At 42.8% G+C, this 1,153,433-nt stretch overlaps 19 protein-coding genes, 1 long non-coding RNA gene and 1 other non-coding gene across 63 annotated transcripts; 14 read left to right on the top strand and 7 right to left on the bottom strand.

Moving 5' to 3' along the window:
* Positions 1-43,399: 43,399 nt before the first annotated feature.
* OLIG2 (oligodendrocyte transcription factor 2) lies at positions 43,400-46,621 on the top strand. Its single transcript, XM_073362074.1, has 2 exons — positions 43,400-43,570; positions 44,571-46,621. The coding sequence occupies exon 2, from the start codon at positions 44,608-44,610 to the stop codon at positions 45,484-45,486; it is 879 nt and encodes a 292-aa protein (XP_073218175.1). The 5' UTR covers positions 43,400-43,570; positions 44,571-44,607; the 3' UTR covers positions 45,487-46,621.
* Positions 46,622-82,126: 35,505 nt separating this feature from the next.
* OLIG1 (oligodendrocyte transcription factor 1) lies at positions 82,127-84,475 on the top strand. Its single transcript, XM_073362060.1, has one exon. The coding sequence runs from the start codon at positions 82,331-82,333 to the stop codon at positions 83,015-83,017; it is 687 nt and encodes a 228-aa protein (XP_073218161.1). The 5' UTR covers positions 82,127-82,330; the 3' UTR covers positions 83,018-84,475.
* Positions 84,476-181,739: 97,264 nt separating this feature from the next.
* Positions 181,740-218,592, top strand: IFNAR2 (interferon alpha and beta receptor subunit 2). Of its 8 annotated transcripts, none has more exons than XM_073362025.1 (11): positions 181,741-181,975; positions 189,996-190,040; positions 193,799-193,890; positions 202,051-202,092; positions 202,425-202,554; positions 204,417-204,592; positions 206,352-206,444; positions 207,518-207,678; positions 210,188-210,353; positions 210,691-210,812; positions 214,997-218,592. In XM_073362025.1, the coding sequence occupies exons 3-11, from the start codon at positions 193,851-193,853 to the stop codon at positions 215,654-215,656; spliced, it is 1,590 nt and encodes a 529-aa protein (XP_073218126.1). In that variant the 5' UTR covers positions 181,741-181,975; positions 189,996-190,040; positions 193,799-193,850; the 3' UTR covers positions 215,657-218,592. The 8 variants fall into 8 exon arrangements, with proteins under 8 accessions (XP_073218097.1, XP_073218087.1, XP_073218126.1 ...); XM_073362035.1 differs by lacking the exon at positions 181,741-181,975 and adding an exon at positions 186,011-189,839; XM_073362015.1 differs by lacking the exon at positions 189,996-190,040.
* An 11,147-nt stretch (positions 218,593-229,739) lies between these two features.
* On the top strand, positions 229,740-271,077 carry IL10RB (interleukin 10 receptor subunit beta). Of its 3 annotated transcripts, none has more exons than XM_073361978.1 (7): positions 229,740-230,208; positions 235,687-235,810; positions 237,192-237,349; positions 241,175-241,341; positions 243,518-243,668; positions 245,483-245,640; positions 270,843-271,077. In XM_073361978.1, the coding sequence occupies exons 1-7, from the start codon at positions 230,160-230,162 to the stop codon at positions 270,849-270,851; spliced, it is 816 nt and encodes a 271-aa protein (XP_073218079.1). In that variant the 5' UTR covers positions 229,740-230,159; the 3' UTR covers positions 270,852-271,077. The 3 variants fall into 3 exon arrangements, with proteins under 3 accessions (XP_073218079.1, XP_073218069.1, XP_073218059.1); XM_073361968.1 differs by lacking the exon at positions 270,843-271,077 and adding an exon at positions 254,806-256,493 and having other exon boundaries at positions 229,742-230,208; positions 237,195-237,349; XM_073361958.1 differs by lacking the exon at positions 270,843-271,077 and adding an exon at positions 254,806-256,492 and having other exon boundaries at positions 229,743-230,208.
* Positions 271,078-295,053: 23,976 nt separating this feature from the next.
* On the top strand, positions 295,054-337,620 carry IFNAR1 (interferon alpha and beta receptor subunit 1). Of its 5 annotated transcripts, none has more exons than XM_073361919.1 (11): positions 295,054-295,325; positions 305,318-305,441; positions 312,140-312,336; positions 313,582-313,739; positions 319,594-319,741; positions 321,988-322,105; positions 322,983-323,182; positions 326,280-326,434; positions 327,480-327,627; positions 329,572-329,726; positions 333,389-337,619. In XM_073361919.1, exons 1-11 carry the CDS (start codon positions 295,274-295,276, stop codon positions 333,587-333,589), a joined length of 1,656 nt encoding a protein of 551 aa, XP_073218020.1. In that variant the 5' UTR covers positions 295,054-295,273; the 3' UTR covers positions 333,590-337,619. The 5 variants fall into 5 exon arrangements, with proteins under 5 accessions (XP_073218020.1, XP_073218047.1, XP_073218010.1 ...); XM_073361909.1 differs by having other exon boundaries at positions 295,059-295,325; positions 312,137-312,336; positions 333,389-337,616; XM_073361946.1 differs by lacking the exon at positions 305,318-305,441 and having other exon boundaries at positions 295,056-295,325; positions 312,137-312,336; positions 333,389-337,620.
* A 19,329-nt stretch (positions 337,621-356,949) lies between these two features.
* Positions 356,950-363,318, bottom strand: LOC140918138 (endogenous retrovirus group K member 5 Gag polyprotein-like). 2 transcript variants are annotated; one of them, XM_073361898.1, is made up of 3 exons: positions 361,203-363,318; positions 359,233-359,349; positions 356,950-358,460 (listed from the first exon to the last, which is right to left on the bottom strand). In XM_073361898.1, the coding sequence occupies exon 1, from the start codon at positions 363,305-363,307 to the stop codon at positions 361,721-361,723; it is 1,587 nt and encodes a 528-aa protein (XP_073217999.1). In that variant the 5' UTR covers positions 363,308-363,318; the 3' UTR covers positions 356,950-358,460; positions 359,233-359,349; positions 361,203-361,720. The 2 variants fall into 2 exon arrangements, with proteins under 2 accessions (XP_073217999.1, XP_073217991.1); XM_073361890.1 differs by lacking the exon at positions 359,233-359,349.
* A 19,556-nt stretch (positions 363,319-382,874) lies between these two features.
* On the top strand, positions 382,875-422,472 carry IFNGR2 (interferon gamma receptor 2). Its single transcript, XM_073361877.1, has 7 exons — positions 382,875-383,567; positions 397,712-397,838; positions 400,831-401,006; positions 405,892-406,028; positions 409,678-409,828; positions 412,460-412,617; positions 421,030-422,472. The coding sequence occupies exons 1-7, from the start codon at positions 383,498-383,500 to the stop codon at positions 421,180-421,182; spliced, it is 972 nt and encodes a 323-aa protein (XP_073217978.1). The 5' UTR covers positions 382,875-383,497; the 3' UTR covers positions 421,183-422,472.
* Positions 422,473-428,436: 5,964 nt separating this feature from the next.
* TMEM50B (transmembrane protein 50B) lies at positions 428,437-450,416 on the bottom strand. Of its 4 annotated transcripts, none has more exons than XR_012161084.1 (8): positions 450,309-450,416; positions 438,067-438,233; positions 436,107-436,219; positions 435,070-435,137; positions 433,627-433,719; positions 432,517-432,574; positions 431,789-431,920; positions 428,437-430,082 (listed from the first exon to the last, which is right to left on the bottom strand). XR_012161084.1 is itself a non-coding variant. In XM_073361824.1 (8 exons), the coding sequence occupies exons 2-7, from the start codon at positions 438,163-438,165 to the stop codon at positions 430,037-430,039; spliced, it is 477 nt and encodes a 158-aa protein (XP_073217925.1). In that variant the 5' UTR covers positions 438,166-438,233; positions 450,309-450,416; the 3' UTR covers positions 428,437-429,706; positions 430,027-430,036. The 4 variants fall into 4 exon arrangements, 3 of the variants coding, with proteins under 3 accessions (XP_073217925.1, XP_073217906.1, XP_073217916.1); XM_073361824.1 differs by lacking the exon at positions 431,789-431,920 and having other exon boundaries at positions 428,437-429,706; positions 430,027-430,082; XM_073361805.1 differs by lacking the exon at positions 431,789-431,920.
* Positions 450,417-469,552: 19,136 nt separating this feature from the next.
* Positions 469,553-474,038, bottom strand: DNAJC28 (DnaJ heat shock protein family (Hsp40) member C28). 3 transcript variants are annotated; one of them, XM_073361784.1, is made up of 3 exons: positions 473,509-473,976; positions 473,076-473,145; positions 469,553-470,928 (listed from the first exon to the last, which is right to left on the bottom strand). In XM_073361784.1, the coding sequence occupies exon 3, from the start codon at positions 470,891-470,893 to the stop codon at positions 469,754-469,756; it is 1,140 nt and encodes a 379-aa protein (XP_073217885.1). In that variant the 5' UTR covers positions 470,894-470,928; positions 473,076-473,145; positions 473,509-473,976; the 3' UTR covers positions 469,553-469,753. The 3 variants fall into 3 exon arrangements, with proteins under 3 accessions (XP_073217885.1, XP_073217894.1, XP_073217876.1); XM_073361793.1 differs by lacking the exons at positions 473,076-473,145; positions 473,509-473,976 and adding an exon at positions 474,019-474,038; XM_073361775.1 differs by lacking the exon at positions 473,076-473,145.
* A 6,333-nt stretch (positions 474,039-480,371) lies between these two features.
* On the top strand, positions 480,372-520,539 carry LOC140905371 (trifunctional purine biosynthetic protein adenosine-3-like). Its single transcript, XM_073328579.1, has 21 exons — positions 480,372-480,516; positions 483,311-483,406; positions 485,571-485,745; positions 487,786-487,897; positions 488,612-488,680; positions 489,602-489,727; positions 492,668-492,755; positions 494,220-494,305; positions 495,146-495,314; positions 499,448-499,679; positions 499,819-499,913; positions 500,863-500,972; positions 503,493-503,691; positions 504,320-504,571; positions 504,930-505,082; positions 507,478-507,681; positions 508,673-508,822; positions 515,239-515,372; positions 517,738-517,879; positions 519,483-519,598; positions 520,294-520,539. Exons 1-21 carry the CDS (start codon positions 480,372-480,374, stop codon positions 520,537-520,539), a joined length of 3,099 nt encoding a protein of 1,032 aa, XP_073184680.1.
* Positions 496,940-497,012, top strand: TRNAT-UGU (transfer RNA threonine (anticodon UGU)). Its single transcript has one exon. It is a non-coding gene; the product is annotated as a tRNA-Thr (tRNA).
* Positions 520,540-536,309: 15,770 nt separating the features above from the next.
* GART (phosphoribosylglycinamide formyltransferase, phosphoribosylglycinamide synthetase, phosphoribosylaminoimidazole synthetase) lies at positions 536,310-598,948 on the bottom strand. 3 transcript variants are annotated; one of them, XM_073361842.1, is made up of 23 exons: positions 598,842-598,946; positions 598,521-598,642; positions 593,192-593,340; positions 584,345-584,440; positions 582,898-583,072; positions 581,686-581,797; positions 577,040-577,108; positions 575,460-575,585; positions 574,531-574,618; positions 573,815-573,900; positions 567,669-567,837; positions 565,912-566,143; positions 562,869-562,963; positions 561,728-561,837; positions 558,912-559,110; positions 556,204-556,455; positions 555,188-555,340; positions 553,150-553,353; positions 552,690-552,821; positions 551,974-552,104; positions 542,475-542,616; positions 540,122-540,237; positions 536,310-537,899 (listed from the first exon to the last, which is right to left on the bottom strand). In XM_073361842.1, exons 3-23 carry the CDS (start codon positions 593,334-593,336, stop codon positions 537,702-537,704), a joined length of 3,030 nt encoding a protein of 1,009 aa, XP_073217943.1. In that variant the 5' UTR covers positions 593,337-593,340; positions 598,521-598,642; positions 598,842-598,946; the 3' UTR covers positions 536,310-537,701. The 3 variants fall into 3 exon arrangements, with proteins under 3 accessions (XP_073217943.1, XP_073217954.1, XP_073217964.1); XM_073361853.1 differs by lacking the exons at positions 536,310-537,899; positions 540,122-540,237; positions 542,475-542,616; positions 551,974-552,104; positions 552,690-552,821 and having other exon boundaries at positions 553,156-553,379; positions 598,842-598,948; XM_073361863.1 differs by lacking the exons at positions 536,310-537,899; positions 540,122-540,237; positions 542,475-542,616; positions 551,974-552,104; positions 552,690-552,821 and having other exon boundaries at positions 553,156-553,376; positions 598,842-598,948.
* Positions 598,949-603,147: 4,199 nt separating this feature from the next.
* Positions 603,148-664,890, top strand: SON (SON DNA and RNA binding protein). 7 transcript variants are annotated; one of them, XM_073361704.1, is made up of 12 exons: positions 603,148-603,325; positions 604,671-604,837; positions 607,484-620,908; positions 624,168-624,331; positions 626,427-626,567; positions 635,580-635,762; positions 646,215-646,325; positions 647,167-647,283; positions 656,343-656,490; positions 661,273-661,341; positions 661,444-661,559; positions 663,703-664,890. In XM_073361704.1, the coding sequence occupies exons 1-12, from the start codon at positions 603,231-603,233 to the stop codon at positions 663,859-663,861; spliced, it is 14,895 nt and encodes a 4,964-aa protein (XP_073217805.1). In that variant the 5' UTR covers positions 603,148-603,230; the 3' UTR covers positions 663,862-664,890. The 7 variants fall into 7 exon arrangements, with proteins under 7 accessions (XP_073217805.1, XP_073217823.1, XP_073217833.1 ...); XM_073361694.1 differs by lacking the exon at positions 603,148-603,325 and adding an exon at positions 603,680-603,931; XM_073361714.1 differs by lacking the exons at positions 603,148-603,325; positions 661,273-661,341 and adding an exon at positions 603,680-603,931.
* A 3,150-nt stretch (positions 664,891-668,040) lies between these two features.
* Positions 668,041-680,657, bottom strand: DONSON (DNA replication fork stabilization factor DONSON). Its single transcript, XM_073361762.1, has 10 exons — positions 680,367-680,657; positions 677,587-677,667; positions 675,741-675,944; positions 675,134-675,312; positions 671,476-671,654; positions 671,252-671,372; positions 671,047-671,142; positions 669,572-669,770; positions 668,820-669,026; positions 668,041-668,439 (listed from the first exon to the last, which is right to left on the bottom strand). Exons 1-10 carry the CDS (start codon positions 680,655-680,657, stop codon positions 668,302-668,304), a joined length of 1,695 nt encoding a protein of 564 aa, XP_073217863.1. The 3' UTR covers positions 668,041-668,301.
* Positions 680,658-684,830: 4,173 nt separating this feature from the next.
* Positions 684,831-717,005, bottom strand: CRYZL1 (crystallin zeta like 1). Of its 7 annotated transcripts, XM_073361611.1 has the most exons (16): positions 716,494-717,005; positions 716,046-716,291; positions 715,473-715,584; positions 714,466-714,537; positions 711,540-711,617; positions 709,988-710,060; positions 708,784-708,828; positions 705,308-705,376; positions 700,492-700,625; positions 697,827-697,938; positions 695,551-695,571; positions 693,352-693,450; positions 692,138-692,259; positions 691,524-691,629; positions 686,544-686,589; positions 684,831-685,842 (listed from the first exon to the last, which is right to left on the bottom strand). In XM_073361611.1, the coding sequence occupies exons 4-16, from the start codon at positions 714,529-714,531 to the stop codon at positions 685,743-685,745; spliced, it is 1,071 nt and encodes a 356-aa protein (XP_073217712.1). In that variant the 5' UTR covers positions 714,532-714,537; positions 715,473-715,584; positions 716,046-716,291; positions 716,494-717,005; the 3' UTR covers positions 684,831-685,742. The 7 variants fall into 7 exon arrangements, with proteins under 7 accessions (XP_073217712.1, XP_073217729.1, XP_073217737.1 ...); XM_073361628.1 differs by lacking the exon at positions 715,473-715,584 and having other exon boundaries at positions 715,994-716,291; XM_073361636.1 differs by lacking the exon at positions 715,473-715,584.
* ITSN1 (intersectin 1) lies at positions 716,617-939,385 on the top strand. 9 transcript variants are annotated; one of them, XM_073361539.1, is made up of 41 exons: positions 716,617-716,853; positions 726,382-726,479; positions 734,955-735,011; positions 757,066-757,125; positions 759,945-760,037; positions 761,718-761,781; positions 786,516-786,676; positions 790,937-791,116; positions 791,823-791,916; positions 796,446-796,546; positions 798,758-798,821; positions 806,873-807,010; positions 807,738-807,853; positions 809,836-810,098; positions 810,976-811,125; positions 811,414-811,554; positions 823,274-823,361; positions 823,953-824,092; positions 838,170-838,294; positions 844,359-844,582; positions 849,910-850,031; positions 863,419-863,663; positions 867,340-867,499; positions 868,956-869,161; positions 870,011-870,093; positions 881,634-881,800; positions 885,557-885,602; positions 896,938-897,059; positions 900,720-900,837; positions 904,853-905,044; positions 916,471-916,592; positions 917,954-918,060; positions 919,759-919,942; positions 921,632-921,730; positions 924,082-924,249; positions 931,997-932,209; positions 932,741-932,862; positions 934,904-934,986; positions 935,090-935,173; positions 935,645-935,818; positions 937,215-939,385. In XM_073361539.1, exons 4-41 carry the CDS (start codon positions 757,098-757,100, stop codon positions 937,361-937,363), a joined length of 5,136 nt encoding a protein of 1,711 aa, XP_073217640.1. In that variant the 5' UTR covers positions 716,617-716,853; positions 726,382-726,479; positions 734,955-735,011; positions 757,066-757,097; the 3' UTR covers positions 937,364-939,385. The 9 variants fall into 9 exon arrangements, with proteins under 9 accessions (XP_073217640.1, XP_073217627.1, XP_073217621.1 ...); XM_073361526.1 differs by lacking the exon at positions 734,955-735,011; XM_073361533.1 differs by lacking the exons at positions 716,617-716,853; positions 734,955-735,011 and adding an exon at positions 717,133-717,482.
* LOC140918061 (myb/SANT-like DNA-binding domain-containing protein 7) lies at positions 844,590-847,429 on the top strand. The gene is made up of 2 exons (XM_073361674.1): positions 844,590-845,518; positions 846,176-847,429. The coding sequence occupies exons 1-2, from the start codon at positions 844,996-844,998 to the stop codon at positions 846,238-846,240; spliced, it is 588 nt and encodes a 195-aa protein (XP_073217775.1). The 5' UTR covers positions 844,590-844,995; the 3' UTR covers positions 846,241-847,429.
* A 13,281-nt stretch (positions 939,386-952,666) lies between the features above and the next one.
* On the bottom strand, positions 952,667-961,318 carry ATP5PO (ATP synthase peripheral stalk subunit OSCP). The gene is made up of 7 exons (XM_073361659.1): positions 961,215-961,318; positions 960,730-960,780; positions 956,199-956,309; positions 955,083-955,212; positions 954,738-954,850; positions 953,200-953,286; positions 952,667-952,855 (listed from the first exon to the last, which is right to left on the bottom strand). Exons 1-7 carry the CDS (start codon positions 961,293-961,295, stop codon positions 952,742-952,744), a joined length of 687 nt encoding a protein of 228 aa, XP_073217760.1. The 5' UTR covers positions 961,296-961,318; the 3' UTR covers positions 952,667-952,741.
* A 254-nt stretch (positions 961,319-961,572) lies between these two features.
* On the top strand, positions 961,573-963,931 carry LOC140918067 (uncharacterized). Its single transcript, XR_012161068.1, has 2 exons — positions 961,573-962,944; positions 963,880-963,931. It is a non-coding gene; the product is annotated as an uncharacterized lncRNA (long non-coding RNA).
* Positions 963,932-1,061,824: 97,893 nt separating this feature from the next.
* Positions 1,061,825-1,134,740, top strand: MRPS6 (mitochondrial ribosomal protein S6). Its single transcript, XM_073361512.1, has 3 exons — positions 1,061,825-1,062,093; positions 1,121,082-1,121,221; positions 1,134,168-1,134,740. Exons 1-3 carry the CDS (start codon positions 1,062,049-1,062,051, stop codon positions 1,134,346-1,134,348), a joined length of 366 nt encoding a protein of 121 aa, XP_073217613.1. The 5' UTR covers positions 1,061,825-1,062,048; the 3' UTR covers positions 1,134,349-1,134,740.
* SLC5A3 (solute carrier family 5 member 3) lies at positions 1,062,005-1,088,833 on the top strand. Of its 2 annotated transcripts, none has more exons than XM_073361498.1 (2): positions 1,062,005-1,062,093; positions 1,085,038-1,088,833. In XM_073361498.1, exon 2 carries the CDS (start codon positions 1,085,351-1,085,353, stop codon positions 1,087,490-1,087,492), a length of 2,142 nt encoding a protein of 713 aa, XP_073217599.1. In that variant the 5' UTR covers positions 1,062,005-1,062,093; positions 1,085,038-1,085,350; the 3' UTR covers positions 1,087,493-1,088,833. The 2 variants fall into 2 exon arrangements, with proteins under 2 accessions (XP_073217599.1, XP_073217606.1); XM_073361505.1 differs by lacking the exon at positions 1,062,005-1,062,093 and adding an exon at positions 1,062,176-1,062,603.
* Positions 1,134,741-1,153,433: the final 18,693 nt, after the last annotated feature.

Below are 1,153,433 nucleotides of genomic sequence, written 5' to 3'. Positions count from 1 at the left end.
AAATGTTATGTTCTCTCTTTCTCTGCGTTTTCACTGACGTCCCACAGGGAACATAAGTCTGATGAACTTCTGAGCAAGTTGGATTTTAGGGGGAAAAAATACAAAAAATTGTTCAAAGGCATTGAAATGATGTAGACAACACAGGGGTTGGTGCACCACATGCCATCCCTGCAGCATAGTGGGGGAAATTGGGCATAAAAGAGAAAAGGAGGCTCGATCCCCACTCCATACTGCACTGATTCTGAGCTACATTTTGGTCCTTTGTAGCCATTATAGACTGGCAGCCTCCAGTCTGCTCTAGCATGCCACAGGGGTAAAAGCACATAAAAGAGCAGCACTAGGATCAGGGCAATGCGAAGAGAGGTTTTTAAGCCACCTAACTCTCTGCCTGTTGGGTACATGTGAAGAATTGACCCTGGGTATGTGGGTCATCTGGTTAGATGATTTTTTTTCTGCAGTGGAAACTCCTGCCAGACTCACGGTGCCCCTCTGAAATTTGGCACTCACTGTAATCATCTGTCCAGCCTGTGCTTAAAGGTACCCTTAGATAATGCCACATATTTACCTTGCAAGAGCAGGGTGAGGCTTAATTCATTAGAATTTACGAAGTGCTCTGAGAGCCTCAGTTGAGAGGCACAATAGGTACGTGGTTACTTATTTTTATTATTGCCTTTGTCAGTACATCACCCCAAGTGCAACAGCAAGAGGAAGGATGTTCTTTAGACATTAAACTACTGCATTTCTCCTATCTATTTTTAAACAATTCCATTTTACATCTGAGAAGAGTGATTGCTGAAATACCCAACTGGCCTAGCTAGCCGCAGCCACCCACAATATACAATTTATCTGCAAGTATGTCAGGAACTATTGTCTAGTACCTTTTTATGACACTCCTGGAACTAAGAGAATTAAGAGACAGCTGTTCAGGATTGAAGTCGCAACACCAGTTAGCCAGAGCTACTTGACCTGTGAAATCATTCCTCCCCATCCCCCCCCCGCCACCCTCCCAATGTATAACTGTGAGGAGAAGTCCTTCAAGGAATGGCCTCATGGAAGACGGCCTCCCTGTGTGTAATTGGATTTGTGATATCATCCCAAGGCACTATCTTAAACCCCTATGCGGGAATATGGCACATGGAAATTACACATGGCATTTCTCCAGTTCATTTCTACATTGCTAACAGCTGTCCAAGTGCAACCTGCCTGAGAATCCTGGGGATCATGTAACAATCATTCACTTTCGTCATAACCAGCTAAGAAGGCTTCATTATATTAGGAAAGCTGATCTATGGCATCTGCCAACACGAACACCATTCCCTCCACCCCTCCCGACCATCCCTCCCCACTTTTTCAGTCTCTTGTGGCTTTTTCAATAGTGGTTTTCTTTCCGCTTGAAATAGGGCTGTTTCTCTGAGTGGAAAAAAGGCCCTGTTTGTGGGGTGCAGCTGCATTTCAAAGGTACATTGTTGGTGAGTTATGAATTTGCATGCCTTTACTAATGTGTAGAAACAGGGGGATTCTTTTGCTTTTTAATCAAAATTGATGTTATTCCTCTGCCAGTGGTACCCAAGGAACTGTTTTGTTCCATTTCCTTTCCTTTCATGCAGTCCTATTTATGTTTAGATCTGGTTTGCTGCCACTAAGAATCATTGTCATTACCACCAGTGTCTAAGGCCCAGCCAAATCTAGCAGCTGTGTGTTTAATGCCTACTCTCACGAAGGTTTATTTCCTTGACAACATGGCCTTGTCTGAAGCAACTTTCCCTCATTTTTTTTTAAAAGGTCCCTTTGCAGTATTTTTTTTTTAAGTTGAGGCTGAGAGTTTTAGGTATAAATAAATGCATTAAATTAATTATTATTTTGATGGTCCTCAATTCCCCAACTCCAAGCAACCAAAACTCACTCTGTGTCTAACCCACCCGTAGCATTTAAAATGGAATACCTAGGTGGCCAAATGGGACCCCCTGACCCCTATATCCTGTTCCTTTCTCAGAGCTTTGCTGCCAGTTTCCTTGATAAAAGGAGAGAGTGAGAGATAATTAACAAAAAACATGGCCCCTGGACAATGGAACAACTGGCCTTGGCCAGCAAGAAATTTATCCTGGTTTTCTAGGTGAACTTTCTCCCATCAATCTTTCCTTTAACCTCCATGTTAGTGGAAGCAATAGGAACACTCCCTCCCCTCCCCTGAGCAAATGCTTTCTTTTGATTGAAAACAAAAAAAGGGATCGGAGAGCGCTGAGGTAAAATCTGGGTGGTATAGTGCTGCAGCACAATGCCACCACTGTTCCACTGGCAATAGCTTGTGTTTTACAACAGGGGAGGGGAAAGAATGAATAGGCTGATGATGTGAAACAATTCTACCAATTCAGGGCTACAAACCCATCTTCTGTTCCACAGGGAGTTGAACAAAAAGGGAAAGCAGGGAGAGAAAGAATTAAAACAAAATGAGTTAATCTAAAAATCTTCCATATCCTGGAAACACTTCTCTGAGATTCCTGGATGAAGTCTGAATATTATTACTTGGACTTTAAGTTATTGACAAAGCTTAAGAGATGTGTAGAGAAAGGCTTGTGGCTTCTTTGTCTAAAGGATAAAGTACAATAGGCCTAAGTACTAAGATCTCTTGGGCTGCTCTGCTCTCCCTCTGAAAACCCTAGCAGTAGTAAAAAATGATTGGTGGTGCGACTGGGAGTGCATGTGACAATGCATGTCCACTTCAGGTCCCCTTAAGAGGGTATTATAGTTAGGGAAAATATTTGTGCTCTGAAGATGACACTCTCCATTTTGTTAATGGCTCTCATCTGGTGCTGATAATCACACCCACCACACTCCTGTCAGTTGTGTGCTGTTTTCCAATTAATGGGGCCTTGGAGAAAGCATCCTTTTTTCTGCAACCAAGACAATTACATTGTGTTCACCTACTTGAGAAGACGCAAAGGTGACTATGGGGGCATTCCACATTGTAAATTACTGATAAAACAAAAACAGAGCGAGCACCCCACCAATAAATTAGGATTCTTGGCTCCCATTTGGGGCAGGCTTTGGGAAGAGTGCATGCAGACTTGGCGTGGAAGAATTTTGCACAGAAACGAATGCAGCTTGATCATTTTATTGCACCAGCATATTACATGAAAAAACCTTTTCTTGAATTTTTACAGCAGTTAAAGGTATTTTGTGCTGACAATATTTTGCTCTGGCCTCACCAGAGCTTAAGGATGCATGAATGAAAGCAAATGCCAGCAGTGGAAAGGAAAAGAGGAAGAAGCACCATAATTCATTACACATAAGAGCAATAGAATCTAAACAGTTTCCTTTTTAAAAAATAAAATGAATGTCAGTTTTGCTAGGAAGGGATCATAACCACAGGTCGGAGGAGGATCTGGGTGCACTAGAAACACAAAAGTGGGCTGTTAACGTTCACTTTTCCTTGTGGAGAAAAAACCTAAATACAGAGAGGCACAATGATCTGGATTTAAAGTTTAAAGTCTTGGAACATGAAGCACTGCTGACAACTGTAGTGAGCACTATATTAACACGTGGGTTAGATTAAAATAACAAGGTTTGATAGTTCTTTTTCACTAGCTGCCCACCAAAAGCATTTTGCCTTTGTCACTGAACATTCTGAAAAACAAAAACATGGAACATTTAATCTCCTGCAATTATTTGATTTCAAATTTAAAAAATGAACATGAAGATCATTGTGGTCTCAGGGATCTGTTGGCGTTACGGGAAAGCGCCGTGCGGGATCCAGCATGGAAGGGCTCGTATAGAAAAAGAGCTGTAGTTTGTTCACGTGGGATAGTTACCATCCTAAATCACAATTTACAGGCCAGATTCTCAGCTGGTGTAAATCAGCATAACTCCACTGAGCTAAATTCTAAAATTAAATAATTCTCGCTCTAGAATTCTAGATCACAGGTCAGTTTCTATGAAACTACAGGTTAAAATGAATCATGACAGAATTCTTTTGTATCTGTTGCAGTTTTAGACAACATGTGACCTACAAACCTTGACCATTCCAAGGGAGAGGCCCAAATCAGTAAAAGCGCAAGTAAAGCTAAAAACATGCTATTTTTCAATGCTTAATTGTAAAAAATTGATATTTTAGATCATGTTGTATGTACGGAGCCAGATCCTCTGCTGGAAGCTGACAAACACATGACAGATGTTAGTTACACTGTTCAATGTGCTAACAGAAGGAGATCAGATACTCCAGAGTTGAGTGCGATATAAGAACCAGAGTAGAAGAGAACAGCTTCAGTGACTTCTGCGGAGTGATGCCAGTTTACAGCTCTGGCCCATAGAGTATTTCTATGATGGTCTCATTACAGTTATTTACATATGTTGGTTGCTGTAGTTATAATTCAATCACGTTTTTAAATATGAAAGTTTATTTTTCTAATATCTTATTTCATAACTGCAGTAAGACATTCCAGGCTATACCATTGTGTGCTCCGGAAGTTCTAGGATTCTCCTTCTGCCTCACATTGAGGTCAACGCTGGAAGGTGCAGAGGTTTATTTTTAAATAGTGCTCAGTGTAGAGAAAAATATGGTTTTTATTTTGTAAATTCTGAACAGTACCCTGACAGTGTCCTTTTAATGACTGAATATCCACTGACTTATTGTAATATCTGAGTACTAACGGGAAGCCAGTCATCCTGACTGTCTGAAGAACAGGCTAAAATAAGTGAATCATCTGCTGTCATGTTGGCTGATGCACTTCAAGGCCTTGACTTGCATAGACTGTAAAGGAGCTGCAGTGGCTTCAGAGAGATTTCTCACAGCACAGAGTCAGTATGCAAAATTGATTCATTATAATGGCAGTAATCCCCTCTAGTTACAGGATATAAGTCTGGGCTTCAGCCTGTTCCCACTGAAGTCAATGACAAAACTCTTATTGATTACAGTGGTTCTAGGATTAAACCCCTCATCATGGTACTGTCATTTCATGACATCAGACTATTTCACCTGAACACGAGCAGAGAAAAGTCTGGAACGGACAGATGGGTTCTCAGTGGAGGACTAACAGCACTAGGGTAGCGGATTCACCTTGAAGCTAGACAGATCTGATTCTGCGTTTGTTTCTGACAGCTCTCTGTCAATGGTAGGGTGACCTATTTCCCAAAGGGAAAATGGGACACCGTCTGGGGCTGGCTCAAGTCCTCTCTCCTCCCCTCCGCTAGGCTGGGGTCACTGGAACCCTACCTGGCCCGCCCCTCATGAGGCTCGGGTTGCTGGAACCGCGCCCTGCCCCGAACAGGCTGGGGTTGCAGGAACATTACCTGCCCCGCTTTCCCCCCCCCCGACAAGAGACTGTTGCTGTTGCCTGCAATCCTGCTTGCTCCCCCCCTGTAAGGGGCTGGCATCTCCACTTGCCCCCTCCCCAACAAATTCTCCCACACTGCACCCCACTTTTTTGACAAAAGTGGGCATTTGTCCCATTTGCTCTTGCCAACTGATCAAATTGCCATGAGCCAATGAATGGGACAAATGCCCACTTTGGCCAAAAAAAGTCAGGACAACTGGGACAGGCCTTAAAAAAGGGACTGTCCCGGCCAAAATGGGACATATGGTCACCTAGTCAATAGGTGCTGTTAGGTTCTATGTTGTGATGTTGCCATCCAGCTGCATTAATTTGCTTCTGTCCACAGACTCACTCTTGGGAGACCTTATATGTGCTTATTTCCCACTGGCTCACATAAACAAGGTTATTCCTGAGGAGGAAAACAAAACTAACAGTCACCATCTTGGCTGACACCAGAGACTGAACCAGGGACCTCCAGAGCTACAAGCATGACAAGGCCTGGTCTGCACACAAAGCTGCTCTGATTTAACTAAAGGTGCTAAATTTAATTAAACTGATGCAACTTTGTGTGTGGACATTCTTAAATTGATTTACATCTGGCTGGTATTGTTTTAACTTTGTGTAAATGTACAGGGACAAGGAGGGTGAAGTAATATCTTTCATTAGACCAGCTTCTTTTAGTGAGAGAGACACGCTTTTGAGTTTACACAGAACTCTTCTTCAGGTCTGGGAGATGTACTCAGAGTGGCACAGCTAAATACAAGGGGGAATAGGTTGTTTAGCATAAGCAGTTATTTCAAGGAAACATTCAAGGTGAAGTGGGGATAAAGAAGGGGGGTTGTTGGTAGGTTATATATTGTTGTGATAAGCCATAAACCCAGTATCTCAATTCAGTTCAGTCCATGATTTTTAGTGTCTAGCAAAGTTATGAATTTAAGCTCTCAGGCTCGTCTTTTGAAGGTGTTGTGCAGGTTTCCTTTGAGGATGGGGACTGAGAGGTCAGATATAGAGAGATCACTTTGTGAAAAGTGTTCACCCACAGACGATGTGGGGTTTGGGATTTTTATTGTTTTCCTGTGTGAGTTCCTCTGAGAGTGTAGTGGCTGTCTGGTTTCACCCACATAGTTGTTATTGGGGCATTTAGTGCACTGCATCAGGCACAGCACATGTTGTGATAGGCATGTGTAGGACCCATGGATCTTGACAGGTGTGTTGTGGGGGGTGTTGAACACTGTAAGTACCTTTCCCAGACCTGAGGAAGAGCTCTGTGTAGCTCAAAAGCATGTCTCTCTCCCCTACAGAAGTTGGTCCAATAAAAGATATTACCTCCCCCATCTTGTCTCTCCAATATCTTGAGATCATCACAGTTACAACACCTCTAAGTTTACAGCAAAAGCAACTCAGCCAGGTCTCCGCTGATACAAGTTGAGCCAGTTTAACTAAAGTTTGTGTGTAGCCGGCCCGTGGATCTCTGCAGCTTGAGCAAGGCTCCATCCCTGGCGCTGCAACAGGTTCCCATCCTCTGTGGCTCAGATACAAAGGGAAACACATAACACACCCTGACCAGCGGGTGACACAGGTACAGTCTTTTTACATGTTTGCCTCTGCCCCACACGAACAGTTATTACATTCCCCCTTGCTGCGCAGTTATACCTTTTCTGAATCTATTTCTTAATACTATACCCGGGACAAATGGATTCACTGCATTGCAGTTAAGTTTTCCCTTATCCCTGTGCCACAATCAGCAGCACCCAGACTACCTGCCAGTTTTTTTCACTCTGGTATAATGCCCTCGTCTTCACAGACATTCCCAGTGTTTACTTCAATGCAAACCATCTCAAGGGCAGACAAACGTGCTGCCTGTTCCTTTCTTCTCTGCACCCTGAGGCAGCCGTCTGTTGTGCGTTTTAAATAGGGGGCATGTGAGATCAAGTTTGAAGATGAATGTGGTGCTGTTGCAGCGATGTTGGCCCGCAGGTGAGATGTGCTACAAAAGAGATAGCACTTGCATTGTTATGCAGGCTGCCCACGTAAACCCACAGTTACTTGGGATCTGTGCCCTATGGCAAGCCTCTGACCAACTTGGGAGTGGGCACTATGCCATCTTAACAGATGGGCATAAGTGAATTCAGCCAAAAGACTATGTATGTGCATCAGATATGTTGGTTTAGGAATAGTTCTCAGCCTGGAAACTCACGCACTGTGGTGTGGTGTCCAGAAAGATAACACTATCCTCCTGAGATCTTGTTTTTACTAAATGTGGATTGTGTCTCTTGCTTCACTCTTACTCACATAGCCATTCATAACTGAATGTCATTATTCAGCGTTACAAAGGAGAAGGACTGCTCATAATCTATGGGGCAGGGAGGGTATCACTCCATAGGCTGACAGCAATACTCATTCTCTAAAATATAAAGGCCAGGGGCTAGGTTCAGTACTGGGCCTCTAGCCCAACACTGAAGGGGCAGCCCAGGAGAAGGGTGGAGTGGGTAAAGTCAGCTTTCAGACACCTTTGTGCCTCTCGGATTTTGCCCACTCTAGGGGATCATTCAGCTCCTGGCACATGTTAAAGCAGCTAATTTACAGCAGCCTCCCCATGGCTATTTATGGACTGCTCTGCAGCCCCACATAGTCCTAGCCACGCCCCCTCCCGCCCCCAAAACATAACCTACCCTACCAAACAGTGTGTTTGTTGTGAGGATCTGAGTGTTGGATCTGAGTGTTTGTTGTGAGGACAGTTTGACAGTTTGACCGTGTGTTTGATTGGTTAGTTGAAAAGGGCGGGAATTGGGAGTGCTTTGTTGCAGGTGAGCTGTCTGTCCTGACTGTATAAAAAGCCAGTTGGCAACGACCCAGCTGAGCAGCGGGGAACCAGCGGAGCAGCTAGCAGCAGGAGTTTGCCTGGGAGTTCGCCTGGGGAGAGCCCACTGAGGCTTACATCTTGCCGGCTTCTCTGAGTAATTACTGCATCTCCTGAGGAAGCTCGTAGAAGGAAGGTAATATGGATGGGGGGTGTTCAGCTGTTGTGACCTGCACTGGATGTGCTATGTTTGTCTTTCTTCCACAGGACAGAAGCGACTTTGTCTGTACAAAGTGCAAACTGGTCTCCATATTGGAAGAGAAGTTTCAAGGTCTGGAGCAACAGGTATTGACCCTGCGTTGCATAAGAGAAACTGAAGATTTCCTGGACAGACATCAGGATATGCTTCTACGGGCACAAGGTTCTGAAGATTCAGAGCAAGCTGCACAGCGGGGACAGGAAGCCGGCGAAGAAATTTGGATTGTGACCTCCAGAAGAAGAAAGAGGAACGTCCATGTACCAGCAACGCAGATACAGGTAAGTAACCATTTTCATGTTCTCTCCACAGGTACCAATGCGGAGAGTGGACCAGATGATACGTCTGAGGGAAGGGAGCAGAAGGAGACTCCGCCAGTTGGAAGGCATGAGATGCACTGTCCTAGGGTTGGGGGTTCCACAACCACCACTCCCAAGAGAAGGAGGCGGGTGGTGGTGGTCGGGGACTCTCTCCTCAGGGGGACTGAGTCATCTATCTGCCGCCCCGACCGGGAAAACCGAGAAGTCTGCTTCTTGCCAGGAGCTAAGATTCGCGATGTGACGGAGAGACTGCCGAGACTCATCAAGCCCTCGGATCGCTACCCCTTCCTGCTTCTCCACGTGGGCACCAATGAAACTGCCAAGAATGACCTTGAGTGGATCACTTCAGACTACGTGGCTCTGGGAAGAAGGATAAAGGAGTTTGAGGCACAAGTGGTGTTCTCGTCCATCCTCCCCGTGGAAGGAAAAGGCTGGGGTAGAGCCCGTCGAATCGTGGAAGTCAACGAATGGCTATGCAGGTGGTGTCGGAGAGAAGGCTTTGGATTCTTTGACCATGGGATGGTGTTCCAAGAAGGAGGAGTGCTAGGCAGAGATGGGCTCCACCTAACGAAGAGAGGGAAGAGCATCTTCGCGAGCAGGCTGGCTAACCTAGTGAGGAGGGCTTTAAACTAGGTTCACCAAGGGAAGGAGACCAAAGCCCTGAGGTAAGTGGGGAAGTGGGATACCAAGAGGAAGTACGAGCAGGAGCGTGTGAGAGGGGAGGGCTCCTGCCTCATACTGAGAAAGAGGGGCGATAAGCGGGTTATCTCAAGTGCCTATACACAAATGCACAAAGCCTGGGAAACGAGCAGGGAGAACTGGAAGTCCTGGCAAAGTCAAGGAATTATGATGTGATTGGAATAACAGAGACTTCGTGGGATAACTCATATGACTGGAGTACTGTCATGGATGGATATAAACTGTTCAGGAAGGACAGGCAGGGCAGAAAAGGTGGGGGAATTGCACTGTATGTAAGAGATCAGTATGACTGCTCGGAGCTCAAGTATGAAACTGCAGAAAAACCTGAGTCTCTGGATTAAGTTTAGAAGTGTGAGCACCAAGGGTGATGTCATGGTGGGAGTCTGCTATAGACCACCGGACCAAGGGGATGGGGTGGACGAGGCTTTCTTCCGGAAACTCGCAGAAGCTACTAGATCGCACACCCTGGTTCTCCTGGGAGACTTCAATCACCCTGATATCTGCTGGGAGAGCACTATAGCAGTGCACAGACAATCCAGGAAGTTTTTGGAAAACGTAGGGGAAAATTTCCTAGTGCAAGTGCTGGAGGAACCAACTAGGGGCCAAGCTCTTCTTGACCTGCTGCTCACAAACCAGGAAGAATTAGTAGGGGAAGCAAAAGTGGATGGGAACCTGGGAGGCAGTGACCATGAGATGGTCGAGTTTAGGATCCTGACGCAAGGAGGAAAGGAAAGCAGCAGAATACGGACCCTGGACTTCAGAAAAGCAGACTTTGACTCCCTCAGGGAACTGATGGGCAAGATCCCCTGGGAGAATAACATGAGGGGGAAAGGAGTCCAGGAGAGCTGGCTGTATTTTAAAGAATCCTTATTGATGTTACAGGGGCAAACCATCTCGATGTGTAGAAAGAATAGTAAATATGGCAGGCGACCAGCTTGGCTTAACAGTGTAATCCTTGCTGATCTTAAACACAAAAAAGAAGCTTACAAGAAGTGGAAGATTGGACAAATGACCAGGGATGAGTATAAAAATATTGCTCGGGCATGCAGGAGTGAAATCAGGAATGCCAAATCACACCTGGAGTTGCAGCTAGCAAGAGATGTTAAGAGTAACAAGAAGGGTTCTTCAGGTATGTTAGCAACAAGAAGAAAGTCAAGGAAAGTGTGGGCCCCTTACTGAATGAGGGAGGCAACCCAGTGACAGAGGATGTGGAAAAAGCTAATGTACTCAATGCTTTTTTTGCCTCTGTCTTCACGAACAAGGTCAGCTCCCAGACTACTGCACTAGGCAGCACAGCATGGGGAGGAGGTGACCGGCCCTCTGTGGAGAAAGAAATGGTTCGGGACTATTTAGAAAAGCTGGACGTGCACAAGTCCATGGGGCCGGATGCATTGCATCTGAGAGTGCTAAAGGAGTTGGCGGATGTGATTGCAGAGCCATTGGCCATTATCTTTGAAAACTCGTGGCGAACCGGGGAAGTCCCGGATGACTGGAAAAAGGCTAATGTAGTGCCAATCTTTAAAAAAGGGAAGAAGGAGGATCCTGGGAACTACAGGCCAGTCAGCCTCACTTCAGTCCCTGGAAAAATCATGGAGCAGGTCCTCAAAGAATCAATCCTGAAGCACTTGCATGAGAGGAAAGTGATCAGGAACAGCCAGCATGGATTCACCAAGGGAAGGTCATGCCTGACTAATCTAATCGCCTTTTATGATGAGATTACTGGTTCTGTGGATGAAGGGAAAGCAGTGGATGTATTGTTTCTTGACTTTAGCAAAGCTTTTGACACGGTCTCCCACAGTATTCTTGTCAGCAAGTTAAGGAAGTATGGGCTGGATGAATGCACTACAAGGTGGGTAGAAAGCTGGCTAGATTGTCGGGCTCAACGGGTAGTGATCAATGGCTCCATATCTAGTTGGCAGCCGGTATCAAGTGGAGTACCCCAAGGGTCGGTCCTGGGGCCAGTTTTGTTCAATATCTTCATAAATGATCTGGAGGATGGTGTGGATTGCACTCTCAGCAAATTTGCGGATGATACTAAACTGGGAGGAGTGGTAGATACGCTGGAGGGGAGGGATAGGATACAGAAGGACCTAGACAAATTGGACGATTGGGCCAAAAGAAATCTGATGAGGTTCAATAAGGATAAGTGCAGGGTCCTGCACTTAGGACGGAAGAACCCAATGCACCGCTACAGACTAGGGACCGAATGGCTAGGCAGCAGTTCTGCGGAAAAGGACCTAGGGGTGACAGTGGACGAGAAGCTGGATATGAGTCAGCAGTGTGCCCTTGTTGCCAAGAAGGCCAATGGCATTTTGGGCTGTATAAGTAGGGGCATAGCGAGCAGATCGAGGGACGTGATCGTTCCCCTCTATTCGACATTGGTGAGGCCTCATCTGGAGTACTGTGTCCAGTTTTGGGCCCCACACTTCAGGAAGGATGTGGATAAATTGGAGAGAGTCCAGCGAAGGGCAACAAAAATGATTAGGGGACTGGAACACATGAGTTACGAGGAGAGGCTGAGGGAGCTGGGATTGTTTAGCCTGCAGAAGAGAAGAATGAGGGGGGATTTGACAGCTGCTTTCAACTACCTGAAAGGGGGTTCCAAAGAGGATGGCTTTAGACTGTTCTCAATGGTAGCAGATGACAGAACGAGGAGTAATGGTCTCAAGTTGCAGTGGGGGAGGTTTAGATTGGATATTAGGAAAAACTTTTTCACTAAGAGGGTGGTGAAACACTGGAATGCGTTACCTAGGGAGGTGGTAGAATCTCCTTCCTTAGAGGTTTTTAAGGTCAGGCTTGACAAAGCCCTGGCTGGGATGATTTAACTGGGAATCGGTCCTGCTTTGAGCAGGGGGTTGGACTAGATGACCTCCTGAGGTCCCTTCCAACCCTGATATTCTATGATTTTATGAAATCCCTATGCCAGGCTAAGGGATGCATATGCTGACTCTACACTGCTTCTGTTCCACAAAAAATCTCTCTCAGACCAATGCAGCTCCATTATAGCCCCTATATGCCACTAGAATGAGGGTCACAGTCTGCGCCAGGATATACTGATGTAGGGTATCCAGCTTTAGGACAGTTTGTGTGTCCTTTGATCTAGGCACAGCCTTGTGACACAACATAACATGCAAAAGTGCAATAAAAAGGAGTATTCCCCCAAGAGGCTGGTGAGAGCATTATGTGGAAAAGGCACTCAGTTTTGGTGGCCTACCCAAGGTTCTATTGCAGTTCAGTTTCCCCCCTGGAATCTATCTGTTGGTCTCAGTTTGCCACCCATGGATGTGTGTCCATCTTTCTTACCTAGTTTTGTACAACAGCGATCACCTCTAGTTTAGTACAGTAGGACCCAGCTGCCAGGCTGAGCTGATGCAGAAAAGGAATGACCTCTCACAAAGAAATAGACTGGCATCACTAGGTCACAGAAAATTCACTGGAGGAATAGCACAGAAATGCTGCTCAACTTTACTTGGCCTTCATGAGACGATATGCCATCGCCTCAGCAACAAGAAAACATAACAGCACTTAACTGGACGAGAGAAAGATGCAGCCAGCAGCTGCCAGTCGCAGAACGGCAGCTTTAGGTTTAGGCTCTGCTAGGTTTAAAAGCCTTGCCATGGAAAGGCCATGCTGGGGAAAATGTTGCTATGAAAGGGTATATGAGGAAGAGAGCATTAATAAGGAAAAGGCCGTTACTAAGGAAGGGGCTGGTTTGGTGGTGCATCTAATACAACTCTATCACATTATGGCTTAACGAAAAAACATTGGGGAAGATTTTCATCTTTAATCAGTCTTAACTTTTTTGTGCACAGGGAGTGACTAAAAATATCCAGTCTACTGAGAAATAAAGATTGTGTAAAATGACACAGCTAATAATGTATCCCTGCAAATATTAAAGTCGGGCCTGGTAGCTCTGAAGTAAGGCACAGCACAAGCAGAAGCCAACCCACTTTCTCAACATACAGAACAAAGAGAGACAAACTCCTCCTGACTTCCCTTGAAGACACTGAGTGGAAGAGTCTGCTAGCGATATGGCCTCTTAATCACATCAATAATAAATGTATGCCTGAGGAAGTCACATCACCCAGAAAGGTTGGCCATCACTTTAGTAAGGAAATAAATCCACCTCTGTTGGCCCACTCATTTACCCACCTTCCAGAAATATTAGTAGAGAAGTAGCCATTAGACAGCTGCTCCCAAAATTCCTCAGGTCAGACATTTTCACTTCAGTTCAGAAGGGGGCGTTTTACATAATTTGATGAAACTAGAAGTAACTTTAATTGCCAATTTACCTGATTTTATCAATATTTAGAGATAAGGCACTTTGTGTCAGGCTCTGAGTTCTAGCCAGTCAGACCTGATGGTTAGAGCCAGGGTCAAGAACAGGTACCAAAGGTCGAAGCCAGTCGTAGAGTTGGGACCGAGCCAAGGGCAGGTCTGAAACCAGGGTCCAAGGACAGACCGGGGGCCAGAACAGAAATCAGAGTCCCTAGACAAGCTGAATAAGGATTGGAAGCTGGATGCAGACCAAAGGTCAAAGCCAGGTTGGGTCAGTCCAGGGATCTGGGTCTCAGGAGGCAGGTGCAGGCCTGGAGTAAGGTCAGGGTAGGGCACAGACTAGGCAGGGGCAGGAATTGGACCAAAGGTGGGCTGGAAGCCTAATGACTCTGTAACACTGTCAGACAGCAGGAGAGTTCCTGGCCGAGTAGTGCTGTTGTGCTGACTAACTTGCAGCTCTGGCGGGGTCAGTGAAACACCTGTTGGTCACCTGATCCAAGCCCTGCCCAGGGACAGGCTGCTGCAGTATGTCTGAGGGCTGAGTCACTGCAGGAAGGTGAATCATGTCACCTCAGTGAGCAGCCCTGGTGTGGCGGCGGGTTTGCCTCACACTGTGTGACAAAGGGATAGAAAAGTGAAGATTAATAGACTCCGCCCATAATTCAAGCAAATATTCAGGGAAAGAACAAAGGTTTAATCTCTAATATACATTAAATGTTACCTACTTATGAAAGAGCAAACTAATTGTATGAAAGATGGGATCAGGACACCAATAGGGCTAGTCTGTGGGAGGACAAAACAAACAAACAAAAGATTTGGTGCAGAGGACCACTATAAGAGGGTGCAGGGGACAAACTGCCTCAGTCTGTACACTATAAGAGAACCCTAATTTACAATTCTTTGTCCATAGCATTTTGCTCCAGTCCAGCTTAAACATTAAAAAAATATTGTGCAGACAGACGCAGAATGTGGTGGAAGAGCTAGTACTTCCTCGTATGCTGGACAAGCATAAATAGAAGAGACTACTGGACTAAGATTAGCGAAAAATAAAATTAATGTAACACTTGTATTATTCCAAATGATCCAGCAATAGGGAATCCCAATGAGGGATTCTTCATACAGTAGCACTAGGCACCTGATAACATATTTATTGGCAGCTGCAAAAGGGGACAACTTCTCTATATCAGTCAGTATACAATATGATGCGGGGGTCTTTCAGTCATGGAAACTCACACATCAAGTTAGGGTGAGACAAGAAAGATTATGTAAATAAATAAATACTAGAGCACCAATCTTGCAAGTGCATCCATGCATGCAAACCAATGAGCTTGCTTGACTTTCACCATGCAGGTGCAAAAAGAGGCATCTGCAGGTTTGAGACTGAGTTATCTGGATATTTTTAATGTCTGTTCAGTGAAAGAAAACTCCATGGCAGCAAGTCCAAAAAGTGTGCCATCCTGTTTGAGTATTAAAGGTAGAATGTAAGTTTGGAATGTCTGCGGTTTCATTTACAATGGAAACACCTAGAACGGACATAGATAAATCACATGGGACCCAAGCCAAAGCCCATTGGAGTGAATGAAATAACTCCTCTGTCGGCACTGGATCAGGTCCACAATGCCCCCGTTAAGACAGAAAGCAGAGAATTTGTTATAACAACAGTTGGTTACAGATTATTGTTCCTATATCCTTATCCCTATGTTCCTTAATAATGCCTCACACAATGAGACTCTGGTTTCTAGTGCCACAGTCCAAATCATAAGCACTAAGTAAGAGCTAGGTATTATTTTTAGATCATATATATGGGAAATTAAGGTATGGTAGATTATTAAAGTCAATCTCTGTTTTAATTTAAGATTTCAGAACATATGTAAAGATGGAAACAATGGCCAGTTGTTAGAACTATGATTCAAAATTAGAGAACTACAACACTTTTAAAATCGCATACTTAGTATTTTTTTCAGCATATTTGTGAAAGGAAACCACTGTATTCATACAGATGTGCATGTTTCCTTGGAGAGGTGGAGGGTCTCGTTCTTCAAGTCCCAGATAGTACCTATTTTTAAAAAAGGGAAACAAAGAGGACCCTGGGAATTACAGACCAGTCAACCTAAGTTTGATACCTGGAAAGGTACTGGATCCACTTATTAACCAATCAGTTTGTAAGCACCTAGAGGATAATATGGTAAGAGGTACAGGCAACATGGAATTGTCGAGAACAAATCACACCAAACACTTAATTTCCTTCTTTGACAGGGTTACTGGCCTAGTGGGAAGCAGGGAAGCAGTCAATGTGATATATCTTGTTTTTAGTAAGGCTTTTGACACTGTCCCACTTGACATTCTCATAGGCAAAGTAGAGAATGTGGCCTAGATGAAATTACTATAAGATGGGTGTCTCATTTCAGGGCAACTGGACCAGTATTTCTCCTCAGTGGTCCAGCAAGGGCATCCATTCTCAGGCTTCCAGCTCCCCAGCTGTTGCCTTTCTTGGATGGAGACCCCTGTCTCACTCCCTTCTGATGGGAGTATTTCAAGGCTGCACAGTTCCATGCTTACTGGACTGCTATGCCAGCAGAGGCAGGCTGCCCAAGCAGAACCTGCTTGCTTTCTCTTCAGAGACAGTTAACGGGTGTAACCACTAAAGTTATAAGTTACCCAAACAGCACTTTCTATTCACGCTTACTTTATTCTTAATGTAAAAGTAGTACGGAAAAAACATATAGAAAACAATAAAAGAACCTCCACTCAGACTAACAAGTTAACCAGAGATCATCCCAACTCTGGCATGGGCTCTGGCAGGAGCAGTCCTTCAAAACCCCACAAAAGGGGTCTCTTCTGTGGTCACAAGTTTATAACAGCCTCAGCTCTGAACTAGCACCCAGTCTTATGTCCTATCCAACCGTACCCTGAGGACTGGGTCCCTCTGTGGACCATGGTTCCAGTCTGTTTGCCGGCTCAGGATAAAGGGCCTAAGCCAGTTTAAAACCAGGTAATTTATCCGAAAACCCTTCCTTTGTCAGTTAGTCGCTTTAGAATCCAGTTTGAACTGATATATATGAATCTCTCCAGGGGCAATGGCTTCAATGGACTGATAATGGAGGAAGCACATTAGCATCCCCCTACCTACTAGAGAAGGTACATATAATTCCACAATAAACATACACTATTGCATTTTTAATACAATGGACCCCAAAGCTATTAAACCTAATTCAATGAAGTTTAACTTAATTCCATAAGGTTTGTCCAGGATGTTATGGGATACTGTCAGTCTGTCACAGTGGGTGCATATCTGCTGAAAGACCATACTCAAAGAGTAGTTATAATGGTTTGCTGTCAAACTGGGAGGACATATCTAGTAGGGTCCCACAAGGGTCTGTCCTGGTTCCAGTACTATCAATATTTTCATTAATGACTTGCATAATGGAGTAGAGAGTATCCTTATAAAATTTGTGGCTGACAACAAGCTGGGAGGAGTCACAGCACTTCGGAGGACAGGATTAAAATTCAAAATGACCTTGACAAATTGGAGAATTGGTCTGAGATCAACAAGATGAAAATTCAGTAAAGACAAGTGAAAAGTGCTACACTTAGGAAGGAACAATCAAATGCACAGCTACAAAATGGGTAGGCAGCAGTACTGCTGAGAAGGATGTAGGGGGTTATAGGGATCACAAATTGAATATGAGCCAACAACGTGATGCAGTTGCATAAAAGGCTAATATAATTCTCTGGTGTATTCACAGGAGTGTCGTATGTAAGACATTAGGGAGACAAGATAGGTGAGGTAATATCTTTTATTGGTCCACCTTCTGTTGGTGAGAGAAACAAGCATTCAAACCACAGGGCTCTTCTTCAGGTCTGGGAAAGGTACTCCCAGGGTCATAGTAAAATGCAAGGTGGAACAGAGTGTTTAGCATAAGTAGTTAGCACATATTGTAAGGGACCATTCAAGGCAAAGTGGCCCATTAACACCTGTGCAGACATAGGACAAAAAAAGAGGGGGTTAGTGAGTTACAGATTGTTGTAATAAGCCATAAATCCAATGTCTCTATTCAGTCCATTATTTTTTATGTCCAGCAGAGTAATGAATTTAAGCTCCCATGTTCGTTTTTTGAAAGTGTTGTTGTGCAGGTTTCCTTTGAGGAAGAGGACTGAGAGGTCAGATATAGAGTGATCGCTTTGTGAAAAGTAAAAACAATAAGGAGTCCTTGTGGCACCTTAGAGACTAACAATTTTATTTGGGCATAAGCTTTCGTGGGCTAAAACCCACTTTATCAGATGCATGGAGTGGAAAATACAGAGGCAGGTATAAATACACAGCACATGAAAAGATGGGAGTTGCCTTACCAAGTTGGGGGTCAGTGCTAACGGGCCAATTTAATTAAGGTGGAAGTGGGCCATTCTCAACAGTTGACAAGAAGGGGTGAATACCAAGGGAGGAAAATTCACTTTTGTAGTGCTAATGAGGTCAATGTAATCAAGGTGGCCCATTTCAAATAGTTGACAAGAAGGTGGAGTATCAGCAGGGGGAAATTATTTTTTGTAGTGACCCATCCACTCCCAGTCTTTATTCTGGCCTAATTTGATGTTGTCCAGTTTGCAAATTAATTCCAGTTCTGCAGTTTCTCATTGGAGTCTGTTTTTGAAGTTTTTTTGTTGAAGAATTGCCACTTTTAAATCTGTTATTGAGTGTCCAGGGAGATTGAAGTGTTCTCCTACTGGTTTTTGAATGTTATAATTCTTGATGTGTGATTTGTGTCCATTTATTCTTTTGCAAAGAGACTGTCCGGTTTAGCCAATGAGCACGGCAGAGGGGCATTGCTGGCACACGATGCCATATATCACATTGGTAGATGTGCAGGTGAACGAGCCCCTGATGGTGTGGCTGATGTGGTTAGGTCCTATGATGGTGTCCCTTGAATAGATATGTGGACAGAGTTGGCAACTGACTCTGTTGCAGAGATTGGTTCTTGGGTTGGTGTTTTTGTTGTGTGGTGTGTAGTTGCTGGTGAGCATTTGCTTCAGGTTGGGGGGCTGTCTGTAAGCAAGGACTGGCCTGTCTGATGAAGTGGGTTTTAGCCCACGAAAGCTTATGCCCAAATACATTTGTTAGTCTCTAAGGTGCCACAAGGACTCCTCGTTGTTTTTGCTAATACAGACTAACACGGCCATCACTCTGAAATTTGTGAAAAGTGTTCAGCCATTGATGGTGTGGCATTTTTGTCGTTTATCATTTTCCTGTGTGAGTTCACTTCACCCACATAGTTGTTATTTGGGCATTTGGGGCACTGCATGAGGTATACAACATTGTTGTGATAGGCATGTGTCGGGTCCATGGATCTTGAAAGGCATGTTGTGAGGGGTTTTGATCATTGTAGCAGTGGAGATATGTCTGCAGGTTTTGCATCTCTTGTTCTAGCAGGGTTTGGTGCCTCTTTGAGTTGATGTGTCCTGGTCCGTGGGAAGCTTGCTTCTGATGATGAGGCTGGGGAGTTGTTTGGAGGCTAGAAGATGGAGTTCAGGAAAGATTTATTTCAGGATGGGGTCCCCATTGAGTATGTGTTGTAGTTGTTTGATAATACCCCATATGGGTTCCAGTGTGGGGTGATAGGTGACAACTAGAGGTGGGAAGTCAGAAGGGGTTTTCTGTATTGAAATAGGGTCTCTTGGGGTATTTGGGTGGCCTGTTCTATGATGCAATCTACTTCTCTGATGGAATGTCCTTGTTTGGTGAAGGTGGTTTTAAGTATGTTAAGGTGTATATCTTGGACTTCCTCCTCAGTGAATATTCTGTGGTATCTGAGTGCCTGGCTGTAGATAACAGATTTCTTGGGGTGTTGGGGTGTTGTTACTGGATCTATGAAGGTGGATGTGGTGATCCGTGGGTTTCTTGTATATGGTTGTCTGTAGGGTTCCATTGCTGAAGCTGATTGTAGTGTCCAAGAAGTTGATACTAGTGTGGGAGAGAGATTTTAGTGAATGGGTTGTGGTTGTTGAAGTTGTGGTGGAAATCTATGAGGGAGTTTAAGCCATCTATCTCAAGGATGAAAACATCATTGATGTAGCTCAAGTATATCATTGGCGTACCATGAAACCAATTTGTTAAGGGCTGTTATAAAGAGGACTGTGATCAATTGTTCTCCATATTCAATGACTGTAGACAAGAAGCAATGGGCTTAATCTGCAGCAAGGGAGATTTAGGTTAGATATTAGGGAAAACTTTTTAGCTATAAAGGCTGTTAAGCTCTGGAATAGACTTACAAGGGAGGTTGTGGAATACCGATCTCTGGAGGCTTTTAAGAACTGGTTAGACAAAAACTGTCAGGGATGGTCTCTAGGCATACTTAGTCCTGTCTGAGTTTGGGGGACTAGACTAGATGACTTCTTCAGGTCCCTTCCAGCTTTATATTTCTGCTATTCTATGATATATAACACTTTAATATCCTTAAATCACACAGACAAGGATGTTTGCCTATGTGTACTGCCCCTACCAAAGGCTATGAATCTGTATATTACCTTGTGGTCTGGGGAAGCTGCTAAATTTTCACCAGAACCTTCAGAAAAGCTGACAGTTCTCCTTTGATTTTTCTCCCACATACTGGAGTCCTACTGCTTAACAAGGCCACATGCCCACCAGTAAGAGTACACACACATACACACACACTCCCTCCTGCCCCATACTTACATACATCCATATGGGAAGAGTACAAAACTCTCTTAAACACTTCTAATCCTGTTACCGCTTTAATTTAGGACACAATTTTCTTAACATTCCAAACCACTACAGAGAGGAGAATAAGAGACTGAGTCTGATATCAGATCCCAGTTCTGCCACTGGTCTGCTGGGTGACCTTGGCAAGTGACTTCCCCCTTCTGTGCCTCAGTTTCCCCATCTATAAAATGGGGATAATGATACTGACCTCCTTTGTAAGATCTACTGATGAAAAGCACTATCTAAGAGCTGGGTATTATTAATTATTATTATTATTATTAACAGATTTACAGTAAACATAGATCAACAAAACCTTTGACTGATGGATCCTTGAATTCTTGCTTCAGTCTGTGACACAGTATTATCCTGTTGATAACTAATAATAGAAGGCAGCATGTGCTATTGGTCAGATCATTGAGCTAGCATCAGGAGACTGAGGTTCTAACCGGTGCTGTGACAGACAATCACCTAACCTCTCTGTCCCTCAGGTTACCCTTTTGTAAAATGGGGATAATGATGTCTTCCCCATAACAGTATTGTAAGACTTAGTAAATTAAGGTTCAGATCCACAGCTGGTGTAAATCAAGGTAGGTCCTAATAATAAATAATAATACTACACTCATTTACACCAGTTGAAGGTTTGGTTCTAGGTGTTTGAGAAGAGCATAGAGACTCTTATATAGAAGTTCCTATACAAGTGCTAAGTATTGGTTATTAGCTCTCTTAAAATGTACAAAGTTACACTATATTTAACTTGAAGGTTTTCTTACATGTTGCCCAAATCATAAGAAATAGTGCAGCTAACAATTAAATCAAAATAATGTTAAGTATGAGACAAAATAGGCATATGGCAGGGAAAATCTAGTAATTCAACATGTTACTGCTTTATGCAGTGTTGTGGTAACCATGTCATTCACAAGACCTTAGAGAGAGCAGGTGGGTGAGGTAATGTCTTTTATTGGACCAACTTCTGTTGGTGAGAAAGACAAACTTTCGAGCTTTGTGTAAGCTCGAAAGCTTGTCTCTATGTTAATGCTTTGATATAGTTCTATTAAATGACTTTTCAAAGTCAAGAGATTTCAAGATTAATGTGGGTAAGTCAAGGCTAGAGGTTGCCACAAGGTCAGGTTTTGCCCTAAGAGCATGCCTACATTGTGGAGAATGCTGAGAATCAGGAAGTGCTCCAATAAATTGATCATTAATTTGAATAAACACTTTAGCTAGAAGAAAAGACTTTCTTCTCAGCTAAGAATGGGCCCAATCCCATTCCCATTGAAGTGGATGGCAAAACTCCCATTAATGTCAATGGGAGCAGTCCACCTTACAATCATTGCTGAAAAGGGGCACTTAAATTTTACAATTCTTGAAAATCTATTTTTAACATTTTTGTCTTCTAGGAAATGGAATAGCTTCACCATAGTTTCACTTCATCCACAGTGAAGTTTAGGAATATTCTGAAATCAATACTTAATTAAAAATATCTTATGTTAATATATGCATGCGGCAAAGATCCTAGTTCTAATTAATTTACTGTGAAAAATTAAGAAATTACCATACCCAAGTACTGTAGAATATTGACAGATATAATCTAGTTTTGTTCATCTTTCTTTCATGATATTTCACTTGGCTTAGAATTCCATGGGCCTACTGATGGAGGAAGGCACTACTCAGCATGAGTAAAAGTGGTAGAACCTGATCCTCTATTTTTAATTTAACGACTCAGGCTCCTTACTGCAACATGTTCTGGAGAAACATGAAAAACTCGTATTGAAACATGTGCTTGATCCGCACTGGTGGGTGCATCCTTTCTTTGTTTGCTTGATGTTGTTTACCTGCAATTTTGGAATTATGTTCCAACGTTAACCATGCATGATAAGTACAAGACAAGGAGTATGGAATGCTGCAGAAGTAAAGAAAGGGAAATATTTTTCTGGTGTTTAAAAGAAAAAAAGCGGAGGGTTTCCTTATGTTATGAGGGCTAGTGCACTATTTATTTATTTATTTTCATTTTGGCAGGCACTTATTGGACCCTGGGGTGTGTGCATGTGCATGAAACTGAAGCCAGACTTAATCCTTATTAACGTAGAAGAAATACCATGCCTCTATAATATATTAAGAGATACTGGGAATAGGGGTAGATTATGGCATGAAACCTTTAAAGCTATTTACAATACATGACAGAACTGTAAACTAATAGTCTGACTGCTGAACACAATGAATAACTTTTATTGGACAGCACGTTCTAGTGAAACTACGGATGACAAGAAATAGATGCTATTTGTGTTGCCTCACAGTTTCTGACCCCATCTTTTATTGGCTTTTAGGTGCTCAGATGCTTGAATATCTGTACAGCTAGTGAAATACCAAAATATACTGTATAACAGATGCACATATAAATCACAGGAAGATTATATCATGGAAATAAAATTGCCATTGAATCCCTCACAATAACATGTTCATCAAATTTCCTTTCCATTAGGTTTTTCTTTGCTACCAGCAGTTGTAGTTCAGGAGGGCGGTCATTTATTTTTACAGTACTCAGACCCGAGGTGCACATTATAGCAGTATATCTTGTTGTAATAACCTAATGCTAACTGGGGTGCATTAATAGTGTATGATTTCAGGGAGTGCTTTGCAAATTAAAATAATGAGAATGGAATTTTGAAATTGATATTCCTTAAATATGGCTCCAATAAATAGCATTAAGAATTCTTTTCCTTCCTCCCCAGATCTTCAGGTTTCCATAGGAATTCACTGGAAGAAACTGGAAATAACATAAAACAGTTATATTAGGTATCCATAAGATATATGAACCACCATCACTGTCAGCCTTATATGAAACTTGTTGTTTTTCCTAGCGACATTGGGTTGTATCATTAACATAGGGCCAGATAGAAGGTCCACTGAAGTGAATGGGAATCTTTCCATTGACTTCAATGGGCTTTGGACTAGTCTCTGGTCTTCAGATGAGACAATGGAGAAAATGGCTCCAAAAGGAAGATGAAACTCAGAAAAGAGGAGAGCTATTTGACCTCAGTCAGGCCAGCTTCTTTCCTTTTAGTATCATTGTGACCTTGGGAAGTGAAATATGCCACGTGTCCGAAGTCTGGGTGGGTAAGGAAAAGGTTTTGAAAGCTTTTCTTTACTTTATCATTGCATATGCATGATACCTGTGTTTTACTATAGAGATTCTGTATCTAAAACTGTTTGCTAAAGTTCACTGCTGAATAAACATTTTGCAAAGAGCTGCTTCATAGAGGGCTCGCTGTAATCTAGTTATTATTGTTGTTGATTATACTGAGGATTTAGCAGCAAGATAAAGCCTTACTTCATTACTACACTGCAAAAGGCAGTGAGATTTAGCCTCATTCTAACTTCACTGAAAACACTAGTTTCACAACTCCTACATGTTGCAGGTATATATAAAACTATAAACTAAACCAAACAGGCCTGATTCTTATATCAGTGTGCATCTGAGGTAATCCCACTGACTAAATTATCTGGATGCTGCTTGGAAATGTAGCCTGCATGTGTTTTGTATGAAATTGTATGCAGGGAGATGCTTTGCTATTCAGTTACTTGACTCATTAAGTAATGGACAGTCACAATCGGTGGTACCTCAAAGTTTACTGATTTCATTAGCTCTCATTTTCCTTTCCAGGCACTAGGAGGAAGTCTCAAAGCATCTACAGTGTCAATGCAACCACAAAGTCATCTTAACAATATCATAGCTAATGAGATCAAAGATAAAGTTGTTATCTCATCAGGCTTGCTAAAAGCTGTGTGCAGCCACCAGGACTTCTGAACAGGAGGTTTCCGTATTTATACTGTTACCAGCCCCTTGTCTGGTAGGTATAACATTTATGCAACCAAAGGAGGAGGGGGGAGGAGAGAACATAAATAATTCTTACAATGGAACAGAATTTAAAAATTGAAAGTAGAATCTATTCAATCTCTCCAATCAGTTTCAAAGGACGTGTAAGGCTCCAGTTACCATTGTGTGGCTGGTAATTCTGTGTCACAACTAATTACTGCCTAATAGCCGTTGTGGGGACAAAGTCCCCTGTTTAAAAGAGAAGTCTATTTCGTCTTGCATTCAGGCCTAATCTGACCCTGAATAGCGGAGATTACATGAGGTAATACAGCAGTTATTTCTACCTGCTGTAGTTCATAAGCTCCATCTCCAGCTGAGGCAGCAACCCCCTCCCCCTTTACAAAGATTATTTGTCATTAAAATGCTCAGTAGCTTTTTTTTTTCTTCTAAATCTGGATGTTGCCTACACTTTCAGAAAGGTTTTTGAAGGAAGATTAGCAGGATTAGGAAAGGTTCACATATGTTCAGCTTCACTATTGGTATTCAAGACATCACAACTCCACCACCACCCAGGAAGCACAAGAAAACTGAGTGCAGAGAGAGAGGCCTCCTGGCTAAAGAAAGTGAAGAACACTCCACCAACTAAAAGAATATTTAACAGATCCAGTGCTGTGAATATCGACAGGCTGCAGAAATCTCAGCCTTAGGTTTAGCAAAATTACATCTCTTCCTCGCCATTTCATAGCATCCTTTGTCATCAGTCATGTTTGAAGGATTGTTTCATTAACACAGCCATAGGCTTCTCTGTGGTTTCCAGACCCAAGAGAGAGATTTCCATATGTGAATGTAAGCCCTGAAACAGTTTGGTTGGCAATAAATCCTGGCTGGGATGATTTAATTGGGGATTGGTCCTGCTTTGAGCAGGGGGTTGGACTAGATGACCTCCTGAGGTCCCTTCCAACCCTGAGATTCTATGATTCTATGAAATAATACAAATTAAAAAAAAATCAATGCCTCTCCCACAGGAGATGTTTGGATTAGACTTTTGCTACCTGATACCATCAATTTGGGCTACATGGGCCAGATTTTCAAAGTTAGGTGCATGCAACTGCATATGTGTATTTGCATACGCCTAATTTATGTTCACCAGTGCCTGATATGGACGTGCAAATCAGGTATTCTGCTCATTCACACGGGCAGTTGGTTGCCTAGCTGCACATACTAATACAAAAGTAAGCTTCAGTACACACAAGTACACTCATGAGCCCTGATTCTCATTAACACTATGGCCAATTACAGTGTAAACCTGCCTTAAAGTGGGCATACGTGTAGTTTATATTCACTTCAAGGCTCCTTTCCACTGGGTGCTATAAAGAGGTCTTAATATAAATGGGAATCAGTTCCAAGAGCTGCAAGTTCTCTTTGAAAATCTGGTTTGAAACAATTCTGCTAATTCATTTCACCTCTGAGCAGGTGCACCACAATATTCAGTGCCAGGGATAAACACGAGCAAGTTGTGGTACCGATGATGTTTTATTACAGAAAAATAGATTGTCCTTGTGGCAACCGACAGGAAGCTCAGAACTGTTGGTTTAAAAATGGTAATTCCCCTTTGGGCTAATATCCTATACCTGGACAGAAGTGCTTCTGGCCATGGGCTAGATTATGACAGCACTCCTTCAGGCCCCTTCCCCCTGCTTGCTCCTGATCAGTTTGACACTCTGGCTGAGGTGGGGACCGCAGAGGCTGTTCACCTGATACACGCTGTTGTTGTGAGTAAGTGGGCAGGAAGAGGCCAGATCCATGGGGAGCTGGAGAAGGCCTGGTTACATGCCCCCATCCCCATTTACCAGGCACAGCAGCTGGCATGACACCCAGAGGAGGAAGCTGCTCTACAAAAAGGAGTGAAGTAACTTACTCATCCCCCAGGGTTTGGTGGGAGCAGGGGAAGAACAGTGTCACCATTCAGTCTCTGGTCTGCTCTGGGGGTGGAGCAGCTATGTGCTGTCCACACTCAGGGCAGATTGTAAAGTTACAGTCTAGCCCTTAGTCAATTACACTTGGCTTGCATGCTCCCTGATTGCCAGATCAGTGCAAGTTACGCTATTTTGTACTTATACACACTTATACCTGACATAATTTTCTCCACAGTTTAAGTCACTGTTGAATTTGATCTGATAGGTATCTATGTTTACTCCAGGGTGCGCTCGGCTTATTGTTGTACAGGTGGGATCTTTTTCATGAAAGGCTTAGTTCCCCAGATAAACTCTGACTGAGTTGAGATTTAAAAAACTGATTTCACCAGGCTTTAGGGGCACATCAGCTTAATTGAGAAGCAGATAGGGATGACTTCTACTCTCACATCCACCAATGTGAGCCTAGTGAGACTTCATTGTAGGCAGTAGTGTTACACCAGACTTCCATTAGAGTCACTGAAATCAGGCTGTAACTCACAGAGTGTAAAATGGTGTGAGGATTGTATTGATAATTATTCTGTATTGGTATTACCATAGCACCCAGGAGCCCCAGTCGTGGACCAGGAACCCACGGTGGTAGGCACGGTACAGAATAGTCTCTGTGTGTATTGTCTGGGGTATTTCCCCTTTTAGGTGCTGAAATACGTCACAAGTAACACAAAATTACATTTCCACACCTGTCAGCTTTTGAGAAAACGTCGGTCTGGTGATGGTGGGTCAACTGAGCCTAACCAAAAAGCATTTTTTTCAGATTTTTTTTTTCATAGTAAACAGCCAAGCACACATTAAATCCATGGAACACACACTTTGAATAAAGGAAGTTTGTAAAGACTGGAAAACCACAAATGACTTACTATAAATTTTTTGCCTTCTTTTCTCTTCTTAAGCACCACTGTTTTGTCCTTATCTCAGTGCTTCTTTTCTTTGCTATTTTCCGGTGTCTGTGTTTCCCCTCAGACTCACTGCCTATCTTTTGCCAGCCTTTCACAGCGTTTATTGTTTTGCTGAAACCCTTTTCTTTCTCTTTCACCAGTGTTTTTTTTTTTTAAGAGACTGGATCTAGACATCCCCAAATGTTTGGGGGAGAATTCCAAATCAGAACCTGAATTTGCAGCTGAATTTCATGGCTGCTCCCCATCTCTGCAATGGAATGAACTTGAATCCCAGACCCAATAGCCCCCAAGCTTTGCAGTGCAGAGGAGGAGAGGAATCACAATTTGGTGCCAAAGTCTGCAGCTCAGGCCCACTATTCTATTATTTCTGGCTTCGCCTGTCTCCTGCTATGTACTGTTTTTTATCTTCAGTGTTCTTTCTCTCCACCACCCTCCTTCCCCTCCATTATCCTCACGCTTCCCCTCAGCTCTCTGTCAGCTCTCTCCTGGTGCTATGGTGCCTCAGTCCCTTCCTCTGGTCTTCTACTGCACCCAGTTGTCCATCCCCAGAAATGTCTGTTGCCAACCCCTTTCCCCTTCCCCTGACTGTCTGTTCCTCTCCTCCTGACCCCCCACCTCCCATCCCTCCCAATAGATCCTCTTTTTCTTTCCTAAATTAAATTAATTAAATTCTCTGAGCCTTCTGTTCCGTCCCTCCACCACCTCTTTATCCTTCTCCCTTCCCATCTATCCGAGCTCACCCCCTGGGATCTTCTGTCTCTCCCTTCCAGTTTTCTCTCCTCTTGTCCTGTGCAAGTGCCTGCAGAAAGGAGGAATGAAACTGGAAGAGGACAAAAGTTCATCTCTGCTCACAGTACCCCCTGCAGGGAGGGGAAGGAAATGCTGCAGCATCAAACCTGGATGCATCAACTCTCCTCCATTCCAGGCTGTGCCAATATTATATGAGGGAGCTGTCAGAGACACTCCTGGGCCTTCTGCATGGGAAAGCAGGTGCTTCCATCTCCTCTCTCTGCCTGGGCCAGCTAGAATCCTACTTACCCTGTGAAAAGCAGATGATGAGAGGGATTTGGAGGATGAAGAGTTTAGGCAAAGAATGCTGGGATCTCACTTGGATAATAGATGTCCTGACAGGCACGTGCTTCGTAGAGAACTTTTAAAATAAGTAACATTGTGTAAAGCAGTTACGTTTTCACTTGTGAACTTTTCCTTAGAGCGCCACAAAAGGAACATGTGCTTAAAATCTCACAGCAGGGATCCACAGCACTGGCAAAGTGATTCCTGTCACAAGCTATATTGCACAAAATCCTGAAGCCCTAACTCAGTCCGCCAGCAAAACACCCCTTTAAGTCAAGGGATGGGGAGGCAGTTAAAGAGAAGAAACGCAAGATAAATTCAATGTGGCATACAAAAGATCAAAACTTCTACCAGCGTTTTACTGTAGTGATAACTAAAGGATTTTTTTTAAATGACAAATAAGCTCTGCCAACTGCAGAATATATCTCTCTAGAGCAACAGATTGTTGAAAAACTGTCTTTGGGTTAGTTTTAAAGAATTCAAACTGAGGAAAGGACAATAAAACAATCGCAAAGAGAGAAAGAGAAAGCAAGAGTCCTGCAAACTACTAGACACAAAATTTGGAGGCCTGATTCTGCAGGTGTATAGAAGTTCTATAAATACGGAGTTTACAGATTCATGTTGTGGAATAATTGCGTTCTGTATAACATCATTACAATGTGGGATTAAAGTTTCTCTCCCATAATTTTCAGTAGGCAGTTTGAAATTTAAAAAGCTCACTGTTCTCAAACTATGATGTGGTAATAATTCCTCCTTGAGTTATAGATATTTTAGAAGAGTTATTACAGAAACATCAGTATCAAAGTGGCAATATTTTCACTTTTAACAAGTCCATCTTTTTCCTTCTCCTGTGTGTCAATTTAAAGAGATTATAAAGCATATAAACTAGTTGAACTGTGTATAAAGTCCACATTTTTTTTCTGATCATAATATAGGAGTTTATCCTTATCAGAAGAATGAAAAAGATCCCACTATAAACCTTTGTGGCAAGGAATTCTGATTCTGAATTTTATTCGAAACAGAAGGTATCTACGGTACCCTGTCAAATTGTTTCTCTTTAGAGGGGAGAATAAAACTTAACTTCCAATATTGATTCAATTAATCGTCCTATGCTATCTGGAGTCTCCACACGAGCTGGATTCTTCTTAATCCTTAAGGGTCAAATTTTGGTCCTGTTGAGGTCAACAGGAGTTTTGCCATTGACTTCAACCGGACCAGGGTTTGGCCCCCTCATGCAAAATCTAGCACTAAGGCAAAGTTAAAGGAACAGAAATCAAACACATAAAATGCATGACATTTCAAAGCTCCAGGATTTTTCCTGTTATTTGTGAAGGTACAGATTAAATATACACAAATACACTAAGTCTTACATTCGGTACAAAATCAGAACTAGAAAATACAACATAATTACAGTGTGACTGAGTTACCATATTGTGGTAGAAAGTGTAACCAATAGAATTTCTGATGAGTGTTTGATTTTATATCTTACTGTTGCATTAACACTTTTTGTTAATTTAATTTCCCCTCTATTTCATAAGGGAGACAAAAAATGAAAGAAAAATAACTTTTAAATCACTGCACTGCTAAAGTGTTTTATAGGCACTTCAGTCCTGGCTTTGGGCCAAATCCCACTTGCCTTGCTCCCACTAATAGTGTCAGTCAGTCCAATAGGGCAATTCATATGCAGGAGCAGGAGCAGGATGTGGCTGTCTGTAAGTAACAAATATAACTACAGTTCCCTGTAAGGAGCAGTTACTTGTCGTTTTTCACTGATGCTACATTATCCTCTAAGTATAACTATTTTTTAATAGATGGGTCCCAAACAAGAGCTATAATTCAATGGGCAGTTTTATGGAAGCATGTCACGCAGGAAGGACCCAAGCTGAAAAATAAGGAGCAAATCATTATCTTACTCCCCTGAGTGGTCCAGCTGAAGTCAGTTGGAGTTTGTGTGTGATAAGGAAAGCAGGATCTGACCCATAGAATTAGGACAGCTCACAATTATTTGCTACCTCTTTTCCAAAATAGTATTTAATATAAAAATGTTAGGAGCACGTCAGATGCCTATTTTGTAATTAGAGGAGGGTTGGGGTATGATCAATTATGGTTATGGTCAGTTTGGTTATGATCAATTATGATCAATTGTACAGAACTCTGAAAATGTAAAAGTGCAGCATAAAGGTTAAGAATTAGGCTTTATAATTGTGTTCAGTCTTCTGGGGGCAAAGCATCCACTGCTCGGTATTTCAGATGATGATTTTGTAAATAAAAATAAATCAATAAATATTAACAAGTGCAAGAGTATCCAGTTAGTTCAGCAAAGTTAGAAAGAATCTATGAGACACATATGGTTACTGTTCTCCATAAAAAAATGTAACTCCTTTCTTCAGGTTGCACTGCTCCCTATCCTATAATGAGTAAGATATTTAGAGTCCTGAACTGTTTATGTGACATTTCAGTAAATAATGCAGAGATTTGACAACATTTCCATATTCCTCCTTTAATGTCTGAATGTCTCTGACTTAATCCAAGTTCCTTGGCATTTATTACTGTTTGTTACACTAACAAGTGAGATTATGAGAATTCTAATGAAGGCTTCCAGTGAAAAACTCTGTGATTAAAATGCCATAATAACAGTTGCATGCATTTATGTGCCTGATTATCATAATCTATTTAGCACAAGTAAACATACAAACAGAAGGAGAAAAGCAAGCACACTGACACTTCAGCTAAAGGAGAATTTAAAATGAGGGAGAAACAATGTAAATATGTAAATGTCTTTGTGTATTCTTTTTATCTTTTTTTCTCATCCTTGCTTTTCCCCCCCTTCCTCCCCTGTTTGCTAATGAGACATCTATGCTTCATCACATGTGGTCCCTCTTTGCTAGGCCGAGGTGCGTTTTTGGGCCATCTGCTGGGGCCACTATCCTAAACAATGCCACCCAGAAAGCAAGGGATACATTTGCAGCAACCTTTGACATCATGGAATACAAGAGATGGTGTCGTACAGACTCTGGTCTTTGATATGTTCATTCTGAACACTTAGTTCAGCTGTTGCTCCATTAATGCAAGTCCCACGATGACATGACAAGGCTACAGCCCCCCAAAATTTTTGACAAATTAAGAGAAATCTTGCCAAATATCTAATGTAGCCTTTCTATACCGAGGTTCTATTCATTATTTTTCATTCTTTATCATACATTAGAGAACAGGTTGGCTAGAAACTTTCAGCTCCTATCAGTCAAGACATTTGAAGTAAAGCTTACAAATGAAATGATCATGATGAACACATTATTAATTGTTGTTGTTATTGGAAAGATGGATGTATGTTAAAAGAAACACACGACCCCACTGAACAAGCTAAAAAGACATGGCCTGGGGACTGGACACCATTCAGAACAGAAATAAAAGAAACGAGTAGACTAAATGAAACAAATATATTAATATATTATAAAGATGGTAACTCAAAGGATTTTTAAAACAGCTTTTCATGGCGTGCAGGAAGCAATATGGAAATGTTCACTGGGAAAGGACAAAGCAATTGGCTGATGAAAACTTTCTGTCCAAAGAGTGTGAATGTGAAAAATCACACACACACACACACACACACACTAGTACCTCTTTCTCTATATATTAATCTTTTCAAACTTATTGAAACCTCATTAATTTTGATCTTTAATGAGGACCTTCAAAAGTGCAAAATATTGCTCAGTTAAAATGTAGTTCTAAAATGGGAAAGGTGTAACATACTGACAAAAGGGGACATTTTAGAGAGTGGTAAAATTGTAACTAATCAGCCAAACAGGAAATTCAAAATTAAAGCTAAAACTCTAGGCCATGTCCTGCCCTCTATTACATGGGCTAGACCACTCTGAAAGCAATAGGGCTGCACTCATGGAAATGAGGGTAGAATATGACTTCCTGGGCCAAATTCAGCCCTGGCTGTAAACAAGTACAATTCCATTGCCTTCAGTGAAATTAGCTTGCACCAGGGCTCAGTTTAGCCCTCTGTCCATAATTCCATCTATCCTTAACTCACTCTGCTGTGTTCAGGTGACGTAGGAATCTGAGACTAGCAAAATAGATTAGACACCCTGGGTGGGGTTTTCCAAAGTATTGAGTATTGAAGTTAACAGGAGCACAGTTAAACCAAGCTGAGAACGTTTGAAAGCTCCACTCCCTATATGCTATAAAACTAGGCACACCTGGGTAAATTAAGGACTGAGTTTTAGCCCTAATTTTGTTTCCTTGCCTTTGTCAGTGAGTTTATAACAAAATTGTAACAATTACTTCACTCTGGGTGTTTCTGTGAATTTCCTTAGTTTTTTTCCAGTAGTAAAGTTAATACGCGTTTGCACCAGGAGCACTTGCATGATGAAGCCTAATGAATATTTCACATATTATTTATGATTGCTATTGTCATAATTATTTATTATGTAAATTCAAGTAGCCGCAAGAGGCCCTACTCTAGTTCAGTGCCCAGTTGTGTTGGGTTCTATCCAAACATAGCCTAGAACACAGTCCCTGCCCCAAAGAGTTTACAAACTATAACACAGACCTTAGTTTAGTACCTGAATTAACAGTGCCAATAGTGTTTCCTTACCTAATAGCCTCAAAAATCTCCTTCAGAATTGTTATAAGACATCCTACTGATAGTTAAATTAAAAATGCTTATGCAGCTACAAAGATAGATGTTGCTTAGTTCCTTCTTTTCACACAAAAGACCTGAGACAGACTGTGACCCCAATACTGAAAACACCCTGGGCCAGTTCTAAAACTCCTTGAAGTCAATGGGAGTCTTTCCATTAACTTCAATGGGCTTTGGATCAGACATTCTGGGTGAAATCCTGGCCTTAGTGAAGTTGAGGCAAAATTCTCATTAACTTCAATGGGGCCAGGATTTCACCCTCTGAATGCAGAACTCCCACTGACTTCAGCAGCAGTGTTCTGCACAAAACACTTCTAGGACTGTGCTCTCTAGTCATTTCTGTCTCCGCCTGTGAATTTGCCTGAGATGCATCATCAGGAAGGAGCACACATGTTAATAAACCTTAGAAAATGTTAATTGAAAGGAACCAGTTACAGTAAATTGTTTCCCCAACTTTGCTTTTTTAGCAGTCTTTAAACCTTTCTTTTACAAAGGCAATTAAGGAGTTATTTCTTGTCTCTTACAACTTTTTAAATGAAGTTGTTTTACATTAGAGGAGTGCACAAAAGTTATCTTGCATTAAATTATATAAATAGTCATCAGAATTAGTATGTATTTAATCATTACACCTGGACATTCCCCTCTTCTTGTCCCACCCCCTTCACTCCCAAATTAAACAGTAAAACAGATTCTGGACTAATATCTTTTATTCCAAGTTTCAGATTGAATTGAATTTTAAGGCTTAGATAAAAGCTTATTCAAAACAATAGGTCAAATCTTCTTTGCCTTACTCACGTTCACTGTCCAATTGAAGTAAATGGCACTACTTTTACCAACTTCAGATCAGTCCCAAAGAGAGCAAAGGGAGAAAAATATGGTCCGGGTTTGCCGTGGAAGTGATGCAATAATCTATTTTGTTGTGGACAACAATGTCGTCAATGGTGTATTATAACTAAAGTGGGTCAGAGGATGACAACTCTGTTCTGCAGCAACATTTTGGATTAAAATGTGTTTTATTTTCACATTGGAAGGAAAGTACACCCTTTCAAATGTTTGTGTGGAAATGGAATTGTGTTGAAATGTCCATTTGCTGACTGAAACTTGAGTTTTTCAATTTGGGGAGAGAGGTGTCGAGCCTAGTGGTTGGGGCCTAGCCTGGAATGGGAGAGACCCAGATTCAGCCTGAATTGGGATGAAAAGCTTTGCTCTAAATCAGGGATTTGACCCTGGGTCTCCTCCAGCCCTAGTGAGTGGCCTAACCGCTGGACTACAGAGTGCAACTTCTGCCAAGACTTTCCCCAGGAAATTTCATATATTTGAAAATGTTCTAACCAGCCCTAACTATAATCAGAGCTATCTTTCTGTTTAAACAAGACAAAAAGATTGTTTGTTTTTCCTGCATCCTTTTACCCTAGAAAAACCAAGAATATCAAGACAGGTTTTCCCCAGTTTTGTTGGAAGACTCCTTGGATGATACCCATGTGGACTGGGAGCTATGCCTGCCTTTCACTGTAGGGGTAGGTGTGTTGTGTCTTTGCCACAGAGAGTATTTCTATCAAACATTTGTGTTAAATAAGTGTTAATACAAATAAACCATTGATGTAAACCATCAGAATAAAAACTTCTTCCCCACTCAGTTAACCAAGTTTCCCTTCCTTGGTATCACTGATGTCATAAATTTACTAATTCTTCAGTTGTAAAGTCTACATTATAAATTCAGGTCTTGTCTATCCAGGGGGTTGGGGGAACAGCAGAAAAGAAAACTGGGGAAGAAGGAAAACTTTCAGGCCTTCTTTGTACACCAAAAACCCATACAAGTCTGATCCAAAGCCTACTGAAGTCAGTAAGAGTCTTTCCTTTTTGGATCAGCCCCGTAGACCCCTTCCTTTCCCCCATAACTTTGCAGATCATTTTCAGGGGTGAAACTCACCCATGGCAAATGGCCAGCACAATATTTTGGCTCAAAATAGGACTTAAGTGAGAGTTATGTATAGGTCTTGTGCTGGTCCCCATGTGCAGGTGTGAGTTGGACCCTAAGTGCTTTGCCCAAGATCACACAATATGTCCTTGCTAGATCCAGTACTAGAAATCAGGAATAGCTAGCTCCTCCTCCCATGCTCAACCCATTAAACCAGTTTGACTCTCCAAAAATTCCAGAAAACCATTCTTTTTATTTATTCACAATTTTTCAGTCCTAAAACAACAACAACAGTCATAAAAAGTAAACTCTTTGGGGCAGGGATTCAAGACTACAGCACTCAGCGTGACTTGTATTGTGACTGAGGCCTTCAAAGAGTTATCTTGATACATATATTAAATACTTAAAATAATAATATAATGGCATTTCCAAGTGATAGCAGCATGAAAGCAGTAATCTGATTACTATTAGGCTACTCCCTTCATGATATTCCTTGAGAGTCTTCATTCTTGCCTTGGTTATCTACAGATCTGATCTAAAAAGACTAAATATTGGTAATAGGGCTATCAATTAATCACAGTTAAGTCACGTGATTAACTCAAAAAATTAACTGCAATTAAAAAAATTAATCACGATTAATTGCACTGTTAAACAATAGAATACCAATTGAAATTTATTAAATATTTTGGATGTTTTTCTACATTTTCAAATATATTGATTTCTATTACAATGCCAAATAGAAAGTGTACAGTATTATTATTTTTGATTAAAAATATTTGCACTGTAAAAATGATAAAAGAAATAGTATTTTTCAGTTCACCTCATACAAGTACTGTAGTGCAATCTCTTTACCTTGAAAGTGTAACTGAGAAATGTAGATTTTTTTTGTTACATAACTGCACTCAAAAACAAAACAATGTAAAAACTTTAGAGCCTACAAGTCCACTCAGTCCTACTTCTTGTTCAGCCAATTGCTAAGACAAACAAGTTTGTTTACATTTACAGGAGATACTGCTGCTGGCTTCATATTTACAGTGTCACCTGAAAGTGAGAACAGGCATTCACATGGCACTTTTGTAGCTGGCATTGCAAAGTATTTACGTGCCAGATATGCTAAACATTCATATGCCCCTTCATGCTTTGGCCACCATTCCAGAGGACATGCTTCCATGCTGATGATGCTCGTTAAAAAAATAATGTGTTAATTAAATTTGTGACTGAACTGCTTGGTGGAGAATTGCATGTCTCCCGTTCTGTTTTACCCAAATTCTGCCATATATTTCATGTTATAGCAGTCTCCGATAATGAGCCAGCACATGTTTCTTTTAAGAACACTTTCACAGAAGATTTGACAAAAGGCAAAGAAGGTACCAATGTGAGATTTCTAAGGATAGCTACAGCACTCAACCCGAGGTTTAAGAATCTGAAGTGCCGTCCAAAATCTGAGAGGGACGAGGTGTGGAGCATGCTTTCAGATGTCTTAAAAGAGCAACACTCTGATGCGGGAACTATGGAACCCAAACCACCAAAAAAGAAAATCAACCTTCTGCTGGTGGCATCTGACTCAGATGATGAAAATAAACATGCATTGATCTGCACTGCTTTGGATTGTTATCTAGCAGAACCCATCATCAGCATGGACGTATGTCCTCTGGAATGGTGCTTGAAGCATGAAGGGACATATGAAGCTTTAGCACATCTGGAATGTAAATACCTTGCGATGTCAGCTACAAGAGTGCCATGAGAACGCCTGTTCTCACTTTCAGGTGAAATTGTAAACAGGAAGTGGGCAGCATTATCTCCTGCAAATTGTAACCAAACTTGTTTGTCTGAGAGATTGGCTGAAGTAGGACTGAGTGGACTTGTAGGTTCTAAAGTTTCACATTGTTTTATTTTTGAATGCAGGTTTTTTTGCACATAATTCTAGACTTGTAAATCCAACTTTCATGATAAAGAGATTGCACTACAGTACTTGTATTAGGTGAATTGACATATACTATTTCTTTTTCTTTTGTGTTTTACAGTGCAAATATTTATAATCAAAAATAAATATAAAGTGAGCACTGTACACTTTGTATTCTGTGTTGTAATTTAAACCAATATATTTGAAAATGTAGAAAACATCCAAAATATTTAAATAAATGGTATTCTATTATAGTTTAACAGTGCAATTAATCTTGCAATTAATTTTTTAATTGCACGATTAATCGCAATTAATTTCTTTAATCGCTTGACAGCCCTAATTTGTAAGTAATAAAGTATGCTCAATTCCACATTTTATTGTCAAAACCAACTTGGGGTGAATGGCTCCTCCAGGAATCCTTTTACTGACTTCAGTGGAGCCCCACCAAAGAGGAGGAGCTTGCAGTATCGGGCCCCATTGAACTAGGAGATAAATTAGTAAATTAAATTTCTAGAGTGCCAATCTTGCTCACAAGGAAGATTATGTGAATTTTGCCATTAGCTTCAGTGAGGACAGGACTGAACCCAGCATTTGGACAGGGGCAGATTATATGAATTGGTTAACAGATAAACACAAAACACACAGTTCCCTGCATGTTTTATTTGTCACAAAGTAAAAGCAAATTGGAAACAGCAGAGACTATTTCACCAGTGGGGAATCAGAAAAAATCTTCTTCTTCCTTATAGCATTATAGGATCTCCCCCCGGTTTGGCTAAACGCTGCTTTCGCTAACAAACCTGCCCCACAACTCGAACGCTATGAAATTATCTGTTGTCTGAAATTATCTGAAATTATCACATGGGAGTTCAAATGCCAGTGGGAAAACCATTGCTCCTACACTGTACAGAACTCCAGGCAAACGTCCCAACGGTTTCCAGTCCTGACAGCGTTTTCTAACCAAAGTCGAGGTATTCCTGCGGCTGCACCATCAGGTTTTCCAGAAGAAAGTTTTCGATCCCCACCACTCGTTGCTCCTTAGAGCTTTCTCGATGCCCAGGGAAGAAACACGGTTTTCTGTTTCTGACAGTTAACAGGAAAATCGGGGTTTGGCTTGTCGGGTTTTTGTAGGCTTTGCATTTGGGGGACATGACTGCTGATACTTAGCATTGTCTCATCCCCACAAAATTGTTCTCCGCGCGGTTTAACTGTTAAAGGCTTAGTGAACCGTGGCATGTGTTTGCACTTTTCCTAGACAGTGAAACGATACTGCAGCAGGACGCTACTGCAGGGAAACGCTACTTCATCGATTGTTAAAGTGAAATGTCCCGGGATTCTTGACAGAGCCCGTCCTAATTCGCCGGGAAGCTGCATTGGGGTGTTTTGAAGAACGGTTTTCTGTTACCGACAAACAGCCAGCGTGTGGATTGGCAGGGGATTTGTTTCTCTCGCTGCAGATCTGTTCTGCGAAGCCAGGACAAACGGGCCCTTTTATTTTCAGCTCGCAGATCTGAGTCCGAAATCGAATCCTCTCACGTTTTACATTCCGGGAGACTGTGTATGAACTGATTACTCCGGACAGTCCAATAGCACCGCTTTAGAAAGCAGCGGGCGTTAGATACTCTCAGAGCCCCTCGCTGGCGGTGCCTGGTTTCTCCCTCCAAGCGCAGCAATGTCCCCATCGCTTGAGAACCCGCTGCGAACGGTTCGAAGGGAAGGATGCGCCCCAGCGTGGATGCAACGATTCGGATCGGTGGGCCGGATATTTTAAAAAGTCGATTCGATCTGTATGTTCTGAACCGACCGAGTAAAAGGTCCAGCAGGTGATTGGGAACCCTGGCTTCTCATTTATTTGATGGTCGATCGTTTCCCACAAACAGAACAAGACACAGCTGGGGGGGGGGGGGTCACAAAACTGCCCTGCACACTCACGCTCTGGAGGCCCTACACTCCAGCTCCGTTGAACCCATTGGGTAGGTGAGCCGGGCTGCAGGGGGGCATCAGCTCTGCGTGTCGGCACTAAAACTTCCTTCTCGCGATCAGCCGGCGTCTCTGCCTGAAGCTCAGAGCTTGGGCCTCACGCCGGGCGAGTTCTGCTCTCAGCAGCAGCCCTGAACTCATTCAGCCGGCTTCTCCCAACCTCCCGCTTGGCCCGAGCAGCCGGTAATCTCAGCCCAGCACGGTCAGGTCCCCAGAGCAATATTTGTTACAAGTTTCAGAGTAGCAGCCGTGTTAGTCTGTATCCGCAAAAAGAAAAGGAGTACTTGTGGCACCTTAGAGACTAATAAATTTATTTGAGCATGAGCTTTTGTGAGCTACAGCCCACTTCATCGGATGCATCCGATGAAGTGAGCTGTAGCTCAGGAAAGCTCATGCTCAAATAAATTGGTTAGTCTCTAAGGTGCCACAAGTCCTCCTTTTCTATTTGTTACAAGGTAACTCTCAAAAGAAGCCGGGGATGGTGGGAGCTCAGCGCCTCTGGGACAGCCTCCTTTGTCTACACTGGTCTCAACCTGCTAAGAAGCCCACGTGGCAAACGGCTGCGAATTGAGGGACCTCGCCAAAGTTACATTAAGTGTGGGATTCATTATTTAGCACAGCTCTTCTGCTTGTGATCTGGATACAGCAACTTCGGGTTTTGATGGGTTTTGCCTTGAAGATTGTTTGCAACAGAAATAGTAAAATGACAGCTGATTGTGTGGGATGGGAACAAATCTGGAGCTAGACTGCAGGGACAAGGCTTTGGACCTTGCCTGCAGGGACGGGGAGTTTGATTCCCAACTTTCAAGCCTTCTAGCCACGTTAAAGGGGTTCTCTTCCGATTGGGAGTTTAACTAATAGAAAGACAAAGCCAACGCTTAGATCACCTGTAAAATCCGAATCCCTGCAAGCCCCGCCGAATCATTAAGACATTTTCACAGAACATTTAAGGTCCAGGGTGGGCTGAACTCTCCCTTAAACATGGCAACACCGTAAACAGTCACTTCCAAAGCTGACGTGGCTCTCCATTTTACAAAAGAAACCATCCAGGTCACCCCATCAACCCGTTCTTCAGTATGTTAATTACAAATAATGCAACCCAGCCCTGTCTGTCAGACATAGTAGTGTGGTATCATACTTTCATCAAAGGAATTTTAGATCACCTAGACAGAGATCTACATAGCGGCACAATTCAGAATACAAAGATATCTGTACAGCGCCTAGCACAAGGGGGTCCTGGTCCATTGCAAATAATAATAATTAATAATAGTGATAGGAATTGGGGGGGTTAACTGATCATTTTGTGTATGATGTACACCTGATATGTTGTGTGTGGACCAGATCTTTACTGAGAGGAAATTCTCAATGGGACTTTTGGCTGAGTGTGAAGTACAGGATCGAAACTGTACAGCCAATTTGAAAAGCACGACATAATACAGAAAGAAGAAAAGGAGTCCGAGAAAAGCCCAGGTGCTGAAGTGTTGGGATATGAAAGCTCAAACCAGATATATACCGGAACTTTTTTTGTCCAGCTTCAAAAATCAGCCTTGGGAAACATGTTACCTAAGGTTCTAAATGTATTTTAAAGACATACATCATTCCTCTGGAGCTTCACCGCCTGACATGAAATATTGGAGTAATGTTCTGCATCCACTGGATTTGTGCCATCTCTCCTGCTCCAGTGTAATAACCTCCACGATGCTGGCTCAGTAGCACAAGACAAAAAAACACATTGGGCTCAATAATCTTGTGTTTGTGGGTTACCAAAAAAATCTGAACAGGCTCCTGGATTATTAACATTGACACAAAAATTGATAATCGAAGGTATGTGTTCGTGTGCCATTCACTGCCCCATCACTAGTGCTTGGCGTCCACGGCCTGTCCCGGGGCGGATGGTCATTTCCTTGTAAAATGTGAATCTCTCCTTCCCACCTTTTCCAAACACACGCACCCTCCCTCGCACACACTTCGAGACCCACAAGCGCATTCACAGCCCAGGGAACGGCGCAAGCGTTCGGAGTCACGCACATCCATCCCCAGCGCACTCGGAGCGACTTTTATCCTGCCTCAATCAAACGGGCCAATCGCTTGTCTCCGGTTCATAGCCAGTTCGACCCGCTTCCCCGGCGCGAACAGCAAACAGAGCAAAGCCCCCGAAGCTGCAGCGTGAACTCACGTTGCTTTGTACAGAGAAACATCACTGAAAAGGTTGGGCTGCTTCTGGAGAACGGAAACTTGTTGCACATCATTTCAAAATGAGTGGTAAAGTAAAAAATGCTTTAGAGACGGAGAGGAGGAGAGTTAAAAGAGAAGGACTGAAAGGGAGAAGGGTAAAGGGAAGGAAGGAAAGAAGGAAACAGGACTTTTTTTCGAACCCTAACTCACGTATTTCACCAGCTCATCGGGGCAAAGTTTGGGAGAAGTTCTGGAGCTTTTATCCGGGAGCCACTAGGTGGCAGGTGTTGATATTAAACAGGGATTAGTAGAAAATTTAATTAGTTTGGGTTACCCAGGCTTATCTACTAGAGCCGGCAACCTAAAACCCGCCTTGGACGTGTCCCGTTATATCGATAAATTCATTAATGAATATACTCAATCAAGCAGCTTTCAGAGACTGAAAGGGACAAGGAAGAGAACGATTCTTTCACTTATTCCCTATAAGACACAGACTTCAATCTCCTTCTGTTTCACTGGGGATCGGATCCAGCCGTTCTGGGAATCTAGACTGAGAAATACTTCGAAAACCTCTGGTCTGCAGCGCCCTTCCCCAGTGTCGCTCACTGTGTCTCTGGCTACCCGCTGGTCACGGTCTGCCTGACGGTGAAATGATACTTGGCTGAATTGATTTGACTAGATTTTGCCCTGTTTGATGGGACTCTCACAATACGCGCAATAGAGTGGTCCGTCAAAGGGCAAGGAAGGGTTGTTGTTGCTGATTAATTAATTACTTTCTTATCTTGAAATGCAACGTTTGCATATTTGTCCAGCCTTCCCCTCAGCACGATCCCCGCTCTCTCCTCCTGCCCCGCCTGGCCAGGCAGACGGACATCCCAGTGCCCCCTCTCCTTCCCCCATGTCCTCACTGGCAGACACACACGCACACAGACACGTTCGCGCGCCGCACTGGCTGGTGTCCACACCCAACAATCATGCCCCTAAACCTACGCACACAGCGCCCCTGGCCAGTTCAGACACGCACCTTCCCCCCCCGCCCCCACGCTCTCTCTGCCTGAAGCCCGTGCCCGCCACGCCAGGTAACGCCATCACACCCATACCCCCAGTAGCAAACTCCCAGACGCCTGCCCACTCACTCTGCTTCAAACCCGGGCACGGGCACACTCCCGGGGACGCATGCAGCGGGCAAGACCCAGCGAGCCGGACAGACGCAAGCGGCGAGGCAGGGGCTCCCTGTGACAGATTTTGCTAATTGAACTGTTATGGATCATCCTCATAACCGTTAGGAAACACATTTCCACGCTTCACTTCTTAAAGGTTTTAAAGACACATTTAACGGATGACTGAGGCTTGCGGAGCCAGCTGGGAAACACCCGGGTATAAAAATAATACAACAAAGGCGGCAAGGCTGTGGGGAAGGAGAGGACAAGGATATATACAAACGAGAGGAAAAGCTAAACCCAGGAATTACACTCATGGAAAGGAAGGGCCAGCCTGTAGCTGTGAAGAAACACCAGACATTACTTGACAGGCGCTGAGAGGGGCATTGGATGCAAAATCCAACATTATTTCCAAAGGTTAATTCCCTCCCCGCCCCCCCCCCAAAGATGTGGCAGGTGCACAGAAATTATTAAAGTTTCTAGTTAGGAAGCAGAGCTCCCTCGCTTCCCAAGCTGTGGCATTACTTAAAATAAGTGTCCAGTTTTGAGGAGGAGCTATCTTGAAATGATATTGTGGGCATGTTATTTTAAGAGAGAGCTAACAAAAATACCCTGTAAATAAGGACAGGTGCATTTTTAGGGCAACACAAAAGCCTTATGGTGGCAAAGGGTCGCTCTTGTGAGCGGGGTTTTAAAAAAGGAAATATTTTAAAGTAGAAATATCGGACTCTGTTGAGCTAGCGGCAGTGGTGACTCCTGCTAACTTCGCTGTCCCATCGCAGTGTTTTAGTCACATCTGCTCTTTTGTAAACTCTTTGACAAAAACTGGGGTGGCTAAAAAAAATCACTTTTCTTTTTCTTTACTGAAGTAAGCGGAGAAAAGACTAAATCACCTTTCCCTAGTCAGCCATTCCCCTGAGGAGTGCAGAGCGGGGGTCATTAGCAATGGTTTTAGGCAGTTATGAACACCCCCCACCCCCTTGAACTATATGTCTTTCATTGCCCTGAAATATGTGTGTCCGGGGTGCAGTGGGAGATTGCCCAGACCAGAGATAAGTGGTTAAGTAAGTGTGGGAAGGGTTGCATTGTGCCTGGTGAGTGTTTACATTGGGGGGGGGGGGTTTGGAGGAGAGAAATACCGATGTGTTTGTGAAACCTATTAATACTCTCAAGCTGCAGAGCCCGGTGGAGTGCTTTAGGAGTTTAGGGCCATTCCTTTCAAAATGTGATTGTTATGCTGGGACTAAGGTTTGTTTGGTCTATCCCCCCCCCCCAACAGCTGTTCCTAACGCTGGCATTGTTACATTTTATTCTAGATTTGACAAAGGTCTCTCTCTTTCTCCCTCCTGTCTCTCTGGGTCTCTCCTCCTAACAAACGCCATTGGCTGGCGCTGCAAAGGAGCGTGTCTTAGTCAGTTTCATTGAGCGGAATTAGCCGGAATGACATCAGTTTCCCAGCCCCCTAGCAGCACTTTGCTTATTGGTGCAGCGGCCCCTCCAGGACAATAACATTGTTCTTACCCGGCGCTGCTTGCCGATGTGCCTATAAAAACACCATCGAGTCGCCAAAAGGTGCTTATTATTATTGTGATCTGTGACAACCACCAGCGGCGCTGGAGCGGGTCCGTCCTGCCAAAGGGATCACTCTGCAAACAGTAAGTTCCCAAACAAATTCAATCCCTGACTCCTGTGGGCTGCGGCAGCTAACTTTCTAAGGGAGGCGTCCGCCAGCCTCCCCAGTAGCCCTGACCCACTAACCCCAAATAAATAAATGGGGATGGACAGGACCCCGCCCCCCCCCCCAAAGGGAACTGTGCACCCAGCCGGTTCTGTCTCCGATTCTCACTGCTTTGGGCTCCTCGCGGGCGCTGATCCGGGTTGAAATGAACCTCTTCATTCGCCCAAGCTAGAGGAGGGAGGGAGGTGACAGAGGCGGGGGCAGACAGCGGTGTGTGTTAAGTGTCTAAACAAATACTGATCTGGTTAGGAAGGTCTCCCCGGGAATATGATTCATTTTCCCCCGGTCCTCCCCGAACCGCCCCCATCAGCGACTCCGGTCACTTAACCAGGATTCCGCCTCCTTTTGTAGCGGTTTGTCCCGTGCTGGGGCGTAATTTGTGACCCTTCGGAAACCAGTCGTGCAAGATTCATATATTAAAAGATCGTGCTGTTTGGCGGGGTGAGGAGCAGGGTGGAGATCCAGGGTTTTGCTGGCGGGTGATGGGGAGTAATTGGAAGGTATCCCGGTGACAATTCTCTGGTGAGCATCCTGGCGCGGGAGGTGGGGAAAGGGCGGGCAGGGGAGGAGGCGAGGTCAGGTTGGGAACTATCCTGGGAGACAGGGTGGAATAACGCGTTTGCTTCTGGCGCGGGAGTTGGAAAGTAGCCTGGGAGACAATAGCGGACTGGGGAGTTCCTTGCTGCTGAACTTGGAGGCGTGTGATCGCGGAGAGAGGGGAATGGAGGGTCTCGGATCTCGCTGGGAAGGTCGCAGACGAAGGATCTCGCAGACACTGCCGGGGACAGGGAGGAAGAGGCTGGGCACTGGCCAGGGGTGGCTAGCTGCCTGGAGCGTTAGCTAGGTGAAGTTGAGGCTGTCGCGCAGTTCCTTGTCCCGTTGATTTGGGGTCGCTCTCTCGTTTCTCCTCCTCGCAGGCAGCCTGGTGCGCGGCGCTCTCCCCTCGCCGGGGACATGGACTCCGACGCTAGCCTGATATCCAGCAGACCTTCGTCCCCGGAGCCCGATGACCTCTTCCTCTCTGCGAGGAATAAAGGCAGCAGCGGGGGCTTCTCGGGGGGCACAGTGTCCAGCTCCACCCAGAGCGACTCCCCTCCGGAGCTGAGCGCCGAGCTGCGCAGCGCCATGAGCGCGGCCGGGGTGGTGGTGGTGGACAAGCTGGGTTTCAAGTCTTCTTCCTCCTCCTCGTCCTCCTCCTCGTCCTCCTCCTCCAAGAAGGACAAGAAGCAGATGACGGAGCCCGAGCTGCAGCAGCTGCGGCTGAAGATCAACAGCCGGGAGCGCAAGCGGATGCACGACCTGAACATCGCCATGGACGGGCTGCGGGAGGTGATGCCCTACGCGCACGGGCCCTCGGTGCGGAAGCTCTCCAAGATCGCCACGCTGCTGCTGGCGCGCAACTACATCCTCATGCTCACCAACTCGCTGGAGGAGATGAAGCGCCTGGTCAGCGAGATCTACGGCGGCCATCACGCCGGCTTCCACCCTTCCGCCTGCCCGGGGGGCATGGCCGCCCACTCCGCCCCGCTCCCGGGGCACCCCGGGCACCCCGCCGCCCACCCCGTGCACCACCCCATCCTGCCCCCCGCTGCCGTCTCCAGCGCCTCCTTGCCCGGCTCCGGCCTCTCCGCGGTCAGCTCCATCCGACCCCCGCATGGGCTCCTCAAGTCGCCTTCGGCCGCCGCCGCCTCGGCCCCGCTGGGCAGCAGCTTCCAGCACTGGGGAGGAATGCCCTGCCCCTGCAGTATGTGCCAGGTGCCCGCTCCGCCTCACCACCACGTCTCCAGCATGAGCACGGCCAGCCTGCCCAGATTAACCACCGACACCAAATGAACCCCCGCGGGACCCGCCGCCAGTGGGGCAGGGGAGGGGGAGAGAATCTGCCGAAACAAGGTGGGGAATGGGGAGAGAGACTCCAGCTTCAAGCCCCGAGGACACGCGGGCACATTTTTTGGGACACAGACTCTATGGGGGGGGGCTCCCTTAAAAGCACAGGCACATACAAGGACTTACAAGGACATACCGGTCTCAGCCAAGTTTTTTAAACACACCCTTCCCCCCCCCCTACCCCTCACTACAGGTTGGTCCCAAGGCCACCCGGGGCACCTTCAGGCATGTTCCATACTGAGATAGACTGGGGACACTCAATCCCTGAAGCCCACCAGTGAGAAAGATGAACAAAACCCAATTCCTCTTCCTGCAAACGTCTCCACGCAGAACTGATCCTCTCTTCTCCAGCATTTCCAGCAGGGAATGGAGGCCAGCGTTACGTACAGTACTTGATGTTTTGTCCAATCTCAATAGCAAGTGTGTAAACCCACAGAGCATTTTTTAAATAAATATATGTGCATCTTTTTAAACTTTGATAGGAGCTGAAAATAGCTATAGCCTCTCCTCCTCGAATGACGTAACCAAAATGGCATAGGATTTTTTGTTTGCTTTTCTCTATTGTTTTTACATAGTCCCTTTCAACATTTTCTGGTTCATATCCTAAGACATGCAAAGTGGTTATTCCGAGCACCGGGCTGGTGCCTTCCTACCAGCATAATTTGCAAGAATGAAGGCTTTTGATGTAAATGTAGCCTGCAAAGTTTTCTAGGGTTTGGATTTGTAAATATTCTGTCCAATGATTATGTAAGTCCGTTATGCTTGAGCTTTCTGTTTGTGCACTTGTACAGGAAACCTTACGAATGGTAAAGGATTTTTTGTTTTGTTTTAGTGTATAACACGTTTTTGTTTTCTGCCACCATTAACAAAGTTACAAAACTCTTTAATGTGCTTTCGATGTAGGAACTCCACGCTGCCTGTGCTGCAATACTGAGAACTTGGGCTTGTTTCTGAAATAACAATGTTCCCTATTACTGCCCCTTGCAGAGATTTTATCATCTGTTTATTTTTGTAAAGAAAGTTGCTAAATAATATTTATTACTTGTTTGGTTGCAAAAACAAAACGAGTGATCCACTGTTGAGATTTTAAATAAAAAACATTTTAAGTAAATTGCTTTTTTCCATCCATTTATATTTTGGGAAGTCTAGTGGCTGAAGCCTGGGGTGAAGAAGAACAAGACACTTTACTTTCAGAAATATTAATATGGCACCATGGTTAAATAGACCAAAAAACAGATCGAAAAAGATTTAGAACATTTTAAAGATAATACTTCCAGCCTTTTTTCCTAACAGTCTTACAAGGCTGCAATTGAAACTGGTTTCCCATCAGTTCTCTAAGTGGCAAGATTAATGATCAATTAACCTAGTTTATGAAGTCCAAACTTTTAAGATTTTCTTAAACAAAACTCAGCATTCAGCAAAGATAAGAAATTGCTTATGAGAAGGAAATATTAAACGCAGGTTGGTGTTGCATGTTTGAACAGCTCAAAATAAGGAGACTTTAGACAAAAAACTGAAAACGAAATGATTTCTACTTCACTGTGTATCCATGTATTTGCCTATTTAAACTGAGATATTCAGACACAACAATATATTGGAGCAAAATTTTAGTTCTTGCGCGCTTTAAGCCTCCAGCTCTAAAAGAGCAAATGATTTAATTGATTTAAAGGGCAATTATGAGGAGATGGTTCGCACTGAAAAAGACGCCTTATTTCTTCACTTTTAAAAAAATTAACTCCACTTCTTAGCAAAAAAAAGAGGCAAATACACTTTTCAAATAAGCAATTTTGCTTTGGTTGTTAATATACTTAACATCTGACACCACACGCTGGGCTCGATTCTACTCCCGCTGGAAGAAATGGCAACAATCCCATCTGCTTCCAGAGGAGCAGGATCGGGCACTCATTTTCCCATTTAACTCTTCCTTGGGGTTTTCAGCTTTATTACTACTTCGCTTAACTTTCTAAATGTTACTGCACTTCCCCCACAATAACGCGTGTTTCTATTAAATAGTGCAGAGGAATTCTTCAGCAATAGTATTTTTGCACACCCCATCTCAGTTTCTTGCTTCTACTTGTGCAAATACTTCAGTGGATCCCGATCCTGAGCTTTTTATTCAGGCAAAACTTCAATGGACAGGTGCACGGCATCTGGCCGGCAAGTCCTGCCTCTTTTCAGGAGCCATTTTAAAAAATTACATAAAAGCTCCTGGTGGTGACCCCAAGATATCCCAACAGGCGTTTTTGTGCCCCCAAAACTTGCCAGGGAATGGAAGTGAATTCGGTTCTTTGGGGCATTTTTATTCAAGATGTGAATATTTTGAAGCAATGCCCAAAGCAGATTTCGGCGTGTGCGTGGCGATCTCAGTTTTAGCTAGCGTGAGAATCCTGCAGCTTTCGAGGTCTTGGACCCAGGGGAAGGTTCCGATCCACACCGGGCATTTCAGTCGGTTCGGAGCACAGCGCCTGAGTTCCACTACGGATCAGCCCTTTTTGAACTCCCACGGGCAGGGCTAATTTTTCTTACTTCCTATAGGCAGATCACAGCACTTCTATCGATCAATAACAGCCATTAATATTATCCCCTCTTTAATACAAGTTAAACATTTGGGGCACCTAGTAGCCTAAACCACCCTTAGTTAGGCCCGGATCCTACAAACACTGAAGTACGTGTTTAAATGAAGCTGAAGCAGGAGCCAAGGAGCGAGGTTTAAGATGATAAATTATAGGCTACACAGAGATCTAGCAGTGGCAGAAAGCGAGTTAGCCTTGCGAAGTTGGCAGAGGAACTCCACATTAACGCTTTCGGTGTGGGGGGAATGGGGCTGGGTGTCTCTCTGAGGAAGAGCATAGAGCCCGAGAAACGTGCTAAACGATTTGCCAGGAGGTCTTTTCGGACTATTTTCATACGCAACTCGATCCACTCTCTCAGGACAGCTAAAAAAGACTGGAATTTTCCGAATTGGCTTTTCCAGATAAACCTCTTTCTCTCAGTCCAGGAGGAATGGGACTCGACTAAAAACCAGTCTGCGGAACCGAGACGAAAGACGTAAACTCCTTTGATGGGCTAAAATTCTCCCACTCCAATAAGTCCAGGCAGCCTTACAGATTTAATGGGTGTTACTGGACACAAAGAGAGAGAGAGAGAGAGAGAGAGAGAGAGAGAATTTTAAACTTCTCTGTTAATGTTATCGCCTTCTCAAGGAAAACCTTGCAACACAACCGCCACGTGAAGGATTGCACTCACGGGAAAATGTGAGGTTTCGGTTAGTCTGTATTCGCAAAAAGAAAAGGAGTACTTGTGGCACCTTAGAGACTAACCAATTTATTTGAGCATCAGCTTTCGTGAGCTACAGCTAATGCATCCCATGAAGTGAGCTGTAGCTCAAGAAAGCTTATGCTCAAATAAATTGGTTAGTCTCTAAGGTGCCACAAGTACTCCTTTTCTTTTTGGAAAATGTGAACGACTGGCTGCCCTTCCCTGCGCGCAGCTATCGCTTTTAAACCCCTTGCTAGAAACTGAATAATAGAATATCAGGGTTGGAAGGGACCTGAGGAGGTCATCTAGTCCAACCCTCTGCTCAAAGCAGGACCAATCCCCAATTTTTGCTCCAGATCCCTAAAGGCCCCCCCTCAAGGATTGAGCTCACAACCCTGGGTTTAGCAGACCAATGCTCAAACCACTGAGCTATCCCTCTCCCCACCCCCCAAAAAAATAAACTGGCTGTGTTCTGTTACGCTAGTTTCTACCCATACAGTTATAAAGCGAGGGGCCAGATCCTGCTCCCCATTGCAGACCGTGGCTAAATTCCCACTGCGTTCAGCGGCTGGCAGAGCGTTTTATTTGGCAGCGAAAAACTGGCATAGCAAGAGAAGACCATTAGGGTCTAACCGGGGCTCCGGGAACATATCAGGCAGACAGAGAATATTAGCAATTGCTATTGGCGAACGCTCTTTCCTGTGCTAGTTATTACTCTTGACCAGGATTACTCGGAACAGCAGATACAGTTTCAAACACAAGCTGGCCTGGTGAAGCCAATCTCTCCTTACATAGTATTCCCTAACTCCCCCTAAGAGTCTCTGGAGGGAAGCAGTTCGGAAGATGCTCCGAGATATACCACCCCCGCCCCCCCCCCCCCGACACACACACACAGAGAGAGAGAGAATTGGATTGCTTCCTATACAAGTGCAACCAGAGGCTTTTTCGTATGTTAATGTGGCGCTCTGCTTAAAGAAGGTGATACGCGCATCCGTTGGGATTTCCTGTGCGCAAGACCAAAGGTGCTCATTAGATACGGCGAGGAATCAATAGTGAGTTTTAGCGACACCCACGCGGGTTGTACCCAGCCTCACTCACCCACCTGGGTTAGAATGCGGGCACCTTCTCCCATCCCTCTCTGCTGTATCGGAGAAAAGAGTTTTCTCTGTTCTCTTCTCAGGGCACGGTTTAGGAAGGATTTTCCTTAAATAACCCACGCCCTTAGGCATTTATTTTTAAATGCTGCAGGTGTATTCTCTCTTAATTGTTTGAAAAGGGGGAAATCAAATCGAACACCTCCCCCTCTGGCCCAAAAAGCTAGTTTTGTTTTGTTTTAAAATAAGTTTAGTTTTTCGATTTTTCACCCCACCACCGTCTTCAGAGTTAAAACGAGTCACTCGGTGAGCTATTTAAGCCCCAAACTTCTCAGAGCAGTAGCAGAAAGGAACGGATCCTTAAGGGGCCAGTCGCGCCAGCAGAAAAGGGATCGGAAGAAGACATCAGCTATAAAGCCATTTGGTGTGACTGACATCTCCATCCACTGTGGAGTGATGGAACCGAAGGTTCTCTTTGCCCCTGTGCACAACGCGGTGTAAAGCACCGGAACAGAGGCAGATGAGTGTGTCTCCAGAGTAGGGGCTCAATCACATAGCCCAAAGTTACTTTCATTCGTCTCACGTTATGTAGTCCATGAAGCTGCAGACTGCTGTATACGGAATACAGGATCCAATGAGTGAAATCCTGGCCCCATTGACTTCCGTGGGGCCAGGATTTAACCCAGAGGTTCGTTTCCTGGCATCCAGTGTAGAAAATATGGTATTGGTTTCTAGAACAAATATCGCTCAGTGCATTAGTAGAAAGAATAAGCAGCCCCTGGGTTTTCCCACTACAGCATTTCCAGGTGGTTATCAAGGTGTTAGATGCCCTTAGCAGGCAAGACCGCCCCCCCCCCCACACACACACACCAGTTTATCAGAGGGTAGCTGGCGTGAACCCTGGTGAATTTCTATTTTCCGAGCTCTCTTGGCCGCCATCTGCACCGATGCTGCTGGCCCTCAAGATTAGCCCATGCAATATATTTGACTATACACTTCACAGGGTTTGATCATTGCTCTAAATGCGAGTTTAGCAGGGTATTACAAACGCCAGACACTCAAAGTAAGCTTTGGCCACTAAGGTCCTTGTTCTCGTTCCCTTTCCTGGCAGTGTATTGTGCAGGGCAGCTAAGGTACTGGCTCTCTTCTTTGGAGGGAAGGCAGCAGATCACCCTTCTGTCCCAGGGGCACCGCACTCAGGAATGGCCCGATCTCACAGCTATCTTGCAAGCTACACTCCCACAGAGTGGAGGGAGGGAGGAGGGCGGGATCGGCCTTCATTGCCGCGAACAGCCAGTTCCCAGCCGTCACTTTAAAGGAGGTAGAGACAGTATTACTATGTGGTTATCCAAAGCAGTCTAGCTCGGCTCCGGGGGATAAGAGAAGATACGATACCAGAAAGAACCTCCACGTAGAAAGGTCACTAGGAGCCTGACATTTCAGAGATCTCTTTAAAGCCGGTCTGAGTTGTGGATGCTCAGCACTTCTTAAAAAAAAAATCACTCCCCGACCACCCCTTTGGACTCGGGCACAAGACAGCCACCGCGGTAGCTCCTTTGAACGCCCCCAGATAAGACTCTTGTTAACTCTAGTATTAACCCGCCATGTGTTCCCCACCAATATAGTTATCCCAACCCCGATGCGTTTCCAGTTGACACTATTTAGCTGCTTTCCCAATTAGCACCGCTCTGGTGAGATATTGATGCTGCAGGAAGCGCAGGAGCAGGTGAGAATTAGAGGGAGCACCATTAGGAACTGTGCTTGGTCTCTATTAAAGGCAACAATTAGCAGGCTGCCAGATGCAGAGATTCAGCAGAAGCCAGAAGCTACTAAATCTACACGGCTGTCTCGCTGATCGCTCGCTTCTACCCAGAGGGCCTTTCCGCAAGACTAACAGGTGGAGTAAAGGAGGAGATAGTTGGGGGGCAAACTGAAATGTTGCATACCGTGTTCCTTCTTGCTCGGGGGATAGAGATGTCATACCACATTAGGAAGAGTGATGTAGAATAATGCAGTGGAAAGATCCTCAACTCACAATTCCTATTCTCAAAAAGAACAGGAGTCCTTGTGGCATCTTAGAGACTAACAAATTTATTAGAGCGTAAGCTTTCGTGGGCTACAGCCCACTATATCGGATGCATAGAATGGAACATATAGTAAGAAGAGATATATATACAGAGAAGGTGAAAGTTGCCATACCAACTGTGAGAGGCTAATTAATTAAGATGAGCTATTATCAGGCGAAAAAAACTTTTGTAGTGATAATCAAGATGGCCCATTTAGACAGTTGACAAGAAGGTTCTGGCTCCCTTCCTCGTCTCTCCCTGAGTGAAGCAGGGCCACGCTTATCACTTATTGACCCTGTGACCAGGTTACTTGCTTTAATTGGCTTGCCTCCTGGTAACAGTTAAATTTTTTATGAGCTGGGTTACAGTCACACTCCTTGGTGTTCATGCAATGGAATTTGTTCATAGCACTGATACTTTTCTTCAGTGACTAAGGAAAAAACTGGCCTACAGCACAGTGACTGGTTGGAGGTAGCTCCCAAAGCACGGAGGAACTCTCACCGAGGTGGACTGGAGTGGGATCGGGCTCTCATAGAGGCAAAGGTGTAGTATGATTTCATATATCCCGGCCTATAAAATGTTCCTCAGCAGAATGCCATCATCCAACCTGAAACAATATTTTCCTCAGTGAGGCATCCCCCGTGTTATTAGAGACTTGTCAATGTATATCCAACCCCGGGCTATTTTCATAAAAAGCAATACAAGGAGCAAGTCATTTAGAACAGGCTTTGCAGCTAGATCATCAGGTTGCACCCTGTAAATAGCTAGTAGTAACTCAGCTAAATCAACAGCGAAATACATTTCTCTCCTTGTAAAAGCCAGAACCGCTTCCCCAGAAATCAATGGAGCGCTGTGGCTAGCAGGTAGTAGACTGGGAGTTAGGGTTCTAGTCCATCTCCGTCTCTCAGTTCCCACCCCACCCCCCGTAACAATTAAAGCAATTCTATCTCCTTCGTAAAGTGCTTTGAGTTGTACGGGTGAAAAGGGCTGCATAAGAACAAGCATCCCCCCACAGAAAGAAGAATGTTCTTCTATTCAATAAACTCTGTTTTGAAAAATACTTACTGGAACTCAATTTTAGCAGGCGCACACTTTGTTCCTTCCATGAGATTTAGTTGTTAAAAATGGAACCAGACCAGTGAAACCTGGATTTACAAGATCAGCAGCGTCTTTGAAGGAACAAATATAGGACAGTGACAGAATGTCACGCCTAAGAAGCAGGTCGCTCTAAAACACACATACACACACACTCCACACGGGGGGAAAATACAGTTTGAGCGTGTGAGTTCTCTTGCCCTTGTTGATGAGGTCAGCTAAGAGTTTGTAAACTGGGGGTAGTGCACTAGATCAAACTGAAAGGGGAAGCTTCTAATCAAATCGCAGCACTTACAAAGAGCACTAGTGCTGGGCCCAGCCCTGATGGGATAGTGACAGGTTTTTTGGATCCCGACCATGACCATTGAGATGGTTCGTTTGCTCCTTGACTTGGTGACTTCACTTTAAACAGACTGGATGGTGGGGTGGGAAGGACGGAACCGAACCAAAGTATTGTGAATCTACATGACCAGAAAGGTACCTAGACTTGCCCCCTCTTCGCGCCAACCGAACTGAACCTACAAACTGGAGGAAACATCCGAGGCAGGATCCCGTGCGGAGGGAGGAGACGCTGATTTGAAAGGCTCACGTCCTTCTGCTTCGGCTAGGGAGCTCCTCCACCTCACACCCTTCTAGAGGGGCCCGGAATTCAGGAAGTGAAGGCATCGTCCCTGGATCTGGCCCTGCTATCTTTATCCCGCGGAACAATCCTACTTCTTTTATTGAAGGGCTGCAGGATCGGGCTCCCTGCTGCAATAAATGGGCACCCCTGGGAACCATGCCCAAGAGGAAGGAAGCCCTCGTTTACAGGCTGGGAAGTGAGTTAGGAAGCCTGTCGTCCGTGATTCCTTATGTGCTATTTAGCCTCTCCTGCCTCTGTTTTCCCCGTCTGTAGTATAGGATAACGCTTCTCTAGTCTAGGGCTGTTATGAGGCTGATTCATAGTTTGTAGGACTATCAGATTCTAGGCTGCATGGCGCCAGGTGCAAAGTGTTATAATATGACAACAGGAAAGAGTGTAGCCAATGAGAAAGAAAGAGAAAACCCCGCTTCCTTTCTGACCATCAGCAGTAACGCCTGGAGCGGAGAAACCGGCGGGATATTCCTGTTCTTTTCCCCTTCACCGCACTCCCACAGGACTAGCCCACAGATCCAGTGGCCAGCTGTTCAGTGACTCTCTTCCCAGCTCGGTGTTCCTGCATTGCCTTTCACTTTACCTGCCAATGAAATTAACTGATTTTTTTTTATCCCCAATCCCATCAACCCTATGCTATGCCCATATGTTCCCCTGCTGGCTCTGTACGGGCAAATGCCCCACAGGGCTCCACTGATTACATTTACTGTAGATTAAGCCAATGCTTGGCTCATCTAGAGTTACAGAGTTGGCGGTAGTGGTGGGATTGTCCATATGCTTCTACATACACCAGGTTAGATTTACTTTACATCAGCTCCCACATGCCTACTGCAACATTCAAACCCCTAGAACAGTGGTTCTTAAAGGAGGGGTACGTAGAGGTCTTCCAGGGGATACCACAACTCATCTTAGCTATTTGCCTAGTTTTACAACAGGCTACATAAAAAGCACTAGCAAAGTCAGTACAAACTGAAATTTCATACAGACGATGCTCTGTATACTACACACTGAAACGTAAGTACAGTATTTATATTCCAATTGATAAAAAGACCAGGAGGACTTGTGGCACCTTAGAGACTAACAAATTGATTTGAGCATAAGCTTTCCGTGAGCTACAGCTCACTTCATCGGATGTATATTATAATTAGATGGTAAAAATGAGAAAGTCAGCAATTTTTCAGTAATAATGAGCTGTGCCACTTTTGTATTTTTATGCCTGATTTTGTAAGGAAATAGTTTAAGTGAGGAGTAACTTGGGGGTACACAAGACAAATCAGACTCCGGAAAGGGGTACAGTAATCTGGAGCCACGGCTCTAGAAAGGTGAGGAAAGAAGAGAAGACTCAGTGACAGAAGTTAGAGATGGATAAAATAGGTAACCACAGGCTGGGGCAAGTCACCAATACCATCCTGGGCCCCTTCCTGCATTTCCGGCTCACCCCAAAAGCCGCTGGTTAAATGGGAGTGCAAGCGGTGCAGGACTGGGCCCTGGGATTTCAGGGATATTCTAAAGACAGGGCTCCTTGAAACCAAAGAGCCCCTTTCCATTGACTTCAGTGGGTTTTCGATCAGGCCTGGAGATGGTTCCCAGCAAATTAGATCAAATCGCCTCCCTTTTTTCAGACCTGCTAGTATTCATCTAACCTACTAACCGGTCATACTCATTGCAGGGAAAAAGAATGTCAGTCCAGGGAAGCTGTATACAACCACACTTTAAATAATGTTCCTTTTCCCTTTTCATACCATTGCCCTGTGCTCCAGAGCATTATATGATTAGACCGTATATAACTAAGTTTCATTTATCCAGAAAGCTAAAGCCTGTGGTTGCATCGTACAGTCTCTGTTTAGGTTCTCAACTGGGCTCCAAGATGCGGCCCACAGGTTTCCGGAAATTGTAGCTGTAAAGACTTTGAAAAGCCCCTAACCGTCCCCCTCCTCCCCACCATAATCCATTCCTTGGGACCAAAGTGGGGGTATTTTGCTGAAAGGACCACGATACTACAGGGTGGAGAAGGATATGGACCCGTAGGTAAGGATCGCCAGAGTGGGCCTTATAGCCCCATCCTGCCAAGATGTACCCACGTGCTTTGTAGGGATGAGTAGACCTCCTGGGTGAAATCTTGGCCCTGTTTAAAAGTAAACCGCGAAATTCCCATTGGCTTTAATAGAGGCAGGATGTCACCCCTTGACTTCCACAGATTATGCACCAAGTAAACTTTTGCAGAACCCAGGAGCTGGTTCACATTTGAATAGCTAAATCTATGGGGGATCCTACTATGTATTCCAGTGTATTTAGTTAATGTAATGGAAAATACAATATGTAGTTCTCAGTTTTTAGTTCTTCTAGTAGCAACGTGGCATCCATCACTGCACAACCATCTGCTTTCCTTTCCCAATTTCGTTTCATTCCATTCACCACGGAAGCTGTTAAAAATCGAGTTAAATTGTTTCAGAAATTATCCATTTGTGCTTCGTTTCCAGGGCTCAGAATTTTCTCATTTATGAGTTGTCGTCAATTCTGCAGGCCTCAGTTTCACTGACTGTCCGTTTTAAGAATGAAGAGAGAAAAGGGCCAAGCCCCGCGTCCTTTACTCATGGGAGTAGTGAAAGTTAATTGGACAACTCACAGGAGCAAAATTTGGTCCTAACTTTCTAATGTTTCCAGAAGCCTCACAAATGGCCCTGTTCCTCAGGCTTTCCCCAGGTAAGGAGTCCCACTAGAGTCACTTGAGAAAGAGCTGCAGGATCGGGCCCAAAGCATAAAATCTGCTCACTGGGGCTCGAGGGAAAGTGACACCTTTGCCACCTCCTACAGCGTGTGTGTTCCCTGAACTTGTTGGGGATGCGCCTCAAAAATACGAGGGCCAGAGCCTCAGCTAGTGTAAATCAAAATAGCTCCACTGGGATCGTTCTCCCGCTAGCGGAGCATATGAGCCCTCCGCTCCCAGCTGCAGCCCTATCTCCTTGACATGGTGTGACCCAGAGATGTGACGAACAGTGCATTTGCTATTCAATTCACTTGTGATTTCTGACCTAGCCTGGTAATAGTCACGCTGCAGCGCCCAGTATGGACCTGATCCGAAGCCCCCTGAAGTAGTCCAAAGACACCCACGGAGACTTCAACGGGTTTTGGATACGTCGTTAAGAGGAAGGGGCTGGGCACTTCAGTACATTGAAACTACTAAAGGTACAGCAGCCCTAGCAGAATATTCCCTCGCCTCCGGGGACAGAGACAATGACAGTGACTTCTTCCAGGCTTGTGCCGGATACGAAAATGACAGCTCTGCTGGTCGTGGAGGAAGGATGGGGACTGTTACATCTCCTTACTTCGGGGGTGAGGGCGCGTATAACACTTATTTCCTTTCCTTGATCCTATCATCTGCCACCACAGCCCCTGAAGTGTTACATGGAAAGGAAACGTGACAAGCTTGAGTTGGGTTTTGAATTCGTCAGATAATTCTGATCAGAACAACCCCAGTCTCAGATGAGAGTCAGGCGAGCTACAGAGTTCTAAAATCTGATACGAAAGGAAAACCTACCTGTAGGGTTTTTGTTGACGAAGTTAAAACCGGTAACATATAAACCGTTAATGTAAATGAAATGGTGGAAGCCACTCTATCCACTGCACACTGTGCATTGCTGTTTTAAGGTCACACAAAACAGCCTCCCTTAGATAACCAGCAAATTGCTTTCTCCTTGTTAAGACGGATCATATTTCTCTTCTGCCTTGGCTGACAAAGCGTGAGGTTTATTGAAGAATGGCCAGATTAGCGGGACCAAGTTACACCTTCATATGTGCTGCGGCGGGGGAGGTGAACTGCAGGGGGAAATCTCAAGCAGAATCAAGCACGACACTAAATCCGATGGAGTTGAGAACAATCGTCTGTGTCTAGATTTCACCGCTAGTATATCCGAGTTAACCCTCCATATCAGAATGGTTTCAATGGGCATAGATGAGGTGCAGGCCGAAAAGCTAGACGTTTTAGTTGTGCTTCCCAGAAAAGGTGCAGGGGGATCTGTTTCCTTTGATCGTTTGCAGCCAGTTGGATTGGTTGCGCTGTATGTTTCTGATCAATATCGGGCGAAACGTAACCATGCACCTGCAGCTAGTCATTTAAAATGTGCTGGAGAGCAACAGAAGATTACAGGTTCCAGAGTGACATACCCTGAAAAGAGATGTTGTAAATCTGCCCTTAGATTTATTTGGTTTCTCCGATGTTCAGATTTCTTCAAGGACTGTTGTAGCGCCCTACTGGTTTTCCAAATAACTGTCCCCTCCTACGATGCCCAGCACCCTTCTATACTGAGATTTGCGAGAGAGAGGCTAGCATTGCTTCTGTTTGGGGCTGAGCTCTCGCCTTTTACAATCAGACGATGTAGGGAAAAGGAAATCCTGGTTTTCCTAATCAGAATCTTAAGGAATATTCAGTGAAGCCATGGGGAGTAGAATCTCTTCTAAGAAAACGGATCTGATCTAAGCCGTGTTATATTGATGGGAATGATGATCCGCTTCAATACCTGATCAAATACCGGTTTTGTTTTGTTTTTACTGGACAGAGCCACCTAATCGCTTCTTAACACCTTCTATCAAACGAGCATGGGAAATGATCTATTTTTTCGCACTTTATGTGAGCTGGTTCTGACACCGCAAAGGTCACACACAAAGCAGTTTCCCCACACACCTTTTGGAAGCTCTAACTCGATGTAGTGCAGTACTTCCTGACAGCTTCCCAGGGAATGACACCAAAATTCAGTCAGGATAAAACGCAGGAGTGGCCTAGCAGGAGTAGTACCGAAAGCAGGCTTCTCGGTGGACCCCCACGTCCAAACTGATGACAGGAAGCGGTGGCCCGTGTTTACTCTTGGCATAGGTAGGATATCATAGCGTAACAAGTTCCCGACATTTTCTAATTGTGCATTGTGAAGGGAGCTCAAAGACGCTACTTATGATCTCTAATAATCCTAATTATTAGTGGAGCCAGAGCCTCCCAAACGAGACATATTTAAGGGAATTAATAAAATGTGTACCATATAATAACCAAAGCAAATATATTTAAACATCCGGCTAAAACGGGTTGTTATATACAAGAAAAAACTGCGAATTGATCTAAACTCCTTCCTTTCCATGGAAATATAGTTTGGTTAATATTAGTGCTGGGCACAAGGTGAGTTTTGTGCTTAAATAGAGCTCCCTGTGTGCGCGGATTAGGTAAGTGTGTCCAGTCCAGTGAAGGTTGGGAAGCACTGGTCTGGGAAAGAGGTGGCCGAAGGTGCGTTGGGATTCCCAAGTTGCCCCGGAGGATGTGATAAAGAAGGAACCTAATGAAGACGGAGGGTTGATCTATTTAGTAAGGCCAGGAAGGAAGCGATTTAGAATTAAAGCTTGCTGCATGAAGGCAGGGACAGCAGCGTGCCTGCTCTCCAGAGAGAGATGTAAATAAGCTCTTCAACCTGCAGCTCGGACAGGTAGCAAGGCTGCAAGCAGCCTGTCTCCAATTAGAAGCATCATCGCTTTTGCTCTGGTTGCCATCATGTGAGCAAACCAGCAGTGGCGGGGACGCAGGGAGCACAGGATATTTATATCAATCAGCCACTTGAGGTTATTACTTTTACTGCCTGCAGCTGTCTCCTTCTCTCTCAGAAGCTGCAATGCAAATACAAATATTCACAAGAACACGACTCCCAGCTCTTGTCACTGAGTCGAACGTAGGTAGAGGACGGTAATCAGAAACCTGGCATTTCTGATTTGTCTGATACCAACAAATTCAAAGTCAGACACGATTGTTTTGAGTCCTGGAATAAAAGAAGTCCACACAAGACCCCTCCCCTTCCAGGCGTATACAAAGATTGAATTTTGTTAAATGCACCAGAAACTGGCGACTTCCTCTCAGTAAACTCATAGTCCAGATATTTATCTTACAATACAAACATTGCAGTACCTTTCTTTCGGCATGCCATATATATATAATCTTCACAGATGCACTGGATGTCTATATCTACAGCAAGACTTGCTCGTTTTATATGCAGCAAGGGGGTTTTTAAGCGAACATTAGGGTTTTACAACGATAACTATATAGGATTTTTAAAAAGCACTTTTTATTTTCCTTTTCCGTGATTATCGGACTTCAGAAAGTCTGGTCTTAAAAAGTCTCATTATATAAAGCTATCATGTTCTCACTTATACAGGGAACTATGTAAGAAAATCATGCCAATGAGAGATTATCATCAGTCGGAACTAAAATCAGATTTCTTCTGCATTCTGCCTAAATTGTAAACGCAAAGGTCCCCACCACTGGTGATCGCTAAAGGGTGTGTGTCTGGTTTTGCAGTAGTGTGTGTGTTTGGGGGGCGAAGAGGGGGGATGTTAACACGAGACAAATTCCATTCCATCTCAGGCAGTTGGGCAGAAGTAGGTAGCTGACCCCTCACCGCCCGCAGTTCCAGGGAGAGACGGGGAGACTTCCTGGCCTACAGCTGCAGGTTACAGCGGCTGTGTTTTACCCCAGAGGTGGCTGTACTGCAATGCAGGATATACGCTGTATTGCAGGGAGTGAAACCTGCTCCTGCAGCCTCTACCCGGGCAAGAACAATTAGAGCTGGTCAAAACGTCTCACAAAGGCTGGGGGTTGTTTCCCCCCGAAGGAAATGGCCTTTTTGTATGAAAAGTTTCATTTTTGTAAATTGCTGACATTTTAAAAAAATCCGAGTTTGTGATAGTTCTTGCAATGTTTTTACAGGAATTTGTATTCGTATGTTTACCAAAATCATTTTAACTGTTTACTAAAACAAACAAAAAAACCCACAATATTTTAAGAGCATAAGATCGGCCATACTGGGTCAGACCAAAGGTCCATCCAGCCCAGTATCCTGTCTACCAACAGTGGCCAATGCCAGGTGCCCCAGAGGGAGTGAACCTAACAGGTAATGATCAAGTGATCTCTCTCCTGCCATCCATCTCCACCCTCTGACAAACAGAGGCTAAGGACACCATTCCTTGCCCATCCTGGCTAATAGCCCTTAATGGATTTAAGCTCCATGAATTCATCCAGTTCTCTTTTAAAAACCCTATTACAATCCTAGCCTTCACAACCTCCCAAGGCAAGGAGTTCCACAGGTTGACTGTGCACTGTGTGAAGAACTTCCTTTTATTTGTTTTAAACCTGCTACCCATTAATTTGATTTGGTGGCCCCTAGTTCTTATATTATGGGAACAAGTAAATAACTTTTCCTTATTCACTTTCTCCACACCACTCATGATTTTATATACCTCTATCATATCCCCCCTTAGTCTCCTCTTTTCCAAGCTAAAAAGTCCTAGTCTCTTTAATCTCTCCTCATATGGAACCTGTTAGAAACCCTTAATCATTTTAGTTGCCCTTTTCTGAACCTTTTCTAATGCCAGTATATCTTTTTTGAGATGAGGGGACCACATCTGTATGCAGTATTCAAGATGTGGGTGTACCATGGATTTATATAAGGGCAAAAAAATATTCTCCGTCTTATTCTCTATCCCTTTTTTAATGATTCCTAACATCCGGTTAGCTTTTTTGACTGCCACTGCATGGACGTCTTCAGAGAACTATCCATGATGACTCCAGGATCTTTCTCCTGATTAGTTGTAGCTAAATTAGCCCCCATCATATTGTTTGTATAGTTGGGGTTATTTTTTCCAAATGTGCACTACTTTACATTTATCCACCTTAAATTTCATTTGCCATTTTGTTGGCCAAGCACTTAGTTTTGTGAGATCTTTTTGAAGTTCTTCACAGCCTGCTTTGGTCTTGACTATCTTGAGCCCTTTAGCATCCTCTGCAAACTTTGCCACCTCACTGTTTACCCCTTTCTCCAGCTCCTGTATTTTCTCACTAAAAACTATTTTCCCCCGCTCCCCCCCGCAAACCAATGGAGGTAAAAAAAGTAATGGAAAGCCTTGGAAACCGAACACAGGTCCATTTCAAATTCTAAGGAATGAAAATCATTTGAATTTGGAGTGACACGGTTCCCCCATTTTTGGGAGCCGATCTAACTGCACTCCAAGGCGTTCTGATGGGTGACAAGAGTTGCAGCTCAGTTTAAAGACCCTATCGACCTCTCTGCTTTGAATAGAGGGGTGCGCATTTGTCAAAAACAAACAGCAGCTTCCTCCAGAGTCTCTCTGTCTGTATCTTTCATCAATACAGCAGCAGAACCCTTCTAAGCAATATACTTCCGTCTCTCCCTACCCCACCCCGCAAAAAAACAACAACCAAGCAAGCAAGCAAAAGCCAGGCTGATCACGACGTGCATGTGTCTGGCGCTGTTGGTGCCGGGAGTGCGGTTGGGAGGATGAAATCCCGAATCTGATAGCATTGCCGCATTTCATAAAGCTTAAACAGTAACATTCCCCTCGCCGCGGTCAAAACAGGTCTCTTTAAATCTTAGTATTCTCTGGGGGCGCCAAGAAGGATCAAGACCTCAAGCCGTAGCAGTCACTTGAAGATTAAAGGGAATTAAAATTGGGTACTCCCTTCTTAATCCATTTTGCCGATCAAGAGCAAGAGAAAAATAGCTAGACTAGAACGTGATAAACAATCCATCGGATGTGCTCACTTGAAGAATCTTAAGATTTCTTCACCCGCGTAAAGCAGCCCTTTCCTATTAAGCTGTGACCAGTGCTGTGAATACAGTAGGCGTAAGTGCACTAAGTACTGTAAATACAGGTTTCAGAGTAACAGCCGCGTTAGTCTGTATTCGCAAAAAGAACAGGAGGACTTGTGGCACCTTAGAGACTAACCAATTTATTTGAGCAGTGAGCTGTAGCTCAGGAAAGTTTATGCTCCAATAAATTGGTTAGTCTCTAAGGTGCCACAAGTCCTCCTTTGCTTTTTACTGTAAATACCTTAATCGGGGGCATGTGCGGGTTATGGGAAGATTCTAATTTTGGGGACTGTCGAAACAGTGGCCTTATGCAAAACCCATCCCTTTCCTTTTCGTTAACTCTGCTGCGTTCACTCCATACAGAATGATATTTAGGCAGAGCACGCTGTTAATGTGCTAATGCATTTCTGTCTGCAACAGATGGTTGCGAGAATCCATCCTAACACTGCTGGTTATGCTGGGCTCAGAGATCAGTGCTGCGGCGTTTCCAGTTTCAAACGAGTCCGTCAAACCCTTTTTTCTTGTTTTTTTTTTTTTCTTTTCCCTTTTGCTAGCAATGGGGAAGTTGGTTGCCCCGGGGGACGCCTGACAATGTCCACCCATACATCTGCATAGCTTGCTGCTCATTATGGGGAAACAGCTTATACCAGGCATGAAACATGGTCTAGGGCTTTCTTTCCTATCAGGTCATTGGTAATAAGACTGGAGAACAAAATGTGCATATATATATACACACACACACACACCTTAAAATAATATGTGTAGGAAGAACATTTGAAACTAAGGCATAGGGCAGTATAGTTAAATATATATAAGAACCTTAAAAAAACAACCACCACCACCTAGTACTGTCCTAAATGATTCACCAGTTCAGAGTGATAGGCTTAATACTGCTAGCAATTTACACAGTGCTAGTTGCTTCATAATTAAGGTTGAAGCTAACTTCACTTTCTAAGACAATTTTCTCTCTCTCTCTCTCACACACACACACACACTTCTGCCCCCAAATCCCCCAAGAGAAACTGATCTTCCATAAACTTTGCATGGCCCAGCTGGACCCAGGGTAGATTTTTATCTGGTAAAAATCAAACAGTTTTAAGATTATGGTGTTCTAAAAACATGTCTCCATATTGTTATGAATCAATAGCATTTACTAAATGTCTGTACCTTTTAAATTAAAATATAATTTTTGTCTCTTTAATCTTAAATATTTTGGATGAGATTTTCAAAGCTGTCTAAAGGAATATGGATGCCCAATTCCCATTAAAATTAATGGGAATGGATGTTCAAATCCCCTCAGACAGCTTTTAAAATATCAGCCTTATCTTTAGAGTTACAATTCTTTTCCCATAGCCTATGCTGAGCAGAAGCTGTTAGTTACACTGTACTAGGCCATATTATGTTGTGGTTATATGAGGTACAGGCACATAGATTTTGGGTAAAAGCATTTTGTTGACAGCCATCACGATGTACCATAACTTCGCCTCAGTGACACTTTGCCCCATTTATTGCATGCAGGATTTGGAGACAAACTCCACATTGATCCCCCTTTTGAGAGCCTGATCATGTAGATACTATAGAAGCTGAACTTCTGGTGGGAATCAATGTGATTTTCATCTGTATGAGGATCAGAGCATTCAACATGCCATGCAATAACAGATGCCCCACAACAAAGAGACAGGGAAGCCACAGGACTTTACTACGTCGCTATGGCACAAACCATTGGATTCATTTTTCCTTGTTGCCTAACAGTCAGGAGTTGAACTCATGTCTCCATAGACGAAAGGCTGATGTACTGGACAATTATTTATGCTAAATAGTCTATAGTTCTATATTTAATAAAAATAATACCCTAATATGTTCCTCTAAAGCAACTGAGACTCCCACCCCACACATAGAGAAGAGGTGGTGACTTTGCCTTCTTACCCATCATCCCAACAAGTATCATCTCCTTGCAGATGAGCTCTGATAATGCCATTAGGCCAGAGCATCTATAGACACTAGTACCTGCTCCCAGCTTCCTACCTACAGGAAGGGTCTTTCACAGGCAAGTCTCCCTGGAAGTGCTGGAATGGGGAACTCCTACCCCATGGCCCAAGCTTTCAAAAGAGCCTAGGGCCAGATTTTTAAGTACTTAGGACCCACAGTTGGGGACCAGGTTCTCAAAAGAGCACCCAGCAGCTCCCAATATGACACGTCCAGATTTTCCAAAGAGCTCGGCAGCCAACACACCAAGCTCTTCTGAAAATCTGGCCACTTAGGTGTCTAAAGTTGGAGCTGAACTCTTTGGAAAACCTGGCCTCAATCGCTGAAAATTCCAGCCCCTATGTCCCTGGAAGGATGTAGTGCATTTAAAAATACCTGTTTAAGCCAGCAAAGGCTCCAGTGTCCTGTGGCATCAGAAAAAATAAGTTTAATAAAAGAAACACTTTTTAACATGTTTAAGTGTTTCTGATAGTTAGCACTAAAGGAAATTAATAAATGTAGCAATGGGAATAAAAAGGAGGATGGCATTCAAGCCCCACACAGCAAAGTAACTTTTCCACGCTGAAAACCTAATATATAACTAAAATGCTTTTGTTATATGGACTACACTTCTGAAGAGGATAGGAGTTTTGCCATTGCCTGCAATGGGCTTAATATTGGATTCAGAGTTTTGTAAATGCTAAATTTATCATCGGCTTGAACAAAACACTGAAAGAGACTAATGTGTGCCTATGTATCACACAAACCATTCTGACAATCTAATGATGTTCAAATGTATCTGGAGTTATGAAAAGTATAAAGTTATTACACATAAATCAATATCCCCCGTAAGCACAGAGTTCATCTCAAGCTCCCCCACCCCAAAAGATGGATGTAAATGCAAAACAGTGTTTCTCTTTTTCATTCATCCCTATTCTTGGTTTATCTTTAGAAGTTTTGTTCTGCCATTTATCTTCACTTGTTGGAGATGTCTTGACAAACTCCTGAGAATTAATTTCCCATCAGCCATTTGCCTTCTCTTCTTGAACTGGCAGGTCAGATCTCACCATATGCATTAAAAGGGGTTATCTGGATGGGCCACCCGGCTCCATTGTCCCTTCTTATGCATGTCCCTCTCCTAGCAGGGGACTAGTGTCATGCACATGGAGAGACCTCTAAGACAAGGGAATCAAACTCGTCTTCTAAGCAGCCCTCAACTCTCTGGCTATCATCAATCATTGTATTTCCCTGCCAAAACCAATACAATTGGATCAGGCCCAATACACAGAGTGTTTCTTGAAAGTCAGAAGTGTGCCTTTTAGTTTAATATATTCTCAATGTTGATCCTATTAGCAGGAAAAAATCAATCAATCAATGTCACCAAACATCACCAGCCTACAGAATGATCACACTGTCAGGATTGTCTGAGATTTTTACAGATGCAGAAAGCAATTGTTAAATTCTATTTTTAATAAAATATGTATATCTTTGTTGAAAAAATCATGCCCTTTCATTCATTTAGAAAGCATGGGCCACATTCTGCTCTCAGTTACACCAGAGGTATCTCATTAACTTCAACAGGGTTTTGTTGATGTAACCAAGCAGAATTTTCCCCTACATGTTTAAAAAAACAGAATAGAATGTATCCTTATTACAGGAATAAAAGTTATATATACAGTATTCCAAATAAGGTAGTTAATTAGCAAAAGCTATATTAGTGCAACTAATCTACCACTAATATATTAAGGTGCTAACTAAATTACATGGTTCTGATGTTTCAAATTCAGTTTCGAAAAGTCAAGAAGTGATCCTTCCTTCCTTCCACACATATGCGCATGCTCAGGCACGCACACACACACCCACCCACCCCCCTCTATATGGTGGTCAGGTTTCTCCAGTACGGACACAGCATTGGCCATAGCATATGGCACTACTGGAGTTCTGGACTGCTCTGGATTATGGGGCATCCTATAGGCAGCCCTCAGACAGCTGCCATAAACTAGAGTTACATTGAGCATCCCACAATCCTTAGGGTGCAAAGGTGACTTGAAGCTGCTTTTTCTCCTCTTCTCACTGTCCCTGATCTGCACCTCCTGGAGGCACAGCACAGAATAAAAGCTACAGAATTTTCTCAGTGCTTTTGTGGTGTTGTGGCTACTGGCACTGTAACTAGGAAAGTGGTTATGCATTGAAAGAGATGAAACAAAGCGACAGGTCCTGGTTAGGAAGGCTGCAAAGGGGCTAGGTTATTGAGCTGTACCCACGTGCAGATTCACTAACAGTATACGCTATATAATTTTCCTGATTAAAATATTATCTACTGCGTAAAAAAGTATGGTTAAAAAGAAAGTTAAGGCTGCAATGCCAAGCTCTCAAAAGTTAGGAAAAGCCAGATTTAAGGTTGCCTAAGCAACCTTAATCAGCCTCCTTGTGCATAGGCATTATGATATTGTCTTTCATTACACTTTTTTTCCCTAGAGATCCCTGCCTCATTCAGCAGAAAGGATGAATCTGCTCTGGGAATGAACCAGGGTTGTGTAGTGAAGGAGGCTGTTGTCTGTAGGACCTCTGCCTCATTTGTGATAGAAGTTAGAAGGTGTGTCGTGAATTGCAGGAGACTGCAGGAAGAGAAACAATGGTCTGGTGGTTAAGGTCAAGAACATAGCCCTGATGAATTGGGTTCTACCCCTGCTTCTGCCAGAGTTCCTTTGAGATGATGGGCAAATCACTTGAACCAAACTTTCCACTAATTGTGTGTGCCTCAGTTTCTGGGTGCCGGACTTGAGACACCTCAGGCATGATTTTCAGTCCTATTTAAGGTGTCTGAAGATGGGCACCAGAAACAGACACACAAAATCACTAGTCACTTCTGAAAATGTAAGTCCTTGTGTCGTGACACTGGGCAACGCTGGCTGCCTTTAGTTAATTTGGGAGTGAGGGAGCCAGAGAAAAGCACAAACTCCTGGGTGGGTTCAAAATTCCCTAAATATTCTATACAAGCAAGCCCTGTCTCTTTTCAAGCACAAAGGATGTTACAAATGCTTTGGGTCAAGTAGGGTGCATTTCCACAGGGAAAATCACTATGCATTTTTCAGCAACGGTGCAGACGCACCATAGCCACTAATGATGGAAATGCTAGAGTGGACAGGGCTCCGATGTTCTTACCACTGTGTCATGAAAGCTCCTCGTGACTTGAACTGCTATTCTCTTCAGTCCTAGCACTGATGCTAGTGCAGATCTTGGCTGCACTGAGATGGCAGGATCCATCCCTAAGTAATAACCTCTTAGTTAATTAAGGAGCAAAGCTGAACAGAGTCAGATTAAGGAAGAAGGAAATCCTATGTTCAGGAGTTGCTTCCTGGCTCTTGTCTTTGAAGAGGGTGAAGAGGAGATAGAAGTGATTGCCTAGGTCTGGAAAGAGGGAGCAATCTGCATTTCTACTTTAGGTATCAGAACAGTGCCTCATAATTAAGGTATGTGTGAAATCTCAGGCCACCCTAGCCTTTTCAAGAGGTCTGTGCTTAAGAAAGGCCCTGAAGAGAGATAGATCACTTCCACTCCCCTCCTATTATCCTGACCCTCTTAACTTACTTTGTGTATTACGATGTACTTGGTCTATTTGGACACATTAATAAACAAGAAAAAGAAAAAAGAAACTTTAGCATTAGGAGTTCCTACCTCTGAGGCTTTGTCAACACACAACAGTAATACCACTTTAACTATACCCATGTAAAGTAGTATAGCTCCCAAGTGTGGGCACAGATATACTGGTAAAGTGCTTATGACCATACAGGGACAGGAATAATCTATACGAATAGAGGGCAACTTTATACAAGTGTAACTGCATCCATGCTAGGGGCTATACCACTTTTAAAAAAATCACACCCCTGACTAACATAATCTCACTACAAACTGTGCACAGATCAAACCTTAGTCATTGGGTGGCAGAATTGGACCCCAAATCCATGATAGCACAACTTGTTCTCCAATATTATCCACAGTATTAGAAAATAATTACAACCACCATTCAGATTTGGAGTGGCTTTCTCTTTTTTTTAATAAGTGTGTACAACTACTAATGAAAAAGGTGGTCTGACACACACACACACACACACACACACATACATTTTTGAATCAACAACATACACATTCTACAAAACCAAGACATTATTCTTAAAAGAAGCCTTTAGAAACTGCAATACTGTGGATTGATTTATGATGACATAAATATACAATAAAGATTTCATTTCTTGAGACAACTAAAGAGGAAAAAATATCAGCAGTTAATTAACAAAATTGTCCTTAATCCTAACTATACAAGACAACACTTTTGCAAAATAAACAATTATAAAATTATATGAGCAAAGATCAGTTCAGCCTTTTTGTATGTGTTTAATGAAGTTTAATGTATTGAAAATATATTCATTATAATGTATTAAGAGCCAATTTTCATTTTGTTTGTATTCCTAAGAGTGTGACAGTGTCTTGTTTGCAACTGCCCCTGGGTATAAGCTATCATTGTGTAACTTAATTAGATATTCTACATGCTAGTGTGAGGGACATATGTCTATTCACTATAACAAACATCAAGAGTCTGCCACATGCTTTAATGTTTCTGCTATATTGAAATAAAGACAGAGCAAGTGCAAGCTCTCCCAAGGACCTGTGGCCCCAAACAGCTTGAACACAATCAGCCAGCATTCACTGATTGGTTACAGTTTATTAACAGCCTATAAACTTCTCATCTGCTTATGGAGACTGGTTAGGGTTGTCACCTGCAACTGCCAAAAAATAGCACAATTGCTCTTCAGCAATGAATCTATATTTTTAATATGGTTATTCCTTGCTTTTTTTCTTTCCAACTCAAATATTATTACTTTAAAAATGGCATGATTCCTCAGTGGAGGGGGGGGGGATCTACATAAAGCCATCAAAACATGATCTAAATATCTACTGTTACTTCTCTTTGTTCTTTTAGATAACTTTACATCATTACAAACTACAGTTGGGAAACAGTATGAGGGAAATTATGTACTGATGAGATTTCAAAATGCCATCTTCTCAGGGAGAAGAAATTCATTGTGCTGGGTCATTGGTATTCAACCAGTATTTGCTGCCCACATTTTTCTCATTAAAAAAAGGGTAATGTAAGATTCTGATAAAATCTAACCGTAGATAATATCATGAGAGTTTTGCTCTCTTCACTGTATACTACATGATACAGGAGGTTGCCAGCTGCCCTAGTAAATCTCAGACACTTGCATCTAACTTGACTTTGATCCTTCAAAAACTTACACACATACTTAACTTTAAGCACTGGGAGCAATCTCACTGACTTCAGTGGCTCTACTCACAGCGCTAAGCACAGGCATACGTCTTTCAGAACAGGGCCTTACATCATGCTAGAACAAATATATAGATTGTTTAGGGCTTGCAGATGAATATTGTTTGATGGTGCCAAATAATTCACAGCAGCCTTTTCCTTTCCTGCCCATGTCAGAGGTAGGCTTTTCTTTTTTTAAACTTATAGCTGCTACTTTTTCCTCTACCGATGTGGGAAAGTTATATATTAGATACATGTTTTCAAAAAATGGACAAATTAAAACTTGAGAATATATACAATTGCTTCCATTACAAAAGAAACCAAACTCCATGCCATTTAAAAGTCCTTGTCTGTCACTAGATAAAAAGACTGCACACTATGTTGAAAGATGTAGAGCAAAACCCTTACCAAAGCCCATCTTCAATGGCCAACCCTCCATCTTCAGCAACTAAAAGCTATCTCCAAAGTCTCTTTCACTTGGCCTGCTCCAGGAGAGAATTAGCATCTTGCTGAGATGGTATGCCTGTTCTTAGAAAATAATGCCGGCCTCATACAGGGTGCTGGTGACAGAAGGAAATTAGACACTTGCTGACAGCAACCAACTGTGGTGAAGGAGCAAAATCTTAGACCAGTAGAACGTTATTTTATCTCTTTATAGACATAGATGCCCTGCATATTATCATTTTGATACTGGGCTTGTCTTTTAGGTCCAGTACTCTCAATGGCTTACAATAAGGCCTTGACCCTGTAATTAGGTCAATGGATCCCTCTGCCTGGGCAGAGCCCAAGGCAGAATTAGGGCCTATGTTTCAAACAGTTTGAGAATGGTTACAGCCAAATATGGTTGTAACGGGATGGGTCTACACATAACATGATTATAAACCATGCTACAATTGAGTTCAGGAGCCATGTGATGGATTGGCTAGTAAGTACTTTACAGTGTGGTTTCTGATAGCGGGTTTTCTTGATTTTTAAAACCTGATAACATGTTGGACACATACAGTGATGAAACCTTACTGGCTACAACAGTGCTGAAAAGTTTGTCACGCTTGACAAATGTTTGTCTCTAGCATGGGTTTGTCCCAACATAAAAGGGCCTTTCTGTGTTTAAACTGATTTACTGTCACAGTCAATTTATGAGAAAAAACACTGTGTTAAAGGAGTCAACCTGTGATTTTTAACTGGGTAACATTTTTAAAAGGTTTCACATTGTCATTAATGTAATTGAGGTTGAAGTACCAAAACCCATAAAATCATTATTCCAAACTAGAGATTGGATCTGAACACCCTCAGATTTCAGGGGTTCAGAGTAAGAAAACTCCTACACCTCTACCAAAGAATCAACAAAAGTCACAGATCTGAATCACATCTCAGGGGTGGGTGGATTTCAAATCCTGGATGTCCATTATTCTGTCTCTGGTAACTCATGAAGTAAAATCCTAACTCTATGGTTAACTGCTAAATTAACCCTTTCTTCCCTTCTCTCAAAACATACATCCCACTGTGGGCTTGTTCCAGCACTGTTTGAAGTCAATGAGAAACTTTCCATTGACCTCAATGGGTACTGGATCAGGCCTAAACAACATACAGTCTCCGGATACCTAGATTGAGTGTTGACAAGATAAAGGACTAAAAACCAATAATAACTTTTTAATTATTATTATTACTACATTCTACAGACCTTGTTTAAAACATTTTTCACCACTAAGATGATTGGATGGTCCGTTCTCACGCTGTGGCTTGGACAGCATAGAAGTCACTGAATGAATTATACACCTCCATGATGTTCTGTCCTGAGCCAAATCTGGTCTGTTACAAGTTAGGATGCCTTTGATTCCTAAAGGGGTGTTAGGTCTTCCGTAGGGGATTTCCCCTCCTGCTTTCACTGGGTCAAAGCCAAAGAGGATTCTCACAGGGAATTCGTAGGCATTTGATGCAGATGCCCATACCACCTTAGAGAGTATTGGTGATTGTTTGAAGGATCAGGACTTGGTTAGTCAGAAAACAGATCTCTTCATTCAACTTGAATTCATACCATTTAATATTTTCAGTCATCTGAAGATGCTTCATTTGGATGGTGACCAATTTCTTTTCAGTTTTGACAGTAAGGAGCCACGTTTTAGTCCCATGAGTCAGGATACTGATTGCTGTGGCACCATATATCTTCAGCTTCATCTCTCTACTTATCAGGATGTTTGGTTTGCAAAAAGACATTATTGACGAGGCACCCCATTACTGATGATGCTTTTGCATTGTGAGCTTCAAGTCCTATCTCTGGGCAGCCCTTGTTAACAACAATCTCAACTAGGTGGTTGTCCACTAAGATGCTGGAGCCCATAGCAGGTTCAAAATCACCAAAAGAAGAATTTTGATTCAGGCCAACTTTTCCCATTGAGTTTTCCAGAGCTTTAAATGCCCCATACCAACTCACCCATTGATTCAATAACTAGTGCTATATTGTTGGCAAAGCTGACATTGATGAGGTTATCATCATGAAGGTGTATGCCTAACATGCATTTACTTCGTGTCTGATCAAGCACATAACCTACTTTGAAAACTTCTGGGGTGGAATGCATCCTTGCCAAACACCCGATCTAATTTAAAATAAGGCAGTTCTTTTCCCTTTTACAAGACTGCAGTTTGAGTTGTGACCATGCAGAAGATGGAACATTCTACAGAGCTTGTCAGAGAGGCCTGCCTGTTTCAAGATCAGCCAAAGCAACTCCCTGTCAGAGTCAAAAGGCTTCCTTGATATCCACAAATGCGAAGAGAATGAGGTGCTTGAATTCTTGTGCCTTCTCAATAAGCTGGCCTGGCACACTTTAAAGATTTGCTCCATCATAGAATGGCGAAGAGTGAAGCCAGCTTGTTGAGGTCTTCTCTTGCTCCTTGAGATATCAGCAGCCCAGGCCAACGAGACAGAAGCAACTCATTCCCTGAGACCACTACCACTGCACTAGCATATCCTGATAACTGCTTTCAGATATCACACATTTACATTTTGTAAATCAGTGCCTTCTGGCTCAATAATTTTTATTCACTTGGATTTGTATTCATATTTATAAATACTCGCAAAAGGTGACATACTCCAGACACCTTTATCAAAAGTAAAAAATACACAATAGAAATGTGGGTTTATTGTAGATGGAAAACTAAAATTTTCTGTTTATCCCCTAATGAAGACTTGCTAAAGTAGGATACAATGAGAACTAATCCACATGATCTACTATATCAGGGCCATAGGTGATTTTGGCTGAACTGATCTCGCTAAGTATAAGGGAGAGGTAATTCATGTTTACTGTAGAATTCCGGGCCTCATATGGGGCAGTGGTGCTAATTATTATACCAAATTGGTCTACATTCTGTGTGAGGTTTGTGTATTGTGCAATGCCATGCTGTCCCCCGGTATTGTTTGCTTTACATATCAAACATCTGAAATATAAAACTGCTAAAAATCACTCCTCTTCCTGTAATATACTATTGTTAATTTAGCCAAAAGAATTCTGCTCTCAGCAGAACTAACCAAACGCTTCAGGAGAAGAAGTTTAACATGTTTTTTATTTCTCTACATTGCAAAATGACAGCTCTTTGCGATGCTGGAAAAAGCTTCCCCTGAAGTAGTTTCCAGCCACTGTCAATTTTCATTCTATCATTAATATATAACATCTGGTGCTACTAAGTCATAATGTCACATACAAAAAAAAAATCAGCTCCTTCTCATCTTAGCATTTTACACAGACACACACACACACCCTTATTTTCATTTTGCAAATATACAAACTTGAATACCCAAGTGATGCAACAAAATTTGCAAAAAAAACCCCAACAAAAACAGGTTGGGTAAGCCCAACAAGCTTTTTAATAAAATATTTATTTTCTCTAGTATGTGTGTGTAATATACACACAGAGAAGGAATTCATGTGTACATACGTGTTATATATGTGCATATATACTGTTGATATATTACATACACAGGCACACACAATAAAAAAACAAAAGCAAAGAAAAAATAAGACTACCCATTATTTCCCAATCTGGCTACATTCTGAATGATTATATGTAGCTAATTAATACCAAACAGTATATAAGTCTAATATCTTTATAGTCAATTCAATAAGAAATACATCAAGAATGTGAGTTTTGCTGCTTTATGCTTCTGGTTTTGGGGAAATTTTATATATTGCATCCGACTAGTGAAGTAATACTTATCCTGGTGAAGATTGGTAAGTAATCTATCCATCACCAATGTGTCTCATATGCAAACATGCCATGGCCTCACTGTGAGGACAAACCTCAGAGAGTCAGCTACTGGTAGAGAGTGGGAGCTATGCACTGCATTCTGGGGGACAGCTACTAGGAAACCCCCAGAGTGCACTTGGCAGCCATGTGGTGTTGGTGATTTTAGCAATTTGGTGCATTCATTATTTTCCATATTCTATCAAATCCTTCTTGGTACATGTTCATGAAAAGAATATGGATTTTTTTTTCATTGCATTTTTATTAAAAATGTTTTGGTTGTCTGGTTTGTTATCCCAAAGACCTTCTCCCCATAATAGTCCGATTGCAGTTCTTGGAGGGAATTTGTGCACATTACAAAATGACTGTATATAGGACAAAAGCTCACATTGTTAAAGGTGATTTAGGCATTGCTCCACTCAGTGTAGCAAGGCTTAAAAGATTTAGATAGTTAAGTCCTATTTTTAAAAGTGTCTTAGAAGCCTAAGTCCCATTGACTTTCAATGAAATTTACACTCCTAAGTGCTTACGTCACTTTTGAAAATGGGACATAGCTGTCCAAGTTGCTAGGGCTTTGCAACACTGAGTGGAGCGACACTTTAAATACTTTCCAAATCTGGGCCAGAGTCTCTCCTGTTCAAAGAACAAATTTCTACTGCACACTCAGCATCTCTCTCTGTGATTAGAAAGCCCATTGACAACAATGGTAGCACGGCAAGGGAAAGAGGAACTACAGAGCATCTCGGAGAGGCCAGTTTTCCCTGTATGATTTGAAGCTCAGGATATGGCCAGGAATGCTACAGAAGTGTCATACGTTAGGACTATGGTGCACAGGCAGAGCTGTGCTGTTAGCATTGAGCACAGAAATGATGCACTAGTATATTTTCTCTTTCACAAACACCAAACTCACACAAGGACTGATCTTGCAATGTGCTGTTCAGTTCAAATTCCTTTTGATATTGATGGGAGTTGAGAGTTCTCAGCACTTCACAATATCAGGCCTACAATAGTTAAATGTAAAATTCTGAGGACAAGGGAAAAACAATCAGAGACATTGTACCAGGCCCAGCCTGGGTGCAAGAAGTGATGGATTTATTAAGGACTTCAGGGAAGGTTTGATTGACTCTCCCTTCCTGTGACTCCAACCTTTTTAGTCAGGGGGTGCAGAGGCAACATCTCTTCTCTCCACTCGGCAGCTTGGAAATACGCAAATACCATACAGAGTATACCATGTAAATACGCTAGAAGGAGGAAGATAGAAGCAATAATGTATTTTCTCTGTAATTACATGTGATTTATGCTACCTAAGTGCCTAATTGCCACTGTAAGATTCTACATAGTTAAACGATTAACACTTACAGTAAATCAGTACTGTATGTCAGGGTCTGCTCCAAGACATCGCACATGTAAGAGAGAACACAGTTCAGACACATGAGGATGGGAGGTCTGAAAAATCAGTCATATTAGAAAGGGGTTAGACTTTAAAAGTGAAACAAGACACAAAATGAACTAATTTGGATCCAACTCTCCACTTGGGAGCTTCCATGTTTATGAACCTGAGCAGTGGGGGATTAAGCCCTAATTGGGTCTTGTTTAACTCCATCAACTACAGGTTTTCCAGTCTAGTAGGTTTTATAGATATCACTTCTTTAAATAGTTGAACGGTTATTGTTTGTAACTTATTACCCTTCTGTGAAAAATGTTTGAACCTTCCTTCATTAAAGCTCCAATTCAGCGAGGTATTTAACCAGGTGCCTATCTGTAAGCAATGATGTCCATGGAACTACTCACATGCTTAAAGATAGGCAGTTATTTAAGTACCTTGCTGAACTGTGGGCCCCAGTGTTGTAGGATGGAATTTCCAAAGGGGCCTAAAGGAGATAAGCACCCAATCCCACTGAAATTGTAATGGGATTTACACACCTAATTTCCTTAGACTATATTGAAAATCCTAATTGTAATACTTACACAGTATAGATGTTTGTGAATTAAATACTGCATATTAAATACTTGTTTTCATATGTTTCATTAAGAAAATTGTTTTAAATACAAACATTGATTTGGGAAACAATTTTAGATGTATTAGTAAAATCACATTCTTTAGTTATGTCAGAGCCTGATCCCACCCTCTTTAGGCACTTGGAACAACCTGGTTTCTTCCTTAGCTGACTGGGGTTTTGGTTCCCACAGAAAGAAAGCAGACAGGGATAGATGACAAGGATTTCAAGCCAGCAGAAAGCAAACCAGGTGAAGTTTTGAACAGTATCCTTCTGTTCCCTGTATCCTGTCTACTCTCCATAAAGAGAGAAGTACTTTGATTTATACAGGCTACTGTTATTGCAGGTGTTCTAGGAACTTGGCCACAGTACTTCAGTTAGGCACATTTATTACCTCTTGGATTTCTATAATTAATCATTCATTCCTTTCTAAGAACAAAGAATAGAAGTTTAGCATCTAGCTGCCCCTGTCTTCCCTCTCTCTCTAGTCTCTCTGCCAGTACATTCGGCCTGTTTGTTCTCTTTCATTCCTGTTCTTCCTGTTGCATTCTGTCCATTCAATGGGGAAAGAGTGAAACCGGATGGCTGGATTCAGTGCAGGGAAATGACTTCAGAGCTACCTTTGTTTTTCCCCCTCATTTCTTTGAACACACTTGGCCATGTATCACTATGAAAGGGCTTGTTTTAACAGTTTGGAACATCCAATAAGCAAAGCTGTTTCAGCCAGAATCACTCACATCTTTTCGGGCTGACTGAGACTCTGAGTTAAACTGCCAATTTTTTGCAACAAAACTGACCGTGACATTGGGCATTGTGTTCTAAATTAGCCACAGCCTTCCAAGCAAATTGTCCCTTTTTATTGTATCAGTGTAAGCCTCTACAGCATTTGGCTTAGGCTACTGACTTAAGAGAGACTCAACACGTATTTTTCTAGTGAGGAGCAATTTTTATTTCCAATTATGTTGAAGTTAAAGTGAACATTTTATTGTCTAGTTTAAACTTGTTTGTTTATGAAGAAAAAGGAACTGCCACCTTTATTTTTTATTCATTTTATTTTTCTTTCTGCAAAATTGCCTTGTCATATTGGATTTCAGTAGAAGAAAGAGAAAGTAGATTCCTATGTATATTATTGGACTATGTTAAGACATTTTATATTAGGAGAATGTAGTTAATTGTTGCAGGAGTAAAATATTCTTGCTTTAAAGTTTCTATTTGTGTGGGTTTTGAATCTACTGATGCCTGTGGCAAAATAAAAAATGCTCTCAGTATAAGTATTTGGTTTTCAAATAGCCATATTTAAAATAAAAACCAATAACTGATGTGATCTAATCAGGAAATAATTTTCAGCTGATTCATTGGATTACTACTGTGTTCATATAAATGCGTCTTGAAAACGGAATGTTAATCTGAAACTTCATGTAAAAAAAATCAAATTTGCTAAATACTAGCTATGGGATTTGAAGAACCTGTTTGCTGGAAAATACAATCTATTCTGTGAACATTCAAAACTCAGTCCTCTTGCTATCAAAAGCTGTATGTTAGTCTGTTGCTCATCTGCAACATATTGCTCTGATCAAAGAAGGGAAATAACCGGCTTCTGCTTTACTAACTACATGCATTTTGTCTGAATAATTAGCATGCCTCAGATCTTCTTCTGGTGCCTTTTCATAATCTTGGATTCCCTCCCAGACAATGAAAGGTAGGTTGACTTATACAGTATATGTATTTTATATTAATATGTACACAAACCCAGAAACACACCCTACAGTATGTCTTGGTGGGAGTTGGTGTGAACAAAAGGTAGCATTAGGCTGTTGTGCAACAGTTCTGTCCCGTCACAGAACCCTTACACAGGTTGCCTATGGCTGTTATAGATGGTGAACATGATTCTACTCTCACTTACACAGGTGAGATTCAGGAGTAACTTCACTGAAGTCAGTGGAGTTCACCACTACAAACCACTCAAATCTACTAGCTGTTTCTCACACTCCATCCCCCACCCAAATCCTTCAACTGTTCTCCCCTCTGCCCCTCACCACATTCCCTTAACCTGTTCACCTGACTGGTGGTGGCAGCAGCAGGCGGGGAAAGGGAAGTCCCAAAAGAAGAAGTTGCACCACCAACAGTAGCTTTACAGCTGTCTTCCCTTCCCCATCAGAAGTGAGACTGGGGGCAGGGGAGCCCCAGAAATCCTTTCCTCTCTCACATCACAATCACCATAGGTTGTCCTAATCCTGAAAGATGTTCTGATCAGACTGAACAAGAAGAGAGAACAAGATGACATCACCACCTTCATCAAGTTCAACATCGTATGCAACACCTGTGATGTAAATATGAGGTTCCTGTTATTACCCCATTTCTTATGTGTCATTTCCCCTATTTCCCATCTTTTTCTGCTTGCATTCTGTCTAATAGGAGTCTAGCTTAGCCAGGCACAACAAATCCACCCTTGCACCTATAAACAATTCTGATAAAGGTTGACCAAGTGCTACGATTGTGATTTCCAGCAGCTACACTGGAACTGTGAGAGAGTCAGAGAAAGGAATTGCATTTTCTTTTCTGCTGTTTCTCTCTCTCTTCCCCCCTTGGTTTTGTTTTATTTAGTCTTAAAAGGACGAGGATTGAATTTCAGAAATTGAACCGCTCTTGAGTTTTAAAATGTTTTTTTCATGGAAAAAACCTATCAGAGAGTCTTTCCTATTAAAGAAGTCTAAGCAGTAATTCAACAGCTTTGAGACTGGTGTGTTACACTGAATTACTATCAACATTATCTTTCCAAAGAAGAGAAAGGAGAATGGGATGTGTGTGTGTGTGTGTGCATGCCGGTATAGTATCTAGCACAGTAGGATCCTGACATGATTTGGACCTCGCGGCTCTACTGCAATACAAATAATCATCAATAATAAATCATTGGAGAAAGGAAAAATTAGAAACATGAAGAGGAGGAGGAAGGGGATGAAGAAACTTGTGTACATTCTAAATGTTCTCCCTCCCTAACTTCAATTGGTACAAGCAGAAAAAGGATTTAATTTCTGCCCCATTCTTGACAATGGCTTCTCTGGTCAGAGAATCAGATGGGAAGAGAGGAGGAGTTGGTTACAAAACAGGGCCACTGATTCTCTGTTCCTCCATTGATGGGCTTGGTGTAGCAACTGTAAGGGAGCAGGGCAGCAGTAAAGGTAGCTTTAAGCCATTGTTGCACTCCTTGTATCATTGGGATAGCTGAGGGCCTGCCCAGCCCTGGCGCATGTTCGCCTAGGGGCTGCTCTAACTTACGTTCTGGCTGAAATGGCCTCCTGTGGGACATCTGCCCAAGTGAGAATAGCTGGAGTGTGGTGCATTCTAGTCACACACCCTTCCCTGATATGCTCCCTATGGCAGGGCTTGGGAGAGGGCTGGCACAGAGCTTTTTCAGTATGACTATTTCCATCCTCTTCATATTACCAGAACAGGAAAAGAGATATTAACTCCTATGGAGTTTAAAGTGGTCATTTCTACAAGCATCACAAAGTGTGGGCTTTAATCAATCCACCTTATAGAAATGATCCTAGGGGAAGAGTCACCATAGTTTCAGTTCTTTGAGTACATGGACTCTTAGTCAATATCCTGACATGTTTTCTGACTGTGTCCAAAGCAGGTCCATCAATTTCATGGCCAGTTCATCCAACAAAAGACTAACAGCATGAATTTCAGAGGCAGAAGCCTCTTTGATACCTTCTTCCAATCCTTTCTAGAGTGTACAAAGCTTCTTGGTTTTATCCAGTATATGAAGTTAAGTCGATGTACACATTTTTGTAAGAAGTACTGGGGTAATGTGGAGAATATTTCTATTTTCAAAATACTATTGAAAATCAGGTGCCCAATATATGCGTGTTTCAGATGTGCTTTCCCTGTGCATGTTCACAAAAAATAGCTGAGAGACTGGAGGCTCTATTAATCAGTTTTCCCCTTTGAAACAAAAATATTTCCTCACAAGAAAGGCGAGAAGCAACAGCACTGGCGCAAAAACGTATGAAGTGCATTTTGCTGGAAATTATTTTACTTTGCACCTGAAAAGTATGCTGAGCAGACGGCCAACAGCGTGCCGTGTTTCACTTGGGTAATTTGAAATAGGGGCAGAAGTGATGTCCGCAGCTCTTTTTTTCCCCATAAGTATTTCAAGGATACATTTGGAGCTCTGTTATCTGTTCCACAAGCAACATTTGCTCTTTAGAAGTATTTTTATAAGCTACAGGGGAAAATTTTTGACGACAGGGAAATGATCCCAACCTGTCTTTCAGTAGTGTGGCAGAATTTTAGTAAGCGGTTCCTACAAGAACCCTTTAACACATCACTCTGTGTTCCATGTTTATCTTCCAAAAGCTATACCTACATAGGCTGGACTTCCACTTCATTACTAATTCTGATAGAAGCACAGACTCTCTTTGTCAGTAAACATATCCTTGACTTTGTGTACTTCTTTTCCCAGCACATAAGTTGTGCTCTTGCAGCTGTTCATTCTGCACCAGGAAAAAAAATATATATATATATACACACATATACACACACATACATATATATATATATATACACACACACACACACACATATACACACACATACATATAAAGGGAACATTCATTGAGCCCACCGACTCATTTCCTATAGATTGATGAATAACTTTCAGAGAGTAATGAGTTTTTCCTCACTGATGATCTGGGCTGAATCTGAACAGGTGAACTAGAAATGAATGTCTTTAAAGCCTATTCTCAGTGAACACATTTTTTTAAAAAGTAGAACTGTTCTTCCATTGAATATTTCTTCTCATCAGACACACTGGCTTCCACTGCTTTTTTTTTTTTTCCTCCCCCGTTCCATTCCTTTAACAGCATTAAGGGCTTGATCCCAAGTCCACAGAAATCAATGGAAAGACTCTCATTGAGTTCAGTGCACTACAGATCAAACTGTACTAGGGGAATATCTAGGTTCACCACATTACATTTAATTTTAGTTGAAAAGACAAAGAATTAATGTCATATTTTGTCCCAATTGTTGGTTACATTCATATTTCTTATATTAAAACCAATGAAAATTTACTATGATTTGTAGAATATGTGAAATCTACTTATCTATTTCTGTTTTTATGCAACTGTTAAACTGCTAGTCTTAAACTGTGGCTACAGAATGACCAGTATGCCATACAAAAAACTGTGAAGTATCACTAAGGTAACTGAGAACTTAGAGGCAGTTTGGCTGCTCAGTTGTCTATCTAATACATAGACAGGCTTTCCAGCTTGAAGAAGAGCTCTGTGTAGTTCAAAAGCTTGTCACTTTCATCAACAGATGATCCAATAAATATATTACTTCACCCACCTTGTCTCCCCAATATCCTAGGACAAAACACAGCTACAACAATGCATATTTAAGAAATACACAGACTCAAAGAAAAACATTAATTCAGTAAGTAGAGATGGGCCTGAGCAAAAATTCTGGATCTAAGAATTGAGAGGGGGTATTTTATCCACCATCCACATTTTGCAGTTGGTCCCAACTCTCTGTTGTTGTTGTTTTGATTTTTTTTTTTGGGGGGGGGGGGAGGGGAAGACAGCCCATCTCTAACAACAACAACAACAACAACTGGAGGAAGAGGGAATCCTGAAAGGCTTTTTAAAAGGAGCTATGGAAGCAAAGAAAAAGACAAACCAGACACTGCTTTATGTGCTCTGAAAGGGAGAGTCAGTTCAGAAATAAACTCTCTTTTCAATCCCTTGGCAGACATTCAAATTCTTGGAAGCAGTCAGAGCCTAGGAGGGGAACGGGGAGAAATATAGGGAGAAAACAGAGTGTCTCAAATAACAAAGGAAGGTGCCTGGCAAAGCAGAGGAGCCCGTGGGAGGGAAATGGGCTCCGGGATGGCAGCGCTCCTGGGCCGCAGAACTGCCGAGCAAACCTTGGCCAACAAGAAGAAGTTTATTGTAAGTTTCAGAGTAACAGCCGTGTTAGTCTGTATTCGCAAAAAGAAAAGGAGGACTTGTGGCACCTTAGAGACTAACCAATTTATTAGAGCATAAGCTTTCGTGAGCTACAGCTCACTTCTTGTAGCTCACGAAAGCTTATGCTCTAATAAATTGGTTAGTCTCTAAGGTGCCACAAGTACTCCTTTTCTTTTATTGTAAGTGCAACTCTTCCTCCCCGCAGCAGGCGACAACCAATGAGAGCCCGTCTCTGCCCAGCTTTGCGCTCCCATTGGCTGCCCACTGCCATCCCTTTGCCCAAAGTGGGAGAAATGGATTTAAAGGGCCCCGGCTAGCTCATTCCCTTCCCCAGACCTGAGCGACAAGCTCCTCGCGGCAAATGGTTCCTACCCACCGTGGCCACCTTCGGTAAGGTGAGTCTAGTGCGAAGGCCAGCCCTGTGTTCGTGTTCACGCCTGCAGCTGCCCGTCAGGCCCTCCCCCAGCCCTCGCTATGAAGGTGTGCCGCCTCGTCTGAACGCAGCAGGAGGACCATGTTGAGGCAACAACGCCCAGGTGAGGTGCAGCTGGGGACAGCCCTGTATGAGCTGGTTGGCTACAGGCAGCCCTCCTCCACCTTGCTCCCTAAGCAAGTGCATGACAAGCCGGAGCCTGCTCCTGAGCAGCAGCAGCAGGGGCTGGGCAGTGCCAGAGGCGGCGGCGGCAAGACAGAGCAGAAAAAGGAGCAGCAGCAGCTGAGGCGGAAGATCAACAGCCGGGAGAGGAAGAGGATGCAGGACCTGAACCTGGCCATGGACGCGCTGCGGGAGGTGATCATGCCCTACTCGGCAGCCCACTGCCAGAGCTCCCCAGGCAGGAAGCTCTCCAAGATCGCCACGCTGCTCCTGGCCAGGAACTACATCCTCTTGCTGGGCAGCTCGCTGCAGGAGCTCAGGCGGATCATTGGGGAGATGAGCGGCTCCGGGCCCAGGCTGCTGCTGGCCGGGCTGCCCCTCTTCGCTGCGCCGGGCTCTGTGCTGCTCACCCCGGGGAACTTGAACCACCCGGACAGCCTGCGGTCCGCCAGCAAATACCTCTCGCTGTCCCTGGAGGAGCAGCAGTGCAGCCAGCTGCATTTGGCCGGAGGCGCCAGCCTGTGCACCTGCGCCATCTGCAAGTTCCCGCACTTCATCCCCTCCAGCCTCAGCCTAGCCGCCGTGCAGAGCCAGTTCTCCAAGTGATCGCAGGCGCGGGGCGGCGGGAGGAGGGGGCGCGGGGTGGGGTGCCAGGCCGGGGACTGCAAGCTTCGGGCTCCGGAGCGCTGGGGGGGGCGGCGGCGGGGGGGGGGGTCGGTGCGCTCCGGGCAGCTGCGAGGAAGGCGGGCCCGGGCTCTTGGCTGCCCCTGGGGGAAGGGCCGCTGGGCGACGCTCTGCGGCGCGCCTGAAGGCGCGTGTTTGCAAGGGCCTGTTTTCAAAGCGGAACCCAGGCGGCAGAGCGAGCTCCCAGAGCCCCTCGGCGGGGAGAAGCCGCGCTGGGCTCCGCTCAGCCGCCCTGGCCGAGCCACGCCCCTGAGCCGCGGGAGGCTCGCTTGGGGTGTGCCAGCCCTGGCCTCGCCGCCGCTATACCGGCGATGCCCCTGCAGGCGTTCCACAGGTGACAGGGGAGGAGAGGCCAGAATCCTTTGGCCACCCGAGTCGAAGATATGGAAAACAACGCCGAAAAGATCCGTTTAGCGGAGCATCTTCCACAACGCTTTATTTAGCTAGGAGAGCATCTAATCACTGTAGCTGGAACTGCACCCTGGCTTACTGAGCTAGCATTCAGGGTAATAAAGTAACCGGTCTTAAACAATATGTAGAATTAAAGGTATGTACTAGGCAGTGGTTTAAAGGAGACCGTACTTCTTCTGTGTAGTCATTTTCTCTTTCAGTAACCTAAGCAGAATCCAACTTGTTACCTACTCGCGATCATTTCGAATCCTAGAAATGTAGGACTGGAAGGGACCTCCATCTTTAGGAATCTGAATTTTTAGAACTGAAACAGGGTGGGTTTTTTTTAAGTCTTGTGCGGGGGAGCAGCTTATTGTATTTCTAGATTGGTTTAACCACCAACATTTGAGTGTTGCTGGCAAACATAGTGCCACCTTGAACACAAATAAGTACCACAATTTACTAAAAAGGAGAGAATGCGTTCCTGACGATACGCATTACCCAGAGAAGATAATCCATTAACTCGATCTAATAGAGGAAAATAAGGTAGGACCACTATCTTAGGAAAGCAAAAGTTGCTCCCCCGCCCCATACTGTGTTAATCCACATGATGCTTTCAGAGGCAGCGTTATTACTGCAGATTTCTAAGAACAGACAAGGTCAATTCTGAAACACTTTGTTTTAAACAAAGGTTTTTGAAAAGTAAAGAAAGCAGAGTGTTTCTTCAGAGCCAGCCTGTACATTAGTTAAAAGACACTGCAAAGAACAGGAATCCTCACTAGTATACTAATACAAGTGAAATGTACATTTAAAAGCAATGTTTATGATGGGGTTTTTTCATGCACTTATTTCTGGGAATGGGTTTTCCTTGTTTTGTTGCTGTGTAGTTTATTTTAATGGCATATTTTAACTGTAGTGTTTTATCACTGTGTCACCCTTTTACTTGGAAATGTACAGTCATAATAAAAATCACAATTTCCCTGTATCCTGTCAGCGGTCTTGTTAATGACTGAACAAGATGGTCTTAGCCAGTTGACAATATTTACCTGGTTTCAGTTATTAATGATAAAATTTAACTTGATGTTCGGGGCATAAAATAACTAAGTAATGACCTGAAAAAAATGAGTAAGAATTTGTTCCTGCAAACAAAGATAGATCTGGATTCCCACTCATCTAAAGAAAATCCTAGAATCACAGAAATGGAGGGCTGGAAGGGAACTCCAGAAGTCATCGAGTCCAGCCCCCTACACCGAGGCAGGACCAAGTAAACCTAGCCCATTCCTGGCAGGCATTTGTCTAACCTGTTTTTAAAAAACCTCCAGTGATGGGGATTCCACAACCTCCCTTGAAAGCTTATTCTAGAGCTTAACTACCCTTATAGTTGGAAAGTGTTTCCTAATCTCTAACTTAAATCTCCCTTGCTGCAGATTAAACCCATTGCTTCTTGTTCTGCCTTCAGTGGATATGGAGACCAACTGATCAGTCCTCTCTCTAATAACTCTTTGAGGATGGTTATCAAGCTCTTTTCCCTGTCATCTTTTCTCAAGATTAAACATGCCCAATTTTTTTAACATTTCCTGATAGGTTTAGAAAACCTGACCTTTCATCATTTTTGTTGCTTTCTGCCAGACTCTAGCCAACTTGTGTGGCAGCCAGAATTCGATGCAGTACTACAGCTGAGGCCTCACCAGTGCCCTGTAGTGAGGGACAATTGCCTCCAGGGTCTTACATACAGCACTCCTGTTAATACGCCCCAGAATGCTATTGGCCTTTTTCACAACTGCATCACGTTGACTCATTCAATTTGTGATCCACTAAAACCCCAGATCCTCTTTCAGCAGTTCTACCACCTAACTAGCCAGTTATTCTCCATTTTGTAGTTGTGCATTTGATTGCACTTAGGAAGGAAAAGTTCTTTATTGAATTTCATCTTGTTGAATTCAGACCAGTTCTCCAATTTGAATTCTAATCCTGTCCTAGACCCCATTTCATTAGTTTGCTTATGAGCATGTCATGTGGGACTAATTTGAAAGCCTTACTAAAAACAAGATAGATGTCTGTTGTTTCCCCCTACCTATTAGGCCAGTAAACCTGTCAAAGAAGGAAATTAGGCTGGCTTGGCAATGATTTGTTCTTTGACAAATCCCTGCTGGTTATGTCTTATAATCCTATTATTCGCTAGGTGCTTATAAATTAATTGTTTAACAAGAACAAATTATATCTTTCCAAGTATCAAAGTTAGGTAATTCCCCAGGTCCTCCTTGTTCCCCTTTTTAAAGATAAGAACTGTGTTTTCCCTTCTCCAGTCCTCTGGGACCTCATCCATCCTCCATGAGTTCTCAAAAATAATTGCTAAGGGTTCTGAGATTGCTTCAGCTTGTTCCTTCAGCACCCTTGGATGAATTTCATAAGGCCCTGCCTACTTGAATACATCTAAACTTATCTCAATATTCTTTAACCTGTTCTTTCCCTGTTTTGGTTTGTATTTCTTCCCTCTTGTTGTTCATATTAATTGTATTGGCTATCTGGTCACAATTAACCTTTTTAGTGAAGACTGAAGCAAAATAGGCATTAAACACCTCAACCTATTTGATGTCATTAGCCCTCCTCCCCTACTAAATAAAGGGCCTATGCTTTCCTTTGTCTTCCTCTCACTCCCAAAGTATTGAAAGGAGCTCTTCTTATTCCTTTTTATGTCCTTCGCTAGGTGTGACTAATTTTGTGCCTTAACCTTTCTGATTTTGTCCCTACATGTTTGCTCTGTTCTTTTCTACTCCTCCTTAGCAATTCATCCATGTTTCTACTTTTTATAGGATTCTTTTTTGATTTTCAGTTAATTAAAGAGCTCCTGATGGAGCCATATTGGCCTCTGACTATTCTTCCTATCTTTCCTTTGCATCGGGATAGTTTGCAGTTGTGCTTTTAATATTGTCTCTTTGAAACTGCCAGCTTGCTTGAACTCTTTATTTCCCCCCCCCCTTAGATTTTCTTCTCCTAGGACCCTACCTACCCAATTTCTGAGTTTGTTAAAGTCTGCTTTTTTGTTTTTGTTTTTTAAAGAGAGATTAGAGATCTCCTATAACAACAACATGGAAACACATTAGTCAATGTATCTTTCCAGTTATTGACAAAGCTATACCAATTAAAGCTGTGAGCACTTATGAAAAAGTGACTCAGCCATACCTAGTAAGTTATATCTAACTTGCCAGGCTTTAAGATGACTATTCCACAACTTGTGTGGTGGTAGTGTAAAGTCTGTATGTTTGGTGGCACTAACAATTGAAGAAGTGAAATGACTGCTAAGATATTCACTCACTGCCTAGAATCACTTACTGATATTAGGTGCACTACTGACCTGGATGTGACCACTACACCACTCAGAGTCTAGAGTTCTAGTCACATCACATTCAAAGTAATAAGTCTTCAGGCCTGATCTTGCAGTCATTACTCCAGTGGGAATTTGCATGAGTAAAGACTGCAGGATCAGATTATATGAAAATAAATAATTAAAAATATTTCTGTAAAGCCAAGCTTGCTATCTTTTTTGTAAATCTGTTTTTAATCACCTTTCTCCTGCTAAAAGCATTTCACAGTAGAATTTTACAAGCTGACTGTATTTCTTACTATGATGTTGCTATGGTTTTGACAGCAAAGTTGATGAGATAAGTAAAGCTTGCAAAATAAACCCCCACTATTTTACCCAAAATTTAGCAGATAACTATAATAATAATAGCAACACTACTTAGCTATTATATTGTGCTCTTTATCCAGAGGTCTCAAAGCACTCTACAAAAGAGGGAAAGTATAATTTTCCCCATTTTACAGGTTATTGATTATTGGTAAGAGAACGAAAGCTTTCATTCTGAAAGAAAATGCTGTAATATGATCAGTCGGGGTGATGGAAGTAGCTCACATTTTCATGGAAACACTAAGGATTGTGATGTTAGGCTATTGGTTAATCAGAGCATGCATTGGCTTTCTAAAAATCACATATCTGATCTTGGATAGGGCTATCCAGAAGTTTATTTGAGCTGTGACTGAAAACACTCCCACTCTATCTACTATTCTTTCCCTATGGGTTCACCTGACCAGGGTCTCAGACATTTGAAGTGAACAGCACCATTATCCAAAAAGATGAACACAGGCTAGCTGAAATAGGCCACATCATGGATAAGAAATGTATTCACCCCATGCAACTTCCTACAGAAATTGATAGCACTTTCTTAAAGTCCCTCTATATTTGCTCATTGGCAATAGAAATCAATAGCTTCCCTCTTTCCATAACTTGTATGCAAGAATGGATGACAGAGCCACAGCGTCCATTGTAGCCTCATGGCAGATTTTAGAAAATAAATTGGAATAAAGAAAGGAGAGGAATAGATTCTTCTAATTCACAGCATCAGCTAAACATGGTACAATCCTGTCCTTCTAGTGATGCTTTCCAAAAGATCTCCAAGACATGCACAATATTTGGTTTTAACCCTGAACAAATTAAAACCACGTGAAACAAAGCACGTGCATAGCTGTATAAACAAGGGGAATATTGGTCATAACACTCAGTTGTAAAACTCAAATGAACTTTAAAATTAACCACGTGGGTCTTGTCCTAGCTCCTAATCTGTATTTCATAACACAAAACCAGCACTGGTTGGCATCACTTTAAGGATGAGAGGATTGTTTTAAAATATGGTAGATGATACAGGGTGGAGAAAAAAAATTAAACTATTTGATGTTTAAATGCTTGAGCTTTGTTTCCTAATTCTTGCTGTGCCAGAGGACTGATGGGATGTTTGGCTAATTTGGAGACAAAGGGCAGCACTAACTTTGAACATATCTATATTTTTTGATGGGCAGGAGTGGGTACTAAATACTTGAAGGAATTTGGTCGGGCGGAAAATGTAACTATCCATATACTGAATGTAACTGTCCGTATACTGAATTTCTTTGTTAACTTATCAAAGAATAAACCCAGGGCCCAATTCTCTTTTGTGCCCTAGCATAGTAAACGGAACTTATATTGGGCAGAAATGGTCCCTGGGAAATAACCCCATACCAAAAAGTTCACTGGCTGGCATATAGTTATCACAATGACCCTCTCGCTCCTCCACTGCAGTAAGAGGTGAATAAAAGTCATAGCGAGGCCAATGTATGCTGCATCTGAGCTAGTCTCAGCAGCCAATGGCCTGTAGGGTATGCTGGAGGCTGCTCTAAATATGTGGACCACAATGATGGCTTAAAAGGTCTATTACCATTATGTGACAGGTGAACACCCTTCTCATGAGTGCCTCCTGCTGGCTGGGTGCAAACCTGCTCTCTCTCTCTCCTCACGGTGCCCCCTGTCAGCCCTTATCAGGATGTTCTTTAATGGCTCGGCCCTCTGGCTAAGTCACACAGAGTCTAAAAGTGAGGAACCCCTTTGAGGGTAACAAAGGTCCACCAGGGCCTATCACTGTGCCCCTGTTGGTGTCTGTGGCCCTGCCTCTGGGCTCAGTCCTCAGCCCCATCTGGGCTGTCTTTAAGTCTGTCCTCGCCCTGTTATAGAGCAGTACCCACAAGGCTTTCTCCCTGGAGACTCGTTGCCTTTAGCAGTTTTATGGTTTCCCAGCTCTCCAGCCAGGTCACTTCTTAACTTCAGTCCCTTTCTGGGAGGTGGGGGGTAACAAAGTTCAATGAGTGGTTGAACCTCTTCAGGGTTTCAGCCCCGTCCCTGAGCCTGTTTAAATTCCCAGCCCCTTTCTTGGCCTTCTAAACAAAACTTGGCCCCTTTTCAGGGCTTTGGCCACTTCCCTGGCGGCCAGTGCGGGGGCCCAGGCTTCCCCACCTGTTGCCTCTGGGAGGAACCTTCCAGCCCCACCTCCTTGGGCCGGGGAAGTCAATCCTGCCAGCTCCTGAGGAGCTGGGGCCACAGGAGTGGGGAACATGTGCTTCCGGGCTGGGTTGGGGTGGGGCCCAGGGAGACTCACAGCACCACAGTGTCTCCCTAGAGCTCCTGCAGCCTCACGGATACCTCAGCAGGGAGAAGGGAGTGGGCAATGCCCCTACCTCCGGCTGAGCAGAGGGACCCTGCTCCCAGAGCCTTTCCCAGTGACCCTGAACCCGGCCTGGGGCCACCGTGCTCTCCCCACCAGAGTTACCTTCTCCTGCTGCGCCGCACCCGGAAACGTTTCTGGCTCGCTCAGTCCCTGTCCCCGGCAGCTGGGCCCAGGCAGGGAACAGGTCGGAGCCACTTCTCATGATGGCTGAGGGTGGCCACTCTGTGCGGTGCGCAGCAGCTGTCTGAGAGAGAGAGCCCAGCCAGGGAGGCGGCTGCACTCCGCCCCGTGAGCGCCCGGGCCCGGCTGCTGGGCCCGGGCTGCTGCTGCTGCCTCCTCCCCAGCCAGGCTGTCTCACAGACCGTGATCCTGAGTGGAGTCAGCCGGCATGAGAAGCAGCTTCGTACCGTCCCCCTCTCCTCCCCACGCAGATCCGGCTGCCTGGAGGGCGGAGCCAAGTGGGGGCCTGCGGGGAGGTGCAGCAGGAGAAGGACAATGTAGACAGTACAAGGCCGATGAGAGAACTTCTCCTGTCAATTTAGGTACTGCCTCTCAGGGATGTGAAGCACCTACACCACCTCCCATCGGCACAGGTAGCATCTTCACTGAAGTGCTACCGTGGCACCACTGCTGCACTTTAGGTGTAGACAAGCCCTAAGTGGTGGAAACATTACTTGAGCATAATATGAGAACATAAGAGGCTGCTTATAGTTCAGCTGGCAGGGCTATCACTGAAGGAGGACCCACCACAACAGAGGGAAGATGGACCCCATGGCAAGAAGAGATTAATTATGAAGGCTTGGATTTCCAAAGGAGTCTAAGGGCATTAGAGGCCGAACTCCCAATGGGGATGGGGACCTAACTCCCTTAGGCTTATTTGAAAATCCCAGCCTAAAAGGTTACCATCTATGATTCAAAATCCAGTGCTCTACCACACATAGATGGGAGCTGGTGGAGTGGTTGAGGCTCCTCGTATGAACACGGTTACAAACCCTAGGCTGAAAACGGTGTCTATAGTAAACATACAGCAGAATACAGTTGAACAGAAAAGAATGACATGTGCGGGGAGCATTGATTGTGCCTTGAATTGAAAGGATGCCGTAGGAAACTTCTACTACATTGCAATTGTCTGGACTGGAAAAAAGAGAAAGGCCAAGGGGAAAGGTTCTAGCTAACTCATTGCTCATAATTTCCACTGGTGTCTCAATGGCTATAATTGCAACAGGACAATATCAGGTCACAAGTGAGAAGCTGAGGAAAGAACTCAGACCAAAGATTTAAAAATTAGGTGATGTGATGCATGGGATAAGGTGTCCCTCTGAAACTCTGCACAGTAATAAAAGGTAAAATTTTAAAAAATTAAGCAAAACTCTCATCAAATGAGCTGAGCTTTGCCTGGTTTCCACTTGAAATCAGAAACCTTTCCCCAGCACCCAAAACTCATACAAAAGTTTTTCACAAACCTAGGCAGAGTTTTAGGTTTTACAGAAGTTTTGCATAGCTTTCTAGAAGGATTAAATTCACCCCAGACCAGAAGGCTAGTCACAAGGCTTACGTACCACTTAAGTTTCACTTAAAACTTATTTTGAGGATTTAAATAGGACTCAAGTGGTGTATAAACTTGTGCTGGCCCCTCTGTACAGGTGTGAATTTCACACTAATGTGGTTAAGTACAGTACTGGCAGTAAAGAAATCTGACTTCTATTCTGGGTGCAGACTTCACGTGACTAATAATGCTTACAGCAACTCTGTGAGGCTAAGTTCATTAATGTTTGTAAAGTGCATTGAGATCCTCAGCTGGAAGGCATTATAAAAAAAATTATTAGGAAAAAATGCAAGTTGTCCAATTAAAATAAACTAGCAAATATAACTACTTAGCTGATACCCAACTTTTAAAATGAAGCTTTCCCAGTGTTGCTGAGCAATATTGTAGCATAATTGCTTGATTTTGAAGTGTCAAATGGGTAGCTAGAAAGGCCATCTTGTGATATTTTAAACTCTACTAAATATTCAAAATCTAGTTACAGAAATAACATAGAACTATTGTTTGGTTTGGGTTTGTGTTGTTGTTGTTGATTATGGCTTGCAAAACAAATCTCTCATATCTATTTTCTGAAATGTATATTATCACCAGCATTGGCATTTTGATTAAAATCTCATCACATGGAGACAATTTTTAATTGAAGTTCCTTCTATATAACCTGCAATGGGAAGTGTCAGGCAACTTTAAATACATGCACCACTGCCAGCTCTATCTATAAAGAATTGTCTAACCCAAAGTAACATCATTAAGAATAATGATAGGACAGCTCAGATAGAACAATGAAGGTCATATAAGTATCTAGACAGACAGATAATTTAATAAGTCATTATTGATTTATTAAACAGAATTCAAACGCCCTTGGGATTCAGAAGTTCCAAAGTGCTCATTGCAATAGAAATCTCTCACATGACAAAATTAGCCAGGTTTTTGAATTAGGCCATTAATCTCTTTGCCTATCATTTTTCTTTAGAATAGCCCCTGGAAACCACTTTGACAAAATCTTTTACTTTCATTGAATCAGATTTCTATTTTAAGAGTGGGATCTCCAGCCACTGAAGACCCCATTTATTTGGTTGTAGTGAGTAAGATTACGTTGTGTGCTTGGACATGATTGCTTTATGATGTAAATAAAGTGATTTTCACTGAAGACACTGTACTGAGCAATGAAAATGAATTAATTCATTAATTAAAAATGTCTCACAAGAATCAGGTTACTACTAGCAAAAGAGATGGTTGAAATGGGAATCAAACAAGCATCTGTGCCACATTTGATAGACACTGATTTGGAGAGAACTATTGAAAATCATTGGGTAGAGACTCACTCTGAATAAATTATTCAGCTCCAGAGCATATGTGCCCTCATGTTTATGGAAATACAGTACATCATTCAGCATTAACTGCAGAAGTCTCAGCAGATCATGGGAGCTGGCATGGCAAGATACAACTTTCTGAGCCAAGTCTACATTTTAAAACTAATAATTCTTTTGGTCACAGTGCTTTGTTCTGCGTAGAAGTGGCTAATAAATTTAACTGATTTCAGACTGATCATTGGAGCACCATGTTTTCCGGCAATCCTAGTAAAACAGAGAATCAGAAAGTGAATATTTCTGAGCCAGATATATGATTTAATGCTACACGGAAGGCCAAGAAATAAAAAGAAGATAAGGAAATAAGTGAACAGACACGAGTACAGCGCTAGGTTATAAGCATGGAGAAAAAAGAGTTTGCATAATACTCTCACAGAGTGCAATAGAAATTTCCTGTTAGCTTGAGGGGGAGGAGGGTTTTTTTTGGGGGGGGGGGCCGCGGCGAGGGAATATCTCATACGAGATATCCCAGAATACTCCTAGTATGCTTTTAACTGAGACAGGCGACTATTCAACACTGTTTTTAAATTGTGTTTTATTATACCTTTAGCCCTGGTCTACACTAGGACTTTAGGTCGAATTTAGCAGCATTAAATCGATGTAAACCTGCACCTGTCCACACGATGAAGCCCTTTATTTCGACTTAAAGGGCTCTTAAAATCGATTTCCTTACTCCACCCCTGACAAGTGGATTAGCGCTTAAATCGGCCTTGCCGGGTCGAATTTGGGGTACTGTGGACACAATTCGACGGTATTGGCCTCCGGGAGCTATCCCAGAGTGCTCCATTGTGACTGCTCTGGACAGCACTCTCAACTCAGATGCACGATTGTTTGCCGTTGCTCTGACACAGGGAGGGGCGACTGACGACACGGCTTATAGGGTTGGTTTACAGGGAGCTAAAATCAACAAAGGGGGTGGCTTTACATCATGGAGCATTTCAGGCAGGATTTCACGGAGGGTTCCAATAAGAAATGATGCACCTAAGTTATTGTTCTTATTGGAACAAGGAGGTTAATCTGGCCTGATTGATACATGGCTAGATTTACCTCGCTGCACCTTCTCTGTGAGTGACTGCAGTGTGACCTAGAGGAATGAGTCCCCTAGACGGGGTGTGGGGGGGTTGCAAATGAGTACAAAACAAATCTGGTCTATTTCTTGTTTTGATACACTCCATCTATCTTTTACATCTTTGGCTGGCAGCAGATGGTGCAGAAGGACTGCATGCCATCCACATCTCATGGCTGCTCGGCAGAAGATGGTACAATAGGACTGCTAGCCATCCTCATCTCTTGCCTGCCCGGCAGAAGATGATGCAATAGGACTGCTAGCAATCCGTATCGCCTGCCTGCTCACCATAAGATGGTTCAATAGAACTGACTGCAGGACTAAAGAGAATGACCTGATCAAGTCACTCCAAATTTAGTCCCTGCAGAGGCGACCAGGAGCACCTCGGACATGATGATGACGGCTACCAGTCCTATTGCACTGTCTGCTGCCACAAGGCAATGGGTTGCTGCTGCTGTGTAGCAATGCAGTACTGTGTTTGCCAGCACCCAGGAGACATATGGTGACAGTGAGCTGAGCGGGCTCCATGCTTGCCGTGGTATGGCGTCTGCACAGGTAACTCAGGAAAAAAGGCACGAAACGATTGTCTGCCCTTGCTTTCACGGAGGGAGGGAGGGAACAGGGGCCTGACGATATGTACCCAGAACCACCCATGACAATGTTTTAGCCCCATCAGGCATTGGGATCTCAACCCAGAATTCCAATGGGCAGGGGAGACTACGGGAACTGTGGGATAGCTACCCACAGTGCAACACTCTGGAAGTTGACTCTAGCCTCGGTACTGTGGAAGCACTCCGCCGAGTTAATGCACTTAATGCACTTAGAGCATTTTCTGTGGGGACACACACACACTCGAATATATAAAACCGATTTCTAAAAAAACGACTTCTATAAATTCGACCTAATTTCGTAGTGTAGACATACCCTTACTGTGCTGTGGTTGGCAGGCAGTATGCATAAATTCACTTGTATTAATATGATAGAGAATTATTTCTATATCCTATGGGTGGATTTTTACTAAAAACAACATTGGTCTGGATGATCCCCTCCTTCAGAAAATACCCACAAGAGGTGGTCTGTGGGAGGGAAGGTTTCACAGTGATGAACTCCTTGTTGAGTTCTTCTAAATGTACACACTGTGTTATGTTTATTTGGGAGAAGGCAGCTCAAAGAAGGGCACTTTGCTCTTGGAGCAGAATATGGTGAGGTTTATGACACTCTTTAGTTCCTGGGGGAGTTCATTCCACAGTCTCAGTCCAGACTAGAGAAAGCTTTGTCTCCTGAAAAGACAAGCTTTACCCTCTGGCCTGTGCCAGAGGAGTGAAGCTGTTGACCACGGGTTTCATCTTGAAGCTTTAGGTAATCTTTTCGATCTGCTGGACCCAGGCCATTGAGCACCTTGAAGATAAGAACTGAGACCTTGAACTGACTTGATATTCTATGGGAAGCCAGAGTAGAAAGTGGAGGACAGGGCTGATGTGCTTATGCTAGCCTGTGTTGCTGAGATGTGCTGTAGCATTCTGTACTAGTTGGAGTTTCCTAAGTGCTGAAGGTTTCATGCCCAGATGTGCTGTAGTGCAGACAAGAGGTGATGAAGCCATGAATAACTGAGATCAGGGTTTTTGTCTGAAAGGGTGGGGTGGGGTCTCCTAGCCAACCATAGATGGTAGAAAGCATTGGGAATACTCCTATGGGAGAGTTTAGCGTCAGCGAAGAATCCAATAGCACTCCTAAGATATAGACTGAATAAACCAATTGTAGGTGTGTGCCTTCAACCAAAGGAAACTGCATTGTGGTTGCAAACTGTTCACAGTGCTTTCCCTCTGCCCATCAGCCTGTTTTCTTTCTTGCTTAGGTTCAGCTCCAACCAGCTGATCTCATCCAAGCACTGGGCTACCTTGGTGGTCATGTGTGGTAAGGATAGATAAAGCTATGTGTAATCTGCATATTACTGGCACTCGAGTCCATGTTATTTTATTAACTAGTTCATCTAGTGGCTGCATATAGATGTTGAACAGGACTGGAGAGAGAATTGATCCTTGTGAGACTTGGCAAATGAAGGGTCTAGTGGCACTCTGCAGTTATTTCTTCGTTAGTTAGAAATTGGCTTATGCCTTGAAGCGTGAAGGTTTATAGCCTTTCCAAACTTGCCAGCAAGTTAAAGAAGTATGGGCTGGATGAAGGGACTATAAGGTGGATAGAAAGCTGGCTAGATTGTCAGGCTCAACAGGTAGTGATCAATGGCTCCATGTCTAGTTGGCAGCCGGTATCAAGTGGAGTGCCCCAAGGGTCGGTCTTCGGGCCGGTTTTGTTCAATATCTTCATAAATGATCTGGAGGTTTGTGTAGATTGCACCCTCAGCAAGTTTGTAGATGACACTAAACTGGGAGGAGAGGTAGATACGCTGGAGGGTAGGGATAGGATACAGAGGGACCTAGACAAATTAGAGGATTGGGCCAAAAGAAATCTGATGAGGTTCAACAAGGACAAGTGCAGAGTCCTGCACTTAGGATGGAAGAATCCAATGCACCGCTACAGACTAGGGACCGAATGGCTCGGCAGCAGTTCTGCAGAAAAGGACCTAGGGGTTATAGTGGATGAGAAGCTGGACATGAGTCAACAGTGTGCCCTTGTTGTCAAGAAGGTCAATGGCATTTTGGGATGTATACGTAGGAGCATTGCCAGCAGATCGAGGGACGTGATCGTTCCCCTCTATTCAACATTGGTGAGGCCTCATCTGGAGTACTGTGTCCAGTTTTGGGCCCCACACTACAAGAAGGATGTGGAAAAATTGGAAAGAGTCCAGCGGAGGGCAACAAAAATGATTAGGGGACTGGGACACATGACTTATGAGGAGAGGCTGAGGGAACTGGGATTGTTTAGTCTGCAGAAGAGAAGAATGAGGGGGGATTTGATAGCTGCTTTCAACTACCTGAAAGGGGGTTCCAAAGAGGATGGATCTAGACTGTTCTCAGTGGTAGCAGATGACAGAACGAGGAGTAATGGTCTCAAGTTGCAGTGGGGGAGGTTTAGGTTGGATATTAGGAAAAACTTTTTCACTCAGAGGGTGGTGAAACACTAGAATGCGTTACCTAGGAGGTGGTGGAATCTCCTTCCTTAGGTATTTTTAAGGTCAGGCTTGACAAAGCCCTGGCTGGGATGATTTAGTTGGGGATTGGTCCTGCTTTGAGCAGGGGGTTGGACTAGATGACCTCCTGAGGTCCCTTCCAACCCTGATATTCTATGATTCTATGATTCAAAATGGTTGTCTTTTTGGAAAATTGTTACTGTTATACCTTTGGATCTTCTTGTTATCCATAAAAATAGCTGATGTCTTTTTTTAATCCACTGTCTCCTCCTTCTCCTCACAGGGATATTGTGAAGCCTAATTAAACAATATTTGCTTAGTACTTTAAAATCTTTGGATGACAAATTCTAAAGAAGTATTATTATTATAATAGTGAACAGAATGTAAAAACCAGATCATGAGTAAGAAATATATCGCTGCAACACTGAGATGTAAATAGCTATGACACCATAACTTTATAACATGGAGTTGATGTCCATTCTTAGTGGCCATGGAAAGAACAAAATTTGATCTTCCTAACTGCAGAACTTAATAGAAGTTTTTCCCTAGTTGAGTCTCTTTTCACTTTGTCAGCCTATTTTTCTATTGGCAGAAAAGCCTATACATCTGTTTTAATGTGAAACTCTTGATAAAGGAAGGGGAAAGTAAATGAGATATTTAAAACCACATTTTAAACAGCTGTTGTTTCTGCTTCAGAATTTCATTTTATGTTTGAGTAGCTTTCTCAGCAGGGATCTGTGTAAATTCTTTTACATTTCTATGAAAACAAGGGTAGTCTGGGGCTACACTGTGGCAGCTCAGTAATTATGAAATAGAACTGTCTTCTGGGAAAAACAGCAACAACCATAACTTCTATTGAACATAGTTCAAGAAATTTCCACATTTGCTTCTAGATTCAGGAAAAATAAAGGTAAGTCCCAACGACTTGGTCTTTTTTCCCCTCCTCTCCACAACTGACATATATAAGATTAATGAAGCAACACTATGGTAATAATACAACTGATCCTGCTGTAGTAATGAAAATGTAAGTAGAAAGACAGCAGGCAGAAGACCTCAGATTTTCACTAGAAACCTAATATTCAGCCTTATTTAGCCTGTTTTTTATTTCAGGTTTTTGAGTGGAAAAGTAGCCCCACTTGTCAATCAGCTAACTTGCAGTGCTAATAGATTCTGGTGTTTAGGGGGTCAGCACAGAATTTAATTTAACAACTTACAATACGCCCACATGCCCAGAAAATGTGGACAGCTTGATAGGGTTCACTGAGCCAAAGCAGTAAGACCAAAACAGTGCATTAATGTATAGGGGAAGAATAGTTGCAATCAGTTCCCTTGTGAATTGGACAGAGAACTTGGAGATGAAGCAATTATCAGCCATCGGGGATTAATAGTAAAGTGTGAATGCCAAGCTGTATATGTTAGGGGCAGAATATGTTGCCTATAGAAAACAACAAAGAGCGTTTCTTACTATTAAGTGAGATTAAACGTAATGGCCTGATTTAATCACAAAGGCAGAATTAAATTCAGATGGCAACTTCAAAGTGGACACATGCACAGAGGCTACTGCATACATTTACATATAGCTGGCATAGCTTGGCTTGCATCACAATGGGATAAAGTTTCTTTGGCCACTTAAACAATTTTCTATTCTTTGCTTTTTGTTAACATTCACTGTATTTATCCCTAAATTGCTTTTGGTTAATAAGATGGAGCTAAGAGTTATATTTATTCATGGAAGCTGTACTTTTTAATTCTTTCAAGTAAAAAAAACCAAAACAAAACAAAAACAAAAAACACAGCAGCAAAGGGTCAACAAGAACAGAAGAGCTGTAATCAGATAGCAACAGAAACCTGTTAGAGTGACCGATAGTCCTATTTTTCATCTGGCCCCAGAGGTACTACTGCAGGTTCCAAGCCTGACACCTGACAAGAAATGCATTTTCCCTTCATCCTATTTATGAAGCATCCAAAGTTTTAGTTTATACAATAGAGTAACATGGAGATTCTTTGAAATGTTCAGACAATTTTAATCTTCCTCCGGTGTTATTCAGAGTTCCTTTGGTCTTGATATTCAGAGATGCCTGCAGCTCTCACTAACTTCAGTTGCAGTTACGAGCCCTCAGCACCTCTGAGAATCAGATCTTCAGGATACCAAGGATCAAACCCTTAACTTGCTCATGAGTTGGTTGGGGCAGAGCAGGTTTACATTTCATAGCTCATAGGTTTATTTTGATGTGAATGACCAAAACCAACATTCTAAGAGCCTAAACCTGCAAATGCTTAAGCATGTGCATAACTCTACTCATATGAGTAATGTTACACAAATGCTGAGGTGTTTGAAGGATCTGACTCTAAATCTAAACTAGCCAACATATATCCCTGGGACCAAATCAACTGGAAGCTATAAGTGTTCCTGGACCAAATTCTACCCTGCCGGAGCCCTTTAAATCTAGAGTAACTTCTTTGGCTTCAGTGGCGTTACTCGGAATTTGCACTATCTCCCCTTCTGTGTAGGTGACCATTCACTGCGTGTCAGTTGCCTAAGGCTTAAGAAGCTTATACATACTCCCATACTCATGGGAAGAAGTTGTGCTGTAAACCCAACTCCAAATTAGATGTATCCATTTCTGAGGTGGAAGCTAGCACCTAGTCAAACGACTAGTAGCCAGAACATTCCAGGCACTCTGGAAATGGACTTGAGCCTTAACGTTTGTATACAGATCTGGACTTCTGTCAAGTTCAAGGGTATGAGATCCAGGATATTGGGTTAGTCATCAGCTCCATTTTAAACCAAGTTTGGAAACTGTGTTCAATGCTTTAGCCTGAGTATGAAATAATGTTACAGTCCCATCCATAATACAACATGGAATCATGCTGTAACTGGGCCAAAGGGCAATTGTGTTGTAACTGCATCTTCTGACACAATTGTTTATGTAGCATAGAGAGGGCCTTAGCCACAACATGAACATGGGCTTATATCAATAGAACCAAATACCTGCACCAATTGGAACATGGGGGAAAAGAGCCTAGAGCAGAGATGGTGGTTCAGAACTGGATCACATACAGCACAGGGAGTTCATGAAACCATTTGCCAGCACTAGAAAGGAAACAAACTAAAATCTATTATACCTCTAACTTAGGAGCTACCAAATGATGATCAGCAGACCTGTTCCAGACAATCGAACAAACAACAAATCCAAAACGTTTGTGTCTGACCTCAAACCCACGCAGCACTCACCCACCAGAGCAGAAGGAACAATAACAGGCTGAAGCACCAATACAATATCTATCCAACATTGGTCCCATCATGCAGGAAGAGACTCAGACTACTGAGGAATGTCCATGCCTCCATGTACAAACTGATCCTTGAAGGCAAAGGATCAACACTTTAGCCCTGTCCTAATATATATCACCAGTAGATCCTCAAGCATGGCATTTTATCAGAGGCCCAGAAGCATGCAATAGTCCAATATCCTGAACCTATCCCAGTCAGGCTCCAGGCCTGCCTTTGGCAAAGAAACAGCACTGGTTGCTGATTGACTGACAATATTAGTGACACTGATGGATGTTGTAACAGAAAGGGACAGTAGTAAGACATTCAGCGCTGGTTCTACTGGATCCCTCTGCTGCCTTCAACAGAAATAGCCCAGAGAACTGCTGGGTCCCCAGCAATTCCAAGCAGGAGCTAAGAGTATCCCTGTCAGAGAGTTCCGCTGATTACTCAAAAGTTTGGTTGGAGAAGTGCTCTGCCTCATCAATATTCTTCATATACAGAGTCCTACACAGCTAAATATCAAAATAAAATACGAAGGGAACATCTACAGAAGCTCTAGTTTCAATGTCAACAATGACACTAGTCAAATATTTTCATAGTTCAAAATCCAAAGCATTTTTTGCAAATGCAAAATGGGTGGAGGTGGGGAATTTGAGAACATTTCCTCTTGTTTTTCCAACCAGCTCTAGTCAACAATATGCTTATGGCACATGGGCATTTATATAAACATCTTGCTCATCTGAAGCAAATGGCACCACCACTACACTTCCCCAGTTCACCTCCACACGGCGGAGTAACAACAGTCCGAAGTGCAAGCCAAGCAAGTTGGAGGCAGAGCGGGTGAGGAAAGGAAAGTACTTTGATGAGCTGGCAGAATTCATCTTCCACTGGTAAGAAGTCAGTACTCACTCCTCACAGATGAAGGCCAAGCCACAGCAATCCTCTTACCTTTGTTATTTTGAGGATGCTCTACTGCAGGAGTGGCCAACCTGAGCCGGAGAAGGAGCCAGAATGTACTAATGTACATTGCCAAAGAGCCACAGTAATATGACAGCAGCCCCCCATCAGTTCTTTTGCCCCCTCCCACCCCGCTCCCAGTGCCTCCCACTCACCGGCAGCCCCACTGATCAGGGCCTCCTGATCCCTCCCTGCACCTCCCAATCAGCTGTTTCATGGCGTGCAGGAGGTGGGGGGGAGGAGCAAGGGCACGGCAGGCTCAGAGGAGGGGGTGGGTGGGGGCAGGGCCTGTGGCAGAGCCAGGGGTTGAGCCGTGAGCACCCTCTGTTCCCATTGGAGAGTTGGCGCCTGTAGCTCCAGCCCCAGAGTCGGTGCCTGTACAAGGATCCGCATATTAACCTCTGAAGAGCCGCATGTGGCTTCAGAGCCACAGGTTGGCCACCCCTGCACTACTGCCATGGACTCTACAAGGGACAGTCAAGGCAAAGTCATGCAGTAAATACAGCTGCTTCAAAATGCAGTTGTCCCTCTCCTACCTTTAAAAATCTAGTGTAGGCCCTTAAGGCCTCTGATAAATTTGTTTGTGAGGAACAAGATATAGAACTGGATGTGATCCTCAGTAAGGAGCCAGTGTAGTGTGTGATATTCTGGTTTATGAACAGTCTTCCTCCCCACCACTGCCCAAGGTAAAAATCTACAAAATACAAGCACAAAAAGGATGAAGCAAAGAATACATGCCTAACAGGAAAATGAAGACACTTTGGTTCTTTAATGGGTACCAAGATACTACTGTGATTATCGATCTAGCTATCCATGTGTGGATTTATATATCCAAGTAGAATAAATAGGGCCTTAGTTTTTACAGCCTTTGCCAAAGGACCACCACACAGTAAACAGCCTGGGCCTTGTTTGTCTAGCTCTGGATCATGAAGAGCTAATTCAATCCTGAAGGGATCTGAACCCAAGTTTCAAAGGAGTCTAGGTATTTCAGACCTGATGGTGCTCATGGAGAAACAGCTTTCTCTCCTTGCTCCATTAACCATGGTGTATTGCCAGGCAAGCTGATGGCTGTAATGAAACAGTCCAAATCCTCTCACATCAAAAAGAGGAAGGCCAATTTCACAGAACAAAAGACTGAAGTACCAGCGTGACAGGTCACTAAACACTATCATCTACTGCTTGGGGTTAGAGCATTGAAGAGGGATCCTGCTAAGTAGTACAGAATTTGGAACAAGGTCTTAACCTCAGTCTGTGCCTTCGGACACTGGCTGCAGGGACTAAAGAACTCAAGTAAAAGGGGGACTTAGAAAACTGGAGATGCTGGTCAAGGTTTTCAAAACGTTTCCAGGCAACTGAAGAGGGAATGCAACAGCCATACCAACTGACTCTCACTCCAGAGCTCTGAAGGATGGAAGGCACATGGTCTGTGCGATATCTGGATTGCATCAAATGCAAGAAGCAAAGGATCGAGCCTTTAACTACTCCTTAATATCTTGTCATTTATAGTTTGATAAAAATACCATTTGTGATTTATATCTATTAAAAAGTAATACTCCAGCTATTTCATCTTCACAATGCTGATCACTTGTAAACACACATCTTTAAAATGCAACACAATTAAATTCTGTGACTTCTCCCCATCTACATATTGCTTCCTTCACTTCCCTGCTCTCTACTCCTATTCCCTTCATGCACTTACCTGTGGCCCCAGTCCCTATATCACTGTCCCGTCCTCTTCTCTATGCTACCACGAGGGCCCTTCCCTCCAAGGATAATCATCTCTCCAAGGATGATTACAAAGTTTCCTTTTCCTCCTGGCTAAATGCTGCTGAAATTTATGGTATTGCCTCAGCTCCTATGAAGGTCTTCTTCTCCTCTGTTCACATCCTACTGATCCATGGTGCTGGTGGCTGTGTAGCTAGGCAGGGGCTTTAGAAGGTAGGGGAAAGAGTCATTATGCTGCATCAGCGCACAAGTGATCCACTTCAACACGGCCTGTTTTTGAGGCCTCTCATAGGCACAATTAATTGCAGGAGCAAAACTGCACCTGTAAAATTAATGGCCAGGTAGAGGCTGTGCTAAAAAAAAAAAAAAGGAGCCATAAAGTGTACTTCATCCAAATTTTGCACCCCTCCCCGCCCCCAGATGAATTACAAGATGAGTTAGTTTAAGATTTTCTTAATCTTTCTTTGCATGAAATAGCATCATTAATGTAGTTGGCCAAGGAACTCCCAGGGCTTTCCTGTTTTCCTGTGCTTGATTCCTATCACAGGTGAAACTCATGCAGAGAGTGAAGTCACAATTCCCCCTCATCAGACAGCCAGGGAGACTTCCACCAATGACCCCACTCTTCATTACCTGCTGTTTCTTTCCCAGCCTCCCAACCCTGAGTGAAAAACTTGCCTGACATCCAATACGAGCTTATTGCCACCCTTCCTTAGTTTTCCTTGTTATTATTTACATTGCAGTAGAATCCAGATGCCTCAGGCAGAGACCGTGGCCTAGGTGTGCTAGCACTATGCACACACATAACAAAACAATGATCCCTGTCCCAAAGAGTTTACAATCTCAGTATATCATCCCATTACTCTCCAGCCACATCCCACAGAAACAAGCACTCTGCTCCTTGGGGGCTCTTTAAGGCTCATCTCATTGCTTCGGGTGAAACTCCACAGAAGCCATGAATTCTTGGGACTTGGGCCAGCCCTATGTACATCCTGTCAGCAATCAGAAGGAAACCTGGTCTAACTGTTTTCAGAGGCCAGCAGAAGCATCTTATTTTATCGGTCTACCGGCAGCAACAGGAACTGAAGAATAATGATGGTGGGGGAAAGAAAAGAAGTATAATTTTTGGAACCTTCCAACAGCAAAAGCAGAGTCCACATCAAACAATTTTTATGCTTATCTAAATAGTGTATTTGGCACATAGATGCTAGAGTGATTGGCACTATATAAGTATTATAGATGGACAAGCGAGTACTAGAGAGACAGTAACTGTTTTGTGGACAGAGGATAGAACTGGAATCCAGAAACTCCTAGGTTCTGATCAGAGCTGACCTGATACATGCCTTTGGGCAAGGCACATAGGCCCAGATTTTTAAAGGCAGTTAGGCCTTGTTCTGCTCAGCATTGCTACGCCTAAGGGCTTGTCGTCACGTACAGAATGGCACCCAATGTGCCGCTCTAGAGAGCACAGAGAAGACAATGGAAAGAAAGATCACGTTAGAACTTATTGGTGTAATTAATTGATGACAAGTCATGTAGGTAAAAAGGACTGTGTTATGCTTACACTGAGAGGGAGCTTCCTGCTCTTGCTATTGCATTGTTGTGTGGTTCTGCTTGTCTGCCTATGTAATGTTGTAAGAACTGAGCTCAGGAAAAATTTAAAGGGGAAGTATCCGCTCATAGATACTGCAGGTACTGAAAATGTCTATTCATGAATAATATTTAAGGGGGAGATTATCACAGAATGGTACCATAGAGATTAATAGCAGTTGTGTGGTGAGGGATGCAGCATTCGCATACAGGTAGAGACCCTATTGAGCGTGGCAGTGAGTCAGACGGTTAGCTGTCTTTAATAAACTCCCCAAAACTCTCCTAGTAAGCTCTCCAAACTTTGGACTCCTCTGAACTGCACCACGAATGGGAGGTTCAAGGAAAACTTTAGCAAAGACGCTAGTACACGGAAGATAGAGCTTCTCCCATGGGCATAGTTAATCCACCTCCCCAAGAGGTGGTAGCTAGGTCAATGGGAGAAGCTCTCCCATTAACGTAGCATAGGCTACACTGGCAGTTACTTCGGTATAACTACATCACTCAGGGGTGTGGATTTTTATACCAATATAAGTCTGTAGTGTAGACCTGCCTAAGTCACTTTTAAAATGAGACCTTGGAGTTTAATTAATTTAGCCATTGCAACACTGACCAGAACAACACCTAACTGCCTTTAAAAATCTGGGCCATAATCTCTCTCCCTCTGTTTCTCCATCTCTAAAATGGGGGTAATACTACTTAGCTACCTCAGAGAGATGTTGTGAGGCTTAATGTATGCCTAGCACTTGGAACATGGACAGCATGCAACAAGTATTCTTGCTACAACATTTTAAATTATGTATCTGTACTTATGATTTTTAGCTGACATTTATAATACTAGCCTTTCTCTTGCTGCAGCTAGGCACTCTCACATTTGAAGCATGCAACACACCAACCTCTAGTCTAATATTAAACTGTCCCATCTGAGTGCTAGTTACCTTTGAAAGGTCTGAAGTGACCAAACCAATCCTAAAATAAGGTTCAAATTTTCAAAAGCGCACATGCAAAAGTGAGAAGGAACTCAGATTTCTCCATTGCTAAACCAGAGGAAAGGTGTTCTGGGGCTTGAGGTGTAAGTACTTGTAGGTAGTTGGACATTCTTTCCAGAGTCTTTTTTGGGATGGCAGGAAAAATCCTGTAGCAAGTGCTGAAAATTCATTAATGAAAAACAAAAGCTTTTAATATTTGGGGGGAAAGAAAGAAGGGCAAAGAGTGGGCTTGAGTGCAGATAAATATGTTCTTCTGTATCAAATTGTACAACTTTCATGTGTCACATGCACATCAAATTCACATTCATACAATATTGTGGTTTTACTCTGAATATATATTTAGTGCTATGAGGATCAGCTTATTTTGTCCTGATTCAGCTGAGGTCAAGCTGTAGTACTTGGAGCCTTTCTTTACCCTCCAGAAAATAGGGGTTTTTTTAAATAAAGCCAAAGATAGTGGAATTTAATCGAGATGCTTCCAGACTAGTTATTTTAGAGCCATATTCCTCTACTCTTACTCACAATAAGTGTCTAAGGGCTGGACTACACTAGGAAATTATTGTTATAACTAGGTCGCTCAGGGATGCGAAAAATCCACACCCCTGAGCAACATAGTTAAACCATCCAAACTCCCTGGTGCGGACAGCACTAGATCGATCTGAGAATTCTCTTGTCGACAGAGCTGCCACTTCTCAAAGAGGTGGATTATCGTCTACACCGACAGGAGAACTCCTTCCCTCAGCATAGGTAGCATCTTCACTGAAGCGCAGCTGCACCTCTTCAGCATTTTAAGTGTAGACCAGCCTTACTCCATGAGAGACCCCAATACTTTCAGTGGGATTACTCATTGGAAAAGTTACTACTCAGCGTTAGTAAGAGTGACAGATTATAGCCCCTAATCATATATTAAGTGGAAGGATCTAATTCTCAATCTAAAATCAAGGACTATGCAAACAGAAAATATTAATATTCCTGAAAGCATGTAACTCCACTACACTTTGCATATGCTCATAGTTATGTCTGTATTAATAGGAAGGGTTTGCAGTATCTTCCCCTTTGTAGCTGCCAAAAATATGTATTTAAAAAAAAAATCCAAGAATTAATGAATCCGTTGGCTCATTCTGACATGGGGTGATCCAAAGTAAATGGAAAGACTAGTTCTGACTTCATGGCACTTTAGATCACGCCCATAATAATGCAAAAATAATAGTGCTGAAAATAGCTCAAGCTTGAATATTTCCCTGGGTTTTGATATATTATAGAAGACTTTTATTTACTGCTGACAAACATGCAAGTAAATGTCTATAAATAATCCTAAGAACATGAATATGCAGGAGACTGAGGCTCGTTAAAATCTGGAATATATAAATGATCAAAGAAAACTATAATTTAAATTGATATTTTAACCTTCATTAGGAAGTAGTTTTTAGATTATTTGAAATATACTATTGAAAAATGTGATGAATACTCGTAAGACGAGAGAGACTTAAAGCACAGTTTTCAAAGAAGAATTATATGAACTATTTGTGACATGATTTGTTTCTAATCATTTGGCCCAGTGTCCTCTTGTTCCATATGTTTGGAAATCCAGGATTAAAAATTCTACTGGTTTTTCAGGTCCTAGGGCGGGTAATAATACATTAACTCACATTTACATGACGCATTTCATCCTGAAGAAATTTAACATGCAACAAAATTAACAGAAGTTGTACTCAAGCCACATTTTATCGCCCACTGAAATGCATCACCTGATTTAAAAGTATAGAATAACATAACAACAGTACAGGAAGGGAAGGGAAGAAGATGCTGTGTCCAGCTGAAAGAGTAAGGAAATGGGGCTGGCAGAATATACTATTACCTTGTAAGCAGACAGTGGTCTTACCTTTCTCCTAACATATTTCTTTTTCTCTCTCTCTCACTCACACACAAAATATATCTTCTGCTTGCAACCCCCTTTTTACGAGCTCCTGTGTTGGAGCTCATCAAACTCAGCTGGTCTGCATGCCAGGGTAAATCAGCAGAACAACTGTGCAGCTCTGTGCAGGATCCTAGAACCTGACAGCTTATTACATTCCCAAACTGGAATTTGGCCAGGATCCCACAGTTAAGATCCCTATTTTTCTCTCTCTCTCTCACCCCCCCCCCCCCTCACACACACACACAAAAGTGCCAGGGGATCTTAAATGACTCCCAGTGGCCAGGAATTCAGTTTCACATTTCATCTAAGACAGCAGTTCTGCCAACACAGTGAACCCTAACACCATGCTGTGGTGCTGGTTCTCTGCCAGTGAGTCAGAAGATCACCACTCCTCAAAGCACCTGGATATATACTGACCCAGCCCAGCCCTGACCCACTTAGTTTGAGAAATCCAGCTAGTATAGTTGTAGACTTAGGTAAACATCATAGGTAGAAAATAATCATTGGAAAGATGAAGATTTTTACTGGCATGCACTGGAGGATAGCAATGCAGGGGAGTTGTGCACCCAGTTCTCTCTGCCAGTCCCTGAATGTTTTACCCCAGCTTGCTTTGGAGGACTAATGTTCTTAGCCTGGGCTCCCAGTGTAGCCGTCCCATCCAGTAGCAGTGCCAAAGGGCTGTTGCACTTTTCTGTATCGAGAAAGAAGAACTATAGTTAGAGAAGTGATTGTCCCATAAGAAAGCAAAAATTTACAGACACTCATTTTTAATGACTGTAGCAGCAAATCTCCATTTCATCCATGTTCATTCATCCACAGCAGCACCAGCTTTCCCCTATGGCTTTTGTTTCTGTAAATACAGTCAGGTCAAGATCCTGATGATTTTATCTCATAATAGGCTATTTCTGGGGTTTTGCCAAATGTGTCAAATAGAACCATCTGGGTTTGGGAAGGTTCTAAACTTCCCAGGGCTCAGCTCCATATGCACAACTCCATAAGCATCCTTGCCCTCTTCAGGCCTGCTGTGAATCAGACTGATTGTTATTCAGGTGGGATGGCCCGGTCATGAACTGCACTAATCAAAAAACAAACTGCACCAAAACACTGAGGCTCACACACTGGCTCAGGCCTCCCCCTGACCTTTGTTAACCAGCCACTTCCAATGGATGTGATGCAGGTTGTTCTTCTGGATTTTTGCACCTTCCACAGTTACCAGACATCTGTGTAAATCCCCACCCCCCTTGTGTTGGGCATCAGGGTCAGTAATGTTCAACAATTCGACGTGGGAAGTCTTACTGAGGAAGTACCAGGCCATAAATTTCATCCAACAAGAGCCACCTATCAAGCTCGGCCTTGTTAAGAAGCCTCCCCGATATGAATTACAATAAAGGCTATGGTTCCTGTACTGTTGTGTTGGAAGAATGAAACAGTCAGAGGTTGCAAAAAAGATTTTTCATTTCTTTCCTTTTAATATTGGGTCAGTTGTCATTTCACATTCATTACAGCCTTGATGTCAGCCGAACACCCCTTGCCTTCTAGGCTAATCCAGTGAAAAGCCAGAGCTGTTGCCTATGTTATAGGCACATAACATAGGCAACAGCTTATTCTGAACTAAAGCAAACAGGAAAAGTTATGTCTTCTATCCGTTGCCATTTATTCAGGTGCAAATGGTTTTTGATTGAACCTTGAAGTTAGTGTTGTAGCATACCCAGTGCCAGTTGTAAGCAGGCACAGAGTACGACTCTGTCCTAAATCCTGGAGCTGCAATACCAAGTGACTATGGGGGAAGGTTGAGGGTTGGGGAAGCACATATGGCGGGGTCTATTTGAATATAAGCCATTCAAGCCTAACTGTCTACAAAATAAGGCCCCAATCCTGCAGTGACTTACATACATGTTTAACTATATGGACTATAAATAGTCCCAATGACTGCAATGGCAGTAGGCACAGTGTGTAAAAGCAAACATGAGTGTAAGCTTGTGTGTAAGCCTTTGCAGGATTGGGGCCTACTACTGAATTCATGCTCAGCAAGAAGCTGGGAATGTTTCCGAAGGAAAACAGAAGATGTTAGTTTCCTTTTTTAGTGGAGACAAAGAAAAAGGGCACATGGGGATGCAAGCGTGTAACTCAGGGCAAAATTTAGCCCAGACAGCACAACAGCACTTCCTAGTTTCCTACTCAGTTAAGGCCTGATTCTTCTCCCACTAGAGTTCATGGTGAAACTCCCATTAACTCAGTGGTGCAGGATCAGACCCTAGATACTCAGGGCAAGATTCTGGTATCTCTACTCAGGTTGACTAGCGCTTTATTACCTGAGTGGTCCTACTGAAGTCAATGGAACCATTTGTGGAGTAAGATACTACTCAGCCTGAGAAAGGTACAAAAATCTGCCCCTCAAAGATTAGCCCAGGTCTCGAAACAAAGGAGATAATAGTTACCTGCTGTTGTTGTTGTTGGCAGGAATCAAGGTTCAGGTATATCATTATCACCGGAGGAGCAGTAAACCTGGGCATTTCCAGTATTGAGAGAAGAACAAGGAACCAAAGCTCATCCAGCTCTGTGCAAGGAGCGTGTGTAACACACTGTATGCATCTATGGTGCATTTACTTCCTGAAGTGGGGAGAAAAGATCTCCTGTCTGTTTTCATTGGTTTAAAAATCTATTTGGATTTGCAGGCTTAGTTTTAAAGTGACATGAGAGAGGGTGTGTACACACACCTTGCAGTCACCAGCTTTTGTAATTCTCAGGGTAACTCAAATACCAGCCGCTAAGATTCAGATTACTGCAGCTTTAATTGTGTTTGGTGTGACGTACAAAACAATATGTCTTGATCCTTTGAATGGCAGCCCCATGTTAGAATGTTCCTGGCAGGGCTATAAAGCAAAGCTTTCCCTTAGTTAGTCAGTTGAGGGATGGGGGTTAATGCTGCGTACCCTTTTTACCCCCACAGCTCTGGTTTTGTGAGGCTGGCAGAAACTGACACTTTTCCTTTTGCTTAATTAAGTTGTTCAGAAGAAGGCTGGTCAAACAGTTGCGTCTACGTGGGGAGTCCTGAAATGAACAGAAAGCCGTGGGTGTTGCCAACATAAAAAGGGGGATTCTGTTATTGTTTGGGTGTAGACGGGTCATTTTTTCAAACTTACTGCTGCCTGAGTGACCACAACCCTGCAAACAGCAGCAGTGAAAGGACATTAAAGCTGTTTAAATGCAACTACCTTGGGCTTCAAAGTGTAAGGGGAAAAAATAGCTGGAGTATTTTCCTTTTCTCTTTCAAGAGAAAGAGCAAATGAGTTTAAATGGGATACGGCACTAGATTGTGAGTTAGAACTGGTACTCTTGAGTTCCCATTGCACTCAGTAAAAAAGAACTAGATAGATTCATGGAGGATAGGTCCATCAATGGCTATTAGCCAGGATGGGCAGCGATGGTGTCCCTAGCCTCTGTTTGCCAGAAGCTGGGAATGGGCGACCGGGGATATACCACTTGATGATTAAGGTTCTGTTCATTCCCTCTGGGGCTCCTGGGATTGGCCACTGTTGGAAGAGAGGATAGTGGGATAGATGGACCTTTGGTCTCACCCAGTATGGCCATTCTTGTGTTCAGTAAGATGAAAAATCAACTGCCAGTGGAACTCTGGCTGCCAACCGAGGAACTGTTCATCTACCCGAATGCTGGGAGCCCATTTCTTACCTCCTCCTACCTAGAAATAAATCAGAGAAACAACAACACTTGCTTTAAATTCTGGTTTATGTTGTATGACAGATTTAAGCAATATCCAACTTGTTATTCAGAAAAAAAACAGGTACTGAATTTTTAAGCCCACTGGAAGTTCAAGTTCAAGCAATTGTATCATTCTTCAAAGATAATCAGTTCTGTACTTTTCTCATCTTTGATGATGCAGGGCAAGATCCTCAGCTGGTGTAAACAAACTACCATATAAACTGTAAATGCCATGTCTTCAGTGGAGTCTGTAAGACCGCTAAGGATCTAGCCTGTAATCTTTAAATATTGCTCTCTATTATTTTACATTGGTTGCAACCTGATAAGCAACTGAGAGAAATCCGAGTTCTATGTCAGCATGTATTGTTTAGGATTCTCTTAGGACAGTGATGATCAGGCTCACAAACTCCTACACATTGCTTTGGGTGCACCTTACGAAGTTTGACCACATGATCAACATCTATCTATGGTGTCCTTACAGTTTAAAATCTGAGTACAGTTGAAATCAGACGCACGGGTGTACGGCTAAATTAACTCTATTAGCTTCACTGGAGTAATTTTGTTACACTTGTGTGAATCAAGAGGACAGGATCTGCAAGTAAAAGTGGAAAGCTGCCCTTACAACATTTCCACTTTTAAACTAAGACTTCAGGTTGTGACTCTGATAATGCCAGAGAACCCACTGGGAGCTGGAAGCATCATGTTCCTGTGCAATACCTCAACCCAAACTAGGAAAGCTGAATACACTGGCCATTAGCTGAAGTGTTTAGTAACCTAAAACCAAAAGACCCACTGCAAACATCTTGACACGATACATCCCCCTCCTTGACTGGAAGTTGACTTAAGACATATACTCAACTTTCAGGGGTTTTAGAATCCAGGGCCTTGATTCAGCCTCGTCTCTACCTTTGATCACATCTAATCACAACCCAGCATAGTTTAAGACTACCAAAGGCAGAGACTGATAATCACGAGGTACTTTGCCTTAAGTAATCATTGTGCATCAAACTTTTAATCAGAGTGTGGAAATCCTGATGGTATTGTCCTTCCTCTATTTGCTGTATTTTATTTTGAAAATGGAGTTTTAAAACACTCCTTTCAATTACAGTTGCTGTTTGGGGCATTGCATCCAGAGCTACAACATATATGGGGAAAGGAATCTGCAAGAAAGAGTCACTCAGTGATAATTATACAGATATTCAGGACTGGATCCTGCTCCGGTGAAGCCCATAGCAAAACTCCTATTGATTTTAATGGGTGTGGGATCTAACCCTCAGGCTTCTCCTAGCCATTGTACAATTCAGAGCTGTAAAAAGTACGGTGGCTGGTAGCTTTGTTTTCACGTGAGGTGCCTCTCATTTCTTCCTAGCTGGTACAAATCGGATGCAGATTTATGCAGTGATCAACTGTATTTCTTCGAGTCCTAAGTTCCAGCTGCGAGGTAGAACGAGCTTTTTTGTTTTGGTGAGACTCCACTGATGTTATGTCTTTACTCCCAGGAAAACAGAAGGCCTTCCTTGACACGGCAACCCCACAAGAGTTCAGATACCGAAACTAAGGTCCTAGAGCCAGAAAGAAGGATTCAAAAGGGCTGGACGGGAGCCATCTCACTATTCCTGGCACTTGCAGTTCCACATGGAGCTTTGCAGCGCATCAGGACAAAGAGTACAGTTTTTATCAGCCCAACATTCTGCTGACAAATACATAATAAACGGACAGAAAGAGACGGAGCAACATTTCAAATAGCCCACTTACATAGGAGGTAGAACATAGCATAAGTGGGGATGGTCACTTTCTGCAGGTGTTCAGCCAATGTCCCCAAATTTACATATATTTGCATACTGTCAAACAGTTGGCTGACAGAATCTCTGAGAAGGTCTGGACTGAACCCAAACCTGTCAGTGACTTTCTCCTTGCCAGTCAAGGTTGGCTTTGGTAGCAATTAAAGAGAGGAAAGAAATACTTCTGACATTGCAGTATAAGAAGCCACAGCTGGGGTAATCTTAAATAGAAAATGTTTATTTTCTTAGAAGAATATGCATTCCCTCTCCATAGCATAAGGACTATGAGAGCAGGCATGACTATCCAGCAAATAATTAATACTAACTAACCCAAAGAGAAACTGATTTCACTGTCTTTGCTTTTATGAACAATCTATTTCTACAAGCAGGTGCCAGAGAGTGCTGTGTATGTTACCAGTTCTTGCAATACTCAAAACAAAAGGAGGGACCTTCTGTCTGTAGATTTCTGAAAAGCAACTTGTGAAAGATTTTATCTTTATTTGTTGCTTAAACAAACACTTAGTAACTTTCTGCTGTACTTGAGAACAGTATAAAATGACTAATAGAAAAAATATTAGACAGATTTTCTGGGTGGGTTTTGTTTTGTTCTCCCTGCCACTGGTGACAAGAGCTGCAGATCAAATTAGTGAACTAATGGAGGTAGGTGGCTAGGAGGGAATCTGGATGTTTAATAATATCCTTGGCAATGATTGCTGATATTTTTATAGATATTTATAAAGACAAAAGAACAACCAACAAACAGGGATAGATTTGAGGTCCACACTCTTTTACTTCTTGTTTTACATATTCTTTACTTAGCCAGAATAATTTAATATTTCATCTTTAAACAGTGATGGACACTATAATTTCATGAGCAACAGACAATAGATTCTGTTTATTCACCAACAATAAAGACACTGTTTAGCTCTGGACTGCAAGTGGCTGAGCCATCTGGCCCATATCTTCACAGTAAAACATTGTCCGTGACACAAAAAATGATTACATCCACAGGACAAACTAATGTGACCTCTGCATAAAGCCTTCCTCTGAAACTATGATATCATACTGCATAGGAGACACCAGCACAATTGAATCTGGTCACCAAGAGCACAAGTGAGATAGGACTATTTAAATCAAATTTTATAGGAGACTTTTTGTCCTCTGTAGCAAACCATCCAGATCCGACTACAGCCTTGAAACATCTTTTTTTATTCACTCTTAAGGCAACAGTACAGTTCTGTGTTGTGTTGGCAGTCCTCTTTAGCTTGTGCTAGATCCAGGAAGTACACATCCATTTTCAGAGTCAGCACCTGCGAGCTTTTCTTCCAACAATGTTTTACTGATGGATCACCACCTGCACAAGCCTTTTTTCTGATACCCCAGAAACAAGCAGCTCTTTCTCCTCCTTGCCAACTGGAACGTCCAAGTCTGCCACAGTCTTACAAATAGTTTCTTAGCTTTAACAAGGCACTTTCAGCACTGCTCTACCTGAATGGCTGCTTCATGGGACAAAAAACAAACCCAAGAAAATAGTCCCATCTCAATGGAAGAAATGTCATTCTCTAAAAAGGGCAATTTATCTTTGGGGATACAGTGCTCGCATTACTGTATCTTTTAAAGAAAGTTTAGGCAGAGGAATTATAGATCTAATTAAAGAGACTAATCCTTTTAAAGCGACAATACCAGTGACGTGTGAATATTTGCTGATGTGTGGGAATACTTAGACTTCTGTTAATCATTCGCAATAAAAGTAACTCCTGTTTTATTAAGCTGAATGTCTAGCTGGCTGAAAGTTACTTTGATAGACATGCTGAGATCAATGTAGAGTTGCATGCTGGAAAGCTGCACTGGTGTTATACAAAGGCTATTATTTCTATTGTTAAGGCGTTACCAGCCATTAGAGTAGGATCAGACTTGCAGGTTTATAGGCAGCTTTATGGCAGAAAACCTATGACAGAGCATTATAGGGGAGGGGAGGACCGGTGAGGGGTGTGCTAGGGAATTCCTCTGCTTTTGTTTGTTTGTACCAGAGAATGTTTTGTAGTTCCATTAGTGGAAGTAGGACTTCTCCTGGGCCCGATAAAGGTACTTTCTCCACTACAGTAATGGCTCCGTGTCAGTGTAAACTTGGGGCATATGTGCTGAAAAATACATTTCACTGACCTTGCCCTGGCTCAGCAGTTTTTCCTCAGAAATCAAATGACAGCAATGGGACAGTTAGTGGACTCGCCATCAGTGGTGCTTTGAACCCTAAAAAGGACTGCAGTGTGTATGTGTGACATTTCCAGTGCCTCTTCTCCAGAAGATTAGTTATCTGCATTGAATTCAGGACCAAATTTACAGCATGCCTCAACAAGGAGTACAAAGTGCCACCCACAAAAATACCCTTCACATTTCCGTTCATAGGTTGAGATGCTGCATATCCTTCATGTGGCAATACAGTTGGTAAGCACAAATCTGAGTCTTTGCATGTGCCCAGACTCAGTCATGTAAATATACATAATTTTCAATGGCAAAAGATGTTAATCCCCAGCTGAATTATAACCTCTCACTCAAAGGATGTGGATGCAAAAAGCCTGCATGGCCATTAAAGTGTAGCTCCATTATGAAGCTGCTTTAGTAGATTTAAGCTTCCAGATCCAGACATTGTCATCCTGATGTACAGTGCCTAGTACAATGGGCTCCCAAATTCAGCTGGGGCACCTAGGCACAACCATAATAAAGTGATAACATACCATTTTAAAATGCAAGCTTAAATCTTGAGGCACAATTCTCCAGTCACCGAACTGAGGATTATAGGGGCCCTTCCTATAGTGTGTGTGTGTGTGGGGGGGGATTTCACTAGTTCATGCACCCATGCATAGAACCACCTATTTAAATGAAAATACACGCCAAACACATCTTTGAAGTGGGTTTTTCTTAAATCAGCGTGATCTGGTACAAAAATCATTAGATTACAGAAAGCCAAAAGGCAGTTTAATCAGCAAAAAAATAAATTTAAATTTAAAAGACTCTTCACTGAAGGCAGAATTATCACACTTTTCTTTTTTTAAACATCAGAGGTAGAGTTGTTTTCTCAGAGAGGAGGCATCTTTGCCTTTAGCTGGTTCTTCACACTTTTCCTGTCTTTAAATGGAGATTTAAATACTTCATTCCACAATCTCAGAGATTATCCAGTAGCAAAACTCCCTGAGAAAATACACATCTCCCCAGTGACAACATTTTTTTTTTGTTCTTAAAAAATTCTCTCATTTGAGCATTTTCCTTTGTCTTTCTTTATTTAAAAAAAATGCCATCATTCTGAAATGTTGTATTGATTTGAGGCCTAAATCCTTATGTAGGCATAAATCAGAACCCTCATGTGGGTTCTTTTTCCATGCAGAGCATAATTTAGCTTTTCAGTCTTACATCTTTCCTGCAGGTGAGTGGGAGATGATGATAACAGGTCCCAAGATTCTATATTTACTTTTTGCAATTTTTTAAAAAAGTAAGTGTTGAAAGATCAAAGCACCAGTTGAGATTGGCGGCACTCAGCCCCAAAATTCTCATTACCAAAACCAAACTAGAAACCTGGTGCATGCGTATACGTATAGATGTGACAAGAAACATAAGCACCCACCTGTTTGGTTCCTTCAACTCATGGAATCTGTTCCTATGTTTTGTCCCACTAAGCTTGTGACAAAGATGCTGACAAAGAGACTCTGCACTATTTTCCTGCCTACTCCAAGGCAATATATATATACACACACACACACACACACACACACACACACCCCTCTCTCTCACACACACACACTTTTTTTTTCAATCAGAGCTGAGCACAAATGCATTTGTAGAGTTGTGGGACAGAAATAATAAGAGTATTACTGTAGATGGTCCTGAACCAAAATTCTGGATATGAACACACACAAACTCTGAGGGAGTTCTCGACTTCACAGCAGGCCCCTGCTTACACATACAATGGCATGAATCAGATCTTGAGACTCAAACATCCCTAACTTTTGGAAAAGTTACGATTTGAATTTAGATTTGGATTTGAACTTTGTTGCCCAGACATATCAGTAACTAATGCAAATATTATGGGAATGTCCTTTTGTCTATATATTTTTTGGGGGAAATGCTGATTAGGACTGACTATACTAGATCTAGATTTGACAACACACTGTTATTTGTTAGACAATTTAGAAAATTTACCTCAAACACATCAGCTCCAAGGTAATTTTTAAAATGAGATCTAGTTTAGTGAAAGCTTGAAAAACAAAGCTTGAAAAACCTTGCTACTTGGAAAATAGCTGTTGTATGTCATATTAGTTGATCTAACATTAGACTATGGGAATCTCATTTATATCCCCCTTATACCACCATTGAAATGGATGGGGTTGCACATAGGTGTAAATCAGCAATTTAATCCAGTGTTTTTAATAAGATGGACCAAATGCTCTGAAATTCATTGTAATTTGCTAGAGGGTTATGATTAGTTCTGCTCATGTTAGAAGTACCATATAGAGATGGAACCTGTCTTTGCTATTGATGCTGCTTTTGTTGTCTGATCAATGTACTTTTAAAAAGAATAAGAAGCTAACCTAGAAATTTGCACAAAGGTGGAATTCAGGTAGATGTAGGAAGCATTCATTTCTCATTAGAGGGAAGAATTAAGAACTACCTTCATTAGGTGATGTACCTGGCACTCTTCGGGGTTTTACAGGGAAAGCACAAAGTGCTTTTATTCCAAATGGGGAAAGGAGGAAGAAAAAACAGGAAAAGCAGCAGCTTCCCCCAGAATAAAGGTGGAAATGCCAGTCAGTCCCAAGAAGTGCGCTGTTAAGCAGTCTCTCTTTCCCCAAGGGAATAAGCTTTCCAAAAGCACATGTAATTTAATGCTATTGTAGGATTTTTCCCCTTTGGTTCTGACCTAGTGTGTGCAGAAACAGTAAGAGAGTAAGAAAAAAAAAAGATAACTGCAAGTAGTCCCAATGAAAATGCGCACGATGCAGGATGATCAAAGAAATGGGAGTTCCTGTAAAACTTAGAAGGGTGTTGGCTGCAGACCAATTTCATTTCTTACCTCCATTCCCTTAAGTCTCTCCCTAATCTTTCATTTAGTCTAAGGCAGTGGTTTTCAAACTGGGTTACTCCTACATGTACATAAGTTCTCATCAAGGGGTATGCAAGAAAAATCCTGTAATGGCGGACAACACATTTTATTTAGTAAGAATTGGCAATCTAATCCTAGGAATATTATGATCCTATCTCAGATGGGGGTACACAGTAGACTACACTATTTGGAAAGGGGTATGCACCCTAAAAAGTTGGAAAACCACTGCTCTAAGGGCTTGTCTACACGCAGAAGTTGCACCAATTTAGTTAAACCGGTGCAACTTGTGTGTGTGGACTCATGTCTGCTTAAAAATTGGTTGTATTGCTTTAGTTTGTACCTGCAGATTTTACACATTGAAGATATTCTCCAAAAAAGATTGTTCACCCATTTTGGAGCATTATAGTGAGACTGTTACACCACTGTCTTGGAAGATACTTGCTTTATAGCTGTTTTAGAAAGTTTTCTTCTACATTGCATCTAATGCTGTACAACAATTTCTCTGCTCTTCTCTTTCCCTTGCCTGCTATTTTATTTCCACTGGGGAAAGGAGGTGAATTTTACTTATTTTACTGACACAGGCCCTGTTCCTGAACACTTATTCATATGGGTAAGTTTAGGCATGCAAGTAGTCCCACTGGACATATGTAAAGTTACCACATGTGTACGTGTTCACACGATCAAGGGCTAGATTTACATAGCTGTTATCAGAGCAGTGGCGTGGTCGGTTTAGGAATGGTTTCACTAACAATTTCAGAGCCATCTATAATGTTGAATCCTCCAAGCTACAGTAAGAAAGGTAGACTTTTTTGCTACCTGTTTCTTTTGGGAATAGCTGCATTTTACATTACCACCAAACTACAGACATTTTTAGTAAGTCCCACCTTGCTCCAATATTATTACACATTGCACTTTTTAAAACATAATAAAGAATGTAAAGATTTATTTAATTGGCAGAGTTTATTTACAAAGCTCTGATCTTTTGACATCAGCACCTATATACAACACCTTCACAACAAATCCCCCATGATATTTTCTAGTGTTCTAGCTTCCCCCCCAAAAAACCCCAATGTAAAACATTACTTGCCTCCAGATATGTCCATTTGATATAACCAATCCATGCAGCCAACTGTGTTCTCAAAAGACGATCTGACAGATTCTATTCACTTTCAAAGTAGCTCTCCATGGTTTGAATAATTATCTTTCATTTCCCCCTTTCTGACACTTTTCAATGATTTGTTGACATCTGAAGAGATATGTGCAATCTCACAAAAGGCAGCTGGACTTTCTACCCAAAAGATACAAATACAAAAAGGATTCCCATACAGAATTAGAAATAACTATGTTCTTTGCAAATGGAAGACTAAATCTACATTTTAATGGGACATGTTTTTAAAAAGCGGAATTCATGAATAACCCTATGAGTTTTAATTTTTTCATTGCCAGCGACAAATCAGAACCACCCTTACAGAGAATGTAGATCTTCTCTCGACCTAATGCATTGACAGGCCATCAGTCACTGTGATGTCTAGGCACTTCACCATAGAACTCTCCTTCCCCTACATACATAAAACTAAAGATATAATTCTCCGATATATTTTACGAGTCTTGTACTCCCTCACTAGGTTTTTATAATGTGCCCGTCACCTTGCTATCTGACCATGCCCAAAGTTACAAAAACCAAACAAATAATGAAAGATTATTTAACTAGATACTTACCTAGCTCCCATTAGTGGAGCACCTTACAAATATTAATGAATTGATCCTCATACCACCTGTGTGAGGTAGGTATTAGGATGCCCATTTTACAGATGGGGAATTGAGGTGCTAGAGATAGATTAAGTGACTTGCTAAGAAGGCTGTGGCAGCATCATAAATGGAACCTTGAACTCTCAAGTACCAGTCCAGTGCATTAACCAAATAACCATACTTGCCACTTGCCTGAAGGTGCACTGGGAAAGTGTGTGTGTGGATTTATCATCATCTTCACCGAGTTGTGTGTGGTGAAGCTAGTGTAGAGCAGTGGGTTTTGCATTTGTTCTGAAGGTGTGAAGAGTCCTGGTTATTCTCATTCATTTTCTACACAAACTAACTACGTGATACAAAATAGTAAGTGGCAAAAAGACTGTAGCTTTCCTCAGCATGGTTTTTCTCCATAGTGCTGACAACACAGACAGTCCTTTGGGACACATAAAACCTATTGCTAAGGGAGAGCCTGCTACTGCCTCAGCGCCTGATCCAACTCCCATGGGTGTGAATAGAAAGATTCCCATTAGCTTTAACAGTTGTTGGCTCAGTCCTTGAGTGCACTGTTTGATCCTCTACTTTATGCTAGCATACTCTGGGGGAGGGAAATACATGGTGGGAGGATGGAAAAAGTAAGGAGAAAAAAAGATGGAGCAAAGGAGGGAAGCAAGGTTGAGAGGATTTGTCAGGGAGAAGAGGAGATTGAGGGCAAGAGGCTCTGACCCCTGAATAACCTTGTTGGAGTCCCCCAAGCAAGAAATTCTCAGTGTCTCTTTAGCAGTTGAGTCCCCCCAGAGTTATTGTGAGATGGGGGCACTTAAATACTAAAGATATGCCTGAGAATTTCTAAATTAGCATCAGTGGAATAATCCATCATTCCTGGGGACCAGTCCAATGCTAAACTGATTAACTGGTAACTGATTCAAAGTCCAATTGATTATTACATGTAGTCACAGACAGACTGTGTCTGCATCACCACATAATTGGGACAAGCCACTAGTATTTCCAAGACCTACTGATATAAAACATTCTCAGCTATTAGCTGTTACTCCAAAATATCAGTCAGAACAGAATGTCTGGCCTCATACCCCACAGAAAATTCTAGTGCGAGGAGCTCACATATTACAGCTTCTCCCTGGAATGTCACAGCTTAGAAAACAGCTTATTCTGAAAGTTGTTTTCTTTTTAAGCTGTAGAAGAAAAAAATAATCACATTTTGTTTCTTATCAGTGTTTGCACTTAGTAATGGGTCTTCTTTATATCCTCTCACCTGAGCTTGGAGTTTTCAATTTCCTACTTTTGCGAGTACCATTTTATAACTGACATTTGGGAACACCAACAGTTCCTTACATTAGATAATGAGTCAATCACAGACTACTCATTTCTCTCAATCAACAGCGCCGCTTACTGGTCACTTGGGTATAGGAAGAAAGGGATTTGCTTTATCCCTCCCAAAAAATTCTTCAGACTTTGAAACAGAACTTTTAACAAACTTCTGTAACATTATGAACACAAGGGGGAAACAAACAGTCCTTCAAATCCCAGCTCAAGGGTCCTGAATATCTTGCAATCTTGTACCACAGTCTTGGTAGAGTTAACTTGGTGTAGAGTTCTATCACCTAGGGATTATTTTCCCCCATGGCAGGAAAAAAATCATAAATACATTATATGTGGTCTGAACAAATAAGGAAGAACAGAGGAACATCAGACTCCATTACAAGAGGATTTTGTCAGATACATGTTTAATTGAAAGGAGAAATAAATCAGAATTCTAAAGGATAATACCAAAGGGCTGAGTCATTAAAGAAATAATTGACAATGGCATTTTACAATTTGGTTACAGAGCTATAAATAAGTCTGGTTGTATAAAATACACTACATTAATTAATAAGTAGTGCCATGCTACTTGTTTACATAAAACAAAACATAGACTAAGCTGAGCAAACATGTACAGAGGTAGATACAACATATGCCCTGTTTGGTTCAAAACTGGATTATGAGTTGAGAGCTAAACGCACTGTGAGCACGGGGCAATATCCACTATTCACCTTACAAAAGAGAACACAGATAAACATGCCAATTTAAACAAGTCCTTGGTTTGACCACTAAATATAATTCACGAATGCTGTTTTGCCATGTTTTGTCATTTTCTAGTAAATAAGTACCAGTATAATCCTGCTGTACGCTACTCAAGCCTTTTAGTTAAAATCAAATACAGTATCAGTGTTATCAATAGGAAAAAACAATTAATTCCTACATATTAATTGTTAGTGATATTCTTATTGATAACACTGATGCAGAATTAGTTCCTGTCTACACCACAAAAATAACCATGTTTAAACATGCCTGTGATGAAGTCTAGATATAATATGGCTTTTCCTTACCTTTATAGATGCATAGGCTAAAATATGGTTCTCCAGCAGTTTTCTGTCCATCCAGGCAATAATAAACCAGATTATATAACACTGTATGGTTACACCCATGTTTCAGCAGGGTTATTTTGGTTCCATAGAGAAGGCCTGTAGTAACAAAACAAGAAGTGTGACAAATAGAGATGAGCCTGAAGCTAAACTTTGGATCTGAACACCCCAGAACCTGAAAAAAAAGATAAAAACCAGACTGTGGCTCAGTTTGTCTGTACAAATGTTACCTATTTGGAACAACAGAGTATTTGGAAGAACATGCTTTTTCAGGCGTCTGTCTGCGTCACTCTGGTCAAAAAACATTATTTCAGATCAAATATTCCAGTGGTCCTCAGTCTGTGCTCCCAAGATAACTGGTGACTGCACTTGGAGCAGCAATGCTTCTTGCCAGCTGCAGCCCAAGCCAAGATTATTAGACTTCGTTTACACTGTGAATTTGACACAATCTCAGCCATCAGGGGCCAGATGTAGCAGAGTAAACCCTTCGCGTAGTCAAGGCAAAGCCATGAATTGGACAAATGGTATAACCCCCGCTTGCAATTCTTCTTCTTATTTATATTCCAGTAGCACAGAGCAGACAATCAGTTCAGAGTTCCACTTGTACTACATACCGTTCAGATATATAGTAAGGTACTTTCCCTGTCCAAAGAAGTCACTGATCCTAAAATGAACTCCACTTGTCTCCAGTGAGGCTTTGCACCAGTGCAGAGACGCAAAGGTCATTTCAGATTCAGCCTAAGCTTAGAACATCAGGTAGGTGAAAACCAAGTGGGGTGGGGCAGGATGGGCTAACAGTCATATGAGCATGTTCTTTCATAGACCACTCATTTGTGGCTTTGCTACTCTGTTGACGCAGCCATTCCACACGCACACCAATGGCGGTGCAGCACAAACAAATTTCCATGGTTTGCATGTGCCTGTTAGGAAGTTGAGTGCCTTAATGAAGTGATCACCTAGTCAGGACACTGTTTCAATCATCCACTTGCCTGAAGAAAAGTGATCTTGGCAGTCCAAAGCAACAGGCCATAGGCCACACTGAGCCACACAGTTTGCAAGTGGAGTAACCAGACTGCAGTCACCACAGACCAAGACTGAACAGTTTTGTAACCGTTTGACTTTCCAGCCTGAAACCAGTGTTATTAGCAGCATTTCTAAGGTGCCTGTGTCCACAGCATCTAGACATGGCTACGTAACTTTACAAACACGGTGGGTCTCTGTTCCTTATTTTCAAAGGCAACAGACAAAAGCTCAGACTCTGATAGAGAGGTGTGGAAGATGAAATCTGCTCCCCTTCCCTGACTCTGTGGAAGGCCCTTCATGGGGGCTCTGAAGAGCAGGGACAGGCCCCTCTTCAGGACATTAGCCAGTAAATTAATGATGACACAGGGCCATTTCACAAGGGCTACGCTGGATTAGGTGGCCAAAACCTCAACCACTTCCACTTGTGGGGAGCTGAGAGGAGAATCAGGCGAACTGCCAACCACTGTGCAGGTGCAAATCTACAGAGGCTATGTCTATACTGCACACCACAGGTGGTGGCGGGTAAGATACATGTAGCTATACACTGTGGGGGACACAGGCTGTGTCCACACTGTGGTGGGTAGCTACACGTATCAATGAAAGGCTCTGGTTTGGGGAGTCAGCGGGAAAAGGCTCTGGCAACCTCCCCACTGCCAGAGTCTTTCCCTATTAGGGTTCAGACATCTCTTTCCTTGCCTAAGCAGTGCCTCACCATCTATGCTGCCACTTATACCCATGCTGGGGGGGGGGGGCGTGTAGTGTACGTATTCCACACACTGCCTCAAGCAGTATGCAGTATAGACTTATCCAGAATTTCCCATTCCCTTTCCTCCCAACCTACCTCATTCCAAAACATTAACAAGGAAGGAACACTCTGGTATAAACCTCAGGGGGTGTTGCCCAAAGCATAATAAAAGCATAATAAAAACCAGATTAAGACTCCAAAGCAGAAGTTATGCGACCTAAAAACACTTCAAACGAAGCCAAGCAAGCACTGAAATGCACAGATCCAAATTTATTTTCAACTGCCTGAGCAAAGCTCAGCTCAGGTCTGATGAAAAAAGGGTGACTAGGAGGAGGGCATGGTTTATTATTTAAAAGTGAAGTTTGACTACAGATGATTAGTTTTTGTAAGAAGAGTCAGAAAAATCTGAAAAAAAATATGGAAATTCAATGAACAGTTAATTTGCAAATTCTGTACTTAAATGCCTGTAAAGGCTTTGCAGGAGAATAATGGACAATTCTGAAAAATAAGAGAGAGGGGACAAACATAACAACTAAATTTGATTTTAATCGCTCAGTTTTAACTACCTTGAAATTAAGCACAGCCCTTGTCACGACAAGATAAAGGTCTAAACAACATAAAGGCTTTTATTGTGCCTAATTTTATCTCTGTCTATGCCTCATTACTGTGTGGTAGCTTGTTTCATGCAAACAATTCTGGTTTCCAGAATAACAAGAGGACCCGTGGTGTCTGTATCGAACGTATTCCTTAGAGAGCGAGAAATCTCCAGTGGAGAAAGAGGTGGATTCTTGTTAAGCACTGGAAATTGGCTGAAATGTAAATGTGTATTCCTTTCTACAATGTGCCTAATTGCCCATAAATGTCATTAAGTCGAGAAATGTTTTCCACCAAATTAACTTTGACTCGTGACGTCTAATTAGTGGAGATGCTGAAAGATAACAACTTATCAGTCACTGTTTAAGAAAACATGCTTAATGGTTGACTTTTTTGTTAGCAGCCACGTTGAACCAGGTATTGTAGCTGTCAAAAGTGAGCATTATCTTAGCAATTAAGTACAATACCTCCATACCGTTTCCGAAAAAGACAATTTGACAGCTCTCTCACAGGCAAGAAATGAAACTTTCTGTGTATGGAATGCACACTGTATAGGGGCAACCATAATTTTTTTTACATGTTGTGAATGCAGCTAACTCACCCACCTTCACTCCCTCTCCTCCATTCACCAAGAGTAGAAGTCATAGTTTTCACGATTTGTTATTCGGTTCCATTTACAACAGTGAGCTTTGGATCATGTTCTTTTTACATTTTATTCTGGATCTATTGACAGCTTTTAGCCTTCTACAAAACGTAACCATCAGCATCCAAAATATGGGCCCATTAATAGTAGGTTCATAAGTATGGGTGAGGATTGCTAGAGTACACATTGAAAATGCGGAGGGGGGGTCCCAAATTAGAAACAAAGACCATATTTACCAAAAACAATTATATTACAATATAGGAAACTGAAATCAGCTCACCCATAAGGAGAATTTAACCTCAGAGGCTTAGATTTGTCTGTTTGCTTTTACGCCTTAAATGTACGCCTCAACTCCTCTTCCACCAACCTTATTTCATGTTACCCCATCACAGCTATTTATTGCCAGCCCCTCACTATCCACCACCAATGTATAGTATATAATCATACCCTTTTTTAAAAAAAAAAAAGTATTTCAATGCTCAAGAGTTCTCAAACTATTTGGCCTCTGATCCACAACTGGTATAAGTCAGCATAGCTCCATTGACATCAATGGGGTTACACTGATTTGCACAAGCTGAAGATCTGGTCCTTAAAATTTAGCTTTTCTCTTTAGTACATACTTGATTTTTTAAATGTTTCATCACTTTTAGCCTTTATTTGCTCTTAACCAACACTTTATTTTCATACCAATCTTCTCCCCGTTGCTTTTCAGCCCAGCGGGCTAATTACACAATTTTTTATTTTTTCCTTCTAAATTATGCTTTAGAATGTCCAGACCTTGACATCTCTACAGTAAAAAGTCTTTCTCAGATGTCCTCTAAAAAATTATTTGAACAAATATTAGCTCATTTCTCCCCTTAAAATGTGTGGGGCCCTATTCTTCTCTTTTCTAATAAAACAGGCTGGGGGGAGAGTGGATATAAACTCTACGTGGGTGCAGTGGCTAGTGTATTACTATTCTCCACAATTGGGTTATAAATTAGAGTTATGTTTCTTCTAGCTTGGGAAGTTATTTTAATCTCAACACTATGAAAATTTCTCATGGTCCATTGCACATCTGCCACCCACTAAGGACATTGAATCCTTGTTGTAAAGAAAACGCTGACCTCAAGAAAAGATTCCCTAGTTCAAGCTTAGTGTGTCAAAACAGGATCAGACACTATCCAGCAGAGAGGGGCATGACTTCCAGCTATTCTTGTTGTATCCCAGTGGGTTGTACTGTAGGGTGTCAAAGACGTAGGGTTGAGAATTTCAAAGCAGTCTAAGGGACAACTCTGTCAAAATGAATGGGAGGTGTACATCTAAATCTCCTGGTGTGATTTTCAGATCTCAAGCAAGGTGTTGCAATACATCCTCATTGCAGCAATCTGAACACTATCACCCCCTTTCTTTGGGAGCACTCCTTTACTATACTCAGGTATTATTATTTCTTCCTGGACAAATCATAGAATATCAGGGTTGGAAGGGACCTCAGGAAGTCATTTAGTCCAACCCCCTGCTCAAAGCAGGAGCTATTCCCGATTTTTGCCCCAGATCCCTAAATGGCCCCCTCAAGGATTGAACTCACAACCCTGGGTTTAGCAGGCCAATGCTCAAATCGCCAAGCTATCCCTCCCCCCCCCCCCCCGTTCCTGGCTCTAGTAAAGGAAGACAATTACTAGAACAATTTCCCTCCCCCCTTTTCCTCAGCCATAGTAGCATCAGTGCTCTTCCACAATTCTTCCTCCACTTAGCAAGCAGCAGGGCTTTTTCCCCAGTTGAGTCTTGCTTCACTTTCAGAGAAGTAGCCACCAGATTTCTCAGGAGGGGCAGCACCCAGGCACAGACTTCTACGCTCCCAGGAAAGTTTTGTATCATTATTCACACAGCATCTTTGGGGAGTTCTCTTTCTCTCAACACCTGCTCGTTCTGCTCACCCTACTGCCTCTCCTTTTGGATTTCCTTGAACTTTGGTGGATAGCTTTCCTCTACCCCCACTCGGCTGCCCACTCACTCCCTCACATCAATAGATATGTACATGGAACTACCTCTTTTTCTGTTAGATGAGCAATCTCTGCACATAAAAGGACAAAAGCAGCACATTCTCAGCCCTTGTTATGTTTGGACCTATTTAGTATGTAGCTGTCATACCAAGTAGCAAAATGCGCTAATATTCCAATGGTGGGGCATTCTTTTCCCCACAAATATTTCGCCCTCCGTTCTTAGACACAGAGTGTTACTTTTTAAAGTGTCCTACTATGCAATATTCTTCCATAGTTATTTTACTATTTAATTTGTAGTGCTTATATTGTGACAGAGTCAACAATGTGATAGTCACTTCCAAAACACAAAGACTGACGTAGCATGTGAACCAAAGAGGGCATATTTTCGGAGATGGATCCAAGTTGCATAGTTCAGATCTGGATCTGGATTTCTCCAAAGCTAAAAGGTCTGGGGTTATGTTTCAGACTAGGGTGACCACACGTCCAGTTTTGGCCAGAATAGTCCCTTTTTTAAGCCCTGTCCTGGCTGTCCCGACTTTTTCGGCAAAACTGGGCTCTTGCAAGAGCCAACGGGACAGATGCCCAGTTTTGCCAAAAAAGGGGGCGCGAGCCCTAGTGGGGTATGGAGGAATGTGCAGGGCAAGCAAGTGGCAACACCAGCTCTGCGAGGGAAAGAGGGCTCAGGAGAGCAGCTTGGGCTGGGCTGGTCCCACCTTGGTGGGCGGCAGGGGGGCTCAGGCTACCCCACACATGGGAGGGACAGGGGAGTCTGAGGCTGGCCCAACATGGGTGGGTGGCAGGTGGGTTCAGGTGGCCCCATGTGGGCAGGAGGCAGGGCGACCTTGGGCCTACCTCTGGGGTTTCCCGTTTTCCCTTTGGGAAAATGTGGTCACTCTATTTCAGACCCATCTTCAGTCATTTCATTTTCTAGTATGGATCAAGGGTAAAAAGATCATTATAAATATCATCACAATAGGCCCTACATTAGTTGAGTTGAAAGCATTGTATATTTTAACCTCGAAAAGGAAAATATGCAAAAGTACTTAGCACTTTCTCTTTCCCTCACACACACAAAATCCTGATTTACAAAAGTACAGAGTGCTCACAAATCCCACTGATGGCTAGTGCAAGCTACAAGTGCTCAGCATTTTTGAAAATGAGGTGTATATATTATACACACACACACACACACACACAGAGGATCACCTCATCCACCACAAAAACGCAGCTACCTTTGAGGTGGAACACAAGGCTGTTATACTGCTGGTCAGCAACACTATATAAGAGTTGGGGACAAGAAGTGACAAAGACCACACCCAGTTCAATTTACAAGGGGAATTTAGTTACTTGGGGTTGAAATTTTTTCCAAGATACTAGACTAGATAGTTGACTAGATAGACTGACTATCTAGATAGATTGTGATAGTCTTGGATACCCAACTCTTACTAAGAGTACCATGTAGTTTTTAAATAGCCACAAGTGGTCCAGACCTCTTATCCACCAAAAGCAGAAGAGCACCCTGTAGAACCGTGAACTAATGTTTAGTACTGACTCCAATGAAATGTACTGTTCAGTACTGACTCCATATTGAACCACAATAACATTTCCTGCTACACCACCTTTGATGATTCCCAGCATAAACATTTTTCCTTTTTGAGGTCTGACAGGTTCACAGTACAAGGTGCCTTGGCTGTGTCCAAGATAAAGAGCGTTAGAAGACTCTCCCTCAGCCACTGAACTGATGAGACATGTACATGGGCTTTAACCATACTTTAGTGGAACATTTATATGCTGCATATCACTCAACATTCACAATGATAAAGGAATCCACTTTGTCATTAATATTGACTTAAGAACTTAAATTCCATTTGGGGTGGGGAAAAAGTGATAGAGAGAAAAGAGGGAAATCAGAGCCAAGTTTTGACAAAAACTCAGCAAGAAAGACCAACATGAAGAAATCTACAGAGCTGCTGTTTCCAATGGAACTAGAATAATCATATCTTTGTGCCTTGCTTGAACTTGACAACGTGCAAAACTGCTTGGTGTTGCTTGCATAACATAATACTGTACAAAGGGAAAATGTAACAAATCATTCCAGCCCTTGTGGTGGAATTAGAAATCCTTTCAGAATTACGTGAAGCATGTGAAACTAAGTCTCCATTTTAATCATTACATTGAATTGTTGCCTTTTGACACTCTCCAGTGATTTTTTTATTTTGTTTTTTGAGAGTTCCCCCTTCTTTAAGCATAGTTACACCGTATTACTTGAAAAACACACATCAGAGAAATCTACACAGACCCCCACATGAGAAAATTATGTTGAGGGTCTCAAAGAGATTAGAGAAAAATTCAGTCAAGCCTCTGCTTCATCCTTAATTTACCTCATTATTTCTAGGTATTGCACTATGGTAGATATGGGCTGTAACATGACACTGATTTGAGTGCTTTATAATACCCAGGCAGAACACAACAAAGGGGACATGTCATCCCTGAGTTTCCTCCTTATCGTCAGTTTAATTTACAGTCATTTTAGTTTACAGATTGCTGCAGGTTTTTCTGTTTGGTATAAACGTATGCTTTGTTTGTTTCTGGCATAGCAATAAAAGCAATAATAATTTGTTTCAAGGAAATATTTAATTGGCACTGAAATGATTTTATAACAATGGGTCAATGAAAATGCATGAGGAACCTCCAAGGATATAATCAGTTAAGCTTTTGGGGGGTCTTTGGGGCAGGATATAACAACACTTAAACCATTAAATTTCATGATCCATCTCATTCCCGTTACAAAGAAATATTCAAGAATGAATTACTCAACATTTTTAGTCTCAGTTTAGCTCAAACAGAGAGAATATGCCTACTTTAAAAACATCTGTGGGGGGAACAACAGTAGATAAGTTCACCCTGAGAAACATGGGCCTGCAAAATTTCAGATTTTTGTATCAAACAATTTTAAGCTACAGAGTCAAAAATAAAACACAGAAACTTGCAATAGAAAACTACCCTTTCAACCACTCAAAAAATAAACAACAATAAAGAGAAGTGGTATTTAAGGGATGGGGAAATTACATTCATGTTGACAACTTATATAGCAAGTTTCAGTCCAAATCAAAACTATTGACTTATGAGACCACTGCAAAGAAATTATTGTCACTAGTGAATAATGTAAACTATTTCCACAAGAAACAAAGAATTTATCATGTAAATTGGCATCAGACTCTCAGCTACCACATCACAAAAACAGCTTTTGCATTGTTATCCCAGAACTGGATTTGACAACCTAGCTAATTTCAAAGTATATTTGCCATTAATTACCTTTCTAATCTCATTTACCTTTCAATACAATCCATATTTTTTTCTTGTAGGCAATATATTGTTTTACAAGACATCCTATTAGTTGCCAGACCTATTTCATAAGAGCAGTTCCACTCAAAATATGAACTGGGATAACAAAACGAAAAATAGATGGTAGTAGATTTATGGGGGGAAATTAAACTATTTCCAGCTCTTCATTAAATAAATGCATCGTTTGCTGACCTTTGGTGTATATAAATTTAAATCTATCCTCTAATCTGACTACAGTGAAGGAAAGGATTATTTTCCTGCTGATGATACCTGTTGACCAATTTCTCTCCCTCTCAGTTTCAAATCCTCTGTTACTGTCAGTGACACATGCTTTCTTGCTCATCTGGGGTGGCCCAGCCTCATTAGCAAAGGATTTTGTGCATGTTAGTTAATTGAGTCCCATTCTCACCACCTGCCACTCGCGAGTCTCATCTGCACACTAACTGCTTCTAATTGTCATCATACGGCAGGCTCACTGCAACAACTTGAGAACAGATCCACAGCAGCTCGTGTGGTGCAGGGCTCTGTAATGTTCTAGGGAGCAGTGGTGTGGTGAGGAATGGTAACTGTAACAATTTATCAAGGGACCAGATGTTTTGAGAGGAAAGGCACCTTGTGCTAACGTCAGGGGCTAAAGCTTTGATGTTTATTATCATGTCAGACATTAATTTATACGTATAATTATATCTTGCTTACAAGGCTACACGGTAAATTGTTATACTGCAGACTCTCCACTATCTTATTGACAAGCTAGGTATAAACAGGGGGACCAAGTACAATGATTTAAACATATGTGAAGTTGTGCAGCTCATTAATCTACTCCCTAAATCCCTCAGTGCAAGTCCCATCACTTGCAACATTTAAGACTAGACAGGACAAAGCACTGCAAAAAAGCATTCCGCAGGGACAGTGCTACACGGGGGGGGGGGGGAAGAGGGTGGCTAAAACAACCTCTTAACTCTTTGCCATCTCCAACATTTACGATTAAACCAATGCCACTGAGTATTTTACTCTGAGTAAATATAAACGAGGGGCAATTTTTTAATCTTAGAAAAAGGGGTAGCAGGTGAAAAGCAATTCACAACATTTCAGAAGATCTTTCACACATGAGGGCTCTGGGACGTGTATTTGTTATTAGCCTAGAACCCAAAAATGTACTGGGTGCTTTATATTCACATAATAAAACAGATCCCTGTCCTGAGGAGCTGACAATCATAAAAGACAAAATAATAATAAATAGTAACACTGAAGAGGGAAAAAGGAAAGGAATGTAACAGACAAGCAGAGTGAATGAGTTGTTCTGGGCACCCCAAGCTAATGCCAGGATTTTTTCAAGATTTTTTTTCCTGTGCCATATATTAAAGCTCTCTTAAGTGTTCTATGAAGGAGTCTTTGTGATCTAGTCTGTTAATTAATAATTCACAGACACTGAAATCACCAGAATGTTTTAGAGCTGCAACTGTAAATATAGGCCAGGACGTTCTGATGATTCAAAGGGCTGGTTCGAGTAATAATGTGCATAGACATCAGTGTGAGGCATTTTGACATCTGTACTGAGTGCACTGAAACTGGGCGCTAACTATCCAGTGATACACTATTCCTCCATAGGGATCAATTTCTCCCCACTCCTAGAGGACCATACTTTCCCCTTGATCCCCGAACAGAATTCTCAATGGTGGTTCTGAAGCGTAGAAAACAAGGGAATTCTCACTCAAGAAAAGATACTGAAAAAATGGCAAGATATAACAATTGTTCTCCCTGCTGTCATCTGCCTATTCACAGTACCATGCAACTTCATTCCCTCCTCAAGACTCATCCTGTCCACAAACCCGGCTGTGTTACCTTTTGTTGGTTGTAAAAGCAACCGTACAAGACGAGTGAGAAGTGAATACATATCATGAAACACCCCAGGATCTGTTGCCCTCATCTTATCACCCTCCCCTCCGTCTCCCTTTGTCAGTCATCGTTTGCTGTGTTCAATCGATAGCTGCGATCCTGCACTGAAAGCCATGCGGGAAGCTCTATGTGCCCTACATCAAGTCCTACGCCCTGCAGTGGTGCAGGGGTCCCTCCATGTGGTTCTCAGTGAAGGGTTGGGGTATACATTAGATAATAAGCTCCTCAGAGCAGGGACGTCTCATTGTGTTTGCCTGTAAAGTGCCACACACACCTGTGGTGCTGTATAAATAACAATAACTTAAAGCAAGAACTTTCAGGGCCTGCTCCTGCCATTAATTTGGAAAATCCCCCATTGCCTTCAAAAGGAATTTCTACATCACCCCACTGTGCTAATGTATTGCAAGTCTAAGATCATTCATGGTACCTGCTTGTGAAGATACCTGCTTGCTTCAGTTCATTCAGCCCTCCTTGGCCACCCAGCCCGCTCTAGGCCCCTCTTTGGAGTGGAGACCATAACTGTGTCCCTTTGGGAGGCCATGAGAGACACACAGTGTTACCTGCCTCTCAAAGGGAGACAGAGGATTCTCCTTTCAAAGCAGCAGACAATACTTTCCCCCCAGACAATCAGCTTCTCCTAAGGTTACTTCCAAATACATATTTGATCTAACAGCAGAAACAAACAAACAAAAAAACAGACCACTACATTACTTTTCTGACAGGATACCTAGGAAAAGAGGTTGGGCTCAGCCTTATACAGCTGGGCAGGAGAGTAGGGTGTTTTAGAGGTCCTTGCTCCCCTGTATTGGCTACCCACATTGCTGTTCTGTACGCTAGGGAACAAAGACAGCTGTCCTGGGGCTGTTACTCCCTGTCTTGTTTCACCTCAGTGGGAACGCTTACTGTCCCCTCCAGCTAGGCCAGCCTGGAGGGGGAAGTCATTTGCACCTGTATAGGCACTGCCCCTTACTCAGGGCTCCAGATAAGACCATGATCTAGCTCTTTATGAGCTCTTTACAGGTACCTCACTGTGTCTTTGGGCAGAAGCAGTTTGGCCTCTGTCCTTGAGCCCCAGGAGAGTAAGTGAAAGTTTCTAGGAGACATGTGCCCACTTGCAGAGGGCTCCCCTCTGTCACAGCACAAGCCTTCTTGGGTCTGCAATGACACAATGGTAGGTGATGTACATGCGCATTAGTGTTGTGTTAAAGTATGGATCAAGATGCAGCCTCTCATTTGAAGTGCCACCAAAATTTACGATTGCATCTTTCCTCAGACATCATCCATTGTGACTTTTATAATTCACCCCTCTGGGCAATCCATTTCTAGAAGTGAGCAAAAGGGCAGCATCTCATTTTAGTTAATGGTCCATGAAACACTGAAGATTTCGTTTGATCTGTGGGTTGATTTTTTGTTGTTGTTGTTTGTTTCTTTAGATCTGAATTTCACCTCCCAAAATGTTGCCTATGGCTAAACTATGGCCCTGATCCAGCAAGCTGATCTGGGCATGCGAACCCCGAAGCCTGTGAAGCGTGCCACTGATATCAATCAATGAGGCTATGTCCAGAACAGAAATATGCCCATGCGAATCAATTCGCCAGATCAGACAATCCATTGATTTTTCAGTGGTACTCAGATTCCTAAATGCCTAAATCGCTTGAAAATGGGACTTAGGCACTTTGGGAAATTTTAATCCATTAACTTCTCTTTTGCAGTGGACACTTTTCTAGACAGAGTTCTATTTAACATGCGGATGAAAAATCAACCGTCGGAGTTAATTTGTGTGACAAAAAATAAAAAGCACAGTTCTTTGTTTAAAGATTAGAGAATAAAAGCAATCAAGAGCATGAATATGTCCAGTGAGACCTTGCTTATAAAATATTACTGTAAGTGACGTTGTTTAAAATGGAATGGCAAAATGGCATGGTTGGACTGTGGTTGTAATTTCAGAGGTGCTGAGCTATGCAGTGAAAAGTTCTCAGCACCTCTGAAAATCAGCCCACTTTTATTCTAATTCTAGGCATCCATCTTTAAGAACTATATTCTGATAGGTGCTGGAACAAGATGTGCTTCCGCACCCCCTGGCTTGACGGGATTTTCATTAGATACAAGGGTTTACAGTTTGGTTCAATGGCTTTCAGCACCCCCACTATACAAATGATTCCAACATCCCTGCGGACGTCCCCACAATATTCAGCCAGTGGCACCAGTCCTGACCTGCAGTACCTCTGTCATTCCAGTCTTGGACATCTTCACATTCTCAGAACCAAAGTCAAGCCAGATTGTGTGGTAGTTTTGTGAGACAGATGAATGTGCACTGGGGACTAGGCTGAGACCAACTAATGTATTTGCCACCTAAAGTGTGCCAGTTCTTCAGAAATGACAGGACTGTAAAATGAAGTTTGAACCACTGCACCTCTCAATGGACCCTCCGCACATCCTACCCTATTTGCTTTTTTACTTCTGTTTCTATAGATACCCGTAGCAGCCACAAAGCAATGCTGCTGTAGGCTTCAATTCATAATGGTTCACAAATGCCTACCACTGATCCCTAAGTAAATAGAACCACAGTCTCTTGAATGCAAAAAAGATCTAAAGAAATTGCCTTTTAAGTTACAGACCTATTGCTGGCCCATCACAACACTCTTTCTTTGTGCCTTTTCTTGGATTTCTCACTATTTTCCTTTTTATGGTTTCTGTTTACCCATTTAAAGATTATCTTGACAAAGAAACAAAATGACAATTTGGTTTTTGAAAAACCTTTCAGAAAATTTTAGTAAAAGAATTTGATATATCACATTGCTACACAGTAATGTACATACTGTATACAGTACCTTGCTGCAAACTCAGCATGCAATGCCCCCTCAGAATAGATATATATAGTATTTTAGCATACACCTCCCCCCCTCCCAATTTGAGATCATGTACAAGAAAAAGTTAAAAAGTTCCATCATATCAGGTCAAAATTTAGTCTTATTTTGCTAAGATTCTTACACAAAAAGTAACACTTTTTTACATGGTGCTCAGATATCATGGTGGACTGGCAGGCAACTTAAAAACCGTTTCATATAAATCTGTGTTTATCTATGGAAATCAACAGGCAATCTTTTTTTTTTTTTTTTTGTATACTGCATAACTAAACTGAAGAGCAAAATACTTTATTCTTTTTAGTAATGGTGAATTTTATGCAAGTGGCTAGTCCACTGGACTCCGCTAATGAGCTTTTAGTTAATTTTAGCTTCTGCAGGCTACAGCAAATAAGAAGGAGATTAGAAAGCACTGAAAACCCTGTATTTTTTTGTTGCCTAAAATTCAGGCAGACCTTCCAGAACACTGACAATTACGTGTAAAATATTACACGTACTGCATACCAAGCTTGTCATTTTGCATTAAACGAATGCATTAGTAACGTGGAAGGAGTGTTAAAACTGTAAGTAGTTTATTCACTCTTAGCGTATGTATATTAATTCTGTAGTGGGATTTTTTGAGTTGGAGTGAAGTCTTAAAACTCTAAAAGCAGAGCTGTCCCCTAATCACAAAGCCTAGAAGAAATTTATAATCCTTGAAATATGTGATCTTTTTGTCCCCTGGCCTGTGAACTGAAGGCTGGGGTTTTGCTGTTCCAAAGATCTGGCAGACTTCAAAAAAAAAAAAAAAAAAAGAATGGCAGTTTGACACTGTACTGTCACAGTTAAAATGGGTCCTTCATGTGACCTGGGCTTGGACGCTGATGCTCTGTACCCAATAACAGCTGAAGCTGCATCTGCCATGTTTCGTGGGCCCGCCACACCATGCTGTGTGACCAGCTGCCTCTGTTTATGCTAGATTCATTGCAGCCTTCTGGCCAGGCTGCACCAAGCCACATAGCCTAATATTCCATCACTGGCCTTCATATGTCTCCTTAAACAAGCTAGTGCAGTGCAATATTTTTGCTGAATAGAAAATCATTAGAAAAGGTTTATTGGTTTCATACAGTAAAATAAAGCATAATATTCTTTGAAACTGACACCCGATTTCCAGCTGGAAATCTGCATTAAAAAAATCTAGTTAAAAACTATTTGACCAGAACTCAAAGAGAGAAAAATGAGATGCTGACTGTGTTTCTAAAGGAAGTTTTAACTTTATAACCTGCCTTTTAAAAGAAAACAATCCTAATGCTTTATGATTAGCAATAAAGTGTTCAGCAAATCAAAATACACCGGGTGTCACTACGTACAAATGATCGCGACCAAGGCCAGTTTTTTTAAACCAGTTTGCCATACAGCAGGCATATGAATAGGATACCACTGAAATAAACAAATATGAAAGGACAATAAGTCTTTACAGCATACATTATAAACAGCCTCCCCTTATTTGGGGATGGAAGGGCCCCGTCGTGAAATCCTACATGTAGTCCCAATTGAGCAAGAAGGGTTTGCAGAATCAGGCCCTCAGATTGTTTACATAAAGTACTGTTGACCCTCTAGAGGTTGTTTTTTCTTCCTCTTCTTCTTTGAAGTGGGTCTAACAGCGATCTGAAAACACTGTTTCCATATAATTTTTCCCCAAGGTCACAGCTCCTTCATCACAGCCCCCACTTTCTATCTTTTAAAAACTGCAGCAACATAGAAGAATCAAATTCAGGAGCAGTTTCAGAATCCCTTCACACCCGGTTTATTTCTGCTCACTGCTGCTGAATTGTGACAGAATAAAGCATTACATGGGAAAGGAAGAAGGATCCCTGCCTGGGTATGGTATATTAGGAAAAGGAAGCTGGGTCCAAGTGCGTGTGCCCTTCTCCCTGGCTGGGTGAGGCAGGGAAAAGCCTCTGGGGATTGTGACCAGTATTTCAGTCATTTTATTTTGTATTGTTTATGTCCTTTGTTATAAACAATAAGTTGTGCACTGAGGAAAGGGCCTTAAAAGGACTAGGTCACAGAGTTTGCTTCCCTTCCTAGACTGGTGAAAATGCCCACCAGTTGACATGCATTTATCTTCAATAAGTTATGGCAACATAGACCAATTAGTTATTACATGTACTGCACAGCACCCCTGGGAGATAAATATCATTGTTCCCGTTTTGCAGATGGAGAAAGTGAGGAAAAGAAGTCTTGTCAATTGCCAAAACTCACAGGAAGAGTTAATGCCCAAGATGGAATTAGAAAGCAGGAGTCCCTGGCTCCCAGTCATGTTCTCAGACTAAGCTTCACCCTAGGAACATTTATGGATGTGGGGAGGTGCCCATACTTATTAGGAACACAGCGATGACAGAATTGCAGATAAAAGGTATATTGGCCCCTCACTAATCAAAATAAAGTTACTTCCCTTTAAAAATCAAACAAACAGCCAAACAACCCTTTTACAGGATTGCATTGTGATGAGCCCTGTATAATTCATGAAAAAAAGAAAATTCATATTTTTATACATTTGATTTGTGCTGGGCCCAAAGGGCCAGAAAGTAGCCACCACACTTTTTCAAATAAAGGCAAAAGAAGATTTTATGCAATACGCAGGCAGCAAAGCAGGACTAAAACTCTGCTATTTCACACAGTAATTGTCAAATACAATGTCCAAATTTACCATTATTACATTTCAGAGGAGCATTGACTTTTCCATGTAAATATTTTCCAAAAATATTTTTGCAAAGGAAGCGTATAAAAAGGATCCCTCTTCAAAATTTGTACCTGACAGTCTCAGTTCTTGGCTCCCTGTAGTTGAAGAACAGTTGCCAAAAGCACATAACTTCACGCATTTGTTCTCAGACCATCTGGCAGGGAGCCTATTTTAAAAATTTGACACAAAAATCCCTTATTCGTCATAACCTGTTAGCTATGCAAAGAAAAGCCAGTGGAACTGGCCAAAACCATCTAGCCATGTTTAAAATTTAAAATGAAATAGTGACTTTAAAAATGCAAATAATAAATGCTAGAGGACTTTTGCAAATGTACTGTAATGACGTGACCTCTCCCCCTCCAAAAAAAAAAAAATAGTCATAGAAGGGTTCAAGTGAACCTTGTGGTTCTTAAAGTGCCACAACTGTCTTCTGGCTGTTAATGAAGAACTAGGACAGACTTTGAAGTGTCTTATGGTAACTGGGTTGTGAAGCTGAAAGAGAATTACTGCAGATGGAAGGAACAACTTGCTGCTACTGCTGTACTCACTGAGAAGAGGAAGGGTCTGGTACAGCAATAGCTTATAAAGCAGGCAGGATGTTCTTGTGCAATCCCTAGAACACTACTGCTCTCGAGGTCTGACCTCCAGAGGTGTTGCACACACTCCAACTCCATTTCTGCCCCTGGGAGCAGGGTGATGGCTCAGGGCTTTAGCCCCTTGAGGCTGGAAGCTCAGCAGAAGCTTGAGGGTTCAGCCTCATGAGGCGACTTCTGCCGGAGCTTGGGGTGCCAGGGCTCAGGGCTTCAACCCCACAATGTGACTTCTTCCAGGGCTGAAGGCTTTAGCCTCACGGGGCTGGGGGGCTCCGGGCTTCAGCCCTGCAGAGCGCCTGGGCTCGGGGCTCCAAGCGGCCCTGCTTGGCGGATCCCCTGAAATGGTTTATGGCCCCTCAGTGGGCCACAGACCATCAGTTGAGAACGGCTGCCCGAGAATATGTACTAACTACTTATGCTAAACAATCTGTTCCACCTGGCGTTTAGCTGTGAGCTGTGTTTAGCTGTTAGCTGTTTAGCTTCCCAGACCTGAAGAAGAGCCATGTGGCTCGAAAACTCATCTCTCTCATCAACAGAAGTTGGTCCAATAAAAGATATTAACTTTTGGTATGTGAGACAGTCAGTCCGTCCATCCTTTGGAAAACTGATGAGAGATTTCTCTGTGTGTGGCCAAAGGGGAAAAATAGCAAAACAGTTTACCTGGGAACAGATGAGCCTTTCTAGGTGACCAGCCTTAATTAGCCAACAAGATGACTTAACAGCCCAGGGCTGAGGCACACTGGATAGTCCTCACTGGAATCAAGGGCAGCCCCAGCACAGCAAGCCAAGCACAGAGCCAGGAGAAGCCTTGGACTCATCACAGCAGCACAAGGGGAGAAGACAAGCCAATATGTCACTTGTTTTCACCCTCTCTGCTGCTCCTCCATCTCTTGGTACCAACACCACAGTCTGCATCCAGTGTTTTGAAGAAGAGGCAGCAACCCTACAGGACATTCCCTTTCAGGAGACAAAGGGGAAGTGTGGTACCCTGCAGTGCAAAGCAAATCCCACACATCAACCTGAAAGTCCACCAGTAAACACCTCCTCCCCATTTCCTCATAGGAGGTCACCCACCATGCCTGTGCCATCTTTCCTCAGCTTCCCAGAGGTCAGAGATATAAAGTTAATCTGAAATGGATCAAAAGCAGACTGCCAGGGTGGAGGCAATTTTTGGTTGTTGTTTTTAAAAAATGACATGCATGTGGCAGCTTTTTCACTTGACCAGTTAATGATTTTTTCTTCAGTCACAGGACCACACGTGCCTCCTTCTTCAGAGCACTGCACCCTGTGCTAAACAGCCATTATTCCAAGTTACTATGTTTCAGTCTAGTAATTGCTTAAAACGAGATTGTTTCTGGTTATTAGTTATGGTTGAGACAGCACTTTCATTCTTAGAACCTCTGGTCAGAGGCTTTTCCCACACCCACACCCACACACACACCCACACCCACACACCCCTACCTACCTACCTACCTTTCAAGCTAAAATTTCTCATCCTTTTGCTCTGCTCAAAAGGGAATTGGTTTGCGGAAAGCTTGGAAAAAGACTCTTCAGTGTTTATTCAACCTTTCAAACCCACTCAGATAATTTAGATTGAAAACTTCAGACTTGGCACATGCAGAGACCTTAGAGATGAATGTCTAGAAAAGCCTAACTGACAGACAAAGTTATGAGTAAGGGAATTCAATGCCTATGATCTGTTGGGTACTTAGGTGCAAGAAGTAGGAGTGCAGGGGGTGCTGCAGCACCCTCAGGTTTTATGCGAGGCTTTGCTGCCGGCCCCATGCCCGGGGCTCTGCTCCTGGCCCTGCACCCGCCCCTAGCTGTGGCCCCAGCCTCGGCCCCTTTACCCTTCTCTGGGTCCCCCCATTTCAGAGACACGGCCCTGCTCCTGGCCCCACCTCTGGTGGGGGGCAGAGAGGGGCAAGGGGGCTGGCTTTCAGCACTCCCGCTGTTAAAAGTGTTTCCGCGCCATTGCTTGTACCTGCACCCAGAATGTACAATCTGCTGCTGGGGGGTTGAAATCCAGGAGTGAATCAAATTGGAAAAATGGGGAGTTATAGTCCCTAAACCCTTTATAGGTAAAACATTTTGATCTTTGTAGATAAAGAAGTTCTATATGGATTAGAGAGACAAGATGTGTGAGATAATATCTTTCATTGGGTCAATTTCTGTTGGTGAGAGAGACAAGGTTTTGAGCTTACGCAGAGCTCTTCTTCAGGTTACAACAACACTGTATACTTATGTCTATTTTATGTTTAAAATAGAGGCCCTAAATCTTGCATATCATAGAATCATAGAACTGGAAGGGATTTTGCAGGGAACACATGTGACCCCAAAGGCCCCTGTGCCTGTTGAGGAAGGAACAGGAAGAGAGGCAAGCTGGCTTGGGGGGGAGGGATAGCTCTGTGGTTTGAGCACTGGCCTGCTAAACCCAGGGTTGTGAGTTCAATCCTTGAGGGGGCCATTTAGGGAACTGGGGCAAAAATTGGTATTGGTCCTGCTTTGAGCAGGGGGTTGGACTAGATGACCTCCTGAGGTCCCTTCCAACCCTGATATTCTATGATTCTATGATCTCGAGAGGTCATCTAGTCCAGTCCTCTGTACTCGTGGCAGGACTAAGTATTATCTAGACCATCCCTGACAGGTGTTTGTCCAACCTGCTCTTAAAAATCCCCAATGATGGGGATTCCACAACTTCCCTAGGCAATTTATTTCAGTGCTTAACCATTCTGACAGTTAGGAAGTTTTTCCTAATGTCCAGCCTAAACTGCCCTTGCTTCAATTTAAGCCCATTGCTTCTTGTCCTATCCTCAGAAGTTAAGAACAACAATTTCTCTCCCTCCTCCTTGTAACAACCTTTTATGTACTTGAAAACTTATCATGTCCCCTCTCAGTCTTTTCTTCTCCAGACTAAACAAACCAATTTTTTCAACCTTCTCTCATAGGTCTTGTTTTCTAGACTTTTAATCATTTTTGTTGCTCTTCTCTGGACTTTCTCCAGTTTGTCCACATCTTTCCTGAAATGTGGCTCCCTGTTTTGCTTACAATACTCCTGCTAATACATCCCAGAATGATGTTTGCTTTTTTTGCAATAGCGTTACACTGTTGACTCATATTTAGCTTGTGATCCACTATGACCCCCAGATCCCTTTCTGCAGTACTCCTTCCTAGGCGGTCATCTCCCATTTTGTATGTGTGCAACTGATTGTTCCTTCTTAAGTGGAGTATTTTGCATTTGTCCTTATTGAATTTCATCCTATTTACTTCAGACCATTTCTCCAGTTTGTCCAGATCATTTTGAATTTTAATCCTATCCTCCAAAGCACTTGCAACCCCTTCCAGCTTGGTATCATCCACAAACTTTGTAAGTGTGCTCTCTATGCCGTTATCTAAATCACTGAAGATATTGAACAGAACCGGATCCAGAACCGATCCCTGCAGTACCCCACTTGTTATGCCCTTTCAGCATGACTGTGAAGCACTGAAAACTACTCTCTGGGAATGATTTTCCAACCAGTTATGCACCCACCTTATAGTAACTCCATCTAGGTTGTATTTCCCTAGTTTGTTTATGAGAAGGTCAGGCAAGACAGTATCAAAAGCCTTACAAAAGTCAAGATATACCACATCTACCACTTCCCCCCATCCACAAGGCCTTTTACCCTGTCAAAGAAAGCTATCAGGTTGGTTTGACACAATTTGTTCTCGACAAATCTATGCTGACTCTTACTTATCACCTTATTATCTTCTAGGTGTTTGCAAATTGATTGCTTAATTATTTGCTCCATTATCTTTCCGGGTACAGAAGTTAAGCTGACTTGTTGTCCTTATATCCCTTTTTATAGATGGGCACTATATTTGCCCTTTTCCAGTCTTCTGGAATGTCTCCCATCTTCCAAGATAATCACTAATGGCTCAGATATCTCCTCAGTCAGCTCCTTGAGTATTCTAGGATGCATTTCATCAGGCCCTGGTGATTTTAAGACATCTAACTTGTCTAAGTAATTCTTGACTTGTTCTTTCCCTATTTTAGACTCTGATCCTACCTCATTTTCACTGGCATTCACTGTGTTGGATGTCCAATCGCCACCAACCTTCTTGGTGAAAACCTAAACAAAGAAGTCATTAAGCACATCTGCCATTTCCACATTTTCTGTTATTGTCTTTCCCCGCTCATTGAGTAATGGGCCTACTCTGTCCTTGGTCTTTCTCTTGCTTCTAATGTATTTGTAGAACGTTTTCTTGTTTCCTTGTATGTCCCTAGCTAATTTGATCTCGTTCTGTGCCTTGGCTTTTCTAATTTTGTCCCTACATACTTGTGTTATTTGTTTATATTCATCCTTTGTAATTTGACCAAGTTTCCACTTTTTGTAGGACTCTTTTTTGAGTTTTAGATCATTGAAGATCTCCTTGTTAAGCCAGGGTGGTCTCTTGCCATACTTCCTGTTTTTCCTACGCAGTGGGATAGTTTGCTCTTGTCTCTTTGAAAAACTGCCAACTGTCTTCAATTGTTTTTCCCCTTAGACTTGCTTCCCATGGGATTTTACCTACCAACTCCCTGAGTTTGCTAGTCTGCCTTCTTGAAATCCATTGTCTTTATTGTGTTGTTCTACCTCCTACCATTCCTTAGAATCATGAACTCTACCATTTCATGATCACTTTCACCCAAGCTGCCTTCCACTTTCAAATTCTCAACCAGTTCTTCCCTATTTGTCAAAATCAAACCTAAAACAGCCTCCCCCCAGTAGCTTTCTCCACCTTCTGAACTAAAAAATTGTCTCCGATACATTCCAAGAACTCGTTGGATAATCTGTGCCCAGCTGTGTTATTTTCCCAACGGATGTCTGGGTAGTTGAAGTCCCCCATCACCACCAAGTCCTGTGCTTTGGATGATGTTGTTAGTTGTCTAAAAAAAACCTCATCCACCTCTTCTTCCTGGTTTGGTGGTCTGTAGTAGACCCCTACCATGACATCACCCATGTTTTTTACCTGTTTTATCCTTACCCAGAGATTTTCAACAAGTCTGTCTCTTATTTCTGTCTCAGCCTTAGTCCAAGTGTATACCTGTTTAATATATAACGCAACAGCTCCTCCCTTTTTCCCCTGCCTGTCCTTCCTGAGCAAGTTGTATCCTTCTATACCAATATTCCAGTCATGCGTATTATCCCACCAAGTCTCTGTGATATGTTCCCATATTCCCTTCAACTTTTTTTTTTTTGGAGAGGTTTAAGAAATCCACATTTACAGACTGCATCTTAAATTTGAAAATACTCTGTCTGTACAGTTTGCAGATGGAGTGTGGGCAATGTGAAGCACAGAGCTCAGATTTTATAGTCCTGTATTTACATCCCAGACACTAAGTGTGATACTTAATCGCTGTACTACCCTTTGTTCTCCTCATGCAAGTGCCATGCCATCATCACCCAGTGGGAGACTTGGAATAGTATTTGTCTGATCAGGGATTATGAAAGTGCACATTTTTCCATATGCTATGTATAGCAGTAAGGGAAGCTGAACTTCATGCAACTAGTGTACAATTAAGAATAAGGTATTCTAGTTTGTGCAATCACCGATTAGTTAGCTGTTATGATGAATGGATAAAATAGCCTCAAACTTTCTGGTTGTTCTCATTGAGCCACATGGAGGGCCTAATTAAGGTTGCTACGGGGACTAACTAAATAATTGCATTCTTTCTTTAAAAAAACAAAACCAACCAAACATTAGAAAGTGGAACCTTAGTTTTCAAGCTAACATTTGTGATTTTATTAAGAAAGGTTCAACTCTTAAAGGTTTTTTGGCTGAAGCAAGAGAGATTCATTCAGCCCTAAATGAGAGTTAATGAAGTTTTTTTGCCTAGTAAATTCCTTCATTTTGTCCAAATACATCAAGTTATCCAGAATATCCCTCCTTCCTGTCTATTAAACTCAGTAGAATAGAGTTTCTCCTCCTTCATCACATGTAAGCATACATCAGGGTTATGGAAGGACACCCCACATGGGAAAAGGTATCAAGTCATATGTGAAATGTACAGGTCAATTATTTATTTATTTATTTTAGCTCCAGTGAGTCCAAAATTTGGAAAATGTCCAGGAAGACAGACTATCTCAGTTCAGGGACATCTTTTATCTCCCAAGCACCTTATCTCATTAGCCTCACATTTTCTAGAGCAATTTATGACGTAAGATCATGATTATGACATTTTAGGTGGATCTATTTCAGACTTGCAACATGGGAGTGGAGTCAAAATTGGGTTTAAGTGAAGCCTTATTTCAACCTTAACCATGGAGAAACTAGCATCTCTGCAACACATCAGAGAATTTCAGCCCTTCCACTTCTCTTCCTCAGCATCTGTAGAAAGGCATCGTACAACTCATGATCATTAATGATTCATTATATGTACCTCGCTCCTTCTCGCTTTTGTTCTAATTGTCACAGTGTAATTCTTTGTCTACCTATTTGCTGTGTATTATTGGCCCCTTCACTGTGTATAGTCTTTAAAAGGACTGTTTACTCAGAGTCAATAATGAATTCAGCCTTGAGGCATTAATGCTCTTACATATACTAAGGGGGACAATTTCAGAGTGCTGCATAAATCCCCCCAGTATTGTTCAGGGGATTTGTGCACAAAATTGTGTTTACACCTCCTTGGAAATATACCCTTGATTCCATTGTGTATGGTAATGAGAGTGCAGTATGCTAACACTTCTATGGTTAGTAGCCCAATAACTTTTAAAGAAAATATGCTTTTTATGTCATTGCTATGTACTGAAGCAGACAGTTGGCTTGAGCCTTGGATACAGCGGAAAGCCTATCTGCAACTGAAGAATTTCCTTAGCAGCAGAAATGGTGGTGGAGACATAATCCAGCTGGAACAATACACTGAAAACTACACAAGGACATGAGACAACACTGGAGGGACAAAGGAACTTCTGGCCCTTGTAGCCAAGAAATACCTCCACCCCTCCAGTTGTTTGTATATATTTTGTACCATGGATTCAAGACATGTGGCCAAGTACCCTGAAGAAAAGATCTTGTATTATAGTTGATATACAAGTTCTCTCTAAAAAAACTTGCAAAGCTGTTTCAACAATTATTCCCTTCAGAAACATGGAAAAGTTAAGATATTAGAACCTTACATACACCGGGAAACTATAGGGGAATTTTTCAAAGTATTATCCAATAAATATGAACAATGCAAAGCTTGAAAAGTATCTTTAACTAGAGAGCAAATCTGAACTCCTCCAAAATTCAGTGGGATCTGGGATTTTGGATCTGGCTCATTCCTATTTTCAATATTGTAAGTAAAGTGTGCACTGCAGAAGCGGTGTTTGCAAAATCCTAACTGACCAAATAGGCACATTCAACTCATATATCACATGGAGAGTCAGAAAAGCTTTTTCACAAATAGTCTACTCCTTTCTCTCCCCAAACAGCTGACACAGAATGGTGCTTTTTCTTCCGTTTGCCGTTCCAGTTTACAGTGCAACACATCAATCTCTTACATTCACAATGGAATTTGGAAGAGCATGATGCCCTTATTCCTGAATGCAGAACTGCTCTTGTGTGGCGTATGAATCCAGAGGGCCAGAGTCACTAGTACATTATACCTCCCTCTGCCAGCCTTGTGCCCTAGTGGAAATTCAACACCAGGAAGGTGATGGCACTGTTATGCACTCCACACATACCTACACACACACACAGACACACACCCCTTTTGTATTTTAATGATAGGGACGGGTGAGTGAAGAGGAGCAGTTTGGGGCCCTACCAATGGAGCCATACCGCCAGATTGGTGAAAAATTCTGCCCATGAGGATTTAGTTGCAGAATCAGGGCCTTTGCTTGTGGCTTGGTCTAGAGCTGTTTGGAATATTTTTGGCAAAATTTAATTTAGCTGAAATATGCTTTTTTTTCATCAAAGCAGAAACATTTCACAGAGACTGTTTCAATGACATTGTCATGGGGACAGGGGGAAAAGGGACTCTCACACTCTACAGCCTGGTGGTTAGGGCTTCTCCCATATCCCAAGCCAGTGGCTGCACCATGAGCAGAGAGAAAGAGACACAAACATACACCTTCCTGAATTGAAAAAAAAAAAAACCCACCCTCATGGTTTGGTCCAAAAATTGACATTTCAACACAAATGCTGTTTTCACAAAAATATTCAAAAGGTTTTGTTTTTATTCCAGTCCATGTCACTGAAGTGCAAGGGTTTAAACCCCAGATAGGGAGAACTGGTTGTCACGGGTTTGATGCTCACTCATATTAAAAGCCACTGATGAATCCCATGAGATTAAAGCTGAACAAGAACCATTAGATTTATCAATGGGAAGGTTGCTAAAGATGTTGATCAGGGCCCTTTCAGTACAACGACCAGCTCTAAACCTAGCACAGGGTTATGGTTTTGAGGAAATGGCAAAATCTGACTAGTTCAAATAGGTTAAGCACAGAAGGAAGCAAGGACCTAGAATGAAAGTTACTTCTTTCCTCAGACTCTAAACAAGGGCATTTTTCTCCAGATGGGAGTCACCATGACCAGCTTAAAAAACTGAGGACAAAAATTAGAGGAAAATTGTCTACCCAAGTCAGCCTGGGGAAGGAGCTCTAAGGAGGAGAAACGTCTCTTGGGCTGGTAAACTACTGAGATAGCTGCACTCCTTGGCCCTTTTATTATAGATACAATATGATTGATCTAAGTTTTGAGCTGGGGAGGGGTTTCAAAGTTTCTTCAAGAGGCATAGGACTGAGCTGAGAGTCAGGGGACCTGGATTCTATTCCCACTTCTACCACTGACCTGCTGAAAATCTGTACCTCTGTTTCCTCTTTAACCCTTTTTCTGTCTTGTCTATTCAGATTATAAATTGTGTATGGCTAGAACGGTCTCTTACTATGGGTATGTACAGCAGCCACAGTTATGGGGCCCCACTCTCAGTTGCAACCTCTTGGTGCTATTGTAATATAAGAAATAATAAGTTGCGCTAAGATCTTGGCATAAGGCTACTGCTTTTAGTTTATTTTCTGTATGACCCAAGTAGAGAATTGCTGCATCCTTCCCTTGACCAGAATCCGGCAACTTGCTCCATGCAAGCAGACCCATGTGAGCATGAAGCCCCACTGGAGGCAATGAGGCGCTGTGCCCATGCAGGTGTCCACCTAATTGGAGCTGCTTGATCAGTGCAGAAAGCAGTTAAAGTAAATGTGAAGTGCCTTGGCTGCAAAGCCCAGGATTCAATGTTTCACTTTCATCCCCTACCTGTGCTAAACACCCGTTCTATGCCAGCTCAGGGGAGCTAGTCCCATGTGAGACTGGGGCAGGGAATAACAATATGTACAGGACTAGCGTGTGTTTGTGCAGGGAGGTAGGGACACTGAATAACAGTTTCCTTTTATAGAGAAGATACAGATAAGATTCTGTACTGCGTATCTAAGAGGGGCAGCAAAGTACTCATAGCCCAGGAGCAGGGAGGGATATGGTGGCTTTAAGGCACCTTTGTGCCGTCCTGATCCTGAGTTGCTCTTGAGAGGCACCTGGCATAACTCAGAGAACTTTTTGAGTCCTCTTGAAGTTATAGCAGTCTCCCCATGCTGCCCTATGGACTGTAGCACTACCTGCTGCAGCTCCTTGAGTGTCCCCTACGCCATCAGGGCCTTACAGCGGTCTACCTCAGTGCCTACCCTCCCCCAGCCAGAACCAGGGCCACCACTGATCTGGTGCCCACAGAGGCTGCAGATCTGGCCATATTTTCTGAACTGGTCCTGAGTCTTCATCGCTACACTCACACTTCTCCACATGCAGCCCACACCAAGATGATGAAGCAAGAGGGAAGTTAAAAATGGCAGAGGGTTTCTCTCTGAATTCATGCACCCAACCTTCCCCTCTGTCCTCTCCCTTCTGCACCTGAGCTCCTCTTGGAGCCAGGGACTCTTATTAGGAAAAATAATCCTTCTTCATATAGCTTATGCACAGGAAACATGAGCCACCAAGGAAGAAATATGAGTTCTCCAGTCACTTTTTGTTACCTTTCGATATTGGATCTGGCCTGCTGCTACCAGGGGTCAACAATAAAAAGCTGAATATAAAAAAGAGCTTGAGCTTGCACTCCTAATGGGCAAAGAACTCCCACTGAAGGTCAATGGGAGTTTGTGTGGGTGAGGACTCCAGCAGGGGTTTTTAGTGTGCTGCTTTTTAAAGGTATTGAGCACCCGTAGTTACCACTGGGAGCTAAGGTAGTTCAGCACCTCTGACTGGAAACTGCTGACTTGTCAGTGAAAATAAAAAGTTTTCCATTGGATCGACATGTTTCCAGCTGCAGCTGTAGGTCTAATCTGTGAAGTGATCTATTTGAAATAATAATAATAATACCTAGGTCTTATACGGCATTTTTCAGCTGTAAGTCTCCAAGTGCTCTACAAAGGAGATCCTTAACACTACCCCCATTTTACAGAAGGGGAAACTGAGGCACAGAGAGGCTATGTCATTCAGGACATTCAGCCAGCCAGTGACAGAGCTGGATCTCCCAAGTCCTGGACTGGTGCTCGATCCGCACTGCCAGAAAGGTGTTATCTTCATATAATACAAGACAGACATGCTCAGAGAACTCCTGAGTTCCAATCCCAGGTCCAGGACTGGTTCTAAGGGTGGTTAAGCAGGGAGGTTGCCCTGGATTCCTTCTTCCAGGGGACACGTGCTGCTAATTTTTGCTTTTGGTCTACTCTGCTTGGCTGGCCATTTTGGTTTAACTGATTAACCAGACTTTTTTCTGTGCTCAGACACAGCAGGGAGGGCACTATTGCCCTGTCCAGCAAAATGACTAGGGCCAGTCCTGCCCAAATCTAACACTGAGTCTCTTCTGTAACATTGGGAAAGTCTATTAACCTTTCTGCCTTAGTGTCCTCGACTATAAAATGAGGATAATACCTATCCAGTTCATGAGGATGTTGTGAGGACTAGTGGCCTAATCCCGCAATTGGAGCCCTGCAGGTGGATCCGACTGCACCCTCTATTTGGAAGTGTAAACATAGATTAGAGTAAGATTTAGTCTCATGGAAAGACTTTGAAGCAAGGAGATTTTGATAAGACAGCACTTAACTAAAGTTTAGTTCATTCTTTTCTAACTCCAGGAGTTGTAAAGCTTCAGCCCTTCAGAGTGTTCTATTCCATCATTTAGTTTAATCCTCACTGGATTTTCATCCATTATTTATTAATGTAAAATGAGTTCTTTTATGCAAACAATTAAAATGATCATTTTCTGATTTTCTATGCAGAATCATGACGTTCCACTACAACGGCATTATTAATATGATAATATGTTGCACTTCGATAGTGCCTTCTGTATGAGGAATTCACGATCCTTTGATTAAATTGACACTTTTGCTTTTCAAGATTATGTTGCAGGATCAGTTACGAAAATACGTTTCTGCAATCATTTCCAAACGTTTTTAGTTAAATATACTGTATTTCATCAGTGTAAACCTAACGTCAATACTTTGTACTTTCAATTATTTCAAAAAATGTTGCTTTGGAATAAATGCAGACTTATATGCAAATCAACATTTAATTGTATAGCACTCCCCTGCAGCTCCCTGCACATTGTAACTTTACAGATGTTCCCAATAGCTCGGTGGATTACATGTTGTCTTGTTAAAGGTCTAAATGAACCATTAGTTCCTGCTAGCTTCTTATGTACCTTCAGTCAAGCAGAGATTTGATATACATCTGCTTTTCTGAGGCCATCAATTCAAAAACACAACAGGATACTGTTTGTTGTTTCTTTTCAGAATTAAGAAACACTTGTTTCTTTTGTTCTCCAGATAATCATTTCATGGCTGGAGAACGGCCAGTGAGCTGTGCAGCCTGTTTAAAGCCAGGAGATGTATTGCCTGAGCAGGTGTCTGTTGTGGGCTGGACAGGAACACTTCTGTTACTCTGCTACTAGCTAGCATTTGTCCTGCACAGTGGACTAATGGTATTATCTTGGCAACTGCTTCTTACCATAGAGTCACCGTGTTAACTTGGTGAATAGGTAGTTTCCATTTACTTTATGGGCAGATAACAAAGCATTGAAAGTGATGCCTTCAGGTGTACACGTGATTATATCTATGTAATCCTGAATCTCTCTTGATAATCCAGAAAAAATGGGGCACATCACACAAAGGGAGATTTTCAAGTGCACAAAGGGCAGTCAGGCGCCCAACTTGCATTGATTTCCAGTGGGAGCTGGGGGCCCAGATCCACAAAGGTTTTTAGGTGTTGAAGTCCCAGTTTTGGCTCCACTGCAATCCACAAAATTCCCACCAAACCCTGTTCGTGCCCAAACTTATTTGGCGCTTAAATTTTTAGGATAAAAGTTCCTTTGGTGCCTGGGCAGGCACTCTGCTGCCTCCCTTTAGGGAACTGATTGCCTATCTCCCGCCTAAGCCTCAGAGCAATTCACAAACACGGGAAAGATAAGCAGCTGAACACCTGTCATAAAGTGGAAATGTCCTTAATGTTTTGTCTGAATGCTGTGTGCCTCAGTTTCCCCTATGTGTTACTCAAGTATCTAGGTGGTGGAACAAGGGTGCGTGATCATTGCAGAGGCTCCTAGAGGGCAGGTGTGACTGATGTCTGGCTGCCTGGGCACAAACGGTATCTAGGCAACTGATGGCCGGGGCCCATCCTCTGCCAGAATCAGCCAGAGGTGTTGGAGAACAAAGCGAGAGGTGGAGGCCAGGTGACCTGTTTGCCTGGGAAAGAGACAAAGGAAGGAGGAGGACAGCAAGGTGTGACTGTGGTTGGGCTGTGAGAAGCTGGTCAGTCTCCTGGTTGGGACTTGGGGCCCAAGAGGGACTTTGCTGTAACTCCCTGGTTTCTGTGCTAACAAGAAACCCTGTGATCCTGTTGACTAATAAACGTTCTGTTTTACAATGATGGCTGAGAGTCACTGCTGACTGTGAAGTTGGGTGCATGGCCCCTTTGGGAGCTGTGTAAGGCTTCCCCAGATGTCCTGGTCAGGTGGACTCACTGTGTGGGGAGCTCACAGTGTGAACAGGAGTGCTGAATGGTCTGAGGTCAGACTCAGGAGGCACAGAAGCCTAGAAGGCTTGCCCTGGTGAGAATGTGCCCTGAAGAGAGACACTCTGCACTAAATTCCTGTCTGATTTCATTCAGAGCGGTTCCAGAGCACCGAGACTGTGACATTATGACAACACCCAAGTCACATGTGGGGCCCAAGCTGGTCAGCATGCTCAGAGCCTTCTGGTTCCATTAAAATCCATCTGGAGGTGATGGTGATACCAGCCACCTTATACCTTTTAGATTAGTGCTTAGCGCATTCGCCTGGGATATGGGAGACCCAGGGTCAATTCTCCCCTCTGCTGGAGGGGAGAAAGAATTTGCATAGGGGTCTCTTACCTCCTAGGTGGGTGCACTAACCACTGGATTACAGAGTCCCTCCTCTTTCACCCACTTCCCTGTGGAACAGTCATTGGGCCAGAGAAGAGAATGAGAGTGATGGCACAGCTCCTTTCAGGAAGGAGTGTGTAGTATGGTACAATGGGAGAGAGGCTTTTCCTTCACTCTGAGAGTTCCAGGCATCAGTAGCATTAGGAGCTTAGGCTCTGTGCCCCCATCCAGAGGAAAGTTAGTTATGAATTCCATTCCCAGTCAGTCATACAGTCTTGTGAATCCTCTACTCCAGCGGTTCTCAACCTATTTACTAGTGTGGGCTGCATATGCAGCTCTCTATGTGTTATGTGGGCTGCATCCACACAGTATATATGCTACCTGTATGCCTCTGAGGATGTCACATGGGCCGCAGCTGTGTGCTGATTGGGCCGCAAGCTGCCCGCAGGTTGAGAGCCACTGCTCTACTCCCTTCTTGCAGGTTTCTCCATAGGCCCTGCTATATCTGCCAGAAATTGGAACCTGACCACTGCTCCTACTGCTACATCTGTACACACAGATCCATGAAAACCAAAGAAAAATTGGTATACGTCCAGCTGCCCTGACTTTTGTGCAAGATTCTGCTTTCTGCTCAAACTTTGAGACTGCTTCTACAGTCCCTCAAAAGAACCTAGCATGTTTAATATAAAATAAGCATTGAAAGTTAAAATAATTAACCTGCAAACCAGTGTACATGTTTCTTTCATCTAATTAGGTAATCTACCCAGGTGTTTAGCACCAACGCATCTATGCCTTAATTGGAAAAAGTCAAGGATAGAAACTAATCAGTAGCATTAATCAAAAGCAGAAGTCTAATGCTAATTAACTGCATATCCCCACCATAATCAGGTTCCTTTATTAGAAGTTGCTACAAAATAAAATACAAATTATTGGAGCTTTATAACAAATGTTTCCAAACCCCATTTCCCAATTAACTGGCACATTATTTCTCAAAGCCAAAGAAAACCTATAGGACCAAATGCTGCTTATTTTACACAAAGGCTAAAGAACTAGGCCCATAATTTGGGATATATAAATATGATTTAGAACAGATTATGAATTAGATTTTGCAGTATCTCCACGTTTATTTTAGTGCTGGTCACTAGTGCCACTGGACAAAGGGTCTGTCAGCATTTTCATTACAAATGTGTGGCCAAACACTAATGTTCTTAATCAATCCTTACTCAGGCAAAGCTCCCACTAGCAAAAATTAATACAGGAAAAAATAAGCCATGTCAGTCTTGCTGAGATGACCCACGTGTCCCTCTAGAGAGGTATGGGAGAAATCAGATTTTACAAAAGTCTTGGGAGACACTTGAAACCTTAGCAAAGTCAAGGGTTTAGATAATCAGGGGCCAGCAGGGAGCATCCATCCTGCAGTACCCCTAGCATGAAATCCTGGCCCCATGGAAGACCCCAAAGAGGAGCAGAACTGAAGAGGAACTCAACTCCTTTTGAGATTTGGGACTTTGCGGGAGCTTTTAGCTTCAGTCCTACAGCGTATAGGAGCTCCACAGGACTGAAACTTAAGGTTCCTCAGGAGCAAAACTGAAGCCAGAACAGCCCCAAGAAACATAACCAACTTCAACTAATTGGGAATTTGGGTTCACTGGAGTTCAGCAAACTGAGCTTGCACTACATCTGTAAGCAGGAGAAACCATTGAGTTGTGCTGTTAACTATCCTCTTCCCCTTCATATGACTTACGTGTCACTTTGCACACTTTCAGTATGAACTTTTACCCTGAGCTGCTATTTAAACTCCACTCTTCTTTTAGCTTCACATTGCAGAGCTAACAGAAATACTTTCTCATGGTGAGCTGAAAATTATCGTTCCATGTAGAAACATGGTCTATGATCAGCTATTGCCAGCTAAGCTGCAAATTACATTATTATAATATTAGCAATGATTTTCTAGACACTGACATACCATTAAGCGATTATTCACAAGAAGGAAAGCAAAGCTAGAGGGAAAGCATTAGAACGGTGAGGCTCAGTCTTTGAGACCATGGCAGTCACACTCTCAAGATTAAGACGCTCATATGGCCACATTTACCCTACCACTTTTCTCAGGATAATTTATGTCTCTCAGGGGTGTGAAAAAACCACCCCGCCGAGCGACATAAGTCATACCAACAGAAGGGCCGGTGTGGACAGCACTATGTCGGCAGGAGAGCATCTCCCAACGACACAGCTACCAGCGCTCGTGGAGGTGGTTTGATGATGTGGACGGGAGAACTCTCTCCCATTGGCACAGAGTGGCCACACGAGCAGTCTTACAGCGGCGCAGCTGCATCAGTACAGCTGTGCTGCTGTAAGCTCGCTAGTGTAGGGACACACACACACATACCCATAATCTACCTCCCAGGACCCACAACATTCTTATCACATGGGCCCTTTACCCATTCCCTCACAGCACGTATCCATTCCCATTCTCCCCTCCCTTCTCAACTGTTTCAGTTTAGTTTTGTTTTATCACCGGTATGAAACTGCGACTAGCTAACCCGCCATTTGTTCTGAGGAATTCCCCCCGGCCAATAATGCTCTTATGATACTTACGTAATAAGTAATTTGACACAAAGCTTAGACAGGCTGAATCACAAAAGTAGGCAAAACACCAGAGATGTATGAAGTGGGCTAGTCACTGGTAAATAAAAATATATGTAAATATGATGTCAGAACCCTAAAATATTGTTAAAAATTGATTACATGGAAAAATCCATTATTGGGCAATGACAGACTTAGCACTTTAAAAAAAACATTTTAAGGCACTGATCCTTATGCACCTGCTTAACTGTATTCAGCTGAGTAATTTCATTGAATGCAATGAGACTATTGGCACAAGTAAAACTGCAGCCTTGATAATCTGCAAGTTTCACAATTTCTTCTCTGCAAAAATATAATTGTTTGCTTGCATTTCCTCTTACACGTAGACCTATTGTATATTGAGAAAACCTCCCTACGTTCACTCTAAACAACTTCGTCCTCCAGAGGTTAAAGCTTAGAAACAGAAATATATAAATAAAACCTGTGGTAATGGCCTTAATGTAACGCTCAAAACAATTGCTTCATGATGAGCTTGTGGTTTTTTTAATTCTCCATTGTGCAGTGCACTCCTATATAAATAGCACACATCATTCCTGGCTAAGGGCTAAAGCAATGGACTCATTATTGGACTAAACTCTATCTATGGGCAAAGAAAACTTGATGCAAAATAGCTGTAGCTATTATGTAATCCTGCAGTACATTAGGGATATTATGTACTGTAGTACATAAGGGATTTATTTTTTACTTTATATTTCACTTTACCCAAGAAAAAGAAGAAAAACACCCATTTCACTTGGTCTGGGCACTAAGAATAATTGCCATCAATATTGATTAGCCCTTGGGGACACAACTGAATTTAAAAACTGCAGACGGTGAAATCCCAGCTGAGGCATCCACCACTGTGAGTAACACCTATTGTGAGATGCTCCTATGTTTAAACTTATCTGAGAAAACTGTGACATGAATGGTCTCACATTGGGTCTAATACGTTATCAGACTCGACAAGACTGCACTTTCTGCTGTTTTCCTTCCTAACCCTGCTGATCTGTCTGTCACTCAATAGAAAGCCCCCAAATGTTGATGTCACCTGCATATGTTTTGGAAGACAGAGTGGTTTCCAAGAGTTCAGAAGCTGTAGAAGGAGTTTGTTAGTATTCCTCATCTACGCTATATACTCTACAATATGCCGTCATTTTTAATAAACACAAAACACCTGGAACCAAATTCTTCCCTGATCTACACCCTGTATGACTTCATTGGGGTTCCATGAATCCATGCAGAATTTGGACCAAGGTGTCATAACTATATTATTATTTGTGCAGTGTACTGCAGTCAGAGAAAACAATGGGCCAGACTCCCAGCTGATAACCAGCTCAACAGAGCTGCTCCGATTTACTCCAACTGAGGATCTGACCTCATATATGCTACATCATCAGGATCATGGGCAACTATGCCTTATTACTAACACATAGGGTGTTTTCAAAGTTTTACTAGTCAGCATAATTAATTTTATTATCAGTATAGCTTCTGATTAATATGAAAAAAATACATGGTTGGAATGATTGTTTGACCAAATATAATTCATATTTAAAGCACTACCTCAACTCTCTCCCTGCCTTCTAGTACCTGGTAGAAATGGGTGCTCTATTGGGAGTCACCATGCAGCTTGGTTTGTTTCTGTTTACATTCAGTATTGCTGAGGACTAAAAATGTAGATGAATTTCATATAATGTTAAATTTATTGCAGCATTCATGATATTACCCTTTAAAAATGTAAGAAATTCTGTCACTGTCATGGCTAAGGTAAATATCACAGTACAGTCATGGCCATCTTTTTAAAATGGTGACCGCTGTGTTAGTATAGTAAACCTCTCACTCCCAGGAGAAAATATCTAATTAATAAGGCATGAAAGGGTATCTTGTACTAGATTAACTAACCAAATGGGAGGGTCATTTTAACTTAAAGTTGTGAACATTTTAAAAATGGATTCAAAGTGCTGATTTGGGTCCTAGTCTTGCAAGCTACTGCACATGAGTCCTGGGACCCACCTTCACAGAACAGTTCTCAGGATGGGGTCCTAAGGTTTCACAAATTATCTTATTTGAACAAAAATTGCCTTTGCCTATTAATATATTTTTATTAAAAGTGTAGTATTTTCAAATCTGGACTCACTCAATCAATATACATACAGAGAGTGAGTTATCAGAAACCCCAGTACCATGTGATAAAGTGGTGTGTCATTAGGCAGCAGGCAAAAGTAAAAGCTTCTATCTCCCTATAGCCCCAATCCTGCCAAAACTTATGGATAGGTTTAACTTCATCACCATAAATAGTGTTCACTACTCACCATGCATAAAGTTAAGTACGTGTATCCTCGCAGAAGCAGACCCTAAGTGTGCAGTGAACCTATAATAATTTCCGCTTGACAGTCACATTGTTGTGAAATGCTGAAGAGAACTATATTTACTATGTGTTTGTAATTTTATATTTGCTGCTGTTTACAGACGCATTATAAACCTTTAGCCAGATTTTCAAATGAGCTCAGGGTCAGATTTTCAGCATTCCACATCCACAACTGAGGCCAGATTTTCAAGAGTCCAGCACCCAGCAGCTCCCAATGTGACAATTATAGCCAGATTTTCTCAAGAGCTCAACATCCAATGTGCTGAACTCATTTGGAAACCTGACCACACAGGTATGTCTTAACTGAAGGATTAATTCAGACTCTGACTCAGGTGCTGCCCTGAACCCCCATCCCATCCCAAATAAAAACCTCACACCCAAGTTCGGTGGTGCTTCATTCTCTGACTCACTGGCCTGTCTGAGGGAGTGGGCTAGAGCTCCATCTGCCCCTCTCCACCCCACCCGTGTATCTCTCCAGCAGATAAAGTAGAATTTCACCCTTCCCAATTGTGATTTTCTACATCACACTTCCACCCTTTGGGGTCTGAATTAGATTTTGCAGATCGTGTCATTCAAAGATTCAGAGTATGGCCCCTGCTACATCTCCTGAGAGCATGCCAGAGTTTATTTAAGGTAGCAATGTTTAAAGAAGCGTTATCAGGATCTCTAGCATAGGCAGTGTTGAAATATTATTATCATTTGTATTGCAGTAGTACCTAGGAATCCCTATCAGGGATCAGGGCTCTGTTGTGCTAGGCACTGTACACACCTATAACCAAGAAGAATAGTCCTTGCCCCAAAGAACTCATAATCTAAATGACAGACAGGATGCAATAGGAGGACAAGAGAGACAAACATGGGTGGGACCCATAACTCTCTTGCCTCATGCTACATGCTCATAGATGTTAGAGATGGAAAAGACCTAATGGATCACTGAAAGTGTAGCTATAGTCCTTCATTGTGCTATTTGAAACTCACCAGTCCTAGTTAATGAGACTTTCACCATCTTACATGTGTTGGGTTTTTATTGTTTGTATTGTGGTAATGCCCACAAGCGCCTGTCCTGGCTCTGAGATGCTTCAGCCCTCTTTGGTTCACTTGTACTTTAGGGGTTGCTTGTTACCCTGACCCTCCAAAGTGAATCTGTGCGGGCACCAGCAAGGCTCATTCAACCTCATTCTTCTTGTCCCACAGCCATAGGGTGACCAGATGGCCTGATTTTATAGGGACAATGCCAATATTTGGGGCTTTGTCTTATAGGTGCCTATATTACCCTCCGCCCCCATCCCGATTTTTCACACTTGCTATCTGATCACACTATGCAGCAACAAGGGAGTAAAAGATCTTGATGACTCGACCTAACTTCTCCTTGGGCCTAGATTCCCCCATGCTCCACAGATGACCAACAGTTTCCCTAGTTACTACACAAAGAATCTAGGGCATCCCAGGCCCCATCCCCAATGCCAGTAGGGACCTTTCCTGGACTACCAGTGCAGGAGGGGGAGGGGGCAAGTTTTCTGTCACTAAGCATAACCTTCCTGGGATTTGGGGCACAGAATCTAGCTGGTGGGCCCCTGGAGACTACGAGACGTGGAGAGCAAGGCAGCTGGTGACCCCCAGAAGATATATGAGACAAGGAATGGAGATTAGGCTGCCAGACTACCTATCCAGCAACAGCAGGAGAAAGTAAAAGTTCTGCCTGAATAATTTAAAGAGTGATTGATTTTGTCCTAATCATATCTTTCCAGTCAATGTGTAATAAGTAGGAAGTTTTAATATAGTACATTTTGAACTTTGATAAGAAAAGTCTCAGTCCTCTAAAATGATCATGGATTAGAAATTGAACGATCTCCAACAGTATAAATGTGTGTCAAATTTATAGTCCAAGTACTTTTTGTGACTTTCAAAGCATGCTCAGTAAATGTTTCTTCTCTGATATCTTTTTTCCTAGAGCAACAGCATCACCTTCAGGCCACAAAAATATTTTTATTACATTCTAATTTCTCTTAATAGAAGGCATTTAGAAATTACTTCCCCAAACACTGCATGTTGTTATTCACCTCTGACCCAATCACAAAACATAGACAATGTTTTAAAATTGTTTATATTGTTTGATTTTACATAATTGAACGAGAAATGGGCCTAATCCATTGGCCCTTACTTATATGAATGATTCCACAAGTATGGTCTATAGAATTGGGCTCAAAAGAGAATACAAACAGAAAAACATAAATAGAGATGAAATGTAATATAGATAGACTTGTGTAAAGAGTAAACAAGCTGGTATATATATATATATATTTATATTGTCATAACTTTCTAAGGTAGTGCTGTATTGTTCACTCGTATACCAGGGCAAATCCAGAGTATTTTAGGAAAAATCACGGGAATTATCTGGATGCTTATACATAATAAATACAATAAAATGGTTTCAAGATGGCATATCTGCTGCCAACATAGTATTTATTTATTTCTCTGTATCATTTGGAGTCAATAGATGAGGCAAACAAGTATTGTTTGACAAGTAAAGAACCAGCAATGTACATAAATAAAACAGCAGTTCTGTAGCTAGTTTTCTCGCTAAGACACCACCGCCTAAGGAAGCAGGGCGAGATCCTCAGCTTTTATAAATCAAAACTGGCTTCATCAGAGCAATCCTAATTTCCAGTAGTAGAGGATCTGGCTCTAAGAATTGCTGGAGTTTAGGGACAATAGTGATGATGATGCTCAGGAAGGTTTGAATGATTGGCATGAAAACAACTTTCACAGTTAAAAGAGACACAAGAGGGTCAGTGTATTGTAAGGGAGAAATTTTATTTAATCTTTAGTTTTTCTTCAGGGGGTAGTGGAAAAGTTACAAGCCTGTATCTACACCAGAGAATTTTACAAAAAATTGCCCATTGATGAAACTACTAGTTCACCTGAATCAGTGTTGATGCTGACAGGAGCCCTAGAGTAAATTAAAAAAGCTTCCTACACTTTTCAGTAGTTTTACTCAGTAGTAAAAATGCTAGAGTTACCAAGCCTTGTGTGTACTAAGGCTCTGATGAACCAGTGGTATCACCGGTAAAGTTTGGCAACATTTTTGGACAAATATTTTATTTGCCAAAAAACTGAGTTTTGGTTAGCCCAAAACAACTTGCAAATTTCACCACATTAGTTTTGGCCCCCAAAAATGGTTGGGCTAGACCAGTGGTTCTTAACCTGGGGTGCACACACACCCTTGGGGTGCGAGATGCCCTTTCTGGGGTTCGAGACATGCCAGATTTTTTTAGAAGGTAAATCATCAAAAACACAGATTAAGCACAGGCATGTAAGTACAACTACTTTGTTTCATCAAATCTATGTATTTATCATTATTGTACATTTTTTAACAATAACTGTAATATACAAACAGGTTTAAAGAACTGACCTACTTCAACGATTTTTGATAAGGCGTGCGAGAACATATTTTGAGAACCAAAGGGGTGCAGGCTGCAGTAAAGGTTAAGAACCACTGGGCTAGAGTCACAAGGTGGCTTTTGTGCCATTCACAAAACAAAGGTGGGAAAAGGGGGCTCTAACTTTTAGCCCAGTGGTTTGTACACTCACCTGGGATGTGGTAGTCCTTGGGTCAATTCTCCCCTCTGCTTGATGTGGCATAGACATTTGACTTTGGGCTTTCTACCTCCTAATAGGGTGCACTAACCACTAGACCGTTAGTTATTCAGGGTAGGTGGCTCTCAGCCTCTCCTGTGGAAGCTGTTCTACTTTGTATGGAACACTTTGATAGTTATTAGATCAAAAAGAAAGACTAAGAATGACTCTGTAGCCTGGCTGTTTGGACATGCACTTAAGAGGTGGGAAGCCCAAGTTCACATCCCTGCCTCAATTAGTATACAAGGTGGAATAGCTTCAACAGGATAGACAGAGTCCCATCCCGCACAGTACCCCATAGCCTGGTGGTTGTGGCACTCCTCTGGAAGGTAGGAGAGACACATTCACATTCCTTCTCCATATCAGGCAGAGGTGGGAACTGAATTCAGGACCCCTACATCCCAGGTAAGTGCTCTAACCCCTGGACTAAAAGTTAGAGAAAGGGGTTCCACCTCCTCCTCTCACTGCTTCCCTCGCCATTGCTTCCTTCCCCAGCCCCCTTATTTTGTGAATGTAATTCTTTTAAAATGCCTGGAAACACAATGTGTTGGGTCTAGCAAAACATTTTGTTCAACCCCAAATGGACTTTGTTGATTTGCTGAAATTTTCAGTATTTTTCAGTTCGACCCACACTGATTATTATTAATTATGATTATATTATAACAATAATAATCAGGTTTTCTTCCAACTCTAATCATCAGTATGATTTTTGTATTAATTCCCTAGTGTAAGCATGTCCATAGAGTGGAAGGAGAAGGTCTGAGATACCAAAGGATAGGAGGAAGTGTGGAATATTTTAGATCTTTATATGAAAGAGTAAAATAATGCATTTTCAGTGCATGAAGACTCAGTCAGAGCACAACACTTCTATCATCTGTGCCCGCTGCCGGTTCCTTCTTCGCTTCCAATAGCATGGTCCAGATTTTCAAGGCCCCAGTGCACAAGGACTCAGCTTTCATAAGAACCACCTTGCAACACCTAACTCACCGAGAAGTTGCACTCCCCTGTGCTAATACACGTGAAAAACCCTGGCTAAACCATGAGAGACCCAGAGCTAAAAATCAGTAGTTTGTTTATGGAACAAGCAACTAGCAGAAATTAAAGTAAGCCAAATGCTGACCACTTTTAGACACCCTGCCAAACCCACTGACTTGCTGAGGATTTCCCAGAAAAAGAAACACCATAATGAATATCTTTTATTTTTTAAGCTAGCTGATTTTTCTAGAATGTAGGAAGGCCTAAGGGCGGGATCCTCTAGGAAGCCCAGTATGGACACTGCCGTACAGATATAATTTATCAGTTCAGAACTTAGGGCTAGAGCCACAAAAGGACTTAACTACCTAACAGCCCCTTTAGGTGCCTGAATCCAACATTTAGATGCTACTGAGATCTTCAAAACTCCCATTCAGCTGCTGCCTAATTCTGTAGGTGCCGATATTTCCACTGTGAAAGTCACCTAGGTGCCTTAAAATCTGCCAGTAAGCATGCTCATTGCCCTTTCAGTCTAGACACCCTGGCATCAATCTCATGCTTAAGCCCCAGTAGGCTCCTCACACTAAGTCTTCCCCTCCCCACCTAACTCACCCCAGAAGGCCCTATCCACTAAGCATTTTTAGAGCATGCCTAACCCCGCATAAAACAGCCAAAGGAGGAAGCAGGGATGGTGAATTGTTCCCCTAAAACAGGGGTGGGCAAACTTTTTGGCCCAAGGGCCACATCAGGGTTGTGAAACCGTATGGAGGGCCGGGTAGGGAAGGCTGTGCCTCCCCAAACAGCATAGTGCCTGCCCCCTATTCACCCCCTCCCACTTCCCGCCCCCGACTGCCTCCCTCAGAACCCTGACCCATCCAACCCCCCACCCCCACCCCTTCTCCCCTGGCTGCCTCCTCCTAGGACCCCCTGTCCCTAACTGACCCCCTAGGACACCACATCCTATCCAACCCCCCCTGCTCCCTGTCCCCTAACTGCCCCGACCCCAATCCACACCCCTACCCCCTGACAGGCCCCCCGTGACTCCCATGTCTATTCACCCCCTCCCACTTCCTGCCCCCGACTGCCTCCCTCAGAACCCTGACCCATCCAACCCCCCACCCCCGCCCCTTCTCCCCTGGCTGCCTCCTCCTAGGACCCCCTGTCCCTAACTGACCCCCTAGGACACCACACCCTATCCAACCCCCCCTGCTCCCTGTCCCCTAACTGCCCCGACCCCAATCCACACCCCTACCCCCTGACAGGCCCCCCCGTGACTCCCATGTCTATCCAACCCCCCCGGGATTCCTGTCCCTAACTGCCCCCCCAGGACCCCACCCCCTATCCAACCACCCCTGCCTCCTGACCACCCCCCCCAGAACCTCCACCCCATCCAACTGCCCCCTGCCCCTGACTGCCCCCCATCCAACCCCCACCCCTGGCGCCCTTACCAGGCCGCTTACAGCGGCAGGACAGGCTTATTTGAAAGCCTGGGAGGTGGGTGGGCGCATGCTGTGCTGTTTGTGCGGCAGTAGTTTGCCCACCTCTGCCCTAAAACCGTTAACCCGGTGGTTAGTGTTTTCATTCAAGATATGGGCAACCTAGGTTCAATTCTCCCCTCTCTCTGAAGTGGAGAAAGCATGAATTTGAGTCCCCCTGCTCCCAGGTGAGTATCCTAATTGTAAGCAGTGTCAGGATGAGCTCCACCCTGACATCTGGTGGTGAGGTGTGGCAAGTTGTGGAAAAGAACTTCAGGGGCCGATCTCATTTGCATAGGCACACCCACCACGCCTAGAATGAGACCATAGCTGCCCAAATGGTCACTTTGGCTGCTGTGGGATCCCCAGTGTCTCTGTTATTGGGGCAGGAAGAATAAATTGTTATTACCCTGATTATGGGAACTGTGCTTGGAACTGTACGTGGCCTTTTGTTATGATGGAGGGATTCACCATCAACTAAGTAGCACTCGCTAGGCAAGGGTCATGGGTTCCAAAACTGTGTGAATGGAGAGAGGCTGGGGACAAGTAGTAGTACTTGGTGGCATGGGCCCCTTGGTGAGGGCCTTACATGCTGATTGCACTTCCTCCTCTCTCCACTGTGGAATATCAGAGCTAATTTTGATTTCATTAGAAGTCTAGTTATAGGCTGCTGAGCTCACTTTGGGCTGACAGTGCACCAGCACTGGGGCTCCCCTACTATAAGCTGAATTCACCTAAGAGCTGAAATCACTGAGTGTTGTGTTAAGTAGTGGGGGAGCCTGAAGATATATTGTGGAGCAGTTTGCGGGACGGCTGGTGAAGCAGTTTGACGCGGAGCAGTGTGTGGATGGCAGGAGCTGCTTGTGGGCCGTGGAGCTGAGTGAAGGAGTTCGTGGGGCGGCTGGCGGAGCGGAGCGCAGCTGAGCGAAGGAGTTCGTGGGGCGGCTGGCAGAGCGGAGCACCGCTATGGAGCTATGGGGCGGTCAGCTTCAGATCACATAAGGTGCCTCTTACCCCCGTCCCATTTCCACCCAGGTTGGGAGGTAAAGCTCCGCCGATAAACTTTCGAACTCTGGGGCTGCCCTGACCAGGGACAGAGACTTTTGGGGCATTGGACTTTTGGGACTTTGGGTGATTTGGGGTTGCTGGACTCAAGAACCAAAGGGAAAAGGGCATGCCCCAATTTGCCTGGGGTGGGGTTGTGTTTGCTCATGGGTTGTGTTATGAATCCTGTTGGTGGTGTTTCCCCAACATAATGCCACATTGTTTCTCTCTGTTATTAAAAGACTTTTGCTACACTCAGACTATGTGCTTGCGAGAGGGGAAGTATTGCCTCTTGGAGGCGCCCAGCGGGGGTGGTATATATTTGTCCCAGGTCACTGGGTGGGGGCTCGAGCCGGTTTGCATTGTGTTATTGGAATGGAACCCCTAGATATTGAACCCGGCCCTTGTTGCTGCCAACTCTGACGGGCAGAAGGGTTACATAATTAATAGACAATGGGGTATTCTCATGTGAGGCTCCCTCAATCGCCCCTGTTGAAACTGTTCCACTTTGTATAAAGATTTAAATATTAATCAGAGCAGAAAGAGTAAGCATGACTCGACAGCCCAGTGGAACCAAGGAGACTTGGTTCCAGTCCCCGCTCCAATGCATATTTAGTTGTGTATACACATCCTGGGTGAGTTCTCTGACCACTGGGCTAAAAGTTATAAGTGAGGGATCCTCCTCATCCAGTATTTTGTGTGAGATCCGGCCCACGGGATTTCCAGCCCTGCGCTGCTCCTGGAAGCGACCGGCACTGTGGCCCCTGGGAGTGTGTGTGGGGAGGGGGAGGGGGGGCGCAGAGGATTCCAGGGGCAGCCCCCACCTGCAAGCACCATCCCCCCACTGCATCCCCGCAGCTCCTATTGGCTGGGAACAGGAAACCATGGCCAATGGGAGCTTCAGGGGAGGTACCCACAAGCGAGGGCAGCGCACAGAACCCTCTGACCTTCCCCCTCTCCCAGGGGCCGCAATCCCTCCCACACCCCAACCCCTGCCCCAGCCCTACATTCATGGCCCTGCATGCAATTTCCCCACCCAAATGTGGCCCTCAGACAAAAAAGTTTGCCATCCCTGGCTTAGGCCATACACCTCTTCTCAGCATTTCCTACTGGTTAGTTTATGTGACTCAGTTACTGGCTTTTCTGGATCCTACCCTTAGGCACCTAATTAAACGCCTAATTCCAGGAGAGGGTACGCAACCATGCAGGGTCAGATTTAGGGGCAGGCGACCCAAGCGACCACCTGGGATGCCAGGCTTGGGGTGCTGTTTTTGTTGATAATGACAAAAGGAAAAATGGAATGTTTGAAGTAAAATGTTTCAGGTATTCCGTATGTGGATTCATTTTTCACTAACCTCCTAGAATGTTCTGGCCCTTTGTAGAATCTCATGGAACCTTCCAGACTTTCTGAGAACTACATTTTCCTCGAACCTCCTAGAATGTTGCCAGCCATGCCCTTGTGGGTATATAAGGGGCAGGGCACTGCCAGTCAGTGAGATATAAGAATGAACTGAAGTGAAGTGAGAGCCCAGCTGTGATATTGTGAACCTTGTTTTATTGTGTAATTGTGAACTACCGGACTAGGGTTAACATTCTAAGGCTGTCACCTACTGTAACACTATTTAATACTGGTCCACCCAATGTTGGTGCACAGATCAGTTTATTGATGTTAGTACATTTCAGTCATTCTTAAAATTTAAAAGAGTCTCTATAAGCCTAGAGGAAACTTTTTCTTATTTGCTTACATATGGCATGAATAAGACAAATTTACAGATCCTAGTGTGCCAATTTATCAACTTATATGGCAGGGATAAATCATGAACACAAACCATGCATCAAAGTCATGAAATGGGCTACAAATGCAATAAAAATAAGGTATTCAAAAGTTTATCAAATGGAAGGGGAGCACTAAAGATGCTCCTCGCCTGGAGCTCCATCTGGTTTAGGGCTAGCCCTGCAGCTACAAATCTCATGTGGAGATAAGTGCTGAATTCTTTCGGAGGGATACAGATTAGGCTAGGGGTGGGTAAACTATGGCCCACGGGCTGGATCCGGCCCTTCAGGGCTTTGGATCTGGCCCATGGGATTGCCAGCCCTGCGCCGCTCCTGGAAGCAACTGGCACTGTGGCCCCTGGGAGTGTGTGTGTGGGGGGGGGGGGGCAGAGGATCCCAGGGGCAGCCCTCACCTGCAGGCACCATTTCCCCACCCCACCCCCACAGCTCCCATTGGCTGGGAACAGGGAACCGGGGCCAATGGGAGCTTCAGGGGAGGTACCCACAAGTGAGGGCAGCGCGCAGAGCCCTCTGACCTTCCCCCTCTCCCAGGGGCCACAATTCCTCCCACACCCCAACCCCTGCCCCAGCCCTACATTCATGGCCCTGCATGCAATTTCCCCACCCAAATGTGGCCCTCAGACCAAAAAGTTTGCCATCCCCTGGCTTAGGCCATACACCTCTTCTCAGCATTTCCTACTGGTTAGTTTATGCGACTCAGTTACTGGCTTTTCTGGATCCCACCCTTAGACACCTAATTCTCCCCGTGCATTATATAGGGACCCTAGGTGCCTAAGTTGTTGCAACATCTAAGTCCCTTTGGAGCTCTAGCCTTTAGATACTATAGCAATGGATGCCTCCACAAGGCTGCCCCCCACTTGCAATACTTTTGGTTTTTTTAGACTTTGCAGAGACTATGTCAGAGGACAAGGATGACCTCTGAAGAGCCTCCAGAATCTTCAGATAGTGCAGAATGGGGCTGCCTTGATTTCAACTGATTTAGGCTGACACTGTTTTGCTTCCACCCTTGTGAGTCAGATAAGACTGCATATAAAAACTGAACTTCAAAATTGTGGGTTTAGGAGGGAAAGACTTTTACTCTGACAGAGTTAAAATCTAACCTTTCACCTAGACTTTGTGTATCAAAAATGCTCTTCAAAGTTGAGTCACTGAGTACCAAAACACAAAAGGAGAAGTTATAAGCAGCTGACTACAGAACAGGAATTGTCCCTCTGTGCCTGACTGAGGGGATGCATGAGTCAGGCTGCTTGGAGTGACTCACAAACATGGATGCTGACCTACAATTAGATTCCACCAATCGTATGTGAACTCCTCAAGCACTGTAGCAGCCTGAACATAGAGTCACAGACAGTTCCTTTGGGTGCTCTGGTCTATCTTGCCTAACAGGCAAGCCTGCCATTCTGACCGATGGTCCCTTACATCAAAAATCACAACAATACTCTCCCTCCCAAAGGACCAGTCACTTACCCCAGGTCAGTTATAGGTTAGATCTCTCGCCAAAGACAAAGACAATCCTGTAATACATCTTTAGTTAGTTTATCAAGTAGGAAAAAGAAATGCAAGTTATTTACAAGGTTAAAGCAGGTAAACATAAACACACAAATGAGTTAAGGTTTCAAAAGGTAACAGAAGCTGCTGTAATATGCAAGCACTGTGTGTCCTTTAAGGGCTAATCCAAGCTAAGCAACTTGGGCATCCCCTACATAAGCTTAGAAATATTGCCCTCTCCAAATTCCAAGCAGCACAGTGATACAGATCCTTTTGGTCAGGGATTTTTATTTCCTTCCCCCAGGCTTCAAACTGTGATGGGACGAGGGTTTGTGCAAGTCCCCTCTTCCTGGGAGTGGAGGGAGCAATCAAAAAAGTCTTTTCTCCGCTGGTGTTCCACAATGGTTCATCTGGTGTCTATGGGCCTTCTTTTGTTGGGCAGGAGATGACACCTTTTGTGGTAAACTAGTATTTCACACTTGGTAAAGCTTCTATTCTGACTGTGGGGGAGTTCCAGTTTCATAGAAATCCTTTTATGGTTACAAAGCAAACACTTAAATGTTACCTTCCAGCATGGGTTACAGATAGTATAAGTGAAATTAATACATGCAGCAACTCACAAGCATTTCATAAAGTCCAAATGCTAAACACATAGCTAGAAATCTAATACCTATTTTGAACAATACTAACACATAGCTGGTTTCAGAGTAGCAGCTGTGTTAGTCTGTATTTGCAAAAAGAACAGGAGTACTAGTGGCACCTTAGAGACTAACCAATATTGGTTAGTCTCTAAGGTGCCACTAGTACTCCTTTTCTTTTTACTAACACATAGCTGAGCCAGACTGGTTTCCAGCTATGCATTTGTCAGTGTTCAGCGAGGCCTTTGGGCCTTGGCGTCAGCATGAGCACCTGGTCTGCCAGCACCACAGCATGATCAGTGGTTTCCTATTATTTTAGTTCCAATTTTTTGCTACTTTTCATTTTTTAAATGATTTTTGAGTCAGGTTAACCAACCTTGCTGTCTAAAAGATCACAAACACACACTTTTCATAGGTTAGGACTGTATGCTTAATCCCGAGAAATCATGTTGTTTTACCCTAATTTTGTCATTTGAATATTAAATATAACAAGCTGTGTCATCTTGAATTGTAATGGAATGTTTCATGTTGGTGGAGTGGGGAGAACTGGCTCTTACCTAACCACCAATAATTTGGGTAGGCTGCTTTAATTAGCCTCAGAGGTGTAATCTCAACATTAGTTTCAACCTGGGAGTGATTCAACACTCCCTGTATCAGCTATTTGGCTGGAATATAGGATCAAAAATGTAGGACTAGAAGGGACCTCAATAGGTCATCCAATCCCCTACACTGAGGCAGGACTAAGTTTTACCTAGATCATCCCTGACAGGTGTTTGTCTAACTCTAACCTCTTCTTAAAAACCTCCAATGACAGAGATTCCACAATCTCCCCAGGTAATTTGTTCCCATGCTTAACTACCTTTACGGTTAAGAAGTTTTTCCTAATGTCCAACCTACAATTTAAACCCATTACCTCTTGTCCTGTCCTCAGTGGACAAGGAGAACAATTTATCACCCTCCATAAATATATTGATTAGCATTGAGGTTGATAATGCCTTGTTACTTTTGGGGCTTTTAGCTAGTCAAGACTACTGCCTTCCAAATTGTTAGATACATATTATAAGGAATTGTTGGTCTATTTGATATGGTTTAATTTACCTGATAATTAGATTAATTTCATATTAACCATTTTATTGTAAGTTGGTTTGTTTATATGTTTATGTTTATATGTATTTCATGCTTTTGCTCATTGCCTTATTGTTGTAGCTGTGTTGGTCCCAGCGAGACAAGGTAAGTGGGTAAATGTCTTTTATTGGACCAACTTCTGTTGGTGGAAGGTACAAACTTTCGAGTTACAGAGCTCTTCTTCAGGTCTGGGAAGGAAGCAGAGTATTTGAGCTCTGCTCAATACAAGTTGGGACAGCTTGTTAAGCAGAGGAGGTAACTCAGGTTGGAGGTGGTCCCTTGAAGTGAAGTGGGCAACTGGGGGTTAGATTGTTATGCATAAAGGGCTTGAAGTGGGCAATTAAGGGTAGCAGGCAGTGTGGAGTGTTAGAACTTGTTGTAATGAGCCATAAAACCAGAGTTCTTGTAAAAGCCTTCGAAATGACCAGCGAGTGGGACGCCAGCAACCACTTCCTTGCCGGGGGGCGGCTTCACCCATTTCGCCGACTGGCCTACCGCAAAGCCCGCGAGGCAAACCGCCGCTCCAGTGCTGCCCCCGCGACCTGCCATTTGTACAAAAAGTTGGACACAATACTTGGGGGCGACCCCACCTCCACTCCGAGGACCACCATAGACACTTCAGAGACCAGTTCAACAAGGCAGGAGGAGGAGGAAAGCGGGAGCGAGGGTGCTGCGGAGGAGAGAGACAGCCCAGCATCCCTATATGCATGCAGCTGGCAGCTGTTTTCAAGACAGAAGGAAGGTAGCCAGTCAGAGCAGCCGGTGCTTGGGGAAGGACAAACACCAGAGGAGGTGCACGGTAAGCGGCTTTCATTTTGGGAAGGAAGTTGTTTAGTGCGGGCTCTTGGGGCGAGGAGGGTTAGGGCTGCATGCATGCCTAGATGCAGAATAGGGTGTTGATGTGCTCTCTCACATCGTGGTAATCAGCCTCAGTGATCTCTTCAAAGGTCTCATCCAGAAGCTGTGCAGTGTGCTTGCACAGGTTCCTTGGGAGAGCCACTGTGCTCCTTGTCCCAGTCAGGCTAACATGTCCGCGCTACTGTGCTGGGAGGGGTCGGGGAACCATTGCTGCACTCAGGCAAGCTGCATATGGGCCAGGGCAGAAGCTGCACTGTAGTAGAAGACCCTCCCTTGCTTCCCAGGTCACCCTCAGCAGCGAGATATCTTCCAGGACGAACTCCTGTGGAAAATGTGGGGACAGTATTCAGTATAGGGGCCCCCTGCAGCTGTTAGCTCTCCCTAAGGCACAGAAACCCAGAGGACAGTACGGCCATGAAACAATCAGTCTCTCTTGCCCCTGCTTACTCACCATTTTGGGGCTCCTGTGCGTTATGTGCACTCGCTTTGGGACCTGCAATCTCTGCTATTGTGTAGACTCTGCTTGTCTACTTTAAGTATGGCCGAATCATTGCTCTGTCTGATGTGAACCATGCTGCCTCTGTTAAGTGTTGCATTTTGTCTTTACAGATGCAACCTTGAGATCTCAGCCGTCCCTTGTTATCACCGGCCAAAAGACTCCAAAGAATTCGGAAGAGGCCACGTAGAAGCAAAGAGGACATGCTGCATGAAGTAATGCAGCAGTCCCTTAATGAAAATCAAAAAGTGCAGGAGTGGCGGGAGAGTGAAAGGAGGGTCCGCCAGCAGAATGCAGATCACCGGCACCAAAGCACGGAGCGGCGCTAAGCATTATGGAGCGCCAAGCGGACTCAATCCAGGCGCTCATAGCAATGCAGGTGGAGCACTACAACGCCTGCCCCACCCTGCAGTCCTTGTCCCAATACACTTTCCCTTGTGCCCCCATATCACCTCCAACCCTCTTTCCCGCACATCTGGGTTCTTATCACCACCAGCTGCCTCCAACACCTGTAGCTTCACCACCCAGCCCTGCAAACTACGACCCTTACCCAGTGCACTCAACCTCCATCACCATGCATTTTAGCCAGCCTGAAATGCAGCATTCATTGCACAGCACTCCAGACAGGAAGCCTGAGTCTGATAACAGGACATACGCAAATCTGTGATTGTACCGTTCCCCACTCCACCCCCTTGCCCTTTCTGTTTCCCAAGCAGTTGTGTTTCTTTTCAATAAATGGATGTTTTGGCTTTGAAAACATTCTTTATTATTGCATTAAGTAAAAGATACCTTAGCCCAGGAAAGCAACAGGCACTGCAAGTCAGTGCATCATCCATAGCAAACACAGATTCCTACTAACATTGGAACCACTGCACTTCACTCCCATGCAGGGCACCAAACATTAGTGGTGGCTTTCAGCCTCAAATTGCTCCCTCAAGACATCCCTAATCCTTGCAGCCCCATGCTGGGCCCCTCTCATATCCCTGCTCTCTAGCTGTTCACATTCAGCCTCCAGGTATTGAATCTCCACGGTCCATGCCTGAGTGAATCTTTCAGCCTTCCCTTCACAAATGTTATGGAGGGTACAGAATACGGATATAACCATGGGGATGTTGTCATCGGCCAGGTGCAGCTTCCCATACAAACAGCACCAGCGGCCCTTTAAATGGCCAAAAGCACACTCCACAGTCATTTTGCACTGACTCAGCCTGTTGTTGAACCACTCCTTGCTGCTGTCAAGGCTCCCTGTGTAGGGTTTCATGAGCCACGGCATTAAAGGATAAGCGGGCTCTCCAACGATCACAATGGGCATTTCAACTTCCCCTACGGTGATCTTCTGGTCTGGGAAGACAGTTCCAGCTTCCAGCTTCCTGAACAGGCCTGTGTTCCAAAAGATGCGTGCATCATGCACCTTTCCGGACCAGCCTGCATTAATATCAATGAAACATCCATGGTGATCCACAAGCCTCTGGAGAACCATAGAGAAATACCCCTTCCGATTAACATACTTGGAGGCTAGGTGGGATGGTGCCAGAATTGGAATATGCATCCCATCTATCACTCCTCCGCAGTTAGGGAAACCTATTTGTGCAAAGCCAGCCACAGTGTCATGCATGTTACCCCAAGTCATGGTTCTTCTGAGCAGGATGCGATTAATGGCCCTACAAACTTGCATCAACATGATTCCAACGGTTGACTTTCCCGCTCCAAACTCGTTAGCGACCGATCAGTAGCTGTCCGGAGTTGCCAGCTTCCAGAGTGCAGTAGCCACCCGCTTCTCCACCAGCAGGGCAGCTCTAATGTGGCTTTTCTCATCTGAAAGTTCTGCAGCCACTGCTCATCATCCCAGACTTGCATGATGATGTGATCCCACCACTCAGTGCTTGTTTCCCAAGCCCAAAAGTGGTGGTCCACTGTGGTGAGCATGTCCGTGAATGCCACAAGCAATCTTGTGTCGTGTGTGTTATGCGAGTCGACACCATCGTCGGACTCCTCACTGTCAGTTTGTAGCTTAAGGAGTAACTCAACTGCCAAATGTGATGTGCTGGTGAGACTCATCAGTATATTCCTCAGCACTTCGGGCTCCATTCTCACAGACTGAAAGGGAAGACAGAGCACGCAGTACAAAAACCGTTGAAAAATGGCACATATTTGGACGGAAGCACAGGGAATGCTTGGATGCGAAACGATGCATCACAGGACATTGGGACAAGACCCAGAATGCCCCACACCCTCCAATCCGCTTCCCACAAGCTACAGCGCCAGAATGGGAAGAGGTGCTCTGTGGGATAGCTGCCCATAATGCACTACTCCCAATGCTGCTGCAAGTGCCGTAAATGTGGCCACACCAGTGTGCTTTCCGCTGACAGTGTGAACACACTACAGCTCTTTCCCTACTGTGCTCTCCGAGGGCTGGTTTAACTCACAGCACTCTACATCTGCAAGTGTAGAATCATAGAATATCCGGATTGGAAGGGACGTCAGGAGGTCATCTAGTCCAACCCCCTGCTGAAAGCAGGACCAATCCCCAATTTTTATCCCATATCCCTAAATGGCCCCCTCAAAGATTGAACTCACAACCCTGGGTTTAGCAGGCCAAAGCTCAAATCACTGAGCTATCCCTTCCCCCCAGCCATGCTCTTATTCTGGGTTGTGAACCTGTATTCCTTGCACAATCAAAACTCCCTCTGACTTCAGTGGATGTACAAGGAATACATGATCAAGCCCTAAACAGTTAGGAAAAATAAAAAAAATAAAACAAGGAGAGTCATCCTGCTGTAATTCATAATTGGAACGCATGCTTTGAGATTCCGTTTCTTCTGTTTATACTCTTATAATTGTAAATACATTCACAGCCCATTCAAATTTAGGGGAAAGAGGGGCAAGATGTTACTTAACTCCTTTGTCTCCCTAACAGATGGTGTGGAATGTCTCCAAGGCCTGGTCTACACAGAAAACTTAGGCTGACGTAGCTACGTTGTTCAGAGATATGAAAAATCCACACCCCCGATCGACATAGTTATACCAACCTTAACCCCACTGGGTAGACTGTCAGTGGAATAGCTTCTCCTGCCACATGGGTGGCGGGTGAAACTTCCCCTAGGGGAGGCTAGCTCCCTGTCCTACCTCTTCCACCCTCGGCCCCACCCACACTCCACCCTCGCTCCACCCCAAATTCTGCCCCCTCCCCACTTAGCCTCCCCCCTGCTGCTCACCGCATCCTTTCTCACCCCCCCCACCTGCCACTAGCCACATACCTCCTCACCTCCCCGCCCGTCACAAGACTCCCCCCCGCTGCTCGCTGTGTCCCTCCTCACTCTCCCACCAGACCCCCTGCCTGCCATGAGACCCCCCTCCTCATTCCCCTGCCTGCCACTTGCTTCCTCACTCCCTGCCAGACTCCCTCCTACCCACCACTGGCTCACCACTTCCCACCTCACTCTCCCACCTCCACAGGGGAGAGGGGGTGAGGAGGGACACGGCAAGCGACGGGGGCCTCTGGAGAGGTGGGGGTGGAGTGGAGGAGAGGAGGAAGACTCACCTGGCAGCAGCAGCAGGCTGGGGAGCCTCAGGGAAGGGACAGAGCAGGGACCGGAAGAGGCAGGGCCACCACAGCCCAGGTGTCCGGTGGCGGGTCAGCAGCAGCTGCACCAGGGGAGGCTTAGCCTCTCCTGGACTATTATACTTGCCACCCATGTCCTGCCGACATAGCTACGGACTCTCACAGAGGTGGAGTTAAGCTGACAGGAGAGCTCCCTCCCGTCAGCTTAGAGCATCTTCACCAGAGGTGCTACAGCAGTGCAGCTGCATCGGTGCCCTGCGCTGACAGTACAGTTGGTACAAGCACTCCTGGTGAGAATGCACACCACCAGCACAAGGAGTGTAGTGTGGACACACAAAAGTGATTTAATTACTGCAGTGGCTGTATGCCGATGTAACTTAGGTTGACATAATTGTGTAGTGTAGACATGCCATTAGCTACCAGCTCTAAGAGAGGTGGATTTACTACAGCGACAGAAGAACCCCTTCTGTTGCTGTAGTAAGTGTCTACACTACAGCAGCACAGCACTGCAGCTGTGCTGCTGCATAGCATTTCTAGTGTAGACATAACCTAATACAAGTGCAGTGCCAATGTAATTTCAGAAAATCTGACTTGGCTCATGAAATAGGCCATATAACCCACTCTGTTCTACATTACTGGTCAGTAGTGACCAAAATTCATTGTCTTCCGAAAGTTGCTCAGTGGCCTATGTAAAGTGAGTTAGTGGTCTCAGTTCACTTCTTAACAAAACAGTTGTCCACATCACAACTGGTGACTTTTGGTTATGTCATCAAGATGACAAAGTATTGTGCGATTGTGGAGACTGAACTATCCTCTTGCACCTAGAGGAGGATCCCTTCAGCTCAAAGCTGACTCAGGCCTGGTGTACTCTTAAAACTTATGCTGGCATGGCTAGGTCGGTCAGGGTTGTGACAAAACCACACCCCTAGAGACATAGGTATGTCCACAAAACCCCCAGCGTAGACACAGCTATGCCGACAGGGGGGGCCTCTGTCAGAATAACTAACGTCATTTAGGGAGGAGGGGTTTCCATAAAAGCAGAACTCCTCCTTCCGTTGGTGTACGTTGCATCTGCTCCAGGAGGCAAGGTCGCCATAGGCTTAGTACTGTAGACCTAACATCATATTGGTGGTGTGTGCAAGCTTAAAGTGCTCATGCCCTTGCTGTGATATTGGAGTCTTTGCCTTCATGGGCGGAGTTTCCTAGATAAAGAGTCTGGGCAGGGTGCTGTGAAGCTCTTGTTATTGTTATGCACAACAATTTAGAACTCAAAGTACATCTACACTGCAATTAAAAACCCATGGCTGGCCCAGGCTAGTTGACTCAGGCTCACAAAGCTCAAGATAAGGGGTGTTTACTTGTGATGTAGACATTCAGACTTGGGCTGGAACCTGGGCTCTAAGACACTGTGAGCTCCTGAATGTCTACACCACAATTGAACAGACCCTTTGCCTGAACCCCGTGAGCCTGAGTCAGCTGGCACGGGCCAGCCATGGGTTTATAATTGCAGTGCAGACATACCCTCAAACACTGAATGAAGATGATCTGTGTCAGACTCCCTAGCTCTGAGTGATCACTGAACACCACACTTATCATCATTGTTTCTTGAAGTCACTGGAAAAACTGCCATTGACCATGATCAACCTTGGATTAGACCCCAAATAAACAGAAGATTTCAGTCTCAGATACTGTCATTGTACACCTTTCATAAGCCCTAATTAGGCTTTTACAAAAAATTAAACACAGAAAAACTCACCAGAGTCTCAAGTAAATGTACCTTTTATTAGGCCATGAGACAGGAAGATGTAGAAATTAGGAAAATATCCATATATATTATATGAACATATCTCCAGTATCTAATATACAGACAGTAAACCAGGGGTGGGCAAACTACGCCCCGGGAGCCGCAGCCGGCCTGCAAGCCATTTTAAGCTGACTGTGAGCTCCCACTAGGGTGCGGGGGTCAGGCTTTGCCCTACTCTAGCTCTCCAGCTGGGGCGCTGGGTCAGGGGCCGCACCACATGGCATGGCCCCGCTCCAGCACTCTAGCCGGGGCGCAGGGTCAGGGGCCTCTCCATTCGGCTCCCGGAAGCCACAGCATGACCCCGCTCTGGATCTTATGCACTCCAATGGTCCCCTCTGGCACTCCAATGGGAGCTGCAAGGGCAGTGTCTGTGGATGGGGCAGCATGCAGAGCTGCCTGGCCGTGCCTTCACGTAGGAGCCGGAGAAGGGACATGCCACTGCTTTCGGGAGCCACTTGAGGTAAGCACCGCTTAGAGCCTGAACCCCTGAGCCTCTCCCCACACCCCAACCCCGTGCCTCAGCCCTGATCCTCCTCCCGCCCTCCAGACCCCTCGGTCCCAGCCCAGAGCCCCCTCCTACACCCTAAACTCCTCATCCACAGCCCCACCCCAGAGCTCTCATCCCCTCCCACACTCCAACCCCAATTCTGTGAACATTCATGGCCCGCCATACAATTTCTATTCCCAGATGTGGCCCTCAGGCCAAAAACTTTTCCCACCCCTGCAGTAAAGTACACATCTGTTCAGAAAAAAATTAAACTGCTTTTTATCTAATTTTCAGATCTTACAGTTTGATATATTAACTTGATCTCACGTAACAATGAAGCCACAAACCATGTTGTGAAGCATGACTGATACTGTGAAAGTGTGGTTATGTTACTAACATATAACTGCAACAAAAGAAGCATGCACTAGCTACTTAGCCAGTCAAATGTAGGAAGTGACTGTTATACACAGGATTTATAAATAACAGTAGCAGAAACCTGGTTGTTCCTTGTGAAGCCTACAACCAAGGCCCACTATAAAGGAGAGAGCACATACAGAAGAGGAAGCAGAAAGGCCTAGGACAGCAAAGTGGTAATACCCTTAAATCAGAATGCCTCTACAAACACCGCCAACAAACTAAGGCAGACTGCTAGACCTAATTAGAGATAAGGGTCCAAGAACTGCCCTGATAGAGGACAAACTTAGGAGGGCCAGTAAGGAGCAGCAGAGACCCCTCAAAAGACCACACCAGGAGCCAGTGACACCAACACAGAACAGTATGGTGACTCTCAAAACTAAAACTGTCATTTGAAATTAGTGCTTTCAGTTTATGCTCACATTCTTTGTAAGCATTTGATCTGCCTATGTAACCACCAGAGAACTATTCTCTGCCACTTCAAGTAGCCTGAGAACAGATTAAACTGTAACTGGATGTTGGAAAAGCTGAAAAAGTTGCATCAGAGTGGTATTGATAAACCTTGTGCATGTCAGCAGTTAGAGCTTGAGGTCTTACTGGGGAAATACATCATGTTAGAAAACACACCAGCTAACTAACTATTTTATTGTAAACATACATTAACTTTCCATACAAACATTAAGAAATCTTATTTGTACGTTGTATTAACTTTAAAGACTAGTTTGTGTTTGGTCAAACTCTTATCTGTGCATTTATTTTGTTCAAATTCCAAAAATAACCATGTATTATAAAAATCTACTTGATTCTGATAAGTCTTTTGGGTTTTTTTTCCACTGAAAGTATTTTTCATACTTTATTTCTCCATGCCACTAATGTTCGAGGATCTATCACTTAACACACACACACACAAAATATGAGCTATCATACAGCTGGCTGCTGGTAGTAATTATGACTGTTATCTGAGGGTCCTTCCTGGGGTTAATCACCTCATTTGGACTGTAACCTATTAGAACCACTTCTGAGAGTAACCTAACTTTAACTTAAAGAAAAGGAGTACTTGTGGCACCTTAGAGACTAACCAATTTATTAGAGCATAAGCTTTCGTGAGCTACAGCTCACTTCCTCAGATGCATATCGTGGAAACTGCAGCAGGCTTTATATATACACAGAGAATATGAAACAATACCTCCTCCCACCCCACTGTCCTGCTGGTAATAGCTTATCTAAAGTGATCATCAGGTGGGCCATTTCCAGCACAAATCCAGGTTTTCTCACCCTCCACCCCCCCACACAAATTCACTCTCCTGCTGGTGATAGCCCATCCAAAGTGACAACTCTTTACACAATGTGCATGACAATCAAGTTGGGCTATTTCCTGCACAAATCCAGGTTTTCTCACATCCCCCCCACCCCCATACACACACAAACTCACTCTCCTGCTGGTAATAGCTCATCCAAACTGACCACTCTTCAAGTTTAAATCCAAGTTAAACCAGAACATCTGGGGGGGGGGGGATTTAAACTTGAAGAGTGGTCAGTTTGGATGAGCTATTACCAGCAGGAGAGTGAGTTTGTGTGTGTATGGGGGTGGGGGGGATGTGAGAAAACCTGGATTTGTGCAGGAAATAGCCCAACTTGATTGTCATGCACATTGTGTAAAGAGTTGTCACTTTGGATGGGCTATCACCAGCAGGAGAGTGAATTTGTGTGGGGGGGTGGAGGGTGAGAAAACCTGGATTTGTGCTGGAAATGGCCCACCTGATGATCACTTTAGATAAGCTATTACCAGCAGGACAGTGGGGTGGGAGGAGGTATTGTTTCATATTCTCTGTGTATATATAAAGCCTGCTGCAGTTTCCATGATATGCATCTGAGGAAGTGAGCTGTAGCTCACGAAAGCTTATGCTCTAATAAATTGGTTAGTCTCTAAGGTGCCACAAGTACTCCTTTTCTTTTTGCGAATACAGACTAACACGGCTGTTACTCTGAAACCTAACTTTAACTTGTTATTTTTCTGCATAATACTATTGGGGCATTCCCACCATATTCTATTCTATATAGGTTCTTACCCTATGCTCATCACCATAGAATCTGCACATCTTCCAGTAGTGAATTAAGCAACATGACTACACATCTGTCATGTGGTGTTAGTTCTCTCATCCTCTGCCGAAAAACAGAAGCATGTGCAGTTAAGTATCTTGTTTTGGTAGGAAGTGTGTGGGGGGGGTGTTTGTTTCAGTATAAATGTAGCTATTACAGTGTGTTTGTTAGAGAAGGCAAAGTCAAACAAATCTGACTTGGAGTGGAAAACACTGAGGTATGAAATGGTCCTTAGTTCTTGAGGGTGTTTTCTGCAGAAAGGTCCCAGTTCTTCCACATCCTCTCCAGTATTTATGACTCCCTTTTTTATATATTTTCCTGAGCTTAAATAGAGTGAGTTACCATTGACTAATATACTTCGTAATAATTTTCATTAATGGCTACACAAATACATGAGATGTTGGCCTTCCTCCAGATATTCTCCCCCTGTTCCGAAGTGGTATCTATTTTAACTAACCTGATGTTAAACATTAGTGTGGGGAAGGATAGTCATGTTTAAAAATGTTAACTAGTCACGGTTAAACTTAGGATCTCCTCCTACACTGATGCCTGATTTAAGGGGTACCTCAGGGTTACCACAACCAGTTAACATGTTTTTAACCATAGCCTTTTCGCCACTAAGGGAAAAGTAGTATTGACTGTCATGTTAGTTAAAACATGTCAGTCTTGTGATTAGGACACAGGACTAGGAATCAGAAAATTCTTGAGATTTCTCTTAAATGCTCTATTCCTCAGGTTCACCATATGAACCGTAAAAAAGGTAGAATATTTTCTTACCCCACAGGGGTACTGTGAGGCTTAATTTATTAATGCTCATGAGGCACTCAAACATTATAATCACAAGCACCAAATTTACTTATAAGTAAAACAATACTACTGGAATGGGTCCTATGTTAATGACAAAGTTCCAGATTGTGGCTCTTATACTGGTTTCGTACAGTAATATCTGGAAAGATAAACCAACAGCTTCCTTCCCTCCAAAAAAAAAAGAAAAAGAGAGAGAGAGACCTCAGACCCTTCCAGCACAATCAAAAGCCCTTCCAAAAGCCCCCAAAACATAGCTCCCTTTACCACAGTATTCCTTCCACCATTAAAAACAGAGAATTGTGAGCTCCTGATATTTTGGCAAAGAGCTCCCATAAAAATCCACCTCCCTCACCCCCTACTGGCCTGTCTAAACACAAAAGCTGTACTGTTTTAAGTGTACCAGTGTAGTTAAAGTGACACAACCTCCTACCTTCCAGTAATTGATTCAATTTTATCAGTATAAAGGTACTTATACAAGTACAGCTATACCCCTATGGAAAGGTCCCTTTATATCAATATAACTGCATCCAAAGTGGGAGTTATATAATTATTTCAGTCAAAATCATGCTCCTAACCAACAGTTATACTGGTAAAAAAACCTGGGTGTAGACCAGGCCTTAGTCTGAGACAGATCTCCTGTTTTAGGCATGTCTGAGTTGAAAAGAGAGGTGAGGGACTAGGGATCAAACAGAACAGTACTTCCTCATCATAAAGAAAGATGCAACATCTTTAGCTAAGCCAAGTTATGTTGCATGCCCTGAGAATTCCTGTTATACTAAATGGTTATACTGTGTTTCTGAGAAATACACTGAGTATTAACAGGTTTCAGAGTAGCAGCCGTGTTAGTCTGTATTCGCAAAAAGAAAAGGAGTACTAGTGGCACCTTAGAGACTAACCAATTCATTTATTTGAGCTCACTATAGCTTATGCTCAAATAAATTGGTTAGTCTCTAAGGTGCCACTAGTACTCCTTTTCTTTTTGAGTATTAATAGTGCAGCTGAGAGTCTGGCTATATAACAGGGAAGCAAAGTGAAGTGATGAGGTTCAACAAGGACAAGAGCAGAGTCCTGCACTTAGAAAGGAAGATTCCCATGCACCACTATGGACTGGCTAAGCAGTTCTGCAGAAAATGACCCAGGGATTACAGTGGACGAGAAGCTGGATATGAGTCAGCAGTGTGCCCTTGTTGCCAAGAAGGCCAACGGCATATTGGGCTGTATTAGTAGGAGCATTGCCAGCAGATCAAGGGAAGTGATTATTTCCCTCTATCCAGCACTGGTGAGGCCACACCTGGAGCATTGCATCCAGTTTTGGTCCCCGCACTACAGAAAGGATGTGGACAAATTAGAGAGAGTCCAGCGGAGGGCAATGAAAATGGTTAGGGGGCTCGGGCACATGACTTATGAGGAGAGGCTGAGGGAACTGGCGTTATTAGGTCTGCAGAAAAAAAGAGTGAGGGGGGATTTGATAGCAGCCTTCAACTACCTTCAAGTTCAAGTTGCAGTGGGGGAGGTTTAGATTGGCTATTAGGAAAAACTTTTTCACTAAGAGGGTGGTGAAACACTGGAATGCGTTACCTAGGGAGGTGGTAGAATCTCCTTCCTTAGAGGTTTTTAAGGTCAGGCTTGACAAAGCCCTGGCTGGGATGATTTAACTGGGAATTGGTCCTGCTTTGAGCAGGGGGTTGGACTAGATGACCTTCTGGGGTCCCTTCCAACCCTGATATTCTATGATTCTATGATTCTACCTGAAGGGGCATTCCAAAGAGGACGGAGCTTGGCTATTCTCAGTGGTGGCAGATGACAGAACGAGGAGTAATGGTCTCAAGTTGGAGTGGGGGAGGTATAGGTTGGATCTTAGGAAATAGTATTTCACTAGGACGGTGGTGAAGAAGCACTGGAATGGGTTACCTAGGGAGGCGGTGGTGGAAACTCCATCCTTAGAGGTTTTTAAGGCCCAGCTTGACAGAGCCCTGGGTGGGATGATTTAGTTGGAGGTTGGTCCTGCTTTGAGCAGAGGGTTGGACTAGATGACCTCCTGAGGTCCCTTCCAACCCTAATCTTATAGGATTCTAAGTGCAGCAGTAGGGAAGATTTGAGGGGGTGCTGAGTGAGGTGGGGTGTGTGGTGAAGGGGGTTGGAGGGTGCACAGGGGGGCTAGTTGTGGTGGGTGTGCAGGGGGTTGGAGGGTGCTACTAGCTGAGTGGCAAGGGTTTTGGGGGAGCGAGAGGTGTATGGGGCTGTATGGGGTCATTGGGCAGGTTGTAGTGTCTGATTAGGGGATTTGTAGGGGCTGCTGGGGGGTGGTTTATGATCGGGGGCTGTAGGGGGGTTGTGGTGTGTGGTCAGAGGGTGTCTAGGGGAGTGTTGGGGGGTAGTGGTGGATTGGTGGGGAGCTGTAAGGGGTAGTGGGGGGCGGGGGAAGCTGTGGTATATGCGGGGCTGGCTCCCGCCGCAGGCTCACGCACTGGTCACGGTCCTCGCTCTTCTCGGGGAAGCAAGCGGCTCCGCAGTAGCATTTAAGGGAGCCCGGCCAGCGGGGCCTAGGATGTGCAGATGCCCGGAGCTCACGCACCACCCTCGTTCCCGCCCCGCGATGCAGATCCCGCCCAGGCACTTTCGCTTTAGCCCTAAGCCCGGCCCGGGTCGCCATGAGAAGCCGCCGGGCGCCCCGGCTCCTCGGGGGGCCGCGCCGCTGCCAGGTACAGGGGGCGCTGGGGAAGCAGGCGAGCGGATTGCCCGGCAGGGAGCAGGGCAGGGGCCGGCCCCCTCGCCTCCCAGCCCCGGGCCTGTGCTGCCGCGCTCGGCTGGCAGCGGGGCTGGGGCCTTGGGCCGGAGGCTGCAGCTGCGGCCCCCGAGCGCCCCGCTTGCTGCCCCGGGGTGCGGCCGCCTGGGGGTAGCGCCGGGCTCTGGAAGGGCGCGGGGCTGTCGCTGGGGCAGGGAGCCTGTTTCCAGTCAGAGACGTGGTGCGGGAGAGCGGCTGGCTGGGAGGGACTGGGGGGGCCCTTCCAGGGATTTCCCAACACCCCCTCATGTGGTCAGCTAGTTACAGCGCAGTGCTGCCAAGGTAGTCAGTGGTTAGAAATTTGAATTGAAATTTAAAGTGTGTATTTTAATGCTTCAAAGCCCATGCAGTGTTTGATAAAATACTTGTACCTGGAAAAGTATACTAGGTTTGAAAAGTATGAACAAAGACCAGCTTCCTCATACAGCTGTTGGTTTTTCTGACACTGTCAGCATGTTCATTTCCACAATGCTGATCAACCTTATAATTTCAAATCCTGATTTGTAAGCAGGGTCTGACTGAGTTCTGCCTGACTGCTAGTGATGGGAGGGGGGGAAGGCTTCAGGACCAGACTGTATTTACATGAACTCACCTACTCTGCCTAGGTATCCAGCAGACAGAGCTGTGTTACCCAAGTGGTCAATTTGGGTTGGTGGTGGGTTACAAATCACTTTAGTACTGAATATGGGGGTCATGAAATGTTATCCTTATTGTATGATTAAAGGGCAGCAGAACTATACGTAGTCTGTCCTGATTGAGGGGTTCACCCTCAATGCTTAATTTTTGCCAGGGCTGAGCCCCAGCCCCTTGAGGCTTGACAGTTTATAGCCCCAGGACGTCTGGGCTTGCCATATCAGTTATGCAAGTAAAGAGCTTGCTTGAGCTCCAGCACCTCTTTCATTACAGATGAAGTACCGGTTACCCTCAACTGAACTGCACTTGATGATAAGCAAGGGGTTTGGATGGCAGATCCCAGTGGAGCTGGGGGAAGTGAGGGGAGATATAGGCAGGGTTTTTCTTTGGTGGTGAGGGCTGTGCTTAAGAGTCACAGGTACTATTTGACTTGCATCTCTCCTTTATTTAAAAATAAAGCTTATTAGGTGCCAGAGAGTGTCTTTTGTTAAGTGACCACTAGAGCTGAAATCACTAATAATCAGATCTAAGTACTTAGACTTGCTGTAGGACAGTATTTCTGTGGAAGAGACAGCAAGTGCAGGCTAGGCTATGAGGTTCCCACGCTGGGTGTAACCTCAAGAGACTGATTCACAGAGGTGACGGCGCAGGGCCATAAGCAATGGAGTGAATGGTGGCATGATAAACAACAGCAGCCAGAGCAAGTGGCAAGCACCTGGAGGAATGAGCAAGGTGCCTTCTCCTCCGCACCTCCCAGGGTGGGAAGTGAACTCATGAGAAAGCACCTTTGAACTCTGGGTCTTCGCTGACCAAGGACAACAACTATGGGTGGGGTGTGGTAGAGGGAGAAGGAAGGAGCACGTTAAAGGAACATTTGTTGTACTATGTTTTAGTGATGGTTCTAGAATGCTAGACTTATATAAATATACATTTCCTAGTAGGCCAAAATTTTTAAAACAAACACATTTGCCAGGCTTGTTATCTTGAGAGGTCATTATCTTGGGGAGTTTCTGTACTAAACATAATTAATTTCTACATAAGAATGGCCACATTGGATCAGACCAATGGTCCATCTAGCCCAGTACCTCGTCTTCCAACAGTGGCCAATGCCAGGTGCTTCAAAGGGAATTAACAGAACAGGGCAATTAATCGAGTGATCCATCCCCTGTCATCCACTCCCAGTTTCTGGCAAGCAGAGGCTCTCAGAGCATGGTATTGCATCCCTGCCCACGCTGGATAATAGCCATTGATTAACATTTGTTAATTCTGAAGTTGGACACTGTTTCTGAACAAGACCAGCAAATGCTCACTATTGTTCTGCAAGAAACTCAGCTGACTGGTTAGAAGCATTCAGTGCAACAGTGAAAGACTCAGCCGCTGAAAACATGAACTCCCTCACCACATTCAGAAAATGTGCATACATGGCAGATGGATGAACCAGTGCAAATGGGTGTCAAGTATTAAGTCACTGCATACGTTATCTTGAGGTCAGTGGTAGGCTGTATCTCTGACAATCCATGTCTTAGAGTTAAATGCTTGTAAATTGAATTCCAAAGAGATGGCTGTTTATGCATTTGATGGAGCTGCAAACTTCTCCGGAAGACATAGTGGAGTACAAGCTTTGATCAGACAAAAGTGTAACCCTAATCTCTCCAAAACACAATGCAGAGGCCATCTACTCCAACTAGCACTAGTAGGAGTTTCAGAATCTTCAAAAGGCATTTGAAAAGCTATTATACTTTTTTCAGCAAGAGTCCAAAATATAGAAGATACACTGGGACTGAAGTCAAATTAGTCCAATCTGGGAAAACCTGTTGGCTTTCTCAGGAGCGATCCTTGGCTGTTGTCTTAAAATTCCTGCAGCCATTATTATTGACTTTGGAAAGTATCTACCAAGATGGGACAAATCTAAGTAGTGAGGCTGGTGGACGGCTTTTGCTACTAAATTCAGAGAAGACAATTGTCCTTCTCTCTTATAAGTCTACTGTTGAAACCGCTTGGGGCATTAAACAATGCCAACCAGGCATCTGCTACAACAGTAGTAGATCTCTGTCCAACAGTGGAAGCTATGCTTGGATCAATCAGATATCCATTGAAAACATACTGGAAGAAGCAAAGACTTAAGTTCAGAAGTTGACTATTTAGGGCACGTCTATTGACTCTTTAAATGAAGAGGACAAGAAGTGTATGTTAAACCACCTGAAAAAAATATAAAATACTCAGACTTGATTCTTACATCTTTACAACAGCAACTTCTTCATTCTATCAACCTCTACATAGCTTTTACAGATGCGTGTCTTATAGAACACTGACAGTTGAGTGGAATGAGGTACTACCTGCAATGGGACTGCCCTGTGATCATGACAGATTAGAGAGTTTGAACACAAAGTGGAATATCATATGATGAACCAATGAAGATTTGACTTCAACTTCTTCATCGCTAGTGGTTTGACCCAATTTTTAGGCTATGTTTCCTGGAATGAAAGTAGTAAGAATTAATCTCTTTCTAGTCCCAGTCACAACAGCTACAGTTGAGCATTTTTTCCTTATTGAATAGAATTTTGTGTTCTGAAAGAAGTCGCTTTCTGCGGGATCGTGAGCATATCTTGAAGGACTGGAAGTACCGGGCACATAAGAAGCCACCAAAAATGAATGCACTGCATTTGAGAAGTTAACTAACAGACTTGTGCAAAATTACAACAAGAAACCAAGAAGGATGTAGATATAGTGCTTCATAGTAGGCTTCTGTAGCCAATTTTAAATTTGTGTGATATTTAAAAACAGGAGTTAAATCTAATAAAGTGGTCATGAAACATTTTTCAGTTTTTACTACGGTGCAATACAGCCCACATTTGCCCTAACGATCTCACCCCTCATTGGTCCTCACCACCCCCCACCCATATTTTGAACACCCCCACCTAATTTGAATTCCTGGTGAAAACACTGGCACCAAGCCTACTCAAGTTCAAGGTGTGTGTGGGGGAGGGTCGCAGAGATGTCTGGGATTTTCTTCTGCTCTGCTGCAGACCGCAGCTCTTCCAGAGGACAGAGCTGTTACAAGCAGGAGGGATTGAAGAGTGGAAGCAAGTAGGTCATTTTTACCTCCACTCCTTGCTTGCCCTCCTGAGGTCTACCACACTGGAAGAGAAGCCCCTGCGAACATTTGGAGAAATACTGAGGATACTCTGTTCCCACCCACCCACACCCATGTCCCTGCACTGTTGTAGTTCAAGTGTAGACAGGACTTATGCAGATGGGAGGAGTTCTACCCTTTCTCTAGTTAATCCAGCTGCCTAAGCAGCAGTAGTTAGTGCTAGGTTGAGGAAAGAATTCTTCCATTGACCTAGCACTGTCTGCATGGACACTTAGGTCAGTTTAACTAGATCACTGAAGCGTGTGGATTTTTCATACCCCTGCCCTGAGCAACATAGTTGGATTAATCTAAATTTCTCATGTAGCCCAGCCTTTAGGCTCATGGAGGCCACCCCAAGTGGCCCATGGGCCTTAATAAGTTTGTTTAATCTTTGGCTGTTTGCTAAGGGGCTGATGAGCCAAGAGAGTTTGTGGGTCACTAAAAGTAATGAACTGTTTTGGGGAGGAGTAGCTAAGCAACCTAAGGCTCATGGGAGTTGAGGAAATGATGAGCCTCTTAAGGGCCCAAGGTGGACCAGGTCTCATGAGGTTCACAGAGATAAGGAGATTGTCAGGGGGCTGGAGAGCTTACTAAGGCCATGTCTAAACGTACTGCACTGTAGCAGTACAGCTGTACGAATGTAGCTGCACGCATCTAGCAAAGACATGTTATGCCGATGGGCGAGAGCTCCCCCTTTGCATAATATCACTTCAGTGAATGGCAGAAGCTATGTCAGCAGGAGAAGTTCTCCCACCAACATAGGGCTGGACACACAAGCGATTATGTTGGTGTAAGTTATGGCGCTCAGGAGGTGATTTATTCACACCTCTGAGTGACATAAATTATGCCAGCATAGGCTATAGTGTAGACTTAGCTTAAGTTTTAGGGGAGTCAGAGGCAACAGGTAAGGGAATAAGAAAAGGAGTACTTGTGGCACCTTAGAGACTAGCAAATTTATTTGAGCAGAAGCTTTCGTGAGCTACAGCTCACTGCATTGGATGCAAGGTAAGGGAATGTTCACTTGCTGGAACTCCTTTTATGGGGACTAAGGAGCAACACAAGGTAGCCTGATGGAATGTGACAAGGGTTCAAGAGTCTCTTCTTGGGGGATGGGCAGCAGAATGTGGACAGACTTTTCCCCTGATTCTGCTGATCCTCCAAGCTTCTTGCCAGGCATAGTCCCACCCAACTTCCCATTTCTGCAAGAGAGCCCCAGTCCTGTAGACATTAGGAGGCCAATTGGAGAGGAACCCCCCTCCTATTTATGTACTGATACTGAGGGCCTGCAAGGTTTAGAGGAATGGGACTTTTCAGTAGATCTGCAGCAGGCAAATCTTTGTTCCCCTGGATATCTTTATGCAAGATTAGTCAGTTAAAAGGGTGATGGTGGTATTGTTCACTTCATTTACAGTCCAGCTATCAGACTGCTGTTCATGAGAGTTTGGCCTGAAATATTGCAGACACATATCAGTGTTTTTATAGAATATCATGGTTGGAAGGGACCTCAGGAGGTCATCTAGTCCAACCCCCTGCTCAAAGCAGGACCAATCCCCAGTTTTTGCCCCGATCCCTAAATGGCCCCCTCAAGGATTGAACTCACAACCCTGGGTTTAGCAGGCTAATGCTCAAACCACTGAGCTATCCTTTCCCCTTGTCCCCCCCGCATTATATAGTATAACAACCTTGAATGGTAATAAAGTTAAACAGCCAATATTAGAAACCTGCGAATTCAGAGTTGAGTTTGAATTCTCAAGTAGGACACTGATTAAGGGGATGGCTCGTTTGAGTGCTAGTTCTTTCCTAGTGAACCCTGAGGCCTCATTTTCACTAAAAAGTTATGTCGACCCATCTACATCACTCAAAAGTGTCAAATCCACCCCCCTGAGAGATGTAGTTTTAAGCTGAGCTAACCCCGGTGTACATAGTGCTAGATCAATGGAGGAATTCTTCCACTGACCTAGCTACTGCCTCTCAAGGAGGTGGATTGACTATAGCAACAGAGAATCGCTCCTGTTGTTGTAGTGATGTTCTGCAGCAACATAGCTGCAGCTGTGTCATGTTCCGAGTGTAAACATAGCCTGAGGCAAAGTTTCACAGTTCTGTGTAATGGAATACTGACAGTTATGTCCAGAATAGTCATCAGCAAGTGTGACTGCAGTGCTATTGTAGAAGTGAGGCTGTGGAAAAAAACTTATTTCCACCATTCTTTCCATTGGAGTTTCAGTGTCCATATACAGATCCAAATCACCAAGTTTGCATTCTGTCATTGTGGATGTAGGGAAAACCCTTTTCAAGAGGGACACATGCTGTTTTTTCCAAGTATTAGAAGTTGAAAGGGAAATTAAGGATTGGTAATTGACAAATTCCTTATCCCAAAAACTACAAATTGTATTAAAGTTAACCAAAGCTTAATTTCAAAGTCAACTTGCATTTTGATAGCAATTTCTTAAAGAAGTTTTATGCCCATAACGTGTGGCTAAATCAGACTTGAAGAAACCAATAGAGTATGGTATTTTGCCACTTCCCATTATATTTTTAGATTTATGGATGTCCACAGCAAGGGCCTCGACTTCTTTTCAGCTTGTTTTAACACACACAAGTCACTGACAGATGTTTTAGATGGAGAACTGTAAAACTGATCCATAAATGAAGTCATCTGTGACAAATTGGAGTTTTCCCTCTTTCAATTTATTTCTCTCCCTGAAAGATCCAAATCAACAAATACTTCCTTAAGCTTAATTATAAAAAGCTAACACTGCAATACTTTGGCTCCATTCAGAGAATATAATGTGGTTGCAACTCTAGTGGGGCAGAATTGTTATTTGAATGTATCTCAACAGATGCAATTTTAAAAGTTTCTAGTATTTGGTGGTGGTTGTGGGCTTTTTTTTAAAAATATAAAATTTAAAAAAGTATATGCATTGTAAGAACATTTATGTGCCTGCAAGCCTTTGCCTCAGCTTCTCTTTTTTTTTTTTTGGTAAATTTATATTGTCAGAGGGATTGCTCTTGTACTTCTGAGGTTTTTTTTCCTGTAACAAAAATATTTAGAAAGCACTAGAGAAAATGTTGAAGAGATGACCATTTGAGTTCATTAACTGTGAAGTAGGTGAGCATTAAATGCTGTAACTAGTCTTTAGATTTGACTGTCTCCCATTTTACAAAAGGCCAGATAAAATCCCTTTTAAGTAAGAAGATTTCCAGGTTGATGTATAACTTCAGGATGACAGATTTAGCCATATGTAATCCCTTATGCTACATCACAGATTAGAATTAATTATGCACTATAATTCCATAAACAGTGTTTTCTGCTGCTGCTAAGTGCTGACTGTTTATAAGAGACACTACATCCAAACAACTGAAAGAATTTAGTTTACTTTTCTTAGGTGGTTACTGTTTCATTAATATTTGGAAATACACGTGTTATAGGGATGGTGAAACTACGTTCTGTCAATGCTTGGGGCATGCCTGTTTGTTTTTAAGATGACCTTTCAATGTCAGGGAGGGACTCTAGAAAGAAAGAATTTACTTTAACACTTGCATTTATCTCCTCTTTGTACAATACTAACCTGTTGGAGTGTAGTGTATCACTGTAGAATATGACAGGTTTCAGAGTAACAGCCGTGTTAGTCTGTATTCGCAAAAAGAAAAGGAGTACTTGTGGCACCTTAGAGACTAACCAATTTATTAGAGCATAAGCTTTCGTGAGCTACAGCTCACTTCATCAGATGCATATCGTGGAAACTGCAGCAGACTTTATATATACAGAGAGAATATGAACCAATACCTCCTCCCACCCCACTATCCTGCTGGTAATAGCTTATCTAAAGTGATCATCAGGTGGGCCATTTCCAGCACAAATCCAGGTTCTCTCACCCTCCACACAAATTCACTCTCCTGCTGGTGATAGCCCATCCAAAGTGACAACTCTTTACACAATGTGCATGACAATCAAGTTGGGCTATTTCCTGCACAAATCCAGCATTTACAGTGATGTACATTTGGGTGATGTCAGGTATGTGGCATTGTACTGATTTACCTCTGTATTAGTGTAATTTATTTAATGTTTAATCCCTTTCATTTATAAAGGGTCATGTAAGGTGTTTCTTGTAGTGTTTCTTCTGTCTGCTAAAGGCTTCTTTTTCCATTCTCTTTTCTTCCTTTCCTGCAGGGTTGTTTGCATGTGTATTTAGACCTTTCAGCTACAGAAGTGTGTGTAAGTAATTTAGTTCCCTGGATTAAAAAGTTTCGATACACCTCTAACAGCAGTATTAAGCAGCCATGCTGAGAACAGAAATTCAGTCCTTCAGTTAAGGAGGATTTTGAAATTTCAAAATCTGGTTTCATTCTGACATAGAACAAAACCAAAATTTCAAAGTTCTCCACAAAAATGTAGATCCAAAAAGAGTTTTAGAAACATTGAAAAGGCATTGTTTTGACCTTTTCAAAATGTTTCTGATTCTCCCCAACCTGCCCAGAGTCCTAGCAACCCAGTAGGTGGGCAGGCTGGTAGGAAATCTGCCTGGTTTCTGTCAGAATTTATTCAAGACATCTTCACAGAACACTTAGATTTGATGAATATGCTAGTTCTGATGGGAAAATTTAACTAAGTTTTCCAACAAGCTGTACTGCTTAACCACAAAGTACTGAATCTTGTTAGCATGTTACTTGATTTCAAACCAGTATCATTTTAAAGATAAATTATTCATTGTATCATATGCATGACTGTATGGACATGCCTGTTACCTTTAGGACTCTGTTCTAAATATTCTGCTGAATAACCAAAGTAACTAATACATCTACCTTGCATAGCACTAGATATTCAGTACTTTGCATTTATCTTGTGATTTATTGTAAGGATTAAGATTAAAAGAAATATCCTTGTTTTGGAAATTGACACAGTAATGTAGATGTGCAAACTTGAACAATGGTTTCATTCAATAGCTGATCATGTCTAAGCTTTCTGTTGAAGAGCATTCCATCACTTTTCAAAAACACATTCCATTGCGGGTTTAGGGGCTGGTTCTGAAAATGTTTACATTTATGCTTGACTTTGCACACGATTATTTTCACCGACTTCAGTGGACTACTCGTATGTCCAGATAAACATGTGCATAAAATGTTTGCAGGATCAGGGTCTGGGGCAAGACCCTGCAAAGAGGTGGTCTTGGGAAGCCCATTTTGAATAGATGGATATTTTAAGGATCCAATCCTTCAAAGGTGACACGCTACTAAAGTGTACTTCTGCTCTTTAAAGTGACTGTAAAAAGGGCATTGTGAGGTTCCAGTTATTGTCTTTCAGTGGCATCTGAATGAAGTTTGCTCATTGCTGTTAAATATTTTCATTAATGACTGGGATAATGGAGTAGATTATAAAATTTGCAGAGGACACCAACCTGGGAGGGTTGCAAGCACTTGGGAGGACAAGATTAGAATTTAAAATTATCTTGATTAATTGGTCTGAAATTAGTAAAGACAAGTGCATAGTACTATATTTAGGAAGAAATAAATAACTGGCTAGGCAGCAGTATGGCAGAAAAAGGATCTGAGAGTTATAGTGGAGCACAAATTGAGTCAGCAGTGTGATGCTGTGGCAAAAAAGGCAAATATTCTAGGATGTATTAACAGGAATACCATCTGTAAGACCCAGGAAGTAGTTGGCCTGAGCTGCTTAGCACAGGCAACACCTCAGAGTACTGTGCCCAGTTCTGGGTCATGAACAACTTTAAGTCATGAACAAATTAGAGTCGGAGGATAGCAACACAAATAAGGAGGCTTAGAAAAACCATGATCTATGAGGAAAGGTTGAACGTATTGGATATGCTTAATCCAAAGAAGGCCCAGGATGGGAGCAAAAATATTTCTTTAAATATTGGAAAGGTTGTTATAAGTTCAGTTTGATTGATCAGTTCTGTTTGTTTAACAAAGGTAGGACAAGTAGGAATTGGCTTTATCTGTAGTAAGGGAGATTTAGGTTAGATATTAGGAAAAGAAGAAAAAAAAAACCACACTTAACCACCCTTACTATTAATTTCTTGGAACAGGATACATGAGGAAGTTGTGTAATCCCCATTCTTGGAGGTTTATAAGAACAGGGTAGATAAATATCTGAATACCTGTAAGGAATGGTCTAGGTATACTTAATCCTGCCTCAGCAGGGGGGTATGGATTTGATAGCCGCTCCAGGTCCCGTCCAGCCCTACATTTCTAAAAAGTAGAAAGTGTTTTTTTCTAACTGTCTAACCTGTAAAATTTCCCCAAGACATAGTCAAAACTGTTATTTCTGGTGAGAACGCTTGAGCCAGAAACAAGATTTCTTCAGGACAAATTATGCCCTCATTTATATCTGTTCATGGAAAGCAATCAGGTTGCAAAAATGGAACTTAGTGCACTGTTTGGAATTTATGGCTACATCCTGAAAATATTTTACCAATATTAAGATGATAGAATAATTATGGCCAAGAGTAATATAATTATGAAGTCTATTTTGTGCATCTTGAATTTCCCCTCATGTTCCACATCTTTCCAAAAAGATTAATTGTTAAAGCCACATATTTTAGTAGCCTTTCACATACAGTCAAACCATTTTTTATGTTGGATCTAGTGGCATAGTGCTCCCAACTGTCACAGTTCAGAGCACCTGCATTTCTCCTCAGTGTTCCAGCAAGGGCACCCACTCTAGGCTCCCAGTTCCACAGCAGTTTTCCCATTTGGATGGAAACATGTTCCTCTCCCATCTAACTGGGGTATTTCCAGGGTGCATCATTTCCTGCCTACATTGCGTTATCCTCAGAGGCAGGCTGCCCAAACAGAACCTGCTTGCTTTCTCTTCAGATACCGTAACAGGGTAATTGCTATGGCCTACTTTTTTTCCTCTAATGTTTATTACCTTGAGTATACATTTAAAACAAGAACCCACACACGCTAATTAGCTTAGAGTTAACACCTATTGTTGTCCTTCATGACCGAAGATGACTCCAGCAGCTATTTTATGTCTTCCAAGTACGATTGTGGCTAAAAAAGCCAAGGAAAGAATGGCAGTCCTTTCTGTATGAAGTGCATACATAGTGTAATACTGAGGAAGGGATTACAATCTCTGTCTCCCGAGTCTGCTGCTGTTTGCAGCTCAGCCTCTGTGCCTCAAGATCCCTACAGCAGTTAATCTCGAACTGGGTAACCCCATCATTGACCACTGCTTGCCAGAATGATCTGTTTCTGATGTGTCTCAGCATTAATGTTGCATTGTTTCAAGTTATGCTATAGTGTATCCTTGAAACATTTCTTCTGGTCACTTTGCAGACGGTTGCCCAACTTCAGTTTCCATACTGCAACTACTTTGGCATCCTGGTGATGTCCATCCAGCCCAGAGTAATTGTGATACAATAAGCATGGCTTCAATCTCTGTGGAGTGACTACTTCCACAACCTCATTAATGGCAATTTTTGGAATTAATAGACACTGGGTTTTTCTTCCCCATGGTATAGTTCGGAGAAAAAAAAAATTGGAAGTGGGTCATTTGCATTCCTCAGGTACTTCCTAGGATATCCAGTTCACAGATATTGTTCCAAAAAGTCCTTTGAATTTCATAAAAGCTTCCAGAGATTGGTCAGTCTCCAAGAGAAGGTACATACATACAGGCCCACAACACCACAGACAGAATTGTGTTTAATACAGTGGACCCCAAAGATGTTCAACTTAATTTGATAAAGGTCATTCAGGATATTGTCAGTCTGTCACACTGTTTTCATATAAACTCTTAATGAAAATACACATAGGCAAACATTTGTTTAAAGAATAAATTATCTGAAACACTACAAACCCTGCATCTCTCATGTTAAAGAGACTGTTTCATCCCAGTTCTCATATGACATTAAAGGTGTGATATCAGCTCTTCTAAAAGCACAACAGGGCTTCTGTAGTATCAATCATCCAGTAATTATGCTGAAGTTGAAGTTTTGCTTGGTATAATTGCAGATCCAGAAGTAAAATGAGTGCTTCAATCAATAAGATGTGCTTCTAAATCATTATGGCAGTAGTGATTGTACCACTGTGTTTTTGTCAACTTGGTAAGTTACTTATTTCTTTGTACTGGATAGAACATTAACAGTGCTGATCATTCATTGATTACACTCTTCCTTCTGAGTAATTACTGACCTAATGTACCATCATGCTATTAGAGAGAACTGTACTGTTAGAAGTGCTGCCTTTTGACTAAGGCACACAATCAAGGTCCAGACTGCTAGTGGTCCGTAAAGATTCCATGGCATTTTTTAATAATGGGGTGCTCTGGAACAACTTGTTGCATTCTACATCCCTAAATTCCCCTGTACTTTCAGATGGGGAGAGGATTTTTCATTTCCTGTCCTAAACTTTTGTATGCTATTCCTGTAGGATTTTAAATCATTGGAATTTAGCAGGGTTAATACCCTAACATTGTTATACTTATAAGAAGCACATGAGATCTTTCTCACACACACACACGTGCGCTGGTGTAGAGTTACCAGTCCAGAGCCTGGATCAATCTAGTGGCCAGCCAGATTGGTCGCAGAGGGGAGCAGGGCTCTGTCGGTCGCGATCAGATGCTCCTGAAGTGTGGCAAGATGAACCCAAAGTCCCATGGCCAAGCACCCTGTTCTTATAGTCCTTTTTCTCTGTTGAAGTCTATAGATTTTGCCGTGTCAGTTTCTGACTGGTTACTCCTTGATTGGTGTTAACATTCCAAAAACACCTATGAAAGGGTCATCCTGTCCTGGCTTCAATTTAATCAATTGTCCTGTCTTTAGGGGTGCTAGCCTCCACCTCAGGGTCATCAAATCTGCCCTTCCTCAATCATGGGTGCCCGTTGATGGTTCTTTAGCATCAACAAATTTCAATAAGTGTCTTCGCTCCTCCTTTCTTGACCATCTGGTCAACAATGGCCTTCACACCTTATCTTTTCCTGATGCATGCATTCATTCCTCATTCACACAAAGTCTTACAGAGACCAAACAGTCTTTTACAGAGACTTTGAGAATACAAACAGTATTTTATAATCAAGCAAGAAAGGCATTACAAATTAAACCTTAAAGAAAAGGAGTACTTGTGGCACCTTAGAGACTAACCAATTTATTTGAGCATGAGCTTTCGTGAGCTACAGCTCACTTCATTGGATGCATACCGTGGATGCATCCGATGAAGTGAGCTATAGCTCACGAAAGCTCATGCTCAAATAAATTGGTTAGTCTCTAAGGTGCCACAAGTACTCCTTTTCTTTTTGCGAATACAGACTAACACGGCTGTTATTCTGAAACCTGAAAATAAACCTCATTAAGTTTTATAACCAAGACAGTTTACATTGAGACCCAGGCCTCCAATGTTCCTCTAATCTACTTAACAGACAGTAGAGAATACTGTCTTACTAACTAAACCTTAAGAACTAAAGAGGGCCCAATTTGTAATGCATATGGGAAAACAGACTTTCTGAATAGCAGAAAGGAATGACCCTCTGGGACTATGAAAGGGTGGCTAGCAGGATGAAATCAAATCCTACATTAATACTTATGGTACAAGTATAAAATCCTGCTCCTACAACATTATACAACTAAAAAATCTGGCTCATCTGCCATTTTAACAGGAAACTGCTTTGGCAGATTCATTTAACTCTATAGAAAAAGAAACAGAATAAGCAGTGAATTTATTTGCCCTGAAGATTCCCCATTTAACTTGCAAATCATATCCCTTTGCATTCTCATTCCTCCTCTAATCTAAACCAAGATACAGCTTCTTCCAGTTTGTTTCCTCTTGCTATCTGAGGCCAGAACTGTACACAAATTGTGTACCAGTATCACTATTTTGGATAAGGGTGTGATTTTAAAAAAAAAAAAAAATCTTGAAATAGCTTTGCTGGTACAATCCCCTGTGTGAATGCAGTTATAAGAGTGCTGATTCACATACTGGAAGAGGAATAAGCTATTGTGGTAGAAGACACTTTTATACCAGTAAAACTGCATCCACATTAGCAGGTTGTACCACTTCAACTATACTTGTACAGTTGAAGTGGTACAACTTTTGTACCTATTCAGGACCTCAATCATATTGAAGAAAGAGCACTCTATAAGGAAAGTAGTAGCTGAAAGCTGGCACTGTTGCCCAGGTGTAATTTGTAGAGCTGTGTTTAAAAAAAAAAAAAAAAGTCAAAAATGGCTGTTGTTGGTCAGCAATAGTAATGACAAAACCTGGTGATGGCCTAATCGGAAAGAGCTCTTTTCCATGCTTGTAGCTGTTCTGATCACTTCACACTAACACAACTGATGTTCTAAGCTTCAGAGTGACATTAGTCATTGTGTGTTGTGCTGGGCTATTTGTTCATGTGATGAATGAGGGGCACATGCTGTTGTGAGGGGGTCTCTAAGTTTGGCATTATTGTGCATCCTTGTTATATGGGTGTGTAACAGGGTTCACTCACCTCTTGCGAGCACCCTCTTGGCTGCGTGTATGCCTGCACACTCACTCTGATTGTCCCTCCTCGGGAAACGTCTTCACCCTCTTGGGGCTTCCTGGCTACAACTCTCCAGCTGGGCCACTATAGTTCAGTTCCCCGCTCTGGGACAGTGCCTCACTGTCCAGGCCACTTGTGCCCTCCTTCCTTCTGCCCCCCCACCCTTTAGCCACTGGAAGAACACAGGACACACCCAGGTCTGCTCACTACTCCAGGTCCCAGCCCAGGGACACTGTAGAGATCAGCTGTCGCTGTGTCCTTTTATCTAAGTCATGCTGCTCCTCTAATTCCCTGACCCACTTCCCTGCAGCTCTGTGCCATCATCACCCTTACCTCAGGGCCTTGTCCTGATGGAGGCCGCACAACCAGCTCAGGGCTTCTTCTTGCTCTCTCTGCCTTCTGGCAACACTACCTCATCCGAGGTCCTATAGCTCTGTCAGCCAGCCATACACCTTCAGCTCCTGCAAGGAACTGTACTCCTTATGGCCTTGAAGCTCTTTTTATACTAGGCTGCTGGGCCCTGATTGGCTGTGTCCCACACAGCCACTCTAGACAGCTTGGAGGACCCACTCCACTGCCCCTTTTTTGGGGTGAGGTATGGCAGTTCCATGAGGTCTCCAGCAGGGGGCCTCAGAGGATCTGGTATACTCCATCACACGGTAATTGTGTTGATTGGCATCTAGAAAACTGTGCTGGGAGATTTGTATTGACTTGTGTGGATGGCAGTTGGCGCACAGGTATGGTGGGTGGGCCAACTACTCCACCAATGGTGCAGTCTCCATCATAGAACTAATGAAATTGCTGCATGCAAATTAGCTGTAGAATACAGGTACACCACACAAGTTTAATTTACAGTATCTGTACACCACACTGTATAATTTGTAAAGTCAGAATAGCTGAGAACTTAATTGGCTGGTAAAAGACTGCAAAACCCTGTGATGGTTTAGCCTGGTGATATTCTGAACAAAGAGTCTTCAACCATTCTTGTGGCTGCTTCCATTGCTTCATATTGGTTCAGCAGACATTTTAGGTTTCATAGTGACAGAATGACATTCCTGGAATCTTATTATATTGCTGACAAATATGATTTAATGTTAAGGCTCACCAAGTTTGTTGATGTAAGGAAACTTGGTTGTTGAGGGTGATGTGAATGCTCCAGAGTAGGAATTTCACCCATTGTGCTTGCCAAAGAAGTTAATAATTTTTAAAAATTATTAACTGTTGAGGACAGAGACTAAACCTTCTACTAAGTTGTTTTATAGCTGTAGTTTCAGTTACAACTTTTTTTTAAATTTTAAAAAAAAGTAGTAGCAGTAGTGTGTTTCTTACAGAAGTGGTAGGGCCTGATCCAACTCCCACTGACATCACTTGAAAACTTTCTGTTTATTTCATTGGGAGCTGGATCAGTATCATAACAAAGCAGAAGTAATATCTTATTTGTGTAGTGGAAGCACTCAAAAGGTACTAGCTGCTACATGTATGGGAAGAGAGAGAGAGTTCCTGCCCCCAAAAGCTTAAAATCTTAACTTACGTTACTCTACATATTATAAAAGTTATAGAATATTTTTAAAGCAATGTTTTACTATTCATCCCACTTGACCAAACTTTTCTAAAATAGTTGATAATCTAATGCAGGAAATAAATTGTTCTAGTTCTCTTGATTTTTCTGCTCTTTTTGACGACAGTTCTAATAGATTTTTGTTGTGCAGTCATAGGGAGGAGGAAGGGCTATGACAGGAAAGATGTCTTGTGGTTAAGTCACAGACTGGAACTCAAGAGAAAAGGTTTCTGTTGGGTGCCACCACAGATTTACTGCGTGGTTTTGAGCAAATTGCTTAATCTGTGTGAGAGTTGGTTCCCAAGGATACTGGGAGGATAAAATTATGTGAGAGGCATTTAGTTACAATAGTGAGGAACATCGCAGAAATGTCTCTAAATTTGTCTGCAGTTTCGAGGATTCTACATTGGTATCTTATTGTTTAATTTCAGTAATTAGGACACTTCATTTACACTATAATAAGAGCAATTGGGGGTATTTCCAGGAAATAATTCTTGTATCAGTGTTCCAATATTAGACTGGAAAGTCTTTCCCCATGTACAATCAAATGTTATACTGTATTACATTTTGCATTATAAGCATGCATGATTGAGTTAAAAGCTTGTCTTTTCAATTGTAGCAAGAAATTTGCTATTTCAGCAAATTTAGACCTCTGGGGACATTTCACTTTATTTTGTATCTCATTTGTCTGCATTGTGATCATGTAGTTTATTTCACTGCTAAGTTGTATATCACTCTGCTCATTGACTGAAACTTTTAAATTAAAACAAGAATGACTTTCCCTAATAGAACATTCAGACAATAAATACAAAAATGTTACTAGCTTGTATCAATGCTGGATAACTCCTTCCAATGTGTCCAAGCTTATTAACCTCCTCCTTAACCTGGGATGATGTCCCACTACAATCTTGAACCCACTTTGAATTAAGGTGGGTTTGCCTTAATTTGCAGTCCTCCATTCAATGTTCATGTATTTTAAGACTCCTTTCAAAATCTTCTATGCTGTGACTTTTGTTAAAAAGCTTAAAATTGTTATATTTATTGTAGCACCTAGGAGCCTTAGCCCATTGTGCTAGGTGCTGTACAAACAAAATAAAAAGGTTGTCCAAGCCCCAAAGATCTTACAAATTAAGTATAAGATAGGAAGTATAATAGGTGGATACCAACAGGCAGGAGTATTTAAAAAAAAAACAAACCAATGTTGGTCAGCTTGGTAGGCAGTGGTACCAGTGCAACAGTGGCCTACTCATTGATTTTTTGGAGGCATCATGGTAAATGAGAGTTTTAAGGAAAGATTTGAAGGACAATGAGGTAACTTGGCAAGAGCTCCCCATAAACATCCCTGAAGTGCGAGGGTCAGGATGGAAGAAAGTACAAAGGTGCTTGTATGAAAATTTAACAAGTGGGCAATGGAGGTTGGCATTATTGGCCAGTTGGAGGTGGGGGTTGACATCTGAATAGTAAATGAGAGATGGTAGGGAGGGTGGGGATAGTCCGTGAAGGTCTTTGAAAGTGACAGGCAACTTACATTTGATGCAATAAAGAAGAGGGAGTCAGAAACAGGATGCAAAGAGAGGGGTAACATGGTCAAAGCAATGGGCTAGTGGAATGATATTTGCCGCAGCATTCTGAGTGGATATGAGTGGGGTAAGATTGTGTTTTGTCAAAGCCAGAGTAAAGGATGTTGCAGCAGTTGAGATGCTAGATGATGAGTCTAGATGAGGGTTTTAGCTGTGTGGATGAAAGGAAAGACTGTATTTTAGAGATGTTTTGCAGAAAGGATCTGCAAAATTTAGATATAGCTGGGACATGGGGACCTAGAGAGGTCTGAATTGAAGATGCCCAGGTAATAGGCCTGACTGACAGGCAAGATGCTGGTGCTGTCCACAGTGATCGAGAAAGGAGGGAGCCTGGATGGCTTTTGTGGAAAGATTCAGAGCTCCATTTCAGCCATGTTGAGCTTCAGCTAACAGCTAGAGCCCTGCATGCATACAAATTTAGATCCATGGATGCGGATACCCCTGGGGATAATTCTGTATCCACAGAACCAGACAGCTCTCCCTGGAACCCGCAGCAGCAAAAGGAGCAGAACGTGGGGTCACTGCTCCCAGAAGCCAGCGCCCCATACTGGCAGCTCCTCCAGTGTAGCTGTACTACCCTCCAGCCCTTCCTACTGGAGCGGGCACTAGGCTCACAGGCAGTTGTCCCTAGTCACGCTCTTGTGTTCAAGCAGCGCGCACACCCCCAGACAGGAGATGCAGATGGGGGCAGGGCTAGGAACGGGACTGCGAGTGGTACAGCTATGCTGGAGGAGTTGCCGGCGTGGGTACTGGTTCCTGGGAGTGGAGGCCCCACATTCTGCTCCTTTCGCCACTGCAGTTCCCGGGAGAGCCCTGCAGTTCCACATCCATGCTATCCGCATCAACAGATGTAAATTTGTATCCGTGCAGGGCTCTGCTAACAACTAAACATTCACAAGGAGATGCCAGAGAGAGACAGCTGAGATTTTAGTTTGGAAAGAAGGTGATAGGGCTTGAGGTAAATGAAAGCCGTGAATTACATGTTGCAACTGCTAACAAACTACAATATTTCAGAAATCCACACTCCTGACATGTAGCCACCAAGGCACATGTGAACATATCACACCAATATTCCTCAAGTACTACTGGCTCTGTATCCCTTTCCAGATTGAATTTAAGGCCTGGGCACTAACTTGCCAGGTACTTAATAGGTTGGGGTCTGAGCTACCTCAAAAACCAATTATCCAGTCACAACCCCCCATGACCGTGGTCTAAAAGAACTTTTCAACTAGGCTGACCCAAGCTAAGACTATTGGGTCTGTGGAGCAGCATATTTTCAGCAGCAGGAACGTGGCTAAGTAATACCTTAGCAGGGGAGATCAAAGTGAGCCTGAGTGACAAGGTACATGGATCTGAATGAGCCAGGAAAATGCCATCCCACATTCTGGAAGATTGGAGGAGAGAAAGGAGATGGCAAGAAGGGGAAGAGTAAGAAAAAAAGCACCCACACATACATATTGGGGACAAGGGAGGCTATGTGAAAATTTCCATTTACTGGGGCTGTGTGATGGGTTCAGGACTCAACACTGCTGGCACCTCCTGCTGGTTGCTCTGGGAATTAGCTCTTGCCAGCTGCAGGGCACCCTCTGTGCATGGTGTCTCACCCATTGTCTACTCTGCTGGTTTGGGACCCACAGTGCTACTCTGCACAGTGGCATCCTCTTCAGGACACTGCCCACTACTCCAATCTCACCCCCTTCCGGGGAGGGGAGCCAGAAGATAACAGTCCTTCAGCTAGCACCTGCCTCAGCAGCCAACCACAACCCAAAAGTCTAGCGCCTCACTTCAGGGGCAAGTTGTAGTCTGTCTCGGCCACGCTCCTCTGTGGCCAGGTGCAGGAGAAGGGGAAGTAGGGGACCCAGGACCACCCACTACTCTGAGTCCCAACCCAGGGACCCTCTAGCAGCAACCTCTCTCTGCCCACCTATCTTCCCTGGGCCACTTCCCTTTTGGCCCCATGCACCTTCTTGACCCTTTGTAGCAGGGGCCACAGCCTGGCAGGTAACTGGGCTGGAGCTCTTCTCTGCTCCCCCAAGCCTGCCCAGCACTGCTCTGTCCAAGGTGCTACCTCCTTCTCCTCAGGAGCCAATCCTCCTCCCTTGCTAGCCAGGAAGAGACTACCCTCACTGCTGCTAGGCAGCCTTTATATAGGACCCAGCCCGGCCCTGATTGGCTGCTTCTCCTTTTGCCCTGATTGGCTCTCCACAGGCCCTTGCTGATTGGCTGCTGGTCTGCACAGCCTCCCTGGCCTGTTATAGCCCTTTTTCTCAGGGAGTGGGGCAGCCGCCCCACTGTAGGCTGTCTTTAATTATTATATAGTGCTTAAATATCACAATGATATGCTATTTAGAAACACCTGAGCTATCACTGATCACCTTCTTAAGGACAGTAACAGAAAAGCATTTGATACAGAAAGGAAATAATTCATGTGCAGTTTCATCAAGAAAAAATGGTATAATCTGAAAGGCAAACGATGAGAGAGATGGAGAACAAGATTAGTATCACGAATAGTAAATGAATAAGAACTCTAATTTATCATTGACAAATATTGTAGAACACACGTACAGTTTCTTTAATGAATAAATATATATACACATGTTTTCATTTCCAGTGTACCTCGGCATTTTGACTGCTACTTTATTCAGCTTGCCAGGTAAGAATTTTCATTATATTTTAAGCAAAATCCCTGAAATAGCTCAAAAGATGTGTGTGTACTTCCATCAGGCATCCTTTTGACTTCACTATGCATTTCCATGTAAGAAAGCTATGTGGATAATATCCAGCAGGACAGTCCCATGCATTTGTGCCTCCAATGCAATGGATGTGCAATTTAAAATGACTTCATCTTCAGTCTTGTAGTTTTCTTATCTTTTTGGGGGCTGATGTTTAACTAATTGGTGAGTAGAATTACCATGTATAATGGTATTGCATTTGCTGTCCTTTTCAAATACTTCTTAATCTTAGCAACTTTTTCTTTTAATCTAGAAGCATCTGTGATAAATCCACCTCAGAAGTTAACAATGAACTCTCAGAATTTCCAGCACATTTTATCATGGGAACCAGGAAGTAATACAACTATGCCAGCATACTATCATGTGATGTACATAGGTGTCAGGTTTGTTTCCATTCATACTGTACATGAATTTATACTTTTTCTTACTTACTAGTCAAAATATTCGATTGACTATTTTGTTTTTCAAATAGATTTTCTGAAATCTGCCATTCATCAGATACAAGGGTAAGAATTAGGTTTTAGGATATGAGTAGCTATTTGAACAATTTTAAACAAGTACACATTAATTCCTAGAGCAAATTTGTACATGGAAGAAACCTGTATTTATCAAAGACATGATAACTTCAGCTTTTGTTGATGATTTCTGTTACTTTCTGTTCTTATTCTTCCATCAGTGCAAAGTACTGTACCCTAACTGAGAGATTGGGCCACAAGCCCTTTGGAAGTGTGATGGATTGGCAGGCTGACTGGTGCTGAGCCATACTATATTTGATAGTGCATGTGTGCAGAGCAAACTGAGCTTTAAAGCAAATATTTTTCAAACTGGTGATAACATATATGCTGAGTGCCCCACATAATCTGGGATACAGGGCATATAACAACACCGAACAAGGGTTAGATAACTATAAATAAAAATATACACATTTTAAACTAACTTTTTTTGTTTTCCTTTTTGGATTTCACTCCAAACTCTACCTTTCCCCAGTATAACACTGTCCAGTTCTTGTTCTCCCACCCCACTCCAGAATGCCTCATTCTGTGCCATCACAGATACCAGGAAATTTGGCACACCAACAAACACTGCCAATAAGAGGTTACCTAAATGGTTTTAAAAAAAAAAATCCACATTTTTTTTAGAAAACAATTTTATAACCTTAAGAATATAAAATAAATTAAACTTTTCAAGAACATACCATGTCATGTTTTAAATACTGTTTACTTTTGATGTTCCATAATGCAGTGTGCCTTCCTAATATTTTTGTCATAACAGCAATATGATCTGTGTCATCATCACAGAACTGGAGACATGGGAGGAGGAACCTGAAATGGGATCCCATTTGGGTGCTCAATGTTATACGTCAAATGCTGTTCTGTCTCAGGCTGTCTTGAGACATGCAAACAACTTTCAGGGTTAAACTATTTTTTTTAAATAATCCTTTGCAGGTCACATTTAGGTAAAGAGGATTCTCCCCCATTTTATTTATTATTTGTAATACAGTAGCATGTACGGACCCATCTCAGATTGGAGCCCTATTGTGCAATGCAGTGTGAAAACACATAATAAGAGAGTCCTTGCCCCAGTGAGTTAACATTTTACATAGAGAAGTTGAAGGGTTCAGGAGAAGCAGAGTATGACATACAAGCAGAGTGAAAAATGTGAGAGGCTGCAAACATTAAGTTAATTTTCAGATTTTGTTGTGGTGGTGTTTCGGTTTTGGGTAGGGTTTTGTTGAGAAGAAATTAGTGTGTATATATATGTACATAACCTATATGGACCAGGAAAGGAGCCAATATGACCCTAAAGGAGATTAACCCTACAAGAGTAAGTGGATTGGGGTAGCCTTTGGACAAGAGAAGCAAGTGCGGTCCCTCTTCAGGAAGTTTATTTTATGTTGCCAAGGTGAGTGGGAGATCCTGTGTAAAGCTTATGACTTACACTTCTTGTATATCATTTTTGTTTTTATCCCTTAATCATTCTGGTTTGTTGTGGTTTGAGATTTTGTTTTTCAATTTTCCTTGTCAAACATGTCCCTCTCTTCCACTCCCCATGTAGGTACACTTTAAATAAACCATTTGGATTTTACTAGTCTGTGGTTTTGATTATTTTTGACACTGTTTAAAGTGAGAGCAGAGATCACTTCATCCAGTGCATCTCTGAGTTTTCATGTTACTCTCCAGAGGTACAGTCACAAATCAGAAGATCCTTTTGAACAACACTGATTTTTTTTTTCTTCAACTTAAAGTAGATCGGAAAAGGGATGGAAAATTGCTAAAGACTGTTCAAATATCACACACCTGTCCTGTAACTTGACAAAGGAGTATGAAGACTATACTGATACCTACATAGCAATGGTTCAGAGCTTCACAGAACATGGAGTATTAAATTCATCTGTATCTGAATTCAGTCCATATAGGTCCAGTAAGTTCTCTCTTACTATTCTATTTTTATCTGCATTTGTTCATTTTCTTGTTTTTATTCTCAGCTATACATAACCAGTGTTTTAATAATGGTACTATAAGTCATTGGTTCTCGGAGCCGGTCCGCCGTTTGTTTAGGGAAAGCACCTGGCAGACTGGGCCAGTTTGTTTACCTGCCGCGTCCGCAGGTTCGGTCGATTGCGGCTCCCACTGGCCGCGGTTCGCCGCTCCAGGCCAATGGGGGCTGCGGGAAGCAGCGCAGGCCAAGGGATGTGCTGGCTGCCCTTCCCGCAGCCCCCATTCGCGATCGGCCAAACCTGTGGACGCGGCAGGTAAACAAACTGGCCTGGCCTGCTAGAGGCTTTCCCTGAACAAGCGGCGGACCAGCTTTGAGAACCACTGCTATAAGTAACTCCAAAGTAATTTAGTTGGTGATATACTAATTTATGTAAGATGTTGTGAACAAACATATCATCTAGTGTAGTGGAAAGCTATCTATACAAAATACATGGCTTGAATAGTTCTTATGAATAGAAACAAGCAATGGTTTTGAAGGAAAAAGCAAATGTTGGGATAGATTTCCTTCCATTGTGCATATATAAGAATCAATTTCTTTTATGTGTATTTATTTCAAATTTTTATAAAGGTGGTAGCATCATTTTGGGGATTTGAGAGTAGAAATTTCAAAAAAAAATTACATTTATAAATTGCATAATCTATTTTTTTATGTCAGTTAATTGGTTAACTGTTGAACAGGCAAAAACAAAAGGTGAGGGGTGGAGGAATATCTGCTTCCATTTTAGCTGTCACCTTGATTTCTCCCCATCCCCTTTGGTATGTCACATAAACACCAGATGCTCATTAGCAATGATGGTCTAATACTGCTAGAGGCTGCTTCTCCCTGGAGTCCTATTTACAATATCGCCACATTAATTTCTTTTTTTCCTCTCCTGAAATAAGGACCATTTATATTGGGGATCAAGTGGATAAACTGAATACGGAGACTATCTAATGTTAGGTACAAGGTTACAGAAATAGTATCCACTCAGCTCAAAGACTTTGAAATACTTTAATTGTAATGCTAACAAGCCAGGGTAACATTTTCATGAATGGACATTTCTCCATTAATTTTAAATATAGTGGTTGAGCTATTTTGCATCTCAAATTTGCAGGCCTTCCGGGAATAGTGTAGCCCTTATTGCAACTTGAGTTGACTTACATAGCTTCCCCCATGTACACCCTTGTTCCTGTCCTCTTCTGTCCAAACATCAATGCCCATTTATCTGGGGAAGCAGAGAACCCTAAACTTGAAAATAATGTAACACTTTTCCTCAACAGACTCATCAACATAGTGCCTTACAATAAGATTCTTCTAAAAAATTGGAAATGGTAAATTGTACCTTGTATTCAGACTTCATTGTTCCAAACACCTATTTTTCATAGATATGTATCAGAAAAATAAAAATATTACTCTGTAACAGTGTTCTCCAGCTGTTTCACATTTATGGATACATTTGCATGGATGAGGGTGCACTAGCATCTTTCCCATGCCACCTCTATGTTTGCTGTTTTGTAAAGTTGCAGAAAAGTATTATCAGTTGACTGAAGAGCCAGGCTCAAATGGTAAATGTTTTAACAAGGGCAACTTTTCTTTTTCTTTTCCTGGTGCATATTTAAACCAAGATGACCCTGAGTAAAAATGCAGGGGTATTCTGATTCATTACCCTAAAGCATCTGATTTACTTCTACCCATAAAATAGGAAGGGTTGGAGCCTCTCCCTCCTTGGCAGAAGGATCTGAGGCAGAGACAGATGACTCTTGTAGTCCAAAACCATGGGAACAACCACGTTCAGGTGAAAGCTTAGGCTGAGGTTTATTGTTGTTTTTGTATAAATTAAACAACAGGAAAACCACAGGAAAGGGTGTGGAGTAAGATTTGGCCGGTATTAAGTGTGTGCATTCTCCTGTTTGGAGCAAGGTCAGAACTCCACCTCTTTAAAATGTTTAATTATTTTACCTATATGATTATAATAATGAACTAGACAAGTAGTTAGCACTTACATAGCATGTTTTAGATTTTTCAAAGCACTGTGTAGAAAATAACTAATTAGATCAAAACACAGCACTTGCAGAAGGATCAGTGAAGTGCAAAACTTTTGACCTTCAGGCTTTGGAGATTCTGCTATGCTGTGCAGTGGAGAAAATGTCTGTATAGTTTTGAAAGCCAGGGAATTGTCAGGGCTTATGGCTCTCCAAACTCCTGGGCATTCTGAGAAACAGGATCTCCAGGCATTGTTTTGAGGGCAAAAGCATCCACACAGAAGCCAGGCTCAGGATGATATTCCTCAGGTCCTGCCTGACAGTCACCTGTGAGAGAGCATCTCCCTTTGGAGCTCTGCGGCCAGTGGTTCCCGGCCAACAGTTAGTCCCTTTGTCTACGTTCCAAGGGGTATTTGTGTGTGGAGGGGCCACCCACAGGGATTAATTCGTATGGGTATTTCAAGTGTTTTACTAGAAGATGCTGCCTCAGAAAACAATGTTCACCCCTTCCCTATCGCCTCCAAGCCAAACAAAAAGAACCTCAATTGCACAGAATTTACACAGAAGGGCTTCTGTGGGGCTGGAGAAACAAGGGATGCTGCTGTTTTGGCTCAACTCCCCTCTCTCCCCACCTCCCTCCCCAATCACCTTTTCTCCCATGGTAGTTTTTGGATTGTTTTTTTTCCTCTATTTTTATTCCCTCTGCTAAAAAAATTGGAGGAACAATTTTCCCCTGAATCTTTGATAATTTCAAACCCTGTTGGGCAACTAATTAGTCAATCATCTGACACGTGGGAATTGACTTGATTTTTACCGATTGTCTAACTGATGTTAAATGTATAAATGTAGTTATATTTTGGGGTTTGTTTTCTTTTTCTTTAAACAGCATACTTGGGTCCACCAGAAGTTAATCTTACTGCTTGTACAACCTGCATAAATGTGATAGTAAAACTTCCAGCCGCGTATTTAAAAGAAAAATCTTTAATTGATATATATCAAGAACTTGATTATATGACAATAGTGGAATCATTTGATAGAAAGGAAAAGGTAAGTAACTTGTAGTTTTAACATTTAAAGAAAAATGTACAAAGCGTAAAAAATAAATTGGCTTGAGCAGTAAGGAAGCTTGCTGAAGATGAGCTCTGTCGTATCTTATCCTAGATCTTTATATGAATAAGACTATTGTCAGTGGTTTACACAACACAGGATAAATGTGAGCCTTCTTGAGGCATGAGCTGATGATTTGGGTACCAGAGAAAATCCTTCTGCCCTTCATTCCACCCCCCGGTGATACAGTATTCCCCAGTAGGTGCAGTGTAGGAGATTCTCTTCATTCCTTCGAAGCGCCTGACATTGGCTACTTCTAGAGACAAAAAAGCTGATTAGGTTGACCACTGGTTTGTTCCAGTATGTCAGTTCTTATGGTATCACATAGTATTGATCAGAAAAATAAACTCCGTGCTAGAGTATATCAAAAGTGCCTTTTTCCCCTCTACGAGCTCCCCTATCCCAATTTTAAATTATAGTGGACCTTTCCTTCAACTCACTTGAAAAGTAAATAATACATTTACATTGTCACTTTCATGCTGAAGGATCCCAGAATGAACTGTATAAGGAGATCACTTCTCCCGCCTCTATTAAAATGAAGTTCTCTCTAATATGAATCTTGACAATTTATGACATTCTAGGGTGTAATCCAGACCAGTGTGGGGCAGTGTCACCCTTGCCCTGCAATGCTGGGTGCCTCACAATGCTTTGCTGCTGTATCTTCCACTTGGGCTGCTCAGAAACAGCTTTGCAGCATGTGGGTAACACTCTGAGTATCTGTGTCTAGCTGTAGCCTGCCAGTCACACATCAGTCTCACACTCGCTTCCACCAGCCTTGGTGACCACTTGCAGGGTGACTCCAACACACTCCCAGTCCTGGATTTTCCCACAAAACCTGTGTTCTGTACTATCTGGCCCTCTCCTGGACAGTCCAGATATATTAGGCCCATTGCCCCTCTAAGGGGATAAGTATACAGCAGTCTGCTACCCTAAATGGAGCTACACACACAGTTCACAACAATGGATTATTTTTGATTAAAGAATAAAACAAGTTTATTTAACTACAAGGAAATGAGGTTTAAGTGAGTACAAGTATAAGGCATTAAAGTCACAAATGGTTACAAGAGAAATAAAGATAAAATGCTTCCTAGTACTAAAACTTAAGAAACTTGATTTGGTGAAGTCCCTTATCACATGTTTCCAGTAAAACTGCTGACCAAATTCTCAGACCAGGATCTTCTCCCAGAGTCCAAAGGTTGTTTCTTTTGTCCACTTAGGTGAAAGAGAGAGATGGATAGGGAGAGAGAACTTAGTGTTTTTGTTCCTAACTTTTATAGTTCAATCGCCTTCTGAAATGCATTTTCCTGAAGGTTAGCCCTAGATAACGTTCATCCTCACTTTGAGGACAGAGGCAAGGAGTCTGGTGGTGAAGAGGGTCCATGCTGTTTGCTAAGATGCAGATTTGTTTGTTCATGCCTCCCTTCCTTGCCAAAGAATGGCCACTTGGTAGGTGATTGCCCATGAACTTTGCCTCCTGGCTAGAGGCGTTAGCTTGTCCTTTGTCTTTCAGAAACTGGTTTACCCAGACTTTTCTGGTAAACACATTTCAGATCTAATTTCTACTTATTTTTATAACTTTACATATAATGTTGTTATTCACATTTCACCTTGATATTATTGACAAGCCAGTTATTAGTTTTCAAATGATATCTCACAAGGCATATTTTGTACAAAGATTATTACAACAGCGTGTAGGGTGTGAATATAGGGGGCATTTGGTCACATGGTTGTTCAATATTACATGACAACAGATTGGGACAGACATTGAATAAGAATTGTCACCAGATGAAAATGTGGGCTGGGTTCATTACTGACTCCTAGAGAGGTGCAAGACTGCCCACAGGAAGTATTTACACAGTGCCTGTCACAATGGTGTCTGATCACCAAAATATGAGTGATTTCAATTACACTGTTTTCTGCAGCATCTAGGTCCCCTATCTAAGAACTGACGCAGCCCAATTCAGCTACGCTTGTGAGATCAGATGTAATGAACAATTATAATCAAAACCATCAAAGGGGGTTTTTCTAAAAGTCTTTAATAAACCACTCTGAAGACAGATACATTTGAAGAAAGAGAAAAGGAATGTAGATACAAGACTGCTAACTTTTCTACTGAACAGCAAAAGTGCCATTTTATGGTGCACCAACTTCTTGCTAATGTAGAACTTGTAAAATTGAGCTTTTTAATAAATTGAATCCAGTGGACAGAAGTGTAGGGTCAGTCCTTGAGCTCTAGTAACTACTTTCCTTCTCTCGAAAACTGGAAAAGTGCTATGCTTCCTCCCCATTCTACCCCCACCACCAACTATACAACTCAGTTGTACTTGCCACTGTACAGCTTCACAATGGGGATATTAAAATAGCTATTAAATGCAAGGTTTTTTTTAATCCGTGTTTAACAACTCCTTTTAGACAAACAGGTTTCAATAAGATATTGTTTTCATGGCAGATTCCTATTAAGAATGAAACCTCTGAAGAAAGCTTTAGCTATGTTGTTGGAAGCTTGCATTCATATACAAATTATTGTGTGTCTGTTGCTGTGGCTGCATCAATAAACCATCATTCCATCCCTTCGGCCTTGAAATGTATAATCACCCCGTCCAACACTCAACCAGGTATCAAATATTTTAAAGTTTGGTGGGGGAGGGGGTCAGGTTGTCAGTCTGGTTGTTTTTTAGTTTTTAATAGTATTTTCAGAAAAGGGTAACTGGTAAATATCCCAGTAAGAGAGAGAGCATCTTTTGACAGACATTTGGTTGGACCTATAAATGACATATGAGGTACCGGATAGCTTTGGCTAATCCTGCTGGCTGTACAAATAGCTCTTTAATTGTTTTCAGTGATCCAGAGTTGTTCTTTTCAATCTTAAATAAGTGTGTAATATAAGAAAAATTGGAAATCTCTCCTACATCTATTGGGTTTTACTCAGTATGTTTTTTTTTCCATTTGCAGGTTATGGTATAATTCCAATCCTAAGTGGTGGACTTGTTTCATTGGTAATAGGCATCTTCCTGCTAGGACTGTATAAAGGAGGTTTCATTTGCTTGAAAAGTAAACCATGGCCAAAAGTCTTGGTACATCTTTTTTGTATTTAATTTACCTGGTGGGGGAGAGGGAAGGCCTCATAATGTTTATATAGCAAGATATATTGTTCATTAGATAAAAGTTAAGAAACAAATATTTTGCATTGAAGAGTTCCCTTAAAAGTGAATTGCAAAGCAACTAGAAATTCCATCCACTTTAGATGTAGACTGCTAGATGCCTGCAAGGCAGTGGGGGGTGGTCTGTAAATGACCTGAACGTTCATTTTTGTACATTTTTATTTTTCCTTTTCTACTCCTACGATTTCTGAAATTGGCTCCCAATTAAATGTCAAAAAAAGAAAAGGAGGACTTGTGGCACCTTAGAGACTAACCAATTTATTTGAGCATGAGCTAACTAACTAAATTGGTTAGTCTCTAAGGTGCCACAAGTCCTCCTTTTCTTTTTGCGAATACAGACTAACACGGCTGTTCCTCTGAAACCTGTAATTAAATGTCAGTTCTCTGAGCATCATACTGGGGATCCTATGTAGAATAAAATGTGATAAATGTCATGGAACTTCACTGGACCAAAGGAGCAGCTACAGAAAGGGAGGATATATCTGGGGAAATAAAGTATTTTTTATTTTTGTGTTTTCTTAAATATTTTCCATCTTAAGGGATTTTTATTTAAAAAAAAACACAAATAGGCATCTTAGCCCTCTGGCCACCTTATGGGCAAGTTCTATTCTCTAGAACAGGAGTTCTCAAACTCGGGTTCAGGACCCCTCTGGGGGTCACAAGGTTATTACATGGGGCGTTACGAGCTGTCAGCCTCCACCCTAAACCCCACTTTGCCTCCAGCATTTATAATGGTGTTAAATATATAAAAAGTGTTTTTAATTTATGAGGGGGGTCACACTCAGAGGCTTGCTATGTGAAAGGGGTCACCAGTACAAAAGTTTGAGAACCACTGCTCTAGAAAGTTTTCAGAAGGTGTTGTGGTGTCATCAGCATGGTGAATGCCAGAGCACCACAAGAAGCCTGGACATTTGTGGAAACTGAATGGCAGAAAGTGAGAATTTAACTAATGATGTGTCACCTGCCATTCTTAGCCTGGGAAGTTTAGGACATATTGCTAATGTGGGAAGAATGTTCATTATTCAATTTGAAGCTTAGCTTGGAGGACGGGGGGGGGGGCGACAAAAATACTTATCTGTAGGTTACTAAATGTTGTAGCTTAAATTGCTTAAATGCTGTATTTTTATCAAAACAGTTTTTTGCTAGTTCTGCTACAACACAGGTGATTTGAAACGGACTAACATAGTTGATTGATAAAGGTATGGATTAAAAGTTAAAATCAAGGTCTTCTGCTCATTTCTGAGGTTTTTGTCCTGTTGTAGGGCAAAAGATCACTTGTAACTTTACGCTATGATTACTAGATATTCCTGGCACCCTAGCCAACATTGGTTTAATGTCCAAAGCTGCTGGTAAGCTAGTGCTGAATATATAATTACTGCCAAGTTTACCTGCAGAGTCAAGGCTTCTCCAATAAATTGTTGATTTACACAGAGTTTTGGAATATCTCAAATATGAAAATGACCATACAGGTTTGAGAACATAAGCATGACATATATGTTTTTGTGTATTATAAAATTATGGTTTCCATAGTATAACTATTGAAGTTATGAATAGCGATGGTTGAAAACTTTCCATCAAAACTGTTTTTTGGATAGAAAAATTGAGATTTCAACTAAACAAATTTTTTAGCAAAATTGTCTGTCTGCTTTTCACTAATAACTGTATTTTTTTTCAACAAAAAATCAATACCCCAAACTCAAAAACTGAAATACTTGTATATAGATATCTTTCCATGGTACCTCATGCAAGTTGTAGTTTGGTTTCCTCATGTCCCCATTCTCTCTGGGTTGAGCTGGGCTTTCAGCCCAGATGATATCTCCCTTGATGATCTCACTAGATCTCACCATGGCCACGGACTCCCATGATGTAACCCCCCCAGGGGGATGTAGTCTAACCAGGGAGCCAGCCTGTAGAGGAGAATGGGGATGTGAAATACCCAAACAACATTTCTCATCAGCCACTACAGTAGCAATTCCAAATTAAAATGTTTTGTTTTTTGACAAAAAGCTCACAAGGAAAAAGCCCATCCTGAAAGTGGCTCTATTTTCTGCTGGTTTGGCTAGAGCCTTTGTGGCATGATGTCACAATTTAAAGCTATGGACACCCTGAAGATCTTACACTCTAAATAGGCAATGTACACAAAGATGTGGAGGAAAAACAGACACGGAGAGGGGAAGTAAAAAAATAGAACACAGCTTTTCTAAGTCCCAGTCCGATGCCCTACCCATTAGAGAATGGTGCCTCTCTAGTACAGTATGGATATGCCCTAGAATTTCATATCAACCTATGATGTCCCAGTCCCCAAAGTTCAGAAGTCAGGAAAGACACATGCTAATTATGCAGGAAATCTCTTCCCTTGTCATTCTGGAGGGCCAACACCAGAAAAATTCCCAGAGCTGTTCTTCATATTTTTTTTTATTGTCCACAAGAGGACAGGAGACCAAGAGGCACTAAAAATTCATCTCCTTCTTAAGAAAAAACAAAACTCTGGATGAAATGTGGAAAAGAGCTCTTACAATTGATCTATCACACACTGAATAAGAGCCCAGTATCTTACTTATGTCATTACACCCAGGGTGTGAAGGAGATAAGTCATGAAGGGCTTCTTTGGCCAGGTGGATAAGATGTTGCTTTGAGGAAGCATACAAGTCTTCAGGGTATGTCATTCCTGAGGCAACCTGAACTTGCTCTACAATGTCAACAGCAGTCTCCCAAGCAAAGAACATCTTTGCTGAAATAGATATACATAGAAAAAGTCTGGCCTTCAGTTTCCTTGTATACCAGATGTTATAAACTGGATCTGCAATCATCCCAAGATGCCTCCTTTGTCATGAGTGTGCTCTAAATAGTGGTTCCAAAATAGATATGCCACAGGATTCAGGATTTCTCTCTTACCCCCTCAGTCTCTCTTTCGTAATTTATTAGTGTATTCTTATATCAGTGAGGATTAGGGGAGAGCTTATGCTAGAGAATGGAATGGTAATTTTACTAGAAGGAAATTAGCATGTGAGTACTCTCAAATGGCTGTATTTCTCGTAGCCAACTACAAGTGTATGACCAAATCTATCATTAACTACCAAGTGTCAAAGCTGGAAAACACTTACAGGTTTAGAAGAACTCTTCTAGTGGTTGGCCTGGTAGGCAGGGCCAACATCCCCTGCATAGACTTTAAAGTAACTGTCTCCAGTCACTGTACAGATGAAGACAAAATCCATGATTGAGGATTAATGGTGAAACTAGTAGAAAAAAGGAAATTTAATTGGTGAAATACATTGTACATTGCCTCACATATTTTGACTAAAACAATCTTTCTCAGGCTTGTTATGTGAGAGAATGTCTTTTAGGGAATTCATACAGCTGGGATATTATACACACATATAGGATTTTGTAAAGGTGGCAAATATTAAAAGGGCTTTAAAAATTGATCCTTAGCTTCCAGGAAGGAAATAGAAAACGTTAGTTAAGCAAAAAGAAAAGGAGTACTTGTGGCACCTTAGAGACTAACAAATTTATTTGAGCATAAGCTTTCGTGAGCTACAGCTCACTTCACCAGATGCATGACGTTAAGCAGTGTACTGAAGAGTTTTAGGACTACCCTCTGAACCTAAGTTCTCCGCAAAGAGAGCTGGAAACTTTTTTTTCCCCTCGCCTTTTCCTTGTTTTTCAAAACCTTGCCACAAAATATATTTGATAGTCTTCAACAGAGACAGTCCCACAAAAAATACATCTTGAAAACACGGTGTCCTCCATCTGGGGTTTTCTTGGGCAAAAAGCATAGGGTCATTTCTGATCTTATTTGGAACCAATATGCAATTGCATGAGCCTATCTAGTTCTCTGTGTTTGCATTTTGGAGCATGATGCCATTCTTTTTTGAGTGCAGGAGAGGGAAGACTTCTGGGTTCTCAGACCTTTGAAGATAATGCCAAAACATGTATATTGGGGTGATCCGTTGACTTCTGAACACTTTTGCCTGTGTACTAGTATAAGTGCAAAGTGGTGAGGCAGTTGTTAAAGTAAATAACAAGATTACTTTCTTATTCTCTTATTTGTGTGTAATTTTTGTGTGTGTGATTTTTTTTTTGTTTTGTCTTTTTAGGAAACCACAAATAACTTACATTGCTCAGTGCATGAACCTGATCCTGAAAAAATGTGCTCTGTGCAAGTCATGTATAAAGAGATGAAAAAAAAAGAGTGGGAATACAGTTATGATGATGATAGCGAAAGTGATAGTGAAAATTCTGGTGAATATACTAGACATGACGACATCTTGGGCAGAGTTCCAAGTTCCCATGCCAAATCAAACACCTTCGTGCACCAGACTATAGACTATCCATCTGCAGAGAGTAGCAGTGAAGCAATTGAACTTCTGGGTTCTGAGGCAGAAAATTCTGAAGAGCATCAATCTGTCATTAGCGAAAATGAAAGCACAAGTAGAGTGTTCTTTCATCCTTCATCTGAAGTAAACAGTTCGTCAACTTCTGGGTTAAGTAACAGTGCTTGCTTTAACATAAACTTAAATACTGTGATGCTGAGAGACCCTGACAAGACCCGGGATGATTCTGCAACATTAATCTCCCAGCAAAAGGATGCAGTTGACTTTCAAGATTCTAGTGCTTCTGATGCACTTGAATCAAAATTTTTTACTAACACAGTAGATGTTAAGAAGCCAGATTGTCATAATATCTCACATGAATTGCAAAAACCTAGTATCTCGGATGAAAGTGATGCATCAGATTCTGAATACATAAGGAGATGAATTGGCGAAAGCTAGAACCACTTTATAAAACATGAATAAATAACTGGTCATGTTTCAGAGTTTCTCTTTCTGGTTTGAACGTACAATTCAGCTTCTGATGAACTCTGCATATTTTAAATTCTAAATATATGCCTGTACATTATAAAAGCATGCAGGACTCATACATTAATTAACAGTGTTTTGGTAGCTTAGGGCTTCTCTACACTAGGGGTTTAGTCCAGTCTAACTCGAGTTAGTGCAGATTGAAAATACCTGTGTACACATGAAGCAAACCCTAACCCTTGGTGCAAATTCTGGAGTCCTCCTTCAAAGTGTACTAAGTTCAGTGAAAATTGAGTTAGTGCAGACTATCACTCATATCTGCACAATGTTGCCACATGGTACTTTAGCACTCCTCCAACATCTGTCCGACACTGCTTTGTGGGGTCAAATGATAGGTATGTGGGCACCATCAGTTGCCCAATACAATCAGGAAACCCTTGCATGCCGAGCCATCAGTAATCTCCTGAGCATTACCAAGATTTATAACCTGGTGCAACAGTACCTTCTGCGTGGCAGCACACACCTGCGTGACAATGCCTCCAACAGTCGATTGCCCCACATCAAATTGGTTGGCTATGGACCAGTAACAGTTGGGGTGGCCAGCTTCTCAGTGGGTTATGGGACTTTACATGTTGATATGGTGCCACTGCAGCTAGTTCAGCACAGATCTCGGAAAAGATTGCCTTCACTGTCCTGAAATTCTGTTGCCACGGCTGGTCATCCCGGATCTGCAGAACAATCCTCTCCCACCAATCAATGCTGCTTTCCTGAGCCCAGAAATGGCACAGCACCAAGTGAAACTGCTCCAGGAAGAGTAGAATAGTAGGTGCTCAATGTCCTGCTCATTCCTCTGCTACTGTCGCTGGTAGGTGATTGGAGGCCAAAGCCACCCAGCACTGAGAGCTCAAATAAAGTCCAGACAGCCTCTGCGCATAATCATAGTTGCCAGAATCGTGGTGTGGAGCATTGTTGCCTCCATGCTGGCCAACAGCAGTTCGAAAACGATGCTAGCCTTCCCAGATAGAGAGGAATCGAATCAGGGTAGATGGAGCAAAACATGGAATTCTGAATTTTACCTTAAGTCCCAGAATTCCTCTGGTTTCTGCAATGCATTTCACAGTGTGCAACAAGACAAATCCCAGAATGCACACAGTTCAACAGCAAAGCAAAGGACCATCGGATACTCACCCAAAATGCCACATGCTTAGTTCGCTCAAAGCCTCCACCATGTGTATGAAATGATGCGAATTGAAAGAAGGCACAGCTGTCCCGTATACATGCTGTTAGAGCAACTTCTATATTGTGCACCAACTGATATGCATCAGCTGGAACAAACTAAACCCGTTGTTCAGACAAGCTTTTTAGTGTACAATACTAGCTTTATTTCACACACAAAAGCGATGTACAGATCTGAAGGTAAATATATGTAGCAACAGTATATTGCAGTTATTAAACTTTGTGAATTCTCACACATTGTGGTCCACAGACAAGTCCACTTTAAGTGTTTAATAAGTAGTAAACCTTTACCAAAAATTCACCGTGAGAAACAGAAATAATGATGTTACCATATGGGTGGTTTCACCACAAAGTAATCTCCACAAGCAGTCTCTGGAAGGTCTGCTCTATATTGGTGGTTACTTTTAAATATGTTTTAACCATTGCAAACAATAGAGTAATGCTGCATTCCTGTAAATGAATTAATCCTACACAGAAGCTGTTTATGCAGAGAAAGCTGATTAAGTGAAAACCATGGGAAAAGAATGAAAACTGCCATTGTTTCTGAACTGTATCTCCTATATTGATAACATTTAAACAGATTCAGCATTTACCTCAATCTATAGTGAAACCGAGACCAGACAGCTAGTAGATGGTCATAGCACATTTGGTGGGTTCAGACCCAGAAAGAGCACTCTCTTTTAAAAGTCTTCAGTATAAAATAAGACATTATTATTTTTCCACAAAGCATATTTCATTGCAAAACACTGAAGGTGAAATCTTGGTCCCATTTAAGGTCTGGTCTACACAACAGAGTTATGTTGACACAAGGCAGCTGACATTGACCTAGCTATGGAAGTGTCTAGACTTACATTTCTCTCCCACCGACATTAACTGCACTGCTATGCCGACTTCATAACTCCACCTCCACGAGTGGCATAGAGTCAAGATTGATGTAGTTAGGTTAACACAGAGTCCGTGTAGACACTGCATTGCGTATGTTGACTATTACTGGATTTCAGGAGCCATTCTAAAATGCCCCACACTGACAGTACAACCCATAAAAATGTTCCTGGTGAGGATGCGCACTACCGACACAAGGAACAAAGTGTGGACATGCACAAGCAGTGTAATTATTGCAACAGCTGTATGCCGAAGTAAGTTAGGTTGATTTAAATTTGTAATGTACATATGGCCTTTGTCAATGGGACTTTTGTCATATGTTTCTTTGGGGCCAGGATTTCACTTGATAATTAAAGCAGCTTAAAATAGTATAAGGTATTAAGAAATACTACAGAACATATTTAGACTTGTACCATAGATACAAAATCTTTATCAGAAGTTAAAGTGTGAACTTCTAATGCAATGTATGATGCTGCATGGAAATATTCCTTTTTGTAATGACATAACCAGGAACTGTGTATGTGCCAGAAAGTATGTAAACCAGGAAACACACAATATTTTAGGAGCAGAGTTCAAGCTGCTAAAATAATTCAACAGGTCATTCCTAACTGGTAATGGAAGTGGATGTCTTTGTGTTTGTTTGTTTTTATTTTAATTACCTTATTACGTTTTATATATTTTTTTACATTTTTTTAAAATGATCAGCTACCACATTGTATTTTTGAGGTGTAGTAAATGCCTTTTTAAAATCAATAAAAGTTTTTGAAAATGTCTAACTATTGCTCTGGAATATTTAGTAATGCTACGTATGTGCTCCATCTAATCTTGTGGATAGATTTAAGAATGAAGATAAACTGAGTCAGATTCTGTGTTTCATTCTGGCCCCTTTGTGCCACTGGAAAGCCACCAGCTCTTAGCAGATGAGAATTTCCTCAGCATAGGGAAGCTTTTAGCTGATGTAGAGCTGACATACCCAGCTCCTGTTCCAATCTGACTCTGGCATAGGGGACAAGGAGGTCCCATGGCCATGTGCACTGTGCTCCAGCTATGACTATTGTCCCTTGGCAACCATTGCCAGCCAGTCTTGGAATGAGAGGGAAGGTCCTCTCATGGATCAGTAACTGGTTAAAAGACAGTAAACTATAGCTCATAGAGCTAGCTTAGCCTTTTATGTAATGCAAGGAATACAGGCCTGTATCCTGTAAAACATTGGCTTAAGCAAGTTAGCATAAGTAAAGTAGGCCTATGACCCTTAGCATAGATAAAATGGCCTGACAGTTACCCTAGACTTTGGGAAACTGGGAATAGCTTGGTCAAGAGAAAGAGTTGGTCCAGAACAATACCAAGCAACTGCAAGAACACTGAACTGGTACTGGGTTTGGCTATTTCAGGATAGAATTGCAGGCAGGTGTTTAACCACATACGTGCTTTAGCAATAGGTGATGTATATGATAGAGCAGCGTTTCTCAAACTGTGGTCCACGGACCCCTGGTGGTCTGCGAGGGTACCCCAGGGGGTCAGCCAGCCCCGCTGATAATCTCCCCCTCCCTCCCTCAACTCCTACCTCTCCTTCCCAGCGCCTCTTGCTCGCTGGGGAACAGCTGTTCCTCAGCATGCATGAGGCACTAGGAGGAAGCGAGGGGAGCAGGGACAGGGGGCACTTGGGGGAGGGGGTGGAAAGAGGCAGGGAAGAGGAGGGGCAGAGGTGGAGCAGGGGCGGGAAGAGGTGGGGTGGGGCCTTGCAGGAATGGGTGGAGTGGAGGCAGGGCCTGGGGCTGAGCAGGGGGACTTGGGGTCCATGAAAAAAATTAAATCAAGGTGGGGGTTGTCAGGTTGCTAAAGTTTGAGAACCGCTGTGATAGAGCTAAAAGGCTTTAATACAGGGGTGGGCAAACTACAGCCCACGAGCTGTTTTAAGCCGGCCCCTGAGCCGCACCAAGCAGCTTGGCCCCGCTCTGGCCGGGGCGCTGGGTCGGGGACCAAGCCGCATGGTGCAGCCCCGATCCGGCCAAGGTGCAGGGTCAGGGCCACACCACAGCTCGGCCCTGGTCTGGCTGGGGCACTGGGTCAGGGGCCGAGCCACGTGGTGCAGCCCTGCTCTGGCTGGGGCACTGGGTCGGGGGCCGAGCCACGTGGTGCGGCCCTGCTCTGACCAGGGCACAGGGTCGGGGCCACACCACACGGCTCGGCCCCGCTCCAGGGGGTGCTGGGTCAAGGGCCACACCCCTGGGCCTCTTCCCAACCCCCTGCCCAGCTCTGATCCCCCTCCTGCTCTCTAAACCCCTCGATCCCAGCCCGGAGCACTCTCCTGCATCCCAAACCTCTCATCCCTAGTCCCATCCCAGAACCCACACCCCCAGCCAGAACCCGAACCTCTTTCCGCACCCCTGCCCCAGCCCTGATCCCCCTCTTGCCCTCCAAACCCCTCAGTCTCAGCCCAGAGCACCCTCCTACACCCCAAACTCCTCAGCCCCACCCCAGCACCCGCACCCCCTCCCACACCCCAGCCCCAATTTTGTGAGCATTCATGGCCCTCCATACAATTTCTATTCCCCAATGTGGCCCTGGGCCCAAAAAGTTTGCCCACCCCTGCATTAATATGTTAACCTATAGGATAAGCATACCTCAATATTATGAGGGCAAGGAAGTTAGAACTGGACATGGAAGGGTGGGCATCTGAACAAATATTCATGATTGTACCCAGGCCCTGAGCCACCATGTAGCAGAAGCTAGCTTTCTATCATTGACCCTTCAGCTCTTCGTTGTTATCTACCACCGACCTTTGGTCACTGGGGTTCTGGACCATTGGATTCATTTGGCATGCCAGGGGCAGGGCTGGTCCTTTGTCACCACCAGGTCTCCAAGGAAGGGTAGGAGTATATAAATAGATGAGCATCTGCAGGGAATGACACCAAAGACAGCAGTAATACAGTATTAGGTGTTGCGGTTCAGTGATGAGACAGAACACAGCTTTATGCAAGCAAACAGGCTGGTCAGCGGAGATGGGCTGTTCTGCCCCCCCTGCCTTCCACCTTCTCCTTTTATTATATTTCTCCCCCTAAGCATTACACACTGCTACACAAAGGAATGTATGACGTTGATTCATATGCTTAGTTACCATCCTCTATCTACTACAATCCTGGATCTCAGGCCTTGAGCCCAGGCTAAAGAAACCTCCCACAGTTGCTGTCCAAACAATCAAGTTCTCAGGGTTCATATCTAGCCCTTGTCCTTGGATAGAGCAATGTGTGCATTGCTCCTAGGAAACAGTCAGGGTGTGCCCCGCCTGCTTCCAGGTGGAATAGCTAGACATTAACCCTTCAATTAGGAGTATTTGTTTATGTGGTTCACAGCTTTATTGTCTTTACTTATTATTTAAATAAAAGTGGCTGAGGCTTGGCTTTGCCCTCGATGTGAATATCTTTGCCATACACCCCAGGGTTCCCTACAAGATATTGAGTTTGTTAGTTTTAATTCTGGGATGAGAACCTTATTACCCCCAGCTCATTATATTAGTATCTATCGGCAACCAATACAATTATTAACCATTAAAAAGGATCAGGCTACAAAACAAAGGGTAGGAATGGATGGTCAGTTTTCAGAATGGAGAGTGGTAAATAACAGTGTTCCCCCAGGATCTGTACTGGGACCAGTGCTGTTCAACATATTCATAAATGATCTGGAAAAGGGGGTAAACAGTGAGGTGGCAAAATTTGCAGATGATACAAAATTACTCAAGATAGTTAAGTCCAAAGCAGACTGCAAAGAGCTACAAAGGGATTGTGCAAAAATGGGTGATTGGACAACAAAATGGGAGATGAAATTCAATGTTGATAAATGCAAAGAAATGCACATTGGAAAAAATACATACAAAATGAGAGGGTATAAATCAGCTGTTACCACTCCAGAAAGTGATCTTGAAGTTATCGTGGATAGTTCTCTGAAAGAATCTGCTCAATGTGCAGTGGCAGTCAAAACAACTACATAAGAGAATTTAGGAACCATTAGGAACGGGATAGATAATAAAACAGTAAATATCATAATGCTACTATATAAATCCAGAATATACCCACCTTCAATACTGTGTGCAGCTCTGGTTGCCCCATCTCAAAGAAGATATATTAGAAATGAAGAAAGTAGAGAGAAGGGCAACAAAAATGATTTAGGGTATGAAACCGCTTCCGTCTGAGGAGAGATTAAAAAGATTGGGACTGTTCAGCTTGGAAAAGAGATGACTAAGGAGAGGTAGGCTAGAGGTCTATAAAATTACAAATGGCGTGGCGAAAGTGAATAAGGACGTGTTACTTACCTATTCAGATAACACAAGAACCAGGGGTCACCCGATGAAATTAAGAGGCAGCAGGTTTAAAACAAACAAAAGGAAGTACTTCTTCACACAACGCACAGTCAACCTGTGGAACTCATTGCCAGGGGATGTTGTGAAGGCCAAAACTATAACTGGGTTCAAAAAAGAACTAGATAAGCTTATGGAGGATAGGTCCACTAACAGCTATGAGCCAAGATGGTCAGGAATGCAACCCCATGCTCTGGATGTCCCAAAACCTCTGACTGGCAAATGTTGGGACTGGACAGGAGGGGATGGATTAATAATTGCCCTGGTCTGTTCATTCCCTGTGAAACACCTAGCATTGGCCACTGTCAGAAGACAGGATCCTGGGCTAGACAAACCACTGGTCTGACCCAGTATGGCCATTCTTATGCTAACTCCATTGATAAGGCCCCCTGTTCAATGATGTGTTCAAATTATGTCTTTACTTACACCTGTACAACCCTACTCCTGTGCAATCCAGTCCATAACTGAGGACAATAAGACTATACAGATGTAACTGAAGGCAGAATTTGGCCAGCAGAATCTTTTATTACTGAAGATGATGCACCTCTGATAAAGGACTGGTATTCCCAATTGACAAATGTCTTTTCGCTAAAATGAGCATTGATTATGATAGTACGAACGCAAAATCATCATACTAATGGTGCTGGATTCTTTATTCTATTCATTGTGGACCATATCCTGAAGTCCATAACTTTTACTTAGGCCCTTTTTCAGGTAAAACTCCCACTGCTTTCCCTGAGAGTTTTGGTTAAGAAGGGGCTGAATATGAACTATGTGACTTGTCCTGTGTTTGTCTATTTCAATGCATGCAATTATTCCATTAGTACACTAATCTCCATGCCTACAGTTACATAATGAATTTTTGTCATCGTTTATGTAAAATACCAATAATTAGAGTCATAGATGAGTTTAAGGCCAGAAGAGACCACCAGATCATCTCGTCAGACCTCCTGTATATCACAGGCCACCAACGTCACTGGGCACCCGCACACTAAACCCAACAACCAACATTAGAACAAAGAATTACAACCTGCCTCGGGAAACTAGACTATTATGTGCCACGGGCACAGAATAGGAGGTACCGAGGTGCACCAGTGCCCAAGGCCCTGCAATGGCAAGGAAATGATTAAGTGAGATATAGCCAGATAATCCTGGCAAGTGACCTGCACCCACACGATGCAGAAGAACGTAAACCACCCCCCCCCCAGGTTCATTGCCAATTTGTCTTGGGGGGAAATTCCTTCCTGGCCCCACATATGCTGGGTGATCAGTTAGACCCTGAGCATATGAGTAAGAACCAGACAGCCAAGCACCTGAGAGAGAGACTGGTCAGTGGTACCTCAGAGCCTGGACCCTCCCCATCCAATGTCCCATCTCGACTAGGGCCATGCCTGATGCTTCAGAGGAAGGAGATTTAAAAAACAAAACAGAATACATTGGGGGGGGGGATCCTTCCAGATCCCAGCAAGTGGCCAGATGAAACCATGAAGCATGAGCTTTTCAAAATATGAGACAAACCGGAAGTGAGCCCCAGAGCGGCTGAGCCCTGCCCCCCACCATCACAAGCAACCCTGTCATTCAACTCCAGTCAGAAATTTATCCAGCTCTCTCTCATAATTAATTGAGTTGTTTGCTCCCACAATTCCTATTGGGAAGCTGTCCCAAAACCTCACCCCTTTGATGGTTAGAAATAAATTTCCAGCCTGAATTTGTTCCTAGCCAGTTTATATCCATTGATTCTTGTACCAACATTGTCCTTTAGCTTAAATAGCTCTTCATGCTCCCTGGTATTTAAAGAGAGCAATCATATCCCCTCCCAGCCTTCCTTTTTCGAGACTAAACAAGGCAAGCTCTTCCAGTTTACTCTCATAAGAGAGGTCCTCTATTCCCCTGAACATCTCAGTAGCTCTTCTCTGCACCTGTTCCAGTTTAAATTAATCATTCTTTAACCGGGATGATCAGAATTGTGCATACTATTCCAAATGAGGTCTTACCAGTGCCTTGACCAATGGGCATTAATACCTCTCTCTACTAGAAATGCTTCGCTTGATACATCCTGGAATTACATTTGCCTTTTTCACAGACACATCACATTGGTGGCTCATAATCTTCCTGTGATGGACCCACATACCCAGGTCTCTCTCCTCCTCTGTCACTCTCAGCTGATGAACCCCCAGCTTGTAGCAGTATTATTACTACTGATTATTAGACCCTAAATGGATGACTTTGCACTTTTTACTATTGAATTTCATCCCATTTCTGTCACTCCCCAGTCTTCAAGGTCATCCAGATCTTCCTGTGTAATATTCCGATCCTCCTCTCTACTGACAATGCCTCCCAACTTTGTATCATCAGCACATTTCATTAGCCCTCTGCTGCTTTTTGTGCCAAGGTCATTAATAAAAATATCAAATGAGATTGGTCCCAAGACCCATCCGTGAGCAACTCCACAAGTAACTTCCCTTCAGTCCTTTATTCGTGCTTCTGCACAACCCATTGTCTATTCCCCATTAGCCCATTCCTTATTTACCTTACAGTTTTTGTACTGATTCCCCATCTTCCCTAATTTAACTAATAATTACCTATATACTACCATCTCAAACACTTTCTTGAAGTCCAAGTATATTAGATCTACTGCACTTCCCTTATCTATAAAATCAGTTATTTTTTGGTAAATCCATGTTACATTACATCCCTTTTACCATTTACCTCCATGAATTTAATTATTTTTTCCTTTATAATTTTTTCTAAAGCCTTAAAGACTACTAAGGTCAGACTAACAGGTTTGTAATTACCTGGATCATTTTTTTCCTTTTTAAAATATAGATATGACATAAGCTATTCTCCAGTCATATGGTACTACCCCTATAAATAGATAGATTTATTAAAAATCATTGCTATCAAACTAGCAATCTCGTGTGCCAGTTCTATCAGTATTCTGGGATGGAATTTATCCAATCCCCCTGATTTCAGCCCATTAAGATCTTTAACATTTTCTTCCACCTCAGATGTGGTAATTTCCATTTCTAGACACTCATTTCCATCAGCCATACTGCCTTCATGCACACGGTCGATATAATCATCCTTACTGAAAACCAAGACAAAGTATTCATTTACTTTTTGGGCCATACATGGATTATCTTTAAACTCCTCCTCATCCACATAGCCTAACAGCCCAACCTCATCCTTCCTTATTCTCTTTTTATATAACTCAAAAAACTCTCATTGTTTATTTTAATTTCGTTGGCAAGAGCTAATGCAGCTTCACCTTTAGCAATTCTCACTTTATTTCTACACTTTCTAACCTCCACAGTGTAGCTTTCTTTGCTAATCAACCCCTTTTTCTAGTCCCTATAGGCTCTCTGCTTACTCCTAATAATCTTTTTGAAGTGGTTAGTATGCTCAAATAAATTGGTTAGTCTCTAAGGTGCCACAAGTACTCCTTTTCTTTTTGCGAATACAGACTAACACGGCTGTTATTCTGAAACCTTTCTTTAACTAGTTCCCTTAATTTCCCCAAATCTGCCCATCTGAAATAAAAAATCATAGTTGATGACCTGGTTTTGATAATCCTCCCATTTAATTTAAACCGAATCAGCTGATGATGGCTCAATTCAAGGTTATTTCCTATGACCAGCTCTTCTAGGATGTCTGCACTGCTTACAGAAGCTAAATCCAAAATTGCATCACTTCTTGTTGGTTCAGTAACAATTTGAGGAAGAAAACGGTCATCTGTCACATCCAGGAATAAGGGGGCCTACCAGCATTAGTAGCATTTATTCTGCAATCCATAATCCAGGAAGCTAGTCTCCATATTATGACACAATTCCTGGCAGGATTTATTTTTCTAATAATACTAAAGAGATCACTATCCATATCCAAGACTGACGCTGGGGGTCTACAGTAGACCCCTAACATTATCCCAACAGAACCTCTTTTACCATCCTTCCACGAAGTTATTTTGACTCAGACAGATTCTCTCTTGTCCATAGCATCACTTTGTATTTCTTCGCAGCTTGCTGCGTCATTGATATACAACTCTACCCCACCACCTTTACTGTTATTCCTCTCTCTCCTAAACAGCAAATACCCTCCCTCCAATACCTGTATTGCTGTCATGAGAGCTAATCCACAATGTTTCTGTTATCCCTATATCTGGTTTGAACTCCTGCACCAGTAGTTCCAGTGCCTCCATTTTATTGTCCAGACCCTTTGCATCCACTACAAGCATTTCATTTGTTTTTCTTGCATTTCACCCAGTTTTCTAGCCAGACTGGATGAAGACCTTTTACGAAGGTTACGTTTACACACCACTGGCGATGACGTGTAGCGTGCATGTAGTTACATGCCACATTGAAAGGCATACTGCGGGGCGCACCTCCGTGTGCCAGTGAAAGGCTCAGGCAGAGGGAGTCAGCAGAGAAAAGCTTCAGCCGCTCCCTGCTACTGGAGCCTTTCACTGTGGCAAGGAAAGACTTTGGAAGGGAGGAGACGGCAAAGGAAGCTAAGCCTTTCCCCACTGCCTCGCACCTTCCCGAGCTTTTCCCCACTGCCAGTCTTTCCCTGTATCAGGGAAAGACTTCAGCAACAGAGGAGCTGGTGGAAGCTTTCTCTGCTGCCTTGCCGCTTCGAGAACCTTTCCCCTCCGCTGGAGTCTTTTCCTGAGGAGAGAAAAGGCTCCAGCAGCAGGACACCACACTACTACAAATAGCAGTGTCCACGGGAGGCATGGCTTGGGAGAGGAGAGAGCCATATAGGGCATGTATTCAGGTACATATCCACACCCTTCAGGCATGACTTTACTCTCCTATGCCAGGCCTAACTCTCTACACTCCTGTTTATACTTGTGCTGAGTGGGGGGAGGCTACCCAAGTAGGTACTCTACACGCTGCCAAAAGAAGCATGCAGTGTAGACATACCCTTTTAAGTGTAACACCTACCTGCCTACTATGCCAATCAATATTTGTATTTTGTTACTCCTTGCTGTCCATAGTGTTACCTAGTGGTGTTCCATTGTCTCCTGTTTTATCTTAATTTAGCTCTGTCTCCTGTGTACTGACACCAGGCATGGAGATTTCATGAATCTCTCCCAACCTTCCCCCTTTATAGAATCATAGGGTGAGAAGGGACCGCAAGAGTCATGTATGTAGTCTATCCCCCTGCCAAGATGCAGAATTTGTTGTGTCTAAACCAGCCAAGATAGATCAGGCCAAAAGAAATCTGATGAGGTTCAACAAGGACAAGTGCAGAGTCCTGCACTTAGGAAGGAAGAATCCCATGCACCACTACAGGCTGGGAACCGACTGGCTAAGCAGCAGTTCTGCAGAAAAGGACCTGGGGATTACAGTGGATGAGAAGCTGGATACGAGTCAGCAGTGTGCCCTTGTTGCCAAGAAGGCTAACAGCATACTGGGCTGCATTAGTAGGAGCATTGCCCGCAGATCGAGGGAAGTGATTATTCCCCTCTGTTCGGAACTGGTGAGGCCACATCTGGAGTATTGCATCAAGTTTTGGGTCCCCCATTACAGAAAGGATGTGGACAAATTGGAAAGTGTCCAGCAGAGGGCAACGAAAATTATCAGGGGGGTGGGGCACATGACTTATAAGGAGAGGCTGAGGGAACCTGGCTTGTTTAGTCTGCAGAAGAGAAGAGTGAGGGGGGATATTTGATAGCAGACTTCAACTACCTGAAGCGGGGTTCCAAAGAGGACAGAGCTTGGCTGTTCTCAGTGGTGGCAGATGACAGAACAAGAAGCAATGGGCTCAAGTTGCAGTGGGGGAGGTTTAGATTGGATATTAGGAAACACTATTTCACTAGGAGGGTGGTGAAGCACTGGAATGGGTTACCTAGGGAGGTGGTGGAATCTCCATCCTTAGAGGTTTTTAAGGCCCAGCTTGACAAAGCCCTGACTGGGATGATTTAGTTGGTGTTGGTCCTGGCTTTGAGCAGGGGGTTGTACTAGATGACCTCCTGAGGTTTCTTCCAACCCTAATCTTCTATGATAGATCCAGCCTCCTCTTGAAAACCTCCAGCAAAGGAGCTTCCACAACTTCCTGAGGCAATTTGTTCTACTGTCCTACTGTAAGAATCTCTCCAGCTGACATAGGTTTCATATCTCAGAGTGATGTAGTTATACCAAAGTAAATGTATACTGGGTAGACCTGGCCTGAGAAGACTGAAGTCATGGGACGACTTACATGTAATCAGACCCTTAATGTCCCTGTACTTCTGTTCCTCCTCTGTCAAGTGGGGATAATATTTCTCTAGATCTATGAAGATGCACTAAAGTTTGCAAGTCACTCAGGTACTATAGTGATGGGGAATATCTAAATCAGTGGTTCTCAACCTTTCCAGACTACTGTGCCCTTTCAGGAGTCTGATTTGTCTTGCGTACCCCCAAGTTTCACCTCACTTTAAAACTACTTGCTTACAAAATCAGGCATAAAAATACAAAAAAGTGTCACAGCCACTATTACTGAAAAATTACTTATGTTCTCATTTTTACCATATAATTATAAAATAAATCAACTGAAATATAAATATTGTACTTAGTATAGAGAGCAGTGTAAACAAGTCATTGTCTGTATGAAATTTTAGTTTGTACCAGCTTTGCTAGTGCTTTTTATGTAGCTTGTTGTAAAATGAGGCAAATTATCTAGATGAGTTGATGTAGCCCTTAGAAGACCTCTGCGTACCCCCACGGGTACACATACTCCTGCTTGAGAATCACTGATCTAGATGTATACTGGTGTATGTGCTGAGCACTGTTAACTCTGCTATTGATTCCAATGGCAGCTAAAGATGCTCTGTACCTAAACAGGGTCTGACCCATTGGGAATAGCTACAAATGTATGATTGTTAAGAGATATTTTTATATGTATGTGCAGTAGGTAAGATTGTCATTATAGTAAATATATATAAAAATCCCAAAGAGCAGGACAGATGGTCCCAGAAAAAATATAACATATTCATAAAGAGAATTATATTTCCCCTTTTATTAGCAACCAACAGCTTTTGCCCCAGCATGATTTCTTCCAGGGGTGGATAAATGGAAGAAGGTATCATTTCTCTTTGATAGTTACAAAGTGGTACAGTAAGAGTTACAAAACTGGAGTATTGTACAAGAAAAAACTGTTAACTCCCGCCCACCACCTTTGCTACAATACTACAAGAAGGTAGCACAAGAAATCCCCACCAGCACACACAGGAGAAAGAGCTGGTGGGTGGATAATGAGGGGAGAGCTGAAAATATAGATTTACACTAGGGTGACCAGATAGCAAGTGTGAAAAATCGGGACGGGGGTGGGGCGTAATCGGCATCTATGTAAGAAAAAGTCCCGAATACCGGGACTAGGATGACCAATGTCCAGATTTTATAGGGAAAGTCCCAATATTTGGGGCTTTGTCTTGTATAGGGCGCCTATTGCCTCCCCCATCCCCATCCCGATTTTTCACACTTGCTGTCTGGTCACCCTAATTAGGAGTGTCCCTATAAAAACAGGACCTCTGGTCATCCTCCTTTACACCCAATGCGGTGACTCCAATGATCTCGGCGATGGGTTTCTCCCTCCTGGGGGCTGGGCGCTCGGTCCGCCTGGAGATGGCGGGGGATTGGTTTGGCCCTCTCGGTCCCCAGCGGGATACAGGGAGCTGGCAGCAAACGCCTCCCGGAGCTTTCACCTTGCCCCAGTTTGAGCCCAGCTGCTCCTGCTCTGCAACGCGCAGGGCCCGGCGCTGCGGGGGCGTTTGCGAGCGCAGCGGGCAGCGCGTTTCCTCCTGGCGCGCCGCACAGGGGACAGAGTTCACCTGCAGGAAGGAGGGCCGGGCCGGGCTGGGCCGGGCCGGGCCTGGCGAGCTCGCCCAGTGCGGAGGCGGGACCAGGTGCCGGGCTAGGAAAGCACTCGAGCTGGGGGCCTCCGCTGGGTAGCAGCCAGGCGGGCGCTCCGGCCGCACCCCGCGGGCAGCCAGGGGGACCGCCAGCCCTTGCCATGGCCCGGCGTTTCCTGGCGCTGGTGGCCGGCTGCCTTGTCTCGTCGGGTGAGTGCCGCGGCGGCTCCTGCCGGGTGGCGGTAGGGAGGCAGGAAGGGGGGGGTCGCTTGGCTACTTCCCCCGCGGGTCCTGGACCACGTGTGCCACAGCGGGGCTCCGGCACTTTCCCCGCCAGCGCTCCTTTCCCAAGGGAGCCCCCAGTGCGCAGGCGGCGGCGGCGCCTCCCCCCAGTGGCTCGGCCGGGGAACTAGCCGGGGCGCAGGAGGCCGGGGCGCCGGGCCCACGTAGAGCAGGGCCGGGCCGGGCCCTGCCCCAGAGAGCTTCCAGCTCCAGAGTGGGGCTAGGGAGAAGGTGGGCTGCTGAGCCCCAGGGCGGGCTGGGAGGCCCCCAGGCGAGACTGTGCGCCAGCAGCCAAACGCTTGTCACCTGGTCTGTAGGCAGCCCCACAAAGAGAGTTGGGAGGAGGGGTTTGAGGGAGGATACTTAGGTAGTTTTAGATGCGGGAGGACTTGGTGCAGTCCTGGCCCTCTCCCCCAGACCTGGATGACAAAACTCCCATCGACTTCAAGGGGGCTGGGATTTTGCCCTTAAACTCAGATCTTTGGCCAACACCATCTCGGGCTTTCCCCTCTCCATAGCCCTGGGCCAAGCGTGACTTTCCCTCTAGCTCAGTTGGCTTGGTTGCAGACTCAAGCCACTTCAGGCAGGCATGTTTTCTTCCCCTCCCCATAGCTCCCAACAAAGGACATGGTGGTGAAACACATCCGTGGCACAGGACAGTGACTGATGTCCTCAGGTTGCCTCCTGGCAGCATGGGAGTTGAGAGGGGTTGGTTGGGTAGTTCTCCAAGGGGACTGGTTATAGAACCATAGAAGCGTAGGACTGGAAGGGATCTCAACAGGTCATCTAGCCCAGTCCCCTACACTTGAGGCTAAGTAATAACTAGACCATTCCTAACAGGTGTTTGTCTAACCTGCTCTTAAACTCCTAATGATGGAGATTCCACAACCTCCCTAGGCAATTTATTCCAGTGCTTAACCACCCTGACAGGAAGTTTTTCCTAATGTCCAACCTATACCGCCCTTAGAATATCAGGGTTGGAAGGGACCTGAGGAGGTCATCTAGTCCAACCCACTGCTCAAAGCAGGACCAATCCCCAATTTTTGCCCCAGATCCCTAAAGGGCCCCCTCAAGGATTGAGCTCACAACCCTGGGTTTAGCAGGCCAATGCTCAAACCACTGAGCTATCCCTTATGCCTCGCCCCGCTGCAATTTAAGCCTGTTGCTGCTTCTCCTATCCTCAGAGGTTAAGGAGAACTGTTGTTTACCCTCCTCTCAGGAGTGGCAGAAGCTCGCTAAAAGTGGGGAGCCACCAGTGCCTGAACCATGGCTCTACACATGCACCACCTCTTCCTCCCAAGACCCTACCCCCTGCTTGTTCCTCTCCACCTCTTCCCCCACCCCGACCCCAATCATTTGCCCCTTTTGGCCAGTAAAAAGGGGAAGGGCATAGCCTACCGCTTTTAAAAGTGACAGGGCCATGGGCCCCTGGCCTGCCTCCTCTTTTTAACAACCTTTTATGTACTTGAGAATGGATATCAGGTTGCCCCCTCCCCAGTCTTCTCTTTTCCAGACTAAACCCAGTTTTTTCAATGTTTCCTCATAGGTCATGTTTTCTAGATTTTTAATCATTTTTGTTGCTCTCCTTTGGACTTTATCCAGTTTGTCCACTTCCCTGAAATGTGGCACCCAGAACTGAACCCATTATTCCAGCTGAGGCCTTATCAGCACTCAATAGAGTGGAAGAAATACTTATCATGTCTTTCTTACTCCTGCCATACCCCTGGTCCTCTGCTCAGTGCTACCAATCGAAAAAAAAGCAGGAAATGCTCAGAAAAAAAATCATGCCTATGTTGTATGCAATGGCTGTTGCAGTGGGATCAGGAGTTGACTGATCCTTGCAATTAAGTGTATGGTGGTTTTCATTCCTGACCTCCCCAGTACTCTGCTGAGTTGCTTGATTCTCAGGACTTCCCAAAGGCCCAGATCTGAGAAATCCCTATCTTTAAAACCCTTTTGCTGGGGCCACTTGGCCAATTCAGAACCTTTTCATTTTCAAAATATCAGTCTAGTGTACATTTACTCTAGAGTTTAAATATTGCTGCACTCTAATATCTTGTTTATGAGATTTATGATTAGGGAAAGAGAATGGTCTTCGGCTGATCTTTGGTATTAATTAAATATTAAGAGTCAGATTTTCCTCTCAGTTGCACTGGTCTAATTCTATTGAAATCAAAAGACTATGAACAAGGAGAATTTGACCCTCCCGATCAGGGGTGGGCAAACTTTTTGGCCTGCGGGCCACATCTGGGTATGGAAATTGTATGGCAGGCCATGAATGCTCACAGAATTGGGGGTTGGGGTGTGGGAGAGGGTGAGGGCTCCGGCTGGCGGTGTGGGCTCTGGAGTGGGGCCAGGGGTGAGGGGTTTGGAGTGCTGAGAGGACTGCAGGCTGGGGGTGGAGCAGAGGGGTTCAGAGTATGGGAGGGGGCTCCAGGCTGGGGCAGTGTGGGAGGGGCTCTGGGCTGGGGGTGTGGGTTCCAGGATGAGGCCAGAAATTAGGGATTCAGGATGCGGGGGAGGGGGCTCCAGGCTGGGGCTGAGGGGTTCGGTGTGTGGGAGGGGGCTCCAGACAGGGGATTGTGGTGTGGGGAGGGGGGCATGAGGGCTCTGGCTGAGGGTGCAGGCTCTGGGGTGGGGCTGGGGATGAGGCGTTTGGGATGCAAGAGGGTTCTCTGGGCTGGAACCGAGGGGTTCAAAGGGTAGGAGTGGGATCAAGGCTGGGACAGGAGGTTGGGACGTGGAAGAATGTCAGGGGTGCAGGCTCCAGGCGCTGCTTACCAGAAGCAGCTTCCGGAAGCAGCAGCATGTCCCCCCCTCCAGCTCCGATGCAGAGGCGCCAGCCAGGCAGCTTTGCGCACTGTCCCATCCACAGGCACCACACCTGCAGCTCCCATTGGCCGCAGTTCCTGGCCAACGGGAACTGCAGAGCCGGTGCTTGGGGCTGGGGCAGCTTTCGGAGCCCCCTGGCTGCCCCTACGCATAGGAGCTGGAGTGGGGACATGCCACTGCTTCTGGGAGCTGTGCAGAGCCACAGCATGCGCGAAACGGGGCAAGCCCCTGACCCCACTCCCTAGTGGGAGCTAAAGGGCCAAATTTAAAGGTCTGATGGGCTGGACGCTGTTGCTTTGCCCACCCGTGCTCCACAACTAAGGGCATCAATCAGCCAAAGACCATGTGACTTGTGTAGAGGGAATGTGTCTGTATAACTGAAACACCCCAGATTCCATGCAGCAACTGAAGAAAATAGCAGTGAAGCAAAAGTACTGAAGCTGATATTTATATTTTTTAATGAAATTTGAACAATAAACATTTTAAAATAACATTTATGCTATGGCCAGATAGAGCTACCGCAATTTACAACAGCTGAAAAGCTGGCCCTGTGCTTATAGAGACTATCTTATCAAGTCTTAAAAGTGATCTGAAAAGGAATTTCTTCTTAAATGGATCTGAGCCTGAAACATTAGGGATAGTTTGGGAGGGCCATTTTATTTTACAAATAAAAATAAGTGTTTCCACGTTGCAAATAACAAGCATCATGTCAAGTTTTGCCTTTTATGGTTTTGCTGGAGGACTTTTGTGAAGATGCTTTTTGTGAGCTCTCCCATTGTAGTTGAAGGTGGGGTGGTGAAATTTTAACGAAGGATTCATTAGGTAGTGGAGTCAAATAGATGATAAAAATTAAAACTTCATATAGTCTAAAATCTCTGCTCTTCTGAATTGCAGAGAGCTGAGACTCTTGCCTCCTTTGATGTTGTTTCCTAATTAGTTCTCCAGTCAGACAGACAAGATGTGGTTTTTGGGAGAGGTGGGGAAAGCACCAAGCAGAACTTTTTTTTTTAACAAAAATCTTTCACACCTCTTTTCATTTGTTTATGATGTATAAAGGGGCACAAATCCACTTCCCTTTCCAGGTCACTTTTATTTATATTGTGTTGAAATCGTGAGTGTAGAGAGTTGTGTAGCCTCTTTGGAGAAAATGAGATACAATGGAAGCTTCTTGATGCAGCCAGAAGGCTGCTTTGCCAAAACAGTGTTACCTCATGTTGTCTGCCATGGTTTATTTTCTACACTAGAAAATTGGACATTTTCTTTCCAGTTTTTCAGCAATGGTGTAGAGCTCTGAAAATGACATGGGATGAAAAATAACTGTCTATACTGGACCTTATGCCCTTTGGAAGCACTGGGGCAGCTGCGCCATTGCTGAAAAATAGTGCCAATGTCCTAGTTCCAATAAGGCCCTAGTATAGATGGCCCCATAGAGGACTGGATTTGACTTCCTTTGGAGCCAGTCAGTGGCTCTTGAGTTGGCCACAGAGGGTGTTGTAGAGTGTATGGAAGTCTATACCTCCCTATTTCCCATAGTTGAGCATAACACCTCTACAGCACTGATAATCTGTGACAGAGAGACAGAGTTTTGAACTTGGTCCATTTACAGTAGTTTCATCTTGGTCTACATTGAAAAGTTATGTTGGCATAGCTACATTGTTCAGGGGTGTGAAAATCCACCCCACTGACCAACATGGCTAACAAACCCCCCAATACAGATTGCTTCCATCTACGCAGCTAATGTCTTCCAAGGAGGTGGTGTTTCTACCCTGACAGAAAAACTCCTTCTGTTGGTGTGGACTGCATCTGCAGTATGGGTCTATGCCAGTATAGCAATGCTGGTATAGTCTCCATAGCGTAAACATATCCTCAGTATGTAGCAGATCAGGAAATATCTTGATGGCCATAGATGAAATCTGGTTCTCACTGATGTCTATGGGACTTCTTCCATTGACTTTAATTAGGCCAGAATTTCACCCCACAAGCTCATTTGGCAAGGAGAAAAGTGAAATGCCAGAATTTCTTTAAATCAAAAATTCTAGATCCAAATTATGTACATAAGTGACATTCTCTTCTAATTTAATGGACGTTCTGACTGAAATTTTATGGGTACAGGAAGAGGTCACATTTGAGGAAGTAAACTCTGTACTTGAAATGGAGTTCCTGTGTTAAAATTTAGTTTCTGTCTTGTGCAGGTGCATGGAGTGTACTTCTCACACATTAGTTTCATGCATTATTACATCTACAATATGCACATAAAGTTGCTAATTAGGTTTTTTTTCTTAAAGAGCATGCACATTATTTGGTTTCTCTCCTGTGATTTAAAATGAAATCGGCTCTGAAGCACAATACAAAGCACAGCTCTTAGTGACTGGCTTGGCTGGTATAATTTCTAACTCATCTGTAAAGAATCAAAATGATGATCATAACTCAGTAGTCACGGAAACTACTAGTTAGCAGTACAGTATGTGTATATTCCAGCAATACTTCTAGTCTCTTTTCCAGTTTTCAAAAAGGGTTATTTGTTACTTCAGTCATTGGAAGAACATATATTACACTGGTTTGTTTGTTTTTCAGCATTTGGAATTGTGCCAGAACCAAAAAATGTAAGAATTAATTCATTTAACTTGAATAGCACTCTACAGTGGGATCCACCTACTTTTCACAAAGAAAATATTACTTATACAGTCGAGTCTATAAGGTAGGTCTAAGAGCTTTGTGTATTTACCTTTGCAAGATGTCTTAGATAAACTTACAGTTTATAGTATTGTGTTCTTGTGACTTTTTTTTTTCCAGACGTGGACTGTCCCTTTCTTTTGGCTTATGCACATAAGACACCTTCTCCTGAGCTAGATACATATTAGAGGGCAAGCTTTATAGTTTTTAATATTCATTAGTTTGTCACATATTCATCTGGAATGGGAAACACCATGTAATCTTAACCGTAATCGGTCAGCTACATGTAAATTTACATCCTCTGTCCTAGGAAACTACTACTTCAACAGGCTTAGTACTGATGCATTCTCCCACGTTTTCCAATTTCTAATGCAGGCAACAGGTTCCACTTTTTCCCCAGAGCAATCTGTTTGTCAGGGCCCTCTACAGACGCGGCTCGTGAAGTTCAGCAAGAATGTTCCCCAGTCTGCTGCCTCTGTGCTCAAAAGCAGAGGTTCTCAGCAGCTTACTCTGAGGCCCCTTTTTGTCAGGAATTTTTCCCATGTTTTCACTCCAGATTGGTCTTTGATTGGGAGGGGAAGAATTTTGTGGGGAGCACTCTAAAGAAGGCTGAGGACTCCTCTAGTCTAGTATTAGATCCCTGGCTGCTTCAGTAGCTGAACAAAGCCTAGACAGCAAATTACCCCAATGAGTCAAAAGGTTCATTTCTCGGCAAAGAAAGAGCAGAACCTTAGGTGGGGGAATGTCAGACAGTAGGGTGCCTGCTGAGCAAGGGCCTCTAAAAAGATGTAGAACACAAAGCAAGCATGTCTGCGATGTCAGTCAGCAGGGGGAAGGTACGAGGGATGTGTGGGACCCCCAAACTGCCAGGGTAGCAAGCTCCTGTTCCAGGGTGGGCTCTACATACAAAACAGAAGTAACATTCCACATGTTAACTAGTACCCATTCAAGACCTGGGCATATAATGAAAGATTAGGATAGTGTAAGGCCTATCCAAAGGACCATTTGTAGAAGGGTGAGAATTAGACTGAAAATGCAGGCATAGTTGAACTTGGCTTTGGTATCAGGCATTTTCTGTCTGCTCAATCAGGATTTGCAGGTGCCAAGTCAGAGCAAAAGTGTACTTTTTGCTGAATGGTCACCTTAATCTCTACCTTTATCATAAAGTAATAATAGACTATCCTAATAGATATTACGAGTGTCTAATACCTATATATAAGTATGTGATAGATATAGATATATCCATGTTCTTATTTTTTTTTAGCTAATGATTTTTGCCTGAGTGATAATTAGCAATGTTAATACATGGTGAGTGAGTACTGCCACTTACCTGCTTCACTGAAATGAAAGATATTTTCTTGTTCCTAATATATGACTTCGATGCAATTCTTTTGCCTCCTCTTCAGCAGTCTTTATAACAGGAATTTGTGTAAGAACATTGTCATCACGGAGTGTGACTTCTCTTCTCTGTCTGTATATGGAAACTACACCTTGCGAGTCAGAGCTGAATCAGAGAACGAAGAGTCAGACTGGGTGAACGCCATCTTTAAGCCACTCGATGACAGTAAGGCTTCCCCTACACGGGAAACTTTTGCCCACTAATAGCGAACTGTTAATTAAATAAAATTGCAATTAATCTGAATAAGTAGAGAGATTAAAATACAGATTGTTTTAAATTTGCAAATTATTTTAAGTAAAATATGAAATATCCGAGTCCTATTTGGTATACTTTTTGGGAAGAGAAGAGTTGCTCTCACAAATACTTCTGGGGGAATTCTGCACCAAAAAATTAAACATTCTGCTTACAGTATTTTCAAATTCTGCAAAATTCTGCATATTTTATTTGTCAAAATAACACAAGTTTCAATTATTTTTAGTCATTTATTTCAAAATACCTGTCAGCAAGTATGTCTGTAACAATACAGACAACAAAAAAGATTCAGGAAATGTTTTTTGACAAATAGGTTCCTTACTAGGCATATTAATACAGAACTGTGAGTAATAATTCATTTAAACTACAATACAGAAAGGTATTTCCTGCACCCCTCAGTAGCAGTGCAAAGGCTTGGGGGAGTCAGGGGTAATGGAGGAGCTGAGGGAGAGGGAAGTAATTGCTGAGAAGAAGCCTGGGTGTGAACTTGGAGGGCTGTTGGGTATGGGTGGGGAAAAGTATGGAACAGGTTTTTGTGGGAGGCAGGGAGGGATTGTTAAGGAGCTTCCTGCAGGTAGACCCTGGCTGATCCCTAGCCTCTCCCATTCAGTCAGGCACACCTGGCCCTGGCCCCATGTTTCCCTGCACCCCCATGTGTTGCACCCCCGTCCATGTGTCCCTCCATCCCCATGTAGACACTCACTCCCCCCATCCCCATGCAGCCCTGGGCCCACCTTGCTGTCACCATGTGTTTCTGTTCCCCCACCCAGCCACCCTCCTGTCCCAATGTGGCCCTGAGCCTCCACTCCCATTCAGCCCATGCCCCAGTCTGTCTTCCCCCACTAGCCCTTATGAGCCCCCATCTGACCACCCAGCAGCCCCATGCTGTCTGTCTTCCCATATCTCCTGTCTTCTGACCTGGCCTGACAGGCACTGTGAAGAAGGCAGGCTCTTTCTTTTCTCTAATTGGCTAGGAGCTGCTGCTCTGTTCTATTGCCACAATGCCCTCCGGTAGGCAAAAGGCAGAAGTGCAGCAACTTCCTGGCAGAAGCTTTTTTCTGTGCAAAAAAATTAAAAATATTAATGGCTCATTAATTATGCACAAGTGAAGTGGTGCAGAATTCCCCCAGGAGTACAGAAAATGTAGTAAAATCAAAAGTATATGTAGGTCATCATTGACTATTCTTCCATTCTGAGACATCTTTTGAGGGATTTTAACACACACACACACATACATACATATATTTCCCCCCTAAAAAAAATATTGCATACAAATATTTAGAGCAGGAGTGCTTTACCTCCAAGGATTCTAACTTCCTACATATTTAAATCAATTCAGCTACTTTCTTGTTACTAAGCCGGGGGAAAAAAATTAACTCTCCTCCCCCCTCCCCACTCCACCTCCATCCTATATTTGGACATGTTCAAGGGGAAAAAAGTTTACTCTTCAATTAAAAAAAAATCATTTTGAAGCTACCATGTTTGCTGTCTTGTGTGAAAGGTGGTCAAACTTGGCACTTCATCACTTTCTTATAGCAGAGATCTTGGACAGCATGCTGTTGTCTGAGTTTGTGGGGAACAGGATCTTTGTCAATGCATTCTCAAAATTGTTTCATCCATCAGCAAGCACTGATTTTGTCAGACTATCCAAAACTTCTATTTCTCCACTGCACAGATGTCAATGGGAAGGTATGCAAGAGGCCTCTTTGGTTTCTCTACCTCTAGAAGCAATTCTTAGTTTTCCCTTCTTCTCTGGCTTGGTTTGAATTTACTTAAAGCTTAACCTTTCTAGTCCTTGGTTTTCAGAGTTTGTTTCCAGTCTCACTTTCCCAGTGCAATTGTTTATATCAGGACAGTGTTTGACATAATTTTTCCATATTAAATTCCAAATTCACAAGATGTGATGGCCATTGCTCTTTGATCTCTTCACTTAGACATCTCTCTGTAAACTGACTCCCATATCCATGCACTAACTCTTGAAGGACTCTTCAAAAAAGACTTTAAAGCATTGATCAGTTTAAAGTATTAATTGAGAAAAATTTCTCACAGTAGGACAAAAAACATATGACCAGTTACTCTATAGGAAATCTGAAAATGCTTACAAGGGGAAGGTTAGTTGCATACATTAGTGCAAATGTAATACTTAAGGAAGAAAAAGAAATTTGGAAAATGAGAGCATGTTTTGGGGGTTTGTGTTTTTTCCAAAGCTTAACTTGGAGAGAATTAAAACTGTCTGACCAGAAAAGCTGAACTACAACATAGAAAATTGAAGTATTTAACAAATACTATGAGAGTTTGGGGACAGAAAGAGTAGTACTTAAGATGAACCCCCATATCAGAGAACAAAACCATTAACAAGTCAGAATTTTATGAAGAATTGCATTGAAAACAGGATTTTGATTCACATTTCAAGGAAAGAGTTAACTTCTAAGCAACACTGACCTTCAAAAGCCAATTTATAATTGGACTAAAGAGTCTATGTATAAAACTAATTGAGGGAGCAGCACTGGTAAAATCTGCAATGTAGATAGGACTCTTAATCACTGTGTCATTTTTACCACCATATTGTTTAATACTGCTCAGAGCACCTAACCAGGTGTATGATATGTGTATCTGCAGTTTCCACCAGCATTACCACCAACAGAGTTGTAGTTGTTGGGAAATTAAAGACCCTAATGTATGGGTGCAGCCTAGGAACATCAGAGTCACCAATTGGGAAATTTTTCCATAACTTTACACTGGTTTAACCAGTTGGAATTACCGTGTAACCAAGGCTGCCACAGCCAGAGATGTTTTTATAACTGGTTTGAATTTCTGGAAAAATGCAAAGCCTTGTCTACATTGAGCTGCTTCTTAAAATCTTCCACTGATGCTGTAGCCCTGGTGTAACTTCACTGTTGGTAGCAATGGTTGGAGTGCTAGTGTAAACTGACCATTGGCATTTTTACCACCTGAGTACAGGTTTAGATGAGAAGCACCCATACAGTGGTTCAGGTGGAACATTGGGAGAGTTTATGAAAGAGTTCATTGTAGACACAACCTAACTGAGGACTAAAGTACTCACTAAACTAAGATATTTGGGGGAACAAAAATATAGTAAAGTAGCCAGTTTCAAAATATAAAAATATATCCTTTGATGTAAAAAAGAATTAATAATAAATTCAGAAGCAATTCAAAAGTTGCAGTTTCTCAAATGAGTTGCAATGAGGAGAGCAATAAAAACGCTTCACCAGAAAGTTTCCTCAGCGAAGCCTGACGTCTCTGAGCTGCAGCTCCATGGGGACATGCAGGCAATAAGATGCCCTGGGAGCAGGTTCCTTAGTATTCTTACCTCTTCCATTAGTGAAAGCAGCTGGCAGAACAGAACTGAGGGTGGCTTAGTGAGTGGAGGAGGCACAGACAGCAAAAATGTCTTCTATTTAAATGAGACAAGTGGGTGAGGTAATATCTTTCTTGGACCAACTTCTGTGGTTGGGACCAATACAGCTACAATTATACTGTATACAGCAATGGAAGATAGTCTATTTAAAGTGTAAAGACAAAGTCACTTTGACACATCTGTGAATGAAGAGTTTATTTATCCCTGATTCTTTGAGGTGAAAGAGTTTTCTTCAAGTAAATAAGATTATGATAGTAATTAGGTGTAGTGCTGTATACCATATAAAAATATCAATCTGAGAACAGTGTGAGAAATCATATTTTTGTGATCTTTTTTTTTCCTCCTCTCTTCTCATTTAGCAATCATTGGACCACCAGACGTAAAAGTGAAATCTGAATCCGGATCTTTGCATGTAGATTTCACAGGCCCTGTTGTTGTACAAGGGTCAGACAAGTGGCCTTTAAAGAAATATTATGGCTCTTGGGCTTACAGGGTGCTATACTGGAAAAAAAGCAATAGTGAAGAGGTAACTTTTGCTCAACTGACTATTGTGTAACTGTTTTACAGCTGCAGCTTTGAACAGGCATTTCTAGTTATAATACGATATTGATAATGTTCTGAGACTTAACATTGCTGAAGCAAAAACAAGATCTCTGAAATTTACAATGTTATCAGGAACTTGTAATTGTCACAACCTGCATTCTGCAAGCTGGCAGAGAAATGAGTAACCACCTACTAAATAGGCATAAATTATCCTTCCATAGTTAGAAATAGCTAATAAATTATGAGGGTTTATTCCCTTTATGCATCAATGTTTTTATTTTTTTCAGTGGTATATACTGCAATCATCACAGCAGTACCAATGCACACTGCACAAAAAAACAAATGTAACTTAGAAGTGCCTACATAGGTAATATCTAGGGATATGATGAATAGCTATTCTGCAACCAAATCATATGTGATTCAAGCAGTTTTGCTAGAATGATCTATTGTACAATACTGGTTTGAAAAAAGACTGATTTTGGATGCTTAACATGGCTGCTGCCATAGGGTCAATCTCTCTCCTGCTACCATCTTCCCTGTCATCAGACATAATCTATTTACTCACTTCCACTATGGTCACCCTCCTCTAAGCCAGAGAGACATTCTGTCCCAGAGGTGGGCATGCTCCACAGCCCCACAGACTCCACCACACTATATGCATGGACATTTTTTTTTAAAATAAATAATAGGTTAATTATAGTGTCATAGAATCTTACTTTTGATCCAAGAAAGACAGAAATTTCTATCAATATCAATGGGAATAACTAGATCTCTGTACAACACAGGAAATTTTTATACATGAAGACTTTGGTGCAGCTGCACTTCTGATTCATATTAGGTATCCTTCACAATTCCCAGTCTAGTACTTAATATGCAGTTCCAGAAATAAAGGAATCTTCTCATCCCAAACACCTTATTAGCCCCAGCTCACGAATAATTGAGGAAGAGGGGGGAAAGAGTGTTTGTTCTGTAGGGAAAGTCAGTGAGTCCATACCTGGTCAAGCAACCTTCGGCAAACTGCCAAAGGAAGCAAGTTACCCAAAAGGAGATTTCACTGAGAATAGTCTGGTTCCAGTACTAGAGTGCAAACCTGGGAGATTCCCTCAGTGATTAAAGAGGCTTCCAAGAAGTGCTGGACAATGGGATTTCATTAGCTCTTTTTTTTTTTTTTTTTTTTTTAAAGTTAGTACTTGGATAGTTTGTTCAAGTATATTTATTCCCTCACAGCAACCAAGTCTCCTAAGATCCACCTACAAAAAAAATGTGTCCTAGTTTACTGTAAGCCATGTCTATAAATAACCGCACTTTTAGCTGGTGTCACCTAGTGTGATGTTGCACAGGGAGAGAGGCAATCTCTTTTGGCAGCACCTCCTTAACCATATAAGGATTTATACTCTTAAGACCAGTACCATTAAACACACCCAGAAGAAAATAAAAAGTCAGTGCTGTGAACAATTGCACACAAAGTACATACATTGATCAGCTGTTTTAAGCAGGCAGTATGTTACATTCTAGCTAAAGTATGAGTGGTCTTCATATATTACCCTAAATAGAGTGTGTTGCATGAATACTTGTTTGGTTTTGTTAGTTGCATGATTTTTTTAAAAATACTGCTTTTTAAAATTCTGTGCACATTTATATAATAGCTGTAGAGTCCCTCTTTTTGCTACAGTGTTTCTCTTGGAAAATTCTTTTATGGTATAGTGGAAGGAGACTACCTGTGAGTCTGATCACAAGAAACTTAGAGCCCACTTCCTGTTGGTCAACCAGCTTAAGAGCTAGGATTTCAATGCTGTTACAGCTTTTGTTTTGGAAGGTGATTATTTTCACCATCAATGGGATGTTCTAAAATAGAAAGAAAGGAATTTGAAGTCAGCTGATTAATTTTAATATTTGCAGTGTCCTTTTTAAGTAATTCTTAAAAGGAAACTTTTCTTTGATTCTTGTTTAGTAAGTAATACAGACAACTACAAAACTGTTTTAACAGCAGATATTTTAAACTTTCACTTTTTCAGGAACTAGGTACTGTGTAAATCCAATTCATAGTGCAGCTACAAATGCAAAGACTACTAAATGGAGTTGTAACTAGAAGCTGTAGTTTGTTCATTTATTGGAACTTGAATTTGCCTTTGAATTTTCTGTATTCTTCTTTGATATAGGTTGTAACCACAGATACTAAATATAACTCCGAAATATTATCTGGTTTGGACCCTTGGACAATATATTGCCTTCAAGTTCAAGCAGTTATTCCTGAATGGAACAAAACAGGAGAACTGAGTGAGGAGTTCTGTGATAGGACAACTGATAATGGTAATAGCTAACACACCAGTACATTATAAACATCCTGATTAATTATGAAACATTGTAAGGCACTCATTGATGGACATAAAAGAAACAAAAACATGCATTTAAACCTTCAGAAATGTTTTGTTACTTCTGTATTGTTCATTGTGATATCCAAGCATATCTCTAAGTTGCAAAAAATTTGAAACGTTCATGCCAGAAAAAAAGGAGAGCTTTAATTCAGTCTCTTATAACTACAAATAGTAAGATACACAACAGATGAAATTTACTCCAGTGCAGAGGACCCATATGAGGCACATGGACCCCTAAAGCTCTTCTAAGCAAGATTTAAGTGCAATTTAAGTGGTGCATAGGCCTTGTGCTGGCCCCTCTGCACAGGCGTAAACTTCATCTACCCATAAGCCAATTTACGTTTATTTGTGAACCCTTTGGCTTCCACAGGTATAGCTGAGAGTAGAATTTGGCCCTATATTGCAAAGTCTGATTCTGTTTACATTTTGTAACAATTACATTGTTGAATTTTTTTTTTAAATGGATAGAGCTCAGTCATGCTTTCTTTTTCTGTTCTCGTGTTTAAAATCTTTAGGCAAGCATGCCAGAGAATCAGTTTTCTTCATGGTTACAAAAAGCATGCAATTTATTAGTCAAGATACATCTTTCAAAGGAGTGAATTCCTGGTCCCACTGAAGTCAAGGGAAGTTTTGCCATTGTCCCCAGTGGAACTAAGATTGTACCAAAGATGTTTTTCTCTGAGTGCAATCCAAAGCTACCATTATTATCGACTCTCAATATAAACAACTAGTTTCTTTGTTTAAATATTTTATTTTTATGCAACTGTACCAGTAAGTACCAATCAATCATTAAAAAAATTCTCCAATGTAACCTCTGCAATGCCTAATCAAGATTCCAGTCTTTAATTTTTTTATAGTACTAACTTCACAGTGGAAACTGGCTGAACGCTCCAATTTCCAACCACTCCACCTCAATAGCTATCTATGGAATAGCTATTTATGGTGGCCATAGCCACCATCAGTCAGGTGGCCTCCTTTTAGAAGAGAGCTTTTGTGTTTCCATTTAAAAGGAAAAGTGCAGTCCCAGATTAATTAGTAAGCAGCTGCTTAACAATCATAGACAGCTTTAAAGTGATACCTTGATCAATGTTTATTCATATCACATGCTGTGACAACCCCGTGCATGAAACCAAGCTTTAGAAGACACAATATTTTGGAAGTTAAGGAATTTTGGACTACCACCACCTCCAAATTAGTTGTCATTTTTGTTACCATTATTTCATTTTTCCTTTAGAGAGAAACAGAATTCAGTGCCCTGGTTTGAAGCATCCAGGAATAAGTACGCTGCGAGTTTACATGTTGTTACCCTCCTTTCCCCCTCCCCGCATTTACTTAAAATTTTTTTCTTTCTGTAAATGTTTACATATCATGGCTGTAGGTTAAACTTATCTAGTAAGAATGTCTTGAGTGGTTGAAGTAAAAACAAAGTTGGTACGTATTTTTTGTTACCAAAAGGAAGAATGGTCATTCACCAAAATAGCTGTTAATATGAAAAAGTGGAGGAAAAAATATTTTATTCGCTGGCCTGCTAAACCCAGGGTTGTGAGTTCAATCCTTGAGGGGGCCATTTAGGGATTTGTGGCATAAATTGGGGATTGGCCCTGCTATGAGCAGGGGGTTGGACTAGATGACCTCCTGAGGTCCCTTCCAATCCTATGATTCTATGATCTAAATTCTGAAAATTCTTTATTCATAATAATAATAAAGAATAATCAGATTAAGAAAAATTCTTCTTGTTGTCTCTTGCAGGTGTAACTCCAGTGTGGATAACTGTCACTGTTCTTCTAGTATCAATGGTGGTGGTTCTAGTATCAGTTCCTGCCTGTTTCTTTACCTCTTCCTATATATATCGACAGACCAGATATGTCTTCTGCCCTAAGTATTCTTTTCCACAACATCTGAAGGAGGTTTGTATATTTGTATTCTACATAAAATAATTAAGCCTTCCAGAAGAGCCTTTTGTCTATCAAAGACCCCCAAAAAGCTTGCAACTCTTCTGATTAATGCATCTGAACCTTCTGACAGCAGTTCCTCATTCTTACCCAGGCACCTGGATAGTTAACCGGCTGTGTTAGTGTTACACAGGTTTTGCCTGAAGTGAATATATGGGGTAATGCTGGTTATTAGGCGCGCAAGCTAACAGAACCCAGGTGCAGTGTATATGTTGCAAAATAATAGATATGAGTCTTAGCAGCTATATGGTATGATCTATTTAAGCTATGTCATCTTTGGTTACTTTAGTTCACTTGTGATAAACTGCTTGTGTGGATGACTATCATTTCAAACCCTCAATGAACTGCAAAAGTTGATTAATCTGCTACCAAAGACTTTGGACCAAACTGAGCAGTAATTCAAGTGAGTGTAAATAGTGACGTAATGCGACTTGAACTAATTCAGCATTCAGCTGGCTTCATTCCACAACCTTCTCCCACACTGCACAGGGACTGGGCCACACTTTAAATTATTACTGACATAGCTAAGTAGGTCAGGGGTGTGACAAAACCACACCCCATAGTGACATAACTATGCTGACAATCCTCCCCCTATGTAAATGCAACTCTGCTAACAGAACAGGGCTTCTAACAGCATAACTAACCTTGTTTGGGGATGTGGTTTCCTTTATACAGGTAGAGCTCCTTCTGTCAGTGTATGCTGCATCTAGGGGGCTATGCCAGCGTATACTCTGTTAGCATTAGGATGACCAGACGTCCCGATTTTTAGGTCTTTGTCCCGCATCCTGACCGATGCACGGTCAGGACGCCATTTGTCCTGATATTGCGGCTTTGGCCGCTCCGGCATTTGGTTTTTTATTTGTTTGTATGTTTTTTGCTTCCCCCATGTGTCCCGATATTTTCTTCGTTTCATCTGGTCACCCTAGTTAGCACAGACATAACCTAGTACCTTACTCCATTGTCTGTTTCTGTTGATTTCTGTGGCACTACTCAGAATGAGTAAGAGTGGTGTCACTCTTTAGTAAATGATGAAATCTTACCCATCTGATATGTTCTAACAGAATGCTTTAAAGGAAGCATTCAAAAGCTCAGCCACATCACTGAGACACGAGGGGGGAGGTAATACCTTTTATTCGACCATCTTCTGTTGGTGAGAGAGATGAGCTTTCAAGGTTCACAGAGCTCTTCTTGAGGTCTGGCGAATGTACTCTGTGTCACAGCTAAATACAAGGTAGAACAGATTATGTAGCATAAGTAGTTGACACACATTTCAAGGGGCTATTCAAGGTGAAGTGGCCCGTTAACCCACCTCCAGCAATGAGGAAAGAAAGAGGCAGAGAAGGGCAGTTGGAGGGGTTGTTAGTGGGTTATATATTTTAATAAACCATAAATCCTGTCTCTCTACTCAGTCCCTGATTTTTAGTGTCTAGCAAAGTAATTAATTTAAGCTCCCAGGCTCATCTTTTGTAGTGTGTTTTTGTTTTGTTTTGTTTTTTTTTCCTTCTTTTTAGTCATTTACCCATATGGTGGTGATTTTAAAACCTTGTTTTACAAATTATGTGGGTGCTTTAGAAACTGAATATTTTTGTTTTGCATGTTTTCTCCCCTTCTCCCCCCCCATTCCTAAATTCAATAAATAAGTAAATAAATTCTATTCAAGACTGTTAAGAATGCAAAACGGAAGCCATGTGGATTTGTTCTAAATTTTAGCCTAAGGCTGGCCTCTTGTGGTTGGTTTTAATATTACAGCCAAGGACCATTTAGATCAGTGGTTTTCAACCTTTTTTCATATGCGGACCCCTAAAAAAAATTTGAATGAAGGTGCAGATCCGTTTGGAAATTCAATCTGTGGTCTGTAGACCCCTACCATAGTAGTCTTAGACTGAAAACTGACTGTACAGAATTCAACTATAAATGTTGCATGTGTTTGGCACAGCATTTGACACAGTGTGAGAAAGGGCACTAAACTGGGCTTCGGTGGTAACAACACTACTTCCAGGTTTTGACTGCAGGTGGGGATATTCAGATAATTTTGATTTATCAGAAAAATAGAATGCCTTTTCTGGGATCTGAAACTTTATTTTTGTAGTCATCTTTTGCAGTCCCCTTAACCTTAATCTGCAGAACCCCTGAGGTCCACAGACCACAGGTTGAAAACCACTGATTTAGACTGTCCAGAATGAAGGGAGGAAACATATGTTTAAGTAGTGCTTTATGTTTCTAAGAGGTTTGTAATCACATTTTGCCTCATCTGCTCCCTGGTCACTTTATCTTTAAAAACAAGTTAATATGAAATGTTTCCCAGTGTGGAGGAGGGCCTTGTCCCTTTGTGAGTTGGAATTACCCATGTTCAGTGCAGTGCAAGTATGTGTAAGAAATCTGAATATTTAGAAGAAATACATAATTCCAGTTTAGGTGATCTTTTCTCCCCTCAGTATACACACAATGCCCCTTAAAGTTAAAGGAGGTTAGATATGTATTTTGTGAAGAGAAGACCCTTAAAATTTTTATTGTGTTAGACATTTGTAGGAAAATATAACAATATGTATCCCAGGGTGGAATTGATTTAAATCACTAGTCAGGAAGACTCAATTTAATCATGGATTTCTACATAAAAGTGCATTCTTGTTGGTTGTTACAACCTTAATACATTTTCTTCACAACTCAGAGATAGATGTAGGCTTCAGTTTTAGAAGGTACACACTTTACATTTTTAAAGTGATTTATTTTGAAAACTTTTCAGATTAGTTTTACAACTATATCAAAAAATGAATGATTGTTTGGTTATTTCATTTACTAAAGGCAGTTGAAGATATTTATGAAGTTATTGGGAGGTGAACTATCTCCAATTCAACAGCTTAATCATTAATATTTAGAGGATTTTCTTGCCATGCTGTATTAGGAGGAGAATATCACCAGACATTTGTTGGTTTAGTTAACTAAAACAATTTAACATTATGTATTCTGGATTTTTTTTTCTTCAACAGAAAACATATAATATTTTAACAAAACAAGCATATGAATTTTTGAATTTAGTTAAACATTTAAGTTTTTTAAAATCAGGTTTGTTTTTGTTCAAATTGTTAACTAAAATAGTTGAATGAAATATTTAAAAAAAAAAATTGAATCTACTATGTCAGCCAGGTCAACATGAGAAACTTAAAATATTGGCTTCTGCAGCTAACTCAGTCGTCTTCACTTTCGTTTTCCTGTTTGTTCATAATCTGGAAAAGAAAAACAAGCTTTCCTGCTTTTTCAGGTCCCAAACTGTCAGGGTTCTTTCCCCACTCTGAACTCTAGGGTACAGAGGTGGGGACCTGCATGAAAGACCCCCCCCCCCCCCCCCAAGCTTATTCTTACCAGCTTAGGTTAAAAACTTCCCCAAGGTACAAACTTTGCCTTGTCCTTGAACAGTATGCTGCCACCACCAAGCGTTTAAAACAAAGAACAGGGAAAGAGCCCACTTGGAGACGTCTTCCCCCAAAATATCCCCCCAAGCCCTATACCCCCTTTCCTAGGGAATGCTTGTGAATAATCCTCACAAATTTGTACAGGTGAACACAGACCCAAACCCTTGGATCTTAAGAACAATGAAAAATCAATCCGGTTCTTAAAAGAAGAATTTTAATTAGAGAAAAGGTAAAAGAATCACCTCTGTAAAATCAGGATGGAAAATACTTTACAGGGTATTCAGATTCAAAACACAGAGGATCCCCCTCTGGGCAAAACCTTAAAGTTACAGAAAACAGGAATAAACCTCCCTCTTAACACAAGGAAAATTCACATAAAACAAAAGATAAACTAATCCGCCTTGCCTGGCTTACCTATACTGATTGCAATATTGGAGACTTGGATTAGGATGTGTTGGAGAAAATGGATTTCTGTCTGGCCTCTCTGAGTCCCAAGAGAGAACAACCATGTAAACAAAGAACACAAACAAAAGCCTTCCACCCCCCTCAAGATTTGAAAGTATCTTGTTCCCTTATTGGTCCTTTGGGTCAGGTGCCAGCCAGGTTAGCTGAGCTTCTCAACCCTTTACAGGTAACAGGACGTTGCCTCTGGCCAGGAGGGATTTTATAGCACTGTATACAGAAAGGTGGTTACCCTTCCCTTTATACTTATGACACAAATGATTTTTCAATTTGGAATGAATTAGTCCAAAGGAAGAAAATATTCTTTCTACACCTGCAGAAGAAGCTACTGCTGTTAAAAGTGAAATTATCATTTCAACAGACTCTGAACCAAGTGCTTAAGTGACTTCCATCAGTTCACTGGTGTGACTTTCTTTAAAACATCATCAGCAAACATATAGTTCTTGAATGGTTCACCCTTAGCTCTGAAGTTTATTATAGTTGGCATTATGGAGGGATGATTGCTGGATGTCCATGTCCTAGCCAACTCCTCTTCTTCAGGAGTTAAAGTTTGACCCTGGTACCGAGTATTGAGAATATTTGCAAGAAAATGAGTTGGCGATAGTGTTTGTCCCATTCATTTTTTTTAATGCTTGTAATTTAAATCTGTCATTGCATATTTCTCTTTTTAAGATCTCACTCAGTTCCTTCCAAATTTCAATAGCGTCCGCAATAAAACCGCTATTTCCCTGCATTTTTTTTCAAGGCTACAGAAATAGGCTTCAGGTTACGCAGCATGTGTTCAACATTTCTCTTAAGCCCAACGTTGAGAACTTCGGCTGTGACAGTACCATCTATTTTTTCACGATTTTATTCACAAACTGTCATCAGATTAGGCCAGTTCTTGATATAGTGCTCAAAACAGTCCACTACTGAGTTCCATCACACATCTTGTGGGAAGGTTAATTTGGTTCCTCCCACTTTTTTCAAGCAGCTCCTGCAAAGTGGTTGTTACAGAAGTATTTTGCAATTTCAATAACATTAGCCTTCATTTCTGGAACAATGAAGTCTTTGGATAGGAGGTGCATCAAATGAGCACTTCAACCCTATGTTATTAGCTTGGGACTCTCTTCTATATAATTTATTCTCATCTTGGATACATTTGCAGCATTGTCTGTGACCAAGCTGCGTACTAGACATTTGAATTTTTTTTTCACAGTTTCTTATAGCTTTTACCGCTGCTACTTGTAAGTATTCTGCTGTGTGTGCATTTCCTGATGTATCAATTGTTTCTGTAAGGAAGACATTCCCTTCTTCTCTTGTCACACAAGCACATACAACAGGATCATTGTGGACATTGCTCCACCCATCAAGACTCAGGTTAACAATTTTACCCTCTAGACCTTTTTCACACTGCTCAATTTCTCTTTCATACACTTTATCCTGCAATTTACCTGCGACATCGGCTCTGTTGCGTGGACTGTATCCTTGTCTTAATGACTGAACCATGTTAATGAAGTGTGGGTTCTCAATCATACGGAAAGGAGAGTTTGTTGCATAAACAAACCGGGCAATTTTTTTATCAATTACCTTTTTGTAATCTGCTGGTTCTTTTCACAAATTTATCTATGGTTATTTCTGGATGATGGAGATTTTTTTTTTCTTTTTGCTACAGGTGTGATATACTGTGGCTATGTGACAATCATGATGTGACTGAAACACTATCATTGGCAGATAACTCTGAAACTATAGAAAATGATGGTGATCTTAAAGATGGATAGTCTTCAGAATCCTGTATGTTGAGGATGGATTCTTCTAAACAAAATAAGTCAAGGCAGTTATTTAATTATTATTACCATTACTACTCCTTTAGTATTCCTCATTGCATTCACTGACACTCAGTACTACTTTAAAGGTGAAATTGTAAAAGGAAGATCTGCCTATTTCAGCGATTTATTTTTTATCACAACTGCATCTAAAATGATAGTACCATCGAGTAATAACTATATTTTTTGCTCAAACATGAGAATTCAAGAATAGTCCAGAAGGAAGACGGGCAGTCCTTAAGAAAGAAGTATGAAATAAAAAAGTTTATCAACCTGAAGATCCTGCATGTTCCTTTCATCATCTTCAATGCAGCTTCCTCCTGAGAAGGAACACTTGTTCCTTTGTGCACTGTTTCGTTTGGATAACCAGGCCTTGCATTTCTTTGTTGCACTGTTTGCATTTTGCACGCATGCCTGTCTTACCCACAGGTAGAGGAACTTCAATAAAATATTCCCAAACTCTTACAGCCTGCTGCCAGGGCCGGCTCTATGTTTTTTGCCACCCCAAGCAGGGGGGAAAAAAAACCCTGCCGAATATGACGCCGCCAGAGAGAACAGGAACATCGGAGGGAGTTGCCGCCGAATTACCGCCGACGGCAAGACCCGAGGCAGAAGAGGAGATGCTGAATTGCTGCCAGGCTGCTGCTGGAGTGCCACCCCACAAACAGCTGAAGTGCTGCCCCTTCAGCAGCGCCGCCCCAGGCACCAGCTTGCTTAGCTCATGCCTAGAGCCAGCCCTGCCTGCTGCCATTATAGGTTTTCCCTTCTAGTGAGAGAATGGTATGGTAGAACTCAAATCAATGAAGGCTACACTCAAAGACCTTAAGACTTCTGGAATATGCTGCTCAAACAGTTTCACTTTTGTTTCTACTGCCTGTCCCTCCCCTCTCACATTTATCTCCAGACTTCTTTTCCTTGTCCAGATCTAGTCCGCCCCCAACAATCTTCTATTCGTTGAACTTTTTGAAACTGTGCACTTTTGGAGAGAAGTAAGGGGTTGACTCTGTGTACACATTTGCAGAGTGACGATAGGGTTGATGTCTGTTATTTCATACCTTTAGTTTATTTAAAACAATTTTTTTCTGTTAACAAGCATGTTATCTCTGGAGACGCAAATCCACAGTTTGAGAACCGCAAAACTAATCATCTCTGATTGCATCTTCTAGACTGAGCACTGAGTCCCATTGGGTAGATAGAAAGATTAACCTAAATAATCTCTACAGAAACCCCTGGAACCCCATAAGATTGGGTGCCTAGTCCATGAACTATTAGAAATCATTTACAAAACTTTTCTTAAACATTACATGAATATATTGTCTCCTACTATAGAATTAGAATTTATAATTCCTATTCCATGACGAGATATCTTTGAGCTGTAATGTATCTTAATTAAAATTATTTTTAGATAGGTTTTGTCCTCAAAGCATTTTATCAAAAAAATCTGATTTTAAATTTAAAAAAATCCAATTTTTTTTTTGTTTTTTGTTTTTTTTAAATCATTGATGTTTATCCACCCTGATGCATCCTAAAACTCCATTTGGGAGGGGTCACATGTAACTTTATTTTATTTTAATTTGGGTGGGGGAGAAGGGAACCATTGAGAACTACCTCCAATGTCTCATTTTAGAACTTCAGTTGAGGATTAAATAAACCAAAATGAAGGACACAAGAACAGTGCAGCAATAATGTAAGATGATTTGCTTAACGTCCGTAATATTCTGTGTAACCTCCAGTTTCTTCATGCAGATTCTGATACAGTGTAACTCATTCAAACTGCTCTCCGCTTAACAGAAGGCTGGTCATGTTCCCTGACAAAAATGAGTAACATTCACTAATCCGTTGATTATGTGAAGGTGTCAGATATCTCTGAAACTCTTGGCTTAAACTGAGTTGTACTGTATGAATGAGAGACTCCTGTTTCAGGTGAGAGAGAAGTTATAGTGCAACTCAATTTAAGCCAAGAGTTTCACAGGTATCTGAAACCTTCACATAAACAGAATAATGAATGTTACTCATTTTTGTCAGGGAATATGACCAGGCTTCTGTTGAGCAGAGAGCTGTTTGAATGAGGCCTGGTCTTCACTACAGAGTTAGGTTAACGTAAGGCAGCTAATTTCGACCTAACTCTGTAAGTGTCTACACTAAAATGTAGCTCCCACCCATGTAACTCACCCACTACACTGACTTAATAACTCCACCTCCGTGAGAGGCATAGTGCTGCCACATGCATTTTGCTGTGATATTATTGATCAGCAAATTATGAGTTTTTAAATTATACCTCACAAGGCATAGTTTGTACAAAGATTATTACAATAGTGTGTAGGGTGTGAACACAGGTACATTCTGTCACAGTAGCCTAATACAGGCAGTAAATAGTTCTTTTTGTCTTAATTATTTTATTCTAATCAACCACATTTCTGTAGATGGTATTTGTTTTTGCAAACTGAGCAACAGTTTGAGAGATCAGCAAAATAGTAGTTGCCTAGATTATGTGAATTTTAAATGGATGTATATATTCAGGGGGGTAGCTCCAGTCAGGCCAATGGGGCCATGCATGGGGTAGGGGGGGCAAATTCCACACCTGCCTGAGGCTTGCAGTTTTGGGGGGCAGCACCCTCCACCCCCAGCTATGCCCATGTTTTAACAGTCAAATAAAATTGTGCTTGAAACTCCAGAGGGGTTAATAGAACAGACAACACTTTTCTTTTGTTATCATTGTACAGTTCTTACAAATGTTAAAAAAGGAATTAAAGGAAAATGTTGGTATGGCTCTGCACTGCATTTAACCCTCATGTGAGTAATAATTCAGGATTAATGTGATTTGCTTTGAAATAGATTCCATCAGAATTTTTGACAAGGATCAATAATATTAAAAGTGGTAACAATCCTTTCTATATTTTGTTACTGTGGTGTTACTCCAGAGAGAATTTTTTCAGTGCATTGGCGTACCCGTTGCTTCTTGGATGAGCATTGTGGTGTATCAATAGAGAAAGAGAATCTGATTAGGTCACGTTGAAGGAGAGGTGGTTCGATGCACTTTGAATAGAGAGTACAAATTAACAGATACACTTTAAAGTAGTCTACACTTAAAATTTTTGGTGGCGTAGCTATTATGGTCAGAGGTGCGATTATTTGCCCAGCCACCAAAGTTATACCATCTAAAGCCCTAGCATAGATGCAGTGATGCTGGTCCTTTTGCTGGTATAGCATATTTCATTCAGGGAACTGGTATAAGCCATATAGACAAAAGCACTCTTTTACCAGTATAAGCTGTGTCTAGGAGGGTTTGCCAGCATAGCTAGACCTTTTTCTAGTGTAGATGAGGCCTAAGACAGTGAGTTACCAGTGCAAGGTCTTTAAAGACTGCTGAGAAAACTGCTGCTGATGCTGGAAAAGAGGAACAGCCACAGTTTGATTCTCATTTCCGCTCTTATTTCCTCCAGTTTTTGAGCAAGCCTTCCTACAGTTCACAGTTTCTTTCGCCACACTTATCAGAAGAGGATCACTCCTTTGACAAGTTAACTGTCATTTCAGAAGAATCTGAAAACTGTAGCAATGAGACAAGCAACACAAAGGAGCAGCTTCAGGACTCCCAAGAAGAGATTTCTATTGCAGAAAAAGTTTCAGCTTTTGGAAAGGGACCAAGTTCAGTCTTGTACCAGATTTAGGCTGAAAACAAATAGACCATTAAATATGACTTTATATTGAGAATGCAGCAGCAAGCACTTGGTAAAATTCCAGATTTAAAACGTGTAAAGAGAATTTTATCAATCATATTTATTTTTCAACTCTGAGAAACATTATAAAGGAGTCTTGAAGTGGGATGCAATTTTTAATGGTTTATTTATAACCTGTGGCACTAATTACATTGCACCATAATATGGTACTTCTTGTAAAGCAAGTATTAAATATATAATTAGAAAAAATTAATTTATTGAATATTAAAGTTCATCAGAATTATGAACAGCACAGCATAGTTTTCAAAGGAAACTTTTACTTTCCAAGAAAACTTTAGATTTAACTGATTTTAATATGAAAATCTTTGTATTTTGTTTCAGTGGTTGGTTTAAAATCTGACTAGTAGTAAGTAGAATAATATTTTACATTTGATTTATACATGACACTAAAATTATGAAGTTATTCTTGATGGGTACCACCTTAATAAAATAGTAGCAAACAATTTCAGTATGTTTTAAATGTGAGAAATTTAGTTATGGGCCATACTTCGTCATTGGCTTACAGTGGGGCAATGGAGCTATGACAGTTTACACCCTTTAAGGATCTGCCTCCAGTTCTTATAGCAAATTTGGATTGAGCCTAATCCAAAATCACTGGAGTCAATGTAAAGACTTTCCAGGAAATGGGGTTTAATATTATATACACCTTCATGAATCTGCTAGACCATATAACTTAATTAATACTCCGTTCAGAAATGGCCAGCAGCTAGGCTATATTGCTGTGTGCATAAAAGGAGGATAGTTGCTGTATGGGCAAAGAAAAATAATATTGGGCATACAGCTTGGTCTTAGTTTAATAGAAACAAATCCTTCAATTGCTGCAAAATTATCTGAACATACTGTATTATATGTCTGCAAAAAGTCAAATTTTTCCTCAGCAAAAGTGGATTGCAATGAGTATATTATGGAAAAACATAATTAGTTATGTGGGTGGCAAAATTCATTGCCCTAATTTTTGTTTTTATTATAGAGATAGGATAAATTTGTATCTTTTAGAGAACTAATTCAGAAAGAATACACAAAAAATAAAGAAAATTGATATTTCTTCAACATATCACACGATAGTATGCTTAATATACAAATGTATTTATTATTGGGGAAAAAATTCTTTGTCTCTCTTTAAAAATATTAAAGGACAAAATATTGAGGAAATGGAGGAAGGGTAAGAGAGGCATTTTCAGAAAAGAAAGGCATGTTGTTGCAGGGACATTTTTGCATCAGTTACCCTCAGCTACTTCTCTTGTATGTATTTGTTGTAATCTAAATGTGCAGAAGAACAACAATATTTTGTAAAATACTGATTCACATTATGATAGATGTAAATGATATATTTTATAGATTTATTTTGTAAAGATAGTGTATGTAAATAAAATCTATAGTTACAAAAGTGTCTGATTCATGCAATATTCACTGTACTCATTATGAAAGAGTCTACCTTCTACAGCTAGCAAGGAAGAAAGTCACACATAACTATTACACACTGTTGTACCCCCTCTCCCTTTTCCCTGCTTCCACACTACACCTTCAGCTAAACCGATTTTAGGAAGTTGGAGGGAGATAGCTTGTTGGAGACAACGTCAAACAAATCATGTCTATCAATGGCAGCAGGTTTTTAGTTCCGTTGACAGGTGCCTACTTGCAGCAGTAATTTAAAAGGAAGAGATCTTTTTATATATTGAAAAGTAAATAGTGAAAATAGGAGCCTACTTGTAGGAGCTGTGCAATATTTATTAAAAAATAATAATTCTTTGAAGACCATGCTTGCAGCCCAGCCAGGAAAGGCCCAGAAAAATAGATCTTGCAACAATCCCTGAAGGATAAGAAATCCACAGCCATTCTTTAGACCAGTGCTTCTCAACCAGGAGTCTGGGGCCTCCTGGGGGACAGTGAACAGGTTTCAAGGGGGCTGCCAAGCAAGGCTAGCATTAGACTTGCTGGGGCCCAGAGTAGAAAGCTGAAGCTCCACTGCGTGGGGCTGAAGCCCACAGCCCTGAGCCCCACCACTCAGGGCTGAAGCCTGAGCAAATGTAGCTTTGCAGGGGCCCCTGTGGCATGAGGCCCCAGGCAATTGCCCGTCTTACTATCCCTTAGTGGCAGCCCTTGTTTTTGTATGCAGAAAACCAGTTGTTATGAAACGGGTGGGCCATGGAGTTTTTATAGCATATTTTGGGGGGGGGGGGTGGGACGCAGAAAGAAAAAGGTTGATAACCTCTACTTTAGACCACAGCAAGCAGTAAATTGTATAGCGGAGGACAATGTTCCCTCTAATTTTTGACAGGCCGTGTGCGCAAAAAATTTCTGTGCAAATTTTTGTGCACGTGGTGTTTCGCCGTGTGAGTGGGGTTTAGGATCTGTGTGCACGCACACAGCTTAGAGGGAACAGTGGTGGAGGACTGTGACAAAGTGCTGGGAAGCAACAGAACCAGCGTTCTGGTCACTGTTTAATCAATTATGCTGGGCGAGGGGGCTGATTAAAGAGAGGAGTTCCTGATTATCCCACTGCATAGGAAAGTTCCTGACTATCCTACTGCTTAGGAAAGATAGGAAGTATGGCAAGAGATCATGCTGTCTTCACCAGGAGATATTCAGTGATCTGAAACTCAAAAAAGTCCCCAAAAAGTGAAAACTAGGTCAAATTACAGAGGATGAATATAAACAACATAAGCATGTAGGGACAAAATGAGATTGAACTAGCTAAAGACATAAAGGGTAACAAGAAAACATTCTACAAATACATTAGAAGCAATAGGAAGACCACAGACAGGATAGGCTCGTTGCTCAATGAGAGAGAAAACTATAACAAAAGATGTAAAAATGGCAAAAGTGCTAAATGACTTTTGTTTCAGTTTTCACCAAAAAAGTTAGTAACGATTGGCCATCTAACATAGTCAATGCCAGTAAAAGTGAATTAGGATCAGAGGATAAAATAGGGAAAGAACAAGTTAAAAATTACTTAGGCAAGTTAGATGTCTTCAAGTCAGCTGAGCCTTCTAGAATTTTCAAGAAGCTGACTGAGGAGATATCTGAGCCATTAGTGATTATCTTCAAAAAGTCATGAAAGACAGGAGAGATTCCAGAGGACTGAAAAAGGGCAAATATAGTGCCAATCTATTCAAAGGGAATAAGGACTACCCAGGGAAATACAGACCAGTCAGCTTATCTTCAATACCTGGAAAGATAATGGAGTAAATAATTAAGCAATCAATTTGCAAACACCTAGAGGATAATAAGGTGATAACAGTCGGCATGGATGTGTCAAGAACAAATCATGTCAAACCAACCTGATAGCTTTTTTTGACAGGGTAACAGGCCTTGTGGATAGGGAGGAAGCAGTAGATGTGGTATATCTTGATTTTTAGTAAGACTTTTGACACTGTCTCGCATGACTTTCTCATAAACAAACTAGGGAAATTCAACCTAGATGGAGCTACTATAAGGTGGGTGCATAACTGGTTGGAAAACGGTTCTCAGAGAGTAGTTATCAATGGTTCACAGTCAAGCTGGAAGGACATATTGAGTGGGATTCTGTCAGAATAAGTTCTGGGTCCGGTTCTGTTCAATATCTTCATCAATTACTTAGATAATGGCATAGAGAGTTCACTTACAAAGTTTGCAGATGATCCCAAGCTGGGGGGAGAGGGGGGTCACAAGTGCTTTGGAGGAGAGGATTAAAATTCAAAATGATCTGGACAAACTGGAGAAATGGTCTAAAATAAATAGGATGAACTTTAATAAGGACAAATGCAAAGTACTCCATTTAGGAAGGAACAATCAGTTGCACACATACAAAATGGGAAATGACTGCATAGGAAGGAGTACAACAGAATGGGATCTGGGGAGGATCTGTGCTGATATGGTCTCAGCTGAAGTATTGTGGCCTGTTCTGGGTGCCACATTTCAGGAAATATCTGGACAAATTGGAGAAAGTCCAAAGAAGAGCAACAAAAGTTATTAAAGGTCTAGAAAACATGACCTATGAAGAAAGATTGAAAAAATTGGGTTTGTTTAGTCTGAAGAACAGAAGACTCAGAGGACATAAAAGTTTTCAAGTACATAAAAGTACAAGGAGGAAGGAGAAAAATTGTTCTCCTTAACCTCTGAGAATAGGACAAGAAGCAGTGGGCTTAAACTGCAGCAAGGGAGGTTTAGGTTGGACATTATGAAAAACTTTCTAACTGACAGGGTGGTTAAGCACTGGAACAAATGGCCTAGGGAGGATGTGGAATCTCCATCACTGGAGATTTTTAATAATGGGTTAGACAGACACCTGTCAGGGATGGTCTAATTATTGAGTGATCAAGTTATTAAACTGATCAAGTTGGCAAGAGCAAATGGGATAAATGCCCCATTTTGTCAAAAAAGCTGAGACAGCCAGGCCAGGGCTTAAAAAAGGGACTATCCCAGCCAACACTGGACATATGGTCACCTTATCTCGAGGTCCCTTCCAGTCCTACATGTCTTTGATTCTATGATTACCAGATCAGGTTGGGGCTGGGTAGCTAATGAGCTAACTAGCATATTTGTTATGCTTATAAGAAACACACGGGATCTTTTTCAGTGGAAAAGGCAATACACCACGTTTATTGAAGATACAACAATTAGCATATGCATTCAATCACACCACACACACACTGTCCCACCAATCGATCTTACAGTTTCCAGTCCAGAGCCCAGATCGATCTAGTGGCCCTCTAGGTTGATCATGGGTAGGTAGGAGGCAGGTTCCGTCAGTCGCAACATGATGCTCCAGGGAAGTCTTGGCAGGACAAACCCAAAGTTTCATGACAAGGCACCCTGTTTATATAGTGATTTTCCTTCACTGGGACCAATGAGTTTTGCACCAATGAGTCATGCTGTAATCAATTGTTGTTTGATGAGTGCTTGTTTTCTTAAATTGTCCTTCTCATCCTTTATCTTGTTCTTTCATCAAGTTCCTCAGGGAGTTATCCCATGCTGGTTTTGATCACAGCTATCTTGTCCCCATTGATAGGTGCCTGTCTCATCTTTAGATTCATCAATCTGCCCTCCTCTGACATTTCAATAGGGCGTGTTGCAGCCTTCTGGCGCACGTGCGTCTGTCACCGATCCCTCCCTAGAAACATCTGGTTCAGCGATGGCCTTCACACTTATCTTAACAGACATTCCACATTCACACACAAAACAAAATTAATTTACACAGACCATTCTGAACAGGAACATCAAGTTGCAATGCAAAAAACAAACAAACAAATCATGGCATTCTTTTACTTATTTTAAAATGCTAACCCTACAACAAAGTGGTGACCCCCAAAGGTCTGTTACTGCCTTGAAATCAGTCCAGACACAAAGAAATTCTGGCTGATGCATCTCTACCAATGGCACATTAGGCCATTCCTTTCTGCTATTCAAAAAGAGTGGCTGGCAGGATATGGTCAAATCATACATCAATACATTTAATACATGCTACATTATTATCTTATTATTCTTTATCCTTCGTTCTAAATTATACAAAATGCAAACATAAAATCCTACTATTACACATTAACAAGGACACTGGATAAAAGAGCACCGGGAAATGGGGCGGGGAGGTGAGCAGGAGAGTAGGTTGATGGGTGGGCAAGTGACTTAGTGGGGCCTGGCAAAAGGGAATTCTTGGGGCAGACACACTTCCCCCCGTTTGGAGAAGGAGTAGTAAAGCTGGAAAACATTGTAAAATACTGTTTCAGAGTAACAGCCGTGTTAGTCTGTATTCGCAAAAAGAAAAGGAGTACTTGTGATACCTTAGAGACTAACCAATTTATTTGAGCAGAAGCTTTCGTGAGCTACAGCTCACTTCGTTGGATGAAGTGAGCTGTAGCTCACGAAAGCTTATGCTCAAATAAATTGGTTAGTCTCTAAGGTGCCACAAGTCCTCCTTTTCTTTTTGTAAAATACTGTGACTGCACTACTATGTAGAAGGTAATTGAGTAAAACATTGTAAGGTGGTATCTACGTAAGAGAAGATCTCTGAGCAGTCTGTGCAAAGCAAAGAGGCCAGGAGCACTGGGTCACAAGGACCCTTCACAGAACTTCCAGATGCCAACCCTCCCATTTAAACAGGGGAGGTTTTAGCTCTCCCATCCCAGCTGATTTCAACTGCAGCAGTATCACTTGAGAGAAAGAGGAAGTGAGGTCTCTGGACGCTACTTTTTCAACTACTTTAGAGAAATGTGTTGTCTGTTGCTCCATTTGTGGAGATTACTGTACTGCCATAATCTTTTCTTGGCATAAGACATCTCTATTTTTAAAGACATATAAAGATTTTCTTTTAAACAATATTGACTATACATAAACTATATACATATTAAACTATATATATTGAGACCATTTAAGCTACCAAAAGTCAGTTACCAAGTACATACCGTGCTCCAAAATTAAAAGGCAAAGAAGCAGCACAATATAACGTGGTGCAAAGATGCCTATTGCAGCATGGCATAGCCAGCATGAGATGGAAATGAATGAGTCATCTTGCCAGATCACCACACCGCTCAGGTGGGAAATAAGATTGGAGAACCCTACCGAATACTAACAGATCTTGGCATACCCCTCCAGTTTAATTCCAACCCTCTGAAAAATGTTAAGCTTTCAGATTGTTTGGAATATACTATTGCTGGTGTTGTCAGAGTAATCTCAGGACTTCCTCATCCTTTACATAAACTGGTGCTTAGAGAGAGAAGAATTGCCTGTCAAATGCTCCATTTCACTTCTCACATGCAGTAGCCGAGCTAATAATTATACAGGTTTCAGAGTAACAGCCGTGTTAGTCTGTATTCACAAAAAGAAAAGGAGTACTTGTGGCACCTTAGAGACTAACCAATTTATTTGAGCATGAGCTTTCGTGAGCTATGATGAAGTGAGCTGTAGCTCACGAAAGCTCACGCTCAAATAAATTGGTTAGTCTCTAAGGTGCCACAAGTACTCCTTTTCTTTTTGCGAATAATTATACAGTAATTTAAGTCAAGGACATTGCATGCAGAAGGATTATACTAGGAAACTGTTTATCTTGTTTGACAAATTTCCAGAAGCCCACAGACATGCAACCACAACATTTGTTGAACTGTCAAAATAAAAAAAACAAAGACAAGCTGCAGGTCCCCTATTTTTATCAACCTTACAGATTCTCCAAGCTAGTCATAAGTCTACTTCTTTACCTAAAGGTCAATAGTTATATTATCAGGTATATGATGGAGAAGGAGATAACCCAAAGAAGCAGTGATGGTTCCCATGTCATATATAAACTATTTAATAATTCTCACTTCTAGAATCTAAGTTTATAGGGTTGTACTCTGAAGTTTATTCAGCGGATGTTTGTATTCTGCTGGACACTCATCTAGCAACATTGAAAATGCACAGCTATGCAGAATTGTGTCTAGAAAGGGTTTAACTCTAATTCCAAAAATGAGCACTGGTCAAAACCTTCCATGTTATGTGGCCACAGCAAAACCCGTGTACTGTATCCTCCACCTGGCTTCATCCTCAGCAAAGCAACATTCATTAAAAGCCTCAAGTCTACAGCAATTTGCCTATGGATGATACTCTTTAAAGAGAGCCATCCTAAAGAGTTACTAACCCAGATTAGGCTGTTAAGACTATAACAATTTCAATTCAACATAGATTACCACATTTTTTTAAAAGGCACATGTTATGTTATGAGCACATGTTTTGTACTAATGGAAGTACAATACCCATCTGTGGAACAGATATTTAACAGCTAGGGCATTGCATTCTACCACAATGTTTCTCCAACTTTTTCAGGTTGGCAACCCCTTATTTGAAGTCAAAATTGTTGCAACCTCCTTACACTAACTGTATAAGCATCAGTGATTATGCTAAAACTGCATAATTAATTTGTGTGTGTGTTTCAAGAGTTTGACAGAGAAACTTGACCTTGAAGAGTTAAATTGTGCAGGGAATGGGGGAAGTAAGAGTTTCTTTGTTTCGATTGTAATAAAATATTCAGCACCTGGTTATCCCCCTCATAGCCTGTTGTGATTTCCCCACCCTCAGACACACCCACCCCAGAGGACATACCACACCAGTCAAAACATTTTTCTAGCACGATGATACAATGTTTAATTTGCAAATAATGAGGGGGAATGTTTGTTTAAACCTTTCCAATGACATATAAAGATGCATAAGAAATTCTCTATCAATCTTATTACATTTTGTAAATGCTTATTTTTACCTAGCCTCAATTTGGGGCCAATAGCATATAATTGCTATTTTCTTGTACATACAATAAAAGAAACAGACCGTTATCTACAGGAATAGATATTGCCATATGTACAAGTATTCTTATTGGCATTTAGCTCAAGAGAGAACACCAAATGTTCTATTCATTTCCTAGGCTTTGTTTTCAGAAGAGGTACTGAAGATTTTACCAGTCGATTATTCGGTCCTGCAGAGACACTTGGGCTGTTGTCAGAATTTCCAAAATCATCTTTCATTCCAAAACTGCAGAAATATGAAGTAAACTTTCTGTCTCCAAGAAACTGCCATGTTCCCAGCCCACAGTCACAGATCTCAGCTCTTCCCTTCAAGTATATTTTATAACCCTACCAACTTACTCAGCGTAGGTGTTTAGGTTTCAGAGTAACAGCCGTGTTAGTCTGTATTCGCAAAAAGAAAAGGAGTACTTGTGGCACCTTAGAGACTAACCAATTTATTTGAGCATGAGCTTTCGTGAGCTACAGCTCACTTCATGTTTAGTTACTATACCAAAAATATAAAACTAAATACCTGAACTTGTTGTTCCTCCTTATTTTGCTCACAAGTACAACTGCAGGTCCTTACAGATATGCTATTCTTCTTTTTGACATACCACTCTCACCCTAAGCATTTCATAAATATTCAAAGTTAAAGGAGATCATATATAACAAACCCCTCTTCTATTACTTCAAAGAAAGGATGCCAAATGGCATAACAAACTGTAAATCAGTCTTTGGCACTCTCTATCCATTTTCCTAAAACTACAGTGTCCTAAATGCTTCACCTGTTTGTTAGGATGACAGACATTTCCACTTCCAAGCAATAACATGATTTGCTCCCATAAGTGAGTGCATAATTCCCAGTGTAATGTGTTAGGCCGGGAGAAGATCTAGCTCCCAATCCTTGGGTCTGGCCAAGCAGGACCAGGAAGGTGAGGAGGGGGCAAAGATGGTTCACTCCACAATGCAAGTTAGGGCACCTTCAGGGTTATGCTAAATTAAGCCCAGCTGCAACATCTTCCAAATGTTTCCGGATGCTGCAGATTGCCAGAGAACAGCAGCACCCTGGACACAATACACCCCCTAAGGTGGGGTGGCCAAAAGAAGATGACACAGAGCCAGCTATAAATGAAAGGCGATTGCTATAAATCAAAGGAATCCTCAAATAGTCTACACCAGGGTCCAGGATCTGGCCCCTTGTAAATTAACTGAGGAATCTAAAGGTGGATCTCTCCTCATGCTCCTAAGAATCTGATCAGTTGTTGCATTTTGGGCCACATTTGCGCTGAGAGTGTCCTTTTAACATAAAAGGGATTTCTTCCTTTGACTCTCTACTATCTGTTTATTCACACTTGTGTCAGTGCACTTGAACAAAGCATTATTTCTGTTATTGTTTAAAAGGTAATTCCAGAGCAGCATTAAATAGTGATTTCCGATTTGGGGGATGAATGACTAATGCTCCAACACAGCCTTGGGACCAAATCACTTGGCTACTCCGGGCCTCAGTTTCCATCTGTAAAATATCGATAATAGCACTGCACTGCCTCACAGGGGTGCTGTGACGACAAGTCTGTGAGGAGCTCAGATATTATGGTAAAGAGGAACATTATATGTACTATAGATAGATGGCATGTATTGAGAAGGTGGGGAGGCCTAAGGCTAGTGTGTATGCTAAATTAGGGTGTATCTTCACAGCACAGTGAGCTCAAGTTATAACTCAACTGTTATCCCTAACTTGACCCCTATTCACACCCAAAAATCTGTAGCTCAATTGAGGTGGTGCTTTAAATGCAGGATAGCCCCTTGTAGTGGGGATGGGGGAGGGTTTGAAGCTCCCATGATTCTGATGCTCCAGCCAGTAATGCCGTGGGGACGTAACAACGGCATGACTTACAACTACTCAGCAGCAGCGAGTCTAGTCACTGTATGCCACTCACCAAATGTCTCAGCATAACTTCAGTGTTGTTCTGAAGTGTGGCCGCTTCCGCTGAAGCCAGGCTAGCTGGAGCACAGTAACTTGAGTGTACTAAGTTGAGCTGACTGCGCTGTGAAGACAAGCCCTTAGAGCTCAGCTAACCTCAGGCAGTTCTATTTATGCGGGGCAGAGGGAAAGGACTCTGTTTTAATGGCTGCTGGTAGAGAGGAGAATGCATTGAACTTGTTCATTTGGACAAGAAATTTCCCTATGTGGAATGATCCCCTCTTCCTTTGCCAAATATAAAACCCAGCCCCTTTTGCCCACAGAATGTAGCCTTGGACTAAAAAAACAACAGGAACTTGCATCTCGGAGCCCCTTATGTAGCTCTCATTTAAGTCTGAGATAATACTTCACAGTAAATGTGGAGAGCTAAATGACAAAGCTCTTTTGTGGTCACTGAAAATAAATTAAAAAGTCTCAATTTTATGCCTAGAGATTTAGTGGCCCAAGTATCATTAGCATTGAGCAGCTGTAAGGCTAAAGCCCCGCCTTATAAAAGAATATCCCCAAAGCTGAAGGTATTTCATTAGACTGGAGACAAGAAATGTCATGTATTGAGAACTGAATCTGAGCTGTTAGATTCCTCATGCTTTCCTTATGCAACTTGTACAAAATCATGCCTACTTGCAAAAATTTAATTTGCCTTTAGTCATGGCTTATGTCAACTGAATGATATGAAATGCATATGCAAGTCAAGACTTACTTCTGCTCTTTAGCAGACAGAAGGAAGTTGAAATTTAGCAAATTTCCCATTAAAAACTACTGTAAGTATCCTGCCAGCTCAGCTGATAACCCACAGACTACACTGGAAGTTTCTTAGTTACACTTCCTAATAAAATAACCTCTTATTTTGTTGTTGAAAAGAGGACATTTTAAAATTATTTGATTTACTCAGAAGAGATTAAGGCAGAGGAATGTCTGTATGAAATGAAAATGCTGTGCCATACTTAGATTGTATGATTTTTGGGGCAGGGACCGGCTTTTCCCCATGTTTGTACGGCTCCTATCACAATGGGGTTCTAGTCCTTGACTTGGGCATCTAGGTATTACGGTAAAACAAATAATTACTAATAGTAATATCAAAAAGACAATTTAGAAACAATGGGTGATATCCTGGCCCCACTGAAGTCAATGGCAAAGTGTCACAGTGCAATGCTGGTGCAGGAAATATGAGGCCCTCCCACTACCTCCATCATCCCTAATGCTGAAATGGATACTAAAAGCATAGACCTGGCTTCTGCTGCACTGAGCTTGCTCAGTTCTCCCCTCTCACCTCTGCAGACTGATAAACACAGTTCACACAGCAAATGAAAGGCAGGTAAAATGAAGACTAAAGATGTGCCATACCACCTGTGGTACAACCCTGCAACACATATGTATGGCAATCTAGTGAAAGGGGAAGGGATACCATTGGTTTTGTAAGAATTGTTCTCTGTGGCAAGTTTTCATTGCAATTGACCAGAAAAGCCTCAGGATCTTTAAAAAGATATGGGTGTCTCTGCACCTGCAGTGAGAATACAGTACTGTAAAACTGACTCTCATTAAAGATGGAAAAATCGTCTCAATCATCCAACTGCCCCTGTATAATAGTCAAGCTACTCTAATATTCTGGTTTCAGAGTAACAGCCGTGTTAGTCTGTATTCGCAAAAAGAAAAGGAGTACTTGTGGCACCTTAGAGACTAACCAATTTATTTGAGCATCAGCTTTCGTGAGCTACAGCTCACTTCATCGGATGCATACCGTGGAAACTGCAGCAGACTTGATATATACACAGAGAATATGAAACAATACCTCCTCCCACCCCACTGTCCTGCTGGTAATAGCTTATCTAAAGTGCTGGAAATGGCCCACCTGATGATCACTTTAGATAAGCTATTACCAGCAGGACAGTGGGGTGGGAGGAGGTATTGTTTCATATTCTCTGTGTGTATATAAAGTCTGCTGCAGTTTCCACGGTATGCATCCGATGAAGTGAGCTGTAGCTCACGAAAGCTTATGCTCTAATATTCTGTGCATCCTCAATTCCTATGGTTGTTTGCAGTTAAAGCTGTATCATATTGGCTTGCTATTTGCTGTTGTTTATGGGTACGGCTACACTGCAATCAGAGGTGTGATTGCAGCTTGGGAAGGCATACCCACACTAGCTTTAATCTAGCTAATATGGATAAAAACAGTAATGAAGACCATGGCATCAGCGCAGGCTGTCCAAGCCCACCTGGTTCCCCTGGATACACACTCACATTCCTAACCTGTGCTGAAGCCTGCTTTGCTACATCTACATTGGTATTTTTAGCATGCGAACTAGATTAAAGCTAGTGTGGCTATGCCTACCCAGGCTTCAATCACACCTTCGAGTACAGTATAGACATATCCTATGGAAGAAAATGCAGCACAAATTGACACTATGTACCCTTCATCTTTCACAGACATATATTTCATAACTTTTAAAGACAGTATGTTCTAGAGGCTAGAGCGGGGTGGCCAACCTGTGGCTCTGGAGACACATGCTGCTCTTCAGAAGTTAATATGCGGCTCCTTGTATAGGCACCGACTCTGGGTCTGGAGCTACAGGTGCCAACTTTCCAATGTGCCCCCACTCCACCCCTGCCCGCCCCCTCCCCTGAGCCTTCTATGCCCTCACTCCTCCCCCACCCCCTCCGAGCCTCTTGCACGCCACAAAACAGCTGATGGGGAGGTGCGGAAAGAGAGGGGGAGGTGCTGATTGGTGGGGCTGCCGGTGGGCGGGAAGCACTGGGAGCGGGGGCGAGGGTTCGCTGATGGGGGGCTGCTGATGTGTTACTGTGGCTCTTTGGCATTGTATACTGGTAAATTTTGGATCCTTCTCAGGCTCAGGTTGGCCGCCCCTGGGCTAGAGAACAGAGCTCGGAGTTGGGCATCTGACTCTATGGCTTTGGAGAAGTGACAACCTCTGGATCAGATTCTGATTAAATGCAAACCCAAATATAAACATTTGCATTATTGGTATATTTTAATATCAATGGAAACTGATTGTAAAACAAATAAGCACTCTGGCTGCAGTGTCTGTAACGCAAACATTGCAGGATTTAGAATCTGAAGGGGAAACTGACTTCAGTGATTTTCATTGTCCAAGTGGAGATAATGCAAAATATGAAACAGCATAAAGTGTGAAAAGTAAATTGGATTTTTAAAAAATCTTTTTGTTTAGCTATGCTGTAAGGTTTTAGTGACATAGGTGTTTGTCGGCAATACAGGCTTCTAACACTGACAGTGTCCCATCGAAACGTAGTACAGTGTGTAGAAAATAATAGTTCTAAGTGAAAGAAGAAACAAGCCCCCATTTTGTAGCTGCCTTCTGCGACACTGGGAGCAAAGTTCCTTTCAGAAGCCAGCACCAGCCATGATGCAGCAATGCCCAGCTCCTCAATGGTATTTAGGCACCTAACTCCCATTGACTTCATTGGAGTTAGCTGTCCAAATATCTCAGAGGACCTAGGCCTGATTTCTTTTCAAGGTGCTTTTGACAGGTGTTTTCAGCCTTTCACCACTCATGACCTGCCCCCCCCACCCCCCCACCCCCGCCTTCAAACCATTACTCAGTGGTATTCCAGGATCCTTTGTGACAGCTCTCAGGGCTCTTCCAAAGTGAACCAGCACAATGACTTCTGAAGTGCTCCTTGCAGAGAAAGGGCACATCCTCCAAACGCTAAGAATACCTGACATGTCTTGAGGATCAAACCCAGTAAGTTAAGAACTCCTAGTTGATTAGATTTATGTCTGAACTACAACTTGACTCAATGCCATGCCACTTCCTGTGCAAGGATAGAAGTGCCCATTTGTGAAATCACTTGCGCCCTCTCTGAGCACAGCAGTCTACCCACACACTACCAAATGTAGAAATGGGGCCTTCATGTGCAAATGCAGGGTTTTTCCAGTCTTGGTGGAGATGCAGGTATTTTTGTGGGCACACCCACTGTACCCTCACTGGAAATGTTGGCCCTAATGATTGCATGCGTTTGAATGCAAGATTCTGAGGCCAAACAAAAATAAAGCCTACAACCAACAAGTTCAGCTTGAGATGAGAACTGTCCTGTAATAATACATCCTCCAAAGCAACTTGTTACTAGATACCTAATCTGTAGCAAGGTATATCTCTCTATCACCCAGCCTAGGTCACACTATAGTGGCCTCAGTAATAATCCCATATCCACTCTTGCAGTGTGGAATGGAAATCCCCTTACCTATAATGCTTCCAAGGTTGCAAGGACTTTAAGATAATGATTTCTATTCTGTACTATTGCACATAGGGTCTTATACCACCCTCATCACCATGGTATATGAGTACCTTCCACTAGTGAATTATGTAACATGACTAACATCAGAGCATGTGTGATTTGTTTTTTTCCTTTTCATTGTCTCCCCAGGAAGAGAATTGTGTGTAAAGTGGAGTGTTTTCTTTGGTTGGATATTTATTTTATTTGTTTGGAATTCCTTGATATGTATGTGTTTATATTAGAGAATGCAAGGTGGAAAAAGAACACTTTGCCCTTGGAGTGGAAAGTTTATGATGGTTCTTAGTTCTTGTGGGAGTTCATTGCATGGTTTCGGACAGGCCCCTGAGAAAGCCCTGTTTCCTACACAGGTGAGATTTACTCTTACAGTAGAAAGTTCTATTGTACCCAAGAAGCAGAGCTGTAAAAAATGCTCTTCATCTCGGAGCTTTACAAGATCTATTAGATATGCTGGGCCCAGGCGATTGAGCGCCTTGAAGATAAGGACCAAAACCTTGAACTAGACTCAGTATTCTAAGGGAAGTGAGACTAGAGAGCGAAGGACACATTTGTTGTGCTCACAGTAGACTTATATTCCTTTGTCATCTCTCATCTGTACTATAGCAATGATGAGAGATGACAAAGGAATGGATAACTCAGGCAAGGTCACTATCTGCCAGGAGGGGACAGAGTCTCCTAGCCAACCAGAGATGTTCGAAAGTGTTACTCGCAGATGTTGCCATGCAAGAGCATGGTGTCAGTGAGGTACCAAGAGAACTAAACAGCAGTTCTGCACAGTGTGCCTGAACAGATTATCACAGTAATCAGCAAAATTGCAATGCAGGAATTTCTCCTACAAAAAGCCAGGCTCTTGCTAGTTTAGTTAAAGGAAAATCTCCAATAGCTGTAGGGCAAAGACCTGTGTGAAAACTTCATAGCAAATTCCCTGTAAGTAGGCAGAACTCAACTGATTTCACATTTCATGACAGAACTGAAACTCACCAAGGTTTGCTGAGGTGTGCCACCTCCCCACAGCTACATAACCCACATATGTCTGCTAGATTCAAAACTGCCTAACAGACTGACGGCTCATCTCAAATAAAGAAGATATCACTGGTTTATTTACTCCCACACAAACTTTGTGCTGGAAGAAAGAAAGTCTCCTGCAGTATTTGTCTTCAGGATCTCTTCATGGAAAAGAAGAGATCACTTCTCAGGGGGTCTCAGTCTGCGGCAGAGAATTCAGTTGCCAAGTTTAAGATTCTTCTTCAATTTTGTCTCCCCTGAAGGGTCCCTGAGGATGGAGCACCTATGAGGAAGTGGGAGGAGAGTTGGCTGTGAATTTACCAGTGAAACAGAGGATGGAAAATGCCAAATCACTGAGCCTGAAATGTTTCACAGAAACCTATCAGGTTCAACAAACCACAGGCAGAGTTCCAGTGGAACAACTGCTTCTCCTTCTGTCTGCATGCTTTTTCCCCAAACACACACACACACAGCTTCAACCGATACCCTAGTCCCTGAGTTTGCAGTAAGGGAATCCCTGAAACCACATGGTTTAGCTTCAGATCAGGCCTTGCCGTGTAGCCCTTTGCCTTGGGCAATGGTTTCTATAGTTTCCAGCTATCTCACTACACAGAAGGGCTTAATTACTCCTTTCACTGAGCCTGAAAGAAGGTTACTTAGCACCAGGGGCATCCTTGCCCGTACACAAAGTATGCAGCTGCGTAGGGCACTGGGAAATTTTATTATGGGCACTTAATGCTGAAAGGCTATCTGCAGAGATCTATGACTATGCTATTTTGTTGCTACAATCTGTTGTTGGTTGCTGTGACCCAGGGAGCCCCTCAATACCAACTGGCAGAGGGGCCACCAAACCATAACTCATATCATGCCTGACACACTGATTGCACCAACTACTGTAGTCATAAGCTCTATCCAGAAGGTAGATGTGTAACGTGTCATGTGCAAATCGGTAACAGGCTGGTAATTAATATTACTGTGTGATGTATGTATGGGTGGTGTATTAAAAAACAGATCTGTGCTAGAAATTTGTTCTTAAAATGTGTTTGGCAGACGGTGCCTAAGCCTCACCTGTCCTAGACAAACGCTGTTTCACAGACTTGACTGTGTGTCCAATGTAAATTAAGCAAGGTGTGAGCTAAGACAATAAAAAGCATATTTGCATGCAAGGTAAACAAAGCCATCAGGCAAGCAAATGAGGGAAGATGACCCCTTCGCCATCTTAACAGGCGATGGAGATTGCACCCCTCAGGAAGCCTTCCTGCCTCTTGAAACAGGGTTAATGAACTTTGGGATGATATAAACAGAGGCAAAAAGCCATTTTTGTCATCCATCATTGAAGGGATGATTGGATACAGGACGCTTTGAGCCTATGAAATTTGGGTCTGCTAGTCTGGAGGGGGATAACTTGAGGTAAGCAAGGAAACTACTCAGGGAAAGATTGTAACTTGCTAGAATCAAGTTTTAGCCATTAGAAAGCATGTTTGTTTTATCTGTAACCTTTCCTCTCTCTTTCACTCCTACGTGTAATCACTGAAACCTATGTTCCTTGTTCATAAATTTATTTTTATTTTATTACAAAATCTTCTCAAAGCTGTGTATTAAACTGAAGTATGGGCCTTCAGCCAATCTATCAGGCTGGTGTGTATACTCTGTCCCCTTGGAGGCAGTAAATTTAATAAGTTCTGTGAGGGTCCAGTAAGAGGGGCTGATGGTGTCATTCTGCAAGGTGTAACCAGACTGGTGGAAGCCAGGGTGAGGCGATTGTGCTGTGAGCTGCATGCTGCTGTCAGGGCTCTGGGCCAAAGCCGCACAGCACAGAAGCACCCAGGGTTACAGGGCGGGCAGCAACACAACCCCTTACTGGTCTGAGTGAAGCCACAGTTACCTTTAATGATAATATTTTATACTCGTGTAGCATCATTTTTGAAGGATTACAAGGCACTTTATCAACATTAACATATTGAGCCTTTTAACCCCCTTATGCAATAGTTAAATCTTATTTCTATTTTACATAAAGAAAAACTAATGTATAGAAATGTTGTTATTGGAGCTGTCTCAGTCTCAAGATATTGGAGAGACAAGGTGGGTAAGGTACTATCCTTTATTGGACCAGCTTAAGCTTGTGTTTCTCACCAATAAATGTTGGTCCAATAAAAGATATTATCTCACCCACTTCATCTCTCTGTACAGAAAGATTAGCTGAATTACCCAAGATTACAGAGGAAGTTGTGGGAAAGCTGGCAATAAACCCCAGACGTGTTATGTTCTTGTTTTGTAGTTTAATCACAAAGCTCTATTTTTTCTTTGCATTTTGTTTTGTTTTTCTCTTGAGAAATAGCTGACTTTTAAAATATTTTTTTTCAGTTATTGAAATTTGGTATTATGCACGCATAGACTCTGGCTCCCTACCCAAGTTCTCTCCCATGTGTTGTCTTCACGATTGTTTACCAACAATTTATCAGCTTCAGTGTTCTGTAGACTAGGGTTTATAAAGGGCCATACTTCAGGGAATTTGTTAGCAGAAATTTGAGTTTCATCTGGGATAAAACATGAGAGTTAAGAAGAAAAGACTGTTAACTCTCTTTTGAAACAAACAGAGGCTATGTCTATACCAAAAAATTAGGTCAAATTTATAGAAGTCGGTTTTATAGAAAGCATTTTTATACAGTCGATTGTGTGTGTCCCCACACAAATGCTCTAAGTGCATTTAGTCGGCATTTAGTCAGCGGAGTGCATCCACAGTACCGAGGCAACCATCGACTTCTGGAGCGTTGCACTGTGGTTAGTTATCCCACAGTTCTCCGCCACCCATTTGAATTCTGGGTAGAAATCCCAATGCCTGATGGGACAAAAACATTGTTGCAGGTGGTTCTGGGTACATATTGTCAGGCCCCCCCTTCCTTCCCTCCCTCCGTGAAAGCAACGGCGGACAATCGTTTTGCACCTTTTTCCCTGGGTTACCTGTGCAGACGCCATACCACGGCAAGCATGGAGCCCGCTCAGCTCACCGTCACCGTATGTCTCCTGGGTGCTGGCAGACGCGGTACTGCATTGCTACACAGCAGCAGCTCATTGCCTTTGGCAGCAGACAGTGCAGTACGACTGGTAGCCATTGTTGCCGTACTCCAGGGTGCTCTTTTAGCCGACCTCATTGTTATTACTGCTTGCTGTGCACTCCACAATATCTGTGAAAGTAAGGGGGAGACGTTTATGGTGGGGTGGGAGGTTGAGGCAAATCGCCTGGCTGCTGGTTACGCGCAGCCAGACACCAGGGCAGTTAGAAGAGCACAGGAGGGAGCGCTGCGCATCAGAGAAGCTTTGAAAACAAGTTTCATGACTGGCCAGGCTATGGTGTGACACTTCTGTTTGTTTCTCCTTGCTGAAACCCCCGCCCCTCCTTGGTTCACTCTACTTCCCTGTAAGCTAACCACCCTCCCTTCCCCCCTTCGATCACTGCTTGCAGAGGCAATAAAGTCATTGTTGCTTCACATTCATGCATTCTTTATTCATTCATCACACAAACAGGGGGATAACTGCCAAGGTAGCCGGGGAGGGGTGGTGGAGGAGGGAAGCACCAGGTGGGGTGGTGGAGGAGGGAAGGACAAGGCCACACAGCACTTTAAAACTTATTGAATGCCAGCCTTCTGTTGCTAGGGCAATCCTCTGGGGTGGAGCGGCTGGGTGGCCGGAGGCCTCCCCACTGCGTTCTTGGGCGTCTGGGGGAAGAGGCTATGGAACTTGGGGAGGAGGGCGGTTGGTTTCACAGGGGCTGTAGCGGTGGTCTGTGCTCCTGCTGCCTTTCCTGCAGCTCAACCATATGCTGGAGCATATGAGTTTGATCCTCTGGCAGCCTCAGCATTGAATCCTGCCTTCTTTCAGCAGGCTGATGCCACCTACCATCTTCAGCCTGCCACCTCTCCTCGCAGTCATATTGTGTTTTCCTGCACTCTGAGATTGTCTGCCTCCACGTATTTTGCTGTGCTCTGTCAGTGTGGGAGGACAGCATGAGGTCAGAGAACATTTCATCACGAGTGCGTTTTTTTCGCCTTCTAATCTTTGCTAGCGTCTGGGAAGGAGAAACATGCAGCTGGTGGAGGAAAAAAAAAGGGAGAGTGGTAGTTAAAAAGACACATTTTACAGAATGATGGGTACACTCTTTCACAGCAAACCTTGCTGTTAACATTACATAGTACATGTGCTTTCATTACAAGGTCGCATTTTGCCTCTTATTGAGGGTATGCAGGTTTGGTGTGAGAGATCACTCACGCAGGGCTTGCAGGCAGCCATGGTAAGCCACAGTCTTTTGGCTCCTTTAACCTTCATAACATCTGGGAATAGCTTCAAATAGCAGCGCCCTCATTTCCCATACAAAGTAGCCGTTGGGTTGGCCATTAAAAATGGGTTGGCAATTTAAAAGGAGGGGCTGCGGTTTCCAGGTTCACGAGCAGCAGAAACCCAACTAACCCCCCCCCCACACACACACACACATACACACCCAATTCTCTGGGATGATGGCTTCACCCCTCCCGCAACCGCATGGCTAACAGTGGGGAAGATTTCTCTTCAGCCACAGGCAAACAGCCCAGCAGGAACGGACATCTCTGAATGTTCGCTAATTAAAACCACCCTATTTCAACCAGGTGACCATGAATGATATCACTCTCCTGAGGTTAACACAGAGAGATAAAGAACAGATGTCGTTTGAATGCCAGCAAACACCGGGACCATACGCTGCAATGCTTTGTTCTGAAATGATTCCCAACTTTGTGCTACTGGCCTGGCGTGGTAAAGTGTCTACCAGCACGGCTTTGTCTCCCCGTACAGCGATCAGATCCCGTACCTCCCATTCGGTCCATGCTGGAGCTCTTTGGCGATTCTGGGACTCCATCATGGTCACCTCTGCTGATGAGCTCTGCATGGTGACCTGTGCAGATGAGCTCGCCACGCTGACCAAACAGGAAATGAGATTCAAAAGTTCATGGGCCTTTTCCTATATACCTGGCCAGTGCATCTGAGTTGAGAGCGCTGTCCAGAGCGGTTACAACTGAGCACTCTGGGATAGTTCCCGGAGGCTAATACCGTAGAATTGCATCCACAGTACCCCAAATTCAACCCGGCAAGGCCGATTTCAGCGCTAATCCTCTCATCAGGGAGGAGTATAGAAATCGATTTTAAGAGCCCTTTAAGTTGAAAAAAAGGGCTTCATCGTGTGGATGGGTGCAGGGTTAAATCGAGATAATGCTGCTAAATTCAACCTAAACTCGTAGTGTAGACCAGGCCAGAGTGTGGGGCCTGGTCTACACTGCGAGGGGGGACGAGCAAAGTCGGTCTAAGTTACGCAACTTTGGCTACGAAAATAGAGTAGCTGAAGCTGATGTACTTAGAGCTATTTACCGTGGTGTCTTCACTGCAGTAGGTCAATTGCTGATGCTCCCCCACCAACTTCGCATACGCTTCTCACTCCGGTGGAGTACCAGAGTCGACGGGAGAGCACTCGGCTGTCGATTTATTGCGTCTTCACTAGATGCAATAAATTGACCCCCACTAGATCGATCGCTCCAGAGGTAAGTGTAGACATGCCCTGAGTTGGTAAGATATCTAAGGTACCTAATGCAATCTCAGAATCTTTATTTTTTCTTTTGTACCAAAAGCCACCTCTCTCAGGAGGCATGCTTACTGCATAGGACTGGAAATTAGCTGATCTATGACACCATGATGTGCACATAATCCATGAGATGCGGTCAAGGTTCCTTCTCCACTCTGAACTCTAGGGTACAGATGTGGGGACCTGCATGAAAAAAACCCCTAAGCTTATTCTTACCAGCTTAGGTTAAAAACTTCCCCAAGGTACAAACTTTGCCTTGTCCTTAAATAGTATGCTGCCACCACCAAGCGTTTTAAACAAAGAACCAGGAAAGAGACCACTGGGAGACGTCTTCCCACAAAATATCCCCCGAAGCCCTACACACCCCCTTTCCTGGGGAGGCTTGAGAATAATATCCTAACCAATTTGTTACAAAATCATCAAAGACCCAAACCCCTGGATCTTGGAACAATGGAAGAATCAGTCAGGTTCTTAAAAGAAGGATTTTATTTAAAAAAAAAGAAAATAAAAGGAAGGTAAAAATCATCTCTGTAAAATCAGGATGGAAAATACTTTACAGGGTATTCAGATTCAAAACACAGAGGATCCCCCTCTGGGCAAAACCTTAAAGTTACAGAAAACAGGAATAAACCTCCCTCTTAACACAAGGAAAATTCACATAAAACAAAAGATAAACTAATCCGCCTTGCCTGGCTTACCTATACTGATTGCAATATTGGAGACTTGGATTAGGATGGGTTGGAGAAGATGGATTTCTGTCTGGCCTCTCTCAGTCCCAAGAGAGAACCACCACGTAAACAAAGAGCATAAACAAAAGCCTGCCCCCCACCACCGCCCCCCCAAGATTTGAAAGTATCTTGTTCCCTTATTGGTCCTTTGGGTCAGGTGCCAGTCAGGTTAGCTGAGCTTCTTAACCCTTTACAGGAAACAGGATGTTGCCTCTGGCCAGGAAGGATTTTATAGCACTGTACACAGAAAGGTGGTCACCCTTCCCTTTATATTTATGACAGATGCATGGAACTATCAAGCACTGTGGTTCTGATTCTGAGCCATGTCTCTGGTGTGCCACAATCTAAGGAAAAGAGGGTATCAAACTAATGCCTCTAGAATTCTAGAGGTAGCTAGGAGCTAGGTTGGCCCCTACTGGTTTTTTAATTTACAGCAGCTGTCAATAATTTTGTATGGCGCTATCAAGCATCCCAGATTAGCCAAAGTGCAAGGTGTTCTGGCCACACATCTTCCTGCTCTTGACAAGCTCCTACACCAGGGGTGCAAGAAAGGGAAGCAGAAGGGCACGGTGCTAGCCCTTTGCTGCCAGAGGAATCTGCCAGGATTTTGTCCCCTTTAGGCCACCCAAGTAGCATGAAGAGACTGGAAAGCAGCCCCAAATTAGGCCTGTATCCAGTATACAGCCTGTATCATGACACTAACCACCACCCCCCAACCTCGACCTCCACTCCACCAGAATTCCCAGCCTTTACCACCTATTGGTTAGCTTTTCCCTTAAAAACCTCTGTGCTTTCTCCCACGCTGCCCATTGCACGTGGGGAGGATGCCCTGATAAAATCCAATCACCCACTACCTTATCTTCCCTCAAATCCCTCAAGTCTCACTTCTGCCATTGTATGGAACAATCCCTGGCTTCCTGACCATGGCTAGACAGAGCTAAGATGTGACTATTTCTCTTCCCCTTCCTACCCTTCCTACTCCCTTCCTCTGTACTTGTATGGCCAATAAAATTAATTCATTTATAACTCTGTAACTAACAAAAGTGTGCCAATTCTTTACCAATTACATTTGCTTGTATGCTGCAATATCTCCATTCACCTGTTCTTCATCTGTTTTGCCTGGACTACCCTTAAAAGTTTTACTGGTATAACATTTTAGTTAGGACTGCAAATTTTTACCAAAATTGTTGTATCAGTAAAAGCCCTAGTGTACATGCAGATGGATCAAGGTACCTTATGCTGGTATAGTTATTCTCCTTCCCATATAAGAATAAGATAAATTGGTATAATCCTTTTATACAGGTATAATTGCACCCACTATACTGGTATAGTTGAAGTGGCACATCTTTTACATGTAGATAAACCCTTAGTGTCATGAAATTGCAAGGCTTTCAGGGCAAGAATTGTCTCTTTTCTGTGTTTATACAACACCCAGCATAACAAAGCTCCCATCCTGACTGGGGCCTTTGGCTGCTACCACAATAGAAAAATGTACTACTCATAATAATGGTTACTGTACATTTATGGTATGGAATACTCTGGCTGGAGAGCTCCAAAAGAGCCTCGCCAATTAGAAGTGGTTGCAACTGGAGTTTGTTCAAGACTAGACCTAAGAATGAAGCGAGTTATAAAGACAGATGTATTCTTCTTCTATCCTTAATCCCATCTATATGGGATCAGCTCTTTGACTCCTCCTTCTCCATTCCAGCAGCTCCTCAAGCTCTACAGCTAATAAAATTCTTTGGTATCTGACATCCATCCTTCTAGTTTTGGGTCTCCGAACCCTTCTCTTACCATCCGCTTCTAAAGCCGTCTCTACACTACAAACTTTGGTTGATGCCAGTTACATTGGCATACATCCACCAAAGTCTGTGTACCACTGCTTGCATTAACTCTGCAGGTACTCAACAAGAATGCATGTGTCTGCAGAGCACCGGAGGTAGGTACCCAGAGATACACGCACTGCCATCTGGCATGATGTTTTTCAGGGACTTTTCACAATGTATTGTGAGATGGAAATGACTTGCACAGGGATCTCTGGGAGCTAGGAGTCAAGTTCCCAGCATGCAATTTTCTCCATCCCATAATGCCATCACTGTCCCATAATTTGTGTGTTTTATTATTTTTAAATCCCACAAACCCATTCAGCACCTTTCGGTGTCTGTCATCTCTTAGAGAAGCATGGAGCACACTGAGCTCTGCACTGTTCTCATGACGTTGCTGATACAGGATGCATAACTGCAGCACTTCCTGTGGGTTTGCAAGCGTGCAGGGCCATTAATCATCTCCTGCTATGCAGGTCTGTGACTCTCAGCAATGTGCAAGACATAGTGGATGGATTTGTGGTGAGGCAATAGACAACAAGCTGTGACTCTCTCCACGGGTATCTGACCACCACCTACCTGCCTTTAGCCTGAGGAAGTCCTGTCTGTGCCTGCTGTGCATCAGCTCCCTGAAACCACCAGCCTCTGGCAGCACAAGCAGTGCCTTCCAGGCCTTGCTCTCTCTGAATAGGTAGTGATAGCCACACACCAAACCCTGAATCCTCAGAGCGTTCCCAGCAGTGTCCAGCCCCTTATTCACGGAACACTCACAACATTGCCAGGCCTGCTGTTCCCGAAGGAACAGTACACACCAGCTTCTAAGATTCAACTCAAGATCACCACTTTGCTTCCCTCCCCAGTAGTTGGGTACAATTATAGGGAAAATAAGGATAAGTTTGTTATTAAAGAACAGAGATTCATAGATTCATAGATTCATAGATATTTAGGTCAGAAGGGACCATTATGATCATCTAGTCTGACCTCCTGCACAATGCAGGCCACAGAATTTCACCCACCACTCCTAAAAAAGACCTCACACCTATATCTGTGCTATTGAAGTCCTCAAATTGTAGTTTGAAGACCTCAAGGAGCAGAGAATCCTCCAGCAAGTGACCCGTGCCCCATGCTACAGAGGAAGGCGAAAAACCTCCAGGGCCTTCCAATCTGCCCTGGAGGAAAATTCCTTCCCGACCCCAAATATGGCGATCAGCTAAACCCTGAGCATATGGGCAAGATTCATCAGCCAGATACTACAGAAAATTCTTTCCCGGGTAACTTGGATCTTACCCCATCTAAAAACCCATCACAGGCCATTGGGCCTATTTACCATGAATATTTAATTACCAAAACCATGTTATCCCATCATACCATCTCCTCCATAAACTTATCGAGTTTAATCTTAAAGCAAGATAGATCTTTTGCCCCCACTACTTCCCTCGGAAGGCTATTCCAAAACTTCACTCCTCTGATGGTTAGAAACCTTCGTCTAATTTCTAATCTAAATTTCCTAGTGGCCAGTTTATATCCATTTGTTCTTGTGTCCACATTGGTATTGAGTTTAAATAATTCCTCTCCCTCTCTGGTATTTATCCCTCTGATATATTTATAGAGAGCAATCATATCTCCCCTCAACCTTCTTTTAGTTAGGCTAAACAAGCCAAGCTCCCTGAGTCTCCTTTCATAAGACAAGTTTTCCATTCCTCGGATCATCCTCGTAGCCCTTCTCTGTACCTGTTCCAGTTTGAATTCATCTTTCTTAAACATGGGAGACCAGAACTGCACACAGTATTCCAGGTGAGGTCTCACCAGTGCCTTATATAACGGTACTAAAACCTCCTTATCCCTACTGGAAATACCTCTCCTGATGCATCCCAAGACGACATTAGCTTTTTTCACAGCCATATCACATTGGCAGCTCATAGTCAACCTATGATCAACCAATACTCCAAGGTCCTTTTCCTCCTCCGTTACTTCTAGTTGATGCGTCCCTAGCTTATAACTAAAATTCTTGTTATTAATCCCTAAATGCATGACCTTACACTTCTCACTATTAAATTTCATCCTATTCCTATTACTCCAGTTTACAAGGTCATCCAGATCCTCCTGTAGGGTATCCCTGTCCTTCTCTAAATTAGCAATACCTCCCAGCTTTGTATCATCTGCAAACTTTATTAGCACACTCCCACTTTTTGTGCCCAGGTCAGTAATAAAAAGATTAAATAAGATTGGTCCCAAAACTGATCCTTGAGGAACTCCACTGGTAACCTCCCTCCAACTTGACAGTTCACCTTTCAGTAGGACCCGTTGTAGTCTCCCCTTTAACCAATTCCCTATCCACCTTTCAATTTTCCTATTGATGCCCATCTTATCCAATTTAACTAATAATTCCCCATGTGGCACAGTATCAAACGCCTTACTAAAATCTAAATAAATTAGATCCACTGCGTTTCCTTTATCTAAAAAATCTGTTACTCTCTCAAAGAAGGAAATCAGGTTGGTTTGGCACGATCTACCTTTTGTAAAACCATGTTGTATTTTGTCCCATTTACCATTGACTTCAATGTCCTTAACTACCTTCTCCTTCAAAATTTTTTCCAAGACCTTGCATACTACAGATGTCAAACTAACAGGCCTATAATTACTTGGATCACTTTTTTTCCCTTTCTTAAAAATAGGAACTATGTTAGCAATTCTCCAATCATATGGTACAACCCCTGAATTTACAGATTCATTAAAAATTCTTGCTAATGGGCTTGCAATTTCGTGTGCCAATTCTTTTAATATTCTTGGATGAAGATTATCTGGGCCCCCCGATTTAGCCCCATTAAGCTGTTTGAGTTTCGCTTCTACCTCAGATATGGTGATGTCTACCTCCATATCCTCATTCCCATTTATCATGCTACCATTATCCCTAAGATCCTCTTTAGTCTTATTAAAGACTGGGGCAAAGTATTTGTTTAGATATTGGGCCATGCCTAGATTATCCTTGACCTCCACTCCATCCTCAGTTTTTAGCGGTCCCACTTCTTCTTTCTTTGTTTTTTTCCTATTTATATGACTATAGAACCTTTTACTATTGGTTTTAATTCCCTTTGCAAGGTCCAACTCTACTTGACTTTTAGCCTGTCTCACTTTATCCCTACATATTCTGACCTCAATAAGGTAGCTTTCCTTACTGATCCCTCCCTTCTTCCACTCCCTATATGCTTTCTGCTTTTTCTTAATTACCTCTCTAAGATGCTTGCTCATCCAGCTTGGTCTACAACTCCTGCCTATGAATTTTTTCCCCTTTCTTGGGATGCAGGCTTCCGATAGCTTCTGCAGCTTTAATTTAAAATAATCCCAGGCCTCCTCTACCTTTAAACCCATAAATTCTTCATTCCAATCCACTTCCCTAACTAATTTCCTTAATTTTTGAAAGTCAGCCCTTTTGAAATCAAAAACCCTAGTTGCAGATTTATTTTTGTTAATCCTTCCATTCAGTTTGAACTGAATTAGCTCATGATCACTTGAGCCAAGATTATCCCCTACAACCATTTCCTCTATGAGATCCTCATTACTCGCCAAGACCAGATCTAAAATGGCATCCCCTCTAGTCGGTTCAGCAACTACTTGTTGAAGGAATCCATCAGCTATCGCATCTAGGAAAATCTGAGCCCTATTATTATTACTAGCACTCATCCTCCAGTCTATATCTGGGAAGTTAAAGTCTCCCATGATCACACAGTTTCCATTAGTATTTACTTTATTAAAAACATTAAAAAGGGCTCTATCCATATCCAAATTAGATCCCGGTGGTCTATAGCACACCCCAAGCACTATCCATTACCACTATTCAAGTGGTAATGAGTAAGAATATCAAAAACAAATGGTTATGTATAAAACAAAATCATAACACGCTTTCTAGAGACTAAACCTAACTACCTAGTTACTCTCTTGTCCAAAGACATTCATCTCATCTAAGGTTCTCTTCAGCATTTTCAGCTATGCCTGGTTTTGACCCCTCTTTCATTAAGTAAACTCTCTGCCCATTTACTTCCTAGGTGAAGGATGACAAGGTGTATTATTTGTCCCCCAAGTATAGTAGACAAGACTTTGATTTGCACCCCAAGATAGGGTCCCCAACCTGCTGTTTGTTTCTTCCTGTTATTTTTCTCCTTTTGAAGTTTTTGCACTCCTTCATTAATATTCAAACTGGTGAGAGGAGACCATTGTGAACTACACCATACTTTAGATAAACATTTGTATCTGACAGAAAACCTATTTTTCACCTTTTCTCATGACTAGTCCCTAGACACAGACCCTTAAGAACATAATTGTAAGGATGTATACATAATTCCTCACACAACGTCAATGCATGCATATTGCAATTATATTGGTAACCAATCTGTCACTGGCTTTTATCTGAAACCTTACATGACACTTTTTGGTGAAGTAGAATATGCATGCCAGACTCACGAGATCCCTGTAACCCCTTGCACTCTCTTGCCAGTTGGCATTAAGAGGCTCTTGGGTCTCACATACATATCCCTATTTGGGCACCAGTCCCCCTTGTCAGAGAGTACATCAACGGAAAGGGCTACTTTTCTCTGGTTATGCAAGAGCTGGTGGATTACCGAGGGTTCTTCACCAATATCAGTGTGGGCTGGTCAGGAAAGGTGCGTGACTCTTGCATCTTTGAGAACACAGAACTGTTCAGAAAGCTACAAGCAGGGACATTCTTTCCCAACTGGCAGATTACCACTGGTGATATGGAAATGCGAATAGTCATTCTACAGCACCCATCCTATGTCGTGGTCCCCTGCCTCATGAACCCACACACTGGCCACATCGACAGCACCAAGGAAAGATTCAACTACCAGCTCAGCAGGTGCAGAATGACTGCTGAATGTGCAATTGGTAGACTAAAGGAATACTGATGGTGTTTACTCACAGGATTGGATCTCAGTGAGAAAAACATCCCAATGGTTATAGCTGCCTGTTGTGTCCTTAATAATATCTGTAAGGTAAAGGGGGGAAAGCTGCTGCCAGGTTAGAGGACAGAGGTGGAGCAGCTGGCTGCTGACTTTGAACAGCCAGACACAAGGGCTATTACAACATGGAGCTGTGCAGTTGAGAGAGGCTTTGAAAGAGAACCCTAATGCTTAGCCACAGAGTGCTCTGTGCTGGACTGTTCTCTGGGCCTGGAGCTTGGGTGCAGGTAGGAATTGTGTAGTGCTTACTGTACATTTATAAATATGACTGTATATGCATTCCTGAACATGAGTCATGTGGTGTCCCCTGTACATTTACAAGTACTGTGTGTCAGAGACAGGGAGGTGGATGGCCACACCAAGTGGTTAGAGCAGGAATCATGCCTAATGGTCAGAGCAAAAGTTGGAGCCTAAGGTGAGAGCCAGAGTCAAAGGCCAGATGCCAGAGCCACAGGTCAGAGCCAGGAGTTGGTGCCCAGAGTCAGAGACCAGATACTAGAGCCAAGAGTCAGAGCCAATGTCAGAGGTCAGAAATTGGAGCCAAGAGTCAGAACCAGGTTACCTGAAGAGAGGCAAGCAGGAGCAGGACTGGGGCCAATGCAGGAGCAAGACAGGAACAAGATGGGCAGCAAGGCTAGGAACAAGCAGGCACAGAAATTCTCACAGCTGTGGGCAAATATTTTGAGCAGCCACTGAACTGCTGCTGCAGCTGTGCTTAAGAGCTGGTCTGCTGCCGCTTCCAACCAATGAGGTGGTGTAGCCAAACTGGCAGCCTATTACAGGTCAGATGTGCATGTTACATTGCCTAGAGATGGGCTGTGCTGCAGACCCTGCTTCTTGACATTGTGTGCTTTTAATACCACTAAGCATTCTGCAATAATATGCTGTGAATGAATAAAGATAATATTATTCTCCAAAAACAAATTTATTGAGTGGCAAAACCTGTGCAAAAAACAACAAACTTTTAACATAAATGAATGGAATGGGATGTTAAAATTGGAATGACTGCAAACATTTCTGTCCATTTCAGTCCACAAATGTAGTCTGTTGTGACACATAGGCAACAACCGTGGTTCTCAAAGGTCAATGTTTGTGAAGCTGTGGTTTTCTTTGCTGTCCCCTAGAGTGAAATTGTGGGGGTAAGGATGTATCTTGTGATACTACACGTTATATTGGGGAGTTATTAGCGAGGACTGAAAAGGGTGGTCCTGTGGGTCAACGGGGATCTGCAGCATCTATGTTTGCTGCCCAAAAAGACCCATTATGTTCTTGTGCATCTCCCTCTCCTTTTCTTGGTGGAATGTCTGGGCCCTTCACCTGTCTTTCTGCATGCTATCAGTCATATTTGCCCTCCAGGCCCATTGTTCACAGTCCAATGCAGCACTGGCTTGCAGAATCTCACTGAACATGTCCTCTTCTTTCTCCGCATCAGTGTCAGGCATTCTGTGGATGTGGAGGGTGCTCCCCTCTAGGCCTCAATAGCAACAGTTGCTGATAAAAACAGACAGTTGAATCACTGGATTTACAGTCACAACAGAAAGGGAAAGATATGTTTCAAAACTCCCTTCCCTTACTCCCATAAAAACTTTTAATAAGACATATTTATTGACATTTCAACCGCACAAAATAAAATAATTTCAGTCCCTAAACTATGGGTATGAATATACGGCAATGCACTGAATATTGGCACTATTTTCCCCCACTGATTTTAGCTGATATCTCATTTTGTGATTTTGTGATTTTAGCTGATATCTCATTCCTGAGGGTAACAAAGCCAAAGAGAGCATAGCTGCTACTGGCATCCTAAAACCGCTCATGCCCAAATGCTGCCAGCCTGTTTACTGCAATCGTGCCAGCCAAATTCATCCCGTAGTGGTGTGGGAAAGTGTCCTACTGCGAAGGAAGAAAAGACAGCCATTCCTAGAAACCTTTGGGAGAGGATTGCACAGTATTTCCGTGAAAGTTTTATACAAATTTCTCAGAAGGATACAAGAACCATCCCCATGAGCATAAACAAAGTGCTCCTCATGCTCCCCTTCACCTCCTTACCCGCCGCCTAATCCAACAGGGGAATGAAAAGCAGATGCAATCTCTACCTCTGTTTGTTGTACCACTATCACTCCTCATATGAATAAAACAATGAAAAGTCAATACCTATGTCTTGGTAGCTTGGGGATGGGCCAGGCAACATCTTTAAATTTAATCATTGGAATGAAAAACACATGTACACACATACCCAAGGTCCCTTCCCCTTGACAGGGCTCATCCATGCTTGGCTGACAGGACTGGCTAGACTGTAGTGTAGTCTTGAACAGGTCCTGGCTTGGGGTACCGCTTGTGGTACAACAGGGGTCTCTGTCTTGGGCTTCTTTGAGGTATCCAGTCCACAATTGTCTGCAGAGTGCTGGTGGGGTCTCTGCCAAGTATGGCATGCAACTTGCAAAAGCAGCAGGTCTGCGCCTCAGCACCAGATCGATTGTTGTGTTCCTGGGTCTTGCGGTGTGCCTGGTGCAATTCCTTCACTTTCACATCGCACTGCTGCAGATCTCTGTCACACTCCTTTGCCTGAATCCCCTGTGCAATCTGTTCGTAGGTGTCCACATTTCTGTGGCTGGTCCATAGCTGTGCTTCCGCAGCCTCTTCTCCTCACAAGTGAAGGAGATCTAATACCTCCTGTCTATTCCAGACTGTATCACACCTAGTGCGTGGAGCCAGCATGGTCAGTTGGAAGTTGCACACACCAAAGGAGTGCTGCTAGGTGTGCTCCCCAAGGTGGGCAATCAGGAAAGGGCATTTCAAAAATGCATGGGGGGGAGGGGGCAGGGCTTTAGCCAGGGGAGTGGCTTCCAGTCGTCATGACCCCTGGGCAGTGGAGTTCATAGTTGTGCCCAGAGCAGTCGCTGTCAAGCATTGTGGGACAGCTGCAGGAGGACTGTTAGGGTCAGCACAGGTCACGCAGTGTCTACCTGCCCCAGTAGGTTGACCATGGCTCCACACTGAGGTGGTGGTTTTACTGTGTTGCCATAACAGGGCACCTATGTCAGCTGGAGGCATTTGAGAATAGACACATGCACAAATAGGTCAACTCAAGGGGACTTATGTCAACCTAACTTTGTAAAGTAGACCAGGCCTAAATTTAACACCCCGTTTTCTATATATTCTTCCGATATTCTTTTTACATGCCACAACCACCGAAGCTTGGATCCCCTCAGCTTTTCTATGATTTGTACCACCTTCACATTCCCCCTAATTTGTTCATTCCAAACATGGTCCATCCTTATAATGCCAAGCACCCGTCTTAACATTTTCATTTCCACTATATTCAAGATCTTTTCCTCAGTGCCCAGCATTCAGAGCCATACAAAAGTGCACGCCTAATTAATGTCTTGAAGATCTTACTTTTCAATTTGATAAGACATTCTCCTAATGCAGATTACTCCACCCACTTATCTCCATTTAGTCCATGCCTTTCCTGTTCTGCTAAAAGGTTCATGGAGTTCACCATTCTCTCAAATTATCAAACGTAGGTACTTGAACTTCTGTATCTTTGGTAGTGGCTCATCCCCCAGACTTATATTTTGTTATCTTCCTGCAATTTACTGACTCTAGAGACCATATACTCTGTTTTATTTTGCCTGGTTTTCATGCCATTTTTTTCAAGTATGTGTCTCCATCTCTTTCAATCTTCTTTCACTTTTTCTTTGCTGTCTCCCTGCCCTCCTCCCAGCACTAAATCACCTGCAGAAAGCATGTTCTAGGATACCACTCTGTGGATGTTTAAGTGCATGAATCACCAATGTGAACAAAAAGGGGCTTAGGGTCAAACCTTGACTCTTACTAGAAACTGTTTCATTTCTCCACATAGCCTAAAGAGTGACTTAGCCCAGGTCTACACTATGAGTTTAGGACCTGCGAGGTGGATTCATGAGAGCAGGAGAGCAGAGTTGAAGCAGAAGCGGTGGAGGACAATGGTTAGCAGCACCCAGGAGGACCAGAACAGATCCCCTGAGCTACAGAAGAGCAGAGTTGCAGCGGAAGCAGTGAATGACGATGGTTAGCAGGCCTACTGCACCATGTGCTGCCAGCAGCACCCAGGACACAACAGCGGCTGAGCTGAGCGGGCTGCACGCTTGCCATGGTATGGTCTCTGCGTGGAAAAAAGGCGCGAAACGATTGTCTGCCATTGCTTTCAAGGAGGGAGGGGCAACTGACTGATGACATGTACCCAAAACCACCCGCAACAATGTTTTTGCCCCATCAGGCAGTGGGCACTTAACCCAGAATTCCAATGGGCAGTGGAGACTGCGGGAACTGTGGGATAGCTACTCACCGTTCACCTCTCCGTAAGTCGATGCTAACCACAGTAGCGAGGACACACTCCGCCGACTTAATGCGCTTAGTGTGGACATACACAATCGACTGTATAATATTGGTTTCTAAAAATCGACTTCTATAATATCAACCTAATTTTGTAGTGTAGACATACCAATAATAGTCATTGGGCTAAATTGATTTTTTTTAACTGGTTGTTGGGTCCCAAAGAAAGTGAATTTGGACTGTATAGGTCTGATTTTGGTAGAAACTTCTTGATGATTCCCTCTGAATTGAGACTGACTTTTGTTATATATAAACTGGAGTTTCATCTCTTTCAAACCTTGGTTTAGAGTTTTCTTTAGACGTGGGAAGAAAGTTAAACAGAAGTAAGAGGTAAATAGAACAAACTTTCAAACAACTACAAAGTCTTACAAATAACAATTTTAAACAAGCTATCCTGTCAACAGGCTTTTTTGTCATTGACTGAAGCTATGTCTACATAATAGCTTATGTCAGCAGAATTTATGGAGGCGGGTGGCGGTGGTTGGGGACTCTCTACTCAGGAGGATTGAGTCATCTATCTGCCGCCCCAACCGGGAAAACTGAGAAATCTGCGGCTTGCCAGGAGCTAGGATTCACGATGTGACGGAGAGACTGCCGAGACTCATCAAGCCCTCTGATCGCTACCCCTTCCTGCTTCTCCACGTGGGCACCAATGATACTGCCAAGAATGACCTTGAGCAGATCACTGCAGACTACGTGGCTCTGGGAAGAAGGATAAAGGAGTTTGAGGCACAAGTGGTCTTCTCATCCATCCTCCCCGTGGAAGGAAAAGGCCGGGGTAGAGACCATCGAATCGTGGAAGTCAATGAATGGCTACGCAGGTGGTGTCAGAGAGAAGGCTTTGGATTCTTTGACCATGGGATGGTGTTCCAAGAAGGAGAAGTACTAGGCAGAGATGGGCTCCACCTAACGGAGAGAGGGAAGAGCATCTTCGCAAGCAGGCTGGCTAACCTAGTGAGGAGGGCTTTAAACTAGGTTCACCGGGGGAAGGAGACCAAAGCCCTGAGGTAAGTGGGGAAGTGGGATACCGGGAGGAAGCACGAGCAGGAGCACATGAGAGAGGAGGGCTCCTGCCTCACACTGAGAAAGAGGGACAATCAGCGAGTTATCTCAAGTGCCTATACACAAATGCAAGAAGCCTGGGAAACAAGCAAGGAGAACTGGAAGTCCTGGCACAGTCAAGGAATTATGATGTGATTGGAATAACAGAGATTTGGTGGGATAACTCACATGACTGGAGTACTGTCATGGATGGATATAAACTGTTCAGGAAGGACAGGCAGGGCAGAAAAGGTGGGGGAGTTGCACTGTATGTAAGGGAGCAGTATGACTGTTCAGAGCTCAATTATGAAACTGCAGAAAAACCTGAGTCTCTGGGTTAAGTTTAGAAGTGTGAGCAACAAGGGTGATGTCGTGGTGGGAGCCTGCTATAGACCACCGGACCAGGGGGATGAGGTGGACGAGGCTTTCTTCTGGCAACTCACGGAAGTTACTAGATCGCAGGCCCTGGTTCTCATGGGAGACTTCAATCACCCTGATATCTGCTGGGAGAGCAATACAGCGGTGCACAGACAATCCAGGAAGTTTTTGGAAAGGGTAGGGGACAATTTCCTGGTGCAAGTGCTGGAGGAACCAACTAGGGGCAGAGCTCTTCTTGACCTGCTGCTCACAAACCAGGAAGAATTAGTAGGGGAAGCAAAAGTGGATGGGAACCTGGGAGGCAGTGACCATGAGAGGGTCGAGTTCAGGATCCTGACACAGGGAAGAAAGGAGAGCAGCACAATACAGACCCTGGACTTCAGAAAAGCAGACATTGACTTCCTCAGGGAACTGATGGGCAGGATCCCCTGGGAAAATAACATGAGGGGGAAAGGAGTCCAGGAGAGCTGGCTGTATTTTAAAGAATCCTTATTGAGGTTACAGGGACAAACCATCCCGATGTGCAGAAAGGATAGTAAATATGGCAGGCGACCAGCTTGGCTTAACAGTGAAATCCTTGCTGATCTTAAACACAAAAAAAAAGCTTACCGGAAGTGGAAGATTGGACAAATGACCAGGGAAGAGTATAAAAATACTGCTTGGGCATGCAGGAGTGAAATCAGGAAGGCCAAATCACACCTGGAGTTGCAGCTAGCAAGAGATGTTAAGAGTAACAAGAAGGGTTTCTTCAGGTATGTTAGCAACAAGAAGAAAGTCAAGGAAAGTGTGGGCCCCTTATTGAATGAGGGAGGCAACCTAGTGACAGAGGATGTGGAAAAAGCTAATGTACTCAATGCTTTTTTTGCCTCTGTCTTCACGAACAAGGTCAGCTCCCAGACTACTGCACTGGGCAGCACAGCATGGAGAGGAGGTGATCAGCCCTTTGTGGAAAAAGAAATGGATCGGGACTATTTAGAAAAGCTGGATGAGCACAAGTCCATGGGACCAGATGCGCTGCATCTGAGAGTGCTAAAGGAGTTGGCGGATGTGATTGCAGAGCCATTGGCCATTATCTTTGAAAACTCATGGCGATCGGGGGAAGTCCCGGACGACTGGAAAAAGGCTAATGTAGTGCCCATCTTTAAAAAAGGGAAGAAGGAAGATCCTGGGAACTACAGGCCAGTCAGCCTCACCTCAGTCCCTGGAAAAATCACGGAGCAGGTCCTCAAGGAATCAATTCTGAAGCACTTAAAGAAGAGGAAAGTGATCAGGAACAGTCAGCATGGATTCACCAAGGGCAAGTCATGCCTGACTAATCTAATTGCCTTCTATGACGAGATAATTGGCTCTGTGGATGAGGGGAAAGCAGTGGACGTGTTGTTCCTTGACTTTAGCAAAGCTTTTGACATGGTCTCCCACAGTATTCTTGCCAGCAAGTTAAAGAAGTATGGACTGGATGAATGGACTATAAGGTGGATAGAAAGTTCGCTAGATTGTCGGGCTCAATGGGTAGCGATCAATGGCTCCATGTCTAGTTGGCAGCCGGTATCAAGTGGAGTGCCCCAAGGGTCGGTCCTCGGGCCGGTTTTGTTCAATATCTTCATTAATGATCTGGAGGATGGTGTGGATTGCACCCTCAGCAAGTTTGCAGATGACACTAAACTGGGAGGAGAGGTAGATACGCTGGAGGGTAGAGATAGGATACAGAGAGACCTAGACAAATTAGAGGATTGGGCCAAAAGAAATCTGATGAGGTTCAGCAAGGGCAAGTGCAGAGTCCTGCACTTAGGATGGAAGAATCCCATGCACCGCTACAGACTAGGGACCGAATGGCTCGGCAGCAGTTCTGCAGAAAAGGACCTAGAGGTTACCGTGGACGAGAAGCTGGATATGAGTCAACAGTGTGCCCTTGTTGTCAAGAAGGCCAATGGCATTTTGGGATGTATACGTAGGGGCATTGCCAGCAGATCGAGGGACGTGATCGTTCCCCTCTATTCGACATTGGTGAGGCCTCATCTGGAGTACTGTGTCCAGTTTTGGGCCCCACACTACAAGAAGGATGTGGAAAAATTGGAAAGAGTCCAGCGGAGGGCAACAAAAATGATTAGGGGACTGGAACACATGACTATGAGTAGAGACTGAGGGAACTGGAATTGTTTAGTCTGTGGAAGAGAAGAATGAGGGGGGATTTGATAGCTGCTTTCAACTACCTGAAAGGGGGTTCCAAAGAGGATGGATCTAGACTGTTCTCAGTGGTAGCAGATGACAGAACAAGGAGTAATGGTCTCAAGTTGCAGTGGGGGAGGTTTAGGTTGGATATTAGGAAACACTATTTCACTAGGAGGGTGGTGAAACACTGGAATGCGTTACCTAGGGAGGTGGTAGAATCTCCTTCCTTAGAAATTTTCAAGGTCAGGCTTGACAAAGCCCTGACTGGGATGATTTAGTTGGGGATTGGTCCTACTTTGAGCAGGGGGTTGGACTAGATGACCTCCTGAGGTCCCTTCCAACCCTGATATTCTATGTCCCTCAGGGGTGTGAATAAACTACTCTCTTCATCTTGAGCGACATTAATTACACCGACATAAACACCAGTGTGGACAGTGCTATGTCAGTGGGAGAGCTTCTTCTGCCGATACAGCTTCTGCACTCACGGCGGACTTAGGGTTGCCAGGTGTCCAGTTTTTGACTGGAACATCTGGTCGAAAATGGAAACTGGCAGCGTCCAATCAGCACAGCTGACCAGACGCTAAAAGTCTGGTTACCTGCAGTAGCCAGTGTCTGCTGCTGGGGGGCAGGAAGAGCAACAGCTGCTGCTTGAGCCTGGAGGAGTTGCTCTGCTTAGCACAGGGGGCTCAAATATGTGGCCCGCTGAGTTATTTACTGTAGCCCGCCATAGCTCCCCTCACCCCCCGCTTCCCCGAGTCCGCCACGTCCCCACTCCTCCATCTGCCTCCCAGCGCTTCCCACTACCAAACAGCTGTTTGGCAGCTCTTAGGATTTTCTAGGAGGGAGGGGGAGGATCGGGGAGGCGGTGCGCTCAGGGGAGGAGAAGAGGCGGGGCCAGGGGAGGGATTTGCGGAAGGGGTTGGAATAGGGCCAGGGAGGGGGCAGACTTAGGCCGGGGACTTTGGGGAAGGGGTTGGAATGGGGGCAGGGAAGGAGCGGGACAAGGCAGGGCAGGGGCAGGGCCTCATGGAAAGGGTGGAGCGGGGGCAGGGGCTTTTGTATCTTTTATGAAAAGGTGTCAGTGATGCAGCCCTCGGGCCAATGTACTAGTCCTCATGTGGCCCTCATGGTGATTTGAGTTTGAGATCCCTGACTTAGCAGATGCTGCTCTTTCTGCCCTCCCAGACTGACAAGAGAGAACTGGCTGGCACCCGGACCAGCCTACGAAGTAGGTACTGGTGCCATCTGGAGGGGGAGTGTAGCCTGTCTGCCCCCCGCCACTCCGCTGTGCCCCAATTCCCCCAGCCCCTCGCTCTGGGGGGGCCCCCCTGCTCCGCTGTGCCCTGATTTCCCCTCCCCAGCCCCTGGCTCCAGGGACCGACACCCCCCACCCTGCTGTGCCCTGATTTCCCCTCCCCAGCCCCTTAGCTTCTGTAGTGGGGGGCCCAAAACTGGATGCAATACTCCAGATGTGGCCTCACTGTGCCAAATAGAGGGGAATAATCACTTCCCTCGATCTGCTGGCAATGCTCCTACTAATGCAGCCAAATATGCCGTTAACCTTCTTGGCATCAAAGGCACACTATTGACTCTTATCCAGCTTCTCGTCCATTGTAATCCCCAGGTCCTTTTCTGAAGAACTGCTGCTTAGCCGGTCGGTCCCCAGCAGTGCATGGGATTCTTCTGTCCTAAGTGCAGGAGTCTGCATTTGTCCTTGTTGAATCTCATCAGATATCTTTTAGCCCAATTCTCCAATTTCTCTAGGTCCCTCTGGATCCTATCCCAAACCCTTCAGTGTATCTACCCTGCCCCCCAGCTTAGTGTCATTGGTGAACTTGCTGAGGGTGCAATCAATCCCATCATCCAGATCATTAATGAAGATGTCGAACCAGGGAGGCATTTCTCAACACAATTCAGCACCCTCATTCTCTGTAAAAAAAAAAAAAAAATTAAATATATTTTTAAAAATAAATCAGGTGCAATTTTAATCTCTTCTTAAAGGAAACATGATCCAATTTGTTAGGGGGCTTATTCCTTCACCCACTTACTTCCCTGGTCCTTCTTACATGAACAGAGAGCAACAATACCCGAAGTCCAAAGGTGCAAACAATTCAATGTTTATTGGGGTGAACTTCCAGCAAGCATGATTCCAGTTTCCTTCCTTAGTGTCCCCCTTCCCAGCTCTGACACCAGAGAGCCTTACCGGTGTCCCTGTTCCCATTCCTGCCCTTAGCAAAACATGATTCCAATTTCCCCACCCCCATTCCCTGTTCCCATTTCCCACCCACTTCCTGATTTACTATATAGTAAAACTTGAGTTCTGCTTAGCTATACCTTAACCAATCATTTTCCTGAAATTTACCTAACCAATCCTAACATATTGTAACATGATTATTTAACCAATTATATCCCACCACCTTAATTAGTTTACACCCAGCAAAATTAATTATACAGCAGACAGAAACAATCACAGAACCAGACAGAGATTATATAGACAAACAATGGGGAAATGGGGACTACAGTGACAGAACAAACACAGAAATGAGGATTTCACATCCCAGCTATTGATAAGTGAGTTCTTGCAGGACAGGATGCTGTCAAACTAAGTTTCCTTTTGCATCTTCTAGGCACTTACCTTTCTCTGGAGGCGATAGGCATTATCAGGACAGGATTGTATTCCTAACAGCCCAATAGCACCTTATTTCAATGTGACTAGTTTGGAATGTGAGGAGGTGACCGTTCGCTTCCCAGCTTATGGCTGCCTCTGCTGCTTAGCCAAAGATCTTAGCCTAAGCACAGGGCCTCAGACTGTCACAGTAAGAGAAGGACCTTACACCGGCAGACAGTGATTTTGATTCTTTCTTTTTTACCTCTATAACTAGCTAAGTGATAAGAATACACCTACATTCTTAGAGTACAGGCCTAGATATCTATATCCTAACACAATTGAGTGAAATAGCCACAGTTAGACGACACATTAAGTTCTTCAGGACAGGAAGGGAGCATCTTGTTGTTCTGAGTTTGTCACAGACTGTGACTCACAGTAGCGCCCCGAGGCGCTAGCAACAGAAATAACTATTGATGTAAGGAAACGGGGGGCAGCTCCTCCTCCTTCCCCCAAGAAATGATGCTCTTACATATTAATTACCGTGATGGGTTTCCAATGAACCACCTAGTGCCCTCGGACTGGGCCAATCTGTCCCACGTTATTTGCATTGCAGCTGCACTCAGAGGCCCAGACCAGGCTGAGGTGGGGGCACTGTGCTCGGAACTACACAGGCCCGTTTTCGCGCTGCCCGTAGGCAGCAACCACACACACACACAGCTGCTGGCTGGGGCGCGCGGGCGAACGCCCGCAGCAGCTGGCTGCGGCTGTGACGTCACTCCCCACACTGCCCCCGCCGGCTCTCGCGCGAGCTCTGCCCGGGTTTCTGGGAAGAGCCGCTGTATCGCTGAAGCCCGGGGTGTGGCTCGAGGCAGCCGCTGGGGCCCCGGGTGGTTTCCGTTGATGTCCGTTATCCCGCGAGCTGGCCGGGGCCGGGGCTGAGGCGCGCAGCCGGCGGCAGCAAGAGCCCGGTCGCTAGAGCCCCCCGCGGCAGGATGGCGCTGCCGGAGCTGCTGCTCCTGCTGGCGGCGGCTCCTCTCGGCGCAGGTGAGCGCGGCGGCAATTGCCGGGGGGGAGGGCAGGCTGCGGGGGGGGGGGTCTCTGGCGCGCCTCCCTCTCCACCCCCCCCAACCCGATTTGTGTCCGCCGCGGGGTTTAGCTGCGCGTCCAGCCTGCAGCCTCGGAGCCCGCCACTCTGCCGGGCTGTGTCTGCCGCGCCTCGGCCCCGGGCCGCCAGCGAGGGCAGCCCCCGTAGTGGCAGCGGGACGAGACCTCCGGCCTCGCTTGCGCCGCTGTCCGCCGGCGGCGGGGCTGCTCCACCGGGGGCCCGCCCGCGCCGGGGGAGAGGGTCCCAAGCGGGCTGTTGCAGTGGGTTCGTTAAACGGCCATGTGGCGTCACAGTGGCCTGAACGTGGGTCAGTTCCGTTTCCTTGGAAGTGGCTTGAACTGAACTGAGTCAGGCCGTGTCTGCGCTACAGAATTGAGCGGCTCGCTGGCGTTGGCGGGCGCCCCCCGCGGTGGTTAAATCGCGTGCGCGTGCGTGTGCGCGCGCAGACTCGGCGCTTTGTGCCGGCGATGAGGGTCTGCCCCGGGAGCGCTTGTCTCGGTTGTATTGTCGGGGTGGGGGTATAGCTCCTGGCAGCCAGTAACCGTAGGCGTAAGCAAGGCTGTGTCTACACCGGCGCTGCCTTGACCCTAATGACATCCTGAGGTGATGGGGGGGGGGAGGAAGTGTCACACAATCCCCAGTTTTTTGCCAGATTAGGAGTTGGGCTGAGCGTGGCTGAAGTGACGTGCCTAGGAAAATAATGCTCAAATAAATTGGCTAGTCTCTAAGGTGCCACAAGTCCTCCTTTTCTTTTTGCGAATACAGACTAACACGGCTGCTACTCTGAAAGGTGCCTAGGAAAGGCACTGGCACCTAGCGCTCCTGTTGAGCCCTGCTAGGAGGTGCCTGGGGGCAGGGAAGAGGGTCTCAGCTGGCTGTACAGCCCTGCCAGAGGGAGCTCAGGGAAGTCCACTGACTCCCATCCCTTTGTCACCCTAAGCTGCAGTTACTGATGCTTGGCAGTAGGTGGCTGGAGCCTCTGCCTGCAGTGGGGAGGTAATGGGAGAAGCGAGGAAGGAGCTGTGATGGGAGTGGAGACAATTTGGTTCCAGCTTGGAGCAGTTGTGGAAGGCATGAGAGGAGTGGGAAAGGGTCCAGAGGAGAGGCAGTCATGTGCTCCCGCCGACCTTTAAATTATGTCCACCCCACTATCAAGAGTTAAGTGTTGCCTCTGATTTCATTGACCATGACTCTACGCCAGAGGTGGGCAAACGACGGGATGGGGGGTCCAGGAGCAGTCAGGGAGAAGGGGGAGCTGGATGGGGCAGGGGTCCCAGGAAGGAGAGTGGGGTTTGGATGGGTCAGCAGGGGGCAGTTGGGGTGGGGAGTCCAGGGGCGGTCAGCGGACAGAGAGCAGGGAGGGTGGATGGGACAGGGGTCCAGGGGGGGCGTCAGAGAACAGGTGGGGTGGGGTTGGATTGGATGGGACAGGGGTCTGGGAGGGCCATCGGGGGTGAGAAGCAGGGAGGTAGGATAGGGGGCCGGGCCATGCCTGGCTGTTGGGGGAGGCACAACCTTCCCTAACCAGCCCTTCATACAATTTCAGAAACCCGGTGCGGCCCTCAGGCCAAAAAGTTTGCCCACCCCTGCTCTATGCTGCTCGGGGAGGTAGTGTTGCTATATTGGCGTAGAGAGGCGCTTATGTTGGGAGGAGCCAAACTTACATGAAAACACTTCCACAGTTAGGTCAACGCAAAGCAGCTTATGTTGACCTAGTCCTGTTGTGTAGGCCAGGCTCAGCACACAAGATAGGTGAGGTAATATGTTTTATTGGACCAATTTAATTTTGGTGAGATAGACAAGCTTTCAAGATTACACAGAGCTCGTCTTCTGGTCTGGGACAGATATTCAGTGTCCCACTTAATTACAAGATGGAGCAGTCATGGGGGGAAAGGGAGGGAAGAAAGCTGCTGGAGGGGGAAAGTTAGCAGGTTACTGATCGTTGTAATAAGTCATAAATCCAGTGTCCCTATATAACCCATGATTTTTAATGTTTAGCAAAGTTGTAAATTTAAGCTCCCAGGGTCGTCTTTTGAAGGTGTTGTGCAGGTTTCCTTTGAGAATGAGGACTGAGAGGTCAGATCTGGAGTGATCACTTTGTGAAAAGTAGTACTTGTGGCACCTTAGAGACTAACCAATTTATTTGAGCATAAGCTTTTGTGAGCTACAGCTCACTTCATCGGATGCATACTGTGGAAAGTGTAGAAGATCTTTTTATATACACACAAAGCATGAAAAAATACCTCCTCCCACCCCACTCTCCTGCTGGTAATAGCTTATCTAAAGTGATCACTCTCCTTACAATGTGTAGGATAATCAAGTTGGGCCATTTCCATCACAAATCCAGGTTTTCTCACCCCCCCCCACCCCCCCCCCCCACACACACACACAAACCCACTCTCCTGCTGGTAATAGTTTATCTAAAGTGACCACTCTCCTTACAATGTGTATGATATTCAAGGTGGGCCACTTCCAGCACAAATCCAGGGTTCAACAAGAACGTCTGGGGGGGGGGTAGGAAAAAACAAGGGGAAATAGGTTACCTTGCATAATGACTTAGCCACTCCAGGTCTCTATTCAAGCCTAAGTTAATTGTATCCAATTTGCAAATGAATTCCAATTCAACAGTTTCTCGCTGGAGTCTGGATTTGAAGGTTTTTTGTTGTAATATAGCAACTTTCATGTCTGTAATCGCGTGACCAGAGAGATTGAAGTGTTCTCCGACTGGTTTATGCATGTTATAATTCTTGACATCTGATTTGTGTCCATTTATTCTTTTACGTAGAGACTGTCCGGTTTGACCAATGTACATAGCAGAGGGGCATTGCTGGCACATGATGGCATATATCACATTGGTAGATGTGCAGGTGAACGAGCCTCTGATAGTGTGGCTGATGTTATTAGGCCCTGTGATGGTGTCCTTTGAATAGATATGTGGACTCAGTTGGCAACGGGCTTTGTTGCAAGGATAGGTTCCTGGGTTAGTGGTTCTGTTGTGTGGTATGTGGTTGCTGGTGAGTATTTGCTTCAGGTTGGGGGGCTGTCTGTAGGCAAGGACTGGCCTGTCTCCCAAGATTTGTGAGAGTGTTGGGTCATCCTTCAGGATAGGTTGTAGATCCTTAATAATGCATTGGAGGGGTTTTAGTTGGGGGCTGAAGGTGACGGCTAGTGGCGTTCTGTTATTTTCTTTGTTAGGCCTGTCCTGTAGTAGGTGACTTCTGGGAACTCTTCTGGCTCTATCAGTCTGTTTCTTCACTTCTGCAGGTTTGTATTGTAGTTGTAAGAATGCTTGATAGAGATCTTGTAGGTGTTTGTCTCTGTCTGAGGGGTTGGAGCAAATGCGGTTGTATCGCAGAGCTTGGCTGTAGACGATGGATCGTGTGGTGTGGTCAGGGTGAAAGCTGGAGGCATGTAGGTAGGAATAGCGGTCAGTAGGTTTCCGGTATAGGGTGGTGTTTATGTGACCATTGTTTGTTAGCACTGTAGTGTCCAGGAAGTGGATCTCTTGTGTGGACTGGTCCAGGCTGAGGTTGATGGTGGGATGGAAATTGTTGAAATCATGGTGGAATTCCTCAAGGGCTTCTTTTCCATGGGTCCAGATGATGATGATGTCATCAATATAGCGCAAGTAGAGTAGGGGCGTTAGGGGACGAGAGCTGAGGAAGCGTTGTTCTAAGTCAGCCATAAAAATGTTGGCATACTGTGGGGCGATGTGGGTACCCATAGCAGTGCCGCTGATCTGAAGGTTTACGTTGTCCCCAAATGAGAAATAGTTATGGGTAAGGACAAAGTCACAAAGTTCAGCCACCAGGTTAGCAGTGACATTATCGGGGATAGTGTTCTTGACAGCTTGTAGTCCATCTTTGTGTGGAATGTTGGCGTAGAGGGCTTCTACAGCCATAGTGGCCAGGATGGTGTTATCAGGAAGCTCACCGATGGATTGTAGTTTCCTCAGGAAGTCAGTGGTGTCTCGAAGGTAGCTGGGAGTGCTGGTAGCGTCGGGCCTGAGGAGGGAGTCTACATAGCCAGACAATCTTGCTGTCAGGGTGCCAATGCCTGAGATGATGGGGCACCCAGGATTTCCAGGTTTATGGATCTTGGGTAGTAGATAGAATATCCCAGGTCGGGGTTCCAGGGGTGTGTCTGTGCGGATTTGATCTTGTGCTTTTTCAGGGAGTTTCTTGAGCAAATGCTGTAGTTTCTTTTGGTAACTCTGAGTGGGATCAGAGGGTAATGGCTTGTAGAAAGTGGTGTTGGAGAGCTGCTGAGTGAAAAGTGTTCACCCATAGGGTGATGTGGTATTTTTATCTTATCATTTTCTGTGTTTCTTTGAGAGTGTAACGATTGTCTTGTTTCACTCACGTAGTTGTTGTTTGGGTATTTAGTGCACTAGATGAAGTACATCACATGTGATAGGCATGTGTGGGACCCATGGATCTTGAAAAGCGCATTGTCAAAGTTGTTGGTCATTGTACCAGTAGAGAGATGTCTGCAGGATTTACATCTGTTGTGTTCTGGCAGGGACTCGTGCTGCTTTGAGTTGGTGTGTCTTGGTCTGCTGGGAACTTGCTTCTGGTGTGCATGTGTGTGTTGGTGGGGGGAGGGTGTTTGAAGGCCGGAAGAGGAGGTTCAGGAAAGATTGAAGTACGAGTTCTAATTGTTTGGTACCCCATATGGGTTCCATTGTGGGGTGGTAGGTGACAACTTAGTTTCTTTTCCCCTTAGGACTGGAGAATTATTAACAGGCCATTTCACCTTGAATGGTCCCTTGAAATATGTGGTGACTACCTATGCTGAACAATCTGTTTCCTCTTGTATTTTGCTGTGCCACTCTGAGGGCTTGTCTGCACCACGCAGCTTTTAGCTACGGGGCTGTGTCGACACAGCCTTATCGCTAAAAGTTGGCATGTGTAAAGGCTCTTTGTCAGCACTTTTGGCGACAAAATATTGCCACCCCCGCGAGCAGCATTCAGTTTGTCGGCAGGAGGCTCCTGCCGACCAAGCCGTGTTCACGCTGCCACTTGCCTGGGCAAAACTTTTGTCTTTCAGGGGCCGGGGGGGATTTTTTAAGCACCTGTGAAAGACAAAAGTTTTGTCAACAACTTGGCAGTGTAGACAAAGCCTTAGTACCTTTCCCAGATGTGAAGAAGAGCTCCATGTAAGCTCAAAAGTTGTCTCTCACCAACAGAAGATGATCCAATAAAAGATATTACCTCACCCATCTTGTCTCTCTAATGCCTGGTACCAACAGGTCTACAATACCACTGCATAAACTGAATTAAGGCCACTTTAATTCTCATTGAGGGCAACCACGTTGGGGTTTAATGCGGTTTAACTAATGCATTTCAAATTCACACTTGAATTCAGATTGATTTTTCTTGAGTGTCCTTGTGTAGACAAGCCCTATGATTCTCTCTGTCCACTGTAAACCAGTTACAGAAGCCCCATTGGAGACATCCTTGACTTCCCCCTTCCACCCCTCCCCCTGTTCGCCTTAGCCAGCTACATCAAGGTACAGATTGCTTGGTCTGCACTAATGTTTTACAATGTGTCAGCTATCATGTGCTAGCTATCACCTTGTAAAAACAACTCCATTTTTCCTGGGGTAGATGTGGTCAAAGAGGGTTTTTGAATTGTGTTCAGGCAAGGGCTTGTGTGCATTGTGGGGTAATGCACACTATAGTGTGCTATTTCTGAACCACGATAACATATTGAACACTAACATCTTTGTCCATGTAGACCCTGCTGGGGCTCATTAAATGTTTCCTAGTGCACTTTTACATAGGGCTGGCTGTATTATTTTATCACAAGGGAATATTTGAATATAGATTGAGCAAATGAAGGGATTTTAAAAAAATCCATGCAACCATGGATGGTTATGTAATGCAGGGTGATAATAATCATGTGAATTATCAATCTGTTTGATTTAGGACTGAGACTGACAGATTTTTTTCTTTCTAATATTTGGCACTCCTGTCTGTATACTTTATTGGCTCTGGTGTGGAGAGCCTTATTATTGTAAAATAACTCTCAGCTAGTGTTCGTATAGGGACACTGAGCAATTCCATATTCTTCCACTTGTTCACAGTATTAATGTAAAAAGTTATATTAATAAAGGCAGATACAACTCAGAGTTCGAAATGAAAAAACAAAAAATGCCTTGATCACACAAAATACTATTTTTTTCTTAAATTTATTTTAGTGTACAACTAGTGGTGGCATTTGTGAGTGTATCTGTGTTGCAGTGGAGAAAAGAAATGGGAATTCTCAGGTCTTTACTGAAAGAGTTGCAGTTTATGGGAAAGGATGAGCATTTCATTCGGTGTTAGGAGGGGAAAGAGGCATATGGAAAGGGGTGGACAAGGGTGGTCTGCCTATCTGGGAAGCTGGCCACCAGTGACATCCCTTAGAGATTGCTGCTACACTTGTGTTTAGTGACACACTCAATCTTGTGTGTGTCTTCTTTTACAAAGATGAAACTCTTTAGTCATCATATGAAATAACCTTTAAAACTGTGGATGAGATTGAAAACAAACACAAGATAACTTTAAATGTGAAAATAGTATCTTGTGGTTGTCTGAAGTTTCTTTTCCATGATGTGTTCATGTCTGACTGTAATATTTTCCAGTGAAAGAAACTGTTTGTGTGTGAGAGAACGAAAGGGGACCTTCAAATAAATGTTTATGAAAGTGCTTTGAGGATTTCTCTGAAGTGAACTTAAGGGAGCATGGTTTGGGGACTTTTTATGTGTACATATGTACAAATGGAGTAAGATAAGTGGCAGTTCCTTTGAAGTCAAAAGGACACGGTCAACTTTAAAATCACACTTCTGTCTGGAGTTTTGTACCACCTACAGTTATAGTAATCTTAGGGAGTAACTAGTCAGTTAAAAAGTCAATGAAACATTTTTTCTATTTAGTTTTGCATTTGACAGCACTGTGTATAGTTGATTTTACTGATTCTCTTGTATAGCCAGCTAGCTCCCAATCCTGCAAACATTCACATTTATACTTAACTTCACACCATGAGTATCCAGTTGAGTTAGTTGTGAATTCAGTGGAACTACTCACGTTCATGAGGCTAAGTATGTGTATAAGTGTTTACATAATTGGGGTTTTGGTCATTTTCACCTTAGCTGAAAAAGCATTGTAAACGTTAAGAGGAGAATGATTTTGAAAAATAAATCAGGACAAGCTCTTTAAAGAGTGCTCTATCAGAAACTAGGTTTTTTTTAAATAATCATTTAAAAGCATTAAAGTTGACAATGTCCCTTTTAAAGATCACGAGCCGCTTTAATCTGCTTGTGTTAAGATAGACAATGCTTTTATTTTTTTTTAAAAAGTAAAACCTTTACAGTGTTAGAACATGAATGCTTTTGTTGAAGAAAACAATATACTGAATTTCATGTTGTTCTTTTCACCCAAATCTTAAATAGCCCTTCCTTTTTACACCTCTGGTGTCTGGCCCTGGAAATATCCAGTCACTCTTCGGCTACGGTTTTTTCTCTTCAACTATTACAAGTCTTTGCTATAACATGGTGTCTAGCTAAAGTAATTTACGAGCATGTGTTTGTGGCTGGAGCTGCTCTGCTACACAGATGTTTGATTAGTAAGAAAATTATTTCCTCCTTTCCTTCCTTTGTGATCATCATACAACATATGCTAAAAAGCTTACTGTATATGGTTGACTGAAAAGAATAGCAAGGTTGAATGTGTTGCAGAATTTCTTAAATATAGTCCAGGGGTTCTCAAACTGGGGGTCACAAGGTTATTACGTGGGCGGTTGTGAGCTGTCAGCCTCCACCCCAAACGCTTCTTTGCCTCCAGCATTTATAATGGTGTTAAATATGTAAAATAGTGTTTTTAATCTATAAGGGGGGGTCACACTCAGAGGTTTGCTGTGTGAAAGGGATCACCAGTACAAAACTTTGAGAACCACTGATATAGTCCGTGAAGGTTCACTGAACTTCTTTCTCTCCAGCTCCTGTGATCTCATGAATTATGGCCCCGGGAGTTAACACTTTTCTGCTGATAACACTTGATATCTTTAGCACCCCCCACAACGTGCCCCCTCCCTTTTTTTTTTTTTTTTTTTAAAAAGAATTTGGCACATTTTTCTTATGGGATACTTGGTTGAACTTAAGACTTACATTGGACAAGCATGTTTGCTAAAATTTTAAAAATGGTTATAACAAAGTAAAAGGGATACAATCTCAATATTTGTGTATTAAACTAAGCTTTATTACTGATATCCCATTAGAAACTTAAAGTGCAGTTCTAGTCTGAGAAGTGACTGTTGAGAATTTTATTGAGATTCCTGTTTTACTGCTTCAGTGAATTCCAGCTCAGATTTTCTCAGTTTACATGTCTCCCCCTACCCATTCCTCTGCCCTTCCTATCAACCTCTGCAGCCTCAGCTTGGGAGCCAAGACAAAAGTCAAGGCTATGTTCTTTTTGGCTCACAGGTTATTACCAGTAATAAATATTCAGTCCAACTGCTGCCCTCTATTACACCTGTGTGACCCCATTGTCTTCAATTAATGGCCATAGTTAAACCTCTGCTACCCTACTCCTTTCACTGAGGGTTGCATAATTCAAAGACAATAATGTTGCAAAAGTGGCCTTGTAAATGGAATTTATTTACCCACTGTAATGTTACACGAGTAAGAAAATAATCTCTCATTCTCGCAGAGTTGTTACTTTTTCAGGGCAGACAGTAGTAAAAAAAAAATCTGATCTTTTTCACAAAATGGAGGTCATATGATTTTGTATACATACAGAGCACAGATCGCTGAGGAAGAAGGAGCCATTTTTACACACTCACTCTTCAGAGTAGAAATACTTAAAAATCTAATCTGTTTTCGGATCAAAACTTATCAACCATGCAACTACTTTTTTCTGACATCTGAAAATGAAGGCAGCTTGCTGGAAATCCTCTACTTCCTGTGTACTGACAGGGTGACATGTTCTTGTGCCATGCATGCTCTGCACTATAGAATTAGGTAACAGTCTTTCCTTCCATTTCTTAAAGGAATATTTTATTTAAAAGTGGGACAGTTGTTGTCTGAAGAGTTACCATGTGTTATGTATTAAAAAAAAAAAAAAGTCTGCAAGTTTCGTTTCCTTTATCTCCACTCTTATGCACACACAATAACTGTCTTCCCATTGCCTGCCACCATTTTCCTCTCTTCAAAATAACAACAAAAAATCTGTTCAAGACTGATTCCCATTTCCCCACCATCTCCATCATCCTGAAATAAAAAGATGCAGTTATTCGTCCATCTTCAGTCTCCTCTCTGCTCATTCTTGTTTGTCTTGATGCATTTTTACCCTTTACCCTCCAACCTTTTTATGGAGGAGACTAACCAGCACTACTCTTCCTCAAGAGGAAATGTTGGGTTGCTGCAAAGGAATCCCAGGGTCATAATGTGTGGAGCAGTCTTTGTGGTGATTGTGTCTCGGAGTATATTGTAGTAGGAAGAAAGGTCATAGATCTTCTGGGTCCATTTTACAGCTGTGAAATGGTTCAGAGCAGCAGAGGCATCTCTAGTAGAGCTTGTAGCAGACATCTCAAGCACTGAAAACTGCCGCTGCACTTGCTTTTTAAATGCTTTGGTTGACGTATGTTCAGAACCAGTGGATTCTCCCATGCACTAAGTCTTGAAACTCTGTATAAAAAGAGAAAAAAATTGAATCCCAGTTATAGAGGAGAAATCTGTCTTAACAGGCTAAGAAGCCATGAATTATCTTGCTATGTCAATAGGCTTGAGTACTTTTAAACTGTACTAAACTTGGTATTCTATTTTAATTTTTAACATGTAAAGATTACTGTTGTGGAACTGATATCACACATCCTTAAACTTTGTGTACAATAACATTTTCTCCAACTTCTTCCTATCTCTCCCCCTCTCCCTGTCCCAACATTTTTGTAGGCCAAATGAATCTGACAAGTCCTCAGAATGTTCAAGTCGATGTTGTAAACACAAATTTCACTCTAAGATGGAGCTGGGATAGTGAGAATGACTTCAATGTGACATTTTCAGCTCAATACCAACGGTAAGCTTACTGTTTTACTGTGAGCCAAAATTATTTGACATCCATTTCCACAGAAAGTAAGAAGGAGAAAAAACAAAACAAAAACCCACCACTGTGGTTTGTTTTGTTTATTGATATAAAAATTGTTAAAAATGAGCACAAGAGCACACTGGTGATCTAAGAAAAGTGATGTTTTTATAGTGGTTTGTGTGCTTCTTTTCATCACTGCGTAGTTTGAACATGTAGCCACATTTTTAACACCTAAAATCTGGAACTGTTTTTGGTTACAAGAGTTTCAAAACATTGATGTAAGAGCCTGCAGACATAACACAAATTTATTAAAGTACGGCTATCCCTGAGTATATCAAATTGAACAGCATGGACAGACTAATCTAAAAATTTAGTACCAAATGTGCACACGGTTTATTTATATATGTATATTCTGTATTTGTGAAGCTGTGTTGCATGCGTTTCAGTCGTGCCACCATTACAGACAAAAACACCCCAGCACACCGTGCTCTCTCACTGTCCATCAACATGTGAAGGGTCAGGTCATGCACTGCTAACTGGTGCCACAGGACTGCCCCAGAGATTTGTGGATACGCAGGATTGAATTAGTTCTGGGAATTTCATTACACCGTGCCTAGTCAATGTCATCAACTGTGGTGACTCTGGCTGGTGCAGTAGACCTCAGTAGACTATCCATGTTTGTTGCGACGCTTTTTCGGGGTACCCAGAACCATAAGCCACTGTTACATGCAAGGCAAGGTTAAGACTAGCAGAGTCTCAAGGAGTATGCTAGTGAAGCTGATAGACTGGTGTGGCAGGGAGCTGACTCACAGTTTAAGATCCAGCAAAACTCTCCCTTGCTGAGGCAGAGGGATAAAATTCAGAGAGTCCCAGTTCCTGAACCCACTGGAAAAGAATTCCCCTACAGCATCCAGACCTTGTCACTTGGTGCCCACAGAAATACCAAGTGTGCTGTCTCAAAAAAGACAGACTACGCACCAGTCTGTTAGCTCAACTGAGATTGCACACTTCGCTTTAATGTAACAGCACTGATGTGATTATGGTAAAACTAAAATTAAATTTATTAATGAACAGATTTAAGTGATACTAAACAGAGATAATAGAAACAGAAAAGGATACAAGTAAAACACGCTTCCTAGTGTCTATAATTTAATAGATTACAATCCTAGTCTCAGGCAATTTCTCACCTACAGTTCACTTTCAGCATCTTCAACCCACAGCGTTGGGGGATCTACCTTTCACAGATTCCAAGTGTGCTGGGCCCCTTTTTTGTCTCTTAAGTGATGGATAACAAAGGAGTCCTTTTTCTTTCCTTTTACAATCTAGAAAGCCTTTGAAACGTATTTGAAAAATAAACACAGAAAAAGTTCCTCTCTCCTGTTGCTTGTTCTTCATGGTGCAGGTGCCAAGCCCCTTCATCCTCTGGTCAACTTGCTTACTCAATTGGCTTGATCACTTTGTTTACCTTAGATGCAAATGTACTTTTATTGTCCTTTTCTTGTTATCAAGCCACAGTGTTTTTCTCATCTGCCTGTTAGCTTGATCCATGGAGAAAGGCAAATCCACATTCCTTTATCTAGGGCAAGCTTGTTTATCAACTGCCTTCACAACATTTTTAACACAAGAATGGCCATACTGGGTCGGACCAGTGGTCCATCTAGCACATGATCCTATCTTCTGACAGTAGCTGGTGCCAGATGCTTGGGAGGGAATGAACAGAACAGGGAAGATATCAAGTGATCCATCCCCTGTCCTCCATTCCCAACTTTTGGCATTTGGAGGCTTAGGAACACTGTGATTAGGTGTAAAGGCTGCACATGGATGAGGTAGGGGCCAGAGAGGCCCTGGTAGCAGGGCTAACCCCATCCCTCTGGCCTTGTCAATCATGCAAGATAGGGAGGAGGTCTTTAAAAGGGAGGAAGCTGCAGTCAGCAGTGGGGGAAGGAGCAGGATCACCCTAAGCAGCAGACTGCAGGAGCTGTGGAGGGAACTTCTGGGCAGAAAACCTTCAAACTGACCCTGAGCAGAGTGCAGTGGATTCTCAGGGCAAGACGGACAAGCTGAGCCCATCCCAGAAACTAAGCCAGAGCAATTTCCCCAAACCTATTGCTCAGGGGCAGGATTGTTGACAGCACTATAGACTTGCCACTTCCCCCACCCCCGTTTGCTGGGATTGCAGGGAGGGTGTATCCCTGAATGTGTGGGAGTTCTTGACTTTAATTTTGATCTTCAAGTCAGAGAGACTTAAGGAGCTCCACAAAGGGAAGAAACCCCCTGGTAATAGTGGGGAAGTGGGACCTGGGTTGTGACCATCCAGTGTAGTTCACTGGGTGTGGTCAGGTTCCCCCACTGCCTGAGCAAGGAACCATCAAGGACTGCGTTACAGACATGCAGAGCATGGGGTTGTGTCCCTGACCATCTTGGCTAATAGCCACTGATGGACCTAACCTCCATGAGAGCATATTAAGAACATATTTCCAGCATATATATATATAAAAAAAACTCCTTACACACAACTCATACATACATTACACAATGATATTCATGACCAGCGTGTCACCAGTTTTCATACGATACATTACAAGACATTGTTGGGTTAATTATTCCGACTCTGTGTTGGTTGTAGTGAGTTTATCAGACCTGTTGGGATTTATTGTTACATAACCATGCGCCCTTTGCCAGTTGCCATAAAGTTGCTCTTAGGGTCTCAGTTGGATAATGGAATGACTTATGTGTAGGGCCCCCATGGCCGTGAAATCTGCCAGGGAGGAGCAGGGCTGGGGGCACCCCAGCCTGTGCTCCTATCATGCACCAAATCATGCACCATGCTCCTATCATGCACCATGCTCCTATCATGCACCATCTGGCTGCTAGTCCTGGTGGGGCTGGGGACTTGCTTGCTTTTCTCTTTCACGGGCTGCTCCTGGGGCTAGTGAGACCCACCTCTAGGAACCTCCCCCAGCTGCAGGAAGCTCCACACCTCCGCCCTGCTTACTTCCCCCATCGCTCCCCAGCTGTGGGCAGAGGGGTCGTTGTACATGGAGCAGCAGCAGAGCTTCTTGCAGATTGTGAGGGAGGGAGGTGGCTCCCGGAGGTGGATCTGACCCAGCCCTGGGAGCAGCTCCTGCAGGAGAAAAGGAAGTCCTGTCCCTCTCCAGTCCAGCCAAGACTAGCAGCTAGAGCCTAACGCATAGTAGGAGCCCCTGACGGAGGCACCCCCAGTCAACAGCATCGGAACTGGGGCGGCTAGGGGGCCATGCCCCTCCACTTTTTAATGTGGGTGTAGCTTGGGGGGCAGAGGGCAGCATTGCCCCCACAAACTGCAAGACTTGCACAGTTATCAGCTCCCCTGCTGTCTGCTGTTGCTGTCCCCTGCCCCTAAACTATGCCCATGTTAAAAAGGGGGGTGGGGGGGAACATGGCTCCTGATCCTGCAGTTCCAGCACTGGTGGCCCCCCCCACTTCTAAAAAGGTTCTGGCACCCATGTCCCCAGCCCTTCCCCATACCATCTCCAGGCCCAGCACTCGTGAGTTAAAGGGGCATTCGGCCAGCTGGGGGCGGGGGTGGGCCACAGTGCCCCCCAACCACAGGGTCCTGGGCGGTCACCCACCCATAATGCTGGCCCTGCCACCCTCCCCCCCCCCCCCAAAGTGAGGGCCTCCACCATACCATGCAACCTTCACATCAGCACTGTCCCCTACTCTCCAACTGCCCAGCTCTGAAGGCAGCCCCTCCATCAGCAGCAGCTCAGAAGTAAGGGTGGCAATGCTGCAACCCCCTTACAATAGCCTTGTGGCACCCCTGCCCACAACCCTCTTATCGGTTGGGACCTCCATGCTTATAACACCCTGAAATTTCAGATGTAAGTATCTGAAATTATGAAGTTGACTACTTTTAAAATTCTATGACTGTGACTTTGGTAGGGTCCTAATTATGTATCAGTGTATAGATCTGTAGGTCTGTACCTGTGATGATATGAATGTTCTCAACGTATTGAAAAAGTGAAAAATAGCAAATCCTAGAAACTTGAAAAGAAAAGGAGTACTTGTGGCACCTTAGAGACTAACCAATTTATTTGAGCATAAGCTTTCGTGAGCTACAGCTCACTTCATCGGATGCATTCAGTGGAAAATACAGTGAGGAGATTTATATACACACAGAACATGAAAAAATGGGTGTTTATCATGCACACTGTAAGGAGAGTGATCACTTAAGATGAGCTATTACTAGCAGGAGAGATGGGGGGCGGGGGGGAGAAAACCTTTTGTAGTGATAATCAAGGTGGGCCATTTCCAGCAGTTAACAAGAACATCTGAGGAACGGTGGGGGGTGGGGGGAATAAAAAAGGGAAAATAGTTTTACTTTGTGTAATGACTCAACTACTCCCAGTCTCTATTCAAGCCTAAGTTAATTGTATGCAATTTGCAAATTAATTCCAATTCAGCAGTCTCTCTTTGGAGTCTGTTTTTGAAGTTTTTTTGTTGAAGAATAGCCACTTTTAGGTCAGAAATCAAGTGACCAGAGAGATTGAAGTGTTCTCCGACTGGTTTATGAATGTTAAAATTCTTGACATCTGATTTGTGTCCATTTATTCTTTTACGTAGAGACTGTCCAGTTTGACCAATGTACATGGCAGAGGGGCATTGCTGGCACACGATGGCATATATCACATTGGTAGATGCACAGGTGAACGAGCCTCTGATATTGTGGCTGATTTGATTAGGCCCTATGATGGTGTCCCCTGAATAGATATGTGGACTCAGTTGGCAACGGGCTTTGTTGCAAGGATAGGTTCCTGGGTTAGTGGTTCTGTTGTGTGGTGTGTGGTTGCTGGTGAGTATTTGCTTCAGGTTGGGGGGCTGTCTGTCCTTTTCTTTTTGCGAATACAGACTAACACAGCTGCTACTCTGAAACCTAGAAACTTGAGAATTTCACTATGAAAACACCAAATTATGGTTCCCATTGCAGCTAGGACACTGACTCATGGTACTTCTTTGTGTTTGGGAAACACCGTAGAATTAAGTGTCTGAAAATCCATCCTAAACTGATGCACACCTAAGAAGCAACCTCAGCATAGTTCTCGCAAATCATATAATTCCTGTGTAGATGTTCCCCAGTATTGGCATGCATATAATTTGTAAGAGCACATTCAGTAGTAACACTGCAAACTGTAAAAGATGCATGTAACAGATTATGTGGCTTCATTGAGAACCATATCTTTTTGATTTGCAGGGGTAGGGGTGTGTGTGTGTGTGTGTGTCAAATCATTTGTTTGGTTCAGAATTGAAAAACACAAGATTTGGGAATATTCCCCAGTACAGTACTCTGATTAGCTGGTCAAGGCCTTTATAAATACAGAAAGAGATACATTGGCTGGTTGCTCTTAATTTACAAACTTTGGTCATCTGATTAAACTATTTGTATATCCTTATGTTCAATTAGCTCTTTTTAAGTTTGTGCTTCTTGCTTCTTTCTAATTTGGCTACTATTTCTCATTACCCCTTTCCCAACAAATAAATACACAAACTTGTCTGGCTTATTAGTAACTCTGTAATTAAGATGTCAGAGAGAGAATCATATTATGTATTTGAACATGAAGATTTGGTGTGTTTCTCTTTATTTTTTGGGTGGGAAAAAGGTGGCTTCAAAAATACAGTGTTTACCTCAGAAAAACGTAACACTGTCCTGCTGAAGACAAAATATAGTGGTTATACAACAGGATCAACATCTTTAATGGTTATTTCTCAGTTTTCCAGTTTTCTCCACTTTTAATCAGGAGAGTCATCTCTCCCCTATTGTTTGTGCTACTTCCTGATGTCTGAATTGTCTTTTGGAGACAGATGTTTTTTGTTGAGAAGCCCTGTTCTGATAGAATAGAATAGTTAACTCTTTTGTGAAAAGAAAAGGAGTACTAGTGGCACCTTAGAGACTAACCAATTTATTTGAGCATAAGCTTTCTTTAGCTATAGCTCACTTAGCTGTAGCTCACAAAAGCTTATGATCAAATCCAGTGAAGTGAGCTGTAGCTCACAAAAGCTTATGCTCAAATAAATTGGCTAGTCTCTAAGGTGCCACTTGTACTCCTTTTCTTTTTGCGAATACAGACTAACACGGCTGCTACTCTGAAACCTTAACTCTCCTGTGTGTTCATTTTATTCTGTTTTCTTTTTCCCATTTGTTTTTTCTGATTTCCTATTCTGTCTCCTTTCCTTCATTTCTCTCCTTCCCTCCTCCAGTCTACTCTCCCCTCAGCTATACTCTTTACTATTCAGAGCTGTTACTCTTTTTTTTCCTATCCCTTTCCTTTGCCACTTAGGTCTCCTCCAAGCACTTTTTGCAACCCCTATTCTATCAGTGCATTTGAGGGGTAATAAAATATGCCCCAGTTTGCTAGTGCACTCAGGGTTTAATCCCAGAAATGATAATCCTGAAATGATCTTTACTTTTTTGTGTTGTGCTTAAGTGTTGGACTAGAAAAGCAAATTGCCAGCATGTCTTGGGGATTCCTTATTCAATAATTAACTAGCATTCATAAAGTAACTTAAATTAGACAGGTATTCTAGAATTCTGAGACCAGTTGAATAGCTTTGTGACAACCAGATGGTGATGATCAAAATACAAAATGAATGTTTACGTTTTATCTTTTATCACCAGTAGAAACCTAATTTTATTTTTTTACTTGCAGAAGATTTGAGGATTATGAGGAAGAAGAAACAACAGATTGGAAAGAGATATCTGGCTGTCAGAATGTCACTGTCACAGAATGTGACTTCTCCTCAGCAATGACATCTTATTTAGATTTCTATAATGTGCGTATAAGAGCTGAAAAAGGGGAAGAAAAATCTCTGTGGTCTACTACTTTATCATTTAGTCCATATTCAATAGGTATGAACTACATATGTACTTTCTTATTAAACAGGTTAATAATTTTTCAATTTACGGTGTTACAGCTCAATATAAAATACAGTGTAGAGATTTGTATTCCCTATTATTATTGGCTCTGCTGTTTTGTAGAGCAACTGCCTTTTTATGCTTTTAGTGATCATATTTATATAGTAACTTTCCTGAGATCTTGTCCAAACACAAGTTGTGCTGTTTTAAATAACTTGACTAAAGCAGTAAAACCCCTTCCATAAGGATGGCTAAATCCCATTTGTGCCTTTGAAAATCTTGCCCATAATTGCTAATTTCCCAACCTTTACTACATTATAGCACTATGAAATATGCAGTGAATAGACTTGTATTGCTTCAACCATGTTATTTCTATTATCAAATATGTAATGAAATATTTCATTACAAACTAATTAGTAATCAAAATACCTGTGAAGTATGTACGTTAAGATTATTTTGAGACTCTTAACTCTGACTATTCTGACTTGCATGCTTAAAGTTATAAGTTTAACATTGCTATAATATATCAAATGTTAAAAGCACCTTTAAGTGATTGTCATGGAAAATTTATGACCAATGAGCCCACTGTTCATGATATGTCTCATTAGTCTTCCCAACTTTTGAGCTATGCAGAGCTCCAGTGGTAAAGTGGTGTGATGTAGGGCCCTTTGTTTTTGCAGGTCATGGTTTTCTTTGGTGGCCATCTCTATGCTGTACCCACCCCAATGAATTTCATTCCTAACATTAGGGAAGAGGCACGATGGTCCAGATTGGGGCAGAGCTGGTTTCCTGAGTACCATATGTGTCATTGCCCCAGTGCTGATGTTGGCAAATGTATTTGAGAAGCTAGCGTTCCAGCAGTCCTACCATCTACCTTTAACTTACCACGAATGATAACCTATATAAAGCTGAATCCTTCCATTAATATTGGGTTGGTTCTTGGGGAATGGGCTTTTTTAAAGTAAGTCTTTCTTGTAATCTTATTCCACAAATTTATGACTCTTCATTTCAAAATCGGGAAGTTACTGTAATATTGTTACAGCCAGTAAGTATTACTTTAACTGTCTTCGGTCCCAGATAACACTTGGAGTTTATTCAGTTAAACTACTGTTAGATTCTACGGGAAAAACTGAAAATTAAGTACTGTGGGCAGTTCCTTGTAGTTTACTTGTTCAAACATGTAACTTTTGGTGTTTCAACTAAGTTGTTGTGCTTCATGATAATGTTTAATTTTTGCAGCTAAAATTGGTCCTCCAGGAGTGCAGTTAGAATCCATAGATGGAGTGGTGAAAATCAACATTTCCCCTCCAGAAGAAAATCAGAACAGAAAAATATGGACAAACGATATAAGTTTTACCTACAATGCAATGTTCTGGGAAAACTCATCAAATGCAGAGGTATGGTAGGGATTGACTTTCTAAATTAAGTTTAAAATATTGTTTGGTTTACTTCAGTTGCTGAGTCACTTCCTAGAATTAAATTCTGCTTTTTATTATTTTATACATATAATATATCCTAATTTCTGCCTGTAGCTTGGTACATTCACTGTTAAAGAAATAAAGTGCATTGATTTGCTAGACTGTATTACATCTCTTACTCAAAGTTTTGGTTTGGTTGCTAATGTCATTAAGCTATTCCACACTTAGTTGCTTAAGAACATAATGGCCATACTGGGTCAGACCAATGGGCCCTCTAGCCCAGTATCCTGTCTTCCGACCATGGCCAATGCCAGGTGCTTGCTTCAGAGGGAATGAACAGAACAGGCAATCACTGAGTGATCCATCCCCTGTCGCCCACTCCCAACTTCTGGCAAACAGAGGCTAGGACGCTCAGAGCATGATGTTCTATCCCTGATCGTCCTGGCTAATAGCCATTGATGGGCCTATCCTCCATGAACTTACATAGTTCTTTTTTGCATCCTGTTACAGTTTTGGCCTTCATGACATGCACTAGCAACGTGTTACATAGGTTAACTGTGGATTGCATGGAGAAGTATTTCCTTGTGTTTGTTTTAAACCTGCTGCCTGTTAATTTCATTGAGTGACCCCATATTCTTGTGTTATGTGAAGGAGTGAATAAGGAAATGTTATACACTATAAAATCTTGACTGATGTGGAGATAGACCTCTATCATATTCCCACTTAGACGTCAGTTTTCCAAGCTGAAAAGTCCCAATCTTTTTAATCTCGCCTCATATAAAAACTGTTCCATATCCCTAGTCATTTTTGTTGCCGTTCTCTGTACCTTTTCAAATTCTAATTCATCTTTTTTGAGATGTGGTGACCAAATCTGCACACAGTATTCAAGATGTGGGCATGCCATGGATTTATATAGGGGGATTGATGTTTTCTGTTTATCCCTTTCCAAATGGTTCCTATAATTATTAGCTTTTTTGACTGCCACTGCACATTGAGCGGTTGTTTTCAGAGAACTATGATGACTCCAATATCTTTCTTGAGTGGTAACAGCTAATTTAGATCCCATCATTTTGTATGTGTAATTGGAAAACATTATCTCAATGTGCTTTACTTTGCATTTATCAACATTTGAATTTCATCTGCCATTTTGTTGCCCAGTCACCCAGTTTTGTGAGATCCCTTTGTAACTCTTCGCAGTCTGCTCCGGATTTAACTATCTTGAGTAGTTTTGTATCAACTGCACATTTAGCCACCTCACTATTTACTCCTTTTTCTAGATAATTTATGAATATGTTGAACAGCACTCATCCCAGTACAGACCACTGGGGAACCCCACTATATTTACTTCTCTCCAGTCTGTAAACTGACCATTTATCCCTGCCCTTTGTTTCCTATCTTTTAATCAGTTAGTGATTCATGAGAGAACCTTCCCTCTTATCCCATGACTGCTTACTTTGCTTAAGAGCCTTTGGTGAGGGACCTTGTCAAAGGCTTTCTGAAAGTCTAAGTACGCTATATCCACTGGATCACCCTTATCCACGTTTGTTGACCCCCTTGAAGACTTATAATAGATTGATGGCATGATTTTCCTTTACAGAAGTCATGTTGACTCTTCCCCAGCAATTTGTGTTCATATATATGTCTGATCATTCTGTTCTTTACTATACTTTCAACTAGTTTCCCTTATACTGAAGTTAGGCTTACCGGCCTGTAATTGCCGGAATTGCTATTGGAGCCTTTTTTTAAAACTTGGTGTCACATTAGCTATCCTCAAGTCACTTGGTGCAGAGGCTGATTTAAGCAATAGGTTACATACCATAGTTCTGCAATTTCATATTTGAATTCCTTCCGAATTCTTGGATGAATACCATTTAGTCCTGGTGACTTATCACTGTTTAATTTATCAATTTATTGCAAAACCTCCTCTAATGACACCTCGATCTAAGATAGTTCCTCAGATTTGTCACCTAAAAAGAATGGGGCAGGTGTGGGAATCTCCCTCATGTCATTTGTAGTAAAGATGCAAAGAATTCATTTAGTTTCTCCACAATGGCTTTATCTTCCTTGAATGCTCCTTAGCACCTCAATTGTCCAGTGGCCCCACTGACTGTTCAGCAGGTTTCCTGCTTCTGATATACTTAAAAAAAATTTTACTACTAGTTTTTCAGTCTTTGGCTAGTTGCTCTTCAGATTCTTTTTTGTCCTGCCTAATTATACTTTTCTACTTGGTGTGTCAACATTTATGAGCCTTTCTATTTTCCTCAGTAGAATTTAATTTCCAATTTTTAAAGGATGCCTTTTTGCCTCTAACTGCTTCTTTAACTTTGTTTAGCAATGGTAGCACTTTTTTGGTCCTCTTACAATGTTTTTTAATTTGGGGTATACGTTTAATTTGAGCCTCTATTATGGTGTTTTTAAAAAGTTTCCATGCAGCTTGCAGGCATTTTTATTTTGGGAACTGTACCTTTTTAATTTCTGTTTAACTAGCTTCCTCATTTTTGTGTAGTTCCCCTCTATGAAGTTAATGCTACTGTGCAAAGAGCTGTGAGCCCATCAGGCTTTTAGAGCTCTTTGTGAGGCTTAAGAAGGGAATTTGAAAACTTTGCCCACTTTCCCTGCAGGTCTGAGGCAAGCAATCATTAATCTATAGAATCAATATAGACAATACTTACCTCCCACTCCACACAGCAGTACCAGAATGAGTGCCAGTCAGATTAGGTACATACTGAGAAGATGTGTATGTCCATTTGGGAGAACTACTGTGTTTGGGCATTTTAAAGGAAAAAATCCCAAGGCCCTCCTTAATACATTCTTGCATTCAAGAAAAGGTGAGTGACAAATCTGTCAATCCAGTTGGCTGAACTTTTACTAAAAAGTTTAGTGACACAAGTACAGTAAATCTTGTCCTCAGTATGGAGCCTATACTTTCTATAGAAGAGCGGATTTTGTGTTACTGTAAATAGTTAATGAACTGGAAGGTAGAGCCAGTCTTAATGTGAAAACACTTGGGTGAACAATGTTTTAAGGATGATATATCTGCAACGTTGAAGACTCAGATCTTCCTCAGACCCTGCCCAAAAATGGCATCTAGACTTTTCGTAGTGGACTTTTCTTGATTTTAATTATTCTTTGGCTAGAAGCGGTAAATGGGATTGGGCATTCTTGAGCAGTTAGTCCACCAGTTAGTGGTCTGTAAACACTTGTTGTATTTTTTTCCTCACCCCATTCCTTAAAAGATAAAACTTAAAAACTTAAAACAGAATAGAAGTTCTGGGCAAGATGATGATGGTGATGATAATGAACCTAGCATTAGAGACAGGGATGCTGATGTAATATCTTTTATTGGATCAACTTCTGTTGGTGAGAGAGACATAGTGCTTGTCTTCACTGGCAATTTACAGCGCTGCAACTTGAAAAAACACGCACACCCCACCCCTGCGCAGCAAGTTTCAACACTGTAAAGCACCAGTGTAAATAGTGCACCAGCGCTGGGAGCCACGCCTCTCATGGAGGTGGGGTTTTTTTAGAGCGCCAAGAGAACTCTCTCCCAGCGCTCTGCCGCGACCACACAAGCCACGTTAAAGCACTGCTGTGGCAGCGCTTTGGGATTGCCAGTGTAGACTAGCCCATGCTTTTGAGTTTACACAGTTATTCTTCCGGTCTGGGAAGGGTACTTAAAGTGTCACAGCTAAATAAAAGGTGAAACAAATTGTTTAGCATAAGTAGTTAACACATGTTTCAAGGGGCCATTCAAGATGAAGTGGCCTATTAACAGGCCTCCAGTAATGGGGGGAAAAGAGGGGAGGAGGGAAGGCAGTTTGCGGGATTTGTTAATGGGTTATAGATTGTTGTAATAAGCCATAAAGTGTCCATTGAGTCCTTCCTTTTTAGTGTCTAGCAAAGTTATGAATTTAAGCTCCCAGCCTCATTATTTGAAGGTATTGTGCAGGTTTTCTTTGAGAAGGAGAACTGAGAGGTCAGATATAGAGTGATCACTTTGTGACGTGTTCACCCACAGACAATCAGGTATTTGTCTTTTATCATTTTCTTGTGTGAGTTCATTTGAGAGTGTAGAGATCGTCTGGTTTCACCCACGTAGTTGTTGTTGGGGTATTTAGTGCACTGGATGAGGTAAACCATATATTGTGGTAGGCATGTTTAGAATCCATGGATCTTGAAAGGTGTGTTGATCATCATAGCAGTGCAGATATGTCTGCAGGTTTTGCATCTGTTCTGGCAGGATCTGGCACCACCTGAGCTGGTGTCCTGGTTTGTGGGGAGCTTGCTTCTGATGATGAGCTTGGAGAGGATGGGGGTTGTTTGAAGGCCAGAAGAGGGACTTCAGGAAAGAGACTTTATGACTTATTACAAAAATCTTTAATTCAGTAACACCCCTCAGCTGCTTTCCCCTCCCCCACCATATGATTGGAGTGGTGTTAACGGTCAACTTCACCTTGAATGGTCCCTTGAAATATGTTAACGGCTTATACCGAACAATCTGTTCCATCTTGTATTTAGCTGTGACACTTGAGTACGTTTCTCAGACCCGAAGAGCTCTGTGTAAGCTTGAAAGCTTGTGTCTCTCACCAACAGAAGTTGGTTCAATAAAAGAGAATACTTCACCCACCTTGTCTCTCTTGGGACCGACATGGCTACAACAACACTACTCTCCAGCTGTGTCTACACTACGCACCTTTTAGCGACACAGCTGTGCCACTACAGCCATGCCGCTAAAAGGCGCACCGTGTAGCTGCTGTCTGTCGGAAGGAGAAAGCTCTCCTGCCAACAAAACAGCTTCTACCCCCAACAAGTGGCCGTAGCTTTGTCGGCAGGAGAGCTCTCTGGTGTTTTTTGTTGGCAAAACTTGTGTTGTTGGGTGTGGGGTTCCACACTCATAAACGACAAAAGTTTTGTCGTTCAGGTTCCAGTGTAGACAAAGCCTTCGTCAGTAGAGCTCAAAAGACTTTGCAAAGGAAAATAAGTATCATTATCCTCATTTTACACACTGGAAAACGGGAGTACAGATCCTCTATAGCTAGCATGCCATAAAACTCCGGGTGAAAGGACGCAAGATCTTACCACTTCTGAAAGGAAAATCCCATTTCTTATCTTTAAAGGAGAGGTATGTGAATCGGGTATATGGAAGGTCTATACATTTTAAGGTCATTGTTACCATTATTTTGCTGAACAGTACAGGCTGACCTTTTCCATCTTTTTTTTTTTTTTCTGTCTTCTATCTTCTGTTTTGTGGCAGGGAAAGGATTTATACATTTGTCTGACTGGTGTAGGAAAGTTGGGAAAATCTAAATGATCAGAAAAGAAATTACATTATAATTTCTCTCTACTCTTAATGTTCTGAAAGGTATCATTTGACATACAACAAATACTACAGCATAAGAAAAAAAAATCTATTGCTGGGGTTACTTTCTATAGCAAACTATTATCAAATAGGGGAACTATTTAAATTCACTTCAAAATTTCAGAAAGCATTACAAAAACATGGAGTCAGTTTATTTTGTTCAGACATTTAAAGCTTTTTTCTTTCCATTCTGTACTCCTTGTAAGTTTCAGGTGAGTTTTGAGAATACTGTAGCTTAAGATGGTTCACAATTAATTCCCACAAATTAAACGTGCAAAATCACATTGGCATGCCAGTAATATAGTATAAATGAAATACTACCTTATCCCTAATGTCTGAATGTATCCAAATGTCATATGTGCTGGTGATGTCCAGTGATTCTTCAGGACAGTAACGCTTTTTGTCACAAGTTGAGGCTGTTCGGGAAAGAACAATTTCCTTAATATGTTGTTTACAACTGTTTATGTATTGCAGCCAAAAAGCAAAACTATTAATCGCAGAGAAACAATTTATGATCTAAAACCAGAGACTACTTACTGTCTGAAGGTTCAAGCACGCATAACTTCTGAAAGAAAAGTAGGTTCCTTCAGTCCAGTGTACTGCATTAAAACTACAGATCAAGGTAATGAATAAAAATCCTTTAAACTCTCTAGTAATCAAATCCTACAACTAGCTTGACAGGTTTCAAAATCCTTTGCTCCAAAGTAGTAGAACTGTGCAAAATTACCAACATTTCAACTGATTTCCATGTAACTTTGATAATCTGAACATCAGTTATCCAAAGTCCCTTTATGGACAGCTTAATGTCTTCCAGTATCTACTCAGGTTTTTGATAGTGAAAGGAATTTTCAGTTACCCGAACATATTCAGTGTTCACCATTACATTTAGATTATCGTGATTCTGTTGTGGTCCTAGATGCAAAAACAAATATTCCTGTATTTGTGAGTTTGGTTTAGGATAAAACTTAGTTCAATTCCTGTAAGATATTGTTGTGCATACGTGGAAAAACTGAATCCGTTTAGTTGAAATGAATGATTTTGCCAAGTTAACACGCCATTTTTGTGCAAACCCTGATTTTTTTTGTTCTGAAACACTCTCAATCACTTTTTGGGGCATTTGCTTGCAGCTCATGAGTTGTCTTGCAAAGTGCATTTATCCTCTGTCCAAGTGACTTATTTTTTTAAAATAGACATTGGAAGGATTTTGCACTCTTCATGTTGTGTATGTAGGAACATAGGAATTTCAGTACTAATTTACACAAGTGGCCCACCTGGTCCAGAATCCAGTCAGAGAGTGGTTGGTCCCAGATGATTCAGGAGAGGTAGAAGAAATCCTTTTGGAGACAGTTATGGGATAACTTTCCCCAGGGAAGGTTTCCTCCTTTTTTCCAGTAGCCAGAGCTGGTTTATCCCTGAAACACTTATTTTAAAAGTTTCAAGTAATTGATGAAACCCAAATAAATTTTTTTTCATTGCATTACAAAAATAAACAGTTAAAGCAGGAGTAGAACAGTAACTAAATCTGCTATCTCAAAGCAGAAACAAGTATGAGTTTAAAAAAAGAATTATCCTCTTAGTGCCAATGCCCTAGTTCAGTGGAACTTGCAGGAAATGTGGTAGATCTGAGTTAGGGCTTACTGAACAAATAAAAGTAACCTATATTGATAAATGCTGCTTTCTTTCTGGTAAGAGAGAGGAGACCAGGAAATAATATTTATTTAGTGAGATGTCTTCACAAGAAGAATTTCTAAAGCAGTTATCTAATTTGGAATTTGAATAGGGTTAACGTCCCTCTTCTTGCAGAAAATGCCATGGTAATGTTCAACTGTATATGGCTTATGTTTTTTAGCTTGTAAACTTTGGTTAAATTATCAGCATTACTGTGTTGTACATATAGTAGACTTCTTCAAAACCAATAAATAGCATCATTCAAAAAAGTGCCATGGGACCTTTAATGACCACAAGGGTCAGGACTTGATTTTATGTACCTCCACCAGAGTGCCCTGCCTCCTCATATCACTGTTTGAATATTGGTTCAAAACTGTCCCTCAAAAAAAAAAAAATCCATCACCAACAAAGTTCCATGTAGCACCAAGATTTTCCTTGCTGGTATCCCATCCAGGTACAGACCAAGTTCTATCCTGGTTAATTTGTGACATCTTTAGAAAAAGTCCACTAACTATGCTGTCTTTTATTATTGGGTTGGTATGGGATTTCTTACTCTGTTCCAATAATTGAAAATGGAATTTATGATTTTATGTTCAAAGTATGATATTACTTTGGGTTGTCACAGAAGGCAACCAAGGAATTGGAATCCAAAACTACTTATATGGTAATATAGACTATATTTATTGCTAACCTCAGTTTCAATTTATGTTTTGCTTAAAATGAATAGTCTATTGTTCCAGATTCTTTACTTTCGTGTAGCTAAGTTTTGCACTGTGTAAAATCCCCAAGATTTGAGATAATGCTGTGACGAGAACATCATCAGTTGCATCATAGCGTTCTTTATTTGCAGATCTTCCAGAATATATAATTTGTAAATTTGTATTAATGTACATTATTCCAGCCAGATTCTCACTGATACTGACTTCTCAGCATATATCCCTATGCTAACATTTTTGGGCTGCCTAATTTTCTCTGATCTAAAAACTGATGCTTTCCTACAGAACCCTCTGAGAGCTACATACCCCTATGACTTAATCAGCTGTGTGCTATGATGGCAAATCAAAGAATATTTTAAAGTTCTATTCAAACAGTTATTTAAAATATACTGTACAGATTTTCTTACTGTGGGGAAAATAAGTATACATGACTTAGGACTTCTTGATGACAACGATGGTGAGTTTTGTTTTCTTTGCATTTTAGCATGGAATGTGCTACCTTATCCAGTGAATGTGGAAGTTCATGCTTTGAACATGAAGTTTCTTCTATCCTGGGATAATCAATATGATCAAAATGTGAGCTTTACAGTACAATATCTCAGGTAATTTAAATAGTTTTTAAAGCTTTGCTGCTTAAGTAGACTTTAAACTTGACGGTTCTAAATTGCCCTCAATTAGGCCTCTGAAGCTAAATATTCCTAGAAACTCAAGTATGATATTCAGAAAAGTATCTTGATGTACTCATTGAAGTACTGGGTACTTCATCCAGTCACCCATGTGGTGTGCTTACAAGAATAATACCAAAGTTTGATCATAGAAGTTCTCAGCACTCAGTTTCTCTCCGAAGTTTTGAACACCTCTAGGCTAGGCTTCTAAATGTGTACCAGATACTATTTCTATAAGATGAACACTCACATTTCCTAATCTGTCTTAACACCAAGGAAATTGGTGAGTTGAAGTTGAGAACTTAAACATGTTAAAGTCAGAAAATGCAAATATTAAAGTCCTCAGAGAAATTTTAACATTACGCATACTCTGGTATTTTCAAACACTATTAATGGTTAGTCTGCAAATGTGTAACTTGGTATATGTGGTGTATGTGCAGTGAGTGCACAAATGTTGCTGTCCTCATCTAAATTTAAATGTCCTGATCTGTTCAGATTTTCATTGAAATAAGTTGCATTTAATATATTTTCCCCACTCTTCATTATAATTAAGAATGAACATTCAATAAAAAAGATGGAGTTCTGATGGAATTCTTTGAGCATGTCAGCAAAGTAGTTGACACAGAACTGCATGATATAGCTTTGGACTTTGAAGAAGTCTTTGACATAAATTTACACATTCATTACATATGTTTGCTTAGAAACAGTGAACAGAAATGGACATATTCATTCAATTGTAAATTTAAATGAAAAATATTGTTAGTTTGATTAGAGTAGGGAGTCCATATTGACCACAAAATGTCATTTTTTCTAGTGGATATTTAAAGAGTCTTCCTGAAGACTATTCAAATAAATGGAACACTATTTCTGGATGCGAAAACATCACTACTACACAGTGTGACTTCTCATCTGACGTAGAAGCTAGTGGAATTTACTTTCTCCGTGTACAGGCTATGAATGGATATAATAAATCACGTTGGTCTAATGAAATAAAAGTGGATCCTTGTGTAGTAAGTAAGTGGATATATTTTCTTCACCATTCTTCATTTCTCAGTTGGTTTATACACCGTTAGTATCTGCATTCAGTGTATTCATTTTCATTTTTAATCTTTCTCATTTTTATAGTTCCCCTGTAGAAGCACTGGGGGTGAAATACTGGCACCACTGAAGCCAGTGGGAGTTTTTTCCATTGATTTCAGTGGAGCCAGGATTTCACTCCTGGCTTGAAAATAGCAAATTACTTACTAAAATTGAGATGCACAGCATCTTGTGCACTTTTTGCATACTTTAACTTTCCTCATTCATTAACTATATTACATTAATCATTTTCTTAGGTAAATCTTAGCATACCGGATCATAGCAGGAGTCCCCCTAATCCAGCACTTGCCTTGAACGCAGGGCCAGTTCCTGATGTGTCAGAGAAGGGGGAAACTAGAAAACCAGTCAATTGTGGACTGCTGTAAATGTGGAGAAGGGATTCCTTACAGATCTGGTCCTCATTTGTATGCTAGTTTATGCTCTAAAGTAGGTGCAGTCGGGAAAGTAACTCAAATACTTTCCTGGTGGACTGGGTATTTTTCTAAATGGACAACCTATCCTAAATTGTCAATTACTGAGGGACAGTCTTCACTCATTGATATATTTTGCTTTCTACCACCAACTCTCTCTGTATAACGTTTTTCATGAGTAATGTACCCGAATGCATGGATGCTAAATATCTAAACTGTATTCTTAAATTCATTCACTTAAATTTGGGTTATTGTTGGTTATGCACTATATGTGTCTTATTACTTTAAAAACCAACTTCGTATTTGTGGATAATCTGAGTACACTACCTACATGTACAGACACTCTCTGTTCTCAGCCTATGTATTATATAATTTTTTTAACATTAGCTTTAATAAAAATTTTATTTCTAACTAGTGGTTTGCAACTCCCAGGAAAGTTATGAAAGACAACTGGGGAGAGGGTTGCAAGGCACTGAAACTTTACTACAATGTAAAACAGGGGTTCTCAAACTTCATTGCACCGCGACCCTCTTCTGACAACAAAAATTACTACATGACCCCAGGAGGTGGGACTGAAGCCTGAGCCTGCCTATGCCCCACTGCCTCAGGCAGTGGGGCTAAAGTCCAAGCTCCACTGCCCTGGGTGTGGGGGGCCAAAGTCCCAGGGCTTCAGCCCTAGGTGGTTGGTCTCAGGCTTTGGTGACCCCATTAAAATGGGGTCATGACCCACTTTGGGGTCCCAACCCACAGTTTGAAAACTGCTGATCTAAAAAAAAGAAAATCTTGCTCTGGCACTCCTTGTACACCTTACTTTTCAGTGTCCTCTATTTTGTCAGCCTTTCAATGCACAAACAAATAATATAGGCTTATCAGCTTTATCATTAATTTTTTTCAACACCTTTACATTTACTATAAAAGTAAGTGTTTTTTACTTCGAGTTAAGGAGTTTCAACCTGAAAGGCTGAGAAAACATTACCTTATAACAGTGGTCACCAACTGGTTGATTGCTATCTCCAGCAGTGCAATGTGGTTGCCACTAAGGCAGACTCCTTGCCTACTCCTGCCCCAAGCCGCTCCTGGAAGCGGCCAGCGCAGACCTGCAGCCCTAGGGGCGGGGAGCAGAGGTCTACTTCTGCATGCTGCTCCTGCCTGCAGGCACCACCCCTGCCACTCCCATTGGCTGGGAGAGCTGTGCGGGGCGATGCTTTCAGAGAGTGGCAGCATACAGAGCCACGTCCCACCCCCCCACCCTCCCCAGTGGCTGCAGGGGAGCGTTGGCCCCTTCTGGGAGCGGTGTGCGACCAGGATAGGCAGCCTCCACCAACCGGGAGTTGCCAGAGGTAAGTGCTGCCCGGTGGGAGGCCGCACGCCAAACCCCCTCCCAGAGCCTGAACCCCGAGTCCCTTCCTACACCCCAAGCCCCACTCTGAGCCCCCTCCCACAGCCAGCACCCCAAACCCCCTCTTGCACCCCAACCCCTTGCCCCAGCCCAGTGAAAGCGAGCGTGGGGGAGAGGGAGCAATGGAGGGGGGAGTGGGGAGGGCTTTGGGGATAGGGCGGGGCCTTGGGGAAGGGGCGGGCTAGATCCTAAGTTGCCCTTAGATTCAAAAAGTGATTTTGGGCATAAAAACGTTGGAGACCACTGCTTTTCTTATCCTTTTACTGAAGGCTGAAAATCAATAATGCTTCTCACCTGGCTTATACCTCTGGGCGTAAAAGAGGAACTGCTTCCTGATCCAGTTGATCAGTTTAAGAAGCACAAAGACTGTCATAGTTCTTGTAATTGTTGCTGGGTGTAGATGTGAGGGCCTTGCATTTGGGCTTTCCATTGGAGAAGAAATTGGTGGTGGTATGGAGTCTGGGTATATTAGTTCAACTTGTTTGTTTTTATGCTATACACACCAATCTTTGAACACAGGTGATCACAAATAGCATGCATGTAGTCCCTTTTCAGAAATCGCAGTCTATAGATTAGTGTCTGGTTCTCAGGAAGAAGCTCTGCCCCAAGAATTGACTTCAGACAGAGGAAATAAGACCGTGCAAACTCCCCTGCTGTTTGCAACAGATCCCCCAACAGCCTACATACTTTTTCTCAAAAATTAACAATAATACAGCAGTCCTTCAAAGAATGGATAGTGTTTGCACACTAAGGAAAAAATAATTAAGACTAACAGTGCCATCTGGGGACTCTTACATGTTTTTATCCTGCTAGTATAAATAAAAATATTTCCATGTTTTCATTAGCTCTCCCTATTAAATTAAACTATCAAGTAGATATTGCAATGCATGTTTTAAAATTTCAATAGCTGTACTTTGACTGATATATATCACACTTCAAATATCATTCACAGTGTGACTGAAAGTTCAAAAACAACAAATACAATATTAATGCTGAAACATTAGGGTTAAACGTTTACATCATTGTGCCTGCTTTCCCATCTCCCCCTGTTTGTTTTTGTAAATGTACTAGTAAAAGCCAGATATCTAGCCATAAATCTGAAAACCTTTGCTGTTACGGGTTTAATCACAGCCATAACATTTTTTATTTACATGTTTTAGCTAACAGATTTTTAACTTTTTTGTGTGTGTGAAATTGTTTTAAGATGAAATTGGCCCTCCAGGCATAACAGTAAGCTCTAGTGAGGATTCGCTTCGTATCCAGCTCACTCCTCCAGGAGAGTCTGAAAATAAGTCCATGAGTGGATTTTATGACTTATCTTACCGCGTTCTGTACTGGAAAAATTCTTCGGATACTGAGGTAGAAAAACTTTTTCAAACTTCTTTAATTAAAAAGGTATAATAAGTAACGTGTTTTTAATGTTACACTAAGACCTTCCCCCTTAAAAAGTTTAATTTCACAAAGAGCCTTGTATCTTACTTTCTTGTTGCAGAGCTCACATAAAATGTATACATCCCAGCAAGATTTTACATCATAAAGTAGGCAAAGAGATGGTAATATTGGCTTGTTGATGGCAGCTATCCTTCATGATATTGCCTCTGTACAGTCATTTTAGGAATCTTGCATGAATGGCTGCTGATGGATCATTTTTGAGAAGTTGACTGCATGGCTCTCTGGAAGCAGTTTATTTAGGACCTGACCCTGTGCACATTGAAGTCATTGATAAAGCTCCCGTTGACTTCACTGGTGCAGTATCAGGCTTTTAGGGAAAAAAATTACTTCAGTAAGTAACTTCTTTCTGAAGTTCTGTATTGGCAGTTTTATGGCCACTCAGTTCAAAAAACAGTAATTCTTATATCAGTTACTCCAAGAAGGGACAAAAAAGCTGGCATAACACTAGTTCAGTTGTTTTCCTGTTGATCTAAAAATATTCTCTTTTTAAATTCTCAGCACTGAAGTTTGTATGGCATTTCTAGTTAATTCAGAACTGAGATTAGGCTGAATTTCTCTGCATTTATGAATTTGCATATTTTTAGTTGACATTTTGATGTGATTTTCCATTTTTAAACTTGTGTAATAAACTCTTTAACTTTGTTTTACAAGACTACAATAAGAATGCACACATGAAAAGATATCAGAACACTTAAACATACCAGAAAGTTTCCTGTATGTACAGCACAAACTTTGAAGTGTACTATTGCAAACACCTTTTCAAAATAGTGAAAATGGTTGGTTAGTTACTTTCTAAATGTAGTTTTGAAATTGAAACTTTTTTTATTTGAAAGAGTAAAGTATAATTAAAATTATACAAAAAATATATTTTCAGTATTGCATTGCCTACAATTTTAATAGTTGAATCAGTCTGCACTGTTTTTTTAACTTGCATTTCTTATTTTTCTTTCAGGAGAAAATCAAAGAAGAAGAACGGTTATTATTCACAATCTCTGACTTGACACCTTTGGTTTTGTACTGTTTGAAAGTACAAGCATTTTCACCAGCATATAAAAAAGATGGTCATTTTAGTGATGTGGCATGTATTAAAACGCTTGATGGTATGAAAAGTTTAAATATATGTTTGGGATATATTGAAACTCAGTTCAGAAATTTTTATAATTTAGGCTACAATAAAATGACTTAAGCTAAAATATGCAATTACCCCTGGAAAGACACATTTCTCCATATACTGTAAAATGTGAAGTGTAACTATTGTGAATTGTGACATCAAAAATCAGCATGATTTAACTTACACTAGTTACTTGGGATGTTCCATGAAAATAAAAGTAAATGCAAATCAAAATTAAGTTAGAAAAGTATTAATTATACTGTAGGTGATACTTTCAAGTTTATTGTATTGTGTCTTAATCCAACCTATTCCTGGAGAGTTTAAAAGATCCTGTATGGTAAGAAGGGAGCAAAGTGTATAGTTCATCACTGAGTGAAATCCCATCCATGTACAGATGGCCAGCATAGGGGATTATTTTTGTCCTATGTGAACATAAAGGGATGACGATTGTAGAATTTCTAACTGACCTTATGGCTAGAAATGTTTTCAAATATTAAAATTGTCTAAGAGTAACTATCACCCATATGAACATTGCCTATTACATACTGGCACTTATAATCCCCAAATGTGGCCTTTTTTTTCCTCTATAAGCAATCTATTTAATTCCTTTTATTCTTATCCATTTTACTATTCTTTGGATTTTTTTTTTTCTCCACAGTAAGGAGCCTACATCTGTAGTCAGGATCCAAGCATGCCATCCAACACTCTCAATAAAGAGAAATTGTTTCATTGGTCTTGCATATAATGCCCCATACATCAGACTGTAGGATTTTGTTTTTACATCACTTATCTGGAAGTGGAAAGTACTGGCTGCATTGCCTGTAGCTTTTGAAAGTATATTCAGAATGCAGACAGCTAATGAAAGGGAGAAAAGATGATGGAAGAAAATGATCATATTCCAGAGTAGAATGGGTGAAACACTTGTAGTAAATTCCAGGTTCCTCAAAAGAGATTATTCTCTGTTGCTTACAATTCTTTGGAATTAAGAGCTGGATTCTGCCAGCCTTACTCATGTTAAAACACTTAGTATCTTATTCCACAAATCTACCTGATGCCAGTGGAAAATCCACTTGATCCTGCCGGGTGCTGAGAATTCTGGCCCTGATTATTTCAATGGTCTACATACCTGCTTAAAGTTAAGCACACACTGCAGTGCTTTGCTGATTGAGGTACATGACAAGATGAAGCCTTAAATAGAGAACACAATATCCTGATTAAAGGCAGCAGAATATGGTCTTGTGACAAGCTGCTGGGAATACCTAGAGCTGCGAGACACTGCTACTACCCCTTTGCATCTGAGCCTAAACTTAATTTTTTTAAGTGTTCGTATTTCTTCAGTAGGTGAATTTCTTAAAATATGTTTGTCCCATTAATGCTTAAACCAAATTATTGTGGAGTTTGTTGCCACAGGAAGTCACTGAAGCCAGGAATTTAACAAGTTTCCAAAAGGGATTGGATGTCAAGAATATCCAGAGTTGTTAATGATAAATTTTGGAAGAGATATTAAACTTCATGCTTCAAAGTTTAGGGCAATCTCAACTAGTAATCAGGAAGACACCTATGTGAGGGGCAGATTGTCCCACATCTGCCTACTGTGCGGTTCTTACATTTTACTCTGGAGCATCTGTACTGGCCACTGTCAGACAGGGACCTGAACTAGATGGACCTTCATTTTTGATCCAAAATGGCAGTTTCTATGTACCTAAATATGGTGCCTAAAACCTTTTTGCTTTGTTTCAGTAGAATGCTCTAAGCTATTGGGATGGTGTGAGGATTTATTCATATTCATGTAATGCTTTCAAGAAGTAAAACACTGTAAATATAAAGTTTTATGGTGTAGTCTTTACATTGTATATAATCTTTAAATATAGAGATCTTGGTGATAGGACACTTCATGAATACTTAGATTAATGATTATTCTTTTATTTTTTAGATAAAACTTCACCTTGGACTATTTTGAAAACCTTTGTAATAGCCATGATTGGCTTCTTCTGTTTTGCATCATTTTTAATTTTTGGTATATATTATATATCTAGACGGATCAGATATGCGTTCTTTCCATCATGCAAACCTCCTTCAAACATAGAGGTAAGATTTTGACTATCTTTCCAAGAATGTAACTATTCAAGGATCAAAGAACAGTAGAATGTCATCACATAATATATCTGATTCATTGTTTTAAAGAATAGTGTCTCTGTATTTCATAGTGTCAGGGAGACTTGCCAGGATTAGATACCAAGAGTTTAATGATAAAGTATGTGAATTAGTCTGATCTCTTGTGATTATCACAGATTTAGAGAAATCAGTAATAAACAGATATTTCAATTTGTATGGAAAAAAGGGGAAAACATATTGAAAGTCATTACAAAATAATGTTTTAGGATTTCTGCCTTGTCAAGCTGACCCAAAGAAGGGAAAAGCCCGTATCAAATTTTATTTTTAAATAAAGGAATGCCTTTGTGCAAATGTTTTTCTTCCAAGCTTCAGGTTTTGCTTTTAAAAAAAACCTACTTTTTATGGGACATTACATCCTCTAGTAGCTGATGCATAAAGAATAAGTGGAGTAGATGAGAATGAAGAAAGTTCGTGGGGAGTGCTCCTTTCACATGAGTTCCTCTGAGTCTCCAACTCCTATTCTTTTCTCCTCTGCCACCCAACACTCCTAACTGCACTGTGGTTGATCAATGAGGAGCTTAATTTTTGTAGCTTGTTCTGTAGGTGTGCAACATGTTTTAATCAATTCTAGAAAAGTAGACTAGAGAAATGTTATGATTTTAAATGGAAAAATTTGTTTTATGGCTGACTGACTAGGATATTGATCCTGTATCCATTCTTATTCAATATATTTTAGAATCTTTACTACACTTAAAATCTATGGGTCTGTCTGTTTCCTCACTTAGTCCACTTGGGAGCAGTAGCAATTTTTCATTTACCTATTAATGATAACTATTTTTTTTCATATAACTGTTAAAAGGTTTTGCAGGGTTTATTGAACTAGTATCTACCAGTAGGAAATCCAGTTCCTCCATGGGATCTAAACTTGGTATTAACACAATTATCTGCACCCTTCAAACCTCTCTCTCCATAAAAACAACTTTATAATAGGAGTTAGTCTATCTAGAAGAATTATGGAACTACATGTTTTGATGGTAGATCCTCTTTCTACTGTTTTTTCATAAGGACAAGGTTATACGTAGACCTCACCCCAAGTTTATCCCAAAGTAATTTCAGATTTTCATGGTAATCAGTATACTGGTTGTCTTTCCTGGATCTTATGCTCATAAAGGTGAGTGTAGATTAGTGTTCAGACATAGTTTTATTATCTGGCTAGAACTAAGGAGTTTAGGCCTTTCCCAAATGGTTCATTTCCTGTGCTGGAAACTTTAGGGGCTGAGCTGTTTCTGCACAGTCCTTGTCTAGATGGGCTAGAGAGCATATAGAGTAGAGTTAAGATCTCTGCTCTCTCACTTCCTGCTGGTCTCAGAACTCTCTCAACTAGAGTGGTTGGTACCTGTGTGGCATGTTAGGCATGTTCCTCTTTTTGAAATATGTAAGCTGCAATTTGGGGTTCATGTCTCACTTGCATTAAACATTTCAGTTTAAATATGGTATCTAGATCTGATGCTCAGTTTGACAGAGCAGTGTTTTCAATCTGTATGTAATTAGGACACCATGTGCCTCCATCCTTAATTTGGCAAGTAGTATTTAACAATCTCATGAGAGGGAATGTTCAGCAGAAACTCAACAACAAAAAAAGTTGGTTACTTGTAACCAAAGTTCTTTGACATGGATTCTGTGTATTCTCACTCCCTGCCCACCTTCCTCCTTCTGTGGAGTCCTAATTAATGCCTTGCCCCATAAAGGGACTGTGTCCCTTTTTATAGCCTCGCTCTCAGAACATGCTCAAATGCTGATGGCAGGCTTAGGAGGGGCACACAAGCACTCTGGCACTGCCACAAGAAAGTCCACTGTCCAAGTTGCACCAGTCAGTGCATCCCACGAGTGTGAATATGCAGAATCCATCTCAAACTCCAGTTACAAGTAAGTAATTTTCATTTTCCCCTTCAGGGTTGATGAGATGAAGTTCTTTGACTTCACCCATCCGTCCAGTTGTGGAACGGTATGATGAAAGGAATGTGGTTACATCCCCTTACTGTCTTCTAGTAACATCAGAAATGATGGAGCACAAATATCTTGTAAGGGAGGGATGCCACTGGCACTTTCTCCCACCCAAACCATAACCCTGTGGTCATTTAAGCTGCAGTGACTGAAACCAGGAGTAGGTGAGGCTCAGGGGTAACTACGTTGAGGACTGTATGCAAGTAGTCATGGAACAAAAGGAAGCCTTTTTTTCTTCCTTCCAAATCATAAGCTCCGCTTTTACCTCAAAATAGTTCCCACCGTCATGGGGTAGTTCCTATAAACTCTCTTCAGTCTGTACATATTCAGGTAGTGTTTGTATGGAAAAATACTTTTTAAAGTTGTATTGTTGTTCACATAAAACTTAGGTTTGCTTGAGAGTGCCCTTTTCCTCCACGTGCACCTTCACAAGATGCACACATTATGGCTCACAGCATTCAAATACTAAAGTGTAGCAAGAATCAGCTTTCACAGTACTCTCCCAGTTGCCTCTGAGAACGTTATACCGTTGACAAGGTGGCATGTCACTTGGACAGTGTATCTTGTTCCCAGCGCACTTCTGCCTCAGTGGAGCCCTTAGCATGTACAGTACATAGTGCTTTACAAACATTATTAGTATCAGTCAAGTTGTAACTTAAACAATATATCTACTATCAAATTATCTGTAAATTGAATTGTAAGGCAAAATTTCAGCTGTTTGCATCAATTGTAGGCTGGTAACACAGTTCATGTAATGCTTTATTTATAAGTGTCCCCTTCATAGGAAGGGATTTTAAATATTTTAGTCTAGGGTTGAGTTAACTGTTCACTATTTGTAAAGTACCGAGGGGCATAAGACTAGATGGAACTCCTTCCCTTATCTAAGTGCCCCAGCACCCACTGTCTCTCTATTTCAAATTTTTCCTCAGAACCTTTTCTCCCCTTGCAAAGCATGCAAATGCTAATCCACATCAGTTTAAAACAAAAAATGAACCTACCTATTACCACCACTTCCCTGTCCCCAAATCCGCTAAGTTCTGTCTCTGGGTCTCAAAGTGTGTACTTGTGGTGTTGATGTAGTAGCTCCCTGCTCCAAAAGGCTAGAGTCTGTATGATCTTTTGTCTTTTATATTTTGCTGAGCACACTGTGTAAGTGGTTAATACTTATTAGCACAGTAAAAAAAAAATGAGAAAAATTAGTTATGGCCATATAGACTGATAGACTTTAAGGCCAGAAGGAACCACCATGATCATCTAGTTTGACCTGCACTTTGCAGGCCACAGAACCTCACCCACCCACTCCTCTAATAGACCCATAACCTCTGGCTGAGTTACTGAAGTTCTCAAATCATGATTTAAAGACTTCAAGTTACCAAGAATCCACCATTTATACTAGTTTAGGGACATATCTAGAGACATTTTGTAATACTTGTCTGTATTTACAACCTTTATGGGTAAGTTATTAATGCCTTTAAAAAAAAAAAGGTTCCATACCATAAGTAGAGACATCATTGTACTACAGAATATAATGGGAACAAGACTGCAAAGAGCTGCATTAACCAAAGCCATATTTAAGCTTATAACTAATCATTTTGTTTTTCCTCTCTCCTTCCATTCTCCCCTATCTGCAGTGCCTTGGTGGACAACCTTTCAACAGTCCGTATCTGTCAACTTCAGAGGAGCCAACAGAAAATTGTTGTATAATTGAGAGTATTGTTATAGAGGAAACAAATCAAACTGATTTTAAAGACTACAAACCCTCTAAACAGAGCACTCGAGATTCAGGAAATTATTCTAATGATGATGATACTTCTGGAACTAAAGTGTTATAAGAAATGCTAGACCTGGAAACAGCATAACTAAAAATAACCTCAGACTTGAGACTGGCAGCCGAACTAGCATTTTGCTGTTCTCATTACATATGGAAGAGTCTTTGCCTTACAAAGGCAGGCTGATGTCATACTGTTGGTCCCAAAGCTTCCGGTTTTGCTTTTCAGTAGTGCAAAATTATGTAAATGTGAGGAACAAATATTACTACTGCTCCTCCAGAAAAAGGATATTCTTCTGGCATACCAGTTTGGTTGGTATTTGGTACTAGTCTTTCTGTTTACCGTGTGGATCCTGATAATATCAGGAAAAGTCCTGTGATGTCTCCACAGAAAAGACAATCTTCGCCCATCTATGTTGCTGGTAGTAGATGCCAACGTATGTAGACACCAGTCTCAAAAGAGAACTCTGCTAAGCTTCCTTAAGCCTGCTCTTGGAACTCCTGGTGCCAGTGGTCCATTGTACATGCTGGTGTCAATTCTGTGAACTTTAATCTTATTGCTATCAATATGGCCTCCTCCCAGACAATTCAGCTAGCTTAGCTAACGTACAGAGGTAGAGACAGAAAAGGGATTTTTCTCAGCTAAATATTAGCTGGAGAAGTTAAAGGAAAATAGTGGATGCTTGTTGTAAGAATAGTTTTGGGCGACTTTTTCTTGATCGTTCTAGCCTAACAAGCACTACATCCAGAATAAAGCAGTGATCTTCCAGATTAGATGTGCATAAAAGCAAAATCTCAGCCCTGTAAGAACAGAACAAATTCTATTATGCACTTTAATGCCAAGCAAGTTAGGGAGCTTATACTTGTGTCTGTTTAGTAACCAGATGCCCATAAGCTGTAACATTCTTACCCACAACTGAGATGTACTTAAATGTGATATTCTTTCCTACATTTGAAAATAACAAACATTTTATTTTCAACTTGTTCTTGAATTCCTACTGATCATAAATGAAGGGCAAACACACAACCATCAAATGGAAATGGCTTTGGAAAACTGGATCCTTTCAATCCCCCGCAATAGAGCCAAATGATTGCTAAAATTTATAAACCTGAATCCAACTGATTTTAATGTTGTGGTGCCACAAATACATATCTAGATATTGGTATGGTTGAATCATCTTTGAAGCATACACACAGAGGAATTATTTAAAGCAATGATTTTTGTATGTTGCTGGGGTAGATTAGTTTTCTCATTATGATTGCGCTGCAATTACTAGTTTGATCTATAATTCCTCTGGACTGACAGAATGGCAAGAATATTCACCATTTACAAATTTTTCCAGCTCAGATCTTATTTTATCAGTGAGTTCTTGTTTATACAAAACATGATACATTCTGCACTGACACCTGAAAAAAATTTACTCCAGTCTTGTGGATAATTTTTCCACTCTTATTCTTGTCATATGGGATTTTAAAAATAGTTTCCTGTTTTATGGGGAAAGTTGACTTGGCGTAAGAACCAGGATACGTTCTTTCAGCTTGCATGTAAATTTATAACTTGCTATAGGTGATTGTTGGTTTCTGTCAAAATTTGAATATTTTTGATGTCTAAGATCTAAGTGAGTGTTCCCAGCTCAATCCTCGGTACTTATTGGACAGGATAATATGTTTTATAGGATAGTTTTTTTTCCCCAGCATAGTTCTGCTTAGTCCTGTGACAGTGAGGCTGGAATTGCTTAGGATAATAACCTGTAGTTAGAAAGGAAAATACAGCATTTGGACATGACGTGAATTTTCCTCTAACTACTTCTAGATTTGGGGAACGTTCATTATTTTACCTTTTGGCACTTTGAGCAAAGTAGAAATGTTTTTCTTGTGTCTCCCTCTCCTCTACCATTCCCTTCCCTTTGCACACCTCACCCCACCCGAAATCAGGTGGGTTATTTTTTTTAATGCCCTTGTGAACGTTTGGCAAATTTGTTTCCTAACGTTGGTAAATTGAAAATAACCAGACATCCCTTGAGCTTTTGAATTGTTTGTTTTTTTACTATAGGAGTCTAGGAGGATACATGTGTAAGCCATGCCCACCTCATGTGGCACTTTGTCACTAGTGGTGGCTAGACCACAGAGATTAATTTATAGCTCCCAAGAGATGCATTGGAATAGCCCAGTCTTTGCCCCATTCGTTGGCCCAGCCTCCTGTGTCTGGTGGTGGCCAGCGCCAGATGTTTTAGAAGTAGACATAAAACATCCCTAATTCACCTAATTGGCTCTATTACAACAAACACTTTTGGTTTTAGATCAAAAAAATTTTCAAGAAGCAGGTGGAGGAAAAAACACCTTTAACTTTTGCAGGTAACTAGCCTTGGAGAAGGCAGTGTTGTCTCCTTTTTGGAACAGAGAACTTGGAGTCAGAATTGCCTGGGTTCAATGTAAAGTTTTATCAATTAGTGTGACCTTGAGCAAATCACTTAATAGCTGTACCTCAGTTTGTGACGGTGCTGGGAGAGCCTTAGATTAAAGGAGCTATAAAACTGTATCATACATACAAATTGTAATTGGATATAGTTTTGCATCTCTTCCTCTTGTTTATGCAGCCGTTAGTGCTTTGTGCTGCAGATGTACCTCCTGGGACTACTTTCCCCCAAAAAAGTTATTTTGAAAATAGCATTTCTTAATCATAGCCTATTTCTTCAGCAGTATTTAAGTTTGGAACACATTCTTCCATTTTGGGGGATTTTTTGTCTTCCTTTGTTTTGTTTTTCTCTTCTAAGGAGAACACTTCAGTTGATATTTCAATGGCTAATGGTGAAGTATTACTTTTGGAAATGGATCGTTTACTAGTGAGACAGATTTGGTTGGCTCCATGTGTTATGACCGTTTTCCAAAGATTGTGTTTAATATGATGGATTTCACTGTAAATAATCAAACTGTTGATGGCTGAAAAATCTCTGAAAGTTACAGGTGTAAGGCTAGCTTAGGCAACTTCCTCTGACTTCAGTGGGAATTGCACATGTGTATATGAAACTTGTACTATAGTTTCATCCTACTGTATATTTGGTAGTACATTCATTGTATTGCTGATCTGTTCACCACTTTAAATATCACAGCAGCAGATGCTCTGTAGCACCCCCTTGTGGTTGGGTTTTCACCATTGCAGCAGCTCTGCTTCAGTTTTTCCCCTTCTCAGATCCCTGGCTGGGCTTGTTTATTGGCACAAGTGTAAATTTCCAGTTCCCCAACTGCCCAGCCAGAATTATTTGGCCCTTGGGACTTTTGCCCTCTGCAGCCTCCTCTTTCTAAGACCACTTTAAGAACAGTCCCAAGCCAAACCAATAATGCACAGATCCTCTTTAAATCTGCTCTTCCTGGGCTCTTTTTCGTGAGACAGTATTAAGTACAGTCCCCAGCAAAATTAATAAATGGCAGATCCACCCACCCCTTCCCAAATGGTGCCTCCCCAGGCTGTCCCCAGAGGCAGACTCCTTTACTGATCCCAAGATTACTTATTTTCCCCACCACGCTGGCACTTTTTCCTCTTTCTTTTCTAAATAACTATCTGATTTTATGACACATGCCCCCCATTAGAAGGTACTTAACTGACCACAGATGGACAGGGCCTGTTCCCTTTTAAGGCATCAATCACAGCCGTAACAGTTAGTTTTTGACTTCTGTGCAGTCTTTCTGGAAGTATATTCTTAGTGATAGGTCCTGTGCCTCCACTTTTTCCACAGAAAGCCCCACTACTCCAAGGCTGGTTCCTTAACTTCAGCACCTCTTTCTCACCATGCCCGTCAGCAAGTCCAAAGGCGTTTGGACACCTGTTGGAGACTTAGCCATTTGGGAGCTATGCAAACAGCAGATGTTTGCATTGACACAGGACAGCCTTTTCAAAGCAGGATATTTATTAGACAACAGGAATACATAGAATCATAGAATATCAGGGTTGGAAGGGACCTCAGGAGGTTATCTAGTCCAACCTCCTGCTCAAAGCAGGACCAATCCCCAACTAACTCATCCCAGCCAGGGCTTTGTTAAGCCTGACCTTAAAAATATCTAAGGAAGGAGATTCCACCACCTCCCTAGGTAACGCATTCCAGTGTTTCACCACCCTCCTAGTGAAAAAGTTTTTCCTAATATCCAACCTAAACCTCCCCCACTGCAACTTGAGACCATTACTCCTTGTTCTGTCATCTGCTACCACTGAGAACAGTCTAGATCCATCCTCTTTGGAACCCCCTTTCAGGTAGTTGAAAGCAGCTATCAAATCCCCCCTCATTCTTCTCTTCTGTAGACTAAACAATCCCAGTTCCCTCAGCCTATCCTCATAAGTCATGTGTTCCAGTCCCCAAATCATTTTTGTTGCCTTCCGCTGGACGTCTTCCAATTTTTCCACATCCTTCTTGTAGTGTGGGGCCCAAAACTGGACACAGTACTCCAGATGAGGCCTCACCGATGTCGAATAGAGGGGAACGATCACGTCCTTCGATCTGCTGACAATGCCCCTACGTATACATCCCAAAATGCCATTGGCCTTCTTGGCAACAAGGGCACACTGTTGACTCATATCCAGCTTCTTGTCCACTGTAATCCCTAGGTCCTTTTCTGCAGAACTGCTACCGAGCCATTCGGTCCTTAGTCTGTAGCAGTGCATGGGGTTCTTCCGTCCTAAGTGCAGGACTCTGCACTTGTCCTTGTTGAACCTCATCAGATTTCTTTTGGCCCAATCCTCTAATTTGTCTAGGTCCCTCTGTATCCTATCCCTACCCTCCAGCGTATCTACCTCTCCTCCAAGTTTAGTGTCATCTGCAAACTTGCTGAGGGTGCAATCCACACCATCCCCCAGATCATTTATGAAGATATTGAACAAAACCGGCCCGAGGACCGACCCTTGGGTCACTCCACTTGATACCGGCTGCCAACTAGACATGGAGCCATTGATCACTACCCGTTGAGCCCGACAATCTAGCGAACTTCCTATCCACCTTATAGTCCATTTATCCAGCCCATATTTCATTAACTTGCTGGCAAGAATACTGTGGGATACCGTGTCAAAAGCTTTGCTAAAGTCAAGGAACAACACGTCCACTGCTTTCCCCTCATCCACAGAGCCAGTTATCTCGTCATAGAAGGCAATTAGATTAGTCAGGCATGACTTGCCCTTGGTGAATCCATGCTGACTGTTCCTGATCACTTTCCTCTCCTCTAAGTGCTCCAGAATTGATTCCTTGAGGACCTGCTCCATGATTTTTCCAGGGACTGAGGTGAGGCTGACTGGCCTGTAGTTCCTAGGATCCTCCTCCTTCCCTTTTTTAAAGATGGGCACTACATTAGCCTTTTTCCAGTCGTCTGGGACTTCCCCCGATCGCCATGAGTTTTCAAAGATAATGGCCAATGGCTCTGCAATCACATCCGCCAACTCCTTTAGCACTCTCAGATGCAGCGCATCTGGTCCCATGGACTTGTGCTCGTCCAGCTTTTCTAAATAGTCCCGATCCATTTCTTTTTCCACAGAGGGCTGATCACCTCCTCCCCATGCTGTGCTGCCCAGTGCAGTAGTCTGGGAGCTGACCTTGTTCATGAAGACAGAGGCAAAAAAAGCATTGAGTACATTAGCTTTTTCCACATCCTCTGTCACTAGGTTGCCTCCTCATTCAGTAAGGGGCCCACACTTTCCTTGACTTTCTTCTTGTTGCTAACATACCTGAAGAAACCCTTCTTGTTACTCTTAACATCTCTTGCTAGCTGCAACTCCAGGTGTGATTTGGCCTTCCTGATTTCACTCCTGCATGCCCAAGCAATATTTTTATACTCTTCCCTGGTCATTTGTCCAATCTTCCACTTGTAAGCTTCTTTTTTGTGTTCAAGATCAGCAAGGATTTCACTGTTAAGCCAAGCTGGTCGCCTGCCATATTTACTGTTCTTTCTACACATCGGGATGGTTTGTCCCTGTAACCTCAATAAAGATTCTTTAAAATACAGCCAGCTCTCCTGGACTCCTTTCCCCCTCATGTTGTTTTCCCAGGGGATCCTGCCCATCAGTTCCCTGAGGAAGTCAAAGTCTGCTTTTCTGAAGTCCAGGGTCCGTATTGTGCTGTTCTCCTTTCTTCCCTGTGTCAGGATCTTGAACTCGACCATCTCATGGTCACTGCCTCCCAGGTGTCCATCCACTTTTGCTTCCCCTACTAATTCTTCCTGGTTTGTGAGCAGCAGGTCAAGAAGAGCTCTGCCCCTAGTTGGTTCCTCCAGCACTTGCACCAGGAAATTGTCCCCTACCCTTTCCAAAAACTTCCTGGATTGTCTGTGCACCGCTGTATTGCTCTCCCAGCAGATATCAGGGTGATTGAAGTCTCCCATGAGAACCAGGGCCTGCGATCTAGTAACTTCCGTGAGTAGCTGGAAGAAAGTCTCGTCCACCTCATCCCCCTGGTCCGGTGGTCTATAGCAGGCTCCCACCACGACATCACCCTTGTTGCTCACACTTCTAAACTTAATCCAGAGACACTCAGGATTTTATGCAGTTTCATAATTGAGCTCTGAGCAGTCATACTGCTCCCTTACATACAGTGCAACTCCCCCACCTTTTCTGCCCTGCCTGTCCTTCCTGAACAGTTTATATCCATCCATGACAGTACTCCAGTCATATATGTTATCCCACCAAGTCTCTGTTATTCCAATCACATCATAATTCCTTGACTGTGCCAGGACTTCCAGTTCTCCTTGCTTGTTTCCCAGGCTGCTTGCATTTGTGTATAGGCACTTGAGATAACTTGCTGATTGTCCCTCTTTCTCAGTATGAGGCAGGAGCCCTGCCCTCTTGCACGCTCCTGCTTTCTCCTGGTATCCCACTTCCCCACTTACCTCAGGGCTTTGGTCTCCTTCTCCCGGTGAACCTAGTTTAAAGCCCTCCTCACTAGGTTAGCCAGCCTGCTTGTGAAGATGTTCTTCCATTTCTCTCCATTAGGTGGAGCCCATCTCTGCCTAGCACTCCTCCTTCTTGGAACACCATAGTCTTTAAGTACACTGGGTTAAAATGGTAAAGCAAAACCTCAATGTATAACTGCATCCTAACTTATCAGGTTGTCCTTACTTAGTTAGGCAGCTCTCTTTGCTCTGGCCTAGAAGGCAAATTGCACATTTGCAGCAAACCTCTCTGACTCTGTGGGCATGTTACATAGCAAAAACAAAAAAGCAAAAAAAACCCTCAACCGCCAGTCCCAGAGCCTGGGTGAAGTGACTCTGGCTCCCAGGGCTCAGGCTGTGAGGCTAAAATTAGCCATGTAGATGTTTGGAATCGGACTGGAGCCCAGGCTCTGAGACCCTTCTGCCTCACTGGATCTCAGAACCTGGGCTCTAGCCCAAGCTCAAATGTCTGTTTCTAGCCCCATAGTGTGAGCCCAGCAAGACCAAGTCAGTTGACCTGGGCTCTGAGACTTGCTGCCATGGGGTTTGTTTTGTTTAGATGTACCCTGTGTGTCTCAGTCAGTCATCGTCTATCCTCTTTTCACTGATCCCCACCTCCTGACGATGTTCCCCAGCTAATACAACCCCCTCCCTTTTCTAGGATCTTTGAAGCTTTCTAATATTTTAGTGTTCCCTTTGATCCCTCTCCTGTCAGCTTTGGCCAAACAGTTATGTCACCGGGGCTGGGGCCAAGGAGTTGCCTTTTCCCTGATATAATCCTGGCTTTTGTTTTGTTTGTGTGGGATGTTCCTTTTCTTGGCTATTGTTTTACCTTTCCTACTTGGTTCCTCTAACACACCTTTTCAAGTAGCATAGCAAGTAACCCATCATGAACAAACACCCATAGCCATACACCTTATTCATAAATGACATCTTTTAGTTTGTCACAATCTGCAAAACTCTTTTGCAGTCTGATGCATTATTGCTTTGTCATCTTCCAGCTGAAATTGGATAGTTAGCATGCAATTCTAAACTATGCATTGGAGAGGGAGAGAAGACACAACTTCAGAGAACTGGAAGAGCTCCTTTGAATGCTAGGGACTTCATACAGGGTGGCGCATTAGATTTGAATGGTGAAGAAATTTCATGCGGTCTCAAAGGTGGCCAACATTTTTCTCAGGTCATCATCTTCTCTAGCTGAGGTGTAGCAAGGTGTGGTGTTGCCTTAGCCTGACTTAACACTTTCTTACATGGATGGCCCAATACATCTTGATGCTTGTGCTGGCTTCATTGCTTTTCTTAACATGCTGGTGTATGCCGATGTTCTGCTGCCTTCTCAGCTCAGTAAACATCAGAATGTCTAAGCGCAGTTCAGTGCACTTTTCTTGCAGTAGCACTGACACCACTTTACTGTTCCTGCTTTCTATGCTGAGGATACACTTATGGGTTTTGCAACCAAAAGCTGACACTTCCCGGTGCACTGTGAACTACCTGTGCTTTCCATGGCTTGTGTGGTGCAATAATAGGGTGCAATAAGGCTTGCTTTTTTTTTTTAAAAACTTGGTGTTGTCACCTAGTGAGCTGTCACAACAAGTCTTCATTTTCTAGGAGCAGCATTTCCTTTGAAATAGTTACATGCAATAGGCATGTAAGACTCATATGGACATATTGGCATAACCAGATAAGAATGAGGCATATGCTAGTCACAGGAGATGTCTTTAATTTTGTGTGCCTATTTTGGACTCGGATCAGCACATGAAGCTTATGAAATGCCTTATGACCTGCTCAAAGACAATGGGAGTATTCCACTTTGAATTTTTGGATTCAACCAGGACAACTCTATCCTACAGTATAGGTGAAGGATGTCGGTGGTCACAACCATCTCAGACTGTTTGGTTCCACATGATAGAATTCCCAACAGAGGCTTGATTTGGTGGGATCAAATAGATAATTTCAGTTGAGGCATATACTTTCATGTGCTGCCTGCCCAAATTAATATTCAGATGTGTTCCATGAAGGTTGGAAAACCCATGTACATGGATATTCTCTTTAGGAATTTAATACTACCAGGTTCCATATTGCTGTCTCGGAAATGAGGATGTGGGGGGATATTCCTGACTTCTAGAAATCAGATGTTCAGAAGATTTGTGTAGCAGATGGAACACTCAACCCAACGGCACCGCATGCTGGTCATCCGGGAATTAACTCAATTCCAGCACTCGGAGCACCTCCTGCTGACCTGTGTCTCTCCTGCCTCAGACCACCATGTCCCTCCCGGACCCATGACCCTTACCCTGGGGTTCTGCCCCACGGCAGTCACACACTCTGGGTCTCTCCTCCCAGGGGAACCCCCAACCGTCTATACCCACCTTGCCTCAGTGGCTACTGCCAGTCTGCCCAGTCATCATCTAGCCCCCTTTCTCTGGGGCAGACTGCAGTCTGTAACGGCCACTCATCACTGGCAAGGGGGTTGGACCAGCTGCCTTTCCCTGCAGTCCCAGTACCTCCCTAAGCCTTTAACAAGGCCTCAGCCTGGGGAGTTGCCAGGCTGGATCTCCAACTCCTTCTTGCCCTTTCCCAGCACTGTTCTGCTTCAGGTACCCTGTGCTCTAAGGCAGCTAGGTCCTTCCCACTCCAAGGCTGGAGTAAGACTGACCCAGCTCCTCCCTTAACCCTTCTATCAGGGCCAGCTGTGGCCTGATTGGGTGTGGCCCCAGCAGTGGCCGCTTCCCCAATCAGCCTACCTTTCTCCCCAGAAGCAGGGTAACTGCCCTGCTACAATTTGGAATTCAATCAGAGTTCCAGACTGTGAATTTCATATCAATAGATGGGGAGCTACAGTGTTTTTATCTGTTTTGTTAAAAAGCTATAGAGATGTAGAGGAAAAAGTCCCACAATTTATTCGCAAAATAATTTCTCAAGTTGAATCTCTGAAAACTAGTTTGCCATTTTACAACCCCAATGTTCATGTATAGCATGGTGTGTTTAGTGAACTTGATGCTGCATCAGAGGTATTTAGAGTCTGCTATCCACAGAACAGGAACACCATGGATAACAGTACTATCTTCTTTGCCGCATTGTACTGCTAATGTTTCAACCCTTATTTGGAAGGAACCACCCCCTCAGAGTGTGAGAAGGTAGTTCTGCCTCTTACCATGGACTCCAGCAGGAGCTGTGGAGGCTCAGTACATCTGAGATTCAGACCACTCTGACTTAGGAGCCTTACTTTAGTCACCTGATTTTGAAAAATTTGGGCATGTAATTTTATCCATGTCCAGAGGATCTCCAAACATATGATACTAAGGACTGCTCCACTGTTTTCCAATTTAATATCTTCCTTTTTTGTATTAAGTTTTTTAAAAATTCCAGTTGCATGAGAAAATGTCTTTTTTGGAAATGAGTTTCTTACTGCTTTTCTTTGCCAATTTCTGTTGAGAAATAGTAATGTTTTCATTTAGCATAGACATTTCAAATAGGTTACACCAGCGGTTTTCAAAGTGTGGGCCAGGACCCCAAAGGGGGTTGCGACCCCATTTTAACGGGGTCACCAGGGCTGGTATTAGATTTGCTGGGGCCCAGGGCTAAAGCTGAAGCCTGAGGGCTTCAACCCTGGGTGGCAGGGCTCAGGCTTCAGCTGGTGGGGCTCAGGCCCCCCACCCGGGGCTGAAGTCCTTGAGCTTCGGCTTTGATCCCACCCGCACCCAAGACGGCGGAGCTTGGGCAGGCTCAGGCTTCGGTTCCCCCTTCTGTGGTCGTGTACCAATTTTTGTTGTCAGAAGGGGATCGCAGTGCAATGAAGTTTGAGAACCCCTGGGTTACACTATGCCAACTTTCTAGAGAATGATGTTTCTAGTCTCCCTGGGAAACGTTTTTCCTTACTACTTTTTTTCATTTCTAAATATTTAGTAATATAAGGAGACCTCTCAATATATGGTAGTCTGGAGGAGATTGGATTGGATTACTGTGCCTGAAATTCTTGATTTCAAAGTAATTATGCTAATCTATGGTTTCCTCTTAAAAATTAGAAATTCTGTGTGGTGAAGTAGGTTTGTGGGAGGAGGATTCCTGTCATGGGGGTTGTTGGTTGAAAGGGAATTAGCATCTGGCTCTGATTTAGCAAGACCCTTCGGTCACATGATTTTACCATGGGTTCTAATTTTTTGCTTGCTCTCCACTTCAGAATTTCATGTCTGAGTTTGAAAGCTAAAGAAATATGTAGTTCTACAAGTATATCGACTATCAAGAATTGCATTAGTAACACATCTTTCCACAATGCTGGAGTCTTCTTTTAATGATAAATCTGTCTTTTTCGAGTGATTGAATATGTCCATTCAATTTCAAGTGTGTGCATGCCCAGTACACTGGAGCCAGAGATTTTTACCTTAGCAGTGCCCATTCATGCAGTGCCTGCATCCACTGCTGCACAATGACATCAAGGGCAGAGACACACCCAGCCCACCTTCATTCTTTCTTACCTCCCATGATCAGTAGTCAGAGCTTGTTGGCTTGATTTGCAAGTGTTCTCCCTTTTAGGGAATTGTTCTCTTGTGTATATAGTTAGTGTACTCATCAGATAGTAGAGCTTTAGAATAAGTTTCTTTTGTTATTTTACTTGTATCCTGTTTGTTCTGGGTACTGGCTAACAGTACTGGGAAATGTTTTGGTCTTTGAGCTTTAAGCCTTGCAATGGCTGCAAAAAGTCAATGGTGGTGAATGACCCTCATTTCAAGTTTTTGAAGTGCCTCAGTCACATCTGGGACAGGTATCAGATCTGTAGAGACGTCAAGCCCCAAGATAGGTCACCTTCTCATGGAGACGGTGTTATGTCTATTATCAGAGCTTACCTGCTTGGGGCGGGCACCAAGGACTTCTACCTTACTCAGAAGTGCCACTCTGGACATTGTGGAGATTCAGTATCAAGTAAGGGGAGCAGTACCACGTAAGAAACATAGACAACATGCTTCAAAGGAGCCACCTCCTCCAGGAGATCAAGGTCCCTGGCACAGTTTACCAGCAAACAGGCTGGAAGGCAGGATGTACTGTCCTTGAAGAGATGCTTTGTTTCACAGGAGGTCCTCTGCTGCAGCAACAGTGCCTGTGCCATTGGGGGTCAACCCCTTCAGTGCGACATCAGAGAATCTCCTGTGCCTCTTGGTACCAGATTCCCCAACTGTATGAGACAAGTTGTCTCATACCGATTGATCCCCAGACTTCAGGCTTACTTGTGAGTAGCATCCAGCCTTCAATACTGCAGCTGACTTCAGACTGGCCAGCACTTCTTCACCCAGTGCCACCCACAGGAAAGCCCAGCATGCTGTCATCCGTATTGATGTCTCCAAGGACACATGACCGGTCCTTGGCGCTGCAGGGTACCACAACTCCCTGCTCTCACAACTTGGACTCTTGGTCAGAATTGGAAATTGGCTATTATGCCATTTGCTCTCAATCTAAAAAGGTGCCTCTCCTGTATCAAGAGGATTCTGCCCTTCGTACCAGGCAAAGGTCCCCTCATGGTCTAGAGACCCAGATCTTTCCCCTATGCCCTGCCACTGGCAGTACTGGAACCCAGGGGGATTTCCTCTCACCAGGTTCTTCCTCCCTCTAGGTCCCTGTAACATGGTAGTTACTCACTACCACGGTGCCTCCTACTGGTCAGTCCAGGAATTAGCTCAGTCCAGCCTCAGAGCGCTTCCTGCTGGCCGGTATCTCCCTACCGGTACCTGCTTCCTCGTCAATCTCCACTACTGTATTTCAGGCCCTTTGGGCCCCCTTATCTTGGGGTGCTGCCCCACAGCAGTGCCCCCACACTCTGGGTGTCCTCTCGCAGGGTAGCCCCCAATCCACCTATGCCCACCTTGCCTCAGTGGCTACTGCCAGTCATCATCTAGCCCCCTTTCTCTGGGGCACACTGCAGTCTGTAATGGCCACTCATCATTGGCAAGGGGGTTGGACCTGCTGCCTTTCTAGCCCAGCTGTCTCCCTGCAGCCCCAGTACCTCCTTAGACCTTCCTGCCAGGCCTCAAGCTCCCCAGCTCAGCCTGCCCCTTCCCTACCGCTGCTCTGTTGAAGTTACCCTGTCTCTCCCAGGCATCTAGGTCCTTCTCACTCCAGAGTTGGAGTGAGACTCACATGGCTCCTTACAGCCCTCTTTTCAGGGCCAGCTGTGGCCAGCTACCCAGCCAGCCTCCCTCAGCTGCTGTCACTCCTTTTATCCCAGGAGTGGGGTAACCGCCCTGCTGCAGTTCCTAAGCATATGTCACGACATTATCATGAAGAGATTTCAGATGTTAACACAGGGACTGAGATTGGTACCAAACAGAATCAACCTTGCCTACCAGAGCCTTCCGCAGACGAGGTACAAGAGGCTCCATTTCATCCTCCTTTGCGCTCCTCCTCATCACCTGATGAGGCAATGGTGCTTGGGGTATCCTGCCCTCTTCAGGACTACCTTAGAGCCTACCAAGACCTGCTAAAGAAGGTTACTTCCTCTCTGGACATTCAGGTTGAGGTAGTGAAGAAAGCTCCCATAGACTGGGGTCTGCAGGACCTTCCTGTGTGGCTCTGCCTATAAATGAGGCCATAATGGAGCCCACAGAAATATTGTGGCAAACGCCATCATCTTTACCACAAACAGCTGAGAGGACTGACGGGATGTACCTACATTCCTTCATAGGGATATGAACAAGTCTACACCTTCCCTTCCGTGGTTCGTTGGTTGTCTCATTAGTAAATGAAGGAGAACATTAGGCTCAGCTTTCTACCACACAGGCAAAAGATGCAAATAGACGTAGCCTTTTTGATAGAAAAGTTTATTCTTTGGCTGACCTGCAGTTTCATATCTCGAACCAGCAAGCCTTTCTGGTAAGATAAAATGTTTCCCTCTGGGACAATGTCAAGGTTGTGGACAAATTACCAGAGGATGCGAGGCAGGAGTTTCAGGCCATCTTGGAAGAGGGCAAGTTGGTGGCTAGGATCTCTTTCCCAGCTGCCTTGGAAGGAGTGGATGTGGCAGTCAGGCCCATGACATCCACAATAATTATGCACAGATGTTCATGGCTTCAATCATCAGGTCTTCCACAGGATGTCCAGCAGACTATACAGGATCTCCCCTTTGAAGGTCTGACCCTCTTTTCGCAGCAGACTGATAAGAAACTTCAATCTCAGACTTGAGGGTTATGTTGAAATAATTTGGGATTTATACTCCATTTCCTAAAAAGAAATAATTCTGCTCACTTGTTTCAGGGATACCTGTCTTTCACACCTAGATAATCTGACCAGTCCAGAAAGAAATGGGAAAAATCATAAGAGGAGATCTCTACCTCCTCACTCTTCTTATTCAGTGAGTTCTTCTCGGCAGCCTGGCAATGCCAAGCAGTCTGACTGTTTGGTTGAGGGCAGTGTACCAGTTTCTCTTACACCAGTTCCTTCTAGCCTTATTTTTTCCAACAGGTTATCCCACTTCCTATGTTCTTGGGCCCATACTAACATAGATCATTGGGTTCTAAGCAAGGGGAATTTGAGTTTGTTTCAGTCCCTCCCTCACACCCCCATCCCTCTTCAGGAACCACTTTCATGAGGCTGTCTTCCAGGCTCCTCCTCTTCTCCACCCAGGGAATGGGTTTTATTCATGCTACTTCCTGATTCCAAAGGTAAAAGGAAGTCTCAGACCCATCCTAGGCCTGCAAGAGCTAAACAAATATATAAAGAAAATATGTTATGATCACCTAGCCTCTGCTATCTCCTCCCTGGAACTCAGCAACCGATACACTGCCCTCAGCTTGAGGGATGCATATTTCCATGTGGCTATCCATCAAAGCCACAGGCAATTTCTAAGATTCCTCATCAATATACATTATTAGTTTACATTCTTCTTCGAGTGCTTGTTCACCATTCCACATTAGGTGTGCGCGTGCCGCTTGCATGAGCATCGGAAACTTTTTCCCTTAGTGGCTCCCATTGGGCTGGCGGGCCCCCCAAGTGGCACCACTACGCCGTGCATGTATACCCGTGCTGGCCTAACCTCCTCCAGTTCCTTCTTACCGTCCGTGGCAGCATTGGAACAATCTCTCTCTCGTAGAAGAGCAGTCCCTTAGCCTTTAGAGTAGCTGTTATCAGTTTGTCCACATACAGATTGTGGACACTTAAGTCATTAGGTGCTTGGAGGCCTCCAGCACCTGCCCCGGGCTGCAGGGCATGCTGCAGGCCCACAGCTTCAAGGGTTGTGCCACGTGCCGCAAACCTATGCCAGTTAGTGACCCCCACGACTCGTGTCTAGATTGCCTGGGGGACGGACATCAGACTGAAAGGTGTAGGATTTGCAAGGCGTTTAAGCCAAAGTCAAGGAAAGAGACTTTTGCCTAAAGCAACTGTTGATCGAGGCTGCATTGCAGCCGCTGGGCCGGGAGTGCTTGACACTGGCTCAGGCTTCCTCTGTGCATAGTACCCCGGAGCTGTCGAAAGAGCCGGCACCAGCTAAGCACTGTAAACTGTCAGCCCCGGAGCACCAGGCTAGGCCCTGGCACTGATCGTCCTCCCCGGTGTGGCCTCCGGCGCAGCCTAAAGGAAGGCGCGGTCGTTCCCTGGACAGGAGGCTACCGCCTCCCAATGCCCCCAAGCGCTGACAAGAGCGGGAAGGCCACTGTACCGGCGCTGACTGTCAGTCCCAGCAGCACAAGCCCCCCCGAGCCGAGACCCAAGCGAGCTCAGAGCGGACGATGGGCTCGAGGGCATAACGGATCAGCCCTCTACGCCCGGCACCTTTGAGGCTGCAAAGGACCTCATCGAGCTGTCGGCAGCGAGCCCCCTCCCATATGGGGAGAACCCTCCAGCACCCATGCCTCGGGTGCCGTCGAGGGGTAAGCCGGCAATGGTGTCTCGTGCGAAGACACCGTCCCAGCACCGCTCCTGGAGTTGGTCTTGGTTGAGCTCCGACTCTGCAGATTCCCACTTGCCAGCGGCCCAGAAGGAGGTTGCGACAACAGCAGTGGGTCAACACAAAGAAGCACCAGAAAGGGCACACTGCTCTCCAGAACTGCCCAGAGACCAGCACTGGGAGGAGTTGAGATGGCCCTTGCCAGAGGTCTCCTGCAGATGGTCCCGCTCTAGGGAACACCAGTCCAGATCCCGGTCCCGGGGATACCGGTATTGCTCCTGGTCCCGCTCAGCTAGGAGCCTCTTGTTCGCCCGCTGGCGCAGATCATTGGCATTGCTGCAGTCTGGCTCCGGCCAACATAGCTACCCGCACTGGGGCCCGGAAAGCAGGGACCCTCAGGGGAGCTGGCAACTTCAATGGGGGCCGCCAGACCATTGGCCCTTCTGGACCCCCTGGGCCTATCAGGAGCGCCACGGGGCCCTGTCCAGGGCAAGTTACTCGGTGCAGCGGTCCCGGTCCCCACACCAACACCAGACGGTGCCGGAGGCAGCAGTATCCAAGCCTCCAGCATCCCCCCAGCATAGACTGGAAAGTCCGGCACTGAGCCCGGTGCCATCCCATGGACTCCTGCCCCAACCTGAGCTGGAGGCCCCTACCACAGGAGATGGGGAGCAGGAGGGCCAACCAGAGGGGGTCGAGCAGCAGCTAACCTCCTCGTCTTCCCGCGATGAGGCAGTGGCGAGTACAGAAGTGTCCATCCCTCCACCGGTAGACCATAGAGCCCATCAGGAACTGCTGCACAGAGTCACCCAAAATTTGGGGTTGCAGGCCAAGGAGACAGTTGAGCAGGAGGACCCCATGGTGGACATTTTGAGCCCTGAAGGTCCATCCAGAATAGCGCTCCCGCTCATTAAGACCATTCAGTGTAACTATAAGACTATATGGCAGCGCTCTAACGGCTAAAGGAGTGGAGCATAAATACTTTGCCCCATCTAAGGGCTATGAGTTCCTGTTCTGCCACCCGAGTCCATGCTCCCTAGTGGTTTCGGCGGTGAACAAAACAGAACACCATGGTCAGCAGGCCCCAGCTCCTAAGGTCAAGGAGATGAAACACCTGGACCGTTATGTCAGAAAGGAGTACTCATCTAGGAGCCTTCAATTGAGGATTGCTAACCAGCAGGCCATTCTCAACAGGCACAATTTCAACTCTTGGGCGGCGGTGGGGAAGTTTAAGGACAACCTCCTGCAAGGTTCCCAATAGGAGTTCACGGCCTTGGTGGACAAGGGTAAGGCAGTAGCCAAGACCTCTCTCCAGGCGTCCCTGTATTCGGCAGACACGGTGGCTAGAACAGTCGCGTCAGGAGTGGTCATGAGGTGCTCAGCATGGCTCCAGGAGTCAGGCCTGCCCCCCGAGGTCCAGAATACACTCCAGGACCTCCCCTTCAAAGGGTCTGAGCTCTTCTCAGACCAGACAGACGCGAGGCTGCATAGCCTCAAGGACTTGCGAGCTACGCTCAAGTCGCTGGGTATGCACACCCTGGCGACCCAGAGGAAGCCCTTTAAGCCACAGCCTCCCCCTCAACGCCAGTACCAGCCTCGCCATAGGCATGAGCCTTACCATAGGTGAGGCAGGGATAACAGGTGATGGCGCAATAACAATTACAACAACAATATGCCAGGCCAGAACCAAGGCCAGCACAAACCCCAGCCGGGCACTAAGCCAGGCTTTTGAAGGTACGCTCGAGGACAGCGTACCAGACCAGTCCCCCTTCCCTGTCCCTCTTCAGGGACCCCTCTCATGAGCATCTCCTAGAGGAGGAAGTCTGCTCGCTGGTAGAGGCGGTGCCTCATGGCCTAAGGGGAAAAGGGTTCTACTCCCGGTACTTCCTCACCCCAAGGCCAAAGAGGGCCTTCGCCCAATCCTAGACCTGCGCGTGCTCGACAAATTCCTGGTCAAGGCCTGGTTCCTCATGGTCTCTCTGGGCACCATCATCCCTTCCCTGGATCCAGGGGACTGGTACGCCGCCTTCAACATGAAGGATTCATACTTTCATATTGCCATCTTCCCAGCACATCAACGGTTCCTATTCTTCACCGTGAGCCAAGAACATTACCAGTTTGCGGTTCTCCCATTTGGTCTCACCGTGGCCCCAAGGGTGTTCACGAAGTGCATGGCGGTGGTGGCGGGGCCATGTGGAGGAGGCCCTGAGATTGTTCCGCAAACTGGGGCTCCTGGTCAATGTCCCCAAGTCCACTCTTGTGCCCACGCAGAGAGTGGAATTCATAGGAGCGGTCCTGGATGCGGTGCAGGCCAGGGCAAGCCTTCCAATATCCTGATTCCGGGCTATCCAGCAAGCAGTGACCTCCCTGCACCAGTTTCCAACGACGACAGCCAAGTGCTGCCTGCGGCTGCTGGGCCACATGGCAGCATGCACGCACGTGGTCAGGAATGCCAGACTGAGACTCAGGACTCTGCAGGTGTGGCTCGCTCAGGTGTACCGCCCAGGCAGGGACCCCCTGGATTTGGTAGTGACAGCCCCAAGGGACGTGCTGGACTCCTTACTGTGGTGGCAGTCCCAGCCTGTGGTTTGCAAAGGCATCCCCTTTGCCACCCCACTTCCGGACCTGACGCTTGTGACGGATGTGTCAGACCACGGATGGGGGGCTCACCTGGGGGACCTCATGATGCAGGGGGTTGTGGTCTGAAGCAGAGCAGTCGCTCCATATCAACGTGAAGGAGCTCAGGGCAGTTCGTCTCGCCTGCCAGACCTTTCACGTCACTCTGAGTGGTCACAGCATAACAGTTCTGACAGACAACACTACTGCCATGTTTTATATAAACAAGCAGGGTGGGGCTCATTCCTCGCCACTCTGTTGCAAGGCTCTCCTCCTCTGGGACCGTTGCATAGGCCTTGCAATTCACCTCGAGATGTCCTATCTCCTGGGGATGCGGAACAAGCTGGCGGACTCCCTCAGCAGGTTGTACTGTATGCACGAGTGGATGCTCAGGGCAGACATCGTGCTTTCGCTTTTCCGCAGGTGGGGGTTTCCCCAGGTAGATCTGTTTGCCACCGGGGCCAGCGCTCAGTGCCTGCGGTTCTGCTCGTTCCAGTGCCACAGCCCGGGCTCTCTTGTGGATGTGTTTGTGATCCTGTGGAGGGGGGGCTTGATGTATGCCTCCCCCCTGCTCCCCTTGGTGCACAAGGTGCGCACGGACAGGGTGGCGGTGATCCTCCTCACCCCAGCTTGGGCCCACCAACACTGGTACACATCGCTCCTAGAGCTGTTGGTGGAGGCCCCAGTAGTCCTGCCCCTACACCGGGACCTCATTACACAGGACAGCGGGCGGCTTCTCCAGCCCGACCTGCAGTCACTGCACCTGACCGCATGGAGGCTCTGTGGCTAAATGCCCTGGAGAGCCAGTGCTCTCTTCCTGTGCAGCATATTCTGCTTGGCAGTAGAAAGTCCTCTACCAGAGCAGTCTATATGGCTAAGTGGAAAAGGTTGTCTTGTTGGTGTGAACCCTGACAGGTGCAGCTGGGCCAGGCCCCAGTGCAGGCCATTCTGGAGTACCTCCTGCACCTCAAGCAGCAAGGGCTAGTCCTGTCCTCACTCAGAGTGCACCTAGCAGCCATCTCTGCCTTTCATCCGGGGTTCCCAGGGGGCTTGGTGTTTTCCCACCCAATGGTGGGACGGTTCCTTAAGGGGTTGGAGAGGGTGTTCTCGTACTCCCGCCCCCCAGTCCCTCCATGGAACCTTAACCTGGTCCTTTCTAAACTCATGGGACCCCCTTTCGAGCCCCTCGCTACCTGTTCTCTCCTCCACCTTTCCTGGAAGGTGGCATTTCTGGTTGCCATTACCTCGGCCAGAAGGGTGTCCGACCTGGGGGCCCTCACCTCTGAGCCACCATACACAGTATTTCACAAGGACAAGGTGCAGCTCCAGCCGCACCCCAAGTTCCTCCCTAAGGTGGTCTCCCAATTCCATCTGAGCCAGGACATTTGTCTGCCAGTGTTCTTCCCGAAACCCCATACGGACCCAAGTCACCGCAGCTTGCACACCTTGGATGTGCATCGAGCGCGGGCATTCTATTTGGAACTCACCAAGCCCTTTCGCAAATCTATGCAGCTGTTTGTGGCTGTAACTGAGAGAATAAAAGGCCTCCCAGTGTCGGCGCAGCGAATTTCGTCTTGGATTAAAAGCTGCATCCGGGCGTACTATAAGCTCGGAGGCATTCCGGACCCGGCGGTCATGGCCCACTCGACCAGGGCACAGGCAACTTCCACGGCGTTCCTGGCACAGGTCCCGATCCAGGAGATCTGCAGAGCAGCCACCTGGTCCTTGGTGCATACCTTCGCGACCCACTATGCAGTCAACCAGCAGGCCAGAAAGGACGCAGCAGTTGGCAAAGCTGTCCTCCTAGCAGTTGTTCCGTGACTCCTACCCTCCTCCAGAGGTAAGCTAATGTGGAATGGATGTGAACAAGCACTCGAAGAAAAAACGATTACTTACTTTCTCGTAACTGTTGTTCTTTGAGATGTGTTGTTCATGTCCATTCCACCACCCACCCTCCTCCCCCTCTGTCGGAGTCGCCGGCAAGAAGGAACTGGAGGGGGTCAGGCCGGCAGGGGTATATATGCACGGCACAGTGGTGCCACTCGCGGGGCCCGCCGGCCTGATGGGAGCCGCTCAGGGAAAAAGTTTCCGACGCTCGTGCACGCAGCGCGCGAACACCAAATGTGGAATGGACATGAACACTACATCTCAAGAACAACAGTTACGAGAAAGTAACCATTTTATCCTGCCCTTTGGCCTTCCCAAAGCATCACAAGTATTTGTGTGGTGGTGGACAAATTCCTAAGGAACACATGTTGCAAGTATTTCTCTATCTGGAGGACTGGCTGGTGTGAGGTTGGTCCAAGAGCCAGGGTGAATTCAGTATGTCCAAAATTCTGGTCTTTCTTCAGTGTTCTGGGGTGTCAATCAATGGGGACAAGTGAGTCTTCTCACAGTTCAGAGGATAGAATTTATAGGATTCTACAGTATCCAGGGCTTTCCTTCCTCAAGCCAGAAAATGTTAACGATATCCATAGACCTAAAAGCCTATCCAATCATCACTATAAGAAACTCAGACTTCTGAGGCAAATGGCCCCCTGCACATATGTGGTTTGGTGTGCCAGACTTCGTCTCGGGAAGTAGTAGGGCTGAGTAAGCTCAGTGTACTTCTTGGCTTGTCACCTTCTAGACATGCTGATTTGAGTGCCTGTAGGAGTGTTAGCCTCCCTGAATTGGTGAACAGATCAGGCAAGTGTATGTATGAGAGTTCCCTTCGCCCCTCCCCTACCCACATTAACTAGTTACGGACACTTCTTCTTGGGTTGCTGCTTCTCCATGGCTAACGCCTCAGGAGGAGGTCTGTTCAGAGAATGTGCAAAACATGCTCCTGAAAAGCAGAAAGCTTTCTACTAGATATATGTACTTACTCCTTATGGTCACAGCAAAAAGGTGTTTCACCCGCCTGGGCTTCCATACAGCAATGTCCTGAACTATTCTAATTGAAACAACAAGGCCTATCCATTAGTTCTATGAGGGTTCACCTGGCAGCTATCTCCATTTCCAACCTCTGGTCAGGAAATGTTCTGTTTTCTCCAATCTGATGTCAATTAGATTTTTAAAGGGTCTGGACAAGTTATATCCCCAAGAGGTGGATCTGATCCCTCCCTGAGACTTGGATCTGGTGTTGATGGGTCCACCCTTTCAGTCGATGGCTACCTGCTCTTTACTTCATCTGTCCATGAAAGCGTTTTTGGTAGCTATTACCTCTGTGAGAAGAGTGAGGGAATTACAAGTGTTGGTCTTCGTCCCTCCTTACAAAGTCTTTTATAAAGACAAAGTTTACTTGCATCTTCATCTGAAATTTGTGACTAAAGTAGTGCTGAAATTCTAGCTCAGTCCAGCAGCGTACTTACCAACTTTCTTTCATAAGCTTCATTCTCATAAAGGATGAAGAGAGACTCCATACCTTTCAGAAGGATGTTAGCTTTTTACTTGGGCAGATTGTTTAAATTATCATCCCAACAGTTAATAGTAATTACAGACAGGACGAAGGGTGTTCCAGTCTCAATTCAGAGATTTCCTTCTTGCATATGTATGTGCTATGACATTGCCAACGTAACGTTGCCAAGTAGAGTGGTGATAGAAGCTGAGCGTGCTAACTAAGGTGCCCCTAACAGACATTTGTAGGGCTGAAGCTTGGTCATCGGAATGCACCTTTACCATTCGTGCCATGTCTTAGTATTCCAGAACGATGCCAAGTTCAGATGAGTAGTCCTTTAGACATTATTCAAGTACACTGCAAAACCCACCTCCATACTGATCTGCTTGTGTGTCATCTGAAGTGGAACGGATATGTGCAATCATCTGAAGGAAAAACAGCTACCTGTTCTGTAACGATTGTTCAGTATGTGTTGCATGTGTATTTCACAACCCACCCTCCTTCCCCTCTCTATTGGACTCTGGCCGGTAAAAAGGAACTGAGGTCGGGGGTGGCTGTACCCTTTATACCCTCATGCAGTAGCACAAGGCAGCAGAGGGCATAAGCTGCCCCAGCAGGTTCAACTAAGGAAAAAATCTCTGGCTCTGATACACTGGGCATATTAACAAACTAAAGTGCTCTGTCTTTGGCCCTCTGCTTTCTATCACCTGTTCCAATCTCTCTATCCAGGGCTTTTACAGAGCATGTAACTGCAGCAGACTTCCAAAGCAGGCCATATGTTAATTGTTGCTGGGGTCGTGAAAGAGAGTCATCAATCCCAGTAATGGATGTCCCTAAGTGGGAGGAAACTCAATTTGGATGTCTCATTGCTAATAGCATTAGCAGGTATGTCTAAGGCTGTTCCACTCCAATATCTCCCAGCTGATGGGTTTGTGTCTTGAGGGATCTACAACCAATTTGGGGGAAGGATATTTAAGTGCTTGCGTACTGACAATTGTCAGTATAAATACAGAATCTATACACAGAAGACTATCTTAAAATTACACTTGTTAAATTGTGCTTTCTTCCCCCTCCCCCCCAAAAAAAACCCTACCACTAGCAAGGAATTTAAAGTACAGTAGCAAGTTTTGACAAGCACCAGTTGTCAGATGTGTCTCTGTATTTGACTAATGGATTCTTCTTTCATTATCACTGATTTTATTTCAAGTCACTGTTATGCGCTATTTCTTAGTCTGTTGTTTTTATAATCATTCTGATGCTCTGTAACTTGTTCTCATGAGAGCTTTCTTGATACTTCTAGAAAATTACTATCTGCTAGTTTTCTAGCAAGAAGCAGAACTATGATGTATGAAATAAACTGACCTGTTTCTACAGGCCAAAATTCTCCATTAACTTCAGATGGTATGTTGATGGGTACTGTGTATTTGGATCTATAGTAAACCAATAGAAGTGCAATTAGTCTCTGTAGTTTCTGTCTGATTTCAGTGTTGCCTACAGGCCTGATTCTGCAGCCCAGTTGGCAAGCAGAATTCCCAGTGATTGCAAAGTGATTTCCTATGCTGCATCTGGGTCACATTGGGTCCTTTTGTTGCTTGTTTTCCACATATAAATTGATTGGTTATTGTGGCGGTTCAGTGATGAGACAGAACACAGCTTTATGCAAGCAAACAGGCTGGTCAGCGGAGATGGGCTGTTCTGCCCCCCTGCCTTCCACCTTCTCCTTTTATTATATTTCTCCCCCTAAGCATTACACACTGCTACACAAAGGAATGTATGACGTTGATTCATATGCTTAGTTACCATCCTCTATCTACTACAATCCTGGTTCTCAGGCCTTGAGCCCAGGCAAAAAAAACCTCCCACAGTTGCTGTCCAAACAATCAAGTTCTCAGGGTTCATATCTAGCCCTTGTCCTTGGATAGAGCAATGTGTGCATTGCTTCTAGGAAACAGTCAGGGTGTGCCCCGCCTGCTTCCAGGTGGAATAGCTAAACATTAACCCTTCATCTCCCCGTTTTTTATTTATTGATAGTTGGCCATCTCATGGTAGCCGTCAATTTGTTTTGTCATGCTATTTAACTCCCAGACAGACAAGGACATAACCTGGGGAGCTTTCCAGGGCAAAATTTTACAAAGTCTTAACAAGGAAGGAATACATTGTACACAGCAGCAACAAAAATAAGCCCAATGATTACAAACACAAAATAACCAAAAGCTTAACATCTGCAATATAATCATCTAAAAGGGGTACACTTCTTTTACTACAATTGTGACCAGCAAAAGGCAATATAAGTATCATTCTACTAAGACAGCAAAGGGTGCCATCACTTAAATTTGCAGGAATATAATTAAAGGTGCATGAACCACAAGTAAAAACCCATCCTGATGGTAGGATGATATGGCCATAATTATATGAAACATTAACAGCATGGGAACAATTTAAAAGGGATTGAGAAATTTTTTGACAGCCCAAGGGCACCTTTGTACTAGTGCAGTTAACTACATGCGCACAGGTGACATTGTGAGCCCCGGCCGGGTACGGTGTGTGGAGGGATATAGCCATGTGAGGCAGAGTATAGTTGGCCGGGCCCCAATTAGCCATGCTAGAGTACTGGGAGGAAAGATTAGCATAAGCAGAGAACAGTGTCTTATTCTCCATCTCCCCAGGGTGATGACATACTGGAATAAGGCATGTACCTAACAAATCTCCGGCTGCTACAGAATTAGATAAACAAAAGTGGGTAACATTTGCTATTGAAGCCAATCTTTCCCATATGTTATATGTCATTTGGGCTTGTAACGGGGGAGGCGCTTCCGAGCCAACCCCTACAGGAAATAGCAGGCACAAAAGGCACACAATCATCACAGAATTAGCAGTGATTTGGGCAAGAATCGCCACAAACAAAGTCTCAGGAGTCTCTGGCTGTTGATCTGCTGCCAGTCTTCATTGAGCCGTGGCGACCAATGCTTTTACTGCTCCCCATGTCACGGGCTGGCTTGGGACACTACGCCTCCTCCGTTTCCGTCCCGTCGTTGTCGACTCAGGGGGCAACGCGGTCTCCTCCAAGGTCAGCTGAAACTCTGGTATGGGATTCGACAGCCCCTGGTGCCATGCCATGTTGTTTAAGTGCCAGTCGCACACACCGGGCTGGAACCCACAACGGTCCTGCAGGGAGAGACACAGCAGCATATCCCCGACCCCAAGTGATTAGAGGTGCTGGGCCCAGCCACTGTGGATCGGGCAGCTGACGGTAAAAGACACGCGGTCTTTCCAGTACCTCAGATTTGTGAAAATGCCGATCCGCAGGGGTCTGCTGATCTGCATTCAGTGTTAAATTATTTAAAGTAAACAAGAGGATATGCATTTGTTGTTGAATGTCTCCTAAGGTTCGGAGACGCAGCTCCCCTTGTTTTAATTGTTTATCTAGCAAGGTTTTGAGTGTGCGATTGGCACGTTCAACAATGGCTTGGCCCATGGAATTATAAGGGATTCCGTGTTTAAGACGGACGTCCCAGCGGGCACAAAAGGTGGAGAGGGCTGCAGAGCAGTAGGCTGGGGCATTATCTGTTTTAATTTGGCAGGGGTGACCCATAACAGAAAAGCAGGCCAGCAAATGGTGAATAACTTTGTTAGTGGCTTCCCCACGTTGTGGGGTTGCCCAAAGGAAGCCTGAATAAGTATCAACGGAAACATGTAAAAATGAATAGGGGCGGAATTGTGGCACATGAGTAACGTCCATTTGCCACAGCTGATTTGCTGCGGTACCTCTGGGGTTAACGGCATAAGAAAAAGTAGGAGCAGCAGCAGCACAGTGGGGGCAGGAACGAACAATGGAACGTGCATGATCAGCAGGAATGTGACACTGCCGGGCCAAAACAGAGGCAGGCTGATGAAAAAAGGCATGGCTTTCAATGGGGTCAGAAAAAAGGGAATTTACCTGACCACGCAACGCGCGATCAGCACGTGCATTGCCCTCAGTGAGTGGCCCAGGCAGAGGGGTATGACTGCGAATATGAGCAACAAAGTAAGGGAAATGATGAGTGGCAAGAAGATGCTGTAAAGACAAAAACAGGTGAAGGAGGTCTGCATCAACCTGAGGGGTAATGAGGGTAAGGGGTAAATGATCAATTACCTGATAAACATAATGGGTATCCACAATTAAATTAAAGGGACAATCAGCAAAAAGTTGAAAGGCCAAAATAACAGCAGCCAATTCTGAACGCTGTGCAGAACGCTGAGGCAGTGTAAAACGAGAATGCCAACGAGGGGGGTCACCCAACTGATAAGTGACTACACCTCGGTGGGGAGAGCCATCAGTAAAAAGAGTGACAGCGGAAATAATGGGTTGAGAGCGGCTAAGACGATGAACAACTAGGGGCACCTTTTGGGTAATGACCAACCAAGGATCTTTTGGAGGATTGTAAGAAATCTCTCCCACATAATCACAAAGAGCAACCTGCCAGGGCAAGGAGGTGTGGCACAAAGAGTCAAATTCAGTACGGGACAAGGGGAGCACAATGGCAACTAAATCAGTGCCAGTGAGTTGCACTGCACGGTGGCGGGCTTTACGAACAAGATCAGATAGGGCATCTAAATACGGATAAATATTTCGAGGAGGGGTGGATGAAAGGTACAGCCACTCTATAATAGAGACGGCTGTGTCTGTACGGGGTACAAACAAACAGAGCCGCAGTTGGCGTATGAGGGGTGGCAAGAAGAACCAATTGTAAGGGACGGACCTCTGGGAGTCTGTCCACAAACTGCTGACTCAATGCTGCATTGATTTGTCGAATGCAGGCAGTATGCTTTTCAGTGATGGCAATAACCGCACCCGGTGCCCGGGCTCCACGCGGGAGCTCAAACAACGGCTGCAGCATTGAAGTGGGGAGACGAAAATAGGGCCGAATCCAATTTAAATGACCCAAAATCTGTTGTAATTTAACAAGGGTTAGGGGTTGAGGTAAAATTAATTCCGGACGAACCGGAGCAGCATAGGTTTGTAAAACCTTATATCCGAGGTAGTGGTAGGGATAAGAGCGTTGGATTTTTTCTGGTGCCACTAACAGGCCATTTTGGCCGAGAATCTGAGATAAAGGTTCAAGCTGTTGTGCCGTGACCCGGGGACCGCTTAGCAAAATGTCATCCATGTAATGGTAGACCTTCAGCGAAGGGTACCGGGCACGGAAAGGGGCAAGGGCCCGATCCACAAAAAGCTGACACAAGGTTGGACTATTTTGCATTCCCTGGGGCAAGACCTTCTACTGATACCTTTGAGAGGCTTGCTGATTATTATATTGTGGCACCGTAAATGCAAATTTTTCGCGATCTTGAGGGCAAAGGGGGATGGTGAAAAAACAATCTTTTAAATCTAACACACAAAGTTGATCGGTTTGAGGAATTAAATTTGGATTTGGTAAGCCAAATTGCAAGGGGTCCATAGGTTGGATGCGTTTATTTATTTCCCTTAAATCATGTAACAGCCGCCAAGCACCTGATTTTTTCTTAATAACGAACCTGGGGTGTTCCAGGGACTGGTGGAGCTCTCCAATTGCTGTGCTTGCAAATGCTGCTGCACAAGTGAATGAAGCGCTTTTAGCTTTTCTAGAGGGAGGGGCCACTGGTCAATCCATACGGGCTCTAAGGATTGCCATACCAAGGGTAAGGCGGAGGGCACGGTGGGTGAGGGAGGGTTTTGGGCCATCAGATGTTAATATCGAGGGTGGTGTCTAACTTTGTAAGTAAATCACGGCCCCAAATATTGAGGTGGACAGGGAGCACAAAAGGGCGGATTGTAGCAAGGGCACGGCCTCCTGGTTTAGAGACCGTGACCCAAGACAAACTTTGGCGCCCGGGTTTGCTACCCCCAATCCCCCACAACTCTTTAGAAGGAACCGTAGGCCAACTAACCGGCCACTCCAGATCACGAATCACTGTAACGTCAGCTCCAGTGTCCACCAGCCCTGTAAAAGGAACATCATTTAAGAGAAGTGTTAACTGAGGTTTCGAGGGGCGGACTGACATTGTCAGAGCAACAAGTGGAGAAGACGCGCTGTGAGACGGCAAGTGAGACAACGTCGATCCAAAGCCTCCTCCGCCCCGAGTTCGATCCTCGGCAGCTGGCACCTGTTAGGGGACTAAAATCAATTGTGCAATTGACCGTCCACGCGGGAGCGACTGTGGAAGATGAGTCCACACCTGAACCTTAATAATGCCAGTGTAATCAGCATCAATGACCCCTGGAATGACAAAAAAGCCCTGTTTCCCAGCATGTGAGCGAGGGAGAACAAGACCTACAAAGCCAGCAGGGAGAGGTCCCGTCACCTGTGTAGGTATGGCACAGACCTCCCCTGGCAGCCGAAAGTCAGTGTCCTCCTGCATGATCAAATTAAGCCCTGCGCTTCCAGCAGTCGCTGCCCTCATAGAGTCTACGGATTCCAAGGCAGAGGAGCGATTGCCTGAGTAGGAAACACCCCCGTTTGGCCCTGGGTTCGGGGGGGACCCGTCGCGCGGTTTCCCGACCCGCTACGACACTGATTAGCCCAGTGATAACCTTTCCCACACTTGGGGCACTTCTTTGAGGGTCGGGCTGGTGCCTTAGATGAGCGGCACTCCCGCTGAAAATGACCCTCACCACAGCGGTAACAGCGCTTCCCCTCCTTCCCAGTTTTTCTGAGGGTGGCAGCCAGAACTCCAGCCTTGTGGGCTTGTGTGCCAATGTTCTGGCACGCCCGCAGCATGTCTGAGAGCTCTAAAATACCAGAGGCTTGTGCTGCCTGGAGAGTATGGCGGCAATCCTCATTTGCATTTTCAACTGCCAATTTTAACAGGAGCTCGTGAGCTGCCTCAGTGTTATCCACCTGTCGGAGGATAGCCTCCTGCAATCTGTTGGTAAAATCCAAAAAGGACTCTAAGGCACCCTGACGGATACTGACAAAGCTTTTGGTGGGCTTGCCTGAATCCGGGACCTTCTTGAAAGCATGCTGGGCACAGGTGGAAATAATGGGGAAGACGGCCTGAGGGAGTTGAGACTGCATCTCAATAGTAGCAAACGGGCCCTCCCCTGCCAAATGCTCATAAATGATACCGTGCTCTCTATGTACCTGAGCTTGGCGTTCTGCCATCTGCCGATACTCACTAAGCCAAATAACATACTGACTGGGTGACAACATCATGTGCAGCAGTGTTTTCCAATCCTCAGGGATTAGGGAGTACCCAGTACCCATCCCTTCAATGAGACCACGCACAAAGGTGCTAGTCAGGCCAAATTCACGAATTGCTTTCTTTACCTCTCTAACCACCGAGTATGGCAGAGTGGTCCAGGTGCCCACGGGGTTGCCCTGGTCATCATTCTGCCAGGTCACCGGGCAAATGGAGACCAGATCAGCCAGCTCCTCTGCTGTAAGATCTGATTGAGCTTTTGCTGCGTGAACCATTTGTTGCACCAGCGAAAGCTTCTGAGCAGATGCAGATGACCCTCCGGGGGGCTCCACGGGGGGAGGGTGATCACACACCGGCTCCGGTGGGGAAGGCCAGGGAGGCGGTGGTAATAGAGGCACTGGGGGCGAAGCAGGGGGAGGGATGGCTGCAGGAGCGGACGGGGGTGGCAGGATCGGCAGCTCCTCTGTTGGTGCTGGAGAGGGCCTTTCCGAGGCGACACGCTGTGTCGCATCGCCAGGAGGGGGGATGGCTGCAGGGGCGGACGGGGGTGGCGAGAGCACCAGCCTCGCGAGGGAGGGTCTGTCAGAGGCGACACGCTGTACCACGTCGCGGCAGAGGTGCCAGGCATGTAAAGCCTGCACGGGCGCCCGAGGCTCTTCATGCAATGTCTGGCCCAATCGCTCCCAGTCCGCTAGCTTAAGGCTTCCGGCTTCAGGATACCACGGGCACTTGGCACACACCTCCTGTAGCAGGAGAGTGAGTTCTCGAGCCGGGCAGTCATGCTGAGCCTTACGCAGCAAATACTGCAGCTCATTGCGGTGTTGCACTTGCAAAGCAGAGAGGGAGCTTCCCATACTTACCACAATGAAAAATACTCACCGAGATCCACGAAGTGGATGAGTGACGCGTCTGAAACCCTTGCCGGGCGAGGTGAGTGCTGAGGGCCCCATGTTTGGGCGCCAGTTGTGGCGGTTCAGTGATGAGACAGAACACAGCTTTATGCAAGCAAACAGGCTGGTCAGCGGAGATGGGCTGTTCTGCCCCCCTGCCTTCCACCTTCTCCTTTTATTATATTTCTCCCCCTAAGCATTACACACTGCTACACAAAGGAATGTATGACGTTGATTCATATGCTTAGTTACCATCCTCTATCTACTACAATCCTGGTTCTCAGGCCTTGAGCCCAGGCTAAAGAAACCTCCCACAGTTGCTGTCCAAACAATCAAGTTCTCAGGGTTCATATCTAGCCCTTGTCCTTGGATAGAGCAATGTGTGCATTGCTTCTAGGAAACAGTCAGGGTGTGCCCCGCCTGCTTCCAGGTGGAATAGCTAAACATTAACCCTTCAGGTTATATTTGATAGAAGGCCTTTACAAGTAAAACCAGTGGGGCAGAATCTCAACACTCTTTTTTACTAGAAATTGCTTTTAAAAAAAAACACATGAAGTTTTAGACAGTCAAGACTGTCACTTTTGAATTTAGGTTCTTCAGAGCATGTATTGGCAGAACCTGTACCAAGCCAGCTCATTGCCAATGTGCCTTGATTTCACAACAAACCCCATCAAAATGTGGGACTGATGAACAGAGAGGGTTTTTTCTATTCCTCTGCAGAAAAAAGTAATTAGAATGCTGATATCCTTGACTTTTTACAAGACATTAAATATTTCAACAGTCTCCACTGTAAGTAGGGCAGTAAGGCCAGGTGTGAGCAAGTAATGACTTCATGATTATGACTATTTGAGAGTGCCAGAACTGCTGGTTTAAGCATTAGTTAGTAATTTGGAAGAAGTAAAGCTGCCAGATAAGTTATGTAGGCCCCAGAATTTGATTTACCTTAATCTAATGGGGAATTGATAACTATCAGAGGAATTTCTGCTCTACTATCCAGTTTGTCAATGAGGCTTCATACGAGTAAAACCCTAATCCTTTTCTTTAAAATTATATATAATTTTTTTCTGCATACTCTTCAGCACTCCTAATGCAAGTACAGCAAACAGTGACAGGTCTCCTTGCTGATGATCTTTGCTGATCACTTTTGCTGCCTCCAGGATGTACAGAGCTCTCTTAAAAGGAAGAGGGGAGATCCAAGTGAGCTTCTCTCAGCTCCTGTTTCCCACTTGTCCCTCTCTTCAACCATATTACCATTGGTGCTGTCATCTTCTACTATCCAGTCATAGTTGGATAGTAGACCTCCTGCCCCAGTGATATCCTTCATCCTCACCTGCAAGAAGCTTTCTGGTCCCCACAAAGTCCTGTGCAGCCAGTATAGTCACTGATCAGTGAAATGCTACAGGTTGATTGCTAGACATCAGCCACAGCAAGACAACTGCCAGCCTTGCATGAAATCAAAGTGTTGGGGATACAGCTGAAGAAAACAGAAGAAATTTTTAAAGTTTAAAACTAGAGTTGTTCCCAGGAAACCATAATAAAGTGTTTTTCCTTCTCGGCCTAGGGAAAGCAAATCGGATAAAATGACACTTTTAACCAAATAACCATTTTTAATGGGACCACAGAGAGCCTGATCTGTTGAGCTCCCTCTGCTGGCCGTGCAGCAGCATACTAACAAGCCATACTTCAAAACTATGACAGTTTTCAGAGTAACAGCCGTGTTAATCTGTATTCGCAAAAAGACAAGGAATACTTGTGGCACCTTAGAAACTAACCAATTTTATTTGAGCAGAAGCTTTCGTGAGCTACAGCTCACTTCATCGGTTGCATACTGTGGAAAGTGTAGAAGAAGCGTGTGTATAAAAAGATCTTCCACAGTATGCATCCGATGAAGTGAGCTGTAGCTCACGAAAGCTTCTGCTCAAATAAATTGGTTAGTCTCTAAGGTGCCACAAGTACTCCTTTTCTTTTAACTATGACAGTGTTGACTTGGGGGGTTCAAACAGGACAGTAAAGAGACATTCCTTTTCAGATCCATTAAGTTTGTCAAATGAGGGTCTGAGCAGAGAAGCACAACTACTAGTAACTGTGGAGAGTTGATTTCCAATCCCTAGAAGGGGAAAAGTTGAAAGTTCAAAGCAAAATATTTAAACTGCTTAACCTGGTCTTTTTTTCCCCTTGCCATAAAAAACAGATCCTGTTTTTGTATTTGTTTATATTTGTGACATGACTTGAGTATATATAAAAAGTATTCAGAGTAACAGCCGTGTTAGTCTGTATTCGCAAAAAGAAAAGGAGTACTTGTGGCACCTTAGAGACTAACCAATTTATTTGAGCATAAGCTTTCGTGAGCTACAGCTCGTAAAAAGTATTGTATTACTTTGCACCATTATATAAAAGTGAATTTGAAAACATTCATCTTTGTTTAAATCAATATTTCATCTTTATTATTGTTTCTTGGGTGGGTGTGAATTAACGAGCAGCTAATTGAAACACTGATGAGTGTTTGTGCTAACAAATTGGGCTTTCATTCTCTAGACGTGCCCAGCACAATATGCGTGAAGGGTGTTTACTCCATGTAAAAGTAATTACATTTTCTGTTGTTTTTTTTTGATAATCTGTTCTTGAATGTTTTGTGCATAATAGCAGCTGAGTCAAAGCACTGATGTAGGTTATCAGCTACTCCCAGGTCACTTAATCTCCACAAAATACCTCAAGGCTCTAGCACCATTCTACATGGTGAAACCAACAGAAAATACCAGTCACAGTGATAGCATAACCAATGATAAGAGTTAAACCAACATCTGATCTGACCACCTGTTAGCCGACGGCCAAGGATGTTTGGTGAGGTGCCAGCTATGCCCGTTTATACCATCCGTGACTTTAACCGCTGGGACGCACTGTCCCTTCGCGGCGGGCAGCCCGGGCTAGGCTGACGGATGCCCCAAGGTCCTAACCACCCGTGACTTTAACTGCTAGAGCTCAGAGCTCCTTCGCAGCGGGCAGTCAATACTGACTGACAGGTGCCCCAATGGCAGCACTAAGAGCCTCTCCACACCCATGACTTTAACTAGAGCTCAGAGCTCCTTCGCAGCGGGCAGCCAGGATTGACTGACAGGTGCCCCAAGAGTTTGCCCCGTGGAGGCGGCACAACTCAACGCTAGGCTCTTAGTACTCTCACCTAATGGCCAGGCTTTAGAGCCAAAACGGCTGAGGTTCTTTAATTGTGTTGGCTGCTTTGCAGTAAACCAGAGAAAACAAGTCAGGCTTATGCACAAATGGTTACCAAAATTTATTAAGCTAGATTCTAATCATGTGGTTACAAAATTGCTAGTGCCTACTTATTTAAATGTAGAGATGTTACACACACAAACAAGTTACAAAACTGAAGCCACAATCCCAAAGAAAGAAAACAAAGTATAGAGCTCTATTTCAAAATATGTGTACACTAAAGATAGGAGATCAGGTGTGGGTGCTTCTTACCCTCCTTGCATCTCTCGATTCCAGCGGTGCCAAGCCAGGATTGGTCACTCAGTTCCACGGAAAGACGAATAAGGGACAAGGCTTAGGGACCCTCTTAGCTGCAGAAGCCTTGGGAGGCTGTCACTTATCTGACCAGCAGATAGATAGTGAAAAGCACTCAAAAATCATGGTGCTGTAGGTCCCCTACTTATACCTCTGTACTCCTTTATTCTCTTTCTCCTTTCTTATGCCAAATTGAGGCTGGTCTGTCTGGGTGATGCCAGCTTTCGCAAGAGTAGTTTACACTTGCAAGGGAGAGAAACAATAAGTGTTGACTACTGGACATTTCTTTTATCAGGGTAAATATTTTCCCACCTAGGATGTTGGTGTGTGCATCACGCTATTTAGTAGGGGCTAAGAGCCATGTCTGTCACAGGGCCTCTGCCTGCTGTGAGCTTAATCGTTGTATCTGTTCCCAGAGGCACATTGTAGCAGCACACCTGTGCTTTTCACAGCTTCAAAGGCTGTGCTGGAATATATGTTAAGTGCCGTGTTCCGGCTTCCTTCTGTGTTTCCACCAATGCTGGTCTGAGGGGGGGGGGGGGGGGGGGGGCTGGCTGTCTGGCTACACCACCATTTCACACTGACATGTCAATCATTCAGAACCTCAGTGAATGAGTGTTAGGTGGCTGACTACATGTGTTATTCCCCATGTAATATTCAGAATACCTTCATGATGGTTTTGTTGTTTTTATACTCACAGCTATTAAGGTGCATCTTTATACTTTATTAATGTTTGCACCTCCATTGAGGAAATTGTCAGTATTTTTACACTATTCTACCTTCCAACTGTTTTAATTGAGAAAAAAAAGTGGGTGAGGTAATTTCTTTTATGGACCAACTTCTGTTGGTGGAAGACAAGCTTTCAAGTTTTACAGAACTCTTCAGGTCACCATTGAGAAATGTCAGTCTTTTCTAATATGGACATTTTTGTGACTTTCTTATCAAACAAAGCTTCTTTAAACAATTGTCAGGACCGATATTACTTTGAAACATTTACTGGTTGGTTGTTATATACATCAGTAAGTGTCATTTATTATATATTGTATAAGAGATGAGAGATGGGAGTAGAGGCTCTTGACAGAAAAACTGTTGGCAAGCTGTAAAAACAAACAATGGAATTGTGTCTTGAAGTCATTTTTCACATCCTAAAGGGCTGTTTTCTCTCTAGGCTTAAAATTCTCATGTGTGAAGATATATTTACGAGGCTGGAGCTGGCTGGAAGACTGCTTCCAGCCATGTTGTGTGCAAGTTTCCAGTCACAGACACTGAAGGAAAAATGTTAGATGCCATCAATATTTTTCCTGTTCTGATTATAGCTCTTCCTATTTGTTCCAGGCAGTAGTTCAGCAAAATATACAGATAAGTAAATGGTGTTCTAGGGACACAATAAGACTTCGTTATAAAGAGCTCTGGCTCAAAAAAGGCTCTCAAGATTACGTCTGAAATGTTTGTAAGTGTGCCTTCAGAAATCTGGAACGGGATGAATAAAAGTATATGCTATTAGGGTATATCATTTGAGGTTTTTTCCCAGCTTTGTGTGCTTTTTTTTCCCCCCCTCCCATGGATGCTGTTGTGGGAGGCTTACCATAGACTCAGAATAACTTTAGTCACCAATATACATTAAGTACATGGTGCTCTCCCTGTTAAAGTTGCTTAACAATCCAGCCAATAACCCCTAATATTCACAGTCTAAGTAGTGGCTAACTAAAAAGTACTTCATACTGTTGAAAATGCTCTGAATATGCTGTTCTAATAATTGTGCAGCTTATAGCTGGGAGTCAATGTGCTCCAGTAGATAGACCACTGGACTGGGAGTTAGGAGACCTCTCCACTGTCATTGACCTGCTGTATAGCTGACCGATAAGTCATGCTGCCTCTTTGTAAAATAGTGATGGGAACTGCCTCCTTTATAAAGCACTTTTAGATATCGTATAAAATGTATGTTAAGCTTAATTCCCATATCACACCCTCGCACAGAAGTACCTGGAGCGGTTTCTCATGTACTTAAAAATTAAACTTTCAAATTAAGATTATATGAGTTGTTTCACTGATCAAAAATTTAGCGCCAATATTTTAGAGCTTAATTCCATAAAATTAGCAACCTAAATCCCCATGTAGGCACTAAATGCAAGCAGTCTGAGTTTTCAAATGAGTGTTCACTGAAGTGAGTGCTCAGCACATCTGAAAAATTAGGCCACATTTACTTAGTGGTTACGTATGGTTTTAGATGGCTAATTTTAGCAAGCAAATTAGAATTTTTTTCCCAGAAAATAGCTCTTCAAAACAACCACACTTAGCAAACTTTCTGTTTAGCTTGTCTACAAAGTAGCTTCAATCTTGAAAAGAATAGGAGAAATAAATTATGTATTTAAAAAAATTGTTTTGATAGTTGATCCATTTAAATCAGTCATCCGTTTAAAGCAGTGGTTCTCGGCCCGTGGGCCACATGCACCCCAATTAGCACACTGCTGGGCCACAGCAGGGTGCTAAAAAAAAAATTCAGTTTCCTGCACCACTCCAGCAGGGGGCAGGGCCAGCTGAGGGGGAAATGGTGTCACGCTGGAGCCCTGCTGGAACTTTCCTGCCAACAGGGAAGGCGAAGCAGTCCCTGAGGCAGGGGAAGAGCTCAGTAGCCCAACATAAGGAGCCCTGCTGGGCAAGTGGGTCCTGAGAGAGCCAGGCTTGGGCAGGCCTCACTCCTGCTCCAGCCTGGCTGATTGTGCCTCTCTTAAGAGAGGCACAAGCGATCTTCAGTCAGCTCCGGCCGTGCTGCTGGCTCAGTCCAGTGGACACAATCACCTCCCAGGAGGGCCAATGAGTGCAGCTGGGGGACAGGGCACAGGAGAGTGGGTCTTGGTGGGGAGGGGGTCTGTGGCAGGGCTCTGGGCAGCGAGGGGATAGGAGGTGCTGGACAGTGAGGGGTTTGTGGGGGGTGGTCTGTGTGTTAGGGCACTGGGCAGTTGTGATGGTGGGGCTCGCAGGGGGTGGTGTGCAGGGCACTATGCAGTTGTGTGAGGTCTGTGGAGGTGTCTGGATGGGGGGTGCTGGGCATAGGAGTCTTGGGGGGGGGGTCTCTGGGCAGGGGAGCACTGGGAATAGGGAGTCAGGAGGGAGGAGGGGGTGGTGCTGGGTAGGGGGTCAATGTGGTGTGTGGTGCAGGCCTGCCCCCCGAGGGGCATGTTGGCAGTAGAGGGCTGGGCAGGCCACTGTGTCTAGCACAGTGGTTCTCAACTTGCGGCCCACAATGGTAAATAGGTTGAGAACCACTGGTTTAAATGAAACAAAGTAACTTCCTCCCTTTTTTGCACAAATTTCTTAGTAGTGTACTTCTTTAGGACTCTAAAGATAAATGGAAAAAGTAAATGAGCTTAGTCAGCTGAGATTCCTGGGAAACCTTCTGGTGATATTTTAGTGTTTTCTATTTGAGGGGTGTCTTAAATAAACATCACATGGAGTTTATCAGAAACTAGACCATTTATTCAAAGCTGGCCTAACATATTCATCTAAATGATGGAGATTCAGACAGTAGCAGACAAATTTCTCTAATTTTTTACTCTTGCTATAGGCTGCAGGAATATTTTGAACAACACATAGTGCTATCCATAACTGCTTTAATGGATACAGTGACAAACAACTGGGGAAAAAATGACATGGTCATACATGAATGATTGCTATTCCTTACCTCCTCCTTTTTTTATGTTTTTCTCAGCACTTTTCAGGTACAAAAAGTTGAATATCCCTTGTACAGCCTATCTGGGGTTAAAGCCTCAAACTTTTTCTTGTAATGGTTTTATAACCAATGTGAAACTCCAGCACATCTATCTTGAAACTTGATGTTTATAGCAGGGGAATAGAGATGAGCTAAACTGGGTCTGACAATTGACTTCAGCATTCCATCTGAGTTAGTTACCCTTTTTAAAAAAAAGATAAGGAGTAGATTATAACTTTACAGTATGTTTAGAGACCTATTCAGCCATACAAACACACATACTGAACTATGCTGTACAGCTAAACTAAAGTAGTTGGGCCCAACCCTTGAGCTGTCTAGAGCAGTTGTACCCTCCTGGTCTGGCTAGTTGACCATGTTTGATGGTACAGGTGAGTATAGCTGCAAGCATCTTTTGGGGAAAACACTATCTGCATATAATTACATACATTTGTATAAAATGTTGCTTGATGGTGCTTAGGCTTTCAGCTCCTCCAGCACACAAGCCAGTAAATTAATTCTGCATCACCCGCAGCCCCATATCAATTAAATCTGTACCTGCCAGCAGCTCCACAATCAGTCAGTTCTGCATGCTCCCAGTCTCACATCAATTAATGGATAGGAATCTTATACATTTTGCAAAGTTGGATTTGAGGGGTAGTAAGGAGAGTCATCAGAAATGTACGTTGGTATCACCCTTCCTGCAAGTGATAATAAAAGATCACTTATTGTGATAAATGAAGGGTGTGGGGGTAGGGGGTAGTTCCCTTTTATGGACACCCAGCCAGCTGGTTAGTTACAAAATGCGTGTTAGTAGCTGTTCTCTACTTCCTTTACCTGTAAAGGGTTAACAAGTCCACAGGTAAAAGGAAGGGAGCAGACACCTGACCAAAAGAGCCAATGGGAGGGCAAGAACTTTTTTAAATTGGGGAAAAAACTTTCCCTTTGTCTGTCTGTCTGTCTGTTCGTTCTCTGGAGAGAGGAGAGATATAGCAGCAATGCTATAAGAAGCTTTAAGCCATGTATGGAAAATCATCAGACCATACCTAGAACTACTTATCTGAAACCCCAGATATGTAAGTTGTTACCTGAAATTAGGCTAGCTAGTAAGCTTAGGGAGGACTAATGACCCACCAGAGTTTGGCAGAAAGCAACATGTTTATTAAACTGATAGCTAAGCTCAAAAGAAGGGGGAGGGGGAGTGTCACATTCACATACTCACGCTCCCAGGACAGGCAGGGCACTGGAGATGTCAGGATCCTTTAAAGTAAGTGTCCCACAGCACAGCAACGGATGGTGTGATGAAGGTAAGTCTTCCCAAGGCATGATGGAATGTAACATGGTGAACTACTGGCCAGGCGGTCCAGGTGAAGGGCCTTCACAGGAGGTACAATCTTGTGAGTGCACTCCTGAGCACATGGCCCCTTCCCCTTTTAAGGATGTGCTCCTTATGGCCTGCCACATGAGATGACTTGGCTGCATCTGGTTGGTCATTCTCCACCTCGGGCAGGGTCCATGTGTTGGGCATGTGATCGTTGCCTAATCAGAGTCTCAGACACCTTGTCTACCTGGGAGCTCTTCTGATCTTCCAGCTGCTCAAGCAACCCATTCATCCCACAAGCATTCTGGGAGGGGGGGATGGGGCAGAGGAAAGCCACTTCACAGATATTCAAAGAGGGAAAGGAGACAAAGCGGGAGGGGGAGGTGTAACCGACCTTTTGAACATACAGGTTATATAGAGCATAGTGTGATAGGGCAAGGCGAGATGGCTATAGAAAAGTAGTGGGAGAAAGATATATTAGCTCCAGGCTAAACAAATCCCTAGTACCAGGATAAGTGAAATGGCAGCTGCTCCAGGTCAATTAAGACACCTGGGGCCAAGTAAGAACTTTCCAGAAGGCAGGGACAATCCTATGCTGATTGGGACACCTGAAGCCAATCAGGGGCTGGCTGAAACTAATTAAAAGCCTCCCAGTTAGTCAGGTGGGTGTGCATGTCAGGAGCTGTGGGAGGAAGTTGTGCTGTTGGAGAGACTGAGTAGTACACTCCATATCAGGCACAAGGAAGGAGGCCGTGAAGTGGAGCTTGAGGAAGTGCAGGGCTGCTATGGGGGAAGTAATCCAGGGAATTGTACAGGTCATGTTTCTAAAAGGTCAGCTACCATAGCTGATACTATTAGGGTCCCTGGGCTGGAGCCCAAAGTAGAGGGTGGGCCCAGGCTCCCCCCCCATTTGCCCCCTGATTAATCACTGAGACTGGGAGACAACAGAGACTGTGCAAGGAAGGATAACTTCTCCTCATCTCCCTCGCTGGCTTATGATGAAAATGGCTCAGTAGACTGTGACCCTTGTCCCTAGAGAGAGAAGGGTTACGTGGAGGGTCACAGTGAGCCTCTGAGGCTAGTGAAATCTGCCAGGAAACGTGGGACCCACAGAGGCAAGGACAGAGCTTTGTCACAATAGTTATTCAGAGCATTCAGATCACTGCTGCTCTTACAACATAAGTAAATCAGGGAATGTCTAGGACAGGGATGGGCAAACTTTTTGGCTGAAGGGCTACATCTTGGTGGAGAAATTGCATGCAGGCCATGAATGTAGGGCTGGGATGGGGGTTGGGGTGTGGAAGGGGGCTCAGGGCAGGGGGTTGGGCACAGGAGGGGTGCGGGATGTGGCAGGTGGTTGAGGTGCAGGAGAGGTAGGGCAGGGGGTTCGGGTGCAGGAGGGGTTCAGGGTGTGGACTCTGGCACTGCTTACCTGGAGCACTTCCAGGGTGGCAGCGGGGCTCAGGCAGGCTGTCTGCCTGCCCTGGCCCTGTGCTGCTCCTGGAAGTGGCTGGCCCCAGATCCCTGTGGGAGGGACAGAGGGCTCTGTACGCTGCCCTCGCCTGCAGGTACCTCCCCCGAAGCTCCCATTGGCTCCCCATTCCCCGTCAATGGGAGCTGCAGTGGGCGGTGCCTGCAGGTGAGGGCAGCATGCAAAGCCCTCTGCTCCCCTCTCCCCCAGGGGCCGCAGATATGTGGTGCTGGCCGCTTCCAGGAGCGGCACGGGGCCCGCAGCGCCACGGGAGTGGCAATCCCACAGGCCGGATCCAAAGCCTTGATGGGCCGGATCCAGCCTGCAGGCTGTAGTTTGCCCACCCCTGGTCTAGGAAGATGCAGTTAGGGTCATTTTTCTTATTTATTATTGGCTTGTGGACTCCTCTGTGCTAACCCCCAAATGCTTTTGTTTTGTTGGTAACCATTAAGCTGGACCTCAAGAAAACCATTCCTGATGCTTAATTATGATATTTGCTCTTTTTAAATCTGGCAATAGCCTAAGTTCCAGATGTATTTTCTTTCTTTTTGTTTTTAATAACATTTACCTTTTTTAAGAACAGGATTGAATTTTTGTGTCCTAAGAGGTTCGTGCATATGTTGTTTAATTAGCTGGTGGCAACAGCTGATTTCCTTTGTTTTCTTTCTCAGCTTTTCCCCGGAGGTGGGGTGAAAGGGCTTGAGGATACCCTACAGAGAGGAATTCCCAAGTGCACCTTCCTGGGTCCCAAGGGGTTTTTTTTGCACTTGGGTGGTGGCAGCATCTATCCATAAAAGGTCAGAGAAAAGCTGTAACCTTGGGAGTTTAATACAAGCCTGGAGTGGCCAGTTTTAATTTTTAAAAATCCTTGCAGGCCCCCACCTTCTGCACTTGAAGTGCCAGAGTGGGGAATCGGCCTTGACACTTATAAACACAGTTTAGTTATATCTTGGAGTGTGAAATTCTGTTCAGTGGTCTAACCTCATAACTTGAGAATTTCATGTGATATGTAGTTTGAAACATACCAAATCTGAAAGAGAGACAAATAAACTACAGTATCTTGAAGCTGTTTCATATTCCTGGGGAAATTCAAAAATATTTTTCCTTTAATTCATGACCTTGTCACTATGGACCCTTTAAAAATATATCTCAGCAGGATTTAGATTTTTTTTTTTTTAAATAAAGCCTTGTGCTTTTGTTTGTTTTGAAAGCCAGTGAGAACTGGACACCTAATTCCCTTAGGTTCCTTTGGAAAAATTCTACTCTATAGGTCCCAATCCTGCAAGCTGCCCTGGATGAGTAAACTTGAATTAAAGTAAATAAGGCTCCACCTAATGGCAGAGGTCTCCCGACATGGACCAGTTTGCAAGATTTGGGCTTCATTCCTTAGACTGTACTGCCATGGAGGATTTTCATGCACAAATGGGGAAGTATTGTCAAATCTGTGTAGTGGGAACACCCTAACCATTAAACATAGGTAAGATATGCCCAAATAGGGGGAGAAACAAAAATAGGTAAAAAGGAACTTTATAAGTTTCTAATACTGTCAGATTTCTTTCCCTTAGGTCTCCTTGTGGCAGCTAAGATAGGGGGAACACCTAGGGAACTACTTATGATGGACAACAGCCTGGAATGTAAGATGAGGTTGTCACCCGGGGTGCCGAGGGCAGCCCTCACTGAAAATGCCAAGGTCAGGGCAGGCTCAAAAAAGGAGAGCAGATTCTCCCCAAAACTGGTAGTTAATACTGAAGTTAGACTCGCCAACAGGTCACAAACTATGCTCTGGATCCCCCACACTGGTTATCAAGAAGCTAAAAAAGAAATCACACATTCCCCCCTCCCCCCCCCCCGCATTGCATTTCAGTTCTCTGGCTCCCAATCCACACCCAGGTCCAGTACAATGAGAAAATATTTAAAAACTCTGCTCACTATACAAAATGTTCTTCTGACCCCAAAGGGTCAACCACATTACCAGGTCAGTATAGGATTGGATCTTACGCAAAATACCATGCTGCCAGCCAATCGTAAATGTCTAACACTAAAGGTTTATTATAAAAGAAAAGAACAAGAAGAGAGTTGTTAAATGGTAAAGCAATCAGACACATACATAAGTAGGGTGACCAGCTGTCCTGACTGTATAGGGACAGTCCTGATATTTGAGGCTTTTTCTTATATAGAAGCCTATTACCCCTCACCTCCATCCCGATTTTTCACACTTACTGTCTGGTCACCCTATACATAAGACTTCAGAGCCCATGTTTCAGATTCTTATTGAGTTTGCTGGCTTGAAAGTCCCTCTGGAACACATCCACGGATTGGATGAGTCATTCATTCAGTCCTTCCTTCAATGCGTCCGTTTATACAGAAGTTGCTCCAGAGGTAGGAAGCAGGATTGAAGACCAAATGGAGAAGATGTAGCTGCCTGGGTTGGTGAAATCTAATTATAGAACATGCTAATAGTTTGGGGTGTCTGCCCTGTTCTTGGCAGTCTGCCAGGAGGTAAGTACTTTCAGGAGTGAAACGCTTCAGACAGCATGACCTGGTGAATGCAAAAAATGTAAAGAGCAAATCAGAGTTGTAGGCGAGGAAACAGAGTAAATAGAAAATATTCCTGAGAGGTCGGGGGAAAACAATGTCCGTTAGCTATTTAGATAAATCTAAAGTAAAAACCAGTCGTCCTTCAAGGACTGTAATTAGTGAGTACAGCTTTGCAGGCAAAGTGCACTAAATTAAGGAATAAGTGCACAAAAACAAATAAGTTCAGAGCTGCTGCAAGAATCTGGCTGAAAAATGTCACTTTAAAAAAAATAACTAAGAAAAAAAGTGGAAAGTTAAAAGGACCTTTTCCACAAATTGACATTGCACAGCTCAATGGGAACTAAATAGTTGGGGATAGTGCAAGTAATAAAGTATTCAAACATAAAATTAACAAAGTGATTAAAAAATTAGTGTTGGAGAAAAGAATGCTTGGTGTAATAATGGAACCAACTCAACCCATTTCTGCTGATATGGCATTATCAAAAGTTCTACCAATGGAGGACTTAGAGCTAGGAGGCCACACTGCAGAGGATGACACCATTGAAATTATGATTCTGTCTATTTTTACCTTTCTACCATTAACTTGCCTATGGAATTACAAGTGCTGCAAAGGGGCTAGTGAAGTGGAGTGGAAAAACGCCCCCAGCCAGCAGAACAAAGGAGCCAGGTGTTGGTAGGGAGACAACTAGAGAGAGACACTAAGAGAGGAGTATGAAACTTTGGGCAGTAGTGGGGAAGAGATAGGCAGGCTTTTGTAGCAGGAAGGTCTTGTTTAATTGAGGGACTGACTGGAAAAAGCTAGATGACCTAGAAAGAGGCTCCATGTTTCTGAAGAGAAATCATGAGCTGTAGTAGGGAAAATCCCTAAAAATTCTGCCCAAGCCCTAAGAACTCTTCAGACTGCTGAAGAACATATGGCAATGAAATGTACGTGGTGTATTTATTTTGTTTAGATCTGCATATCGCTCATGCTGTTGAGTGAGTCTGTACATCTGTTGGCTTTCATTGTTACACACCCCTGAAGAGACTAACTGTAAAACCAAGTACCCACATGGCTAGAGTTCTGAGACACTGTGTGCAGCGGGAGAGTAAGGGGGTCGGTACTGTACCAGCGGCTGGGCAATTGGATGGCAGGGTCTCAGCTCTGAGAAAGGGGTGCTAGACAAATGATCAGCACCGTGAGAGTTCGCCTAGAGACACCAAGCCAATCGGACAGCTTGGACTCTCTTCAGTCTCCACAGGCTTAAAGCCGGTTGGATCCCTTTATGGCAGTCTGGTGCAGATCAGCTGGATCTGTCACACAAGGCTCCAAAAGCAGCCATGATTCCTAGTACTGTCACGAGGTAGATATGGCCCTGGCAATAGCACCACTTGCTAGCTGCTCTCCATCCAGCTTTGTCAGCAGTGGGGGCTTCTTAACTGAATTAATCCTGTTTTTTACATTGGGCCTGCCGCCTGCCATTTTTTTGTGAGATTCTAGCTTGGAATCTGGCTGTAAAGATATGATTCAGTCCTGGGTGGGCCCAGGTTTTATTCTTTGCTGCTGATTTGGGCTCCAGTCCTGCAAGTCACCCCACATAGGGCAGACCCATGCATTCACACAGAGCAGGTTGCAGGATTTGGTCCTTAGGGAGGAAATTTGTTTGTGTCTAGGTAGAAGAGACCAACTAAGTTATTGAGTTAACCTGTCACTGAACCTTGGCTGAGTGATTCTTACTCTGTTCAATTCATCAAGGACTGGTCAGTGCCTGCTTCTACAGTTGTGCATATGACCATATTTGCTTTTATACTTCTATCTTCCTTGAAAGACAGAAATCAGTTGATTAAGGAAGTGATAATCTTAGAGTAGCAGCCGTGTTAGTCTGTATCCGCTAAAATAACAGGAAAGGAGTACTTGTGGCACCTTAGAGACTAACCAATTTCTTTGAGCAGAAGCTTTCGTGAGCTACAGCTCACTTCATCGGATGCATACTGTGGAAAGTGTAGAAGATCTTTTTATGGCCCAACTTGATTATCATACACATTGTAAGGAGAGTGATCACTTTAGATAAGCTATTACCAGCAGATCTAAAGTGATCACTCTCCTTACAATGTGTATGATAATCAAGTTGGGCCATAAAAAGATCTTCTACACTTTCCACAGTATGCATCCGATGAAGTGAGCTGTAGCTCACGAAAGCTTCTGCTCAAATAAATTGGTTAGTCTCTAAGGTGCCACAAGTACTCCTTTTCTTTTTGCGAATACAGACTAACATGGCTGTTACTCTGAAAAAAGAACAGGAGTACTTGTAAAAAGAAAAGGAGTACTAGTGGCACCTTAGAGACTAACCAATTCATTAGAGCATAAGCTTTTGTGGGCTACAACCCACTTCATGGGATGCATAGAATGGAACATATAGTAAGAAGATTATATATACACAGAGAAGGTGGAAATTGCCATACAAACTGTGAGAGGCTAATTAATCTGAGCTATTATCAGCAGGAGAAAAAAACTTTTGTAGTGATAATCAAGATGGTCCATTTAGACAATTGACAAGAAGGTGTGAGGATATTTAACATAGGGAAATAGATGCAATATGTGTAATGACCCAGCCACTCCCAGTCTCTATTCATACCCAAGTTAATGGTATCTAGTTTGCATACTGTCTAAATGGGCCATCTTGATTATCACTACAACAGTTTTTTTTTCTCCTGCTGATAATAGCACATCTTAATTAATTAGCCGCTCACAGTTTGTATGGCAATTTCCACCTTCTCTGTGTATATATAATCTTCTTACTATATGTTCCATTCTATGCATCCCATGAAGTGGGCTGTAGCCCACGAAAGCTTATGCTCTAATGAATTTGTTAGTCTCTAAGGTGCCACTAGTACTCCTTTTCTTTTTGAAGTGATAATCTATAATTGATGCAAAACTGGCTCACCAGCTTGTTGAAGATCAACTTCATGACTCAGAAGTTCAACAGACATTTTTAAGAACCCTAAGCTGAACAGACCAAATGTAAATTTGCATTAAGAAACTGAAAAGAGAAGCTTATTTAGATATGAATTACCAAGGAAGGTAGATGAGTCACTCTTCTTAGAAGGGCTCAAGAAGAGGTCAGACAAAATGCAGGATTTCCTCTGTGCTATGTCTCCCCAAAGCATCTTTCAAGGCACCTGGACTACATCAGAGTGGTTCTCATCCCTATCATCTTTCTATCCCATGTTCTTCACCATCTATTCCTGATGACTCTTCAGCAGTTGCTTTGTACTGTCTTACTTTATTTAATCTCATAAGAACATAACAAAACTGGAACTCTCTAACCATTATTATTATTTGTAGGATAGTAGTGCCTAAAGGTCTCAACTCATTGAGGTAGGCACTGCACAAACACACTGTAAGAGACAACCACAGCCCTAAAGATCTTATAATCTAAATAGACAGGACAGACAAAGGGTGGGAGAAAGGAAGGATTCTCATCCACTTTTTTACAGAACTGAAATGTAGAGAAAAGTTCAGTCCAGGTCACACACAAATTGAACCCAGTTCTCCTGAGTTCCAGTCCAGTGTCTTAGCTATAAAACTGTCCTCCTATGCTCATCATTCTGTTTCCTATTGCTGGAACTCTGACACCATTGGCCAGGGCTATATTTCATTTGGTAACTTGCACTGGGTTTTCAGGTGTTCTTGAATTGGTCTAACTCTCTCTGTTTTAAAAAAACAAAACAAAACAAAAAAAACCTCAGTTTCTTGTTCTGAGAAGGTATTGATACATCATAGTCCTATACGGGGTTTTATAGTTCCAAAGGACAACATTTAAAGAGATGCTATCAAGATTATTATCATAGTTTAAAAAAAATCTTAACTTTAAAACATATTAGTAAAAGTTTTCTTTAACCAGATAAAATGTTAGCATTCAAATACCAACAACTATTTTAAATAGAATTTTAGCAAGTTTTGCATAATTATGAATCAAATTTGAAAACTTTTAGTTAGCCTTTTCCATAACTTGATTCAAGTTCTGATGTGGGGAGTCTCAAACATGGAACCTGATCCTACTAGATGTTGTGTATGCTAAATTCTCATTGAAACCAAGGACAGTTTAGGACATTCTGTACCCTCCAGGACTGAGCCCATAGTTCTGATAGCACAGTTTATTATCCCTCCAAAAACTATGGTGCATTCTCTAAAATGGCTCCTTGAAGGGCAGTGTTACTACACTGTCAGCTTTAAAAGTTGCATCCCCAACACTGGGACATAGCTTTCAAAACTGGCTCAGCTTTCTATTAGTGAAGAGAGCAATGCTGTTTCAGTAAAATGAGAGCACCTCTGGGTTATTCTTGCCCAGTGGTCAGGATAATCTCTGTTAATTTGTCTGCTGCGCTCTTGTCATTACTTGCACATCTGTTGTGTGGTGTTTGTTTCTATGCCCTCTGACTAAGTAGATTAAAAGAGATGGGGTCCTTTTTGTAGTAAGAACAGGAGTGTTATGCCTACAAATATATTTTCCTAATAAATACATGCTGATTGTTCACCCATGAGGTACTAGATCCTATCAAATTCCTAAGCAGTTGCAACTCTTACTGAAGTCAGTATTGCGTTTGCTCATGGTGGTGCTGCATTTGATCCTATGTTACTGTTCATTGGGAATTCAGAGCAGACGGGAAGCAGGCAAAACATATCATGGTACTGTCTGTGTATTTAGGCGCATGACTGTCATTTAATATTAATGTATGCCATGTTGTTGCAGCCACGTTGGTCCCAGGATATTAGAGAGAGAGGGGATGGGTGAGGTAATAGCTTTTACTGGTCCAACTTCTGTTGGTGACAGAGACAAGCTTTTCAGCTCACACAGAGCTCTTCTTCACATCTGGGAAGTGTACTCAGGCCAGGTCTACACTACAGACCTATAGCAGTATAATACTTTGCTCAGAGATGTGAAAAATCCACACCCCAAGTAACGTAGTTATACTGACCTAATCCCCGTGTAGACAGCGCTATGTCAACGGGAGAGCTTCTGCCATTGATATAGCTCCTGTCTCCTCAGGAAGTGGATTAACTATGCTGACAGGCGAAGTTCTCCCACCAGTGTAGTAGCGTCTTCACTAAAGCGCTCCAGCGGCACAGCTGGAGCACTGTACGTGAAGACAAGCCGTCAGTCAGAGTGTCACAGCTAAACACAAGGTGGAGCAGATTGTTTAGCGTAAGTAATTAGCACATATTTCAAGGGACCATTGAAGGTGAATGGTGAGAGCCATGTAAGTTAAGTCTATAGACAGGTAGACTTGTGTCTCAGCAAAACCTTGGTTTTTTTTCCTCTTAATCAAGCAATTCCTATTATTCACTATTATTGTTGGTGTTTATTCTGAAGAGCATTATGCCTCTACTCAATGGATGTACCTATAAACCTCACATGTGCAGTCAAAGTGGGTTTTATTAAAGTTGAAGATGCTAGAAGTACATTAAGGCTGCAAAAAGACAGATTCCTGCCCTGTGCATTTATTTTTTGATTATTGTTTTTATTTCAATTATCACTATAGTATCTGAGTTGGGAGGAACTCTGATTTTCAAAATTACCTAGGGTTTGTAAAAATTTACTATCATAGGTGCTGGAACTAGGGGTGCTAGTTATAAGGGAAATCACTTCAAGCCAGGGGATGCAGCAGCAACCCTAGTTCCAGCACTTATGATACCAAGGGTTGCGGTAGCTGGCGTACCAGGAAGTACCGCAAGGCCGCAGCTTCTCTCATATATACACGCACAACATTTACACCTTGGTTAAGTGGCTTTCAACACCCCCATTATAAAAATTGTTCCAGCACCCTTGTTTACTGTTGGTGGGTAATCAATAATGTTAGTGAAGGTGTGTGGTTAGAATATAACCACGTGTTTGCAGTGAAAGCAAAGGGACTTTTTAACCACCTGATGCAAGATTTTCTCACTTAAACCACAAATATATAAACAATACTGCACACTCCTCTGTAAGCTTATACCATGTGTGGTCATGATAACCAGAGCATGTGCGTCTTTATTTCTGAAACCATAGAATAACTATAGTTATACTAAATAAATTGCATGTAGTTGGCACTTTTGGCCTCCTCATTAGTACTGCTTCTATTAAATTAGGTTAATTTATAGCATTCCAGATCGTTCAAAAGTGTGGTTTTCTGCCAGTTTAAAGGAAAAAATCTACCCTACCTGAGGTGGCCCAATGGGATTTTGCACACCCTAAAGATGTCATCCACAGAACTAGATCTGCCTATTGTTGGATTGGGGCCTACAAATTTATTCTTCATCCATTATATATTTTCTCATCTGACAGGATTATATGGTGTGCTATAATATAAAACAATACCTTGTAAACACTATTGTTATTGAACTTACTATTCAGACTTCTATTCTATCAGCACCTGCTTTCACATGTTCATACTATAATTCCCCATGCTTGGTTTTAGGCTAAAGATGAACTTTTCTGTAAACTTTGAGCAAAATTCCCTCCCACGTTTTGATTGTTTAATAAAAGGAGAAGCACTGTAGTCTAGTGCGCTGGCTGGGAGCCTGGGCCTTAAGAGCAGGAGTTTGGCTGGGTGTCTCTGTAAACCAGATTTCGGAGTAGCAGCCGTGTTAGTCTGTATTCGCAAAAAGAAAAGGAGTACTTGTGGCACCTTAGAGACTAGCCAATTTATTTGAGCAGAAGCTTTCCTGAACTACAGCTCACTTCAGCGGATGCACCAGTAAACCAGGAAGAGAATTAATTTTCGGGTTACCAGCCCTCCAGGAATACTGCAACCACAATTAGCAAGCAAGTAACCGGGCAAAAAGGCACCAGGCCTCGGTGCTTTTCCTCGCGGACAGGGTCATTGTCCCAAAGGGCTCAGCCCCACCGGAGCTGGGTTTGTTCGGAGCGTGACTGACGCGGGTTACTGACAATGAGTGGCCCGGCCCGGCAAGCGGGGTGTGTCCCTGCGGCTCGCTGGGTCCCACTCTCCCCCGCCCCCGGGCTGGGCTGAGGGCGAGAGCTGTGGTAGCTGACGCACCAGGAAGTCCCGCAAGGCCGCGGCTTCTCTCAGCCACCACAGGCCGGGGGCGGGGAGGGGCTGTTGTGCAGCAGGAGCCCGCGCGGGCCCCCGCCTGCCGGGGGTTATTAGGCGAAGGGCGGGGGCGGGCGCAGCAGCAGCAGCAGCTCCCGCGGGAACAGCCCGGCCCGGCCCGGCCCGGCCCAGGCTCCGCTGCCGCGTCACCGTTGGGGGCGGGAGCCCTTGAGCGCCTCGCTCCCCCTGCCGTGCCTGAGCAGCCCGCGCGGGGGTCCCCGGCTTTGCCAAGTGGGCGCTGGCCCGAGCCGCCCCGGGGCCCGGGCTCTCCTGTCCCGCCGCGGCTCCTCCCTGCCCAGGAGCCCCGCTGGCCGCCGCCCCGACCCGCACGTGGGCCGGAGGTCCGGGAAGGGGTTGGCCCCGGGCGCTGCACGCACATCCCGGAGAAGCAGACGGGCGGTGACCTGCCCGGGCTCGGAGCCAGCCGGACAGAGCTGGGGTGGCGGCGGGCCCGGGGCGTGTGAACGGCAGAGCCCCCCCCGCCCCGGCTCCTCGGTCAACAACAGCCCCCCGGCCTCGGCCATGCCGCGCCCCGGCGCCGCGCTGCTCCTCTGCCTGCTGCTGCTGAGCCTGCCCGAGCCCCCTGCCGCAGGTAGGTGCCGTGGGGCGCCCCGGGGCTGTGCGCGGGCACTTGCAGCGAGCGGGGCCGGACAGGACAAGGGGTGGGGTGGGGGGGCTTGTGTTGCTGCAGAGTCCTTGGTCCCCGGGAAACCAGCCCTCAGTAGCGATCTGCCTGGGGCGATTCCTTGGCTTGCTGATTGGGGGGCTGCTTAGGGGTGTGGGGTGCCCCAGCGCTGGGGTGAGAGAGCCCCTCGGGGAGGTTTCAGACAGTGGTTAGTGGGAAAGCCCCTGGGGACGCATTTCCCTGAGCGAACCGATAGATGAAGCCAGAGATGTGTTAAGGTGAGCAAAAGTCTCCCTTGATTTTCACTTCACGCCTAGGGGAAATCCTTTGGAGGCAGGGCAGGGGGGATGTATGTTCTGGGGACATCGCTCGCCTTTATTTTTATTTTCAAACTTAATTGCTGGTTTTAAAATGCGTTACTGTATTTCGTATACACTACAGGCAATTCTCCTCCCCTATAATGTCTTGACATTTGCTAATTCATAAAAATGCTCCGTCTATATACACAGTGATACACAGTGCTTGTAGCTGGGGACTGGATTTTTGCTGCTCTAAAACTATAGTAGAGCCAGGCCTTCTGTGGTAGACAGGCCTTCTTTCCCTTTCTACGTTTTTTTTTTTTTAAAATATGTCTAAGCTATATATCTCTTTGGATTTCAACTTGTCTGTAAACATTTTACTAATGGAAGTAATGACAGGTTTCAGAGTAGCAGCCGTGTTAGTCTGTATTCCCAAAAAGAAAAGGAGTACTTGTGGCACCTTAGAGACTAACCAATTTGTTTGAGCATAAGCATCCGATGAAGTGGGCTGTAGCTCACGAAAGCTTATGCTCAAATAAATTGGTTAGTCTCTAAGGTGCCTCGAGTACTCCTTTACTTAACAGAAGTAAGTCATTCTTACTTATGTTACGTCACAGTGTGCTGCCTGGTTATCCCAGTATCAGGTGTGGAAACCCCTGTTGCAACTCTTGCCTTGCTGCTAGCTGTTACACTCCTCTCACTTTCTAGCTCCTACCCATGAGGATACTGGATTATTAGTTTGCCTGCCAGCTATCCCATGCTTCCCAGATGTAATTTTGCTTTATAAAAAATGCTATCAGGCTAAGTGTTGGATACATTTTGAGACACAAACCTGTGTTCTGATATTCAAATTGATAGAAGAAATCAATGAAATTTAAATGCTGGAAAGGAACTCATTGATATGACATTTCCTGCTTTAATACAGCGTAGCAATACTTGAATAATATGTAACATATGGTGACTCAGATGAATGCAAAACAGATGCACAAAAGGGCCATTTAAAATGGTGTTTGTCTCGCCTATGAAATTCATTGTTCTGTTTTATACTTATAGCTGTGTTTGTCTGTGCTGTGGGTGTATTTTTCTGTATGTTTTTAACTGTATCTCATTCCATGGGGAGGGGGCTCTCATCTGTTTCAATAATGGCTGGCAGACTTATTTTGCATTTATTAATTTGGGATGTTTTTAATCCAGTTGATTTGCAGTTGCATTCTTCACAATCTCAGACTGTAGTAAACAAAACCAGAAAATACTCCTTGAAATTAGAGGCAGTTTTGTATAGGTGATTGTTTATTTGTTCTTTGGATTTTTGGTTATTTTTTGTTGTGTGTGAGTTATCAGATACTAAAATTTGAATAATGATCATTAAGGGCCACAGAAATTGAGACCTGGGATAATATAGTGAGGCCGCTTTTAAAATATAAACCAAAGTAGGCAAGGTACTGGACTTCACTGTGTAATATGGCCCTATTATGGTGTCTTTTCCTGTATCTCCAGTAAATATGGGTAATGTAAACCAGATTCACCTTTTATTCCGAAACACGTATTATGCTAGTCCAAATAAAATGAGAAGGAAGAGTCCTTACAAAATTGATTGTACAGTTTGAGAAATCACTTTGTTTTTTCAGTTAGGTGATTAAATTCAGTCATCTGAGCTGGGTATTTTCCTTTACAGTGTTCCATGGAACCAGTTCCATTTAGCAATAATTTGCTGTTCGGCATGTGCCCCCTTAGCTTGCTATGCAATTGCAAAATTGTAGTTTTAAAACCGTTTTTTTGTGTGAGCAGTTAGATACATGAAGATTTGCTATTGAAACTTTGTTAGTGTTTAAATGTGGATAAATTCTAGTTCTGAGAGAACATAAAAGTAAAAAATGGAATTTGACGATTATGTTTAGGGTTGGAAGAATTAGATTTTTATCAGTAAATGTCAAACATTGATTTCAGCATATAAACACAAACCAACAAAAAATATTTCCCTCAATCATTGAAATTTACAGATAGGCAAAGTAGGGAAAACGCTGTTTGAGAAATTATTAGTTTGATTTGAGGATATTTACTTTGTATATTTTTGGTGTGATGTTGATAGCTTGCGTTTTTACAGTTTTAAAGTTTAACAGCTTTAACTTTTTGAATCAATGTCTGTCATTAAATAACTGTTTTCTGACCCTCATCTCATAATTTTCTGCAATTATGAACATTTAAATTGAAAATTCAAAAAAAGCTTTAAATCTATATTACTGAAATTTTCAAAAAATAAAAATTGAACTCTGCCTAATTATGTTGCATAGATTTCTGACTCCTGAATTTCCATTTTGTGCCACTGCCTAAATCTAACTGCACTTTGAGTTATTGCTTTTCAAAGGCGATTATTTTGCTTCATGATCAAGTTCATGATCTGTCTGAAATAAAGAACTAGAATTAGACTGTCCTATTTTGATGGATGTACTGCCAGGTGATATAATGTTGGAGTACTTACTTCAAACCTAAACTCCAACCTTAACTATTACCCAAAACCCTCTCTTTTTTACTCTTACATTCACTTATTCTTATATATCTTACAGTATCTTTAGTGTTCTCAGTGGTGAACATGGGGAATTACTTTGAGGAAAACAATAAATCTTTAATTGTATCTGGACTATATCAGAAGTTTCTGAAGTCCAGAAACAAATAACTTGTTCCTTCCTTGGTAAATGCTCCTTTTTCTGAGAGAAAAGTTATTTTAAAATGTCACCAAATGTGGGTCTGACACATTACAAACATATAGCAAATCAAGGTTTCTTGTCTGCAGCATCTTGCAATCTAAATTAAATTGAACTCTCTTCAGACATTCCTTTTTCAAGAAGACTTAACTACTGGATGCTTGGAATGATATTTTAATAACCTTGTATTTTAAAAAAAAAAAAAAAAGAAAATGCTAAACATAAAATGATCAATTCCATGGAAATGAAAAGGTTGTTATAATAAAGTACTGCAGATTTAAATGAAAATTTAAAGCAATTTAAATCAGTGCACCTCAAACTCCTCATCTCTGGCCCCACCCCAGAGCCTGCACCCAGAGCCTTCCCCCAGTCCTGAGCCCCTCCCAAACCCCTCATCCCCAGCTCCTTTGGGTCACGGGCATCAACAATTTTCTTCAACTGGGTTGCCAGAAAAATGTTTGAAAACCCCTGAGTTGGAGTATACCCTCCTATATAAGTTTATTTAAGCAATTTATATAACTTAATATTTTCAGATTCTTATTAATTGTACATTTTTAGTAGTTAGAAAATGGTAAATGATATATTGCTTATTTACTAGATAATTAACTTTTTGCGCATGATTTGTGTCAAGCTGCATTAGGATGATGATTTGAATTTAATTAAACATATAAAACAACATATACAATTTAGGGGTGTTTTAATAAATATTTTGCATACATAAACTTCAGTGTTTTTCCATGAACGGGAGAGTACGTTTTCATGGTGGGTAGAGTCATAAATAATAATAATTTGATAACTGAGCCAATCGGAGCTGAGGTAGGGAGAAGCTATAAAACAGGAGTATGAGACCACCCAGGTGGGGGTCAGTGGATGGTCCTGATGAGATACATGATGGTGTCTCCTGGAGTCAGAGGCCGGCTCTCTATGATAACTTTGCCAGTCTGTTGCACCCAGTAGCACAGCCCCTGGGTCCCCCACAGGATCAAGCCCTTAGTACAGTACATACGTATTGTGCCATATTTATAAAGTTTGACCTCAAAAGTTAGATGTTTTCCCTCTGATTCTTTATATAGAAGAGCATCCCCTGTAACTCTAATTCAGAGGGTTTTTTTAATAGAGACTCATGGATTCAGCATATTTAGTTTTTATTTAAATGTTAAGAGATTTGGGCCTTAAATTGTTGTACATTAAATTCAAATTTCATTTTAAATAGGTTTATTTTTAAGCAGAAATAATTTAAATATCAAAATCAAAAAAATCCAATTTAAATAAAAAATATTTTTCTCCCCCCACTCCCCAATCCGTTTTTATCCAGTCTGAAAATTACACCCACCTTATTTGGCACAAAGCTCAGAAGACTCATGTATAGAAATGACCTCTTACTGTGTATCAACTGTCAAGTTAAAAGTTTTGATTAAAATAGTCATTTCTGAGCCTACTGTCTGGGACAGTCCTGCTTCTGAATAATGGTGTTGCTTCATACCAGCAGTATGTGAACCCAGTGTCAGGGAAAAATGAACTAATTTCCTTCCTCTTTTGTTATTTCAGTAACAGTCCAGAAAAAAATTAGAATGTGTGCATTTCACACCATTAGCATTCTTGAATTGTCACCTGTCTTGTAGAACTAGTTACCTCATATGGTTGGCTAAGTGACTTAGCTGATTATACAAGATACTCTGCCATGTGCCTCAGACCAGTAGCGAGCTCTAGCTGTTCAAGTATTCAGGAATTTGCATGATACCATGATTCAAGAAAAGTTTGTTCTTTATATTTAAGCAAAGAATTCCCAGCAACCTTAGAAATATATACTAAATAGCAAATGTAACTATGCTGTGAACACCATTTAAAACTCACTTTTCATTGATTTTATGACAGCCAGCCCTGCCACGGATGGTGAGTTCATATTGTGCATGATTCCCCAGAGTCACAGTTGCCAACTTTCACGCGGTAAATAAGCACCCCGACTTTCACAGTAAGCCAGAAATCTAGTTAATCCTATTTCAGAACAAGGCCAAAACAAGCCAATCCCTAAAAACCCCAACACACTGTGACTAGATCCCCTCGGGGCATGCAGTCTGGGTCTGTGGTGGGCCCACTCTGCACCTGTGACTCTCTTCCCCACCCCCCCTTGCCCCTGCTTGCCGGGAGCCGATCAAAAAAAGAAGCTACAAGCCCAACAAGCTACAAGCCAAAAACTAGCCAACAAGCAATTCACAAGCCAATTAAGCCAAAAACAAGCCCAACTTCTGCATTATTTCCCGCAGGTTTGGCATGTCTGCTCAGGGTGTGCTATACTGATGACATAAGTGAACTGCGGTTATGTCAAAGACGTTTTTCCCCTCTATTGGTCATTTTTGCAAGTTTAAAAAGACAACACTGCAAAACCAGGCAATGTTGTAAAATTCTATACATACCAGAGGCCAGTATATAGGCAAGTTTTGTGGTTAATGTCACCAGGAAAAATGTACTCTGGGGTATTGCTGTGAGACTGGGCACTAAGGAGTCATTATTATTTATTTTAAAGAAGGGCTTCTTACACTAATATGCTAAAAGTTCCTGACTAATGGGACCATTTGGCGTGTTACACAAAGTTGTTAGAACTTCATTAAAACTGGATGGGAATTGTTTTACAACACACTTTGTACAGGTTGTATTGTACTTCGCAATTTCTTCAAAGTGCTGTGGAAAAATGCTAATTGTTAGCAAGCCTAAAAGGTTTTTATAACTATTTTTTCTCTGAAGACTGTCTGTGCTGAGCTTCTCCTGGCATAGGTACTCCACCTCCCCGAGAGGCGGCAGCGATGTCGATGAGAGAATTCTCCTATCAATCTAGTGTGTCTACACTAGGAGTTCGATTGGCTTAACTGCATTGCTCAGGGATGTGGATATTTCACACCTCTGAGCAACGTAGTTATGCCAACTTAATTTTCTGGTGTAGACCTGGCCTAGGTCAATGGAAGAATTCTCCCATCGACATAGCTACTGCCTCTCGGGGAGGTGCATTGACTACAGCAGGGGTCGGCAACCTTTCAGAAGTGGTGTGCCAAGTCTTCATTTATTCATTTTAATTTAAAGTTTTGTACGCCAATAATACATTTTAATGTTTTTTAGAAGGTCTCCCTCTATAAGTCTATATATTATATAACTAAACTATTGTTGTATGTAAAGTAAACGAGGTTTTCAAAATGTTTAAGAAGCTTCATTTAAAATTAAATTAAAATGCTGATCTTAAGCTGCTGGCCTGCTCAGCCCACTGCCAGCCTGGGGTTCCATTCACCTAGGCTGGCAGCAGGCTGAACGGGGCCTGCAGCCGGGACCCCAGCTGGCAAGGAGCTGGCAGCCAGAACCTCAGACCGGCAGCGGCTGTTGGACCTGCTCAGCCCACTGCCGGTCTGGGATCCTGGCCCTGCCCACATAGAGTGGGTAACTACCGTCTCCCTGGTTCTAGCCCATTCTCTTCCTCTCCCTCTGCACTGAGCTGAGGGTGGGAGTGCACTGAGCACAGGGCTGGGTGTGAAGGAGCAGGCTGGGAGTTGGGGTGTAGGGAGGTGCCCAGGAGCTAGAATGAGGGAGGGGGCTCAGGGTTGGGGCAGGAGGTTTGGGTGTGGAGTGCTTACCTGGGCAGCTCCCATTTGGTGCAAGGGGTGCAGGTGGGAATGTGTGGGGGATGCAGGAGCTCCCGTTTGGTGCGAGGGGTGGGAGTGGGAATGTGGGGGGTGCAAGAGTCAGGGCATGGGGTGTGGGGGGGCTGGGTATGTGTCGGGGGTGCAGGAGTTAGGGCATGGGGTGTGGAGGGGGGCTGGGTATGCGTGGGGGATGCTGGGGTCGGGGGGGGTGCAGGAGTCAGGACAGGGGGCTGGGGGCATGTGAGGGGGTGCAGGAATCAGGTCATGGGGTGGGGGGGCTGGATATGTGGGGAGGGGCTGGAGTCAGGGCTGGGGTCACGGGGATGCAGATGTCAGGGCAGAGGGCTGGAGGCATGTGAGGGGGGGTGCAGGTGTCAGGGCAGGGGGCTAGTCCACACCCCAAGCCCCCTGCCCAGAGCGGCTCATGGCAGGGGCTGGAGGGGATATGCCCTGATTCCACCCACACCCCCCACCCGTCCTCAAGGCCCCACCCCCGTCTTCGCCTCCTCCCCGGAGCAGCGAGCGTGCTGCAGCTCTGCTTCTCCCCCTCCCTCATCATCAGCTGATGGGCAGCAGGGAGGGGCAGGAACCCAGCATAGCAGGGGAAGAGGCGTGGGAGGGGGGACCTTGCCTGCCCTGCAGCAGCAGCCGACAGGACCAAGCTTCTTCACCCTGCCCCCACGGGGAGAGCGGGGAGGATATTTAATGGCATGCTGCTGCCTGCTGGGGTCCCAGCCTGGGTTTGGCAGCGGGCTGAGCGGGGCCAGCGGCTGGGACCCGGCAGGCAGCAGCGTGCCATTAAAAATCGGCTCGCATGCCGTCTTTGGCACGTGTGCCATATGTTGCCGACCCCTGGACTACAGCAACAGGAGAACCCCTCCTGTAGCTGTAGTGAGTGTCTAGACTCTACACTGAAGTGCTATGCTGACTCAGCTGCAGCGCTGCAAATGTGCTGCTATAATGTTTTAAATGTAGACAAAGCCTAAGTGACTATATGAATGTGAGATTAATAATTTGCATAGCATTTCTTTATCTCAAAAGACCCCAAACTGATTTTCAAATTTTGATGAGCTACCTCTGGAGCCATTTCTGGAGTGGTACCCAGCTTGAATAGTGTTGCCCACATGTAATAAAATACAAATTGAAAACAGGAAGTGAATAATAAAACCTCTAACTGGAATTTTAGAAGAAGTATAAATAGGCACAACGTAACTTACCTTATGGGAACTGGCCTACTATATGGGGTGTTATGCAATCATATGGGATTTTCAATAGTTTTATTGTTGTTTTGGTTTCAAACATACATCCTCACAAAAATTATGCTCTTTAGTACATTGTCATTAGAAAGGTTATGGCAAGATATAACCAAAATAAAACACATGATCTCCCCTGGATCAATATAAAATATTTATTGAAAACAGTTTTTGAAATAAAATAGAAATTAATACAGCTCTGAAATTGTCAAATACTTATTAGGTATATTAGTCACAAGCATGATTAAAGAATTAGAAAACATGATTTATATACTGACAGACTTAAGGAGCTCAATCTATTTAGCAATGAAGATAAGGTGAAGGGATGACTTGATTACAATCTAGAAGCACTGATGTGGGAAACAAATATTTAATAATGGGTTCTTCAATCCAGCAGAGAAAGGTGTAACAGAGTGCAATGTCTGGAAGTTGAAGCTAGACAAATTCAGACTGGAAATAAGGCATACATTTTTGACAGTGAGGGTAATTAACCATTGAATAATTTACCAAGGGTTGTGGTGGATTCTCCATCACTGACTATTTTTCAGTCAAAATTGGATGTTTTTCTAAAAGATACTTTCCAGGAATTATTTTTGGGAAGTCCTGTGGCCTTAATACAGGAGGTCAAACTAGATGATCACAATGGTCCTTGGAATCTATGAATAAGTCTATGGATGTTTGATATTTTGACATTCAAATGAGAAGACAACCTTTGAAAAGCATAAATGTCATTGCATATGCTGTGAGCAAGTCAACTGCAAGATTGCATTGAGAGGGAAAAGATGAAAAGCTAATTGAGCCCAGGTGTGACAGTTTTTTATCTCATCTGTCATTGTATACAGAACAAAACTCAATGCTTGGGAACCACTATAACTTCCAATACTTTAATCCATCTTCATTGATTCAAATTAGAAAGCTAGATGCTTATATGGGATCGAAATATTAGGAAAATAAGAACATAAGGATAGCCATACTGGGTCAGACCAATGGTCTATCCAGCCCAACACCCCATCTCCTGACAGCAACCAAGCGACACATACCTCAAAGGGAATGAACAAAACAAGGCAATCATCAAGTGATCCATCTCCTGACGTCCAGTTCCAGCATCTCGCAATCAGAGGTTTAGGGACATCCAGAGCATGGTGTTGTATCCATGACCGTCTTGGCTAGTAGCCATTGATGGACCTATCCTCCATAAATAACATCTACCTGATCCACAGCTGAAAAGTGCTATATAGGAGCCAGATATTTTATTTTATTATATGATGCTTTTCATCAGAAGATGTAAACGTGCTTAAATAGTGTAAAAAACAAAGTCAAGTGCACAGAAGTTAGGAAATGCCAGAATTAAGGTTGCCTGTGCAACATTAATTTGGCCCTTTTGTGCATATGCATTATGATACAGTCTTTAATTACATGGTCACACTTTTTTCCCACAGGACCCTGCCTCATTCAGTGCACTGGATAGACGGTGCCCACTCAAGGAGCCAGCTATTCAATATGTTCTCTCCTTACTATTCCAGTGTGGCCCCATGCCATATGTCAGAGGTGGGCAAACTACAGCCTGTGGACCACATGCAGCCCACAGGACCGTCCTGCCTGGCTCTTGAGCTCCCAGGCAGGGAGGCTCGCCCCCAGCCCCTCCCCTGCTGTCCCCCCCTTCCCCGAAGCCTCAGCTCACTGCGCCACTTGCCCAATGCTCTGGGCGGCGCGATTGGCTTCAGTCAGTGAGGGGGTGGGGAGCGGGGGGGTTGGATAAGGGGCAGGGAGATCTGGGGGGCAGTCGGGGGCAGTTGGATGGGACGGAGGTTCTGGGAGTGGCAGTCAGGGGACGGGGAATGGGGGGGTTGGATAGGTGTGGGAGTCCCGGGGGGCCTGTCAGGGAGTGAGGGTGTGGATAGGGGTCGGGGCAGACAGGGAGCAGGGGGATTGGATAGGGGAGGTCCTGCGAGGGGGTGGAGGGGACAAGGAGCGGGGGGGGGGGGGGGTTGGATGGGTCGGGAGTTCTGAGGGGGGCAGTCAGGGGCGAGAGGTGGCAGGGGCCAGCTGTTTAGAGAGGCACAGCCTTCCCTGCCCGACCCTCCATATACTTTGGCAACCCCGATGTGGCCCTCGGGCCAAAAAGTTTGCCGACCCCTGCCATGTGTACTACATATTATTCAACCTCTACTCTGAAGACAGAATTATTGATTTCATTATGGTTTTTCTGTGGCATGCATTGTGTGCTTTACAAAGATAAATTAAGTTATTTGCACAATACTGCTGAGAGGTGAGAGGGGGTATTATCTCCAGTTTACAGATGGGAACTGAGAGAGAGGTTAAAATGAAAAGTATGCATTAATTTTGAGTGCCCAATTTGAGATGTCTAGGGCCTGATTTTTTCAGAGTACTTAATGTCCAGAGCACTTCACCCATTGACTTCAGTTTGCAGCTGTGAGTACTCTGCACTTTTGCAGATCAGACCCTAGTCTCAAGTTGGGCACCCAGAAAATGAGGAACACACAATTAGTGACCACCTGTGAAAAGTTTAGATGAAGTGACTTGCCCAGCATCAGTCAGGAACTTGGTGGCAGAGGCAGGGTCAGAATCCAGTTCTCCAGAGCACCGTTCAACTGCCTTAACCATGAAACCGCCCTTTCTCTTCCTGCCAGTCCCCTGCCTCATTTATCACACTTGCAACTTCTGCAGCAAATGAGGCAGGGGTCCTACAGATAATAGCCACCTTCACTGCACAACCCTGATTCATCCATAGAGCATGTCTATCTTGTGCACTGAATGAGGGTGACCTGCCTGGTGCACGGGCACTGACTGAGGCAGAGTCCTTTGTAAAAAATAGAATGTGATCATATAATTAAATACTGTATTATAAATGCACAAGGGGTTGACTAAAGGTTGCACAAACAACCTTATGTCTGCCATTTCCTAACTTTTTGAATGCTTAAGTTTGCAACCTTCATGTTCTTTTAACGTTAGGGTGGTCGTGGTTTTTCTTTTGTGTAACATCCTAGGTTTTTTGTTTGTTTTTTTTTAAAAAGCAAACTGGAAAAAAAAACAAATTTCATCATTGGTCATCAGTAAGGCTGTGATTCAGACATGGATTCTGTGACTTCCAAAGACCTCCGTGACTTCAGGGCTGGTTGGGAGCTGCAGGGTCCCCTGCTGCCAGCAGTGGCAGGGGCGACCACCAATGCTCCCCACCCGCATGGGCAGCACAGAGAGCCCCACAGTTCTCCACCTCCATAGGGGGCAGGAGGAATCCCTAGAGCTCCCGAGTTCGGATCCCCAACTGAGGGGGACACTGCAGCTCCCAGCCCACCCACATCTGCCCAGCCTTCATAAATGATCTGGAGGATGGTGTGCATTGCACCCTCAGCAAGTTTGCAGATGACACTAAACTAGGAGGAGAGGTAGATATGCTGGAGAGTAGGGATAGGATACAGAGGGACCTAGACAAATTGGAGGATTGGGCCAAAAGAAGTCTGATGAGGTTCAACAAGGACAAGTGCAGAGTCCTGCACTTAGGACGGAAGAATCCCATGCACCGCTACAGACTGGGGACCGAATGGCTCGGCAGCAGTTCTGCAGAAAAGGACCTAGGGATTACAGTGGACGAGAAGCTGGATATGAGTCAACAGTGTGCCCTTGTTGCCAAGAAGTCCAATGGCATTTTGGGCTGTATAAGTAGGGGCATTGCCAGCAGATCGAGGGATGTGATCGTTCCCCTCTATTCAACACTGGTGAGGCCTCATCTGGAGTACTGTGTCCAGTTTTGTTTGGAAAGCGTCCAGCAGAGGGCAACAAAAATGATTAGGGGACTGGAACACATGAGTTATGAGGAGAGGCTGAGGGAACTGGGGATGTTTAGTCTACAGAAGAGAAGAATGAGGGGGGATTTGATAGCTGCTTTCAACTACCTGAAAGGGGGTTCCAAAGAGGATGGATCTAGACTGTTCTCAGTGGTAGCAGATGACAGAACAAGGAGTAAAGGTCTCAAGTTGCAGTGGGGGAGATTTCGGTTGGTTAGTAGGAAAAACTTTTTCACTAGGAGGGTGGTGAAACACAGGAATGCGTTACCTAGGGAGGTGGTGGAATCTCCTTCCTTAGAGGTTTTTAAGGTCAGGCTTGACAAAGCCCTAGCTGGGATGATTTAATTGGGGATCGGTCCTGCTTTGAACAGAGGGTTGGACTAGATTACCTCCTGAGGTCCCTTCCAACCCTGATATTCTATGATTCTCATTTTGTCATGGATATTTTTAGTAAAAGTCAGGGACAGGTCACGGCTTCCATGAATTTTTTCATTATTGCCCGTGACCTGTCCCTGACTTTTACTAAAAATATCCATGACAAAATCTTAGCTTTAGTCATCAGCAGGGCTAATACCTTGAAGATCCATCACACATGTCTCTGTCACTTGAGCTAAGAGAGTAATTGATTGTTGTCACCTTCTATGTGGACTAGCACTAGAGCGGAATGAGTCACACACTTTGCCAGGGTTTCAGAGCTATTTCTTCACAGATGGGGACTGGTGAGACTCAGGAATCTTGGATTCCATTCCAGGCTGTGGAGAGGAGTATTCTCTAATGGTCACAGACCCGTGTGCCTGTTCCCCACAAGCTTGACCCCTGCCACTCTATAGTCCTATCTTTTCTTCACCCCAGTTCCATTCTCTAAGCCTAGCCAGTCCCAGTCTCCTTGATCAGCCAGTCCTGGTTTCCTGCTCTGGGCTCCCCTGAGTTAATCTCTTTGTTTGAGTTAATCTCTGTCCCTCACCAATCTTCTTGCCCAGCCAGTCTCAGTGGCCCCTTAGCTCCCAGTCCCAGTTTCTCTCTTCTTCCCCTCTGTCCCCCAGGCTCAAATGCCAGTCTCTCCCTGGCCCGCAGTCTCAAGTCTCTCCCTCACCAGACTACTTGTTCTAATCTCCTCTCCCCCACCCCCAGTCTGGCTGTTATCCCCTGTGCATTTGAATCCGGCACCTTCCTCTTCTGTGTAGCCTAGGCACCAGCAGGAGGGCCACTGAGCACAATCTCCCTGCTCTCAGTTCTGGTGCCTGGCCTGACCACAGTAGTTGGGGAGTGCAGCATGCTCAGTGTGGACAGTATCCATGGATATTTTGGGTTTGTTTAGTCTGGAAAAGAGAAGACTGAGAGGAGACAACACTTTTCAAGCACATAAAAGGTTGTTGCAAGGAGGAGGGTGAATAATTGTTGTTCTTAACATCTGAGGATAGGACAAGAAGCAATGGGCTTAATTTGCAGCAAGGGAGGTTTAGGTTGGACGCTAGGAAAAACTTCCTAACTGTCAGGGTGGTTAAGCACTGGAATAAATTGCCTACGGAGGTTGTGGAATCTCCATCATTGGAGATTTTTAAAAGCAGGTTAGACAAACGCTTGTCAGGAATGGTCTAGATAATATTTAGTTCTGCCATGAGTGCAGGGGACTGGACTAGATGACCTCTCGAGGTCCCTTCCAATCCTATGATTCTGTGATTTTTAGCTCCAGAACTCTGATAAGTCTCTGCTGAGCATGTGAACACTGAGATGGTTCAAAGGGTTGTAATTTGGCTAAATTTGGGCATTTTTTCATGAGAATAGCAAAAGGACATCCCCTGTCAAATTTGAAGTTCACCTGTTCCAAAGCATGGAGGTACTCGAGCTTTCAATAAAATGGCTGCATGATTTTTTCCTAATCTTGTCTTTGAAAATGGCTGAACCATTTTGCCTGAAACTTTCCAACAAATTCAGCCTGAGCCAGACACCGAGCATGGAAAATTTCAGCCCAAACAATTAAAGTTTGGCAAAGTTACAAACAACTGGTTCAGGGTTCTGTAACTGGAAGTGTTGGGTAACCTGTATATCGGAGTGGTGCTATCAGTTTCACCTATAATAAAAATAGTGATTTTAATTTTTCCCCTATAGTTTCCTCTCCCAAAGCCTTCCTTCAGGATATTGGATTTAACTGCAAACTGTAGCTTGTATCTAGTATTAGGCAATAGTGCAGAAAACAATAATAATGGGTAATAGAGATGTACGGGCATTGGTGCATAGTACACTTGGAAACAGATGGTGTGGAGGTCTCTTGTTCTGCAGCAGTTGAGGAAAAGGTGCAAGTTTGTGGCAAAGCTGTATAAATATGTGGCCATGAATTTTGGAGGTGAGGAAAGGTGATTTCAAATCTGTAGTTACTGTGTGTTGAAAGTTTTATTTACTGTTTTGATGTTTTTCTCTATTTTAGAATCGTCATTCCAGTTACCAGCACCACAGAATATGACAATTTACTCATATAATTATCAGAATTTATTGAGATGGGCTCCTGTTAAAGTGGATAATGGCTCAGTGTTGTATACGGTCCAGTATAGTACGTAAGTAAATAGTTGCATTCTACTAAATTGGTTTCATTCTAATAGAAAAGTATAAGCTTGTATGTAGAAAATGAGGTTTTTATTAAAAAGGTTTTCAGGTACATTTGAAAACAAATTTCTTGGACTGAATTATTTCCACTAAACAAGGAAAAGAATGAAATCCTTCCTTTTTCCCAATTTTTTTTCACTCTTGTTCCAAACCAGCTTTGTTAATATTTTTCCTGAAGCCCATGGTTATTTATACTCGGGATGTTCTTATTTTAAATATCAATATAGATAATAAGACAGAAAATATCATATTTCCTCTATATAAATCCATGGTACGCCCACATCTTGAATACTGCAGGCAGATGTGGTCGCCCCATCTCAAAAAAGGTATATTGGAATTGGAAAAGGCACAGAAAGGGGCAACAAAAATGACTGGGGTATGGAACAGCTTCCATATGAGGAGGGGTTGATAAGATGACTTTTCAGCTTGGAAAAGAGACGACTAAGGGGGGATATGATAGAGATCTATAAAATCATGACTGGTATGGAGAAAATAAATAAGGAAATGTTACTTACCTTTGCTTACCCAAGAAGTAGGGGTCACCAAGTGACCTTAATAGGCAACAGGTTTTAAACAAACAAAAGGAAGTATTTCTTCATGCAACGTAGTCAACCTGTGGAACTTTGTCGGAGGGTGTTGTGAAGGCCAAGACTACAATAGGGTTCAAAAAAGAACTGAGAGAGAGGTTAAAATGAAAAGTATGCATTAATTTTGAGTGCCCAATTTGAGATAGACAAGTCCATCAATGTCTATTAGCCAGGATGGGCTGGGAATGTGTGACGGGATTGATCGCTCAGTGATTACCTCTTCTGTTCATTCCCATCTAGCCCAGTATCCTGTCTTCCGACAGTGGCCAATGCCAGGTGCCCCAGAGGGAATGAACAGAACAGTAACCATCAAGTGATCCATCCTCCCTCGCCCATTCACAGTTTCTGGCAAACAGGCAAGGGACACCATCCCTGTTCATCCTAGCTAATAGCCATTGATGGAGCTATCCTCCTTGAACTTATCTAGTTCTTTTTTAAACCCTGTTATAGTCTTGGCCTTCACAACATCCTCTGGCAAGGAGTTCCAGAGGTTGACTGCATTTTATAAAAAAAAAAACCCCAAACTTCCTTTTCTTTGTTTTAAATCTTCTGCCTATTAATTTCATTTGGTAACCCCTAGTTCTTGTGTTATGAGAAGGAGAAAATAACACTTCCTTATTTCCTTTCTCCATATCAGTCATGATTTTATAGACCTCTATCATATCCCCCCTTAGTCGTCTCTTTTCCAAGTTGAAAAGTCAGTCTTATTAATCCCTCCTCATACGGAAGCCGTTCCGTACCCCTAATAATTTTTGTTGCCCTTTTCCAATTCCAATATATTTTTTTTGAGATGGGGCGACCCCATCTGCACAGAGTATTCAAGATGTGGGCATACCATGGATTTATATAGAGGCAATATGATATTTTATAGATTCATAGATACCGAGGTCAGAAGGGACCATTATGATCACCTAGTCTGACCTCTTGCACAACGCAGGCCACAGAATCTCACCCACCCACTCCTGCGAAAAACCTCACCTATGTCTGAGCTACTGAAGTCCTCAAATCATGGTTTAAAGATTTCAAAGAGCAGAGAATCCTCCAGCAAGTGACCCGTGCCCCATGCTACAGAGGAAGGCGAAAAACCTCCAGGGCCTCTTCCAATCTGCCCTGGAGGAAAATTCCTTCCTGACCCCAAATATGGCGATCAGCTGAACCCTGAGCATATGGGCAAGATTCACCAGCCAGATACTACAGAAAATTCTTTCCTGGGTAACTCAGATCCCACCCCATCTAACATCCCATCACAGGCCATTAGGCCTATTTACCGTGAATATTTAAAGATCAATTAATTTTCTGTCATCTTATCTATTCTTTTCTTAATGTTTCCCAACATTCTGTTCACTTTTTTTGACTGCTGCCGCACATTGAGTGGATGTTTTCAGAGAACTATCCAGAATGACACCAAGGTCTCTTTCTTGAGTGGTAACAGCTACTTGAGACTCCATTTTATATGTATATTTTGGCAAACGTAATCCCATGTGCATTACTTTGCATTTATCAACATTGAATTTCTTCTGCCATTTTGTTGGCTAGTCACCCAGTTTTGAGAGATCCTTTTGTAGCTCTTTGCAGTCTGCTTGGGACTTAACTACCTTGAGTAGTCAGTTTTGTATCGTCGGCAAATTTTGCCACCTCACTGTTTACCCCTTTTTTCAGATCATGTATGAATATGTTGAATAGAACTGGGCCGACTATAGATCCCTGGGGGACACAACTATTTACCTCTCTCCATTCTGAAAACTGACCATTTATCCCTACCCTTTATTTCATATCTTTTAACCAGTTAGTGATCCCATGACAGCTTACTTTGCTTAAGAGCCTTTGGTGAGGGAACTTGTCAAAGGCTTTCTGAAAATCTGAGTACACTATATCCACTGGATCCCCCTTGTCCACATGCTTGTTGACCACCTCAGAGAATTCTAGTAGATTGGTGAGGCATAATTTCCCTTTACAAAAACCATGTTGATTCTTCCCCAGCAAATTATGTTCATCTATGTGTCTGACCATTTTGTTCTTTACTATAGTTTAAACCAGTTTGCCCGGTACTGAAGTCAGGCTTACTGGCCTGTAATAGTTGAAGGCATTCAGCCTCTGGGATTACAGAATGTCCCCTGCCTACCTCCTAAAGTTTTTAATTGGCTACATTTTGAAAAGAGTTTCAGGTGCTTTGAGAGAAGGCGTTGCATGGTTATAGAGTAAAACTGCTTGAAAGTTGTGCTTTTATATTAAATGTCGATTCTTTAGAAACTGGCTAGGTGTAAAGAATATTTGAGAGAGCGTTTTCTATCAGTTGTACTAGATGCAGCAGCGAGGCGATTCCACTGACTTATTCTTTCTTCATTTTGTATTGCAGAATGGCCTGTGATTGTTGGGAAGAAATTAACTGCACAAATATTACAAAGACTGAATGCAATTTCACACATCCAAATATCAAAAGCTTTTGGACAATTACTTTACGTGTTAGGGCTGAGCTAGGACAAGTGAAATCTGTCTGGGTGGAAACAAATACATTTGTAGCAGACCAAAACAGTAAGTCTCTTATGATCTCAGCCTCTTACCTCCTTATAGAAAATATTTCTGATAATTGTTGTTATTATTGTGTCTTAGTTTTCTTCACTTTATATAGTATGTGAGAGAATTCAAAAGAGAGGTGATGGGACCTGCTGTGTTAGGAATCTGTTTTTAAAATCTGTTTCAGTTTATATTTGCTATGCCAGTGGTACGGATACAGAGACCTAGGAGAAACTGGTATCTGTCAACTTTTCTGTAATGATATTAAAACAAGTTTCTCATCTACACTGAACTCTTGTCAGCACCAGTTGATGGGGGAATCTGTTGATGACAACTAATTTTTCTAAATTGAACAGAGCCCAGGAGAGCAATAAGTTAACTTTTTTTATTTTCCTGTAGATTTTGGGCTTTTCTGCACACCTAATTTTGTGATCACTCCTAAACACATTTTGGCACCAAACGCATATAATTTCAAAAGTACCTACATTATTCCCTACTTGTATAGTATAAAGGGTCAGGGATATACAGTACACTCCCGTTTATCCAAAACCCTATAATCTGAACTTCCACGTTATCTGAATCCCTTCCTTGTCCCCCAGTGTGAGATACCTGACCTCTGCAGCCTCTTCGTGCTGGGGGATAAGGCAGGGATTCAGATAATAGAGCAGAGATCCCCAGCCAGGGCTGTGAGGAGGAGGACAAGCCCCTGGCCATGGCTCCTGCCCTTTTAATTATCCAAACTCAAGATTATCCAAATAAAATCAGTGTCCCCTGTGCTATTCAGATAATGGGGAGTATACCATACTGACAAAATCAAGGTTAATTTGGTGGCTGCGTGAACACATTTAACTTTACCATTTAGAAGTATCCACGAGTTCCTTTTTTATGGTTGGTTTCTGAGGTAGGAGGAGATTCAGTGGTGGGTTTCCTTTATTCAAAAGTTAAGTCTGAAATAATGTTTAGCGCAGAAGAGTCCTTCATTATTCCCTCTTATTTCCCAACCTGGGGAATGGATCCTGTGGGTGGGGGCATACGACTAGCTCAAAGGAAGTGCAAAGCGAAGGAGAGGCTCGGGGGCTGGGGAGGAACTGCATGATTCCACACCTACCCCTTCCCCGCTTGTGTATCCAGTACTCTGGGTACTTTCAAGTGGCCCCTTGAAAGCCAGCAGCCTTCTCTGCCTTCTCATGTGGCACCTCATGTAGCCAATCCTAAAATCAATTCCTGTAAACTCAGCTGTTAGCCTTCTAGCTTGTGTGTGTTTTTTCCTATGGCATTCAAATCAGCCATGTAGATCACACCCCAGATCATGTTTCACACTCTGAGCGGTGAGAGAGAGAATATACTGGGGAGAGTTACTTGCCAAGTGAAATGTTCAGAAGAGAGGACACGTTAAAGGAGAGAGAGCAGTTGCAACTGTAGGAGGGCATGATGCAAGAAGAAATTAAAAAGTTCATGATCCAATGTATTAACAAGAGGGCCAACTTTCCACAAAATAATTTTGAGCAGAGCAGAACCATTTGAATGAAGCAGGGTGAAGTTTTATTATTTTTGTTTTTCTGTTACCATAGCATGGATGACATTGCAACAAAATGAATCTAAACGTGTCCTGCCATTATAAAAATAATGAGCAGAAGTTACAGGAAAGGATCAGTTTTCTCTTGTGTTATGCTAGGCTGTCTGACTTTTTTTCTGGTCTTTTAACATTTGTTTTTTATATATTTGTAAAATAGCTGTGTATAGAGCTCAGAACTCCATTGTATTAGGCACTGTGATACAAATTAGTTAAGAGTCCAGGGCAACTCACTGTTTTTTCTTTATGCCATGCTATAACAATAATTAGGGATAAACTAATTGCTTGGTAGTCTTGTATTTATACAGGAAGGTACGTTTTAGCAGTTCACTTCCAAACTTTGGTGACCAACAAAATGTTCAAAAACCAGTCGGAGAACACTTCAGTCTCTCTGGTCACTCGATTTCTGATCTCAAAGTGACTATCCTTCAACAAAAAAACTTCGAAAACAGACTCCAACGAGAGACTGCTGAATTGGAATTAATTTGTAAATTGGATACAATTAACTTAGGTTACTTTTTATAATGACTCAACCATTCCCAGTCTCTATTCAAGCCTATTTCCCCTTGTTTATTCCGTCCCCCCCTCCTCCCCCACTGTTCCTCAAACGTTCTTGTTAGACCCTGGATTTGTGCTGGAAATGGCCCACCTTGATTATTATACACATTGTAAGGAGAGTGATCACTTTAGATAAGCTATTACCAGCAGGAGAGTGGGGGGGAGGGGAGAGAAAACCTTTTGTAGTGATAAACACCCATTTTTTCATGGTTTGTGTGTATAAAAACATCTTCTGTATTTTCCACAGTATGCATCCGATGAAGTGAGCTGTAGCTCACGAAAGCTTATGCTCAAATAAATTGGTTAGTCTCTAAGGTGCCACAAGTACTCCGTTTCTTTTTGCGAATACAGACTAACACGGCTGTTACTCTGAAAATGTTCAATGGGAAAATTAAAATATAACATACGAACGTAAGTGTGACGGGTTCGGTCACAGGGACCCCGTTGGGACTGTCACCTGATGTGCTGAGACTACCTCTGAGCCCGTTTTCCCTGGCAGCTTGGGACTTCAGTACCCTGCCTGGTTGAGCCAGACACGCTAGCTTGCTGCAAACACAGACTCGGGTCTGAACCATGTCCCCCGCAAGCTGCAGACTTAACTGAAAACAGCTTAAGAAGTGCTACTGTCTCTAGCACCCAGACATCCAGTTCCCAATGGATCCAAACCCCAAATAAATCCATTTTACTCTGTATGAAGCCTATACAGGGTAAACTTATAAATTGTTCACCCTCTATAATGCTGATAGAGAGATATGCACTGCTGTTTGCTCCCCCAGGTATTAATTACTTGCTCTGGGTTAATAAGTAAAAAGTGATTTTATTAAATACAAAAAGCAGGATTTAAGTGGTTCCAAGTAATAACAGAACAAAGTAAGTTACCAAGCAAAATAAAACAAAAACATGCAAGTCTAAGCCTAATACTGTAAGAAACTGATTACAGATGAAACCTCACCCTCAGAGATGTTCCAATCAGCTTATTTCACAGACTAGACTCCTTTCTAGTTTGGGCCCAATCCTTTCCCCTGGTACAGTCCTTGTTCTAGCTCAGGTGGTAGCTAGCAGATTTCTCATGACTGCAGTCCCTTGTTCCATTTCACCCCCTTATATATGTTTAGCACAATTTGGGAATCTTTTCTCTTTGGGTCCCCACCCCTCCTTCTAAATGGAAAAACACCAGGTTTAAGATGGATTCCAGTACCAGGTGACATGGTCACATCTCCTGAGACCCCAAGCCTTCATTCTTCTGGGCCTCACTCACAGGAAGGCTTGCAAGTAAACAGAGCCATCTACAGTCAGTTGTTCTAGTTGATGGGAGCTATCAAGATTATGAACCACTATTAATGGCCCGCACTTTGCATAATTACAATAGGACCTCAGAGTTATATTTTATATTTCTAGTTTCACATACAGGAATGATACATTTATACAAATAGGATGACCACACTCAGTAGATTATAAACTTTGTAATGATACCTTACAAGAGACCTTTTTCATGAAGCATATTCCAGTTACATTATATTCACACTCATTGTGACGTTGCACTCCATATGATTTTATGAAAATATCCTGATAAGACCCACTTCTTTTCCTCTTCTTTAAGCCTTGGCTGCACTGGGAGTTTGCCCCAATCCCAGCCATTGAAGACTATTCACAGACGTAGCTGGAGCAGTGCAAACTCCTAATGTAGGCAGGCATAGCTGCTATTCACACTGGTGGGGCCTAGCCTTGCTTGAAATAAAGGTAACCTGATGTAGTGCAAATAGCCTGCCTATACCAGAGGTGGTACCAATGCATCCACACCTGTGGCTAGAACCAGGATAAATTCCTAGCTGTAGACAAGGCCTTGGTTCTCCTTTTACCATGTTGCATGCATCTAACCTCTCCTCCTTGCTTGCATCTGTCTTTTCATCCTCCTTCCTCTAGAATCTTTTTGCTTTCTTTTTCTCTTCTTAGCAACCGCAGCATATAACAGTAGCGCCATGTTGAAATACAGGAGCACTTCACAGATGCAGCTGGCTGTGAAGTGAAACTGAGTGGGGTTATAACATCCTTGTCAGTTTCCTTTTGCGGCCTTCTCCACCTGTAGGTAGACTTTGCGCCTGAGACACTACTCTGGAGTTGATTGCCTGTTCAAGGGGTGTGTATGAGAGAGACTACCGATCAGAAATAATAATAATAATTAATAAGCACATATATGGTGTGTTTTTATCTGTAGTTGTTAGTGCTTTGCAAATGCTGGTAAACTTCCTCAGTTTTATCCCCAGTGGATAGAGTGAAATGATTTTCCCAAAATCACACAATGAGTCAGTAGTATAGCCAGTAATAGAACCCACATCCTCTGACTCTAAGTCCAGTGTCCTATCTGCTGGAACAGATGAGGCTCCTTTGCTGGGAGGCAATATGGGAAGCCCAGAATGCATAGCTGATCTGGCATTTTGAAGGAAAAATTTAAATCAGATTAATGTCAACAAGGCTATGCAAAAGTCAGAGTGAACTGCAGATAGATCCTACTACAGCTTGATAATTTTTCAAGATAAAGTAGACAAAATGATTCTTCGTATAATTTAAATTCACATAAAAAGCCAATATTTAGTGCTGTGAAGCTATTTGAAATAATTAAGGAGTAAATGTATTTGAACGATTTATATCTCTTCCAAATAACAGGCTGTTGTATTCAATAATTTCTTATTATGCATCAGATCAAAACTAGTAGGAAATTTGCTCATTTTTAAAAATTCCAAATGTTCATCTATTTTTTTTGTTCATTTTCAGCTACTATAGGGCCTCCTGTTATAGTAAATGTGGATTCAACACCTGATTCGCTTTTCCTTAGCTTCGTGCCCCCTGTAAAAGAAGATACTTTACAATATCTTGTGCGCTATTGGGAGAAATCAACAAATAAACAACATGTAAGAATTCTTTTTATCTCTCTCCTTTTTTTGGCAAAATGGTAGAAAGAAATGGAGGGCAAAGTTGTAATATTGACCTTTTTTCCAGCAGAAAAGAAGCTTGTTAGTTAACTGAAGGGAAGTTAATCTAATCTGGGCTCAGATTTATTAACTGTTATTAATTGAATGGATGTAAAGTTTTCCAAAGCCCTTAAGTGACTTAGGAATTCCATTTTCAAAAGTGATTTGGGCTCCTAAACACCTTCATTCTGAAAATCAGACTCCTAAGTCACTTAGGCACTTTTGAAAATTTTACCTAGGACCTCCGAGATTTTTCTCTCTCTCAGGCCTTGTTTGGACTGGGAATTTCAGCCACTTGTGTCCAGTTACTGGAGTAGCTGTGCTGGTTCAAATCAAAGCCTTAATGTAGACAGGTGCAAAACTGCTACAAAACCTGATTTGTGCAGTATCAAGAAAGGTGAGCTGTGCCAGTTCAAATCTTGGCCTATGGATAGGGCCCTACCAAATTCACAGTCCATTTTCGTCAATTCCATGGTCATAGGATTTTAAAAATTGTAAATTTCATGATTTCAGTTATTTAAATCTGAAATTTCCTTGTGTTGTAATTATAAGGGTCCTGACCCAAAAAGGAGTTTGGGGGGTGAGGGGGATCGCACGGTTATTGGGGGGGGGCGTTGTGCGGGTTGTGGTACTGCTACACTTACTTCTGCGCTACTGTTGGCAGCGGTGTTGTCTTCAGAGCTGGGCAGCTGGAGAGCAGCGGCTGCTGGCCTTGAGCCTAGGTCTGAGGCAGCGCTGCCATCAGCAGCAGCACAGAAGTGAGGATGGCCTGGTCGGGTATTGCCACCTTCATTTCTGTCATGCTGCCTGCAGAGCAGGGCCCTCAAATCAGCAGCTGCTGCCCTCCAGCCACCCAGCTCTGAAGGCATCAGTGCAGAAGTAAGGGTGGCAATACTGTGAAACCCCCCCCCCCAAAGATAACCTTGTAGACCCCCTGCAACTCCTTTTTTGGTTAGGACCACCAATTTGAGAAACACTGGTCTCTTCTGTTAAATCTGTATAGTATAAGGTAAAAGCACACAAAAGACCAGATTTCACGGGGAGAGGCCAGATTTCATTGTCCGTGATGTGTTTTTCATGGCCGTGAATTTGGTAGGGCTCTACCTATAGAGGTTTTGCAAACATATGGTGTACACCAAGTCATTAGTGTAGTTATACTTTTGTCAGGGCCACCAATGGCTATAAGCAGGGCAAATTCCCAGTCTGGACATGCTGGTTTTGGTTGAATAAACTGCCCACAAATGAGGAATTTTTGTTTTAAAGACATAGACTGATTTTTTTCATAAATGAAAAAATCCGCCCCGTCCAGAGCTGTCCCATCTGTAGAGCAGACCAGGGCAACCACACTGGTGCAGCTCACCTTCCTTGATACTGCACAGGTCAGGTCTTGTAGCAGATTTGCACCTGACTACATTAAGGCTTTGATTTGAACCAGCACAGCTACTCCAGTAACTGGACACAAGTGGCTGAAATTCCCAGTGCAAACAAGACCTGAGGTGCTTTGGGGGGTGCTCAGGGCGGCCCGGGGGGCCTGGTGCCGGCAGCAGAGGTCGGGCCCGTGCCCCACACTCACTGGCCAAGGTGTTTTGTTTCTTTTTGTTTCCTGCAGCCCCCTGGGCTCTGTCTCTGTCTCTGGGGCCGGGTCACTTGGTGCTGCCGCAGCCTGTTCCATGGGCTCTCGGTGTCACCCAGCCACTAATGCCTGGGCAGGCTGCCCCTGCCCCTGCCCTTCCGCCTCAGACGGACCCTTCCCTTTTCTGGTGGGACCCTTCACTAACACAGGGGGTCACCTAGCACAGGTGAATGCCAGCCAGTAGTCTCCATCGCCTAGCATTGGTGTCCCCCCAGTGCCCCACACGTCCCCCTTCCACTGCCCTTTCTCCCCTCTCCCAGCACTGTGTGGGGTCCTCCAGTGCCACCTCTTATCACCCCCCCCCACCTCAAGGTCCTCCTTGCCTTTCAGCTCTCCAGCCTTGGGGTTCCCCTCCCTGCAGTACCAGGACCTGGGGTCCCACAACTCTGCTCTCTCCACCACCCACCAGGACTGGGGTCCTCCATCCATCTGCTTTTCTGCCTCCTCCCCAGTCCCCAGAGAAAACAAATCTTAGCGCTCCTCCTGAGTACTGGAGGGTCCTGGGGGTCCCCCAGCACCAGGGCACATATAGGCCTGCCAAGAGCCACCCAGTTCCCGAGACATGGGCTCTCAGTGTTGCGAACGTATAATTACATTTAAAAAAAAATCTACTGAGGGTAGCGAGACCATATGCACCTGGGAAGTGAATTTGCTGCAAGAAAGTCCAGGAAGATGGATTTCAGAATCTAAGCAGTGTAACGCTGATCGTGATCGGTGAGATTTTTTTTTTAAATTATATGAACTTCATTATAATTATATTGTAGTTCTTTTCTATAACAACATTATAATTATACAGCTGGGCGCTATCAATATTTAACCTACGGCCAGCAGTTGCCCTTGAAGTTCACTGTAACCAGATTAGATCTGTATAAAAAATGTTAAGGTGGGCCCCATACAGGCTGATTTGCCCCAGTCCCTGCACCCCCCTAGGGACGGCCCTGCCTCTGGCTTTCCAACTACTTACCCTTTTCATTTCAGTTAATGAGCTGAGCTTTTTTTTAAAAAAGACAGACCATGTCAAGGTTAATGCACCTCCCTCCTTTCCCAGAAAAACTGAGTTTTCTGACACACTTTTAACATACTCCCCTTCCTCTAGCTGACATACAGATGAGATAGAACTCAGACCTCATGTCATAACTTTTAGCTTTGACATTAAGAATTAATCAAGTTCTTAACTGAGCTACCCAGCATTGAAAAAGGCAAACTGCTAGCTTTGTTAGACTGAGGACATAAGAATGCATTTAGTGTTGCCCTACAGTTCTCCCTGCTAGCTCCGTTCTTGTGAGTAGGCAAAGAAATAAATTGGTGAACAGCATGATCTTCACTGGACAGAACTTTTGTCTAATTCAGTTCTTGCTGTCTGGGGCCAGTGCTCTAGTGTCAAGAGTGGAGTGTTGATGCAAAAAGAACACCATATTTGCATCTGTCTTTAATCCCTAGATAATGGTTCTGGGCATCCTAGCCCAGAACCTGGTATTTTAAAGCAGCAGATTTGTTTTTGCCGATATTTTTGTTTTGTTGTTTTTCCAACTCCTACTCCTTCCAAATCACCATTTACTGCAGGTATTGGCACAAAAATACTGCAGACTTTCAGAGGTTCGAAGGGTGTTTTGTGTACAGTGAAATTTTACATTAACCTACTTGCATTCACAAAATAAATAATCATGTCCGTGGTAGATGGGGAGCGTAAATAGCCAGATTTTGTTTCATTGAAGCAGAATGCCTCTATTTAGTAACATTTGCATTTAAAATGCACTGCAATAAGAAGCTCATACAGTTACACTACTTCTCTTGCATACTGTATAAATGTTAGTTATGAAAAATAATATTGTGAAGCTTTTGAATGGAAACTTGTGAATTCAAGTTGATTGTATTGAAGAAAACTCTTAATAGAAATATGGTTTTTGTAATATTATTTGCAATAACATATAAATTCACTTTTTTTTTTTTAAACAGGAAACAGAATGGACCAAGAATACCCGAATCGGACTTCTGAATCTAAAGCAACTGACAGAGTATTGTTTTCAAATACGAGCAAAAGTCCATATATTACATGACAACATTGGACCATTAAGCAAAACTGATTGTCACAGAACTGCAGTTAATGGTATAAATCTTACTTCATGAACACCTGTTTTATCTCTTGTGTAATGAAACTGGTATAAAACTTGAGTCTTAAATAGCTAGCTGTTTTAATTTACTTTATCACACAACCAGTACCTGTCTTCAGTTTTAAAATGGCACTGTTTTTTAGTAGTTCAAGAACTTATTCTCATTCATTTTCACATAATGAGTTTTTCAGCAGCTCAATAAATAAGAGAGAGTAAACCAGAGCATCTGCCTCCCTTTCTCCACCCCTCCTAGATAGGATTTTTTGTTTTTTGTTTTTTTTGATGGGGCTGTTAAGGTACAAATACAAATATATATTGGTATTCTAAGGGGAAATTACTTACTGGTAATTCCTTTTCTCACCTTGGGTCAAATTTGTTTGAAGGAAAACTCACCATGTCCCTCTCTGCCCTATCCCGTTCACCTGATCCCGGGCTCTGCAATTGTATGGAGAACGGGCAGGAGAGAGAGGAGGGGTGAGACAAGGTTGGGGAGGGCAAGGACAATTCAGAAACCAGTAAAGTTTGGTCTCATCTATATGTTGGCCACAGTGTTAGAATCTGGTTTGTCTGTGTCTGAGCTTAAGCCTGGTTTTAAACTCTGTTGTAAAGCCTGTGTAGATTTAGGCCTTCATGTTATGTCTCATACTCTAACCTGGAGGAATCACCTCTAGGCATGAGAAGACAGAATAGGCTCCATGCTCACATACTCCTTTTTCAATCCTCTCCCTACACAAATGTGTCAAACAAGGTGCTGCTTTAGGGCATGATCCTGCAAGATGCTGAGCACTCTGGCTCTAACCTAGTAAAGCTCTTAAAATACAGTAACTCCTCACTTAACATCATCCCTGTTTCTCGTTACATTGCTGACCAATTAGAGAACATGCTCGTTTAAAGCTGCCCAATGCTCCCTTATAATGTTGTTTGGCAGCTGCCTGCTTTGTCCACTGCTTGCAGAAAGAGCAGCCCGTTGGAGCTAACTGGTGGGGGCTTGGAACCAGGGTGGACCGGCAGCCCCCCTAGCAGCTCCCCTAAGTTCCCTGTGCGGCAGCTGTCCAGCAGGCTATCAACTGCCTGGTAGTTCAGCTGTCCCTCCCCCCACTGCCATGTGCTGCTCCTGCCCTCTGCCTTGGAGCGGCTCCTGGGAGCCTCCTGCTTACTGTGCAGAGGTCGGGGGGGGAGGGGGTGCTAATGTCAGGGTGTCCCCCTCCCCCCTGCTCCTGTGCCCCATCTCCATAGAGCAGGGGGACACACGACAGGGCTCAGGACAGAGGGAGCGTGCTGGCGGAAGTTGCTGTCTCAACTTGCTGATCTACTTAAAAAGGCAGTTTACTTGGAGTGGGGTCAGCATACTTAAAGGGGCAATGTATGTCTCTCTCTCTCTCTCTCTCTCTCTCTCTCTCACACACACACACACACACACACACACACACACACACACACACGCCTCTCTCGCACGCATGGTGTGTGTCTCTGTCTCTCTCTCTGCCATGCTGTCTCCCCTCCCTCCATTTGTGCTTGCTTGTAGAGTGTGAGGTTACATTAACAACAGGGATGAGCTGAGTGCTAGTTCATCATTTAGCAGAAAGGCATTCCCTGGGAAATATCCCACCCTCTGACTCCTCCACCTCAACCAAGCTTCACAGTCATCATTGCTGTGTACAGTATTCAATTGTTTAAAACTTATACTCTGTGTATGTATATATATAGTCTTTTGCCTGGTGAAAAAAATTTCTCTGGAACCTAACCCCCGCATTTACATTAATTCTTATGGGGAAATTGGATTCGGTTAACTTCGTTTTGCTTAAAGTACATTTTTCAGGAACATAAACTACAACGTTAAGCGAAGAGTTACAGTATGTTCTTAACTTTAAGCATGTGCGCACACCACTGGGACTACTCCTATGTTAGTTAAGTACATGTTTCAGTGCGTTAACAGGGCAGAGTGGATGAATTTAAATAAGAGTTAAGCCTCTGGGTCTGCCATTCTAGTACCTCACACTGAATCATTGTTTAATAGAGCAATGCAAATTATCCAGGGCAAATACACTAATATTAATATTTCTTCTGCTTAGTGGGATTTGGATCTCAGCCTGTGAATTTCTACATTGTTTGGCTTAAGATAGTAGTGTTCGTTTTAAACAAAATTTTGAGAAGAATGAGACATAGCATGATGTACTTGCTATTGATGTTTCTCCTCCTCTTCCCAGCAATTTTTGATAAAAGTTCGTGTTCCCCATAGCTCTTTTACTCCCATGTTAAAGCTGGAGAGTATCATTTTATTTTGTTTTTTGATAGTGTCTGTCACTATCATGTCTAAGGTTTGATTCTAGAAAAAGAGTTCCATGTGCCTGAAATACACGTTTAGCACCTCTGGCGGAAGCTACTCATGACCTGTAAGTTACGCAGTGATACTGCCGTGCACAAGAGGTGAAGCTTCTGTGTTGTTGTGTTAAACAAGGGAAGTCTATAAAAGCCTCCTCCTTATTATGATGCAATTTAAATTAGTATCCAAAACAATTGATTAGTTTTCACATTAAAAAGTTATCAAGACTTGTTGATAAACTTGACGCCCGTGGAGTAAAAAGAAAAAGCTTTTGATATATACATTTTTACTTCTCTCTTTTCAGATGCAACCAGAGCTGGATTTGTTGTAATAATATTTGTTGCAGCCACAGTTACTGTGGTGTTTTCAGCAATTGTCTGTTTCCTTTTTATTCAGAAATTTCATCAAGTCGTTAAATATTGGTTTCAACCTCCTTTTAAAATGCCTCCACATATTGAAGAGGTAGGTGGTTTTTGTCTTTTTGTTTCGCAGAAGAGGTAGTGGTGTGACTGGAATGAACTGGTTAGGTTAGTTGAGCTCACATAGACGCTACAAAATATTAAACTCTTGCCTGTCTGAGTTTACATTCAAACTCCATAAATGCAGTATAGCTTGTTGCTTTTCATATTTAGTGTGGCTGTAATATAACTCCAGTTTATGCCATTTTACTTAGCTGGAATCCTTTGCTCACTCTGTACTTAAGTACAGATATTGTGGTGTTCCTTTGTGTGAAACTCTCATAACATGAAAAAAGGAAATTCAATTTTTTGTTTTAAAATAAAAATATTGATTAATCAGCAGACCAATTCTTCACTAGAGAACTGAGACCAAATTGCAGGTGATACAGTATTAGGAGTTTGGGGGTTTAAGTAGACTTTATCGCTCACGTACTGAATTACAGGGGAGCATGTGCCATTTTAAGAGTGGACACCAAATATCAGAATCTCTGAAGGCCTTGGGAGATGAAAGGTATATGTGGGGGTGGGGGGATTGTTTTGGGTGGGGGTTTGTTTTGTATGGTTTATTACAGTTCACAGATGAATGACGAAAGATGCATGTGACTTTTTTTTCTGGCAGCTCATGCATCTCTGTACTGAAGAACATTTCAGCTCTGTTCAACTTCCTCTTTTTACGTTTTAAACAGGAAATGTTTTTCTATTGATCATGAATTAAAATTTATGGCTTGAGACAACTTCCACATCATGTGTTAAACATTTCTACTATCAAAAACAATCCTTTGAGCTAGGGTGCTTTTGTGATTAAGGAACTGGATCAGGACTTCAGGATCTGGGTTCAGTTTCCAAGTCTGCTATAGATTTCCTGCATGACCTACGGCAAGACACTTAATCTGTCTCTGCCTCAGTTCCTGTCTGTAAAATGAAGATGATGATGATGATTTCCCACCTCAAAAGGGTTTTGTGAGGAGAAGTTTAATAACGTTATGCAATTAGATATTATTATTATTATGATGGGGGGGCACAGAAGTACCTAAATATGTTCACTTTTTAAAAATACACATTATATTATGGAAAGGATGGTAAGAGTTATTCTGTTTTCTAATGCTTACTCTCCATCAGAATTTATAACCCTCAGTGCAGAGGTCGTTAGGATTCCAACTGGATAGTAAGCAGCAGAAATCAGGTGAATGCTTCAGCAACAGTGAACCTGTTTTCAGGCAAATAACACTGATAATGATGCATACATATTACAAGCAGAATTGTTTCTAAATGTTTTCCAAGAGGGGTTATCTGGCCTAGTGCTTTTCTTCCTCTTACATCTATGGATATGTGAAAAGATTGTCATTAGAACAAGTTACCATAGTTAATATATGGTAGTGGCTTCTATTTCATATGTATTTTTTTTTTTAGCTTTTCAGAAAGTCACACAGTTCCTCCTTTTGACCAAATTCAAGGCTTTCATTTGAGTTACAGGAAGCAGATTTGATATTTTCCCACTCCTTTGGTGTAGCAAAAAAAATCACAAACTGATTATTTCTTGAATTCATTAAAATGTACTTATTTGCTCTTCCTGTCTTTAAAATCTACTTGTAAAAATTATTTGAATCAGATTAATGCCAGAGGTAAGAAAGTCATGATAAAATAACTTTAAATTGTTCCTTGTCCCTACCCTGTCACCTGTATCTATAATTAAAACTATATTAATACAGAAGCCAACAAAAATGTTATGCCATGTTGTAGTTTGTAACGTTAGGAAAGTTTTTGGCTTCTAGGCTTTCTAACTAGCCCTGGACTAACTCCTCAACAATAAAAATTTTGTGCTCAGCTGTCTGAGGTGCTCTCACGTCCTCTGTTCCAACTGAAATGTATTCAAAGACACAAGATCAGATTTCTAAGATCTCAGAATCTTCCTCAGATCTAAGAATTTTTCCTTGTTTCCCTGGATTAAAAATCCACACTTTTTAGTACAAGGCTGTTTATAATTTGAAATGCAAAATATAAATTATAGGAATAGTATTTTGTTAGGGTTTGCAGATAACAATATGGGAAGGTGGAGATCTAATCCAACTTGCACTGTACTGAAAACTTTGTGTTCTCATTTGCCCTGTCAGTATTTCAGACCTCTTTCTCAAGAGCCTCTCAGTTGTTTAGGACCATCTGTGTTGTGCTTGTTTTAGGCCTTTTGTTTGGTGGGGTGATAGATTTGTTTATTTTGTCCTGGGGCAATCTACTTAAAGCTGACATTCATCATTAAGTTGGGTATGCTGCTATTCTAGTTGCATACATGCATTCATAGTGTCTGGTTGCATTTTTATAAATCCAAAACTCCACGAGTTGTCCGTATAAAGTGATACCGAATAGGTGTCAAAAGGTGTGTAAGAACAAAAAAATCATATCAGCCTGGTCCTTGTCCAGTATTAATCAATGTAAAGCAGAGGTGTAGCCATGGGTGGGCCTGAGTGGACTGCGGCGAGCCCGCTTAGCATCCAGGCCCATCCAAATCGGGGCCGGATCCCTCCAAATCCACAGGCTGGGACTCCTGACCCCAGCTCGGTGTCCGACCACGTCCCTCTCCTGCTGGCTTTTAAAACACTGCTGCCCTGGTCTGCGGCCCCAGTGCTAGTCCCTCGGGGGTGGGGAGGGGAGGGCAAAGGGAGGTTGCCTCGTGGGGGCAGGTCGGGCAGGGCTAGTGCTGGGACTGGAGACTGGGGCAGCAGCACGCATTGCCAGCAGGTAGGGGATGCAGTCTGACAGATTGGGTTGGGAGGGATGGATGGAGCTCAAGCCCTGGTGGGGCCCTCCCTCCTGCCCATGGGCGTGCCCCGCAGCCTGTGTGCCCCGAGTGGTCAGGGGTGACGGGGGGAGGTGGGCCCCCCATCCCTCCTGCTCCCCCTCTGCAGGGCCCCCATCCCTCCTGTCGTCCCCCCGTGCCCTGCCCAGTCATTGCCTGCCCACCTGCCTAAAAGCCAGGACCCACCCAGGTTTCCTGTCTTAACAGCACTGATGTAAAGTGCATGAAACTTTTGTTTGTTCCACATGGGCTATCGAGAGGTGAACTTCTGGTGGCAGGCACGCAGCCTGATGGCAATTCTGTAGTGCTTTATACTGTGTATAAAATATATTAGCTTTATTACAGCCCAGTTCCTGTACTTGACCACCCAGTCTTAACATTTGAGATGTCAGCCAATTTGAACACCCACCTGTGAAATTAAATAACTCTAGCTAATAGAATACTGTGATTAATCAACATATAATGTACTCTATTGACTTGCATTATATTGATGAATATTGATGAAGAATGTATCATTTGATATTTTGACTAATTCAGCAACTAAAAGTTTCCAACTTAGAGCTCTAACACTTAAATTTTGTTACATTCAAGTGTGTTGGTGATGTCAAAGCTCTGTTTGTAGATGACAGGCTGTCAAATGGTTAATTTTTGGTGTGTTTTGCTTTTAAAAGATAGTTGGAGTAGGTCATGTTTGAAAGTTGTGTTTCATGACAAGTGTCTCTAAGATGGGAAATGAAACAGGCTTTTAAAACATTTAATGGTGTGTATTGATTAAACTGGAAACCTTTAAAACAATTAGAACACTGTTTTTTGCTGAAAATAACAGTCAAGTCTGAGCTAATCAAGTTAGGGAAAAAACATGTTAGTTTGTTATACTGTTGGTTTAAATACTTTGACCTTTGATTTAGTGTTTTTTTTTTTTTAAAAAAGCTCTTTGCATTTATCAACATTGCACTAGTACTGTTTCTATAAAATGAGTCACAGGTGTGCATCTATGCTCACAAGTACAGAGTCTAATTACTGCATACATGTGATTATTATGGAGTACTTGTTGCACCTTAGAGACTAACCAATTTATTTGAGCAGGACAGTGGGGTGGGAGGAGGTATTGTTTCATGATCTCTGTGTGTATATAAAGTCTGCTGCAGTTTCCACGGTATGCATCCGATGAAGTGAGCTGTAGCTCATGAAAGCTCATGCTCAAATAAATTGGTTAGTCTCTAAGGTGCCACAAGTACTCCTTTTCTTTTTGCGAATACAGACTAACACGGCTGTTACTCTGAAACATGTGATTATTATGTTTCCTAGCAGCCTCAAGTTCTGTGTGACGACACATTTTTGAAAGGACTATTTATAATAGCTTTGGTTTTTGTAATGTGACTTCTAAGTAGAGCCAGCTTTTAAGATCACCCTCTCCAAATTATGACACTAAAAATTGCTCCATATATATACTGTAAACACAGTACAGTTGTGAAATGTGTGTTAACTACGTAGGTAGAGTGAAAGTAAGTTAGGATGCTTCTATATTAAAGTGATATTTTAACATTGAGAAATTCCTATTCTGGGTAGATAAAGTAGTAAGAAACTACAGAATGCTCCTGATGCATACATGGCAAAAGTTACAAAGTAGTTGGAAGCTGGAAAATCCCTATAGAATTTACTTTCATTTTGCCTTGCCAAGTTTTCTCAGCTGATATCAACAGATTATAAGAAATAGAATGGAAGTTCCCCAGTTCAGTATGAAATGAAAGATGCTGCAGGTTTTTTCTGCTGTCTTCCAGTAAGTAACAGAATCCCAGTAAAATTAACAGAAAAGTACACTGGGACATTTGTGGTCATTTAAAAATGATTAATCATATATCTGATTAACTTCTCAGAGTTATTCCTGTCATCAAAAGTAGGAATGATTCTAATATGAAAATACTGTAAGGCCAAATCCTGCAGTCCCAATTCAGGCAACATTCTTAGTGACTTCAGTGACTGAGGACTGCAGGATTTGCTCTTTAGTTTGTGTGGATTTGTTTGCATAAAAAAAATCTACATTACAAGAAACATTTATTAATATTTCAAAGTCAAGCACTCAGAATTTGGGAACTACCCAAAATAAGGTTGCTGGTGCAACTTTAATTCAACTCCCATGTGCATATGCATTTTGATGATAGTCTTTAATTACATGATCAAACATGACTTTTTCCACAGAATCTGTCTCATTCAGTGAGTGGATTATTAAATATTTCTTTTTATTCCCCCCTCGTTCTGTGTGTGGCCCCAGGCTTCATTTACTGGACACCCTCAAACTCTGCTTTCCCCATAACCTCTTTAGTGCTTCACTTCAATGAATTTGTCTTCACCACACTCCTGAGATGAGTGGGTAATATCCCCATTTTACGGGTGGAGAGCTGAGGCACAGAGAGAGTAAGGCCAAAATTACCAAGTGTCCACTAATTTTGAATGCCTAACTGAAGACTTATGAGGGCCTGATTTTTCAGAGAACTTGGCATTTTTATAGCATGTTGTGTTGAGAACACAGCTCCTATTGAATTCAATTGCTGGTATGAATGCTTTGCACTTTGGCATATCTGGTGCCAAGTGGCTCTTTCAGGCATCCAGAAATGGAACACAGAGGCTTGGTGTCAATTACCAACTTGTGCTGGTATAACTGTTACACCTGGGGGAGTTCTGTGCCACTGCGCATGCATAGAATTCATGTCCCCCGCAGATTTCTTTGCTTCCCTGCAGAAAAATGACTTTCTGACAGGGAAGCAAAGGATCACTCTTGTGGCTTTCAAGTGACCCTCCCCAGTAGTATGTTTTGGGTGCCCAGGGCAGCCGACAGAGAGGTAAAACACTGTGGGGCAGAGGATGGGACTGGGGAAATCCTGGCTTGTGGCTCCTACCCTGCTCTGGGTTCAGCTGCTAGTCCTGGCAGAGTTGGGGAGGACGGGACTTCCTCTTCCCCTGCACAGCTGGTATCCAGAGTCGGGTCACACCCACCTCCAGATTGTTTGTTTCCCAAGGCTCCAGGAAGCTCTGCAAACTTCCCCCGCACTTCCTGTGCCCAATGTTCCTCAGCTGCAGGGGGAGGGATCACTGTATGGGGAGCTGCTCCCCCATCTGCCCAACCCCCCGTGCATCCAGACCCTCCCACTGAGCCTCACCACCACCACCACCACCTGGACCACCCTGACGAGCCACCTGGATCCCCACCCCACTGCACCTGGATTTCCACCCCACTGAGCCCCACTCCCCCAGCATCGGGACCCTACCACTGAGGGCCCCCCGACCTCCCCTGCTGAGCTACAACCATCTTCACCTGGACCCCCCTGCAGAGTCCCATTACCGTTGCACCTCGAACCTCCCAACAAACCCCTGTGCATCCAGATCCCCACACAGAACCCTCTCAACCCACACGTGGATTTCCCACCCCACCCCCGCACTAATCCCCTCCACACTTGGAGCCTGCCTGCCTGCCCGCACCTGGCACGAAGGGGAAGGGCCCTGGGGTGTTGCGCTGTGTCAGGGTTGGGTGCAGCCTCACACCACTGAGTCCGTGTCCCCGGGGGGGCGGGAAGCTGAACAGTGATCTCCCACCTCTGTGCAGCCAGTGGTCTGTGCCTAATGCCATGCTCGAGCTTCCATATTTATTTGACAATAACATTTCGAAGAATTTAAAAATATTATGAGCAGAATTTTTAATTTTTTTGGCACAGAATCCTCTCCGGAGTTAACTGCATCATACAAGGGTATGGGAAATCCTCGCCCCCAAGCAACAGAGGCAATATTTTGAACCCACTCCTGTTAAAAAAAAAAAAAAAAAAGAGAGAAATCCTGGGAGAAATCAGGAGGGGGCATGCGACCCCATGTGTCCGTCCACCCCACACGCATCGCCTCTGTCAAGCGACATAGTTATGCCGACCTGACCCTAGAATAGACAGTACTATGAATACAGGAGGGCTTCTCCTGTCAACATAGCTATCACTTCTTGGGGAGGTGGAGTACCTACGCTGATGGGAGAAGCTCTCCTGTCGGTGTAGGTAGTATTTTCACTAAGCACTACAGTGGCACACTAAGTGTAGACAAGACGCAGTTAATGGCCACCTGTGAAATGTCTGGATTACATGACTACTCCAGTTCCACATAGGAACTCTGTGGCAGAGGCAGGAAAAGAATCCAGTTCTCCAGAATGCTGTTCAGCTTCCCTAACCGGGACAGGAGATCATCCTTTCTCTTCATGAAATCCCCTGCTTCATTCACCACACACCCTCTAACTTCTGCTACAAACAAGGCCCGAGTCCTGTTGACAACAGTCTCATGCACTATACAACCCTGATTCATTCCCAGAGCAGAGCCATCCTGTGCACTGAATGGGGAAGGGACGGGGTGGAAAACATAGCATGTGATCATGTAATTAAATATTGTATCATAACACATATGTATAGAAGGGCTGAATTAAGGTTACAGTCAACCTTCATCCTGGGATTTCCAAATTTCGGAGTGCTTGACTTCAAAGGCACCCTAATGTGCTTTTAATGTAGTATTTTTAATGTAATTTTCCTAATATTTAAAAAATGAGGAAAAATAATTCCATGATGAGGAAGCAATTTACCCCCACCTGGGTCATCAGCAAGGTTCAGACCTTTAGATCTGCAGCACAGAACTTTATCACTTGAGCTGTTATCCTCCCTGTGGGCCAGTCATTAGAGGGGGATGAGCCACACATTTTGCCAATGGGTTTCGCAGCGATCTTCTGACAACAGGGGAATGTAGACATTTGGGAATCCTGGTTCGATTCCAGGTTCTGTAGACTAGTGATTAGGTCCTTCTTCCCTGTAGCTTTAGCCCAGCTGCCATTGCCTGTCTCTAGCTCGCTTTCTCCCTTCTCCCCTTCCTCTTGATTCCTCATCCATCTGCATTCCAGTGTTTGCTTCGTCCTTCTCCATGCTGCCTGGGTGCCAGCAGGAGGATCACAGAGACGCAACATCCCTGCCATTCTGGTGTTCAGTGCCACAGCAACAGCTAGGAGAAGCAGTTGCTCAGAAAGTCCTGCTGAGCCCCTGCAGCCCTTGGGATGGAACATGCTCTGAGCAGATGGAATCGTCAGAGAATTTAGCTGCCAAACTCTAACAAGCCTCTACTGAGCTTCCACAAACAGCTTTTCAGGGGCTTATATTTTGGCCAAATTTGGGTGAATTTTCATGGGGATTGCAAAAGGCACACCCCATGGCACCGAGGTAACCCCTCCCTCCAGGCCAAATTTCAGGTCCCTGCTCCAAAGCACAAAAGGTCTAGAGCATCTCAACAGAACAGTTGCAAGAACATTTTTAACATGTGCAAAACACATTTTTCTGTAATCTCCTGCTTGGAAATGGCTGAATTTTTTTTTAAACTCCTTCTCCCGCACCATAATCAGCCTGAAGCTGACCCAATTAAAGTATGGCAAAATTATAAACAGCAGAAAATAGGGTTTTATAATGAAGTAGTGTTGGGTAACCTTAATTTATGGGTGGCACTATCAGCGCCGCATATAAGTACACATTCCTAAACCATATAGCATGAGATTGGTCTGTTACAGCATTTGTTCTTCAGAGTGCATTATAACTAATTATTGTTTTTTGCCTTTTTTAGTATTTAAAGGATCCTGGAATGCCTGTTTTAGAAGAATTGCAGAATAATTGTGCTGAGGAAGATCCCTGGGACTCCTTGTCAGTTGTTTCCAATGCAGAAGGAAGTCAAGCACTAGTAAAGGACACTCTGACATTCAGACAGCAGATCTACTGAAAGTGGAAAGAACTTCATTACATTGCGGTAGAAGGACCTGTACCAGTGCCTTGATGCTATAGAAAGATGATAGTGTCACTGTTGACAAACCAAGTTGTGGAGTCTTGACTTCCTGAGAACATTGTGTAACCTTGAGTAGGGTTTTAATGGTTTCTACTGCAATTCACCATATGAAGTCCCTTCTCCACGAGAGACTTTTTAAAAATGGATTTGAATGTGAACTGGAAATGAACACTAAAAGAGCAGGGAAAGGACAACAACATGGTTGGAGTAAAATGGCTGCATCTGAACATCTTTGCAGAAAAGACTGCACTATTACTATGAACGGTGTTGATTATTAAGTTGATCTAGGTTCTAACGAATTTTAGTGGACCGTAGCACTTTATGGTAGGATATAGTACTAGAAAGAATTTTTCAGTGAGTTAGATTACTGCACCATGAATGATTATTGATCTTTGCTCATCAGTACTTCTATATAAAGTCTGTCCCTTAGCACACAGTAAGTTAGCACTCAGAAAATGACTCAGACCAATTTTTCACATATATAAAATTTTAAGAGTGTGGTGCTCTATATCTGAAGGAAATAGCATGTTTTCAGGAATCCATTTTGTCCTCCCTCCCCCCTTATTTGTGTGGTTTTTTTTTAAAAAAAAATTTGTTCCAGTAAAAGATGAAAAATTTATATGAGCTGAGGAGAAACCAGCACATAATTCACTCCCAATTAAGGAACCATCATGGAAGGAGTGCTTACAGGGACAGACAGGTTGGATCACTTCTCCTCTGAGCCTTCTGATGCTTGCACAACAATGGCATTAATTTCTTCTACAACTGCAGTGTGGAGATGCTCTCTCTGTAGGGGGCGTCACATCCTTTACAGTGAAATGAACTCCTAAAGCTTGTATCAGACACTAAAATATAACAAGTTTGGCTACCTGGAGAGCCCTTCCAAAAGTCATTCAACAGAACTTGTCGGGTTTTGATGCACATGAACCAAAGCTTTCTGTGTAGTCAGAATACACGTGGGCAAGATGTGTCAAACATAGGGTTTACCCACAGCTAGTGGACACGAAGAACAAAGCCATGGTTCTCTCACCTGCTCAGGCAAGTTCTGACTGCTAGTGAAGACAAGACCCGGGATATGGAGTGTGGCTGTTTGGAGAATGAAGCATCCGAAAATTCTTTACACCACTTCATCGTATACGTGAAAATCTTGCTGTTAAAAATCCTAAAACGTGTATTGGAATATTATTTGTATGGACATTTAATACAAATAATTTAAATATGGAAAAAGTGTTTTAGGGTGTTTTGTTTCCCAATGGTTTTTTTCCTTCAAATTCCATGTGGTCATTTGCTGTTCCTTTAGGATCTAATCAGTGCCTAAATGAGGAAGAAAGGACTTCTTTCATATGACCATTATGAAGAGCAGAGGTTTATGTGCAGGGATATGGTAAGTTAGCATTATAGAATGCCCTTTTAGTGCCTCTCTTCTTCATTTTCCAGGTTGACCCTTTATTCATATGAAAATAAGCTTCAGTTATGGTTCTAGACAGAATTTAAAAATAAGCACAGTGACATTCTGCTCTTGTCTGGGATGGGGAGAAGTGCTTGTGTGGCTCTAAACTTAAAATTCTGCTCACATTAAACAATATATATGATCAAATGTGACTCATCACTTTCAAATTCAATGACTTCATAAAACATTTTCCATACATCCACCTCACATGTTTAACTTACTGCTTTAAACAAGATAATGTTTTTTTTCCAGTTCTGGTAATGTGGTCTACGTTAAAGTTGTTATCCTTCTGATTAAGGCTAAGATTTAGTCACAGGTATTTTTGGTAAAAGTTATGGTCAGGTCACAGGCAATAAATAAAAATTCACAGCCTGTGACCTGTCCATGACTTTTATCAAAAATACCCCTGACTAAATCTCTACTTCTAGGGCCCCGATTCTTGGGGGGGGGGGGGGGGGGAAGCTGCTCCAGTGCTGGGCGTTGACTGCCCCCCAGCTGCCACTCTCCAAACACCCTCCAGGTGCCCCTGGGGCTGCTGCTCCAGCCACCCCAGGACTGCTGGCTTGGGCAGTCTCCAGGACCAGCTGCTGCTCACATGGTCCCTGTAGCCAGCTGACCCTGAGGTCAGCTGCTCAGGTGGCCTTGAAGTCAGCTGTACCAGCAGTCATGGAAAGTTATGGAATCCGTGACTTCTGCGGCCTTGTGAAAGAATCGCAGCCTTAGTCATGATCATTATTAATAGTTGATCATGTTAAGTTTCTTAATGAATTGGGTGGAGAGGAGCTCAGCTATTTTATTATTTATAAAACCATCCAGCTGTGGTGGTACTGGTAATTCAGTAGTTCATTACATTACTAAAAGGGAAATGTAAACAACCCTACACAATCCAAACATTTCACCTTAATACATTCAATTCTATGTAGGTTTTTAACCACACTCACCACTGTATTCTCTCAGCACCTACCAATAGTGCATTAAGCAATGTGACTACACATCCATCACAGGCTGGTTGGTCTCTTATCCTCACCCCAGTTTCTTTGGGGGTGGGTCTCAGCAACCTGCTGCTGTTAGTAATGGGGATCTTCCTGCCAGGGTCCCCCACCCTATCTTCAGTTGAGGGGGATGGGGCCTTTTCACCCCTATTGTGACTTGGAACCAGGTGTCCATCCACCCCCCTAGTTACATAAAGGGAGCCAGGATTCAGAGAGTGCTGCATAAGGTAAATGTGACAAAGAGAGGTAGGAAGTAGGGCAGGTTCAATAAGAGTGGGCAGCTGAGAATGAAGGGAATCAGAAAGGGACATTAATGGAAGTAGAAGTGGAGGGGAAACTGGAAAAAGGATAATGTAGTGCCCATCTTTTAAAAAGGGAAGGAGGAGGATCCGGGGAACTACAAGCCAGTCAGTGTCATCTCAGTCCCTGGAAAAATCATGGAGCAGGTCCTCAAGGAATCAATTTTGAAGCACTTTGGGGAGAGGAAAGTGATCAGGAACAGCATGGATTCATGCCTGACTAACCTAATTGCTTTCTATGATGAGATAACTGGCTCTGTGGATGAGGGGAAAGCAGTGGACGTGTTATTCCTTGACTTTAGCAAAGCTTTTGACACGGTCTCCCACAGTATTCTTGCCAGCAAGTGAAAGAAGTATGGGCTGGATAAATGGATTATAAGGTGGATAGAAAGCTGGCTAGATCATCAGGCTCAAAAGGTAGCGATCAATGGCGCCATGTCTAGTTGGCACCTGGTATCAAGCGGAGTGCGCCAAGGGTCGGTCCTCGGGCCGGTTTTGTTCAGTATCCATTAATGATCTGGAGGATGGCATGGATGCACCCTCAGCAAGTTTGCAGACGACACTAAACTGGGAGGAGTGGTAGATACGCTGGAGGGTAGGGATAGGATACAGAGGGACCTAGACAAATTAGAGGATTGGGCCAAAAGTAATCTGATGAGGTTCAACAAGGACAAGTGCAGAGTCCTGCACTTAGGATGGAAGAATCCCATGCACCGCTACAGACTAGGGACCAAGTGGCTAGGCAGCAGTTCTGCAGAAAAGGACCTAGGGATTACAGTGGACAAGAAGCTGGATATGAGTCAACAGTGCGCCCTTGTTGCCAAGAAGGCTAACAGCATTTTGGGCTGTATAAGTAGGGGCGTTGCCAGCAGATCGAGGGATGTGATCGTTCCCCTTTATTTGACATTGGTGAGGCCTCATCTGGAGTACTGTGTCCAGTTTTGGGCCCCACACTACAAGAAGGATGTGGAAAAATTGGAAAGAGTCCAGGGGAGGGCAACAAAAATGATTAGGGGTCTGGAACACATGACTTATGAGGAGCGGCTGAGGGAACTGGGATTGTTTAGTCTGTGGAAGAGAAGAATGAGGGGGGATTTGATAGCTGCTTTCAGCTACCTGAAAAAGGGTTCCAAAGAGGATGGATCTAGACTGTTCTCAGTGGTAGCAGATGACAAAACAAGGAGTAATGGTCTCAAGTTGCAGTGGGGGAGGTTTAGGTTGGATATTAGGAAACACTATTTCACTAGTGGTGAAGCACTGGAATGGGTTACCTAGGGAGGTGGTGGAATCTCCATCCTTAGAGGTTTTTAAGGCCCAGCTTGACAAAGCCTTGGCTGGGATGATTTAGCTGGGGATTGGTCCTGCTTTGAGCAGAGGGTTGGACTCCTGAGGTCCCGTCCAACCCTGATATTCTATGATTCTATGTGCAGTAGTGTCTTGTTTTGATAGGATGCTTTTGTTTTTAGAATATCTGTTATGTGCTTAAGAGAAGATTAACGCAAAGAAATGCACTTTGCATGTGAGCGGAAAGGTTTGTGATGATCCTTTGCAGGGAATTTATTCCAGGGTGTTGGACCAGCCTCTGAGAAAGTTCTGTCCCTCACACAGACAAGGTTTATTCTTTCTGTAGAGAGTTCTGTTGTGCTACAGGAGCAGAGTTGTCCAAGAACTTTGTCCCGGAGCTTTCAGTGGTCTTGTATATTGTGGGCGCAGACTATGAAGCACTTTGAGGATAAGGACTGAGATCTTGAACTTGCTTTGAAATTCTGTGGGAAGCCAGTGCAGAGGACAGGTGTAATGGAAGGAAAACATGATAATGTGAAGATGAAACTGACTGACCAGCATAATGTAAGTTACATGCTTTTGTTAATGTTTAGTGATATGCGCAGAGTCTTTTGCAAACTCTTTGGTTCATTGCTCTGATTTCCTCATCTTTTCATCTCTAGCAGCAGTCTTGCTGAACCACTATTTGTATTACCAGAGTGCCCCGGAAGCACGAGTCATGGACCAGGACCCCATGGGGGTAGGGGCGGTACAAACACAGATGATTCCATCCCCAAAGAGCTTACAGTCTAAGTATTAAGACAAGAAATGGATACAGACAGCTGTCCAGTACCATCCCCATGCTACAGTGAACTTGGAGTATTAAGGAACAGCCAAGCTGTACACAAGTTTCCCTCTGATATTAATGAAGTACAGCCACCTGAGAGAGAGAGATGCTAAAATGATGTTAAATGTTAAACTAATGTCCAGTTTCTTGGGGGATTATGCCTGACAACTAGCTACTTAAAAGCATGGGGGCTGCTCAGCCAGGTTTTGGGTGGTAGAAGGGGTTGTCCAAGTGAAACCTGTTTTGCACCACCTCCTTACTGCCAAATGTTTCTGTAATTCTCAGCATTTACTCGTCAACCTGCCTAGCTTCCCCTGCAACCAGGAGAGGGGGAAAGGAGAAGAGCAGCTTAGATTGGTAAGCTATAGAAAAGGCACATCAAAGTGTGACAGGTTAAATGAGGAAATGTACTGAAGCTAGACAACACTGCATTTCCACAGTGCCACACTTCATCCGAGAGCCTTGACACGTTTCACCCACAGGAACCTCCCATCACCTCTGAAATAAGTTACTTCTCCAGTTGTTTTCTGAAGCTGCAGTAGAGCCGCACTCTGGAGTCTGTCTGATCAGTGGGCATGTACATGGGAGTAGATGGTATTAAGCTGCTGGTCTTCTCTCAAGTGAAGGGTAGATGGGTATCTATTCCCATTCTAGGGCCTTGGCTACACCATTTTTATAATATGGTTGACCTGTTTTGACTATAGATTCTATCAAGCTGTGGACTACCTACTTTAGGTCAGCCCTGGGGGTGGGCACATGCAGTTTTTTGTAGTACTTTGTATATGTTTAGAAGCTGGCAGTTAAAGCAGTACTGTCCCCTCCTCTGGGCACAATTTTATCAATATGTTTTTATAGCAGTATAGCTTATTTCTGTTACTGGTATAAAGGCATCTTATAGTGATAGAATTGTGTCCACAGGAGGGGGTTGTACTACCTTAACTGTCAGTTTCTAAGCATATACCAAGTGTTACAGAAACGGGGGATAGGTCAGCCCTGGAGGCAAGGTAATGCTACCAGTTTTGACTGGTGTATCCTGCACTGTCTTTAGAAACAATTTTCCAAGGGGAACAGTGAGAGCAAAAACATTATATGGCTTCAAGACTGAACTTGGTAAGTTTATGGAGGGGACGGTATGAGGAGACTGCCTACAATGGCATGTAGCTGATCTCCAACAGCCAGTGATGGGACACTAGATGGGAAGGGCTCTGAGTTACTATAGTGTATTCTTTCCCAGGTGTCTGGCTGGTGGGTCTTGCCCACATGCTCAGGGTTTAACTGATCACCATATTTGGGGTCAGGAAGGAATTTTCCCTTGGCTCAGAGAGACTCGGGGTGTTTTCACCTTCTGCAGCATGGGGCAGGGTGCAGGTTTAAACTAGTACAAACGCTTGCAGGTCTAAACTAGTGTAACTCCAAGATCTTTCTTGAGTGGTAACAGCTAATTTAGACCCCAACATTTTTGTGTGTCCTGTAGTTAAGATTATGACTTCCAATGTAGATTACTTTGCATTTATCAATATTGAGTTTCATCTGCCCTTTTGTTGCCCAGTCACCTAGTTTAGTGAGATCCCTTTCTAACTCTTCCCAGTATACTTTGCACTAACTATCTTTGAGTAATTTGGATCACCTGCAAATTTTGCCACTTCAGTATCTACCCTTTTCCAGATCCTTTATGAATATGTTGTCCAACATTCATCCCAGCCAGTGCAGACTCCTGGGGCATACCACTATTTACCTTTCTTCATCAATCTTAAAAAAACCCAACAAGCGAATCCAGTGACATTTTGAATAAATAAACCAGTCTTATAATGCTTAGAATTCTGAGGCTAAAAACCCTCGTGAGGATGGTATGTAAAGGAGGGATGTATTCATCTTGATACTACCACAGCAGTGCTGCTCCTGGCTATTGTTTGGGGCCTCTCTATTGCTGGTGCTCTTTCTTCTAAGCTCCATTTGCTGTAACAGCAGCCGCAGGGCAACATTTGCTTCTGTGCCCCCGAGCTAGGATGCATATAGAATGCAACTTTGAACACACAAGTAGAGCTAACCACACTGTCCTGGCAGATGAAATATAATTGAGAACTTAAAAGGATACCCTACAAAACCATTAATAGGCTAGATGTTTTCACTTTGCAAGAAAATCACCATCTATAGCCACAGGTTCATGGAAAGCTTCAGTTCTGGCATGCTACCAGCACTTGGTCTGATAAGCTTGAAGCCAAGAGGTCTGGAAAATAACTTGTTTTAATATTGGCTGACTTCTACAGTCATGAAACAGGATACTGAATAATGTATAGTGGTGTTTGGCAATTTTTATGTAAGATCTGTACAAACGAGAGATTAGTCTCAGGAAGCCTTTATTGTATTTCAGTGAAGTTATAATTGAGCAAATATAAGCTATGTACAATTCACACAGTTTAACATCATCAAATGTAACTGATTCAGAATGAACTTGCACAGTTTGGTGGACAAATCAGGTCGGAAGTAACAGTCAAGGCAATGGGACAACTCTCAGCTATGGTGTTTGCTTCATATTATGCCCACTGGAAAGATCCCCAGAAAGGAGTGGAATGAGAAGAAATCAAATTAACAGGAAAATTAGTTGCCATACATGTGGAATATTGTTTACACTGTAAAAGTTATGTTAATGCTGTTTGTGGAGCAAGCTTATGGTATATAAAGCTGAGTGTGAGGCAAGGTAATCTCACTTCACTTTATGCTAAATGCTTTAGATACAGGTAGAACTGATAAGAGAAGGATGTAAAATGTGTAATCAAAACTCAAACATGTACAAGATCATCCAATATAAACATCAAAATCTTCCTTTTTGTCTTCTCCAGTTAGAACACACTGGACTCCAATAATAAGGGAACCATTTCAACTCACTTCTTTCCTAAGTCTGTACTCATTAGATTGAAGAAATATACATGGAAAAAAAAATTCATAAAAATGAGGAAAAGTCATCCTTCCACATATATTTCATCAGCAAAATTATTCCTGAAGAAAAGCTGCATTAATATAACTTTAAAATGTTTTAATGCCTTTCATATTTGAGTATGACAAACACATATCAGTTTCAAATGAATTTAGGTTTTTCTTGAATGTAATGGTAAATGTAGCTAATGGTAATAAGTTACTGAACACTAGACATGAGTGTTGAATTTTACAAGAATCATCTCAGTAAATTGTATTTGTGCTATAATAATGACAGGACTGAAAATAAAACTGGTCAAATTGTCCCTTTATTATAGGACTTTGTTAAAAAGTCTTCACCTTTTAAAAATAGTTCAAAAGCTATTCTGAATTTGACTTTTTTCAAACCTTTATATAAAATTCTTCTTAAAATCTCCCTCTTAGCCCAGGATCTAATCAAGATTTTTTCCTCTTAGCTATCCAGAAGTTTAGCTGAGACATTTTGAAGGGCTCACTTCTACTTTGAGGTATCCAACTTGGCATTGCTGCACAGCTTGTAAAATCAGCTACAGCCCATCAGTGCATAAAAGTAATAGTTGATTTGATACAGTGTGGGCTTGATCCTGCAAACTCTTACTTGCTTGAGTAGTTCAGCTGAAGTTTGTCTCTCATGTGTGAGGCGTTGAAGGATCAGATCCTACATAGTGTTGCAAGTTCATGTATGAGAGAAGAAATAAAAACTTCAGAAATAAAAAAATTTAACATTTGCTTTAAGATATATACATACACAGCTATATAATGTACATATTCACAAATCTCTTTATGAAAAAAGGGAACTAATTACAGAAAACTGTCAAACCATTTTTGAAAATCTCATCATTCAATTTAGAGAAAGCAAAAGAACATTAACAAAAATATTGAATGCAATAGCTAAGTATTTGGCAAAATGTAAAAACAAACAAAACAAAGATGTCTAGATACTGAATACAATATAAAGGGTACTGAATTAATGCTAACTTTGATTATATTATCCCCATAACTCTTCTGTTCTTCCAAATTTGTAGATCAGAGTACTGTAAGAAAAGAGAAGTTTACATGTAATGTGGAAAAAGGTCACTTGACATAGGAACACAGGATACTTTAAACTCAAGTTTTGCACTTATAATTTGGGATGAAAGAAACTAAGTGTAAAATATTAATTCTTTAGCTACAGTACAGTTAGGCTCCCTCTTCTAATCTTAGCTACAGTACAGTTTAACATCTTTAATTTGAAAATCTACTTTTACATATATTTAATCCCCTATGCATACTTGAAAAAATGAAATCTGGCTATACATCCAAGAGTTCTGGTGGAGTTTAAGTATGAAGTGGCTGAGTAACTCTATACAATCTCTCTTTAAAAACAGCCACAGTTCTGATGATTGGAGAGTAGTAAATGTACCAATTTTTTGAAAAAGTTCTAGGGGTGATCCACAGAACTCTGGAGCAGTAGATCTCACAGGTGTAGCTGGCAAACTGCTTGAAAATTAAAAATAGAACAAGATATGTGAAAGATCATGATATGATAGGGTCTACCCAGCAGTTTCCGCCAAGGAAAATAGTGCTTCTCCAATCTCTTAGCATTCTCTGAACACATCAACAGATAAACCATAAAGGAGAAATGGCTGACAATTTATTTAGGTGTCCAAATATGCTTTTACAAGGTCTCTACACAAGAGGCTACTAAAAAAAAAGCTACATGTTCATGGAGCAAGAGGCTAACAAGCATTGTCATGGCTCAAGCCCAGCTAGGACAGAGAAAACAGAGTAGGAATAAATGGTGAGTTTTCCACATGACAAAAAGTAGCTAGCAGATGCCTGAAAGTTCTGTACTAGGTCCCATGTTATTCAACATTTAACAATGACCTGGAAAGAGGGGTGAGCAGTGAGGAAGATGACACAAAATTATTTAGGTTAGTCAGGACCAGAGAAGACTGTGAGGAACTTCAGAAAGACCTAAACAAGCCAGATGAATGGGCAACATGATGATGAATGAAATTCAGTGTTGACAAATGCAAAGCAGTACACACTGAATGGAAAAAATTAAACTACTCATATTTTTGATAGGGCTGTAAATTAACTATTAACTCAGGAAAGGGACCTGAGTGTCACTGCAGACAGCTCAATGAGCCGCTGCAGTCAAAAAAACAAACATGATATTAGGCTGTATAAGTAAATGGATGGAGAATAATATAGCAATCACTATTATATATTTACATAATGTCAATGGTGTGGCACTGGTCATCCTATCTCAAAAAGGTTACTGCAGAATTAGAGAGGTTCAGAAAGAGGCAATGAAAATGATCAAGGACCTGGAAAAAACCTCTTATGATGAGAGAATGAAAAGACTGTTGACCCTAGAAAAAAGATGACTATGGTCAAGAGAGGATAGATCAGGAACATCTGTTTTCACTGTGGCATAACACAAGTACAAGGGGGCCTTTACTGAAATTAAAAAGGTGAGAAATTCAAAACTGATAAAATACTTTTTCACAGAGTATATAATTAGACTATGGAACTCATTGAGGCCAAGAAATTAGCAAGATCCAAAAAGGAACTAGGACATACTGATAACAAGACTATTCAGAGTTATCATAATTAATGATGCACTTTTGGAAGAGATATTAAAACCCATGCTTCAGGGCTTAAGACCAACTATCTATTCGAGACCAGGATGAGATCTAATGGGGAGGAGGGGGTCAGATTATCCCCACATCTGCCTATTGTGGGGTTCTCACACCTTCATCTGAAGCTTCTGGTATTGACCATGGTTGGAAAGAGGATTCAGGACTTGAATGGCCCGGATTCAGGACTTGAATGGCCCAGATTCAGTAATCAGTTACAGCTGGGCCAACCCTAGGTTTGCAAGACCCTGTTGAAGAAGAGAGAAATGAGACCTCATACTGACTTTCATAACCTGCATATTTGAGAATAGGAGGATTTGGCATGTAAATCCCATTTTAGAGATGTTTTCATTAACAAAGGTGGGTCAGAAGGGTTTCACCAGCTAGAATGTGAAGAGACCAGGTTTATAAAAAACTAGGAAAGACCTCCACATTTCATTTTTCAAGTATGGAAGGGGTGAGGATGGGCCAGGGTAAACATTGGTTGTGGATGCTGACAGAGCAGTAGCCTACACTAAGGTCAACAGCAGTGGCTGGGTGCTCAACCTTCTTGAAACTCAGGCCACTTATTGTACTGCTTAAATATGGATGTGGGAGCCCAACTTTAGGCTTTTTTAAAAACTTTAGCTTCTGCCTTTAACATTTGTTTACTAACAGCATTTAATTGTATGAAAACAAACACGCTTTGTACTCCTATGAGTAGAGAGAAACGTGTTTAATGAGTAAAACAGAAATGGACTTCAGTTTGGCAGTTTACCTGCTTCATAACATGACTGTGGGTAGAATAAGACAGATGCCAGCAATGGTTTGAAATACTTAGGCGTAAGAGAAAAATAAAACTTACCTAAAAAATATCAATGCGTTTTGAAAAAACACAGCTAATCCTGGGTACACATTTGTGTCTACAAAATAAAAGTGCAAGATATATTAAGTTTAGTAGCTTCACATTGGAAAAGTGTATTTGAGACTTTATTCATAGAGTCACCATCTTGACACAAACCAAGCATACATTGCTGTGAAGGGGAATGGACAGTGAAAGACAGCACTTGCCCTATCTCATAGGGGTGTTGTGAGGATAAATACATTAAAAACAGTGAAGCACTCAGATGCTATGGTAATGAAGCCACATAAGTACCAAAGGTAGACAGCAACTGTCACTGTTCACTTCTAGTACTTACACAAGTGATTGTAAATTAGAACATAGCCATTGCAATGCAATATGTTACATGGATGACTATGTCAGAAAAGAACAAAATAAGGTCCCCACAAATAAATAAATGGAAATGTTCAAATTCTTATAAAAGTCTGCAGTTAGAACCACAAAGGATTCCATGATTTGTTCTGTTCTGGATTTCCCTCCTAGCTGATAGAGAAAGTTTTATTCAGATGCAAAACATAAGTGTTAGTCAGTGCACCTGAGTAATGACCATAAGTGTATTAGTTAAAAAGGAATTGGTTAATAGAGTTTCATAAAACCCTTAGAAATGGAGGCTTCACTAGAATACTTGAAAAGTAAATACTGGTTTTGTATGCTTAAAGGACATTTGAAGTTCCACAGTGACAGGGAGATTTATGTTAGTAGACAGAGACTGAAGTTCAAGCATTAAGACTATAGACTGCCCAGCAGTACATGTATATATAGCTTCTTCTTCAAAATAAGTCACTAAAATCAGTACAGTAAAGAGTTGAGAATTTCATTTACGGTTTCTTTTAATCTGAGCAGCACTATGGCTCCTTACTTTACTCACCAGATCTCTATTCTCTGAACTTGCAAAACTCTCAATAACAACATCAACACAAGAGGTACATGTGTAATGGAGGTAGAATTTGCCATTGAGGTCAAAAGTACAAACTGGAGCAGGTCACTTTCCACTGTATGTGTAGACTTTCTTTTGCTACCACTTTGTGAATGTCCCCTCCCCACCGTTAAAAAGTAATAAGGAAGGAGCCTTACTTTGTGTAACATATGCTCCAAAAAGGATCCACATTGAAGCAATAAGTGAACCGAACATCAACATGAAACCAATAAAGAGCCAGATGCGAGCACCTGCAAGAAATATATTAAAAGCATTAAAAATAATCTTCGGATCAGTAGGAGATAATGTATCGTAAAACAGAGTGGCTCAAATCATCCCATCCTGCCCATGGAAGGAGGCTCTGGGGGGAAAAATCTCCACCAGGATACCCTTGCAGAGTTTCTACCACAGCATCCCACCAGGGAGAAGTAAGGCAGGATTTGCCTCTCCTGATGTAATAGGCCTCATGGTCTGTCACCAAATCTGGGGGATCCCCCCAGGTATTCACAGGAGTCCAGGGCCATCTGTGGACAGGCCCCATGCCTTCACAATGGCTCTGGCTCCAACAGCATTCCTCATTTCCTAGTGGTGCATCTCCAAGTGGAGCTATGTTGCCAGAGACTCCACTCGGCCACTGCAGACCATGGAACTCCTGGGATGGGAGAGGAATTCCAACAGAAAAGATAGCAGAACGCCTAAAGTATGCTACCTTTTCCAGGGAGATCATGTGAAGCCCTCGGGCCACAGTCCCGTGCCCGCTCAATCTCCACCTCATGGGAACTCCAGACACAGAACAGCCTCTGGAAGTTCTGAAGGGGGGAGAACAGTACCTTGTGGAAGTGGGAGAAGGAATAGCTATATGCAAAGGATCTCCTCCACGCACAGATATATGGGTCATTCCAAGCCAATATTAATAGTCAGTGGGTACATGGGCAGGTGATAGAAGGTTTGGGGGGGCTGGATTTATTTTAAAAAATCTTGCCCTGTGTAAATAAAAAAATGAATAGATGTGTACAAAGTGAAATTAAAACCTGTACACAGGAGTCCCATAGCAGCCCTACCTCCATGTAGAAGCCCTGAGCAAACAGACGATACACAATGACCAGGCGAGGGAGTTTCTACACTCTCCAAGGCCAATTAGATGGACTTTCTGCTGGCCTGAAGTAGCCTAGCACTAATGGAAGTGTTTGGGGTGGAACAGGAGAGAGGGCCATTGGATCCACAGAAACTCCCCCTGTAGACAGCATGGAGGGGCAGCAGCCACTTTTCCAGCCCATAGGCTGGCATAAGATGCAGAGTGGCTGTACTGCAGCCTCAGCAACCCATCTCAGGTTGTGAATGGGGATTTCACTCCCTCTGTGCTCATGCAGGATGCACAGATAAATGCTAGTTACTCAAGCTATATATACTTCTTGAATTCCATCTTTAGTAGGAAATCCAGAATTCATGTTCTAAGACTCAAAAATGGCCAAACAAATATTTTTCAGAGGTTAATGAGCAAGGAACATTTTTGTAAATTCTATGAGATTATAATGAAATTCATTACAAACTGTAGTTGTTTTCATTTAGCTCTTTTAATGCTGATTAAATAAACTATTTACCTGTTCTTCCTAGACATCCATCACTGTAGCTATCTCCTCTCACCTGTGCATTTGATACAGCATTTATCCTGGGACAAAAAACAAACTCAAATACATAAGTTCATAAGTCTAAAGCTTTACTACAAAAGCCATTTCAAAATGATGATGGTTAAAAAAAAAAAAGAACGTTTTTAAGAGATGTGAAAAATATTCAGAGAAAGTTACTAGGCAGGTCGTTCCCATCCAGTCACACAGTTCGTAAACTCTTTGTTTAGATCAGATCTTGCAACTGGATCCACAAGGGCAGATTTCTACACCCACACAGAGCTTCAGTGAAGTCCATGGTATCCTCTCAGGTGCAAGGTCTGTTCCAAGGCAACAAGCATCTGAGCCTTGTTTAAGTGTCCTTTTTTTAAAAATGATTGAAATATCTGTAATATATTCCTGGCTTAAGTTAAATGCATTTTTTTTAAAGTTAAAGACACCCCAAATAGGTTTGTGGGATGACTGTGATGAAGACAATAGCATGAAGCACTCAACTACCCACTACTACTAATGGTCTAAATTCATCTCTGATGCAACCTTGAAAAAAAGAAGTGGTCATCAAAATAAGTTTTAGACCCAGAGAAAGAGCTGCAGGAGTAGTTAGTTACACCATGGATGAATCTGGCCTAACTTCATGTTAGTATTATTGCATAATATAGCAGAGGTTTTTCTCCAGGAATATGGGTACTTGTTATAATAGGAAAAGATGATGCCTTATAGTAAGCCAAGATATATATAATTTTTAAAGATAAAACTTAAAGGAAGCAGAGAGAAGAAACAAATAACCACATAAGTACCCAAGAGAAAAGGAAGCAGAGACCAAGAACGTTGCCTTCTTTTGTGTGATATGCGAAGGAGGTACCGGTGGATTAGCTAAAAGTAATGATGCTGATGGTTCAAATTTGGAAAATATAGAATGCTGGTTAAATTTTCCACTCTGTAAAATTATACATCTATGCATTTACAGGAAATAAGGACCTTTTTAAATACAGAATTATTATTAGCATACTTACATGAAAAAAGCTAATGTGGAAAACACACCACAGGTGTGGAATGCATGGTTCATTTGTTCTGGTTTAGGATAAACTACTGCAGCATCTATCATTATCCACCAGCCTGTGAAAAACTAGAGAAACAATAAGACCATCACACAGTATTTGAAGAGGGAGGGGTGTGAAGATAAACTCTCAGCATGTATTCTTTGTCTAACACTTTGTGCATATTGCTAACTTAATTTCTTCTTTTTACAAATACACTCTTAAAAAAGTTTGCTGACATGTATGTTCTGTAATGCAGTGAAGCTGAAAAAAAGCTTACTGCTGACATTTTCAAAGCAGTGTTTGGGATTTAGCCATAAATCTTCTATTAAAATTTAAAAAAAAAAAAAGGTATGGCTACATTACCCACATTGCCTTAAAAACCTGAACATATGTTCCCAATATATGCATGATTTAGCCAGGTAAAATGTAAGTGCTATAACATACCTTGTTATGCCAGACACACACATATATCATGTAGGAGTCCTCGTCATGGACCAGGACCCTCTTATACTAGATGATGTACTAACACAGAACAAAAAACAAGGCCTTGCTCCAACAAGCTTATGATGCTAAGTATAAGACAAGAGACAACCGAGGGAGACAGACAGACTGATCACAGGGGGAGTACGAGGAAACAATACTGGTCTGACAGACCAACCACAGGGGGAGTATGAGGAAACAATACTCGTTAGCATGATAGGCTGTGGTCTCAGCACACAAACTGTCTAGCTGTTGTCAAGTATTTTGTAGGCCTCACAGCAAAGGAGAGTTTTATGGACAGATTTGGGGGAGGATAATGAGTTACTTTTGCGGGTGTTTATTGGGAGCTTCTCCCAAGTGTAAGGGGCAACATGGGAGAAAGCATGAAGGTTCTTGTTTGAAAAGTCAACAAGTAGGTGATGGCAGCTGGCATCACAGGCTGATCAGAGGCAGGAGTCTACCTTTCAATACTACATGAGAGTTGATAGGTAGGATGGGGATAGGGCCATGAAGGTCTTTGAAAGTGAATACATACCTTCCAACAATTTAACACTTTTTAAAAGAAAAACAATACCGGAAAAAGAAGTAGTAGTATTGGAACATCAAATTCAAACATAGTGTATACATCCAGGTGAACTGCAAAGGTTTTCCTAAACACATTTGCAAAATGTGAAGAAATATATTGGTTTAAGAATGCAGTTAGCACTGGGTTTCAGAGTGGTAGCTGTGTTAGTCTGTATCAGCAAAAACAATTGGCCAAACCAGACAGTCTCTATGCAAAAGAATAAATGGACACAGATCTGACATCAGGAGTTACAACATTCAAAAACCAGTAGGAGAACACTTCAGTCTCCCTGGTCACTCAATAACAGACCTAAAAGTTGCAATTCTTCAACCAAAAAACTTCAAAACCAGACTCCAACCTGAAACTGCAGAACTGGAATTAATTTGCAAACTGGACACCATCAAATTAGGCCTGAATAAAGACTGGGAGTGGTTGGGTCATTACAAAACCTAAACCTAATTTCCCCCATACTAATTTCCCCCTACTGTTCCTCACACCTTCTTGTCAACTGTTTGAAATGGGCCACTCTAATTGCCACTGCAAAAGTTATTTTTCCTTCCTTAGTATCCTGCTGTTAATTGAATTGTCTCGTTAGACTGACCTCACACTTGGTAAGGCAACTGCCATCTTTTCATGTATTCATACCTACTCTTGTATTTTCCCCTCCATACATCTGATGAAGTGGGTTCTAGCCCAGGAAAGCTTATGCCCAAATAAATTTGTTAGTTTCTAAGGTGCCACAAGGACTCCTCGTTGTTTTTGCAGTTCGCACTGCAATTTAACAAAATTTGATTTAGGAACATTTTATTTTCAAAGATTAATGAAGTATTAATGCCACATTAAACAAGATGACAAATCTGGATTCATTTGTGTAGTTTGAATACTTACCAGTACACCTGCAACCACTGAAGCAACTGCATTTCTTCTTTCACTCCAGTCAATACACTCACACTCTGGCCATCGGAAATTGTCTAAGAATCCTGCCATTTCTCTAATGGTTAGATTTTTCTTCTTTATCTGTACTCTTGCATGAATTTTTCATTAACTGTTGAATCCTAAATAATTTAACAAAACAGCCAGACAATTTAGAAATTTCATGATTTTTTTTCTTAAAAAAAAAAAAATATTTACACTTTTGTAAAAGACAACATCCATTTAAAAAAGCATTTTTTCTCAAATCAAATTTAGGCTAACGTTTTTGTTTTGTAAGAACAAGCTTTTACAAACTAAGTCTAACAGCAATATATCCACAATTTAAAAAAAAATCTAAAACCTACAACCCAAACAATGAAGGGTTGTGCTAGCACATGAGAACTTAAAAGTGATTAGAAATGGAATACTCTACTTTCATCATCCAAGCTGACAGAAATGCAAAAATAAAAAAGCAAGCAAAACAACATAAGTGGTAAAAACTAAATAGGATTTTTAACCTGAGAGTTTAACTTCAAAGGCACAACCATGTTTCAGCCACTACAAATACTCTTCTAGATAAAAAGAGAAATATCACAGATGCAAGGGGACTTAAGAAGTTCTGCATAAATGCATAATGAATGCATAATAACTGGTCTTTACATCAGATCATCTATTAAGTTAGATTCCTGATACCAGTTGTATTCAGGAACTAAGGATGTTTGGGGAGTAGTGTACTCACACCACAGAGAGAAGGGAATAAACTTGTTGATTCAGCTAAGGAACAGTGTTAATAAAATGTGAAGGGTGTCTTATCTAGTCCTTCTAGACCAAGGAGGTAGGTGCATCACTGCAGAATCTTAAAAGTCTGAAGGCTAAAGCAGGGGTAATTAAAGAGAAAGCTATAAATAACTGTAAATAGAAGTGAAATAATTGGGCCTCAAATGTTTTATTGGCTGACCAGTAACTATAAAAGTTTCTGAACCACTATATTATTGTTCATAGTCTATTACATTTTAATCTTTATAACATATACTCCATTTGCACATTCCTTATATTTGATATTGTACAGGCTTGTATACCTGGTTTTAGTTTTTGGGGGGGGTTTTTGGTGTTAAGGGTTCAAATATTTACAAGATTTACAAAGCATATTAGCAATTCACAGCAAGCATTCCTGATGTCTAATTCTGTTTTAATATTGTAGTTAATCATTTCCCTAATCTATACAGAACAATCTACAAATATTGTTTAACTATTATGATTAACAATTAACTATCTTAATCAAAGTACAGGAAAGACTGCTGTGGAGGTTTTTAAATTCCATTGTTATCAAGAAAAATGCCCCACTGAAGGTCAAAGAAAAATGAAATCAAATACTCAGTATCAGCCTACACATGAATAAAGGGCACTTCTTGTAGTTTAGATATTTATAGAAGAAACAAGCAATTCTGAATCTAGCACTATGATTTAATCAATGGTTATGGTGACATCTTAAACCACTAAAGCAGTCCTTGAACAGTTGGGTAGTCAACCATAACTTCCAAATGAATGTACTGCACAATTAAAAAAAAAATTTTTTTAAACAGCAGTAATGGATACGAGTTCAAGATCCAGCTCTTACCTAGAGGATTCCAAAAGGCTCACATTCCTTCCAACTCTTCCACTTGTTCCCTCTGTGCTTCCCTCCCTCTATCACAACTCTATGCTGGCTTCTACTGTGTGTGCTTCCTTCTCCACCCCACCTTTAAGTTGCTGTTTGTTCCTCCTGTAATTTCTTCATTTCCTTTCAACTCCCTGTGGCTCCTGTTTCCTTCTCCCTCCTCCACTGACCTCCTTCTCAGAAGGTCTGGTCCACCTCTCATCATCTCATTACCACTTTCTCCATGAACTACAGCAGAGGTCGGCAACCTTTCAGAAGTGGTGTGCCGAGTCTTCATTTATTCACTCTAATTTAAGGTTTTGCATGCCAGTAATACATTTTAATGTTTTTAGAAGGTCTCTTTCTATAAATCTATAATATATAACTAAACTATTGTTGTATGTAAAGTACATAAGGTTTTAAAAATGTTTAAGAAGCTTCATTTAAAATTAAATGAATATGCAGAGCTCCCTGGACCGGTGGCCAGGACCTGGGCAGTGTGAGTGCCACTGAAAATCAGCTTGCGTGCTGCCTTTGGCACACATGCCATAGGTTGCCTACCCCTGAACTACAGGTTCCTTTGTGTATGGTATTGCAGCCATTAATTACAACACAATGGCACATGCAGAAACATGCAACATGTTAAAAAACATTTTATTAAGGCAAAGTTACAATAAACCGGTAACAAACTATACCATATGTTACTTATTCAGGCTCCAGTTAATATTCAAAGATCCTGGCTAAAGATTCTGGCCTGCTGACGGGAAGCCTCCCTCCTGAGTACACTAGAAACGGTGACAAAATTTCTAGAAACCTATCCCATTTTTGGCACTTTTCTTGTGTACATACTTGGTGTGAAAGCTTTACCATCACAAGGACTGTCCATATTTTTCTATACTACAGTTCCCCAAGAGAATGGGTCACAATGATGACTGGATGACATTAGTAAAACGGCAGGGTTTGAATACGTACATATCTGAATTCTCTCTCAGTTACTCTGATTACTGAGACACTAGCCACTCTTCTTGAGGTGAGAGTGGTGTGTAAGGTACCATTGCCTAACTATTACTGGATCTTTGTGGTGAAGCTCATTAATCTCTGAAATACTGGGAAACAGTACGATTTCTGTATAAATACTTTGCAAAACCTGCAGTGTAAATTCATACAATTTGCAACACATTCCAACTAGCAGCATGGTATGTGCTAAAATTAAGAATATATTGTGCTACTGCACAAATACAGAAAGGAAGAAAGAACTTTAGGTTGATCCATCAGGCATGCAGGGAAAGGACTGCAACATTAGTAACACACATACATTCACTTTTCAACCAGATCATCTTTAGGGGAGGACTAAGAATTGTGGCATGAATGGGTAGGACAAAGCCTCAGACAACTAAAAGCATCACTGAGTGGTTGTGCTTGAGAAACAAACAATAGCATAGTGAGGCAATACATAGAGACTGCAATATATTTAGTGATATAAACCTTTGTACTATATTTGCTCAGAAATCGCACGCAAGAGCTTAACAGAATAAGTATCATTCAACAAAAAAGAAAGAGCATGAAAATATACCAATTGTAGGATCCACACAACTGTTTGCAACACCGTACATAAAGATTAAAGGCAGAGTTATGTGGCTGTCAATAATTCCCCGGAGAGTTTTGCCCATACTCCAATAGATAAAGTGAAACCTATACTCTTCTCTCCCTGCCAGATTTGCTTAATTTTCTTTGAGGTTTGTATGGTTTCCATTTGTATGTTAATATATTTATAGATTTTAGGTGGGTGATATGAATTATTCATATTTATGATGCAAGAATGTCTTTGCCAGTGGCATTTTGCACATATAATACTGATCTTCCTGCTATAATCTCTCACCTGCTTAAATCTGACAGCTAGGAAATAATACAATTGTTACTTAAATTAAACTTCAGCAAAGGTTTGTAGTGCATGATCCAACATCTCTCCAGTAATGTTAATGCCTTATAAAAATGTCAGGTTTTCCCAAATGGAAGACTTTTAAATTAATTTTGATACTGAGATTACCTTAAATGGGTTTCATGGAATTGGTTTGCATATGAATATTTTTCTTTTTTCCAGAGCAGTAACAGCAGTTATTATTAGTCAGGGCATGAAAATTTACCAGACACCTGCTTGTCAGAGGAGTAAGTCTACCTGCCATAGGTTGGTACGAAAGATGAACCCACTAGAAAGCTCCATGATTACTGTTCTGGTAAGAAGCACAGGAATTACCCCCAAGCCACTGAAAAGTAGAGTACTGAGATTCTTACCAAGATTTTCATACCAGAACCTGCTCCCCCTCTTGTTAATGGGTTTAGTGCCTGATAAATGTGAAGCCCCTCCTATACCCATCTGATGCCTGGAAGGGAGAAGGAGATTCATCTTCATCCAGACTCCTAGGCCAGAGCCTCTTGGCTGTACAGGTGTCTGCTCCTTTAGTCTTTTCCCAATCAACTGGTTACTACAAGAGCTGGGTCATCACAAGTCTCTTCCTCACCCAGTTTTCTTAACCCCTCCTCATAAATATTCCAGTGCCTGCTTCCACTGCACCTCACATCCTGCCCAAACAGCAGGAGAGAAATTGACATGATTGTCAGTTTCACAGTGCCCACCACTGTAAATATCATCCGTGAAACTGACTAGACTTATTAGTTTCATATTTACTTTCACAGAGAAAAGATATTGGGGAATATTTAGGAAAAACTCAAATACTCTATGGGATTTTACAATTATGTATAGATAAAGTAATCGTTCTGATCATATTTATACTTTCAATAATTGTCAAATAGAAAATAAGTACTCAAGTTCTAAACAGGTCACATTTTCTTTAGAATACTAGAAGTTCATGAAAATTAGCAATCTTTTCACCAAGAAGGCTAGAAGCAAAGCATTTAGCTATTGGCCACAGCCAGTCATTTTCTTCACAGAAAACTACCTTCTCAAAGGTTATTTATTAATTTTTAAAGAGAGTTCTAAAAACAAGAGAAAATAAGAATGCTACCTGATATTTTCTCCCTGATCCCAATATTACTCAAAAATTTCAGCGAGAAGTAATATTATTGATATTGTGCTATAGAGGACATATTAAGGGAAATAGCAAACAACTCAGTATCCAAACAAAATTATTCCTTTAGAGACAAACGTGTCAGAGTTACAGACACAGTATGACTTAAAATAACAATAACTTTACCCAATTTATTAATTTGATCTGCCTGCCACTAAGAAGGATCACTGTTTCCTCTCTGTTCTGGATTGCTAAGAGGTCACCCTCTCATTGAAAGAATGCCTGCTAGATTTTCAGATGACTACAACATTCAATTCTTAAGAAGATACATATGGTTAAATCATTTTTTCCTTTAAAAAAAATTCTTTAGTCAAAAGGACAACATGAAATACAAAAATTCTCTCTTTCCTAGGACTTAGGTGGGAGATGTAGTCTGTACCTTTCCCATCCTGAGATATTAGAAAATTGTGTAACTATGCAGATTTGCAATTTCAAAACAAAGTGTGTCAGTAACCCTAATAAAACTTAAGTAATTTGGTGGTGATGGAAATATGTATATACAGTGTACACTTACAAAAAACGGTATTTAAATTTTTCAACATTCAAAAAGTTGAGCACCAAATTGGGGATGTTTGGCTCACTTGGGAAATCTGAAAGCTCACACAGGAAATCTGAAAGCTCACACAAAACTTCTCTCAGCATTTCAATAACTATCCACACAAATCAGATTCTATTTTTAATACTAACATTATGGGCAAAATAGTGAAATCAGAGAACCTGTTGCCTCCTTGCCCTTGCAAATCTAATAGATTTTTTTAGAAGACCTGCTGGCTGAAATGCAAAGCAATCTGCTGCCAATGCATATTATCTTCTTTACTACAGAGTGCATTCCTGATACCCAGAACTGGCTCTGAAACATGAGTTTTGTTTGAACTTGACCTTCCAGGCCAGAGGGATAATGCAACAATTAACATGAATAGACCTGATAAAAATGCCAGCAGGTAGCATTTTTCTACAATAAGAGCCTCATAATGGACAACACAATTTTTCTGCTTCTCCAGAACATGAGTATAAATACGAAGAATAAATAAGCGATGAAGAATAATTTGCAAATGAACACAGCATAAGTAAAGCAAGATAAAGGGTCTACTCTGGAGACCTTCTCTGACTTCAGTCTGAATTTAACCGTGGGTGCCCTGCTCCAGAGTTCAGACCTTCAATGATGCAGGAGTTCATCTGCTGTATTCTGCAGCCCATTTTTCTAACATAATTTGAGCATGGAAGGTACGTAGAACGCTGCAAACAGCAAGTCTCAAACTTTCCTATGACAATGATATTTATGGGACTTCAACTATGGAGCTTCACTTAAAGTTAAAATTAATTTTTAAACAACATTTCCTTAGTTGCTTATGTATCACCATAGATGTATAGAATACTATACACCTGTGTGCCTAATAACATCCTACATTATTAATAATTAGCTTTTATATAGTACTTTGTTTTCAAAACTTTTAACCCATCCTCAACATCTCAAGGAGGGAAGCAAGCATTACTCCTGGGAGAATTCTGCACCACTGCGCAATGCAGAATTTTGCAGAAATCAACATTGTGCACGCAAAATTTCCTTCCCCCCACAGAAATGGGCTGCAGCACTGCTAGCCACCACGAAGGACTCATGGGCCAGGCAGAGCCCATCTTGCACATAGAAGACACTGCCAGGGGAGAAGGAGGGAGCTACAGGGTTCCTGGCAGCTGCAGTTCCCAGCACGCGCTGAGGGAAGGAGAGGGCAGCGCATGAAACGCCATGCAAGCCTGGGACTGAGCGAGCATTAGGCTGTTTCCTCCTCTGGTTCTCTGGGCTCTGGAGCAAGAAGGGTGTCTGGGCAAGGGGGGGCGGGCAACGGCTGGGCTCTGGTGGGGGAAAGGGGTTCGGGTATATCGGCTGGGGGGGGCTGCGGCTGGGCTCTGGGATGGGAGGAGTTATAGGTGTCTGGCCTCCCAACTGGGCTCTGAGGGGAAGGGGTAGGAGAAACAGGAACTGGGTTGTCATAGGGGTTTCTACTCTACTCTCTCTACTCCTGGGGGGAATTTTTGTGTGCATCTTTACTGTTACAGATATACTTGCTGACAGGTATTTTGAAATAAATTACCAAAATAATTGAAACTGGCATGATTATGTAGTTTCAGAGTAACAGCCGTGTTAGTCTGTATTCGCAAAAAGGAGTACTTGTGGCACCTTAGAGACTAACCAATTTATTTGAGCATAAGCTTTAATGAGCTTCAGCATCCGATGAAGTGAGCTGTAGCTCACGAAAGCTTATGCTCAAATAAATTGGTTAGTCTCTAAGGTGCCGCAAGTACTCCTTTTCTTTTTACGATTATGTAGTGTTATTCTGACAAAATCTGCAAAATTTTGAATTTTAAAATATTGTGCACAGAGTTTTTAATTTTTTGGCGCAGAATGCCCCAGGAGTAAAGTATTATTACAGCCATTTGACAGATGAAGAAACTAAGACCCTGTCTACACTGGCAAGTTTCTGCACAGTAAAGCAGCTTTTTGCACTGTAACTCCCAAGGTGTAAACAATGCCAAGCCACTAAGTGCACAGAAACAGCGCAGTTGTAGCGCTTTAAAAAAAGCACCCCAACAAGAGGCATAGAGCTTTCTGAGACGGGGATATTGCACTGCGGTGCTAGTATAGACACCGTGGCGATTACAGCACTGCGATTGGTCTCCGGGAGGTGTCCCACGATGCCTGTTCTCACCTCTCTGATCACAGGTTTGAACTCTACTGTCCTGTTCTCAGGTGACCAACCGTCATCCCCACCCCATATATTCCTTTGGAAATTTGGAAGTCCCCTTCCTGTTTGCTCGGTAATGCGTGCAGTGGTCTCAGTGCATCTTTCCAGGTGGCCATGCCTGCTCCATGCACCAGGCGATCCCCCGCTTGGAGCAATGATGAGCTGCTGAACCTCATCAGCATTTGCGAGGGGGAGAGGGAGGCTGTCCAGTCCCAGCTGCGCACCATCCATAGGAATTATACCACCTATGGACAGATTTCATGATGCATGACAGAAAGGGAACAAAGTGAAGAAGCTGTGGAACGCCTACCACAAGGCGCAGAAGGCAAACCACCGTTCTGGTGCTGCGCCCATGAGCTGCCAGTTCTATAATGACCTGGACACGATACTCAATGGCGACCCCACTTCCACTTTGAAGACCACTGTGGATACTTCAGTGGCTCATGTGCCAGTCGAGAGTGGACCAAGCCAGGAGGAGGAAAACTGGGACAAGGATGTGGAGGGGGACCCAGAGGCAGAGGATGACTTGGAGACCAGAGATGCATGCAACCAGGAGCTCTTTTCTACCCTGGGGGAGGCTAGCCAGTCACAAGCTGTCAGAGCTTGGCAAAGAGCAAACAGGAGAGGAGGCACCTGGTAAGTGGATCTGATTTTGTGAATCGCTGAAGTGAGTTGTTGGGGGCAGGAGGGTTGCAGAAAGCAGGCTTGTCTCCCACCGCATGCCTAGTATAAGCAGCGGGACAGGCTGTTGATTGACTCCCTCATTTCCCAAGAATCTCCCTCAGATATCTCCAGGAAACTCTCATGGAGATACTGGGCAATCTGTTGCCGCAGGCATTTCGGCAGAACGGCTTTGTTTCTTGCCCCATTAACAGTAACTTTCCTGCGCCACTGTGCCATCACGGGGGGCTGGGGGAGACCACTGCTGCACACAGGCAAGCTGCATAGGGGCCTGGGAGGAAGCTGCAGGCTTGGAGAAGATCCTCCCTTGATTCCTGCTCACCTTCAGCAGTGAGATATATTCCATAATAATCACATTCTGTGGAAAGTGTGGGGACAGGAGTGATTATCAGGCTTCCCCTACAGTGCTGGCTCTCCCCAAGAGCCATGTGCCAAGTGTACAGTAAGGTCCAGGAAGAGTAATTTACCCTGCCCCTGTGGCTACTCACCATTTTGGGGGTCTTGTGGCTCATGTGTCCTTGCCTGGGGTCAACCAGTTAGTGACAGGTGTGAGAGTACTGGCTGTGCTTTAAATCACTGAATCAGTGTTCTCTGTGTTGCAAACAATACTGCTTCTGTACAATGTTGCATTAAACTTCACAGAGATGACCTTGGGAGCCCAGCCTCCCTCTTTGTTATCAGCACCTGAATGGCTATGCAGAATTAAAAAGCAGCCAAGAAGAATTAAGGAAGACTTTCTGCATGATGTTATGATGCACTCCGCTGCCGAGAAACAGGAATTGAAGGAGTGGTGGGACAGCGAGAAGAGGGACTGAAAGGAGAACGCAACACGCCAGAATGAAGCCACGGAGCGGCTCTTAAAGGTTATGGAGTGCCAAGCAGACATGCTCCAGGAGATACTAGCTCTTCAAACCAAGCAGCTCCGTGCCCGCCCTCCCCTGCAGCCGCTGTGGCAAAACTCTTTCCCATGCGCCCCCCAGACAGTGCCAACACACTCTTATCAACCTCCTGGTTCCAGTCTATACCCGCGGCATTCCACTCCTCCCTCCTCACAGTCCAGCACTGTGGACTCCCACTACCCACTGCACTCAACACCCATCCCTCTCCAGTTTGGCCCTGCTGAAGTACAGTACCTGCTGCACTGTATTCCAAAGGAGAAGGATAGATATGATCCCTGGACATATACAAATCTTTAGCCATCCTGGGACCCCTCCTCCTCCTGGGACCTTCCCTTATCCCTCTCACTGCTGATGGGTCTTTTTGTTTGACTCTCTCCTCCAGTTGTTGTTTTTTAATAAAAGAATTGTGTTGGTTTGAAAGTAATCTTTATTCTATTAATTGAAAGCAAAAAGAGCACTGCAAAGCAACATACAATTATGTTAAACCCACTTATTGCATCATGTGCACCAACCACCTCCTAGCATTACAAGCACTGCACTCCCGAGCATAGCAACAAATATTAGTGGCTTTCAGCTTCAGATTGTTGCCTCAAGGCATCCCTGATCCTTATGGCCCCACGCTGTGCCCCTCTAATAGTCCTGTCTCTGGCTGTTCAAACTCAGCCTCCAGGCACTGAAGTGAAGCTTTCACCCTTTCCTTCACAAATATTATGGAGCATACACCATGCAGCTATAAGCATAGGAATATTGTCATCGGCCAGGTCCAGCTTCCCATAGAGGCAGCGCCAGCGGGCTTTTAAACAGCCAAAAGCACACTCCACAGTCATTCTGCACTTGCTCAGCCTGTTGTTGAACCTTGCTGCTGTCAAGTTGCCCCCTGTATGGCTTCATAAGCCACGGCATTAAGGGTAGGCGGGGTCTCCCAGGATCACCATGGGCATTTCAACTTCCCCAACAGTGATCTTCTGGTCTAGGAAGAAAGTCCCTGCTTGCAGCTTCCTGAACAGGCCAGTGCTCCAAAAGATACATGCGTCGTGCACCTTTCTGAACCAGCCTGCGTTAATGTCTGTGAAATGCCCATGGTGATCCACAAGCACCTGGAGAACCAATGAGAAATACTCCTTGTACTTAATGTACTCAGTGGGTAGGTGGTCTGGTGCCAGAATTGGAATATGCGTGCCATCTATCACCCCTCAGCAGTTAGGGAAGCCCATATATGCAAAGCCATCCACAATGTCACACACGTTGCCCAGAGTCAGAGTCTTTCGAAGCAGGATGCAATTAATGGCCCTGCACACTTCTGTCAACACGAGTCTGACGGTAGACCTTCCTACTCCAAACTGATTAGCGACCGATCAGTAGCAATCTGGAGTAGCCAGCTTCCACAGTGCAATCGCCATGCACCTCTCCAATGGCAGGGGAGCTCTCATTCTCGTATCCTTGAACACAGGGCTGGGGCAAGCTCATCACACAATCCCATGAATGTGGCTTTCCTCATCCGAAAGTTCTGCAGCCACTGCTCATCATCCCAGATGTGCATGACGATGTGATCCCATCACTCTGTGCTTGTTTCCAGAGCCCAAAAGTAGCATTCCACTGCAGTCAGCACTTCCATGAATGCCACAAGCAATCTTGTGTTGTAGCTACTACGCGTGGCGAGATCAATGTCACGCTCGTCTTGCCTTTGTAGTTTAAAGAATAACTCCACTGCCACTCGTGATGGGTTGGTCAGAGCAAGCAGCATAATGGTCAACAGTTTGGAATCCATTCCTGCAGCCAGAAGAGGCAGGGCGCGCAATACACAAATCGTTGAAAGATAGCGACAAATGCGGACAGAAGCACAGGAATTGCTGGGTTGCAAAGCAATGCATCACAGGTCATTGGGACAGGACTCAGGATGCCCCATAACCCCCTCCGCCTTCCCACAAGTGTAAGCAGCAGAAAAGAATGAGGTGCTCTGTGGGATAGCTGCCCAGAGTGCACTGCTCCAAATACCGCTGCAAGTGTGAACATGCTATTGCACAGGCAGCTGACAGTGTGAACACACAACAGTTTCCCGCCAGCGCTGTAACTTTGCCAGTGTAGATGTACCCTTATTCCAGAACAAGAGTGTCACTGGAGGTAATGCTAAACAGGAACAAGGCATGCTTGTTCCGGAATAAGAGTGTACACATATGGAGTTGGTTGGGAACAGCTTACTGCACTTTTAATTAACACCCTACCTTAATTGCCCTTAACTTTGAAGTATAGACAAACCCTAAAATGGAACTAGAACGCAGGAGTTCCATCTGAAATCCAGTCCAAACGGCTACACGGTCTCCATGAAAACAAAGAATGGGAAAAAGTTTACTTTGTAAGCTTTTCATTTCTTTTTGCATTTCCTGAAGTTTGTACAATGAAAATCCAATATAGTGGTCTCTACACCATGAAGCACTTTCTGGGGTGTCTGCAGAGTGCTAGCTCTTCTCATTTTCAGACGAGAAAGAATGGATGGGGGAGGGGAAGAAATTAAAACCAAATTGTCTTTCAAAAGGATAAAACATCACTCTAAAGACAGTTAAACACACATACTTCTTTTATAAAAAAAAGAGTTTGAGAATCCTTGAACTAGCCCATTAGAATCGCTCATTTTACACGCAGTTTCACTTTCAGGTTCTCACCCGCGGGGACACACAGCTACAAGATAGGGGGCTGCGTGACAGAAAGAGGGGGGCAAAGAAGGGGGGCGGGTGGTCTGTGGGGGGGAGGGGCGATGCAGAGTCGCGTTTTGGGTGCCGGTGGCACTTTTTAAGGAGCATCCATCCCCCAGCACTGGGAGCAGGGGGGAGGAGGTGACGGGGCAACCTCCCCTTCCCCCCCCGTGCAGAGAGCGACGAGAAGATTTGCACCCTGACCCGCCGCGCGCGAAGGGCCGTTGGCTTGCGGCCGTTAGGGGGGGACTCCCGTGGAGCGCGTGCAGCAGGCGGGGGGCGGTTAGAACGGGCGGCGTAGGGGGGGGGGGGGGGGCAGGGAGCGCTCGCTCAGGAACAGCCCCTACCCCAGCGGGGAGGCGGCAGCCGCCAAGCTGCTCTCAGCCTCCCTTCGCGAGGGCCTCGCTTCGCCCGCCTTTTCCGCGAGCTCGCCCCCCTCCCCGCGCGCTGGGCCGGTCGGAGGGGGACGCAGGAACCGCACCTACCCTGTCCTGCGTGAGACACTTCCTGCGGCCACCGCCCGGCCGGCCCGGGGGGTGCGGGGGAGGGGTAAGCGAGGAGACTGACAGGTGCCTCTGCCCAATCAGCAGCCGCAGCGAGGCGTCACAATGGGCTGGGCAGGGAGGGAGGCTGCGCTGCGCTGTGGTTAGCCCGGGCCCGGGCGTGAGGCTCCAGCCGAGGCCAGGCCCTTCCCCGCCTGGGAGCCCCCAAAGCAGCCCCTGCCCCTCCCCGCGGGGCTGCAGCAGCCTCACCGGGACCCTGAGTCGCTCTGTCCCCATCCCCCATCCTCTGCTGCAGCAGTGCCATGGCCCGTGCCCCTCTGGCACCAGCTGCCCACCCCCCCCCCCCGGTCGGCAGCGGGGGGCCTCTCTGACAGCGCCGAACGGGCACGGCCGGGCTCCCCCCTGCCTGCGTCACAATGGGTCAGCGCTGTGGTTAGAAGGCGCTGCAACCCAAGCCTTGGCAATAAAGGGCAGCGGCCGCACAGGTGCGATGGGCGCTCGGTCCCCGGGGGGCAGTGACACAGAAACAGACCGTGGGGTTGGTGGCGGGTAATCTGCTGGACATGAACTCCCCCTGTGATGCTGTGGCCAAAGGGGCTAAGGCGATCCTGGAAGGCACAAATCGGGGGAAGCGCAAAGAGGTTATTTTATCATTTGGCACCGGTGCGACCAGTGCTGGAATCTGACCCGTGGCCAGTTATGGTGCCCACAGTTCAAGAAGGATGTTGCTAACTTGAAGAGGGTTCAGAGAAGAGCCACGAAAACGATTAAAGGATTTGAAAACATGCTTTATATTGACAGACGCAAGGAGCACAATTTATTTAGTTTAACAAAGAGCGGGTTAAGGAGTGACTTCATTACAGTCTGTAAATACCTACTTGGGGAACAAATATTTAATAACAGGCTCTTCAGTCTGGAAGAGAAAGGTATAACACTGGTGTGGGGAACCTTTTCTATCAGGGGCCATTGAGCCACAGAAAAAATCAGTTGTGGGCGACACATAGCCCCGCCAGGGAGGGGTGGGTGCAGAAGCTCAGGGCTTCCCCTAGGCTCTGGGGTGTGGCCAGAAATGTGGGGTTCAGAGTGCAGGAGGGGTCTCTGGGCTGGGGCAGGGGGTTGGGGTGTGGGTGAGGGCTCCTTCTGGGGGTGTGGGCTCTGGGGTGGGGCTGGGGATGAGGGGTTTGGGATTCAGGGTGGGGCTCTAGGCTGTGATCAAGGGGTTTGGGTGCAGGAGTGGGCTCAGGGTTGGGACATAGGGTTGAGGTGCGGGAGGAGGTTCATGGTGCAGACTCCGGAAGGGAGTTTGGGTGTGGGAGGGCGCTCAGAGCTGGGGCAGGGGGTTGGGGTGTAGGATCTGGGAGGGAGTTAAGCTGCAGCAGGGGGTTTCGACCTGGGGCAGGGGTTCGGGGTGCAGGCTCTGGCCAGGCAAGGCTTACCTCAGGTGACTCCCGGTCGGCAGCTCAGCGGGGCTAAGGAAGGCTCCCTGCCTGCCCTGGCTCCACACAGCTCCTGGAAGCTGCCGCCATGTCTGGCCCCTAGGCGGAGGAGCCAAGCGGCTGTGCACTCTGTTCCCGGACAATGGGAGAGCTGCACAGCCAGTGCTGAGGGCAGGGTCAGCAAGCAGAGCCTCTCTGTTCGCCCCTGTTCATAGGGGCTACAGGGACATGCCGTTCGCTTTCAAGAACTGGAGCCGAACCTAGCTTCCCCCTGCAGTGGAGCAAGATGGCGCTCACAGCTCCAGCCCCACAGGGTCGGGAGGCACTGAGGCTCAGGGCTTCCAGCCCGCAGCGCAGAGACTTGCCAAGGACCATATGAAATTAAGCAGTGGGCCAGATCTGACCTGCGGGCCATAAGTTCCCCACCTCTGGTATAACATGATCCAATGGCTGGAAGTTGAAGGTAGGCAAATTCAGACTGAAAATAAGGTGTAAATTTTTAACAGCGTAAACCATTGGAACAATTTACCAAGGGTCACAGTGGATTTGCCATTGCTGACAATTTTAAAATCAAGCTTGGATGTTTTTCTAAAAGATGTGCACTATGAATTATTCTGGGGAAGTTCTATGGTATGTATTATACAGGAGGTCAAACTAGATGATCACAATGGTCCCTTCTGGCCTTGGAATTTATGAATCTATGAACCCACTCCAGTTCCCAAAGTTAATGCTGATTAAGGTAGGTTGTGAATTTAAAGTGCAGTAAGCTGTTCCTTGTGGCCCAAACCAACCTAGCTCCAACTCACTGACTTAAGTGCAGTTACTCCTGGTTTACATCCCAGCCAGGGAGAACAGGACCAGGGCTCCTTTTCCACAGTGTCTAAGAGAAGAAGCTAGCATTGCCAACCCCAAGTATCCAAAAATTATGGGTCAGTGCCAGTGTTCCCTCTAATTTTTCCCATCCATGTGCGGAATGAATTTGTTATGCGTGACACATCACCTCAATATTGGTGCACATAACAAAATTCATTGGCGGGCGTGGGGCTGAGGGGTTTGGAGTGTGGGAGGGGGTTCAGGGCTGGGGCAGAGGGTTGGGGTGTGTGGGGAGGTGAGGGCTCCGCCTGGGGGTGCGGTCTCTGGGGTGGGACTGGGGATGAGGGGCTAAGGGCTGGGGCAGAGGGTTGGCGGGGGTGAGGGCTCCAGCTTAGGGTGCGTGCTTGGGGATGGGGCCAGGAATGAGGGGTGTGGGGTGCAGGCTGCCCCAGGGCTACAACAGGAATAGAGGACTCCCCCGCAGCTCTCTCTCCCCACACCAGTACCTGGGTTTGGGGGAGAGGGGCGCCTCAACCTGCTGTGGCAGGGCTGGGACTGGGTTGGGGCCGCAGGACAGATGCCTCTCCTGTGGCAGGTCCGGGGCTGGGTTGGGGCTGCAAAGAGGCACCTCTCCCATGGCCTCAGCAGGTCCAGACTAGGGCTGGGTTGGGGCCACGGGAGAGGCGCCTCTCCCAGAGCCGCGGCAAGTCCATGCCAGGGCTGGGTTGGGGCCACGGGAGAGGTGCCTCTCCCACAGCCGCAGAAGGTCCAGGCTGGGGCTGGGTTGGGGTCATGGGATAGGCACCTCTCCCATGATCACAGCAGGTCTGTGCCAGGGCTGGGTTGGGGCCACGGGAGAGGTGCCTCTCCCACGGCCTCAGCAGGTTCTTACTGGGGCTGAAGGAGAGGAATCTCTCCCCACCGCAGCCCTGAGCACCTGCCCAGCGCTTAATAGGTTGCTGCACAGCCATGCAGCTTAAAGAGAACTTAGATCAGTGCCCTTCCGCCTGCAAAAAAAAAAAAAAAGATTAAATTTTATATATATACATACACACACCTGGTGGATATTTTATTTGCCTTCTGGGTTTTGAGGCGCTATTATTTAACATTTTAAAGTTTTTCTCAGCAACCATAACTGCTAGAAACTATTTTTCTTTTTACATAAAAGCCAAGACTTTCATGTAAGTGCATTATTCCTGAGCTGGGACTCTAAGAAAAACATCAAATGTCATGCGATTTGTGATAAAATCATGACAGTTGGCAACACTGACAAGCCCAAGGCCTGGCCTTGTTACACTCCTACACTATCCCTCACTCAGGCATCTCAAAGTAACCTTCCCTTTTTTATTTCTTTATAATTAAGGCTGCATGTCTGTCATGGAGGTCACGGAAGTCACAGATTCCATGACTTTCCATGACCTCCTTGACTTCTGCAGCGGCTGGTGTGGCTGGCTCAGGCAGCACATGGGCCAGTTGAACCGGTCCCTGCTGGGGCAGTCTCAGGCCACAGCTTCCTCCCCCCATCCCCAGGAGCAGCAGCAGGAGTTTGGTGTGGGAGGGGGCTCAGGGCTGGGGATTGGGGCATGGGAGGGGGTGAGGGCTCTAGGCAGCACGGGGCTCCTCAGAAGCAGTGAGATGTCCCTCCCTCAGCACACGGAGCTAGGAGCTTAGGAAGGGACATGTCACTGCTTCCGAGAAGCTGGGTGGGGAGTTTGACAGCCCCTCCAGTCCCCCCCCAGCAGGGGTTCCAGACCACCCCCCCTGAGTACTCGCGGCACCCCCTGGACTGCCCCCCTCGAGCACCTGTGGCCACACCCCACACAGCGCCCCCCTGGGCCACCACCCCCCCAGCACCTGCAGCACCCCCGGGCTGCCCCCCCTGAGCACCAGCGGCACTCTCAAGATTTAATCAGAGATATAGTACAAGTCATGGACAGGTCATGGGCCGTGAGTTTTTGTTCGCTGCCTATGACCTGTCCGTGACTTTTACTTAAAATACCTGACAAAAAGTAGCCTTATTTATGATGTATAAAGAAGCCTGCGAGGATGGTTTTTAAAAAAAAAAAAAAAAATTCCCTAACTCCCCTTTTTTAACCTTAGAATATGAGGAATATCAAGTCTGCTTTGGAGGTCTCAGAGGACTGGGAATTTCCTCTTTACCAACAAGAACTTTTATACCATTTGTAGGATACTGGGGTTAAATAAAATTAACTTTTAAAAACAGTGAATAAAAAGTATTTCCTTGCACATTTAAGCAGGTTTGGTATGTATGATAGTTGTGATGTCATAATCATACTAATTGTCCAGTCAACCATTCAACCAACTAGGGAAAACAGCAGCCAAGACCTGAATTTATTGTTAAAAAAGAGGGGGGGAAATAAAAATAAAAGACCCCAAAAGATGTCAGGCCTTCTTTATATACCGTAAAGAAGAAAAGAGGGCAATATTATTTTTTGTTCCTTTGCAGGTTGCTTTTAATAACTGTAGATTCATAAAGTGAGAAGTGTCCTTTTTCTTTTTTTTTAATCTGTAACACGGAGAATGGAGCCCACTCTGGAATCTTCAATCATTTGATATTACACCAGTCACTTTCTTGTGGATAAAGCTATAAGAAGCATTTTATTCCATAATACGACGACTGTTATTCCCTTACATTCTGGTTAGACAAAAGGGTCTCCTTTTATTATAATTACCTGTAACTGGAATTCCCCAAATGTCCACTTGGAATAATATCTAGAGACAAATTCTGTTTTCAGATATGTACATATGTATACCTCCCATTAGCTTTCATATGATTTGGGAACGTATATTTGAGGTGAAATTTGGCCTTTCGCAGTTAAGGCTCTACTATCTCCCTTAATCTTTCACACAACTTCTCCTTATTTCAATTAGAGTTATACATGTTGAACAAGGATAAAATATGATCCTTAAACAGTTCCTGTATGTTCAAAGGCCTTACTGCACATGTAAACAACCCTAAAACACTGGTGAATATTATCCCAATTTTATCAATCCTGTGTCACAGGATTGACTTGCCATTTACAGGATTTATTCTCAGCCCCACCTGTGCCATGTCATTTGGTCCCAGGTGATGGATTTAGGCCAGTGGTTGGGTCAGTGACCAGGCCTAACATGATCATCACAGGACTTGGTGGTGCTGGGAGACTTCAACTACCCAGACATCTGTTAAGAAAATAACAAAGCAGGGCACCAATTATTCAACAAGTTCTCAAAATGTATTGGAGACAATTTTTTATTTCAGAAAGTGGAGAAAGGCACAGTACAGGAGAGGCTGTTCTGGCTTTGATTTTGACAAATAGGGAGGAACTAGTTGAGAATCTGAAAGTGGATGGCAGCTTGGGTAAAAGTGATCATGAAATGATGAGTTCATGATTCTAAGGACCCTATAGCCAGCAGCCCCATACTGCCCCTCCTCCTACTCCACCATCTGTTTCGCTGGGCCACTTCCCCACCTTCTCCGCCCTTGTATCAGGGCGTCAGTCTGGCAGCCATCAGGCTGGAGCTCCCTCTTGCTCCCCTGATCCTACCCAGCATTGCTCTGTCTGTGGTGCTGTCACTCTCAACCCTCCTACCGGGCGGGCGGGTGGTCCTCCTCCCTTGGCTACCAGGGAGAGACTACCTCTGTTCTGCTCAGCAGCCGTTCTTATATGGGCCAGCCTGGCCCTGATTGGCTGCTCCACTAAGCCTTCTCCCTATTGGCTGGCTCAATAAGCCCTCTTCTAATTGGCTGGGTTCTGCGCAGTCTCCCCAAGGCTGTCTTAACCCTTCTTCTGCCTGTGTGGGGCAGTCGCTCCACTACACACACTTTTGCAACATTGCCATCTCTTTCTCACTGACCCTAGTCAGGCACAAATCTCTGCAAACACCCAAAGCATGGTCAGTGTTGGCGGAGGCGGGGGGCCTCTACATGGGGAAAAGTGCACACTCTTGACTCTTTGCAAGGGTCGTGGTGCAGCATTCTAGGTAACAAACTCTAAAATTCTCCCACACTTTTCCACAGGTGGGGTAATTCTAGCAGACATCTCACTGTTAAGGGTAAGCAGGGAAACGAGGATACATCTACTCCATGCTTGTGGCTTCTGTCCTCCTCCCTATGCTGCTTGCCTATGTGCCACTTTGGTCCCTGCACAAGTCATTGCTGAATGGCACGGGAAAGCTTCCTACAATGGGGGAAGAAACAAAGCTGCTTGCCACGGAACCTTCGGCAGAGGATTACTGAGTATCTCCAGGAAACTTTCCTGGAGATCTCTCTGGAGAATTCCTGAGATCTCGGCGTGCACCAACACCATTCTGCTGTACTGATTAGCTACACAGGGAAATGTCCAGCTTAAAAAAACACAGCCAGCCTTCCACATTTCTACACCCTGAACCCATCTCCACACTACACAAACCACAGCCACTTACCAGAAGTCTCATCTCCTGGTTCTTGCTCGCCGGAGAGCAACTGCTGAGACTGGCTAGACACCTCTGGAGTGGAGAACAGTTCCTGGCTGCCTGCCCCACCGGGTGACCCCACTGAGAGCTGCACATCCTCATCTAACTCCACCTTTTTATCAATAACTTCATCCTCTGTGTTAGGTCCTCTTTCTGCCACCTCCATGCCCCCCGAAGTATCCATGGGGTTCTTGGTGATGGAGGTGGGGTCGCCACCAAGGATAGTGTCCAGCTCCTTATAGAACTGGCAGATCTTAGGTGAAGCACCTGAGCACCGGTTTGCCTCCCTCACCTTATGGTAGGCCTGCCTCAGCTCCTTTATCTTTGCTCTGCACTGCAGCGTGTCCCGATCATAGTGCCCATAGGTATCCCAATTCCTACAGCTCAAGCGCAGCTGGGATTGCACAGCTTCCTTTTCCCATATACTCAGCAGATCCAACAGCTCTGCAGTGATCCAAGTGGGAGAGCATTTGCTATGATAACCCGTCACCTGGGAAGATGCAATGAGACCTCTCCACATCGAGCACTCAGGAAATGGAATTTAAAAAAATCCCAGGGCTTCTAAGGGGGAGGGGTGAATGGTTGTTTTCCTGGCTGCAGGCAGTGGAGTTCAAATTGCTGACCAGAGCGATCAGGATGGGCATTGTGGGACACCTCCTGGAGGCCAATTAAAGTGATGAAATGAAGTGTGGTGTCTACACTTGCCCTTTGTCAACAAAAATATAGAGGAAAAAGACGTAAATCTCTCCTGAGGGTGGATGTATTTTGTCGCCAAAACCAAGTATTCTCCCCAACAAAAGTCACCTCGCAGTGTGTATGAACTCACTGTTTGGGTCGACAAACAGAAGTTTTGGTGACAAAACTTGGTAATGTAGACAAGGTATTAATGAATGCCAGTGAAAATGAGGTAGGATCAGAGGCTAAAATAGGAAAAGAACAAGTTAAGAATTACTTAGACAAATTAGATGTCTTCAAGTCATCAGGGCCTGATGAAATACATCCTAGAACACTCAAGGAGCTGACTGAGGAGATATTTGAGCCATTAGTGATTATCTTCAAAAAGTCATGGAAGATGGAAGTGATTCCAGAGGACTGGAAAAGGGCAAATATAGTACCAATCTATAAAAAGGGGAATGACAGATCAGTCAGCTTCATTTCAGTACCTGGAAAGATAATGGAATAAATAATTAAGCGATCAATTTACAAACACCTAGAAGATAATAAGGTGATAAGTAACAGTCAGCATGGATTTGTCAAGAACAAATCATGTCAAACCAACCTAATAGCTTTCTTTGACAGAGTAACAAGCCTTGTGGATGGGGGAAAGTGGTAGATGTGGTATATCTTGACTTTAGTAAGGCTTTGTCTCGCATGACCTTCTCATAAACAAACTAGGGAAATGCAACCTAGATGGTGTGAGACTTGCTGGTTTGAGATCTGCAGCTGTAGTTCACCTGCTGAATAAATTTTCCTCCCAAACAGATCCAGTTTCTTTAAATCTTTCTGTTTGGGGGTAGCACTTGCTTGGCTCCATCTATCCCCCTCATTGGCTGCTGATACAACTAGGGATGCAGGAGGAGGGTGAGAGTATATAAGTATTCATATCCCTTGGCTGGCATGTCGTATTTCTTCTCTGCCCTCTTAGAAGTGGGAGGGAGAGAAGATGGGGTCTGCCACAGGGACTGGACCCATTACCGCCTCATTAATGGATAGGGCCACCTTACATGGTGCTGCTGCAGCCAGAATGTCAATGAAACTGTGGGATGATTCCTTGAGCTCCTCAACCTCTAGTCCCAGGTTGGCCACTATCCTCTTTAGGAGTTCCTGGTGGGCTCTAAAGTCATCTTGGGGCAGCGAGCCACTCGGTCCTTAGGCAGCCTCACTTGGGGAGGAGGAAGAGGCCTGGACCAGAGTGCGCGCTTCCTCCTCTTCTGCCTCTAGTACCTCTATTGGGTCCACATCCAGTATATCAGTACCGGGTTTGGTACAGGAGTTGGGGTCCGGTGATGAGCAGATCAGTGTGGGAGCCCACCTCTTGGATGCAACCAAGTAGGACTGGTGGGATGATGAACCCGGTACCGGGGGAAAACCCCATAGGTTCCAGAACGACCATTGCACAGGCCACTATCCACCTAGCCAGGTTCCGGCAGGGGGACCTGCACCGGATCTGGCAGGATGTAAGACCTGTTACCCAAAATTGGGCCAGCTAGTAAGCTTAGGGAGGACTAATGACCCACCAGAGTTTAGCAGAAAGCAGCACGTTTATTATTCTGATAGCTAAGCTCAAAAGAATTGGGGGGGGGGGTCACACTCACACTCGCACACTCACACTCCCAGGACAGGCATGGGACTGGAGATGTCAGGATCCTTCAAGGTAAGTGTCCCACAGTGCAGCGATGGATGGAGCCCTCTGTGGAGAAAGAAGTGGTTTGGGACTATTTAGAAAAGCTGGACGTGCACAAGTCCATGGGGCCGGATGCGTTGCATCTGAGAGTGCTAAAGGAGTTGGCGGATGTGATTGCAGAGCCATTGGCCATTATCTTTGAAAACTCATGGCGATCGGGGGAAGTCCCGGATGACTGGAAAAAGGCTAATGTAGTGCCCATCTTTAAAAAAGGGAAGGAGGATGATCCTGGGAACTACCGGCCAGTCAGCCTCACCTCAGTCCCTGGAAAAATCATGGAACAGGTCCTCAAGGAATCAATTGTGAAGCACTTAGAGGAGAGGAAAGTGATCAGGAACAGTCAGCATGGATTCACCAAGGGCAAGTCATGCCTGACTAATTTAATTGCCTTCTATGACGAGATAACTGGTTCTGTGGATGAAGGGAAAGCAGTGGACGTGTTGTTCCTTGACTTTAGCAAAGCTTTTGACACTGTCTCCCACAGTATTCTTGCCAGCAAGTTAAAGAAGTATGGGCTGGATGAATGGACTGTAAGGTGGATAGAAAGCTGGCTAGATTGTCGGGCTCAACGGGTAGTGATCAATGGCTCCATGTTGGCGCCATTACTCCTTGTAGTTGGCAGCCGGTATCAAGTGGAGTGCCCCAAGGGTCGGTCCTAGGGCCAGTTTTTTTCAATATCTTCATAAATGATCTGGAGGATGGTGTGGATTGCACCCTCAGCAAGTTTGCAGATGACACTAAACTGGGAGGAGAGGTAGATATGCTGGAGGGTAGGGATAGGATACAGAGGGACCTAGACAAATTAGAGGATTGGGCCAAAATAAATATAATGAGGTTCAACAAGGACAAGTGCAGAGTCCTGCAGTTAGGATGGAAGAATTCCATGCACTGCTACAGACTAGGGACGGAATGGCTCGGCAGCAGTTCTGCAGAAAAGGACCTAGGGGTTACAGTGGACAAGAAGCTGGATATGAGTCAACAGTGTGCCCTTGTTGCCAAGAAGGCCAATGGCATTTTGGGATGTATAAGTAGGGCATTGCCAGCAGATCGAGGGACATGATCGTTCCCCACTATTCGACACGGGTGAGGCCTCATCTGGAGTACTGTGTCCAGTTTTGGGCCCACACTACAAGAAGGATGTGGAAAAATTGGAAAGAGTCCAGCGGAGGGCAATAAAAATGATTAGGGGACTGGAACACATGAGTTATGAGGAGAGGCTGAGGGAACTGGAGATGTTTAGTCTACGGAAGAGAAGAATGAGGGGGGATTTGATAGCTGCTTTCAACTACCTGAAAGGGGGTTCCAAAGAGGATGGATCTAGACTGTTCTCAGTGGTAGCAGATGACAGAACAAGGAGTAATGGTCTCAAGTTGCAGTGGGGGAGATTTAGGTTGGATATTAGGAAAAACTTTTTCACTAGGAGGGTGGTGAAACACTGGAATGCGTTACCTAGGGAAGTGGTGGAATCTCCTTCCTTAGATATTTTTAAGGTCAGGCTTGACAAAGCCCTGGCTGGGATGATTTAATTGGGGATCGGTCATGCTTTGAGCAGGGGGTTGGACTAGATGACCTCCTGAGGTCCCTTCCAACCCTGATAATCTATGATTCTATGGTGCAATGAAGGTAAGTCTTCCTGAGGCAAAATGGAAAGCAATGCGAGGAACCACTGGCCAGGCGGTCTGGGCGAAGGGCCTTCACTGGAGGTACAAGCTTGTGAGTGCGCTCCTGAGCACATGGCCCCTTCCCCTTTTAAGGACCTGCTCCTCATGGCCTGTGACTAGAGATGACTTGGCTGTGTCTGGTTGGTCACACTCCACCTCGGGCAGTGACCATGCAGTGGGTGTGTGAGTGTTGCCTAATTAGAGTCCCAGACACCTTGTCTACCTGGGAGCTCTTCTGATCTTCCAGCTGTTCAACTAACCCATTCATCCCACAAGCATTCCAGGAGGGGAGGGGAAAAGCCACTTCACAGGTATTCAAAGAGGGAGAGGAGACAAAAGGGGCCGGGGGGGGGGGAAGTGTAACAGACCTTTTGAGCATACAGGTTATACATAGCATAGTCATACAGAGCATACAGATCACTGCTGCTCCTACAAGACCTGTACTGGAGGTGGCTCTTAGGCTGGGCGTAGAGCTCCATCTCAGACTCCGATGAAGAGTCCTCCCAAGTGACCATGGTGGAGTGGTTCCCCTCACTTCCTCTGTGTGGTACCGAGGATCTGAGGACTACTGCCAACTAGAGACGACCTCACTGAAGAAAGCAAGATTGGCTTGCTCCTGGAGGGTACCAAAGATTCCGGTGCCAGGAAGAAGCTTAGAGCATCATGTTCTCTCCTCCTCAGGCTCATCAGCCCCGGTGGTTGTCCCATCCAGGTCAGCAGTACCGTGGCCTGTGCAAAAGCTGACAGAGTAGAAGGCACTGTGATTCCGCTGGTGTCGCGATAACTTCCTGGCATCAGCAGGGAGTCCCGCACCAGACTCAACATCCCTCTGAAGGAGTCGATGGTGCTGCCCTGGGACCGGGGGGTTGAGGAGTGGCCTAATGTGGGTTGCACTCCATTGTCTTCCCCGTTTGCCCTTCTTCGGCACTGGAGAGTGCCCTCTGTTGGAGTGCTGCTTTTTATGTTTCTTCCTTGGCACCAGAGATGGAGAACAGTGCCAGCATGGGCAGTGGGTATTGTAGGCGGAGGTAGGCTGTGCCTTCCCAAACAGCCTAGTGTGGTCCTGCCCATGCTCCACCCCCAGGCCAGGCCCCTTCCTGCAGTTCCCAGAGTGCTCTACCTTGGTTGGCCCATGATGTCTGGGGCTGGCTGACCTGCCTCCCACAGGGAGTCAGGTCGGCTGGTGCTGGGGCTGCGCCACGCAGAGCACTAGGGCTGGGAGCGCTGCTGCATGGTGCACCGGGGCAAGCTGTGCTGTCTGGCTTCCCAGAGCACTGGAACCAGGAGCGCTGCCGCCTGGGGGACTGAGAGCACTGCTACCCAGAGCACTGGGGCCAGGAGAGCTGCCGCCCAGCGCACCGGGGCTGGCTGCACCGCCCAGAGCACTGGGGCTGACCGCGGCACCTGGAGCACTGGGGTTGGGGCCTTGCCCCCTGGCTGCCCGGTGCTGGGGCCCGGGTGGGGGTGCTCTGGGCTCCTGCAGGGAAGGAGGAGGGGGGCAGAACAGGGAACAGATAGGGAAGGGTGGGGCCTTGGGCACAAGGGAAGGGGCTAGGGGCTAGCCTCACCCAACAGCCGGGTCACCGGCCGCCCATGAGTGCAAGGAAGCGCGTAGTACTAGAGAAGCGCTTCACACCAAGGCCAAAGTGCTTGGTGCTGAATATGAGTGGCTTGGCTCTCAGGCAGGTCTAAGAGCAGCTTCCATTAAGATAGCCCTCAGTCTAGCCCAGTGGTGGGCAACGTGCAGCCCACAGGCTGCACATAGCCCGCCAGGGTAATCCGCTGGTGGGCCACAAGACAGTTTGTTTACATTGACCGTCCACAGGCATGACTGCCCGCAGCTCGCTGTTCCCAGCCAATGGGAGCTGCAGGTGGCATGGTCAATGTAAACAAACTGTCTCATGATCCACCAGCAGATTACTCTGATGGGCCGCGTGTGGCCCACTGGCCACAGGTTGCCCACCACTGAGCTAGCCTCTGTTTTTCTTCGCACAAGGCTTAAAGTCACGACAAATCTGACAGCGCTCTCGTATATGAGCCTCTCCCATAAACTTCAGACAACTGCAGTATGAGTTGCTCATCGGCATAGGCTTGCCACAGGATGCACAAGGTTTGAAGCCCGGGGATCAGGGCATACCCGGCCCCAGGGGCAAAGGGAGCCTCTCTATACTAAATGACGAGGGCTAACTATCTACACTAGAACTATTTACACTACTACTATACTAAGACTAATAAACTAAGTTAAGAGAAGAAAACCACTGAAAAATGCCTTGCTGAAGCAAGAGGAGTTGTTCCAGCAACCGTCGCGGGTGGTAAAGGAACGGAGAGGGTGCATGGCTGTCAGTGCCCCTTATATCAGCACATAAGCGCACGGCACCCAAGAGTGCTAGAGCAATGGTGCACACGGCGCACGCACACCTAACGTGGAATGGACATTAGCAAGCATTCGAAGAAGAATGAATGATTCTATGATTAGTTTTCAAATGATACATCACAAGGCATATTTTGTACAAAAGATTTTTGCAATTGTGTGTAGGGTGTGAATACAGGGGTGCTTAGTGTCACAGAGGGCTATCCAGGGAACCTGTAGTTCTGGTAGAGCTCCCCTACCCAGAGAGAGTGCATGTGTGCTGGGGTCTGGAGCCCTGATACAACAGTAATAAAGGGGAGACCTCTGCATGGGATCCAGAGGGGGCCATGGGAAAGAGGCTCTCCCTACCAGCCAGATGAAAAGACCTAGAGAAAACTGCAGTGATGTGCTGAAACCCAAAGAGGCATGAGGAAACACCAGGTGGAAGGACCTGGGTTTGGGGAAAGAATTGTTCAGTCCAGAAAGGAACTGAAGAAAATGTGGAGCGAGGGAAAGTCTTGTTTAGATTTAAGTTGACATTTGAATTGTGATGTTTTAATAAATCAGATTCCAAGAACTAGAAGTGCTGTTTGACTCACAAGTAGTTTGGTACAGTTTTTGAGAAGCTGCAAAAGGGAAAACTGTCTGAGGCAATAGTAGAGTTTGAGGCTGAATTGAGGATACATGCTGACTACCTGCAGTAGCTTCCTCTTTGTGTAAAATTACCCGTTATTGATAATTTTTATGCAGTTCCACTGGTGAGAGCACTAGTGTAGAAAATCCACCTTTATTGTAATCATTGTCTTCTAACACTGTGCAAAGCAGGGCTAGATGATACAGTGGTGAAAAGACTGGCATGCCAGCACTTTCACCATTGCTACTGTTGGATCATATTAAAGAAGTTCTGTATTAAAATCACAAATGAGTTTGATTCCCTATAGTTTAAATTCCAGGGTATTACTAATTAAGAGGTCTCTTGGTTTTTGGTACTGTTTCTCTCCCTCTATGTGTGAAACTTGCAAGCTGCTAATTGCGTTAGTACATTCTAAGACAGAGTCTGTTCTCAAAGCAATTCACATAGAGAGAGACTCAAAGCAATACTCTGTAACAACAGAAACAGCAACCAGAGACTCCCCGCCCTTTTGTTGTATTAACAATTGTGATTAAAATAGAGATAGAGGATGTATGTGGATGGATGCTTGGTGTGGATAATAACTGAATGATCAGGGAGGTGCCAGAGAATCCAGTGTCCATCGGCTGAAGAAGGCGTCAAGTGGAAATAACCAGAGGACGCCCCCAGAGGGCAGACTGGAATCCACCCAACAGCCTCAAGAATGGGAGAACCAAAGAACAAGATAACATCTAGCAGCATGGAGCTGTGGAGCCGTCAGGAATGTGCTATCTGCTGATTGATTCAGCAACAGCATGATGAAGCAATTCCCATAGACTGGCATAGGAAGAAATTCCTATAAAAATAGACTCTAAAAAGTGAGAACTTTGGGGTCTGATTCTGCAAACCAACTTCCAGGAGCATCAGATGAACATCTGACAATGCCCTGCTCCCTCCTCACGTCCAGGCCACCTGGCCAGTGGCTTGGCATGAGCAACTCTAAGGCTGGTAACTATGATAACAACCTTGCAGAACCTGTGTATGTGTGTTTGTATGAATGAATGTGTGAATAAATATGAGATTGAATGGAATGTTATAACTATAACAAACTGCTTACTATGATTCTTCCTGTATTCACAATAAATGTGGTATTTTGCCTTTTCCCCTTTAATAAGATCCTGCTGGTTTTTATTTTATTGGTATAACACTACCAACACTGCAGTTGTTGTAGGTATTCCTAGCCCAGTCCACTGGGCAACCCTGCTCTGGAGCATATAAAGCTGAGTGCTCTCAACCTAGGAGACATAATAATTTAATGTGTTTTGCTGATTAGAATCCCCCCCTCCCCTGTCTTCCTGAATGCACATTTCACACTATCTCCAAAATTCCATAAGTGGGCTCTGATATTGATCCTGTTTTGTGTACTGGATCAAAACTTTCAACCTTAAAAGCAGAGCAGTGAAAAATTTGACTCAAGATGTCAATTACTAACTAGCTTCCTTCCTACTTCCTGAACACATGATTTAATTAGCTCTTTATTTCTTGCTTTCTAGCCTTTTTGTTCTCAAAGCAAGAGAGAGAGACAAAAGGATAGATTAGCACCAATATATACTGAGAGATCTCTTTAAACAAAAAAAGAGTTGCTGGGCAATTGCCCATTATAAAGGACTTAATATGAACCAGGTTTTAGAAATCTTGAGGCAAAACACTAAATTTGGACTAAATTCAATATTGGAGATGTTAGCTGGCAGTCTCACAAAACAAGTGTTCATATTCAAATGACTGGTGTATCCACAGCAGGATCAGTCAAAAAAAAAAAAAGAAGTAGAAATTAGAAAGAGGAAGAGAATAAACAAAAAGGGGAAGAAACTTTAAAGATTACTCAAAAGGAACAGAAACTAGGATGATGGGGAACTAAGAATGAAACAAAGACAGGAGCAACATAACCCAAGGCATATAGAGAGATGTCAAGTGGAAACAAACATAAAATGCAAAGACACTAAAGACAGACATAAGCCCTGATCCTTCAAACACTTGTTTACATGAGTACTGCCATTAGATTTAGGTGTCTCAAACCCACCAAGGCATTCACAAATCTACCTATTCTTACCATTGTTATCTTCATCTCCTTCCCTCCTTCCTATTGTTTTAGACCTTGTTAGACCCTGATCCTCCCCTCGCTCACCCCTGACTCCCGCCCAAAGTTCCACTAATCTATGGGGTTCTCTCTATAGGCACAGGAATCTGCCCATGCAATTCAATTGTAGAAACAATCTTAAATCAAGCTTTTCAGAGCAGGAAATGAACCTTTTGTCAGTACAGCACCAGACCCTGATTAAAGTCTCTGGGCACTATCTCAGCATAAATAAAGTATAATAATTATTACTGGATTGAAGCAGGAATCTTGCCTTATCTTCTACTTGTAAAGTGCCACACCAACTTTGCCACTAAGTAATACAGTAATAGTCCCCTGTCCATGTACTGCACCTTTCGCTACCCTCTCAGGACATCTATCTGAATTCACACCACCACATTCTTATCTTTTCCTCCAAGCATCTGGTGGTGCTAGTAAGGACACCAGATGGGGAGGACTCTGATTTACTACAGAAAATTCTTTCCCAAGTTTCTCCCTGGCGGGTCTTGCCCACATATTCAGTCTAAATGGTCACCATATTTGGGGTTGGGAAGAAATTTTCCCCTGGGTCAGATTGGCCAAGGCCGTGGGGAGGGGGTGGTCACCTTTCTCTGCAGCATGGGGCACAGGTCACTTGAAGTTTTAAACTAGCATAAATAGTGAATTCTCTGTACCTTGAAGTCTTTAAACCATGATTTGAGGACTTCAGTAACTTAGGCAGAGGTTAGAGGTCTATTTCAGGAGTGAGTGAGGTTCTGTGGCCTGCAAAGAGCAGGAGGTCAAACTACTTTCTCATAGTGGTCCCTTCTGACCTTGAAGTTTATGAGTCTACGATTCCTTCCTCCACATTGTTCTCTGATGCTGTTGCTGTTCTTCTTCCCCTGGTGGCTCACATCTCTTGAACTTTCCATACCCCAAACAATGTTTGTGGCCACTTTCTACATCAGTTCGTGCTGCTAATCTCAATCGTGGGCAGGTGGAGGCCTCCCCATATGTATTATCCATATGTAAGAAGTGGAAGGAAAAGCTACACACAAACATGTGGAGAAGCAGTTTCAAATATGCAAACACTTTTTTCCCATGCTCTATTAGCTGTGTCACCTGCTTCCTGCAAGAATGGATACTTGGCAACTTTTCTTGCCCCTTGCTTGTAGTGTCCCCCTGTTGCCTCTCCTCAAAACCTTCTCTGTTGGTTATTCAAAAGAAGGTGAATGGCAGCACCTCAAGACCCAATAATACCATTTGTGCAACAGTAGCTCCAGCAGGGATGTTTGGACTTTGAAACCCAAGCTCTACAACTACTAGAACAGGATTTAGATGCATGGTAATGGTCTAGCAATTCAAAGAAACTGAAATGCAGGTTTGGGTAGGAATGAGCAAAATACTGACACCAAGGTTGATATAGTCTATTCCAACAACTCCATAACTAATTTTTATTTGAATATTAAGATCTCATATCGACAAGCCTTTCAAGGCACTTTCCATCTACTAATTATTCACATAACTCCCTGTACATGTAGGTAGTCAAGACACCCTTTGTATCTGGAAGTAATATCTTAATTTTATTATTTTTCACAAGTCAGACCTAACAGAGAACTGTCATCAATCTCAAATTAGAGGCCCATTATTAGACCTCATATGGGATAGAGAATTTACTGCTCTCTCGGTAGTTCTTTCTTGGGTTTGTATAATTCAAATACACTTCTTAGATATTATGGTGCTAGGGGCTTTAGAAATGCTGATTAGACAGCGTGATATTAAGATTTTATGGCCTAAAATATGCAGAAAACTGACATTTATATCAGTCTTTCCCCCACATGCCAGGGGCAAGTAAAATTTAATTTTTTTTATCATCATCAAGGTAAAGTGTGGAAAAGCAGATCTTGTGCCTGATAATTTTTCATGACCATTTTGTAAAGCTGATTTAAAGTACAAGGAATCTGTCTACATCTATTCAGTTTGCAGTTGAGAAATGAGCAATTATTTTGTTTGTACTGTTGGATAAGTTTAATTAGAAATGCCAGTCAAATTCCATTGGTCATCCTGACAAACAGAAGTTACAATCTTTTTAATAGTATTGTGCGAAAAGGCTTTTATCTGCTGTAATTAAGCCCTAAATTTAAGCAGAAGTCTGCCTGCTCTGAAGTTTCCATTATAAACAAGAACTACTAAATCACTTACACTCTTCAATGAATAAGCAGGCATTCATACAGCAGTGACACCTAAAATGAGCACAAAGTTTGTGAAAGGACAAAATCTTCCCTGAGATGCTAAAATAATGTATTCAAGCATTCCATAGCTTTGAGTATTGCTATTCATAAGACAAAAAGGAAAATGTACCCCTTTCAGCTGTCAGTAGGGTCACTGAAGATTGAAAGGCCCTAAATGTGACCTCTTGATTTTTTCTTTTTAATGTCTAGACGACGATGAAAAATGATTATCCTTATCCTACCAAAACTAAAGGGTGCAGTGCAAGCTTCTCAACTGCATGACCCACCATAAATAAACTCAGCTCAGTGGGATTGCATATGAGTTTGTACACATCATACCATTCTTTTACTTGCTCTGTCTGCTCATTTCTTATGAGGGGATGGACTATGGAAACAGACAAGAATCCTGGTCTCTGAAAAACTTGAGAGCCAATTTCAGCCTTTTTGCCAGATCACAAAAACAGAGAATGCAAGGACAGCACAAAATGAGTGTTTGTGTAAACAAATGCAATAAATTCAGGTGTTGCTAGATCACCTGTCAATGAGCTGTGATTTTAATACTGTTTCAGCTTTCATTTGGAATGGTCAGACACTAGAAGCAACCATCAGGAGACAAAAAGTTGTGGTGGTAAGGATTACATTTTGGGCCTATCAGCTTTCTCAGTGTCCTTTTAACATATAAGAAGTATTCAGAAAACGGAACTAGTAACTAAGCTCCCAGCACTCTCAAGAAAATGTTCAGTCTGCTTATCTAAAGAAATACATACTAGCTCATGCGAGCAGGGACTCTACTATTAGCCACAATTCCTTATACCAGAAAACAGTCTCTGACATAAATATTTTTTTATGTAAGACAATTTATTACTTAAAAGGACTTTTTTTTTTTTTTTTTACCTGCCCACTGTTCCTTGCTGTAAGCATTCAACCTAAGAGGGCAGAATGGTTCAATGAATAGAGCACAGGATAGGAAGTTAATAAATATAGATTTTATTCTTGGTTCTGTCACTAACTTGCTGTCATTTCTTTGCACCTCAGTTTCCTAATTTGTAAAGCAAATATAATGATACTTTTACGAGGTTTAATTCTTTCTGATTTACCCAAATAAAACATTGGTTCAATATATGAAGAAGAATAAGCTTGACAAAAGCAAAACTGGCGGAGAAAAATTATTTATTCTTAAGCAGCTTTCATATTGACCACTTGGAGAGCCAGGTCAAGCAGCTAGATTCCTTCTAAACATTATAACATTAAAACAGGTAGGTTTTATATTTTCAGTAAACCTGAAAAATTCTCTCTCAAACTACAAAACATATTAACATGAATATTTAATCAAAACTGGTACATCCATTTTATTTTATTTCAACATAAGATTTATCCACTTCAAAAAGCCAGATTTAAGCCTAAACATTTTAACTTTTTCCTGTTCATTTTCCTTTGTATCCACATCAGTAGTCTTTGTTTTTTCCACGAGGATCTCATAAGCCTTCTGCGCTCGTGCAATTTCTTTGTTTGCATTAAAATGAACCATTTGTCTGTTCAGAATGGGAACAATTAAATTGAAGTCATTAATTCTTTTGTTTAGTTTCTTGATATCGTCTATTAATTGTTCACAAATCTGACTCCATTGTTTCTGTCTACATGGTGTCATTGGCTCGCCAAGTTTATTCCTAGATGCTACTATGTTCTTTCTTAGTTCCTCAATAGTTTCTCGTATTTCTTTCTGCATCAGAATCCATTCTGGTTGGTATCCATTATCTATTAGAATTCTGTTCAGGTTGTGAGTCATAGGATCAATATGTGGACAGTATGAAAATTTCTGCAATGGTTTTCCTTTACCACTGAGGTTATCAAAGTCTCCTTTAGCCATTGATTCCTGGATGAGGTCCTCAACCAAACGGTCAATTGCTTGGGTAATTTTTACCTTCTTACTCTGCCTTATATCTTTGGCTATCATAGTGTTCATAGCATACTGGCTCTCAAGTTTCTGCTTTTGATATTCCATCACCTGTTCAGCTGCACGGTCTACTCTAAACTGCATGTACTGTCTCTCTCTTTGACTCGGAGTCCCAAAACCAACACCTTCCAAACTTAAATACTGCCTGTGCTGTGGTGCTTTGGATTTGAATTTGGTTTCCTCTTCATTTTCACTTTCACTTGATTTCATTTTCTTGGCCACATCAGAAAGCACAGCTCGGTATGCTGCTTCTATCTGCATAAATGTTGCGGAATCAGCTGTGATGGAACCACTGTCTGGATGATACTGTTTGGCAAGATTTCTAAATGAACTTCTTACGTCATCTAGGGAACACCCCTCCTGAAGTTTAAGACGTCTGTAAGAGTCTTTGATGTTATTTTTAGATTTGTAACCTGACAACATTCTATGCTCAATGATATAGGGATAAGGAAATGTTTTTACTTTTTTGGGAATCATTGTAGAAAGTGCCCAGAGATGACATCCAACTTTTTTTGTCAATATGACACAAAGCCACTTCATATTTCTTCAGATGCTGCTACATCCTAAACAATGACCTATAAAAAACAACAACACTGAACATAAAATAAAACTAGTGTGTTGAATTTTAAAAGCCAATATTATTTCTTAAAATCTTCTGACATTAACCAGTTATTTTCCTTTACTTTCAAAGATTATCAAAATTCAGATTAATTTTTATGTACAAAGATCTTTATTTTAAACACCAACTCTCAGTCATATACTTGCCTATATATATATATAGTAACAGCAGATTAGCACTATTTACACAAGAAGAATCCTGTATATACTACAAATGAAAACTCATTTGCAACACAGCTCTCCCAATATCACAAAAGAGCAGTCCTCTTTTGCAGTGTAAATATCCAAGGCTTTACACAGGTACAAAGTTTTAGCATGTTTCTTAAAACACAGTTAGGTCCTCTCTATATTGCAGAGAGCTGTGCTTTATAACTATGTTGAAGACATGATTGTGTAATAACAGACCCCTGCAAATACAGTTGCAATTTAGTCAGGCTCTAAATGTAAACTACCCACCAGCTGGACTCTATATCCACAGTTATGAATGCCACAGGATCTATTTTCCAATGTATATTTAAAAGTTTATTGGACCAAATATTGGAGTATTTTGCAGCATAAGTTAAAGCCATATTCATATTATTCAGTTATTTAGATGGCAAACTGCTGTACACCAGCAGGACTCAAATATCCTAGATGCCAACCTCTTTTACTCCTGTTAAATAAATCGAGAACATTAACTTTTTAGTAAGAATAGAAAAGACCAATAATCCCTTAACTTTGATTCTGCTGAGAAGACTGGGTGCTGAAAGCGCTGGGGTCCCAAAGCAATTCTTTTTCAAATACTTACATAAAAAATAATTTTTCACTAAAAATCAACCATAGAAAGATACAAAGCAAGCAAAAACTATACACCTAATACACCACTGAAACAACCAATTATTGTTAATGAGAATCGTCAGCCTAATTCCTTGTACAGTACACCAAGATCATCCTCACTTTCATGGCCACCGTCACCACAAGTCTTTATGTCAGCTTGCATTTTAAGATATAAAACTGGACAGGTTGACTCAATTACTGTTATTTACATTTTCTACAGCTAGCAGGCTATCTATTTGGAAGAACCCTTCTGAAGAGAGGCCAGATTAGAGGCATTCAAAGCTGATCATCTGTCCTGAATGCCTTGTAAAGGTACAACTCCACACATAAAGGATCAAAGCACGGGTTTGAAATTTAAGATGAGCAGGGGGTTGTTTTATTTTCTAATCACCTTGCCTTGTTTTACTTTCTTATTATAAACACTACCACTGTGAATTCTTATGGCTTTGGTTATGCAGGAGGTTGGACTAGATCAGGGATTGGCAACCTCTGGCACGCGGCCTGCCAGGGTAAGCCCCCTGGCAGGCCGGGCCAGTTTGCTGACCTGCCGCATCCGCAGGTTCTGCCGATTGCAGTTCCCACTGGCCGGGGTTCACTGCAGGAAGCAGTGTGGGCCTAGGGATGTGCTGGCCACCACTTCCTGCAGCCCCCATTGGCCTGGAACGGTGAACCGCGGCCAGTGGGAGCTGTGATCGGCCAAACCTGAGGATGTGGCAGGTAAACAAACCAGCCTGGCCCGCGAGGAGGCTTGCCCTGGCGGGCCACAGGTTGCTGATCCCTGTACTAGATGATCATTATGGTCTCATTGCCTTAACAAAGGCTGCAAACATGTTAAATAAGATCAGTAGACCATCTCTTAGAACTGAGTGCATTAGTCAGTGAATGAACCCCCTACAACTGTGTGTAACTGTTTTTCATATATTCACATTACTCAAAATAGTGTGTTGAAAGTTTTTATGCCTAGTAGCCACTTTGAGTTGCTGTCAAACTAAACAGATTAGGCTCAAAATTAGACCTGCTTTATATTTATGATCTGATTGGAAAAAAAATTCAGATTCTAAGTATCACTCAAAAGTACTTGTACAATCTACTACTCATTACTATTGTTTAAATCTAAAAGTAATACTCAGTTGTTGATAATTTTAAATAAAAGCTGCTACGATTGTGTATAACATTGTATACAGTGGAGTGTGGTGCTTTATGTAGGATAGTTATGTAAGACCTATGCAAAATGATATTTTGTACTATCATGCTCTACAAAAGTATTTAACTAAAATGGCATCCTCACTGTTATGGTGATTTTGGCCTTAATCCTGCAATTTTCATCAGAGAAGGACTTTCTTCTCTGATAGAGGCATCTGTGAGAAAAATATTATTGCTGTTTAATAAGCATTCATTAAACGAACATTTCCATCTGCAAACACTCAGGGCAGGTCTACACTACCAATGCAGCTATGCCGCTGAGCGTTAAACTGAAGATGCTCCTGTGCCATCAGGAGAGCTTTTCCTGTCGGCGTAGTTAATCCACCTCCCCGAGAGGCAGTATAACTTCTTCCATCAACATAGTGCTGTCTAAATGTAAGGATAGGTCAGTATAACTACATTGTTCGGGGGTGTGGAGTTTTCACACCCAAGTGACATAGTTATACACCAATATAGGTCTGTAGTGTAGACCTGGCCTCACTTTGCTCACAGAGGTGGAAGGGTTACTCTAGACTCACCGTTTACGGTAAAACTTGATTATCCAGCTCTAGAGCTACTTCTCCCGCCAGAGCAAACAATGCCTTCGCAGCAGGAAGTGCCAGTTGTGCAGTCATGTGGGGGAAACTGCCGGGGGGGGGGACCCTAGAGATCAGTGACGCTGGCTCACCCTGGGGCAGCTCTTTCCTACTCTATTACGATGGCAGATTAAGAGCTCCGCACTGCGATCTGATACGCTGCACAGGGCGCGGCCAGACGAGGGCTCAGAGACCAGGGTGATGGGCCACTTCCGGAGCGGGCTAGCCGCAACCCAGGGGCCGGCCGCCGGCGGGCGGGCGCTGCCATGAACGGGCATGACCCCGCTTAGCGGGGGGAGGGTGCGCAGCATGGCGGGGGAGCCAAGGTCTCAGCACAGCCCGCCGGTGTCACCCCCACCCCCGCCGGGGGCCGAGCCCTGCAGCGCCCCTTGCCCCGCCCCCACTACCCCCGCCTGTCCACGCCGCCGCTGCTGTCCGACGCCCCCGCCTCACCTGGCCCCCCCCGTCCCTGTGATTGGCGCATGCGTAAGGGAGCGGAAGGCACGCTCACGTTGAGGGGTGGTGTCTGGAAGCGCGGTGGGAGGGGCAGCTCCTTTCACCCCGCGCTCAGGGACGGCTCCTAGTGGCTCTCTCTGGCGGCCCCGCCCCCTCCCATTCCAACGGAGCCGACGCGCGTGCCGCCTGGGGTGGTGGGATATGTAGTCCCCACCATAGACAGACGCCTCTGGCCGCCCTGCCAACCCGTGACCCCGCCCGCTCCTGCGTCCGCCTGACACGTGACAGAGTCTGGGGTGGTTGTGACGCGTGGCCTGCGTAAGAGAAGTCGCCGGGGCTGGGCGCGCGCGCGCGCGCCACAGACCCTTTGGGGGAGGGGCGCTGAACGCTGTCCGCTGTCCGGACAGAGTGGGAGGTGCCACCATCGGGGAGCGGCCGCGTGCACAGGGACTGGCAGTTAACCGGGCAGTGTGGCTGTTCATGCCCCGGCCCCTGGTGATACTGCAACAGACAAGAAACTAACACCCCCCACTCCGACCCCCCACCCCCCAGTGCCGTCTGTGATGTACAGCCAGCCCCTGAGACGGTGTTTAGCGTGTTCCCCATCAGCAGCCCCAGCCTGAGCCTTCGTTTTCTGGGTCTGCCGCCAGATAACCCCTGAAACTTATTCGAAAAGCCCGCGTCGCTGGGGCCTAAATGCCCTACTGGAGCCCCCTGGGACACAGACCCAAGCTGTCAGGGCCGGGCCAGCTGTTACCTTATCATGGTTCGAAACATGGTAACTTGGAAAGAACGGTGCATTCCCTATCCCGAGAGAGGTGCTGCGTGGAGGAACTCCCAGCGCTGTCAATGAGTGCTTCAGACCTCAGTCTGTCTCTTTGCTCTCTAACAGATGAACTCTGCCTGGTAGATGCTGAACGTTATATCTTTTAGGCAGTATAGCTATGAAGTGTGGTTTGTGCAGCAGTAGTTGAAGTGAGCTGTAGCTCACGAAAGCTTCTGCTTAAATAAATTTGTTAGTCTCTAAGGTGCCACAAGTCCTCCTGTTCTTTTTGAAGCATAATGGTATCTTTTGTGGGGTAGCGGTTTCAGTTTATCTGTGGATGGAATACTGGTTTTGAGATAACGTGTGCCAGACTCAGAAGTGATGTACATGGGGGTGTATCATGTTTGTAAATGGGCAGCAGCTGCTTTATGAGAGTGTAAATTATATTTCAGTACTGCTACCTCTTGTGATTTTATTGCAAGTTTTTCAATATTTGGTGTTTTTCTTCAATGTCCCACCTATTGGAGTCAACTGATTACATGATACTCAGCTTTTATTTAAAAAATTAAGTATTTAGCTCTAATGGTTGCAGAGAAATGCTTGAAAAAGTGAACTAACTGCACCCTTAACAGCTCAGAACCCAGAAGGCAAATAACTCCATCCCCCAAAATTCTCTATTTTTTAAAACTCTCATCATTTTTAAGCCAATCTCATGGGATTTGTTGAGCCCAATTCATGATTTTGAATGCTTGGGGTAAGCAATATTGTACACCCAGTCAGTGAAATGACAGCATCACTGAAGCAAGAAAAGCCACTAATGTAAGTGTGTAAAAGGAGGCCTGCTTCATCTTATTGGCTTTCATCTTTACACACTTGTGATAGAATGTACCTGCTGTGACCACACCCCACATGCTACTGTAATAATCTTTGTACAAAGTATGCCTTGTGAGTTATCATTTTAAAACTCATAATTTTCTGTTTATTATTGTCCTGATAAAATGTGTGTGACAATTGTCTCATGTGAAGTTATAATATTCCACTTTATGATGTTATTAACACATTCCAAAGTGAGGTTAGCAGACAGGTCTGCCTCAAAGCAATGTGTGTTCTGCTTAATTAGCATTTAAGCAGTAAACAGAGTTATCAAGCAGGTCGGGAAACACAGGATGCTCAAACAGGTGAGGAAAAAGCAGCAGGGAATATCCTTCCATATAGACTCTTTTGTCTCCCGAATGTCATCTGGAGATGCATTCACAGCACCTGAAGGACAAAGGAGTCAGTGCTGAACTGGCAGAGGGATCCTGACCTAAGAAGTTTGGTGAGTAAGACTGCTGAAAGTATATGGTGAGAAACTATTTTGCTTGATTCTGATATAGTTTAAGTTAAGCACCATCAGAGTTATAACTTTGACTTATGCCTCATTACTTGTACTTACTTAAAATCTCCATTTGTAGTGAATAAACTTAGTTTATTGTTTTATCTAGTCCAGTGTGTTTAAACTGAAATGTCTGGGAAACACCATTTGGAGTGGCAGGTTCTGTGCAAATTATTTCTTTTAAAGCAATAACAGACTTTATATAAACTTGTATTATCCAGGAGAGGGGTGGGTATCACAGGACATACATTTCTGGGGGGAAATCAAATACTGGGGGTGTGTTGGGGTCACCTGCAGTATAACCGAGGTTGGTAAGAGCCCAGGTGTGGCTAGCTGCAGCACACACACAGACATAGCTTGGAATGACTTTCATGCTGGAGGCTACAGCAGCAAAGCATTGGAAAGGGCACTCCATGTTAGAGGGCAGGAGTGACACAGCAACTCATTAGTCTGGATTGTACCCTGATGTGTTGCTTTCCCATTGCATCTTTGTTCTCTTGGAGTAAATTACACCAATTTATGTTGCTTATGATGTTTTATGAATATGCAATTTATACTGCCACTTACATCCCCTCTGAATCTGGCCCTGTGTAGTTAGTTTGTTCTCCTTTTGTTTGATCTGTATATGAAAACTGCAGCAAACCTAAACATTTACATGAAGTGGAAATGATGCCATGGAAGAAGTGTTTTTGTTTGGGTATTAGACATTTCAACAGTTTTTGTGTCTTATTGTTCTCTCTGTTTATTATTGTATGTCTGTCTCTCTTTCTTATCCTACCTTAGAAAATGACTTGAGTCAGATAACTGCAGTATGTTGTGGGCAGTTAGAATGAATGCAAATTTTCAGTATCTTCCTCTTATGTGATTGGGTAAAAGAAGACAGGATTTTGGAATTGTGTGGATTCTTGTTGTGATCTACACTGCAGGATCCGTGTGAATGTAAGAAGAAATTATTTAAACATCTACAGACCAAATTCTGCCTCAGCAGTTGTATGCTTGTTTGATCGGATTTCAACTAAAGAATATCCCGCTGTTTGTCATTCACTAGAAGAAAGCAAAAGAGACGTGTGACTTGATAGGTGGTGATTAAGCTTATTGTAATGTGCATGGCTTTTTTTTACTGTGGTGCTAAAATCTGTCCATCAACATGTAGGGAATTGGAAGGTGTGCATATGTGACATTATCCTGTTTGTTAATGTAAATTTATTTATTTTAATGATGTGAGAGGAATGTATTGCATTTTAGAGAGACAAACTTTTATTTCTCACTGCCTCAGTGTGCACCTACTTTAAGAAGTTCACACAAAGGTCTTGCTCAGTGATGTATCAGCATGTTTTGATTTATTTTTCTGAAAACAACTGTAGTATTGGAAACATGTGTTAGTCATGTCTCTTAATGCACTACTGGAAGGTGTTCAAATACTATGGTGGTGAGGATGGTAAAAGAACCTATAAAGAATGGAATAGAACATATTACTTATTATGTACCTATCTCCAACACTGAATAAACCTCATTTTATTTTCCACAAAGTTAAAAGTTTCTATGTCATAATTCAGGATTAAAGGAAAAACACTTAACTTTAATATGTGCTAGATATTAAAGTAAATTTTAAACAAATCTAAAAGTGTATTTATATTATTGATTTGAGGTTGTGGGGAGTTACACATGCACATCAAGGAATGACTCTTCAATATTAATTTAAATAATGTCTCTCCCAGCCTCTGACATCAGAAAAGAACAGTTTTTAACTTCTGTACTATTACCAAAGATGTTTGTGTTATTGTTATAGAAAGTTGCCTTGAGATTAATTACTTGAAAAGGGCCATAAAAGTGCAGGAAAATGGCACAGACTGATGAGTACATTGACCAATGTCTCAGTTTCAGAAATTATAATCTTTGTTTTTATAGGGAATATAGAGTTTGTGTGGATTACCAGCAAAAATACAGAACTGATCGGTGGAGAAATAATGCCATATTATTTTTTGCTCTCTTGTGAGAAATCCAAAGAATGGAGATTAGCAAATGTTACATAGTTTTTTGAGGGGGCACCCTGTTTTATATTGTTTTGTTTTTTAAAGGAGTGAGTCATCTGCATTACCATCAGGAGTTAAAATAAGGGGGAGTGCAGCTCTCCCTCTTTCCTAAAAGGAGCATGGGAGCACACACTCCTCCTCGTCCGTCTCCATAGCTTGGAGAGGTTAGCTCCCCAAGAGCTCGTTGTCCTTGGCTATGGGATCAGCTCTCATCACACAGAAGAATTTGAACTGGGAGCAGGAGGACGGGGTTGTATCTGGCTGGGGAATTTCTGGAGTCATTAGGTGGAGCAGTAGTGCCTGATGTGGCAAGTAGAGGTGTCTCAACTGGGAGTCCCCATCATATCTCCTCTAAAGTAAGTTCTATTCTTCTGCTAGCTCCCATTTCTGCCAAGATGCCTTTAAGTTGACTGGAAGAAGGGGGGAAGGGAGAGGAAAGCCCCCTCCTTTTTTTTCTTTATGGAAAGAAAACATCTATTTTTTTTAAGCGTGAAGGGGTTTCTGCTTGTGTGTTTTCCCTGCCCCCACCCTCCATTAGAAATTTAGATCTATTCTACCTTGAAAGACACTACTGAACTAGTGAAATTATGATGGGTCAAGAAGAGGTTGAAAACTGAATAACTGTGAGGGGAGAGGATTTAATTCAATTTTTTTAAAAACTTTTTTAGTTAACACCTATTTAATTCCAGTGTGTACTGAGCATTTGGGATAAATGATTATTTTGTTAAAATGTCATGAACTTCAACCTTTTGCTTATTGTGAGCTCTCTTATCCTTTAATTAGTATTGTAAAATCCCCCCCCTCCGCCCCCGAAAGTCTTCCAGCAACAACAGGGACGATCAGACTTAATATTTCTTATATAGCTAAGACCAAAGACGGAGGAGGGAGGGGCAGGAAAAAGAAAACTTTTGATAAAGAAGCAAAAAAGGGAAGAACCCAACTTTTAAAATTTTTTGCACGAAGTAAACTTTATTTCAAGGTAATCTAAAGTATGTATTTAGTGCACCTAATGTATAGTACCCTTATTCTGGAAAAAAAATGATGGAAAAGACTTATTATATAAAGTAATCCTTTTCTCTGTAGTTGCAGGATAAAGTCCCCTGAAAGAGAGCACATAAAACTTTTTATGTGGACATTATACTTGATCAGCTCAGTCATTTTGGAAATGTATATAATCAATAATTATTTTATCGATTATTGGTGCCATCTCTGCTAAGAACCAAAATCTCCTTCCTAAAAGGTTACAGTTTACTAAAATCTGTTCTTAAACATAATGCTTTTGTATTTAAATATTATCTCTGATTTTGTTTGTAAGCTATATAGTAAAATCCTCACAGATCATCTTTTCCTGAGAAAGAGCAATGTTGTGTTGGTTGGAAAGCTGACATTTTTATGGTGGTCTTAATTTATTATGTATCTTGTGGCTGTGGTTATGGATAGATGCTATTGACATTAACCAATCTTAAAGGTCATATTCTGGGATTGGTTTTGTTCATGACATTTATGTGTGCCCATTTTAATTTCATATTGGAAAAACTAGATCAGCAGATGTAAAATACATTGCATATTATAGTGTTTCTGAAATACATCAAAATTAATCTGCCAAGAAATACTATTGAGATAATTTTAAATGTCAGTGTATGGGGGTGGGGGTGTATTCAGCACATTATTCTGTCTTAATAGCATTCTCACTGATTTTTATATTTTGACAATTGCTGTTTTTTAAAAATTACATATTTTAGTGCTCATTAAAGTTTCTGGATTGACATTCTCCATATTGAAGCCTGCGTTAAAGGTAAGTTTAAAACCAACATTTGTACAAGCTTTCCCATACTGCCAATGTGGCTCAGTACTTCTGTGGAGGAACCGGATCTAGACGGGTAGTTCAGTCTCTACACGTTGGCCTGTACGCTTAACGGATTAAATCTTGACCCCATTGAAGTCAATGGTAAAATTTCCACTGACTTCAGTTGGTCCATGAGTTCACCCAGAAGGTCAACACTGTTGCCAATCAATACGATGTGTGATGGTGTATTTTTGTCAACTGAATACCTATATGCTGAGAACTAGACTGAGGCTACGAATTATGAGTGGCTGTTAGAGACATAATTCATATGTTTTTGTTTTTTCCCATAGGACTCTGAAATAAGTACAGTGACTGGCTTTTCATAGACTGATGGCTGATCGAGTGCTTGTGATTGGCAGTGGAGGCAGAGAGCATGCTCTGGCCTGGAAATTGGCACAATCTCCACATGTAAAACAAGTGCTTGTCGCTCCAGGAAATGCAGGAACAGCCAATAATGGAAAGATTTCAAATTCAGGTAATAGAAAGCAAATAAATTATATTTCAAGCTGTGCACATATATAGATGTGTGAATATAAACAAAAAATGTTCAATATCATATGCTGAATCAGTAGAAATTGACAGTGTGTCTTATTCTTTTCTACAAAAGATACCACAAATTATACCACATGCAAATAATTTTTGCTGTGTAGTTTTTTTGAATTGTTGGATTATCTGATAAAACACTTACTCCTGGGGGAATTTTGTGCCACTGCGCATGCACAGAATTTATGTCCCCCACAGATTTCTTTGTTTCCCCACAGAAAAATGACTTTCTGACAGGGAAGCAAAGGGAGGCCACTAAAGCTGTCATGCGACCCTGCCCAGCAGTATATTTCAGGTGCCTAGGGCAGCTGGCAGAGAGGTAAATCACCATGGGGCAGGAGACAGGACTGGGGAAGACCTGGCTGGTGGCTCCTACCCTGTGCCAGGCTCAGCTGTTTTGTCACAGCTGGGCTGGGGAGGATGGGACTTCCTCTTCCCCTGCACGGCATCTGGGGCCAGTTCAGACCCACCCCCAGATTTCTCCCCCAGCTGCAGAAAATTCTGCAAACTCTCTCTCTCTCTCCCCGCTCCCCCGCTTCCTGCACTCATCGGGGATCCCTGTATAGAGAGCTACTCCCCCATCCACCGACACCCCCCCCCGTACACCCAGATCCCTACCCCACTGAGCCCCAACCTGCTGAAGCTGGATCCCTATCCCATTGGGTCCCACTCCCCCAGCATCTGGACCCCTTTACCAAGCTCTATCCCCCTCCCCGCCCCATTCTGAACTCCCCCTACTGAGCCCCAACCACCTTCACCTGAACACTCCTGCAGAGACCCATTACTGTTGCACCCAAAACCCCCAACAAGTCCCTGTGCATCCAGATCCCCCCCGGACCCGGATTCCCCATTGAGCCTCCCGCATCCAGAATGCCCCACACAGAGCCCTCTCAACCCACATCTGGATCCCCCCACATTAAGCCCACTCCACACTTGGATCCTGCCTTGCTGAGTCTGCCTGCCCACTCAGATGGGCAGGTCCCTGGGGTATTTCTGGGGCAGGCATGGTCCTTGCGCTGTGTCAGGGTTGGGTGCAGCCTCACTGCTGAATCTGTGTCCCAGGGGGGAATTTGCAGAGTGATATCCCACCTCTGTGCAGCCAGTGGCCTGTGCTCCCCAGTACCATGCTGGAGCCTCCACATTTACTTGACAAGTAACATTTGCAGAATTTTAAAATATCCTACACATAATTTTTAATTTTTGGCACAGAATTTTTAATTTTTTGGTGCAGAATGCCATCAGGAGTAAACACTGCATCATGTATTTTGAAAAAGCGCCAAGAATTAAAGTAAACAACACATGAGACTTGAGGACAGCTGGATCTAAATGGATACTAACCACTCCCAAAAACACATACAAAGGTCCAAAAATTAATAGAGTGAAACAGATACAGTCAAATTCACAATGTATTTTAGGTTCTACCTTCTTCAGTGGTAAAAGATTTATTTCACTGTCACTGAATCTGATCGGTATGTGCTTTAATGCTTGTATATGTGAGAATGGTTTGTCTTGTCATTGGGCCTAAAGTACAGATCAATGAGAATCTTTCTACTGACTTCAGTGGTCACTGGATCAGGCTCATGATTTACTCCTGGAGGAATTTTGTGCCAAAAATTAAAAATTCTGTGTCAGATATTTGAAAATTCTGCGAATTTTATTTATCAAAATAACACGATATAAGCATACCAGTTACAATTATTTTGGTAATTTATTTCAAAATATCTGTCAGCAAGTATGTCTAACAATACAGACCCTCCCCCCAAGAAAAGATTCTGGTAATTTTTTATTTTGATAAATATATTCTTTACGAGGCATATTAATACAGAACTTTGTGTAATTCATTTAAATTACAATACAGAATTGTGTTTCCTGCACCTGTCGGAAGCAGTGCAAAGGCTTGGTGGAGTCGGGTAATGGAGGAGCTGAGGGAGAGGGACGGAGCATAGCAGTGTTGGGTGTGGGAGGGAGGTTTTTCTTTGAGAGGGGATTGTTAGGGTGTTTGGGAAGCCTCCCCCATGCAGATCCTTGCTGACCCCAAGCCTCTGCCATTCAGTCAGGCACGTCTGCCCCGTCCCCGCACCTCTCATCTCCATGGGTCTCTGCAGCCACCGTCCCCAGGCTCAGCACTGTCACCCACTAGCTCCTGAGCCCATGCTCCAGTCCCCCCGAGTAGCCATTCTGAACCCCAGTCTGTGACTCTTCCCTCCCCTCCCTCCCCGCAGCCCTGTGTGCCCCACTCTGTCCTAACCTGGCTCTGTGAACACAGTGCTGTGATGAACTCTTACTCCTGGGGGAATTCTACAGCACCGGGTATAGAATTTTGTATTTTCCTGCATAAAATACATTTTGCCTAAGAAGTGCTGCAGTTCCACCATCTGCCCACCAGAGGCCTCTGTGGTGCTAGAACGCCTTTTTATTTTTAAAATGTGTTAGTCCATTTGTATAAAGATGTTTTTAAAATGTTTACTTGGGCTACCCAGAATAAACATAGTGTGATTAATATTTAGTGAATGTATATTTATCATATATTGTGCATAACCTTCAGTTATCTATTTTGGACTCCGTTTTTAGTTCTTTTTCAGTTTTGATAACGTCTGTAAGGGCTTAGCACCCTCTAAGTTGTTCTGCTCTTCTTTTGCCTATAATATCCTATTCCAACACTGTATTGTCACTGTTCGGGGTTGAATTATAATTATAACTTAATTATATATCTTTATCCTTGTCAGCAGTGTTAGTCAGCAATCATACTATCCTTGCCCAGTTCTGCAAAGACCATAACATTGGACTTGTGGTAGTTGGACCAGAGACACTCTTGGGAGCCGGTAAGGTTAGAATAAATTCTCTTGTTAGGAAAAGCCAAGTGCCTTAAATTTATCTTAAAAGAAAATAATCATATTGAAGTTCTAAACTGTATTCTACCTTAATTTAACTGAAGTGTAAGAATATTCTAGGGTTTTCCTCTATAAATGTAAGATTATTTTATGTCTAATTTTTGCTTCGTAGCTGTGTACATGTTAGACATCATGTGGGAAATGTGCAGTAACTGGATGGTCTCACTATAAGGCTTTGTAAAATAGGATTAAAGATCTCTTGAAATCAAATGATTAAACAGGTAGCTTAATCCATTTGTAAAATAACATTTTGAACATTAAATTGTTCACTATAGCAAAGGACATAGCAGGCTGCTTGGATGGTGCTTTGAGAGGTATTTAAGAACATAAGAACGGCCCTACTGGGTCAGACCAATGGTCCATCTAGCCCAGTATCCTGTCTTCCGACAGTGGTCAATGTCATGTGCTTCAGAGGGAATGAACAGAACAGGTAATCATCAAGTGCTCCATCTCCTGTCTCTCATTCCCAGCTTCTGGCAAACAGAGAAGTAGGGACACCATCTAGTTCTTTTTTTGCCTCTATATAAAACCACATCTTGAATTCTGCATGCAGATCTAGTTGCTCCATCTCAAAAAGGATATATTGGAATTGGAGAAAGTACAGAAAAGAGCAACAAAAATTATTATGGACTTTTCTATTTTGAAAAGCGACTGCTAAGGGGGGATATGATAAGTCTATAAAATCATGACTGGCGTGGAGAAAGTAAATAAGGAAATGTTTATGTACTCCTCATAACACAAGAACTAGGGGGCACCAGATGAAATGTAGACTTCCATGCTAACCGTGCTCTGAATATTTTCAAATGAGGGATGAGAACAAAAATAAAATGGTAATACACACAAACCCATCAATAATGTAAAGATGTTACAGAATAACTCCACCAAACAAGGACGCTCCACTAGAGAAATAGATTGCATTATGGAATTGGCCACCCAAATACCCTGAGAGAACCTGTTTCCGTACAGAAGAACCCTCCAACACACACCCCTAGTTGTCACCTACCATCCCACATTGGCACACACAGGAAGTATCATTAAACAATTACATCTTATACTTGATGGGGATCACATCCTGAAAGAAATCTTTCCTGAACCCCCTCTTCTGGCCTTCAAACGACCCTCCAACCTTTCCAAGCTCATTATCAGAAGTAAGCTCCCCACAGATCAGGACACTCCAATTCAAAGCAGCACCAGGCCCTGGCATAACAACAGATGCAAAACCTGCAGACATATCTCCACTGCTATGATGATCAACTCCCAGTACAACACTCCTTTCAAGATCCATGGGTCCTACACATGCCTCTCACAATACGTGATGTACCTTATCCAACGCACTAAATGCCCCAATACCAACTGTGTGGGTGAAACCAGACAGTCACTATGTCTTGAATTCACACAGTAAAAGGATAAAAGACAAAAAGACCCTCTCACCTGTGAGCGACCACTTTTAACAAAATGATCACTCCATATCTGATCTCTCAGTTCTCATCGTCAAAGGAAACCTGTACAACACCTTCAAAAGACGAGTCTGGGAGCTTAAATTCATAACATTGCTAGACACTAAAAAATATGGTAATAATAAAGGAACTGGATTTATGGCTTATTCCCAACAATGTATAACCCGCTAACCTGCCCCCTTTTTGGTCCTATGACTGGAGAGTTGTTAACAAGCCACTTCACCTTGAATGGTCTCTTAGAATATGTGTTAACTACTTATGCTAAACAATCTGTGCTACCTTGTTTTTACTATCACACTCTTGAATATCTTTCCCAGACCTGAAGAAGAGCTCTGTATAAGCTCGAAAGCTTGATTCTCGCTCTCAAGAAGTTGGTCCAATAAAAGATGTTACCTCACCCTCCTTTTTATTATTATAGCTGTGGTTTTCAACCTTTTTTTTCTTTTTCATTTGTGGACTTCTAAAACATTTTGAATGGAGGTATGGACCACTTTGGAAATCTTAGACATAGTCTGCAGACCCCCAGGGGTCTGCAGACCACAGTTTGAAAACCATGATTTTCTAGAATAAAAAGGCCATCTTAGGTAGACATTTGAATATTTGAGTGCATTTATCTTCTGGCACTTCTCAATTACTAGGAATTGTGGATGACTTGATGTCAGCTGGAGTTAGATGTTTTGGTCCCTCAGCCAAGGCAGCTCAGCTAGAGACTAATACAAGCTTTGCCAAAGCCTTTCTGGATTGTCATAGGATCCCAACAGCAAGATGGAAAGCATTTGCCAATCCTCAAGAAGCTTGTAGCTTTATTACCAGGTAAACCATCCATCACTTGAAGCTTATTCACTTTTTCAAGTATCTTGTATATTTGGTCTTACCCGTGGGCAACAAATACAATAGGCCAGGGAAGGCTAAACCTCCCCTGGCAGAGCCGCTGCTGCGGGACAGTAGGTTGCAGGTTTTTGCTTCTTATTATGCGCTATTGCAGGTTCCAGGGCAGCTGAGGCAGCGGTATCTGCTATTCAGTTTCCTGGGTTCATCAATAATCACTCTGGATTCCAGAGAGATTACTGATGAACCCGGGAAGCTGAGTAGCAAATACCACCTCCTCAGCCGCCCCGAACCTGCAGTGCGCATATAAAAAGCTCATCGTTTGTCTGCTGGGCGTCTGGAGGTCTCGGGAGGCAAGGCGCACTGCCTTCCCAATTCTCCAGCTCAGGTTGGTCGGCCAGCACACGTAGGGCCAGCCTGGGGCTCCTCCATTGGCAGGGGGAGCGGATTGGTGTTCCGCCAGCCCGGGGCTTCTCTGGCCATGGATGGGGGGGCGCAGGGCTCCTGACATGGGGGAGCAGGACCTCGTTTGGAAGGGGTTGGGCCAGGGGGCTAGCCTCCCCAAAGTGGGGGGTCCACCCACCGCCCATGGTTTTACCTCATACTTTCTTTTACTTGTTGATGCTTTATTAGCTACTAGCTGTCATTAAGGTACTTTAATAATCAAAGACAAGGATGGCCATTGGGCAACTTTAATGGTACTAAGGGCCACAATGGCAGTTTTTCAAGTTTCAGCTCAGAGATCAGAGAGGTTTTTCTCTGTTAAACTACATAAGGATAACAGTTGGCCATCCATGATAAAGGAAAAAACTGATCTAAGAAAAATAATGTTATATTTAACTAAAGTTTTCTTCAGATATTTTATATATGGATCAGGCTCTCCTGTGTGCCATCACAGATTTCCGTGTTATTCCTGGAGCACTATGAAAGGATTCACATACTCACAGCTGAAGCTCGATTTCTTACTCGTTTAAGGCTAGATTGCATATTCCTTACTCATGTTGGTGAGCAGTGATTCTAAGTAGTCCCACTGAAGTCAATAGGATTCTTTGGGGGAGTGGCTCACAATTGTGAAGAAGGGGTTCACAATCTGGCCTTAAGTAGTGACGCTCCATTACCATAGTTCAATTGACCACAGAAGAAAGCTACTGCTGTACAACTGTTCTATTCTACAGCCATGCATTGGCCCCACAAATTGTGTTTTCTCTTATGTCATGTATAACATGTGGTAGTATCAATGAGAACATGCATTTTAAAAAAAAACAACCTCTCTTCTTACTAATTTTACCCAAACAAGTTCTACTACGCTATTTTCTATTACAGTTATGCAAAGGAACTTTGATATGTAAACAATAAAAGAACCTTCAACACAAAGAAGAAAAACCATCCCAGATTGGCATGCCATGCATTGCATAATATGAGCTTTGTGTGCTTGGTCCTGCTCCCGTTGAAGTCAACAATTGGGCTTTGTTGGAGTGGATTAAAATATGAACAAGAAAACGTGCTATATCAGAATGTGTGTCTATTTGTATGTTGGTGTTATGAACAATCTGTTCAAATATTCCATTTAGTTTTACTGTCCAATATCTGAGGAAGGAGGAAAGATGGATAAAATGTGGTTAAGCTATCTCTCGGAATTGGATAAATCATTTTATGCTCAAAGAATAAATGCTATAAAGTTGAGTAAAATACACGATATTCCTCATGTAACAAAGTAGCTGAATCCCTGCTTTAAGTGCAAAACTCGGCATTAATTATGACTGTGACCTGCACAGTGAGCAAATGTCAGAGCCTGCACTAGACATCAGGAGTTCTTGGTTGCCAGTCCTGTGCTTAGGCCACAAAACCACATTAAGTCCATCTGAAAATATGACATGTAAGATTGGTACAAGCAGGTACATTTTAATGTATTATTCCTCAGAAAAAGGGGAAATTTTCTAAGTGTTCAGGTTAGAAATTTACCTTTTAGAGGATGCATTGAAGATGTCCGATCCTGACTCTAATGTGCCCTGCCATCACTTATAGCACAGACTTTCCTGCGCTGGTTGTAAAGGCTAGTGGCCAAGCTGCTAGAAAAGAAGTAATTATTGCAGCCAGCAAAGAGGAAGCCTGCAGAGCTGTGCAAGAGATTTTGCAGGTAAGCTACCCTTTATTTAAATACTGTGAGGTCCGATTCTCGCTGCCCAGTGACCTGGAAGAAATTAATTTGGGGATCTCACTCCGTTCTCTAGACCGAACAGACAAGTGCTTTTCACCACAAAACCCACCACTTTGTTGGCCTGAGAGCTGAGTGGACCTTGAAATTTAATTATTTTCTTAACCTAGGGAGGTCCCTCCAGCTCAGGGCGGGTGTACTGGGAAGCTTACTCTGCTGCTGCCTATGCTATACCTGTTCTCTGGGTAAAAGGAAGGCTTCAGTCACCAAAACTAGCTGTTTCTTGTGACACTGGGCCATTTTCCTGATGCCTTGCCCAGGCACATAACTGGGCAGAGTTCCTCTGGGTGGATTCCTTTGACCCTTTCTCATGGCAATGGTGTTGACCAGTGTTCTCCCCTTGGTTTCCCCTCTAGATCCCTCATTTTGTATCTGTGATCTTCATCCCTGTTTTTTTGTCCCATATGTAATCAGTTAAGTTCTGGGTTCTGTGGCCCCTCTCTGATCTGAGGGGGGTGGTCTTTTCATTTCTTTGGTTGTCTCTGCCCACAATCCCAGGATTAACATAAACTGACTCTTTTCATATATTGTAAGTATATGTTTCCTTCTCTTTGCGATGCTTTTCTTTTTTAAAGAGAAGACATAATCTAACTGATGGATGTCACAGCTAATAACTAAAGAATATTTTTAATGCAGGATAGAGTGTTTGGAGAGGCTGGAGAGACGGTTGTCATTGAAGAACTTCTTGAAGGGGAAGAGCTATCTGTATGTTCAGTTTTGGCTCAATAGTTTGGTCACAAATTCTTTTATGCACTTGTATTGTTGTTACACTTTTTGCCTAAAAGCATGAATTCTTCATTTTAACTAGTTTGTGTTTTATATGGCTACTACATAAATATGTAAGAGATGCAATCTGATGTCAAGTTAGTCAATATACATTCTCAGTACAACTCTATTCTACATTAACTGTAAATATGCAGTAACTGTGATCTGGGGGCATGGGGGTGAATTGATTCTCTAGAGGAGAAAAAAAGTGTTTGCTGATTTTTAATATATTTACTTTGTTGTCCCAATGCTTAGTTCACTTTTTTTATCTGTAAATACAGCTGTGGTGCCTTCCTTGCTATAAACTATATGTTACTTCTCTTCAGGATAAAATGTAAGCTTACCTATGTGACACAGGTCTGGATGTTATGTCACAGTTATAAGATGAATTCTCTACACAAGATTTTACTCCATTACCAAAGATAATATTTTGCTTTCTTTTTAAACCCTGATCCTGCAAATACTTACAAACGTGCTTCATTTTAAGCACTTGAATGGTTCCACTGAAGTCAGTGGGACTACTCACATGCCTAAAGAAAGCATACATTTCAGTGGGCTTGTTGGATCAGGACCTTAATGTACCCAGCCCTGATAATATAGTAGAAGGAATTCTTATATGCAGCCCTCACCAATCAAAACCATTGTCTCCAGAAATCTTTGTTAATACCTAAATAAATAATTAAGACAGGCTACTCCTTGTAGTCAGTGGAGTTACAACAGGATGAATTTGGCCCATTGTTTTCTAGTTTTGAACCTTAAATACTAATGACAGGGCTAAATCTGTGGCCTTCTGAGCTGATTTCAGTTAATACAGAACATAACCATTTGAGTACATTCTGTGGTGTTTGTTTTTCTTTACAGTGCTTGTGCTTCACTGATGGTGTCACTGTTGCCCCCATGCCACTAGTCCAGGCCCACAAACGGCTAATAGATGGAGACGAGGGCCCAAACACTGCCGGGATGGGAGCTTATTGCCCGGCACCACAGGTTTAGTGAGCTTTTGATTTTATTTTCCAAATTTACTTATGAAATGTAATTAAGCATTGATGAATTTGTTAATAAGGGCCCAATTCTGTTGCCATTATGTAGGCAAAACTCCCTGTGAAGTCAGTGCTTTGTTTGCATAAGGATATGGAGCCCCAGTCCTATTATTCATTCTTGGACTGGGAAATGGTCTCATGGCTTTTCTGTTAATTTTAGGAATGGTGTGCCTCCCACGCTGTTAGTAACTTTGGAAATGAGCATACACTTTAAAAAGTGGACCTGTGTAATTCCTGACATGTCTGGAGGCTTTCTGTATATTAAACATGACCTTAGTTAATGATTTCAGAATTGTTTTTTTGTTTGTTTGTTTTTGGTAACAAAGAATGTTTGTGACCAGCTGCTTAACACAGTAACATTAACCTGGGGAAGGAACACAAGCAAGAACAGGTTAAAGAATATTTAGATAAGTTAGATGTATTCAAATCAACAGGGCCTGATGACCGAGGATATTTAAGGAGCTAGCTAAAGCATTAACATTGATCTTCAGGAACCTGTGGAGGATGGGTGAGATCCCAGAAGATTACAGAAGGGCAAACATCTTTTGAAAAGGGGAAAAAAGAGGACGTGGAGAATTATAGATCAGTCAGCCGAACTTTGATACCTGGGAAGATACGGAAAGAAATTATCAAACGCATTTTTAAGCACCTAGAAGATAGTACTGTGATAAGTAATAACCAACAAGGATTTGTAAAGAATAGATTGTGCCAAATAAACTGAATCTCCTTCTTTGACAGGGTTATTAGCCGAGTGGATGCGGGGGAAGGAGGAGAAGAAGTAGATGTGATATACTGTATCCTGATTTTATTAAGACTTTTGACATAGTTCCAAGTGACATTCTCTTAACTACTAGGGAAATGTAGGCTAGATGAAATTACTATAAGGTGGGTGCACAAGGGTTGAAAGACCGTACTCAGAGAGTTGTTATCATTGGTTTGCTGTCAAACTGGGAGGACATATCTAGTAGGGTGCTGCAAGAGTCTGTTCTAGATCCAGCACTGTGTTTATAAAATTTGTGGATGACCCCAAGCTGGGTGGGGTTTCGTAAGCACTTTGGAGGCCAGGATTAGAATTCAAAATGACCTTGACAAACTAGAGAATTGGTCTGAAATCCACAAGGTGAAATTCAGTAAAGACAAGTGTGAAGTACTTACACTTAGGAAGAAAAAATCAAATGCATAACTGCAAAATGGGGAATAACTGCTAGTTAGATGGTAGTACTACTGAAAAGGAGCTGGAGGCTATTGTTGCTTCATGTTCAATTTGTGATCTACTAATAACATTCTTGGGTATATTAACCGGAGTGTTGTAGGTAAGACAAGGGACGTAATTGTCCTGCTCTGCTTAGCACTCCTGAGGCCTGAGCTGGAGTTCTCTGTACAGTTCTGGGCATAGGCGCTGAATATGCTTAGCACTCACTGGCAGCCAACCTCCCCCCTTCCCCTACAGCGCCTCCCGCCCACCGGTAGCCCTGCTGATCAACTCTTCCCCCTCCCTCTCAGTGCTTCCTGCCTGCCGTGATCAGCTGTTCCGCGGTGTGCAGGAGGCACTGGAGGGCAGGAGGAGAAGCGGGGATGGGGCATGCTCAGGAGAGGGGGCAGGAAGAGGAGGGGTGGAGGTGGGGTGGGGGTGGAGCCTGGGGGGAAGGGATGGAGTGGGGGGCGGGGCCTGGGGATGAGTGGGGGCTGAGCACCCCCAGGAAAAGGAGGAAGCTGGCAGTTGTGCTTCTGGGGCTACATTTCAGGAAAGATGTGGACAAATTGGAGAGAGTCCGGAGGAGAGCAACAACAATAATAAAAGGTTTACAAAACCTGACCTATAAGGAAAGTTTAAAAAAAAAACTTGGCATATTTAGTCTTGAGAAAAGAAGACTGAGGGGAGACTTGAGAAGTCTTCAAATATGTTAAGGGCTGTTATAAAGAAGACTGTGATCAGTTGTCTTCCATGTCCGCTAAAGGCAGGACAAGAAGCAATGAGCTTTATCTGTAGCAAGGGAGACTCAAGGTAGATATTAGGAAAAAACTTTCTATTATAAAGATAGTTAAGTACTGGAATAGGTTACTGAGGGAGGTTGTGGAATCTCCATCATTGGACGTTTTTAAGTATGGGTTAGACCAGAGGTTCTCAAACTGTGGGTCGTGACCCTGTTTTAATGGGGTCACCAGGGCTGGTTTAGACTTGCTGGGGCCTGGGGCTCAAGCCAAAGCCGGGGCCCCACCACCTGGATCTGAAGCCCAAGCCCTGGGTGGCAGGGCCCAGGTTACAGGCCCCCTGGGGCTGAAGCCTTTAGGCTTCAGCTTTGCCCCTGCACCCTGCCAGGGGTGGTGGGGCTCAGGCTTTGGCTTTGGGGCCCCCTGCCCGGGGCAGCGGGGCTTGGGTGGGCTCAGGCTTCAGTTCCCCCTCCTGGGGTCATATAGTAATTTTTGTTGTCAGAAGGGGGTCACATGGTACAATGAAGTTTGAGAACCTCTCGGTTAGACAAACACCTGTCAGGGATAGTCTAGGTATACTTGATCCAGCCTCAATGCAAGGCGCTTGACTCAATGACTTCTTAAGGTCCTGCAGAAATAACAAAGTATGTTGGGTGAAAATAGGCATATAGCAAGAGAATGTTATGGTTTTCAGGAGAAAAAGACAGTGTTGAAAAGAAATGTCGTGTGATAGATCTTTAACCAGAGAAAGAGCTTTTTAATAAATAACATCTTGGTGCTATCTTACATTTTCACTGTAATTTAAATTCAGGCACTTCTTCTGGAAACATGACAACGTAACTGGTATAAAATAAATGGGTTATGTTCAGTGCTTTTTAAGAGACTCAGATGAATTAATAATAAGAGGAAACATACCATAAAAGGCTTACGCTCTCAATTTGGAATTGCTCATCAGATTCCTGAAGCTCTTCTAGAGAAAATTAAAGACTCTATCCTGCAACACGTTGTTGATGGTATGAGACAACAGGGAACAACATATGTAGGTAAGTGCTCACCTGAATGATAGAGTAAGCACATGCCAAGTAATTCTGTTGAACTACTTTTGAACTCCAAATTATCTCCATCAAAGAAGAATGCACTAGTTTCCCATCCTACTTTAAATCTCCCCAGCACTGAAAGTTACAGATAGGCAAAGTAAGTAAAATGCTGCTTGAGAACCCATTAGAGTTTGATTTAAGGACATTCACTTTGTATATATTGACATGAGGTTGACAACTTGTGTTTTAACAGTTATAAAGCTTTTACTTTTTAAATCTCAGCATCTTCTGTCATTAAATAATTGTCTGATCCCACTCATAATTTTTCATATCTTTGAAAATGTAAATAGATTAGTTTATTTTTAAGCTTTTTTTAATCTTTTTTGTTGAAATTATATAAAACTAAAATTGAGTTCTGCTGAGCCTAGCTATACAGTGCCACACAAATAAACAAATTTCAGAGCGGTAGCTGAGTTAGTCTGTATCAGCAAAAACGACAAGGATACTTGTGGCACCTTAGAGACTAACAAATTTATTTGGGCATAAGCTTTTGTGCTAAGACCCACTTCATCGGATGCATGGAGTGGAACATACAATAGGAAGATACTGCAATTCTTCAACAAAAAAACTTCAAAAACAGACTCTAACGAGAAACTGGAGAACTGCAATTAATTTGCAAACTGGACACCATCAAATTAGACCTGAATAAAGACTGGGAGTGGGTGGGTCACTACAAGAACTAAAAACTAATTTCCCCATGCTAATTTTCCCCCTACTGTTACTCACACCTTCCTGTCAGCTGTTTGAAATGGGACACCCTGATTACCACTACAAAAGTGATTTTTCCTCCTGTTGATAATAGCCCACTTTAATTGAATTGTCTCGTTAGAATTGGTAAGGCAACTCCCTTCTTTTCATGTGCTATGTATATATATCTTCCTACTGTATTTTCCACTCCATGCAGCTGATGAAGTGGGTCTTAGCCCACCAAAGCTTATGCCCAAATAAATTTGTTAGTCTCTAGGGTGCCACAAGTACTCCTCGTTGTTTTTACAAATAAACAAAAATCTCCCCTGTACAGGAGGTATTCTTTGGGAGGTGTTTGTGCATTTTTTCAAGGCCCCTTTACACCTTCAGGGTGGCTGCAATTAATGGGCTTTGTCAGAGGGCAGAATCTGCCTCTGTGTGTTTAGACTTTAGCAACACTCAAATGTTTCTGAACTCGCTCTGTCCCTCTCTAGTATCTTCAGTAATCTATCACAGAATACATTTCTTATGGCACTGCTATGCAGTTTGCTGGATTTTTATGGGATTTTAGAGGGATTGCCATAGAATACAAACATTTTGCAGAACCCATGGTGAAGATTCCCTACAGTTTACATAAGTTTATCCCACATTTCAGTTTACTGCTTTTAAAGAAAGTGAAAAAACTGCTTTGAGCTAGCTTGTATAGTTCTGCTTTCTGTTCAGGTGTGCTGCAAACAGGATTAATGCGTACTAAAGATGATGTGAAAATTTTAAACTTTAACTGCCACTTTGGTGACCCGCAGTGCCAGGTGAGTGAGAGATGCTGGAAAGCTAAATATGCTCCATGTTCCATACCAGAATCTAATAACTTGCTACTAATGTAATTTACATAATTTAACAGGATGTATGTCATATCTACCACAAATATGGAAATTTACAAAAGAGCATCTTTGAGAATGTAGCAGTAACTATTAGAAATTTGCTTGTTAGCATTTATCTTCTGTGAAATGTTCATTGGCTTAGTTTGCAATTTGAGGTTATTGCTCAAATTGTGGTTTTCTGAGTAGTAAAGGAGCCCAGACAAATTTGTGCTAAGTAGTTTCATACTTGGTCTCTACAGGTGATGGTTGCTTTCTGCCTGTTGCTAACAATGGATGAAATTTTCTTAGTGATAGTAAGTTTGCCAAAAATGTGTGTTTGGTATACTGAAACTATCTGAATTCAGGTTGAATTCAGTGAACAGTTTCAGCTGAAAAAACCCTGAAAATAAAATTCTTGGAAATGTCAAAATGAGCTGTTTAGACAATGTAGTTTTGAAACAAATGTCAAAACAAAATGTTTTGATACAATTTTTGTTTTAAAACTAGCCAATTTTTTTGTTTTCAGACTTTTTTTGTCCAGCCACCAAACAGAAAAATCAATTTTTTCTCAGCTCTAGTGTCTGGGAATAATTGCTGTAAATTAATGTTCACTGATTTTATTTCCAAATCTGCAAATGTAGCAAAATATTTCCTGTTCTCCAACACATTTTTTGCTCACTAAGGTGAGCTTCATGTGAGTTTTAGTTTTTGAAGAAAAGCTTAATAAGTTTTTGATATTTAACAGTTAACAAAAAACATTTAACTAAATTGTTTAGCATACTTTTGCAGGTAATTCTTCCACTGCTTAAAAATGACTTTTATGAAGTGATTCAAGCAACAATTGATGGGAAACTCTGCAGCTGCATGCCAGCTTGGTCAGAAAACCGTACTGCTGTGTCTGTGGTTATGGCAAGTGAAGGGTACCCAGGAGACTATGCCAAAGGCCTGGAGGTAACAGGTAACTTCTTCTTAAATTCCAGACCAGGACTACTGCAAGGGGCCCAGTGAGTTTCATTTAGCAGAGAGCCATATTGTTACTGGTCCTGAGGAGGCACATGGGGAGAAGGGACTCCTTGCACCCGTGCATGGGGGACAGTCATCGTCACAGAAATGTAGGTTTACACACCTGTCCAAAGTACCACAGGGGCTAGCTGTTTCAAACAGCGCTCTCTCTAAGGACCAGACTGTGGCTTGGGGTTGGGATGAGAAGAGGGTTCTAGTGCAGTGGTTTTCAAACTGTGGGTCGCAACCCAGTACTTGGTCGCGGAATGTAAGGCACTGGGTCACAGCGGCTCTGGTCAGCACTGCTGACCAGGCCATTAAAAGTCCTGTTGGCTGTGCTGCCTGGCTAAGGCAGGCTGGTCCCTACCTGTTCTGACCCCACGCTGCACCCTGGAAGCAGCCAGCAGCAGGTCTGGCTCCTAGGTGGGGAGGGGATGCGCTGCCCCCGCCCTGAGCACCGGATCTTCACTCCCAATGGCCAGTTCCCGGCCAATGGGAGCTGGTGGGGACAGTGCCTGCGGGCGAGAGCCGCTTGTGTGCTTCTGCCTAGGAGCTGGACCTGCTGCTGGCTGCTTCCAGGGCACAGCACCGTCTGCGGTGCCAGGACAGGCGGGAAGCCTGCCTCTGCACCTCTGCTGCACCACTGACTGGGAGCCACCGGAGGTAAGCCTGCACCCCAACCCTGCGCCCCAATTCCCTGCCCAAGCCCCACCCCAGAGCCTGCACCCCCCGCCCAGACCCCTGCCCCAGCTCAGAGCCCCCTCCCACACCCTGAACCCCTCATTCCTGGCCCTACCCGCAGCCCTCACCCCTGCACCCCAACCCTCTGCCCCAGCCCTGAGTCCCTCCCACACCCTGAACCCCTCATCCCCAGCTCCATTGGGTCACGGGCATCAACAATTTTCTTCAACTGGGTTGCCAGAAAAACGTTTGAAAACCCCTGGTCTAGAGCGCTAGGAGTTCCTGGTGGAATTCTGGCTGACCAATTCAGAATTTCTCCAGCGACTTTGTGGGGAGCACAAAATGGAGTGTCACCTTTTCACATGTGCCCTTGTACTAGCTCAGCTTTGCTGGCTTGTAGGTGAGGTGAGCCAGGTGTCTCAGCCAGACAATGGCAGGCTAAAATTGGAACATCGCCACCTTGGCCTGTGTAATACTGAAAATTATTAACCTTTATAACAGGAGCAGAGTGCATTTCCCCTACACCAGTGGTTCTCAACCAGGGGTATATGAACCCCTGGGGGTACTCAGAGGTCTTCCAGGGGGGTACATCAATTCATCTAGATATTTGCCTAGTTTTACAACAGGCTACATAAAAAGCACTAGTGAAGTCGGTACAAACTAAAATTTCATACAGACAATGACTTGTTTATACTGCTCTATTATACGATCCACTGAAATGTAAGTACAATATTTATACTCCAATTGATGTATTTTATAATTATATGGTAAAAAGGAGAAAGTAAGCGGTTTTTCAGTAACAGTGGGCTGTGATACTTTTGTATTTTTGTTTGGTCTTTGTAAGCAAGTAGTTTTTAAGTGAGGTGGAACTTGGGGGTGTGCAAGACAAATCAGACTCCTGGCTCCATAGTTCAGGGGTTAGAACACTGGTCTTGTAAACCAGGGGTTGTGAGTTCAAAGCTCACTGGGGCATGTACAGTAGCTTCTAGCAGTGTCTGTTGTCCCTCAGCAGTGAGGTGCTTTCCTTAGATATTTATTATGGGGGCGGGGGGAAGGGGGGAGGGATAGCTCAGTGGTTTGAGCATTGGCCTGCTAAACCCAGGGTTGTGAGTTCAATCCTTGAGGGGGCCATTTAGGGATCTGCAGCAAAAATTGGGGATTGGTCCTGCTTTGAGCAGGGGGTTGGACTAGATGACCTCCTGAGGTCCCTTCCAACCCTGATATTCTATGATCCTATGAAAGGGGTACAATAGTCTGGAAAGGTTGAGAGCCACTGCCCTACACCATATCTGGTCTGCAAGTCCTCCCTCTGCACCAGCTAGCAAGCCTGAGCAGTGCAGAGAGGAGTCCATGTTACAAAGCTCCCACTGCACCATATGTTCCTGAAGAAATTGTCTGAGTCAAAGAGTGCTGCTGTTGCATTCTCCCTCCTCATCCTCTTCCCGTGCAGCCAGTGTCTTTATTTTGCTTATCCCCGTGGTGCTCTGAAGAAGTGTATATTTCAGTTACAATAACCCTAAATCTAATATGAGTAATAACAAAAAACAGTACATGCAAAGAAATCCCTGGTTAAGTTTGACACTTTATTCATAAGCCATTGCTTAGTGTGCATACATTTAACCCCCTGCAACATCTAAACTCTTCAGGACAGAAGGAAATGAGAATCTTTGCATATCACAACTAGAATATGATTGCCCTATGTGTTTTTCTGTTGCTTACACTGTATGTAGAATGTGAAAAACATATGCCAGAATAAACTGTTCTCTTAAAACGTTAGGCACAGGAGTTAATTTGAAATCAGAGTCATGAAGCACAGCCAGCTGTCGTTAAGCTCTGACCTTCACTGCAGTGCAGCCTGCATAGCAATGTGACACATTATAATTGCAGCAAGTGGAAAGGGTTTCTTTTGCTGGTAAAAACACTTCCTTGCCTATTGTGAAATTGGGAGTGTCACGGAGTCCCCGGGTGATGCTCTGGAACTGATCCCTATGAAGCCAGTCAGGACTCTGGGGAAGTCTTTCTGTGAGCAGACTGTCTTCAGGACACACAGCTCACACCTTCCTGGGTCTGACCTCAGAGCATTCATCATCCTCTGCCCCTCCGTGCACTTCCCACAGCGAGTCCGCCCAGGCAGGCTCTTGGGAAAGCCAGAGGGTCCTGCACCCCAACTTCGCAGTCAGACATGACTCTCAGCCAGCCAGTAAAACAGAAGGTTTATTAGACAACAGGAACATGGTCTAAAACAGAGCTTGTAGGTGCAGAGAACAGGACCCCTCAGCCGGGTCCATTTTGGGGGGCAGTGAGCCAGACAACCATGTCTGCACTTCACTCCTAGTCCCCAGCCAGCTGCAAACTGAACCTCTCTCCAGCCCCCCCTCCTCTGGGCTTTGTCCCTTTCCCGGACCAGGAGGTCACCTGATTCCTTTGTTCTCCAACCCTTTAGCTCTCACCTTGCAGGGGGGAAGGGCCCTGGCTATCAGTTGCCAGGAAACAGGGTGTCGGCCATTCTCTGTGTCCAGACCCCTGCACACACCTGCCCTCCAGGGCTCTGCAACGATCATACACCTTTACCCCACCACCTAGATACTTAAGAACTGCATAGGGGAAACTGAGGCACCCCCACACTATTCAGAGGAAGAACCTTAAGAACAGTCCCGCTTCGTCACAGGGAGTTGCTATGTTGGATTTTTCTGCCTAATGATGATAGTAGCAAATTTCTCCCTCAAAAATAACCTCAACAGTAAACCCCCCAAATCCTCTCCCCCACCCCAAAAAAAACCCTTATTTTCTAGTATATATTGAAAGAACTAAAGGTTTTTAACTTGCTTAAACAATGACTACGGGTGAGGAGACAACCATCTACAAGTATTTGAAGGGTGCAGATTCTGTGGAGGGCGAGGAATGGTTCAGGGTGGTCTAAGCAGTATAACTAGATGTAATAGGATGAAAATTAAAATACAGGATGAATATCAAGAAAATATTCCGAATAACGAGTTCTTCTGGCATGTGGAATAGTATCTCAAGGGAAGCCTTGTCTCTAGCATCATTTAAAATTAGACTGGACAAGTTCTTCAAAAACATGGTGTTGAAAACATCTTGCCATGGCAGGTGGGTGAGTTTTAAATGTCCTAATGCATCTCTCTTATTCTATGAGCTGCTGCTCTTGAGGGCAGACTCAGCAGGAAGGTTTAGGATAGAATGGGCTTGTGAAGTGAGCTACTCTCTCACCCTGGAAGTAATCTTTTCTGGATACACACATTGGTGAGAAAGTGTAAGGAAGCGTGTAGGGCCACTGCCTGTCCTGTACTTGTGCAATGAGGCAGAAAAAGAATTTCAGCTGCCAGCGCTGTCACCAGCATTATATTTTATTTAAAATAATGAGATCTAATTTTGCTTTCATTTTTGTAGGACTTCGACAAGCGAGAGAGCTAGGGGTGGAGGTGTTCCATGCAGGCACAGCCATGGAAGGTGATAAAGTGGTGACTAATGGTGGCAGAGTCCTTACGGTAACGGCTGTCAAGGAGGATCTGATGTCAGCACTGGAAGAAGCCAACAAAGGAGTAGCAACCATACTGTTCAAGGGTGCCATTTTCAGAAAGGACATTGGTTATCGGGCTATAGCTTTCCTCCAGCCGTCTGTGTATGTAAGCAAGGGCACTAGCAGAAATAGATGCTTGCCTAGCCCACAGCCATTCATATTGTTCTGATTCTGTGATGAGCAACAGTGATGCAGAAAATGTCACTATAACCTCAAATGTGCCCCCTTTTCTCTTTTTCAGAGGCCTGGTACATGATGATGTAAGTGTATACACTCTAACCAGCAGTGCTTTGATTAATCAATCTGAACCACCAACTGCAACTGGTAGTAGATCAGGTAAGGTTAGAACAGTTCTGCAAACTTCCTCTATTTTGAATGAAATCTGAATTTCTCCTAAGAAATGAACAGACTGACCTTTCCACTCAGGCGAAACACCTGGCACTGGTATCGCTAATGAGGCAATATCACTTGTATGCGATTGAACCAGGGGTTTAAATCATCTTTACCAAAGAGAATTATCATTTTCTTCTGTCTTTCTTGTTTGTTAAACAAGGGGAATGACATTCTCTTTCAGTTACATCCCTGGCTTGACCTTGACACACTAGACAAGGGGAACTTGTGGAATGAGAGCTTGCTGTGAAGTGAAATGTTGGATCATCAATTTTTTAAGATAGTATGAAACCAGTAAAGTTTGGGAACCATTACACTAGATTACTGTAGTATAACAAACCTTGCAACTAGCTTTTTAGTAGAATATTATGTCAGTGTCCACTGAAGTAATGCAGTATTACCACTAGTCAACTGTTAACAGTAGTTCTCGTACCAGCTTCATATATTGTTTTAACAGTGTATGATATGCAGACAGGTATCTGTGATCTTGCTAATGAACACTGAATTTTGAGGTCTGCTGTTCACGCTGTGCCTTTTATTAGTAACAGTCATGTGGTCTGAGGAAGGCTTTCTGTTACATAATTAGTTTTTAAAGTGAAATAAGAAAGATTATCAGGTAACAAGGGATCAGTTGGTAAATACTGGTCACGAGTGATTTTTTGCTGTAGATACACTCTAATTTACAAAATAATGGGCTGTAAATATTAGTTATAACAACGTGAAATATGTGATTTCAGGATCTGTACTTCATATGATTGTACATGTTTCTAGTTTAGTCGGTGAGACCAGTAATAAGTTGTCCAAGCTGTAATGATTTTCACTAGTAATGCTGCTTGTTGTTTCTTTTCCTTAGAATTACCTAAAAGTTGTCCTGGGCATTTTTTGTACTTGGCAGGCAGCCATGCAGATCTGGGAGGCTCTACTGATCTCTTTGACTTGAAAGCAACTGGTTATGATGATCCTATCTTGGTATCTCGAGCTAAAGGCATTGGAACTAAACTGCAGGTAACCACTGGCATGCCCATACCAGAGCTCATGTTTGCTGAGAATTTTAAAAACAGCACAATATATTATATAGCTTACAACTCTGAGCATTGTAAAGACACTGGAGGTATGTCTACATTGGAATAAAAGACCCGCAGCTGGCCCAGATCAACTGATCTGGGCTCAGGCTGCAGGACTAAAAATTGCTGTGTAGATGTTTGGGCTCAGGCTGTAGCCTGGGCTCTTGGACCCTCCCCCCTTGCTGTGTCCAAGAGCTTTGGCTCCAGCCTAAGCCCAAATGTCTACAGACCAAATTTACAGCCCCACAACCTAAGCCCTGTGAGCCCAAGTCAGCAGACTTGGACCACCTCTGGGTGTTTAATTGTTGTGTAGACATACCCTACAAGTCCACGCTAGTCAAATGATATGAGATGCTGCTATCACACACTCATAACAAATATCCTACACCCACCACCACCTGTCTCCCTACAGCCTCACCACCACAAGTATGTTGCACTTCCTAGATTAAGCTAATTGAGACTTGTGTATATGTGCGTGTACGTATTTGGGAGTAAATGAAAGTTCTAGAACAGCCATGATGATATTTTGACTGTTGAGTGTTTCCTGCTGGGGAAGCCTAGTACCACACTTTCTCCCCAACAAATCAGCAGAGGACTGTCCCCAACTCTGTCTTACATTCCCTCACTCCCGAGACTCTTCCTTGGCTGACAAGAGTTTGTTAATGCCCATCAATGCTGTTTGCTAGCTGAACCAGAGGGATTGTTACAGTGTGACAAAAGATGCTGAATAACTTAACTCCATAGTGCTCCCAGTCCCCACTGGTCTGGGATGAAAGAGTCCTGGCTTTGCAAACCAAACCCAGATTTTGCATGTGAACCTGATCCAGCACCCATTGAAGCCAATGGGAGTCTTTACTTATGTTTTCCGCTCAATCTTTCTGTACTGAATTGTTTTGTACTGGTGTAGCTACATGAGTGCAACTCCCTACTGTAGATAAGGCCAAACATTCAGCCCTACACAGAAATTTTTTCTGCTCGTTTCATCCAGTGTAGCTATCAGTTACCAGGGTAAGTTGCACTGATGCAAGCCCTGATTTGCATCAGTGCACTGTGTCTGCATTAGCAGTTGGCACCAGCGTTAACTGCACTGCCATAGCTACACCAATGTAAACAAACCCATCTGTAGTTACACTGGTGTAAATTTCCCTACTTTAGAGAAACCCTCAGTGACAGTTGTTATGGGAAGCAGAGATGAATGTATACAAGCAATATGGTAATCTTAAAAATAAATAAATTAGAAGTCTTTCTTGGGGAAACCAGACTTAATTTTGTGTGTTGATAAATTGTATAATCAATTGCTTGACCATGCTTTGGTTCATTATTTCGTTATGAAATATACTCAAGGCCAAATAACCAGCGTCAGTCAGGTTTATTAATATGGTACAGGAAAAAGGTTCTATGGGGTACCAGTTTCTGAAGAGCAGTCCCATGCAGGTATGTTATATGCACCTTATGAAGAAAGCATGCTCCCCAAGTTACACGCTTCAGCTGGTATTATTGATGTGGTTTTGCAAATTTTACGTTTCTTTACACATCACTAAAATCCAACTGTTTGATCCAGTTCCCTAACTTGTTGTCCTGTTGCTTCCTTATTGTCATTTTGGATACTAGCATTCCAGGTATTGTACTAAGACATAGGAAACTTGTCAAAATCAAGATACATACATTCATGCCGAATGCGTGCTTCAGCAAATGCAAGGTGTTATGGGATACTTAGCATTAGTGAACAGGATTATGGGATAGGCCAGTTTAGGCTATATTGCTGTTACAATGTTTGTGCTTAATGTTACTGGTGTTTAATACCTACTAATATACATATGGTTCAGGAAATACATATTATTAACATGATATATTTATATCTAGCCAGCATGTATTAGTAAACAGTATGACTTTTAACATTCCATTCAAGGCCCTGCATTACAGTGGAACAGTTCCAAGTTGTCGTCCGTGACAATGAGATGGGGCTTCTTTATCAGAGAGGGTCAGTGAAATATCACTGGAAGGAGGAAGTCTCATCCCCTTTACACCTAATAAAGCAAAAGAAAGTTATTTAATGATGCTCTTTGAGTTTTGCTATATTGTTAAATGAAAACAATAAACTAAGTAGTACAGAACGCAAAACCATGTTTGATGGATTAATTTTATATAGATATTGATAAGCACATACTGTAGTTATCATGAAGAAACTGATGGATGCCCCATCACTTTAGGACAATCTAATATTGGACTCAGCACACAATTTTAAAAAACTATATTGAAGGGACAAATTCTGCACAGGCAGAGAGCCAGGACGTGAACTAGATGATCTGACAAGACTTTCCCATTTCTGATTTCTATAGTGGACAGCGGAGGTGATAAGAAGATTGTCTGCTTTTCTTTCCTCTGACGTGGCAACCATGTCAGAGCTGCTGTTTGCTTCCTATCACAGCTATAAATTGGTTCTCTCACTGTCTTGTTGCAGATTGCACAGATGTGTAAGAAACATGACACCCTTGGCCAGGACTTGGTTGCCATGTGTGTCAATGACATCCTGGCTCAGGGAGCAGAGCCCCTCTTCTTCCTCAACTATTTTGCCTGTGGGAAACTTGACACTGAAGTGGCTCAAGCAGTTATAGCGGGAACAGCTGAAGCTTGTAAGAAGGCAGGATGCACTCTCTTGGGTACGAGCACTCACTTCCTGTATGGGATTTGAAGGTTCTGATATAAAATTTACTGCCATTAGTACGCAGACACTGAGCCTGATTCTCCTCCCTCACTTAATCTGGTGTAAATGGGAGCAGAATTTGAGGTGCTGGATTTTTAGTGCACTAAAAAAATGTCCAGTCCCTCTCCAAATAGAAATATCCAGTATGGGGAACTTCCCCTCCCCGCCCAGAGGTGCCATTTTGATTTTGTCCCAGAAATCTGTGCTCAGATAATACTTTTCCCCTTCCCACTTTTCATTTTTGTAACTCTGAGCTTAACTTTTTGGTGGTCCTTTGAAGTAAGAAACACTTTTCTGGATTTGTTTTGAAACATGCAGTTTAAGCTGTGCCTGTCTTTGTAGCAACACTGAATATGTCCCCAATATGAAAACTTGCATCCGATGAAATGAGCTGTAGCTCACGAAAGCTTATGCTCAAATAAATTGGTTAGTCTCTAAGGTGCCACAAGTACTCCTTTTCTTTTTGCGAATACAGACTAACACAGCTGCTATTCTGAAATTTGAAAACTGTCATTGATTCCACATTAGAAATGAAATGCGGATGTGTTTACAGTTAGTGCTGCCTTCTTTCTACCTTCCCCTAGGAAGAGAGACTGCTGAATTGCCTGGCATATATTCGCCTGGAGAGTACGACCTCGCTGGCTTTGCAGTTGGTGCAGTGGAACGAGGCCAAATGTTCCTGCAGCTGGAGAGAGTTGCTGAGGGGGATGTCATCATTGGACTAGCTTCTTCTGGGATTCACAGCCATGGCTTTAGCCTTGTAAGGAAGATTCTCTTAATGTCTTCCCTGCACTACTCATCTCCAGTACCTGGTGGATGTGGTGACCAGCCATTAGGTATAATAATATCTGCTTTTTAAAGGTGAACCTTCCTGGAAGTGAATCCAGTTCAGTTATTTTCTTAAATAGACACTGGCAGGGTTTTTAGATCTCAAGATTGAATTTCCTAGTTATGGTTGCCACCAACCCAGTTTTAGGCCCATGGTCCAGTTCCTTGGTTTCTGAGATCTTTCATCCATTTCCCCACAGTGTGATGACACTTCTTGCAGTCTTCCCACGCTACTCTTGGCAGGTCCTATGTCCCAGAGATAGCAAGAGGAATGCTGATAAAAGCATAACTTCTTGTATTGCCTGATAAAAGTGCTTCTGCACTGATTTTTATCTCTAATGATTTTGTAAACTTTTATGATCACAGGAGAACTATTGCTAACTCCAACCAAAATCTACAGCAAGGCTCTGTTGCCAGTCCTTCGTTCAGGGCACGTGAAGGCCTTTGCCCCTATCGCTGGTGGGGGGTTACTGGAAAGCATCCCCAGAATCCTACCTGAATCATTTAGTGTATTTTTGGGTAAGTGTAAAAAAACCTTTTCTGTTATAGGTAAATGACATCTAATATAGACCTTTTTTTTTTTTTTTTTAAGCCTGGTCTTAAGGAGACTTAGGGTATGTGTATATTCCTCAAGCAGAGGGGGAGGGGGCAGGAATCCCAGTTGTGAATCTCGGAGCGAATCTCAGAGCCTGAGGCTACAGATTTGGCCTCATGCTACGGTGCTAAAAGTAGCAGTGTAGACATTTCTACTTGGGCTGAAGCCTGGGCTCTGAGACCTGCCCACCATGCTGGGTATTGGAGCCCAGACTCCTGCCCAAGCAGGAACAGCTACAGTGTTATTTTTAGTGCCATAGCGTGAGCTTGAGTCTGTGGACCCAGGTTCTAAGACTTGCTGCTGTGGGTGTTCTTTTGCAATGTAGACATATCCTTAGAGGTGAAGTACCATAGGTCCACAGCCTCTGGGTGGCTTAATGGGCACAAAGCACGGGCACGGTCTATAAACATCTTGCTTAAAATGTTTGTTTTATAGTTTTAACAAGTTTCAGCAAAATCTGTAGCTGTTAAGGAGCATCTGTTTCTAGGAGGGGCTAAGAATTCATTAAGATAGCTTCTGCTTCTCAAACTGCGTACTCAGATTGAACGTTAAGCGCTTGGTAACGGAGTGAAATTGTACACTTTGGGCTACTGTCTATATATATCTAATATAGTGTTCTGGAAAGGCAGTAGCTTCTCGGTTTCCATTACAAGTCTGATCTTGGCCACCAGCCAAAAGTCCACAGAACTGAATGTCAGATAGAAAATTAGCACATAATGTCTGTAGCTGAGAGAAAAATTTCTCTCAGATTTTAAGTAAATTGGACAAAGCATCTATAAATTACAAGATATTAAAAATATAGGTGTTCAGCAGAGTCCACAAAGTCTTCTAACATTCTCTGTCCTTCAGTAGAATGAAAATAGAAAGGAAAGAAATGAAAACGGAGTATACTGTTTTAATTTAGTTATGCCCACGATCTAAGATTAGATGATAAAATTCGAATTTTATATAGTTATGTCAGAATGGTGTGTTGGCTCTGTCAGCTTAAAATAGGCCACCAATTGACTACAGGAGACAAACTTTCATTTAAAAAAAGAAAAGTCTCTCTAGTTCTCTTCCTGTGGAGATAAATTTGCAAGGGAGGCTTGTCAATAGAGAAATGGTCTAGCAAAGCTGGAGCTAATTAGACAAGTTTGTAAATTAAGACACTAAAAAAAAGGTATTCATCACAGTTAGAATATTCTGTCTAAAATTTTTGCCAGATCTCAGCTTGAGAGTGAACAGTCTGAGATAATTAAAATTAGGTCTGTTGGGTTTCTCTCTATTTGCAATATGGTGCATGGGACCAAGCTTCTGAACTTTACAATCAAGTTTTAAAGGTTACTAAGTGTTCAAATAGGAACATGAGGGCACAGCGGGCTATGACCAACATTGCACTGCTCCTGATGAACCTTGGGAAAATCATTAGGGTGCTGATAAACTTTACAAAGTATGCTGACTGCTGGCTCAATGGCAGTGCACCAATTCACCTTTCAGTGCACACAATTACCTATCATAAAGTGTATGGCAGTGTTTCCCAAATGGTAGGTCCTGATAGAAAGTTTAGATGAGTCGTGAGGCCCTAGGTAAATATATACTTGTTCCAGCTTGATGTAGAGGGGAGACCTGGGAGGTTGGAAAATGGCCCTGCCCCACGCTGTCACTGCAGCGGTGGCTCCTGTCCTGCAGGGCTGGCCCAGCTCCCCACCCCAAGCATTGAGACCCAGCACAGGGTCACAGCCCCACTCAGGTTTGGCCTGGTTGTCTCTCCCCAAACCCGAGTGACACTGCATCCCTCCCCGGCCTAGCTCTGTGAGACAGGAGGCACCATGTCAGTGTGGGATGGGCTCGCCCTCTAACCCCCTTTTCCCCACCTCCTGTCCACACAGGGCCAGTATTAGGATTGTGGTACCAGGGTGGAGGTTGCATAAATGTAATGGTGTGTCACAAAGAAAAAAAAAGAGAGAGTGCAGCGGTGGGTTGCTTATTAAAAAGTTTGGGAACCACTGGTCAGTAGCAAACTCCTCTACTCTCTGAATTCAGTCACTTTGAGCCACCTGCACAGCACAAGGCAACCCCTGCACTTTCCACGGTGGATGTAAATGGCCTGGGGCTTGACGTTTCTGACTGATCTGGGACAAATGTCACTTTGCTCTATCACTGTTCATCTACAGCAGTATGTTTTCAATAGGCTGTGCAATGCAGTTCCCATAAGCTTTAATGTGTGTTGCACAGGAAGATAGCTGCCCAATGGTTTTAAAATGTAGAAGATATTATCGATTATACAATGGTTTATATCCAACACTTTTGCCAATCTATAAACATTTCAATCATTTTCAGATGCTTATAGTTGGCGGATACCTGAAATCTTCTCCTGGCTCCAAACAGAGGGGAACCTTTCAGAAGAGGAGATGGCCCGAACGTTTAATTGTGGGATCGGTGCTGTCTTGGTGGCAGACAAGGAGCTGGCTCAGCAAGTTCTGAAGGATGTACAGAGGCATGAGGAAGCCTGGCTGATTGGAAATGTAGTCCCAAGCCACACAGGTTACTGGACCTCTTAACTTGAAATAAGAAAAATGGAATTCCATTCATTAGGGCCTGATCCAAAGTCCACTGAAATAATGAAAAGCCATTAATTGATTTAAATGGGGTTTGGACCAGGCCCTTAGAGATACCCTATTTAAGCTGTATACCGACACAAAGTAGATCATTAAGGATCTAATCCTGTGAGGTTCTGAGCACTTATTAGGAGACAACATGCTTTCACGTGCACTTCTCCTCCACTCCACACCCTGTAGAACTGGGTCCTTCATTCTTCAGTATAGATCAAGTGAGAAGTAATTTGTTACTAGAGATGAACCTTACTAAGTCAGTGGACAGAAATACCTGAGAAATTGCTTGAAACTTAGGCAAATCTCCCTACAGTGTCTACAGCCATATAGGCACTCCTAATGTTATGGCTGCAATAAAAGAATTATTTCTTTGGGTCATATTTTACCAACATTTTGACAACAAAACTCCCATATGACGATAGCAATAGTTATTTTGTGCAAAGTTTCAGGGTAGAAGATGGCTACTGTTACATGCTTGTATGTCTGCCAACTGGTAGTTAGATCATCCCCAGTTCGGTGAATCTCCATTAAGTAACTCCATCCACTTAGGTGTGCATGCAGTGAGACTTTCACCAGGCCCTTTATGAGCTGCAAGCTGCAGCTTTAGTAAGGGAGACATGAGGAAGTTTTGGTTCAGTTGAGATCACTTTTAGCATCCCCTGTAGGGCAGCACGAGGTTGGGAGGAAGGGAGGGTTTGATATGGGATGGAAGAGATCTGTTAGTACATCTTTACTATTTTAGGTCCCAGTCTTGCAAACTGTTACATGTGAGTAACTTTCCACATGAACTCAATGGGATTAGTTAAGTTATTCACGTCTATATTTCAAATATTGCATAAGTGTTGATGTTAGCATAAATTATCACTGATAGGTTTGCTTAGTTGATTCTAAATGGAAAGGTATTTTGATATTTTACTTTGAAGGATCTTCTCATGTCAAAGTCAAGAATCTCCTTAAAGCCTTGCAGTTAAAGAGATTGCAGTTTCTGCAGAATGCTGCTGATGTGGACAGTCACCTGCATGTCGAGCCCAAAAAAAGCAAAGTGAAAGTAGCTGTTCTCATCTCTGGAACAGGTGAGTTTGCATTTTTCATCGCACACAATGACATCCTAGCACATGAAAGGCCAAATTCAGCCCCACTGTAAGCATTTGCATCTCCATTTACTTTACTGCAGTTGTACTTTCTTAAACCAGGGCTGAATTTGACCAAAGATCAAAAAGATGTTCTGTACTAGCCAATGAAAAACATTACTTGTATGTCACAGGGTGGGTGGCCCTTCTATGAGGAGATAAGTCTTAGCCCATCTGTGACACAGTTGACTTGCCATCCCACACTGAGAGAATGAATTAGTCACATGACAGCCAGTCATGAGACTAAAGCAGCACTCTGGGAGGGTAGAAAAACAGAGACCTGTGGACAGCCAATGGGGGACTGCTGAGTGAAGCTACAAGAAGAGAAGTCTCCTGCAGTGATCCCTGAGGAAGGAACTTGGGGCTGGGTAGAAAGACCCAGCTGGAAGATTTGTTTTCCGTTTTGGGAGAAGGCCAAAAAGGCAGGCCAGGGCTTGTCTTCTCCATTGTCTCCAAGAACAAAGGAAGAGACAGTACCTCAGGGAGGAGGGGCTGTGCCCAGCTTAAGGCTCAGTGAAAGACTTTTTTGTGTTTGGAACTTTTTGTTAAAACCAGATCCCAGGATGGGCTGTTATTGGACTTGTGAAACTCTCTTTATTTTGAGTTATTGAGTATCGGAGGGGAAACTGAGGCAGGGGATCACAGAGCCACCCTTGACCACAAGGGAGCATGTGGGAGGCAACTGACCTTGTTGCACACTGCTAATCAACAAATTCTTTAGTCCTTTTCCATTCGAGTGCTTGTTAAAGCAGATAGTATTTTCATGCATCCAAACACTTATGAAACATATGAGAGGATGCTAGTAACACATTGTCGCTTCCTTGCCAAATCAAATAAAACCCATGTCAGTAGTGACCACAAATTATTATCTAATGGTTGTTTGGTGAACTGATGTGGTGCTCTGTCTGATTCTCAGTGGACAGAAACCACCACCACCACGCCTGGCACTAGCTGGTCCCCCTACTGTCACTCTCAGGGCTGGTCTCCACTTGAAAAGTAGATTGACCCAGGGCAAATCCTGCTCTTGTCCATGTCTGTCAGGGTCAGACATAGTTGAACCATTATAGTTTTGTTGTGTGGAAAGGGGCAAGATTTGGGGAGTCTGCACCCACTGCATACCAGAGCCCAGCTCAGTGGCATGTCTTGCTGTATCCCGGTACTGGGGAATGGAGCAAGAGTGGATACATAGAGGGGGCATGCAGTAGTGTATGGGGCTGTTGCTGGTATGGGGTCCTGAAAGCAGTCTGTGGAGGGACTTAACCCTCATTACCTGTGAGGCAAGGGAAAGAACCCAGTTAGTCCTGCTCTGAACTTGTGGGTAACTAATTGCCTCCTGGCCAGAGAAGGAGGAGTCTTGTAAGTAGACTGAGGGAGGTTAGTTGGGGAGAGACTGCTGAGGAGACAGGCCTTTCTGGCAAGAAAACAAACAAATAAAAAAAACTCACCCCCTATCCCAGGGCTTCAAATAGGTTGGATACAATGGAGGGAGAATGCTACAGGAGCAAGTTAAGCTTCTGCAGGAGAAGCCCTGTGGTAGGGCCAGTAAGGGAACGACAGTAAAGCCCGATAGGAGCATAAGGGCAATATTTTTGAAGACTCATTTGGATTAGTTTGTGCTACCCTGGAAAGAGTTTAGACTCTTATGTGAATTGACTGAAGGGCCAAGTCATACAACAGCCAGAGGGGGAGTTGAGAGAAGATGGGGGCAGAGAGAGGCTAAGGAACTAGCCACTATGGGTGGCAGGGGGTGCAAGAGGCAAAGTCCCCTGCAACACTGCTTCCAAGGCACGAGGGGATGGTGGGACACACACGCAGCCAGAGAGAGACCTAGGGCACGGTGGATTCCTTCCTCTCTGCCCCACCATTAAACTCCCTGAGCCACACCTGGTTCCTTGAGTTGGTGTGTGGAAGGGGTGTGTTTATCCCTTAAGGCCTGACCGTAAGCAAACAATTCTTAAAAACTGTTTCTAAAAATAGTATGTGCATGAGATACAGCAGCCCTGTGACTGTGGTTAGTTCACACAGAGTCTACCTCTTTTAATATAAAGGTTTATTGGATTGTTTCATGTTCATGTGTCTGAAGTGGAGAGTATAATCCTTTCAGACAGAAATAATGCTTTAGATGCTGAACAGTACTTAGCACACCACAAGGCCTTGATCTCTTAGGGGCTTCTGGGAACTCCAGTAATGTATGTATGAAGTGGTGATGTATGTGGAGCCAAGACAATGCAGGTGCATTAAAATACATAGATAATATAGAGAAGTGGCCATATTTTTTAGTAGGCATCATTTACTGCACCTGTAAAACTTACATGTGCAAACAACTATGTATAAGTGGACATTTACATGCACAAAAAGGAACTGATGCATCCAAATAGGACACTTACCTGAACCAGGCACTGTCAGCATGTATGAATGTGGCTTGTTCTGTGTGGAAATGGATGTGCCTACACAAATGTTGTGGGCTTAATAATGGCAGCCCATGGAAATGTTGAACATAGTTTATTTTGTGGACCCCAAAGACATAATTTGTTGTATTAAGTTGTTAGGATTTGTGTTCATAGTTCCTATCTCTTTGTAACAGATATTCTTTTTTGAGTCGTGTCCCTATGGGTGCTTCAGGTGTGCATGTGCCTCTCAAACCTTTGATCAGAGATTAAGTGTGGGCAGTGTGCGTTTAGCCTATGCATGCACCCCATGCCTCCTCATGCTAGACACCGAGGCTATTTTGGGATGCGCTCAGTTACTTCTCAGCCACCCTGGCCTGAGATAGATCCTTAGCATGTCAGCCTTAAGCGTGCTTCAGCTGTCTTTTATTGTACTTTTCTATAGTTTTGTTACTATCAGTTAGTCGTTAATAATTGTTATAGTTGGGTAGAGATAAGTGGTGAGAGGTGTGTTTTGCTCCTCTCTCCCCCCTCAGAGAGACTTATTTTTCCTGGCAGGGCATACCTGGCTTGCCACGCTTCAAATACTGTCTCTCTTGCAAAGAGGCTACACCTGTTAGAGACAGCCACTCGAAGTGTATCCATTGTTTGGGGGAGTCCCACCTCTCCCAGAAGTTCAACGTCTGCCTGGCCCTCGAGTCCAGGGCAAGGAAGAGCAGGGAGAATGAACTGAGACTGTTGCGGATGGAACACTCCCTTTGGCCAGCTTCTGAGTCAAGTCAGGAGACACCCCCTGCCCTGTACATCTGTCTCTGGACAGATCCAGTGTCCTTCAACCACAGCACAGCCTTCCCTTAATAAGGGGAAGACGTTGGAGGCTTCAGGGAAGACCTCTAAAAAGAGGGGCATGGAGGCTCATCTTAAGAACCCAGCTCCAAAAAAGCCCAGGTACCCACCAAGGTCTACAGTCTCAGAAGCCTCAACCTCTTGACTCTGCACCATTGAGTTGAAGGACCTCTCCTCCAGTTCTGGCTGGGCTGGAAGGACTTGGAGCTTGAAGAAGAGATACTGCTCCAACAGGGTCTCTGTACCCACCAGTAGAGACAAGGAGGGCAAGTGTAAGCGCTTCAGATTGGCACTGTCTGGCTGTTGGTACCTACCCATTTGGCACTTCAGTACTGAACGAGCAACTACACCAGACATCATCTGTGCATACGTCAGTATAATCACCATCAATAGCACCCTTGGCTTTGGCTACCATGTCTTCACCTACTGCATCAGCACTGATCTTCTACTTGCTTGTAATGGATGAACTGGAAGCTTCACTCATAGGTACTGAGAATCTCTGTATACCAAGACCCTGATCTCCAGACCACCATCCTCCAGTACCACAGGACTCTTCAGCCTTTTCTGTGGGTGCTCTTTCACTGGATGATATTGAGGATGAAGGAGACTTCTGGTTCGTCTCTTCTCTCTCTGTTCAGGATTCTCCAACATATCCTTTCAGGAACCCATTCTTTGACAGCCACAAGGATGTTTGCACTTGTCATAAAGGGTGGTGGAACCAACCCTGCATGCCACCCCACTCCCATATGGGACCTCCAATGGCCATACTGGGACCCTGGGCTGCATATTGGTGGCAACTCACTGGACCACCAGTACCACCTCATAAGAGGCCACAACTGTACATTCCTCTCCTCCCCTACTAGCCCGCAACCCCTAGGAGGAGACATTGAAGGAGCAGAAGGCAGGGGGGAGGCCATTCCTGAAACGCCTATTTCAGTGATGCTGGTTCTGGTGGGACCCAATTGAGAGTGCCAATGCAAGACAAATTGCTTAAAGCACAGGACAGTTACAGCCCAAGGCTTGGGTTTTTCCGCCTCTAAGGCAAACCAAACCAGCCAGACAGAGAGGACTTTGGTTTTATGGTTTTACCCCACTGGCTAACCACAAGTCACACAAGCAATTCCCTTAGACACTGCAGTTTCCCAGTATCACCACCAGTGCCACTCGTTATGGGGACAAATGGTTATGAAAACCAATACCCCAGTAAAAGAAAAAAGGTTCTCTTGATCCCAAAGGACCAAGCCCCAGACCCAGGTCAATATACAAATTAGATCTTACCCACAAATCATGCTGTTGCCAATCCTTTAGAATTTAAAATCTAAAGGTTTATTCATAAGAGGAAAAAAATATAGATGAAAGCTAGAATTTGTTAAATAGAATCAATTACATACTCATTTACCTTCTGAGACCTCCATTTGAACCTGAGGTGACCTTTTTCTCTGTTCCATTTATCTATGAAGAGGGCCTTTTTAGTAGCCATCAGGTCAGCCTGTGAGATTGGGGAGATTGGAGCTTTGATGGCAGATGTCCCCCCGCCCCCATGGTATTCAAGGACAAAGTGTCTTTACGTCCACATCCTAAATTCTTACCCAGGGTTCTGTTGGAATTCCACTTTAACCAATCCATTCATCTACCAGTATCTGTTACAAAGCCACAGTTCTCTGCAGGAGTCCCGTTTTCATGCACTAGATGTTAGAAGGGCATTGGCTTTCTGTTTAGATATGACCAAGCAACCTCAAAAGTCACGTAGGCTCTTCATCTCCTTCGCAGATAGATCCAAGGGGTCCACGAGCCCTGGTTAGATTATTGAGGTTAATATCTGGATGTATTATTGCTTGTTATGATGCAGGCATTCATCCCTCAAAGTGTGATAGCTAAGGCTATGTTTTAGTCACGGGTATTTTTAGTAAAAGTCATGGACAGGTCATGGGCAGTAAACAAAAATTCATGGCCCATGACCTGTCCATGACTTGTACTATATATCCCTGACTAAATCTTGGGGGAGGGGAGGGGAGGGTGGCCTGGGGGCTCTGCGTGCTGCCTCTGCCCTGAGTGCTGGCCCCACAGCTCCCATTGGCTGGGAACCACAGCCAGTGGGAGCTGCAGGGGATGCGCCTGCAGGTGGAGGCAGTGCGCAGAGCTGCCTGGCTGTGCCTCTGGCTAGGAGCTGAGCAATGTCCCTGCTTCCGGGGAGCCCCCCAAGGTAAGTGGCACCCAGAGCCCTCACCCTCACCCTCTCCCGTGCCCCAACCCCCATCCCGGAGCCCCCTCCCACACCCAAACTCTTGCTGCTGCTGCGGGAGAGGAGCTCGGTGGCCTGAGACTGCCCCAGCAGTGGCCGATGCAGCTTGTCCAGGGGCTGCCTGAGCTGCTCTGGCGGCTCCTGGCTAGCTGCACTGGCCACTGCAGAAGTCCTGGAGGTCCCGGAAAGTCACAGCATCCACGACCTCTGTGACAGACTCACGGCCTTAGTGATAGCACATTCAACCAGATCATAAGCAACATCCGAAGCGTTACTTTAGAACATGCCAGTATCTGAGATATGTAGGGCTGCTACATGGGCTTCAGTACACATGTTTTTTTGAAACATTACGCTTTAATCCATGCTGTCAGAGCTGGTGTGGCACTTGGTACTATAGTAATATCTTCAGTTCTAGACTTCGTGCCAAAGCTCCCTCTTCCCACTGGAGATACTGCTTGGAAGTCACCGGAAGTGGAGAACCCACAGGGAGACTGCTTGAAGAAGAGGTTACTCACTTTGTGCAGTGACTGCGGCTCTTTGAGATGTGTCCCCCTATTGGTGCTCCACTACCTGCCCTCTTCCTCGTTTGCTTCAGACTGTTCCATATGGGACATTCGGGTGCAGAAGGAACTGAGGGTGGTTTGCCCATGCAACCCCATATAGCCTCAGTGTATGGCACGAGGAGGCATAGGGCATGTGTGGGGGCCAAATGGACCACTGCTAATGGAAATCTCTGATCAAGGGCTCAAGAGGCGCACGCGCACCAGAAGTGTAGCACCCCTAGGGGCACACATCTCAGAGAACATTAGTTAATGCACAAAGTGAGTAAAGTCTTCTTCAGCCTCCTGTTTATAAGACTACTTGTTCTTCTCTTTTAATTTGAGGTACAAACCTTGCAGCACTTATTGCATATGCAAAAGAACCAGCAAGCTGTGCACAGATAGCTCTTGTCATCTCTAACAAGTCTGGAGACGTGGAAGAATTGAGAAATGCAGCCCGGGCTGGGATTCCCACCAGGGTAAGGACATCCATTTCCTTTCAATCACCAGAGAAACAGCTACTGCTTTTACAAATCTGGAATAAGTTTTCTATAATAATTCTTGCCCCACATTTATTTAAACTTTTTTATGTTAAGTTGTTAGCCAAGTATAAAACAATCATAGAATCATAGAATATCAGGGTTGGAAGGGACCCCAGAAGGTCATCTAGTCCAACCCCCTGCTCAAAGCAGGACCAATTCCCAGTTAAATCATCCCAGCCAGGGCTTTGTCAAGCCTGACCTTAAAAACCTCTAAGGAAGGAGATTCTACCACCTCCCTAGGTAACGCATTCCAGTGTTTCACCACCCTCTTAGTGAAAAAGTTTTTCCTAATATCCAATCTAAACCTCCCCCACTGCAACTTGAGACCATTACTCCTCGTTCTGTCATCTGCTACCATTGAGAACATCAGATAATGACATCAGATAACTAAGATCAAATCCAAAATCATGAAGGACCTGATCCAATGCTCATTGAAATCTGTGGAAATCTTTCCATTAACGTCAATGGGCATTAAGACCCCAATTCAGTAAAGGATTGAAGTGTGTGCATTGAAATCAGTGGGACTTCAGATGTGTGCTTGCTTTGCTGAGACCCATGCAGCTTACACCTTTAACTGCAAAGAGGAAGAAGAAATCAATAAAATGTCATTTTTTTGGACCACATGTGCACACTTTCCCTTCCAATGCTGCATTTATCCATCCGCTTCTTGAGCATGTAGTGAATATCGGCATAAGAAGACCTATCTCTCACACCGTTCCCAATTACTTTCAATAGCAAAGTGAGTCTGATTCTGTTACTATTATTCAGATTAAGTAGAACCTCACTGCCCAAGGAGTCCCATTGAGTTCAATTGCATACCATAGGCATACAATAGAAAAAGAATTACACACATTGAGAACAGTGATACCATCTAGAGACTTCTGTCTTAAAACAGTGAGCCAAAAACATGTTCTTATAATAATATTTAAGATCCTGAACCATTCTCTGTTCATAGGGCTGTGGTCAGACAGTAATGAAGGACATAGTAGCATTTAGTGGTTCTCCCATGCATCTGAAAGTTTGAGCTAGCTCCCCCAAACTGTTAAACTGGAGGCTCATTAAATTTTCTCCAGCAGTATATAGGCTCATATCTGAAAACGTGTTAAGGGCCTTCAAAAGGTTTTCATGGGGAAGAGGAACACTGCTCCATCACCTATATTGTTGAAAGTCGTCTTGAATGGAATTGAAACACTTCCCTTGGGTATCTGGGTTTTGGTCTGGAGTAGGGAAGAACAGAAACTTTGCTCATCTTACACACAATGTCTGATCAGTCCAGTGTCTTTTAAAATAAACTCCCTGTTGCACAAGTCAATGACTGTAAAAATTATGGTGCTGCTTTTGGTGAAACCATATTGTTTTAAAGTAAATCCATTCACTTTATACGCATTCTTTATGTGCATCTGGATTCAGGATAGGAGTAAGAACTTTGTCAATCATATCTTCTCACATGAAAAAATCACTAGAAAACACCCTTTTAAGGAATACTGCTGCACTGGCTGGCAGGTGAACTTCAGTGATGCTATAGATCAGAGATTGGCAACCTTTGGCACACGGCCTGCCAGGGTAAGCCCCCTGGCGGGCCAGGCCGGTTTGTTTATCTGCTGTGTCCACAGGTTCTGCGGTTCGCCGCTCCCACTGGCTGCGGTTCGCCGCTCCCACTGGCTGCGGTTCGCCGCTCCCACTGGCTGCGGTTCGCCGCTCCCACTGGCTGCGGTTCGCCGCTCCCACTGGCTGCGGTTCGCCGCTCCCACTGGCTGCGGTTCGCCGCTCCCACTGGCTGCGGTTCGCCGCTCCCACTGGCTGCGGTTCGCCGCTCCCACTGGCTGCGGTTCGCCGCTCCCACTGGCTGCGGTTCGCCGCTCCCACTGGCTGCGGTTCGCCGCTCCCACTGGCTGCGGTTCGCCGCTCCCACTGGCTGCGGTTCGCCGCTCCCACTGGCTGCGGTTCGCCGCTCCCACTGGCTGCGGTTCGCCGCTCCCACTGGCTGCGGTTCGCCGCTCCAGGCCAATGTGGGCTGCGGGAAGCGGCAGCCCGCCCCGTAGTCCCCTGGCGGGCCACGGGCCAAAGGTTGCCGATCCCTGCTATAGATCTTTCCCATTTCTGCTTCCTGTGATTCTGTGAATTGCAAACACAGATTGATAGTACACATGAGCACTAGCAAGGCTATAATAACTTATTTTAAAATACTGGTATATTTTGGCATGAGCCTATTTTGATTTTCCTTTGTTCTCAAAGTAGTTACCCTCATTCTTACACACTGAGTTACTTTAGTCTTTTGGATTTGGTTGTTTTAATATTTTAGGTAGTTGACCATAAATTATATGGAAGCCGCTCTGAATTTGACTGCACAATTGACGGAGTCCTTGAAGAATTCTCTGTTGAACTGATCTGTCTCGCAGGATTTATGAGAATTTTATCCAGTGCTTTTATCAGAAAGTGGAATGGTAAGAAACCAGAATAAACAATTGTTAGCAATAGCTGTAAAAGAGGCATGAAAAATATCAATGCTTGGGGCCCATTCAGGAGCCTTGGGGCCTATCCAGTATCGCACACCATTACCACTACAGGGGAAGATTCTAATGCCTTTTGTCATATGGAGTAGCACAGTCTTCTGTATACAGTTGTATTTAAATCAGTGGGGAGTATTTTATGCTTTCATTCATGTAATTCATTCACTCAAATCAATGGGACTATGCAAAGGGTAAGATACTACCCAAAGAGCTAAGTTGCGCCCTGGGTATTGGGGTGGCAGGAGGGCAAAGAGGTATCCTGCATCATTGTAGCAGCAAAGGAAGGAAAGCAGGGTCTCCAGAGTCACTAAACTCCTCCCACCCCATGCAGGTGGGGGAAAAGGACTGGGGAGTAGGTGGAGGATTGGTTCTGTTCACTGCAATGCACCTGGTAGCATAGCTGTGCCAGTGTGTCAAGGGGCACATGCTGTGCTGGGTATAGACCTGGGGCAGTTACTCCTTCCCAAGAATAGCAGAGGAACTGAGAGTGAGACTGAATTCTCAAGTCCCTCCTGAGCTGCTCTATGAGCAGCAGAACAGTGCACTGCCCCTTACTCTGGGCTTGAGGTAAAACCATGATGGAGCCTAGAGTGAATAAGGCTATTAGAATCTGACCCACAGGGTATATCTACACTGCAACAAAAGACTTGTGGCACAGCCGTGGCTGGCCTAGGTCATCTGACTCAGACTGTGGGGCAAAAAATAGCATTGTAGATGTTTGGGCTTGGGCTGGAGGCCAGGCTCTGAGACCCTCCTCCTCGGGGGTTTTTGGAGTCTGGGCTCCAGCCTGAGCCTGAAAGTCTATACTGCTATTTTTAGGCCTACGATCCTGAATCAATTGATCCAGGCTCTGAGACTTAGTTCCATGGGGTTCTTACTGCAGTGGAGACGTACCCACAGAGGCCAAGTTTCCAGTCACAGATGGCGTCCGCCCAGCAGGGGCTGGGAATGCACACTCTTGAGCCGTGGAACCCTCTGTCCTGTTAACAATGGCCCAATTCCTGAGGCCTCAGTGAGAGTTTACTCACTTTTTATTCAGACCTTACTCAGACAACCAACTCCCCCCGTCCCCACAGGGAGTGATCTGTGTCACACTTTCCCATCTCTGTCTGCACTGGTACAATAGCAACCCTGCAGAGCGGGGTCTCTCTTTTCCAGCTCCCCTTATGCACAGAGTTGTGAGCTGGGTATGCAACTTAGGGGGTAGAGGGAACCTTATGACCCCTTCCTCCTATCTGTGGCCATGGAGGACAAGTGACTGCAGCAGCTGCTGTACTTCGTTATCCTTGTCCCTGGAAATGTAATATTTCCTAAACTTTTCCCTCAGATCTGGCCCTTCTTAGCCCCACCATCTATGCTTTTGCATTTTAACCCTCGTGCACCCTTAGTAAGTTCTGATTGCTGTTTGGAGCCTTCCAGATTGTTGAATGAAACCTGGTGCTATGAGCTCTTGCCGACAAATGTTTTATTACTTGACTATCATCTATGATTTTTATTTTAAAAGAACTTCAGCTTAATTTTTTTAAATGATTTTTAGGAAAAATTTTGAACATTTGTCCATCACTATTACCTTCAGTCAAAGGGAGAAATGCCCATAAGCAGGTGCTACAAGCAGGAGTCAAAGTCACTGGCTGTACGGTACATTTTGTACTTGTAAGTATTCTCCTGCCTCTAAGAATTGTTCTAACTCTAGGCAAATGATTATTGTATCACAATAACAAATTCATAAATGTTATCCAGATAACATGAGTGTAATGAACTTAGACCTGGAAATACTGGAATTATTACCAATAAAATAGGAAGAGTTGGAAGTTAAATTTCTGTAGGAAGATTAGCTTATGAATAGGAATGTGCAAAAATGGGCCCCAGTCCATTAAAGACCCAATGCATGCTTTACCCAATGCATGTGAATAATCCCACTGTTGCCCTTCCCAAGTGATCCATCCCTTTCAATTGCCTTATTTCTATTGCCCTGTTCTCATTCCCTCCCTCACCCTTCTTCCCTTCACAATAAAGGCTTGTCCCAGTCTTTTCTATCCTGAAAAACTGTCCAACTATCTTTTTGCACCTCCAACTTAACCCCCCCCCCCATTTCTCCCTTTTATCCCCACTCATTGAATGTGTGGTCTGCAATTGATGCATTGAATCCTTCTCCTCCATCCCTTCAGTCTCCCTTCTGCCATCTTCACACTACTGAAAATGTTCTCACTAAGGTGCCTAGTGACCTCTTCTTGGTCAAATCTCAAGGCCTCTACACCATCCACATCCTCCACATAAACCTTTCTGCTACTTTGGATGATGTCTTTGGATGCTGTCTATAAACAGATTTATAAATATCTCCCACTTAGGAGGAAGCTAATACAGGAGCAATAATTCTCCAGGAACCTGTCTCTGTGAACACAGATGATACCGAGGAGACCTTGTTGGAAAGGGTGAAAGAAGCAGAGTGCCGAGCCTTTCCCGTTGCCTTGCAGCTGGTGGCCAGTGGAGTGGTGCGACTAGGAGCAGATGGTAAAACCTGCTGGAAACAAGGAACCCATAGCTTGACTCATTATGAAAAGCAAGATTGCATTTCCTCCAGTACTACGCTCTAGCCACAACAGTACAATAGGAAAAGGAGTGCTTGTGGCACCTTAGAGACTAACCAAGGTGCCACAAATACTCCTTTTCTTTCTGCGAATACAGACTAACACAGCTGCTACTCTGAAACAGTACAATAGGCTTCATTCAAACGAATGAACGTTCTACTCATTGCTCACTGGTTTTTCTCTGTCTGTTGTTTCTTCTGTCCTGATTTCAGGCAGACCAGTTTCATATCTTTCCTTTACAACCGGGATATATCTCCCCCAATCTAAAGTTTGTTACAGCTCCTTTGTTAAATCAGTGTTGGAATCTAAATTACCACCTCACATGTTGGGTTCCTGCATGTTCAGCTGTTTGTTAAAGGTGTGTGTGTATATGTGTGTGTGTGTATGTATGTGTGTATATATATGTGTATATATATACATAAAGCAAAGAATTTAAGGTGTGAAAATAACAATGGTTTATAAGGGAAATCTAGATGAATTCTGTTAAATACCAGTTTTGTCAGCATCTCCTTTTGATTGTTAATCTGATTCCAGAAAACCATGAGCTTCACAAATCAGCCCTATATGAATTGGGGCAAGCTACTGCTAAACATTCTACCCCAAGCATGGATCCAGTCAGATAATTCGGTCCCTACTTGACAGGTAAGGGGGATGGAAAAAAATTAGGCAACTTCTTAGGGGAAAAGTGCTAATTTTGTAGAAGGAGGTTGGTGTCTCTGTGAGTATTCTCCCCCTTTCATCGCCATAGTTGGAGGCTCCTGGGTGTGTGTCTGTCTTCTCCCTAGTGGGTCTGTAGCTCTATGTGATGGGAAGTGAGCCTGGTTGTTATGGCAGAGAAGGAGAAAAGAAGTGTTAGTTTGATCAGTGATCCACTCCATCTGCCTGTGATGTCAGAGCCAAAAATTAGCACAACTAGGTTTAGACATTAGTCATGTTTCTAGAATTAGGATCCAAGCTAGTGGTACTAGCAGTTCCTGGGACCCTGTTCTAAAATAGGTAGAAATGCAGCCAAAAAGTTGGAAGTGCCCAATTTTATGGAAAACCTTGAATTGTGTTTTCTGCAAAATTACCTAAGGCCCTCATTAAAGGTGGAGTGAGCTGACAAGCAGCAGATCCAAAAGCCAGCTGTAACAAGGGTAACTGACTTTGAGGGAAGGTTTTACAAAATGGATTACATTTTTATCAAGCAACCTTTATCTTGTTTAAGTTCTCAGGGAGAAGCTATTTTCCCTGATCTTTCCTTATCATGTAGGAGCATGTTTTGAAGGTATGTTAAAGCACAATCCAATTTCTTGAGCGGGAAGGGCAGTTTCCAAAGATTTTAAAACTTTACACAGGAGATTACCAGTATATATTGAAGAATCTTTTTGGATCTTGTTAAGGATAGTGAGAAGGACCAGAAATACACATTTTCCAGGTTTCTGATAGCAAGGAGAAAGAGGATGATTTCTCCTTTGAGTGACTGTGTGCACATACATTCCACTGTAAGGGCTTGTCTTCACTGCTGGGGTAAAACGATGTAAGTTATGCTACTCCAGCTACGTCCATGGGAGACGCTCTCCTGTTGACTTACCTTAATCTTCTTAGGGAGATGGAGTACTGGGGTTGACTGGAGAGCACTCTTCACTAGACCCACTAAATTGACCCTGCTGCATTGATTGCAGCAGTGTCATCTCCCTGTAGTGAAGACCAGCCCTAAGTGTGTGCATGCCCAATGTACTTGAGACAGACTTTTGCCACCCATTCCAGCAGACAGTGCACAGGTCCCCCACTATTCTCCTTCCCTGAGCTGAGGGTATAAAGGACATGATAGCCACCCCTCTCCATTCCTTCTTACCACTCATGGCGGGAGTCAGAGCTCCCTGTCGCCCCTGAGATTCAGTTAACCAGCCCTTTAGAGGCATTCTTGTATTATATATATTTAGTGTTAGTAAATACCAGATCAATTAACTGGGCAAAGATCCCCAATTTCAAATAACATGCCATGTGCGTGGCCATGATCCTGGCTAGCGACAGACATAAAAGTTGCCTTATCTGCTTAGGCAACAAATGTGAGGCACAAATGGCTTCTTTGTACCTCCTTCCCAACCAGAACAAAGAAACAAAGGGATTTCTGCCTTAAAGTAAGTCTTCTGGTAAAGGCGATGCATCCCTCATCAGAGCCCAACCCTGATCGTGAGAGGACAGAAGGTTGGTCTGTGAGGAGTGCCCCATTGGCAGCCTCTGCTTCCAAGCCAAAATCTGGAGAGAAATGTTACTCGTCATGTTCTGTGGCCTCCTCAAACTTTTCCAAATCCTCCTCCTCATCCTCAGAGACTGACAAACCATCAAAGTCTCATTCTTCCTCTCACAGAAAGTCTCTGAAATTTGAGGTCTGGTCATAAGCACCAATACTCCCCAGCATCATTGATGGCCCTGCTGGTGCCAGAGTCAAAGACCAATGCCTCCTGCCTACCAGAGAGATCTTTGAGGCCAGTGCTGTTGGGTCTGGCACCACCAGCGTTAGCAGCTTAGCACTCACCTCTGATATTGGTGCTGTCGATGCTGCAGGCATTCTTCAACTATCTTTTTGTCTCTTTCTCCTCTGGACTTTCTCGTTACATCAGCTGATGCCAACCTTAATGCCTTCAGCTTCATCGGCACTGCCAGCACCAGCAACTTCGCTTACCGCCATGGTTGCGGCAGTTCAATCTACTTTGTCTATGGGTGCTGCGCTGTCAACACTGACTCACCTGTCCTGCATTCTGACTGCCTTGTCCACCAGCACCATTGGATACATCTTCGAGTGCACTACCTTTGGGACAACACCGTATGTTGCTGGTGCTGAGATCTTCCACTGATGCCTATGGGGATCGCTCCACCATTTACTGAAGAGTTTTGTGTTTCCTCCTCTTCAGACCCGTGAGAGAACCATACCTCAGGCCTTCATACAGACAACATTGTAGAGAGACTCAAATTAGAGCAAGAACATTATTATAAAGATGTCCCAGTATGGTGCCATCCACCGTGGGCAGTACAAAGACTGGACAGTCCTCCTTGGCCTCCTTCGTCATTTTCAAGACTATCTAGGTTCCTATTGGCCACTCAATCAAAAGAGAGTCCCCTCCTCATGTACCTAATAGTGCCTAGAGACAATCCTCTTCCAAACACACAACCACCGGGTCTGTTGAAGCCAACAGACCCAGAAGAAACTAAGGATATTCCTGCCCTCCACCGCCCCAGTATTTCTTCCTTTTCTCCAGTCGACATCACCTATGCTTGGAGGACTTTAAAGTTTTTCAGGACCTCATTAGGAGCCTGGCCACATTTCTGGGGCTACAGGCAGCACTCATGCAAGACAGTCTGCACAAACTATTAGATGTCTCTCAAATTCCCACTCCATAATGTATTGCCCTTTCCACAAATGAAGGCTTGTTGGATCCCCCAAAGACCCTTTGGCAGACACCAGCCTCTATACCTCTCACTGTCAAATGGGTGGACAGATACTCTAATTTTGGCTAGGGGACTATTTCTTTACAGAGTGGCAAACAAGCATCTGACACAGCCTCACCCTAAGGCTACCCCCCAAAAAATAAGGAATACGAGACTGGACCTCTATGAGCCTTCAAATTAGGGTGTCAAATTAGACATTGTTGTCCAAATATACCTTATTAACAGGTCAACAATTTCAAAATTTTTGGACAAACTATCTCAGGAATACAGGGATCAGTTTTTGGTCATGGTATCAGAAAGTTATCTCACCGCTTGCATGTCCCTCCAAGGAGCGATTGGCACGTCAGTGCATCATGTTCAGTGGCTATGTAACCCTTCTGCCCGGGGGAGCCAGCCGCAACCAGGGCTGGGTTCAGTATCTAGGGATTCCTTTCCATTGATACAACACAGAACCGGCTTGAGCCCCCACCCAGTAATCTGGGAAAATTACAAACCACCCCGGGCGCCTCTGAGAGGCAATATTTCCCACTCGCAAGCACAGAGTCTGAGTGTAGTAAATAAACTTTTAATAAAAGGAGGGAAGTAACTGGGTGTTAATTTGGGAAAACACCGCAAACAGAGTTCATAAACATAAACCATGAATAAAAGACCCAACCCCAAGTAAGTTGGGCAGTGTCCTTTTCCCCTCTGGTTCTTAAGTCCAACAACCTAAAAGTCCCTTTCATGTGCCCAGCCCTTCTCTGTACCCCACTCACAGTTTTTGTCCTTGGTCAGTGCAGATCCAGAGGTGCATCTGCAGAGTTCACCTCCCCCCTGGATGGGGTAAAGAGGTACCTTACTCGCTCCACTGCTTGGGTACTCACTCGCTGCCCACCACCCTGCTGGCTGCGCCTGCTCACTGCTCTCACTGTGCCTCTCCATCAGCTGCCCTGCTCGCTGCCTGCTCTCGCCATGCCATCAGCTGCCCTGCTGGCTGCTTGTCGCAGCTCTTCACTGCTGCCCACCATGCCTCTCCATCAGCCGCCCTGCTGGTCATTCATCACGCCTCTCCGCAGCACCAGCCACTTGTTCACCAGCTGACTGTCAGTCACCTTCTGCTGCCTCTCTGCTGTGGCATCTGCACATCAGCTCTTTGCCGTCCAGGCAGAAACACTGCCCCATCTCAAGTGATTTCAGCTCTCAGTGATTTTTAGCTCTTAGCAGGCAGAAGCATAGTCCTACCACAACTGATTTCAGCTCTGATTGGACATTTAACATAACAAAGAGGCTCGTAATTAAGCCTATTCAGCTCTAGCTCTATTCTTTGAACAGTGGGGTGGAACAGCTTAAATCAGTCTAGGGAGGGCCCTTGATAAGGGTGTCCACCCCTTTTACTTTCACAGGGCTCTGGCATTCCACCCCCTGGCTTAACGATGTCCTTTCAGCTAAAGGTGACACCCCCCCTCTCCCCAATATGGGACAGGTTAAGCATAGTCCTGCTTCCCTGTATTCCCACAGTAATTACAACATTTTGGTAACAGCATTTCACTACCCCTGCATTCAGTACTAATATGATTTGTACCCAACACCAGCCAAAATTGGTTACTTTGACACGGCTCTATGTGCTGAATATCTAAGCTGAGCAGGAGCAAACTGTGTTTACATAAACACACTCAAGTCTCTTCCCCCTCCCAGCTAGCTGTCAGGGAAGCATTCATTCAGACCTGGCTTACATCTACATCCATTTCAAATGAAACACTCTTCTTGATGGCAGGCCTCTGGCACCCCCAAAGAGTTGCAAAATAAAATCACTTTAGATAAGCTATTACCAGCAGGGGAGTGGGGTGGGGGGAGAGACCACCTTTTGTAGTGGTAAACACCCATTTTTTCATGCTTTGTGTGTATAAAAAGATCTTCTACACTTTCCACAGTATGCATCCGATGAAGTGAGCTGTAGCTCACGAAAGCTTATGCTCAAATAAATTGGTTAGTCTCTAAGGTGCCACAAGTACTCCTTTTCTTTTTGCGAATACAGACTAACATGGCTGTTACTCTGAAACCTGAAAATAAAATACAAGATCTACCATTTGGAGATGCTAAACTGTTTTCCCAGAAGACCTATGATATGGATGCAGATGTTGAAAGACTCTTGTGTGACCCTTCATTTGCTGGGTGGAAGCAGTTTAAGTCCCAAACGCAGTACAGACCCTACTATCAGCAGAGACTTCAGGATGTGTCTAAAAGAAGGTCCCTGGATTGGTGGTTAGAACCTTTCCTACCAGAACCAACTGTGACATTGGCAACACATGTCCACCAAGCACTGTGGGGGAGGGTCATTTGGGTCAATTTCAGGCTCAAGTACTTTAGACACCTTAGGAAATTTCATTACAAATAAATGTGATGGAATTTCACACTATTCACCAGACCTGCAAAATGTTCATTTCCACCATCAGAGGCTAGGTGGTTCAGGTTCTCACAGTACATTGCTAGATTTTTAATCTGAGAAAGCAGGGAGGTGCAAGGTTGTCTCATTTTATGCCAAGATGCAATCTACTTGTGGTACTTTAGTATAAAGGACAATATCTCACTAACGGCCTTTCAAGAGTGAGGAGCACTATTCCATATTGCCTCGACTGGAACTTCATAGGCCACCATGAGTGGTCAATAAAGAGGGTCATTCTGCAGCAGGTCTTCCATCAGTGGGGATACCTAGTAATAGATCTCTTTGCAACCAGTGCAAGAGGTTCTTTTCCAGAGTAGGTAACAGTCTGGGTTTTGTGACCAGGTGCCTTTCTTCTTCCCTAATCAAGCTATCTGCTATACACATGTACGTGTTCCCTCTGATTCTGAGAGGGATCAAGAGGCTAAAAAGAGACAAGGCAACTTTAATCCTCATAACCCCTGCCTGGCCAAGGCAGTACTGATGCACCAATCTACATCAACACTCAATTCATCCACCCACACCTCTGCCTTTGGTCCAGGATATCTTGTCTCAAAACCAAGGGAATCACTGCACTGCAGCCTACAGTCCCTTCATCTTTACAGCCACGGTGCTGCCTGGTGAATAACAGAAACAGTTCCATCAGAGCCACATATGTAGCAAAATGGAAAAGGTTTTTATCTGGGTGGAATCTTGTCAGTTATCACCAGATTGTACAGAAATTAGATTTATATTGGACTACTTATTGCATCTGAAATTCTCTGATCTCCATCAGTTTAGTGGGAATCCATTTAGCAGCCATTTCTGCAGGACACCCACTAGTGGAGGGGTTTTCCATCTTTTCATATGGATTGGTTTCTAGATTGATTGATTTATTTACTTAAATTCTTATCCATGTGTTACTCTACGTCTGATCCAGTATCTTTATGGGACCTGAATTTGGTATTATCTTTTTCGATGGGTTCCACCTTTTTGAGCCCTTGGCAACAACATCCCTGCCACTGCCATCAATGAAAATGGTCTTTCTGGTAGCAATTATTCCTGCAAAGAGGGTGTCAAAGCCCTGGGCACTTATAGTGGGGCCTGTTTTCAAAGTATTTCACAAAAACAAAGACTTGCTTTGGCCATACCTTAAGATTTTGCCTAAGGTGGTCTCTGCATTCCACCTCAACTTGATCATTCATCTTCCAGGGTTCTTTCCAAAATCTCATTCTACTAAGGTTAAAGAAAAGCTTAATTCCTTGGACGTTCGGAGAGCTCTGGCACTTTACCTGGACTGCAAAGTCTTTCGGATCCTGTCTTAGACTCTTTGTAGCCTATGCTGAGAGGATGAAAGGGTTACCTGTTACAGTCAAGCAAATTTCACATTGGATTTTTGACTGCATCAAGCTTTGCTACAATCTCGTGAAGGTCCCTCCTCTACTGAGGATAACAGTGCACTCCGCTATGGCTCATTCCACTTGGCTAGCCTTTTTGGAGCAACATTCTTGTGGCTGTCACTTGCAAAGTAGCAATGTGGTCATTGTTGTATATACTTTCTCCAGACACTGTGCTATTACTTAGGCTTTTTGAGACAATGCCAGCTCTGGCCATCTCCAAGTACAGTAGTCTGAAGTTCTACAATCTGTAAAGAAAGTGCTGGTGAATCACTTATGGTGGAATGAGCATGTGCATAGCCACTCAAAGGAGGAAAAAATGGTATTTTACCTGTACAATGATTTGTACCTATTCTTCTAGATGCCCTCTCACCTTCCCTGCTACTTCTGGAATTGTAGGTGTGCCTAGTGCACTCCTCTGTCTACAGTGGACTGTATTTGTGCACAACACATCTTGAAGAACATCAGTCACTGTACAGGTAAGTAACCATTTTAGTGACACAGGAGTCACCAGACTTGATTTGCAATGGAAGCTGAATCTCCATTTTCACAATGTCGAGCCAGTGACAGGCTTGGCAGTGCGGGCTTCTTCCTTTAATTAAACACTTTGCCCAAGTAGGCAGCTTATTTTAACTCTGTCAGAGTAATGGGCCATGTTCAAGTAAAATAAATCAGTGGGGAGGCAAGTCAGCCAAGAAATTATTGGAGAAGTTGGAAAAAGAAACAGCCAGAATTGAGCCTTCTGATGAAGGAGCCATTGATTGATTAGATCAGATCAGATCATGGACATTAATATCCCCTATGGTTCAATGAATAAACACTTTGTTGTGGAATTGAGTTTCATGTCCTGTACTTTTGGGGGCGTATCGTAGGTCAGGCTCTTGGCTCTAGTGAGATATTCCAAAGCCTATGGCAAACTCCGTTGTAATTTACATTATGGGGAGGGGGTATTTCATTTAGGTTTTGTATTTATGCTTGTACTGTGGTGAATGCGCTTTGGTAGCGGGGGAAGGTTAAGAAAACTATTCCCTACTGTTACCTCTTGTCTGCCTTTTAATATATAAGACATTTATGATTTCGGTATAGCAAATGATGGAGTTTTGTTATGATTACAACAGTGAACTTCCGTTTTCATGTTATCCGTTTCCTTTCTCCCAGCTTATGCTTAGGGCAGCTGGCAAATGCTTTTGATAGACACAGGATAAACATACATGATTATTGCTTCTGCTCTCTTATGGTACTGAATTGTATAATCTTGTTTAAACATATTCAAATCTAACAGTTATAACTAGAGCCTTACTCTTCTTATTTATGTATCTCCGATACTTCTCTGTCCCCCCTTGCCATAGTATCCAAGCAACTCACAGTCTTTAACTTATTTTTCTTCATAACACCCCTGAAAGGTAAAATGCCCACTTTGTACAGATTGAGAACTGAGGCACTCATTGCCAGACTTTTAAAGGTATTTAAACACCTAATTTCCACTGAAAGGCCATCTGCTTCTTTAGGCACCTAAATATCTTTGTAAATCTAGTCTCAAGTGACTTGCCCAAGATCAAAAAGGACTAGGGTGACCAGATAGCAAGTGTAAAAAACCGTGATGGGGGTGGGGGGTAATAGGTGTCTATATAAGAAAAAGCCCCCAAAATCAGGACATCTGGTCACCCTAAAAAGGATTCTATGTCGCAGAATAGGGAACTGGACCCTCTGAGGCCTATAGACTGCACGTGTAGCATGGGTGAATTTCGCCATTTATTTTCTGCTAATATGTTAGAATAGTCTTAGCATCTACTGTCAAACTGTCTGCACTCTGACAGAATGTGAGCTGCAGGTGAGTCTTCGAGTGGCAACTCCTCCTCTCTCCTTGACTGATCAGCAATGAGTTGGAAACCCTACTCTACATGTCTCCTGATTCCCACCCTGTGGGGCATGCACTAAGGTGTTTTGTTTTTACTGGATTAAGTCAGACCCTTTGTGGCCTGCCCATGTGCCTCTCCACCAATTAGTCTTGATCTCGGTCGTCGGCTCACTGGTGTGTGAGTCAACTGGGGGCTGTGGGAGGTGCGACCTCTAAGATCTGACCAACTAGAGAGTGTAATGAGGCTGGAAATTTGTCCTCTAGTGCTTAACCATTGGCTAGTTGGTAGCAGTATCCTAGAAGCCCTTCAGATGTGAAGGAGGCCATTTTGTTTGAAGAGCTCAGTTCCACTCCCACAAGACCTATTTACTTCAGCTCCAGTGGTACTTGAGGAGGAGGGGGTAGTCAGGGGGAGCCCCCTGGCCCAGTTGCTGTTAGAGATCCCAGAATGCAACTTTGGAGGCCTAACAGGCAGCCTGACGCCATATGTGCTGGAAGTAGGGGTGCTGCAGCATCCCCTGACTTGAAGTGGTTTCGATCCTATACAGGGTTTACACTTTGGTCCAGTGGCTCTCAGCACCCCTGCCTCATGCTTGAGTCAGAGCCCATGAACCCAGAGCAAGCCCAGAAATGTTTGGGGTTGCCTGCTGTTTTAACCATTGGAGGGGGGCAGGACATGTCATACAAGGCTGAGGTGTCTCTGCCAAATGATTTGAGTCACGGAGCCAAGTTACATGGAATAGAAAATGTTGAAAGGGCTGAGGAGGGTAATGGGGATAGGAACCGATTGCACCTATGTCAGGGGTTCTCACACTGGGGGTCGCGACCCCTCAGGGGGTCATGAGGTTATTACATGGGGGGTCATGAGCTGTCAGCCTCCACCCCAAACCCCACTTTGCCTCCAGCATTTATAATGATAAATATATTTAAAAGTGTTTTTAATTTATAAGGGGGGTCACACTCAGAGGCTTGCTGTGTGAAAGGGAACACCAGTACAAAAGTTTGAGAACCACTGACCTATGTAAATCTAAAATGGGGCCTTACCTGTGTGTGGGGATGGGTGGGGGCGGGAGGTTCTCTCAACAGCTGAGCAGTACCTTTCTAGAGAGCCTGAGTCTGGACAGCATAGATCTGTGGATATGGAAGAATTAGGCCAAAACTGCTTTTGTCCAGCCCTGAGACAGGGTGTTTAAGAGACTGCTGAGAGTGAAGCTGAAATGGGGAATATGCTGCAGGGATAGTGCTAATTGAGCCTGTGTGACATCATGAGCATGTAAGAGCTGTGTGTGTTGTTGTGTGGTTCTGATTTGTTTTCTTTAAAAACAAACTTTACTCACAAAAAACCCATACACCTAAAAAACACCCTAAGACACATTTTGTCAGCTTCAAAGTCAGCAGGAAGGGGGATACAGTAATAGTCAAGGTTGCAGTGCATGATGGTTTACTGTTTAATAATGTAAGAAGATCCTGTAGTGCTCTATTTCAATTAGAAACGGGAAAATAAAAACCCAAAGCAGCCCTGTTGTTGTGTAGACAGGGTTTTCACCCACAGCTGTGGGGGTGCATAAATTCATCATGTACCCTAATCAAGTATATATTAAGAACTGAAGTATCAAAATAACATGCTAACTACAGATGTTAAAGTTCGATTGAAACAAAAGGTGCTTGGCGATGTCTTATTTATTTATTGGTGACCATCTCATTACAATAGAAAGCATCTTGGTCGGAATAGCTGCTGGACTGACAGGTATATTGTATAATTCTGAATATACCTGATATCTAGTTGTGTCTGTGTGTATAAATAAACACACACACATTTTATTGTAGTGTGATCCATTTAGTGGGGAAACAGCAACTTCAAGCAGTAATTCACCAGGGCAAGGCAAAATTCCATTTTAACAGTGCATATGTTTTATATTGTTTTTAAACAGGGCTGTAAGTGTGTTTCTCTAAACATGCAGTTTAAACAGTTAAGGAATATTATCTTAAATGTTGTTGATCATTAGGCCAAAGACCTAAATACAAGTGTGTAGGAGGGCGGGGGGAGAAATAGAAGAAACAGATACCAGTGTGCCTTTATTCTCCAGTGTGCAAAGGACATGCAAGCTCTTTTTAAAAAATGGATGAACACCATCTGCCACTGAGGGAGCAACCAGCAGGTCTAGACAAAGGTAAGATGTGCTGGTAAGTCACACTGAATTGCAGGATGACTACAAACCTAAATCCCCAACCTTGAGGGAGAGGGTGCCCGCCTCCAGAGAGGTGATGGCTGGAGGCCTGAGACCAACAGAGGAGTCCTTGAGCAGACCACAGGAAGCAGAGGTGTAGTTAATCTCAGCACTGTCATTTATAGTGGCAGTGTGTGCAATTTGTGACCGTGGTGAATTACCAGTAAGTGCTAAGAGCAGCAAAAGCAAATATTGTAGAAGGAAAAATGTGTTTTGTAGCCTTTTCAGGAAAAGGCTAGTGAAAAGAAACAGCAAAATGAGTTATGAACAGCTGAAGAAAAAAGCCAGCAGAGGGAGATGGAGCTCTTGGAAGCTGACAAAGGCAGAGTTTGCTGACCTGTGTATATCCTGGGCGCCCCATCATCTCAGGCATTGGCACCCTGACAGCAGGATTGTCTGGCTATGTAGACTCCCTCCTCAGGCCCTACGCTACCAGCACTCCCAGCTACCTTCGAGACACCACTGACTTCCTGAGGAAACTTCAATCCATCGGTGATCTTCCTGATAACACCATCCTGGCTACTATGGATGTAGAAGCCCTCTACACCAACATTCCACACAAAGATGGACTACAAGCCGTCAAGAACACTATCCCCGATAATGTCACGGCTAACCTGGTGGCTGAACTTTGTGACTTTGTCCTTACCCATAACTATTTCACATTTGGGGACAATGTATACCTTCAGATCAGCGGCACTGCTATGGGTACCCGCATGGCCCCACAGTATGCCAACATTTTTATGGCTGATTTAGAACAACGCTTCCTCAGCTCTCGTCCCCTAAAGCCCCTACTCTACTTGCGCTATATTGATGACATCTTCATCATCTGGACCCATGGAAAAGAAGCCCTTGAGGAATTCCACCATGATTTCAACAATTTCCATCCCACCACCAACCTCAGCCTGGTCCAGTCCACACAAGAGATCCACTTCCTGGACACTACAGTGCTAATAAACAATGGCCACATAAACACCACCCTATACCGTAAACCTACTGACCGCTATTCCTACCTGCATGCCTCCAGCTTTCACCCTGACCACACCACACGATCCATCGTCTACAGCCAAGCTCTGCGATACAACCGCATTTGCTCCAACCCCTCAGACAGAGACAAACACCTACAAGATCTCTGTCAAGCTTTCTTACAACTACAATACCCACCTGCAGAAGTAAAGAAACAGATTGATAGAGCCAGAAGAGTTCCCAGAAGTTACCTACTACAGGACAGGCCTAACAAAGAAAATAACAGAACGCCACTAGCCGTCACCTTCAGCCCCCAACTAAAACCCCTCCAACGCATTATTAAGGATCTACAACCTATCCTAAAGGATGACCCAACACTCTCACAAGTCTTGGGAGACAGGCCAGTCCTTGCCTACAGACAGCCCCGCAACCTGAAGCAAATACTCACCAACAACCACATACCACACAACAGAACCACTAACCCAGGAACTTATCCTTGCAACAAAGCCCGTTGCCAATTGTGCCCACATATCTATTCAGGGGACACCATCACAGGGCCTAATAACATCAGCCACACTATCAGAGGCTCGTTCACCTGCACATCCACCAATGTGATCTATGCCATCATGTGCCAGCAATGCCCCTCTGCCATGTACATTGGTCAAACTGGACAGTCTCTACGTAAAAGAATAAATGGACACAAATCAGATGTCAAGAATTATAACATTCATAAACCAGTCGGAGAACACTTCAATCTCTCTGGTCACGCAATCACAGACATGAAGGTCGCTATCTTAAAACAAAAAAACTTCAAATCCAGACTCCAGCGAGAAACTGCTGAATTGGAATTCATTTGCAAATTGGATACTATTAATTTAGGCTTAAATAGAGACTGGGAGTGGCTAAGTCATTATGCAAGGTAGCCTGTTTCCTCTTGTTTTTTCCTACCCCCCCCCCCCAGATGTTCTGGTTTAACTTGGATTTAAACCTGGAGAATGGTCAGTTTAGATGAGCTATTACCAGCAGGAGAGTGAGTTTGTGTGTGTATGGGGGTGGGGGGGATGTGAGAAAACCTTGATCTATGCAGGAAATAGCCCGACTTGATTATGTAAAGAGTTGTCACTTTGGATGGGCTAGCACCAGCAGGAGAGTGAATTTGTGTGGGGGGGTGGAGGGTGAGAAAACCTGGATTTGTGCTGGAAATGTCCCACCTGTTGATCACTTTAGATAAGCTATTACCAGCAGGACAGTGGGGTGGGAGGAGGTATTGTTTCATGATTTCTGTGTGTATATAAAGTCTGCTGCAGTTTCCACGGTAAACATCTGATGAAGTGAGCTGTAGCTCACGAAAGCTCATGCTCAAATAAATTGGTTAGTCTCTAAGGTGCCACAAGTACTCCTTTTCTTTTTGCGAATACAGACTAACACGGCTGTTCCTCTGAAACCTGTGTATATTTTGAAAACCAGAAAAGCAACGATGGTCCAGAACTGTAAGGGACACAAGCATCACTGTTTCTGAACTCCATGTGGGGAAAGTTTTGACAGAGATCAAACTTACTCACTAGGAGATCCCTTGTGAACTCTGAGTACACACATTTAAGCAGAAGGTTTCTTTGCCATGTGTCAGTTTAATGTTCAGATCCATGCCATTCAACAAGTTTATCTTAAAAAGAGGTAACTGTAGAGCTGCTCGGGCAGCTATCTTCCTGCTCTGAGCTGACAGGTTCATCCACTTCCTCAACCCTCTGTTCTTGCCCTTCAGCTCTGCTTCATATTCTTCAGATGTGTCTTTGTAAAACAGGCTTGTGGAAAATTGTGTGGCAAGGGTGTTGTCACTGTAATTGAGCACCGATGCTGTAAAGGCTCTGTAAGGCTAACTAATATTGCTCTGGCTTATAAGACTATCTCCCAGAGTGACAGCCTGCTGGTTGAAAATGGAGGCCTTGAGGTAATTTACTAGTCCCACCTTGGGCCCCTCATTGGTTTGTAAAAGATGGAATCAATCTTGCAACAGAAAGATACAGTAATGTACTTAAATCCATATAACCTATCCAATTCCTGGCAAAAAAGTCAAGCAGGGAGCTTCTGCAATGGCTGATAAGAGATGGTGCTTAATTGTATATATTTTTTTTCTATGCTGGTCTGCAAGGGGGATATTTAGAATCATTCTAGTTTGAATTTGATGCATTCTTCAGCCTGACAGTGAACAAAAGTCATGTTGATTTAAAATCTTTTACCAGGTGAGGAGTGCCTTCTGTTTGCACTAGCTTCTGCTTGGCCTTTCACTTCTGGCTAACCCAGCATTTCAAAGCCTCTGAGCTTTGTTCATATAATCCACTAATTCAGGTATGGGTGATTAATAGCCTTACTCTAAGAAGAAATGCCCTTTCTTAGCCCACAAAGGTGATTTCAAAAGGCTTGTTGGGTGATGCTGTTTCAGATAATATTTCCACTAACCCTACCTCCCAGGCCCCTGGGAGATTACAATATAGTTAGTTAAAACTGCATAAATTCAAACTAGGGGTTTGTGGAAAATCCCCAAAGCTGGCATCACTGTGTTGATGTAAAAGTCACCACAGCTCTTTTCTCCTTGTACAACTAGAAGGTTGGAGAGTTGAGATGAGGCTTCCAACCACCTCTTAAATTTAGTGGGCTGACCCAACTATTTAACCAGAAACCATTTTTCTCCCCCTCCCCTTTCCCAGCTCGAACTTTTTCAACCCTGTAAAACCTATCTTGTTCAGGTTTAACATTTTTGGTAATTCTTGAGACCAAAAAGAATTGGTCTTGTCCTTGTAATCTTTTAAAGCCCTAGACAGGCTCCATCCCTTGATTAAGGCTTCATCCCCTATGAATATTTCATCAGTAAACATCTGTTGATAACCTTTTTCAATGCTTCTGGCTTTATATAGCCTCATGGGGCCTGTTTCTGAAAGGGGACCCAGACTGTTTTATTTTAAAAACTGTCCCCATAAACCATTTTTCACAGTACCTGCATTTGCAGGATTTACCTCAGCCAATCTGGTACAGAGAATTCTGTGAATATTTTGGCTGTAATGCTTGATAAGCTCCAGTAACATCACTATAGAGAGAGGTGGTGTGGGCTGTAAATATCCTCCCTCTTCAGGTTCTGTTAAATCATTCTGCCATCCCAATGAAACCAAAGGATCAGCTATATGCTGCTTTCACAAATTGTTTAAAAGTTCTTTCCCCGGCTCAGGCACTAGTTTTTGGAGAACGTACCCATCACCAACAACACTTTGAAAGGTCTTTAGAAATTTTACCACCTGTCTTGTTTTTTAAGCCTAAGGTTTATCACCCTTAAGAGGGACTTAAAACCACTGTCATTTGGAGACTTGCTGCATATCCACCTGCTCTGCCTACCCTTGTGTATCCACATCTGAAATAGTTTGTTCCCTTTTAAACAGAGAATGTTTTAAAATAGTTTCTGCCCTTCATGAAAGCAAAAGAATTGAAGGAAAATATTTAAATGACATCCCTTTAACGTTGCTTTTTCTCAACTTTATTAGAATTGGATTTGAAATAACTGAGCAGTTGAAATTGTAACGCAGAAAGAGCAGGATGTCAACACAGGCTGGCAACCAACGTTTGGTGTCACTTAATGTATTAGTGACAGGAGGTTTCTGTTTTTCTTTTAAAAACTATGTAGGAGCAACTGAAGGAAGGTGCCTCTAGCTTGTGGGAAAAACAGATTTAAGTAAACTGTATAGTGACTAACATGTTTGCAGCTGCTAAAAACATTAAAAAAAAAAGGGGGCTTGTACAGAGGTAAGAGTTCAGCCATAATAAAAACACTCAAATATGCTTCTGAGAACAAAAAAACATTGGAGGGAAGAGGGGTAGGTAGAGAGAATAAAAAACATCAATCAATATTATTCTAGCTTAAACAGATGTTCCCAGAATTCCTGAATCTGGCTATGACAGGATTGGTAAAGAATTTCATATAGGATTATGAGCACTGACAAGCATCTCATTCCCAATTCTACACTGGAAAAAAAAAAAAAAAAAAAACCCTCTGACTCTAAACTTGCTTAACCTCTAGTGGACTATAGGTATGAAATGCGGACCCTAAAGTCAGACCCACTTACCCACCGGTAAGTGTTCATCAGGAGTTTCATTCTGTAAGTCATCTGGTGGATCACAGGTTCCACCTCTAGAGTTACTTGATATGTTGAGTCCAGACCAGGTGCAATACTCCATGAAAAACACAATTTGCAGGAGCAAAATCCACTTCAACATTTTCTTTAAAGAAAGTTTTTGTTATGAGGGCCACTTCCTTCCTTCCGGTGTGGCCAGAGCAATGCTAATCCATTACCACCACAGTACCACCCACTTTCACCTCCATTCTATTGGTACTAACAGTTGTCCTGAAAAGACTTTTCACAGCCTCTGTCAACGGGCTCTTTTGCTACAATTGTGTCAAACAATTCGGGGACTAATACTGACTAATAAGCTTCAACTACTATGATCCTTTCATAGGGAAAGCCAGAGATGCTCAAATCTCTGATTCTTTGGCTATGCTAGTCTAAGACTACCAAAAGTAGAATAGAAAGTGTGAAATTATGGACAGAGGTCAGTGGAAAAAGCCATCATCATTGATGTGGTAGCTGATAGTGAGAGCTATGGTAGTCTTAAAAAAACCAAAAAATTAAAATCCCCTCCCTTCCCATTTTTGGCTTTCTCAGTCTTTACTTTGGAGCAGTAGCACTTGAGAATTTGGAGATCTTGCTGGAATGCCATGGGAAACGTTACACTAAAATACACTCGATGAACAGAATAAAAGTAACTGTCCAGTTGCTAAGTTCTGCCTTCTGAATTATTGTCGTTAGAACTTTAGTACTGTTGTTCCATCACTACAGCCAAGAGTCTTCTCAATTCTGCTGTTCTAAATTCCAGGTGATCTTGCCACTTTCTCCTAGGCACACTGCCTTACTGGCCACCAGTTGCAAGGCAGCAGGGAAGGCTCTGTGCTCCGCTTCTTTTACTCTTTCTGACAAGGTCTCCTCTGTGTCTCCAATCTCCACGGGAACTGCCTCTTGAAAAATTATAGCTCCAGCATCAACTTCCTCCTGAAAAAAGAAAATCAGAATACTGTAAACTGAAAGAGGGGGAAGAGAAGACACACACGTAGGACAGTTATTTGCTCTGGTTACCTTATACATAAGTGGTACCTACTTTCTGTGATATGTGAGGACTACAGAAAATACAATGGGGTCATACCTTGGTCTGCAGGGAACTGACGGGAGTCTGTTTCCAAGAATAGAAGCATGTAGGCCAGGGTGAATGCCGTGAAAACATCTGACATTTCTGTGAGGCTGAGGAATAGCGTCCCACAGAAAGCAGTGAAAGCCATGGCACTTAAGCCATATAAAACTAGACTAGACAAAATGCAGGTATATTTACAACAGAGAATTATCTTGCATTGACAAGGAGATGGATTAAGTGAGCCAAAAGACCTTTCCACCTCTAAACTATTTATTTCCCACGTGATCAGTAATGTTCCCTGCTGTCTATGAATTGTCTCTCAGGGATTCCTTCACTTGTGGAAATGCCACAATGACATACTATGGAGGGACAGAACCACATCCATGTCTGGAAGAACCGAACTCCTTGCCTCCTCCCATGCCACAGTGCTGGCAAGAGTAAGAAAATGGATTTCTTATGCAGCTATAGGAGTGGGAGGATGATTTCAAGCATTTAATGAGGGAGCTACGTCCTGCTACTTTCAATCCTGATAAGTAAATGGGGGTGGGGGTGGGGGGGGGGGGAAATCTTGCTTCTAAACTAATTGAATTGTGCAAATGCATTCTCCACAAACGGTGAGAAGTCAAGGCTCATCAACCCTATGGAGTTCATAACATACTTCTAAGATACCAGGGAGGGAGAGGTTAACTTGTAAATAAATTTTTCAGTTAATCATCAAGAGAGACCAGAGGCATTTTAACAGGGGTCCAGCTGAGCAATGTTTTCTGTGGAAGCCAACTCTTCCAAAAGCCCCAGCCTCTCCTAGCATCATGCAGGCCTACCACTGCTAGTTGAATGATCCAAAAAAAATTTTTTTACATGTTTTTAGCAGCTGCAAACATGTTAGTCACTGTACAGTTTACTTAAATCTGTTATTCTCACAAGCTAGAGGCACCTTCCTTCAGTTGCTCCTACATGGTTTTAAAATAAAAAACAGAAACCTCTTGTCACTAATACACTAAGTGACACCAAATGTTGGTTGCCAGCCTGTGTGTTGACATCCTCCTGCTCTTTCTGCATTACAACAGTTTCAACTGCTCAGTTATTTCAAATCCAATTCTAATAAAGTTGAGAAAGCAACGTTAAAGGGATGTCATTTAAATATTTTCCTTCGATTCTTTTGCTTTCATTAAGGGCAGAAACTATTTTAAGACATTCTGTGTTTAAAAGGGAGCAAACTATTGTTTCAGATGTGGATACACAAGGGTAGGCAGAGCAGGTGGATATGCAGCAAGTCTCCAAATGACAGTGGGTTTTAAGTCCCTCTTAAGGGTGATAAGCCTTAGGCTTAAAAAGCAAGACAGGTGTCAAAACAGAAATATCAGCATCAGGAAATTAGGTGTCCAGGTCTTCTGAATTTCTTATGGGAAGTCAAGAGCTGGGCCTAAGACCATTGCTTATCCTGCTCAAAGCAGGTCTTGACAACATGATGGCAATATTGCCAACTCCAAGTGTTAAAAGAAAAAAATTATGACTTTTACAAAATTAATGTAGTCAGGGTTCTTTTCTTTGCCTGCAGGGGTGTGGGCTTTTAGGTTAAAGTCACTCCACAGTTTCAAGCTTTTCTCTGCAAGCATGAGGGCTGGAACAGTTTTTTTTGGGGGGGTAACGAAAGCGGAGATTCTCAGGCGTCCCTTGATTCCAACAACTGGAGCTTTAAGGAGAACGCTAAACAGGGTGAGGCTCATGATCGAAACATAGGACTTGGAAACACGGTAGTGGGTAAAGATGTTGCTGATCACCAAGGCCTTGCTTGGGCTAGCGCTCCCACTGATAGGACAACTGGTGGAGCAACACTACTGTTACCAATGGTAGGAAGCTGCACAGAAAAAGCAAGCGTAGATAAAGCCTGAATTCTAATCTAGTATTTATTCCCAATTCCCCCAATGCCCAACATTCTAAAGAGTTCCGCTCCCTGTACACCTAACCATTTCCACAAACGAAGAGGAAAAGCAGAGATCCTTTTGACACAGGTATTATTCCAACCAAGATTATTCACTGCAAATTTTTCAGAGCTGCTCATTGCTGTTAGAAATGGCGTACTTACAGCTACAAAGTGCACAGTACAGCCACTGATTCGGACTCCAGCTTGTAATACCAATTTATGGGCATTTGCTCCTTTAAAAGAAGGTAGTAAAGATGGATGAATATTCAGTATTTTTCCTAGAAAAGAATAAATGAAATCATCATCATCTCTTAGCTCTCAGCCCTCGTTTCACAAGTTTAAACAAGTAAATGCCTCCTTACTAACCAGAATGCAAAATGCTCATAAATGCCATGTCAAGGCAGCCCAAAACTCATCAGGAATCTATGTTCTACCCGATCAGGGTTGGGAACAATAAAACATTTGCACATACATAGTACACTTCTCCCAAGAATCTCTGCCCTGACTATCGTTTATTTATAGCTCCTTCTTTTTGGTGGTGTTCTCTTCCCCGGTGTCATGGTTTGTTCTTCATCTGACTACAGACACATTCCTATTGCTCATAGTCCTTAATACCCACTCAAGTTAGTGACTTAAAATATTGGCCCATGGAGGCAGGGAGTGTCACACAAGCTTCCATGAAAGTGGTGAGATTTCTTCCTAGGTTAGTCTCCTAGCCCCTAAGGACTGTTCAGTCTTAACAGAAGGAACTGCTGCCTACACAGGAGCATCCCCCTGCCCGTCCAAAAAGCAGAAGCTTGTGTGACACTCCCTGGCCTCCTCAAAACTCAGGATTAAGGTGGCCCCCTTCTCCATGATAGTAGAGTTTAAAAGGGGCTGGCAGGGGCATTAGGAACCAATTTTGCTTTCTCACAGCAGACTGAAGAGCTCCCTACTCACCAGCCGCTAACGCTGACGCAAGGGGTGACCTTTCATCATGTTAACAAGGTTGTACGTTTGGTGTGATGGCTGGTTTCTGGATGCTCTAAAAGGTCCCTTGGACTGATTCTTGTTCACATGTTCAGGGTCACTTCAATTGCTTTGCTTGGGGTTAGGAAAGAATTTCTATCCCTGGCCCCACAAAACCATTAGCTGAGGTGGTGGAGGGGTTTTTTTGTTTGTCTTCCCTCCCCTTTTTCTGTAGCAACTGAAGTTAAGGGTGAAAGCTATGCACCTGAGAGCAGTGGGAGCATGTCGGATAAAGACAGCCTGATGGGAACTTCAGCTTAAGAGCAGCAGGTGTGTAGGTGACCTATCTGAGAGGTTCATTTTCATAACACAAAAAGGCGACATATAACCTAGGACTCTAGTTTTGGGGCAATCCCATCATAGTAGAAATCACTTGTAGTGGCCTCCTGTCCTGAAACTTGGGCACGGGTTTGGGAACAGGGGAGGCTAAGGAAAGGAATCGATAGCACAGAGCCGGGGAAGACATTACTACCTTGTGCAGATATTGGCATCCCATGAATAAGCATGTTTCTCCCCATTATTGGCTTGGTTGGGGATTTCCAAGCATATCATGTTAAAATCCTAGGCACACGATGAGTACTCAGGCCTTACACTTATTTAGGATCAGAGGGACGACTAAATGACATTGCAGCTTGAGCTATTTCGATAAATGCTACAGCCTCAGCCTTTGAACAAACTATCAGCATCTCATGGCTTATTCCTGCATCGTCCCAATCGTCATCACCAATGATGGGATCAGCAACCGGTTGGTTGGTTAGCTAATGATACACAACTGGTGTGTCACTAAACTGCTTTAAGTTTCTAACTCCCCGTGCAACCAAAGAGGGTGCTTTAGGTGCAGTTTTGGGGAGAGGGAAGGTTTCTGTTCCAACCATAGGTGACAGGTATCATAGGCTGGGGGAGGCTATGCCTCCCCAAACTGTCTGGTGTGGTCCTGCCCATGCTCCGCCCCCAGACTCCCTCCTGCAGTTCCCAGCGCTTTGCCCCAGCCCAGGCTGGCTGGGGCTGGCTGGCTTGCCTCCCGCAGGGACTCAGGGCGGCTGGTGCTGGGCCTGGGCCTGCAGGGCCTGCCTGGCACTCAGACTGTGCCACCAGGCCCTTTGGGGCTGGCCACCCAGCGCACTAGTGCTGGGGGTGCTGTGGCCACGCCACTTGGCCACCCGGTGCTGGGCTGGGGGCCGTGGTGGGGGTGCTCTGGGCTCTTGCGGGGGAGGGGAGGCAACAGTGGAGGGGGAGGAACATTGGGCACAACGGGTGGGGCCAGGGGCTAGCCTCCCCCAACGGCCAGGTCATCGGCCACCCATGGTTCCAACCTTCAGCAGTTTTGTACCTTCTTAAAAAATCCAGAATATAGTTGATAAAGGTTTTACTATTTCAAGTGGTCAATCATCTATGTGCACTTGGCTTGTTTTCTCTATATGTTTGCCAGACGAAATACAATGCTTAATTGCAGCTGCAAAATGTCTCTTGTTATGTTTAGAAGTATGTCTTAAAATAGTGTATTTACCATCCCACTTTTTGACAAAGGGACCAGACAAAATCCGCATAAATCCTGCAAGACAGATCAGTTCAACTGAGAATTCTTCAAGGACTTTATCAACTGCATTATCAAATTCTGTGCGACTTCCATACAATTTATGGTCAATTACCTACAATATCCAAAAAAGGAGAGAAACAGACATGAATGTGGGATTAACTTGACTCTCTCATAAAACAAGAACATGCTGAAATACTACGCTGTGATCAAATAAAAATCTAAAACTCCATATATGACCAAAGAACGGTGTCCAGATACAACAAGGATGGGCACTTTAGAAATGCACGTAAGTAACCGTAGATCAAATCCTATAGTTTTCAACTCAGACCATATTCAGCCAAACTCATGTTGAAAGCAGTGGCAGTTTTGCCTGCTTAAACTCAGTTTAAGGCTACAGGATTTGGACCATTAACAATTAATTATTAATAATAACCTGAAAATTATAACAAGCACCCTAACTCTTAGACTGGCTTAACCAGCTTCAGCTGATATGAAGCCTTAAAACAATCTACAGGGTTTAAACCCATGCAAACCTTAGATCAGTTTAAATTGCAAACAAGATTCTCCCCTCCCCCGACCCATTTAAAAAACTTAACATAGGACACCACAAAAGGCCAGAGGGCTAATTATAGGCATGTTAAGAAGGAACAGCTGGGTAAGGATGTACAAGGATGAGGATTGCTCCAGTTAAAGTTTTCCTTGCTAAGGTCACACATGCCATATTTAAATGTGAATAATTTTAAAATGAAACTACCAAAACTATTTTCTTAAAATATCCATAGCTTTAAAATAATGAGGCCTGTTAAATACCAATGAAATGTACCAAAAACAACTAAGTTTAAAGTCAGCACATTAGGTTTGAAAAGTTTATGCTAAATTGGCTGTGCAGTTGTACAGTGCATTGGCAGTGTGGTTGAGTGGATAGGGCTGGACTGGCTTCTATTATTGCTTTGCTACTGACCTCTTGTGTAACCCTTGACAAGTCACTTCACCTCTGTGAGGCTCTGATTCCCTTCCCACTCTGTCTTATCCATTTAGATTGTGAGCTCTTCAGGACAGACACAGTCTCTTAGGGTAGGATCCACAAAACACTCGCCGATCCCTGGAGACCTCTAAGCTCACTCGGCACTTATGTTTTTCAGGTCAAAAAAGGTCCCTGGGTGTCTCAGGCTCTGGGCAGGCGCACTGCTGCTTCCCTCTAGGCATCTGGACACCTATCTCCTGCTCCTCTAGAGTGATTCACGACCCAGAAAATAAGTGACTGAACGCCTATGTCACAAGCAGGGTCCAGTGCTGTAGGCAACCTCTGAGCATGCCCCCAGACCAAGTGTGGTTCAAAATCTGGCTGAGGAGGAAGCAGCGGTGGTGCCATGCACCTGATGACTTTTAGCCCAGTGGTTAGAGCACTTGCTCAGGATGTGGGAAACCCTAGTTCAATTCCCTCCTCTCAAAGGGCAGGGGGGAGGATTTGAACAGGGGACTCACACTTCTCAAGAAAGTGCTATAACCCCTGAGCTATGGGATGTTCTGTTGTGAAGCTCTCTCCACCTCTCGTGTTGAAGCTTTTCCACTGTAGATAAATAATTAAAATGATTGGAGCACAAGGACTGGACCCCAGGTCTCCTCCCTCCCTCCCTCCCTCGCAAATGTCCTAATCGCTGGACTCCAGAATCATTCCTACTCTCAATCTGGCCCCAGGATTGTCCTCCTATAAATAGTCATTCAGCCAGAGAATGAGAACGCACGAGAATGATGCTCTAAGTCCATTGGTTAGGGCACCCATCAGGGAAGTGGGGGACTGACTCAGGGCCCAGTGCCCCTGCTCCAATCACTCTTGCATTGTTTATCCAATGGGGAACACCTTCCACAGGAAAGGTAGAGTGCCCTGCATCAGATGATCCCATCACTTAGTGGTTAGAACACTCTTCTGAGAGGCGGGAGACCCCCTTTCAAATCCTTGCTCCCCCTTTGCCACAGAGATGGGGACTGAATGTGGGGCTCCCACTTCCCAGGTAGAGTGCTCTAACGAGCGGGCTAAAAGCTATAAGGTGTGCACCACCACTTCCTTCCCCTCCCCCCATTTCATGTGGAATGAGTCAAGTGCCTACATCATTCCTGCAAGAAACCCCTTAGGCACCTAAGGTGCCTGACTCTACATGGCTGGTTCTCATCCGTGGATCTCTAAGTAGACCTTGATGCCTCCCTGCAGCCTGGACTTAGGTGCCTGTCTTCAAGAGAGGTGAGGGGCTTAGCTCTTGTCAGCTTCTCCCACTGGCTAGCTTAGACAGCTCCCCACCTAATATGCTGGCTTTTGCAGATTGTGTTCTGAGGTGCCTTTCTCTCCCTATGCATTGGATAGGGAGCCTCAGTGCCTAAAAGACAGTTACCTGTTCCATAACTGGCGTTCTTCGAGATGTGTTGCTCAGGTCCATTCCGTATTAGGTGTGTGTACTTGCCACATGCACTGGTGCCAGAAGTTTCCCCTCAGCAGTATCCTTGGGGGACCAGCTCTGGCACCCTCTGGAGTGGTGCCCACATGGCGCGGTATAACGGGCCCTGCCGGTTCCCTCCTCTGCTCCTTCTTACTGGAAACTCCAGAAGTGGGGAAGGAGGGCGGGTCGTGGAATGGACATGAACAACACATCTTGAAGAACAGCAGTTATGGAACAGGTAACAGTCTTTTCTTCTTCGAGTGCTTGCTCATGACCATTCTATATTAAGTGATTCCCAAGCAGTACCCCTGGAGATAGGAAGGCGTTCATGGATGTGTTTGATTGCAACACAGCTCTGCCAAACCCAGCTTCATCTCTGGCCTGCTGAGTGATGGCATAATGCACTGTGAATGTGTGAACAGAGGACCACATCACAGCTCTACACATGTCCTGGATAGGGACGTGCGCCAGGAAGGCTACTGAAAACATCTGCGCTCTCGTTGAGTGGGCTCTGACAATCGGCAGCAATGGAACCCCCGCCAGGTCATAACAGGCCCTTATGCATGAGGTGATCCAACTGGAAATCCTCTGCGAGGACACCGGAAGGCCCTTCATCTTATCCGCTGTAGCGATGAAGAGTTGAGTCGATTTATGGAAAGCTTGGTATGTTCTAAGTAGAAAGTCAAGGCCCTCCGGACTTCCAGGATGAAAGACGCCTCTCTTCACTGGTCTTGTGTGGTTTGGGACAGAACACTAGGAGGAAGATGTCCTCGTTCATATGGAAGGTAGAGACCACCTTTGGTAGGAAGGCTGGGTGGGGCCGCAACTGAACCTTATCTTTGTAGAAGACCGTGTACGGAGGTTCTGAGGTCAAGGCTTTAATTTCTGAGACCTGTCTTGCTGACGTCACTGCCAAAGGAACGTGACCTTCGATGACAGGTGGGAAAGGGAGTAGGAACCTAGTGGCTCAAAGGGTGGGCCAGTGAGCCTAGAGAGGACCAAATTAAGATCCCACTGCAGGACAGGGGCCTGTACCTGCGGGAAAAGTCTCTCAAGTCCCCTCAGGAATCTGACCATTATGTCAAGGGAAAACACTGTCTGTCCTCAGATTGGTGGGTGAAAAGCAGAGATGGCCACAAGATGAACGCTAATAGAAGAGTGTGTGCCAGGCCCTCGTTCCTCAAATGGAGCAGGTAGTCCAGGACAGCCTGTATGGAGGAACACGAGGGAGAGATGTCCTCTTTGGACGCCCAGTGGGAAAACCTCGTCCACTTGGCCAGGTAAGTCAGTATAGTTGAGGGCTTCCTACATCCCAGGAGGACCTGTTGGACCCCTTCCGAACAGGTCTGTTCCTCCAGGTTCAACCACGCAGCATCCACACCGAGAGGTGGAGGGACCCGAGGTTGGGGTGTAGGAGTCGACCGTGGTCCTGTGACAGCAGGTCCGGTGGGTTGGGCAGGGGCCATGGAGGGGCTGCCGACAGGCTCATAAGCGTGCCGAACCAGTGCTGGCGAGGCCACGCTGGAGTGATCGTGATAACCTGCGCTTTCTCCTTTGGTCTTCGCCAGGGCCCTGCTGATGAGCGGAATCGGAGGGAACGCGTACGTCAGGCTCCCTGACCATGACAGGAGGAAGGCATTGGAGAGGGGAGTCCTTGCTCAGACCTTGCAGAGAACAAAACTGGTGGCACTTCCTGTTCTGTCTGGTAGCGAACAGGCCCACTTGCAGAGTTCCCAACCTCTGGAAGATCATGCAGGCTACCTCTGGATGGAGCAACCACTCATGGTGAGAGAAGTCCCTGGTGAGCTGGTCTGCCAGTGTATTCCTGATGCCGGGAAGGTGACAAGCTTCTAGGTGGATTTTGTGGCTGATGCAGAAGTCCCACAGATGGAGCGCTTCCTGACAGAGAGATGACGAGCGCGCTCCTCCTTGCCTGTTGATGTAGAACATCGAGGCTGTGTTGTCTGTCAGGACTTGTATCACCTTGCCTGACAGGTGCGGCAAGACGACTTCACACGCCAGCCAGACTGCTCAGAGCTCTTAGATGTTTACATGCAACCGCATTTCGTCTGGGGACCGCATCCCCTGAGTCTGGAGGATGCTGATATGCGCCCCACAGCCAAGGCCTGAGATGTCCAACACCAACTCTATGGAGTGTGGAGGGCTGTCGAATGGAACCCCTTCCAGGACTGTTCTGCGGTCGGTCCACCATCGCAGCAAGAGAAGTATCGCCTGGGGAATGGTAACGATCTTTTCCAAGGGGTCTTGGCAACTGGGAATAGACTGTCGCCAGCTATTGTTGCAGGGGTCGCATCCGGAGCCTGGCGTAGCGGACCACATAAGTGCACACTGCCATGTGGCCCAGAAAGCGCAGACAGACCCTGGCCGTAGTCAAAGGGAGAGCGGAGATTTCCGTGATTTGATTCGTCAACGTGTGGAACCTTTCCAGTGGCAGGAGCGCTCTGGCGCAGGTAGAGTCGAGGACTGCTCCGATGAACTCTATCCTCTGCACTGGCGCTGTCGACTTTTTGTCATTCACCAGTAGGCCCAGACAGCGGCACATGGCTTGAAGCACCGCGACATCCCTTTGGACTTGAGACCTGGAGCTGCACTTGATGAGCCAGTCATCGAGGTTCGGGTAGATCTGGATACCCCAGCGCCTGAGATAAGCCGCTGCCACCGACATGCACTTGATAAACACTCTTGGTGCTGTCGCCAGGCCGACTGGCAGGACCACAAGCTGGTGGTGGTGGGGCCCCACTGTAAACTGGAGGAAGAGTCTGTGTCCTTGAAAGATCGCTATGTGTACATATGTGTCCTTCAAGTTGAGAGCAGCATACCGGATCCAGGGAGGGGATAACAGAAGCCAGGGAAACCGTGCGGAACTTTAGCTTCTTTAGGTACTTGCTGAGGTCTCGCAGGTCCAGGATAGGCCGCAGACCGCCCTTGGCCTTTGGGATTAAAAAGTACCAGGAATAGAACCCCTTGTTCATGTACTCACAAGGAACTTCTTCCACCGCACCCAGCTGTAGCAACCCCTTTACCTCCTGGGTGAGGAGACTCTCGTGAGAGGGGTCCCTGAAGAGGGACAGGGAAGGCGGGTGGGAAGCAGGGGTAGAAAAGAACTGGAGAGTATAACCCTGTTCCACTGTGCTGAGGACCCATCAACCTGAGAGGGAAAGGTGGTTAGAGAACACTGGGAAAGATGGATCTGGGGACTAGTTTGGTAGGTTGCCCTTGGGTGCACCCTCAAAATGACTATTTGGCCCCCTGCTTATTCTGGGTCCAGCCCAACTGGGCAGAGGGTGGCTTAGATGGCACTTGTAGCCCTTGGCTCATTTCCCCTGGCCCTGTGGCTGCTGTGGTTTGAACCGCTTACGCGCTGGGGCTGGGACGTAGAGACCCAGGGTCTTCAGCGTGGTGCGGGAGTCCTTGAGGCCATGCAATTTACTGTCTGTTCACTCTGCAAATAGGGCCCGGCCATTGGAGGGCAGGTCCTGCATTGACTGCTGGGCCTCAGTGGACAACCCAGAGAGGAGCAGCCAGGAGGCTCGCCGCGTGCAGATAGCAGAAGCCATGGTGCGAACAGCAGCATCAGCAGCGTCTGACGCCGCCTGGAGGGCCACCCTGGCCGTGGTTGTGCTCTCATTGAGGATTGCCCAAAACTCCTTTTTGGAAGCCTCAGGGAGCGACCCTTCGAACTTGGCCATGGCTTGCCACATGTTGAAGTCATATCGGCCCACGAGGGCTTGGTGGTTGGCCACTCTCAGCTAAAGGCTGGAAGACAAATAATTCTTATGTCCGAAAAGATCCAGCCTCCTGGAGTCTTTATTTTTGGGGGTGTCCCTGAGTTGTCCCTGCCTCTCCTTGTGGTTAACCACCTCGACCACAAGGGAATTGGGGGCTGGGTAGGAGTATAAGTACTCATGCCCCTTGGTTGGCACAAAGTACTTGCATTTGGCCCTTTTAGAGATAGGGGCCAGGGAAGAGGGGGTCTGCCACAGGGCATTAGTGATCTCGGAAACCCCTTCATGAAGGGGTAGAGCCCCACTGGCAGGAGCCGAGGAGCAAACGACATGAAACAGAGTCTGAGGGCTCCTCCAATTACTCTGACTGAAGCCCAAGGTTAGAAGCGACTCTCTTCAAAAGTTCCTGGTGTGCCTTGGCGTGCGTCATCCTGAGGAACTGGGTGAGGGGGCCCCGTGATACCCTTGTCTGGCAGTGATGAGGCTGATGCCGGTGCCGCGGGAGCCTCCACGTTCATTGGTGGTTCAGCAGCTTGCTCCCCTGGGTCCTCCCACCCGAAGTCTCAAGCACCTGAGGGGGACAGGATATCGAGTCCGCTGGCCTCTCCGAGGCTTCTGACATAAATCAGGCAGCCTGGGAAGGTTGGGTGAACCCCCAAGGGCTCCACAGGTACCATAGTGCTGGCCACTATGCTTGGGGCCATGGAACAGATTTCAGTGCTGATAATGTAGTCGACACTGCCAGTACCAGAGCTTGTCCTGCAGTCTGGGAACCTTGCTCCAAGCCGGAGCTACCAGCGGAGTGGTCGGTACCAGGCGACCAGGATCGAGCTGAGCAGTGGCTCTTGTCCAACCGCTTCCAATTGCTGCATCCCGAAGCTGACCTGTCTGAGCGAGATTGTCTTGGTTGGGCTCTTGGGGACGGACGGCGTTCGGCGGATCTGCTTTGGATACCCGGCAATCCACGCCTCATGCTACTCGATTGATACCGGGATTTCAAACGGGACCAGGAGCTACTATGGACCGGTTGCATCATCCTGAGTAGGGCGATCTTCTTTTTGGAGAGGGGCTATGACTGCCCAGCGATCAGCGGTCTCTGGTGCCCGATCAGTCCCGAGATCAGTACCAGGCCCTTGAAGACAGTTGGAGCCGGTCCCAGAGCTCTTGTCAGCTGGTGCGTGCCTCAGAGGGTCTGTGCCAATCTACCGGCTAAATACACCTTGAGTCCCTCGATTGGTGCCCTGGGTGCGGGGACCAAAAAGGGCTCCACTGAGCCTGCCTCCTCAGTCCTGAGGCATGGTGGCTGTGGGCAGGCGAACGCCGGTGGGACATCCCTCTTGATGGGGAACAGTACTGCCGAGGTGGGGACACATGTATAGGTCCCAACACAGATTTTCCTGGAGACCGGGGTACCGTGGGAGCTGGTGAGGGCAGCACCGGGAGTGTCAGGATCTCATGAGCTGCTTGAAGGGCTTCGGGCGTCGATGGCACCTGAAGCTGGCTGGGGCCTACACCATTATCTGGAGTCGCAAGCAAAGCATGGGATGGGCTTCACTGCTCGACTTGAGCTGGGGCCCAACTTCCCAAGGGGGATGTTGAGCTGCCTGACATGGGTCTTGGCTCTCCCCCTGCCCTTTCCTTTCTGTTGCGGGAGGCAGGAGATCTTCCCCTCACAATCTTTTTCGGCTTCTTGACCGGAGCTGTGGAGGGAGACCAGTGCTGGCTTGCGTACGACGCCAGGGAGCACTGCGCACAGAGGCCACGGTGCTCGGTCCGGAGTCAGACTGCTGCTCTGGTGCTGGAGTGAGTGCCGACATCTTAGAAGGATATCACACACCTTCGTCCTAGATTTGAAGGACTTGCCGATATGGCATTTGTCACTTATGTGCCCTTCACCTAAGCACCTTAGGCAGCTGGTATGTGGATTGCTGATGGGCATAGGCCGTTTGCAGCGATCGCAGGGCTTAAAGCCTGGGGACCGGAGCATGCCCCGACCCCTGGTTGGGTCCCATCCAGGACTAACGAAGAGTTCAAGAACTACTACTAAGGGTAACTAAGAAAATTAGTAACTATATATAGCTATTTTACAGGATTTGAAAGTTAGCAAGAACAAAGAACGAAACAACGCTAGCCGAAGCAGCAGACATTCCAGCACCGTCACTGGTGACAAGAAGGAACTGAGGATGCGGGGAGCCAGCAGCGCCCCTTATACCGCACGCTACGCAGGCGCCCCTCCAGAGGGCGCCAGAGCCGGTCCCCTATGGATACTCCTGAGGGAAAAAACTTCCGGCACCGGCGCATGTGTCGAGCACACGCACCCTAATATGGAACGGACATGAGCAAGCACGCGAAGAAAAACTCACAGTATGTCTACACTTACCAGGGATCGACGCTGCTGCGATCGATCCACCAGGGGTCGATTTAGCGGGTCTAGTGAAGACTGCCTAAGAGACCGGTGCTGTGACACTTTGAGCCTCGCAATGCCTCAGTCCCTTTGTGGATCTCACCCTTACTGTATATTCGTACGGCATTAGCACAATGGGGTCCTGTTCATAGCTGTATCCCTTTCTGTGGCGGGGGGAGGGAGATACTACCTCACCCACCTTGTCTCTCTAATGTCATGCAAATAGTAATAAAAATAATAATAATTAATAATTTGTTTAAGCATCAGATCCTGCTCTAGTTGAAATCAACGGCAGAACTCACATTGGGCCCGATTCTCCATTGTTTATAATTGATAAATATTTTTGTAAACCAAACAAATACACTAACCCTGAACAAGGACTCTCTCCATGCTATTTTTAAACTGCAGCCATGTTGGCTGTAGCATTGTCTGAAATGTACATATTTTCTCACCATAGCTGAACTTAAAAACAAAAAGAAAGGCTTTTGTTCAAACTTTAATAATAAAAATAATCACCTTTGGGGAGACCCCAAGCAAGGAAAATATTAGCTCTAGAAGTGAAAGGTAGGTTGGTGGAGGTGTGGTTTTAATTTTAAGTGTTTTGCAACATTAACAATGGCAGGGGTTTCTAGGAACACCCTACAACAAATCCCAGTAACACCTCTAGGATGGAAATAAGACATACTATTATCTCCATCATACAGATAGAAGACAGAGAAGTTAAGTGACTTTCCTAAGGGCACAGACAGTCAGTGGCATAGAAGGTTTCTGTCTCCCAGTTCTGTGCTCCAGCTCCACCTCTCCCCTATAAATATTATTAATCCTTGGCTAGCTTTCCACAGCAGTGAGTTAGTAAAATCTGATTCAAAAGGTAAAACATTGCTTACTTTTGTAGGAATACCAGCTCTTTCAGCTCTTCTTAACCCTTCCACGCCTGATCTGTTAGAAATTACGAGGACTATCTGTGCATAGCTGGTTGGCTTTTTTGTGCTGGTTATCAGGGCTTCAAGGTTTGTGCCTAAAATGAAAAAGAAGAAATGAAGACCAAGCATTTCTTGGAGGGTAAATATGAACATTCTGAGACAGCTTTTAAAAACAGTAACTTAGGAGGAGCCTGAACCAATGGCCCCTGAAGTCAATGGGTGTCTTTCCATTGACCTTAGTGACTTGGGGGTGTGTGTGTGAGAAATGGTTTAATAAGTTACGCATTTGTAAAACATACTTTCCAGTGCATGAACTATGCTGCATGAAAGTTTGGTCTGTTTGAAAATACAACACTGCATCCCTCTGATCAGCTGGTTGATCACCGAAAGGTGGTATAGATGTGTGTAAGCAAAAGTTACATTTGTAGGTGTATCTCACAAACAGTTTGCAGCCGTGGGTAATGATCAGAGTATATCCAATTCAAAATGGCCTGGGCAAAAATCTTTTCTGCCTGCCCTGAGGAGCTGCCCCTTGATGTCGATCTCTAGGCACCTGACTGAAAGCTCACTGAAGTTCATGGAAACACTTCCAATAACTTGAAGCAGTTTTGGTTCAGGGCCCAAGTTTCTTTTTCAACAGCCTGTGTTGTACCTTGTAGCGAAGAATGCAAAAGCCTCACCTGTTCCAGAGATGAGAACAGCCACCTTCATTTTGCTTGTTTGGGTTTTGCCTTGGATATAGTTGTGCAAAAACTGTAACCTATTTGTTTGCAAGGCTTGAAGCAGATTATTGACTTCAACATGGGCAGATTCTTAATGGGGGGGAAAAAAAAAGTGTTACATGTAAACAGAGAAATATAGAGGACATAAAAAGGACTTCCGCACCTCTGAAAATTAGACGAATAGCATTTCTTGTTTCTCACCACTTCAAAGCTAACACTCATTTATCAAACACTGTTATGCATGTGTTATATGTACTGTAACTGGAGTCTTCAGGACTAGCATTTTAACACACCTATGGAGCAAATGCAACAGAGTATCTATGGACCAGATCCTCAGCTAACATCAGTGGAGCTTCACCAATTTACATTGGCTGGGGATCTGGCCCTACTTTCCTCTAGGTAAATGAGAATCCAGTACCTGTGTGTCGGGAGACGACTTTCCCAATCAGCCAGGCTTCCTCATGTCTCTGTATGTCTTTCAGAACCTGCTGAGCCAGTTCCTTCTCTACCACCAAGACTGCGCCAATCCCGCAATTAAACGTTCGGGCCATCTCCTCTTCTGAGAGGTTCCCCTCTTTTTGAAGCCAAGAGAAGATTTCAGGTATCCGCCAACTGTGAGCATCTGAAAATGGCTGAAGCTGTAAACTGCTTGTTGAAGTACAAAACAAGTGTTTAATAGCAATGATTGTCTTGACACAAATACTCAAGTTCCTAGAATATCAAGAGCCAGAATTGCTGGACGTGAATTACAAATGCAAAAGTGATTAGACCAGGGGCAGTCTTAGGCCCAGTGATCTCTGCTACGATGCAGAAGAACTGGATTTAATTCCCAGTCCATGTCTCTTACTGCCTCAGTCAGCAGGGTCTGGAGTGTTGGAAAACATGGTTCAGCCCATGGAATGTAGAAAATGAATTACTCAGCTGTGACCCATTAATTAATAATTAGGTAGGGGCTTTGAGGATACTTCAGAAGGTGCTCTTTTAGTCATCCTCTCCTCGGAAGATGACAGCTGAAATGGTAGAGAGGATATAAAATGAGGGAGGGACCATCAAATTCCAACAGACAAGACCCCTTTCCCCCATGGCAAAAACTGATTGGCCCACAGCAACAGCATTGCTGAACAAGCCAGCATGATGGAGTTAAAAAGGGAGTAGATTTCTTTTTGCCATATGATATTTTAAATGTTATGTCCTGGTTTTCATACATTAGTACTCAGAGTTTAGCATACAGAAGAGGCAAACTATAAAAATAAAACACAGATCTGATGATCTCAGTCTGCGGAAGAAAGCACAATCTATAATTTGGAACAGGGAACTGGGAGTCATGCGTTCTCTGTTTTATTCTGCACCTGGCACCAACACAATGTGATCCTGAACAAGACACTTAACTTTCCTGTGCCAACAGTTGCTTGCTTGTAAAATGGGAATATCATCATCCCACTGGGGACAGGACTCAGGGCAGGGGGAAGGGTGGGTGAAGAGGGTGCTTAGTCCCTGCCCTTGGGGTTGCTCTGGAGCCTACAGGGTTGGGGCGTGAACAGGCTGGAAATTGCTTCCCCCCTGCAACTCCAGAGCTTAGCTGAGGGGCGGAGAGGCTTCTCTGTGCCAGCGCTTTACGGGGCTTTGGCACAAACAGGGCCTAGAGGGTCTTGGGCTTTCCTGGGGCACTGGCCCAGCCAGAGGCAGTGGGGGAAGGAAGGAGCCTGCTGGCCAGGCTGTTGATGAGCTGAGCTCTCTGACCAGTGGCTAGGGATATGGAGGAGCAGCGGGCTGGAGGAGGAGGGGACAAAGGGGAAAAACAGCAAGAGGACAGCGAGAGGGGGAGCACATAAAGGGCCAAAGAGTAAATAGCAGAGGCAACATGTAATCAGCCACCGCCTGGGGCCTGCCTGCCTGCACCAGCTACCGCAGCGTGCAGCCAGTGCTGGCAGGAAACCAGATGGGGGGTGGGGCCCTACTGGCCAAGAGCTGGCACACAGCGTGGGTTGCCCTGACGGACCAGTTGGGGGAGCAGCCGACCCCGTGCACAGCATCTTCACCCCACCACTAGTCTTGCACACCCACCCCCATCATCAGCCACTGGATCCCGCCCCCAGGCAGCTAGTGAGCAGGGATCCAGCCGGAAGCAGGACCCACCGGGTGGGGGGAGAACAGAAAATACAGGGCAGTTTGCCCGTTTTTAAGAAAAAGCTGGGACACCTACAGGAGGGCTTAAATATGGGACTGTCCCTTTAAAAACAGGACATCTGGTCACCCTACTACAAAGTACTTTGTAGGTATTCTGAGCGAAAGGGAAAATTCAATAAAGATCAAGTAAAAAAATAAACTGTGTTCTAGACATGCAAATGTTAGACTCAAGGAAAGTGTCAGTTTACCTTATACCACACGAATGGGCTTTTCAGGTCCATCCCCACAACTGTGCATTTTTTTATATGATGTCCATTTTGCTTCCTTACCTAAAACTACACCAAATGATCCTGGGAGAACTCGGGGGATATTTTCCAACAGACCTCCTCCAGTGATGTGGGCGTAGGCCTTAACACGCCCTGAACGAAGGACAGGCAACAGAGTTTTACTGTAGATTTTAGTCGGGGTTAACAATAGCTCCCCTGTGAATGTAAAATGAAACAGACTGATTACAACACAGAAATAAATGTCAATCAAATTAAACCAAGGAAGCCTAAAAATATTCATTTACCCAGATACTGAAAAACAACTGCTATATGATAGAGTAAATGGACTTGGAAAGAGAAGAACGCTCTGCTCTAACACCTGTAGTACACACCTGTGAGAAAACCTGGATTTGTGCTGGAAATGGCCCACCTTAATTATGCACATTGTAGGGAGAATGGTCACTTTGGATGAGCTATTACCAGCAGGATAGTGAGTCTGTGTGTGTGGTTTTTGGGAGGGGGGTGAGGGGGTGAGAGAACCTGGATTTGTGCAGGAAATGGCCCAACTTTATTATCATGCACATTGTGTAAAGAGTTGTCACTTTGGATGGGCTATCACCAGCAGGAGAGTGAATTTGTGTGGAGGAGTGGAGGGTGAGAAAACCTGGATTTGTGCTGGAAATGGCCCACCTGATGATCACTTTAGATAAGCTATTACCAGCAGGACAGTGGGGTGGGAGGAGGTATTTTTTCATATTCTCTGTGTATAAATAAAGTCTGCTGCAGTTTCCACGGCATGCGTCCGATGAAGTGAGCTGTAGCTCACGAAAGCTCATGCTCAAATAAATTGGTTAGTCTCTAAGGTGCCACAAGTACTCCTTTTCTTTTTACACACCAGTGTTATTACCCATCTGCCCCTCCACTTAATTTGTTTCAGAGTATTTAATTTAGAGAAAAGGGAAAGAAGAATATAGTCAAGTAATAGTGGAATCATAAAAAAAAAAAAAGTTATGTTGGGAAGACAACCATGACATTTTGTTACATTTCAGGAGAAGAGGTATTCGTATTAGTGATGGTACCTAACGTCTGGTCACCAGAGCCAGCAACTGATGGAGATGTGAAATCTAAAGATGACTTTTCTACAATCTTCCTTACAAGGCTAAACCCATTGCTGTGAACCCCAGAGGAAGCTATTCCGATGACAACATCCCCCTCAGCAACTCTCTCCAGTTGGGGGAGCATCTGTCCTTGTTCCACGGCACCAACTACAAAGCCAGCGAGGTCGTACTCCCCAGGCAGATACATGCCAGGCATTTCAGCAGTCTCTCCTCCTGCAGGGGACAGGGAAGGAGAAAGAATAGGGGTGAAAGACATTGTGATGAATATACATATGATTTTTAAATGTTTCCAACCAGATGCGAAGGAATGCAGCGGTGTAAATAGGCTACATTAAAAAAAAAAAGTATAAAAAAAGACAATGAAAGAAATTAATTAACACCAACATTTGTCACATGGCTGCAGCTCTGGTCATTGGAACTGACAACAGGCAAATTGGAATGTTGTCAAGAAATCCTAATTCCTGCTGGCCAGGGTTAAAATTACTATATACCTACATTTGTTTATACAGATTTTTTCATCAGGTTTGTTATCTAAGTGCTAATATGGCTTCCATCACAGGAATATCTGAGCACAGAGACCACCTCCTGAGCACAGAGCCTTAGTGAAAACTAAATTATTCCTTTATACAGCAAAATATAAATGCTTAGATTAGCACTCTGGAGAATAACAGACAGGTTTAATTCCCCTCTGGGGTGTGGCTACCTTACACTAGGAAATGGATCCAAGGACGCTGAAAGCATTAAATAATTGACTGCTTCACTTGTCTTCACAATGGTTTAGCATATCCTTGTTTGGCAGAGCCATGCTGGCACATCCACACATAAAATGCCTTACTAACCTGGTTGGACCAGTCCACTCTGAAGTGTCGATCCCACAGTGCCCAGGACTGTTGCTGGGAGCAGAGTTGTTTCAGTAACTTCTAAACACATGGCACTGCATTGTGGGATGGAGTTAGCAAGGCTAACTGAATCAGTGCAGCTGCAATGCTTACGGCTTCCTGTCCACACTGGAGCGATACCTTTGTAGATTAGCTCAGGTATGATTGAAATGGTGCAAAGGCCTTTTCCTAGGTGTTGCAACCATTGTGTACAAGTAAGTTTTGCAAAGTGCATGGCACAGCTGCAGTGCGTGGATGCAAAGGGTCATAGAGCTGTTTAGTCTGTTGTGACTTCTTTTTTGCCTAGTATAGACAAGACCCAAGGTATTTAAAAGTAGCCTTCTCATGTAACAAAATGTCTGGAAAAAATAGTGATTTTAACAGGTCTGAAACAGAGACAGTGATAGAATTCTACCATCCTAATGGCTACTTGACTCATGGTCTCGGATATTTCTGAATATGAGCACGCAATGATACACAGTATTCCCATTTAAAACTTAATGATTAATCTCCACCAATTAATTTGTAAGTCTCCAGCTTCCTTTCTAACCTCACTGTCAGTGACTATGTTTGCAGTTGTGTACTAACTGTAATGGAAATTAAGCCCTGAATTTTAAACAATTTAGTCAATGCATGTGACAAGTTTTGATATTTAAATATGAGTGTATTTTAGATGCAGGGTTTGAAGTAAGTAGCCCATTTGTTCATATACTGGTATGAAGTAATGAATTAAGAAAATTTTGATTGGCAATACATACATTGCCGGTTTTTCACGGACAAAGCTTGTAAAAATACCTGTAAAATGAGAGATCCCCATTAAGAGAAGTGTGAATGACTCTCTTCTTTCTATTTTTCAAAGATTGGGAAAATGGTAACTATCATAATTTTTAAAACATATGTAATGCAAGATGAGCTTATCTGATTTTGCCATCTCTAAGTGGTACATGAGAAGGTTTGTTTTGAAAATGTATTAAGCTTTGCTCCTGTATTTTTACTAGGGAAGATAATTACTTCTAAAAGGAGGAGAAACGTAAAAACAGAAAGAGGGAGCTGAACTTTGCTTTGTAGTTTTCATTCTTCTGAACTGTAAGCTTACATTCTATTACTTTATAACCTAAGGATTCATATTAAATACTTGGATAACACAAGATTCAGCTAACAGAATTTGAAACATTAATGAGTTGAATGACTTTTAAAGGTTATATTTTTGTGAAAGTCACAAGTTAAAATGAACCATTATATGACTTTTATGTAACAGTAGCTTCAATATTGAATAATAGGATATGTACATAATTTACTAATAAAATATGATCACCTAGTGTATAATGACAGTTTGAGGGAAAATGCTTAAACTTACATCTTAACATCTTGGGATAAACTGATTTTGTGAAAATTTGGATACTGCAAACACAGAGTCTTCATCAGAAAACAAACATGCCTCTTCAGCACATTTATAAAGTGACTTGAAATATATAAATAATTCAAATATGTGAACTATTGGCAGGAAGGGCTTTATGGCGCTCATTTTTATGAAGTTAAATGAAGAGACAGGGAAAGAAAATTGTCAAAACATGGATTCCTGACCTACTCGTAGCTTTTGTGAACAAAAAGCACCTGCTATGAAGGTGGATGGAGACCCTATTTCATAAAGCATAGGCAGTTAATCAGAGTCTCATCGAGTTTCAATTTATGAGACCTTTCAAAAATGTGGACACAAAACATTAAAAAGCAGTTTAAAAAAGGTGCAGCACACAAATTTTCAAATGCCATACAGGAAGTGAGTGCTCGTACCCAAGAGAGAACATCCTGCCTTTTTACAAGCTTCAGCTATTCCCGCTATGACTGCTTGAGCCACTTCAGTGTCAAGTTTCCCACAGGCAAAATAGTCGAGGAAGAAGAGGGGCTCTGCTCCCTGAGCCAGGACGTCATTGACACACATGGCAACCAAATCTTGGCCAATGGTGTCATGTTTCTTACACATCTGTGCAATCTGTAACAAGACCGAGAGAGACCAGTTTGTAATTTTTGCATGAATTAAAAGCACAAGAACGGAGATGTTTCCCTGACAATGGCAAGGGAAGGCACAAACGTCATATTGTTCATGTGAATACTTTCTGAAAATCCTCTAAAATTGTCAGTTCCTTCAAATTAGGGTGTATCCTTTCTCTAAGTTGCTTATTTTTGTGGGGAGGGAGATTCTCTATGTTTTTCACAATATGGGTCACATCTTACTAGAGAGGGTCTCATGGACACTTCCCCTGCCATTGGCAACTGTCTAACCTCCCTGTGGCAACTACAGCAATTGCTTACGTGACATTAGAAAAGAATTTCAGAGGTTTCAACAGTCTTTAGTGCAATGTAGCAGCTGAAAACAAGGAAGAAAGACAGTATCATGTGACCGTCCAGCTCTCCCCAGACCACCAATAAGTAATACACAGACCACCAGATTTCAAGAAGTGAGAGAAGCTTTTTAGGGGAAGAGAATGAAAGATAAATAAAACTGAGAAGACTTGAAAAAAGATACACTTCACTTCTAGAACACCTCTCATAAAAGGATCTCAGTGTTTTGTAAACATATGCGAGATAAGCCGCACAGCACCCACCTGGTGGAGAAAGAGAATATTATCATCCCCATTGTTGTAGACTGAAGAAATTGTGGCAAAGAGTGGTCAATGCCATAATTATCGACTTTGTGTGTCTAAAGCTTGGAGCCTAAAAATCAATAAATATGCAGCCTGCTGTACTCCCAGCTCCAAACGTTACAAAAGCATAGCTAAAAATCATGCAATTTTAAAACAAATCAACTTTGGCTGTTTATTTGCCTACTTAGTTTCAATCTTTAGGTTACATTCATGTCACATTTTCAAGCTATACACCATAATCACCAGGGCTAGAATCTTACTGTAAAAATAATCATCAGGATTGATAGTCTCTCATAATCCCTTGCCTCCAGGACCTGGGGCTTTAAGCAAAATACCAAACAGCACGAGACTTGTGATAAAATTGTGAGAGTTGACACTACTGAGACTGATTTCCAAGGCACTAAACAACCATAGCTCCCATGGAAGTTAACAAAGGGTGCCCACGAACCCTTGATATGACCAAATGACATGGCTGGATTTTAGTATGTTAGACGTCAGCTGCAGTGATGGAGTTAGTGTGAAATAGCAGGTATTTCACAACTTTGCTTTTCTGGACCAGGCACAACAAGTACAAGAAACTCTTCCCCTATTTCCTAAGCAAAAGAATAAAAATGACAACCAAGTTCAAAATAGCTCTGATAAAACTGGATCTCTACATTATTAGTAGTAGTAGTAACAGTAATGCAGTAGCACGTAGAATGTCCAAATCAAAACTGGGACCCCACTGTGCTGGGCACTGCATAAACACAGAGTAAGAGATGGTCCCACCCTGAAAAATTTACCATCTAAATAGGAGACAAGATACAACAGGTGGATTTAACGAACAATAAGAGTAAGAAGGGCAGGGTTCAAAAGAAGAAGAAGTGGGGAGAGCACAGCTTCCTAGTAATTGCCTTTTCCTGGCTTGGGTAAGGAGTGCTCCCACACCGATCCTCCTTAGTTGATGAGGAGAAATTTCCCCCCTCCTGTTTCAATCTACATTAACCACTGGAGAATGGCACTGAGGGAGCCCATTAAGATCATGCAATTATACAGAGCAGGTAGATAGTGCATAAGGTCATTCTGAGTCAACGGGAAAGTACGTTTTGGTGGCTTTTTTTTTTTTTTTTTAAACTACAGTTTATTTCCACTTTAAAAATAAAAATTAATCTCAACTAAGTTTATTTTTGTTACCACTCTCTATTTCCATCTTTTCCAACTGCCAATGACTTGGACATAGAAAGGGATCCCTTGATTTTAATAATAATAAACGTTTATGAGAGCACGGAGATTTGGAATATCATTCATTTACAGCTCAATGTGCTACATTCTTTGTGCACCTGAAACTCCCAACAGGAGTTTTGGGAAACATGGTCCCAGTCTTTAAATCTCTGAGCTGGAAGCTCAGCTCCAAAAATTTCTCTGGTGTGAACAAGAAAACCGATGGGCACAGCAAAAACTCCAATTCATGCTGTCCAGCAGTAGTCGTTCTGCTCTGTTGGATACAGATGTTAAAAGACTATGGGCCAGGTACTCAGCTGAAGTAAATTAGTAGAGCTCAATGAATCTGACTTAAGATCTCATCTTACAGAATGTTCATTTTTTTAATTTAATTGGGGTGTACAAAATGCACTCAGAATGAAATGGTCCAATCAATGTGCACAAATATACAACGGCCTTTATATAGTCTTATTGTCTGGCTCTGCGATTGGACACTGTGTAGTAGAGATGGAGGCCCTGAGGTATTTAAATACGTGCCTAATTTTAAGCATGAGCAGTCCCTGACTTCAATGGGGCTTCTCATCTGCTTAAAACCAGGCATATACTTAGCTGAACAGGGGTCAGAAAGAGGATTCTTTTTGAAAGTATTAATGTGTATTCTTCTGAACACAATAAGCGTCCCCCATTAATAATCTCGGCATTGATGTGGACAGGTGTTTTGCTTTTAACCAGGACATTCCTTCCTGCACAGGTGTGTCCAGTTACCTTGAGTTTTGTTCCAACCCCATCAGTTCCAGACACCAAGATAGGATCTTTGTAACCAGCTGCTTTCAAGTCAAAGAGACCAGCAAATCCTCCGAGCTCTGCATTGCAGCCTGCCAACCAGAAAAAAAGAGACAAGGGAATTAAACTTACACTCCAATGGGATCCTGCCGGATCCTCCACCCACTGAAGAGATTCCTTCTGAAGCTTTAGTCAACAGAAGGGATCACAAGAGTCTCTCTTCCCTTCCCTGGCTCCCCAAAGACCAAGTGCACCTCTACAGCAGTCTCAGCCTCTATTAATAGGCCGATAGGGATTATTTGTCCCTTTTTGTACTTAAAAAGCTTTCTGTAAAAGCAGATAAGAAATGGCTGTAATAGTCTGAAGCCCATTCCTCCCTGAAGAAAGTTGCCAACAGGACATTTTTTCCCCACTGAGATGCAGTACCCATTTTATAATGTCTCTACCTACAGTGTATTATTACTGTCAAGTACATCTATGTTTAGCTTCCAGCTGTTAAGATTAGCACACATCAAAAAAACTAACAATGAAAGGGGCAAAGCTGGAAAGAACAGAATTAATAATGCAAATTATTCACAGCTTTGGTAAATGTGAAAAAGATATAAAGCTATTTGAAGGTCCTTAGTTAATTTGAAAATTGAAATAAACTATATTAAAAAAAATGGCTGTATTCGTTTCAGACCCATACTTTGTTATACCACCGTTAGTGACTTGTTATGGCAAGGCACGTTTCTGAAACCAGCATGAGGAGGATCTGACCTGATAAGAGTTATCTGAGGAGCACATGGGTGTCTTGTATGCATAACTGAGGTAATTCCATGTATGAGGAGCTTTACACTTTCAGTGAAAGGTCACAGGCTTTCAAAACATTTATTGTATTCAATTCTGTTGAACTCAAGGGGAGATGAGAATGTGCTACACCTCTCAGGTAATACGTTTTACAGGGTCATTTTGACAAGTGATTCTGTATCTTTAGGGATTTCTGCATTTTGAATATCTCTTGGATGTTTGCTCAACCTTAAAATTTTCAAGGCAGGACACACAAACATGAGCATTTGTGTCTGACATGTATGGTTGTCAAGAACTGAGCGAACCAGGAATAATGGTACAAATCTGAGCTTACCTGGCCTTGTGGTGGCTGCTGCTAAGGGTTTGATTTTCTGAACCAAGGTATTGCCAGCTGCGATGTCTACCCCACTGTTTTTGTAAGTCAGGCCTCTAAAAGATTGTTAAAAAAAAAGTTTAAAGTAACCAATTACTAATGGCATAAATATGTTTGCCGTTTAGAGCATTTACTGTCCTACATTACTGTGATGCTGTGAGATTTAATTATATAGAACTTGATCCTGGCCTTAGTGAACTCAATGTGAGTTTTCCCTAGTAGCATCATCCCTTTCATGTTTGCACAGGACTTTGCTAATATAGCGTACGCTGCAAGCATGATTAGAATAGCGTGAAAGAATTCAGCAGTAGTGACACAACATTTATTATACCACAAACTTCAGAACAGCTCAGTAACTCCAAAGATTGATGCACTGCACTGCTGTTTTGAGGCTAAGCTCATGCACTTGGCTGAAGATAGGAACCAGGAGTACTGAGCTGTGTGATATATGAACACTCCTAGCCATCGTAAGGACAGCATCAGAGACCAGAACATAAGCCAACTGGCTACATACCAAGATACAATTCACACAAAGAGGACATTCAAAGGAGGGACAAGGGGCTTGGTTCTGCAGACACTGGTCCATTGGCTTCAATTAGATTACTCACATGCTAAAAGTTAAGCATCCGCTTAAGTTCTTTGATGGATCAGGCAAGCATGCTCAGTGGCTTGCAGGAAACTCAAAACAGCATCCCATAATAGCATCCCATACATGGACCAGCACTGCTCTATGAGAACATATCCTTCAACTTCAATTTAAGATTAGTCCTTTCTGAATCACTCTGGTGGTAGCAGCATAAAACATAGTGCATCTTTTTTCTTTTTTTTTTAATTAATAAGCAAGCTTCCTTTTAAAAAAATGTCTAGCACAAGATTGCTTAAAGAATGCACATTTTTAAGGCCCAATATATTAAATATACACATACATACATACATACATACATGCTTGTGCGTGCGTACACACACACACACACAAAATAAAAGGCACCCAATGAATATTTGGTTATAACTTGTACCCCAATTCAGGTAATGCATAACTGTATACACATTGGAATATACAGGTTATTAACTGGGATATAAATTATTACTCCCATATTCACAGGAAGGACGTTTTATTTTTGGGATGGTCATTGTAGTTGCTTTCAATGCTCAGTTGCAGCAAATGTATTTGACTCAGATTGAGCAATCTGAATTCTTACACGGTCATGGGTATGGATGAGATGGCCTAATAGATATTTTAGCTCTCTAATTTTTGTGATTCAGTATTTGGTTTATTCTCAAGGTGAAGCCTGATACTGGTTGAGGAACAGAGATCTGTCAGAATGACTGCCCTCTTCCCACGGAGTCTTATTAAGAAAAACTCCTTACAAACAGCTGCATACACACACATTTCTGTTCAAACATACAAAGGGAGAAACATTAAGCATTTTCAGCTCCTAAATATATGCTGGATTTTGTTTTTGTTTTTCTTAAAAAGAGTATTTTATTTTCAGAAAATGCTCTGATTGCATTATAGCAGTGGTGGGCCGCAGGTTGCCCACCCCTGCATTATAGAGTGAAATATTACTGCCCAAGGATTGATCCTGCCAGGTGCTGTGCGCCTTCCCTGAGCTGCCCCCTCAGGAGCAGAGGCCTCCCAGCACCTTGCAGAATAAGTTCCTAGAGACTACTGCTGCACTTTATGGCCCAATCTTTGGTCCTTGTGACCTGTGCTCAACACAGGAGCCAAGGTGGGGCAAAGGCTGTTTTGCATCACCTATTTGTTCTGCCAGTACTTGGGACTGTCTGGCATCAGTCTGGCCTCCAATACACATTAAAGCAGTCTCAGGGCCACATGAACTTACACTAGCTCCCAAAGGGCTGACACATGAGCCGGGGATCATAAGAGCATAGAGGAATTCCAGCCATGCTCCCTCTCTCTCCATGCCCCCTAAGTTCAGTGCTTTTCAGGGTCAGGCTCCTAGTGTCTGTTCAAATACACTGGTTTCTCATGTAATACGAAGATTTGATTATAATATTTTACTACAGCATTTTCACCAGTTATATGCTTTCACATAATTAAATTCTCCAATGGTGTCCTGTACTCTCAGGAGAAAGAAGACTAAATACAAGCACTGTTTCACACTTTATTTATTTATTGATTATACATAGATGGCTTTACAATATACTAATCAAACAGTACACTAGTAGCAAAATAGAGACTCTTACTAACACAGCCTCTCATACTTTGCATAATGGTCTATTACCAAAAGTTATTATGGCTGTTAATGAACTGGGGAAGAGGCAGATGGAGAAAAAATGCTCCGTATCTGGTAACATCAGTTAAAAAGTTTGCAAGAGGTTCTTGACTACATCAAAAGGCAACCAAGAGACACTGCTCAAAAGAAAAACAAACACAAAAAACCCCACCTTCCCAGGATTAATAAACCTGTGTCTCACAGAACTATTTCAAAATAAGTTACAAATTATAAATGGGCTGTTAGTTGAAACCCAATAAAGCAGGAGTTCCAAAGCTTCTTGCTCCTTTTACACACATTTTAATAACCCTAAAAATGAATCCAATAAAACAATCCACTAACATTTCTCCCATGAACAGAAGAGAGGACTCTAATGTTAGACTAATGGGTAAGATGAATTTAGTGCAGGAGAAAGTTACTGTTGTAAGAACCTTGGAAACTGAAGTCCTCGATAAACAGAACAGGCATAGTACAGACAGCAGCAGTGCAAGTTACCTTAAACTTGCTTGTTAGTGTGGTTTACCCCAGACCTGGAAGAATCAGCTCTAGGTTGAGAGAGTAATTCAGTTTCCAAACCCAGTCAGTTGCTGCCGTCTCTGCTGAGATCACTACAGAAATGCCAACTGGAAATTGCTACCTGCATCTGGGTACATCAGAAGCTAGCTGAAGACACCAAGTTAGGTGATCTTTTGAGTTACTGATATCTTTTGATCAATTCAGGTAGCACTAATAACAATCAATTTCAGGCAGTGCCTTCAGATATATACCTGGAATTGCTGAGGAAAGCTATAGCCCGATAACCAATGTCCTTTCTGTAAATGGCACCCTTGAACCGTATGGCTGCTACTCCTTTGTTGGCTTCTTCCAGTGCTGACATCAGATCCTTCTTGATAGCCGTTACCGTAAGGACTCTTCCACCATTAGTCACTACTTTTCCATCCTTTATTGCCGTGCCTGCATGGAACACCTCCAGCCCTAGTTCTTTAGCCTCAGAAAATCCTGTAATATTTTACAATATAAATATAAAGCATCAGTCAGTCACTTCAAATACTTTGATCTATCACTAATTATTAATTATTTGTATTTCAGTAGTCCCTAGGAACCGCAATCAAAGATCAAGATTGATTGGTTATGTGGGCCTGCACACTCTGGTAACTAAATACATATAAAGAAGCTAAATCCACAGACAAATGTGTTAGCTAAATGCCCCTGGGACGTGGAAGGAGGCATTTAGCTGAGACATCTGCTTACAGATTTAATTTTTAGTTGTATTTTGCATTACTCTACTCTTAGTTATGACTGTGAGTGACCAAAATAGATCAGCACGTCGCTCGGTTGGTACACCCCGCCGCGGAGTGTCGGGGCACGTGTGGTCCAAAAAAAGGGAAAAGGCTGTACCACAGCCAGTTAGTTATACTAATGACCTTTACTAGGGCCATGTTAAGTTTGGTTTCTAGAGGCTGGTGTCAATAGGGCAGCCCTTCTAGTCAGGGCAGCATGGCCTAATGGCCAGAGTCAGCAAACAGCCAGTCAGTTCCACTTGGGGCAATGTGGCCCAATGGCCAGAGTCAGCAAACAGCCCTTCTACACAGGGCAGTGTGGCCTAATGGCCAGAGTCAGTATAGTAGCCCACCTCTGAGAGATTGCATGGCCTGTTGGTGGAGTGCGGCACCGCTCAGGGGGGCATGGCACTCCGGGTAATGGGACTTGGGACCTCCCTGCCCCTCCGAGTCCCAGCGCAGGGCCCTGTCGGTGGTGGGAGTGCTCACCACCGAGTCAGCGGGGATCCTCCTGAAACATGCTGACTGGTTCCCTGGTTCGTTCACCGTCAAAAAGTTTATGTTCCCTGGGCTGCTTCTTATCCTTTCCCCCTCGTCAGAGCTCCTCTGTTCCTCTGGGGTCCTCAAATGGCCAGGCTCCCACCGGTGCAGCCCCTTCTCAGGGCTTGTCGGGCAGCCTAGAGTCTGTCTGGCACTCTGCGAGTCAGGGCCTGTAGCAACTCCCTGGAAAGAGCTCGCAGCCTGCGTCCTTCCCCTCCAGCAGCCTGCCTAGACTGAACTGGGCTGCTACCTTTTATATGCTGGGGCCGGTGCAGGGTAGGTACGCCCTGTCACACAGCACCAAAACAACAACGGGCAGTGATGAATTTAGTACTTCCTCAGGTTTCACAGCACCTCAACAACATATTCCATATTTAAGAAACATAGGAGGACCAAAAAAAGAGGATGTTGTGAGTGGGAAATGCTGCAATTTTGGACACAATGCTTACAGTATGAGAGTAAACTCTCAGTTTTCCTCCCCAGTCTGAACTTTATATGAAAGGAAAGACATTCTATTTGACTAATGAAAGCTAAAAATCTAACTTGGGGGGCAGAAGGAGTGGAGGGGCGTGTTAAAATTCAGTTGTCTCTTGCTGATGCAGAGTCATAAATTGTGTAGTTTCCAAAACTCTATAATAAATAGATTAATCTGCGCAAGGCATACAGGGGAAAGCTTCTTGCATATTTACTCCTGATGTCTTTACCTGTTATTTCCAAGCCCTTGGCATAGTTTCCTGGATAACCTTCACAAGCCATGACCACAGTCATGGCTGCACTGTCTTCAGACCAAACAGGCGTGGAGCTAGACAGCTCTCTCTTGATCGTTGCTTGTATAACTTCATACAAATCACTCTTCAATAGTGGAAGAATTACCTACAAAAATGTAGACAAGTTAAAGAGACACTAAGGTTGAATTAAGTCCCAAATTCAGACTTTTTAAGAACATTTGTTTTTTATAAAACACAGTTACTTTTTCTGTAACTGGTGTTCTTCGAGATGTGTTGCTCATGTCCATTCAACTTAGATGCGTGTGCTTGCCACATGCATCGGTGCCGGAAGTTTTTCCCTCAGCAGTATCTGTAGGGATCCAGCTCTGGTCCCCCCTGGAGTGGCGCCCGTATGCTGTGGTATATAGGTCGCCGGCAGTTCCCCCCACCCTCAGTTGGATGCCGGTCACTCTGCCTGGAGACTGATCTGGAGTGGGGTCTTAGGGACCCGTGGCGCTCGGATCCGCGACAGCTTGGAGCCAGCGATCTAGGTCTCGCGCTTGACGAGTGGTGCTGGGATGAGGAGCGGGACCAGGAGTTGGAATGGGCCTGGTGTTGGGAAGTGCCTGCATGCGGTGATGCCCTCCTAAGGGGATCAGCAACGGTTTGAGGAATGTTGACATTGATCCCTCGACGGGTCCCTGGAGCAGTACCGCGGTCTCAGAGATATTGGGTGCTGGGACCGGTACTCCTGCCGGGGGGCGCATGACTCCAAAGGTCTGCACCCAGTGGCTAGCGAGCTGTGCCTCAATCCTTTCTGCCCGTGCCCAAGGTCTGAGGACCGAATGGGGCTGGGCTGTGTCTGCCTTTTGTGGTCAGATGCATGGCAGCTACAGCAGGGCGAGCGCTGGCGGGCTGTACCCTGCGATGGGGAACGATGCCACTGAGATGGGGACCGAAATAGTCCAAATGCAAGTTTACCCTGTGACTGGGGAACTGCAGGAGCCGGTGTGGGCAGCACCGGGAGGGACATGATCTCCTGTGTTGCCTGCAGGGCCTTCGGAATGGACGGCACCCGGAGCTGATGGAGGCCTCTGTCACTATCCGGGGTAGCTGGTGGGGAGCGGGTTGGGCTACATCACTCCACAGGAGCTTGGGCCTGAGATCCCAATGTGGGCGAAGAGTTGCCCGGCCTGGGACCTTGCTCACACCCAGCCTTATCCTTTCCCTTGCGGGAGGTTGGAGACCGGCCTCGCACCGCCTTCTTGGTCGGAGCCACGGATGGGGACTGGTGCTGACCAGTGGACGGTCCTGGTGGGGCGCTGCGTACCGAGGTCACGGTAGTCGGTGCCGAGTCGGAACGCTGCTCCAGTGCTGGGGTGAGGGCTGATTCCATAAGGAGCGCTCTTAAACGAATATCCCACTCCTTCTTAGTTCTTGGCTTGAAGGACTTGCAAATTTTGCACTTCTCATGAACGTGTCCTTCACCCAAGCAACACAGACAACTGCTGTGTGGACCCCTAATGGGCATGGGCCTCTTGCAGTGATCACAAGGCTTAAAGCCTGGAGACTGGGGCATAGTCCCATTTGGGACCTATGAAGTCTCTACCTATAGCTAAGGGATTTATAAATGCTAACAGAAAACTATACACACTATAATACAAGATTCATAGATTCAGACTTGAAGGTCAGAAGGGACCATTATGATCATCTAGTCTGACCTCCTGCACAATGCAGGCCACAGAATCTCACCCACCCACTCTTGCAATAAACCTCTCATCTATGTTTGAGCTATTGAAGTCCTCAAATCATGGTTTAAAGACTTAAAGGTCCAGAGAATCCTCCAGCAAGTGACCCATGCCCCATGCTGCAGAGGAAGGCGAAAACCCCCCAGTCTGCCCTGGAGGAAAATTCCTTCCTGACCCCAAATATGGCAATCAGCTGAACCCTGAGCACGTGGGCAAGATTCACCAGCCAGAAACCCAGGAAAGAATTCTCTGTAGTAACTCAGATACCATCCCATCTAACATCTCATCACAGGCCATTGGGCCTATTTACCATGAATAGTTAGCGATCAACGAATTGCCAAAATCATGTTATCCCATCATACCATCTCCTCCATAAACTTATCGAGCTTAATCTTGAAGCCAGATAGGTCTTTTGCCCCCACTGCTTCCCTTGGAAGGCTGTTCCAGAACTTAATTCCTCTGATGGTTAGAAACCTTCGTCTAATTTCAAGTCTAAACTTCTTGATGGCCGGTTTATATCCATTTGTTCTTGTGTCCACATTGGTACTGAGCTTAAATAATTCCTCTCCCTCCCTGATATTTATCCCTCTGATATATTTATAGAGAGCAATCATATCTCCCCTCAACCTTCTTTTGGTTAGGCTAAACAAGCCAAGCTCCTTGAATCTCCTTTCACAAGACAAGTTTTCCATTCCTCGGATCATCCTAGTAGCTCTTCTCTGTACCTGTAACAGTTTGAATTCATCCTTCTTAAACGTGGGAGACCAGAACTGCACACAGTATTCCAGATGAGGTCTCACCAGTGCCTTGTATAATGGTACCAACACCTCCTTATCTCTACTGGAAATACCTCGCCTGATGCATCCCAAGACCGCATTAGCTTTTTTCTTGGCCGTATCACATTGGCGGCTCATCGTCATCCTGTGGTCAACCAATACTCCAAGGTCTTCCTCCTCCTCCGTTACTTCCAATTGATGTGTCCCCAGTTTATAATTAAATTTCTTTTTTATTAATCCCTAAATGCATGACCGTACACTTCTCATTATTAAATTTCATCCTATTACTCCAGTTTACAAGATCATCCAGATCCTTCTGTATGATATCCCGGTCCTTCTCTAAATTGGCAATACCTCTCAGCTTTGTATCATCCGCAAACTTTATTAGCACACTCCCATTTTTTGTGCCGAGGTCAGTAATAAAAAGATTAAATAAGATTGGTCCCAAAACCGATCCTTGAGGAACTCCACCAGTAACCTCCCTCCAGTCTGACAGTTCCCCTCTCAGTAGGGCCCGTTGTAGTCTCCCCTTTAACCAATTCCTTATCCACCTTTCAATTTTCATATTGATCCCCATCTTTTCCAATTTAACTAATAATTCCCCATGTGGCACCATATCAAACGCCTTACTGAAATCTAGGTAAATTAGATCCACTGCATTTCCTTTGTCTAAAAAATCTGTTACTTTCTCAAAGAACGAGATCAGGTTGGTTTGGAACAATCTACCTTTTGTAAAACCATGTTGTATTTTGTCCCATTTACCATTGACCTCAATGTCCTTCGCTACTTTCTCCTTCAAAATTTTTTTCCAAGACCATGCATACTACAGATATCAAACTAACAGGCCTGTAGTTACCCGGATCACTTTTTTCCCCTTTCTTAAAAATAGTAGCTATGTTAGCAATTCTCCAGTCATACGGTACAACCCCGGAGTTTAGAGATTCATTAAAAATTCTTGCTAATGGGCTTGCAATTTCATGTGCCAGTTCCTTTAATATTCTTGGATGAAGATATCTGGGCCCCCCGATTTAATCCCATTAAACTGTTCAAGTTTCGCTTCTACCTCGGATATGGTAATATCTACCTCCATATCCTCATGCTACCATTATCCCTAAGCTCCTTATTAGCCTCATTAAAGACTGAGGCAAAGTATTTGAATTAGCTCATGATCACTTGAACCAATGTTGTCCCATACAACCATTTCTTCTATGAGGGCCTCACTATTCACCGAAACCAAATCTAAAATGGCATCCCCTCTTGTCGGTTCAGCAACTACTTGATGTAGGAATCCATCAGCTACCATATCTAGGAAAATCTGAGCCCTATTATTATTACTAGCACTTGTCCTCCAGTCTGTATCTGGGAAGATAAAGTCTCCCATGATCATGCAGTTCCCATTAGTATTTACTTCATTAAAAACGGCTCTATCCATATACAAATTAGATCCCGGCGGTCTATAGCACACCCCAAGCACTATCCCAGGGGAGGTTCTCGTAGTTTTCTTCCCCAATGTGATTTTTGCCCAGACAGACTCTGTCTTATCCATTCCATCGCTTCTTATTTCTTTACATTCTACCTCATCATTGATATACAATGCTACTCCACCACCTTTACCTTTATTTCTGTCTTTCCTAAACAGCACATACCCCTTAATACCCGTAGTCCAGTCATGACGACTATTCCACCATGTTTCTGTTATCCCCATAATATCTGGTTTCACTTCCTGCTCCAGTAGCTCTAGTTCCTCCATTTTGTTACCAAGGCTCCTCGCGTTGGTGTACAAACATCTTAATTTTTGTGATTTGGCTTCGCTCACGTTCTTTACCCGATTGGGCACAGACATTCTACCGCCAGTATGACCTATTACACTGGTATCCACACTGCCCTTCCTCCTTATGTCCATTCTCCTACCCACGGCTGTATCCTTTCTTACTTTGTTTTCTTCCCTCTCTATGTTAAAATCCGGTGTGAAGATTACCGGGACATCTCCCAACCATCTCCCCCAAATTCCTAATTTAAAGCTCTCAATCAGTTGTGCCAGCCTCCATCCTAGAAGTCTATTTCCTTCCATACTCAGGTGAAGTCCATCCCGAGAGAACAGTCCTCTGTCCATGAATGCCTCCCAGTGGCCATACATCCCAAAGCCCTCCTTATAGCACCACTGCCTGAGCCATCTGTTGATAGTTATAATCTTGTCACACCTTTGTTGCCCTTCTCTAGGAACAGGCAGAATCCCACTGAAGATCACCTGAGCCTCAATTTCCTTTAGTGTCTTTCCCAGCTTGTCATAGTCTCCCTTGATACGTTCCAGTGAGAATCTATCAGTATTATTTGTTCCCACATGAAGGACAATCAATGGATTCTTTCCCGCTCCCTTTAGGATCCTCTTCAACCTCAGGTCCACATCCCGTATCTTAGCACCTGGAAGACAGCACACCCTTCTGCTCTCTGGATCAGCTCTGGTTACAGGCCTGGCTATTCTTCTCAGTAAGGAGTCCCGGATCATGTAGACCTGCCTTTTCCTGGTGATGGTGCGATTCTCTGGTCTTTCCCCTGTTCCTTCTGGCTGCAAGTCCTTTCCATTCCTATTCTCCCTTGTAATCCTCTTCAACCCATCCTGTATCCTCCTGGGGCTCATATTTGGTGTTGTCTCCATTGACTCTTCCCCTTTTCCTATAGGGCTAGCTGCTCTTCTCTTCTTCCTTGCCCTTCCACCTTTAGTGACCACCTGCTGTGCCCCTTCGTTTTCCAACTCTACATACCTGTTCTTGAGCTCTATTTCTCCTTCACTAGCCCGTCTTCCTCTGCCTGGTTCTTTTAGTCATAAATAAATATTTTTTAACAAAGTAAACACTCCCCTGAAGTGTTTGCTACTCAAAACATTGTACACAAGAATCAGAAAATGAGACTAACTAGAGACTGAATATGAATGAGAGTGAAAGTGGCTGGTCTATTTATATCATCCATATGGAGTGAAATGTAATTGAACGATCTGCATTAATGATGAACTCTAAATTACTAAAAATAATATTTTTTAATACCAAGAAAATCTATTTATAAAATAAGGCAAATGCTTACATTGGTGACCCGACACTCATAAGTAAAGCCAAAGGGAATACATATGTATCTCTCACCAATGTGAATAAAGAGTTCACAATCTGGTCCTACATAACATTTAACCTGACAGTATCTCTTCAAAATTTTAACACTGTAATGTAAATTCAAATCCCTTCTAAAGACTCACTTCTTATGCAATTAAGATATAAGATACCGAGAACTGAAAATAAAGAAAGCAAGCTTTAAGGTATGCCATTCTCTAGATCATTAACTGAGTAGGTCTGGGACTCAACTATGTCGTTTGTTCAGTACTGAAAACATTTTTGGCACATAAACACATAGTAATTAATAATGTGGAAAAATACTAATCTCACACTGCTTTGAAGGAAATTGCCATATAAAACTCAAAATCTAAATTTTCTTTTTAAATCTTAAAACAATTAGGTAATTATGCATTCGATCTTTGGTTAAGTTTTCTCTATTTATAATCAGTGCAAATAAAGAAGCATAGGTAAAAGTGTGATATTTTTTCCATACTGTTGAACTATTTTCAGTCACTCACCTGACATTCTGGGTCACCAAACCTGCAATTAAACTCTAGAACCTTAGGCCCATCATTGGTAAGCATTAATCCAGCATATAGCACACCTAAAATGACAAACCACATTAAAACTAGTCTAAGTGACTGTACAGGCCATTTGTTTCAAAACGGTTTATAATGAATGTTGCATTTGCAATGCTATTATTAGGGGGCTGCCAGACCATGTTCACTCTAAACCTTAACTTCAAACAAACATTTGGGGCAAAAATTCTCCAAAATATCCTGCAGAATTTTGTCCACAATTATTTGTCTGCTGTTCTTTTAATCCAATCACTTGTGGATGCAAATAATAGAATGAAGACATGCAGTTACCTCATATGTGCAGAGACACAGAAATTCCATTACCTGCACTCATGAGTGATTGCCCTGTTAACATTACAGGCACAAATAATTGTGGACACAATTTTGCAAGCTACATTAGAAAATGTTGCCCTTACCATTCTTGCTCATTTGGGGCCTGATCCATCTGACTCAACAGAAAGAAGCCACTGACTTCAGTGGGCTTTGGATCAAGCCCTTGGAACCAAATCCAGCTCTCAAAGAAGTCCAACTATTGCCATTAACTTCAGTGGGAGTTGGACTGGGCCCATAGCGGGAGAGTGAAGAAGGGAAGAGGGAGTAAGTTATGTTTGCTGTTTGAAGACAAACATCTAACAAAAACAAAAGCTTCCACCTACCAATGTAAGGGACGCCCTCTTCTTTCATCCCATCAACCGCTTTCTGAAGAATAGTATCTCTGATTTTCAGTAGCAAATCTTTGGAAATCTAATAAAATATTATTAGAAATTAATGTATTTTTTCCTAGTGTCATATATGTGTTTTTTTTCTTTTTTCTTTTTTTTGCATTGCTTTTAAGAGCTGTGCAGCAGTATTTCACACTTGAAATTCAACAAGACAAAGCCAATATCTAGAAAGAGCATACAGCACTCCTGACACTGACTCCAATCCCACAACATTTACACACATGCAAGTAGTCCCTTTGACATAATGGAACCCATTTGCATAACGTTAAGTATGTGTGTAAATGTTTCCAGGAAGGGGAGGTCAAGACAAGTTAAGGCTGGAACGCACACAGGACATTACTGACTGAATCACTGTCAAATAAAATCAGCATAGTTATGTTATGATAAAAGGTTTACTTTTACCTTTACAATGGAAAAAGAAGTCAGTTGACCAGAATGTCAATTAAAAGAAAGTAAAGTATTTCCCTTTGCAAATAACAGTTACTGGTCAAACAGAGAGACCAAATCAATAATGACACATATGGCAAAGGCAAATCATTCTAACTTAAATAAGAGAAAAATTGATCTTTAACCAGTTGGTACAGGTGACCAGGATTTAACAACACCGGCACAAAATGCAATATGGCAGAAAATCCAGACTTCCACCTTCACAATTAAAATGTAATTCAGTAAGGATACACCACTCTTTAGTGCAAGACATTTAGTAAATCAGTCCTGGTGAAACAATCCCTTGTGTCAGACTGTCATCTCCCTCTGCTAGAAGCCCTCTCTCTCCAATCCTGTTTTCCATGATAGAACAAATAATACACCCACACTTTTAATATTAAACTCCATCAAAACAGCTTCCCAATATCATATTACACCTGTGGTGCTGGGCAATAAGCTCCCATCCCTCCAGTGTTTGGGCCCTGGTCTCCATCCATTAACCGTTTGTGATCCTGGGCTGGTGGCATGGGGGCAACAGTGACACCATCAGTGAAGCACAAGCACTGTAAGGAAACATGAATAGTTACATACTCAAATGTATATGACTAAAACTAGCACCACTGGAAATGGTGAACATAAACCCAGTTTTCAGGCTTATAAAACCTGATTGTAAAAGCAATAAACTCCACCCCCCTAGTAATATAAAACACACATCATCATTCTAAGCACTTCTCCACCTTTGCCCCCGCAAGAAATATCAACTTGTGCTATAGAACCCTTATATACAAGTAATTCTGTAGGAACAGCAGAGTGACACTGTGGAAGCACACAGATACGAAAAGCATCTGGAATGCTCCATTGCAGAGGTTACTCCTGAGGAAGGGAAGCATTCCATAATTCTTTTTCCTTCTTCTGTGATCACAAAAAACAAACTGACTTTCAAAATTACGTAGCTACCATATGCTTCCATGCTTTGTAGTGTCTTCAGAGAGCTCCCCCTGCCAGTCTCTTTTGGGAATTAAGTGCTGTCACTCACTGTTTGGGCAACTGCAAATATTGCTCACTCAGGACTGCTTACAAGAAGCTTTTATAATTCCATTCAGAGGCAAGCAGGGGTACCCTTATAACACTAAGCAAAAAGAGCCAAACAACATATGTATTTCAGACTCTACAAAATTGTACTCACCCATGACGGATTATTTTTGACAACCAAGTAAAATACTATTTTTTGCTTTTTCATAGACTCGTAGCCTCTAAGGTCAGAGGGGACCATCATCTAGTCAGACCTCTTGCACATTGCAGGCCACAGAACCTCACCCACCCACTCAAGTAATAGACCTCTAACCTCTGGCTGAGTTACTGAAGCCCTCAAAGAACTTTCAGGTAAGTTTTCATGTTCTTGAACTGAAATCCTCTGATGTCCTTTTGGCTAATTAAGAGTATCACCTCGTACATACTTAACTTGAGAGAACCACCAGTCTAAGCTCCCCTTAGTTCCAGACCAGGTCACTCTAAAGAAGACGACCTTCTGTTTTTCTTCAGGCAAGGCAGGATACTGACGTGGCCTCCGCTATGACTGGTCAATAAAACAGTGATGGCTATTTTTCATATATATCACATCACCCTCCAAAGCTCAAGTGTGCCTCATCTAATATAAGCCTATTTTAGCCCTGAGTGAGAAACCCAAGACCATACTTAGATTTCCTATGTTGCAGCGTTAATGCAAAGTTACCCACACCATCTTTTAGAAACTGAGTCTGAATTCTCATTTACACTTAGGCCTGTATACACCAGTTTGCCAGCGTTAAGGGGCCTTAAAGTGGGTGGAACTAGAATTTATGTCCGTTTCAGGCTTCTCTAGACTGCCAGAATGGTGTAAAGGGGCCTTACTGTTAACAAAAATTCAGGCCCTGATACTGGTTACTTGTACAGTATCTTCTAAGTAACTTGGTACAGTAGGTCCCTAAAATGTTCCTTCAGTAACCCAAACTCTTAAGAGGACAAGACGCATACTTACAGAAACCTCTTCTCCTACAAGAAGTTCTTCAACAACAACAGTTTCCCCAGCAGCTCCAAAAGTCTTATCCTGCATTAAAAATCATCTTTATTTCTTCTGTCTCCATTTCAGGTGATTTCAAACAACCTTTGTAATCCTCCCAAACCAGCAAGGAAAAATACATCTGGAACCATCTGTTCTGTTTCCATTCTCCACATCAGACATGTTGGCAATATTGAATGCTCCCCCTCCCACTTTTCATAATACAGACATGCTCTTGAAAGTTTATAAACGCAACACTAATACCACTTGGGTTATTGACTGGCAATTCCGCATACCTTTTTTGTTTTATGTTTTGAACCAATATTATTTCAGACTGGAGCAATGATTCTCAGCCTTGTGGAGCAGAAAAGCCACTTTGTTCAGAACACATTACAATGGAATGCGAGAACACATTACAATGGAATGCGAGAACATTGCTCCACGGAAATGTTTGCATGCTGACCACATATTAATGCAGTGCACTGCCAAGGCAACTTTGTGGCTCTCTGAGGCCATGTCTACACTACCACTTTTGTCGGTATAACTTATGTTGCTCAGGGGTGTGAAAAAATTGACATTAGCGATTATCTTCGAAAACTCATGGAAGATGGGAAAGATGCCAGAGGACTGGAAGAGGGGAAAATATAGAGCCAATCTGTAAAAAGGGGAATAAGGACAACAAAGGGGAATTATAGACCAGTCAGTTTAATGTCAGTACCCAGAAAGATAATGGAGCAAATAATCAAGAAATCAAATTTGCGAACACCTAGAAGATAATAAGGTGAGAAGTAACAGCCAACGTAGATTGGTTAATAACAAATCATGTCAAACCAACTTAATAGCTTTCTTTGACAGGATAACAAGTCTGGATAGAAGGGAAGCAGTAGATGTGGTATATCTTGAATTTAGTAAGGCTTTTGATACAGTCTCGCATGACCTTCTCATAAACAAACAAGAAAAATACAACCTAGATGGAGCTACTATAGGGTGGATGCATAATTAGTTGGAAAACCATCCCCAGAGAATAATTACCAGTTGTTCACAGTCAAGTTGGAAGGGAATATCAAGTGGGGACCCTCAGGGATCAGTCCTGGGTCCGGTTCTGTACAGTATCTTCATCAATGATTAAGACAGTGGCACTTATAAAGTTTGTGGACGATACAAAGCTGGGAAGGGTTGCAAGTGCTTTGGAGGATAGGATTAAAATTCAAAATGATCTGGAAAATCTGGCAAAATGGTCTGAAGTAAACAGCATGAAATTCAATAGGACAAATGCAAAGTACTCCACTTGGGAAGGCACAATCAATTGCACAAATTCAAAATGGGAAATGACTGCCTTGGAAGGAGTACTGCGGAAAGGGATGGAGGGGTAATAGTGAATCACAAGCTAAATATGATGCAACAGTGTAACACTGTTGCAAAAGAAGTAAACATCATTCTGGGATGTATTAGCAGGAGTGTTGTAGGCAAGACACTAGAAGTAACTCTTCTGCTCTCCTCTGCACTGATTAGGCCTCGACTGGAGTATTGTGTCCAGTTCTGGGTGCCACACATCAGGAAAGATGTGGACAAATTAGAGAAAGTCCAGAGGAGAGCAACAAAAATGATTAAAGGTCTAGAAAACATGATCTATGAGGAAAGATGGAAAAAAATTAGTTGGTTTAATTTGGAAAAGGGCAGACAGAGGGGGGACAAGATAACAGTTTTCAAGTACATAAAAGGCTGTTGCAAGGAGGAAGGTAAAAAATTGTTCTCATTAACCTCTGAGGATAGGATAAGAAGCAATGGGCTTAAATTGGAGCAAGGGAGGTTTAGGTTGGACATTAGGAAGCACTTCCTATCTGTCAATGTAGTTAAGCATTGGAACAAATTGCCTAGGGAGGTTGTGGAATCTTTATCATTGGAGGTTTTTTATGAACATGTTAGGCAAACGCCCGTCACAAATCATTTAAGGACTATTACTAGTCTGCCTTGTGTGCACGGGACTGAACTAGATGACCTCTCGAGGTCCCTTCCAGTCCTACACTTCTATGAGTCTATGTGCTTAGCTTTACAGGTATTCCACTGGGATTTAAGCACATATGTACAGTTAAGCATATGCTCACGTGCTTTGCTGAATCAGCACCTACAGCTGAGGCTGCATGTTCAGTTTCAAGGACCTTTTTCTTTAGTTTGCCTTAGCCAGTTTAACCATAGGAGTACTATTAGAGTAAATAGTTAGAGTCCTGCCAGTTCTGTAATATCAGGGACACAAAAGGGATGAAGAAAAAGCAAAGCCATAAGGAAGCAAGTATGAAAATGGGATCTTATTTATGCCCATAGAGATTGTGCCTGGAAAGAGAATGCTTCCCGAAGGAATAAAATATTGTATTAATTCATATACACCCAAATAGTGCAAGCACAATATGAGAAGGGATAATCTCAGACAACTGGTGGATAAGGTCCCATGGCAAGAAAATCTTGAGGGAAAAGGAGTTCAGGAGAACGGGTAGTTTCTCATGGAGACAATATTAAAGACAACTGCAAATTATCCAGATGCAAAGGAAAGATTGGAAGAATAGTAAGAGGACAATATGGCTCCATCAGGAGCTCTTTAATGACCTGAAAAATCAAAATGGACTCCTACAAAAAGTAGAAACATGGATGAATTACCAAGGAGGAGTAAAAAAGAACAGCACAAGCACGAAGGGACAAAAATCAGGAAGGGTAAGGCACAAAATAAGTTATACCTAGCAAGGGACATAAAAGGGAATAAGTAAAGCTCCTTTAAATACATTCAGAGCAAGAGAAAGACAAGGAAAATGTAGGTTCTCAATTTAATGGTGAGGGAGAGCTAATAACGGATTACATCAATAAGTCTGCGATGTTTAATGCCTATTTTGCTTCAGTCTTTGCTAAAAAGATTAACGGTGACCAGATACTCAACACAACTAATATTAACAAATAGGGGAAAGACAAAACAGGGAACAGGTTAAAGAATATTTAGGTAAGTTACATGTATTCAAGTCATCAGGGCCTGATGAAATTCATCCTAGGGTTATTTAAGGAACTAGCTGAAGCAATATTGGAACTCTTATCAATTATCTTTGAGAACTCATGGAGGACAGGTGAGGTCCCAGAAGACTGGAGAAGGGTATACCTAGTACCCATATTTAAAAAGGAGGACAAAGAGGACCCAGGAAAATATAGACCAGGTAGATACCTGAAAAAAATTATTAAACAATTACCTGGAAAAAATTATTAAACCAATCAATTTGTAAGCACCTAGAGAATAACAGTGTTATAAGGAACAGCCAGCACAGATTTGGGAAGAACAAATCATGCCAAACCAACTTAATATCTTTCTTTGACAGGGTTAATGGATAGGGGAGAAACAGTAGACATGATAGATCTTGATTTTAGTAAAGCTTTTGACACAGTCCTACATGACACTCTCATAAGCAAGCCAGGGAAATGTGGTCTAGATTAAATTACTATTCGGTGGGTCCACAACTGGTTGAAAGACCATACTCAAAAGAGTAGTTATCAATGGTTTGCTGGGATGGTGCATTTAGTGGGATCCTGCAGGGGTCAGGTCAGGATCTGGTACTATTCAATATTTTCATTAATGACTTGGATAATGGAGTGGAGAGTATGCTTATAAAATTTGCAGATGACATCAAACTGGGGGGGAAGGGGGTGTTTACAGATACTTCAGAGGACAGGATTAGAATTCAAAGTGACCCTGACAAATTGATGAATTGGCCTGAATTCAGCAAGATGTAATTCAATAAAGACAAGTGCAAAGTAATACACTTAGGAAGTAAAAATCAACAGTACAGAATGAGGAACTGGCTAAGTGGTAGTACTGCTGAAAAGGATCTGGGGGTTAGAGTGGATCACACTGAATATGAGTCAACAATGTGATGCAGTAGCAAAAAAGGCATATATTCTGGGGCGTATTAACAGCAGTGTTGAATTTAAGACACAGGAGGTAATTGTCCCTCACTACTTGGCACTGGTGAGGCCTCAGCTAGAGTACTGTGTCCGGTACAGGATGCCACACTGTAGGAAAGATGTGGATAAGTTGGAAAGAATCTGGAGAAGAGCAACAAAAATTATAAAAGGTTTAGAAAAGCTGACCTATTGGGAAAGATTAAAAAACTGGGCATATTTAGTCTTGAGAAAAGAAGACTGAGGAGGAGGGACCTGATAACAGTTTGAAAATTGTTAGGAGCTGTTATGAAGAGGACTGTGATCAACCGTTCTCTACGTCCACTGAAGGCAGAATGAGATTTAGGTTAGATATTAGTAAAATCTTTCTAAGTGTAAGGACAGTTAAGCACGGAAATAGGGTACCAAGGGAGGTTGTGGAATCCCCATCACTGGAGGCTTCTAAGAACAGGCTGGACAAATACCTATCAGGGATGGTCTAGTTTTATTTTGTCCTGCCTTGGCATAGAGGGGCTGGACTTGCTGACTTTTCAAAGTCCTTTTTAGCCCCAAATTTCTATGCATCTATAAGTTGTGTTAGGCTAATGTATGTTCCATGTAAATCACACAAAAATGCCTGTGACATTTTGCTATCGTTACTAACAAACAAAAATCTCATGCAAAATGAGTATTTACATAACATTGCAACTCACCTGCATGATTTCATGCACAGCTTTGCAGGCTCCCTCTTTGTTAGTAGCCACAATTACTCCTTTGCCAGCAGCCAGACCACTAGCTTTTACAACCAGGGCAGGGAAGTCCGTGCTTTAAAAAAAAAAAAAAAAAAAAAAAGAGAGAGAGAATGACTGAGGGATTCCATAATAACCTGTCAGCCTCTGATGCATTTTCAAGTCCAAGCCTCCTACCTTCATAGATTTGGAAGGTTGAAAATAAGAGTTCATATGTTCATATCACAGTAGCCATTTAACTTTGATTGAATAAAAGACATAATCAAGTGTCTTCCCCTGCCAACCCACTTCACTACACTATTTCTGGTTGGCATTTCTTTCCACTGTTGTCTGACACTACTTTTCTGACAGGGAAAATAAGTATATTTTATTTCTGTTAGCACTGCAGACCAATACTGTTACTGAGCGAGCAGGTCTGACTTCTGACTAATGCAGTTGTGGGCAACCTGCAGCTCGTCAGGGTAATCCGCTGGCGGGCTGCGAGACAGTTTGTTTACATCGACCGTCCACAGGCATGGCTGCCCACAGCTCCCAGTGGCCGGAGTTCGCCGTTCCCAGCCAGTCAGAGAACACTTCAATCTCTCTGGTCACGCAATCACAGACATGAAGGTCGCTATCTTAAAACAAAAAAACTTCAAATCCAGACTCCAGCGAGAAACTGCTGAATTGGAATTCATTTGCAAATTGGATACTATTAATTTAGGCTTAAATAGAGACTGGGAGTGGCTAAGTCATTATGCAAGGTAGCCTATTTCCTCTTGTTTTTTCCTACCCCCCCCCCCAAGATGTTCTGGTTTAACTTGGATTTAAACTTGGAGAGTGGTCAGTTTGGATGAGCTATTACCAGCAGGAGAGTGAGTTTGTGTGTGTATGGGGGTGGGGGGGATGTGAGAAAACCTGGATTTGTGCAGGAAATGGCCCAACCTGATGATCACTTTAGATAAGCTATTACCAGCAGGACAGTGGGGTGGGAGGAGGTATTGTTTCATATTCTCTGTGTATATATAAAGTCTGCTGCAGTTTCCACGGTATGCATCCAATGAAGTGAGCTGTAGCTCACGAAAGCTCATGCTCAAATAAATTGGTTAGTCTCTAAGGTGCCACAAGTACTCCTTTTCTTTTTGCGAATACAGACTAACACGGCTGTTACTCTGAAACCTATGAAAGGTTGTTTACCTGGTAATAAAGCTACAAGCTTCTTTCGGATTGGTGAATGCTTTCCATCTTGCAGTAGGGATCCCATGCCGGTCCAGAAAGGCTTTAGAAAAACTCTTACTGGACTCTAGCTGAGCTGCCTTTGCTGTAGGACCAAAACATCTTACCCCAGCTCCTGTCAAGTCATCAACAATGCCTAGCAATAAAGATATTTAAGAATTATTATAACTACAGTACTGAGCTGGTTTATAAGATTTACAGGTTAATAAAGTTGTTGCTTTGTATTACCACTTTGACATATTAGATAGTAACAGCTACAAACACTGTGCCATGTATAGGATACATCATGGGATTGTGGTCATTTTACCCCATGGATCTCAAGGGCAGTGTTTGCCGTAACTAGCAGGGGACGATCTGGGCTTTGGGACTCCTGGGTCAGAATTTGTTGTTGCAGCATGTAACTGCAATAACACCACTTTAACAGGTACAACTCCTTTCCCCCTTTATTAGAGTCCGAAAACTCCATGGTAATAATTGGGGGAGAATAATCGCATGAGGTGGCAATTTTTGATGATGTGAGAGAATCAAACTGAAAACCTATAAATTCTGTAGATAAGTCTCTATGTGCTGACTTGCAAATCAGTCAGTCATTTTCAGAAACATTACATTTAAAAAGTTAGTTAAGGTTGCTAAGTGACAACACTGACATATCATTTACAAAACCCAAGCACTTAAAAGAAAAGATCTGAATAGTTAAGGACATCATAAATTTTAAACTACTCGCATAAGAACCTTCAGAAATGTGCATTTCATCAGAATACAACCACCTGGAACTTCAAGGAACAATGGGCCTGTACCTGTTCTCAATAAACACATTCGGAGACTTGCTATTGACTTCAATGGGAAGAGAAGAAGGCCTAATATTCCATTAACCTAGGGGACCCTGAAAGTCCCGTCCCGTCCCCCCGATATGAAACTGGCCCTCAAACAAAAACAAAACAATATAAAACCAAAAAATACACTGAGAATATTTCTTCAGCACAGATTATAATAATCAGGAGATTCTGGTTTCTATTCCTGACTGCCTGCATGACTTTGGGCAAGTCAATTAGAGCCTGATTTGCAGAGATACTGTGCCCACCCACAAATCCTATTAACTTCAACAAACATTGCAAGTATTCAGCACCTCTAAAAATTAGACCTTTAATCACGCTGTGCCTCAGTGCCATATCTGCAAAATTTGAATATTAATACCTCCCTACATCACAGTATAAATCAGGTAAAGTTTACAAGGTGCTCAGACACTATAGTGCCACAGAAAGCCTCTAAATAAACAAACAACAACTATCCTCAGCAGTGGTAATTTTTTCCAGCACATCTGATGCAATAAATTAAAACCCATAATTCCATGAACAGTTATATGGCAATAAGTGGGTGGAATTTTAATAACAATTTATTTTAAATTTACCAGCAGCAAGAGGAACTTCTGGGCCAACCACCACAAGTTTGATCTCATTGTCTTTGCAGAACTGGATAAGAGCGGCATGATTACTGATTGAGATGGCTGTCAAAAGATGCAAGAGAAATTTAAACAGAGAGTATAATGATGAACAGAAGATTTACATATAAAATAAAAGAGAAAGCTTCCAAGAGACTAAATATCAAATTGTGTGATGAAAGCTCTGCAAAGAGGCAATAGTATCGCACGACTTTTATCCAGAATAAATAAATCCAACGTCAATAGTGGGCTGAGTCACCTGAACTCACACAGTTCTGAGCTGGATTGGTCATTTGCAATGCGAGTGACAGCAGCCTGAAGCTACTCTCACCATTTGAGAAAAAGAGAGCAAAAGCATACATCCTCCTTAGTCCTGGAATATTTTGCTTTAAGCCTTTTTCTCTTTTCATGATATAGTGTTGCTAACGAGGATGCTATGCTGCATGTTCACAGGATGGGAAATATACTGAGAAAGGTGAGAGTTTTGCGGTAGAGAGTTTTGCGGTATTTTAGGTTGCCACAAAAACCAAATTAAATCCACAGGATTATATCCTGATTGTTTAAACCCTTGAGATTAGCAATACTGCCACTGGCAAATAAAAGCATCATGTCAGATTGCAGCATCCCCTCTATATGCACACCCCAGCTCCAGGTGAGATTCTCTCTTGTGCCCAGCTTCTACTAAATGCAGCCAAGTAAGGGGTGCTCTGTCAGAGCGACCTGACTATGGGTTTCTGATTGTCTGTCCCAGCACTGGCACAGGTTAGAATAGCTTGGGGGAAAAAATCAAGACATTATACTACTCCCTGTATTGTCTTCCTGCAGGACTCAGCTAAAAACAAACATTATGACATACAAAACATTAGCAGAGGATCCACAGCATGTGCCAAGAAAGAACAATGAATGAGTCATTTTGTTCACGTATTATTCCAAAATGCTCCTGTTTACTGTGGAACATAATTTTCGTGAGGGTGTAAACTGAAAGGGAATATTTTTGTATTCTTTCTGAAACCATTAAATTTGGCATAGGACTATTGTATTCTATGCTGAAGAAAGGAACAGAGGCCAGAGTTTTCAAACCTGGGTGCCTAAAGTTTGACTCCTAACTCCATATTCAGGCACCAAAATAAAAAAGTCATCGGAAGTGTTGTACACCCAGAAATCCCAATGAAGTCAGTGGGTGCTCATCATGTTTGCGAAACAAAGCACTTTTATTCAGTTGCCTAAATATGGAGTTAGCAGTCTCACTTCAGACACCCAGGTTTGAAAGTTTTGGCCACTATGACGAAAGTTTGGGAAAACTGGTATTAGATTATTTATTTATTTAAAAAGATCTGATATCCTTTTTTACCTCAATGACTTGCAAAATAAGTTACCCATAAAGCCACTTTTTTAAGAGACAGGTGTTGTTTAACTGCGATAGTACTATAAACCTTTTGTGAAAGAGAAATTTTTTTTTAAATGTTCATTATTTCCTTTGAAAAAATCACGAGACATAGGATTTCAGTGCTAATTAAAGGGCATCTTGTGCATCCTGCTGTACATCACTGCCAAAGAGAGGGAAGGATAGACTTCCAGGAGCAAAACTTGATTAGACTGAAGTCAGTGGCAACACTCCCATTGACATACATGGAAAAAGGATTAAATCCCCATGCTTTAGAACATAATAAGGCTCACATGCCTCTGTGTAATTATTTCTTATTTTCTCACACATGCTGAAATCTAGACTGAGTTCCTGGCCCAAGCAGCAAGTCTTGGCTCTACAGAGATGCAAGGGGAGTGGGCGGAAGTGGGATGAAGCCTTCCCCCCCAGGCCACAGAATATGAATTCACCCCTCCTCACAAATCCAGGTTATGCCCCTTGAATGCCTGAAGGGGCTTGGATTTACCCCTTAACACACATTCATTGCAGCTCCAGTCCAGCGAAGTACTTAAACGGCTTTTGAGGGGACTACTCAAGTAGCTAAAATGATGTTCATGATTTGTTGGATTGGGGCCAGACTCTCCAGTATGTAGATAAATGCATCTTTTTTTACTGGGAAAGTGACAGAAAAGTGTAGTAATTCTAACAGTATTCTTTAAATGACATATTTAATTTAATCATCTGGACCTCATGCAAACTGACTTTAACTTGATTTAACACAGGGACAAACCTCTTTGTTTAACATTGTGGATGCAGAGGGATCATATGATTTCCATGGAAATGCTCATTCCCTTCCCCTCACCCTCAAAAACAAGCAACAGATTTGTTCTGTTTGGTTGATGACACTGCAAATGGAAAAATAAGATAGAGAAAAATAAATATGGCATTTCTTTGGTTGAACCCTGAGGTGGAAGTTACAGAGCAGTGGTTTTCAACCTGTGGTCCGCAGACCTCGGGGCGGCCGCAAACTATGTGTAAGGGATCCACAAAAGGTTGTCGTTACCACAGAACAATGGTTTTCAACCTGGGGTCTGCAGACTATGTCTAAGATTTCCAAAGGGGTCCACACCTCCATTCAAATTTTTTTAGAGGTCCACAAATGAAAAAAAGGTTGAAAGGCCCTGATCAGAGCATTTATTTTACATTCAGAATGTGTGAAATCTGTCATGGCTCATGTTTCCACAGAAGGTGGTAAGACATACAAAAGCAGATTTTAGTCGCATGCTATACAAGGATAATATACCGTATGTATGTGTATATAATGCATATCTACTGCATTAATTTTTATTTTATGTGTAATAACATATTTTAAAGTATACAGTTTATAATATATTAGTTGAAATATATGGAAACATAAGCCAGTCATTAAAATATTCTCTGCAGCTGTGTGATCTAATGGAGTAAGTAATTCTGGCTCCCTCTCCTGGACTGAGTAATTATTCCTGCTCGCCCACTGAGCCCTGGTCTACATTAGGACTTTAGGTCGAATTTAGCAGCATTAAATCGATGTAAACCTGCACCCGTCCACACGATGAAGCCCTTTATTTCGACTTAAAGGGCTCTTAAAATCGATTTCCTTATTCCACCCCTGATAAGTGGATTAGCGCTTAAATCGGCCTTGCCGGCTCGAATTCGGGGTACTGTGGACACAATTCGACGGTATTGGCCTCCGGGAGCTATCCCAGAGTGCTCCATTGTGACCGCTCTGGACAGCACTCTCAACTCAGATGCACTGGCCAGGTAGACAGGAAAAGAACCGCGAACTTTTGAATCTCATTTCCTGTTTGGCCAGCGTGGCAAGCTGCAGGTGACCATGCAGAGCTCATCAGCACAGGTGACCATGATGGAGTCCCAGAATCGCAAAAGAGCTCCAGCATGGACCGAACGGGAAGTACGGGATCTGATCGCTGTTTGGGGAGAGGAATCCGTGCTATCAGAACTCCGTTCCAGTTTTCGAAATGCCAAAACCTTTGTCAAAATCTCCCAGGGCATGAAGGACAGAGGCCCCCGAAGCAGTGCCGTGTGAAACTGAAGGAGCTGAGGCAAGCCTACCAGAAAACCAGAGAGGCGAACGGCTGCTCCGGGTCAGAGCCCCAAACATGCTGCTTCTATGATGAGCTGCATGCCATTTTAGGGGGTTCAGCCACCACTACCCCAGCCGTGTTGTTTGACTCCTTCAATGGAGATGGAGGCAATACGGAAGCAGGTTTTGGGGACAAAGAAGATGATGATGAGGTTGTAGATAGCTCACAGCAAGCAAGCGGAGAAACCGGTTTTCCCAACAGCCAGGAACTTTTTCTCACCCTGGACCTGGAGTCAGTACCCCCCGAACCCACCCAAGGCTGCCTCCTGGACCCAGCAGGCGGAGAAGGGACCTCCGGTGAGTGTACCTTTTAAAATACTATACATGGTTTAAAAGCAAGCATGTGAAAGGATTACTTTGCCCTGGCATTCGCGGTTCTCCTGGATGTACTCCCAAAGCCTTTGCAAAAGGTTTCTGTGGAGGGCAGCCTTATTGCGTCCTTCATGGTAGGACACTTTACCACTCCAGGCCAGTAACACGTACTCGGGAATCATTGTACAACAAAGTATTGCAGTGTATGTTTGCTGGCGTTCAAACAACATCCGTTCTTTATCTCTCTGTGTTATCCTCAGGAGAGTGAGATATAATTCATGGTCACCTGGTTGAAATAGAGTGCTTTTCTTCAGGGGACACTCAGAGGAGCCCATTCCTGCTGGGCTGTTTGCCTGTGGCTAAACAGAAATGTTCCCCGCTGTTAGCCACAGGGAGGGGGGAAGGTTGAGGGGGTAGCCACGCGGTGGGGGGAGGCAAAATGCGACCTTGTAATGAAAGCACATGTGCTATGTATGTAATGTTACAGCAAGGTTTACCCTGAAAGAGTGTAGCCACTGTTTTATAAAATGTGTCTTTTTAAATACCGCTGTCCCTTTTTTTTTCCTCCACCAGCTGCATGTGTTTCAATGATCACAGGATCTTCTCCTTCCCAGAGGCTAGTGAAGCTTAGAAAGAAAAATAAACGCACTCGCGACGAAATGTTCTCCAAGCTCATGCTGTCCTCCCACACTGACAGAGAACAGACGAATGAGTGGAGGCAAATAATGTCAGAGTGCAGGAAAGCACAACATGACCGGGAGGAGAGGTGGCGGGCTGAAGAGAGTAAGTGGCGGGCTGAAGAGAGGGCTGAAGCTCAAATGTGGCGGCAGCGTGATGAGAGGAGGCAGGATTCAATGCTGAGACTGCTGGAGGACCAAACCAGTATGCTCCAGTGTATGGTTGAGCTGCAGCAAAGGCAGCTGGAGCACAGACTGTCACTACAGCCCCTGTGTAACCAACCGCCCTCCTCCCCAAGTTCCATAGCCTCCACACCCAGACGCCCAAGAACTCGGTGGGGGGGCCTCCGGCCAACCAGCCACTCCACCACAGAGGACTGCCCAAAAAAAAAGAAGGCTGTCATTCAATAAATTTTAAAGTTGTAAACTTTTAAAGTGCTGTGTGGCATTTTCCTTCCCTCCTCCATCACCCCTCCTGGGCTACCTTGGTAGTCATCCCCCTATTTGTGTGAGGAATGAATAAAGAATGCATGAATGTGAAGCAACAATGACTTTATTGCCTCTGCAAGCGGTGATTGAAGGGAGGAGGGGCGGGTGGTTAGCTTACAGGGAAGTAGAGTGAACCAAGGGGCGGGGGGGGGGGTTTCATCAAGGAGAAACAAACAGAACTTTCACACCGTAGCCTGGCCAGTCATTAAACTGGTTTTCAAAGCTTCTCTGATGCGTACCGCGCCCTCCTGTGCTCTTCTAACCTTCTAAGATGCCCTGGTGTCTGGCTGCGCATAACCAGCAGCCAGGCGATTTGCCTCAACCTCCCACCCTGCCATAAACATCTCCCCCTTACTCTCACAGATATTATGGAGCACACAGCAAGCAGCAATAACAGTGGGAATATTGGTTTTGCTGAGGTCTAAGCGAGTCAGTAAACTGCGCCAGCGCACCTTTAAACGTCCAAATGCACATTCTACCACCATTCTGCACTTGCTCAGCTGTAGTCGAACAGCTCCTGACTACTGTCCAGGCTGCCTGTGTACGGCTTCATGAGCCATGGCATTAAGGGGTAGGCTGGGTCCCCAAGGATACATATAGGCATTTCAACATCCCCAACAGTTATTTTCTGGTCTGGGAATAAAGTCCCTTTCTGCAGCTTTTGAAACAGACCAGAGTTCCTGAAGATGCGAGCGTCATGTACCTTTCCCGGCCATCCCACGTTGATGTTGGTGAAACGTCCCTTGTGTTCCACCAGAGCTTGCAGCACTATTGAAAAGTACCCCTTGCGGTTTATGTACTCGGCGGCTTGGTTCTCCGGTGCCAAAATAGGGATATGGGTTCCGTCTATGGCCCCACCACAGTTAGGGAATCCCATTGCAGCAAAGCCATCCACTATGACCTGCACATTTCCCAGGGTCACTACCCTTGATATCAGCAGATCTTTGATTGCGTGGGCTACTTGCATCACAGCAGCCCCCACAGTAGATTTGCCCACTCCAAATTGATTCCCAACTGACCGGTAGCTGTCTGGCGTTGCAAGCTTCCACAGGGCTATCGCCACTCGCTTCTCAACTGTGAGGGCTGCTCTCATCCTGGTATTCATGCGCTTCAGGGCAGGGGAAAGCAAGTCACAAAGTTCCATGAAAGTGCCCTTACGCATGCGAAAGTTTCGCAGCCACTGGGAATCGTCCCAGACCTGCAACACTATGCGGTTCCACCAGTCTGTGCTTGTTTCCCGAGCCCAGAATCGGCGTTCCACAGCATGAACCTGCCCCATTAGCACCATGATGCATGCACTGGCAGGGCCCATGCTTTCAGAGAAGTCTGTGTCCATGTCCTGATCACTCACGTGACCGCGCTGACGTCGCCTCCTCGCCCGGTATCGCTTTGCCAGGTTCTGGTGCTGCATATACTGCTGGATAATGCGTGTGGTGTTTAATGTGCTCCTAATTGCCAAAGTGAGCTGAGTGGCCTCCATGCTTGCCTTGGTATGGCGTCCGCACTGAAAAAAGGCGCGGAATGATTGTCTGCCGTTGCTCTGACGGAGGGAGGGGCGACTGACGACACGGCTTACAGGGTTGGCTTCAGGGAGCTAAAATCAACAAAGGGGGTGGCTTTACATCAGGGAGTATTTCAGGCAGGACTTCACGGAGGGTTCCAATAAGAAATAGTGCACCTAAGTTATTGTTCTTATTGGAACAAGGAGGTTAGCCTGGCCTCTGATTGATACATGGCTAGATTTACCTCGCTGCACCTTCTCTTTGAGTGACTGCAGTGTGACCTAGAGGAATGAGTCCCCTAGACGGGGGAGGAAGGGAAGCAAATGAATACAGAACAAATCTGGTGTATTTCTTGTTTTGATCCACTCCATCTATCTTTTACATCTTTGGCTGGCAGCAGACGGTGCAGAAGGACTGCATGCCATCCACATCTCATGGCTGCTCGGCAAAAGATGGTACAGTACGACTGCTAGCCATCCTCATCTCTTGCCTGCCCGGCAGAAGATGGTACAGTACGACTGCTAGCAATCTGTATCGCCTGCCTGCTCACCATAAGACGGTTCAATAGGACTGACTGCAGGACTAAAGAGAATGACCTGGTCAAGTCACTCCAAATTTAGTCCCTGCGCCCATGTCTGCTCAGGCGCTCCCCCGACGTGGCCAGGAGCACCTCGGACATGACGATGACGGCTACCAGTTGTACTGTACCATCTGCTGCCACAAGGCAAGGGGTTGCTGCTACTGTGTAGCAATGCCGTACCGCGTCTGCCAGCACCAAGGAGACATAGGGTGACGGTTACCTGAGCGGGCTCCATCCTTGCCGTGGTATGGCGTCTGCACAGGTAACTCAGGAAAAAAGGCGTGAAACGATTGTCTGCCCTTGCTTTCACGGAGGGAAGGAGGGAACGGGGGCCTGACAATATGTACCCAGAACCACCCGCGACAATGTTTTAGCCCCATCAGGCATTGGGATCTCAACCCAGAATTCCAATGGGCAGCGGAGACTGCGGGAACTGTGGGATAGTTATCCACAGTGCAATGCTCCAGAAGTCGACTCTAGCCTCGGTACTGTGGAAGCACTCCGCCGAGTTAATGCACTTAATGCACTTAGAGCATTTTCTGTGGGGACACACACACTCGAATATATAAAAGTGATTTCTAAAAAAATGACTTCTATAAATTCGACCTTATTCCGTAGTGTAGACATACCCTGAATCATTGTGTGACTTTAGGAAAGTCACTTAAGCCAACATTTTCAAAAGTCACCACCAATTTTGGATGCTCAACTTTAACTCAGGTCTGACTTTTATAATTGATGACTACCAACAATTCCAATTCAAGCCAATTGACGCTGTAGGTACTTTAAAACCTCTGAAAAAGGTACCTAGAATTGACCTAACCACATTATGTCCTGACATGAAAAACATGGATAAGAACATTTTCTTACCTACAGCATTCACCCTTAAAAACTTGCTAATTCTCTCAGATAATTAAATAAGCAATATCTCAACACACACCTAACATTCCTTGTGGGCACAAGCGTGACCCAGATTACACACCTGTGCAGAGGAAATAAGGAAGCATAAGGGGAATAAAGCAGCACCAGAGTGGGATACCTGTGTTATAGGCAGGCTAGGAAGGATTTGATTTTTAATTGGAAAACGTCAATTTTACTGTATACACACACGACAAAATACTTCCATCATCATAACAGAAATTACCAGATAGGCGAAGTAAGAAAAATGCTGCATGAGAACTTATTGGAGTTGGATTTAAGGTGATTTACTTTATACATTTTGACGTGATGTTGACACTGTGTGCTTAACAGTTATGAAGCTTTAACGTTTTGAATCTCTGCTGTCATTAAATAACGATTATCTGACCCTCCCCATGGTTTTCTGTAACTGTGAAAATCAATACTTAAAAAAAATCCTTAAAAATAAACATTGATATTATCCGTCAAAATTATGAGTAGGCTTGGCAGAATTCAGGCATTTGTTTTATAGACAGCAGCCTCTGCAGGGCCTCTTGCTACACAAGAGGGTGGGTAGTGTCTTGACTCCGCCTCCCCAAAGCAGCACCAGCACAGCTGAGCTGGTGCAGAGGGGGAAATAATCTGCACAAGATAAATTACAGTCTGAGTAAAGCTTTTTTAATTACTTCTCACCCTATCCAAACATCACCTTTATAAGCATTCAGGGTCTGAAACATAAGAACTCCTATAACACTAACAGATAGAACCCTAAATTTATCAATGAACCAGTTTAGGCTCAACTATTGGTAATACACATTAAAAAAAATACTATTTAGGTTCTCTTTTTCGTTTATTACCTGAATTTGAAATCTTTCCATTATTGGCTGTTCCTGCATTTCCCGGAGCGACTAGCACTTGTTTTATATGTGGTGACTGTGCTAATTTCCAGGCCAGGGCATGCTCTCTGCCTCCGCCACCAATCACAAGCACTCGATCAGCCATCAGTCTGTGCAAAACAACCAAAGTAATAATATTCAGGTTAGGAAAGCAACAACATCACTGCGTGCACTCATCAACTAACATCTTTAGTCTGCAGAGCAGCAGAGGAACTCACTGCAGAGGCAGATGCCTTTTTTGCCTGTTTCACATGATTGTTGTCCTGCAGGTTTGTGTATAAATGTGGTGATAGAGAAAGCAAGGTAATGATAGCACTGGCTCAACCAAGCACAGCACAAATGCCACAGAAGTTTTTCCATGGAGTTCTGCCAGTGCACATCAACATGAACCTCCTATACTATTCCTGGTTCTCTCCTTACCAGACTACCTACTGTACCAAAATTACACAGAAGTTTTATGACATGGATAAATGTTCACTACTGACCCAGCTGTGATTAATCACAGGACATTTTATACTTGCAACCTAAATAGGTTTCTGAAGAATGTGAAAATGTCAAAGGTAAAGTCCCTTTGGACTAGTGAAGACTTATTTGCTAATCTGTCTAGTGGTGTTGCTAAACTAAATGGGAGAGCTCAAGACTTCTCACAAGTGATGTCTGAGAATCTTCTTAATACCTTATATGAAAATGCAAAGGTCAGAATGATGAAACAGGGAAATGTCTTCCAACCTCGATCTTCTTCAGGACAGAGCAACCGTATTCCAAACAAAACTTTACAGACAAATACATGAAGAGCAGCATGTCCTGATAAAACAAAAAGCAGCCTGACCCTGCAAGGAGCTAATCCGGGGTCTGTTCCAACATTCCCCAAAAAATCAGTGGAAACACTCCCAGTGATTCATTGAGAGTTAGCTGGGGGAACCCCCAAATGAACTAAGACTAACCAAGCCCACCTGTGCCACAATTGTTTTCCTGCATATAAAAGCCAGGGCCAGTGTTAGGGGAGAGCAAACAGGGCAGTTGCCTGCGGCCCCACGCAACCACATTGCTCAGGCTTCTGCTTCAACCCCGAGTGATGGGGTTCAGGGCCCTGGGCTTCAGACTTCTGCCATGGGCCCCAGTGAGTCTAATGCTGGCCCTGTTTGGTGGCCTCCCTGAAGCCTGCTCGCAGCCCCAGGACCCCTGGTTGAGAACTTCTGATCTATAATATCCACAGCAGACCAGTCTATCAGTTAGAACTTGAAAAAGCCATCCAGTAAAGGACAATTCGTCTAAGCAGAATGCCAGTAGCTACAAACTAGTGTTGCTAAGCCTGAATGTAAAAGGTACTAGTGGCAAAAAAGAGGTTTTTTTTAAAACCATAATACATACAAGGCAGTTGTTTATACACATTTCAAATAGACAGAGTTAACAGTATTATTAAATAGTGAAAATAAATTTTTAAAAGCCTTTCATGCAGAGGGAAGCAACCACAACCACTTTAATTTAATTCTTTTTAATGCTTAACAATAAATTTCACGTGGTCAATAAGGGGGTCTTGTGTCTTTGCTGTCCAAACCATCTTATATTCATTAGGAGGAAGAACATCGATTAAATAAGAATTTTACTCAAATTGAAAAAACAGCACTTTGTTGTAATCTTAGCAAACATGGCACTTAAATCCCATTTGTCTTCCTGCATTTCTTCCATGAAGAGGTTGGTCACCAACCCACTCATGTACATGTGTACAGTTTCACCCAAAGCAGCGCAGATAAACATTTGGCACAGTATTCATGTTGGATATGCATACATGCAAGCTCTATTTACAGAAGGCTAAAGACCAGAACTTCTATGTAAAAGGGTAAGAAAGAACTGTCAGAGAGCTAGTCTCCCCCCAAAATTCATAGATTCTAAGTCCAGAAGGCACCATTGTGATCATCCAGCCTCATCTCCTGTACAACTCAGGCCACAGAAATTCCCCTAATAATTCCGAGGGTATATCTTTTAGAAAAAACAATCAATCAATCTTGATTTAAAAATTGTCAGTGATGGAGAATCCACCATGACCCTTGACAAACTGTTCCGTGGTTAAAAAGTGACATTACGACAGCTGTGACTGATAGCAGGTTTTCAGCCCATCAGCAAGACAAGGTATGTGCCTCATACCCAAATCAGCCATATTTCATGAGAAATGTAGTTAGTCTGCTGAAAGCATGACTCAAACCCTGCTACCTTCTCTCCATATAGCAGCTACCTAGTTTTGCTCCTTTCAAGGGCTAGACACTAGAAACTTGTCTTCCCTGGGAATTGTTACTATTCAGAGCATGGCTTCCACTACAAAGGGGTCACTTGGTTTAATATCATGAATATATATGAAAAAGCATGTTTTTAAACCTAAAAAGTCTTCATAGCAAATTATGGGCAGAAAGATCCCAGACATTTTTCAGAAGATATTTCAATTCTATATGATATAACATTTTTAAGTCTTGTACCAAATAGAAGACTCTTTCAGAGACCGAACATTTTAACAAAAACAAAAATAGAGTTTGAAGAATAAAGAAAACCCCTGAATAAATCATGAATTGTGGGGGGAGGAGAGAAGAGTTCAGAAAATTAAGCATTAAGCATGAAATACTTCACCGTTAGCTATATAAATTTAGTTTTAAAAAACATATTTTCAGGTGCTCTAAACGGTAGCTTTCCGAAACGACATGCTGATGAAAAGACACTTCAGATTTATATAAATATTTTTAAAATACATTGATTGCAAAGTGACGTGTCCATTTAAAAGCTATCTACTCACTTTCATGAACAAAATTAATGTTTTTAAAAAATTTCACACTGGTCCTAGAGATGGTCTAATCAGCCTGTGATGGAATGAAAAATCATCACTTATAGTAAAAATGTTTGATGTGAAAGGTAAGCAAGTAAAAGAAAAAAGGGAAGAAAGGTTAAGGGACTGGCCACAGTGAAGGATAATAATCTAAGAGGAAAACATTTTTTTCTTATTTAAAAATAATATAATGTATTAGACAGTTATCTCTTATTCCTAAATGAGTCAAATCCAATAAGCATGTTCCCATGGCAGCGTATGGAACCTCAGAGCACAAGAATACAGACTTGAAAAGCAAGGTTATCACAAGAGCCACAGAAATTAAAACACATGCTTTAAAGATTTATTCTGCAAGTTACTCCATTTGTGCTTGACACAGAGGCTGAAACCAGGACAGAGAATGTATTTAAGATAATGCTGATCTGAGAGAAGGGATACTCAGTAGCCAGACACACAATGACAAAAGAGAAAGTCAATCTCCAGTTAAATTGATGAACCCAGTCCCAATGCCACCGCCTTACTGACTACACCACACCAATGAGATAAAATAATCTGAGTTAAGAGTACCTTGAGAGAAGCTCAGCCCTTCACACACACACACACAAAATAATAAAAAAGTATATAAAAAAAAAAGACTGCATATGCTTAATTTTACACACATGAATAGTTCCATTGAATCAGGGGGATCTACATAAATAGCCTGATTTTCACAGCACTGAGCACCCCCAGCTTCTACAGAACTGCACTGAGTTTCTGGATGTTGAACACTTCTGGAAAAAAAAAAACCACAAAAACCAGACAACTTAATTATGTATGTAAATATGGATGTTAATTTAGAAGCCTATGGAAAAGTTTGGCCGAGGCTCTGCACCTAGAATCTTGGAAAGAAGATCACAGAATTTAAACTTCATGTGTAGAGCAATGGGGATCCAGTGACTAATGACACCTATACCTCTTACCTAGGGCTTTTCAGCTATAGATCTCAAAGCACTTTATAAAAGGAGGCCAATTTCATTATCCCCATTTTCTAAAGGGGGAAAATGAGGCACAGAGAGCTGAAGTGTCATCCAGCAGGCCAGTGCCAGAAGTGGAAATAGAACCCAGATCTCCTAAATCCCAGTCCACTGCTTTCTCAGCAAAGTGACTCTAGAGGAAGGTGACATGGCTGAAGCAACAGATGAGAAAAATGACTTTGGCAGGGAGAAAAAAGGATTGGCCTTTTAGAAGGAACTCAAATCATTCGGTCATAACAATTATACCTTGTCTCAAAATTCTTCCTAAAGTACAAGCAGTCACCTGAAGCCATATTCCGCTCCTAATTTAGGGAAACACACACTGGAAAACCAATACTAAAAATCAATGGGAATTTTGGTGGCCTCATCCCAACAGATACTCAAACCTGTAACCCTAATTATATTCAGTAAGAGTTCAGAGTGCTTTCAGGATCCAGACCTAGGTAAAGATTGCAGAATAAGGCCTAGAGAGAATAAAGGAAAGGAAAGAAGCATTTTCCTTCCTGCATAAATATTTTCAACATATATACTTACATATTTAAAGTAAATATACTTTAAAAAAAGATAACAAATGTCAGCAAATTTAACCACTAATTTCAAGCTTCCCTAGCTGAATTTAAAGAATTTAAGAGGACAATGCCAATTTTGGTAGTATCCCAAATTTGCAACTAAGGGAAAGAATAAAAGTAGGTTAAAAATCAAACCAAGATAGGTCAAAAGTTTAATATTCACTTTGTTAAAAGCAAATATTTCCCTACTTGTTTAAAGCCAAAAACTAAAACAGTGTAGCATTTATATAATACTAACATAACAAGCCAGTATGTGTGCATAATGAAAGAAACAAAATTTAAATTTCTAGTTTCTGAGATGCAATGCTGAGCAAGAGTAAGAACAGCTATTTTTAAATTCATATAAATAAAAAAAATCCTATTGCCCTTATAAATAATAAAACAAGCAGTAGAAGAAGCAATTTGCAGTTGCAATAATTACAATGCTATAATCAAAAAGAAAAGGAGTACTTGTGGCACCTTCGAGACTAACCAATTTATTTGAGCATGAGCTTTCGTGAGCTATAGCTCTATAACCACAGTTTTAAAATTAAACGCACCCACCCAAGTTTGTTCTAGCTATACAAGAACAAATGTTGCTCGTCTTACTCATGCAAGTCATTCAGTTGAAAGGGAGGGCTCACATAAATACAGTGAGCACGGGTTGACATTCAAAATGCTGTTCCTACAACAGTGAAGAGGAAAAGCCATTTTACGGAAGATCAAACAGCACAGACCAAGCACATGGCCATCTCTGAGATCACAGAATAAATCTCCTCCTACAAATTTGTCTCTTAAAACATTATTTCTTTCAAATGCCTCATTGCAAAACCTACACATGTGCAACTCCGCTAGCATGAATGCACAACGTGCATTAGACAGAACACATTTCTAAAAAAAACGAACGAAACACTTACTGTAGAAAGAGAGCAGAGCACGTCCGCCTGCCAGACTACTAAACCTTTTGCAGCAATTTCGGCAAACGACAGACCAGTTCCCAGAATTCTTAGCAACATCAAATGTTCATGCTTGATTAACCCTTTAGGTAGAAGAAAGGAAAAAGCAATGAATGGGAGGGATTGTAAACGGAGGAAGAGAACTTTTTATACTAATAAATCAAGAAAATAAGAAATAGAAAACTGATAGTGAATGCCACTAACAGTTCACAGTCTATCTGTGCATGAAGCTAGGGATTTTACAGTCATTTATTTACAACAGACGGCTCTTTTGACACATACAGGCCTTGGAGCTACAAAGAGCTCTGGACAGGAGGATCCATGTGTCTATGGGGTGCCCCATTGACTTCAATGCAGCTCTTCATAAATGTAGTGATCTGCTTATGTAGATCTGATTGCAGTATCCGGGTGGCAGTCTAATAGACTGTGAAATAATTTCCCACGGGAAGTAGTTGAGCCTCATCCTGGCTGCATTTACAACTAGATAGGACAAACACCAGAAAATGTACAACAGTGAATAATTTTGCATTGCAAGGTTACGGACTACAGCTAATAGATCTTTTTCATCTCTAGATTATTTGATTCTATGATATAATGGAGGAAATATAACATCACTATATAGTGTAACATTGATAGTTAAAAGAAAAGGAGTACTTGTGGCACCTTAGAGACTAACCAATTTATTTGAGCATGAGCTTTCCTGAGCTACAGCTCACTAGCTGTAGCTCAGGAAAGCTCATGCTCAAATAAATTGGTTAGTCTCTAAGGTGCCACAAGTACTCCTTTTCTTTTTGCGAATACAGACTAACACAGCTGTTACTCTGAAACCTGTCATTGATAGTTAATTGGGTTAATTGGAAGATACCCTACTAAGACTAGTACTGTTTACTATTTTACTAGGGCAAATGCTCTTGGGAATATTATAGTATTAAATAACAAATAATACCTTATGCTTATTATATATATCAGCTTTAATTATGAAGAATTGTGTGGGTGCTGTAGCATGTTAAATTTAGCATTAAAATGGTACAAAGGCATAGGTGCTGGAACTAGGAGTGCTGATGCACCCCCTGTCTTGAATAACCAATCCAAATACAGTAATAACCAATCCAAATACAATGTCTTCCGCCTTCAGCACCTCCATTATAAAAATTGTTCCAGCACCACTGCGCAAAGATGTTATTCATCTTGCTGCAGTTTCTTTGCTTTCCAAGAGTTGTAATATAGTTGTGAAGGACTCACTCTTTGTTGAATTTTGCTCATATCTTCATAGGAGTACGTAATTCCTCTGAATGCAAATAGTGTATGCATGAAAAATTATATGCTCTGAGAAGACACAGTATGATGTTGCATCAGATCTTTTAAAATTATTAGTATCAAAATAAAATATCAGTTTATTAAATACTTTTACATATATGCGTAACTCAAAGAATCATTGGTTTAAAAAATAATCCCACAATCAAGCTCTGGAGTAGTTTTTGTCTTTTAAGTGGTACAATTGACTTCAATGGAACTACTATGGGGAGAAAAATTATTCCAGAGCATAAATGATTGCAGTATTGGACCCTAAACTGGTCAACAGTAATTGATCCATATATAATCACTATGGCCTTGTATGAACTAGAAAAATTATATTTTTTCAATTTAAGTTTGCTCAATGGAACTAGTTCAATTCAGTTGAAAATCTCATTTACCACCAATCTAGATTAAGTTGTTACACTGTCTACACTAGTGTTAAGCCTGATTTTCAATTGAGCTACACTACTTTGATTGCGCTAACTCAATTGAAACAAACACCTTTTTTCAATCTAGCAAGGTCTACGTGAGTGAGGTTTGAAATAAATGATTCAGTCTGAGAATTTTTCACATCAATGAGATTTCTTGGTAATCCTCTCATTCTTGTCTAAAGTATGTGTAATATTGTCAGAGTAGTATCAAATGCTTTAATTCTTATTTATCAAAGGTTTCAAATGGAATGAACAGAACATGGCAATTGTCCATCTATGCATCCCATTGTCCAGTCTATACATCTAGCAGTCAAAGGCTTAGGGACACCGAGAGCACGGGGTTGCAGCTGTGACCATCTTTGCTTATAGCCAAGCTTATAGCTTATAGCCATATTTTTTTAATCCAGTTATAGTTTTGGTCATGACAACATCCCCCGGGAGTGAGTTCCACAGGTTGACTGTGTTACGAATTACACCTGGTAGGACACGCACACAACTGCTGTGAATTATACCTTGTAGGACATGCACACAAATGCTACGAATTACACCTGGTAGGACACACACACCAATGCTACGAATTACACCTAATAGGACACGCACACCAATGCTGCGAATTATACCTGATAGGACATGCACACCAATGCTGCGAATTATACCAGATAGGTCACGCACAGTTCGAACCTAGGCTGAGGCCACAGAAACAAAGTCCACAACTGCAGAGTTCCCAAAAGACACTAAGTTTATTACGCTTGAGCGTGGTGCCCCCCTGCTAGCCGGGGGGGACCCTGAATACAGATTTTACAAAGGTTATATACTTTTTAGCAAAGCATGTTGCCCTCGTGCATCGGAAACCTTAGCCAATAAACAAACCCTTGTCTTATCTACCACCTATCCCTGCTTGGTGCATTCCTCATGCTATACCAGTATGTTAATTACACAGCATGGTCCTAAAGCCATGCATCAGTAACTTTTATTATCAGGATGGGAGGCCTCACATCAAGGCCAAGAGACAGTGAGTTAGAGACTGACAAAAACGAGATACTGGGAGTCAAGCCAGGCTGGAGACAAGGAGGAGGATTTTCACAGGGATTCAGTGTCTAAGGATCACTCCTCCTGGTGTATGATGTGCTGGCATTTAAACAATGGTGGGCCCCAAACCAAAATGGAGTCACATGTACTAACTTTTCCTTAACAACTGTGCATTGTGTGAAATACTTCCTTTTATTTTAAACCTGCTGCCTATTAATTTTATTTGTTGACCTTCAATTCTTGTGTTCTGCAAAGGGCTAAATAACACTTCCTTATTTACTTTCTCCACAGCATTCATAAGTTTATAGACCTCTATAATTGTCTCTTTTCCAAGATGAAGTCCCAGTCTTTTTAATCTCTCCTCAGGTAGAAGCTGTTCCATACCCTTAATAGTTTTTGTTGCCCTTCTCTATACTTTTTCCATTTATAATTTTTTTGAGATGCCTTGCATAATGACAGGTTTCAGAGTAACAGTCGTGTTAGTCTGTATTCGCAAAAAGAAAAGTAGTACTTGTGGCACCTTAGAGACTAACCAATTTATTTGAGCATAAGCTTTCGTGAGCTACAGCATCCGATGAAGTGAGCTGTAGCTCACGAAAGCTTATGTTCAAATAAATTGGTTAGTCTCTAAGGTGCCACAAGTACTCCTTTTCTTTTTTGGGATGGGTGACCAAAACTGCGTGCGGTATTCAAGGTGTGGATGATTTATATAGTAGCGTTATGATATTTTCTGTTTTCTTATATATTCCTTTCCTAATGGTTTCTAACATTCTATTAGCTTGACTGCCACTGCACATTGAGCGAATGTTTTCAGAGAACTATCCATGATTATTCCAAGATCTCTTTCTTCAATGGTAACAGCTAATTTAGACCCCATCATTTTGTCTATAGTTAGGATTATACTTTTCACTATACATTACTTTGCATGTATCAACATTGAATTTAAAATGCCATTTTTGTTGCTCAGTCACCTAGTTTTGTGAGATCTGTTTGTAACTCTTCACAGTCTGCTTTGGACTTAACCATCTTGTAACTGAAAACACAGTACTTTTCAGTTAGCATTTGGGCACATTCTGCACTAATACATATACTGCATATAACCACTGTCATCAAAGGTCTGCATGGGGGCAACAAATAGCACTGAATTTGTCCCATGGCACAGATTATAAATAAGACCTCAACAGCAATTGATTTGCTGACAAATTAGTGTAGGGTGGCTTTCCCACGAAAGCTTAAGCCCAAATAAATGTGTTTGTCTCTAAGGTGCCGCAAGTACTCCTTTTTCCAGAAACTGTCACACATGCAGCTTGTCTTGAGGAAATATACAATGTATAGACTTTACTTTGGGTAAATTATTATTTGAAAAATTAACGTTGTCACCCAAGAATGCAGAATCATCACATAACTGTATGCCATCACACGATTTGGCTATTTTCTCTCACAGACCAAATACGGAAAGGGGTAAGGCTGCACCAGTGGAACACCAAAATATGTGTGTGAGAAAGTGCTTGGGGGATAATATCCCGTTTCTAGGGATGTTCCTAGTAAAACATTGCCCAAACCAGGCATTGTCTGGCTAACGGAGCCGAGGCAGACGCTGACTTTCAGGTTGGGGTTTATTTATTTATCTGAATTTAGTTCTGGGTTCCGGTCCCCCCGCCAAACCTGCAGACGCAGGTCAGATCCAGGCTTCCTAAGAGCTGGGGTTTCCCTCACATGTCTCTCCGTAAACACGCTCTGCCCTGTGCGTGACTTTACACAGCTGCTCTGTGTGTGTGTGTGTGTGCGTGTGTGCAGCCACCAGCGCACGGAGCCGTGCCGCACCCCCGGCTGCAGCAGCCACCCGCCGTCTTTCTCTCGCGCACGGGAGGCGCAGGGAAGTGCGGGGCCTGGTGCGGCGCGCTGTCTCAGCCCCATGGCGCAGCTCCCACTGGCGGCGGCGGGCCCGGCCGGAGGCGGCGGGCTCGGGCTCCAGGCGGTCACGGCCCCGGATCCCCGGCCTGCGCGGAGGTGAGTAGGGCCGGGCAGGCGGGCAACCGAGACCCCGCCGCCCGTCTACAGGCGTACGCGATCCTGGGGCAGCCCCCGCCCGGGCCGAGCCCGTTTATCGGCCCGGTGGGGGAAGGGGGGGGCGCGTTTTATCCCGTGGGGGGAGGGGCAGCGCGGCCCCGAGCCCGCCAGCGCTCTGTGTGGATTTTGGGGGGGGGGGGACGGACTCGGTGCAGCAACATGGCTGCCGGGGCCCATCCCCCTCCCCAGGCACCTGCGGGGGGAGGGGAACGTCCACGGTCCCCTCCCCCCCACTAGAGAGAGGCTGCGCTCTATGGTTCCCTGTGGGGGCAGAGCGGCTGATTGACGTCCCGTCATGCCTCTGGTTCCACAGAGGGCGACCAATGGCGGGAGGGCATAAAGGGACCGCGTCCGCGGCGGGGGCTGGCCCGTGGCTTCTTGCAGTGGTGCATTGTGGGGTAGTGGAGGACCCGCGTTGCGGATGGAGGGGGAGTCGAGCCGTGGGGCTGTCATGGCGACTAACATCGAGCAGATCTTTCGGTCCTTTGTGGTCAGCAAGTTCCGGGAGATCCAGGAGGAGCAGGAGCAGCAGCAGCAGCTGGGCGGGTAACGAGCCGGCTCGGGGCCGTGGGAGAGGCGAAGTGGGACGGGAGCCTAGTGTGAGCGGAGTCGGGGTGGGGGCGGGGAGAGGTGTCTGGGGGCAGTTGCGGGATGGGGGCAGTGGGTGGGAGGGAGGATGGGGGCGGGGAGGGATAACTAGGGGACAGTTGGGGGGGAGGGGCAATCTCGGGACGGGGGAGGGGCGGCCGTTGCGGGTCACTCGAACATACGGGGCCTGGCCCGGCGCTCAGCGGCGACATCCGGTTACGGGGCCACCAGGCCGCTGCCCCTCCGGGCGGTCCAGCTTTTCAGTGAAAATAACAAGTTTGGATGGGCTAATTTCGCAATGCTTTGATGCGCCTCACAACACGTGCACGCTGGTGTGTTTTCAGTCTGAAAAAGAGTGCTTGGTGGGATGGGATTTTTTTGGGGTGGGGGGTGGGGGGGGCGGGGAGAGAAGAGGGAAACGAAATTTCTGTGTTGTGAAAAGGCCTGGGATGAAACAGTGAGAAAATATTTTCCTCCCTTTGGCATAGTTCTAGTGGCTAACAAAGTATTTTGTCTAAGAACGCAGTAAGTAAAACAAACCAAAAGATGAATATTTCACTAAAGTGCAAGGCCTCTTCAGGAGGCCAAAATATTCTTTAGAAGGTTTGGCTGTAAGAAATGTGAATACATTACCTTTTAAAAAAATAAAAATAAAGCTCGAAATTACTTGAATTTTGTTAATATTTTTCTTGGTTAGTGGAAAGGTAGAAGGCCAGCAGAATGGTGAAACAATCCCAGCTGAGCAAGCAAACACTTCAGATGACACAGTTACGGGTGCTGGGAGTCTTCAGAATGATCAGATAGTTCAGAAAATAGAGGAAGTACTGTCTGGGGCCCTTGATACAGAGCTACAGTGTAAATCAGGTAAATGAAAATGCTTAAACATTGCAAATATGTTTTTCTTCAAGGGGACACTATAAAGAGTAAATCTAGTCAGTTTTTTGAAAATTAAATAAAAGTTTCCAGTGCCACTCTTGCCATGCACTTCCCTGATACTTTTTTAATGGTTTTATAATATTTTACAAAGGATTTTGTCTCCCCCTCATAGTGCTGATAAACCTACACAAAATTGGTCTGACAAACATGTATTCTCTAAACTCTGAAACTGATTATCCACATAGTGCTGTCAAGTGCACAAATTAAGAGAAAAGTAATCTTCCCCTCTTATTTCTTTGTTATAGTAGTAATCAATTTTATTTGTGACAGTAACAGGATAAAAAAAAAAAGAGAATATAATTTTTTTTCTTAGTTGACAAGTGCCTCTTTAAAGATTACTTTTGAAATAAGGCATGTGACAATTCATAAGTATCTTCTTCAAGGCATTGTTGTGCAGTTCTAACTCTGGCAGAACTTACTGAAACTAATGGAAGTTTTGCCTGAGTAAGGTCTATAGGATTACTCCTTACATCGTTTATCAAACTACAAAATTGTATGGCTAGGTATATTAATCAGATAGCAAGGTATGAAATAAAGTAATTCCTTGGTGGTGGTATTAGTGAATAATGTACTTATAATTGGAAAAAAACAGGCATTCAGCTTTCAGTTGCTTCAAATGTAATACACTAAATAAAATGGCTGTATAGACTTTTTGATAACAATGAATCCAGCAAAAACGAGTCCTGCAAGCATTGTCTACATTTGAGTAGTTACAGTGATTTCAATGGGATATTCACATGGATAAAGTTACTTGTGTATGTAAGTGTTGGCAGTATTGGGGTCCTACTTGGTTACAAAAATGCATTTTCATTGTCACGGAAATGAGAGGACGGCTGTGCACTTGGTAAGTATATATTCTAAGTGTTTCCACAGAAGACAATGTAGAACTTTGTGGTTGATCTTTGATGTGAATAATCTCAAAGGCTACATTTGCAATTTTTTCTGATGTTCCTTCTTTCCATAATGTACTATGGCTTTTCTACATTGAGCATTTTCAGAAATCTTCCTTGCAGTTGGTGTAGAACGGGTGTTGGTCGAATAGTACAAGGAACAGGAGGCGCACTAGTGCAAACTGGGCATTCGTGTTTTTAAAACTTGTCTAATTCTTCTCAAAAGAAGACTAGATAATTTGGTAGTAAAAAGACTTGCAACCATTATGTGATAATGCTCCCATCAGTAATAGTAAAGGTGAAGCTACAGCAGTGATTTGGGATTTATTGAAAAAGTTGTGCAGAAAAGGACACTGATGCTATATTATTGATACTCTTCATGGCATTCAAAGGAACATGGATAGAAATACCATTTTTTAAAATTAAAATACTTAGCTAATATAGCCCATAGTGATACAAACACTCGTGTGTAAAGTTACGTGCATGTTTTCTTGATCAGGGACATATGCGTTTTATAGTATGCCCATCATCATAGTATCTGAATGTTTACTTTTTATATCAACTCTTTTATTCCAAGATCACTTTCTCCTTTTAAGTATTGTTTTGAGGATAGAAGTAAATCATAGTCCTGTGATATAGCTTAGGGTTGCTGAGTTGCTGCAACGTAAAAAAATTTTTTTCAGTGCAATCATTTTTTTAAAGCAACCTGGCAGACTAGAATTATATACTGTATTTAAAATGATGTGCTTACTAATAACACTTTAGCGCCCAATTCTGCAAGTATTTACATGCTTACCTCACATGCCATTGGTTTCAGTGGCACTACTCAGTGCATAGTTAAGCACATGTGTAAATCTTTGCAGGATTGAGGCGTACTTAAGTGGGCTTTAAGATGTTTGTATACCTCACTATTTAAGCTCTTTGTGTATTTCTCAAGTTCTCTCAGACTTGGTAATGAAAGCTAGTGAATTTGAATTCAGTTTTATTTTTAGCTTCTGATCATTTTTTTGCTCGTCTTCATGTACAAGCAAATGCTGCAATGTGTGGTTGCAAAATTTTTATTTTATTTTTTTAAGAAACAGTGTTTCAATTGGAATTAATAAATAACCTTGAGAAATGTTCTTAAATGTTTGTTAAGGCTTTTTAAACATACACATTCAATTTTAGGAAAATGTTGACCTGTCACTTAAAAAAATCTTAAAGACGTGTATTTTAACAACTAAAGTAAAAGTTTTGTTGACGTCTTTTTATTGAATCATGCAAATGGCACATTTTCTTTCCAGTTGTGTAATTTTGTAAGGTGTGCTATTTTTTTCAGGAATAGTCTTTGCTGTCTTCCATTCATTATAAGTGTTTTAGCTACTGATCAAAGGTCAGTTGCTGTCACATCATCTTAACAGTCTTATTTGTTGTTTTAAGTGTAGAAATCCTAGCAAAAAATTGGCAAGAGGCAGTTTGAAGATTGGTTTAATGTTTTTGAAAACTAAATTTTTGTTTTTTACCCAAACATTTGAAGCTCCTACTGAGGGAAAATGTAACTTGTGATGTATATCAGGAAAAAAATGTTGACTTCAGGTTGTGTATAACTTTATGTGCACCTGTGCCCAAATACTGGTTTAAAATATTTATATTTGAATGTCTTTTTATAAAATTAGTTTTAAATAAATTTCTTTTTTTTTTTCAGGTGTAGAGGAAGATTCAGTGAAAAATAGTTCTCCCTGTACAAAAAGAGGCCCCACTGATGAAGTAGAAGATGAAATTCCAAGAAAAAAGTCAAAAAAGAACAAAAAACACAAAAGCAAGAAGAAGAAGAAGAAAAAGAAGAAGAAAAGGAAGAAAGAAAAAAAACATAAAAAGCAGCTAAAGGAATCAAAATTAAGTGCACAGTATGGAGAGCATGCAGATTTACAACCTGCTTCTCACTCAAAGACAGAAAAATTGGGCTCAAAGTTGATCACACGGCATGGAGGACATGCAGATTCCGATCTTGGTGGTCAAATGCAGCCAGAAGAATTGGGCACAAAATTGAGTGCAGAGTACATGGGACATTCAATTAAAAGACTCACACCTCTTTTGCTATCAGATTCTGAATCATCTGTGGAAAAACTTGGGAGAGACAAAACTAACTTGGCCTTGACTGATACACACAGTACATTCAATTCAGAAACCAGCAAATTGGATACCCAGGAAGAAAATACTAGTACAATGAAAATTCAAGAGCAAGCTAATGTAAAATTATTGGTGAATAAGACTCATGAAAGTATATATCATATAGCTTTTAATATGAATGCAAAGGATGAACCTTTACCAGTTAAAGACACTGAAAATGGTACTGTGTCTACCAACAGAACTGGAGTTGCTGGTAAATCTGAAATTGAAAAGGATTTGGAAGCTGCTCCAGCCTCTGAGATAACTGAAGAACTAAAAGATTCAGAAGCTACTCTGGAATCGATGGGCATGGTGGAGGTGAAAGAATTAAAAACAACCTTAGAATCTGAGACCATGGCAAAGATTAAATGTTCAGAAGCAATTCTAAAATCTCTGACTATGACTTCAGAGGGTTTGGATGCCCCTCTAGAATCTGTAGCCATAGCGGAGCTGAAAGCAACTGGAGAATCTGTGGCTATGACAAATGATTTGGTAGTAACTCCAACATCTGAAGTTGTAATGGAGATGAAAGCTTTGGAAGAAACCGCAGGATCTGTTGTCTTGACAAATATGAAAGGTTTGGAAACAACTCTAGAAACTGTGGGTGTGGCTGAGGCAAAAAGTTTGGAAGGAGGTCTAGAATTTGTGACTGTGCCAGATGATTTGGTAGCGACTTCAAAATCTGTGGCCGAGGCAGAGGTGAATGATTTGGAAGCAACTCCAAAATCTGTGTCTGTGGTGAAGGTGAAAGGTTCAGAAGCTGCTCTAGAACCTGTGGCCATGCAGGAGGCAAAAGATTTGGAAAGAACCCTAGAATCTGTTGCCCTGGGGAAAGGTTCACAAACAACCCTAGAACCTGTTGGGAATGCGAAAGATTTGGAAGCAGCTCTAAAACTTGTGGTGGAGATGAAAGGTTTGGAAGTAACTCCAGAATCTCTGCACATGGAGGAGGTGAAAGGTGCAGAAGGAGCCCTAGAATCTGTGGCTATGGCAATAGATTTGGAAGGAACCCTCAAACTTGCTCCTGTGGGAGAGGCAAAAGATTCAGATGCAGCATCACTGTCTCCGCAAATGGAAGATATGAAAGATTCAAAAGGATTCCTAGAATCTGTAGCCATGACAAAAGGTCCAGAAACAATCCTAGACCCCGTAGGGGTGGCAGAAGGTCTAGAAACAATCCTAGAACCTGCAGAGGTGGCAGAGGAGAAAAAATTGGAAGGAATTCCAGAATCTCTGCACATACAGGATATGGAAGATTTGGAAGCATCCTTAGAACCTGTAGTCATGAGAACAGGTCTGGAAGTGGCTCTAGAACATGTGGCTGTGGTGAAAGGTGTAGAAGCAACTCCACTTTCTATGCAAATGGAAGAAGTGAAAGATTTGGAAGGAGCCCTAGTAGAATCTGTGGCAGTGACAAAAGGTTCAGAAGCAGCCCTAGAACATGTTGTTGTCTTGGCAGAGAAGAAAGGTATGGAACCAACTTCACTATCTCTGCAAATGGAAGATGTGAAAGATTCAGAAGGAGCCCTAGAATCTATTGTCATGGAAGAAGGCTCAGAAGCAACCCAGGGACCAGTGACAGAGGCAAAAGACTTGGAAGCAATCCTAAAATCTGTTTCGGAGGTGAGAGGTTCAGAACCAGCACCACTGTCTCTGCAGATGGAAGATGTGAAAGGTTCAGAAGGAGGTGTAAAATCTTTGGCCATGGCAAAAGGTTCAAAACCAACCCTGAAAGCTGTGGCTGTGGGGGAGGGAAGAGGTTCAGAAGCAACTCTGCTGTCTCTGGAAGTGGAGAATGTGAAAGATGATGAGGAAGCCTTAGAATCTGTGGCCCGGGCAATAGATTCAGAACCAACCCTAGAACCTGTGGCCATTGTAGAGGCTAAAGGTCTGGAAGCAGTTCTGTCTCTGCAAATGGAGAATGTGAAAGATTCAGAAGGAGCCCTGGAATCTGTGGCCATGGCAAAAGATTTAGAGGCACCTCCAGAACCTGTGGCAGAGGCGAAAGATTCGGAAGCAATGCTTCAGTCTCTGCAAATGGAAGATGTGAAAGAATTAGAAGGAACCCTAGAATCTGTTGTGGTGACAAAAAGTTTGGAAGCAACCCTAGGGCCTGTGGCGGAGGAGAAAGGTGCAGAAACACCTCCATTATCTCTGCAAATAGAAGATGTGACAGAATCAGAAGGAGTTCTAGAATCTATGTCTGTGGTGAAGTTGAAGGCTTTGGAAGCAGCCTTTGAGTCGGTAGTCATGGTAGAGGTGAAGGATTTAAATAAACCTGTACAAGCTGAGTCTGAGGTCACAGCTCAGTTTAAAGATTTGGAAGCAATTCCCAAATTTCTGTGCATGGAGGGAGATTTGGTAATAACTCCAGAATCTGAGATAACATCAGAAGTGAAAAACTTGGAAATAATTGGACAATCCGAATTGCTGGCAGAAGTGAAAGATTTGGAAACCACCCCAGAATCTGAGGCAGTGGCAGAGTCAAAGGATTCAGAAACAACTACAGAATCTCAGGTGGTGATGGAAGTGAAAGATTTGGAAACCATTCCACGATCCCAAGTCATGACAGAAGTGAGTGACTTGAAAATATCTCCATGTACTGAGGTGGAGGTGATGAAAGGTTTTGAAACAGCTACAAAGTCTGATGCCACTATAATGGAGGTGGAAGATTCTGAATCAACTCTGGAATCTAGGGCAGTAGTAGAGGTGAAAGATCCGGAAGCCACACCGGAATCTGAGGCAATAACAGGCATAAAATATTCTAAAAAAATTCTAGAATCTGAGGCCACTGCAGAGTTGAAACATTCAGAAGCTAGTCCAGAATCTTTCAAGTCTGTCAAGTGTAAAGATTCTGGAAAAACTCCAGAACCTGAGGTGATTCTGCAAATGAAAGATTCAAAAACAACTAAAAAATCTGAGCCCATCGCTCTGGTGAAAGATTCTGAAGCTAGTAGAGAATTGCTACATATAGTGGTAAAAAATGTGCAATCAACTCCAGAATCTGAGACTGTGGCAGTCGTGAAAGATTTGAAGGAAACTCTAGAGCGTGAGATGGTGGTGGCAAAAGATTTGGAAACAACCCTAAAATCTGAAGCAATCATGGATGTAAAGCATTCTAAAGCTGCTCCAGAATCTTTGTATAAAGCAAAGGTAAAGGATTCAGAAGCAGTCCCAGAATCTCTCTACTCATCGAAGGTGAAAGTTGCTGAATTAGCTCAAGAATTGGAGGCAGCAGCAAAGGTGAAGGATTTGAAAGAAACCCTAGAATCTAAGGTCATGGTAGACGTGAAAGATTTGGAAGCTGCTTCAGAATCTGTGATCAGGATGAAGGTAAAAGATTTGGAAGAAATTCCAGAACATTGGCAACCAGTGGATGTGAAAGTTTTGGAAGCATCTCCGGAATCTGAGAAAACAGTGGAAGTAAAATATTCAGAAGCAACTCCAGAAACTCAGGTGTTGACAGAGACGAAAGATTTGGAAGAAACTCTGGATTCTCTGTACACTGCAGAGGTGGAGGAGTTGGAAAAAATTACAGAATCTATGCCAATGGTAGAGGTGAAAGAATCTGAGGCTGTGATGGATCTGAAATTCTCAGCAACAACTCTAAAATCTGAGAAAACAGTGGAGGTGAAAATTTTGGAAGATACTCCAGAATTCTTGACAGTGGAAAAGATAAATTCAAAAGCATGTCTCGAATTTCTGCACTCTGAGGAAATGAAAGATTTGGAAGCAGATGTAGAAGCTGAGGCTTCAACGGATCTGAAGGATATGGAAGGAACTTTGGGCACTGCACAGGTGAAATATTCAGAAGCAGTTTTGAAATCTGTGGGCATAGCAGAGAGAAAACATTTGGGAACAACTGTAGAAAATCCTAATGCAGTGCTAGATTTGGAACCGGTTTCAGACTCTCAGCATACTGTGGATCTGAAATTTCCAGAAACTCCTCAGATTCCTGAGTTAAAAGTGGAGGTGAAAGATTCTGAAGCAGCTCTAGAATCTGAGACTATTACAGAGGCAAATGACTTGCAAGCTACTCCAGAGTCTGTGGCCACAGTGGAGGTGAAAAATTTGAAAGCAGTTCCAGATTCTCTTCATGCAGTACACATGAATAATTTGGAAGCAACTCCGGAATTGGTGGCAGCTGCAGAGATGAAAGATTTGGACGCAGTTCCTGAATCTGTGGTGGTGCTGGCAGAGGTGGAAGATTTGGAAATAGTTTCAGATTCTCTGCATACTGTAGATGTGAAAGATTTGGAAGCAGCTCCAGAATCTGTGGCGATAGTAGCAGAGGTGAAGGATTTACAAGCAGCTCCAGAATCGGCAGCAGTGGTGAAAGATTTGGAAGCAGCTCCAGAATATGTGGTGATGCTGGCAGAGGTGAAAGATTCAGAAGTAGTTCCAGTTTCTCTGCATACCATAGATGTGAAAGATTTTGAAACAACTCCAGAATCTGTGGTAGTGGCTGAAGAGGTGAAAGATTTGGAAGGAGCTCCAGAATCTGTTGTGACAGCAGCAAAATTTAAATACTCAGAAACAACTCCAGAATCTGTGGTGGTGACTGCAGAAATGAAAGATTTGGAAGCAGCTCTGAAATCTGTGGTGGTGGCAGAGGTGAAGGATTTGAGAGCAGCTCCAGAATCTTTGGCAGCAGAGGTGACAGATTTGGAAGCAGTGCTAGATATTCTGTGTCCTGTAGATGTGAAAGATTCTGAAACAGCTCCAGAATCTGTGGTGGTGGCTGAAGAGATCAAAGATTTGGAAGCAGTGCCAGATGTTCTGCATACTGTAGATGTGAAAGATTCTGAAACAAGTACAGAATCTCTGCTGGTGTCTTCAGAGGTGAAAGATTCAGAAACTGCTCCAGAATCTGTTGTGACAATGGCAGAATTGAAATATTCAGAAACAAGTCCAGAATCTGTGGTGGCTACTGCAGAAGTGAAAGATTTAGAAGCAGTTCTGGAATCTGTGGCAGAGATGAAGGATTTGGAGTCTGCTCCAGATGCTGTGGTGGTGGTGGCAGAGGTGAAAGATTTGAAAGCATCTCCAGAATCTTTGGCAGCAGAAGTGACAGATTTGGAAGCAGCTCCAGATTTTCTGTGTATTGTAGATGTGAAAGATTCTGGAACAACTACAGAATCTGTGATAGCGGCTGAAGAGATGACAGATTTGGAAGCAGCTCCAGATTTCCTGTGTACTGTAGATGTGAAAGATTCTGAAAGAACTCCGCAATTTGTGGTAGTGGCTGCAGAGATGAAGGATTCTGAAACAGTTCCAGAATCGGTGGCAGAGGTAAAATACTCAGAAACAAGTCCGGAATTTGTGGTAGTGGCAGCAGAGGTGACAGATTTGGAAGCAGCACCAGAATCTATGGTGACAGTGACAGAGGTGAAAGATTTGCAAGCTGTTCCCGTTTCTCTGGTGTTGGTGGCAGATGTAGAAGATTCAGAAGGAGCTAGTGAGTCTCTGCATGCTGTAGATATGAATGATGCAGAAGCAGTTCCAAAATCTGTGGGGTTGGCTGCAGAGATGAAAGATTTGGAAGAAGCTCCAGAATCTGTGGTGGCCATGGCAGAGGTGAAAAATATGGAAGCACCTCCAGGTTCTTGGTATACAGCATATGTTAAAGATTCAGAAACAACTCAGGAATCTGTGTCAGTGACAGCAGATGTGAATGATTTGGAAGCAACTCCAGCATTTAGGGCGGTGGCTGCAGAGGCGAAAGATTCAGAAGCAGCTTTGGAATCTGTGGTGATAGCGGCAGAGGGGAAGGATTTGCAAGCTGCTCCAGATTCTCTGGTGGTGGAGACAGAGATAGAAGATTCAGAAGCAGTGAGTGTTTCTCTGCATACTTTAGATGTGAATGATTTAGAAGCAACTCGAGAATCCGTGGAGGCTACGGCAGAGATGAAAAATTTGGAGGCAGCTCCAGATTCTCTGTGTACGTTGTATGTTAAAGATTCAGAAACAACTCAAGAATCTGTGGGAGTGAGAGCAGAGGTGAATGATTTGGAAGCAACTCCAGCCTTTGGGGCAGTGGCAGCAGCGGCAAAAGATTTGGGAGCTCCTCCAGAATTGGTGGCGGCTGTGGTAGCGGTGGAAGTTTCGGGAGCGCCTCCAGAATTGGCGGCGGCTGTGGCAGAGGCAAAAGATTCCAGAGTGGCTCCAGGATCTGTGACTGTAGTGAAGGAAAGTGATGAAGATCTTTTTAAAAAAAAGAAAGCATATGAAAAAAGTAACAAGAGTAGTGATAAAAATAAACAAGATGCAAAGAAATTAAAAAGGAGTAAATCTAAATCTCTTTCACGATCCAGGAAGCGGAAAAAGAAGTCCAGGTCACGTTCTGTCTCTAAACATTTGAAATGTAAAAGAGCAAGGTCTAGGAGCAGAAACTACTCAGATTCCAGAAAGAAACGTTCCACATCTTACGACAAGTCTAGATCCAGATCTGTTGAAAAAGGAAGGGGCAAAGACTCTTCCTGGAGGTCCAGACGCAGGCGCTCCAGGTCCTCTGATGGTCTCAAGTCAAGATCCAGATCCATTGATAAAAGGGAAGGTAAAGACTCTTCCTGGAGGTCCAGACGTAGGCGCTCCAGGTCCTCTGATCATCTCAAGTCTAAATCCAGATCTGTTGAAAAAAGAGAGGGCAAAGATTCTTCACGGAAGTCTAGACGCAGACGCTCTAAGTCATCTGATCGTTTCAAGTCTAGATCCCGATCTGTTGAAAAAAGAGAGCGCAAAGACTCTTCACGGCGGTCTAGACGCAGACGCTCCAAGTCCTTGGATCGTCTCAAGTCTAGATCCAGATCCAGGTCTGTTGGAAAAAAAGGGCACAAAAGCTCTTCATGGAGGTCCAGACGCAGACGCTCCAAGTCCTCTGATCGTCTCAAATCTAGATCCAGATCTGTTGAAAAAAGAGAGCGCAAAGACTCTTCACGGAGGTCTAGACGCAGACGCTCCAAGTCCTCTGATCGTCTCAAGTCCAGATCCAGATCCAGATCTTTTGAAAAAAAGGGTGGCAAAGAATCTTCCTGGAGATCCAGACGCAGACGCTCCAAGTCCTCTGATCGTTTCAAGTCCAGATCCAGATCTTTTGAAAAAAGAGGTGGCAAAGAATCTTCCTGGAGGTCCAGACGCAGACGTTCCAAGTCCTCTGATCGTCTCAAATCAAAATCCAGATCCAGATCCTTTGAAAAAAGGGGTGGCAAAGCATCTTCCTGGAGGTCTAGACGCAGACGCTCTAAGTCTTCTGATCGTCTCAAATCAAAATCCAGATCCAGATCTGTTGAAAAAAGAAGTGGCAAAGGGTCTTCGTGGAGGTCCAGACGCAGACGCTCCAAATCATCTGATCGTCTCAAGTCAAGATCGATATCTGTTGAAAAAAGAGGGGGCAGGGACTCTTCATGGAGGTCTAAACGTAGACGCTCCAAGTCCTCGGATCGTCTCAAATCTAGATCGAGATCTGTTGAAAAAAGAGGCGGCAGAGACTCTTCACGGAGGTCTAAACGTAGACGCTCCAAATCCACTGATCATCACAGGTCTAGATCCAAATCTGTTGAAAAAATAGGTAGTAAAGAGTCTTCACGGAGGTCTAAACGTAGACGTTCCAAGTCCTCTGATCGTCTCAAATCTAGATCCAAATCTATTGAAAAACTGGGAAGCAAAGAGTCTTCATGGAGGTCCAGACGCAGATGCTCGAAATCCTTTGATGATCTAAAGTCTAGATCTAGATCCAAATCTGTTGAAAAAGGAGAGAGTAAGGAATCTTCATGGAGATCTAGAAGTAAACGCTCAAAGTCCTTTGAACGTCACAAATTGAGATCTAAATCTGTTGAAAGAATAGAGGTACAGGAACCTTCGCAGAGGTCTCGAAGTAGCTGCTCCAAGTCTCCTGAGCGTCACAAGTCCAGTTCCAAATCTGTTGAAGAAATAGAGGCACAGGAGCCTTCACAGAGGTCTCGAAGTAGCCGCTCAAAGTCTTTTGAACGTCACACATCTGGATCCAAATCTGTCGAGGAAATAGAGGGAAAAGAATCTTCATTGAGGTCTCGAAGTAGCCGCTCTAAGTCTTCTGAACGTAACAAATCCAGATCCAAATCTGTTGAAGAAATGGAGGCTCAGGAGCCTTCACAGAGGTCTCGAAGTAGCCGCTCAAAGTCTTTTGAACGTCACACATCTGGATCCAAATCTGTCGAAGAAATAGAGGGAAAAGAATCTTCATTGAGGTCTCGAAGTAGCCGCTCTAAGTCTTCTGAACGTAACAAATCCAGATCCAAATCTGTTGAAGAAATGGAGGCTCAGGAGCCTTCACAGAGGTCTCGAAGTAGCCGCTCAAAGTCTTTTGAACGTCACACATCTGGATCCAAATCTGTCGAAGAAATAGAGGGAAAAGAATCTTCACCGAGGTCTCGAAGTAGCCGCTCCAAGTCTTCTGAACGTAACAAATCCAGATCCAAACCTGTTGAAGAAATAGAGGCTCAGGAGCCTTCACAGAGGTCTCGAAGTAGCCGCTCGAAGTCCTTTGAACATCACACATCTGGATCCAAATCTGTCGAAGAAATAGAGGGAAAAGAATCTTCACCGAGGTCTCAAAGTAGCCGCTCCAAATCTTCTGAACGTAACAAATCCAAATCTGTTGAAGAAATAGAGGCTCAGGAGCCTTCACAGAGGTCTCAAAGTAGCTGCTCCAAGTCTTCTGAATGTCACACGTATAGATCTAAATCTGTTGAAGAAATAGTGGTTCAGGAGCCTTCAAAGAGCTTTCGAAGTAGCCGCTCCAAGTCCTTGGAACATCACATGTCTAGATCCAAATCAGTTGAAGAAATAGAGGGCAAAGAATTTTCACAGAGGTCTCGAAGTAGCCGGTCCAAGTCTTCTGAACGACACAAGTCCAGATCCAAATCTGTTGAACAAGTGGAGGTGCCGAAGCCTTCAGGGATGTCTCGAAGTAGCCGTTCCAAGTCTTTTGAACATCTCCACTGCAGATCCAAATCTGTTGCAGGAATAGAGGTGCAGAAGCTTTCACAAAGCTTTCGAAGTAGCCTCTCCAAGTTTTCTGAATGTGTCACGTCCGAATCCAAATTTGTTCAAGAAATAGAGGCTCAGGAGCCTGCAGAGAGGTCTCAAAGCAGCTGCTCCAAGTCTCCTGAACTTCAAAAGTCTAGATCCAAATCTGTTGAAAAAATAGAGGGCAAAGATTCTTCACAGAGGTCTCGAAGTAGCCGCTCCAGATCTTCTGAACGTTACAGATCTAGATCCAAATCTGTTGAAAAAATAGAGGGCAAAGATTCTTCACAGAGGTCTCGAAGTAGCCGCTCCAGATCTTCTGAACGTTACAGGTCTAGATCCAAATCTGTTGAAAAAATAGAGGGCAAAGATTCTTCACAGAGGTCTCGAAGTAGCCGCTCCAGATCTTCTGAATGTTACAGGTCTAGATCCAAATCTGTTGAAAAAATAGAGGGCAAAGATTCTTCACAGAGGTCTCGAAGTAGCCGCTCCAGATCTTCTGAGCGTCACAGGTCTAGATCCAAATCTGTTGAAAAAATAGAGGGAAAAGATTCTTCACAGAGATCTCGAAGTAGCCGCTCCAGGTCTTCTGAACGTCCCAGATCTAGATCCAAATCTGTTGAAGAAATAGAGGTTGAGGAGCCTTCACAGAGGTCTCGAAGTAGCCGCTCCAAGTCTTCTGAACGTCACAAATCCAGATCCAAATCTGTTGAGGAAATAGAGGTGGAGGAGCCTTCACAGAGGTCTCAGAGTAGCCGCTCCAGATCTTCTGAACGTCACAAGGCCAGATCCAAATCTGTTGAGGAAATGGAGGTGGAGGAGCCTTCAGAGAGGTCTCGAAGTAGCCGCTCCAAGTCTTCTGAACGTCACAAGTCCAGATCCAAATCTGTTGAGGAAATAGAGGTGGAGGAGCCTTCACAGAGGTCTCGAAGTAGCCGCTCCAGATCTTCTGAACGTCACAAGGCCAGATCCAAATCTGTTGAGGAAATGGAGGTGGAGGAGCCTTCACAGAGGTCTCGAAGTAGCCGCTCCAAGTCTTCTGAACGTCACAAGTCCAGATCCAAATCTGTTGAGGAAATAGAGGTGGAGGAGCCTTCAGAGAGGTCTCGAAGTAGCCGCTCCAAGTCTTCTGAACGTCACAAGTCCAGATCCAAATCTGTTGAGGAAATAGAGGTGGAGGAGCCTTCAGAGAGGTCTCGAAGTAGCCGCTCCAAGTCTTCTGAACGTCACACGTCTAGATCAAAATCTGTTGAGGAAATAGAGGTTGAGGAGCCTTCACAGAGGTCTCGAAGTAGCCGCTCCAGATCTTCTGAACGTCACACATCTAGATCCAAATCTGTTGAAAAAATAGAGGGAAAAGATTCTTCACAGAGATCTCGAAAGAGCCGCTCCAAGTCTTCTGAACGTCACAAGTCCAGATCCAAATCTGTTGAGGAAATAGTGGTTGAGGAGCCTTCACAGAGGTCTCGAAGTAGCCGCTCCAGATCTTCTGAACGTCACACGTCTAGATCGAAATCTGTTGAAAAAATAGAGGGAAAAGATTCTTCACAGAGATCTCGAAAGAGCCGCTCCAAGTCTTCTGAACGTCACAAGTCCAGATCCAAATCTGTTGAAAAAATAGAGGGAAAAGATTCTTCACAGAGATCTCGAAAGAGCCGCTCCAAGTCTTCTGAACGTCACAAGTCCAGATCCAAATCTGTTGAAAAAATAGAAGCCAAAGATTCTTCACAGAGATCTCGCAGGAGCCGCTCCAAGTCTTCTGAACGTCACAAATCTAGATCCAATTTTGTTGAGGAAATAGAGATGGAGGAGCCTTCACAGAGGTCTCGAAGTAGCCGCTCCAAGTCTTCTGAAAGACACAAGTCCAGATCCAAATCTGTTGAGGAAATAGTGGTTGAGGAGCCTTCACAGAGGTCTCGAAGTAGCCGCTCCAGATCTTCTGAACGTCACACGTCTAGATCCAAATCTGTTGAAAAAATAGAGGGAAAAGATTCTTCACAGAGATCTCGGAGTAGCCGCTCCAAGTCTTCTGAACGTCACAAATCTAGATCCAATTCTGTTGAGGAAATAGACATGGAGGAGCCTTCACAGAGGTCTCGAAGTAGCCGCTCCAAGTCTTCTGAAAGACACAAGTCCAGATCCAAATCTGTTGAGGAAATAGTGGTTGAGGAGCCTTCAGAGAGGTCTCGGAGCCGCTCCAAGTCTTCTGAACGTCACACGTCTAGATCGAAATCTGTTGAAAAAATAGAGGGAAAAGATTCTTCACAGAGATCTCGAAGTAGCCGCTCCAAGTCTTCTGAACGTCACAAATCTAGATCCAATTCTGTTGAAGAAATAGAGGTTGAGGAGCCTTCACAGAGGTCTCGAAGTAGCCGCTCCAAGTCTTCTGAAAGACACAAGTCCAGATCCAAATCTGTTGAGGAAATAGTGGTTGAGGAGCCTTCAGAGAGGTCTCGGAGCCACTCCAAGTCTTCTGAACGTCACACGTCTAGATCGAAATCTGTTGAAAAAATAGAGGGAAAAGATTCTTCACAGAGGTCTCGAAGTAGCCGCTCCAAGTCTTCTGAACGTCACGAGTCCAGATCCAAATCTGTTGAAGAAATAGAGGTTGAGGAGCCTTCACAGAGGTCTCGAAGTAGCCGCTCCAAGTCTTCTGAACGTCACAAATCTAGATCCAAATCTGTTGAAGAAATGGAGGTTGAGGAGTCTTCACAGAGGTCTCGAAGTAGCCGCTCCAAGTCTTCTGAACGTCACGAGTCCAGATCCAAATCTGTTGAAGAAATGGAGGTTCAGGAGTCTTCACAGAGGTCTCGAAGTAGCCGGTCCAAGTCTTCTGAACGTCACAAGTCCAGATCCAAATCTGTTGAAGAAATAGAGATTCAGGAGCCTTCACAGAGGTCTCGGAGTAGCGGCTCCAAGTCTCCTGAACTTCAGCACTCTAGATCCAAATCTGTTGAAAAAATTGAGGGCAAAGATTCTTCTCTGAGGTCTCGGAGTAGCCGCTCCAAGTCTCCTGAACTTCAACACTCTAGATCCAAATCTGTTGAAAAAATTGAGGGCAAAGATTCTTCTCTGAGGTCTCGGAGTAGCCGCTCCAAGTCTCCTGAACTTCAAAAGTCTGGATCCAAATCTGTTGAAAAAATTGAGGGCAAAGTTTCTTCACGGAAGTCTCGGAGTAGCCGCTCCAAGTCTCCTGAACTTCAAAAGTCTAGATCCAAATCCGTTGAAAAAATAAAGGGCAAAGTGTCTTCACAGAGGTCTCGGAGTAGCCGCTCCAAGTCTCCTGGACTTCAAAAGTCTAGATCGAAATCTGTTGAAAAAATAAAGGGCAAAGTGTCTTCACAAAGGTCTAGAAGAAAACGCTCCAAGTCTTCTGAACGTCACAAATCTAGATCCAAATCAGTTGAAAAAGTAGAGGGAAAAGAGTCTTCACAGAGGTCTAGAAGTAAGCGCTCTAAATCCTCTGAGCGCAAATCACAAAAACATGATAGCGAATTGCGGTCTAGACGAAATCGGTCTCGGTCAGTAACACGTAAAAGACTCTCAAAATCTAAATCTAATCATCGGTCTCGGACACGCTCCCTGTCACGTTCAAGACACAGGAGGAGGACTCGGTCAAGATCAGTGTCAAAAAGGAGACGGTCTTTATCAAGAGAGAGACACAAAAGATCTCAAAGGAACAGATCAAGGTCTGCTGATCGACGAAGGAGGAGATCAAACTCAAGGGATCACCGAATAGTGCTCAGGTTACGGACCAGAAGTCGAACACCTATTCGACGAAAACGGTCTAGGTCAGTGGGAAGAAGACGAAGCTCTAGCAAATCACCAGTTCGACTAAGGAGATCAAGATCACCTGGGAGAAGAAGATGCTATAGCAGATCACCTGATCGTCAAAGAAGGTCCAGGTCATCTGATAAGTTTTCAAGCAGATCACCTAAACGTCTTACAGACTTAGGTAAGTAATGCTCTTTTCGTCAATCATTTTCATGGCTGCGTAGTGTTGACCTATGTAAACTTCATCCTACCTCTGATGAAGATAATACAGTGCAACCCTAGCATTCATCAGGAATCTCTTCGAAGTAATTTTAAGCAATTGTTTAATTTTAATAGACTTTCTGTTGGCATTGAATATGCACTTATAGGGGATTCAAGTGTGTAGTCTGACTGAAAATGCAGCAGAAAAATGTGAAGGGTACAGGATTTTACAGGTTATTCCACATAGGCAGACCCATGATGAACCCTGGGGTTATGAGTCTATGCAGGTGCACAAGGATTTGTCCACACACATTGTAATCATAGGATCAAGGCCTTAATGTTTTTATTAAGATGCAGTGATTCATCAGATTTGTTTTTTTTCCAAGAGCATATAGCACATTATTTAAGAAAGTGGAAAACAAAATATACATGTGGGAGTCCTCTACGGTCAACATAATGTTTCTTTGCCAGTCATATTAATTCTCTTACCTCATTCACAGCTTCTGTGTTGCTGTTCAAAACTACTTCCTACTTATATGAAAACAGGCAGGACTGAGCAAGTAATCTGGTTAACAAAGGATGTGAGCTAGAGGATTCATGTGATGCACTCCAAATTTCCATGGGGGTTGAGGAGGAAAAATCTAGTAACTATCCCTTGCTTACTCCCCTTAGGAGCTGAGCTTGCCTGTATTGAGACTAGTTCTTTTAAGGTAGAACCCTTTAAGGATGCTGGGCTGAAATTTCTGAGTATATTGAATAGATCTACTCACTTTGCCACCATGTATAGGTTGTCAGGGTCCCTATATTCTATTCTGTATCACATAGTAAGGTGGCGATATATGGCTACAACTAGCTGGTTTCCAAGTTGTTAAGCAGCAATCCATTATGTTAACTACACGTTTCAACATAAGACTGGCGACTGAGGCAGCCTTAGTCAGAGGCAAGACTCAAGACACCTGGGATGTTATTCCAGATGCTGGAAAGCTGTAGTATGGAAGTTCATTGCTCCTCATTGATTGCTGCCTGCATCAGGAATGACTTCCAGATCAAGATGTGGAAGACGACTTACCTAGAAATGTGAGGAACTTAAAACTCTTTATTGAGGGCATGACCATAACCTAACATCACATATATGATATAGCACTGAAAACGGCTCTTCAACTGTGTGGCAAGATGCAACAGATTTTCAGAATCTGATATGACTGGGGATGTCTCCTTACAGAACAATGGAGACCAACCAAAAATTAAGGCTAAAAGCAGTAATATCACACATTGTTTTCTTGGGTCCTCAGCCTCTTTCCTGCCACAAGGAACAGAGCTCCAATTTATTATCCTTGGGGAAGAGGAGGAATCCCCACTGTGAAGAATTGTAGTGAGGAGTTGATATTTCTTGAGTTTCTTTTTTGCTATTGGTTATTTAGATGTAATAGTTATTTTGGTCAGTAGCTGAAAGAAACTTCAGTATACTCCCACCCTAAAATAAAGAAGTCACTTATATATTTTCTTTGCTTTATCTGTTCCTTTCCATTCTCCCTGATCTTTTGAATAGTTTTGTTTCTGTTCCTTATGTGTGTGCTCAGCTTCCTGATTTCACCTTGGGCCACGTCGTATGCCCCTCACTTCACTCCTTTGTATTCTCCCTCTCTCAGCCACATTACAGGTGCCAGAGTAGCTTTATATTCAAAGCATTTAGGGAGGAAGGCAAATTCTTAAATTGTTCCCAACCCCAGCTAGTCTCATTGCTTGAAGAAATGAGAGGATGAAGAGTTGAACAGCTCAGCATGCTGACTTGTCCCCCCCATTCCACATTGTTGGAGCTAGTGGAGGGAGAAAATATCTGGAAACAAGAGCTGGTTTAGCATGAGCAGAGATGTAGCCCCTACTCAGCATGTTCAGCTTTTCCTGGTGGAGTGAGAGCATTTTTTGGGGAGGTGAGCTTCCGCTGTTGCAAATTCACTTAGACCTTCATTTGGAGGCCTTTCTGTAGCTGCAAGCTATGAAGCTCTGTGATCTTCTTTTTCATTGCTTAAAAAGTAAGGGGAATCTCATCCTGATATGCGAGGGTTTACCTGTGTAACTCTTTCCTTAAGGTGGTGATACTTCATTTATTTGGTTGTTGCAGGATTTTTTGAAAAGCAGTTTGAATCACAATTATTAGAATATACAAATATGCTTTGTGTATTTCCATTACCTGACTCCTCTACACATTAGAAACCACATTTATTATTTTCCATGAAAAAGCAAAATCCTGTCATGTTTAAAAATTTTTAATATGTAGTAATTTTCTTAACAGTTTGAGATATATATTCATAGTGTTTAACCTATGACATAAAATGCTTGTTAACTTCCTGATTGTTTTGGTTATAGTCTGTATATTTAATATTGTCCTTTTTAGTTGACTTTCAGTGTTTGAGATATTATTTCAAGGAATGGTTTAAAAGTGAGCTGCAAAGGATTTCAGAAGAATTGGGCTTGTGCCCCATTTTCGTTTTTTTATGACTTTTCTCCCTCACTTTTACTTGAGAAATATCAGGAGTGTCAACTCTGGTCTTCCATAGTTTTTGTGGGAGGACCTTTCCCATGTCTTCGAGGATGAGTATTGTGAACTTTCACCTTAATATAAGAGGCAATGATGTTGACTCTTTAAACAATATCTCCAAAATATTAATTAGTCAATTAAGTTAAGTAGGCATTGACCAAAACACACTCTCACATAAAATCTGGAATTTTAGGTAGTCTTAAGGACTTCTTCCTTCCCTTCTCAGTTCTTATCTTTCATGTTTTCTCACTCTCTTGTAAAGTTTTTGTTTCACTGTTTCTCAAGTCTCACAGACCTGAATTTCTAAAGTAAGGACCAAGCAGAAAAAACTAACACTTTTTTTGGTCGGGGGGAACCCTTCAGGCCTTCTTTTATACAACATAAAGAAGCAAAAATAAAAAAAATGCACAGATGCAGTTTTTTCCTCCTGTGCAAGTCTCTTTAATTATATGACTCCTGTGATATGAAGGAAAAGTGAATGGAATGTTCCATGTTACTTTTAAAAATACACAACATATTATTCACACTTTATATATGTGTGTGCACTGTTTTTATTTTCATAAAGTTTGTTTGGCCTGGTGGAAAAACGGATTTACTATTGCAACTGGTCCTAAAATTATTATATATGTATAACTATACATATACGTTGGCCTTCAGAAATCTTTAAAGGCCCACTAATTAATATTTAATATTCTTATAGACAAGGCCCAGCTACTTGAAATAGCCAAAGCTAATGCAGCTGCCATGTGTGCTAAGGCTGGTGTCCCCTTACCACCAAGCCTACTGCCTATTATAGCTCCAGCAAAGAAGGAGGAGAAAGTTACTCAGAAGTCAGCAAGAGATACAATAAAGGAGCTCACTGAGGTAAGCAAATTAAATTTGAAAATAACTAACCAACTGCTACTGTTAATAAGTAGGTGTCTGGTCAAGCTGTAATTCTATATGTTTAATTCTCATGAAAGTCTGCTTGTAGGAAGACTGCAAGATTGAACCCTAATTGTTTAGTGTGTTCTCTTCACAGCTTATATTAATATGGAAAATTTAATATTTGTTGTCTTACAGCATTCAGTCACTGACTTTTATAATTTAAAAATATAAAAATTTCACAATTTGTACTCAGTCAAATTCTATCCTTTACTGCACATATTCAGCTCCTCTCAATTTTGGTGAGACTTACCTATGCGTACCCAAGGACAGAATTTGATGATTAAAATTATGACCTGTACCACTTGCAGTATGTTAAAGTTCTTTTTACTCAGATCACAAAAGAAATCTTTGCACCTTGTTTCTTCTGTCACAGGAAACTTCATGCAGTCTGATTTTGCCTAGTTCTGGGATATGTTCTCATGTTTTCACACTGAAAAATTTCTATTCAAAGGTGCCATTGTGACATTTTAAAAACTATCACAGTTCTGACATCTAAGATTTTTTATAAAATAAAATCATAATTTTAGTGTTCATGGAAAAGATGCCATTTCACATAAATAAAGACTGAAATTTGACTCTTCACATATTAGGTATAACATGGTATAGTGGCAGTGCAGGCTTCCCCACATTGCCCCACCACACAGATGTGCTTCAACCTTGTCTTGGAGGGACTTGACATAAATAGTAGCACAGTCTCCAAGTCTATTCAGTTTTTGGTTTCTGCTGAGACTGACAAGAAGTGTGCCATTGCAATGGTAGTTTTTGTGATATGGCTTCTTCTCAACTCCAAATAGGCCATCAAACAATCATCAAATGGTTACAACTTCTGATTGCTATTGATACGAACTGGAGTTGAACCAATAAGTTATAGATGATTGGATCTAAATCTTTTTACCAATCTCCTGAGCCATGTAATGTCTCCAATTTGTTACTAATATTTAATGATGAATGGTCACATAGCAATAACGCATGGCCACTATTTTCTCTGCTCCTTTTCATGACAGAAAAACACCATTAATTATTTTGGCTGTCAGAATTTCCAACTTTATAATGTTCTCAAACTCACTTCAAACCAATGCATTTACAAATACCTCTGGAGCAAAAAGTACAAGCCAGTCTATAAATAATAAATAGTAATTTGTTATTAAATGCTAGTCCACCAGTTGTTTTCAGGAAGCTGTCTCTTCTCTGATATTCCGGTCATACTGTTACTGCCTACCCTAAAGTTGCTTTTACATATTCCTGGAAGAGTAACAACTTGGACTGCCACACAGATTTGTTCTTAGCACCTCCCCACTTACTGTACGTTTTTAGGTTGCACTTCCACAGTACGCAAAATGGGATTGTCCTGTTCAGTTCTTGTAACCTGCAAAACATTTCAGAGGTGTCCCAATCTTTCTTTTAAAACCCTTGCACCTGGGAAGATTTCTGCACCACCAGTGAAAACCAGTAATTGTTTCTTGGGTTTTTCCTTGCAGTCATTTTGTGTGGAAATTTTGCAGGCCAACTAAATAAGTGAGCTGTCTATTATTATTTTATTTTATTTTATTTTACTTTATTTTATTTTATTATTATTACTACTACTACTATTATTAAACATTTATGTTGTGGTGCCTAAAAGCCCCAATCAGGAGAGGGGCCCCACTGTCCTGGGTCCTAGTGCTGATACAAGCACACAGTAAGAGACAGTCTGTGCTTTTGAAGAGCTCATAATTTTAGCTCTGGATCCTGCAAATAGCTCCATGCAGCCCCCTTTGATTATAGTAGGGCTCTGGATGGATATAAGAGTAGAGCTCAAAGCCTATCTAGACAAGATGGACACACTTCAGTAGATAGATGAGGTACAAATAAAATGGCAAAGTTGACTTTTTTTAAAGATTTCCCCAAACGATCAACTCCTCCTTTATAATTCTTTTATTCCTGATTTTAAATATTTATTTCAATGAATTTGTCAGAAAGTCCTATTTCTTGTAGAAATAAGGAATGTTTCTGTCCAGATGTTCAGATTGATTCAGAATTTATTTTTTGGTAGAAATGCAAGAAGATTGCACAAAGCACAGATGACGTGATCGTGAACAAGCCTCATGATTCTGATGAAGAGGAGGAAGAACGCCCTTTCTACAATCATCCTTTTAAACTCAATGAACCCAAACCCATTTTTTTCAACTTAAATGTAAGTACTTTCATCAATTATAGATTATAAGTTTTAATTTTGTTTTATTTTAGCAAACTTATGTAGGTACGGGAAAAACAAATTCGGTGACCCTTATCAATGGAGGAAATTTTAGTTTATTACAGGATTATAGTTTTAATCTTGATATGGATTTGCAACGGAATGTTAACAAAATTTCAACAACAACATGCCTATTTGAATGCCATAGTAAGAGACTGGTCCAAAACCTAGTGAAGTTCATGGCCAAGTTAAGAGAAACTTTTGGTGCTAGATTAAAACTCACTGTTTTTCTTTCTAGAGACATTGTCTGATTAAAATTAATATATTTAAAAACAACTGATTTTCTTTAACTAACAGTTTTTTAAAGCTAATTTTTCAGTATTTATAGTAGAACCTGAGAGTCACAGACACCTTGGGAATGGAAGTTATCCGTGGCTCCAAAATGTTCGTAACTCTGAACAAAACGCAGCTCCAGCGGTTCACGCTCCACGCCAGGCTCCAGAGGCAGCTAGGCACTTCCTTGCAGGCAGCTTCTTTCCCAGCCTGGGCAAGCTTGTTCCCCTCCCGACTGGGGTGTGGGGGATGGGAGGGTGAAAACAGCACCTATGGCTTACAGGAAAGCAGCGCAGACCCCAGTGCTGCTCCTGCTCTGGCTGCCTTGGGCTGGCAGCAGGGGCTCACAGCTTTGCCTGCGAATTTCAGTGTCTTCAACTCCTAGCTGTAAGTGGGTGTCCGGCATGTTGGGGTAGAGGTGGGGACATACAGCCCTGATGAGCCTATCTTTAAGATGCAATACAGGCAAAATACAGTATTTGCCCCCCCCCCCCCCCTTTTTTTTTTTTTTTAAAGAATAAACTGGGCTGATAATGAATGCTGTAAATTATTGAGGTTGCCTGACGCTTCCCATTATAGGATCATGGTTTCGGTTGCTTATAACTTTGCCAAACTTTAAGCATTTGGGCTGAAGTTTTTCATGCCAATGGCTGCCTAAGGCTGAATATTCTTTTCTGGAAAATTTCAACCAAAATAGTAAAGCTGTTTCCAAAAATGAACCTAGGGAAAATGCACTTTTTTTGCCCATGTTAGAAGATTCTAACAACTATGTGGGGTTTTTTTTGTTGTTGTTTTTTGAACAGCTTTAGCACCCCTATGCTTTGAATCAGAGACTTGAAATTTAACAAGGATTTGACCTTTTTATTAGGGATGTGCCTCTTGCTATGTCCTTGAAAATCTGACCAAATATGGCCACGTTATAACCCTTTGAAAAATCTTACTTCACACATGCTCACTAGAGATTTCTTCATATTTCATCTAAAATCTCTGAAAATTTTATCCTTACTGAGAATGCCTGAATCTCTCTCAGCTCCTGGTGCTGACTAGGCTTCACAGGGTGTGGCGATCAAAGTCCTGAAGAATATAAAATACTGTACAATTAAATGAAATATTATGTTTTTAAGGCTGGTATTATTTGTTACCCAGATAAGGCTCAGAATAATAAATTAGGCAATGTAACTGTGTAGAGACAGATACATATATACAGAAAACTAGCATATAGCCTTTCATAATGCTGCTTATTTAATACAGCTCTCATGCTAGCAGCAAGTACTTTATAGTTTAGAATGCAAATAAATTTTTGTTACGGTTTCATGTTTTCATATGCTCAAAATGTTCTGAAGTATTCACCTTTGGGGTAAAATTTTCCCTGTTTGGCTTCTCCCCAAAAATGGATTTTTTTATTTTTTGAAAGACTGGAGAAAATACCTTCAGCTGTTCTTTCAGGTTTGCGTGAGTGGAAAGAAAATGAAATATAGGGCATTTTTTCCACTTTAAAACATTCTTGAATATGTGGAAAACTTGTGACTGAGGTTTGACATATAAAACTTGGCATGTGTATAATTTAAGGCTGTCAAGTGATTAAAAAAAATTAACCACAATTAATCATGCGATTAAATAATAATAAATACCATTTATATAAATATTTTTGGATGTTTTCCACATTTTAAAATATATTGATTTCTATTACAACACAGAATACAAAGTGTACAGTGCTCACTTTATTTTTATTTTTGATTACAAGTATTTGCACTGTAAAAATGATAAAAGAAATAGTATTTTTCATTTCCCCTAATACAAGTGCTGTAGTGCAATCTATTTATCATGAAAGTTGAACTTACAGGTTATATACAAAAAATAACTGCATTCAAAAATAAATCCATGTAAAACTTGAGCCTACAAGTCCACTCAGTCCTACGTCTTCTCAGCCAATCGCTCAGACAAACAAGTTTTTTTACATTTGCAGGAGATAATGCTGTCTGCTTCTTCTTTATGATGTCACCTGAAAATGAGAACAGGCATTCGCGTGGCACTGTTGTAGCCGGTTTTGCCAAATGTTTACATGCCAGATGCGCTAAAGATTCATATGTCCCTTCGTGCTTCAACCACCATTCCAGAGGACATGCGTCCATGCTGATGATGGGTTCTGCTAGATAACGATCCAAAGCAGTGCAGACCAACGCATGTTCATTTTCATCATCTGAGTCAGATGTCACCAGCAGAAGGTTGATTTTTCTCTTTTGGTGGTTTGGGTTCTGTAGTTTCCATGTCGGAGTGTTGCTCTTTTAAGAATTCTGAAAGCATGCTCCACACCTTATCCCTCTCAGATTTTGGCAGCCCAGATTCTTGAACCTGGGGTTGAGTGCTGTAGCTATCTTTAGAAATCTCACATTGGTACCTTCTTTGAGTTTTGTCACATCTGCAGTCAAAGTGGTGTTAAAACGAACAACATGTTGGGTCATCGTCTGAGACTGCTATAACTGCTATAAATATATGGTAGAATGTGGGTAAAACACACAGCAGGAGACATACAATTCTCCCCCAAGGAGTTCAGTCACAAATTTAATTAACACATTTTTTTAACAAGCGTCATCAGCATGGAAGCATGTCCTCTGGAATGGTGGCCAAGCATGAAGGGGCATACAAATGTTTAGCATGTCTGTCACTTAAATACCTTGCAGTGACTGCTACAAAAGTGCCATGTGAAAATCTGTTCTCACTTTCAGGTGACATTGTAAATGTACATTATCTCCTATAAATGTAAACAAACTTGTTTCTCTTAGCGATTGGCTGCAAAAGAAATAGGACGGAGTGGACTTGTAGGCGCTGAAGTTTTACATTGTTTTGTTTTTCAGTGCAGTTATGTAACCAAAAAAAAAAAAATCTACATTTGTAAGTTGCGCTTTCATGATAAAGAGATTGCAGTATGGTACTTGTATGAGGTGAAATGAAAAATACTATTTTATCATTTTTGCAGTGCAAATATTTGTAATAAATAATATAAAGTGAGCAGTGTACACTTCGTATAGTTTGTTGTAATTGAAATCAATATATTTGAACATGTAGAAAAACATCCAAAATATTTAATAAATTTCAATTGGTATTGTTTAACAGTGCGATCAAAACTGATTAATTGTGATTAATTTTTTTGAGTTAATTGCGTTAGTTAACTGCAATTAATTGACAGCTCTAGTATAATTACTGAGGACTATTCACATTGGTTGGTTTCATTTTCATCTACTAAAGTTAGGAGCATTTAAAAAATGCATATTGAGCACATGCAGTAGCTTTCTGTAAAAACACTGGGAGGTGTACACTTAAATGCAGAGAGCATGCATTCTCAGCTTAGGAACGGCATGCTTTTCAAAACTCGTTTAAAAGTTTAGTCTGAGTGCTCCTTGTTGATCTGCACCCGACCAATTCTTGTCTAACCTTCACCCGCTTTGTACACCTTTCACAAAGCTTGAAGTGATCTAAATGTGTGGATCAATTTTAGCTGCCTAATGTGATTTAAAGGTTTAGATCAATTTAAACCGCAAAAAAAACATAATTTATTGAAATGGAGCAGCTGGAGTACTATCCAGGTGGGCATAGTTAAGCTCTTAAAAGTCTGGGATAATAAAAGTTAACCTTAATTCTGCCTCTTCTTTAAATTCAAGACAATACGTTATCTTAGGTGCATATATCTAAAGTGTATTTTTTCAATTGATAACCTAATTATGTGATTGCCTGCTATTTGCATAAAGAGGCAGAGTCAAGGTTGCATGGTTAACCTTAATTTTCATGTTTCTTGATTTTTGTTTGCCTTAATATTGCACTAATATAGTTTTTTCTATTTATAATGTATGTTGTCTGGAAATAAATTTAAAGGTGGGTGATTAGGACACCAACTGAAGCAAGATTGTTTTACAGTCCCTCTAACTCTCCACTTACCAGTATCAAATATATTTTTAGCCAGTTTAGAATTAACGGATATTTAAACTGAATCAATATATTGACATTTTTTTATATGGATTAATATTCATTAAACGTGGTACTTGTGTAGATCACCTGCCGTCTTAAGAAGTTTGTTTCCTGGTCTTACAGAGTGTTTCCGGTTTATTTTTGCCAGGTTATCTACCATGACCAGGTGTCTGTGGAAATAGTGACTAGTTCCATCACAGACTAGTATAAGAAGCTTATTAAGAGGTAGCTGCACACTGCAGATGAGTGGCGTCCACTTTATTACACTATCGTTTTCTGACCCTACAAACTGCGTAACACTTCTTTTTTAGTACAAACAGAGCAGTGACGGCGGGACTGTTGAAATGTTCTGTTTCTACAAAAACACATTTTTCTCCTCGGTGAAATTTTTCACCAGATCTTGGAACTGAAAGGTGTAATCATTCTTTTTAACCACAGCTGGTAACCTTGTCTTTTTTATATTTGTAGCAGATGAGGTATGGAAGGATTTGGCAGGTCCTCAGGAGTTCTGATTAAAGCTAGAAACTCCTGAAAACAGATGAGCCCTTTTTATTTAAACAGTTTTCCAATACAGCATATTTGAAGTTGGTGTGATGTGGTTTTTTTTTTTTTTTTTTGTTACAGATATTGGTAGGAATACACTGACTGGCTTTAAATGAATTCGTTTTTAAATCAACTCGCATGGAGTTCAGCCACTCTTAATCTGTTGACAGTTTCAATAATCTCACTACACACCTTAGTTTCTTTTGAGGTTGGAGGAAGAAGTAGTGGTTGCCTTCTTTACATATAAAGGCCTCAATCCTGTAAACAGGATTTGGGGTTTCTGTACATGGGAAAGTTTCACCAGTTATACAGGTGTAGTTTAAACCGGTATCGTTATACTGGTATAACTCCCCATCTGGACACTCTTATTTTGGAGTAAGAATGGCTTTTTTTGGCTTAGTTTAAATCACTTCCAAAGTGAGTGTCCAGAATAAGTCTGTTCACACAAGGAGTTATATCAATATAATCAGTGGTTTAAATTTGTACCCTACTTTTTACTGGTATAACTTCTCTGCATAGAGAAGCTCTTACTCATGTGTTTAGGTGTTCACAGGATCAGGACCAAACACCGGTCATGTGAGGGCTGAGCAAAAGATACTGTCATTGCTGCTCAGTATAGAAACTAGAGGCTTAAAAATAGTTAATAAGGGAGGGCTAAGTTTTTGATTGAGGTCCACTGTGAGAGTGAAGAACAGTGAACAGAGTACACCCTCCATCACGTGCCTTCATTTTAAATCAATCTACCAAAAGCACATCCTTGTTTACTGGGGACATTCGGCACGTGCTTCTAAAGTTGCTGAATTTTAATAGTCCTCTGCAGGTCAACTTTTAATTTTATATAAAGAATCATATACATTATATACTATCTATGTATCATCATGTGTGTATCTTTGGGTCCATTGGCCTGCACATACATTTTGTGTGTGTGTGTAAATAATTGGCCAAAGACTGTAAATTTTCATCAAGGGATTCTGATGACCACCTAAACAGGATGTTCCAGTCTTTGTGGTTGTCCTCAGAAATCCCAGGTGACTTTTCTGTCTATTTCCTGGTTATCAGTTAACATATTGGAATTGTTTTAGATGAAATATCTGGTTTTCTATCTATACACCAAAAAGCATATGTATGTATAATATCCCATCACTTTTATTATGATTGTGTGATGTCTTACCTGCTGTATTATGATAATTTCCAGAAATAGAATACTGTATTGTGACATTCACACCAGACAGAGATACTCCTTTTGATTTTCTTGTTTGGAGATCCACATTTGTTGTCCATACTGATTTTTACTTATCCAGCACTCCCAGTCCCTGTTGGTCTGGGGAGTAAGAGAACAGTCTGTTCTCCTTTAAACAGAATCTACCCATGAATTTTTTAGACTTTTTGTTATTTCTGGCTCTATATAGTATTAGAAAACCTGATTATGCTGAAATGCAAGCCTTCTTCATCTAAGGAAGACTTTTTGACTGCATCACTAGGAGGCTAAAGAAGGGCACACTCAATCTTCAGCACCTTCTATGCCCAGGATTTTCATTAGAATCTGAGTGTTGGCACTTCAAAATGGCAATGTCTAAGTGTTTGGACTTGCTTCATAATCATTTACACACTGTTCTGGAACTTCTTTCAGGTACTGAGTGGGGGGTGGGAAATGCTGAAAAAGTTCTATGGCAAAATGGAGGCAGTTCTGCAGTGGGTGAGTGACTTGAAGAAAACTTCTTCAGATCATACAGATTTAATTAGTTTTATACAGGACAACAAAGCATTTCAAAATAATACTGATGGACAGAGGAAGAGTTTAATGGACTGGGTGTACCAGAGAAAACTGGAATATGCTTACTGAATGTCTGTCTTCTCTAAAAGACTTACCAATGTTCTAGGATCTTTGTTGCCTGCTGGAACTGTTGCCTTCATGCTGAGTGAAAGGCATCCCACTTAAAACAAACAAAACCCTTTTTCCTGGTACTATTTTCGAATGCAGAAATCCTTAGTTGCAACACAGACTGCTATAAATAGCAAGGAACTTAGAAATGCTGGAATTCGCATCTTCTCAAACTAAAATCTTTTTGGATTATATGTCAGCATTATTACAATACAAGAAGAGTTTTTATTACCTTAAACATAGCTCAGGGAACTCTGGGATTTTATTTTTGCTGTATCCACAAAAAACTGTTCCAGGAGTGAGGTGGTCAGCCATGTGTTTTGTAAACCTGAAGATGCTTCTGGTAATATATTAATTGTAGATGATAGAGTAGCTTTTTGACAGTACATTGTATTCTGTCTGAGAACTCTGATTCAGTTTAATTAGATCCCATGGTTTCATTGCTGTTAATCTTTTGTTTTTGCTAATATAATAGTATTTGGTTTTCATTATATATTTAAATCTCCCAGAAGGAATATGCAGTACCAGGGGAAGAGGGTGAGGGGAGTTCTTTATGGCAATGTGTTCTCTCTTGCACGTGTGATCAGATATTTAGAGGGACTGTACCTTGTGGGCACTTCCTGCCTTCTCATCTAGAGGTGGAGTCTGTTAATAATCCCTCCAAAACATCAATCCATCATCTGTGTACAACTCTAGCACGTTTCTCTTTGGCTAGGTTTGCCTAAGATTTAATTGATCAAGATGATGTTACTATACTACTACAAGTGTACATAGTAATATGCAGTCGGTGAATGGTGCTCAGCCGGCCCCTGCCATTAAGAGCTGATAATGTAAAACCATAAGCAGAAAAATAATATGTTGCAATACACAGATAGAGGGGAGACCTGAGAGCATGGGACTTGGAATTAAGAACTCCTGAATCCTAATCCTTGTTTTGACACAGATATCCTTTTGTGGCCTAGGCAAGTCAGGTAGTGTTTCTGACTGTTTCCCCAAGTGGAAAATGGGTCTAAATCTTACCTACCTCACAGGAATGTTGTGAGGAATAAATAAAATTGTAAAGCTATTTGAAGATAGAAAGCACTATATTAGTGCTAAGTATTATTAGAACAAAGAGAAGTATATCATAGATGAGTTTTTAGAATTTTTTTTGGAAGAGAGAGACGGCGCTGTTCGGGAGTCAAAACTAGGTACATTCTTTCTGATATATTAATTATAATTGTTCTTTATGTACATGCTTTCCAAACAATGGTTTACAGCTGTTACTTTGTATAAATTTAATTGTAGAATTATAGTAAATTAATGTTTTATGTACTTTAGATGTTCTTTTGTCCTGTCTTCTCTTTATTTTGGATAAACTGTACACCGTTGAAATCAGTGATACCTGCACACTTCCTCTGTGTTCGTTTTATATATGTATATTCTGTGTAAGCGTCACGTGGCAGGATCTAGCATTGACAGTGCATCTAGGTCTTGGTTTCTTGGGCACACAACATTTGATCTTCTGTTTTTGTATGTTTTATTCCATAACTAAGTATATATAGCATTCTACTTTGAGACTCCACGTCAATAAAACACAAGTGCAAAATGTCTCATCTCTATGACAAAATGGGAATATATTCTCTTCCAGAACCAAGTAAAGATATGATGATGCTATTAAATGGTACTTTGAGTTGCTTAGTTTTCAGTTTCTTTATTTACCTGCATTTTCCCCACATTTAATGCTTAAACTGTACATGTGCCAGAAGATTTAAAAAGCAATCATTTTAATTGAGTGAGTACAACAAGTATTCCATTAATGTAGCTGAAGCATTTATTTATTTTTTATTTAGTGAAATGTCATGATTTTCTAATGTGGAGGGGAAGGGTCCAAAATCACATCTTGGGTTTTTCACAGAGCAATCAATATTTTCTTCGCTCTGTAGAATTGCGCATTTCCTGTATTGTTCTCATCATCAGCAATAATCATTTTAATTTATTTAGCACCTTTACTCCATAATAATTCTAGCACTGTTTATGAACTGAAAGAAAAACTACCCATTTAGATGTCACTTCACTCATCATATGTTTGAAACAAGGATCCAGTTTTAAATAACATAGTCCCGATTTTAGTTCAGAGACTGTATCTTTAGAGTTTTCATTTTAATTCCAGTTAAGGAGGGAAAATTGAAATAGTGTTTGGCACTTAGTGTTCATAAAACCCCTACAGTAATTGTTCCTATGGAATAGGACCTTGTATGCGTATTGTTCTTTATTACTTCCTAATTGCAAAATGCTTCTTTTTCTTTAAGACCACTCCTATCGTAAAACCAGCACCAAAAAATCAGGTAACTTTGACAAAGGAGTTCCCTGTCTCATCTGGGTCTCAACACAGGAAAAAGGAAGCTGACAGTGTCTATGGAGAATGGGTTCCAGTTGAGAAAAGCAAAGAAGAAAGCAAAGATGATGTTTTCCCCAAACCAGCTCTTGCACAGGTAGGGAAGGGAAATAACACATCTTATTTTACAAAAAGAAAGTTGTTACCTGCTCGCTCTGGGATCTAGTTGTAATCTTTGTAAAGAAATTGTTCATATCAGTAGTATTTGCCCTTTTAATGACTAAATCGGCTATCCTATTTTGGTTTTTGGAGATAGGCTGTTCATATGAGTGCTAATTATTGCAGCATATAGTCAGCCATGGTATTTCCGTCTGTCTATGGGTGACCTCTTAGTTTCTGTGAAATTTAATCTTTCACTTAAAAATAAAAACTAAGCTTCTAGCCCTTGCCATTGCCAAGAAAACCTTCCAAGCTTAGTCTTCCTGAACCAGAGAACCTAAAACAATAGTTACCAATGGCCTACCAATGTTAAATCAACATCAACTTGAAATGTAATCAATTTAAAAATATGATTTGAAAGTAGTTTTCAGTACTACATATATATATCTGACTGTGTCTGCCCATTTCTGTAGTTTTACAATCACATTTTCCTAAATATTTGTCTTCTCTTGTTTTTTATGTAAAACCCACAAAATGTAAAGGAGAAATTGACTATGTATAAAGTGGTGCTGTCAAATACACAAAATAAACAAAGTGGAAACAATAGAATAGTGAAATAGTAAAAATTTTATTTAATCACTTTCAGTCAAAGTAATATTTTGTGTTTCTTGTAAATATAGTAGGCAAAACAAATATTTCACCTGCAAGTGTTGGTTTTTTTCTTTTTAAAAGCAAAAGCCTGTAACATTTATTTTTTAATGCCAGAACTCTGTTAGCTGGCTGTTTCTTACTGAATTAATATATTTTTAAATTTGACAAGTTCAGTATTAAAGGACTATGTGTGAAAAGCTTCATTGAATGTATTTTAGTACTGGTTCAGAATTACATTGAAATGCAGTTGTTTTTTACTATTTATTAATTTAGGAAGTATTAACAGGTTTAGAATCCTTGCCATGTAAATATCGGGAGCAAAAGAAAAACATTACAACAATGAGCTTTTGTTTAAAGAGACATTATACCAGAATATAAACATCCGATCTCTATTTAGGAGGACTTTCCCATATTACAGAGTGATCATCATTACAATACCTATGACATTTTGTTTTTAGTTATTTTATTTAATTGAGTAAAATCTCTGATTACACATATTTAACAGACCAGGATGTCTATCAAATGTAAATATTAAAAAAAAATTGAACAGGTGTGGTGGGGGTTTTTGCAGGTCAATGTACTTTGTCTGAGTATTGAATAAAAGGTAACTAAATATCTAAGTATCTATTTGTCCTCTGTCTATTTTGCTGAGTACATAACTGGTGTGTTAATTTTTCTATAATAACCGCCTTCCATATTTTTGAGACATTCCTCTACAGTTGGACTATTTTTCTTTTTCCAATGAGAGTCTATCAATAACTGAGGAGCTACTAGCAGATGAGAGATTAATTCTTCATTACTTTTTATGTGATCATTTCCTCTAGGAAGTCACATGAGGATTACCAAAGGATCATTTGGTAATAAATATTCAAAAATATTTGGTGATGGATTGCATCCCAGTATTCTCTGGTGACTGGGCATGTGCACCATCTATGCATAAAATCTCTTCTTTCACTATGATTTCTCCCAACATTTGTTCCCATTCAAGTGTGTGTGTGTGTGTATGTATGTCTGTATGTATGTATAACCTGACTGGTGTGAGGTACCATTGAAACAGTATCTTAAATAAATTTTCTTAAATAAATTTTCTTTTATTGTGCTGCAGACTGAAGTTGTTGGTACATTTTTCCAGATCAAACATCATTCGTCTGGTATAATTTTTCTGCCCAGGTCCTTTTCCGAGCATGTCATATATGGACATTTTTTGTTAGGAAAGTTGTCTGCAAAGATTGAATTAGTTATAACCTATGTTTCCTAATTGACCAGATGCCACCACTTCTATTAAAGTTAGGTTTCTGTATAAAACATTTTTTCCTAAAGAGTTGAAAGAAATATAATGTCTAACTAGAAAGTACTGTTACCATGGGAGAGTGGGCCAGTTAAAGTTAGTTTTGATCTCTAAATAAGTTAGAAACGTTTCTTTGCTCAGTAGCGGGTGAACCATATATATTCCATGGCTCTCCCAATTTTTAAAGCTCTCTGGTTCGTAATTTGGGTTAATATCTGGATTATTTGCAGTGGGTATCATTTGGCAAGATAAAAGATCTTCTTTTATATCTAGTTCTATTGCAAATCTGTAGAGTAGCCTTACTATAGGATGTGTATAAATTTCTGGAGGGTGTGATTTTTTTTATTTATTTATTTTTAAATTAATCCATGGTAGCCTAGTGATGCACACACCACCACAATGTTCTTGCTCTGTAAAGTGTTTGGATGGGTTAAAGCACCTCCTGTCCACTACTGCTTTGGGCTGGCTGGCTTGATAGTACCATAGATTATTTGGAACCAGCTAGTCCATCCTGTTTTAATGGGTTTGTACAAAGTTTCTGCAGTTTCTTTTGGTCTTATTCCATATACATTTTAACAAAATCCTCTGTATTCCTGCTAGGGTTTTATCTGGAATCATCAAAGAAATATTTTGAAACAAGAAGAGTATCCTTGGCAAAATGTTAATTTTGACCCTAGCTGTTCTTCCCAACCAAAAAATTGCATACTTCCCCAAGCATGCCGTTTGCTGAAGTTGTGTTTGACATTTAAATCATAGAATTCTTCAAGACTATTTAAGATTTGAATTCCCAGGTGTCTTCTAGAATTCGTTGCCCATTTGTACCCAAATGTTTTCTGAAGGAATAGCTTTTCAGAGTTGGACACATTTATAGCTCGGATTTGGCAGGATTTACTTCAAATCTAACCCAAAGTCATAGATTTTTTTTTTTTTAGAAACTAATTTTAAGGAAATATTTGGTTCATATAAAAATTACATTCTCTGCATTTAAAGCTATTTTCTGATGTGTTCCTGCAAGTTTTATTCCTGTGATAGATTCCTTGTTCCTCATCGTTGTGTGAAAGGCTCCATGAGCAGTGCAAAAAGTAAAGGAGACAATGGACATCCCTGCCTAGTCCCTCTGTATAATTCAAACATGAGATTTAACCCCAATAACTCACATAGCTGCTTTGGGACTGGTGTCGAGTAGTTTTTTTCCATTTAAGGAACTAGGGGCCAATGTCCCTATAGGACAGGGCTTGAAATGGAAAGCTCCACTCTGTTCTATCAACGGCCTTCTCTGCATCAAGTGATAATTAAAAAAATGGATCTTTTCGTGATCTGGTATTGTGGATGATCCCAAGAACTCGCTGAATAATGTATGACGTTTGTCTATCCTTAATGTATCCACTTTGATCTGGATTTACATAAGCTGAGAGCATGGACTGCAATCAGTTAACTAGTATTTTTACTAAAATCTTTGTCATGATTCAACAGTGATGTGGGCTTATAAGAGCTGCTTAAGGTAAGGTCTTTTCCAGCTTTAGGGAGAAAAACCACAGTAGCTTCGTTAATAGGTTGTGGAAGTTTATCCTCTAACAAAATAGCATTGAAGGTACCTTTCAAGGGACCCACTAATACCTCCTTAAATAAAGTAGAACCCCGTTTATCCGACCCTACGTTACCTGGCTCTCCGTATTAACCAGACAACTAGCGCACACAATTCCGGAAGTGGGCAATCTCTCTTGTGGCTGCCACATGGCGCTGCAGTCCCGCACTTTCCCATTCTCCCGATTATCCGATCTGGCCCCAGTTCGAATTAGATCAGATAAACTGGGTTGTGCTGTACCTTGTAAAATTCTTATGGAAAGCCATCTTTCCTGGAGTTTTACTACTTTTCATGACTTGCTTTTGCCACTCAGATTTTTTCTTTTTATTTCTTTATCTAAAGTTTATAATTTTTGTTTATCTTTGGCAAGCCTGCTACTTCCAGATATTTTTGAATAACTTTAGAGCTTGGAGTATCTGAGGTAAGAAGGTTTTATAATAAAAAACAAAAGTAGCACATACTTACGCTCCCTGATGAAATACTTTTTTCTGATTGTTTTTAATCGGTGAAACAATGTTGGTCTTGAATCACTTTTAGCTTTCAAGCCAATAGCCTATCAATTTTATTTCCTTTTTCAGAAAACATTTGCTTTGTATACCTCAGGGCCATCTGTCATGAACACATTCAAAATTTCACATATATGTTAATTGTTCATACACTTTTTTGGAACCTGTGTTTTTGATGAAGGTCTTGTAGCCTTTTTATCTCCTGTTTTAGTTCTGCCGTTTCTTGAGCTCTTTCTTTTTTTCAGCTGAGAGGCTCTGCATATCAGTTGGCCCCTAACCAGTGCTTTACGTGCTTCCCAAAGAAGGCCTCTTTTTGTATTGTCTGTATCATTTATTTATACATCTTGAAGAAGCAAGCAGTTCATTTTCCAAAAGGTTAATGTTTGGGACCCATACCAGCTATCAAATATTGCTTCCACTGGTGCATATTCTGACCTAATGGTGCCAATTTCTGCAGATCTTGTCAGCTTCATTAAGGATTTAGAGATTAACATTCAGTCTAGTCTAGTAGATAACTGATAAGTGTACGAATAACAGTGTAATCTCTTTCCCCTGGGTGTAGTTCTGCTTTCTTATCCCCTTTCTCTTTTTATCAGATCTGTCCCAGAAAGGATTCATGTATAATTTCCCCTTCCCCAAAGTGTTGCAGTATTTTAAAGAAGTCCTTAAAAAAGGTTTTGGGATTTTTTTTGCTTTCAATTGGGAGCATACACTAAACCCATTGTTATTAATAACACAGCAATTGTGCTGTTCGACAAGATAAGCCATCCCTCCTTTTTCTTAAATTGAGTATTAATCTGAAAAGATACACGTTTAGCAAATACTATGCCCACTTTTTTTTTTCTTTTTTCTTTGGCTGAAGCAAAAAATGTCTGAAACCAGTTACCTTGCATGCCCATAATTTTCCCCTCCTGAAAGTGAGTTTCGAGAGAGAGAAAATAATCTGAGTAGTTTTTGTTTTTAAATTCTTTCAGGGCTTTTTTTCCTTTTAATGACATAATTTAGCCTTTTATCTTTCAAAGACATTACTTCAAAAGAAAGAGCCATTCTTGTGATAATTCCCCTCACTTGCCTTATTTAATTCCAGAAATAAAATACCAACAGGGCTTATAAATCAGCCACCAAATGATTGCTTTGCTGAATGCTAAATCCTCGTACTCTCTCCATGAACACTTGGATTACTTCTCTTCAATCCAGAGGAGGTAATTCTGCCTTTAGGGATAGATTACCGTCTGATCATTTGAGTTACACAGGGGATTTACACAGAACCCTGCCGAAGTCTCCTCCCATCCCCTCTCTATTTGCTCCAATCTCCACCATACCTGGGACCTCCCTTTCTACAGCCCCTTATTGTCCTTTATTTTCTCTACTTTTTAAAATAAAAAACACAGCTATCACAGTTATGATCACCACAGTTGAAGCACATTTCATACTATTCCCCTTCTAACATAAACATAGTTCGTTTACAACAGTTCATTCTTGATGACTCCCAAGAAATCCCTTGTAGGTTATTCGTCAGATATCTGTGTTCTCCTGTTCAGCTTCACTTCTGCCATTGCAATATGTTCTCTAGAGGCTCTTGTCTTTTCTTTTCCTATCTTCCTTTTTTGGGTTTCACCATCTGTCAGGATTCTAACAGCATTTTATCCTTGGTTTCTACCTCTGGAGTATCTGCTTGTGTGTCTGAGATTTGGAGTTCTATTCCAAGAGTATATTTTCCCCCCTTGTTTAAAGTCTCTTACTGTGTGTTGCAAGTTGAAAGAGAATTTAAATGGGTATCCCCATCTATAGCAAATATCTTCCTGCCTGAGTGCTGCTGTAATTTCTCCCAGTGCTTTCCTCTTTTTTTAAGATTGGGGCAGAGAGAGTATGGAAAAATTGCAGTTTGTGGCATTTGAGTCTTAGCTTTGAATGCTCTCTGGCTTTTTTCCTTATTAAGTTTTTTGTCTGATAATGGTGAAATTTCACAATTAGATCTCTGGGTTTGTTACGGTTATTAGACTCAGTTGGGGGCAACAGTGCTGTATGTGCTCTTTACTTTCACCCCTTGCAGAGAGCTGAGATTTAACAAATCCACAGCTGAAGTGTTTACATATTGGCTTCCTCTTTCAACGTTTTCAGGCAGTCCCTTAATTCTGAGGTTATTTCTTTTCACTCTGTTTTCTATATCATGCAATTTAAGATGCCTCTCTCTCTCTCCCCCCCACCCCTCCCTCCCTGCCCCTCATCAGTGCCATGAAGCTCTGCAGCTCTCTGTCACTTGCTTCTTCTGGACCATCCCAGTGCATTTTGTATCTGAATGATTTGTTTGTTAGATTATACACTTCTTGTAGCCAGGACCTTATTTTCTTCTTTGCATTGTGCAGTACCAAGTACACTATTATTGGAGCTTAACTAATAGATCTAACAAATGTGAATTGGTCCCATTCGTCTCACTGTGTTAACAACTGTGAAACCTAATGGTGACAATTCAGATATCAGTCCACATTGGCATCAGGAATCAGAAGATCATGCCTAATTTGTGTGGGACATTTTTTAATTTACTGACCTAGCTTCAGAATAAGCTGTCAAAATTGCCCCCTGCAACTAGTTTGCTGCTGACCATGTTAGCAGAAGTATCCAACTAATGTGATTATCCAGTATGGTTGGAGATGGGAAAAAAACATATGGTCCTTAGCCTTCTCCCAGCTTCAGGATTTCTCTGGAAAAGATGAATGCTGGTGGAGAGAGAAGAGTAGACTCTATGTACTAAAGATGCTGAGCCTATTGGGAAGTTTAGTGGCAGCTAACCAAGGAAGCATGTGGGGGGAGTTTTATTCTGCAGTGAACTCTAAAAGTCTGAAAATGTTCCATGAGAACATTTATTTACTGATTTACTTATTTGCTGTAGATTTGTAAAACTGAGAGGCACCTAGCTCATATTCTGCACACCCCTCACTAATTAAAAACATAATCTCTGCAGCCAGTGTAACAAAAAATCCAGCAGCATCCCCACAAAATATAGTTTGGCATATCTGTCTGCCAAAATAGTCCTCAGTGCTGCAAGATTTTGCATAATTTCTGTGGGGACAACATTAGTGTTGAAACTCAAATGGGGAGAGCAAGAGTTCTACAGAGGGTAAAGCATTGAAGTTGATATTATTGTTTAGTCAAGTAAAACAGTATCTTTCCTTATTTGAAGCATTTTCCGAGACCCAAAGCTACCATACAGTAATACAAGCCACTACTGTCTCAAATATGGTGACCAATCATGAGGGGAAATTCTTTCTAAGTAGGGTGTCTGTTAATAGGCCCAGATCTAGCAAAGCACTTAAGTGCATGTGTACCTTTAACTGTGTGAATAGTCCTACTGACTTGAGTGCAGTACTCACATGCGTAAGTGTATTGCTGGATTGGGGCTTTAGAAAGGAAGATAAAATGTTAACATTAAAGTTTATTAATGTTTAGCTTGTAGTCAGGATTCAAGAGAAAATTATTCTACTCACCAAAATTTAAGTAGCACTGTCAACACAAAAAAGTACATGTTGTACACAAATTTATTAACACCTTAGATTATAATTACTGGAATTTGTTTTGATTAACATTTTCACTGTTTATGCTGCTTGTTTATGTTCTGCAGTTCTCTGCAGAACACAGGAATTGTTTTACGGGTCCATCTAATCCAGTATCTGACTTGCCAGTATCAGATTCTTCACAGGTAGTTTGTGCAACAAACTACCCCGTGCACAATTATGGAATAACTTGTCCATATGGAAAGATTCTTCCTAATCCCAGACAGTGAATGGTTGTCGTCTTTTCCCCTTAAACATGAAGGTTTATATCCCATGTATAAAACGTAGTTATCCTGTTTTATGTAATTCTAGATGTTCTCATTTTTCTCATTTCTCTTTTTCAAATCCTCCTAAATTCTTGGCTTTAATGATTTCCAGTGGCAGTGAGCTGTCAGTTAATTGTGTCTGTGTAAAGTATATATTCATTAGTTTTAAATTAATTTCCTTTCAATTTTATTGAATACCCTCTTATATTATGTGAGAGGCTAAATAGGAACACCCAGTTTACCTTGTCTGTACCATTCATTGTATTGATTATTTCTGTCATGTCTCCTCTCTAAAGTAAACAGTCCCAGTCTTTTCAATCTCCCTCATTCGGAGGTCTGCATACCAATCACCTGTCTCTGGACCTTTCTCTTTCTCTCTTTTTTGAGATATGGTGATCCAAAATGAACAGAGTATTCTAAGTGAGAGTGTACCACTAAAGTATATAATTGCTTTATACTGTTCTTATTTTTTATCCCATACTTGTACCTCTTAACACTTCGTTTTTGTTTTTTGACCACTGATGTGCATTGAGCAGAGGTTTGCCTGGAGCTGTTCCAGTTGGTTCACCCATGTCTCTTTCCTGAGAGTTTCAAGAACTCACTAATGTCTATGACAGAAGTTCTGATTCCTCTTCTATTAAAAGGCATTCTGGTTCATCTGTTTTTGCATTTAAGCTTCTTTCATTGGTGTATAGAAATTTATAATTTATTTTTTGCTCTGTATTTGTATTTAACTCCTTAGTCTGACATTATTTTCCAGAATTTTTCTGTGATTTCAGAAGTTCCACTGTAACTTTTATCCTACCCTTCACCTGATATACAGAGAGATTTAAATTATTAGCATTTAAGCAAATGTCTTTATCCTGAGTGCCCCCACTGCATGCATTGTATTTCCATTAATGCCTGTCAGTTTTTGGAGGGGATTATTAAATAATTTTCTGTGCCAGCAATCTGGTTCTACGTTGGTTAATTGTATTTTAATTTTAGGTGCTCAGTATATCAGTCTAGGTTTCACACTTCAGGGAGAATATGTAAAAACAGATGTCACTGAAGTTAAGAAAAAAAATTCTTGTGGTCTTCAATTTTATAAAAGTTCGATTTTTTACAGAATTTAAACTTGGGGCAAACGTAAGTTGACTGTGTCCCTTTAGTAACTTTACATGAATTTGTCTGCTTGATGTGTGGTATCTTTGGCAGAAGAAATTTTTTGTTTTACAGAATCATAGAGGTGTAGGACTGGAAGGCACCTCTAGAGGTCATCTAGACCATTCCCCTACCGTCAAGGCTGGACTGTGTTTGTTTGTTTGTTTTTACTCTTCAGGAAAAAAGTGCCCTCCCTACTACAATCTGGTATAACTGTTTTGTTATACCAGCAGAGTTTTTCAGTTTTTGAGAGAAAAATAATTGTTTTCCAAAACTGAACTCTTTATCAAAATCTTCAGGACGTTTACTGGTATAGTTGCCTTTGGTAATAGTTTATGTATAGGAACAAAATCTAAATAAACCTTATTTTTCTATGCTTTCAAAGTGAATTAACTTCCAAGACAATACCAGAATTTGGACTCATGTATCGGAATGCGATATTGGTTTGTACTGATTTTTTTAATATGGTGAGATCAGCCATTTGCTACCACCTCTTTGCTTCAGGTTAAGTGGTAGGAAACAGCAGTGTGTCATCAATAGGCCAGTCCCAAACCACTCTTCTTCACTGTGAAATTGATATGTACATGGCCTGCCCTCTTAAAATTTTGTCCCTGTTTCTGTTCAGTAGTGTGTTTTGGATGCCTTTGGGTTTTAGGTACAGCCCAGAATAATTTGCATTAGCTGGAGCAGCACATCCTTTGAAGTCCTACTGCAGCTGGTGGGGAAGAATCCTGAATCAGGTTTAAGAATTAAAGGTGCTTGCTGTCTGTGAATGAGCAGAAATAAGTACATCCTTTTGAAGAAATGAGAAGCAAAGTGGTTGAGAGAGGAGAAGAGGTCTTAAGTAGATGAGTGGGACTAAATCCAGGTTGATAAAAGTGCATGTGATACAAGTATGAAAAGTTGCATTACATTGGAGAAATAATAGTGTGTATTAAAACATGAATCCTAACAGGAACTGCTCTTTATAAAGAAATTCTGCTTACATTTCTGTGGGACCTGACCGTTTACCTTTAATTAATTATTTCCGCATTCCAGTTTTGACAATATTAAATAGATTTATAGCATTTTTTAAAAATACTTTTCAGTTTTATATATCTGGAGCCTTTGCTCTATTTCTCTTTGTTGAAAATAAATGTAAAATTTAAGCTTACTAGGCTAACGATTGATGACCAATTTATGAACATGCTAGAACTGCAAAAAGTAATGCCACTATATTGTATTTTATCCCTACACAATTTCTATTAATTTTGTAAAAGTCAGATTATACATGTTTAACAAGCAGTTGTCAGATTAATTTTTTTTGTTGAATCTGTTTTCCATTTCAATTTACTACTTTCAGATGTAGAACACAACTTTTTAGCATATCTCCTTATTTTACAATAAACGCTTCTAGAGCAAGAACACATTATTATGGTCAATCTGTTTTAAAAAAATAAATAAGCTGTATTTCTTCCTAGACTGTGGACATCTCTACGGCAATGAATGAACGAACAATGGCTCAGAAGAGGCTTACAGAAAATACATTTGACTTAGAGGCCATGTGCTTGTTAAATCGTGCACAGGAACAGGTGGGTTGCGCTGTTTTTTCTTTATCAGAGTTTTGTGAAGTCAGTGAAAAATGATGCTAAGCTTCTTTTTAGATCAGGCCACTTTCTCTATAAATACCGAAATATGGATTTTAGGAGTCTGACTTTAGGCACTCATTTGAAAATTTTAGTTTAAATTTTTACCACAGAGTATTTATTGTTGGTGATACATAAGCCGGAAGTAAACTAACTTGATTTTCAGATTGCATGGCTGGAAGTTAAAAGGTGATGAGAATTTTATTTGTAAACACATGCCCAGAACAATTGTGATGAGTACAGTATAAAAAGCTAGGCAGAGTTCAAGTGGGAGTCCTTGAGAGAATGCTATTTTAAAAAACGATCTTTCATAGTAAAACAGTACTTTAAATATACCATAGTGTTGGATATATAAGGCATACTATGGTTTACCTGGTGATATTTCTGTTTCACATCTCTGATTAAGGAATTGATCAGAAATAGTTTCTCCTAGTCCCGAAAAAGATTATAATTATGGTGGAAAGAGGTTGGGGGCGACAGTAGTAATTTTTGTACTTGTCTCCAGAACAAGTACTTTACAAAAGTGATGAAAATAGTTGTATTATGGTGGTAAAGAATAGGGGGATGACTTGTTCATGGTCACTCTGTGGTTTAAATGTTTTAAAGTAAAAATAGTTCTAAATTATAGCCGTCTAGTAACTTTGTATTTTTTTAATTTTTGTATTAAACCGGGGGGTGGGGGGAGGAGGTAAATGTTCTGTTTCATAACACAAATGGCATGGATCTTTACATTTGGGGGGAGAAGTTGCAGATTTTTATTTTGTTTTTATGCTAATCTATCTTGTAGATTGATGCCTGGGCGCAGTCAAACTCTCTGCCGGGCCAATTCACAGGAAGTACTGGAGCACAGATTTTGTCCTCAGATGAGTTGTCCAACAGTGGTCCCCAAGCCTGGATTAGAAAGGTAGATGATATGCAGACAGATATGTCCAAATATCACATGATAAATAACATTGAAATTATTGGAAGATACGAAAAATGGCACACTAAAGTTGTTAACAGTCTACTACAATGTACTTGGAAAATATGCTATACCTTTAACTGAATTAATTTACTATATGCGTTCAATCTAGGCATAATAACAATGCATATCTATCTAGCTATGCGTTAAGGTGTTCATATGAACAGGTTTTCTGATGTCTAGAGAGCTTGATAGGTGCATTATGGAAATTTTAAAAAAATCTGGCTGGTATTTGAAATAGATTGGTTCACGCATTCTATTACTGTTGATGTGCTGAAATGACATCCATAATCTTGGGTATGGTTGCAGTGGTAGGTCATCAATTAAGCTAATCTGTTTGGAATGTACTGGTCAGGGCCTGATCCTGATGTAATTGAATTCAGTGGTGTTTTGGCATTGACTTCAATGGGAACAGGATCAGCACTTCTGTCCCAAGATGAATTGTTCTGTTTGGATTAGTTCCATCCATTTACTTTCTTGCCTCAGTTTGCATTATATAACACCATTTCTGCAAGCCAAATATTTTGAAATATTAAAATAGGGGTTGCAACTGGTTTATTGATCTAGTATCATCAAGCACCTAGATATTTGTTAATAAGAGAAATAACAGCCTATCACCTGAGCAAAGTGTGTCATACATTTTTATGTTTTTGTAAATTTGTTAATATTTTATATTTCGTCTTTGAAAATCAGTGTTGAACGAGTTCTGTTTCAGTGAATAAAACTGGGGAATCTATGAGATTTCCATTTTTACAGGCAAATAATCATGAGTAACAGCACTCACTCTGGCAATGGTTGCAGTAGCTGAGTTTGTTACAAAACTGATTTTGCTCATTCTATAATCCACAAAAAAGTAATAGGATTCTCAAAACTAGTAAGTTAGGTTTGAAGCTTAGGCAGAAATTTGACATGAACTGAACAAGAGGTTCTTGAATTATGACACTCTAAAAATAGAAAGTGTTCACTAGAGTTCAGAACTCTTTCCCCTTTCCCCCCACCCCCCAAGTTTTTAGGAAGACAATAGAAAGGAAAGAGAGATACTTGTTAGATGGAAAATTTTCTGGGATCTTGATGAGACTTAGGGCTGAGGACCAACTTTAAATTAAGACTTCCATAAACTAAATGTTGTTTTGAATTTGTAACGTTGCTTCAGAGTATCTACCTTTTTCCTGGCAGAGAGAGACTTCAAAATGAAAACCACTCAGCAGAGAGGCTTATGAGTGAGGAGAAAAAGAGAACTTTTCCACTTAAAGGCTTGTGAAAGAGGCCAGTAAGCCTTCCTAAGGCTCTCTGGGGTTCTCTTTTCCTGCGTACCTCAGGAGATTCCCAAGACAAGGCAGGAGAATGCCCCTTTAATCTCCTCTTTCCCAAGCCCCCCGTTTTCATCCATCTCTCCTTCTTTGACATTCTCTGATGGTCTTCTGTGGCTTGCAGTAGCAGGACTGTCCTTTAACAAAATACATGGAGTGGAGAAGGCAGGTGTGTTTTCCCTCCGCCTTTTTCTCCTGTACTCCTGAGCTGCTTCTGAGCATGTCATCCTTCTCAAAAGATATTCATGTCTCTGCGGGGAGAAATATGTAGACAGGGCCAGGTCCAGGCACCAACTTTCCAAGCAGGTTCTTGGGGCGGCAATTAGAATGGGGCGGCAGTCTGTGTCCTGTGGCAGCAATTCGGCGGTGGCTGCTTGGGGCAGCAAAATTGCTAGAGCCGCCCCTGCATGTTGACTGTTGACCTCTGGCTTGAGAAAGCTTCAGATGGGGATGTGGAGTTCAGTAGCAAATGAGCAGGCAGGGAGAAACACTAGCACTTCTGTCCTTTCTCTAATCAATAGACATCCTGTGGTTTGAAGCAGCAGAACTCTTCTCTGGCAGACCATAGGAGAATCCATTGGGTGGAGAAGTCAGGGAGGCACTCGTGCTTCCCCCACACTTTCTCCTGCATCGTTGAGCTGTTCCTCAGATTGACTTCTTTGCTCCTTTCAGCTTCCCCATTCCCCATGTATGGCCACCAAAATTTTGGGGTTGAGAGGTAACCACAATCACAAACCCAATCTAAAGGGCTGTGGGGGCCCACACAAGTCTCTTAAAGCTTGCAAGAATTGTGGGACTGTTGACAAACCTCACAAAGCTTACTTAGAGGGTTGATGAACTTTACAAGGTGGACCTCAGCTCTGTGGATGAGATGGGAAAATCTCACACAAAAGGCAAAGCAGGCACACTGTGTTTTGAGTGCATATTATCTTTCAGGAACGGTAGTTTAAAAAAAAATGAATGAACTAGTAAATACAGAGTTCAAGTTGCATTTCTCAGGCAAGGCACCTGAACGACCTTTAACTCTGCTTTTGTAGTGATGCCCTGAGAAATTAAACGCATGCTCAGTTATCCATCGTACCAAAATGTTAAATTTCTGTTAGTGACCACAAAAAGTAGAATGTCTTCTTCATAGCTGTGTAGCGGTACTGCTGCTTTATGGCTGTCCTTACAGCTATACACAGCACGCACAAAGAAATGTTACATATTACTGTTACAAATAGCATACTGAAAGCAATCATGCCTGTCTTTACTAAGGGCCCTACCCTGCAAGGAGCTGGAGGCATGCAGTACTTAGCAGAATCAAAACTGTCAGTAGAGACAGAGTTAGTGTGTCTCCATATGCAGACATCGCACTTAGTATGACAGGCATGTATGAAACAGATTATAAAACCAGTGTGTGGTGTACATTTTTGATCCTCTAAATGCAAAGAAGATAATAGGCATTTCTGTGAGGCGAGCTAAGTTAGTTGGGGTTGCTTGTTTGAGAAATGCAACCTTAACTCTGCATTTCCTGGGTTTCTAAGATTTGGGTTTTCAAAAATTTAATTAGTATTTTTGGAAGGTAGTATGTAGTCAAACCGCTATGTATCTGCAACCTTAACTTCACCTTAATAAATTTTTGTGTGGCATGTAAGTTAATTTACTTAAAATGGTTAATATGGCAGATTGAATAACTGTGGCATTCCAACTAGCAGCATTTTTATTTTCTTTCGTTTTAGCAGTGTGACTGATTCATAATGTTTGGACATTGGGTTGTTGAACAATATTCCCAAAAGAACAACATTCTGTAGGTTCCATTTTATCCCATTGATACAGTTGTGACCAATATTATTTTTTCTGAAAAGTGGATTTCTGTTTATCATCAATGATGTAATCAGTTCACAAATGTGGAAAATATTAACCTGTTACATATAGCATATATAGGATAGATTCTCTCTGGAGGCTGATGATTTGCAACAAAAGAAAACAAAACAGAATGTTGCTGTACAAAATATCATTTGAGGGGAAGTAGGTAAAATATTTTGGTCAAGCAAGTTCTTTTGAGGCTTACTCTTGTTTAGACTTTCCCAAAGCCACCAGTTGCTTCTAGATCAATAAACGCTACCACATGTATTGTACAACAAATACATTTTTTCCAAAACTAGGTGTTTTTTAGGTTTGTGTTTTGTTAACTGGGTTCTTTTTTATAACACATTGCGCAGTGTAATGGCTTTTTTGTTGATTTGTGCTATCTCTGTAAAACAAGGCATTTTCAGGGCTGTTATAAAGCTATATTTAGGGCTAGACATTCTGAAAAGGTAAAATCCTTTCTTCCACATTCCCTGGTGCTCACCACAAGTGAGTATAACTCCCTCCTCCAGTAGATGGAGACAAGAAAAAACAAAACTCTTGTGATATCACCTCCTCTTGAATGGAGAGTTGTCTGGCCTTCTCTGATCTTACAAGAAGTGGAGGCAGCCTTTCAAGTTATCACATGCTCATCACCTTCAGGCTTGTCTGCTACACTGTGCTTTGCTTGGGGATGAAAGTAAAGGCCAGGTGGTTTAACAAGACGCTCTGATGTGGCTTATGCTACGCAGGCTCCGTGTCCAGTACTGAATCCATTACAAGTCCCTGGATTTAATTTTCAAAGGCCTCCGAATGGACTGGCTCTGAGGCTTCAGAGACTTCCTTTCTCTCTGGCTCAGCACAACAGTTATGAACAGCAGAAATCCTGGAGGTGACAGTGCTCAGTTTTTAGGAGGAAGGGGATAAGGCTTCCTTTGTGGTGGACTCTTTACAAAGGAGTTTCCTCTGAACATAAATCACTGTAATCAGTACCTTCCCGGTGGAATGGAAAACCAGTATCTTTGCCAAAGTCTTTCCAGCTCTAAGGGATGATACAGCATCACTTCCAGAAGATACACAATCAAAAATACTCTAAAGCTTTATATTCTGTACAATCTAAAATCAAAACAAAAAGCCCACCAACAAAACTAAGCACTCAGTAATACCTTTGTACAAACAGAGGTGGTGAATAGTCCTTCAAACTAATAGGTGCTTTTCAGAATTTTGTTGGTACCCCTTTGGATGAATGGGAATATAGAGGCCTTTTACTCCAGAGTCCAGGATTCATTGGCTCTGGGAGCAGGTGTTAACTCTCCCTTGTAGGAGTTTGACCTGCTGTATATCTTCCCTATACGTCTCACCATAGTCAGTCCTTCAGAAGATAGCCAAATTCAGGGAGAAGATCATCCTGGTATTTCTGGACTGGCTGGAATTCCTGGACTGGCTCGGGAGGTGGTAGCACGGTAGCTGGCTGGATCTCTTCTGTGATCACCCACTATGTTTCACTGTGGGTACAATTCAGCATGGAGAATCCCTTGTTCTTGAGTGAACCTGCATGAAGAGGGATTTATCGGAACTGTTTGGTAAGTGTTCAAAAGCAGATTAAGGCATATTTCAAGCTTGATGCAAGGCCAGAAGATTTAAGTTCAGTTACTAGTGAAATTCTGTTCTGTTTTTGAAAGGCCTGGAATATTGGCTTTTGGGGTCCACGCCACTCTAATACTAAGAGGCAAAGTTAGAGCATTCTTCTATGATGCACTTTTGAAGATAATGTTTTTTAGGACAGCTGACAAGCTAAAACTGAGATTTTTTTTTCTCTGTCCCGATAAGATCTGTATTTCGTGCCAAATGCCCTCTCTTGTGCGCCATTAAAGAGGGGTGAACATTTCTTTTCAGTTTGCTTTTTTGTTAGGAGAGAATGAGTGCTATAAGTCCTTTAATTCAGGGAACCCTGCCTAATTTTTGATCAGGACAAGGTAGTAATTAGGGTTGCTCTCAATTTCCTTCCAAGTTGGTTTCTCCCATCCACAAGGCTGTTCCTTCTCCTTATTCTGACTGGCCCTGTGAAACACTCACTGTGAAGGCTTTGTGTATCTTAGATATCTAGTGGTTAGAAAGTCAGATCCCGTGTGGTGGTCGTGTTTTTGAGAGTCCCAACCATAAAAGGCTTAGCAATCTGCAAGCTTCAGTGTCTTGTGTGAGAGGAACCATTGACCAGGATGAAGCAGCTCTGTTTTCTATGAAGACTTATTCCTTCAACATCATGTCTACATCACTGACAGAAGAGGAGGAGATTCTTCCCCTCCAGAACTGTGTGGAAAGGAGCCGATTAAGCATATTTACATGCTATCTCAAATCATTCTGGACTTGATGTTTTAGGCTTTGCTGCTGCCATCTTCGGTAGCCAGGTCCTGCTCACTGTAATCCCTTACTCTATTTTTTGTAAGGTATTCGCCTTTTGTCTTGTTATTGACATTCCCACTTATCTCTGGGCTTTGTTGGCATAGCATAAAGCTGTAAAATTGTAATTTTTTACCTGTTAGTTTGGTTTTTAAGCCCTCCTGTGCCAGCCCAGGTATCCCACGCTTGTTCTTATTTTGTTGTTGGAGTTGAAACTGTTCTGAAGTTATTTTCCTATTGTAGTTTTAAGCGTTAAGCATTCCAAACTATTTGAGCAGGATCTGCCAGCCAGCCTCCTTTGTAGGAGAAGTAGTGTCACAAGAGCATTGCTCTTTGTTCATCCCCATCTGCTGGTAGGAGGAGATGTACCCACTTGTCTGGCCTGGCATAGGAGGGCTTGGAGATTAACAGGTGAGAAGTTGCCATTAAACTGTCATCTTGATGAGCAATTTCTCTTGTAATACAATTTGTGAATAGAGATTGGGTAAATGGGAAATATTTTTTTAATCTGTTATAAAACTCATTTGACAATGGTAATGAAAAGAATTAGGAACATAGGATTTACTGTACCTGATGATCCTATTGGACTGTCTAGTCTGGTATTCTGCCTGTCTAATTTAAAATAAAAAGGAATTTGAATCTTCCACATGTCCTGCATCACTTGATTTTTTGATTTTTTTTTTAACACTTTCAAAGTTCATTACAAATATGGCGCTCTTACAAATACCCCTGTGAGATAATGGGGTGGATGAGTTAGTACGGTATTATCTTTGTTTGGAGAGAAGGAAACTGAGACAAAGAGCTGAAGTGTCTTTTCCAACATCACACTGTAAATTGGTGGCAGAGTGGACTTGGAGCGTAGTCATTTCAAGTACTTTGTTCAGTTTCTAGACCATACTGTTCCCTCTTAGTTCCATTCATTATCTAATTAAAAAAGTTAACATTTTATAAATGTCATTTTTCACATTCGCTTTAAAGTGCAGTTTCACTCTGAATGTAACTGTATAAATGGCATTGTATGGCTTCATGTTTTTCTTTTATGATTTCTATTTCAGTTAGCCTCCATTTATAAGTCAAAAGTTTTGTTTTGTTTTTCCTCTGACCTGCAGTACTTGTTCTCTTTAATTGGAATGTGAGACGAGCTGAACTCTTTATTTCTGGTAGTGATGTGTGAGAAACCAACTTTCTGCAGCCTGCAACGGGGTTGTGCAGGTGTAACTGTTTGCAGTGTAGTAAAAGGCTTTGTTAATGAAGCACAAGAAGGAATAGAATTCAGCTCTCATTCTTAACCCTGTTAGCTCTGTTGTGGCAACAGGAGTGAAAAGCAGTAAAAACATGGTCTGCCACTAAAATCAGCAGATATCAATACAAGATATGAATACACAAGAAGCAGATCTGAGTAAGACGATGCCATATTTACAGTCATTTTGAAGTACAATTGCACTTTAAAAGTTTAGAGAAAGTTAGATTTTTTTCTAAGTTTAGGATTTGTTTAGGCTTTGATATTTCTGTCTAAGGTTAATGCCTTCATTTTAAGCCACGAAATGGGTATATTTTAGGTCTTTTTTTCCCAAAATTAATTTGAAAATGTAATGGGAAAGCTCTATAACATGAAAGTGACTTCATCAAGAACTTGCTCCTACTCTGGTTGTGAACTGAATACACGTTGGTGATAATGAAACAGATGTTGATGTTGAAAATTCTATCATTGCAAAGCAGGTACAAAAGAGGAATCGGAACCCTGGGTGACATTGACTGGGGTTTGTATCATACTCTGCATGGTTGACCTTTTCTTATGAGAGGTTCCTGGAAAAGACAGGGGAGGATGAAACTGGAAGTAAGTAAAAGCCATTCTAGGTGTATAGAGTGAGGCAGCTGGTATCGAACATCAGCTAACTTGTCTCTGCGTACACATAAACTGCATGGCCTGCACCGATTGAAAGTTGAACTGGAGAGGTAAACTTAGCCTCTGTCTACCCTTCCTTCCATCAGAGCACCTTGTTGTTAAACTCAACATCCAGTTGCATGGTTTCTAGGGATTTGTTTTGTTGCTTATATAGGTAAATATTTGGAAAACTATTCTTATTATACATGTTCATGAATTTTTATTATTTAACTTCTTAACAACAGGAAATGTGGGGGGTTATGATGCATATGTCCTTGGTATGTGCCATAAGTGCCTGTGTTGAGAGGCTAATAGTTTTTATTAAGAATATATATATTCTAAGTCTCCTGGAAAAGGAAAACTTCTAATTCTGCTTATATTTGAAACCAAGGAAATATCTGTCTTCGTCTCTTCAAATCTGGGAAATATTGAGTACGTCAAACACAGTTTAAAAAAAAAAAAAAAAGAAATAAAGAAATTTAAAAAGTGTTCCGTGAACTTACCACTATTTTGAAACATAGGTAAAGTTACTACAAAAATACTAGACATTGTACCTATTACCTACTGTGTGAGAATAACTGCGTTATCAATACCAATGTGTAAACTTGTATATTAAGTCAAGCAATTTGCTGCTGTGATGGAAATGACTGACTTACTTGGGTCAGTGGGTGGGGCAGAAGAGAGATGATAGTTCACAGAATAACCTGTGAACTTTCACCCCTCTATATGGAAACTTGTTTCAGGGTCAAATCCTTGTAGCTGCCTTCTTGCCACGGTCAATGCCAGCCCTACTATTCACAACACTGCGGCCATCGAGGCCTAGGTACGTAAACATTTAAGGAGTTTTTAAAGTTCTTTTCAACAAAACAGATTTTTAAAAGTTCTATTTGATAAGCTTACGACACTTAACAACTATTATGTAATGATGATTTGAGACAATGATATTACAACTACTGCTGCTAAACTGTGTGGCTAAGTACCTTATTTTTGTTCATTTGTTTTTAAAGAAACGCCTGTATCTGTTCTATGTGGATTTTCAGAGTAAAGTGTGTGTCTGCAACTGCTGCGTAATAAAGTGGGAAAGCATTATTCATATTTAAAATATGCCTAAACAGTATTTGAATGTCATTACTATATTTACTTGTATTTTGTTCAATAACTAGGTACACTTGGCACAAATGTTGCTAGTTAAACAATTAACACTGCCTCCTTTCACAAGATAAGAAGAGATTCATTGGAACCAAAGTAATGTGTTTAAAAATAAACGTTGGTTATCATTTTATTACTTACATGTTTGAAACAGGTCAATGTTTAAAATTGCCATTTTTGACTTAAAGGATCTCATTAAAATTTTCTTAAGCTGTTCCTAGTTTGATATTTTGAACAAATTATGTGTCTAACTTGTGTGTTATGAACTCGGGTTTATACAAGCCATGTAAATGTATGTAAAACTAAGGTATATTCACTTGAATTGATCAATGAAAGGTTGTTATAAACATTTTTGGAAGCTCCCAGTTATTTTTTTTAAAATCAAATGCTAACTTCAGGACTTGTTTTACTTTTCTTTCTTTGGATAGGATCAGTTCTTAAGAGCAGCCCCTGTAACTGGAGGAATGGGAGCCCAGCTGATGAGAAAAATGGGCTGGAGAGAAGGAGAGGGGTTAGGAAAAAACAGAGAAGGAACTGTGGAGCCTATCCTAGTGGATTTTAAGACCGATCGAAAAGGTAAACTCTTTCCTTAAACCTTTTAAAACACTATAAAACTGATAATGGTTTTCTTTCTATTATAGCAAAGAATAGAATGATCATAGTATATGGAAATTATTTTCACTGTAATATGTAAATTACTATAAAATATTACAGTAAAAATAGTTGTATTGATGCTGGCCCCTTACACCCTAGCCTACATACATTTAGGCATGAGCTTAACTTTAAAGCCATAAATACTCTCATATAAGTCAATTGGGGCTCCTCTTCCATTTAAAGTTAGACACATGCATAAGCCTATCTGCAGAATCAGGACCCTACTGTGACTTACATGAGCTGCCCAGATTACACAATTGGGTATTTTGCACATATACACAAACTCGGCAGCAGCTTTATTTCACAATGCATGCTGAGGTATGCTGTGATTCAGAAAAAACGTTTTCAAGCTCTTAAAGTTAACATTTTAAAATGTGTTGCAAAATTCCAATTGACTTCAATAGAGCCTGGATTTCACCCATATTGTTTCATAATGTGCATTGGTAAACCAGATTAACATTGGCTTGTAGTTTAAGTAGAAAACTAAATATTTATCTATTATTCCCTAACCTTTTTGAGCTTGCAATACATTACATAGATCACATTTAAGCTTACAGACATTTAGAGCAGAGTTTTCATTCAATCATAGTTTCACTCAGGAAAGAAACAAAGCACGTAAACTTAAACTTTATAGGCCTGATTTTCATAAATGCTGTTAAGTCAGTGAAAACTGCAGATGCTAAAAACCAGACCCTGACTGTCCACATTGAGATTTCCCAATAGTGGAATGCTCTCAATCAAGCATTGAAAATAAGGTGTTAGAATCGTAAAAATTGTCTGTGTGGAGTCAGGAAATGGAGATCCTCAGAGTCTCACTCTTTCGTTTTACAAGTATAAGAATGAGATCCTGTCTAAAGTTTATAGCTCCTTTAGCAGTCTATACAATGGCTTTATAACTGAGCGATGAAACAGTCCACAAATATAGAAAAGGAAGCCATGAAAACAAATGAGTTTTACATATTAAAGTGTCTAAACCTGCTTTACAACTATTCATTTCTGCCAGACATCTTGCCAGATTGGGGAGGGAGGGAGAGAGTTTGGAGAAGAATTAGTTGACCGAGGTTCCAGGAAGAACACTTTTTCTGGAATGCCTTCAACTTGTTGAGCTGCAGCACAGCGTTGTTCAGCAGCTCTGTCCTCTAAACCTCTCATTGCTGATAACAGTTCTTTGAGTTTTACGTGGGTAATGTCGCAGGCATCAGGGAAGAACTATATAGATCTATAAGCTAAACTAAAATTCCTTCAAGGTCATTTCTCTTTTTCTGAGCATCCTGCAGAATGGGTTATCTGACAGGCTCACATCCATGATTAGGAGTATTAACCTTATTGAGTGTCTGGCAGCCTCTGTGTGGTATCTGATAACATTTCTTAACATCTGTAGAGTTTGACATTCAATCCCAATGATTATTTATATTGTGGTAAAGCCTGAAGACCTGAACCAGGACCAGGGCCTTGTTGTGCTAAGTGCTGTACAAACAAATAGGCAGATATATTCACTGCCCCAAAGAGCTTACTGTTTAGTAAGATGGCCAGAGAGGTGGAGAAGAAGAAAACAGCATACAAGCAAATTTATTAGTAAGATCTTAGTGAGGAGAGCTCTTGACATGCATCTTCCCTTTCTTGGTATAGGTTCACCGACAAATATTGATATCCTTGCAGTGTGATTCCTGGGTTGTTTTAAAACTCAAAACGGGCTAAAAAAGGATTAAATTATCAGATAAATAATCCTACATCCCTTCAAGTCTGTAATCCTTTCCAACAGCCTCCCTAAAAAAAATCAAACCCAGATTGATAGGAAGAAGTGCCAAAGTTTCGCTAAACCGACATGGGTGCTTCATGTTAAGATCATGTACGCTATAAAGAGGCAACTTGGGTTGTTAAAAATAGGTAGCTGAAGTGATTCTTGTACATTGGGAGGGCACTGAAGTGCATTGGAATGGACTGATGCTGCTGTTTATAAAATGTCAAATCTGTGCCATGTGCTGTGCAAACCAATATGAAGATGTAAGGGAAGGGTTGAGGACAGCCTTGACCAATGTGTGTGTGTACTGCTGAAAGCCAGACTGGAACTTTATCTAGAAGGGGTTAGTGTTCTGGCTAGAAAATTTAAATGGACAAAGTAATTTTCTTCTTCCCTTCTTATAAAAGAAAACAATTTTTGAAATCTTGTCTAAAGTTATTCGAAAATGGCGAGTGTTTTGTCTTCTGGGAATTCACATCCAGGAACAGTCCATTAACTATGTTCAGTAAAAGCTATTTTGGGACACAGCAACAAGGTGTGAATCCAGAGCTTGCCATCCTTTCCCATGGCTCTGCACTACTAGACCAGCTACTCTTGGGCATGGCCTGAACAGCTTCCAGCCACTAAGCTACTCTTTTGCTCTGTTGGCTGCCATTAAGCTGTGAGAGCTCCCTTCTCAGCCTCTGAAAGGTGTAAAAAAACACTGCTTCAATTAACAGTGGAAAGCAGAACATCATCTTCCCATTAGTTGGTTCAGAGCCATACTGCTTAAGCTGCCAGATGTGAAACATAATGTGCTGTAGGATCCCTCCCTTCATTGTAACCTCAGTTTTGTAATTATTTCTTATGTAAATAATTTCCAACAAGATAAAGGAAGAAACATCAGAGTTGTTTGAATTTGGAGATAACTTTGGGGCCATAATCCCTTGAAATAAACTATGTTTGAAGTTCTGAGCATGAAGGTATGGTGGTAATGAGGATGTGAGATTAAAAAAAAAAAAAAAAAAAAAAAAAGGTGGTGAAAAACTGCAGTATGTCCCCTTTACTCCCTTCATTCCCAAAAGCCAGGAGAGGAATCAAGTTGAAGGTAAGAAACAAGAAAAATAAAAGGAGGGGATTGAAGAAAAGGAAGTTCAGGGCCATTGTTGTTCAAATGTTTTATTTTTACATGTATTTAAAAGTGTCACTCGAGAGGGAGAAAAGGGATTTTTGAAATTCATGAGGATAAAATGTTTTGTTAAAGGAAAATGGTGGGTCACCGTACACATTTCCTTATGCTATAGGCAGATTGATTGTTTTATTTTACCCTTTAAAATCTTGGGATTGGAAGGTTAGAGTGGAGGACATGGCTCACGAGAGGATGTCTTGTACAAAGTAATTAACAGAATGAAAGTTTGATAGCTACTGCCTCAGAACTATATAGAATGTTTTTTTAATCACCTACTTATTTTTGTCCTTTCTCCTGAGAACAGACAATTGGAGCAGGTTAGGTTTTCCATTGTCTTTCAGTGGGACTTGTACTCCTACATCACTTAAGCAATTTTGATAATCCCACCCTGTATTTCTGCTATAGGCTTGGTCTGTACTAAAAAGGTATATCAGCTTTGCTCTGTCAGTTAGGGGTTTGGAAAAAAATCACACTTCTGATTGACAAAGCTATGCTGACAAAAACCCCATTGTAGATGCAGCTTTATCAACAGATGAGTGCTTCTTTCGAGGTACCTAATGTCATTCAGGGAAGTGGTGTTCCTACACTGACAGAAAAACTCCTTCTGCAGTGTAAACTGCATCTGCACTGTGGTCTATACCAGCATAGTTTCTGTAATGTAGACACAGCCATTGACAATGCATAAGGCTAAGATTTTGTCATGGTTATTGTTTAATAAAAGTCACAGGTCACGGACAAGAAACAAAAATTCACGGAAGCCGTGACCTGTCTGTGACTTTTGCTGCTGCAGCTCCATGGTTTCCCCCCTCTGCCCATGGTGGTTGGGAGCTCCAGGGTAGCCATATTTCCCAAAGAGAAAATGGGACATCCCCAGCCGCTCGCCCAAGGTCCCGCCACCCCTCTGCAAGGCTGTCACCCATCACTGGAACCTTGAGGAGGCTGTCAACCTTTGCTGAAACCCTGCAAGGGCCCTGCTGGCTGCCAGCTCCAGTCTTGCAGCCCCTGGGGCTGAAGCAGAAAATGTCAAGGAGGTCTCTGGAATTCACGGATTCCGTGACTTCCATGACATAAACGCAGCTGTAACAATGCATCATGTTTCTCCAGATGTGATTGACTTCCATGTAAACGGCTATGAATCCAGACACAAGAAAACTCTGATCATTGTAAACCAAGAACAGCACATATGAGACAAGGAAGCCATTGTAATTAACAAATTCTCTCATACGACTAAATGACACTGTAGCGTGAACTATTATTGACAAAGATTTTTTTCAACAAGCTTGAAGTTCTTTAATTTAAAAGGGAAATGTTTCAACTAAAGTACATGATAGGTGCGGGGGGGAGATTCTGAACATTGGGTGGCTTGCAGGAGCCCTGCACCTGTGCGTCTCTTGAGTTTTAGTTCAGCTTCTGCCATGCATTTTCCCCAAAGGTGACATGAGCAGTGAAGTACTGAGCTCTGTGAGGGGGAAGAGTGCCTTCCTTAGCATGCTTTGTGCTTCCTGGTGACTGGTAGACTAGTTACAGTCTCGATGGAACAGTTAATGGAACAAGTTGAGAAGAATGGCATGGTGTGAAGAAAAAGTACTATTGAAATGAAGGGAAAGATTAAAAGGCTTTTGAATGTGTGACTGCACCACAGTCGACGTTGTCCTAGATGCGTGTCATTAATGCATGCTGTGGGTTAATGGAATGAGAGAAACCCAGGCTCCAATAGCAAGAGTTCAGTGCTCACATCAGGTCTGTAGGAGTAAAAAGTAACACAAGATATAAACATGGTCCATATTTTGTTTAGGCCTTGTTGCAGTGGGAGAAAAGACACAAAAGAGATCGGGACATTTTAGTGTAATGAAGGATCTTTCAGGTAAGGCCTTTTTTTACTCCTTTAAAATATATAATTTAAGGTAACTTGTCTAGGAGTAACATTGGAATTAATTTAGAAATAAAATATGTTGTTATATTTAAGGTAAACATCCAGTTTCTGCATTGATGGAGATATGTAATAAAAGAAGATGGTCACCACCTGTATTCGTATTGGTGGATGATAGTGGGCCTGATCATCGCAAACATTTTATCTTTAAGGTAAGCTTGAATTCCCTTTTCTGACATGTCTAGTACTCAGTTAGAAATGATAAATCTAGTATTATTAATTTCATTTTTTTGTATTCCAGTAGTGCCCCCAATGTGCTGGGCATGGTCCAAACACATAGGAATACAAAGTCCTTATTCTAAAGGGAGCTTACAGTTTAACCCCAAAATCTGCAAACATGTATGCATGTTTGTAACTATGAAGAGGCTAAATGCCATTCTTCCCACCGCCAATTTAAATGAGTTAAACCAATTTGGAGTCAAATCCTACCTGCCATAGTTCCATGAATAAGCTTTAGTGGAACGGCCCTTGTGAATAAATTGAGCAGGATTTAACCCTTTTTTATTGTTTAGTCCAGCTTACTCTTTCCACTTGAATCTTGCATTAGTGTTTGCCATTGAAAATGACTACTCTTCCGCTAAAGAACTGACAGAGAGAAATAGATCACAAAAACATATTAGTGTCTTCTCCTCTCCTTCTCTAGGAGAAAAATTCTCAAGCATTGTGGAAAAGATCACTGCAGGAGTCCAGGCCATAGCATCTTGTCATATACTTAATTTCAAAAGTTTGCATATACAAAAAAGAAATTCAGGCATACACTTTTTCTGCCTTAACAGTAATTTCTTATCAATTATTTTAATTTACCCCCATCAAGTAAAACCTGGGCTCCGTAAACTATTAAGCAGTATTTTAGAGCTACATTTCTGAACTTACTGGCTCCTAAAATGGAATAAATTAGTAGTTTTAACAAAACAAGAGTTCTCGCACTGCTCTATGAAGTTTGCTAAACACTGGTTCTGTTGTCCCCAAGGACCAGATTCCAGAGAAGTGGGCCCACCACTCAGAGTGCATTGCTACTAATCACAGAGTTCAATCACAAGACGCAAAAGCAAACCAGCAGACCACAACTGCCTGGAGGGGATATAGGGAGAAGGTCTCTCAGCCACATTAGGTCACCACCTTAGTCTTATTTAATAGATTTTTATTAAATACATTAACTAGCAACCTAATTTGCTTTGGAGCAGGGACTCTTTGTACAGTGCCTAGTACAATTGCACCCATTCTTAGTCGTTCCTTAGGTACTACTGTAATAAACATGATTAATAATAATAGACATCATATACTCATCCCCTTTGAGGGAAGCGGTTCCTTTCTGTATCACATGAGGGAGCTTTTGAATCCTTTTTAAAGGTAGTCTCAAGCATCATTTGTTGATATGATGGTAAAAACACCAAAGCCCTGTGGGTGCAACAGCTTTCGCTGGTGGAGCTGTAATAGTGCTAAATTACAACGGAAGTTTGCTATGTAGACTCCCATGGAGCCACAGTGTACCTGGTATAACAGGCTCTGCACAGGGAGTGGGAGGAAGAGTTAGGTGGGGCAGGGTTTTTTAAAATACTTGGATCTTTGCATGCGGTGTAGTTATTGCCATGTCAGTCCCAGGATATTAGAGAGAGAAGGTAGGTGAGGTCATATCTTTTAGACCTGAAGAAGAGCTTTCACCAACAGAAGTTGGTCCAGTAAAGGGTATTAGTTGGCCCTTTAACATTTTCCTAATATGTAGTCTATCAGTGTCTTGTATATTTAGATTATAAGCCTCTTTTGGGTAGGGACAATCTTATTTTGTGTTTGCAGTGAGACTGATCCTGAGTGGGGGCCTTGGTGTTACTAGAATATAAATATGAATAACTTACTACATCTGAATTATACCCATATCTAAAACGACAGAAAGGGAAGTGAAGACACAATTTCAAGATGCAAAGTGTGCCAGCATGAGAGAAAAATGTAGAGAATGGGGAAAACTTAATGAGTGTTTTTGTACTTCGAATAATAGTGAAGAGTTCACAAATTGATGTTTTTGAGGAACCTTAATTTCCTCATCCTCAGTGCAGCCCGATAGTTTGTACTTGCTTGTCTTTCAGCATTAAGATCCAATGGAGTTGTTTATAAATATCATAGAGACTTCAGCGAGGACATGCATGCATGTTGCAGGTGATGCTGGCAGCGGATTTTGCATACTTTTAATAGGAAGTTTGCGTATCGCTCTTTCTGGCTCTTATAAAGAACTTTTCCAGTACTAGTAACAAACAACTGGTTAAATCGCTTATTTTATTGTATGTTTTTTCTCTTAAACAGGTGATGGTCAATGGGCATGAATACAGGCCTAGCTTTCCCAGCCTTAATAAGAAGCATGCTAAAGCCACAGCAGCAACTGCGGCTCTCCAAGCGATGGGACTTGTACCAAAGGACAGCATGCCCAATGCTACCATCTTCAGGAGTGCCTCACACCGCTAGATATTGTTTTTTATATTGACATTATTTCAGATAATTTTATTCTGCACAAGAAAGGTATTTCCCCGTTTCATGTTGTAAATAAATTGGTGATTCCCACGTTGTAAAAACTGTACAGACACCTTCAAGATTTTCTTTTGTACCATCAAAAATGTATTTAAATCATACTTAGTTTTTGGTATGTTTATATTGTTTACATTAGTGATGTAATTATTTCTTAAATGACTAAATTCAACAGGCAGACTCTGGAGGGCATCAGTAATCTAAACCCTTGTTTTAAAACTCATGCAATTTCTCTTTGAAACTCATGCAAGTTCTCTTCAATATGGAATGTTAACCCTTTCATACTCTTTTGTACTATCATGCAGTTTTCCCTGGTCTTGGTAAAGCTACTGTTGTAGTACTTTTGCCTATAGCCAGTACAAGGCTGTGCAGCTTATCGTAGTCTAGAAAAAGGCTGGTATGTACTGCTGGACAGATACTGGGCCAGTAATGTTACCCCTCCAAGAAGGTAGGTAAATTGTGGCACTGTTGTACAATGCTAACATTACCACTTCTCTCTGTCTTGTTTGGGGTTTAAGTCAATGGTGTACTGCAACTGGTCATATTGCTTACTTTTTAAGACTAAAAAGAAAAGGCAAATGACCTGGCTTAAATGAGAGGGAAGAAAGTCCAGCGATGAAATTGATGAGAATTGCAGTGTAAAAGTCTCTCTCCCCTGCATGTTCTGGTAAGGAGATATGAAATTATCTAATCCAATCTCAAATTAACACACTGCCTGATGTTGATTGTATGAATTTGTGGTTAATGTGAATTTTAAGATATAACAAATCTACAACTGGATGGGGGGTAGAATGATACTTCAATTGTTGTACCCAACTCAAGTCAATAAAGCCGCACAAGTTCATAATCTTAATCATTGGTCAGTAAACAGTAATTAAGATCTGTGCCAAAGCAGTAATTTAGAGAGTATGTATCAGAGGGGGAGCAATAGTGAAATGTTTTCAGTTGTTTATAAAGTTACCAAGCTAACTTTTGGCCTCATGTTTTCTGTGCTTGTACTCTATCACAAGATAAGGGTTTTGTTTTGTTTTGTTTTTTTAAGTTTGATTCAAAATTCTGGCAGTTTTTGCTAACGAAGGTGTGTAGGAATAGGCACTTTTTCTCTTTTTAAAAATAGCTCTAAACTGTTGACAGTGGGGGGTTTGCAGATTTGCAGTGGGGGAAAATAGTTCTCATGTCTTACATGGTTGAGTTATAAATCTTAGAAAATGGCCTAGTAGTTTGCGCATGCCTAGCAGTTTGTATGCTTAATTATTTCTTTAAATTTTTTTTCCCCCTCAAAGCTTGTATCTTGTCAACTGCACACACCTCCACAAATTCACAGGAACAAAATGGAGCTCCTCTTAGCATCAAGCTGTCCTTTGGTCTGAGGGGAAGGAGCTTTGCTCTAGGAGCCAGAAGATGAATTCTAGTCCCATTTCTTCCATGGATTAATGTCAATTCTCTATCCTTTGCACCTTTTTATTGAACAAAATATCAATGTCCCATGTCAGAGTGACTGAAGGCTAGAAGTGTAGTATAAAGTCACCTTTGTCAAAGCTGGGAATAGAACCTAGCTGTCTAATATGGCAGATGAGTTCCATCCATGCTTGTCTGTTGGCAAAATACATAAAATGTGTGCTTTGCTAGGCTATTTGTGAATTGGGACTGTTCCTCCATAACCACCTGTACAAAGTGCTTTGACAAAGAGCTGAATAAATACTATGAAGGTAAAGCACTGCTTAAAAATAAAGTAGCATGCATGAGTCCCAACTCCATCCCCTGCTCTGTTAATTCACACTCCAACTCTGGAAGCCTTATATCCAGTACTCTGCTATCCTCTAAAAAATAGTGGCAACAGGGGGTTGATTTTTTTTTTTTTTAAATTCTAGTTAAATAAAAAACCCTATGTTCAAAGACCATTCATGTTGCAAAGTGAGACACTCAAATAGGAAATGCTTGAATTAAAGATAATGCACAGGTAAACTTAATTACTTAATCATGCTTCCTTCTCCCTACCAGGCCCCTAACCTCATTAAATGAATGAAGCTGTTGGTTATGGGACCCCTGCTTCATTTGCTGCAGAAGTTGGAAGGTCTGTAGTGAAAGTAGCCTAGAAGATTGTGGGAGGTGACCACTAAATATGTGTTTGTCTAGTTGACCACTTGATGCTTATAAGGTATTGTTTTCAGAAGTGCTCAGCGCTGTTCCAGCTGTAGTCCATTGGAGCTGTGGATATACAGGATATACCTGTGAAAAACCATGCCCTAGTTCAGGAAGATGAGCCTTGGTTGATTCCAAGATGATCTGCACATCAAGCTGGATTAGAAATGATTCAATGAAAACTTGTACTCTACTATAATGTGTAAAGGAACACTCCAATGTAAGAGGGTTCAAATTCACAAGCCCCAACACTAACCTTTTTGCCCAACGCAGAAAATGAACCTTTTCACAGGAGCTGGTTTAGGTTAAATAGTTCCATATAAAAGTCTTAAAGGAATAAGGAAGCACTGCAAAAGTAGATACTAGAATTAAGGTAACCTGTGCAAGCTTAGTTCTGCTTAAAGGTGGAGAAATCAATATAGATGGCAGCAAGTCCTCTACAACCAGGGAAGACTTGATACACCTGGTTTTAAAGTTTAAAACCTCTGCTTGTTTTAACAACACTTTCAGGCATTTATACATAAAATGCCAAAAAAGCATTATCACCTCTTTTAAAGTAACTTTCAACTAGTTAAACTATTAAGAGTTGTTTTAAAGTCATACATAAAGGCCTGTGCCTGAAATGCATCCATTTATTTAACTCATTTTACCATCAGATTTGCTCATCTAAGTATCATAGTAAGTTAGTGAGGGCACTTTATTAGAATTAAAGGTTAATGATGTTAGTGGAGTGGAGTGGTAGACCACCCCAGCCTACATGGATTGAGATAACAATTACACAAAGCTAAAACCAAGAGCTACAGTGACTAATTGACTTTCCAACTTCCATGGGGCAGCCTCTTCAGTGTTCTACATATTGATCTTAAGAGCTCATGATCTATAGTGCAGGAGCCTGTTTACCAGAAGTCTATGTAGTAAAAAGTATTCTACAGCACTTCAAGGATGTGTCAGTTTCTTAGAGTTACTTTCAGCTAAAGTTGGAGGACAATATCTGCTATCTACATCAACCTAGAGCACTGATACTCAGCCCTCTGTGGTTCAGAAGCCACATTAGCAATCAGCATTACCCAAAAGAGGTACAGTAGTGTGAATTCATAGTGTTTCTTTTACTATAGTACTACATATTGATATTTAAACAGTATGACAGGGGAAATAGTCATTTTGCTGTGAGGAAAACAAACTGAGTAAGTATTATTTCATCAACTACAACTGGTTAATATAGTAAAAGCATCCTGACAGGTTAAAGTCACTTGTGGCTTGTCAGGCTCAGTCTGGTATCACTAGTAGTGTACTTTTCATTGTTGAATCCTTTCAAAATGTACTCAAAGTGACAATTTACTTGTCAAGTGAACATCTTAGTCTGTATTCTGCCAAAGCTGAACCATTACATAACGAAACAGCAGATTGATATTTAAATTCAATTGCAGGTAGTGTAATAAATAGCATGTCAGAACAAAGCTATTCAGTTTGTTACTGAACATAAGTTTATTCAACGGATCTTACCAATAGCATTGAAATCCTTCCTTTTAGATGACAGCTGTGCTTCCTTTGAACTTTAGATGCTTCCAGTTACATTTAGTTACTGCTAAGAATAAACTGTACTTGGGAGGGATACCACTCTTTTTTGCTTTGTTTCATAGTGTAAAGGAAAAGATAAGTGTCACAACTTTCTATACTTATATTAATATCTCATTTTATATCTTTAATGAAAGGTAAAGGTTTAGGATTACATATACTCATTTAGCTATCATGGTTTAAGCACGAGGACAACTACTGTTTAATCCAATCATTGTCTCTTTTTAAATACTGAAACAAGTAATAATTACTGACCTCCAGTGTCCACTAGCATAGGAGCTACTTCACCTTCACTAGAAACTAGAAGTGGTTCCTCTAACAGTTCTGTACCTTAAAAATGGTGGAAATATACTAACCCTCACTCTTAATTCCAAACAGGAGAAAACACAAGATTACCTTGTTTATAAAACATTTTATTTAAAAACATTAAAGACAAATGCTGCTGTTGCAGGTTTTGAAAGAGGCAGCGTTCTTGCTGGACTGTTCAGAATATTTGTTTTTCCACTGGAAGTTGTCTTATGAGTGATGGTGTGCAACAGAAGTTCTTCTCCTACATCCAAAAGCTTTCGCAAGTAGGCAATTCTCCCTTCCTGGTACACAATAGCTTCTGTAGAGTGCTGACCAAAGACTACTAGCCTCATTTCATGAGCCAAAATAGCATACTTAGGATTTCCAGGTGTAAGCATAGTCTCTCATTTCTAGGAGTCTTATGGAAGACTTTCCTAATGTTGGAAGTTGAATCAATTGATCCAAGGTTTTAAGATGCAATCCACACTTAGTGAGGTCCTTGCACATAGTTTCCTGTGGAAATTCAGTTTCACAAAAGGTGTGCAAGATGCATTGGTTTCAAACTACTAATTCTATTTTATACCCATTTTTGTGCCAATGACAAGTAGATTTTGAAGAGCTGCCTAGTCTAGCGGTGGAGGAGCAGATAAGGACTGGGTTAAAGCCATCAGTTTAATATACATGCTTTTCCACTGTTATGACTCGGAATCCCAGCCTCCTCCTTACCACTGATAAAACCTTGTAAACTGGTTACTCTAAAGTGGCCAACAAATGGGTGTTAGCCATTATCCCAAGCCAAGAGCAGTTTTTCCCCCCCACATTCACTAGTCTATTGTTTCTAGTGATAAGAAGTACTAACCCTAACATAGAAGACACCATTTCAGTCTACTTACCTTATTTAAGATTCTCTCTATATTAGTGTTAAACACTGCTGTTGGCTCATGGGTGTATAATACAGCAGAAAAAGCTCCCCTCTGTGCAGATTTGAGCAGCATGGTCAAAGTATGCAGACAATGAGGCATGACAGGACCTGTGATCTCCAAGCTAAATACATCATTATAACATGAGTGAACCGGTGTTTTCACATTGATGCTTCGAGCCTGAAGACAATAAATTACATATTCAGTGTTTGACACATCAAGATTAGTGACAAATCTTATTTTTCATCTACTTCAACATTAGCTTTAAGTCAAGGTTCTCAAAGTGCTTTATGAATTAGATATTAAGTTATTCAATCTCTCTACAAGGCATAAGCTATAGTATGATTTTATTATATAATATACTAAACCCTCATACACAAGGAAACTACACAGTATGGTAGGTAGAGTGTGCAACTGCATGGGGAATGTAATTAGCGACCTTAGTGACTGGGAGTGGCGAGTATAGTTTTAATCCTGTGTCTTGAAGGTGAGACTATGTACAACTAAGGCTCCAAATCCTTTAAATCTGTGCTACCAACCTGAAACCCCAATAGAGAGGTTTGTAATTAAACTGCTAATTCAACATCAAATTATACAGCACAAATGGCACCATTAAGAAATATCGCTGGAGGAGCAGTAACCACACAAAGATATGCGAAGGAACAAAGCCTTCCCTTCCTGAAGACAGACAGCACCAGAAAGTCATTCTTTCCTTGGCTCTTTACCTTGAGCGTTTGCATTGTTGCACCTCGAAAAGCAACTGGGGACAACAGTGTTGGCGGGAGCCCTGCTTGAGGGCCTGCAGCAGCCACTAAACTCTTACAGTTTATCAAGAAGTTCAGCAATGTGAATGTGTTTGTTCCTTTCACTAACGCAACAGATTCAGGCTTGTGATCCACTTGCACTTCATTTTTCTCTTTACGGCTATGTTGATATGGGTCAAAGGAAACACACAAGAAGTTTAAGGGCATCAAATACACCAGACCAAGAATTAAAGTCAAGTAAAAATTCACTGAACAGCAGTCTATGCTAATTTACATTTGCTCTGGAAAGGTAAAGAACTCAAAAATAGTTTAGGCCTAAACTTCATTGAAATCATGAGGCAAGGAATGTTTTCCAGATTGTTTGTTTTGTAATTAAACTAAACAATTTTCCTTTAATGACCTGTTTAACAGCTCTTCAGGGAGAGCTGTTACTAAAACAGTTTTCTTGTGTTTATTAGGAAAATTGGAGTGTGAAAAAGTACTGTTCCCAGTTTTAGGTTTGTACTAGTACATTGTAAGTTTGTGTAGACAAATATCTTTAACCAAACCGTCTGCTTGTCTAGTAAGTCTTCCTACTGAACCATTCTGGGAGGTAACAAACAGCTTATGATCTGTAGGGGTGAAGTGTCGTTGATATTGTCACACTGGTCTGTACTATATAGATTACTGAGAAGACAGTTGAACAAAGTAAATTTGACCTAGCTTGCCATGTATGGCTTTACAAGTGAAGTATGCTGATTATTCCTTGTCTTGGCAGAAACAGGTGGAATTGGTTCTTATATCAAAATATAAAAATGCATCAAATACAGAGACATATGCCGTAATAGGTTGGACATGGATGTGCAGAAATACCAGTTGACAGAAAACCTAGAACTGACATTTGTTTACATCATTTCATCACAGGCGCCCACCCTGTAGCTGTATAACAGGTACTATATTTCTGTTATGCTACATGGAATCTATACCGCCTAGTCTTGGGTAAAATTTATAACCAGATAAGCTTAAGACAGAAACCAGTTTTTTCATAAAAAGCAAATGTACTTTAAACACACAGGTAAGAGAATGCAGTTACTATTACTCTCAGCCTAATCAGAAGGCAGGTCAGTAACAGGTATATTTTCACTCATTACGTTTTATAATGTGATAGAATCTACATTAATATTTGGTACAATTAAAAGTGTAGTCGCTTAGTGATCCTGTAACAATATTTGGTGCTTTAAAAAAAGCAAAGCCAAAGTGTTAAAAGTACAGAAGGAGATACACTTTTTACAGTAAGTGTTCATAAATGCTGTATCACTAACTGAAAATTCTACAGAATCATCATTATTGCACAGTCATTGATGGACTACGATTTAAAAACCACAGATCTTCACAGAGAAATGAAGTACTCCAACGCATGTTTTTTGATATAGTATATTCTGGTACTCAAAGGATACAGTTGGATAGAAATTGCATCTGGCTTTTTAATCTGGTCTTGGACTCCCATCTCCTCAAGCCAAGAGAAACTTTCATCGTCACTCACTCCTTGTTCCCTAGGAAAAACAGATTCAGATGGTTAAAATACTCCACATTAATATCTATTAAATTGTCTAGGCAGTGGCAAGTGCATTTAAATTCTAGACAGACAGTTTTGTTACATACTCTCCATCTTCAGTGTTTTTGCCTGTTTCAGGACTGTTAACTTCTGTATCCAAGTTTGTTTCAGAGTTTTTCTGAGTCTTGCTCCTAGTTTCTTCTACCAAAGGTAAAGAAAATTCTATGCCTGAGTAGGAAAGATTAGCAAATGAATGGTTTATATACATAAATACCATACAAAACTCATGTTCTAACACAGTTAAATCTTATTGGAAGGAACTCTGTCTTACCTTCATTTCTCATGGCTTCCCTTAAACCCCTGGTTGTGGGGGAAACAACAGCTGTGATCACATCACTTCCTGCAAGGCCTGCTGCACGAAACAGCACAGTAAATTGGTAGGTACAAACATAGAAATAAGGACACAGCTTGGCTTTGAGAAGATTATATAGGGAAGTAAAACTGACAGACCTGCAGGTTAGAGGAAAGAGAAGTTATAAAATTTTAATGACCATCCTGTAAGACATTTTTTAAACTATTGCCACCTGCTACAACAACCACCTGGATCTCAAATAGGTTGAAATAAAATACTCCGTAAAATGTCTAGTTTTACGGTATTTTAGATAACATGCACCTTGTATGATCAGGTTTGAAGGAGGTGGTCTTGGAACACCTAAGGCTAGATTTTCAGGAGTTACCATCCACTGTGTTGAGCTCTTTTGATAAAGTCTGGCCCTGATTGTAGGTGCTGAGCTCTTTTGAGAAGTTTACTCCTTAGTGTATTAATTCCCATAAAGCATTAATGGAAATTTGCTAATAGTTTTGCAAAATTCTCTCAGATCAACAGCTAGGCTTGGAAAGGCATTCAACACAACAAGTTAGCTGTAGAGTCTTAAGACTGCCTATTGAGCGTATTCAGCTCCCTTTACTATGATAGAAGGATTTTATAAGAGCTTTGCATGTCTGCTTTATGTAGCCATGAGAAAGAGAGGTTGGTTACTACAGTAGGACTTCAAATTTTACAAACACCTATCTTATGAAAGATCAGTTTTATGAACCATTTTTCCCCGGGGGGGCAGGGGGAGAGCGAGTTAGCGGGACAAAATTAATCATGAATGAAAGTGGTGTCTATGAAGAACAAGTCAGTATCTTTTCACATTTCAATGCATCAGAAGTTGCTTTGCAGTGGTTCAAAGGCCAAGAAGGCAATGCACCATACTGCAACTTACACACTGTACCTATGGTAATTTTGAGATGTTCACTTTTAAGACCTCCTCAATCCCCACTAGTTTTTAAGATATGGATTCTATTGTAGTAACTATTGTTCAAGAGTTGCCTCTATATTTACACCTGTAGAAATATGGTGTCCCTGGTGATAAGGTGTGAAACTGCCTTGATAGAGTTGTATGCAGTGTTGTTATAGCTGTTTGGATCCCAGAATATTAGGGAGACAAGGTGGGTGAGGTAATATCTTTTATTGGACCAACTTCTGTTGGCGAAAGAGACAAGCCATTTCACCTTGAATGGTTCCTTGAAATGTGTGTGTTAACGATGTATGCTAAACAATCCGTTCCACCTTGTACTTAGCTGTGTAGTAAGTTTTTCAGACCTGCAGAAGAGCTCTGTGTAAACTCAATAACTTTTATCGGACCAACTTCTGTTGGAGAGAGACAAGATATTACCTCACCTACCTTGTCTCTTTGATAAAGTTATGTCCATTGGGAAAGACAATGAGACCCCTCACATGAGGGTCATCAGGCTACTCTACACAAGGGAGTGCAATCCCCCATCTGCCTCAGTTTCTTCCCCCAAACCAGAAAGGCCTGATGTTAATTAGAATTCCAAGGTAAAGAGGAAGGTGGGAGGACTGTCAGTGCAAACCCAGAACAGTTATCGGTAAGTAACCTTTCTTCCTAGAAAGTCTCTGTGCATTCCCCATCTGGGAGATTAGCAAGCAGTGCCCCATCAGGATGGCAGACAGTGAGGAGTTTTTAACTAAAAAGGACTGTAGCACTGTTCTCCCAAACTAGGAATTGGAGTACAATGCTAAATCCAAGGAGCAGTATCTGGTGAAAGTGCATCAAACCCCAAGTCGCTCCTATGCGTGACTCCACCCTGGGAACCTTCGTAACGCTTGCTACTGACACGGTGGTGGCTCTCATGGAGTAGGTCTTTAAACCAGAAGGTACTGGATTCCTAGCTAATATCTATACATCTCCTTAACCAGTGAGAGTCTGTTTGCTAATGGGCTTTCTTTGGCATCTCTCCACATATGTGATAAAAAAACCCATTAGATTTTCGAGAGGCCATGGTCTTTTCTGGAGAGCAAAAGAGCACCCTTACTACAGCAAGGGTATGGAGGTAAGTTCCCTTGGGTAGGTATGGGGTCTGTTACGAACAACATGGTGAAGGGAAAACATTGATAGATGGGAACCTCAGATCACCTTAGACATGAAGCTGGGATGGGCCTAATGGCACACTTGTCTTTGACCACCAAACCTTTACACTGTGGTCCACAAAGCCCTAAGCTCACTAACTCTCCTAGCAACTGTATCTGCTCTCAGGAAGGCCAATTTGATCTACAAATGCTTGAGACACTTACACTAAAGGCACACGGGAAGGGCCCATTAGCTTTGTTAGACAAGATTTAGGTCCCACAACAGCAGAGGCTCCCTAAAAGTGGTGGGGGAAATGCATTCACCATGCCCTTCAGGAAACTGGAGATTGTAGGGAGAGAGAAGACTGGTTTGCCCTTAATCAGAGAAGGGTCCAAGTTAATGGGCGCGGAGATGCCTGGCTCCAGAGAATTGTGGAGAAGAGATGACAGTCGTGTAGTTAATCTCCAAAGCCCTTGTGGGTTGGAAAGTATGAAAGAAGAAGAGGGATGGTCCTTTCATCTCACAAGAGGGGCAGAAGTAGATGAGCTTCCTCTTCTATTGCCTTTTCCCAACAGGCACCTGCGTATAGGGGTATCTGCAGTGGAGGAGAGATTGGAGTCAATGTCAAGGGCAGCAGTGCTGAATGAGGAGTAGGCTGTGTGGTGGTCAGTTCTTGTGTCATCGCCAAGGCTCTACAGTGCTGGGCAGTGCCAGTTTGGTCTTGGGTGCTGCTTTTGATTTCCCAGCAGCGCTGGATAAAGGATTTGCTCCTAGAACAAGGCAGAAGAGATTCCATCTTGGGCCCACGATAGAAGGCAGCAGAGGCTGGACTGGCAAAGTGAGTGTTGTGTCAGAGAGCCTCAGCAAGAAGACTGGTCTAGGTACCTCCAACAGGGCCAGAGTATCAGGCTGTAGACATTGAGAAGCCAAATGAATCTGGAGACTCAAATGTCTCCCCATTCCAGTGTGGGGAGTGAAGGTGTGGGAAACTGCACAGTAGGTCATTGAGTAAAATCTTGGTTCAGCTGTGGAAGGCACCAGACATGAGTGACAGTCTCTAGTACAATTTGAAGGTACGCCTCTTGAAACCTTTATGGGGCTCTGGCCTTGACATGACCCTAGAAAGGGGCCAAAGGCTCTTGAGATAAGGGCAAGCTATGTATACTAAACTATCCTATCCTACTATACACCATCATCTTATTTTCTTGTAAGTTTGACTAAGGGAAGATCTAGCCTGAGGACAAAAGCAAGGTCTGTTTGCTTTCTCTGGTGGTGGCAAAGAAACTGAGGCCTTTGGGGTATGCACGCACAATCCCTTATACAGAGTAGGGTGATGATGTCACCATCATGCGAGGTCTCTTTGGGGCACTGCTTTGAGGCAGTTCTGCAGCTCAACAGAAGGGATGCCACATTCTGTATTTGCAAATACAGCGACCCTCAAAATGATAAATATTCTTTGTGAAAGAAAGCGTTTTCCACAGGAATGAGGACAACAAATACATAATTAAATTAAAATACAGTAATCTAAGTGTTTGGGTTTACCAAATCCAGAAATTTGTCAGTTCAACTTACCACTCGCTCATTAGAACTTGTTGCAGTGTTTCATCATGTGACCAAAAACTAGTCTTTCCAGCTATTTTCCTGTCTGCTCCAATACGAGGGAATAGCTGTAGCCATGGCAGTGAAGGGTGAAGCCAATAAATAAGACTTTGCTGGAATGCACAGCGGAGTTCCGTGGACAGCTTTGGTTCCTAGATTCCAAACACAGTGTTTAATAAGATTGGTAATATCTTTCTTCTCAGAGAGCTGGACAGTCTCCCTTTCCGGCACTTCAAGCATTTATTTTACACATAAACCTAAGGCCTTGTCTACTCTAGTGAATAGCCCCAATCCAGCAAGTGGTAGGCAGCAACTAGGGAACTGCACCAGTACTGTTTGCACCGTTGTACACCCAGTTGAAGGTATAAACCTTAATTTAACAACTTCACAATTGTTGCAAACCCTAACTTTCCTTTTTCTGCAGTAGGTGGTCAGCACTGGTGCAGTTACACCAGTTGCTCAATAAGGGATATTCCCAGTGTACACAAGAACTTAAAATAAAAAACCCCGAAGCCCAACAATAAATCCTCAACTCCCAGTATCTCCATTATATTTAACATGATTACAGGAGAATGATTACCTGTATGCTTTGTGGGAAATTGACTGATGTTGCTCTACAGTGCTGGGCAAATCCTTGAGCCTCTTCTTGTGCCTTTAAATGCTCTGCCCAAGTAAAAGGTTGAGAAGAAGTGAACAGAAGTCGAGTTTTAATACTCCAGTCTGCAGGAAATTCTGTGCTTGGTGAGGAGGAAACATCAGGTATGGAAACAGGTAAATGAAGATCCTTACAAAATAGAAATAATGTAAAGTCAAAATACAAGAAAAATATTTTTCATCTAAAAACTATCAGCCAGTGTTTTTGGAAAGCATACAGAACTCATGCTTCAAGGCATAAGTCAACCACTGACATGGGTTAGGAGAAGCTTTTTCCTCATGGAAAAGGTTATTTCATCATTGGCCACTATGGGGGTTTCTTGCACTTTTATTTAAAGCACCTGATACTGGCAAGCATATAAGATACAGGAATTGATGGACCACAGATAGGAAAATTATGTTATATGAGCTCTGAAGTACAGTAGACCATGCAAAGCATGGAAGTCCTTGCAAAAACAACTTTTACCTTTATTACACTGGACAGAAGCATTCCTTACACATTGATTGCTATGACAGTAAATATAACAGTACCCAGTACTTAGTCATTGCAGAGGAACACACATGCAAAATTTAAGTTGTTCCTTGTTTACAAGTACCTTAAACTGTTAACATTTATGATCGCTTTAGAAAAATGTATTTTCTATTTCAGTTTATATCCATTAAAATAGACTAGCCAAAATCATTGTTTTGAGTCACAATCACTTTCCAGCTCAGATATACATACTCTCACAATACTGCAGTGTTTGGGTTACAAACTGCAGGAGAAGGTTTTTATCCAAATAAAAACAAGTTGATTTCACTAACATTTTAAGAGACTTGTCTATGTATTTCTGTTTTATTATTATTATGTACAAGTTTAAGAAGATATGAATTCCATGCCAGATCAGACCAGTGGTCCATCTAAGCCAGTCACCATTGTTGGTGACTGGACAGTACCAAATGCTTCACAGAAGGTGCATGAAATCTTTTAGGCAGTAAGGGATAACTGTTGCCTTAGAGAAAGTTTCCTCCTAACCCCTGATAAAAGTTGGCTGAAATCTAGATTTTGACCATCAACTTGAAATCTAATGAGAAAAGGTGGGGGAGGTAATCTCTTTTATCAGACCAACTTCTATTGGTGAAAGACATAAGCTTTCGAGCTTCCACAGAGCTCTTCTTGTTCTGAAAGAGCTCGGTGTAAGCTCAAAAGCTCGTCTTTCCTACCAACAGGAGATGGTCCAATAAAAGGTATTACCTCATTTACCTTGTCTCTCTAATATCCTGGTACTAACACAGCAACAACACTGCATACAACTGGAAATCTAGTCAGCTTCAAAAAGTTAGTTTCAGAAATTACACCTTGCTTAAGTCGGTTATCAATGTTCGTAGTTTTACATTTTATTTTTTTTAGGGGTTTCTCTCTCTTCTGTTACAGCACTGAAAGACCAATAGGGACAACAGGGGACGTGAATGACTATACAAGCAGACAAAACTGTTTTAGACGTTTCTGTGAGAAGCGCAAAGTAAACAAATTGAAATAATTTTTCTAATCTCTTTCCGCTACAGTAAATGTACATGTGTCAAGTAACAGTAGTAAAGATTTCAGAAAAAATATGAATTTTAAGTTGGTGTCAACTTAATACTGAACTTCAAGGCATTCTAAGAAAAAGTCCTACAATTGTAACATTCTAGTAATGACACTGAACACAAACCTACAGAAAAAGACAACATTTAAGCTTTTTGTGCATGATGAAATGTTGAACACCCCAAAAACAATATTTATGGCTTCCTACATTTGTTAATGTGGTAACATCTGCTCTTTCAGAACACTCTTCTTTCCAGGTGGATTTATTTTCTTGAAGAGGATCTAAAAACTAAAGAAAGAGTTATCAACTTAATCTAAAGTACAGCAAAGTTGAGAGTTAAATTGACCATTTTGTTTTAAGGCTGATCTTTAAGTGTAATTTCATGAGATATTTAAAACTGACCATTATAAATAGCACATATTAGAATAGTTCACTCTCTGGTGGCAACAATTAAAAGGCATTTTGCAGATGTAAATACATTTGTAAGTTTAGTGATTTTCTTAAATTGTACTCCAAATGTATTGGAAAGTTTGGGCTTTGAGAGTCCCTTTCTTCAGCCAAATAGCTTGAGAATGATTAAAGATTGCACTGCTGAACACACACATCCTCCTTTGTGTTAGTATAGTATGAAGTACACTAAATGAGAGCAACAAGCAAATTTTCCTGTTCCTTTAATTGTTTTATACACAGGTACAATACTTTTGTGCAACACCCCTCCCCCACAACCTTAACAGATAATCTAGTGGAACCTGCTTCTCCCTACCAAAAAGCGTTTCTTAAATTGTAGAAAAGTGGCTTTAATTCTACATATGACTGAAAGCTTTAAAAAGCCTTGTAAGTAGTTCACAAAACAGCATTACCCCACTAGACACTTCTCCAACCATTACTCATAATGGAGCCTATCTGGGGGGTAAAGTTAGATTTACATGGCCACATGACACCAGGACAGAGTGTTAATCTGTAGGAGAATATATTTCTTTCCCCTTCTGAGATTTCACTAGGTCCAGGGGTATGCAGTGCTCTCTGGGTGTGGATTTAAAGTGGTTGACAACTTTTTGCCCACCAGTTTGCTGCCCCCCTTCTTTTTTGGGAGGGGGCGGAAGAGGGGAGAAAAGAGGGCAAACCAAGTGGCTTTGATTGATTTTTTTTTTTTTAAAGGACAAAAGCAAAGGTGTCTTTTAGGTCCCAACCAACGCTTGACTCACTTTTTTCCCTTCAGAGGGGAAAAAAAAATTCCAACCAGGGATGGGATGGTATTTACTAGAGGTGGACTTTACTAGGTAAAAAGAAAAGGAGTACTTGTGGCACCTTGCGACTACAGACTAACACGGCTGCTACTCTGAAACCTTTACTAGGTAAAATCACGGTATTTACTGCCCCAGGAAAAACTTGTTAGTCCCAGTTGACGGCATTTTCTATTTTAAAAACCTGTTTAGCTAATGCATACTACCTTATATTTAATTTTAGTTACATATTCAAATTGTCAGGTTTCAGAGTAGAAGCTGTGTTAGTCTGTATCCAGAAAAAGAACAGGAGGACTTGTGGCAACTTAGAGACTAACAAATTTATTGGAGCATAAGCTTTCGTGGGCTACAGCTCACTTCATCGGATGCATAGAATGGAACATATAGTAAGATATATAAACATACAGATAAACATACAGATGCACAGAATGGAACATATAGTAAGGTGTGTGTGTGTATATATATATATACACACACACACACACACGTTCCATTCTATGCATCCGATGAAGTGAGCTGTAGCCCACGAAAGCTTATGCTCTAATAAATTTGTTAGTCTCTAAGGTGCCACAAGTACTCATTCAAACTGTGATTACATAAGTCACTATATTAATTTAGGGTTGTATAAATAAAAAATAAAACTGCAATGGGCTTAATATATGCAATTATAATACTGAACATCAGAATGTCTGTACACACTTTGGTTTGGTATTTTCTCAAGGAAGTTGTACCTGTCCACTCATATTTCAGTTTTCAATATTATATAAACAAAAATCAAAAACACTTGATTGTATGAAAATGGCAATAATGCAGTGTTGTAGGCTAGAAGCATTAAAGCAATCAGATGCATGCAGAGTTTCAGACTATCAGTCCAGGTCCATTTGGCCACCCAGCATTCTGTAGCAGCTTTCTGAGCCTGTCAGTTACTAATGGATGTACCCAAAGTTTGAAGAGATTCATTCTACCTTTACCAAACTGCTGGACCCTGATGCAATTCTTTCCCCCAGTTTCCTGATTTAAACTGGATTTAGGCCAGTATTTACCAGCACCCGGTCCTAAACTAGTTTTTCCTGGGAAATTGCCAGTGCTGATTCTAACCCCACTCCACCGCACCCCAAAACCTCCCATCATTTTTACAAAAATAAAGGCATCTCAGTCAACTCTAGCGCTATCGATAATTCCTAGCTCTTTTTACCTGCAGATCTCAAATGGTGCGTCAACACAGCCATAAGAGACCAGTCGCACAGCCACACCTGGCCTGCGTCAGCTGACTCAGGCTGGCAGGACTCAGATTAAGGGGCTACAAAATTGCAGTGGGGATGTTTCGGGCTTGGGCTGGAGCTCAGCCTCTGGGACACCCTCCCCAGACCAGGTTTCAGAGCCTGGGCTCCAGCTCAAGCGTCTACACCGCAATCGTGCAGCCCCGGCAGCCTGAGGCCGGGGAGCCCGTCTCCCTGCTAGGGGTCTTCTACGGCATTGTAGACCTACCCAAAGGGCTTTGCAAAGGTCAGCCGACCACCCCAGCTGGGGGGGGGGGACGGGGACTCAAAGCTCAGCGGGGTGCAGTGACCAGGAACACAACCCCGGGCTCCTGAGTCCCGGCCCACTGCTGCGTCCACTCGACCACACCGGCCCTCTCAGCGCTCCCCGCCCCCGTCTGCTAGCGGGGCCTGGGGAGCAAAGCCGACCCCACCCAGCCAAGCCCCTGGGGGCGGGGGCCCTGTAGCGCGGGCGGGTCGGTACCTGCCAGAGGGGGTGTTTGGGGGTCTGGCTCCCCGGCGGGGGCCGTGGCTCCTGCAGCGCGGGGAAGCCCGGGGGGCGGTGCGGGCCGGTGCCGGGGCGCGGCGCGTTGTCCAGGCTGGAGAAGGGATTGCGCCGCCCGGGTCTGGGGAAAGGGCGAGGGGTGCGGGCCGGGTCCGCCCGGGGGCAGGGCGGGGAGGCGGCCTCGCTCCTCCGGGCCCTTTTCCGCTTCAGCCGCAGCGTCTCCGGCGGCCTCTTGAAGCCGGGCGAGTAGCCGGGCACCGCGGCGCACATGGCGGGGCCGGGCCGGGCCGGGCGCTGGCGGCGGGACCCGGGCTCCGAATTCTGGCGCGCAAAGCGGCGAGCCCCGCCCCGGGGCGGACCGGCGCCTCCGAGCCTCCCCCGGCCACGCCCGGGGCCGACGCGAGCGGCGACTCTCACTTCCCCCAGCGCTGCCTCCCAGCGGCGGCGGGCGCCCCCGCGTCGGTAACATTTGGTTCACGTTTGAAAGTTTTCTTTGCATCCAGTCGATGCTTTTCTAAACGAATTAAAGCTTAACCCCTGGCGCCCAGAACAGTGGCTGGGGGTAAGGTGTACAGTATACCCTGTAATTTGAATCTTGCATACACCCAGGACATTTGCGTGCATTTTATACTCACACCCTATGTGCGCCTCACTTCTCTGACCCAGCCATACGTATACCATCTGCACAGTGTACATACACCACACACACGTGTACCTTATGCCAAACCCGCACGCCTACAACTACTACTCACTATGCACATCTTGTTAGTACCACACACCTATATCTCACACCAGTCATGTCCTGAGGTGGGAGCGACAACTCTTTTCTTTCATTGCAAAAAGTGTTCACAAAGGGGTCATTTAAAATATAAACAGAATGATTTTTTTTTTTTAATTTGCAATTTCAAACTGGAATCAATGTCTATACATTTATGCTTTTGACCTGCAGGGAGTGCTGCAGGACTGATGTCAACACTGGGAGGGAAAAAAAATCACTAACAAGTACCAAGATGCTGTTTTGCAACAATCCTGCATTTATCCGATATGTAAATAAAATGGTTGGCATGGCCTGGGCAGCAGCTGTATTTATCCGATAATGGGAGTCTGGCAAATTCCAAATGCTTCAAACAAGATGGGCGGCATGTGAGCCTAATCAAGCTTTAGAAAAAAGGAAGGTCTCCTACCTCATCAAGCACCAAGGGAAACAGGCTGTACTTAAAGGTAGAGGGGAAAATGGTCTACCAGATATTAAAACAGGAGGGTATACACTTGTGTTCTTATATTATACTACCACAAATATTGTGTAGGTACTGGCTAAGTAGAAGCTGTTTACTACTCCTTTTGCTTGTCATATACGTAATGGTACTCAAAGGGAGAATCTGGGTGCCACTTTTCACCAGCACAAGCTATTTTCATCTGCTCCTGTTACACTTCTGCAGTTCTCTGTCTGACTTTAGACTATATTTCCAAACTGCACCAAGTTTTTCCATTCCAGTGAAAAGTCCAACCCACACTAATATTAATGATGATCTCTTTAAAGATATTAGGAAGACAGCTCACTCTTGCCCAAGGAAAAATGTGTATATAAGAGTAATACCGAGGAAAAAAAGATTTATTTGAAGATATATCAAAGCTATTAATTACAGGCTATTTCCACAGTAACCTTCAGGTTTACTAGAATGGTATATGCTAAAAGAAGCAGAAATGTTATCTAAAGGGATAGAATACGGAGGAGTCTTTCACACCTGGGCCTTGTCTACACAAGTGATTTTCCTGGCATTAGTTTAGCACTGGTGCCACTGCACTGTGGAGTGAGCTAGTGCAGACCCAGTGCAGACATTTTTATCACCATGTCAAAAAACCTACAGCCATTCAGAGACTGAGGCCACAGAAACAGGTGGATTCAACGCTCCTTTGGACAGACTAAAGCAAGTGTATTGTGCTGACCAAAGCTGCTACAGGAATATCCAAAGCAGATGCCATTCTGCCTACCAGGTCTTAAAAGGCCCTGCTGCCCCTCAGAGGAGAGGAGAAAGCAGTCAAGACAGCCTCATCAGGAGCTGTGGTATAAGTAGCAGCTTAGAAGCCAAACTGGTTCTTCCTCCAAGAAAGTGTCCAGATCCACATCAGGCAGCACTTCTGACTTAGCAGACTAGACAAGGCTGAAAAATCCCTTTAGGAGCCTTCATCTTCTTTAGTGGAAGAGACTTTCAAGGGAGGACAACAGGAGCTGCTGGGTGCTCAACACTTTTGAGAATCAGGTCTCTTTATTCAGATGCTTAAATAGGGATTTAGGAGCCTAGCTTTCGGCTCGTATTTTTGGAACTCTTGGCATAATAGCTACACTAATAGCTTTAGACTAATTTTAGGTTCTATACAAATATATCTAAGCTAACACTCCATATAGAAAGAGAATGAATTAATTTCACAACTGCTCATGTTGATGGAGGTGCTAAGGCAAAGGTGGGCAAACTATAGCCTGCGAGACTGTCCTGCCCAGCCCTCGAGTTCCCGGCTGGGTCAGCCTAGGCCCCAGCTCCTCCCCTGCAGCCTCAGCTGGCCAGGCTGCCAGTGCTCTGGGTGGCGGGGCTGCGAGCTCCTGTCAGGCAGTGCAGCAGCGTGGCTGGCTCTGGCCGGGCGGCACAAGTGCCAGACATGCTGCTCTGAGCAGGATGGTAAGGGGGTGGGGAGGTTGGATAAGGGGCAGGAGGTTTGGGGGGGTGGGGTCAGGGTGAGGTTGGATGGGGGAAAGGTTTGGGGGTGGCAGTCAGGGGACATGGGGGGGGCCTGGATAGGAGGTAGGGTGCCCAGGGGGCAGTTAGAGGTGGGGGGGGTCCCAGAAGGGGACAGTCAGGGGCCAAGGAGCAAGGGGTGTGCGGATGGGGGGGGGGGTTCTGAGGGAGGCAGTCAGGGGGTGAGAAGTGGGAGGGGACAGGCTGTCTGGGAAGGCACAGCCTTCCCTACCTGGCCCTCCATACAGTTTTGGAACGCCAATGTGGCCCTCAGGCCAAAAAGTTTGCCCCTGCCTGAGCTAAGGGATAGTTAAAAGGGGTAGGGCATTTATATCAGCAGTTTATTGTACTTAGGGTTTGAGGGACATGCCCATACTCCCTCACAGTCACTTACTGCTTTAAAAGTCTCCAAGGACATGTGTTGGCATGCCACTCCTACACTGTGGGTCTGTGGAGGAAATGTCAAGGAGACTCTTCTGTCATTCAATGGACCTAGTTCATTCAAATTCACCAAAACAATTTGCAAAATGCTTCCCCCCAGCCCAATGTATGAGACCAACAGCTAAAATGTACAACATACAGTAAAACAAAAACAAAAAAAAACAAACAGATTGATAGTTCTAGTTCCTAGAACTCTCTCAATTCTTTTTTTCCCCCCCTTTGCAATTTTATTGTTACTTTTCTAGTTTTGTTAGACCGAATCCAGTTTTGTCATTACATTTTTATTTCCATTCCCTCTGTTCTCGCTCCTTTTATGTTTAGGCATTGAAACTGAAATGAAAGTGGCAGGAGAATAAATATAATACACTACTGGATGGATCCTAGGTTCAAGACTGATTTCAAATGAGAGAGATCAATGCCTTAATGTAATTTTACATGTGTATATTCTGTAGGAACCAGCACCTGTTCTCAAGCTTGCATTGTATCATAAATGGAAAAAATTTATTTTTTTCATACTTCTTATAATCTGCATTATAGGATTTACGGAGGACATGTGATAATCCCAGGGAGGAGAAAAACAGACATACTGTTACAGTCAAGAGAAAAGGTGGGTGAAGTAATAACTTTTATTGAACCAAATTCTGTTGGTGAGAGAAATAAACTTTTAAGCTTACACAGAGCTCTTCAGGTCTGAGTAAAAAAAACAAAAACAAAATAATTCCCAAATTTGAAGCAGAGCTCTGTGTAAGCTTGAAAACTTGTTTCTTTTGCCAATGGAAGTTAGCCCAATAAAAGATATTACCTCACCCACCTTGTCTCTAATATCCTGGGATGAACGCAGCTACAACAACACTGCATATACTGTTACTCAAGATTAAATCTAACAATGTAATACCTAGATTTCAAAGGGCTAGTGCTCACAGTTTGAGCCATCCCCTCCAACAGTGATATTTAAATTAATAGAACAGTTGGTGCTTCAGATCTCAAGCAGTAACAAGCAAGGAAGCTGTAGGCCTCACTGAAAGAACTGTAGGTTTTTTCCTGGAGGATGGATGCTGATGTGTGTGGTAGTGGAAAGGAGAATGGTGTTGGACAAGCTGATCTCATCAACATTAGCGTATGACTAGTTAAGATTAAAGAGCAAAAGTGAAAGGGTGTAAAGGTGTTTTAGGAATGATGTCAAAGATGGAAATCCAGTTTACATTTCCTACTCTTTAGCCATATAAAAAGGAACAAGTCTATGTGCAATAAAGAAAAGGAGTACTTGTGGCACCTTAGAGACTAACCAATTTATTTGAGCATGAGCTTTCGTGAGCTACAGCTCACTTCATCGGATGCATACCGTGGAAACTGCAGCACACATTATATACACACACAGAGATCATGAAACAATACCTCCTCCCACCCCACTGTCCTGCTGGTAATAGCTTATCTAAAGTGATCATCAAGTTGGGCCATTCCTTTTCTTTTTGCGAATACAGACTAACATGGCTGTTACTCTGAAACCTGTCAATGTGCAATAAAGTGCATTGAACATAAACATGAATTGAACACTAAAGCAAAAGACTGACCTCATATCTGTAATCTTTCATTCACATTTATCTATCTTAATTTTATAGCTAAATAAAAGTGTGATGTTATGGTCATAGAACAGTAATTCAAATCTTAAAGGGACAAGATTAACTTGAAAACAAATCAGTTTGAAAAAAAACCCGTTACAAGTTGTGCCTGCCCCTAGAATCCCTCCACCAATTTTTCTAGTTTTACGACTACATTTTCCTATTTTTTAATATTTTTCTCTTCCCTGTTTAAAAAGAGTATGTCAAAGACTGAAGCAGACTATTCAGGTGCTAGCAAATGCAAAAAGTAAAACTGAACAAGCCGAAAAAATATTTTTTCTTGAACTCCAAAATAATCTTAGATGTTACTTATAAACAGCAATAGGAGTGAAAAAAATCAGACAGATGTGATTTTTAAGTTAATGGTATCTCTTTAGAGTTGTTGATGGAATCATTCTATTAGATTTGATACAGAGAAACTGAAAGTCTCAGTACCAAAACATTCACAGCCCAGACACCATCTTCAGACACTAGTTACAGAACTATTTGAAGTTGCACACCAATTTACTTATCAAATATATTACATATCTGTCTCGCAATCTTAGAAACAAGGAAATTGTGCTTCAGAATTGGATGACTTGTCTTTTTCTTGCTTGATTCTTCTGAACTATTTCCATAGAAACCTTGGCTTCATACAATGGGACTGGTTCATCCAACTGAGGCCTAAAAGGGAGCAATCTGTCAGAAGTGTCTGGTGTGCATGTTCAGATCAATAAGAAACATTCCAATACTATTGCTGTAGACTTTACATTTTACAACGTCAACTTTACTCCTTAAACAAAATGAAAATGTTATAGCTCTGCTAGGATCCCTGGAAGAACTGCAGAGCTGTAAAGCAAACAGGAAACACAAGTTTAATTCAAGATAGCCTGAATTTCTTTTTGGCAGGGGGGCGGGCTACTCTTCCCACTCTGTGTAAGCAGTGAGGGATCTCCCTTTTCCCCCCCACTTATGGCAGTCTCAAATTCTATTAACTCCATCATTCTTCTGACAGAGGAAGCCTAGAAAGATCTCCATTTAGAGCCAGCAATACTCTTCATTCAGGTACTGTTGAGCACCACAAGGTATTCTCTCCCCACAAGGAAAGAATGTGCTGCCTCTGTTGGATTTCCAGACAGTGCTGATCCAGGGAGAGAAAAAACAGGAATTGGACCCAAGTTTTCCATGTGGTAATGCAGCAGGCTAGCCACACGTATAGACCATAAACAGCTTCATATAACTTATTCAGTAAAATTTCTCACAATGTAGTTCTTTGAGTTGACAGTACAGGTGGCAAGAGTTTTCTGAAGAATAGTTATTTCCCAGGTTAAAAACTCAGTATTAATCAATCAGAGTTTGTTTTCACTATGGTACTTCTGTCTTACCTGAAAATACTATTTGATAACTTTTCCATTACATCTTCTAAGATACGTATCTGAGAGGGCTGTTAAGGTAACAATATATACACAAAAGACTGATCTTTAAGTCCACAGTTCTGCAGTTAGATTTGCCTGGGGTAGATCCAGGCATCTGTGCAGAGCTCCCAGGGTCAGGGATAAGATGAGATGATTTAAAGACTGAAAATAAAGTTAATCTGAGGTCCACGTTTGATTATGTGTTACAAATTATGCTTCCTAAAACAAAATAAAGAAGGCAGGTAGACGAATGTATCCTCTAACAAATACAACAGGAGTTGATCTGCCACAGTACCTAGGAGTTCTAGTGCTGTATCATAACAATTTTAAAAATAAAACTGTTAAGTTTTACATTATCTGTATGGTGCTAAAGCACTAGTTACAATGTCCATCATTAAACAGAGCATGGCACTCTTTGGAGAATAGGTATGACAGGTTTTGGTATGAGTAATCTGTATGAATGATGGATAGCTATTTGTCTGAGGTAAAAATCAAGACAAGTCTGGGAGCAGAAGAACATGTGAAGCAGAACATATGGATTTACTGAACTCTCAAGGACATGCACAGTGTATAAACGCTGTGCACATTTTCAAGAAATCTATTTTATTTGAACTAATCAGCAATACTCATTACAATGGGAAAAAGAGGGTTTTATTAAGACTGTCTACTTTTACAGACCTTACAGTGGCACAGCTGTCCTGCTGCAGTTGGGCTGCTGTAAGATCTCCCATGTAGCTGCTCTATGTCGATGGGAGAGAGCTCTCTCGCTGGCATAATTAAACCATCCCCAATGAGCAGCAGTAGCTATGTCAGTGGGAGAGTGTCTCCTGCTGACACAGCACTGTCTGGACCGGTGCATTTGTAAGTAAAACTTATGTCAGTCGGGGGGTGTTTTTCCCCATACTCCTGAGTGACAAAAGTTTTACCGACCGAAGTGCTAGCAGAGTCATAGTAGTAGTCTTCAGTATTTTTGTCAGTTACCAGAAAATGTAACTTGGATTCATTCAATGTTAAGAGTAATCAATTTAGTATTCAAAATGTAAGCCATTTCAACCTGATCTTCATGTGATCTCTTCTGATTTTTTTTCCTGCAGTATGTTTACAGTGTCCAGATCACATACATATGTTCAATGTTTCTATATAACAATTCAAGGTAATGCTGTTATTCTGTTTGAACAACCTGTGGTAAATAAAGTATGCTCCTTGATTATAGGAAAACATAAGAGCTGACAAAATAAATCCTGTTTGTTTAGTTAGTTTAAGAGCTAAGAACACAAACTGTATTTCTCAGAATTATTAGTCATTTTTAAATCAGGAAAATTAATCGAGCTACACTGAAGTGGAATGTCAACAAATAACTTTTTAAAAGAATATTCATGATTACTTGCTTCCCCACCCCACACATCAATGTTCATGTAGATAAGCCTTTTGGTGTGCTTAATTTTGGTTAAACTATTGTGCAATTTAGTTGGGGGGAGGGGGACTTCCTTTGCCCCAAGAGTCTCAATGTAGTTAACTCCCTTTTAGAATGCAGGAACTTAATCCTTACATTCCTGTTCTGCTGAACTGCAAAAAATGATTCAGCAGATCTCATGATCTGCAGCGCTGTGCAGAAGCAAGGAGGGACCTTAAAAGCATCATTAAATTTGCAACAAAAGGTATAGATATTGTTTTTTATATAAAGAGCCACTCATCTCTCCAGCAGCATGCGCGCACACACGCACACAGCTCAACAGAATGTAGGTACACAGAATTTGCAAATAGGGTACAATTTCTTAAAGTACAGTTCTTATGAAGACAAAATTATAATAATGAGGTATTAAATATTTCAGTTTAGTCATTAGAATGCAACAGTTAAGATCTGTAGATGAAAAAAGTAATGCCTAGAAGAATGGAGAACAAGTACCATATATACTCTATCATAAACCGGTTTGTTTTTAAGGCCCTCCCCCACCCAAGATGGATAAGTAAAAATAGAAAAGTTTTATGACCCATTCATAAGCCGACCCTATAATTCAGGGGTCAGCAAACTTTGGCTCCCAGGTCATCAGGATAAGTTGCTGGTGGGCTGAGATGGATTGTTTACCTTGAGTGTCCACAGGCACGGAGGTAAACCTAAGTAAACAAAGCGTCAGCTGCTTACCCTAACAGGCCGGGACAGCAACTGGTGGGGAAATTTTTTGCGGGGCGGGGGATGAGAAGCTGGGGGTCAGGGGAGTAACCCACATGACTCCACCCCTAGCTCAGGACCCCCCCATCCCTTCCCACCTTATCTGGGGAGGGCCAGGGAAGAATGTCTCTGGCCTGGCCGGAGCTGCTCCGGCGGGTTGGGCAGCGCAGCCACAGCCTGCTCTGGTGGGCCAGACCGGGCAGCATGGCCGCAGCATGTTCCAGCGGGCTGGGCCAGGTGGCATGGCTGCAGCGTGCTCCAGTGGGCCGGGCGGCGCAGCCACAGCCTGCCAGCCCTAGAGCTGCAGAAGCTGGGGGGGGGGGGGGAAAAGAGCAGCATGGCCAGAAGCAGAACCACTCTGGCCCCGCCTTTTCCCTTCTGGCTCTGCTGCCTCACCTTGCTTCCTCTGTTGGGGAGAGGGACTGTGTCCCACCTCTCCCTCTCTATACCCATTCATAAGCCTACCTCCTTCTCTGATGCTTCCCTTTTTTACTAAAAAAATTCAGCTTATGAACAAGTATATACGGTAAACCTTACTATCTAAAAGCATAGACAAGATTTGATTTAAGGTGCCAGATTCTCAGCTGGTGTAATTCAACACAACTACATTGCCTTCTATGGGGTTATGCTGATTTACACTGGTGGAGGATCTGGGCCCTAATTTTACTTTCTTCAAAATATTTGTTTTAGTTTTCTGTTCTGTTTTTCCCAAAGTACAGTAACTCCTCACTTAGTGTTGTCTCAGTTCGTGTTGTTTCGTTGTTACCTCACTGATCTATTACAGAACATACTTGTTTAAAGTTGCGCAATGTTTGCTCATAACATTGTTTGGCTGCTGCCTGCTGGCAGGTGGGGGCTTGGAACCAGGGTGGACTGGTGCCCCGCCCCCCCATCAGTTCTCCATCACCACCCCTAGTAGTTCCCACCTGCCGGCAGGCCCCACAAATCAACAAATCTCTCCACCTTCCCCACGCCTCCCACCTGCAGCAATCAGCTGTTTCAGTGTTCAGGAGGCTCTGATGGGGAGGAAGGAGAGGGGAGGAGCGAGGACACAGCATGCTCAGGGGGAGGGGTGGAGTGGGGGGCAGGCGTGGGGCAGAACCAAGTTGAGCACCCCCTGGCACTTTGGAAAGTCAGCGCCTCTGCAGCTGTGCATGCGCTGTCTGGAGAAGGGAGTGGTGCGCTCTAGTGGGATAGCGTGGGTTCATCATCACATTCAGTTTCCACAAAGAAGTGTTTGTAGCCACTGCCGTGTGTCTATTGTGTCTCCTCCCTCGGTGCCAACTCTTAGAGTAGGAGGCTACATTAACAATAACGTGTTAACCCTTGAGGGCTCAGCTGAGTGCTAGTTTATCATTTAGCAGCAAGGCATTCCCTGGGAACTATCCCAATTGATATCAACATGGTTGCTTTAGGAGAAGCTCATTAGCAGGTCCCCAGACAATCCTCTGATTAGAAGTTGTTTAAAACGTGTGTGTGTGCGCGTGAGAGATTGAGCTATATGTCTTGTCTGGTGAAAAAATTTTCCCTGGAACCTAGCCCCTGCACTTACATTAATTCTTATGAAAAACTGGATTCGCTTAACAGTTTCTCTGAAAGTCGCATTTTTCAAGAACATAACTACACCTCTACCCTCATATAATGTGGTCCACGGGAGACGAAAAAAATCTCATCGCATTATAGGTGAGACCACGTTATACTGAACTTGCTTTGGCTCCCCTGTTCCTTGTTCCAACTACTCCCTCCAGAGACCCCTGTCCCTAATCACCCCCAGGACCCACCCCCTACCCAACCCCCCTGCTACCTGTCCCCTGACTGCTCCAACCCCTTTCCACACACCCTGCCCCCTGACAGGCACTCACCAGCAGTGGCGGGAAGCAGAGCAACGCGGCCCCTACCTGTTCCACTCCACCAGCTCCCAGCCGCGGTGCTCTGCTTCCTGCCGCCAGTGAGTGCGGGGAGGTGGGGAAAGGACGCCCTCTGCACTCACCGGTGGCAGGAAGCGGAGTGAAGTGGCCCCAGCCCACTCAGCTTTCCTTGCCCCGGCCCCAGCCATGTTGCTGTGGGCGGGGGATGGGGAAAAGGTCCTGCACTCACCTGTGGTGGGAAGCGGAGCGTCACGTCTAGAAGCTGGTGGAGTGGAGCGGGCTGGGGCCAGGCTGCTCTGCTTCTGCCACTGCGGGTGAGTGTTGGGGGGATCCCTTCCCCCAAGTGACACGGATGGGGCTGGGGCAAGGGAAGCAGAGTGGGCTGCTCCCGGCCCCCCACTAATCCCCTGGGCCACTCAGAGACTGCAGGGCCCCTAAAAGTGCCCTGCCATAGCTCCTGCCTCCCAGACCCTGGAGGGGGTGTGGGGGGGAAGGCCCTCTGCCCCTTATCCAACCCCTCGGCTCCAGCCCGGCACCCTTAACACGCTGCTCAGAGCGGTGTGTCAGAGCTTTACCGTGTTGTATGCGAACCCGTGTTATATTGGGTCACGGTATATCAGGGTAGAGGTGTATAACATTAAGCAAGGAGATAGTGTATACACTTAGAGGGAATCTACATAAAAAGTGTGGTCAAAGCAATAATTTATTATATATATATATATATATATGAGAAAGTGATATTCCAAACAATGGTTAGGATGTTTCTGAAGTAGTAAAACATTTAACCACATGGTTAAAATTTAGCATATGCTTAGGTGCCTTGTTAGATCAGAGAATATACTAGTAGTTATCTCATAATTTTTCCCTCAGGCAGATTACTAGTTAGTGTCTAAAATCACCATTAAAGGATATAAAGATACTTCCCTTGTTGCACATTTGACAAATTCCATACTTCATCATTCAGAAAAGAGACTGTGGCTCCCTTAAGGAACAAGCAGTGGCTATCTGGAGGGTCCAACTTAAACAAATTAATAGAAACATCAATACATTTTCTCAAATGAAAATGGTATGAACCAATCAGATTAGTGGATGGTTGATTTATATTTACTGCTAAAAGATGAAAAAACCCTTCCAAATCTATCAGAAATTAACTGATTCATAATGGTCACAACAGTGTAATTTTTTTTTAAAAAAATGGTACTTTATGACTGGCAAATCAGTTCAATACTTTGAGCCAAACAACATGAACCCTTCAATAATGGTGTGTCCATGCTATTATAGTAATTTCTTTTCTACACCATCACGACTGCTCATACAAAATGACACTGATTTGTTATATGATAGAAATAAAGACATTTATTAATGTTGTTGCAGGATAAATACTTCCTGCTGCTTTGGAAATAAACATCAAGGTTTGTGTGTGCACAAACTGACCGATATTATTTTAGCAGTGGGAGACCATTCATCTGAGAGACAATTCTAAAATACTTTGTAGTTAAGAGTAACTTGCAGTATTTTGTCCTTACCTGGAGGTTTTTCTCTGTGGTTACCCAGTGTCCTCCAGCACTAAGAAGTGTAATGATATCATGTTTGTGTGGCAGCAGTTGCTGTTTTAATGTTGACTCATCTTCTTTACTGTATAATCTCACTTAAAAAAAACAAAAAAGGAATACAAGTTATGTACAATGCCTAACAAAATAAACTTTATGTTCAGTTTCCGCTTTATCAGAAAAATATGTTTTGCATGTATAAGAAACAGAATCTCATGAAGATTTCTCACTGAAAAGCACCTGGTTTGTTCATTTTACATTTTCCTTATTCTTGTTTTTTAGTTCAGTCTTAAATTGACTCTAAATGTATTTTTAATGGGGTGAAAAACTGTTTTTGAGATGCACAGTTTGCAAATCAGTGTTGTAGAATACAGACAAAAACAGATGCATGGCAGTGATTTAAATACAGCTGAAAATGTTTTTAGTGAAATATATGCAAGAGCAGAACCTCTATGAAGCAATACCAGTAATATATATTCCTTTTAATAAATAAGAGCTCAGTGGAAGTCTTTCTAGAAAGTCCCACAAATGTTTTAAAATACCATTAAATAGTAAGAAAGTTTGTCAACTGTAAAGCAAGTAGTATTCTCAGCACAGGAGGTTTATTCACGTTCACTCTGGGCTTTCATTGCTCATGCAAGGTGCTAACTGACAGCACTGCAGATTTATGTCCTTACTTTATCCACTAAACAGCAAAAACAGTGGTAGTACAAATTTCCTCCATGCTGATTCCTTTTCAGTTATTTCAAACTAAAAAAAAAAACAAAAAAAAAACAAAAACCATCGGGCAGGATTTAGAAGATGAATTTATTTTAATGATCAAAAAAGTCACAGTTTTAGTCATTCAGCATCATATACTGTCCATGGGAAATAATTTGCAACATAACTGTCTAAGGAGTTTTGTTTAAAAGTAACAATTAGTAAAATGTTCACTTAACAACTATTACTAATCTGTATGACTGTGCAGTAGTATCAGATACTTCCATTACAGGGTGACATGATCGCATACGCTTAAGGAGATCTGGCATTCTACCCAGCAGAGGCACAAGTACATTTGCACATTGTGGGAGAACAGACACACAATCATTGTCTATTATGTAGGTGTGTTTTTAGTTGAAGTGTTTTGCAATTTGTCAAAAATAAAAATATTTAATACCACTCAGCAGAGCAATTCTGTAGCAATTACAAACCTCCAGCATCTAGGACAATATCCACTCCCAGCCCGCCTGTTTCCTCCAAACAGCTTTCTGCCACATCAGTCTTACCATTTGAGACATCAATGACTCGAGCTAGACAGGACAGGAAGTTTGGTCAGTTACAGTAAGAATCTAGAATTTAAACCCAAAGCAGAACACATGCAAATGGAGTTTCTATTCTTTAAAATGAGCTATGAACAAAATTGCAGCAAAGCAAAGAAATCCAGCAGTTTCTAGTCTCCAAATTATTTAAGACCAGTGACTGAATTTACTGAAACCAAAAACACTAAAGTATATTTAACAGCATTTAAGCTCAAAATGAAATATATGACAGGACAGCATAAAAAAAAAATCTATCCGTGATCAAAATTAGATTATATTAGGATTCTGAGGTAGTTAGCTATACCAGGGTTTCTCAAACTTCACTGCACCAAGACCCCCTTCTGACAACAAAAATTACTACATGACCCCAGGAGAGGGGACTGAAGCCTGAGTGGGTGAGGGAGCGAAAACAGAAGCCCAAGGGCTTCAGTCTCAGGAGTCCTGCTGCCCAGCACTGAAGCCCCCAGCAAGTTTAAGCCAGCCCGGGCAACCCCATTAGAACAGGGTCACGACCCACTTTGGGGTCACACCACACAGTTTGAGAATCACTGAGCTATACTATAGAAGCAATATGCATTAGAACAGTGGTCCCCATGATGTGGGGCATGGAAATGTTCAGGAAGGTGTGGCTGGGCCTGGGCCAGCCTACATGGGGGATGGATAGGGAGTGTCTCAGCCCCACACTGCCCCCTGCTTGGCTCTGGCCCTGCCCCCAACCCCACCTGCGACTCCACAAGCCCGGCTCCCGGCCCCTGACTGTGGCCGGGCTCCTGGTGGGAGGAGGAGGAGGAGAGGGGTGTGGACAGGTTCCATTGCAGGTAAGGGGTGGGGGGGAGAAATTGTGACAGAAAAAATATTGGGGACAACTGGACTAGAGGAATGATCAGAAAGTCATCATTTTTAATCATGGTTGTGTCATTGACTTGCTTTGTGGTTTTGAGCAAGTCACTTCATAGCATTGCATCATTATCCTCATCTAAAATAACCCTGCAATAATGATAACACTTAATTACCTAACAGAAATGCTGTGAAGGTTAACATGTTACATTTTTGTATATAGCTTTTAACCTGTACGGTGCTATTATACAATATCGCATTAAAGAATGCTTTCTGGCTTTCTTTTCAAAGCTTTATTGAAGAAAATGGTGTTCATAAGGTTTATGTTGCACCAACTATCCAGTAGCTCAGAGGTGGGCAAACTTTTTGGCCTGAGGGCCACATCTGGGAATAGAAATTGTATGGCAGGCTATGAATGCTCACAAAATTGGGGTTGGGGTGTGGGAGGGGGGCGAGGGCTCTGGTTGGTGTGGGCTCTAGGGTGGGGCTGGGGATGAGGAGTTTGGGGTGTAGGAGGGTGCTCTGGGTCTGGACCGAGGAGTTCGGAGGGGGATCAGAGCTGGGGCAGGGGAGAAGCTCAGGGGAGCAGGCTCTGAGCGGTGCTTACCTTAAGTTGCTCCCAGAAGCACTAGCATGTCCCTGCTTCGGCTCCTACACAGAGGCGCAGCCAGGCGGCTCTGCATGCTGATCCATCTGCATGCACTGCCCCTGCAGCTCCCATTGGGGTGCTGGAAGGGGCCACTGGAGCGTGTAGGAGCTGGAGCAGGGCCATGCCGCGGCTTCCAGGAACCACATGGAGCAGCCCCCAACCCTGTGCCCTGGTTAGAGCGCTGGAGCGGGGCCATGCTGCAGCTTCTGGGAGCCGCATGGCACGGCCCCTGACTCAGTGCCCCGGCTGGAGCAGGGCAAGCCCCAGACCCTGCTCCCCAGTGGGAGCTCACAGGCCGGCTTAAAATGGCTCGGCCCGTGGGCCATAGTTTGCCCACCCCTGCAGTAGCATTTCCATACAGTTAAAAAAGTAAGACTGAAATCAGAGATTTCAGTTGCTGGAAATTAAGAACAATTAGGGTATAGAAGTAGCCTATGTAAACTTTTTTCCAGCTTGTAGAATAAAACAAACATTTCTATTTAAATAAGCTGCATAAGTAAAGTTTTTGCACTTTAAATTAACATAACTGAAATAATTACAAATAAAATTGGAGGTATATATCCAAACCATAATAGGTTAAACTAAAATTTGCAAAGTGAACTTACCAATTAAAGGTTGCCTCATGCCTTTTTGATATTAAGGAAGAAAAAAGGAGAGAAGAAGGTGTGAAGCAGGCATTTAGAAGAGTCAGTAAATGAAAAGAACAATCACACTTAGTTAGGAATTGTAGTGAGGCAGAGTGGCCTCCCTTCAAGCCTGACTGTTACTGAAAAATTGCTTACTTTATCATTTTTACCACATAAGTATAAAATAAATCAATATGAATATAAATATTGTACTTATAGAGAGCAGTATAAACAAAGCATTGTCTGTATGAAATTTTAGTTTATACTGATTTTGCTAGTGCTTTTTATGTAGCCTGTTGTACAACTAAGCAACTATTTAGATGAGTTGATGTACCTGCTGGAAGACCTGCGTACCCCGGTTGAGAATTACTATGCTAGAGTATCAGTTGTTTCAGGGGATGCATCTTGGGTACCCTACTATTTATTTTATTAATTAATCACAATGATGCCATGACAGAGCATAATTCAACATGATATAAAAAGAAACTAATAAAAATTCTGTAACAGATATATTTCAAAATTATTTAACATCTATTTTAAAAAGTGGGTGATTGGTAACCAATTGTGTTAAAATGTGAGGTGACAGTCTAGTTATTTGGAACCACTTCATTCACATACATAACATTTAGTGCTATATTCAATGTTTATAAATTTTGCCTTAGGTCAATGTGCTCCAGCCTATAATTCAAATGTGTTAGTCACAACCCTGTTTAAACCCACTTCTTGCCGGCAAGGTGCAATAACCATTTTTCAACCAGTGCAGACAAGGCTTATCTGTGTAATAAATCATTTTACAAAATCAAAAGATCCTCCATAGTTTATAGAAATTTTAAAAAACCCAATATTTATTATAAGGTTCACCAAGTCTTTCTGACCAGCACAATCACATTAGCTCTCTAGTAGCAATATATGGTTCTGACTAACAGTTTGTGTACCTTTGACAGGTCTTTAGTCCTTCCCTCCTGCTTCCACTGAACTTAATGATGAGTAGTGGGTAATAGCAACACTTTTCATGACTTGGTGCCACCATTTATCCAATACCTGCTATTACGGCGTATGAAAGTTGTCCAGTATCAAACACCTGCTATTTACTATACTGAGAAGGCTCAGAGAGAACCATGACATCACACAAGACATCACAGGGGACGCATAAAAATAAATTTTGCAGCTGATTACTGTAAGTACACATTTTTCTTATGTTTCATCAGTACTCTGCTAGAAATACATTATGCTCATACTTATGTTCATATTCTGTCCCGATTCTGAAATTAACATTAGAACCCACTAGTTTAACATACTTCCTCTGTTTTGCTATTGTCTTTAGTCAAATTATTGAAAGCATGTGAAAACAGCTTCCTGTATATAGACCAAATATTAATACCTACCTATCAAGAGAAACTTTTACTAAATTTACACAATTTACACATTTTGGAAAAAACAAGATTTTATGCTTATTGTCTTTTTTAAAAAATCTAAAAATACACATTAGATCTATTTTCCCCTGTACCCCTAATCAAAAACAAATCTTTTGACTCCCAAGAATAGCATCCCAATACCTTGCTCCAAAAAATCCTAGTGTATGTCACAATAAACTGGGAACTGAAGGAGACAGATAAACATGCACTTGGAGCCTAATCTGAAACCCACTGAAGTCAATGGAAAGACTCTGGCTCAAACTTCTGGAGGATTAGATTCCTAACTACAGAACTTCATTGATTTTCTGACAAAGAAATTATATCAGTATCATGAAACTGAGCTCCCTCTTGTTTCTATAAGAACTTAAAACTAATCCCCATAGTTTGTTTCAATTTGGAATTCTGATTTAGGCAGCTAAATACTATACCTCGGGCTCATGATTATGTTGGAAAGACTTCAGGTACAGAGATTGAATTCTGTGCGACTGATGGTCAGGTAACAATTTCTCTCTACTCTTGAGCAATGTTATCTACTATAAGAAGAGACTGCCCAAGCAGTCTGACTAAAACCAGGCATTAAACTTTTATAGAAGTGTTTTTGCTAAATAAGAAGTACTGGGAAATAGCCAGCACCACAAAGGATGTGAAGATCAAAAAGTCCTATTAAATACATCTAAAAAAATATGTGTTAAGTTAGACTAAACTTTTACACTATATGAGACTATTTTTAAGTTTGGATTTTAGATTTCAGTTGTTAAAATAGATAGAATTCAAACTGAAAAAATATATTTCAAATCATTGTTCCAACAAAAGTGTAGTGAGAAAGACTATAAAACTTACCCACAGGAGGTCTAAGCCTCTCCAAGTACTGCTTGTCTTCAAGACTATATGCTGTAGAAATTACTTTGGCTCCTCTGTGCTGTGCTAACTGAATAGCTATTGTACCAAATGGCTGCAGGGAAAAATATACCAGTTTATCCACAACCACAGTAATGAAATGTAGTTTGAAAACAAGAGTTTTATTACAAAGGTAGTTCTAGAGCTATCAAAGAAGGACACCTTGAAACAGGCTTAATATTTTGTCTTAATGAAATATGGCTGGAAAAGTATTTCAGATCCGTAGGGGTCTGCTCTTGCGCTCATTGAGGACAATGGAAGTCTTTTAACAGACTTTAGTGGGCTTTGGATCAGACTCTAGGAGATAGTTAATCTCCTTCCAGAGCAGCTGTAGCTTGAATTCCAGCTCTAGTGTATAAAGTATTGTAAATGCAGCTGCAATTTCGGAGTATGTCTGTAGAAGAGAGGAAGTCTTTGCATTTGGTTGCTACTTGAAGGAGGACATGCTCTCTAGAGAGGAGTTTCAAGCACTTGTTATCTTGTATATGTTGCAAAGCTATATTTCATTGATGGTTCTTTGCTCAAGTGAGCCTAACAGCTGCACCAGCAGTTAAGAGGGCAGGTAATCAAAACTGAACAATGTAAGAGAAATTGAAAAGTGGTGGTGGGGAAAGAGGTCAAACTACAGTTTTCTTCCATCTACAGTTGAGGGATCAATACAAAGAGCGTGTAAAAGTAGAGCAAAGCAAGGAGGAATTCCCTCTTTACTCCCCACACAACATGGATAGGATTGTACAACTGGCCCGATGTATTTAGGGGCGCCCCTTCTTATCCTTGTGAATCATCTACTGAAAGATAGAGGAAGTGGATACCAGATTTGATTAGTCCAATCTGTCATTGCAAATGCTATGTTCCTGGGTAAATTCCTTGATAAAAGTAAATTACTAGGGCTGTTGATTAATCGCAGTTAACTCACGCAATTAACTCAAAAAATTAATCACGATTAATCACAGTTTTAAGCTCACTATTAAACAATAGAATACAACTGAAATTTATTAAATATTTTGGATGTTTTTCCTACATTTTAAAATATACTGATTTCAATTACAACACAGAATACAAAAAGTGTACAGTGCTCACTTTATATTATTTTTTTATTACAAATATTTGCACTATAAAAATGATAAAAGAAATAGTATTTTTCAGTTCAGCTCCTACAATACTGTAGTGCAATCTCTTTATCATGAAAATACAACAAAATACGTTGTGAATACAATGTTACATAACTGCCATTAAAAACAAAACAATGTAAAAACTTTAGCGCCTACAAGTCCACTCAGTCCTACCTCGTCAGCCAATTGCTAAGAGAAACAAGTTTGTTTACATTTACAGGAGATAATGCTGCCCACTTCTTATTTACAATGTCACCTGAAAGCAAGAATGGGTGTACACATGGCACTTTTGTAGCCAGCACTGCAAGGTATTTATGTGCCAGATAGGCTAAATATTTGTATGTCCCTTCATGCTTTGGCCACCATTCCAGAGGATGTGCTTCCGTGCTGATGACGCTCGTTACAAAAATAATCTGTTAATTAAATTAGTGACGGAATTCCTTGGGGGAGAATTGCATGTCTCTTGCTCTATTTTACCTGCATTCTGCCATACATTTCATGTTCTAGAACTCTTGGATGATGACCCAGCACATGTTGTTCGTTTTAGGAACACTTTTACTGCAGATTTGACAAAACGCAAAGATGGTACCAATGTGAGATTTCTAAAGATAGCTACAGCACTTGACCCAAGGTTTAAGAATCTGAAGTGCCTTCCAAAATCAGAGGGATGAGGAGTGGAGCATATTTTCAGAAGTCTTAAAAAAGAGCAACACTCCAATGTGGAAACTACAGAACCTGAACCACCAAAAAAGAAAAATCAACCTTCTGCTGGTGGCATCTGAATCAGATAATGATAATGAACATGTGTCAGTCCACACTGCTTTGCATTGTTATCGAGCAGAACCAGTCATCAGCATGGGTGTATGTTCTCTGTAACGATGGTTGAAGCATGAAGGGACATGAATCTAGTACATGGCACAAATATCTTATGACACCAGCTACAACAATGTCAGGTGAATGCCTGTTCTCACTTTCAGGTGACACTGTAAACAAGAAGCAGGCAGCACTATCTCCTGAAAATGTAAACAAACTTGTTTGAGTGATTTGCTGAACACGTAGGAAGGACTGAGTGGACTTATAGGCTACAAAGTTTTACATTGTTTTATGTTTGAATGCAGTTTTTTTCTTTGTACATGGTTCTACATTTGTAAGTTCAACCTTCATGAAAAAAAAGATTGCACTACAGTACTTGTATTAGGTGAATTGAAAAACTTTTTTTTTTTACAGTGCAAATATTTATAATAAAAAATACAAATAAAGTGAGCACTGTACACTTTGTATTCTGTGTGGTAATTTAAATCAATATGTTTGAAAATGTAGAAAAACATCCCCAAATATTTAAATAAATCTTATTCAATTATTAACAGCACAATTACGTGATTAATCACAATTTTTTTAATTGCTTGACAACTCTATAAATTACTATATAGGAGTAGGAAATAATCTGTTCCTAAATTATTTTAAAGATATGCCTTTTGGATGTTATTGTTACCTACACTTGCTCCATCCATTACTAGTACAGTTTTTCCAGGAGAAACATGGGAAAGATAATGTAGAGCTGTGTATGCTCGTAGGCCATCACGAATGGTCCCTGCCGCTTCAACCCAAGGGACTTTTTCTGGTTTATGAACTGTGTAAAAAAGAACAAAGAGAAGGAAAGAAAGCAATAGGTTTTGTAAAGACTTAACATTTCAGTAAAAACTATGTTAACAAGTTTTTATCTCTAGATCCTTAGTCATTTTCTATAAAAAACAGAAGAAGCGACAAACACCAGTCATTCCCTCTAAACCAAGCTACCTACATAAAAACGGCCATACTGGGTTAGACCAAAGGTCCATCTAGCCCAGTATCCTGTCTTCTGACAGTGGCCAATGCCAGGTGCCCCACAGGGAATGAACAGAACAGGTAATCATCAAATGATCCATCCCCTGTTGCCCATTCCCTAACTTCTGATAAACAGAGGCTAGGGACACCATCCCTACCCATCCTGACTAAAAGCCACTGATTGACCTATCCTCCATGAATTTATCTAGTTCTTTTTTTAACCCTGTTATGGTCTTGGCCTTCACAACATCCTTTGGCAAAGAGTTCACACGTTGACTGTGCATTGTGTGAAAAAATACTTCCTTTTGTTTGTTTTAAACCTGCTGTCTATTAATTTCATAGAGTGACCTCTAGTTCCTGTGTTATGAGAAGGAGTAAATAACACTTCCTTATTTACTTTCTCCACACCAGTCACGATTTTATAGACCTCTATCATATCCCCCGTTAGTGGTATCTTTTCCAAACTGAGAAGTCCCAATCTTATTAATCTCTCCTCAAATGGAAGCCATTCCATACCCCTAATCATTTTTGTTGTCCTTCTCTGAACCTTTTTCAATTTCAATATATCTTTTTTGAGATGGGGAGACCATATCTGCACACACTATTCAAGATGTGGGTGTATCATGGATTTATATAGAGGCAATATGATATTTTCTATCATCATCTATCCCTTTTTAAAATTGCCAACTTTCTGTTCACTTTTTTGACTGCTGTTGCACACTGAGTGGATGATTTCAGAGAACTATCCACAATGACTCCAAGATCTCTTTCTTGAATGGTAACAGCAAATTTAGACCCCATCATTTTATAGGTGTAATTGGGATTAGGTTTTCCAATGTGCATTACTTTGGATTTATCAACATTGAATTTCATCTGCCATTTTGTTGCCCAGTCACCCAGTTTTGTGACATCCTTTTATAGCACTTCGCAGTCTGCTTGGGACTTAACTATCTTGAGTAGTTTTGTATCTGCAAATTTTGCCACCTCACTGTCTACCCCTTTTTCCAGATTAATGAATATGTTGAATAGGATTGGTACCAGTACAGACTGCAGGGGGACACCACTCCCAATTCTGAAAACTGACCATTTATTCCTACCTTTTGTTTCCTACCTTTTAACCAGTTACCAATCCAGGAGAGGACCTTTCCTCTTATCTCATGACAGCTTACCAGCCTGTAATTGCTGGGATCACCTATGGAATGCTTTTTAAAAATTGGTGTCACATTAGCTATCCTCCAGTCATTTGGTACAGAAATGGATTTAAATGATAGGTTAAAAACTAGTTAGTAGTTCTGCAATTTCACATTTGAGTTCCTTCAAAACTCTTGGGTGAATACCATCTGGTTCTGGTGACTTATTACTGTTTAATTTATCAATTTGTTCTCTATGCCAGACTTTATTCCAACTGGGTTGGGATACCTTCCTATCTCAATGTCAAATTCTCAACTGAACTTTTAAAATTACCTGCGTTAGAAATAAATATCACTAGACCTGGAATTCCTAGTTTATAAAGTGATTCAATTCTGTTACTCTACCAGGTTCCCCAGCACCTGGCAGGAACGCAAAAGTCCATTACACTTGTGACATTTTGGTGCAGAACAGTGGTAGAAAGTAGAATCCCCAAGCGTTGCTATCCTGCCCTCTAGCTCTTCATTGTCTTGTTGCAGGTTATAACATTACACTGTAAAATATAAGGCTGCAAATGCATTTGATACCCATATATTATAAAATGAGTTCAGAAAAAAATAAGTTCCAGCCTGTGTTGAAATAGAACCACAAACACGAGTGGGAATGTACTGGTTACATTTTTCTGTTTCTGGCTCCTCAGTGTGAAAGGTAGTACAGAGAACCTCTTACGATTTTTCCTATTTTTTTAATTTTGTATTTTAATTTGAACTCAGGGAAGGATTGCTGCAAAGCAGCAAATGGCTGTCTCCACTCTGTGGAAGAATCCAACTGGCCAACATAACAACAATATGTGCAACAGCACTGCACAATTACCTTTATGTAATGGAGGAGAGAAGCAGTGAGAGACAAAAAGGCATCCTTTAAAAAGTGGAAGTTAAATCCTAGTGAGGAAAAATAGAAAGGAGCATAAACTCTGGCAAATGAAGTATAAAAATATAATTAGGAAGCCTAAAAAAGATTTTGAAGAACAGCTAGCCAAAGACTCAAAGTAATAGCAATTTAAAAAAAAAAAAAAAAAAGTACATCAGAAGCAGGAAGCCTGCTAAACAACCAGTGGGGCCACTATATGATCGAGATCCTAAAGGAGCACTCAAGGACGATAAGGCCATTGTAGAGAAACTAAATTAATTCTTTTAATCAGTCTTCACGGCTAAGGATGTGTGGGAGATTTTCAAACCTGAGCCATTCTTTTTAGGTGACAAATCTGAGGAACTGTCCCAGACTGAGATGTCATTAGAGGAGGTTTTGGAAAAAATTGATAAACAGTAGTCAGTGACCAGGACCAGATGGTATTCACCCAAGAGTTCTGAAGGAACTCAAATGTGAAATTGCAGACTACTGACTGTAGTTTGTAACCTATCATTTAAATCAGCTTCTGTACCAAATGACTGGAGGACAGCTAATGTGATGCCAAGCAAGTGAGTTTCATCTCCCTGAGGCAGTGGAAAGACAGCGTGTAGGTAGAACCTGGACTGCTTTTTAAATATGAGGAACAAAAGATTCGAGACTCAGATGGCACAGCTTCCCCTCTCCCCACAATACTACTTGAGGAAAAAGTGATTATTGGGTTGTCCAAATATCTCTGTTGATGCACTGGAGGAGAACTCTAGGATTATCTGAGACACTGTGTGAGTCAGTTCGTGACACTGCACATAGTAAACTATACAGGAAAACACAGGAAATCTTAAAAGGGTCTCCTTCTGTAGTAAGTATGTATAGTTCACCAGCATATACTTGTCACTTTTATATAAGTCCTAATTTTGCTTAGCCTGTGTGTGATGGGGCGCCTGCCCCACACTAGGCTCTAAGGGGTTAATAGAGCCCTAGAGAGGCTGTGCAGGAGGCAGCCAATCAGAGAAGGGCTGAAGGGAGCAGCCAATCAGGGCCAAGCAGACCCATATAAAAAGGGAGCTGCAGAGCAGAGGAGGGCAGTTCTCTGCTAGGGGCCCAGGGAGGATGGAAGGACTGTGTCTCTGTAGGTCTGAGAGAACTGCTAGCGCCCTGGACAAAGCATTGCTGCCAGCAGGGATCGGGGAAGTGGGAGACAGCTTCTGGCTGGCTGCTGAGGTTTGCAGACTGAGGCCTTGAAGCAAGGGTAAAGAGGATGCTGGGGCCACAAGGAAGTGGCCAGACAACTTGCTGCAATACCCACTAAGGGCAGTTGCTGAACAGTATGTGACTGTTGCTGAAGATGATGTAGTGGTCCATGGAGAGACGTGGGTCCTAGAGTAGGAGTGATGGTGGTGAGGCACCATCACAGGTGGGTGCACTGGCGAACAGAGCTAATACCCATGACAGCCAGCAGGAAGCACCAGAGTGGTGAGCACAGCCCATTACACTGTGGTTTTAAGTGTTAGAGTAATAAACCTTTATTTTAAATATTCATAAACCTGTGACTGTTTTACAGACATAAGGAATCATAACCAGGAGGGGATTTAACCTTAAAGTGATCTAACCTAGATAACACTCTACTTGGTTACATCCAGTACATAGGGATCAGGGAAACAATATTTTCCTCAGAATAATTTACACAGTTAAAGTGGAGTAGGGGGTTTGGTGTCAGTATAAACAAGTTTACATTATCCTTTAAAGAACCCCTACCCCGCAGAGCGGCTAATGTTTGTTTCTCCATGGATGGAGACAGAAGAATAGAAAAATTGTTAGGATACAATTTCTTCAAGATAGATACCTTGAGCAAGTCATTTCACTAACCAACAGGTTGTGGCAGAGCCAGAAATGGAATCCAAGTGTTTTGACTTCCAGTCCAGTCACTATCCACTAGACAATGCTGCCTCCAGGCAAACAGAACCCAAAGAAGGAAATGTTGGTGTAATCTACAATACCATGTTTTCCTTTGGAATCCCACTCTAGTCTGTTAGCATACATTCCAGGTGTTCCTTTCATCCTAAAGCAATGATGATTCAGGATCAGAGGTCAAGGCTAGGAGAGAAGGTAATAAGCAAGAGTGGAAGTTGTTTTTCAAAATGTTTATCTGTGGGGTAGGTAGGGTAAATCAGTAGGAAAAGAAAAGTGAAGCAATGAGGAAAGTTAGGTGAAATAAGAGATGAGTCAGCTTGTGTACTTGAGTCAGAACATAATGTCATTGCTGCTGTTGTTCAAAGAGTCTGAGTACACTGTAGTCAAGGTTTCTATGAAAGGCGGAGTAGATAATGGGACATCTGAGTGCTGCTATTATACATAAACAGAGCAATGGTTCCAACTCACTGGCTGTCTATAAGAGACTACTTTGGGTTTTACATCTATAATCCTCTTAAATATTAAGTGTCATGATCTACTTACCCAAATAATGCTCATGAATTACAGCAACTTCACAGAGACCAGACTCTTCCGAATCCAGGGGCAAGATTCCTGAAAATTTTCAGCAAAAACAAAACAAAACTTAAATTCAATGCAAGTGTATATTACAAATGAAATAAGTTGAGTGTTCCCAGATGAATCATTAGTGCAGCTTTATCTACATCACAGTTCCTCTTTTCTCATTTCTATATAATGCAGTTGAAAGCATCAGTCTGGATTATTACAACGCTTTAGGTAAAGACAAATGATTCAATGGTGCCACATGTTCAAAGTGGTACTCCAGCATTTTCTTTTCTGGATGATAAAGTGGTATTCTGCTGATGGTACTTTAGCTCCTCGTCTGCTCACGAATGAACTCATCTCACACTGTTTATCTGCTTCTGTGGTGTCTGATGAGCACTCCTCTTTTGACTCTACCTGAGTGCATTAGACATTACAGGAAGAAGAGAGATCTCACACCGCAGGAGGGCCCAGATAGGGTCAGATGTTGAAAGCACCGTGGACATGGGGCAACATCATCAATTTAGTACAAGTTTCTATTGATTGGTAGGTATTAACATCAAGTTTTTAAACAGGAAGCTGTTTTCACACATGCCTTCAGCTATGGTGCTTGTACATGACTGAAACTCATTATCGAGACACTTCTCTAATTAAATATTGCTCAGGTTTAGTAGCTGCCAAAATTCCCCCCTTCACAAGTCCCATTTATTTAATAAAAGGCCAATCTAGCATTCTTGGTCTTACATTTAACTACTGCTCTAAAAAGATAGATATCTTAGCAGAATATTCTCTTTCTCTGTGTAATATATTCCGATTTATATGATTTTACCTACTTAATCTAGTCACTGTCATCACTCTTATTTTCATATGAAAAATTCAATCAAATTAAAAAGAAAAAAGGAGAGAGTCCTCCTGCAAGTATAAACTCTTAGATTTTAAGATTAAAATAATTCAATAATTGGTATGCTTATGGTCATATACAGACCATGAACTCATTCTTGCAACCTTTACTCCTGGGAATAGTACCAATGAACTCAGTGGTATTTACTGCATGATTAAGGACTGATTTATAAATAAGGGCTACAGTATCAGACTCAATCTATTTCATTTGTTAACCTCAGGGAGAAGCACACACTGGCACTACTACACACGAAGATCTAAGCAGCTTTGGATAATTCTAGTAATGACACTACGATAACTATTCTATAGTTTTTAAAAATCTGTTCAATTTTATTCATAAACTAACACCATAGGCAAGTAAACTGTTACGCAAAATCCACCATCCTTTAAATCCCCTACCTATTAAGTATGGATAGGAACATAGCAGCAGCAATTTGGAAATTTATTTGTCAAAGTTCTATTTGTGTAGGGAAAAGTTTCTTAAGTGGACTTCAGATTGTTGTAGCATCTTCAGTATGTGATGAATAAATTGAAAGAGTTGTTTTGAAAGGGAAAGTCAAAAGACTTCAGTATTTGAAAATAAAACTAAAGATACTTTCAAGTGTATTTTTCCCTTGAGTGTAATTCTGGTTCTGTGGAGGTAAGTGGTAATCAACAAATAGCAATTTTGAAAAATATTATACAAACTGCTTCTCTTTTTCCAGATACAGGTAAAAATAGGCCTGATTCTGCTATTTTATATGCCAGTTTCACACCAGTGTAACTCCATTGTTGTCAACTGAGTTACTCCAGATATACATCAGCGTCAAGTCTTTATTATCCACACCACTTCAAAAACTTTTCAGAGCTTCATTTGACCCTTACAGATCTCTCTTTACAGTACTTTTCAGCTTTGTTTTCCTCCAGTGATTGGGACCAGTTATGTTTCATGAACTAGATCACAAGGTCAATAAAATACACAATTTTAAAAAGTACTGAACACGTATGGCCCCAATTTGGTGATATATTAATCACCTGTGTAGTTCCACTGAAGTCAATGGGACTACCCAGCCACTCAGAATTAACCCAATTCAAAAAAGAACTAAATAAATTCATGGAGGATAGGTCCATCAATGGCTATTAGCCAGGATGGGCATGGATGGTGTCCCTAGCCTCTGTTTGCCTGAAGCTGGGAATGAGCGACAGAAGATGTATCACTTGATGATTACCTGTTCTGTTCATTCACTCTGGGGCTCCTGGCATTGGCCACTGTCGGAAGAGAGGATAGTGGGATAGATGGACCTTTGGTCTGACCCAGTATGGCTTTTCTTATGTGCATACATTTTACAGGATCAGGGCCAAAACATCTGCAAGACACTGGGCTATAAATAATGTTTTAGTTGATTAGGCAGATCTAAATTTTTTTTTAGAAACTGTACATTACTACATCATTTCTGAAAGCATAAGAATTGTTTATTATTAAAGTAGCAAATATGGAAAATGTGAACATTAATTTTATTTCACTACATTTGAAACTAATAATGAAAAAGGAAAATTCAGGAAATCCTGGAAAAACTTCAAGTGATTTAGGACTTTTGACCTGGAGATTTTTTTTTCTTTTTAAATTTGTTAATATTATTTTGGGGGGAAACAATGATTAGCACTTGGGTAACTTTCCCTAGTGGGAAGCCCATAACAAGTCACAGAGCAGGGCTCCCATCCACTTTAAAAAAATTTTTAAACAAAAAGTCTATTTTCATTAAAATTATTTTTAAAAAATGAGACATGAAACTGACAAAATGTGTGAATTAAAAAATGAAAGCTGCAGAACTAAAACATCTTGAATCCATCTGTTATTTTTAAAAGGCCCTGGAGTTAGTAAAGCACCCAAGCATGCACGTAATTTTAAGCAAATCAGTAATTCCATTGAAGTCAATGAGATTACTCATGTGCTTAAAGTTACACGTGTGTTCAAATTATTTAGAATGTCAAAGTGAACAAGCCTCAGTGAACTAGGACAAAGAGCAAAGATCAGGTCACTAAAAATTTCTGTATGATTTTTTTTTTTTTAAGCAACTTTTAAAAAACAGCAATAGGGATATAAAATAATGAATTATACCACCTTGTATGTCCACGCAAATAGACTAAAAAAAATACACATGTATGGCATAGTATGTAATCTGTACCACCAGCACAAATTGTCAGTGTATTTATTCAAATTGATGGATTGAAAATGCACCTCTGTTGGGCAGATTCTCAGATGCTGTAAGTTTTCATAGCTCCACTGAAGTCAATGGCACTATGACAGTTTAGATCAGCTGAGGATCAGTCCCTCTGTGTCTCATTCAGACAATTTCCAGAGCAGAAAGTCTTCAAATAGGACTCAGCTCAGGAAAGTTTTATTATAGTGAAAATAAAACTGTTTCAATTATCTTGCAACTTATATGAAAAATAAAAAACACACAAAACCCACAACCAACGTGTCTATTTGTAGCGATAGCATTGATTATAAACCTTAACACTTTAAGAATTATTTCAAGAAACAAAAGTTAACTGATAAAGCACAAACTTTAACTTACCTACTACTTCATCATCTGGCTGAAAGAAGGACACTTTGCTTCCAACTTATGAAATACAACATGAAGGAGAGGGGGGAAAAAGCATGAATATAAATATTTAGAATTGAAAACTGTATTTGAGAGAATACTACAGACTAGCAGTAGCTTACAAAAACAAACATGTTCAGACTATTTTATCTGTTAGGCAAAATTATAGGTGGCTTCATTTTCAGAATGTAAACATTATTTAACTTACGCTCCAAGCCCACAAAACATGCGTAAGCACAAGAATAAGTGTTTGTAGTACCAAGTTGTTAAACAATGCATCAAAGGTGGACACATGAGTGAAATATCTTGAATTCCTGAAAATTATTTTGTCTTAGGGTTAGACTATATCAACATTATAGTGACTATATCAACATCACCATAGCTATGCTGGCATAACCCCGTAGTGTAAATGCACCCTACACTAACAGAAGGGGTTTTACTGTCACTGCAGGAACACTCCTCCCCAAATGACAGTAGCTAGGTTGATGGAAGTATTTGCCCATCAACTTAGCTGCTTCTACAGCAGAGGTTAAGTCGACATAGCTATGTCAGACAGGGGTGTTTTTCTTCACATGCCTGAGTGACATAGCTATGTTGACCAGGCCTTAGGATATGTCTATGCTACGAAGCCTATGCCAGCATAGCTATGCTGAGTAGTTCCCTAATATAGACAGCCTACACAGAGAGAAAAACTCCCGTTGGTGTAGGAACATCACTTCTCAAAATGACATTAGCAATGTCAATAGAAGCCCTCTTCAGCAAACATAGCTGCATCTGGCACTAGGGATTTTATCAGCATAGCTAGGTCAGTCGCAGTGTGGGTTTTCCACATCCCTGACCAACACAGCTCTGCAGATTAAAACGTATGTTTAGACCAAGCCTTAGTCATTGCAACAAACACTTTTACAAATGTCAGTTACAACATCGCAAAGATATTCATAAATTCTACTGTAAAGTTTACCCTTGAACTGATTTGCAGGTTTTACGTTTCAGTCTAAGTATTTTTAATTTTTACTATATTATACCATTAATAGTTTGTCAAAAACATATAGCCAAAGTGAATATTCGCTCCGGTCACTAAGGCTGTACAATTCAGACAATTTTTAGTGGTCTTAAATGAGTGGCCATTTACTTTTTCTCCCCCAAAGATGATCATATTGTAGATTAGTAGACTCACCCTCCAACACCACTCCAGCAATTTCCCTCCCAACAGGTAGAAATTCTTTCTTCATCTTCATTTCTGATAAAAGCTAAATCACATTAATGGTTAGACCTTTCCTGCCAAGACTCTTAATTATTGCCTATGCTCATAAATTAGGGGCCATAAAGAGAGTAAAGCACTCCGTTTCTTAAAGATGAAAATCTGGTCTTTGATCCAAACATTATTAAAATAAAAATCCTTCATTCCTCGTTTAAAAAAAAAACAAAAAAACACACACTATATAAAAGTTTGTTCCCATTTAAATTAGTTAAAATATATATAGCCAACGTACTGAACAGCAGAACATGTATATCAACAAAAAACAAATTACACCTCTATCCCGATATAACGCGGTCCTCAGGAGCCAAAAAAAAATCTTACTGCGTTAAAGGTGAAACCACGTTATATCGAACTTGCTATGGAGGGCTGGGTAGGGAAGGCTGTGCCTCCCCAAACAGCCTGGCCCTGCCCCCATCTACTTCCCAGCTCTTGACTGACCCCTCAGAACCCCCAACCCATCCAACCCCCCGCTGCTCCCTGACCGCCCCCCCTCCCAACCCTCTGCCCCTTATCCAACCCCCCGGCCCGGCCCCCTTAACACACCACTCAGAGCAGCGTGTCAGACCTAGACACGCTGCCACCAGGCACCGACTCCAGGGCTGGAGCACCCCCGGAGAAAAAACCAGTAGCCTCCCCCCTACCCCAACTCAGCTCCACCTCCTCCCCGAGCATGCCGCTGCCACTCTGCTTCTCCCTCCCTCCCTCTCAGGCTTGCCGCAAGTCAGCTGTTTGGCGCAGCAAGCCTGAGAGGGAGGCACGGAGAGAGAAGCGGAACAGCAGTGCACTTGGGGGAGGAGGCAGAGAGGAGGTGAGCCCCCCGGTTACTTGCTGCAGCCCTCCCTGTGCCCCCACCCACCCCAGCTCACCTCCGCTCCGCCTCCTCCCCTGAGCGTGCCGCCGCTCCGCTTCTCCCCGCTCCCTCCCAGGTTTGCGCAAGCCTGGGAGGGGGGAGGACGGAAGATGCTTTACCACGTTATATCTGAATTCGTGTTATATCGGATTGCGTTATATCGTGGTAGAGGTGTATATTAATTTAGGCTCCTATTTGGGTTTTAGTAAGATTTTTCACATTCAGGTTACATTATTGTTTGTGAGTCTGATCCAACCTTTGCTGACATAGTTGGTTTAGATCCTATACACAAAGCAATATACAAACAAACAGTCATTATAGCTGTCAGACCACCTAGAGGCGTACAGAATCATCACCCAGAAGAGAAGCGATGATTTTATTACTTTATACAATTTAGAACCGACAAGTTGATTCTTCCCAAAAAAATTAGGGGCCAAATTACAGGTACCTTTTAAACACCTGAAGCAGATCAACCACAACAATGAACTAAAATAATATGGCCACAACCTCAGCTGGTGTAAATCAGCATAGTGCCATTACATCAGCTGAGGATCTGGCTTATAGTTTTCAGATAGAAAAAGTAAATTCCCCATGTCCTTATAAAAGTTAAACAAATACCTTTATATCTGTCCAGCTCAGAGCACAGGCTTTAACCTGTATTTTCACATCATTGTCTCTTGCAACAGGAAGATTGTCCTAGGATAAATTTACAGACATTATTGTCTGTAATACAACAAGAATGTGCTAACAGGATGATCGCAAGATCTTGGGAACATTTATATCCAATGAGTCCAATATCCTGACTATAAAATAGTTCGGAAAAGTCAGGAAAAGTCTGTCATATCAAAGGAAAATAGGAAACTAGAGACCATAATGGATTTACATACTGTAAATCATCAGATTTTAATTTTGTGTACTTTTGTGTTATGACCATAAGAATACCTTACTAAACCTCACTACTAAGATAACAGGGAAAAAATGTTTTGCCAGCTAACTTTAGCAGATGTAAAGGAATAGCATGCAGGTTTGTAATGTAAGCTAAAGAAAAAGCAAGCAAAATGGAACTATTTTGAAGTAGATGGGGAGAATCTTAAGACTAGAATTTTTTAAGACTCAAGTGTTAGGCCCAGTCCTGCCTCACTTAATCATGAGAGTAGTCACATGCAAGTAGCCCCACTAAAGTCAAAGGAAATAGCTGCATGAGTAAGGATTACAATTTTAGGCTCCACAAAGGATAGTCACCATATATTACAACAGGAAAAGTTCATTTGTTTAAAAGGTTCATCCCCTCCCATCACATTCCACCCTGGATGTCCTCCTTAGCACCTCAGATTGGAAGTGAAATTCTGGTCCCATTGAAGTCAACAGGAGTTTTGCCATTGCCTTCATTAGGCCTAGGATTTCACTAGAGCATGGATCGGCAACTTTTGGCACGCAGCCCATCACGGAAATCCGCTGGTGGGCCAGAACGGTTAGTTTACCTGCAACGTCTGCAGGTTTGGCCGATCACAGCTCCCACTGGCGAAAGGGGGCGCGGGAAGCAGTGTGGGCTGAGGAATGTGCTTCCTGCAGCTCCCATTGGTCTAGAACAGCAAACCATGGCCAGTGGGAGCTGTGATCGGCCAAACCTGCGGATGCTGCAGGTAAACAAACCAGCCCGGCCCGCCAGCGGATTTCCGTGACGGGCCGCATGCCAAAGGTTGCCGATCCCTGCATTAGAGAGTGTTTAGATTTTCCTTAAAATGTTTTTTTGCTTTAACTTTTCCCCTGGGCTTATCAATTAGACTGACCTCCAACTTTTTTTTTCTGAGGAAGACTGAGCTGAACTTTCTCTGGCTCTTGCTTAGTTACTCAAGATCATCCCACAGCTCCAGGTTGCAAGGCTTTTTGCTAATCTGGGGGAGGAAGATGCCAGCTCAACAACCAAACCGGGTTCTCCCTCTCTGATGTGCAGAGAGCTACTGCTAAGCCACAAAACCATTCAAAAAAGATTAATGTTTAACTGAGTTAGATTATAACTTTTTCTGAAGCCAAAGGGTTTCCAAAGAAAGCAAATTTACATATAAAAATACACTAAACTTAGCCTGTAAGCTTTTGGGGCAGGGACTGTCCTTCAGTTAGGTGTGCCTAGCCCAATGGGGCCCTTATTCCTAACTGGGGCCTCTAGTCACTACCACAATACAAACAATGTAGTTTGTAAGAGAGATTTATAAAACATAACACTCTCATAAGAGAGAGAAACAGATGAGGTGGTGTATGCCTCTGTGGGGACTCGGATCATGGCGCTCTTCCTCATTCATTATTTGGAGACAACAAGATCATGGGGTGAAGGCCAATGGTCGCCTTTCACCCCTTCCGCCTGTGGCCCCGGCCACGGCCCCACCCCTTTCTGCCCATTCCCCAGGCATGGCCCTGTTCCACCCAGGGACCCTCCCCCATTTTGCCCCCCCCGCAGCCTCCCAACGTGTTTGCTCCTTTCTACCTCCAACACCACTGTGCCCCCAAGACTGGAGCAGCTCTGTCCCTGGAGCTACAGAGGACAATGAGAGCTCCCCCAACCCTGAGGCCATGGCAGGTAGCAAGAGCTCCTCCAGTCCTGGGCCTTCCCCCACGCTTCTGCAGGGGACCAGGGTCGGGGCACTGGGGCTTCTCCCACCCCACCTGCCCCACACTTCTGCCAGAGAGCAGAGTCGGGACGGGGGATTGCCCTGCAGCTTCTGCTGGGGACAGAGTTGGGGGGTGCTGGGGGCTTCCTCTGCTGCCCTGCGGCTTCTGCCAGAGTTGGGATCCAGGAGGTTTCTGGGGGTTTCTCCTGCTGCACCCACCCGGTGCTGCTGCTGGGGAGCAGGGTCAGGGCACGGGGGTTTCCACTGCCCTGCCTGGTGCTCCTGCTGGGGAGCGAGGTTGCAGCGCCGGGGCTCCAGGCTTCCACCACTCGGAGGCAGATTTTTTCCGGGGGTCCCAGGTACGGGCCCCCATCAGCCCAGTGGCTAATCCACCACTTCTCCTGACATTCCTCTATGCTCCCCCAACATATCCTCACTAGTTGGTGGTCTGTTTTGATAGAGACTGGCTTTCCTTTCCCACAGAAGTTTTACTTTTTAAAATGATTCTTTAATTATAATAGTGTTTAAAGACCCCAGTCAGGACCGGCACTCCACTGTAATAGGTGCCGTACAAACATATACAGAGATAGATTTTAAGCTTGTCAGAATGTGGGCTAAATGGGCAAGCAGACAAATAATATAAAAGCAAAACAGCGTATGTTAGTTACTTTTTTAATTTTTATTTACACTACAACCATCCCTCTATCCAGGTGCCTCAGCTAATATAGTTTGCCACTACTAACCCAATGCAGCAGATTGACGATTCCTATCTAAAATAAATAGTTTCATTTTGACACTTGGATAGTTTTACATGCAGATATGAGAACATAGCTGTGAGAAAGCAAAAAGGATGAAAGATGCTTAATAATTGATCCACATAGGAACATATTCCCTTCTCTCAGCACATGATTAACAGTTCTTCTGTAATCTGAACTCACCCTTTCCTGGAAGACAAATATAATTTCCTCTCCAGATGAATTCTGCTGACAATACAGAGCCTTCATAGTGACCTGAAATAACATACAGAGGAATCGAAAATAACCAAATTTTAATATATGTAGCACTTGTAAATTGATTTAGTAGCAAAGACTACAAGCATTTTTGTTCATCTAGAGCAAAAGTTTAAGATACACAGGAGGATTAGAAAATAACCCTACTCCCAATGAAGTTAATGGTAAGTTTGCTGCTGAATTCAATGGGTGCAGGATCAGTTTCTAAATCGGACAAATACAATGTACACAACAACTGTACTAGTGCAAGATATGAAAACATCAAGCTTGCCTATACTAGAAATATGGGTTGAAGTGAGGTCAGTGTGTACTGACTGACCTAACTACAACCTCTTTCATAGCACAGATGCACTGCAATGCCTTTTACCTTGATTGAACAGGTGAAAGGTTTTGCATTCTTTTGGTGAAATGTGTTGTCTTGAGTGGAAAGGAGGTAGGGTGACCGATGTCCCAATTTTATATGAACAGTCCCGATTTTTGGGTCTTTTTCTTATTTAGGCTCCTATTATTCCCCACCCCCTGTCCCGATTTTTCATGTTTGCTGTCTGGACACCCTACAAGGAGGGGAGAAACCTAGGACAAAGATTTCTTTTTCTCTCGCACAGACTGGATCCTACATGTCAGAAGGAATGACCCTCTCATGTTTGGGAGAATTATTCATGATAAGCACATATTTTTTCAGACTATACACAACTGCCCCAATTCCACAATTCATTGCAAACAGGAATTCTGCTGCGCTTGTGCAGAGCCCCCCAGTGAAATCACAAACGTATCTTCACGCAAGTTAAAAAAAAAAAAAGCATTAAACTCAATGGGACTCCTCATATGTACAGTTATTTAAGTGCACTACTATTCCCACGATAAGACCCTTAGTCAGTGCAGGGATTTAATGATAAATACTGTCAAATCATACCAATTTCAGAGTGTTAGGTTACCTTTATTATTAAAGCTGGGGATTTTCAGGGGCGTTGCGCTTCCTGGTTTAAGGGACACCGCTCGGCCGCAGTGCTGCGGCTCTGGTGACACCTGGGGTCTTTCTTAGAGCTCCTGCAATCAGGGGATTACAGCCGCCTCTCAGCCTCCGCTTTTGTTTTGTATTTTAAGTAAATTTCCAACCGTTCGCAGCCCCCAAGGAAAGGCCAGAAACCCCCCGGTGTTTGCGGCCGTCTAGAACTGCGGGGAAGGGGGGGGGCGGCTAAGCCCATCCCCTGATTGGGGCGGCTCCGAGTCAGGATTTTTTAACGTGGTGGGGCGATGCCGGGTCTCAACAAAACAGGGACGCGAGCAAGAGCGGGGAGGGGGAGGGCTGGCGCCGCGGGGGGAGGGGGGGAGGTGGTGTCACAGACCGGGCCGGTGCGTATCCCGCTCCCCGCCTGGGGCAGCGACGCCCCAACCCCAGGCCCGAGGCAGCCCCCAGTTGCCATGGCAAACCGTGAGTGACTTCCGCCGCTCTCACCTCCGCAGCCCCCGCTCCCGCTCGGACCGCTGCGCAAGCCCCGCCCTCTCACCCTCGCGGCCGCGGACACCCCGAGACTGGTCAGCAGGAGAGACTCGCGATTGGTCACTCGAGGTGAACGGGGCGGGGCCACACCGCGAGCCGTATCCACGGCACCTCGGCAGGATCCGCGGAGACCACGATTCCCAGCAGGCCTTACGGCAGTGATCGGACTACAACTCCTAGCATGCAACGCGCCCCCAGTTGTCGGCGTGCTGCTCGAAGGTGCTGGCACTGCGGCGCGAGCGCGGGGACATGTCTGTGAATTAAAGCCCAAGCACCGCCTTTTAAGATTCCGTTCATGCAAATTGACACAACCCCGCCCACTGTTGCCCCACCTCCTCTCCCCTGGGAGCGCGTCTGATTGGTCCCCTAATTTATCCTCTAAACAAAAAGAGGGATCCCCACTAGCCCTGGTAGTGGGGGGAGGTCATACAACCCTGTGTCCTGTACACACGAACCTGCTAGTGCGAGGGGGGCGTGGTTTATTTATGATTGGTCGCTCTGCCCTCTCGCTCAGGTTGCCTTTGTCTTGGGTCAATCTTCGCATTACGATTGGTCAGTATTTGCGTCAATCTTCCTAGCGGGGCGCGTTGCAACTGGGGAGCGCCGAGGGGAGTAGGTCGGTTGCGCCGTAGTACGGTGGCTGTGAGGGTGACACGCTTCCCCCCTCCCCCCGCCCGCCCCGAGAGGGTGGCTCAGGAGGAGGCAGCGGGAGGGGATGGTGTGTATCGCGGAGGCGGTGGCCGCTCCGGCTCCTCCACCGCCCCCCGCCTTCGCCGTGGATCTGACCAGGGCCCCCCGGCCCCCACACATATGAGGTGAGGGGGCGGCGCGGCCGGGGCCCGGCGAAGGGTCACCCTGGCAAGGAGAGAGCGAGCGGGGCTGGGGGACCCGGGCTCCCGCCGCCTCAGCCCGGAGCCCCGCCGGCCGGCCCGTCTCCTGCCTCCCTCACCCCGGCTCCGTCCGTCCGAGCTCCTCCCGCCCTGTCTGTCCGTGTGTCCGTGCCCGGCCCCTTCTGCTGTCCCCTCCCTTCCCGGGTTTTGTCCCTGCCCCGCTCCCGCCCCCGCCCGTCTGCGCTCCCCGCCCGGGCCCGCGTCGGCGCTGCCCTGCAGCCCCCGGCCACCCACACCGTGTCGGCGGCGCTGGGAAGCCGGAGCGGCGCTGGCCCCGGGAGCCAGCGTGTCGGGAAGCGGCCGGGTCCCTGCGTGTGGCTCTGAGGATGGGGTGCGCGCGGGGCGGCGCTGCGGGGCAGGGGTTGGCCGCTGTCTCTGGGGTGTGCCGGTGGCCCACGCACCTGGCTGCCCAGCGAGGCTGAGCGGGGAGACCCTGGGTGAGCTGGGCGTGTGCTGGGGGCGCCGGGGGCCCTGCAGCCGCCGCCGCCGCCGGGGCCGGCGTTCCTGTGCGGGGCTGATGTGAATGGGTCTGTCTGGCGCAGAGACGCGTTTCGGTGGGTGTTGCGGCGCCTGGGGTAATTCGTCACGTCTGTTAAAATATTTTGAGATAGTTATTAAAATCTTGCTGTTATTCCTTTATTTGGAGTTGCGTTTCTGTGGAGAAAGCGAGGAGATGCAATGGAGGGCATTTTGGGAGACAACTCCCTGGTGTCTGATAGAGCCCGCTTGTTTCTGGTATTATGGACATAAATCAAAGCCATCGCTCCTAGAAAGGATCTGTATGCGTGTGTCTGTCTGTAATGTCTAGGAATCTCCATGACATAGGGAAAGGGAGGATACTATTGCAGCCTGCAGGCAGTGTAGTGCCCTGTAATGCCTTAGTAATGATTGTGGGATTTTGGATCTCTGTTTCTTTCCTTCCTAACACGGCTGTTACTCTGAAACCTTTCCTTCCTCTTGCCTCTCTTCTGTTCTCCCCCCCCCCCCTACATTTTGCTTCCTGCCCCCTCAACGCACACAGTTCGATGGTGTTAAGTGAAGGAGGAATGCCATCCCTTGTAGCTTGAAAAGGGCACACAACCAATCGGACAAGGGGATGTTGTCAGAGGCTCAGGAAAAAGAAACTTAGATAAGCTATTACCAGCAGGAGGGTGGGGTGGAAGGAGGTATTTTTTCATTCTTTGTGTGTATATAAAAAGATCTTCTACACGTTCCACAGTATGCATCCGATGAAGTGAGCTGTAGCTCACGAAAGCTTCTGCTTAAATAAATTGGTTAGTCTCTAAGGTGCCACAAGTACTCCTTTTCTTTTTGCGGATACAGACTAACACGGCTGTTACTCTGAAACCTGTTACTAGTGCATGGTCGTTTTCCTGTTCCTTCAGGTCTATTTGTCTTGGATTAGGAGACAACTTTATAGATAACATTTCCTGTGGACGTCTTTTGTTCTGTATCAGCCGCTCCTTTTATTGAAAGGAATGCTTTTGCTATTTAGAAAACAGATTAGCTTCTATGAACTTCTTCGGTCAGTAGGCTATGGATATTATGGTCAGAAACACTTTAGTATTGTTTAGTAATAGCACCAGCAGTATTCCAGAAGTAGCAGTGAAGTATTCATAAAAGCCATTGTTCGGTATTTTCCTTGTTTTTTTTCTCTTATCCTTTCTCTTGCCAGTTCGTTGAGTACCATTTGTAACAGATGAATGTTTCAAATTGTATTTAAATATTTTAAATATTTAAAGGGTAACATCTGCATAGTTTTAGATGAATTGTTGAAGTGTGTTTACCAATGTTGTAGTTCTACCTTAGATGTAGGGAAAAAATACAAATATTTAATATTCTTGGAAGCTCTGCATAATAAATGAGGAACAAAAATGGTTTGCTAGTGTGTGAAATATGTTTTGCTGTTGTTTTCACGTTACCAATAACTTCAGCTTATTTTTTTTCTTAGAAGGGTATATTTTTTTTTATAGGTCAGCAGTATTCACAGACTAGTGAAGCAACTGCTAAATTCTTTTTTCCAGTTTAAAAGCAACCCCCCCCCCCATTTTAGTCTTGTTGGGGAGATGGGAGCATAGGGGAAGGGAATACATGACCACTAGGGTCACATTGCACACAGATGAACAGTTTCTGCTGGGTATTATGCCCAGGCTTTTTGAGTTAGGCAAGCAGCTCTTTCCACATATTGCTTCAGAAATCAAACTTAATTCTTTCAGTTCCTCTGTTCCCTTTACAGTATCCTAATACTTTAATTCAAGATAAGTTCTCTTTTAATGCTACATTTTCTTGAGAATTCTCTTAGTAATTGTTCTACAGAACACGGTCTGAAGGTTTAGGAACACGAGAGTTTCATTTCAGAAATGGTTTGTAGTAAGTATCCTGTCTCTTGCCATGTTGGATCCTCTAGGCAAAGACTGTATCTATACTAGTGAACCTACAGTGGCACAGCTCCACTGCTGTAAAATCGCTTGCATAGCCATGTTATGCTGACAGGAGAGAGGTTTTCCGTAGACATAATAAAACTGTGAAAAGAGCGGCAGTAGGTATGTCAACGAGAGAAGTGCCGACATCGCGCTATGCACCTGAGTGTTTATGCTGGCAAAACTGTTGATGATGGGGGTGTTTTTTCACATCCCTGAGTGACATAGGCTTTGCCCAAGTGGCAGTGCAGACATGGCCTAAATAAATGACATTTCCTCTCCTGTCTCTTAATGTCCCTAATTATGCAATTAGTTTACTGTTGGGTTCAGGAAGAAATCCTCATCTGAGGATTAGTTTATATGCTAAATGATTGTTTAATAGCTCTTATTGTTGTATCTTTGCTAATGGAATTGCAGATTCTAACTTCAGTTTCTGCAGAATATTCACTGGAGAAGTAAGGCTGTACAGAAGTTTCATTTGCATAATTTAAAAATACCAACCCTAAAATCAGTTAAAATGCCAGCAACAGCACAAAGAAATTTAGAGAAGATCATCACAGGGAGTTACTTCACCTATGAATGTAGAGTTCACACAGCAGTCTGTTAAAGAAGGTACGGAGTTTTAAAAGTTGTATGGAGATGTTCATTTAACAGAACAAATTGTAAACAGATAAAGACTTGTTCATTAGGTGTATTTGGGTCCATCATGTAGAGAGAGGTGGTCAGTATGACAGGGATTGACCTGGATTTGCAAAACTTGTGCTCACCAGACGTGAAGCCTATTGTGATTTGAAATATTACTTCATTATACGTTACTGTTAAAATGGTAAACTGCCAGAGAGTTTGAGTATTTGATTATTGTAGTGAAAAAAGCTGCTGAACTTTTAAATGGTACCTTTTTTTTCTCCACAACATGAAAGTGGCTGGCAACAATAGGTGACTAGAAATCCTGTGTGTTATTAGATCTAATAGTGCAGTACTTTATTACATTCTGTCTTGCAGTATGCAGAACCAAAACCCAGTGCTTCCAAATAGCATGATGCTTTTTTAAAATAAAAATTTAAGACTGTGGCAAGCCTAAGCCAAACATTTTTGTTGGATAGCAAGTCTGAGTAGAGATATCAAGTGGCTTCTGAGTCACTAATCATAAATGTTAATCTACAATATTTAATTTGATGATTCACCTTCTTGCACAATAAGTATTGTATGGTGCACACAGTTCCTGATTTTGTGCTTAGACATGTAAACCCCATCCAGTTCAGTGGAGGTATTCCTACATGTAAAGTCATGTGCATAAGTGTTTGTAGGATCAGACCATAGACAGGGTTTCTGTGTAGGAATTCATGTTTAGGAAAGTCAGTCTGTCTGTCTGTGTATACATTCTAGTGGCAGGGTGCATTGTTTGTTGATTTATAAAGATTTTTATCTTCTGGTATTTAAACTTTTATTAGCACTTATATACACACCCAAAAGTGTCTGTACCATCCTCCCTAATCAACAGAAAATGCCCTTTATCTATATGCAAGAAAAAATGGCTGGAAATTCTGTATATGTAGAGGGGTGAGGGAGAAGGTTCCATGTCATTCCCTAGAGGAAAGATTTTATTACTAATGAATTTTATGCTCTCCCACTGTTTCATCATGGGGGGGACAAGTTTTCCTTTTGAGGTCTGTACAGCAGATTTTGTCTTGAATAGTCTAATCTCCCTACATGCCTGGAATATCAGAATTGAGATTCTCTGTAGATCTGAGTGGAGAATTTTTCCCATTGGTACTTGCTGCCTGAAGGCTTTTTTAGAAGTCTTTGTGTATTTCTGTCATTATGAGAACCTCTGTGTTAGAGTAAACATTTTATTCATGTTTAATGTAGGATTCAGAAATTACTAGTGGCCTTTTAATGCAACTTTGTCTGACACTTCATTTTTTTTTCCCAAAGGTGATGTGGTATTGTTAAGCAAGTAGCAGAGCTATCTTTCCTGATATGCTATTAAAGCATAGGACTAGGAATCAGGTTTTATTTAAAATTCTGTCATAGGCTCCCTGTGTGATCTTGGAAATGTTGCTTAACTTTACTGTGCTACTGTTTTCCCAATCTGTAAAATGGGGCAATGCTTCCCTATCCCACTGGGATGTTGTGAGAATTAACTAATGTTAACGAGACACTCAGTATAGTGGTACACATCACAGAAGTGCTAGTGAATAGATAAAAAAAAAAATCTTTAAATATCTACTCTTGATGGGCAAACACATAATGGTTAGCAGTAAAACTGCAGGAAAAACTCAGTGAAATGGTGCATTCTCAAGTTGGTTTTCTATTATAAAAATGTCATAAGTACATTTACCTATGGAAGTAACATGTCTCTTTATTCAATGTGCTGTCTCTGGGATGGTTGACTTAATTAGTGCTAGTGTCTTTACTGAATTCTTTTTCTTTCCCCTGCAAATCTTGCTTGCCACTAGCTTTCTGTAAGTGTATTAAGTGTGCATAAAATAGCTGTGTATGTGTTGTAATTTTAATTGAATGTCTTGGTAATTCACTTTTTGAAACTTATGTCTAATATTCTAGATAAACATTGTGTTAGCTTCAGTTTCTCAGTGAAGTTAATCTTTAGGTTTGGTCTCCTCTTCATCTGGTTTGCTGTAAATAATAAAGGAAGCAAAATTATAAGCTAGTATTTTCTGTTTTCAACAAACTTCTGTTACACAATTTGAGTAATAGCTGTTAATATGCCAGAAGAATAAGCAGGAGGCCTGGATTCGAGCCACAGAATGGTGTGTTCCTTAATTCATTACTTTCTATATGCAGAAAGAACATGCTCTTAAAATGTCTCATGATAAAATTACAACCGTGATTTGCCAGACTGTATATAGTTTGGTAATATTTTCAACAGATATATGTTCTTTAAATAAATCACTCCTGGCTTATTCTATTGGAACACAAAACAACAAAAGTGGAGTTCATTAACTGGTTACAGTTTGCTGGTACAAATTTCTGGCTAGAGCCAGACATCCTGTAACCTCATATTGTGTGGGCTTCCTGACACAGCTTTGTCAGTTCACTTCAGTTTTTAACTTCTGTGATTCTGGTCCTGGCCTTTTCTGAAAGAAGCAGTTGGATTAAATTGCACAAGATTGTCTGAGTGTTGGATTTGTGTAAATATTTAAGAGCTGTGTTGGGGACATCTAAATCACATTTTTTATTTTCATTAACCTCCCACTGACATCCCCAAACAAGATTGTTGAGACTTAAAGGACAAAAATAAACATTCTGGTTTAGAACTGAAGCTGTATAGATGAGAAGCGCAGTCGGGAAAGTAACTGAAATATTTCCCTGATGGATGTTATTGTCTAAATAGACAACCTACTCTAAATTCTCTATTACTGAGGGACAATCTTCACTCATTAATCTATTTTGCTTTTCACAACGAACTCTCTGCACAACTTTTCATGAGGGATGTACCTGAGTATTTGGATTCTAATATCTAAACTGTGTTGTTAAAATTATAGTAACCAAAAATTTGGGTTATTGCTGATTATGCACTATATGTATCTTACGACTTTTAAAACAAACTCTGTATTTGTGGATAATCTAAGCACTAGAACCAGATGTACGGACACTCTTTTCTTAACCTGTGTTCTATATAATTTTTTAACATTATCTTTAATTAAACGGTTTATCAAGATAAAGATGTGAACTAATGCAGAAAACAGATTTCTAACTTCTCAGCAGAATTGACAGCAGAAATTCTTGAACTGACCATTGTAGTAGAATTTGGAGACCACTACATTTGGGAACCTCAGAAACAAATGCTGTTTTTAGTCTGGTTTTGTGATCAGATCAGGTTAAATTCGGATCTTAAGTAGAAGTACGCTAACCCTTCTTCATGCTGAACCACAATTGACTTAAAATGAGTACTAGTTTTGCTACACTTTCAGATAATAAATACACAAGTAACTCAAACTACTACATTCCTAGTGAGATCCTGGAAGCAATGTAAGAAACATCCCTGTGCAAGTTATGTTGGATATTAAGAACCTATATTTGTTTTATGATGGAATTACAGGTCCCTCAGTTAAGCACTCAGAAATCAGAAAATTATAATGCTGAGGTTGCATATGCATAACCCATTATTCATATGCATTATGATTGTCTTATATTGTTATGCTATTTCTCAAATACAATTAATAAAGGCGCTAAAACCTAAATACCCATGCATGCAAGAATGGAAGCTAATACAGTCTTCATTGACTTAGTTTTTAGATAAACTACCTTCTCTGCGAGGTATATTAATTTTGACAGCTATCATGTACGTCATTTTTTCATTTATGTTCCTCCTTAGATACTCGAAGGAGGCAGTTTACTAGGAAGCTAATTACATCCATACAGCACAGAACAGCCTTTCTTAAGTGCACACTTCAGAAGATTATCAAAGTAGTTGTGCAAACGGAGCTGCATAGGTGACTTTCAAAGGTTAAAGCCAGTTTTTGCTGGAACACAGACACTTTATCAACCAGGGCTATTTCCATATCAAGCTTAGCTTACTATCCATGGCTGCTTCAGCTGTAGAGCTCTTTCAAAAGTCTTAATTATCTTTATAATGGGAATGTCTAATAGGATTTTTCTCTCTCCCTTATTCTGCCACTAATATTGTATGTAAACAGCTGAGAATTTTTTTTTCCAAATTTAAAAAAAAATGTCAGAGCAGAGATGACATCAAGAAAATCTTGACCTCCATGGTGATCACTTTGTAAAGTAAATAGCAACTATGAATGTGTTTTAGGATGGAAATTCTCATGCAAACTCAACTACAGTGTTTGCTGCATCTCTTGCTATAATAACCCATAATCATGATTTAACCTCTTCCACTAACTTGTTACATAATATACTCTTGATCTTATGATAGTCCCATTGTCAGTCACAACATCAGAGAAATCCACTTAGAAAACATGAAAATGAAAGAGAATTGTATCCTAATGAACAGTCTTGCCCCCTACCCCCCCCATCTCTTGCTTCATAAATAGTGTTTGCATCAATACATTATAGCACTTCCCCCCCCCCCATGTGAAACTGAGTTCTAGAACCTTCGTGTTTGTATATTAATTGATGAATGATTGAATCTCTGCAGATTCCATGTAACAATCCACTCAAATTTTGATATTGCTTCTTCATCTCTTTTAATCAAAGCCTTTTAGAATAAGTAACAGTAGCAAATGTAACAAGATTTAAGTGGTAGTGAAGTGCTTTGAGTAGCAGTTAGGAGCTAGAATATTCTTAAGTACAACTTGAAATATACAAGTTTCAGATGTAGACTGTATTCAATTTCTACACTAATTAAAATATGGTGGTTTGTAATATCCTAAAGATAAATTTTTATAGGTCATTCGCAGTATCCTATTCTGCATAAAAATAAAAATAGAAAAGATTTATTCAATTACCCAGTCCATTATATTAAACAGTGTTTAGATTAATTTGCTGTGTTAATCCCTGATCCCGCAAGCTACTCCTGATGGATGTGTGCTTGCACCATGTAGAGCCTGAAGTCAGTGGAGATATGTGCCAGTGGATGTGTCCACCTGTGGAGAGACCATTGCAGGATCAGGGACTTAAACACTGTATATAGATGCTATATGAACTTCTACAGTAAGTAAAGTGAACTTCTAGCTGAACTGTCTGGATTCTATTTTAAGCAGAAGAGATGTGGTTAAAATCCATTCTCTCCTTTGCTCTGATGTCTGCAAAGTACTTCTCAGCTGATTTGTTGAGATGACTGCCATTATGCTGACCAATACAGTTAGGCTGTTTCCTTGTGCTCCCTCTGTCTGTAACTGTGTTTTCTCTTGTTAAACTTTTGATTCCTAAAATCTTTAGGACAAGGACTGACTTTCATTCATTCTCTTCGTACGTTGCCTACTTCAGTGAGGACCTGGTCCATGACTGAGACTTCTAGGGGTTACTGCCATAGAAATACATTTGTAAAGCACTCTTGAACTTCTCAGGATAAAAGCTACTGTAACATTATATTTTTCCTTCTGTATCAACTTATAGGAAGTTTTATTAATTTATTAACATAACAGGAACAGCTAGTTAGACTTTAGTGTATTAAAGTCCAGTTTTTGCTAAAGCCTTTAAAGACTTCAGGCATACTATTTAAATTCCTCTTTTTAAAAAAAATATCTGATCCACTCTTGCTGTTCATAAGGACCTTTTCAGGAAGAAAGAAAAGAGTGTACACACACAGTGCTTTCCAATGCACAAAGTAAACTAGGGGGGAAAACGTGCAAACTCTTTCCAGTTATCAGAAATGTTTTTCGGGGGTGTGTGTGTGTGTGTTCAAGTTGTCCCTTTTAAAATGCAATATTCTATTTAATGCCAGACCCTTTGTTCTATTCAGCTTGCTCAGATTGCAAACCTGTTTGCATATTGAACTGGAAAGAACATAATGAAAATGTTTCTGTTGGGATTAAGTACTATGGGAAAAGCTTTTGCAGAAATTCAAAAGAACTCTGCTTGTTGAACACTTTGTTTTAATTGTTTTATACAGGGGAGTTGCATCATGTGCGCATTTAACTTACGCAAATTCAACTATACACTCTCGGCAAAAAAAAAAAAAAGAAAAATAACAAGATACCTGTAAATAATGCGGGCGATTCCACCCACCATTCCACTCAATGAGCATATGCCCCGGAGTGAGCCTGCCACTGCCCACCCCAGCACCAGCAGGGGTCCTGGGACTGCCCTACTGCCTCCTGGCCCAAGTTTTAGTTAGGGGTATATATTAAAAGTCATGGACAGGTCACAGGCTATGAATTTTTGTTTACTGTCCATGACCTGTCCATGACTTTTACTAAAAATATTCATGACTAAAACGTAGCCTTAATTAAGGTGAATCACTTACATTGTAAACCCCTCTAGAGAGGTACCTTCCCCTAGGGAGGTTGGCTCATACTGGGTTTCCAGAGACTAGAAAGGCAAAGGAAATTTGTCTGAAAAATGCTGCATTTAAACTGACTTGGGGCCCTTTTTCCTGATCTAGAAAATGGACTTCTCTTCAAGGTGGGAGAGGCAATCCTTGCAGAAGGGATGGAAGGACTTGACCTACTAGGGCCCCATAAGACTGATGGGTGATCCCTGGTAAGCTTTCAGCATGTGTATAGAAACTTACTGTTTTTTTATGTTTTCTCTGTAATGCTTTTACCTTAAGAATAAGTGTATTTGCTTAGAAAGAGCTGTGTAGTAACTTGTAACTGCTGGCAATACACTGTTCATAGCCCTTGGAGAGAAAGCAAAGCACAGGCTCTGGCCTTTAGGCAATTTGGTTGCTGGGGATAGCTCAGTATATGGGAGAGAGCTGTGCAGCCTTAAAACACCACCACCTCCTGCACTCAGAAGGGAGTGGAACAAGGGTCCCTACCCAGAGACAGGTGACGGCAGGAGAACTGAATGGGTACTCCTGGAGCAGACCTACTTGGAATGGGAACTTCTGGAGTCATTAGTCATCCTCTTGTAAAGCCTCTATCCACAGCTGAAGGTTGAGTCATCTGGCCCACCGCAATAACTGGAATCTACTCTTGAAGTATTTCATATATTTGTGTCAAACATCCCAGTGCTGACTTTAACAAGTTGTTTGCTGCATCAACACACAGGTCTGATTCAGTCTCTCTCTCAAAGGTACATTTGATGCTGCTATTAGACATTTAAATCATACAAAACTGCAGAAAATTACAATCTGCCGTAGATGGCATGATTAGCATAGCAACTTGTTTGTATGTTTTTTGGGGGGGGGAGGGGGAAGTTTAAGCACTAAAAGGCTAAAATAGTATCCCAAGCTGCTGACAGTTACACCAAGTTCTTTTTATTTTTTTTCAAAATCTCATTACAGTGCTAAATTTGGTGGGTTAATTTAGTATTTTAATTTTTTCTCCTTTTTGTTTCAGAATAGTTTAAAAAAAATAAAAATAGATGGAGGGCTTTACTAAGGCACTGGATCAGAACTCATTTATTGTGGATGTTTGCAGTGCAAACAGATATCACTAAGAAAATGGGCTTGGGTGGATTTACTTAGTGATATCTGTTTGAGACAGATCTTCTTTTTAACTTTGTACTCAATAGTGCAGCTTGATTTCCTTTTGGAAAAGTTCTGGTAAGGTTTAGTTTTAATCTTGTCTAGTGCACAAGACTTGTCCAGTGGGTGGGGGAGGGGAAAGATGGATAAGGAGGCTTATGGAGAATGTTAGTGAAAATATGAGCTGATTAGTAGTTGCAATCATATGGGTAATTAAATCTGGTTCATTAATACTTAAGAATCCTAAATCTGCATTTGAAACTTGTCACTACCATAGGCACTGAAGGAAACCAGTTGTATGTATGGTCAGCTATAAGACTTATTATGGGCTTGTTGCAAAACATGTTTTGTTGTCTTAAAATAAACAAGTGAATAACTTGTATTACCACTTTGTGCCTCTAACTTCAGCTCTCAGCCTGGCAATAAAAGGGTCTTGGCATAATTTCTTAAAAAGCTTCCATGGTCCTCTCCAGTCGCTTTGTGGCGATTTAGTGCAAATAGTTCTAAGAGTGCCCACAAAATCCGATGCTAGCTTCAAACTCGTAACTGAAGATCCTTCACACAAGATGGATCAAACCTGCCATTCTGGTCAGATAAACATTGAGTTACTACTTGAGTAACTGGCACCTGCACCAATGGTAATTGACCACTAAGTCAATTACTCTTCAGCCAGTAGATTTTAAACTTCTCTTGAGAAACTAACTAAAAACAAAACCCACTACCTTCAATAAAATCAAGCCCAAGTGGATCATCTGCTGGAAATCAAAGCTACTGTTTCAATCTCTAGTTTCAGAAATATTCTTGGATATTTTACTCCATCAATTTTGTGGGTCTTAGACAGTATACCACCTGACCTAGTGAAGGCAGCAAAAACTGATTCTGAACTGATGCAGGGGGAAGAATGGGGGAAGTAACTGGACTGAAGAACAGTCTCACTGGTAAAGGATTGTTCTTTGTATCGGACATCATGTACTAGTGTCTGACTCTTCACCTGTTAGAAAGGAAAGTATTTCCTTTCTTACAGGGCTATGAAGGTTTTGACAAATGGTCCTCTAGTTGAGAAACAAGTGGCAGTGTTGGGAAACCTGAATTAGTCATCAAAGGGAATGGAGAAAGTTTGATAACAAGCAATTTTTTGGTTCTACAGTAGTACTTTTGGTATATGGTATCTGAAAAAATGCCTGACTCTGGAAGAATCACTGGGAACATTAGTCAACTGCCCAGACCAGGGCTATTAGTTTTAAGATACTGTGAGAGAACAATAGAAAAGCTTGAAAATGTTTTGGGAAAAGTCTTTAAAACTGATCTTAAGCCTAATTTGAGTTTTTGCTCTAATGCATGGCCATGGAGACCCATTCTATAAGGTGCAATTTACACCTTAGTTGTCAGAGTGAAATGTGGGGAAAGTCTGAGGTCAAGAAGGAGATCTTGGGTCAGGTGTTCCACCTTCTAGAAGGAAAATCCTATGCTTTCAGAATCCTGATGGTCATTGGGTCCATTTTCTAGGGTTGAAAGGCTTAGTTGGGGTGCTTGCAGGCCTGTGGCAGAGAGGCCATGTGTAAGGGACTGCGGAAGACTCTGTTACAGCCTAGCTAGGGGAAAACAGCTTTCTCGCGCCGATGGTCATTGTAGGACACAGAGAACCGGCTGTAACCAGCCCTTGGCCGGTTTCAATCGCCGCATATGGCCCTTTGCCAGTTAGAGGAAAACCCCTTAGGAAAGTACTTGATTATATATTCATGATATGTTAATGTGTAGTGCTTTTTCACTGCTTGTTGTCCGCCCCTTCGTCGGACTCCATCCCAGACATAGCTCCGGTGTACTGGGTTCCCCGCATCCGTGACAGCAATGCTTGGCGTCCCCGTTGCGGGCGTGTCACTTACTTTCAGTAAAGCCAATAACTCGCTACTTTGCTGCGCATAGGCCTCGTTCTTCCGGAGCATTCCTGCTAGGCCTTTTAGTGCCCAGAACACCATGTTTTAGTATACAGATGCACATCAATGTGCTTGAGACAGAGGCAATCCAGAAAACTTTCAAGGAATTCATACAGTGCAGGGACATCCTGGTAAAATTGTTCTTTTCCTCCTCTACATTGATTGTTACATCACCATCACAGTACCAGAAGTGCTTCACTGAAAGAGTAACATCTGGTAGGCAAAATGGCTATGCCAGATGTGTGCCCTTACTTTGGGAAGACCCTGTTACATTGTATCTTGAAGTCCTCTTGTGCCCATAGCTTCACCTGTCTCTAGATCTGTCTTGTCTTCGGGAGTAATTCCAAACTGTCCTAGTTCTATGATAGTTCTTAAAACTTCAGTGGATACCTTTTTATCTATCTTGGGTGCAGAGACTAACATACTCTTCCCTCCCTCCCTGAAAAGGTAAACTTGTTGGGAAGGTGTTTGGAACTTGTGTTCATATCATTTTGGTTTGAAAAATATTTTGGCAGCATCTTGCTTTGAATCATTGTGGCTTTTTGGATAAAGTCAGTGATTTTGGCAAAGTAATGGTAAATGTACTAAGCGCTCTTTCTCTCTCTTCCCCTCACCCTAATCTGGGGCAAGAAGCCAGGGGGATCTCTCTTACTATTTTTCAATGGCTTATACTAACAGTGCAATAGGTGGATACTGTGACCCTGGGCAGTCTGAATTTGGTTACTCATATTTCTGGCGGGACTACAGCATTTTAGTATTATGGCTTACTTTCTCTTGCACCTCTAGATGATTTGTCTGTAAACTTAATTGTTTTAGAATTGTAGGAACACTCATTCCACAGTTAAGGTTGGAACTGGGTTTCTGTTTTAAGCTTGACATTTAATGTTGCTGTAAAAAACAGTCACATCTGCCTTAGAATTGGTAGGTATCATATATATGGTAGATTCCTTCCCTGCTTCTTGAAGTGAATGTCCATGCTAACAAAGGGGATCAAGAAAGACCGCTCAGGTGTTACTGATAGCACCCTACTGGTTGAGAAGGCTGTCTTTTTGTTTGTTTTTTGTGGATCTGATCAGCATGTCCACAAGCAAACCTGTTTTCCTGTTTATACAGAGAGTATCTCTCCCCAGGCCAAACCTATCACTAGAATCCAGATGGGCTAAACCTGAGCTCTTTAAATGAGAAGAGAGTATTTGTACAGATTATAAACATGGTCAATAATCTGGGGTTCAGGATATGGGCAGGATTGTCCGCGTACCTCATCTTTAGCTATCCTTCTAGAATTCCTTTAAGATGGCCTACCACTTGGAAGCAAAAGAACTAAGCACACACCTGACTCCACACTAAGGAGCCATTCAGGCAGTATATTTTGTCACAAAATAGAATAGTGCAAATTATTGTCACCTTACAGACATTAAAAGAAAAGGAGTACTTGTGGCACCTTAGAGACTAACAAATTTATTTGAGCATAAGCTTTTGTGAGCTACAGCTCACTTCATCGGATCCAATGGATAAAGGATAAAAAAGGATTAAGCAATGATTGCCGTGTCAGAAGCTGCAGGTTTTTGTGAGGTTAATAATTTAAGACCCTATTTCTGTTTTTGTTTTAGTCTATTCAAAACAGAGATAAAGGTGCATTTTCTAGTATTCAAATTTCCAGACACATAGGCAAAGCTTGAGAACCATAGGTTAGAGCACACATCCTGCATGTTTGTTTTAGTCCCCTCTTTAACTTCTGTCATATTCATGCTTTTTGTTCTTGAACCCTGAAGAATACTGGCTTAATCATCATAATTAAAGTGAGATTTGTCTGCATGAACTGAAGTAAAAACCTGAACTGTTGCCATGTATCAAAAATCTTGTAGCTTAATACCGTTGTCACTGACCTCTCACTGTAAAAAGTGAGCGTGAGTAAATGGCCTAAAAGATGTCCATGCATCTCTTGGCAATGCTCTTTGGCAGGCCTTACTGAGGATTACTTGCTGCTGCTTTTTTTTTTCCTCTGTAAACATATGCTGGAAAAAATTCTAGTGAACAATTTGAAGGAGTGGTGTTGTACCAAAACAAGGTTTTGCATTTAAAGGAACACTGTCTGAAACACTGTTTCTAAAACTGATACACGCAAGGGCTAAGCAAATGAGAAATAAAACCTGTTTGCATAGCAAATCTTGTCACCATATATGCAATTTTTTTTGCTAGCATTTGAGAAAGGGGGCATTTACTTGTTTTCCCCTGGTTTGTGTACACTATACATGCCCTGCTGAGGTGTGAACTGCTCCTCTGCTTCTGGAGAGTTTTTGCCTAGGCTTTCTTTAAGCCATGAAGATACATTTTTAGCCTCATAACTATATACATGAAATTACAACCTATAACATTACTATAACAATGATTACTATACCATTACTATAACAGTAATGCTCAGTACATCATGAACTTTCCGAAGACACCTGACATGACAAACTTAGCATTAGATACCACCAGTCGTTATAAGGATGAACATGGGGTGCTGGGTGTTTCTCCCCCCGCCCCCCCCGCAAGGTACAGAACGTCACAAGGTATTCTTCCTTCTCCACTGCCTCCCAATCTCCCCCTCCAACCCCCCCCCCCCAAAAAAAAAAAAAAACCAAACCAAAAAAACCCTCTCAAAGCCTGATGAAGCTTGGTCATCTGAGCTAAAACTGAATCAGTCATCTGACAGTCCTAAATAGAAATGTCCATCTCAGTTTTGGGCTTAGTGATGAGTTGTCAGCCCTCTTCAGGAACTTCTGAGCCTGACAGGGCTATAGGGGATGACTAATGGACCCCTACAAGTGTGTAAGGGTTTGCGAGGAGGAAGCCCAATGATCTTTGTAAATTTTGTAGGAGGGTGTGATAGGCCCTCAACAAGCATGCTAGGGCTTACAGTGTGGATTGGGGGCCCCAGTGAGCTGATTGTGGAGGGAGCAGTAGAGTCCCAAGGTCTGCAGGAAGAATCAAATGTGCCCTCATTTTTCATGTTCCCTATCCTTCCTCCTGTCTCTGCTGGCACTTTTTTGTCTGTGCTCCCCATTCACCCTGTAGATCTCCTAAACTCTATAGGAAGTGAGAAGCTGAGGAGGTATTAAGTGAAGGTTTTTTAATAATTTTAATAGTGAACAACCTGCCATTATCTCAGATAGGAATGTACATATGGCAGGGGAACATGGAATGCTTTGTGCATGGATTATAGTGTTGAGAACATCAGTAGTAGCTATGAATGTGCATATAGGTGGGCATTAATCAATTAACCTTTAACAGAAACATTAAAAAATGAAAATTTGAGTTGTAATGTGTTAAGACACTAGCAGGCTTGTAATCATAATCCTGTGTTTTCACTGTGTGAATCTCTCAGAAGTTTGAAACTGAGATTTGTTTCTTAACTAACTTTCTAGATCTGCTGGGTTTCTGAAACTATATTCTTTTATCATGCAACAGAACTTGTTTGATCTTCTTAGATCAGGGATTCCCAAACTTGGTTCGCGGCTTGTTCAGGGTAAGCCCCTGGTGGGCCACAAGATGCTTAGTTTACCTGAGTGTCCACAGGTACAGCTGCTTGCAGCTCCCAGTGGCTGCAGTTCACTGTTCCCAGCCAATGGGAGCTGTGGGAAGCAGTGTGGGCCGGGCCACAGCTTCCTCACAGCTCCTATTGGCCGAGAAGGGCGAACCACGGCCACTGGGAGCTGCTAGTGGCTGTACCTGCAGACACTCAGGTAAACAAAGTGTCTCGCGGCCCGGGGGCTTACCCTGAACAAGCCGCGAACCAAGTTTGGGAACCCTGTCTTAGATGGAGGCAACCTCACAGCACACTTTAACTCAAAGTGCCAAAATCTTAATTTATTATTACTGCGTTCCAGGGTGGATTGGTTCTACTAAAAGCAATTTAAGTCACTTATTTTAGTCGTAATTTAAATAATCAAGCAGGAAACCTTGATTTAGATAATCCGTTTTTAACTGTGTTTTGCATTTGTACTTTTTAGTTATTTTCCTAAAGACAGATTGATTCTCATTAGTTGGTAACCATTAAATCAGGTTGATTTTCACCTAAATACAACCTTCATATTAAATTTTGTTGTTTCTTTTGCTAAACTGGGCACTATATCTGCACACATTTATTTAGGTGATTACATTGCATTTATTCAGGTTCTGAATCTTTACTATTTTTATTATGATGGAAAATTGTGAATGATGCATTTCTTATTTACTTGATGATTAATTTATTTACTCATGATTTGTGCCAAGCTCTATTTGGATGGAAATTCAATTGAAAATGCTGTGTATCTTTAATTTTTTTTTATTAACTAAAACTATCTTAAATGTGCTAAATACTTTGATATTTTTTCTTATGCAAGTTTTGCATTAAAAACTGATTTATTAAACAAAGGAAGTCTCTGTAATTAATGAATTGAACTGATTGTTTCTGATCACCATGCTGTTAAAGATTTTAGAACAAGTTAATCTGACCCTCTCACATCTAGGTTTTTATTCATAGTTTGGAAGAAGAAAAAACCCTTCCCTGCTTTTCAATCCAAATTTGGTTCTTAACTTTTAATGACCTACTCATCGAACTGGACTAGTTTAGTAAACAAACAAAGAAAATATTTCCTCTTTATCTGTAGGAAAGGCTGCTGCTGTGAAAAGCAGATTTAGTGCTTCAACAAACTGTTTCCAGGTGCTTAATCAATGATTTCCACCAGTTCAGTGGTTTGACTTGGCAGCAAATATGTACTGCTTAATATTTTTTTATTTAATTTAAGCCTTAACATAAATTGTCAATTTCAAATTTAATTCTAAATAGGCTTATTTTTTAAAATTAACCCATACTTTATTTAAATTGGATTTGTATTTAATTTTTTTTTTAATCCACCCTGCAGGAGTCTCTCATTTCTAGGTGCTGAAAACAGATTTATTGGAATGCCCAAAAGGAACATAAATCTAATGGACCTAATATTTGAAACCTACAGTAAACAAGCCACCAACAGCACTAATTCCTTTATCCTCTTATTGAAAGGAATTTTTGTCCTTTAAAGGGATTGACAAAGCTTGCCACTTCCTTAATGGGATATATGGAGGCCACTGCTACACCTCACTCAAACACGAAGGGCTGATATTATCTAAGAGCTTCATATTGTTTCAGTTCAGAAAAATTTCCTAGGCATGTACTAATCAACGTGAAAAATGCATGTTACCCCAAAGTTATGACCACTGTTAATTAAAGGAATAGATCTTGTCAATATAGTAATACGTATGTTGTACCATTTTTCTTTGCTAACTTCACTCCATTCCTTCTTATAGATAGTTTTTTCTGCATTATTTTCAGTGCTCCCTCCCCTCCCTTATCTCTATCTATATTATGTTCTTTATCCCTCCAGACCACTTGCCCTGCCCCCTCTCACATAGGGCCTGAAACATTTTTACTTACACCTAATAGAAGCACAGGAGACAACTGACTGGGGTCCCTGATCTGGTGTAAAAAAGTGGTATGATTTCTACCATGATGCTGTCTCCGAGATCCAGCCTCACTAGCTGGATGCTAAAAAAAAAAAAAAGTTGTGTATTCTGATTAACTTTGAAGCCTCTTTCTGTTTTTACCAGCAGTTATTGTCATTCCCTCCTGAAATCCTTGTTGCTGCTCTGGAGAAGGTGTTAGTGGTAGGTGTCAGTTACTAATCTTCACAGATCTTGGGTCTTTTGGAGCTTTTCATTGAATATCTTAAAAAGAAAAGGAGTACTTGTGGCACCTTAGAGACTAACCAATTTATTTGAGCATGAGCTTTCGTGAGCTACAGCTCACTTCATCAGATGTGTAGCTCACGAAAGCTCATGCTCAAATAAATTGGTTAGTCTCTAAGGTGCCACAAGTACTCCTTTTCTTTTTGCGAATACAGACTAACACGGCTGTTCCTCTGAAACCATTGAATATCTTGAGTACCTGCCTCTGCTGCTACTCTTAACTTCCACGGGAGCAAAATTGATATGATTCTTGTCACTTCCCCTAGTTGCCTTTCATTCTGACCAGATATGTCAGTTTTCACTTTGCTGCAGCTTGGGAAATCTCTGAACAGCAGGAGAGGCATTACAGGTCTCTGTAGATGAATGAAGATGATACATTAATTTATGCTTTCTTCACATATGGAAGCTTTCTTTACAACCCTAAATGATTTGAAACATATTTAAAAAACACAATCTTAAATTCTGCAGAATTAATGGAATGCACCCCCACACTCTCTTGGGAAAGGTTTTTAATCACTATGGGGTGAATGAATCTGTTAAGCCTTGTATTTCTTTCTTCGAGTATAAACTAGGTTTGAAGATGACCTAAACTGGTCTGTTGCCTTATGCCATTTCATATTACAAAAGCTGTTCCCCAAACTCTATTTCTCTCTCTATCCCTTTGCATGTGGCTGTTGCCAGGTTCAGAAGTTAAGCTGAATTGTTTTTGCTCTGCCATAAAACTTGATCTTTTTTAAACAACTGACAATATTCTAACAGGCATCCCTAAAAGATGAAGCAAATAGAAAATTGATTTGTTTTTTGGCACTTACCTTGCTCTACAGCCATTCTTCACCCATTTCATTGCAGGAGGGAGAGAGGGTGGTGTGTTCCAAAGTAACACTGTAAACAGGACAGTAAATAGATGATATATCAGCAGTATCAGTTCAACTTCAATGCACTTCTCTTTCAGTTTATCACTGCAGATAGGCAGAATCAGGAAAAAGTAATTTTTTTAATAGCTTTCTCAACTCTTTTAGTGTAATCACAAGAGTATGAACTTCTAAATGGGACAATACCTGATCCCATGTTCCTCAGTGGGTCACTCGCTAAGGGCTTGTCTATACTACCCGCCAGATTGGTGGGCAGTGATCAATCAACCCCCCGCTAGATCAATCGCGTCTTGTATAGGCGCGATAAATCGACCGCTGAGCGCTCTCCTGTCGACTCTGGTACTCCATCAGAACAAGAAGCGCAAGCGGAGTCGACGGGAAAACGTCAGCTGTCGACTTATCACAATCTAAGTATGTCAACTTCAGCTACACTATTCATGTAGCTGAAGCTGTGTATCTTAAATTGACCCTGCGTGGTAGTGTAGACAAGCCTTAAGGTTCGGAACATGCTGCCACTTAATATCAGAGGTGACATTGTCATACTGTCTGGTAGAAGAAAACACTTTTTTCACACACAACCAGGAACCTGACTCTGCTTCTTCAGCCACTTATGAATACATGAAAACTAATACTACAGGAAGCCACAAGAGAACCTAGTATCATTTTTTTCCCCAGCATTAAGCTAACAGATATATTTACATTAAAATTGCTGGTTTCAGAATAGCAGCCATTAGTCTGTATTTGCAAAAAAGAAAAGGAATACTAGTGGCACCTTAGAGACTAACCAGTTTATTTGAGCATAAGCTTTCGTGAGCTACAGCTCACTTCATCGGATGCATTCAGCGGAAAATACAGTGAGGAGATTTATATACACAGAGAACATGGAACAATGGGTGTTATCATACACACTGTAAGGAGAGTGATCACTTAAGATGAGCTAATACCAGCAGGGGAGAGGGGGAGAACCTTTTGTCGTGATAATCAAGGTGGGCCATTTCCAGCAGTTGACGAGAATGTCTGAGGAGCAGTGCTGGTGGTGGTGGGCGGGAATAAACATGGGGAAATGGTTTTACTTTGTGTAATGACCCATCCACTCCCAGTCTCTATTCAAGCCTAAGTTAATTGTATCCAGTTTGCAAATTAATTCCAATTCAGCAGTCTCTTGTTGAAGTCTGTTTTTGAAGTCTTTTTGTTGTAATATTGCAACTTTTAGGTCTGTAATCGAGTGACCAGAGAGATTGAAGTGTTCTCCGACTGGTTTATGAATGTTATAATTCTTGACGTCTGATTTGTGTCCATTTATTCTTTTACGTAGAGATTGTCCAGTTTGACCAATGTACATGGCAGAGGGGCATTGCTGGCACATGATGGTATATATCACACTGGTAGATGTGCAGGTGAACGAGCCTCTGATAGTGTGGCTGATGTGATTAGGCCCTATGAATGTGTCCCCTGAATAGATATGTGGACACAGTTGGCAACAGGCTTTGTTGCTAGGATAGGTTCCTGGGTTAGTGGTTCTGTTGTGTGGTGTGTGGTTGCTGGTGAGTATTTGCTTCAGGTTGGGGGGCTGTCTGTAAGCAAGGACTGGCCTGTTTCCCAAGATCTGTGAGAGTGATGGGTCGTCCTTCAGGATAGGTTGTAGATCCATGGTGATGCGCTGGAGAGGTTTTAGTTGGGGGCTGAAAGTGACGGCTAGTGGCGTTCTGTTATTTTCTTTGTTGGGCCTGTCCTGTAGTAGGTGACTTCTGGGTACTCTTCTGGCTCTGTCAGTCTGTTTCGTCACTTCAGCAGGTGGGTATTGTAGCTGTAAGAAAGCTTGATGGAGATCTTGTAGGTGTTTCTCTGTCTGAGGGGTTGGAGCAAATGCAGTTGTATCGTAGAGCTTGGCTGTAGACAATGGATTGTGTGGTGCGATCTGAGTGAAAGCTGGAGGCATGTAAGTAGGAATAACGGTCAGTAGGTTTCCGGTATAGGGTGGTGGTTATGTGACCATCGTTTATTAGCACTGTAGTGTCCAGGAAGAGTATCTCTTGTGTGGACTGGTCCAGGGTGAGGTTGATGGTGGGATGGAAATTGTTGAAATCATGGTGAAATTCCTCAAGGGCTTCTTTTCCATGGGTCCAGATGATGAAGATGTCATCAATATAGCGCAAGTAGAGTAGGGGCATTAGGGGACGAGAGCTGAGGAAGAGTCGTTCTAAATCAGCCATAAAATTTTGGCATACTGTGGGGCCATGTGGGTACCCATAGCAGTGCCGCTGGTTTGAAGGTATACATTGTCCCCAAATGTGAAATAGTTACGGGTGAGGACAAAGTCACGAAGTTCAGCCTGATGGCTTGTAGTCAATCTTTGTGTGGAATGTTGGTGTAGGGGGCTTCTACATCCATAGTGGCCAAGATGGTGTTATCAGGAAGATCACCGATGGATTGTAGTTTCCTCAGGAAGTCAGTGGTGTCTCGAAGGTAGCTGGGAGTGCTGGTAGCGTAGGGCCTGAGGAGGGAGTCTACATAGCCAGACAATCCTGCTGTCAGGGTGCCAATGTCTGAGATGATGGGGCGCCCAGGATTTCCAGGTTTATGGATCTTGGGTAGTAGATAGAATATCCCAGGTCGGAGTTCCAGGGGTGTGTCTGTGCGGATTTGATCTTGTGCTTTTTCAGGAAGTTTCTTGAGCAAATGCTGTAGTTGCTTTTGGTAACTCTCAGTGGGAAATGGCCCACCTTGATTATCATGCACATTGTAAGAAGAGTGGTCGCTTTGGATAAGCTATTACCAGCAGGAGAGTGAGTTTGTGTGTGTGTGTGTGGGGGAGGCGGAGGGTGAGAGAACCTGGATTTGTGCTGGAAATGGCCCAACTTGATGATCACTTTAGATAAGCTATTACCAGCAGGAGAGTGGGGTGGGAGGAGGTATTGTTTCATGGTCTCTGTGTATATAATGTCTTCTGCAGTTTCCACGGTATGCATCCGATGAAGTGAGCTGTAGCTCACGAAAGCTCATGCTCAAATAAATTGGTTAGTCTCTAAGGTGCCACAAGTACTCCTTTTCTTTTTGAATGTAGTAGTGTCTTTAAATATTCTGCTAGAGGCTGCAGCAAGTGGTTATATAGCCATCATGAGGAGAGGGCTCTAAAGGTACATTTTGCCTTGTACCCTCTGCAGTGTGTATGGAATTCACAAGATGAAACTGATTCGCTCATTTTTTATGCACTAACCCTTTTACATTAAGATCTTTGTTTCAGCCTTAGTATGGTATCTCTCACTGTCAGAATTGTTTTTTGAGGCTATGTACTTACTACAGCTTATGTCACTCAGCGGTGCAAATAAGATCTCTCTCCTACCCCCACCCCCATCCGAGCGACGTAAGTTACACCGACAGCGTGCTGTCTGTGGGCTGCTGCAGGCTCTGTAGTGTAGCCATAGCCTTAGTCTCCTTGGACCATAAATGTCATGCTGAAACGTATTCACTTTGTTACTTCCTTCATAGTTCTTCTGCTGAGTTCTCTCCCGGCCTTTTATGTGGCATATGATTGAAGGTCAAAATTTAATAATCTTTGCCAGAGTGAGTGGACTCATGCTTTCATTCAAGGAATTAAAATTGACTTTCTGATTCAGAAAGCTTTTTGTGTGTTTATGCTTTTCAGAATGCTGTGAATGAGAATTCAGCTTTTTATGTAGGCTGTAAATATTTCCCACAAAAGGGGCAGGATCATCAACATCTGGAACACTGTTTTAAAATAAATTAATAAGCTCACTGCAGCATAGCCATTTAAATTCTTCCTTGTAACCAAAAAAGATTTAACCTCTGGTCTGTGCAAATGGACATGGCCCAGTGTAAGCAGATATAGATGTGAAGTCAAAATTGCTATATATTAGCATTCAGTGATTAAAAATTCATAACAAATGTACTGTTTCTTGAAGGAAAACCACTGTTCGTTCTTTGTAGTTGGTATACAGTCTCCTTGCAGCTTTGGCGGGGGGGGGAGGGGGGCAGCCTGTATATGGCCAAATCCAACCTACTGAATTCTGGTAGTCTGTTCTGCATCAGTAGCTTCATAGGACAAGCTAAATCTTTCTTTGCAGAATGAGGATTCTTTAAACCCAGCTTACTGGAAAAAGTAGAAAACATTGCTTCTGAGTTCTCTTGTCCAGTATGGCCCTCAAACTGGCGTTAGGTTTATCCATAGATTCTGTTGCGAAGCAGTGCTGCAACTCCCTCCTCTTGCAGGCTTAGTGAAGACAAAATATCCAACAAACATCCAGAAATGGAAATTATTTTTCTGCACCGTAGTAGCATAAAGAGACTTTTTTTTTGATTTCACTCTTATGCTAAAGAGCAAGCCTTCTCTCGAAAGGATCTACACTGTGGCACAGGCCACTCAGTGTGTTGAGGAATGGCCCCCTAAGCAGCAAGTCAGTTTCCAGCTCTTGCTGACAGTCAGGGGCAGCAGAGGCATACATACCTTCAACACCTCTGCAACCCTGTGTGTCAGCTGCTTCTGGGTTTGTCTGCTTTGTTTCATTAAAGGGAACTTTGGATGTTGGTGGGGGGGAACACAATAGTAGTAAGTAGACTGTGAGGTAAGGAGGGGTGTAGAATAACCAGGGTTGGTTAAATATTTTTGGCAGCTTGCAAAATTATATGAAAGGGAAAGGTGGCAATTTCAGTTACAGCAGAGCAGTAGCTCTGCTGTAATTAAGTTTTAAGTTTAAATCTCCATGTCAGCATAAACTAACTAATGCTCCAAAAGTGTGAAATGCACATATGCTGCAGGACTAGGGGTTTCTGGAAGCCAAAGGTTTGCAGACCATCTACTATCACAGAAACTGGGTAGCTCAAGGTGTGAAAAAGTGTTGTCTTTGCTCTCTACGTGAATTCTGCGGGGTCTCCTTTTAGGAAGCTTTGCCCAGACATCAAAATTTCTGGCTTAAGTGAGATATTAAAATCCACATGCAGATTCTGATTGTTACTTCCATAGTATTGTTCAAGAAATTGGCATTAATTAGAGATAAGAGGAAGACTCAGGTAAGCAGTTAAGATTGTAACGTTGCACTCCATATGTTTTATGGAAATATGCTAACTAGTGTGAATATAATGTAACTGGAATATGCTTCATGCAGAAGGTCTCTTATAAGGCATCATTACAAAACTTATAATCTACTGAGTGTGTTCATTCTATTTGTATGAATGTATCATTCTTGTATCTAAAACTAGAAATGTGTAGTATTACTCTGAGGTCCTATTGTACTTATGCAAAAAGTGTGGGCCATTAATGATGGCTTAGGATCTTGATGGCTCCCGTTGACTAGGACAACTGGTTGTGAATGGGTTTATTACCTGCAAGCCTTCCTGTGTAGTGAGGTGGGTAATGAAGAATGAGGTCTTACAGTGACATGTGACCATATCACATGACACTGGAATCCATCTTAAACCTGGTGCTTTTCCATTTAGAAGGAGAGATGGGAACCCAGAGAGACAAAAGATTCCCGCATTGTGCCAAAGATATAAAAGGGGGTGGAACGGAACAAAGGGGGCTGCCAGTCATGAGAAATCCTTTAGTTACCACCTGAGCTGGGACTAACTAGGACTGTACTAGGGGAAAGGATTGGGCCCAGACTAGGAAAGAGTCAAGTCTGTGAAAGAAGCTTATTGGAACATCTCTGAGGGTGAGATTTACCTCTATTCAGTTTCTTAATGTATTAGGCTTAGACTTGCGTATTTTGTTTTATTTTGCTTGGTAACTTATTGTTCTGTCTGTTATTACTTGAAACCACTTAAATCCTACTTTTTATACTTAATAAACAAAAGTGATTTTCTTAACCCAGAGTAAGTGATTAATACCTGGGGGAGCAAACAGCTGTGCATATCTCTCTGTGTGTTATAGAGGGCAATTTATGAGTTTACCCTGTCTAAGATTTATACAGAGTAAAACGGATTTATTTGGGATTTGGATCCCATTGGGAGTTCGGTGTCTGGGTGCTAGAGACAGGAGTACTTGCTGAGCTGTTTTCCGTTAAGTCTGCAGCTTTGGGGGCATGGTTCAGACCCTGGGTTTGTGTTGCAGCAGGCTAGCATGTCTGCCTCAACAAGACAGGGTTCTGGAGTCCCAAACTGGCTCAGAGGTAGTTTCAGCACATCAGGTGACAGTCCCAAGGTGGTCTCTGTGACCGAACCCGTCACATAGATAATATAATCATGCCTCTCAATCATTTCCTGAACAGTGGGACTGAGTGTGATCAAAGGAAAGCAAGTTGCTCTGTCACTTAGTCCAGGGATTCTTGATACACATTCCCTCTAACACGAGTCGCTTATAATATTTTTAGACTTTTAACATTTTTGAAGCAGAGCTAGGGAATATGGGGGATCGGCAGTGAAGGGTAGTTGGGGAGGTGAGGGAGAGGAGTTGGGAAGGGTATCGGTTGAGGGGCTTGGCTTCACTGGGCTGTGCTCTGGCACACCTACCGAGAAAACAGCACATTCTTTGACTCCCTACAGTGACAATCCCTACAGGATTGTCCAATCACTGTCTTTGAAAACCCAGGTTGACTAGAGCTTTGATGAAGAAATTGGTTTCCAAAAGTAGTTTCTCTGCCATTCCTCAACTAATAAAGGACCCTCCTCAAAGGGACCCCTTCTATCTGAGTGCTCAGAAGTGCTGGCAGAGCAGAACTATAAGGAGGAAGATTGGCCTACTGGGAGATGGTGGTAGGGAGTGAAGCGTAATCATATGTGCCTTCCTCTACAGTACAGATACCCCTCCCCTCCCCATTCCTTCCAAGACCGAAGGAGGATGCTCCCATTCTCTCCATTTCTTCCCAGTTGGAGAGAAATGAAACCAGCACTTCCTACCCCATTTGTGTTTTCCCTGTGTTGCTTCAGGAAGTGGGGAAGGGACATTAAGCTTTGTTCTTCCTTCCCCTCCCGCCGGTGCTGCTTTTCTGGGAGAAGTGGGCAGTCAGCAGTGCGGGAGTATGGGGAGAAAGGGGGGTAAGTTGTGCATTGAGGGATGCATGTGGGCTTCAGTTCTACCTTTACATCTGTGTCCCCTTCAAAACATGTCCCCTTCAAAACACAGACATATAATGTTGAGGCTAGGGTGAGAAGCTGGGAATGGGCATATGTGGGGCTTGGCCCAGTACATAGCACCAAGATATTTGGGAGCTAAGAACAAGCATGCTCTGAGCATGTGTCGAGTCCCTTCCCAACATCCTAGAGCTGGGTTTGGGGTAGGGACTCTGCATCTCTGCTCTCCTTTCCTTTGTTATGTCCAAGTACCTATGAGCAGTTCATGTAGCAATTACCCACCTCATAGCCCCATTATGCTTATTGGGGTATGCAATAGCACAGAGCAGGGTAGAACCCTGTGTTTAGGGGGTCTTGAAACAGCAGGGGTATGTGGGTGATCAGAGCAAGTAGCACAGCAAAGGGAATATTGGAGTAGTTAAAACATTGTGGAGAAATAGGGGAGGTCCCAACAGTGAGGGAGGAACGTGGGGGTGTTGGAGTAGTGCATGGATTTGGTGCAAAAGAGGGGGTTATGGCTGTGTGGTAGGAAATGGGGGACTTGCTCTTTTTCACCTACATTGTTCCTGCATCTTCAACGATTGATCACATGCCAGTGACCACCGCTCCAGGGAGAAGAGAGAGAACTGGCCTGTGCTGGAGAGGCAGTGAGGTGCAGGAGACTAGGAGACGATGCAGGGGCAACGAAGGGACTAACATGCAGCCAGTGCATTCTGTGACTGGGGTAATCACTGCCAAGAAGCTGGAGGCAGTGGAGAGGAAAGCTGGGCTGTGGTACATGGAGATGCTGAATTTTTTTTTTTTTTTTATTCCAACTGTCACAGATCCTAGGGAGTGCTCCCCGCTGGCCACTTACTAGAACTGTAAGGGGAATCCAAGTCTCTGCTGCTCTGGATCCCCTGGGGTGTTTCAAGCTCCTGGTGTATGAACAGAATACAACCACTGCCCCTATATCGGGGTCCCTAGGCACAGTGGCAAGGCACTGACCTTCTATCTGGCACTCCCCTCTGAGTATTGGAACCTGCTGTCCAGATACCTAGTTCCACTGGGCACAGTGTTGTTCCATCAGACTCCCTGCTGTGTAAACATGCCTTTTGCCTAGGACTCCACCCCAAAGGCATGAAGTGTCTAGTTTAATTTCATTCACGCCCACAAAGATTACATGAAAATAGTTGTACCTAACCAGGAATATGCTTGTTTCCTGTTGGTGGAGGAAGGTAAGTCATAGCTATCTCAAGTGTTATTACTCTGTTGACTCATATGGTGGTTAATGGATAGTGCACAATGGGGGAGTTAGACCTCCTTCATATCCCTGTCAGGGACAAGTATTTTATGTAATCTTTGTGGGCACTATCCATTAACCACTATACAAGTCAATGGAGTAATAGCTATGACTTACCACCAACAGGAAACAAGCCGATTAAAAACCACATCCTTCTCAAGGAAGTCAAAATTAAGGCAAAATATCCCTTGGCAGGATACTATTTGAGGTAATCACAGACTTACAGGATTATAAGAACAGCCATACTGGGTCAGACCAAAGATCAATCTAGCCCGGTATCCTGTCTTTTGACAGTGGCCAAGGCCAGGTGCTTCAGAGGGAGTGAACAGAACAGGTAATCATCAAGTGATCCATCCCCTGTCACCCATTCCCAGCTTCTGGCAAACAGAGGCTAGGAACACTATCCCTGCCCATCCTGGCTAATAGCCTTTTGGGGACCTATCCACCATGAACTTATCTAGTTTTTTTTGAACCCTGATTGTTTCTGTAGGAAACAGTATGTAACTGTAGGAAAGTCTCCGGGCCAAACACAGAGTGTGGAAAAAGCCAGTGTCCACCAGAGTCAAAAGTTTTTCCTGGCAATTGTGGGGGTCTAAACTTATCAATTTCTGTGTAATTTAAAATTCTGTTTATAAACCCCCCAAAAAACAATATTTTTATAAATTACTGATTACTTTAGATGTCTCAACATTTGGGTGTCCAACTTGAGACGTCTTTAAGGAGGCTGAGTTAGCACGTGGGTGCTCAGCATTTACTGAAAATCAAACCCCCTACAGGGAGTCTTGATGTGAGCAATCAAAAAAAAAAATCACTGTTCAATCTTGACCAAGTTTTTAAATGTAAATCTCTTCAGGAATTTGAAGAGCCTCTAGTGATGCCTGACACTTTTGCCAAACAGCAGAGTGAAATTAACAAGGCTAATCAGTTTTACTTCTCTCATTCAAAACCCTTTGGGCAGCAGTGAAGTTTTTAAGAGTCATATCACTTATCTACAGATGTAGACTTGTAAAATTAACAAATTTACAGCCATTAAAGATAACTTAAGACTTACGTACGTCAGCATTCTTCAGCGAACTCTGAACGGTCATTTATTGTCAAAACCCTGTTACCAGAGTGTCCACGTTATCTGATAAATCCCCTTAAAAGAGCATCTGCACCCAGAGAATGAAAAATAAAGGTTTAATTTAATAACTTAAGTCCTCCATTGAAACACTACTAATAGTTTCCCAAGTTATGCTGTCAGTCCATTTTTTTCAGATTCTAATACCCTGATCTGAAATTGTGCAGCCTTCACTTAAGTAACTGAGCGCTAAATTGTAAACTGCTTTCTAACTTTGAACAGTTATTCACACAAGTAATCCTGTTAACTTCACTGGTGAGCAAGGGGTTCATATTCAGGCCTTTTTGTCAATACACTAGGACATTTTTAAAGGGGGGGGGGTCAATAGATTCAGTGTTTGAAAAGAATCATGGCTATATGTATTTTATATCTGAGAATCATACAGATGTGGGACTGGAAGAGACCTCAAGAGGTCATCTAGTCCTGTCCCCTGCACAGAGGAAGGACTAAGTATTATCTAGACCATCCGTCACATGCGTTTGTCTAACCTTTTCTTAAAAACCTCCAATGTTGGAGATTGCACAACATCCCTAGGTAATTTATTCCAGTGCTTAACTACCTTAATTTTTCCTAGTATCTATTCTAAATCTTCCTTGCTGCAATTTAAGCCCATTATTTCTTCTCCTGTCCTCAGTGGTTAAGGAGAACAGTTTATCAACTCCTTTTTATAACAACCTTTTATGTACTTGGAGACTGTTATCATGACCTCCCACAGTCTTCTCTTCTCCAGACTAAACACACTCCATTTTAAAAAAAATCTTTACTCCTAAGTCATGTTTTCCAAACCTTTATTTTTGTTGCTCTCCTCTGGACTTTCTCCAGTTTATCATCATCTTCCTGAAATGTGGTGTCCAGAAGTGGACACAGCACTCTATATTTGAGGCCTTACAGTGCTGAGTAGATAATACTTAGTCCTGCCATGAATGCAGGGGACTGGACTAGATGACCTCTCGGTCCTTTCCAGACCTACGATTCTATGGGTAGAGTGGAAGAAGTACTTCTCACAGTGTTATACAGCCATTTGTAAGTAATCCTCACACCATTCCTCAGAGGGAACAAGAATGGTTAATCCCTGTTTTAAAAGATGAGAGAACTGATAGGGTAGGTGTCTTGCCCATGGTCAGAGTAGGATAGTACCATAGTTAGAAATCGAACCCATAACAGCTGACTCAGCCCTGTGCATTAACCACTAGAATGTGTTTTCTCTCAGATGAATAGTGGAACAACATTCCAAGTAGCATTATAGTATACAATCTAAAAATGAAAGTTGCTAATTAGTATGTGGCGGCTCAGAAGTGACCGAACCAAAATTCTTTTGGGGGTGGGGGTTTTCCAGTATGCTGGTCCAAGAGGGAAAGTGTTTGACAGTTTCATATTAGTGGTACTGCTACAATAGCTCCTAGAGGCAACAGTCAGAATCCTCCATTGTGCTAGGTGTTGTACAGACATAACAAGACCGTCTCTGTCCTGAAGAGTTCAGTCTAATTTTGAGACATAAAAAGTGGGGTTAACAAAAAGCAGGCAAAGATAACCGTGATAAGATCGTTTGGATATACAGGCTACATAGTGCACAACTAGATGAGTCTTATCGGGGTTTTTTGTATATGTATAATATACAGGGTGTGATAATGTGGGAAATCTATGTAAAATTTATTAATTGTTTGATATTGAAGAGTCTGTATTTGCATTAGATGGCAAACTCCATTTTGTTAGGCTGTTCTTTGCCTTCCTGCTGTCTTTTTACCCATATAAAATTCTAAGTGTTGGTAGCACAGGGTTAACCATGAAAAAATCGTTAAACTTTTTGAAGTCGTTACACAAGATAGAAAATAGGATTTAAGATTTTGCATTAATTATGGTTTCTGAGGTTAAGAAAATGTTGGACATGCTAGAAGTGAGTCTCTCTAGAAAATTTTCTTTATAAGTTTGAGTAGCTTATGTTCCATCAATGCACTAACAGAGCTGATCTCATAACAACAGTGGGGCAAGGGGTAAATTGGGAAATTCTCAAAATTACTACCCCTATTAGGGTAGCACATCCATGATCCATTTAAATGTAGAATTGATCACTCTCTTCATTTAAGGCTCTTTGGGGAGTGGTGGTGAAGATTAGCGGGGAACAATGATAAATCAGAGCTCCTCCTCCACACTGTACCCCTTTTATGCCTGTGCTCTATCCAATGTTTCATACGCCATATCTGAATGCCAATTCAAATACCCTAGTTCTCCACACATACACACTTCACCATGGGAAAACTCTGTGTTGCTCTTCTCCATTATGTCACCCACAACACCTTGGCTATTCCATTCACCCACCAATCCTGATAATCCTTCATCTGCCTGAAGGACATAATTAAGTTTACTAGAATGCTGCTCACGTAACTCCATTATATGGGTGTGTTAATGAATTATCAAAATTATTTGATATAAAATAAAAACAAATTTTGGACTAACAATGAGCAGTCATAACTGTTGGCTAATCAAATTTGTGCAATAATTCATATATATTCTCTGAACAATGACAGGAGCAGCACTGTGCCAGGATGCCCTGAGCAGCTGTCCTTCCTTACTGCAATTGCTCAGCAGCTCCCCCACTGCCTGCATGCCACACCATAGTACAGGAAGGAGAACAGTTAGCATCTTTCGCTATTTTGCCTGCTTCCCTGCTCGGTTGTTGGAGCTGCAGAGAGATTGGGATAGGAGTTTTGGGTATGTCTGAGCCTAGGTGAGTGCCTAGGAAAGAATGGCTCTCTTTCCCCCACATAGCCATCCAGGAATGAAAAGGAGAAGCTGAGAACCAACAACCAGTTATAGCTCCCTGCATCTCTGCCCCATCCTGGGGTCCGCTTAATGTGCTCCAGTTGGCAAAATGTTCCCAAGGGACCACTTGGTAGATAGCAATGTGCTCCAGTCACTCACCAGCTCCTGCATGAAGGGTGTGAAGTGTAGGAGCTGGCTGTGCCATCTTTAAGCCATATTAGAGTCTCATTCACATTGAGAAGTCACCAGCAAGGGATGTGTGAACAGCTTCCACTTTTTGTACCACCAGAATACTGCAGAAGGAGAGAAGCAGAGCTCAGAATCTACCCCAAAGTATTGATATGTGGCCTCTTGACCTTTTTGATATAATATGTTTTGGTCCTTAGGCTGTAAAGCTTAGACTTCATTGCTGAAGTATGATTTTTTTCCCCCTTCTTTTCTTTGCAAAATAGTGCTGTCCCTCAATCTGTTCTTCCTGTTGCCTTGCCATCAACAGCATCCCAGACTCCAGTGACATGCTGTTTGAATCCGTTTGGTTCCAGTGACATAAAGAAAACACCTTGAACAGAGTAGCTGGGGAGCTGCACAAGAAGTTGAATGGAACAGTGCCAGCAATAACATCCTTAACACATTAGTTAAAAAGAAACATGTTGATACTGACAGCCCAGATAACAACTTTCTCATGAAAGGTGACACGTTTCTTTTAGCCAGTAGACTGCTATGTTTTCCAATAGACTTCTTTCCTGCAAGCTTTTTTTCTTCGCATCATTAAAAAAAACTTGAGTGGAAATGAAATCAAATCTTTAGGCAGTTGTTTTTAACAAATTCACTGTCAGTTATGTGAAGCAAAATATATCTTCAGTACTGCCCCGTGTACCCGCTAATAACAGGTTGATGCCCTTGTACCTGTCCCCTCCATGGGAATGTTGCCTATGAAAGTGCCAGTATGAACACGCCTAAGAATGTAATCATGTTCTGTTGCTGCACAGAACCTGTAGGGGAAACATGCAGCTGTGAGGTTAATCTGAGTTTAATAGTGTAAATTTCAAAGCTTGTATGCATTGTTTCTGGAGTGTTAGGAGATCTGGTGCTGGATGTGGTGGCAGGTTTTCTTTTTTCAAAATTGTCTTACTAGTCAGAAATAGTGAGTTTTAGTAGCCTGGACATTTAAGTGGATATTTTCTATCGTTTGAAACTTAAATTACAGGTATGTTAGGAGAACATGTAAAACTTGCAGTTCTCTCCAGACTGAGACTAGACCAAAAAGGATTACTCAGGGTGGCCAAGGGTTCTTTCTTACTCCTCCCAGGAAAACTTTAAAATACCTGCTTTTTTTTTTTTTGATTTGACACTAACAAAGATTTTAGTCAAAATAACAGATTGCCTAATATTCATAAATTCTATACTAGAATAACTTGGTAACCACAAGATTTCCCCCCCCCCAATTTAAAACCAAATAGCACAAAAGCAAAACTTCAGCATTTGCATATCCCTTTAAAAGCATACACAAACACACAGTAGATATAACTATGCTACACACTTGACAAATACATAAGACATAACTTTACCCCAAAAAACTTTCCTCCTGATAGTTTAAAAAAAAATCCCAAACCACTCAGCATTATAATACAATGAAACTTCTAACTCTAAGAGTTATTCCCTCCCTTTATACATAAGGAATGCTGAGTTTTCAGACCCAACTGCATGTACTGTCAAATCTCTGAAGGTTGCCCTAGAATTTCCTTGGATATAAAATCAAACCTCTCTTTATAACAAGTAAACATTACGCTGTCAACAGCAAACTTAAATTGCAATATCTTTCTAGGGTAGGGGTGGCCAACCTGAGCCTGAGAAGGAGCCAGAATTTACCAATGTACATTGCCAAAGAGCCACAGTAATACATCAGCAGCTCCCCATCCGCTCCACACCACCACCCCCCGGCCCCTGCTCCCAGTGCCTCCCACTCAGCTGTTTTGTGGTGTGCAGGAGGCTGGGGGTGGGGGATATGAGGGCATGGCTGGCTCAGGGGAGGGGGCGGGCAGGGGTGGAGTGGGGGCAGGGTCTGTGGCAGAGCCAGGGGTTGAGAAGTGAGCACCCCCTGGCCCATTGGAAAGTTGGCACCTGTAGCTCGAGCCCTGGAGTTGGTGCCTGTACAAGGAGCCGCATATGAACTTCTGAAGAGCTGCACGTGGCTCCGGAGCCACATGTTGGCCACCCAGTTCTAGGGTATGTTGATCTCTCTCTTGTTCCCTTTTGTTTGTCTGTATCTCATATATGTCTGTCAGTCTTCAATCTAATTTTTCCAATTGTTCAAGTTTAAATTTCAGCTTTTTCTACATTCATCTATCTCTTCTTTTCAAGACATTTCTCTGCTTGTGCCCTGCACTACTTGTTTCACTCACAGCCTACCCCACCCCCTTCTTTCTGGTATTCTCTCTATTTGGTACAGCTTTATGCGTTCCTAAGCATCGAGCAGGTTGCTAGTTGTTAGATTTATTTTGTCCATCACTGGTGCATGCAAGGATGCAGTGATAAGCTCGCTCTTCCTGTGGAGTTCCTGAACTACATGTGAGAGATTCTCACCTTTCAAATGACTGAACTCTGCAATGCTTGCAAGCACTGTGCTGCCCCAGTAGTTATAATCGTTGATTTTTTTTTTTAACTTGTAAAATGTGAGTAGGTGAAATGGATTGTTAGTTTGTGTTTTTGTTCCTTTTGCTCTGGTTCTGTCTCTTATCAAGTCTGCTGCAGTTTCCACGGTAAACATCTGATGAAGTGAGCTGTAGCTCACGAAAGCTCATGCTCAAATAAATTGGTTAGTCTCTAAGGTGCCACAAGTCCTCCTTTTCTTTTTGCGAATACAGACTAACACGGCTGTTCCTCTGAAACAAGTCTGCTCTTGTGTTCTGGCTGGTTGTAGTTTTCTCTTTTCCCCTCTTAGCCATCGACCTCTGGTTCCCTTTTCTTTCTACTTCTTTTCTTGTCTTTCTGCAAACACTCCCACACAGTAAACAGCTGAGGGGTGCAGGAGCAGCTCCTCTGTTTTGCAGCTCCCTTTCTTCTCAAAGTTTTAAGTGAGTATAAAATTTTCTGTGCCACACTGATTCAGTAGTACATCTATGGAGCTAAGACACGGCTGGAAGACTTTGCATAGGAAACTGTTTTAGCATCTTCTGTTAGCTTCAGAAACCAAATCCAGAATACTTGGGGATGGGAAGAGAGAAATAGAGGCATGGTTTTGTCTCCAGAGTACATGATACTGAAGCAAAAGGTTAAAGTGCTAATCATTTATAGTTGGAAGGGCTTTGGAAGAATTACTGTTTTATTGACTAAACAGTTAAACGTTAAAATCTAAGTTGTACAATGTTACATAATACTGGTTTGCATCAAGTGCAATGATTTTAAACTACTTAGATGGTGAAGGAATTGACACTAATCTTATAGTTTAATTGCAGTTTAGAAGCAGAATTCAAAGTTAGTCAATGTTTATGGAGTGAGATAAGTGCAGTAGTAACTTTCACAGATAGACAACTGATCTATAATCTATTTATCTTATCTTGAGACTAGTCATAGAATCATTGAATATTCGGGTTGGAAGGGACCTCAGGAGGTCATCTAGTCCAACCCCCTGCTCAAAGCAGGACCAATCCCCAATTTTTGCCCCAGATCCCAAATGGCCCCCTCAAGGATTGAACTCACAATCCTGGGTTTAGCAGGCCAATGCTCAAACCACTGAGCTATCTCTCCCATCAATCTTTGTCTGTGGAGTGTGGTGGAGGTTCAGCTTGCCCCCTGTGGCTCAGGAGGGTGGAGGTGTGGGGTGCTGGGCTCCGGTGCACCTGGAGGGCAGATCGGGCGGAGCAGGGCCTGTGGTTTCCGTTCCGCGTTGCTTGGTGCTGGGTCATTGCACAATCCCCAGCCACGCCGCACAGCGCGCCCGAGAGGGAGTGGAGGGATCAGGCAGATGATCCAGTACCAGGGGGGAGAGGATATATGGTTGTGGGGAGGGAAGGCCTTGGGCTGCACTGGAGGAGTACAGAGCAGGGGTGACACTCCAAAAACCTGCAGCAGAGGGATGGACAGATGGAGAGGGATAGAAGAGGCAGCGAGCCTAACATCTAAAAGGGGAGTGGGGTCGAGTGATTAGAGTGGTGGTGGGGGTGGGGGGGGGAAAGAGGGGCAAGCCAGGACTCCTGGGTTCTCTCCCTGGCTCTGACTCTCTTGTGTAATCCCTCAGCAGTTACCCAACCCGCCAGTGTGTGGGAGCGAGGGGGTGGGGCCGGGTTGCAATGTGTGGGATGGCCTGGGAGATCCGCTAAGAAAGATGCTTCCGGTGGGTTGTGTGTGGAGGTCACTGCCCGCTGCTGGATAGACTCCTCTAGATCAGAGCCATGGGCCCCTCTAGCCCAGTCTCGGCCTGGGTCAGACCCTGGGAGGCCATCCTCACCTGTTGCCACGGCTATGTCTATTGGTCTCCTGGAATGGTCCATTCCCATGGGTAGCAGTCCAGTGGCAGTGAGTTCCACAGGCCTTGGCACATGCTGCATGGGGCGGGAGGTCCTTGTGTTGGGAGCAGTGGGAGTGAACTCTGTGCGGTTATGTCTCTGAGCAAGATTGTGAATATTCCAGTGTGGGGGGCGGTGATTGTCCCTCTCTTTTGGGGGTGGGCTAGCGTGTGCCCTGGGTGTGTCGGGGCACAGACATCTCCCTAGGGCCAGCTTGGATGATTTCCCATCACGAACCGTCACCATGCTGGTTCCCCCACACGCGTGTGGGCAGTGACGGGCAGGGAGGGGAACAGATGTGATGGATTCGGAAGGAAGCACTTCGGGAAAATCAGTCAAGGGCCTGAGCAGAGGTGGGACACAGACACAGTTACCCCTGCAGCACCCAGGGAGGGGAGTGGGGTCTAGTGGTCACAGCGGGGTGGGGGCCGAGCGCCAGGACCCCTGGGTTCTCTCCCTGGCTCTGGGAGCAGAGCGGGGTCTAGAGGTTAGAACAGGGGGACTGGGATCCAGGACCCCTGGGATCCATAGTGGCAGCTGTTTTTTCCTGTGTCTCCCTCCCTAGAGATCCCAGCCCAGCCCCCTAGTGGAATGTGAACGGGAGGGAGATTGCCCTGCCACTTCAGAGTCATGATTCGAGCCCCTCCCGCCCGGGGCTCTGACATCACGGAAGCACCCCCCATCACGCCCCAGCCCAAGTCAGAAAGTAGGAGCCCCTCCCCCCATGCGGAAGAAACTAGTGGGTTTCTTGGGGGTCTTTGGCAGAGGTGTCCAGAGGGGCTGGACATCCACCAGACCCCACCCTCCCCATGGCTGCAAGGAGAGACCCCCCTGCACCCTCCTGGACAGTCCCCTGCTAAGAGGGGCCCAGGGCACCCAGAGAGGGTCAGGAGGTGAGATGGGGCTGTGGTGGCAGGGAGGGGGCAGAACTGGGGGCTGGTGCTGGGTCGGGGGCAGGCTACACGAGGGAAAAATCTGCGGCTTTGTTAAATATTTCCCAAGGCTGTGGCTGGATACAGGTTTTTGGAATGACTTTAGGGAAATATTTTGTTTCCAGACAGACTACAGATACCAAACGATGGTACTAAGATGCTCCCCCTGCGCCCATTACCCCAGGGTCCGAGCCTCTTCCCAACCTGCAGGGTAGTTCTCCTCCCAGGCTCCTGCGAGGGTGGGAAGCGCCACCAGCCCCATTTCCTGGATGGGAGAACTGAGGCCCAGAGAGACTGAGTGATGTGCCTGAGGGCACCCAGCAAGTGTGGGGCAGAACAGGGGTCTGGGACTGGATTCTTTTTCTTCAGGAAGTTTCTGCCCTCCTGTCACGGAGTCCCCGGGCGATGCTCTGGAACTACTCCCTACGAAGCCAGTCAGGACTCTGGGGAAGTCTCCTTTCTGTGAACAGACTGTCTCCAGGAGACACAGCTCACACAACTTCCACCTTCCTGGGTCTGACCTTGGAGCATTCAGCATCCTCTGCCCCTCCGTGCACTTCCCACAGCGAGTCCGCCCAGGCATGGGTGCCCCAGCATCTCTCCCATTCCTTGGTGGGAGTTACACCAGGCCCTTCCAGTTTCTCGCCCTCCCTTAGGTCGGAGGTGGTCGATAGCACTCGCATGCCACATGTGGGAAGATTTATGCGGCCCGTGCCTTTTGCCACCCCAAAACCCCCAGGGATCAAACTGGGATCGGGTCTTCTCCCAGTGCTCTAGTCTGGAAGGCTGCAATTCAGGCTCTCTTGGTTAAGAGTCCCCATCTTGACCTGGGCCACATACTGTTCACTTACAGAACTAGCATGGAGACATTCCTTTTCTCAACAACCTTGTCTCCCCAACAAGCTGGCCAAACACAGCCACTTGGTTAGAGGACTGTTTAACTTTCTTAACAGCTTTCACTCCATCTGAGACCTTCTCAAAGCTATCCACACTGGATCTTTCAACAGGAAAGTCAGTGGCTTCATTCACAACAGAAAATTTCTGGCTGTTAGGAACTGAAACTTTCTTGATTAAAAAGAAAAGGAGTACTTGTGGCACCTTAGAGACTAACCAATTTATTTGAGCATGAGCTTTCGTGAGCTACAGCTCACTTCATCGGATGCTTGATTAAATCACTTTCACACCCTTCAGTTGCAGTAAACTGCTTGCAAAGACTCCATGAGGATCCCTTTCCCTAGGGGCTTTTCTATGCAACAATTCACCCTTCACAGAAATTCTGCCCTTACCCTCTTCACCTAGGGCTTGCTCTAGAGGAACACTTTCCTGAGCAACAACAGACTCTTTCTGGGTCTCACTTACATCCAGAATTACCTCTGGCCCATCAGGCGGATTCCTACACAATCCCCTTTCAGGTAAACTGACAGACTTCCTAGATAAAAGGTTAGAAGCATTCTCCTTCCCTTTGCCACACACAAGCTCAGGAATCTTTTCCTTCTTGCTACAGGTTTCCACACCCTTAGTAGGTAACACAATCAAATCATCTTTCTGCTCTCCTTGTGCCCTGGTTAGGATCTCACTCTGTTTAGACAGAGTTGCTGCACCCTTTCCCAGCCACACACTAGCAACTGGCAAAATACAAGCTCCAGAATTGTCTGGTCTCTGGGATTTTGCATAGACACTAACTGGATGCGACCTAGTTACAGGGCCATTCTCCCTAGCAGACACAAACTTAGGACCATTCCCTTCCTGGGCTTTAGTTGAATCCAGCACCAACTCTGAGACAACTGCACTATTCTCAACCATCACAGGCTGAAAGGCCCCTTCTGTCTGCTCCACAGACAAAGAAGAGCCCGAGACACATTCTCCTTTACCAGACACACAGCTTGGGATTTCATTCCCCTTGTCGCAGACACAGGGCTGTTCACAGACAACTGCTTGGAGACCGGGGTAGCTCCCTCCATAGGCAAGTCAATACCCCTGACAGACACAGGCACATTTCCTCCACCCAGGTAACAGGTAAGGTATAGGGACACTCTCTTCCTTTGTCATTTCTTCTCCTGCTTCCTAAATTACAATTAGATGGGGAACTTCATTTTCATTACATTGTTTTCACTAGTAGTACTGTGTGTGGTGGTGTTGGGTTTTTTTTTTTTTCCAGTGACAAAAGTGGAGGTAAACACGGTATGTATTAAGTTTAGGAGTGAGGAATCAGCAGAATATCAGAAAAGCTTAAAGAAAGATCATTATCAAATTCAGACAAAAGAAAACTGCTGTTGCAAGTTGATGCCATTCTTTTGGTGCTTTTGTATTTTAATGGTTTTGATAAATTTCTGCTGCTGTTTAAGCAGCCTAAATTATTCTCCCTTCAGTTCTGTTTTCTTTTGCCTTTCTTTTTTTGTCTGGAAAACACAGTGGAATCTAGTAGGACAGGAGGCAGCTCATTCACTGTTTTGTGGCTCTGTCACTGGCCATTGTCCCTCTGGCTCAGTTCATGTCACTTTTTGTGTGGAGTAAGAAAAATGCCCATTTAACTTTTTTTTTTTTTTTTAAAACTCAGACACTCTGGCATTGCTTTAACTTTGAAGAATAAGCAGTATTAAACAAGTGAACATTTTCAGTGGATGCATGGATGATTTAGTTGGGGATTGGACCTGCTTTGAGCAAGGGGTTGGACTAGATGACCTCCTGAGGTCCCTTCCAGCCCTGATATTCTGTGATTCACTGGAGTTCCCACCAAATAATCCATTTGTGCCTTGTAATTTCCCTTTTGGAGTTGTGTTTACAGTAGTTTAACTTGCACTCTTGTTAGGTTGAATTAACTTGTTTACAGAGTAAGTGCTATGGCTGGGTGCAAAATAGTCTTTTATTTGCATTCTAGTCTTTAGTTTCAATTTTTTTCTTATGTACTTGTAAAATCGCAAGATACTATATGAGTCTGATTGGTGCATCTCAAAGATTCCTGATCAAACAAGAGAAAATTAAAATGGCTCCTTGGAGAGAGTGTGCATTTTCATCAGCTGTGGAATTAAATGTCATATTCTTGCACTTGAATACGACAGAGATGTTATACCCAGTGGAAGTAATGTTTTGAGCAACTTGTTCTGCTGTTGCTAGAATCTTGTCTGTTTGTATGGCTGATTTAACTCTCTTCCTTACTACATCACTCTTCCATTATAAATAAGGGTACTTAGATTTTGTGGACATTTTGTTACAAGAGCAAAATGTAGCTCTTCACTAATAAAGGCAAACAGGAGAAATGTGTGGGATGTTTCAAAAACAGCCTACATTACTTTCTCCTCAACTAACAGTTTGTTTATTTTTACATTTATACAATACCACATCTTAGTTACTCTTATTTTTCACATAGCAATTGACTATATAACTATAATAAAGTGTATTTTTAAATAGAAGATCTATTATAATATATCTTTGCAATGAAGATCTATTTATCTTAACATACTTCCTTTCTGTTTTAGGCATCTATTAGCAAGCTAAAAGTGACTGAACCATGGCTCAGTTTCCATCACCTTTTGGGGGTAAGATTTTTGTAGTTTGATTTTGTTTTGTTTTTAAATCAGAAAAATTACATTCCTTTCCAAATGCATTCTAGATAGTAATGTCTGAGAGACCAATTCACGTAATGTTTAGCCATCTGCTCTTCTGGCACTCTAAGGTGTGACAAAGTGGGTTTTTCCTCCTTATTATGTTGTATGTGAGCCTATGTGAGTCTTACTGTTTTGCATGAATACTGTGTGTACCTCAGTTTTCCTGTGTATTGCACCAATGCCTAGGTGGTGGGAATAAGTGTGTGACTTCTGCTGAGACTCTCGGGGGCAGGTGAGGTGGCTCTAGCTGCTTGCATGTAAGCAATAGATGGTGCCCTTCGTAACCCGAGACCCAGGAGGGGGATGCGACCAGGTGACACTTTGCCTGGGAAGCGAGACAAAGACCAGGAGGACGGGCCAACAGATGTGTCAGAGGTCAGCTGGGCAGTCTGTGGTTGCGGACTCAGAGGGGGGATGGACTTCAAGTAGGAAAGGAGTCAGGCAGGATTGGAAAAGAACTGTCCCCAGGGGCAAGAAGCCCTCCATCCTGCCCCCAATCTCCTAATGGGATCAACACTAGATGGGCAGCATGCTAGCTGGAAGATCACGCCTGAGTCTCAATAGCCCCCACTAGTGGCTCTCAACCTTTCCAGACTATAGTACTGTACTCCTTTCAGGAGTCTGATTTGTCTTGTGTACCCCCAGGTTTCACCTCACTTAAAAACTACTTGCTTACAAAATCAGACATAAATATACAAAAGTGTCACAGCCCACTATTACTGAAAAACTGCTTACATTCTCATTTTTACCATATAATTCTAAAATAAATCAATTGGAGTATAAATATTGTACTTACATTTCAGTGTATAGAGCAGTATAAACAAGTCATTGTCTGTGAAATTTTAGTTTGTACTGACTTAGCTAGTGGTTTTTATGTAGCCTCTTGTAAAACTAGGCAAATACCTAGATGGATTCATGTGCCCCCAGGGGTACACATACCCCTGGTTGAGAACCACTGGCCCACTGACACCCCTATAGTTACACCTCTGACTGTGGAGCTCAGCTGCATCCCCCCTCTGCTTTCATATAGATTGCAGATGGAGGGCACTGAAAACTGTCAACACCAGCTTCCTCCCACTGCCATCTGTATAAAAACCCATCTATCAACCCCTTCCTTCCACTCATGGACCCCTACACATATGCCAGGCTGAGACCTCCAGGGCTAGTCTTAAACTCTGGACTATACTGTTTGTGTCCTGTCACAAGATAGATAAACTGTTTTATGAACAAGTTCTGTTGAAATAATGTTTGGACCATGTTTATATGAAGTTCTTAAACAGGTGTACATAGTCCTTGAGAATTAGGCATATTTAATTGGGAGTTTTCTTCTCTTGCAGTCTGATCATTTTGTCAATTACATTTTCTGTTTCAAAAAGTAAGTCTGGAACTTAGTGCTCTTTCGCTTTTTGATGAATGAAACTAAACGATTATCTTTTAGTGTATCTTTTACTGTCTGACAACGTACCTTTAAAAAAAAACACCACCACCACCACCGATTTGTTAAAAGCTTTAAAGTACTGGCCCAGGTAAACTTAGGCAATGATGTAAAAATAAAGAACAAGATCTAGACAACTTGTTTTTGCAAGTCTGTATCTTTAATGTCCTTTTCAGGAGAACTCTATTTTGTTAGCATTAGATGTCTTTGCTTTCCTGAGATTCTGGCCAGCAGTAGTTAGTTATTACTGCTTCAGCAGAGCTAATAAACGTTATATGCTCCTGGAAGTGTTGAAAGACAGTGTTGTATTATCGATTCAAAAATTATGAAGACCAACCTTAGGTGCAGTATTGTGTAATAGTATCTTAAATTCTTCAAGTGAGAGATGAAGTGTTGTAGTGTTGCTGTAAGTATAAGGAAAAGTAACCTAGAGGACAAAAGAAAGAGAAACAAATGCCAAAGTGGTTCAACTAGACAGTGGAAGTAGATTCTGCACATCCGTAGTGAAATCTGGAGAAGGCATTCTTAATGTCACTGTATTGTTTAAAAAATTAAAAGTAGTTTAATGTGAAACTTACTAAATATTGAACTACAAACTTTAAATATGCTCTGGAGGATCCAAATAGTACAAAATACTCCTACATGTATGCATTTCTCATTCACTCAGGAGTATAGTGTGGGTGCTCTCTTCCTACCTTGTGCTGCTTTGTTGCATATTTTATGTCCTCTTGCATGTTCACATCCTTCCTGGATGAACACCTGGCATTCATTTCTAGTTCTGTGATGGTACAAACCCATTTAGTGCACGACTGTTGACGGCTTGTGACACCTCTTCACTGTTTGGTTTAGAAGAGACTGCATCATGTGCTGCGCTGCATGTGCTATTTGAGTGGGATTAGTTTCTTAAATAAGCAAAACCACATGAACTTTCCATGTTTTCTGTCTTTCATTAAATAGACATCTTTTAAATGTTGTGATCACAAATTGCATTACATGTTGTGTGATATTTTAGGTTATAAAATTGCTGAAGCATTGTTCAGAAGTTCATTTCAGTCTTGGTGGTTTGTTATGGTAAGACTGTACATATGGCTGCCTATTTAAGGATATGTATGAATGCAACTGTAGACGAGTTGGATTTGAGATTATTTTTAATCTATTCTAATACTTAAATTTTCATAGGCAAATTAATTCTGCTAGTACCACCAAGTCACAGGGTTAAAATGTTAAAACTTTGTGTATTGAAGACTTGAGGGGGGAAAAGTAGTGTCTCTTTTATGTACTTGTTTCTGACTTCTATATTTTCTTTCTACACCAGGCAACCTGGATATCTGGGCCATAACTGTGGAAGAGAGAGCTAAACATGATCAGCAGTTCCATAGTCTGAAACCAACATCTGGATTTATCACTGGTAATTAGATAGTTTTCACATCCAATTCCATTTAATAATATCTAGAATTCATAGTCAATAAATATGTACAAAAATTCATGGGAAAAATGCAGGCAAGATTTTATTCATACTGTATTTCAACTCTCTTGTATCTTTCTGTCACATCAACTCCATCCCTTTTTGAATATTGCTGAAAACCTTGTATCTTCTCCCTGGTCTATACCGCTTGATTTTTCTCTTGTCATTCTTGAAGTCAGTCCTGGTTCTCTAAAGCATTGCTACTCTATCTTGTAGAACTGCTTGTTACTACACAATAATCATTGTCATAGACTCAGAACCACAGAATCATAGTGTGATGACTTGATGTCACTTCAGTTTGGTGACTGGCACCATTGCGATACCTTGTCATGTTGATTGATCAGTATATGCAAAAGACAGTCTAATTGTAAGTTGCACCTTTTTAAAGAAAATCTGTTTAACAATTTAGTTAAACCAGTGCAAACCTCTGTATGGACAGCCTTTTATATCTGTTTACAAGTGGCTTATATCAGTTTAGCTTGTGAGGATTAAGCAATAAATCCACACACATGGCTTACACAGGTCTTTTAAACCACTGCAGATTTGGCTTAATGCCACAGAGTGATATCAAGATCTTGTTCTGTGGCTGCTTGGTGGCTCTGTTTGGATCTTCCCTTTCTCACTGCAGCTACACGTGGAAAAAGAGAATGGAGGGTGATGTGTTGCCTCCCTTGCTATCTACCTGTTAGGAGGCATTCAAGAGTCTGATCAAACCTGTGGTCTTGAGCGTCTCATCTGTGGTCCTAAAGAGCCACATGTTCCTCTCCTGGCACAGGTTGATTATTGCTGCCCCTCATATGACATTGTGCAAAAATCTGGTGTGGTTCTGGGTGTAACTTAATTTTGTAAAAAAATTGATAAGTAATACTACTTGTAGTCTTTCTACTCCTTTCCTTCATAGATTATAAAATTTCCTTTTCAGGGACCTAATCCTACTGCACCTAATCCTAATGTGCTGTCTTGTCTTTCCCATCCTTACTCACCTACCTTTACCAACCTGGGCTGAAAATGGGAAATTACCTCAAAAAATTTGTTATTGCGTTTCTCAATGGCTAATTAGTCTCAAATGATAACTGAAGAGTCCCTTACTCAGTTTGTGTTGACTGGTCTGTATTGTACCTTAAATACCCATGAAAAAATTGAATGTTTTATGTTTGTATTGATGGGAAATAGTGTTTCCTGTGGAGAAAGTGTGTGCTTCCTTGATTTCACTAGGCAGATGACTCCAACAAAGAAAGAGCTTTTAAACATGGATTGGGCAGCAGGAACCATATGTTTCCTATTGTCCATCTCCATAGATATTCCTGGAAAATGTTAATGTCAAGTTAACTTAAAATGGAAGCAACTGGTGCAAATTTAAATATTAAGGCATGGGGTGGATATCTCCCCACTAGATACCCTTGATTCACCAGTACCTAAAATTAATCTGTAGTATTGCTTGTAGCTAGCTAAGTGATAAACTGAATTTAAATAATATTCTGTATTATATCATGTTACAATATATGCCTTTTAATGTTGCTCTCTTTTGAATGTTTTGTGTTGTAATTTAACTTTTAGCTCTGTCTTCTCCTGGGTATTATTAGCAGTCTTTTTGAAATGATGCCTTACTAATTTATTTTACAGGTGATCAAGCTAGAAGCTTTTTTTTCCAATCTGGGTTACCTCAACCGGTGTTAGCACAAATATGGCAAGTATATTAAAAAAAAATCTTCAACTATATTGGAGCAAGGAATTCAATTACACAACCTTTACACTTAACATGCTGCTATTTAAAATCACTTGCTTTGCTCAGCCTATAGTCTAAAAGTCAACAAGACAAAAGTCTTTGTTGCTATGATCCAGCTGTGAATTTTTTTTAAAGTTACTAATATATTTAGTATGCCTCTTGCTGGAGGTGGCCATCTTATTGAAAAGTGATATTTGTAACCAAGCGGTGGTTTGGTAAGAAATGTAAGAAGAGACCATATAAAATGTTTCCAGCTTTGTTATTAATATAGTCATAAAATGCAACAATTAGTTTTTTTTTTAAATACTTAAGATACTAGATATACTAATGGGACTGTTAAACCAGACCTGCACAATTGTCATAACATTTATAATCTGCATAAAATCTACTCTCATCATAGTTCAGTGATAATGGAGTTTAAGGTGGGAGAGGAGGAACAATGATTTTTTTTATTTCTGGGTGAGTGAACAAATTTGCAAAGCTGTGTTAAACTGCTAATAAACCCATTTGGAAACTGGCATCTAGTTTCTTCATGTAGGGCTTTCAAATTGCTACTGTTCCAAAACATATGAAACTTCGACTCAGAAATGCTAATTTTAATGAAAATCTTGAAGAAAATATATTTTCTTGCTAATTGACTTTCCTTCGAAACTGAGCAAAATGAATGTGATTTTTTCCTTTGCACAGTGCACTGGCAGTGGGGGGTGGGGAGAGGAGGGATCACTGTGTTGACATGGTATCTACACAGATGAAAGTTAACATTAACCAGTAAATACAATGCGTTGTTTTCCATGGTGTCTCCTTATTGCAGCCACTCTTATACTAGTAGAAATGTCTCCGTATTCCATTCCCTTAGGGAAAAGAGTGGCTCTCTATGAAAAAGGAGAGTCATCTTGCAAGAAGACAGCTGCTTTGGAAATGAGTATCTGCCCTCTTGCTGCTTTATGACAAGGCTTGAAAGAGAGGGTGTGTGGGTGTTCTTTTGTTTCATTTTTGGTCTTCGAAATATAAGGCAAATCACATTTGGCCTTATTTTGCTGGAAGACTTGTTGAAGGTTTCAAGTGTCCATTTAAAATTTCTCTCCTCTTAATTAAAGAGGATGGAATCTTTAGTCTTAAGACATTCTTTCTCTAAAACTGTTCACTAGGCATTCGTTTTAAATGTGTTGTTAAAACTAAACAGTTGTAAATAGTCTGAGGGCCTGTCGAAATAAACATTCAGTGCGAAGAAAGCTAGGGTGTAAATCTATCTGTGTGGACCCTGCTACTGTGAATTCAAAAGTTCTCTCATGTGCATTGACCTACTCCTGTTTCAAAGCTGAGTAGATCAAAGTGCACTGGGCAACTTTTAGTGCACAGTAACAAGGTCCACAGGAACAGCTGGTGCCTGGCACTCTTGTGTGCTTTAAATTTGCTGTGCATTTAGCTGTTCGTCTAGATATACCCTGACTAAAAATCTCTTCCCCTCTGAGTTATTTAAACTTTGTCTATTGAGAGATTATCATTCCACTAGCTCTGTAGTTATAGAGACTAGACCTGATTTTTGTAACTTACAAAAAACAAGAAGCAGAAATAAAACTTTAATATATTAAGGCACCTCTCTAAATCATAAGGTAAGGGGGAACCCTTTTTTCTTCTTCGAGAGGTGTCCCTGTGGATGCTCCACTGTAAGTGTTAGTGTGCTCCTACACCGTTGTTTGGAGATTTTTACAGCAGTACCCATATTGGCCGCGCATGCACAGAGCCTGCCTCACATACCAGTCTTGACTTAATAGTGTCCATGCGCAGCTGAACTCCTCAGTTCCCTCTCTACCATCCCCGGCCAGAGTCAGACCTACAGTAGACTCATTAAAACTTTCTCTCCGTCTACATCCTTTTTTCCCTTAGTTTAGCATTCTACTTACTAGATATGTTCATCCCTTAAAAAAAAAAAAAAAATTTGTTCCCGCTTGTTCCTCTCAGCCTCCAGCGGACACTAATATGCCTGGCTCCCCAGGATTTAAGCAGTGCACTATGTGCAGGGATGCCATCCCTATCTCGGATGGTCACTCCCAGTGTATAAAATGCCTGGGGGAGTCCCTCATTCTTCAAAAATGTGCCTATTGTTCCAAATTAAAATCCAAGTCACATAAAGACAGAGAACTCTGCCTGAAAATGATTCTTGGGCAGAAGTCACTCGGACCTGCTTCTGACCCAGGTATAGACTCCTCAGTGAATCACAGCCCTCCCGCCTCCAAAAAGGACAAAAGAGAAAACGCCCGCCTAATTACCCAGAAGGGAAACATTGCAAGCAAAAAGGTTGCCGAGCAGGTCTATTTCTTCTATGCAGACCTTCTCTCAGCTCAGCACCTTTGATGTGCTGGGTTCCTCCGGCATCACACTAATCCCACCTCTGGCTGCGGCGACAGCACAAGCTCTTGGTGCCGAGGCTTCCGACTTCCAATTGCCTGCCTCTCTCATGGCACCGTTCGGCACTGCAATGGACACGGTGCCAGCACAGAGGAACAGACCCGGGCTGCGCTTACCTCCCCGGCACCACCAACCTCAGCACATGCATTGAGCACTACGGTGTAGAGAACGTCAGTGCCGAACAACCCTCCAGTGCTGCAGGCACTCCTAACAGAGGGGTTTCCTCTCACACAGGCTCTCCGGCACTGCAGTTGATTCATTTACCAGACCTGCATGTGTCACCTAACCTACAGTCACCTCTACTTGACACCTTTTTTTTTTCCCGGACATTCACATGTGGTCCGGATAGCTGTCTCCTGCTGTATCTCCCTTTTCTAGTGATGAGGATGCCATAGTGCAGGGAGACTTTTCACCATACCAGTTCTCCCAGTCAGACCCAAATCAGCACTGGTCACACAAAATCTAGGTCTTTGTTCATCAAAGACCTTCCTCCCTGGTATACGAACCCATGGATGGCACCACCTATGCCCTTTCCCAGTCAGTGGCAATACTGAGGTCCATGGGCAACATATAAGCGATCCCACTATGATAGCCAAGAAGCCAGAAATAGGAACAATACCACCTCGCCGCCACCAGTGCATACAGCTACAAATGAGACAAAAACAACAAGCTGTTACTCCACACTTCGATGAACATGCTATACATGCTTTCCCAACCCTTCTGGAGTCCATATCCACACAGGAGGAGGCTATACTGGCTGCCCCACCAACACTGTCGGATGATTTCTTAAAATTTCAAGATCTCTTCAAAAGAGTCGCCAATGAGTTGAGGATTAATCTAGAGGAAGTTTCTGAAAACCAGTATGGGTTGACTGACATTCTGCAACCTACCTCCACATCCAAGATTGCCTTACCTATAAATTCAGCCATTATGGATCCCGCCAAAACCATATGGCAGACACCAGCTACTAGCACACCTACCTGTAAGCGAGCTGACAGGAAATATTTTATTCCTTCCAAAGGGTTGGAGTTCTTTTTTACTCACATAGCCAAACTCATTGGTAGTAGAGGCAGCTAGCCACAAGAACAAACACCAATTTGCCCGTTCTACCCCAACTGTTAAAGACAGTAAAAGGCTGGACCTGCTTGATCGTAAAGTGTATGCTTCGTCCACATTACAATTCCGGATATCTAATTATTCTGTCTCTGAGGGACAAATCATCTCCTGTGCCTCACTACAAGCTGTGCTTGATGTTGCTAATACAGCTGCATGGTCCACTGCTACAGCAGTCATGATGCGTCGAGCTTCATGGCTTTCATAGTCGTCTTTTCTCCACGCTGTTCAGAATACCAACGAAGATCTCCCTTTTGGTGGTGGAAAACTATTTGCCAGTAACACCAACAACGTACTTCACTCCATGAAGGACTCGAGAGTGACATTACAGTCTCTCTGTATCCAAACCTCTGTGTCGGGTTCCCTCCCCACTCTGAACTCTGGGGTACAGATGTGGGGACCTGCATGAAAGACCCCCTAAGCTTATTTCTATCATCTTAGGTTAAAAACTTCCCCAAGGCACAAATCCTTCCTTGTCCTTGGATGGGTACTGCTGCCACCACCACGTGAGGTAGACAAAGATTCAGGAAAAGGACCACTTGGAGTTCCTGTTTCCCCAAAATATTCCCCCAAACCCCTTCACCTCCTTTCCTGGGGAGGCTTGAGAATAATGTACCAACCAATAAGTAAGGTGAGCATAGACCAGACCCTTGGGTTTTTAGGACACTAAAAACCGGTCAGACACCCTGCAAAATAGGAGGAGACAATATAGATACCAACCTTATCAATGTCCATGCTACCTGACGTATACTCAACAAAGTCATAGACCATATGAACAACAACATCAGCGACCAAGATGTTACAGCGACCATTGCTGTAACAATTCATCGGCTCCATGTCAGCCCCCTCCCACAAATAAGCAAATTTGAAGATGTGGTTGAGGATATAGAAAACATCATCCCTACTTCAGTGCCTATTCCCTTTCTATCTTTGCCCCCCAGCCCCCTCCACCCTGTCCTTTTTCAGGGACCCCTCTCACTAACAACTGCTCCGCCAAGAGGTGCATCACCTCTTCCAATTAGGAACAGTGGAACCAGTGCCCGACCAACACAGAGGAAAAGGGTTGTACTCCCATTACTTTCAACAGAAAAGAAAACTGGGGGATGGCGACCCATTCTTGACCTCAGATGCCTCAACAAATGCATTATTTTAAAAAAAAAAACCACCTCAAAATGGTGACTCTTGCAACCATAATCCCAGCACTGAAGCAGGGAGATTGGTTTGCAGACCTCGCCCTGCAGGGCGCTTATGTTCATGTGACCATACATACTGCCCATAGACATTTTATTCGCTTTGTTCTGGGCTCACAACACTACCAGTACAGGGTCCTACCTTTCGGCCTCTCGCCTGCGCCTCATGTCTTTTCCAAACTCCTCGCAGTTGTAACACCTCATCTCAAAAGGCATGGAATCATAATTTTTACTTGCCTCGACAACTATCTTTTCAAAGCCAGGACCCTCCAAGAAGCCATTCAGTCCACACAACAGACAATCCAATGTTTCCATGCTCTTGGCCTGCAAATGAACAAAGAAAATCTACACTCACACCCACCCCACAACTGGAGTTCATAGCAACACATTTCAACTCGCATAAAAGAATAGCACCTCTCCCACTCCACCTTCTCAACGCCATCAACAGTCCACAGGTGACTGCAAGAGATTGCCTACAACTCCTAGGCCACATGGCCTCTTGCACTTTTGTTGTCAGGAACGCTCGCCTCTTCATGAGGTGTTTCCGAAGTTGGATGACCACTGCCTACAGACTGAATGTCCAATGTTCTTCAGAGTCAAGGACACCCTCCACTGGTGGACATTGCCTCACAACCTTTGCTCCGGGGTCCCCTTTCTGCAGGACGTCCCACCAGTTACCATAACTACGGACGCATTCCTTATGAGATAGGGAGTACACATGCCCCACGTAACCGGGCGCAGACTCACCGGCGGCGCCTCTTGCTGGTCGCCTCAGGGAATTAGCGTTCCAGCCTCCGGAGCGCCCTCTTCAGTGTCTCGCCTTGCTGCTGGTTCCCGTGTCCCTCCCAGGACCCCGGTGCCCCTTTCACTGGGTGCTGCCCCCTGGCAGTACCCCACAGTTCTGGGTCTTCCCCTCCCAGAGGAACCCCCAACCCACTATCCCTACCTTGCCTTAGTTGTAGACTCCTGCCAGTCTCCAGCTAGCCCCCACGCCCTGGGGCAGACTGCAGTATGAGCCACTCATCACAGGCAAGGTTGGGTTTGGACCTGCTGCCTCTGTCTAATCTTGGGCTGTTCCCTGCAACCCCAGTACCTGTTGGACCTAATGCTAGGCTACAGCCTGGGGCTCTCCTGCCTGGAGTTCCCCCAGCTCCTCAGGCCCTTCCCCAGCCCTGCTCCAATCTAGGTATTCTGCTTAGGTCCCTGCAGCCAGGTCCTTCGCTCTCAGAAGCTAGAGAGAGTGTCTCTTCTGCTCCTGGCTTCCCTGGCTTTTATAAGGCCCACTGGGTCTGTTAGGGGCATGGCCCCCAGCTGCAGCTGCTCTGCCAATCAGCCCAGCCCTTCCCCTGGATCAGCCATCTCCCAGGGCTATCTTAAACCCCTCTGGGCCAGAGCGGGTGTCCACCCCGCTACACCCCCCCTAAACCCTCACGCCTGGGGGAAGGGGGGCCTCTTGGCCAGGGCTCCCCAGAACTAGCCCTCCAGGGTCGCCCCTCCAGGCTCACACACCTTCTCTCTGAGGCCTCCCAGGCCCGGGAGATCTCCCGGACCTGGGTCTCCACCCTCTGGCGGGCCCGTTCCGCAGCCTCAAGTCACATCCTTAATTCCGGGTCCCCCAGAGTCTCTTCTGTCTCTGTATTGATCCCCACTATTCCCTGTCCTACCCCAACCTGGGTCCCGGCCTCCTGCTGGGCCTAGTCCGTTTGGGTTTCCCTGTCACAGACCTCCCTGGTGATGGTCTGGGTCCCGCCTGCTCGCAGCTCTTCCCCTGCCCCAGCCCTCTCCCAGGGCTATCTTAGACCCCTCTGGGCCTGAGCAGGTGTCCACCCCGCTACACCCCAATACACTGTCCAGGGGCTTTCGTCTCCTGCCGAGAAGTCCCTTCACATCAACGTCTAGATCTCTGAACGCTATGCAATGCCTGCCTCCAATTTCTTCCCTTCATACAAAACCAACGAGTCAGGATAATGACTGACAACATTGCCTGCATGTTCTATGTAAACAGGCAAGGGGTGGGGTGTGTGATGCCATTCCCTTTCTACAGAAACGATGAAACGGTGGAACTCGTGTCTCAGACACAATGTCTGAATATCAGCTGCATACTTACCTGGCTCTCTCAATACCACCACAGATGACCTCAGCAGAAGATTTCCCACAGACAACGAATGGGAACTAAACGAGGATATAGTACTAGACATATTTCACACATGGGAATACCCAACCACAGACCTTTTCACAACTGCAGCAAATAAGATATGCCCAACATTTTGTTCCAGAGCGGAACTAGGCAAACACTCCTCAGGGGATGCGTTCATGTTCCCATGGAACACCGACCTAACATATGCATTTCCCCGATACCACTCATACACAAAGTACTGATAAAAATACGAACAGACCAAGCCAGGGTCATAACGATTGCCCCAACATGACCCAGACAGGCATGGTACTCTTTCCTTGTCAAGATGGTGCTTTCTGCACCCATCCCACTACCCCCTGCCCGAATCTCTTGTCCCAACAACACGGTCTACTACTCCAACCCAGTTTAACCACGTTATACCTCAAGGTTTGGCTCCTTCATGGTTCTCTCATGCCGAGCAAACTTTCTCGGAGCAGGTTCAAAATGTACTCCTTCATAGCACAACAAATTCTATATGCACCACCTACCTTCATAACTGGACAAGATTTACACAGTGGTGGGCTGCCACAGAAACCGCTCCTTTTTTCCGTGCCTCTCCCACTAATCCTCAACTATCTGTTAGAGATTAAACTTTCTGGATTCTCCCTGAGTTCCATCAAAGTCCATTTGGCCGCAGTTACAATGTTCCATGGTGCCACCAACAGTAGGCTTATCTTTGCTCACCCCATTACTAAGCGATTCCTTAAGGGACCCCAAACCCTATACCCAGACATCAAATGGCTTAATCCACCTTGGAACCTTCTCCTAGTCTTAAACTTAACATGCCTAATCCAAAAACCATTTGAACCATTAGCGACATGTTCCCCCTACATCTCTCTATGAAAACTGTATTTCTAGTAGCAATTACCTCTGCAAAATGCACAGGAGAAATTGCAGCACTCATGGCTGATCCACCATCCACCATATTTTTTAAGCACAAAGTCACCCTGTGCTTACTCCCCAGAATTCTACCAAAGGTGCACTCATCTTTCCACGTCAATGAGCCTATCCATCTCCCTACCTTTTTCCATAACCACATACAAATTCCTTTGGATCTACAATGCACACTTTAGACCTGCGCAGAGCTTTGTCCTTCTACTTGGACAGGGTTAAAACCTTTAGGCATTCCGACAAGCTATTCGTCCCCATTGCAGAATGCTCTAAGGGCTCATCAGTCTCTAACCAGACTTTCCAACTGGGTTTCGAGTTGCATTTGGCTCTATCAATTACAGAATATGACTCCCCCTACTTTTATCAGGACTCGCTCCACCAGATCCATGGCAGCCTCAGTGGCCTTTCTACGTAATGTCGCCCTTAAGGACATTTTCAGAGCTGCCATTTGGGCTTCTGAAAATACGTTTGCAAAACATTATGCTCTTACACAGGGACCCATCACTGATACACGTGTGGGCAGAGCTGTTCTATCTACTGCATTTCTTCCAGATCTGAAGTCCCTACCTCCTTGAGAGATACTGCTTTTCAGTCACCTACAGTGGAACACCCACAGGGGAAGAAGGAGAAGAAAAGTTACTCACCTGTGCAGTAACTAACTGTTCTTCGAGATGAGTGTCCCTGTGGGTGCTCCACTCTCCACCCTCCTCCCCTCTACGTCGGAGCTGGGACGGCCTCCGTTGTAGAGAAGCAACTGAGGAGTTTGGCCGCGCATGCACACTATTAAGACTGGTGTGTGAGGCAGGCTCCGCGCATGTGTGGCTGATATGGGTACTGCTGTAAAAATCTCCGAACAGGGGCGCACCCACAGGTGACTCATCTCAAAGAACGTCAGTTACTGCACAGGTGAGTAACCACCTCTTGGTCACTTCTTAATTAAGTGGAGTCTGCATTTTAGGTTAGATAAGCTAATTTGCATCTAATTCCAAGGAAGGAACAGTGAATAAGAGGGTGGGATCACAATAGCTAGAGCAAGAATACCACTTGAAGAAGAACTTCCCTCCCCATTAGCCTCTTTGGATGAAGCTAAGTAAATATCTGACTGTAGATAGTCTAGCACAGATTACTGCTGTTTTACAAAAATCCTAGGAGTTAAAAAGGAACTCTAAGTGGCTCTTTCCACAGAAACTGAAAGCATGCTTAAAAATCTGATAGTTTCCTTTGTCATCAGTTGAAGCATAATTGTGTGTAAATAGACAAGTTCTCAGCCAGATCTTTGGCCTGTAATGCAATGGCAAGAAGGCAATTATATTAACAGCCACAATAGTTGTTCAAAGCAATCTGAGATGTAAAGAAACAAGAAATTTTGACCTACCCCGATTTGAGGGGTAGGATACTCCAAAGGACATCTTTGTGTGGTGGATTAAACGATCAGTAGCATGGTTCCCAAAGGTCTTGTGTTAGCTTCAAATCTTTGTGCTTATTCATGTGGATCCATTGTCACTTTTAGGTCTGAGAGACTTTCGGCTTCCATGGAGGAAGAGTGTACAGCACTTAAATAGGAAAAGCTTCAGGAGGTGTCACAAGATCTATTTAGTGGATTCATCTGCCTCAGTCTTTAGCCCAAGTGCTCTGTACGCTGTTTCAGACTATAGGTCCAGATCTTTATATGTGGGAAGAAAACTATTTACAACCTTAGTTCTCTATCTGTATTCTCTATTTCCCAGTCTAGTTGGAGTTCACCACTGACAATACCCTCAGTTTGCTAGGACTGTCATTTTTTATGAAGTTTACAGAATCTATAGGAAAAAGTTAAAACAATAAGCAACTTAAGGCCCCCAGTGCTGCAAATGTGTATCTTTACTTGTGTATCTTTACTTGCCGCAGGGGCGGATTTACCAGTAAACACAGGGTGCCCTGGCACGGGGCCCCCCAACAACAGGGGGCCCCAGGGCCAGGCACTCAGGCAGCTCAGCACCAGCACACACATACACCCCTCCCGCGGGGGGGCGCTGGGCAGGGGAGCAGGAAGGAAGGCTCCCTTGCAGCCTCAAGGGAGCAGGCGGGTGGTGTGGGTGGCAGGAGTGCCGCAAACGCGGAAGGACTCAGGAGGAGCACAGGGCGGCCGCGCAGCCAGCCGGAGAGAAGCGGCACTTTGACGGGGAAAGCGCTGCTTCTCTCTGGCTGCTGGCTGTGTGGCTGCCCCTGCTCCTTCTGAGTCCTCCGCCCATGTTCGCAGGGCTGGATTCCGAAAGGGGCTTTAGAGCTGCAGCCTGGGGCCCCCTTAGCCAAAGGCCCTGCAGCCCCTGCGTTCCAGGATACCCTGCCTGCAGGGGACGGCCCCCAGAATTGTGGCCATGGGGGTGATGCCGCACTGCGCGGAGCCACCTGTACCCCCCCTGCAGCAAACAGGAGCTGCCCCAGGTAAGTGCTCTGCACTCCCTGCCAGCCTCCTCCCCCACCCTGAGCCTCCTCCCCCACCCTAAGTATCGCCCAGACCCTGCACCCTCAGCCCTGAGCCCCAGGAGGAGAATGGAGAAAAAAAGAATGAAAAACGGGGTTGGAGGGGAGATAAGTGAAACTGCTCCCCCCACAGTTGGGGGCCCCAGAAATGAAGCTGAGCACAGGGCCCCACTAACTCTAGATCCACCACTGACATGCCTAATTATTTCCAAGGTCTTCAGTAGGGCTACTTGCTTGAGGGAAAGTTTTGCATATGATAATGTTGGCAGGATTGGGACCTAACTCATTAACTTGTTAGATTCGTGGCTCCAAAAACCAAGTCTGATGTAATGCAAAGTCACATCTGCTTTTATAGATTCTTTTGTTAGCTAAGGAAGCATTGTCTGGGGAAGTACAGCTATGAGGCAGGAATTGCTGAGGGTTTGGCCTTGTTGACTGATAGTTCCGACAGCCTTCAGATCTGTTACAGGAGGAGTAATGCATTTTAGAATTGTCAAAAAGATATCATTTCATAATTTTAAAAAAATTTGGCTTGCATATTTTTAAAAATATCTTCAAGTATGATTTTAAAAGGTGTAGTTCTCTTTTAAATTTGGTGAAAATTGGATTGCTATTTTGAGTAATGAAAAATCTGTTTTCACTAAAATAGAATGTCAGGAAAAGCTACCTCGTTGAAATGGTGTTTAAATATTTTCTGCCCAACAGAGCTATTCTGAAAATATTTTGAAGTTGCAGTAATTTGTTTTTAGACGTGAGACTACACGAAGGCTGTATTATAAAATTTAAAATTCAGTTCTTAACAAAACATCTGTGAGCATGTTGGGACTTTTCTAGCGCAAGGCCGAGGAACTGCTATGGTTTATCATGACAATTCCTCTGCTGATCTACTTTTTTCAGGCTTTGTTGTCTGTCAAGCCAGTAATCTATAAAGTGTCTAAATAGTCTTTGAAATGGGACCGTAATGATTCAGAAGGCAAGAACTATTTTTAACTGGGCCATAATCTGGATTTCTTCCAAAACCCACAATCCCTCCTGAAATCCTCCACCCAGTCCCCTTATCTCTAGCTTAGTTTAAACTAGTACTGGAAATAACCAGTGCAAGCTGCTGCTTATTATATTCAGAATTCTATTTCTGCAGCGAACATTAAAATAGTTGGTAGATTTACCCTCTTCTGACACCTGCTTTCCTTCTAATAGTCTCAAATTTGTGGAAGCTAGAAGAATGATGGGAAAATATGATGGTAGGGCAGACCCTGGGATTTTACTATTTAATGTATACAGTAGTTTAGTGACACTGAAGACTCAGTTCCTGCTGTTGTGTTTGGGTTTCATAGTTTAGGATGAATATGGGAATTTAAGGCTAGATTTAATCCAGATCTTCAGTTGCAGTAGAACTTCCTGGCTGGAGTGTGTGGCATTCTAAAAATAACCTTTAGAAAGATATTTTTATAGTTTAATAAGCCATGCTCTAAGCAGCACACATCCTGCCTGCCCAATCCTTGCCCTCACCATCAATCTCACAGATGGCAATATTGCAGAGATTCCACGGCAAGGTATGGGAAAGATGGTAGTGCTGCTTCTACCAAAGTGTAGGCGGGGAGAGATTCATGAGAAGAGGACCCCTTTTGCACCTAGATTTTGGGGGTCTGATTCAGCCTTTTGCAATTATCCAAGTAAAAATATCTACAGTTATGAACACAGGCACATTTTATAGATATAATAAATCTGTAATCAATTTACTGTTCTATGGTGGTTTCCAGCCAGGTCTCAAATAAATGAATTAATGTACATTAAGTTCTTCCTAATTTTGTTATAACCGGATACTTGTGTTTTGTGGAACAGTGAAATGTAGGTGGTAGTTACTGTCAGCTACTCACAGCACAAGGCAATGTTTACACAAAAGTAGCATTGTAAACTCAGAGTATGTGGTTAGATTCTCTTAAAGTGATAAGAAACATGAAGTTTCTCTGTTAATTGAAAAGAGCCTTTCAGAGATACAAAAGCTTAGCTTTGTATTTCTGCTAGCACACTGTAATCATTTAAATGTGTGTAAATAATGCAGCGTTGTAGTTGTACTTCATTTTCCTGAAATTTGTGTGAAGTTGAATAAAGTAGCAAAACTGTTGAACTACAGCAAATGAGTAGAATAGCAGGAAAGACATTAACTAGAGATGAAAGATTTTTTTTTTGACTAAATGGGTAGATAGGAGTTTTCTCATTCAATGAACATAATGGGAAGTGTGCATATCTTGCTTCTGATTATTATTAATTGCACATAGAAGGAAACTATGTAGAGTAAAAATGTATTGCCCAAAATGTGGGAAACTACTAATGGAATAATACCACCTAGCTAGGTATAATGCTTTCCATTAGTAGATCTCAAAGTGCTTTCAAAGGAGATCATTATCATGTAATGTCTGAATGAACCAGTCACATACAATGTGATGATACTTAATAGTATTCTCATGGTCAGGTGTGTGGCAGATTGAGGAGCTCTTCCTACTTTTAATAGCCGAAAACCTCCTGGAGTAGTTTGTAAATAAAAGTTGATTATGTAGTTGTAGAAGCCTTCTGGGCAGAACAAATAAGCACTGTTACAAAGGCATTTGCTTAAATATCTCCCCCCCCACAGCTATTGTACCACTATATCCCAGCATCAGAAATCACTTAATTGCCTGATCTGACAGTGCCAATTGGATGGACTCAGCAGAACTGACTTCTACATATGAAAAGTGAGAGATATGTTTAGTGGGGAAAACACCAGTTGCTCAGAGTGTGATCAAAGAAATCTGTCAGAGTAGCTTTCTTCAGGCAGTCTTTCTCTGATTGATATTTATGGTTAACCACCTGAGACCACATATACTAACCCCCGCCCCCCCACCCCCCCCACACCAGTTACAACTTGGGGTCTGAATAAAGGATGACTAAACCCTGAAGAAAACTTTAATCAGAATAAACATGCTTTTCCTTTGAGTATTCTTGTAGACTGAGTGGCCTTTTTATTTGCCTTCAAAAGGTCTGGTGTTCTTTTTGTAAACTTTGTAATTTTGTAAATTTAACTTAAATATTTGTTACTGCATTCCATCATCTTTAATACTTAGCAATTTATAAGTAAGTTACTACACCTATGGTATTCATGTCTTCCTTTCACTCAAATGCAAAAGCACTGGAGGGCAAGTTATAGCCTTTAAATCTCTGGATTCCTGGGTAGAAATTCTGACAGATCAGATGCCTTTGACCTCAACCTTAGTGTCTGTGAACATTTCAAAGTCACCATGTAACTTGGTATAATTTTGATTTTCTTTCTAATCAAGCATCTTAGGAGTTGAACATGACTGCTATAGGTCAGGATCAAGGTGCATTGGTTGAGCTATGTCAGTCTGAAAAAGTAAATAAGCACATTGGTGAGAGACTTCTAACAAACTGGGTCTTCCATTACAAGAGCTGGATGATACTGGGGACAGCAAGAGAATTCAACATGTTGTATAATAGCATCTCTCTTGGTGGTATCCTCTCCAGCCACTGGGAAATGTCCACTCTGATCTTCTTGTCGAAACTTAAACTATGCATTTCTTCAACAAAGGAATGATATTTTAGTTCAGTACAGCAGTTGTGGGGTAATATGCACAAGGCTGAAGTCTAAAAGTAATTCGCTATTTGAAAGGTTTCAGAGTAACAGCCGTGTTAGTCTGTATTCGCAAAAAGAAAAGGAGTACTTGTGGCACCTTAGAGACTAACCAATTTATTTGAGCATAAGCTTTTGTGAGCTACAGCTCACTTCATCGGATGCATACTGTGGAAAATACAGAAGATGTTTGTTTTTATACACACAAATCATGGAAAAAATGGGTGTTTACCACTACAAAAGGTTTTCTCTCCCCCCACCCCACTCTCCTGCTGGTAATAGCTTCGCTGCTCATCTGGTCCACTCTCCGCAATGGTACCTGTGGAGAGAAGATGAAAGCGGTTAGTTACCTGTCCGTGTTGCTGGAACCCGGACATTCCCCCTTCTTCTTCTGGAGGTCACATGTTGCCAAGCTTCTTCACTGGCCTCTTGGCTCTGCTGTGCAACCTGCTCTAAATCTTTAGAGCTTTGTGCCCGTAGAAGCATATCCTGACTTTTGTCCAGAAAATCCTCTGTTTCTCGTATGCAACGCAGGGTCGTTATCTGTTGCTCCAGACCTTCAATCTTCTCTTTCAATATGGAGACCAGCTTGCACTTTGTACAGACAAAGTTGCTTCTGTCCTGTGGAAGAAAGACAAACATGGCACATCCAGTGCAGGTCACAACAGCTGAATCCCCCCTTCCATATCACCTTCCCACTGTGAGCTTCCTCAGAGAAGTTGGCAAGATGTAAGCCTCACTGGGCTCACTCCAGGCGAACTCCCAGGCAAACTCCTGTTGTGTGCTGCTCTGCTGTTCCCCGCTGCTCCGCCACCACTCAGCTGGTTCGCGAAGCTCTGGCTATTTTTAAACAGCCAGGCTTCCCTGAAACAGACAACCCCAGTGCCTGCCCCCTGCAGGCTACCAGCCAATCAGGCACTCACTCAGGCTCTCACACTGCCCTCCCAGCAAACACACACTCGGATACTCACCAATCCCAGGCAAACTCCTGCTGTGTGCTGCTCTGCTGTTCCCCGCTGCTCAGCCGCCGCTCAGCAGGTTCGCGAAGCTCTGGTCCACTCTCCGCAATGGTACCCGTGGAGAGAACATGAAAGCGGTTAGTTACCTTCTGCGGAAGTTCTGCGGAAAAGGACCTAGGGGTGACAGTGGACAAGAAGCTGGATATGAGTCAGCAGTGTGCCCTTCTTGCCAAGAAGGCCAATGGCATTTTGGGATGTATAAGTAGGGGCATAGCGAGCAGATCGAGGGACGTGATCGTCCCCCTCTATTTGACATTAGTGAGGCCTCATCTGGAGTACTGTGTCCAGTTTTGGGCCCCACACTTCAAGAAGGATGTGGATAAATTGGAGAGAGTCCAGCGAAGGGCAACAAAAATGATTAGGGGTCTGGAACACATGACTTATGAGGAGAGGCTGAGGGAACTGGGATTGTTTAGCCTGCGGAAGAGAAGAATGAGGGGGGATTTGATAGCTGCTTTCAACTACCTGAGAGGTGGTTCCAGAGAGGATGGTTCTAGACTATTCTCAGTGGTAGAAGAGGACAGGACAAGGAGTAATGGTCTCAAGTTGCAGTGGGGGAGGTTTAGGTTGGATATTAGGAAAAACTTTTTCACTAGGAGGGTGGTGAAACACTGGAATGCGTTACCTAGGGAGGTGGTAGAATCTCCTTCCTTAGAAGTTTTTAAGGTCAGGCTTGACAAAGCCCTGGCTGGGATGATTTAATTGGGGATTGGTCCCGCCTTGAGCAGGGGGTTGGACTAGATGACCTCCGGAGGTATCTTCCAACCCTGATATTATGTGATTCTATGTAAAGTGATCACTCTCCTTACAATGTGTATGATAATCAAGGTGGGCCATTTCCAGCACAAATCCAGGTTTTCTCCCCCCCAACACTCTCCTCCCACTCTCCTGTTGGTAATAGCTTTTCTAAAGTGATCACTCTCCTTACAATGACAGGTTTCAGAGTAACAGCCGTGTTAGTCTGTATTCGCAAAAAGAAAAGGAGTACTTGTGGCACCTTAGAGACTAACCAATTTATTTGAGCATGAGCTTTCGTGAGCTACAGCTCACTTCATCGGATGCATACCGTGGAAACTGCAGCAGACTTTATATACACACAGAGAACATGAAACAATACCTCCTCCCACCCCACTCTCCTGCTGGTAATAGCTTATCTAAAGTGATCATCTAGTTGGGCTATTTCCAGCACAAATCCAGGTTTTCTCACCCTCCACCCCCCCCACACACACAAACTCACTCTCCTGCTGGTAATAGCCCATCCAAAGTGACAACTCTCTACACAATGTGCATGATAATCAAGTTGGGCCATTTCCAGCACAAATCCAGGTTCTCTCACCCCCCTCCAAAAAACACACACACAAACTCACTCTCCTGCTGGTAATAGCTCATCCAAAGTGACCACTCTCCCTACAATGTGCATGGTAATCAAGGTGGGCCATTTCCAGCACAAATCCAGGCTTTCTCACCCCCCCCCTTTTTTTTTCCCCGGGGACACACACACACAAACTCACTCTCCTGCTGGCAATAGCTCATCCAAACTGACCACTCTCCAAGTTTAAATCCAAGTTTAACCAGAACGTCGGGGGGGGTGGTAGGAAAAAACAAGAGGAAATAGGCTACCTTGCATAATGACTTAGCCACTCCCAGTCTCTATTTAAGCCTAAATTAATAGTATGCAATTTGCAAATGAATTCCAATTCAGCAGTTTCTCGCTGGAGTCTGGATTTGAAGTTTTTTTGTTTTAAGATAGCAACCTTCATGTCTGTGATTGCGTGACCAGAGAGATTGAAGTGTTCTCCGACTGGTTTATGAATGTTATAATTCTTGACATCTGATTTGTGTCCATTTATTCTTTTACGTAGAGACTGTCCAGTTTGACCAATGTACATGGCAGAGGGGCATTGCTGGCACATGATGGCATATATCACGTTGGTGGATGTGCAGGTGAACAAGCCTCTGATAGTGTGGCTGATGGTATTAGGCCCTGTGATGGTGTCCCCTGAATAGATATGTGGGCACAATTGGCAACGGGCTTTGTTGCAAGGATAAGTTCCTGTGTTAGTGGTTCTGTTGTGTGGTATGTGGTTGTTGGTGAGTATTTGCTTCAGGTTGCGGGGCTGTCTGTAGGCAAGGACTGGCCTGTCTCCCAAGATTTGTGAGAGTGTTGGGTCATCCTTTAGGATAGGTTGTAGATCCTTAATAATGCGTTGGAGGGGTTTTAGTTGGGGGCTGAAGGTGACGGCTAGTGGCGTTCTGTTATTTTCTTTGTTAGGCCTGTCCTGTAGTAGGTAACTTCTGGGAACTCTTCTGGCTCTATCAATCTGTTTCTTTACTTCTGCAGGTGGGTATTGTAGTTGTAAGAAAGCTTGACAGAGAACTTGTAGGTGTTTGTCTCTGTCTGAGGGGTTGGAGCAAATGCGGTTGTATCGCAGAGCTTGGCTGTAGACGATGGATCGTGTGGTGTGGTCAGGGTGAAAGCTGGAGGCATGCAGGTAGGAATAGCGGTCAGTAGGTTTCCGGTATAGGGTGGTGTTTATGTGACCATTGTTTATTAGCACTGTAGTGTCCAGGAAGTGGATCTCTTGTGTGGACTGGACTAGGCTGAGGTTGGTGGTGGGATGGAAATTGTTGAAATCATGGTGGAATTCCTCAAGGGCTTCTTTTCCATGGGTCCAGATGATGATGTCATCAATATAGCGCAAGTAGAGTAGGGGCTTTAGGGGACGAGAGCTGAGGAAGCGTTGTTCTAAATCAGCCATAAAAATTTTGGCATACTGTGGGGCCATGCGGGTACCCATAGCAGTGCCGCTGATCTGAAGGTATACATTGTCCCCAAATGTGAAATAGTTATGGGTAAGGGCAAAGTCACAAAGTTCAGCCACCAGGTTATCCGTGACATTATTGGGGATACTGTTCCTGACGGCTTGTAGTCCATCTTTGTGTGGAATGTTGGTGTAGAGGGCTTCTACATCCATAGTGGCCAGGATGGTGTTATCAGGAAGATCACCGATGGATTGTAGTTTCCTCAGGAAGTCAGTGGTGTCTCGAAGGTAGCTGGGAGTGCTGGTAGCGTCGGGCCTGAGGAGGGAGTCTACATAGCCAGACAATCCTGCTGTCAGGATGCCAATGCCTGAGATGATGGGGCGCCCAGGATTTCCAGGTTTATGGATCTTGGGTAGTAGATAGAATATCCCAGGTCGGGGTTCCAGGGGTGTGTCTGTGCGGATTTGATCTTGTGCTTTTTCAGGAAGTTTCTTGAGCAAATGCTGTAGTTGCTTTTGGTAACTCTCAGTGGGATCATAGGGTAATGGCTTGTAGAAACTCGTGTTGGAGAGCTGCCGAGTAGCCTCTTGTTCATATTCCGACCTATTCATGATGACAACAGCACCTCCTTTGTCAGCCTTTGGATGAGATATTACCAGCAGGAGAGTGAGTTTGTGTGTGTATGGGGTGGGAGGGTGAGAAAACCTGGATTTGTGCTGGAAATAGCCCAACTAGATGATCACTTTAGATAAGCTATTACCAGCAGGAGAGTGGGGTGGGAGGAGGTATTGTCTCATGTTCTCTGTGTGTATATAAAGTCTGCTGCAGTTTCCACGGTATGCATCCGATGAAGTGAGCTGTAGCTCACGAAAGCTCATGCTCAAATAAATTGGTTAGTCTCTAAGGTGCCACAAGTACTCCTTTTCTTTCTCCTTACAATGTGTATGATAATCAAGGTGGGCCATTTCCAGCACAAATCCAGGGTTTAACAAGAACGTCGGGGGGGGGGGTAGGAAAAAACATGGGGAAATAGGCTTGAATAGAGACTGGGAGTGGCTAAGTCATTATACAAGGTAACCTACGTTAATTGTATCCAATTTGCAAATGAATTCCAATTCAGCAGTCTCTCGCTGGAGTCTGGATTTGAAGTTTTTTCTGTTGTAATATCGCAACTTTCATGTCTATAATTGCATGACCAGAGAGATTGAAGTGTTCCCCGACTGGTTTATGAATGTTATAATTCTTGACATCTGATTTGTGTCCATTTATTCTTTTACGTAGAGACTGTCCAGTTTGACCAAGGTACATGGCTGAGGGGCATTGCTGGCACATGATGGCATATATCACATTGGTAGATGTGCAGGTGAACGAGCCTCTGATAGTGTGACTGATGTTATTAGGCCCTTTGGTGTCCCCTGAATAGATAGGTGGGCACAGTTGGCAACGGGCTTTGTTGCAATTATAGGTTCCTGGGTTAGTGGTTCTGTTGTGTGGTATGTGGTTGCTGGTGAGTATTCACTTCAGGTTGGGGGGCTGTCTGTAGGCAAGGACTGGCCTGTCTCCCAAGATTTGTGAAAGTGTTGGGTCATCCTTCAGGATAGGTTGTAGATCCTTGATAATGCGTTGGAGGGGTTTTAGTTGGGGGCTGAAGATGACGGCTAGTGACGTTCTGTTATTTTCTTTGTTAGGCCTGTCCTGTAGTAGGTGACTTCTGGGAACTCTTCTGGCTCTATCAATCTGTTTCTTCACTTCCGCAGGTGGGTATTGTAGTTGTAAGAAAGCTTGACAGAGAACTTGTAGGTGTTCGTCTCTGTCTGAGGGGTTGGAGCAAATGCGGTTGTATCGCAGAGCTTGGCTGTAGACAATGGATCGTGTGGTGTGGTCAGGGTGAAAGCTGGAGGCCTGTAGGTAGGAATAGCGGTCAGTAGGTTTCCGGTATAGGGTGGTGTTTATGTGACCATTGTTTATTAGCACTGTAGTGTCCAGGAAGTGGATCTCTTGTGTGGACTGGTCCAGGCTGAGTTTGATGGTGGGATGGAAATTGTTGAAATCATGGTGGAATTCCTCAAGAGCTTATTTTCCATGGGTCCAGATGATGATGATGTCATCAATATAGCGGAAGTAGAGTAGGGGCATTAGGGGACGAGAGCTGAGGAAGTGTTGTTCTAAGTCAGCCATAAAAATGTTGGGATATTGTGGGGCCATGCGGGTACCCATAGCAGTGCCGCAGATTTGAAGGTATACATTGTCCCCAAATGTAAAATAGTTATGGGTGAGGACAAAGTCACAAAGTTCAGCCTCCAGGTTAGCCGTGACATTATCGGGGATAGTGTTCTTGATGGCTTGTAGTCCATCTTTGTGTGGAATGTTGGTGTAGAGGGCTTCTACATCCATAGTGGCCAGGATGGTGTTATCAGGAAGATCACCGATGGATTGTAGTTTCCTCAGGAAGTCAGTGGTGTCTCGAAGGTAGCTGGGAGTGCTGGTAGCGTCGGGCCTGAGGAGGGAGTCTACATAGCCAGACAATCCTGCTGTCAGGATGCCAATGCCTGAGATGATGGGGCGCCCAGGATTTCCAGTTTTATGGATCTTGGTTAGTAGATAGAATATCCCAGGTCGAGGTTCCAGGGGTGTGTCTGTGCGGGTTTGATCTTGTGCTTTTTCAGAGTTTCTTGAGCAAATGCTGTAGTTGCTTTTGGTAACTCTCAGTGGGATCAGAGGGTAATGGCTTTTAGAAAGTGGTGTTGGAGAGTTGCCGAGCAGCCTCTTGTTCATATTCCGACCTATTCATGATGACGACAGCACCTCCTTTGTCAGCCTTTTTGATTATGAGGTCAGAATTGTTTCTGAGGCTCTGGATAGCATTGTGTTCTGCATGGCTGAGGTTATGGGGCAAGTGATGCTGCTTTTCCACAAATTCAGCTCGTGCACGTCTGCAGAAGCACTCTATGTAGAAGTCCAGTCTGCTGTCTCGACCTTCAGGAGGAGTCCACTCAGAATCCTTCTTTTTGTAGTGTTGGTAGGGAGGTCTCTGTGGATTAGTATGTTGTTCAGAGGTGTGTTGGAAATATTCCTTGAGTCGGAGATGTCGAAAATAGGATTCTAGGTCACCACAGAACTGTATCATGTTCGTGGGGGTGGAGGGGCAGAAGGAGGGGCCCAGAGATAGGACAGCTGCTTCTGCTGGGCTAAGAGTATAGTTAGATAGGTTAACAATATTGCTGGGTGGGTTGAGGGAACCATTGCTGTGGCCCCTTGTGGCATGTAGTAGTTTAGAAAGTTTAGTGTCCTTTTTCTTTTGTAGAGAAGCAAAGTTTGTGTTGTAAATGGCTTGTCTAGTTTTAGTAAAGTCCAGCCACAGGGAAGTTTGTGTGGAAGGTTGTTTTTTTATGAGAGTATCCATTTTTGAGAGCTCATTCTTTATCTTTCCCTGTTTGCTGTAGAGGATGTTGATCAGGTGGTTCCGCAGTTTCTTTGAGAGCGTGTGGCACAAGCTGTCAGCATAGTCTGTGTGGTATGTAGATTGTAATGGATTTTTTACCTTCAGTCCTTTTGGTACGATGCACATCTGTTTGCATTTGGAAAGGAAGATGATGTCTGTCTGTATCTGTACAAGTTTTTTCATGCAGTTGATAGATTTCCACTCCATACAGCTAAATGCAGGGCCTTGCATAATGACAGGTTTCAGAGTAACAGCCGCGTTAGTCTGTATTCGCAAAAAGAAAAGGAGTACTTGTGGCACCTTAGAGACTAACCAATTCATTTGAGCATAAGCTTTCGTGAACTACAGCTCACTTCATCGGATGCATACTGTAGAAAATACAGTTGGGGTGTTGGGGGGGGGGGGAGAGAACCTGGATTTGTGCTGGAAAAGGCCCACCCTGATTATCATACACATTGTAAGGAGAGTGATCACTTTACATAAGCTATTACCAGCAGGAGAGTGTGGTGGGGGAAGAGAAAACCTTTTGTAGTGGTAAACACCCATTTTTTCATGATTTGTGTGTATAAAAACAAACATCTTCTGTATTTTCCACAGTATGCATCCGATGAAGTGAGCTGTAGCTCACGAAAGCTTATGCTCAAATAAATTGGTTAGTCTCTAAGGTGCCACAAGTACTCCTTTTCTTTTTGCTATTTGAACTCTCAGTTGATTAGTGTCTCAACTCTTACTGTTTTGAGTTCTTCCTATCTGGTTCATCATATAGTTTTTTTTTTTGTTTGTTTTTAAAGTATTCTGTACAGCATATGTCTGGTTGCTTGTGACAAATATATTTGTATTCCCAGTAGAGTAGCAAAGGACAAAAAGACTTCAGGGAAGTTAATCAAACTCTTGGTTTACACACCAATATATAGGACTATAGGAGACATTTGAACTCGGTAGCTGGCAGAAATGGACAGCCCTAACGAATTAGGCTATGTAGCAAGTTTACTTTGCTTTTTAACTTTTTCCAGGAGCAGTTCTGTTCCTTCTAGCAAAAACCCCATCTTCGTTATAATCTACAAAGTTCCTGTCCTCTTGCCTACAACTTGTCGGGGGGGGAGGGGGGAGGTTCTCTTTCCTACAATAAGGTTCCCTCAAACCTCTAACATTCTCAGTCTGATTATAAGTATCTTGTATTTTAACGATCTTTGGGCTACTTTACACTGGCAGCGGCATCGCTTTAACGTGACTTGTGTAGTCATGGCAGAGCGCCAGGAGAGAGGTCTCCCAGCGCTCTAAAAAAACCCACCTCCACGAGGGGCATAGCTATCAGTGCTGAGAGCCCAGCGCTGGTGTACTGTCTACACTGGCATTTTACAGTGCTGAAACTTGCTGCGCTCGGGGGGGTGTAGACAAGCCCTTTGCTCATACAGCAGGAGATATTGATTTCTTATCTCAATTTCTGGCAGTTAAGTAACTGTTGTTTCAGGGAGGCCCTCATCATGGCGAGGTTGTGGGAGGAGGAGGAGGAGGACGAGATGAGCTATAGCTTACCCTCTCAAAAAAAGCATATTTCCTCCGTTAGTCCTGGTTGGTTTTGCTCATCTCATCTCTTCATTCTGGCTGTTGGGAACTACTTACTTAGCTGCCATGTCACTGCCCCAACAGAGCCTTTATAACTAACAGCGGAAGCTATATCATACTAGCAACTTTATAAGTAATGACTGAAACATACATACTCAGTTCTGAGGATACTACTGATTAGTCTTTAGAAATCTCAGCTGGTTAACCAGGCTGATTAGAGTCCCAGAGAGTTAGGCAGATCTTACATCCAGCTGCTGAACAGCAGGCAACATTCATCTGGAATATTTGAGTGAACTTCCCTGGGTGAGGAGTGAGAGATAAAGGCATCAGGGGGCCAGTCTCTCTAGCAAGTGCTCTTGCCTCTGGAATTCTCTTCCACTAGAAGTATGCGTACTAGCTGGGCCACATTCAAGAAGTGCTCCAGTTTCTAACTGTAAATTCCAGAGCCCTTAGCATACAGAGATGGCTTTCTCATTCCTCTCTGTAAGTTTGTAGTGCCAGATTTTTGACTGGTGTCAATCAGCATTTTTCCTAGCCAAACAGGAAAAAAAAGCTTGGTTAGTTTTGAACCAAAACTGAATTAGGTAGTTTGTTTTTTCTCATTGTAATGAAAAACAGAAAATTTTGTTCAAGTCAAATGAAATGTTTTGAATGTCAGTTGACGTCTTTAAATTTTTTGTTTTCAGAAAAGGTTTTCAGCAGAAATTACTTGCCAGATTTGACCTGAATTCACAAATAGTTTTGGTGCCCCGAAAAAGACAGTTTTGGGGTGGATTTATCATTTGCAGAGCCAGGTTACATGGAAGACAATGGAGCTAGGCTGATTTGCACTTGCTGAAAATCTGGCCCATAGCATTATGGAGGGCTGGGAGTTTCCCTGTGCTTGGCAAAATATTGCTTGTCATCTCAGCGATGTTCAATATGCTTTGAGAGTACACTGATGGCACTGATATAGCAACAAATTGGCTTCAGCTCCTGTCTTACAAATTTTCTCAGCTTTGCCTCTAGTCATGTGGGCACAGTGTTTACCTGCTCAGTTATTGAACTTCATTAATTATTGCCAATCCAGGAAGGTCCTTTTGATGACCCTTAATTTACTTACATAAATGCTTTCCTTGCTGCTGATTTAATTGGAAATAAACTCAGAGTTTAACTAGACTGTCTAGCCTCCCAGCTGGGCATCTGATCATAGTATTGTGTTGCCATGTCCATGGCCTATGATCAAAATATATGTTTTATTTTTAGTTTGAAATAATCCTAAAATGTTTGTACTGGAGTTAGAATAACTTTTATTCTCTCTAAGGAAAGCAACATAATATAACTCTTAATTTATAATTGCTGAAATCATTAACATGCATTTACTTGTTTTGTTTTGGTTCCCAGTTGCAGGAGCTAGTGTTGTCCCTCTTCATCCCCTCCTGCCCTCCCCACCCCCTGCTGTGCACTGTTTTCTTAAACAGTCCACTTTTTGTTTCTTCATTTGATGTACTGTAAAGTCAGAGACTACTCTACATGAAAGCCTATTCAAAAACTGGCCCCAATGTTTTATACTTGAATGCTATTGTTTAACTGAAAAACTCATTTGTATACTCAGCTATAATGGTGTTTAGTACAGAGCATGAATTTAAAGAGCAATTTATTATAGGACTAGCTGAAGTACAAATTTGTTGACTAAGTCATTTGGATCCCTGTGGTGCTGTGTGCAGTACCATGTCACTTTAATTTGTGCAATTTAGCAAATTTTCTATAGAATTACACTAATCCTTTCTTTCAGCTTACTGTACTATAGTTCCTTCATGGAGTAAAACATAACTTAGAAAATCACAATTTTATCATTCAAAGGAAGAAATAGAGATGTTTTCAGTTTGTTCTTTAAATGGTGGCTTAGTAACCCTGGTTCTGCTCTGCAGAATTCCTCTTCAAATGGGAATCAGATGATTCTTGAGTTTCTTGGTATATGTGGGTTTTTTCTTTGTTTGTGGGAGACTTCACAAGGTCATAATTTAAAAACATAATTGTAAATCCTGCTTATTTGTAGGGCACTGGCTGACATGAACAATGATGGGAGGATGGACCAGATGGAATTTTCTATTGCTATGAAACTTATCAAACTAAAACTACAAGGTTATCAGCTCCCCTCTGTACTCCCTTCTGCCATGAAGCAGCCTCCTATTGCTGTTCCTGGTGCACCAGGGTTTGGTAAGAGCAAAATTTTTTTCTAGTTCTGTGGTATGATAACCTCTATAAAAGTTTTGTTTGGGGGGTTTATATTTTGATTTATTTCAATTTCTAAAATTGAAAAAGGTACTACTTAAAATCAAAACGATATATAGTTTTAAAACAGCCTAATGAGCCTGGCTCCTTAGCATCCAGGCATAATCAATAACAAGTCAGTGTCCTACTCCATTGCAGACCCTGCTCTGCTCCCTCTGTACTCTCACCATCACCAAATATTAGGAAAAGCAGATGAGCCCTGCACCATGCTGTGAAGATCAACAGAGCTGGGCTGTTTCAGACCAAGGGGAGTGAGTGAATTCCGAAGTTGGGGGCCTTCAGTGAGACCACCTTGCTGGCAGTTTCCTTAGGTCTTCATTAATGGGTTCCAGCTCTAACACCTCTGCCACAGTTACAATCAGCGATCTCGATTTAATTTAACCAAAATAGTGTGGAGCAGTCCACACCTGTTTGCCTATGCAAAGAGTGACATTAATAGTAGTAGCCAGAGTGGCTACTGCTGCTCTTGTAACTTGTAACTGGTATTGCTGAAGTGGTCATGACTCCAAAGAAAGGATTGGGTAACATAGGATTGAAATAGATGGCATAAAATAAATGGGTGGGTAAAAACCTGGGTCCTAATGCTTAACATGTTGAGTTTCTTCTGCATTCTGGTGTTGAGAGCCACTTTACATGTAACCTTTAGTTTGCAACATCTCCTGGTATTTAGATGCCTGGTAATTGTGATCACCATAAAGAGTGAATTAAATAAATAATGTATTTGGTAAGTGTTGCACCAAAACTCTCACCTTTTAAAACCTGTATATCTGCTAATTAGTTATTTTTCTCCCCCCTCCCTTCCCCCAAACTTTTGCTGTTTGGTTTATAAAACTTTATCTCGGGCCCTAATGGTTGAGTGAAGTTCAAAAGAACAAATATTGGACTTAAGGAAGAAAAAGCATAAAAGATTGAAATTAAATTATGAAGCAAGAAATCCAGCAAATAATTAGGTTTTCTTTTCCTCGCCCACTGTAGACATGCTCCCAGCTGTGTGCATGCAGCCTCACCTCTTTCCCCAGTGGAATCGCTGAATCTCCTTGACCGCCACTTGTCATTTGTGCAGCTGTGCTCATACCTAAAATATCTTCTTACTGTGCTTTACCCTATTAGCTTTGCATTGCTTTGTTTTGGCAGTAGGCTGTGAGCAGTTCTGAAACTCATTCTTTTTGGACGGTGGCTAAATGTAGATTTTCAGTTCTCTACCCACTAGTGTTTGACAGTGTTGCTCTTTAGCTAGCACACAGTGAACAATTTTCTAAAGGCAGGTTTCAGAGTAGCAGCCGTGTTAGTCTGTATCCGCCAAAAGAACAGGAGGACTTGTGGCACCTTAGAGACTAATAAATTTCTTTAAGCATAAGCTTTCGTGAGCTACAGCTCACTTCATCGGATGCATGCAGTGGAAAATACAGTGGGGAGATTTTATATACACAGAGAACATGAAACAGTGGATGTTACCATACACACTGTAACAAGAGTGATCAGGTAAGGTGAGCTATTACCAGCAGGAGAGGGAAAAAACCTTTTGTAGTGATAATCAAGATGGGCCATTTCCAGCAGTTGACAAGAACGTGTGAGGAACAGTGGGGGGAGGGGTGGAAATAATCATGGGGAAATAGTTTTACTTTGTGTAATGACACATCCACTCCCAGTCTTTATTCAAGCCTAATGTAATGTCCAGTTTGCAAATTAATTCCAATTCAGCAGTCTCTCGTTGGAGTCTGTTTTTGAAATTGGAGTCTTTTTTTGTTGAAGAATGGCCACTTTTAGGTCTGTAATTGAGTAACCAGAGAGATTGAAGTGTTCTCCGACTGGTTTTTGAATGTTATAGTTCTTGACGTCTGATTTGTGTCCATTTATTCTTTTACGTAGAGACTGTCCGGTTTGGCCAATGTACATGGCAGAGGGGCATTGCTGGCACATGATGGCATATATCACACTGGTAGATGTGCAGGTGAACAAGCCTCTGATAGTGTGGCTGATGTGATTAGGCCCTATGATGGTGTCCCCTGAATAGATATGTAGACACAGTTGGCAACAGGCTTTGTTGCAAGGATAGGTTCCTGTGTTAGTGGTTCTGTTGTGTGGTGTGTGGTTGCTGGTGAGCATTTGCTTCAGATTGGGGGCGCTGTCTGTAAGCAAGGACTGGCCTGTCTCCCAAGATCTGTGAGAGTGTTAGGTCGTCCTTCAGGATAGGTTGTAGATTCTGGATGATGTGCTGGAGAGGTTTTAGTTGGGGGCTGAAGGTGACGGCTGGTGGCGTTCTGTTATTTTCTTTGTTGGGCCTGTCCTGTAGTAGGTGACTTCTGGGTACTCTTCTGGCTCTATCAATCTGTTTCTTCACTTCCGCAGGTGGGTATTGTAGTTGTAAGAACGCTTGATAGAGATCTTGTAGTTGTTTGTCTCTGAGGGGTTGCAGCAAATGCGGTTGTATCGTAGAGCTTGGCTGTAGAAAATGGATCGTGTGATTTGGTCTGGATGAAAGCTGGAGGCATGCAGGTAAATATAGCGGTCAGTAGGTTTCCGGTATAGGGTGGTGGTTATGTGACCATCGCTTATTAGCACCGTAGTGTCCAGGAAGTGGATCTCTTGTGTGGACTGGTCCAGGCTGAGTTTGATGGTGGGATGGAAATTGTTGAAATTATGGTGGAATTCCTCAAGGGCTTCTTTTCCATGGGTCCAGATGATGAAGATGTCATCAATATAGCGCAAGTAGGGGCGTTAGGGGATGAGAGCTGAGGAAGTGTTATTCTAAGTCAGCCATAAAAATGTTGGGATACTGTGGGGCCATGCGGGTACCCATAGCAGTGCCGCTGGTTTGAAGGTATACATTGTCCCCAAATGAGAAATAGTTATGGGTAAGGACAAAGTCACAAAGTTCAGCCTCCAGGTTTGCCATGAAATTATCGGGGATACTGTTCCTGACGACTTGTAGTCCATCTTTGTGTGGAATGTTGGTGTAGAGGGCTTCTACATCCATAGTGGTCAGGATGGTGTTATCAGGAAGATCACCGATGGATTGTAGTTTCCTCCGGAAGTCAGTGGTGTCTCCAAGATAGCTAGGAATGCTGGTAGCGTAGGGCCTGAGGAGGAAGTCTACATAGCCAGACAATCCTGCTGTCAGGGTGCCAATGCCTGAGATGATGGGGCATCCAGGATTTCCAGGTTTATGGATCTTTATGGATTATGGATGTTTGGAGTTCTAGGGGTGTGTCTGTGCAGATTTGTTCTTGTGCTTTTTCAGGGAGTTTCTTGAGCAGATGGTGTAGTTTCATTTGGTAACCCTCAGTGGGATCAGAGGGTAATAGCTTGTAGAATGTGGTGTTGGAGAGCTGCCTAGCAGCCTTTTGTTCATATTCCGACCTATTCATGATGACGACAGCACCTCCTTTGTCAGCCTTTTTGATTATGAGGTCAGAGTTGTTTCTGAGGCTGTGGATAGCATTGTGTTCTGCATGGCTGAGGTTATGGGGCAAGTGATGCTGTTTTTCCACAATTTCAGCCTGTGCATGTCGGCGGAAGCACTCTATGTAGAAGTCCAGTCTGTTGATTTGACCTTCAGGAGGAGTCCACTCAGAATCCTTCTTTTTGTAGTGTTGGTAGGGAGGTCTCTGTGGGTTAGTATGTTGTTCAGAGGTGTGTTGGAAATATTCTTTGAGTCGGAGACGTCGAAAATAGGATTCTAGGTCACCACAAAACTGTATCATGTTCGTGGGGGTGGAGGGGCAGAAGGAGAGGCTCCGAGATAGTGTGTATGGTAACACCCATTGTTTTGTGTTTTCTGTGTATATAAAATCTCCCCACTGTATTTTCCACTGCATGCATCTGACGAAGTGAGGGGTAGTTCACGAAAGCTTACGCTCAGATAAATTTGTTAGTCTCTAATATGCCACAAATTTTCTAAAGCAAACTCTTTTATATTTCTTTGGTTAGCATTGCAGTCACATAATCCTGTAATATACATACACTATAAAATATTATGTTCTTCTCCCTAAACCATTTCATGTTGCCATTACTAACTAAGAGCTTGGTAACCCTGGAGTTTTTCAGAGTCTTTATCCTCACTTCAACCTGCTGTCTAATTCTAGGTTTACTGCTGTATAACTCTGCAGTCTGCAAACTCCTTAAATTATTTTCTGATCCAAATGATTCTAAATTGGAAAAATGTCTACTTTTTCTTGTGTGCAGGTATTGGGGGCATTGTCAGCATGCCATCTCTTACAGCTGTAGCCCCAGTACCGATGGCGTCCATTCCAGTAGTAGGAATGTCTCCACCTTTAGTATCTTCTGTTCCTAAAGCAGCAGTGCCTCCCCTGGCTAATGGAGCTCCTGCTGTTATACAACCTCTGCCTGCTTTTGCTCATCCTGGTATGCTGCATACTGACACTATGTATTTACTTTTTTTCTGTTAAATTGTTGAGCAATTTTCTTTGTATCCAAAAAGAGAGAATATGGTATTAGTAACTGTTATTATTTTAAAGAATTGCTTTATTTAGGGAATACACTTAAATTGGGTCAATTCAAATAGGATTAAAAAAAACCTTAAACCTTCAGTAGAAGAAATCTAGGTTTATTATATTTTAAAACTACTTAGATTTTTTCAGATATTTCTATACACAATCCAACAATAACCATGAACAAAATGTTGGCACTCTAGTAAAAGTACAATTAAATTAGCTTGCCCATCATCCAGAATTGATACCTACAAATTGGTACTCCTTACCTATTTGTAACCATTAAGATAATACTGTTCTTTGGATTACTTTCAAAATACCAGAATATGCAGTATTCCAATTTTTATTTTATAAAGTAAGCTGCTCTTTTAATGTATCAACCAGATTTATATTAAGATTGCAAATACAGGAAGTCATGAAGGTGATGTGTGTTGTATTTTTTGTGGAGCGGAGGAGAGGTTACTAATTTATTTTTGTATTGGGAACATTGCCTAAAAAACCCCCAAACTGATTTTAAAATTATAATACTTGTTTTGTGGGGTTAGCAGTTAGTTGTCTATCATTATGAATTGTACAGATATGTTTCAAATTTACTTTTATGATTATTCTTACTATTACAGCCACATTGCCAAAGAGTTCTTCCTTTAGTAGATCTGGACCTGGGTCACAGTTAAACGCTAAACTGCAAAAGGCACAATCATTTGATGTGGCTAGGTAAGTTAGTGTGGAGTGTTTGTGCATGCACATGTGAAATATGCTCTAGCAGGCAGTACTGCCTTAGACTCGAATAGATTGATACCATCCTTCATTAAACTTAAGTTCTGTAAGTCAGAAAATCAAGTCTTGTCAAGTTATTACTTCAAAGGTTTTATAGAATATCTTCATTAAATGTGAAATACTAGATTAGTTACAAATCAGTGAAATACAGCATTTTTAACTGTTGTAAAAGTTTCAAGTCACATTACAACATGAGGCTTTTGAGTGTGTACAGAAAAGTACATGCCTAAAGTGAGCCTAATCTGGTTCGTTTCGTATCACTAGGCCACTCCTTTTGTGCTACAGAAAGATAACACTTACATTTTTCTTAGAAAATAGAGAAGTAGTTTCAGAAGTAAAATATTAAAATGTGGGAGTGCAGTCCAGAGACTAACTCTTTCTTGTAAGTTTTTTGGTTTTATATTTTTTGTTATATGTAAGAATTTATTAAAAGACTGGTCCAAGGAGACATAAAATATTGACTTAAAGAGAACTTTGATGGGGGAGGGAAGCTAATCGTTGCAATATAGTGTTGAGGACTGAACAGTTGTTCAAATCCCTGTGGATTTCAGGGAAGAAAATAATTACTGCTTCACATACCATTTTTAAGTGTTAAAATTTTGTTTGGCTTTTAATCTTAGCTCTCCAGGTAAATTGTGTTTGGAAGTTTCTTTTGTGTCAGTGTTAGATGCTAAATGTCACTATTATTTGTCTGTAAATGAGATTTAAAAATGCCTTGCAACTCAAACTTTTTTTTGTCTGAGTATTGTTGGGACCAGTGGAAGCAGTATGCTGTAATCCCCACACCGGGAGTGGAGTTTACCGCTTTCACCAGTGTGACGTAATAGTGATTAGCTCCATAGAGACTGAAATCCAGGACTCCTTAGGTAAAAGAACTGGATATTCCTTAAGACAGCTATCACAATGATAAGGCAAACTTCACCTCTGACTCTCTGGTCTCTTCTAGAGCTGGGTGGGATATGGTTTTCCTTTCCTGTAAAACCTTTGAGATTTCAAAAATTTTCCTGTTACATATTGGGATGAGCCTGAGACCTTTTGAAGTTTTGAGGTGAAGGAGAATAGGACAATGGGCAGACTATTCAGGGATCGATATCTCTGAATATCTCCTGTTGGAGCTGTTCCACTGTGTATAAAAAGTATTCACTGGGCCAGAGAGACACTAACTTTATAGTCCAGCGAATAGGGCAGCCGCTTGGGATGTGGGAGACCCAGATTAAAATCTGCACTCTGAGTCAGACAGAATGCCCTAATCATCATGCTGTTAGCTATTCTGAGGTGATCGGGTTCTCTCATTTTGATCAGAAATTCCATCATTTAAACAGAGATGGTTCTACAAAATTTTGATTTTGATGAATTGGCATTTTCTGATGAGAAAACATTTTTAGTAGGGCTGTCAATTAATTGCAGTTAATTTGTTTTGAGTTAATCTCTTGAGTTAACTCAATTCAAAAAAATTAATTATGATCACAGTTTTAATCACACCGTTAAACAATAGAATACCAATTTAAACTTATTTTAAATATTTTTGGATTTTTTTTATATTTTCAAATATATTGATTTCAATTACAACACAATACAAAGTGTACAGTGGTCACTTTATATTATATTTATTTGCACTGTAAAAGAAGATAAGAAATAGCATTTTCCAATTCACTTTATACAAGTACTATATTGCAATCTCTTTATCGTGAAAGTGCAATTTACAAATGTAGATTTGTTTGTTTGTTACATAACTGCACTCAAAAACAAAACGTAAAACTTTAGCACCTACAAGTCCACACTGCTGATGACTGGTTCTGCTTGATAACTATTCAAAGCAGTGCGGACTGATGCACGTTCATTTTTCATCATCTAAGTCAGACGCCACCAGGTTGACTTTCTTTTTTGATGGTTCAGGTTCTGTAGTTTTCCAAATCAGAGTGTTGCTCTTCTAAGACTTCTGACATCAGATTCCACACCTCATCCCTCTCAGATTTTAGAAGGCACTCCAGATTCTTAAACCTTGGGTAGAGTGCTGTAGCTCTCTTTAGAAATCTCATATTGGTACCATCTTTGTGTTTTTGTCAAGTCTGCAATGAAAGTGTTCGTAAAATGAACATCTGCTGGGTCGTCATCCAGGACTGCCATAACACGAAATATATGGCAGAATGCAGATAAAACCACGGAACAGGAGACATACAATTCTCCCCCAAGGAGTTCAGTTACAAATTTAATTAACGGATTTTTTTTTAAACGATAGTCATAATCATGGAAGCATGTCCTCTGGAATGGTGACCAAAGCATGAAGGGGCATACCAATGTTTAGCATGTAAACGGGGCATGTAAATACCTTGCAATGCCTGCTACAAAAGTGCCATGTGAATGCCTCTTCTCACTTTCAGGTGACATTGTAAATAAGAAACGGGCATCATTATTTCCCATAAATATGAACAAACTTGTTTGTCTGAGCAATTGGCTGAACAAGAAGTAGGACCGAGTGGACTTGTAGGCTCCAAAGTTTTACATAGATTTTTTTTTTTAAAAACTGCAATAAAAAATAAAACATTTGTAAGGTGCAAATATTTGTAAACAAAAATATAGTGACTACTGTATACTTTGTATTCCGTGTTGTTGTTGAAATCAATATATTTGAAAATGTAGAAAACATCCAAAAACATTTAAATAAAATGGTATTCTATTGTTTAACAGTGCGATTAAAGCTACGATTAATCATGATTAATTTTTTTAATCATTTGACAGCCCTAATTTTTAGAGTTCTAGCCTGAATCTGTTGACCTGTGCTGTAGTGCTTTTTCCCCACCATGGGCTCCAAAATGCAGCTTAGACATACCTTCTCAGACTTGAGCCCTGGGCTGCCGTTCTTTGTGATCAGTCATGATTATCTCAGCAGGCCTGACTTATCTTCAGTGCCTGCAGTACCGTTCCCTCTGGGAACAGTGACAGTGCTTTAAGAAGGCTATCTACCCACTGGTTACCAAAATATTACTCACTTAGAACCAAAATGTTTTAGAGAACAGATCTTAAAACAATAAACTATTCGCTATGTGTTGCTGCCTCTCTAAAGCTTAACATTGCAGGGAGCAGGAAAAGGTCCATTTTTCTTCAGACTCCCTCCATAGATCTGCTCTTTGCGTTAGCCTGTCCCCTTTGACACCCTCTCACAGCTGATACCTCCTCCAGTCTTCCCTTTTTGACTGTTCAGTGTTTATTTGGAGGATACTTGTCTAGATCCATTGTGTTGCTTTCCGGCTTGTTTTTCCCACAATCCCTTTTTAAGCTGCATTAGTACAGGAAAATCTTATAACTTGTTATACAATAACTTCACTGACCAGTTCACATACAGTGTTCATAAAATTATTATCTCTTAGTATTCTTAGATTATTACATAGCAGCTCCATATCAGTCACCACAGCCATCCAATACTGGGAATAAACAGGAATAGATTGCGGGGGGAGGACAAATGCATACAAATATGGTGGCTTTTCAGTGATCGATATTTTAAAAATCTTTTTAATTCACCTTTCATCACTTAAATTAAGACATTAATATTTTGTATTCCAGTGCAAAATGTAGAAGATGTACTTTAAGATTAAAAGGATCTCACTAGTTTAACAACTTCAATTTAAAATAAATATATATTGTGAGGAAAGGGGGAGGGGGGAGATAAGGGATGCAGACTGGCTCAGGCAATGTTAGAATGGAATATAAGAGTCACTACCAGTTTAGTGGTTTCAGCCCTTCTCAGCTCAGTAGGGAAAGTAGTTGCTATGCAATCTGTTCAGTGGCCTATGTGAAAGAAATTGGATTGTCTCAGTCCAATTCTTACTGTGTCCTAGCGTCCTGGCATGTTTTGGCAGACTTAATAGAGGACCATGGGTTAAATGGAGCTGAAGACTGAACTAACATTTCATTCCTATACCTGCTCTCTCCAGTTCTTAGTACTGAGACACATTGGCAGCTAGCATGGGGAAACTGTCTCTGCAAATAGCTGACCTATTTAAAAATACTTGTATTTTCCGTTAGCTCTGTTTGTTTCTTTTCAGCTCTGTTATCAGCCTCCGGTTGGTTGGTTGCTAGGCTGGAAAGACACCTGGTTAAGGTTAGCATAAGATGAGATGCTGTTTCTACCAACTACGTGGAGAGTTTCCCACCATACAATTGAACAAAGATTTTTGCATATTTTGGATCTTCCAAAGCACTGAGACTATTTACTTTTCTACCTTTCTGAAAAAGCAAAGCTATCTATGACAAGGATGAATATTTGGCCTAATTTGGGATAAGAAACATGCTTTTAAAATGCTGAACTGGGTAACTGTTCTCAACCACCACTTCAATAGTATGTAATCTTTTTGAAGTAAGAGCTGGGAAAAATTGTTGAAAGAACAAATTCAGATGTAAACCTTGAACTTCAATCTGTCCTCCTGTCGCTTGAAATATGAGTATTTTTTTCTCTCTCCTAATTCCAGTGTGCCTCCTGTAGCAGAATGGGCTGTTCCTCAGTCATCAAGACTGAAATATAGGCAGCTGTTCAATAGCCATGACAAAACTATGAGTGGACACTTAACAGGTATTAGAACAATTTTTATATTCTTTATTTTTTTGCTTCCATTTGATTGATCTTTGACAACTATGTGTCTGTTAATGTGGTGCTTGAATTATGGAAGGCGAGTGAAAGCAGAGTTCGCATCCTGAAATGAGTAACTTTCCAAATGGGGGGGAAAAGCTTATTTTCTATATTACTGTTTTCCATCCGCCCTTTAGTTACAACTGAGAGCAAACATATGATCATTTGTGAGTGGTTGCTACTTAGGGCTTGTCTACACAGGGAAGTTAGAATGCAGCAAACTAGGGTGTGAATTTATGGCACACTAGCTACTCTGCCCTGTCTCCCCAAGTGGACATTCTGACTGCACTAAAAGAGCCTGCACGAGAACGCATTTAGTGCGCAGAATGTTGACTTGGGGAAGATAGTGCAGAGTAGCTAGTGTACCGTAAATTCACACGCTAGTTTGCTGCATGTTAACTTCCCTGTGTAGACAGGCTCTTAGTAAAATGGGCGAGGGTTGGGGAAGGGAGTTCAAAAGCCATCTAATGCCCCTGTGTGACAGGCTTCAGTTGGTCCACTGAGCCACTCTGGGGGGGTGGAGAGTTACTGCCTCACCAGCAGGCCTTGATCACACCTTTCTGTCACTAGGGAATTAGCGGAGGGAGGTGTGCCGGCAAGACTCTGTGGCGCACCCCTCAGGCAGGGGAAGTGCCGGCAAGAGTCTGTGGCGTTGTCGGGATTCTGCTTCCCTAGGCGGGTTGGTTGGGGTAAGGGAACACAGGCCCACCCAACTCCACTGCATTCCAGCTCAGGGCCCTGACAATGGCGGGACCCGCTCCTCCCGCCACTGGGTGAGCGGGGAGCCATCCGCAACACACTGACCAAATAGACCCACCGCACTGTGCAGTTCTGCCCCTGGGCTACTTCCTACCCGGTCTCTTGAGCGGGTCCCTCTGGTCCCTCCAGCTCGTCAGGGTATTCAGCTGCTGGCAGCTCCAGCTCCCCCTCTGTGTCAGGCTCACACTGGCCTGGGTTACTGCCTGGCTCCTCCAGGTACTCGGCAGCTGGCAGTCCTGGTAGCCCCAGTCCTTCCTCCAGGTCAGGTTTCTCCTGGCCCAGGGTCTTCCCTAGCTCGGCAGCAGGGTCTGAAGGGAACAGCCAGCAGCCTGTATCTGTCTCCCTCCCTGGTGCTGCCCTGACTGGGCTAAGGGCCGCGCCCTTTGTACTTCCTGTTCCATCCCTCCCCTTTCAGGGGTTGGAGTAAGCTTGGTCTGGCCCCACCCACTCAGGTTGGGAGAGTGGCTCTTTACCCTCTGGTTCGGAGGGAAACCACCCTGGCTCCCTACACCCTGGTACAGGATTATGAGAGGTACTGGGCACCTGCAACTTCCATCAGCTTCTTGCTAATTTTTTTCCTCTCCTCACTCCTGCTTTCACACTGATTGATTTATTGTCAGGGTGATCCTTTCTGGCCTTAAACTCTAACTATGACTCTGAGATCCATGCCCCAGAACTTACTTAATTTTCTTTTTGAAACTTATCCTGCCGGTGTAGTTGGACAGAGCTCCTGATCTCCACTGACCACCCAAAAAGGAAAAGCCTTTGACAATTGTGGAATTCTTCTTGTCCCCATTACTCCTTGTTGACAACCTACCAAGTGGGTGAAAGTGTTGAGTAGTGATTAACACTATCAGCTGGCTGGTAGGCTGTCATGGCTTGTAGGCTGTCAAAGAGGAGCTTTTCTCTTCAGACCACACACACAGTTGCCTCTGCCCAAGAGAGAACCCACTCCAAATGGGGGGAGGCACTGAGCATATACAGGAGTCCTCCCTCACCCTTATGTCATCCCAAGAGTTTATTGCGAGGTATGAAATTGGTTGTGGCAAACTGTGACTCCTGCAAAGGGCATGGGTGGCTGGGTCAAGCTTTGTGTGCCCCTTTCATGAGAGACAGTTTCCTCATCATGATAGCAAACTGCCTGTGCAGTGGGAAAGGGTACATTAAATGTGGGATTATTAATCCTAGCAGCATTCCTTAATCTTAGATATTCTTTTAAAATAACTTCCCTCTTGTGCTCTGTGACAGTTTGTTCTGAGCAGTAGTATGTTCAGCTCTAACACATAGGGAACTGACATTTTTCAGGTTAGCCCATCAAAACTGAGTTCTGCTCCAGAATAATGTTCTCTGATTTTTTGTTTGTTTTGTTTCTTAACCCTTGTTCTAATTTGTTAGGTCCACAAGCAAGAACTATCCTTATGCAATCAAGTTTACCACAGGCTCAGTTGGCTACAATATGGTAAAGATAGTTCCTTTAATTTTTCTCAAATCAGAAACTGTACTTATCACTCTGGATTATACCCTTTTCCCCCCACCACCCCACTAACTTGTTAAATTTTGCAGTCTTTTTCTTTACACAAGATATACATTAAAAACTGCATACTTGTACACATTAACATTACTATTTAATAAAGGGCATTGTTAGAGGAATTAGATTAGTTGCCACTGAATTTTTCTAATGTCAGCTAATTCTTACAAAATATAAAAAATGGTTCATAAAAAGAACTCTTCGTTTATTTTACATTAGATACCTATGGTAATCCTCACCTTCTGTGTGGGTTGAAAACATAGCTGACATTTTTACTTGGTTTTGTCTTTAATTGTTTGTAAAAAAAACCACTTTGTTTCTCTTACCTGTAGTGAAATTATACCCCGGAACTTAATACAAAAAAGTATTCTTTTAAAATGTGTAGTAAAGAAAACTGTAGCCTCCTAAAGTTGTCCTTTATCCCTAGTTGTGTCCTGGCAGAAGTATTAACTCTTTGAAAAAAGAAAAGGAGTACTTGTGGCACCTTAGAGACTAACCAATTTATTTGAGCATAAGCTTTCGTGAGCTACAGCTCACTTCATCAGATGCATACTGTGGAAAGTACAGAGATGGCATATATCACATCCACCAATATGATATATGCCATCATGTGCGAGCAATGCCCCTCTGCCATGTACATTGGTCAAACTGGACAGTCTCTACATAAAAGAATAAATGGACACAAATCAGATGTCAAGAATTATAACATTCATAAACCAGGTTTCAGAGTAACAGCCGTGTTAGTCTGTCTTTGCAAAAAGAAAAGGAGTACTTGTGGCACCTTAGAGACTAACCAATTTATTTGAGCATGAGCTTTCGTGAGCCAGTCGGAGAACACTTCAATCTCTCTGGTCACGCAATTACAGACATGAAAGTTGCGATATTACAACAGAAAAACTTCAAAACTAGACTCCAGCGAGAAACTGTTGAATTGGAATTCATTTGCAAATTGGATACTATTAACTTAGGCTTGAATAGAGACTGGGAGTGGCTAAGTCATTATGCAGGGTAACCTATTTCCCCTTGTTTTTTCCTACCCCCCCACGTTCTTGTTAAACCCTGGATTTGTGCTGGAGATGGCCCAACTTGATTATCATACACATTGTAAGGAGAGTGATCACTTTAGATAAGCTATTACCAGCAGGAGAGTGGGGTGGGGGGAGAGAAAACCTTTTGTAGTGGTAAACACCCATTTTTTTTCATGGTTCGTGTGTATAAAAAGATCTTCTGTACTTTCCACAGTATGCGTCCGATGAAGTGAGCTGTAGCTCACGAACGCTTATGCTCAAATAAATTGGTTAGTCTCTAAGGTGCCACAAGTACTCCTTTTCTTTTTGCAAATACAGACTAACACGGCTGTTACTCTGAAACCTGTCATTAACTCTGAGTTTCTTCTCTTTGATGTGCTTTAAAGGAGTGTCCTTTGTTTTTTATCTCCGCATTCTTATCTGCCAAAGTAGATTGCCTTCTATTAACATAACCAACCAGGTCTCTCATTTCTCCTTCAGCCTGAGTAATCTCTTGTACCTTGCTGTGTAACTGCATAGTGGCTTTAGTATTTATTTATTTGCCTTTTTACTACTCTCCTAGTATTTTTGTTCCTGATTGTTCAGGGTCACCTTCTGTGATTTTTGAAATGGCCTTCATGCCACTTTTGTGTATTTTAATGGATTAATTGCTCTCTGCTGCCTATTTCTAATTAACTTCCTCTCTTGAAATTCAGTGTATTAAATCTCTGCTTGAAATTCAGTGTCTCACTACAGTGCTACCACATGATTTCCCCTGTGCTAGGATGTCAACTATATTTATTGTCATTGTTGCATAGTGGCTGTGCCATACTTGCTTTATAGGGTTTGGCTTAGATATTATTCAGGACTTACAGTAGCCTCTTCTCTTTTGTTTCCTAACAAAGTTGCTATAAGAAGCAATGGCAACCCAATAATCCAGAACATCACTAGCTGTGACTGGGGTCCCAGTGGGGGCCAGCAGAGGTCACTTAGTTAGGGTGAACCCCAAAGAATGGGGTAGATAATCCCCAAAGCTGGTGGATGTTTTCAATACTTAAATTTACCAAGGCAGCATAAAATCACTTCTTTATTACTTCACTGGTTGCCAAGAAGTCTCCTCCCCAGGAGTTCAGAAACCCCAAGGATCTGTTTGTATCTGATCTTCCTGAGTCACCACTACTCAGACACAATTTCCCTCCACTTCCATCCTCCTCTCCAGAATCACAACATTGTTCCCTTTCCCCTCTGAGGATGGCACCGCCCTTTCCCAGCGATGCAGAGGAGAAGGAGTACTTTGTCCCACCCTCTTACTTGGGACAGGCGCAAGATACATCCTCTACATGTCCTCACTATCCACAACCAGACCAGGGCCCTGGTATGGACCGCCATGGATTTAACCCCACGTGCTGCTCCCTCCACATTGGCCATACAGGATCCTTGGGCAGGGCACAGTTCGGGAAGCCTCCCATACAGCAAAGCCAGAGGTCTACACATTCACCATCTCCATCGGTCTCTTGACCACCAGAGACTTAACCTTTCCCCATAGCAGACAAGGAGGAACACCAAGAGGCGGAAGTTCCGTCACCACTCCACTGCTTCTCTTCTTCCCCTGATGAGGCTATCATGCCTCCACCCCCTACTGCAGCAAATGACTTCAAACGCTTTCAGGAGTTGTTTCACAGGATTGCAGACTCCCTCTAGATTCGTTTGGAGGAAGCCAAAGAACAACAGCATAAACTCCTCGACATCCTGCATGCATCCTCATCCTCCAAAGTAGCCCTTCCTGTCAATGAGGCCCTTCTCGCCCCCTCCAAGGTGCTCTGCAGACCCCAGTGTTATTATCCCACCAATCTGAAAGCAGGCAGACAAAAAAAATTACATTCCCGCAAATGACATGGAATCTTTTTTCTCACCCCACTCCAAATTTCTTCATTGTCTATGCCGTACACAAAAAGGGACACCAATACCAACCTCAATCCACTGCTCATGACAGACTAGAAGCAGTTGGATCTATGGACGCACAGCTTATTTATCTGCTACGCTCCAATTACGATTATCTTAACTATTCCAAAATACAGGAACTCTAAGACCTTCCTGATGGCAAAAAAGAGCAATTCCAGGCACTTGTATCCAAAGGACACTTCTTGGCCTGTATGGCTTTACAAGCCCCCTTGGACTCCATGGATACCACTGCCCATTCCATCATGACTGCAGTAGTCATGAGACGGACATCATAGCCACGCCTCTCCGACATTCCTAAGGAGGTACAAGCCACTGTCGAGGCCCTACCCTTTGAGGGCCCCAAATTATTTGTGGAGTGTATGATGAGTCCCTACACTTGCTTAAGGACTCTTAAGCAACTCTCTGCTCTCTTGGCATTTACTCACCAGTGCCAAAAAGACACTCAGGGAAATACCAATTTCCTCCATGATCCCGACCACAGCAACACCCCCCCCAACAACAGTGCGATACTCAACACTGTCAACAGAAGCCCCCTACCAAGCACAGACATGACTCCTCAAGGGGCAACCTCACATACCTTTGGCCAAACAACAATTTTGAAGGTGTGTTCGAGGCCCTGAGAAGCCTCCCCCTATTCCAGTGAAAACAACCATCTCCAACATCCCACCAGTTTGGCGATATTCTATCCCCTTTTTTTCCATCATGGCAGCTACTTACCTCAGACAAGTGGGTTCTAGGGATAATCAAGGAAGGATACTCCATTGCTTTCCTATCTACCCCCCCCCACTTCCTGTACCTCTTGAGGGACCCTTCTCACGAACGCCTTCTACGAGAAGAAATCACCTTCTGCAACTGGGAGCCATAGAGCCGGTCCCATCCCAGCATAGAGGGAAGAGTTTTTGTTCCCATTATATTTTGATCCAAAAGAAATCTGGCGGATGGAGACCAATACTAGACCTTCGAAACCTAAATGAGTTAGTCAAACTGCAGTGCTTCAAGATGGTTATCTGTTCTACCATTATCCCAGCACTTGAACACGGGGACTGGTTCTTGTTCCTTAACCTCCAAGACTCATACTTTCACATCACAATTTACCCTGCCCACACACGGTTTCTCCAATTCATCCTGGGGACTGATTACTAGGGCTCAGTGTCTGTCACGGAGGTTGCAGAAGTCACGGGTTCCGTGACTTTCCACGACCTCCGTAACTTCTCCAGTGGCCAGTGTGGCTGATCCCAGGGTCTGCTAGCCCTGGCAGTGGTGCCGCTGACCCCAGGCGCCACCCTGTCCCAGCAGCAGTACCTCCCTCCCTCTCACGCCCTCTCACCCTCCCCAAGATTTAGTCACAGGTATTTAAGTCATGGATAGGTCACAGGCCATGAATTTTTTTATTGCCTGTGACCTGTCCATGACTTTTACTAAAAATACCCGTGACAAAGTATTGCTCTTCAAACTCTTGACAGCACCTAATGTGTTCTCCAAAGTCCTTGTGGTAGTGGCTGCCTATCTACACAAAGAAGGCGTTATCATCTTTCCATATTTAGATGACTGCTCTTCACAATGTCTGAATGACAATGGACCTTTTCTTGAGCCTCAGCCTTCACATAAACCTGGAGAAATCTACACTAACATTGGTGCAACACCTGTAGTCTAGCGAGGCACAATTGGATGCCATACAAGCCAGAGCCTTCCTCCCAGCTCACAGATTTTTAGTTATAGTTGATCTTGTATTCACGGTGAGAACCTGTCCCCAGATCTCAGCCAGGGCATGTCTCCAACTACTTGGCCACATGGGAGCAGCCGTCTTCATGGTAAAGTACGCATGTGTTATATCTCCAGGTGTAGCTACATAGTCTATGTACCTCACAGACACATCCTTCACAAACTCCTATCCATACCTATGAAGGTCAAGGACCGACTAGTCTGGTGGACACAGATCAAAAACGTCTGTGTTGGGGTACCTTTCCTTCAATCAGCGCCGTCCATGATTCTAACAACCGACTCCTTAATTGATTGGGGAGTACACCTTCACACTCACACAGTGCAGGACAGATAGTCCTTAACCAAATCCACCCTACACATCAACGTCCTCGAGTTATGAACGGTCTGCAGTGCCTGTTGATGTTTTCTCCCACTAATAGTGTGATGTGCTATCAGAGTCATGACTGACCATATGGCCTGCATGTTCTACATCAACAGGTAAGGTTGAGGGAGATCCCTCTCTACGCTTAGAGGCATTGAAATTATGGAACTGGTGTATCCAACACTGCATCACTATCATAGCTGTATGCCTCCATGGACACAAGAACACCATTGCAGACTCACTCAGCAGGAGATTCTCCCACAGTCACACATGGGAACTAGATACATGAGTCCTTCAGCACATCCTCAACCGCTGGGGATTACCCTCCATAGGCCTCTTGGCCACACCAGCGAACTCCCACTGCCTCAGTTTTGCTCAAGATGGGGTCGAGGATGCGAATCCCTGGAAGATGCATTCCTTATCACATGGGATACACTGGTACTCTGTGCCTTCCCTTCCTTCTCCCTTCTGTTCAGAGTACTCCACAAGAACCAAGGGGACAGAGCCAGAATCGTGCGTACAGCTCTGACATGGCCACCCCAGATCTGATATACTTACCTCATTTGCATGACAGTATGCCCTCCAACCACTCTGTGTCCAACTCAGTGACTTCTTTCACAGGATGAGGGTTGCATCCTCCATCCCAATCCACAGCTACTCCCACTGAACGCACGGCTCCTCCGTTGTTCCGGGATTCAGAAATAACCTCTTTGGAAGCAGTTAAACATGTACTTTCGAACAGCAGGCGCAATATGACTAGACGCACTTACCTCCACAAATGGACTAGAATTCAATCCTGGTGCACCTCCCATTAGGTTGAGGCACTGAGCGCTCCATTACCACTTATCCTGGACTATGTTTTGTACCTTTAAAAGATTGGGGTTATCCACAAGCTCCATAGGTGTGCATTTTGCAGCCTTCCCAACCTTTCACTGCGAGATAGACAGCCACTCCATCTTCACCCACCCGCTCATTAAACGATTCCTGAAGGGACTCCAAAATCTTTCCCCTCACATATGGTCTCCAACCCAGGCTTGGGACTCTGGTCACTAGACCTCCATTCAAACCAATGACAACTTGCTTCTATGTTCATTTATCATACAAGAACAGTATTTTTTGTTATCACCTCTGCCTGGTGGATTGGTGAAATTTTTCATAAAGACAAAGTTACGCTACACCCACATCCAAATTTTTTTATCTGAGGTACCATCTAAACCAACCTATCCACCTTCCCTGCTTCTTTCCAATGCCACCCAGCAACCAACAGGAGGCAACATTGTATACCCTGGACATCAGATGAGCAATAGCTTTCTACCTGGTCTGAACTAAACCTTTCAGGAAATCACCCTGTTTATTCCTCCCAATGGCCAAAAGATAGAAAGGCGCAGTCATTTCTAAGCAATGCCTTTCCAAGTGGATCTCACAGTGTATACATCTTTCTTACTAATTACACAATCAATAACCTCCCCATGAAACTAGAGCACATTCCACTCACTCATTCTCCACCTCAATCGCCTTTCTTAACAAAGTAGCCACATGCACATCAGCGGACACTTTTAGCCGTCACTACACTATTACTCAGGACGCCGCATCAGATACTCTTCTAGGACATGCTGGCCTATCATCCACAGTAAATGCCACTCCAAAGCTCCAGCTTTTCAGCTGGGGGTACTGCTTTATAATCACCTACAGTGGAGCACCCATAGGGACATCATTTGAAGAGAAGGTTACTCACCTCTGTGCAGTATCTGAGGTTCTTTGAGATGTGTGCCTATGCGTGCTCCACTCCCCATCCTTCTCCCCTTTGTTTCAGAGCTGAAAGATAAGCTCTGCAACAGAGAAGGAACTCGGGGGTGATCAGGCCGCACAGTGCTATATATATGTCCCACTCCCAGTATGCATGTGCAGTCCAACAGGTACTGCTGATGAAGATCTCTAATCCCAGGTACAGGGGGTGCTGCCACACCTACAGGGGAGCACCCATAGATAAAAGGACAGACTTGCACTCCATGAGGGAGGTGATCTTGCTCACTTCCCTGAGGCTTATCCTCTGGAAGTAGAACCAGTGTGGTTGCGTGCAGGAGGCAGCATTTGTGAGTCCATGCTGGCGATGGCCCCACTAAGGAGATCAGTGGCACAGACATGGGTCAGTGGTGGGTGGGGGAGGGAGGAATAGGTTAGTGGTCTTCCAAATTCTGCCCACAAATGAAGCCTTATACACTTGAGATGTCCACAACACTCTATTCTCAAAGATCTCTGCAATATGAGCCTTGCCTGTATGCTTTGAATCAGCATCCAATAACTGATGAAGCTACAACTCTGAAATCTAATGATGAAAATTTAAACTCTTAATATGAATAAAGACATTTCACACTCATGTCAGAACTGGTTTAGGCCATCATCAGACATCATTGCCTTGGTTTATATTTGGTTAACATTCACGTTTTCTTTGCATTTGTCAGTGCTGGATCTTAACTTCTTTTAAATGAAAGCTTAAATTCCAAGAACATGGTAGCAGCCTCCAGGAAAAAGTGCTGGTGTGCCAAACCACCATAAACAAGTCCAGTCTGACCCTCGCTGCACTGCATTGTGCAGTGGATATTTGTGGGAGGAACAAGACTCTACCTGCCAATCTTGCCTCTTATAGTGGGTGCATCAGCAATTCTAGGCCTGAAGGAGTAGAAACCATGGACCAGATGTGGATGCAGAGATTATAAATTGGGGGAAGAGGGGTGGCACACTTGATTTCAGCCCAGTCATAAGATATTTTAAACTTAAATGGGGGGAAATAGTTGTCAATTGTCTAACAATAGAAATAAGAAAAAATGAATCACTGGTGAATTGATAATATAGAAACCATGCCACTTAACCAGTATTTGAGTTTAAAAATTATTTTAAAACTGATTTATTTGGGTCTTTTCATTAAACAGGAATCTTTCAGATATTGACCAAGATGGAAAACTTACAGCAGAAGAGTTTATTCTGGCTATGCACTTAATTGATGTGGCCATGGCTGGCCAACCATTGCCACCTGTACTGCCTCCAGAATATATTCCACCTTCATTTAGGTAAAATGGTTATAAATGGTGCAATTTCATTCCTAAACTACTTAATCTTGGCTTTGTTTGAGGAAACCTGTTTTGATCTTTCTGTTCAGTTGTGTGGAAGTCGAGGATAAGAGGCTGGAAAAAGCTGCTACTTATCCCATTATCTCTGCATTGCACAGGCAGCATGCAATACTCTCTCACTGGGGAAATGTCTGCTGTAGCTTTTATTATTGGTTACTGGGAAATGAAAACGCTCCATCACAAGAAGTTACTTTAAGAGTACAGTTCTTGTCAATAAGTGAATTTTAGGAAAATAAACTGAGAACTAAAGCAATTTGAACTAAAATCTATTGTAATTCAGCTACCCAATATTACCCTCCCTTTTACTGCACCACAAGGAGATATGTGAGAATTCAAAACTTGCCCTGAACTTCTACTATAGTAAATTCTGGTTTGTGGTCCAGTATTATTTATGGATTCCAAACACTGAGTTACTCTACTTCTTTTTCCATTTTCCTTTTCCAAGGCAAAATTGCAGTGAGACGGCACCTTTACATATGTTCACTGTCTCAGGAACTTGAAATTTAATCTTACAGATAGCGATTCATAACTTATTGCACACAGTGTTTTTTAATTAAACTTTGAGCTTCTGTATCTCCTTGCTTCTTGAGCTCTTGCCTAGACCATAGTTGTCAAACATTTTGGCCATAATTGGTTTACACAATTTATAACTATTTTTAATTGGCAGAAGAGTACGCTCTGGCAGTGGCATCTCTGTGATAAGCTCAGTATCTGTAGACCAAAGGTTGCCAGAAGAACCAGTGTTGGAAGAAGAACAGCAACAACTGGAAAAGAAATTGCCAGGTAAATGAGTTTGCAGTGTTGTTGTAGCTGTGTTGGTCCCAGGATATCAGAGACAAGGTGGGTGAGGTAATATCTTTAATTGGACCAACTTAGTTGGTCAGAGACAAATTTTTGAGCTACACAGAGTTCTTCACATGAGTGAGTGTAAGTTTAGATATGCTCTGTCCTGTTAAAGCAGAAAGCACTATCAGCTGCTCACATATATTAATAACATTAAGATTTTTTTTGTTAAGGTTACATTGTGATGCGAGAAGCATGGCTGAGATGTTGCTGTGTCCAACTGATTCCCAGTTTCTGAAATGGCTTCTGTGGGCCATTGTCAGCAGACATGGGAACAGTTTTCACACTGCTTTATCTTGCAGACCTGCCCAGACTGGGGCTACTGTAATAGTGGTATAATGTTACTTTTGACCCCCCACCCCCGACTTGCACCGAGTGTATTTTGGCCTGTGTGGAGGATCAGGGCCATAGTGTGTATATACAAGTCTATTTTATTGTAATCTGTGTACTTTATGCTTTTATACATTTTTAATCAGTTCTGTTTAAGAAGGTATCAAGTTTTCTGAACATTAACTAAATGGCTTCTGATATTAAAACATCTAAAACTTTATTGAGGAATTCTTGGCTTATGATGGGGTTGATACTTAGTTGTTGGTGTGAAGCAATAGTAACAACCAGCAGCCAGCGGGGCTTATCCTGCATGATGAGTTTTTAGAGCATATTTCTAGTTGAAATGTTTACTGCATTCTTTCAGAGAACTAGAGAAACAAAATTTGTTTCCACCCATCCAAAGTGTACTCCGTTTTCTTCACTATGAACTGCACATCTGCCTGAATGCCCCTCTGACAAAGGAGGACTGCACTCAACTAAATTACCTCAATGAATCTACTCTATACCACTCAGTGGCAGCAAGATGGTGGCCCTGGTAGAATGATGTGGGGTATTGCCACCCCCTCAACAGGTTTCCTGTGCTGTGCCTCTAGGTAGTGCCAATCCTGGAGTGAGAGCTCTAACTTGAATCCTCAAACTGATGTCTTGTGTGGGATGTGTTATCACTATATCACTGGCCTAACCCTGAGGCAACTAGTGACTGAACCAAACCCAAAGCTTGGTGTCGTATTTTCACTCATGTCTTAGTGTTGTTTTATCAGAAAAATATCTTGAAATCATGCAGTATGTAGCTCACAGAAAAAATACCTTTGTAACTGCAGTTAAATTGCTCTTAAGCTGTTATACTGCATCTCAAACTTAACTTACCTCTTTCTGTGTCTGCTCTATTATAAATGAAGTACTGTAAATAAAATGATAATCAGTGAATATATTAAGTGATAAAATGTGAGGCTCAAGGTGAGCACAGTAGTTTAAGAATTGTGCTCTTCACTGCCTGGATTCAACTGGACAGTTTTTCAGAAGTTTTCCTAAATAAATTAATGAATCATAGCCTGCACTTTCTTGGCTTTGTAATAAGTTAGCTTCCACCTCAGTGGTGCTACATGGCAGTGGTTTCTAATCTCCTTGGAAAGTCATAGCTTTTACTAAACTAAAACTTGGACTTTTGGTTCTCAGTGAACAACACACACTTGATAGTATACAATTCACATATGTTGAGGGGCTCCAAATCCTAGAGTATGCAAGATGGGGGGGAATGGACTGCCTAAACGCCAGTATACACATCTGGATAGAAGCTGGGCTTGTGGCACAGAGGAGCCCAAAGGGTAGGCCTGGAATTCATCCTTCAAGTAAGGATGAGGGCTTTGGTGGAGATGGCAATATAAGTGCCAGTGACAACATCAAGAAGTATTCATTACAGTTCTGCTTATCTGTAGTTGAGAATGAGGTTGGAATACTGTTGGACACTTGTTGCATGTAGCAAACTGTTCTTGGCTCACCAGTCTGTTTTCATAGTCCTTTTGTTTGGTTGCTTGGTTTTTTTTAGACAAAGCAAAGCTTAATTTCACCATTCACATTTTCTTGTGTTGAAGTTACGTTTGAAGATAAAAAACGTGAGAACTTTGAACGTGGCAATCTGGAGCTCGAAAAGCGGAGGCAGGCCCTTCTGGAGCAGCAACGCAAAGAGCAAGAGCGTCTAGCACAACTGGAACGGGCGGAGCAGGAAAGGAAAGAACGTGAACGACAGGAGCAAGAACGTAAAAGACAACTGGAGCTGGAAAAGCAATTAGAAAAACAACGTGAATTGGAACGTCAGAGAGAAGAAGAAAGGCGGAAAGAAATAGAAAGGCGTGAGGTAAATGGATACAGAGGTGGTAGTGTTTCTGAAAATTGTCTTTTGATCTGAACAAAACCGAAAAAAGTATGTTGGCAAGTATTTTACCATACTTTTCTTTATTATAAAAGTCTTTACTTGTTTATAATTCCTTAGAAATTAATCGGTTTGTTAGTGAAATATTTTTCTTGCTACAATTAAGGAACAGACTTCAGTTTCAAGTTTCCTGGAAGTAGATAGAGACAACTTTAGCTAAATCTGGGATGTTTTCTTGTGAAATGTCTCCCATCATATTGAATGGGTCAGACAGTTAGGTGTAGCATAAAGTGTTCTTGACCTCCAACCTCAAAACTTTCTGCAACGTGAAGTGATCCTGCTTTCAGTGAAGGAGCAAAGACTTCTGCCTGGGGTTGGAAATTCTTCATGCTTCTGATGCAGTCAGTACATGAGGTGAAGAGAAAATTCAATGGCAAGCTTAGGAAGAGCTGCTGTGTTTTGAAATCACCAGACTTTAACTGTTTTTAAAATTTAACGGAGCAGCACTTGACCTTCTACTCCCATATATGTTTGAGAAATTGTGTGTGATTATTCAGAGTTTATTGAAATGTCAAATTAAATGTGGGTTAATTTATTAAAATGGAAGGAATATTTGTATTTCAAAAGTAGCACCTTTGCTCATTGTGGCCTCAGTTGACCAAGAGTGTTAAGCACATGCCTAACTTTAAGCAGTGGGATGATTCTCTTGTTGTTAAAGCTAGGCATATACTTAAGTACTTTTTGAACAGGGGCATATATTAATGCTTCCAGTGTACACTATCTAGAACTATTCTAATGAGGGAGTAGGGTAGATTCACAGACTGGGCATTTCAATAGTAATTGTTTTTTTTACATACTATAGGCTGCAAAAAGGGAACTTGAAAGGCAAAGACAACTTGAGTGGGAGCGTAATCGTCGGCAAGAACTACTAAATCAAAGAAACAAAGAACAAGAGGACATAGTTGTGCTAAAGGCAAAGAAAAAGACTTTAGAATTTGAGTTGGAAGCTCTAGTAAGTGAAGATCTTTTTAAAATGTTGTAGGTTTAAGTATTTTATTATATATGACCAACCATTTCCAAAAAACTTGTATTTAAGAGAAAAAATGGAGTGGTGATTACATTGTAAATGAAGTACAAGATCACAGTAACAAACACTACAGAATCTTGATTAGTTTCCATAATTACATCTTGGTTTTTATTCTACAACTAATCGACTACTTTTAGTTTTAGAAAGCATATAAAATCCAGATTTGCATGATGAATTATTGTAGTAACCAAAATGTATCTCTTCTTGCTGAAGAATGATAAAAAACATCAGCTGGAGGGAAAGCTTCAGGATATCAGGTGTCGATTGTCTATCCAAAGACATGAAATTGAGAGCACAAACAAATCTAGAGAACTGAGAATTGCAGAAATTACACACTTGCAACAGCAGTTACAGGTGAGCACGCTGGTGATTCTTATGTTTAGCCTTTAGGCTTGTTTTATATCCTCACCCATCTGGATCAGTGTCCTGACCAAACTTCCCCGCCAAACATTGCATGCTACTTTGTCATTCCTGAATAGTTCCTCTAATTCATTTTTATAGTGTCTTTCATGCTAAAAGATCAAGTCACTCTTAAAACTATGCATAGGAATTGCTTACCACACTGGAAGTTAGCAGCAATTGATTGAACATGCACAGCAATATCTCAAAAAGAAAAGGAGTACTTGTGGCACCTTAGAGACTAACCAATTTATTTGAGCATAAGCTTTCGTGAGCTACAGCTCACTTTGAAGTGAGCTGTAGCTCACGAAAGCTTATGCTCAAATAAATTGGTTAGTCTCTAAGGTGCCACAAGTACTCCTTTTCTTTTTGCGAATACAGACTAACGCGGCTGTTACTCTGAAACCTAGCAATATCTCACACTCTTCAGATTGGAAGAAGTGATTAAATTGTCTATTTGAAAATGTACGGGGAATTGAGGGAGGTGGATTTTTTTATTAAAATATACATTTATCTATAGGAGCCCATCCCATACATTCAAATATAAGTACTACCCATAAGAAGTAGCTACCAAACTCCTCCAACCCTCAATCGAGCACCCTCCCAAGTTGGAATTCATCAGCACATTGTGGCGAACAACAGTCTTGTGAAAAGCCTGTATAGCAAACAAAGGCATAACAAGATCAGGAGGCTGGAAGATGGAAAACTTAAGATGCAAGTAAGAGTGAAAGTTTTAATGATAAGGGTAGTTAATAATTGCAATAAATTACCAAGGATTTGGTAAATTCTCCATCACTTAGAATCTTTGAATAAAGATTGGATATTTTCTGAAGATAGCTCCAGTTTCAAGTACATGTTACTGATAGCCCCAATTCAACTAAACATTGAGTGAAATCCCAATGCCTGTGGTATGCAGGAGGTTAGACTTTTTTATTCCTTCTATGAAGTTGTGAAAAATGCCATTGGACTGTAGATAACAGAGGTGTTTAATACCTATTTGACTTCAGTCTTCACTAAAAAGGTTAACGGTGCCCAGATGCTCAACACAACTAATATCAACAGCAAAGGGGAAGGAATGCAAGCCAAAACAGGGAAAGAACAGGCTAAAGAATATTTAGATAAGTTGCATGTAACTTAAGTCAGCAGGGCCTGTTGAAATTGATCCTAGGGTACTTAAGGAACTAGTTGAAGCAATCTTGGAACCATTAGCAATGATCTTTGAGAACTCTTGGGAGGATGGTTGAGGTCCCAAAAGACCAGAGAAAGGCAGGTGCTATGTTTGCCTATCTTTAAAGGACCCAGGGAATTATAGATCAGACAGCCTAACTTTGGTGCCTGGAAAGATACTGGAACAAATTTGTTAAACAATCCATTTATAAGCACCTGCAGGATAATAGGATTATCAAAAATAGTCCCTATGGATTTGTTAAGAACAAATCATGCCAAAACAACCTAATTTCCTTCTTTGATAGGGTTACTGGCCTATTGGATGGGGGGGAAGCAGTAGATGAGATGTATCTTTATTTTAGTAAGGTTTTGACACAGTCCCACATGATATTCTCATAAGCAAAGCAGGGAGATGTGGTCTAGATGAAATTACTATAAGGTGCATTCACAACTGGTTGAAAGTCCATACTTAGAATTAATGCCCTAAATCTGCAGCAAGGAAGATTTAGGTTAGATATTAGGAAAAACATTCTAACTGTGAGGGTAGTTAAACTCTGGAATAGGGTTCCAAGGGAGGTTGTGGAATTCCCATCATTGGAGAGTTTTAAAACAAGTTGGACAAATCTTTGTCAGGGATGGCCCAAGGTTTATTTGGTTCTGCTGCCACAGAGATGATTTCTCAAGGTCCCTTCCAGCTCTACATTTTTATGATTCTATGACCACAAGTGTTTGGGACCATAGTAAGTTAAATGGTGGATGGGTTTGGATATTTATATACGTGGGGAAAGTCCTTTTTTTTTAATAGAACTTGTAGGATGAGCTCCCACAACATAGAATGGATACTTACAGATATTTTATTTACGAATATTTGCTAAAGCCAGAAGGAACCACTATGATCACCTGATCCAAACTCCTGTGTAACACAGGCCATAGAACTTCTCTGAAATAAATTCAAATGTATGGACTCTCATTCCCTAAATTTTACATCTCAGTCAAGAGAAGTGAAAAATCTTTTCCTGTGAACATCCAGTATTCAGATTTATTTTAATGAGCTTTTGGTATTTTACTAACATATCCTTGCTGTAGATGGAAAGAGAGTAAAGGGGGCACTGACCTATGATTTTTGATACTCAAATGTAGTATATTATTCTGTTTCTTTAACAGTTAACATTGTCATGTTTAAATAAATGAGAAAATAATTTAGATTCCTGCAGAGGATCTCTGTGAAATTCTGCCCTCAGCATGTACGTACACTTCCTGACTTTTGCTGGAAGCTGTGCATGTATATCTGAGGGCAGAATTTGTCTCTTCACTACTTTTTAGTTCAAGTGACTTCTTATTTTACACATGCAGACAGCAGTGATGTTTTGTTAAAAAGATTTTATGTTCCTGGTGTGAAACCAAGCTATTTTCCTGTATTTTAAAGTTAGAAAATAGTGTTGTTTTAATACTGAAATTACCAGGTAAAATATACAGTAGGGAGTTTTTTTGGTGGGTTTTTTTTTTTTTAGTCTAGTCCTGGCAATTTAGTTTTTCTTTTCTCGTCTGTTTTTTCTCCTTCACCATCCCAAATTTCAGACAAGCAAGGAGTGATTTGATATATATGTTAAATGTTGTGGTATTCATTGTACTTTTAGTTAGAAACTCTAGTTAAATTGTAAGCTCTTTAGGGCAAAGATGACCATTCTGTGTTTTGTTCAGCACCTAGCACAATAGGGTCCTGGTCCATGATTGGGATTTTTGGTGCTTCTGCAGAACTACTACTATTAATTCTTAATTTCAAAGAAGATGAATTGAAATTTCAATTGTGAAGATGTAAGGTTAAAGCTGTCTTAAAACTCAAACCTACAGTTACTTTTTTCAAGCCATATACAGCATAGTCTGTTCACTCGAATGAAGTCAGCACTTGGAAGTTAAATCTCTCAATTTTATGCTGACTTTGTATCATTTTAGTTTATGGCTTTCAATTTTATATTCTTAAGTTTAAATTTTAAACGTCTTAAATTTCCTTTGGAGTATTATGTGGTACACTGTTAGACCCTTCATAATAGTAGCCTTTTTTGATTGTAGTAATCATTGTAATAAAATAAGCTTCAGTTTAGGATGTCTGTGACACTTACAGTGCTAAACTTAATTTGACGCAAGCAATGACAAAAAGTCCTTCAAAACTTTTTGGCAAACTCAAGCATCAGTAAGTCTACAGCATCTTAAAATCTGCTGCTGTTTACATACTGCAGTAATGGCTCAAATTAACAAGTAGCAGCTAACTGAAGGAGAAACTGGCTGCAAGTGAGGAAATTCATACAGTATAATCCTTTTATGTAACATAAGGACTACTTAAAAAAGACGTGCATAGAGCCTAAATTTCATGTAAAAGTAATGACCACTTGTATTTCCCTTTATCCCTAAACACTTAAGCTGTTACTAGAAATTGTTTAAAAGAATGTACCACAAATCAAAGGGGTGTACAAATTTAGATAAGTTGTGTGGTGAAACTGTTGTGAACCCCCCCCCGCCCCTCCCCCCCATTAAGCAACCCAAATCCTTGCAAAGCTTTTTAAACATATGCTGCCCTGGTGTCCTGGAGAATGTGAGGCCACTGGGCAATCAAGTTGCTAAAGGAGCACTCAAGGAAGACAAGGCCACTGTGGAAAAGCTAAATTTGCGTCAGTCTTTACTGCAGAGGATGTGAGGGAGATTCCCACATCTGAGCCATTCCTTTTAGGTGACAAATCTGAGGAACTGTCCCAGACTGAAGTGTCAATAGAGGTGGTTTTGGAACAAATTCATAAATTAAACCGTAGTTCCCCTGGACCTGATGGTATTCACCCGAGAGTTCTGAAAAAACTCAAATACAAACTCCTAACTGTGGTATGTAACATATTGCTTAAATCAACCTCTGTACCAGATGACTGGAGTACAGCTAATATAACACTGATTTTTTTTTTAAAAAAGGCTCCAGAGGTGATCCTGTCAATTACAGGCCAGTAAGCCTAACTTCCGTACTAGGGAAATTGGTTGAAACTACGGTAAAGAACAGAAGTGTCAGACATATAAATGAACACCGTATGATGGGGAAGAGTCAGCATGGCTTTTGTAAAGAGAAATCATAACTCGTCCATCTATTAGAATTCTTTGAGGGAGTCAACAAGCATGTGGACAAGGGTGATCCAGTGAACTTAGTGTACTTGGACTTTCAGAAATCCTTTGACAACATGCCACACCAAAGACTGTTAAGTAAAGTAAGGAGGCATGGGATAAGAAGGAATGCCCTTTCATGGGTCAGTAACTGGGAAAAAGATAGGAAACAAAGAATAGGAATAAATGGTTAGTTTTCATAGTGGAGAGAGGTAAATAGCAGAGTCCCCCAAGCATCTGTACTGGGACCGGTGCTGATTAACCTATCCATAAATGATCTTGAAAAGGGGTAAACAATGAGATGGCAAAGTTTGCATTCGATACAAGCTTATTCAAGGTAGCAAAGTCTAAAGTAGACTGCGAAGAGTGACAAAGGGATCTCACAACCCTGGGAGTCTGGGCAACAAAATGGGAGATGAAATTCAGTGTTGATTAAATGCTAAGTAATGCATATTGGGAAACATAATCCCAACTATATATACAAAATGATAGGGTCTATTAGTTTTATCACTTAAGAAAGACCTTGGAGTCATTGTGGATAGTTCTCTGAAAGCATTTGCTCAGTATGCAGCAGCAGCAGTCAAAAAAGCTAACCATATTAGGAATTGTTAGAAAAGGGATAGAATCTAGATAATAAGACAGAAAATATCATAATGCCATGATATAAATCCACAATATGCCCACATCTTGAATACTGCTTACAGTTCTGGTTGCCTCATCTCAAAAAGTACAGAAAAGAGCAACAAAAATGGTTAGGGGTATGGAACAGCTTCCATATGAGGAGAGGTTAAAAAGATTGGGACTGTTCAGCTTAGAAAAGATGACTGAGGGGGGGATATGATAGAGATCTATAAAATCATGAGTGGTGTGGGGAAAGTAAGTAAGGAAGTGTTGTTTTACCCCTTCACATAACACAGATACCAAGGTTGTCCATTGATAGGCAGCAGGTTTAAAACAAACATGAGGAAGTACTACTTCACACAATACACAGTCAGCCTGTGGAACTCCATTACCAGGAGTAGATGTTGTGAAAGCCAAAAGTTTAACTGGGTTCAAAAAAGAATTGAATAAGTTCATCAAGATAATCTATTAATGGATATTTGCCAAGATGACCAGGGATACAGCCTTATGCTCTGGGTGTCCTTAAACCTCTGAATACCAGGAGATGAGGCTGGGTGACGGGATAGATCACTTGATAATTGCCCTAGTCTGTGCGTTCTCTCTGAAGCACCTTTCAGTGGCCACTGTCAGAAGACAGGATCCTGGGTTAGATGGACCATTGGTCTGACCCAGTATGACCATTCTGATGTTCTTATGAAAAATGCTATTTTAGGTAATTGCATTTTTCCTACAGACTAAACTGAGTTCATGTTCTCTTGCCATATACTGTTTCTATGAACTGTAAACAATTCTTTCCTTCCACATTGGAATTGGCTATATTTTTATGGTAGGTAAAATGGCTTGTTTATGTAGCTTGTAAAGAACTTTTGCATCCTTTAGAATGAAAGGTGCTGCATAAATTTTAGATATTAATATGGCTCTGGGTAAGGCTGCGAGTTTGTCACAGAGGAACGAAGTCCCGGATTCCATGACTTTCCAGGATCTCTGTTACTTCTGCAGTGGCCTTTGCAGCTGGCCTGTGGGCTGCCTGAGCAGCTCAAGCAGCACCTGGGCCAGCTGCACCAGCAGTTGCTGGAACAGTCTCAGGCTACCACCACACCCCCACCCCCGCAGCAGGAGTTTGGGTATAGAGGGGGCTCAGGGCTGGGGCAGGGGGTTGGGGCATGGGAGGGAGTGAGGGCTGCAGGCAGCATTCACCTCAGGGAGTGGTGACATGTTCCTCCATCAGCTCCTAGGCGGAGGTACACAGCCAGGTGGCGCCACACGCTGCCTCCGCCCACATGCGCCGGCCCTGCAGCTCCCATTGGTCGCGGTTCCCAGCCAATGGGAGCTTCCAGCCCCACCAACCCCTTCCCCCCGAGCACCTGTGGCACTCCCAGGCCACCCCTCACCTCCACCCTACCCCAGAACACCCAAGATTAGTCAGGGGTATATAGTACAGGTCATGGACTGTGAATTTTTGTTTACTGCCTGTGACCTGTCCATGACTTTTACTAAAAATACCCATGACTAAAACGTAGCCTTAGCTATGAGTAGTTGCATTTTCATGAGTTCATTAACTGCTGCATTGTTTGTCTGAACTGCACATAACACATGTATCTATTAGGAATTGATATGTGAGAGTCTTCTGGTTTGTTTGATACTGTTTTTATAGGTTCTTATGATCCCCATCCGCGTAACACTTGAGCACCTCTTAGCTTTCTAAAAACAGAAATACCAGTAAGAATTGTTTTTGTACTGTTCTCTCGCTCTTCCCCCTCCCCCATCTAGCTCTTAAGGTGTTTTGTTTGATTAGTTGTTTGGAGGGTGGGTAACCTGTGTGGGTGTTTCTTTGTGTAGAAACAAAGGAAAAGCTGACTCAACCAAATGAGTGGAGAATGATTAAATAACTGAAGTCACTCTCTTAAAAGATAAGAATGATCACAGACCTAAGTCCAGCTCTTGTGAAGGTTTTTTCTTCTGTATCAATGGACTTCCTCCTTTAGTTTACAGCTTTCTGCTTTCAGAGCAAAGCAAATTTAACACATTGAAGATTGAGCCCTAGTCATCAGGATTCTCTCCTCCCTAAATCCCCTTGAAATGGGGTTTATTTTCACCAAAGTCAAAACTGATATTTCCGTAACACTTTGGTTCTTCTCTACAAAGTGAGAAATATATAAAACAGAGTAAAGAGAACATTTATAAAGTGGAGATAGAAAATAGAGTAGTAATGGAAGAGTTGAAAGCTTGAAATGTGGCAACACACTGTAAGTGGATTGAATGTTAGAAAACTCTGTAGAATGGAGAAACAACTGAGCTACTACAATATTTTATCACTTAATTCATGAGTCATTAACATAGGCGCTGACTCTGTGGGTGCTCTGGGGCTGGAGCACTCACAGGCAGCCAAGTTCCTCCTCAACCCGAGTGTGCTGTGCCCATGCTCCTCCACCTACCTCCCAGCACTTCCCGCTGCCAAACAGCTGTTTGACGAGGCTTAGGACTTTCCGGGGGGAGGCACGCTCAGGGGAGGAGGCGAAGAAGAGGTGGGGCAGGGACGGGGACTTGGGGGAAGGGGGTGGAATGGGGAGGGGAAGGGGGCAGGGACTTTAGGGAAGGGGTGGAATGGGGGCAGGGTGAGGGCAGTGCAGGGGCGAGGCCAGGGGCGGGGGTGGGGTTGAGCACCCACTGGGAACAGTGGAAGTCGGCCCCTATGACGTTACTGATTTTATCACATGCATACAAGGCTTGAATGCATGCAGATGTCCTTAAAATGTTACCTTTTATACTAACTTTATGACATCAGTTTCACTGTATCACTGTAGGAGATCCGAAGGGGAGCAATTTACCTGCTTTTTAAAAAATAATTGTTTGCCTAACTGTATTAGTTCTGAGTGGGGGAGAAATTCCTCCCTCCCTGTAAATGTACCCTATGCAGCATACAACTGCTTTTTGCTTATCTCAATCATTAGTTTGCCCTCTGTTTAATTCCATTAAAATTTCCAAAACAAAATCAACTGTGTTGAAAATTACCTACTTTCTAACCTTCATTCAAACCACTCGTGGTTTTAGGTTTGGGTAAATGGTTACAATCTGAATTGAATCCTGAGCATCCAGCAATGCAATTAATACAGAGCATTAACTGTTTATAAATGCTCTATTCACAATGATTGGAACTGAATTACCATCATACCCTTAAAAAAAAAAAAGGAGTGCTTGTGGCACCTTAGAGACTAACAAATTTATTTGAGCATAAGCTTTCGTGAGCTAGAGCTCACTTCATTGGATGCATTCAGTGGAAATGAATGCATCCGATGAAGTGAGCTGTAGCTCACGAAAGCTTATGCTCAAATAAATTTGTTAGTCTCTAAGGTGCCACAAGTACTCCTTTTCTTTTTGTGAATACAGACTAACACGGCTGCTACTCTGAAACCCATCATACCCTTATTTGTTTGATTATTTTCTTTTTAGCTTAAAGGTACCCAAATCATGGCCCTTCAGTATCAGCTTCTCCCAGTACATGATCCAACATTAATGTCATATTCCTCAAGTGTTGCTGCTTGAATGATTTATCACTGTATGATCACAAACCCGTAAATAATGGTGACTAATCAATAGGAAAAAGCAAAATTGCCTTGGGAGAACCTAGAAAGTAATCAGAAATTGCAAGGACATTGAGTCAATTCCTCAAAAATATTCATAAATATACATGACCACCTCATTTATAGAGGAGAAAACAAAAAGCATCTGATTGGTCTTTTTTTAAAGGAGGTTCCCAGACTCTTAATTCAAAAACTTACAAAAATCAATAGTAATAATTATCTTCATAAGATGGGGTGTCTCTCCCTTTAATTTCAGTTGGAAATCAAATGGTGCCTAATGTTTGAGTGAGATACATCTGGCTGACATTTATGATACCACACTCTTAATATACAGTGGTCTATAAACACATTTGGAAAGTCTTTGCTAAATGATCCTTTCTCCAAGTTTCTTGGGAGTGAAAAGCTGAATTAATTAAAATAGTGACTACTCTTCCAACTACTGCAAGTATTAAAAGTAGGGCTGTTGATTTAATCACAGTTAACTCATGCGATTAACTAAAAAAAAATTAATCGCGATTAATCACAGTTTTAATCACACTGCTAAACAATAGAGTACCAACTGAAATGTATTAAATATTTTTGAATGTTTTTCTACATTTTCAAATATATTAATTTCAATTATAGCACAGAATACCAAGTGTACAGTGTTCACTTTATATTATTAATTTTTATTCCAAATATTTGCACTGTAAAAATGATAAAAGAAATAGTATTTTTCACTTCAGCTCGTACAGGTAATGTAGTGCAATCTCTTTATCGTGAAAGTGCAATTTACAAATGTAGATTTTTTTGTGTATGTGTTACATATCTGTACTCAACAACAGAAACAACAACAACAACAACAATGTAAAACTTTAGAACCTTTAAGTCCACTCAGTCCTACTTGTTCAGCCAATCGCTAAAACAAACTAGTTTGTTTACATTTATGGAGATAATGTTGCCTGCTTCTTATTTACGTCACCTGAAAGTGATAGATATGCACATGGCACTTTTGTAGCCGGCATTGCAAAGTATTTACGAGCCAGAGATGCTAAACGTTCATATGCCTCTTTATGTTTCAACCACCATTCCAGAGGACATGCTTCCCTGCTGATGACGCTCCTTAAAAAATCATGCGTTAATGAAATTTGTGACTGAACTCCTTGGGGGAGAATTGTGTGTCTCCTGATCTGTTTTACCAACAATCTGCCATATATTTCAAGTTATAACAGTCTCAGATGATGACCTAGCACATGTTGTTCATTTCAAGGACACTTTCACTGCAGATTTGACAAAATGCAAAGAAGGTACCTATGAGAGATTTCTAAAGATACCTACAGCACTCGATCCAAGGTTTAATAATCCGAAGTGCCTTTCAAAATCTGAGAGGGACGAAGCATGCTTTCAGAAGTCTTAAAGCAACACTCCGATGTGGAAACTACAGAACCTGAACCCTTCCCCTTCCCCACTCCCCCCAAAAATCAACCTTCTGTGATGGCAGCTGACTCAAATTATGAAAATGAACATGCATTGGTCCACACAGCTTTGGATCATTATCAAGTAGAACCTGTCATCAGCATGGATACATGTCCTCTGGAATAGTGGTTGAGGCATGAAGGGACATACAAATATTTAGCGCATCTGGCACGTAAATATCTTGACACCAGCTATAACAGTGCCATGTGAACGCCTGTTCTCACTTTCAGGTGACGTTGTCTGTAAATGTAAACAAACTTGTTTGTCTGAGTGACTGGCTGAACAAGAAGTAGGACTGAGTGGACTTGTAGGTTCTAAAGTTTTACATTGTTTTGTTTTTGAATGCAGTTATTTTTTTTACATAGTTGTACATTTTGTTATGAAAGTTGAACTTACAAGAGATCACACTACAGTACTTGTATTAGGTGAATTGAAAAATACTATTTTTGTTTATCACTTTTACACTGCCAGTATTTGGAATCAAAAATAATAATATAAAGTGAGCACTGTACACTTCATATTCTTTGTTGTAATTGAAATCAATATATTTGAAAATGTAGAAAAACATCCAAAATATTTAATAAATTTCAATTGGTAGTCTCTTGTTTAGCAGCGCAATTAAAACTGCAATTAATCGTGATTTTTTTAATCACAATTTTTTTGAGTTAATCATGTGAGTTAACTGCGATTAATCAACAGCCTTGCTATGTAGTCATTTCAATACCATCATATATGTGTTCTTGTAAGCAAATGCAAATCTTTTACTGGGCTCATGAAAGGATTAACCAGTTGTGTGATACTTATGTAGAAGGCCATGCTATGTTGTTTATGGTGGTTTGACAAATCTGTCAGGTAGTTAAATCGTCAAAACTGCTGCTGAAGTAATTTGCTTAAAAGAAAGTTTGTTTTCAAAGATACTGAGATATTGATACTGACAGTTTTTGTTTATTAAGCCATTTCGTATCAGGGTTCTGTAATCTGTTCTGACAACTTGATGTTGGGGTCAAGGCACTGGAAAAGTATGTAGTGCAATTGACAATTATCCCCTAGAAATAACAAGGATTATACATATTCTGCCATAAGAAAAATCTTCTCATTCACAGGCCACCCTACAATTAAACTTTTATTTGTGCGTCGCTTTCTGGGTTCCTGTAAAGTGACTGAAACAAATAATGGACTGTGATCTCTGCTGGAATGCTAAGCAGAGATCTGGAACTCTAGTATTCTTATTTGATAGTCTACAAGTAAGCAGATTTTGGTGGTTATGTGTTTGTTTAAAGGAAGATTATTTATTATCTTTGAATGATTAATAAAATTATCAATCCTTAAATCTTCCTCATCTTGATGAAACTTCTAATTACTCATTTAAATGACTCCCAGACACTTCCGAAGGGCCCTATTCAGTACCCAACTAAGTTGATTCTTGTTCCCCTATGAAAATTTCAGTCAGATCTTGCTTTGGAACTAGTTGAGATCAAGTTTGTTTGTTAGATGGGGGCAGTTTCTAAAGTAATAGATTTGACTTACTGGCTTTTTTAGGGTATAGGATGTACCTGTATGTAATGGTCCCACACAACAAGTGCTTTGATAATATTTGACTGAGTGATTGGAGCTGAAAAGAGATACTTCACTGAAGGTAAAATGGTATAATGTGAAGCTAGTGCCTATTCCTGGTTAAAGTCAATAGCTTGTTCTTTTATCTTTTCCCCAAGGAGTCTCAGCAGATGCTTGGAAGGTTGATTCCAGAAAAACAGTTACTCAATGACCAACTAAAACAAGTTCAGCAGAACAGTTTGCACAGTAAGTATGTATAATATATATCCAGGGGTGAAAGTAATTTAAGGGACTTACCGGTATGCAGGGCCGGGGTCCCCCCTCGGGTGGAAGGGGCGGGGGCCTTTACATCCCAAACCCTTTAAATTGCTGCTGCTACCCCGGGGCTCCGGTGGCAATTTAAAGGGCCTGGGGCTTCGGTAGTGGTGGCCAGGAGCCCCGGGCCCTTTAAATCACCACCGGAGCCCCATGGTAGAGATAGCTGCGGCGGCTGGGAGCCCCGGGGCTCTGGCAGTGATTTAAAGGGACGGGCTCCGGCCACTGCTGGGAGCCCAGGGCCCTTTTAAATTGCCCACCTGGAGAAGCTGCCCCCTGCCAGTATTGTCAACTGTGTACAGGCTCTTGCTGTACGCCATACCAGACAGTACTGGCTTACTTTCACCTCTGTATATATCTATATCTATCTAAAAATAAGTTTGAGTCTATTTGCACAACATAGCATTTGTATCACTGATAATTCTTTTATCTTGCAAGAGAAATGCTGAGAAACGGTACAGTGTGTGACCTAAAGACGTCTGTGTAAGAAAATATCTCATTTGACAATATGTTTAAAAACAGGAGATTCTCTTCTTACCATCAAAAGAGCCTTAGAAGCCAAGGAACTAGTACGCCAGCAGCTTCGAGACCAACTAGATGAAGTAGAAAAAGAAACCAGATCAAAACTTCAGGAGATTGATATTTTCAATAATCAACTGAAGGTAACCTATGTTAATCCCTGTTTTCTAAATGTTTGGTTGATCATGGGCAGAAACATTTTACTCAGTTTTTTTAATCAGAGTTTTAATGTTAAGATCATTTTACTAAGTGACAGCATTCTGAAATATATTGTACTCTCCTCCTTTTAAGAAGACAAAATTTGGATAAATTGGCATTACTGTACACTCTGAACAAGAGGTTCCAGATTAAATCTGAAGCCACTTGGGAATAAGTTCAAGTGATCTGATCCCAGATCTATGATTACACTTGAAAAAACTACCAACCTCTACCCTCCCCATCTATAAACAGAGGTTCTGGAAATATGGTGGAATTACTGCTTCTGCAAATTCATACACCCTTCATTTTAAACATACCTGTAAAGTGACTTGACTTCAATTTCTATGCAGAATTTTTCTGTCACACTTGTTCCTGACTATAGTTTGTTTTTCTTTTGTCTCTTCATACTTTCACTTCTCCTGTTTTTAGTCAGTTCACAGATTGATTAGTCAGTTGTTGAGACTGTGCTTTATCTAATCACACAGTAAAAGCAGAGAAACGGCAATAGCTAGGAGAGGAAGAGCATCCTTCAAAGATAGTGCTCAAGACTTCTTCCTGACAGTTACATTCAAAAAATGGAAAATGATAACCTAATATGAAGGAACTTTTTATCTCACTGTTTCCACGGATATTTTTAAAAAAACAGCATCCAGGAGAAGATACCGTATTTCCTGCAACATACAACTAGTATATTGAACATTCTCCTTTTTGTTTTCTATATTTGCAACAAGAGCAAAAGTTTTATGGCCGATTCTGGTTTGAAATTAGATCTAATTAGGAGAATTGTCTTTCTATTAAGTTAATTTGGCTACAGGTATGAATTGCATATCTTTTGTGTGAATATATCCTAAAATAATGTTAAATTAGATTTCTAATTCACTTTATTCTTGAAAAGGAAACCACACTAATCACCTGTCTGTCAGTAGTTGATACAACACAATGTTTTGAGAGATAAGGTAAACTGAATAATTTAACAAAAGTATTTAGTGTGCCTTTTCGCTACTGAGACCATAGGTCAAGTCTTTTCTGATGTTCTAATGTGTTTAACAACATAGTATACGATTGTGGCTCATCCTGGAGGTGCCCAAGACTGAGTTGCCTTGTTACTCCCCTTCCCCACCTCCAAAGATACAAACTTGCTGGTGCTTAACTGAGCATCAGCTCCCTGACAGCACCAATCTGTAAGCCACACAAATGATCCCCTCAGGCCAATGTCAGCCCTTGCTTTGCTTTACAGGTTAACGATAGGTGCATCCCAGTCACCACCTCCTTTGTAGCATTCCCCTGTGATATCTAGACCCTGTCACCAGCTACTCACAGAAATACCAGTTTTGCTATCATCAAAGGGGTGTTGTAAATGCCAGCTTCTTTGATTCAGTTGAGGATCAGCCACTGTATAACATCACAGCACTGAGGTACATTTATGGTGAAAACCATCGTAAGTTTATTATCAAAGAGAAGATTTAAGAGAGTAAAGATAATGGAAACAGGTTACATATAAAGCAAAATCAATACATGGTTTCTAGAGACTACACTTAACTTTAACAGGCTATCCATCAGTCTAAAAGCAGTCTTCAAAACGTTTCCAGCCAAAGCTGTTTGGGATCCCATTTTCATTAATGTAATCACTCTGCCCCAATTACTTCAAGTGCAGGAGAAAGGAGTATCCTGTTGCCTCCTTATATTCCCCAAAGTAATTGTTCTTCACTTCCTCCTGTTGAGTTTGTATGCAAATAGGTCTTCCATTGTGCTGGCCTACAATGCTTAATTTACATGTGAACGGAGGCAGACAGGTGAATATACATTCTTTGTCAGAAACCTGTATGCCAACTCTGCATGGATTCAAATGTTAAGCACTTATTTTGCGAGTGTGTGTGTAATTTTATATATATAAATGTCTTACATGGTATTTGTACCTACCTTTCACAACGATATTAGTGAACAGTGTTTCCCAGCTTTTACTGAAGACCTCACATGATCTTTTTTGTGGATAAATACTATGAAAGCAGTATGTACTGTAGTGTAGGTGTAGTGAGCTTGTCAAGCCCGTTAAGCGTTGCTGTTACAGAACAGTGAATCTTTTGCCAGTTGGCATTGAGGGGTTCTTAAGGTCACAACTGTAGATTGCACTACCATTGCATGTATTTTATAGTATTTTATATTCCCTGATAAGAGAAGGCCTATGGTGACCAGAGTAGTGGCTAAATTATTTGAATTACTATAACTGTTTCCTTGTGTCTTTGTGGTCTACATAATCATGTAACCATGAGATAGAACACTGGTGGTTTGGCTGGCAGTTCTTGCACTCCTCCTAAAAGTCTTACTTCATAAAGGTCCTTCTATTCAATTTCTCATTGTGGCTGGGGCTCTTCAGTCACTTATTCCTTCAAGTCAAAAATTCGCGAGTGGACACACTATGAGTGGGTTTTTGAAGCTCTTTGGAATATAATGTCACTCAGAGTTGGGTTTTCAAAAGCAGTATCTTAGGGCTTCCTTACTGAATACCTGAAAATCTTCAGGTAGTTGGGACTGCATGGTTGAGGCAACTGGTTTAAAAAAAAAAAAAGATAGTATGGAGAGTCTTTAACTTGTAGATCACCAGTTTGAATTTGGTCCGGGTCCATAATGTATGAAATGAGTTGGCTGTCTTAGGCAGTCTCCTAGTACAGTTTTTAGAGTAGCAGCCGTGTTAGTCTATATCCACAAAAAGAACAGGAGTACTTGTGGCACCTTAGAGACTAACAAATTTATTAGAGCATAAGCTTTCGTGAGCTACAGCCCACTTCATCAGATGCATAGAGTGGAACATATAGTAAGAAGATATGTATATACACATATACAGAGAAGGTGGAAGTAGCCATACCAACTGTAAGAGGCTAATTAATTAAGATGAGCTATTAGCAGGAGAAAAAAACTTTTGTAGTGATGATCAAGATGGCCCATTTAGACAGTTTACAGGAAAGAGTGAGGATACTTAACTTAGGGAAATAGATTCATCATGTGTAATGACCCAGCCACTCCCAGTCTCTATTCAAACCCAATGGTATCTAGTTTGCATATTAATTTAAGCTCAGCAGTTTCTCACTGGAGTCTGTTTTTGAAGCTTTTCTGTTGCAAAATTGCCACCCTTAAATCTTTTACTGAGTGGCCAGAGAGGTTGAAGTGTTCTCCTACCTGTTTTTGAATGTTATGATTCCTGAAGTCAGATTTGTGTCCATTTATTCTTTTGCATAGAGACTGTCTGCTTTGGCCAATGTACATGGCAGAGGGGCATTGCTGGCGCATGATGGCATATATCACATTGGTAGATGTGCAGGTAAAGGAGCCCCTGATGGTGTGGCTGATGTGATTAGGTCTTATGATGGTATCACTTGAATAAATATGTGGACAGAGTTGGCATTGGGCTTTGTTGCAAGGACAGGTTCCTGGGTTAGTGTTTTTGTTGTGTGGTTGCTGGAGAGTATTTGCTTCAGGTTGGGGGGCTGTCTGTAAGTGAGGACTGGTCTGTCTCCCAAGATTGGTGAGAGTGAGGGATCGTTTTATAATAGGTTGTAAATCTTTGATGTGCTGGAGAGGTTTTAGTTGGGGGCTGAAGGTGACGGCTGGTGGCATTCTGTTATTTTCTTTGTTGGGCCTGTCCTGTAGTAGGTGACTTCTGGGTACTCTTCTGGTTCTGTCAATCTGTTTCTTCACTTCAGCAGGTGGGTATTGTAGTTTTAAGAATGCTTGATAGAGATCTTGTAGGTGTTTCTCTGTCTGAGGGATTGGAGCAAATGTGGTTGTATCTTAGAGCTTGGCTGTAGACAATGGATCATGTGGAGTGTCCTGGATGGAAGCTGGAGGCATGTAGGTACGTATAGCGGTCAGTAGGTTTCCAATATTGGGTGGTGTTTATGTGACCATTGCTTATTAGCACAGGAAATGGACCGCTTGTGTGGATTGGTTTAGGCTGAGGTTGATGGTGGGATGGAAATTGTTGAAATCATGGTGGAATTCCTCAAGGGCTTCTTTTCCATGGGTCCAGATGATGATGATGTCATCAGTATAGCGCAAGTAGAGTAGGGGCATTAGGGGACGAGAGCTGAGGAAGCGTTGTTCTAAGTCAGCCATAAAAATCAACCTTTCCAGACTACTGTACCCCTTTCAGGAATCTGATTTGTCTTGCGTACTGCCAGGTTTCACCTCAGTTAAAAACTACTTGCTTACAAAATCAGACCTAAAAATACAAAAGTGTCACAGCCCACTATTACTGAAAAACCGCTTACTTTTTTGTTTTTACCATATAATTATAAAATACATCAATTGGAATATGCAAGTACAGTATTTATTTCAGTGTGATACTTGACCCTGTTTTACACTTGTTAGCCTTGTCTGAAGCCTGAACCCCAGGCAGCAGACCCGAAGCATGTAATTTAGCTTTGCCGGGCTCCCTGTGGCTTGGGAAATTGCCCTGCTTGCCACCCTTTAATGATGCCCCCGTTCTTGCGATCCCCCTAAACCTGTCCAGTGACACACACACCTTCCCCGCCCCCCCCCCTCCCTGGGGGCTGCAACCTCTAGACTGAGAGACACTGATATAGATGAGTTGAGTACTTCCTGGAAGACCTGTGCATATGCCTGGGGGTGTGCACACCCCTGGTTGAGAACCACTGTCTTAGTGCCCATTCATTACTTGTAGAGCAGATTTGAAGTGCAGTAACAAGAGACTGACAGTGGCTAATGCTATATATTATTTCCGGGAGTGTGTTATGGAATAAGAATCATGAAGTCAGTGGGAGCTGCTATATGTGTAGCATGGTTGAAAATCAGGCCACCTATTTGATGCCTCAATATGGATTTGGGAGCCTAACTTTAGGTACCCCGTTTTGAAAATCTTGGCCTGGCCTAGTCTAGTCTGTTCTATCTAGTTTAAATATATGTTTGGGTATGATATAGGTCTACCTGGATCCACTCTTTTGCATAGAAGTGTAAAAGAGTTCTGGGTTAAGGAAGGCTTATTATGTTACTCTTTTTGTGTAATACAGTTTGTGCATATACGTTGTTTATATACAAACCCTCACTTTCACAAAGGCCACAATCATTTAGAAACCCTGTAAGATAGATCCGTTTTTTTAAAAAATCAATTTTTGGCTGCAAATATTAATTTCGATAACACTGGAGATTCACATATTTAGCATGTGTGTTAATACAAGAGGTGAAAGCCAGTAAATTAGTGTAGCCAACTGATTTTAAAATAGGCGTACATTCCTGATATATTACTCTCAGTGCCAGAAAAAATGTGGCACACAACTAAAACAATGTTCTTGAAAAAAGTCTGTCTTTGTGTAATATTCCATTTGTTTTTGGTCCTGGTCTAGTCAATGTGTACTGGACAAGTGTTGCATATGAATGACTGTTTATATTTGAGCATTTCTTTCTTCCAATCAGTGGCAATGGAAGATGCAATGCTGCAGTGCCTGGCAGTTCTCCTGGGCTGCATCAACTACTTAGACTTCTTTCTAAAGGTCTCCATGTCCTAGACAGGCAGTATTCATCCATCTCAATCTAAGAACCACCTCCAGTTATCATAGAATCATAGAATATCAGGGTTGGAAGGGACCTTAGGAGGTCATCTAGTCCAACCCCCTGCTCAAAGCAGGACCAGTCCCCAATTTTTGCCCCAGATCCCTAAATGGCCCCCTCAAGGATTGAACTCACAACCCTGTGTTTAGCAGGCCAATGCTCAAACCACTGAGCTGTCCCTCCCCCCAAAGGGAGGGATATGTGCTTTGCTTTCCCATAAACAGATGAGTGTGCAGTGTTTAAGTTAGTATTTAATAAGAAGTTCTAGAACAAAATCTTAAAAGTTTAGATCCAAATTTGAATTTCAATCTAATCTTTACTTATTGCCTAGATAAAAAGTAGTATTTCTTGTGTGCCTTCACTTACAACCAGTACAGGGTACTAGTGAGTATAACATTTCAACATTTTAAAACAATGAATCTCCTTGTTTCGACCATTGTGTTAAGAAACTTTAAACAGAAACACTTATGCTGCATCATACATAGTCTATTCATATAGAGCACTGCATTTTGTGATGCTGGGTATTATACAAGAGGCTGTTAAAAAATTCATCTTCATTAGATTGTAGTTTTTTCCTAGCTGCTGATATGGGGCATAAGGGAGGGGGAATGTTTCTGTTGAGGATAGCACAGCTGCTTCAGGAGTGTTGATGCTTCATGGGATGGGGTGGGAGAGCCCCTCAGTGAGTAGTGGGACTAGAGGAGTGGTGGGCAACCTGCGGCCCACGTCGCTTCCCACAGCTCCCATTGGCCAGGAACGGCAAACTGCGGCCACTGGGAGCTGCGGGCAGCCGTTCCTGCAGACGGTCAATGTAAACAAACTGTCTCGCAGACCTCCAGTGGATTACCCTGGTGGACCACTGTCATAAATATAAAGGGAAGGGTAAACCCCTTTGAAATCCCTCCTGGCCAGGGGAAAGCTCCTCTCACCTGTAAAGGGTTAAGAAGCTAAAGGTAACCTCGCTGGCACCTGACCAAAATGACCAATGAGGAGACAAGATACTTTCAAAAGCTGGGAGGACGGAGAGAAACAAAGGGTCTGTGTGTCTGTCTATATGCTGGTTTCTGCCGGGGATAGACCAGGAATGGAGTCTTAGAACTTTTAGTAAGTAATCTAGCTAGGTATGTGTTAGATTATGATTTCTTTAAATGGCTGAGAAAAGAATTGTGCTGAATAGAATAACTATTTCTGTCTGTGTATCTTTTTGTAACTTAAGGTTTTGCCTAGAGGGGTTCTCTATGTTTTTGAATCTAATTACCCTGTAAGATATCTACCATCCTGATTTTACAGGGGGGATTTCTTTATTTCTATTTTCTTCTATTTTTATTAAGTCTTCTTGTAAGAAAACTGAATGCTTTTTCATTGTTCTCAGATCCAAGGGTTTGGGTCTGTGGTCACCTATGCAAATTGGTGAGGCTTTTTATCCAACATTTCCCAGGAAAGGGGGGGTGCAAGTGTTGGGAGGATTGTTCATTGTTCTTAAGATCCAAGGGTCTGGGTCTGTAGTCACCTAGGCAAATTGGTGAGGCTTTTACCAAACCTTGTCCAGGAAGTGGGGTGCAAGGTTTTGGGAAGTATTTTGGGGGGAAGGACGCGTCCAAACAGCTCTTCCCCAGTAACCAGTATTAGTTTGGTGGTGGTAGTGGCCAGTCCAAGGACAACGGGTGGAATATTTTGTACCTTGGGGAAGTTTTGACCTAAGCTGGTAAAGATAAGCTTAGGAGGTTTTTCATGCAGGTCCCCACATCTGTACCCCAGAGTTCAGAGTGGGGGAGGAACCTTGACAGCCACATGTGGCTGCAGGTTGCCCACCACTGGACTAGAGGTTGCCTTCCCCTTGGATCTAGAGGGCTGGGATGCTCCACCTCTGTCTGCTCCACACGGCCCTTGATCCTTTCCCCTCAAGGGCAAGATTTGGTGGAAGCTTCACAGGGTAATCCTTGGAAATTTCCTGGGCATCCTCTTGCCTCTCTGTGGGAAGGCAAGATTTGGCCCTAAAACAAGAAATGCAATAGTTTAAGGCTTCCATGGCAACTTTACTTGCCAACATTATGTACTCACTGTCCTACGTATACTTAATAGTCTGCCTAGTTTTCCGAAATACCTTGTGAGTGTCTTAATGTTATCAGAATCTTTGCTGTTATACTTCTTGACGGTTTAGATTTGCAACTTTGACAGTGCTCTAATTTTTCAAAATATTTATGTATATCTGTGATTTAGTTGCTTATTTTTAAACCGTGTCTACTTGCACCTTTTGGATAACACATTGGTAATCTTGCAAACACCACGAAAGGTGGATGAAATATGGACTCTTAAAGTTATGAATATCTCAACAAATGTATAGCTTTCTAACTTACGACTTGTAGTTACCTATCTTTTTATAAAAAGACTGTATTTTTTAGCTGTATATTTAGCAGAGTTTCATTCACCTGACTGTTGAAATGGAGTGGTATTTTGTTTAGTTGGTATCTTATATAGTACTGTGGGAGATGCTGATTTTTTTTTTTTAAATGTCATGCCAAGCAAGACAGTACAATACATAAAATGTAAATCCTGGTCATTTAATTCCCATTTCATTAGAGCTGATGCAAGAAGGCAAATAAGTCCTTTTCTTAATTATAGTTTTATCTTCAGATAACAGTTGTAAATTACCATTCGCTACTGGATACACAATTTTATTGGGTATGTTGCTTGTTAAGGTTGCTTACATACCTCATATTCAAAATTTTTTGCTCAGCAAAATATAGAACTAGTGTGCCAGCTTGGGGAAAAGAAAATGGTGAATTTAAATGCCTTTAAAATTTTTTTACATTTTAAAAACTGGAGATCCTACATAACCAAATGTATAGCTATAAAAGAAGATAAAATTTATTTTTTTATTTAGAACAGTGAACAGAAATTCTTTACCTGTTGGGACCAGACATCAAACACTAGGGGCTCTATTTTTGCTGCAGCAGTTACTGACCTGGCTGACACCTACTCAGATTCTTCAAACTGGAATGGAGACATCACTCTTGTAGTGAAAGCACCCAATTCTGGTCTTAGCAGATAAAGGTGGCAATGGTTTTCAGCTCTTCTTCTAAAATGTGCTTAGTTGTTATAAAATTAGCTTCGTTGTAAGGTAAGCCTATATATGTTTTTAAAAAAAAATACAGTAGAACCTCAGAATTATGAACACCAGAGTTATGAACTGACCAGTCAACCACATACCCAATTTGGAATCGGAAGTATGCAATCAGGCAGCAGCAGACACACCAAAAAATAATCAAGTACAGTACAGTAATGTGTTAAATGTAAACTACTAGAAAAATATAGGGAAAGATTTTTAAAAAGATTGGACACGGTAAGGAAACTGGTTTCAGAGTAGCAGCCGTGTTAGTCTGTATTCGCAAAAAGAAAAGGAGTACTTGTGGCACCTTAGAGACTAGCCAATTTATTTGAGCATAAGCATCCAATGAAGTGAGCTGTAGCTCATGAAAGCTTATGCTCAAATAAATTGGTTAGTCTCTAAGGTGCCACAAATACTCCTTTTCTTTTTGGTAAGGAAACTGTTTCTGTACTTGTTTTAATTAAATTACAATGGTTAAAAGCAGCATTTTTCTTCTGCATAGTAAAGTTTCAAAACTGTATAAAGTCAATGTTCAGTGGTAAACTTTTGAAAGAACAACCATAACATTTTGTTCAGAGTTACGAACATTTCAGAGTTACAAACAACCTCCATTTCCCAGGTGTTTGTAACTCTGAGGTTCTACAGTATGCAGTCCTGCAATTTTGATTCAATCAGAGCTCCAACTGATGTGAATGGGAGTTCAGTGCAAAGAGTTCTTGCAAGATCAGGTCTGTACTCCTTTATGGATTTCATAACTTGGTGAACTTTTAAAAATAAATTACTAAATAGAAACTCTCTCTAAATTAGACTAGAACTCTTTCTGAAGCCTTTGGATGGCTAAATGGCTCTCGTTCTGTTTTAAATGTCTGTTAAAATAAATTAGCCTTAGTGCAAATAGTTGGGCTTTATCTTCTTTAATTTTTTTTTGTTCTTGTGGGTTTTTAAAGTTTGATAGCTTTAATGCTCCAAGGATTTTAGTTCCACTTCTTGGCCTAATGACTTAGTCCTGTTTTATAACTACTTAAGATCAAAGAAGAGAATTGTTGGAATAAAGAAATTAAGTGAGGATGAGGAAAAGGGGCACTTGGAATGCTGCTGTGTTCTTAATAGCTAGCCAAAAGTATTGTAACTAGTAACAGATTTCAGAGTAGCAGCCGTGTTAGTCTGTATCCACAAAAAGAACAGGAGTGCTTGTGGCACCTTAGAGACTAACAAATTTACTTGAGCATAAAATAAAGCTTATGCTCAAATAAAATTTGTTAGTCTCTAAGGTGCCACAAGTACTCGTGTTCTTTTTCTAGTAACAGATGATCTTCAAAGCTGCCACTGTAAAGCCATTCCACTTTCTAAGTCCTCTGTTCAGTAGCAGTAGAGATGTTAGCTCAGGACTGATAAGCCAAGACTTAAACTGCAACTTTGAAATTGAGCCACTTACCAAACAAGTGTAAGTGAGGGAAGAGGGGGCGGGGCAAGAAAGGGAAGAGGTGCATCAAGGGAGTTCTTAGCTGAAAGCAGCTCCCACACGTAACTAAACTGAGCATGCCAAAGTCCCTATCCACACTTGAAATGACAGCAGCAGCAGCTTGTTCACCTGGAAAAACCTAGACCAGTGGTTAAAAAACTCTAAATACAATGGAGCAGAATAAAATTATGTATTTAGTGGAATGGCATAGTGATATGGGGGTGAAGTGGCTTTATTGACATTACAAATGCATGAATTTTGGAGCTGATTACAAATCAGATAACTGTTCTTATCCATGGCTGACCTCTATAATCTGTATTTCCCTCTTGATGAATGTTTATAAATCCCATTACTGCTAATGTTTATGTGAATTATGTTGAATATAGTTCGGCTTCATACAGGCATAATATCTTGATGCTAATGGAAATTATGGGTGTGCATAAAGAGAGAACTTTCTCTGTGGTTACAGAAAATAAGTTAGTTTGGAACAAAGGTAGAATCCTTAACGCTGCAGAATACTGTAAACTGCAAAATTAAATAGGTGAGTTAGTTCCGTAAGGTGAGACACTACCTCCAGCTTCAAGTGCCCTCTTCCTCTACTAAGCTGTACAAGGTCCCTTGCTCCCCTTGGCTCTCACTGTCAATGCTTTTCTCCTTTCAAATCCTCCTCTGCCCCCCACAAAAAAAATTGTGCTGTACACGAGTGCTTCTAGCTATGTGTGCATGTGCAGGACTTGAAAAATTTCCCAAATCCCCAGATCACTTTAGAATTAAGCCTGTTGTATGTTCTGTAATGCCTATCCTAGACTTCAGTTAGCCTTTAAGGTTCACTGTGACTTTCTATGTAGAGCTGGTGGAGAATTTTCCAACGGAAGTGTTTTGTCAGAAAATGCTGATTAGTTGAATCTGAAATGTTTCACAGAAACATAGTAGGTTTGGCGACCTTTCAGTGAACCGCAGGCAGGGTTCAGATGGAAACCTGCCTGGTTTCCAGCCATCTCTTGGTTGGCTCTGGGGAGCCCAGGCTTTCAGAATATGTGGCTCTTGAACAGCTGCACTGGGGGGTGTCTCCTGCAGCCTGATGAGGCAGCTACCCAGGAAGTTCTGGAAACAGCTAACTAAAATGGATGTGATTCTCCTCAGTTTCACTGTTGTTCAGTGGTGGGCAGCATTGAAATTGACAAAAATCATGTCAATTTCATTCTGCAGCTTCTGGATCTTGGGGGGCATATTTTGTTTCAAAAACACCACGTGTCTATTTCTATAGTGAAAATTTTATGGAATCTCCATCTCGTGGGAAACTTTTTGAAATGTCGAAAATTCTAGCAAACCAAACATTCAAAATTTTGGCCCACTTTATTTCTAAATAATAGCATCCGCACAGTATTGTTTTGCCCAAACTGTCCACTTTTACTCTGTGGGTTGTTTCATTAAAGTTGTAATATATGAGGATAAAAAATAAAATTAAACTGAGAGCCAGGTCATTATATTCATTTTAACTTTCTTCTTAGTTTCACAGATGTATCATGAGCTTTGTAGCATCTTGCAAATGACACTTGCTACTGTTTATCACAATCTAGTTATTTTGATACCTCTTTTAAAATCTAGCCCAGCCTGCTCTGCTGTGTGATTGCAGTTATGGATTAATGTATGTACTTGTTTCAGTGACATACAGGTGTTTTCAATCAAAAAACATTCTTTGCAGACTTAAAAGGGAATGGAAAATTAATGAATGACTGTCACATCTATTTAGGTGTTTTTAAGCTGTAGGTGAGAAGTCACTAATGATGTTGCAAAGTAACCTGCTCATTTTCTTTTCCATTGCTGCTTGCCGAATCGCTTCTGACTTGTCAGAGTTCAGCTGTCATTTTTACTGCTTTTATACACTTTCCAGTTCTGTTAATATACAAGGTCCAAATGTGAGAAAATTAAACACCTTACGTGAAAGATTTATTTGGGAAAAAACTTAGTTTGTGAAATTCTGACAAAAGCAAAGATTAAGTGGCCCAGTATATGAATAATACCTGGGAGAGCACATGTTACAAGTTTATCCTTTATCTCTTAGGACTGAAAGTGTATAAGAAATATAAACCTATTTGGTCTGGTGCAAGTTTCAATATGTTTCACTAAGACATGGAAATTATTAGGATATATATAAAGTTCAGAGTTCCCTGCCATAGAAGCTGAATAGTTTATGCTTATTTTTATATACGTGAAGACTACAGTAGATTTTTCTTCATAAACTGGAAGTGATTATTTAAAGATGTGCAACTAATTTTCAAGGGGAGAGACAATTCTCAAATGTGTTTGCATAAAGACATTCCCAGTTCTTACAACTAGTTAAAGAAACACTGACAAGATGATCAGACCCCAAAGTTAGGTGTTGTACAAAGATGTTCATAATATAATTTCTGTTCATGTTAGTACTGACTTTTTATTATTTTAAACACACTGCATTCATTCATTATAACCCAAACACTTCAAGCAGTTCTTTTCATCCAAATAATCAAATTTGTGCAAATTAATATTCCTCTTTCTAGGCTTGAAAGGATTAGATCTTATTGGTAAATGTTGATTTCACCATACGCACACCAACTACTGAAATAAATATTTCCATTGATGATCACAATTTACAGATGGGCAAAGAAAGAAAAATGCTGCTTGAGAATTTGAATTGAAAGTAAGGGAATTTACTTTATCAGCGTCACATGTCAAAACATACAATTTGTGTTTTAACAGGTATAAAGCTTTAACTTTTTGAATCTGTGTCTGTCATTAAATAATTGTCTGAACTCCCCATAATTTCCCTCAAGTGGGAAAATTTAAACTGATAAAAATAACAAAACCCTTAAAAATAAATGTCAGTGTTATCAGTCAAAATAATTTTAAAATAAATATAAAAATCAAATTCTGCCAAGCCTATCTGTTTCAGTGCCTGAATTCAGCTCTGAAAACACTGCTTGAAATATTCCATTTTTTTGGAGAGAAAATAATCTTGAAAATGCTTCAGCAGTTTATATGGCAATGAAATACCCTATGAATCTCAAACTGAAACCTATACATTGGAAAATAGTTGCCAATATTTGTAAGAACAATTCAGGAGTTAATTTTAAAAAAATTGTCATAAGAAGGTAAGAAATCTGATAAATTTAGCAAAGCTGCTAATAATTTATTAATAAAAATAAGGCCACCATCAAGATAAAGAATATTTATTTATGAAGAAAATCCTTTAGCCATTTACAACAGCATTTAAGAAACAAGTCAGTCTCTTTGAACTCTTTATCACCTCTGGGAATATGACTAAAAGTGGAGAGAGAATAAATGTTTGGAAAGCTCTGTGAGCCATACTTTAGATAACTGCCAGATAAATCGTAAATATTAAAAGCCTGAGCAGAGATTTCCAGCCTTTTGTGAAGATGTGTTCTTGCTGCCTGATTCACTTTTTAAATTAATATATTGATTATCACCTTATGAATGAAGGAAATAACAGTTCTCTATATATTGAGGAATGACCATTCTGATGTCTCATTTTACACATTTATGGCCCTACATATCAGAGACAAAATTTCATGTTTATTCAACCTCACTTATATAGCTGTATTTAAACAAGATTCTGTAACTTAATGAAAAATCCAATTACTATAGCAAGGAATGGAAACTAAAGAATCTATGGTGTAAACAATAAAATGTCAGCATTATCACTTTGAGGGCTAAATCATGGCAACCTGTAAAAATGTCTGGCCTGTTGCCAGTTACATGATTTTCAAAAATTTGGGTAATAATATTTAAGAAGGTTTTGGGTCCTTAACAATGAGAAATGTGGAGCCATTTGTTGTGATACTGATATGTAGTACATTATTATATGCAGTATATTTATTGGTTGCTGTAGGAGCTGAGAGAGATGCATAACAAGCAGCAGCTTCAGAAGCAAAAGAACTTAGAAGTTGAGAGGTTGAAACAGAAGGAGCAAGAGAGGAAGACAGTAGAACTGGAAAAGCAAAAAGAAACCCAAAGGTAACAGTTTTAGTTTATGCTAAATACAAATTTTATTTAGAGTCATAGGTGTGCATAGTGTTTCACATACAAGTAAGATAAACTTCCTGTTCCTGAGAATTTAATCTAAACTCAGTTATTTACTGAGCCTCATCAGTATGTTGGCAGCTCTATGAAATGGGGAGAACTCAGGTCCTTAGCCAAGATTTTTGTTTCAGCCCAAAAGGAGACTGCACTTGAAAGGGGGAAAGCCTTGCATCATTGAGTCCAAAGCCTAATGTGGAGACAAACTCTTATGCATGTATAACCACACCCTTGCTGTTGGTTCTTCCTAGAACTCTCAACCAGCAGTAATGCGTGGAGATGAGAATTTGGCAAAGAAACTAGACTGTTTGGTTTTGTTTGTTAACTGAAATGCTTCTCCAGTCCACAGATTCTTTTTTTTTAATGACCATGCTGTTTGGGAGTCTTAGGGAAAAATTAAAAAAAAAGGGTTTGATATGCTTCTATGCATTGAATTTTTCTGATGATGTAACTTACACATTTTTTATTACACACAAGACTTAAATACTGAACAAGGAATATTTTTGTTTTAAGAATAATTTTTTTCCATGTATATGGTATGAAGACTAGCCAGCAGCTCTCTTCCATAAGGGAGAAGTTTCATTAAAACACAGTAGAAAATTTTAATATGATACAGCTGTTTTAGCTATTTTGAATTTTGTTTTCAACGTTCTTTTGAAACCAATCACACACACACTGTGGGAGTATTAAACTCTTGATCTAAACAAAAGCTGTTAGTCAAGTGTTTAGAACAGAGGACTGGGAGTTAGCTAGAAAGGCCTTAAATTGTAATCAGGGCCATCAGACTGTCTGAGCATCCTGGGGCAAGTCACTTAACTATGTTCCTTCTTCCCCACTCAACCCAATTAGAAAAATTCAGTAAAAAACAGGATCTCGCTGAAAACCATATTTGCAAACAAAAGACTTTTGAAAAAATTGTTAAAATTGGAAGTGTGTTAATGGAGTCCAGTTAAAAGCCTCAAATTATTTACATAATGTTCTACATTGCTTTAAAATCTCTAACATTAGTACTAGAGCTGGTTGAAAATTTTCCAACAGAACAGTTTTCTGTCAGAAAATGCTGATTCAATGGAACTGACACATTTTGCCTGGTGTGCCTGGTTTCTTGCCAACCCAGGCTCCCTGCTTCCCTGGCAGTCAGCCTGGCTCAGAACTTGGGAATTGTTGTTCCAAACTTTGGAGCCTGGAGAGCTGGGACCAGAAAATGTTGAAAAATTCCATGTTGGTTCTTCTGAAATGTTTTTTTAAAAAGTCCCTCCCAAGAAAATATTGCATATCCAACTTTTTCTGATTCAGAGAGAATTTTTTTGGAAATGCAAAATTTTCCAGAAGATGGAAATTCTAGGCCCCATGCAGTTCTAACGGGTATGTCTGGAGACAAACAGTTTAGGGTTCCATCTGATTCCCCAGTTACATAATCATTAATCATTCGCTTGTGCCACCTGTCTTTTACCACCACCAACCTTAACATTGCCCCCTAAAGTTTTCTGAAAGCTCAAAATAACAAGTAAATAGAAAATAACTGATTTGTCTCTTGATAATATTTTAAATCTCCCAGTTTAATCTCCTGCTGCCTTTCAGTGGAAGAGAAAAGATGACAAATATACAAGTGAGAGAAAAGAATGGAATGTAGATAGAATGGGCTAGAGAATAGGTGAGAAAAGTAAATAAATGGAAGAGAGAAAGAAGCTAGGAGAGACATCTACATACCATAGGATAGTGGGAGTGTTTGCTGCTTTTATTGTAGCTAGCAGGAGACATCCTACATCTTTGTACTGTTGTGGGAAAAGGATGGGGTTTTGAGTAGTTTGCTAACTTTCAGTTTACTCTGCATTTATAGTTAAATCAGAGAAAGAATAACTTACAATTCCTCAGCATGTCCACCCAACCTTTGGATGAATGAGGGCCTAGGAGCCATAACCCCAAGTTTATATTAACTTGTTTTGACTTTATTTGAAATGATGACAACTATGCACTGAGCATAGCACAAATAACTCAGTTCTGTTTCTTTAGCAGAGGAGTCTAGAACAGCACCTGCAAGGTGAGAGGGTCCCAGAGCTTGGGAACTTAGAGGTCTACACAGCAATGGAACAGCCCTGCAGCCTGGGCCCTGTGAGCCTGACTCAGCTGGCATGGGCCAGTCACGGTTTTTTCTTTGCTATGTGGACATAGCCTTAGGGGATTGTGCAGGAGAAGAAAAGTATTTGAGTAATATGATTCAGAAATGGCCCTAGTTTTGGGACGGGAACCTTCCTAAAGTGGAGATGTGGTGTTGGGGAGAGAAGAGAAAATAGCTAAAGTCTGTTTTCACTTGTTAATTCCTGATTTAAGGGCCAAATCCCAGAGTAACCCAGTTGCGCACTAGAAAAATCTGTGAGGCTAGGGTACGGGAAGAATCATTTTTTCATAAGCAACAGAGCTCCAACAGCTTCTATGCTTCTATGCAAGGTCTGTGTCAAACTGCATTGCATGTTTTGCTGCAGGAAGCATCTTCCCAGTCTCTTCATATCCCTTTCGCCTTGTCTTCCCCACATGGAGCAGAAGTGCATTGGTTCTGCTAACAGTTAGACCTTTAATGCCCACCAGGGGGGTGAATCATGCAGCTCCTCTATAAAGCCATTATCCTCTGCTGGTCCCATCCCCATCAGTTATATCAAACTTGATTTTGAGTGGTGAGTCTTAACCACTGTACTAAAAAACATAATTAAAAACTCACAACTTTCTAGCTAAAGCAGTATTTACTATCAATGATTACAATATAAACCATATAGAACCCTCTTTGAACAAACTAAGTACACTTAACACCATTAAATGCTGCATCATGCTGTCTAGAGAAGATTTTCCCTGAATGTTTCTATATAGCGCAGTCTAATAGTATTATAGCAAGACTTCTGAATAATAGACTCTAAATGTTTTGCAAGAGCACTCACTAATGAGGATACACAGACTAATGTTTGAAACAAATGGCTGAAAGGGCTGCAGCTTTACTATGTGAAGTTAAATGACATAACTGGAAGCCAGAAAGCCCTGGCAGTATTTGTAAGCTGGAGAAACAGTATTTCCTTTTACTATTGTTGGTCTTATACCTTATTCCTAACAATGTATTGATGCTGGTATTATATAACTCTTCTGCTATCCCAAGCAGTCTAATACTACTGCCAGTATTGAGGCCTAAACACAGCCTGCTGTCCTGCACAAACTGTTTTGGTGAGTAGCTTCATACCTTGCACAGAAAGATAAAATATTCTTGTTGATTCAAGTCGAATCAGAACATGATGGTGGCTGTGCTGGTTAGGCAGCAACCCAGTCTTCAGTTGGCTTGGAAGGTAACTCTTGACCACTTGCAAATTTAACTGTGTTGCCAGGACTCTGGTGTAAATATCGCAGTCCTCTTAATTAAACAAAATGGTGTGCTATACAAAAGGCCAAGTCCATAAATGACAAACCTGTCATCAGCAACTATCAGTGATTCCAGAAAGCAAGCATGAAATTGCCAGAAGAGCAAAATGTCAGAGGTAACGTGTGTATGTCATAGTCTTGCAAAATTCTGTTTTTATACTCTGAGGGAAATATTTTTTTTGGCAGACAGAGTGTCATTAGGTTCAGTGTCTGTTTTAGTTTTAATCCATCTTTGCAAAGGATGGGCTGGTAGAATTCGTGCCTGGGATGCTCAATTTTTATGACGTGTGCAAGGCTGATCTATAAAGTGCAAGGAAAAGAAAGGAGGAACATCTAGGCAATAGGCAGAACAGGAATATAGCAGTTTCCACTTGCTGCCCCTTTAGCACCCTTACCAGGGTGCTAATCTGTTCTCTTGGCTAGTTTGAGTCTGAGTAGGAATTGGTAAATGTCTGCTAGTGAGAGAGGATGAGCATGACTGATTGGCTAGTTCTCTTTCATGGCTCCTGCATTGTGAAGCCCCGCAAAGCTAATGTTCTATACAGGGGTGTGTGTGTGTGTGTGTTGGGGAGAGGGGTAGAGAAAAAGAGAAACGATCATGCTGATTTAAAGCAATAATCATTCTGAATGTTCTGTCCTCTAGGCTGCCTAGTGCAATGCAGGAAAGGCGCGCATGTTGAGAGAGAAGCAGTTTTAAAGGCACAAATCCAGACTCTTGTATTGTTGTACCAATAAAATAAAAACCAGCAGGATCTTATTAAAGGGAAAAAGGCAAAATACCACATTTATTGTGAATACAGAAAGAATCATAGTAAGCAGTTAGTTATAGCTATAACATTCCATTCAATCTCATATTTATTCACACATTCATTCATACAAACACACACACATACACACCCACACACACAGGTTCTGCAAGGTTGTTATCATAGTTACCAGCCTTAGAGTTGCTCATGCCAAGCCACTGGCCAGGTGGCCTGGACATGAGGAGGGAGCAGGGCCTTGTCAGATGCTCATCTGATGCTCCTGGAAGTTGGTTTGCAGAATCAGACCCCCAAAGTTCTCACTTTTTAGAGTCTATTTTTATAGGAATTTCTTCCTATGCCAGTCTATGGGAATTGCTTCATCATGCTGTTGCTGAATCAATCAGCAGATAGCACATTCCTGACGGCTCCAAGATGTTATCTTGTTCTTTGGTTCTCCCATTCTTGAGGCTGTTGGGTGGATTCCAGTCTGCCCTCCGGGTGGGGTCCTCTGGTTATTTCCACTTGACGCCTTCTTCAGCCGATGGACACTGGATTCTTAGGCTGGCACCTCCCTGATCATTCAGTTATTATCCACACCAAGCATCCATCCACATGCATCCTCTATCTCTATTTTAATCACAATTGTTAATACAACAAAAGGGTGGGGAGTCTCTGGGTGCTGTTTCTGTTGTTAGAGTATTGCTTTGAGTCTCTCTCTCTGTGAATTGCTTTGAGAACAGACTCTGTCTTAGAATGTACTAACACTATTAGCAGCTTGCAAGTTTCACACATAGAGGGAGAGAAACAGTACCAAAAACCAAGAGACCTCTTAATTAGTAATACCCTGGAATTTAAACTCTGGGGAATCAAACTCATTTGTGATTTTAATACAGAACTTCTTTAATATGATCCAACATAATCACTTTAAAACCTGAAGTGCCTAAATTTAAGCTCTAACACTTCAAGGATTTTTATATCTTCAAACGAATTATGTGAATTTTTTCTACAGTTTGTCACTCTTAGAATGATTTTCTGTGGATTTTATTAATAGAACTGTGCAAAACTACAGAAATAAAATATAAAATATTGTTGAATTTGCAACATAGTCAGGGAATGCGAAACATGATTCTCATAGTAATACCAGCTCAAGACAGATTACATGTTAACATATTCACATCTGATTACTAGGTAGATTTAAATGGATAACTTCACAGTAATGACTGTGACTCTATATTTTTAAAGAAATATCTTAGCCAAGTTTGAGAGGGTGAACGCTAACAGTTCTAGATCTCCAAGATTGCTGCAAGACCAAGGTGTTAATTTTTTTTTTCGCTGCTTGCAGACAACTCTAGCACAAAATTAGTGAACGATTTACCATTCAGGAGTCCTTGGTGTACTCATTATTTCACTGTTTGCCTCTTAGAGGTGCTTCTGCAGAACTCCGATTGTAAACCCACAGATTTCATATGCATGGCTGAAAATATAGGGTTATATTAAGAACTGAGTTGCAACCTTACCTGTCAAATTGTTATAGTATCTTGGTGCTAGATATTTTTTTGGGCAATTACTCTGATTTCTGTTAAATTTAGTTTTTTGTAGTCTTCTCTTAGTTGGCTGAGAGTCACTAGCATGGCTCTTCCTCATTTGATGCTGACTCTACTGGCAGGGTTTTCAAAATGTCATGTCTTCTGGGATTTTTCATCAGTAAGGAGATTCTGTGGGATGGGTGTTCTTGATAGTTCTATTAATGATGATGGGAAATATGTAAGCTAATAACATGAATCACATATTCATAAGGAAAACTAAATATTATGTTTACTTCCCTTTGTCTGCTTTAAAAAAATTGTAATTGACAGACGAATCCAGGAAAGGGATAAACAGTGGTTTGATCGAGTGCAACAGGAGGAAGAGCGGCAAAAAAAACTTCAGGAAAATGAAAAGCCAAAAAGGGAAGAAATAATCAAGAAGACAGACAGTGACGATAAGGGCAAACAGGAAATGCAAGATAAACTGAATAAGCTTTTCCATCAACATCAGGAGCTAGCCAAGCCAGCTATCCAGGCTCCCTGGTCAAGTGCAGGTACGGAAGAGTAAGGAAATCTATTGCATACAGCTGCTAAAGCATAGCCATGGTCTACACTACGAGTTTAGGTCGAATTTAGCAGCATTAGATCAATTTAACCCTGCACCCGTCCACACAACGAAGCCATTTTTGTCAACTTAATGGGCTCTTAAAATCGATTTCTGTATTCCTCCCCAACGAGGGGATTAGTGCTGAAATCGACATTGCCAGGTCAAATTTGGGTTAGTGTGGACGCAATTCAACGGTATTGGCCTCTAGGAGCAATCCCATAGTGCTCCATTGTGGCCGCTCTGGACAGCACTCTCAACTCGGATGCACTGGCCAGGTACACAAAAAAAGCCCCCCAAACTTTTGAATTTCATTTGCTGTTTGGCCACCGTGGTGTGACCACACAGAGCTCATCAGCAGAGATGACCATGGAGACCCAGAATCGCAAAAGAGCTCCAGCATGGATCAAATGGGAGGTACTGGATCTGATTGCTGTATGGGGAGATGAATCCGTGCTATCAGAACTCCATTCCAAAAGACGAAATGCCAAAATATTTGAAAAAATCTCCAAGGGCATGAATTACAGAGGCTATCACAGGGATCCGCAGCAGTGCCGCGTGAAACTTAAGGAGCTCAGGCAAGCCTACCAAAAAACCCAAGAGGCAAACAACCACTTGGGGTCAGAGCACCAGATATGCCACTTGTATGATGAGCTGCATGCAGTTCTAGGGGGTGCCCCTACAACTACCCCACACCTGTACGTGGACTCCTGCAAGGGAGTCTCACGCAACAGGGATGAGGATTTTGGAGACGAGGAAGATGATAGCGCACACCAGGCAAGTAGAGAAACCGTTCTCCCTGACAGCCAGGAACTGTTTATCATCCTGGAGCCAATGCCCTCCCAAACTGAGCTCCCGGACCTCGAAGGTGGAGAAGGCACCTCTGGTGAGTGTACCTTTGTAAATATAATGCACGGTTTAAAAGCAAGCGTGTTTAATAATTAGTTTGCCCTGAAGATTTGGGATGCATTCGCGGCCAGTACAGCTACTGGAAAAGTCTGTTAACGTGTCTGGGGATGGGGCAGAAATCCTCCAGGGACATCGCAATGAAGCTGTCCTGTAGGTACTCCCGAAGCCTTTGCAAAAAGTTTCTGGGGAGGGCAGCCTTATTGCATCCTCCATGGTAGAACACTTTACTGCGGCAGGCCAGTAGCACGTAGTCTGGAATCATTGCATAAGAAAGCATGGCAGCATGTTGTCCCGATGCTTGCTGGCTTTCAAGCAACATCCGTTCTTTATCTCTCTATTATCCTCAGGAGAGTGATATTATTCCAGGTCACCTGGTTGAAAAAGGGGAATTTTATTAAGGGGACATCAGAGGTGGCCGTTCCTGCTGGGCAGTTTGCCTGTGGCTGAAAAGAAATCATCCCCGCTGTTAGCCACACGGTGGGGGGAGGGGTGAAGCGATCATCCCAGAGAATTGGGCATGGGGGAGGATTAGTTGGGTTTGTGCTGCATGTTAATCAGAAAACATCAGCCCCTCCTTTTAAATGGCCAATGTGTCTTTTTTTCAATTTTAATCTCCCTTTTTTTCCTCCTGCAGCTGCAAATGTTTCAACGCTGCGACTAGCATCTCCATCCCAGAGGCTAGCGCAGATAAGAAGATGAAAAAACCACACTCACGATGAAATGTTCTCTGAGCTCACGCAGTCCACCCAACCTGAAAGAGCCCAGCAGAATGCATGGAGGCAGACAATGGCAGAGTCCAGGAAAGCACAAAATGAATGCAGGGACAGGAGGGATGTGCGAGAGGATAGATGGCTGGAGCAACAGGAGAGGTGGCGGGATCAAGAGGAAGGGTGGCAGCAGCATGATAAAAGGAGGCAGGATGCAATGCTGAGGCTACTGGAGGATCAAACTGATATGCTCTGGCACATGGTTGAGGTGCAGGAAAGGCACAGACCGCCACTGCAGCCCCTGTGTAACCAACCGCCCTCCCCTCCAAGTTCTGTAGCCTCCTCACCCAGACGCCCAAGAACATGGTGTGGGGGCAGAAGGGCTTCGGGCACTCAACCGCTCCACCCCAGAGGACTGCCCAAGCAACAGAAGGCTGGCATTCAATAAGTTTTGAAGTACAGTGTGGCCTTGTCCTTCCCTCCTCCCCTTATCCACCACCCACCCGGTGCTTCCGTCCTCTCCCAACCCTCCCGGGCTACCTTGGCAGTTATCTCCCTATTTGTGTGATGAATTAATAAAGAATGCATGAATTTGAAACAACAATGACTTTATTGCCCCTGCAAGCGGTGATCAAAGGTGGGAGGGGAGGGCGGTTGGCTTACAGGGAAGCAGAGTGAACCAAGGAGGTGGGTTTTCATCAAGGAGAAACAAACAGAACTGTCACACCGTAGCCTGGTCAGCCATGAAACTGGTTTTCAAAGCTTCTCTGATGTGCAGTGTGCCCTGCTGTGCTCTTCTAACCTCCCTGGTGTGTGGCTGCTCGTAATCAGCAGCCAGGCAATTTGCCTCAACTTCCCACCCCGCCATAAACGTCTCCCCCTTACTCTCACAGAGATTGTGGAGCACACAGCAAGCAGTAATAACAATGGGAATATTGGTTTCGCTGAGGTCTGAGCGAGTCAGTAAACTGCGCCAGCGCGCTTTTAAACATCCAAATGCACATTCTGCCACCATTCTGCACTTGCTCAGCCTGTAGTTGAACAGCTCCTGACTACTGTCCAGGGTGCCTGTGTATGGCTTCATGAGCCAGGGCATTAAGGGGTAGGCTGGGTTCCCAAGGATAACTATAGGCATTTCAACATCCCCAACAGTTATTTTCTGGTCTGGAAAGTAAGTCCCTTGCTGCAGCTGTTCATACAGACCAGCGTTCCTGAAGATGCGAGTGTCATGTACCTTTCCCGGCCATCCCACGTTGATGTTGGTGAAACGTCCCTTGTGATCCACCAGTGCTTGCAGCACCATTGAAAAGTACCCCTTTTGGTTTATGTACTGGCTGTCTTGGTGGTCCAGTCCCAAGATAGGGATATGGTTCCGTCTATCGCCCCCACCACAGTTAGGGAATCCCATTGCAGCAAAGCCATCTAGTATGACCTGCACATTTCCTAGAGTCACTACCCTTGATAGCAGCAGCTCAGTGATTGTGTTGGCTACTTGGATCACAGCAGCCCCCACAGTAGGTTTGCTCACTCCAAATTGATTCCCGACTGACTGGTAGCTGTCTGACATTGCAAGCTTCCAGAGGGCTATTGCCACTCGCTTGTGAACTGTGCGGGCTGCTCTCATCTTGGTATTCTTGCGCTTCAGGGCAGGGGAAAGCAAGTCACAAAGTTCCATGAAAGTGCCCTTACGCATGTGAAAGTTTTGCAGCCACTTGGAGTCATCCCAGACCCACAACACAATGCGGTCCCACCACTCTGTGCTTGTTTCCTGGGCCCAGAATCAGCGTTCCACAGCATGAGCCTGCCCCATTGCCACCAGGATGGCCAAATTGCTGGGGCCTGTGCTTTGAGAGAAATGTGTCCATGTCCTCATCACCACTCTGCCATCGCCTCCTTGCATGCTTTTGCAGGTTCTGGTTCTGCATATACTGCATGATAATGCACGAGGTGTTTACAACGCTCATAACTACTGCGGTGATCTGAGCAGTCTCCATGGTTGCCATGGTATGGCGTCTGCAGGAGAGCAGAGTTGCAGGGGAAGCGGTGGTTGGATGACCAGTTTTGCAGACCTACTGCACTGTCTGCTGCCAGGACACAACAGTTGAGCGGGCTGCACGCTCGCCGTAGTATGGCGAGACAAGAGCAGCCAAGCAGATTTGCAGCAGAAGCGGCCCAATGAGACCAGCAGGAGAGCAGAGTGCCAGCAGAAGCGTTGGATGATGACGGTCATATAGAGGACCTGCGAGGTGGATTCATAGCATCCGAAGAGCAGAGTGGCAGCGGAAGCAGTGGATGACGATGACGATTTAGCAGTCCTACTGCACCATCTGCTGAAAGCAGTATGGCACCCGCACATAAAAAAGGCTCAAAACGATTGTCTGCTGTTGCTTTCACGGAGGGAGGGGCTATTGACGACATGTAACCAAAACCACCCGCGACAATATTTTTGCCCCAACAGGCATTGGAAGCTTAACCTGGAATTCTAATGGGTGGCAGAGACTGCAGTAACTGTGGGATAGCTACCCACAGTGCAACACTCTGAAAGTCGACGCTTGCCTTGGTACTGTGGACTCACTCCACCAATTTAATGCACTTAGTGCATTAGCGTGGGGGCACACACAATCGACTGTATAAAATCACTTTCTAAAAAATCAACTTCTATAAATTTGACCTAATTTCATAGTGTAGACATACCCATAGACTCCTCCTCCTTACAGCCTGTCTTCTTATTCCATATGTTGTATATTCTGAATTGAAACTAAGTCACTAATCTTGTTTAAATAAATGGTTTAAGGTTTACATTGTCCACTCTGCATCACATATCTCTTCTGAGTGTTGTTGCTCTCCCTACAAGTGTGGAATTTAATAGAAGTTACATAGGGAGTGAAGGGGACTGGATGAGATGCACCATGCAGCTTGGAGAAGAGAATTTAGCTGTAAGCTGGTCTCCAACAAACTATTATTTCTCAAAATAATGAGATAAAATAATGTTGCCATGCTTCACCTTTTTAGAGGCGAAACTGCATTTCAAAAATCACTTCCTTCACCCCATTTGCAGTTTGTATGGTAGTCTATAACATTTCCTTCAAAGTAGAGGCAGTATGTAACTAGCTAGTCCTATACAATTTAAAAAAACAAACAAAATCAAATTGTTTGGGAAAAAAAAATTAAAACCGGTTAAGGGGGAATAAATACACTAGATGTTATCCATCAGCCATATAGTATTTGCCAGATGCGGTTTAATGAGTCTGTAAAAGGTCACTATATGGATAATGACCATCTATACCAGGAACTTACTGATCAAGTTAATCCATTATGTCAGTGCAATGCTTAAAAGCAAAACAGGAAAAGTTGTAAAATCATTGTACATGGTTTTAAATGCAGGTATTTTCTATATAAATAGCTGTGTGTTTCATAAAAGCCAAAAGCATATTATTTTAAATAGGTGGTGCTAAAGGAGAAAATAGAGATAAAATGTAAGTTTAATTATTTGTTTATTTCCCCTTATGGAAAATGGGGATAGTACTTACTCTGCCTCTCAGGGCATTGTGATAATCAATTAACACTTTACCTCTCATTTTTTTTACCTCTCTTCTTCTAAAGTGTTTCACAAACATTATTGTTTAGTTTTTAATATGTATTTTTCTTCCTCTCTATATAGAAAAAGCTCCACTAACTATTTCAGCTCAGGAGGATGTAAAAATAGTATATTATCGAGCGTTGTATCCTTTTGAAGCCAGAAGCCATGATGAAATCACTATTCAGCCTGGTGACATAGTCATGGTAAGAAGAGTGTGATGTTGCTTGAAAAACTGTACTTTGTTTTACATCTCTGCTTCTATTTTTATACCAGTATTTTATTCAACCTAACTTTGAATTTACATATACCACAAGTATTACAAGTAAGTTATAAAGACTGAAATGTACAGTATGTGCTACCATTTATTATCTCTGCTGTTAGAATAATGAGAGAAGCAAGGTGTGTGAGGTAATATCTTTTATTGGACCAACTTCTGTTGGTGAGAGAGACAAGCTGTCGAGCTTACACAGAGCTCTTCTTCAAGTCTGGGAAACTTAGGCCAGTCCTACGCTGCAGACCTATTTCAGTATAACTATATTGCTCATGGGTGTGGAACTTCTCCTACTGACTTAGCTACTGCCAGGGAGGTGGATTAACTACAAGGAGAAATTGCCTGTTAACACCCCTCTAAAGCATGGGGAGGAAAGGGGGGTTGTTTGTTGTTTGTGGGTTATAGATTGTTGTGCTAAGCCATAAATCCAGTGTCTCTATTCAGTCCATGATTTTTAGTGTCTAGCTCCCAGGCCATCTTTTGAAAGTATTGTGCAGGTTTCATTTGAGGATGAAGACTGAGAGGTCAGATATAGAGTGATCACTTGGTGAAAAGTGTTCACCACAGGTGATGTGGCATTTTTGTGTCTTATCATTTTTCTGTGAATTCATTCGAGAGTATAGTGGCTGTCTGGTTTCAACCACAGATTTTCTGTTGAAGCATTTAGTGCACTGGATGAGGTACACAATATGTTGTGATAGGTATGTGTAGAACCCCGGGATCTTGAAAGGTGTATTGTGGAGAGTGTTGATCATTGTAGCAGTGGAGATATGTCTGCAGGTTTTGCATCTGTTTTTCTGGCAGGGTCTGTTGCCACTTTCATTTGTCCTAGTCTGTGGGGAGCTTACTTCTGATGATGAGCTTGGAGAGTTTGGGGGTGGCGGGGTTTGTTTGGAGGTTTGAAGTGGGGGTTCAGGAAAGATTTCTTTCAGGATGGGCTCCCATGTAGTTGTTTGATAATACCCTGTATGGGTTCCAGTATGGGGTGGTAGGTAACAAGTAGGGCTATACAGTCTGGACGGGGGGGAAGGGGCAGTTATTTCTGTGTTTGAAGTAGGTTCTGTTTGGGTGGTCTGTTCCATGATGTGATCTACTTCTCTGGAGCGTCCTTGTTTGGTGAAGGCGGTTTTGAATGTATTATTGTGTATATCCTGGACTTTCTCCTCAGAGCATATTCTGTGGTTTGAGTGCCTAGCTGTAGATTTTAGATTTCTTGGTGTGTTTCGGGTGGTTACTGGCTCTATGAAGATAGGTATAGTGATCTGTGGGTTTCTTGTATGTGGTTGTTCGTAGGGTTCCATTGTTGGAAACTGATCATGGTGTCCAGGAAGTTGGTGCTAGTGCGGGAGTGTTCCAGAGGGAGTTTAATGGACATTTGGTGGTGGTTGAAATTGTGGTAGAAATCTATGAGGGAGTTTGTCGTCTATCCAGAGGATGAAAATATCATGAATGTATTTCAGGTTTTGTGGTGGATTTGTCCAGAAATTCATGGGCCATCTTAAAGAAGAGGTTTGCATATTGGGGAGCCATATTAGTACCCATGGCTGTTCCCATGGTTTGGACAAAATGTGGTGGTGGTGAATGTAAAATTGTTATGAGTGAGGATGAAGTGGATGAGTTTGGCAGTGTGTTTGGGATACATATCTGAGGGTTGTCCATTGTCTTGTAAATATTTGAGGCAAGCAGCTATGCTGTCATTGAGGGATGTTGGTGTATAGGGAGGTGACATTCATGGTGGCAAGGCTGGTGTTCTGAAGGAGGTTGTTAATGTTGCAGAGTTTGCGGAAGAAGTCGGTTGTGTCCCGGAGGAAGGTGGCCCTTTGTGTTGTGAGTGATTTGAGGATGGTTTCTCGGAGTACCAATATTACTTCAGTAAGAGTACTGTGGCGAGATATGATGCATCTGCCTGGGTTTCCTTGTTTGTATATCTTGGGAAGCATGTAGAAAGGGTTCACAGGGGATGAGTTTGTAGAATTCCTCTTGGAGTTGTTTGGGGAAGAATTTGATGATATCCTTAAATTTCTGGGTTAATTATGGTGTAGGGTAGTCTGAGTTCTTTGTAGTTGATAGTGTCGGAGAGTTGTGGGTTGGCCTCAATGTAGACATCATGGTTGAGGACTATGATGGTACCCCCTTTGTCTGCTGGTTTGATCACTGGTGGTTAGATTTCAGGGACTGTATAGCTGTCCTGTTGGCAGTGGAGGGATTGTGGTAGATGTGATGTGATAAGATTAGAATCATAGGTTTTAGGGTCAGAAGGGACCATTATGATCATCTAGTCTGACCTTCTGCACAACACAGGCCACAGAAGCTTACCCACCAACTCCTGTAACAAACCCCTAACTTATGTCTGAACTATTAAAGTCCTCAAATCATGGTTTAAAGACTTCAAGGTGCAGAGAATCCTCCAGCAAGTGACCCATGCCCCACGCTGCAGAGGAAGGCGAAAAACCTCCGGGACCTCTGCCAATCTCCCCTAGAGGAAAATTCCTTCCCGACCCCAAATATGGCGATCAGCTAAACCCTGAGCATGTGGGCAAGACTCACCAGCCAGACACCCAGGAAAGAATTCTCTGTAGTAACTCGGATCCCACCCCATCTAACATCCCATCACAGGCCATTGGGCATATCTACCGTTAATAGTCGAAGATCAGTTAATTGCCAAAATTAGGCTATCCCATTATATCATCTCCTCCATAAACTTATCAAGCTTAGTCTTGAAGCCAGCTATGTCTTTTGCCTCCACTGCTTCCCTTGGGGGAAGGCTGTTCCAGAACTTCACTCCTCTGATGGTTAGAAACCTTCATCTAATTTCAAGTCTAAACTTCCTGATGGCCAGTTTATATCCATTTGTTCTTGTGTCCACACTGGTACAGAGCTTAAATCATTCTTCTCCCTCTGTGGTATTTATCCCTCTGATATATTTATAAATAGCAATCACATATCGTCTCAGCCTTCTTTTGGTTAGGCTAAACAAGCCAAGCTCTTTGAGTCTCCTTTCATAAGACAGGTTTTCCATTCCTTGGGTCATCCTAGTAGCCCTTCTCTGTACCTGTTCCAGTTTGAATTCATCCTTCTTAAACATGGGAGACCAGAACTGCACACAATATTCCAGATGAGGTCTTGCCCAGTGTCTTGTATAATGGTACTAACACCTCCTTGTGTCTACTGGAAATACCTCGCCTGATGCATCCCAAGACCGCATTAGCTTTTTTCATGGCCATATCACATTGGTAGCTCATAGTCATCCTGTGATCAACCAATACTCTGAGGTCCTTCTCCTCCTCTGTTACTTCCAAGTGATGCGTCCCCAGTTTATAACAGAAATTCTTGTTATTAATCCCTAAATGCATGACCTTGCACTTTTCACTATTAAATTTCATCCTATTACTATTACTCCAGTTTACAAGGTCATCCAGATCTTCCTGTATGATGTCCTTCTCTGTATTGGCAATACCTCCCAACTTTGTGTCATCCGCAAACTTTATTAGCACATTCCTGCTTTTTGTGCCAAGGTCAGTAATAAAAAGATTGGTCCCAAAACCGATCCTTGAGGAACTCCGCTAGTAACCTCCTTCCAGCCTGACAGTTCACCTTTCATTGTCACCCTCTGTAGTCTCCCCTTTAACCAGTTCCTTACCCACCTTTCAATTTTCGTATTGATCCCCATTTTTTCCAATTTAGCTAATAATTCTCCATGTGGAACCGTATCAAATGCCTTACTGAAATCTAGGTAAATTAGATCCACTGCGTTCCCTTTGTCTAAAAAATCTGTTTTCTTCTCAAAGGAGGAGATCAGGTTGGTTTGACACGATCTACCTTTTGTAAAGCCATGTTGTATTTTGTCCCAATTACCATTGACCTCAATGTCCTTAACTACTTTCTCTTTCAAAATTTTTTCCAAGATCTTGCATACTACAGATGTCTAACAGGCCTGTAGTTTCTCGGATGGCTTTTTTCCCCTTTCTTAAAAATAGGAACTATGTAAGCAATTCTCCAGTTGTACGGTACAACCCCTGAGTTTAGAGATTCATTAAAAATTCTTGCTAATGGGCTTGCAATTTCATGTGCCAGTTCCTTTAATAATCTTGGATGAAGATTATCCGGACTCCCCGATTTAGTCCCATTAAGCTGTTTGAGATTAGCTTCTACCTCAGATGTGGTAATATCTACCTCCATGTCCTCCTTCCCATTTGTCATCCTACCATTAACCCTAAGCTCCTCATTAAAGACTGAGGCAAAGTATTTGTTTAGATATTGGGCTATGCCTAGATTATCCTTAACCTCCACTCCATCCTCAGTGTTTAGTGGTCCCACTTCTTCTTTCTTTGTTTTCTTCTTCTTTATATGGCTATAGAACCTTTTACTATTGCTTTTAATTCCCTTTGCAAGGTCCAACTCTACATGGCTTTTGGCCTTTTTCCTCACTTTATCCCTACCTGTTCTGACCTCAGTAAGGTAGCTTTCCTTGCTAATTCCTCCCACCTTCCATTCCTTATAGGCTTTCTGCTTTTTCTTAATCACCTCTCTGAGATGCTTGCTCATCCAGCTTGGTCTACAACTCCTGCCTATGAATTTTTCCCCCCTTTCTTGGGATGCAGGCTTCTGATAGTTTCTGCAACTTTGACTTGAAGTAATCCCAGGCCTCCTCCGCCTTTAGATCCACACGTTTTTCAGTCCAATCCACTTCCCTAACTAATTTCCTTAATTTTTTAAAGTTAGCCTTTTTGAGATCAAAAACCCTAGTCACAGATCTATTTTTGTTTATCCTTCCATTTAGTTTGAACTGAATTAGCTCATGATCGCTCGAACCAAGATTGTCCCCTACAGCCATTTCTTCTATGAAGTCCTCACTGCTCACCAAAACCAAATCTACCATGGCATCCCTTCTTGTCAGTTCAGCAACTACTTGGTGAAGGAATCCATCAGCTATCGTATCCAGGAAAATCTGAACCCTATTATTATTACTAGCACTCATCCTCCAGTCTCCATCTGGGAAGTTAGTCTCCCATGATCACACAATTCCCATTAGTATTTACTTCTTTAAAAACATTAAAGAGGTCTCTATCCATATCCAAATCTGATCTTGTTGGTCTATAGCACACGCCAAGTACTATCCCAGAGGAGGCTCTAGTAGCTTTCTTCCCCAATGTGATTTTTGCCCAGACAGACTCTGTCTTATCCATTTCATCACATCTTATTTCTTTACAGTCTACCTCATCATTGATATACAATGCTACTCCACCACCTGTGCCTTTATTTCTGTCTTTCCTAAACAGCACATACCCTTCAATACCTGTAGCCCAGTCATGACGACTATTCCACCATGTGTCTGTTATCCCTATAATATCTGGTTTCACTTCCTGCACCAGTAGCTCTGGTTCCTCCATTTTGTTACCTAGGCTCCTCGCATTAGCGTACAAACATCTTAATTTTTGCGGTTTGGCTTCGCTCACATTCTTTACCCGATTGCGCACAGACATTCTTCTGCCAATATTACCTATTAGATTGGTATGTACGCTGCCCTTCCGCCTTATGTCCATTCTCCTACCCACAGCTGTATCCTTTCTTACTTCATTTTCTTCCTTCTCAAAGAGAAAATCTGGCGTGGAGATTCCCTGGACATCTCCCAACCATCTCCCCCGAATTCCTAATTTAAAGTTCTCTTGATCAGTTGTGCCGTCCTCCATCCTAGAAGTCTATTTCCCTCCTTACTCAGGTGAAGTTCATCCCAAGAGAACAGTCCTCTGTTCATGAATGCTTCCCAGTGGCCATACATCCCAAAGCCCTCCTTATAGCACCACTGCCTGAGTCATTTGTTAAGCATCATAATCTTGTTACACCTTTGTTGCCCTTCTCTAGGAACAGGTAGAATCCCACTGAAGATCACCTGAGCCTTGATTTCCTTAAGTGTCTTCCCCAGCCTGGCATAGTCTCATTTGATATGTTCCAGTGAGAATCTAGCCGTATCATTTGTTCCCACATGAAGGATAATCAATGGATTCTTTCCCGCTCCTGTTAGGATCCTCTTCAGCCTCAGGTCCACATCCCATATCTTAGCACCCGGTAGACGGTACACCCTTCTGCTCTCTGGATCAGCTCTTGTTACAGGCTTGTCTATTCTCAGTAATGAGTCCCCAATCATGTAGACCTGCCTTTTTCTGGTGATGGTGTGATTCTCCAGTCTATTCCCTGTTCATTTTTCTTAAAGTACATTATAATGCGAGGTATAGATAAAGTTGATGGGCAAACTATCAGTCTTAGTATAATAACTCAGCTCTAAATGAGTTTGGTGGCAGGGAAGTCCAAAGTGACTGAACAAGTTTGCAAAGCCAACTAGTCTACAGTGAGACATTTGGTCGTCAAGACAAATAAGTGACACAATCATAACTGTCATAGTCACTTCTGAGGATGGTTGCTATACCTGGAAGTCAGAACAGAGTATTAAAGATTTGTTTGGGCTTTAAAGCCTATCTAAAACTGTAGTACTAAAACAATGCAAACTATTCTAATTCCAATTTTAAAAACTCAACTATATTAAGAGAAGGTTACGCTTAAATTAATGCTATGTTAAACACTTACTCTGAGTTAGGAAATGACTACATTAAGGTCACAATCATATATGTTGTGTTAAACTTTAATTACGTGATGACTGTTTCTCCAATAATATATTTTTTCTACAATTTCTGCTTTGTCATAATGATCCAGTATAGGTTTTTACTTGTTCATACAATAACTTTTCCTCTTAAGAATTTTTCCCTACTTAATGGCTGCATTGTTTTGCTGAAACACTTTAAAAAATATTTTTTCAGGCAGGAACAAAGTAGAGAAAATGTCAGTCTGACAAAAAGAAAAGGAGGACTTGTGGCACCTTAGAGACTAACAAATTTATTTAGACTCTAAGGTGCCACAAGTACTCCATTTCTTTTTGCGGATACAGACTAACATGGCTGCTACTCTGAAACCAGTCTGACAAAAGGAAGCGATAAGCAACTGAAAACGTTGGAGGTGTAAATGGAATGGAAATGCTTATTCATCTTTAATTGTAGTGGTTGGTACTACTGGAATAAAACTCCCTAAAAATATTGTTTTGTTAGCCTTAAGTAATACTATGGAAGTATAACTTGCACTTTTTGTAATTCCTAAATCTTTTAAAAATTGTAATTGCAATTGTCAGTAACTATAGTTATTGATGTTTAGGAATCTCTGAATAATTGGAATAAGCGTTATTAATATTGTAACATGCAAATGTCATTTTACAGTTTTAAAAAAATTCTCAATGAAAATATGCAAAAATCTTTTGTAATTGTAATTTATGAAAAACTATAGAGAGAAGCAATATGACCTTAATTCACTGCTTTATCTTCCTATCATAATGAGTTCTCTTTTTAAAGAACTGTCCCACTCTGGCAAACTTCAGTTGGGTTTTGGAAAAATAAACTTTCTAAATTGTCATATCTTAATGATATTTAGACAGTAGTAAAAAGAAGCTCTGATCATCCTTTCCTTCCTTTTTGATTTATTCGGCAATATCTCATGACATCATGAACACTGGATTGTGGCATTACTGAGTGACTTAGGAAGAGGCCCAAAACCCAGTTGAAGTGCAATAATTTCACTGAAATTTTGTCACTTATCCTTTAGTAAAGAAGTGAGGTTGGCAAGTCATCAGTCAGATGAGCAAGTATGCAGGGCTCTGTAGGTTATTAAAGAATGGAATATTCCAGTTAATACTTTATCCGGGAATAAAATGTTTGCTAGAGGGACAGGCATACACTGAGCTTTGCTTGAGGAAGTCTAAATATCAGTTTACTAAATGGCTCAGGGAACATAATGAAATGTTGGGAAATCAGTATTCTGATTTCAGGGAACACTTCTGAATTTCAGATCATGTTTTGGATAATCTGCATTCACCTGTATATGACTTTAGACTTTGCTTTTAATTTATATTATAACAGGGAAAAACTGGCCTCTGGCCTTGGCTTATTTTTATTTAAATATCTTTAATTACTGTAAGAGCTAACAACTGATTCTAGTGGGATTGCTCTCCCGCTCTTTAGTAATTGCTTACTTTGTGAAATGTATTATAATTCTGCCTTACTTTCAAATCATTGCTTTCCTGCTGGAGGTTAAAAGGGAATGGGTAAGTATACTGTATGACTGTTAGAAAGTCTGTACAATCTTTTAATACATTTTTATAAATATAGCTTTGTTACTGTCAAGTTACATATTTTTTCAATTTATCTGGGGTAACATTTTTGAGACTTAAGTCCCGTTGTTTAAAGTTACTTAAGCTCTTAAGTACCTACATCACTTAAGCATTCAAAAAAAAATGGCCATGTCATGCTTCTAAAAGGTGTAAGTCAATTATAGTTTTTGGAGAGTAACAGTTTGCAAGCTTGTGGCACCTTAGAGACTAACCAATTTATTTGAGCATGAGCTTTCGTGAGCTACAGCTCACTTCATCGGATGCATACCGTGGAAACTGCAGAAGACATTATATACACACAGAGACCATGAAACAATATCTCCTCCCGCCCCACTGTCCTGCTGGTAATAGCTTATCTAAAGTGATCATCAAGGTGGGCCATTTCCAGCACATTTCCACGGCTGTTACTCTGAAACCTGTCAGTTTGCAAGCTTATGTGTTAAGGTATGTCTAAGATCCTATATGGGCTGGCCTTATGACCGTTTAAATGCAAGTTAAACTCTGATTAAACTTTCAGCTTGTCTAGGCCAACCAGCATGGACTGGGGTAAAATTAGCCGATAACAATCATGTTCTAATGTAGGTGAAGGCCTATAGTACTGTGATTTGGATTGGTCCATGGTGACTGGTGAGCACTATATAGCTACAACTGGGATCCTTCTTCACTTGTAACGACTAATATTTTGAGGGAACACAGTTAAAGCATGTTTCAGAGTAACAGCCATGTTAATCTGTATTTGCAAAAAGAAAAGGAGTACTTGTGGCACCTTAGAGACTAACCAATTTATTTGAGCATGAGCTTTCGTGAGCTACAGCTCACTTCATCGGATGCATACCGTGGAAACTGCAGAAGACATTATATACACACAGAGACCATGAAACAATACCTCCTCCCACCCCACTGTCCTGCTGATAATAGCTTATCTAAAGTGATCATCAAGTTGGGCCATTTCCAGCACAAATCCAGGCATGGTTCAGTCTGACAGTGCAGACAAGATTTAGGCTGTGTTACCATGTTCCTGAACCATGCTACCGCCTTGGACTTTAACAGGGCTGCAACATGGTTTGAAGAGTTGGTTGAAACACTGTTTTCCCTGTGAGACTGAACTGAGCTTTAACTGGTCTCCAGCTCTCTAGTAATTTAAATTCATTTTCCACCTTTGCTGTAATGTATGTGTGGAACTGCAGGACCAGTGTGGAAGGGGACATTTAATTTTTAGGGTGTAGACAAATCACCAAAGGGTTCAGGAAGTATGTACCAGATACAGATGTTGGCTCTCTATAATACTGGGATATTTTGTTATATATTCATGGTCTGCCATAGAATCTGAATGCATGATGGGAATACAGGTGAGAGTTGAGTTAAAGTATGTCAAATAAACTTTTTATTTATGTTCTTTCTGTTGTTTAACTTTTTCATTTTTACCTTTAACTTGGAGTTTTTGGCTTTCCAAGTGTTTTAAAGTTTAAACTTTTTTTAAAGATTATTTTTGTATAAATTGAATTGATAATTATTTACAGCCTTACCTTGCATTTGTCTTGGATTGATAATACTTTTGAACCTAGACAGCCCCTTCCATTCCAGGCTCCCTCTCAGACTGATAAATTTCTAACTTCTATTTTATTACTACTCTATATGGAGGAATGCTGTTCATCTTTCCTTTTGGGTGGATATTTCTCTAGCGGAGTGGATATTAATGAGTTAATTTGTTTTCCTTTGGGTTGGGCATCTTTCCATCCCCTCCCCTAGCACCAAGCTGAAGTTCCTCAGCAGATTCTGATGGCACTAACCATATCCTATATACTTCAGTGTTTTGGAATGAACTTGCAAGTAATTCCACGAAGAACACTCGGATTATTGATCTTAATGGCCTGGGTATTAGAGGAACGTAATTCAGGATGAAATAGCTCAATTTCTGCCCAGAGCCTAAAGCAATTTCATAATAGTGCATAGTAGTCTGTAGTCAGTTTTGTCAACTGATGGCAATGGAAATGATTATTGTTGTTTGTAATATGTCAGAGCCTATGCCTATTGTGATGGGTACTGCACAAACATAAGGAGATGGTCACTGCCTGGAAGATCTTACATTCTGAGTAGTAGCAGGGGTTTCATTAATCTCAGAAGCAAATCTAAGATGAAATTCAGCTTTCAGGAAAGTAGATTTTAAAAAGAAATGGATAGTGTTCTGGCTGATAGAATATATGGCTGAAAAAAGATATATAATGGTAGCATTTGTTTTCAATTTGATTAAATGCCAGAGGTAACTGGATCTTTTAAATTTTTTTTTTGTCATTGAGTGTTCTTCCTGTGAAGTCTTACAAAAGCTTCTTCTTTGAAGTTATACAGTGCTATACTTTAAACTTTTAAACACCTACCCTCTATAAAGCTGGGAAATCATAATTTTTTGTAAAGTGTAAAAGATGGCTTTTCATGCTTATAGAATATTTCAAAAAATGAATAATTGAAGAAACGGAAATTTCATCCGCATGATTGGACTATTTAAAGAATTTGTAGAGTTTTCAATTCTGCTTAAAGAAACCTTTAATAAATTTTTACAATCATTCTTGTATATTTCTCACCTACTTTTCCAAAAAACTTTTAAGTCATTTAGGCAACTGTGTCAGTGTGGTCCATTTTTAAGAAGCCCTTTTTTAACGGGTTAAAAAGACTGATTGTGACCTATTGTTGCTGAACTTATTTATTATTGATTTCAATCATCACCTTGGCAATTCCCAAAGATTGCAAATGATGTGCAAATGTTACTACAGTTTGAATTATTCAACTTGAAGAGTCGTATGCTGATATTTACCCCCCCACACACACACACTCCATTTGGCAAGATTCATCCTCTACTGTGACCTTCCATCACTCCAGAATGCTATCTCAACATAGTATTTAGTGCTGCTGCAGTGTAAATTTTGCTCTGCACTGCAGCAAAGTCGCATTGGACTAGTCAAGCATGCTGTCCGTTTATTTCTGTTTGCTGTGAATTAATAGAACTGAGGCAGAGATAGGCCCAACACAAAGCAGAAATAATGAATTGTTTTATGCGAACTGAAGAGTATGGGATACGAACAGTAGCAGACAGGCAAAAGTCAACACATCGCATAAGGCAGAGAGATCTGTCAGCTGTAGAGGGGAATAGTCTAGAGACAGTTGCAACCAGAAGCGTTACTATTTCAAATTAAGTAGCTTCCATGCAAAAGAATTTTTCCATCCTTACTCTAGATTTGCAGAAGTGTCTGCAGTGATTCTGTAAAGTGATTCCTTGGAATGATCCCAAGTCACCTTCTGGCTACATCCTGATCCACAATGTGCGAGCAAATCACATTGCTCCTGTTCTTGAAGAGCAATGGAGATTTGCAATGTGCACATAGGTGGGATCCAGCTGTCTGTGCAGGCTTTGAAAGCCAGAACTGATCTGTGCTCACTCGCTTGGGAAGTATTCCCCTTTAGTCTCACAAATGTTGTGTGAGGTAAAGCACACCACGCTATTGTGAACTGCACTGGCTGCACTGGCATTTAGATGGGTCCGCAGGCATCACCAACGAGCTTTTCAGGCTCTCAAAGGTGCATTTCACTACCATTTTGCAGCTACTCTGTACTTGCATTTTCTTTTTCTTAGGTCAGCAATGTTGGGGTACAGCTTTGAGCCACATTGGGAGCGGGTATGCAGGGTCCCCCAAAATAACTGTGGGGACAGAAACACTGTACACAACCAAGTTTTTTCTGCGGCATGAAGTCCCTTCACGGTACAATCCTGACCTCCTGAGCGCCCTGGTGTCATGAACCTTTCCTGTGTCCAACATAGGTGTTCATGAACCAACCTTTGTGGTCCACCGAGCCTTGGAGAATGAGTGAGTGAATAGTAACCTTTTTGGTTCACGTATTCACTAGCTCCTTTTAATGGAAGTATTGGAATGTGTGTTCCTTCGATGGTGCCTACAGAGTTTGGAAACCACATCCTCTGAAATCCTGCTATAATTTCAGGGACTTTAATTATGGCAGCCACTCATGGGTAGATTGTAGTTTTGATAGCATGACAAACCTGTAGAACTGTCACCCTGACAGTTGACTTCTCAACCATGAACTTGTTTGCAGTTGACCAGCAGCTATGAGGTATTGTCAGCATCCAAAGGGTAATAGCCACCTCCTGTACTGGTGTGGATTTCTGAAACTGAGTGGTCTGCACTGAAGGGTTGGTGCAAGCAACTTGCACAACTCCATGGAGATCTGCTTCCTCATTTGGAATTTCTGCAGCCCCTGGTCATCATCCCAGGTTTCCCAGATGATGTGGTCCCACCACACTATGCTGTTTGTCTGGAACTAGGGTCAGCAGTCCACCCCGGGGGTATACTGTTGCAATCCCAGCATTCAACGCATCTGTTCCTTGGAAGCCTAGTAGATATTTGTTTGCCCTCAGTTGTCAGTTGTCTTCAGCATTTCAAATTTTTCTGACCCATTCTATCCATTATCTGGTACTGGCCTGCATGAATATTAGTCCCACAAGCAGTAGCAGGAGAAGAACCACATTGTGGACTTGCTCCTTGGCTTCAGCGCAGTTTGGCAAAAGGGAGAGGTGAGAGAACACGCAGCAAAGCGGTTCCCAGAGCATCTCCTATGACACAAAGGACGTTGGGACACTGTCCCTGAAATAGCACTACTGTCATGTACCAAAAAGGGGCAGCATGGATGCAGGTATATGCCTGTACACAGCATATACTCTTGCGCAACCAGAATATGTGGCTTCTGTGGGGATACAAGGTACATGTTCTAGCAGTATATGGACAAGTACTCAGGGAAGTGCACAAGTGTAGACGTAGCCTGAGATTTAGGCAGTCTTTTTTCTTTTTCTGTCCCATGCAAATATTTGAATTTGGGAAAGTATTAATTATGAAAAGGATGACTTTGTATGACGGTACTCATACCATTACATATTTATGTATGCTGTATAAAGAACAGCTGAATATTTAAAAAAATTATCCAATTTTGTAACAAAATTTTGAGTTTACAGTAACTGGAGAAAACTAATCAACTATGAATGGCAGCTGGATTTTTAAGTAAAAATGTTTCTAATGTTTCTGAATCTTGTTATTTAATGTACTTACAGGTGGATGAAAGCCAGACTGGAGAACCTGGGTGGCTTGGAGGAGAACTGAAGGGAAAGACTGGATGGTTCCCTGCAAACTATGCAGAGAAAATACCTGACAACGAAGTTCCAACCTCTGCAAAACCAATAGTTGACCCTACTGTTGCACCTAAAGTTTCTTTGCGTGAGACACCCCCAACTCCGGCAGCTCCAGCTTTGGCAGAATCTACTGCAACCACCAACAACTGGGCAGACTTCAGTTCAACGTATGTTTGCTGGTGGTTATCTCTAGGAGTCCAAACCAGTACTGTGGGTTTTCAAGCAGTTAATTTGTGTCCAGTTAAAATTCATTACATTTCTCATCCACTGAGATTGTGTCAGTAGTTAACCTGGCAAATGAGATATTTTCAGGAAACTAGGCAGCACACTGTAAATCAGGAAGGATTATTCATCTTCGGTAAGACAGAACTCCCATCATAATTGTTTTCCCTTTAGTAAACATTTTTTCCTCAACTGGACAGGCCACTAAAGTTTTGTTTGTTTGTTTGTTTGTTTAATTTTAAATTAGGCTTTCCAGTCCAAAGGCATGCTTTCACCATATCCTCTTAAGCAATCAAGAAGACAAGTACAGAAGCTTGCCCATCTGGCACTTTTCCCTGACCACATTCAGAATTATATTACAGCAGAAATCCCAGCATGACATTCTCCATTTGTTTATATACCAAATATGTGAGAGAGCAGAGTTGACACCTTCTCTTACTTCATTGTTACCAGCTTGTATTTTACATTAAGATGCTGCTGCTGCTAAAGTCAACCAGTTTATTGTTATACAGTAGTACTCCCCTGGTGTGCCTGATGCTGTACACGTGTAAGACAAGTTTCATGTCCTAAAGATCATATAAACAAAATGGATGTAGGTTTTATCAGGACAGGTTAGTCTACTATGTAAATAATTGGTTAATCATTTTGTTTAAGGAGATAAGGTGTTTTACAATTAGAAGTATGTATTTTACTGAAATATTTGAGTACTTAACACACATTGCTTTAAAAAGATTTTACCCAAGAGATCACAATAGTTCTGAAAAAAATACCACCAAGTTTAAATGATTTTATGTTGCTCTCTGGACAACTTTTTTTCTGAAAAAGCAATAATATAAAAAAATTAAAACTAAGCTTCCCACTAATTTTTATTTTTTTGCTATCTAAACAAAAGTAGCTCAAGACAAAACTATTCTAGTTTTAAGTGAATACTATGCATTTTTATAACCTTGCATAAAAATCATGGTCTGATTTTGTATTTTATTTTCTACCAATTAGTCTCTACTCCAGAGCTTATCACGTATGATGTTTGTACAGTGCTTAGCACAGTGGGGCCCAATCTAGCTTTGGCCCTCGGGCACTATTACAGTGTAAATGCTTAATAATAATTAATGAATATTTAATTAAGGACACGAGCCAGGAATAGAAATTCACATTTAAGGTGGACACTCTCTTTATACTGTTAGTTTCTTTTAATTAACCTAATGGGTTTGTTAAGGCACAGATAACTATGTGACAACATATAACCAAAATCATGGATATCAGTTAGTCTCTACATTTTAGTGGCAGTTTTCCATTTTGCAAGCCACTGATAGTGATGGGACTGAATGAACACCTCAATCTGCTGGCTGATTATTTTATTTAAAATTGGCCCAGCCGTTGGTGTGGTGACTGTACAAAACTGAATAAAATCCATACTAATTACAACTAGTTTCCAATCTAAAATCCTCCAAGCCCACTGAAAGTAGGACTCTCCCACCACTTTCCCCACTCACTTAGTTGTCCTTCCCATAAGCAGCCTGGGAAAATAAGTGTGCTTGGCAGCATTATCTGACAGCAAGGGGAAAAGGGTAATGTTTCGGGGGCTGTGGAAACAGTAAACAAAATGGCTGGCATTAATTGGACAGTCCAATTATACATACCTAAGGTCCCTTCCTAAAGATCCAACTGGGTCTCAAAGAGGTCCTGGCTCTGAACGATCCCAGCCTCCCTGTCTTCAGTGATTTCTCCTCATCTTCCAGTTCAAGGGAGCCACCCACTGCAAGTTGTGAGCTGTCCACTGTCATTGGCAGGAAGGGGGGTGGTTCCTGGCTCGGTCCGACAACAAACAGTTTGTTATACGGGCCTGTCTAAGGGGCAACACCAGACTTCAGTCTGTGCGCCTTTGTCTTCTGGTAAGCCTGCTGCAGCTCTTCCCCATTGCCTGGCATTGGCCCTCATCCCTGCTATACCCCTGGGCCTCAGTGCCCTTAGCGTACGCTTCCCTTGTACACCTCTTTATTCCTGTGCAAATTCTGTCGCTGTGACCGCATGCATACTTCTCTACCCCACCTTCACATCAAGGAAATCTAGGATGTTTTTCTTAGACTGTACAGTGGCGTGAGGATAAAGTAGACTTATGCTTGTCCAACCTTGGCAAGTACACTTGTACTAGCAGGAAAAAGAGGCGTTTCCAAAATATATCGGTGACTTTAGGGGGTGGACTTGGTGTCACTATGATGCCTAGGCAACATTGTTCAAAAATTTGACAGAATGGGCACTGCTGAGGGGACAGGTGCTAGAGGACTGTTTGTACTGGTACAGGTACTTCTGCATCCACACAAGCATCACGCCAGTACAACTATACTAGCAGGGGGCTTGTGTCACTTGAGGAACTGGTTTAACTTGGCTGGTAAAAGTTTAGGGATTTTTTTGGCAGGACTCAATACTGTGCTGACAGAAGGCAAGTTTTGCTGTTACTACTTTGTAGTGTAGACCAGGCCAGGAAGTGAACAAAGTTGAGCTCTGGCAGATCCACAGGGGTGAAATGTCCTGTCTCGGTCTCACTCTTCCCCTCCTCCCCCCACCTATTTACTGTGTACAGCTGTTAACTCATACATGTCAGCTGATGTCAACTCCTATATTATGATGAGAGAGGTAGCTGGGACTCAACTATTCAGGGCTTTTTAGACTTTAGGGTTCTACACTAGCTAGTGAAAACGTAGACAATTATCTGTAACTTTGTAATTACAGAAGGAAAAAAATTCAATTAAAAATTAATATATTTAGTTCATAGATCTTTGTCTACTTAAAACTACAGATGTGCACTGAGCTTTAAAAATACATAGTTTCGACAGTTAGCATCCAGAGCTTGCACGCTGGGGGAAAAAGAAATTGGACCAATGAAGTCTAAACAATAAGGAATAAGGCAGGAGATTGAGAGCAGATAATCATGGTTAAATGGTAATGAAAAGGTGGTTGAAAGTGGGTTCTAATAATCATTTTATAGGATGAGAGGTGATGTTCAAAGGATAAGTGATAACATGAAAAAAATCACTCAGTTGACAAAGGAAGACTTTAAAAGTCAGCATTACACCTGATGGGGCAAAGGAGTAAACAGAAGTGGAACTATTAGAGCCTTAAAAGTGAGAATGACGAGTATGAATTTGATGCAGAAAGGGAGGAGGAAGTCAATGACCCATCTAGATATGTGGAGCAATCTGCATGGAGCACCAGGAGAGGAAGATTAATATATTTTATCAAATGTGTAATTAAACTAAATCTGCTGTATAGTATAGAGTGCCCTGCAGTTGAAATGTTATTGTATAGGACGTGAGTAAAGGGGGGTGGGGGTGGAGGGAAGTAAATCGTGTGAACAGCTAGCGTTTGTGAACAAGAAGCAGCAAGTGCATGTGACGCTTACCTTTTTAAGGGGAAATATGCAGTCACAGTAAATCCACGTATGGGAACTTCAAACACAGTACAAAGACACTTTACACCTAGCAGAAAATCAATTATAAGGGATTCTTCTAGAATACATACACAGTGTCTTCATTTGAAATTTTTGGTGTGAGCAAGTTTTCAGCAGAATGCAATAATCACTGCAATCAAAAATGAAGATTATATAGTCTGCCTTATTTTCAGGTGGCCGACCAGCACTAGTGAGAAACCAGAGACTGATAATTGGGATGCTTGGGCAGCTCAACCTTCTCTGACTGTTCCAAGTGCAGGGCAGGTGAGGCAGAGATCAGCCTTCACCCCAGCCACTGTTACCGGATCATCGCCTTCTCCTGTCCTGGGGCAGGTAAGTGGCTATATGTGCAGAAATCATACTTAACCTAACGTTTTCGCTTTCGCAACGCAATGACAAAACAGTAATTGACCAGCCCTTGCAACATTCCTCTAAGGGAGGTAAAGTATTTCAAGATGAAGACGTCAAACAAAGCCATGTGGGAAGTGCAATTTGGCATTCTAGGAGTTCTCAAGTAGAGCTGGGTGAAATTTTTTGGACACAAAATTTGTCAAAAAAAGTTCGTTTTGGTCAACCTCAAACTATTTGTGAATTTGACACACATTCACCAAATAGTTTTAGGCAGGAAAAAAATGTTCTGGTTAGATTCCCAAAATGTGGTAAAGAAGAGTAGGAGGTGATGGTGGTGTCCCCCTTTATAACTCTTATCCCAGCGATTACTGCACTCAATTGGTTTATGGGGGTTAAAACCCGAGTTTTCTGCTCTGGAGCAACGATTTGAACCCAGGTCTCCCACTCCCAGCTTTGTGCCCTAACCAACTGGGTTGCATCTCTCTCATTTTTTCCTTCTGATGCTGTTCCATTTTTTATTAAATGCTTGAATAAATTGGGCCAGAAAGAAAAACTCTGTAGTCTGGTGGTGAGGATAGTCACCTGGGAGGGGAGGGATCTGGACTCAAATCTCTGCTTCAGAGTGGGGATTCAAACCTGAGTCTCTCACACCTCAGGTGAGGGCTTAGACCAGCGGTTAGAAGTCTTATCAGGAGACCAGCATCAACACCCTTTCCTCCTCCAATCGTTTTGTGAATTTAGCTCTTAAATGTCTGGAAACAAAATGTTTTGGGTCAAACTAGCTTTGATTTGCATAATTTTTGTCTTCATTTTTAAATTCATTTCAACCCAATTCGCAAACTTTTTAAAATTTTTTTCCAGAACTTCCAGAGAACCGAAAAATCAGTTATTCTCCCAGCTCTATTCCTGAACCCAAATCCTGTGTTCAATCTGTTAGATCACAGTGCCTCAACACTGGCTGAAAAATATGTAGTGCTGGTACATAGACATAGCATTCTGAGATGTGCTAGATATGTAAACCCCGAAAAAGCAAGTAGAATGCAAGATGGCATAATGAATAAGTTATAGCAAAAAGATTCTCTTTATGTACACTTTTTTTGTGAGATTTACTATAAGCCCTTGGGGCAAGGCTTGTTTTTATATTTACAGTGTGTAGAAAAATTATTAAATATCTTACAGGAGTGTATGCACCAGGCACTTTTAATTAATACAAATATAGAAATACTGGTGGACTGTGTTAATATATCCATTTGATTGTATTTTTTTAAAATGATCTGTTTGGCTTTATTTGAGTAAAAAGCTTATTTTAATTGAAACAGTCAACACATAGATCTGTGTCTATAAATGAATGTTGTAAGTGAATACCTCTAGTTAGTTAGTTTTAGCAGCCTTCTTTGCAAAAGACTCTACATGATTCACTTTTCTTTTCTTACAATAGGGTGAAAAAGTAGAGGGCCTTCAAGCACAGGCCTTGTATCCTTGGAGAGCCAAAAAAGATAACCACCTCAATTTTAACAAAAATGATATCATCACAGTTCTGGAACAGCAAGACATGTGGTGGTTTGGAGAGGTCCAAGGTCAAAAGGGATGGTTTCCGAAATCATATGTGAAACTCATTTCAGGCCCCATAAGAAAGTCGACAAGGTATTTTGTTTGGTTGCTTTTGTTAGAATTAGCAGCATTTTTATTTAATAATTAATATTATGTTGTTCCTATTTAAAATGTGTTTACTTGTATGTTTGTTTTTAAAATGTTGGCTCTGAAAAGTGACTTTATTAAAATGGCATTGTGTGGCCATATTTGTGTCTCTGGTTTCAGATCGGTGTGGCTCAGTTTACAAATAAAATGATGAGCTTTGGTTTTTGGCTTCCTCTTCTTTAACTTCCAGTCCTACCTACAAACTCAGCTTGGGATATGAAAGCAAAGCTGGATTCTTCCTGCATCATGTATCGCCAACAACAATTCTGCATTTAGAATTTAGCTAACAATTCTGTTGATGCACGAGTGGGAACAGAGTTCAGGTTATTCTCCTGTAGCTGTTTCGACTACACAATGCCAACAAGACGAAAAAGTAGCAAAATCTTATTTAAGTTGATAAAATAAGTAGAAATTGAAATATGTATGGGGTAGGGCTATTGAGTAAAGAGGTGCCACTTTCCTGTATTCACTTTACTAACAAACAGTGTTTTGTAAGATTGTAATCTAATACAATACATCATGTGAAAACAACGTTCTAGTTGATAATGAAAACTAGAATGAATTTTACATTTTTCTATTGGGGAGCACAGCAATTTTTGCTTTCAATCCAGTTATATGATTTCAAACTGTATTTTGTCATGCTGAGGTTTAAAACTTAAAATTTACTATCATTTTGCTTTACAAGTTGAGATAGTTTGTTCATGGATATAGCTTTTAATGTATTTTTTATTTAAAGCATTTAGTTTGTTTTGTTAAATTTAGAGAAATTAAAGCATTTAATATTTTCTCTTTAAGCATGGATTCTGGTTCTTCAGAAAGTCCTGCTAGTCTAAAGAGAGTAACATCACCAGCAACTAAACCTGCTATGTCAGGTGAAGGTAAGAATTTGAAATGAATGGCATTAGTATCATCTTACTGTATAGTTTAATAAAAGAAATTCTCTAGTAATAGGTACAAGTTCAGAGCCAGATCCAATGGGAATTAGTGGTACTCAGTACCATTGCAGGATCAGGCCCTGTTACTTTACAAAGTGAGAATTTGAATTACCTCCAGAATTAATTATGACTACAAGGCTATGTCCTGCATGTTTTGTAAAACTGCTCATTTCCATAAGAATAATATTTTTCTAATTAACTTAGGTACATTAATTTATGCAGTGTCATTTATAAGCAGTCAAGAATCAGTCCCATATTTCTGATTGTTTCTAGCCTTCTGTCTACAATAGGAAGGGCCCAGCATTTGAAAATGCATAAAGGATGTATTTTCTTTTAAGATCCACTGTGTGCATATATGCAGTATATGCCATGTAAAAACATGCGTACATGCTTCAGGATAGGCAAGGATATTAATTAAATTAATAAGTTGGCTCCCAAAATTTTAGTTTTTCATTCGCAATGTTTCTTTGTGAATAAATTGAATCCTGCAGTGCCTGTTCTCCTATTTAAATGTGGGATATACCAAAACTTTCCACCTCTTAGGAAGGGAAGACAAATCAGTGCTGATCCCGTCATGAGGAAAGGGATAATTATCCAAACAGGCATGTAGGTACTGTAAAATTTTTAATAGTTTTCATTTGTGCTGTCTTATTTGACCCAGGAAGGTTAGATTTAAATATAAATAAATAGCAAATAACAAAGACTGCTCTAAGTGACTTGAGTTAGATATTGGTATTTTTTGTTGTTCCCATGTCATTTTGAACATTAAGTACCTTCCATCAATGAATTATTATTAATTGAAAACCATATGAGTACTTACAGTAGTCTACAAGTTTGTACCTATTTTTTTCATGACAAGGTGCTAAATGGGCCAGACCTTTGCCATCATTGGAGCCCATACCGCTGCCAGCACAGGTGTGGCTGGAGTGATACCAGGAAACAGATACAAAACTTTTTTCTTCAGGGATATTGTTGATAAAACTCCTGCCAGCATAACAAAATTTTCATAAGGTGTGTTAGCTTGGTAGAAGTTGGATTCAGTTATTAAACATGTAGGGTCCCTATTTTTTTAGTATTAAAAGTAATATTGACACGAGGGGAGGTTTTTTTGTGCGGGGGGTTGCATTTAAATGTTAATGGGTCCAGCAATAGTTGGGCTAGTTCAATTCAGTCATTTTTTTCACTTAATTATTGACCTATATCATATCTGATTCATGATTGAAAGGGATTACTGGAATTAATCTGTTTCAGAATTGGTTACTTAATTGTCAAAAAAGCACATAAAGCAAGGTATAGGATCTGTATGTATGTGCACATGTGTGAAACTAAATATATTTTACAAAATAGTAATATCTTTATCAGTCTTTTTAGCAGTGCCTTAATTCTTTATTTTTTAAAACATCATCTGTACAACTGTAATTTAACAGGAATCATTTTGGGCAATTTTTATCACACACAATGTAGTCTGTATTTTGCCACTGATAAAAATTTCACTGTGGAAAGTGGAATTATAGAAGGATTCTAAAATTTGGCTTGCTTGATTTTCAAAGGCTGTTTGAAAGAAAATACAGAACTGCTAAAACATCTCCCTCCCATCTTGGCTCTATAGCTGCAACCTGGGATACTGTATGTCTTCTGTCATACCGTTCTGTGTTTTTCAGTTTGATTATCTGAATATTTTACACACTGTGCTAAAAGCATATACTTTCAAAAATATTTTTGAAAAAAGTTTTGTATGGATTCGGCAGCTTTATAATTTCTCTAGGAAAGGAAACTCCTATATAAGTATTCTTCAGAAGCAGACTTTGATGAAAGCTAGTTAGGATTTTAGTTCTGAGGATAGTATTTCAGTCTACACTTATTCACCAACAATTAAACATGCCATGCTTGCCACTCTTTTCCACAAGCAGAGTGTGTAACCCAGAATATTTTCAGAAATCTCTGGTATACCTCTGAGCAGCTCCTTTTTTTACAGTTGAGTGAATTGTGTAATGTGCATACTACTTCAGAAAATGTTACTGATTTGTCTGATTCTTATTTGCACTCCAAACTGTAAAGGTTTTCATTGAGTTCTGTAATTAAATTACACATTGCATTTCTCAACATCAGTCTGCTTCAGTGTTTTTTGCTCTTGAATACCAAGTAGCTGACCATGTTTTAACAAAATTATGTATTTCACAATTATCTTAGCATTTTCAAGCCAACTGTTGTGTAGGATACAATGAGATTGGCTGTCTCCATAAGAAGCTTCAAGTAATGAAAGAATTCATTGTTCATGAGAGCCAACTGACATATGTAAAAGGAAGACTGTATCAGAAGTTCAGAAACTGGGATTTTGTATGCCAGGACTGAAAATACTAGTTCTCAGCATAAAATTGAACCCATAAAATTGAACCCATATAAGTATGCTTATAAAGCAAATCATCATCAAGTGCTTGCACATGTCCATTCCACTTTAGGAGTGTGTGTGCTAGGGCACTGAAGCTGGAGAATTCTTCCCCAGAACAGTATCCATCAGGACAGCACATGTTAGCCAACGGTATAAAAGGATGGAGTCTCCCTGCCCTCTCATCCATTCCTTTTTACTGCTCACGGTCGGTAGTTGTAGCGTGTCTGAGCCTCACTGTCTCCCATGCTGTTTTTAGAAAAATATTTGCTGGAGTTTTTTTATTGTAAATAGTTTAGTATGGTTGTAGTTTATAGTTCTTCTTCAAGTGCTTGTTCATGTCCATTCCAACCAGGTGTGTGCGCGCCGCGTGTACACCAGCTGGAAGATTTTTCCCTTAGCAGCGTCCATAGGGTCGGCCTGGGCATCGTACCTTCATGGCGCCCAATATAGCGCCCTGCCAACCCCCCACCCACTCAGTTCCTTCTTACCACCGGTGACAGCTAGCTGGAACATCGCTTGCTCCTTTAGCAAGCGCTTTAGCGGTATCTTTACAGTTCATACTGTGTAAATAGTTTGTTTTTCTTTAGTTAGTTAATAGTTTTTCAATAGTAGTAGTTAGCTTGTTTGGGAGGTTCCCCCTGACAACATTTCTCTGTTTCTAGGATATGCCCGGGTCTCCAGGGTTTAAGCTCTGCGAGGACCGCGGCAAGTTTATGCCTAAGAGTGACCCTCATTCTTCCTGCCTGCGGTGCCTTGGAGAGAGTCACCAGAAAGAAAGGTGCCAGATCTGTAAGGGTTTCTGACCCAGAACCCTCAAAGATCGGGAGCAGAGACTTAAACTTCTGCTAATGGAGATGGCATTATGGCCACACTCTGACCCCGGACCTGCAGAACCTGCACCAAGTACGTCTTTGTCAGTGCACAGTGCTCTGGTGCAGACGGTGCACAAACCGGTACCAGCCAAGGACTCTTAAGTCTCCTCGGCACCATCACGGCTTTGGCCTTAAGAATCCTTCCTCGGTGCGGCCCCGCTCTCAATCCCCAATGCCGCTAAAGAAGAAGAGGCCAGAGGGGGGTCGGTACCCTCAGCCAAAACCCAAAGGGTCGGTGGCGTCCACGAGTGCCTTGGGACAGACCGCCTCCTCCCTACCACCTTCCAGAGTCTCGTCGACTCCTGCCCTGGCTGGGGTCCAGTCAAGTCCGAATCCTCCTCATCCTGCACAGGCGCCGGATTCAGGTTTTCCCTTACCTCGACAACTGGCTGATCAAAGGCCACTCCAGATCCCAAGTGGAGGATCAGGTAAACTTCATAAGAAGGACCTTCCTCGAACTAGGTCTCCTTCTCAATGAGGCCAAATCCACTCTGTCCCCGGTGCAGAGGATAGAGTTTATATGCGTGGTCCTGGACTCGATTCAAGCCAGGGCGTACCTCCTGGAAGCCACTTTTCGGTCGCTAGGGGACATTATACGGGGCCTCAGGCATTTCCCCATGACCACAGAAAGGAACTGTCTGAAATTGCTGGGGCACATGGCTGCATGCACCTATGTAGTGCAGCATGCCAGTCTCAGACTTCCCCCACTCCAGTCATGGCTGGGGTCAGTTTATCAAGCAGCCCGGGACGCTCTGGACAGTGTCATAACATTGCCCCCCCCCGTAGTGGACTCCCTTCTGTGGTGGCTCGACCCACAGGTCATTTGTGCGGGAGTGCCTTTCACCAGCCCTCAGCCATCCCTCTCATTAGTGACAGATGCCTCGGATCTGGGCTGGGGAGCTCATTTGGGAGACCTCAGGATTCAGGGCCTCTGGTCTCAGGTGGACCTCACTCAGCATATCAACGTCAGAGAGCTGAGAGCAGTGCGTTTGGCGTGCCAGCTTTTCAGAGCCCATATAGCTGGCAGGTGCATTTCAGTCCTCATGGACAACACCACGGCGATGTTTATATAAACAAACAAGGGGGTGCTGGGAAGCCCTCATGCGTGGGACTTCTGCGTAGAGCACTTGATACACCTGCAGGCTTCATGCCTCCCTGGAGTACAGAACGAGCTGGCAGACAGTCTCAGCCGAACTTTTCATGGCCACGAGTGGTCCCTCTGGCCGGACGTAGCAAGCTCAATTTTCCGTCTCTGGGACTCTCCACAGGTAGACCTGTTGACCGCACACAGCAACAGGAAGTGTCAACTGTTCTGCTCCTTCATGAGTCACAACCCGGGTTCCATCGCAGATACCTTCCTTCTCCCATGGGGGAACCGTCTGCTTTACATATTCCCACCAATACCGCTGGTCCAGAAGGTGCTCCTCAAGATCCACAAGGACTGGGTCATATTGATCGCTTCGGCACGGCCACGCCAGCACTGTTTTATATCGCTTCTGGAAATGTCAGTGACAACCCCGCTCACCTTGCCGCTGATCCTGGACCTGATCACACAGGATCTCGGCTGCCTCTGGCACCCAAACCTAGAGTCGCTCCACCTCACAGTCTGGATACTCCATGGCTAAATTCTGTGGAACGGACCTGTTCAGATCAAGTCAGGCAAGTTCTCCTTGGCAGTAGGAAGCCCTCTACAAGGGCTACTTACTTTGCCATGTGGAAGAGGTTTTCTCTCTGGTTGGAGCAACGCAATCAGTCACCAACACTTGCCCCAATATCATTCATACTGGACTACCTCCTTCATCTTAAACAAGAGGACCTGTCCTTGTCATCAGTAAGGGTCCACTTGACTGCCATCTCCGCCTTCCATCCGGCTGCAGACGGCTTCTTGGTTTTCACGAACCCTTTGGTCAGCCATTTTCTTAAAGGCCTTGACAGACTGTACCTGCAAATGCGCCAGCTTGTCCCAACTTGGGACCTTAACCTGGTCCTCACCAGGCTTACGGGCCCTCCATTTGAGCCGCTGGCGACGTGCTCCCTGCGCTTGCTCACTCTCTCTCTCTAACAAGGGGCATTCCTTGTGGCGATAACCTCAGCTAGGAAAGTCTCAGGGCCCTTACATCTGAGCCCCCTTACACAGTTTTTCATAAGGACAAGGTCCAACTCAGGCCTCATCTGGCTTTTCTCTCCAAAGTTATCTCCCAGTTCCACATGAGCCAAGACATCTTCCTCCCAGTGTTTTACCCCAAGTCACACTCCTGCGATTGGGAGCTTAGGCTTCACTCATTGGATGTACGCAGAGCACTGGCCTTCTATATAGAGAGAACTAAGCCATTCCTCAAGTCCTTCCAGCTATTTGTAGCCGTGGTGGACAGTATGAAGGACCACCCTGTCTCATCCCAGCACATCTCGTTGTGGATCACATCCTGCATTCGGGAGTGTTGCAACCTGGCGAAGGTGCTCACCCCGCTGGTCACCATCCACTCCGTCAGGGCTCAGGCCTCCTCAGCTGCGTTCTTGGTGCAGGTCCCCACCCAGGAAACCTGCAGAGCAGCAGCATGGTCCTCAATACACACGTTTATGACACACTATGCGATCACACAACGGGCCAGAGACAATGCAGCCTTTGGATGAGCCGTGCTCCAATCAGTAGATAACTCCGGCCCCACCCCCTGAATTTTGGCTTGCGAGTAACCTGGTTGGAATGGACATGAACAAGCACTCAAAGAAGAAAAAATAGTTCCTCATCTTCTCATAACTTGTTCTTCGAGATGTGGTGTTCGTGTTCATTCCAATACCCACCCTCCAGGCTAACCCTATGGATGCTGCTAAGGGAAAAATCTTCTGGCTGGCATGCACATGGCATGCACACACCTGGTTGGAATATACATGAACAACACATCTCGAAGAGCAACAGTTATGAGAAGATGAGTAACTGTTTATTAGTAGCACTTGTTTATGAAAAACGTCTTGTTTTTTTATCTCATTTTTCTTTGAGCTTTTAGCGTGGTACTGGGGCATGCATAAGTCCCTGGGATTTAAGCGTCATTCTGGCTGTAGCAAATCTATACCAGTCAGAAATCCTCACTCCCTGTTCAAAGTGTTTTGGAGAAGTATACGTGAAGCATAATAAATGCCTTATCTGTGTGGGTCTTTCAGACCAGGACTAAGAACTTGAGAGATGTTTGACTTTGAGATAGGGAAACAATTTTCCTTCCCTCTTTGGACCCCAGCTGCTCTGTACATGGGGATTCAGACTTGACTCTGTCTCAGAGCACATCACCAGATTTGGTAGCATCCATGCATCAGAGAGACCTAGACACACGAATACCCATTTTCAGTACTGAGCAAGCTGCAGAAGAAGTCCACCATTTCAACTTCTTCTTCATCTTGAGGGCAGGGTCTCCAACTGACTTGCACAAGAAGAAGACCGGTATCGAGGTTAGAGCTAAGGCAGCTCCCACTAGGCACTCCTAGTACAGCATTCTAGCAATGCAGAGTCATCGACTCTGTCCCTTCACGCAAGACCGTAGAGGCTGACTCCATTGCCCGGACCTTCAATGGCATCAACTTCCTCTATGCTGCATCCTACTGTATCAATATCGTGACATCTGAAGTGTTTGCAGTGGCCAGGGATCTCCTCTGCTTATTGGTGTCAGACCCACCACTGATGCAGGATGAGGCTCAGTTACTGAGTAATCCTGCCCCCCAGGACTGGGATATTTCTTGGCATCTGCACATTTGGTGCTGTATGGGACTGCACCTTTGTTATTACCATCAGGGTCTCGAAGTTCTGTTGTGCAGCAGAGCACACATATGATCCCTTCAGCAGGAAAGCCTCAGATTCTTCCTCTAGTACCATCCCCCTCCCATCAGGTCTTGGTCTCCTGCTACTCTACTTGTTACTATGCTGCCTTGGCATTCAGAGTGTGCTAATTTGTCCTTTGAGTCAGAGGCAGGATATTGTGCTTCACAATCTCTTTTCAGAAGGGCTCAAGCATCTTCCATTGCATCTTGGCTGCAATCATCTGGCATTCCAACCAAAGTCTATGAAACAATGGAGGATTTGCCCTTCATTCTCTCAGAAGACTGACTACAGTCTGGATTCTCTTTCAGAGTCTAAGGCAACCTTAAAGTCTTTGGACTTTTATACACCAGTCCTAAGAGAAAGTACTTCTGCTTTCAGGTCCAGCAAAGGTACCTGTTCTACCCAATAAGGTAGCCAGACCAGTCTAGGGGATGCCATAAGTCTCAGAGGAAGAGACCACCTTCTGCTACCTCTAAACAATCTGTAACATCTAAGCAATCTATTTGATTCAGTAGTTGAGGTCAGCAAGCCACTCTCTTAATTTCTCCTGCTTTTGGCAGCAAGTTGTCCCACTTCCTAAGCATTTAGACCCCCATTATAATCTATCGATTGGGTTCTAAATGTGATGGAACTGAGATGTACCCTGCAATTCACCTCTATTCCCCTTCCCCACACACCTCACCACCCCTTTTCAAGGGCCATTCTCACAAGACTGTACTGATTCAAGAAGCCAATCTCTATTACAGTTAGGGGCAGCAGAGTCAGCATTGTGGGGAGGGAGTCTGTTCCCACTATGTTCTCGTTGGAGAGTCCAAGGGATGTCTCAGACCTCGTTTAGAGCTGCAAAAACTCAACAGATACATGAAAAAAGATAGTTTTATGTGATTACCCCTACATCTGTTATCCCAACCCTAGACCCCAATGACTGGTTCACTGCCCATGACTTAAGCCTTGTCTCCACTTACCGTGGCTCAACCCTGTGGTGATTGATCCACCGGGGGTCAATTTAGTGGGTGTAGTGAAGACCTGCTAAACTGACCTCTGATCACTCTCCCATTGACTCCGGAACGAGAAGCATAAAGTAAGTCGATGGGAGAGTTTCTCCCATCGATCCAGCATGGTGTAGACACCTCAGTGAGTCGATCTAAAGTACATCGACTCCAGCTACGTTATTCGTGTAGCTGAAGTTGCGTAACTTAGGTCGATTTAGCCCCACAGTGTAGACCTGCCCTTACAGGATGCCTGCTTCCATTTGGTCATTCACCAAAGCCACAAAGTTTTTAAGACTTCTTGTAGCAGATGCTCGTTATCAGTTTATGATGGTCCTCTCTGGCTTTTTGTCAGCCCCTTGAGTCTTCACAAAGTGCATGGCATTGGCTGCGACACATCTCAGGAAGGCAGATGTTTAGGTGTACCCATATCTGGATGACTTAATGGTTCAAGCTTGGTCCAGACAGCAAGTAATGGTAGCCATGAAGAAGTTCCAATCCCTCTTTCGCTTGTTGGGCCTGTTAGTCAAGAAAGATAAATCAGTTCTCCTTATACAGAGAATCAAATTTAATAAAAACATATTTGATTTGACGACAGTGAAGATTGTATTCATCTCAGGCCAGGTTTCAGGTGATTTTGGACCTGGGCAAATACTTCAAGGCTTCATATGACAGTGAGGAATTGCCTGAAACTTTCTGGTCCCATGACCGCTTGCACATATGAAATAGCATGCCAGACTTCACCTCAGTGTCATGCAGAGGTTGTTGTAGACTGTCTGACATCCATCTCGCCATCCGTCTCATCATCCACTGGATGTGCTGACTCTCATACCTGCAAGTGCTTTGTCATTTCCAGACTGGTGGATGGACTCTGCCATTGTATCCAAAGAAGGGGTTTTTTGGCCCAACCCTGCCCTCCAGGACCCTAATCCTGGATGCTTCATCTTTCGGTTGGGGAGCTTATGTAGGGGATTTTCAGACTCAGGGACTGGACAGATCAGTATCTCTCCCTCCATGTCTGTGTTCAAGAGCTTTGAGCCTGGCCTGTCAAGTGTTTGTTCCCTGCATCAAAAGCTGTTTTGTACAGGTTCTCAAAGACAACAGTGCTGTGATATTCTGTCTAAATGAGCAGGGAGGTGACAGGTTAGACAGACACCCTGTGCCAAGCGGCAGTGAAACTTCGGTCTTTTTGTATCAGGAATAAGATTATGCTCAAAGTACCTCACCTTCCTGGATCTCAGAACTTCTAGTGGATCATCTCAGCAGATTATTTAGCAAAGATCACAAAGCAAAGTGCATTTTTCAAATTTGGGGAAATAGACTTGTTCGCCACTCAACAGAACAGGAAGTGTCACCAGTTCTCTGTACCAGGGCAGGGCAGAGGCCAGGGTCTGTGTCATATGCCCTCCTGCAATCCTGGAAGAGGAAACATCTTTACACTTTTCCTTCCAACCCTATGGCGCCAAGTGTTTTGAGCAAACTCTGACAGGATCATGCCATCCTAATTTTGACCACACCAGCATGCCCCCATCAGTTTTGGTTCTCGGACCTGTTGAGTCTTTCAATTCAAGATCCCACACCTCTCTCTTAGGTCTCGGGGACATAGTTTTGCAGGACCGTGGCCAGACTGCATCCCAAACCTCGTAGCCTCTACCTTACTCCTTGGATGCTCAATGGCTGACTTCCCAGGTAGCTGTCTGTTCCCTTGGAGTGCAAAATATTTTAAATAGCAGAAAACACTCCCACTTATACTCACCTCAAGAAATGGAAGAGATTCTCCATGTGGTCGCAGCAGGAAGATACCTCTCCTTCAACGGCTCCCCTTCAGTCTGCTGTGGATTACATGCTTCACCTAAAGGTAAAATGACTTTCTACCATTTCCCTGAGGGTTCATCTGGCAGCTGTTGCCACATTCCATCCTCCGGTAGATGAAAGATATGTCTTGTTCCAACCCTACAACTGTTAGGTTCTTGAAAGGTTTGGACAGGATCTTTCCTCCTATTAGGACCAACACCATCTGGGGATCTGAATTTGGTTCTTTCTGTTTTAATGGGGCCTCCTTTTGAACCTATAACTATGTGATTTGTTTTCTCATCTCTGAATTAAGGTAGTGTTCTTGGTGGCTATTACTTTCGACCAAGAGGGTAACAGAATTTCAGGCTTTGCTGGCTGTTGCTCCTTTTATGTTTATCTTTATGAAAGTTAACATGTGTCACACCCCAAATTTCTCACAAAAGTGGTGTTGAATTCTAAATAAGCTTATATACTTACTAACCTTTTTTCCTAAAACCTCACTCTCTAAGATGAGGAAAAACTCCATTCTTGGGACTTCCATAGGGTGTGTTAGCCTTTTACCTGTTTAGAATATCTCCTCAAGTATTTGTCTCCTTTGCTGACAGGATGAGGGGGCAACTTGTCACTTCGCAGAGGATTTCTTCCTGGATCTCCTCTATTCATCTGTGCTATGATATTTCTGAGGTTCCACCCCTCAGAATTTTAGCATACTCTATGAGAACACAAGCAGCATTGGCTGCTTTCTTGGGTCACGTTCCCATCAGTAAAATTTGCAGGACTGCACCTTGGTCATCTATACATATGTTCATCACACATTATGCTCCCTTCCAAGCCTCAAACCTTGAGGCTAGATTTAGGAGCATGGTGTTGCAGTCCGATCTCCTATTCCATCTAGAACTGCATGTGGGTCACCTAAAGTGGAATGGACAAGTGCAAGCAATCGAAGAAGAAAAAAGGGTTGCATTACCTGTTCAGTAGCTGTTCTTCAAGATGTGTTGCACATGTCCATTCCACAACCCACCCTCTTTCCCTTCTATATCAGAGTCACAGCAAGTACTGGCTTCCGGAGTGAAGTAATTGAGAGGGGTTGGGTGGCTCCACCCCTGTATACTTTTGGCTAGCAACATGAATGTTCAGAGAGTGCATGCTCTGCCCTGATTGGGACCACTATGGGAAACAATTCTCCAGCTTCGGCGCACTGGCAAACATATACGCACCTCTAAAGTGGAATGGACATGTGAAGCACATCTCGAAGAACAAGTTTGGGTGGAGGTTTTTGTTTTGTTTTTTTAACTAAAAAAAAATAGTATATACTTAGGTCATGTTAGAGGTTTACCAAAAATAACTTCATCCATAACAGGATTTTTTTTTAAAGAATAGAAGGCTTTAAAGAATTTTAAGTAGTCTTGAAGAAGATCTAATTTAGAAATTTAAATATTAAACCTCATTTGTGAAGGAAGGGAAAACGTTTTGGAGTGAGGTGTTGCCTATACAGAAGCAATAGAGCAGAAAGCTATGAATATCTAACCTTTGGACAGGTCATATGGTGTTACCTTCATAAAGATAGACTTTTTGAAAATTATACTTTGATTCATCAAGCATTTCCCATTTTTTTTGAACAACTTCTCCTCCAGAATATATTGCCATGTACACATATGAGAGTTCGGAACAAGGAGACTTAATCTTTCAACAAGGAGATATGATTCTTGTGACAAAAAAAGACGGTGACTGGTGGACAGGAACATTGGGTGACAAATCTGGAGTCTTTCCTTCTAATTATGTGAGACTGAAAGATTCTGAGGTAAAGAGATATGAAACATTACAAAGTCTATCCTTTTTGTGTCTCATTTGTCCACTTTATAATGTTCATTTGATGATTTCAAGTCAGTGAATCATATGGAGGGTTTTTTATCTTACAACTTTATTGGACATGAAAAAAGCATTGTTACGGTGAAATTTGAAAGAGATATTCCTGTATAAACTACCATGGAGTACCCCAGAGGTTCTCAACAGGGGGTTCACAAACCATTTCAGGAGGGCCACGGGGCCCTGTGGCTAAAACCCAGAGCCTGAGCCACAGCACTCCATGTAGGGCTGAAGCTGGGAGCAGCATGGCTGCATTTTGAGTCCCGGTGCTCCCCCTGGGGCAGAAACCCTGAGCCCATAGGCAGAGTTGGAGGGCTACAGGGGTGTTACACCGTCCTCCCCCCTGAAACTACAGTGCAAGAGCAGGGCAGCCCCAGGGAAGCTCTAGCCCCCTCCACCTCCTTGTTTCCCCACGCCCTGGCCAGGTTGGAGGCGCAAAGCTTTGTCTTCTGCTGCTGCAGGGGGTTGAAGCTGCTCCTCAGCTCCCAGCCCCTTTTGCTCACACAGCTGGTAAGAGCTGCCTGGGTGAGCAGACCCGGCTCCATGGCGGTCAGAGCCCTCGGGGAACAGAGGCTGCAGGGGAGCCCTCCCGACACACAGCCGCTAGTTACCCCCCTGCCTGTAACCTGAGCTGTTTTCAAACTTTTTGAGCTGAGCCCCCGACCTTTTGAGTTATAATTTTTGGTTGCGCCCCACACCCAGACAGGCTGGGTGGCCTGCTGAGGTGAGTCAGGTGGTGTTCCCTTCCCAACCCCACCGTGTGGAGTTGTCTTGAGTCCCGCTGGCCCCTGCCTACCCAAAATAGAAGTCAAACTACACCTATTCCGGCACCCCCCAAACCCTGGCTGAGAGCCCCAAGTCCCCCATCTCCACTGGCCCCTAGAGTTTTTATAGCATGTTGTGGGGGGCCTCAGAAAGAAAAAGGTTAAGAACACCTGGAGTACCCTGGCACTTACCGTTATTAAAGGCCCGTATGGTATCATGTACAGCCAAATCAGAGTAATTATTGCTGTTTTCCAGTTAACAGTACTATGACCAAAGAGAATGGGCAGTAAGATATGACTTGAAACAATATAAAAAGGGGAAATATCCTAACATAAAATATTAATCTTTTCTTTCCAAAGCAAGGTATTGTAATAATGAACCCAAGGGAACAAGCCCAGGGGAAAAACTAATCTTACCCAATAGCCATATTCTGGTGAAGTTAGATTCATATCAATTTAATTCCAGAAGTTCTGAAACTGAATGCGCTCCGACCACATGTGTAGGCCCTGAAAGGGGGAATGTGTTTGTCAATATTGTTAGCTGGGGTGGACATGGGCGGAGATTCGCTTTTCTTTTCTGGAGATGGTATCTTGTATTAAACCTAAGAGATGTTTTCTCATGCACATTCTCATCTATTTGAGAATGCAATTGTCATCTATCAGTGAGTGTTAGCTGGGTCATTATGTGGTTGTCTGTATACACTTAAGTTCCTTCTTGCAACAAGATGAGAAATATACTGTATTCTACTGACTTACTGCACTTCTCTTCAACATAAAAATATTATGGTCAAGACTTTAAAAAATGGGGGTCTAAATTTAGGCTTCTAAACTCTTATTTGGATTGGATTTAGGTGCCTAAATAAGGATTTAGGAGCCTGTCTTTTGGTGCACATTTTTTAAAGTCTTGACATCTGTGTTAATGAGATATTACTGTCTCTGTGGGCTATATATATATAATATGGAATATTAGTGCTTATGTAGTCATCACTTAACTTTTTTCACTTTTTGGAAGGACTGAAGAGTGATACTTTTTTATCAGTAGTACAGTATGTAGATACTGAAAGGGCACTCATCTTTTCTATTAAAATAGAAAATACAGTTATCTCTTCTGTGATAAGAACAGGAGTACTTGTGGCACCTTAGAGACTAACAAATTTATTAGAGCATAAGCTTTTGTGGACTACAGCCCAGTTCATCGGATGCATAGACTGGAACATATAGTAAGAAGATAGATAGATAGATATATACACACACACGTACAGAGAAGGTGGAAGTTGCCATACAAACTGTGAGAGGCTGATTAATTAAGATGAGCTGTTATCAGCAGGAGAAAAAAACTTTTGTAGTGATAATCAAGATGGCCCATTTAGACAGTTGACAAGAAGGTGTGAGGATATTTAACATAGGAAAATAGATTCAATATATGTAATGACCCAGCCACTCCCAGTCTCTATTCAAACCCAAGTTAATGGTATCTAGTTTGCATATTAATTCAAGCTCAGCAGTTTCTCACTGGAGTCTGTTTTTGAAGATTTTCTGTTGCAAAATTGCCACCCTTAAATCTTTTACTGAGGGGCCAGAGAGGTTGAAGTGTTCTCCTACCTGTTTTTGAATGTTATGATTCCTGATGTCAGATTTGTGTCCATTTATTCTTTTGCGTAGAGACTGTCCGGTTTGGCCAAGGTACATGGCAGAGGGGCATTGCTGGCATGTGATGGCATATATCACATTGGTAGATGTGCAGGTGAATGAGCCCCTGATGGCGTGGCTAATGTGATTAGGTCTTATGATGGTATCACTTGAATAAATATGTGGACAGAGTTGGCATTGGGCTTTGTTGCAAGGACAGGTTCCTGGGTTAGTGTTTTTGTTGTGTGGTTGCTGGAGAGTATTTGCTTCAGGTTGGGGGGCTGTCTGTAAGTGAGGACTGGTCTGTCTCCCAAGATCTGAGAGTGAGGGATCATTTTTCAGGATAGCTTGTAAATCTTTGATGATGCGCTGGAGAGGTTTTAGTTGGGGCTGAAGGTGACAGCTGGTGGCATTCTGTTATTTTCTTTGTTGGGCCTGTCCTGTAGTAGGTGACTTCTGGGTACTCTTCTGGCTCTGTCAATCTGTTTTTTCACTTCAGCAGGCCCAACAAAGAAAATAGCAGAACGCCACTAGTTGTCACTGGGTTGAGGGTGCCCAGTGGGAGCCGCGATCGGCAGAACCTGCAGACGCGGCAAGTAAACAAACCGGCCCAGCCTGCCAGGGGCTTTCTCTGAACAAGCGGCGTCCCAAGTTTGGGAAACACTGCAGTAGATTAAAGGATAAATCTAATCTCCACTGTTCATTATTTATGCAGTGCACTTTAAGAATAAATAAAACATGGTCCTGTTCTTGGATCTGACAGCCTAATGTTAGATATAACACAAGTGAGAGCAGCATGCAGGGGAGAGCAGAAGAGGGGTGAAGGTTTCAATAATATTACCAGCATTCAGAAGTACTGTTTTTCTGGGCAGACTTTTCATAACTCTGATGTGCAATAGGATTTTTGGATTTTCAGAGGTTGGTTCTCTATCTGGTTTAGCTGGAGCAATTTCGCCCACTGTGAACTCTGACTCAGATTATCATCTTCCCTTTAGATTGATGGGGTTCATGATCTGTCACACAGCTGGAAACCTTCCCAGATTCTCCAAACTAAAAACACTCTTTCCTTCCTAAACTAGTGAAGATGTTTGTTTTTAATTATTCATTATTCACTATTACAGATAATATTTGGGGTGACAATCCATCTGAGAATTGCTACAAGGATAGATCCACTCTAGGACAGTCACTAACTCTTCAGAGCCTTCTTTTGGAAAATGCTGTAGCAAAGCCATTTTGGTAGTCAAGAGAAATAAACATATGAATATGTGTAAGTTTTATATTTGCCTTTTTATTTTAAGGTCCCTGGAACTGCTGGAAAAACGGGAAGTTTAGGGAAGAAACCTGGTGAGTTACGCAGTGTGGCAACATTTTATTTCTCCTAAAGGTTATATTTGCTTCTAACAAAGAGTAAGAAACTTAAATAGGAATGAAATCTCCTTTGAAACAATTTAATAAGTTGCTCATTCTTATTCTTCCCTCTTTCCCTAGGTATAGCCCAGTATGTTGTTACCTTTCTTTAAACATTTGCATCTGCTTTAGGGTTTTGTACAGCATCCATCACGGCAGTATCAAAGCACCAGGTGGTTACAAAACTCGCCAAAAAACTGTTGCCTGAAAGTGAATGTAAATTCACATAACTTGGGGATAGTGCATATAACAGGGCAGTTGATCCATGAGGATTCTGCAGTTTTATGTACATGTCTGATAAACATGGTGAAGTACACATTCCACTTCAGATTATGGCATTCTGCCTGGAATCCTGCACAATTTGCTTCCCCCAGCAGCCCACAAAACTGAGGGTTGGCCCTGTCTGTTGGTCAGCATGAAGGTTTCAGTGTTTCTAAATGCCCAGCCAACAGGAAGTGAAAATTCTAGTGAGATGGTTGAATGTTTTCAGTACTTTCTCTAAATAAAGGAGCAGCAAGAAGACTGGGCATTCTTGGCAGAAACTGGTAGTGGGTGGGGGCACAGGGACAGCTATTTTCTGAATTTTCAGAAGCAATACAAAACTGATTACAGACATGTCAGTGTTTATACAGAGAAGGGTTGTGTCTTCAAGCTGTATACGCACTGTGCTAAAAGGGGCCTAACTTTCTTGAGCTGGCTTTTGATTCAGTTGGAATTCTTCCCATGAGAATTCAACACTCAGAAATAATAAAGAATATATTCAGAATGCAATAGAGCTGTTTGTTTGTTTTCTGAAAGATTTCTAAGAGCCTCCTCTTTAACTTCCCGCTTCTCCCATGTAATAGGTGAAAATCTGAACTTGCAGGTATGGCATAACTTGTGTGAACTTGTAGCAATAATCCTCTGTGTGTGGGAAAGGGGATATTCTGAAACCTCTAGTCTGAACAAATAATTCAGTTTCTGTATTTAAATGGTGATTTGTAAGAAAATAGAAGTACTCTCATGTTCTGGCAGACAGATGAAGAGAGAGCCAATTTTTGCTCCCTCCAGCAGACTTGTACAGAATAATACAGTAGATTAATATCATAATTATGGCTTGCTACAGTGGAAGATGGGTATTTCTGAGTTTTATCAGTTAAAACTAATTTTGATAAACCCCACATCTAGTTTCTCTCTTCCTGCTCTCTTGCCCCTGAATAGCTTTAGCTAAAATCCAGAGGCCCACAGAGTTTCTCCAATAGCAGTATATCCAACTTTTCTGCGTAATAGCTTTACTACTTCACTTTTGTAGAGTAAAATGCATATAACTATCATCAGTTCTTCTCCAGCTGTAATCCTGTCATTGTCCAGATAACTTTAAAAATGCTGTCTGCAGCCTCCTGCTTGCACACTGGACATGCTGCACCTTCAGCCCAGCTTCCAATTCTGATGTCTGTCCTACTCTCAGCCACCAATTCTTCAGCCTGCTCCCTTGATTCTATCCCTTTTTGACTCCCTTGCCCCCACCTCAACTGTCCCTCTCTCTCATCCTCAGTGAGCCACTCTTCTGCATTTAAACATTTCATCATTTCCCACAACCTCAAGCCCCTCAACATCAGTCTGCCTCTTCACTCTGAACATTCAGTTCAAAATCGGATTAAACAGTGTCTCCATTTCGTATAAACTGCCTTCAACCACCTCCACTTTAGGTTACCAGGAAACTTTCTGGACAGATCTCAAGGCTTCTCTTCCATTCTTTATTTCTCAATTTATTTGCTGCCTTCAACACAGCTGATTGCTCCTATTTTATGAAAATCTCTCCCCATACCTTCCAAGGCTCTGCGCCTGTGATTCTTTCTCTTCAACTGGTCCTCTTCTGAGTTCCCTAGCCGACTAGCCTCAGGTGTCACTTCTTTCATCTATGTGCTGCCCCAGTATAACCTCATTCATTCTTAACTTCCATTGTTACCATTGCTGGTGGGGAGATAGATCTAGGAGTCAATCACCATTTCCTGCTGTTCTGTGCAGAAACACATAGGCAAGTGTGTGCATGTGCATGGAAGAGTCTGCTCAGTTGCAGATTCACCTCTCCATGGCTGGGCATGATGTAAGGGCTCTCCTACTGCTTTGGCACTCCATGCTGACAGCAGCTCTGGCTCTGGGCTGTTCTCTCTTCCTGTGACTAGACCCTCCAGCCAGGCCACTTCTAGGCCTGCTTCTTCTGCGGAAAGCCAAGGCCAACGTGCCGATGGTCTGGCAGCCTAATTCGAGAGATTGGGTCCAACTCAGGCTTTTGGGGCCTGCCCAGCCCTTGGCTGTGTGGTCTTCACACCTCACCCTAGGTGGGCTGGTAGCGAAACCCAGCTTTACCCTCTACTCTGGGTTCCAGCCCAGTGACCTTGTACGAAGCAGATGATGTCTGTCTGTTCAGACCCACTTCTGTATCCCTGGGCTGCTTCCTGAGCAGCTAGGCCTTTCCCTGGCTGACTCTTCTATAGGTCCCAAGACAAAGGGGAGCCAAAGTAGTTATGAAGAACAAAAGGAAACTAAAAGGTCCATTACTTACCTGTCCCAAGGAGGCTCTGACATTTTAGAAGTCTATAGTTAGGTTCAAGCCCCAGCTGGTCCTTCCTTCCAGGCAGCTTATTGACTCAAAGGTATAGCCAATTGTTGACTGCACTCATGGTTTGCTCTTAAAAATTTTCAAGAGACCAAATAACTGACTTAGCCAAATGTATTGTCTAAAGACAAAAGAGTACAATACGAAAAGGAGACACATACATCCTTCTTCTGGGAAGCAATTGTTATCTTGCAGCGTATTCACCTTACACAGGAAGTGTGCTTTAAAAGTACATATTCTTCTCTGAGTGCTGTCCCTGTGGGTGCTCCGCTCCAGGTGACGGTGCGTCCCAGCGCCGTTGATCGGAGATCTTTGGAAGCAGTGCCTAGTCAGGATGCACGTGCTCAGCTGCTGTCTCGGGGTCTCGTTAGAGTCTGTGCGCACATCCTGTGCCCCCCTCAGTTCCTTCTCAACCGTCCTTGGCTGAAGGCAGGACTCGGGGCAGTGCTAACACTCTTCCCTGGTCTCTGAAGGAAACAATCACAAAAATATAGAAATAGGTAGTTAATAACATCCCAGTTGTTTCCCTTCCTTTAGAATAATTAATTACTTTAAAAAAAAACAAAAAAAACCCACTTTTTTTCCTCAAGCTCGTCTCCCGTGGAGATACTCTCCCCTGGCACTCCAAGTTCAACAATGCCAGGGGCTTCAGGATTTAAAAAGTGTCTCCCCTGTCAGGACTCTATGCCAAAGTCCAATGGACATTCACGCTAGATGAAGTGCCAAGGTGAGACACACGTCCCTGCTAAGCACCTCCACTGCACAAGCCTCAAAACCAGAGCTTGTCATGACAGAGACCTGTGGCTGAAAATTATTCTTATGCGGAAATCCCTGCAGCCGCCTCCGGAGAAGGGCACTGTTAAACTCTCTCCCTCATGCTCCCCAGCCAGGTCTGAACCTATTGGGAGCACGGCTTCACCCTCTCAGGCAGAGAGGCAAGAAGCCCAACTGTCTCCAAGCAGAGACTTTCACAAGGGTAAAGGGTCTCCTGCAAGATCGTTACCCTCAGTGCTGTTAGCGCCGAAGGCAGGAGCCTCTGACCATCCCAGCCGCTTTCGCGGAGCGCAGAGCCAGGGACCCAACTTCCTGTGCAAGGAAGATCTCCTCAGCACCGGCCTCTTCAGCACCAAAAATAGACCTGGTGCCAACAGTGCGCTCTGCTCCTGTGCCGACAAGAACATTGGCACTGAGCCTGCCTGCTGCTCACATAGCAGCAGCAGACCTCCCGCAGGGCGCACACAAGAGACCCGCAGCACCGGGGAAAGCTAAACAAAAGTCTGTGCATGCCTCTGAGCAGAGACCTCGCGCAGCACACTCAGACCCAAGGGAACAGCAACAACAGTTGCTGAGTCAAGGTGACCTTTCAGTGGCACCTGAGCCTAACTCTCCGCTCCTGGACACACAGTGCTCACTCTTTGACCAGCCACTGTCCCCACCTGATCTGGCCACCTTCACTGACAGCAAGCCTGATATGCAGCAACAGCAGGAGTTCTCCCCACCTGCCTCTCCTCCTCCACCGAAACCTTTTACACCTCAGACCACGGTGAACAACCATCAGCTTCAGTTTCCCTACTTCGCCCCACCGTGGGCTGCACCTTATTTCTCTTATCCAATGCGTTTGCCTCATTGGTACCCTTGGCCAGCTCCTACTGCCACTCGACCTCATGCTTCTTGCACGAGACCACAAGCTCCTTCTGTGCCTCCATCTCCAGCTCCATCTACTTCTAGAGGACCTGAACCCCCCTCGGAAGATGTGGGCCAGGGACCATACCCTGATTCGCTGACTCCTAACTCTCCATCAGCTCCAGACAGAGCCCTCATGCCTCCGCCTCCACAGAATGTGGACAACCTGAAACAGTACCAGGAACTTTTCAAGAGGGTGGCACTCAGCCAAGACATACCTTTTAGAAAACGTCCAGGAGACACCACACAAACTCCTCAAAATCCTTCAACCCTCTGCACCCTCAAAGATAGCACTTCCCATAAATGACACACTCCCAGAACCAGCTGATGCTCTCTGACAGACCCCGCCTCTATCTTACCAACTTGCAGAAAGGCTGAACGCAAATATTATGTTCTTGCTAAGGACGTAGACTTTTTATTCTCTCACCCACAACCAAATTCTCTTGTAGTGGATGCAGCGACCCACAGGACAAAACAGTCACACTACTGGCCCACCCTGCAAGACAAGGACCTCAAATGTGTTGACACCCTGGGTCACAAGGTTTATACCTTCTCCACTCTGCAATTCAGAATTGCAAACTACTCCACCCTACTTGCAAGCTATGACATTGATAACTACAATAAACTCTTTGACTTTACTTCACATTTTCCAGAGGACAGGAGAGCAGACTTTAAATCAGTCCTTGTCGAGGGCCAATTTGTTTACAAAATGGCCCTACAAGCATCTCTAGACATGGCGGATACAGCTGTCCATACTACCACAGCTGCTGTGGTTATGTGTAGAGCTTCCTGGCTCTCTGCATCAGGTATCCCCAAAGACCTGCAGACCAAAGTGAAGGACCTCCCCTTCAATAAAGACAAACTTTTTTCCAAACAAAATGGACAAGGTCCTTCACATCATGGAAGACTCTAGAGCAACCCTACACACCCTGGGCATCTACCCATCAATTCCCAGGAGACAACGGTATCAACCTTACCAGAGGCCACATACACCACAGTGTCACTGGCCTCAGAACAGACCCTACAACGTGCCTAGAAATTGCCCTAGATCTCCTAAGCGCAGACAAAACCAAGCGCAAACAGCTACTTCTCACCCTCCGGGAAATAAACAACAAATTTGAAGCGTTGGTTGAGGGTCTGCAGGACCACTCCTTAACTCCGCTGCCTACTTGCCCATTTGGCCACGGCCTCCAGACTTTCCACCGTGCCTGGCAGAAGATTACACAGGACCGTTGGGTCCTAGAAATAGTTCAGTCCGGCTACTCCACCCCTTTTATATCCCACCCTCCTACCCTTCCCCATCCCTCTTCAGGGACCCCTCTCACAAGCACCTACTTCGCATAGAAGTGGATCATCAACGTGATCCATGATCAAGTGGAACCTGTGCCGACACAAGCTCTACCTTCTGACCAGAAAAAGACAGGGGGATGGAGGCCTATTCTAGACCTATGCCGACTGAACAAATTCGTAAGCATACAAAAATTCAAGATGGTCACACTGGGCACAATAATACCTGCGCTGGAACAAGAGGACTGGTTCACAGCCCTTGACTTACAGGATGCCTATTTTCACATATCCATTCATCCGTCCCACAGATGCTTCTTATGCTTCACAATCGGACACGACCATTTCCAATACAGGGTACTCCCTTTTGGACTCTTCACAGGACCGAGAGTATTCTCCAAAACCCTAGCCATAGTCGTGGCCCACCTCTGCAGACATGGGATTATACTTTTCCCCTACCTAGACAATTGCCTCATCAAGGGCAACTCATATGCCTAGACGCTTCAAGTTACCCATTTCACCATCTCACTCTTCCACACTTTTGGCCTACAAATAAACGCCCAAAAATCTACCCTGATGCCTACACAGCAGATCAAATTCATTGGCGCTCACCTGGACTCAGTTCGAACCAGAGCCTCACTACCACACACCAGATTCCTCACTATCCTACACTTCACACGTACGCTCTCTGTTTGTCCCAGGATACAGGCAAGAATTTGCCTGCAGCTCCTTGGACACATGGCAGCCACTACCTTCGTGGTCAAGTACGCCAGGCTGCACATGAAATGTCTTCAGGGTTGGCTCAACTCAAATTACAAACCCAGCAGGCACAGCCTCTGCACGCTACTGACTCCTCCAGCGAACGTATTAGCTTCCCTGCAATGGTGGACGAGACCAGAGAACCTTTGCATGGGCTTTGCCTTCCAACAGCAATCCCCCACGCTCATGCTCATCACAGATGCTTCCCTAATCGGCTGGGGAGCACATTTGAGGGGACACAGGGCACAAGGCCGCTGGTCCGTGCCAGAGACGCGTCTACACATAAACCTCCTAGAGCTCAGAGCAGTGAGACAAGCCTGCCTTCACCTTCTTCCCCTCATAAAGAACAAATCTATCCGGATCCTAACGGACAATATAGCGTGTATGTTTTACATCAACAGACAAAGGGGAGCACAATCGCACTCCCTAGGCATGGAAGCCATCCGATTATGGAATTGGTGCATACAAATTGTTGCGTCATACATACCTGGCTGTCACAACACTACTGTCGATGCGCTCAGCAGACACTTCTTCAGAGAACACGAGTGGGAATTGCACCCCACAATACTACAACAGCTCTTCGCCCAATGGGGCACCCCGTCAATAGACCTCTTTGCCACAACCCAGAATTGCAAATGTCACCTCTTTTGCTCCAGAGCGGGATTCGGGACTGCATCCCTCGGAGACTCATTCCTCATCCTGTGGAACAACTCTCTCCGATATGCCTTTCCACCAATCCCTCCGATACATAGGGTCCTTCGCAAGATCAGAGACGACAAGCCCCAGGTCATACTCATTGCCCCAGCTTGACCGAGACAGTCATGGTCCTCCATGAACTCTCCCCAACAGACCAGATCTCCTTTCCCAGGACAACGGACAAATTCTTCACCCCCAGCTCCAGAAACTCCACCTGACAGCATGTTCCTTCATGGTTCCAGACCCATGAATTAGCCTGTTCTGAGCAAGTCCGATATGTCCTCCTGCATATTAGAAAAGACTCCACTCATAAAACTTACCTGCAGAAGTGGAAGCAGTTTTCCCTGTGGTGTTCAAACAAACAGTTATCACCCCATATCGCAACCCTTCCTAACATCCTGGACTACCTCCTAGAACTAAAACAGAACGGACTCTCGCTCAGCTCCATCAGGGTACACCTAGCGGCCCTTACCACCTTCCATGATTCATTAGACGGATATTCACTCTTTGCCCACCCCACCATAAAACACTTCCTCATGGGCCTACAAAATCTCTACCTCGAGATTTACCCTTCTGCAGCTGCATGGAATCTCAATCTCATTTTTCACAGTCTTATGAAACCTCGATTCGAGCCCTTAGCTACTTCATCTCTTCTTCATATGTCCATGAAGGTAGCCTTCTTGGTTGCTATAACATCAGCAAGGAGGGTAGGGGAAATAAGCGCCCTGATGGCCTACCCTCCCTACACAACCTTCTCCAAAGACAGTAACCTTGCGACCCCACCCTAAATTTCTCCCTAAAGTGGTATCCACCTTCCACCTTAACCAACCAATATACTTACCTACATTCTATCCCAAACCTCACGTGACTCCACCCGAGGCAACGCTGCACACCCTCGATGTCAGACGAGCACTGGCCTTCTATTTAGACAGGACTAAACCATTTTGTAAGTCCTCCCGCCTATTTGTCTCCACTACCAAGCAATCAAAGGGTGCAGCCGTTTCTAAACGACTTTCCAAGTGGATCTCTGACTGCATCAGATCCTGTTACTGCATTCAAAATGCTCAACCGCCCAAAGGCATCAGAACTCATTCTACTCGAACCATGTCAACATCTGTTGCTTTCCTCCATAATGTACCTATTCCTGATATCTGTAAGGTGGCCACGTGGTCCTCTGAACACACATTTACTAAACACTATGCTATCACACAGGATACCACGGCAGACACCATAGTGTGCCATACAGTACTGTCTACAGTACTCACTGTCGCAACTCCAAAGTCCCACCAGCCTTAGTGGGTACTGCTTCATATTCACCTGGAGTGGAGCACCCACAAGGACACCACTTGAAGAAGAAGAGAAAGTTACTCACCTTGCAGTAACTGAAGTTCTTCGAGATGTGTGTCCCTGTAGGTGCTCCATGCCCCGCCCTCCTCCCCTCTACTTTGGAGTTCTGTACTGACTTCTCCACGGTAGAGAAGGAACAGGAGCGGGGGGCTGGGGCGCACGTGAAGCTTGCTCAGGCAGACTCTAACGAGAAAGCAAGACAGCAGCTAAGCACATGCGTCCCGACCAGGCACTGCTACTGAAAATCTCCGATCAACGGCGCTGGGATGCACCGTCACCTGGAGTGGAGCACCCATAGGGACACACATCTTGAAGAACTTCAGTTACTGCAAGAAGAAAAGGAGTACTTGTGGCACCTTAGAGACTAACAAATAAATTGGTTAGTCTCTCAGGTGCCACAAATACTCCTTTTCTTTTTGCGAATACAGACTAACACGGCTGTTACTCTGAAACAAGTTACTGCAAGGTGAGTAACTTTCTCTTTCAGCTAGCAGTATTTATAGTATGATTTTAAAAGTTACAAAACTTTTTACGTGTCACTAAAATCCAACCCCAGGTTCGTATCTGTTCCTTAACTTGTTCTGTTTTGTACTTTCCTTACCTCTATTTTGGATACTACGTCCCAAATCAGTTGGGCATAGAGGTACATCCCAACCTGTGCTAGGACATGCCACTACATGTATCTTGGTTTTGACAGGCTTCCTGTTTTTAATTCCAAAGCTGACTTCAGCTTTGGAAAGTGTTGTCGGATATTTGATATGGGTGAACAGAATTGTGGGGAGATTGTAATGTGTTCAGTTAACATAACTTCCCAGCACATGGTATTAATGATGTGTGTGTGTGTGTGTATTATATTAATATTGTGCATGTAATACCCATTAATGTGGTGTATACTATGCCTAACATATATGTATCGGCTAATAGTTTCGAGCAACCTCTGGTTAGGCTCTTGCCCCAGCTAGCCTTTCCTTCACAGGGCTAGCTCAAGAGGTCTAGTCCCTCTCTGTCAGCCACCACTGAGCACAGCTTTTCCTCTTTTATCTCCTCCTTCCAGGCATGACATCTTGCAAGGGTGTAACCGAGAGGGGCTGATTGGGCCCACAGGCTCTCATTAATCCCTTCTTGGTCATTGTGGGAGCTGTCTTTCTCTTCCGCTGAATCTCCAAATGCCAGTGTGACTGGGGCAGGTTATGTTAGGCCATCCCAAGACTAAGACTGGTCTGTGCAGAGATGGCTTTTCATGCAAACACTGTGTCACAAATAATACAACACAAAATATGCCTCTTGAAAACTCACAAAAATATTGCACCATAAATAAATGTCTTAATCTAGGCATACTTAATCTCAAACAAGTGGCAAACTCAGTACACTTCCTGGGAGACCTACTCAGCCTAACTCAGTTACCACATCACCTAGCTAGCTCCCAGACTCATTCTAGCCATTGCCAAGTAAAAACTGCCTCTGTCTCCAGCCTGTAGAACAAAACACACACACAAAAAAACCTGCTCAAAACCTGCCCGGAAAAAGCTTCCCACTGAGCTCCCATCATTAGAGACCATTCATCTGTGAGCTATCTGGGGCTCTAAGTCCTCCTATTACTCCACCCCAATTAGGCCTAAAAAGATCTCCTGTACAAATGCCCCTTAGTTCCTTTGGCTCATAGGTGGCTACTCAATCACAGCCACGTCAAAGACCTAGCTTGTCAAAAACTAAACTCTCAAATCCTCTTCCACTGTTGACAACTCCACTATCCTCAGTTTACCACTGGGTCCCAATTGTTATAATATTTAGCACCACCTCCCTCTCTCTTACGGGAGTCCTGTCATTAAATCCTGCCTTGTTTTATTTTCCAAAACGTTAATTTCCTGTCTGCTTCCATTGTGACAACATTTTTGCAGGGTTTGATTGTTGCAAGCCTTTCTCTCTGGCCTCCCGAAAACATGCCTTCCCCTGAGAAGTCTGTCCAAATAAGTGCCACCAAAAACATTCCTTGCAAAATGCTTCCATCATTGTCAATCTCTCATTGTTGTTGGCTATCTGTTGCCTTCCTTAATCAAACTAATCTTTGTTCTTGCCTTCAAAACTCACCACAGCATACCTCTGTGCTCTTGTATCCTTTTGTTCCACTCAGTTCTCCTTTAACCCATACTACTGCTCTCTGTATCAACCTCCTCTTTCTGCCATTGTGTACAGTGTTGCCAACTCTCACAATATTTGAGTATTTTATATAGGCCTCAGCTCTTGGAGCCATGTGATTGTGAGGATCTCACAGTTTTTTAAGTTTCTAGCTGGAAAATATGAATGGTACAGGTTCAAAACCCACAAGGCAAAAAAAAGAACCCAAACTCTGTTCTTTAAAATCTTATGATTTTGGGGGACTTGACTCATTTTTTGAACCCTTGAGGTTGTCAATACAGTTTCTTTCATGTAAATCCCTATACCTGGAACTCCCTCTCTGACTCCTATCTGCAACACCTCCAACCTCTCCTCCTTCGGGTTTTTTCTCAAAATGTGCTACTTCTGGTAGCCATGAACAGTACAGTCTATCTTTTTTTTTTTTTAAGTGGTGTGTGGCCCTCATGATAAACACTACTTCCCAAGTGACTGCAGAATCTTCATCCTAATCTGCCCCCAACCAACCCTGTACTATTGTCTTCACACATCGTTTTGTTCCTAACTTATGTGTGAACTCTTTGGGGCAAGGCTCTGATATCTGGTAAATGCTGTCCATATCTGTGGCACAGCATAAATGGAAAGTAAAACCAATTTGATGGCAAGAAGTGCATAGTGGACCTACTGTACTAATGAGATATGGCACAGTAAATATTGCATGCTAAACTTGGGTACAGGTTCCATTTTTCAGATTAACAGTAAATAGAACTTTTTTCTCTTTCAATTTAACAGAAATTGCCCAAGTTATTGCCTCTTACACAGCAACAGGACCTGAACAACTTACCCTTGCTCCTGGTCAACTGATACTCATCAGAAAGAAGAACCCAGGTGGCTGGTGGGAGGGAGAGCTCCAAGTTAGTGACTACTACTGTTTTTGTAAAATTCCACATCCATATTTTGCTTTATTTTTCAAAGGATGGACAGATCAGTACCTCGGGGGGGGGGAGAGAGATTATTATGCAACCAAAATATTTGAAGCATACACCTTCACATTAGTTCTTTAAAATAAAATATAAAATTATCTAAGGTAATAGCAAGGCATTTTGCCATGCTATGGGTAATAGAAAGATACAAAGGACAAATTTGGGGCTAATCAACTCTATTTCTTCCACCGGTCTTGCTAAATTTCTTTTGGTCTAAACTCACCATTTAAACTGGTCATTTTTTTCCGTTGAAAAGATTAGTGGGTCTCAGAGTGATAGTCAGTTAATTTCTTCACTGTCTGTCCTTTCTTCACCGTTAATCTGCTCAATAAATTAATCAGTAAGGGTATGGTTGCCTAATGTTTAACATAGGCGTATTTTTATCCACTATGTGTAACAAAATTAAGTGTGATTAGGAAAAATTAAAAAAAAATTGCTTTTGACTTTAATTTAAAAGAAAACTTAAGTGATCCATTATATTACCTAAACTAACTGACTCAGTTTTTCTCAAATGAGAGCATATCTTGTGTGTATATTAAAAGAAATGTTTAAAGCTGGTTTTGGAAGTTTCAAGTTGGCCGCTGTTTCAAGTTCTTCATTCAGTGGGACTGTTTTGTCACAAGGGGGGGCTATCACTTTTACGAGCCTTCTCTGCAAGGCCCAGTTTAATGAAAAAAGAAAAAAAATGATTAACTTTTGCCAGTAAAAAGCACAGGATGTCAGAAAGTTTTAAAGTGATAAGATGCTTTAAAAATGGTTAATATTGTTAATACTATTAAAATAACCAACAAGTATGTTTGTTTTGTTTTTCAATCTTTAGAACTTGCTTCAGGTCAGTTCTGAAACTTTGACTTCGGTGCTTTTTAAAAACAAACCTAATTTTTTTTTCAGGCCCGCTTTGCAATCAAACTGATTTTTGTGTCTATGTGGTGACAATATTATCCGAAAGAGCAAAATTATATAAGTTTTTGTAATGCATATGCTTGAGTTTATCCAAACCTTAAATATTCACTACCATCTCCTCCCCTGCATATTTCTTTCCTGGTGGTTCTTCTCTCTCCCTTTGGGAGATCCCCTCACAAGTTAATTTCAGCAGCTTACTACATCACTCTTAATTTATAATGTAAAAGGTTCAAACAAGTTTTATTGCTGCCAATAAAAAAATACTTTAAAAATAGAAAAGTTAAAACATGATGCCTTTAGCAAGACTAACCACAATCAGCAACTAACAAGCAATGTAAATGTTGAAACAAACATTGGACTTTTATTGTGTGAAAAGCCATCTTTACCTTGAGTTCCCATAGTACCTAACTGTAGAACAGGTTTAACATTTAGGGTGTTTTTTTAATGTTTTATTAAATGGCTTAAATTGGGATTAAAACAGATTTAACTTTGTATTTAATTTTAAAAGCTTTAGGAACTGCTGTGAATACATGCTGCAAAACTCCATGCCTGCCAGGGACTATATTAATGTCCTCCTTGACTCTCATCATAAAATCAAGCCTGTAGTTGAATGAGAAGTCAGATTCACAAATTACAGAACACTTTGTATATAACCCAACCAATGCTGCAGGACATCTAACACAGCTTTTAATACTGCAACAATTCTTGCTGTAAGTTGGCAACATCAGAGAGACACCAGCAACCTAATAGTATTTTATCTGAAAACGTTTTGCCTATTGTTGCTACAAGTACTGCTGAAGAGTACTGTAGTGGAATGAAATTAGGAGGGGGAGGAAATCTATTTTTTTCTGTAGCATGTTTAGTTTGCTCCTTTGACAGCATTTTATAGTCTGTTTCCTGTGCTGGTTGCCTGGCTCTTTCATGCAGCATCTGGGAAAAGAGAAGCATTAAAAACCAGAAGTATGGTTGTAAAACATGAGTGGCAGGAGGTCTCAGGAGATGGTTTAGTATCGAACTACTTTTAATTCAATTTTTAAAAACATGGCTATGTTTCCAGTGGACACTTTTTCTTTTAAACTGCGGAAGAACCTATTTAGTTTGATTTTTGGCTTGAAATAATGTTTGTTCATAATTGTCCATCAAAAAGAAATAGAATCTTCACTGTAGCTCAGTCTGAAGGAGCTGGATTAAATATTAGCCAGAGTGACAATAAAGATAAAATAAAATCAAATGCTGTAGGACTGTTTTTTCCAAACAGAACAGAGATGCATATATATATAATAAATATATATAAAATCAGGCATTATATTCTGTTAGGCTTAAGGAGATCTTCCAGGACTATTTGGCTGTTAATAATCTATGCAGACTTTGAATCAGATCTAAAAAAATTAGGTTAAATTGGTAATCCAAGACGTAATACTGCACAGATGGCTGCTTTCACTAGAACTAAGATATTTTTGTTATGCTTTAAAAGGCAAACTTCAGTATAATATTAGAAATACTTACATCTTCATCCAACTACAAAAAGTAAATAGCTAAAAAAACACACACAAATCTTAAAAATAAAGAATTAGCACTAAAATTAGAAGCTGCCAATTTTACAGTTGTTGGTCAGAAAGATTTAAAAACCATTTCCCAAGCTTCTCTTCTGGTTCTTAGCTGGAAAGAAGAAGTTCATTGACAAAATAATCTGAGATTGTTCCTGTGAAACATCTAGCCCAGTTTTGCAGACAGGAACACTGGCATTGCAAGATCTGGATCAGATCTGAGTTCCATCTAGTTAAGGGTTCTGTCTCTAATTAATAATGCTCAGTACCAGATATTTCAGAGGAAGGAGTGACAACCCTGCAGTAGGCAGATATGACCTCCACATTGTCTCATCCTGATTTCCCTTAGTTAAATTGGTTGAAGCTCTGAAGCATGAACTTTAATATCCCTTTCAAAATTTGTTATTAATTATAGCTGGAGATTCTTGATATCCATATAAACGTCCAGTCCTTTTTTTTAATCTTGCTACGCTCTTGTCTGAATAAAAACGTGGAACGCATTTCCTATTCCACAGCGTTTGTCATTATTTTTGTAGCAATTGGTAACTGTTTGTGTATGTATTGTATGTTTATAATACTACGGCTATAGTTTGCTGTTCTCCATGTCCGCTGAAGGTAGGACAAGAAATAATGGAGTTAATCTGCAGCAAGGGAGCACTACGTTAGATATGAGTAAAACCTTTTTAACTATAAGGGTAGTTAAGCTCTGGAATGGACTTCCAAGGGAGGTTGTGGAATCCCCATCACTGGAGGTTTTTAAGAACTGATTGGACAAACAGCTGTCAGGGATGGTCTAGGTACTCTGGTCTTGCTTTAGTGAGGGGGCTGAACTTGATAACTTCTTAGTCTTTTCCAATCCTACATTTCTATGATTCTGTACTCTAATTTTAGCTTTTTAGAAATACAATGTGGGAGAAATCAATGTTTGCCAAGTAGAAAAGATACTTACATGAGTATCAGAATGTTTCAGTGCTCTTAAAAAAACCCAACTGTCTATATGTTCTTTAAAATCATTTAGCCTATTTCAAAGTGGTCAGTGTAACTTCAAATATAAAATTAAAATGTAGACTGAGTTACCCTGGCCTGGTCTGGGGGTCTGTTGATGTGCTTAACCCTCTGAAAAGAATTATTTTCTCATTAGGCACGAGGGAAAAAACGACAGATAGGATGGTTCCCTGCTAACTATGTAAAACTTTTAAGTCCTGGTACCAGTAAAACTACACCAACTGAGCCACCTAAATCAACAGTATTACCTTCCGGTAAGTAATGCAGTAATGTTCTCAAAATATTTGTTCATCTGTGTCACTTGTGTAGTTTAGAACTGGACATTTCTAGGGAATTAACTGTTATACTAGTCACTTGGGTTTCAAAGTTCCTTTCTAAAGTATTTCATTTTTCTTATAAAGAAAAGGAGTACTTGTGGCACCTTAGAGACTAACCAATTTATTTGAGCATGAGCTTTCGTGAGCTACAGCTCACTTCATCGGATGCATACCGTGGAAACTGCAGCAGATATTATATACACACAGAGATCATGAAACAATACCTCCTCCCACCCCACTGTCCTGCTGGTAATAGCTTATCTAAAGTGATCATCAAGTTGGGCCATTTCCAGCACAAATCCAGGTTTTCTCACCCTCCACCCCCCTGCACACAAACTCTCTCTCCTGCTGGTGCCACAAGTACTCCTTTTCTTTTTGCGAATACAGACTAACACGGCTGTTACTTTGAAACCTGTCATTTTTCTTATGAATTTCTATACAATTTCTTTATTTCATCTATAGAGTATTTTCTCATCTAACTTTGATCATATGCCTTTAGGGAAAGAAGACCAGTTGGGTTAACATGGAATATATCTGTCATACATATTTGCTTATTTTAATGCTAATGAAAGGATACAGGACTGGTAGCCCTAGAGACTGAAATATGCTGTCCACTAAAGATCCAGCCCAGGCAGTAACAAACCGTCCTACTAATGTATGTTAACTGTGGCAGGACCAGGTTTAGGGGTGAGAAGATAGCTCATTCTTATGTCCTGCTGAGTTTGCCAGTTTGGGTGGTACCTTTGTGGTAAGGACACTTGCCCATTAGGATCTGAAGTGAGACAATCAGTTTGTTCCACATAAGCCATTGAACGATATCCAGATGGTAATGTCTTCCATTGTTGTTGACTTGGCTTGGACTTACATTCGTACAGTACTTCCCTGAGCTATTCTCTAACCATTATCATTCCCTTGAGCGAAAAGGAGTCTATTTCTAATTGACTGTGTATAAAACATTGGACTTACACACTGACACACCAAGCATGCCGTCTGTCTTGATTTTCTGTCTCCAAATGTCTAGGAAAAGTAGTCCTAAGTATTTAAATGCTAGGGAACTAGATAAATCATGAAATTATAATGGAATACTCGAATGACTGAAAGCTGTCATCTGATATGTTCAGAGACCTATTTGAAAAGTATGAAATAAGTTTTTGGTGAAAGCAGGTGGCCACATCAGAAAAGTCTGCATCCCAAGTGGCACTAAATGGCCCTCTTCTTGGTAGACTTAGCAGGGAAACAAAAAAGTCAACTGGCATGAAGACTGATCTATCCTCTCACCACTGGTGAGGTAGCTCCCACCAGTTCAGGCGTGGGGCACACAAGCAAGGCATTGCGGAGGCACTTGTATTTTCTGTATTATAGGGCTGACAAGCTAGAACCTTTCACAAGCGCTAAAAATGTTCTATACAAATACATAAACATTCTAGTAATGTCTTTCATTATTGGTATCATGAATATTGGACACACCATCAAACATGATTGTATCAAATACAACTTTATATTGATTTTGGAGAGTGTGTGGAAGAAAAGAGACTGTCTTGTCTTTCCTTTTGTAATGATGATGTCCTCATTTGGCATGTGGTCAGTCTAATTGGGTGTCTTTATGGACGAAGTCTGGAGGTATGGGCTGGTGGAACCGAATATAGAAGGGTTTTTGTGCAAAGGAGCCACTTATGGCTGTGGGGAGTAGAACTGAGAAGAATGTTCATAAAAGGAGAGTAGTAGTGGCCAGAGTAGTGCATAGAGAGGGGTGTTTAAAATGTGCAGTAGCACATGATGTCTGGAGTTTGAAAGGGAAGGACTATCAGAGGCTGGTACCAACAACAGTTTGATGTGTAGCTATTTTTTCCTCTTTCTGCTTGCGCTGCTACTATACTTGTTGTTGTTGGGTTTGTGTATGTGCGTTCATCATAACATAACATGAATTGTGTGACTTTGGACACCTTTTTAAATTCTGTTGCATGGACACTTTTTGTCTATTAGGACCTTGAGACTTTCTTAATTTCTCACTGCTTTATATCTGTCCCCTTCGAAACCCGTGATGTGAGCACTGTCCTCCTAGTTTGAGAAATGAGCAGGACTCCCTTCATAGCCTGTGAGTGCCACTTCTGTTTTGCCACAGGTAAAGAGGTTATTTTATAGAAATACTAGGAAACCTCTTTCCAAGCATTCCTACTTATTTTAAACAATTAAGTGTGCTGCTTCCATGGTATTTGTAGCTTGTGCTGACGTGGAGACAGCCAGACAGGAACCTGGACTCTGATTCTAACCCATGTAACAGATAATGTGTTTAAGATAATCCCTGGGCCAACTGCACGTCTCTCTCTCTCTCTCTCTCTCTCTCTCTTTTTTTAAACAGAAACAAGGGGTACATCTACTTTAGGCTACTTTTATAGTTGTCTGTGGGTTTTGGAGCTGCTGTCACTGCTAGGAATGCAAGCAAATTGGGATCATTCCTAGGGCTTTCCATCTGAGATGAGGGTACAGTAGAACCTCAGAGTTTAGTAGTTTACATTTAACACGGTACTGTACTGTATTTGCTTCTTTTTTGTCTCTGCTGCCGCCTGATTGTACACGTCTGGTTCCAAATGAGGTGTGTGGTCGACTGGACAGTTCGTTAACTCTATTGCTCATAACTCTGAGGATCTGCTGTATATTTAAAACTCAACTAGCAAACTTAAGTGTAGTGGGATAGGACCAAATTCAGACTTTATTTGGCTTGATACAGTATTAGTTGGGACAAATAACAATGGATGACAAATTACATTTTTTCTGCTTAAGAAACAGAATGCTAAAAATCTAAAAATGTTAGAGGAACTCTGCACTGAAATGTGTACACTGTATGTAGTCAAATGTGGAAATTAGCTTGGATTAGTTATCTGACTCCTCCTTAGCGTGATAGGCAAAGCAATAATTAAAAGGAGTCATAACAGTCTCCAAGTCTCTGGAGAAGTAAACAGGAATTATTTTGAGTTGTACAAGTGCTATCACGGAGTACTGGGAGGAAATTAAGAAAGAGGAAATTAATGCTGAATATCATGGAGCTGTTTCCTGACACAGATCATTACACTGTCAAAATGATCTTTTGCGGGGGAAAATACCAGAAGCCCCATTGCTTGGAACGTAGAACACAACAGAAAGGAAAAGGAAATAAGTTGTTGTTCTTTTGTTTAAAAGAGAACACAGCCCTACCTGGCTTGGGAGAATTGGGCCAGTTTTCTAATTTTCTTTTCTATTGTGATTGTGTGGAGCCATTGTGTCCTGGGAGCCACTCAGACATACTGAGTTCCATGATAAGAAAATAGAAAAATATATTGCAGGCAACAATTTTGCCCTGGCAAGAGGATGGGTTAAATGACCTAACAAATTGTCTGATTTTTTCCCCTCCCCCAATCCCCCTTCCACACCCAGTCTCTAATTTCTGATATTCTAAACATCTCTAGCAGCATTGGCACCAGTCAGCTTGCTTTCTCCTGACTGGAGCTGTGTTTAGTAGGTGGCTTTCTCCCCCTTCAAAGAGAAGTTATAATACTTCGAAGAAAGAGTCCATTCCCTAAATTTGTAAAAGTGGGGGTTCGAAAATGTTATGTATGCCACAGTTATTTGTCAGCTGACCAGTTCTAGCTGAGAGAGTAGGCTTTGTAATGCTAGAGAAGATCCAGAACATGTGAGATTGATTTGTCTCCTCATAAAACCATTGTAGAGCTTTTGTGGGTAGAATAACCATAAAACTAAAGTTAAATGGCTGTAGAAAACTAATATCTAATCCTAGAACAAGTTTTGACTTTCTGAAAGTCAATCTTAATATGTAAACCCATCTTATTATTTGCTGAGTATTTTCTAACCAGGGAAGTAGTGCAGGCAGTAATCATTATTGTAACTTGAAGACACTTACATGTGATATTTTACTGAAATGTTACCGATGCCATAGATTTGTTCATTTATCTTACAGTGTGCCAAGTAATTGGCATGTATGACTACACTGCACAGAATGACGATGAACTGGCATTCAACAAAGGCCAGATCATAAACGTCCTGAACAAGGACGACCCAGATTGGTGGAAAGGAGAAGTGAATGGACAAGTGGGTCTCTTCCCATCCAATTATGTGAAACTGACAACAGACATGGACCCAAGCCAGCAATGTAAGTGACCTGTTTACTATCTTACTGTTACTGCTTATGTAGTATTTTAAAATGTAACATGCAGCATTGCTGTGATTCTGCTCTGGTTTGCAGAACTCAAAGCTTGACCACTGCTGCATTTGCCAAAGTCTCTTTGAAGACCTTCTATAAAAGAAACCTTATTTTGTGTTTTGGTTTTTTTAGTTCCATCCCCTTTGTAGCATGTTCCCTTTTATCATTTTTGCATCATGCTGTTTACATGCCTGACTCATTTTCCTAGCTTGAATTTTGCTCATTGTTTTGTTTTGCTTATGTGTTGTTTTCCTCCTTTTTCTAGGAATCATATGTTGTCCATCCCCCACTCAGGCTTGAAAGTCCTCAAAGAGACCCACTATCCCATATCACTGCCCAGAGGGATGATGGGAGATGCAGCCTTGATCATGTGACTTCCAGCATGATCATCTACTGCCTTCTGAGTAGAAGAACACACTGCAGAGCAGTTTACCTCATTTTACATTAGTTGCATGTAATCGCAATGTTTGAGTTAATTATCTACAGATATAGAAGCAAAATTACAAAAAAAAAAAAAAAAAAATACACAGGATAGTGGGTCCTTTTGTGGCTTTCATAGTTACCAGACTAATTTTTTCCACCTTTGCACAGGTGCTTTCAGTAGTTTTACAAATAATTTTAAATGTGTATTTTAGCCTTTTAAAGGTAAAGAATAAATAAAATTTCTGCAATGCAATTTTGTTCTTGCAAAAAGACCCACTATCAAGGAATGCTGCATGTGCTATTAAAATTGTTCCAAATGTCCATAAATCTGAGACTTTATGTATCTTTTTTTATTGTTCACTAGTCCAGTGTTATCTGTGTCTTGTTTTTTTTCTATTACAAAAGAACAGAAGGAGTTAGATCAGTTTAAGGAACTTTAACACATGCCCGATTGGTATTTTGTTCCAGTTCTTATACTGTTTGTATCATGTGTTCCTTGTTGAGTGTGTAATACATTGTGGACAGAAGAAATTAATTTCCTTCCAATGCAAAAGATACTATCCTTGCATAATGCTGTAATCCTTATTGCAATTGACTTTATTTTGCACAGTTATTTGTAGCTACAGTACGAAAGCATCTTTGTTTTGTTTGTCTCAGATTTGTGTGGTTTTTGCATTTTCATATCTGAAATCAGTTGAATATTACATTCATGTGGTCTTTGAAAATTAACATTATTTTTTTTCAACCTGTTACGTGAAGTTTTATTACCATCGTTACTTTTACATGACTATGGAACATCATCTTTTGAACAAGTAATTATCTTGACAAGAAAGAATGTATAGAAATATCTCCCTGCAATTAATTTCCAATGTTTACATTTTTTAACTAGACTGTGGAATTTATACAAATTAATATTAAATGGAGCTTACAGTCAAGTTTATGTAGTAGATGTGCTGTAGCCTAAGCCATGTTTGTCTTTCAAACATTAGTTATAAGCTCTTAATGAAATGCCTGGTGCTCTCTGCACTGGGGGCGGGGGGGGGAAGAACCATGCCTCAAGCACAATATAGCCGTTTTACTAATGACTTTAACGTTTAGTCATGTTCTGTTCATGTATTTCTAAATTTCATGCTGGCGGTGTCGTAGAGTTCCTTCCTTCCCCCTTTTCGTGTGGTGCAAAGAACAAGTGAAGCTCCTTATTCAATTGCACTTCAGTATTTTCATTGATATGAATGTAAAATATATAAATATATAAAAACCTGCAGCTTTAACAACTGTAATACAGCCTTTACAATTAGTCACATGTATAGATAATTAAATTCTTCGTATAAAAAGCTAGACCAAAATGTGTTTGTCTTCTTGTTGCTGTGTACAAACAGAATTTGACAAGTGGTATTAGTATGTGTAACAACTTAACCATACATGAATAAGCTGAAACTCAGCTTTTAATACAGAGGGAAGTTTGTGGTGTTTCCTTTGCATACTGAGACATGCTCAAATTGATCACAATTAATTACAACTTTTCAACATGGCTCCTGATCGTAAGTGTTTTCTAAATGCTACATTGAAACCAATCAACATGCAAGTCTCATCTGTCCGTAGAGAGTGGAGCAATTATAGTATGTTACCACATTGACTCTCAAACTTAATTTTAAATCTAGGATTTAAGCTTAAAATTTGCTTGTTAGTTTGCTACACAGATTTTTCCTTCTCCTAGAAGTGCATTCAGCACTGTTCAATATAGTGTATTTCCTTCACTGGTTTGCAAAAATAGATGCTCTGTACACCAGCATAACTTAAAGTAAATATTTTGCGTAGCACTCAAACATTTTCATACTGTAATCATGCATGCCAATGTCACTTTAGTGGAGGCTTTCTCAACATTCCCATTATAAGATAGTGTGTGAAAAGATGTGTAACTTGACTATAAACATTTGTCCAGAACGCAATATTGTCCTGTATAACACCAGCTCCTAAATGGATTTTCTCCAAATTTGGGCAAAATCTTTGTAATTACAGTACTTAAATGAATATTTTTTCTTTTCTGTGTAGATGTAGTGGTGTCCGGTGGTTTTTTGTGTGCGTGCTCTTTTTTAGTGTTAAAAAAAAGAAGAAGAAGAAGAAGAAGAAGAAAAAAATCAAGCGGGCAATATTTTTAAAAAAATTTTCAAAAGAAATTTTGATACACTCACTTATTATGCGTGATTGACAAATCACAATGGCACCAAAGTTCATGAGATTAATGAGCCATGAACTGAAGAGTCTAAGTTTGCTTCTATAAACACATTAATGTATAGTGTGCCAAGAATCCTTGTTCTGAAGAGTGCTGTATACCACTTGACACGGGCAATAGCTTATAAAGCAGTCCATTGTTGCGAATAATCAACTCACTGAATAGCTCAAAGTACAGACTAATGTGTCCTGAAAAAGACGTTCAAGTGAGCCATTATGGTGTATGTTAAAGCACATGAAGGTAAAAGGTATCCATAATATTTGTTTACTCAATAGACTATAATAATTCAAGGGAATTGTATCTGCTATGTAGTTACATTATTTGCAAAGGAATTGTAGTATCAGAATGAACTGTCATACACATCCATTGTTACCTTTCTAGATTTTCAAATTTCTACATTAAGTAAAAACAAAATCAAAGGGACTGTAAAGGCAAAAAGCTTAAATTAGATCCTTTAATATTACACCACTGAAAGCAAAGACTTTGAGTTATTCCTCAGAATCCAATTTTGACTCTTCTCCCTCTTCATTCACCCAGTCCATCTAAAAAGATCTTTAGCCTCCTCAACCACACAAAACCCAAAAGGCTATTGAGCCTGGTTCTGCAGCTTCTTCTTAGTGTATATGCAACATGCCTCAGGTGACAAGCAGATGTATCCAGAAGAAACCTTAGCCTGCCATAGTGACTCAAATGCCAAGCTCCACAGCCACACTGAGATTCAGAGCTTCCTGTGATGAATTACTCCCATGTCCTTGTTTCTTCAGTCCCCTGACCTGGGACTGCAAAACCAGCAGAAGTTAATCCCCCTCTAGGAGGAAGTAACACCATGATGTACACAGAGGAGGGAGGGTGCATGGCCTGTCAATTATTCAACAGGTTTTTAATATAACCACAATTTAGAAAAAGAGGGAAATCCTGTCACTAGCCTCATGCTGCAAGGCTCCGGAAAGCCATTCTAGGTATAGAAAAGGTTAATCCTCATGTTGCATAGAAGCTTTTCTTGTTCTTTCTGGCTAACAGCAAAGCTACAACAACACTGCATACAGGGAAGGAGCGGTCATTCAAAGGGACAATGATGAGATTGGGTTTATGGCCCGTTTTAAGTCTTTTCTGCACAGTTCATAGACATTTAGTCATCTGAGGAAGAAGTGTCCTTCATGAAAGTGGTTGGAGAGGGACTTCCCAAGCATGCTCGATGGAGCTGGCAACAATTTTCAGCACTGATTGCCTTCAGCAAGACTTCGTTCCTGTGATGTGGGTTGTCTGGAGTATTGTACTTACTTTGGCATTTTTCAGGTTGTAGAAGAGAGATTTTTCTACTTGGAATAGGGATTAGTCTCTAACTTCTGTTTACTTGAGTAAAAGTAGCTTAAGTGTGTAGTTTAACAGAATAACTATGACTGTGTATTTAAGTACTGATATAGGCAACAAATTTGCAGACTTTGCATCAGGCCTCTTACCTGAATTATCATTTTGATTTTCTTTATTCCTCTTTATTTTAGAAACTCCTTAAAGGAAAGCTGCATTGATTTTGCTGAGCACAAACTAACAAAAACTAGTCCGGCTGAAATCCATACAAATTTGTTTGTAAACCTCTTGTGATAACTAGCATAATGCCATGAAATGACCCAATGTTGACAACAGTATAAATCAGTTTCCATTCTGCTGTATTATTGAATTAACAATTAGGTGAAAAGTATTGTTGTTTCACTGTATTCATATTTGTAAATTTATATTATCAATTAATACTATAGTAAAGTTTGTGAATCTAATGCCTCTGGAAGGCATTGGTTTGACCATATGGGATACTTAAAGCCTCTATTTATCCTAGCTACAGAACAAGAACTTTGGGATGATTGCTAATGTGAGGTTTCCATTCACTCTCCTTCCTTGCCCTTCATGCCCCTTCAATTGGCTTAAACTCTGACCCTGCAGCAGCTGTAGCTAGTGGTGAGAAGGAAGTTCAGCCCTGATAGTCCATTTGCTTTTTAACCTCTCTGCTCAGACTGTCAAGGGTTTTGGTTTGTGCCCACAGAGTATTGGACTAGCACCTCCAACACACAGGTCAACATAATTCCTTGGTAACTTGTGGTGAGATGGTAACGTCTTTTGGTAACTACCAAGCTGAACTGGATTCAGATCAGTGACGGAGGTAAAAGGCTCCACATGAAAAGATCACATTCCTCACAGCCATATGCAGGATTATTTATACTGGACCGCTCCTCAAAGTCACACAGCAATGTGGTAATTCTGGATCCTGACCTCTTCCTCAGAAGGAGGAATTCTGTATCAGTTCCCCTTCTTTTGGTGAGAAAGTAAAGCCAGGAAAGCAAGATGACAGGGAGAGCTTTGTCCTGAAAGAAATAATTAAGTAACAAGTTTACTTCTATGTCTGTTTCTGAGTTTTTGGAATATGGTTCTTCTAACTCCATTGAGGACTGTTCGGGACCTTAGTAGGGATTCAAATGTGTCACCCTGTGAAAGTTACCTCTTGCTCTGTTGTACAGTAAACTTCGGTAGTTGACATTCATAGCAAATTTCAAGACTGTTAACTGAGAAGCTCACTCTTGTTGCTGAAGACAGTGTAAAGTTGGACTGGGCTGCTCTTTCCTGTTCCAAATCAATGATGGTATTCAAGTGCAAGATGAGTTCCCCATATTTCCTTGTCATTAGCAAACACTGGTCAGAGGCCCATGATGAGCAATATTTGGTCCTGGATTAGTGATATGATTTTCAGATCCCCTCAATGCTTTAAATAATTGCCAGAAGTCAATGGAAATCTGCTAATTCATATTTTTAAATGCACATGGGATTTTATTATTCCCATGGCAAATTTTGGGGAGAAATAATTTAGTTATATTTTTTTTGACGTTTTAATAGTTTTCCTATTCCCCCCCCCTTGAGTGCCTAACCAGCCTTTACCCTTCAGCTTCTTGTTACAGGATTGAAGCAAATGTTTCTTTCTTCCCCAGTAAGATAGTGTAAAAAACCACAAAACATTGAGGAAGGCCTTTGTAGCTGCAGAATGAGGGTTGACAGTGACGTACTAGAAATGTGTTCTGTTGATTTTCATAAGGCCAGACTGACTCTCATTTACACTTCAGAATTTTAACAAAAATTAACATGACTGTTGTGAAAAATCTGTATCAATCAGACCTACCACCTCTAAAGAATTGGGTGTGAGCAAGTGAAGGAGGCATATGTCGTCTGTGACTTGTTCTGGCAGAAAGATTAGCCCATGTAATATTTTGTAGGCTGACCCTTTAAACCTATTGTTCTTAGGTCTTTTTTCCCCTAATGCAAAATTTCAATCATTTTTAGAGAGGTCCATGTACTACCAGTAGATGGATGTGTGGCTAGTTAAGAAAGCGTATACCCTATGCAAACTCTTCACCGTGTCTTGTACGCTTTCAGCACTTTATAAATAAAAGGTATATCAAGTAATGATACTGAGCAATATTCTTCGCTGGAACACAGCTATTTGGCCTTTTTGCCTCTAGAGGGGAGTACCATTGCTCATTCTGCTGTGGCTGCCTGATTAAACCTTCAAAAATTGTTAAAAATGGCCATAAAGGAAGATTTGGACCTTGTTTAATGAAGCAGAATGGTGAAGGGGAAAAACGAGGGGTAGACAAAAGCATCACGGAATTTTGCACCCCTTCTGTCTGTCAGTAGGTAGCCTCCCTCCTTATGTCCATTGGAATTGGGCTAATCATGCTTCTGTAGTCCTGGTGAATATCAGGTAAATAGGTGAGAACAAAGATCTTCTTCAGATTTCCTTTTGTCGCACTTCTGGGAGGGCTAGTGCCATCTGGCTACCAGAGTTCAGATAATCAGGTCTGATGACATGGTGGTTAAAATGCTGTCGGGCAATTTACTCTACCACTACTATAATCACCATCACCATTTTACAGTCTTCCTTAGGATTCTCTGTGCAGAAGGGTTAAAGAATATTTGTTTTAAATGGAGTACTAGATTTTATTTCTATGATACGCTGACTGTAGTTAGGCAATGGTGGTGGTGTGTTTTTACAGGTCTATAAAAACATTCTTTAACAGACAACATAGGGTCATAGAAGTTCGAGCTGGAGAAGACCTATTTGATCACTGGAGTCTACAACCCCTTGTGATATTGCCCCCCAGTGGAGGATGCACAGTATCAGATATTTGTACTAAGTTGATGATACAGCAAGAATGGTGTCCCTAGCCTCTGTTTGCCAGAAGCTGGGAATGGGCGATGGGATCGATCACTTGATGATTGCCTGTTCTATTCATTCCCTCTGGGGCACCTGGCACTGGCCACTGTCAGAAAACAGAATAGTGGGCTAGATGGACCTTTGGTCTGACCCAATAGGGCCATTCTTACATCTGAAGTTAGCCAGTAAGCTCAGAAGAAAAGAAGAGACAAAATAGGATTGTCTTAGCCAATCAGAGTGCACAGATGCTGTATAAGTATTGAGATATAATTATTTTCCCCTAATTATGCAGAGCCTTAGCATTTTTGGGCAAGCCTATGAAATAATTTTGTACTGCATCCACCTCCTTGAGACACAGTGGACAGGAGTCAGTTGTGATCTCACCACTATACTGTGCTGACGTAAAGACTGTGGTTAGATCTGGGATCCATTGTTGTTGTTGGGGATACATCCCAAACATAACTGACTCATTTTGCATTAAAGGGGTATGTGCACATGTGGAATAGTTAGGTCTCCACCAGATTCCTGTTGCAGAAGTAGAGCCCCGCTGCTTGTTCCATTCATCTATAGTGATTGGTTTATATCCATTTTTGTTTTCAAGGCTGCCTTTGCAAAAAAAGGGGGCAGGAACTTTCCTTTTGTAAATGAAATCAGGGATTCTCCTTTACAATTCTAGAATTCCCCAAGTTAGAGGGCCCTGCAGTCACTGGAGACCAAAGGCTTTCCAGAGGAACAGTTGTGCACTATCTCATTCCAGGCATCCAGTTTACCTAATCCTCTGTTTCTTTCTCAGGTATACGGTGTGTCTGAATATCTGTGCATTGACTGATACTCATTAACCAATCAGAGTGCAGGGATTTGCATAATTGCATGATTATTTCTTATTAAATATTGTGAATATGCAGATATCTCTCTCTCCTTTAATTGGGAATTATAAACTCTTTGCTCCACTAATTGCTTAAAAGAAAAACCCCAGTGAACCCCACTTGCCATTGACTTCAGTGGAACCATGATCAGACCTTTCCTCTTTGTTCCTGTTCCCCTAAAACCTTTCCTTCCCCATAGACCAACATGATTCATAATTAGTTTACATTTGGAGGATCTTAACCTCTTCCTCCAAATTCTGATCTGAAATAAAAGATATACTGTCTTTTGAGAAGAGCCTTGCTTAGGTTCCATATGGATGGGAAGGGGTGGCGATGGAGAGAATGAATGGAAAGAAAGGGATAAAATGTCTAACTATTATTTTTAACAATTTACTGTTCTGTCCATATTTACAGCCTGATCCTAGAGCCCATTGTAATTGATGGGCTTTTGTCCAGGACCTGTAAGCTCATCAGGGCAGAGACTGTCCTCTTACGTTTGTGTAGCACCCAGCACAATGATCATGATTGGTGCCTCTGGAAGTTACTGCAATACAAATAGTAGCAATAACAGCCATTTGGGGGTGGGGGAAGACTCTCTTTAATTTACACTGTGAATATTTAATTTTAAGTTTCAGAATAAAAGAGTAATAGCCCAAGGATGTTTCTTGTTAACCTGATGATAACCATATCTCTTTCCTCGGCTGATCTATGCCTTCAGTCTATTTATTTAACTGACAATAAGTTAATATACAATAATAACTGACAATAACTGTCTTACACCTTCAAGTTGTTCAAATGAACTCCAAGTTTTTTTAAAAGGACTGTTCCATAATCTCTCTTCAATATGATAAAGTATCTTTTTTAAAAAAATCAGGAAAATTTCAAGAAGTGCAGAGAAGGAGTTCAGCAACACACTTAAGTCTTATTTCAACAAGGTATTTAGATACTGGACTAACTTAAGCACATGTGTAGCTGCACTGGTGACTACTCATGCTTAAAGTTAGGAACCTGCTTACGTTCCTTGCTGAATGAGGGTTTTTGAGATAGACGTGTTCCATTTGTCAGTGGCAGCAGCACCTGCTTATCCAAGGCAGTTTATGGTTCCCGCAAGGAAGGAGCTCTTTTAGTTGGTTGAATTCATAATATTATTACAGCTGCAAGTGGAATTTAGACTTTTAGAAAAGTACCTTTTACAATCTCCGGCTTCCCTGAAAACTAGCTGTAGCCCTTTCATCTCACATTTTAGTTTGAAAAGGAACCCAAAGATTGTTTGTTTTTTATGTCGAGGAGAAAGTTCCTAATCTTTATGCACCTAAAAAAACCATTCTGCATTGGAAAAGTATTTTCCACTTATTCTGCTCTGATTGAAATCAGGTTTTTTCCCCAAATATTAAATGTTCAAAAGGAGACCAATTGTTGAAGTTCAAAGTGGCCTATTTAAAGTTCCCATTGGCGATCTGACAAGCTACTTGAAAAAATATTCCTTTTTGAGATTTTAAATGTTTCGTATAAAACTTTAGTGGTTGGAATAACACTTCAAACCGAGGTCATCAGCATATTTGAAGAGAAAATCTCTCCAGTCTTAAAAAAACAAAAACAAAAAACACTTAGGTAGGGTATTCGTATTTGCTGAGGCTGGCAACTCCGTAAGAAAACTAAACTCTGGTTACGAGACCTGTGTTGTACTGTATGTACTAGAAAATTTCTCTGAAAGCAGCCATTTATAAAGCAGATTGAAGCTTTTGGTTTTTGAACAACTCCCAGAGTTTCTAATATTTTGTCACTAGGCCAGCACATGATTTAATTGATTATTCTCACCGTTACCTTCTCATTTGATCAACAAAAGTTTAAAGAATCTCATTTAAAGAACTACAATATGCAATATCTTAAAGGACCATTGTCAAAGTGTTTAGGCCCCCAAAATGATCTACTTTAAAGTTACTATAGTCCTACAGGGTGCCCCCTTGGCCAGTCATATCTAATTTTTGTTTTTCAAATCTACCACTCCAGTAAATTTTTTTAAAACTGTTTATGTAGAACCCATGAGTGTGCTCTGCTGCTAATCAGCCAACAGAGGGAGCGCTAGCTAAAGCAGAGGTTCCCAAACTGTGGTTCATGGACTTCTTAATAGCGATCCATAGAAACTTGGCTGGTGACAGGGGGCTGAATTTTCCTTGTTTCCAGCTACTAATTTGCATTTAAAAAGCTAAAAATATAGTAAATACTCTCCTAGTATTAAGGTTACATGGAAGCAATTTCAATAGTTGCCACAAGGAAGTGATATGATTGAGAATAGGAGGAGAGGTGATTCACACTATGAAAAATATGAGAATACCTTGCCTAAAACAATACTCTCCTCAAAGTCAGGTCTAGGTATGTTGGTATCATGGATGATGCTGGTGAACAAATAAATAAATAAAAAGCCTTGATCATTCTAAACTCCATGAAAAATTTTGCAATAGCAAGTTCTTCTGTCAGAAAATGCCATTTTCTCAAAACTGAAACTTTCCATGGGAACAGGTCAATTTTGATACATTTTCATTCAGGAAAAAAATCAAACCCAAGCATTTTAATACATTGAAACCTTCCATTTTGACATTCGTGGCCCAGAATGTTTCAATTTTTTGTTTTTAAATGTATTATATTTGTATTCTATTATAAATGGAAAGACACCCCCCAAAGCCCTCCACTGACTTCAGTAGACTTTGGATCAGATCCCTAGATACTTGGATAGTCAGTTTTGAAAAGAAAAGTGAAGAAAATTAAAATAAAATCAAATAGACAGAACACTACTGGATAGAACGTACACTTTGAAAAGAATGACAGACTAAGGCTTTGTCTGCACTAGCACTTCTGTTGGTAAAACTTTTGTCGGGCAGGGGTGTGAAAAAGGCACCCCCCCTCACTGACGTAAGTTACACTGACAGAAGTGCCGGTGTGGACAATGCTATGTAGGTGGGAGATGTTCTCCTGCTGACATAGCTACTGCTGCTTATTGGGGGTGGTTTAATTATGCAGATGGGAAAGCTCTCTCACTGACATAGAGCGGCTGAATGGGAGACGTTACAGCAGGGCAGCTGCAGGGGTACATCTGTGCCATTGTAAGCTCTCTAGTGTAGACATAACCTAAAATGGAGCATCTTCTCAACAGAACCAACTCTAAACCAACTCAAATCTTGCAGTGTATGGCTATTTGAGAGAATACTTCTCACTGCTATTGTATTTATTGTATTCCCTATCACAGCAGTTAAGATCCACCTTGATGCTCTAGCCTCCCTGTCCCTGAAACCTGCTCCCTCTTAAGCTCACCAAAGTTTAGTTCACTCATCCTCAGGCTGCAGGCTTTTGTTTTAGCCAGGCTTTCATTCATTTGTTTTATTAATTGTTAGATTCAAGATGATGGAGTTGATGAACAAATAAGTAATAGGACTATGACTTTTTTTTATTGAGCCTCGCTTTAGAGGCAGCTCAAGCCTTTCGATTTTTCAAGTAAATAAAAGATGAAACATTTTCAATTTTGTGCTGTTGTATGTTGAGAGAATGATAAATTAAATGAACAGGTGTCTGTTATTGTTAGTGACGCATTAGCTGAAATATCATGGTTTGAATCTATTTCCAAATAGCCCTTACTAAATTCTGTCTCCTTTGTGTTTTCCAGGGTGTGCTGACTTACACCTCCTGGACATGTTGACACCTACTGAAAGGAAAAGGCAGGGATACATCCACGAACTGATCGTAACAGAAGAGAACTATGTAAATGACCTACAGTTAGTCACAGAGGTAAGAAGAATGGCCAAGGTTTACAAAAAGGAGAGCTGAAAAGTAAGCTCCTAAATCCACATTTAGGCACAGAAACAGTGGCTTGATTTTCAAAAGTGCTGACCACCCACCACTTCATACTCACCTGAGTGGGAACTGTTGGTTGCTCAGCACGTTTGAAGAGCGGGTCACTTATTTAGATGCGTAAACATGGATTTGGGAGCCTAACTGTAGTCCCCCATTTTTAAAAAATAGTGACTCGTAACTTAATCATGCGAAGTTGTAGGTTTTTGAATGAAATGAAAATTTGTCTGACTTGCTAGGAATGATCTGACTTGAGTTTTTAGTAGGCATGAGCAAGTGAGTCTCTTGTTACCAGCACTGAGACATCATCATTTAAACCTTCTGTTTTAGTACAGTCTTTTTACTCCTGATTCTAAAAGTTTATTTCTGATGTATAAGGTCTTAAGACTTAGAGGTTTAACTCATTGCGCACAGATTCTACAGCCACGTTGGCACTTAGTTATCTGCTTTTCTGTGCCTAAATTCAGTTTCTTAATAGTTATTATGTGCATCTTTCATGTAGAGAAAATGGAAGCCAGATAGATATCTAAGGTGAGCCTCTTAATTGAGGGAGAGCCCTTCTTTGCCAAAATGGTCAAGATACGCAAACCTGATATGTGGTTAGATAAATAAAATAAATCAGTGAATAGTTATTTATTCAGTTCTGTGACTGCAGCAAAAAATCTGGAAAAAAATAAGTTAATTTTTCTTGTCAAAATGAAAAACTGAAATAATTTTGTTCAGGTTTATTCAAATAGACATTTCATTTTGAAAAGAAATTAAATGTTTTTCTATTTCTGGGGTTTTTTTAGTTTTTTTTTTTCTTTTGGCTGAAACTATTCACGGAATTCAGTATGAATTCATGAATAGTTTTGGTGACTCCAAAAATTATTTTTCGGTGAACTTTCTGTTTGCCAGGAACAAATTTTTTTCCAGCCCTAATCAGTAATAAATTGGGCATCTGTAGAGTAGAGTCCAAAGTAGACTTCTGTGTAATTTATTACTGAGATATTTTGCAAGTGACCACTAGTATAAGAAAATGCCCAAGGTTAAAACAGAAATAAGCCATCTTGTTTAACATCACTAATGCAAGTTTAGATTATGCCTTGTGAAGTGATACACTGTTCACAAACATCTTATCCGGAAACATTATGGCGCTCTAAGGCCGACAATATGTTTGAAATCTGTTCTAATGAAGATTAAATGTTGTTGTATTAAGTATGCAGACCTCTACATGGAGATTATGAACAAGAAGCTTAGTCACTTTGAACAGATTTAACACTACACTTTCTAAATTGCTTCATTTTCCGCATCTGTAGATCTTCCAGAAACCACTGATGGAGTCTGAGCTGCTAACAGAAAAAGAGGTTGCTATGATTTTTGTTAATTGGAAGGAGCTGATTATGTGCAATATCAAACTACTGAAGTAAGTTGCTTTTCTATAAAATAATTGACCTTTCCCACCCCCTCTTAATTATTTCATTGTGTGAAAATCATATTTGCTACCAGTGAAAACAGCAGCAGGTTGCAAAAAATCAAAACATATAATATTATTGCTTTGAATTCTTTTTTGAGAAAATCAAGTAGTTTGTTCATATTTCATAGGTGAAAAAGTATCATTTTACTGCCTAAATAAATAAATCTGTTGTGCTGTGAAAATGGTCAAAGTTCGGTGCCAAAGAGGAAAAATTCCCCTGGAGCAAATTTGTGAAAAGAATTTCATTTTAGCCCACAAGGGAGACTTTCAGCTTCAGGCTCCAATTCAGCAAACACCTAAGCTTATACTTTACTTTAAGCACATGCTTAAGTGATGTGCTAAATAAAGATGTACTTAAGCACATGCTTAACTGCTTTGCAGAATTGAGACATCAACTATTTTCATCAAGAAAATCTGTGTTTGCTGGTAGACCTGGCCACATTTCACCCTCATTGATATTCATAAATACTCATGTAAATACTGGCAATAAAAATGGCAGTTTCATTTAAATCTAACATCCTTCTTATTTCTCACTTGGTCCACTGCTCAGAGTTTGCTGATGGTAGTGGGTGGTTATGCTCCAATTGTGCAAGACTCAAAACAACATGCTTTCATCAAAGTCACTCATGCAGGACTTCTCAGTGAAGGGTTTTCCTCGAGGATCTCTTGGCGACTATTCACTTCAGGATGATGAGTTTGTTTTGCATGCAGTATAATGTAATGCTAGTATATTTACATTACTCTCCTCCTAAGTGACAAACCTGGAAATCAATTTAAGTCCAGTGAATGTGCACTATTTTTATGTTGTCTGAAGCAACTTGCATTGCTTCTTGTGTACATACACCATATGCTGTACATGGACTAAAGTTTAGTCCAGATAAATATTAAAGTGACAATATATAAACTCTTGAAGTACTTAGTCTCAGAAGAAGCCTTTGGATGCAAAGACATATATCCCAAATTCAACTGTCCCACCTTTTATATGGTTGATACAAACTTTAGATTCATGGATATTAGGCCAGACTTTCTCCTTCTGCATATGTCTCCTTTTTGATACGCATCTAAGATGCTAAAATATTGTTGTCCAAGTCATTTAAAAATAGTGGTCTTTATTTAATATTTAAGCCATTTTTTGGCCAAATTCTTAACTGGTATAAATCAGCTTAGCTCTATGGACTTCAGTGGCTGTATGCCAGTTCACACCAGTAGAGGATCTGGCTTTATTTGTGGTTTCTTTCAGGCATTAAACTGTACCACTTTCCAGCATATTGGCTGATCTGATGAAGGAAAGAAAATGCTTTGAACAGAACTGTATGTTTTAGAGGGTGTGGTCTCATTGTAGGTTAACAAAACAAGGAAATTGCATTGCTTTTTTTTTAATATTAATTCTCAGTTGGATTTGCCTCAAGTTAATTTTGAACAGCAGTTTGGTGACCACAAGAAGGAAACCAGACTGGTGGTTGAAAGTCCAATATGATAGTATATTTTTACAATATGGAATAAATCCTGTGCTGGTCTTCTGCTGTTCTGTAACCCTCTTCATTTCAAAAATGAATTATCAGCTAGTTCATTTCAGGGGTCAGTGGCAATCCATTAATGGTCCAGTTACACACACAACATGCCTAGCATCTTTTGCTTTGTGTCTAGAGCACTGCGTGTTCGTAAAAAGATGTCTGGGGAGAGGATGCCAGTGAAAATGATTGGTGACATTCTGACAGCACAGCTACCACACATGCAACCTTACATCCGGTTCTGCAGCTGCCAGCTCAATGGGGCAGCACTAATCCAGCAGAAAACAGATGAAGTCCCAGAGTTCAAGGAGTTTGTTAAAGTAAGAGACAAAATAACCACTGTGAATTTCTTACCTCCAAACTGCAGCTAATCGTTTTGCTGCTTACAAAACAATGCTATGCCGTGGACAAGTGAAGAATCTTTAGGCCCGAATGTTCATCGAGGAGCCAGATTTGGTCAAAACATCATAGAAGATGAAGTTTTTATTATTAAAGTGTCAGTACTATTACAGTAGCACCAAGAGGCCATGCTGAAATCAAGGCCCCAATGTGCGAGGCGCTGTACAAATACATAGTAAGAAACTGCCATGACTGGGCAAGATGGACAAAGGGTGGGAGAAGAAAAAAAGGCAAAGAAAAATAGTGTTTTGCTCAAGGTCACACAGCAGCTCAGAGGCAGAACTCAGGCCTCTTGATTCAATCTAGTGCCCTGTCCATCAGATCATGCTGCCTCTGAAGTAGAAAAGGCTTATTACAGTGGGACATCCAGCCCATCTCCCTGCTTAAGGTAATATTGTTCCCACTTGAACTTTTCTAGTGTTTAGTCCAGTCTAGTTTTAAATGTTGAGAGATGGGGCTTCCACCACTTCCTTGGAAGAGTATTCTATAGCCTAAAGCAGCTCACGGTCAGGAAATGCATATGAATAGATGGCTAAGAGACAGCAGAAAGAAAAATGTAATAAGCGCTTGTCTACACTTGAAATGCTACAGTGGCACAGCCTGAGTGCTGCAGGTAATCCACCTCTCTGAGAGGCGGTAGCTAGCACTTTCTACACCGGGACTTAGGTTGGCTTAACTATGTCACTCAGGGGGGTGGATTTTTCACATCCCTGAGTGAAGTAGCTGGGTTGACCTGGCTTTTTAGTGTAGACTAGGCCACACGCTATCTATAAATGTTTGGAGAATGAAACTCCAAGTACTGCATGATGAATTATTATTCAGTGTGATACCTGGGGATCTGACTAAAAGTAATGGAGTTACATTAAAAAAAGAGGAAACATAGATTAAATACCAGGGGAAATGTCCTGACAGTGCAATGCATTGGGCTGCGCAGTAGTCTGCCGAGGGAAAAGGTAAAAGCCCCATTGCTTGAGTATTTTAAAAAGGGAATTGGCAAAGCACTAGAAAATGTTCTGTAGGGGACAAGGGTGCTTTGGAAGGGGCATGAAATGGATTATCTAGTAAATTGTTTCAATATATAATATCAGTGAAAAATGTTGTTAAATCTCTTTATTCACTGAGCTGTCAAACTTCTCAGGTTACTTGTGGAGGCAGTCTACATAATTTCCAGTGTGTATGGCACTTTTTTCTTTTGAAGAAAGAAATAGTGGAAATGTCTTTTTGTGGTCAACATGATGACATGGGAGATAATGTTGTGATGATTTCCATTCAAACCCATTAATAAATAATGTCGTCATTCATAAGCCCTGTCCCATAAGAAGGAAGCTTACTTCAATCAGAATGTTTATACAGTCTGAGAATATAGGTATCTCTAGGGATCATAAAGCTGTTCTTATCTCTGACCTATTTTACCCTATTTTGTAAAAATATGAGAAATTCTATTGCTCTGAATTTGTTTGTTATACTTCTTGTTCTGACTGAGAACAGGTTTATGTGACACATGCTATTCATTTATTGACTTACTGTTTTATCTTTTACCTTTTTTTAGGAACTTGTCTTCCACTGTCATAAACAAGCTGGCTAACAACATCTTACCTTTCATATTTCAGAGGTTAGCAATGGATCTTCGCTGTAAAGGAATGCCGCTGTCAAGTTTTCTGCTGAAGCCTATGCAAAGGGTAACAAGATACCCGCTAATAATTAAAAATGTACGTTTTTTTTTGCAAACATACTGGACTGTATTTAGTGTTGCTTGGCTTGTAGCTTATTTGTAGTTAAGTTTCCCTATGTATGTCCATTCTTGCTGTTCTCAAGATGCTAGACACATCTGGTATGATGGGGAATATGGGCCAAATTTGTATTTCAATTACACTGGGATAAATCATCAGTAACTCAGCTGACTGCAGTGGAGTTATTCTGTATTTACACTGGCATAATTGATGGAAGAGCGTAATTTATATGCCAAGGAACGGGAGGGTTTAGCAGCAAAAGCTGGGTGGTGAGTATACAGTAAAGGAGTGGGGAGGGACTGAGTTGTCTTACACTCTCTTACTAGCTGTTTTTCCTGCTGTACATGCCTTTCCCTCCCCCTGGGCTTGTGAGTTATTCATTTTGCACAGCCATTGAAGCCAGATTGGTGCAAGTTACATTACTGTACAACTTACATCCATTTTCTGTCCAACTTTCATCTGATGTCTAACTCACATCACCATTACTACTGAATTTGGCCCAAAACTTATCTAGGAGAGAAACATTATACCAGGCCTGAATTTGGCCTGAAAAGTCAGATTCCTTCAGCAGCCCTGAATCCTCCTCTGTATATGACCAGATGTAATGGGGTGGCACCCACCTCTCGTGAGCGCCCCGTTCTGGTCAGGTGTGCAGTCTTTCAGGTCTGGTGACCCTTGTCGGTGGTTTCTCAGTGATTCAGCCCTCCGGCTGAGTCTCTCACACTATCCGTATGAGAATTAGAACAGACCCCTTCTGGAGTATACAGTGCACCAGGGGCCTATCTCAGTACCCCTTAATTGGTGTCTCTCTAGCCCTCCCCAGGCTCAGTCTTTAAGTGCTCCCAGCCCTGGTATGGGCGTGCCCCCAGGGCTTCCTCCCTGGGGCACTACCTTCCTGTGGTGCTCCCCGGGCTCAGTCCTTACTCAGTCCCAGCAGCCAGCCAGGAGCTCCTTCTTAGCTCCCCTGGTCCCTGCCCACACTGAGCTGTTCTGCTGTTCTTTTAGCCGGCCAGGAACATGGTCCTCTCTTCTCCAGCTCCAGGCAGCAACTGACTGCTGCTCTGTGTTTTTCAGCTCCTTTTATATGGCCCTGCTGGGCCCTGATAGGCTGCTCCATGCAGCCTCTCTCATTGGCTGCTTCCCCACAACCACACTTGGATTTCTTGTCTGCTCTTCTCTAGGATGGGGCGTGGCAGGACCCTGAGGCCTCCAACAGGAGGCTTCGGAGCCTCATCCACCCTGTCACAACTGAACATACTGCTCTAGGGCCCTACCAAATTCATGGTCATGAAAAAATGTGTCACGGACCGTGAAATCTGGTCTCCCCTGTGAAATCTGGTCTTCGTGTACTTTTACTCTATACTAAACAGGTTTCACGGGAGAAATCAGCATTTCTCAAACTGGGGATCTCAACCCAAAAGAGGGTTTGGGGGGTTGCAAGGCTATGGTAGGGAGTTTGCAGTATTGCCACCTTTACCTCTACGCTGCCTTCAGAGCTGGGCAGCTGGAGAGCGGTGGATCTGGATGGACGCCCAGCTCGAAGGCAGCGCCACCGCCAGCAGCAGCGAGGGTGACAATACCAGACCAGGCCACCCTTACTTCTGCACTGCTGCTGGTGGCAGTGCAGCAGCCTTCAGAGCTGAGCTCTCAGCCAGCAGCCGCAGAGCTTCCTCCTGCCGGGGGAGGTTCCTGGAGGTGGGTCTGACCCGAACCCAGAAGAGTCCCTTGCAGGGTAAGAGGAAGTCCTGTCCTTCACCAGCCCAGCCAGGACCAGCAGTTGGAGCCCAGCATATGGTAGGAACCCTCAACCAGGGTGCCCAACGCCCTGCCCCTCCTCCATTCTGGGCCAAGTGCTTAAAGTGGCTTTGGGCTTGCAGTGGGGGGATGACCATGGAAAACCACCCTGCCATCCGTGGTGCCATGGGTGGTCACCTATGTCGCCCACTTGTAAGGTCGCTATTCCTGCTCGCCCCAAAAGTGAGGACCCCTCCATACCATGCCTCCCTCACTTCTGTGCTGCTGTTGGCAGCGATGCTGCCCTCAGTGTTGGGCGCCCAGCCAGCAGCCTTCATGAAAAATTTTGCTAAAAGACTTGTCTTATCAGCAATAGAACTGGCCACAATGGGATGATTTCTTTGTAAAAACAAAACAACAGTTTTTTCACTGAAATTTGAACTTTTGAGGAAAAAAATAACCAAAACATAAAAATTTGGAACATTTTGACCAGTGCTAAAAAAAAAAAAATAAATAAAATGTAGAGCTGACAAGATGGGTGGATTTACAGCCAAAGGTAACAAAAGAAACTACTAAGCTGTTTTACTTACCTGTAGATAATAGAAAACACTCCTGAAAATCACCCTGACCACAGTCACTTGAAGCATGCTCTGGAGAAAGCGGAAGAATTGTGTTCCCAAGTAAATGAAGGGGTGCGTGAGAAGGAAAATTCAGACAGGCTGGAATGGATCCAGGCTCACGTTCAACGTGAAGGCCTGTCTGAGGTAAACATTGTAACACATATTGAAGTACATAGCATGGTCGTGTTTCATGTTTACTCACCAACCAAGACAAAACAATGATTTGAACATGCCATTGCATCCAAAGATGAAAAGAATATTGTCATCACTTAATCTTTCATATCTTTTTTTTTTTTTTGCCCTCCATGGGGCATCTCTTACATTCATGCAAACTATCCATTTCACTATTGATCTTTTGTTTTCTTCTATTTGGCAAGCAATGCTTTTGTTTCCTGTATTTGGAATGGTGCCAGATTTAAATATTGCCATTTTGTTCAACTGTAATTTCAATTTATATAGTACTTTACAATAGTAATATTGCTATCTTGCATATACAGTATATACATCCTTCCATTATGAAAGACTACTACACTATTCTGTATTGCTTTATAAATGGAGCTGGTTGAAAAAGAGCAAGCATCTTTTGTGATAAAACTTCATCTAAACTTTGAAAATTCAAAAAATGTTGACCAAATCTATTTATAAACTTTACAGATAGAAATCACTTTGTCTTGTCCCTCACCAACTGGTACGTTACAGGTGTCATGCTAAAGTCTCTTCAATGATGTCATGATAAAACATTTTGGTTTTATAGGTCCTATAAAAATAACTTTTTTTAAAGTTCTGGTTGTGGCACCCCTATTCCTGGTCAGGGTAGAAGAGGCAGAGAGAATATTGCTTGATTTTCAAACCCCACAGTTTGCCATCCTGGCAATTTGAAAAATCATCTTCTGTTTTATGAACTAAAAAGATGCATTTCAGCTCATTGAGGAACAATAAATGGGGAGCTGCATGATGCTGTTTTTCTGCCATCACAGTGGAAAGACCCACAGGCCAGTTTAAGAAAAGTGGTGCAGTTGGTCACAGTTTTAATAAGCAGAACTATTGCCCAACAGCAAGTGAAAGTAGGGAAGAAGGGGTGTCCTTCTGCTCCCCTAACCCCACGGTCCCGCCCTGGCACACCCAAAAGACTAGCTAGCCAGTTTCTGACAAATATCAAGGTGAGAGCACCCCACCTTCTGTGCTGAGAGATTGGGCCCTCCCACAGTCATGCCTTCATCACTTCCTAAAGATTGGCTTGTTTCTAATCTGAGGAAGGAGTCACTATACGTAACATCTGACCCCTTAGGGTGGGGTGGACCATGAGACACCAGAATGCCAACAAGTGCAAATAGGCCTAACAGTTACACATTACCAAAAGGAAAAACTGAAACTTAACTACTACTTCTAGTGATTGCTCATATTGATTCCAGTTAGGTGTGCGCACGCCGTGTGCACAGTCATCGGAAAGATTTCCCTTAGCAGCTCCCATCGGGTTGGCTGTGGAGCCCCCTGGAGTGGTGCCTGCATGGTGCCCAATATATGACCCTGCTGACCCAACCCCCCATCAATTCCTTCTTACTGTCCATGATGGCTGTTGGAACAGAGTTCACTTGCTCAGCAAGGACTTTCCTTAGCATTTCTCCCTAGTTAGTTGTTCTAGTTACCCATTTTAGTTTACATAGTAGATAGTAAGGTTTGGGAGCAGGATCTTTCCCCAATCCCTAACCACTCCTCGGGCTCATTAGTGACCCCCACGACTCTTGCTTAAAGTGTCTGGGGGAGGCGCACCAGACTGAGAGGTGCAAAATTTGCAGGGCTTTTTGTCCGAGAACTAAAAAGGAGTGAGATTTCCGCCTCAAGCAACTTCTCATGGAGTCTGCTCTGCTGCGGACCGCCAGGACTCAGCACTGAGCACGTCCGTACAGACTGCTCTGGCATCGGTAGGTGACACGGTGCCAAGGAAGGACTCTAGTACAAGAGACCCTCAGCACCTGTGCTCCCCGGCACTACAGCCAGGAGCAGCAGCCCAGCACTGCTTGACTTCACTAGTACCCCACAAGTGGCATAGGAAGACCGAAAGGGGGTTCTCACTGGCTCCAAAAGCCACAGGACCGTCAGGGTATGCACAGGCACACCGCAGAACAGACTCGGGGCCAAAATAACAAGAGTCGGTGCCATTGACTTCGGTGCCGCAGAAGGGACCGTTGGGTCTGGCACGCAGCGACTCTTCGCAAGGGCAGTGTCAGGCAGAGGAGTTAGAGCCACCTGCCACCCTGGACACTTTTGAAGCCACCAGACACTTAATTGAAATGACGGCTTCACAGCCCCCGGTTCTGAGGGACAAGCCTGCAGTTCCAATATGTCCAGTATCGTCTAGAGGCAAGCCAGCTATGATGCAGCGATCACAGTCCCCAGCTCAGCACCATCTGCGGCACCACTTCCAGTCGCTATTACTGCGGTACCGCTCCCCGGCACCGAGCTCCGTAAGAGCATCTCCGGCACCGGTGCGACACTCCCCCTCTCCACCACTGAGGGTGGACCCGCACCGATCCCTGGCTCCGAGAGCAGCCGGCATCGACCCATGGCACCATTCCCTCAGGCTCAGGCTGCTGCCAAGGTGAATCCAGCACAAGACCAGCTGCAGGGTCAGGCTACATCCACCTCGACTGTAGCTGCCACAGGGGCAGGCACTGACCAAGAGGAGGTCAGGGAGCTGGAGGGACAGGAGGACCTGGTACCACCTCTGATCACCTTGTTTTCATCCCTTGATGAGACTGTGGCAGGGGCTTCAGCTTCAGGCCCTTGACCACAGGGTGCATCAGGACCTTCTGAGGCGGATTGCCCGCAACACGGGGTTGCAAGCGGAGGAAGAGGTCAAGGCCGAGGACCGCATGATAGACATTCTTACTCTTGAAGATCCATCGCTGGTAGCTCTGCCATTAATCAAGACAATTCAGAACAACATCAAGACTCTGTGGCAGACCCCAGCCTCAGTTCCACTGACCACCAGGGGTGTGGAACACAAATACTTCGTTTCTTCCAAGGGCTACGAATATCTGTTCTCACACCTGCAGCCATGCTCTATGGTCGTTTCAGCAGTTAATGAGAAAGAGTGGTAGGGACAGCAAGGGCTGGCCCCCAAATATAAGGAGGCAAAAAGGATGGATCTTTTCGATAGGAAGGTCTATGCCACTGGGGTCCTTCAGCAGAGGATAGCTAGCCAGCAAGCTATCCTCAACAGATATAACTTCAACTCATGGGCCTCCATGCTGAAGTTTAAAGAGCTGATCCCTGCGGACTCTAGGGCCAAATTCTCTGCCATTTTCAAGGAAGGGAAGGTGGTGGTGCAGACCTCGCTGCAGGCGTCCCTAGACTCTGTGGACTTGGCCACCCATACCCTTTCCTCAGGTATAGCCATGAGGAGGACCTCACGGCTTCAGGGATCCAGGCTTACCCCCAGAGGCGGAGCAAACCCTGCAGGACCTTCCCTTTGAGGGCATGGGGCTGTCCTCCAAGCAGACTCACTCCAAGCTGCACAGCTTGAAAGACTCCAGGGTGTGAGTCCATGAAGTCGTTGGGAATGCACACGCTGGCAACCCAACGTAAGCACTTCAAGCCCCAACCGCAACAACAGTGCCCACATTCTCCTCAGCCGAGGCAGGATTTCTATAGATGAAGGGGCAGGAATGGCAGGTGCAAGCCTTCTGAGCCCGCTTCATGGGAGGGCCAAGGCCAGTCCAAACCTTAGAGCCAAAAGGCTCTAAACAGGCCTTTTGAAGGTGTGACTGAGGACAGCACACCTGTCTCTCCACTGGATCCTTGCCCGTTTTCTGACCCATCTGTCCCACTTCTACTGTGTTTGGTCCCAAATAACATCAGACCACTGGGTTCTTCACATGGTAGAAGTGGGATATTCTCTCCAATTCCATCCTTCTTCAGGGACCGTTCTTACGAGCAACTTCTTATCCAGGAGGTGCAGTCGCTCCTCGCTATAGGGACAGTGGAGGTTCCTGGGGAGCTAAGGGGTAAGGGATTCTACTCCCCCTATTTCCTAATCCCCAAAGCAAAAGGGGGGTCTAGACCCATTTTAGACCTGCAAGAGTTCAACCAGTTCATGGTAAAGTTGAAGTTCAGCATGGTCTCCCTGAGCTCTATTATCCCGTCCTTGGATCCAGAAGACTGGTACGCTGCAGTTGACATGAAAGACGCATACTTTCACATAGCCATTTGGCCTGCGCACAGACGATTTCTGCAGTTTGTAGTCGACCACAAACACTGTCAGTTCACAGTCCTCCCATTTGGTCTGTCGACAGCCCCCCAAGTGTTCACCAAGTGCATGTCAGTCATAGCAGCCTTCTTCTGGAGGAGGCAGGTGCAGGTATACCCATACCTAGACGACTGGCTGCTCAGGGGGCATACCAGGGAGCAAGTGGAATCTCAGGTCTGCTTAGTCAGATCCACTTTCAACAGACTGGGACGACTCTTCAACGTGAACAAGTCAACCTTATCACTGGCCCAAATAATAGAGTTTATTGGAGCGGTGCTGGACTCGGTGCAGGCAAGGGTGTTCCTGCCAGAGACCCAATTCCAGGCCATGACAGACATTATCCAAAGCTTCAGGCGGTACCCAACTGCCGCCGCAAGGGGATGCCGGAGTCTCTTTGGTCACATGGCAGCCTGCACTTCCGTAGTCCGGCATGCCAGAGGCTCAGGCCCCTTCAAGCGTGACTCACCTCGGTATACCGCCCGGGATGTGACATGCTGGTCTCGGTAGTGATGGTGCCAGGACACATATTCGAGTCCCTACACTGGTGGCTCAACCCTCAGATGGTATGTGAAGGTGTCCCCATCAACAGCCCTCCTTGTCCCTAATAATGGATGTGTCGGCTCTGGGTTGGGGGGCACCTCTGGGAGATCTCTGAACACGGCCTGTGGTCGCAGGATGAGCTCTCCCTCCATATCAATATCAGGGAGCTCAGAGCAGTGCGACTGGCATGCCAAACTTTCCAGTCCCAGGTGCAAGGCCAGTGTGTAGCAGCGATGACAGACAACACCACTGCTATGTTTTACATCAACAAACAGAGTGGAGCCCGTTCCTCCCCGCTATGTCGGGAAGCCCTCCAGCTACGGGAGTTCTGCATAGCCTACTCCACTCACCTGGAGGCGTCCTATCTCCTAGGAGTGCAGAACAAACTAGCAGACCACCTCAGCAGATCGTTCTGCAACCATGAGTGGTCCATCCATCCGGATGTCCTTCATTATCTCTTCCAAAGGTGGGGGTTTCCCCTGTTCAATCTCTTTGCCACCCGGAGCAATAGAAAGTGCCCAATGTTCTGTTCCTTCCAGAAACACAGCCAGGGTGGAATCACGGACACATTTCTGCTACCTTGGGGAGACTGACTCATGTATAGCTTCCCACCGGTCCCACTCGTGCACAAGGTGCTGCTCAAGATCTGTAGAAACAAAGCGCAGGTAATTCTGCTGGCCCTAGCATGGCCCTGTCAACACTGGTACACCACGCTTCTGGAGCTGTCAGTGGACACCCCAATCTTGTTACCACTCTACCCCAATCTGATCACTCAGGACCACGGTCGCCTTCACCACCCCGACCTCCAGTCCTTCCATCTCATGGCCCAGAAGCTTCATGGTTAAACCCCATGGAGCTCCTGTGCTCAGAGCCAGTAAGGGAGGTTCTACTTAGTAGCAGGAAACCATCCACCAGGGCCACTTATCTAGCCAAGTGGAAGAGGTTCACTTGCTGGTGAGCCCAGCAACATACACCTCCACTCCAGGTGTCTATACCACTCCTCCTGGAGGATCTTCTGCACCTCAACCAACAAGGCCTGGCAACGTCATCCATCAAAGTACACCTTGCTGCCATCTTGGCCTTCCATCCAGGAGTGTCTAGGTGTTCTCTATTCACTAATCCGATGGTAGGACATTTCCTAAGGGTCTGGAACAGCTACATCCACAGGTTAGACAGCCTGTTCCTGCGTGGGACCTTAACCTAGTCCTCTCCAGACTAATGGGGCCCCCGTTCGAACCATTGGTGACTTGCTCCCTTCTCAATCTGTCGTGGAAGGTAGCCTTCCTGGTGGCCATCACATCAGCTAGGAGGGTGTCGGAGTTAAAGGCCCTTACTTCTGATCCTCCATACACGGTCTTCCACAAGGACAAGGTGCAACTAAGACTTCATCCAGTGTTTCTTCCTAAGGTAGTGTCAAAATTCCATACTAGGCAAGACATTTTTCTACACATCTTTTATCCTAAGCCTCACACCAGTACCCAAGAGCAGAGGCTACACTCATTGGATGTTCGGCAGGCGCTAGCATTCTACATTGAGCGCACAAAGCCATTCAGGAAGTCGAACCAACTATTCGTGGTGGTGGCGGCAGACCGGATGAAAGGTCCCCCAGTCTCATGTCAAAGAATATCTTCCTGGATTACAGCCTACATCCGCACTTGTTACGAGCTTACCAAGGTCCCAGCTCTGGCTATTAAGGCACATTCCACAAGGGCACAAGCCTCAGCAGCAGTGTTCCTGGCCCAGGTCCTGATACGAGAAATCTGCAGGGCAGCAACTTGGTCCTCAGTGCATACATTCACCTCGCATTATGCCATCGTCCAGCATGCCAGAGATGATGCAGCTTTTGGAAGAGTGGTGCTCCAATCAGCTATTCCTTAACTCAAACCTCACCTCCGGGGTGGAACTTGGGAGTCACCTAACTGGAATCAATATGAGCCATCACTCAAAGAATAAAAAATGGTTACTCACCTTCTCATAACTGTTGTTCTTTGAGATGTGTTGCTCATGTCCATTCCAAACCCACCCGCCTTTCCCTCTGTCGGATTAACCAGAAAGAAGGAACTGAAGGGGGGTCGGGTCAGCAGGGTCATATATTGAGTGCCATGAAGGCGCCACTCCAGGAGGCTACATAGCTGACCCAACAGGAGCTGCTAAGGGAAAACTTTCCAATGACCGTGCACACAGCATGCACACACCTAATCTGCATGGATGTGAGCCACACATCTTGAAGAACAACAGTTATGAGAAGGTGAGTAACAGTTTTTTATAAGAGCTAGTGGATAATGTGCAATTAATCCAAACTCCTCTCCATAGCCACTGACTAGCAGATAACCTGCTAAACCAAGCATCATGGACACAAAAAGAAGAAGCACCGTGGTTATCCAGAAGCCCGAGTATGAATTAGACAGCGAAATCCAAACACAGGAGCAAGACCATATGCCAGCTGCCCCCCTCCCGCAACACACACACATGCTAAATCTTACAGCTGCTGTGGTGATGGATCAGCCAATAGGGAGGTCCATTGACTCCATCTGCGTTACAACCACCAATCAGGAAAGAGCCATCAGCTTTGTTCCCTCCCCCACATAGATACCAGTATGCAGCAGGAAAGATAAAAAAGAGGCCCAAGTGCTTTTGTCTTCCTTGCCCTCATGATGTGCTGGCCTGGTCAGACTGAAGAGCCCCAGATCAACAGAAGAGCGGCCATACTAGGTCAGACCAAAGGTCTATCTAGCCCAGTATCCTGTCTGCCGAAAGTGGCCAATGCCAGGTGCCCCAGAGGGCATAAACAGAACAGGTAATTATCAAGTGATCCATCCCCTGTTGCCCATTCCCAGCTTCTGGCAAACAGAGGCTAGGGACACCATCCCTGCCCATCCTGGCTAATAGCCATTGATGGACCTATCCTCAAATTAATAGTTATTTTTCTATCATCTTTCTATGCCTTGTGCTGCTCGTACTGTGAGACTGAGACATTACCCATCATCCCTGTGAAATGAAGTGAAGCAAATGTCAGAACTCAAACCTGTATTTGATCTCTTCCAGGGAAGCCTCAATGGTTTGATCTTGTACATTGCATTGTTCTTCTTCTTCTTTTCTCAGCAACTCGTCTTTAATTCTGTTACAAACTGCTTGGGACCACGCAAGTTTCTGCACAGTGGGAAACTCTACAAAGCCAAGAGCAACAAGGAACTGTATGGTTTTCTGTTCAATGATTTCCTCCTGCTAACTCAGATCATAAAGCCTCTTGGTTCCTCTGGTACAGACAAGGTCTTCAGCCCCAAATCGAATCTGCAGTATAAAATGTATAAAACTGTAAGTATTGCTTTTATGGCAGCCAAGCTGTTGGTGTTTTAACAGTTCAGGAAGGTGGTGGTTCCCCACTTGGAAGTGTGGACAATGGCACTGTCTGGTGCTGTATAAGAAAGAAAGAGGCTGTCAAGTACACTTGGGACTCCAGTCCTGTGGTGCTGGTGCTGGACAGGCTGTAAGCTTGATCTGTATGAAAGAAGGCACTTTTGAGCACCCTATTAGCTGACTTCAAGTATTCCAGCTACAGAAAGAGGGAAGTGATGCAGAGGGCAGTGTGCTGCTTGCAGGAAGGGAGAACTTTGAAAGAACTCTGTGACTCAAGTAGAAGCATTCACAGGATCTGTCTGTCTGTCACTTGTCTTTGGCAAGAGAAAGGGTGAATGAGACACAAGCCCTTTGAAGAAGGGAGTTTAAAAAGCGGGGGGTGAGAAGGGATATTCTGGGCACAAACAAAAACAGTCTGTATTGTGTTGAGCATTCCACTGTGTTCAGATATAGTGCTGTATTACTCTAGCTTTGCCTAATATTTCACAGCCCATTTTTCTAAATGAGGTACTAGTAAAATTACCCACAGACCCTTCTGGAGATGAGCCCATCTTCCACATCTCCCACATCGATAGAGTCTACACACTTCGTGCGGAAAGCATAAATGAAAGGTAAGTCACTGCAGCCTCCTCACGGCTGACTGTAAAGATTTTGATGTATATGTTCATGTGTATGTACACACAACAATCACCATGAAAATCTTCATACACGTCTTTGCAAGTAGGTCACATTACTCAGGTGTCTGTAATATTCCCTGCACTTAGTATGGTGAATGCTGCGGTAATTATAATGACTTGAAAATGGGACTCAAATAAAAAAGTGATGTACCCTTCTCTAACGTGACCCAGACCACTGGGGAAATGGTTAACAAAGGGAAAACTCAATCTGACATCATTCCGCTTCCGAGTTAACCGATGAAGTGAGACAAGTGAGGGCGGTTCCACCTCTCCTGATACTTTTTGCTTTAGTCAGTCTGTCTCTGCAAACCTAAGAAGACACCATTGCGCCAGGTCACACTTGGAATGTTTTCTGTAAAAACATAAGGACTCGAAAAGTAACTTTTGTGAAAAAGTGAAAGCCTCAGTCCTGCAGAAGCTGATGAGGCAATAAGACAAGAGGTGGTGTGGTGTGGTGCTGAGTACAGGCTCAGTATGATCCTTGCTTGCAAAGGCATCATCTGTACAGATTTTAATGCATATAAACCTGGGTAAAACATCCTTCGCTCCCTGGCGGCCCAAGCTGGGGGCGTTGTGGAGCAGTCACACTTGGGCCGTGGGAGGAGTGGATACCTGACCTCACTCTCTAGAAAACAGCTCTGGTGAATGCACGGAGTTGCAGTGAGCAGGACTTCAGAGGAGCAATGCACATCCCTTCTCTGTTGCCACAGGACAGTACCTCTGCAGGAAGGGGAGTGGGAGAGAAAGGGGAGGCAAATGAGGGACTCATGGAACTCAGAGGGGGACCTCCTAGGAGGGAGAACAGACAGGAACTACATGATATAGAATTGTGATTTCTAGGCTTAAAAATTGTTCGTAAAAGTCCATACCGTGGCAGGATCACAGTAGTTCTCCTGGGTGTTTTCTGTATCTCCATTTCCATACCATAAATTAACGGAGTGGGCCAGATCCTCAGCGATGAAAATTGACCTAGCTGGATTAACTTTAATATAACAACACCAGTTTACACTAGTTGGGGATCAGGCCCCATGTTTCACATAGTGATCTGTCACAACAGTTGCCTATTCTGTACTGGAGTGGTTAGTGCAGCCAGCCGATATCTCAGCACTCTGAATATATTTTCTACCAAATCTGAATGTGATTTTGCACTGTATAGATGATGCAGAAATAAACATTTTAACACTTAAGATCACTGACACCTAGAGGTTTGGGTTTTTATTAACAGCGACTTAAATACTGCATTAGCTTCAGTAAGTGATGAATTTGGCCAGCAATTTAATCTTTGCTTGTAAATATTTAGAACTGCAAAACCTAAGGCTAAATTCTACACTTGATGCATGCATGGGGCCCCCATTTGCCTACACCTCAGACTTTCTTAGATAGCATGTTACTGCTCCTGAACTCTGCTCATAACACCAGCCTTGATGCTCTCTCGGTTTCTTTCTTCCCACTCTTTTCTCTGTGCATTTTTCCAAGCTAAGTGAGTGAAATGACCCTCCCCGTCCTGGTTTACAAAGCCACTATCTTCTCCTCATTCACATCCCTTCTAAAACCTCCACGGGCCAGTTTTTCAGCTGGCATAACACAGCGAACCACCAGTGAAGTCAGTAGAGCTCCACTGATTTACACTGCCTGAGCCTCTGGCCCCCAGACATTGTGTAATGCCCAGTTAGTTTATTGTAGTAATGCAGGAGGAATGGGAGGAAAAAGTTATCCCCACCTCTTGATTTCCCACTGTGTCCTGGCCATTGTGATTCTGCCTCTTAGGCCTTTTTACGTATAGACCTTTACACCTCTGCAGAGTCACAATGACTCACAGGTGCAGGGTTCCAATCTAGCATATACCAGTACAGGCCCAGACCTGTAGATTGTGAGGGCTCTGGAGCAGGGACTATCTTTATTTTTGTGTGCTAAAGATAAATAAAATAGTAAGCATAATGCTGTGGGGTAACTTTTTGTCTCTTTCCTTCTGAAGGACTGCCTGGGTTCAGAAAATTAAAGCTGCTTCTGAACTTTACATAGAGACTGAGAAGAAGAAGAGGGAAAAGGCCTACTTAGGTACAGTGTGGAATACGATGCCTGTAGTCTTTCATGGAAATGTCAAAAGCCAGGGGCATACTAATGAATTTTGTCATTCCTCTCCCCTCGCACCCCTCCACAGTTCGCTCCCAAAGGGCAACAGGCATTGGAAGGTTGATGGTGAACATTGTGGAAGGCATTGAGCTAAAACCCTGCAGGTCACATGGTAAGGACCTTACCAGTTTTCCTAGTGTGTGTTATAAGAAGGATGCTTCCCCTGGATGTTCTTGTCTGTCTAACGCTAAAGAAAATGTAGGCCCAAAATGGAGATGATGTGAAGCGAAGCGGTTTTAATGAACCTAATATTCACAGAAATGGTTACTTGCAGGACAACAAAACTTGGGCAGTCGTCATGTATTTAAGTATTTTTTTACAAGCTTTCTTAGTGTCACTCACACAAGACTCAATCCCGCAGGGTGCTGAAATCATGAGGAGCTGAGGGTGCTCTGGACGGGCCCACAGGGCTCTGCATCTCAAGACGGGCCCCCAGAGATGCTCTTTGTTCGTTAAAGTGGTGGCAGCCCAGCAGCCTTTTCCTAATTAGATGGTAATGGAAGGTAGAGGGTATTTAGATGGATGTTAAATCCATGCCCATCAAAATGTGATCACACCCCTGCATGTGCTTTATTACTTTCAGGAAAGAGTAACCCATACTGTGAGGTGACAATGGGCTCTCAGTGTCACATCACCAAGACTATGCAGGACACTCTCAACCCTAAATGGAACTCTAACTGCCAATTCTTTATCAAAGATCTGGAGCAGGATGTACTCTGCATAACCGTGTTTGAGAGGGATCAGTTCTCCCCAGACGGTAAGTATGAAGCTGCTACACTTCTGGTGATATTGTCCCTTCTCCCCACCTTTCAATTTATTAGGAGTTAACTGAGTGCTGATGTAAACATTTAACAGCACAGAAGCGCTCAGTTTATAGCTCTGACTTGCCTCTTAAGGTATGTCTACAGTGCAGTTAAAGCTGTGATTGCACATACCCAGACTTGCTTTAATCTGGCTAGCACAGCACAGCTAAAAATAGCAGGGAAGACACAGTAGCATGGGCTTCAGCACAGAAGGGAACAAGCCTGCCTGGAACACTGGGGTACACACTCGCAATCTTAACCCGTACTGGGGTCTGGGCTGCTGTGTCTTCACGGCTGTGTTTAGCTGAGCTAGCTAGACAAAAGCTAGCATGTGTATGCCTACCCAAGGGCATGTTTAAAGCTATGGCATTACAGTGGCACAGCTGCATGCTGACATACCCTTAAGTGATGCATTGTCCTGGTGCTGGCCCCTTTTCACTGAACTGAGGTGGATTTAACACTAAAATAATATTTCACCTGGATGATATGTTGTTCTCCCCTTTCACAACTGTTGCCTTCATTTCTTTTTGTGATTTAAGGGTTACATACTTGTAATTACTGATCCCATGAATGATATAGATGATCCAATCCAATGGTTTGACATTTTTGGTATTTTGTTTGGCATGTATGATTTTTGAATTGTAATACAAGAAGGTAGGCATTGCCAGACTGGATCAGACCTGTGGTCCATCTAGTATTCTGTCTTTGGCAGTGCCCAGTACTATATGCTTCAGAGGAAGGTATAAGAAACCCACAGTAGGCAGATGTGGGGTAATCTGTCCCTCAATATTAGATCTCATCCTGATCACTAGTAGTTAGAAATAGGCTTAAGCTTGGAAGCACAAGGTTTAATATTCCTTCCAAAAATTTTATCATCAATAACCATGATAATGCTGGATATTCTTTATATCAATATAGATATCCAATATTTTAAAAACTTGCTAAATTCTTGGCCTCAGTTAGTTCCTGTGGCAATGAGTTCCACAGTCTAATTATGTGTTGTGTGAATAAATATTCACTTGTCAGGTTTGAATTTGTCACCTTTTAATTTAATTGAATATCCCTTTTGTTTCTTGTACTTCTACCTGATGTTGATTTAAATGTATGCATTTAAAAAAAAAGGGTAGATGGAATATAAAAGCAAATTAGAAAAGCCAATTTTAGATTCAGGAGATGTTAAGGCTTTACCTATATTAGCCATTAAACTATTGTTGAAAGAGGGCATATTTTCTCCTTATATTCCCAATGCAGATGGAAGCTAGTGCCGCCTTTGAAGTAACATTTTGTCAGAAAATGAAGTGGAAAGTGAAAATGTATTTCACTCTGAATATGCTGATTTTTGTGTTTCAGACTTTTTGGGCCGAACTGAAATCCGTGTGGCAGACATTAAGAAGGATCAGGGCTCAAAGGGACCAGTTACAAAGTGTCTCCTCCTGCATGAAGTCCCAACAGGAGAGATTGTAGTCCGACTAGATCTGCAATTGTTTGATGAACCTTAGAGGAAAATGCACCAGTGTTTCACTTTAATCTGAGTTCACTGCAATAGGTGTCTGCAGAAGCTGTCTGTCTAGAAATCCTTATTCCTTTTATATGAAACTACTGCTTGTTCTTTATGTGCAAGGGGGTTATCAAAGCAAACAGGAAAATCTATGTGCCTTGATAATCCTTGCTGAAAATTTAATCCCAGTTTTGGGAGTAGATCTCTGTCTCTGTGTGGAACTTCATTATGGTTTTCAGGGTTTCTGAAGTAACATAGTCGTAACTTGTACTCCAAGCTGAAAGGTGAACAAACCATGTAGGTTGTTGCACTTACTCCAGTTACTGTAATGTTTAATTTAAATGAAGAGGGCACTGATTGTATGTTTGAAGGCTTTCTGTAAACTTCCCCATAGGAATTTTGTGCCTATTGCCCCACAAAGTGGTGTATAAACATGACATGAATGAACACTTACCAGGTAAGAAGATCTCTGATTTTCTTTAGGATTGTTATGGTGGTATTTGAAATGCTGTTGTTTTTAAATATATAAATATATATATAAACACAGAAGGTACCGTTATTGCACTCTCAAAATAAGGTTTAAAAGAAACTTAAACAGCGCACAAGCCTTGTGCTAGCACTCTCCACAGCAGTGAACTTCACCCTAACAGAGTACCATCATTTCCTGGAGGGTTGTAAATGTTTAAACAAATAAGTGAAGGAGATAGAATGTTGTACTGTACCACTTCTTTACTACTGCTGCTTAATTGTGTGAAAGCTGATGGATGATCAAGTCACCAGCTCTGACAAGAAATCACTGCTCTAGCTCAGGAAGCTAATTTCTACCCTGTAGAGTCTAGTTTGCAAAGCAATCAGTGGTGACTGGTTATGAAATTGTACTGTGCCTAAACATATTTGACATCTTGGTTTTGAAATCAGGACAGTAGCGTACTGTAGCTCACAAAAGGCGTTCATTGCAAACCGGGTTCATTCCGAGTTTGTTGGCTATATTAGATGTGACCAAAAAATAAAAAATCTTTGTTTGTGATTGTGCAGAGTGACCCCAAAGTAAAAGGGGTCTTGTTGTCATCTTGGGGGCAGGGCAGAGATTGACACACACAATTCCCCACACATATATAGGCCCTAATTCAGCAAACCTTCCCTGTTCAGCAAAGAACCTAACTTTACATATGTGCTTAAGTCCCATTTACTTTAAGCATATGTTCAATTGCTTTTCTGAGTTGGGACCTCCAAGGACAATAGAGCCCCATAAGAGAGTAAAGTCCATCATTGTTCTGCTTAGAGTCCTTTTGTTCATTACCTAGGTATCATGCATAAACTGGTATTTTTGTAATGACTTTATTTCAGAATGAGCTGTCAACCCCTTCATTGGCATGTTAATGTTCTTGTGGAGCTTGTTGGTAGGTTTTGATGTTCTTTGCATGTCGTTTTGGTACTAGTTCCCACCTTTCCTGTATAGATGGTGTTCTCTGGAGAGCACTACAAGTCTTCATGATTTCCATTAGGAAATTAGGATATCTTCATAATGGATAGCTAGATACAGTATGGTAATAAGTGTAAACTGTGCTGGGAAATGTCTGTGTGTTATAATTTCCTTCAAGACCACTGTAATGTTTCAAGAAATTGAAAAGCAAAATCCTGTATGTTGGAAGGACAATGAAGTTTACATTTCATACTTTTAAAAATCTCTTTATTATTTATTTATTGACGATAATGTAGAATTTTGTATCAGAAATGACAGACATTCGTATGTATTTTTTGAACAAAACAGAGATACACACTTTAGTTAGAAACTGTCAACTGACCAAGTTTTAGAGGAAGTTTAACTTCAAGGCATGCATTTGTTTACCACTAACTGGCTGAAAACACAATTAAAAGAACTTTAAGTTTCTATTTTTCAATGTTGTTAAGAAAAATGTTTCAATTAAAATCTGTAAATAGAACTAAACCCATGGTTTCCTATTTCCATATCAGTACATTTTATTAAATATAATGTATATGAAAATACACATTGTTGTGGTAGGAAAAAAAGTGATAAAATCTATTAATGGAGTAACATTAAATGTCATTGTTCTAACCTTTTTACTGCTGTCCTAATTTTACTCACCAGCTGTAAATAAGTTCAATGTTCTAATTCATGGTTTACAAAGTAGTTACACTTGCAAGGTCACTTTTAAAGGGCTCTTGTCACCCAGCATGAATTCCTGTGACAAAATTGGAACATCTTGGGTTTAAAGAAAAATCTAAGCTATGATTTTGAAAGGACCCTAAGGGAGGTACTCAAATTCTGTTGAAATTCAGTAGGAGTTGGACACTTAACTTCTATAGGTTTCTATGAAAATGCCAGCCCTAATCTCTAACATGGCCGATCACATCTTATTTTGTAATTGTAACAGGTCTGAGAGCTTGTCTGGCTAATATCACTTGTCTCAAACAATAGCCTAACCTTGAGGCACAGGGATGTGTGCGTCTAATCCATATTAATGCAAATTGGAGACATATAAAGATGATGATGGGGTGAAGCATGGGGGTTCACCAACACCTCTCTCCCTTAATCACATGGGCTACAAGAACCTAATCCTAAATCCCTGTGCATCAAGGTTACCAAGTTCCCTTACTGTGCATCGAGATATCCCTTTTCTTTTTCTCTCCCTGTCATGCTCTGGGTTGCAGTTCAGACCAGTGAGAGATTGTGTCACTGCTTATATTATAACCCTGAGTTCCCCAAAATGCTTCTGCTACTTTTGGCTCCCAGCCTGAGAGACACGCACGCAGCCAGCATGCCCTTTGTGCGATATACAGCTGTGATTCAGCCACTTTGAATCCAACAGCCAGCCAGCAGAGTCAACATGCTCTGAAATGTTCAGCCCTCTCCTGCAACATTCAGAGGAATAATAGAGTCCGCTTTTTCCTTTAAAGAGACAATCCCAAACCACTTGCTACGTTAATTGGAGTTAACGTTCACTTTAATTCAAACACAGCATTGCTGGTTTGGATTAATGGTGAAACAAGTTGATAAACAAAAGAGGATTTTAAGTAAGTTCAAGTACAAGAAATAAAGTTAGAAATTGTTACAAGCAAATAAAAGTGAAAACACATCTAAAAGTCTAAAACAACCTGGCAAGGTACAGGCTTTGCTCAAGATGGCTTCAGACACAGAGACACACAGGGAGACAGAGACACTCACACAAAATCTTTCTTCTTCCAGCCATGGCTGACTCTCCCTCAGTCAGGACCTTACAAAGAAGTATAAGATGCTGGCTTAATTTGTCTTCCTAGTTGAAAAATCTTTGCCCAAGCAGGTCTGTCACCTATGTTTAGTCTCCAGAGACTTCAACCCACCACCCTGGATTGCAAGATGCATCTTCCTCAGCTTGCAAGAGCTCTGTTCCCATGTGTTGGTCTAGTGATAGACACCAAAAATGGCTTCTGTCTTTGCATATATCTTCCATTGTTTCAAGAGGCAGGATGACCTCAGGTTGTTCTTCCCTTCCTGTGGGCTTCCCATCCCCCTGTGTGTAAATGGGGCTTCCATTGTTTTGATTGCACCATCCTTAATTTACATTGGAAATGGTAAATAGCTGCCTTCTCTCCTGTCTTGGGGGGAACCTGTTTTTCCCTGTTTGGCCACAGACTTTAAAGCTTAAATATTATAAGTATCCATATTTCCTCATACAGTGTTAATACATACATTTCACAATATTAATCACCAGTGTTGTGTTAGCTTTCAGAAAAGATCTCTTGATACATTTTTACAGTACAGTAATATTGGACACAGTCAGTTGATTCAATTGCTTATCACTTAAGCCCCCCCTCACCTGTCTTTATAGACCAGTAAACCTTTGAAATGGATTCTTCCCAGAGTTACCCCTCAAAGTAAAGTTTATTCAAGTTGTGAGGAAGGCGACATGGCATTGGTGGTGAAGGAAGTTCTGTGTTCTTTCTTCCTCCACTTTTTAAGCTTAATAGCTTTGTTTACCTAATACATAAAAATGGACCTTCATTGTCTTTGCCTGAAGACTGGGCTGGTCAGAGAATCAGATATGCATTCCTTTATCTAAGGCAGACTTGTTTACCAACTCCCCCTGACATGCCTGGTTTAACCACATTTTAGTCATAATTCCAGCGTATATTTGTAACTCTTAATACTCACTGTGTACATATATTTACAAGAATATTAATGATCAGCAAGTTATTAGTTTTCAAATGATACCTCACAAGACATATTTTGTACAGAGATTATTATAATAGTGTGTTGGGTGTGAATACAGGGGAGCTTAGTGCCACACTCCCATTCACACTAAATAGTCTGTAATATAGTGGTACTGTCAGCTTCTGAAACGGAATTGTTTTAAGAGGGTTAACCAAAAGCCCTAAACGTCTATAGATATTGATCAGTAATTATCCATTTTTCCCTATTCAGGAATTAGACAACCTTCCACATTGTTTGTAATGATTCTATGACTGCACGGGACTTCATGCTTGTCAGCTATTCTACATGGCATGACTGCACAGCTCTCCAGTCATCAAGGATTTTATGCTCCCAAAGCACAAACCTCTGTCACTTAAGGTAAATGAGAGTCTCTGTTGGCTGGAGTACCATTAGGGCTTGCCCTAGAGAACAATATAGTCACACAGACATTTGATTAAGACTGACATTCTGTCTAGTAGGGGGATAAGAGACACATTGATAGTAGCCAGTACCTTACATTGTATGGAAAATAATTACTGTACAAATATTCCCTGATTGTATTTACAGAGAGGGCTGGCAGTACCATGATATTTGAATATTGACCGGTAATCTTAGGAGGGCAATATTGCATCATGCAGTGCCACCTTAGTCTGTGCTATTTTCAACACTTAATATTTATATTTCAATAGCATCCAGAGATCCCAGTTGTGATGAGGGCCCATTGTGCCAGTCACTGTACAAACACAGGTGGACGTAAGCCCTTTAAGGCAGGGATTCTAGTCTAAGGCCCCAATCCTACAATATGATAAATGTGGGCAGACTGCTGCTGACTTCACTAGCACTCCTGGTGGGTGTCTGTGACCCCTGACACAGGTCAGATTCTAGGATGGAGTCCTGCAAAGGTTTCTTTGAACTACGTGCTTTTGATTTTGTATTGCGCCTGAGGAATTTTGCCTTTTTCGTTGATGAGTCTTCAAAGAGACTTCAAACCTGTAGTGGAATCATGGCATTCAAGCCTATCGTGCAAAATAGTTTACTCTAAGTTCACAGCACCAGCGGAGAGATTTCATGAAAGTAACACAGAGCCTCCTGTGCCCCACAGATGCCTATTCCAGTAACTCAAGAGGAATTCCAACTGTGGTGCCTCTTCATGCCGTGTTTGGTGCTCTCAGCTGCCCCTTCTCCTGCACCGAGTCTGGGGCTCTGCCCAGCCATATGCACGATGGCAAAGATTCCACTCTGCAAGCTTCTGAAGTGCTCTGACAGTGAGCTGTTCTCTGTATAATGGACTTGTCCGCTCCCAATATCAGGGGGAGTCATATTCACGAGAGATTTGCTTCTGCCCACCCCAGTTACTGTAGTTGTGATAAATCTCTCACCCCTAGACATGGGGAACAGGCATGTCGGCCTGCTAGTTGAAGATCTTGAATCTTTAGCGCACTAGACAGAACTATCCCCATCCTTAGCGTTCTTTGCTCAGGCATTGAAGCTCCTACTCCTTCACTGCCCTCCCACAGGGACGGTGAGGTCTCTCCTACTGTCCTACCCACACCACAACAGGTGGAAAGTCTCACACTTCCTGTCTGCTTCCCCTTGGTCACAACTTCCAGTTTCCTGCTTCTTAACAGCCAGAAACCCTACTTCCTACCTGGTCCCTCCAGAGACTCCTGGAGTTATACACATGGCATTATTCAGTGCCCTCAGGGTTAAATAGAAACAGACCCTCAGACATTAAAAAAAAAAAAAGAAAGAAAAACAATTAGCAGCACTACGTCTTCCAAGGAGCTGAACCTCGGAGGCAAAGCCCATTGACGTCAGTGGGAGTTGCAAGTGCCTCTCAGAATCAGACCTAGAAAAACAGAGCTCATGTGTCTGAGACGTGTGGCATGGCTCTGCATCATGCAATTTCCATATATCAGCACAAGCTCGCTGATCTCTTGTCAAATCAGCTAGCCTGGGGCAGGATCAGTTCACTGACTCCTGCATCCACTCACACCTGCAGGTACAGGTACTGCACGGGACTTCTTAATGTGCAGAGACCCAAATTACAGCATGTTGGAAAAAACTGTATTGTAATTCAAGCCTGAGAGCAAAATGGTATTTTGTCTTGCTGAAGGGACCATAGGAAAAAGTGTTAGGAAACTCTGGATAGGCCAAGTAAAATGACACACCATAGAAATGAAGGTGCAAGGAGCTGTTTTCTTGTCCAGACACACAAGGTGTATATCATAGAATGTATGTTAAATTTTACTAATATTTTACGCAAGAAAAAAAATCTTCCTATCTAACCAATACTTTAATAGGTGCTTTTGTGTAGAAGTTATCTGATGATTGGCTACATGGCAATGATACACTATGCTTGCTGCATGTTTAACCATTTATATGATCAAGCTAGGTTACATTTTGAGTTGAGTGTCACTGAGCCATCATATAAACACCCACTCTAAAACCTTCTAGAGATCTTAAAGAATCCAAAGGACACCAGCACTTTAAAACTGGCATTTAACTTTCTTGAAGGTGGTAAAGTTGTTACAATTTTGCATTGGGTGAAAGAGCTTTTTGTTTGATCAAAATGCAAGCTGTTAAAACATGCAATTATACTTCTGAGTGAAAAAGGAAAAACGTGCAAGTTTTTAAAACCATGATTCCTTGATATGACGAAAGAATGATATGATGGCAGAACATTATAGCAGGCAAGGAAGGTCTGATTCATTGCTCTATTACATCAAGTTTATATTAACTTCTACAGAGTTACACTGCGATAATGAAATAATGAATCCGGTATGGAGTGCTCAGCATGACACACTTAATTTACCTGCCATTGCCTTATAGATGGGGTTTGCTAAGCTGCCCAAGGGAGTCTGGCATGCAAATTCCATAGGAAGTCAATGGAATCTGGGCATCTATTTCCTTTAGGTTCCTTTGAAAATCCCAGCACATACAAATACAGCAATGGCCATCATTAAAAGATGGATCCTTATTACTACCTAGTGGAGTACTGTGTGCGCGGTATCTGCCATTCTAAATATACAGGTAAATACTGCAGTGAGGGCAAGTGTCCCTTTATTTAACAGAGCACACATTACCTTCCGCTAGACAAACAAGCTCAGTGATCAGTCAGAATCAGCACCTCCGAATGGAGTTTATTTATTTATTTATTTCACAGAAAATCTTCAGGGCGAGTGAAATTGCAGTTTGTATGTGGCAGAGTCTTGAAACAAGTTGGGACTTTCATTCTCCTCCACTATCCCCCAGCTCACTAGTGGGCAAAATATACCAATGTGCAGGGGGTCAGCACAATGTACAGTCGTCTTTAGCCCTCACAATAATGCTCTTGTGGGACTGAAGCAGCGTGTAGGCCTTGTCCTGCCCCTTGTTTGCTGACTTTGTTTTCTTGGTGAGATATATTTGCTTAGAAATAACATGTAGTAGCAGTTTCTTGGTCGGTGGTGTAATGCTTTTTTATAGATCTTTTCTAAACATAATACTGTGACATTTCAGCACATTCACTGCCTTCACTGAACAAATGATCTTGCTTTGGGTACAGCCGTTAAAAACCATACTGAGAGCGCCCACAAGAGGCAAAACCATGTGTTTGTAGTTTGGCTTTATACTGTAATACAGAATCGCAAGGTAATGTAGTCATAAAGGGAAGTCTCCTTCACTCCTGTCCGCTCTTCACGTACAGTAAGTGCATTCATCCTAACAAGGGGAGAGCTGGGTGTCTCCCAACACTTCCTCAGGATGAATCCTGGTAACACTAGTGAGTTACAGGAAGTAACCAGACCCACATCGTGAAAAAGATTAAAATTGCTTAGTGATGGTGATGTATTGTCAAAGGCAGAACGTCCTAACTAGTGTAATTTCAGAGAGCTCAGAATACAAGAGCAAATCTTTCAAATTGGATTCTTCTAGCACTGCAGTATAAAAACTCAAACCCAGGGACTGTAGGAAATCTTCACTATTAGCAAAGTTGGCGCCCACCCCCATAATAATAAATAATAATAAACCACTGGTAAAGCTTGCATCTGTAAGTTGTTCCCAGCAGGCAGACTCCTGCATCCACTGAGCCGCATTGAATTCAGTGGAGCTCCTTGAAGGATCAGGGTCTTCAGGTGTTACTAAGGGCCCTCAGAGTAATCTTTCTGGGAACCCTGAGGCCTGGACTTGCATGTCTCCTGTGCTAAGAGGAGACACCCTAGTATTTAAAGAACTCTCCCATAATTCCTTGGACATAAAATACTGCACTAGGGCTCTTGGCTTTCGTGGTGTGAGCCAGACAGTCCTAAGGAGCACCCAAGAGTCACATAAATATCCTTTTGGGCCCATGCCATTGCTACAGGAAGAATTGGATCCATGATCTTTCCATGAGCATCAATGTGCCAAATATCCGTTTCTCACAGGACTGACTTCCTCAGCCTGTTTGAGTGCAATGTCACTAAAATCATTCTCCTATTTATACCAGTATCAGCAGGGAGGACAATCGTTCCCTTAAATGAGGGCCCGATTCATCTCCCATTAAAGTCAATGGCAAAGCTCTTACTGATTGCAGTGACAATTGGGTTAGGCCCTTAGTGCAGCTTTGGGTACAAATACAGTCCACTCACATGGGGCATGAGGTGCATTCTTCAAAGCACAATGGGGAGTTTGCCTGAGCCACTCCCTTCCCTCTTGTATTTTGTTGAATGTAGGTGGAGGTCATTGAGCCCAGGGGACGTTTAGCTCTCTGCCTGGGTTCCAGCAGGATGCTTAGGGTACGGCTATCCTGCAAACAAACAAAACCCAAACCCATGGCAGAGAATCTCCAAGCCTGGGTCAACTAACTCAAGTTCACAGAGCGTGTGCTACAGGGCTAAGAAGAGTGGAGTAAGCATTCCGGCTCAGCCTGGAGCCTGGGCTCCGAGACTCTCCCCCCCACTCTGGGCTTCAGAGCCTGGGCTACAGCTTGAGCCCAATGGTCTTCACTGGGATTTTTAGCCCCATAGTGCAAGCCTGAGTCAGCTGACCCTGGCTCTGAGACTCGCTGCTGTGGGCCTTTCTTTGCAGTGTAAACAGAAGCGTACTCCAAGGTGCTAGATGATGGATGGCTAACTCCTAGGCCAGGGGTAGTCCATTATTTTTTGTCAAGTTCCACATGCCAGAAAAACATTTTTCACACCACAATAACAATGATAATAAGTAAAAAACAAAAAGATGTTGGGTCCATTCAAAAGCATCTAATGATCTGGATTTGGTCTGCCTATTGACTACCCATCCTAGGCTGTCTTCGTTGCAGGCTCCAAAATAGACTCATTCACGATGTGGGAATGTTTAGCATCTGGCTAAGCCTTTGCCTATATTTCTCCACAACAGTCCAGTGTTCTTTCGTCCTGTGTAGAGTGCTTGGATATTCTAAGTCTCTTGTCGCTTAAACACATGCATTTGGAAAGTGGTCAGTCTCCCACTCTATTTAATCTACATAGAGGCGCTATTCAAACCACCAGTGATCTCTGTATATATTGCTACCATAGGGGCTACTTTCTAGGCTACTTAATGGAAGCTCATCTGTCAGCCCTGCCATCTACAATGACAGCTCTATGGCCCTGGTTCAGCAAAGCACTTTAGCATGTGCTTGGATGAATAAGGATGGGATTACTCCTGTGGTTAAAGTTAAGCAGCTGCTTAAGTTCTTTGCTGAACAGAGACAGACTTAGTCATGTGCTAGAGTGCTTTGCTGGTTTGGGGCCTCAATTATACAGTCCGTTCAAGTTATCTGACTCCCAGAGGGAGGGAAGGTTACAATATATAGCCCTGCATGGAACAGAACATCAGGCTTCTGCTGAGTTGGAATCAAAGCATTTCATATTCTTGCAGTTTTGATCTCAGCTTTCTCCCTTTTTACAAGCTGCTATTCATTGGGTTTGTAACCACTGACCGCTAGAGAATTTTCTTTACAGTGTGTATCATGATTGAAATCTTGATCTACAGCAACACACTTAAAAATAATGAAATAGATAATTTTATAAGTTGATTCAGGAGCCAAAAGCCCTTTCTATTTACCAAGTGTAATGACGGTGCAAAGCCAGACTGTTTGCTCCAAAAGGTGGCATAGTGTTTGGGACCTGACTCAAGCACCTTGAATGAGACAGCAAGTTATTGTACTGATAAACTCTACAAAACTTTTGCTAGACATACCTAATTATATATTTTCTCCATGAGTTTTTATGAGGGAATGTTTTTTAATGTTCATTTTACAAATGTTTACCTTGAAAAGCCCACCTTTTGTTACACGCAAGTAGCATTCGGCGGGTGGGGGGGGGAGGGAGAGATAATCATTATGGCTAATACAACTTTTGTAATGTTATCAAAATTGAGAGGTAACAAATATGGACTTTTCCAGCATCACTAGAGTCTAAACTCATATTGCAGTGCGCGCCACTGTGGAATTTCAATCAGTGCTAATCTATCACTTATTGAGGGGAGAGGGATAACTCAGTGGTTTGAGCATTTGAGCAGGGTTGTGAGTTCAATCATTGAAGGGGCCATTTAGGGATCAGGGCAAAAATTGGGGATTGGTCCTGCTTTGAGCAGGGGGTTGGACTACATGACCTCCTGAGGTCCCTTCCAACCCTGCTATTCTATGATTCTATGATACCAGTCAAAACCTTTGAAACACAGAAAAGTTGGTAATTGTGTCGAATTGCTGTAGCTTTGAGTGGGTTTGCCCTGTACAGTATATGCATTCCACATGAAACTTGGCATTGTGTTCATGTGCGTAGGCATGCAAATCTATTTCAATGTATATATAAATACATACACATATATATGTGACTATGTGTGTATACAGTAATAAAAACATGGCTATGTTGTCAAATATTACATAACAGAAAAAGGAGTAGACAATTTTTTGTTTTAAATATTTTAAAGTGTGAACTGTGTTTGAGATTATTTTTCTGTGTATATAAAGATATTTTTAGGACCTAACTTAAGTGCATAAAAAGGTGTAGTAGAAATATGTTAAACTAGCATAGTTGTTTGACACAGTAATTAGAAGAGGTTCTGCTGAGCTTAATTCCTTGCACTTCTTTAAAGCTGTAAAATACGTAGTTAGCAATAAATTCTAGGACCTCAAAACATCAAGCAAGTAAAAGGGAACTGTTATGTGACCAGCGATCTGATGGCACTAACAGCCAGCAGTTCTTGAAGGTTGTAATGGGCACAGATGAGAATGGTAGCAGCATATGCAAGAGAAGAAATATGGTCAGAGCCTAAGAAACTAGATTGGAAACTAAAGAGTAGTTTTCCCCAGAGATTTGTGGTCAGTCTGCACTACAAAAGCTAAAGGATTTGAGTTGCAGCCTTAGCTCCGCTAAAGTCTGATCTTTCACCATTTATTAATCAAAAATTGTCCAGGGAAGCTCTTCTTTAGTCGGTGTCACAGATCCAGCATGACGGGGGTAGAAAGCACTGTTACCGCCCACTTTTTTGGAAGCATTTTGACCATGGGCTTGTTGCGAACTTCCCAAGTAATGACTAGCCAATGCAGCTGGGCTTTTTAATCTGCTGTTCGTTTGCTTTCACTTCAGTCATTTTAGTGCTGGTGAAAGATGGTTAATCAAAGTATTTTAACCCTTTCTAAGCTGCTACTTTGGGCTTTTCTAGCTGACGGGCTGGTGCGCAGCAAGCTGGGGTGTAGAACTACAGCACACTAAGGTGCTGTGCACCGATTGTCCGTACTAGTGCACACCACAGCTTCCCAGTCTGCTTTGACTGACTCCCCTTTTGGTAGCATCTGAGGACTCCTTCAGTACGTTCACCACACAGTGCCAGTTCAGCTGTGGCCATCCAGGCAGGGCTCATGGGATGCGATCACTAGATTCCCACCGTGCAGAGTGTCTTGTTTCCTGAATCAGGCATAGGTGCTGGTGTTTGCAGAACAACCCCACAGCAGTCTCATTGTGTGGTGCACAGAGCACCACCAATGAAATTTACTCCCGTGCTGAAGCCCAGCACAAGGTCCATATATTACTGGCATCCAGTTTCAGTGGGGCATAAGCCTGCGCTAACTCACCGTGTATGGATGCATTGGCATCGTTGTGGAAAATGAACCATGTGTTGTGTTTGGATCAGAACAGCCTGAGGCTACCGTTATTCAAGCATGCGCATGCAGGGAGAGTCAGCCAGCCTAGCTGCTCTACCCAAACAGGAACCCACAGAAGTTTATCTAGGTTACAGGCAATATTCAATTACTCACATTTCCACATTAGTATTTTTCCAAACCTTGGCAGTCTAATACCTTATTAGGAATAGAGCCAAAACCAAGCTTTTCCTGTTGGTGACAGGTTATTCTTTTGCGGTTAACAGTTCTCCTAATCCTAGCTGCTATGGTTACATTTCTTAATCTGGGCTGTTGCAATTGCTTTACAATGGAATTTTCCTCACTCTCTTCTCATGCCTTCTGACCACATACACCCGTTAGCTTGACCAAAGATTAGGCCTATCCAGTTTTTTCTGTACAGCATCCTTATTAATTGATGAAATTACAGGTCAACCCTCTCTTGCCTTGAAAAAATGCATCTTCTTGTGAGGCCAGTTTGCCCAGTAGAAAGACAGGTTTTGGTTGAATGTGAGGTAATTTGCTGTTTTCCTACTGTGGCTACTATTTAAATATCTGTAATGTTAAAAGTTCTTCCCCAACTAGTTTACAGTTCACAAAGGACTAGATGCTTTTTAGAATGCTAATTCATGATTAATAGGTTTTGTAGAATACCCTATTCCTTTCTTCAGTTAACTGGAAAAGGAATTTAGCTCTAAAACCTTTACAGACTTTATCATGGGTACTTTTTACTTTGTGTTGGTAGGTTATTGAAAAAGGCAATCCATAGTATTTTTACATAAAATGGGGAACACCCTCTTGCTGGTTGTGTTGTTGCTTGCTAGTACACTTGTGGACAAGTAAATGGTATTGTTTAGTTTCCTTTAAAAAAAAGTATTGTACTGTTCATCAGAGCCTACAAATTCATAAGGCATTATAAAATACTTGTGCTGCCTGTCTTTATCTTAGATCTGGTTAAACAGGGAAGTTGTATTTTTCTGAGGAAAAAAAATTATCTGTACTGTTAATTTAGATATCTTTGGATCTTTATCCATTCCATGCTTTTTTTTTTTTCAACTGGTCATCGTAGGTAATAATGGAAAATACATAATTAGACACCACTGTTCCTTTATATTATGAAAGTCTCAAACATGCTTGGATGAACATTTTTGAATCTGCTGTTTCCTTTGCTCCACTTGTTTAAGTTATTCCATTTATGAACGAGGTCAAAGAACAGAGTTTTTAGTATTCCTTTTGTACAAATTACACTCACTTCCACTACTGTATTCAGTGAGATTAACACTGCAAATAAGTTTCTATTCTTGTTTTTTGTTTGACAAATTACTGTATGTATGTATGTGAAATTACGCAAGAATAAACCTAATTTTTTTTAACAATGAATTGTGTATGTCGTCAAAAGTGTAAAAAGCTTGAATCAATGAAATTTTTTTAAAGACTTACACGATAGTATTTGTATTTCCTTGCATATTACTATTTTTTTTACGAAGGTTTGGCACATACAGCACACTTCATTCAAGGCTTTCTTATCTATAAATAAAGTGTCCCAGCACCTCTGGGAAATAGGTATTTTGTCCCCATTTTACAGATGTGGAAATTGACAGAGGTTTCAAGTTCAATCCACGCAAAACAGTGGAAATGCTAATAGGATCCCTATTCCTCACCCCCTGTTTACACTTCAGTGTAGGGTTGGGACCCCAGTTAGCACTTTAATTCAGCTGCAGGATTTAGTGTGCTGCTGTACTCTGATTTTATTTTCTTTTTCTTGGGGGCCTTACTTTGTCCTAATAGGTAGACATGGCTGGTTCTGGATTTCTCAGCGGCACTCACTGCAGAGAAAAAGGGAGCTCCCTCAGCCTACAGTTGAGTGTGTGTGTGGAACTGATAGGTCTAGGTAAAGAACTCCTGCAACTCAAGAAGTGCAGCAGTTTCAGCAGGGTGTTCTGCTTCTGACTCACTTCTCTCCTTCCACCTGCTCCAAACCATTTAATTTCCACTTGTGCTTTTATTTAAATAGGAGAAAAGGAGAGTGGCTTGTACAATGGGTTGTAGTAGGAATTAGCACATCTGCAACAAACTCAGAATAGTATTGCCAGTTCCATGTCTTCTCTGAGGAGCACCAGTCAGGCGCACCCAATAATAGATACCTTAAATAGGTGATCTCACAACTGAGGTAAGTATATTTAAAATCTGTTTCCAAAACCATTTAAGGTTACTTACATAAAAAAAGTCATGGATTTTTGGAGGGTAAACCTACTATTTAAAAAAAACTGAAAGCTGAGGAGAATTAGTAGCCAAATAAACCTTAAGTCCAAAGAAATGCATATTACAATGCAGCCTTATGATTAGCCATTTGCTTTTAATTTATCTTGATTTTGAATATTTTAAGGGATACTTTAAGTGGGAAGTCTCAGTAAATGTATTAACAGATTTTTAAACTACTGAATGTACAATTGTCTAACAGGCAACCTGTATAACAAACAATGTATGATAAACTTAAGTGGATGAGTTTTGGCTGAAACACCTATCAAGTATATAATTTTATGTACTTGGCTGTTGTGAGAACTCATTGATAACAGGTCATTGTTTAACATTCCATTAGCTTCATGACAAAATGTCTGTTTTCAACTAATGGCTGTTTAAGCATTACACTGTTCCTGTTTTTGAAAACAGACTGACTCATGGAACAGCAAATGTAATCTGGTGGCATTTATAGAGCACTCATCCTTGTAGTGCCCTGTATGAACACTGTTCCTGGATTAAAAGACAGCAGCAATAACTAATGTAGTGCAACTCAATAGTTTGACCAATTGGTCAACTTTTCCAGAAAACGTTCTCCATTGCCTTCAGAGTTACATAGCTAGATTCAGGCCAAGCCCATTTTCCAAACCAAGAGTTACAGGGTGGCTAAAGAGCGCTCTGTAATTGATGCTCTTTACAACCTAACTTTGGAGAGGTTACTGCAGCTAATGCTGCATTTCAGAGTTAATCACCTTACTCTAAACAAACACTACAGCCTATTGAAGGAGAAATATTTTATTGTTTCCATATAATAGATTGATGGGTTTCACTGTGAAAAACAGTTGGATAAGATGTTACACAGTATCTCTCATGATTTTGGTCAGTTTCTGAATCTTGGATTTTGTTGACATGTCAGCATACTTATCCCCAATGCTGACAATCATTCCACCCAGGATTGATGGATCAGTCTAGGAAGAAGAAAAAGTTACACACATCTATTAAATGAAAATCCATTGGCCAAATATTCAATTGTCAATCTTTTCTACGCAGTAAAGAAAAAGTTGTCTAATTAATAGGAATCTTGTTCTTGCAGTTACTATGATGGAAGTTTAGTAGTTATTAAAAATGCCACTGCATTTAATCAAAAGCAGAGTTTAATATGTATATCAAATTTTACTAAACCAGGAGATTGTAAAATGCGTAAAAAATATTTAGAATAGATCTTTCAACGAAGTCTGTACCTCAGATCTGCCTGTTGGTTACCGGAATTGCTTCACTTTATGCAATTTATTCACAAGTCATTAGTCCTTACCTTGGTCTCCAATTTCAAGACTTCTCCTTTAGCCAAGAAGCCACTCAAAGCTGTTTTTAATTCAGCAAGGCTGGCCTGATCCAAGGGCTGGGGCAGGGGAATAAAAAAAAATCAAACTACAGAAAATAAAGGGTTGTATTTAAATATCCAATGTCCAAAATACCTGAAGTTTCTATTCCCAAGCTTAATACACAAGCTGGAGGAGGGACTAAAGGAAGAAAGAGCACTGAGCGACACTTTTGGGTAATAAACAGTGAACGTGAGAAAGCATAAAAAGTAGCATTTGTTTGGTGTGCCTTGGACCAGTTAGTTTTAGTTCTACTTAATTACATGAATAGATGTTTCTGATCAACAAGACAGCTGTGTTTCGGTTACACAGGGAAGGTTTATTTTCTGCTGCAAACATGTACTAAAGATTGAAGATAGGAAAGATGGTTAAATTACTGAACTGGGACTCTACTCGCTGGATTGCAATTCTCAGCTTTGCCACAGGGTTCCTGTATGACCTTGAGCAGTCACCTCAGTTCCTCAGCTACAAAATGGAGAGGATACTTTCCTATCTCACAGGGCTATAGAAAGGATAGAGTCAGGAATGTTTGTAAGGCATTCAGCTACTCTGGAGATGGGGACCAGACTGGAATCAGAGCAGATTTTGCAGAGAACAGCAACAGTTATAGATTCTAGCTGTGCTGCTGGTAAGTTATTGAAAAAAACAAATTGTGACATCAGTGTCTTTAAAAGCCATAAAAGAGCAGGAATGGGCACAAGAGCGGTCATTTTAGCCACAGAAACTTAGTGCATAGACGAGAACTTGTGCACCCAAACACACATGCAAGCCTTTTCATGTGTCCAGTAAGTCATTAACTAGGCTGTTCTTTCAGCACACAACAATGCTAGTGTCTGAAGCTGTGGATGTAGAGAGCTCCATGTGCTTTGTAAACAAGAAATGGAAGCATTGAATATATTTAGCCTGACTAGGAAGCTAATTACAGCGAAGTCCTAGGTTTTCAGAGACTTACTAGGAAAAGTCATTGGCTGGCACCTAGGAGGAACCAAAACTCTGACAGGACTGGAAGTATTTAGTTACTGCCCACCAGACAAGCTAGTGACTAAGTAAAAATGCAAGATCCACTGGCTCTCCAACCTGAGGCTCAAAACTTGAGCAGCCTCCCACTTCCATTTCCCGCAGACCCAGAGCAAAAGGAGCAGGTTTTCCTACCATTTCTGAGAAATTCCTCCTGTGGTTTTCCTCAACCATTTGTCGCTCACAGTTAATTATGTAAGCGCTGGGAAACAACTGAAGTCAGTTAAGGAAAAAAATGCACAACGGTTTTGTTTTCTGGTCAATGGTTGCTGGGGATCTGAAAGCCTGTGTACAAGTAACTTCCATTCAGGTATTGTGGTGAACATGCAGTGCTGTTCATTTCTCAAGCATAGCCAAGCTCAGCCTCTTCAGGCTGCTTAGAGCAATTAAGCAAAAAAAATTGCAGCAACCACCAATTAAGCCCAATCCTGCAGTTCTTATGTTTCTAACTTACATTAGCAGTGGTGATTGAGCAGAGCACTTCTCCACGGTTTGCACTCATGATCTTTCCAAAAGCAGAAATTACATCTGGAGCCTGTTGCAAACGACCATTTTCAGCAAGCAATTCTGGAAAAAGAGACGTTGCAATGTTTAAACCAAGTTAAATATGAAAAATATATCCAATACAAACTGAGTTAAGAATGCAAAAGAGCAAACCACAACAAATACCAAAATGCTTCAATAGTTTCATTTTACATAGACACCTAAGAAATTAAGACAAAGTAAGTAAGTTTGGTCATGAAAAATTAATATTTCCTAGTGTAATGCTCAGACTATAGTTATATCAATGACTACTTACTCATGAAATTGATGGTGATCGGAGACAATTTCTCTTTTACTAAAACATCACTTATGGTTTTTTGTTTAATTACACTCTTTATATGAGGATTCACGACAACACTAGACAATTTGGGGTCGTTCAAAAGTGTCTAAAAAAGATAAAACATAGGTAACATGATCACCAGTAGAAAATCTTGTGCACCCATTTTTACACACATCCTTGGAAAATGCACAGGTTTACATTAACTAAATGAAGAGGAACATGGAAAGTTTCAAAGCAGAGTAGAAACTTCTACAAACTTCTAATAAAAAGCTTCTTATAAATCTTTCCTGACTTACTGAGCTGGATATAGAAGGAGAAAATCCCTCACGCCCAAAGCATAGAAGAGTATTGTGAAAAATCCCAGGGCAAGTCTAAACTACAGAATTACTGCAATATAATTACGGTGCTCAGAGGTGTGAATAATCCACACCTCTGAGCAACGTAATTATACTGACTTAGGTGCTCATGTAGACAGCACTATGTCAGCAGGAGAGCTTTTTCCCAACATAGCTACCGGCTCTTGCAGAGGTGGATTAATTATACCAGTGGGAGAGCTCTCTTTCGTCAGCGGAGAGCATCTTCATTAAATCACTACAGTGGTACAGCTGCAGTGTTTTTAGTGTAGACCTGCCCCCAGGAACTAAAAAGCTAGCAAGTGAAGATAACCAGAATATGCAAACGTGAAAGTGACAAGATTGAAAAAAGCCTCCAAAGACTTCATCTACACTGGAGACTATGTTGTGCTCTAGCTGTTTTGTATGAACATTGCTGGTACAAGCTAAAAAGGTATTTAGTTTGCATTAACATAATCCTCTTTCAAACAGGACTCTTCACATTTTCTATTAAGGCAAGGGCCAGTGTTGAGAACTAGACCAGAAAAGCAACAGCATGTGTTTAATACTAATCATATATGCTATATAAAAATGTGATGTTTTTAAATTTGCAATGTTTAGGATTTGATAAACAAGGAGAAATCCCTTCTCTATCATTGAAAAGGGGGGGAAACAGTATAAGAAAAGCCATTTCCACAACACTTAATTTATAGCTTATTTTTAAATTGTTTAGAGAAGTAACTGTATAAGACCTACTTACCGATATTCGACTAAGCTCCTTTTCTACCTGGTCCAGTTTCTTCTGCTTAGAAGCAGCAGAGTAGAGAGCAGTTGCATAGCGACCTTCCAGTCCATAAACCTGGATTGGAGGCTTGAAAAACAGAAGGGTCAAATTAGTGACTCCTAAGGCTTGACAGTTACTAACTCAGAGCAGGTTTAACATCAGGAGATGCACAACTTTCCTCTTGAAAAACAACCTACCCTTAAAGGTTTTGACCTACCACAAATACCAAAAAAAAAGTGAAAAACGAGAGCTTTTAGAAGCCCACTGTTACCTAGTTGCATTTTTTTGCGTATTCATGGGATAGGTGATCTGAACGGCTTAGCTCCCTGTGCTTTTTGGATGACATTAAACAAAATACCATGGAGGGCTGCACTCTCTCTGGGGTTAGGCCCCCTGGCTCCACTGCTGCCTGGAACCGTACCTCTGAACCTTCTTTCTCCGTGAGCCCCCTCAGGGAGTCCACACCCAGAGGGAGCAATGCCACCCCACAGTGACTCTCAGCCATCATAAAACAGAAGGGTTTATTGTACATCTGAACACAGCACAGGGCCCTCAAGCCTAGAAAGTCTCAGCACTGTGCAACCAGGTGGCTCAGGCTGCTCTCTGCCCCCAGTCCAGAAGTGACCTCCTTCCAGCCAACCACCCTATATCACCTTCCCCACAGCCTCTCCTCCGTCCTCTTTCTTCGGTCCCAAGCAAACAGACCACCTGGACTCTCTCTCTTCCGTCCTTTGTTCCCACTGGCCAGAACCGGCTGCCTTTCTGCCCAATTTTAGTGGAAGGGTCAACTAAACTCCCAACAAAGTCAACAGGAGTTTGACTGGGTCCGACAACGGATAGTGTGTGACAGCTGCTAATTATGTCACTGCACTAAACCAGGATTTTCAAGCGAGACTAGCAATTTTGGGTGCCCATCTTGAAAGACCTTGAAGGGGCTTGCTTTTCAGAAAGTAGTGAACAACACCTACTATCAGAGTTCGGACCTGTTAACGTGTGTTAAGTTAGTCACACAAAAATCACTGGTCACTTAAAAAAATCTTGACCCCTGTAGATAGGAACGGTCCATCAAGCCCACTATCCTGTCCTCTGACAGTGGCCAATGGCAGGTGCCCCAAAGGGAATGAACAGACAGGTTATCATCAAGTGATCCATGCCCTGTCACCCAATCCCAGTTTCTGGCAAACAGAGGCTAGGGACACCATTCCTGCCTAACCTGGCTAATAGCCATTGATGGACCTATCTTCCATGAATCTATCTAGCTCCCTTTTGAACCCCGTTATAGTACTGGCCTTCACAATACCCTCCGTCAAGGAGTTCCAGAGGTTGACAGTGTGTTGCGTGAAAAAATACTTTCTTGTGTTTATTTTAAACCTGCTACCTCTTAACTTCATTTGGTGGCCTCTTGTTCTTGTGTTATGAGAAGCAGTAAATAACACTTCCTTATTTACTTTCTCTATACCACTTGTGATTTTATAGACTTCTATCATTTCCCTCTTTAGTCGCCTCTTTTCCAAGCTGAAAAGTCCCAGTCGTAATAATCTCTCCTCATACAGAAGCCGTTGTATACCGCTAATCATCTTTGTTGCCCTTTTCTGAACCTTTACCAATTCCAATAAATCTTTTTTGAGATCGGGCGACCACATCTGCACGCAGTATTCAAGGTGTGGGCGTAGGCAATATGATATTTTCCATCTTATTATCTATCCCTTTCTTGATGCTTCCCAACATTCTGCCCGCATTTTTGACTGCTGCTGCACATTGAGTGGATGATTTCAGAGAACTATCCACAATGACTCCAAGATCTCTTTCTTGAGTGGTGACAGCTAATTTAGACCCCATCACTGTATGTATAGTTAGGATTATGTTTTCCAATGTGCATTACTTTGCATTTATCAACATTAACTTTCATCTGCCATTTTGTTGCCCAGTCACCCAGTTTTGTGAGATCCTTTTGTAGCTCTTCGAAGTCTGCCTGGGACTTAACTATCTTGAGTAGTTTTGTATATCTGCAAATTTTGCCAGTGTTCTTTTTCCAGAACATTTATGAATATGTTAAATAGGACTGGGCCCAGTACAGATCCCTGGAGAACACCACTATTTACCTCTCTCTATTCTGAGAGCTGACCATTTATTCCTACCCTGTGTCTCCTATCTTTTAACCAGTTACCAATCCATGAGAGAACCTTCCCTCTTATCCCATGACTGCTTATTTTGCTTAAGAGCCTTTGGTGAGGGACCTTGTCAAAGGCTTTCTGAAAATCCAAATACACTATATCCACTGGATCTCCTTTGTCCGCATGCTTGTAATAAACTATTAAAAATAATAAAATAAAATATTTAACTCCCTTTTCTCAATAGCTCTTTGGGATGCCTTTGGTTTGATCATTAAGTTTAACTTCCTATTGAGCTTCTCATATTTAAAACAATATGAATTAGTTACAGTGTTAAAAAGGTTGTCTTGTTGTCACTCAAATCACTTGAAGCAGGAAGCCCTGGTAAAAAGCTTTTACCACCTTTAAAAGGAATTCCTGCTTTGATAGAAGAGACTTATTTCTACTACTGCTGCTACACTGGAAGCTACAGAGATGCAGCGAACCTGTCCTGGTACTGGACATACCCCATAGGACTAAGGGGGCACACTGAGAAAAAGGATCTGTTGTCATACCCCATGCCAAAGGATAGGGCAGGTGAAATTCATGCAAACTAACTGTACAGGTAACCAACAAAAATGAAAAGCTAAGAACTGGCAAATACTTCAGGCGTTCTCCCACATATCAGCATTACAAGAGGAACTGAAACAAAAATAACCAGCTTGAAAAGAAGACATCTGCATCATTAAGTAACCAACAGACATTCCCATTAAATAAAATTACTATTGCATTATGCAAACAAGTAATCAAGGGGCTTAAACCTGTTCCAGAAGAGATGCCTCAATTAACTGCAGCTTGTGTTTTTTCAGGTAAATGAGGCAGAGACACTCTTGGGACGCTCATTCTGTGCACAGACACAGCCAAACCAGCACACGCCGAACCAACAATACCGCACTTGTGCCTCCTGGGAAGCTAAGTTAAGGGGACTGGATAGTTGAAGACGTAATTACACCTGCCTAGGAACAGTAAAGCCTGGGCATAACAGTAGAGGACAAATAACCAACATAAGCCCGCTGAAATTGCCCCGGGAAACTCACTGCGCGACAAGAAAAGGAGGACTTGTGGCACCTTAGAGACTAACCAATTTATTTGAGCATGAGCTTTCGTGAGCTACAGCTCACTTCATCGGATGCATACTGTGGAAACTGCAGAAGACATTATATACACAGAGACCATGAAACAATACCTCCTCCCACCCCACTGTCCTGCTGGTAATAGCTTATCTAAAGTGATCATCAAGTTGGGCCATTTCCAGCACAAATCCAGGTTTTCTCACCCTCCGCCCCCGCAACACACAAACTCACTCTCCTGCTGGTAATAGCCCATCCAAAGTGACCACTCTCTTTAAAATGTGTATGATAATCAAGGTGGGCCATTTCCAGCACAAATCCAGGTTCTCACCCCCCCACCCCCCTCCAAAAACCACACACACAAACTCACTCTCCTGCTGGTAATAGCTTATCCTTGCAACAAAGCCTGTTGCCAACTGTGCCCACATATCTATTCAGGGGACACCATCAAAGGGCCTAATAACATCAGCCACACTATCACAGGCTCGTTCACCTGCACATCCACCAATGTGATATATGCCATCATGTGCCAGCAATGCCCCTCTGCCATGTACATTGGCCAAACTGGACAGTCTCTACGTAAAAGAATAAATGGACACAAATCAGATGTCAAGAATTATAACATTCATAAACCAGTCAGAGAACACTTCAATCTCTCTGGTCACGCAATCACAGACATGAAGGTCGCTATCTTACAACAAAAAAACTTCAAATCCAGACTCCAGCGAGAAACTGCTGAATTGGAATTCATTTGCAAATTGGATACTATTAATTTAGGCTTAAATAGAGATTGGGAGTGGCTAAGTCATTATGCAAGGTAGCCTATTTCCCCTTGTTTTTTTCTAACCCCCCGACGTTCTGGTTAAACTTGGATTTATGCTGGAAATGGCCCACCTTGATTATCATGCACATTGTAAGGAGAGTGGTCAGTTTGGATGAACTATTGCCAGCAGGAGAGTGAGTTTGTGTGTTGGGGGGGCGGAGGGTGAGAAAACCTGGATTTGTGCTGGAAATGGCCCAACTTGATGATCACTTTAGATAAGCTATTACCAGCAGGACAGTGGGGTGGGAGGAGGTATTGTTTCATGATCTCTGTGTGTATATAAAGTCTTCTGCAGTTTCCACAGATGCATCCGATGAAGTGAGCTGTAGCTCACGAAAGCTGATGCTCAAATAAATTGGTTAGTCTCTAAGGTGCCACAAGTCCTCCTTTTCTTTTTGCGAATACAGACTAACACGGCTGTTACTCTGATCCCTGAGTGACCAAACCCTTGTCGGCGACCCTACCTTTACCAGCTGGGACGCGGGCCGGGCCAGGGAGGTGCTGAAGAAGCGCAGCTAGAAGAAAAGAGGGCGGGGGGGGGGGGGTTTAACGTGTAATTTTCCGCAGTAAGGAAGTGAGCCGGGAGGAAAAACAACCGCGAGCCGAAGCCGGGGCGGGGCCTGGGGCGCTCAGAGCGGGGGCGTCTCACCATCGCTTGGGCCACGGGCTCGCCGGGCGACCCCCCCGAGCCGCTTTTCGGGCCCGAGCGAGCCTCGCGGTCACAAGCCGGCCCCGCTCCGCCCGGCCGGGCGCCCCAGCAAGGAAAGAACCCAGGAGTCCGGGACCCCCCGCCCCCCACCAGGGGCTCCCCGGGCCCGGCTCGCGAGGGGAGAGGGGGGAGGCGGGCAGCGGCCGCCAGGCCCGGCCGAGGAGCCCATAGACCCCGGGGCGGTGAGGCCCGGCCCCTTCCCGCTCGGGTCCCCGCGAGCCCGGCGCTGCTGTCGGTCACCTTCCCCGGGAGCCCCGCGGCCGCCGCCATAGTCTCCTGCTGCTGTAGGTCACACCTCGCTCGCCGGCGGCTAGGACGCATGCGCAGAACTACACCGACACCTCCCCCGCCGCGGGGCACGCTGGGAAAGCGAGTCCTGGGGCCCCGCCCGCCCCTGGGGATTGTAGTTTGTCAGCGAGCGCTGCCGCCACCGCACTGGGGTCGGGAGGTGGAGGGGGCGGAAGGGACGGGACGTGACGTAAAGCGGTGGGCGGAAACAGCCTCAGCCCTGGGCACCATGAGTCCGGACCCCCGGGAACATGAGTTGGACCCGGAACCCCCGGACGTTCTCACCCCGCCAGCGTGGTGTAGAAACGGCTCCTCGACGGAACGTTCTGCTTGGGTTGTACTGAGCGTGCGCCCATCGACTGAGCATGCTCCGTGGCAGCAGTTGAAGCCCCAGCCCTCACCCTGCCCTTACTCGGACTCAGCTTCCACTGCCAGGCCTTTACAGCAGGGGGCGGGAGCTGATCCCTGCGGGGAGAACAGAAGAGCGGCCATCCGGGGTCAGACCGAAGGCCCACCCAGCCCAGTATCCTGTCTTCCGACAGTGGCCAAGGCCAGGGGCCCCAGAGGGCATGAACAGAACCATAATCATCAAGTGGTCCATCCCCCGTCACCCATTCCCAGCTTCTGGCAAACAGAGGCTAGGGACACCATCCCTGCCCGTCCTGGCCAATAGGCATGGATGGACCTGTCCTCCATGAACTTATCTAGTTCTTTTTTTGACCGCTGTTATGGTCTTGGCCCTCACAACCTCCTCTGGCAAGGAGTTCCACCGGTTGGCTGTTTGCTGTGTAAAGAAATACTTCCTTTTGTTTGTTTTAAACCTGCTGCTTATTAATTTCATTTGGTGACCCCTAGTTCTTGTGTTATGAGAAGTAGTAAACAACACTTCCTTATCTACACCATGTTCTCTACACCAGTCATGATTTTATGGACCTCAGTCATGTCTCCCCTTAGCGTCTCTTTTCCAAGCTGAAAAGTCCCAGGCTTATTAATCTCTCCTCATATGGAAGCCACTCCATACCGTGAATCATTTTTGTTGCCGTTTTCTGAACCTTTTCCAATTCCAATATATCTTTTTTTGAGATGGGGTGACCACATCTGCACACAGTATTCAGGATGTGGGCGTACCATGGATTTATACAGAGGCAACCTGATATTTTCTGTCTTATTATCTATCCCTTTCTTAATTGTCCATCCTCATTGCCTACCATCTCTGACAGAAGCATAGAACCTACACATCTCTGCACTATTGTCATGAGCATTGCAAGTCAGGATGTGCCATCCTGCAGTATTAGCTGAGCCTCAAGAATAGGCATGGGGGAGATGATTCCATGCTGAACAGATTGCTGTGGGACATAGCTACAACCAGTTCAACCTACTGGTGACATTTATGGAGCAGTTGCAGATGGTGGAGTACTGGTTCTGGGCCCGAGAAACAAGTTTCAAGTGGTGGGATCACATTGTTTGTAATGAGCAGTGCCTGCAGAACTTTTGGATGCTCAAGGCCACATTCCTGGATCTGTGTGCTGACCTCATCAAAATGAGAGCTGCACTGACAGTGGAGAAGCGAATATAGATTACGCTGCGGAAACTAGCAACACCAGATTGCTACCGGTCAGTCAGAGGTCTCTCAACTAAATACAAGTTGGACTGGATTTCTTTATTATAAGTAAACACATATGGTAAGAGACCATTCCACATGTTCAGTGGCCTGTTACACCTCTCCAGTCAGAAGAGAACAAAGCAGAGTTAGTGGGTTACAGAATGTTGTATTTTACAACTTTCTTAAGTTACCATAGCAATATTTGTGAGTTGATGATTGCGATAGCCCCAATGGCAGAGGTCCCCAAATTGTGGGGCATGCCCCCCCCGGGAGCATGGAGGACCATCCAAGGTGGTGGGGGACTGTGCAGCAGAACTGGGCCAGCCGGGGGGTGGGAGGGGAGTGCCACCCAGCCCCTCCCTGCCCCCAGCTCTGCTCCAGTCTGGCCCCCAGTCGTATCCCTAGCTCCCAGCCCCGGGTGCACCCCACCCTGTCCCCAGCCTTGGCTGCTGGCCGGAGCTCCGTTCCTGGCCTGTGGGCAAGGCTGGGAGTGGAGCTGCACTTGGCCGCAGGCCCAGCTTCAGGCCCCCACCACAGCCCAGCTTCAGCTCTGCTCCCGCTCCCAGCTGCGGCCCTGGCCCCCTTACCCCTCTCTGCATTCTCCAATCCCCAGAGCCAAGGCCCCACTCCCGGCCCTGGCTCAGGGTGGCTGAGGGCAGACGGGTAAGGGGAGCGTGACCCTCAAAAGTTTGGGGACCGCTGCCCAAAGGTGTGAGGACACAGTCTGATAGGCTGCAAGAAAGATGTTTTCAACTCACTTATAACTCTGTGATGTTGTGTGTCTTTATGTGTGCAGAGTGCAGGACTATCAGTATCCCCAGAAACATCCAGAAGTAGGGTGTTGCAGTTATTAAATATGCTTTTTTTTTCTGTATTTGCATAGACAGTTTTTGTTGTGGGCAATCCATCTGGCAGGTCACGATAGCTGAGCCAATCAGGTCTCAAGGGGGGAAATGTTATAAATAAATCATCGTAACACAGCCATGTCACATTAGTGGCTCTATTTCCATGCAGGAGCAAGCACATGTCTGCTGCGAGGTCTGCATTTGGTGCTAAGACTGAAGAATTTTGAAAAGAAGGAGGAGCTGATGTTGCTATCAACAATTGAAGAAGCCAGATGTGTACAGTATATATTATGTCCACATTTTACAGACATAGGCCTTTTCCTCGCTGCTAAAAAAGTTTGATTTTTTTATCACCTTGCAGTAACAAAGGTGTTTGAGCTATTCTGAAGTAACAACACAATGAGGACAAGGCACTTGAGTTTTAGCGGTGAGGGAAAAGGCTCAAGAAAATGTCTCAAAAATAAGATCAGAGAGCAATGCACTGATATGCATGCGCCACGGTACAGAAGTGTAATTTTTGTGTTGAAACCTTGTGTACAATGACAAAAGGGGGAAGACTGTATAAAGCACAAAGGTAGATTTTCTGCCTATTAGCTTGTTTTCAAAGGGAATTCATAAGTATTTCAAATACTATTTATAATGCTTTACCCCAGTTTCAATGTTTTCTTTGCTAGTAAACTGTATGACCTTCTCTGCAATGGAAAGGGAACAATAACAAAAATACTCAGACTTTCATTCAGGGTTTTACATACAATAACCCTGAAATTCAACTCTGTAGAATGCTTTCTAAAAAGTCCTGAAAACACAGAAACGTGGGCTTGGTCCTCTGTGCTCCAAAAAGTTGTTTTTTTATCCAGTGTTATGTAATAGGTATTGTGATAAATAGGCAGCTTGTCATACAGTTAAAGTGTCACTTATGCTTTTCTGAGCTATAAACATCATGGACATAAGTTACTTTAGTTTTACTATGAGATAACATAGGGTTGGTGAACCCATACAAGAGTGCACTGTTGACCTTGCTTACTTACCTTGTGGTAAACACCTGAAGTGTCTCCACTTACCATTCTCCAGTGAGATAACTATCCTGCATGACCACTTCTCCTTCAGCATTTATAATGAATCTATGATTTGAAAATATCTGATAATTGCTTAAGTGCAACACTTGATGTCATCATCATGTTTCCATCTTCTCTGATTAGCAGAGGGACACTTTTCCATGCTGCAAAAGGAAGAAAGGTTGTCATTGTGCACACTATGTAAAAAGCCCTACAGCTCTTTGAACAGTATCATTACTGTCCACGGGGTGGCTATCAAGAAGTAGTCAAAACGAGAACTGTGCTGACCTCAAGATACTATTAGCCAGGGATGATAAAAGACATTGCAGATTAGGTATGTAAATTAATGAAACAAAATCCTGAACTATGTAGTTTAAATCGAAATACAAATTTGAAATTTACAATGCAAAGAATGATATTTATACATTTGGTGTGAAAATGTAAATTCTGTTCCCTTGCAATAATATTTTCATACATGAATGTTAATGTCATCATATTATTCCGTCCAAACTAGGTTAAATGATGTCTGCATTGCCAAAACGTGAGAAAGGAATTAAATCTGGATATCACCTTGAAAAGCATAAAGGTGAATTTTTGATTCTGAGACATCTACAACAATCTTCTGAAATTTCTTTTACATCCTTTCCATTGTCAATGCATTAGGAATGTTCTTAGCGCACACTGCATATACATGATATAAAGTCTTATCCACTTCCTTAAAAAGCAGTAAGAAATCTTTGAAAGAGAGAGTCAAAGATCATTATTTATTGTAGTGGGGTGGCTGCTCCACTCCAGGAGAGCAGGGGTTAAAAGCAGTCCTTGGAGAGGGCTGTGGCTGGGACCCAACTAGAAAAGGCGTTAAGAGCAGCTAGAGCTGAGGCCACACCCTGTCAGGCCACAGCTTGCCCTGATCTGAGGGCTAAAAGGAGGAGCTGGGTCAGGCTTACTCCAGCCTTGGCCTGAGGAGGACCTAGTTGCCTGGGAGAGACAGGAAGCAGAACAGTGCTGGGGAAGGGTAGGCAGAGCTGGGGAGCTCTGGGCTGGCAAGTCACCAGGCTGAGGCCTTGCTGAAAGCCAAAGGAGGTACTGGGGCTGCAGGGAGACAGCTGAGCCAAGAAAGGCAGCAGGTCCAATGATGAGTGGCCATTACAGACTGTAGTTTTCCCCAGAGAAAGGGGACTATATGATGACTGGCAGTAGCCACTGAGACAAGGTGGGTATAGGGGACTGGGGTTCCCTTGGGAGGGGAGACCCAGAGTGTGGGGGTACTGCTGTGGGCAGAACCCCAGGTGAAGGGCACCGGGGTCCAGGAATAACATGGGGGCCTGAGGCAGGAGAGATGCCAGCCAGCAGGGGGTGCTTCAAGTGCTGGAATTGAGCTAATTCCTGGATGACCACCGGGAGACACCACAGCGGTGAGTCTGCAACCTGTTATGTTTAGCATATCCATTTTTATTATTGCTACACCATGAAGCCTTGAATTTGTAACAATGAGTTCAATGCGTATGCATGGCACAACAGTGCAGCAATGACCTCTATTGCTCCTTGCACTGGCATGGCATATTTCTGCAGGTTTATTCTTGTATCATTTTTCCTACCCCTATTCCTGTATTTCTTTTTTGTTTTTTGTTTTTTTTTTTTAAATGGAAATTAGATTCTGATTGTGTGGTTGTGGAAACCACATTTACAGTATTTACTCTGCTTACTACATATGGGCTTATTGAAAAAAATTAATAAGTGAGATCCAAAGTATGACTGTAACTGGTACCTTTGCATATAGGTCAGTCAGCCCTGGGAATTGGTGGGAATGGATTTAATAGAGCCATTATCAACAACAAAGAAGGGATACCAGTATATACTGACAGCCACAGATTATTTTACAAGATGGGTGGAAGCATTTCCCCTCTGAAATAAGTCAGCATATGAGGTGGGAAAGAAAATGTGCAAAGCTATTATTCGATTTGAATGTCCACAGTGGATACTGTCAGATTGCAGTTCTGAATTCAATAATAAAGTAAAAACTTATTTTTGAGGTGACTTTTTTTTATTATTTCTTCAACCACACTATCAAGTAACAAATAGTTGAGGGTGAATATTAGCTTCATTGCCCTTGTGGGGTTTTGGGTTTTTTTAATATAAATTGTTGCTGATGTTTTCTGAACACCCATTCTACTTTTTACAAACCCTGTGGTTGGTCACCCCATCAGGGTTGCTATAAACCTTTTTTTGGTGTCTTCTTACTCACCTCCCAAAAAAACCCCCACATATTATTCCAGGTAATAATACTAAAATATGGGATAGTAAACCACAGTAATTACAGCTAAAATCAATGGCAAATTGAGGAAGGAACATACATATAGACCTGTCCAAAGGCAAGTTTATGGTATAATTTATTTTCTTTCAGTTGACCTGGATATTTGCCAAAAAAAAAAAAATTGGATTAGAATGTAGTTTCACCAGACCATTCACAAACCAATAGATTTGATGGATTGGTTTGTGTTTTCATCCAAAGGTAATTTTAGGGTGGGAAAATTACAGTAGTAAAGGCAAGTAGAATGCATCATGCCAGAAGCTGCAAATTGGTTCTAAATCTTCAAAGTCAACTACATTGCAAGTCTTTTTACCATATCATATGTAAAATGAAAAATAATCATATCAATGCACTGTGGTGGTCTCCTCCTTATGCCTTTTTGATTCCTTATAATCTGTATCAGTCAAGACATTGTTTACTTTTTTTCCTCACAAACTGATCAATCACCATTTGTTACAGAGCATTGCAGAAGTTGGCTGATAACACTGGAAGTAATTGGTATGAATTTCTTGATGACATTTTGTTTTTTTGTGATCTAAACCAAACATGACAACAAAAAGTCACCCTTTTGACTACTGTATGCCTTGGAAGTAAAATTTCTAGACCAAGTCTCAGAAAATTACACAGTAATTGTAGTTAAATACCATCAGCTTTTATGTAAAGAATCAAAGAATAACATATTCTCTTCATAAACCCCTTCTCCATTTGTTTACAAAGCCACCAATTTTCAAGGAACTCGCTGAACAATACTACAAAGAGTACAGCATAAATTTGAAATCTAGAAAGGATGCTGACATTGCACTGGCTCCTAGTAATATTTCTAAAGCACAAGAAATACACCAAATGCAGTATGCTAGAAGAAAGTTATAAATATGGGAACATAACATTTGAGGTTGGGGACTGTATTATGTTACTGAATGCGAGAAAGAGAACAAGAAAGGAAGGTCCGCTGCAACCTACCTATCATGGACCATACAAAATTACCATTTTTGTAGGTAAGAGTTAAACTGGAAACCATCCAGGGAAACTTTTAGAATCTGTGTATAGTATCTTCCACTTAAAATCCTTTAAAGAGCCACCAACATTAGGGTGCTGAAAACAGATCAGAGGAAAACATGGAAATGGAGACTGCTGTGGATGACATTGAGAAAAGTCCCCTCAGAAGAGATTGGAAAAATGGGTAGTGATGTACCTCACAAGCCTCATGATAGCAGAATGATCAACATGGAGGTTACGGACACGGAAGAAGAGGTGTGTGTAGGGGAAGAAGTTGCAAGCAATGATTCAAGTGGTGTTGATAACCTGCTTATGGAAGATGGGGAAGACAAACTATGGTTTCGCAAAGGTAAATTGCTTACTACACCTTTTTTATTTTATTTTTTTTAAAAAATAATCATTTACATTTATGAAGTACGTTAAAAAATTTAATGTGAAAATGACAGCATTCACTATGGTAAAACAGAAAAATGAAACTGTATTACCGTGCATGTAATATGTATTTTTTTCTAGTAAAACTTGTACGGACCCACAAGGTTACACTGAGACTGGAGGCCAAGGTGAGAAAAATCAGTTTGTATGACTTTTCATTTCATGGCCTGAAGCCAAGAAGCTGGCTGGGTGACTAGGTAAATTTCACTAGCAGTAAACTTGGGTGGTGACTGGATTGATTCATCAAATATTTTTGAAATTTTTAATGATTCTTTCATCTGTTGTAGGTTGTTAATACATATTTTTGTTATGTGATCGAGAAAGCAAGTGGAATGGTAGGCCACTTATTGTGATGCTACATGGAAATATCAATAATTAAACCATCAAATGAATATGTGGTAAAACATATTTAAGTCCAGATAGCCTAGAAGTGTGAATATAAACCTCTCATTGAAGCATTTTGCTGTAGTTACTGCTGCCAAATATACTCAAAAGTATTTTGGAGTGTATATACCTGAGATACAATCCTTCTCATGTTGAAGGCCACCTTAGTTTTGCTACTCAGTTCAGTGAGGCCATGACTTCAACAGTGGTTTGGACACTGGTTAGTCAGCTTTCAAAGTAAGTCAGAGCACATGATGGGTCTTAAAAATAAAAGGTTTTTAATCCATTTTATGTAACTTATTTGTAACGGTACCGATCTCTTCCATGTATGTATCTATGAACTACATCACGTTCTTCGTGTGTCACAAGGATTGATCCATTAAAAACTTGCTTGTATGTCAGCAGGCATGAGCCATCTTTTTGGTAGTTTCCACTAGCCTTCTGTCAGGCGGAGCAACACAAATGCCACTGAAGGTAAATGTTAACAAGTTTTCATGCCCAACATGGGCAAAGCACATTTTCATTAAGTCAGTTTAAACACTTTCTTAAGAAACAGTAAATACAATGCTATGTTGGGGAATGAGTAATAGTAAACGTACTGAAATTGGGAAATGCAGTATAATCTACATTGCATTGTTTGCTTCATTGCAAGTATAACTGCATTTTTAATTCTTCTTCCAATGAACACAGAGTGGAATTATGCAGCATGATATCTTATTGCTTCCTTTCAACGCATCAAATCAGTGGGTTATTGTGGTAAGATGTTTTCCATTGTTATGCTTTGGGATTGTCTACACTAAATGTAGTACTACATAACCGGATTCAAACACAACTATGTAGCAGTGATATAATTTCCTGTACTGTGGGCTTTCAATAAGTTTAACGCATACAAATGGAATGTCAATGGAAGTCTTGAAATTCTGAGGGCTGCAGTTTAAAAAATTAAAATACTAGTGTGAATGTTATGTTGGTAATGTAAATTTAAAGAATATAGTCTAGTGTTTTAACCAAGAAATTCACACTGATTTTTCTCTTGTGTTAGTGAGACATTACAAATGAGAATATCTGCATGCAACATTTTGAAAAATCATTATAAAATTATCATATTACCAATAACGTGTATTTATACTTACAGATAACATTAATGGAAACAAAAGAATTGTTGTTTGACCCCTTGTGTGATGCGACAACATAGGAAAGAACCTTCCTGAGGAATTGGTGGTGGTCTTGTTTGTATTTTTTAGATACATTTATTGAAAATAGTGTTAGTGTGAAACTACATGTAAACTATGAAAATAAGTAAGAATGCTGAGAATAATATCTTCCTGATAGCTACAAAGAAAAATGGAAACAGAAGGTACTTGTACTCACTGTGCTTAATAATAGACATTGAGGGAACTTGTGCAATTTGAGCATGGCTAACTACTTCATTGAACGTGGGCACAAAACACTAGCATTTAGCATGAGTGAGAAGGTGGTGTTAGTAACTTGGGCCATACCATGTCAAGATATATAAGACTGATACAATAATATGAAACCCAATGTTTATATATGAGCATTAAATCATTACAACCATTCATTAAATAGAAAAAGGATTAGTTCCGATGAAGTGAGCTGTAGCTCACAAAAGCTTATGCTCAAATAAATTTGTTAGTCTCTAAGGTGCCACAAGTACTCCTTTTTCTTTAAACATCTACAGTCACTGTAAGAAAAAGTGAAACCCGCTTATACAGTCAGCTACTGTACTCCCTACAAATTTCAGATCCCTCATCTACCAAGTAACTGGAAAATCCACAATGGAACTCTGGAAAACATTGTGGAACACAAGAGACAAACTGATGGGCACAACTATGTGTGGACCACTCATCCTAAAGGTATTCAATAACAAATCTTCATTATTATTTGTTAATGATGTGTAATTATGATGGGTTTTCTAATTAGAAGTTATTAGTTTGCAGAAATGTATTTACAGCATAAAGACCTCAGTACTGTAGAAACCACATGAGGTTCTAACTAGGTTTAGAAGAAAAATAGCAATTATTTTAATGAAAGAGTCAGGTAATAACTTTGTTACATATACCTAGTGAGCCCATAGAATATGGGAAGATAACAGGAAGAGTGGAATAATGTTATATCACAAACAGTTATCTTAATACACCTACAGTGGGGTATATCACAGGTTTGGCTCTGCAATGATGACTCTGTATGAATAATTTCTTTAAGTACTGAAAAATGTGGAGGAGGGGGGGTAAATAGCTGATATTGATAGAGCAGTGAAATCTAAGTGGATGTCTTTATATCCGCCAGCAATAAACTAAGAGTTTGACAAACATAGATTAGGGTACTGATATAATTTAAAATGACCCCCCCCCTCCCAAAAAAGAAATATTTGTAAACCAGTTAATTGAAATTGACTTTAAATAGAAATCTTGAGTTTATTCATTAGAGTTTTGGTCCTAACATAATTTTAGTACTGTACATTGTATTGACTTTTCAGAGAACATGGAGTACTGCAACTTTGTCACTTGCAAAAAAGAAAATGAAGGTTGCATGATGGTAAGAAACTAAAAATTTTGAGGAAAAAAACACCATATGTTGGAGCAGATAAGTAAGCAGAATGATTTATAGTACAAGAACAAAAGTCATGGCCTGAGATCTAGCCAGTTACATATAGACCCAACATAATAACCTGCCTTAGGATCAGGATTCTTGTAGTAATTCCACAGTAGTGAATATTTCCACCACTGCTGATAGCCATATCTTGGCTAATTATATTGTTCAAGGAATGTTTTTAAATTATATTTTAGCATTATTCTGTGATTTCATTTTCTCATCTATTACTTATCAGAAATCCAGTGTGACTCTTGTAAGAGGTGAGCACATCCCTCCTGCCTTCCAGAGGGAACCAATGAGGAGAACCCGATTAAGAGAGGAAAAAAATACTGCTGCAAAAAGTGTGCATAGGTCAGATGTTTACAAAAAATGTAATTTGTTTTGTGAAGAGAAATATTTTGGCTTTCCTGGAATAACACAACTGGAATATAAATGCGTAATAGAGAAGTTTAATTTCACTAAAGAAAAGTGTTAAGTGTATTTATAAACATGCTTAGATGCTTTTTTTAAAAAAAATGTTGAAATGAAAAATAAGCAATTCTTGTGTACATACCTTGTTATAATAAAGCTTTTAAATTTTGAAAAATACCTCTTTGCCTACACTTACAGTGGCGATTTTGTCATACTCTGGTCCAGGGGTAGCTAATTGTGATGGACCATTGATACCCTCTTCGAATTTGCTATCCCTGGACCAGAGGATGACAAGAGTGAGAGGCAGCAAACTGTGTACTCAGCAATTCTGGATCTTGGTGTATGGAGATTGGAAAAAATAAGGGACTTTCCGTGTAATAAAGGAACTGCTGGCAACCCTACCTATAATTCTCAGCATGCAGGAGCTGGGGCTGTCAGAGCCCTCCAGCAGGACTGAGGTCCCGCAGGACCTGCTTCCATAATAGTGGGAGTGGGTAAAATCTACTTTGTTGGGGAGGGGGGGAATTGGGTGTGTGTCGTCCCCCCCCCCCAAAAAAAACAAACAAACCAAAACCAAAAACCCCAGCCTGTGGTAACTTGCAGGAAAACAAATAGAATTTCAGCAATGGAAAGCAAGCTTTCCACCTTTTATTTTTTAAAAAAAATAAATAAATGTTTTAATACTTTAAGCAAGGGATAGAAAGAGATTTGATGTCTATTATAACAGTGTTTATTTTAAAAAAAACTTTAAACATGGTTTAAGCAAAATTTGTTTTTTTAGTGGTAAAATTGTGTCTGAATTCTGTTCATATATATATTAAACAACCTTTTGTGTGTGGGTTTTTTTTTTTTTTTTTAGTAGCGGGGGGTGGGAAATCTAAGGTTTTCGTTAATGGGAGTAGGCTAAAAATGCAAGAAACAATGCAGGTGGGAGTGGGTACTGCAGGTGGGACAGGAGAAGAATTAAAAAATGATCCCATGCAAGGCTCTATTGTAACTCAAACGCCAAATATGGCAAGACAAGTGAGCGAAGGTAGCACTGCTTGATAGATTAACAGCTCATGCATGCTGTTGAAAATGATTATCCTCAGAAGAGTTCTGTGTAATCTCAAAAGCTTCTCTCTCGCCAGCAGAAGTTGGTCCAGTAAAAGATATTACCCCACCCACCTTCTCTCTCTAATATCCTCAGATATAAAGAGTTGTAGGGCTGAGAGTTATTGAAAGCAAATGAATCTCCTCTCTCTCTCTCTCTCATTCGCTCTCTCTAACTTTATGTGCCCTTCATTTTGTGTCTATGCCCAACATTTCATCCCACATTTGGGCATGTGCAGGTAGAGTAGTTAAGGAGAAGAAAGCTGCCCATAATGCAGGGATCATTTAACTAACCAGTATAAAATACGCACAAACACTGGCGTTCATGAATCATCACCATGTGGTGAGAGGACTGGGTGATGTTTGACCTGGCCCACAATGTCATTTATCTACCACAAGTGACCTGTCCCTATCAACCACCTCCATGGGCTGTGACAAGGGAGGCATGCATTGCCTCAGTCCGACTCACAAATTAGGAAGCCCTACCCCAGTAAGAAAGGGCCATGAGCAATCAAACATCAGCCACACTTACATGTCCTGGCTAAAGGATAGCACCTCAGTTTCATTGCTGCATGGGGCTGTTGAAACCATGTGTCCTTAAATGGATCAGTGAATCAAAGTCTACCCTCCTCAGACGTTCTTGTTAAACCCTGGATTTGTGCTGGAAATGGCCCACCTTGATTATCATACACATTGTAAGGAGAGTGGTCACTTTAGATAAGCTATTACCAGCAGGAGAGTGGGGTGGGAGGAGGTATTTTTTCATGCTTTGTGTGTATATAAAAAGATCTTCTACACTTTCCACAGTATGCATCCGATGAAGTGAGCTGTAGCTCACGAAAGCTTATGCTCAAATAAATTGGTTAGTCTCTAAGGTGCCACAAGTCCTCCTTTTCTTTTTGCGAATACAGACTAACACGGCTGTTACTCTGAAAGTCTACTTGTATTGATTTTAGCACATAATATTGTGAAAACGCTATTGAAATCTAATGAGCTAGGCTAAACTGTCTTCTGGGGAAAACAGAACACGCTTGTGGGTAAAGCACAGGACAGGGATTCAGGAAGCACAGCTTTCAGTTCTCTCTGCCACAGCCTCCCCATGTGATCTCTGGTGAGTGACTAAGGTCTTAACTTGAGAGATGTTGCACACCCCAGATGTCACCTCTGAGGACAGGAACAGGCTTTTAATCTCTCCGATTTGTCCTTTCCTGTAATATGGGGCTAAAAATGATTCCCTGCTTCACAGGGGTGTTGTGAGATTTCATTTATTCACTCTTATGGTGTGTTATAAGATGGAAAGAGCTATAGAAATGCAGAATATCATTATTAACGTAAAAAAACTTTAGTCCGTGGGACTCTAGGGCAGACTTGCTAACACTAGATGTTGCTGTTGCTACAAATTGAGCCAAACTAGAAAAAGAGCATTAACAAAATTCTCTTTCAGACCCAGCCTTGATGAAAAACCTGCGATAATGCCTGGACAATAATACCACCAAGCAGTGATGCTTTATTCCTTTAGGCAGAATTCTGCCTGTTACGTACATACAACATCCCTTGCTGTCACTGGGAGAGGTACAGGTGTAGCTCAGGCTTAATGTCTGAGGAAAATAATTTTCTAAAGCAAACATGAGGAGGGGGGTGTCAGCAAATCTATCGCACAGTGCTGCCATCTGTTGTGTTTTTATCATGAATCTTGAGATATGTAGTGTTTTAGTTAAAGCCCTAGCTCCTGGTAGACCAGGGATTACTGGAGAATCTCAGCTTTCACTGGTTTTAAAACAGCATGTTCCTAGCTTTTACGGTATCAGAAAAAAACTAAAAATGAGACATATGGGCACCCCAAAGTTCAGAAACCATCAAGCAAATTAAAAACAACCCCTCATTAATTATTTTTAAACAGCACTCCACTCATCTAGATACAATTATACAGTCAGGGCCTTACTCAATTTCCCCCTGCCTCTTTATGTGAAGTTTTTCAGGCAGCAGCAGGGGAGAGAAAACATTTTAAAAATGATGTTGTAAAATGTGATGGTAAAACCACAAAAATTGACTGATGAATTCAAGGGCAAGTTTAGAACCTGACTTTATTTTTATTTTTTACAACTGATTTCAAACTGATAGTATCTCTTCATCACCAGAATATTCCACTGAAAACTTTCCCAGGGATGTTTGCAGGAAGCCTGCACACTTTTCTTGCCTCAATCTTGCTGTTTTGCAGGTGAGCAGCCATGGTTTTATTCTAATTTAATTTATTAACTGCTAAAATTTTATTATAGAAGTGTTATTGAGTACTTATAATACTCCAGTTTATGTATATGTTACTGTAGAACTTTGTTGTAAAGGGAAAAATAATTAACAAAATATAGCCGGATGTTTCTAACTTTCTCAACAAAAATATCAAGACTGTAGTTCATTTAAGTTAATGTTTTAAAGCTTGTTAGACTCATTTAAAGGTAAGCCACAATGAAATATCTGGTTTTGTAAATTTGTTGTATGTGAAATGGTAAGTGTGAGCAATCATCTACAAAATCTGATGCACTATAAATGCAGGTAATTACACGCAATAATTTGGTAATTTGAATATTTTAGAAGTTGTGCATGAAAAAATAACTATAAAAACAACTGGTCTTGTATGAATAACAGCAATAAATACTGCTAGAGATGCCTGCAGGCAATGTGAACTGGTGGCTGAATTTATTACTTTGAACATTGATACCGGAGACCTGAATCTAGTGGGTGAAGCACTGGACTGGCATTCAGGCGAGCTGGGTTCTGTTTCTGGCTTTGCCACTGGCCCACTAGGTGACCTTGGGCGTGTCACTTCACCCCTTTATGCCTCAGTTTCCTTCTCTGTAAAATGGGGATGATACTGGCCTTCTTAGTGAAGCACTCTGAGATCTACAGATGAAAAGTGTTAGATAAGAGATAGATATCATTATTCTCTTCTCACATGCACTGCTGTAAACTAGGTGTAGTTCCATAGAAGTCACGTGAGTTATGCCCATGTAAATAAAACTGTCCTCCTTTTTTTTTTTTTTTTTTACACCAATCAGACTGGTAGCACTATTATTATTAGTAATTTGTTTTACCATAACACTTAGGAGCCCAGTCATGGACTAGGACTCCATTGTGCTAGATGCTGCTCAACACAGAACAAAGAGCTCACTATCTAAGTATGTGTGCTGTATCACTGCTGTTGGACGACAGGAAGATAAATCTATTTTTGAAAAACTAGCCTAGGAGTCTGGAGTGGTACCATGTGCAGTGAATTATTGGTCTTGGTCCATTTGCTAGCGAGCAGGTGTCTGTCACAAAAGCCACTTCAATTATGGCAGTCTCAGCAAAGAGGCCATTGTTTGAATGTGCATGAAAAATAAACTGCTCTCTGTGCCCTAGAGGTGGTTATGAGACACCTTGGCAGAGTAATGTTGCACAGCTGTTGCCATGTTGCGCCTGTTAGCAATCTGAAAAGGAGGACTTGTGACACCTTAGAGACTAACCAATTTATTAGAGCATAAGCTTTCGTGAGCTACAGCTTACTTCATCGGATGCATACAGTGGAAAATATAGTGGGGAGATTTTATATACACAGAGAATATGAAACAATGGGTGTTACCATGCACACTGTAACCAGAGTGATCGGCAAACCTGGTGGCTGAACTTTGTGACTTTGTCCTCACCCGTAACTATTTCACATTTGGGGACAATGTATACCTTCAAATCAGCAGCACTGCTATGGGTACCCGTGTGGCCCCACAGTATGCCAACATTTTATGGCTGACTTAGAACGACTCTTCCTCAGCTCTCGTCCCCTAATACCCCTACTCTACTTGCGCTATATTGATGACAACTTCATCATTTGGACCCATGAAAAAGAAGCCCTTGAGGAATTCCACCAAGATTTCAACAATTTCCATCCCACCATCAACCTCACAAGAGATCCACTTCCTGGACACTACGGTGCTAATAAGCAATGGTCACATAAACACCGCCCTATACCGGAAACCTACTGACCGCCATTCCTACTTACATGCCTCCAGCTTTAATCCAGGACGCACAACACGATCCATTGTCTACAGCCAAGCTCTACGATACAACCACATTTGCTCCAACCCCTCAGACAGAGACAAACACCTACAAGATCTCTATCAAGAGTTCTTACAACTACAATACCCACCTGCTGAAGTGAAGAAATAGATTGACAGAGCCAGAAGAGTACTCAGAAGTTACCTACTCCAGGACAGGCCCAACAAAGAAGATAACAGAATGCCACTAGCCATCACCTTCAGCCCCCAACTAAAATCTCTCCAACGCATCATCAAGGATCTACAACCTATACTGAAGGACGACCCATCACTCTCACAGATCTTGGGAGACAGGCCAGTCCTTGCTTACAGACAGCCCCCCAACCTGAAGCAAATACTCATCAGCAACCACACAACAAAAACACTAACCCAGGAACCTATCCTTGCAACAAAGCCCGCTGCCAACTGTGTCCACATATCTATTCAGGGGACACCATCATAGGGCCTAATCACATTAGCCACACTATCAGAGGCTCGCTCACCTGCGCATCTACCAATGTGATATATGCCATCATGTGCCAGCAATGCCCCTCTGCCATGTACCTTGGCTAAACTGGACAGTCTTTACGTAAAAGAATAAATGGACACAAATCAGACGTCAAAAATTATAACATTCAAAAACCAGTCGGAGAACACTTCGATCTCTTTGGTCACTTGATTACAGACCTAAAAGTGGTAATTCTTCAAAAAAAAACAACCTTCAAAAACAGACTCCAACGAGAGACTGCTGAATTGGAATTAATTTGCAAACTGGATACTATTAACTCAGGCTTGAATAGAGACTGGGAGTGGATGAGTCATTACACAAGTAAAACTATTTCCCCTTGTTTATTTCCCCCCACCCTTCTGTTCTTGTCAACTGCTGGAAATGGCCCACCTTGATTATCAGTACAAAAGGTTCAACCCTCCTCTTTTCCCCCCCCCCCCCGCTCTCCTGCTGGTAATAGCTCACCTTAAGTGATCACTCTCGTTACAGTCTGTATGGTAACACCCATTGTTTCATGTTCTCTGTGTATATAAAATCTCCCCACTATATTTTCCACTGTATGCATCCGATGAAGTGAGCTGTAGCTCACGAAAGCTTATGCTGAAATAAACTGGTTAGTCTCTAAGGTGCCACAAGTCCTCCTTTTCTTTTTGCAGATACAGACTAACATGGCTGCTACTGTACTCCTTTTCTTTTTACTCTGAAACCTGTTAGCAATCTAGCACTTTAAATGACTGGGAAGTGCATTTTAAAGGGGAAAAATATTTGTCATCCTTAAATTTTAAATTTGGGCCGGATTCTGTTCTGAATCACACCAGTGTAAATCTGGAATATTCAAGTCAATAGTATCTCCAGGTATGGGCCCCAATCCTGCAAACTGCTCTGTGTGGGTGGATCTCTCTCCCTGCATGTAGCCCAATTGAAGTCAACCGTGTTCTGCACAGGTATAAGGATGCGTCCATATGAAACAGTTTGGCCTTAGACTGATATATCGGAGAGCATATATTAAGGATATATACTGAGATTGCATCTTGTTCATTACCACAAGAGGGAAACCAATACCAATAATATGACTTTTGTTTTTAACTGTGGAAGTTGTGGAATCATGTTTGTCCATTTCAAGTCTACTGAATATCTCCTTCCCTTTCCTTATAGCAGTTTTGCAGTTGAATCTTTCAACCTGGCATATGCAAAACACCAATGAACACTATTTCACATTCCATTTGTTAAATGTGGTGTGAAATTAATTTCCTGGATTTGTCTGGCTTGTCTGAATGGCATAAATAAAGCTGTTAACAGAAAGTTGTGATGGAGCTGACTATGTTGTTTTCATAGTGGAATTAAACTGCTCATATACAAACAGGAAGAAACTTGTCTTGTCTCAAGCCTGGTAAAATAAAGACTCTTGCTCCTTATCTGGCTAAGTGTGAAAAATTAAATAATAATTTAGGAGTCATGGGCAAAAATATTCTTAGTTGTTTTTCCCTACCCCCAATAACAATAGCATTCAGATAATGTTCTGAAAACAGGGCTTTAGGCTTCAGCCCTTGTTGAGACATTTCATAATGCATTCTGGGCCAAATTCTGATCTCATTTATCCTACCATAAACCAAAGCAACTCTGCTGACTTCAGTAACTTAAATGACGTAATTGTTTTGTGCTGGTGTACCCGTACTAGTAGCCCTTATTCAGATTCTGAGTTGTGAACATTAATGCAACATAATTTACTCCTTTTCTTAACACAAGAACTAGAGGTTACCAAATGAAAGTAATAGGCAGCAGGTTTAAAACAAACAAACAAAAGGAAGTATTTCTTAGAATCATAGAATATTAGGGTTGGAAGAGACCTCAGGAGGTCATCTAGTCCAATCCCCTGCTCAAAGCAGAAAAACACCAACTAAATCACCCCAGCCAAGGCTTTGTCAAGCCGGGCCTTAGAAACCTCTAAGGAGGGAGATTCCACCACTTCCCTAGGTAACCCATTCCAGTGCTTCACCACCCTCCTAGTGAAATAATGTTTCCTAATATCCAACCTAGACCTCCCACACTGCAATTTGAGACCATTGCTTCTTGTTCTGTCATCTGCCACCACTGTGAACAGCATAGCTCCATCCTCTATGGAACGCCCCTTCTGGTTGTTGAAAGCTGCTATCAAACCCCCCCTCACTCTTCTCTTCTGCAGACTAAATAACCCCAGATCCCTCAGCCTTTCCTCATAAGTCATGTGCCCCAGCCCCCTAATCATTTTTGTTGTCCTCCGCTGGACTGTCTCCAATTTGTCCACATCCCTTCTGTAGTGGGGGGACCAAAACTGGACACAATACTCCAGGTGTGGCTTCACCAGTGCCGAATAGAGGGGAATAATCACTTCCCTCGATCTGCTGGCAATCCGCCTACTAATACAGCCCAATATGCCGTTGGCCTTCTTGGCAACGAGGGCACACTGCAGACTCATATCCAGCTTCTCGTCCACTGTAATCCCTAGGTCCTTTTCTGCAGAACTACTGCCTAGCCGGTTGGTCCCCAGCCTGTAGCAGTGCATGGGCTTCTTCCTTCCTAAGTGTAGGACTCTGCACTTGTCCTTGTTGAACCTCATCTGATTTCTTTTGGCCCAATCCTCCAATTTGTCTAGGTCACTCTGGACCCTATCCCTACCCTCCAATGTATCTACCTCTCCCCCCAGCTTAGTGTCATCTGCGAATTTGCTGAGGGTGCAATTAATCCCATCATCCAGATCATTAATAAAGATGGTGAACAAAACTGGCCCCAGGACCGACCCCTGGGGCACTCCACTTGATACCAGCTGCCAACTAGACATCTAGCTGTTGATCACTACCCGTTGAGCCCTACAATCTAGCCATCTTTCTGTCCACCTTATAGTCCATTCATCCAATCCATACTTTTTTAACTTGCTGGCAAGAATACTGTGGGAGACCGTATCAAAAGGTTTGCTAAAGTCAAGATATATCACATCCAATGCTTTCCCCATATCCACAGAGCCAGTTATCTCATCATAGAAAGCAATCAGGTTGGTCAGCCATGACTTACCCTTGGTGAATCCATGTTGACTGTTCCTGATCACCTTCCTCTCCTCCAAGTGCTTCAAAATGGATTCCTTGAGTGCCTGCTCCATGATTTTGCTGGGGACTGAAGTGAATCTGTCGTGCTGGGAGCTGGGGGGATTTGGCTCTGGTGCCTTTCTCTGTGTGATTCATGAGCGGGTCTGGGAGCATTCATGCAATATAGCTGGGTGTGGGTCTCTTTGCGGTTCCACTGAGTGATAACCTCCTGGAGGGGTTTGCTGCTGGTCACTAGCAAGGCATTGTGAGGGACAGCCCAGGCTGGAGAGAGTTAAGGGGGCACAGTGGTCCTATGGTCCCAGGTTGCACCCTGGGGATCCCGTCACAAATCTTCTAGGACCTCTATTCCTTCCCTCCACAAGTGCAGGAGAGAAAATCAGGGCAAAACTATGAAAAGCCACAGACTATTTTGTAGTCACAAACATGCCCTTGCATAATTATCTAAGCCTCTACATTTTTCTAGTAATATTTTAGGAGCATCTTATGACCTATTGGATCTTTTGCTACCATCCCCTTTGCCCCCTCACAACAGTTGTATTTTAAAAGGTTCTTCTTTGAAAGATTCTACTTGCTTGAGATAGATTCCTCATGATTAAAATGGGGAATGTGGTTGTAACTGGCTATATCTCTCAGATGAGTTGCAGCCTTTAAATTACATCTTTTGAAGATAGCCTTCCAAGCAACCCCACACCTCCATTTCTCCCCTCCCTCAACTACTGTTTTAGTCCCCAGTCCTGTATACACTGGTGCATGTAGTTAGCTCTAAGCACAGGAGTATTCACATTGCCTTCCAGTGGGGCTACTCACATGAGCAAAGTAATGCATGTGCATAAGTGTTTGCAGGATCAGGTGCATAAAGGAGCTGGCTGGGTTAAAAATAATAGGCCATTTTATCCCTAGTTTAACTTCACTGACATTAATGGAGTTACACCAAGAATGAATTTGACCCAGTACATTAAAAAACAACCCTTCTCCTCACATCCCAATTTCCTTATCTATATTGATGGCATCATAAAAATTGGAAGCATTTACTTTTACTAATTTACTTTTCCCCGTGTATGCAGCTTGGACAATGAAGCTAAGCTACCAGGGCAATTTGCATCCCTCTGCACCAGCAGGCTCTGCTCTGCCCCAGGAAGGAGCCCCCAATGGGTTGTATGGAGTGATGTTGTAGCTGTGTCGGTTCCAGGATATTAGGGAGACAAGGTGGGTGAGAAACACCACCTGCCACCCTTGGGGAAGACAAGGTGGGTGAGGTAATGTCTTTTATTGGACCAACTTCTGTTGGTGAGAGAAGAAGAGCTTCAGGTTATGAAGAAAAGCTCTGTGTATCTCAAAAGCCCGATAAAAGACATTACCTCACCCATCTTGTCTCCCCCAAGGGTGGCAGGTGGTGGTTCTCCTTAGAGCCATTGAGGATGTGCCAGGGGAGCTCTACAGAGTCCAGAATCGATGCATTTCCCAGTGCCTCAGCCATCCCCAATCACCTGGTGTTGAGGCTGCGCTGCCTAGTTGCTGGCCACCAGCAGGGCAGGACTTGCAGGAGCCTTCTTCTGCCACTTTCCCCTCAAGTCTGACTAGGTACTGCTCTGTGCCCGGGGGTTATTCTGGCATAACCTAGGACTGAATCTAGGTCAGTGTTTTCATTTTGTTTCTAGTCAGTTCTGCTTTCTGGCTGTCATGACTAACACCACTTTGTTGTGTATGGATTGTAAACGCTCCAGATGAATGTTCACACTTAAGCAAAACAGATTTTATGTAAACAATTAAAAAACAAAACATTTCTATCACAATTAGACTTAGAAAAACATCTCTATGTAGGTTTTTGTTTCTAAACCAAGCTTTAAGTTAGCATCTGAGCTGCCTGACAGGAACCCTTAACGTTTCAGGAGGTGCTTTGCTACCATTCTCTTCCCTCCCCCGCCGCACTTTTCCCCTGTCTGTCCCGTTCTGTGCTGCCAAGGTGGTCTAATAGTGTAAGGGGGCCCCACTGCCAACTCACCAATTTAGTTCTGTGTGTCCCTGCCGCAATTGTAAATCCCCAGCCCTCAAATAGCTCCCAGTGCAGCCCTCTGTGCTGTTTGCCAGCATTCAGACTGGCAATAATATTTACAATACCTACTCACTCGTGTGGAATAGATCTCTAACTATCAAATGTTGTGGAGTTGAAAAAAGAAAACTCTAGTATCTCGGACTCATGACTGCTTTGACAAGATCTATAGTTATAATTGTGAGTCATATCATTGTGAGCTGACTCTATGGTTAGGCTGAGGTAATAGCCAAGACATGGGATTAAGAGAACATCATGGGATTAAGCTGTAAAATTCCACTACTCTCTAAATCAGGTTTGGAAAGAATTAAGACACCAGAGATATTTTTTGGTGGAAAATTATTGCAGAGCTCTGTGGGCAGCATAATGTACCTTTAGAGTACATAGAGAATAATAATAAAGGAGACTTATTAATAATCAGAGACTGCTGTAGTGTTCCTGAGCAAAGTGTACATCTTTCTGCATAGCTGTGTGTGCAAAATGTCACGTCTAACCAACCCCATCAGCCACTACAAGCAAATGCAGGATTGTCTTGGCCGGTGCTGTGTTGCTTAGCAACACTTCGAAGCAGCATGCTACACATCATGCACAGAGTTGCCTACTGCGTTGTACCGGGGCTGATTTCAATGATTTTTTTTAACTGTAAAAATATTAATTTGCAGCTCACAAATAGAAACAGCACCAAGGCATTATGAGGTGATGTCCCTTCTTGAAGTGGGCATGCACAGCTCTTGTTGCCTTTAACAGGAATCACAGGTAGCCCCGGGCTAAATTTAGCCCTATGTATGTAGAATGTGAGTGTAATTCATGAGATACAAGTTCTTTTCGTGCTGAGGTGGAGCACACTTTGGAGATAATAAATAAAGAGGATGACGTATGAAAACAGCTCTCAACGTGATGTGGTGCAGATTATGTGATATTAAATGAATGAACATTCAAATATATTTTTAAATAGCCCTTTTTTGCCCTAGATGCACAAATCCTGGTGAGATGTTCCACATGTTCTTATATAAATGGCAGGGAGGCACACACAGGATTTTGGTGTGTTTTGGGGATTTATAGCATCCCAGAAGGGAGCTGCTAACAAAATTCTATTTATTGTTGCTCAGATCAGTTCCTGCTTCTGATGCGTACGAATCAAGTGGAGGAGACTGTCTAAGAAACCCTATGCTGCTGGAGTGCCTCGTAATGAGATTGCATAACATCACGGTTCCATGGCCAAAAGAGGAAATCCAATCTGATTTCACGAGAAACTGAGGCATTGGTGTGTAAAGGCCAACAGCAGAGGCCTGTTCTTAAGGGGTGCAGAGAAACTGATGTTAGTAGAAATTTCAGGTGCTCAGCCCTCAAGATCAGCTGCTACTTTGTCCTAGGGCTGTAAAGGGACATCTCCCTGGGAATTGTACAGTGTGCAACAGGATCCTGAATAATACTGAAACCTCTGGGTACAGAATACACTTCACTGGACAAATCATTACTGAAGGTCTCTCCAGGTAGTAGAGGAAAGGCTGACACAGAGAGCTGATTAAGCTCAGCAGATCATTTCTGGAATTTGGGCCTTGAGGTTTTCTTCTTCACATTAGACAACTGACTTGGAACATGGGGAGGATAATGCTTAAGCCAAACAAGGAGGGAAGCAAGAGGTGGGCTCCTTGAGACGCTGTTTCATCAAAATACACAAGGATTTGTGAGATATACAGTTGCACATCAAGAATGCATTATGCACACAACACACCAAAACTCTGCTTTTCATTTACACTTGCAGATGTGGCAGTACGGGTGGAATAATCACTACAATCTTTTTGTCTTATCCTTATTTCTCTAGAGAGCAGTAGTTTAATTTTAGGTTAACCCACACCACATTATGTATTGGTTTACGGTATGTAAATTTATGTGCTGTAACCCATAATAATCCACAGCTAATCATACTGCTCTAAGGCAGAATGGCACATGTTTAAAGGCCTCTCACAGATTTCATTAGTACAGTAGAGAAGACACGAGCAGCCAGTTAAATTTTGAAATCGGTCTCCAATGAGTGGCCAAGCAAAATGAGGCCTGGAGCTCAACCGGACGGTGTTTCTGTCTGTAACACAATAATGGTCCCTCAAAGAAAGATGGATTTCCTGACGGTTGAGAATTGCCACAGGGAAAGTTCCCATCTCCTTGCTATAAAACAGTGTTCTCCACAGAAAGTGACAGGGAATCTTGGTGACAGGCAGGGACCACAAGAAGACTAACCACTAATGAAAATAGAAAAAGAATAGCCTAAAATTTTCTTTTCATCGATTTTCATTATAAACTAGCTTCTGCTTTCAGTACCATTAATGTCTCATTATCACTACCCTACTCACAGAGCTACTGAGCACTAACCCCACCTACTGCTGCCTGTGTTTGCCTCAGATGGCTCATTATTTTACAAATTAGAGAATGTGCTAACAACAGAAATATTGGACCATTGTTCTGCTCATCACCTGGCTCAAAACAGGATTCCCTAACTGGGTTTTGTAGCTATACAGCAGGATAATCAGAGGGAGGAAGCCACTGCAGGCTCTGCTGATATTACTGTGACACTAAATTCCCTTGCCAGTTGCTTTTTTTTTTTTTTTTAAGAGGAAATTTAATTGATAGTGGCCCATTTCTCCTCTTTTCCCTTTGATTGTTGTATCCTCCTTGTTCTTTTCCTTCCATCTTTGACAAGGGATATAATTTTTTTTCTCTTTATCATATCAAGACAGATGGCACAGTCACCCTCATTCTTTCCAAAAGACCAATGAAAGCTCGAAGAACTACTCCATAAATGTTAAGGAAAAGTTAGCACATGTGACTCCATTTTGGTTTGGGGCTCACCATTGTTTAAATGCCAGCACATTATACACCAGGAGGAGTGATCCTTAGATACTGAATCCCTGTGAAAATCCTCCTTTTTGTCTCCAGCCTGCCTTGACTCCCAGTATCTGGTTTTTGTTAGTCTCTAACTTCCTGTCTCTTGGCCTTGATGTGAGGCCTCCCATCCTGATAATAAAAGTTACTAATGCATGGCTTTAGGACCATGCTGTGTAATTAACATACTGGTATAGCACCAGGAATGCACCAAGCAGGGATAGGTGGTAGATAAAACAAGGGTTTGTTTATTGGCTAAGGTTTCCGATGCATGAGGGCAACATGCTTTGCTAAAAAGTATATAACCTTTGTATAAACTGTATTCAGGGTCCCCTCCTGGCTAGCAGGGGGTCACCACACTCGAGTGTAATAAACTTAGTGTCTTCTGGGAACTCTGCAGTTGTGGACTTTGTTTCTGTGCTTCAGCCTAAATTCGAACTGTGCATGACTTATCAGGTATAATTCGCAGCACTGGTGTGCGTGTCCTACAAGGTATACTTTGCAGCAGTTGTGTGCGTGTCCTACCAGGTGTAATTTGTAACAGTTTTGGCTACCATGGAGGGACTCTAGGCTCGCCCCAACAAGTGAGACTACACTCCTCCTCTTGGACAGCTCCAGCTGGCACAGGGTGAGTTCACCTTTGAGAACTCTGAGGAGGGGGGGTGTGAGCTGTCGCTTAGGCGATAAGGTGGCACATTTGGTGTCCTTTTGGTAGCTCATTATGGGTTCTGGGCAGAGTGTAAGTAAGGGGACCCCTTTGGTTGAAATTCTCGAGAATTGGGGGACTATTTCTGGTACCCATGGGTTAGGTAAAAAAAAAAAAAAAGCTGTAATCTTGTGCAAGGTTGAGTGGCCAGCACTAACAACTCAAACACTTTTTGACTGGCCACCGGATGGTTCCTTTGCTGGGGAAAAATTAACAGCAAAAAAAAAAACAAAAACAAACAAAAACAAGGTGAAGTGCTAGTAACCTCTCCCTTGTCCAATGACAAAGCTAACCTGCATTCAGTATTTGCTAAAGAAACCAAAGCACTACAGGGTGACGTGCTAATAACCTCTCCCCTGTATAATGCAAAACCATGACTGTTCCAAGAAAAAAGAAAAAACGCCTGCTCTGCTAAAACCACCAAAACCCAAGGATTCCTGACTGCAAAAAACACTGAGAATTGGCCTTAATGGCAAAAACGGAGCATTGTACATTGGCAGGGAGGAAGTTGCGGGATTTATTCTTGGGAATGTGAAGTAAAGTGGTCGGGTGGGTTTATTCCAGAGGCTGGAACCTGTGCTTGTAGGCAGGTATAAATACCAAAAACGCCTTACAGCCACGAACATTACTCCCACCATCTGCCACCATTCCTTTGCAGGTAAAGGTTCCTGGATCCATCATAGCTACGTTAAGTTGGTGCTGGGACCCCCACCTGACCCTGACAAGCCATTGGATGAGCCACTTCACGAATGAACACTCAGCCAACTCATGGACTGAGCTTTCCAGCTACTGGGACCTTCACAGCCCACCAGGACTTTTTGTGTTCCTGTTTATTGGACTTACATTGGGGGTAGTGTTTTTTTGTATGGTACAGGGGAGGATGTCGACATAGAAAATACAGTTTTTGTAGGGAATTTTGTGGGGTGCAAGGACACCACCCAAATCAGCTCTTGTGCTGGAGGCCCCTCTACCTACTCCAGGACCCCGTGGCCGGTCCCCGAGGGGTCTGGCTGGTATTGGTTATGCAATCACACAGCCTATAAGGTTCTCCCAGCAGGATGGTGTGGTACATGTACCTTAGGGGCTATAGTACCCGCCGTGACAGTACACCAGAACCTGACCCGGGAAGAAATCCGCAATCTAATATGAAGGCACAAACGAAGTATTCCTTTAAACCCCCTTTCTCAACGGCCCAAAGGCTTTCACTCCTTTGTGCGTTGGTTTCTGCCATGGTTAAAAGTAAGCAAGCTAAAAAAAAGCTATAGTTAACATTTCAGCTGCTTTGGAACTAATGGCAAATGCTACTGCAGATGCTCTCTCTGCCCTTCAAATTGAAGTCACCCAGCTATCCCAAACTACATTGCAAAACCGCCTAGCCCTGAATTATCTCCTTGCAAATCAGGGCGGGGTTTGTGCTCTGGTCAACTCAAGCTGTTGTGTATGTGTAAATCAGCAACATAGGGTGGAAACTAACATCCACGTCCTCAAGCAACAGGCAGCCCTATTCCACCACATCAGCCTCGACACTACCAACGCAGGATTCCAGGAGGTCTGGGACTGGCTCACCTCATGGCTACCGGATGTGGGGACTTGGGGACGGCACCACGCTCGAGCGTAATAAATTTAGTGTCTTTTGGGAACTCTGCAGTTGTGGACTTTGTTTCTGTGCCTCAGCCTAAATTCGAACTGTGCGTGACCTATCAGGTATAATTCGCAGCACTGGTGTGTGTGTCCTACCAGGTATAATTCGCAGCAGTTGTGTGCGTGTCCTCTCAGGTGTAATTCGTAACAATAAAACAGACTTTTTCAAACAAATAATCTAAATCCACCATAGGCAGTTTTCATTGCTTATTTGTACATTGCCCATAACTTTTTTGTCAAGTCAAAAAAGACTGCGTCTGTATTTGAATATGTGTGTGCATGTGTGTGCTTGCACACACCGCAGAACTATGATAAAAGAACACTAAGGTTGAAAAGTCAAGCCCTTAAAAGTTAGAAAATACCAGAATTAAGGTTGCCTGGGCATCCTTAATTTGCCTGTTTTATGTGTGTGCATTGTGACAGTCTTTGATTACATGACCATAACTTATTTTGTCCACAGGACCCATGCTGCATTGTGTGTGCAGGATGGATGCTGCTCACTGAATGGATAGTTGTGACTTCAGTTCCTGTCTTCACAGTGATGACTTCAAAATCTACCTCCCCTTTGGGACAGAGACGTCTCATTTCAGGTGTCTGTACAAAAAATAGTAATATAATAATATAAATATTATTATTAAGTTGCTCCAGCTTCGGCTTCAGCCCTGGATGGTGGGACTCAGAGCCCTGGGCTTCTCCCCACATGGCGGGCCTTCAACTTTCCACCTTAAGCTCCAGCAAGTCTAATGCCAACCCTGCTTGGTGGATCCCCTGAAACCTGCTTGTGGCCCCCCAGCGGGTGCCAGACCCCTGGTTGAGAATTGCTGCCCTACGGAATATTCTCAAGTGCATTTTCCAGTCCAGTTCTAAATTACGGGGTGTAACGGCTGGAGTAATTTTAAGACAACAGGTTTTCACAGGTTGGACTAATTTGAACTTCAGTCCCAGTGTATTTTCTATATTTTCCAAGATATTCAGTCATTTTGGACTCTTGCTGAAAAAAGAATATAATGAAGACATTAAATTTATAGCTTTTTTAATGTCTTCTGAAGAGTCTGCAGCTCGTACTAGCGCTAGTTGGAGTAGATGGCCTCTGCAGTTTGTATAGGAGAGATTAGAGTTACACTTTTCTCTGAGCAAAGCTTGTACTCCACCATGTCTTCCAGAGAAGTTTGCAGCTCCATCAAATGCAGAAGCAGCCATCTGTTTGGGGTCCAATTGATAAGCATTTAACTCTAAGATGTGGGTTGTCACAGATGCAGCCGATGTGTCTTTTATAACTTGAACATCTAGACCAGTGGTTCCCAAACTTGTTCCACCGCTTGTGCAGGGAAAGCCCTTGCCGGGCCGAGTCAGTTTGTTTACCTGCTGCATCCGCAGGTTCGGCCGATCACGGCTCCCAGTGGCCGCAGTTCGCTGCTCCAGACCAATGGGAGCTGCAGGAAGCGGCGAGGGCTGAGGGATGTACTGGCTCCCACTTCCCGCAGCCCCCATTGGCCTGGAGCAGCAAACCACGGCCAGTGGGAGCCGCGATCGGCCAAACCTGCAGACGTGGCAGGTAAACAAACCGGCCCGGCCCGCCAGGGGCTTTCCCTGCACAAGCGGTGGAACAAGTTTGGGAACCACTTATCTAGAAATGCATCTACTGGCCTACCACGGACATCAAGATAACGTACTCAATGACTTAATACTTGATGCCCATTTGCATCGGTGCATTGATCAGCCATGTATGCAAATTTTTTGAATATGGTGAGAAAGTTCTTCACTTTTTCAACTGTTGAGTCTTTCACTATTTCACCACATGCTTCTAGCCAGGCAGCTGAGTTTGTTGCAGAAAGATAGTGAGCATTTGCTGGTCTTGTTCGGAACCAGTGTTCAACTTCAGGATAAACAAGTGACAATGCACTTAACATTGGCCTCCCGTTTGTAGTGTGTGGTATCTCTTGCTTAAATAGAAAGTATGATGCCACAGCCATGTTTGTTCGCATGAACTGTGTTGTGTCTCCAGCATTCTTAACAGCCTCATTAACACTCACCGGTGTTGTCCTTGGTCAGTGGAGGCTCAGCGTTCAGAGGTGCTTTCACATGAGCTCACCTCCCATGCTGGGTGCAAGAAGGCACCTTCCTCGTTCCTCCAGCTGCTCACTGTTCGCTCTGGCCACTGTTGTTTGTTGTGCCACCGTTCACTCCATCGCTCTGTTGCCAATGGTCCTGCGCCATCACCTTCTGCTGCCACCTGCCACTGTGACCTCTGCCAGTTGGTCTCTTGAGGTTCCACCCAACTCTGTGATTTCAGCTGAGCTCTCAGTGAGGTTCCCCCACTGCTAGTGCAGACTGGGCCGTCTCTTCCACAGAAACACTGTCCCACAGCCGGTCTAAGCACTTAGACCTGATTATCAGTGATTTCAGCTGTAGTGGTCACTTAACAAAACAAAAGACTATCTATCTATGAAGCCTAATCAGCTCTGTCTTTAAACAGCAGAGCGGGGCAGGTCAAATAGTACTTGTGACTCAGGCAGACCATCAAGCTAAACACCCGTCCCCACCCTCTCTCTTGATGCCCTGAATCAGCACCAGGGCCGGCTCCAGGCACCAGCGAACCAAGCAGGTGCCTGGGTCGGCAAATGTAAAGGGGACGGCAGGACGTCGGGATCTGGGGTGGCAATCCGCCCTCGGTGGCGGCGGGAATTCAGCAGCCGCTCCATCACAGCGTGTTTTGCGCTCGGCAGCAATTTGGCGATGGGGATGTGACTCTTTTTCGGTCACCGGTGGCAATTCGGTGACCGCACCTTCACTCCGGCTCCGTGTTCGGCGGGCAGGATTCTGCCTCCCTGTTCAGCGGCAAGTTTTTGTTTTTTTGTCCCGCTTGGGGCAGCAAAAGCTGCTGGAGCCAGCCCTGATCAGCACAGGCTAAATACAGTTCTATTCTACTGCCCTTTACTCATACAATAAGAACAACAACATTTTCATTCCCCCCAGCCACATTCAAGTGATTTGTAACCCAATCCCAACTAAAATCTATCACTTGGGCAACACAGCTCTGGTTAGGTAAATTAGATGTGAATGTAAATACAATCTGGTCCTGAAGTCTTTCCCTCCAGCCCCCAGCTCATCACTGTCTGTCAGGGAGAGCTCATTTAGACTTTGCTTACAAATCATAATTTGAAATTATTAGGTTGGCCAACATCACCGAAATGAATGCACTGACATTGTCATAAAAAACAACAGCTGTATAAGGAAGCTAGTCTATGTTCATTCTTTTCAAATCTATTATACTTTTTCAGATACATGTCTTTTATCATACACCTTATATTCTTTTAAAGTGTGTATTAATGTTTAAATTTCAATTCAAATTTCCGAACAATCACTAAATTGGCAACACTGCATGTAACTAGTTCACAAAACTGGGGGAGAGGGGTGTTGGGGAAATTCAGGGGGTGTGTAGGGAAATCTTTGACTAAAACAGTTGCAGATAACATATGGACAAAGAAAGGAAATCTAGAGCAATGATTTTAAAGAGAACCTATTTATCATTAATAAAAATGTAATAGTTAAAAATCATCCTCCATTTCTGTTGCTTGCAAATATGTGCACATGTTAGTGCAGGGAAAGTACATAGGAGTTTGCACATGCAAAACTGAAGAACAGGATGTAGCCCTGTAACAGGGTAGCTGGCCCCTTAAATGAAACTGGGCTCAGCACTCCTGTTCCAGTCCACGTGCTCCCACTTGGGCCAGTTAGGAGGGTGGGGTAGCATCGTGCAGCTGGGGAGACTAAGATACCTGGTGAGCAGAGGTGCAGTCCTGATTTTGATGTACAAGTACCCCACCCCTGCTGCCGTGATCTTGCACGTATGGTGCGTACAAGGTCACGCTGCATGGAGGGCGCCATTTTGTTTCTATGTAAGTGCCAGAGTGGTGTTCTGGTGCGTTCCAGCCCCACTACATACCTGCTGCAGAAGGAGACCCAGAGAGATAAACTAAAAGGGGATCTTGGAGAGCAGGAGTGATCTAATAAATGAAATATAGTATGTGACCACAGAGTTAGCGTAGTACGACAGTAGTGCCAATATGTGTTGGGATGCCTGGCAATGAAATGGCAGATAAGGGAGTGAAAAATGCTTTAAAAATGGAGAAATTGATATTCAGATTCCTTTGAGTAAGAGACATTTAAAAGTTTTGTTAAAAAAAGATTTAAAAAGAAATGGCAAGTATTGTGGACCTGAGGAAAAAAGGAAGAAAGTGCACCCTGAAATAGGGGATAATACGCTACTCCAAAGTTATGAAAGGCTCAGTGAAGTGGTCATGTGTCAACTGTTAACTGATCACTGTGGTTTGACTAATAATTTATGTTTATTGAATAGATACAAAGATGGGTTGTGCAATGTGTAAGGTTTAAGAGACAATTAATCACTTGATATGGAAATGCAGCGAGTGTTCCCAAGAAGGAAAGGCTCTTTATGAAGATTTTAGATGCTTGAAGATGACAGAATGTAATATGATGGGTTTAGCGAGAGTATCGGAAAAGTGGGGTAATATTAAAAAAGCACTGCTATATTTTTTAAGGATATAGAGTAGGATATAGAGAGTGTAGTGGCATGAATGTCTGAGGAATATAGTAGGTGATGGTTATAGACTCAGGAGATGAGTCTGCTTTGCCATATAGCGTAAGAAGAAGACCCAGAGAGTCAGTACTGCAGACTGGCTCAGTCAGGAAGAACAGGCGATGGGAGCTGCCAGAGAGAGAAGGTGGTTCCTGGGAGAAGACAGAAGAGCAGCAAGAGGGGTTCGCTGGCTGGTGTCCCCAAAGCGAGAGAGCCAGGGCCAGAGGGCTGAAGGCAAGAGGTGCAGCAGAGGGAGACGCCTGCTGGCTCTGAGTTGAAGAACCAGAACCACCAGAGAGGGCTGAAAGAAGGGGGAGCAGCAGACGGGCTTACCAGGCAAGGGTACTTCCAGCAGAGGTTGTGGCAGTTCCAGCTGGGGAGAGCGGGTTTGCACCCCAGAAGGAAGGGTTGGGCTGGCTGTCCTGGCTGAGGAGGACTGACAAAGAGTCAGCTGGCAAAAGACCCCAGGGTAGGCTGAGAGGGAAGCTGGGTTTTAAAGACTACTTGCACAGAGGTGACTATGTTTTGGGACTTTTGGTTATGGACGTTTTCACTGTGCTTTGTTAGTGAACGATAATGGTCTAGAGGGCAAGTTTCCATGGAGTTACTGGGGACTCAAAGGGGAAACTGAGGCAAGGGGCTCTTTTCAGGGCTGCTCTGAGGGGGTGCCTGGGAGGTGTCTACTCATTTACAAGCCCTCTTAAGTATTTGTCCCTTGCTATGCTAATACAGTTGACATAGAAATGGGCTCAAGCTGCAACATTTGGGGACATGCTGATTTGGGGGATGTTGATTTGGCCATTTGGAAAATTCCAATCCACCTTTGGCTTTTGAACACACTAGGGGTATTCAGAGCTGCTGTTGTGATTCTGGCATATCTCTGGTTTGCTGACTATGCACTGCCTTTATTTCACCATCAACAGGTATGTTCTGTAATGCACAACAGGAATGCCGAGAGATGGTTCAAACAAGCTAAATAGCTCATTTGCAGGGCAGTGGTTCTCTAGAGATGCCCTGTGTACACTAACTGAGGCTGCATCACCTGTAAAAGACAAAAGACACATACCTGTTTTATTATGTTTTCCCACTTTTGGATTACAATAACAATAACAGCCTCCGTGCAGGGACTTTGCTGAGGATTAATGTCTGGCTCGGGTAATAGTCCTCAGCTGTGCCTTGGTTCATGCGCTCCTCCCAGCAGGTGTTAATCCCTAGGAAATGCCTTAAACTTTAATTGTTACTGCTTCAGTGTAACCACTGTTCTCTGGGAGAAAAGTAAATGAACCTTTGGAGTTTCAGAATGTATGTGCCACTTTGAAATAGACTGAAATCAGCCAGTTCTAGCCTGATCAGCCTTTAACAAAGATATGGGTGCTTCATTTCCTGCCCCCGGCCGCGTATAGTAGCAGTGTGTCTTTAATAAATATCAAGAGAAACAGGAAAATCACTTTTCGTTCCTCCTCCACAAATCACAGTTGACTCAAGATGTATCTGGTTCTTGCTACGATGACAGGCAGACCAGGTCCCAGTGCTTGCCAAGGCTTTAGGCCTCAGCTGAGCACTGAAAATTCATTGGTGGAAACCAGACTGTTTCACCTGTGTGTTAGTAGGCTTAAGATGGATATTGAACTGATAACAATGTATTTAGAATGTAGACTTTATGAAATGCTTGTAAGTCGCTGCATGCATTCATCTGAGTTATAATATCTTTATCACATGTTATGAGGTAATATTTAAGTTTTTGCTTAATGACTGTAAAAATGTTTGCCCAGAAACTGTGAACCCAGTCAGAAGGGATCATCTCCTAACCATCAAGAAGGCCTATTGAAACTAAATGGGCCATTGTGTGATATCACAATACAAAGATGTAGTTAATTGCCCCTTCACACTCATGAAGAGGATACATGTAAAAGGCCTCCTCCCGTTGGGTTGAATTCTCCTGATGTCAATGGGCCAGATTTTCCCTTTGTTTGACCTGAATTCATACCATTGTAACTCCATTGACTTCAGTGAAATTATTCTACATTTACCCTCCCTTAACTGAAAGCAGAATTTGGCCCTCTGACTTCAGTGGGACTACTCAATTCAAGTAAAAGCTACTCACAGGAGTTTGCAGGATCAGGAACATACTATATAGTTTTCAGAGTAGCAGCCGTGTTAGTCTGTATCCGCAAAAAGAAAAGGAGGACTTGTGGCACCTTAGAGACTAACCAATTTATTTGAGCAAAAGCTTTCGTGAGCTACAGCATCCGATGTATCCGATGAATGCATCCAATGAAGTAAGCTGTAGCTCACAAAAGCTTACACTGTATAGCGGATCAGGAGTACCCTGTCCCCACTGTATAAATGTTCTCTGCCCCTCTTCTGGTCCTAGGATGATGGCTTGCGTTTGGTCTTTCTTTACTCTGACAGTTAGAAATATCTTGAGCATAAGCTGTTTTCCATACAAAATATCAGATGAGAAATACTGCCAATCTAGGATCCAAATCCCAAGCTCCTCACCCAATCGATGCCCAAAGTGGAGGGGGGACTAAGAACCTCAGGATTTTGCCACCATACTGTACAGTTTTTCAAAACATTCACACAGATCTTTTGAATGTGCTCCAATCTTTCCAGCGCTCAGGTCTGACGTTATGCATTCCTCACTATGTTAAACAAACCCTCTTCTTGATAACATATCATGTAGACCATTAGTCTTTTGACTCAATGAATGAGTGATTATAACACTGTTGCACAGATCAAAATCGTCACTGTCTAAAATGTCTCTCTTCATAATTGGTTCCTGGCTAATAGCCTCCTTCATCCACATTCCTATGCTCAGGAGGCAGGGCAATGGGGAACACAGGTGGTTTAAGACACTTTTATGCCTCTCATATTCTGGACCCAGGCTGCTTTTATACTGTGCTGGCTTGTCAAGGTCCTCAGGGAGCGTTATGTCAGCGGAGAATAGCTGATTGCAGCAGACGCCACTCCCCTTGGCACAGTTCCTATGCCTGGGGCTGTGAGCGTGGGGGATGGTGTACAGCTGCTCTAGTAACTCTGGAACCCTTTTCTCTGGTGAGTATTCTCCAAGGGCCATTTCCACTGGGTTTGTTTGCCCCTTTACATTACCAGAATAGCATAAAGGGGCCCGATCCCAACACACTCTGGCCCTTCATGTTCGTAAAGTGGCATTGGGGTTAATGCGGTAATCCTCATTTTCCAGGGAAAACAATTCTTTAAATCTTCTTCTGATGAAGATAAAAGTGAGCATTGCTCTTTGAATCTTGTGTACATGTCAGATGCCTCAAAAAAATAATCAATCTTTCTTCAACTGTGCTAATTATGGGCACACATAGTTTATAAAATGTTTTCCACTGCTGACAGAGAGGGAGAGCCACAAGGATGGATGAGGGGGGGAGGAAGAGCACAATGTGGTTTTATTGCTCCCTATATTTAATCCACTTGGTTGTTCAACCATCATGCATTTAGATAACTGGGACTAGGCTAGGGTCCCTGTTTTTTGGCAAAGAAATGGAAGCAGGAAAAACTCAGTACAGCTCAGATTCTTCTTTTCCCATTCCCTCCTTTCTCCTCACATCTTGCTCAGTAACAATTAGCTACAGAAATTTTGACACATCTTTCAAGAAGTCTCTACGCTCATTTGGTCTTTTTCTAAAAAATATTTCTTTACCAGTAGTAAAACAGAGCTTAGTAGCCACTAACCAGTGATCAGAGCGCTAGTCTGGAACCTGGAAGACTTGGGTTCAATTCTTCACTCTACCACAACGAAATCAACGATAAGACTCCCATTTACTTCACCAGACTCTGTATCAGACTCCAGAGCCTTCAAAATATAAAGAGATAGCTGGGGTAAACATTTGTCAGGGAAATTTTTCCTAATTATCATACCTCATAGACTCCGACTTTTTAAGGTCAGAGGGGACCATCGTGATCATCTAGTCTGACCTCCTGCACATTGCAGGCCACAGAACCTCACCCACCTACTCCTGTAATAGACCCTAACTCTGGCTGAGTTACTGAAGTCCTCAAATCATGGTTTAAAGTCCTTGGTCTACAGAGAGCTTTGGGGCTGGGAAGCTTCAAGGCCTTAGGTCCTGCAATTTTGAGTGGTGCTCCCTGAAAAATTCACATGTGGGCAGAGATTAAATCACATTTTTTTAAAAAAAGTTTGTGGGTAGCTGTTTGGGAGTAAAAATTCATGAACATGAGTCACATGACAGACATGTGATGTGACTCACAGACAGATGTCATATGAATCAAAATCACTTTTTCCTAACACCGAATAAGAAACTTTATTAGAATAAGGAAAATAGTATAATCCCTAAAGCTGCTGTCTGTCTGCCTGCCTCGCTGTAGAATTTCTGCTTAGAATCTTCTCCAGCCTTCTCCTACTGGGATTCCTTCTGAAAATTGAAACAAACAGGACACGTGTCACAGGAGCCACTCACCACTAGTGGCACCTCCTTCTGGCCATCCTGGGGATTAGCTCTGGCCAGGCATTGCAGCCTCCTCTGGTGGTGTCTCTCCTGTCATCCTCTCATCCTGTGAACTCCTCTCACTCCAGGAAAAGCAGCGTCATCTTCGTGACTCTGCCCTCCAGCCAGGTCATTCCATGGCTCCCCCTTCCAGGGGGATAACAAAGTCTTTCTGGAACAAATCGTTCTGGGCAGTCCGTTGTCCTTAGCCTGGTCTATGTCATGTCCTTGGTGGCTGGTAGGGGAATCTGGGTCCATCCTCTAAGCCGGTTTCAGCTCAGAGGCCCTCCAGCCAGCAGCCAAGACCTGCACTGTCCTACTTTGCTGCTTTCTCTCTGATTCTTTTCCTACCTTCCTGGCTTCCCCCTCTCTGGGTTTGCCAGCCATCCAACTCCCTTGTCCTAGGAAGTAACTGTGGACTACCCTCTATAATCCCAACGTATCTCCTTTCTCCCAGGGAGTGACTGCAGACTACCTCTCTGCAGCCTCCTTCTATTGCCAGATGCCTAGCTTTATACAGGCCCTGCCTGTTCCTGCCCAGCTGAGTCTCTTTAATTGAATCCCTGCTCCCTGTCTCCAGTACAGCCTGTGCAGTTAATTAGTCCACTTAGCCATCGTAATCCTTCCAGGCCTTGTGTGAGGTGGACACCCCATCACAACATATCCTCACATCCTGCAGCAATAGCCGTTCATCCCTCAAGTGGTTGTACCTGTGTGTCCAGGAGGCAGGCCACATCTGGAGGTTGGCATCTCTACAGACTTCCTCCTGGACACCAGGTAGTTGCCTGCATCTCTGAGGTAGTTCCCCTGATGAGCTGTGTGCATGGCCTCCAGCCACAAGAGAGGGGATGGCTCAGTTCTAAACTACCATTACAAGGAATCAAATATAGAGGGGAACAGGTCTGGGAGCAGATCTTCCAATGGGGCAGGATCAGGGTGGTGCAGTTAGACCACGGACTGGAAGAGATGGGGTGTGGGGGAATAACAGAGATGGAAGCACAGAGAGCAGAGGTATGGGGGGAAGGAGGGAGAAGAAATCCCTACAGCAGGTCTCCAGCTGAGCTGGTGTTATCTATATAGCACTTTTTGCCTGCAGGGCATATTGCCAGAGCATAGCCCTCTGTTTCCTCATAGCAGAACAGCACTCTAACTGCTTTGCCGCCTCCTTCCAGAGGGAGCTCTGCTCCCTCCATTGCCCTGCCTGGTGACAGGATAATCAGAAGTCACCAGAGAGCAGGAGGAGGGTGAAGCTCAGGCCTAGCAATGGGAAGGGGAACAAAAGAGTTTATTTTAAAGTCTTTTCTATGGACCCACTCACTGTGGTTCCTGAGTATTTCTCAGACATTCATGAAATTTGTCCTCACAACAACTCAGTGAGGTGGGAAAGTTCTATTAATTCCATTTTACAGATGAGGAACTCAGAGAGAAAATTAATGGCTTGATCCTGCTTCCATCGAAGTCAATGATAGGGCTTTCAATGGCTGCAGGATGAGGCTTTAAGTGAAATTTCTCTCTCTCTCTCTCATTAGACACAAAAGTCTTTGTGCAGAGACAAAGTTCAGGATCTATGAAATCTGTGTACTCCCCTGTATTGCTATATAGGTCAGAAACCTGAACCCTCTTACAGTCAGACTTGGAGTGGCTAGAGACATTCTATGTGTGCAGTCAGCCCCAAATCCTGAGCAAAAGTGGTTTGACTTTTCTGCCAAATGTCACAATCTTGCAAAGATGTGGCCTTCACTCAGTCGCTCATTATATACAAAAGCAGCATTGCGCGCTCTTCAGCCATGTTGCCAGGATGGACAAAACCACCTCAGCATGCTGTGCTATCAAATTCTCCATCGACGTGCAACATCAGGCTACTCCATTTTATGTTTTTGATGCTCCAGTCATTTTGCATTTATGCCTCAAAGGTAAAGTGTAATAAAATGTTCTCCTAATGCATTTCCAAGGCTCTGTTGCTTTGTAACTTATTCTAATTCAAACAGCATGGTTTCTTTAGGAAACTTCACTTGCCTCAATCAGTGTATTAATTTTATTAACTCTAAATATTACAATAACTGGCACTACATTCGGAGCAAGAAAACAATTTTGACCTGGGATTAAAGTCATAATGATTAATGTCATATTTAACTAGTTTCCTAGTACACATTTTTTCCCCTACTTTCAGAATAGGTAATCATGATGAATTGCCCTGGTTTTCATGTGACGTAAAATGTAATTCCATAGGGATTTCATTGTAATTTAGCATTAATTAATATTTACTCTATTGTAAAATACCCCCATTATTTTAACCCCTTCGCTTCTAAAGTACTTTAAGGTAGTCTAAGAATCACAAATTGTAAAGTTTTACTTTTATATCACTTTTTTAGAATGTTTGTTTGTTATTCTGTGCTGCTCTCACCCATTCATTCATTCATTCCTGCTGGAAATTAGCAAACCAGTGGTAAAGGCAGTTCCTCATGTAAAAGTGAGTCATAAATTTATAGCAGTATTTAACTGAAGATGCAACACAACAACACCACTGAGATGCAGAAATTCTTCTCTCTCTCCCTCCTTTAGAGCTCAACCCTGCAAGGATGTGAGCTGCTGAGCATCTTAACTCCCACTGATTTCAATTGGAATTCAGGGCGCTGAGCAGTTGATAGGATCAGGGCCTAGGGGCCCTAAACTTGTGGAGGTATCCAATTCTTAATGGGAGCTGGGGACATGCCACATCCTGGAAGCAAGCCCTTATCTTTCCATTTTTTGGTGTGCAGTCACAGTCATTTGCTGCTGCTTCGGTTTTAATACAGAAGCCAGTATTGGAGCCTTTGGAACTAAACAAAAACTGAGTGGCCTACAAGAGTTTGTACCAAAATATGCCGACCCAAAGCATCACAACTGCTGATGACGATTGCCAAAAAGAGCAAAGGGGAGGTATGTTTGGATTCTGTGCAAAGGGAGAAATGAAAAACTCACTCCTGATAGAAGAAAGGCTGCCAATATGTTCCCAATCAGGTGTCCTCCAAGAAGTACACAGTTGCCATTATGTATGTCAATGAGTGGCTTCCTCCCCTGGTAGCTTTATGTGACCCCTCACTTCAGTTTTCCCTCTTGGTTCTTCAGTGGACTCAGAAAGAGTCTTTTACAATTCCAACAACAGCACTCCTTACTTAGTGGCTGGTTTATTAACTTAAAATTCAAAAACAAACACAGGTTTTCCCTCCAACCTTGAGCTGGGCACAGCTTCCAATTCCCCTAGTGCCTCAGGGCCTCCCTTACTTTTATCAGGCCACTTCCAGCTCTTCCTCACTGGGGCAGGTGCCCTGGGCTTAGGTTCTTCCCTACAGGAACCTGCCAGTCTCCAGAGTTGAGCTTTGTTTTCCCCCTCCAAATGTCCTGCTGCTCTTTACAGGGGAACAAGCTGATCTTGCTCAGGTGTGACTCTTCAGTGATCAAGGTTGGCTGGGCTTGGGCCTCTGATCCATAAAGGGGCAAGCCACCCTGTTAAAATGTATTTCATTGTGTAACGTTCTTCTTTATTCATAATAGGTTTAGAGACAGTAATACATCAAAAACTATTTCCCTTGCTTGTAGATGAGCATGTTAAACTTCTGTTTAGGAGAGCCGTAGCTCTCTGACGAGTGATCCTCTTGATACAATTATATTGCCTACCCTGCATTTCAGTGCACACAATATGAATGGGACAAGACACTAGGAGGAGCATAGGATCCGCCACATCAAATGGTCCAGCATGTCCCAGCATCCTGCCTGTGAGGAAAAATTCCTTATTGTTGTAGTAGCTAAACAATGTAATCAAAGGGTGACCTGAACCAAAAATCCAGACCCTCCAACTTTGAGGAAACTTGGATCGAGCTCCCAACTGTCTGTTTGGACCTAGTCTTCTGAATGAGTCAAACCAAAACTCCAGATCCAACAAACTCCACCCCCTAAAACTTTGGATCCAGATCCAGGATACTGCACCTTGGCCCAGATCATGTTGAAATCAGTGGGAGCTGGGCACCTAAATATCTTTGAGGATATGGATCCTTGAGCCTACCTGAGCCCCTAGGCTTGAGGGCCTGAGCTTCAGCCCGAGCTTCTATTTTTAGCATGGTAACTCGAACTCCGCTTGCACGAGTCTGTCTCCCTGGGCTGGGATGCTCACTACCAACTGCAATGTAGTCATGCCCTAAGAGGCACTGTGTTACATGTACCATAATAGACGAAGTATCTTCAGCAAGATGTAATCCTTATTTTAGAAAAGTAAAAGGCAACAGAGAAAAGGGCAGTCACATGAAAAAAACCTAAAATATAAATTGTCAAAGATTACAGTTCTTACTGAATCAGATTATCATTTATGATGTAATCATATGATACACTTTAGGATTTATAAATGAGTAACTGCTTATTGATGTTAAATGCAGTGGATCTTCATTCAGTTATCCATGAACATTTGTCAAGAATTGATATTACATCGTACATTGAGCAACAACTTTTGTTTACCTTATGATTCATTATAGACTATATCATAATGCATACGCACAAGGAGGCCAAATTAAGTCTGCACAGGAAATGTTAATTCTGGCATTTTCTAACTAAGTGCTCAACATTGCAACTGTAACAATGTTCTTTTAACATAGTTTTTTGGGTGTAATTTCCTAATTTTTAAAAGAAGTTAATCGAAAATACTCCCACAGATTCCAACATGTGGTATCTCACAGACTGTAACCACCCCACTTGGAGTTCGCTAGCTCCTGGAGTGCCAGACTGAGTGACTGAGCCTCGAGGGGGTCCTACTCAAGGGACAGGAACTGCAGTGGTTACCAGATCCCTCTGACACCATTCCCCAGGATGCTCAGAATCAGGAGTGGGGACAGAATGGACTAGAAACTCCTGCTCAGGCCAATAGGGAGGTTTCTGCATGGGGTGATATGGCCAGGCAGTCTGCTGGACCAATGATAGCCAGGGCTACTCTGTCCCTCGTTGGGAGAGGACAGCCTGACTCAGAGACAAAGAAACTAGTTTTAGGATTTGAGTTTGGAAGCTGCCAGCTGAGAGAGAAGCAGAACAGATCAGACAGTCTCTGCTTCACTCCTCCTCCCCACAAAGGGAGTCTTTGAACTGCTGTGGATCTAGTGCAGTTCTAGCATCTAGAGTGGCAGAGATCCAGTCAAGAGCTCCACAGGACTTGAACCAGGTTGCCAGGAAAAGACCCTGCCCCACCTAGGGTAAAGACTCAGTAAGGGGACCCTTTTTGTCTAAGCTGGCCAACATTCACAGTGCTTCAGCACTCATCTCCGAACTCAGCCTCAGCACGCCATTTGCCTGGGGAGGTGCCAAGAAGGGAGTGGAGGATTGGGAAGAGTTGTGAGTTTGCTTAGTACTTATTAGCTAACCCTAACCCTTTCCTTTCCCAGTTCCTATTTTCCTGCTCCCAATAAAGTCCCCTTTTGTTATACTTATTTTGGGGTGCATTATTCCTTTCCTGGGATTTTTGTTTATGTATTATTGTCCCTTGAGCACTAGGTGTTATACTCTTTGCCAGCAGTGGTAGTATTAATGTTCTCAAGGGACAGCACCCCTGTGTTCTGGGCACAGTGAGAATTGCCTCGGGTGGAAGCACCAGGCATCACAAAATAGAACCCACCACCCACCCCAAGCGGACAGAGGCCATTCCAAATAGCAAGCACAAGAGGCGAATTTACAGTAAAACACAGGGTGCCCTGGCACTGGGCCCCGCAACCACAGGGGGCCCCAGGGCCGGGCAGCTGCGGGGGCAGAAGCTTGGTCCCCGCACTCCCCCTACGCATACCCCCCCAGCCCTCTGCTGTGAGCCACAACCCCAGTCCCCTGCCCTGACTCCTGCACCCCCCACACATACCCAGCCCTACCCTGAGCACCAAATGGAAGCTCCTGCACCCCCCCAAGTTCCCACCTGAATCCCTTGCACCAAATGGACCTGCCCCAGGTAAGCGCTCCACACCCCAACCTCTTGCCCCAACTCTGAGCCCCCTCCTACATCCTAACTCCTGGCCAGATCTTGCACCCCAACCCCCAGCCCGCTCCTGCACCCTAACTCCCTCCCAGACCCTGCATCCCTAGCCTGACTCCTGCACCCCCCAGACACCCCCAACCCTGACGCCTGAACCCCCTCACACCCTCCCCAGTGCCGTGCCCTCCCTGACTCCTGCACCCTGCACACATACCAGCCCCCCCAACTCCGTGCCCTGAGCACCAAACTCCTGGAGCTGCCCCCGGTAAGTGCTCCACACCCGAATCCCCTGCTCCAGCCCTGAACCCTCTCCCTCACCCTAACTCCTGGCCAGACCTTGCACCCCAACCCCCGACCTGCTCCTGCACCCTAACTCCCTCACAGACCCTGCACCCCCAGCACTAAGCCCTCTCATGCACCCGAAGTCCTGGCCAGACCCTGCACCCCAATGTTTTTATTTAGCACTCTTTTCCAAAGTGCTTTACAATAGTTAGCTAATGGTACAAACAATATTTGGAAAGATGACTAAGTGGTCCGCCAAGACCCACAGTGATTTTCAAGTGGTCTGTGGAAAAATAAGTTAGACTACAAAAACAATCAAGGTACCTCACTTTATTTTCATTTACTTGCTATTACTTATAGGAGGAGGCTGAAGAAAAAAGAATGAAAAACGGGGGTGGGGGGGATAAGAGAGAATGTTCTTTTTCTTGGCTGGGTCCCGAGGGATGGCCCCAAAAATGAAGCTGAGCACAGGGCCCCACTAATTCTTAATTCACTATTGTCCGTCACACAGACCTCTGCCACTTAAACTAATGGAGTAACTAATAGCAGTAGTAGGTTGTTATCCCTTATGTGGAACTGCCCTAGAAGGAAATGGGACATTGTGCCAGTGGGTACCACAGACATTTGCGGACAGCAGAGGAATGGTGAGAGCCTGGAATCTTGGGTTCCATTCCAGGCTCTGGAAGGGAGTGTGTCGAGTGGACACAGAATCATCTGCCTATTTCTCCCAGGTCTTCCCCCTTCTGCCCCATCCCTTCCAACCTGTGCCTGTTCCAGTCTGGTCTCTACCTCACCACTGGTCCCTCATCTCAGTCCCAATCTCTTCACCTAGTAATCCCCAGTCTCCACTCCTCAGGTGTCTGGTGCCAGGTTCCTTGCTCAGTAAGTCCTAGTCTCTCCCCACTCCACACTCCCTATCCGAGTCTCTCCCTCCCTGGCTTCCAGCACCCCCACACCCAATTTCCCCATCTTTACTGGGTCTCAGTGCCAATCTCCCTCCCCTGGCTTTATCATCCAATCTCACTATCCTCCACTCCCCCTGCTCCTTGTCCCAGTCTCTTTGCCCAGCCAGTCCATTTTTCCTTTCTACCCTGGCTCCTTGTCAGATCTGTCTCCTCTTCCCCCACCCCGTTCCTCCCATCGCACTCATTCCCAGTCTCTCTCCCTGCAGTTCATCATCCAATCTCAGTTTCCCCCCACCCACTGCCTCCCTGCCTTTCCCCCATTTCCCGCCCTGCACCCGAGCCTAGTCTCCTTGCCCAGACAGTCCCAGTCTCTACTCCACTGACATCCTCCTGCCCAGGTCCACCACCAGGCTCCATATCATCACAATGTGTTCTCCCAACCCTCCCCTGAAATGCCCTAGGTCTGACTCTTGTCCCCTCTGCATATGAATCAGACTGTTTCTCTTCCACACTGCCTGTGTGTCAGCATGGGGTCACTGAGAGCACAGGAGAGACAGGCTTCCTGCTGTCAGTTCCAGTGCCCAGCATGCTCAGTGAGAATAGACTCTTCTGAGATTTTAGCTGTTGAACTCTAGCAAGTCTCTACTGAACATGTGCAAACTACAGTTTTTTTCCAAAGGCTTATCACTTGGCCAAATTTAAGTCAGATTTTCACGGGGACATCAAAAGGCAAATCCCGGACACAAAGGCCACTCCTGCTCCCCCAGCCAAATTTCAGATCCCTGCTCCAAAAGTACACCAGAATCTTTTCAAACACTGATAAACATTTTTCCCTAGCCTTGCTCTCAGAAGAAGTATTTCATAATAATTATTAATAATAGTTCAGTCTGAGGCAAAGTTATAAGCCATTGAAAACAGGGCCTTATCAGATGTATGAGGCAAGCTTTATAATTGGCAGTACTCCCAGCCCTGCCTGTAATATGTATGGGTGTGTATATAGAGAGCGCACGCCATGAAAATGTACCTGCCCAGACATAAAACTTGCTCACCCTCCCATACCAGGATGTTAATGATAACATGGGGTACAGAGAAGTGGAGAGGAAAGGAAGAGAAAGTATTTTACTCACTTTAAAAATGTTTTGTTCCAATCCATTGGGTGAGTAGAGATTTGCAACATTAATAAATGGAGAATTTTTTTAAAATAGCTCTATAATGCTCAACCCTTAAAGGCATCTGAGGGGTTAAAAATATAATCAAAATCAACCATGGCCCAATAACCTCCCAAATTGCTGTAATCAAACAGTTCCTATAAAGCCACTGTACAAGCACATGCCATGCTGCTGCCCTACACTTTGATCTTCCACATCTCCAAGTGAAAGACATCATGAGGCTGAAATCTGATATCACAACATTGATTTAAGGTGAAGGTTCTCATAGCAGTGGCAGCCAAGGGGCAAAGTCTTAGATAAAATCACCAAAAAGGGTTACCTCGCATACCATTTTTTCAAACATAGACTAGCCACTGCTCTGTCTGGGGAAATCATGTGGTTATTACATGGGTCAAATCCTGAAACTCTTATTCAGTTTTTAATTAGGAAAATTCCCAATGAAGTTAATGGGAGTTTTGTCTGAAAAAAGACTATGGGCGAAGTTCACGCCTATGGCCAGGAGCATATACAGGGTCTATGTGCTACTTAAATCTCACTTCAATCCTCATAACAGGGCTTAAAGGGACTTTAGGTAGTGCATAAGCCTGGTGCTGGCCCTCTGTGCAGGGTGTGTTTCACTCTGAGGCCTGGTCTACACTACGAGTTTATGTTGGATTTAGCAGCGTTAAATCCGAATTAACCCTGCACCTGTCCACACAACGAAGCCATTTTTTCAACATAAAGGGCTCTTAAAACCAATTTCTGTGCCCCTCCCCAACGAGGGAATTAGTGCTGAAATTGACATCACCGTTTCGAATTAGGGTTAGTGTGGACGCAATTCGAAGGTATTGGCCTCCGGGAGCTATCCCACTGTGCACCATTCTGACCGCTCTGGACAGCACTCTGAACTCGGATGCACTGGCCAGGTGTACAGGAAAAGCCACAGGAACTTTTGAATCTCATTTCCTGTTTGGCCAGGCGAGCTCATCAGCACAGGTGATCATGCAGAGCTCATCAGCACAGGTGACCATACAGTCCCAGAATCGAAAAAGAGCTCCTGCATGGACCGAACAGGAGGTACTGGATCTGGTCGCTGTATGGGGAGAGGAATCCATGCTATCAGAACTACGTTGCAAAAGATGAAATGCCAAAACATTTCAAAAAATCTCAGAGGCCATGAGGGACAGAGGCTACATCAGGGACGCAACACAGTGCCGCGTGAAACTTAAGGAGCTCAGACGAGCGTACCAGAAAACCAAAGAACCAAACTGACGCTCCGGGACAGAGCCCCAGACATGCCATTTCTATGCTGAGCTGCATGCAATTCTAGGCGGGGCCACCACCACTACCCCACCCCTGTCCATGGACTCTGATGATGGGGTACTCTCTGCCATGCCTGATGATTTTGCAGATGGGGAAGATGATGATGATGAGGAGGACGAGCTTAGGGAGAGCCCACAGCACACCGTTCTCCTCGACAGCCAGGATCTTTTTATCACCCTGACTGAAATACCCTCCCAACCCAACAAAGCCGGAGAAGGGACCTCTGGTGAGTGTACCTTTTTAAATATAATACATGTTATAAAAGCAAGCATTTTTTAATGATTAAGTAGCCCTGAGGACTTGGGATGCATTCGTGGCCAGTACTACTACTGGAAAAGACTGTTAAAGTGTCTGGGGATGGAGCTGAAATCCTCCAGGGACATCTCCATGAAGCTCTCCTGGTACTCTAAAAGCCTTTGCAGAAGGTTTCTGAGGAGAGCAGCCTTATTCCGTCCTCCATGGTAGGACACTTTACCACGCCATGCTAGTAGCAAGTAATCTGGTATCATTGCATGACAAAGCCTGGCAGTGTATGGTCCTGGTGTTTGCTGGCATTCAAGCAACATCCGTTCTTTATCTCTCTGTGTTATCCTCAGGAGAGTGATATTGTTCATGGTGACCTGGTTGAAATGGGGGAATTTAATTAAGGGAACATTCAGAGGTTCCCGTTCCTACCGGGCTGTTTGCCTGTGACTGAAAAGAAATCCTCCCCGCAGTTAGCCACGTGGTGTGCGGGGGTGGGGGACAGCATTGGCACTGAGCTGTTCGTGTTTGGCTAGCAGGGATCTTCCCTGATACCAGCCATATGGTGAGGGGAGGGGTAAAGTGATCATCCCAGAGAATTGGATGGGGGGAGGAGGTTAGTTTGGTTTCTGTTGCTGCACGTTAACAGGAAAACCGCAGCACTAAATGGCCAACTCAACAGGCTTTGCTTGGTATGGGAAAGGAGGGTGCTGCTGTTATGAAGGTTGCAGAAGCCAAAAGACTATGGCTTACCATGGCCGCCTGAAAACCAAATTCTGTTGTAATTTAGAGGCAACCAAGGGGAGGGGTTTTCATCAAGGAGAAACAAACAGAAGTGTCACACAGTACCCTGGCCAGTCATGAAACTGGTTTTCAAAGCTTCTCTGATGCGCAGCAGTTCCTGCTGTGCTCTTCTAACCGCCCTGGTGTCTGGCTGTGTGTATTCAGCGGCCAGGTGATTTGCCTCAACCTCCCACCCCGCCATAAATGTTTCCCTGTTACTCTCATAGAGATTGTGGAGCACACAGCAAGCAGCAATAACAATGGGACTATTGGTTTCGCTGAGGTCTGAGCGAGTCAGTAAACTGCGCCTGCAACCCTTTAAACGTCCAAATGCACATTCTACCACCATTCTGCACTTGCTCAGCCTATAGTTGAACAGCTCCTTACTACTGTCCAGGGTGCCTGTGTACAGCTTCATGAGCCAGGGCATTAAGGGGTAGGCTGGGTCCTCAAGGATAACTATAGGCATTTCAACATCCCCAACTGTTGTTTTCTGGTCTGGGAGGTAAATCCCTTCCTGCAGCCGTTTAAACAGACCAGAGTTCCTGAAGACACAAGCGTCATGAACCTTTCCCGGCCATCCCACATTGATGTTGGTGAAATGTCCCTTGTGATCCACCAGTGCTTGCATCACCACTGAAAAGTACCCCTTGCGGTTTATGTACTGGCTGCCCTGGTGGTCCGGTGCCAAGATAGGGATATGGGTTCCGTCTATGGCCCCACCACAGTTAGGGAATCCCATTGCAGCAAAGCCATCTAGTATGACCTGCACATTTCCCAGGGTCACTACCCTTGATAGCAGCAGCTCAGAGATAGCGTTGGCTACTTGGATCACAGCAGCCCCCCACAGTAGATTTGCCCACTCCAAATTGATTCCCGACTGACCGGTAGCTGTCTGGCGTTGCAAGCTTCCAGAGGGCTATTGCCACTTGCTTGTGAACTGTGAGGGCTGCTCTCATCTTGGTATTCTTGCGCTTCAGGGCAGGGGGAAGCAAGTCATAAAGTTCCATGGAAGTGCCCTTACACATGCGAAAGTTTCAGAGCCACTGGGAATCATCCCAGACCTACAACATTATGCGGTCCCACCACTCTGTGTTTGTTTCCCGGGCCCAGAATCGGTGTTCCACGGCATGAGCCTGCCCCATTAACACCATGGTCTCCAAATTGTGGGGGAACGCAGTTTTAGAGAAAAGTATGTTCACGTCCTCATCACGGCACTTCCGTCGTCTCCTCGCCTGGCTTTTCAGGTGCTGGTTCTGCATAAACTGCACGATAATGCGCGAGGTGTATACAATGGTCATAACTGCTGCGGTGAGCTGAACGAGCTCCATGCTTGCTGTGCTATGGCGTCTGCTCCTCGGGCAATCCAGGGAAAAGGGCACGAAACGATTGTTTGCCGTTGCCGTGATGGAGGGAGGGGTGACTGACGACATGGCTTACAGGGTTGTCTTACAGAGAATTAAAATCAACAACGGGGGTGGCTTTGCGAGAAACAGAATGGCCCCCTCAAGGGTAGAACTCAAAACCTCAAGGATAGAACTCAAAACTGGGTTTAGCAGGCCGTTGATTTCATGGAGGGAGGGAGGAGAAAACGAATACAAAACAAATCTGGGCTATTTCTTGTTTTGATCCACTTCATCTATCTTTATACATCTTGCTGGCAGCAGACTGTGCAGTATGACCGCTAGCCATCATCATCTCCTGGGTGGTCGGCAGAAGACGGTGCAGTATGACTGCTGGCCATCGTCCTCTCCTGGCTGCTCATCAAAAGATGGTGCAGTAGGACTGCCGGCAGGACTGAATCACCATGAGATGAAACTTAAAAGGGAAATGACCTGGCTGAGCCACTCCCATGTTTGCTCAGGCGCCCTGACCTCATTGAGGTCGGCTAAAAGAGCACCCTGGAGTACGGCAACAATGGCTACCAGTCATACTGCACTGTCTGCTGCCAAAGGCAATGAGCTGCTGCTGTGTAGCAATGCAGTACCACGTGTGCCAACACCCAGGAGACATACGGTGACGGTGAGCTGAGCGGGCTCCATGCTTGCCGTGGTATGGCGTCTGCACGGGTAACCCAGGAAAAAAGGCGCAAAACGATTGTCTGCCATTGCTTTCACGGAGGGAGGGAGGGAAGGGGGGCCTGACGATATGTACCCAGAACCACCTGTGAGACTGTTTTAGCCCCATCAGGCATTGGGATGTCTACCCAGAATTCAAATGAGCGGCGGAGACTGCAGAAACTGTGGGATAGCTACCCACAGTGCAACACTCTGGAAGTCAAGGGTTGCCTCGGTACTGTGGATGCACTCCGCTGACTACATGCACTTAGAGCATTTGTGTGGGGGGACACACACAATCGACTGTATAAAAACGCTTTCTACAAAACCGACTTCTATAAATTCGACCTAATTTCGTAGTTTGTAGACAAGGCCTGAGTGTCAAAAAGCCAAAACCTGCAAACACACACATGCTTAACTTTTCTCACATGAGTAGTCCCATTGAGTCCAATGGGACAGTCACATAATTGAAGGTGAGCTTGTGTGTTTACTGGGTCCAGATCTAGGCCTAAATTACTAATTTTTGACTGTGGATTCACTTTTGCAAGATTCTGTCTACAGTTTGTTCTTGTACATGGTTTAAATCTATGCATTCACTTTTAGACTTTTATTTTTAAGCAGGTTTCTCTCAAAGTAACATAACACTGGAAAGTTTTAATTGAAACAGAGGGTCAAATTCTGCTGTCACTCACAATGATGTACCTCCACTATAACTCCATTGGCTTCAGTGAGGTTACTCTGGACTGACATTGTCATGAGAACAGAATCTGACCCAAATACTCCATCTAAAAAAACCCAATTGCTACAAAATTTACTTTAAAAATTTAAACTAAGAATCTTCATGTAATTGTCTGAACAGTTAGGATTATAAATGGTTAACCCAGTGCATGAACTTCTCCAGTGTGCAAATAAAAGGACTGATTGCCAGGATATTTATAAACTACACATCTTTAGTAGCATTCAGTCCAAAATAAGCAAACCATGCAGAGTTTTGTTTGTATTATTCTAGTTTATTCTGGAGTGTTCCATTTACAAAAAAAAACCAACAAAAAAAACCCCCAAAAACCAACCAGTGCCCAGCAAGATTTTTTGATAAGAAAAATGGGGCCAAATTTACCGCTGGTGTCACTCCATTGATTTAAATACAGTGACACTAGGGATGACTTTGATCTATTTTATTTACTTGCCAATAAACTTTGATCAACATACTACTAAAAAGAAGAATACAAACTGGCCTTGCTCATTCTCCCAGTGAAATCAGTGGAAGATTTGTTATCGGCTTCAATGGGAATAGAATCAGACCATATGGCAGGAACAGAACATTGGCACTAAAAGCAGTTATTTGTTTTTTCTTTTTCTTTTTTATTTTTTTTTACATTTTGATAGTATGTACTGCCATTTTTATTCATGGACTTTCTTGACAAACATTGTCTTCTGTTCTCTTGAAATATAATCTGGGCCTGATTCCCACTAACTTCTGTAAAATCATCGTTGGTTTGCACTGAAGCAAGTGGTCAGGCCATCTTAATCCCCTCCCCCAAAATATCCATACACTCACACCAGTCTTAATGTGGTGGGGATATATAAACATTTAGTCTGAGCATTTCTGGGATATACACAAATATTGTGAGATATTTTATAATACAGGGGTCCTTGGAAGTAGTTTTCCTCTTTTTCACAAACATGAGGCAATTTGGCCTACTGGATAGAGCACTGGCCTGCAAGTCTAGAGATGTAGACTTAATCGCAGCTCTGCCACTGGCCTGCTGGGTGACGTTGGACAAATTGTTTTGCCTCTATCCTCCTTGCTTTCCCGATCTGTAAAATGGGGATAATGATAAATCCTTTGTAAAGTGCTTTGAGATCTATGGATGAATAGTGCTATATAAGAGCTAGGTATTATTTTTAAACTCAAAATATAAAGTTAAACAAACGGCCCAACCCAAATCATAATGTCAATAATTAAAATAGCTAAATCTCATATACTTATACCTGCTTTCAGAAAGGGCAAGTGTCTCACTTTCTGAAGTGGCTCATGACCATGAGTGCTAACCTCAGGACAGAGTAGACATCCCAAACTGGTTGTATTTTCTATGATTAGATTCCGCCAACCCAGTAACAAATGTGAACTCCTGAAGCACTATGGGAGTCACAGATCGTCCCCATGGGCATTCCAGTCTATTCTGCCACCCAGCAAGCTGGATTTAGTGGAAGGTGGTTGCTATACACCAAAAATCATAAAATATTCAGTTTGCTCCTAGTCCCAAGAGACCAGTCACTTACCCCAGGTCAATTTGTACCTTAGATTTCTTACCAGAGACAATGCTGGTAGCCAATCCTATAATAAACTAACTAAAGATTTATTATCTAGGAAAAGAAATGAGAGCATTATTTACAGGTGAAAGCAGGCAAGCATATATACACAAATGAGTCACAGTCTATGGTTTTAAAAGGTGACAGAGATGTAGTAATCTATCAGCTCTGAATGTTTTTTAGGGCTAACCCAGGTTGACCCTGCAGATCTCTGCTTCTGTTTCGTGGCTCCAGCCCTGGGAGAGTCCAAACAGCAAAAGAGAGATGAAAAATTTTCTTGTCAGCTATTTGTATTTCCTTCTTCCAGAATTACTTGCATGACTTAAGACCTAGACACAAGACTGCTCTTGAGATTATCAGATGGGTGCAGTATACAAATCTGAATGGAATGGAGCAGAATAAACCGAAGTGATTTGAGAGGCCGGAACTCTGTCATAAATATTTAAATTAAAGCTTTTAACATACTGACAAAAGGAAAGTGATGTGAAAGCCTACCTAATGGCCCTTTTCTCAACAGACCTGGTTGGAATAACCCTAGTTGGGACTCCTGCTCCCCTAGTTGGTTGGCGTTCAGACATGCTAGAGATGCAATGTGCTTAGTCTCTGCAGATATGTTCTGTCCTGCCAGCTGAATGATAGAGCTGCAGTACTGGATTCAAAGAAGTCTATATGCTCTGCTCACTTGGCTATAAGATAAATACCATAACGTGGCTGGCAAGAGTGGTAGCATGAAAATATGGCAGGGGGATCTCGTAATCCCTGAATGATGATGGGGTTTTGCTCTTGGTTCGGTGATGGCAAAAGTGATTTGGAACTGGAAAATATATAATCTCAGTTGAACTATAAAGGGAAGTTGTTGAAGTCAGGTGAGAAAAACAAATGTTATCAGTGTTGTTATAAAGGTGCGATAACTACTATAGTTAATGGTAGCTTCCCTGCTATGCCATAAATCTGATCTTTCATCACTTCCCTCCACATCCTCCCCTAATTCCCAGCAAAGAAATCGATCTGCCTGAAATTTTGCATGCTTCATCTCATTCTATTGTCAAGCTTCTCTGGGAAGGCTGGTAAATATCAAGCACAGGGTTTGAAAGTGATGGTGTTTTTTTGGAAACTTTACCTGAAGATCTTTTTTTTTTTTTTAATAAAAAAATTTTTTGGGCCCTCCTGTTTCTAAAAAATTCTTAAAAATTCTAAAATTGTTTTCTTTTGTTGGACTTGCTGAGAGTGCCTTTTTGCATTTTTGAGAGGTTAAATACAAATGTATTATATAGAAGTTTAAATACAATAATCCCCATGCTAAGGCCCTAATCCTGCAAACACTTTAGCGTGTGAGTAATTTTTGTGCATCTGAGTACTCCAATTGGCTCCAATGGGACTTACTTACATTCATAAATTTAAGCACCTGTGTGTTTGCAAGAATGGGGCCTAAGGGAGGCATTGACAATGTGAATTAGAAGCTCATTAGAGCAGGGATTTAAGTAGAAAGCATGGGAAGGCTAGGGGTGGGATTTTGAGAGGAACAGGAAATGATTTCCCCTTAGTTCTGACAGCAAGGAGGAACTTACTTGCTACAGTGCATTGCTTCAAAACTATTTTTGTAATGTAATCCAGTCAAATGAAACAGTTTACGTGACATTTCTCAAGTTGTCCTTAGTATTTTTCTCAAATAAACATTCAAGTTTTATAGAAACAATTACATTCAGTCCCTAAGAAATGTTTGACAAATGCTGTTATATTTTTAAGCATTTTAATACTGTTTCATTAAATTTCTAGACACTTGCTAAACTTTTGTTAAGCATTTTCCCAAGTGCTGGGAGCATTTCACAGGAAGGTCCCCTTAACTAGGATTTAGGTGGTTTATACAGCTTCCCCAAATTCAAATGCATAATTCATAGGCTTATACTATTTTTAATACTGCTAGGGGAGCCTGCTGTTGCATGAGGAACATAAAGGTTAGGGGCAAATGGCATCAGCAGGACTTGGAGAAGGGAGGATGAACATGGGTGGTGAGACTCTAGACAGCATGGGGTCAGGTATGGATTCTGGGAGGGAGTTGGCCTGAGGAGCATGAATGTATAGGTGAGACTTGTGGTGAACATGCTGGCAAATGGGGTATAGGGTGTGGAAGTAGCAGTGGGCTGGGATGAGTATGGGAGCGAGGGGAGAATGCTGGGGAGGGGGTAGTATCCTCTTATATAGGATACACATTCTTCTCAAAAAGAAAAGGAGTACTTGTGGCACCTTAGAGACTAACCAATTTATTTGAGCATAAGCTTTCATGAGCTACAGCTCACTTCATCGGATGCATACTGTGGAAAGTACAGAAGATCTTTTTATACACACAAACCATGAAAAAATGGGTGTTTACCACTACAAAAGGTTTTCTCTCCCCCCACCCCACTCTCCTGCTGGTAATAGCTTATCTAAAGTGATCACTCTCCTTACAATGTATATGATAATCAAGGTGGGCCATCTCCAGCACAAATCCAGGGTTTAACAAGAACGTCTGGGGGGGTGGGTAGGAAAAAACAAGGGGAAATAGGTTACCTTGCATAATGACTTAGCCACTCCCAGTCTCTATTCAAGCCTAAGTTAATAGTATCCAATTTGCAAATGAATTCCAATTCAACAGTTTCTTGCTGGAGTCTGGTTTTGAAGTTTTTCTGTTGTAATATCGCAACTTTCATGTCTGTAATCGCATGACCAGAGAGATTGAAGTGTTCTCTGACTGGTTTATGAATGTTATAATTCTTGACATCTGATTTGTGTCCATTTATTCTTTTACGTAGAGACTGTCCAGTTTGACCAATGTACATGGCAGAGGGGCATTGCTGGCACATGATGGCATATATCATATTGGTGGATGTGCAGGTGAATGAGCCTCTGATAGTGTGGCTGATGTTATTAGGCCCTGTGATGGTGTCCCCTGAATAGATATGTGGGCACAGTTGGCAACGGGCTTTGTTGCAAGGATAGGTTCCTGGGTTAGTGGTTCTGTTGCGTGGTATGTGGTTGCTGGTGAGTATTTGCTTCAGGTTGGGGGGCTGTCTGTAGGAAAGGACTGGCCTGTCTCCCAAGATTTGTGAGAGTGTTGGGTCATCCTTCAGGATAGGTTGTAGATCCTTAATGATGCGTTGGAGGTGTTTTAGTTGGGGGCTGAAGGTGACGGCTAGTGGCGTTCTGTTATTTTCTTTGTTAGGCCTGTCCTGTAGTAGGTGACTTCTGGGTACTCTTCTGGCTCTATCAATCTGTTTCTTCACTTCCGCAGGTGGGTATTGTAGTTGTAAGAATGCTTGATAGAGATCTTGTAGGTGTTTGTCTCTGTCTGAGGGTTTTTTTCCTACCCTCCCCCAGACGTTCTTGTTAAACCCTGGATTTGTGCTGGAGATGGCCCACCTTGATTATCATACACATTGTAAGGAGAGTGATCACTTTAGATAAGCTATTACCAACAGGAGAGTGGGTTGGGGGGGGGGGGGGGAGAAAACCTGGATTTGTGCTGGAAATGGCCGAACTTGATTATCATACACATTGTAAGGAGAGTGATCACTTTAGATAAGCTATTACCAGCAGGAGAGTGGGGTGGGGGGAGAGAAAACCTTTTGAAGTGGTAAACACCCATTTTTTCATGGTTTGTGTGTATAAAAAGATTTTCTGTACTTTCCACAGTATGCATCCAATGAAGTGAGCTGTAGCTCATGAAAGCTTATGCTCAAATAAATTGGTTAGTCTCTAAGGTGCCAGAAGTACTCCTTTTCTTTTTGCGAATACAGACTAACACGGCTGTTATTCTGAAACATTCTTCTCAGAAACAGCAGCCTTGGAGGACTAACTCTATGATCTAGGAAAGAGGAGTTTGTCAGTGATCAAGAATGGCTGAGATACTGTGCTGGGAGAAAGTGAAGAAAAGTTTTATATGTGGCAGTGGGCAACTGACTTCACCCCTTAACTTACTCCCAGACAACTTAATGTTTGGAGCGGGGGTGGAAATGTAACGGTAGGATTTCTGTAAGGAAAGTGTAATTCTGTTTTAGTGGTTGTCAGCCAGATCCCATTGAAGGTTGAAAGTATGTTTCTTTAATGACCTTTTTTGTTTGAGAATTAAACTGTTTGTGGACTTTTTGATGTTTCAATATTACTCTCACTAAGGCCTGGTCTACATAGAAAATTTTTACCAGTATAGCTCTTAGGCAGGCAGATGTGATTTCCCGTCTCCCCCACCAAAATAGTTTTACTGCTATAATCCCTAGTGTGGGTGCAGTTAAACTAGTATAAAGATGACCTATAATGTTATAGCCTGTTGCCCTTCCTGTATGGGAATAGCAGTACTGATATAAACGGTTATAACTGCATCCACACGAGAGGGGTTAACAAGGCTGGTCTAGTGAAAGCAGAACAGCCTTCTAGTGTAGACCAGCCCTAAATTATGGTTGAAAAAGGTCTGAAAGGTCTTCCTTTAGAACCTTCATAGTGATTTTTCTTGTACTTTATTTTGAAGGATTCTTTCACTGGGTTGTTTGGGGTTTTTTTGTTTGAGGTTTTTTTTTTCTTCCTTTTTTAAGGGAGTGCATATAATTCATTCAGAGTAGCTTCCTGAGGGCTTAGGTTAAGGATCTGTTTTTGTCATGTGCAAACTGTGCATTTGAAGTTAAAGCACTCTTATAAACTTATCATTAACAGCGCAGAAACGATAATACAAATGGTCCAATCTGAAATAGACACATATTGTTTCCCCCTTTTCCTTTGATGTCTATATGCTAGTAAAAGGTAACATTGTATTGTGAAGTCTTAGATTAGCATACTCAATAAATAGGTTGTCTGTGTAGCTGCCACTGAGAAATCTTAGCCCTTGATTGCACTTGTTCTCAAAAGTTTGTCTTAGCTGTGTGATCAAGTGGTCCTATGTTCAGTGTCAAGACAAGAATTCAAGAGTTTAGGATAGAATTGTCCTCCTGAAGCAGTGGTGTTAAGTCAGGGATCATTTAGGACCCAAGCATCTATCCATGAAGGGATAGATACACAGAGCTAAGTTTTCAGTAACTGACGGGTAAGTTGCTTATGTGTCTATGTCCTCACATTAGAGGAGATCTGCAGACTTCAGTGGAGATTTGTCAATTTACACCAGCTGATGTATTATCCGCACACTCCAGGTCACCCACCTTTACCCAGTTCCTAGGGCTCAAGATGTAACCTGATTGATTTGGGCACCTCCACCCTTTCCCACTACCTAGAGATCCAGGAGAAAGGCACCTACCCTTACCCAGTTCCTAGGGCTCAGAGCATAACCTGGGTCATTTAAGTACCCACCTGTACTCAGTTCCTAGGGCTCAGGATATACTCTTCTGTGGGTTTTCAGGATTTTTTTTACCAGTGAAAGAGCCTTACACAGTAACACCCTTATCCTCTATTTATTAACAATTACCAAGCAAAATACAAATGCTAAGCATACAATGCTATGCGCACCAATCCTGATCACTCTGGCAGACTTTCCCTGTTGGCCAGGCAAGGTCAGTCTTGTCTAGGTTCTGGTTGCTGCATGTCAGAGTCATGCAGAGGATTCTTAGGAGCTCTGATTTAAGGCTGTGTCTGGGCGGGGGGGTTGAGTTCTTCTTCTTTCAGGTCTTTTCTCCTAAGGCCTGGTCTCCACTGGTTGGGGGTGGGGGGGAATCGATCTAAGATACGCAACTTCAGCTACAAGAATAGCGTAGAATCACTTAGCAGCTTAGCGACTTAGCGTAGCGACTTAGAATCACTTACTTCGTGTCCTCGCGGCGCGGGATCGATGGCCGCCGCTGCCCTGTCGACTCTGCTTCTGCCTCTTGCCGTGGTGGAGTTCCAGAGTCAACGGCAGAGCGATCGGGGATCAATTTATCGTGTCTACACTAGACACGATAAATCGATCCCTGATAGATTGATCACTACCCGCCAATCCGGCGGGTAGTGTAGACATGGCCTTAGTTTTTTCCCTTTTCCTTTCTTTTTCCTTCCCAGCTGGTCTCTTTCTTAGACCTCCGTTTATATAATGAAACTTGAGTCCTGCTTAACTATACCATAACCAATCATTTTACTAAAATATTACAAAATAATTCTTTGACCAATCCTAACATATTGCAAAATAATTCTTTACCCAATCATACCCCGCCACCTTAACTGATTTAAATCTTGTAAAATTAATTATGAACCAGACAGAAACAATCAAAGAACCATACAGAAACCATACAGATAAACAATAGAGAAGTGGGGACCATAAAAGCAAAACAATAAAGAAGCAGAGCATTCACACCCACAGCTGTTGATCCGTGATTCCTTGCCAGACAGAATGCCGTCAAACAAAGTTTTCTTTAAACATTTTAAGAGATTTCTTGCTTATCTGGTAATGGTGGGTGCTATTAGGAGGGGTGCCTTTTCAACAGCCCAATATTACATTGTTTTGATATAATTGAGATGGAATGTGAGGATGACTCTCTGCTTCTTGGCTCATGGCTGCTGCTTTCCTAATATGGCTGCAGAAAAAAGCCTCAGAGTTTACAGAGGCTCTGGGCCAGAGATAGCTTATGCAAGTTAGCTGCCTGTGTTTTTGAACATTTGGTCCTTTGTTTATAGTGTTTTGGGTACTACTTTGCATTATACACTGGGCTGTAGAGGTCAGGTAAGAAGTATAAGTCTCCTATGTCTGTTGGTATCCAAGAATCTATATGCTTGATCTACATTAAATGCTGTTTCTAACTCAGACACTGATTCTTTAACTGGTAGTGAAAGACTAGTGAAAGATAGGGTTTGCCTTGATCTATGAACGTGTGAAAACTACAAAATGCCGTGTCTTCACTAGGATTTTATTTTGTGTGTGTGAACTCAAGTTAAGAACACATTTTTCCCCTCCGGTGAAGACAAGGCCTTAATGTTTGAACTGCAATCTCAGAGCCAATTGTAAAACTTTCTTCATAGACTTCAGTTCTTAAGTGGTAGCTAACCCTTTCCTCCATTTCCCATCGGAGATATTAGAATACAAACTTTAACAGAATATTCTTGATAAACAGAAGTTTAACAACTTTGTCACCTGTTATTTCTGGTAAAATCTCAAGTCTCTCAAGACTTTTAAATTAACACAATTTAATGCCTGTCTTTATCAGATCATATTAAGGGATGTTTAGATCTGGGGAACTATTTTTTCTGGAGCTATGGTTGTGTTGGCTGCATGGATGCTCGTGCACACAGTCACATTTTCACTTTCGCACCTTAAAAAAAATAAAAGAAAATAAAAGAAAAAGGCTGGAACATCTCCCAGATAGTAAAAACAGAAGATAAAAAATAGAAAAATAAGAAACTTAAAATTATAAGAGGTTTGCAAACTCTCCAGCTCTCAGGCTTCTGGAGTCTCATACAGTAGGAGCTGAAACTGCAGACAAGGAGCAAGATGGTGACATTCTGCTGACACAGCACTTTTTGCTAGTGGGCTTTCTTCAGAAATTGGCTGGTCATAGGTTAATCCGGGTAATTATAGGCCTGTTAGTTTGACATCTGTAGTAGTTTTTGAGGGAGAAAGTAGTTAAGGACATTGAAGTCAATGGTAAATGGGACAAAATACAACATGGTTTTACAAAAGGTAGATCGTGCCAAACCAACCTGATCTCCTTCTTTGAGAAAGTAACAGATTTTTTAGACAAAGGAAATGCAGTGGATCTAATTTACCTAGATTTCAGTAAGCGTTTGATACCATGCCACGTGGGGAATTATTAGTTAAATTGGAAAAGATGGGGATCAATATGAAAATTGAAAGGTGGATAAGGAATTGGTTAACAGGGAGACTACAACGGGTCCTACTGAAGGGTGAACTGTCAGGCTGGAGGGAGGTTACCAGTGGAGTTCCTCAAGGATCGGTTTTGGAACCAATCTTATTTAATCTTTTTATTACTGACCTCAGCACAAAAAGTGGGAGTGTGCTAATAAAGTTTGCGAATGATACAAAGCTGGGAGATATTGCCAATTTAGAGAAGGACAGGGATATCCTACAGGAGGATCTGGATGATCTTGTAAACTGGAGTAATAGTAATAGGATGAAATTTAATAGTGAGAAGTGTAAGGTAGGAATTAATAACAAGAATTTTAGTTATAAGCTGGGGACGCATCAATTAGAAGTAATGGAGGAGGAGAAGGTCCTTGGAGTATTGGTTGATCATAGGATGACTATGAGCCGCCAATGTGATATGGCTGTGAAAAAAGCTAATGCGGTCTTGGGATGCATCAGGAGAGGTATTTCCAGTAGGGATAAGGAGGTTTTAGTATCATTATACAAGGCACTGGTGAGACCTCACCTGGAATACCGTGTGCAGTTCTGGTCTCCCATGTTTAAGAAGGATGAATTCAAACTGGAACAGGTACAGAGAAGGGCTACTAGGATGATCCAAGGAATGGAAAACTTGTCTTATGAAAGGAGACTCAAGGAGCTTGGCTTGTTTAGCCTAACCAAAAGAAGGCTGAGGGGAGATATGATTGCTCTCTATAAATATATCAGAGGGATAAATACCGGAGAGGGAGAGGAATTATTTAAGCTCAGTACCAATGTGGACACAAGAACAAATGGATATAAACTGGCCACCAGGAAGTTTAGACTTGAAATTAGACAAAGGTTTCTAACCATCAGAGGAGTGAAGTTTTGGAATAGCCTTCCAAGGGAAGCAGTGGGGGCAAAACATCTATCTGGCTTTAAGATTAAACTCAATGAGTTTATGGAGGAGATGGTATGATGGGATAACATGGTTTTGGTAATTAAATATTCATGGTAAATAGGCCTAATGGCCTGTGATGGGATGTTAGATGGGGTGGGATCTGAGTTACCCAGGAAAGAATTTTCTGTAGTATCTGACTGGTGAATCTTGCCCATATGCTCAGGGTTTAGCTGATAGCCGTATTTGGGGTCGGGAAGGAATTTTCCTCCAGGGCAGATTGGAAGAGGCCCTGGGGGTTTTTCGCCTTCCTCTGTAGCATGGAGAACGGGTCACTTGCTGGAGGATTCTCTGCTCCTTGAAGTCTTTAAACCATGATTTGAGGACTTCAATAGCTCAGACATAGGTGAGGTTTTTCACAGTAGTGGGTGGGTGAAATTCTGTGGCCTGCGTTGTGCAGGAAGTCAGACTAGATGATCATAATGGTCCCTTCTGACCTTAGTATCTATGAATCTAAATGACCTGTATTTTCATAAGTCTTAGAACATCATTCTAGCCTGAGATGGCCCGTAGACCCAAAGTGCAAGGCTTCTAGGCCTTCCCCTTGATTTTTATGGTTTGCAGATTGTATCGCTTCACTTTGCAGTACCTCCCTTAGAGCCATGCAACTTGGTCCAGTCAAATTTCAATTAGGTTACTGTTAGCTAATCTCCACTTGGAAAAGTACTGATTAAGCCAGCAATTTGAAAAATATGAGATATTTCCCACATCGCAAAAACTATTGGTTTGTGACCTGCCAAAATATCAAAATTCCAGAAACATAAGACCACTTTTAGTCTTATATGGGGTCAAATATCATAAGATGACATTATATATATGTATAAGACCCGTATACATTATATATATGTATAAGACCCGTATACAAATAACTAATGAGAAAAATCCTAGCACAACAAAGCTAGTTATGCAACATTCATTCATCAACAAGATACAAATAAATTCAGACATGATAAATTCAATCATTCCCACTTTCTTCTCTGCTAACCTAAAATAGACAAATCCTCTTATTCTTGCAAACAAGACAATTACAGTAATGTTCCTTTTTTGGAACTGGCCTATAGGTCAGAATAGGTCATTCTCCCTGCCTTGTCATCCCCTTCTGAGCTGCCTGGCTCCCTTTTAAGCTCCACCCCCAGCTTGAGTATGCTCTGCAGGTACAGCTGGACAGGGTTGCTCCTTAACCCCTCCAGCGCTCTTGTGAGGTTTATACATCCCGTCACACAGAGTATGGTATTGAATCCAATCACTTATGGAGTTTTTCAGGGCAGTGTGGATATGAGAGAGAAAAAAGCATCTCAATAAAGGTACTAATCACTGGATCTACAAGCTGATGACACTGAACTCCAGTGCTGGTTCTGGTTCCATGTTCACAGCAAAAGTGAAAGACCCCAAAAGCTTTTGTTAGAGGACAAATTTTGAAAAAAGACTAAAATAAAGCATCTTTGATAACTCAGAGTTCTTGGGAATCTTGAAAATGGCAATTGTGAAGCTCTTTTCTTTTGCTAAATGGACTGGAGATTTGCTTGGATTAGGGCCTTTACAAATATGTACAGTGTTTGCATTTCTTCTGTTAAATATTTGTCTCTTTCTAAACAGACTATTTTTGCTTGCTTTGGTGTTGTTATGATGACGTGAAACTTAAGAAATAAGGAATTCCATCCTTAACACAGAAAAAAGAATTTAAAACCTGGGACCAAAATCTGCCCTCAGATATACTGGTGTAAATTCATGGAAATGGGATTTGATTTGAGTGTTGTTACTCAGGTCTTACAGGGTATAATGGAGCAAAATCGGGCCAGCTGAGAGGGGAACAGGTTCTTGGTGGTTGGATGGCAAGTTTGGTTGCTTGATTTTAATTTAAGGTAGAATATTTATTCCTTTTAAAGCATGACCCTGTGTGGTGAGCAGTGCAGAGCTGCTCCATCCCCAGGGGAAACCATGATCCTTCCCAGGGCTATCGGGGAGGGCAGCTACTGCACCACTCCTTACAAGAAGACAGATCTGCTGGCTAGAGCAGAGGTGAAGGGGGAGGCATGGCATTGCTTCCTCTTAGAAAGATTACTAATGCGGCACTAATCTCGAGCAGCACTTGTGCTCAGGTGTATGCACATGTTGCAGCAGTGGCTAGGCAGAGAAAGTGAACGCTTCCTTGTGTTCCCCTTCCTGGGGTCAGCAACACCTACACAGCTATTCCCATCTTTGTGCATCTGTGCAGAGGCTGGTGCCAACCTGGCTTCACTCTTTACTTGCATTTGCTGAATGGGTTGGGTTGACCTACCTGCAGAGATTCCTAGACGTGTAGCATTGTAGAAAAAATCCTGACTGGGCTGTATTAGTGTAGGGAGGATTTTATATAACCTACTGACCATTGTTTTGCCCAGTGTTTTTGTATTCAAATTAACAATCTAAAGGTGACAAGATTAGCTTTATAATAATAATTAATAAGAATTGATTTCCATTGCAGTAGGTCTTAAGGATCCTATTGGCGAGCAGGACCTGACTGTGCTAAAACAAATAACATGAAGACAGTCTGTGTCCCCAAAAGGTCACAGTCTAGGACTTGCAGCAAATGAATAAACAGAGGGTTGCCAACACTCCCGGATTGGCCGGGAGTCTCCTGGAATCAGACTCAGTCTCCCAGTTGCTATTGAAAGCAATCTGGTAGATTTTAATAGGCCAAAAATCTGTTCGGCGGCACAGCAGGGCAAAGGCAGGCTCCCTACTTGCCCTGGCTTTGCGTGGCTCCCGGAAGCGGCCGGCATGTCCCTGCAGCCCCAGGGCACAGGGGCAATCAGGGAGGCTCTGTCCCTGCCCTGAGTGCTGGCTCTGTAGCTTCCATTGGCCTGCAGGCAGGGGCAGCACACAGACGTGCCTGGCCGCCTCGAGTCTAGGAGCTGCAGGGACATGCTGATTGCTTCCAGGAGCCACCTGAGGTAAGCACTGCTTGGCAGGAGTCCGCACCCTGCACCCCTTCCCACACCCAACCCCTGGTCCCAGCCCTGAGCCCCCTCCTGCACCCAAACTCCCTCCCGCAGCCCCTTCTCACATTCCAAACCCCTTGGCCCAAGCCCAGAGCCTGGACCCCCTCCTGCACCCTAACCACATGCCCCAGCCCAGTGAAAGTGAGTGAGGGTGGGAAAGAGTGAGCGATGAAGGGAGGAGGGATAAGTGAGAAGTGGCGGGGGAAGGGTGGGGCCTCAGGAAGGGCAGGGCAGGAGGAAGGGAAGGGTGTTTGGGTTTGTGCAATTAGATAGTTGGCAACCCTACAGACAAGCAAAGGGGATGGAGGACAAGGTAGCTTCAGAGATAGATGCGACTGCATAAATGAGTAGTCAGAGTGGTCTCAGTAGTCACAGAATCATAGAATCATGGAATATCAAAGTTGGAAGGGACCTCTGGAGGTCATCTAGTCCAAACCCCCTGCCCAGAGCAGGACCAATCCCCAACTAAATCATCCCAGCCAGGGCTTTGTCAAGCCTGACCTTAAAAACTTCTAAGGAAGGAGATTCTACCACCTCCCTAGGTAACGCATTCCAGTGTTTCACCACCCTCCTAGTGAAAAAGTTTTTCCTAATATCCAACCTAAACCTCCCCCACTGCAACTTGAGACCATTACTCCTCATTCTGTCATCTGCTATCACTGAGAATAATCTAGATCCATCCTCTTTCAGGTAGTTAAAAGCAGCTATCAAATCCCCCCTCATTCTTCTTCATAAATGATCTGGAGGATGGTGTGGATTGCACTCTGAGCAAATTTGCGGATGATACTAAACTGGGAGGAGTGGTAGATACGCTGGAGGGGAGGGATAGGATACAGAAGGACCTAGACAAATTGGAGGATTGGGCCAAAAGAAATCTGATGAGGTTCAATAAGGATAAGTGCAGGGTCCTACACTTAGGATGGAAGAATCCAATGCACCGCTACAAACTAGGGACCGAATGGCTACGCAGCAGTTCTGCGGAAAAGGACCTAGGGGTGACAGTGGACGATAAGCTGGATATGAGTCAGCAGTGTGCCCTTGTTGCCAAGAAGGCCAATGGCATTTTGGGAGGTATAAGTAGGGGCATAGCGAGCAGATCGAGGGACGTGATCGTTCCCCTCTATTCGACATTGGTGAGGCCTCATCTGGAGTACAGTGTCCAGTTTTGGGCCCCACACTACAAGAAGGATGTGGATAAATTGGAGAGAGTCCAGCGAAGGGCAACAAAAATGATTAGGGGTCTAGAACACATGACTTATGAGGAGAGGCTGAGGGAGCTGGGATTGTTTAGCCTGCAGAAGAGAAGAATGAGGGGGGATTTGATAGCTGCTTTCAACTACCTGAAAGGGGGTTCCAAAGAGGATGGCTCTAGACTGTTCTCAATGGTAGCAGATGACAGAACGAGGAGTAATGGTCTCAAGTTGCAGTGGGGGAGGTTTAGATTGGATATTAGGAAAAACTTTTTCACTAAGAGGGTGGTGAAACACTGGAATGCGTTACCTAGGGAGGTGGTAGAATCTCCATCCTTAGAGGTTTTTAAGGTCAGGCTTGACAAAGCCCTGGCTGGGATGATTTAACTGGGAATTGGTCCTGCTTTGAGCAGGGGGTTGGACTAGATGACCTTCAGGGGTCCCTTCCAACCCTGATTTTCTATGATTCTATGATTCTCTTCCGTAGACTAAACAATCCCAGTTCCCTCAGCCTCTCCTCATAAGTCATGTGTTCCAGACCTCTAATAATTTTTGTTGCCCTTCGCTGGACTCTCTCCAATTTTTCCACATCCTTCTTGTAGTGTGGGGCCCAAAACTGGACACAGTACTCCAGATGAGGCCTCACCAATGTCGAATAGAAGGGAATGATCACGTCCCTCGATCTGCTGGCAATGCCCCTACTTATACACCCCAAAATGCTATTGGCCTTCTTGGCAACAAGGGCACACTGTTGACTCATATCCAGCTTCTCGTCCACTGTAACCCCTAGGTCCTTCTCTGCAGAACTGCTACCTAGCCATTGGGTCCTTAGTCTAGCGGTGCATTGGATTCTTCCGTCCTAAGTGCAGGACTCTGCACTTGTCCTTGTTGAACCTCATCAGATTTCTTTTGGCCCAATCCTCCAATTTGTCTAGGTCCCTCTGTATCCTATCCCTACCCTCCAGCATATCTACCACTCCTCCCAGTTTAGTGTCATCCGCAAACTTGCTGAAGGTGCAATCCACACCATCCTCCAGATCATTAATGAAGATATTGAACAAAACGGGCCCCAGGACCAACCCTTGGGGCACTCTGCTAGATACTGGCTGCCAACTAGACATGGAGCCATTGATCACTACCCACTGAGCCCAACAATCTAGCCAACTTTCTACCCACCTTGTAGTGCATCCATCCAGCCCATACTTCTTTAACTTGCTGACAAGAATACTGTGGGAGACCGTATCAAAAGCTTTGCTTAAGTCAAGGAATAACACATCCACTGCTTTCCCTTCATCCACAGAACCAGTTATCTCATCATAGAAGGCAATTAGATTAGTCAGGCATGACTTTCCCTTGGTGAATCCATGCTGACTGTTCCTGATTACTTTCCTTTCGTCTAAGTGCTTCAGAATTGATTCTTTGAGGACATGCTCCATGATTTTTCCGGGGACTGAGGTGAGGCTGACTGGCCTGTAGTTCCCAGTATCCTCCTTCTTCCCTTTTTTAAAGATGGGCACTACATTAGCCTTTTTTCAGTCTTCCGGAACTTCCCCCGATCGCCATGAATTTTCAAAGATAATGGCCAATGGCTCTGCAATCACATCCACCAATTCCTTTAGCACTCTCGGATGCAATGCATCCGGCCCCATGGACTTGTGCACGTCCAGCTTTTCTAAATAGTCCCGAACCACTTCTTTCTTCACAGAGGGCTGGCCACCTCCTCCCCATGCTGTGCTGCCCAGTGCAGTAGTCTGGGAGCTGACCTTGTTTGTGAAGACAGAGGCAAAAAAAGCATTGAGTACATTAGCTTTTTCCACATCCTCTGTCACTAGGTTGCCTCCCTCATTTAGTAAGGGGCCCACACTTTCCTTGGCTTTCTTCTTGTTGCCAACATACCTGAAGAAACCCTTCTTGTTACTCTTAACATCTCTCGCTAGCTGCAACTCCAGGTGTGATTTAGCCTTCCTGATTTCACTCCTACATGCCCGAGCAATATTTTTATACTCATCCCTGGTCATTTGTCCAATCTTCCACTTCTTGTAAACCTCTTTTTTGTGTTTAAAATCAGCAAGGATTTCACTGTTAAGCCAAGTGGTTGCCTGCCATATTTACTATTCTTTCTACACATCGGGATGGTTTGTCCCTGTAACCACAATAAGGATTCTTTAAAATACAGTCAGCTCTCCTGGACTCCTTTCCCCCTCATGTTATTTTCCCAGGGGATCCTGCCCATCAGTTCCCCGAGGGAGTCAAAGTCTGCTTTTCTGAAGTCCAGGGTCCGTATTCTGCTGCTTTCCTTTCTTCCTTGTGTCAGGATCCTGAACTCGACCATCTCATGGTCACTGCCTCCCAGGTTCCCATCCACTTTTGCTTCCCCTACTAATTCTTCCCGGTTTGTGAGCAGCAGGTCAAGAAGAGCTCCGCCCCTAGTTGGTTCCTCCAGCACTTGCACCAGGAAATTGTCCCCTACAGTTTCCAAAACTTCCTGGATTGTCTGTGCACCGCCGTATTGCTCTCCCAACAGATATCAGATGATTGAAGTTGCCCATGAGACCTAGGGTGTGCGATCTAGGAGCTTCTGCGAGTTGCCGGAAGAAAGCCTCGTGCACCTCATCCCCCTGGTCCGGTGGTCTATAGCAGGCTCCCACCATGACATCACCCTTGTTGCTCACGCTTCTAAACTTAATCCAGAGACTCTCAGGTTTTTCTGCAGTTTCATACTTGAGCTCTGAGCAGTCATACTGCTCTCTTACATACAGTGCAACTCCCCCACCTTTTCTGGCCTCCCTGTCCTTCCTGAACAGTTTATACCCATCCATGACAGTACTCCAGTCATGCGAGTTATCCCACGAAGTCTCTGTTATTCCAATCACATCATAATTCCCTGACTTTGCCAGGACCTCCAGTTCTCCCTGCTTGTTTCCCAGGCTTTGTGCATTTGTATATAGGCACTTGAGATAACCCGCTGATCGCCCCTCATTCTCAGTATGAGGCAGGAGCCCTGCCCTCTCACATGCTCCTGCTTGTGCTTCCTCCCGGTATCCCGCTTCCCCACCTACCTCAGGGCTTTGGTCTCCTTCCCCCCGGTGAACCTAGTTTAAAGCCCTCCTCACTAGGTTAGCCAGCCTGCTCGCGAAGATGCTCTTCCCTCCCTTTGTTAGGTGGAGCCCGTCTCTGCCTAGCACTCCTCCTTCTTGGAACACCATCCCATTCAAAGAATCCAAAGCCTTCTCTCCGACACCACCTGCGAAGCCATTCATTGACTTCCACGATTCAATGATCCCTACCCTGGCCTTTTCCTTCCACGGGGAGGATGGACGAGAACACTGCTTGCGCCTCATACTCCTTTATCCTCCTTCCCAGAGCCACAGGTGATCTTGGTCACAGGTGATCTTGGTCTATGTGATTGTGGATCCCAGTTTGGCATTTGTGAAGTGGACCTGATCCTCCTTTCCTTCTGTGCATGACGCAGGTGGGATTGTGCTAATTCTGTAGTGAAAGATCTGTTACCAAATGAATTATTGACAGTCTTTTTGACAGTCTCAATGAATGTTTTAAAATAAATCAATGGTGTAATTGCTGGACCTGGTGTTTTCCCTGCTCCACAGTATTTTAGCAGTAACAGCATCACAGATTTCAAGGAATCCATTCCTTCTCTTTAGGGCATGTGTGTTTGTTTTGGTCGGTTGGTTTTAGATACAGCACAATGGCATTATGCATATTCTCAGGATTATCTTTATTGCATCGAGGAGCAATAAAGGTCACCATCAGATTGTTCAAATTCATTATTGTCTCTTCAGTTTTACTTAGTCTTCTGCCAGCTGATCTTTTGATATTTGTGATTACTGATAGTAGTTTTAGTTTTGAGAGTTGCCAGTAGCTTGCAGATTTTACTGGTATTCTCAAAAAATATTTGAAAAGCATTTTGATTTTGTTTAATTATGAAGGTCAAAAAACAATTATAGCACACAGAACCACACTGTAAATCAAAACAGGAGATGGTGAAATTCCACCAAGAAGGGGTGAATACTCACAATGTATAAAATATAGAGAACCAACACCAATATCATATCATATTGCTTCTATATAAATCCATGGTATGCCCACATCTTGAATATTGCATGCAGATGTGGTCGCCGCATCTTAAAAAAGATATATTAGAATTGGAAAAGGTTCAGAAAAGGGCAACAAAAATTATTCAGGGTATGGAACGGCTTCCATAGGAGGAGAGATTAATAAGATTGGGACTTTTCAGCTTGGAAAAGAGATGACTAAGGGAGGATATGACAGAGGTCTATAAAATCATGATTGGTGTGGACATAGTAAATAAGGAAGTGTTATTTACTCCTCATAAGACAAGAACTAGGGGTCACCAAATTAAATTAATAGGTAGCAGGTTTAAAACAAACAAAAGTAAGTATTTTTTCACACATCTCACAATCAACCGGTGGAACTCCTTGCCAGAGGATTTTGTGAAGGCCAAGACTATAACAAAAAAGAACTAGATAAATTCATGGAGGATAGGTCCATCAGTGGCTATTAGCCAGGATGGGCAGGGATGGTGTCCCTAGCTTCTGTTTGCCAGAAGCTGGGAATGGGTGACCGGGGATGGATCACTTCATGATTACCTGTTCTGTTCATGCCCTCTGGGGCACCTGGCATTGGCCACTGTTGGAAGACAGGATACTGGGCTAGATGGGCCTTTGGTCTCACCTAGTATGGCCGTTATTATGTTCTTATGTTCTTAACACTCAAAACTTCTCATAGGCACAGATAAACTCATATTATTTATTACTTACATTACAATAGCACCTAGTAGCCTCAATCAGGGCTCAGAGCTCCATTGTGCTAGGCACTGAACTTACATATAATAACAAGACAGTTTCTGACCTAAGGAGCTCACAACTTACAGATATGACAAGAAAATAAGTAGAGAAGACAAATAAATAGTGGGAGGAGAGGAGGGAGGACAAGGTGACCAGCAAAACAATCCTGACTAGCCTTAATAAATAGAATAGTCAGCATGCCCACTATCTCACCATTGTCAAGCATTTTGTTGGCATAAAGAATAGTACAGTATTCTATTCTTCCTCAGAAGGCTCTTTCAACGTAGTATTTAGTCTTTTTCAAAGCAGAACAGTATATGCAGATTGGTGCTGAAAACAAAAAAGAAGAAAGAAAAGAAAGAATCAGAAGGTTTATGTCAGGGGAGGAAGGGAGCAGGGAAACCACTTCGTGATCTAACAAAAAAGATGTTAAATGACTGAACAGTCTGGGGAAATGATAATGTTATTTATTACCTTTTGTTATTTTAACAGTAGTTGTTTAAATAAGAAAAAAATAGAGGGCAGATGGCAGCTTTCATAGCAAAAAGGATACGATGGAAAAATAACGTGATCACCTTGGACAGATCACACACCCAGCACTATACTTGTCGAAACATGGTCTGAATGAGATGTGAGTCTGTATGCTATGCAACATTATACATTATTTTTTTAAATCAAGAAATTTTTTTCTTGATTTTAAAAAAAGATATGGTTGAGGTTCAGCAATAGCTGCTCTTACAGAACCAAATCCTTCCCAAATAGGGAAGGAAAAGGAAAAGGAAATGTGGCTGGCCTATCCTGTTCTACAGAAATCCTACTGAATTCCTCAGGATGGGGTGGGGCAATGTGCTCTGGAACACACTTCACTTTGAATGGACAGCTAGCTCTTGATGCTGATCAAGGCATATCTGCGAATTGACTGGGGCTAGCCATACCCCCCAATCCACACATCACACCACAGCCCGTGATAACTTGGTCCATGAGTCAGCATGTTAGCCAATCCTCTGTGCTAGAACTTTCTTGAGTGCTGTAGAGAAATCCTGCTGAGTTGCATAACCAGGGAGAAGAGGCTCTTCTGAACAGCACAGAGTAAGATTTAGCTGAGAGATAAACTAACTTGGGTTTAAGTAGCCTGATTTTTCAGAGTTGCTGAGCACCCACAGATCTCACTGACATGAAGGGAAATTATGGCGGCTCAATCCTTCTTAAGGCCACAAGATCTAGTCTGTTTGTAGTGATGACAAAACAGGGAGGAGAGTGAGGTACTGCACATCTTCAGATAGATTTTTTCATGCTTACAAAATTGAAAAATAGGTGATGGTGTCCAATAAAATTCACCCTGACACAGAGACCTCACAAGGAAATTTTAGCCTGAAAGGTGAATTTTTGAGGAATGTGTGCAAATGGGATTCTAATGGAAACTGGTTTTGCAACCTTAATTCAAATAGTTGCTGTACCCAAGGGCTGCTGTACTCCACTCAGGAGCGAGAGATGAGGGGCCTCAATCTCTTCTTCTACTGGTTTTACAAACCATGTAACTCCACTGGCCTCCATAGAGTTGTTATTGTTGATATACACAAGAGTGAGGAGAGAATCAGGCCCAAGAACTGTGGGCAAATCTTAGGCAGACAGATATTGATCCCAAAAAGTTTTCAACATGGTTTTGAACTCCAGTGTAGACAGGATTTAAGTGTTAAAAAGGTTAGTTGGCCACACTTGACCCTACGCTTCCAGCAGTGTTGACCATGACCAACTCAAACATCTGTAAAGGCATTAAACTCCCTCTTCATTGGTGTTTAAATTCATATTACCTACAATGTGTTAGGTCATGGTTAAAACCACGCTAGCTATTTTTCTAGACTAGATGTGACCTATGTTTACAAGTCTCGTATCTTATCTGTCTAGTGCCATCTCACCTGTTTCGAACCCACTTCTTCCATAAGGCCTCCTCTATGTTGCTCTTTTCCAGTGATGATTTCATACTTTGTTCCCTATCTGCTGACCTGTTTGTCAAGTGTTGTGTCCGTGGTATGGGAAGCTCTTCAGAGTGGATATATCTTTTTTTATCGTAAAGTACTGTTTACATTTGCAGTGCTCTCAGACATGAGTACAACTGCTATTCACTTCAGTGAGAGTTGCACATACATGTCAAAGGGTGGAATTTTGCTGAAAATGCTGAACTATATTAATAAACAAATATTGACTTATTTTGGTTTTTATAAATTTGAAATGGCCACACCATTAGTGACTTGTTCTTGTTTGTTTAAAATATGAGCTACATACTGTGAGGCAGTTGTGAAGTGCAGGATGGGCAGTGAGAAGAAGGTGGTCTTCAGATCCTCTTATTCCCTGTTTCTGGGGCTGTCAGGAGACCAGATCAATCCCTGGGGTAAATTACAGCAACCTTCAGACAGTTCTAAGTTATGTCTGACTGCTCATGACCCTGTAGGGCTTTTCTGGCAGCCAGAAATCAGTGACGTGAAGAGACCATGGCCAATACCCCTGTATCAGGTGCTGTTGGGAGGTGTTGAGATGCATCAAATGGGGATTCACTGATAGACAAGTGAAATCCTCAACCGACCAACTAAGCTGGCTTCCCAACTGCTTTGCACTGGCAAAACAGCCAGCGTGGGCCAGGATCTAGCCTAGTGTATATACCCATGATAAGAACACACTGTAGTCTGGAATGTTGATATTTTATAAACCTAATGGAATGTTGATTTGCATCCTGCTTTCCTACTGGGCACAGTATGGATCTTTAATAGGAAAAGACCAGGACTGTAAACCGAAAACCATATCCATGGCAACATGAAGCTCAACTTCTTGTGATTAAACATATAAAATGATAATTATTTTCTCTTTATTTCTATAATACCATAGTTAACAGTAATAACCTCAGCCCTTCAACTCCTCCAGTTGATCATTAACTGTTATTAATGGTTAAATATTCTTAGAGATCATCAATTGAAAAGTTATACTTCTGCCTGAAAAAATATTAATACTATTATCTGAAATAACACCTGAGAAATATTTGTCATTTCCCTTCCCACCCCAACTGATTTACTTTGTGCATTAGACTGCACTTTGTGTACAGACACTTTCATTGTATCCCTGGTATAGTCAGTCAGTCAGGCGAAGTCTACACTACAGACCTAAATCGGTATAACGACGATGCTCAGGGATATGAAAAATCCACCCCCCTGAGCGACGTAGTTATATCAACCTAGGGCTTGGCTACGCTTGTGAGTTAGAGCACATTAAAGCAGTTCCGGGCACCCTAACTCATGACGCATCCACACTGGCAAGGCACATAGAGCGCCCGGACTCCGCGGCTGGAGCGCTCCTGATAATCCACCTCCATGAGAAGCATAATGTTTGCTGTGACCCAGATGGAGCACCATGGTGCCAGTGTGGACACCCTGGTCTGTTAATGTGCTCTGATCGGCCTCCAGAAGTGTCCCACAATGCCTGTTCTAGCCACTCTGGTCATCACTTTGAACTCTACTGCCCTGACCTCAGGTGACCAACCATCACTTATAAATTTGCGAATCTTTCCAGGTGATCATGCCTCTATGCGCCAGGCGATCCCTCCCGTGTACATAGTGCTGTGTTGACAAGAGAGCTTCTCCCTCTGACATAGCTACTGCTTCTCGGCGAGGTGGATTAACTACGCTGACAGGAGAAGCTCCCCCATCAGTGTAGGAGTGTCTTTACATAAGCTCTATGCTGCATCAATGCAGCATTTTAAGTGTAGACCTGCCCTTAGTTTCCCCTGTTGGAGAGACAAGATGGGTGAGGTAATATATTTTATTGGACCAACTTCTGTTGGTGAGAGAGACAAGCTTTTGAGCTTACACAGAGCTCTTCTTCAGGTCTGGGAAACTTCATGTGTCAATATATTTATGTCTGCATCTGTAATTTTCACTTCATGCATCTGAAGAAGTGGGTTTTTTACCCATGAAAGCTTATGCTCAAATATATCTGTTAGTCTTTAAGTTGCCACCGGAATCCTTGTTACTCAATAAGTGTCACCGCTAAGCTAAATAGAAGGTGGAACAGATTGTTTAGCATAAGTGGTTAAACACATTTCAAGTGACAATTTAAGGTGAAGTGGCCAGTTAACACCCCTCCAGTTATAGCAGGGGATGGGCAAACCCTCGGGCCACATCGCAGAATAGAAATTGTATGGTGGGCCATGAATGCTCACAAAATTGGGGTGGGAGTGCGGGGTCTGGGGGGGATGGTCTGGGGATGAGGAGTTTGGGATATAGGAGGGTGCTCTGGGCTGGGACCAAGGGGTTTGGAGGGTGGAAGGTGGGGCTGGGGCAGGGGGTTGGGGCGCAGGAGAGGGTCAGGGGGGTGCAGGCTCCGAGCGGCTCTTACCTCAAGTGACTCCCGGAATAAGTGGCATGTCCCTTCTCCGGCTCCTATGCGGAGGCACGGCCAGGCAGCTCTGCACGCTGCCCCATCCGCAGGCACCACCCCTGCAGCTTCCATTGGAGCATGTAGGAGCCGGAGCGGGGCCATGCTGCGGTTTCCGGGAGCCGCATGGTGCGGGCCGCAACCCAGCGCCCCAGCTGGAGCGCCGGAATGGGGCCGAGCCGCGTGGTGCAGCTCCCGACCCAGCGCCCCGGCTGGAGTGCCCCATAGTTTGCCTGCCCCTGAGTTACAGGGAGGAACAGAAGGAAGGGAGGAGGAAAATAGCAGCTGGGGGGTGGGGGTGGGGGGTCTTTCAGCAATGGGGGAGACTTTTTAAATATTAAAAGGCAAAAGTGATTGTAAAGCTACAACAACACTAGCAGGACCAGTTTATGCATTCAGGCTGCTTTTTACCTGAGCATTGAAGCTGCCTGCACTGGTTTTAGCTGAGACCAGAATTAGTCCCACTAATTGTAGTGTAGCACAACATTGCTTATCCTACACTTTTCAGGGACAAACGGGGGATTGGGTAATGACATTAGGAACTGGCTAAGTGATTCATAAGGGAACATAACCATGATTTGGGTAACAAGGAGTTGCAGATTTAAATAAAGAATATTTTATTGTATTTGATCCCATATTATTTTGAACTTTATAAATTTTTCACATATCCATCTCGAGACTATCTCATCCCAGGTGTGGAACACTACCACTGTATTGTGTTTTTCATCAGCTTGATAATGAATCAAGTGATGCAATACAAATGCTTTTAAATATGTCTCTAATCTTGTGGGAAAGGAATAAAGAAGTCTGATTTCTTTAACAGAGCTTGTAAGACAAGACACTCCCTAAGTGCAACAAGTGGTATTGCAAGTTGCAACACAAAGGGCTCATAGACAAAAGAGCCTTTATTGCAGAAAATGTTTCCACTTCAGCTAGTTATAAAATGGTCCATAAAAGGGTATAAATTGGCTCTTTCATTTCAGAAAAATAAAATGCCCTCCCACTTGATAGCCACATAGTGAAGTCCAAAGCTCTTGTCTGAGGTGTTTACAGTGTTAGGCAAACACACACACAAATGAGGGTGGAGGACAGTGAGGGAGGGGAAGACACGTCCTTGTATGTTGTTGTGTAATGCAACTGTATCAAATAATTTTGTTCAGTATTTATATTAAATAACCACAGATAATATTAAAAAGTATTTAATGAAAAATAAATGCTGGGGTATATGCTGGTTTGTTACAGCCTAATAGAAAAGGGACAATGTCTTTAATCTTAAGTGTTCTAGGGCTATTTTTTGTATTCCGGTTATTCACATGGGAAAATAACTAGACATTCCATCTACATCATTTGGCAGAGACAAAATCTGTGCTCCAATTTGAGTTTCAATAAATCAGTACTGGAATTGGCACGGTCACTCTATAAACTCTTGGGCATTGGCTTGAATACCCTTTTGGAACCATATGGCTCGACTCTTGAACATGACTCTCATGATAAAAAAGTCACTACATCCTGAAACACATTGACAGAGAAGAAGAATGGAGTATTTACATTGACCAAAAAAGCCCGAGTGGCGTATTTAGTGCTTTTGTTACAATCTAATGCAAATGCAATAGTTCATTTTAACTCTAAGATTTACAAGGCTGTTTTCATTTTTTTAAATTGATTTGGAAAAATAAAAAAGACAAGACAATGCCACACAACAGCGACTGCTGTTAACATGACCTTTCTGTGCTGGGAAGCAGAAAGACTGTAGAACAAAAGAATTAGAAAAGCTTTGTAAATACACATTGCAAATTTTGGCACAGAAGAAACCTGTCTCATCATTTTGTTGGTAAACAATATTGCTCTCTTAATGATGTCCTCTTTTAGTGAATAAATACTTACAGAGCCTTCTAAATCAAAACTGAGGACGTTTATGGTATGTCCACACCAGCAAATTCTGTATTTATCTTCCATCAATGGTGCAGCTGCACTAGTGCTGGGAAAGGTGCAAAGACTAATGGAGAGAGGATTCAGGAATTTTTATCACGATGTCATGAAAAATTGCAGAGCCCTGTGTACACTAGTGCATGTACCATTGGTGAAAAAATGAGGACACAATTTTCAGGTGTGGACAAGCTGTTAGATACTTAAGGGGCAACAGTGAATACCAGCAGCATTGTTGTTTTTCCTAAATGTTATGGCAAAAGCATGAATGGCATTACAGTATTTCTAAATATTTTTGCCTAATTAGTCTGCTGGGAAGAATCTGACCTTCACTTGTACTGGATGTGAATACAAGATACTGATGAAAGTTAAAACATACACACAGACCATGTGGAAGGCCCAGGGTCAGCACCACCAAACAGCTGCAAGTCCTGTAACATTTTTTTTTCTTTTGTAAAATACACCTTCCTAGGATTTGAGTTGGTTGAGCTTTGTATTGACTCTGAAATATAAACGTCCAGAGTTACAGAATCAGACTCTTCCTCTGGCTGGCAAGCATGTCACATGAGTAAAACAAAGAAATAATCTATTTAAATGTTAGCTAACCTAGCAATATCTACACTCTCCCTCCACAGCCAGCTATACTTGAGGGGCTGGCCCATGGTAGTTTTTCTCCTTCCTCCTTCTGAGAGGAAACCAGCCTTTTATATCTCTTGATACACAGAAAACAAAACCCACGTGCTCGATTAGATAGGTTAAGCAGAAGCACAGCTGCTTTACCTCAGCTTGAGTGAGCTGGAGAAGAAGAAATCCTGACTGCCTAAGCTGCCTTTATACAGTATAGTCATAATTTACTAGCAGTGTAGCTCAGAGGTGGCATCAAGGCAACGGTTGGTGTGGTAAAGACTCAGGCATTTTTATCACCATGTTGTAAGGCTAAAAAAAACCCACATCCTGTCTACGCTTCCAGCTTCTGCTACAGTTGCCACACTGCTACCACCATCACAATTGCACCGGTGGTGAGTTATGGGTACCGAGTTTGAGCGTAGACATGTCTCTGCTGCATGGAGTTCCACTGTGATGTACAAGCGCTTGCAAAGTTCTGGAATGGGAAGCAAACCCATTTCCCACAGACCTCTGCCAGCAGAAGATGGCTTTCTAGAAGATGGATGTGGGGCCTGAATGTATCCCTAGGCCACTTATGTGGCCAGTAGGCAGGCACATTTAGGAGCCATTTGAATGGGGATATCCTTGCTGTGTAATTAATCATGTAATAGTTGTAATTGTGAGAGTGGAAGCAAAATCACAGACAGGCAGTGAGAATGAACAGGGGGGTCAGAGGCAAAGACAAGGCTGTAGGCAGCAGCATTGAAGCCACTGCAGGGGCAGAGGCCAAACAAGTCAGTCTCATTCTTCCTGGCCTGGGAGAAGGCTGTCCTCTTCCTACCAGTGTCTATCCCCATTACGAGGCAAGAAGCAGATTATAGCTGCCTTCCTTCCCAGAACTTGTTCTAGTTGGCTAAGAAAGGATCCTGATCCTTAGAAAGAACGGTAGCCTGGGGTTTTCCTAGGGCCACCTTTTCTTTCTCAGCATCTATGCTGTTGTTCCCCAGACCTCACCCTCCTGCAGAACTCCTGGACAGTGGTAGCCTGGGCCCTGGGACTTCCAGTTGTTGCCTTAAAAGGTCAGTGTGCCCGGTTACACTTCTCAGGGGGGCTGGAAGAAGAGCAAGGAGCAGAACATGAAAAATTGCCCCCAATACTTACTCGTTGAAGGATTATGCTACTAGCATGGGTGAGGGGAAAATATCCTGCGCTGCCACATGCCCCATGTCCATGCATATTTCATTTCAGTTGGTGATTCTTCACTCCAACCACCCAATTAACTAACTCTTCCCTGATCAATACATTCTGCCCCTGATCAATTTACTTCTGCTGGCACCCATTTGCAGGGCACGGCTCTTCTCCTTTCCATCCCATTGCACTCTGCATGCACAGAAGGCCATCGGCCCTCCAGCTGCTGCTGCTGCACCTGAGCCCTCTACTTCTTGCTCCCCCTCCCCTTCTGTAAAAACATCTCCTTCTCTGACTGCTAAAGGACCAGCCATTCTTGCTCCCTTCCGCCCTCTCTCCTCTGGAGAAGACATCAATGTCCTTTTCCGTGGGAACCAGTTCCAACCTGGGTCCCCCATCACTGGAGGTTAAAAGCAGTTTGTGTGACTTGGCCCTGATGATGGGGGACTGCATCAATGGAGAAAACAGGATGAGGTGCTTCTGTTTCCTGTATAGTGCTTTTTGAGCTCAGGGAGCCTGTGCACCCCATCAGAGTGATTTACTCAATTATTTGTACTTATGTCGCAGGTTTGGTTGATACAAATGCAGAATAATAGGCCAGGTCCTGCTCCCATTGAAGCTGTTGGGAGTTTTGCCATTGATGTCCCTAGAGCAGGCTTGGGTCCATACGCCTCACTTTTCACAATTTCTCACTCTGGTGTGAATGCACATGGGATGAAATCCTGGCTGTACTGAAGTGAATGGCAAAACTCTCATTGACTTAAATGGGGCCAACATTTTACTCATATTTGCTTCGTACCTATGTTGTTTGTATCGGTTCAAAAGGTGAGTTTTCCATAGTTAGTGCTGTACACTAACTTCCCTGTAGAGACGGACATACTATACTGAACTAAGTAAATGTCAAGGAAACGAGCCTCTTAAAAGAATTCACACAGCAACCAAATGAGAGGAATGTTTAGATATCAGCCAAAACTGGCAAAGGCAAGGCAATATAGTTAAAGGAGAAAAGCCCCATAAATCCTGCAATACCTAGGCATAAGGAGGCTCATCAAAGTAGCAGCCTGCTATGCTTAGGGATTGCAAGACTAACAGTGGCCTTCCAGCTTAATTATATTGCATTTACTTTTTTAATGTGTGTTATAGCCCTCGGGTTGTTTTTAAGGCATCTTTAATGCGTTAATTTATTTTTATTAATTGATTATGGTTTGAGTTAATCCCTTTGAAAAGAATAATTCCACATAAATGCATCATCATTAAAAAGCCAACATTTATCTACAGTCACCACACAGGGTGTATCTGTGAAATCCCAGTATTTTCTTTTATTTGGAATGGGAAATAACTGTAGGATTTCAGGTGCCTCAGTGTGACAGCTCCGGCCAAGTGTTGATTTATTTTTTTATCATTGAGATCATTCTATTTTCAATCCCCTTTTGAGTCTAATGGAATGTTATTTGTTGTTGGATTGGAGAACTGGGGCTTTCCTTTGCTCCCATGTTCTCTCTTTCTTATGCAAGTAGACCTAATTTGTGGTAAATTATTTCTAAGTTTCAGAGTAACAGCCGTGTTAGTCTGTATTCTCAAAAAGAAAAGGAGTACTTGCGGCACCTTAGAGACTAACCAATTTATTTGAGCATAAGCTTTCGAGAGCTACAGCTCACTTCATAAATTGGTTAGTCTCTAAGGTGCCACAAGTACTCCTTTTCTTATTTCTAAGTTATATTCTTTTGGGCTCTGAGGTTTCCACTCATGGGTGCCTAGGAGCTGAAATGCATTCTTTTTATTTTAGGAAGCTATCATGAAAGGGTTACTGCGAATGGCCAGTGCTAGTATTTCACACACTTCACAACTTTGTGTAAACGGAAGGACAAATTGTTTTGTAGTTAAAGAACAGCATGGGAAGATGAGAGTTGTATTTCTAGTTCTGCCTCAGACGTCGTCTGTGATGTCTGATAAATGAACAAGACCCACATTTTCAAAAATGTCCACTAATTCTGGGCGCTTCTTTCTGCGGGGATCCAGCCGGATCCAGCTGGGGCATGAGTTTCAGAGGTGCTGAGTACTCAGAGCTCCGTTTGAATCAAAGAGAGTTTCATGTGCTCAGCAGAACATCGGGCTCAGGGCATCTCAAGTTAGGCATACAAAATTAGGAGATGCTTTGGAAAATGTTGACCTTCACGTTTCTCTGTCTCACTCTCCCCATCTGTAAAGTGGGGTTAATATTTACATACTTTATAGGGGTGCTGTAGGTAACTGAATCCTCTTTCTTTGGAGTGATTGTTTGATATGGAAAATGTCAGTGATTATAAGTCATCTCTAACATCTGATGAAGTGAGCTGTAGCTCACGAAAGCTCATGCTCAAATAAATTGGTTAGTCTCTAAGGTGCCACAAGTACTCCTTTTCTTTTTGCGAATACAGACTAACACGGCTGTTCCTCTGAACTCTGTTTTAAGGTAAGTGAGTTATTTATAGCAAAAATGTCAAAGTGATAATAACTTAAAATTAAAACCAACAAACTCTGCACTTCCTTCCTTGGTAATGTAAATGGTTTATTTAATTTAGGACAGCTCTTTTGGCATGTTAAGTATGCCCCTGATTTGTGAAGTGAGAAAGCCTTTAAAAATAGGGGTCCATAAAATGGAAGCATTGCTCCATCATTTGCTATAAAAGTGAATTTGTAACAAGGCTTTTCTAAGGTGACTTTTGGGATTGTTTACATCCGTCTGGCTCTTTCTGTGATAAATAACTCACTTACCTTAAAACAGAGATGCCAAAGTTTAAAACAAGGGCACATTATAATACAAATAATTATTTTTTGGGTCTGCTTTTGGCTGCATTGGTGTGCAAGCAGATAGAGCCACAAGACTGAACATAAGTAGCCGTGTGTGCAATATGACTGCCCATCCACAATTCCTCCATTGTGCACATGAGTGCACTAAGGGGATAGACTTTGTTGATGTACTGGATCGTGGTCTGTAGAGCTGTGACTTACTGGAAAACAGCTGAGGGGCTGTTTCTCAAGCTAACATACATAAATACTGTCCTCAGCACACAGGCACCGACTTTCTGATTTCCCTGGGGGTGCTCGACCCCTCCTCCGCCCCAGCCCTGCGCCCACTCCACCCCTTCCTCCCCTGCTCAGCCCCCACGCCACCTCTTCCCGCCCCTGCCCTTGCTCCACCTCTTCCTGCCCCTGCTCCTCCCTTCCCCCCCAGTGCCTCCTGCCTGCCACTGAACAGATCATCAAAATGACATAACCTTTCCCACAAATAGACAGAATTAGCATGTAATTATATTCAGACCAGCTGCAGGCATGTGCTGTCCCACATAGAATTGAATGTGTTGGGTTATTTGTACTCAGAGCTGGAATTATTTAGGAGGGAATGAGGACTGTGGTGATGACATTTGTGCACATGTCCGCATGCTCACTACTCCCACTCCCCCAGCAGTCATGTTCAGTGATGACCATGTGCAATAGCAGTCGAACAGGCCCTGTGGAAAGGCATTACCCTGGCAAGCTGGAGGAGGCAGAAAGAGGGTGGCTAACTTCTGTTTTGCCTTCTCAATGCTTCCTGCAAGTCTTCTGGTTGTGTGTACATCCGGAATATAGATATGCAACCAAAAATTGGCCCTTAAAGTTAAGGACGCTCACTATTGCAGAAGAGAGATGTGTACTTGCAGAGCTGGGTAGGCATGCTCAAGCTGGGGTCTGATCCAAACTATGACTTTAATGGGCATTGGATGAGGCTCCAGGTGCATAGGCAATAAACCTATGGTGTGGAACATTTGCACCATGCTGAACAAAGATGACAACCTCTTGAGTCTGCACACCTTCCCTTATGAGCGTGCTGGAGGGGCATACTGCGGGTGGGAAATAGATATCATTGGGACAATGGTGCTAAGTTTTCATCCATGTGACAAAATAAAGAAAGTTGTACAGCTGCTGACACATGGCTCCACCTCCAACCTCACAGGATGGTGAGTCGCACCGCATTGCCATACTGCTCATTATCCCCCCTAGTACTTTTCTTATAGCATCTCTCTCTTCCCCCATGCAGGAACAGATGCCTCGCAACTGTATTAGATATGATAATCCGTTCCTCTCAGACCCCTGAAATACCTAATGTGCTTAGAAAAGTATAAACTAAGGAGAAGGTAAAAACGATTAACACCAGCATGTTGGGCGACCGTAAGTCTGAAATGTAGGGAACTTTAAAATGTCCTTTCTGTGCTTTTCCATTATGCTGAATATCTCTCTTATCCTTGCTATTTGGTGCATTTGTCAAATTATTGTGGGGAATAATCTTTCTCAAACAGGGACCTAATGGGTCATTTGTATTCCTAACTTCTGTGGTGCTGAAGTTAATGGCATTTTATTGCTTCTGTTTCCAGATCATCTCTAATAACTTGGCCTCAGCACGTTACAGTTACAGATAAAACATATATCAAGAAGGAAAATTCCACTGACCGTTTTGTTTGTATGTCCTCGTTGTCTCAGAACCCTACTGTCGAAGAACATAGTGTCAAACTATAGATTAAGTATTAATCCCTTCTCTTTCTGCCCCGTTAAAAGTCCGGTTGGCGCTGCTGTGGGTCTAAGGCAGGCTACTCCCTACCTGTCCTGGCACTGCGCTGCACCTTGCAAGCAGCCAGCAGGTCTGGTTCATAGGCAGGAGGGCTGCGGGGCTCCGCACACTGCCCCTGCCCTGAGCACTGGCTCCACACTCCCATTGTCCAGGAACTGCAGCCAATGGGAGCTGGGGGCGGGCAGTGCCTGTGGACGAGAGCAGCGCGTGTAGCCTCCTGGCCCCCCACACCTAGGAGCTGCACCCGCCAGACGCTTCTGGAGCCAGGCTGCCTTAACCCCGCTGTGCTGCTGAACGGGAGCTGCCCAAGGTAAGCCTGCACCCCAACCCTGAGCCCCAACCCCCTGCCACAGCTCTGAGCTGCCCCCCAAACCCAGAGCCCCCTCCTGCACCCCAAACCCTTCATCCCCAGTCCAGAGTCTGTACCTCCTCATGCATCCCAAACCCCTGCCTCAACTCGCAGACCCCCACCACATTCCAAATCCCTCAGCCTCACCCCCCAGCCTGGAGCCCCCTCCTGCACCCCAAACCCTTCATCCCCAGTCCAGAGTCTGTACCTCCTCATGCATCCCAAACCCCTGCCTCAACTCGCAGACCCCCACCACATTCCAAATCCCTCAGCCTCACCCCCCAGCCTGGAGCCCCCTCCTGTACCCCAAACCCTTTATCCCCAGCTCCACCCCAGAGCCTGCACACCCAGCCGGAGCTTGCACCCCAACTCCCAGCCCCAGCCTGGAGCCTCCTCCCGCACCCTGAACCCCTCATTTCTGGCCCCACCCTAGTGTCCGCACCCCCATTTAGAGCCCTCTCCCCCTCCCAACCTCTCCCCCAGCCCAGTGAAAGTGAGGGAGGGTGGGAGAGAGAGAGCCATTGAGGGAGAGGGAATGTAGTGAGTGGGGGGTGGGGCCTCAGAGAAGGGGCAAGGCAGAGGGCGGGGCCTCAGGGCAGGGGCAGGGCTAAGGTGTTCGGTTTTGTGCAATTAGAAAGTTGGCAACCCTAATTCCCACAGATGTTATTCCAGCAGGAGTACTGGTGTGAATGAGTGCTCTTTATAGTGATAAAAGACTGCAGATTCAGGTCCTTAGATTGTAAGCTTTTTGGGACATGGGCTAGTCTTACTATCCATCTGTAAAGCACCTGTCCGGCACACAAGGGACACTGGCGCTGTATAAATGACATTACTGTTCAAATGATCCTAACTCGGAAGGGCAGTATTTTAAGCTGGCAGCTGATGCTGAAGGAACAACTGGGAGATCTGTGTTTTGGTATCCAAGATAAATGATATTACCATTGTTCAAATGAAGGCTACTGCTCTGAAATGTAGCTGACGGTAGCCGTTCCTCAGGAGCACACAATCAGGGAGCAGGGAAGGTAATGGATAGCCAGAGTGGGTGGAGCCGCTCGAAGCTGCGTGATCCCCCTCTCTGCTTGGTACAAAGGATACCTCAGAAAATCTGCTCAGAGCAGCATTAACTTCAGCTACAGTCTGTGACCATCAGTGGAGAAGTCACATTATTCTTTGTTCTACTTTTATTAGTTATTTGTATTATGGTAGCGACTGGAGGCCCACGCAGAGATTGGGGTCCCATTCTACTAGACACTGTAATACACATAGTAAGAGACACTCCCTACCCCAAAAAGTTTGTAGTCTAAACAGACAAGACAGACAAAGGGTGGGAGAAAGGAGGTATTATTACCCCCAGTTTACATTTAGGAAGCAGAGGCACAGTCCTGAGCACAGGTAATTGCAGGGCCAATGGCAGCATGCCAACGGTATCAGACTGCTGTGCTGCGAGTACCAGAGGGGAAAGAGGTTTGGGGAGCAGTGTAGAATTGCACACATTATGCACATATTAAAATGACCTGGGGTGTTTTTTGTAATTCCTCCCTGTGAATATTGACTTTCTGTGAAAACTGGAAGGATGGGGATGAGGTGCAGTGTGAAAGGAACAAGCCATTTATCCTGAGTGGTACTGGTAGCACCTTCTCTTCTGCACATTTTTGCACAGGAGGAGGGGGACTATATGCGCTTGAGATCTTACAGACAGGGAAAGCAATTCCCTGTGGTTGGCATGAGTTATTCTACTGAGTGGAATAGCACAAGTTGTTCTGCCTCCCAGACTTGTAACATCCTACTGCCCAACACAGACAGTTACACATCCTGCAAAGCAGTGATACAGTTCACTGTTCCACAGTGTTCAGTTTTGTGTCTAATTTCAGCATTCTCAAGGTGAATTGCTATAATGATCTTTTGTGCTGCAGTGTACATAAATCTGCAAGCTGTTTTAACTGCCTTGTTTCCTGCATTGCAGCTACCACTTGTGTTGCTGTTTATCTGTATTTTTTCACACACACACACACACGAAGTTGATTTACTTAATAATGGTCTCTTTGGATAGACCCTCACATTTACAGATAATGTTCTCTCAAGGCAAATAAAGTTCTGTACTGACTCACCCAGCATTTGGCAGCATTGTCAAAATTATAATTGCTCCACACCAGCATTAAATGTTTCAATAGAAGTGACAGTTGGATCATCTTCCACTCAAAAGATGTGTCATTTTTTTCCAGACGCTTGTAGCTAGTGACTTAGCAAAAGAAGCAAGTCTGAAATGCCTCAAACCAATGCGACCATGGTGTTGATGGTACCTGCAGTGCAGAGGGAGGAGAGAGTCCCAAATATACTCTCTCATCCTCATTTTGCAGGATAATGTGATCAGATAACACACACAAAGCTACGAATACTACTGACAAAATTCATACTTGCTCTAACTCCCTAATCTTAATAGCTCAGGTTTAGCACACTATTACTCATTTACAGTACTTCTTCTGCACACAATATATACACAACAGATGATGGAAAATTCCACTGTTCACCTTCTTGCCTGAGGCTCCATAGTTGCTTAAAGAAAGAGTGTCAAATTACAGAGCACAACAAGCAGGGCTGAAAATAAAGATCAAATCCTATTGATTTCCTATAAAGCCAAGACAGAAGTTTGACATGTTTGTCACAGAAAAGCTGTATCTGTAAGAAAAGCTAAAAAAGGTTTCAACATGTTATGTCTTCTGATCTCTCTACTTTTTATGTTTGCAGTCCTGAGGCTAGTCATGGGATATACACCATTTCTCTACATATGGGAAATGGGTTTCCCTTATGCCACTGCTATATACAATGCATCCAAATACTACAGTAATACTGCCATATAAATGCCTACTCTGAAATCTATAATAAAAAAGACTTTAAGGAAGTTCTGCTACTTCATGAAAACCAGGAGGATATCTGCTTTGTTCAGTAGAGTTCAAGAAGTATGTGTGAAGATGTTAAATAATCCTGTTGAAGTGATGTGCAAGATAAAGTACTGAAGGGTGAACCACAACTAGTTTGGAATTTGGGTTTGTAGCGGATTAAATCCCTTAGAGTGCAGTTGTACTCTTAAAAGGGACTATGCAAAAATAGCACTTATACCAAAAGAGAAGATGTGCTGACTATTCAGTCATACATTTTTTTACTCCTGCTAGCCCTAGCTCTGCAGAACTAACATGAATGAAAAGGAAGGCTGAAGGGTGTCTATTTCATCTTGTGCATCACAAGTTTTTGACCAGGTTCAGACCTGTTAACTCTATGCAAACTCACTGAATGCAATGCTCAGATGTTGCTAGGGGCATAGTAATTCCTGCACTAGCTTTATATTGGTAATGATGCATATAAATTGAAAACAATCCAGTTTGACTCTCAGAGCCCAGGCTTTTTGCAGGACTGGAGGTTTGAAGAAACAAGGTTTTACTTGTAAACTGAGCTCATTTGCTAGGAAAATCATTGAGACACAATAAACATGGAAACCCACAATGCCATTTTGAGACGAGCTTTTAAGAGTAGAATCCCACTTAAAAGTTAAGGCTCTTACCCATAGTTTCGCTCCCTTGATTCTGCAAAATTGACCCGTAACAATTAGTAGATATATTCTTATCTTCATCGAGTGAGGACGATGCAATATACTGCACTGTAGATTCGTTAAAAAATTCAGTTGCCTTTACTAAGTTAGTCAGTGTAAGATCTGTTTGCATAAAGAGCCGTGGCTTGGGAAAATGCAGTACATGCTTGGACTTCTGTAGATACACCGTCATATTACCATAAACTGGAACACAGAATTCTGTTTTTTACCTGTATTGACATTTTAAAAGCACAACAAAAATCAAGATATTAAAGTGTAATATTCATTTATTTAGCATGAGTGTACATTACACTGCGCCCTCTGAGACGTTTGGCAAACAAATAACGGCAACTTGTCTTAAGGAGTTTACAGTTTAACAAAGCAGGTATGAAACAGAACAAAGCACAGAGGGAGCAGAGTGTGCCGTATGTTCGTTTTTGGCTGGAAACTTCTTGGGTGCAGAACTGGTGGGGTTTAGAAGTTTTTTTTAAAAAGGAGGAAAGGGAGGGAGTTTGGTGGGTGCTGACTGGTAGGTTGTTCTAAACTAGTGGTTCTCAAACTTTTGTGTTGCTGACTCCTTTCAAACAGAAAGCCTCTGAGTGCGATCCCCCCACTTATAAATATAAATAAATTCTTAATTTATAAGTGGGGGGGGGTCGCAGTCAGAGGCTTTCTGTGTGAAAGGGGTCACTAGCACAAAAGTTTGAGAACCACTGGCTTGGAACAAAAATATACACTTTTTATATATTTAACACCATTATAAATGCTGGAGGCAAAGTGGGGTTTGAGGTGGAGGCTGATAGCTTGTGACCCCCCCCATGTAAGACCCTTGTGACCCCCTGAGGGGTCCCGACCTGTTCTAAACTGACTTAAGCTATGTACCTAGAGAACACTGGCTTACGTTGCATTCCATCTTTGTATTTTGTATTTGTGGAAATATCATGCTGTGTTTTTTTTTTCCCTGTAGTCATTGCAATGATTTATATCTGGAATGTTTTTATTTTTGGTGATTATTTTTTTCTACCTGCACACTTATTCACTACAACACTTTCTTCATTTTCTCTTCTGTGCTCATGTTAGAGATGAAACAAACATTGAGGTGATCTTGGTTTTGCAAAATCTAGGTCAGGTTTTGTATTTGCAAAACCAAAACCAGGGATGGCTTTTGGATCAGGGTTCCATTTCATTCAGAAAGTTCAGAGATGAGCTGGAGTGTTTTGGTTCATCCCAAAGTCATATCTTTGTGGTCCATCTTGCACGCAGCCTCTCTGTCTATCCAGCCATCCAGGGTATTTATAGGGTACCTATCATTGTAGTATTTAAGCACAGCAAACCAGCTTTATTTATGTCAGTGCTATATCATCTGGTGGAGTCCCCCACATTAGAAGCTTTCTCAGCTGACTGTTAAAGCCTGCTTTTTGGCTTCTTTGTACTATTGAAGCATTGCAAAGGGCCCAGACTCTGGTTTAGGATCTGATCTGTATCTCCCACTTTCATCATTAGTTGCTTGCTACCAGAGCATCCAGGATTAGAAATGATTGCAGTAAGACAATGAAACTTCATATTACCTCAGTAAATGGTGAGCTGGTGCCTTCAATGGAGGGAGAAGATTCTCCCCTTCCCACCAGCATTACTTCAGTCTTGCTTAATTGCAGTTTGAGCTGTTCAACTCCTCTTTATCCATGTGCTAGTCTCTTGCAGGCATTGTGACATTTTTGTGACACCATTGATTGTGTTTGTTGAGGAGAAGAGAGACATCTGAGTGTCTTCTGAATATGTGGGTAATAGAGACTATAAGCATCTTACAATTTGTGCAAGTGATTTTTGTTTTGCAGAATAAGGGTTTGTCTAGATATGGGTCTCATTTTATCCAAAACTCCAAAATTTTTCATTCTTTCTGTTTTGAAGTGGCTGTGTGGCATTTCCAAACTCTGAAATAACACTAGAAAGGCTTTCTCGATTAATTTCCAGTCCAAGCAAGAAGCAGTAGTTACCAAAAATTTCACAATAGTTCTGGAAGACCAGTACAGCACAGCTTCCTAGCCATCTGTTTTCAGTGCCATTTTATGAAACATGTATAAGAAAGATAACTTCTTTGAAGGATAAAAAGATGTTTCTAAATATGTAAATTTTTATATGAATGTGTGTAATAATGTCCTGGGTCATGTCATCTGTGAGGACTGAACCCAGGATGACTTGCTCTGAAAGCATTAGCTTCTACTGTGGTTTACATGTGCATAAACAATTTGAAAATATTTAGAATATTCATAATCTTACATCTATTCAGATTACATTGATATGACTTTGTGGACCCAATTCCTGCATAGCACAACTCTGCTGTAGCCAATTAAGTTACTGCAGGGTAGAATTTGGCTTAGTGAGTTTATAATGTGAACATTTATAAATTTATGTATTTAATAAAGAAATAAAGAGTGTATGATTTTTTTCCCATGACAATCAAGGACTAAATCCTGCCCTGGCTGGCCCAGTGAGAGGGTACAGGCAAGCTACAGGGTGAATACTCATATGTCATGCCAGGACAGGATTCCTGAAGCCTGTGGAATGCACAATGTGGGATGCATAATTCCTCTTCTCTGAGCTGCAGCAAAACATGTCCCCAGCTGGCACTTGCTGCTGCCTGTGGCTTATTCACCAGCCAATCCGTAAGGAGGAGGGCATAGACCTGCCCCCTAACCTAATGATCACATTCCCTGGCATAATCTGAGAATTTTTCCAAATACTCTCTCTTCCTAACAGATCCTGACCTGCTCCCTTTGCCCTCCTCCCTGCTCCTTTGGCACAATTACAGTTTAAAGTAGGATTTATCCCTAGAGGTCTGTAGTGGGATGAGAGACCTCTGTGTAGATATTTGTCACCTAACGGGGCTCAGCGACAAGAAGTGGCTGAGGAGCTCTTGCTTTAAATTAAATTAGAGAGGTGGTGGGTGCGGGGTGGGGACAGAAAGACGATCTCAAGTCCTGTTGGAAAGGTGACTCAGCATAAAAGCCCCTCTAAATTCCAGCAGAAAGAACATTTGGAGGGAGGAAAAGTGACCCTGAAAGCCTTGATATTCCACTTTGTGAAGTTAGAACATTTTCCCCTACGGAGCTAGTCAGAAATGGATTTGCATTTGTTTGACTTTTGTTATTGTTTTGTTCATCTGTTTGTAAGGTTATAAGACTATATTTTGGTATAATTAATAATATAATTAACATGTGTGCATGTTGGAATTAAACATTTTTCTGAAATAACCTGGGTTTGAGGATTGCTCTGGGCAAGTCTACAGAGCAAAAAAACCCAACCTGCGGCAGTGAGTGTCAGAGTCTGAGTCAAATGACTCGGGCTAATGCTGCAAGGCTAAAAGGAGCAGTGTAGATATTCAGGCCTGGGCTGGAGCCCAGGCTCCAAGACCCTCTCCCTCACTGGGTTTCAGAGCCTGGCTCCAGCATGAGCCCAAATGTCTACAGTGCTATTTTTAGTCCAGCAGTGCATGCCCAAGTCAGTTGACCTGAAATCTGAAACTTGCTACTGTGAGTCTTTTTGTGTGTGTGTGTGTGTGTGTAAATGCACCCAATGCTGATTTAAACTACTGGGATAAACAATTTGGGTTATTTTAGGTTTACATATTTCAGATTATTACACACCTGTGATGCAGTTTACAATAAGCAAAGGCCATCACGAGTACCCACAGACTCAGACAAACATCTGTAAAACCAGGAAGTTTCATTGTGCAGATAGAGGTGGTGGGAGACCTCATTTTATTATTCACAATTATTTTATACCTTTCATAGTACTGGTGGCACTTCTTTACAGAGTGCACAATGTGTAGCTGTTGTCAACACACAACACAACATTGACATGAGGTCTGTGTAAACAAAACATTAGTGCTGAAATACAATAGACTCCATCACAGAGCCAGCATGGTCTATTGGATGAAGCATTGGAATGGGACTCAGGCGATCTCAGTTCTATTCCCAGCTCTGCTATGGCACTTCTGTGTGAATTCAGTTAAATCTCTATTTCCCCTTCCCTTGTCTATTTAGACTGTAAGCTCTTTGGGGCAGGGAATCTCTCCCACTATGTGTTTGAATAGTGTCTAGCAGAATGAGGCCTCTAGGCATTGTCACAATACATAATAATCCTCAACCTCTTTCAGTTTAATAAAAAATTCTTCACAACTGCCTCGCAAGTGACAATTGCCACTATGCAATTGTCTCCCAAGACATGGGGGTCCCTGACTCACTCCCAGCTTCTGAAAGCCTCCTTTGCTCCCCAAACATATACAAAAAGTATCTATATAACATAATCAAGAAAATTTACAAACAGAGGATTAATATATGTGCTTGTCCATCTTTTACATAATAAAGAAAAAATATTGATCTTGTACTTACATGTCATGCACAGACAACCTAAAATTCTGGCATTTCCTAACTTTTAAATGCTTGATTTTGCAACCTTAACATTCTTTTTCTAATTTCCTAGGTTTTTAAACAAGCAAACTGAAAAAAAAAATCTGTCCTGTGGTATCATATTGGCCCAAACAGGTCATCAGCAGAGTTAGAATCTTTAGCTCCACCACATAGGCATCTTTCTGCCTCGTAGAGTTAATAGAATAATGGATAGCTGTAGTGGGTTGTTATGTTCTGTGTGGACCAGTACTAAAAGCAGATGAGACACAAACTTTGCCAAGGGGCTCACAGATACTTGCTGACATCAGGTGAATGGTGAGAATCTTGGGTTCCATTCCGAGCCCTGGAGTGGGGTGTGCTCTGCTGGGTACTGACTCTTATGCATAAAGAAAAGGAGTACTTGTGGCACCTTAGAGACTAACAAATATATTTGAGCATAAGCTTTCGTGAGCTACGGCGAAAGCTTATGCTCAGATAAATTTGTAAGTCTCTAAGGTGCCACAAGTACTCCTTTTCTTTTTGCAAATACAGACTAACACGGCTGCTACTCTGAAACTCTTATGCATGTTTCCCCTAAAGCTTGACCCTTTATTTTCCATCCCTTCCAACGTATCCCTGTTCTAGTCCTGTCTCTTCCTCACTCCTGGCTCCTTGTCCCTGTCCTATTCTTTGCTACATAGGCTTCTCATCGCAGTCCAAGTCTCCTTGACCAGCCAGTCCCAGTTCTCCCCCTCCCAAATGCCTTGCCCCCCCTCATTGGTTTGCATCCCCAGTCTCCCTCTCTGGGTTTCTCATCCAATCTCAATCTCCTCTACCCACTCTACCTGGCTCCTTGTCCCTGTCTCCCCGATCCTTGGCTCTTTGTCTCAGTCTTTTAATTCAGTCAGTCCCAGTTCTCCCTCCACACCCCAGCTCCTTGTCAGGTCTTTCTCCCCTGCCCCTCACCCCCTGCCCATCCCACGCTAGTTCCTAGTCCTGGCCCCTTCATCCAGCCAATCCCAGTCTACTCCCCAGCCTCCACTTCTTTGTCAGATCTCAATGTCCATCTTCCTCCTCCCGATCCCAGCCAAGTCCTAGACTCCTTGCCAAACCATTACCAGCATCCCCTCCCCAGAGTGCCCATTCTCCTTATACAACCAGTCCCAGCCTTCTGCTCCCAGTCCTACTCTCCTTGCCAGTTCTAGTCCACCCTGCCCTGTTCTTGGCTCCCAGTCTGAGCCTTTCTTCTCCTTCCTGGCTTCCAGTCCCAGCCTCCCTTCCTCTTGGCTTCCAGTCCCCTTGCCCAGTCAATTCCAGTTTTCACCTCTCCAGTTCCCATTCTCCTCCCTGACTCCCAATCCCAGTTTCTCAACTCCCCTCCAGTCCCAGTCTCTCCAGACTTGGAGACTCCAGGGTTGGCGGGTGGGGATTAGGATGGTGCATGCATTGCCTGATTAGCAGTAGGAGCTGGGAGGGGATGGAGCATGCCCAGTGTGGACATAGGTGGCGAGTTATATGGGCCTGTGGTGCCCGGGCTCCAGCAATATTCAGAACCCGGGGGCCCAGCTCCACCAATGTTCAGGGCTGGGTCTCTTCCCCGGTCCCGCCTGCCGCTCCCCTGCACCTCCCCGAGTGTCCCCCGGCCTCCCCTTGCTGCCCCAGCTCCCCGGGAGCGGAGCACCCCTGTCTCTCCCCTGCAGCTCCATGCTGCCTCCCTGCATCAACTACCGCTGCAGGGTCCCAGTGCCCCCCAACCACAACTGGCAGGACAGGCTGATCCTGAGCCTGCCCTTCCCCCTCAGACACTTTCATTATCCAACGGGACCCTCCACTAGCACAGGGGGCCCCTCCGCCCACAGTCACCGCTCCTGCCCCATGCTGGACAAGGGGCAGCCCCACCCCCAGTGAAGCTACAGTGAGGGGCAGCAGCAGGGGAGGAGGTGCACATGTGATGGCAGCCCCCCCGCACGGCACTCACTGCAGGGGAGGCAAGGGGGCTTCCTGTACCTGAGAGGGGCCCTAGGAGCACGTGCAATGGTAGTGGTGTGAGATGAGAGTGGTGCAGGGGGGAAGTGGGGGAACCCTCCCCTGGAGCTCACTGCTGCCTGCGGGGAGAGGGCTGGTGGGAATCCTGCTCTCTGGCCTTTGCCCTGGGGCAGCCTGTCTGCACCCCAACCCCTCATCCCCAGCCCTATCCCACCCCAGAGCCCTCACCCCCTGCACCCCAACCCTCTGCCCTAGCCCTGAGCCCCTCCCACACCCCAAACCCCTCATCCCCAGCCCCACCCCAGAGCCCCAGCCCTCTGCCTGAGCCCCCCCAACCCCTCATCACCAGCCCCACCCCAGAGCCCTCACATTTTTTTTTGCCAGACAAAAGACTATATTTTATATATATACACAGTATAAATTTTAAACAAACAATTTAATACTGTACACAGCAATGATGATTGTGAAGCTTGGTTGAGGTGGTGAAGTCAGAGTGTGGAAGAGGGTGGGATATTTCCCAGGGAATGCCTTACTGCTAAATGATGAACTAGCACTCAGCTGAGCTCTCAAGGGTTAATACATTGTTGTTAATGCAGTCTCACTCTATAAGGCAGCAGGAATGGAGGGGAGAGGCGGGAAGACAGCATGGCAGAGAAAGAGACAGAGACACACACCCTGTGTGTGAGAGAGAGACTTTGAGACAGCAGTTGCTGCCAGCAAGCTCCCTCCATTCTGAGCCCTGCTGTGTCCCCCTCTGCTCTGTGAAGATGGGGAGGGGGACACCCTGACAACAACACCCCTCTTTCCCCTCCCCACCTGCACATATGGTGACCAGATAGCAAGTGTGAAAAATCAGGTGAGGGGGTGGGGTGTTATAGGAGCCTATATATGAAAAAGACCTCAAAATCAGGACTGTCCCTATAAAATAGGGACATCTGGTCACCCTGTCTGCACAGCAAGCAGGAGGCTCCCGGAACAGCTCCAGGACAGAGGGCATGAGCAGCACATGGCAGTGGGGAGAGGGACAGCTGAACTGCCCAGCAATTGATAGCCTCCTGGGCAGCAGCTGCACAGGGAACTTAGGGGAGCTGATGTGGGGCTGTCGGCCCACCCTGGTTCCAAGCCCCCACCAGCTAGCTGCAACTGGCTGCTCTTCCTGCAAGCATTGGACAAAGCAGGCGGCTGCCAAACAACAATATAAGGGAGCACTGGGCAACTTTAAACGAGCATGTTCTCTAATTCAGAGGTTCTCAAACTGTGGTCCGTGGACCACCAGTGGTCCGCGAGCTCCATTCGGGTGGTTCACGGATAATTCCCTCTAAGGTGCACTCCTGGGTGACCGCACATGAGAGAATGAAGGGCCACCCACCTAATTAGTGGAGCTGCGCAGGCGTGGCTCCTCTAATTAGGTGCCTGGACTTTGGACAAGATGCACATGTAAGGGGAGATGGTGGCGTTAAGGGAAATAGGGGGTAGGTAGGAGGGGCAGTGGGGTGAGAAGAGGGGGTGGGGGGAATTTGGGACATCCAGGGCTACAGCGCCCAGAGAAAGAGGCTCCAGGACTGTGGCTGCTGGGGAGAGGCCACCTTCCTTCCCAGCTTCAGCTCTGTGGCTGCTGTGGCAGGGGAGAGACCCCCACCTCCTTTCCAGCCAGAGCTCAGGGGCTGCTGCAGTGGGGGAGAGAGGGAGAGACCCCACTTCTTCCCAGTCCCAGCTTGGGGGCTGCTGCGGCAGGGGAGAGAGGGAGAGACCCCCCCTCCTCTCATTCCCAGCCCCAGCTTGGGGGCTGCTGTGGTGGGGGAGAGAGGGCACATCTATCACATTAGAAATGTTAAGGCTACTGATATTAAAATATGAGTTGTGTGCTTTTATGTGTAGAACAAAAAAAGTTGATTATTATTTAGGTTTTTTTAAAATATCGCACTTTTATCCAAAGTGCTTTACAATAGTTAGCTAACGGTACAAACAACATTTGGAAAGATCATTAAGTGGTCTGCCAAGACGCTCAGCAATTTTCAAGTGGTCCGCGGAAAAAGAAGTTTGAGAGCCACTGCTCTAATTGATCAGCAACGTAACAACAAAACAACGTTAACCGGGACAACTTTAAGTGAGGAGTTACTGTATATTGGCTTTCAAGGCAGGTGGTGGTGGAGGGGGACTTAGACCTGTTCTGGGCACCACCAAAAATTATACAAACCTGCCGCCCCTGAGTGTGGACAGAAGCTTGGGAGAACTGCTAAAATCTAAGAAGTCTTGACAGATCATATCTGAACATATTTTTCAAAAGTTTAAAACTTGGCCAGACTAGCAGCTCTAATACTGCCTTGCCTGCACTCTGCCCAGTAATCTGTTTCACTGGGACCAGACCACTCTACATTCCAAAGTTCGGAGCTACTTCCAGTTAAGCAAGCAAACAAACAATAATACACTTGACAGCAAAATGATTCCTTTCTCCCTCCATCCCTCAACACGGAATTTCTGTTATCCCCCAACTCCCCTCACAAAAATCTACCTTGATTTGAGGAGCAGAACAGAAAATATTCAGCCTAACCCCATGACAAATTTAAAGTTTGATATTTTTCAAACCACGATGGTTAGAAATAGAGGCTCTGTATTGTTGGGGGAAAAGGAGATTCCCTGCTTTTCCACAGGACAAAGAACACTTGCTTCTAGAGCTGGGAGATTCAAAGATAACAGGCCATTAAAAATGTAACAGAATTATATGTAGAAAAGTCATAATAGATCATTTCTAGAGGTTTCTATACTACATGTTTTTTTATTTTTTTCTCCCTCTGAGTCCTGTACAGTTAGACTGGCCATATAGAGATATGAAAAAATAGTACCAAATTTTTAAAACTCTCTAAAACATTTCTAAAAGCTTTTTCTGAAAAATGTGGCCTAAGAGAATAAGAGGGTGTGGTATTTATTGGCACTATTTTAGAAAGAGTGGCATCACTCGTGATGTCTGTGCTGCCCTCAAGCAGAGAGGTGTGTGTGTATCTATCCCTCAGATGTGAGGTGGAGCAGGTCACAGTATTGCCAACTCTAAGCATTCAAAAATTGTGAGTCAGGCCCCCAAAATCATGAGTTTGGCTTAAAAATCATTACTTTTTTAAAAGAATAAATGTGGGATACTTTTTATTTGCCTCTGGTTTCTGAGCCTTTAGGTCATGGTTGCTTCTTGTTTTCAAGCTTTTCTCTGCAACCATGAAGGCTAGAAACTTCCTTCACTTGCGATTTTAAGAAAAATACTAAATATTGTGAGATGCGAAATAAAATCATGAGAGTTGGCAACACTGCATCTATGTAGCCACCAAGCAGAGGGGTGTGTAGGGGAGAATGAGTTGTGTGTCTGGGCCTCAGGTATAGAGGGGGACACATACGCAGGAGCCTGAGGTAGAGGGATGTATGTGTATGCATGGGGATGACCTGCAATAGAATGTGTGTGTGTGTGTGTGTGTAGCACTCAGGCATAGTGAAGGGGTGTGTGTATGACTTAGGTACAGAGAGGAGTATATAGAAGCAAATGTGCAGGTGGGCCTGATGCTTATGGCTAGGGTAGTGTGTGGACCACAGGCAGAGAGGTGTGTGCTTGTGGGCCTTGGGCATAGCAGTGGGGAGGGGATGTTGGTGGTTAAGGGTCCTCAGGCACAGGCTTCTATGGGAGGGCCTTAAGGGCAGAGTGTGTGTGTAGGGGTGGGGGGGAGGTGAGAGGGCCTCTGGCACAGGGCTTTTTGGAAAATAAATGGAACCTCAGACTCGTTTGCAATTGTAAACTCGTTTGCAATTGTGTATGTGAGAGCCTCAGGCATAAGAATTAAGAACATAAGAATGGCCGTACTGGGTCAGACCAAAGCTCCATCTAGCTCAGTATCGTGTCTTCTGACAGTGGCCAGTGCCAGATGCTTCAGAGGGAATGAACAGAGTAGGGCAAATATCGAGTGATCCATCCCTTCTTGTCCAGTCCCAGCTTCTGGCAGTCAGATGCTTAGGGACAATAAGAGCATGGTGTTGTGTCCCTGACCATCTTGGCTAATAGCCATTGATGGACCTATCCACTGCTGGAACTTATCTAATTCTTTTTTTAACCTAGTTATACTTTTGGCTGTCACAACATCCTGGCAATGAGTTCCACCGGGTTGACTGTGTGTTGTGTGAAGAAGTACTTCCTTAAATTTGTTTTGAATCTGCTGACTATTAATTTAATTGAGTGAGCCCTGATTCTTATGGTATATGAATAACACTGCCTTAGTCACTTTCTCCACCTCATTCATGATTTTATAAACCTCTATCATATTCCCACTTAGTTGTCTCTTTTCTAAACTGAAGAGTCCCAGTCTTTTAAATCTCTCCTAATATGGAAGCTGTTCCATGCCCCTAATCATTTTTCCTTTCCTGTACTTTTTCCAATTCTAATATCTCTTTTTTGAGATGGGGCAACCAGAACTGCATGCAGTATTAAAGTTGTGGGCGTACCATGGATTTATACAGTTGCATTATATTCTTTTCTGTCTTGTCTATCCCTTTCCTAAGGGTTCCTAACATTTTGTTAGCTTTTTTGACTGATGCTACACACTGAGTAGATGTTTTTCAAAAACTATCAGTGATGACTCCAAGACCCCTTTCTCAACCTGTAAGAGCTAATTTAGATCCCATCATTTTGTATGTATAGTTAGGATTATGTTTTCCAATGTGCATTACTTTGCATTAGGGCTGTCAAGCGATTAAAAAAATTAATCGCAATTAATCTCACTATTAAACAATAATAGAATACCATTTATTTAAATAATTTTGGATGTTTTCTACATTTTCAAATATATTGATTTCAATTACAACACAGAATACAAAGTGTACAGTCCTCAATTTATATTTATTTTTGATTACAAGCATTTGCACTGTAAAAAAAATAAAAGAAATAATATTTTTCATTTCACCTCATTCAACTACTTTAGTGCAATCTCTTTATCATAAAAGTTGAACTTATAAATGTAGAATTATCTACAAAAAAAACTGCATTCAAAAATAAAACAATATACAATTGTAGAGCCTGCAAGTCCACTCAGACCTACTTCTTGTTCACCCAATCGCTCAGACAAACAAGTTTACATTTGCAGGAGATAATGCTTCCCACTTCCTGTATACAATTTCACCTGAAAGTGAGAACAGGCGTTCTCATGGCACTGTTGTAGCTGGCGTCACAAGATATTTACATGCCAAATGCGCTAAAGTTTCATATGTCCTTTCATGCTTCAACCACCATTCCAGAGAACATGCGTCCATGCTGATGACGGGTTCTGCTTGATAACAATCCAAAGCAGTGCAGACAGACGCATGTTCATTTTCATTATCTGAGTCAGATGTCACCAACAGAAAGTTGATTTTCTTTTTTGGTGGATTGGGTTCTGTAGTTTCTGCATCAGAGTGTTGCTCTTTTAAGACTTCTGAAAGCATGCTCCACATCTTGTCCCTCTCAGATTTTGGAAGGCACTTCAGATTCTTAAATCTTGTGTTGAGTGCTGTAGCTATCTTTAGAAATCTCACATTGGTACCTTCTTTTCATTTTGTGAAATCTACAGTAAAAGTTTCAGAGTAGCAGCCGTGTTAGTTTGTATTCGCAAAAAGAAAAGGAGTATTTGTGACACCTTAGAGACTAACAAATATATTTGAGCATAAGCTTCTGTGAGCTATAGCTCACTTCATCAGATGCATTCAGTGGAAAATGCAGTGGGGAGATTTATATACATAGAGAACATGAAACAATGGGTGTTACCATACACACTGTAATGAGAATGATCACTTAAGGTGAACTATTACCAGCAGGAGAGCGGGGAGGGGGGGGGAAGAACTTTTTGTAGTGATAATCAAGGTGGGCAATTTCCAGCAGTTGAATGTCTGAAGAACAGTGGGGGGTGGGGAGGGGAATAAACAAGGGGAAATAATTTTACTTTATGTAATGACCCATCCACTCCCAGTCTCTATTCAAGCCTAAGTTAATTGTATCCAGTTTGCAAATTAATTCCAATTCACCAGTCTCTCGTTGGAGTCTGTTTTTGAAGGTTTTTGTTGAAGAATTGCCACTTTTAGGTCTGTAATCGAGTGACCAAAGAGATTGAAGTGTTCTCCAACTGTTTTTTAAATGTTATAATTCTTGACGTCTGATTTGTGTCCATTTATTTTTTTACGTAGAGACTGTCCGGTTTGACCAATGTACATGGCAGAGGGGCATTGCTGGCACATATCACATTGGTAGATGTGCAAGTGAACGAGCCTCTGATAGTGTGGCTGATGTGATTAGGCCCTATGAATGTTTCCCCTGAATAGATACATGCGCACAGTTGGCAACGGGCTTTGTTGCAAGGATAGGTTCCGGGGTTAGTGGTTCTGTTGTGTGGTGTGTGGTTGCTGGTGAGCATTTGCTTCAGGTTGGGGGGCTGTCTGTAAGCAAGGACTGGCCTGTCTCCCAAGATCTGTGAGAGTGATGGGTCATCCTTCTGGGTAGGTTGTAGATCCTTGATGATGCGCTGGAGAGGTTTTAGTTGGGGGCTGAAGGTGATGGCTAGTGGTGTTCTGTTCTTTTCTTTGTTGGGCCTGTCCTGTAGTAGGTGACTTCTGGGTACTCTTCTGGCTCTGTCAATCTGTTTCTTCACTTCAGCAGGCGGGTACTGTAGTTGTAAGAATGCTTGATAGAGATCTTGTAGGTGTTTGTCTCTGTCTGAGGGGTTGGAGCAAATGCGGTTGTATCGTAGAGCTTGGCTGTAGACAATGGATCGTGTGGTGTGGTCTGGATGAAAGCTGGAGGTATGTAGGTAGGAATAGCGGTCAGTAGGTTTCCGGTATAGGGTGGTGTTTATGTGACCATCGAAGCCCTTGAGGAATTTGGGGGGGAGGGATAGCTCAGTGGTTTGAGCATTGGCCTGCTAAACCCAGGGTTGTGAGTTCAATCCTTGAGGGGGCCATTTAGGGATCTGGGGCAAAAATTGGGGATTGGGCCTGCTTCAAGCAGGGGGTTGGACTAGATGACCTCCTGAGGTCCCTTCCAACCCTAACCTTCTATGATTCTATGAATTCCACCATGATTTCAACAATTTCCATCCCACCATCAACCTCAGCCTGGACCAGTCCACACAAGAGATCCACTTCCTGGACACTATGGTGCTAATAAGCGATGGTTACATAAACATATGGAATAGGGGCTTCCCACACAAGTGTATATAGGATGCCTCATAAAGGGGTGTGATTAGGAAGCTCATGTTTGTGTATTTGTGTTTGAGCACATGGGGATCTCAAATACCTGTGTGTTTGCATGGGGGTTCTAAAGGTGTGTGTTGAGAAGTATCAGGCATTGGTGTTTGAGCATGGTGGTGGGGGGTCTCAATTAAGATTGTGTTAATGTAGATGAACAACCTCACAAAGCTGAATGCATATATGTGGGATGGACTTCAGGAATGGGTGAGTGCTTCTCTCTGGATCACAGGGCAAATTGTGCATGTGTCTGGCACGGGTAGCTGTGTGTGTAAGGGTCTCTTTTTTGGGGGGCACAGGGATGTGTATTGATGTTTTTGGAATACTGGCATGTGTGTGTTGCAATGGTCTCACTGACAGAGTGTATCACTGCCCTGATGTGTATAGTGGGAGGGGAGTGTGACAGATATAGCAATTTCCTTGCAATATCCTTGGAAAATCTTAGTGTATTAAATGCAAAGTTTATGTATTGTTGTAGGCTGGGATTGTTACCTCTAGCTGGGGAGATGTGATGTGAGGGCTGGGAGTTCAAAGGACTATACTGTACTGAAATTGTGCCAGACAAGAATGGATTTTTGGGGACATTAGGTGTGCAATGGATTTCCAGGAAAATACCAAAGGAGAGGTTAAGGCAAATTCCCCACCTCTGGTTATGGAAAAACCCAGCCTTTTGAAGCTCTGCTCTGAGAAGGTAATTGTCTGCTGATTACCTATTCCTGGAGGTTGGAGGACAAAAGATCTGTATAAAGAAACAGGCTGATCTGCCCAGTTTGGGTTCTGGTTCTGAATCTGAGAGAGCTAAACACTTGTAAACATAGGGAAAACCCAGTTATGGGTTCATGGCTTTTAAAATGCTCAGTGGTAAATTACAACTATAGGCAATTACGCTGTTCATGCCGTTTGGAGAGAAAGCAACCTGCAGACGCTGTCCTGTTTAAGCCATCCGGCTTGTAGGGAACTGTGTAGTCTAGAAAAACCGTGGTCAGGAGGTGGAGGGATGCGGGTCTCAATCCAAGGCAGGTGATGGCTGAGGAGCCAGGAGCCTCGAGTGGATGTGCTTGGTGGGCCGCGGAGGGGGGAATACAGATCAGATGCCTTGGACTGTGTCAGGGCTCTCTGGCACTGAAGTGTTTTCCCTAACCAGGAGCACGGGGTGTGTGCGCGTAGGGGCCAGGAACACTGAGCGATGTGTGGGTGTGGACCCCCGGCAGCCCCTCTCAGTGGGGCAGGGAGTCACTGGCCGCAGTGGGTGTATGTCTGCGGGCCCCTCTGAGGCTGGCGGCCTGGGCGGGGCGGGGCCCCTGGCACAGGGGTGTGTCCGTGCCGATGTTTCTGGAACATCCTGCCTGCTGCCCCCGCCGTCCGGAGAGACCTGTGAGGCCGCGCGCCACTGACGGGAGAGGAGGGGGGCGGGGCAGAGTATGCGTGTGTCAGGCGCTGGCTCGGTTGCCCCGTGCGCTCCCCGAGCGGAGGAGGAGGAGGAGGAGGAGGCGGGGGTGTGTGTGTATCTGTCTGTGCCTGCTGGGGGGGGGGCGGACACAGTGGAAACTTCCACTCCCTGCAGCAGCAGCGCGGAAGCCGCCGCAGGAGGGGGCGGGGCTGGCGCCTCACGCACGCGGCTCAGAGGCGGCCCCTCCCACCCCCCGCACGCTTCGGGCCGCCTGCGACCCCCGCCGGGCGCCAGCCCCGCGCAGCCCCCGGCCGGCTGCGGGCCGGAGGGGGCGCGGGCGGGGGGAGGGGGCGCACCTAGCCCGGCCGGGGGCGGGGGGCTGGACTCGGCGGTGCCTGGCTCCGAGGCCGGCGGGGGGGCGGGGCGGCGCTGTGGGTGGAGCCTGCGCAGCTGGCGGCGGCGCCCTTTAAGCAGCGACGCTCGCCCGCCTCCCGCTTGTGCAGCCTGGGACCCAGCCGCGCCGCGCCGCGCCCGAGCCGCCCCAGCCCCGCCGCGCCCCCGCCCCCCACGTTCTGCCCTCATCGCGCCGCCGCCGCCAGCAGGAGCAGGCGGAGGAGGATGCCCCGCTATGAGCTGGCTTTGATCCTGAAAGCCATGCAGAGGGTGAGTGAGGGAGGGACCCGGCCCCTGCCCCGCTGCTTCCCCCGCGCGGCTCCCCCGCCAGCCCGGTGCAGCGCCCGCGTGTCCCCGGCCCGCTCCGCGCCCGGCGGCGCCCTAGCGCTCGGTGCCGCCCCTCCCGACCCTGGCCCCCGCCTGCGCCCTGGCTCGTCCCTCCGGCCTCCCGCCGCCCCGCGGGCCGACCGCGCACGTGCGTGTCATGGGGGCGGGCTCGCAGGTCTCGCCTGCCTGGGGCTGCGCGGGAGGGGAAAAAAGGGGACAAACCGTTGTGCCGGAGCCTGCAGGCCCCGGGCTTGGGCCGCTCAGCTGGGGAAGTGTGGGATGGGGAAGTGTGAGGTGCGCAACTGGCCCCGTGAAATAACCTCCCCCCCCCCGCGTGCCCTTTCCTGCCCTTGCCCCGGCTCAGCTAGGACCATCCTGGAGGGTTGGCAACCCTAGGCTCAGCACTGGTTCCACTGTGTGGCTCCTCTCCACACCTCTGGTGGCTTATAGCAGGTCAGTGCTTAATCTGTAATGAACAGGGTTCCAGAGTTCAAGCAATTTATTTAATTTTCATAACCGTTGTGTCAAGCCTAGAGATGCTAGGGCCGAGCCCTGGCACAAATTAGGCAGTAGTAGATGCTAGGATAGTTACAGCAGTGGCTGCTAGGTGCTCTCTCTCTCCTCACAAAGGCCTACAAGGAAGAGTGAAATCGTGATTTCACTCTTGTAAGTTACAGCATTACCTTTTTTGCAGGGGAGAGAGTGCCAGTGTTGTGACCGTCTGACCCTGTCCATGCTAGGGAAATCTTTCAGATGGTTTCCACTGTTGTTAATGCCAGTTGAGCTCCTTTGATAATGATAGAGCTCTCAGAGTGTCACTAGTGTGGGTTCTAGCCCACGAAAGCTTATGCCCAAATAAATCTGTGAGTCTTTTAGGTGCCACAAGGACATCTCGTTGTTTTTGCTGATACAGACTAACACGGCTACCACTCTGAAACTAGTGTTAAGGGTTGCCAGATACTGCCATGGTTTTGGGTGCCTAGGAACCGCCTTAGATGATTTAAAAAAAAAAAAAATTGCTCATAGGTCTGCACTGGGAGCCAAATCATTGTTGGCTATGTATGTATTTTTTTGTTTTTCTCTTAATTTCCCTAATGTGGGTAGGACTTTGAAACACACTTACTGTAAGGTTTCAGAGTAGCAGCCTTGTTAGCCTGTATTTGCAAAAAAAAAAAAAGAGTACTTGTGGTACCTTAAAGACTAACAAATTTATTTGAGCATAAGCTTTCGTGAGCTACAGCTCACTTCATCGCATGCATTCAGTGTAAGGGGAATATTTGGTATTCCTCTTTCCTGTCCCTCATGCTAAGTTACATACACAACCCAACTTTCTCCACCACTATAAAGCTTACTGCATAGGGTCCTTGCACAATGCTAGTGTCTAAATGCAGCAGCTTTTCTATTAGTGGAGGTACCTTTATATATACATATAGTCTCTGTTAGATTTTTTTTTAAAAAAGTGAGGTGTGGAGGTTACATTATACATTGCAGATTTTCTCCATTTGAATCGGGAGATAAGGTATCACAGATCCGACAACACAGTGACGTACAAACAAAAAATTATAGTGCAAGCACGACTAGGAGTACTGTGGCTTTGAAGAGCCTCACAAGCATTCCTGGGGTTAGAACATGGTGAGGCAGAGATGTGCTTATGGTCACAGAATGCCTCGTATTTGCATTTATACATTATGGTAACAACTAAAATACTCTTTTTTTTAAAAAGTTTGACTCTCCAGTATGTACTTTCTTAACAAATGTTCTGTTTTTAAGGCATTTCTGCAAACTAAAACGATTGGGTTAACTGTTTAGTAGTTCTGGTGAAATTAAGCTAGGTATAGAAACTTGTTTTTCTAACCTACTCCTTGTATCATAACTCTAAAATCTAGAGTTCCTCTTAAGTCTCATTTTAATTGGTTAACTAACTTGCTGTCTACAAATATCTTGCTGCAGTTTGATTTTCTGTGCAGTTAAAACCCTTTAAAAAGCAATTCTGTGCCAACTGGAGCTTCCCTAAAGTGGTGGTGCTGAATCTCAAGAAGTGGATTGTTTTAGTGAGCCCCATAAGATCTTTCCCTGCACAGCATATTGGTTTAAAAACTTTGTATTTTAAAGATTCTTAAGTGCAAAAATTATTACTAAGATTGTGATGTAAACACACCAAAGCAAGGAAATTCAGTTTGGGCTAATAGTCTGAAATCCTGTAATTAATTGCATTAGTCAATATTTATGACTTGAATGATTTAATACACACAATGGGGTCCTGAATAAACTAGATTTGAATTTGACACTATTTAGTATTTCCTGATCAAACAAAGAACCCTTGTGATGACTTCCTAGAAAAAGTTGAAATATTGTTTCTATATTTGAGACATCTTTCCAACTGCCATCCAAGAAATAGCATGTGAGACTTTGGTTCTGTCACTGTGTCCAGCTGGGGTCCAGCAGGCTTTGTATGGGAATATGGTGCTTAACTGCCACTTCTGCCTTTGACAATCTTCCTCTACCGTACTGAGAGGCCACAATAAGGATAGAGTGCTCCCAGGAGTTGCAGCACAAATGTATGGAGATGTACTTTCTGCCTTGAAGAGTTTACAGTCCCAAGATTACAAGTGATCTGAAAGGTGAAGGTAGTAATGCACAGTAAAACTAATAATACAATACTTAAATTTTTTTTATTGTAAATCAAGTGCTAACTCTTTCTAACCACAAGCTGGCACTATACGTATTGTAGCAGAGGTGGGGCTTCAGGAGGAGAGCGTAGTGACGTTTCAAGTCAGTTCCAAGGGAATATATGGGGAAAGGGGAACTCTTCAGGAAACCACCTGCATATTCTCCCAGTTGTGGTGATGAACCTTCTAGTCCAGGGGTGGCCATCCTGAGTCTGAGAAGGAGCCAGTATTTACCAATGTACGTTGCCAAAGAGCCACAGTAACACATCAGCAGCACCCCCTCCCCGGCTCCCAGCACTTTCCACCCACCGGCAGCCCTGCTGATCAGCGCCTCCCCCTCCCTCCCCACACCTCCTGCATGCCACAAAACAGCTGATCAGGAGGTTTGGGATGGGATGGGGAGGAGTGAGGACATGGCAGGCTCGGGAGGGCGTGGGAAGGGATGGAGTGGGGGTAGGGCCTGTGGCAGAGCCAGGGGTTGAGCAGTGAGCACCCCCTGGCACATTGGAAAGTTGGCACCTGTAGCTCCAGCACCGGAGTCAGTGCCTGTACAAGGAGCTGCATATTAACTTCTGAAGAGCCACAGACTGGCCACCCCTGTCCTAGTCAGTGAGGGCTTGGAAATGGTTTTGTTGTGCTCTAATGCAGTTCCTCAGATTGACCTGAAGGGGGCAATATGAGACATTCCTCCAGGAAATGCTGGCAGCATGGGCCAGAGGTAGGACCTATACTCTGATCCCTTGTGTGGCATTGCCTGTTGCTGCAACTTGACTTGTGAATTGGCATACCTCTCTTCAATAAATCCTACAGTTAGTTTTTTTTCTGATTCAGCTGTCTAATTTCATGTTAAATATTTTTAGTTCCCTTCAAGAGGAAAAAATATTCAGGGGTTTTGGGATGAATTCAGTTTCGTAACCAATTGCACAGATCATGAAATATCAATTAACTTTTTTCATATACAATTCTCCTGTTTCAGCAAATTATTTCACTAATATCCTGTGATCCTGCAAAGCAGTGGTTCTCAACCTCGGTGCGCCGCTTGTGTAGGGAAAGCCCCTGGCAGGCCAGCCAGTTTGTTTACCTGCTGCGTCAGCTGGTTCGGCCGATCACGGCTCCCACTGGCTGCGGTTCGCTGCTGCAGGCCAATGGGGGCTGCAGGAAGGGCGGCCAGTACGTCCCTTGGCCCGCACCGCTTCCCCCAGCCCTCATTGGTCTGGAGCGGCGAACCAAGGCCAGTGGGAGCTGCAATCGGCCGGAGCTGCGATCGGCCAAACCTGCGGACGCGGCAGGTAAACAAACCGGCCCGGCCTGCCAGGGGCTTTCCCTGGACAAGCGGCGCCCCTAGGTTGAGAACCACTGCTCTAAAGGCTTCTCTTGCTTCTCAATTTGACTTTAGTATGTTTGCGTGCTAACTTTTTTTTTTAAGCATGTATTGTTTGCCATCCAAGCAGGATGCCATGTTTTAATAAATTCTCTGCCTGCTGTGAAGAATGTTCAGCTATATTAGGGAAGCACAGGCTATGGACAAAAGGGCTGCCTGACAACTTGATCTCCCTCCCTCCCTGCTGGAGTAACTTGCAGGTAGTCCTCTTCCCCTCCCAGTCTCTCACTAGGCTCATAACTTTTTCACAGTAAGCTCTTCATGCAGTCTAAGTCAAAGACGTTAATTGTGTATTTCGTGCCTAACACTGTGAGATGTGTAGTCATTCTTCTTTTGTCATGAGTCCATAGTCTGGGTCCAGCTTCTCATGAGAGCTCTGTCTCCTGCTATAACTATTCTTGTGGAAGCACTTTTTTTTGCGAGCCTTGTATGTAAATAAACTTTCTAAGAGTACTACCTTCTGGACTGAAATATCTGATGTTTGGATGCTGGAGTGGGGAGAAAGGAAATGGCAATCTGTGTGGCTCATGGTCCATACAGCAATTCTGGATGTGAGCAGGCACAGACAGAGGCCTCATGGGTTGAGGAGAACAGTAGATAGTGGGCAGTGGATTGTGTAAATCAAGAAGTGTGATGGGAGCCCCTGAGTTTGGGATGTGAAGTAATACAGAAGACTGTGATTCAGGAAACCTGAGTTCTAATCTCGGCTCATTTATCTCGTGACTGGGCAAGTCATTTAATCTTTGTACTTCAGTTTGTCCACTTGTAAAATTTGCTCATCAGTCTAGCAGAGAACATGATCCAATAGCTGGAAGTTGAAACTAAACCAATTCAGACTGGAAATAAAGCATATATTTTTAACTGTGAGGATAATTAGCCATTGAAACAATTTACCAAGGGTAATGATGAATACTCCATCACTGACTATTTTAAAATCCAGATTGCATGCCTTTCTAAAAGAGAAGCAGTGAAATTATCTTGGGGAAATTCTATGGCCATGTCATATGGGAGGTTAGATTACTAGAATATCATTTTACAGGTGTGAATGGGATTCATAGATTCTAAGGCTAGAAGGTAATTATGATCATGTAGTCTCTCACCTCCTGTATAACACAGGCCATAGAACTTCCCCCATATAATTCCTAGAGCACATCTTTTTAGAAAAATATCCATCCTAATTTTAAAATTGTCACAGTGGAGTCTCCATCATTGACTCTTGGTACAGTGTTCCAATGGCTAACTACTATCATGTTTAAAAAATTTACACCTTATTTTCAGTCTGAATTCAGCTAACATCAACTTCCAGCCATTGGATTGCATAATACCTTTCTCTGCTACACCGAAGAGCCTACAATTAAATACTTTTTTCCCATGTAGATAGATATTTATGTGCTGTGATCAAGTTGCCCCTTAACTTTCTCTTTGTTAAGCTAAACAGATTGAACTCCTTGGGTTGATCACACTTGTAAATCAGATTTTTAAATCTTTTAACCATGCTCTTGGCTCTTGGCTCTTCTGGCTCAAGATGTCTCTGGCTTATCAACATACTTATTGAACTGTGGGCACCAGAACTGGACACAGTACTCCAGCAGTAGTTGCACCAGTTCCAAATACAATGGTAAAATAACCTCTCTACTCCTGTTCAAGATTCTCCTGTTCATGTATCCCAGGATTGCAGTAGCTCTTTTGGCCACAGCATCACACTAGGAGTTCATGTTGAGCTGATTATCCTCTGTCACCACCCCCCAAATCTTTCCTAGTCACAGCTTCATAGGATAAAGTCCCCCATCCTGTAAGTGTGGCCTACATTCTTTGTTCTTAAATTGATACGTTTACACTGTTTGCATGTGCCCAGTTTACCAGGTGATCCAGATTGCTCTGAATTTAGTGACCTTTAACCTGTCCTCATTATTTACCACTTCCCCATCTGCAAAGATTCAGTGATGACATTTTCTTCCAGGCCATTAGTAAAAAATGTTAAGTAGCGTAGGGCCAAGAACAGGGCCCTTCAGGACTCCATTGGAAACAGACCTGCCTGATGACTATTTCCCATTTATGGTCACATTTTTTAAGACCTATCCATTAGCCAGATTTAAATCCACTATTGTGTGCCATTTTATTTTTAATCAGCATCTTGTGCAGTACCAAGTGAAATGGTTTACAGTAGTCTAAGTATGTTATGTAACCACTATTACCTTTAGTAACCAATTTTGTAATCTCGTAAAAAAAAAATATCAAGTTAACTTCACAGGATCTTTTTTCCGTAAAGCCAGTTAGCCCCACTCTCAAGCCTAGGTTCTTTAGGTACACCCTTGCTGCCTTATTAAGGCCAAAGAGACTTTTCATGCTCATCAGGGCCTGCAGTCCTTGCCCTCTTGACCTGAAAAAGGAAAGAACACAGGCTGGCTGGAGCTCATAAGCAGTTAAGGGAAGGGGTCTTCATTCACTAGGAGCTCCTGAATGGGCTTGAGGAGGAAGGTGAGCTGAGGGCAGCATAGGGTTTCAGAAATTGTATGGAGGGCCGGTTAGGGGAGGCTCTGCCTCCACAAACAGCAAGGTGTGGCCCAGCCCCCCTACTTCTTGCCTCCTGATGGGGGGGGCCCCCCATGACTCCTGCCCCATCCGCCCCCCCCCACCCTGCCTGCTCTTTGTCCCCTGACTGCTCCCGTCCCATTCAACCCCCCCGTACCCTGAACCCTATCCACACCCCTGACCACTCTCCCGACCCCCAAACTTCCCTGCCCTCTATCCAGCCCCGTTCCCTGCCCCCTTACTGTGCTGCCTGGAGCACCAGTGGCAGGCGGCACAGCTGCACCAGGACAGGCAGCTGTGCTGTCTGGCTGGAGCCAGTCACGCCCCGCGCAGCACAGAGCACCAGGTCAGGCTGGGCTCTGCAGCTGCTCTGCCTGGCAAGAGTTCATGGCCACGCCTCCCAGAGCGTTGCGCCAACAGTGCAGTGAGCTGAGGGGGAGGAGGAACAGCAGGGGAGGGGCCGAGGGCTAGCCTCCCAGGCCAGGAGGTCGGGCCAGGTAGAATGGTCCCGTGGGCTGTAGTTTGCCCATCTCTGTCCTATGGCCTGGCCTGTCAGATTGGAAGGGTTACAAGAGCGGGGCCCAGGGTACACAGGAAAATGTCTCCAGCACATCTTAAGGCCATTAAAAACTACATTAGACACAATGGTAATGTGTTCTCTATAAATCTGCATGAAATTAGAGGATGTGTGTTAAAAGAACTTGTGATGTGACAGCAGCCCACTTAATGCTGGTGATGTATGAGGAAAATTGGGAAAACCAATGTTTCATGCTCCTCTTCAATACCCTTTGTTGAAAGAAGGAGCGGTTGGATGATGGCATCTTTATGGGGCAGAGTTTACATGAAAACCTTGACTCTTGAGTTGCCATGGTTTCTCACTGTTGTGGAGTTGAATTCTAAAACTATTTCAAGTTGTTATGTACTCAGACCGTGATATAGATACCTGCTTAATATCCCTACATAAAAGTAGATGAAATCTACAACATTACTGAAATGTCACTTTAAAAGGACCTTACAGTTTTCAGTGCAATATTTGTGGCCTCACGTCTGTTTCATAAGCTGCTGCTTGAGAGAACTTGGTAAGATGAGCACAGCTCAAACCTGCAGAAAGGGTACAACATTGAGATGCTTCATTTCTGATTACTCACATGATTTGAACTTAATGTTCAGAAATTATTGCATCCCTGATTGTGAACCCAGAGAAATGAGAAAGTGGAGTATGCTAATAAAGTTTGTGAATGATACAAAGCTGGGAGGTATTGCCAATTGAGAGAAGGATCGGGATATCATACAGGAGGATCTGGATGACCTTGTAAACTGGAGTAATAGTAATAGGATGAAATTGAATAGTGAGAAGTGTAAGGTCATGCATTTAGGGATTAATAACAAGAATTTTAGTTATAAGCTGGGGACGCATCAATTAGACGTAATGGAGGAGGAGAAGGACCTTGGGATGACTGAGCCGCCAATGTGATATGGTCAAGAAGAAAGCTAATGCAGTCTTGGGATGCATCAGGCAAGGTATTTCCAGTAGGGATAAGGAACTGTTAGCACCATTATACAAGGCACTGGTGAGACCTCACCTGGAATACTGTGTGCAGTTCTGGTCTCCCATGTTTAAGAAGGATGAATTCAAACTGGAACAGGTACAGAGAAGGGCTACTAGGATGATCTGAGGAAAGGAAAACCTGTCTTATGAAAGGAGGCTCAAGGAGCTTGGCTTGTTTAGCCTAACCAAAAGAAGGCTGAGGGGAGATATGATTGCTCTCTATAAATAAATACCGGAGAGGGAGAGGAATTATTTAAGCTCAGTACCAATGTGGACACAAGAACAAATGGATATAAACTGGCCATCGGGAAGTTTAGACTTGAAATTAGACCAAGGTTTCTAACTGTCAGAGGAGTGAAGTTCTGGAATAGCCTTTCAAGGGAAGCAATGGGGGCAAAAGATCTATCTGGCTTCAAGATTAAACTCGGTAAGTTTATGGAGGAGATGGTCTGATGGGATAACATGATTTTGGCAATTAATTGATCTTTAACTATTCATGGTAAATAGGCCCAATGGCCTGTGATGGGATGTTAGATGGGGTGAGATCTGAGTTACTACAGAGAATTCATTCCTGGGTATCTGGTTGGTGAATCTTGCCCAGATGCTCAGGGTTCAGCTGATCGCCATATATTTGGGGTCAGGAAGGAATTTTCCTCCAGGGCAGATTGGAAGAGGCCCTGGGAGTTTTTCGTCATCCTCTGTAGCATGGGGCACAGGTCACTTGCTGGAGGATTCTCTGCACCTTGAAGTTTTTAAACCATAATTTGAGGACTTCAGTAGCTCAGACATAGGTGAGAGGTTTATTGCAGGAGTGGGTGGGTGAGATTCTGTGGCCTGCATTATGCAGGAGGTCAGACTAGATGATCATAATGGTCCCTTCTGACCTTTTAATATCTATAAGTCTATGAGAACCAGTATTGTTTGTTCAAAAACAAACATCTTTCTCCCACTCCCCAGCCAAGCTCTTTTTTAAAATCTGCCCCACATGTTTAGGCATCTAAGTATGGATTTAGGGGACTTACTTTTGGCACAATTTTTGAAGCTCTTGCCCTATAGTCTTATCACAAAAATAAATAGTATTCTCACCCTTGGAGCACATAACCTAGAGTAATGATGGAGTTCTAAAGGCATGGAAAATGGGTTTAAAATAGAAGTGTTGGACTCAGGTTTTCCTGTAATCAAAAAAGAGGATACTAGTTGGAACACTTAGTTAATACGCTGGCCTTGCACTGCTGGAGTCCTGGCTTCAAATTTTGGCTTGGGTTACAAATGAAAGTTTGACTTAATACTAATTCCCATTGGATGTTAGAAAAAGTCTACATAATCAGTCCCTTGTCCAAGAGAAACCCCAGAATTGAACTTGCTGGTACTGGTAGAGCTCTAAGGAGAAATTCATATAACACATCTGCTCTATTCATAACTCTAGCTATTGCTCTGATTCATCAACAGAAGTCCTTTGGAATGCAGTGCGCATTAAGTATTTCTCCGAAGAAAACAATCAGTTTAAATAATGACAGTGGTGTTACTGATGTAATAATGTCTGTCTTCATCCACGGGCTCTCTAATATGAGCATGGACTCTGTCTTGCATGCACTAAGATTATGTAGTTCAGGGATTCTGTCTAGTAAATAAGTAATTTGGGGTAGTACCTGTTGCTATACTTCCCGTGTATGTGTGGTTTTCTTTTTTTTTCTTTTCCCCCATTAACTCACCTCCTCCTGTTAATTTTTTTTAAAATTTGTCTGTACATGTGTTGCAGGCAGTGCAAGCTGCTTCAGTCTGCCCGCCAGCATGGCTCAACCTTGATGTGGAGAGGCAACCTCTAGGAGTCAGGGGGCAACTCATTCACTCTGCCTCTCTGCTACAACTGCCAACGAGGATGTCAGTTGGCGGCTTTATTGGCTTAGCGGGCAGGGTGGTTTCAGCCAGTCACGGCTCCCTGAGTTTTACCATGTTGACCTGAAAATGAGTGTAAAATATTTTGCTCCCTTTCCTTGTCAACCCTTTGTTTATACTACTTTGGAGGCTCTTGTCTGGGTCTCATATGATCCCACAGATTGGGCACCTTGCTCTGCCCATATTTCCTTCTAGCTTTTTCCAGCACTGCTGTGAAAGCTTGCTTTTTCTTAGTACTTGAACCTATGTAGGCCCTGGCTTTTGAAGCTGTGGACAGATAACTAATAATATGGACACTTAGCTGTCAGTAATTAACCTTACACAATTGACCTTTTTTTTACCAGTCTGCTCAACCGCCATAAGATTCTTTCTGGTCAGTTTCCACTTTGGGCTGTTGTGTGCCTGCTAATGACCTAGGCAAAATTTTTCCAAATTTGGTTGCCAAAAAAGTGGTTTAATTTTCAGAGGTGCTGAGCACTTGCAGCTCCTGGTGACTTCAGGGGATGCAGAGGATGTTCAGTATCTATGAAAATTAAGTCACTCTTGTTTGGGTACTTTAACTTCAGGCAGCAAAGTATAAAAACTTAATCTTTTGGTTTTATTAAAACATGTGAACAGAATCTTCATGTTATTTGGTAACTGACATATTACTATAGTACATCTAGGATCCCGTGTTTATATGTAACTTATACAAGTTTTTTGTTCTTGTTTTAATGAACAGGTGGAGGCCCAAACCTGTTTCCTCAGATGTGAGGGGTTTTGGGAACATGGAGAGTGGTGAAGATATAGCATCTCAATCCTGGGGATTCATGGGGAAGGAAAGTGGAGGCAGTTACATAACGGGGTTACTCTTCTGCACTTTTTTGGCTCTTGCCTGTAGCACAGATCCAGCAGGAGCTGCACTGCTGTTGTCTTAGTTCTTCATAGTTGTCTTGTGCCAACCATGGTTGCATACCATAAAATATCTGTGGGGTCAGCAGAGGGCTGTGTTGGGAAGAGTGCCAAGTCCTTGGCTGTGGCCCCTCTTTTTCCTCAAACCTGCTAAAGCCCGACACTTGTGGTATATTTACAGGGTGTTCCACTCTCCCCATAGCCTATAGCTATCAGTTTTTTTTCCGTACTATCCTTTATTCTTAGAGGCCTATTATCCTCTGAGTATGCTTGTTTAACTCCTAATGTTAATTAGGCGCACATATCAGTATAGAAGACCATTCAGGTTACATGCTGCTACAGTAAAATAGAATTGCAATTTGGGGGTTTAAAATGTAGTTATGTTCAGAAAAATGACCATTAAATCACTTTTACTCAACAGTTCTGCTTCTTGTACTTATTACATCATATCTTCTTTTTTACTCCTGCGTTACAGAGCCAGCACAGTTATGAGAGAGTGAGCAGATTCTATTCTGATTTATGTATCAACAGAGCTGCTGATTGAGCGGGGGGGGGGGGGGGGGAACATAGCTTGATCCTTTTAGGACCATGCTGATATTGGCAGACCTGATGGGTAGGAAAAAGTCTTTATTGTAAACTGCATTTTTAAATGTTAGGCCCAACAACAATACTTTGAGTCACTTCATCCTTCAGTTTCACTGGGCCATATAGCTCCAGTTACTACATTGCTTCTGTTGCATAGACAGAACTCATAAGTTTGTGTACAACAATGCATACTTAAAATTGCTATGCTGCACTGGATCTAGACAAAGTGTATTATTATTACCCAATAAGCTACACACTACTGTCTTTATGGGTCAGACTACTTTTCTGATAGAGGGGTTTCACTTGTCTAGATTCTCATTCAAAAATACTCTGACCGGGTTGGGGGGGGGGAAGAATGTGTTACTGCAGCATCGGAAGAACCTTGCTGCATAACTTGAATAGCATAGGAAAGTTCTAGTATAATAAAGTTATCAGGATCACTTCAACAGACAAAAAGGGAATTAACTACTAATATGTACTCAGATTCTAACTACTAGGTTTTGCAGCTCCTTTTCCTGGAATTGGGAGCATTAATACTTTGGAAAGGTTTTCAGCCATGTAGGTGTGTGTTAATGATCCATTTCTTTGGGTTTGCAGATTTATAGGTGGTGGTTAAGGGATATCTTTGTGAAGAACCTAAGGGGTGGGCAAAGGTTAAATGTCATTTCCAGACAAATACTTTTTAACCCCACAAGCACAAATGTGTTCACTAACTTGCTGGTGAATGCAGAGTTTTAGTAATATGTGATGGATCTGCACCTGAAATAAAATAAAAATTAAAAAACAGAATATTTTGGACATAGTCTCTTCCTCTTAATGAGAGTTGCCAGGATAGACTATATCATTGGTGATAAGAGACAAGGAAAACATAGCAGGAATGCTTACCAGCTGGGAGGAAAGGAGATTGGGGAAGCAGCGTTTAAGGCTGCAGCTGTGGGTCTCTTTCACCCTCTCCTCTCCCCCTCATTATTTAAAGGGCCATCTATCAGAAAATCATGCTGAGAAAGCTTCTTTTTAAAAGAGTGACCCGACAGGTCTGAATTTCAGTTGTGACCAAGCACTTTTAAAGAACTGTGAATAAGGCCTGAATTTCTATATGATCTTATTTTGTTCCACTTTTTTTGAGGGACCCGTTTGAAACTTCAAAATAGCTGTTTTTTGTTTCTGTAATAAGAACTTAAATGTAATCTTGGTGTCAACTGCTAGCTGCATTTAATGTGCCAACACATCATCAGAATCTTACATGAATCCTACATAAATTGTGCCATAAACTGTAGTTGTCTTACCTGTAACATTCCAGACCTTAAAGTGTTAAATGGTGGCTGGATCACCTACATGAACATCTGAGAGAAACAGGTCTTAGATGTATGAGCTATTTTCCTATTCTAATAATAGGTTAAGTGTATGTTCTTATAATATTTCTGCCTCTGTGTGCCCTATAAATCCTACCCTGAATCTATTCTACTGTATCTTGTCTTTTTTGAAAATTTGCCTTTAGCTAATAAACTGCCTTTTTTGTGTGTGTGTGACATACTAATATTTGCACAGAAATCTCAAACAGTTATGATACAAAGGAAAGTTTCTTGTACTTGTGATATGGCCCAATCAGAAAGTAGCCAGGGCTGAAATTCACTGTTCTTGGCATAAATTTTGACGTGCTGCTGGTTTTGTCAGTGCCACAAACACTAGTCTCATGGCTTGATAGTCTCCCCATTCAGCTGTTTGAGTCCTTCTTTAATCAGGAAGGTGGAAAGTTTCAGTAGTCAATATAGATTTGTTACATTGTCACTGTCTACACAGCAAAGAAAAACCTGCAGCTGGCTCATACCAGCCAACTTGGGCTCATGTGGCTTGGGCTGCAGGGATGTTTCACTGCTGTGTAGACTTCCAGGTCCCAGAGCCTGGGCTCCAGTCCGAGCCCAGAAGTCTACACTGCCATGAAACAGCTGCAGGTTTTTCTTGGCTGTGTAGACATGCTTCATTACAGCAGTTCAGAGTAACTTCTTATACCAGCTCCTTACTGAACTTAATTCCAGCATAACCCTGGAAATTCTTCCCTTTTCCTTACTGTGAAATGAGTCTCCTTCCTTTTGTTTCTCTGATCTTTGCCCAGCAAATTTCCCTCAAAACTTTACCAGGCTGAACACCACAAACCAAGTCTGAAAGTTGCAAAAGTGATGATCTTGAAAAGTAGCTATTTAAAGCATGGTTTGGCCTTGTCTATAGGTAGCAAGTTCTCCAGAAGTTAACATTATAACCAAAATAAATACTGCATGTCCGGTGACAGTGTCTCAATTGTGACATATATAACAACTATTAAAGGGCAAATACTCCTTTATAAGGATTATAATCATGGTTGGACTGTTCACTACGATATGCACACTAGCTGCCTTTTTGTATACTGTTACAGCACATCTGATTTCATTACTGTGTCTGATTACTGCTATTGATCAGTTAGTGTCAGTGTCACCAGTTTAGGTCTAAAACTTTTTTCAATAAGATAGGAGGACAAGGAACTAAAATTTTACTCTATTCTTGGCTCACCTTTTGTAGTTGATTCCTTGCATAATTTCTCTTAACCCAATGTATCCGGGAGTGATTGCTTTTGTATACTTTTTTCCCCTTAAAATAATGTATGGAATCTTGGTATTAATGTTGTATTGTAATTACATTTTTAATTTAAAAATATAATGAAAGAAGCACTTGCAGCTAAGTAGTGTATTACATTCATACCCAGAAGCTTCATGCAGTTTGGAAACATTTACAGTGTACTGTCTTGTATCGGGGGTAGCCATGTTAGTCTGGATCTGTAAAAGTCCTGTGGCACCTTATAGACTAACAGATGTATTGGAGCATAAGCTTTTGTGGGTGAATACCTACTTCGTTGGATGCATGTAGTGGAAATTTCCAGAGGCAGGTATAAATATGCAAGCAAGAATCAGGCTAGGAATAACTAGGTTGGCTCAATCAGGGAGGAGGAGGCTCTCTTCTAGCAGTTGAGGTGTGAACGCCAAGGGAGGAGAAACTGCTTTTGTAGTTGGCTAGCCATTCACAGTGTACCGTCTTGTTTATGAATAAATTAAACCATGGAATAGACGAGTTAATCTGCAGTGCCTTTTGAGGATGTGTAATTTAAAAACAGATCTGTGGTCTGAGACTCATGAGCTTGATAAATTGAGCCCTCAACTGTAATCAGTCTGTTTTGTATCACATTTCCCTAGTCTCTCATCATTCTTGGATATAACTTTATCAGAATGAGAGTATAAATATTCTCATTTGTAAAAACTGCATATCTTCCTTAGTTCTGAAATACTTTATTTTTTGTGCAACATTCTGCTTATAAAATGGCCAGTTAATACACAAATGCAAAAATTGTTGAGACTGAAGTGGAACTTTTTTTTTCTTGTTAACACATTTGCCTTAGTGAGAAATGCACATTCTCACGGTGAATAAGCAGCATGATTACCTGTAATAGTTTGCTAAAACAGCAAAAGAGTTAACATCTTTTTAACCATTTAAGGTACTCCTCCATACTCTCAGCCTTAGCTCTATCTTAACATAATCTTCTCTGGGAATCTGTTTTGTTTTTAAATTAATTTCACACATGAATGCTAAACAAGAAACCCAAAGAATGCTGCCCTGTGATAGTTTTGAGTTGTAGATATGTAATATCAATCTTTAAACCATTTTTGTTTTAAGGCCAGATTTGTTGGTATGCTTTGTCAGCTTTGTCATTTCAGCACAGTCTAAAGCATCTGGAGTACATTGGCCAATTAAATGATGTTTACAGGGACTCTGTGTCACTGGAGCAGCACAAAACATTCAGGGCATACTGCAGAATCTGGCCCATAATTTCCACAGAATGCAACTATAATTTTTGTGTGTGTAATGACAGTGGGTTAATGCAATGATAGTTGAAGGCCAAATAATCTGTCAAACTCTTGACATGTACAGCTCTTTTTGTGTCATTGACTCTCTTCAGCCCATAGAATTGAAAGATCCAAATTAACTAGAGAGGGAAGGTGGTGGCATCAAAGGTAACTAAATCAGATGGCTGTACTTAAGAGTAACCTGAGCTGTATACGTGACCCTCTCTATTTTATAACAACTGGCTAAAACAGTAATTAATACATTTTAATTTAATTGCAACCGAACTTCTTGTACATATGCTAAATTTGAAGATCACAGTGAATTTTTAATCCTAGGTAAAACTTGAACTTCTTGTGGTGGTGGTAAAATCATCTGGGACAAAACAGGTTTGAGTACTAAATTTCTTACCCCTGGTCTACACTACGAGTTAGGTCGAATTTAGTAGCGTTAGATCAACTTAACCCTGCAGCTGTTCACATGACGAAGCCATTTTTGTCGACTTAAAGGGCTCTTAAAATTGATTTCTGTACTCCTCCCTGACAAGGGGATTAGCGCTGAAATAGACATTGCTGGGTCAAATTTGGGGTAGTGTGGACGCAATTCAATGGTATTGGCCTCCGGGAGCTATCCTAGAGTGCTCCATTGTGACTGCTCTGGACAGCACTTTCAACTCAGATGCACTAGCCTGGTACACAGGAAAAGTACCAGGAACTTTTGAATTTCATTTCATGTTTGGCCAGCATGGCGAGCTCATCAGCAGAGGTGACCATGCAGTCCCAGAATCACAAAGGAGCTCCAGCATAGACCGAATGGAGGTACTGGATCTGATCGCTGTTTGAGGAGACGAGTTTGTGGTATCAGAACTCTGTTCCAAAACACGAAATGCCAAAATATTTGAGAGAATCTCCCACGTCATGGTGGACAGAGGCTATAACAGGGATCTGCAGCAGTGCCAGTGAAAATTAAGGAGCTCAGACAAGCCTACCAAAGAGGCAAACGACCGCTCTGGGTCAGAGCCCCAGACATGCCGCTTCTGTGATGAGCTGCATGCAATTCTAGGGGTGCTCCTACCACTACGCAACCCCTGTCCGTGGACACCTGCAAGGGGGCAGTCTCATGCAACAGGGATGAGGATTTTGGGCATGAAGAAGATGATGAGGATAGCGCACAACAGGCAAGCGGAGAAACTGTTCTCCCTGACAGCCAGGAACTGTTTATCACCCTGGAGCCAATACCCTCTCAAGGCAGGCTCCTGGACTATGAAGCCAGAGAAGGCACCTCTGGTGAGTGTACCTTTTGTAAATATAATACAGGGTTTAAAAGCAAGCGTGTTTTAATGATTGATCTTCCCTGAAGACTTGGGATGCATTCATGTCCAGGACAACTATTGGAAAAGTTTCTGTTAATGTGTTTGGGGATGGAGCAGAAATCCTCCAGGGACATTATTAAGGGGACATTCAGAGGTGGCTGTTCCTGCTGGGCTATTTGCCTGTGGCTGAAAAGAAATCATCCCCACTTTTAGCCATGTGGGGAGTGGGGGAGGGCCCGTTCATGCTGAGCTGTTAGCCTTTGGCTGGCAGGTATCTTCCCTGATATTAGTCATGTGGTGGGAGGAGGGGTGAAGTGATCATCCCAGAGAATTGGGTGGTGGTGGGGGGTTTAGTTGGGTTTGTGCTGCTCGTTAACCCAAAAACCACAGCCCCTCCTTTTAAATGGCCAGCCCAATGGGTCCTTCGTGTGGGAAAGGAGGGCGCTGCTGTTTGAAACCATTTCCACATATTATGAAGTTGAAGAAGCTGAAAGACTGTGGCTTACCATGGCTGCCTGCAAGCCGAATTCTGTTGCCCAGCCCTGCATGTGTGATCGATCTCACTAAATTGGCAGGCCCTCAATATAAGAGGCAAAATGCGACCTTGTACCAAAAGCACATGTGCTATGTAATATTAACAGCTTGGCTCATCATGAAAGAGTCTACCCATTGTTCTCTAAAATGTCTCTTTAAATACTACTCTCCCTTTTTCTCCTCCCACAGCTGCAAAGGTTTCAACGCTCCCCCTATCATCTCCGTCCCAGAGGCTAGCGCAGATAAGAAGGTGAAAAAAATGCACTCGCGATGAAATGTTCTCTGAGCTCATGCAGTCCTCCCGCACTGAAAGAGCTCAGCAGAATGCGTGAAGGCAAACAATGGCAAAGTCCAGGAAAGCAGAAAATGAGCAGGAGGGACTAGCAAGATGAGAGGTTGTGGGAGCAACAGGAGAGGTGGCGGCAGCGTGATGAGAGGAGGCAGGATGCAATGCTGAGGCTACTGGGGGATCAAACTGATGTGCTCCGGCGTCTGGTGGAGCTGCAGGAAGGGCAGCAGGAGCACAGACTGCTGCTGCAGCCCTTGTGTAACTGCCCACCCTCCTCCCCAAGTTCCATAGCCTCCTCACCCAGACTCCCAAGAATGCGGGGGGGGGGGGGGGAGGGGCAGGCTCTGGGCACCCAACCACTCCACCCCAGAGGACTGCCTAAGCATCAGAAGGCTGGCATTCAATAAGTTTTGAAGTGCAGTGTGGCCTTGTCCTTCCCTTCTCCCCTCATGCACCACCCACCCAGTACTTCCATCCTCTCCCACCCCTCCCGGGCTACCTTGGCAGTTATCCCCCTATTTGTGTGATGAATTAATAAAGAATGCATGATTTTGAAAAAAAAATGACTTCATTGCCTCTGCAAACGGTGATCAAAGGGGCAGAGCGGTTGGCTTACAAGGAAGTAGCGTGAACCAAGGGGGTGGGTTTTCATCAAGGAGAAACAAACAGAACTGTCACACTGTAGACTGGCCAGTCATGAAACTGGTTTTCAAAGCTTCTCTGATGCGCAGCATGCCCTGCTGTGCTCTTCTAATCGCCCTGGTGTTTGGCCGCATGTAATCAGCAGCCAGGCAATTTGCCTCAACCTCCCACTCCTCCATCAATGTCTCCTCCTTACTCTCACAGAGATTGTGGAGCACACAGCAAGCAGTAATAACAATGGGAATATTGGTTTCGCTGAGGTCTAACCAAATCAGTAAACTGCGCCAGTGTGCTTTTAAACATCCAAATGCACATTCTCCCACCATTCTGCACTTGCTCAGCCTTTAGTTGAACAACTCCTTACTACTGTCCAGGCTGCTTGTGTATGGCTTCGTGAGCCATGGCATTAAGGGGTAGGCCGAGTCCCCAAGGATAACTGTAGGCATTTCAACATTCCCAACCATTATTTTCTGGTCTGGAAAGTAAGTCCCTTGCTGCAGCTGTTGAAACAGACCAGCGTTCCTGAAGATGCGAGCGTCGTGTACCTTTCCCGGCCATCCCACGTTGATGTTGGTGAAACGTCCCTTGTGATCCACCAGTGCTTGCAGCACCATTGAAAAGTACTCCTTTTGGTTTATGTACTGGCTGCCTTGGTGGTCCGGTCCCAAGATAGGGATATGTGTTCCGTCTATTGCCCCACCACAGTTAGGGAACCCCATCGCAGCAAAGCCATTCACTATGACCTGCACATTTCCCAGGGTCACTACCCTTGATAGCAGCAGCTCAGTGATTGCGTTGGCTACTTGGATCACAGCAGCCCCCGCAGTAGATTTGCCCACTCCAAATTGATTCCTGACTGACCGGTAGCTGTCTGGTTTTGCAAGCTTCCAGAGGGCTATCGCCGCTTGCTTGTGAACTGTGAGGGCTGCTCTCATCTTGGTATTCCTACACTTCAGGGCAGGGGAAAGAAAGTCACAAAGTTCCATGAAAGTGCCCTTACGCATGCGAAAGTTTCACAGCCACTGGGAATCATCCCAGACCCGCAACACTATATGGTCCCACCACCCTGTGCTTGTTTCCTGGGCCCAGAATTGGCGTTCCACAGCATGAGCTTGCTCCATTGCCACCAGGATGTCCCAATTGCCAGGGCCTGTACTTTGAGAGAAGTCTGTGTCCATGTCCTTATCACTCTTGTCATTGCGCTGCCGTTGCCGCCTCCGCCTGCTTTTGCAGGTTCTGGTTATGCACATGCTGCAGGATAATGCACGAGGTGTTTACAAGGCTCATAACTGCCGTGGTGATCTGAGCAGGTCCATGCTTGCAATGGTATGCCATCTGCAGGAGAGCAGAGTTGCAGCAGAAACAGTGGCTGACGACGGAGGCCACAGGAATAGATATTTATAGAGAACAACAAGAGGATCTGCGAAGTGGATTCATGAGAGCAGAGTTGCAGCGGAAGTGGTGGATGACAATGGTTAGCACCATGCACATTTCCCAAGAAAGAACACGCGTACCTGGGAGCCCATGACAGACAACATGGAGAAATTCGCTATTGAGACAATAGCAGCAGAGTAGCAGCGGAAGCGGTGGATGATGATGGTTAGCAGTCCTACTGCACCATCTGCTGAAAGCAGTATGGCATCCGCACGGGGAAAAAAGGTGCGAAATGATTGTCTGCTGTTGCTTTCACGGAGGGAGGAGCGACTGATGACGTGTACCCAAAACCACCCGTCACAATATTTTTGCCCCATCAGGCATTGGGAGCTTAACCCAGAATTCCAGCGGGTGGTGGGAACTGTGGGATAGCTACCCACAGTGCACCGCTCCGTAAGTTGATGCTAGCCACGGTAGTGAGGATGCACTCCGACTTAATGCGCTTAGTGTGGACCTATACAATCGACTGTATAAAATTGATTTCTAAAAATAGACTTCTATAATATCAACCTAATTTCGTAGCGTAGACATACCCTTAGTTTAACTTTAACTCAGAATAGTCAACTCACTCGTAAATTCTCAGAAAACTCATTCTGCGCTCAGTAAATGCTTTAACTTTAGTAGGGAGGAAGGACTTGCTTTTCACACAATAAATATGCAGAAAATGTAGGGGCAGGTTTCGACATAATTCTTTAATGACCGTAGATGTTGAGATTCAAAAAGTTAGTTTTATAACTGCTAAAACACAAATTGTGAACATCACTTGTCAAAATATACAAAGCAAACATCCTTAAATCAAACTCTTAACTTCTCAAGCAGCATTCCCTGACTTTGCTTATCGGTAGAATTCAGTTATTAGTGATGGCAATACTTAATTGGTTTGCATGTGTGTAGTGAAATTGACATTTACAGGTTAATCTAATCCTTCCAAGCTTAACAATAAACATAAGTTGGATCCCAGCAGTAGGCACAAAACACATCCTTATCTTAAGTGTAGAGTTGATTCTCATTAATGTATCCCCTTCCATGGCAGAAAGAATAGTCAGAGTTCAAAGGGTCAAAGTAGGTCACAGGTCTGCTGGCTCCTAGAAACAGACGATGAGTTTAGGACAGTCCCATAGAACTATATCTCAGCTGTCTATCTCTGTATATTAGAGTTGTCCAACATCTGTTTATTTTAAAGCATCTGTAATCAGGGTGTGACTTCTACAAGTGTCAGCCACACCCTCGCTTGGAGCTTCCTTTTCACCAAAAACCTAAATCAAGAATCTTCATTTCTCCCTCTCCTACATAAAGTGAACACTAGTAAAAGAGAACAGTTGCAGATTAATCACTAAAGGCTATGGAAACAGTTTTGACTTGAAAAATAGCTTTTATTTTTAGCTGTATTCCTATGGCTTCCTGTGTCTTTATAAAACCACAGTGTTAATTTAATTTTAAATAATTAAAAAGTGGTGCTGGACAAAAATGAATTATGAAAATCAGTGCTGATGGTAGAAGTGGTGAGGTGTTTTTGTCAAGCTCTGTGGAACAGAAGGAGAATTGATATACAAAAACCTTTTTAATTTGGAACTACCAAAAGCAGCACTTTTTTTATTTTATTTTTTATTTTTTTAAAAAAGGGGGTGGGTGGGGAGGAAAGTAAATTGGAACTTCCCTGGCTGGTGGAAACCTTCAAAAATAGCAAATTTTGAAAATAAAACTGGCATATTTTGAGGTGATTTTCTGTTGGGTTTTTTAAGTACCAAAACTATTAGTGTAAACAAGATTTCGTCCCCCTGGCCCTCCCACACACACTGAAGTCAACTCATTCCAATTAAAACACAAAATTACAAGTAGTAGTGTGCACTAAATCACAAAAACTAGAAAGCTACACTCTTGATTGTGTTTGTAGGCTGAACTGGCAGGTGGAGGGCAGGGCAGGAACTTGGTCTCTATCCCTGAACTGGTAGGACTCTCTCCCGTAACCCTAACCATGCTATCTTTCCTGGTCATCTCTCCCCTGGTTTAGATGAACTAAAACAATTTTGACTAGGCAAAGGTAAGTGATCCTATTTGAGCCAGGTATAGTTTGGAGGGAGCAACGGTGCCGATCTCTAGCCTCATTCCTACTCTGCAGCTCTAGCTTCTGATCTGAAGCAGCCCCTGCTGTTCTAGTCCTGATCCTCTGAACTCTGTCAAAGCACCCGAGTCCTGATCTGCAGCTTCATTTGCTGACTCACTTCATTCAATAGGATTGATGTATGCAGATGAACTGGTGATATTGAGCAATGACTGGCTGAGTTACCTCTGACCTCATAATGCTCTCTGCTTGCAGCCCCAAATGGGCACTGTGTAGAAAACTGACTTTTTCCGGTTTTCTGATTGTCACAAAAATCAATAGGGTTCTTCTCATTGATACCTAGAGTGTTACCTGAAATTTTAGAATTCATTGGACATGGTCTTCAGAAGTTACCATATTACTTACAAACACTCACTCACTCACTCACTCACTCGCCATCAAGATGTGTTTAGGTCTTGTTTTGCTTGCCCTATTAGTGTAAACAAAACTCCGCCCTCCTCCCTATCTCTCCCCGCCCCCGCCCCCGGAATTTCCTGATACCTTTCCCACTTAAAAATGGCTCTGTGGGGTGCAGTGCATATCACACAAAGTTGTTCTAAAACTTGTAGAATAACCTCAGTTTTACAGTTAGTCATAAACTTACCATTATTTGATACGCGTGGCAGTGTTATGACTTCATTCCTATATTTAGTCATGGCAACAGTGGTGTCTCAAACACAGAATTGTGACATCACTTCGGGATCTAGCAAGAGAAAACTTGGGCTGTTTAGGGTGGAATCCTGGGGAAATTAAAAAAAAGACTATCCAAGTAAACTTTGTCATAATGTAAAGTGTCTTTCTATGCAAATGTGGAAGGGCTTATTTTAATGTCTTTTAAAATAGACTTTAATCCTGTGAGGCATTGGGGAGTGGGGAGGAGGGGTGGGGGAGGGAAATCCCTAATGAGAATGCATTTTGTTGTGTTGAGAGTATTTGACTTTTTTTTTTTAAAGCCATTTAATCTTTATGCTCTTGTTTGCTGTATCCATTGATACACGTGTACCATGTCCAGATTTTCAGCTTAGTTATAAAGGGCACTACTCAGTTTGAGTAATGAATTCTCTGTTCTATCTTGCACAAATACAGTTTAAAAGAGGAAAAGCCTTGTAATCAGCCTTGTTTTGATAGACTTCAAATCTTTCTCATAAATCGAGTGAAATCCTTCTCTAATTCAATCTTTGTCTTTTGTCTTTGCTGCCTTGCAGGGTTGGTACAGTAGGCCTCACTAGACTTAGCTGCAGCTAAGAATTTCTCCTACATCAACAGAGTTAATGCTGATCTTGTGGAAAGTCGATTAAAAGTGCGTGCTAAGTTCTCAAATTTCCATTTAAGAAGCGGAGAAAATAAATCTGTCTTCTCAAAGTGTACTACAACCACCACCATCAAGACAGCAAATCAAGGGACAAAGAATTTGATCTGCAGTATTGATAAATGTAAACTGGTTCACATATTACTCTAAAGACTTCTTGGGGGGTGAAAATTGGACATCGTCAGTCAGAAGTCATTTTGTTTATAAAAATGAGGGCTTCTTTGGAAACAGCAGACATTGCCATTGTGACACTGTACTTTGTGCTTGTACTGTGCATAGGCTTTTTTGCCATGTGGAAATACAATCGAAGCACCGTAAGTGGCTACTTCTTGGCAGGCCGTTCTATGACATGGATAGCTATTGGTGCATCCTTATTTGTGAGCAATATTGGGAGTGAACACTTCATTGGGCTCGCAGGATCTGGAGCAGCAAGTGGATTTGCAGTAGGTGCATGGGAGTTCAACGCCTTAATGCTTTTACAGCTTTTAGGATGGGTCTTCATCCCAGTCTATGTACGGTCAGGAGTATATACCATGCCTGAATACTTGTCCAAACGTTTTGGAGGACATAGAATTCAAATATATTTTGCGGCGTTGTCTTTGATTCTTTATATCTTCACCAAACTTTCTGTTGACTTGTATTCAGGTGCACTCTTTATTCAAGAATCTCTAGGTTGGAACCTTTATTTGTCAGTTATCCTGCTTATTGGAATGACTGCTTTGTTGACTGTGACTGGAGGTCTTGTGGCGGTCATCTACACGGACACTCTTCAAGCTCTGCTTATGATTATTGGTGCCCTCACACTCATGATCATAAGTATGAAGGAGGTTGGTGGGTTTGAAGAAGTTAAAAGAAGGTATATGTTGGCAACACCAAATATTACGTCAATCTTGTTAACCTACAATCTTTCCAATACCAACTTTTGTCATGTCCATCCAAAGCCTGATGCTCTTAAAATGTTGCGTGAGCCAACAGATGAAGATATTCCCTGGCCTGGATTTCTGTTTGGGCAGACCCCGGCTTCTGTATGGTACTGGTGTGCTGACCAAGTCATAGTTCAGAGGGTTTTAGCTGCAAAAAATATTGCTCATGCCAAAGGATCCACACTAATGGCAGGCTTTTTAAAGCTGTTGCCTATGTTTATTATAGTTATCCCAGGGATGATTTCACGTATACTGTTTGCAGATGACATTGCCTGTATCAGTCCCGAACACTGCATGCAAGTCTGTGGAAGCAGAGCTGGATGCTCTAACATTGCCTATCCACGTTTGGTGATGAAACTTGTACCAGTTGGTCTGCGGGGACTTATGATGGCTGTAATGATTGCTGCACTAATGAGTGACTTGGACTCAATATTTAACAGTGCCAGCACTATATTTACACTTGATGTCTACAAACTCATACGCAAGAGTGCCCCATCTAGAGAACTAATGATTGTAGGAAGAGTGTTTGTCGCTTTCATGGTAATTATAAGCATTGCCTGGGTTCCAATAATCGTGGAAATGCAAGGAGGCCAGATGTATCTCTATATACAAGAGGTAGCAGATTATTTGACTCCACCAGTGGCTGCACTGTTTCTATTGGGTATTTTTTGGAAGCGTTGCAACGAACAAGGGGCATTCTATGGTGGAATGGTTGGGTTTGTTCTTGGGTCTATAAGGCTGATATTGGCGTTTATTTATCGTGTCCCTGAGTGTAACCAGCCTGATACTAGGCCAGGCTTCATCAAAAATATCCATTATATGTATATTGCTACTGCTCTGTTTTGGATCACTGGAATTGTGACTATTACAGTAAGCCTCTTTACACCACCACCAACAAAGGAACAGATTCGAACAACCACTTTCTGGTCTCTAAAAATCAGGTCTGTAAAAGAAAATGCTTCAAAAGAGGATCCATATAAGGTACAAGAAAAAACCGTCTTGAAATGTAATGAAAATGCCAATCATATCTTGCCAAATGGTAAATCTGAAGAAAATATTAAAAATATTAAGCCTGAGGATATAAATCTTCTAGTTACTTGCAGAGAAGACAGCAACCCAGTGATTTCTGTAAGTCACTCTGAAGTTGAAACACCAGTTGATTGTTATTCAAATGGACAGGTGGCTCTCATGGGTGAGAAAAAGCGTGAGGAAGAGACTGATGATCGAGATAAACATTGGAAATTCATAGATTGGTTCTGTGGCTTTAGAAGTAGAAACATGAATGAAAGAGCCATCCAAGATACGGAGGAAGAGACTCTCTGTTTACAAATGTTGGAAGAGACTCCAAAAGTTAAACTATTACTAAATATTGGACTGTTCTGTGTCTGTTCACTTGGAATATTCATGTTTGTCTATTTCTCTTTGTGAGTGGTGAAGCTTTAAGGGTATGGCTAAACATACAGAAGCTGATACAAGTCTCTCTGGAGAATTTTAAAAAAAAATACAAAACTTGCATCTCAGGCATTGTTTACGCTATATTGTAAAATCAATTTGTCAGCCAATTTAAAGACCATTTGAGATATGTATTATATTAGCTCTGTTTAAATAAGGAAGAATGTGGTTTTTAGTGCAGTACTGCAAGGTGTACGTGTGTGTGTGTGTGTATACACCAAAGAAAGGGGAGGTGGCTGTTTTTAAGGAAGAACATTAGAGGTGCTCAATCCAATATTAAAGTGAAAATAAAATTAAGTGTATAATTGGCATTATCAAGGCTGTCAGTCTAAAGATACCCATATATAGTTTATCCTCTGTATCATACTCCTGCTAACTTGACCAACATGTTGCTGCTTAATTTTGCTTGCAGTTTTTCACTTTTTTTTAAAATTACGTACAAAAAATGTGTGGTGCTTAAATTCCCCAATTCATTTATACTCAACAAAAAGACAGCATTCTGCATGCACTTATCTCCTCATGTATTATTTTGGAACATGCGGTCACTCTGCAGCTGCCTTCTACTTTTCTCCATAAGATTAGAAACCAAACATACTTAGTCAAAGATTTTAACTTTTTTTTTTTCCTCCTATCCAAATTAAACACTGGTATGGTGAAAGATTGATATATATTTTTGAGGGATGGATGTGAGCAAGCCTGAAATTATACACTGTTTAACTTTTTGTAAACTTTAGTTTATGACCCTACTGAGGGCGGGGGTCAAAAAAGGGATGGATACTCTACCTGAATTTTCTAGTAAATGTGGACCAAAACAAATTCACTCCCACCCCATTCCAAATTTCTGTAACATTTTTGCTGTGTACATGAATAGGGTTAGCCTCTCCTTAGGGAGCAAGCTCCAGATGGATGCTATTGCTAGGAAAAGAGATCTGCCCAAGAATTATCAAAGTGAAAACTCGAATATACTTCAACTGGATTTAAAAAAATACCCCTAAAGGAAATCTCTAGCAACCCTATCATCAAGCTAGATGCAGTGCAGTCTGTTAAATGTTAACTAATGTGTACTATGGATATGTTTTAAATTTCTATTGTGGAAGAGGGAAGTGGAAGCAACAAATAACAAGAGTCTGTATTTAGCACAGTACTCTTTCTTTCTAACTTCATCTGTTAGGAAAAGAATAGTATGAAGGATTCCACATGGGGAAGGAAGTGAATGTAGTGGGCAGCTTCATTATCTTCAGCTGGGGTTTTTTTTTGATGCGTATGTGGAAAAGCAAAACAACTTCTTGTGCTTTAGCAAAGTACCTTCAAATTACAGGAGTGCAAAAAAGATGAGACTTTGAAGTTTTTCCCCTAGGGGCTGTTACTGGAAACTCTATTAAGGGTTTGCAGAATTGGACACAGTTTAATACCCAGTTTAATTACCCTGAGTAGCCTGTTGATTTTAATGGGACTGCTAGCACAATAGTGTGCTACTTGGTGTGAGTAAAAATGGTAGGTTAATGGAATCTGGGTTGAATCTAATTATTGACTGCTGGAGGAAAAACATCTTGCTGCATAGAACTCCAGTGGGTCACTGAACAGCTCTTGGTAAGCCAACAATAACTAGATTATCTGATGGAACTGGTCATTTACCATACTCTTGAAATAGCAATGGAGGCTGGTAGGTCTGTGGATTTGAATAGATGCCAAGATGTTTCACAGCAACTACTGTTCATTATCAGCTTTGTTTCTATCTTGCACTTGGAAAGTAGAACACTGTGGATCGCAGTAGAGCGATGAGCATATGAGCCATGTTTGAATAATGTAGATGACTGCAGTTACTGTACATGAATGAGGCTTGGTTTTGGTAGTGTTGTCAATGTGTGTAAAAGTTGTTGTTTAAATGGGTTGCTTCATACAGAAAAATATTTTTTTAAATGATAAATTCTTAGTACATGAAAGATTCTGTAAAAATCAAACTCAAGTTCATAAGTTATTGGAGGTGTGATGGGGGAAATGATACAGTATATGAAGAAATGAACAAAACTCTTTACCCTGCATATAAACAAATAGTAAATAAAAAAAGCTTGGATGAGTTTGCCCTAAATCTAGATGGATACACTAGGAAGAAGAGGGGGATGAAGAACTCAGGGAGCCTCCTCCCTTTTGTGTAGTGACAGAGTGGCTGTGGATCCAGAGCTTCTATATGCATTTTCAGGGCCTGGCTAAAATGCTCAGTAGCACACTTTGGGGTGTGTGGTGTGCCATCTTTGGGATGTTAACAGGCACTATCCCATACTAACTCTGCATACATTTCCATTAGCAACTGGCATTAGAGGGTTTGCTTACTGGCCCTTCTTGATCTAGTTTTAATGAATGTATTATCACCTGCCTCTCAAAGGTAGGCTGGCTCAGGGACCCTTTGCTTTACTGCCACTGCTTCAGTCCTTCTTACTCTTTCCCTAGAATGCCTCACACAGTAATAGGGCCAGAAGCATATATCTTGTCTCCACCTAGATAAACAGCAGCCTGCCTAACACAGTCTCTTCCCTAGTTCCTTTGCCCCAGATGAGTTCTTTTCTACCAAGCCCACTTTTACATGTTTACTGCACAATGAGTGCACATGGCACTGGGCACACTTATGATCAGTGATAAAATTTTAATCCTGTAACAACATGTAATATTCACCAATAATTATGGCTGTATTAGGTCTACACTTCTAAAGACAAGGAGTTTGTGTCTATTGGCATGTGTTTGATTATACTTCGAATACTAAAACACAGTTTACTTAGCTCTATTTGGTTGTATCTTTACATTTTAAATGTTTTCATACTAAAAGTCCATATTACACTAGTTCTAAAAATTTATTTCCAATGGGGATCAATCGAGTCCTGTCACTATGTAGCTTCACAGAAGTAAGACAACCTATTGTTGGATTAAATATGGCAAAGTGTTGTAGTCATAGTTGGAAACTCAGTTGATAAAATGGCTGTATTCTCTCCCTGTATTTATAACTGAGGCCTGGTCTACACTGTAAACTTAGGTTGATGGAAGCTACCTTTCGTAGACCTAATAATGTATGCATCTACTCTACAGTAGAACCTCAGAGTTACAAACTGACTGGTCAACCATATATCTCATTTGGAACCAGAAGTATGCATTCAGGCAGCAGCAGAGACGGGGAGGGGATGGACAAAAAGCCATTCAGTACAATACTGTGTTAAATGTAAATGACTACAAAAAAAAAAAAGGATTTAAAAAAAAAATGTTGACAAGGTAAGGAAACTGTTTCTGTGCTTGTTTTATTTTAAGTAAGATGGTTAAAAGCATTTTTCTTTTGCATAGTAGAGTTTCAAAGCTGTATTAAGTCAATGTTCAGTTGTAAACTTTTGAAAGAACAGCCATCACATTTTGTTCAGAGTTATGAACGTTTCAGAGTTACAATCAACCTCCATTCCCGAGGTGTTAGTCACTCTGAGGTTCTACTGTACCAGGTCCCTTCCACTGACATACGTTGACTGTAACGTCGACTTTTCCACGAGAGGCGTAGCGCTTAATTCGGTGGTGTTGGGTCAGAGAGGCAGTGTAAACGCAGCATTGTGTAAGTTGACCAAATTAGCCTCCAGGAGGAGTCCCGCAATTCTCCACTGTGACTACTCTGGAGATGGTGTTCAACTCTGCTGCTCAGCAGCCAGGTACACAGGAAACAGCCCCTCCCTTTTTAAATCCCCAGGAACTTCTGAATTCCCATTTCCTGTTTGATCAGCTTGGAGAGCTCACCGGCACAGCTGATCATGGAGAGTCAGAGCCCCAAATGTGCTCCAGCCTGAAGTACACAGGTGGTGGTGGTTCTTATTGGTCTGTGGAGAAAAGCGTCTGTACAGACACAGCTCTGATCCAGCTGAAGAAACGTAGAGGTCTACAAAAAGAGTGTGTGGGACATGAGGGAGAAGGGCTACACCAAGGACATGCAGCAGTGACATTTGAAAACCAAAGAACTTTGGCAGGCATACCAGAAGACAAGGGAGATGAACAGTCCTTATGATTCTGCCCCACAGACATACTGTTCCTACATGTGATTCTCGGTGGCAACCCCACCACTACCCTCCTACCATAGCATGGATACCTCCCAGGAGTCCAAGTCCAGGGCCACCTCAGGTAAAAATGAGGAAGACATTCTGGATGTAGAGGAGGAGGAGAATGGGAGGCAGGTGAGGTGGGGGATCCATTCTCCCCAAGAGCCAGGAGCTATTTTTAACCCCAGACCAGTCAGTTGGTCGCAGGACAGCATGATGGCCGAGTGTGATGCCGGGGAAGGCGTCTCTGGTAATTATGCAATTCCAGTCAAACTGTAGGGGTACATGCTGTTATATACTTTTTTTTTGTTTAATATGAAGGAAAAAGTTGAGGTGCAGTGAGTATCTGCCTCCATGTTGCTAAGGGGAGGGGGCATTATCCACCTACCCACCTGAGCTCCCAACTCAGATTTCCCACAAGTTGCAGTACAAGGCCTGTTACCTAGGCTGCTGGGCCATACTCACCATGGCTGGAACAGCAAACTGGTTCATTGGACAGCCAGGGATTCTGATTATGTTCTGGCTTGCACTTCAGTATAATAAGGGAAGTGATATTTAAATAGTAAACTTGCACTAGACCCAGGGTATGCACTAACAATGGTTGCCTTGTGCTTTGCATGCCTTATAGTGGAAAATTTGGCCTTCAGCATATGCTCTATACTGGCGGAGAGGCTTTTGCAGATAGAAGGTGGAAAAAAGAACGTGTGATGAATGTGTTCAGTGAGCTAATGAATGCCTCTGGGACAGCTGACATGGAGCTAAGAGCCTGGAGGATTTAATTGTTTGAAAAACTGGACATGGATACGGACAGCTGGAGAGCATCCCAGGAGCATGAGCGTACCCTGCAGGATGAGATGATGTGTTTTATAAAGGACCAATCGGACACATTAAGGTATCTGAGCATCAAGAAAAACAACTTTACAGCCCCTGCAGAATAGCCTGCAAGCATCACCCTATTCTCAATCCTCCTTCCCAAGTGTTCCAGGAAGTGGCAGGGGAAGGTGCAGTATCCCTTCCACTCAACACTGGGGGAAGGTACTAAAAACAAAAGGCAACAATTCAGAGACCTTTGATGAGCAAGACTTCTGTGCTTTCAGACACAAGCAGGCTTGGTTTTTCCCCTTCCAATTTTATCACACAGTTTGCCCAAGGTTAAATTATTTTCCTGTTTTGTTTTTATTTTTGTGCAATAACAGACAACATTTAGAGAATGAAATACTCTTTATTTATTCCAACCATGGAGACCTAGGGGAGGGGAGGTCCAGCAGAACTGATACAGTGGGGGAATGATAGGGGAAAGCACAAGCCACAATAATGTGCACCACTTATCTGCATTATTAGTGAAACTGCTTTTCAGAACCTTCCAGAGACACAGAGCTCCTTGCTGGGCTCTTCTTCTTGCCCTGGTATCTGGCTGCTCAAAATTAGCTGCCAACCTATCTGCGTCCACACCCCATCGCTGCAGAAACTTCTCTCCCTTTACCTCACAGATATTATGGAGCGCACACAGCAGGCAGTGATAATGATGAGGATATTGCTTTCACTGAGGGCTAATCTAATAAGCAAACTGCGCCAGCGACCCTTTGAATATCCAAAGGCATGTTTAACCACTATTCTGCAGTTGCTCAGCCTATGGTTGAACCGCTCCTTACTGCTGTCCAATGAGTTGGTGTATGGCTTCATGAGCCATGGGAGCAAGGGATAGGCTGAGTATCCCAGGATCACGACTGGCATTTCAACATCAGCAATGGCTATTTTGCGGTCTGGAAAGAAAGTCCCTGTTTACAGTTTTCTGAACAGACCTGCGTTCCTAAAGATGTGTGCATCATGCACCTTTCCTGGCCATCCCACGTTGATGTCGGTGAAATACCCCTGTGATGCACCAGGACTTGCAACACCATTGAGAAGTATCCCTTTTGGTTTATGTACGTTTTTTGGCAAGGTGGTTTGTGCCACGATTGGGATATGTGTTCTGTCTATTGCTCCACCGCAGTTAGGGAACCCCATTGCAGCAAAACCATCCACTATGTCTTGCATGTTTCCCAGAGTCACTGCCCTTCTTAGCAGAAGTCTATTAATGGCCCTGCGCACTTGGATCACAGCAGCTCCCGCAGTGGATTTACAAACTCCAAATTGATTCCCTACTGACCAGTAGAAGTCTTGCGTTGCAAGCTTCCACAGAGTGATAGCAACGCTCTTCTCCACTGTCAGAGCAGGTCTCATTTTTGTGTTGCTGTGCTTCAGTGCTGGTGAATGCTCTGCACAAAGTTCCTGGAAAGTGGCCTTCCGCGTTCAAAAGTTCTGCAGCCACTGCTTGTCATCCCATAGCTGCATAACGATCCGGTCCCACCAGTCAGTGCTTGTTTCCTGGGACCAGAAACTGCACTCAACTGTGTTCAACTGCTGTGTTCCTGCCAGCAGCAACTGGGAATTGTTTTGCTTTATAGCTTGCTTGAGTGATATTGCAGTGTTCTGCGTGGTGGCTCCTGTCTTGGCTCTGGAAATACTTCAGAATAAGGCATGTGGTGTATATAATGCTCACAACAAGAGTGCACAGCTGAGCGGGGTCCGTCCTTCTCAAGCTATGGCATATGTGCGGCTAAGCCAGGCTTTTGGGTGGGGGGGGGGGAAGGTGCAGGAAAGTATGGGGGGTTTGCTGTTGATATCAGAGGAGGGAGAAAACTGCATCATGGGAGGTCGAAGCCATGTTCCCATTCCCTCCTGCAATGACGTTTTGTTTTCATGAGGCATTGCAAGCCCTTCCCAAACCGGGCTGCGGCTAGTTGCACTATGGGTTAGCTACCCATAGCACATTGCTCTGTGCATTGATGCAAGCGCTGCTAGTGAGGACGTGCTCCATTGACACAATGAGTGTGGTATGGACACACCCAAATGACTTAATTACTGTAGTGGTTGGATGTTGACTTGATGTTTTGTAGTGTAAATATGCCCCTACTGTTAGGAGACTTTTTAAAAGAATCTACCATCCACCTGTCTTCATACTGGGCTTTTTTAGAAACTTGTTTCCCCACTAATCTCTGTGTAATTTCTTCATATCCAAGCAAGCTCAATTTCTGCATCTTAGCTGTCACTGTAGAACTTGCTAATGTTCGTCACTGCATATGATTTATTAAACATTATCTATCTGTATTTGATAATCTAATAGATGACAAAATACATCTACCAGTTGTGTTTTTTTACATAGCTTGTTTGACCTGAAACTGAAAACACTAGGTCAGTCTTGGTGTTGTATGAGTAAAGAGAGGTAAAGTGTTGTATGACCGCACTAGCCCATGTGCAAGTGTCGACATTACCAAGTTTTATATGGAAACTGAATCTTGCTGCTGTTCCTCTCCATTGTTCCTTATCTCTCTTCTTACTAACTTTCCTACCAAAGTGTATCTTTTAATGCTTCTGTAATGTAAGAAAATCAAATGGGATAGTTTTAACATGGGCATGGTCAGCTATGAAAAGGCCAATTGTAAATTAATGCAACTCAACTGTGAAGAACACTTTTAATCTGATTTTTTTTTTAGTTTTTTTAAAGAAATCTCAATCTATTGAATAGGGAGGGAATGTTTATAATCTTTAAAATATGCTTATTAGGTATATTTCTCTGTTTTAAAGGGAGTGTAAACTGGATAATCACCAGGCACTTATATTGCAATCTCAGTTATGGGGTGAAATATTGGCTCCACTGAAGTCAATGGCAAATGGAGCTAGAATTTCAGCCATGATATCTAATGGCTGTTAATGAATAGAGATATTTTATTTTGCTTTAAAAATAATACTGATCGTTTTAATGTTGTTGACTGTAGAATCATTCATATTAATACAACTGCACCCAAGAATATTTTCTGCATGATCTCAGACTTTTATGTGTATATTCTTATACTGTACAGTGGTGCATAGACACATTACAGAGCAGAAGGCTCAGTTGTATGAAAGACGGTAACTTGACAAGGTTTTTCTCTCTTCATTTTGATGTTTATCAGGATTGTTTTCGTGCATAGAAAGCAAAATCCAGTGCATATTCCTTGGAATATTAAAACAGTGGCTAAGGAGCTTTTAGCATTCAGGTAAAAGTGAAGACCTGTATTAATAATGAGTGTAACCACTTCATTACATTCCTTTTACTGCTTTATGCATATACCACATTTGATAGGCAAGAACACTAACTTGGACCATGCCATGGACTACGATGTGTAAGAAATTGCTTCAGGGTTTTTGTAGCGTAAACATGCCTCTACCAGTCTTGAGTCATGATCTGATCAACAGAGATGTGAACCCAGATTAGATGTAATGTTTTTGGTTTACCATTAACTCCTGGGGCTTGCAAAACGGCAAACATAGTATCTTTTGTAACAGATTCTGGTCCCTCAAATTTCAGTATCTGGCCTCTCATGGTGGCCAATGCCTGTTGCTGTGGACTTGGACCAATTGCCACAGAGATCCAGAATGATTTTTCTACCCATCCCTACATAACTAGCCATTTATTGTCTTGAACTTTTGAACCATGGCACTTGATAACACCTATTTTGACACTTGTAGCTTAATTTTAAATGTCACCCTTTTGTTCACCTTAACTTATTTTTCTTAATTTTCTCCCACTAATTTACTAAAAGCTTCTTTTAAAAAGAGAAGGCTTCTTGAAAGCTTTTTGTACACTTCATTATGGAAAACTTCCCCTCCATTTTGGAGAAGCTTCTTTGACAGAATGGCATCAACAGTTTTTTCCTTTACCTTTCATTGATATCGAGAAGGAAATGTGATGGTTCAGTTTACCCTTTGTATGCTTCCCACCAGGGTTTTGGAGCCGTGCTCTGGCTCCGCTCCAGCTCCAGGCAAAGACCTGCTGCTCTGCTCTCCTGCTCCGGGCTCTTCTCCAAAGTCCTGGTTCCCACCACTCTCCTTCTCTTTTCTGCCTCTCCTCCACATTCTCTCCACCTGCCCCTTCCCCCATACCATAAAGGCCAGGATGATACTTCTGGTGTAAGTCATGTAGGTACTTGTACCTGGCTAGTGTGAAGGATTTCCCTGAAGGTTTTAGAGGAGGGTGGAGTGGGGAATAGCTATCACAGAACCTCTGCTTGAGCACCCAAAGTGAAGGATACTTGCACGTCTAAAACATGCAGCTTTATTTTTTATATTCTTATCCTAAGATAACAGCGTTGTTGGGAAAACCTTTCAGAGAAAGGGCTGTGTGGAAGAGGTTTGAAAAATCTTTGGAGTCATTTATCTCTAGCTTTCTTTGAGAGACATGCTTTGGATTTGGTAGTGTATAATAAAGCAGAAATACTCATGTATTTATTCAGTAACTGTATGTTCCATGCCCTTAAACTTAATTGTTTTGAAATTAATATTAACCTTGTTACATGTGATGTTTTAAAGTAAACAAACTTATGTGCACTGTTTTAAAGGTGTTTTTCGTTGTTTTTTAAAGAAAATGTGTATAATTCAGTGGTTTAATGTGCTTTAATTAGGCGATGATAAACAGTAGTTGTAGAATATAAATAAATATGTAACTAGGATTTCTGATTTTACTGATGAGATCTCAAAATGCTGATGTTTGCAAAATGGTTTTATTTTTTGTCTACAAAACACTTTATGGTTTTTCTTTATGGTGTTGGTTTAAAAGGCATTTGCTTTATTTTTGTTCTGCTATCAAATAGACTATGTATTGACATCTTGTGACACTTTTTTTTTTAAAATAGATTATCAGCTTCACTGTATAAAGTCAGACACTCTGAGCAAAGATGGTGGTGATGTTATATGACAATTCTATGTCTATCAATACACGTTTTTAAATGAGGTGATTATTAAAAAAAAAAGTTGCTGTGCAAAATGTTAGTAGTCTTCTTCAAGAAGAAAGCGAATTCTTTTTTAATATCACGACAGAAATCTTTTCATTCATCTTTTTTTTAAAGCACAGTGTCAAAGTGATGCTGCTTTTACCTTGTATATTTGATATCTTTTTTTCTTAGATTTCTGTGAAATACTTTTCTGTTTTCGTTGCTGTTGTATTTTCTGCAGCTTTTATATAAAATACCAGTTAATGAACTGCCTTATTTTTAACTATTCTGCTAAAATGCATTGCTGACCAAAACCAAACAATATTATATAGCATTTGAATTCTGCTTTTTCCCTAGCCCCTGACTCATATGGAATGAACCAAATGGACATGCAGATCAGGCAACTCTAGTTGGGTCCAGGTCTCTCTTCGGTCAAGTGTTTGTTTAAGGGTCTAGCAAGATCTTATTAGACGGATGACTTTAAAAATTCTTGTAGTAGGAATATAGATTTAGCAGTGTTAATGAGATTAATATAGCTTGATTATACTTGTAAATTGTTACTGTCCATATCTACAAGTTCTTGTCATAGAAATGATGTATGATAAGGTAATTTTGGTCTAGTGAATAGAGTATTATATTGTTATAAAAACTTTGAAGTAAACCTGATGCAAAACTCCTAGTTCTCACTGCTGACCCTGTGTATACTGTTTGCATATTATCTTGCCTACTGCATTTGTCTTCAAACTAAAACTCTTATTAGAGAGTGTCTGGATACTTCAAACTGTTTCTTGCAGTTTACATTCCTTTACCATGGCATTTTGTCCTGTTTAAAAAGTATTCTGTAAAAAGTTTCAATAAAAATGGTGAAAAAACCCAAACCCATGTATTTCTGAAATTATTTGGGAGAAATTGTAGATACTGTAAGCTGTCTTATGTTTTAACTTCATTGACTTTGGTTACTTGTAATAAATCTTGCAGTCCCTCACTCTTCACCCACTATTAAAATGCAGCTCTGTCTGGGGTGGAATTTAGTGACCATTTAAATAGTAATCCACCCAAAGAAACTAAGACTATCCCAGTCTACTTAAAACTATAAGAGGAATTTAGGTAGGCAGAACATAGTTGTAGAACTTGGCCAGAAAACAAAGAGCTAATACGCATGGTGTGGAACATGCGCGCGCTCTCTCCCCCTCCCCCCCCCCCCCAAAAAAAAAAAGCCATGGAGGCAGGGTTTGATTCAACGCTGCTACCTCCATAATTTGAAGTCCAGGGCATTGGTAGCAGAGAGCCGTTTGCAGTGCATCAACTCACTCCAATGAGCCTGCAGAATCTGTTAACGTTGGTGTGCCCATAATTGGCAGTGCAGCCCTAAATGAATAGTGCAGGCCCAGGAGAGCAGGTGGACAGAACCTGCACACCAGCTGCCAACTTGCCATATTTACCTCGGTCATAAATATAAATGGAACGGTAACCACCTTTCTGTATACAGTGCTATAAAATCCCTCCTGGCCAGAGACAAAGCCCTTTTACCTGTAAAGGGTTAAGAAGCTCAGGTAACCTGGCTGGCACCTGACCCAGAATGACCAATGAGGGGACAAGATACTTTCAGATCTGAAGGGGGGGAAAAGGCTTTTGTCTGTCTGTGTGATACCTTTGCCGGGAACTGATCAAGGATGCAAGCCCACCAACTCCTGTAAAGTTAGTAAGTAATCTAGCTAGAAAATGCATTAGGTTTTCTTTGTTTTGGTTTGTGAAATTTGCTGTGCTGGAGGAAATGTGTATTCCTGTTTTTGTGTCTTTTTGTAACTTAAGGTTTTGCCTAGAGGGATTCTCTGTGTTTTGAATCTGACTGCCTGTAAGATTATCTTCCATTCTGATCTTAGAGTTGTTCTTTTTTTGTTGTTCTATTAAAGTTCTGTTTTTTAAGACTCTGGGTTTTTTTGGGTCTTAAAAATCCAAGGCTGGTCTGTGCTCATCTTGTTTATTCTCAAGCCTCCCCAGGAAAGGGGGTGTAAGGGCTTGGGGGGGGGGATATTTTGGGGAAATAGGAACTCCAAGTGGTCCTTTCCCTGATGGTTTGTTAAATCACTTGGTGGTGGCAGTGTTTACCTAATCCAAGGGCAAAGACTTTGTGCCTTGGGAAAGTTTTAACCTAAGCTGGTAGAAATAAGTTTAGGGGGTCTTTCATGCGGCTCCCCACATCTGTACCCTAGCTTTCAGAGTGGGGAAGGAACCCTGACAACCTCCCATGAGTTCTTTTAGAAAAACTCAAGGGGAGGACAGTGGTGTCTAACTGTTTAGCTTTTATTCTCTCAATGTGATGTGGCTGTTCTCTTAGCTTGCACACCATGTACAGCCCTGTGCCTAGGAGAGTGAGCATCCCAGGATATTTTTCTGTGTCATCCAAAAAGCACATCCTTACTGAGGATGTTGTCTCTGCAGAATGATAAGAATGAGTGATAAATTTGCATTATAATATCATCACGTTCATAATACTAAAAATGGACAGCAACCATTCTCAATACTAGCCATAAACTAGTTACATAAACTTTATTTATTTTTTGTTTTGGTACGTTGCCCCCAACCATTGGAATGGAGGGGGAGCAATTAAATCGAGGGGTTCTCAAGGTTGAGAAGATGAATACTGGGCTCAGTTTCACTCATGCAATCTGGTGTTGCAAATGTAAGCCTGGTATAACTACCCTCCAAGGTGACTCCCTCCTACGTAGAGAAATCTTTCAGTCGCCCTAGAGCTGCTATAATGGCTCTCATGGTACATTCTGGCCTCTATCTATGGGACATCCTTGGGATGTCCCAGCATTTGACCGCTATAAAGGACACCTTGGGCTGTGGGCATCCTTGCATAATTCATTAGGCTGAAAGTTTTTATCTGATGCTGGAGAATGGCCATGCCCCACGAATGGGGGAGCTGTAAAGGTGAATCAAATAAGATCATTCAGACCATGAAATCTGGTTCCTAATATCTAATAATTACTAGAGTGTGAGGCCCACTACCGTAACTTTCTGCAGAATCAAGGTTTTAAAGTTTAACTTCCTTCCCTTTGTGGCTGTGAATATAAACCAATTCAGCCTCGTCTTCTGGAGGCCATGCAGTACCCATGCCTCTGTGGCAGACCTAACCTAAGTAGGTTTAAGACGGAGATTGGTAAGTTTATGAAAGGCATTTTGCGATGAGGTTGCCGGCAGTAGCAGGAGACTGCCCTCTGACCCTTCCAGTCCTATGGTACTCCCTTGCTTAGAGTTTTTCTAAATTGCAGAAGTGTGGAAACTGATTTGAAAATGCCTAGCACCCTGCAGATGCAACCAAAAGCAAATAATTTAAACTGGAAAGAGTCAGGCTAGTTTTGAGCTGCCGCTGCTGCTTGACAAAGCTATGAGTAGTACAGGCAAGCCCTGGAGTGATTCCCGGCAAAGGAGACTGCAAAAGAATGGAGAGATGAGGAGTAGGGTTACTACTTGGACCATAAGTGAGGCTAAGATTAGGTCATGGAATCCGTGACTTCCAGAGACCTCGTGACATTTTCTGCTTCAGCCCCAGGGTGGCGGGGCTGGAGCTGTCAGCCAGGGGGAGGGGGTGGCCTTGCAACTCCCAGCCACTGTGGATGGCGGAGGGACAGCGGAGCCACAGCAGGGGTGGGTGCTGGACCCCCCCCCCCACCATTTTGTCACAGATATGTTTAGTAAAAGTCAGGGACAGGTCACGGGCTTCCACAAATTTTTGTTTGTTTGCATATGACCTGTTCTTGACCTTTCCTAAAGATAACTGTGACAAAATCTTAGCCTTAATCATAAATTGTTGAGGCCAGGGACTGTGGTTTTCATTGTGTGGCTTGTACACCGATTAGCACAGTGGGGCTCTGATCTATGATTGGGATTCCTAGGTGGACTGTGGTGTAAATAATACCACCACCCTTAACTGTGCAGCAGAATGAAGGGAAAGAATATTGTGCTGCTCTATGCCAGTAGCCAGAGGGGCTGGAAGGGGTTAGGTTTCCACATTAATCAAACATCTACTAGACAGAAGCTATAAAAGATAGGGCTTCCATGCTGGGCCTGGAAACAAATCCTAATATAAGCAATTCCAGCATCCTGTCCTTTTCCAGCAGCTGGTGTGAGGGGGGAGCTGGTTGGCTTCTCCCTGTTCCTAAACAGCAGCAGTCAGTTTTGTCCTCTGGCCATTGGGTTTTTGTCCTCTGGCCATCTGGCCATTGAGTCTAGGCTTGGAAGAATTAAATATCTATTGGCGTCGCTAATAATAAAAATTTACTGATAAGCAAAGTAAGAAAAATGTTGGCTTGAGAACTTGTTAGTTTGATTTAAAGATATTTACTTTGTATGTTTTTGACATGTGGTGTTGACAACTTGTGCTTAACAGTTACAAAGCATTAACTTTTTAAATCTCAATGCTTGTCATGAAATAATTGAGCTCTCCTGCTCATAATTTCCCATAACTGTGGATAATTGAAATAAATAAATAATGCTTAAAATTGGTGTAATCTCTCAAAATTATAAAAATTGAATTCTGCCAAGCCTACTTAAGTCACTCAAATCAGTGTCTGAATGGGTAGGTGAATAGGGACGAGAGGATGAGAAAATAATTTAAAGTAGGTGAGAGAGAACACGTGGGGTGGTGGTGGGGAGCAGCATAGTGAAATAATTACAGTTTAGTGCATGGGAGGGTGACACGGAGAGAATAGACACAGACATTGAAATCTGAGAGAAATCATAGGTAGAGTAGGAATGCACCTCGAGAAATAGCCTGTATGAGAATGTGGTCCTTATATAAAAAATGGAAAATTGTATATTTGTAAACGTAATCCTGATAGACTTTAAAGTAATTTTTCTATCAAGGTAAAGGTTTCAGAAGAGTGTTCTTTGATCTATAGCCTAGCTCCAAAACCGGAAGGGTACTATGAATTTGTCATAAGTCAAGCAAATTTATATTGGAATTGGAAAAGATTGAGAAAAGGGCAACAGAAATGATTAGGGGTATGGACAGTTTCCAAATGTCTAACTTATCAAAAGTGTTTTGTTAAAGTCTATATTATAATATCTTGGGAGAAGATAAAAGGGTTAGCTACCACATAAGAATAAAATTTTAGGAAGGAAGCTTAATTGGCTCTGAGGTTGTGGTTCAGACATTCTTATTTTGTTTCAGTATTAAGCTATTAACCAGCTCAAGTCATAGACTTGGTTACAGTTGATAACATTTCTTAGTTGTGGTTCGTATAACCCAGGGGTCGGCAACCTTTTAGAAGTGGTGTGCCGAGTCTTCATTTATTGACTTTAATTTAAGGTTTCGCGTGCCAATAATTCATTTTAACGTTTTTTAGAAGGTCTCTCTCTATAAGTCTATATATTATATAACTATTGTTGTATGTAAATAAGTTTTTCAAAATGTTTAAGAAGCTTCATCACCTATGCCGGCAGCAGGCTGAGCGGGGCTTGCGGCCGGGACCCTGGCTTGCAAGGGGCAGGCAGCCAGAACCCCAGACCAGCAGTGGGCTGAGCGGGGCTGGTGGCCGGGACCCCAGACTGGCAGTAGTCTGAGCGGCTCAGCCTGCTGTCTGCCTGGGGTTCGGTCCGCCGGCTCCTGCCAGCCAAGGTCCTGGCTGCCGGCCCCGCTCAGCCCGCTGCAGGTCTGAAGTCACGGCCCTGTCCACATAGAGTAGGTACCTACCTTCTCCCTGGTTCTAGCCAATCTCTTCTTCTCTTTGCACTGAGATGAGGGTGGGAGTGTGCCGAGAACAGGGCTGGGGATGAAGGAGCAGGCTGGGGGTTGGGGTGTAGGGTCTGCCCAGGAGCTAGAATGAGGGAGGGGGCTCAGGGTTGGGGCAGGAGGTTTGGGTGTGGAGTGCTTACCTGGGCAGCTCCCATTTGGTGCGAGGGGTACAGGTGGGAATGTGGGGTGTGTGTGTGTGCAGGAGTTCCCATTTGGTGCTCAGGGTGGGAGTGGGGATGTGGGGGGTGCAAGAGTCAGGGCAGGGGGATGGGGGGGTGTGAGGAGGGTGCCGGAGTCAGGGCACAGGCTGGGATGTGTGGGGGGTGAAGGGGTGAGGGCATAGAGCTGGATGTGTGTGAGGAGGGGTCAGGGCAGAGGGCTGGGGTGGGGGGTGCAGGGATCAGGGCAGAGGGCTGAGGGTATGGGCTGGGGTTGTGAGGGTGCTCCCAGCCCCCTGCCCTGAGCGGCTCACGGCAGGGGGCTGGAGGGGTTATGCCCTGATTCCACCCCCTTCCCCAAGGTCCTTGGAGCAGACAGTGCCCTGCGGCTCCGCTTTTACCTCTCCTACTCATAGCAAGGGCCGTCAGTTGATCGGCCGCAGGGAGGGAGAGAAGGAGGGGCAGGAACCCAGCATGCTGGGGGAAGAGGCGGGGGGAGAGGGAAGTTTGCCTGCCCTGCAAGGAGAGAGTGGGGGGTGGAAAAGGCTGGGCTGGGCCTGGCAGGATTTTTAGTGGCATGCTGCTGTCTGCCCGGGTCCGGCAGACAGCAGCGTGCCGTTAAAAATTGGCTCGTGTGCTATAACCAAACAACCAGCTTCCTTCTTAGAATCTTCCTTACACATTCTAAGGATTGATTATCTCTACAGCTAATTTGTTTTAACTTAATCCAAAGTTGAGACAATTTTGTTGATTTAACTATTTTATATTGATTTAGTACTTGTATTGCTTTATTTTTAGTTTTACATTAATAACTTAGCTTTGGTGATAAATTTTCTTGATTCTATTTTAAAATGTGTTAATAAAACTTATTTAAAAAAACAACAACCCTGAGTCTCCATTTTCTCTCAAAGTAATGTGGGTCCTGAATACTAGAGCAACTGGGTGTTTATTAATTAGTCAACCTAAAATAACTTCCCTCCTGCCCCAAAATTAGTCTTTGGTTCTTACAGCTGAAAAAGATTATACCCTCTATTATTTGGGGGGTGGGGTAGATAGAGTGAACCCAAGAAGGGAAAGGGAATAACAAAAGCAAGAGAATGCAGTTCCTTCGAAATGACAATACTGACAATATGTTGTAATACTGACAAAATGACAGTACTGACAATATGTTTTCAATTTAAAACATAACTGCTTTGCCCAGGGTGTGATGGCATCAGTGACATTTTTCAACCTGGTGAGTAGCCTTATGTCCCGGTTTTCAGAAGGGCTGAATACCCAATGCCTATTGAAGTCAATAGGAGTCTCTCGTGCTTGGCACCTGTGAAAATCAGGCCAAAAGGTCTCTGACCATTTGGTTTTTAGGTAATGTTTTAACCCTATGGAAGAGATGGGATGGTTGTCTTAAGTAGATATATTTGAACTCTTTGTAATCACGTTTTTGTATTTAGGCTTTTTTCTTAAATTCTCCCGCATTCCGCCCCCTTCAAAGATGCTGTGAATACTGTTGGTATTCTATGAGTACTTAAGGCACAGAAGGTGTAGCATCCTTTGGCACTATGATGGTGCTATAGAAGCATCTTTTATGGGTATGTAAGCATGATTCAGAAACTTCTACAATCTCTAGTTCCAGTCAATCAACAGTCCCCATATTCTATCATAGCATGCTCTGCATATCCACTGAACTATTGGGTTAACCTGTGTAAGAAAATACCTCAATAAAGTGATTAGGCTTTAAATGTAACAACATTGCTTTAATTGAAGCAAGTACTGGAGCGCTCTGGAACCTGTATAGCTGTTCAGGCTACTCAATTTAAACTAAATGAATCACTAGTTCATGTTTGTTCAGCATCTTAAATAGAACACTGTCCATCCAGAAACCAAACACACAGGAAAGAATTAATATGTGAACTTAATTTAGAGGTGTGCTCATGAATGTCTTGCTACTTATTTGGATAGATAGTCTTCAAGGGGTAGTTTTGCCTGCATAAGGTATGTAAAAATGAGCCAGTTTGTAGTAGAGTACCCTAGTATAGTAACTGGGAGCATGTTGCTTTGAAAACAAAAATCCAAAGCCAGCATTTTGGATTTAAGGGCTAGATTCGCAAAGGGCCTTGGGCCTTGCAATGCTGAGTGTCACCACACCTAACTTTTAGGTACTTACAAAAAAAAAAAAAAAAAAAAAAATCAGTGGGATTCACAAAGTCTGGGTTAGAAAGCTTGAGCTTTGTGCCTTTTATACAATGAATTGGAGGAGAGAGGCACCTCACACACGAATTAGAAAGCATAAGCTAGCCCATGGAAAATGCTAAAGGAAGGAGTGTGTCCTAAGCCCTACCTCTCTCGAGGTGTTCCGCACCTCCCTCTGATCCAGATTTAGGTGTCAGTCTTACTTTGGGGATTCTCAGCTGTGAACTCAATTGTGAAGTTAGTCACCGAAAGGTGTTTGAGTAAGAGGTCTGTACTCCAGACCCAGGACCTAGTCAAGTGATATGCAGACTTTTCCAGTCACAGCCCCCTCTTTCTTCCCACCCCCAGGTACCAGAATCTGTCAGCGCTTCTACTCCATTATTGCACGGCCAAGGCTTCCTCAACAGCAGAGCTTGCGCTGGAGGTAGAGCTGGGGCTGGGGCTGGGGGTAGGGGTGGATCTGAACCTGGAGGCTGAACAGGATTGGGGGCGGAGTGGGGCTGGCGGAGTGGGGCTGGAAGAGTGGCTTGCCCTGCTGCACATCCTCGGGATGTTCCTCTGTGTCCCCATAGTGGGGTGTATCCCACAGTTTGGAGACCACTAATCTAGTCTGACTGCTCCAGTGTCTGTTTTATCCAGGTGGAACAGCTCCAACAGGAAAGATTGAGGGGGCCACACATCAGAATATCTCATAGACTGATGGCTAGGGCACTTGCCTGAGAGGTGTCAGATCACTGTTCAAATCCTTGCTCATCAGCCAGAGGAGGGGACTTGAATGGGAAGTCACCTGCATCCCAGGTGAGCATTCTAACCCACTGGGTTGAGAGTTATGAGGGAGCTGGTCCTGCTCCTCGTTGTGAGCTCTGAGCAGGCCGACCAGATCACGCCATGCAGGCAAATTAGGCAGAGGAATGTCTGTCTTCTCCCAGTTCATGAATTGCACTGGGGCTAATGTGTCTGGACATTAAATGAGGCAGCAGTGCCCATGCTCAGAGGCAGAGACCTAGGGAACTTTTATTGCAAAAACTTAGGTGCCTAAATTCACTTTGCCCCTATAGGTTTTGGTGGCAACTGTGTGGGGGTTTTGTGAATACCCAGTGGTGTGTAAATTGGGACACTGCCAGCTAAGCTGTCTTGTGAATCTAGTCCTAAATCCTATAACAGTCACAGGGTGTATGTTTCTATCTTGTTAGCACTGGCATATCAAATTGATAGTGAACTTGTTCCATAATTAAAATTTCACCGTTGTTCCCTGTAACAGGGTTCACGACCTGCCCCTCTTCCTGAAGCCTGCTTGCCCTCCCCAATAAGGCTCGGAGAGGCTTCAAGCTTGTGCAACACCTGTGTTTTTATTTACTTATCATTGTCCCACCACCAGTGTCCATCTATATACAAGCTTTAGAGGTTTGGTTGTCTCCCTTACAGGCAGAGTCAGCCTTCAGCTAGCATGCCTCTAACTCCCTTCCTGACTGACTTCTCCTTGACGGTGCCTTTCCTTCTGGCTTCCTCCCAGCCTTTATAGCCCTTGGCTTGTCAGGCCAGCAAGTGTTGCCAGTCCTCAGACTGGCATCAGGCCTTTTCCATCAGTCCCAATCTCATTCCCTTGATTGAAGCTGACCGGGCAGAGGCTTATTAGGTGCTTCTGCACCAGCACCCAGCTACATTCCCTTGCAACTCGCTTCTAATTTTTGCAATATTTTGACACCACCCCACCTAGCCCTCTTTTGAAGTGTGAAACTCACAAGAACATTTGGCCAGTATTTTACAACTTAAAGAAAATGTGGTTTCCCACCACCAGCATCATATTTAAACATCACTTGAGAAGTGTAATGCTGTTTATGGTGGAAACTTTGTTTATAATTTAATCAGGAATGCCCATTGAATTTAAATGTCTTGTATTAATTGCATCATTAGCTGAAAGAAACTCAGCTACAATCCTCACCCTAAAACTAAGGCCTGATCTACATTGATGTAAGGCAGCTTATGTCAACCTAACTCTGTAAGTGTCTACGATACAATGTTGGTCTCACCGATGTAAGTCACCCACTACACCGACCTAGTAACTCCACCTCTGCAAAAGGCTTAGTGCTTAGGTTGATGCAGTTAGGGCAACACATTGTTAATGTAGACGCTGCATTGACTGTTCCGGCTGTGAGCCCCTGGTCACAGTTAAATTAGTGCAAGCGCTTCTGGTGAGGATGTGGACCGCAGACAGAAGGAGCTAGTGTGGACATGCCAAACCGATTTAATTACTGTGGTGGCTGTACGTCGACATAACTTAAGTTGACTTAATTTTGTAGCGTAGACTTGCCCTAAGTATTCTGTGCGTATTTTTCTCTCCATCCTCTTTGGACCCTTTTGGGAAGGGGTGGGGGCTTGAGGAGGCCTCTCTTGGCTGCCTGTGCTTTTCCTTTCCTATCACCTTCCCGCCCGCACCCCTCTTCCCCCCCCCCCCCCCCATCTCCTGTGCTCAATTCTTCACCCTTTAGTTGCCTAAATGGAGTATAGTTCCTCCCACTCTGATACTAACTGCAGGGTTGATCTTTCCTACCTGGGAAGAGTTAGCTGTATGGATGGCTGCATGCTTCCTCCCCTTAACTCCCCAGGACTACACAGTCAATTTAAAGCTCTTGCGTTGTTATAACATTGTTCCTGTTGAATTGACTCACCCTGCTGCAGGTTAATGTCAATATAAAAAAATCAGTACACTGAAAACTTAGGAGCAGCATAACATATATTGAATTTAATATTAAAATAACACAAGTTACTGTATGGTAGGTCATTTAAAAAAAAAACCTGCTTGAGTATCCAAATTTCTTCTATTAGAAATAAGTTTCTGGTCTTAACATACATGCAAAATTTACGTGATCAGTTTTTATGAAACACCAGTCTTGCAAAGGCTTTATCTGAAGTTGCCTCAGAATTTCCAGACTGCCACAGAATGTTGCCAGAGTGGTTAGAAACCATGGGCCCTTGCCCCAGAATTTAGGTCCAGCTTACTGCAGAGCCAAAGCACATTGGATCTTTTTGGAACTGAATGACTTTTACTGCCAGTTTCTGTGCTACAGGGTTATTAAGCACTAAAACTGACTGGTAGGTTCATGTTCAATGTCCTGTTGCATATTGACTACTGGGTGGTTCTGTAACTCGCATAAAAAATATGCCTGCCCCATGTCTCCCAACCCTCTGTCCCTTCCTCCCACTTCTTTTTATGCTTGCTTGTCCCTGTTCTAATTTTACATGATTGATAAAAGACTGTATTGTGGACTTCTTTCATGCTGGGAACATTAAATATCCTCCCAAATGAGCATGCTCTTGCAGGAGTGCTCTACCACTTGCTAGATATAATTACAATAGTGTGGCTCTCCTATGTAGAGTAAATATTGATCTAAGAGAACTTGACTCCCTAGCCCTCTCCCTTTTTAGAGCCCTTAGTTGATGACCCAAAGAAGTCTATGCATGGAATGGCTTTCAGCTCACTCAGAGGACATTTCTTCCATATACAAAAGATCCTCTAAGAGGAAACTGCTGAGGGGTTGATGAAGAGAAAGGGAAAGCAAGGTCAGTGTGGGTGACGTGCTTCTGAACTAGTATTTGACTGTGGTTGTAAGTGAAGACTGTTTATAACTTCTGGGCACATGGGGGTAGTGAAGCCTTTAAATAAACTGTGTTTGTGGCTTCAGTGTTTGTGAATGGTGCCAATTGACAACCCTGGAGACCTCTATCTGCAGAACGATTACATGGCTAGAAGCACTATCCTCTCCACAGATGTGTCCATTACGTCTTCCATAGTTGCAGGTGCCTGTGATATGTTTAATGCCCCTGTCTCTACCCTTCCAAATGTAATCAACTCATGTTTGCCGTGATCACACTGTTATGCACAGGGTTGACATGAGGCTTTTGGGCAAACCGATTCTCCTGGACAACCTCCAATTTACATGATTATTTTTTAGGGCTGTCAAGCGATTAAAAAATTAATTTTAATCGCATTAATCACACTGTTAATATACCATTTATTTAAATAGTTCGGATATTTTCTACATTTTCAAATATATTGATTTCACTTACAACACAGAATACAAAGTGTATAGTGCTCACTTTATATTTTGATTACAAATATTTGCACTCTAAAAAACAAAAGAATTGAAAAATACTATTTAACCTAATACAAGTACTGTAGTGCAATCTCTATCATGAAAGTGCAACTTACAAATGTAGAATTTTGAGCAAAACAATAACCGCACTCAAAAACAAATCAATATAAAACTCTAGAGCCTACAAGTCCACTCAGTCCTACTTCTTGGTCATCCAATTGCCAAGACAAGTTTGTGTACATTTGCAGGAAATAATGCTGCCTGCTTCTTGTTTACAATATCACCTGAAAGTGAGAACAGACATTTGCATGGCACTGTTGTAGCTGGCATCACAAGATATTTATTTGCTAGATGCACTAAAGATTCATATGTCCCTTTATGCTTCAAGCCACTATTCGAGAGGATAAGCGTCCATGCTGATGACTGGTTCTGCTCAATAACCATCCAAAGCAGCGTGGACCGACACATGTTCATTTTCATCATTTGAGTCAGTCACATGCCACCAGGAGAGGGTTGATTTTCTTTTTTGGTGGTTTGGGTTCTGTAGTTTCTGCATTGGAGTGTTGCTCTTTTAAGACTTCTGAAAGCGTGCATTACACCTTTTCCCTCTCAGATTTGCAAGACTCTTCAGACTCTTAAAACTTGGGTTGAGTGATGTAGCTATCTTTAGAAATCTCACATTGATACCTTCTTTGTGTTTTGTCAAATCTACAGTGAAAGTGTTCTTAAAACGAACAACGTGCTATAACATGAAATGTGGGTAAAACACAGAATAGGAGACATACAATTCTCCCCCAAGGAGTTAAGTCACATATTTAATGAACACATTATTTTTTTAACAAGCATTATCAGCATGGAAGCATGTCCTCTGGAATGGTGGCCGAAGCATGAAGTGACATACAAATGTTTAGGTTATCTGGCATGTAAAGATCTTGCAAGGCCAGCTACAAAAGTGCTACGCAAACGCCTGTTCTCACTTTCAGGTGACATAAACAAGAAGCGGGCAGCATTATCTCCTGTAAATGTAAACAAACTTGTCTTAGCGATTGGCTCTACAAGAAGTAGGACTGAGTGGACTTGTAGGCTCCAGAGTTTTACATTGTTTTGTTTTTGAGTGCAATCTGTAAAACTGCTGCCATCACAAACTATGGGTTGGGTTTTTGCATCCTTCACTCCTGTAAGGAGTCCCCATTGGCTCTGGTGAGAATACTCCTCTGAGTAAAGATTATAAGAGCAGGTACTACAGGTATGTCTACGCTACGAAATTAGGTTGAGTTTACAGAAGTTGGTTTTTTATAAATCATTTTTATATAATTGATTGTGTGTGTCCCACTCAAAATGCTCTAAGTGCGTTAAATGCATTAACTCGGCAGAGTGCTTCCACAGTACTGAGGCTAGTGTCGACTTCCGGAGCGTTGCACTGTGGATAGCTATCCCACAGTTCCCGCAGTCTCCGCTGCCCATTGGAATTCTGGGTTGAGATCCCAATGCCTAATGGGGCAAAAACATTCTCGTGGGTGGTTCTGGGTACATGTTGTCAGGCCCTCCCTCCCTCTGTGAAAGCAACAGCAGACAATCGTTTTGCGCCTTTTTTCCTGGGTTACTTGTGCAGACGCCATACCATGGCAAGCATGGAGCCTGCTCAGCTCAGTGTCACCGTATGTCTCCTGGGTGCTGGCAGACGCGGTACTGCATTGCTACACAGCAGCAGCTCATTCCCTTGTGGCAACAGACAGTGCAATAGGCCTGATAACCATAGTCATCCTGTCCTAGATGCTCTTGGCCGCGTCAGTCAGGTCGGTCAGGAGCGCCTGGGCAGACATGGGCACAGGGACATAAATAGGAGTGACTTGACCAGGTCATTCTCTTTAGTCCTGCCAGCAGTCGTATTGCACTGTCTTCTGGTGAGCAGCCAGGAGATGAGGATGGCTAGCAGTCCTATTGCACCATCTGCTGCCAGCCTAATATGTAAAAGATAGATGGAGTGGATCAAAACAAGAAATAGACCAGATTTGTTTTATATTCATTTGCTCCCCCCTCCCTCGCTCCATCCCTCCCGTGAAATCAATGGCCGACAATAGTTTCGGTGAGGTCTGTCAGGGGCACCTTGAAAAGTTTAATGGAGATTCAGTCCTGCCTGGAATACCGGGGGGAGGGATGGCTTAGTGGGTTGAGCATTGGCCTGTTAAACCCAAGGTTTTGAGTTCATTCCTTGAGGGGGCCATTCTGTGTGACGGTTGTTTTTGTTTCTTCTTGATGTAAAGCCACCCCTTTTGTTGTTCTTAATTCCCAGTAAGCTAACCCTGTAAGCCATGTTGTCAGTTGCCCCTCCCTCCATCAGAGCAATGGCAGACAATCGTTCCGCGCCTTTTTTCCGTGCAGACGCCGTACCACGGCAAACGTGGAGCCCGCTCAGATCACTTTGGCAATTATGAGCACATTAAACACCACATGCATTATCCAGAGGTATATGCAGCACCAGAACCTGCCAAAGCAAAACCAGGCGAGTAGGCGACATCAGCGCGGTGACGAGAGTGATGAGGACATGGACACAGACTTCTCTCAAAGCACGGGCCCGGGCAATGTGGGCATCATGGTGCTAATGGGGCAGGTTCATGCGGTGGAACGCCGATTCTGGGCCTGGGAAACAAGCACAGACTGGTGGGACCGCATAGTGTTGCAGGTCTGGGACGATTCCCAGTGGCTGCGAAAGTTTCGCATGCGTAAGGGCACTTTCATGGAACTTTGTGACTTGCTTTCCCCTGCCCTGAAGCGCCAGAATACCAAGATGAGAGCAGCCTTCACATTTGAGCAGTGAGTGGCGATAGCCCTCTGGAAGCTTGCAAACGTCAGACAGCTGCCGGTCAGTCGGGAATCAATTTGGAGTGGGCAAATCTACTGCAGGGGCTGCTGTGATGCAAGTAGCCAGCGCAATCAAAGATCTGCTGTTGTCAAGGGTAGTGACCCTGGGAAATGTACAGGTCATAGTGGATGGCTTTGCTGCAGTGGGATTCCTTAACTGTGGTGGGGCGATAGACAGAACCCATATCCCTATCTTGGCACCGGAGCACCAGGCCGGCAAGTACATAAACCGCAAAGGGTACTTTTCAATAGTGCTGCAAGCTCTGGTGGATCACAGGGGACGTTTCACCAACATCAGCGTGGGATGGCTGGGAAAGGTACATGATGCTCTCATCTTCAGGAACTCTGGTCTGTTTCAAAAGATGCAGGAAGGACTTTCTTCCCAGACCAGAAAATAACTGTTGGGAATGTTGAAATGCCTATAGTTATCCTTGGGGACCCAGCCTACCCCTTAATGCCATGGCTCATGAAGCCATACACAGGCAGCCTGGACAGTAGTCAGGAGCTGTTTAACTACAGTCTGAGCAAGTGCAGAATGATGGTAGAATGTGCATTTGGACGTTTAAAAGCGCGCTGGCGCAGTTTACTGACTCGCTTAGACCTCAGTGAAACCAATATTCCCATTGTTATTACTGCTTGCTGTGCGCTCCCACAATATCTGTGAAAGTAAGGGAGAGATGTTTATGGCGGGGTGGGAGGTTGAAGCAAATCGCCTGGCCGCTGGTTACGCACAACCAGACACCGGGGTGGTTAGAAGAGCACAGGAGGGAGCGCTGCGCATCAAAGAAGCTTTGAAAACCAGTTTCATGACTGGCCAGGCTATGGTATGACAGTTCTGTTTGTTTCTCCTTTATGAAACCCCCTCCCCTCCTTGGTTCACTCTACTTCCCTGTAAGCTAACCACCCTCCCCTCCCCCCTTCGATCACTGCTTGCAGAGGCAATAAAGTCATTGTTGCTTCACATTCATGCATTCTTTATTAATTCATCACACAAATAGGGGGATAACTGCCAAGGTAGCCCGGGGGTGGGGGAGGAAGGAAGGACAAGGCCACACTGCACTTTAAAACTTAAAAACTTAAAAAATTTAAAACTTTATTGAATGCCAGCCTTCTGTTGCTTGGGCAATCCTCTGGGGTGGAGTGGCTGGGTGGCCAGAGGCCCCCTCACCGCATTCTTGGGCGTCTGGGTGAGGAGGCTATGGAACTTGAGGAGAAGGGCGGTTGGTTACACAGGGGCTGTAGCGGCGGTCTGTATTCCAGCTGCCTTTCCTGCAGCTCAACCATACGCTGGAGCATATTAGTTTGATCCTCCAGCAGCCTCAGCATTGAATCCTGCCTCCTCTTATCACGCTGTCGCCACCTATCATCTTCAGCCCGCCACCTCTTCTCGCATTCATGTTGTGATTTCCTGCACTCTGACATTGTCTGCCTCCACGCATTCGTCTGTGCTCTGTCAGTGTGGGAGGACAGCATGAGGTCAGAGAACATTTCATTGTGACTGTGTTTTTTTGCCTTCTAATCTTCGCTAGCCTCTGGGAAGGAGAAGATACTGTGATCCTTGAAACACATGCACCTAGTGGAGAAAAAAAAAACACAGTGGTATTTAAAAACCCACATTTTATAGAACAGTGGGTACACTCTTTCATGGTAAACCTTGCTGTTAACATTACATACATAGCACATGTGCTTTCATTACAAGGTCGCATTTTGCCTCCCCCCACTGCGTGGCTAGCTCCTCCCCTTTCTCCCCACCGTATGGCTAACAGCGGGGAACATTTCTGTTCAGCCACAGGCAAACAGCCCAGCAGGAATGGGCACCTCTGAATGTCCCCTTAAGAAAAGCACCCTATTTCAACCAGGTGACCATGAATGATATCACTCTCCTGAGGATAACACAGAGATAAAGAACGGATGTTGTTTGAACGTCAACAAACATACAGCGCAATGCTTTGTTCTGCAGTGATTCCCGACTACGTGCTACTGGCCTGGTGTGGTAAAGTGTCCTACCATGGTGGACGAAATAAGGCTGCCCTCCCCAGAAACCTTTTGCAAAGGCGTTGGGAGTACATCCAGGAGAGCTTTATGGAGATGTCCCTGGAGGATTTCCGCTCCATCCCCAGACAAATTAACAGACTTTTCCAGTAGCTGTACTGGCCGTAAATGCCAGGGCAAATTAATCATTAAACATGCTTGCTTTTAAACCATGTATACTATTTAAAAAGGTACACTCACCAGAGGTCCCTTCTCTGCCTGGCGGGTCCAGGAGGCAGCCTTGGGTGGATTCTCGGGGTACTGGGTCCAGGGTGAGAAACAGTTCCTGGCTGTCAGGAAAATCGGTTTCTCCGCTTGCTTGCTGTGAGCTATCTTCAACCTCCTCCTCCTCATCTTCCTCGTCTCCAAAACCTGCTTCCGTGTTGCCTCCCACTCCATTGACTGAGTCAAAGCACAGGGTTGGGGAGTGGTGGCTGCACCCCCTAGAATGGCATGCAGCTCATCATAGAAGTGGCATGTTTGGGGCTCTGACCTGGAGCGGCTGTTTGCATCTCTGGTTTTCTGGTAGGCTTGCCTCAGCTCCTTAAGTTTCACACGGCATTGCTTCAGGTCCCTGTTATGGCCTCTGTCCTTCATGCCCTGGGAGATTTTTACAAATGTTTTGGCATTTCGAAAACTGGAATGGAGTTCTGATAGCATGGATTTGTCTCCACATACAGCGATCAGATCCTGTACCTCCCGTTCGATCCACGCTGGAGCTCTTTGGCAATTCTGGGACTCCATCATGATCACCTCTGCTGATGAGCTCTGCACTCACCTGCAGCTTGCCATGCTGGCCAAACAGGAAATGAGATTCAAAAGTTCGTGGGCCTTTTCCTGTCTACCTGGCCAGTGCGTCTGAGTTGAGAGTGCTGTCCAGAGCAGTCACAATGGAGCACTCTGGGTTAGCTCCGGGAGGCCAATACTGTCAAATTGCATCCACAGTACCCCAAATTTGACCCAGCAAGGCTGATTTCAGCGCTAATCCCCTTGTTGGGGGTGGAGTAAAGAAATCTATTTTAAGTGTCCTTTAAGGTTAAAAAAAAGGGGGGGGGGGCTTCATCGTGTGGACAGGTGCAGGGTTAAATCAATTTAACGCTACTAAATTCGACCTCAACTCCTAGTGTAGACCAGGCCTAAGTAAAGTATCTATGCAGGGTTGCTTTATAATTGTTTTACAAGGCATCCTGATTCAGATGAACTTGGTTGCTCAGATACTACAGGGGTCATATAAGAACTTGTACAGAGTTTGGGCCAGATTCCCTGGTCTACTAAGGCTACTTTATTCCATATAAGTAATGTAAAATGGCTAGAGATAGGTGGTGAATTCTCCTTGCATATGGAAACTTCACTAGTGGAGGCAGCTCTGTCCCCTTCTGTGGCAGTGGCCCGCCTGACCTTATGGATGTGAAGGTGTGTGTTCTGGAAGGGCATAGAGGAGCAGACCTTTTCTATGCTTGATCTTCTACTGTTATTATGAACTTTACTCCAGTGATGGAAGTTTGAATAGGCTCCCTGAGGCTGCAACTCTGCACTATGGCCAAGCAGAACTTGGTTTTGTTTTTACTTTTACCTAGTCCCTGGAATTATTGTGAAGGGCTCTATTCTAGCTCCAGGTTTCTTCTAGAGATCATGGTTTTAGTGGGGAAGTCCAATATCTTAGAAACAATAGGCTCATTTGCCAGTATAATAGTACAGAAATATCTGGCTTGATTCATCAATATTAAGGAAGACTGAAATTCAGTGTAGCTAATCAATCAGAATGTGCCAACTTCAACCCTCAAGTGACTTGTATTTGGCTCAAAATCTGCAATGCATGTCATGTAAATTGTTAAAAAACCCTTACTTGAATGACTCATACACAATTTAGGACTCACTTATTGTTTAACTGTACTGTTAAAGTCTTTTAACAGAGAGGAGATGGTGGGTGGTCAGTGTACTGTATTGTGAGTCAGGAGAGCAGGGTTCCATTCCCAGTTCTCCCACTGTGACCTTGCACATGTCAGCTGACTACTTTGTCTCTGTTTCCCCAGCTGTAAAAGGGGAGTAAAGCCCTTTGAAATCTGCAGATGAAAAGTAATACATATGAGATATTTCTATGATTCCCAAACAAAAAAACTGCACTAATGGGCTTTTGTTCTTAATTAATAAAAGACTTACAAAATTAACCTTTTAGAATACTACACTCAGACCATTAATGCAGTAAAGTAGAAAAATCTTCCTGGACAAAATCTCACTTCAGACCTAATCCTGCAAGATGATCTGCACAGGCAGACCATTACACCTGTGCAGAGCCTTAGTGGCTTCAGCTTGGAGCACTGTTGATGTCAGTTGACATCTGTAGGGGACTGACAGTAGGTTTGGGGTGTTAAATACCATAGTGATAGGTGCTATACAAATGTTAGTAAATGCACATAGCTACTTTGAAGTTCAGAATATTGGATTTCCTAGCACCAATAAGTTAAATATGGTGAGTGCACAGTATTGTACAATGAAATTAGGAAAGTCTAACTTCTAAGGAATGGCATAATTGCTGAAAGGGCCATTTCAGGCAATTATACCCAGTTCAATGCAGCTACCTAAACCTATCAGGTAGGTCCATAGCAATTAGGACAACTAAGCCACAAGGTCCAAATCAGACTGAAACCAAATTTTGAAATATTGACATTTTCTGCAAAGCAAAAATTCTAAGTTTTGCCCATCTGCTATCAGGTGATAGTGCTCTCTGTTTATGTACTTCTCCAGGAATCCCAGTGCTAGACAGACTTTTCCATGTGGGTTACAAAGACCACCTTGTGGCATATATTTTCACAGTTTAAACACGGCAGTTGTGTCAAATAAAGCACTTGGTGACCATTTTAAATATGTATTTTGAGAAGCTTTAAAGATATTTTTCTCCATTTTTAAAAAAAGCTGCATAATATTAATTTGCTTAGCTGAACTGTAGGTGAATTATTGTAAAATGACAGTGATTGGATTAACATTTCTCACAGAAGAATAAAGATTTTCCTCTATAATAACCTGTAATCTCTCCGGGCCCAATAACTTGCTTAAATATCTTGAACTCTTCCTTTTCTAATAGCTAATATAGGATATATTTATTATTCATCTGAGAAATTGTACTTGTAGTATATCGATTTTACATACTTACAATTTAAAAATTATTCTTGTAATACATTGTCTTGATTGCAAAATAGAATTAGTTTTAACAGCTCTAAGATACTCACATGCCATGTAGAATTATATTACAGTACGTAGTTTTACTTGTATATGTAAACTCCTATAATGACCTGTCAAACACTTTTTATTTACTTTTACAATAAACTGATCCAATATTCACAAAGCATTAAACCATTGTCCTCTGTAACCCCTTTCCCTTTCAAATAAAATCCCACAGAAAAGAGTCTAAGGCTATGTTTACATTGGTAACGCTACAGCAGCACAAATGCTCCACCGTAGTGTTTCATTGAGACACTGTCTATGCTGATGGGAGGGGTTCTCCTGTTGGTGGAGTTAATCCACCTCCCTGAAAGATGCTAGCTAGGTCAATGGAATAACTTAGTACGATCTACATGGGGACTTAGGTTGGCTTAACTATGTCACCCTTGGGTGTGGCTTATGTGACCAACATAGTTAAACCAACCTTATTTTCTAGTGTAGACCAGGTTGTATTCAGGTAAGTTTGTGCAGCTCTCTGAATTGCAAATATACCACCGTGAGGCATGGCTGGATGGGAATGAAATTGGTAAGTGGGCCCTACAACTCCTGCTCAGGTCACTGAGCCACAAGACATTGTCACTCAGCCCCAGTCATACCCACAGGGCTGATATCCTTCATATCCTGTGTGTCCCTCTCCTTCTTTAGCACTGGCAGCATAGCTGGCTCACATGCCATGCTGCTATAGACACCTTTAATGTTGTCCCCATTAAATGTGGAGGTGGAGCGGATGTTATAGCTGAAGAGGGGGGAGTTTATGCTGATGGATGTGCTCTATATGAAGTGGAACATACCATGTAACATGGGTACTCCTTGACTCTGTCCATCACTTTCTCTCCTGTCAGCTATGCCCATAGATTTCTCACTAACTCTATGTGGATCCTCTGATCTGCCCATCATTCCCACTTTGAAGTCCTGAGCTAACACAGGCTTTGAGTTGTGAGGGAACTAAGGGAGGGTCATGGTTGCATCGCTCTTTATGCCCTCTTATGGGGGCACGAGGAGGCACAGAGTGCATTTGCTGCCCTGCCACACACTGCTACACAAAAGATGCTGAGCTTGCATGCATGGGGCACATGGGCACCTACTGTGAGATCCACATTCACTGCCACATCTCAAAGGGTTGCTGTTGGGTTACTAACTGTTTTTTAACAATAGGAACAAAGCATTTTGAAAAAACGATTTTAAAACAGTCTACATGCATGTCTTCTTACCTAAAGGCTTACCAACCCGACAGTAGCATAGGCAGGTCTAGTTTCTTCAAACATTCCAGCAGGTCCTGGGTGTCATTCCAGGGGTGCTGGAACAGTTTTTATAGCGGGGGTACTGAGAGTCATTGTAAGCCCTGTATATAATGGAAGCCACTTCAAGCCAGGGGGTGCTGCAGCACCCCCCATGCCCCTAGTTGCAGCACCTATGTGTCATTCTGCTTTTGCCAAACAGTTCCCCAACAACTTCCTTCTCTCTGGAGAATGAGTCCTTCTAATCCAGCCAGAGTTCCTTTGTTCTTGTCAGTTCCCAGGCTTTTGGCACTGCTAGTCCAAGCAAGCTCTGTAGATATGGTGCATGTCTATGCTGCATTTGCGTGTCTGGTAAAACCAGAGGGGAAACTCTCCCCTATAAGATAACCTATAGCCTAGGACAGTGGTTCTCACACTTTTGTACTGATGACCCCTTTCACAAAGCAAGCCTCTGAGTGCGACCCCCCCCCTTATAAATTAAAAACATTTTTAAAAAATATATTTAACACCATTATAAATGCTTGAAGCAAAGTGGGCTTTGGGGTGGAGGCTGATAGCTCGTGATCTCCCATGTAATAACCTTGTGACCCCATGAGGAGTCCTGACCCCCAGGCTGAAAACCCCTGGCCTAGGGCAATGTGCACTGAGCTGCAAGCCAGGAGAGCATGAATTCTACTCTTTCACTGACTGCTGTTAATATTTCTGTTGTTAACTTCTTGTTGTTAACCAAGGCTTCATATTCCTACCTTAGAGGGAGGTAACTAATATTCACTCATTTTACAGATAAGGTAAGTGAGGAATTGCACAAGGTCACTTCAGGCTGAGAGGGAATGCTGAGACTGTCACAGTGATATGTTTACTTAAATTCTAACCATTTTAAAATTTTGCTAACTATATTTCATAACTTTATTTCCAGCTCTTGCCATTACATCAAGCAAGTGAGCACAGGAATATGTTTTAATGTGAGATGTTATCTTATAAGTATCTGTACAGCATATTTTTATAATTCTGTTGGATATTATAGCTACTTACAGTCTCCGTTTTCCCTTCTCCATATGGGATTTGTTTCCCCACAGTACTTCCTCTTACTTCTCACATCAGCATCTAGAAACACTGTATTAACAATGTGGTTGTGGTTCTTGAGATTGCCTGTCAACATCACTTAGTGTGTCATAAATAGTAGGATGAATGTGTTGTTCCCTGGGAATGCTGATAATCCTCTTCACCAAGTCCCAACAATCTTGAAGACACACAACTGAAACATTTTAGCTTTTCTATAAATAAAGATGAAATAAAGTAATGGTGAAGGGTGAGTGTTGAACTGGTCTAAAACTATAAACCAGCCTTGATATGTGCTAAGAAAGAAACTGTTCAGTCTTTGGCAGTGTGTCCATTCCTCAGATCAGTACAATTACTTGTTAGGAGCAGAATTCATTTATACATTGTCCTTTTCAGTTCCTTATTTCATAAATAAAGCCAAACTTTTGCTCAAATTCCAAACATTTATAAAGTCAATGAAATATTTCACCATGAATCTAAACAAGGCTCCATGTTCTTTTTACACATACGTAATTGAAATGACCATGTAAAATAAGTCTCTAGCTAATCAGTGGTATCTGCAATCAGCCAAACTTTGGCTGATTCCCTTTGTACGCTTTTTATTTGATTTTTTCATTATGTTGAGCAACACCGTAAATTATGCCAGTTATTGGACTGAGAAATTGTTGTTAATGCACTGATTTATTTATTGTGTTAATGGTCCATGGAAATCTGATTAGAGCCTTAAAACCACTGGGGCTGATTCACTGTTCTCCTGAACCTCTTGTATTTATTTATACCAGTACAAACAGCACGCAAAATTATTCCAAATCAGTGGACTTGATATAAATGGCTATACAAGGTGCAGGGCAGATGTGAATCAGGCCCATTGACTGTTTTGGCTCTTTTCCCATCGATAGAGCCTGATTTTGCATCATCGAGCTCAATGGTAGCAGAGTCAGGGCTACAGTTTCAAAATTTCAGTTTATATTTGAGTAAGATGTCAATTCATGTTTCCTCATTGGCTTGTTGTGTTGCTAATTTGCCTCCTCTAACAGTTGAACCAGGTAACTATATTAATTGATTCTAATTAATTTAGAACCATATCTGAGTGTGTTTCTTTTTTCTTTTTTCTCTTTTTGAAGCCTGAGATGGCTGCTGCACTGAAGCGCACAATAGAGGCTTTGATGGAGAGAGGAGCAGTTGTGAGGGACTTGGAAAACCTGGGAGAAAGATCACTGCCATATAAAATCTCCAAGCATAATCAAGATCACAGAAGAGGAGGGTATGGTCTATATCAGATCCCTTAAAATCCCTTCAATCTCTTAAAATGTAAACATTTATGGTGGCTGGTTTGGTCTTTTCTGTGGGTATCAGTTCAAATATGTAGGAGATGGGTAACCCGAGTAAGTATCCTATGACTATTGGCATATAACTTGTAAAGCACTATGAGTTCTAAGTATGTTTATCTTGTGCGAGTTAGTTTTTATTGTAAGTCCATCAACCACAGTGCTGCAAATAGTCTTGTTTCAAGTGTCTAAACAAGCTGTATTCTGATGGTGTGTCTATGCTACAGTTAAAAACCCTCGACTGACCCGTGCCAGCTGACTTGGGCTTGTGGGGCTCGGGCTGTTTAATTGCAGTGCAGATGTCTGGGCTCATGCTGGAGCCCAGACTCTAGGACCATGCTAGGTGGGAGGGTCCCAGAGCTCGGGCTGCAACCCGTGTCCCAACATCTACACTGCAGTTAAACAGACCCTTAGTTCGAGCCCCGTGAGCCCAAGTCAACTGGCACAGGACAGCCGTGGATGTCTGACTGCCGTGTAGACAAACCCTGAGAGATATCTTCCACAGTAAAGACTGTGCTTCCTCCTGGATGCGTAATTTTTTTCCCCAGAAGCCAGTGATAGGACTTCAACAACAACAGAATCTATTGACTGTAAATGAGAATGCCAATACTAATTGGCGGTAGTGATTTTTTTTTTTTATTCTAACATGTCTGAACTGTTAGCTGCCATATGTGCCCTGTAAGACATACTTGTTCCCATAATGCTATTTTTTATTAAAGAGGACTATCTGTCTGCATAATTTGAGGGAAGTATAATAATGACTCGATTATTTTGGGGATAATTTTTGCAGAATGCATTTATGTGATATACTGCATTATTATGTTGAATATAAACTCTCTTCCTGGATGCAGTGAGAATGTAATGAAGATTTCATCCTTTTGATTGCTTAACCCTGTGCTTTGCTGCTGTTAAACTATTTGAGACTACCTCTGATATGGATGCTGCTTCTCTGAAAGGATTGAGAAATGTTGCTAGGCAACGAGTATTATATAGTGGCTGCATACAGTACTCAAAATAACATTAAGATACATTTTTCTTAATATTTTTCACATAAATATGTGAAATTTGATGGCCAGCCAATATGCAAACTAACCTTTGGCTAGGCTGGGTACATGCAAAGGGAAAATCACGTACACTTTGAAAGATGCATGTTTAAGCTGCATAGCCTTTCTCAACTTCTTTCCCCACGTTTGACTCACAAATTCAGTCCCACTTCAGAAGACCTTTTTATTCTCCTGTGTAAAGTCAGAGAGGTGATCTCTGCCAGTTTGAGGGGGAGAAACAAAACCAGCAAACAATTCCTCCTCTCTCCCACTCAAACAAAACCTTGAAACCTCCATGAGGTGCATATTGCTAACCAAAGCAACAGCGCTGTATGACCATCATCTTCCTCCTCCCTTCCTTCTTGGTGTTTGTAATTATCGCGCACTGCCTAATCCTGGAAGCCATTAGTCCAGTGTTTAGTCTCATTGTCTAAACATGAAAGTAACTGTTCACAGGATCTAGCAAATAAATTGTGGCCTCTTCAGCTCTGGGGCTGCATTTTCTGTCACTTGCCATACAATGTTTCTGGTGCTATATACAATTGCACACAAACAGCTATATTAAAAGAACATTGAAATCGCAAAGTCAAGCACCTAGAAGTAAGGAAATAACAGAATTAAGTTTGCCTGTGCAACCTTAATTTGTCTCCTGTCTCATTCAGTGCACAGGATGGACAGTGAACACTGAATGAGCAACTATTCAGTGTTTTAAGTTTTATTCCCATTGTTCAATATATGGCCGCAGACCTGATTTACTGCACACTATCCAAACCGTTTTCTGAATACAGAATTATTAATTTCCTTGTGGGTTTTCCCTATGGCACTCAACACTGTAGTATTTGAATGTTTCACAAATATTAATTTATCTTCACTCATCTCACAGGATGTTGTGGATGGTATTATCCCCATTTTACAAATGGGGAACTGAAACACAGATAGATTAAGGTCAAAAGTATCTACTAATTTTGGGTGTCCAATTTGAGATGCCTAGGACCTGACTTTTCAGGGTATTTGCATTATATATTCAAGCACAGCTCCCATTGACGGCAGTTGGAGCTGTGAGCGGTCAACACTTCTGCAGATCAGATCCCAGGGTTAAGTCAGGCTTCCAAAAAAATGAGGAACACACGATTAGGGACCACCTGTGAAAAAGTTTGGTTCAAGTGACAAGCCCACCATGACGTAGGAATTCTGTGGCAGAGGTAGGGATAGAATCCAACTCTCCTGGGCACTGTTCAGTTGTCTTAACCATGAGATTTCCCGTTCTCTTCCTGCAATCCCCATTCATTATACACCTTTCAACTTCTGCAACAAATGATTCAGGGGTCCTAATAAACAGCAGCCTCCTTTACTGCACAACCCAGATTCATCCCTAGAGCAGGTCCATTCTGTGCACTGAATGAGGCAGGGGTCCTATGATATATGATTATGTAATTAAAGACTATCATAATGCATAGGCATATAAGCACAAGGAGGGACAAATTAAGGATGCACAGCAACCATAGAAGTTATCTACATGATGAGATAGTGTGCTGCAAGCCAGGGTAAGTGCGCTGCACTAGTGTGCCACATTCGAGTTGTGGCCATGGGCCTTGCTACTGTGCACTAGAAGTTCCATAGTGCGTTTTGCTCCTTATCTCAGTCTAACCCTTTCCTAGTTGCTTGTCCCATTCTCCTTGCCCAGTTATGCCTCCTCACCCAAGCTGTTTGCTAGATCTGTCTTCCCCCTCTCCTCTGCTCCTGTTGCTCCCTCCCCCCCCACTGGTTCCTAGCCCCAGTCTCCTTGTCTAACCAACTCTGTCTTTCCCCCCATGAGCCAACCTGCTCATCCTTCTCACTTGTGTCACCAGCTCCCAGGGCCAGTCTCCCTTTCCCCACCCAGTTCCAAGTCCCAGTCTCCCTGCCCAGCTAGTCCCAGTCTCAATTTCTGCCTGTCTCGCCCATCCTCTAGTCCTAGTAGTCTTGTCCCAATCTACTCCTTTCCCTCTTCCCTGTCCGACTTTTGTCTCCTCTGCATTAGAGTCAGACTGTTTACTCCTCCATGCTGCGTGGATGCCAGCAGTGGGGATATTGAGCACAGAAGGAGAGACAGGCTCCGTGCCCTCAATTCGAGTACCCAGCTCTTCACCCATGTGGTCCTGAACTGGAGCATGCTCAGTGGGGCTGGTACATGTGCAGTCACATGCAGGAGCTATGAGAGGCTCCAGCATGCTCAGTGCGGATGGAATCATCAGAGATTTTAGCTGTTGTACTCTAAGAAGTCTCTACTGAGCCAGTGCAAACAACAGTTTTTCAGACTTAACTTGGCCTCATTTGCTTGGATTTCATGGCAAAAGGCACATCCCTGCCAAATTCAAGTGCCTGCTCCAAAGCATGGGAGGCTAGAGCTGTTCAGAGAGAGGTTTCAAGAATTTTTTAACATGGACAAAACAACATATTTTTTTTCTTGGTCTTGTTAGAAGTGTCTGAATGGTTTTAGCTAAAATAAAATAAATAAATAACACAAACACACACAACAACCCTCAATTTGAGGCAGACACTGAGCATGTAAAATTTCAGCCCAAACGGTTTAAGTTTGAAAAGGTTGTGAGCAACTTAAAACAGGGTCTGTACAGTGAGTAGTGTTAGGCAACCTTAATAAGAGGCAGTGCTGTTCAAGCTGTGCCTATAATAAGCGGGAGTGTGTCCCTGGATGTACCCATGTACTGTGATTGTTCTTCTGTAGCAGATAGAGCTGTGCTGCAGTACTCATTTGTGGTGGATTATTGATGTGCCATCAGATATTTTCTGTGTTTAAGACCTTAGGTAACTCAGGTAATTAAGTAAATTCTAGGAATAGGAAATAAAAGCCAGTTCTTTATTCACCTTTTAAAATCACTTTGTTCCCTCCCTATAACACTTGTAAAGGTATTTAATTGTTTTATTTAAAATGGTACAGAGCGTGAAAACCACAGTAGTTTATCAAAATATTACAGTGAGCTAAATCTACATCCAGCAACCTGTCTTTTATTAAAAAATCTTAAATTAATCTTCCCTTTAATAGGCACTTTTTGAATGCTGTTTAACTCTTCTGTCTCATTAACTTGGTTTTAAGTGTCACAGCTCCATCTCTCATTCTGCCAAAGCTGTTTATGAAGGAAACTAAAAGGCTACTATGAGTGGCGTAGGTCAGTGCTACTCAAAGTGGTGGTCTGTGGACCGGTGCCGGTCCATGAGCCATCGACTGCCGGTCTGGGCGCACATTGGAAAAAAAAATTGCCGGTCCCCCACATCAGATAGCTTGAGAAGCATTGGTGTAGGTGGTATTATGTCTGGTAAGAAGAGACGGATAGGACAGAATTCTGAATCTTTCGAAGCCTTGCGTGGAGGTTTTATGTGACTCTTGGTAAAGCTAATCGTTCAATTGATTGCTTCCCTTTGTTTCCAGATGCTTGTGGGCTTGGGATGTATGCTGAATCCACTCACCTTTGGCCTCCTGGCTGGTAAACAGTGTGAGAACTCCGACAGTAAAACATTCATAGTGTAGGCCACATTTTAGCAGAGATTTTCCATGGGAAACAGTCTCCTCCCAGTGACCATCATATGAACCACCTGCCTTCCAGTTATAGAGGCATAACGTCCCTGTGCCAGCTACGGGGAGTGTTTACATGAAAAAGTAACATTAGGAAATTATATAATGGGTTTTCGCTTGTCTCGAGTGTGGTTTTTTTTTCTAGTAGGGTAAAACAGTAATTATACTGTCTGCTTTTGCTCTTTGCTTCAGCTCCCCCTCCTACCCATTTTGTTTTTCTCAATTGGAAATATTGTAGAGAGCCAGCACAGGGCAACCCTGCCAGCTCTGAACAATCCCACCAAAAAGTGCTCTATAGTCCACAGACCATAGTTGGAGCCCTCTCTGTTTTACTGAATATTCTTTTTCCATCTAGTTAATTACATTTTAAAATACGGGTAAAATATTCATGTGCAATAATAAAGCTGGGTTTGACTGAGAAACATGGCACAAAATCATACAGTATAATATACATGACAAGCAGCTAAGGTACTTAGCCAGGTTAATGTAATGCCTTTACTAAATGGAGAGGAGTCAAACAGGAAAATATTCAGAGGTTAATTGTAGGGCAGTTGTTTGTTGTGTGGATCCATAGTGCTACCATGCCACTCTTCAGAGAATGCTGTTGGTATATGAGGGGCAAACGAGTATTTTAAGAATACCCAGGGGCGTTGCCAGGTAATGGGAATTTTACAGCCAACTGATCTCTACTTATTTCAATGTTTTGATTTTTCAAAGCCCATAAGGGATTTAGACACACAATTGCCATTAAACTTAATGGAAGTTGGGTGTCTAAATCCCCTAGGCAGCTTTGAAGATCTCAGCAGAAGTGTAAAGTTACCTTGATCTTAGTAAGCAAACTGTATTTACTGTGAAAGAGTATATTGATGGTGGGGGCAACACTTGAACTGGTACAAATTCAGGGCTGTCTCTTCCTCTTAAATTTACCTCTGTGCAATCTGCTGTGTCCTTGAAAAACATCTCTTGTGCAAACACTGTAGCAGTAATAGTTTTCCCAGGAACTTGGGTGGTGTTTACCTTTATGTTTCAGGGTATAACTGAGCCTTTAAGTTTAAGTAATTGTGAGAAGATGGCTAGCAATTCATATTCATGTATATTTTGAGAGCTAGATGTATAAAATGTATCCTGAACAGAAAAACAGCTCTTTTGTAGCCCATGTGGTGGGTGAAATATTGCTTACCTTTCCTAAATACCATTTCTTAAATTTAGGAATAGTTGCAGCTTTCTGTATTCCTTTTTGTTTTTAATCATATAACTTTCTAATCACTTACAGTATCTGACCTTTATGATAAAGATATGTCATTGGGGGGCCAAAATTATACATAAGGTGAAATCCTGGCTTCATCGAAGACCATGGGACTTCTGCATTGACTTCAATAGGAACAAAATTTCACTCTTAATACCTGTAATTTCTGTTACTGTATGTTTTCCCCCTAATGTTTGGTGGGTTTTTTTTAGGCAAATTATGGCTTTTTAAAAAAAGAATTAAAATTTGCTTGTCCAAAGGATAAACATCAGCTCTGAACTGCTGGAAGCATGTGAGCTCTTAGTATGCTTTAAACATTACAAAAACTATAAATTTCTATGTGCGTGTTGGGGTAAATTTAGGAAAAAATTTGACTAAATCATTGCTGTATTGGTGTTTTAATGTAAAACTGGAGGACACTACTAATATTTAAACCCGTGGTATTCTTTATGCTAGAGAGCCAGTACATGTTGATTTGAGCACAGGAATAGGAGCCAGGAATCCAGAGTTTTAGAATCCTGCCTCTGACCCTGTATCTCTCTGTGTCCTAGAGAAGGTCAGATTTGTTAGTAGAGATGTTTTTTGTGAAACAGCACTGAACATTTTAAATTCAGTTTATCGCTGTGTAACAGAAAGGTTGGGTCCAATAAAGATCTTGCCTCACCCACCATGTTTGTTTTTTCCATAATCTGTTTGGAATTCAGTAGCTTTCTTAGCTCTGTCCACACACTCTCTGTAGAATTCATTTCATTTATTTGTGCGTTCCGCTGCAAACTATGCATAATTTTGGTTATTCATAATAGATACCATGTGCCGTTTGCCAGCTTTTTTCACCTTGTTGTTTTCTTCCTTTTCAGGTTTAATTTTGAAAAGGTAGCAGTCCTCATTTATTTGCCCACATGCCACTCAATCTTTTTTTGTTTTGATGTTTATTCCTACATGTCTCATCAGCCTATTTGTTTTCTGACACAGCAAATTCAGATTTTGCTTTTCTTGCTATATTGGCGCTCAGATACCATGGTTATGATTGGGTATAAGAAATGGAATTGAACACCTAATAGAACCCAGGACTAGAAGTCAGGAAACTTAGGTTGTATTTCTTGCTCTGCTGTTGATTCACTGTGTGACACTGGGAATATCATATGGACTGCCTTCTGGGAAGAGGATTTCAGCTTGAATAGCTCACCTGAGCTTTGGGGAGCTCCTTATAGTGGATCTGCTCCATAGCTGTTACTCCAGCCTCCTGAAGTAGTGTGACTAGCCTCTCTACCCCCTAGCATCCCCTCTTCTGTGGAGGAAGGACTACAGGATACACACAGCAGTGGGTGGCTCTGTCCCCTCCTCAGGGGATAGGATTTGCTCCTTTCATGTCTCTGTACCTCAATTTCCCAATGTGTAAACTGGGGATAATTCCTCAGAGGAGTGTTTTAACAATTTCAATGTTCTTGAAGTGGCTCAGATATTAGAAGCATTATTGTGCAAATGCCAGGTAGTGTGTTGTTCAGGGTTTCCTGCTTCTGAGTACTGTGTATTTTGAGGCTAGGTGCTGTCCTTGTACAACTTATTTTTAAACAGGCAGCTTATTACAGAACAGTATTTCCATTTGAGAGAGAGGGGTTGAATCCTTATTCACTAACCCATACCATCTGGATGTAATTTTATTTATTCTGATTTATAAGAGTAAAAATAATGAGTGTCCATAAGAATTCTCTGGGAGCCTTTACAATGTTTAAAATCCAGAGGGACAAAAAACAAACCTATAATGTGATCACAGGCATCAGTGGGGTGCTAATGCTAACGTCTAACAATGGTATTTCAAATGTCAAAATTAACTATTTCAATTAGGTTAGTTTTGGCAGAAACATCCAGTAACTCTCATTATAATGTCACCCCTCTTGTCCTCCGCTCTGAATCCCAATGGACATTCCCATCCTACCTGTAGATTAGAGCCTGCACTCTCTCCGACCCCCTCAACCTCTCCATTACAGAAGCTTACTTAGGGCATGCCACGGCAGCGCTTTAACATGGCTGTGTAGTTGCAGCGTTCGGGGGGGAGGGTGTTTTTTCACACCCCTGAGCGAGAAAGTTGCAGCACTGTAAAGTGTCAGTGTAGACAAGCCCCAAGATTTAAAGCTCCTAAAGAAAAGAGGAGTCCTAAAGCATGAGGGCTAACCATATCTAACATTCTCTCCTTTGCAGCATGTGGAAACTTTTTTGGGTAGCTAACCAGATTGCTGACCACTCAACCTCTTTCAGTTCTTCCCTTTCTCTCTGCTCTCAATCACAGTACACTAGGCTGAGAGCTATGTCCCAAGAAGATTTAAAAGCAAGCTTTGATCTAGGAGCTTCTCATGTGTCATCTAAGTCAAAGTACCCATTTGAAAACAGAGATGTGGGTAATTTTTGGGCTAAAGGTTGAAATAATTCTTGGCCTGGATATATAAGAAATGAAATCTCGCTACTTTAAGGTGCAAAAGGAGACCCCCTTCCTTTGATAGCACTGACATTTCAGCAGATAAAGGTTCTGCTGTCCTGTATTTAAATTACCCTTCTATTTACCTTAGAACAGGGTTACAAAAATAACTGGTCTCACAGTAAATCAGAGTGGAATTTTCCTGTCTTTCTCCCTGATGACTTTGCTAACTCCTAGAGAGTTGAAACTCCCATTTTCCAGCTGTGTGTGCAAAAAGAGACTGTTTATCTCCTATATTTCATGTTATCATCCTCCCAGCCTTGCTGGGGTTTTATTTTGGTCACCTGACAAAGAGTAGCTGCAATATTTGTGTGTCCACAGCTGACTGCTTTAAACAAAGAAAAACGTGAGGCTGCTGTGTGCACGATTGAACTGTAGGTTTAAATACCTACATCTGTATTCAGATACACATCTCTGACTAGCTACCTTTGTCTTTATGGGCAGGGTTCCAGATCAGCTCGTGAATCGCAGCAGCCTAACATGGTTTTTTTTTTTTTTTTTTTTGTTTGTTTAAGCACAATTAAATTAATGGAAACAAAAGGCAAAAAGACTTGTTATTCCCCCCCCCATTTATAGATCAGAGCAATTACTGCTTTCTTACGCTGAAGGAAGGATGGTTGGTATTGTTTCTAAATTGCATTCTCTCAACTGCTGCATTTTTGTGTCTTCAGCTAAAATATCTACTCTCTGAAAAAGACACAGACGTGCTGGAGCAGCTCATCCTTCCCATCCCCCACTTCTCCTTCGTTTATCAACAGTGCGTCAGTGGAAATTTCCACTGTCTGCTTATGTGTGAGAGACCACAAAGCAGTAAACCTGCCTTTGGGAGAAAAGCTACTGCAGTTTTAGGAGCACAGTAAAAGCAGCACACAACTTGCATTTAGAAATGGAATGAAATTCTGTAAAAGCAAAGCCAAAATAGCATGGAAAAGTGGGGCAGTTCATGAATGAATGTTGTTGCTAACTGCTAAAGAGCATGCAAACCTTGATGTAGTACGATCTATTAGAACTTGCTTTCCTTTCCTTTTTGGTTGGAACTATGAAAGGATTTCAGGGTCCTGCATCTTTGCTGTGGTAGTCAATATCTTAACTGAAAATAGGATTTTCCTTCCTTGGCCATGCACATCCTTTGGGAAACGTTAAAAGAGTTGTAATTTATTCCACTATTGTTAGGCTTTACCCATTGTTTTTTTTATATAAAGTCTAAAGTATGTGACTTCTCTTACTCACTGGAGATAAGACAGTATTAAGGCATTTCTGTTTTTCCAAATGTATTGGGCCCAATCCTGCTCCCCATTGAAGTCCCTGAGACTTTGCAATTAGGCTTCATTGTAGCATTCATGAGAGGAGTAGTTTCACATAACTAGTCCTATTGAAGTCATGGGGTGTAAATTGTCATAGTTCCACCTGACCTCATGCACTGAGGATCTGCCCCAAGGGGACTAGTTGCTTCAGTACAGACTACAGGATTGGGTCCCTTAAGTAGTGTCATGGGAGATTTTGCCATTCAAGCCTAATACAGGGAAATTCAGTACTTTAATTCAGTTTTCCAAATTGCAGCACTTCTGCTACAAAAGGTTATTAGTGTCCATTGCTGCACATTCATTTAGGGGCTGGGAATGCTCAGTTAAGGAAATCCTCCTTTATTGTTTTCTCCTTGTGTGCAGCATTCACCTCTGTGCAGCAGGCCAGCGTAAGACCTTTGCACCACTTATGTCCCACCTTTACCCTTAAAAGTGGCGTATAGGATATGTCTACACTGCAGCAGGGAGCGAGCATCCCAGCACAAGTAGAGAGACTTGTGTTAGCTCTGCTCGAGCTAGCATGCTAGCCGTAACAGTGCGGACAATGCAACACGCAGCTACTCAGGTTCAAGGCTGCCCAAACCCCAGGGTCCAATCTCAGGTGACTACCCCAAACCACTTATCTGCACTGCAACCTCCAAACTGCTATTTTTAGTGCACTAGCTTGAGCAGAGCTAACATGCCTCTATCTACCTGGGCTGGGAGGTTCGCTCCCAGTTGCAGTGTAGGCAGACCCATAGGCTTTGTGCTGCCCCTCCGTAGTGGGGGAATTTTGTTCTCTCTCTGTGTGTAATACCTGTTGATGGTCATGGGACTTCCTCTCGCAGGTATTTAGATTGGAGGAGTTTGTTTTCCTCATATGTCATAATATGGAAAACATAAAGAACTTTTTGTTGTTGACACATTCTCTGTACTCTGTGTTCTGATGTATATGTAGGCCCAGTTTCTCATCTTGGGTGCCTGGCACTTGTTGCATAGCTCAACACTTTTGTGAGTGTGCTGTGATGCATTGTATGCACCTGAAATTAGATTACATTAGAATCTGGCCCTTACTGTGGGGAAAAAGTACTACATGTCAGATATAATTTCCAAGTAAAACTAGCTGGTACACTTGGCCTCTGTTTGTTTTGAGTATGGATTGTTCTGGGTTTTACGTAGGGCCCTACCAAATTCCCAGTCAATTTTGGTCAATTTCACAGTCATAGGATTTTAACAATCGTAAATGTCATTATTTCAGCTATTTAAATCTGAAATTTCATGGTGTTGTAATTGTAGGGGTCCTGACCAAGAAAGAAGGTGTGTGTGTAGGGGGAGGGGGGGTCACAAGGTTATTGCAGTGGGGGTTGTGGTACTGCTACCTTTGCTTCCGTGCTGCTGCTGGGCGACCAGAGAGCAGTGACTGCTGGCCAGGATCCCAGCTCTGAAGGCAGAGCTGCTGCCAGCAGCAGTGCAAAGATAAGGATGGCCTGGTGTGGTACTGCCACCCTTACCTCTGCGCTGCTGCCTGCAGAGCTGGGTCCACAGTCAGCAACTGCCGCTTTCCAGCCACCCACCTCTGAAGGCAGCAGCGCAGAAGTAAGGGGGGCCTGGTATGGTATGGTATTGCTGGCGGGGCGCTGCCTTCAGAGCTGGGTGCCCACCCAACAGCCACTGCTCTCTGGCTGCCCAGCTCTGAAGACAGCAAAGTAGTAAGGGTGGAAATACTGTAACCCCCCTACGATAACCTTGCAACCCCCCCCCCCCCCCCCCCCGCAACTCCCTTTTGGGCTAGAACCCCCAATTTGAGAAATGCTGGTCTCTCCCATGAAAATCTGTATAGTATAGAGTAAAAGCACACAAAAGACCAGATTTCACGGTCCGTGACGTGTTTTTCATGGCCGTAAATTTGGTAAGGCCCTAATTATATGTGAAGAAAATATGGTTCCCCTTTGTGGCTGACTCGTTTTTGCATTCTACTGAGGTATACTTCAGAGAGAGCAGTTGTCTTTACTCACATAGCTTTAATAAATGCGACTGTACAGAAGTTTTAAAACAAAAAGCTAAATGGGAATTATTGTGCGGTCTACTGTATCTTTAATGAATGCTGCAGTTGGAAACTGTCTACTCACTGTAATCGTCTAATCTTTAATAGGACTTCTGAGAGACAGCTGAGACTTCCTTTGTACTGTACTGTAGTTAAAGCCTTACCAAAAGCAAGCTGATGGATTAAAAATCCCCACAACTACAAGTTTATTTACAATGCCAAATTGCCATCTATTTCTTACCTTTCAACATGAATATGCTGGCTGCAGTAAAATCACTCAAAATATGCAAGAGCCGTGGACCTCGCTCTCTGAAAAAATTTGAGGATATGGGAATTGTATGAGGATTTATTTCTGAACACTGAAATACAATATCCAGTTGTAGTCTCTCCTCCAAAATGGGACTAGCATATGTTTGGAAGAGCAATAGACCTTACCATTCGCTCTATCCCACTGGAGTTTAAAAAGATTCCTTCAAAATGAAAAGTGAATTAATAGAACAGGATCCAATGCGTGAGTTACTTGACTTGAGTGACTGCAGAAGTGACATAGGGGCCTTAAATAGAAATGGAGCGTCCTCAGTTTTCAGAAGTTAAAACATGTCACTAATGAATACATGCTCATTTGGGCTAGCTCCAGCTCGCTCGCTCTCCTCCCTCCCTACTTCCTGCTGCTATTTTAAACTTCCACTCAGTTATAAAGTAGTGTTGGGATGGATGAAATATTGCCCATATGATATATAAGCTTTAGATGTTTGACACTGACATCTGTTCGTGAGTCCATTCTCCACATGGCAAGGATCCCTGAGGAGAAATGCATTGAATTCAAGGAGGGAAAGTGTACATTTTTTTTAACTCAAATAAATATGCAACTTCTAAATGGTGTGAAAAATACTATGTATGTAAATGTATGGAGTAAGTAAAGGCAGACCTCTGATTCCAGTTTGAGTGCACAGACAAGAAATGGTGCCCTGTGAATAGGAAAGATGCCCACTTCCATTGTTTTCGGTTGTGTAGCTCCATATAAATTGACTTACCTGTGTTTTAAATCCATAATGTTACTGAGCTTTGTTTTAAAAACAGTTCAAAAAAACAAAATATAAGGTATTCCTCATAGATAATTGGGAGTTTGATTTTACAATTCCAACAGAATGACGGTATGAATAAAAGCTTTTGCAGTGCATATATCTTATTTTATTGTATCTGTGTGTGTTTTCCATTACAGGTATTTTTTGGTAGACTTTGATGGCCCACCTACGATTGTTTCAACGATGATGGACCATTTAGGACGTGATGTTGATGTAATTAGACCTACTTTTTTAAAGCATCCAGTATCAAAGACAGAAGAATGTGGTGGCATAATCCCAGTCAACTATGAAGATAAACTATATACCAAGAAAAAATGAGTATCCAAAAGACCATATCTGAAACCTTTTTATTTTAGCCCTGCTTTCGGATACAACTGTGGTCATAATTTTTGTCTACGTACAGAGTCATCTATTGTAGTCATATGGCATCTGGAGTTAATGTAACCTTTAGCTTTCTTTTTTGTTGTTAATTAAATAGTTAATTTGTATTCTTATGTTAATAGTTGATGACTAGTCTAAAAATTGATTTGCTTTCCTCGTAAAGCATTACATCTGATGAAGTTCTGTCTACCCATCAGGAGACTAAAAATAGCAATTTTTTTTTCAGTAAGATTACTTCAGACTTTGTACACAGTAGATTAAGAAAGCTCTGTTCGACAATGTATACTGTATAGCGGTATGATTTTTTTTATTTTAAACAAGATAATAAAGGTGATTCGAAATAAGCTTTGTTTGTTGTTGAAGACTATAAAAGGTGCAGGGAAATGTTACACTTATACCCTGCCATAAGGCATTCTAACCTACTCTTCTGAATATAATCACAGGGGGTTGGTCTAAGTACAAATAAACACTCTCTATGGAAGAAGGTAGATACTTCCAGATGGCAGTTCCGAGAATGACTGGACTAGTGTGAGCAGAAAAATGCAAGATATTGTCCTTTGTTTTACTATAAGATGGAGCCACCTGACACTTTACATTTAGAAACATTTCAAACAAAATAAACTAATTTTTTGGCTTTCCCCTATTCCTGTACTGATGGAGAAAACGGGGAGACATGGTAGGTATTACCACTAGAGTATTACCTGCTGGGGGTCCTCTGACTGTTAGATCCCTGAGGAAATCCCCATTTCTTCCTCCCCCCATTTACCCTGTCCTTTCATTGCATCCACCATCTTTCCCATCAAGGAGACAAGCTGTGGTTTCCTTCTAAAGTCCATAAACACTGTTGCTTACTTAGCTAGAGAGGACACTCCCCAACTGGGCATGCTGCATCTGGAAACCCTCCTCCTCCTCCCCTTCCCCCCTCACCCCCCCGGCAACCCTTGCTGAACTGGAGATCAAGAGACCAACCCAGGAACTGAACTCTGATTCCCACAGGAATTCCGAGGGGTTTGTTAGTGATATTGCTCTGCAAGTGCTCTTCTATAAGGAAAGAACAAATTTGTTATCTTGCTCCCGGAGTCTGTAGAGTTTCACTTTTTCAAAGGTGATGCTGTAGCCATAAGAAGTTTGATTAAAAATGGTGAAAGATAAGAACAAATTCTCCTTTTATTTAAAAAAAAAAAAAAAAAAAGTGACCAGCAAAAGGGGAGAAAAAGTAATCATCCCACTATTCTCCCCACAACCACAGATTCCTACAACAACGACAAGAATGTCTAATCTAAAATAAGGCAGAATTTCCTTCATACAGCCACCTTTTCAAACTATTCAATCCTTTGCACATCCAAGAAACCAAAAAGGGAACACAAATAAGGAGATCCCTTCCTGTCCTATCGTGTCCAGTCCCTGTTATCATAGGCAACCATTCCATGTAATCCCATTTATAAATTTGAGTTCCATCTTAAAACTAGGTAGCTTGTTTGTCTCCACTACACTATACTCAGCTGTGAACACACTTTAACTTTCTTTGGCAGGTCACTATCAAATGTTCCTTGCTGTAGAATTTTTTTTTTTTATTTAAACAATGTATCGGTTTGGATCTGGTTTAATGAAGCTTTCCCTTAGGCTGGGATCTTGTGTTCTGTGTTTCGTTGTAACAAAAAAGGCAATTGCAAGTTTCCAACCTTGCAAAATGGGGCAGAGAAGAATGCCAATAGAGCCAGTATGTATATAAACGTAGAAAGGTTGCTTTTATCCTCTTGCCTTTTGAGCGTATAGTGTAGAAATGTAAAATCTGATTTCTTACTAGTTTTTGTTTCAATCCCTAGCTTTTAGGTACATGTTCAAAAAGAATACCCAGGTATTTATTGGATGGGTGCTTAATATTAAGTGCATGCATAAGCCATGGTAGGGTTGGGGCCTCAGAAAGGTCAGACTTTTGTACCTCTTCCTTTTGGAAGGCCCGATCCTGCTCTCATAAAATCAATGGCAGAACTCTCAGGGATTCCAAGAAGAACCGGGGGATTGGGACCCAAAGCAACTGGATAGTGGAAATATCTCAAGGCTCTTTGGGAGACAGTATGTAGAAACCCGACTATCCCAATATTAAGGGGAAAGGTGACCATTATGCCACAAAACAAGGTTTAAGGAGATGTTCAAGATATTACTGTCTAATGTGCTCCTTTCAACTACCACTAGTCCCTGCAGCTATAAAAAGGATTGATTTAAAAATCCTATTACTCTTCAGAATAGAAATATTGACCATAAACCTACAATACCAAGCAAAGGCAAACTTTTTCTGGCCCCATGCATGCCTAAATAAGCGTTTGTGCTTTATTAATCACAGGCTTTGTGTGTAAACAGTCAACTAATTAAAAAGCTGGTTCACAACAGTATGTACCCATTTCTTCATAATTGATGCTTTCCAGTATGAACATTATGGTTTTTTGGGTTACAAATATAGCTCAACCCAGCTTGTGATCCAGACCTGTAGTTAGTTATTCTGGGAAGCTAGTATGTAACTGGAACCTTTGGAGTGGACGTTCACGTACACCAAAAAACTCGCTTACACTCAGGTAATTATGGTTTTCAGCAAATTGACCAATGAGTCTGCCATATGAGAAACTTGGATAGTAACTCAACCCCGAGTGAACATAAATGTCCACTTGTAGTGTCAGGGAAATCTTAGCCTTCTGGTAATAAATTTGGGTACAGTGTCAGTTGCCTTTTGTGATAGTTGAATGTTTATTCATCTCAATGAGCTGTGAGAGACTCTTGATCTTCAGGAATACAATTTCAAGAGTGTAGAGTAAGCTGGATAGCTGACAGAATCAGTACTGCCAAACCACTTCCAAATCATTAAAATGCCAAAAATCATTGGTATGTTTAAAAAAATAATTAAACTTTATTAACTAGAGAAACAGATGTTGAAATTATTTATAGCCTTCCTCAGCTTGTGCTCTCCAGGCTTAAAGGGAAGTAGTTTTATACTCCTAGAAATAATAATTTACTTATATAGTCCCTGTCATCTGAGAATCTTGGAGCACTACACTGAGGTGGCTAAGTATTAAAATGCTGATTGACAGCTCTTCGATCAGCTCAGCAGTGGTTCCCATTGGCTATCTTAAAGTCAGATAACAAGTATGCATATATGGTTCCAGGGAGCAGACCCTAGGTCCCCTTGTTCTGTCTTAAATTGCTTCCTTGCTTCTTTGCTGACATTCGCTCTCACTCACACATCCTCTCACTCACACATCCACCCACTCCCTAAATCTTGCATCTCTGGGAGTTCCTTCAGCACCATGTCTTAAGGCCAAGTTTTCAAAGGGGCCTCACCATAGCCTCCGCTTTTGCACCTGTAAGTTTGTGTATGCAGTGATTTAGTTCTGTAGAGCCAGAATCATGCATTTTCCTAGCATCAGACTGGCCTATACAAATTCTGTTTGGTGGTGGTGTGAACTTAAAGGCTTTTGATCCTCAGTGCCAGCAGAACAACATTATTTTGGAGATTAATTAAGCATTTTAAAGGGATTATCATGCTCCCATGCTCCCAACCACTCTTCTGCTTAAAAGGAACAAAATGTCAAGTGTCAAAGCTGTTGCCTGAGTTGGTTGTGACAAAAGCACATGGATACAAAAATTTTGTACTGTTTCAAAAGTCTTCCAAGGAATAATTAAAATGACCACTTTTACACATTTTATTATGTATAAATGTACGTTTTGCTGCTGGAGCCTGTGTAGTCCAGAGTCTTAGGTATCATCTATCATTGGTGATATGAAGTGATGCAGTAGTCCCAGGATAGTGAAGGGGTGTTTACGGGCCACTTCACCTTGAATGGTCCCTCGAAATATGTGTTAACTAGACATATTGTTAACTAACAATCTGTTCCACCTTGTCTTTAGCTGTGATGCTCGTTTCCCAGACCTGAAGAAGGGCTCTGTGTAAGGGCTTGTCTACACTAGAAACGTAAGTCAACTGATGTTAGGTCAACTTTTCTGTGGTGGTTCATGTCTACTCTACCCTCCTTGGGTCGGTGGTGCACAGTCTCACTAGAAATGCTTCCAGTGACTTAAGAGGGAGCAGCGTGGGGGGCTGAGAGCCTGGGTCTCAGCTCCCCGCCAGGAGCCTGGCTGCCTCCCCCCGCGCTGTCGGATCCCTGCTGCCAGGAGCTTGGCTGTCCCCTGGGCTCCCCACTCCCCATCATCAGGAGCCTGGCTGCCTCCCAAGCTCCCTGCTGCAGCCAGGTTCCCAGCTGTGAGCTCTGTGCTCTGAATCCAGGCGGCTCTCGGGAGCCTCAGTGCAGCCACTGGGCTCCTGGCAGGAAGTGGGGAGCGGAAACCTCTGGGCAGCTGGTGGGAGGGTTTGGGCAGCCGCTAGGCTGTGCCTGCCCAGCTTCCCACTCCCAGCTCTGAGCCAGGCTGAGCTCTCTGTTCCCTGTGGGGAGCCCAGCGGCTGCCCAAGGCTCTCGGCTCCCCACCGGGAGCCCGGGAGCTGCCTGGGCTCCAGGTGTGGAGCCCTCTGCCGGGAGTCCAGCTGTGTCAGGGAGCCAGGGGGAGCAGCTGGACTCTTGGCAGTGGGGAGCCAGGAACCTCCAGGCAGCTGCCCAGCTGGCAGTGGGGAGCCTGGGCAGCAGCTGGACTGGGAGCTGGGAGCCAGGGGGCAGCCATGCTATGAGGAGGGAATGGGGTGGGCGCAGCCCAGCTTGGAGTTGGGAGCCCAGGGGGCCATGAGGCTCTAGCTAGAGCCCCCCAACCAGCCCAGTGACAGCCATGCTTTTGTGTCAGTTTCATGGCTCCAGCTGTGAAATTGACAAGAATGACAGCTAACAGCTGTTGTAAGTAACCCAGTGTCTACACACACATTGTGTCACCCTAACTACACCGACATAAACTCTACACCCCTTGTGGAGATGGAGTTGTTATGTCGGTGTAGTAGGGCACTTACATCGGCGGGAGCAAGGCTGTAGTGTATACACTGACATAATTTGGTAAGCTGCCTTATGTTGACCTAACTCTGTGATGTAGATGAAGCCTAAGCTTGAAAGCTGATCACTCTCACCAACAGAAGTTGGTCCAATAAAATATATTACCTCACCCACCTTGTCCCTGGCATTGGTGATGTCAGTTTTCTTGTCACAAGTTTCTAACCTTCTGTTTTGAAAAAAAGCCTTCTAAATTTAAAGCCATCCCTTAGAAGCATAGTTTGTCAAAGAGATTTTTCCTGAGAATTCATCAGTCATCAATATTAATATCCTGCTGCCCTCCCACTCCATCTTAGAATGGCCAAGCATTTTCATTATTGCCATCCCTAAACAGTTTTTAAAAAATGATGCCAGGCTCCTAAATAGCATTAGTTTGGCTTAAAAAATCATGAGTTTTTTTTTTTTTAAAGTGGGGTTCTTTTCATTTGCCTTCTGCTTTTCAGTCTTGAGCAGTCACTTTTTCAAGCTTCTTTGTGCATCCAGGATGGCTGGAAACATCATTTTTAAACGAAAGTTGAGATTCTCACATAATCATCTGACTCCAAGAGCTGGAGCTTTAAGAAAAACACCAAATATAATGAATGAGGCTCATGGAGGTTGGCAACACTGCACCTCTCTCTCTCTCTGTGAAGAGGGGTGGAAAGGTTCCTTCCCCACTCTGAACTCTAGGGTATAGATGTGGGGACCTGCATGAAAACCCCCCAAGCTTATTTTTACCAGCTTAGGTTAAAACTTCCCCAAGGTACAAACTATTTTACTTTTTGTCCCTGGACCTTATTGCTGCCACCACCAAGCGTCTAACAAATATAACAGGGAAAGAGCTCACTTGGAAACTTCTTTCCCCCCAAAATCCCTCCAAGCCCTACACCCCCTTTCCTGGGGAAGGCTTGATAAAAATCCTCACCAATTTGCATAGGCTAACACAGACCCAAACCCTTGGATCTTAAGAACAATGAAAAAGCAATCAGATTCTTAAAAGAAGATTTTTAATTAAAGAAAAAGTAAAAGAATCACCTCTGTAAAATCAGGATGGTAAATACCTTACAGGCTAATCAGATTCAGAACACAGATTCATAGATTCATACATATTTAGGTCAGAAGGGACCATTATGATCATCTAGTCTGACCTCCTGCACAACGCAGGCCACAGAATTTCACCCACCACTCCTGCAAAAAACCTCTCTCATGTCTGAGCTACTGAAGTCCTCAAATCGTGGTTTAAAGATTTCAAGGAGCAGAGAATCCTCCAGCAAGTGACCAGTGCCCCATGCTACAGAGGAAGGTGAAAAACCTCCAAGGCCTCTTCCAATCTGCCCTGGAGGAAAATTCCTTCCAGACCCCAGATATGGCGATCAGCTAAACCCTGAGCATATGGGCAAGATTCACCAGCCAGATACTACAGAAAATTCTTTCCTGGGTAACTCAGATCCCACCCCATCTAACATCCTATTACAGGCCATTGGGCCTATTTATCATGAATATTTAATTACCTAAACCATGTTATCCCATTATATCATCTCCTCCATAAACTCATTGAGTTTAATCTTAAAGCCAGATAGATCTTTTGCCCCCACTGCTTCCCTTGGAAGGCTATTCCAAAACTTCACTCCTCTGATGGTTAGAAACCTTTGTCTAATTTCAAGTCTAAACTTCCTGGTGGCCAGTTTATATCCATTTGTTCTTGTGTCCACATTGGTACTGAGCTTAAATAATTCCTCTCCCTCTCCGGTATTTATCCCTCTGATATATTTATAGAGAGCAATCATATCTCCCCTCAACCTTCTTTTAGTTAGGCTAAACAAACCAAGCTCCTTGAGTCTCCTTTCATAAGACAAGTTTTCCATTCCTCGGATCATCCTAGTAGCCCTTCTCTGTACCTGTTCCAGTTTGAATTCATCCTTAAACATGGGAGACCAGAACTGCACATAGTATTCCAGATGAGGTCTCACCAGTGCCTTGTATAACGGTACTAAAACCTCCTTATCCCTACTGGAAACACCTCTCCTGATGCATCCCAAGACCGCATTAGCTTTTTTCATGGCCAAATCACATTGGCGGCTCATAGTCATCCTATGATCAACCAATAAACCAAGGTCCTTCTCCTCCTCTGTTACTTCTAATTGATGCATCCCCAGCTTATAACTAAAATTCTTGTTATTAATTCCTAAATGCACGACCTTACACTTCTCACTATTAAATTTCATCCTATTACTATTACTCCAGTTTACAAGGTCATCCAGATCCTCCTGTAGGATATCCCTGTCCTTCTCTAAATTGGCAATACCTCCCAGCTTCGTCTCATCCGCAAACTTTATTAGCACACTTCCACTTTTTGTGTTGAGGTCAGTAATAAAAAGATTAAATAAGATTGGTCCCAAAACCGATCCTTGAGGAACTCCACTGGTAACCTCCCTCCAGCTTGACAGTTCACCTTTCAGTAGGACCCGTTGTAGTCTCCCCTTTAACCAATTCCTTATCCACCTTTCAATTTTCATATTGATCCCCATCTTATCCAATTTAACTAATAATTCCCCATGTGGCACGGTATCAAATGCCTTATGAAATCTAGGTAAATTAGATCCACTGCGTTTCCTTTGTCCAAAAAATCTGTTACTTTCTCAAAGAAAGGAGTACTTGTGGCACCTTAGAGACTAACCAATTTATTTGAGCTTAAGCTTTCATGAGCTACAGCTCATTCATTGGATGCATACCGTGGAAAGTGTAGAAGATCTTTTTATACACACAAAGCATGAAAAAATACCTCCCCCCCACCCCACTCTCCTGCTGGTAATAGCTTATCTAAAGTGACCACTCTCCTTACAATGTGTATGATAATCAAGGTGGGCCATTTCCAGCACAAATCCAGGGTTTAACAAGAACGTCTGGGGGGGGGGGGGGAGGAGGAAAAAACAAGGGGAAATAGGTTACCTTGCATAATGACTTAGCCACTCCCAGTCTCTATTCAAGCCTAAGTTAATTGTATCCAATTTGCAAATGAATTCCAATTCAACAGTTTCTCGCTGGAGTCTGGATTTGAAGTTTTTTTGTTGTAATATCACAACTTTCATGTCTGTAATCGCGTGACCAGAGAGATTGAAGTGTTTTCCGACTGGTTTATGAATGTTATAATTTTTGACATCTGATTTGTGTCCATTTATTCTTATTCAGAAGAGTTCCCAGAAGTCACCTACTACAGGACAGGCCTAACAAAGAAAATAACAGAATGCCACTAGCCATCACCTTCAGCCCCCCAACTAAAACGCCTCCAATGCATTATTAAGAATCTACAACCTATCCTGAAGGATGACCCAACACTCTCACAAATCTTGGGAGACAGGCCAGTCCTTGCCTACAGACAGTCCCCCAACCTGAAGCAAATACTCACCAGCAACCACATTCCACGCAACAGAACCACTAACCCAGGAACCTATCCTTGCAACAAAGCCCGTTGCCAACTGTGCCCATGTATCTATTCAGGGGACACCATCACAGGGCCTAATAACATCAGCCACACTATCAGAGGCTCGTTCACCTGCACATCCACCAATGTGATATATGCCATCATGTGCCAGCAATGCCCCTCTGCCATGTACATTGGTCAAACTGGACAGTCTCTACATAAAAGAATAAATGGACACAAATCAGATGTCAAGAATTATAACATTCATAAACCAGTCGGAGAACACTTCAATCTCTCTGGTCACGCTACTACAGACATGAAAGTTGCGATATTACAACAAAAAAACTTCAAATCCAGACTCCAGCAAGAAACTGTTGAATTGGAATTCATTTGCAAACTGGATACAATTAACTTAGGCTTGAATAGAGACTGGGAGTGGCTAAGTCATTATGCAAGGTAACCTATTTCCCCTTGATTTTTCCTCCCCCCCACCCCCGACGTTTTTGTTAAACCCTGGATTTGTGCTGGAGATGGCCCACCTTGAATATCATACACATTGTAAGGAGAGTGGTCACTTTAGATAAGCTATTACTAGCAGGAGAGTGGGTTTGTGTGTGTGTGTGTGTGTGTGTGTGGAGGGGGTGAGATTTGTGCTGGAAATGGCCCAACTTGATTATCATACACATTGTAAGGAGAGTGATCACTTTAGATAAGCTATTACTAGCAGGAGAGTGGGGTGGGAGGAGGTATTTTTTCATGCTTTGTGTGTATAAAAAGATCTTCTACACTTTCCACAGTATGCATCCGATGAAGTGAGCTGTAGCTCACGAAAGCTTATGCTCAAATAAATTGGCTAGTCTCTAAGGTGCCACAAGTACTCCTTTTCTTTTTGCGAATACAGACTAACACGGCTGTTACTCTGAAACCTTTCTCAAAGAAGGAGATCAGGTTGGTTTGGCACGATTTACCTTTTGTAAAACCATGTTGTATTTTATCCCATTTACCGTTGACTTCAATGTCCTTAACTACCTTCTCCTTCAAAATTTTTTCCAAGACCTTGCATACTACAGATCTCAAACTAACAGGCCTATAGTTACCCGGATCACTTTTTTCCCCTTTCTTAAAAATCGGAACTATGTTAGGAATTCTCCAATCATATGGTACAACCCCTGAGTTTACAGATTCATTAAAAATTCTTGCTAATGGGCTTGCAATTTCATGTGCCAATTCCTTTAATATTCTTGGATGAAGATTATCTGGGCCCCCCGATTTAGTCCCATTAAGCTGTTTGAGTTTTGCTTCTATCTCAGATATGGTAATATCTACCTCCATATCCTCATTCCCGTTTGTCATGCTACCATTATCTCTAAGATCCTCTTTAACCTTATTAAAGACTGAGGCAAAGTATTTGTTTAGATATTGGGCCATGCCTAGATTATCCTTGACCTCCACTCCATCCTCAGTGTTTAGCGGTCCCACTTCTTCTTTCTTTGTTTACTCCTTATTTATATGGTTATAGAACCTTTTACTATTGGTTTTAATTCCCTTTGCAAGGTCCAACTCTACTTGACTTTTAGGCTGTCTCGCTTTATCCCTACATGTTCTGACCTCAATACGGTAGCTTTTCTTGCTGATCCCTCCCTTCTTCCACTCCCTGTATGCTTTCTGTTTTTTTGTAATCACCTCTCTGAGATGCTTGCTCATCCAGCTTGGTCTACAACTCCTGCCTATGAATTTTTTCCCCTTTCTTGGGATGCAGGCTTCTGATAGCTTCTGCAGCTTTGATTTAAAATAATCCCAGGTCTCCTCTACCTTTAGATCCATAAATTCTTCAGTCCAATCCACTTCCCTAACTAATTTTCTTAATTTTTGAAAGTCAGCCCTTTTGAAATCAAAAACCCTAGTTGCAGATTTATTTTTGTTAATCCTTCTGTTCAGTTTGAACTGAATTAGCTCATGATCACTTGAGCCGAGATTATCCACTACAACCATTTCTTCTATAAGGTCCTCACTACTCACCATAATCAAATCTAAAATGGCATCCCCTCTAGTCGGTTCAGCAACTACTTGATGAAGGAATCCATCAGCTATCGCATCTAGGAAAATCTGAGCCTTATTATTATTACTAGCACTCGTCCTCCAGTCTATATCTGGGAAGTTAAAGTCTCTCATGATCACACAGTTTCCATTAGCATTTACTTTATTAAAAACATTAAAGAGGGCTCTATCCATATCCAGATTAGATCCCGGCGGTCTATAGCACACCCCAAGCACTATCCCAGGGGAGGCTCTAATAGTTTTCTTCCCCAATTTAATTATTGCCCAGACAGACTCAGTCATATCCATTTCATCGCTTCTTATTTCTTTACATTCTACCTCATCATTGATATACAATGCTACTCCACCACCTTTACCTTTATTTCGGTCTTTCCTAAACAGCACATACCCCTTAATACCCATAGTCCAGTCATGACGACTATTCCACCATGTTTCTGTTATCCCCATAATATCTGGTTTCACTTCCTGCACCAGTAGCTCTAGTTCCTCCATTTTGTTACCTAGGCTCCTCGCGTTGGTGTACAAACATCTTAATTTTGCTGTTTGGCCTCGCTCACATTCTGTACCCTATTAGGCACGGTCATTCTACAGCCAGTATAACCTATTAGACTGGTATCCACACTGCCCCTCCTCCTTATGTCCATTCTCCTACCCACAGCTGTATCCTTTCTTACTTTGTTTTCTTCCCATCAATGCTAAAATCCGGTGTGGAGATTACCTGGACATCTCCCAACCATCTCCCCCAGTTTCCTAGTTTAAAGCTCTCTTAATCAGTTGTGCCAGCCTCCATCCTAGAAGTCTATTTCCTTCCCTACTCAGTTCTACCCATCCCGAGAGAACTGTCCTCTGTCCATGAATGCCTCCCAGTGGCCATACATCCCAAAGCCCTCCTTATAACACCACTGCCTAAGCCATCTGTTGATAGTCATAATCTTGTCACACCTTTGCTGCCCTTCTCTAGGAACAGGCAGATTATCATGCACATTGTGTAAAGAGTTGTCACTTTGGATGGGCTATCACCAGCAGGAGAGTGAATTTGTGTGTGGGGGGTGGAGGGTGAGAAAACCTGGATTTGTGCTGGAAATGGCCCAACCTGATGATCACTTTAGATAAGCTATTACCAGCAGGACAGTGGGGTGGGAGGAGGTATTGTTTCATATTCTCTGTGTGTATATAAAGTCTGCTGCAGTTTCCACGGTATGCATCCGATGAAGTGAGCTGTAGCTCACGAAAGCTCATGCTCAAATAAATTGGTTAGTCTCTAAGGTGCCACAAGTACTCCTTTTCTTTTTGCGAATACAGACTAACACGGCTGTTACTCTGAAAACTAAAGATTACCTGAGTTTCAATTTCCTTAAGTGCCTTCCCCAGCCTAGCATAGTCTCCCTTAATACTTTCCAGCAAGAATCTAGCCGTATCATTTGTTCCCACATGAAGGATAATTAGGGGATTCTTTCCTGCTCCCTTTAGGATCCTTTTCAACCTCAGGTCTACATCCTGTATTTTAGCACCTGGAAGACAGCACACCCTCCTATTCTCTGGATCAGCTCTGGTTACAGGCCTGTCTATTCTTCTCAGTAAAGAATCCCCGATCACATAGACCAGCCTTTTCCTGGTGACGGTGCTATTCTCCAGTCTATCCCCTGTTCCCTCTGGCTGCAAGTTCTTTCCATTCCTATTCTCCCTTGTAATCCTCTTCAAACCATCCTGTATCCTCCTGGGGCTCATATTTGGTGTAGTCTCCATTATCTCTTCCCCTTTTCCTATAGGACTAGCCACTCTTCTCTTCTTCCTTGCCCTTCCATCTTCAGTGGTTACCTGCTGAGCCACTTCTTCATTTTCCAACTCTGCAAACCTATTCTTGAGCTCTCTAGAAAATCCCTCTAGGCTAAATCTTAAGTTACAAAAAGACACAAAAACAGGAATATACATTCCATTCCTGTAGTTAAGCACAACTTATTTTATCAGCCATTTAAACAAAACAGAATCTAATGCATATCTAGCTAGATTACTTACTGACTTTTTACAGGAGTTCTGACCTGCATTCCTGCTCTGGTCCCGGCAAAAGCAACACACAGACAGAGAGAACCCTTTGTTTCCCCCCCCCCCCCCCCCGGCTCCAGCTTTGAAAGTATCTTGTCTCCTCATTGGTCATTTTGGTCAGGTGCCAGAGAGGTAATTTTAGCTTTTTAACCCTTTACAGGTGAAAGGGTTTTTCCTCTGGCCAGGAGGGATTTAAAGGTGTTTACCCTCCCCTTTATATTTATGACAAGGGGGGACATCAAGGGGGAAAGAATCTTTTTGCTGGCCTTTGCTAGAATCCTACAGCGCACCCTGTTTAGATGCTTTGGAAGTGAAAATTGACTCTGAAGCCAAAACATATATGTTTGCCCACTCTTTGGCTTAAAGATATATTGTGGATGAGTTTTTCTTTTTAACCTGTGTAATTTATTTGATTTCTTTTGAGGCCTATTTGGAAAGGGTCACCATCAATCTGCTCAGGCTCCCAAATGAAGCTTGCTGACAGGAAGATAAATTCTATGTAGCATCCTCTTGCTTATTAAAGTCTTCAAAGGTGAAATCCTGGCCTCACTGAAGTCAATGGCAAAACTCTCATTGATGTCAATAGTCAGATATGTGCAGAAGAGATGCAGGATGCATTTTACCCTTGTTTAAAGAATGTACATATAGATACCTTGCTTGGTCAAAAGAGTCCTTCTGGATTGTTATTGATATGAGAATCTAGCAACTGCAGGCACTTCTAGTAACTTAGATGTGGTAGAGCAGTGTTTCTCAATGACCCGTCCATGGAGTGGCGCCAGGCCTGGAGAGCTCCTTGAGACAGTTTAGGAAGGCAGCAAGTTGGTCCCTAGTATGAAAAAGGTGGAGAAACACTTGTACATGATGCATTTTGGAACATTTCTAGCATTTCTCAGGAAAAGCAGTGGACTCTCACAGAGCGTAAAACCGTTTTAGAGAGGTAAATTTAAGTTGAGTTCTGTGGTGAAAGCTTTCCCATGCTGGCATACTGGGGGCATTTAGACTATAAACTGGGGGTTAAAGGCTTTAACTCAATTTTGAGTTTCCTTTTCAGATCACCTTTAAGGCAGCAGCTGAATTTCTGAGGGATGAGGTAAGGTGCAGAGGGCTCAGCTGCAAACCTACAACCTATATTGAGGGTTTTCAGAGCTCTGTTTTTGGATTTGAGAGGCAGAAGGAAAATGTTGTATATTAATCCATGCTGTCTATTCACACGTGCAACTTACAATATGTATGACTGAGGAAAATGTAAAGATCAAGATGGGCATTATCTTGGATTAACATGGGCATCCATCCCATTCTCTCAATCCACAGGCTGTGAGTGCTATGGGGGCAACACACTCATCCCTTAAATGCCACGGTGAAAGGCACCTTAGAAATGCCAGCAATAGATCGCCCTGGAGAGGAGGTGGGTGAGTGGAAAGGGGTGTCTCCTTGATCAATAGTTAACTCCCAGCTGGTAGAGGAGTGGTAATAATGGGCTCCCTGGAGAGAAGGATGATGAAGGGTAGCAATGGAGTAAAGGGTGTGTGTGGAGAAATGGGAGAGATCCACACCGCACGCTGGCCAAAGAGAAGTGTAGGAACTCTGGGAAAAACAAACACCACCCTCCCTTTTTCCCTGGAGAGACGTGTGTGTTTACACAGAGGAGTATTGGAAGCTGCTGGTGGGTTATGGGTCTGCGCCCAACTTGTTCAGAGTTTAGACACAAAACTGATGCTGTGTCAGCATGCTGGATGTGAATCAAACCAAAATTATTTGATCCCTCAACTCATTAGCTATTTACTAGTGCAGGGCATTGCAAGTCACACCAGCTGCTGGAAAGTGCAAACAGTTTTCTTTAGTAATCCCGTATAAACAAAACCTGCTCATATATTGATGAAAAAATTACCTGAGACATGCCAGACCAAAAGGGAACAAAAATCAACCAGTGTAATTTTGTTCTTGGTCAGACTCATCTTAGCCGCATTAGGAGGGTTTAGGTTTCGTGCCAAAGGAAGGACTACCATAGGCAAGGAAACAGCCAGATCTTAGGCGGGGACAGTAGTACGGTAAGCCCAAGGCATTGTTTATTATTTATGATACAGGCCGAGTAAGGAGAACAGAATTTGACATAATGGGTCAAATTCAGGGGCATGGTCATAGTGACTTTCACTTTGAGGTCACTGGTTTGAATCTAGCCCAAATCAGTAGTAACTGAGAGCTGCTATGATCCCGTGGCTCTTTGGTATTCTGTGTGCAGCAGGGTTAAGCTCTCAGTGTGGTTCCTGGCAGCCAAGTGTCAAAAGTATTATTGGCACTGGCTAGCACCCTCAGTAAGCCTCAGCAAAAAGCCAGTGATTTCATGGGCATAGCCATAGAGCTACCCTTTCATTCCAGAGGTTGTCGTTCCAGGTTGGCGTCAAGGTAAATCGGCAGGGCAGTGGAAAGCAATGTTGGTAAGATAGTATTAGTGACTAAAGTTAGGGAGAAGTTGAGTGGGTGGCATGTGCGTGCATGCCAAGAATAATCTTATTAGAAGTGCCCCCTCCTCCCTGTCCCTGACCCGAGAGCCTTAGAAGAGTAATGCCTTTGACTGTATATTATCTTAAATCATAGAAATGTAGGACTAGAAAGGAGTTTGATAGTCATCTAGTCCAGTCCCCTGCACTGATACAGGACTAAATTTTGTCTCGACTGTCCCTGACGTGTGTTTGTCTAACCTGCTCTTAAAAACTTCCAATGATGAGATTCCTAGGCAACCTCCCTAGGCAACTTATTCCGGTGCTTAACCACCCTGACAGTTAGGAAGTTCTTCCTAATGTCCAAACTAAACCTCCCTTGCTGCAATTTAAGTGCATTGCTTTTTGTCCTATCCTCAGTAGTTAAGAATAATAATTTGTCACCCTTCTCTTTATAACAACCTTTTACATACTGGAAGACTGTTATAATGTCCCCACTCAGTCTTCTCTTCTCCAGACTACACAAACCCAATCAGAGCATAATAATCACCCTTGCATACAACATGCCAATGACCTCTGAGAATTGTAAAAAAGGCTCTGGTCTAAAATTCCTAGTTAGTTGGCCTGTGAAAATAAATAGCTGAGGAAGATCAAGAGTTCTGTTATTTGATATTATGAAATCCAACTATTGGAAATGCATGGTCCTTAAGTACTGCTATTTTTTTAAACTTATAATGGTGGCCATCCTACTGTGTGATCAGACTGCAGAAACTTTGTACCTTTTTCATGGCAAATATGGTAGACCTTATCCTGCTCGCACTGAAACCAATGGGAGCCTTTGGTAAATGGTTTTACCCAAAATATTTGTATTGTAAACATGCATTAAGGCATTTTCATGAAGCTGGAAAATAAAAATTCCATGAGATATCCCAATCCTGCAAACATTTATGCACACATTTAACTTTACTCATGTGCCGCTGAGATCTCCTAGGATCTAGGAGACATTTGACTTGCTTTGGCCATTGATTTATGCTCTCCTGAATAAAGTTAAGCACATACATAAGTGTTTGCAGGATCAGCAACTTAATTGGTGTCCTCCTGCTTCAGAAATCAGAGTTTGCCACAACGTTCTTGCTAAATAAATGTTTTTTAACCAAAGTTTTATAAAAAGTAGCAGAATTTTTTTCAAAAACACTGGAAATAAAAAATGACGATGAAAAAAATCCCAGAATGTCACCAAAATGTCTCATGGGCTCTGTTGCTTCCTGGTTTAGGCATTAGACTCTTCCTCAGGCCTAATCTACAGTAGAAAAAATTAAAAATATCACTCTTTTTTTTTTTAACATAGAGAAGGCCCATAATTTTACTCCTCCTACGTCATGTCAAGCAGATTAAATATGTCTGACTCGGTGTCCTATGAAAAATATTTTTGTGTGTGTTATATAAGCAATTTGACTGGAAACATGCCCCCTCTGGGTGCTGTGCAATGTTCCCTCTAATTTTTTACATCCATGTGTGGAATGAATTTTGTTATGTGCACCAATATGGAGGCGATGTGTGGTGGGGATGGGGCTGAGGGGTTTGGAATGTGGGAGGGGGCTCAGGGCTGGGGCAGAGGGTTGTGGGGAGGGGGATGGGGAGGACTCTGGCTGGGGATGCAGGCTCTGGGGTGGAGCCGGGGATGAGGGGAGTGGGGTGCAGGCTGCCCTGGGGCTGTGGCTGGGAGAGAGAACTCCTTCCAGCTCTCTCTTGACACACCAGCCTGGGGCTAGGAGAACGCGCCTCTCCCCATCATGGCAGCTCTGGTGGGGCCAGGGCTGAGGGAAAGGCCCTTCTCCCTGGCTGCGGCAGCTTCGGTGGGGCTGGGGTCAGGGGAGAGGCTCCTCTCCCTGGCTGTGTGCCTGCGTGGCCCTTAATAGCCTGCTGCGCGGCCATGCAGCTTCGAGGGAGCTTAGGTGCTGTGTTTTAAACAGCATGCAGGACAACAAGCTCATTGAACTTGCAGTTTTGGGGAGGGGGCAATGCCATCTCCCAAATTACACCGATGTTCAAAAATGTATGTGGGAGGTATGGCTCCCTGAGTCCCCCCAGTTCCGGTGCCATTGCCACTTACTATGTTAAAGTTGCCAACATTTTCAACATGTGCTCTATATGGGACATGGGGGAGATGAGATGTGGTGAAAAATTCTTGTAACATTGCTTAAAGCAGTAGTTCTCAAACTTTTGTACTGGTGACCCCTTTCACATAGCAAGCCTCTGAGTGTGACCCCCCTTATAAATTAAAAACATTTTTTTATATATTTAACACCCTTATAAATACTGAAGGCAAAGCGGGGTTTGGGGGTAGTATAAGGGCCCTACTGTCAATCAAACCCTAACCCCACCTCTTGACCCCTTAGCCCTGCCCTTGACCCCTTAGTCCCACCCATCGGAAGTCCCACCCCCATGTGCTATTACTTCCGGGGTCAAGGCTGCCACATGACCGGAAGCAAGGTGAGTCATGTGACACCCACCCCACCCCTTGACCCCTTAACCCCGTCCCTTGACCTCTGCCCCCCTCACCGGAAGTCCCGCCCCATGGGGTATTACTTCCAGGGTCAAGGCTGCCACGTGACCGGAAGCAAGATATGTCATGTGACCCCTCTAACAACTCCTCCCACTGCCCTCTACCAATCAGGATGGGTTTTGCCCCTGTAGGACTTCCCCCAAGAGGAGCTTAGACCAATCAGGGCGAGTTCCGGGGTGGGGGTGTCCTCTCTGGAAGTGGATCTTGTGACCCCTCTAACAACTCCTCCCCCCACCCCACTACCAATCAGGAGGGGTTTTGTTCTGATAGGACCAAGAGGAGATTTGACCAATTAGGTTGAGTTCCGGGGGCGGGGTGACCCGTCCGGAAATGATTCGTGTGACCCCCTCTAACAACTCCTTCCACAAACCTCTACCAATCAGGCCACCCCGAGAGCAGATTTGACCAAAATAGGGCAGGTTCTGGGATGGGGTGAACCACCCAGAAGAGGGGCGTATGATCCCTCTGCCAATCAGAGTGCAGCACCATCACCCCATAAGGCCCAGCGTCAGGCAGAAGAGGCTGTCTTTTACCAAGAGCGCGTGTTTTAGAAATCGTGGAAACATGGACTCCTTCACCACTCCCGTGAGAGTGAGAACTTCAGACTTTGTTTTTGCCCCGAGGGCCTTTGACAAACCGTGGAGAAAGTGCTACATCAGTGACAGTTCCGAGGAGGAGGAGGGGGCGACTGAGGGGAGCCCTTTGGCCCAGCCATTGATGGATACCCTGGACCCTGAAACCCAGCCGCTTGTGGGGCCCCGCGGTGAGCATGATGGCCTCTTGTTGTCCACCCCCCTGGAGGAGGAAGGTGATCATGGCTTGGGGGGAAGTTACAGGTGGACAAGGTGAATGAAAAAGACGTGGCTCAGGTAAATGAATGTTTAAGAAGTGACAGTCGTGTTTAAGAATGAATGTTTAAGAAGTGGTAAGTCGGGGTGGGGGTGTGTAATGGGGGGTGGGAGGGCTAGGAACCAGGGATTGTGTAAATCAAAAACCAAGCAGTGGGGTGCTTACGCTGTGTCTTTTTTGAAAAAAAATCTCTCAACAGCTCGATGATGCCTTTCTGGAGGCCTTTGAGAACTTGCACATCGGTAGCCCTGTGGGAGTAAATGTATCATGCATCAGCTGTTTTTGCTCATGTCTGAGACACAGATCTCAAGAGGAAAAGGACAAAATGGAAGAATGAACCAGCACAGACACCCTCATGTTAGGAGTCATGGCGTCCATTTTTACAGGCGGGTGTAAAAGGTTGTGTTAAACCAGGCAATTAATAAAACTTATTTAAATGTGTTAATATGAATGTTGTCCCCCACCCACACTTGTGTTAGTAAAAGATGGTACCAGTAACAGTCATGTCTCCACAGGCGGCTCTGTAAAGAAAATATATTACACCCCCGGGGAAGTTGGGAGCTTTGGCGGGGTGAACCCTCTTTTTCAAGTGGCCAAAAAGCATAGTAAATCTTTAAAAAGAAGACAACTAACAGCTTGGCTTTCAGACCAGGATGCTTATACTTTACACAAACCGGCTCGAATACGTT

This window comes from Lepidochelys kempii, chromosome 1, assembly GCF_965140265.1.
Source record: "Lepidochelys kempii isolate rLepKem1 chromosome 1, rLepKem1.hap2, whole genome shotgun sequence".
NCBI lineage: Eukaryota > Metazoa > Chordata > Testudines > Cheloniidae > Lepidochelys > Lepidochelys kempii.
This window is presented reverse-complemented; position numbering and strand designations above follow the sequence as displayed.

Excerpts from the sequence above, each read along its gene's own strand:
- OLIG2 (XM_073362074.1), top strand. The coding sequence starts at position 44,608 with ATGGACTCCGACGCTAGCCTGATATCCAGCAGACCTTCGTCCCCGGAG.
- OLIG1 (XM_073362060.1), top strand. The coding sequence starts at position 82,331 with ATGTTGAGGCAACAACGCCCAGGTGAGGTGCAGCTGGGGACAGCCCTG.
- IFNAR2 (XM_073361986.1), top strand. The coding sequence starts at position 181,822 with ATGTGCAGATGCCCGGAGCTCACGCACCACCCTCGTTCCCGCCCCGCG. Across the intron at positions 210,354-210,690 it reads CCCGTCCAACACTCAACCAG|GTTATGGTATAATTCCAATC; the intron begins GTATCAAATATT and ends TTCCATTTGCAG. Across the intron at positions 210,813-214,996 it reads AACCATGGCCAAAAGTCTTG|GAAACCACAAATAACTTACA; the intron begins GTACATCTTTTT and ends TTGTCTTTTTAG.
- IL10RB (XM_073361958.1), top strand. The coding sequence starts at position 230,160 with ATGGCCCGGCGTTTCCTGGCGCTGGTGGCCGGCTGCCTTGTCTCGTCG. Across the intron at positions 237,350-241,174 it reads CTTTAAGCCACTCGATGACA|CAATCATTGGACCACCAGAC; the intron begins GTAAGGCTTCCC and ends CTTCTCATTTAG. Across the intron at positions 245,641-254,805 it reads TTCCACAACATCTGAAGGAG|TTTTTGAGCAAGCCTTCCTA; the intron begins GTTTGTATATTT and ends TATTTCCTCCAG.
- IFNAR1 (XM_073361909.1), top strand. The coding sequence starts at position 295,274 with ATGGCGCTGCCGGAGCTGCTGCTCCTGCTGGCGGCGGCTCCTCTCGGC. Across the intron at positions 305,442-312,136 it reads TTTTCAGCTCAATACCAACG|AAGATTTGAGGATTATGAGG; the intron begins GTAAGCTTACTG and ends TTTTACTTGCAG. Across the intron at positions 323,183-326,279 it reads AGTGGATCCTTGTGTAGTAA|ATGAAATTGGCCCTCCAGGC; the intron begins GTAAGTGGATAT and ends AATTGTTTTAAG.
- LOC140918138 (XM_073361898.1), bottom strand. The coding sequence starts at position 363,307 with ATGGGAAGCTCCCTCTCTGCTTTGCAAGTGCAACACCGCAATGAGCTG.
- IFNGR2 (XM_073361877.1), top strand. The coding sequence starts at position 383,498 with ATGCCGCGCCCCGGCGCCGCGCTGCTCCTCTGCCTGCTGCTGCTGAGC. Across the intron at positions 401,007-405,891 it reads ATTTGTAGCAGACCAAAACA|CTACTATAGGGCCTCCTGTT; the intron begins GTAAGTCTCTTA and ends GTTCATTTTCAG. Across the intron at positions 409,829-412,459 it reads TCACAGAACTGCAGTTAATG|ATGCAACCAGAGCTGGATTT; the intron begins GTATAAATCTTA and ends CTCTCTTTTCAG.
- TMEM50B (XM_073361805.1), bottom strand. The coding sequence starts at position 438,165 with ATGGCAGGATTCTTAGACAATTTCCGATGGCCAGAGTGTGAGTGTATT. Across the intron at positions 436,220-438,066 it reads CAGTGGTTGCAGGTGTACTG|TTTTTCACAGGCTGGTGGAT; the intron begins GTAAGTATTCAA and ends TTGTTTCTCTAG. Across the intron at positions 430,083-432,516 it reads AACGCATTGATATTTTTTAG|TACTCTGATCTACAAATTTG; the intron begins GTAAGTTTTATT and ends CTTTTCTTACAG.
- DNAJC28 (XM_073361793.1), bottom strand. The coding sequence starts at position 470,893 with ATGAAGTGGCTTTGTGTCATATTGACAAAAAAAGTTGGATGTCATCTC.
- LOC140905371 (XM_073328579.1), top strand. The coding sequence starts at position 480,372 with ATGGCTGATCGAGTGCTTGTGATTGGCAGTGGAGGCAGAGAGCATGCT. Across the intron at positions 485,746-487,785 it reads GCTTGTAGCTTTATTACCAG|CACAGACTTTCCTGCGCTGG; the intron begins GTAAACCATCCA and ends CATCACTTATAG. Across the intron at positions 495,315-499,447 it reads CAAAGGCCTGGAGGTAACAG|GACTTCGACAAGCGAGAGAG; the intron begins GTAACTTCTTCT and ends TCATTTTTGTAG.
- GART (XM_073361842.1), bottom strand. The coding sequence starts at position 593,336 with ATGGCTGATCGAGTGCTTGTGATTGGTGGCGGAGGCAGAGAGCATGCC. Across the intron at positions 583,073-584,344 it reads AGAAGTTCCTCTTGCTGCTG|GCATTGTTGATGACTTGACA; the intron begins GTAAATTTAAAA and ends CTTTATTGCTAG. Across the intron at positions 577,109-581,685 it reads CTGTGCATGAAATCATGCAG|GATAAGACTTTTGGAGCTGC; the intron begins GTGAGTTGCAAT and ends TTTTTAATGCAG.
- SON (XM_073361694.1), top strand. The coding sequence starts at position 603,807 with ATGGAGGGGGAGTCGAGCCGTGGGGCTGTCATGGCGACTAACATCGAG. Across the intron at positions 604,838-607,483 it reads AGAGCTACAGTGTAAATCAG|GTGTAGAGGAAGATTCAGTG; the intron begins GTAAATGAAAAT and ends TTTTTTTTTCAG. Across the intron at positions 656,491-661,272 it reads TTTTAAGACCGATCGAAAAG|GCCTTGTTGCAGTGGGAGAA; the intron begins GTAAACTCTTTC and ends TATTTTGTTTAG.
- DONSON (XM_073361762.1), bottom strand. The coding sequence starts at position 680,657 with ATGTGCGCCGCGGTGCCCGGCTACTCGCCCGGCTTCAAGAGGCCGCCG. Across the intron at positions 669,027-669,571 it reads CAACAATGCAAACGCTCAAG|GCTCGAAGCATCAATGTGAA; the intron begins GTAAAGAGCCAA and ends TATTGTCTTCAG. Across the intron at positions 668,440-668,819 it reads TAGAGAGAATCTTAAATAAG|GAAACTATGTGCAAGGACCT; the intron begins GTAAGTAGACTG and ends GAATTTCCACAG.
- CRYZL1 (XM_073361596.1), bottom strand. The coding sequence starts at position 715,961 with ATGGCAACTGGGGGCTGCCTCGGGCCTGGGGTTGGGGCGTCGCTGCCC. Across the intron at positions 711,618-714,465 it reads TATTTGTCTTCCAGGAAAGG|GACAATCTTCCTGTTGCAAG; the intron begins GTGAGTTCAGAT and ends AATTTATCCTAG. Across the intron at positions 697,939-700,491 it reads TAGTAATGGATGGAGCAAGT|CCATTTGGTACAATAGCTAT; the intron begins GTAGGTAACAAT and ends TTTTCCCTGCAG.
- ITSN1 (XM_073361520.1), top strand. The coding sequence starts at position 757,098 with ATGGCTCAGTTTCCATCACCTTTTGGGG. Across the intron at positions 791,117-791,822 it reads GCCTGCTTTTGCTCATCCTG|CCACATTGCCAAAGAGTTCT; the intron begins GTATGCTGCATA and ends TTACTATTACAG. Across the intron at positions 881,801-885,556 it reads TGAGACTGAAAGATTCTGAG|GTCCCTGGAACTGCTGGAAA; the intron begins GTAAAGAGATAT and ends TTTTATTTTAAG.
- LOC140918061 (XM_073361674.1), top strand. The coding sequence starts at position 844,996 with ATGACCATGGAGACCCAGAATCGCAAAAGAGCTCCAGCATGGATCAAA. Across the intron at positions 845,519-846,175 it reads AGGTGGAGAAGGCACCTCTG|CTGCAAATGTTTCAACGCTG; the intron begins GTGAGTGTACCT and ends TTCCTCCTGCAG.
- ATP5PO (XM_073361659.1), bottom strand. The coding sequence starts at position 961,295 with ATGCGTCCTAGCCGCCGGCGAGCGAGGTGTGACCTACAGCAGCAGGAG. Across the intron at positions 960,781-961,214 it reads CCGCGGGGCTCCCGGGGAAG|CTGCGCTTCTTCAGCACCTC; the intron begins GTGACCGACAGC and ends CTTTTCTTCTAG. Across the intron at positions 956,310-960,729 it reads CCGCGTCCCAGCTGGTAAAG|CCTCCAATCCAGGTTTATGG; the intron begins GTAGGGTCGCCG and ends CTGTTTTTCAAG.
- MRPS6 (XM_073361512.1), top strand. The coding sequence starts at position 1,062,049 with ATGCCCCGCTATGAGCTGGCTTTGATCCTGAAAGCCATGCAGAGG. Across the intron at positions 1,062,094-1,121,081 it reads TCCTGAAAGCCATGCAGAGG|CCTGAGATGGCTGCTGCACT; the intron begins GTGAGTGAGGGA and ends CTCTTTTTGAAG. Across the intron at positions 1,121,222-1,134,167 it reads CAAGATCACAGAAGAGGAGG|GTATTTTTTGGTAGACTTTG; the intron begins GTATGGTCTATA and ends TTTCCATTACAG.
- SLC5A3 (XM_073361498.1), top strand. The coding sequence starts at position 1,085,351 with ATGAGGGCTTCTTTGGAAACAGCAGACATTGCCATTGTGACACTGTAC.